General features: G+C 41.8%; 2 protein-coding genes, 2 long non-coding RNA genes and 1 pseudogene across 29 annotated transcripts; 1 reads left to right on the forward strand and 4 right to left on the reverse strand.

Moving 5' to 3' along the window:
* Window positions 1-43393: 43393 nt before the first annotated feature.
* Window positions 43394-911953, forward strand: CELF2 (CUGBP Elav-like family member 2). Of its 26 annotated transcripts, XM_063611064.1 has the most exons (17): window positions 43394-43437; window positions 257440-257478; window positions 492609-492644; window positions 740809-741005; window positions 792766-792848; window positions 824431-824479; window positions 833860-833994; window positions 842704-842783; window positions 846756-846914; window positions 851118-851181; window positions 864085-864219; window positions 889598-889729; window positions 896349-896390; window positions 896685-896882; window positions 901323-901466; window positions 904412-904583; window positions 905945-911953. In XM_063611064.1, the coding sequence occupies exons 4-16, from the start codon at window positions 740828-740830 to the stop codon at window positions 904537-904539; spliced, it is 1527 nt and encodes a 508-aa protein (XP_063467134.1). In that variant the 5' UTR covers window positions 43394-43437; window positions 257440-257478; window positions 492609-492644; window positions 740809-740827; the 3' UTR covers window positions 904540-904583; window positions 905945-911953. The 26 variants fall into 26 exon arrangements, with proteins under 26 accessions (XP_063467134.1, XP_055152459.1, XP_055152463.1 ...); XM_055296499.2 differs by lacking the exons at window positions 43394-43437; window positions 257440-257478 and adding an exon at window positions 419581-419675 and having other exon boundaries at window positions 889598-889717; XM_055296484.2 differs by lacking the exons at window positions 43394-43437; window positions 257440-257478; window positions 896349-896390 and adding an exon at window positions 370581-370674 and having other exon boundaries at window positions 889598-889717.
* On the reverse strand, window positions 313461-348589 carry LOC129491875 (ORM1-like protein 1; annotated as a pseudogene).
* On the reverse strand, window positions 748572-749974 carry LOC134731618 (uncharacterized). Its single transcript, XR_010114036.1, has 3 exons — window positions 749916-749974; window positions 749389-749452; window positions 748572-748718 (listed from the first exon to the last, which is right to left on the reverse strand). It is a non-coding gene; the product is annotated as an uncharacterized lncRNA (long non-coding RNA).
* Window positions 817558-823828, reverse strand: LOC134731617 (uncharacterized). The gene is made up of 2 exons (XR_010114035.1): window positions 820770-823828; window positions 817558-820369 (listed from the first exon to the last, which is right to left on the reverse strand). It is a non-coding gene; the product is annotated as an uncharacterized lncRNA (long non-coding RNA).
* Window positions 894232-895345, reverse strand: LOC129491874 (putative uncharacterized protein CELF2-AS1). The gene is made up of 2 exons (XM_055296506.2): window positions 895285-895345; window positions 894232-894725 (listed from the first exon to the last, which is right to left on the reverse strand). Exons 1-2 carry the CDS (start codon window positions 895343-895345, stop codon window positions 894232-894234), a joined length of 555 nt encoding a protein of 184 aa, XP_055152481.1.
* Window positions 911954-1034144: the final 122191 nt, after the last annotated feature.

Genomic DNA, 1034144 nt, shown 5'->3' on the forward strand with positions numbered 1-1034144 from the left:
ATCCATGTTGTCAAAAATGACAGAATTGACGAGGTGCCATGGCTCACATCAATAATCCCAATACTTTGGGAGGCTGAGGCAGGAGGATCACTTGAGCTCAGGAGTTCCAGACCCACCTTGGCAACATAGGGAGATCTTGTTTCTGTAAAAAATAAAAAAACAAAACCATTAGCTGGGCATGGTGGTGTGTGCCTATAGTCCCAGCTATTCAGGAGGCTGAGGCAGGAGGATCACTTGTGCCTGGGAGGTCAAGGTTGCAGTGAGCTTTGATCACACCACTGCACTCTAGTCTGGGTGACAGAGTAGGACCCTGTCTCAGAAAAAAAAATTCCTTCTATTTCTTTTTTTTTCTGGGGGGTTGGGACGGAGTCTTGCTCTGTCACCCAGGCTGGAGTGCAATGGCACGATCTTGGCTCACTGAAAGCTCTGTCTCCTGGGTTCATGCCGTTCTCCTGCCTCAGCCTCCCCAGTAGCTGGAACTACAGGCACCCGCCACCATGCCTGGCTAATTTTTTGTATTTTTAGTAGAGACGGGATTTCACCATGTTAGCCAGGATGGTCTCGATCTCCTGACCTTGTGATCCTCCCGCCTTGGCCTCCTCTTTTTTTTTTTTTTTTTTTAAAGGAAGTAGTGTAAGTAGTATACCATCGTGTGTATATAGCACACTTTCTCCATCTGTCAATGGACACAGGTTGATTCCCTATCTCGGCTATTGTAAATAGTGCTACCATTACATGTGAGTGCAGACACTCCTTTGACATATGGATTTCGGTTCCTTTGGATAGTGGAATTGCAGATAGTTTCATTCTTAATATCTTGGGAAACCGCCATACTGTTTTCCACAATGGCTGTATTAATGGACATTTATACCAACAGTGTGGAAGAGTTCTGTTCTCTGCATTCTTGCCAACACTCAATATCTGTTGTCTTCTTGATAATAGTCTTTCTAACTAGGGTGAGGTAATATCTTATTGTGACTTTAGTTTGTGTTTCCCCAATGATTAGTAGTGTTAAACATTTTTTGGTATGCCTGTTGGCCATTTGTACATATTCTTTTGAGAAATGCCTATTCAGATCCTTTGCCCATTTTAACTGGGCTGTTTTCTTACTGTTGAGTTCTTTATTTTAGATGTTAATCCATTATCAAATGTATGGTTTCCAAATATTTTCTCCTATTCTGCAGGTTGTCTCTTCACTCTGTTGACTGTTTCTTTTGCTGTGTAGAAACTTTTAGTTTGATGTAACCGCATTTGTCTATTTTTGCTTTTATTGCCTATGCTTTTGGGGTCACTTTTTAAAAAAATAATTGCCCAGACCAATGTCATGGAGCTTGGCCCCAGTGTTTTCTTCTAGGAGTTACTGTACCACTTCGTGCACATTTTGATACCTATCAAACCATAATGATGATTCCTTCAGGGACTCTCTCTCTCTAAACCCAGGTAACCATTCAGCCACGTGAAAACATCATAGACGTCAGCCAGGCTAGCAGGCTGCTCCCAGTTATTTCAGGAAACTAGAGGTTCTGAACATCTTGAAGTGCTCCAGTGCCCTTCCCACATCTCACAACTTCTATGCTTTACACATGTCACAGGAAGCCCACTAATTCCTGAAATAGGATGGGGAAAGACGTCTGTCATTCTCAGTCACTGCACGGTTGGCTTGAGTCACAATGCCAGACCCTGTCAATCCTTTTGAACAAACTTTGGGCTGCCTGGATGAAGTTCCCCAGCAGTTTTTATGGCTCCACTGCAGATCTGTGCTTGACTTCAGCAGGGAGAGGAAGTGGGAGGATGTGAACATTTCGCAAGGAGGAGAGATTGCTTCTGATCTTGAGAAAAGCATAGAAACAAAGCTCACATCTGATTCAGCACACTCCAGCCCCTAATCGCTACGGGTTTGAATTAGGGGTCATTACACATCAGGAAAGCAGAATGAAGGCTTGGTGGCCCACACACATTGTCCCCCAGCATCCCAGTTCTGGCCTTCCAAAACTGCCAGCAGCCATAACACCTACACTGGCAAAAACTGCACTGTCATCTTGACTGAATTCAGATTTTCCTTCCAGAAATCACTTCTCTCATGCAGAGCCTCGTTAGAAAGTCTGAATATTCATTCCTTTCATGAACCTCATAACTAAATTCTGCTTAAGAAAGGTTGCTTAGGAGCGCTGATACCTACTATAGGAAGTCGTGAGTTGCGTAAAAGAAGTAATGGGCTCTTTGTAGACAGTTTTACTAAGGATAGTTCCTCCTGTCTGAGAAGCCTCCTTACATCATTCCTCAAATCTGCCAGTGTAACATAGACTTGAGAAGCCCTCTTTTATGCCAGGTAACTTGGTCTCACAGTCCTCAAGTGGGGGGATGAAGGCTTGTTGACCACTGTCAGCATCTGCAGTGTCTCCACTCATAATTTTTTATTCTCTAGAAGTAGGGGCAGTGGATTTTCCTTTCTGTGAGAACCATGCAAGATGACCAATAAAGGAAATGCCTCCATCCTTTACCCAAAAATATCCTGCTAATCCAGTCTTGCTCACCAAACACAACATATTCAATAGAAGGACATAGTTTTCTATGCAACAGTCAAGTAGCCCAGGAGTTCGAGAGTAGCCTGGGCAAGACAGCAAGTCCCCAGCTCTACAAAAAGTTAAAAAAAATAAAATAGTTTGGTAGGGTAGTGCGTGACTGGAGTCCCAGTGATTCAGGAGACTAAGGCAGGAGGATCACTTGAGCCCAGGAGTTCATGATTGCAGTGAGCTAGCATTACACCACTGCACTCCAGCCTGGGCAACAGAGTGAGACCCTGTGTCAACAAATAAATTAGATATACTTGACTGTGTTTTTAAAGTATAATACAGGATAAGAAATATATAATTTATGTAATCTTAATGGATATATAGAGAGTTATATTTCTTAGCTAACTAAACCTGTATTTAGCTTATTTATTCCCAACATCAGAAGGGGACCATGTAGAGTTAGGCATTCTGTGAAAGGTGTTCCCTTTCTAGATCCAAAGAAGAGCGTTTATAAATGTTCCCCCTCTCCCCGAAGACTGCCTCCCTCTGCCCCCAGGCCTGTGGTTCAGAATTCAGGACTCACCTTTTGCTTTCCATATCCAGCTCAGGCTCCACTGCAGCAAGTCCTCTACTGGTTAAGTCCTTAGCTGAGCTGAGTCGTCGGTGCATCTCAGCAAGGCCAGCGATGCTTTTCCCCAGATAGCACAGCCTGGTCTCACTTGGGGAAAGACTATCACTCTTGTTAGGATGATTCCAGCTTCTGGAAAACAAAAACCACAACAGTATTGTTTTAAGGAATACTGATTCTTTTCTGGGCCCGTCTTACCTTGAAAGAACCAGTATATAACTATCCATGTCTTCTTCCTCATCCTTCAATGAGGATTGCAAGCATGAGCTTGGATGAGGTTACTTTTATGCCACATATGGCTTACCTCCTGTATCAGTCCATTCTCATATTGCTGTAAAGAAATACTGGAGAATGGGTAATTTATTATATTTTTTAAAAAAGGCTTAATTGGCTCACCGTTCTGTAGGCTGTAAAGAAAGCATAGTGGTATCTGCTGGGGAGGCCTTGGGGAGTTTCCAATAATGGCAGAAGGCAAAGGGGAGTGAGCTTCTTACATGGCAGGAATAGGAGCAAGAGAGCAAGACAGGAGGTGCTACATGTTTTTTTTTTTTTTGAAACGGATTCTCCCTTTGTCGCCCAGGCTGGAGTGCAGTGGTACAATCCCAGCTCACTGCAACCTCCACCTCCCGGGCTCAATTCTCCTGCTGCAGCCTCCTGAGTAGCTGGGACTACAGGTACACACCACCATGCCCAGCTCATTTTTGTATTTTTAGTAGATATGGGGTTTCACCATGTTGGCCAGGCTGGTCTCAAACTCCTGACCTCAGGCGATCTGCCCACCTTGGCCTCCCAGCTAGGGTGCCCAGCCGGTACTACACATTTTTAAACAACCAGATCTTGTGAGAACTCGCTATCATGAAAAACAGCACCAAGGGGATGGTGCTAAACCATTCATGAAAGACCACTAGCATGAACTCATCACCTCTACCAGGCCCCACCTCCAACACTGGGGATTATGATTTAACAGGTTTGGGTGGGGAACACAGATCCAAAGCATATCACTTCCATTCCCGCCCCATTCCCAATTAAAGAGGAAAAAAAAAGTTTAGGTTATTCTACCGTGTTAATTTAGTACAAAATAAATTTTTCAGAAATTTCTAATAGATGTGTCTAATCTATTGGAGGAGTGAATAGATCTGAGATCACTGCATAAACCATGGAACAAGTGCAATTTTCTGCTAAAAGCCATGTAGGATTGGGGATTTTGGCTAAGATTCCTCCTTAGTAGGGGAGATTCGATGTATATAGTCACAGACATTAACAAGCTAATATAGAATAGCTCAGGATAGAGTCTCTGTAAGCTGGGATGTATCCAATTGCCCAGGAAAACACTGATCTCAAGACTGGCAGGAAATCAAAGTAATTATTGTCATTTAATTTAAAAACGTAAATCATTTACTAGTGGGGATAAGAGTGTAATGTAATAGTAGGGAATGGGTTGCCGCTATTTTCCTTGGAAGAAATGCATAGCACATGAAAGGGTTAAAAACTAACTTTACATTTACTTATGTATTTAAATTTAATTATATATTCATTTGTATTTAGAAAAATGACACAATGCCACTATTATTACCTCCAGCTTGTTAAAATATCCTAATAATAAAGAACTGGAAATAAAAAGTGAAGATGGGCTGTCTGGAAGTGGATCAGCTATAGAATTTCATGGAACATTTCTGAGAAAGGCTAGATTTTTGTACAGATTCTGTGGCAAAAAGGGTTATTTACTTAGTCCCCAATACAAACCAAGAACACCACTTTGGAAAGCAAAGCATGTTTTTGCAAAATACTCTATGAACTCTTTCTGATCTTTAAGGTACCACTTTGAAGAACAGAGGACACAAGGATACAAGTTTTATTTTCCCCAAGGTTACAAAAAAGTTTTCCAAAGTTAAACATTTTGAATTGTGACTGTAATGTACAACATGTAACACACAGTATGGTTGTGAAAGTTGACCTTATTATCATAGGCAGTAACACTATTTTGCCATAGAATCTGGACAAAACTCTAGCCTTTCTCAGAAATGTTCCATGAAATTCTATAGCTGAACCACTTCCAGATAGCCCATCTTCACTTTTTATTTCCAGTTCTTTGTTATTAGGATATTTTAACAAGTTGCAGGTAATAATAGTGGCATTGTGTCATTTTTCTAAATACAAATGAATATGTAATTAAATTTAAATACACGAGTAAATGTAAAGTTAGTTTTTAAAAGTGTTCCTCTGGCCCTTCATTTATTGATTTAATAGATGCTCATGGAATTTCTTTAATGTTCAAGGGCGACATCAGGGTGATGGGGTGGTGTAAAGAGTAGGGTAAGCAAAGAGGAGAAACACTGGCCCTGCTTGCAAGCCTTTTGCAACACAGATGGAGTTAGAGGGAAACACACGAAGAATGACATATGAGTCAGAATGCCATAGGTATTGAGAAAGGTACACAAGATAATGCTATAGGGTTTAGAGGATGAGTCATTCATATCTAATAAGTGAAACTAAATAGGACTCAGGATATTGCATTTGAATTAGGTTTCAACAGTTACCTGGGGTATATTGGGAAAATGTAGATACATAGAATGGGGTGAAAAGAGGCTAATTCAGGAAAGTGTTGAGTAATTCCACAGGTCCTCACAGTCCACACAACTACCCCCATGAAATTCTGTATGGAATTTTTCTGTGGGGAAAGTCCCCAGCTTTCACCAAACGTTCAAAAAGACTCTAAATCCCCAAAATGTTGAGAAACCCTCTGCTGTAGATCATATTCTGGGAGTAACAAGAAATGCAAGTTGTTTAATATGTAATACACATTTTACTCTAAAAACAATTAAAGTATAAAATCATCAAATAGTAAACAAAAAAAGGAAATAATTTTAACCTCTGCATTTTGAAAGTGAGAAAAAGGGACTCTGGGAAGTGAGGGGTCTTGATTATAACCACTGAGCTCATTACTAGATAAAGCTAAGGCTACGTTTTAGAGAGCCTTTCTTTAAAATATGTGAAGAATGGAGTTTATTTACTAGGCAGTAGGGAGTCACTAAATCATTTTGTACAAGGAGCATATATAAAAGATCTGCCTGGAAGAACTAACTGTTCATTAGATTGGAGAGGGAAGAGTCTAGACTAAAAGCCAATTGGAATTCATTACAATGACTCAAAGCAGAATTAATGATGGTCTAAATCAGAAACGGTGGTAGAGGAAATGAAATTGAGGTATAGGTTGAGAATTTCTTATCCAAAATGCTTAAGACCAGAAGTTTTAGGATTCTTGGAATATTTGCATTATACTTTCTCACCCATTGAACATGCCCCAGAATCTGATATCCAAAATACAAAATGTTCCAATGAACATTTTGAGTGTCATGTCAGTACTCAGAAAGAGTTCAGATTTCAGAGAATTTCACATGACAGTTTTGAACTGGGAATAATCAACCTGTAATGTATTCAAAACCTTAATAAAGGTGAAAGTCACAGGATTCAGAATGGAATAGGTAGGAACACTAAAGAGAGGCAGGTGTCAAAGACAACTCACAGATTTAGTCTTGGAAACTGGAAGGATGTTGCTGAAATAGGTACCAGTTTCAGGAGGAAGGTAATATTTTAGTTTGGGATATGGATAGTTTGACTAACAAAGAAAATTGCCAACTTCCTTACAAAATTTGTGGCTCTGCAGTTAGTTTTCAAACAGAACCGAACATCAGCCCAGTGACAATTATACAGTCTGAGCTGATATCCACTTACTGGCCTGGTACTGACGTCATACTGGTTCACGCAGACTACATGCAAGAAAAAAAGAAAACCACAATTGAGTCTGTCTTTATATACAAAAGTAGATAGAAAAAATTAGAATAACTTTTATCTTGCCCATAGGTTTATGAATATTTATTACTATAGCCATATCAATCAATGCTACTGATTCAATACATGTGCATTTCATCGGCTCTTGTGATACATTAGTAATATTCTGTGACATATTAGTAATGGTTACAGGTAAATTTGCGGGGGGATGTGTGCAAAAGTCAATAGTTTTGAACCTGAAGTAACTGACAGGTCAGTAGAGTTGTCAAACATAAATACGATCACTTCTTTCTCAACACCACATTGCTTAATCCTAACATGCTAGAAGCCTAGTAAAATATGCACATCCTGTTTGCTCTTCCCTTAAAAATAGTTTTTCTCTGTTACAATTTGGAGGCTGGTAAGAATTAACCAAAAACTCAAAAACAAACCTTGTCTCTATAGGATATGAAAACCGCACCTGAAAATGTGTTCTTTCTGCTTTTGTAGTTATTTGACATGAAGGTGATACTAGCCTTTGACTGCCAGAGTGGTAAGCCAAGTTTTGGCCTTAGGATATCAACAGTAATTCAGTATTATCTCTTCTAGCATCCGATTGTTCTTAGCTCTGTGTTTGTACAAACACATGAGACCTGACAAGTTCACTTGTCCTTAAACTCTCTAATTTCTGTCCCATATGAGAGGCTGACGTCTTTAATATTCTTGAATTTCTACCTTACTTTGTATCATTCTTTGTTCATGGAAACTTTTGCATCTTTCTATCCCGTTGGCTGTGAAAGTTTAACTTTTGTTAGTTTTAAGGACAGAGTGAAATTAAATGATGTAAAATTAAAAGATAAAACCAGAGTGGGCCGAGCGCGGTGGCTCACGCCTGTAACCCCAGCACTTTGGGAGGCCGAGGTGGGCAGATCACGAGGTCAGGAGATCGAGACCATCCTGGCTAACACAGTGAAACCCCGTCTCTACTAAAAATACAAAAAATTAGCCGGGCGTGGTGGTGGGCGCCTGTAGTCCCAGATACTCCGGAGGCTGAGGCAGGAGAATGGCGTGAACCCGGGAGGCAGAGCTTGCAGTGAGCCGAGATTGCGCCACTGCACTCCAGCCTGGGCGACACAGCGAGACTCCGTCTCAAAAAAAAAAAAAAAACCAGAGTGTATGTCAGTTACTGAGAACTCTCCTCCCACCAGACGTTTTATCCTCCTCCAAGCTGCTGGCCTCTGTGAAGAGGTTCCAGCCTTTATTTGAAGCCCCAGAGCTCTGGACCAGCAGCTGGGATATGTCATGGTTACTTTAGAGTGAGATTAATTTGAGGGCATCATGCAATAATGAGGTTTGCCTGAAAAATTATTAACGCATCTCAAAGATTGAGAGCAAGTTTGCCTCTCCTTATTCTTTTCTTTTTTTTTTTTTTTTTTTTTGAGATGGGAGTCTCACTCTGTTGCCAGGCTGGTGTACAGTGGCACGATCTCGGCTCACTGCAACCTCTGTCACCCGAGTTCAAGTGATTCTCCTGTCTCAGCCTGCCGAGTAGCTGGGATTTCAGCACATGCCACTGCGCCCAGCTAATTTTTGTATTTTTAGTACAGACGCGGTTTTACCATGTTGGGCAGGATGGTGTCAATCTCCTGACTTTGTGATCCACCTGCCTTGACCTCCCAAAATGCTGGGATTCCAGGTATGAGCCACTGTGCCCAGCCCAAGAGTTAGTGATGTCTTTTTTTGTATCTTCTCCATCACCATCTTCTCAAGAAGAATCAATTTGTATATATCTTTTCCCTTGCCAATAGGTATAATTCCATTCTGTTACATTCCTCCTTTATTAAATTGAAATCAGCTAAGGAAATGCAATTAGACTTTAAGAAATATAATTAGAAAGAGAAATATTCTACAAAGACAATGTATTAGAGCACATTTAATGTTTTAATGTAAGGGCATAATTTGCTATTTTAATCTTATAGTATAAAAATCCAGTTTTAATGATTCCTACTGTTAAAAAAAGTGGCTCAAATTAATTTTTCAATTTTCTAAAAGTTGATCATTATCCTGAAAGTTGGATCATGGAAATAAGTTTGTGAATCCATTTACAGTTATAAATTTTACCTCAAGTCTAGCAGGAGAAATCAGTGTATATAAACACTGTAATGTAAAGTAGAAAATTGGTTACAAAAGATGTTCAGATAAGGTGCTATGGAAGCTCTGAGGAGAAAAAATAAATTACCTAATACAGAATTAGAGTCAGCTTCTTTGAGAGAGATGAGCTGAGTCTTGCAAGATCTGAATATGCAACTATAGTTCAACAAATATTTGTTGAATACACTGTAGAAATGTAGTATATACAGTCAATATGTTTACCTGTACTTTGCTGTTAAACTCCTACCCATTTAAAAAAAATTTTTTATTACCTTAGGTTATTGGGAAACAGGTGGTGTTTGGTTACATGAGTAAGTTCTTTAGTGGTTATCTGTGAGGTTTTGGTGCACCCATGACCCGAGCACTGCACCCATTTTGTATTCTTTTATCTCTCACCCCCCTTCCGACTCTTCCTTGAGTCCCCAAAGTCTATTGTGTCATTCTTATGCTTTTGCATCCTCATAGCTTAGCTCCTATTTATGAGTGAGAGCATGTGGTATTTGGTTTTCCATTACTGAGTTACTTTACTTAGAATAATAGTCTCCAGTCTCATCCAGGTTGCTGTGAATACCATTAATTCATTCCTTTTTATGGCTGAGTAGTATTCTATCATATTCCCAACAGCAGTATAGAAGTGTTCCCTGTTCATTGTATCTATGCCAACTTCTATTATTTATTTTTGATTTTTTTGATTATGGCAATTTTTTTTTTTTTTTTTTGAGATGGAGTCTCGCTCAGTCGCCCAGGCTGGAGTGTAGTGGCGCCATCTTGGCTCACTGCAAGCTCCGCCTCCCGGGTTCACGCCATTCTCCTGCCTCAGCCTTCCGAGTAGCTGGGGCTACAGGCGCCCGCCACCGTGCCCAGCTAATTTTTTGTATTTTTAGTAGAGACGGGGTTTCACCGTGTTAGCCAGGATGGTCTCGATCTCCTGACCTCGTGATCCACCTGCCTTGGCCTCCCAAAGTGGATTATGGCTATTCTTGGCAGAAGTAAGGTGGTATTACATTGTGGTTTTAATTTGTGTTTCCCTGATCATTAGTGATGTTGGGAATTTTTTTTTTGTATGTTTCTTGGCCATTTGTATATCTTCTTTTGAGAATTGTTTATGTCCTTAGCCCACTTTTCGATGAGATTTTTTTTTTTCTTGCTAATTTTGTTAAACTGTTATCCTATCATGCAATTGTTATTTTACTTTCATTTCTACCTCATATATTCCTAGAGCAGCTCGTGATGGCTTGAATGTTTGATTGCTGCTTCTGATCTCTAATAAATGTTGGCAAGCATTCTCTCTAAAGAGCCAGGTGGTAAATATTTCTGGCTGTGAGGGCCACAGGATTTCTGTGGCACCTACTCCACTCTGCTGTGATAACATGAAAGTAGCCATAGCTAGCATATCAATGATATGCGTGGCTCTGTTCAAATAAAACTTTGTTTACAAAAACAAAGTTTTTGTAGGGAGCAGGCCAGATTCAGCTTACAGATGGCAATTTCCTAATCTCTGGTCCATACCATAGGCTTACTGTATCAGCCCAAAGAAAATATTTCTGATCTGTAATGCCCATAAAAAATGGTACTGTAACAAGTAGGAAAGCGTCATTCCTACTGGGCCACACACCTATCTGTCAAGAACAGTCAAGAATAAGAGATTTTAGCCTACTTGAAAGTGCATAAGTTAGCCTGACAGTTTCATCGATGCTCTAGCTAGTGACACAGACTCCTGGGTCAGAGAAAAAGGACAGCTTACTACTCATGGTAAGAGCAGAGTCAGAGCATCAGCATTTCTTGTGCCAGGTTCTCAAGCCCTGGTTCCCACCGGGCAACCGAGAGCCAAGGAATAACCACATACAGTTCATTGCATTTTAGGAAAAGAACCCTGAGTTTAGAAAACAGGAATCTTCTGTAATTGGCAATAAATATGCATGACCTTAGCCCCAGAGAGAGATGCTAACTTCATTACACTGGACAGCAAGCATGTCTGCCCTTTGCTCTAGAGGTAGACAGCAACCATCTCTATTTGCCAAGACTGTTTGCCAAACACACATCCTTGACTAGAGAATCTAGACTAAAGGCTGATAGTGCCTCTACCTGCAAGATGTACAGAAATACCAGAAACTCACAGCGAGTTGTTTACCGACTCCAGTCTCTCAAACTATAGTCATATCCCTGTAGGTTTTGAAAGCCTTGATAGAAATACAGGGTTAGGACAATCATACGTAAATGCCCACTGAATTTACCAAAACATTAACAAAAATAATCAGGAAATGGCAGAGGCACTCTGTACATATTTAATTTGAGACCCTAACTACTCAACAACTAAGATGACCATTGACTCAACTCCAACCTGTGGTTCTTACCTTCGGATACATATTCCTTGAAACACAATCACATTAAAATAAAACTATCTCAATGCTGCTTATTTATACTATAATTTTCAAAAGTCTCTGATATCTGTGTGTACCTGTTTGTACATGTATGGAAAAGGGTAGCTTGTATACTTATCAGAGGTTACAGGGTTAAAAAAAAAAATAAGAGGAAAACATTGGTACAGAACTGAAAAGAAGTTGAGATGCTTCACGTTTTAAATACGCTTGCCAGAATCTCAGAATCATTTAATGAGATTAACCCTTTCAGAATTTAATTTAAATGAGTTTCAAAAAATTCACATTAGCTTTACTCACATGTATATGGTAAGAGATGACCCATGTTCTCCCCGTATGTAACAGTGGGAAGTGGTGCTAAATGAATATAGAGTAATTTGATCAAGGCCAATAGGCAGAGTTAGAACAAAGTCCTAATTAAAATTTTTTTTTTCCCAAGCCACAGAGCTCACATATTTATTACTGAACAAACCTACTAGATAAGTATAAATACAAATAAAAATGTCATTATTTTATCAATAAAACCTGTCCAACTATCCAGATCATGCTGATTTCTTCAGTTTGATATGGTAAGATGCTAAGGACCCTGTGGATGGCTGCTGTGAATATGTGAGCCATTTCACATGCAAGACCTCACAGGCCCAACTTGGCTCTTCTCCCACATCTGCTTGTGGAACTGTACCCGACTTTATGACCAGTTCTCATCCTAATCTCCCGGAGAATGGGTTCTGCTTGATTCTTGGCCAGGAATTACTGGATCCTGAAAGTCTTCTGAGAAGACACGTTGAGGAGGAAAGCCAACCACATACACCATATCATGGTGGAGAAGGATTTTTTTTTAACTAACAACTGTAAAGTTTTATCAGGGACCTAACACCGTGACTCACACCTGGAATCCCAGTGCTTTGGGAGGCTTAGGTGGGAGGATCATTTGTGCCCAGGAGTTCAAGACCAGCAAGGGCAACAAAGTGAGACTTTGGTTGTATTTAAAAAAAGAAAAAAAAAAAAAAAAAAAGCCAGGCGTGGTGGCCCACACCTTTAGCCCAAGCTACTCAAGAGGATTACTTGAGCCCAGGAGTTTGAGGCTGCAGTGAGCTGTGGTCGAACACAGTGCTCCAGCCTGGGTGACAGAGCAAGACTCTATCTCAGAAAAAGATAAAGCTCAATGATTGATATATTTTATTGCAGTGAGAAATGCATTATTTATATTGATACATAACACTTGCACATATTTACAGAGAACACATTTTCTTGCATAGAACAGGTATTGATAAAGTCAGCGTATTTAGGATATTTATCAACTCCGGCTACAGTTAACAATGTATTGTATGTTTCAAAAATGCGTTGATTGTGCTCTTGTAGTCACTTCTTAGGATTTCACGTGTTGCTATGATAGTAGACTAGGTTCTATGGAGAAGACAGAATGACAGTCCTTGTAACAAAGCTGTCTCAACATCAGGACACACATCCTCTACTACACCCATGGATAAGTAGAATCCATAAACGTGAGAGCAACCTGATCTGTAGCAAGCAGAACCCTAACGCCTTCCAGGAGCACATTTGTGCCTGTTTTGAACAATCCACTGAATGCAAGGAGATGTGCATGTGTACGAATGGCAGATGAGTGTGTGTTTTCATTTTAAAAGAATTCTTCCTCCTTACTACCACGTTAACCCTTTTGGAATTCTATACCTTTAACTGTATCACTCCAGTCATTTTTAACTGGAACGTTTAGAGCTAAAGATTGCTGATTGATGTGACAGAGCAAATTGTGTTCCTGCCTGTGTACAGACACGATTCAAGCATGTCCCTGTTCATACATATGGACATGAAGACTCCTAGAAAATGCTGTGGGTATATTTCTCTCCTGCCTCATGAAAGTGCTAGAGATGATTTGCGGTGAAAAAATAGGCACCAAGTTTTAAGTTTTATTTTCACCATGCTTGTACTTTGTTCCGCTTTTAGCAGCAGCGTGATGTCAGTCACATTTAAATCAGATGAAAACCTGAATTTTTCATATTAATTAAAGTTCAATGGATTCCTTATAAAGAATACATGAAAAGATCAGCACTGATGGGGGGGTTTGGGGTGAGTCACGTGGGATGGATTTTCGGAAGATTAACTGTGGCTGAGTCGAGCTTCCTCCTGGGTTTTCTGGATTGATTCCAAATTTAGAAAGAGATTGACAAGCAATGGTACCTTATCCTGCATGCATTTCTTTTCCTCTGAAGAAGAGCAGAAATGAAGAGAAAATAAATATTTCCAATGAGTAGGGATGTAGACAGGTTCATGTGTGCACACTCACATGTGTGTGTTTACTGGGAACTTCCACAAAATAACAAATTTGTGCAAAAAAAATTGGACTAACAAAGGTTCCGTGTCCAGGTGTCTCTGCCAGCATAAGACAGGAAACATTAGGGGCTGTGACTGAAAAGTCCTTTTTCCAGTGATAACAGGTGTCTATGACTAGCAGCCTGAAGATGCGATCACAGCAATTCCTGCCAAGTTCTTAGATCATCACCATGTGACCAGCAGAATTCATCTGAGTTCAGTTATTTATGTTTAAACTCATAAACGGAGATCTTTACGGCGTTACTTGGCAAACATAGACATAGACAAGAAAAAAATAATACAATTGAGGCATGTATTGTCTTACTAAAAAGTGAATTTGGACTCAAAGGAAATTCATGGAAATGAATCTCTTTGAACTACCTGTTATGCATTCTGACGGTTGATAGAATCTGTCACTCTGAGTGAAGGGGATGGTTTTTGTCCTTGATCTAGTCTGATAGGGTCCTATCTTCCCTGATCCCATCAGCTGTTTTCTTCCCAGAAGGTTTCCAGAAAGGTACTGACTGTAGGACATAGCCAGAACCTCTGTGCCAGCTTCCCAATGCCTAGAGCTTCCTGCTGTAATAGTTGATGTTAGTCACTGCTATTTTATTGCTACCAATGTGCCTACTTTATCTATCTCTGTCTTTTTATACTTGAACTGCTGATGAGAAGACAATGATATCTAGTTAGGAAATCCTAAATTATTCTTTTAATCTTTCACACTATGCTTTTAGTGCAGTGCATCGGATTGTAATGAATCCCACTTCCGCACGTAGAACGCACATTTCTTGTGATTCAGTTTCAATCTCCTTTCTCGTATTTGCTTGCTGTTTGATCAGTTGGCCTTAGCAAAGTGGAATTTAGGGCATAGTACTTATGACCCAATATGCCCCCTGACAGTGATGCTCTAATTGTGGAGCATGACCTGGTAATAGTACACTTAGGTCAACTAGATATGACAGAGTTTACATTGCCATTAGTGAGCATCGACAAAAAAACACATAAATATGATTGTGGCTAATCGTAAAGACAAAAAGTAAAAATTTGGCTTCTACCATGGTGGTATCAGGATTCTTTGATATGGTGATGGCCTGATATCAGACCTGAAAAAGTCAAGAACCAAGGCTCCGGTCACGAGCAATGTGCTTTTCCTAGAACTCATCAGCCTTCCTTGCCATGACCATGATTATATTCTCACAGTTCAGCTATATCTCTACTGTCATTTACTAGAAAAAATCACTTACCCTGTCCTTGTGCTTTTGATAGGAATCAATCACTTTCAGTGCCTCTCCCCTGGAAACCACCTGAACTTGTCTCTGCTGCTTTTTGATAATTTTCAAATGTTCCAACCACTATGCAATGGGGCAAAGGATAAAATGGCCATGAGAATATGCATTTGCAAAGCTTTCATAACAAAAATTGTCTGTGATGCTGAATATTACTAATCATTAGGGAAAGGCAAATCAAAACCACAGTGAGATAGCATCTTGCACCAGTCAGAATGGCTATTGTCAAAAAATCAAAAAATGAAAGATGCTGGACAAATTGCAGAGAAAAGAGAACACTTACGCACTGCTGGTGGGAAGGTAAGTTAATTCAGCCAGTGTGGAAAGCAGTCTGGAGATTTCTCAAAGAACTTAAGGTAGAAGTACCACTTGACTCAGCAATCCCATTACTGGGTATATACCCAAAAGACTGTAAGTCGTTCTACCATAAAGACACATGCCATGTGTATGTTCTTTGCAGTGCTATTCACAATTGCAAAGACATGGAATCAATCTACATGCACGTCAGTGGACTGGATAAAGAAAATGTGGTACATATACACCATGGAATACTACACAGCAATGAAAAAGTATAGAATCATGTTTTTTACAGCAATATGGATGCAGCTGGAAGCCATTATCCTAAGCAAATTAATGCGGCAACAGAAAACCAAATTCTGCAAGGTCTCACTTACAAGTGGGACATAAACATTGAATACACATGGACAAAAAGAACAACAATAGATACCAGGCCTTCTTGAGGGTAGAGGGTGGGACAAAAGTAAAGACTGAAAAACTACCTATCAGGTATTATGCTGTTTACCTGGCAGAAAAAGTTGTTGTACACCAAACCCCTACAACATGCAATTTAGCCATGTAACAAACCCACACATGTACCCCTTGAACCTAAAATAAAAGTTGGAAAGAAAAAAATGTTTTGCCTTTTTATGCCTCCACATTGTCTTAATAACACATTGTTGAATTACTCATAGCAGATAAGTTAACTCCTGGTAAGATTTCATTCAGCCTGTTGATATCCACAAGCTCTTTAAATTGTGGAGGGAGAGTAGGTTAAAAAAAAAAAAAAACAACTAAAAAACTAAAAGAAACATGACTTAAAGTTGTATATGTAAAACCAGAAAGAAAAACAAAAATGTAATGAATTGGGGAAATGGCTAATAGGGTATGTAAGGATGAAATGAGTGTTGTTGTTGTTGTTTTGTTGTTGTTTTGCTTCGTGTTTTTGTTTTTTGTTTTTTTGTTTTTGTTTTTGAGAGGGAATCTCTGTCACCCAGGCTGGAGTGCAGTGGCGCGATCTTGGCTCACTACAAGCTCCGCCTCCCAGGTTCACGCCATTCTCCTGCCTCAGCCTCCCAAGTACCTGGGACTACAGGTGCCTGCCACCATGCCCAGCTAATTTTTTGTATTTTTAGTAGAGACGGGGTTTCACTGTGTTAGCCAGGATGGTCTCAATCTCCTGACCTCATGATCTGCCCGCCTCAGCCTTCCCAAGTGCTGGGATTACAGGCATAAACCACCGTATCCGGCTGAAATGAGTGGTTTTATGAATTCTACCATCATGCAACTTGGTTGAGTTGAATTTTATAAATTAAATAAATAATGCACCTGATATAAAAGCTGCAACAGTAAATGATTAGAAAAAAGTAAAGTTTCATGGCGTTTTGTCATTGATGCATATTACTTGAGAAATGATATGCAAACCCATTCATACCTTTTCCCTCCTTTGGTTGCATGTAACTTTTGTGCATCCTTCTGGTTAGAACTTACTGAAACAGGCAAGTAAGTAATTATAACTGAACCAGTGGATATGCTATGTAAAGAGAAGGCACACATTGTCAAATATGAAGATCAAAATGCAAATTTCTAATATAAAAATAAATTTTAAAGAAGAGTTGAGTGCTTGCTGTGTCCCTACCAGTAACTCACCTACACTAGTATGCTCTTCGTAAGCAAAATAAAGGTTGACACACCAAGGGACTGTAAAACTAAAACACCCAGAATGAACACTTAGAATGAATATTTAAGCCCTTAAATATCATGGAGGTTTGTTTGCACTGATTTATATGATAAAAAATAGAAAATTTATTTACAGAATTGTTTTTGAATGTTCAATGAGAAATCTGAATAAACCCAGCCATCATGAATCTGCTAAACTTACTATGAATCACAGCAAATGGGACACCAATGCTTTCCTTGACTTTAATACTAAAAGACATGACTCAAATGGTTTATTTGATAATAATTGAAAACCTTGATAATGAGAAAATTTATTTTCTACTGTGAGATATTTTTTATCGAACAAATATATTTTCTAAATCCATCATTCAAAGGCTGTTTTCATTCATCAGTTTGAAATGTACTCTTTTTTTTTAACATTGCTCTTCTTTCTGTAAGAAAAAAAATAGAAAAATCTTTAAATTTGCATATGTATTTGTCTACTTTCTGATTGACCAAATGAAAATATGATGGTTTTATGCCTTTTATTCTTTGAGGAGAGGGAAGGTAACTACTTCTATATTATTTCCTTCTTTATTAATATCTGTGTGGTAAAAGAACATCAAATACACATAATAAATTGGGGAATTCAACCCACCTGACAAAGAATGTTATTAAAAGAAAACCACCCAATACCTGGTTTTCAGCCAAGAGAACAAAAGATGTGAGGCTTTTGTGGTTGAACCTTCTTCAGCATCACAGCAGTAAGCAGAGTCCTCGTTTTTCTGCCCTCTTGCATTTGCAGAAGGAGTAATGCTATGAGTTGTCAAGAATAGACTAAGCCAGTTCATTCATGAAAACTTTAATGGGAGCCAAATAGAATTTCTATTTTGGCTGAGGACATTGGCGTGAACGACAATGGCAACTATTTATTTCTTGCATGCTATATGTCTACCATGTCTTTAATTCTGCAGTCGCCTCTTAAGTCAAACTTCATTATCTTACTAGAGATAAGCAAAACAGGATTCAGAGAGGTTAAAGGATACGCCCTATGAAAAACAGCCACTTCCGAAGCCAGGATTCTAACAAAGAGCTCCATCTAAAAAGATAAGGACTCCTCATTTCCTCCTCAGTGAATGGGATCCTGGGTTTGGAAAAGGTAATGTTTCCTAAAATGACTCCCCAATTTAAAGCAAAGCAAATTCAATCAAAAGCCAGAAGAAAAATACAGTATTAACAGGTTTCCTAAAGCCTACATAAAACCAATGTTTTTAAAATCACTCTCAAGAGTTAATAAAAAAAAAATGGGTAAGACACATTTGCATCTAGTTTGAAGTTCCTTTCTCTAGACACTGACACAAAGACACTGAATATTTCATTTAACTTTTTAAAGAGATATTTATTAACTTTTTAAAAATGTTATCACTGATATGATGTGAATTTTTGATAAAAGTCAGGAATGATACCTGCCTCTTTGACTGTTATTCTTCACCACAGTGTAAACAAATTGAATACAGACATTCAAAATCACCAAGCTTTATTTTAAGCTTATTTCTCAATACATGCTTTGTACTTTCATATTTTGTGTTTGGCTTTTCTGTTATACAAATGAGAACTATGATGGTCTTATAAAGCATCCCTTAAAGTTTAATATTAAAGCAGAAAAAACTATAGCATCCTAATATTTTATCTAATTAAATGTTAAGTCTGGTTTAAGGGTATAAATATTTTATATGATTAACCCTTCAGAATCTGGACATACAGAAAGCATGGACACTGTTTGTGACAGATAAGCTATAAAAACTACCATCTTTTGGAGTAAATGATTCTAAAATGAGATCAGACCTCTAAATGGTTCAAACTTTATTTTTAGTCTAGATTCTTTAATCAATTAATGAAATTAACCAATATATGCCAAGGCTTGTATTAATTGGAAAGATACTAAATCTTACTTTCTTCCCTTGTATGTTTAAGTTAAAATTTAGTTTGCAGATAGCATAACTTGCTTAAGCAAAAAATTTATTTTTTAAATGCTCTACCTCTTAGAATTTAAGAAACAAAATATGACTGGGCTGTGGGAAAAACAGACACAAGTGCACAAATAATATCAGAATTCTGTCTTCATCTGAACGTTTCTACTCTTTTTTTCTTCCTCATATCCTCCCTCTCACCCTGCCTCTTCTCTCTCATTGAAGACATGCAGTCTTTCTTTTTCTGGTCCATGTGAGAAGACTCACGACATATAACACCCAAGCTGTTGCTCATATAGCTACAGTGACTTGAGAAATACCATATTGGAAATCTGAGTCCTAAATGTAGCTTCCTTCAGACTTAGATGTTGCTTCTGAACCAATCCACTGGGTATAGACACACACAGGGTCATGTGTATAAAAAGGATCACAGTGGTATTTACGTGAATAGAGATTGTAATCCCAAAATTGTGGAGTAGACTTCAGGGAAGATAAATCCCAAAATTGTCACTATCCTATGAATCCAAATCACTGCCCCCAGTTTACAGTGTAGAAGTTATCACATTAACTTATTCTCCCCGCCCCTTCACATCTTAAGGTATATAGGCCAGTGTTGTTTGACTCACCGCACATCAGTCAGTTTAAGATGAACACTGCTTAGTTCAGTTGTTTTCAGAGTTGGGATTCATGGTGCATTCCAACTGTACTTGGCATGACTTACTAAGTACACTTAGGGAAGCTGCCAAAATGTGCAGAGTGTCTTTGGCAGAAGAAAAAAAACAGATGGTCCCATCAAATGGATCACGTTTCATGGGTACTAAATTAGATTGAAAGAGAAGAGAATGGTATCTACCTGGGGAATATGTTTTCAAAGGTTAGATATCTCAGTTATCATAATCTAAGGCTTAATGCTTCAAAAAGTTGATTAGGAATTTGAGCATCTAGGCCACATTCCAGCTATTGAAGTGCTGGAGAGAAAGGGTGCTTCCGGAAGACACTCAAGCATGATCAGAAATTACAGCAGAGTTGCTGAGGGCTAGGAAGCAGTGACAAGTTGACAGATCACACTGGCAAAATCGTTCAGACATGAGCATAGTCGACGTGGATAATACATCAATATGCATGACCACAAGACAAGAAAACAGAACTTCAAAGGGCCTAAGGTACACAAGCAACATAATAGGTTTCCAATCGACTCTGTAGAGACTTTTGAGCATGAAGAGCTCATGAGGTTCAAGAGATTGGTCAGTCTAAATGCATTTTGCAGGTGAGAAAACTGAGGTCAAAAGAGGTAAGCGTTTAGTACCAGGTCTCCTGATGCTGGAAAGAGTGCTGTTCTATTCCTCATTAAACAAGAACTTTGAGTTAATAATCCAAAGAAAAATGATCTACCGGGGAAGACTACCTTCAAATAAATGCAACCAGGACTGCTTTGTTTAATAACAGCTTGTTTCTGGCATCCCTTCTGTTTTAGTAATGAATGTAATGAGAGTCATTCAAGAGTCATCAACAGGGGAGTGTGGGTTGTCAATCCTGGGATAAGACTCGGCCAAAAATTCAATTTGTGGTTTAATGAACTTGATAAAAACCCATGTGTGGGTAGCCACTTAATAAGAAACAGTGAACTTGGTATTAAAGGACATATCTAACACGTATCTCCTAATGCTAACTGATACATGGAATGGGGCAGGGATAACTGTGGGAATCGTGCTTTCTTCTTGCATAGCATAGAGTTGCCCTAGAAAGCAACTGCCCAGCCAGAGTCTATGTTCCCCAGTAGTCCTTGCGCTAGGTCCAGAATGATAATAGAAGTGATACATGTGGTGCTTGCAACCCATGGTGCTTAAGAAACAGTCATTCTGAGCAAACTATCGCAAGGTCAGAAAACCGAACACCGCATGTTCTCACTCATAGGTGGGAATTGAACAATGAGAACACTTGGACACAGGGTGGGGAACATCACACACCGGGGCCTGTCGTGGGGCAGGGAAGGGCGGAGGGATAGCACTAGGAGATATACCTAATGTAAATGACGAGTTAATGGGTGCAGCACACCAACATGGCACATGTATACATAGGTAACAAACTTGCATGTTGTGCACATGGACCCTAGAACTTGAAGTATAATAAAAAAAAAAAAGAAAAGAAAAAGAAACCGTGTGCATTTTCCATGCTGCTTCCCCACTGTCTATTGGCTGGAAGCAGAGAATTCTCAGACCTTGTTCATGAATGACAGAGCCACAGGTGGGAAGGAACACGGGTCCCTACACCACAACTTGGAGGAAAGATTTCCAAAGTTCAGGAACATCCAAATTACACGGTTAATTGAGGAAGAAATAGGTTGAAGTCCTGAAAGTTTGGGAGTTAATTCGTTAAACCTGCTAATGAACCTAATTAATATAATTGACTATTTCCTTGTATCCATGTAGACTCCATGTTGGGGGCATCTGAAAATCCATGATAATAGACCATGCTCCCAAAGGAGTGTGTTTAAGTGAAGAAGGTCCGTTAGAAATGCATAATACATAGAAGCTACCAGCCTGAGCATCTTTCTATCATAGTTCCTCCAGCATTGCTTCAGCATTCAGTCTCTTTGCTCTGTCTCTTTGTATATCAGAAGACAAAGTTGTACACTGAAATTATGACTTATAATTTGATTCCATGACTCGACTCAAAGAATAGTATGAGAGAGATTTCCAAAGAACTGCTGGCAATTGCATAAGCTGCTATTTCTGACATAATTCGTTAACCATTGCCTTTAGGGCCAATGCATCCTAATTTGTTCATGCCAACAAGAAAATCTCAAAAATGACCAAGATACTGAAATATGCCCAACAAGTGGAAGACAGCCTCAAGGGGTATTAATATAGTAAAAGATACACAGAATATCAAATCAGGAGAGGGCCCTAATAAGCATCCAATAATCGTGCTCCATTCCTTCAGTTTACATAAGATTGGCTTTATTTTTTAATGTCACTCAGAACAAATGACTTACATTCTGAGATTCCTGACTTAGAGTTTTTTCACTAAGAAACACTACATCCAATTCAGATTCATTCACAAATCCGTACTTCTCTTTAGTGATCTCTTTTCTTTTTGTCTTAAATTGTATCATCAATTGACTTAGGTACACAGGGAACATGTTCTAAGGATATGAAATTCATATAGCAATGTTAACATCTTACAATCATCAAAACTATTATAGGGAAGCATAGCAATACTTGCCACCAAATATCCCTGTGAATAGCACAACAACATGATTTTATTAACCATATTTTAACCATGAAAAAAATCAAAGGTGACATAAACGTTGGAGGAACTACTGCCAGTTCCTTCTAATATGCACTGACATACGAAGTGATTTGCACAAGATAATTCTACAAGGGTAGAATTGGTATTTACAACAGAATTCTTGCCCTTGACATACTTTCTTAGAATTAAGAGATTCTAGGTACTTGCGATGTAATATCATTCAGCAGGTTGTTCTTCAAATAAGAGTATGTTTGAGAATTGATGATGTCATCTTTTCCATTAACGGCTCATAATTGTAGGGAAAAAACAGCCAATAGTTATTTTATTTAGGGTCAATTCAAGTTCTTAAAAAAACTTGAAGTAAAATATATCAAGTTACTGACATGATACAAGGAGAACTAAGAGTTGTGTCTTCATCCAAATGGCTTTTTCAATCATTTTTAATAAAGATTAGACAAAAATGACCATGATGCTAATGCATTGACACCTGGAGAATTTTTATTTTTGAAGTAAAATCAGTGAATCGTATGCTAGATATTTTGATTTTATGCATATAGGTATTTTATATCTAGATGTTTTATATCTGTAGATATTTTATATCTATAGATATAAAGATATTTTGATTGTGTCATTGCATGACACCTCTTAGGACATAACCACATACGTGGCAGAAATTCCTCCACTGGAAAAATACTGGAAAAACGTGAAGAATTGCCATCTGCTGTTGATTATTAGAATGACTGGAGTGTCTTTCTCTGCCAGGAGAAATTGTGAAAATAGGAGACCAATGGGCAGAATGGAGAGGAAACGCTCAGAAATGGAAACGACAAAAGACACAAGTCTTCCTTCTCCTCTATACAAATAAAAGAAGAAAGAAGATATTTAGACAAAAGGGATGATTAATTAACACTGCCTACTGTGGCAGCCAAATGACCTATGAGAAAAGCCCCTTAGCCATAGAGTTCAAGGTAGATGAAACCACTGTACACCAAAAATGTGTAGAGCTCTGTGTGTATATGTGTGATTATGTGCTGTGATTCTTAATACAGGCTAAGAAGTGGCTGGATAACCCTACGCTCCATCCTAAAAATCACCCTTCAGGATTGCACATAGAAAAATGCAATGAAATAGCATTCAACCTTAAAAGAGGAGATCCTACCATTTGCCACAATGCGGATGAACTTGCATTATGCTAAGTGAAGTAAGCCAGACTTAGGGGGAAAAAGTACGTGTGATCTCATTTGTATGCAGAATCTAACACAAGTTGAATAAATAGAAACAGTAGAATTGTGGATACTGGGAAGGAGGGGAAGGAAATGAGATGTAGGCCAAAGGGTGCAAATTTGCAGTTGTGAGAATGAATAAATCTGGAGATCCAACCCAAAACATGAAGACTATGGTTGATAATATTGTATACTGAAAATTTGCTATGATTTTAGCTTCTCTTATCACAAAAGGTAACTACAGAAGGTGATAGATTGGTTTATTTGACTTTCATAATTTCACTGTGGATATTTCAAAATATATTGTATACTTTAAATATATACAATAAATAAATTTTTAGAATAATGCTCTTTAAATAGCAAGATGAAAACCCAATAAAGAATTTTGGCTGGGCACTGAGGTATATGCCTGTTATCCAAACAACCTTGGAAGGCTGAGTCAGGAGGATTGTTTCAGCCTAGCATTTTGAGCCTGGGCCACATAAAAATTAAAATATATATGTAATAATGCAAATCAAATTTTCATAAATCATCCAAAGAACTCTAGATTTTCAAATTCTCATCCTAAAAATTTCTAAATTTTTGTCCAAAAATATGAAACATAATTTTACCTAAACAAAACGATATAGTAAGATATAAAATGTAAATATCTGTGATTAAATCACTTAATCTTCAAGGAAATCTCTCATCCATTTCTGGATCCAGTTATATTTTCAGAAATCTATGTTAAATAGTGAAACAAAATTAAGGATGTTATCATATTGTTATTTAAGTAATAGTAGCAATCAGAAACAGATATAATGGAAGAGTTACTAGTGTAATATATACATTATAAATCTAATTTTGGTATCTTAAATTTCAGTTATATACACAAGGTTAAAAAAATCAGCTTTTAAAAAGGGGGGTCCTCAGTTAAAAGTTTATTTAATTTCTATTCTGACTTTTCAGTTATTCTCTCTAGAGGCAACTAAATTTATCATTCTAGCGATATTTTTTATATACCAGAATGTATGTATCTGTATCCACCTTTTGAATTTCACACAAATGGTGGCATACTACTCATACTGGCTATTCTATGATTGCCTTTCACTCTTAACAATATACCTCATAAATCATTCAATATAAAGACACATAGGTATTGCTCATTCCTCTATCTTCTTGACACAAAGAAAATATGGAAAACTTCTTGGCATAAGGAAAACTAAAATCAGAAGTTCATCGAGTTGTTTAAGCCTGATGAACTTTCAGAAACTGAATATTTCTGTGTATCTACCACATAGATCAAGAACCAGAACATCACAGCAACTCAGCCACCCTCTTGGGGCATCTCCAGTCACCACTCAAAAAGGGTGACTGCCATCGTGACTTCAAATACCTTTCCTGAATTTTGTCTATGTGAAAACGTTATAGAATTGGCTGGGCATGGTGGCTCACGCCTGTAATCCCAGCACTTTGGGAGGCCAAGGCGGGCAGATCACGAGGTCAGGAGATCGAGACCATCCTGGCTAACACGGTGAAACCCCGTCTCTACTAAAAATACAAAAAATTAGCCGGGCATGGTGGCGGGCACCTATGGTCCCAGCTACTCGGGAGGCTGAGGCAGGAGAATGGCGTGAACCCGGGAGGCAGAGCTTGCAGTGAGCCAAGATCACACCACTGCGCTCCAGCCTGGATGACAGAGCAAAACTCCGTCTCCAAAAATATATATATATATATATATATATATATATATGTGTGTGTGTATATATATATGTGTGTGTATATATATATATATGTATATATATATATATAGAATTAAATCACATAGTGTATCCATTAGGCATTAGGTACTGCCACAATAATGCTGCATAATAAGTCATGACAAAATTGAGTGGCTTAGGACAACAATTATTCCCACTTATGCTCAGTGTGGGGCTGCATTTCAGATTTAAGGTATTTTTGTTCATTTTTTATCCTGATAGCATAGGTTATACCAGGGTTCAACAACATGGTATGATAGAAACAGGCAGTGGGCCATATTTTCCCAGCCTCTGGTATATTAACGATGTACATGACCCCAAAATCTCAGTAGCTTAATACAACTAAAGTTTTACTTCTTGCTCACATGGTCATGAGCAACACAGGTTATTTGGGGCAGGAATAGACATACATCAACACTTTGATAATCACCATGGCAATGGGAGGCAAATGTAGATGCTAACACGCTGGCTAACAGTTACCACTGAGAAGTGATGCATGTGACTTTCCCATTTTACTGGCCAAAGCACGTCAAATAGACTTAGCCTCATTTCGAAAAGGGCGGGGAAATGCAATCCTTTTCTGTGCTTAGATGGAGAGGAGATCTAGAATATTGGTGAACGTATTCATAACTACAGTTGTTGCTGTATCTGAACGATATGTGGTCAGGTACCCTGAGGAGCCTCCACGCTGCATGTCTGCTAATATAACAGATCATCACAGATTTGGGGTATGCCAGTATTGATATGGTGACTATAATTGATACAGTAAATTATTTTCAAAATTCAGGGGTAAAGGGGACCAAAGCCATATGTTTTTACATGGGAACAGTAGCAGTGCACAGGTACTGTCTTTCCTCTAGGCTGTGTCAGTTCTCCTGTTCTTTGTCACAACATATTCTGTAAAGACTTGGATCATCTTGTCATTCTGAAAACTACCGTGTTTAGCCACCATATTAATCACGTATTAAAATGCTCTGGTGAGCAGAAAGCGGCAAGTATTCTTGATACCCTGAAAAGGTACATAACATGCCAGAGGGCACTATGTACTCTACAAAATTAAAATTCAGACACCTGCCACTTTCATAATGTTCACAAGATTTCATTAATCTGGAGCATCCTGTGGTACCCTATTCTGTCTAAGGGAAAAGGTTATTGAACCATACATTCCTTACCGCTAAGAGAAACACAGCCACAGGCTTAACAGTTTTCTCTGTAGTTTGGAGGTAGCATAAACCATTTTTGCACAAAGTGCTCTGATCATTTATGAAGTGACTCAGAGGCTGCCGGTTTTAAGTTCATAGAATGAGAGAGAACTCTGTCACAGGTCCAAACTGTATGACCTGGCAGATCCAATGGGGCTAGAGGGATCTATGGTGGATATTGTACTAATATAAAGCCTCTGGTCATCCCCAGTAAATGAGGCACTGCATAGAACACAAGAGTTCTGAAGCAAGGTATTGTCTGGTGTTTGAAAAGCAACTTCTGGCATGCTACCCAGCCCTAGCAGACAGCAAGTGCCTAACCACTGGAACTACATAATGAGTTGAGTATAGTCAGATTCACCAAGTTACAAAGTTGGACAGGTGCAGTCACAATCTGTCATACCATGTGAGTTATACATTAAGAATTTGTCCTGAGCATTTCCAGATGGCTCTCAAAATTACAACAACAGACGCCTAAGATCTCCATATTGCCAACATTTTTTGTGTTGATGGGTGTCCCACACACAAGTAGAGACTCCTTGGCCATTCTCTAAAGCCACCTAACAATGAACCAAAAAGAAAAGTCTTCCTCCAGAAGTAGGTTAGCTCAACATGTTGGCAAAGACAGAATTGGTCTGTTGCTGTACTACAGCCCTACTAAGGAATGACCTCAAAGAACAATGAGGAGAAGAAAATCCATTTGTAGAGCCACAAGCAGTAGACATACTCAGTTATGTTTTTTGTATGGAGAGAAAAATAACCTGAGATAAGAAGATGCATCCATTTCCGGGCAGTAGCAATGATTTGCTTTTTTGATTATTAAGGGCCTGATAATACCCACACTGAAAGATTGGAAATGAAGAGGAGGAAAATAGAGGGAAGACACAAGAGTTTAGGCATAATCAATACGTATCAGTAAAGGAGGCCTTCAACAGCTAGATAGACAGGGTGCATTTAGGGGCAAATAGCAGGCAGACTCTATCCTGCCTTCCACAGTGGCCCCATAAATGGACTAGTTATGATGAGAGAAGTGGTGGTTATGAATAAGCCAGATACCCCTGGTTTCTTCATGCGAAGACTCAGCTACTTATTGCTACTCCTGAATGTTCAGCCCTGTCAGTAGCAGAGCCCAAATTTGAGGTCTCAATATTTAACATTGTGCAAAGAGGACAGTCCGTCACCTTGTGAAAAATCTAATACATCCAAATGTCTTTGATCCCAGAGGGGCAGCAATTCATTCATGCCAGAACTAACACTCAGGATATGAGTCTGCCTTACATACCCTGTTCCCCTGCAAGCACCACCCTCAGGTGAATTACAGAATGCTCAATTTACTGACATAAAATGCCACAGAACATAACTTTGAATTAAATGACCCATTTTACTGCACACTTGCTGTGACAATGGATGCCAGATTTCATGGATGGATCTGTTTTTAAGTGTTCTGTTTTGTTCCACTGATCAATTTCTTTATCCCTAGGCCAATAACACACTATCTATTGCTTAGTAATAGGTTTTGATACCTGATAGAGCAACTCATGCACATAAACACATTGTGTTCTTAGAATTTTTTTGGCAAATTTTGGTCTAGTGTATTCTATATAAGAATGAGAATCAACTTAGAAAGTCTTTTTGAATTTTATTGACATGTCATTGAATCTATAAATATGTTTGAGTAAGAATTAAATATAATATGAGCCTTACAACTCATGAATATGATCTCTCTTTTTAGTTAAATCATTTTTTAAAGCTTTCAACAAAATTATCCGGTTTTCTCCAGTCTTGTCTTGCACAATTTTTGTTAGATTTTTCTTGTAACTTTATTGTCTTTGTAAATGGCATACATATTTTTGTAATTTTTGTTTCTCATTTGTTCATGTAAAGAAATAGAATTTTATCCTTGCAACCAAACACCGCGTGTTCTCACTCATAGTTGGGAATTGAACAATGAGAACACATGGACACAGGAAGGGGAACATCACACACCGGGGCCTGTTGTGGGGTGGGGAGAGGGGGGAGGGATAGCATTAGGAGATACACCTAAGGTTAAATGACGAGTTAATGGGTGCAGCACACCAACATGGCACATGTATATATATGTAACAAACCTGCACATTGTGCACATGTACCCTAAAACTTAAAGTATAACAAACAAAAAAAGAAATAGAATTTTATGTGTCAATCCCATAACCAGCTAATTCCCATTCTTATTCACAGTAATTAATAACAGCTGAGATTGGCTTCAAGATTCTGCTGGTCTCATGGGATTAGGGTATTTCTATTTTTTGCCATATTCTGGAAAATGCAGAATAATGGGAATCCTTTCCTTCAAAGTTACATAGAATTTGCTGACAAAATCATTTGGGATGGTAATTTTTTTGTGATAATTTTTAACACTAATTTTATTTCTATGGTATTAGGCTATTTAAGCTTGCTATTTCCTCTTCAGCATTCTATCATTATATTTTTCTAAGAATTTGTTTGGTCTAAGGTTTCTGACTTACTGGCTTCAAGTCATTTACAGTATTCTCCAATAATATGTTAAATCTCCTCTCTTCTAATGACATCCCCTCATGTTTTATGAGAGGTGTTTTTTTGTTTTGTTTTGTTTTGTTTTTTACTTTTTATTTTTTGGGACAGAGTTTTGCTATTGTTGCCCGGGCTGGATTGCAATGGCACAATCTTGGCTCACCACTACCTCTGCCTCCCGGGTTCAAGCAATTCTCCTGCCTCTGCCTCCCGAGTACCTGGGATTACAGGCATACGCAACCACACCCAGCTAATTTTGTATTTTTATTAGAGACGGGGTTTCTTCGTGTTGGTCAGGCTGGTCTCAAACTCCTGACCTCAGGTGATCCACTTGCCTCGGCCTCCCAAAGCACCGGGATTACAGGCGTGAGCCACCATGCTCGGCCTGTTTTTTACTTCTTAAGAAAACTATTAATGTTTTAATATATCTGTGGTATCTTTATTTTCTATTTCATCAGTTTCTAATTTTTATTGCCTTTCTCTACTTCTTTTGGTTGACTAATCTATAAACATTCATGACTCTAAATTTTTCTCAATTTATGTGCCACTATCAATACTTTGAATATGTCTTGATTTATTTCATTTTACTTAATTCTAATTGTAATTCACTCAACTCTGTTTTTATTATGATTTTTTGCTAAAATAATAATTATATGTACATTTAATTTACAAGCACAGTAAATATGTGGAAATCATTAATCTTGAAATAATGAAATATTTTCTCAATGCAATAAAGAAAAACATAAAGGAAACACATTTGAGTACATTAAACCTTTAAGCTTCTTAATGAAAAATTTGTTTATAGGCAGTACTTGAACTATATTAAAACTTGAAATAATATTTACAAATTGAAGTTCTATATTTTTAATATATGAAAGCTCTTATGAGTCAAAAATGACATAAACATGCTAATAGAAAATTGTGTAAAACATGAAAAACTCATACAAGAGTATGCATCATGACTTGTATGAAAGAAACCCGTATTATTTAAATCTGGAGTTCAAAATTAAAATAGTCTACATTCACTATATTTTATCTATTCAAATGGGTAAAACTTTCTTAAAATATTGAAAATTATATCTATATTTTAAGTGTAAGTTTAATTTTTCAGGAAGTAAACTTAATAATATACATAATAAATATCAAACCTTGAAAATTATTTAATTTCTAAATCAGTAATTTCTCCTCGTAAGTTGTACTTAAGACAAATAATAGCAAGTAGAAAAGACTTTCTTGGCAAAAATATCTATTACTATATTTAAAAGCATTATGGTGTATATATTTATGTCTAATCATTATTTAAAACAATAAAAGATAAGAATTCTCCACGCTAGGGCTCAAGGTCCTCTTTGAATGATTTCATCATTTATTCACCATGAGCATGGGTTAAACCCCACAGTAGTTCTCTTCATTTTTGCTGTAAACTTTGGGGCCTGTTTTAAAAGTTGCTTACAAGTTTGTAAAGCTGTAAGTTCCCAGTGAATAGAATATTTTTATTGTCTAATGATCCTCTCTACCCTCAATATTTTTTTTATCTTAAACTATATTTCTATATAGCTATCTAATCTTTATTTTGGTTTGCATTGATCTCTTTTTCCATTCTTTGACATTCTTTGACATTCAATTTTGCCGTATTTTACATTTACCACTTCCAGTGGCGCAGGGCTGTAACTTTTGAAATTCCCTTGAGAAGTATTTTTACCAGTAACTTCTTTCACATTTGTTGAAATTATTGTCGTTTTGGAATTCCTTTCATTATATCTCTTATAAGTTTATCTTTGTTCTGCCTTTCAAGGAAGAATAGGATATTGGTTCCAAAATGGATTTCATAGTCAAACTGCTGAAGTTTGAATCTGCCACTAAGTAAAGAAGCTTTTTGACATTATGTGTTGCACTTTCCTTCTCTATAAAATTAGGGTAATAGTGAAGCCATGAAGTTGTGGGAAGGATTCAAATCGTTATACATATGAGGCGATTAAACTGTGGGGGGTGGGGGGTTGTAAGAATCACTATGTGAATGTCCCTAACAACTACACCTCTTTCTCTTTTATTATATTTTCATTTTATCTATTTTTTTAAATATTTTTCTCTCTCCTGATTTGATATTTAAGCTTCTTCTTTTCTATTAGTGACTACTCTTGAAATTTTTCCATAAACATGTAACCTTACAAGGGTCAGAACCATAGGAGAGCCTTTCTAGAAAACAAGACCCAAAGACTTTAACTCAGATCATCTTTCCCCTGACATACATGCTATTTTTCCCTAACATTTCAGTTCTGTTTTCTTATGAAAATTTCACAAATTAGATATTTATAACATTTTACAGAGACAAAATTTAAACGTACATACTTGTTTAGAATATCCTTTGTGTTTTTGTGTTAATACTCCATTTTCTCCCCCCTTACGTTGTTGTATTTAGTATATATCCAGTTATTCCCATTGTCCTTCTTTCATAGTTGTTCTGGTTTCTCTATTTTTCACTTTTATTATAAACTTTACATACAAAATATAAAATGATGTGCATAGATTTCAGTGTGCGGTTCAGTGAGTGCTGACAAATACACACATTCATGTAACAAGCAGCCCCAGTTCTTCTTTCTCCCCTGAAAGTTTCCTTTTCACCTTGGCATGGTCCAGTCTCCTCACCCCAGCTCCTCTTACCGCTGTTCTAATCTCTATTAGCATAGATTAGTTTCACCTGTTACAGAGCATCATATTAACAGAAGAAAGCTCTATGTATTATTTTATATCTGGCTCCTTTTATTAAATACAATACCTACAAAATATCTGTTCTTGTATATATAATCATCAGTTTGATTATTTTTATTGCTACATACTTACTCCATTGTATGAATCACCAAAACTTGTTTCTTCATCCACTTGTTAACATATTCTTATTTCTAGTTCTTGGCTATTGTGGATAAGTTAATTATGAGTATCAACTACGATTCTTTGGGTAATAAGTGTTTTCATTTCTCTTGAGTAAATTCCTGGGAGTTGAATTGAGGAGAAATAGGGTAGATATCTCTGTTTACAAGAAAACTTAATGCTGTATATTTTTTTCTTACAATGACCATGCCAGTCTTTATTAGAGTCAACATGGTGTCATTACAGATAGCCTCATAATGTTAATTAGGGAAGTGTCCTCTGCTATTTTGAAAACAGTTTGTGTGAAAATGGACATGATTCATTTGTTAGGATGCATCAATGTATCTGGGCTTTTGTTTGCAGGAAAGTATATTATTACAAATCTGTTTAATAAGTAAATAGTTTTCTGGTATTCTATATCTTCTGGTGTCGATTTTGGTAAACTGAGTTTTTAAGAAATGTGTGTTTTTGTCTAATTTGTTGCTGACATTGACTTGTAGATAATATTTCCTTATTCTTACGTGATGAGAGGATATGTAGTGATGTAGCCTTTTTTTTCTGACCATGTAATTTTTTTCTTTTTTTCTCATTAGTCTTGAAATGTATTAACACTCATTTTATTGCCCAGCATATGGTATATCTGGGACAATTTCACATGCACTTGGGAAAAAAACGTGTTTTCTGCAGTTGCCGGGTATAATGTTCTGAGGTCAGATTTTCTATATCCTTATTGATTTCTTGTCTCCTTTTTCAATTCATTTCTGAGAGAAGAGTCAAAATCTACAACTCCAAGTTGGAATTTCTTCTGCTTCTCTCTTTAGTTCTGCCAGATTCACTCATATTTTTCAAGACAGTTATTAGCCACAGACACATGGAGGATTGTTACATTTCTCTGTTGATTTTGCTCTTTTAGCATGAAATGTTCTTTTTCATCTCTCATGCTTCTTATCTTTAAATCCACTTAGTCTGATATACGTGTATCCTTCTATGACTTCCATGTGCTTAATGTGTACGTGGTATACTTTTGTCATACTTTTACTTTAAACCTAGTTGTGTCTTTATATTTTATTTTTGTTTTCCTCTAACAGTTTTATTTTTTGATATATAATTAATGTACATATTTTGGGATATGTGAGATAATTTGATACATGTATATGATATGCAAAGACTGAATTTGGATTTTTTTTTTTTTTTTTTTTTGAGACAGAGTCTCACTCTATCCGCCAGGCTGGAGTGCGGTGGCCCGATCTCAGCTCACTGCAAGCTCCACCTCCCAGGTTCACGCCATTCTCCTGCCTCAGCCTCCAGAGTAGCTGGGACCACAGGCGCCCGCCACCACACCCAGCTAATTTTTTGTATTTTTAGTAGAGATGGGGTTTCACCGTGTTAGCCAGAATGGTCTCGATCTTCTGACCTCGTGATCTGCCTGCCTCAGCCTCCCAGACTGCTGGGATTACAGGCGTGAGCCACTGTGCCTGGCCTGAATTTGAATATTTAGGATATCCATCACTGTCAGTATTTACCTTTTCTTTATGCTAGGAACATTTGAATTATTCTTTTATGGTTACTTTGAAATGTACAACAGATATACGTTAACGATAGTCACCTTGCTGATTTATCAAACACTAGGTCTTACTCTTTCTGTGTAACTATTTGTGTCTATGAATCAACCCCTCTTCAACCTCCTTCCCCACTACACTTCCCAGCCTCTGGTAACCACCAGTCTATTCTCTATCTTCACGAAATCCCCTCTTTTAACTCCCATATATGAGTGAGAACATGCAATATTTGTGTGTCTGTGCTTGGCTTATTTCATTAACATAATGACCTCTGTTTCCATCCATGTTGCTGCAGATGACAGGATATTTTTTATATCTGAATATTTCATTGTGTATATAGATACCATGTTTTCTTTATCCATTCATCCATTAATAGTCGCTTAGGTTGATTCTATATATTGTAAATAGTGCTCCAATAAACACTGGAGTGCAGATAGCTCTCCAATACTTTGAGTTCTTTTCTATCTGTCTGCATGTCTATCTGTCTATATACCTATATACACACAGTAGTGGAATTGCTAGATCATATGGTAGTATCTTCATATTTTAAAGTGAATCTCTGTAGATTGCATTTTGTTGGGTCTTTATTACACAGTCTGATAATCTGCATTTTAATTGGAGTGCTTGGTGCATTTACATTTATTGCAGTTATTGATATATTTGGGTTTATGTATACCATACTTCTACTTGTTTTCTATCCTATCTCTTGTCATATTGTTTCTCTTTTTCAGTCTTCTTTTTGGATTAAAGAAATAGATATTTCTCTTCCTGCCTATTCTCATATCTAGGGAATAAGCAAGAATGCTGGTTATTGTGAATGATCAATTGTTGTTAAGTCTGGATTAATGTCGTTTTTAGAGCATTGAATTTTGTTTTAATGGGATGCAAATTTGCTAGCATCTCTACCGTATTTTGTTGAGGCTTCATTTTAGGTTTTCTTAAGGAAGGTTACGTAACTTTCAGATACGGTTTTTGCTCCTAAGGTGTGACCTTGCTGGTATATCAGCTGAATGCCCAGGTATTAACTTAACAATGCCCTTCCATTCTAACTGGGCCACAGTACTACATCTACCACAGCTATGCAATATCAGCTCCACTCTGAACCTTGCACTTTGTGCTAGGCAATGCAGAATCCCACTCTGGCCTTAAGGACTTTTGAGGAACACACACACATACTTAGGAGTCCCGCTCTCCACTATGTTCTCCTTTCTGGTAACCTGTCATGCAAAGGTCAGCTGTTTCAGTAGCCTCGAACTCTCTGCCTCCTCGTTAGCGACTCCGTAAAGCTTTGCTTTAGCTTTGCTTCCCTCTGCTGCATTTTGGGACCTCTCCCTGGAGAGCTATGGTGAGTAGGGGGTCATTTCATGCGTTTCCCCTCTCTCACGGATGAGAGTTCTCAGCTGCTTATGATCCAAGGCTTGTACACAGTTGTTTTGTATTTTTTACCTGGTTTTATTGTTCATGTCAGGAATGTAAGTCCCACACTACATTACTGGGTCATGGCTAGAAGTAGAAGCCTGCTTTCCTTTTTCTGTCTTCATTACGTTACATTGTAAAATTATTTTTGTTGATTTGCTTTAAAGTATGCTATGCTTCCTAAAGCTGTGGCTTCATATTTCTTATCAAGAAATAGCTGAAAACTTTTTACATACAATTCCCCCAAATATTATATTTTATAAAGGATGCTTACTGTACAGTTCAAGCAACAAATTTTAGGTGCAGACTCCATGAGTTCTAATGTATAATAATTTGATTAAAATTACTTTGCCTTTACAGATTAGTTCTCCATAACATTGTATAACTCATATATTTCCGTTCTATATTATATATTTTGTTAACATTTCAAAAAGATCTTGCACATCTTTTATTAAATTTATTTTTCATAGTTTTGCTACAGGCATATAGAGGCTTTTGTTTTCTATTACATTTTATGGGCATTGCTGAGGTATAAGAATATTCTTGATTTTATATATTTATTTTGTATCAGTAACTTTGACCTCCTCTGAGTTATATGTAGGGTCTTGAGTATTCTATATAGATAAGTGTATCATCCAAAAAAGACAAATGAATGAGTTTGCTTCTATTGTCTCAAAATATATATTGTTTATTGTTAACTCTTGTCTCCAAAACAATGTTGGATAACAAAGATAACAGAAATCACTCTTACCTTGTTTCTGATTGTAATGAGAATGTTCTGAGTTTCAGCATTAAATATGATGCCCTTCATAAGTTCTAGGTAGATGACGTTGACTGTATTAAGCAATGTTATTCTATCAACATTTGAGAAATTATGAGTTAGTTAAAAATTTGTTTCGATAACTGTGTTCTAGGGACTAGAGATACAACTGTTAACTCACTGGAGGAAAGGTGTTCACTTCTTTCTTCCCTTCTGTTTCATCTATTCCCACTTTCCTAGTCTCTTCCTCAGGAGTTTCTTCTCCCTTCCAGGCTGCTACACAGATGTCACTTCCCCTTGGAAGCCATCCCTCAAGCCTCATTTGGGAACATGCTTTGCCTTCACATCTCATGCTATGCTTTCCCTCTCCTTCTACTCATCATGTACTGTGGCAATTGTCTCAACTTGTCTGTGTCCCCGGTAGTCTGGGAGCAACCGTAAGTCCTGTTGCCAGTTGTATCTCTGGTGACAAGGACAGTGCCTAACTGAAATTAATTGCTTCATATTGTCTAATTGATTACTCAGTTGCTTACTCTGCCTTTTTGTTTATTTTTAGGTCTGTAGTGGAGCGTTTAATTTTATTTATTTATTTATTTATTTATTTTCTTTTTTGAGATGGAGTTTCACTCTTGTTGCCCAGGCTGGAGTGCAATGGCACGATCTCGGCTCACTGCAACCTCTATCTCCCAGGTTCAAGCAATTCTCCTGCCTCAGCCTCCTGAGTAGCTGGGATTACAGGCACCCACCACCACGCCAGGCTAATTTTTGTATTTTTAGTAGAGATGGGGTTTCGCCATATTGGCCAGGCTGGTCTCGAACTCCTAAATTGAGATGATGCTCCTGCCTTGGCCTCCCAAAGTACTGGGACTACAGACGTGAGCCACCACGCCCGGCCATGTTTGATTATCTTTCAGGCTAAAATTATAATCACCTTGAGCTCTGATAAAAATTGGGTCCTTTTATGACCAAAATCAAACCCACTGTATACAAAATATAAATGTGTGTGCCAAACATTGTTTAACAAACCATTCTGGTAGCTCTCTGTGAAAACGTAGAGAAATTCCTCTGTAATTTCTCATGTCAAAGAGCTATAATTCTCCTAAACAAGTGGTTTGTTTTCATCTTCTAGATATTTTGATGCATGCAGCCAGTGATATTTTCTATTTCACATTGTTTGGGAAGCTTTAGAAGCAAAGCTTAGCTTACTTCTATCAATGGTATTCAACATTAGAATATGATGTTGTATATTAATTTAATTCCTGCTTGTCTTCTGTTTTTATATTCTTATTTTTTCCCTCTTCCCCCAAAATTGTATTTTCTATTGTCGAATCATATTTCCCTATACACTACCCTAAATCCTTTTGCCACCAAGCAAGGTAGAATATTTTCAGGGTAATATGTTATTGAAATAATCTCACCACTTCAATCTATTTTAAATGCTGCTGGAAGGTTTGTCTTTCAACAATATGTATAATGATGTCGTGCTTCTGCTTAAAATACCTTAGTGGCCTCCCATTGCTTCTAGGGTGAAACACAGACTCCTCAGGAAGCTGCACGTGAGTCTTCATGGCACTTTTCTGAGTGCAGAATTGAAAAGTTCATTTAAGCACATCAAGTCTGCATTTTGACTAAACCACTTGGAAAATGAAACAATTTTTTTGTGTGTGATAATATGCTGGCTTGCCTTCCCATCAAAATTCTAGAGTGAAGCATTTTCTTTTCTTTTTAGTAGAGATGGGGTTTCACTATGTTTGCCAGGCTAGTCTCGAACTCCTGACCTCATGATCTGCATGCCTCGGCCTCCCAAAGTGCTGGGATTACAGGCGTGAGCCACTATGCCCGGCTGCCTGAGTGAAGTATTTTCACAGCAACAAGCTTGCAAAAAGTTTGTTTTGTTTCTATTTTGTTTTTGTTTTTCCCACAATAGTGTGTATTGAACTCTAGCAAAAAAAGGTAAAGTTAGAAAGTTTATGTAATGTGGAAAATGGAAGAAGAACAAGAGGGGGCCTAACAATATATCCTATCAACTGTTCAACTTTTGTCTAAATAAACTGTGTAACAAACTGGTATATAAGCCCCTGAATGGGTAATAAAATTAACTCAGTGTCCAGGAAAACTGTACCTGCAGTTCCCATGTTTGAAGTGGCTTTAAGTTAAATGAAAGTGGTAAATTGTTTCAGAAAAATATTGGAAGATTATTTTCAGGATTCCAATATAATCTCTCCCCACCTATCATCTCCTCTTGATTTTCTTTCTAGATCTAAGAAATTCAATAAATTCTAGTAAGTACAGAAAATCATGGTTTAGGGCCAAAAAACTGCCCTAAAAAAGACTTTCTCACCAATGGCTTAAAAAGAAGTTCTGAGTTTTGGAATGAAATGCTACTTCTTTGCTAAAATGCCAAAATAGCAAGTCATTTAATTCTGCCTTACTAACAATATCAGAAAACAGAAGCTATGTCAAGGAGCATTTTGCAGAGCATCTGTGGGCTAGGAGGGCTACGCTTCCTTATAAATTGTTTCATAAAGATTCAAATTTGAGAAAACTCAGAAGCAACTACTAAAAGTCAAGTCCTGAAATGAGGAAAGAATATTGCCAGTTCAGACCAGTATTGACAGTTACGTAGGTCATCATTCGAAGTGATAACCTACATGTACATGTGTCTGATTCCTGGAAAGTTTAAAGTATATTATAGTGTCATTTATATTCCTTTACTTAGTGATCCAGCAAGCATTTACTCAGCCTATTTATTAGGTATACCATTAAATCTCCTTTAAAATTATATGCATACATAGTCCCTGCCAAGTTGAATGCCACACATTGGTAAGAGATACTTATGTATTATGCACAACTATGTATATTGCCTTATCTATCATATCATGGTGCTCTCTATATAAAATAGAATGGTTTCTCATATGAAATCTAAAATGCAACTGTATACATTACAAATAGATTGTCAACTGTTTCAAGATAGGAACCTAGAAGTCAGTTTAGAATCCTTTACTACCTATGTAAAACATAAATTAAACTACATGGCCGGATAGGACCACAATAAGATCGTTAATAAGTCCTTATTACATTTAATTCTGTGGTGGTTAATGCCATGACATTTTGCCTTTCACAATTCACGTTTTCACCAGTGCTATCTGGCAACTGCCCCTACCATTACAATAAAAATCACTTTAGTAATAGCTTTCTACTAGTTAATTCCTATTGATATTTTCCATTCTATTCTGGCCAGATTATAAATATTTGAAATCTGTGCAGCATTTGATGCCCTGGTCTAGTCCAGATCATTTTTGCTTGAATTATTTGATGTCACCTTGTTCCACATTTCTTCTTACCTCTCAAGTCCATCTCTCACCTGAGCTTCCTCTTTGCTGTTCCTGGGATTCTGCTCTATTTCTTGACGCGCTCTTGGAGAGCTCATTATTCTGTGGTTTCTGTTGTACTCCCTGATCATCATTGCTTCTCCACTGATAACTTCTCTGAATGCTGGACCCAAATACCCCATCTCCTCCACTTTGTCCAATACAGTTCTCAAATGGATTTGTTACAAACTGACCTCCTCATCACTCACTACTCCCAATCGTCAACCCCCTTCCCATCTCCCACAGGGAGTGTACTGCTGTCCACTTTGTTACCCAAGTGAGAAGTCACCCACTTCTCTGAGCGCTGAATGTGTTCTACTGATCCCATCTCATCACCCCTGTGGCGTCCTTTTCTCACCTCAATGTTGCAATTCCTTGAGCTTTCATCTTTGCTTAAACGTTCTCAAAGTCAAATCTCTTACCAACTGACTTGTAAGAAAACTTCGCTTATTTCCAATATGCACTTCCAAATTCTTGCATCCAGTTTGGCCAGGTAGTGGGCGTGTCTGTAAAATGCTCTAGTTTTTACATGTCTCTCTAAGTCAGGGTTTTCTGTTTATACTTTCTGTGGCATGCCATGTTCTCTGTTTACATTCTGTATGTTTTCTGTGCCTTTTAGGAGAGCAGGGTGCACTTTTAGTTTAGAAATAGAAATTAATAAAATGCCATGAAACTTAAGGTATCACATAGACCCAGCACCAAATGGTACAGGGACATTGATTCTCTGTGTGGGCCATTCGCACGTGACCTACCTTGTATTTCAGAAGTGAGTTCAGTCGAAAAACATAGTTCATCTGCGGTGTGTTTTCCTGTCCGTGTAAGAATACGACAGTAAGATGGAAACGGCCTGCTGAGGTCTAAGGCCTCCTCATGGTCTTTCTTCTATCCTAGGCCAAATATCAGTGTCTGGTTTGATCTCTTTGTGATCTAAATACCCAGATAAAATCACCCACAATTCTATACCTATGTGGTCACAAAGTAATTATTGTGAACATCTTCTTAAAATCAAGAATTCTGTGTCTGTGTATGTTTTAAAAATCAAATTAGACTTTTCATAAACTTCAATTGATTCAATGATGAGAACATGGTTCCAAACATGAGTAGAAGACCATTTTTATGGCAGCACTGAGAAAATACTTTCTGAATATTCAGATATAAAGGGGTTAATTAATTATGATAGCTAAGTGGTACAACATAAGCAAACAATTTTTCCAAATTCTATTAAAATGGAAAACTATACATTAGTTATTGTAGTCAGTAAGACATTATAGCCACAACACATGATTTATTAGACAGTATTATACTGCCCAAAAGACAAAACAGTAAAATCACACTGAAGACAGTTGACTCAGAATGAGGAATACGTTTATCAAAAAGTAATAATTTTAATATATGCAAGAAGTTTGAAAATGATATTTAATTATCAGTTACCACTGGAAAGACTAAAATGTATTGATTTGATACAGCTTTTAAAAAATGAATTAGCATTTCCCACCTTGATATTTTCTCTGAGCATGAAAATTTAAATAGCATATGACAGTATACCAATTCCAAGAAGTTCTTTAAAATATATCTCCAAGAAACTTGTTCAGTGTATTTCTTTAAAACACATTTCCATGATGTGAAAGCCACCTAAATGTGTCTCACTCCATGGAATTCCCTAACAATTTAGTGGGATATTTATTTTTGAAGTAGATTTTTTTTCCAGTATGGCTGTGAGATATGCAATATATTACTTAATCCCTCCAGCACCAAGTAAAATTCTCTGAAATAATAGGTTAAATATCTAGTGGAATCACGTGTCTCACATATTTGCTAAAACCTAGTTGACATTAGCCAAACAAAAATGTTCCTTCTCTGAAGTTTAACGTCAGGGTTATTTTATTTTAATTCAAATTAACATTCTCCCGTAATCCCAGCACTTTGGGAAGCTGAGACAGGAAGTTATCTTGCGAGCAGTAGTTTGAGACCTGCCTGGGCAACACAGGCCCCTATCTCAACAAAAAATGAAATTAGCAAGCATGGTTCACTGGTAGCCCCAGCTTCTCAGAAGGCTTGAGCCCAGGATTTTAAGGCTGTAGTGAGACATTATCATGTCACTACACTCCAGCCTGGGTAACAGAGTGAGACTCTGTCTCTTAAAAAATTAATATTTTTCTAACTGAACTCAATAAACATTGATGAACATAAAAGTATTATTTCTTCATTTAAAATAGACATTCAGAATATAAACCAATATGCACCACTCTGTATATTTTGATATTCCCTAACATGTTCTAAGTATGTTATGTTCAAAATTATATCAAAGTAACTAATATTGGCAAATTAGTCTTATTTGTAAGAAGATATTTTTTAAGTCATTACTTTATTTTCAGGGTTTTTTTTCTTTGTCTAGAACTAGTCTTAAAAGAGAAAGGATTGAAAGAATGCCACTTAATTGTAGGATGCTTCAGGAAAATAAAATCTCTCTTCAATTAAATCTTTTGAAATAATCTATGCATAGCACTTTCCAAGCCAAGGCATGGGTTGTTTCATTGCATCTTATGCTATGACAAAGTCCTATAATTAGCACATTGGTGTAATTTACCACTGTTTCATTAAAACTGATTGCCTAACTATTTGGGAAGTTAACATTGCTTCTTGAGTACTTGACCTGTCCTTTTTTTTCTCTATGCTACAGCTGTTAGTACAAAGTGAGCAAAGACATTCATTGCTGAACAGTAGTAGAGAAATAATCCTGGTAAAGGTTATAATACAAGACAAAAATGGAGTTTCACTCTGTGCATCCTCAGACCTTTCCATTTTTAATTGGTCTGGTTTCCTGATGAGACCTCAAATGACAGAACAAATATTTGATGGCTAAATTTTTACCAATTTAAAAAGTGAACTCATATTTATTTAAATTACATTGTTAATCATTTATCTTTTGAAAGTCTGATTTTTAAAAGTGAAATGCATTAAATCAGTGTGTCCTTGAATTTAAGAGATTCTACAGTTGTGCAGAAATGGTGAAATCCATTTAAATGGCTTGAGGTAGGGATAGGAGGTAAGTAATAGTTTATTGAAAAAAGTAGATTAAGCACAGTCATGTTATCAAGAGTAACTCTCTTCTGTGTCTTTGGCCACTGTTGAAGAACTGTGTACAATTATATATTTTACTCCTGAGCAACCCACCCCCAGCTATGGGACATGACACATCAGTCAGCATGGTCCTCTCAAGTTAGGGTAGTAGGATGATCAGAGAAAAATCCAGACTTGAATAGGAGCACCAATGCCATAAACCTTTATAAAAGCAGTGCTTCAGATCAAGAGGCAACTTTATGGATGTTCCCTACTACATAGTCTTCCGATAGCTTTAATACTGAAGTAGTCACTAACACCCTCATCTGAAAAGAGCATTTAGAAAAGAACAACAACACACGAAAAAAAACCTTGTTGAAAATTCTGCATAAGCAATTTACATCCTGACAGAAGAAGGATGGGGTTTATTCTCTTTCATAATTCCTCTGCTACACACTTGCAATATGCTGCACATTAAGTATCAGGTTTTTGTTGCTAAAATTAAAACAGTTTTCTGTAAGAGACACCTTAGGTAAAATTGGCAATAGAGACCAAGTTTATTTCCATAATTTTTAGTTATTTGCACAGTACATAAATACCAAAACAAACCTCTTGCATTTCGTTGTGAAGACTTTTTCATTTGAGTATTTCATTCTTCCTAGAAGTTTCTGGGGTTGATGGGACCTTCATCCTAGGCCCTCTGTCCCTTAAATTATTCTTAGTATGATGTACCTCCCTGTAGCCCTCCCACCATCCCCAAAAAAAGATAAGAGTCAGAGGAGAAGTGGAAACCTTACTAATCTTGGTATTTCCATCTCTATATTCCTAGAAATTTCAGTGTTTAGGAATTAAAGTAAAAGAGAGGAGAGAATGTGTTTTGGAGCAGGAGACAAGAACAGTAAGAAATGCACAAGATGTCACTAAACAGTCATAGTAAAAATAGTATTAATAATTATAGATGTTTAGAAAAAGAAAAAAAAAACACCCCAAACAGAAATCAAACCCCAACATCATGTACTATGGTGTATCAATTAAAATGAATGGGAATTACATGCAAATACCTCAAATAAAATACCTCAAATAAAAAATGTAGAATACCTTTCCACTGATGATTTTTAGTTGTCAGGACAAGTGAGACCCAAACAGCAGACAGAATGGTCCCAGCATGCTTGTTGCCTTTTTTTGTTTGCACAGAGTGGCTGTCAGTTCCAGCCTTGCAGGTAGTGGAACCCAGCCGGAAGAAGGGGCGGGACCCAGCGTTGCAGCCTGAACTGAGAGCAAATTTAAATTACTGAGCCTTTTTTTTCCTTTTTTTATTTTTCTACTCTGCGACAAACTGAAAAGATTCCAGCACGCTAATTTAACCACCCTGCTTCTTCTTTGCCTTTTTTTTTTTTTTTGATTTTTTTTTTTTTCTCCCTGCTTCTAGGATAATTAAAAGAGAAACCTGTAAAAGGCAACATTCCTGTGAGCGAGTTGGTGCTGCAACGTGCTGGTAAGAAAACGAGTTTAATTTTTTTCATCTTTTTTTTTTTTTTTTTTTTTTTTGCTTTTTCTTTTTTTAAAGAGCTGAAGGCTTTGTCTGTCTAATGCAGTCATAAGCGTGGCTTCCCTGCCGTGAGGGGTTAGCATGTAATGAAAAGGTGTAATAGCCTGATGTACGACCTTCGCGTCATACTTATAATGGTTAATAACAGCATTCCTGTCTACCCCGATGATGCTTCTCTCTGCAAATGGACTATTTGCCCAGTTGCAACAGGGCTAAGATTGTCGCACTATGACAATGAGTTGTTGATTGTTTGGAGTTGCGGTGTCCTGTCAGAAAGATTTCTTGACTTTCTCCAAGTTACTCCCTTCCAGGGATGTTACGGGTTTTAATAGGTACCTTGCAGACCATAACGGGTTTGCTGTTTACTCATCATACAGGAAGTGCAATGATGAAACTTTTTTTTAAGGAACCCTAATTGTCATAGACTTCCTTAGTTCAGATAATGAAACAGACTAAAGTGAGTACTCAGTAAAGTCATTTTAATCCCTTTCATCTGTAACTAGTCAGGAGTTCATTAGTCAACTAAGAAGAACCTACATCATTTGCAGACCTTGTATTTGAGATGCCAACTTTGTTCTTCAAAAGGACAAATTTTAATTCAACCCAATTAAATTCAACAAGTATTTCTGTGTATACTCTGCCTGGAACTGCTGCTGAGAATGTGCTTGCCTGTTACTCTGTTGTGGGGGAATAACTGAAATTAGACAGTGTAAATTTTCAGCAACCAGATTTTCTTACTACCTTTAGCACTGACCAGATCACTTAAGACATTTCAGAATGTGTGACCGTTGGCTATAAGATAAAGTTCTCAAGGTTACATATCCTACAATCAACGAACTTCTGTTCTTTCTCTGCATGTAACTTTTGCTCATGTGAAAAATGCAACTCTGGCTAGTATATTTTACATCACACCTTAATGTTATAAAGAAGAAAAAAACATGGACATCTCTTTTTTTTGTACACCAAACATGTCATTTGAAAATATATCCATGTGTCAAACTTTGAGCTTATCCATATTTTAGCCTCAGAAGCAGGAAGACACATGGAGAGGTTTAGGCTTGTCAATGAGTCTGCTTGCATTTGGGTCAAGAAACTTAGGAACTACAATTTCTCTGTTTGGTTGTTTGTTTCCTTTAAAAGCACATGTGAAACAGCAAGGAATATATTTTGCCGTCCCCCCATTGTTCTTTGTAAACTGGTGTAGTTTTAATTTTTTTATTTTTTGTCCTTTGGTTTTGAATGGATCACTAGAAATGTAATGGGGAGGTTGTCAAAAACAGAATGTAGTTACCAAATGTCCATTAAAATCTTTTTCTAAAAAAAAAAAAAAAAAAAAAAAAAAAAAACTCCTATGGATTTTGAAGGTTGTATGCCATTTGCATCTTATAGAGAATGTGACATTCCGTACACTGGTAACATTTGGTCTCCGGTCTCTGTAGCTATTCTATCTAATTGTGTCACTCTACATTTAACAGCTGTGAACCATGCCGCCCCTGGGTCCTCACCAGTGCCCCCAGAGCGCTTGAAATGTCTAAAAAGACCTTAGAACATTACAAAGTGTCAATTGTTGGAATAATTTCTGCCTCTTTACAACAAGAGAAAATGCTGTGGATTTAATAGTTCATTTTTAAAGTCTGTTCTTATCCACCAGTAACTGTCTATTAGCACCATTTCAGTTATAATTGGAATAAATTGTTGCCCAGTAACAAGCAACTAACTCCTTAGCGACTTTCCATAGAATCAGTGACTAGAAATAGCTACAAAGAGCTAAATGCAAGTCAAACCACAGCACTTGTGTTTTTTTATTATGGAAAAAAGATTCATTTCTTTATAATTTTACCATTCTATTCTCAAATTTTCAAATTGAGGTGCCGCTTCTTTGTTATTTTCTAATTGACCAAAATCCCGTGCGTGAAAAATAAAGGCCAATAGATTTTTGAAAATTTTTCTTTCTGGCTTAAAATAAGAAAGGATAAGCACAACCTCTCAGACTATGAGTGTTCACAAGATTCTGAGCTAGCAACACCATTAAATGTGAAGAACTGCCATCATCTTTTGCAGAACGCAATGTAAAATTATGGGTTTCACTGTAGGACTCTGTCATTTGAACTAGTAATCAGTCCATAATACTATAGATTGCTGCAGTTAAAATGATGCTTTCCCCCATTAATAAAATATTGAATAACACTGAAATTATGTTAGATTTTACCCTATTTTTTCAATAGAGTCAGGAATAGCCCCAAATCCTTTTACCTAAGCATACATAATATCAGTATGTCTTTTCTTCTTCCCTCACTGAAGTGCTATGACATTACAGTCTCAAGAGAAAAATTCCTTAACAATAGTTCTGCATTTGCCATGAGCTCTTGCAGCATTTGGGAAGGGTTTTCACCTTCTACTTGCACAGGTGTTGAAATAGAAAATACCTTATGACGAGAATACACATTGTTATTTTACACACAGACATGTGGACAAAAATATATATAATGCCAGAATAAACATTAAAGGCAACATGAAAGTATACGGATTGCTCCCTGAAAATATGACATTTGACATCTGCTCAATTTATTATAAATGTTTACTGAGGATCAACTATGTGACAGGAAGTATATCAGAATCTGTAGGAAACAAGAAAAATGAAAAAGCCATGTCTTGGTCATCAGGGGAATTACAATGTAGTAAGAAATGCAGCAGGTAGACTAGAAAATATAATTTGATTAATTAGTCTATGTTGACCTTAGCATTGTATCAGGCCACTGGGATCAAGAAAAGTTGTAACTTTATTTTTGAGTATGTGGAGCTGGCATAATGTTTGCTTCTCTCATTTGCTTCAATTCTTCACCTATAGCCACACATGTTTTCTATTTCCTGTGTTTTTTGAAAAAATTCTTATGGAAGTAAGTAGTCTTAACAGCTGTAATTTTTGTGTGTTTTTACTGTAAAATAAAAATGGGCAGGAAGCGCTGAACGGGGTATCAGGACGTATCAAGTGTCATTTCTCATCATCCACTGCCTTTGTCATTCATAATCTACTTAGTCCTCTGTCCTCCTCATCTTTACAAAGAGGAAATGACCCCATCCAACACTATAGTTCTTTTATTCCGTCCTGGTGGAAGATGGGTAACTTTTAAGGAAAAGAGATGGTTATGGCGGGCTTGTCCACCTGTGGTTTAAACAAAATACAAAACAATTACCAGCTAACAAGCTCTAAGTGTCAACCTCTGTGTTCGTGTTGAATCGATGTGTGGTTATACCTGCCCCATGATTTTATACCTTCTGTTGTCTTCATTATCATGCCCCCAAGACTGTAGAGGAAAATTGCAACAGAATAGTAAGTGTATGTTGAGAATGCTGTCCTAGTATCTGTTCAAATGCTTCTTACATGTGATCCAAGAAAAAAAAGAGAATGTCTTTCTCCTGAAACAGCGTTGCATAATCTGATATTTCTATGTACCTTTTAAAGTACCACTTGAGCAGTCTGATGAGGTTTCACTGATTTATACACCTGTGAAGCCACAACAATCAAGCTGCAGAGAATTTCCATTCATACAAAAGTTTCTTGTGTCACTGTGACTCTTGCCTCCACACCTGGCCTTCAGATTTGCATTCTGTCACTATAGATTAATTTACATTTTATAAAATGTCATATAAATGGAATTATGCAGTATGGATTTTATGTCTGGCTTTTTCATTTTGCGTACTGACTTTCAGATTCATACATACTGTTGCATACATCAGTAGATTTTTTATTGTTGAGTAGTATTTCACTATATAAATAAGCACTAGTTTGTTCATCCCTTCACCTGTGGATGAACATTTGGGTACTTTCCATTTGGGAACTGTTATAAGTAAAGCTGCATGAATATTCATGTGCAAGCCTTAATGTAGGCATAGGTGTTTCTCTTAGGTAAACAGCTAGAAGTGAAAAGGCTGGATCATATGGTAGAGGTATGTTGAAATGTATAAGAAAAAACCCAGCAGTTTCCCAAGTGGCTGTAACATTTGATGCTTTCTCCCGCAATGTTGGAGAATTCCAGTTGCCGGATATCTTTGCCAACATTTTGTGTATTGCCAGTTTTTCAATGTTAGCCATTCCAATATGTATGTAGTATTAACTCACTGTGGTTTTAATAAACCTTCCCTGAAATTGAATAATGTGAGGCATCTTTTCATGTACACATTGGCTTATGGTAGAGTATCTGTTCTAATATTTTGTCCAATTTTTATTGGGCTCCGTGTGTCATCTTAATATTGAGTTGTAGGAGTTATTTTTTCTCCTGGATAGACATCTCTTTTCAGATGAGTGTATGGAAAACATTTCCTCCCAGTATGTGACTTTCCTATTATTTTTAATGGTGTCTTTTCAAAGCATAATATTTTTTCATTTGAATTAATCCAAATTACCAATATACCACCAATATACCAATATACCACAATATACCAGTATACCACTTATAATATACTAGCATAAAAATTTATTTCATGGTTCATACTTTTCTGTGTGGACAAAGTGGAAATGCTAAGATTTTTCTCCTAAGTGCTTCTCTATAAATTTTATAATTTGAATGTTCACACACAGTTCTATGGTGCATTTTGAGCTAATGTTTATGTTTAGTATGAAATAAAAACCAAGGTTCAATTTTTTTTTGTCATATGGAGAGCCAGTTGCTTCAGCATCATTACTAAAAAGACTATTCTTTACCCCCATTTAATTACCTTAGTTTATTTGTCAAAAATCACTTGACAGTAGGTGTGTTTGTCATTTTCTGGGATCTGTACCATGGATTTATACATTTATTATTTCACTAATTCCACATTATATTGATTAGCTTTATAGTAAGTCTTGGAAAAAGATACTGTATATTCTCTAACTTTCTCTTTAAAAATTGCTTTGGCTTTTCTAAGTTCTCATTTTGATATAAATTTTAGAATTTGCTTATAAATATTTACCCCAGCAAAACTTCTGGTGAAATTTTTATTAGAATTGCATCGAATATAAATTCAATTTGTAAAATTGACATTTTAACTCTATCAAGTCTTCCATCCATAAACAATTATTCAGTTGTTCTTCACTTATGTAGTTGTTCTTTAATTTCTTTAAGCAATGGATTGTAGTTTTTGGTACACAGGTATGTCACTATTGTTGTGAAATTTTTCCTAAATATTCAAGGGGACTCAAGAAGGTCATGGAAAAACGGAATTAAAAGTTAAAAATAAAAAATGTAAACTTTATTTCTCAACATAAGCACCATCAAGGTCAAGATACTTTTATAAGCAATGATACCAGCCACTTAATTTATCTCTAAAGACCTGTGAATCCTGAGAATTTAACTTATGACAAGGCAACATTTTTTACACTATTAACTGAAGATAAAATGGTGTCCTTTAAATAATTTTTAGGATTAGAAAAAAAAAAGGCAGAAAGAGACAAATCAGGAATGTAAGGCAGATGCCTAATGACTTTCCATTGAAACCCTCACAAAATTGCCCTTGTTTGAGAGGAATGAGCAGAAGCATTGTTTTGGTGAAGGACTCTGTAATAAAGCTTTGGCTTTCTCAAAACATTCTTATACAATAAACAGATACTATCTTTCTTTGGCCCTCCACAAAGTCAACAAGCAAAATGGCTTGAGCATCCCCAAAAAACTGTTGCCATGACCTTTGCTCTTGAGTGGTCTGCTTTTGCTTTAATTGGACCACTTTTCACCTCTTGGTAGCCATTGCTTTGGTTGTATTTTGTCTTCATGATCATACTGGTAAAGCCATGTTCCATCTCCTGTTACAATTCCTCAAAGAAATGCTTCAGAATCTTCATCCTACTTGTTTAAAACTTCTATTGAAAGCACTGCTCTTGATTGCTGTTGATCTGGTTACAATGGTTTTGGCACCCATTGAGTGGAAAGTTTGCTCAACCAATTTCTTAGTCAGAATAGTGTAAGGTGAACCATTCGAGATGTCTATGGTGTTGGTTATTGTTCCTGCTGTGAATTGTTGGGCCTCTTCAACTAGGGCGTGAACAAGAAAAATGTTTTCCTCACAAATTGATGTGGACCATCGGCTGCTGTGGGTTTCATCCTCAACACTGTTCTCATCCCTCCTTTAAACAAGTTATCCATTTGTAAATTGTGAGTTTATTTGGGTAACTATCCCCATAAACTTTACATAAAGCATCAGTGATTTCATTCTTCTACCCAAGCTTCATTCTAAATTTGATGTTTGTTCTTTCTTCAGTTTTCATGGATCCATGTTGCTCTAGTAGGGGCTCTTTTCAAACTCATCTTGTATTCTTCGTAGTGCCTCAAACTAGATCCTGTTCTGACGTTTTATAAAAAGTATGAATTTATTACAGTGCAAAAAAATGGAAATCCATGCATAATTTTTTCATAATATGCATTTTTCATGAATACTTTGAAGACCCCTTGCATAACGTTTTAGTGTCTTAATAAGTGAAATTTTTTTCCAAGTCCTTGTGGCTATAATATACAAATACTATTGATGTTTGTTTACTGACCTCTTATACTGCTATCTTAACAAATTTCCATGTTATCGTGAATATTTTTAAATTCATATTAGGATTTTCTAAATACACCATCAACTTTTTGATCAAAATGCTTCATTCTTTCCAACTGTATGTCTTTTATCCTTTTTCTTAGCTGTTTGAAATATCTAGGACTTCGAGTGAAATGTTAAGTAGAAATAATGAAAGTGAACATCCTTGACATGTTCCCAGTCTTAAGGGAAACACATTTAGTCTCTCACTGTAGAGAATGAGGTATTTTTATGCAGAGACTTTACCACATAAAGGAGGTGAAGTCCCCTTCTATGCCTGGTTTGCTGAGAGTTTTTGTAATGAAAGAGCATTGTCCTTCTATGAACTGAGGATCTGATTTGCGAATACTTTTACTAAGAATTTGGTGTCTTTTTTCATGAAGGATACCGGTTGTCACTTTGCCTTCTTGTAATGTCTTTGGTGTGGCATTGAAGTAATACTAGTGTCATAAAATTGGTTGGGAAGTATTCCTTCCTTCTCTGTTTTATGTAATATTTTGTGTAGAATTGGTATTTATTTTTCTTCCTTAAGTGTTTGATGGAATTTACCAGTAAGCTATCTGTGCCTGGCCTTTTCATTGTGGGGAGGCTTTTAATTAAATATTCAATTTTATTAGTAGATACAGGGTTACTTAAATTTTTCATTTTTCCTTACACTAGTTTTGGTTATTTATGTTATTCGAAGAACTTGTATAATTTATCTGAGTAATCCCAAGTACAGTTTGAGCATCCCTAATCTGAAAATCTGAAATCCAAAATGCTCCAAAATTCAAAACTTCTTGAGCACCCAACATGATGCTCAAAGAAAATGCTCATTGGAGAATTTTAGATTTCAGATTTTCAGATTAGGGATTCTGAACTAGTACATAGGAATAATACAAACATTGTATTCCAAAATCTTTTAGAAATCAAAAATCCCAAAGCCTTCTGGTCTCAAGCATTTTAGGTAAGGGATACTCAACCTTCATGGCCATAAAATATTCATATTCCCTTATCCCCTGATTATTATAGGATCTCTAGTAGTATCTCCACTGTCATCCTTAGCATTAATAGTTTGTGTCTTCTACCCCCCCTTTTTTTTAAAATGAGTTTATTAGTTTTATACTTCTGCCATAACAAATTGCCAAAATCTTAGTGGCTTAAACTGTACAAGTTTCTTCTTTTTGAGTTCTGTAGACCAGAAGTCTGATACAGATCTCACTAGACAAAAACCAAAGTGTCAGCAGGCCTGTAGTCCTTTCAGAAGACACTAGAGAAGGATCCATTTTCTTAGGGTTGTAGAACTCAGATCCCTGTTTCTTGGCTGCTTATCAGCTGAGGGGCCATTCTCACCTTCTGGAAGTCACACATATCCCATGACCTGTAGACTTCCTCCGCAATCTTCAAAGGCAAGAATACTGAGTCAAATACTTCTTACACTTCAAATTTCCCTTCTTCATTCTTCTATCTCCTACCTTTAATTCAACTGCGAAAGGTTCTCCACTTTTAAGGCCCCATGTGATGATACTGGACCTGCCCACATACTCCAGAATAATCTCCCTATCTCAAAGTCCATGCCACTAATCACATCTGCAAAGTTTCTTTTGCCATCTAGTATTGCATATTTAAATATTTCAGGAATTAAAGCATGGACAGCTTTGGGAATCCATTCTTCTATCTTCTGTGGTAGAAACCTATATAATTAATTTAGTCCTTTTCTCTTTTTCTAATACATACCTTTAAAGTTATAAATTTCCACCCAACCACCACTTTAGCTTTATCTCTAAATTTTATTTCATTTTAATGTCTAATTTCTTTTGAAATTGCTTTTTTTCATTGATTTTTGAGAGGGGTATTATTTAATTCCCAGATACTTAGGGCCTTTCTAGATGTTTCATTATTGCTGATTTTTAATTTAATCCCCTTTATCAGAGAATATGCCCAATGGTCAATAATATATTTTGATTTTTGTCCCAACATATGGCTTATCTTAATGAAAACTCCGGATGTACATAAAAAGAATGAGTATTCCACAGTTATCTGATGTAGTATTCTATTTCCATTTAGGTTGGTACTGTCCTTATGATCCATTTTCCTACTGGCTTTTTTTTTGTTTTGAGGGGGGATCATATCTGTTCTATCAGTTACTGAGAGTGGTATAAAATCTTTATTATTAAATATTTGTCTATTTCTCCCCCTAAGTTCTCTCAGATTTTGTTCCATGTATTTTGAAGCTCTGTTATTAGGTGTGTATACATTTATAATTGTTACATTATACTGCTCTGTTGACCATTTTTTATTATAAAGTATCCCTCTTTTCCTGAGTAGAATATTATAGAGATTACAATATTCATTTTAAACTTAACCCAATGTACCCAGAGTTAATGCCATTAACATTCTAAAAGTGTATTTCCATTTACTTTCTGGCTTTTGAGCTATATATATAACAATATTTGTTATTTGTATCTACAATATAAACACAAATAAGTTGTTTTTGCTTTAAACAATCATTTCTCTTTTAAAGAATTTAAGAGAAAAAAATATGTTTATATAACCTGAATATAAAAGATGTTTATATACATCTTTTTCATTACTTGGAATGCTATCCTCCTGGTAATAAGTGTTCTCACTTTATATTTATCTAAAAATGTTTTGATTTCATCTTCCTTTTTTGGATAACTTCACTAAGCATAGAGTTAATTATTGACCGATTGCTTAAATGTGTAGTCATTTGCTTTGTCGTTCCAGTATTATCCAGGCTCCATAATTTTTTAGGAGAGTTAGTAGTCAGTCAAAGCCTTCTTCTCCTGTAATTAATGTGTGTGTTTTCTCTAGCTGAGTTGAAGATTTTTTTTTTCTTTGGCTTTCAGCAGTTTAATTACAATGTGCTTACAAATAGTTTTCTTTGTTTTAGTTCTGTTTGACGTTCATTAAGTTTCCTGAATCTGAATTAAATGTTCTATGCCAAATTTGGGGGAAATTCTGTAACTATTTTTTTCAAAATATTTTCATGCTTGTTTCTTGGGAATTGCAGTTGCATATTGGATAGTCTGAGTGATACTCTTCCACAAGCCTCTCAGGCTCTGTTATTTTTCTATCAATGTGTGTCCTCTTTATTCTTCAAATTGGGTAATTTGTATTGATTTACTTTCAAGTTTACTGATACTTTACTCTGCCATCTCCAATCTGCTGAGTTTCTCTGGTAAATTACTAAAATTTATCAAATTTTTTAGTTCTCAAATTTATAATTTTTCTATAAATTTAATTCTCTGGAGGTTCTTTTTTTACTGATTACATATTACTTTTTAAAATTATTTGAACATACTTAAAATTGCTGCTGTTAAGGTTTTGTCTGCTAAATCCAACATCTGTGACCATTGTGAGTCAGTTTCTATTTATTGTTTGCTCCTGTATATGGCCCATACTTTCCTGTTTCTCTGCATGTCTAGTAATTTTGGGTTGTAAACTAGACATTGAAGGTAATCCATTGTCATGACAATGAATTCTGTAATCGTCTGAGAATTCTTGCTCTGTTATTATAGTATTTAATTAATTTGCCTGGACATTAATGCAATGTTCATCTTCTCGTTGGTGTGCAGCTACTAATATATCTGTTCTGTTCATATAGCTCACAAATGCTGCTTTTATTAGTCTGACCTCCTGGAGGTTTCCCCTATGCCCATGTAATTTGGCAACTTAGAATTTAGGCAAAGCATTTACTCCTATTTGGGGGTTCTCCCTTTCTATGGGTTCTTCTATGAGTTTTCTTCTATATCCAGATGCTATGGACATATTTGCAGGATCTCACTTCTGACACTGCGAACTCCTGAAGCTTCAGCTTTGGGCTGCCTGATGTTAAGAGTACTGTTGTGGATTGAATTGTGCTACCCTCAAAAAATACGTTGAAGTCATAATTTTCGTTGTCTAACAATGGGAGCTTATTTGAAAATAAGGTCATTGCTGATGCAGTTAGTTAAGATGAAATCATACAGGAGTAAGCTGGGTCCCTAATCCAATCAGACTGGTGTTTTAAAGATGATAGCCATGTGAAGACAGAGACACACAGGGAGAAGCATTGTGAAAGTGAAGGCAAAGACCAGAGTTACATGCCACTGTAAGCCAAGGAAAGACAAAGATTTCCAGGAAACCACCAATATCTAGGAAAAGGTAAGAAAGAGCTTCTTTACAGGCTTCAGAAGGAATGTGCCCTGCCAACCCGCTTATTTTGAACCTTATTCTGGCCTGTAGAACTGTGATGTGATATATTTGTTGTTTTAAGCCACCCAATTTGTGGTACTTTTTTCAACAGCCCTAGGAAACTAATACAAGTACTATTGTTACATACACCCTTAGCAGGTTTTTTGTAAAGACAGTCACGCCTTTTAAAAAGTCTGGGATTTAAGAATGTAAAATTAAATCCTGATGAGAATGATACATGCTTAATGTGTTCTGGAGATGTTTGGTTGTTCTTGCTATTTTCGTTGAGTCATTTGTTTCATGTAATGGTTATGCCTATGGTTAACCATCATATTTACTATGCTGATCAAAGGAAATAATTATTCAATCATTGAAAGAAAAAGTGAGGCTTAATTATTCTAAATTATTGGTCCAGAGTCACGTACTAAGCTTTTGGAAGAACTGGAAAAAAGAGAATCATGTCATTTTCCACTCCTAGTTCTTCCTCTAAACTATATCTGAGCTACTGACTATTAAATATCTGATATTTAACACTAATTCCTAACAATGGAAAAGTTCAACATCTAAATGGGAAGGGTTTGAATTCAGACAAACCAGGGATTATATTTTAGAAACAAACTACTACTTGTGTCCTGTTCTTATTTTTATAACAGTGCTATTTCTTATAGGTGGTCAAGGAAGCCCTCCCTCAGAAAGGTAACAATTAAATTCTAGAGTAATGTGAGGAAAGAAGTCCTCGGATATTCAGGGAAATAGTATCCAAGGGCAAAAGGAAACAACATGTAAAAGAGTATGGTAGGCCAGGAGCAGTGGCTTACGCTTGTAATCCCAGTTCTTAAGGAGGCAGAGGTGGGAGGATAGCTTGAGCCCAGGAGTTCAAGACCTGACTGGACAATATAGTGAGATCCCATTCTCCACAAAAAGAGGGGAAAAAAGACAAAATAATACCGTAGCAAGAACAAGCTTAACAGAGTAAGTTTGCGCGGTGGGAGCAGACTAACAATGTGCATGGTAGAAAAAGAGAAGTCACATCATCTGAGCAGAAGCTGACAAACTGTAAATAGCCAAAAAGTTAAACATAGTAGGCTTTGCAGACCATAATGTCTATGGATCAACAATTCTGTGTTTTAGTGTGAATGAAAGCAGCAATACACAATATATAAATGAGTAAATGTGACAGTTTTGCAATCAAACTTATTTATGCACACTGAAATTTGAATTCAATATAATATTTGTGTGACAACCCTGTAAAATTGGAAAAATGATTCCTAACCTGCAGGCCATATGGAAAAGGTCATTTGTCACCCCCTGCTGTGGGGATTATTGGTACATCGGATAAGATTCTCTGCAGGAGAGGAAGTCACCAGTAAGGGTTTGAACTGAAGATTTTTTGTTTTTAAAGGATTGCTGTGACTGTTCTACAGAGAGTAGACTGCAGGGGAGAAACATGTGGCCACAAGAACAGTCAGGTGAATCCTATCAGAGGTGATGAGATCAGGACTAAGACGTTAGTTGTGGAAATAATGGGAAGAGGACAGACTTAGGGCATACTTTAGTAGTAGATCTGAAGGGTTCACTGGTGAATTGGGAATGATGTTCTTAACACAGAAGTCAATAGGATAATGCTTTCTTTGGAAAAGATGGAGAGCAGGCAGACTGAGAAGATGCCAAGTTCAGAATGTCCAAAGGAGTATTCCAAGGAACATTTCAGGAATTGTTTTTATCGGAAAAGATTCATATAACACGTATGTGGAACAATTCCCTACTTTTATATTTCTAGAGCACTTTTTTTGTGAACACATTTGATGATGTCCAGGTACATTACCCTGTACGTCTCTGATTTTGGGAGGGCAGTTATTATATCCTCACTCAAAATGAAGCAGATAGATGGAAAGAGATTACAGAATTTTCTCAGTAGCATTTCAGTGGGTTCCTGATGGTCTAGTCTTATATCCTATGTCCCCTGAAACTTTGACCCAGGACCCTTTGTAACACACCAATCTGCCCATGTCTCACTCATATGGAAGGAGATATGTAAAGCTGGTGGAGGTACTGACTTACTAAGGTCGCAATTATTGGCAGAATTGTTTGAGCTCCTGTGCTTGGCCACTCAAAAAAAAAAAAAGTAATTTTCTACTTCCAGATCAAGTTTTCAGGGTGGCTTCATTATTTGGGAAGACAGGGATATTCAATTATATAATTTGAGGACCTCTTTCTGGAACACAAATATAATCAATCCATCAGTAGAAGGACGAAGAACATGTCATGCAGTAATTAAAACATTTTTCCCTCAATTGTGCTCAATATACGTTGTCCTCATAGGTAATTTGAGGCTAAGAAGTGCTTCTAGTTACTTGTTAACACTTTAGCTCTGGCCTTCGCTGTATTTTTTTATGCATAAAAGGCTTAACTTTTAAATAATGAACCCTTAAACTCTCAATTGTGAGCAATTAAGATCGTGGAGTGCATTTTTCTTTGAGTGGGCAGACATTTTCTTCCTTTTATTATTTTCTGTACTCCGCTTTTAAGCTGTTTAGCTCTTTCTTTTGTAATGGTTGTTGACAATACCTTTTCATTTTGTATACCATCGCTTCTGAGTCACTTTGGCACCTGGTTCTGCCAAAGTTAACTGGAGACTGCTGCTTTCCACCGCAGAGACTGCTGGGTTTTTGTTCTCTTGAATACACATTCCAAGGCAAAGAGTTGGTTAGCACAACTTAGTTAGGAGTAATTGACAGATATTCTGGTACATTTCCTCAAACTCAAGAACATTCTGGGCAAATACCACATAATTTCAACGTGTTTCAGTGTAATGCCATTTGTGTTTACAAGGAAATATTATTTATCATTTTATATCTCTACTTTCTGATTTAACTTTTGTCATACAGCTCTGCCCCTCTGTGTCACCCCAAGTAGGTTCAGTCACATGGTGTGAATTATTCAACATTAAGTTTACTATCAAGAAGGTATTTGAGAGCTAAGTTTGATGCAGAGGCAAAGGGCTACTTGAATTTCAAGGCTGTCTTTTATTACCAAGCTGAGAATGTTAACAGTATTATGATGTCTATTCACATCTGTTGGGAAAGGGGATTTGATCCAAAAATCAGGAAGGGAGGTATCAAAGTAATGCCATCTGGCTGGCACCCTAACATCCGTATTTGGATGGTAGCTATGCCCTTATCCTACTCTCCAGTATCTTTAACCCAAAGATTTTTATGGTAAGTTAAAATCTGCACTCAATATACTTGTTGGCATGCAAGTTCTAAAAAAGAAAAGCATCAAATGCCCTAACAGATATCCAATTTCTTGGTGGGAAAATATAAATTTATTTCTTATGGCATTTTCTGAATATAAAATATTTTTAAAATGAGAACCTTTGCATATTCTTCAATCATATTGTTTTTTTATTTTTCAAAACTATGATTTTTCTATATTCCTTGTGTTCTTTCTTACAGAGTTAGCAAACTATTAGTGTTGGCCCCATTCTGGCCTTTAATGTTTAGCTTCAAGGAACTTAACCATTCTTCATTTCGTGAATGGTTCATTTGGTGACTAATACTGTTTCGAAAAGTGATCCTTTGGTAAGTCAGGTATTATAAGGACCAGCAACGTAATTGAAATTATTCTTATGTAAAAAAAAGCCCAGAAATGTAGGTAACTTAAAGATATTATTTCTTTATTTCTATCACAGCCAACTCAGATATCTGTACAAATGCAGAAGGAGACAGATAATTCAAACTAGTTAACCTACACATCATTTCTGTTGTTCTTCAAAATGGACAAACATGTCATCAATCAAACCATGAGGCTGAGAACAGTGACCAGTCCACGTTCTTAGCCTGGCCTCTGATTAGAAGTTTCAGCTACATTTCTGTAGCACATTCCATAAGGTGGGGTTGGGGGAGGCATAAATTTATCATATTTTTAAATTAAGGTTATTGGAAAGAATGGAGAACTGAGAATACAATTCTGCCCACTCCAATACTGGCCTTTCATTCAGAGAGTTTTTGCATGACAGCAAAAATACAATGGGTGGGCCCAGAAGTGTTTCATCTCTCTGGTTTGCCTAAGTCATAGTCACAGCTAAGTAGGTAGAGAAAATAGAAACATCTGGTGGGCATTCAGTCATCCAGAATTTTGAAGCTAATCCCCTCTTAATTATAAACCTCATCAATCACATTTGCATCCTCACCCTGTCTTAGCTTTTTTACTGAGCAGTTTTCTAGGCCGAGTGCTGTTAGGACCTAATACCCCTAAAAAGTAAATAGGATTAAGAGCTCAACAGACTGTTTTTATATGACCCTTGAGCTAAGAATGATTTCACATTTTTAAGAGGGAAGAAAGGAAGGAAGAGAGGGAGGAAAAGAGAGAAAGATGAGATAAAAACTATATGTGGCCTGCAGCACCAAAAAAAAAAAAAAAAAAAAAAGTCATGATCTGGCCCTTTATAAAAAGAATTGGCCAATTCATAAATGACATAGAAACTGGTGTTGAAAACAATGTAGCATAGGAATCTTTTCATTCCTGATGTTCCCCAAGGAAAATGGATCCCTTATATAATGGGGCAGTTTATTATTTCTGTCCTCAGAATATCTGTAATACAATTTAATGCTCTAGACATGAGATTATCCCTGAGGTTGTTTTGAGTCTCACTTCTTACTGTTGAGTCATTGACAAGCATCAGTTAAAAATGTTGCCAGACACCAGATTCTATATAAACAGTTTTCTTACATACCCTTCCAGGAAAAAAGTTAGCCATCAGATTTGCTATCTTTTGTCTGAGAAAAATTAGGTTATGTGGCACAAAAATTGACTGTCAGCAGGTAAGCCAAGACTTGAATGAGAAAAACCGTAGACTCCAATGCTATTTAGTTCTCAATTACATTACCAGTTTCCACCCACTGAAGGCTGGAATCTGGCCAATGAAAAGCTTTATTTATTTGCTGAAGCCCACAACCCCAGTTAGGTATTTTTATCACTAAGTATATTACACATTTTGGATATTTGATTTGTGCCGATTGATATTCAAACAAACATGTACCAGAAAATTCCTGTTTCCAAAGGAAGAAGCTAATGTACACATTCCTCTTGATAGCATCTGATGCAGTTAGAGCATTATTACATTTAATTTTGGATTGGAGAAAAAAATCAGTAATACATGATAAGACTCTCTCTAAATGTGCCTAAATCTAAAAATACAGTTATACAGTCATTAGAGGAAAATGAAGTTTTGGTTGTATTTGGACTCACCATGATGATAGTATATGAGATTGCCCTAAATAAATTATTAAATCAGAATGACAGATGAAGCTACCCATGTGGGGATTGTGACAGTAAGAAGTCAGAAACTCTTGACATACTCGAATGGGTCTTTATTTGGCCCCAGACATTTTTGGAAGCAGACCTCCATGATTTCTGGCTGGGACAGTTTCAGTTTTAAAAGCATTCACAGCAAAGTGTAAATCACTGGAAGCAACTGAATATTTTCTTCTGGTTTAGGAGCAATAACAAGGTAAAAGCACAAAGAGTAGGTTAAATTAATGGGTTTGGTTTGGAATGTCTTGGTAAAATTGGAAGGACTTCTAAATCTTTGATTTGTTCATGCTTCAATGTGCCCATCGCCATTCTTCTCCTGGCATTATCTGACTGACAGGTCGCTTGTCTGCTCTGATTTTTTTTACATTGCTTCCTTTTTCCTCAAGCAAGGACTCCTCTTAGAATCTGAGATAGATGGAGAATAAAGAAGTATTCTCTTTCTCCATCTTCTTGTCTTTATTAGAGATGATTCATCTAAACTAATTTTGTTTTGTTTTGTTTTTTGAGACAGAGTCTTGCTCTGTCACCCAGGCTGGAGTGCAGTGGCATAATCTCAGGTCACTGCAACCTCTGACTCTCAGATTCAAGTGATTCTCCTGCCTCAGCCTCCTGAGTAACTGGGACTACAGCCGTACACCACCGTGCCTGGCTAATTTTTGTATTTTTAGTAGAGACAGGGTTTCACCATGTTGGCCAGGATGGTCTCAATCTCCTGACCTCATGATCCACCCACCTCGACCTCCCAACGTGCTGGGATTACAGGCGTGAGCCACCGCACGTGGCCCATCTAGACTAATTTTCAAACTACACAGAAGTTACGATGGAAACGAGATAAGTATCATGATGGTAAGGAGAGAAGTATCATGATGGTTTCATCACCTTTTCTGTAATTCTCACCACTGAAATCAGGCAAAGAGCTCTGTTTTTCTAAGGTAGGCTCTGATTGAAGGCTGTGATTAAGAATGCGAGCTCTGGAACCACACAGACCTCAGTTTAGGTTCTTGATCTACCAGGGGACTTTGGACAAGTCATTTAATATTTTAAAACTCGAGTTTACACACTTGGAAAGTGAAAATATCTTCCTCAATAATTCATTATGTGGAATAAATTGCATAAAGTTTGCAATCCTGAAATGTCATGGTTTCTTAATAAATGGGAATTACTATTACAATTAGTCACAATTTTACCCTTTTTACCTTTTTCTGTGCAAAGAAAACATAACTGTGCATTCAATGTCTTAACCAAGCATCATCAAGCCTGACCTAGAGATTTAGCCTGATCACTTCTCAGCCTTTTGGCTAAGATCCAGTGGAGATTTAGCCTGGCTCCCAGGTTCTCACCTATGATTTCTGGTATCTAGAATCTTATTTATGAATCTGACCTCAGTGGGTCTTCAGAAATAATCGTTCCTGTTTCTTTCTTCACCACATAGCTCAGTAGTGTTTAATCTGTTTAGAAGCAGAATCTTTAACTTAGTTAAGTCATATATGTAACCACAAAATATAAAACAGTCAAAAGAAGAATGTTTCTATGAAAACATGGGAGCCCAAAGCCTCATCCAACAGGCCTCTGAGTCGTGTCTGAAGGACCTGTGACCTCCATTAATCCCTCTAGAGGAGAACTGAAGCAGTGGATCCCCCTTAACTTAGCACAATAACCAGGTTTATTCGAGAGTCGCTCTCCTTTCTAACAGAACTCCTTTCTCTCCACGCAGCTACCCATAGCCCAAGCTCTCCTGACCCGCTGTGTGGCTCTCTTAATTTGAGAGTAATTCAGAGAAACATAGCAAACAATCTCTTAGTAAAAGCCCAGAGTCCTATACACTGAAATATAGTCCTTAGTAGAATCACAGGGGGTACACATGAGCTATTCATATTTTCACAAATTTCCTAAGTGAGCAAGATGCTACCTAATTTGAGAATCATTGCTATAAAGGACATAGATGGTCACAGATTCCTAAACTCCTAAATTGAAGGAAACAAACTCACTCTTAAGCATTTGAAGATGGGTATGTAACAACTACCTTTGAAAGCAAGAATTAAAAAGGATAACTAAAAACTATATTATACAGAAAACTCAAAGTGCAAAGAGAATTATCAACATCCCAATAAATTGTTCTTGTGGGGACTGTTTTCTAAACATCATATTAGCTTGATTTTCATCTCCAAACACCATAAATTTTATTTTAATTGGTGTTTACACAGCAGTATCATTCACATGATAAAGAATCTTGCCCAGTGGTGGCAGGCACCTGTAATCTCAGCTACTCGGGAGGCTGAGGCAGGAGAATCATTTGAACCTGGGAGGCGGAGGTTGCTGTGAGCCGAGATCTCACCATTGAGCTGCAGCCTGGTTGACAAGAGTGAGACTTCATCTCAGGGGTAAAAAAAGATCTTGCTCAGTGTTTGTACTTTGAAAAAAAATTCAGGAGGAATGTTCTTCCTAGCTCATTCTTACTTAGTCTAAATAATCATATCCTTATAGAGACTTTCCTCAACCACTGAAACTAGAGTAGCTAATAAGTCACTTGCCATCACATTGAAGTGCTTTCTGTGTGCCATTTATTCCTATATGTTTTCACGTTTATTTGCCTGCTTAATTATTTATTACTTGTCTCCACTTCAAAATTTGTTCCATAGCACAGGGAATTTCTTTGTTTTCCATCATGTACCTAGTATATGTTGGCCCATAATAAATATTTATTGAATGAGTACATGAGCTAATTAAGTGAGCCCTCACTTTTATCCACCATGAACAGACTTCTTTGGGGAAAGGCATGACAAGAAGAAAGTTCTCTCAACTCCAATTTAACTCCAAATAGGTAATCAACTTCCCCACACTCCATTTCCCCCTTGAAGCTGGATTATTTTAGATTTGAAGATGGCATCCCTCTCCCTGATACTCTGAAAGAACTAAAAGGCATGCCAGTACCTTGCCATTTGAATGACATATGACACTATTGGAAAATTAATAATTGGGTCAGCAAGACTTGGGAAGAAGAGAAAAGGAAACAATATCATTTCTTTGTCTTCAGAACTCAATATTTTGTATGATGATTTTTTCCCTTTTAATTGTAAATTGTCCACTCAATTCTGTAGTTTGAGGGAAATCATGCAAATGTTACACTTCATTTTCCCTCTAATAACTCAAAATAATTATTCACTGGCAAAAACACAGGCTTAGCAGTACATGAAATAATACAGAATCAGGTCTCATTGCATATGTAGAAGGTCCAATTTAGGCAAAAGTTATTTCGAGCAATGCATGATTCTGACTCCTCAATGGCCACGTTTTGGATGTTCTTAAACTTAAGAATCATTTTCCTATCTTTTTAAGCAGATATAGGAGTTAGCATGATAGAAATTGCTGTAAGTAGGTGAACAATATTGATTTGCACATATACTCTGTGTCTGTGAGAAAGAGTGGTTTGCATAGTAAATGTCTTTCAGAAGATTCCATTTTGGAAATTGTTGATTATGTATTCATGCATTTCATTGCACGGGGAAAGATTCTGTTAGAATTGTTCAGAAATATCCCAATGCATATGGTATGTTTTTTGCAACATTATAGATTATTTTCAATGCATAAAATATATAGAGGATATGTTTTGCTTAATGTTCAATCACAGATTTATATAAATCACCTAATTTAAAATACGTGAAAAGTTGGTTAAGGAAGGTATTTACCAAACTATGCTTTTATAACATTAATGTTCTGCTAATGTTAATAAGAGTTGGCTGTAAATGTTCAAATCAATATAAGAAACTCTGGGTTAAAGTGTTAAAAAAGGTTCCTTCACTGTAAGACTTTCATGCAACCTTAACTATGCTAATAGGTATTGTAAATATTCATGCCAAGTACAAAGTTTGCAACATTTATCAAACTTACACCAAAGACAGTTTTCTTTTTCAAACAACAGGGTATTGATTATGCTTTTTATTTTCTGTGTCTTATGAGGCTTTGACATTTTGGAGCATCTTACTAATCCTGCAGAGATTGCCCCTCCCAGAGCTAATTCCTACAGATAGTAAACAACTCGCCTGTGAACACACCTGCCCTGTACAAACCAACCGCTCCAAAGCTCACACCGCCAGCCACCTCCTTCATCTAGCTCACACAGCAAGGCAATATTTCCCTGCCCTAAATCGCTCCAGTGCCAGGTACTGGATGACCAAGGATGCCTCCCCTGTCACTGTTTGATAGCTCAGAGCTCATTGAAATTATTCAGACTAGCCAGTTTTAAACCTGCTCAGCTGCTTCACCTGCCTGGCCCCTTCCTTCCCATGAAAACACAATAAAGGAGCTGGACCCTGTTTTCTCCTCCCTTCTTCTGCCTCCTTAACGAGCCAGGTGCTTCCTCATGTGGCTGGTGTGTCCCCTTCTCTTAGAAACCGTAAGTGGTAAAAACTTTTCTCAGTGGCTTTTGCTTCTCCATGTTGCCTCTGTCACCTTTACAAGTTACAGTCTCACAGGTACAATCTAAACAAATGTTTGGCAAACAGCTCAGTCCACACTGGTAGAATACCAAAAAAAAAAAAAGCATAGACTTTGGAGTCAAACTTGGGTTCAAATTGAACTCTGTTACTTAGGACCTAAAATATCATGGGATGACCTCTCCAAATATCTATGTCCTCATTTATAAAATGGAGAGAAAAACAATTCCTCTGAAAGCACTTTGAAGATTTAATAGTAAGTTGGGCTAAGCATAACACAGTTCCTGGTAGCACACAGGAGTCCACTGTGTATGTAAATACATGTTTAGTCTATAAATTGAGGAATGTACAAACAGCAGTGTGGGTAAAATGTTCTATTAGCCAATTATTATCTCCAAGATCTGAAAATGTCCCCTTTCTTTGCCTATAATATAAAATTAACCAGTTTATTTAAGACAATTTTAAGATTGCTGTTTCTGTCTTTAGTTTTGCTTAACCTTAATTTAGCAGTGAAACAAAGACAGAAGTCAGATCTCTCTATGATCAATTTTATTTTCTAAACTTTCTGTCTACCAGGCTGGTGTCCAGTACAGTGAGAGGCTGAAAGGAGGACTCTGAAAAATGCAGCAAATAGAACAACGCAAAATATTCTGTAAAGAAAATCAGTTTACTCCTTAACTCTACAAATTAAAAAATTGTATTCCTCTTGCAGAAAGCCTGCCTGCCTGCCTGCCTGCCTGCCTGCCTTCCTTCCTTCCTTCCTTCCTTCCTTCCTTCCTTCCTTCCCTCCTTCTTTCCTTCTCTCTCGTCTCTCTCTCTCTCATCTCGCTCTCTCTCGTCTCATCTCTGTCTCTCTCATCTCATCTCTCTGTTATCTCTCTCTGTCTCTCTCCCCTCTCTCTCTCTCCTTTCTCTCTCCTGTCTCTCGTCTCTCCCTCTTGTCTCTCTCTCTCTCTCCGTCTCTCCCTCCCCGCCGCCCCCCCTGTCTCACTCTCATCTCACTCTTGTCTCACTCTGTCGCCCAGGCTGGAGTGTAGTGGTGAGATCTTGGCTCACTGCAACCTCTGCCCCCTGGGTTCAAGCGATTCTCCTGCTTCAGGCACCCAAGTAGCTGGAACTACAGGCATGTGCCACCATGCCCAGCTAATTTTTGTATTTTTAGTAGAGATGGAGTTTCACCATGTTGGCCAGGCTGGTCTCGAACTCCTGGACTTAAGTGATCCACACACCTCGATCTCCCAAAGTGCTGGTATTACAGGCATGAGCCACCACTCCCTGCCAGAGAGCTTTTCAACTAAAGTACTTGTGACTTTTCAGTGGGTTAGGAATACAAGCCTAGCCCCAGTCAATGTGCAGCTGGTCATGTGTGCACATTTTAATAACCAAAAATGTTAACATGGCTTTCAATAGATGATGAACCTAAAAATTAAACATACCAAATAAAATACTATCAAATCACACAATGACATTCTTAATTAGCACATCTAATAATTAGGCAGTATATCTACCACCCTGGATATGGACTTTATTTTAAAATCCTGCATTCTATATCAACCCTGAAGAAGAGGATATTTTCCAATGAAAATATCCCTTTTGTTGAATTTCTCTTTTCAGATAGCTTCTGGATAATGCTTTATGAGCAGCTTGTACTTTATATCTCTTTATGTACTCTTTCTGATGCTACCAGGATTGCCCTCTAGGGATGCTCTGACATTTCACTGGGGCAGACCAGTAATATTTTTTTACATGATCTGCCAAGGGGATTGGCCTTACAGAAGAGTCAACTCCTCCTTCAGTGATTGATAATAGATTCAATTACATTGTCTACCATTTCTGATCATTATTGCTGAGATAAAATTCATGTTGTTACAGTATAATCTTGATTAAAATGTTTAAGGCAGTGATGAGTAATGCCAAGGACCCGCAATTAGAAGGCATGATCGTCCAGAGGTAACAGGTGTTCATAGCATTGTTCAACAGATGCTCTTCTCTAATAAACAATTCTACTCATTTTTATTTTAGCATCCCATGTTAGCCTTTTCCAATTTGGTTTGCAGTGGGAAGCACCTGTACACATATAAAGTTTTAAGCCCAGGATATTGCTTTTGGTCTCAAGCAAGTCTTCTGGTTACAAGTGTGAACAATCAGACAAATACATGCAAGGCTGCCATTCACAAAGCAATCCAATGGATAATTCCTCTTAAGAAATGTGAGGAAAATGGTGTCATGCAGGGAGAGAAAATCATCTCTGTTCTATTTGTGGCACTAGCAGCTTTATATTAACAATGTTCACAGTGCATCCACCTCATGAGATGTTATGAGGGTGAATACAACCATTTTTGCAGAATGCTTTGTGTTTATATAGCACCTCTTCCCAGAATACTCCCGGGAGGGTTGCAGTAATTGTCACTGGATTTAACTGTCTCTATCCTATCCGTTCCTAAAATAGGCATGAATGTGCAAAACAGAGCCCTACAACATCATTATAATCAGGATAAATAGGAAGCTTACTTGTGTTAAAAATAATAACTGACAATTGCAATGTGGAGAAATACAGGAGAGGAAGTGAAATCACCCCTGTATTCATCAAAGTTTGTGATCAGAAACTTTTACATTCTATACTCAGCACTCATGTCAAGAAAGACCATTTTCCAATGAGTTAATTGCATGCATCAGAGCAAGGAGTAGAATTAGAATCTTGGAAACATAGAATAATGGCATTCAGATATTGAACAAATGCTAGAGCCTCTCCAGTAGTATGCTCTTTATTCTCCTGGAAATGTCAATGAGGCTCTAAGAGCCTGTGGTAGAGGTGGAAATGGTGGTCCTCATTCTCGAGCTTCTAAATCTGGACTGGAAAAAGCACTAAGGAAAACAATCAACAGACAGTACAAACACCAGTAAAGAACTCCAGCCTTTTCCTTTTCTCACTGGTTAATTAAACCCACACAGGAACGCAAGTGCACATAGAAAGGCTTAGAAACTGGCCCCATAATGATTTTAATACCATGATTTAATTTGTGATCTAGAGACAGCAACTGCTAAACATCAGAGCTCAAATGAGTCTTCTCTAATAAATTGTATTTTTTGTCTTCATACAAAAGTAACTTTTACATTTTACACCATTGCATGCTATTTACTATTTGTTATACGGCAGGTTGAGTATTCCTTACTCAAAAGCTTGGGACCCAATGTGTTTCAGATTTTTGGCCTTTTATTGTGGGGGGAATTTTGGCATATTTGCATTATACTTACCTGATTGAGCACTCCAAACCTGAAAATCCGAAATCTGAAAAGCTCCAATGGGCATTTCCTTTGAGTGTCATGTCAGTGGTGATCAGAACGTTTTGAATTGTAGAGCATTTTGGATTTTCAGATTTAGAATGCTCAAACTATATTGTATTTTGAAAAGTAATCTAGATAAACATTCTTGGGTTTGTTGTCCTGGAGTTTGTACCCTAACTTAGGAAGCCATTGACATGGGTTAAAAGCAGAAGGTTCTAACGATGATGGAGAAGACTCAGTCCACTAAAGGTCAGGAACGGCACAAAGGGAGGAGAGAGGAATTACTATAAAAAGCTCAAAGCAGCAATTTGATATTTATCTTCCTATCCCTTCTCTTCATTCCCCTAGTATAAAATTAAATTTCCCTGTCCATCGTATATGCCTAGGGGTGTGTTTCATTTGCATAGAGAATGTAGAAGCATTTTATGCTTAAAGGTATCATGACAAGTAGACATGTTTCAGAATAGACATCTTGCTGGCTTCCTATGATTTCTGTGATGGCTCTCAGCCAATGGGGATGCTGCGATGTCTTCATTTGTCCTTTCAAGACAGCTCGTCTTGGATTGTGTATTCTACTTTGTTACTATTATTATTAGATATTAGTTGCCAATGTTCTACTTATAGCACAGATGTAAAATTTAAATTGTAAAATGGCCAAGTGGCCATGTCAGAGGTCAGAGCAGCATGAAGGCTGGGAGGTTATTTACAATCAAAAGCTTCCCTCTCTTAAGTTACGTCTCAGCCATTTACAAAGCCAAACAGCAGGCTGGTTGATTTTGTCTTGCATGGATCAGACTGGTTCTAAAGCTTTGTACATTAAACCCCAGGAATTTTAAATCAAACACACTATAGTATGTTTTTCTGCATTATTAACTGTGGATAGTTTTACCCTGGCTTTTTCATGACGTCCATGACCCCATCCTTCCACTGGGTATTACAATATCCTCTGTGAAAAGAAAAAAATGCTTTGGCTCTTTCCTCACCTTTGGAAGTTTCATAACCAAAACCTTACACTTTGATGCATATTTGAGAAGATGTTGAAATTATACTAGACAATTTAACTGGTAAATTCCAATGGAATTGTAAAGAAATAATATATCCACATTTATACCAAATTAATGCATCATGATTAAAGGTCTTAAAATGAATACCAAATGAATCAGTAATGGTGGTCTTTGTGCTTAACCCTTTAAATTGTATAAAAATATATCTGTATCAAATAGTTGAATATAAGAATGAGAAATTGAAGTTAGTAGTATTTGTAATACAAAGACTGCAAATGTTATTAGGGTTCTTTTGTTTAATAATGCATAATCAGTACATAATCATTATGTGATCATTACCTGATTGTTACATAAAAATGTAACAATGAAAGCCAATATATTATTAATTGTATGAGCTAATTTCAACAGTTTGTGAGAAAACAAAAGTCCCCAAAGTGAAAATAAACTTGTCATGTTCTATAACCATAAAACATTAATTTTGATAAATCAAATATAATCAACTTGATTTATAATTTATTTTGAAGTATTAGTTAAGGATATCCTTATTATATTGCCTTTTTGGTGCAATCTAATGGAGGTAGTAATCCCAATCCTTATTTGGAAATCAATATAGCAATGAAAACAAATGACTGAACTAGTGAAAGAGTTAAAAACATGAGTCAGACAAATCAAACTTCAAATTCTAGGAGAGTTACTTGTTCTGTGACCTCATCAGATTATTTAATTTCCTTATGTGTCAGTTTCCTCATCTACAACAAAGAAGCTGAAAATACTTCCCTGATAGACTTGTGTTCATGGACAGAAGAGGTGATTTGTGGAGGATGCTTAGCATACCTGGTACCTAGCTGTATTGAATCTTTATTGAGTATTAGCTATAACATATAAGCTACATAAACACTTTATGTGTATTTGCTCACTTAATCATGTAGTTACTAATATCTTCCTCATTTAATAGACAAGAAACTAATGCACAAGGAGATTAATTGCTCAAGAAATGGCAGGTATTATTATTACCGTATTTCTACACTTTTACTCTCTTTTCTACTCTTTCTCAACAGAGATTTGTTTGTATAATGATGGCGTTAAGAAACATAACAGGTATATCCTTAAAAACTTATAATATTAATTTTACATAGCAAATTAATGTAGATGTTAAACTGAAGTACATTCATTATCAAATCTTTCCATTCTTTTCCTTCAAGGTTTGAAAAACCATATAACCAAAGCAAGAAAGAGCTTGGGATCAAAATCCTGACTCCAAAATCCCCAACAGAGACACAAAGAACAACATATCTGAACACCCTCCTCTACTGAAAGTGGCAAAATTTAGAGTAGGGAATGGTGATAGTGGCCAGCTTAATTTCCTCCAAGCAAGGCTATGGAGAATCTTCCATTAAATATCAATGTAATCTCAGGGAACACGGTTCTGATATGCATCTCAAACACCCAGCCCTGTAAAGTGCTGTCAAGAAGCTCCAGACATCTCACTGATGAACATTTTCACACCAACTTTTTCACCAAAAAAAACCTTCCCATAACCTACACCCTACAGAACTTAATACTGAAGGATAATAATGATGCAACCTAACAAAAATGAAACCTCACTTCTCTAAAGGACTTTTCTTAGAGAGTCCAGATCTGTTAGTCCTGTCGTCATCTTCATACAGAATGACAAACAGCCCTGGGATTTCCAAATTTTAACTGGAACACTGCAGGTATATTTGTAGCATAATGAGAGTCTTCATCACTGATAATTTTAAAACTAGACCAGATTTTTCAGTGTCAGCTCAGTCTAGTATTGATTGTTTTGGCAGTGTCCAATCATATCGTATTTTTCATGTTTCTTCATTTCTTAGTGTTATTTAATCATTTCAATTAGCTCTCCCGTTTGTTCACATAACTCAATGAGTATACAGTGTATATTAGAAATGAATTCAATTTTGACTTTTATATGTCAGTCAAAAATAGCAACTGCAGCTAAAGATGATTGCTTAGGCATGAGAGACCTATACTTTGGGGCAATGCTTTGGATTTTTAATAATCTGGAGCAATTTTATAAAGTAGTCCATTAATTATTTGACAGTGATGTGTGTTAATATATCCTGTGTGGCCTATCCTTAAAACGTGACGAAAATCAGCAAAATTGTAAGATTTCAGGTAGAGTTGACAATTTCAAGCAAACAATCTCGTGAACTCTAGAATTCCAGAAAAATAACTTTTCCATTCACATTTTTAAATTAAAAATCTACATGAGTGCAGGTTTAGGGGGAGGGTGGGTGGATTTCTATGCATCATGCAGAAGGAACACTTATTTGTGTAACTTACAGAGATTCAGATGTCAGAAGGAAAGATGCAGAGTACTTTATGGCATGACTAACATAAACCTTTGTTATTTATCTGAAACATCACATTTGATTATTCTTCCAATAAAATTCTCTGGGATGTCATGGAGGAAAAAATCACTCCTATCATGTCATAAACTAAAGACAACTAAAATACTTTGAGTTGTTTATCATTTCTGAGACTGATGTCCATTTGTAACAGTAACAGAACTCTTTAGGCTTGCCTAAATACCAGATTTTGCCTAAATACCAGATTTAGGCCAATTTTGCCTAAATTAGAAACAATCCTATTGTTCAAAGAGATGGAAAATGAAAAACTACAGTTGGAAATTTGGCTTTAAGGCTTGCAAAATTGTCATGAGCAGAAATCACTGTTTTCCTTTATCACATGGCATCTGCCAAGCCTCCCTAATGTGATTCTGTGGAAAATGCCTTTGTCTGTCCAGGAATGTTTTACTATGGTTACTTTTTTGGACTTCATTTAGCCAAATGCACTAATGGGTATTCACTGCAGAGTCAAACCTGTCTGTGATGATTTTGGAGGAAAGGGGGTATTTTTAAAGAAACAAAAGTGCCCTCTCTGTCATCCCAGAGATTATCATTTATAATCTAATCTATCTGCGGGAGGGGGGTGGAGCATGTGCACAATAGGCTAGAAATTATTCACAGATATTAATGTAAACACAGGTACACACACATTACATAAAATAAAGAAGAGTAGAAAAAAGGGAAGAGCATAGGGATATGTGGATAGGTTACAAATTAGCATAAGGCCCTAGACTGGGAGTGGTCATTTCTTTCCCTGTGTCTAAACCCTGTTAAGTAAACAGCCTTCTTCCCACATGAATACCAAGATACAAAAGGTTGACCCAAATTGCCCAAGGGAATTAAGAAGGGCTACTCGGGATTAAAGACAAGCTTCTATACAAATGGAAGAGTTTTACAGCCAGAGATATTTCATCTCCAAAAGATGTCAAATTACATATGAGAAGGTCACATAAAAACAGCATTAGAGGAGCAAATGGTATGAAGTTTTCACATAATTAGTTATTGTTTCCCAGCGACTACTGTAAGAAAAACCACTACTATTTAAATGTCTGTAGGGAACAGACTAAAGAAAACTTAAATCTGATCACAGCTAGAAAACCACTGATTCCTCCTCTGAACCAGCTTAGCTCCCTCAAGGTCAAGGTTAGAGGAACTTACTTAGCAAAGAGGTTTCCCTAGCAAAGCACACAAATGAATCTAGGTACTTCAATCCAGCCCCTTTCACTGACATTAAAATCTATTCAATATATTTTATTCAGTGTGTTTCAAAAACTTCATCCAGACACACTGAATAGATGCAGAATTGTCTTGCACAAAAATTATACTTGTTTGCATAGCATATCCATTCTAAAATATGACTAAATGAGGTTTCCTGCAGTGTGTGCACTAGAAATAGTTTTGAATTCATTTGGTGCTCTTTGCCTCTTGCTCTTCAGTATCTTCAGGAAGATAATCTTCATTCTAACTGTTCTTACAAACATACGCTGACAGCCCTGTGTTTTCCTACATATGGTGGCTCCTGGACTGTATAGCTAATCTTAGGGTTTTCTCAGCTCAACTTCATGAAGCCCGTTGTTCCAAACTGCAGGTATTAATTTTCTTACTTTCATGATGGAGCATTCATGAATTCTTTTAGAATGTGAATTCCTATCTCTAATCTCTGAAACAAAAAGTTTGTGTTGCATTCACACCCAAAACCAGTGAAATCTTTGTGCTCAGTTAAATCTCCAATTCATTTAAGCCACATTGACAAAAGTGGTTCAACTAGCTGGTGCTAGTAACCAGCTAGTTGTCTATGTCTTTCTTGTCCTGACTTTCTCCACCACGTCTAAAGAACATCTTTTTAACTGCATTTGTTGTTACATACAAGCCCAAATGATCATCTTTTCATAAACATGATCTTTTCATGTACATGGGATCATTTTTTGCCAGGTCTTTTTTCCTTTCTTCTTGAATCCCCCATCCCTCTCTTTCCCACTACTCTTTTTACCCCTTCTTCCTCCCTTCCTCTCAATTCTTGTGCTATTCCATTCTCCATCCCTTCCCAGTTAACTCAGTAATTTAGGATTTATTCTATTTTTAATTTTCCTCCATGTCAGAGACTAGTTATTGGTGATGCCATATCACCAACATCATTAAGCACTTGACTGTACTTCCCTAAAAATCTCTGCAATTCATCCTCTGTCTTCTTCCACAACAGACAGCCTCTGATCACATCTCTATCTCTAATCTGTTTGCATAACAGCTCAAATCCAGCCTTTCCCCCCTTTTCCATTCTCCTCAGAGCAGGAAATGAGTCCTCTAAACCAAGCTGATTAGTCTGTCTCTCTGGGATAGCATTAGGAGATACACCTAATGTAAATGACGAGTTAATGGGTGCAGCACACCAACATGGCACATGTATACATGTGTAACAAACCTGCGTGTTGTGCACATGTACCCTAGAACTTAAAGTATAATAAAAATGTATATATATAAAGCAAGCTGCACTTGGAAAGCAGACAAAAGTATGGCAGTTCTTCCAAAAAATAAACTGTGGAACTACCATATGATCTAGCAGTTTCACTTCTGGGTACATAGCCAAAGGAATTGAAAGCAAGAAACTGAAGAGAGATTTGTCCACCCTTGTTTACAGCAGCATTATTCACAATAACAAAAAGGTGGAAGTAACCCAAGTGACCATGATAAACAAAATGTGACATATAAATACAATGAAGTATTAGTTACTGAAATGGTTTGGCTGTGTCCCCACCCGAATTTCATCTTGAATTGTAGCTCCCATAATTCCCACATGTTGTAGGAAGGACCTGGTTGGAGATGACTGAATCATGGGAGCAGTTTCCCCCATACTGTTCTCATGGTAATGAATAAGTCTCACGAGAGCTGATGGTTTGATAAGGGAAAACCCCTTTCACTTGGTTCTCATTCTCTCTCTTGCCTGCCACCATGTAAGACGTGCCTTTCACCTCCTGCTGTGATTGTGAGGCCTCCCCAGCCATGTGGGACTGCGAATCCATGAAACCTGTTTTTCTTTATAAATTAGCCAGTCTCAGGTATGTCTTTATCAGCAGCATGAGAACACACTGATACGGTCACCCTCTAAACAAAGGACATTCTGACACATGTTACAACATGGATGAACCTTGAGAACATTATGCTAAGTGGAATAAGCCAATTACAAAATAACAAATACTGTATGTTTTTTTTTTAAATGAGGTACAAGAGTAGTCAAATTCATAGAAACAGAAAAGTAGAATGGTGATTGCCAGGGTCTGGGGAGAGGGGGAATGGATGGCTATGGGCGAATAGGTGCAGAGTTTCAGTTTTGCAAGATGGAAAAAGTTCTGGAGATGGATGGTGGAGACGGTTCCACCAAAGTGTTAATGTACTTCATGCCACTAAACTGTACACCTAAAAATGGTTAAAATGGTAAATTTTATGTATACTTTACCGAAATAAAAATAAGTTTCACAAATAAGTTTCTTTAGCAAAAGCCCGAATTCTTTTTTTGTTTGTTTAGGTTTTTGGGTTTTTTTTGTTTCTGTTTTTCTTGAGATGCATTCTCACTCTGTTGCCCAGGCTGGAGTGCAGTGGCATGATCTAGGCTCACTGCAGCCTCCGCCTCCCGGATTCAAGCAATTCTCCCACCTCAGCCTCCTGAGTAGCTGGGATTACAGGTGCTTGACACCACATACAGCTAATTTTTGTATTTTTTTGTAGAGACAGGGTTGCACCATGTTGGCCAGGGTGGTCTCAAACTCCCAACCTCAAGTGAACCACCCGCCTCGTCCTCCCAAAGTGCTAGGATTATAGGCCTGAGCCACCATGCCCAGCTGCAAAAGCCCAAATTGTTTAACAAGCCGTAGGCTGCTCTGTGCCCATCCCTATGAGTCTGAATCATAATGTTGTTCTCTGCCTAGAAAGTACCATTTTACCAACCTGCCTCTAACCTTCCCCTGACCATCCAAAGCAGAAGATGTGCTGTCTCCCTGGTGACCCCATGGTTTTTTGTTCTCAGGGACCCTGAAGTGTTTCCAGGGTAAAATCTCTGAGAAGTTTACACTAATGTCTCTCCCAAGAGAGGTTGACTGCCTCCAAAGCACAGCAGTCCTTGCCTGGCACAGAATGAATGCTTCACAAACAGTGAATTAATGAATAAATTTCAGCCTGAACCATGTAGACCACGCTGCAGGAATCACTCTCTCTCCAGTTTACGATGTTTCCTTTCAAAGGAAGGGATGAAAAGGTAGCAGCCCAAGATCAATGGAGCAGGGTTTTGAAATACTGGAATTCAGAATGTTTTCTTGTAAAGTTGAATTTCTAATAACACATGGACATTTTCTTTTAGTAAGCTTTGTTACTGAATGGTAGAATATGAAGGGTAACTCAACATCTTTGACTGTTCCCACTCAGAGAAACGGGCATTCCGAGAAATACCAGAGCGCATTACAAGTTCCCTTAATACTGTAGCCAGTTGCTTTCCAATAAATGGTATTTTACATATGAGAAGAACAAGACATAGAAAAACTGATTGGTTTGTTCTACTTAACAAAAAGAAAAGCAATAAGTATATGATAGGGAGATTTGACATTTTCTTCCTCAGATCATTATTTTATACACGTTAAACATCCTCAGCATAATCTTCTACAGTAAAGCTCTTAAACCAATCACAGAGGGTTTTTTGAGCATCTGTTCTGTGTTCATCACTGTACCTGATCTTAGAGTTTCTCATCTAAATGCCATATTCACTATCAAAGTCCTCTATAAAAAATAATATGATTAGACTCCGGGATTTGATGTCTCAGATCAAAATTAATATGAATCTACACACAACAAAAGGTCCAAATTAAGCTAAATGACAATAGAGAAAATCAAGCTAGGGTGGATTGGGATACCACTACTTGGGCTATTTTAAGTTAATATTACCCTATAAGCAATTAAAGACTGAATTAAAAGTCCACTGTGTCCCATCAAAAATTTACCTCTTTGTGGCCAGGCTCAGTGGTTCACACCTATAATCCCAGCACTTTGGGAGGCGGAGGCGGGCAGATCACGAGGTCAGGAGATCAAGAGCATCCTGGCTAACACGGTGAAACCCCGTCTCTATTAAAAAAATGCGAAAAATTAGCCTGGCGTGGTGGAGGGCGCTTGTAGTCCCAGCTACTCAGGAGGCTGAGGCAGGAGAATGGCGTGAACCCAGAAGGCAGTTGTTGCAGTGAGCCGAGATGGTGCCCACTGCACTTCGGCCTGGGCAACAGAGTGAGACTCCGTCTCAAAAAAAAATGTACCTCTTTGTAAACAAGAACATCAAAAAGAGTTCATATTACTTATGGAATATTAAACAGCTGTGAGTCATATCTTTGAAGAGTTCTGTGGCCTTACCATGATGTATGTGGACAGGAGAATGGCTGTTTGGGTGTTTCCACCCAATATTTAGACATTGCCCCTTTACTAAGAACTAGTGGAGAACTTAAGGTTACTGAAGAAGACTCATGTAGACGGCCTCAAGGGTGCCTTAAACATCATCCACACTTTCATCCCTGTCCTCTGTACCTGAGCAGCCACAGGGTCTGCAGACAACCAGAATTGCTCCACTGAATGCCTCTGGCTTTCTCCCCTTCCTCAAAAGATAAAAACCTCTGGGAGAAGAAATAGTTACCTGCTGCCATCCATCAGTACTGCAATTACCATGACTCTAAGTGACCTTGTTGCCCAATGTTTAATGCACAATGGACCGTGCCCAGGGAGACCTGGGCATTTCTATTGCTTTGTTCTACAATGATCCCTTTTGTTCCAGCAGCGTGAGCTCACTGGTGGTCACACTGTCCGAGGACTAGAGGCATTTTCACCCTATATCCACATGTACCGGAAAACATGGACATAATTTAATTTAAAATTTTATTTCTACTTCATAGAGTGATATTCCAACCTGTGTGGAAATATCCATTTGTCACTCTTTAAAGAATGGCATTTAACATTTATTATAATCTAAGTAGTAGCGTTTTAGAGTCAGTTAGTGCCAGACTTTGTGCTAATCACTTTACAGGCATTGATTCATTCTCTCCCTGGAAACTCTATCCCAATTTTTTTCATGTCCCCATTTGACAGCTAAGGAAACTAAAGCTTAGAGAGGTTAAGTAAATTGCCTAAAGCCATGCAGGTCTTAAGCAGAAGAGCTTGAAGGAGACAAACTCAGATCTGTACAATCCTGAACTCTTATAAGCCACCCTTTCCTTCTATGACAAGTTGCTTCCTTCTATGACAAGTTGCTTCATTTGGTAAATACTGTTGAAAGACTATTATATCTAAGCCTTCTTTTAGATATCTCTCACATTTGTCTACTCGTGTCTACCATAAACACCCCCTTTAGAAACTACCTTAATTTCTTGCCTATACTACCATAGTAGTCTCCTTTTCTTGCTGCCTGCCTGATCTTCATAACCGGAAACGATCAAGTCTTCTGATTGCTCTTAAAGCCTCTCTGTTCTTATCTAACCTCCACATTCCCAGAGCCCTAGTACGGAACCTGGCACACAATAGGTGCTTGACAGATAGCTGTTGATAAATGCATGCATGGATGAAAAGATGGAGGGGTGGATGAATACAAATAAATAATGCACAGTTTTTGCCCCTAAGGAGGTCACCAGACAGAAGGAAAGAAGACATACACACCAGACAGAAGGAAAGAAGACATACACACTTAGCCCTGTGACATAAGCTAAAACCTGAAGTCCTCATGATAAACTGTATTGAAATTGTCTCTGTGTGAATATACACCGTACCCTTGCATCTCTTGTCCTACAGGACCTGGGGTGCTTAACACTCCTAACTACAGTCTCAGAAACTCATGACAAGTTTAGGGGTGGGGAGGTTCATTGGAGGCAGGGTCAATAATGAAGGGAAGGAAGATGGTGGAAGAAAGGATGGAGGAAGGGTATGTAATAAAAACAAGATGACCAGCTGGGCAAGGTGGCTCATGCCTGTAATCCCAGCACTTTGGGAGGCCAAGGTGGGTGGATCACTTCAAGCCAGGAGTTTGAGATCAGCCTGGATAACATGACAAAACTCTGTCTCTACTAAAAAATACAAAAATTAGCTGGGCGAGGTGACACACGCCTATAATCCCAGTGGAAGCTGAGGCAGGAGAATCGCTTGAACTCAGGAGGCAGAGGTTGCAATGAGCCGAGATCGCATCAACGCACTCCGGCTTGGGCGACAGAGCAACTGAACAAGACTCCATCTAAAAATAAAAATAAAAAATAAAAAAATGACAGCACCAAGGAAAAACTTTAGGGAGCTATCTATATTCACAAAGCCGAGGAAGTCAAAAGATCCAAGAAAGGAGAGGGAGCAACAGAGGAAGAGAGACAAAGGATGGAGGAGAGAATCATGCATTCAGTTCATGCAAAAATATTTACTGCATGTCGATTATGTGCCAGGCACTGGGTGCTGAAAGTACAGCAGTGGAACAACAAAAAAGACATGATTATCTATCTGCCTACTGAATTCACAGCCTAGTGGAAGAGAAAGGCACTACACAATGTATACTATCTATGATATCCCATAGAAACCAGTGAAAAGTGCTACGAGTTAAAAAAAGAGGAAAGGGGGAGATGAAGGGTTGGGGATGAGGGTTTTTCGTGTCTAGATGGGTGGCCAAGGAAGGAGGAGCCGGCAACACCGCTGTCGGCAAGAGAGTGTTTCAGCCAGCGGGAAGCAAGGGCAAGGCCATGGAGCAGGGGTCTGCTGGGCATGTTCCACAAGAGCAAGGAGGCTGGTGTGACTGGGTCAGAGAAAAGGACAATGAATCAGGACGAGAGGGCACTGATGCTGTAAGCATCCTAAGGGCTGGCTTTTACTTCAGTGAGACAGGAAGCTGTGGGAGGGTTTTGAGCAAGGACATAACTGGACCGCCTTACAATTTAACATCTTCACTCTGGATTTTCTGTTGAGAATAAATAGACGAGGTGCAAAAGAAGAAACTGATGAGCAGAACAGACCAAAAGGAGTCTGTTGTAGTAATTCAGGCCAGAGGTGAAGGAGGGTACCCAGACGGTCGTGATGAGAGGTGGTAAGAAGTGCTCTAATTCTAGATCTGTTTTGTGGAAGAGCAAGCAGGGTTTGCTTACAGACCAGTTGTGAAGAGGGAGAGAAAGAAGAGTCGAGGACTACACCAAAGCATCTGGCCTGAACAAGAAGGAGATGAGGATGGCTGTGAATTGTGGGGAGGAAAGGGGGGAAGGAGCCCATTTCAGGAGAATGTCAGCTCAGAAACGTGCCATCTGAAATGCCAGTGCCCTATGCAGAGGCAGATGACAAGTTAGACAAGCAGACTCAGAGTAAGGAGAACCAGGAAGGGCAGCCTCAAAGATACTGGAGGAGGAAAGTTGTTCAAGGAAGGAAGTAGGTGATCGGGCCAAAACCTGCAGAATGGCTAACAATGGTGAAAGGTGGCCAAGTCTCTTGGGTTTGATTAAGAGACAGCAATTTGAGCTTGGCTCCTGGAGGCAGAACTCTGCCGGTGGTTAAAAGGACCATAAGAGATGAGGTGGAAAGCATAGTGTAAGGAGACTGGTTAGAGAAATGGGACCAGGTAAATAGAGTGCATCATGCATGCCTTCTGCGATCATGACACGGTGCCTTTTCAGCAAGTGTTATCTTGCAGGTACAGTCAAGCTTCGCCTTCCTCTAGCCTCTTCCCCACTGTGGAGCTAACACAGAGTCACATTGCTGAAAAACACAATGTAACAAGCCAAGCAAGTGTGTGCATTAAATCCACGGAAAATGAGGAAGTAGGGATTTGCAGCTAAAATTTGATTAACTCATTTCATTAAAAAGGACATTGACATGCAAAATAATGGAAAACAATTAATGGTCTCATTAAGATCTTTACAAATTAGAGAAGGACCACAGGGAGATGGGAGAGAGTTGGAGACAGGAGAAACGGGAGGACAAGCACACACTTGGGCATTTTTCCAGCTCTGTCTCATTCTTCCTCTCTAAAATCCAGATGGGAGAAGTCAAAGAGAGTCTGCATGGTCCCTGCCTGGCTCATTTACAACTACAATCATCCACTGCTTATGAAATACTGGATCTTTCCCAAGCATTCTACCTTTTTTTTTTTTTTTTTTTTTTGAGACAGAGTCTCACTCTGTTGCCCAGGCTAGAGTGCAATGGCATGATCTCGGCTCGCTGCAACCTCCGCCTCCTCGGTTCGAGCGATTCTTGTGCCTCAGCCTCCCAAGTAGCTGGGAATACAGTCATGTGCCCCCTGCCTGGCTAATTTTTGTATTCTTAGTAGAGATGGGGTTTCACCATGTTGGCCAGGCTGGTCTCAAACTCCCGGCTTCAAGTGATTCTCCTGTCTTAGTCTCCCGAAGTGCTGGGATTACAGGCCACCATGCCCAGCCATTCTACCAACAGGAGACTATGTTTGAATTATTTTTGTTTTTATTGAATACAAGACATTCAAAAGGAGGGATAAACTTACTGGTAATTCACATGTGATTATGTGATTATACACTGCTATGTTAAGTTTGTTTAGGAGTTAGGAGTGCAGTTTAAGTTGGGGCAGAGGAGGGAAATAATGGCAATTTGGAGCTTTTGATGGGAAACAAGCTGGGATGATGTGCAGAAATAAGAACTCCTGGCTGGGCGCAGTGGCTCAGGCCTGTAATCCTAGCACTTTGGGAGTCCAAGGTGGGCAGATCACGAGGTCAAGAGTTCGAGACCAGCCTGGCCAACATGGTGGAACCCTATCTCTACTAATACAAAAATTAGCTGGGCGTGGTGGCGCACGCCTATAATCCCAGCTACTCAGGAGTCTGAGGCAGGAGAATCCCTTGAACCTGGGAGATGGAAGTTGCAGCGAGCTGAGATCATGCCACTGCACTCCAGCCTGGGCAACAGAATAAGACTCTGTCTTGGGGGGGAAAAAAACAACTGAAACATTAATGGCGGTACCAGGGACCAGAAAACCATGACCTAGGACAACAGAGAGACATATATAAAGCAAAGTCAGTCTTTTCACTTTTGCTAAGTATAAACTCCATTATAGCCTCACCACATAAACTAGAACAGGGAATAGCATTTCAATAACATTTAAGTGAGTCATAGTAACTACACCCTGTATATCGAAGCTTCTAACTATCTTAAGTCTCATTTGGGCACTAAATAATAATGATGTGGCATTTTGAGGTAGGATCCATTTTACTTTATTCTTTGGAGAATTATTACTTACAGTATTCCCATTTTTTAAGTTGAACTTTTTATTTCAGTATTATTATAGATTCACATATAGTTACAGAAATAATTCAGAGAGATGCTATGTATTCCTACTAATTTTCCCCTAATAGTAACATCTTTCAAAACTATATGATACGGTTTGGCTGTGTTCTCACCCAAATCTCATCTTGAATCATAGCTTCTACAATTCTCATGTGTTGTGGGAGGGACCTGGTGGAAGGTAATTGAATCATGGGGGCAGGTCCTTCCCATGCTGTTCTCATCATCGTGAATAAGCCTCACGAGATCTGATGGTTTTATAAAGGGGAGTTTCCCTGCACAAATTCTCTCTTGTCTGCAGCCATGTAAGACATGCCTTTTGCCTTCAACTATGATTGTGAGGCTTCCCCAGCCACATGGAACTGTGAGTCCATTAAACCTCTTTTTACTTATAAATTGCCCAGTGTCAGATATGTCTTTATCAGCAGCATGAAAATGGACTAATACACTATGGTACAACATCACAACCGGGATACTGACATTGATACTGTCAAGATGTACATTTCCATCATCAGTAAGACCCCTTACATTGCCTTTTATTATCCTACCCACTTGCCTCCTGCTCCTGCCTGTTCATTAAGCCATGGCAGTCAGCAATCTGTTCTCCATTTCTATAATTTTGTCATTTTTAGAGTCTTTTATAAATGCAATCACATGATGTGATTACCTTTCAAGAAACATAATTCTCTGGAAATTCTTCGAGGTTGTAGTGTGTATCAATAGTTATTATTTATTGCTGTGTAGTATTCCATGGTATGGATGTGCCATAGTTGGTTTAACCATTTATCCATTGACAAACATCTGAGTGTTTTCTAGGTTGGGGCTATGATGAATTAAGCTGCTGTCAACATTCCTGTACTGTTTTTTGTATGGGCATAGTTGTCATGTCTCTGGAGTGCAGTTGCAGAGTCACAGGGTATTTACATGTTTAGATTTTTAAAGAAACAGTTTAGTTTTTCAGACTGGCTGTACCATTTTACATTCCCACAGCAATGTATGAGTGATCTAGTTTCTTTGAATCCTTGCCAGCATTTGAATTTGTCACTGCATTTTACTTTAATTTTTCTGATGGGGTATGTAGTGGTAGTTCTTTGTGGTTTTAATTTGCACTTCGCTACTTGCTAATGATGTTGAAAGTATTTTCAGGTGCTTATTTGACATCCGTGTATCCTCTTTCATTAAATATCTCCTGTCTTTTGCCCACTTTATAATTAGATTTTGTATTTTTGTGTTTTTCCTGTTATGTTTTGAGAATTCTTTATACATTCTGAATATATGTTTTTTAGATGTATTTGAGTAGTGAAGAGTTTTTTTAGCAATTGAAAGTGGTATTGTATTTTTAATTTTAATTTCCATGTGTTCATTGTTGGTATATACAAGTGCAACTGATTTTTATATGTTTATCTTGTATCCTGCAACTTTGCTGAACTCACTAATTCTAGGAGTTTTCCATAGGATTTTGTATGTAGGCAGTCATATCACTGACAAATATAACACTTTTCTTTCATTCTGATTTGCATGACTTTATTTCCTTTACTTAATGAACTGGCTAGAACTTTGAGTACTATGTTGAATAAGAGTGGTGAGAGCAGACATTTTTGCCATGTCCTTGATATTAGAGTGGAAGCATTCAGACTTTCATGATGAAATACAATGTTTGCTGTAGGTTTTCTGCAATGCTTTTTAGCAAGCAAAGAAGTTGCCCCCATTCCTGTTTTTTTCAAGAATTTTTATCATAAGTGATGGGCAAATGCTTTTTCTGTATCAACTGGTATTATCATTTGATTTTTCTTTTTTTTCTGCTAATATGGTGGATTATATTAATTGATTTTCCAATGTTGAACCAGGTTGGCATCCTTGGAATAAACCCTATTTAGTCTTGATATATAATTCTTCATATATATTACTGAATTCTATTTGTCATATTTTATGAAGGATTTTTGTGTCTGTTTTCCTGAGAGATACTGATTTGCAGTTTTTTTCTGTCAATGTGTTTGTTTGGTTTTGATATCATGGTAATATTAGCTTCATAAAAAGTATTGGAAGGTGTTTTCTCCTGTTCTGCTTTTTGGAAGAGATTATGTAGAATTGGTGTTAGTTCTGTATTAGATATTTAGTCTTGGTATTAGGGTCCCAAATTCTCCAATGAAACCATCTGGGCCTGGATATTTAAGAGTTTTTAAATTATGAATTTATTTTCTGAATTGTTACAGAGCTATTCAAATCATTCATTTCATATCGAGTGAATCGTGGTAGCTTTGTGTTTTTTAAGGAAGTGATTCATTTCATCAAATGTGTCAAATATATGTGTATATGAATATTCATAATACATTATTTCCTTATTGTACTTTTGATATCTGCATGGTCTGTAGTAACATACCCCATTTTATTCCTGATAATGGCAATTTGCATATTCTTTTTTTGTCAGTCTTACTAGATGCTTGTCACTTTTATTGATTTTTAAAAAATAGTCCTAGTTTTTCTATTTCCAATTTTAATGATTTCTGCTCTTTATGATTTCTTTCCTTTTGCTTGCTTTGATTTTATTTTGCTCTGCTATTTTGAAGTTCTTGAGAAGTTACGTTATTGATTTGAGATATTTCTTCCTTTCTGATGCATTTAGTGCTTTTAGTTTCCTTCAGAATGGGATTATCTGTATTCCCCCAAATTTTATTACATTATATATTCCTTATCATTCAGTTTAATATTTTCTATTTCCCTTGAGACTTGCATTTTAGCCCATAGATTATGTAGAAGTGGGCTGTTTAGTTTCAATAGGTTAGAATATTTCCCTATCATTCTGAATTGATTTTAGTTTGATTGCATTGTGATTAGAGAACACACGATGCATGATTTCAGTTTTTTACATTTATTAAGATTTGTTTTATCCATAGGATATTAACTATCTTGGTATGTGTTTTATGGGCACTTGACAATAATTCATATTCTGCTATTTCTGAGTGGGATATTCTATAAATATTTGTTAGATCCTGTTCTTTGATGGTGGTGGTGTTGAGTTCTTATGTATCCTTGCCAATTTTCTATCTAGTTATTCTATCAATTGCAGAAAGCAGAATGTTAAAGTCTATAACTCTAATTGCGAATTTTTCTACTATTTTTCAGTTCTCATTTTTGCTTCACATATTTTGCAACTCTGTGCTTGATGTATACACACTTAGGATTGTTATATCTTCTTGGTAGATTGACCTTTTGTCATTATGTAACCTCCATCTCTGACTCTGATGTATTTCTTTGCTTGGAAATCAGATATTAATATAGCCACTCCTGCTTTCCCTTGATTAATGTTTGTATGATATATCTTTTTCCATTATTTTACTTTCAAGCTGCTTATATCATTATGTTTTAAGTGATTTTATTATGGATAGTATATAATTGGAACACACTTTTAAATTCACTCTGCCGATCTCTGTTACTGGTATATTTAGATCATTTAATTTAATTTACATTTAATGTAATTATTAATTCGTTATGGCTTAAGTCTAGCATTTCCTTTTTTATTGTATGTTTATACTCTGTTTTGCATTTCTGTTTTCTTTTTCTTTTCTTCCTATGGATTACTTGAACAATTGTTAGATTTCCCTTTTGGTTTATCTATAGCATTTTCAAGTGTATCTCTGTGCATAGCATTTATAGTAGTCACTCTATTACATGATATATTAAAAGCTTATCACGATCTGCTGATATCATCATTTTACCAGTTTAAGTGAAGTATAGAAACTTTATCTTCCTCTATGTCCCTCTTACAACACCCCTGTTTATAATATAATTGTCTTATATATTTTTCTCTATATACGTTTAGATACACATAACACATAATTTTTGCTTCAACTGCCCAATGTAATTTTTAAAACTTAAGGAAATCCAGTTGTACTAACTACATTATTGCTTACTGTGTAGTTGTTCCTTCTTGATGTCCTGATGCTTATTCTTTTATGTTTTTTTTTCCACTTAGAAAACTTCCTTTAGCCATTCTTTTAGGGTAAGTCTGCATGTGACAAATTCTCTTAGTTTCCCTTAAGACTGTTCTCATTTTCCCCTTCATTCCTGAAGAATATTTTCACTGGATATAGGATTCTTGTTGACAGTTGTTTTCAGCATCTGAAAAATATTTTGTCACTTCCTTCTGGTTTCCATAGTTGCTGATGAGAAATCGATAGTCACTCTAATTGTTTTCGCTATAGGTAAAGCATCATTTTTACTCTGGCTGCTTTCAAGATGTTTATCTTTCGTTTTCAGAAGCTTAATTATGTGCCTTGGCAGAAATTTATTTGGATTTATCCTGTAGGTTTATGTCTTTTAATAGATTTGGGGTATTTTCCAGCATTATTTCTTTGAGTACTTTTTTACCACTACCCACTTCCTTCTTTCCATCTGAAATTCAAATGACATGAGAGTTAGATTTTTTTGTTATAGCCCTATATGCCCCGATACATTTCTGAGTCCATGTTTTTTTTCTTTTTTCAGTGTGTTTCTCTCTATTCAGAATATGTCATTTCTGTCATTCTATATTTCAGTTCACTGATTTTTCTTCTGATCCCTTCATTCTGCTGTTGAACACATCCACTGAGCTTTTTATTTTGGTTATCATATTTCTCATTTCTAAAATTACCGTTTGCTTCTTCTCTATAACTTCTATTTCCTTGCTGAAGCTTTCTTTTATTTTCCATTTGCTTCAAGTATGTTTGTAATTGCTTGTTAAAGCATTTTTTTTTTTTTTTTTTTTTTGAGATGGAGTCTCACGCTGTCGCCCAGGCTGGAGTGCGGTGGCGCGACCTTGGCTCACTGCAAGCTCCGCCTCCCAGGTTCACGCCATTCTCCTGCCTCAGTCTCCCGAGTAGCCGGGACTACAGGCGCCTGCCACCGCGCCCAGCTAATTTTTTGTGTGTGTGTTTTTAGTAGAGATGGGGTTTCACCGTGTTAGCCAGGATGGTCTCGATCTCCTGACCTCGTGATCCGCCCGTCTCGGCCTCCCAAAGTGCTGGGATTACAGGCGGGAGCCACCGCACCCGGCCTAAAGCATTTTTATCATGGCTGCTTTTAAAACCTTTGTCAAATACATCAAACATGTCTGTCATCAAGGTGTTGGCATCTATTGATTTTTTCCATTCATTTTGAGATTGTCCTGGTTCTTTTTATGATGACTGGTTTTTTACATTAAAATCTGGATGTTTTTGTCTTATTATGAGACTGTGAAATTAATTAATTAAAACTTTGGTTTTACTAGCTTTCTCTAACAAGCCTATGTCAAGGAAACAGGAGATTTCCTAATTGGGGGTACTGCCTCATTAATGCCAGGTAGAGATAGAGGTCCATGTTAACCACTTAACCTTCTTTAACACATAAGTTGGGGGAAGGCTCCTTTTTTACTACAGGGTTAGGATATGATTTCTGCATCCTCAGGTAACCTCCACTGACACCGTGGTGAGGGTGACTTTATTGCCACTGGATGAAAGTTCTGACTCTCCACCAGGCTGCTTCTGTTCCCAGCTCAGCAGAGATGAGAAAAGACACCTTATTACTGCAAGTACACTTGGAAGTTCAGGCTCCCCCACACAGAGACCACTAACACCAAGGAGAAGAGGGGAAGGGAAAGGGGGACCACCTTACTGGTCAGTGGGGATTAAAGTTCTAGCTCTCTACTTGGCCTTCTTTGACACCACCCCACTGGGGCCTTGGAATACCCTGTTACAGCTTGGTGAGGGTAAAATTCTAGGTTCCGCACTCAGCCTCTGCTTCTATGAGTATGACTGAAGTCATGAACTCATCTGAAGTACAGCAGATACTACCTGTTAAAACACTACCTAGCAGATAGTTTTATGTCTTGCTAGGCTGCTGCTTTTCTGATCATTTGGGTAGGGTAAAGAGAACAAACTTTTGTTGGGCTTTTTTAGAATGTGCCTATCGCTATTTCTGAATTGGCAAAGACTTCAGCTCTATATTTGGGAACTCATCACCATCTTATCTTCAGATCTCAAGTTCCCTAGATGGTCTACCACCTTCTTTCTACCTTTCAAAGTCTTGTGTTTGGTTTATATGTAATGTCCAGAGATTTGAGTTGTATATAGACAAAGGAATAAGGAAAAATGTGTCTACTCCATTTGCCCAGAAGCAGAAGTCGGTATTCTCTCATTATTTTTTAAAAGTTTTACTTATCCATAAATTGTTATCCCTCCTGCAACAGCAAAATGAAGAAAAAAAATTTTCCTCACATTGTCCTGTTTCCCACTGAAAGTAAAAAAAAAATCACTGGAGCTTATCTCTTGAGTCTCGTGTTTTTTCTGTTTTCACCAGCTCTCATCAATCCTTAAGATGCACTTTGTGTGTGTGTGTGTGTGTGTGTGTGTGTGTGTGTGTGTATCTGTGTCTGTGTCTATATATGCATGTGCTGATAAATTATTCCAACTCATTCTGAATTTCTGTCACCAACTGGTTCTGGAATGAGTGAGGGTCCTAAAAAGGCTAATATTTAATTATCTTCAAATATTATCAAAGTGACCACCAGAAAGATTGATGTAAATCAGTCTTCACTGTCAAGAGACAACCATCATATCCACCTACCCCACTCCACCCATTCCCTACCCCAATCTGTTTTCCATTAAGAAAGAGCAGAGGCTCTAGAACTTGTAGGAATACAAACTTGAAAAGCAGGAGTTATAATCCTGGGCTCTGGAAGAATGCATAAACAATGCAGCTACTATCTACCACAGTTGTCCACCTCCTGTGAATATTTTTTTTTTGAGACAGAGTCTCTGTTGTCCAGGCTGGAGTGCAGTGGTGCAATCTTGGCTCACTGCAACCTCTACTTCCTGGATTCTGCCTAAGCCTCCCGAGTAGCTGGAATTACAGGCACGTACCACCATGCCAGGCTAATTTTTGTATTTTTAGTAAAGACGGGGATTCCCCATGTTGGCCAGGCTGATCTCAAACTCCGGACCTGAAGTGATCTGCCTGCCTCAGCCTCCCAAAGTGCTGGGATTACAGGCGTGAGCCACCGCGCCTGGCTACCTCCTGTGCATGTTAAAGCCACATTCCACAGCGGAGATCCAGGCAAAGGGTGTGCTTTGTAGACGACGTGATGGAGATTTGGGGTGTTTAGTTCTCAGTTCATAGGAATGGCCAGAAACCAATTCACTTTGTCATTTCAGCAATCGCTCTCTTAGGTTTCAGGCACTTCAATGTAACATTGACATGAGCCCTTCTTTTTCTGTCTTTTTCTTTTTTAATAAACAGCCAGTTTTACTGTAAAACTGGTTGTTGTTACTTCGTGATTCTGTGGAACTCTAAGTCAAAATCATGAAAGACAGCATCTAGCATATTTCATACTAACATCCGGAAATACTCACAGTACCTAAATTTTGAGAAACAAAATGTCCACCAGCTTTTCACTAGTACCACCACCAATGTCACAGGATTATTTGTTTTAGAGTTTTTTTTCTTTCCAAGCAGCGCTGGAGGTAAATGAGCTGCTTGGAAAAGATTGTTCTCAGAGTCTCAACGGGTCAGGTACAAATGCAAAAAATCTACAAAATACTAAGGATTGGGGCTGGGGGTTAGAAGTTCTCATAACTGCATAGTCCAGAGGATATAGTAGGGATTAGCATGATCCCACTAGCCACCTAGAAGGTAGAAAGGGGAGATACAAAATTTCCAAATAAGCACATCCTCAAACATGCATGGAAAAATTATGGTCAGCTGAGAGACCAGGGTGGAAAGGACAGGAATTTGTGGGAAGATGGAGGGTGTGCCATATGGATGTGAAATTCTTCTGAATGTTTTTGAATTCAATTTTCCTCCATCCAAATGAAAGCTGACTTTATAAAATAGCACTTTGGGGAGGAAGGTAGAAGGAGGAATCGTGCTAAAAAAAATTAGCACATTCTAAGAGATCAGATGTGATCTTTAATATTGAGAGCCCTCAAATTTAGTCACTGGGAAGAGTCAACCCCGGTTCCAGGGCTAGCATCTAATTAGTTTACAGCTTCCTGAATCAATACCAAACAAGCGATGAAATAAAGTAAATAAACTAGCTTTCTAGCATTTACCTTTCCTCTGGTACATAAGGTACCAGAGGAAAGAGCATTTGCAAAAAATAAAAACAAAAATGAATAAGCCCAGAACAACTTGGGGATAGTATCTCCGTCTTGGACTGGTTTATACTGGAACTCCTGGGAGGTGTCTGTGCTGTCTCTCACAGACAAATACAAAAAAAAAAAAATTCATGATCCTTGCCATAGGCAGTCAAATTGTGCATCTTGTCTCCAACAGATAAACCTTCATGGCTGTACCATGCTGTCTTGCAGGTAAAAGGAAAACCACTGACCCCACTGAGTGACTCGCAATACTACTTGAACATGGAAATGCCAGATGGATTGAAAGTGACAGACCTAATAAGCAACTTCCAGAATCTGCATGAATCTAATTGCAGAAAATCCTTAGTGCAGCTGCTTCTATTTGCTTCTTCAAATCCTTAAGCCAAACAACCTAGATCAGAGAGTCTCGGCATGCTCTTGATTGGCCCAAGCCATCTGAAATGTCCTGTCGGATTTATCTAAACCCTGGCTCCAATTAGGAATTATTCAGGGATTTTTCCCAATAGTCCACAGGGAGAAATGTCAGTTAGTAGGCATACTGGTTGTGTGTATGTCTTATCTGATTAGATTTTCAATACTTCCCTCACCCAGGTTTCTTAAACAGATGTATATGTGTCTCTCTCTCTCTCTCTGTGTGTGTGTGTGTGTGTGTGTGTGTGTGTGTGTGTGTGTGTGTGTGTGTGCGCATTTTTTTTTTTTTTTTTTTTTTGAGATGGAGTCTCGCTCTGTCACCCAGGCTGGAATGCAGTGGCGTGATCTCAGCTCACTGCAACCTCTGCCTCCCGGGTTCAAGCAGTTCTCTGCCTCAGTCTTTCGAGTAGCTGGGATTACAGGCACCCGCCACTATGGCCGGCTAATTTTTGTATTTTTAGTCGAGACAGGGTTTCACCATCTTGGCCAGGCTGGTCTTGAACTCCTGACCTTGTGATCCACTTGCCTCAGTCTCCCAAGGTGCTGGGATTACAGGTGTGAGCCACCGTGCCTGGCCCAGATATATATTTTCAATTAATGCAATAATAATGATCAAACATCTTGAATCCCAAGGTGGCTGTATGGTTGGGTAAAGCTAAAACATACTTTTATTGAGAAATGTGTAATTCCTCAGAATCTGATGCAATCTAGGACTGCAGGTTCTGTTTAACTTTATTTCCCATTGTTTTGCTTGCATGCTGAATTTTCCTTCAGGTACTGGAAGAATCAGAATGTGGATGTAAAGAGTTGGAAAGGACTGGATATTACTCTGTTGTCTTTGAGTAAACTGTCCTAGCTCTATTATGCCTGCTTGTGATGTTGATATAGACTGAATTTTTGTGTTTCCCCACAATATTTATGTGAAAATCCTCACCCCCAATGTAACAATATTAGGAAGTGGGAACTTTAGGAGGTAACAAGTTCATAAAGGTGGGACCCTTATGAATGGGATTAGTGCCCCAATCCCCAGACAGTCCATTTGCCCTTTCCACCAAATGAGACTACAGTGAGAACATAGGAATCTGACCTCATCAGGCACCAAATCTGCCAGCTTCTGAATCTTAAAATTCCCAGCCTTCAGAACTATGAGATTTAATTTTTTTATTGTCTGTAAGCCACCTAGTCTATAGTATGTTTGTAATATCAGCCAGAATGGACCAAGACATCATTCTACAGAATAAATCCCAGCCAGCCCCAGGAAGAAAACCTTTGACTCTAGAAAATAATCTGTCTCTGCTGCCATCTCTTATCAAAGAGGCCCTTTGAGATTAGCCACACATACTGCAAACTCACTGCTTCAGCTTTGGTGCAGTTTTGGAAAACCGAAAAAGGGACCACTGTGGTCGCTTTGCAGAAAAGCCCCTGCAATACCTTGAGGATGAATTCCTAGAGGACTCAAAGGATTAGGTGTTTTCATTTTCCCCATCAACAAGCACAACCATGAGTCAGGGATGGAGGGGCCACCGGTGAGCCTACATTGACCTTGCCAATGAACTTGAATTGTGCTCTTTCTACAACCAAGGCCCAGCACCTGCAAAGGCATTTCTCCATGGCTGGGAGGGATTCTGGCTTCTGAACCTATCTGTTCTTGCCTGTGTGTTGCATTGCTAGCCCTGCTCGTTTTTCTTTGGAAACAAATTATACTTATCCAACCCATAATTGCTTTTAATATTAATTTATTAGATCTTTCTTGGTTGAGGCTTCATTTTAGTGATGATCCCTCTGGATGGACATTTTATCATTAGATTCACTTCCTATTCACAAACCTCTAAGTGCTATTATCCTGAATGAAAATTAGATATTTTCACTAATGAAAAGTCATCTCCTTAATACTTGATTCAGAATGTAAGTGGCTTTTAGCCCCCTGTGCAACTAGCTTCCTAGTAATAAGAGAATTTCACAATGCTTCTTTTAGGTTGTGTTGTTTGTATGGTCCTGTCTAGTAAGTCAAAAACTGAACAGAGGGGGAATGAGGGGAGAGATGGCATAAAATAGCAATATCTTCTTTGCATTTATCTTCATCTTGCCAAAAGTTTAATCTCCCCCCAAGTAATATTTCATCAATATAGTGGTTCTCTCATTCACTCATTCATCCATTCATCAAATACTTATTGGCACTGACAGTGTGCTTCAGGCTATGTTCTTGTCACTGGGGTCCTGGCAGTAAACAAAATAGGTAATGCCCCTGTCCTCTTGGAGCTTATATTCTAATAGCTGTAGTGAAAACCAGTACATAGATAATTTGGTGTCAGATAGTGATAAGTGTCATGAAGAAAATAACTCAGGGAAGACGAGTGCTGGGCAGTGGATGGACACTTCTGGATGATATCCACGAAGGTGATCTCTGAGCAGAAATCTAAATTTAAAATGGAATGAGCCTTGCAAAGATCTGGGGTAAGAGCCTTCTAGATAGAGGGCATAGCAAATCCAAAAGGCTTGAATGGAGAAGGAGCAAGGAATGTTCCCACAATACAAAGACCAGTGGCACTAAAGGGAAAAGGATAAAGGAGTAAGGTGAAAGGGGAGCTCAGAGAGGTGGCAGCAGCAGGCTGTGTGGGCCCCATAGGCCTGCCTGGAGCTCGGATTCAGTTCTGCATGAGGTGGAATGAGTGCCAGAGTTTTGAGCTAGAGAGTTATATGATCTCTTTTACTTTAAAATATATGTATACAGGCTGGGCACGGTGGCTCACACCTGTAATCTCAGCATTTTGGGAGGCTGAGAGGGACAGATCACCTGAGGTCAGGAGTTCAAGATCAGCCTGGCCAACATGGCAAAACCCCATCTCTACTGAAAAATACAAAACTTAGCTGGGCATGGTGGTGGTCACCTGTAATCCCAGCCACTGGAGAGACTGAGGCAGGGAGAATTGCTTGAATCTGGGAGGTGGAGGTTGCAGTGAGCTGAGATCATGCCACTGCATTCCAGCCTGGGTGACAGAGTAAGACTCCATCTCAAAACTAAAAAAATAAATAAATAAAATATATGTATACATATATTTGTAATGTGGATATATATTTATATATGGGTGTGTTTGCGTTATATTGACTGCTGTTTGGTGAATAAAGTGTAAAGGAAAAAAGCAAAAATAAGAACAGACAATGATAGTTAAGTAAATAAACTCAGCAGAGAGCCTGGGAGCTTTTGTCTTGAAGGCAGTATGTGTAGTGGATATCAGTATAGCTTCACAGCTGCCCACAGTTTGAATGTCACTTCTATTATGAGATCTCGGATAATTTCTTTCAATCTATCTGCATCTCAGTTTCCTCAACTATAAAATGTGAATAATAATATTACCTACTTCAAGGGTTGTTGTAAGAATCAGATGAACAAATACAAATAAGCCACTTCAAACCACCAGCAGCAGCACAGTAAGAACCATATCAAGGCCTGCTACCCTTGTTTTCTTTATTGAGGCTACAAATTTGTACTCATAGTCCCCCTTTTCAAATTGATTAAAAGATTTTGAAATGCAAGAACGTTATCTGTTTCTTCTTAGTAGTTAAAGAGCCAACACAAGATTGCAAATGTCAGACCTTCAACTGATATCTGTTGAATTGAATTATTGTAACCCTGGAACACAGGGATGTCAAAATCAGTATATTCCAGAAGGACTATGAGAATCTGGCAAAGTATCCTTATTTTTCTCTCTCCGTATTTAATTTTTTATCAACTAATCAGCTCCTTGCTCCAGGGTATAAATGAAACAAGCAAGTAAAGAGCTTGATGTGGATGAAATAGCATGCCTCCTCCTCACTCTGAAGCCTAGAGTGGGAACTCAGTCAGTATCTGTGCTGCTGATGGCAACATCTGTTGTGACAGGATTTGGAAGGCATGGCACCACATGTCAACAGTACCATACCATCACAATAGAAAAGAATGAATTCTCTACTGCTGACGCACATTAAACACAAGACCTTCCTTCTGAGAAGCCCAGTCTAGGTACTTTTGGAACACTTTTTTTTTTTTTTTTTGAGACCGAGTCTTGGTCTGTTGCCTAGGCTGGAGTACGGTGGCGTGATCTCTGCTCACTGCAACCTCCGCCTCCCAGGTCAAGTGATTCTCCTGCCCTCAGGCTCCTGCCTCAGCTCCTGAGATTACAGGCATGTGCCACCACGCCTGGCTAATTTTTTTTTTTTATTTTTAGTAGGGATGGGGTTTCACCGTGTTGGCCAGGCTGGTCTCTAACTCCTGAACTCAAATGATCTGCCCACCTCAGCTTCCCAAAGTGCTGGGATTACAGTCGTGAGCCACCGCTCCTGGTCTAGAACTCTTAACAGGATCAATTAAAGACATTTTGGTTTCTGCTGTTTGGTCAGTTCCTCCCCTCCTGTTAAGCCACAGTTGTCTCTTTAGTTCCTCTACTGACTTTCCTTTGGCATCAGAAGATTGAAAGATTAGCTATTAGTCCTAGTGGGTGGTCAAATCAATACCCTGGCCTCCATCCCAGGCTTAAAAGAAATGCTCTTGTGATGATTTTAGCCCACTGCTTTATAAGAAGCTGCCCGTCCCCAAAAGTCAAGGCCCCACAGTTCACTGATTCATCCAATACCATGAAAACGGTGCCATGGTGGTGGTTTTCTGGTGATGCACAAGGCTGTTCGGATCACCCACTCCTTCACTGAATGTTCTTGGTTATGCACAATGATAATAATCAGTGTCACTGAAGGATTCAACTTGAGCATTAATAATGGGCCAACTTCTGTGTACCTTAGTAGTTCACAGGACACTGGAGATTTTTGTCCCTTTTTTGTTGTTTTTTCATTGTTATGAACATGCTGTGACATACTTAAGAAGTCATATCACCCTATCAAATCTAGTATTCAAAGGGTGACAGCTGTCACAACCACATCATCCTCCCATCTAGTCCTGCTAGACCTGATTTGTTGAAAGAGCAGCACTTCTTTTATCCTGATATGATCAGCTTACTAGGATCAGAAGATTTCCTTCTTTGATTTTCTATTTTAAGGCTTTTTAAAAAGGAAAATGAAGGCTATGAATCCATGAGAGTAACTACTTCTGTCCAGTTAAATATAATCCTCCTCCTTCATCCAATATAAACTGGGGAAGAGAAAAAAATAACATAAACACCAAAAATAAGAGTAACAAGGAAACCTCATTTTATCCTAGGGCTTCAAGATTCTTTTTTAGCAGGGTTGCCCACATATAGTAGAAAGTTCAAATTACAGTAAAATATCCAAGATGATAAAATAATCCAAAAGGTGTATCTTAAATCTCTAAATTATAAAGCGTTGACTTTTTAAAAAGACTTTTAACTTTTAAAAATATAAACTCACAGATTTTACTTATAGGCCATACCACATTCTGCATTAGACCCAAAGAAGGGACAAAAGCAATATAAGTTAGCAAAGCCTGGTTCCCTCTCTAAGCAAAGTCTAGATCCCTCTCTAAGCAAAGCCTAGGTCTCTCCCTAAGCAAAGCCTAGGTCCCTGTCTAAGCAAAACCTAGATCTCTCTCTAAGCTAAGCCTAGATCCCTCTTTGAGCAAAGCCTAGATCCCTCTCTGCACAAAGCCTAGACCCTTCCTCTTGCCAGCAGTGGAAGAGAGCCTTCCACTTGCTCTCACTTACTCAACACCCTGGAGCCGTCCACTTTGGGTAGATTGCTGACAGGTTTATTCATATTCTTTGCTAAGCACACAGAACTCCTGGGAGCTTTCCAATATGTTATTCCCAGACCCTCAGGAAATATATGAAAGTATGAAGTTCTTGATTTCAAACACTGTAGAATGAGAGATGGTATAACTCAGTTTGGAATATTATAAGTGGAGAAGTTTGCAGAGAGAATTGGCTATAGAAAGTAGCTAGTTATCCCAACTGATCGATCCATGGAATTTTTTTTTAAATAAGTTGGCCAAGTATGTAACTGACCTACTGATGAATCCACTTAGTCAAATGCTCCTTTTAAAAGCTATTGGGGAACATCTGTGGACTCAGCATAATTGAGGTGAGGTAGAGAATAAAGAAAAATGAAAGCATGGTCCCTGATCACCAGGAACTTACTTGAAGGATGTTAACACACGAAACAGCAAACGCAAAGCAGAATGTGATCAAGTGCTGGAAACTTCCTGGCACTTCCTGAGGGAGGGCTTTGAGCCCTGGCTGAGAGCAGGAGCCTACAGGATAAGCCTGGGAGAGAGTGGGATGAGGATGTGGATTCAGACGTGGCAAGAAGAACGACTTGGTTATAGTGGCTGATGTGGTTGGAAATAGTCAGTGGTGGATGGGGGTGTATCTTAAATCTCTGAAGATTTAAGAGATTTAAGGCATTGACAACAGAGGTGCTTTTAGGGCCCTCCTCTGAAGAAAATGAATAGCCAGAGATTGTTTAATCCATGGGTTAAACAGAGAACGAACAAATCAAGAGCGTGAGTGTTAATTCCTAAAACCGCTACTGTGTCATGTGGCGTGATTCAAATTATTGCTCCCAGATCAATCTTACCGTTCATCTCCTCATCAGCAAAATTGGAATAACCTCTGGATGCCTTGCAAAGCACAGCTAATTAACATTTATGACAAGTAAGGAGTTATATAACGGGTTATGTAAATGCATAATAGCAGGAAGGACTGAAATGTTTTGCCTGTGGCATTTGGATTTGAAAGGAGATCTCCAAATACAAGAACAAAGCTCCACCAAGTAGGCTAAGAGCTACTAGGGACACAGGGTCCTGAGCAGGTGACACACCCTCAGAGCTAACTGTGGGAACACTGAACTCTACAATGGCACCTGATCACCTTCTATAAACTTTGTGCCAGGTTCTCACCATCAATTCTGTATGTGTAATGAAGCCAGAAGACACTAGCTGTGTAAACTCATGAAATCACACGATTCAGTTATGTGCTAAAACTAATCATGTTTATACAATGACATCTTCCCAAATCCACCATTGGAGTCATATCACATATCTTAATCATGTTGACTAAAGCTCATTCATTGGAGCTGAAATCTCTTCTATTACTATATAGTTTTCAAGCACTGGTATATAGTGGTTGAATATTTATATTTAATAATAAGGAAAAACAAACAAGATTCAGTCTGGTAAAAGACCAAGTGACCCTGAGAGAGCAAAAAGGATCATTTGAACTCAGAAGAATCCTTTTTAGCTCGGTGTCCCACTGTGACTCACTGATACTCTGTTATTTTCCCCATTAACACCGCTTGAAACAAAGAAGGAAAAAAATGTAGCCCAGAGGGAATTCGTGACTCAAGGTCACAATGCAAGACAAGCCAAGTTGGAAAGATCAGGAGTCAGAAATAAGAGATTGCCTCCTGTATTGCCATTTAGTAGGCATGCGAACTTGGGTCAGTCACTAAACCAGTTTCCTTCTCTGAAAAGTAGAGATGCCATATTTTATGGATCCTAAGATGCACATTATTTTTCGCATTGAACATCTCTGAAACAGGGAAACAATGATGGATGATGTCATTCAATTGGCAGCATTTTTCTTGCTTAGTCATGAATGAAATGATGGTGCGTTTAAAATCCACCAATCTTAGATTTGATAAGAGATGACGGTAATAACCAGCTCGGGTGAGACTATGTCAGTGTACCACAACCATGGAAAGCAGATACTGGACTGAGGAGATGATTCCAAGCAAAGAAACTCATCTGGTGACTGGCATTTGCTAGGCTGAGAAAAAGTTAACTTGTTAAAAAAACAAACAAACAAAAAAACCCTTAGTCCTAACTTTTGAATTGCATGACAATTTCTGACAATCTTAAAATACTAGACTAGGGGTAGGCAATAGGCATCTCTTGGTCAGTGCAAACAAAACAACCAGAAGGTTCATGGAATGTATCTGAGAAGTCTATTATTTAAGTCTGAATTCCATATTAGCTTGTCATCTTGATATTTTTGACAAGTGCATGTAAGGATTTTTGACACTAAGGAAGTTTCCAATATACTTTTACTATATAAAAAAATGTAAAATACATAACTATGTTGCTAAATTGCTACTGTTTATTTTAAGAAATAAAACATTCATCATCTTAAAATTCTGCACTTCTGTACACTGATTGCTATGTGGTAAGGGTGAGGGTAGCAGCAAATTATAGTCAATTCGGCAGCACAGATAAACTGCAGCTGTTTTTAGTTCTGTTTCTGCAACATCCATAGTGGAATTCAGAATTTACTGAGAGCTGGTTTTTCTCATTTTACTGGCAAAAGAATTGCTGGCTTAATTACCCTCGGGGGTCCTGTGTAAATTATGTCCATAGATCTGGAGTGAGAAGATGGCAGAAAATAAATACTCAGCATCATTAAAAAAAAAAAAAAAAAAAAAAAAGCAAAAATCACCTTGGCTGAGTTTGAGTTCTCTCCCCACCCCTTGCTACCCGGGGGAGTCTGGAAGAGGGAGACAAGTCCCTTTCAGTTCTTCTGGAAACTTACTCTTCTCAGACAATCCCTCTCAGCCTGGTGTCTTCATTCCCCAGGGGCAAACCAGCCTGGCCTTAGAGGGCAGCACTCACCTCTTTTTTCTCTTCCACAGCGCAGCATGTCCCCTCTTTGAGAGAGCTGTAGGATCCCACACATCACCTTCACTCATTACTGGATGTTGCAGCTACTAGAAGAGCTGTGTGGAAACAGCAGTGCATGAATTTATTGAATTTTTCCCGTGAAAGAAGGACCAGCAACATAATATCTAACATTTATTATTATTACTTTACTCTATGCAATTTATCTCATTTAGGCCCTTTACGATTACTGGAATCATAGAGAAGCACGATTAGGGTTATTCTGAATTCAATCGCTATAGCTTGAGGAGGACTGAACTTTGACGGGAGGCTTCCCAGGCTGAGGGGGAGCTGGCCTGAAGTGGTAAGAGGTGGCCTCAGTTTCCAACCAAACCCAGACAGTCTGATCCTAGAGCCCACACTTTTAATCAGCTTCCTCATGTTCCCCTTCCTGGTATAAGAATTCTGAGTACAGGGGAGGAAAGGAACACACAGAAAGGAAAACAGGGAGGTTGTCAACCCTTCACCACCCTGACCCTGGTCAGCTCCCTTCATAACAAATAGCAAATAACGTCATCACAAATAGGATGTTTTGACATGTTCCTGTCTCCTGGAGTTCAGGCCAACACTCAGGGCCCGTATTCTACATCTGAAGCCTGGATCCCTTAGTGAAGTGCACTGGAGACATCTGCCCAGGCTGATGTCAGGTCTCAGGAGGCGATTTTCCCTGCAGCATGGGAAAGGTAGGCAGAGGCAGTAGCGATGGAGGTGTAGCCTCACTAGGGGCCCAGATGCTGCCATAATTCTCAACAGGAGCTCTGAAGCTTGTCCAAAAGCAATCCCACTAAGGCAATTATGTGGGAGAGGTTTGCTCTTTGCAAAGAGCTAGGGATCCTGCTGAGGAATTATGTGGTTAATGTGCTAGAAAATTCTTTATAAAATGGCACTTCCTTTTCCGGCTTTCCAGCCTCCCACACCTGGGGCTTGCCAGTTCCTTATATAAATACAATGGCCTCCCTGGCACTGCTGGATTTCATTTCCATTGAAAAGGTGACAAACCACGTTACAACCACCCACCATCTCCTTGAAACCCACCCAGCTGTCTGGACGCCTCAGTCAGGCTTAGCATTTCCTGCATGGTGCTAAGTTACCAGACGACTTCTCAACAATAACAACCAGCCCAACTTCTACCATCAACCCATTCTGAATTCTGGAATTCTGAATTCCACTATGGATGCTGGCTCTTGCTGTAGCATTTTAATCTTTGTTTATTTCCCTAATGTAATTGAAGCTCTTCTGAGTTCAGCTGTCCTAAGCCCTGCACTCTACCTGAAAATGGACTTGAGACAAATACTGAGCTTTCTTCAGCCCAAGCTCTACACAGTTGTGTGTCTGCGTTTTGTGTGGGACACTGAAATGGTGATAAAGGAAATAGACAGTAGATGGCAGGAGATTGTATTTCACCTTCCTGGTTTGCCACCATGTGACCTTTAATAAGCTGCTTAACCTGTCTGAGTTCTGGGTTCCTCATGGAGAGCGGAATGGGCTCTTTAGTATTATGATTCTATAATCTCAAACACTACAAGAGTAGGAATTCTCTCTTATCATCTTAGCTGCAAAGTATTAACCAAGATGCAGTAAAATTCTTCATTAAATACTAAGTGCTTATGCACCAAATCTAAAAGAAGCTAATGTTCTCAGCTAATAGTGGCACCAATTTTTTAATGGTGGACATCAGTAGATACAACGTTCCACAAAATGATTTAAAAAAAAAAAATGGCTTCATAGTCAAAGAAATACAAAGGGGCCACTTGTAAGGATGTCCTATTGGTGACCCAGCTTCCAAAAGTGCAGAGGAGGACAAGTTGGCTGAGAGGCCACCATCTAAGAAAATCAATTTATTCGTGTACCTGGGGCAGCACAGTGCTGGGAGCTGAGGTGAGCCCAGTGGAGCTTTCTAAGCAGACAACAATTTGTCAGGACTTCAGACCAAAAAGAATCAGGAAGGGAATGAGTAAGAGCCAAGTTTTAGAAGAATAAACAGAATACCAGGAAGTCAATCAAAAAATAACATAGGATGATCTGAGACTCGATATGAATAACAATCTGAGGACAGACCAATATGGATTTTCAGGGAGGTGACCCAAGCCGTAAGCTAGGAACAGAATTTAGCAAAATGGAATTGGCTAAAGTGTCAGAACAGGAGTCAGGCAAGATATTTGCCTGTCTGGGTCCAGGCTCTACATGTTCACGCAGCAGAGTCGAGGCCGATCTCTGAAAATGATTGCTTGTTAAAGGGCCAGTCTCGGGAAGTTCCATTACAATAGCAACCTATAAATACTTTGAATAAATCTTCTATGCAAATGAATATGGCCTAATATTAGGCTAAATCAAAGAAAGAATCCAGAATTGTAAAACATAACATGACCCCAGACATTGCTTTTGACAGTTTTTGTGACGGCATGGAAGATGTGCCTGTACTACTAATATTAAAGATAACATTACAGAAGCTTTGGAACCTCACAAGTCAACAACTAACTTGACTTCCTAGTGATAGAAAAAGAAAAGAAAAATAGTCCTGACAGATGTATCCTGTGAAAGCCAAATGCTGAAAATTAAAGAATGCCTGCAATGTTCCTGTCGGTTTCCATTCTCCTCAAAGCTTTCTTAGAAATAAACAATTTCGGGTTGTTGTGTTTATGAAAACCACCTCCCAGATGCTGAGCTAGGCCAAACCACAAGACTGGTCATGGGTTGAAAGACAAATGAAAATGGTGAGTTGGACCCCATGAAGGTTGCCTTGACCTGCGTTTACCATTAAACCAGCAAGCACTCAATTCAAGAGGCACATGAGACGGGGAAGGATTAAGGCTGTCTGTCTCCCTTGTTATTCAAAGAGTGCCAGAGGTGGTCTCACAGTTTTAGGAGACTAAGAAATCCTTCCGTTTAGATGAGCCCCAGACCTCTGGCTGTTTATTGCATGTTGTAAGGTTCAGCTGCAGAGAGGATGGCTGTCCTCCTGCCCAGCCTCCCTTACTGCCAGCCAGGGAAATCTGCACCATGGTTCCTGACCTCAGTGTTCCATCTGCCTCTTCATAATGGGGTCTACTAAATCTTGCAATGTACCCGGCCAGATAGTAGACTACCATGGAAGAATAAAACCTGCTTTGCATTTTTTAAGTGAAACATTAGATTGTCCCCAGAACACTTTATAAAGATTTGTTAAAAGACCTATGGAGAAACCTGACATTTCTATAAATTTTATGGATGCAAGAAAGGACAAGAAGAGCTGCAATGAAAGACCCTTTTATACCTCACCCTGGTTCAACAGTCACTGATGTCAACAAAGAATACCACTCAAGACCCAACAATATCCAGAGCAAGATGACACCATGGCAAGCTGTCCAGCCTCCGGGGTTAGGGGTAGGTAGACTTTCCAGAAAATACTGTCATGTTTTACATTTTGAGCTAAGCATTGGATACCAGAAGAGCCAAATATTCCTGTTCTCCCAATACTTAAGAGCATGTCCTCAAGCTTCTACTCAGCTAGTGATTCAATGGAGAGCAAAACCCATGCTGAGCTTTGAGCTGCCAGAATGAAATGACATGTAAAGGGAAATGAGGGCATGCTGCTGAAGGCAAGGGCAAGAGAATAGGGCAGGCATAATAGGGGAACAGCAGCCGGAAAGCCAAAGCACAATATGAGATGCAACCAGCGAGAGAAACAAAGGGCAGCCAGACGATATTTCACAAATACATTAGGAACAAGACAAAGGAGAATGTAGACCTGCTAATTAGTAGGGAGGGAAAACAAATAGCAGATGCATCAGAAGGCTTGAGCTTTTAATACCTATTATGCTCTAGGCTTCACAGAAATGGTTAGCTATCATCAGAAGCGGAATATAAACCACAGTAATGAGCATATGGGGGAAAAAAAGGGGAAGTTTAAATGGAAACCAAACAGATTAGTAACTACTTAGTCAAGCTGGATGGTTTCAAATCAGGTCCTGAGAAGAGTCACAGTGTTATGGTAACCAAACTAGCTTATGAAATGCAAGTCCCTGTTAAAATTTCTGTTAAAGGAGTGGAAAGACTTCAGGTTGCTGAATCTGAGACAAGCAGGGTCAGCACTGAGCAAGAGGAAACAGAAGGTGGCTCGAAACAAGAGTGTTGACCATCAGAGGAGAAGCACAGGTATCCCCTGCTGTGTGATAGTAAAGGTGAATTAAAGAGAGTGAGTCATTTGTCCCAGACTAAAACCAGAGCTCTGACGACTCAGTGAGCACAGGTATCGCAGATCAACAAAGGTATGACATCCTGGAAGTACCATATTCCAAAACAGAGCCACCATGTCTCAGTAAATATGTCAGGCACTTGACCAAAGAGGGCAGAATTGGGAGCCTCCAAAATGCCTGGGAAGCTATTGAGGCACAGTCTTGGAAAGCTAAGTCAAGGTTCTGTGCCTTCAGTTTTCAGATTAATCATAGCAATTATTCTTTATTAATAGTATTTCAGATTAATAGCTAAAACAGTTTTCATCCCTCCTCCATGTCATGCACTAGGTGAAGTACTTTTAATGCATTTTTAATTTAATTTTCTCAGTAAACTGCTAGATCCTATTATTACCTGTGTTTTTTAAGCTTTTAACTCCCTTGAGCCTCAGATCTTCATGTAACTGGTCTGAAGAGGCAGAGCCAAAATGGTGAAAGAAAGGGGAGAAGCTGTGTTGATCTGCTTGTTTACTTGCTAACCCTAAGCTGTAAAAATTGATACAACTTCCTTGAGTTGTTAGCTAAAGCAAAGGACGTGACAGTTAATTTATTATTTGATTCTTTTCATCAATGTGTAACTCCAAGGATTCTGCCAAAATGTCTGTGCTATTTTTTTTAAAGCCATAAGCAGATGTGTTACTTTAACAACTAAAATACAGGGAGCTCTACATACTCATCACATCCTTCTCTAACTACCAGATAATGAGGATGGAATGAATGGGGGTAATGGGGCTCTGCTTGTCCACACCTGGCTGCAGCTAATGAGCAAGGATGGCCATGGTCCAGCTGGGGTTTCAAGAGGTGGCTTCTCCTGGTGAAGTCACCTTTATCTGGGGCAGGGATGACAAAACCTTGCAACTTCCTCACATCTACTGCACCCATGGCAAATATTTCTAAATAATCCCAGTAATCTTTTCCTTGGGGCCAAAATGGGACCCAAGAGCCCTTCTCCACATTTTGTTTGCAAAAATACTTTGAAGTATTCTATGGAGTAATTCTTCCTGTTATCAAGATATCTAAAATAGCAGCCAATTGAACTTCCTGTTTTAATTTTTTATATCCATTCATCCAACCAACATTAGGAAATATTGAGCCTAAACAGACAAACTAGATGTCTGCCATCTCTTCCCAATCTTCAGCATGCCGATTGGAATCATGTTCATGAATACATGAAGTATGCACAAACATGGATTTCATATACAATATTTTCCAAATGTAGGAACCACCGGAACCGTATTCTCACAGAGCACGTGCCATCTACAGGGCACTCCAAGGTACATATTTTTGAAAAGTCGAGCACATTCCTGGTTAAGAAACCAGAAGGTGGTGGTTGTTGTTGTTATTATTATTTATTTGAGATGGAGTTTCACCACTCTTATTGCCAAGGCTGGAAGGCAGTGGCACAATCTTGGCTCACAGCAACCTCTGCTTCCTGGGTTGAAGCAATCCTCCTGTCTCAGCCTCCTAAGTAGCTGGGATTACAGGCACATGCCACCATGCCTGGCTAATTTTTGTATTTTTAGCCGAGATGGAGTTTCATCATATTGCTCAGGCTGGCCTCAAACTCCTGACCTTAAGTGATCCACCTGCCTTGACCTCCCAAAGTGCTGGGATTACAGGCGTGAGCCACCGTGTCTGGCCACCAGAAGGTTGCTATTAATCATATGTAATGTGCTTCATCTTTGGAAGGCATTTAGTACGTGATCAGCCCTGGATTAAGTTCAGGATAGAGCCAAGCAAACAGAAAAGGTGCTCAGAGTTGAGGTCCAGACCACAGAGTTGGAACTCTCCCAGTTTCCCCTGCTAAAAGTAAGGTTTGATTCTGGGACTTGGGCAGAATGGAGCCTACCTATGGAACGTCAAATGTGTCTACCTCTGGAGAGATGAGTCAGGGAAGAGCTGGCAGTCAAAGGTGACCCTACAGATCAACCTACCAGTTTCTTATGATCTGAATTGAATTTCTTTCCATTTCTTTTGATAAGCTCCACACAGTGACTTCAAGCCATCGAGTTTTAATGGAAGTTAGGAGGTTGCGAGATTCTTTGGCAAGACTCTAGGCTTGGCTATACCTATATCTTTCAATAGATATTGGGAACATTTTAGATACTTCAGCTAAATGTATTTAAATGATTTTTTAAATGGGATATTATGCAGATAAGTGTTTACATTCATTGTACTTCAACTTTTATTGTATTAACAGTCAGGATGTGACCTGTCACCAGAATTTGGAAGTATCTTACTATAGTGCTGTGTACACTTATGGACCTTATGACTGGGGAGGTGGTGAAACCTTGTAAGCTTACTATAAAACCAGCACAGAAAGACCCCTTAGACTCTCACTGAGGCTGAAATTTCCCAGAATCTAAATTAGAAGTTGATCCTTGCAACGGGACTGGGGACTTCACGAATCCTTTCAAACTCCATTCAGCTCACTCTTTCCCTTAATAAACACTTATTGAACACATTTTCCATTACAACTAGGGATGCAACAATAAAAACAGAGCATGGTTCCTGCCTTCACAGAGCTCATGATCAAGTGCAATGTCAGTGGTTGGGTTGTGCGGGGTGGGGAGAGCCTTCCATGTTGCAGCTGAAGAGTTACCAACAGTGTTCATTTATTAAATGGAAGGCCACATACTTTAGTCTGCTTGATCACTCAAAACAAGAGCATCTCAAGCCTGTGAATGGCACCATCCACCTTCCAGTTCAAGTTCTTCAGCCAGCAATATTGCTACAACCTCAAATTTATATAAACTGTATGTGTTAATGATTTAGGCAGGTTTAGCTTCAATTAAGCACAGACAAATAGAAGTTGTACACAGAGATATGTAAGCTGTGCGCTCCCGCTTAGTAGGAAAGACTTTCAGTGAATGAAGTCTTCTATAGACAGATGGTACCTAAAATAATAAGAAATAGGGAAAGATCAAAATCATAGCAAATGGAAGGAATAAGAAAGAAAACTCGGGTGGCAATGTCTAGTGGGTAGCATCAAGAGACATTTTCTCTTGAAGTTAATATGTTTCTAAGAGGGCAAAGTTCATAAAAGTTTAAAAGATTATGTTCCTTCTGGGTTTATGCACATGTGCACATATCTCTTCATATTTGTGTACATACGTTTCACAGAAGAATCTGGGAGATTCACAGATCTTAAGGCTATAGTTAGGCCATATCTAGTATGAACACAGGTGCACAGGCCTCTGAATAAGCATGCAATCATTATTAACATAGGATTGAGTTATGGGGACTGTGGCCATTTGTATGCTATCGCCACATGAAAATGGCCAAGTGCATTGAAAGCATTCCATGACCTTAATTTTAAGTTGCTTGAAAGGAGAGTTCACTTTCATAAATAAAAATTTAGAAGATAGGCTTTAGAATTGATAGAATTTCTCTCTCCAATACCTTCAAGAATGGGTAAGCATTTTTTAAAGGTTTTAAGCATTATCTTCTATTTTTTATCACAGCAGTATTCAAATGATGCCTTACACTCTGATTGAGCATGTTCTTTTGAGCTGATAAATTACCAAGGTCATTTTCAAACTTTGGATGAAATGAGTTTTTGTTTAGAAACATAGCACGTGTATTTCTGGAGGAGAGGGGCCCTATTCACCACTTATTTCATGCCTGGAAGCCAAGAAAAGCCTCACGGAGACAGCAATTAAGTAAATACGCATGTATGTATATATGTTTCCAATAATATCCCTCTAGTCCTAATGTAGAGGGCTCTTAGATTATAGTGTATACAGGTGTGTACATATAGGCATACACTGTCATCTTTCATTTTATTGTATGTACTTATGGGATACAGTGCAATGTTTGGATATTTGCATACATTGTGGAATGATTAAATCAATCTAATTGGCATCACCTCACAATGGTATCAGTTTTTTTTGGTGAGAACAATTAAAATCTGTGTTCTTAGCAATTTTCAAGTGTATCATAGGTTATTATTAACTACAGTCACCATGCCATACAGTAGAGCTCCACAGCTCATTTTTCCTGCCTAACTGAAACGTTGTGCCTTAGACCAAGCTTGTCCAACCCACAACCCACAGAAAGCCCAGAACAGCTTTGAAGGCGGCTGACACAAATTCATAAACTGTCTTAAAACCTGATGAGATTTTTTTGCAATTTTTTTTTTTAGCTCATCAGGTACACTCAGTGTATTTTATGTGTTGCCCCAGACAATTCTTCTTCCAGTGCATCCCAGGGAAGCCAAAAGATTGAACAGTCTACCCTAGACCAACATCTTTCTAATTCCCCTCTCCTTCTGGCCCCTTGTAACCACCACTCTACCCTCTGCTTCTATGGTTTCAACATTTTTTAGATTCTACGTGTAAGTGAGACCATGCAAAATTTGTCTTTTGGTGCCTGGCTTATTTTACTTAATGTCCTCCAAGTTCACCCCTGTTGTCACAAATGGAAGAATTTCCCTCTTCTTTAAGGCTGAATAGTATTGGATTTTGCATATAGACAACATTTTCTTTATTCGTCCACTGATGGTCACTTAGGTTGATGAATTTCATATCTTGCCTGTTGTCTAAAATGATGTGGTAAACATGAGAACGTCTTCCACATACTGATTGCATTTTCTTTGGATATATACCCAGTGGTGGATCATACTGGATCATATGATAGCTCTATTTTTAATTTTTTGACAAACTTCCATCCTGTTTTCCATAATGGCTGTACTAGTTTACATCCCCACCAACCATATACAATGGCTCTCTTTATTCTACATTCTGCCAACGTGTGTTGTCTTTCTGATTAAAGCCATTCTAACGGGTGTGAGGTGATGGCTCATTGTGGTTTTAATTTGCATCTCCCTGATGATTAGTGATGCTGGCATGCTTTTTCACATATAGATGATGATGTATTTCTAAGTTGCTTAGCTCTTTTAGAAAGTTAAAAACACTAGCTCAATAGACTTGTTAGATTTTTATTCTGGTTTTCAACCAAGTGTCTATGCTTTTCTGCTCAAACTATCACTGCAAAGATATTATAGAATCAAAAATAATAGGCTGTCACATGAAAAACAATGTTCTAATAAAAAATTATGGATTTATTGCATAAACATTTCCCTGAAGATCTCTTTTCTAGAATTAAAACTTCAGATAAAGTCACACAGAGTAACATCACAAGGAATGTTACAAAAGAGTGGGAGGGACTGGCTTTCTCACCTTTCTGGTGACTACTCAGCTTGTTCTAGACACCTTTCATTGTTGTCATTTAATATGCTTCCCTTTGTCTTCCTTTGCCACCCCCCATAACCTGCCTGGGTGACCTTATACGCATCAGGTACTGATGGCTGTCAACTAGCCCTTAGGTCCAGACATGTAAATTCAACTCCCTCCTGGACTTCTCCAAGTCAACAGCCAACAGGCATCTCAAAGTCCACCTCATGCCCATTCTGAGCTCATCACCCACCAACTCCACCCTCTGCCGCTTCCAACTCTTTTTCAGTCAACAAATGTTTGTTGAATACACAAATAGATGATCTTCAAAACGTGCTACAAAAGGAATGTCATAGAGAAGACAGCATTGATTTCTGTATCTAATGGCACTTAAAGTGGCTGGGTCCTTTCTATAGAATGCTGGTCCTTCTCTTCCTGGAGGTCACAAGCTGAACAGGCACTCAGAGCTGGATTTCTGGACACCTAAGCAAAGAAGGAAGTCCTACCCTTGGACAACAAGAGGCTGCATTAAACTTGCACCACAGTTGTTTATAAATCAGCAGCAGCATTTTGAGCTACTCAAGTAAAATGTTATGGTTTTATTACAAGTGAAAACAACCCATCTGGGGTTGTTTTTGTCCATAAACACATGAAAGAGGGTTAATATTTGGTTGATCTTCTTTCACCACTGCAGTACTCCAGTGATTTGAGGCTGTGGAGCTGACCTGCTCTTAATTAACCAGGCTGGCTATGCACAGTGGCTCATGCCTGTTATCCCAGCACTTTGGGAGGCCGAGGTGGGTGGATCACTTGAGGCCAGGAGTTCAAAACCAGCCTGGCCAACACGACGAAACCCCATCTCTACTAAAAATCCAAAAAAAATTAATCGGGCATGGTGGCATGCTCCTGTAGTCCAAACTACTCAGGAGGCTGAGGCAGGAAAATCATGCTTGGATCTGGTAGGTAGAGGTTACAGTGAGCTAAGATCATGCCACTTCACTCCAGCCTAGATGACAGAGCAAAACTCTGTCTCAAAAAAAAAAAAAAAAAATTAACCAGGCTATGGAGTTTAAAAATAAAAGTATTAATCATCACGGTGTTCCATTTAAAGATAACATACACCATGGAATATATTTGACTCTTCCAAATCAATCCAGTACTTGAGTTTTTCTAAATGATGCTTGAATTCCAGTTAGAGGTCTTCACCTTATTATAATATGGCCTGGACCTTAGAGGATACACTGGAGACTCCAAGCCATCTCTAGCAGTGATTGAAGAACCAGTCATTGCCTCTAATAGGTGACAATAGTTCTTTACGCGGATGAAAATACTGTTGCTTACATAGTTGTTCTCCTCTGGGGCTTTGACACCTTTGGAAGAAAGCACATACACAGAGCCAAGCTTTAGTGAGGGACTCTGTAGATGCAATCCGAAGAGATTGACACTTGTGTGTAATTCTAACTCAAGAAAGCTTTCATCTCAGGGAAACTAGCAGATTCATTGACATTTACACAGAGCTTTTTCATTTCATTTTGAAAGGGCTTTTCCACACATTGTCTCATTCAGTCCTCAGAGCATTTAGATGACCGACCCAAGATCACACAGTTAGTAACTGGATGCCCTCAGACAAGAGCCCAGGCCTACAGAAGTCTAACTCATCCTGCAACATTCTTAACCAAACCAGCTCACCAGATGTGCTTTCGATTTACAGATGCCTGAATTTCCACAGTTGAAGATAGATTCCTAGTTTTTTTCTGTAATTGTCATAAAGTTAATACAGCAGAAAGGAATAAGTAAATTCTCCAAGCTTTCTGGGAGTAGATGACAATAAGCTGGAAGACATAAAGAACAAAAGGCAGAGATTGCTGAGAGGGCAGAAAGAAGGTGAGTGTGAAGGCTGAGAAAGGGGATCCTGGAGCTGCAGACACCTTGGCCGTCTACACCATGACCCTGGAGGCTGGTTGCTCTTGACATTTAATGCTATTGTGGAAGGCTTCCTGCAAAACAAACACCATCTACATAACAAGAGGGAAGTCTCAAGCTTAGAGAACTGCCTCTTGAACCTAAGTCATTAATGTGTTAATCTACTCCCCCTAAATTAGCTGAAGACCACAGGGGTGAGCATGCACCCCACTTAAGAGTCCGCCTGTGGTGCTGACCTGCCTTTTTGCTCAACAGATCCCCAGCCCACACTTGGTGGTTCTTTCTCTTGCATTTACTGAGTGGTGATCGTTTCTATGACTGCTCATCCTCCAGAAGTGGTGTTGTGTCATTGTGTGCAACAATACTTCTTTAAGATCTTTTATCCCCAAATAAGTGAAAGGAGAATTCAGATAATTTACTCATGACTCATTGTTATGGAAGGGACTTAAAGAAAAAAGAGTTTATTTTGATCTTCAAAGGAAGAATTTGTCCTCTAAAACTTTATCATTAGTAATATTAGTTTTATTTTGACACGAGTATTTACCAGGAGTAGCTATCACAGCACAGTCAAGAATGGTAATTGAATGAAGAATTGATTTTTATTTCAGCTATATAAAAAGTGGCTCTTATTTTTTACAAATGACACATAATTACATTTGTCTGGAGAACGTCTTATCAGCCTGAGCAGGATAGAAATAAGCTAGATGTACAATAGTACTTTCTAGTCTACAGTTTAAATGTGTATGCTCATTAATGGTAATTTAAATTAGCATTATAGCAAATGTAGTTCATATCGCTCTCCTGGGCAGAGTCTAGCAATGCAGACATGGCCTGCATTTCTGCTCTGTAAAATTCAGAGGAGCCTGGTGTGTTCTTTTTAGTGGATGGAGATCCTGTCACTCTTACCACACCAGTATCTGGCTAATAAACTCTTAAGCAGCTGTCATGCAGCAGGAAGGAATGAGAAAATTCTCCAAGCTTTCTGGGAGTAGATGATAATAAGCTGGAAGACATAAAGAACGAAAGACACAGAATGCTGGGGCAGAAAGAAGGTGAGTGTGTTGGCAGGGCGCAGTGGCTCACACCTATAATCCCAGCACTTTGGGAGGCCAAGGTGGGCAGATCACGAAGTTAGGAGTTCAAGAGCAGCCTGGCCAACATGGGGAACCCCATCTCTACTAAAAATACAAAAATTAGGTGGGTGCGGTGGTACGCGTCTGTAATCCCACCTACTCGGGAGGCTGAGGCAGGAGAATTACTTGAACCCGGAAGGCAGAGGTTGCAGTGAGCCGAGATTGTGCCACTGCACTCTAGCCTGGGTGAGACAGCAAGACTCCATCTCAAAAAAAAAAAAAAAAAAAAAAAAAGTGAGTGTGAAGCAGTCGTAAAGATTAGTCAATTATTTGCTAAAGGAAAATGAAACCTAACCCTGCATCAGTCAGAACACTAAATAATTTTGGTATAATAAGGATGACAAAGATGTTCTACCCCAGAATCCACATCAGTGGCTCTGAACAGACTCCAAGGCAGTGCCACCATCTTCAGGCTGTGGCTTAGCAAGAATTTAAGAACGTTCCTTTGTTCTCAAGAGAATGCCCAAGGCTTGTAGAAGCTGAACAGTTTCTGCAGTTGCTCCAATGCCCAGATGGGAGATGAGAGGGGTACTCATTGCCTTTCCCCACTCAACATTCCCCTCCACACAGAAATGTTACAGGAAAGGGGTTCTGATCCAGACCCCAAAAGAGAGTTCTTGGATCTCATGCAAGAAAGAATTCAGGGTGAGTCTGCAGTGCAAAGCAAAAGGAAGGTTATTAAGCAAGTAAAGTGGTGAAAGAACAGCCACTGCCATAGGCAGAGTAGGATGTTCCCAAAAGTAAGAGGAGGAACGAGTCCACCCTAGGTACAATGCTTGTTTTTATACAGGATAAAAAGATGGTGGGGAGATGTGCTCTGCTACAAGGGTTTGTGATAAAAGATTAATTTCTTAATTACTATAGTTTGCAAGAATAAATATTATTTTTAAAGCAAAATTAGGAATGCTTTTGTTGTCAAGATACTGAAATATTAGGACACTCCCAAGTCTGGGTCTGTTTAGTAAACATTATCAATCTGTTCCCTTAACCATAAACATCTAGAAGCTAGGCATGCCTAAGTTTCTTGGAACACAGCCCAGCAAGTCTCACCCTCATTTTCGTAGCCCTCACCCAAGATGGAGTTTCTCTGGTTCGAATGCCTCTGACACAAATACACATATACAATCCAGGAGGACTCTTCCTCTGGGTGTCTGGAAGCCCTCTTTGCTCTGGAGATTAAGAATTCAGGGAAGGAGAGGGGAGAGGAGGAGGAAATTATTCTGAGTTAACATAAAACGATCACGTTTTGATACCTGGTTACCTACAAAGGTGTTTAAAAACAGTGCTGAGATAGGTCCATTGAAAGAAGAAAGGTTTCTGAAGTGGCCAATATGCTATGCTGTTCACTAATTCTTCTTAAAAATTATTTTCAGTGTCAGATTGGTACTTTTTAAATTTTAGATGCAGAATAGAATGGTCTTTTTAATGCCGTGTCTTCAGATTACATAGGAGTAAACCAGAGGGTGGACCTACACCTGCAGCTGGTGACTGCTCGTAGTATTTATAATGCAAAACAGCTAATTAAGATGATGGTCAAGTGGTAGTTTTCTGCTGATATTAGCACAGAAAATCATGGTTGTGTCTCTCTGTACTTTCACCCTGTTACAGCACCAGCAAGCTAAAAATCAATGCTTGATGTCAACACTAGATCTTTCCAAAATATACCAGCCACATCTTCTAAAGAAATACATTTGAATTGGCATTCACTTGTGGTCACACATCATCTCAATCTAAACTGATATTCCTTTAAAACCACAGTTTCTCAAGTGGGCCCTGGGGAACACCTACATCAGAAACAAGTTCAGACATTTTTTAAGGTACAGGTAACTTGATTGAACTCTGGACGTACTGGGTTAGGTTTGAGAAATCTGTATTGTAACAGCATCTCCCAGGTGACTTTAATCGTGCTCTAAAACAAAATTGAGTAACTTGACCAAGGTCTTGTAGTATCCTTATGATAATAAAATAACGAATGATTTTATTAAACCACTCATAGGACAAATAGTTTTATGAAGGGAAAATAATGTTATGAGACTGAGATACCTGACCATATCCTCCAGTTCCTGACTTCACATCCTATTCTGAATCACTCTCTTTGGACTCCAACATCAGCCCCTCCTTTATCTCCCACACTGAGCCACTCTGCCCAGGTCATGAGGTACTTCCTAAGCCAGGTGCACTCTTCACTTAGCATCCTGATCTGTGTGCGAATTCTGCAGGAGGAAGAGGTTGATGGTAAAGTCTACAAGTTCGATTTCTCTTCTCATTTCTATTTTATAAATTTTGAATCAGAATTAATCATCTCTACTAAAGTTACCTTTTAGACATTGTTTAATTGGAAACTCACCATTTTTAGAAAGAAAAGGCAATATCAATCCTGATGATAGCACTCTATGTTCCCACAGACAGGAGCAAACGGTGTTGGGAAGAGACCCTGGCCTGTCCTGGTGCTCTAGTCCCTCTCATGGTATTACAGGTGCATTAATGGCTATATTGACTCTACCTTACTAGAAAAACAATAAGTAGAGGATTGACTGGGTGCTCAGACAGCCTTAAACAAAGGTGGCTGAGAGTGAGGAAAGTACACAGCATTTTAAGCCTCAAGTATTCCATATTTGTCTAACGGCAATGTGGTGAAAGGTACTCAAGTTCTTTCAAAAGACAGGCAACATCTTTGCAACCTTTCTGTTACCATTAGGTTTGAGAAGTGCTCAAGTGGACAAAATCTGCTCAACAAAATTCATTTGATGCTACTGTAAAACTCCTTGGCCACAAATTTGGAAAGTTTTTAGTAATCATTTGTTCCCAAGATTTAATTAAAATTTAAGCCACACATCTGTTTGAAAACATATCGGCAGAGATTGAGATGCTTGTTGCTGGGATGATGATTGACAGGGAGGAACAGATTGACTTGGCATATATGTAGAACTCATTAATCTTCTTCAAGTACATTCCGGGGAAACATGGAGTTCTCTCAACAAGCTGTTACCAAAGCAGCACTTTCATTTGCACAGTTGGAACCCTAACAGTTTAAGTGGAAGTCACAAGTTAAGGGAGGAAGGCAAAGTGTATTGTGATAAAGTTTTCTGTGATTATATAATCTTATACTGAGAGCAACAGAACATTAGTTAAATAATATCACAGCCTTGCTCCAGTTCCTATAGTCTTAATATCTAAATAGGATACAGCCAACTCTAAGGTCAGTCTTAGATATCACTTGTTAAATGAGGATCATTAACTGCTTGTGAATTTTGTATCTCTTTTAGGTATTTATCTTTGTATTTCAAAAGGAATGTTAATTTATTCACTAGAGACCAGGGAGCCTTCTAAGCTACTTTGGTTTATCATTGGAAGATTAGATGCTAAAATGATACAAGAGGAAAAAAATTAAAGATGAAGCTATCATCTTCTCAAAGAGATAAAATCTCAAAAAAAACAAAAAAACAAAAATGTAAAGCAACCCCACTCAAGAAGACACCTTGCAAATATTGGCGGGAGTGTTGGGTTGATGGGAATTTTCATGAACTTAGCATTGCTGGCTTTGTGCTTTCTCTGAGTGCTGTCTCTGCAAATTTAAATCCATCTTATTTCAGAATGCTGGGTTTGTAACTGAGAAGAAATAGTGCAGATGGCTGAATTATGCTCACTTGTTCAAAACCATGACAACTTACCATAATATAGCAGTAAACACCTGAAATTAATTAGAGTACATTTAAATGTGGAGAGTGTGATTTACAGTATGGGCTTAAATACAGAGATGTGTTTTGATTTCAAGTCATCACTTCTTATTTTACCTATAAATGTTGATCAAACAGACTTTGTTTTGTCTTTTAATGAAGATGATTTTTAAGGGTCAAGGGGAGGAGCATAGAGTCCAATATTCAGAGCATATACATTTTAGAAGAACAAGAGTACAATTTTCTTAAAATTGTGATACAAACTTTTAATGATCATTTTGGGGACATGGGAAGGTACACACTAATAGTTTTTAAATACCTATTATGGGTCATTAATTTTTTACAAAAGTGCCTCCTGAACTTTATTGTAGGACTTTCAAGAGCTAAAACTACATCTTGTTTAATCTCTTTATCTCAGAGTAACTTACAGAGGAAAAAGCCCAGTGTATGAGAGTCAGAGAAACTCCAGTTTGAATCTGGACTTTGCAGCTGTCTGTATGCCCTTGGGCGAATGGCTTAATCACTTTGACAGAGAGGGAATCCTCACACATGAGGGAGAAAGAATCAGAGAAAATGGACAAAGTCTTTGTCCAGACAAGGAGATCTCTTTGGGGAAACAGTAAGTTAAGGTCAAAGTATGTTGAATCTGAGATGCTAATGGGCCATCTAGGAAAAGATCAAAGGCAAGTAGTAGAGAATTGGAATCCAGGAGAGAGCTGAGGCACACAGATATCTACTTGGAAGTCACTGGCGGATAATATTTGAATTTCTGAAATTAAATGAGATCACTGAAGAAGAGAGTATGAAGAAAACAAAACACCTCTAAGTAAATTCTTGAAAAACTTAAAGATCAATCAGCAATGAAAGAAACCAAGAAATGAAAACCTGGAAATAGGAAGAAAATTAAGACACGACCCTGTCACAGGGTATTTTGAATAGGAGAAAATAGACCACAAGATCAAAAGCTTGAGAGTAATCAAAAAAGATAAGGACTGGAAAAAATAAAAGGCAACTGTATTTGACTCTTCAGGAGCATTCTCAGTAAAATGGTAGAGACAGAAGCCAGATTCGAAGAGGTGAGGAGTAGTTAAAAAAAAAAAAAGAGAGAGAGAGAGAAAAGAAAGAAGCAGGCACTAAGTAAAGAAAAAACACTTAAAAGAAGTTTAGGGTAAAAGGAGAGGTGAAAATAGCAAAATAATTTGAGGCAACTTAGAGAACGTCTTTGAAAGTGGGGAGACCAGAGTATGTTTGTTGATGGGGACAAAGAGGGCAGAGAGAGAAACTGATTGAGCGAGTTTCCGAGGAACCTAGGAGGAATAAGATGAGGAAAACACAGAGTTGGGTTAACCTTGAAAAAGAGAGAATCTTCTTCCTCTGAGCCAGAGGGAGAAAGGATAAAGGGAGATACAGATAAATCTTATGATGGCTTACTAAATTGAAAATATGGACCTCATGCTCCAACTCAATTTCTCTCTCCTCACTTATCTGTAGTTCTATGCCTGTCTTCCCCCACTTAGGAGATATCAAGTAAAATCCTATCTTGGAGAAGAAAAGAATGGATTCATTTTTAAGAAATAGTTAACTTCAGGCCACTGAGGTATTTCTTAGAATAAATCAAGAGGTCATCCTGATATATTATTATGGTCTAAAAGAATTGATGCGCTTTGAAAAAGGAAGCAGCTTAATCCTTTTCCCTAGTAGGATTAGGCATAAAGTAGACTATTTAATACTTGAAGAGACCTTTAAGGATCTTCTTTGCAAACAGGATAATGTTAAATCTGTCTATGCAAATATAATGAACTAATTAGATTAATACCACATAACTTTACTTCAAGTAAAGAAAAAAATGAATCTTCTGTCATTAAAATCCCATTACATCAGCCTTAGTATATGTATGGAGGGATCTTATTTTACCTCCTGTTTTAATCACCTCTATTTACCCCATTGGAAAGACAGGAACCCCTTCCCCAGAGTGTTAGAGAAGTCGAAGCACACAATACCCAATACTGGCAGACAAAATCAACAGCACTTGATGAGTCTCATGAACTCAGAGCCTGGGAGAGGAGAGCGTGTCAGAATACACAGGACCACACAGCATGATTGCACTTGGGAACAGGATGAACACCTACAGCTGTGGAAGTCAGAACATGTAGTATCAAAAGGATGAGATGCCCTCTGATTCCCATAGCAGGCTGTGATTGGCTTTTTGGGATAATCCCACAGTTCAGCAGAGAACTGAAACCCATCACTTGGGTGAGCAGGAACTGTACCTTGTCCCTTCGATTAGGAAGGTTTCGGCCGGGTGCGGTGACTCACGCCTGGAATCCCAGCACTTTGGGAGGCCAAAGTGGGTGGATCATGAGGTCAGGAGTTCAAGACCACCCTGGCCAAGATGGTGAAACCCCATCTCTAATAAAAATACAAAAAAATTAGCTGGGCACAGTGGCAGGCGCCTATAATCCTAGCTACTCAGGAGGCTGAGGCAGAGAATTGCTTGAACCCTGGAGGCGGAGGCTGCAGTGAGCTGAGATAGCGCCACTGCACTCCAGCCTGTGTGGCAGAGCAAGACTCTTTGTCTCCAAAAACAAACAAACAAAAACAAAAACAACAACAAAAACAAAGGTTTGGCATGGGGGACCTTATCCACAGGAGCAGAATGGGAGGGAACTTGTGGTCAGACCATTAGAGACCCTCCCGGTTTACTAAATATCAAGGTGTTACATAATGATGAGCCATAATTTTAGACTTTACACCACATAAAATGAGCAAACCTGTGGGATAAATAGCCATGCTTCAATGGGATTGGACTGTAACTAGTGGTAGTATAAGCATTTTGCCAGTGTTCATAGGGGTGGGGGCTTCAAGAAAGCTTTTGCATTTTTTTTTTTTTTTTTTTTTTTGGACAGAGTCTTGCTCTGTCGCCAGGCTGTAGTGCAGTGTTGCGATCTCGACTCATTGCAACCTCCACCTCCCGAGTTCAAGCGATTCTCCTGCCTCAGCCTCCTGAGTAGCTGAGACTACAGGCACATGCCACCATGCCTGGCTAATTTTTGTATTTTTAGTACAGATGGTGTTTCACCATGTTGGCCAGGATGGTCTCGATCTCCTGACCTTGTGATCTGCCCACATTGGCCTCCCAACGTGTTGGGATTACGGGCATGAGCCACTGTGCCCAGACGGCTTTTGGAATCTTATTGGAGTAATTTGCATTGTTACTTGATGTACTTTCCACAAACACAGTTTGATATAAATGAAAACACTGGTCACGTAAATATCCCCTAATGCTTTTGGTCTATTTTGAAATGGCATGTGCTCTGTCAGCAAATATTCCTTCTCTAAGTGAAGTGTTCCTCACGGAGGATAATTGAACGAATCTCAAGATATTGATGAAGTATGTCCATTTTGTGGCTGGCAACTCTAGACCTTATAGTTGTATTTAATTGTGACCCCAAACAGGGTTTCTGGTTTGATTCTTGGCCCAGAATACCAGCACGTGTCCCAACAGGTAACAGATGTCACCATGAAGCAGGGTCTGTGAAAAGAGTTTGATGAGGGTGCAGACAGGGGACAGAAAAACACCAGTTATTTTGACAGAGAATTTAATACAAGGAAGTATTTACTGGGTAACTGAAAGGGTAAGGATGAATTCTTAATAATCACGGAAGACAAATGCTGCATGAAGCAGCTTGGGCTGGAGGAACTATGGGCATCAGTTGGGATTATTAAAATGCAGAAGATGACAGATGGGACCCTGCGGAAAAGAAGCAGACCTCTGAGGAGGGGGCTGCACTGGCTAGTGCGGCTGGGGCATGAGGAGGCTTGTTTTGAAAGTTTTGGAAAACAAACAGCAAATTGGACAAGCTGGATTCACTTGCTGCTGCTGCTGCTGCTGCTGCTGCTGCTGTTGCTGCTGCTGCTGCTTGAACAAAATGCCACTGCTGGAGTAAAATGGTAAGCTGCCATGATACACATAGGAACAAGAGGGAGAAAGCCTCCTCTTCCTCCAGCCTGGAAGTCTCCTTCTAGCATGGAAGGAGACTTAAGACTTAGCTCTTAAGAGACTTGAGACTTAGCTCTTAACCAAGAGCTCATTGGCCATGCAAAGATAGAAACCAACCCCAGAAACACAAAGAGATGGATAAGAGGGTGAGTTTTGAAGCTGACAGACAGTAGGTTTATAACCGGCCCAGGAATATTTAGAAAATTGGGGACAACATTAAGGAAACTTAAACAATGTGAAGAATCCAAGGATATAAACCATGGGGTAGGGGATGGGGGAGTATCCTCAGGCCTGTTTCTAGCATTTGTTGGGGCCCAGGGCAGGAGCCTAAATGGAGAGCCACCTGCCATAGGTCCATCTATTTAAAAGTTGTAAGTTAAGCAAACTGTGAAATGAAGTACATTTCATCCACTTACCTTAACAAATACTTCATAACAACCTGGAGGCTTGCTTCGAATTTGGAATACTAGGACTCCTTGGGGTGATCCTGGAAGTTTTTGGTGTCAGGAGAACCAGCCCTCCTTGCCACTCAGCCACTGGCCCACACCCTCATGTCTGTTCCTACCTCCAGCTCTGTACCACCCCATGAGTGGGTCTCACATGAGTCTAGATAACCCAGCTCATGTATCCTAGCTCAGATCCCAACCCCCATGAACAACTGACCTTTTCTTACCCCTTGAGCCTATGACTGAAAACATTACAGGTGCATAACCGACCCAGGGAAAAGACAGACCTGACAGAAACTGCAAGTGGGCTTGGAGCCATTTGGGCAGAAGACTGAGGGGTCCGTGGCCCTGGGAGCCTGATTAGGAAGGGGGCAGTGCATACAGTCCAAGTGCGATGAGCCCTTGTCCCCAAGGGGTCTTCATAGAATGAGGAGGGTTATGGGCAAAAGGGCAAAAGCAGAGCCTACCCAAAGCACAAGAGGCAGTGCAGCAGCCACTGTCATCCTCAGGCATAAAGGGGAAGGCACTGGTCACCAGAGCATCCTGAGAGTTGTTGCCAGTAGGGGTGCCTCGACAAAGGCTATGTCCTTCAGCAGCGGGGTACTACCACTGCCAGTCCCCATTTGCCAAGTTGGGAGATGAGCTAACAATGACCGCCCCCATGTCTCCTTCCTCCCTCTCTCTGGTCTGCCAGCAACTGCCATTGGCTGAACTCAACTGGAAACCAAAGGGCAAGAGAGCCCCAGTGCTGCATTCAATGGAGCTCAGCCTCCTGGTCTCAGAGAGAGATGGAGAAGGGTGGAGAGTGGATTGAAAGGGCCAAGTAGAGGCTACACAGCGCACCTGCTGACCAAGCTCTTAAATCTTTGCCACTCCCTATGCTTGACCTTAGTGTCTCTGGTTAAATCTCCTGCAGCTCCCTCTCTGTCTGCTCTCCTGGCTTTAAGCCATCACCTGTCCCTAGAGTCTCCTGGTGTCAGCCTTGTGTGTCCTCCCACCCCTGTCCCCTGCCCAAACCACCCACCCTATTCTTAGCATGGTCAGCTATGAAATTTCCAGCCCCAAACATACTACAGAATATGAGTTGGGTAGCAGTTTGGTATTGAGACTGGAATAACGTTGGAACCATGGTGAGCGTGGAGAAATTACTGAAGGAAAGGAGAAACATCAAGGAAAGGAGGGCACCATACTGACCATATATGACTGTTGTTTGTTACACCCACATGGTCTTATGAGCTGGAAAGAACCACATTTTTCTCTTGCCCTCCTTACTAGTTCTGATTTTCATTAGTATTTTTTCTTCATCTTTCTGTTTGAGTGGCATTCTTTGTTTAATCTTCCCCCAATTCTCTTAAGAGGGAAGTAGGACATAAATGTATGTAGTAAAGAGTGGGGAAGTGAAAAGTAATACAGCTCAAAACTTCTCAGTGGTCAGATGGCCACCCACAGCAGAAACATCCAGATGCTTTATGAAATGCTGATTTCTGATCCACAATCTAGTCTTCCGGGCATCAGCCCTAAAGTAATTCTTGAGAATCACTGATGAACTGGTTAAGAATACAGATCTTAAGAGTTATAGAGTAGCTATGAGATTTAGAGAAGGTTTTGTCATCTGAGACTTATTTTCTCATCTATACAAAGAAAAAGTAGCAGTACATATTCTATGGGCTTTCAGTAAGTAGCAAAAGGGATAATTTAGGTCGGAGGACTTAGCACAATCTTTGTCTGTCACCATTAGAGACAACTGTTTTGTTTTTACAACTGTTTTGTTTTTGCCCTGGGACTTTTGGGGGTTGGCCCTTTGCTTAATTAAACTTAGGGAGAATCTCAAAGGCTTCCAAAGAACCAGCCCTCAACCCCCCTGCCCCGCCCCCACCTCTGTGCTACTTCAGGAGTTTATTTGCCCATTAGATTTTCACCCATCACTAATGCAGCTTATCCCACTATACAGATGGCAAAAGTAAGGCAGAGAAGGCCATATTCCCTGAACCAGGGTCCTGTGATACTTGGCTGCTGAAGCTAAACAGAAAACTCTAAAACTCCAACTCTTGAGATTATGTTTATTCCTAAATGATATTGCCACTGCTTTTACTCAGCTTGCACTGAGAACACCTCCCATTTGGAAATTGTACCACCAGGTATGAGGACTATGTGCAAAGTCCATCACTGAAAATGGCCAAGGCATAATAGAACACATTTGAAATAGCACAGGAAATACACATGTTCAGTTACAGAGGCTTTCAAAGTAAATGACTTGGCTACTTGAAGCAGAAAGTAAGACAATAAGCCAGGCGACATAGGGCATCTTTTCTAGATTTTTATTTCTTTTTCCCTTGGGTGCTCAGGGAAGACTGCCAGGGGTAGTTCTAGCAAATCTTCGGGAACAAATTATTTCCATCGAGGTAAAGGGAGAATTGGACTTTGCTGGCTCCCTTATTTTTTAAACCCCAGCTCTTTCCAAGAAAATACTTGAGGAAGCTAAAAACTCCTCTCACTCCAATATCTTAATTTTGAGTTGATAGGAAGAACCTTGTACCTTCTCTTGCTGGGGACAGCCTTCCTCAGATGAAAAGGGACTTCAAAGTGAAGTTTTAACAGTGTCACAGTCCCAGTTGTTTTACTGCAAAGTCTGGAAAGATGCATGTCAGCACACAGCATCAGCCATCCACTCACAAACTAAAAACCCAAGGAACAGCTTCGATTGAGCATGAAACACAGCTCCCTGGCTCCTACCACCCTCATTACCCTTATCTCCTGCACACAGTCCTGGGCTCCGGGCTCCAAAATGAAGATCCTTTCAGGAACCTTTTGCTTTGGGGGCTGTTGCAACAGTCATCAAGAAAAATCTCCTGGGTAGCCTACTTTCCAGTAGAAACATCTAAGCTGGCTTTGCCTTTTCACAGAGCATGGGGGCTTTTTAAATTTTTAAGCTCCAGAAGACCTAGCTCCCCACACGGTTGTTCAAGACTAAACAGGAGGTTGCGGAACAGCAGGGAGTGAAAGGCTGATTCTCCCAGGCCAAATCAGTCAATGTTACAAGTGATGAGTTCATCAGGTAACTTTCTGATGATCAGAAATAAACACATCTGTGCAGGGAGTCCTGGATTTTTCAGGGAAAGGGAGGTCCCATCTACTTCTACCAATAATTAAAACATATAAGGCTACCCAAACCGTGTCCACTGTGAACATTCCAGGTTCTTTAAGAGGCAGGATTTTGTGACAGCTGTGTTCTCTACACTCATACATTCTCCACAACTGTATGCTAATCCAAAGGAATTCAGCATCCTGACTGTCAACCCCCAAAAAGACCTACACATGCCGGGCGCAGTGGCTTATGCCTGTAATCCCAGCACTTTGGGAGGCCGAGACGGGCAGATCACGAGGTCAGGAGATCGAGAACATCCTGGCTAACATGGTGAAACCCTGTCTCTACTAAAAATACAAAAAAATTAGCTGGGCATGGTGGTGAGCGCCTGTAGTCGCAGCTACTCGGGAGGCTGAGGCAGGAGAATAGCGAGAACCCGGGAGGTGGAGCTTGCAGTGAGCCGAGATCATGCCACTGCACTCCAGCCTGGGCGACAGAGCAAGACCACGTCCCAAAAAAAATAAAGACCCACACCCATGTAAAGGCTTTCTGAAAGATTGCTGATATCATATTTTTACTGGAAAGGGGCTCCACATCGAGGCTTCAAGAGAGGGTTCTTGGACCTCATGCAAGAAAGAATTCAAGGCAAATCCATAGAGTAATGTGAAAGCAAGTTTATTAAGAAAGTAAAGGCAAAAAGAATGGCTACTCAATAGGCAGAGCAGCCCCAAGGGCTCTTGGTTCTCTATTTTATGGCTATTTCTTGATTACATGCTGAACAAGGGGTGGGTTATTCATAAGTTTTCCAGGAAAGGGGTGGGCACTTCCCAGAACTGAGGGTTCCTTCCACTTTTAGACCATGTAGGGTAACTTCCTAATGTTGCCATGGTGTCTGTAAACTGTCATGCTGCTGATGGGAGTGTCTTTTAGCATGCTAATGCATTATAATTAGTGTATAATGAACATGAGGATGACCACAGATCACTTTCATTGCCGTCTTGGTTTTGGTGGGTTTCGACTGGTTTCTTTACTGCATCCTGTTTTATCAGCAAGGTCTTGGTGACCTGTATCTTGTGTCAGCCTATCTCATCCTATTACTTAGAATGCCTAACCTCCTGGGAATGCAGCTCAGTAGGTCTTAGCCTCCCTTGACCCACCTCCTATTCAAGATGGAGTCGCTCTGGTTCAAACACCTCTGATAATAGTTCCATGAATCTTCCTAGGCTAAGAAATTTTACTTGCTAATTGAAGTTCATTTGTCAGTAAATGCCAAGAGTTTCATGCACTGCCTCTCCCAGACAGAATTTGCATCTTAATAGGATATACACCTGATGATGCAGGTCAACAGAGATGGTAATGGGACAATGGGCTTCATTGTGAAAAAGCTGATATAAATAGCTTCCATCAGCATGCCAGTGTTCTAAATGCTTTGACGGGTATCACGTCACCTAACTCTCACATAGCTCTTTTGAGTCAAATCCAGTTATCCAGTTTTACAGATAAGGAAACTGAGATATAGAGGGTTGAGTAACTCACCAAAGGCCACACAAACATTGATGCCTATATTCCATAAGTTAGCGTGGTTCTGGAGCCCACATACTTAACCCCTGTACCACATGATGAGGAAAGAAAAAAAAAACACCAGCGCAAGTAGAAATAAATGAAGACCAACCAAATGAAGACAGACAAAGGCTACTCACTCAGAGTTTGAAACCGCAAGGAAGGCAGCCACAATCTCTTGCTTTCTGGCAGAGACTCAAAGACTAGCAGAGGAGAGGGAAAGCTTTTCCACTCTAAGATAGAAAACACGGAAGGCGTCAGATGTGTCCTGATTGGAGGCTGTTGGGATAGGGAAGCCACACGGGCTAACTAAAGGAGGTACTTCCTGGATGATTAGTTAGAGGTACTATATTTGGCTTTCACTCTTTCTCTGTTTCTCTGGTTTCTTCCTAAATGGGAAGCAGGGGAAAAAAATTAGGGAAGCTGTGAGTCATTGATCAAGCCCTAGCCATTTTAGTCCAACTGTTACAGGGGTTATGATTTGACTTCCTGGATAATAATGCAAGACAGTAGTCTGACTTCCTCCCAGTGAGATGAGTCTGAGTTATGGAAAGCTGGCTTCTCTAGATAGTGTGTTGGTCTCCTGAGCTGGACACTGCAGACTGTGGGTCAGAGTTCTATTTTTATATTAATATATGACCAGGTCATTGTCAGTCTGTATTTTCAGTCTTTCAGGCAGAAGAGTTCTTTGGAATCATTCAACTGCCCCTGTATGTTCAAAGCTGGAGAAGAGTCCTCCCAGCTGATCGCAGATTCTTTTACTGGGTTCCAGCAGGTTTGTGAATTAGGTTGAAGACTTGGCTTCCAGCAAACAGATGTCTGTTGGGTCCCCTGGAGCTGATCTCTCCTATACTACTTAATATTTGCCTGGTGGTTGGGGGGCCAAGGGGTAGAGAAATGGTTGGTCTCATTCCTCATCGTGCCCCCAGAGTAAACTTCAAAGATTGGCCAAGGTCACAGCTGCTAAAGAAGTGGAGAATGTTCCCTTTCCATTTCTCTGTCTAAGCTAAAAAAAACACAAGTCTCAAAATTCCCTCCTAAGTGAGCTGAAGTTTAACCTACCTGGTCAACCTGCTTGATCCCATAGATGAGGTCCTTTACAGGAGCTAGCGACCTGCACAGAGGCCTGTCAACTTTAATTAAGCTAAAAGAAGTTTCTGTGTTTAAGAGGACCAGGAACATCACAGAGAAACTCAGATATAAACAACACAGCTGGCTGTGCACCAGCTCTGTGCACATTATGATAAAAGCAGTAGAATAGGCCGGGTGTGGTGGGTCACACCTGTAATCCCAGCACTTTGGGAGGTCAAGGTGGGTGGATCACCTGAGGTCAGGAGTTTGAGACCAGCCTGGCCAACATGGAGAAACATCATCTCTACTAAAAATACAAAAATTAGCTGGGTGTGTTGGCGGGCGCCTGTAGTCCTAGCTACTCGGGAGGCTGAAGCTGGAGAATCCTCGAACCTGTGCAGTGAGCCGAGATCACGCCACTGCACGCCAGCCTGGGCAACAAGAGAGAAACTCCGTTTCGAAAAAAAAAAAAAGCAGTAGACTATAATGGCCACTCTCCCGCTTCAGAGGGTCCTGTAGTCTTCTGTGTCAGGTACCATCTTGTATTGACTCTGGGGATGATAAACAAATTCAGCGCTAAGCATGCAGTGAGTCTTGCCTTGAGAAATGCATGCGCCCCTAATGAGATATGGCTGAAGCTGTGATTGTATTGCCTCTTTCTAACACGCAGTTAATATGAAAGTGCTTGCTTTGGGGGACCTGAATCAATTATGTCCCTAAAACAACTAAAGGCCTATGTTCTAAAGATGTTAAAGGAGTGGAACACAGAATTAGAGGGATGCCAGCATTCCACCTATGAACATTCTGTTGTAACAAATGCTGGTGACCAGTGTTGAAATCGGAATCTAATGTAAAATGAAACAGTGTCTCCCTTGGGCCACCAGGTGGGCACAAACAGAGAAGCAAATTCCCTGTTGGCCATCCAGGTGGAAGGCATGGAATGGTTTGCCAAGGACTTTATCTTACTCCTCCTGGCAGGCAGCAATTGAAGACCAGAGAGAGTCGCAGGAGAGCCGCTAGATTGGAGGAATATTTTGTCAGGCACCACCCAGCAAGGGGAAGGGTGCGTTTGGGTGAACCTGGGTTCCAGCCTCAGTTATTACTTAGAGAAGTGACTTTGAACAAACGGCTTTTCTCTCTGCGCTTCAGTGGAAATAATACCTGCATATCTACATAGGTATGATATGTGATATTCTTGTATATATTTGTCTATAGCCATATACAAGTGTTTTCAAGTCAAAATATTCTATGAGTATACTACTACTAGTATTATCCATTAAAACAATGGCTGGATATAGGAAAAAGTGAGTGGAAGATTAAGAAATGAATAAGCCTAAAATTTTGTGAGACATCATTATCATCAAGAAACATTCTTAACCACTGTTACCAACTTCCCAACACAGTATGGAGAGAGACATGAGAGAGAATAGCATTTTCCTCCAGGAAGCCACAAATGTAACAGAGAAGGAAGAGTAAGGGATTGCTCACCGACAAGAACTGAATAGTGATCCGAACAACGCTTCCAATAGCATATGGAAAATCACTCCCTAATTTGATATTCTATGGGCGAAATAAACTCAGTAGTCTTTCTGGGACCCTTGAAGGAATGTCTGGGTTTCTACATCTAAAAGAAAATATTTTGTCCAAAGTCATCATTAAGATTCTTAAGCCTGAAGTGCCTGAATTCCTAATCAGTGTAATACACACCTCTCAGTGGGTTTTCTGTTTCCTTTTGATACACGCGTAGGACTGAGCAATCAGCCCACGCAACTCCTCGGCTCTTGGGGAACACTGACGAGGAAGACATGGGACCACAATACAACCTGTAAGATTACGCTTTCTATTTTTAACGTAAAGATGCCCATTTTTACCTTAAAGTATTCTTTTGTGATTTATTTTGAAAGCAAGACATGCTCTATGCAGATGCGTGGAGGCAGTTGTATTATGTTTGCTGGTATGTTGTCAGGAAGTATAATTCAAATCCCCACTCAGGTTCCAGCAGTTGCCCTGAGACATCAACATTCTATTTAACCTAGTATGGCTAGTAATCCCGTCACTGGATTAACTGGATTTCTGCCTACAATCAAAAGAAACCCAAACAAGGCCTGCTTCAAAAGAAAGGACACCACGTACATTTCTCTAAGCAAGGAAATGGATGTTTTAATGACAAAGATGCCCCTTACATTAACAGTCAGTTAATTACCTACCACATTATTCTGGAAAATGCAGCCACAAGGCCACAAATAAAATGGTGCTTTATTGTATTTCCTGACTTCTAATATTCTATCATAATATCTTATTGGGTTGCTATTATCCTCAGGATAAATATCTAAAATATCTGTACACACACGCACACTAAAATATACTATACACACACACACACACACACAAATCTTTTTATGTTAAGAAAGAGTTAACCTTCGAAAAGAGGAGATTATTTTTAAGAACAAAGAAGTTCAACACTTTCAGGATGATCGAGGGAGCAAAGCCACTCAGAAATATTTTGCAGTGAACTGAAAAATAATAGCAGCAAAGTGAGTTCTGGCAGAAGCAACCTTTAAATAAAGAGCATATCAAAATAAGGCCACGTCTATGCTTAAAAGCACCCAGACACGTGGGGATAGCTCCTCCTTAGAGGTGTTTAATTTTGGCTGTGTTCCTGGAGAAAAGGAACAATCAGGAGAGAGGTTCAGAGAACAGCCTTGTGCTAAAACCCCTCAGGATATAGTACGACACTGACAACAATCAGAAAAAGAAATCTGACAAGCACTTAAAAAAAATTATTCCTATCTAAAACACCTGGCACCAAGTAACCCATTCAAAAGAGCTTTAGAAGCTCTGGGGTTACATACCCCTCAGTTATCTGCAATCAACACTGAAACCCTGCCTGCCGATAACCATACTATGGGTGTGATGTTAATTCACAGTGCAGGATAATGTGGCAGTCATCACCAAATAATCTCTATGTTGCTCATTAAACCCACCGAATTTTGATAAGGCATCTATAAATAGCTTCACAGATGCTTTTGTTCAGAGTTCAGGTTGATCTCCTTTTCCAAAAAAGCGGATTCTGATTTTGGTTAACTGGAACTAGTTAGTGCAGGTTTCCGGGAGACAGTTTTCATGATCATTGGTGAGTTTAAGTCTGGGACAGTCAGGTAGATGAACCCTGTGTCTTTAACGTAAACCAAATGTGTTATAGGTAAACTGGCTGTAACTGCTTTCCTGAGTCAAAGCACAGGCCACCTCTACTCTGCGTGGACTTGTATTAAGTGTAATGGGCCAGCTCATTTGGACAATTACAGGTCAGAATTACTCTTTGCTCAAGAACACAATACTTTAGAATGGGTTTTATACGTTGTAGGTGAATTATTTTCATGACTTTTGTCACAAAAGGACACTTGACACAATTCTCCCAAAAAAGTCAGGGAAAAGGAGAGACAAGTACCTGACAGACCTTTTTTTTTTCTTTTTTCCTGAATGATTCCTTAAAACTTCATATTTGGCCATGTGCAGTGGCTCATGCCTGTAATCCCAGCACTTTGAGAGACCGAGGCAGGAGGATCAACTGAGGTCTGGAGTTCAAGACCAGCCTGGCCAACATGGCGAAACTCCATCTCTACTAAATATACAAAAATTAGCTGGGCATGGTGGCATGCACCTGTAATCCCAACTATTTGGGAGGATGAGGCAGGAGAATCGCTTGAACCTGGGAGGCGGAGATTGCAGTAAGTTGACATCACGCCACTGCACTCTAGTCTGGGCAACAGAGTGAGACTCCGTCTTAAAGAAATTGATATTCAAGGCCGGGCGCGGTGGCTCACGCTTGTAATCCCAGCACTTTGGGAGGCCGAGGCGGGCGGATCACGAGGTCAGGAGATGGAGACCACGGTGAAACCCCGTCTCTACTAAAAATACAAAAAATTAGCCGGGCGTGGTGGTGGGCGCCTGTAGTCCCAGCTACTCGGAGAGGCTGAGGCAGGAGAATGGCGTGAACCCGGGAGGCGGAGCTTGCAGTGAGCCGAGATTGTGCCACTGCACTCCAGCCTGGGCGACAGAGCGAGACTCCGTCTCAAAAAAAAAAAAAAAAAAAAAAAGAAATTGATATTCAAGGAACCATCTATGAATAAAAATGACTGTGTAGGGAGCTGAGCATCTTGGGGAGATAACTGTTTTGAATCCTGGCCCTACCCAAATACTTGCCTATCAAGAAATATCCATGGCAAATTCCTCACTATTGTGCCCAAGCTGCAGCCCCCACTAGCCAGCCACCTGACCTGCAGTGCTGAATGCCTAATTCCCACACCCCACAGTAATGGCCTTAATTCGTTCTACACCTGTCAGAAATATGTTTGGAACAACAGGATTTTATTTCCACTGACGTATCCTGTGACAGAGTGAACAAGAGATGAATGTTGGAATGCCTCTCAAATGGATAGCACAGGACATAAAGAAGCAAAGCGCAGAAACAAGAATTTCTGAGCCTTATATCTCAGTGTTGCCTTAATGTGCATTTAATCATTCTTACATAGTCCAGTTGCCTCCAAGATCACCAGGTGTCACCTACCCACATGTGAGCCACTTGGTCTCTGTGGCAGCATCACCACTACCCATTCCCTCCTCCACTAAATGTCACCGTCTTGTTCTTACAACACCAAAAAGATAGAAAGAGAGAAAGAGAGAGTGCGTATCTCAGCAATAAGCTTGTACATGTCCATTTTTCTGAAGACTTGATTCATCAAATAGGTAAAAGTATTGGGCTGGTTTTTATTCTCTAACTTCCATTGCTGAGCAAGATTTGCTCTGTTCTGTATCAAACATCGATCATCCTACCTTCTGAGAGCTAATATTTTCCTCTGATGTGGAATACAAGCCCAATGCACAGATGAACACCATCATGTCATGTGGAGAGGCATGCCATTCATAAAAGGTGTGGCTCTTTTAAAATGATTTTTAGATTCCATATTATTTGGTTACCTTTTTATAAGCTCAGCTTCTACAGAGAGACAAGGCAGCAAGTCAAAGGGGAAAGAGCCCTGAAGTAGCAGCCAGGGGCCATTGGTTTCAGTCCTGGCTCTGGCACTAATGAGAATATGACCATGGACACGTCGTTTAATCTTTCTGGGCCCCAGTTCCCTCGTCTCTTAAATGAAGGGAGTGCACCGGAGACAGCCTGTGGTCCCTGCCAGCTCTACCAATCCTAAATCATTCATTGTCAAGCTCCCGACTTATAATTACTACAGCAAGTATGCATTTTGCTGCTGTGTTGTTTCTTGCTGGAGGGCATTTGTCATAGTCTCAGCTTTAAATTCAACCTTATGCTCCCTAAACGCAAAGATACCCATACTGTGTAGAGGAGAATGAATCTACAGAGATGGATCTTTAAGCTATTCTATAAGGGTTTAGTTTTTATTTTAATTATGACTATCTTCTAAATATCCTAGCAATAGGAATCATTTAGTATGTTTGACATTTTTGAACTCTGAAGACTCAAACTAGTTGACAGTTATAGGAGTCACAGTATTTTACAAAATTAAACAGAAATAAAAATCTTCCAAGGTAGATCAATAATTTTCCCTTGGCTGAGATTAGATCATGATTTTATGTTTTTTTTTTTTTTTTTTTTAGAAAATGCTTCAAGGTTTTCTTAATCTCTCTTTTGAGCTTTGCTTTAAGTTATATAATAGTTGTCATAAATAAATGTGTATTTTATATCCCATAATTATTTTTCATAAGTATTTTGCCTTGAATTTTAAAAGAATGTTTGAGGTGAGAAGAATATGCTATATTTAATGATCGGTAGAGCAATAAATAGCAATGTGTGGCTAGCTCCTCTTGACCAACCCCAATTAGAAGGAGCCCTCATTCTAGAAAAGGGTTAAATTATATTGAATATTAATTCAGTTCTCGGTATCTGTAGTGAGGGTTAATAGTGGCTGCAAAGGGCCGATCAGGCAGCAAAATCAAGTTTGGATTTCATCTCATGTAGCAGAAAGATCAGCTTTAGATCACAATTCTTTTTCTTGCTGGCTCTGTGATCTTAGGCAGATTACTTCACCTCTCTGGTTCTCATGTTCTCATTTATGAAATGGAGAGACAGGGGTAGCTAGAGAAGATGTCTTTGTGGTAAACTAGTTTGCTTGGGCTGCCATAACAAAATACCACAGGCTGGATGGCTTAAGCCATAGAGATTAATTTCTTCACCATTCTGGAGGTAGGAAGTCTGAGATCAAGGTGTCAGTAGGATTGGCTTCTTCTTTCTCTTGTTGTCTTTTTGAGACAGAGTCTTGCTCTGTCTCCCAGGCTGGAGTGCAGTGGTGCGATCTTGGCTCACTGCAACCTCCGCCTCCTGTGTTCAAGCAATTCTCCTGCCTTAGTCTCCCAAGTAGCTGAGACTACAGGCACCCACTACCACACCCGGCTAATTTTTGTATTTTTAGTAGAGACAGGGTTTTGCCATGTTGGCCAGGCTGGTTTCGAGCTCCTGACCTCAGCTCATCCGCTTGCCTTGGCCTCACAAAGTGCTGGGATTACAGGAGTGAGCCACCATGCCCGGCCCCAGTTGGTCTCTTCTGCGGCCTCTCTTCTTGGCCTGCAAATGGTTGCCTTCTCCCTATGTCTTCAAATATTCTTCCCCCTGTGCTTGTCTATGTTCTCATTGACTCTTAAGATGGCACCAGTCATACTGGTTTAGGGCCCACCCTAAAGGCCTCACTTTAATGACCTCTCAGAAGAATGTATTTCTAAATACATCACATTCTGAGGTACTGAGGATTAAGACTTCAACATATGAATTTTGAGGTGACACAATCCAGCTCATAAAAGGTAGGTTCCCCAGGAAACAGTCTGATATGACTGTTTGCATACAGAAGAGTTACTGTGTGGGGAAAGGAAGGTCTCAGCCCAAAACCAATAAAGGGGCGAGGGAGGCAGGATTTGTCATAGGAGAACTTGAAACGCCATACACATTTGACCTTTGAACAATGTGGGGTTTCAGGTCACTGACTCCCTGCACAATTGAAAATCCATGTATAACTTTTGACTCTCCAAAGACTATTAATAGCCTACTATTGACCAGAAGCCTTACCAATAACATAAACAGTAGATTAACACATATTTTATGTTTTATGTATTATATAGTATATTCTAACAGTAAAGTTAGCTAGAGAAAAGAAAATGTTACTAAGCAAATCCTGAGGAAGGGAAAAATATATTCACTCTTCTTTAAGTGGAAGTGGATCATCATAAAGGTCTTCATCCTCATCATCTTCACATTGAGTAGACTGAGGATGCGGAGGAGGAAGAGATAGATTGGCCTGCTGCCTCTGGGGTGGCAGAGAAGGAAGAAAATCTGTGTATAAGTGGACCCGCATGTTGCAGAGTCATCAATGGGCTCGCTGTCCAGTGCACATAGAAGCCACTATCATGGATGGCATAGGCTTTTGAGAAAAGATAATCTTTATTGCAAGTTGACTGGCAAGGAGACAGGAAGAAATGCTCAAATCTGTCTCCCAGAGCTGAGGTTTGGGTTAGGTTTTATAAGCATAGGGTAATGAGGCATGATCTCTGATTGGATCTTGCAATGAGGTGATGCTGGGAAGCATGATCTGACTGGATCCTGCCATGGGGTGATGCCAGGACTCCATCTGATTGGATCCTGGATTCTGTCATGTGATGTCTTCTTTTTTTTTTTTTTTTTTTTTTTTTTTTTTTTTTTTTTGTGAGATGGAGTTTTGCTCTTGTTGCCCAGGCTAGAGTGCAATGGTGCCATCTCAGCTCACTGCAACCTCTGCCTCCCGGGTTCAAGTGATTCTCATGCCTCAGCGTCCCGAGTGGCTGGGATTACAGGCATAAGCCACCACGCCTGGCTAATTTTGTATTTTTAGTAGAAACGAGGTTTCTCCATGTTGGTCAGGCTGGTCTCAAACTCCCAACCTCAGGTGATCCACCCACCTCGGTCTTCCAAAGTGCTGGGATTACAGGCATGAGCCACCACGCCCAGCTGTCTACTTCTTAATTCAGTCCAAATTCCTGGGTCTGAGCACTTTATTTCCACCCATGGTTGCATGCTTCATCGATCTGGGCATGCTCAGGTTATGTGACTGTCAATGTGGAGATCTGTGAAAACTGAAAAATAGCTCACAACTTAGTTACATTAAATTTGAACCAGATTAAACTGTTGCTGTTATTCATGCAGCTCAAACCAGTGTTGTTCAAGGGTCAACTGTAGACCCTACAGAGACCCCTGGAGCTAGGATGGCATTTTAGAGTTGCCCCTGAATGAGCCAAGAGGGACTGGATCATTGCAGCTCAACACTAACCAGGCGTACCCCAGGGAGAGAAGGAAGCATATCCTTGAGCCAGGAGACTGTGCAGCTGAAGGAGACTTCCCCGTAATGGCTCTGCTGTGAGCCTTTGGCCCAGCAGCTGGGGAGTTAAGTGCCTTGTCTTGAAGGGGAAACTAAGCAGAGCTGGACCCCCTCCCCCCAGTCACCACTGGAGAAGTAAATGTCAATTTCACAATTTCATGGGATTTTTATAAAGACTGGCTGAAAGAAGCAAATGCACTAATGCTTAGAAGCTGGGATGTAGAGGGAGCTCTACTAATTTTAATTCCCTTGCACAGCCCCACTCTGCGCGTGTCCACTAAGGCCTTCATTATAGCGTGGTCCTTAAGCAGCCAGTGATCCAGGGCTCCCCGACAACTGTATTTCCGCTTAATGTATTTCCTCTGAAAAGGAGCAGGGTCCAGGAGCGCTGGTTTTCGGGTGCTTTCCAGTGTTGATATTTAACTTCCTTGCCCTCTGGCCCCTTCCTCTGTCATCCAGCTCACTCTAATCAGCAACACGGAAACCATCTGAACTCTTGATAAACACAGCTCTTTAGGGAGCCTCATGCTGCTTCGCTACAAAGCTCTGTAATTTTCAGGGTGCTTTTTTTCTATATTCCTTATTATTTTTAAATACCCTGCATTTAAAGTTTCACATCTGCAGAGCCCCAGAGAGGAGCACGTGGAACATAATGCACAGTGTGCTGTGGAAGAAAACAAAAGACGAGTGGGTGGTTTCAGACAAAGCGGTTGCCTTGTACCTCTGACACGAGGCTTTTGTTGTTCTTGTTGATCAGTGCAAATGAAAGTCCATTCGGGAGAGCCAGGTGCTTCTCCACGCTGTAAAATAATGCTTCATGGCAGTGAGTCCTTGGGTTGAGGAACAGTTAGGCTTAGAGGAGAGAAATTAAATGGCAGCCCATTGTTACAGAAAATCGTAACCTGGCAATGAATGGATAGGCAGAAAGAAAGAATTTTAAGTAAAGACAGGCAGTGTGTGGAGGTGAAAGAAACACATAGTATCCGTCTTGTCTGCAGCTTTTCCTAATGGAGACTAGCAGAAAATAAATGGGAATTTGCCTGGTGTGTGTGTATATATATATACATATATGTGTATATATATATATGGTTTTTTTTTTTTTTTTTTTTTTCGAGATGGAGTCTCGCTCTGTCGCCCAGGCCGGATTTGTTCTCCCGAGGACAAAACCTCCTGTGGCATGTCCTATAGTACTTCCTGTGGGTGGATCCTATCTCCAGGTATAAATTCACATCCACCAGGCCAGGAAGGATAAAAAAGCTAAATGTTTCTGGCCATGAAATGAAACCATTCATTCTGACCTCAAGAGAACCTTCTGCGTGTTTTTGTGGGGGGCAGTGTGAAACAGGTTCATAGTCTGCATCATGGCTAGAGAGGAGAAAAGGTATTCCATAGAGAGTGGGTCAGAGATCAGAGAGATCCCATGGGCGGCATTTGGTATTGGACTGCTGTTTTCTTTCTGATGTTGTTCATTTTTTAATTTTTCATTTACTGAGTGCCTTCTATCTTAACTTTGGCTGCTGTAACAAAACACCGCAGATGGGGTGGCTTAAACAGACGTTTATTTCTCATTGTTCTGGAGGTTGGAATGCTGCGAGGGCAGGGTCCCAGCCAATCAGATTCCTGATGAGGGCTCCCTCTCAGCAAGGGAGCATGGGGAGATGGGGAGAGAGGGAGATGAACCTCTCTGGTGCCTTGTATCAGTCTGTTCTCATGCTGCTAATAAAGACCTACCAAAGACAGGGTAATTTATAAGGGAAAGAGGTTTAATTGACTCACAGTTCTGCAGGGCGAGGTAGGCCTCAGCAAACTTACAATCATGGTGAAAGGGAAAGCAAACACACCTTACATGGTGACAGGCAAGAGAGCTTGGTTCAGGGGAACTCCCCTTTATAAAACCATCAGATCTCGTGAGACTTACTATCACAAGAACAGCACAGGAAGACCTGGATTCAATTACCTGCCACCAAGTCCCTCCCATGACACATGGGAATTACAGGGGCTACAATTCAAGGTGAGATTTGGGTGGAGACACAGCCAAACCATATAATGCCTCTTCTTATAAGGGCACTATCTCATTATGAAGGCTCCCTCTTCCTGACCTCATTTAAAACCTAATCACCTCTCAAAGGCCCTATCTCCAAATATCATTGCATGGGGAGTTAGGGTTTTAACATATATATTTGAGGATGCACAACTCAGTCAACAGCACCTTATATGCCAGAGAGAGACAGACAAAGAGACAAAGGGAGACAGAGTCACACACAGAGAGAGGAGATCTGGTCTCTGCTTTCCGGGATCAAGATGCGAGAGGGTGACCTAGTGAGGGAAGTCAAAGAGGTCTTTCTCTGCAGAAGTGATGACTTAGCCAGGGTCTGAGTGATGAGCTGAAGTCAACTGTGAAAGAGGATTCGTGGCAGAGAACACTGCAAGCAGAGGCGCTATGGCAGGAGGCAGACAAGTTCAAGGAGGTCACTGTGAAGGAGTTCACTGCTGGAGCAGAAGGAGCTTGGGGAAGCTCAATGGTCAGGGTGGGTCAGGCCAGACAGGGCCTTGCCAGCCCTGGGAGGAGCTGTGGTCACACCCAATGCCAAGTGAACCCTCAGAAGGGATTAACACAAAGTGACAGAATGATCATAGTGACAATTTGAGAAGATCGTCTTGGCCCTGGGGCGAAGGATAGACTGGAAAGTGGCAGGAATAGAAGCAGATGGAAAACTGGGAGCCATTGTGTGATCCCAGCTGGAGAGGCCATGGCTTGGACTAATTGGTCATGTAGGAATGAGCATGTGTGAGCTGATTTAAGAGCGATGAGGGGGGAAAGTCAACAGGATTCAGCAATAGGTTAGATACTGGGGACAAAGGAGAGGGAATTAATGAATTCCATTGTCCTCAACACCTGGGAGAAGCATCCAGCCCAGATGTATGCACAGCACATTTCAGATCTCATACTCCTCGCCCTTCACCTGAGCCACCCAGGTATGCCTCCTGTATCAGCAGGAAGCATGCGTTCCTGTGGCCTTGGCGGGTCCTTGGCGTGTTTGCACTCAGATCTGATAGTGTCCTTCTGTTCTCTTCTAATGACAGAGTTGACCCCTGCCATCTCTGTTTTCCAGGCCTACTTCCAGCTGTGTTTGACCATCGGGAGGCACTGTCAAGGGAGTACAGGGCAGAGAGAAGAGAGGAACCATCTCTTTCTTTTTGTTTCAGACAGTTTGCAGCAGGAGGTCTGTCCTCTGTGGCTCCAGCTCCTCCTGCATAGGTCAGTCTTTGCTTCCAGCCTCCCTCTGGTGACCCTGGCTGATGGTCCCAGGTGCATTACTTCTCCCAGTGGTCCCTCCATCCTTCTGAGTTATCTTACTCTACCCTGTTTGGCTTTTCAGCTCTTCCATCATCTATGTAAATATTTCCCTCAATTAAGTTCACTGTGTTTGCCTGGATTGACCTTGTCTCATACAGTTTTCAAATTCATTAACTCCAGAAATGCATCCCTTCCAACCACATTGCAATGCCTGAAACTCATTAATTTCCCTCTACAGTGAAATATAAGGTGTAAGATGCAAATAATCCTAGAGATGTTACAAATAGCATTATACATAGAACATGGTTTTTCCTCTAGAAAGCAGAGTGTGTATATTTGGTACAAGAAAAGAAGAGCATGATGCTGTGGGGTGGAGTTCCAGGGGCATTAAAAAGAGTTACAAAGAGAAAGTCAAGTCACAAAGGGGTTAGAAAAAGAAAGGCAAATATACTAAAGATCAACTCCAAAAATTTGCCAAGGGCAAGCCATAGGGTGACACCATGGTTTTTTACAGATACATGAAAGAATACCACCCAGAGGATAGAGGTAAGTCACCCCAAAGGATTATGAACAATTAGGCAACCAAGGGGAAAATCTTAAGAGGAATCTCTGTAAAGCTGCATTAGCAGAGAGAAACCTGGGAGGCCAGAAAGTCTTTTTTTTTTTTTTTTTTAACTTTATCCATGGTAAAGTTAAAATAATGTCCACCTAAAGTCTATGGTAAGGCGTGATGGCTGTTCAGTCTCCATTCTGTATTGAATACCATTTATAAAAGGGAACTGTGTCTGCATAATCTACATATCATTGGTAAAAACATGCCTGATGTACTAGGGCAGTAAATAAGATATTGGCAAACCCAAGTTACGTTTCTTTTTCAGAAATGGGACCCTTTTTATACTCGTGAGGATAATTCTCACGTAAAACAAAATTGGATTTGCTCTGTTATAAACATAACCTATATATTAACATTTTGTGCTGTGAATGACCCAGGTTGTGGCTTTGGTAAAGAGCTACATTTTTTGGTATATTGCATACTCTGTACCGTTTAGGACATTGAAGAAGTTGAAATCTACAGCCCCTTCACTTTCTCTTATGTGTACAACCCATGCACACACACACATGCACTCACACTCACAAACTCCTGCATCCCTCTTGCAAACACTCTTAAGATTTTAAAGCGAAGTTCAGTAAACTACAAAGAATGTCTTGCACATCAGAAGAAGAGCCTCATCGGGCTCTTCACAGTTGCCCAGGCCCTAATTGTTTCTTTTCCAGACTTGCCAGGATTTAGGTGACTGTATGCAATCTTTTCTCTGGATACATATGTATATTACATATATATGTATTTTCCTATGTGTATATATAATACTTTACTGAACTTCAATAATAGCCTGGATTTTTTCCACATTTTAAAAAATTTTATTTATTATGGATACATAATAGTTACCTATTTGTGGGATACATGTGATATTTTGATACAAGCGTGCAATGTGTAATGATCAATTCAGGGTAACTGGGATATCCATTGCCCCAAGTATTTATCATTTCTTTGTGTTAGGAGCATTCCAATTCCACTCTTCTAGTTTAGTTTCTTTGTTGTTGTCATTTGTTTGTTTGTTTTGAGATGGAGTCTCACTCTGTCACCAGGCTGGAGTGCAGTGGCGAGATCTCAGCTCACTGCAACCTCTGCTTCCTGGGTTCAAGTGATTCTCCTACCTCAGCCTCCCAAGTAACTGGGATTATGGGTGTGCACCACCACGCCCAGCTAATTTTTGTATTTTTAGTAGAGACGGGGTTTCACCATGTTGGCCAGGATGGTCTCGATCTCTTGACCTCGTGATCTGCCCACGTCGGCCTCCCAAAATGCTGGGAATACAGGTGTAAGCCACCGCACCCAGCCTCTTTTAGTTATTTTTAAGTGTACAACAAATTATTGTTAACTATTGTTGCCCTATTGTGCTATTGAACATTAGATCTTATTTATTCTATATGACTGTATTTTTGTACTTGTTAACCATCCCCTCTTTATCCCCTTCATCCCACTACCCTTCCCAGTGTCTGGTAACCATCAATCGACTCTCTATTTCTATGAGTTTAACTTTTTTTTAGCTTTCATATATGAACGAGAGAACATGTGATGTTTTTCTTTCCATGCCAGGTTTATTTCTTTAAACATAATGTCCTCCAGTTCCATCCATGTGGTGGCAAATGACAGGAATGCATTCTTTTTGATGGCTGAATAATATTCCATTGTGTATATATTTTCTTATTCATTCATCCATTGATGGACACACAGGTTGATTCTATATCTTGGTTATTTTGAAGAGTGGTGCAATAAAAATAGGAATGGAGGTAGCTCTTTGATATACTGATTTCCTTTCTGTTGGATATATACCCAGCAGTGGGATTGCTGGAGCATATGGTAGTTATACTTTTAGTTTTTTGAGGAACTTCCATAATGTTTCCCATAGTGGCTGCACTAATTTATATTCCCACCAGCAGCACATGAGGGTTCCTCTCACCACATCCTCACCAGTATTCCTTGTTGCCTGTCTTGTTTTATAAAAGCCATTTTAACCAGGGTAACATGACATTGCAGTGTAATTTTGACTTGGATTTCTCTGATGATTAGTGATTTAGGCCTTTTTATTTTTTAATACACCTGTTGGCCTTGTGTGTGTCTTCTGAGAAATGTTTGTTTAGATCTGTTGCCTACTTTTTAATCAGGTTTTTTTTTCTTGCGAGTTCTTTGAACTCCTTACATATTCTGGTTATTAATCTTTTGTCATACGCGTGGTTTGAAAATATTTTCTCCCATTCTGTGGGTTGTCTCTTCATTTTGTTGTTTGTTTATTTCTCTGTGCAGACACTTTTTGGCTTGATAGAATCCCACTTGTCCATTTTTGCTTTGGTTTTGGCTATCTGGGTCTTTTTTGCTGTAATCCTTATATTTTTATCAATATAAAACCATATTGTCTGCAAACAAGGATAATTTGACTTCTTCCTTTCCAATTTGGAAAGCATTTTTTTTTTCTTTTTCTCTCATCTAATTGCTCTAGCTAGGACTTCCAGTGCTGTGTTGAATAAAATTGGTGAAAGTGGCCATCCTTGTCTTATTCCAGATTTTAAAGGAAAGGTTTTCAATTTTTCCCCATTCAGTAAGACACTAGCTGTGGGTAACAGTCTGTACTTTAGTTAGTGCTTAAATGTACTAAATAAAGTACCGTGGTAAATAATCTTAAAACCATACTTTTTTTCACAGATTGTATCATTAATAATGCAAATTTTCATATCTTCATTTTTTTCAGTTTTTAAATTTTCATTTACTCATTCATTCACACAGAAAGTATTCATATGCCAAGTATTAACTGAGAACCTACCATGTCATTTTGCCAGGTGCAAATTCTCACTTCATAAGAAAGTCTATCCTGTGCTAAGACCTTTGTCACTGGGCACATGTGACTCAGCTTATTAAATGCAGCTAGTCCAAACAGAGATGTGCTAAAATGATAAAATGTACACTGAATTTCCAAGACATAGCATAAGAATAATATAAGATCTCATTAATAATTTTTATATTAATATTGAAGTGATCATATTTTAGATATATTACTTTAGAATTAATTTTAACTATTTCTTTTAAATGTTTTATGTGGCTACTAGAAGATTTAAAAATACATGTGTTGCTGGCATTTGTACTTTTCATTGAGGGCACAGAGTGGGCAAATTTAAACAACCACCTGTCTTATAACAAACTGTAGTAGGTGTCATAAAATTCAAATCTCCTTCCTTCATCCATATTAAGCATGTCTGACCTATGTCACTGGTGATGTGAAGAATTCGATGTTTTCTCCGGAATCATAAAGTGTTGCAAAATAAAATGAGACTGGTAGCCATCTGGTTTTGAATCTCATACTCACTAGCCATGTGACCATAGGCAAATTATTAAACTCTCTTAATCTTAATTTCCTCATTAGTTAAACATCCCACAGAATGTTACAAGGGTTCTGGATAATCGATGTAAAGTGCCTAGCACAGTGTTTGACATATACTAGCTGTTCAAAACACCACCAAAGGTTTTGTTTTAATCGTGTATGTATGGGCACAGGTGGGTAAGATAGTGCTGATGTTGCTGTGAGTGTCACCGTATTGACTTAAGCACCAGCAGTGATCCTAATACATGGTAGAAATAATACACTGAAACAGACAGAAGGACGGACGTTATTATTTGGAAAGGGCCTTCTTAACCCTTTGATAATTGTAAGTCATCTACATCTCCAGTGCATTTAAATGGCCTATCTGAGAATTGTAAGGTAGGATTCATAGCAAATAACAAGAAAATGAGCAAAGCCCAATTCCCTTCACGCGCATGTGGACTGCTGTGCACCGCCTGCTGCATTCTCCCCATGTGACTATGGCCTCCACAACCTTAGCCATTATTTTTACTAAGCAGCTCTAGAAGTATAAAAATTTGCACTAAAATCGTTATTGAATGCAAATTTACCATTTGATGAAGCTTTAGAAGTCCCTGATGACTCCCTGTACTTCTGTAGCGTATATGGCAAAGCTGACTGTGCAGGGCTTGAGGCTGGCTTACCAACCAATTAGTCTCCGTAAAAGAGGAAATTTGGAATGAGGGCTCAACGTCTCGAAATCCTCAATCTAGCTGAAATCTATTATGGCTCTGGACAGGCTTCCAAAACACAGGTCAGCTTCCCAAGGATAGCTGCCCCTTAATAGTAGCCTATAGCCAACTCGAAAAGAGAACTTGACTCTGAATTCATTCTTTCTAAGGTGTGTACTCCTCCTCTTCCTTTTTCTTTCCCAAAAGGAAATATAGGTAAGCATAGATCAAATGCAGGCACATGAAAACAGACATGTTTATTCTTGTTTGAAATGTAGAATGTAAGTTTTCATCTTGTGACAATATTATGGATGGCCCTTGAAATATAATGAACTATTATTAACAGATTACCTAACCATCTAATGTTTCCACTGGAAAATAAGTCCAGAATGTGACTTTAGTCCAGCTTTCTACCTGCTAGGATGAGGGGTAATATTCTCAGACCCATCCTACCCCGTCTTTGATTTACTCACCTGTTCCCTCCACTTGTAAGGATGTGGCAATCAGGGAGCACTTTTATACTGCTGGTGTAAATGTAAACTAGTACAGCCACTATGGAAAACAGTATGGAGATTCCTTAAAGAAATAAAAGTAGAACTACCATTTGATCCACCAATCTCACTACTGGCTATTTACCCAGAGAGGAAAAAAAAGTCATTATTTGAAAAAGATACTTGTACATGCATGTTTATAGCAGCATAAGTCACGATTGCAAAATCGTGGAACCAACCCAAATGCCCATCAATCAATGACTGGATAAAGAAACTCTGGTGTATATATATATACAATGGAATACTACTCAGCCATAAAAAGGAATGAATTAACAGCATTTTCAATGACCTTGATGAGATTAGATACTATTATTCTAAGGGAAGTAACTCAAGAATGGAAAACTAAACATCGTATATTCTCACTGATATGTGGGAGCTAAGCTGTGAGGATGCAAAGGCATAAGAATGATACAATGGACTTTGGAAACTTAGGCGGCAAGTGTGGGGGGGGGTGACAGATAAAAGACATTAAATATGGTATGGGGTATACGCTCAGGTGATGGGTGCCCCAGGCTCTCATAAATATCCACTAAAGAACTTATGTAATCAAATACTACTGGTACCCCAATAACTTATGGAAAAATAAAATTTTTAAAAATTTCCTCTTCTATTGAAAAAAAGAAAAATAATTTTTCAGTCTCTTCTCCATCTACCAGACCCGTGACTACTTGCCCTCTCCCATTTCCAGCCACACTCTGACCCAGCCCCAGGAGAAGACTAGTGGATATGACTGCTGAGCATTCCAGGACATTGACTGGGCTGGGCTTAAGTTCCTATGTGTTGGAAAGTACATACTCATGCTCCACGTCCTTTCTTCCACTTCCTTCATTCAACAAATACGTGTCCAGTACTTCAGTTGCTGAGGCAGAGCAGTAAACAAAATAGAACAAAATCCCTTTCTTCATGGAGTTTACATTTTAGTCCTGAGTGATCTTCAATAAACAAGAGAATGAAGACATTAAGTATCTCGGATTTTTATGAGTGCTAAGGAGAAAAATAAGGAAGAGAAATGGAATGGGGAATTGTAGGTGTTGTATTTTAAGGTGGGACAGATGGAGACAACATCACTGAGAAGGTGGCATTATGGCCACTCACCTCAGCCTCCCAAAGTGCTGGGATTAGAGGTGGGAGCCACTGTGCCCAGTCTCAATCCTCCCTTTCCTTTGTACACATCTGAGATCCTCCCACCCTACCCCTTGCCCAGGACCCTTCCTGGCTGGGTGTCTTCTAGGCAGGACAGTGGTGGCAGCAGCATCAGTAGAGACACAGAACAAGGGATGAAATTTGGGAAGGTAAGCTTTTCTTTTTCCCCCAGGGCCTAGGTGCAGGTTCAGCCCCCCTGCTCCCACCTTCTCCTTGACTTCATTTCTTCATAAGACTGGCTAGAGAGTGATGCAATACCAGAATTAAATTCTGCAAGCAAAATGTAAACTTTTAGCTTCAATTCCATCACTTACCAGAGGGCCCCAACCCTACCAAGGTGACCAATCAACACTGCTGTTGGTTGCCTAGAATTCCTTTGAGAACTTCCCCCAGTGGAGAGGTTATTAGGACAAGATTCTAGAATTGCTGGATTTCCAGCTGTAATCACTCTAAAATAGCACGAAAACAACACACTCACCCTCTGGCATCACTTTCTCTCCATCTCCACTAATCCCCTTGTGTAGACGGAGGGCAGATTCTCCACATAAAACTGTGAATTATGACTTCTGCAGACAGGCTGTGTTTCTGGCTCAATGAAGAGCCAAAGGGATGGTTATGCACAATTAGCGATGAATAATCCTAATCGCTTACGTATATTGATCATTTACTACGATGTCTAAAAAATGTTTGTGTATTGTTGTATCAATCTTCCCAATCGTTCTACGGCATATGTGCTATAATTATCCACTTTTTAAATAGGATGAGAGTGAAGCATGAAGAGGTTAAGTAATTTGCAGAGAGTAGTGGCAGACCCAAGACTCTCTCCTGAGCAGCCCGGCTCCGGAGCGTTCATGCTGTCCTTACTAGCGACCTCACTGTGTCTCCCCTGGAAAACAGGAATGAGGGGACTTAGAAGGGAAGGTTCTCATTCCTGAAGTTACCCACACAAGCTTTGACCCTTCACAGTTCCTACTGCATTTGTCCTTTCCCTCCTCTGTCTTCCCTTCCTCTTCCCATTCCTTCCCTTTTATTTCCTTTCACATCCAGGTCAGATACGGGAGCCCACCTCCCTGCCCTCCACAGCCATACGATCCATCCAGCCAAGGACTATCTTTCTCAGGCTTGCCATGGGGCAGTAACTATTGTTAAGGCAGCACAGAAACTTCAGGAAGTCTGAGGCTTTTTTTTTTTTTTTTTTTTTTTTAAAGCTAGGAACAAAGATAAAGGGACAGAATATGAAGACCTGGTCCTCATGTCCTTCCTCCTCCCCGCCTTTTCTTTTCTTTTATTAAAACCTCTGGAGAATGACATGGTTGCCACGTAAATGTTCAGGAAGTGGCTTCCATCCTAGCCCCGTGAATGCCATAGGATCTCTGGAGGAGAGGGAAGAGTCAGATAGAAGTCTTGAAGCCATCGGGGGAGAAAGAAAAGCTTACCTTCCCAAATTTCAGCCCTTGTTCTCTGTCTCTACTGATGCCGCTGCCACCACCATCCTGCCTAGAAGACACCCAGCCAGGAAGGATCCTGGGCAAGGGGTAGGGTGGGAGGATCTCAGATGTGTATGAAGGAAAGGGAGGATTGAGACTGGGCACAGTGGCTCCCACCTCTAATCCCAGCACTTTGGGAGGCTGAGGTGAGTGGATCACTTGAGGTCAGGAGCTCAAGACCAGCCTGGCCAACATGGCAAAACTGCGTCTCTACTAAAACTACAAAAATTGGCCAGGCATGGTGGTGCGTGCCTGTAATCCCAGACTTGGAAAGTTGAGGCAGGAGAATCGCTTGAACCCAGGAGACGGAGGTTGCAGTGAGCCGAGATTGCGCCACTGCATTCCAGCCTGGGCGACATAGGGAGACTGTGTCTCAAAAAAAAAAAAAAAAAAAGGGCAGAGGGAAGATAGAGATTCTAAGAAATTGCTGATGGCAGGGTGGGATTCCTGTACTCACTGATCATTTCTCATCATGCTTCAAATGGAAGAAACCTGAGACTTTGTGTTCTGCGAAGGTTCATTCTATGTAATGTGTATTCTGTGGACCTGCAGAAACACAAAGAACAAAATGGGGCCTCACCTGCAAGGATCTCACCATCTAGATAAGCCTCAGAATAAACTGCCTTAAAAATAGTTAACACTCAACATTTGTTGAGATTTGTGAGAGCTGAATTGAGAGGTGTTGATTTAAGTGCAATGTATCAAAGTGACACTTGGTTCAACAGGCAAGAGTGTGGCTCAAAGTTTGGGGCTTGACGCTATGCATCTTTGGTGTTTGTTTTCTCTTAAAAATGTGCAAGTAGAAATATAACGTGTTAGGTTATTTTATTCGCATAAAAAATAACTTCCTCTCTCCCATCCTTTGCTCCCTACCTTTTGCCTCCAATGCCACTGTGTGAAGTGTAAACTACTTCCAACACTTCCAAGCAAGTTAAACTTGAAGACCTACTTAGGTTCTCAGGCTCATTACCAGGGATTTAAAACCTCTCTATTCATTCGATGACAATGGTTTCCATGGCAATTACTGCAACACATGACATCCCCTGCAGCTCAGCTCAGAAATGCACCAGCAGAAATGGCGACACATCAACACATTTGCCAGGAAGAGCTGGGTGGAGTCTTACTGAGACTTGGCATAAAGAATTAATTCATAGTTTTTTAAAAACGAACATTTTGATTTCTTGGTGCACAATTAATTTTTCTCCTGTTTTTATTTCAACCCATCACACCTGTGAAGATACGTTTTACAGCAAATCGCTGGGATTGTGACTATGTAAAAGTGACCAGGGACAAAGACAAAAGTGTTGATGACCATTTTCATCACCTCTTTACCCTTTTCATCTGTTTCTGACTCATTACACCTTGCCCTTTCCTCTTCTAAAACCAGTATGTCTTGTTAATAGAATACACACACACACACACACACACACACACTTTCTCCACGAAGAAAGGCAGCCAAGTGCCAAAAGGCAAACCCAGGCTGGGGTTCCACAGTGCTCTAAACACTCTGCCCTTCCTACCTCCACCAAGAAAAGCAAATGGAAGGCACACTTAAACTACCTCCACAAGAAATCACTAGTCAAATAAATACACAAATAAAAAGGCTCCCTGTTAATAAGCAACCTACAATGTGCCAGGCGCTGTGGTAAGAGCTCTGCATAAATCATTTCATGATGACTCCATGAGATGAGGATTTTCACCTCTGTACAAATGAAGAAATGCATGCTCAGAGAAAGAAAAGTGTCCAGGATTCTACAGCCACATGTGTCAGAAATGGAATTTTTAACCCAAATTGGCCTGGCTCCAGAGCCCATGTTCTTTAATTAATTGATAAAGGGGCTTATTTTCTCACTGAGGTTCGAGAGAAGGTAGAGTGAGTTGAGGTATTCAGTCAAGTGGCCCAGGCTATTATCTGAGCACTTGAAGTCCCTGTATACCGGCTGGGACAACACTGAACAAGTCCCTTGCAGCCTTTTCTCCTTAATTTTTCCAGAAAATGTTAAGAGCAATGTTGACCTGCTTTCCTAGTTATGTAACAAGTGACTGAAATAATAAGTCAGTTCTGAAATGCCAGCCCGTGATGATGGCTCTCATAAACCCACAGGGAGAGATCCCTGCAAAGGGGAGGTAGAGAAGAAACATGCAGAATAAAAATGCTTTCAGATCTATAGGAAGAGGGGCTTCCTCAAAAGAGAATGACTGGAATCTCTCATTACCCTTAACCTGTCTAGCCCTAAGCAGATGTGTTGGATGAGCAATGCAGCTCCTTATTCTAACTTTTGTAAGACCTGGCTCTAGAGGGTCAAAAGGCCACCATGAAAAGACTCTCGGGGTCATTCCCAAATACTTCTGGTATAAGAATATATAAGACTTTGAAGGACTTTGTGTGTGTTCATTAATTTCTCTGCAAGGATGAATTTTGGACTTACAGACTTCCCTTTAATAAGCACAGGAATGCAAATATCTGTTATCTTCAGCCTGAGAGCCTATTTGTGTAATCATTAAATAAGGAGCTACATTAGCTTCATATTAAGGTAATAGCTATGCTTATCTAATTTTGCATTTACTTTATTTAGGCTCAGTCCTTAATGATGTATGATACCTTTAATTAAGGGTCAGCAATTAATGAGGCAGTGGAGGTTACCGTACTTGACTTTATGCTTTAGTTAGCGGAAATTAAACATGCTTCTAACTTTACATCACTTTCTCCTTTTCTTCCACTTGAGAAGCTATGTGAAAGAGAACTTTGGAAATTACATGGAACTCTATCCCAACCCATTCTAACCTATATGTGTATTTAACATGGCAAGCTTTTATCCAACACGTGAGGACACAAAACAGAAACATGCATGGTTTTTACCCTCAAGGAACTCAGAGTCCAGGGATAAGCATATTAGGTTTTAATAGATGTTATTTTAAAAGAAGGCTCCAGGGAAAATGTGAACCATAATCTCTCTAGATGGGATCAAACTGAGGTCCAAGGACCTCAGTGCTTTGCGGGGCTTCCCATTCACTTCTACAGCAAACACGCAGGGAAAAAAAAATAGTGTCCCAGTTGCCAGTGATTGTGCTGCTCTAGGCTCTTGCAAGGACCTTCCACAATAGCACAACAGAAAGGCACTTAGGGATTTTAACTTTGAGAAAAAGAAGATGAAACAGCCACCTTTTATAAACCCTCAGGTTGCCATCTTTTGTTCACAACATATGTAAATAGATTAGAGCTGAATTCTATGTTGAGTCCAAAAGAGTTCAGATTTTTCAAGGCTATTATATTGCGACGTTATCAAAACACTGCTAGAGATTGTTTTGGCTTCTTGAAAATAAATAACTGTCCTAGAATGGGCCTCTTCCACCGATCTCTACTTAAATTTTTATATTTACTCAGATTATACAAGCTATAGCCAAAGAACACACATGGCATTTGGCTTTTAGAGGCACACATATTTACCTCCACATATGCATAAATATACATATTTAAGTATTGGTCACATCTGCCACGAAGATAAAAGTGGATGGTTATGCAGAAAAGGACAGTGTTCATTTAAGAAAAGACAGTCTGAATAAAATAAGAGCAAAATTTCCTGATAGACTTCTTCTAAATAATAGATACAAATAGATTCAGTGTCTAAACATTTCCTGTATTGTTAAGTCAGTTTTACTGGTAGAGACACCTGAGGAAGGAATAGAAATAAAGGGAGTTTATTTTAAAACTAGAGAATCGTGTTACACTTCCAACAAACCGACCAGGAAAAGTGCATTGACTTTAAAATTCAAGTAGAGGTTAGTTTGAATCCTATGTTGCCATTTATAGAACAATTAAACTTCAGCAAGTGTCACAGGTTGGGTTCCCTGGGGAAGCTAGCTCTAAACTAGAGATTCAAGTGTAGGAGGTTTATCTGGGAGTGCTCTTGGAATCAATACCCAAGGGAAAGGCAGGGAAGGAAGAAGACAGAGAAGCAGAATGGGGCGGGAAAATCAGCCAAGCTTTTATGCATCAACAGAGGATTCAGCAGGCTACTAGGAGCTCTTAAGGTGGGGTGACCCTTCAGAATCGGCCTGAGATGAGGCAAAGGGGGTCAGGCCTGTATATCTCCTACATTGATACCAAAATCCCAGAAAATGCTCAGGTGTCGATGCTTGAATCTTGAACCGGAATTAGCAACCCCCTACACTGATATTTCACTGGATGGAGGCCTCCCCAGGAAGGGGCCATGACTTTGGGTGATGTGGCCCCCTTGAGCGGAGATACTTCCAAAAAAGTCTACCTTCTGGCAGGACTCCCAGCAGCTGGGGAAATAAATCCTGGAGAGCAGATCTAGGCAGCATACCACAGGGTCTAAAACAGCATTTTGGATTCCTTCATTCATTCATTCAACAGATATTTACAAAACTCCTACAATCCATGATTAGGGTACCCAGTGATTAAGCAATGAACAAAGCTGACCACATCCTTACCCTCCTGGAACTCTCACTCTGGGGAATAAGGTAGAGGGTATACACAGAAGAAAAAAACAAATAATTACAGAGTGTAAGTACTATAAAGCAAAGAGTGATAAGATAGGAATTAAAAGGAGGCAAGGCTGCTTTAAATAGAGTCCTTTCAAGTGGAAAGGATTAAAGAATAAATGAAGAAGTTGAGAGAATGAGAGCAAACAATCCATTTGAAAGCATGGGATGGTAACTGCAGGAGGACAAGATTCCAAAAAGATACTTGATATGGGTGTAAGATTATTTACAAGGCAGATGATTAGAGAGGAAGGGGAGGACGAGTCGGGAGAAAAAAAAAAGTAAGTGAAGAAGAAAGGTCCCAGATCAGGGATCGGCAAATTACTGCCTGCAGTTGGAGGGAGCATCTGTTTTGTAAATGAAATTTACAAAAGCATAACCTCTTGGTTGCTTATCGCCTATGGCTACTTTCATGCCACATCTGCAGACTTGAGTTGTGACGAAGAGCCTAACATTTTTTGTTACTATCTGGACACTTACCGAAAGAGTTTGCTCACCCTTCGTTTAGAGGAGCCAAGATATAATGGAATCTGGTGCAGATCTGAAGTTGACTTTGCCTACAGCAATACTGGTACCCTTCTTGGATGTAACAGGAAGGCAAGCAAAGAAGATCTGCACAGAGGCGGGGGGATTTGTGGATGTGATGATAGAGAAAGAAAGGAGTTTCATTTTGTTGGCTTTATTTTCTTAGTGACAAGTGTGAGTGAGGAGGAGGGTTAGGGAGGGTTTAAAAAGAGGGGAAAGGTTTTGAAGTTCTCAGTTTGGAGAAAGGAAAAGCTGATTTACTAGGGAAGTAGAGTGGAATTGAAAGAGGTGGTCTTGAGTACCTATTGGAGCCTATGGCCATAAATCTGAACTACACTCAATTTAAAGAAGCGACTACTACTTACAATATTGCAATGAATTTATGCTTTCATGCCATTCCTTCTCCTCCAACCTGTAGCAAGGAGAAATAAAATAGAAAAAAGGCTAGATTGATCTTAGAAAGAAGGTATCACCATCATTTACTTGAAACAGAGCAGAAAACTATGGCAGTGGAAGAAAGGAGGCTGCTAATTATGGTCAAAAATCAGGCATTGATGACTGAGAATTTTCTGGGATTTGGTAAGTTTATCAGTCCGTTTTCCTGCTGCTGATAAAGACATACCTGAGACTGGGTAATTTACAAAGAAAAAGACGTTTAATGGACTCACAGTTCCATCTGGCTGGGGAGGCCTCACAATCATGGGGGAAGGCAAGGGAAGGACAAAGGCATGTCTAACCTGACAGAAGGCAAAGGGAGAAAATGAGAACCAAGAGAAAGGGATTTTCCCTTATTAAACCATCAGATCTCATGAGACTTACTGACTACCACGAGAAAAGTATGGAGGAAACTGTCCTCATAATTTAATTATCTCCAACTGTGTCCCTTCCACAACACATAGGAATTATAGGAGCTATAATTCAAGATGAGATTTGGGTGGAGACACAGCCAAACCATATCAGTAAAGGATAAAATATATTTTATTCCAGGCTCATTTGTGAAGCTAGGGTTAAGATGTGTGTATCAGTTGGGTTGTGCAGAAGAAACAAAAAGCACCCTATATGTTTTACAGAGAGAGGAATTCAATGCAAAGGATCAGTACTTGCAGAAATCACTGGGAGGATTGAAGAAGCAGTTTCCAGGTGAACTTCTTGGAATGACTTCTGAAACACCATGAACTAGACACTGGGGAGTCACGACTTCAGTGGCTTTGGGAGCTATGCTGTCTTAGACTGATAGATGCTGCCACAGTCATGGCAAACTCTGGACATCAGGAGAATGTTCACCAGAAACTGCTTCAGGAGAACTATGACCTTGCTACTCAGCAGAGACAAACAGAATCTTCAGGAAGATTGCCTCTGTCTTACTTGCTCCCAAATCTAGCATGGATGCCCTCATTGGCAGAATGTAAATTATAACTGAAAGAGAGTTCATTGGCTTCCCAACCTCTCTAGATAACAGGAAGAAGAAAAGGTAGTTGGGAAACCAATCTAGTGCCTCCCACATTGAGGTGTCACAACATGAGGCAGTTGCTCACCTGAGACCTGGGGTCTTGCATATAGGGAGCTGTGGGTCTATAGGGGCGTTGAGGGGAGCAGAGCAGCAATGCCTCAGGGTGGGAAGCCAAGTCAAACCCACCTCCTGGATCAGTCAATGGCCTGAAGAGCCCTGAAGCACAACTGTAAGATGTGGTTCCACATTGTGCATCCCAGGAGCAGGTTGGAGGCAAGGAATGAGTTGAGATTAACCAAAAGTAAGTGAGAGACAGAGAAAACAGGAAACCTCAGCTCAAGATGAACCTAACAACCAATATTTATTCTCAAGAAGTTAGCATCTAAGTCAACAAGCAAAACACAAATTCACCCCAGGTGAAAGGAATTTTATATAAATGTTTAGGATGTTCAAAGAGATAAATGAAAGAATAATATCAATTTTAAAAGATTACTAAAATGTAAAGAAAAGGACTAAAACGGGTGGATAAGAAAGAGACCCACTTAGAAATCTAGTAATTAAAACTAAATTACTAAAATTAAAAATATCTGTATATAAATAAATAAATATGTATATATTTGCCACAATATAAGGGTAGCATAGTTAAGGAGAGAATTAGTAAGTGGGAAGGTAGTACTGAGAAATTTACCTGAAACATTGATAAAGACATTAAAAGCATGAATGAGAAGTTAGGAGATGTTGAAGATAGCTCAAGAAGCTTCAGCATATGTCTAAAGAGAGTTTCAGAAGAAGAGCATGCAGGAAATGGTGGGAAAACAATATTTGAAGACATATTTCTGAGATTTTTGCAGGAAAAAAAAAGATGAGTAGTTTTTTTGAGGTTGAAAGTGCGCTCTGAATACTAAGCTGGTTAAATAAAATCAAAGCCTCACTGAAATAAGTTGTAATTAAATAAAAGTACATCAAGGTTAATATTAAAATCTTAAGAGCTTCTAGAGAGAAAAGGTGACTTGAAAGAAACAATTACATAACCATCAGCCTTTTCATCAGCCATAATTTAATACTTTCAGAAGCAAATGGCAGGCCAGCATCAGAGGACGGAAAAAACATAAACAAATGCGAGAATTAGATTGACCGGAATTTTGCAAAATGACAGAAAAACAAAATATTCAGACAGTTGAGACATTAGAGCATTTACCACCCACAGACATTTACTAAATCTATTAGTAAAGAACGTGCTCCAGTCAGTAAAAAGCAGGCACATTTGGTTGGTTGGCTGGCCTGGGAAGGCACTGCAAGAAATATATTGATTAAAATGGTAAGTATGATGGACTGTTGACAGTAATAAAATAATAAAATGCATCCAATCGCCCAAATAATATTTCTCCAGAACCTATAGATGTTAAGCTCCTGAAGTATTGGCAAATAGGCTTTCACCACACGAATTCAAGAGCAGGAGAGAAAGTCAAGTTTGGTGACAGCTTGTACTAAGCAGTAATAATAAAAGCGACCATGGGTTGTAAATTGAGTTATAAAGAAAGTGAAGGCATCTGAGCTGTTGTTAATAATGCGAAAATGACTGGGAGGGTACACGGGGCATCGTTAGGAGGTCTTAATGAGATCAAGGAAAGGTCGCTATCAGGATGCTTGTAAGGCTGAGTTGGACAGCAGATTCTTGCAGTAGATTTCAGGGGTATCTAATGGAGTGACTGTGGGTCATGAGATAAGCCAGAGTGTAAAAATTTAGAAGTGAAGTATAGGCACAGATGGAATTCTATCATTTCTCAGGATGAGATGACAGTAGGAATGGAGGACAGGACAGAGGGTCTGGAACCCAAGACTTTAATAAATAAAGAGGGAGGACACAGTCCATCAGTGACAGCAATAAGAGGAGAGGGAGGCAGAACAGGCTGATGGGATTCACCTCAGTGGTGCAGAACATCTTGTAAGAATGTGGCTGTGGCCGTGGAGAATAGCTTTAGAAAGTGTAATGTTCTGTTTTACACCTAATTAATGGCAACACGTATGGTATTAGTCCCTGAGAGAGAGTCTGGGCCCATGACCTGCACTGTAGAATGGTTCGTTAAGAAGTCCCATTTGCAAGGTTTAAATTAAATATAAAGGGAATTCAGACTTTTTTTTTTTATCATTAAGAGCAGTATATTTTCTATTGAGGTCCCTTGTTCTTTCTGGATATCTCTGTATTAAGTCTTCTGACTTAATCTCAGGATTCATGAAACAGTTTTTGTTTGTTTGGTTTTTTTTTTTTTTAATTTTTCTTTTTATTTTAAGTTCTGAGGCGTGTGTACAGGAGATGCAGGTTTGTTACATAGGTAAACGTGTGCCATGGTGGTTTGCTGCACCTATTAACCCATCACCTTGGTATTAAACCAGCATGCATTAGCTATTTTCCCTAATGCTTTCCCTCCCCCAACCCACCTCCCCTGACAAACCCCCAATGTGTGTTGTTCCCCTCCCTGTGTCTATGTGTTCTCATTGTTCAGCTCCCACTTATAACTGAGAACATGTGGTGTTTGGTTTTCTGTTCCTGCATTAGTTTAATGAGGATAATGCCTTCCAGCTCCATCTGTGTCCCTACAAAGAACATGATCTCATTCCTTTTTATGGCTGCATAATATTCCATGGTATATATGTACCATATTTTCTTTATCCAGTCTATCATCGATGGGCATTTGGGTTGTTTCCAGGTCTTTTCTATTGTGAATAGTGCTGCAATTAACATACATGTACATGTATCTTTGTAATAAAATGATTTATATTCTTTTGGGTATATACCCAGTAATGGGATTGCTGGGTCAAATGGTATTTCCAGTTTTAGATCTTTGAGGAATCGCCACACCATCTTCCACAAGGTTGAACTAATTTACATTCCCATCAGCAGTGTAAAAGCATTCCTATTTCCCCACAGCCTTTGCCAGGATCTGTTGTTTCTAGATTTTTTAATAATTGCCATTCTGACTAGTATAGCTTATTGTGGTTTTGATATGAATTTCTCTAATAATCAGCGTTGTTGAGCTTTTTTTTTTTTTTATAATGTGTTTGTTGGCTGCATGAATGTCTTTTGAGACATGTAGGTTCATGTCCTTTGCCCACTTTCTAATGGGGTTGTTTGTTTTTATTTCTTGTAACTTTGTTTAAGTTTCTTGTAGATTCTGGATATTAAACCTTTGTCAGATGGATAGATTGTAAAAATTTTCTCCCATTCTGGTGGTTGCCTGTTCACTCTGAGGATAGTTTCTTTGGCTGTGCAGAAGCTCTTTAATTAGATCCCGTTTGTCAATTTTTGCTTTTGTTGCAATTGCTTTGGTGATTTCATCATGAAATCTTTGCCCTTATAAAAGGGTTTTTATACCTTGACTGCACTGACTTTCAATTCCGTTGTGTGTCCAAGGGTTGAATGGGTCTATATGTTTTTCTTTGGGATGGTAATCTGTACCAAAGAGATGCAGAATTCTTTTTCTCAAGAAGTTTCCAGTTCAATGACATAAGAGCAGGAAATAGATCTTGTGAGTACATGTACTTGCGTTTTTATTGTTTTTATTGATTACAAATAAAATATGTAAAAATCTTACATCTATTTTTCTGTAAATTCAAATCTGTAAATAAAGCTCAGATTAAATGAGAAATAGAATATTTTATTTGATGAAGTTTGAACATAGTCAAGTGTTTCAGCTTTTATGTGATTAAAAATAGTCAATCAAAAATATTCATTGAGATCCTCACACATTTAAGGTGATGATTTCAGTGTCACAGGTGATGCAAAGAAGTATAAGACCAAGCCCCTACTTTCCAGAGTTTTTATTTGCATATTTTTATTTATATATTATTCTGTGAAAGCCAATAAGTATTAAATGCCAAAGAGAAGTTTTCTTCTGATTTTTAAAAAAAAATTGTTCTGCATGTTCACAGTCTAGAAGGATCAATTTGATCTGATCTCGTCACAGAGGACCTCAGAAATTTTGTATTTTAAAGAGAAGTCGGGAAGTTAAAAATGGCCTGAATACAAATTTGGGACTCAGAAGACATATTTCATAGAATCCACTCTCTTAAATAAAGGAGGGTTATATGGGAATCATGGGAAATAAAGATTAGATGGTAAAGAACTTTGAAAGCCACGACCATTATCCCACAGGCACTGCAGACCAATAGAAAGCTTTTGAGCAGGTAAATGATATAGTGAAGGCAGTAGGACTGTCATCAGTAGGACCAACTGATGACAAAGTCGAAGAAGGATTGTGCAAGAAGCACACTGAAGACATGAAATTCTGCTAGTGGGGGCCATGCAGTACTGGGCAGGAAGAGATAATTGCCTACTCCGCAGGTTAAGGAAAAAAGCGAAGAATAAAAAGCTAAATGAGAAACGTGTTATGATCCACCAACCGACTTGTTACTAATGATTAGTGGTGAGCTGGCAACAAGGGATAAATTTTAATTCAAAGAGGTTTAACAACAGTTCCAGTTAATTTTAAAAAGTGTGGGTCTTCTCATGAAAATAGTGGCAAACAGGAAAGAAAGCTGTTTCCGTTCAAAATAAGTATTCTTGTATTCGTGAAGTATAATATGTACAAACAACCCAAACATTGTAGCTGGCAGTATGTATGTTAATGTTTTTTGTTTGTTTGTTTTTGTTTTTGAGATAGAGTTTTGCTCTTGTCACCCAGGCTGGAGTGCAATGGCACGATCTCGGCTCACTGCGACCTCTGCCTCCTGGGTTCGAGCAATTCTTCTGCTTCAGCCTCACGACTAGCTAGGATTACAGATACCTGCCACCATGCCCGGCTAATTTTTTTTTTTTTTTTTTGTATTTTTAGTAGAGATGGGGTTTCACCATGTTGGCCAGGCTGGTCTTGAACTCCTGACCTCAGGTGATCTACCCACCTTGGCCTCTGAAAGTGCTGGCATTACAGGTGTGAGCCTCTGCACCTGACCTATGTTAATGTTTTAATTCAAGCAAATGACTTTTTATTTAGTTGTTCTTGTTAAAAATGCTAAGTATACCTAATAACTTCAAGAAAAATAACCCAGCCTTCACAATGTAATAATAAATATAAGCACAATTGATCACCATCCTATACATATGGTGTTTCACTGAGCCTGTTTCTTCTAATAGCAACCAAAACATGAACGAAAGAACACAAGAGAACACATTACTTATTAACCCATTCTTGAAGAGTGTTAGATGTAGAATAAGGTCTAACTCATGGAAGGAGCCTGAGCTAATCCATGCTTTGCATTTAGGTTATACCCGTTTTCCTTTATCAACCAAAGTTGTCCTTTGTCAACTGACCTTTTATATAAAGTACTCACAAAACTTGCTCTATGTTGGACATTTATTCTCCTAGAAATATAAGAAATGTTCATTTGCAAAATACCTAATCCAGACAGGTTTTTCTTTTGTTGAGTGTGTTTTATGCAACATGTCAGGGTTTGAGTTTTTTGTTTTCCCAATTCATAACCTTTTCCACCACCACGTAAAAAGACGACTCTCTCACCATGTGGTTTCTCTGTCTGACCTAACATCAAGTACGTGCCGTCTGTTCCAAGAATTGAAAGCTCAGCTTCCCTCTGGCTACTGAGGTCATATGTTTAAATTTTTAGGTCAACACATCCAATTAAAACAGGTTTGGTGCAGAATAGACAATAACAGCTAGAAGTGCTACAAAGAACAAGATATTCACTCAAGTAACATATAAATTAGGGGAAAAATGGAAATTTACTATTGGTTCATGCTCAGAGTGTTGGACACTCTAAGTGAAATTCAACAACGGAAAAAAAACATTTTTCAAGATCACATTAGAGGAATCCTTGATCCCTGGCAAGGTCCTGAATCATGAGCAGACATGATCTCTGGGTTTGGAGGAGTAAATCATATCAAAGTAGATTTTAAATCAAATCAAAGTAGACATTTTAGCAGTCTCATGGACTAACATAAAAGGTTTTGCATTCAGAATCTTTTGCAGAAGCTGTAAAACAGAACATTTCAGGCATCTGGCTGCTGCTTTAACTGGCTGGGCCTTCAGCCCCAGAACTTTTCTGTTTCTCTCATGGCCAGAACTGCAAGAGTTCTGCCTCATCCCTCTAAGGAGCTAGAGACCAAATTGGGGGGCTATGGGTGTAAAAGAAGTTAAAGGACTAAGGGTCAAAGAACTGCAAAGAGCTGAGAGCTTCCTACCCATTACCCCTGTCTCAAGTTAGTAGTTAATATGAAATAAAAGTCTGCCTAGATTAATTTTGGAGTCCTTTTTTTTTTTTTAATAAGATGCAGCCCAATGAGCATAAATACTAGCTTTCTCAGGAATATTTTGACGTTTGATGAGCTCATGAAAGAAGAAATCAACCCCAGAGAAGGCTTGCAATGCTTCTAACTTATTAGTTAGTATAGGAAGACTTCCCAGTGGATAGGTAAAGAAAAAGGAGTCTACTTTAACTTGTATTAAGAACCCAATGGTGCCACAACAATAAGTCTACTTTTGTGCAATTGCCTTAATTTTTCTGGGATGACTTGTATATTCCCACCATTGTACCTTTACCCATGCTATTTCTCTTATTTCAAATATCCGTTAACCATCTCTCTACCAAACTATAAAACCTAGCCCCTTCACCTCCTTCAGGGTGCTTTCTCTGCCTCCCCCAATTCTATCCACTCTGATCTTCTCTCATTCTTCATCCACTTCCCATTCACTTGTACAGTGTGTGGTACATTATCCAGAGTAACTGGCATAAAGTAAATAAACTAACATTGGAGTTATTCTTACCAGTGTGACGTTTAATTGTGTTGTACTGGAAATATGGTGCTCCTGAGGCCTATGTGAGTGAGAGATTTGCTTTCATTTAGGAAACCAAAGAGGAAGAGGCTATTCTACCCCCAGAGGGGTTTACATATTCACTCCCATTACCTCAGCAAGAAGGAAAACACCAGTCACATGAAGGGGAATGCAGCCATCAAAACAGTGGGCTCAGAGTACAGCAGAGAAACTGACAGGCAGAATTTGTATCTTGAGAAAGTCCATAAGCAAAGACTAAGATAGGGGCCCTGAAGCAAGAAGCAAACTGCATTGGGCCCAGAGTAAAGGATAAGAAAATCTCAGGACACACAGAAATAAATCTGGACTGGACAAGAGCTGTTGACAGAGCCTCCATGGCCATGGGTTATTTGTTCCTTAGTAGGGAGGGATCAAAGGTTGGTAAATCACTTGATCACCTCTTCAGTTCCTGATAGGACTGAAAATCTGTATGTTCTTATTGTGGAATTTGGGTCCAGTTGTTCTCAACAGATCTTTTTATCAGCTTTCATGAGGTCCTCAGTTATCGTATATCAGAGGAATAATCTAAAGGAAGAACATATTGGAATACTGATTTCCAAAGTGGGAAAAGGACCATGCAAGCACACCCCAGCCCCAAAGTCTAATTATCTTACCTAAACCTGCATTTCTCAGGATATTCTACTTTCATTACAGTGGCACTTTTCAACAGGATGACTTAGTTGCTTGTGTTTCATGGATAGATTCAGTCCTTCCATGGGTCCACACCCTCTCTAGGTATTCACATCTTGACGTTAATTCTTCCTATAAGAGCTAAGGCTAATTTCCTTTTGCACCAGTCATCCCAATGCTTGATACGCTTTAGGTTGTCGATGCTAATATTAACTTTCACATCTATTAGCTGCTTAGCTCATGCATGTTGGGACTCTTCAATTACATCATAATCTCCTAATCTAAGACATAGGAACTCTATTTCCTGCTTTTGAAATCTTCCAAAGCTTGATAGTTCTCTACACATAGTGTCTGTTTTTGTTCTGTAACAAAACATGTTTTTGTTCTGTAACAAAACATGTTTTTGTTCTGTAACAAAACATGTTTTTGTTCTCTACACAGGAACATGTTTTTGTTTAATTAATGATTGAAGAGAAAAGGGTATAAAAGAACAAGTAAGTGCTGTAAAGGAATAACAAGTTCCTTTCAAGTTCTGATTTCTTGGAATTTCCAAATGGAGACATAGTAAACTTCAAATCCCAATGAACTGCTTCAGGGGAGTGTTATGGATTTGCATCTTGGGGTTTAAGAAGGCTGAAAATGCAGGATTGACATTCGTGGAGAAACATGTATGTATGAGCATCTTACTGTCTTTAGAGGGTCTTCATGGTACTCATTGCCTTTCTCCAGGGGATGGAGGCTCTGTGATAAATAGGAACTGGATGCCTCACTTTGGCTTGGTCTGGGTAGTTCCTCAAGGATTAATATAGGTTGTTAACTCGTTGTTTAAGACACATTTCTCACTGAGCTGCATTTGTTATTGGCCTTAGACCCTCGGGCTGTTATATACCATTGGAGTTAGGATGTAGATAGATACAGATGTATACATATATACTTGTGGCCTAAAATAAAGTCTTCCCTCCACCTTGAAAATACAGCAAGAGGATAAACATAGACAGTCCCATAACAGAGGCAATGTTACCCCGGAATAGTAAGAATATTCATCTTTCGGTATCATATTGTTATCTTCAAAATACATTGAAGAAATGTTTAATCTCCTCTAGGAAATATTAACTGTCTGATATTATGGAATGCATGAAAGTTCCAAATATCTGAGAAAGAAACAAAATTGTTTTTGAGTAGGAGCTGCAGAGCAAAAATAAATACACACACACACACACACACACACACAGACGTACACACTCCCACACTCCCAAAACACAGTGAGGTATTGATGTAATAGTTTATAAATAGAATGCTGATGGGGAAAAAATGAGATTTGACTTACAGGAACAGACAACAAAGAGTGTGAGATCTGGACTGATGTGGGAATTCAAGAACACATCAAAAAAGATTACCATAAATTATCTTCTCCTACACAGTAATAATAGTGATGATGCAAGGAAAATGTATTTAAAGAAAGTTTTTCCCTTAAAATAATATATTACAAAATATGTTTTCATATGAACACTAAAATGAAACCATGAATTGGTAAGGTCAAACCATTCAAAAAGCTTATAATCGCTCTTGAATTAATCAAGATGGGGGCAACCTTCTAAAGTACAACCTTTAGAAGAAAAGAGAAATGAGGGCAGGGGATCTATTGTCTCCCATAATTCATAAGTGCACTTTGCAAGAGAGTTTATTAAACTTTGTTATTAATCACTTAACCATGCTGGCATCTAGAATTGTTCACTGAAAAGAAGACTCCAGATTCTATTTCTTCCATAGATTGACCCAGGAATGACCATAGGAAATCCTTTTTTTACTCTTCTAAGCTCACAACCTGTTTCTGTTTGCACCCTTAAATGATAGTATGGTTTACCAAGACCACCGGGCTAAGCGTTCTGACCTGGCACTAACCAACTGTGTGACCTTCGGCAAGCTCCTTAATTTTTCTGGGCCTCAGTTTCTTTATATTCAAAACAGAATGATTGAAACCCACAATTTTTAAAGTTCCTGGCAGTTCTTTAATTATGATTTTAAGAAACTAATACGTGACATAGATTTTGAAACATTAGATAAAATAGAATCTAGATCATTGTATTTCCATTTCAAGCTTTCTCCTCTTGGCAGTTCTGTCTCCTGAGAATCAGAGAAAAGGGAATAAAAGTGGCTTAACAAATTGTATTACATTGGATCAATAAATATTTACTGTATGATTGAGTCAGTGGGTGAATTGATCTCTTAGTGACTGTAAAAACCCTAAAGAAGCTAATAGAATTATCTGAAAATATAGTGTGAGTGGTAAGGAATGATTTACATTTATAAATTTCTCTTCCTTGTCCATGAAAAGGTTACAATTATAGAAAAACAGATCTATTTGGATCACAATTCCACTCTCTAGTCATTATTGCCTGTATGTCAGAGATAATGTGTTTTTATGTTTTAAATGTTGGTGAATTGCACATATTTGGAATCTCCTGAAAAAGATAGGATGTCAGTGTTTGCATATAATAATTGTTGTGAAATATATGTGTTGTTTACAAGCTAGCAAATGAGTAGTACTCACAACTGAACAAAAGGTGTGGCCTTATTCATTCAATTTGCTACTAGTTGCTCCCCAGATATTAGTTTAAGTACAACCTTTAGCTATAATTTGTATATTTAATTTTAGAAATAGCTGATTGTTTGAGTCAAGGAGCAATCTATGAAAGCTAAGTAGAAAACTGCCGATTTTGATCCATTTTACTGTCAGGAGGGTATCTTTATGGGGAAGTCCAGAGTGCTAGAACTTGGATTGACCACTGCAAATAGGAGATGACAGTCCAAATGAGAGATGAGGAGAGTGCTCTGGCAGGGTGGAGATTGCGTCAGTAGTACTCAGGAAAGCTGACACACCAACACAAGTAACAGAAAAACAGCACACTGTCTCCCTCTCACATTCAGGCAAACCAGAGTAGTCACATGAGGCTCCAACAAGAAGGAGGATTGAGCAGGAAACAAACTAATCCAGAGACTCATTCTACAAAGCCAGCTCCAAATTATTTTGAAAATCAAATAACTAATGTGATGATTTAGTAGCCATTAAGATACCCACAAATACTTACATTAAGGTTAAAAGGGTCACATAGGCCAGGTGTGGTGGTTCACGCCTGTAATCCCAGCACTTTAGGAGGCCAAGGTGGGCTGATCACGAGGTCAGGTGTTTGAGACCAGCCTGGCCAACATGGTGAAACCCCATGTCTACTAAAAATACAAAAATTAGCTGGGCATGGTGGTGGGTGCCTGTAATCCCAGCTACTCGGGAAGCTGAGGCAAGATAATTGCTTGAACCCGGGAGGCACAGGTTGCAGTGAGCTGAGATCGTGCCACTGCACTCCAGTCTGGACAACAGAGCAAGACTCGATCTAAAAAAAAAAAAGGAGGGGGGTGGTCACATATTCTGTCTAGCTGGAGCAAGATTTCCAAGATGTCCTTGTTCCTGTGAAAATTTGTCTGACTGTATATAATCTCACTAAGGACCTTTTCCTATCATTTTTCCTATCCACTTGTCCCAATTTTCCTGTATACTGGCCCACACTTGTGAATCCCTGCTCGGGGGATATTTTGACTAGTTTATGTCACTATTTCTAGAGCAAGCCCCTTACAACATTTTAAATGTTCTTTTTCAAAATTTAAATACATTGATGAAATCCATTGTTACATACCTTTTGGATATAGGTCCTTGGTGATGATCTCATATTCCTATCTAGCTGGGATATCAGAAAGGCTAATGCCTGAGATAGTTTTTTGAGATTATATTTTTTCATAGCAATATATAAGTTAAGAATAAGAAGGGAACTTAACAATGACAGAATCAAGGCTTCTCACTTTATAGTTGAACAAATGGTTCATTATCTAGATTTTTTATTTTTACCAACCAGCTCTCCCAATCCTTTCCAATTCCAGCTAACAACCTTGTTGTTGCATGCAATATGTAATTTCCTCAGTCCTGTATATTCTTTCTTAGACTTTCAAGCAATCAATAAGCATTGTTGAGTATTCTTCATATTCTCTGAGCTATACTAGCTGGTGTAGGGAGCTGCTTTTATTTCCTGGCGTTTTTCCCTAAAAGCATAAAAATATGATAAAAATAAGGTAAAATAAAAGGAAGAATTGGAGCTCCCAGGTCATGACCTTCTTCTGTATTCTGCCAGTCTCTGCTTTCAATGAAAAAAGTGGTAAAATCTCAAATTTTCATTAACACAAATACTGTATAGAATTTAGAAAGAAGGAAGTGAAGGTTTCTTTCTATTCAAGGGCAGTCAACTCACATCTGGAATAAAACATTCAGTCTTGGACTTCTCAATTTAAGAGGAGTTGGACAAGCTGGAATCTGTGCAGTAGATAGTAAACAATTTCAAGACCACATAGCATAAAGAAAGATGGAAGAAATAGTATAGACTTAAACCTAAAGAAGAAAGACATAGGGGATAATGAAAACGATCTTCAAATATTCGAAGGCCTTGCAGTGCAACTGTGTGAGAGAGGATTATGATTGATATATAACAGTTTGTCTCTAGAATCACCAAACCAAGGTACCAGTGAGGTCCCCTCAATACCTGGAATTTATTTATCTGCTCTTCCCCACTTTTATAACTGCAGGATTTGGCAGTTTATCAGGTTTATCCTTGTTTATGTCTGTGTGTCCTCAGGGCATTTTCTAGTTACTCATGATTTATCCCTCACATTTTTTTCTGTTCTCACCTACATTGTCCATGAGCCCCATGGGGAAAGTAATTCAGGCTTACCTGTGCTGTTGGCAAGAACATTATTTTCTACCAAGGAAGTGGTCTCTCAATGCCCCAAAGCTTCAAAACCATTTTAATGCACAAATCTATGGGTCCTCTAGGGTTAGCCTGAAGTTGCTGTCTGTATTTTGCTCTAGCTGGGGAGACAATCGTTTCTCCCAGTAAAGCTTCAGACCAGGTTGCCGGGGCAGGACTGGAGATCAGTTTCCCTCCTGTCACACCCAAGGCAGCTCACCAGAGTTTATTCTTTTCCAAAAGCCCTTTCCTTCTGTAGAATATACTTACAGAACCTGACACCTAGGAAAAAAAGACCGAGACTGGCACTGTCCTCACACACCCAAAGTCAGAATTGAGCTGTGATCACACAAAACTGGAACCCAGGAGTGGAAGATACCAGGAGATGTTTCAACATAAAGAAAGACGAGGATGTTATTGGGGCTTTTATAAGATCAAATGTGCAACCTTGAGAGCTTTGTCTCCATCACTGTTCCTGTTAGAGTATGGAGTCCAAGAGCACTAGGTTGGAAAAGTGTCTAGAAAGGATCCAAGCAGCAAATGAGTGGACTATATAACCTCAAAGATGCCTTCCAACCCCAAGACTGTAGGGGGCTAAGGCTGTCTACTACCCTGGATAGAGACTTAGGATGTTGATAGAGCGATTAGCAGGTCTGTGATAACACATTTATCACCACATACCTAAAAACAAGCGAGAAATAAGAGGTCAGGATGTCTTTAGCTCCTCTTCTATATGTAGAGTTAGCCCTGATAAAAGAAAAACTTCGACTGAATTAAATTTAAAGGAGCTTCATTGAGCAATGAACGATTTGTGAATCAGGCAGCCCCCAGAATCACAGCAGATTCACAGAGACTCCAGCACAGCTACACAGTGGAAGAAGATTTACAGACCATAAAAGGGGAAATGAGTCACGGAAATTGAAGTGAGGTACAGAACTGCTGGATTGGTTACAGCTTGGCGTATGCCTTATTTGCACACAGTTTGAACACTCAGCAGTGTATGAATGGTTGAAGTGTGGCCGCTGGCGTTGGCCAAGACTTAGCTATTGTTACAGGTACATACTACTAAGTTAGGTTTTCAGTTTTGTCTGCCTATTAAGCTGGTTACAGTTCACCCACAAGGGCTCAAATATAGAAGTACCGAGTCCTCCTCAGGACATATTTAATTTGCTTTAACAGCCCTGTTTCTCCAAGTTTAATGCATAGAAACTGCATCTGAATCACTTGTGTAGCTTACTAACAATATTGATTTTCATAAGGAGAGCATTGGAACCACTGTCTTTATTTTTTATTTTATTTTATTTTATTTTATTATTATACTTTAGGTTTTAGGGTACATGTGCACAACGTGCAGGTTTGTTACACATGTATCCATGTGCCATGTTGTTTTGCTGCACCCATTAACTCGTCATTTAGCATTAGGTATATCTCCTAATGCCGTCCCTCCCCCCTCCGCCCACCCCACAACAGTCCCCGGAGTGTGATGTTCCCCTTCCTGTGTCCATGAGTTCTCATTGTTCAATTCCCACCTATGAGTGAGAACATGCGGTGTTTGGTTTTTTGTCCTTGCGATAGTTTACTGAGAATGATGTTTTCCAGTTTCATCCATGTCCCTACAAAGGACACGAACTCATCATTTTTTATGGCTGCATAGTATTCCATGGTGTATATGTGCCACATTTTCTTAATCCAGTCTATTGTTGTTGGACATTTTGGTTGGTTCCAAGTCTGCTATTGTGAATAGTGCCGCAATAAACATACGTGTGCATGTGTCTTTATAGCAGCATGATTTATAGTCCTTTGGGTATATACCCAGTAATGGGATGGCTGGGTCAAAGGGTATTTCTAGCTCTAGATCCCTGAGGAATCGCCACACTGACTTCCACAATGGTTGAACTAGTTTACTGTACCACCAACAGTGTAAAAGTGTTCCTATTTCTCCACATCCTCTCCAGCACCTGTTGTTGCCTGACTTTTTAATGATGGCCATTCTAACTGGTGTGAGATGGTATCTCATTGTGGTTTTGATTTGCATTTCTCTGATGGCCAGTGATGATGAGCATTTTTTCATGTGTTTTTTGGCTGCATAAATGTCTTCTTTTGAGAAGTATCTGTTCATGTCCTTTGCCCACTTTTTGATGGGGTTGTTTGTTTTTTTCTTGTAAATTTGTTGGAGTTCATTGTAGATTCTGGATATTAGCCCTTTGTCAGATGAGTAGATTGCAAAACTCATGGGTTGGAAGAATCAATATCGTGAAAATGGCCATACTGCCCCAGGTAATTTATAGATTCAATGCCATCCCCATCAAGCTACCAATGACTTTCTTCACAGAATTGGAACAAACTACTTTAAAGTTCATATGGAACCAAAAAACAGCCCGCATCGCCAAGTCAATCCTAAGCCAAAAGAACAAAGCTGGAGGCATCACGCTACCTGACTTCAAACTATACTACAAGGCTACAGTAACCAAAACAGCATGGTACTGTTACCACAACAGAGACATAGATCAATGGAACAGAACAGAGCTCTCAGAAATAATGCCACATATCTACAACTATCTGATCTTTGACAAACCTGACAAAAACAAGCAATGGGGAAAGGATTCCCTATTTAATAAATGGTGCTGGGAAAACTGGCTAGCCATATGTAGAAAGCTGAAACTGGACCCCTTCCTTACACCTTATACAAAAATTAATTCAAGATGGACTAAAGACTTACATGTTAGACCTAAAACCATAAAAACCCTAGAAGAAAACCTAAGCAATACCATTCAGGACATAGGCGTGGGCAAGGACTTCATGTCTAAAACACCCAAAGCAATGGCAACAAAAGCCAAAATTGACAAATGGGATCTAATTAAACTAAAGAGCTTCTGCACAGCAAAAGAAACTACCATCAGAGTGAACAGGAACCACTGTCTTTAACACTATGTTACCTAATATAACTTTCTGAGATGAGGAAAATGTTCCCTGTCTGTGCTATCCAATGCAGTCGCCACAAGAAAGTCACAGGAGCCTGTTGATCGTTTCAAATGTGGCTTGTGAGACTAACGAAATGAATTTTTAAGTTTTAGTGTTAATTTAAATGTACATAGCCCCATGTGGCTGGAGGCTACGATGTTGAACCAGGGCAGTTCCAAAGTCTAAGAAGGAGGAAATTTTGAGAGAAGGAAGTTTGATTTGCACAGGAGAAAGGGTGGATCGCTAAAGCAAAATTACAGCAAGGATATAGCAAGAATTAAAGAGAATTTTAACAGGAAGGGATCTTGGAGGTCATCTAGTAAAATAGCCCTTAACCTTTCTGAGGTTTTGGAACCCTTTGAGAATGGCTGGAAGCAAATGAATATTCTCAGTAAGATGTTCCTGCTCATTCATATATAATCAATTCATATGAGGTTTTAGAGGTTGAGGGTTAGAGAATTCCCAAAACTCATCCATTGTCTTCTTGCCAAACCACAAATCCCTGATCGGGAATTCTCAATAGAGCAAAATACTCCTAAGTCTGTGGACAAGAAAACTAAAATATAGAGTTTCAGGACTGGCCCACAGCCACTCATTTGTCAGCAAACTTGGTTTCTGTTATCTTCCCCTCCTGTCATCTGTACACCTTTCTCTACCCTGGGTCATGGAGAAAGGAAACTTCATGATGTATATGGATAGGAGAACCAGCTAAGTGCTAAGATTTCTACACAAAAGTTGGGGTTTCAGCCGAGTGTGTTGGAATGAACACACTTGGATTTGTTTGGAAGTGCAGTATTTGCGCAACATTTAACCTTGTTCTGTTTTTGGAAATAAAGGTGCATTCACTCCATATTCCAAGTGCAGGAAGAACAATGAAGTGTTTTTGATTACCCTTCCTTTGTCATATAAGAATAAAATGTAGTTTAAATGAGTCAATAAAGAGAAGTCTCTCTCTTCGCTGTTTGATTAGGGGATCTTTTATGTAATTGATTTTCCAAGTTCTCAGTCATATTGCAAAAGGGTCCCAATACATTTCAAGAGTATTAACTGTTAAAAATAGTTTTCAGTTGCTGGGTAAATACTAATTTGCAGCAACTGGGAAGAAAAATTTAGCATGACTGTTTACATACATTGTAGAGAGAACATTAGCGTCACCTTGAGATATCTGGTGTTTGCTTGTATGTGTGAAGACAGAAAAGAAAAGCCAACGCTTAATACAACACTTGGAACTCGCATTTACTATTGTATATTCATAAATATTAATCTGGAGAGATAATTAACTCTATAAATTTTACAATTAGCCTTTCAGAAGAGAAGTGGATGCTAATAAAATAAGGCATGCTTTTAAGCTGCTCCACTGCAAATGTTTTTACTCTCGCAACTCTGAGGCAGGGCCTGTCTTTGTTTAAGCTTTTCCTGAAATAGGCTTGCTTTACACTTATTCCCTTTCTCCCTTGAGAAAGCGCAACAGGGAAAATAGGTTTCTATTCTTAAAATCTGGTTACCATCTAGTTTTTAATTTTTTTCTTTTTTCTCTGGAATATCCTGGAATAACAAAAAGGCTGTGTTTGACCCTCTAGGAGACTGCTCCAATTCAGGCCAAATGAAACTTACATGTTTCAGAGATTGCTTGGGTGAAATCAAGATGTTTGTATTTGCATGCTGTTCTGTATGCATTGATTTTAAACACATACCCTAGTCCTTAAATCTGAGATGTATATCCTACAATTAATGTCATTTACAAATTAAAAAGATGTTCATGAAAAAGTGTGTCATTTTCCCCTTTGAAGTTGTCATTTTGGAAAGTTCAAGGGAAGCTATGCCGTGTAGTGGGAAAACTGCTGGAAGGCTGCAATGCTGAGTTCTAACCTAAGCATGCTCACTACGTGGGTGAACCTGGGCACACCACGTAATTTTTTTTCCTTGAAATTAGAATGATCAGTTTGATCATTGGGTTCCTAACCCGAATATACATTAGAATTTGCTAAAATACAGATCTCGGGACCCATCTCCAGCATTACTAAATCAGAATTTCTAAGGAGTGGGGTCCATGAATGTGTATTTTGAACATGTTTTCCTGGTGGTTCTTATAGTCAGGAGGAAGCAGGTGGATTGTGTATGGCAGCTAGTACACATAATGGCCTTTGCTGTCTCTTCCTGCTCTGAATGTCTAAGATCTAAACATGCCAGTGGATTGATGCAAGGTACAGGGAGGAGGCCTTTGGAAGAAACGGGTTGCTAGGCTGGTTTCTGCAAACAAGGTACAAAACATGAGCAGAACCAGAAGTGCCCCTTTAGAAATGATCAAAACTGAGGCCCAGAGAGGGTTTGTCCTGGTATCCATGCCTTTAACCACTTTGTCATGCTACTATTTGGCAAAGGGACAGAAAAAGGAAAGAAAGGGAGTTCACATCACCAAGTAGGAGGAGAAAGCAACAGACCACCCTCGGGCAAAGTCCACATATTGTGTAGCCTGCATGGGTATTTTTTAAAAATTACATGCAACAAAATGTCAATAGGACATGCATAATCCACTTGCTCCATTGAATGATAACCAACTTGCTTCACTCATTTCACTCCTATATATTTTCCTACTTGACCCCAAATGCATTTGCATTTGAAATCACTCTTAGAGCAATTAGGTAGGATCCCTTGAAACCTCTGCCAAACAACTTCAGGTGAACAGAAGAGGTGAGTCCTTGCTACACAATTAAAGTGTTCAGAAGCCTTCCCAATTATTTTAACTAATCAGTCATGGCAAAATAAACATCTTTCACATAGCAATAAACATAAAAATAGAATAACATAAAATAAACAACTTTAACATAACAACAAACATAAAATCCCCCCGCTTTTTTTTTTGTAAGTAAATTTTAGGGATTTATCTGTCCTTGTCCCTTTTCAAGTTAAGTCCTAGGAGCTGGAAATATCAAAACTATCCAGGTTAGCCCTGGAGTTGCATTCTGAGAATTCCAGCTCAACTCTTTCCTTGCTCTTTGTTTGAATTCTCCTGGTAATTTTACTACTAAAGAACCTCACTTAGCCAAATTCAAGAGGAGAAATGAGGGCTTGACTACCATGTAAAACTAGCTTATGGCTCTGTGGGCTTTGTGAGGAAGATCCCAGGGCATGTTATAAATAGATACCTGCAGATTTGGGAAAAGGTTTACAAGATTTTCTGGCCCAAGCACATGCTAACTTCTCCCCCTCCGCCCACTCACCGAGAAGGAGGAACTGGGAGAAAAGGTGAAGATGTGATTTTTTTTTTTTTTTTTTTTACATAACGTTTTAGCTGTCTTGAAGATGAAGACATGATCCCTTCTAACAGCCTATGTGTTAAAGAAGCATAAATGTCTCCACCAACTGAGCCAGCAGGCCAAAAATTGTGCATGTTTGGCAACGGGCAGTCTCTCAGACGCTAATGGCCCCATGACCCATTACCCAAAATCCCAGGGCAGCTTGAGATACCCTGGTGTCTTCAGGGGATTAGAATTTGGAACTTGGAGCCACAGGAGAGAAAGAAACTGCTTCAACCTTGAAGAAAACTATTCCCTAACAGGAACAAGCAGGTGAATGAGACCAGTGACGCTAGCTCCAACCTTGTCCCACACTGGCTGAGAGACCCTAAAGCTATCACTTACTCCTCTGGGCCTCAGATGAACCTGGCAGCTCTGGCATTCCGTGAACTTGAGGTTGGTCCAAAGGGCTATTAAAGGGCATATTGAGATTGTACCACCCTGGGATACCCAGAAGCCTCTGGAGGCACTCTGGCTGTCACCTCAGGATTTACCTCAGAGCAGCCATGCTCAATATGACAGTGGGGTGGGTCAGCAAGGAGGCATCCCTTTGAGGCATTGTAGATGATTCAAGTTTGTTCCTGATAGTTAATGTACTCTGATATTTCAAACAGCATTAAAGAAGTATATGAGATTTACATTTTTACCAAAATATGTCATGGGGTTAAAAGGCTAAACAATGTTACAGCAAAGCCATTAATTGAACAATGAACCCTAGAGCTATTCTCAAGGTATTCCAGACTTGGAGCACTCCATTCGGAAACAGACTCCTCTATCCTATTCTGGTGTGGATGCCAGTATTCACAGAGTACCACCCACTTATGTTGAAATGCCAGTTTAAACTCTCCTTGATGTTTTCATCCACATCAACTTACTCAGTCCTATAAACCAAAGAGTATCTGGGACAAATCTCAATTCATTCAGAAGTTTATTTTCCCAAGGTTAATGACATACCTGTGACACAGCCCCAGGGGGTACCAATGACATGTGCCCAAGGTGGTCAGGCTACAACTTGGTTTTATACATTTTAGGGAGACATGAGACATCAATTAATAGATGTAAGATGTACATTGGTTTGGTTCAGAAAGGCAGGACAACTGGAAGTGGAGGCTTCCAGGTCATAAATAGATTCAAAGATTTTCTGATGGGCAATTTGTTGAGTTATTAGCTAAAGACCTGGAATCAATAGAAAGGAATGTCTGGATGAAGATACAGGTTTATGGAGGCCAAGGTTCTATCATGCAGAGGAAGCTTCTCACTTAAGAGACAATAGATGGCAAACGTTTCTTATCAGAGTTAAAGGATTTGTTCTACCAGTCTTAAGGTCTGTGTTGATGTTAATGGTAATAAGGCATATCCAACTCTCCCTTCCTATCGTGGCTTCAGCTAGTTTTTCAGGTTAACTTTGGAATGCCCTGAGCAGAGAGGAGACATCCATTCAGATGCTTGGGGGACTTAGAATTTTAATATTTGTTTACAATTCCTACACCTTTCCCCAATCTGAGCTAGGTAGCTGTGGCTGGTGCTGTTAACCCCATTTGAGATAATGTGGAAATGAGACTCTCAGGGTCTTAGTGATTCATTTCAGTCCGCCAAGTGAGTGCCTGGCCAAGCTGGGGGTCATGGAAACGCACCCTTTCCCACACAAGAAAAGACATGAGTCACTGTCTTCCCCGTTCACCTGAGAAAGTCACAAGACCCAGAGAAATTAGGCGAATTCTCACACATCATTCAGACAATGAGTCGTAGAAAGGCTGGCTAGGATCCAGGTTATCTGACTCTGAGGTTTATAATCTTTCTTCTACATCATGCTGCTTCTAAAACCCTGGCTAAGGTCCTAGACTTCCCTCAGATACCAGGATCAGTGTCCTTAAAACAACCCTAAATTAGTGATTCTGGGGTACCCACCTCTACTTAGCCCATTTTTCAGTCCTGGCAGGAAATCTGGGACAGGTAGATGCAAGTCTCTGCCTGGGGAGCTCAGAAATCCTTCCATGGCTTTGTAGAGTCGAGGCCACTATCTGGGGATTTTATTTTCCTCCAGGGCTGTAGAAACATGTGCTGCCCTAATGTATGACATAGCAGGCATGTGAGTGCACACGTGTGCACACACACACACACACAGGCTTTTATAATCTCCCTCTATTTTGGGTGCAGAGATGGGAAGAAACATCTTCTTAATTTGTTATTTTCTGTGGCAATGGGGTCAAGAAAAGACTAGCTATTTGAAACCCACAGATAATCCCCAGCCTTCTATTTTAACCATTATTTTTTAACATTTCTCAGAGGTGCTTATGAGCAAGGAAATGTGTAAAATGCACCCTGAAGCCAGAAAAACAGAAACTAGAACAATTCACAAACTGAATTATCAGCCCCAACTGGAGAGTAAGTTGTATAATAAAAGGCACAATTTTCAGTCCCAAATTGAGAGTAAGTGGTGTAATCAAAGACGGAATCACCCCGGCTATTTTACCTCCAATTCCCTTCTGATGACTTTCCTGCCCTTCACTACCACCAGCCACGAAGGTACACAGTGTCTCTGTGTTCCACCCTCAACCGCTCTGGACAGCCCACCTTGGCAGCCCAACAGGCCTGCCTTCCTGGCCAAGCTCTGTCTCAGGTGTTTTCCACTCAGTTTCATGTTAGATCTACCTGCAAAGCTTGTGGAAAATACCAAGGACTGGCCCCTCCCTCATTAGTTAAGTCAGAAACTTTATAAATTCTTCAACTGATGCTTTTGCTAAAATCTAGGCTCTGGGCATTTCTTTTTTTCTGCCCTTTGTCCATCAAAACTTATTTGTCTCTGTTTCATTCTTTTAAACCCTATTCCTTCAGGGCAAAATGCATGTGTTAAATTGCTATGGTAGATGAACAAAATTGTCTATCCCTACTAAGCACAAAATAAATGCAAATTAAAACAATAAAGTAGACCTTTTCATTTATCACATTGATGACATTTTAAAACATTTAATTCCTGGTGTTCACAAGAATATAAAACATATAGTCCTATTACCATTGAGTGATCATAAACTGATAGACTATATCTAAAAAAGTGATTTTGTCATCTATGTTAAGACATAAAAGAGCTCAAACCCCATAATCTAGAAATTTCATTTAATTCATTAAAAGGAAATAGAAGATATATAGAAAATTAATTATGGGAACATTCAATATTGCGTTATTTATAATATCAAAAATGATTTTTTAATGAAACATTTAATAATGGGATGTTTAAAGGTATAACAGTGTATCCACTCTATGGAATAATATCAAAAGTTACATTTACAAATGTAGATAACATGGGTATATGCTTTCAGTACATTAATATTAGTGAGAAAAACAACACACAAAGTTGGGCATATAGTAAGTATATACATATACATCAATATAGATATATACAGAAAGATATTTAAAGAAAGATGTGAAATACTGAATGTTTATCTCTTGGTGGTGAGATTAAAGGTAACGTTTATTCTTTTCTCATTTAGATTTCTTTATTTTGTAAGTGTTGTGACAAACTGTGTTACTTGTATAATCAGGAAAAACCAATGTATATTTTATTAAAAATTACTATAGAAATGGAGGTTTGATCTGTTTCCCTTCCCTGTTAAGACGTTCACACTTTTTAAGGAACCTGACTTTGATTAGAACAAAGTTTTTCCATGAATGGGAATCTGTTCCAATTCAGTTCCCAGCCACTCAGCGCCCACTGCCAGGAGTGGCTTTGTCACCAGTAGCTCTGCTGTGCCTCATTCCATGTGTATTTAGAACCCAAAGTCTCTCCTGCATTCACTGTAAGGCATATTATCCTGGCATAGTATGTATTTGCTACCTGGGAGTCTGTGTGCGTTCACACACACACACACACATACACACACACACCCTCTTGTAATTGGATATGTATTTGTTCCATTAAATTCACTCAGTCAGCAGTTTCTACACTAAACAGTCCCTGAGGCCAAAAGACAAAAAAAAAAAAAAATCCGTAATCAACATACTACTTTCAAGTACGGAGTACCGACCTATTTATAAAAGGAAATTAAGTAAAACCGGTAATTATAACTAGCGTACAACCTTTCAACATAGTCAATGAGAAATTCAATTTGCTTAAAATAATGAGATACTCTGGCAGGAACAATCTGTTCATATGCTGTTCCCAAGAGCCTCAGGATGGAAACGAAGCCCTGGCTGACATTTGATACTATCTGTCAGTTTATCAACTCTGTCTCAGGGTGAGTTTTACGATGGTGCTAGGAGGTTTGGGATGGAAAAAGGAAAGAGAAAAATATCTTTTTCTTTTTTCTACCCAGTTACAGGAAACCTGTTAGAAAATGGATTCCGATTTCTATTTTAAACGCTTGAACAAGTAAAATAATCGACCTCAGAACTTCCTTTCTGTGGGTTTCATTTAGCACCTTCCATTCCTTCACACTGTTAGTCAACCCAAAATGTTAGAGTCTCTGACACACTGCTTTGCTGGCTACTCACGACTTCCTTTGACTAAAACTCATCTGCATTTATCTTTCAGAGTTCATATCTTATAAGATAAGACAAATACACAAAAGTTGAATTAAAGAGTGTCAAAACCAACTAACATCTACTGATTTGGGGAGCCTTTCCCTTAGCTAGTTACAAACAACCTCCTCCTGATTTCATTCATTCATTTCCTCAGTCACTCAGCACATTTTGTTGGCTACTGCTAAGTGCCAGCCACTCTGCTAGAGGTTGGGGGTAAAAGGGAAGAAAGCATGGGGGCGTTGTGGCGTCCTCAGAACCCCCAGATCCTAGCAGGGGAGTAGACCCATGAACAAGCCATTTGGAAGCATGGTGATAGGGATTTTGAAAATGTTTAGAAAGGATACCTACCTAACTCCACGTGAAGGGCCATAGGGAAATGTTAGAAGAGAAGTGTCAAAGAAGAAATATAAGACAAAATATAAACCAAGTAGCAAAGGATGAGTTCAAGTTAACCAGGCTGAGAGAAAGGGCATTCCCAGTGGAGGGCTCAACATGAGCAAAAGCAAACAAGCCAGATCCACAGCCAGCAAGCAGAGTGCTATTGTTAGGAACTGAAGTGGTGAGCAAGGAGTGGAGAGACATGATGGTAGGAGGGTCAGCAGATACATCAGTTGGATTTTGCTATATAACAAATCACCCCAAAACTTAGTGGCTTAAAATAACCATTTTATTTACTTATGATTCTATGAGTGATCTGGGGCATATTTTTGGTCTAGGCCAGCTTGGCCAGAGATGGAAGATCTAGAATGGCTTTGCTCATGCATCCAAGTTCTCCAGTAGAATGACTTGAGTGACTTCACGTGGTCTCTCATCCTCCAGAAAGTTCACCTTGGATTCTTCATATGGAGATGAAAGGTTCTCAGAGAGCCATGAGAGTACAAACCCCAATGCTCAAGCATCTCTGAAGTCTTTTCTTGCTTTGCACTTCTAAATGTCCCATTAGCCACAGCAGGTCACCTGGCCAAGCCCACACTCAATATGAGAGAAGACCTCAAGGGTGTGGGCACAGGGAGGTGTGATAATACCACAGGCCAGTATTCTAGTAATCTGCCACAAAAGGGAAGACCATTGAGGGCCCTGAGTGATACGCTAAGGAAATAGGACACTATTTAAGGCTTTTAAACAATGAAGATTTGTATTTTAAATGGACCATCTAGGCAATCCTGATTTCAAATAAATCATTGATTCTGTAATGAAAGCTCTGGAGATGGACAGAGCTGAATTTGAATCTTTGCTTCACCACATTCCACACATGAGACTTCTTTGACCTCTGCAAGCCTCAGTTTTCCCATCTGTCAAGTGGATACAATAACACCAAATGCACACCCCATAGGGTTATAGTGAGCATTACATATTAGGAGACACATAAAACACACATAGTATAAAGCTTGTGATGAGCCCCCATGATGCATTAGCCATCATGACTTCATCATGATCATTATTATGGATTTGCAGATGATGGGCTGGGAGCAGTTAGGATCCAGATACAGAAGTCCAAGTGAGAGATGATAAAGACCTGAAATGGGCAATAACCATGGAGGCAGAGAAGAGGCGATAGGTTTGAGAAATATTTTGAGGTTAGCATTGGCAAAACAGGAAAACTGATTGTACGTGGAACTAAGAACAAAAGAGATGTAAGAGAAATCTCCAGATTTTCTAGCTTAGGTGACTGGGTGGACTATTTGCTTTCAACTGGTACAGTTCATGCAGGAGGAAACACTCATTTAGAAGGAAAAAATGATTATTTCTATGAGAGGTAAGTTTGAGATGCCTATAGGAATACAGGCTTATGGGCACCCATTGGACAGACACTGTGCATTTAGTTTGAGCTAACCTGTGCCCAGGCATGAGACTGCACAGTGTGAAACTCTGGCCGTCCCATAAGAGGCTTCCATTAGAAGGGGCTAAGCTCAGAGGAGCACCCAGAAGCAGAGAAAACTAAAATCAGCCAACCAGGGGAAAGAAGAGAATAATTTTGCTTCCTCTAGGAAGAAGCAGCAATTCAAGACTGATCCACACAAGGATATGTCAGAGTCCCAATCATTACAAGAATCAAAGGTCATCGGGTAGGAAGAAAACAGAGCCAAGAATTTGCTCAAGAGCCATCGAACTATGACTGGGGGAGTGTTGGGTACTAAGTCAGTGCTTTTAGGAATTCTCTCAACCCTTAATTTTCAGGGGGTCACTAGAAAAATTCATCTCTCCCCTTAGAAGAGGTCAGAAAGTCTTCCAGGCAGAAGAGATTCCAAAGGGTGGGCTGGTTGGGTACTAAGTCAGTTCTTTCAGGAATTCTCTCAACCCCTAATTCTCAGGACTCTGGGGTCACTAGAAGAATTCATCTCTCTCCTTAGAAGAGGTCAGAAAGTCTTCCAGGCAGAAGAAATTCCAGAGGGTGGGCTGGTTGCTCATGCTAGGACATTTGAGGGACTGCCCCCAGACAACATAAACTAGCTGCAACCTCTGACTTTGACCTTAGCCCAGATAGAATAGTTTGTAAACACACTAGTCTACAGGGCAAAGGATCTTGAAATAATGACCAACTAGGTCATTAATTCTTAAACTGATACCACAGATCATCTTGCCATGAAAATGTATGTTACATAAAATTATTTGTACAATTTCAGGACATGCACAAGCCTCTTAAAGGTGATCCATGGAAAATCTAAAGGCCTGAAGACTCAAAGCTAAGAACTTGACATACAAAGGGAGTAGGAAGGAGTACCACAGTCACTAGGTAATAGAATCCTCACTCTGTAAGGCTGTGCTGGGACCAGGTCAGGGCAAGGATATACAAAGTACACACAATGTAACCATGACGGTAGCCAGAATGACTCAGATTTGATAAGGACACACTGTAAGTGAGGCGAGAGGCAGGACTCGACTCCAGAGGTAGGGCTTAAACAGTGGACCAAATTGAGGACCTGCTGAAACAAGGAGGGGTGGAAGCAGCTTTCAGACAGGACTACTGGTGTGCCATGTCGGTTTACTACTGCCACAGCAATACCTGGAGGTTACCGTTCCTTTCCATGGCAATGACCCAAGGACCCAGAAGTGACTACACTTTCCCTCGAAATACCTGCATAAACTGACCCTTAATCTGCTTGCAGTTAAAAGTAGGTATAATGGTGAAACCCCCATCTCTACAAAAAAATACAAAAATTAGCCAGGTATGGTAGCATGCATCTGTAGTCCCAGCTACTCAGGAGGCTGAGGTAGGCAAATTGCTTGAGCCCGGGGGGCGGAGGTTGCAGTGAGGTGAGATGGCGCCACTGCACTCCAGCCTGGGTGACAGAGTGAGATTCCATCTTTAAAAAAAGGAAAAAAAAGAAAAGATGGTATACAGATTACTGCAGAACAGCCCTGAGCTGTTATGCTCTGCCTATGGGGTCACTCTGATGTGCAGAAGCAGTTATGAAGCTGTAACACTGCTTCAATAAAGCTGTTTTCTTCTACCCTGCCACTGGCTAGCTCACCCATGAATTCTTTCCTGGGAGAAGCCAAGAACCCTTGTGGCTAAGCCCCAATTTGGGACTCACCTGTCCTGTATCAAAAGTATTTCAGAAAAATGATCATTACTGCTCCATTTTTGTGTAGTGGGTACTGACATGAAGAGGGTTGAACTTGGTGAGAAAGCAAGGCTTTTGGAATTTGAAAAAGGATTCTAACTTCTACCTGTAAATAAAAAAAAAAAATAGCATAGCAATACCACATTCAAGTCTTCATTATAATGTTCGCTTTGAAAAAGGGATTTAAGAAAGTTAATTTTTGCTTCCCTAGGTTTAGAATATGGTTGCAGAGCCATCCACCCACTCTCCACTTTGTCTCAGAATTGCACATGTGGCTTGGTGCCCTTTCAGAGAACACTGCATGCGTGGGGCTTGGATCTGCTTTTCCATGGTGAGTGGGTAGCAATCTGTGCAGGAGGAGACCCAGTTGCTACTGCAAAAACCATAGGTGGCCTAGGAGTAGCAGACAATTCTGCATTACAGAGCACACAGGATCATAGAGGATGGAGTTTTTGGTCTTCTGGAAACACTGAACAACCTCCTGCTTTAAAAAACTGGAAGTCTTCTGGGGTGAGCACCTGCAGGGCACCTCTGGGCCCAGGCATTTGTCCTCTTGTCCTTCACCCATTTCTCAGAAAGAAGGAAAGCCATGGCCTCAGCTGTCCTTTCTTCCTCTTCTTGAGTATTTTCCACCTTTTTCTCTTTTCGAGTTGAAACACAGCTCTGAAATCTGTAGGGGTGGCATGGAATTTGGAGATGTGGGTTTTCACCCTTGCTGTGAATGGAGATAGATTCTTCCTGTACTAACTCCCACTTCTCCTCAGACTCTTCTTCCTGACATTTCTTCCTCCTCCACCCAGAAAGCTATGGTGGTTCCTCAAGGGTCACTCAAGAAACCAACTTCTCTCATCTGCCAACCACTACCAAAGCACCAGAGTGACACATGAGACTTCCTCGTGACAGTCACCTATATGCTTACCCCCAGGACACCCTCTATTCAGATGGGAGTCTTAAAAATAAAACTCCGTCCTCCCAACCTCAAGCCAAATATGAATTTTCTAAGTGTGTTCCTCAGGGATAGAAAGAGATTTGTCTCCAGACACTTAAATTTTGGAAAGAGACAGATGACTCAACCAAAGAGGCCCAATGAGTTGGCGAATTCACTCGTGTAAATTAAGCATCTTGGAATCAGCCACATTAAACTGACTGACAGTACATCAGAAATGCCATTATGAACAATGAGAATACTGTAAGCCTTCAGAATATAGGTTATTTGTTTGCTTGTTTTTATGTCTCATATACCACAACTTCTCAGACAGCAAATTCAAGCAGCACATTTCAGCGTGCTGTGGACAGAGTCCTCAAAGATTTGTGTTTCTTGAATAACAATGACAAGCCACCCTTCCAAGTCATTTCTAGGCAAGCACAAATGTGGCATGAAAAAAAAAATCAACTCTAATGACTAACAGAACATTTTGCATAAATGACCTTTTGATATCACATAGTAATTATAATTAACTTCAAAGGACCGGCATCTGATACATAGTCCTGTAAAAAATCCTTATAGTTGATTCCAAGTTAATGGTAAGATTGGACAAATGAATGCATAAAGTACAGCAACTTTAACAAAATCACGTTTCAAGTGCCCTGATCCCTTGGCCTCTCCTGCCACTGCTCAAGGTTTTGCAATCTTTCTCAAGTGCTTTTTCTAATGACCCTAACACTTGACTATAGATAAAGCAACACATTTGTCCAGTTAAATATTTTCTCTTAAATATTCCCCAGTGCATCCCAAAACAAAATGGTATCTAGGATTAATACATAAATGTTACTTTTCAATAAGACGTAGGCATGAGCCCTTTAATGAATCGAGTCTAAGGACACCACCTCTTTGTGCATATCATTTGTCAATTCAGTGTTTTCTAGTTTAAAAGGAACCCTTTGGTATCTGGGTTAAAAAGCAATTGAAATAATACTTTCTCCTATATTTATATGAAATGGTGTCCAGAGAGAATTGGGGTCCTTCCTAAGGAGACAGAGCACTTAGAAAATATTTCATTTCAAATCTTATGTTTCACCAAAATATTTCGGATGAGATGCTGTGATGGCCAAAGACTGTGTTCTAGAAGCTCAGGTAGGCATGAATAAAGTACGAACATATTTATTACATGGGGACTCAGTTCCTCCTCAGAAAAGGCCCTTGATAGATGTATGTCACTCATCCTTCTTCTAGAGGGTCTTTGTTTTTTTTTCTTTTACCACAGTTCTTCAGAGAATTGGCAGTGAGCTCTGTACAAGGGCCGTGATTTATGCTGGGCAGCCATATTAATCAGCATGGAAACAGAAGCCTGGCCACTGCAGCAGAAGTCTCACATCCTGCAGTGGAGCGTGGCGAAGTGACCTGGGTTTCTGAACACATAGTGCATTGGTTAAGAGCCACCTGGTTCCAGTTACAGAGACACAATACATATACATGTCGTTATGAAGCTACACATATCTGTGCAAATTACTGTGTGCATATTCAGAGAACTCTATTTCGATTTGATAACTGAAACTAAAGAATTCAGACCTGCTGAACAATCTACGGACTTTCACCAACATTTGAAAAAAATCAAGGGCTGATTTTCTTCTTTCTTTTTTTTTTTTTTTCTTTTTTTTTTGAGACAGAGTCTCCCTCTGTAGCCAGGCTGGAGTGCGGGATCTCAGCTCACTGCAACCTCCACCTCCCGGGCTCAAGCGATTCTCTGCCTCAGCCTCCCCAGTAGCTGGGATTACAGGCGTGCACCACCACGCCTGGCTAATTTTTGTATTTTTAGTAGAGATGGGGTTTCGCTATGTTGGCCAGGCTGGTCTCAAACTCCTGACCTCAGGTCATCCACCCACCTCGGCCTCCCAAAGTGCTGGGATTACAGACATGAGCCACCATGCCCGGCCAGGGCTGATTTTCTAATTTTTTAATAATTCAGCATTTTGCTTCTCTTTCTTCCCTCATGCCCAATTTGGGGACTGATTTTTAAGCTTCTAGGTATATTGATAAGTATTATTAGTTAGTATAAATTGAAAGAATACTATAAAGAAGTCATTGAGAGCAATGATTTTGAATGAGACTTCAATTGAAATTTTGGCTTCGCTTCTTATAAACTGTGACCAGAGCCTGTCACTTAATTTCCTTGAGATTCAAGTTCCTTGCTTGTAAAATGAAGATTAAAAGAACTATATTCCTCCAGATTTACTGAGAAGACTAAATGAGGGGATGCATTAAGAGAAACCAGCAAAATGCTTGGCTCAGAATAGGTACTCGGTAAATATTAACAATTTTTATATTTACTAGCAGTAGGCAAAGTCATATTAAAAAGAATTTATTTTCTTCCTGAATTCCAGTTGATAGCATAAAATGTGCCCATCAAGACTGTAAAAGTACGGGGAGCTGACAGTCAGAGAAACATTAGCTTTGAAGCCGATGAGCCTATGAAGGAGATAATGGAAAAATACGCCTTAAGAGGGTGAAAAGTTACCACTGTGCGCTTTGCTGCCAAACCACCTGCGACGTGTTTTTTAATTTTTTTCTGTTGTCTTTATTGTTTCTTCTCTGCCCTTTTCTTTCTTTCTTTTTTTTTTTTTTTTTTTTGAGATAGAGTCTCGCTCTGTCACCCAGGCTGGAGTGCAGTGGCACGATCTCAGCTCACTGCAAGCTCCGCCTCACAGGTTCATGCCATTCTCCTGCCTCAGCCGCCCGAGTAGCTGGGACTACACGCACCTGCCACCACACCACACCTGGCTAATTTGTTATGTTTTTAGTAGAGATGGGGTTTCACCGTGTTAGCCAGGGTGGTCTCTATCTCCTGACCTCCTGATCCGCCCGCCTCAGCCTCCCAAAGTGCTGGGATTACAGACGTTGAGCCACTGAGCCCGGCCTCTGCCCCATTTCTTTATGTCTTAATGCTGACCTTCTGCACAAATGCACCACTATACCCTTACCAGTTATTACCAGCTAATAGGGTGGGAGCTAATGAACACTTACAACGCTGTCATCAGGAAAGTGCAGAGCAATTCATGCATCCCAGGAGGGGATGCTCAGAAAGAGGAAGCTGGCTTATGATTGGACTGCGTGGGCTTTTGCAAAGTAAGGTTTCATTGAAAAGAGTTGTTTTCTTGTCGGGCATTTGAGTCAATTACCAAAGTCTATTTTTAAAACTTCTCCATATGAGACTGATCTATCTCTGAAATTGTTTTGAAGACCACAGGACTGCTTGTAACATGTGCCATTGCCATTCTGCTTTTTATTCTTTTGATTGGAAGGACTAAAATGATTTTCACTTATAATGTCTTTTAAAGGATACAATTTGGATCAAAACAGAGACAGGGAAGTTACCTGCATGGTGGTGATATTTGTAGCCATGGAAACAGAAGCCCAAAGTGGCAGAGGAAGCATAAAATCTGGGTGTAGAACTTTGGGAAAAGCTTTTATTCAGATGATGGATATGGGAAGAGGAGACAAACGTAATAATCCAAAATATAGAGAAACTGATACATGTATTTAACATGTAAAGCAGGGAGTGGGGAGGACAAAAGTTGAGCAGAAGTTTTTCAGTTTGTTAAAGACACGGATCCTCCTTTTCCAGAGAATTTTATGTCAAGCTCAATACATAAATTAATGAGCAAATGAGTGGAACATACTATATGGCACCACTGTGAGCAATCTATTTATAGTTGCTCATTTAAATCTTATTAACCCTGTGAAATAGGCACTATTTACTCCTCCCGTTTTACAGATGAGCAAACTGAAGCGCGGACAGGTGCGGTCATCTGCCCAGGCCACATAGCCAGCAGGGATGGAACCAACATTTGCATCCAGAGAGTCTGACTCCAGGGTTAGCAAGGTCTGGGAAGACATCCTAGAGCAGAAGGAACGGGCCATCCACCGGCGAGAGCAACAGCCAGACCGGAAGAAAGCAGAACCATAGCTTTTCACAGTTAAAGACATCCGTGGGCTCCAGAAAGCTCGACCAATATCCTAGCTCTTAGAACTCCCCTTCTTCATTCTCCAGGACTGAATGGGGTTTTAATTTCCCTGCTCAAATCCTGAGAAAGATTATCTCAGCCCCTCCATACTGCTTCAACCCTGATATCAAAAGCCCTAAGGGGGAATGGAGGGAAATAGAAAGTCACTTAAAGTCATTGTTGCAGTGGCAGAGAGAACAGGGATGGGGACAGCAGCAAGAGGAGGTTAGAAGAAGATTTTAATGGTGTTGTAAACATTGTCGTGGATCTCTAGTGAGGGTTTCCGGATTTAATCTGGAGACCTAAAGAACTTTTGATAGCTTAAACCTAGAACAGCACAAAACATGGTTAAGTGGAAAAGAGATGCCATCCCTATGACTTTGGGCCAGGAAAGCTCCTTCTGAAATGGGGCACATTTAAACTACAGTTGGTTTTTCTTCAAAACATCCTGTCTCTAACCTTTTAAATGGCTAATTGACAGCATTATAAATTTAAGGAATGGCCCATCTGTTTTCTATTCTGTCTTAAAACAAACAAAAAACAAACTTAGCTCCTATATTTGCATTCTCTCAATCGCAGTTTAGCATGAGCATGTGGGTTCATTCTTTTTTTTTTTTTAATTTTAAGTTCCGGGGTACATGTGCAGGATGTGCAGGTTTGTTACACAGTTAAACGTGTGCCATGGTGATTTGCTGCACCTATCAATCCATCACCTAGGTATTAAGCCCAGCATCCATTAGCTGTTTTTCCTAATGGTCTCCCTCCCCAAACCCCACCCCTCAGCAGGCCCCAGTGTGTGTTATTCCCCTCCCTGTGTCCATGTGTTCTCATTGTTCAACTCCCACTTATAAGTGAGAATATGCGGTGTTTGGTTTTTTGTTCCAGTGTTAGTTTGCTGAGGATAATGGCTTCTAGTTCCATCCATGTCCCTGCAAAGGACATGATCTCATTCCTTTTTATGGCTGCATAGTATTCCATGGTGTATATGTACCACATTTTCTTTATCCAGTCTATCATTGATGGGCATTTGGGTTGATTCCATGTCTTTGCTATTGCGAATAGTGCTGCAGTGAACGTACGTGTGCTTGTATCATTTTAACAGCGTTTTGGTTCTTTCTTCCTATGAGTGGCAGCTGTACCCGCTGAGATAGGCTGTGTACCTGGGCCTTCCTTTAATTTCTCAGACCCTTGCTCACCTTTTGCAATTTTGCAAAGTCTTTGAACCCTGGTTTCAAGTCTGGAGTCCTGACATACCGGAGTTCACTCTTAATCATGTGTAGTCCCCAAAACCATCAAACGCTGTGCAAACAGTAGGAACTAGATCACTTTTAAATAGAATAGAACTGAATTGCCTGGAGTAGTAGCATGTTCTAGATGAGCTAATGACAGCAGATTATGTGATGTGACAATCCTTTATGTTTACACAAAGTCATTTTCATTTCACAGCTCATTGAGTGTCAACTGTGTACCAAACTCAGACGTGGTGATCAGATTTTTTTAAATTAATAAATTTATTAAACTTTTGGCAGTGAGTCTGCCACTCCAAAGCTAGAGGGAGATATTTTTATATTATTATCTATTTTTATCTGCTTTTTAATTGATCAAGACTTGATGAGCATACATGCATTTCTAAAAAGTGAGCAGGTTTTTACAAATGCATGTATGCTCACCACGTGCCACAGAACTTGAGAGCAACAGGAGCCGGTCTTCTGTTTTCAACAACTTGTCATGAATGAGCCACAAAACGGGTAAATCACGGGTGTATAATTCACAGATACCTTGGTCTGTCTTTTCCTAACTGGCATTCGTTGAGGGATTTGGAGTTGTCTCTAAAACATGCGACTGTGCGTAGCAAGGCCCAAGGAAAGCACAAAGAGGGAAACTACATTATGTTTAGAAACATTTTGGATTTCATTTGTAACTTTACCAAGTAGACATAAAGCTGTTCTTAGACCAGTATTTTCAGCAAATCACACTGCAACCGTAAATCTTCAATTTCATTTTCTATTATTTCTAACAAAAAGAAGAGTCAGATACACGTGTGCATATTGAAACACCTGGTAGAGCTTTAATAGTGTACTGCTCTTTCAGATAGAGAATTGGAAATTCAGTCATGTAGGGAGACTTAAATCTGTTTTAAAGCAATGTTAAGTGCACCGAGAAGGCCCAAAATAGCTCCATGCAGCTTCAAAATGAGGAAAATAGCCAAAAGAACAATGAACTGGAGGTAGAATTGTTTTCCATATATTTTGCATTTCTAGGCAATGTATTCCCCATTCAAGCCACAAAATGAATGAACAGCTGAGGAAGCAGCCTGAGATGAAGGCTCAAATTGCTTTTACCTTGAGGCCACTGTCTTCTGCCTCTTGGGAAGCATTTCAATCTAAACTCTTCTTATTTTAAGAGAGTGGAGAGAAAAGGGGACTAATTATCACAAAAGTAGACTTTATCACTAATCTCATCACCAGAACTGCACCACTAACTTAAAAAAAATTTGGAACATTTTACATTAAAAAATTCATTCTCTCTCTTAATAAAATAAGGATAAATGCCTTTTCTCTAATAGTCAGCTATTGAACCTGTAGATCTCTAGTGTTATTACGGAAAGTAGTGAGATCTCTAAACAGAGACAGAGTAGGGAAGCAAAGTCTAGGATATTTACAAACACACACACACACACACATACACTGTCCTTGAAACGTAAACTTTAATTTATAAAATTAATACTATTCATAATATAAATGATAAAGGTTGGAGTGCTTCAGGGATATAACTAAAATGTTGGTTAGAAGACTTACAAATAATGGCCAGGCATGGTGGCTCATGCCTGGAATCCCAGCAGTTTGGGAGGCCAAGGTTGGAGGATCACTTGAGGTCAGGAGTTCCAGACCAGCCTGGCCAACAATGACAAAACCCATTCTCTGCTAATAATACAAAAAATTGCCAGGTGTAGTGGTGGGTGCCTGTAGTCCCAGCTACTAGGGAGGCTGAGGCAAAAGAATTGCTTGAACCTGGGAGGTAGAGGTTGCAGTGAGCCACAATTGCGCTACTGTGCTCCAACCTGGGCTACAGAGTGAAACTGTGTCTCAAAAACAAACAAAAAAAGATTTACAAATAATAACTCATTCTTATAAGAGAACACAAATTAGCTTAAGATACGATAGATTTCGCATTGTTGCTGTGGTTCACTGGGAATTAATTAATCAAAGGTTCTAGTCAAAAAGAAGTTTCATATCTACAAAGGATTGACCTAAAGGATTAAACAAGTTGAAATCATTAGGTTCCATGGTTTTATCTCCTGGAGACAAAGTAAAATGAATCTCTAAGATTCCTCATGGTAGTAGTCGAAGTAATAATTCTCAGAATCATTGTATAGGCTATGGTGAGTAAGCCAAGAAACAAACGTGAGTTTGTTGAAATAAACATGTTGTTCAACATCAGTACTTAGGAAAATAAAATGTATTGAATTTACTTAGTTGTTTTTCCTACAAGAAGCTATTCCCATAGATTTTGCTAGAATTACCTACCTGTTCTAGCCAGCATCTAATCAGTGAGCAGTTCAGAGTCTTAATCAGATAATGGGAAAAAGCAGTCAAATAAGCATGTCTTACTTCTTCATTATTAATACAAAGATTTTGTCCAAGTTAATTATTCATGTGAATAACTTAACCCTTATATGAAAATTGAAATACTTTTGATGTCTATTCTTTGAATATGTATATTCCATCTCACTATTTTATTTCTATCTTCTTAAAAATAGTTACAAATAAAAATGCGTAACTCTGACCCAACAATCCCATTACTGGGTATATACCCGAAGGAATGTGAATCATTCTGTTATAAAGATAGATGCACATGTATGTTCATTGCAGCACTATTCACAATAGCAAAGACATGGAATCAACCCAAATGCCCATCAACGATAGACAGGATAAAGAAAATGTGGTACATATACACCATGGAATACTGTGCAGCCATAAGAAAGGAATGAGATCATGTCCTTTGCAAGGAAATGGATGAAGCTGGAAGGCGTTATCCTCAGCAAACTAATGCAGGAAAAGAAAACCAAACACCACATGTTCTCACGTATAAGTGGGAGCTGAACAGTGAGAACACATGGACACAGGGAGGGGAACAACACACACTGAGGCTTGTCAGGGGGTGGTGTTGGGGGAGGGAGAGCATTAGGGAAAAGAGCTAATGGATGCTGGGCTTAATACCTAGGTGATGGGTTGATATGTGCAGCAAAGCACCTTGGTACACGTTTACATATGTAACAAACCTGCACATCCTGCACGTGTACCCTGAAACTTAAAAATGTGAAGTAATAAAAACATAACTCCTACTATCCAATAAGGCTGTAGATTTTCCATACTGTCAAGAAAACCTCTGTCGTTACAGCTGAATACAAATACGATTACTCTTTTGGTTGACGTATTGGGCAAATTAGAGTGCGTGGTTGAACCTGTGGTTTACCGCATAGTCAAACATGAAATCAGCTTAGAGCATTGACTGGGCCTCGCCCTGGCCAATTTGATCCCATTGTGTATGCATGCTTAAGCTGAGAAGAGTCCAGGAAATGAAGATCATGTGTGTTTGCACAAATATTCTGTGAAACCCTGGGCAAGAACATCCATCCTGTGAGAAACAGCAAAGTCATATGTGCCCAGTGCCAGGCATGCTTTTGGGAGGCTTCGTTTAATCAGTCCAAAAAACTTAGTTCGGAAAGCAAATACAATGACTTGTTTGGAACTGCAATAGGGCCTAGGAAATTGCTAGTCTGTAATCACAAGCCAAAAAACATTTCCATCATGTGCCTGTAATGCATGATCTATGCTGAATGTTCTGCCAACATTTTCAGGGCGATAAGTCATTTTACAACCCTGAATGTGACTCAGAACGTTGGAAAGCACTGGTGTTTTGTTTTGTTCTGTGTTCCTCCCCATTCCTTTCTGTCCCAACCCTTTGGGCTCCATTAATCCAAGTAAATACGGCCTTGATTTTCAGAGGTAAACAAAGGGGCTAGAAGGATTCAGTGACTGCCTCCTGTAAGTCCTAACTGCAAGTTAGAAACACATTTAATGGAATATCTGCAGCACGAAGATATCTGTGTTTTACTCAGAAAAATGTGATTGAGGAGACTTGGCCAATTTCACTCCTCCAGGAGTCCTTAGAAGGATTTAGGCTGTAATGGAAAATTCACTGGACAGAGAATAAAAGACCTAAATCTTAATCACAGTCCTGAAACTAAAGACAATTACATAAATTCCTTGAGAATTAACTTAATTAATTAAATTAAAATGGTGGGGCTGACTCATGGTTAGTCGAGGATGAGCTTTAAATTGAATATGGCTTACTAGTGATCAACTGAGGAGAGGCAGGCACCGCTGCCACTCTCGAGGCCCTTAGCACCTATTTTCACAAGTTACCAGTAGCTGTTATGGTCACAAAACTGGAAAATCAACTAGCATTGTATGGGATTCAAATCAACAAACTTGGTTCCTTGTAACATGTTCTAACCAACTGAGATTTTTGCAAAACACATTATATTGGTCCCTTTATGAGTTGCACCTTAAAGTTCTCTGGAGTCACTAGAGTAAAATTAGAATATTAAAATAATAATTGTATAAAATTGGATGGGCCAAGCACAAAAAAAGCAATTTCTTAAAGGGTCTAGGAAAGTCTGCTTTCTCATTTATCTTGAAAAGTATGGTTTTCTAGAAAGATGTAACAACTCAAAGATGGCAGACTAGTACTTAGACTAGATATGTTAAGAACAAACTGTGTACCCTGTGTACCCTGGGGTGAGGTTACCCTCATCTTGTTCTGAAGTTCTTTCTAGAACTTAGCAATTCCATGGCTATTTTAATTAAAGAAAAAAACAAAGAAAAATATTACTGAGACCTTTAAACATCATTGTGGTATTATGTGCTTTCCATAAATATTCAAAAGCTATTTAATGCTGAAAGCTGATCCTTGACCAAGAGCAATTTTGTTTCCTTACTCAGTTTATAACCTCAGTAATACTCCTAACACTGAAATATTCAACGGAGATTCCACATCAACCAAACAGTTGAAATGAATAATGTAAGTGCTCTTTGGTGCACCTCATCATGTGATTTTTGTTCAGGAATTTCATTTTTCACAGTGTTACATTTTATTTATGTAAAGAAAATGTTAAAAAAAAATAGGAAACATCAGCAAAATGAGCTACCTGACAGCCTAACAAAACACCTGCCATAGGAATTGTGACTCCCATTTGTAACTTGTAGGTTCAAACTACAAGTAGTTGAAATTACAGGTTTATTCTTTGATAGACCTCAAAGCAAAGTGTGTATAGAAACCCATTCTAAAAAAGCAGCAGGTGTTTTTTATTCATCCTGATTTCCCCCAAAACACAATGGTATCAAAAGAAAAATACTGTAAGAAAGGGATGGGAGGGGATTTTAGTCACTTTTTCTCTGTGAATTTTGGAACAAGGCCATTAGGTAAATATTCTTCAAATGCAAAACTTCAGGAGAGAAATAGAAAACGTAAAATCCTTCAAAACTAGTGAGTGAATCGTTTTCAATTAGATTCAGTGTTTGCCCAAGATCACTAAAAATGAGAATCCAGACATTAAAGAAATACATGACTCTGTTTTGGGGGAATGTCTCCAAACAAAACTTCTAAATATCAGGCCGGGCACGGTGGCTCAGGCCTGTAATCCCAGCACTTTGGGAGGCAGAGGCGGGAGAATCACTTGAACCTGGGAGGTGGGAGGTGGCAGGTGGATCACCTGAGGTCAGGAGTTTGAGACCAGCCTGACCAATATGGTAAAATGCTGTCTCTTCTAAAACTACAAAAATTAGCCTGGTGTAATGGTGGGCACCTGTAATCCCAGCTACTTTGGGAGGCTAAGGCAGGAGAATCACTTGAACGCAGGAGGTGGAGGTTGCAGTGAGCTGAGATCACGCCATTGTACTCCAGCCTGGGCAAATGAAAGCAAAACTCTGTTAAAAACAAACAAACAAACAAACCTTCTAAATATCAGTTGAGTGAGGCCAATCATGTGTTACAAACTTGGTTATATCATCCTGGAAAGCAATGGAATTACCCAGAAGATACTTGATTTGGGGTTTCCAGCTTCAAGGAGCTGCTTGATTGAGAAGAGAGAAAGTGTTTTTGAACACCAGAAGTGTTTACCTGAAGACAACCAGATTAACACTGGCCTAGGGACTCAAAATCATTCATCCTTAGGACTGTCCATTCCTTTAGGCAAAATAACATCCTGGACTTAGTGCGTCCCACAGGATCTTTAATTAGCTCCAAAGACAAGATTAGACGCTGCAGATGTCTCTGTTGTTTCCTCTTAGAACTTGAGGGCTTGGATAGCTCTGGGAGCCAGACTATTTTATCATCTTTAATGGCTGTTCTTTAAGGAAAGATTTAAAACTCAATCCAGGTTGAATTAGAGGCAAGGGACAAAGATATGGATGAAATGAAAGCAAATGAGGCCAGACCTCATAGACGGCATTCCACTTGTGTCCTATAATCAATACATTTCCAGCTCTCCCAGGCTCTCCCCAGCCCAGCCACTGAGACCAAATAGATGATGTTATTCAAGGAGTCTGAGGAAAGCTTCTACTCCGCCACATGTCTTTCTGTATTATCTGGAATTCCTCCGTAAAGAGTAGTGATTCTTAATTAGAACTAGATATCTTAACTAGAACTACCTAGAACTAGAAGTACTTGTAAAAATATGGCATAGGGACCCCGTGAATCAGCAGGCTTAGTATTGGAAATTATAAACGCTCCAGAAATGGGGGCAGGGCATGTGACTGTGATTTGTGGCCAGGGTTGAGAACACTGGCCTCCGTGGGCCAGGATGAAAAATAGCCTCCTTGCAAACGTAATCTTCTCTGGGAGAACCATTGCTCTTTCCTGCCTTGATTGTCACGTCAATCACATTATTTTATCATTTTAGTGTAGGCAGTCTTAGTGTTCGCCTAGTGTACTGTGCCATGCCTATATTCCAGGTGAGAGGACTAAGTTCAGAGAGAAAAATTATATGTTAGCCAAGGCCACATGGGTTTGCTGGCCAAGACTAAAGCTAGAATCCAGTCATTTTATTTCTGACTCAATAAACATTCTGCTTTGCTGCCACCAGCACTACCATCATCAATTTGCTTATCTGGCATCTGATAGCATGTACATTATGAAATAGCATCCCATCCAATAAGTCGTAGTGAGGCCGGAAGAAGAGAATTGTGTGCAAAGTACCCAGAGTTACGCTTGCAACATAGAAAATGGTTAATAAATGTTTCTTTGGTCAAGATTTCCCAAATACCACCGTGCGCACACACACACACACACACACACACATCTCCTTAGGAGCTGCACAGCAAAAGGTTTTGAACAGCTGATGAGAATATCACTGATGGAAGCAAATGTGAAGGATAAGAGGGAGGGGAAGTTAAGAGAATAAGAAGTGCAGGGGTGGAAAAGTCAAGGCAAACTTTGCTGGGGCCAACTCTATTCCTCCTAATAGAATCAATAGATTCTTCTTACAAAGGAACAGATAATTGGCTTCCTAAGTCTCTTTAAGGAACAGATGGGATGTAGGAGTTGAGAACTCTATTTGGGGATTGCTGTAATCACATTAGATGCTATGGTTTTAGCCAACTCACCCAACTGGCTTGTGACTCAGTTCTCTCCATCTGCTAATGTGCTAAAATAATGGGCTGCGCCGTCATCTGCATCTACTTGCCTCACAGATATGCTTCGAAGAGCAATATACAAACCCTCAAAGATGTTTTGCGTTGATTCAGAACTGCTCAAAGTACAAGAAATTCACTAATCACTGTGGTTAAGGAGAAATTAATTTTAACTTTTGTATTCAATGAATTTCTGAGGCCCATTCTAAATGTAAACATTATTTTCAAAAGGAAAATTGATCTGGAATCTATTTATGTGGATCAATATATTTTGTTATGTATCATATCAATTAAGATAACTAGTTCAGGCTGAAATATCCTTTGATATTTTGATCAAAAGTAACAGAGTAACATATTGAGCCTTGCTTCTCTTCAGTCAGTTAAATAAGGTCTATCAAAATGAATATGCTACCAGCTTGATTGAATGTGCCACAACCTCCAGCATTACTAATTAGAGCTGTATCCTTAAGATATTCATGGTATGAAGAATTAAAATCCTCTTCCTACACAAGCAGAGTGCCATCTTCACATGCTCTCTCCCTCACTACTTCCTTAAAATTATGCCAACTCAAAAAACAAAATTTTTCATTCTGAATTTTAGAACATGTGTGAATATCATTTTATTCCATGAGTTGCTTTAGAAAGTTTATGTAAGTTATAGTTTGAGGTTGGTATTTTTTTTAGAAGTGACATGTTTGATGGTTCATTTAAAATGATTATTGCTCCAAGTTGTTTTTGCTAATGTGAGAGAACTTTAAAATCTTACATTTATCTTTAGACAGACTTAGAAACTCTTTGAGATTGAAAGTCAGAAGTTTAAAGAAAGCAGATTTTCTTTAATTCAACTGCATTTAACTCACAGGAGACTGTCCTTCCATGCTAATAAATGCTTTTGTCTCTATGATGCCCAAAAAGTCAACAATAGATTCAGCACAGTCAATAAAAATAGTCAAACTTGGTATTGACTAGGTATAAAGCAAACAACTTAATTGGCTCATTGTCTCACTTTTAGACCAGTTATAGTGATTAGGGGGAGAGAGTGACAGAATTCTAAGTGGAGGAAAGAAAGATAAGTCTGATGACCGTCAAAATGCATACTTTGCAAATCATTATTGTCCAAATAAAGAAAGTTGGAAGTAAAATGACCCCATGTGGCCTGAGGACTGCATTACTTTCTGTCTTTTAGGATTGGAAAATGGGGATGAGGGTAATGAGTTTGGACGAGGTGCTCTGTATGTTTTACTATGACCCAACTATGATGTGAGTTGGAAGGGACAGATTGGAGAGCAACCCTGTAGTGGGCCATTCACATATATTCCTCTGTATCCCCTGAGTTATTGTGTGGGTGGGAAAGAACTGTGGCCTCATGCAGATGCGGCCGGAACCAAGCCAGCAACTGACTGTATGGAGTGACTTGGAGAGGAGTTCTGTAGCAGGTAAGCTCCCCTAAGAGCCAACCTATCATGGGTCATAAAGAGCCATTGAGAACCAACACAGCAAGCACTGGGTTTACCCTAACTTCCTTCCCTATCTTAACTTTATGAAAATTGTGTATACCTCTTCATCATTCTATTTGACTTTTTCATTTTTAAGCTACAAACCTGCCACTTCAGATAAATTTACCTTGGCAAAGCACTTGAAAAGGTGGCCTCCTTTTTGCATTAGCAATGCCTTTTAGAACCCATAAGTCACCAACATGGGAAATGACTACACAGTCGTAATATGCCATATGTGTAACAAAACATAACTGAGATCACTTCAAATTACTGCTAACAACCCTACAAATCCAACATGATTGAAAACACCCTTCCCCGAAAAGTCAATGTCATCTCTGTCCTTGTCTAACTTGATTTCCTGGTTTAGCTAGAGATTAATGACAGGAAGGCAGAGACATATGAGGCCTATTAATTATGTACATACACTCAAATACGCGCACACACCTCTCTCTATATGGATAGACACACAGATAGGTACAGGTGTAGATATTGATGTATAAAATCTCCTTTTATCTTTTTATTTTACAGTGTGCTCAGGTAAGCTATTTGTCAAAACGCAAAAGAGGCAAGAACTTAGCAGGGTCCTTTATTACTAGGGAGAGGGAGGAGGCAGTGATTCGTATTGATCCATACCATTGTCTAAACATTTAACAAGACTCCAAGGAGATCCATGATTTCAGCCTAATATGTAGTTAAATTTAGGAGAAAGAGGATCCCCCTGTCTATTGGTTATGGTATTATGTGGCTCACACAATCATTTGGCAAAAGGAAAATTTCCCTGCAAGTCTACTTATTGAAGTATTTGGTAGACCCACCCATAGAAGCGTGACAGTGCTTTTTATCCCAACAATGGTCAGTATTATTTCCATTGGGTGGGGGAACTATGAAAAAATCTCATTGAGGAAAAACAGAAAAGCCAGTTTGCTTTATGGGAAAACCAAATCCAATAGTACATTCCATCTTTTGTTTTTGGTCAATTTCCCCAGGCACAGGTGAAATTATAAGCTTCACTATAGACTGTGTGAAAAGGAAGAAGCATGAAGTATAAAAATGGAAAAATCACACACACAAATCTCAGATCTGTTACTCATTAACTGTGAGCTTAAGCATCCCATCACCAAATAGTTGTTAAGAATTTTGTGTGTCAAGAATTCTGCTAGATACAGAAACATACAGGCCAGAGAGAGAAAATGAACCATTCTGATTAGCAGAGACACATTCTGTATGGAGGGAATAATATGTGCAAAGATATAGATGTTCTGCAGCAGAAGATGCTACAGGGAGGTAGAAGGAGATTGAGTCATGACACTAAGCCTCTCAATTTCTCCAGGCCTCCATCACATCTTCAAAGTAATGGGTTTGTATTGGATGCCCTTCTTTCTGCTAATCCTGTGATACCCTTTGCTGTATTCCTTCAGGAGCTCCCATGCTCCCATTTGGAGCCACCACATCTGACCAATTTGCATGTCCCTTCAGAGCCAGCTTCTTGTATCAGGCCCACGTAATTTAGCTAAGATGACTGGTCACTTCATCCTGATGAGAAGCCTAGTTTTCTTCAAATTAAAGCATTCCATATAGTAAGAAAGATCTTACTCGATGTCTGAATTGTAAGAATACAGTCTTAGCTGGACATTTCAATCCATGGTTAGATGAGTGCAATTGTTTTATTCATCCAGTTAGCATGAAGTGCCAGATTTTAAAATGAGAAAATAAAACTAGCATCAGAAGAAGTCAAGCAACCTAAAGAAACGCTCAGCAGACACCCATTCGAGGTGAGAGCATTGGAAATCAAACTTTAATGGCTTCGAAACTCTTAGCTCAGTAACTTTTAAAAGTAAAGGTTTTTTTTCCCAGTATTTTCTTTGCCACAAATCATGAAATAAATGTCAAGTGGAATTACAAAGGGAGTTTTTTCTCTTCGTCCTCAAAGTAAGTGTAAGCCATGTGGGGGAACGGAATATTACTGTTGCTTGACAACATTATGCCCAGAAAATACTAAAAAGCAGACAGAGTTTAAAATGGCTATTTACATATAATATCCATGCATGTTTACATTTAATATCATATTGGATTTAATTTTATTACTTTCCGGAAGGCAATTGGGAGAAAAATAAACACAGTGGAATGTTATCTCATTGGCATGCGGAATCAATGTGGTGATCGTACGACTGATATAAACTCATAAGAAAATGCTTCTGACATTTCATCAGGGCTTCTTAATTTAGTATTTACAATGTCTGTGTGAAATGATATAGTAGTTTTATTGTTTAATTATGGAGATGGCAGAATGTGACAGATTTCTGACTTTTCCCCCTTCATTACAATTAACTTCCTCTCAAATTGTTGAATGCAAACGTGTATCAGTTGGTCCCCTGTTAGGGTTGCCATGGCTTGTATTTGAAATAACTTCTAACCCTTCCTGAAAATGCTTTAATAGAAAAAGCTTTTCCTCTCCAATATGTGGACTTTTATTATGAGCAATAATGTAACACAGGGGTACGATTATGGCGAGATAATCACAGTGCAAAATAGAAACGATTCTTTGGAGTACCATCACCTCCCCAAAATTATTATTCATCTTACTGATGTCCCTTGGATTTATTGCTCCTTCCTGGAAGGTGATAAGCGTTTTGGAAACAACGGCTGGATTTCTTTTATTGCCCTCAATGTCTATAATTTTTAAATGGCATTATTTGGACTAGCAAGTGTAGAATAAAGAGGATGAGTCAGAATGAGGAAATAAACAAATGCTTTGGCCCTCTCCCCAGCTAGTGGAAAATTCATGAGAGTGGGCAGTAACCCAAGTAATGTTTGTGCAAAGGAGACTGGGCTTGTGTTTCTCAAATAATTTGGATTCTAGGATCTAGATTAGCCCATCTCGAAGGTTGATTAAGTTGACCAGATGTCTCCTTCCTCCCCCATTTTCCCTTTGGTAATTTTAGCCATATTTTTTATGCTTTTACATTGAACACCAATTAGATGTCTGCTAGCATTCCCGCTCTACCAGAGTAGTAGAAGACTGCCTTCCTCTCCCCACTCTCACCTCATTTTCCTCCAAATAAGCAATTCTCCCAATCCCGATAAGGCCACCTCTCACCCAGCAGCCACATCCAGAAGGCAGTTCTCTATAGGAGTTGTTTTTCTGACTTTAAAGGTAGATTTATCTTATGGCAAATGGCTCCATTTAAACAAAACAAAGCTAAACACAAGTTATAAAATTCCACTGTCTTCAGACCTGATTGTGAGTGATTCACATTCCCTACCACTCCGCAGAGGCTGCCACCAGGAACTCGGCAAGAGAGAACTGATGGAGTTGCTTATTCGCAAATAAAAATGAACAAGGTGCTAGGCCAGTTGACAGGGAGAGAGATGGGCCCAGCCTTATCTTCATGTCACTGCCCTTGCCAGTTGTTATCATGCGATTAAGATAAAGCAGGTTATCCAGGTTTACAAGCCACCGATTGGAGTTTGGATAGGGAATTCAGGACTTTTTTCTCTGCAAGTACTGTCCAGAGCCCCGGCGAAGGTGAGAGGGTAAATGAAAAATCTGTGCTTCAGGAAACAGACACAGGGAGGAGCAAAGCACATAGGTACCAAGACACAACTTGTCTACACATAACTTTTTTACAGTGGTGGGAAGCAATCAAGTCATGGGGATCGACGAAGAGGCAAGCTCTGAAGAGCATGATCGTATCCACGGGCTTAGTTTAGTAAAGGTACAATTTGGTCAGTCTGGCTCCCATCTCCCAGTTCCTGGGAGCCATCTTCCCATCAACCAAGGAGACCTACTAAATTCTAGGCCCTGATACATAACTGAGCAACCTACTCACTGTTCTGTAATTTATAAAGCCATGAAGTAAGGCACAAATACTTAATCAAACTAGGGGGGAGGTAAGACATGTATGAAAGTCCAGTTCATCTTCATTATTTGTGGGTTCCATATTTGCCAATTCACCTACTGTTTAAAATTTATTTGTCACTGCAAAATCAATACTTGCAGGCCATTTGTGATCATTTATGGATATGCACAAAGCAGCAAAAAATTTGGGTTGTCAGATGGATGCATCCCCGCTGAGGTCCAGGAGGCCACACTCTGCCTTCCTGTACCAGTTCTTAGGCTGTGAGCAAGTATCCTCTTTGCAGATTATTTAGTGCCATGTTTTCCACATTTCTGTGCTTTGTGTTAGTGACGTTGCTGTTTAAAATGGTCCCTAAGTGTCGTGTTGATATGGTTTGAATTTGTGTCCCTGCCCAAATCTCATGTCACATTGTAATCCCCAGTGTTGGAGGAGGGACCTGGTGAGAGGTGATTGGATCATGGGGGCGGATTTCCCCTTTGCTGTTCTCATAATAGTGAATGAGTTCTCACAAGATCTGGTTGTTTAAAAGTGTGACACCTCCCCACTCTCTCTTCCTCCTGCTCCCACTATGTAAGATGTGCTTGCTTCCCCTTCACCTTCCACCATGATTGTAAGTTTTCTGAGGCCTCCCCAGAAGCCTGTACAGCCAGGCAGAACCATGATCCCAATTAAATCTCTTTTCTTTAAAAATTACCCAGTCCCAAGTATGTATTTATAGCAGTGCAAGGACGAACTAATAAAACTGGTGAAGGAAGTCTAATGTTCCTAAGAACAAGAAAGTTATGATATGTATTAGCAAGAAAATCTGTGTATTATATAAACCTCTTGCAGGCACATGTTAGGATGCTGTTGGCTGGAGTTCAGTTTTAAAAAATCAACATTATATGTTTAATGAAGTGTATTTAAACAGAAACATAAGATAAGGTGATTGGCGTATAAGGTGATTGATGTATTGGCTGATTGATGTGTGACCAGAGGCTCACAGGAACCTAAGCCTGTATTTCTCCTAGGAGCAGTGGTTCACTGTTCCCTAGTTCAGTGTTTGTAGTGACTTTTACAGATTACAGCTACCACAAATAACAATAATGGACTATATTTTGGAAAATGAAAGCACTAATACTCTCAAATGTTTTGTTTTGTGTGTGTGTGTGTGTGTGTTTCATTATCTAAAAGTTTTACAAAGCAAATTCAGAACCTATTGGTTGGAGGAAGTAGCCTCCTATTATAGAAAGAATTCTCTCAATTTTCCTGGGCATTGCTTTGTACAGAGAATCTAGAGGTTATGTGAAGGTTGTGTCCAGGTTTCAGGTTCTGTATAAAATGCCTAACAAATAATCACTGGATGTATAAATGGGATTCTATAGAAATCGTAACACAAATACTGCCATGTGGGTCTTGGCATTATGCACTCAAGACACTTTTTATTTAGGCAGAGAGGGGCTGTTACCTACTCACTGCCTCAAGAGAATGAGGGCAAAACAGTGCTTCCTCCTCGCCCAAATTTGTGTGTGTGTGTATGTGTGTGTGTGAGAGAGACAGAGAGATGGAGAGAGAGAGAGAGAGAGAGGATCTTACTCTGTCACTCAGGCTGGAGTGCAGTGGCATAATAATCATAGCTCACTGCAGCCTCGAACTCCTGGGCTCAAGTGATCCTCCCACCTCAGCTTCCCACGTAGCTGGGACCACAGGCATGCATCATTATGCCCGGTTAAATTTTGTATTTTTTGTAGAGACGGAGTCTCACTATGTTGCCTAGGCTGGTCGCGAACTCCTAGGCTCAAGCAATTCTCTAACCTCAGTCTCCCAAAGTGCTGGGATTACAGGCATGAGCCACTGAACCCGATCCCCAAATTCTCTTTCTAAACTGAAAAAAATTCCTGGATCGGCTAATATCAATTTTACATACAGCAAATAGTTTCTCAGATCCCTGCCAGATACATCTCAAGGAATGAGAGTTGTAACAGAATGAAATGACGACTTTGGGAATATGAGTTTGCAAAATAGGGACAAGGGAAAGTCAGGCTTGTGTGGGATGCCAAAATAATAGCTAACATGTATTGATCCCTCACCATGGGCTAGACACCCTTCTTGGGGCGAGTCATGTAATATTCACAATACCACATTGCGAACCCCATTTTAAAGTGAAGCCAGCTGGGCACAAGAGGTTAGGTAACTTCCAAAGGCTACATGGCTATTAAATGCTAACCTAAGGTTCACAGCTCAGGTTCAGCAGAGGAATGACAGTATCAAATTTAGACTTTGAAAAGATCCTTCAAGCTGGATTCTAGATACTCGACTGGAAAGAGGCAGGCTTACAGAGGGTGCCTAGCACATTGTGAGGGATCAATACATCATCACACTCCTGCTTAACCTGGGCTCTGAACCCAGACAATCTGGCTGCAGATTCCTGGCTTGAACCCTTGGATACAGCAGCCCCCTGACTTTCCTCTTGGGGAGAATGAACAAGGCAGAGACTCTAAAGGGCCTTAGGCTTTGTAAAGGGGGTGGAAATAGGTCCAAAAGGGAGAGAAGAAAGTACAGGAAAGGGAAGCCAGAGAGAACCAAAGCATAAAGCTTTACTGGAAGTTAAGTAACCATGCACCAGAGTATGGAGAGTGCATTGCCAGAAAGGATGCACAACTAATTTACATTAACATTCCAATTCAATAACACCCTATTTATTTTCCTAATTGGTACAACATTTTTATGCTGGAACCAGAAAGCACAAGGCTCTAAAAAGCCCCCGGCCATCACTCTTGACTGCTTCCCTTCCCTCACTCCTTCCCTAAATCAAAGCAATCTTGAACTCTTATCAGCTTAATACTTCTCGACTCTGAGTATCTCTCTCCACCCCCAGGGCTGTGACCTTCACTTAGCCCTCCATCATCTCATGCCTGGATTGCTGACACAGACAGTGCTTGGTTTCTAAGCCTGCCTCTTTCCAATCCAGTATCTGGAACCACGCCTGAAGGATCTTTTCAAAGTCTGAATTTGAGACCGTCGCTCCCCTGCTTAAAATCAATTGTTGGCTCCCTGACGTCTTAGGAATGAGCCCATTTCAAGGTGCACAGGGACCAGGCTGCTTCTTCCCACCCAGCCTCTTCCTTACTCTCCCTCTTCATCTCAATCCTCCATGCCTCTCCTTGAAAGAGCCTTGCTCCTTTATACCTCAGGGCCTTTGCACTTGCCAGATCCTCAGACTTCTGGCTTCAGTATGAAATTTTTCTGATGAAATCTCACTTTTCTTTAGAGCATCAAAGTCATGTCATCCAGGAGGCCAACTCCAGCCCATATAACTGAGTTCAATGATCATACTGCAACTCAAAGCACCCCGACCATTCCTCATGGCAACGCTTACTGTGGGGCACTGAAATGGCCTCTCATTTATCTCTTGGCCTCATGAGACTGTAAGTTCCCTGAGGACAGGAACTGTGCCTTGTCTGTCATAGGATGACCACATCCTGCTGAAGCAGCATCATTGTCTGGAGTAACTACCTGAAGGTCGTTGCCTCAAGCCAAGGAAATCAAGGACACAGACACACACAAGGAGTGAGTTTAAAAGTAGAGGTTTAATAGGTGAGAGAAAGAGAAAAGCTCTCTCTCTTGCAGAGAGAGAGAGGGTTCCAAATGGGTCTTCTGGTTCCATGGTGAAATACATGGGATTCTATAGCTGGGCTTGAGGAGATAGGGCCTGATTTACATAGGGCACGAGAGATTAGTTGAACCAGGTGTGCTGTTTGCATAGCATGTGAAGAAGCTGGCCATTTCAACCTGAACTTTTATTATGCAGATAGGGTCACTACCTGGCTGGCGCCATGTTGCCTGCCTTTTTACTGCACACGTGGCAACAAAGAAGGAGGAAGGGGGAACCTCCATGTTGAACATGCCTGGCCACCAGGTAGCCTTTTCCTATTGGCACAGCTGCCAGCATTTACCTATGCAAGCTTCTAGCTTGCTTATTTATGTCTGCAGCTTGATTTTTCAAGCTGTTCTTTGTTAGAAAAAGAAATGATTTGGGGGCTACTTTTTATAAAAGGGAAATCTTATCAAGGACTCTTTTACCCTCACTAACTGCCTAGATAATTTCTTTTTAGCTCCTGTATCACTACCACAGGCATATAGTAGGTAGCAGTAGGTATTTGTTAAAGTGCTCTCCCACTTAGAGGCTATGGAAAAACCACCTGGACCTTGAGTCTTAGTTTAACTGTGTAGAAATAGAACATAGAAATCTTTACAGAACAGCTCGCACATTGGTAGTCGTTGGGCTGACTTTAGTCCACAGGTTTGTTGTGTTGGCAAACGCACCATTGTTTCCAAAGATGGACGTGGAGGTCTTTGGGTAGAGTGCTCCTCTTCAACCCCCCTCAGGCTTCCATATTCCCTATGGTCTTACCCACCTGGCTCTTGCCTGCCCTGGAAGGCATTAGCCTTTATGACCACTGAGTTATAGGGCTGTGTGGTGATAGGAATTTAGTGAGTCAGGAAACGTTGTATTATCAACACAGTTGGTGCCAGAATCTTGAAGATAGGAGAAGTTTGTTTAGAAAAACATTTTCCTAAGGGTTTGGGGGTAGAAATTGAGAGCCCATGGGCTTACATACCATTTGGTGCCAAGGTTCTGGAGAAAAAGAATTGCTTTACCTAGGAAGAAGGGGGTTTTGGCTTGTTGGTGATGACAGGGATGGGGTAGAGGGTTGAAGAGACAAACAGAAGAAGAGAGAAAGAAATCCACTTGCCCTAAGAGGTAAAATGGCTTCTATGGCTGAACCTTACATGAAAGCACCCTTTAGCCAAGTATCACGAAAAATAAGGTATATTGCATAAGCTTCTCTAGGAGATGAAAGGAAACGAATTCCATATTAGAAAAAAAAATGTTTCTAATACTTCCTATCAGGTAGTGTTCTCTAAGGCAAGGTTGCCAATCTTGGACCCACAGGCCAAATTTGGCCCACTACCTGTTTTTGTAAATAAAGTTTTATTGGAATATAGCCATACGCATTTGTTTACATACAATCTAAGGCTGCTTTCACAACAGCAGAGTTCAGCCAGGTGTGGTGGCTCATGCCTGGAATCCCAGCTACACAGGAGGCAGAGGTAGGGGGATGGCCACCTCAATTAAAAAGAACACGTGAGGCTGAGGCAGGAGAATCACTTGATCACTGCACTCCAGCTTGGGCGACAGAGCAAGACTCAGTCTCAAAAAAAAATCAATCAATCAATCAATCAATCAAAAAAAAAAAAAGCAGAGATTAGTACGTTTACCAGAAACCATATGGCCCACAAAGTGTAAAATACTTCCTATCTGGCCCTATGCAGAAAAATTTTGCTGACCCCTGATCTAGGGAAATGGCCGGTAGACAATACCCTTCCCTTGTTAGAATGGCTCATTAGAGGCCGGGCGTGGTGGCTCAGGCCTGTAATCCCAGCCCTTTGGGAGGCCGAGGCAGGCGGATCACGAGGTCAGGAGATTGAGACCATCCTGGCTAACACGGTGAAACCCCCTCTCTACTAAAAATACAAAAACAAAATTAGCCGGGCATGATGGCGGGAGCCTGTAGTCCCAGCTACTCGGGAGGCTGAGGCAGGAGAATGGCGTGAAACCCAGGAGGCGGAGCTTGCAGTGAGCAGAGATTGCGCCACTGCACTCCAGCCTTGGTGACAGAGCGAGATTATGTCTCAAAAAAAAAAAAAAAAAAGGCCTAGCGCGGTGGCTCATGCCTGTAATCCCAGCACTTTGGGAGGCTGAGGCGGGCAGATCAAGAGGTCAGGAGATGGAGACTATCCTGGCTAACACAGGGAAACCCCATCTCTACTAAAAATTTTTTAAAAATAAATTAATTAGCCAGGCGTGGTGGTGGGCGCCTGTATTCCCAGCTACTCGGGAGGCTGAGGCAGGAGAATGGCGTGAACCCAGAAGGCGGAGCTTGCAGTGAGCAGAGATCACGCCATTGCATTCCAGCCTGGGCCACAGAGCGAGACTCCGACTCAAAAACAAAAAAAGAATGGCTCCGGTAGAATGATTCAGATCCAAAAACCTAATATTTAATTGAATGTGCAGTGTAAACATCAGAGCCTCCTTAATTCTTTGGGAAGAGCTAGTTTGTTCATGAAGCTTTTTTTGAGAACATTCCCTATGGCACATTTGAAGAACAGTTGAGTTTTACATCCAGGACAAAGAAGCATAGCATAGGTCCCCACCCACAGAACGAGAGGTGAGCAACCATGAGAGCCTCAGCAGGCACAGAAATCCCTGAGAGGAACTGATGAGGCTCTACACTTTGCTGAATCCAAATTTACCCCCTTTCTGAAGGGTACCCACATAAGTCACCTACCATGGTGCCTAGCACATAAGACATTCAGGAAACAGGAATTATTGTTATTATCCATTTCACTCTTCCTCTTATCCATTTCACTCTTCCTCTTAGAGTTGGGAAAACGAAGGAGCAGAGACAAGAAGCAACTCTGCCAATAATCTGAAGAAACAAGGAGATCTAGAACAAATATATTTATTAAGACATAGCAAACTCACATCAAAAAACAGAGGCTAGAAGATACTTGCTGTAAGAGGTAAAATGGCTTCTGTGGCTGAACCTTAAATGTAAGCACCCTTCCACCAGGTATCATGAAAAATAAGATATATTGCATAAGTTTCTCTAGGAGATGAAAGCAAATGCATTCCATATTAGAAAAAAATGTTTCCTTCAGCCCTAAATTCTAAAAGGAGTTTCTCACATAGAGCCTTGAGAATATTTGGATTGGCGAGATGAAAAACGAAGTAATTCACAGCCCAACAACACTTTATCAAACCTGTGTGGGTTTTCAAAAGTAGCCACACCTAAGCCTTGTCCTCTCGTCCTGACAGTCACTAGGGCTGAGCCCCTGGGACCCTGTAAAAACATTGCTGGTGATTCTGAGGTGCTGTCAGGGTAAAAGCACCGCAAGGCCTGTGCATTCAAGGTTTTAGGTAATTTTAGAAGCAGATCTCAAATGGGTGTTTTGGTTTAGAGATGGACCATTAATGTAACTCAGTGGAGGATTCATCCATCACCTGCAAGGGTGGAGTGATTCTTGTAAGATGCCAAGGTTAGGCCAGGTATGGTGGATCACCCCTGTAATCTCAGAACTTTCACAGGCCAAGATGGGCGGATCACTTGAGCCCTGGAGTTCAAGACCAGCCTGGGTAACATAGTGAGACCCCATCACTACATACATACATACATACATACATACATACATACATATGTGTGTGCACATATATATGTAATAAAATAAAATAGGTCAGGAGCTGTGGTGTGCTCCCACAGTTCCAGCTACTCAGGAGACTGAGGTGGCAGGATTGCTTGAGCCCAGGAGGTCGAGGCTACAGTGAGCCATGATTATACCATTGCACTCCAGCCTGGGTGACAGAATGAGACCCTGTGTCCAAAAAATAAAATAAAATAAAGCCGAGGTTATTGTCATCGATTGGGGAAAGAACTGAGATAAATATTAGTAACGAGGAGAAGGAGAGGAGGGCATACAGGATGTGTGTTTGTGGACCTGCCTTTGGAAGCGGGTGATGTGGCGGCCTCTTTAAGGCCGCAAGACGCTTGCTTTAAACAATGCAATTGTGGGGGGCCGGGCGCGGTGGCTCACGCCTGTAATCCCAGCACTTTGGGAGGCCGAGGCAGGTGGATCACGAGGTCAGGAGATCGAGACCACGGTGAAACCCCGTCTCTACTAAAAATACAAAAAAAGTTAGCCGGGCGTGGTGGCAGGCGCCTGTAGTCCCAGCTACTCAGGAGGCTGAGGCGGGAGAATGGCGTGAACCCGAGAGGCGGAGCTTGCAGTGAGCCGAGATCGCTCCACGGCACTCCAACCTGGGCGACAGAGCCAGACTCCGTCGCAAAAAAAAAAAATACAATTGGATAAAATGCTGTCAGTCACACAGGACAGGCAGCCTGTGGAATCTATGCCCATGAATGGCAGTACAGCTGCCTCTATTTGCTAGAATTTGAAACCTGTCTGCAGCGAGTTCCCAAAGGAGGCTCTTCTTATTCTCCAGAGAGCAGCAAATGTGGGTCATCTGTGTAATAAACATGCATCCAAAAAGTGCTCCATAGTTTACTAAAAGGGCAGTTGGCAAGTTGATTGCAGAATTATCATTTAATTTACTCCGAATTATCTCTCTTCATATTATATTCTGATTCTGCAAAGATGCTAATCTTAACAGTGGGAATTATATCACGCTGGCAGTATTTGAATGGCATGAAGTCTCTTTCCCTTAGGCAGAGTGGACTGTCACTCCGTTTTCCCTGGTTATAGCAGTCCCCAAAGCCACTGCAGCAGGAGCTATCCAGTACTTAGGGGAAAGGATCCAGGAAGAATGTCTGAGCCTAGGCATTAAGAAGCAGATGGACCCACGATGATCCAGAGACAGTGGAGTTGGAAGACATACTGAAATAATGACCATGATGAGGATGTTAAAAAGAACTTACATTCACTGAGCATTGATAAGATGCCATTTACTGTTCTGAGTGCTTTATATAATCTTATTTAATTCTTACCGCAAATCTTCGAAATAGGGTTTATTATACCCAATTTACAGAGCAAGAAGTTGAGATGCAGAAGTGAACTGCCCAGTGCCAGACAATAAGTTAAATTGGTGAGCCTGGCCCAGAACCCAGGTAGTCTGACTGCAGAGATGATGTGCTCAGCCCTACACCCAAGGAGGGAGGGCCCATCTGATAAGACTCTGAAAAAACTGGACTCTGCAAGTCTTTGTGGATTGACTCTTGTCCTCTTGTCTCTGCATTTCCAATTTTTAAAAATTTATCTCTGTGACTTGGAATGAGAAAGAACAGGATGTACCAGGCAGTGTGCACTAGGAAGAATATTCCCGAGGGTAATAAACAGATCCCTGTCTCCGTGGCCTCAGCTTCATTCTTATCATCCCCTCTGCTTTAGTGACAGTTGACATGGATCATAGCTGAGCTTATGTACAAATTTCTACAATCCACATCAGAAATCTGGTCTGTATCAGTTTTTACAATCCTCAACTAGAAATGCCTTTCAATATCTTTAGCCTTTTGCCTTTGTTCCAGAACACGTGAGCCATACTAACAAGTCACAGTCATGCTTCCATGGCATTACCTGAGTCACTTAAAAAACAACAACAAAAAAAATTGGTCTGCGTCGACACAGTCAAAATGATTCAGGCTTTCAGTACAATCAGTTAGTACATCTAGCTACCTTCATCTGTTGACAATTCACATCACATTTGGCCAGTTCGGCTCATTGATGCATCATGGGTTGTAAAAATGGCCCAAATGAGTGCTACATCATCACAGGCATGAACCACCACGCCCAGCATCATGTTTTCCACACAGAAACCTAGTCCTGATGCTATAATATATGTTGATTGCAGAAAACCCTGGGAGATACAGTCTCAGATCCCAACAGATCTAAAAATCTATAAATAGCACACTCTATTCAGATGTTTCCCTGAGATTTGACAAATTAAGACAGTCGTCCCAGGTTCCAAGATTTCTGAGAGGAATTCTGCACTGCTGAAGTAACTCATGGATAATCATCTCTCTCCAGGGAATGAGGGGACAAGGAACAGATTCACAGGGACACAAAGAGGCAGATGGCAGGAGGAAAGGTCCTCGTGCTGCCACTTTTGTTGTTAAAAATAAAATAAGATGTCACATGACACTGCTCGGCTCACACCTTTTATCACCGGTGTCACTGCCAAGCCTAAGTGGGCGGGAACATTTCTTCATGTTTACCAACAAAATTAAATGCAAAATAAAATGAAAAACTCAGGCTTCACACTGCCCTTTTGTGACTTCTTTTTCCCTTAAAGTTTTCCCTGACTCGTTCTCAGTTTAATTAGATAGGAACTGTGTAAAAACATAGGGAAGGTGGGAAATTTTCCCTAACCTTGTAGGTATGGTATTGATAGAAAAGACAAATTAAAGATAACCCCCATTTGGCTTTTCATCCACTCACTATATTATCTGAGGGCAATTCTAACTATGGAAATACAGCAATAATAACCACAAGAACAGCAACAGCAACAGTCACTGACCTTGTACTACGGGCAGCTGCCATTACATATTAATGCATTTGATGCTCACGGCAACCTTTTATAAGGTACTTTAGTGGGTACTAATATTAATCCCATTTTGCACGGAAGGCAACATTGCGTATCTCTGAAGCACAGTAATAATGCCTTCTATTTTCGTGGAACAAAAGCTTCATGCCCTGCTGGATCAGCTGGGAATGCAGAGAAGTTTCAAAACTTCAAATCTCGAAGCCCTGAACAGCAAGGTTTTCTCCATAATGAAATAGCCTCAGGGCCAAAGTGAAAACTTCTTACTTGATCATTTGTAACTCAGGCTGGGTTTAGAAAGGATCCTTGTAGGGCCATCTTCCTTCAACTTCTCTTTCTTCACTGCATCCTTCCCCTTCAATCCAGCTCTCCATTCACGCTTCTTATCCATCCCTCATTGAAGAGGGGCAAAGGGCACAAGGGCCCCATCACATGATCTGAAGCCCCAAAGGAACAGGGTCGATCTGAGTGTTTGGGTCTCTATGCACCAGCACGATTGCTTCATTGTCTTCAGTATGTTTCTTTGAATGCTGTGGTCATTGCATCTATTTCATGTGATCTTTTTTTTTTCTTCTAAAAATACCAAGTTGTCTGTGAACAACAGTCAAACCTGGTGCAGTGCAGTGGAGTATAACGACCCTCACTTGCCACTTGAGGACTTGCAATGTGAAGAATTCTGCTTTGACCTAGAAAGAGAAAGATGTTTTGGGATTTGCTCCCAACTTGAACCAAAATAAAAAGCTAAGGTGGCTTTTTTTCACCTTGAACTTAATTTCATTAAGTTGGTATTCTTGAGTGCCTACATCCAAGGGTGAAGCCCGTTCGTTGCTTCACTGATTTTTAGGACATGGCAGGTTGGGAGCTGCAGAATCACACATTTTCCAAACAGCTGGGGAACTACACCAGGGTCCTCATTCCTTTGAAAGGAGAGGGTTATTTTCATGTCAAGATCTCCCCATGTATTCATGTTAGAATGAATTTGTGTTAATGCTAGGTACAGAGTAAATGAGATGAGACTGATCTGGGGTAGTAAATCTGCCCGTCCTAAATGAGTTTCATATGCAGTTAACAGCATGTAAATTTCCTAAACGTGATTAACAGTTTCATGCATGTGAAACCTATCAGCTACTGATAAAGCTTTCATAAGTGAAAGAAAAAGATTACAAATAAACAGGGCTTGAATTCTCCCTCTAGGCTCTAGTCTTTTTGCTATAGATTTTTATTCTAATTTTTCCCCTCATTTTAGAGCTTGATATTTAATACTTTTAAGCATTCCTATATTACTGAGTTGAAACAGAATTATTCTTCAGCTGGCTGGCCCTGATCACAGGTAGTAGTTTATTGTCTATTTGGTGTACTTCATTGACACCTTATTCAACGTGCTTGCTTCTGTGTATTAATTTTGGAGTCGTCAAATCCTGAAAATCAATCCTTAATCACGTGTTTATAATAGAATTTTAAGATGCTGGTTATTTTTCTCTGCTAGCACCTTAGCAACACTGACAACATTTCAAGTGTTACAGGGCTCAGAGGATTTTTGTTTCCAGCGTTCCTTAAATCCTAGCACCAGGCAGGCCATGAGGGATTGTGAAATAAGGACACATTGTCGGAGAATGTCTCCAATTCCAAACTCTAGGTCTCTGGCACTTAAGAAGTCACTGCTAAGTGGCTGCTGTAATGAAAGAAGAAATTTGTCAGAGAAATCAAAGTTCCTGTGCCACGTGATTAAAAATATATGGTGAGGCTCTTGCATTGTGTAGCCCTCCAAAATACCCGCATTGTATTTATTCCTAAAAGGAGGTGAAAAAACGTCAGAGAGGTTCATAAGAGTTTATATCTCAGACCCTCAAACTTTCCAATAAGACCTCTGAATAAACGGATATACCTTCAAGAGGGAAGGGGTAAAGTGTAGAATTTTTGGCTCTCTAGAAATGATTAGAATTAAGGTGGCTATGTTTCAATGTTAATGACATTTTTAGCTGCTTGTCGGCTAATGTTAAACATGCAGGTGGTCTCAGAACTGCCTCCTGGAGTCCTTCTGTACCGGATCAGTTTACGAGATCAGGGCAAGGAGAAAGACTTCAGGAGTTCACCTCTCTAGAATGCAGAGGGCTGAGGCAAAGCCCTAAAAACTAGGCGTCCCATTTCTTTCCAGCACCTTATAGACACTAAAGCTCTTTCACAGATGCTTGCTCATTTGAGCTTCACCACTGGCCACCAGGCAGTTGATGATCTTAGGGGATGATGGCTCTCGGGTAGAATGCCCAAGGGAACCGCAGAACATGAGGAGGGAAAGAACCTATGGGGTCAACTTAAGACACCACCTTGAACCCAGCAGCCCCTCCTGGCTCTTTTGAGCACATTGAACACTGAAGCTTCTACACTTTTCATTAAACTTTCTACATAGCCTCTTAAAAATGAAACTGTTTTTCACTTTCTACCAGAAGATAAGCTCCATGGGAGGAGAAACATGCACATTTGGTTTGTGTTTAACATATTATTTGGAACCAAGCAGATGCCTAATTCTTTTTTATTTTTATTTATTTATTTATTTATTTTTTCAGATAGAGTCTCGCTCTGTCACCCAGGCTGGAGTGCAGTGGCACAATCTCAGCTCACTGCAGCCTCTGCCTCCTGGGTTCAAGCAATTCTTCTGCCTCAGCCTCCCAAGTAGCTAGGATTATAGGTGCCCGCCACCACGCCTGGCTCATTTTTGTATTTTTAGTAGAGACGGGGTTTTGCCATGTTGGCCAGGCTGGTCTCAAACTCCTGGCCTCAGGTAATCCACCTGCCTTGGCCTCCCAAAGTGCTGAGATTACAGGCATGAGCCACCATGCCCAGCCCAGATGCTTAATTCTTATCTAACCTTCTTAAAAACAGTAAACCCTGACAGGCAAAGTCAAAAAAAATGTTATCAGGATCCTCATGTCTCTAGAACCAAATATTTTATTATCATACAAACTAAGCTTCTCCTATTCCAGGAAAAGGAGACAGAAGGAAGGGAGAGAAAGAACTCATTTATGGAACACCTACCATATGCCAACCACGCTATTAGATCCTTCCTGTGTAGGTTTCTCCGATTCTCCCCCAAAATGTATGAAGTGGGGAGCAGGATCTCCATTTGGGAGATGAGTGAATCAATTCCATGAAACATTAAGGAGCTTATCTGCTGTCACGGGGTCAAAAGTGGCTGCACGTATACTTACGTGTCTGACTATAAGACTTTCCTGCTTCATCCATGTCCCTACAAAGGACATGACCTCATCCTTTTTTATGGCTGCATATTATTCCATGGTGTATATGTTCCACATTTTCTCAATCCAGTCTATCATTGATGGACATTTGGGTTGGTTCCAAGTCTTTGCTATTGTGAATAGTGCCGCAATAAATGCAGCACACCAACATGGCACATGTATACATATGTAACGAACCTGCACATTGTGCACATATACCCTAGAACTTAACGTAGAATTTAAAAATTTAAAAAAATAAAAATAAATTAAAAAAAGACTTTCCTGTTTATCAGGCTGCCTTCCCATCAATTTGTGGCTAGAAAGAAAAGGATCCTGACTATAAATAAGGGGCACTTTCTAATTTTAACACCCCAAAGCTTCTGAAGAGCAGAGAGGACCCACATTGTTAATCCAATTGCATTAATAGGCTGTGATAGAAAGACAGGGTATTCCATTCTCCCTAGAGAGTTCATTCATGTGGAATCTCCTGGTTCCTGAACCAGGAGATCCCCAAACTTCTGTGCCCTAACTTTGGGCCTCTGCCCTGAATACTCCTTGGTGCTGTACTTCCAGGAGGTACAGATTTTTCCATAATAAAACATCAGGTAAACCTTCATCCTGAGTATAAAGTGAGGAATTGCCCCAAACTTCTGCACCCTAACTTTGGGCATCTGCCCTGAACACTCCTTGCTGTACTTGTCTGGTGCTCTTTCCCAGGTTCATTTCCCTATCCCCTGAAAACAGCTTCAAGTTAAGATTATTTTCCCATAGTTTGGAAGAAAATTGTGCTCACAAAATGCACCCCTATTCTTGAAGCCCAGCTTACTGGATGAGTGGTTGTATTTGCTTTGTCATATTGGGGCCTTATATTCTATAGAAAATTTGCAAACTATTTTTAACCTCTTTTTAAAATTTTCACTTGCTTAAATTTTATTAAGCCTCCCTTTATATCGTCTTAAAGTCTATCGTGCTTTCCTCAACATAAACTACAAAATCATTATTACTTGAGCTACGTTCTTTTTGGGTTACATAAACTGAGATACTTCAGGAATAACAATCTCTCTGACAAAAGACCCAGTGTGCTTAAAGATAGCGGAACTTCCAGTGAACTGTTTTCTGGTGAGGATGTTGGAGTGCCCAGTGTACTCTATTTCAAAATACTAATTGGAGGCATTTGTTTTAGGAATCTGGACACATTGCACATGATGTCGTGTTATGTAGTAGTTTTTGCCTAGGCAAACCATTGCAAAGCACGGCTGAAGACCAAAAAGAAAAAAAAGCTTGCTTTTGTGAAGCTATTAAACAATAGCCTATTAGATGTCTTGCTCCTAAAGGAGTTTTACCTGTTGTTTTATTATGGAAAAATTTGTACCTCCTATTATGCTGCATTCTCCCACTTCAGAAGTTAGATAATAAAAGAATAATGGAGTAATATCTTGCCAAGCAAGACACTCCATCTGCTTTTGTTTGTTATTTTTTTCTCAACCCATCGCCCACTTTCCCCAAATGCTTCCTCTAATGCAATAATTTTCCTTTAACACAGACCTATGATTTTAATCAGCCCATCTGTGTGGCTTTGTCTGGGGGAAGGGATTAAGGAATTAATGTTTGTTCAGTTCACATTTTGAATGGAAGGGCATCTGCAAGCACCAGAGCTACTTTCTGAAACTCAGAGCTAGCAATCGTGAAGACCCTCCAACAGTCCACAATCTTTACTGACTTTTTCTTTTCTTCGTTGGGGGTTGTGCTAAGTCTTAGGCAAGGAATGCTGTGTCATCTGAGCGGAGAGGTAATCCTCACACCCACCATCTGGATCAGAGGCCACTGGGATCTCTATCTAATCTCTATCTCTAGTCCCCTCGCTGCAGAAAGAAGCCGAAATCGTGAAGCACCTTTCCTCATTAGATTAATAGGACTCTAGCGACTACAGTCGAAACCAGACCCACTGGGTAGAGATTGTCACTAGATGCTGTAAAACATTTTGTAGTCACTAAACCAACAGCTCATAAAATGAGTGCATTTTGGACAAGCATAAACATAGATACTATTAAGAGCCCCAGAAGATCTTAGAGATGGGAAGAGAAATTAATGGCAGTGGGATGGATGGAATAGGAGGAGGAATTAACCAATATCTGTATGGCACTTATAGGGTCTGCAATGCCTTGGAATTACTGAATTATGAGAAGTGGAAAATATAGCTGCAAATAAAGAAAACTACATAGGTGAAACATTACAGCTAAGAATTCAAAGAGATGGCTCCCAATCTCCCCTTAACTCTCATTCCCCATGCACGTGAAGGAGCTGCGGAGTGCACAATGTACATTTCTATGCCTCATTAGAAAAAAATGTGATGTCATAGAGTGACAGTTGCCAGGGGAGCTCTAATTTGGAATTGCCAATGTTATACACCTTAAGATTCTCAACTATAGTGCAACGTTAAAACTCTTCTCACTGAATTTCTTTAATAAAAAACACAGCTGTGAACATTCATTCAAACGTACCGATGATGTTTTATTCCTATGAGTAATCACTTCCAGACTCAGCCTGACATTTGGAACTCTGTTTCTAAATGGAAGACTTTAGAATTAACAGAGGCACCTTTCCTCATTAGAAACAAAGCCAAACTCCTGGTGAGTCTGAACAAACTAAACCAAGGCTAAAGAAAACGCTAGTTCAAAACCATGCACATGTATTTGCAAATTGTCATTTGGACCTGAAACTCTTCTGTGCAGGCATGGAGGTGACCTGAAGGGCTTGGAACTAACATTCTGTCTCCAACCCAGAAACTACACTTCAAAGCTTTCTCTAGAGGTCATGACAGTTTGAAAAATATTAGCTTGAGAAAATTCCAGAAGTTCTCAAGGAGCAGGGATAAAGAAAATTTGATCCCACCACCAGCCATTCTGTTGAGAAATGACTTAAAACTTGACAGTAACACTACTTCCGGTGCTTCAGAAATAGGAAACAAAAAACCTTACTGTATTTGAGAGAAAGATGGGGAAGCTGTTAATTCCTAAAATGTGAATGAGCAGTGATTTTAGTGGACCACCCACTGGACGTTTTCTTCTTTGGAAGAGCATCTGCATTTGACTTTGAGGTCCTTGTCTGAGTTCTTAGCAGGAAAAATTTCCCTAGCATACATGAGATTCTACTCACAATGGAAAAATAAGGTTCTAAAAAATGTGAGATAAGAAAATGGGAAAAGTATTGAGCAGAGATACCAGTTAATGACCAAACCTCTGGTGCAGGGCAATTTACAAGAAGTAGGCTGGGAACTTGGTTCACCTCTAACCAGCTGCAAGGCTACATTTTTTGGAGTTGCAGTTTCTTCAAGCGTAAAGTGATATGAATAATACATACTAATTAGTGTTGTGAAAAATAAACGAGAGGCCTGCGAAAGGCTTAGCCCAATGTCCAGCACACAGCAGGTGTCCCTATTTGCTCTCTTTGCTCCCACAAAGTGACCCATCTTCATCCCAAGCCTCCTCTTCCACTTTATTTTCAAATGCCAAAATGCTTTAGGCTATAGTCTCATCACTGAAACTAGAGAAGCTGTGATTTCCAAATTCATTTCTAGATGTAAATCTGATCTAAAACTTCCACACACTGAAGTAAGGAATCCCTCATAGAGACACAGATGCAAAGGGTTGGGGAGCCAGAAGGGTGGCATGGGTTTTAAATCCATTGCCTCACCTCATACGTGATCACTTGAGTCATGCAGTGATTCCTTTGACGTTCACAGCTGACTATTTCTAGAAGACTCGTGTTGTCAATATTGTGCAAGCATAACTCTATTTCTAATTTCATACACACACAGACACACACACACACACACACACACGCACACGTATAAGTTCTACATGAAAAAGTAGGTAATCTAGACCTACTGGGAAGGGTGAAAGCAGAGGAATGCTCTGTCATCTGACAATTAGATCATTGTGAACAATAAACCCTCAAGGTCCAATTTTTTTGTTAGAATTCTGTTAGAATTGTTAACACACTTAGGAAACCAGCCCTCCTCATAACATCTCAAAATCTTCTTTTTGTTTGTCCATGTTTGCTAGTCTTTCTTTTAGAAAATATTTAAGTTATTTTAGTAGATGATAAAAACACGTAGTATAAAATTCAGAAGGTAGAAAGGTAGGTCCTCTTCTTTTCTCTGAACCTAGTATTCCAATTCCCATCCCCGGAGGCAATGGTGATCACCAAGGCTCTAGAATAAACTTCCAGAATAACTGTGTACACACACAGCTACGAATATGTATATCAATATTTGCATAAGATGCCAACTGTTCTGAATCTGGGCTTTATATTTCACAGTTAATGTTACATCTTGTAGCTCACTTCATATCAGTAAATACAGAGATGCCTCATTTTTTATAAAGGCTGCATGGAATTCCATTGTATGAATGACCATACCTTTCCTTAAACCAGTATTCTCTTGATGGGCAATGAAGTTAGTTTTCAGTATTATTACTATGATCATTGCCATCATCATTATTATTCATTATTATGGAAATGGGCTTTTGGACTATGCTTAGACCTAACTCATTTCACCGTCCTGTGAGTGTATCTGTAAGACAATTTTATAAAAGTTAAACTAATAGTTTGAAGAATATGGACACTTTTTTAAACATGGACATTGCCAGATTGTCCCCACAAAGGTTTCATCAGTTGCACCATCAGAAATGCACCAAGTCCTTATTTCCTTATATTCTCATCAACGCTGTTTACAGGCTCTGGTTCTGATCTCTGCTAGTCTCTGGGAGTTATATCTCAGCATGGTGTTTGTTTGCATTTCTCTTTCTCTTGCCTGGTATCTTTTTGGGTGTCTCCATTTCCAACTGTTTGTATCCATTGCTCATGTGCCTATTGAATTGTTGGTGTTTATATTGGTTTATAAAGATTTTTATATTAAATATAACTAACATGAGTTGCAAATATTTTTATAGTTTGTCATCAACTTTTTTTATTTTGTCACTTTTTTGTCACATAGAAAATGAATATTTTTACGTGAGTAAAATATCTTTTAAATCTTCTGAGCTTTGTATCACCTTAGAAAGACCTTTTGTATTTTGAGATTATTGAGTATGTCTGTTTGTTATAGTATTTTAATGATTTTACTTTAACCTTCAAAAATTTGACCCTTCTACCGTTTATATTCCTGTAACGAGTGAGGTACAGATTTTTTTGTGATAATTATTATTTAATGAATATCACATCTTTTCAAATTAATACATATATTTTAATATATGACCAAAATACCATTTTGTCATATATTAAATCTTTGTATGTATTTGGGTTTATGTCTAAATTTCTAACCTGTTTAATTATATCCTGCCTATTCAACCAATGGAATTACTTATTTTAAATTATTATAGTTTTATTATATATTTTATTAAGTGTTAGAGCTTACTTGTTTCCAAGTAGTCTGCTTTCCTAGATTTTCCTGGAATTCTTACTTTTTACTTTACTATATGTGCTCTAGAATAAGCTTGTCTTGATACTTTAATTGAGTTACATGAAATTTACAAATTCATGTAAGATTCTTAAATCTATATGATGCTATGTTTTTCTATCCATGAACATAGTACATTTTTTATTTCTTCAAGTTTTCTTTGAGTTACTTATTCATGCTTTAAAATTTTCTTTATATATATTATGCATATATCTCATTAATATTTTTCCTAGATATATTCTAAATTGGGGGTTTGCCTAGAAATAGGCCCTTCTCTTCTATCACACCTTCATACTAATTGTTGGTTATATATAGGAAGTTTATTTTGTATATTATTTCCCACTAGGCATCTTATACCACTTTTAGTAGTGTTTCAGCTGATTCTCATGTTTTGCGAGTAGCTAACACATCAGCTGCAGATATGCCTTTATTTAAATTAGCTTATATACAATTGGCAAATAAATATTGTATATATTTTGGTGTACAGTGCAAATATTCCTTTGTATTTTGCTTTCTAATCAGGGTAAGCTAGGTTATGCAATAATGCTAAACATCCCCAAATTCTTAGAGGTTTAACACAATAGGAGTTCATTTCTTTTCTTTCCTTTTTTTTTTTTTTTTTTTTTTGAAATGGAGTCTCACTCTGTCACCCAGGCTGGAGTGCAGTGGCATGATCTCAGTTCACTGCAACCTCCACCTCCCAGGTTCAAGCGATTCTCCTGTCTCAGCCTCCCGAGTAGCTGGGACTACAGGCACGTGCCACCATGCCTGGCTAATTTTTTGTATATTTAGTAGAAACGGGGTTTCACTATGTTCACCAGGATGGCCAGAAGTTCATTTCTTACCAGCCAAAGTCTGCTGTGGGTCAAGGTGATTCTGCGGGGCAGCAGTCTTCCCTGTGTTGGCTCAGCCCTCCAGGTTACATGACCCATATAGCACAGACTCCCTGGAGGCCACACAGCAGAAGAGATGGACAAAGGGTGGCAAACCAGCAATTAAATCCCACAAGTGCTATGCATCACCTCTGCTTACATTTCATTTCTCAAAGCAAGTGACAGAGCTACCCTCACACTCAAGGGGCAGGGACAGATAATTCTACTGCATCCCTGGAAGTAGGGGTGATTCAGCCCATGACTGAGTTAGCACATCATTTGTCCAGTTGCCCCCTAAGAAATTAGCTCTTTAATTCATTTATTATCCTGTAAATTTTTAACAACTTACATGTAAATAATTTAAAAATCATCTCACTTCCTGCAAAAAGAAATCCCTATTAAAGTCCAGTTCTCAAACGTATCAGATAAATTGTTCGAAGCCCACTTTCCTTTTTCTGTGGAAGGTTCCATGTACTAGTTTATCAATTATTTTTCTTGGAGGTCATTCCACTTTCTGATCATATCTCATTGTAGGCTTACCTCCTTGAATTTCTCTTTCATGTTTTATGACTTTAACTCTAGATTAATTCTACACCTCTTGGGTAGGGGGTGGCTATCTTTAATTAAGCCCCAAAAGTTATATAAAATCTTTGTGTTTAAAAAATATGTGTAGAAAGGGAATGAATGTATGTAAATTCAAGTATATAGATACTTGTTTCTTTACTTTTTCCATCAGCTCTCCTCAAGTAACAACATCAAAAATAAGCATGTTCAAGTTGTCTCTAAATAATCTGCAGAATTTAAAATAATGGCTGTGAGGGAAGTGATCCTCCATGCCTATGAAAAGGTTTTTAGGCATTATTTCAAATTCTCTCCAAAACAAGGTAGTCACTCCATTATTAAAGAGACACTGTTCCTGTGACCTTCCTTAGTGCTTGGTGTGGCAACTGTGATAATGTAATTACTGACAACTCATGTTTTCTAAAGAATGCCTGTTACCCATTTACAAAAATCTTTCCTTCTTTCCCTGAACCCATTTGGTTCTATCTAAACAGAAATATATGTGATAAATATCATGAAGAAAAGATTATTGGGCAAAAACATTTTTCCCTTAAGAAATATATCAAATAACTTAAGGAATGAATTTTGAACTCTTCCAAAATGCCATTTTATAGCCATTTAGTCAAAAGTTTTTATTTGAATTATTCCCTTCTGATCAATAATATATACACAAGAAATTATCTGTTTTAAAGAATTCTCTGCATGATCAGAACAATATGTAATTGCTACTTCCTTTGACTTACTTTGTAATAAAGCTAATATTTGGCTTTTCAACCCACAATAAATACCTTCCTCTCTGTTCTCTTCTTATTGTGCCATAATTAACACGAGTTTAGCTATATATGACAGATATTTATTTAAAATACCTTCTGCTGCATATATTAACATTTTTCTCTCTACTTGTAAAGTAGCCTGGAGTTCAGCAATAAAATCAGATTCACATTTCTGTTATGTTAATGCTCTGTGCCAGAGCAGAATATATCATTTCAGAAGAAGTTAGTGAGCTACATCACAATAATTGTGTGTTGACTGCATTGTGCAATTGAAATGGGGAAAATACGATGGGAATACATGGCATCTTCAATTTCCCCAGCCATCTCCACATACAAACATAGAAATCATATCCAAGTAGACTAGCAAGAATCCCTCCCATGGATGCCCAATAATCAGTTTCTCTCTAATTTCTGAGAACATGGAAATGCTTATTGCTTACGAGTTTTACCCTAACATCACGGGGTCAATAATATAAGTATTTCCACTGTCAATGAGACCTTCCATGTGAAGATGATCTGTAAGAGAGATTATGAAGGGGAGGGGTTCACCAAATTCTAAAAACCTAGAATTATGAGACATTTGCAAGTGTCATAATGAAATTGTTAGGATTAAGAGAAACAAAAACTATTTTCATATTAAGATACAAGTTTTTAAACGTATCTCTTCCTAGGGATTATGTGAATGAAACACATAAATAAAATCAGCAAGCCAGATTTTCCAGGTAGAAAGTACTTTAAATATTTAGATTTCATGGTAATTATATATATGAGGGACCTTGAATTCAGAGAAATCTCATGGTTACACAGCTCTTAGGTAATTATGTTTGCATTAGTAACCAGTCTTCCAACCCAGCTAGACTTGTTTTCCATTACATCATGTGAGTAATAACTCTGGTACATTATTAGGGGAAAGCTAAAAATGTTGGAGTCAAATCTGCAAATGCCTTGCAATCTACATCCTGAAAGGATTTACTATGTCCCCCACAAAACATACCTTGGTGTCCCAGACTACCAGGCACAGAGACATTCAGCTAAAAGCAACATATTTATCTAGTAACAAGATTAGAACAAGAACCTCCATCTCTCTAGATCCTAGAACTCAGGCCACTGCAATTTGCTCTGCACTGTAATGTCTTCCTTAGCCTCCCAGACAGAATTGCATCTTGCAGCCATTGTATTTGAGGTTGTGTCTTGCTTAGAGGCAGGGGAAACTTTTCACATCAGCCCTGGCTCTAGTAATAGGAGATGAGGAAAGAGCCTGGTAGCCATCATTCAAAAATTAGAGAATACAATGCTTTTCAAACTCTGCTATGTCATCACTTCCACACCTCAAAATGGGGACTTTCCAGCAAACGTGACTGTGCTAAAACCATATTCTTCCTTGGCAGGCACAGGATCCCAATGGTCACCTGAAAAATTCTGAACTCACCTTTCAATGTGACACTGGGTCGCAGATGATTTGAACTTGTTGTAGGATCTGTGCTTTGCTCAAGTTAACATGAATCGAGCATTGTCAGCCCTGTTTGGTCCTTCTCATCAAAATCTTACTTGTTGCAGCTGCACTAAATTCTACATCTGTATAGGGGTTAAGTAGAATTTCTGAGGTCCTTAAAAACAAGCATTATATTTACAAGGTTCAGTGATAGTTGAAATTGTACCCCTTTGACAGAAGAAAAGAAAAATCATAAGGTTATTATATATGGATATATCTCTCCCCTTGAGTTCAGTGGATGAATAGTTCATCAAAAAAGAATCTTGAGAAATACTCACTTCAATTGGGGATACTCACGTGGACACAGTGGAGCATCATTTCATATTGTGAGCAATGCTGCCAGTGTCTCTTTGGTACAGGAAATAAAACAGCACCCACCACTCTTTTGTGTATACACGTTAATGCCCCCAGGTGAGCATCCTTGACAATTATTACGAAAGGGCACGGGCTTAAAAAAATTCATGAGTCCTTTTGGTTTCTGTATCCCAAGTTTTGCTGAAGTATCCTCAGCTTGCTCCAAGCTTATGCTTATCCTCACCAACAAACATGTCATTTATTAATAATTCCTATGTGAACCCACTCATTCACTTATCCATTCATTCATTCATGAACAGTGGGGAAATAAATGGTCACATTGTGGGATAATCAGAGTGTGGAACTGTGAACTAGTCCATACAGTATCTACTGGAAGATCACAGCTCTCATGAATAAATGAGTTGCACTTTCTTTTTTTGAGACATGAATGAAAAGGAAACCTTGTAAAGAAACACCTATGTGGAGACAAATCCTGTTATCTAACTTATTTTGGGGGGCACCCATTGGTAGCATGAAACATCATGTTTTAGACGTGGGTGCTTACTAAAGGACACGCTATTCTAAGTGTATGAGGAGCCCAAGTCATTAGCCACAGGTGCCTAAATCATGAAATCTGACTCAGGGCAAGGCAATAACTGTTGGCAAAGGACTAAGTTTTCTACTCTTTTTAGACCAAATGTCTTCACCAAATGCAGAACTCTCTTCTAGACCATGAAGAGTGGATTCCCACGTGGACTGAAATGAATTGTCAGTTTCCTATCAAACTTTTCCACCTCACCCTGACTGGCAAAGTAGAAATCTCATTGTAAAAGTTAATGAAACAGAGCTCCAGTAGATCCCCAATCAGAGGAGCCCTGCACAGACCACATTTTCTGTTCAATCACTACCCAGTTGTCACATTTGTTTAATTAATATTTCTTCCTCTGTGATTCAATGTTATTGCTGGTTTTGTTCTTTCTTTTAAAAAAATCCAGAAGAGAGCTTTTAATATAAGATTCTGGCAACCACTGTATAATCATAAGAAAATAAAATATGTCCTAGAAATATGTGCAATTGTTCTGCATTGTGTGATTGGCATTGACATGGTCAAATTTTTTCTAAGTAATTAAATACCCTAAGTATCTTGAGTATTCTTAATAGCTAGTATTATTATTGTCAGCTTATGGCTTATGGTGCTATCAATTATGACAAAAGAAATTATTTTCCAATCTGGATTATGCTGCAAACTGCACTGGAGCCCCTGAGATTTTCCTCTTTGAATATTAAAATAGTGGTTGCAATTTGCAGGACTTACGCCTCTTCGAAAATGTTTCTATCTTTTAAAATATTAAGCATAAGAATTAACAAGGAAATTTTATAAATGTTGGAGGAGATATCTGTCCTCACAAGGCACTGATGCAAATATTAAATTCACTTGTTTTAACCATCTCTACTTGGACTTTGTTCCAACGATGCTTCCTAAACGACTTTGGAATAAGTAAATTTTAATTGCCCTGATATATATCTTTAAAATCCTTCAAAAACATTATTGAAATGATGAAAAAGCTCTGGGAAGTCCCTGATCAACATGTAATAACGTCTTTTTTATGTTTTATGTAGGCTCGTATTGGGGCAGATAATTACCAAATTTTAAAATAATTCTGTTTCATTTTGGCAATTAATTTTCCAAGAATTATATTTCATTGTGAGGCCCTGCCTGTCATCTTACCAAGCAAACAAGACTCACTAGGGACCGTCAATGAAAGAGAGACTGAAGGAGGAGATGAAATTCACATGGCCAGCACCATTCATTATTACTCTTTCTCTACATGGTATGCTCCAACCCACAGAAACAGTCTCCATTCCTGGAGGAGGTCACACCTTCCTGTCCTTGTGTGTCCTGTTGCCACCTGCAATGCCTTCATCTAATACTACCTGTTGACAAAAGCTGGCACACGGTTCAAGCCCCATTTCAAATGTCATCTCCTCCAAAAAGCCTTTCCCAATCCCTTAATGAATTCCCCTTTCTTCTGCACTCTCAGTGTGCTACATCCAGTCCTACTTAACACTATTCTTCATGTCTTTAATTATGTACATATCTGTCTCACCAGTGATATATTAAACACACCAAGGATGAAAACCCTGTCCTATCTTTGCATCTGTGAGCCTCTAATAATGTTTTGACAATATTGGATGTTGAGTAAAGGCTTGGCTTCGGTCAGTTTTGCAATGCTATGGAAACATTATTCTCCTTCTCCTCTGCCTTTTTCATGCTGTTGTTCCTGCTGTCTGGGATCCTTCCCCCAAGCACTACTCCCTTCTCTACTCAAATCTCTTAATCATGCATCAAGACTTTCCCAATTGTTATGCCCTCATTGTGAGCCTTCTCCAATATCCTCTTTCCCCTCCTCCCACCACCAGGTGAGATTTGGGTCCTTGCTCTGCCCTTCTTTTGAAATCTTTATCTTCTTCAATAATGGCCTGATTCTGTAATGGCTTGTTTGCACAGTGGTCCTACTCTGTAGTCTTGTGAGTTTCTTGAGGACAGAAATCATTTCTTGTGTCTCTGTATTTCTTTATTTTTTTTATTTTTTTATTTTTTTTGAGATGGAGTCTCGCTCTGTGGCCCAGGCTAGAGTGCAATGGTGCGATCTCAGTGGCTCGCTGCCAGCTCCACCTCCCGGGTTCATGCCATTCTCCTGCCTCAGCCTCCCTGGTAGCTGGGACTACAGGTGCCCGCCCCCACACCCAGCTAATTTTTTGTATTTTTAGTAGAGACGGGATTTCACCGTATTAGCCAGGATGGTCTTGATCTCCTGACCTCGTGATCCGCCCGCCTCGGCCTCCCAAAGTGCTGGGATGACAGGCGTGAGCCACCGCACCCGGCCGTATCTCTGAATTTCTAAGACCAGCATGGTAGGCACTCAGTAAATATTGTTGGATGGATGGATGGATGTTAAAATGAAATTTGACACATAAATCTGTGCTCCTTGTTAGCATTCTCATAATATTTTCAAAAAAGAACAAAGGAAAGAAAGAAAAAATATTTCTGTTACTTAACATGACAAAATCCTTGGTTTTATTTCTCGTTATCCACTGCTCTTCATCGCATGGCTGCATTGGCCCGGTTACGACAATGGATGGAAACTCCATTGGCCATCTTTGTTTCCCTCTACACTGCCTGTCACCTCATCTCATCTGCTTGGCTTTGAGGGCCAAAGAGATCCGTACCGGCTATAAGTCAATGACATAAGTATGATAAACCGTCTTTAAGGAAGAAGAAAAGTTTGCAAATCTCTAAACAGCATAACCTATGCTGTTGAGAACATGTGGTATGTCAGTCAGTCCTATCTTACTGACCATTCTGGATAACTATAAAATTTCATCAGCTTCCCGCAGTCTGAACTCATCAACAACAATAACCATATTTTTATTTAGAAGGCAGCATATGGTTGTGGGAGTAATTATGAGCATGTACAGGCAAACCAAGGTTTACATTCTATGGCTCCACTTCCTAATGCAACCTTCGGCACGTGACTTAGTTTCTGTTTCTGTATCTGTAAAGTGGAAATCACGCGGTACTTTGGCCGACTGTGCTCAGGAGGTAAACTTCATCATGTATCTCTTTACTCGGCATGGTGTCTAGAATGTACTAAGTATTGTTTTTCTTCCCCTTATGGGTGTATTGCTACAGAGGTTTTTTTTGTTTTCTTTTGTTTTTTTGAGACGAAGTTTTACTCTTCTTGCCCAGGCTGGAGTGCAATGGTGGAGTCTCTGCTCACTGCAATTTCTGCCTCCTGGGTTCAACTGATTCTCCTGTCTCAGCCTCCCAAGTAGCTGGGATTACAGGAGACCACCACCACACCCAGCTAATTTTTGTATTTTTAGTAGAGACGAGGTTTCACCATGTTGGCCAGGCTGGTCTTGAACTCCTGAACTCAAGCAATCTGCCCCCCTCGGCCTCCCAAAGTGCTGGGATTTCAGGAGTGATCCACTGTGCCCGGCCTATGGAGGTTTTAAAACAAATTTATCATTGATTAACTCAGTTTGCTCTTGTGTTTCTCATCCCACACCCCATCATGTTTAAAAATGGACAAAAATAAATATGAAAATTCAACTAGGTAACTCTTAGGTTGCATTAATTCCCCCTCCTTTTTCTCTCAATGGACTCTTCATCTTTTGCTATTATATCATTCTTATGCTGATTTTAGTAAGCTTCCAAACTAGATCACAGACCCTTGATATAAAGCGCACTGCTTCTATTCCTGATTCTGAGTGCCTAGTAAGTGAAGACCTGGTGGAAGATCGTCAAGAAATGGATTCATTCATTCATTCAAAAAACAAGGCCATCATGGGAGAAAGGAAGACAGGAAGCTTGCCGGATATAGCATGAAGAGCAGAGAGGGCCAGGTACTTTTGCTTTTGCAAGGATATTTATAATAGACCCAAGATTATTGGATTTTCTACTATCTGAGGCAAATTCTTCCCCACTTTACACATTTATTGCCTGCCCAGTAGTTTGTCACTGTAGTGGTAAATCAAAAGGGATTCCAGACAAGTCACACCAACTATCATACTCTCTCTGAATCACTTCTCCAGCACAGTCCCAAAGCCAGGCTTGTTAGCTTAAAGTTCATATTACCCAGCAGGCACAGAGTGTGGCATGGTCGCCTGCATTAAACAGTGATGTCACAGCCTGATGAGGAGGATGTCTTTTTAGCAAGGAGCAAGAGGAAAAATGAAGCAACTCCAGAGAGAAAATGTTTATTGAAATGCAAATGAGTCTTCCATGCATGTGCTTTAGCTCTTTTGAAACAGAAAATCTGTAAGAAGATAGCTGCATTTTCCTTGCCCCCTTCCCTCCTTGCTTATCTCTGCAAATGTTACAGGGCACTCATAATATGAAAATATGGAGGAATTTTGAAGAGAAAACACTTATTTTTAAAATGCATGCTTCCCCTAAAAATAGCAAAGGAATGAATAGTAAAAGTTCCCAGAAGAGTACGTAGATATTGGCTCAAAATGATTCTTTTTCCCAATGGATCTGTGGACAGCAGTGGGTGCAGGTAGAGCCCTGCCCATTCCTTGGGTTGCACCAGCAGCCAGTGGTGGAGGCTGTGTGTTGATATCTGCAGGCCTGGCCTGCCAGCTGACCCCAGTGTTGCCACTCCACATGGATTGCCTCTCAGCCAGCCTCTTCTCAGAGAACAAGGACATTCCTCATCTGTGTCTGTGGTAAACAGCAGTTGGGAGAATTGCAGCTGGCTCAGCCCTTTGAGTTCTGCAGATAAGAAAGTTCTGTTGAAATGTAAAATATTTTTAAATGTTTTAACTGTCACATGGCTACACTCCCCATCATGCTGAACAGAGCCAGAAGAGGACAAACACACATTTAGACATTTTGCTGGAGTGAGCCCTTGGCAGGGTCAGGTTTCTGTCAATGATGTAGTTCTTGTAAAGGTAGTGATAGGGTTTGACTGTGTCCCCACCCAAATCTCATCTTGAATTGTAGCTCCCAGAGCCCCCGTGTATCATGGGAGGGACCCAGCTGGAGATAGTTGAATCAGGGAGACAAGTTTTTCTCATGCTGTTCTCTTGGTGGTGAGTAAGTCTCATGAGATTTGATGGTTCTATAAAGCGCAGTTCCCCTGCACATGCTCTCTTGCCTACCGCCAGGTAAGACGTGCCTTTGCTCCACCTTTGCCTTCTACCGTGATTGTGAGGCCTCCCCAGCCTTGTGGAACTGTGAGTCCATTAAGCCTCTTTCCTTTATAAATTACCCAGTCTCAGGTATGTCCTTATAGCAGTGTGAGAATGGATTAATACAGGTAAATTTTTGAAAAGTTGGACCACAGAATTGTAAATATTTCCCAGGTTTAAATCTGATTCTTTAGTCTAACACTCTTTCATTTATAATGGATGTTATAGAACAACATCTAAATATTGACCTCTATAGAGTTCCTCCTAGGGAAGAGGACAACAGGAGTTTCCTATAAACCTACCCAGACTTCTCCTCAACCTAAAAGTGAACATCACTATTTTACTTTATGTCTTAACGTAGCCTCTGAAAATTTTAAATTGTGACAGTCTTAAGTGGCAATTTCTTAACTTCCATTTGCATGTTGAACCTTTGACACAGTTACAATTTAATGGATTATAAATCGTAACCCATTAAATTAGTCAGTCAGAAATAATCTCTCTCTCTCCTGTCTTCCAAAGTTAATTTCTTGGATGTTATCATAGCCCTAAGGTAAAAATGCAAGATTAAGGACATCATCTTGTCCTGGATCCCTAGCACCCCCCAAACCCAAGCCTTGCCTTTGTTTTCTACCAGCTGACAAAAGAGGTTTACCTGTGGCTGAAAACATGAGGCTGCAATTGAGGCTTTCTTTACAGAATCATGTCTCCGGTCTGCTACCACGTGATAAATAGAATCTGTACTGCCTGACACTGGTGAACAATGGGTGAAATGGATATTAGAAAAATCTCATTTATCTTCTGCTTTATTTCTTGATAGGAGTCCTTGTCACTAGGACTATTGTGTGACCAGCTCTGGAAAGGGCATCTCATTAGTTTTTCTTATCAAGATAGCAAGGTCCTTTTTAACAGCAAAGCACTTACATTTTAGATTCAATTAGGAAACTGCACAGTGTGTGTTTATGTGTGTGTGTGTGTGTTTGTGCGTGTGTGTGTGTGTTTGCACTTCAGAGCTTCTTCCTGGAGACAGAGTAGCGTCAGCTCGATTCTTACAGGTCTGGTTTTCACCACAGTTGAGCCCAGCAGGCACGTCACAGTGAACCAAGCCCTGTGACTCAATATCCTCTGGCACAAAAGCAGCTGATAGACTCATCTTCATCTGCTTCCATGATTTTGTCTGAGGCAGGATCAGCCTGGGTGAGGTATAGGAAGCTGCCAGCCATCTGTGTAGCAAGGGATGTCCATGGATCTCTTTTCTGAGGTGGTTTGCTTCCAAAACGAAACAAAAGCCCTATTTTAGCCCCACTAGTGTCTAAAGTGTCTCCCCCACGTCCTGGGCTTCCTTGCACACAGCGGGCTCTTCTGGCAAATGCACTTTGGATCAGTTCACAGTTGCCACCCAGACAACTGGGAGAACGTCAGCAAGTCAGCAGCGACTTAAAAAATGTCAGATGGGGTTCAACTTTTTCACATCATCTTGAAAATCTCAGTGACAGGCGGATGAAGTGGGACAACTGTACGTCAGGGCACTGTGTGGAAAATTTAGCTGATACACTGAGAGAAAGCGCCTCTCTCCCGGCAGCTGTGAAAACAAACCAAAAACGAAAATATCCTGCCAGGGTTCTGAATGATCTCCTGGGGATATTGGCCTCTTTTGAAAGAACATGGATGCTTTCAGGACAGTAGGGTGTCATGTAGCTTGCTTGTTCAGGGGAGATGAGATGCTGTCGGTTGGCAAGATTGAATCCCCCCTTGTTGAGTTCTGTGGAATCCCCCTTGTTGAATACATGTTTCAGGGAGAAGCACCTTCACTTTCAGGGCCTGGCTGGGTTGTTGGCAATTCTGTACTCCACCCTGCTCACATAGGCCAGCCTTAGAAGAGCGCCACTGCTCATGATTTACTTTTAAACCTTTGTCACAATTGTGATTAAGAAAGTATTTGTGACTGGGCGTGGTGGCTCATGCCTAAGCTTCCAGAGTGCAGGGAGAGTGTCCTGTTCACTGTACATCTCCTGTGCCTACAAAGTGCCTCGTGGGCAACAGGCACTCAATAAGTTTCTTTTGGGATTGACAAATGATTGAAGGCAAAGAAGATATTCCTGTCTAAAACCCTCTTCCCTGTATAGAAGCAATTCCATTTTGTGATTCCGTGAAAGCGTGACATAGGGTAACTCGTTCTGGTTTTGTGCCTGGCTGGCTGAGACTGACATCAGGATGCTAACTTCCTGTGGCTTCAGTTTACTCTGAAGTGATGAAGAGTATTAACCTTTCCAGATGCACTAATCCTAATCTTTTGGTCTAGGACACTGGAGAACTTGATATCTCATTATCTATTATCTGATCTAATATGGGCAGATACTAGGCAGTTACTAGTCATGTGTTGGTCTCTTTTTCCCCTATGAGACAGGGCATCTGAGATCATCTAAGTGCTCTGAGCACCTACAGATAAAAAGCTACAAAGAGTGGAGTCTGAAATGGGGACAGAAAGGAAGGTAGAAAACCATCAAAACCAAAGTTCACCTACTTCACAATTTCCCCAAGGACCAATCAGTAAACATCCACGAACAAAAGCAGAGTATGTGCCTAGGACAAATGGAAATCAACAAATCTATTTCAACGAAAGCCGCGGCTAATTGATGCTCATCCACAAATCTCTCGTTAAACATTGGTCCATCATTTGTCACGTCCATCAAGCTTCGCTTGGTTTTTTGCACGTCGTTTCTCAGCCCCTTACTTTGCCCCCTCACTGCTTAAACAAGCCTCATTCTGTTCCATTGCTACAACACTTGGTAGTGTTAAATATGATGGCAGTCACATCCACCTTCATGCATAATTAAGAAATGGATTACATGTTTTGAAAATGACTGCATAGACTTCCGAGGCTGGAATATTTATCCAAATCTAGTATTACTTCCCGAGTTTTGTTTCATGGAATATTTATGACAAGCTGTGGTGAAATACTGACCCAGGATGTTCTGACAAAGAACAGGTGCCACTGAGGTGCCACATCATTCTGTGGAACTTGCATGGCATTTTATTTGCCAAGAACCTTTCTCTAATACTTCAGCTTGGCTTGGCATTAACTTAGCTCTACAGTTTTGTGCTGAGAGTGAAGAAATGAAGCCCAGAAGGGTGAACGGTTTGCCCCACGCTAATGATCTCTCTCTGCCCTTTGATGAGCATTGGACCTCACACAGCCTGGTCATGCCACTCCCCTGCAAGCCTACTCGGTGGCGTGAGGGATGATGAACTGAAGGATACATTGCATTTCCTGCCATCTAATATCTCTGTGACATTATAAATAGGGTCACATACTCCTCCTTTCCTTGGACTTAATTCAGATTTCTGATCATGATAACCAGGGTCTAAGTTAACTGCTCTGCCTTACATAACTCACAGCCTAGCCCTTACCCCTATCCTCCTGGTTCCCATTTCCTTGACTCCCTTTGTGTCAAACTCCTGTTTCCCCATTCCTCCTCCAGTCTCAACCCTACACCTGCTTCAGGACTTTGCTGAAGCATCACCTGCTGTAAGAAAACTTTCTGATCCTTGTGATTTCCTGTCCTTTGAACTCACTGCCCGCCCGCTCCCCATGTGGGTGTGGACACCCTCCCTGCCTTTACATAAAAGCCATTTTAGATTTGATCTCAACTCTCCTGGGTCTTTCTGATAAATGAAAGACAATTTGCAAATGCAAACATCAATGCGCATAACATATAGTCACCAAATTCCAGAGCCATTGTTCCACAGCCGAAGGGCAGCTCTTGCTTAATAAGGACCTAGATGACTTATCAATAAATGATGATGACAGATCATTAACAGCACCATTTGGACAGCGCTCTGCATTTTACATGGTTCCTCCGTGGACAGCACTTTTCAAACTTTTCCTCTGTGACGTGATGGAGCATATCCCCAGGCCTTGGAGTAATAGTCCCCAAAATCAGGCAAGAAAAAATATTTCAAGTCTTGCTTTCTTTTAAAACTTTGTGTATATTTTTGTCTTCCATGGTAAACATCATCGTTTACAGTTTTAAAATGTTTTAATGGGCTTACCACTAAATAAACCTGCTATTCCAAAAAGATTCCATGGGCCTGTCATCGCAGTTTAGAAAACACTAGTTTGCCATTTAACTGAATCCTGGTCACTGCTCTGTGAAAGAGCTGAGCTGCTTAGGACCAATCCATTGTTATGGGAGAGAAAAGTACCTGCATCTTGATGCACTTCCTTCAGACACTGAATTAGTGATGGAGTTAGGATTCAACTACAGATGTGTTTAACTCCAAACTTCATGTACAAATTTTTTTACTGTTCAAGAAATTTCCAGTTGTGCTATCTTCAGGATATATGAAAGTATATGATTTTATCCACTACCCACCACCTTGCAGCAATGTAAAGCAAAAACCCACTGCCCAGGCAGAGTAGCACCTCATCCCCATGTTGACGTCATCTACCTGAAGCCCAGGACTTAGCTCTAGGATGCGGCCTCTTCTATATCAACATCCAGCGTCCATCCTAAAAACCCCAGGGAACCCATATCAGTATCCCCGGATAGTCATTAAGGTAGCTCGCTGAAGCACTTCCTTTCATCATATGTCTGTCTGTCTTTACCAGGCTATAAAGTCCTTGAAGTAAGAGATCATCTTTGATACATCCCAGTCCATATACCAGACTCAGCTCAGCGTCTGGTATCAAAAATGCTCTTTCATACATACTTATCGCTCACTAGTTGCCTGAAAGTGGACAGGAAGGGTTGCAGTAGGTAAAAGAAAGTACAATTTCCCCATCAGCCAAAGCGAAAGAATAACAGCAACAACTATTACATGGCATCACATTGAACCTTGTGAGTCTATAGCCTTTCCTCTCGGCTCTATGCCATGATAGATCGTATTCTGGAAGCAATGGTCTGTAGCTTAAATAGGTCAGGTGTATATTTTGATTTTCTCTTACTGCTTGTTGAAGAATATTTTACGGTTTGGTAATTTTGTTTCTTAATATCCAAGATGATTGACCGTGGTACCCAGCAGCCCGAAGGAAGACATCCTTAAATGTCATGATTATCCCAAAATATTAGAGCAAGCTTATTGGAAATTTGATCTTCTCAAAAGTATTACTATAGCTGCATTTCATAGGGTTCAATAAGTGAAATGACGAGGAGGGGTGCACTGCTTACAGACCATGCTGTCGGCTATTACCGCTCTTCTTCCCTCCTGAGAGCCACTGCATTGAAATGTTATGTGTTGCTCACCTTTCCTTACGGTATATTGTAACTTTGCAAGGCTGAAGATTTCAGTCCTGGATTTTCAGCTGCTGGAAGAAAACTGATTTCCCATCTATTCCCTTCTGAAACAGGTGCTGTGTCTAAAGAAACCATTATCCTCTCATTTTTTCATGCTGGTGAAAGTCGCGATTCTCATAGATAACCCAGCACACATTTACATACTCTTCGTAGCCAAAAATGGTATGGCTTTTGTTATCTAAATGATCTAATAAACAAAAGGCAACTGCATTTTCTGAATGCATTTGCCTTGACCAACTCAGGGTAAAAACATAGGTCCTTTATTCTGTTGCAGAGGTCAGAAATTGTAATTAGATAGCGGGCTGTGTTTTCACATATATATACTCAGGTCAATATTACCAAACTCAGGTCAACATTAACATACTCAGGTCAGTATTACAGTACTCAAGTTAATACTGCCAACTGTTTCCTCCGAGGCGGAAAATGGGTTGGATCATGCCCAAAACTCTTGTTATATGTTTTACATACAGATATATCTTAGGGATATATCTCATAGAAAGGGACGTGGTACCAGAGACAGCACAGCTTATCTTAGACAACTGCTTAAATTCACTGACATTACTTCTGTGTCATAATAGACTTGCACAGTGGGTTTTAAGTTGGATCTGCAGTGATTCAATGATTCCCTCATGCATCTAGAAGAGGCAAGTGAATTCCCAGGACCCCAGATGTCTCTGGAGTTCCCAAAATACTGCTTTCTGGAGACAGACGTCCCAACACTGCAGAAGGACCCGTGTGCAGTATAGGTAAACTGGAAATGTCCGATTGTGCCCACTTGCTTTCGAGGACAGAGTGATGCCTGAGAGGCTACATTCGGATTCCCCTGGCATGCGGTTGTTCCTCTGCTCACTTCTGCCACCTTCACATCGATCTCTTCAGGGGAATGATTTAAGTGGCCATTTAGATCGATTCCCGAGACAGTGCAGCCAAGATATCCACCCGCCATGATCTGCTCATTCTGTATGGATGGACTAGGGCTTTGCTCCAGGAATGCCAATCACATTGCAACCATCAGAAAACGTTCAGACTATTTGATGCTCCACAGATGCTGGTCTCACATCCGGGGAATGATAGAGGATAGTGCAAAGTTCGACTTGTCCCTTCGTAGCATTTCATTACAGCCCCATTTGAGACAATTGAGGGAAATGAAAAAGAAAAATAAAACAAAGCAGAACTAAAAGGCCCCAGTTGAAATTATCATGAGCATTGACTTGGGTAGAAATGGCATGCAAAGGGTAAGATATCTTAATAAAAGAATCAAAGTTATTTTCATTAAGCACATTTAAACTTTTGCTCTTCATCTTGCTTCCAAAGTAGTAAATATTCCCATTTTACTTAAAGTGTTAAAAAATATTTTCCATAATTTTTCATAAAATTAAAGATATGCATACTCTATAACCCAGAAATTCCAATTCTAATTCTACATTTTAGAGACCCATGTAAAAGTATACATCTTGAATTATAAGAGCAAAAAATTGAAACAGCCTAAGCATTTATTAACGAGAGAATGAATTTTTCACAGAATGAAACAGTACACAGCATGAAAAGTTAAAATAGCACTGCAATGAGATACAACTTCATACTCTCTAGGATGGCGATCATGAAAAAGACAGAAAATAAGAAATGTGTGCCAGAATGTGGGGAAGATAGAACTGTCATACATTGCTTATTTAAGAAAAAGTAAAATGATGCAACCACTTTGGAAAAAGTTTTGGCATTCCTCAAAATATTTAACACAGAGTCACCATCTGACCCAGCAATTCCACTCCTATGTTTGTACCTAAAAGAAATGAAAACATGTGTCCACACAAAAAAACTTATACATGAATGTTAATAGCAGCATTGTTCATAATGGCCAACAAGTGGAAACCATCCAAATATTCATCAATGGATGAATGGATAAATTAAATGTTATATATTCATATGGCAGAATATTATTCAGCAGATTGATAGAGGCTACAGCATGGTTGAAACTTGAAAAAATTTGGTTAAGTTAAAGAAGAAGTCAGACACAAAAGGCCAAATAATGCATATGTCCATTTATTTGAAATGTTTGCAATACACATACGACACAGCAAAAAAGTAGATGAGTGGCTTGTAGCTTAGGATTTGCTGGAGAAAAGGGACAGTGAGAGTAATTGTTGCTGGGTGCCTGTTTTCTTTTTGGGAGTAGTGAAGATGTTCTAAAATTAGATTGTGGTGATGGTTGCATAACCTTATGCATACACTAAAAGTATATATTTTTAAAAGTATATATATATATTTGTCATTAAAAGTAATGGCAAAAACCATAACTGCTTTTGCACCAGCCCAATACTTTAAATGGGTGAATTATATGGTAAGTGAATTGTATCTCAATAAAGCTGTTTTCTTTTTAAGTTATAAAATAAAAAAATGAAGTAGAGGCAAAGTTAGCAACTTGACTAATAATTCCCACAACACAATGTTGAATAAGAAAAAAAGAATGCATGTAATACGAATCCAATTATATAAAGTTTAAGTATATACCAAACAACACTACACATGCATTAAGAATCTACATACATATGTTATTAAGGAGGGGCCCAAGGATTTGGGAAGGAGAGTATATTCCAGGAGCATCCCACAAGGCTTTCCATTGTATTCATGATATTTTATTTCTTAAGCTCAGTTGGGGATACAAGATGTTCATTATAATATGCTTTATGTCTTTTTAATATGTTGAGCTATTTCATAACCAAACAATAACCACCAAGAAGTACCTGTATCCAGAAGGATCTGTTGAATTTTATTAAGGCTTGCTTTGCCCTGTTATTAACTTTTACTTTTATTCAGGTTTATGCTGAGTTGTAAAATGAAAGAAAAGTTATAGCTCCTGTGATTTTTGGTTGCAACCTTAACATCCCACTATAAAACAGAGAGGAAAGTAGCAAACATAATTCCACACTTGGCCCATAAAACATCAAAGCTTGAAGCTATTGTCACTATTTCCCTGTTGAGAATGGTTACTTAAAAATTCCTGTCTGATGCAGTCTTTTCTAAAATCCAAATATTGAGTCTCAAAAAAAACCCTAATACATGGTTAGCTTGTGGACCACTAGGATCACTGTGGTCCCTTCTTGCCCATTTATTTGTCCCAATCCCCTGCTGTTCATGGCCTTGAGAGTGCGGAAATATTTGTTCTGTCTTAAACTGTCATACAATCACTTCATCATTTCCGTTCTAACCACATTTCCACTTTTGTAGATTACCTTACATTTCATATCTGAAATCCAAAGATAATATTGACATTTTTATGGGTACTATCATCCATTAAGCAATGTAATGTGTATGCTTTGTCTACATTAAGATAAGTCAACATAAATCTATACATGCTGGATCTAAGACCAGATCTGCAGAATTTACAAACAACCTCCTGCATCTATCTTCTAGGAAACCAAAATCTTGGCCAATTTGCTAACTTTTATAAACGTGTTTTATCATCAAAGTGTTTTAAGCCTGTTTTTCTGCACTTTTTTCCTAATTTTCTGGCATGCAGAAAGGCATCTTCAGGAAGTCAAACCTAATAAAATATATTTATATTGTTAAACTGAATGTCTGAGTCTATTCTATGTAGCTCTTGTCTCTTCTTTTTTGGGTCAAGTGTTCAACATTTTAACTGGCCTGATAGAATTTGATCTTCAGTCTTGGTGGTTTTTATCTGGAATTTATGTTCTAAGACCTTGGACATCTTGCCTGGATAACACAGAGAGAATGTCTAGGTCTTTCTGAGAATTACAGAAACTACAAGTGCGATGAAAAGCTTTCTCTTTGGTCTGAAGGGCATTTGTAACCACTCACCCAGAGTTGAACTCATAAACAGATCTGCATAACTGGGGTGGTTAAAATAATAAATGTTCACCAGAAAAATGCTTCACAATTGTTTGACTTCTGATTATTAGAAAATCAAACAGAAGCTACCTAGACCCTTGTTGTAGAAATGCTGTTCAAATTACTTTATTTAATACTAGTGACCTCAAGAGCCTGATAATAATGGTTTTTGCTCCTTTGTTTTTCTTGATCCAACTAATCCCTCAATTTCATAAAGAAACAGGAGCATATTAAAGAGATCGTGCCCTGTATACAAATAATTTGTCACTGTTTCCATAATGAGGGAATCTTCTTCCAATAAGGTTAGGCAGTGAATTGTTTGCTCTTTAATAAAATATTTATGTTATCAAGTCTAAAATGCCCTCAGTATTGCAATATTTAAAGGAATTTCAAAGTGAATAATTGCCAATGAGTGCCATGTAGGTTATTTTCCTTTAGCAATTACCTATTCTGTCAAAACTCTCGAAAGCAAGAATCTCATGCTTCTCCCTCCCCTCCTCATCTTTTTGCTTCAAATCTCTCCTCTCATTATGGGGAGTGAGGATGGAATCTATCTTGGGCATTGGTGAATTTTCTAGTTCATACCTTACCTGTCCTATTGCAATGGCATCCAAGGTTCTGGCCTCACCTCCAGTTCCCAGACCCTTCAAACCACCCTGCCTACCCTAAACAGAATTGACTTCCAGACACACAGATCTCAGGCTGTCAGCATGAGGACCGTTTATTGCCTTCGGTTCCAGCTCCCTCAGTGACAGGCAAGTCATTTCCCCAGCCCTACCTGGCCTCTCCTTCATTCAACAACTGTACTCTTCAGCTATTCAGGTCCACCAGAATGGCTTCAAGATAATTCATATATATATTCTGCGCTTTTTGTTTGTTTGTTTGTTTGTTTTGGATTTTTTTTTTTTTTTTTTTGGTTGGGGGATTCTTTTTTTTTTTTTTTTTTTTTTTGAGACGGAGTCTCGCTCTGTCGCCCAGGCTGGAGTGCAGTGGCGCAATCTCGGCTCACTGCAAGCTCCGCCTCCCGGGTTGACGCCATTCTCCTGCCTCAGCCTCTGAGTAGCTGGGACTACAGGCACCCGCCACCACGCCTGGCTAATTTTTTTTGTATTTTTAGTAGAGACGGGGTTTCACCGTGGTCTCGATCTCCTGACCTCGTGATCCGCCCACTTCGGCCTCCCAAAGTGCTGGGATTACAAGCGTGAGCCACTGGGCCCGGCTCTTTTTTTTTTTTTTTTTTTTTTTAGAAATGGGATCTCACAGTTTTGCTGAGTCTGGTCCTGAACTCCTGGCCTCAAATGATCCCTCTCCTGAGCCTCCCCAGCCACTGAGATTACAGGCATGACATCACATCTGGCTTACATTCTGTTGTAGGCTGAATTATGCTCCCTCCCCCAAAAATATTCATATCTAATCCCCAGAACTTGGAATGCGTTACTCTCCATGTTAAAAGAGACTTAGCAGGGTTGATTAAGAATCTGGAGATGGGGAGATTTTCTGGGATTATTCAGATGCCCTCAAGGTGATCACAGGGTTGTTGAGAGAGGCACAAGGGTCAGAAAGAGGGAGGTGGTGTGATGACAAAAGCAGAGAGTAAGTAGGAGATGTGACAATAGAAGTTCAGAGAGAGCTGAATATGCTGCTGGCTTTGAAGATAGAGAAAGGGGCCATGAGCCAAGGAAACCAGGCTTCCCCAAGAAGCAGGAAATGGCAATAAAATGGAATTTACCTTTGATTCCCCCAAAAGAATTTCATCAGGAACATTTTCTTGCTGTTAAATTGGGTTGCTAATTGATAAACTGTTCATGGATGATCATGACTTAAATATGTCATCTTTCACAGATAATAATAATACCAACAATAGCTATGTATGATGTCATAGCAACATTGCAAGGTGAGTTTTATACCAGATTAGAAATAGTAAAGTGGAGGCTCAAAAAGGATAAGAAAATTGCCCAAGTGATAGTGTGTGTTGGAGCAAAGGTGTTAATTTTGGTTTACCTAAGTCTAGAGTGTTCACCTTTCAGCAAGACCATGCTGTCTCTGTGGCTTACTGATGCTGTGGGTGTTTATTCCAACCACCACTTACTTTAGCAAGCTTTTCCTAGCACCCCCAGATGGATTTCTCCACCTGCTCCATTCAGCAGCTGCTATGCCTAGTACAGTACTTCTGATAGGCACTCCCAGTATTTCATTGCTGTAATAGCTACAATCAATTCCTTCACCTCATTCTTCAAGGCTGAGACAGCATTTATTTTTTTCTTTATATTCCCTAGCCTCTAATTCAGTACCTGCAATGCCATAAGCAGACTAAAATATGTAATAGAAGAAAAATGAATGAATGATAGAACATTTTACATTTTTGCAAAGTGTCATCCAAAAGCATGACCTATATGACATTCATTTTTTAGAGGAACCTGGAGAATCAACAATCTTTCTCTATCCCTTTCTCTAATCCAAAGTAAACTTAAAGTAAATTGAACCCAAATGGAAAATTCTACAGAATGAACACACAGGGATGCTAACATATTGCCACCAATCACTGTCATCTGTGTCTGGGACTCTGAGATAACTTAGTCATAGTCCTTGTTCAACACAAGTGTGTGATCTAAATAAACAAAACTCAGAAAAATATATTTTTTACATCTGCCTTTTTAAAATTGAGGTATAATTTACATACAGTGAGATGCTCAGATCTTAAATGTGTTCTTCAATAAGTTTTGATGAATGCAAATCAAGACAGAATACTTCTCCAGTCCCAGAAACTCCTTCCTGCCCCTTTCCAGCCATTTCCACATCCTCTTGAAAGTAATCACTGATTTGATTTTTATCACCCTGGATTACTCATCTAGGGTAGACTTTCATTTAAATTGAATCATATAGTGTCTCCTTTTTGCATCTGGTCTCTCTCAGCGAGCTATCATTGAGATTCAACTATGGTTGCGTGTATTCGTAGCTCATGCTCTTTATTGCTGAGTTGGATTTGGTTTTATAAACACACCACAGTTTATGTTTACATTCTTCTGCCGATAGACACATCTGCGTGGTTTCCAGGTTCTGGCTTGTGTGAATAAAGGTGCTATGAACATTCTTGTCCAAGGCCTTTTGAAGATCTATGTCCAAGGCCTTTTGAGTTCATTTATCTTGGATATATACCTAGGAGTGGAATGGCTGGCAAGTGTTGTAAGCACCTATCTGCATTTTTTAAGAGAAGTGGTATATACTTTTAAATTTTCAAATGTTAAATATATAAGTGATGAAAACTGTACTGTGAAAGTTAGAACATCATCATAGTAGATTTAGTTACCACGTTTCTAGGGTCACTTTCCCTTGAAGCAGAGGCTGAGACAGGAATTCTTATGCAAGGAGTGAATTGAGGGAGTGCCCCAGCAGGAACATATTAGGCAGGAAGGGAAGCAAGTGAGGCAGGGGATAGTTAAGTAAAGAGGTGGTTTCTGGTGAATTTCAGCCTCATTCTCATCCCACAGAAAGTTCTAGAGCATCTCATCTCAGGTAAGAGATCCAGGCCTTTGTATCTAAACATCAGTCAATCATTTGTTGAGGACAGCCCTGCTCCAGGGCTGAGGGGTTTGCAAGTAGGAAGTAGCCTCCCAGGTACCTCTGGGATGAGGAGGCTCCTGGAGAGTTGCGGGGGGTGGAGGTCAAGGGAAAGTCCCTGGAGAGGAGAACAGCTGTGAGCCATTAACAGCCAGCACACAGCACTGGGTGCGTGGGAGCACCCGCCTGGTAAAAGGATCTGAGTGGCCTCCAACCATGTCCATTGTACCAGCTCAGCCACTAGGAGACATAAATTCTCTTCATATCACAATTTACCTGCATATGTCCAAGGTAGAACAATCCATGCAAAGAAATGCACTCAGGCTTCACGTGGAAAGGTTCACCCTTCAGGGCTCAGATCCAGTGACTCCAGTAGACAGTTAGATATTTGCCCAGGCTTAAGATAAGACTAAAACGTGCATGACTTCTTAGTGGGTTAAAAACTCAGCAGTAGCTGCCACCATTGAACGGCTGCCTGGTGACTTAGCACCACAGAGACAATGCAAGCTGAGATCCTCCAGCACTGACCTGATTCCCTGTAGTGGCTTCTCACCCTGTATCCTGGCAGGTCAGTCACTACCAAATACAGAGATTTGCAGGCATGGTAGGCAGATGAGGAAGCACGTGACAAAATGGAAATTTATGTGCCTAAGAAGTCTCCTTTTGTAGTAAGACTGACCCCCTTCTCCATGACCCTGGTCTTTGGAGCAAGCGATGTCTTTCTTTAAGGAAAATTTTAATGCTAAATTGACAAAAAAAAAAAAAAAAAAAAAAAAATGCAGACAAACCAGCAATGGTGGAGGGAGAAATAGGCAAGAGCCTTGGAATCTACCAGATGATCTTTTGACATAGTAGCTTTGCTTTCTGATGTGTTAATTGGAGAGCACATTAACCACTTGCCGAAAAAGAGAAGTGTCACTACAACATCAAATGCTTCCATGGCAACTCAGTGTCAAGATGTCTTTCCATGACCCCCGCAGCACTTGGCACGAACAAAGCCCCATTCCAGCTTCTTGGTCTGAACTCCACTGTTCTGAAGGGTCTTATTCACAGCAGTACAAGGAGCTATTGTTCCACTTCTAAGAAATAAGATGGTGGTGGAAAGGAGAGCTGTTATTGCAAACTCATCATACTTTATTATTTCCATCAAAGGAAGAGAGGAAGTCCTCAGGCAGGCTTAGCTGAAATATTACAGGGGCTAAGAGGTGAACGTGAAAAACCTTTCATTTTAAGCGTGCAGCAGCTGCTGTGTACACTCAAAATATTGTGAGGAGGAACTTGCCCAAGAACAACCATGAAATTGAGCAACATTTATTAATCTCTGGTTATTTCTCCGTGGTTGTTCAGAAGCAAGCAGCTACAAGTTAATATTTAGGATCGTTCAAGGGGAATTGCCTCATATGTTGCAATTCCTCCCTAGTTTCCCCCAAAGAATAAAAGCGCAAGAAAAATCCAGGATATTCATACACTGATAGAGAACGAGTTTCAAGAACTCTTAACTCTTTAAATTTTGACCAGTCTCAAACTACTATGACATTGATTTTGGCTATAAAAGCTATTCAATCCATTTGAAAACAGGTTCAAAGAATGTTTATGTCAGTAGCTAAACCGAGGTGAAAACAGGAAGAAATACTGAAAGTTCACTATTTCTCACATAATGCTCAGAAAAGAGAGCAAAACTGTTTGTGGATGCTGGAAAATACAGGGTAAGATGATAAGAAATGCTTCCGTTGGCTGACCCATTGAAAAACATGTTAAGGCTGACTTTTTGTTTATAGTTATTTATCACTGATATCAGGCTTTCATATCCCTGGCCCTGAATATCCATCCAAGATGAATCACAGCATGCAACAGAAATGTTATTACATTTCTAACTCAACAGTAGCCACATGTTATGTAATTAAAGCCCAAATAGATTCCTCAGTGTGTCATCGTCAGTTTACTACCGGTAGTTAACCTATTGTAACAAAAGAAATCCATTTTGTTGTAAGTGACATTTTGAAAGAGAAATTGACTTTGAAAACAGATTTATTTAGCCTGCTAGAGCTTATCTTCAAGAACTTTGAACTCCCAAAACAAATTAGTTTAAGAATATAAACCACGGAGGATAGATGCATGTTAACATCCTCAGAGTCAAAAAACTATAAGCCTCTTCAAAACCTGAGTGAAAGATAGGTAGACAAAAACACAAAAACACAGTTTTGGTGGTCCTGGCACATCACAAGCTGAAGGTAGATTTTCTCAGCAACTAAAAATAATAGGCATATCAATATAATAATGGTTATAACAATATTTATCTCTTCAGAATAATGTGAGATGATGCAAGAAGAGAAACCACTACTCAGTTCAAATATTCATTGTATCGTTCCTTTACTGCAACCAGTTCAGGGCTCAAGTTTTTAAAAATGAATATAGAAATATAAACACAAAGTGATATTTTTAAAAAGCTCTGTGCTGAAAGATTAATGATGATAGAGGTGTTTTCACCTGGAAAAGTGCAGCTAGAAAAATGCCCTCCTAGCCACCCTTGGATATTTGAAGCAATATTACAAAGAAGACACCACGTGAATTTCCTCTATATTTGCAAAGGAACAAACAAAAGAGAAAATGTGAAAGTAGAGTTTGGGTAGAAATTATGCATATATTTTTCAATTTCAACAACTAGGGTGGGCTATCAAGGAAGACGATGGGATTCTAGAGATCTTTAAAAATGGCTAGATAGAAATCAAGCTGGATAGTAAACCATTTGACCCATCTTCCTTGAATTCTGCTAAATACAAAAAACGTAAGAGAATTTTTGTGTTTGCCTTTACGTTAGTAGCCCCAGTGTGTGCTTTAGGGGAATCTATCTTCGTGGGCAGATCTCCCTCTTCCATTCCTTTTCATCACAAAGACAGAAATGGGAAGTTTAAAAGATTACTGAAATAGTTAAGACATTTTTGCAATCGCAAAGAGGTATTCACATTTACTGTTCGAACTAAAATTATCATTGCAACGAATCAAATATAACCAAGAAAAATAACAATACCAACAAATGAAGGCAGTGTGAAGCCACTCAACACTGTGGTACTGGATTAATCATGTTGCTCTTTGAAAATTTAAAGCTTTTAATCCTGTAGTGTTGCCTCCTTTGGTTAAAATTTGTGGGCACTTTACAGGTTTATTTGGGCCCCAGAGCCCCTTCATTGTTCACTAAGTACAATGAAAACCAGTTCAGAATAAAGAAGAAAAATTAATGTTAAACTGAATAAAGGAGCTGAAAAGGTCAAATTGTGTTCGTAGGGTCAAAGAATATGCCCACAGATGGAAAAAAACATGGAAATCAAAAGTAAATACAGAGCTATGCCCGCAAATTTGTGGAAGTAGTGAAATTGTCTGCAAATTGAGTTTCCAATGGTTCTGCATTACAAATCCATAATATGCATAAAGTATATTATGGATATATGTAAATGTATCCATAAGTAATGTATCCATAAATGTATCCATACATGTATGTATAAGCCAGAATTTTATTTTTTTCTTGTAATCTAAACATCTTGAATTGCCTATTCAATTATCTCTTCTCACGACTGTGCAGGGTAGGCTGCCTCAGAGACTCGTTGTCCACCCTGGACATAGAAACCTACCAGCAGGTATTAAAATGTTGCTATTTCACGAGCACCTATTTTGTAGTTGAAAATAAAATTAACAGAGTCCTAATATAATAAAGAAAATATTCTGTTTATTTAATCCTGATTTCAGGGCATCACAAATTAGTTTTAAAAGAAGGGTGATGCCATAATTTTACAAGTCGCTTATTAATAAACACTAGGATGTAGGAATGCTCTGGGAGATGGAGTTAGAAACACCAAATTCTGGGTATTCTTAAATGTTAAGGTCCACAAAGAACCCATTTGGTAGAAGAAGGGCATAATGTTCTAAGAAAATATTCTACAAAAACTACTGTGCAAGCCTATGCCATACAATCATCAGAAGTGGAAGGTCCAGGAATGAAGCCAAGGTCCATGAAGCTTATAATAGGGTTTCACCCACCGTGCCAAGGCCTGGTGATATGAAGAGTCAGGGACTTTCTCAGCAGGCTTCATCATTCTCACCGCTTGCAAAGCAGAGAAAATCCTTCGATTGGCTCTGTTGCAGCCCTGGCTGGGTTTCCAGGTATCTTAGCTTTTCTTTCTTTCATACTCATTTACTGGGTTTCCAAATCTACTCAGCCTGAGAGTGCAAATTTCATTCTTTCCATTCATTACCCCCCACAATTTTAACCTCTCCCTTTTCCAGATGAAAAGTCTCAGTAAAAAAACAGCTACTGAATGTGCAGCATTTGTCAGATGCCATTAGTCAACTCACTTCAGATCAGGGGCTGTGTTGGCTCCCTGTCTCTCAAGAGGAAATAAGTCAGTGGGGGCAGGTTGTGGGTTGGTGCCCAGTGTAGCACCAGGTGACCACACATGCTCCTCCACCTCCAACTTATTAATGATCTCAAGCACTTCACACTGTTTCTGCCCTTAAGCTTAGTTGAAGAATCAAAGATGAGTCTCAAGTTGGTAGTGGAAGTAGCAAGCAAGGAAGGAGAGAAGGCCCTGAAATCACCTATCTCAGAAACCACCAAGATTCTCACCTAAGGAGGATGGTTGTGTGCTTGTAAGAAAGAAGCTGGTTTAACATTTAGCCTATTTTCAGTGGTTGGCTTGGTTTTGCACACACATTCACACACACATACACGTACGTTCATGCACACACCACAGCATACATTTATAAGCCAAAGGCCCTCTAAAGTAAGTCAGCTGGGAATCGTGATGGAGATGTGAATAATAGAAGAAAAAATGATTATGCATCCCGGGCAATCCAAAAGGTCCCTGTTCGTTTGAAAATGTTTTAAGATGTCAGGGCTGAAAGGCACCATGCTCTTTGAATAAATGAATTGTTCTCCTGGCGTTGTGTCTATGGAAGCTATAGTTATTACTACTGAAACAGCTGACTTTTTGTTTTAATTATGCAATAGAAACTGGAAAAATGTTTGGGGTCAACTTTCTATTTTAGTGACTGCCCCTGTCAGTCGATGCTGTGAAAATCGACCATGCGTTTGTTTTGGAAAAAATAATGTATTCAAAATATATTCCTGCATTTAGCTCTTTCCAAATAAAAGAAAGCATGTATGTGACTGTGTGAGAGTGCTCTCAGGTGTCAACACATAGAAATGGAGATGTTTTTAAGCACAAAAGGCCACAGGAATAGCTGCCAGGCTGATCACGACTATAAATTAGTGTTGAAATATTTCCTATAACTTAAAGAGTATGTAAACTGGAGTTGCTGAATGGGTCTCCCAAATTTCAAAGAGCTCCTTTATTTTTATCTGCAGGAGCAGTATTATTCCCACTTTTGGATCTTGAAAACGTTCTCTCGTGTGTGGGCTTATGCAAATGAGATTTTGCAAAGGTGCCTCTCTGCGCACACAAATACCAGTCCCCAATCCGCTGGAACACAGGGAATAAAAGCACAATTTGGAATCAGAAGAAGGTCAGATAGAAATAAACCGAGACTTTCCACTCACCAGGGGCATAGTCCATGCCATTTTCCAGCCAGGATTATCCTGAGCCTCTCAGAATGGCAGTGCATTGCAGCTTTTTACCATGCAAACAAACCCCATGAGTCTTTGCACATCCTCACTACCAGCAAAATCCCTTTGACTAAATTGACTGCTCAAATTATGTGCCCCAAAGAGGCATAGATTCAAACAAGCACTCGTGCCAGCCCTGTAGTCTTCTCTACAATTAAAGAGTATGAAATGGATAAATCAGGCAAAACACCAGCCTAGAGGGAGAGACTTAGATATCCAGAAATCTACAATGAGCATCCCTGTAGTTCCACGAATAGCTTTCACCATTGACATTTTTAACAGTTTTATGGCAACATAATTGACATACAATAAACTGTACATATTTAAAATGTACAATGCAGTACTTTTTATCACGTGTAATCATCCATGAAATCATCACAATCAAGTTATCACCCCAAATTCTCCTCGGGTCCCATTTAATCTTCCCTCCCACTGCTCTGCATTCCCAACCTCATCCTATGATTTAGGACATTGATCTGTCAAGCAGGCTGAGCAAGTTGTTCTGCCAGAATGCCCCACCTTATGGATTTGACTGGCTGCTGCTTCATGGACCCAGTTAGCTTATTCCTCTGTCTTGCATGTTTCCATGAAAGGTACATTTCCATGATACGAATTTCTGATGGATTCGTGGTACGCACTTTGGGATAAATACAACATGTATGTTTCACATTGCATCATGTCAAAGACAATTAATATTGTATTGACCCAGCTATTTCTGTTTTTACTCTGACACTGGGTTTTATTTGTTGTTTTCTTATTCTTTGCTTTTGATTTATTTTGTTCTTAAATGTTATATATAGGCCAAGCACAGTGACTCATGCCTGTAATCCCAGCACTTTAGGAGGCCGAGGTGGGGGAATCACTTGAGGTCAGGAATTTGAGACCAGCCTAGCCAACATGGTGAAACCCTGTCTCTACCAAAAATACAAAAATTAGTCGGGCAGGGTGGTGTGCACCTGTAATCCCAGCTACTCAGGAGGCTGAGGCAGGAAAATTGCTTGAACCCAAGAGACAGAGGTTGCGATGAGCTGAGATCATGCCACTACACTCCAGCCTGGGCAACAGAGTGAGACCCTGATACAAAAACACACAAACAAAAAGTTACATATAAAAAAATCTAGTTGCATGACTATGAATATTAGTTGGTTTGTCCTTAAGGGGGTTTTAACTTTACCTCTATCACAAAATATTTTTATACCCATCCTTATTCACACCTTGCTGTGGAGAGAGGCAGCTCGGTAGTGGTTTGGTGGCAGAAGTGGATTTGAATTGAGATTCTCAGGTTGAAAGCTGTGTGGCCCTAGCTAATTGACTGTTCTTCTCTGAACTTCCATTTCTGTGCCTACAAGATAGAGATTAAAATGTCAGCCAAAACATCTGAAAGATTGGTTGTATAAATCAAAGAGAGAATATATGGGTTGATATTTTATGAAGAGTAAAGTCCTAGTCAAATAAAATGTTTTATTATGCTGATATTTTCTGAGATTAGAAAGAATCCTAGAATTATACTGCACAGGTGGAAGAATTGAGACAGAGAGAGACCAGGTGACATTACAGAACTGAAGAGCAGAACGTCAGCTGCTTGGTTCCCACCTGCCTGCATTGTCAGAAGCTAACTGGCATCATTTTATTCCCAAACTGTTCATAGTACATTCTTTCTAAAGAAGATGTGCAGATTCAGATTCTAATATGTAATTTGCCATGACTCCCTGGGAGCCAGCACCCAAATGCATAAGGGGATAAAAGCCTACAGGTCTATCATCTGTTATCACTCCTTAAATGCAATCTACAGACAACCCCAGCTGGATTAGTCATTTTCACAATACATCCTATGCTTTACTGACACTGCTAATGCTCCCTCTTCACGACATTTTCGTTTATATTCACAAGATATTATTCCCTATCCCTCTGAATCCTGGAGAATTTTAATTTCTTAAAGAGCTTACACACTTTTCATAGTATTATTGCTTCTTGTGTTTGATTGCATGCTTCTTGTAGGAGGGGACTGGGTCTCTTATATGCCTTTTTTTTTTTTTTTTTTTTTTGAGACGGAGTTTTGCTCTTGTCACTCAGGCTGGAGTGCAATTGCAATGGTGCAATCTTGGCTCACTGCAATGTCTGCTTTCCAGGTTCAAGCGATTCTCCTGCCTCAGCCTCCCAAGTTGCTGGGATTACAGGCAAGCGCCACCATGCCTGGCTAATTTTTGTATTTTTAGTAGAGACAGGGTTTTGCCATGTTGTTCTGGCTGGTCTCAAACTCCTGACCTCAGGTGATCAGGCCACCTTGGCCTCCCAAAGTGCTGAGATTACAGGCGTGAGCCATCGCTCCTGGCTTCTTACATGCTTTAAACACAGCATATGCTCAACATATATTTGTTGAATTAAATTCAACTGACTTTCAGCCCCAATCTGAGTTTCCGACAAGATTCATAACACCCTTATTAATTGTCCAGCCCAGCTGCGAACATCAAACAAAACATAACACTTACCAGTTGACCAAGTTCTGTTAAAATTTGACAAAATGAAAATAAGGTTATTTGTACTTAGGGTTTTTTGAGATTTTATTTTTAGACCAGTTTTGGATTCACAACAAAATTGACAAAAAGGTACAAAGAGTTCTCATATATCCCTGCCCACCCCCAAATTTGCATAGCCTCCCACATTATCAGCATCCCCAACCAGAGTGGGGCATTTGTTACATTCAGTGAACCTAGATTGACACATCATTATTACCCAGAGTTTGTAGTTTACATAAGGGCTCACTCATGGTATTGTACATTCTATGGATTTGGACACATGTATAATGACATGTATTCATCATTATAATACGAGTTGTTTCACTGCCCTAAAAGTCTGCGATCTGCCTATTCATCTGTCCCTCCCTTCTAACCCTTGAAAACCACACTAATCTTTTTACTGTCTCCATAGTTTTGCCTTTTGCAGAATGTCATAGTTGAAATCACATAGTCTGTAGCCTTTTCAAATTGGCTCCTTTCACTTAGAATTATATACTTATACCAAGTGCAATGGCTCATGCCTGTAACCCCAACACTTTCAGAGGCTGAGGCAGGTGGATCACTTGAGCCCAGAGTTTGAGACCAGCCTACGCAACATGGTGAAACCCCATCTCTACAAAAAATAAAAACATTAGCCAGGCACGGTGGCATGAACCTGCAGGCCCACCCACTTGGGGGGCTGAGGTGGGAGGATTACCTGAGCCTGGGAGATTGAGGCTGCAATGAGCTATGATTACACCACTGCACTCCAGCCTGGGTGATACGATGAGATCCTGTCTCAAAAAAAAAAAAAAAAAGAAAAGAAAAGAATTATCTGTCTCAAAAAAAAAAAAAGAAAAAAGAATTATGCACCTAAGATTTCTCCATCTCCTTCCATGGCTTGATAGCTCATTTGCTCATTTTAGTACTAAATCCTTCTAAATAATTGTCTGAATCTCACAGTTTATTTATCCATTCACCTACTGAAGGACATCTTGTTGCTTTTGACAATTGTGAATAAAGCTACTATAAACATTTGTGTGCAAGTTTCTGTGTAGACATAAGTTTTCAGCTCCTTTGAGTAAATTCCAAGGACTATGATAGCTGGATCACATAGAAAGAATGTATATAGTTTTGCAGGAAACTGCCAAAATGTCTTCCCAAAAGAGCTGTATTATGCCACATTCCCACCAGCAGTGAATGAGAGTTCCTGTTATTCACATCCTCACCAGCATTTGGTGTGGTCAATATTCTGGATTTTGGCCATTGTAATAGGTGTACAGTTGTAGCTCCTTGTTGGTTTAATATATGTTTTTCTGATGACTTATGATGTGGTGAATCTTTTCAAATGCTTATTTGCCATCTGTATGTCTTTTTTTTTTTAAGTGACAAAGAGTCTTGCTCTATTGCCCAGGCTGGAGTGCAGTGGTGCAATCTCAGCTCACTGCAACCTCTGCCTCCTGAGTTCAAGTGATTCTCCCGCCTCAGCCTTCCGAGTAGCTGGGATTACAGGCATACACTGCCACACTTGGCTAATTCTTGTATTTTTAGTACAGATAGGCTTTCCCCATGTTGGCCAGGCTGGTCTTGAACTCCTGACCTCAGGTAATCCACCCGCCTCAGCTCCCCATAGTACTGGGATTACGGGCGTGAGCCACCATGCCCAGCCTGTATGTCTTCTTAAGTGAGGTGTCTGTTCAGGCATTTGGCCTGTTTTTTAATTGGATTGTTTCTTTTCTTACTGTTTAGTTTTAAGAGTTCTTTATATATTTTATATAGTAATCCTTTATCAGATGTGTCTTTTACAAATATTTATTGCTGGTCTGTGACTTGCCTTTTTATTCTCTTGACAGTGCCATTCACAGAGCAGAAATATTTAATTCCAATGAAATCCAGTTCATCTAGTATTCCTTTCAAGGTTCCTGCCATTTGTGTCATACTCAAAAAGTCATTGCCAAATCCAAGGTTATCTAGATTTTCTCCTATGTTATCTTTTAGGAGTTTTATAGTCATCTAGATTTTCTTCTATGTTACCTTCTAGGAGTTTTATAATTTTGCATTTTGCATTTAGGTCTGTGATCCATTTTGAGTTTTTTCTGTGAAGGGTAGAAAGTCTGTGTCTAGATTCCTTTTTTTTTTTTTTTTTAAATTGTATGTGGATGTCTAGTTGGTCCAGCACAATTTGTTAAAAAGATTATGTCTTCTCCTTCGAATTGCCTTTGCTCCATTGTCAAAAGTCAGTTGGCTATGTTTACGTAGGCCTGTTTCTGGAATCTGTCTTCTGGTCTGTTGATCTATTTGTTTATTATTTTACCAATACTATAGAGTCTTCTTTATTGTAGCTTTATAGTAAGTCTTGAAGTTTGTAGTGTCAGTCTACAAACTTCGTTCTTGTTCTTCAATAATGTGTTGGCAATTCTGGGCCTTTTTCCTATGTATATAAACTTTAGAATCAGTTTGTCAATATCTACAAAACAACTTGCTGAGATTTTCGTTGTGTTTGCATTGAATCTGTAGATCAAGTTGGGAAAAACCGACTTGCCAATATTGAGTCTTCCTATCTATGAATATGGAATATCCTTCATGTATTTAATTATTATTTGATTTCTTTCAACAGAGTTTTGTAGTTTTCCTCATATAGATCTTGTATGTATTTTGTTAGATTTATTCCAAAGCATGTTTTTTTTGAGGGCACTAATGTAAATGTTATTGTGTTTCTAATTTAAAATTCCACGTATTCATTGCTGGTATATAGGAAAATGACTCCTCTATATTCACTTTATATAACTTTACCATAATAATCACTTACTAGTTTCAGGAGTTTGGGGGTCTGTTTTTGTTAATTTTTCAGATTTTCTACGTAGACTACCATGTAATGTCCAAACAAAGCTGTCTTTGTTTCTCCTCTTGCTATCTGTATATATTTTCTTTTCTTTTCTTATTGCACTAGCTAGTATTTCCACTACAATGTGGAAAAAGCAGTGGTGACAGCGAACATCCTTGCCTTGTTCATGATGTTAGTGAGATCTGAAGTAATAAACCCTTTTTCATTTCTGATACAGTAATTTGTGTTTTCTCTCTTTTTTCCTTGGTTGGGCTCACTAGGGCCTTACCAATTTTATTATCTCTTCAAAGAACAAGCTTTTGGTTTTGTTGATTTTCTTTATTGAGTTTCTGTTTTCAATTTCATTGACTTCTGTTCTAATTTTTATTATTTCTTTTATTCTACTTACTTTGGGTTTAATTTCCTCTTAGTTTCCTACAGTAGAAGCTGAGATAATTGATTTTAGATCTTTTATCTTCTCTAACATATGCATTCAATGCTATAAATTCCCCTCAAAGCACTGACTTCACTGCATCCCACACGTTTTGATTAGCTGTGTTTTCATTTTCATTTGGCTTAAAATATTTTTTAAATTTCTCTTGCACATACATGTTTTATAGAAGTCTATTTTTTAATCTCCACATAGCTTCTGATTTTCCAGCTCTCTTTTATCATTGATTTCTAATTTAATTCCATTGTGGCCTGACAGCAGACATTATATGATTTCTGTCTTTGGAAAATTGCTAAGCAGTGTTTTATAGCTCAGAATATTGTCTGTCTTCGTGAATCTTCCATGTCAGCTTGAGAAGAATGAGTATTCTGCTGCTCTTGGATCAAGTAATTTATAGATGTCCATTATATCCAGTTGATTGACAGTATTGTTGTATGCCTGCTGGATCTGTGAATTGCTGATAGAGGGGTATTAAAGTCTTTAACTATAATCATGGATTAGTTTATTTCTCCTTGCAGTGCTATTGGTTTTGCCTGGTATATTTTCATGCCCTGATTTTAGGCACCTACACATTAAGAACCATTGTTTTCTTGGAGAATTGATCCCATTTTTATTAGTTAATGTCCTTCATTATCCTTGATAATTTTCCTTTGAAGTCTGTTCTTTTTGAAATTAATACAGCAACTCCTTCTTTCTTTTGATTAGTGTTAGCATGGTATATTGTTCTTTATCTGCTTACTTTTAATCTGTATATATCTTCATGTTTAAAGTGAGATTCTTGTAGAAAACATGCAATTGAGTCTTGTTGTTTGATCTAGTATAACAGTCTGTGTTTTCATTGCTGCATTTAGATCATTGGCATTCAAAATCATTATCAATATAATTGGATTGCTGTCTACCATATTTGTTACTATTTCCTTTTTGTTGCTATTGTTCTTTGTTCCTAGTTTTTCTTCCACTTCTTTTCTGCATTTTGTGGGTTTAATTGCAGATTTGATATGACTATTTTCTCTCCTTTCTTACAAGATTAGTTATACTTTTTTTCTTACTTTCTTAGTGGTTGCCTTAGAGTGATTAATTTCAAAAAGAAAAACAAATTCAAGCCCACTTTCAAATAACACGGTGCAACTTCAAAGTCAGTGAGAGTACCTTATAATAACAAAATAATTCTAATTCCTTTCTCCCATCCCTTGTACCATTGCTGTCATTTATTTCATTTATATGTATATAGAAGCATACATATACCGAGGTACATACAAACACACACACAAGCATATATAGCTGAAATCATTGTTGCTGTGATTTTGAACATACTGTTAGCTGATATATTAAAAAAAAAGAATTAATGTTTTTATTTTACCTTTTTCTTTTTTGATATGCTCCCTTTATTTATGTAGATCTGAGCTCTGACTTACGTTATTTTATTTCTCTCTAAAGTAGTTCTTCTAATATCCCTTGCAAGAGAGATCTACTAGCAACAAATTTTCTCAATTTTTATTTTCCTAAGAAAGTCCTTATTTCTCCATCACTACTGAAAAATAACTTCATAGAGTATAGGAGTCTAGGTTGCTGGTTTCTTTCTCTCAACACCTTAACTGTTTCACTCCACTCTTTTTTTGCTTACGCGGTTTCTGAGAAGTCAGAGGTGAATCTTCCTTCCATAGATAAGCGGGGTTTTTTTCCCTTTGACTTTCAGAATTTCTTCTTTATCTTTGATTTTCTTTTGTTTGAAAATGAAAGGCCTAGGTGTAGTTCTGGCATTTTTGTTGTTTAGTGTTCTCTGAGCTTCCTGGATCTATGGTTTGGTGTCTGACGTTAATTTAGGGAATTTTTCAGCTATGTTTCAAGTATTTCTTTTTCTCTTTCTTTCCCTTCTTATATTCTCGTTACACATTTTATGTCTTTTTTTTTAGTTTTCCTATAGTTCTTGAATATTCTGTTTTTATCAGTCTTTGTTCTCTTTGCTTTTCAGTTTTGGAGGTTTTCATTAAGATTTTCTCAAACTCAGAGATTGTTTCCTCAGCCATGTCAGGTCCTCCAATAAGCCCATTAAAGGCATTCTTCCATTTCTGTTACTGTGTTTTTGATCTGTGGCATGTCTTCCAGCTTCCTTCTTAGGATTTCCATCTCTTTTCTTACATTTTACATATGTTTTAATATGCTATCTACTTTCTTACATAGATTGCTTAGCATATTAATCACAGTTGTTTTAAATTCCCTCTCTGATAATTCCACCTTCCCAGTATGTTTGGTTCTAATCCTTGCTGTATCTCTTCAAACTGTGCTTTTGCCTTTTAGTATGGCTTGTAATCTTTTCTTGGTAGCTGGAGATGGTGTACTGGGAAGAGGAACTGCTGTTGGTAGGCCTTTAATAATGTAGTGGTAAGGTGTGGGGGGACGGGAAGCATTCTGTGGCCTTATAATTAGGTCTCCGTCTTTCAGTGAGTTTGTGCTTCTGAACTGTGAACTTTCCAAGTGTTTCTCATTTTATTTCTCCTTCCTTAGGTGAGACAGGATGGCTGGAGTGGGCTAGAGTTGAGTTTTTTCCTTCTCCCAGCGGAAAGCCAGAGTGGGTTGGAACTGGGTAGTTCCCTCTCCCATGGGGAAGGCCACACAGCTGGGTAGAGTTGAACTTTTTCCCTTTTCCTGGGTCAGTGACGCTCTGATAAAACTCTAGCACATTAGACCGTGGTTAACTAGCTTTTCCTAAGGGTAGACTTTGTTTAAAAGAACAGAGTGATCTGGTGTGTTTCAAAAATGGTTCCTTGGCCTCTCCCCATGCCAGAAGCACCAAGAGATTTTTCTCTTTCATTCACTGTGAGGGCCTGATCAAGCCCCTGTAGGTAAAATTCACCAAAGTGTGAGGGGGTTCCCCTAGAGCTTTTGGTTCTCAGGCTTGTTCACATCAAGCCTCCAGCGAGTCACCAGTTACAGTTACAGTTTTCCTACCCCAGCCCTGGTTCCCATGGAGGTTTCTGCTCCTGTAGGTTCTGATTTTTTTTGTGTCTGCCTATGATGTGTTTCCAATTTGGAGGGCAGAGGTTTGTCCTGTGAACCTACTTCTTTTACAGATCTAAGAAGAGCTGTTGTCATGCATCGTTTTACTCGTTATTAGGGTGGAGTGACAGCTTCCAAGCTGGCTAAGTATGGAACCAGAAACAGACAGTACTTTTAGACTATTAATAACTAGGAATGCTAACTTATTTGGGGAATTAAATTAAAATTGTCTTTACAATCATTCAGTATTCTAAGGGCTAGATGAACTAAATATTTAACCTTTAACTGCCTCCATTTATTAACAATATAAAGTCTTCTAATATGGTCCAAAAAAGCAGACCAGTTCAGCCCAGCTGCTCATGGTTTTACTTTACAGCTGTAAAATAATGGGGGCTATAGCAATGTATAGTCTGCAGAGAGAAATCAGCCAAGATTATTCTCTGGGGACATTAGAATATACAGTTACAGGATGTTAATAAAATACTTTGGAGGTTCACATCATTTACATAGAAACCAAGTAAGTACCATTTATACACTGGCCGAGTGGGTATTACAGCTTGTGGACAGAGCCTTGGGCTACAACCTTTTCTACTGGATCATAGAATTTATGGCTGCTTAAAGGCCCTGACATAAGCCCATGAATTGAATGGTGATAGTAGAAACCAACTGCCCCTTTTGGAAAGGTAGAAGCAGTTCTGACTGTTGAGGTTTGGACCACAGGGCAAATAAAGCTTTGTATTTCTCTAAGATTCTCTGAGACAATCACAATCAGAATTATTTAGGTACCTATTGAAAAATGCATATCCCTGGGGCCCCAATACAGAATATTGAATCAGTGTCTCTGGGGTGGGACCCAGAAATCAGAGTACCTGCAAATTCCACTGAATGATTGTCAACACACGTTAAGATTTGAGATCCTCCATTAGTGTAGCCAAGCTCTCCTTGAAACCACATGCGGTAGTGCCACCCAGTGGTTTGTTCTCTACAACTGTGCTCTTTGCTTGGAAGCAGCCTCAAGTTTATTGCTTTACATGCTCAAAGATGGCTGACTCAGGCTTTGGGGGAATCCTAGCTGTTATCTGCTAAGCAATGAAACAAGTTGCCACAGGGTCAATTTGATTGAGTTGCTCAGTTGGCCAGAACAAGCCACTAATCAATGAGACTAGCCTGATTATTTAGGACTATATGAACAATGGAATCAGATGAAGACAGGTAATGCAATTGCCAGGAATTGACTTGTGACAGTCAATCTGGGTGAATTTTGCAAGACAGTCACTTTATAACATGACCTAGTAAGTTACCATCTTTAGTGTATATGTATTACTCTGCCTGAGCAGACTACTGGTGCAGACCTGTGGCAAAACTCTCTGCTTCTTTGGCATATTCTGACTATTCTACTCAGTTAGCTATCTAGCCATCTTTATAATCTTTTTCTCTTTATTGCCTGTAAAATTACTTTATAGGAGATACTTATGGATCCCAATATCTAGCGAAAATTGTTTCCAAATTGTGTTTTCGGTTTGTTTGATTGTTTTAAGGTCAAGAAATTATACCTGACATTTTAAGAAGTTAAATGAACATTTAAAATTGTTTTGCCTTACTGTGACCATATTACAGCATCTATATTTCAGGCAGTAATCAGATTTGTCAGATAGTAAGCACTGGTGACTGCTAAAGTTCAATGATCTGGCTATAAAGAATTATGTTATTTTGCAGCCGGTCTTTGCTACCCGAAAGATGATGGTGGTCTTTCCATGGAAAGCGCTGCACATAGTACACATAGGGGGCTCGGTTACATAAACAGGGTTGACCATCTGCAGGGCTGATCTTTGATTCCAGCCTCACCAATGTCAATGTGTTAGTGCACGACCCAAGGTCCCCACAATGTAGATATGCAATGATGGCCAAAAGGCCAGAAACTGCACCAAATGCATCTCTGTGAGTGAAGGAGACTGACTGTTGATAGGGTCGAATTTTGCTTGTGATCAATCCATTAAAAACTGTTTGCCTAAGGCTGGGTGCGGTGGCTCACGCCTGTAATCCCAGCACTTTGGGAGGCCAAGGCGGGCAGATCACGAGGTCAGGAGATCAAGACCATCCTGGCTAACACGATGAAACCCTGTCTCTACTAAAAATATAAAAATTAGCCGGGAGTGGTGGCGGGTGCCTGTAGTCCCAGCTACTCAGGAGGCTGAGGCAGTAAAATGGTGTGAACCCGGGAGGCGGAGCTTGCAGTGAGCAGCGATCGCGCCACTGCACTCCAGCCTTGGCAACAGAGTAAGACTCTGTCTCAAAAAAAAAAAAAAAAAAAACTGTTCACCTAAGCACACCGTATTCCCAGAACTTGGATAGGTGATTAAATAGGGGGAGAGATCCCAGTTCCTGTTCATGGAGGAAGTTACAGTTCTCTGTTAGGATCCTTTTGGGATCTACTGGGGATCTGAGATTTGGAGTCATTTAACCCGCACAGATGGGGTTTATGCTGCTACAATGAGGTCAAAATAAGATGAATCAAATACTCCATTCCAGGATACACATATAAGCAGTAGAACAGAATTTCTAAGTCTCCAGAAAAGAGCAAATAAAACAAATCAAAACCAATTCCCTCACATGACCAGGGGAATTGTGATTATGATCCTTGAAAAACTAAGCTAAAATAAAAGGATTTCAGGAGAGTTTTATCTCCACCCCCCACTTTAGCATATTATTGTAAAAAGCTAAAATAATACTTGTTTATTTATAAACCGGTGGCTATAATTTATTGAGAATGGTGGGAGATGGTGCAGGAGGATATGTCTCCAATTTGAATACATCTTAGTGACTGCTCTCTTCATGAAAAATAGGCAGTAGCCCCTGAGTAATAAGACTAAGGATAAAATGGTAATCTTTTTATGTTTTGTTTTTTGTTTTTGTTTTTTTGACAAAGTCTCGATCTGTCTCCCAGGCTGGAGTGAAATGATGCGATCTCGGCTTACTGCAACCTCCACTTCCTGGGTTCAAGCCATTCTCCCACCTCAGCCTCCCGAGTAGCTGGGACTACAGGCACCCTCCACCGTGCCCAGCTAATTTTTGTATTTTTAGTAGAGATGGGGTTTCACCATGTTGGCCAGGCTGACCTCAAGTGATCCGCCCGCCTTGGCTTCCCAAAGTGCTGGGATTACAGGTGTGAGCCACCATGCCCGGCCCTGTTTTAATTTTAAAAACCTTTTTTATCATGAAAAAATGTGAACATACCCAAAGCACACCAGGATAATGAACCCTCATATATCCATCATTTAGTTTCCACAATTATCAACACAATATTGACATTTCAAAATAAAACTGTTACTTATAATACTCTTTTAAATATATTCAGCAGATATGTGGTACATAGTGACACACATCGCTGTCCATTGAAAAATACACGATAAATACATGAATGTTACGTTATTCGTTTTTCTCCTTCAACTTAGAATGGTAATCTCTGGTATAGGTGAATGCTTTAGTTGCTGCACAGAACCTTGTGTGGATGTGTGTGAATATCTTGCTCTATGGAGAGTTTTTCCTCTTTATTAAAATACTGTGATATTATAAATGCAGAAGAGTATATAAAATGTATATTTACAGGTTAAAGAATAATGATACATTAATACTCATTTAACCACCACCAGATCAAGAATCGTTAGCATTCTAGAATCCACATGCTATCCACTCCCCAAAACATGCACAAAACCCTGGTAGCATGATTTGTATGTATGTATGTATGTGTGTATGTGCATAAACAAATTTAAAAAATGTATATGTACTGCAGAGTTTGGGGGTCCTCAAGACCACCCCTACTTCTGACACCAGTTGCAAGTTTAGGGATCCCTAAGACTACCTTCAGGTTTGAAAATTTTCTAGAAAGATCACAAAACTCACAAAAGTGCTCATACTCAACAGTTTTGGTTTATTATAGTGAAAGGATGCAGATTAAAATCAGCCAAGGGGAGGGGCACATGGGGCAGAATCCAGGACAGTTCCAAAAGCCAGGCTTCTAGTAATCCTCTCCCACTGGAGTTTTGTAGACAGTGCTTACTTCTCCCAGAAACATGGTGTGTGACAATTTGTATGCTATAGGCCAACCACAGAAGCCCACCAAGCTTGTTGTCCAGAGTTCTTATTGGGGCTTGGTTACAAAAACACGGTTGACCTATGCAAGGCCTTTGTCTCCAGCTTCACCAAAAATCACTCGGATAGTGCATGGCCCAAGGCCCCTGACATAAATCACATTGTTAGCATAGCCTATCTGGTGCAGTCCAAGAGGCCCAGGTAAACAGTGACACTCATATCAAACAGGACATTCCAAGAACTTAGCCATAATTTCCCAGGGCCAAGGGAAAAGTCCAGAGCTCTCTTTTAGCAAGGTTAATTGTTTACTACATATATATGAATAGGTATGTTTATGTGTTTATATCTTTTCATTAAAAATATAGTTTGGTTGTGAACATTTTTCAATTTCATATAAATGCTTAAGTATTATTTGTATAAGTCACAGAAATATGTAGACTTTTTTAGCTTCATGCAAATTCCTCATGTGAATAATAATTAGATATATACTTAAATATTTTGATTTGCTTCTCTCAAGAGTTTTTATTTATTCTGTATTGAATTAATGATCTAGATATTCTTATCAAATATTAAGAATAAAGTCTTATCAGATGAAGAGTAGAATTGATGAGTATCTAAAGTACAGCAATGAATTCAGCCTGGGACTTCCAGCACAGACAGTTAAGGACTCCATTTATTCATGTTTATACCCCTCATAGACTGCTGTGAGTGACCTACAGGCCCCAGGACAAAATACAGTTCTTTTTATTTTAATGGTTTGAAAAGTTAGCATTCACCTACCTTATTGATCAGTGTCAGTTGTTAGGGTCTCATCACATTATCTGCCTCCAAACCTCCAACCGAGATGAAATCAATGACTGCCCAGGTCAGGGGTTAGTACACTTTTCTAAAAGGGCCAGGTTGTAAATATTTTAAGATGTGCAGGTCATACCCTCTCCATTCCAACTACTCACCTACTGCCCTCATAGCATGGAAGGAGCCACAGACTATATATAAACAAGTGCACATGGCTGTGCTCCAGAAAACTTTATTGGTGCACAATGAAATTTTAATTTCATAAAATTTTCACATGCCATGAAATAGTGCTGTTCTTTTGATTTTTTTAACCATTTAAAAAAGTAAAAATGATTCTTAGCTCACAAGTCAGAGGCTAACAGGCTAGATTTGGCCCATGGGCTACAGTTTACCAAGCCCTAGTCTAGGTTCATGAATTCAAGCATTCTAGACTGAAGTTCAGGTTTTTCATTTATAATAGCATATTCCTCACAGCTCCTAATTCATCAATCTTACACCACTGACAACCATGAAAATGAATTGTAACTCATATAAAACCCATTTTGGAACCAAGTTTGTTTGTATTGCTTAGCTAAAAAATAAAAAAGTTTACATGTAGTAAATGGATTTCAGTAAACATTTGACCCAAACAATTGGCTAACGTTCTAGATTTTACCATCAAAATAAAACAGATTAAGAGATTTCCATAATAATCCTCTGACATTAAGTCTCTAGAGAGAATTTCTGTGGCAGAAGAAGGGCTTGAATTTTCTTCTTTACCTCTCATTCAATTGATAGGGTAAAATAGAAGGTAGCCAACAGGTATCAAAATCCTCAATGTAATATGGACCAACCTGAGTAAAATCTTACTTGCGTAGATGTAGTAGAAATCAAAAATCAATTAATTCAGCAAAATTATTTTACTCTGACAGGGAACAACAAGCCTTCCACAAGTAAATTTCACGTCTGCGTTCACTGTAGGTCAGTGAGCACAATGAGAAATTTACAAGAGAAAATAACACAAAATTAATCTCACTTAGTTGTTACCCATTGCTTCACCGTTTTTCTTAAAGAACAATTCTTAAAAAAATGACATGTTATAGAGCATGTTTCACAAGTTGGAGGACTGTGCTTCATTGCTTCTATTTTCTTCATATTTAGGTCTACAGAGCTACACAAAGGAGTGATCCGGCCCTTCAGGTAAGAGCTTGCTTCTTGCGCAGACTGAAAGTGTTCCATTTGAACAGCACCTGCTGGACAAGTAGTGAGGGTGGTTTATTCGCTTGGCTTTGGTTTTCTGCTTTTTGTTGTTCCTGGGATATAAACATTTCTGTTGTTTCTCTTTGCATTTTTTTTTCTTCTGGATTCAGTTTACTGTTGAATCTGATCCGTTGTCTCTTTGGATCACATTTACATAAGAGCCTACTTGTTGTTGGATATCAGCATTCCTGGATGACTGTTTGATTGCACATTTCTGTATTATGATCGCTTTTGTTCTATTGCTAGATGTTTTCTTGGGTTTCCCCCAAAACGTCGGCTTCTTTGTAAAAGGTATTTTGAATAACAGTATTAGAAGACTGTTCCGAAACTGAATTCTATGAGTCTGTTTTGAGAATGGAAGCAATCAGCTGTATATGAACTCCATCACTCCTGGATTGACAACATGGACCAGCAAGCCCCCAGTGCCACACTCACAGAACGCAGCAAGACTTTGTGAAAAGAGATCACACTTGCTTTCTCTTTTCTCTAATTTCAAGTTTCAAAATAGCACCCAAATTTAAAAGAATAATTAATTTGCCCTCTTAAATAATTTAACACAGGACATTTTCCCTACTATAGTATTTCAATATCCACGGGCAAGGAAGACTTATGAACAGCATAAACGCAGCCAGAAGATACACAGAAACTGATCAGCCATTTTCAAAACATTCTCACAGAAAGTCTGTTCAAAAGTTATTTTCCTCCTCCACTTAGGTTTTTAAATGTCATTGCAATTGAATGTTGAGCACTGCAAAATCCAGGGCATTGTTACTGATAAATAACTCCTATTAATAGCGATTTCATTCATTGGAGCTTTTAATTCATTTTGGTTTTGTTGATTTTCATGCTTGTGTTTTCCATTCATTTCAATACAGCCCATCTTTCTGTTTCTTTTCAATGTTTTAATCCAATTACCAGCCCCATAAACACATATTTGCCACATCTACAGTAGGTGCACTGAGCTGTGAGCGGAAGTGATTTCTGATTACAGACAGGCTCATTTTCAAGGGGCAAGAGGAATAACATGCAGTGAACTGAATAAAAGAATAATGGAAAATACGTTGTTAGGTGACATATGGCACAGTTTTAGAGCACAGATGGGAAAGAAAAAGTTACTTAATCCTAAAACACATATGCATTGCGTGGATAGCAGTTGTAATGTAGGTGATATATGATGGGCTTGGTTATGAAAGAAAAAAAACTTATGATTTCATTGCTCAGGTGTGTTCATTAATATTAGGATTAGCCTCTCTAACTGAGAAGGTGACAAAAAGCAATTTAGATTCTTTAAAACCTTAGAGTTTTGTCAACAGGAGGACCAAAGGCAAAAGTCGTCAAGCAAGAGGGTCCCCAGGACCTCTGGATTTTCTATTTCTTCTCCTTTTTCCTCTTTACTGTTTCTCTTTCCTTCCACTCCTTTTCAGAATTTCTACCTTTAGGGACTCCTAGTCCCACCCCACACAAAAAAAAAATCACACACACTTTCTGTACCTTTAGTTATGATTAATAACACCTTAGGGAATTATCTATGTTACAACCTTTACGTATCACAGGGATTCCTACCTTGGGATGAAGGGATGAAGCACGGATGATGGAGGACTGCAGCTATTTCAGTAGGAGTCAACAGATGAGCCAGCATTACAGGGAGTAATGGGACCTTCACAAATCCTCTAGAATCATCATCAGATTGCATCACGAATTACATTGTTCCTCTATCAGTGTGCGATTTGATATACAATTCTCTAATTGTAGCCAGAGCCCAAACAAAGTGAGTTTGGAAACCAGACACTACTGTTCTACATCCCGCCTTCTTACCAGACATTTGAGCAATGACTGTGGGGGTCAGGATATGGAAAATGATTTCCATTGCCAGAAGGTTCAGTAAAACAAAGTTTAAAAAGTAATAAATAATGAGCCAGGCACAGTGGCTCACGCCTGTAATCCCAGGACTTTGAGACGACAAGGCAGGTGGATAGCTTGAGTCTAGGAATTCAAGACCAGCCTAGGGAATATTATGTGACCCCCATCTCTACAAAACATAAACAAAATTAGCTGGGCATGAGGCATGCACCTGTGGTCCCAGCTACTCAGGAGGCTGAGGTGGGAGGATCGCCTGAGCCCAGGAGGTTGAGCCTGCAGTGAATCGAGATTACGTGACTGTGCTCTAGCCTGGGTGACAGAGCAGGACCCTGTCTCAAAAAAAAAAAAAAAATAGCAACAAGAGCTTTGTCAAATTAGGCCAGCTCCCATCCCAAGAATAGCACATCCTATTTTGAAGCTCCTAAATCTGAGAAACAGGTGCATAGTCAACAAGGTTTTCAGAAAACCCTGCAGTCACATCCTATTCACAGCACTAGGAGCTAGTTCATTGAGCCTTTAAGCATTGAGAGTTAAGATTTCCCATATCTCAGTGGATTCTCTTTGGTTGGAGCAAAACCAACAAAGACAAGAGGCTAAGTACAAACAACCACCAGAGACCAAAATATCAGTTTCTTAGGCATAACGAAGGGCCTCAAAATGTTGTCAGGGCAAGTTAAGTGCAGTGGTAAGAAAGCAGGTAAACCTGTGCTTATTCTGTGCATGGTGTGGTTTTGATGATCCTCTAGGAACCAGGAGGCCAGAAGTATACAGAGCAGCTCAGATTTTGGTCTTTCTCTTCTCAGAAGCCAAAGGAAACTAGACCGTCGTCTGCTTTCTGGTGGTTTTATGCAGCATCGTTCAACTGTACTTAGTGACACAGCTTTACCCATTTCTTTCCATTCTTTAGGCAAACATTAAATCATAAAACTTTCCACAGTACTTAAGAGACATTTAGCTGCCAAATGATGAATCAAATGTGTGATTTAAGCACTGAAATTCTAAGTTTAATGTCACTTTTATCATTTCATTTTATTATGTACTATAAAATACAGAGCCGTAACTTATAATGACAATGGCAATCACATACGATATATTCTGTAGATTCACTTCTAATACTATCAGAATGTGTTTTAGACAGATTGCAAAGTCCATACCCAACTAACACACAGGGCTTTTGACTTTGGTTTCAAAGGTTTTATATGGTGTCTCAAAGGCCAAGCCCTAAAAATTCAGGAGATATTATTTTGAATTCACCTTAATATGAGGCTGATTTTATAGCCCAGGCCTCCTACTGAGAAAGAAGCCAGTTCCTTCTTTGCTGTGGGTTGAGACAAGTGTGAAAGAATCTGTTTTCTAAGTAGACCACAGCCACTTTCATGAGCTAAATAAAGAGAAGAAACACATATAAGACTGTTAGTTGGGGGAAACTGATATTTAGAAGGTGTCTAATCTAGTTTGGTTTTCTGCATTGATCAAATTCACGGAATAATTGTTTCCTAGTTCTCTTCCTTTACCTGAAGAGTCAGGGGAAAGAGGCCAGTTCAGAATGGTCATGGTGTCCTGGGAGTGGCTTGCCCTCCTCGATCTTTCATTGAGGGTGATCGCAGCTAAGCAAATCGCAGCTAACTTTTCAGGACCGTGCTGCTTAATGTGACAGGACATTTTATTTACAATTCAACAGTGTCAACACGGTGGTAATAACGTGAGAAGATGATTTTGTTGTTGGCAAATAGATCCTTTCAATTGGTTGAAAAAATTGGGAGAGTGTTGATAGGATTGCAGATTACCTGGGAAAAACATTTGAAGTTATTACCTTGGAAGTCTAAACCAGGTAGCTTTACCTGGAAACTTCATTGCTAAAATCTTTAATTTTCTGTGGCTTTGGGTTTTTGGATATTTTGGGGGGGGGGATGGGGTTGGGCTTTTGTTTTGTTTTGTTTTTTTGCAATCTCTTGTTAACTTGTTTTATTTCCAGTCAAATTGGGCAAAGTCCTCATTACATTGGCAGGGTTGTGATCACCGCATCCCTGAGATCTTCCCTTCTGGGGCAGTGACGTGGTTTGTCTCTGTGTCCCCACCCAAATCTCACCTTGAGTTGTAATAATCCCCAGGTGTCAAGGGTGGGACCAGGTGGACATAATTGAATCATAGGGTAGTTTCCCCTATACTATCCTTGTGATAGTGAGTGAGTTCTCATGAGATCTGGTTTTATAAGGGGCTCCCCTCTTCACTTGGCTCTTGCTTCTCTCACCTGCCACCATGTAAGACATGCCTGTTTCACCTTCCGCCGTGATTGTAAGTTTCCTGAGGCCCCCCAGCCATGTGGAACTGTGAGTCAATTAAACCTCTTTTCTTTATAAATTACCCAGTCTCAGATGTGTCTTCATAGCAGCATGAAAATAGACTGATACAAGCAGGAAGTCAGATTTGTGCTACAAAAGGCTCATTCCACTCTACTGGGATGACTGGTCCCATGCCCAGCCCTATCTTCTTATATGTGGAACTCTGAGTCTGCCCTGATCCCACCTTCTTGATGAAATCTTACATAGTGGTTTTCCTACCTAAATTCCTGATCTCTGGCCATCGTATGCTCCCTAACCCTCGTTTCAGGAACCGGCAGCATATGCTCCTTACCTGTTTTGATTCTGCTTTTCTGTGCCCATGAAAACACCCTACACTTAAACTGTGGTGCTGTTTTTTCATTTCAGTATTTCACCAAAGAGTCCCTTGTGGAAGTGCTGCACAGATGGGCACATGCAAAGTGCTGATACAGTGGACCTGAATTGTTTTTAAAGGATACCGGTCACCTCTGCCCAAACGGACTGCCATAGAAATACTAAACATTAACTTTCCTCCACCTCAGATTTGCTACTGAAATTAACAGAGCCCACTTGAAAGATGAATTTGCTCTTTAAAAATTTATTTCCTATGCATTTTCTCTTCCTGTAAATGGGAACCTGGGATCTCATAAAACTGAATTAAAATTATCAAATACTATTGAACCAACCTAATGAAAATTTTAACCAAAAGTCATTGTAAATTAGATGTGTTCTATACTGAGAACACAAGCCTTTGAAAAGTAGGTATTGTTCTTATGTAAACTCATGAATGGAGACTTCCTTGAATAAATTACTTCTTAATAACATCAGAGAGTCATTGGCTGGGTAAATATCTCCCTAGGGCACTCACTGAGATTCCTGAATTTAAATGTTCAATAGAACTTCATATTTGTCACCTTTACTAACGAGTTTTTCTTTATGAAATCATTATTAGCATGAAAAAGTTAAATTTTGTATCTAATTTCTAGAATTAATGCTGTCTAAAAGACCTCAAGGGGTTGAAAGTTTTGTTGCTGGAATGCAACATTTACATAATTTCTATTGCCCCAGTGTTTGCACTCTCCTACCCACTGTCAGTTTGCCACCTGAGGCATGAGAAAGAAAAATGATCAGAACAGCCAGAATGTCTGGGAATTTCTTCAAATAGGAACAATGGATCTTCTCAAAAGAGCAGAGAGCAAAATGATGTCTCCTATTCTGACTTGAGATTCAAGCATACAAAGCCTTACCATTGTTCTTTCTAAAGTACAGACTCACAGCAAGGGCTACTACTGCTGCTACATTTATGATATTCGTGAACAAGTTTATCACCATGGTTAAACAATTCCCCGAGTCACAAGAATCTGTTTTGTTATAGTCAGTCTGGAGTTTTTATTCTTGGATTTAGGATTTTACCCGCATTTCTTTCATTTTAACATGACAGCCGATGGACTAAGTTCTCTCTTATCAAAGCAAGAACTGTAGGTCCTGTAACTGCAGCTTGAAACTATCAGTATATCTCCCGTTGCAGAATCCTTTAAGGTAGGAGATACAGTGCTTGTTTATAAACAGATCTGGACTGCTTTTCCTCATAGGGGACAGTGAAGAAAAGCTATGACATTTCCAAGATGCCACTGCCTTGACCACAGTCGGGAAGAAAGATGCTAACAAATTATAACAACTGCCCTCCAGTGCTGCCCAGACCCGACCCAGCCTCCTCCAGTTTGTGTGTTTAACTAGACTCCCAAATTGATAGGTATCATTATACCACAACAGAGTAAACCAATTGAATAGCTGATGCATGTCCAGTACAGAGAAAGTCCTGGGTACAACAGAGGGACCTCAATGCATTACTCCTTGATCACCAGTTATTCATGGCACTTTTGTAATATTTACTGTATTTAGCATCCCTAAGAATTGAACCAATACTTTAAACCAACTCATGATGATATAATTGGTTGTATGAAAATAAATGTTACTAGCCACTTTTTTTTTGGCTGGGCTCAGTGGCTCACGCCTGTAATCCAAACACTTTGAGACAAGAGTGTCACTTGAAGCCAGGAGTTTGAGGCCAACCTGAGCAACAAAACAAAACCCTGTGTATACCAAAAAAAAAAAAATTAATTAATTAGTTGGGTGTGGTGGTGAATGCCTGTAGTCCCAGCTACTCGGGAGGCTAAGGCAGGAGAATTGCTTGAGCCCAGGAATTCGAGGCTTCAGTGAACCATGCTCACATCACTGCACCCCAGGCTGGGCAACAGAACAAGACCCTATCTCTCTCTTAAAAAAAAAAGTAGTTAAATTTAAATTTTAAAGAAGAAAAAAATGGTATCATTTCTGAGTACCATAATTTTTGTTACCTTTTGTATTGGTCCATCCTCATACTGCTATAAAGAACTACCTGAGACTGGGTAACTTATGAAGAAAAGAGGTTTAATTGGCTCACAGCTGCACAGGTTTAACAGGAAGCATTACCAGGAGGCCTCAGGAAACTGATAATCATGGTGGAAGGGGAAAGGGAAGCAAGGACCTTCTTCACTTGGTGGCAGGAGAGAGAGAGAGTGGAGAGGGAAGTGCCACACACTTTTAAACCATCAGATCTCATGAGGACTCACTCACTATCATGAGAACAGCAAGGGGAAGATCTGCCCTGATAATCCAATCACCTCCACCGGGTACCTCCCCCAACACTGAGGATTACAAATCAACATGAGATTTGGGTGGGGACACAGAGCTAAACCATGCCATCTTTGTAGTATATCAAATTAAAAAGCACATTTCACAAAATCATAACATGAAAAATGAAAACTAGTATTTGAATATACTTCATAGCACTATGAAATACTTTCAACATGCAGGCTAAAGACATGAACAAGAGTTACTCATGGATAGTTTATGACAATGAATTTACTCCTAAGCTAACACCAGAAAAGGCATTCAAATCACACGACCCAAAACAGATTCACCAAAGAACCTGGATTAGCAAATAACTGAGTGTACACCAACCTCCTCAAACAAAGCCCTCTATTCAGCCAAGGAATTTCAATAGAATTGAAAGTTCATTCCACATTATGCAACAAATTTAATGAAATATGTACATGTGAACAAAATTCTATATCTATACATAACATGTTCCTACTGAATTTCAACAGAAATCAAACATGAAATCCCATAGGAAGTATTTCATTCAACAAGTATAGGTGGAGGACATTCCAAGCACCAGTCAGATCTACATGCAGAGACTCCAGTGGCAGGTTTCAGGATATACAAGATTGAGAATGAGGTTTAAACTGATGACCATCTCTGTGGAACATAAGCTGTAATGTCCATATATGGGTGCTAGGAGCTACAGGCCCCAATAATACTATTCCTCTTTGTATCATTTTTCTGAATTCTGACCTCTCTCCTCTTCTTCATTGGCTTCCAAGACTGTATAGGTTTCCTCCTTGCCAGAAGATTCTCTACCTCACCTTAGAAATTCCCAGAACTTTGCACCTTTCCCTTTGTGACTGGTTCATTACGATGCCCAAATTGCAGGTGTTACCCTCCAGCATACGATGTCCTCCAGACTGTAGCTTCCTTGAGTTAGAGGCTTGAGTTTTCTTGAGCAAATCAAACATGTTTCCTAGTCTATCAGCCTACATGATTAAGATTATCTATACATCTTACTAAGCATTATTGTGTGTATGTGTGTGTATGCACACACATAGATTAAAATAATACACTGTATATGATACAGTGAGTGCCAAAATAAAAGTAGAGAATGAAGGCACAAATGCCTACCTGCTCCCATCAAGCATCCCATCAGTACACAATGGTTGACACCAGTGCAGGACCAGAAGACAGACCACCTGCATGCAAAAAATACCAGCTCATGGTTGGGCACAGTGGTGCATGCCTATAATCTCAGCACTTTGGGAGGCTGAGGTGGGCAGATCACTTGAGGTCAGGGGTTAGAGAACAGCATGGCCACGATGGTGAAACCCCATCTCTACTAAAAATACAAAAATTAGCTGGGCATGGTAGTGCATGCCTGTAATGCCAGCTACTCGGGAAGCTGAGGCATGAGCATCACTTGAACTGGGGAGGCAGAAGTTGCAGTGAGCCAAGATCGTCCCACTGCACTCCAGCCTGGGTGACAGTGAAACTCTGTCTCAAAAAAACAAACAAATACCAGCTCAACCTCCTTCAACCTGTGTGTCCTCGAGGAACTTATCTTTCTTACATTATCTCAGTTTTCTTTTCAGAGAAATGGGAAATAGCCATGTTCCTAGGATTATGGTGATTTTTATTTTTTTATTATACTTTAGGTTTTAGGGTACATGTCCACAATGTGCAGGTTTGTTACATATGTATCCATGTGCCATGTTGATTTCCTGCACCCATTAACTCGTCATTTAGCATTAGGTATATCTCCTACTACTGTCCCTCCCCCCTCCCCCCACCCCACAATAGTCCCCGGAGTGTGATATTCCCCTTCCTGTGTCCATGAGTTCTCATTGTTCAATTCCCACCTATGAGTGAGAACATGCAGTGTTTGGTTTTTTGTCCTTGTGATAGTTTACTGAGAATTATGTTTTCCAGTTTCATCCATGTCCCTACAAAGGACACGAACTCATCATTTTTTATGGCTGCATAGTATTCCATGGTGTATATGTGCCACATTTTCTTAATCCAGTCTATTGTTTTGGACATTTGGGTTGGTTCCAACTCTTTGCTATTGTGAATAGTGCCGCAATAAACATACGTGTGCATGTGTCTTTATAGCAGCATGATTTATAGTCCTTTGGGTATATACCCAGTAATGGGATGGCTGGGTCAAATGGTATTTCTAGTTCTAGATCCCTGAGGAATCGCCACACTGACTTCCACAATGTTTGAACTAGTTTACAGTCCCACCAACAGTGTAAAAGTGTTCCTATTTCTCCACATCCTCTCCAGCACCTGTTGTTTCCTGCTTTTTTAATGATGGCCATTCTAACTGGTGTGAGATGGTATCTCACTGTGGTTTTGATTTGCATTTCTCTGATGGCCAGTGATGATGAGCATTTCTTCATGTGTTTTTTGGCTGCATAAATGTCTTCTTTTGAGAAGTGTCTGTTCATGTCCTCTGCCCACTTTTTGATGGGGTTGTTTGTTTTTTTCTTGTAAATTTGTTTGAGTTCATTGTAGATTCTGGATATTAGCCCTTTGTCAGATGAGTAGGTTGCAAAAATTTTCTCCCATTCTGTAGGTTGCCTGTTCACTCTGATGGTAGTTTCTTTTGCTGTGCAGAAGCTCTTTAGTTTAATGAGATCCCATTTGTCAATTTTGGCTTTTGTTGCCGTTGCTTTTGGTGTTTTGGACATGAAGTCCTTGCCCACACCTATGTCCTGAATGGTATTGCCTAGGTTTTCTTGTAGGATTTTAATGGTTTTAGGTCTAACATTTAAGTCTTTAATCCATCTTGAATTAATTTTTGTATAAGGTGTAAGGAAGGGATCCAGTTTCAGCTTTCTACATATGGCTAGCCAGTTTTCCCAGCACCATTTATTAAATAGGGAATCCTTTCCCCATTTCTTGTATTTGTCAGGTTTGTCAAAGATCAGATAGTTGTAGATATGTGGTATCATTTCTGAGGGCTCTGTTCTGTTCCATTGATCTATGTCTCTGTTGTGGTACCAGTACCATGCTGTTTTGGTTACTGTAGCCTTGTAGTATAGTTTAAAGTCGGGTAGCGTGATGGGATTATGGTGATTTTTAAGGTACATATTTAAGGATTAGAAAACCAAATATGTTTAAGATGCTTGGTATCATGATTAACACATGTTAATCTTTTGTCTCCTCCTGCTTTAGAAGGAGACAAAAAAAAAGTGGGTGTCCACCCATAGCAAGCATCTGACCTGAGTTTGGGGTATGTTGAGCATAAAGCCTGAATATAGAGGGTAATAAATTAGAAGATGGAGACATTAACAAGGGTAGGAATTGCCAGCATGGTAGTAGTGTTTTGCAGGATGTTTGCAATGGGACAGATGAATGAAGAATGAGTGATACATTACCAAAGCAGCTCTTGAATCACAAGCTGTCCATTGTCAATAAGGAGGGCCCCAGAAAACCCAGCTCATGAAGTGGGCACCGAAGCGTTGCTTAAGGCCAGTGTGCAAATTGGAAGCTGGACGGAGTCCAGTCTGTGGGCATTGGTGAGGTTGATATCTTAGTCTGTTCGGGCTGCTGTAACAAAATACACTAGACTCAGGGTCTCCTAAGCAACAGAAATTGATTTCTCACAGTTCTAGAGGCTGGGAAGTCTGAGGTCAAGACGCTGGCAGATGCAGCATCTGGTGAGGAACCTCTTTCAGGTTGCAGACTGCCAATCGGTAGCTGCATCCTCACATGGCAAAAGGACGCTAGCTCTCTCAGGTTTCTTTTATAAAGACATGAATCTCATTCTTGAGGGCCTCACTCTCATGACCTCATCACCTCCCAAAGGCAGCACCCCCCCAATACCATCACCTTGGAGATTAGGTTTATGGTTTTGTTTTGTTTGAGACAGGGTGTTGCTCTGTCACCCAGGCTGGAGTCCAGTGACACAATCAGATTTCAGCCCACTGCAGCCTCCATCTCCTGGCTTCAAGGAATTCTCCCACCTCAGCCTCCTGAGTAGCTGGGATTACAGGCATGTGCCACTACGCCCAGGTAATTTTTGTACTTTTAGTAGAGATGGGGTTTTACCATGTTTGGCCAGGCTGGTCTCGAACTCCTGACCTCAGGTGATCCGCCCACTTCAGCCTCCCCAAGAAGAGTAGGTTTTAACATATAAATTGGGGGGTGGGGCACACACCTTCAGACCTTAGCAGGTGGTGTGATAACATCAAGCTCTAGCTAAATAGCAGTCAGTTGATTTCGTAGATCCTAAAAACTTGTCCAATACGACAGTAAATCTATGACGGCATATTCAGTTTCACTATAAAATGGCTCCAGGAAAAGAACTGAAGCCAATGGAATTGATTAATTGCACTCAGATTGGTAGAAGAGTCCCATAAATCAGGTGGCTCCTGTGACTTTATGCAGGCGAACTGACTTTGATCTCCGCTTTGATTCCTTCATCTGGAACAAGTAAATAACAAAACCAACATCTCTCAGGATGAAAAGAGGATTAATAAGAAAGACAAAACCTATGAAAGTACTTAGCAAAGTATTTGATACACATATGTGACATTCTTTGCTCTTCCTAATTTCATCTACAAAATTACATATCCATTTGTTTTCAGAATAATCCATCCAAACCATGGACCAGCTACCTTCTCAGTAAACTGCAGGTCTGGGTGAGGTGTGTGTTTAACAGCTTGCTTGTGCAACAAACACGTTTTGGTCTCAGCTACTTCCCAGCTGACTTCTGCTTTATCCTCTCTCACTTTACAGAAAAGTCACCAATGAAAGACTTCTCATAGCGGTCATCGATTTGTTATCACAAACAAATCATGAAAGACAGTACAAAAATTAAAGACCCATCCTTACACGCCAACACAAAAGGAAGGGTGTCTAGAGGCAGTCTTTTCAACAACACCCACACACTGTCATCACCATCTTAATCATCACTCTTGATTATAAAATTCAGTAATGAATTCTATCTTTGAAACTAGCTTGCAGTGTGGCTTTAGGTAAATATATAATATACGCATAAATGTGTACATATAATACATAATGATAATATATAACATACTAGTAAATTAGTGTATATAAAATACTTATGTAATATATAGTATCCATATAATATATTAGTGTATGTTGTCTACATATATTTGTATAACATATATATTTGAATTTCCTCACAATAAGATACCTCAGCTTCTCACAGAATTTTTCTGAGGAACAAGTAAAACAGTAGATGCAAAAGATGCATTGAAAAATGAAATATTTCCCCAATATTGTACATTCATATCTGTATATATACACATACATATCAAATTTACAAAAGAAAATAATATATGTTTTTGAGGACACCTCTAAGTTTCTTTCTGATAGTAAAGTAATAATCATGACAGTAATTATTCAATCAGGATTTCAATATAATCTGTGGGTCCCATAAGGACTTCTTTTTGTGCTTCCTGGGTCTGGCAGGTGGTAGAGATGGAGATATCAATGGTGAGCAATTCATATGCAGTTTTTGTCCTTGTAGAGATGGATACTTAGACAGTTAGCAAATTATTGCAAATTGTCTCAGCACTGTATGGATAAGAACAGAGCAAATAAGCAATCATGAAAGCATTCCAGGAGGAAGTGACATTTGATCTGTCTACATGGCGATTTGCAGTTATCTAGGTAGACAGACAGTGCAGGGGAATGGGGAGGAGGTGACGGGTGAGGAAGCACCTCACAGACAGAGGGGGATGCCTGACTGCAGATGGCTTGTACATTTGAGGAACCGAAAGAAGACTGGAAAAGTGAGAGAGGCCAAGATTGCCAGAGAAGGCTGGACTTTGCTGGGGCCTTGTTGATCATTGTAAAGATTTTGCTCTTTCAGAGCCATGAAACTACTTCTGGCTTTTCAGCTGGAGTGAAGAGATTTGTGTTTCCTGAATGATGTCTCTGGTGGCCTGTTGAGAAGAATAGAACAGCATCGTCATAGTTTCCAGTTCTCACAGCCTTTGCCCTCCATCTTCATGGAGACTGCTCTGATCTATATAGAAGCAGCAGAGGCCCAAATACTGAAATGCTGATATTTCATTATTTCCAGAAAAAGCCTAGCCTCCACCTTAAGCTGAGAATTTCACCCCCACTAGGTATCTGGAATTCCCAGACAAAAGGTTTACTCCTTTGGGTTTCAGCCTTGTCCTTGTTCAAATACTAAAAACATACTGAGAAGTAACACAGAAACTCTGTGTGTCCATTGCAACTCAATATGGATAAATCATTGAATCATTGCATGGGAAGAGGTTTTATTGAGGAAGAGGCAGAATAAGAGACCCAATACAGGAAGGCTGATCAGGAACATAAGCAGCCCCAGGGAAGAGGGAAAAGAAGAAAGGGAGGCCCAAGGCTGGGTTCACAGACTCTGCAGTTCATTCCAGTCACTTCTTTTTGGGAGAATTGTTTGCATGCAGCCTCTGAAGGAGTGAAGGATGCGCCATCCCAAAATACACCAGATTGTTATATTGATTATTTTGAGTTGACCGCATTCTAGAAATTGCAGTTTTAAAACAGGTGGGCTGACGCATCTCTTCCTGCATGCAGCATAGCATAAAGATTCCTCTGGGAGGGGTCCAATACCTGTCCCAAGGCGAGAAAACAGCCCTCATCACCAGAGACTGGGCACTGGGGACTGCAACGGACCTGAATTAATAGACTTCTCAAAGTAACCCTTACTTCTATTACTTTTATACTCCCCCATCCCATATATCTCCTAGTGACTCCTGTAGAAATTGACTGCCCCTGGCCACCTATTCTTTGTCCTCTAATTTCTTCTCAAATTGATCATTCTTTGTCTAAAAAGTATAAAAGCAACTTCCTTTGGCTACTTCTTCATCTCTCTCTCTTGAGAAGATCTCTATGTACGTTTAAAGCTAATACAATTTATATGCTTCTTTCTTGTTCATCAGCCTGGTGTCAGTTTGGTTGCTAGTTTCAGCCAAAGGGCCCACATAAGGGTTTAAGGGAGATTGGAGGTGACCTCTGACTCTCCTACGCCTCCACCTACCAAGTTCTGGCTTTATCTTTTATTCTGCTGCACTTCAACTCAAGGACCCAACCTTGATGTCTCTCTTTGTCCCACTATAACAAGTACGAACAATAAAACCTGATTTATCAGTGGCCCTCAGCTATCGCAACTCACAACAACTCAAGGTGGCATTTGCATTTCTGCTGGAATAGAACATCATGCACGAAGGCCCAGCCAGAGACAATGGCAGGAGGCTGCAGGGAGCTGGGAGAAAGGAGAGCTTCTTCCCCAAGTCCTGAACCTAGGCAGAGGCTGATGCCTTCCCAACCTGCTCAGAAGGATTAGACAAACAAAACCCAAACACAGAAAGAGATGCAAATATCCCCAGGAACTAGGACAAGTATGAGCTCAGCTCCAAATGTCAATTACTGGAAGTCTCCGGAGCCTGGTTAAAAATAGATATGCAGGTTTCTTTGTTCACTTGTCAGAAAGGGTCATCCCATCACATCAGATTTCCATCACTCTCTTATCACCCAATAGCTGAGTTGTCAACCATTTGCAACTGTAAGTCTTGGTTACAATGCTGTCACAGGGTCCAAATTAGTATGCGTCCTTTCAATTTTATCCAAATACCCCGGGCTCCAGGTTTCACAGGAAGTGCATGGAGAGTCTCATGAACATTATATGTGTAAGCATTACTATAACCAGGTTGTTGTTGCTGTTGTTGTTCAAATGCCTCTGTATGTTTGGGCAAAGACAGAGAAAGGATGGATGCAGAGAACAGTGGCAAATCGCCCACAGGCGAGATGGGTAACCAAGAGGCGGTGCAGGGTGCAGCTAGGGAGAACCACGTCCCGTTTTCCATTTCTGCTGTCACCTCGCTTAGAGACCATGAGAAAGTCCCTCGTGCTGCAGTTTTCCTCTACCCTGTAGTTAGACGAATCCCTAGCTACCCACCTTTGCCCAAGAAAAGCTGTACAAATGAATTAGATTTAGTCTGAATGTCTCATGAACTTCTCCTGCGAAAAGTGCTTAAATTTGCAGTCAACTCCAAATTAGACTTGGTAATTGAAGGAGCAGCAGTACCGATATTCCCAAATAACAGACAATCTAAAAGTCATTTTGACTTGATTCTGGTATGCAGTGTTTGATTTTGGAGCGGAGCAGCGGATTTGCTTCCCTAATTAGTTTTAACTTAAGCTGGTATTAAACTTATATTCTATTCCATTCCGTGAGCCCTGCCTGGCTTGAAACAAAAAGAGGAGGAGCAGGAAGGAGAGGCCCAAAATGTAAATGTTACCACTAAAAATGGGGAGAAGGGGGAAACAGCCACAAAACAAATGATTTACAAAATCTCAATCCATCTAGATTTAACTTTAGAGAGAAGAAGGTATGCGTAACTTCTGGTGGTGTGCTTAACTTCTTTCTTTTGGCTAGAGATTTCCTTTGCACTTGACTGGCCCCTTTATGTCTCTGACCTATGAGCTTTGAAATTTAAACTTGCTAAAGAACTCCTCCCAGCCTGCCAGTCCAAATAAATCACTGGAGTTGTGTCAACGTTTGGGCCATCTTAACTAAGCTTATCATCTCTACAATAACTCCTCCCACAAATAAACAAGCATTTTAAGAATCCGCTGTCTCTCTAAAAACTATTGCAGACCAATTTTGGGTAACAAAATTTTATTAGAACTCAGGTGGACTTTTGAGATGGAGTCTCACTCTGTCGCCCGGGCTGGAGTACCATGGCACAATCCTGGCTCACTGCAACCTCCGCCTCCCAGGTTCAAGTGATTCTCCTGCCTCAGCCTCATGAGTAGCTGGGATTACAGGTGCCTGCCACTAGGCCCAGCTAATTTTTTGTAGTTTTAGTAGAGACAGGTTTTCGCCATGTTGGCCACGCTGGTCTCGAACTCCTGACCTCGTGGTTCAACCACCTAGGCCTCCCAAAGTGCTGGGATTACAGGCATAAGCCACTGTGCCCAACCCCTTTTTAAAAATATAACAATTTTATTTCTCTGGCCCTTTCTTTATCTAAGTTTTTTTCCCCCTAAATAGCTATAAAAGCAGAGATCCTGCAGAATTGACTCTTTTAAAACCATTTATAGGGTTTACCCAAAGGGTCATCCCATTCTCCTTGACAGCATCAGCAATTCTGCTATCTCCTCCAGACCCAACCTGACCTCTTCAGAACCTGCAGGCATTGGAAAACAGCACCTTCTATCGCTCTGTCTTTGACCTACAGATTCTACAAAATAACCATTTTATAGTTCTAACCATGTGCGGGGAACTGTTCTAAGCACTTCATATGTATTAATTCCTTTAGTTACAACTCTATAGAGTTGTAATTGTCTGCTTTTTACAGATGAGGAAACCCAAGTAGGGAGATATTAAATAGATATCAGAATATGACTCAGCTGGTCCATGTTTGTGTGAGAATTTACAGCCAGGCATGCTGATTCCAGGGCACAGGTTTCTACTCCACACCTCCCTCTAAATGGTGCAGGCCTGACTTAACCAACAGTGAGACTGTCTTTCTATCCTGCCCAGGATCTAGATAGATCCTCCCCACTGGGGATCTATGAAGGATACAGAATATAATACTGAAGATTGAACATGAAAACATTGCCCTTTCAACTATCAATGGTCTCACACTGGCTCTCAATCATCAATTAAAGCAGAATGTCTAGAGATGCGGATTGATGTTTTTCAATAGCTCCCTAGATGGTTCTAATGTACAGCTAGGGCTGAGAACCATCCATCAACACGAATAGAAGGGAGAGGAGGAGAAGAGAATATAAAATGATGGGTAATAATAAAAATCAAGGTACATTACATTCTGAATCCCAGCATTACCCCTGAGTATGAATCCCATTTAGTGCACAAAAACGTGTAGCATTTTCTCAGACAACGGAGAATTGCATGTAACTAAGTTAGACCTCCTTGTTTCTCAAAGGTAGGATCACAGAACCCTAATCAATACAGCGGTGTAGTAGGCTGGGATGCTAACTTATACACAATCTCTTCTGCCTTGAAAGATCTTTGATTTTAAAGACAAAATATTCCAATATTGCTAAATGGCAGCCATACAATGGATTAAAATATCCTTTTACCTCTGTTTTTCACTTTGCATTTACGATGGAACTTCTGTCATTCTCACTTCAGTACTCTGTAAGCCAGATAATTATTTGAAACCCCTGCAGTCCCAGCGCCATGTCTGAGCAAAGATTTAATGTCTGAGTCCTAGAGTGAGATTTCTGATTACCAAGACTTCATTATCTTTATGAAACAAGCGACAGTACACTGACTGATGTACAGGGAAGTTTTATCATAGACTGTTAAGTCTGAACTACCATTGTCAAAACAAATAGAGGAAGCATATTGTGTGATTTACCTTCCTTGATTTTTTTTTCTGTCTGTTTGCATACCCACTCATCTGCAAGATTATAATTCACAATGGGGCTCTCTGTCATTAGTCTGAATTAGGAAGTTTCTACAGTATTTTGGAAATCAAATTGAAGTCCTCAGGAGGTTGAAATGCTTGAAATTATCTAAATGATTTTCATTATTGTAGCTCAGATTTTTATTATACATGTTACTGCTTTCCAGAAATAATGAACAATAATATAATAATTAATAATCAAACACACATCAAGGGGTACTTCATTTCAAACTATAAAATTAAAAGGCTGGTGATCAGCATCCCTGGCAGTGGAGTGGAGTCTCCCGTTTCTCTAGGAGACGCATTAGCTGGGTAGTTGGGGCTTAGTTAACTCATAGGCAGGCACACTGCTTCCTCCCTCATCTAGCTGTCTGAACATATGTCTCCTGCATCATGTCTGTTCAGTCCCAGCACATGCTTCAACCACGGAAGTAGAAGTTTTAATTATGTTCATAGTATTCAACAGCAAGAGAATGCCATCCCTGTTAAAATGCTCACCCACCACATCCCCAGATCAGCCAAGCAGGAATGCAGGAGCTTATATAAGATTTTTTTTTTCTTTGGGGGGCCATGGTGGCTCATGCCTGTAATCCAAACAAGTTGAGAAGCCAAGGTGGAAGGATCCCTTGAGGCCAGGAATTCAAGATCAGCCTGGGCAACATGGCAAGACCTGGTCTTTGCAGAAAATTTTAGTACCCGGCGGTGGTGGCACAAGCCTGTAATCCTGGCTACTCGGGAGTCTGAGGTTAGAAGATCGCTTGAGCCTAGGTGTGTGAGGCTGCAGTGAGCTGTGATCGTGCCACTGCACTCCAGCCTGGGCAACAGAGCTAGACCTTAACTCTAAAAGAAAAAATAAGGAATTTTCTTCCCTCCTATTCATCCTACCCTATTTTTCTTCTAGACTATTCCACATATGAACGTAGTCACAAAATAAATTTGTGAAGCTCTCAAACTCTGTGAGTGTGTGAGTCCCATTTTCTTCTTCTTCCCCTCCCTCTCAGAAGTCAGCCTCCTTCCCTACAAAAAAAAAAAGAACTCAGAGTGAGACTTTTCCTTAGCCATGGAGTAACTCTCAAAGCATTTGCACTTAAATATTTAATTTCCTATTGTGGGATGAAAGGCTGTGATTGAACTACAGGGAGAGAGAGGGAGTGGTGGAAGTACAGGGTAAAGAAATTCCACCTAAAATTATACGCAAAAGTCTAGAGTGGAGCCTACAACTTGGTATTTACTCATTTAGCACTTAGATCAGAAAAGAGCATAATGAGTTTGGGTTTATAGCTTTCCCCCAAAGGCTTCTTGGATGTCCCCTGTCACTGTGCTGCTAAAATCACAATGGAGTCCAGATTCTTTATAACCCACTTAGATGATTGGATGTCCCCACGTCCTGTTTCATGTATAACGTTTGGCAACCTCATAACACAGGAGGCCCATTCACCTGTATAAGTCTGCGTGTCCCAGTTCGCCATGAACAATTCTAAATTACGCCGCTCTGCCAGTGTAATCACTCCTTGTGTTGCCCATTGCTCTCTAGAATGCACCAGATGATAAATCAGGTGGTCACCTACTTATGATGTCCTTCATGGTCAGGCCCAGCCTCCACCCTGGTCTGCCTTTACTCACTGGTGCCACACTCTACATCCCAGCCAGACTGAGCTAACTTTGAACTATTTAAAATGTCTTTAACTTGCCAGTTACACCCTCTCAGTCTGCAGAGGGTGTCTCCCCTTCCTCCCTCCCTTCCCACTCCATCCCTGACTATTTTAGTCTCATGTTTCAAGTTTTAGAGCATATGACGCTTCTTTCAGGAAGCCGAGACTAGCCAGGAGTCCCTTCTACATGTACTTTTCTCAATATTACTTGATACATCGTGTTGCTTTGATGATATCCTCAAAGGATAGATCCTTATTCATATAGTACCTAGGACAGTACCTGGCACTAAGTAGACACTCACCAAAACTTGTGTTTCTTGAGTGAGTGGGTGAATAAATGAGTGAATGGACATCAGTGGTGCAGGGGAAGTTTGCATTAATTCATCGCGCTGTTCATGTGACTACTCCTGGCCTGAATGTTCCTCCAGCCCAGAACCATCAGCATCCTCCATCAACATCCTCTACTTATGGTGTCTTAACCCAGAGTGTCTCCAGAGTAAAGAAAGGCCCCTGTGACCTTCAGGACACTCAAGGATGGGAAGAAAAGAGGTGAAAAGAAATGAGATCCTCCAAATAGGAAAACATGGTAGAATTCATGAGGTCTCACCCTGTAAAATGGACAGCAAGGGCCCAAGTTTTCCAAAAGGCCAGATATGAGCAGCATATGGTATTAGAAAACTAAGACTTGAAGAACTCCAGTGAATTGTCAAAAGTTACAGAGTGTTTAGTGGCAGAGTCAAGAAAAATACTCAAATTTCCAGACACAAAGTCAAGTGACCTTTCTTTGCCTAGATTTTACAACTTTGAACACTCTAGTTTTACCAAAACCTTAGGCAGATAGATTTACAAGCCATGCAAAGATATTACCATCTCTGTGCTCCTGCTGCTGCTTTGAAGAAGAGAAGATAAAGCCAATGAAAATATCAAACAAATCTCAGAAGGCCTTTAATGTTACAAGCATGAACATAACTATTCCAACAAGACTAGCCCACTACTCGGATTTCATCTTCCAAAAGCCATCCCGACTCAGGAGTTTTTCAACCCTGGGGGGGTCAATGCTGAAGTCCTGAGCTCTGGCATTTGGGGGTTACTGGTTTTCCTTCAATGTATCAATCTGGCTTAAATATTCAAATTCATTGGAAATGCTGGCTCTTTGAGTGTGAGTACTCTAGTAAAACTATAAATAACAAGTCAATTTTCGGGTGCTATTTTCAGATGCCAGATTTTACAGTCCTGCAGTTTGACTTAGAAATTCTCCAGTTGGGACGATATCCTCGATCTCCAGATAATTTCTTAAATATCAGCAAAATCCTGGATACCTGATGCTCTGAGGAACTTTTTATTATGTCAAGCAGGGTAAAATATATATATATTTTTAATTTGGGGTAGGAAAAATTGTTCACCCAAATGAAGTAAATGTCAGGTCATGGTGAAATGATAGTTGTCACTAAATATTTGAATGGTGACAATGTTAGATGCCTTCCTTACTAATCTAGATGGCAAAACTAGAAAAATTGAACGAAGTATACGAAGACAGAAATTCGGTTCACATGAAGGAAACCATCCCTCCCCATCAGAGGTGGTCAACAATAAAAGAACCTGCCACGAGGATCTGTGATCAACTTGTCAGTGCTGAAGCAGAAGCGGACGAGATGACCATCTGTCAAGGACGCTGAAGACAAGATTCCTGCATTGGGTGGCAGGGCTGAACAAGATAATCTCGTTTTTGATAATTTACTTCTTATAACAGGCATTGTGCTACTGAGATCCTACAAACTGATTTTAATAAGATTTGGATTATTCCTTTAAATCAACTATTACTAAGCCTCCAAATCCACCCTTTGCTAAATTTTATGTAGAGAGGACTTCAGGGACATGGGCCTAATCCCTACAAGGTGACATACAAGCAGAAAAATAGGAATAAATATAATTTTACGCATTAGATACTATCTTTAACATGTATTATTAATGCAAGTTAAAATGGAACAACTTCAGAGAAGAGTGACATTTCACCAATTATTGGCAGTTAGTATCTTCATATAAACAAAGGCTTTAGGAGCTGACTTGGGAGAGGATAGTCATAAAAACACCACATATTTGAGGCAGGGAGCAAATTCAAAGGGCATAAAAGAGAAAACATCAATACATTGTTAAATTAGTGTTGCCCATTGCACAGTATTTCATTGCACTGGCCTAGTCCACAAGCTCAGAAACTCAGGATCATGTTTAGAAACTATAAGCTCAGAACCAGAAGACACTCTAGAATGCTACCGTCTGGCTTTACAGAAGAGGGAATTGAGACCCAAGAAGGTGAATGGCTTCCCTGTAGTCCATGAGATTCCACAGTGCTGAGAGACACTGGTACTCTTTCTGGTCAAAGTAATTAATTCATGTATGACTGGTACCTTGGGACAAGGACAATGACGTTAAATGATTCTGAAAAACCAAAAGCAAAAAACCGGCTTGGCATGTATAAAATACCTCCAAATTAAAACTTAACAAATATATTATCAGTGTGCAAAATGAATGGAAAGCAAGATAATATTACAGTGCTTCATGATAAGAAAAGTCAGTGACTCAAGAAAGAAGAGGAAATCATAGGGAAAGGGTTATAGATTATTCTATTGTAGAGCTATTTCTCTTCTCTTCCTCTCTTTTTATTAACAATAGCTCCTGGTGAGATCTTGCCTTGGAATCTGATGGAAATAGCAGTATTGAGTGAAGGACAAAGTCTGCATATATGACAGAAATAATATACTGGGAATGGTTGAAAATTATATGTAAGAAATAATAATCCTCTGAGCATGTTGTTATTCACTGTGACCCCTCCAAACACACACACACACACACACACACCCACCATGTAAGAACATGCACGTACATCCAAATAGGCTAAATTTATATCTAGAAAAATGAATGCATCATTATATAACCTACATAAAGGCAAATGCTATTTCTGGCCTATGGTCTTTAAGCTGCCTGCCCTTGCAAGGTGTTATGTATGCAATATGTGCTTAATAAATACTCATATATGGGAAGGATGATGATGATAACAACCTTTGCCAAATGCCAATTACAGGACATCCAGTCAATGCTTCATGGGTCAATACATCAGCAGAAAGGAAGCGGCAAATGGAATTAAAATAATGTATCTGTTTGTTCATTGTTAATGGCTGCTATGAATTTGAATTAGGCCAGTAATTGCTTCCCTGATATGAGAGCAAAATGCCAAGGTAAAGACTGTAATTAACATTCAGAAGGAATGGAGGCCCGGAGAATGGGGACTTCTTTCAAAAGAAATCTCCAGTTTCCCCTTTACCTCTTCCAAACCTCTTCCTAACTTCTTAGCATTCTTGTATTTCAAAATTGCTTTTGTTGTTGTTTTTTAATCTCCCTCCTTCCTCCCCACCCCCACCCTGCTTTTAACTGTTGTTCCCAACTTTGAAGCTTGCAAAATTCATGTGTTTTTAAAATAGTACTTATTTTCTATGAAAGATTAGGGACCAGGAAGTAAACCAGCCAGCAATAATGGAAGTCCTGATGAGGGGAATATGTGGAGGTGGATGAGACACAGAATTTTTCAAATAACATTGATTTTCCAAGCTACTCAGAATCCAAGGGGAAGTTTAAATGTTTCCTTTTGTTATTTCTGATCATTGTTTAACAGGAAAAGGGCGAGGCAGTGGTCTAACATGTCCAAAAAAGACAACTTGTCTCGGTTACATCCATTAAGAAATGAATAACGGCAATTATGATCGATTTTAGAAATTCGGCACTCAGGCTTCTTTGATTTCCCTCAGCTGGCATCAGTGTGTGATCTCTTACTTCTTGTACTGGCTTGGTATGTGAATACGTGGTATGTGTTTGACCAACCTAACTCTCCACCGAGTAACACTGTTGTAGAAGGGGGCGCTATCTCCCCCAGGGGAGCTGATGGCTTGGTGCTTGTGCGATAACAAGACTAGGAATACATGCTTCATTCTTTCTTTCCCTGGTGGCTCCTGGATCTGCCTGGATTCCAGGACCCCTAAAAAGATGTTTCCAGTCAGGATTCCACAATAGAGTCATGAAAACTCACTGAGCCCTGACCGCCACTTTGCAGGCCTCAAACTCATCTGGCTCTAAAGGAATGCTTGAAATACCAAACAAAACCCAGTTTTCCTCACTAGAGCACGGGGCACACTGATAGTATGCTTGAAGCAAAATAAAGGGAGGAAAATGCATTTCTCAAAATACTCAGGCCGGCTGTTGCCATCGTAAAGTTGTTACCGTCATAAAGCAGGGTAAAGAAGTAGATTTGAGACTCCATTGTCTGGGGATAATTCGTGTCCAGGCAAAAATTTCCTGACCAGAACTTCATATCTTGAAGTAGGAATAATTACAGGGAAACCAGAAGCAGTTTAATCAGTGGGCATCACTTCTTCAAGAAACATATATTAAGCATGTGCTCCACAAGTCGTACCATTTTATAAGCACAACAAAGTACAGCAGAAGTAAGTTTTGATCTGGTAATATGATTGAGGAACAAATAGTTTGGTTGAAAATCAATTGCCCTGGCTACCCACTACCTGGTGAGCTTGAAATCTGATTTTTTTTTTTCCACTGTTGTTTCTCTTTCAGAATGACTTTAAAATGTCAGATTTTGTCTCAGGAGCAGTAGGGGTCCCATCTGCAATATTAGTGACACATAAAAACTTCACGAGAAACACTAAAATGCATTAATGGAATCAGTAGAAAGCTATGGACATTTTTATGTACTTATAATGTAATACCCTCCTCATTTTCTTTTTTAAAAGTGAAACAAATGGCATACAACTGAGACGTTGATACTGGTTAGAGAAATGGCCTAACAGAAAAATAAACTAACAAGATTGTACTCTTAACCCATCTTAAAATTGAGGTGAGTGCTAAGAATTAACTGTGGTTTTTAGAGTTTTTCTTTAGTTTTTCCTTTCTTCTTAATCAGAGTTTCTTAACCTTGATTGACACTTTTGGTATTTTGGCCCAGAGAATTGTTTGCGGGGCTGTCCTAGGTGTCTGGGATGGGTTGCAGTGGTCCTGGCCTCTACCATCTGGATGCAACAGCAGCATCCTCCCAGTGTTAAAAGCAAAACTCTCTCTGTCTCTAGACATTGCCAAATCACCCCCTCCCTATAGAGAACCATTGCTTTATATTGATGCCTAAAAGATAGCCAATCATGTGACTTGCTATTGGCCATAAGAGCAAATTTGGAATTCAGTATATGACAGATGCTGTCAGTTACACCAAAAAATCACATAGGCCAGGAGCTATGACATTATAGAATTAATATTTGTATTGTGTTTCTTATGGGTTTTCTTTCTTAAGAAAAAGATGACGGGCTTTGTGATTGGCTGGTGTCAGGGTTGCATATCTGAGTCACCAGGATACTGGGTTGCATTGAGTCCCTGGGATACTGTGTTCATTGTCCAGTCTCCAAAGTCCATTCCTGACCTGCACAGAGCAGAGGTGACCCGGAGGGATTGCCCCAGTTTGTACATCTGGAGGTTAGTTATAAAAACTAACCATGTGCACCATGAAAATAGAGGCAGGGGTGCAGGCATGGTGGCTCACGCCTGTAATCCTACCATTTTGGGAGGCTGAGGCAGGCAGATCACGAGGTCAGCAGTTTGAGACCAGCTTGGCTAATATGGTGAAACTCCGTCTCTACTAAAAATACAAAAATTAGTCAGGCATGGTGGTGCATGCCTGTAGTCCCAGCTACTTGGGAGGCTGAGGCAGGAGAATCATTTGAACCTCGAAGGTGGAGGTTGCAGTGAGCCGAGATCGTGCCACTTCACTCTAGCCTGGGAGACAGAGCAGGACTCCATCTCAGAAGAAGAAAGAAAACAGAAATAGAGAGGGGAAAAAGTGAATGTATTTGTTTCACTACCAGTTCACCTGCTGGGAGGATGGCTAACTGTTTATGTCTGGATCTTCAAGGAAGAAGCCGAGCAGTTCTCAACATCCCAAGGCCATCATTTTCCTGTTTATAGAATAGTTTGGGGGTCACTTTTCCCTGACTTTCCTTATCTCAGAAGATTTAGCACGTCTTCCCAGATTCACTATATACAGTCCCTTGGAAATTGGTAGGATAGAGACAAAAAAAAAAACTGGAATCTATCAGAATAGGGCAAGTTCATGGCCTTTGAATGGCAGGTCATCTGAGGCTTACGTGATAGATCACCACCCATATCCATCCATCAGAGAAGCTTTGGCTCCTCACAAGACACAAGAACGTTCAGAGTGTGCAGCTCTTAATTCGCATTTCAGTAGCACTTGTCATGGTTGACTACATGCTTCTCTAATCACTTTATTCTGTTGACTTCTATGATTTATATTTGCCTAGTTTCCCTACTACATCACCAGTTGTAGGCCATTTTTTTCTAAGGTCCTTTAATAGACCCTCTTTTTTTTAACCAAAGCGATAAATATTGCAAGGTTTCTAGGCCCTCCTTTCCTACCCTCTTCTGAGTGGTTGCATCTAGCCCCCTGGTTTCAAATACAACCAGCAATGAAATATTTTCACAGCCTAGACTATTCTACTGAGACCACTATTCAGACATCCAACTCCTACCTGGCATCTTCATCTGAAATGGGTATTTCAAACTTAACACGGCCAAAGTACAGACGTTTGATTCTTCATATTCACTTCTACCCATTAGTTCACTCATGCCCCCATCATCTCTCAGGCTATGAGTCATCCATTCTTTGCTTTGCTCTCCAAAATATATTCCAACTTCCACCACCACTCACCTTCTCCACTGTTAGTTATATCCTAGTGCACACCACTGGTATCTCCCTCCTGGATGAATCCAATCAACTCCCAAATATTGCTCTGTCAACAAAGCAATCCTTCAAAAGCTTGAAATCCTCTGCTCCCATGATACTCGAGCTGAGCCCCAGCCCTTGGTAAAATAGGGAAGGCCTCCAAAACCTGGCCCTTACCTCCACCATCCTTCCTGTCCCTCCCAACAAAATAGTCCCAATGGACCTTATTTCTGTTCTACAGTACATTAAGTTTGCTTCCATTAGAAAACCTTTGCCTACTGTTCCTTCTGTTTCTGACACCCTTTCCTAAATCCTTCCCCTATCCCCAATGGTCTTTCCTCAAAAGGCCTTCGTAACCTGCTAGAGCAGCCCCACCTTCTGTCACTCTAGTAGAACATTAACCTCTTTTCTCTTACTCATAATGTCTATTCCTGAAATTATCTTATTTGTTATGTACGCATTGCTTCTTCTCATCACTGGAAGGCATGTCCCTTGTCAGCAGTGACTCTACGGTGTTCATTGCTGTGTCCCCAGAGCCTAAAACAGTGCCTGACACAGAGAACTTCAGTAAACACTTGGGGCTGACTATCTAGATGTCATCTAAACAATGGAAGAACCCATCACAAGTTACGTGCTGCTGAGTAAGGCAACTGCCTGGTTGTGTCATATGCCTGCCTACCTGCAGAGTGCAGTTATCCATGTTGAGAATTGCAGATAATCACCTACAACCCTTCGGTGATTTTGATATATGAACTATTCAGGTGAACTACTGTTTTGAGACAGCTTCAAATTCTGGTATGTCATGCATTTCTGCTTTCACATTTTTGATTACCTCTGAGACCTATTCATGTGCAATTGAGTTAAGGACAGGATAAACTGTTGTAAATGACTTGAACTAGCAACAGAAGAAAATATATAGGCCGGGCACAGTGGCTCACGCCTGTATTCCCAGCACTTTAGGAGGCTGAGGCAGGCGGATCACTTGAGATCAGGAGTTTGAGACCAGCCTGGCCAACGTGGTGAAACCCCATCTCTACAAAAAATACAAAACTTAGCTGGGTGTGGTGGCACATGTCTGTAATCCTAGCTTCTCAAGAGGCTGAGGCAGGAGAATAGCTTGAACCTGGGAGGTGAAGATTCCAGTGAGTGGAGATTGCATCACTGCACTCCAGCCTGAACAACAGAGTGAGAATCCATCTCAAAAAAAGAAAAGAAAAAGGAAATATGGGTATAGATGGGCTTCGAGAGCAATAAAGATCAACACGAAGACCCTACTTTCAGGTAGTCTTTAGATGGTGATTAAAAATATAGCTCCCCCAAAATATCAAACATCTTTTGGCCACTAGAAAATGTGAAATTCCCTCAAGAAAAGCCTTTAAATGTTGGCAACTTTCTGAAGCTCATTTTTTGCATCTATACCACTGTTATTTTGTCTGTAATTGCATGGTCGTTGCCAACATCATCAGCATTTTCTTTGGTAAAAGAAATTTTCGTCTGGAAAAGTAAAGAAAGAATGCAGTGCAATTACTAGTATTGACCTGGAATATAAAACAGGATGGTAGCTGAATTATAACTAATTAGAGCTAGCCATCAAGAATTAGGGAGCTCTGCCGGCTAGACATGTTCAGCTTCAAGAGGAAAAGAAAGTGTGAACTAGGGGAAAAAAAATCACAGACTACCTTGCATCTTTCTACAGTTCAGCAATTAAATGAGATTCACAGCAATTGAGATCAAGAGTGCCTGCAGGCTGACACAATAAAAGAAGATTATATATGCCCCTACGACATGTTGACAGAATTACAATCATCTCAGTGCTAAGAGGGATGGGGGATTTTTGATGAGTTCGTTATAAGGGATACCTTTTAATCATAGGGAAAATAACTTCTCCAAAATGTAAAAGTGGCAACGTTTAAATGCATCTTTTGGCATCCACATGCTTACAGTTGAATTGACAAATAATTATGTTAGCTAAGTTCTAAGAATGTATCCTCTGTCTTCTCATCCCCACCCCAAACAAACTTAATGCATTTAAGAAGTCCTATTTTTAAAAATTATCTGACTTATTGGAAATAGTTGTTATTACAAAGGCATTTTATTTCCACCATACAAAAGATTCATCACAGGGTGACTTTATTAAAGAGTTCTCCTGTGTTTTTAAGTGTTTGCTTAGAGATTATTATTAGACCTAGGTGACAGAAAGAAGGCGATTTAAAGTTCAAATTCTAGCAGCCATGACCAGTTGAAGAGCTTCCCAAAATAAAAATAAAGCATCTCTGAAATCATTAAGTGAGTCAATAGCGAAGTATGTTAACAATTTAAGAACTTCATGGATCATTTTAAAGCACAAAACCATGATATAAAATAAGACATTAGTGGTTAATATAGTTAGTCAAAGGCTATGAAGGAGAGAAAAGGCACCTTTTGCTTCTTCAGAAACTGGGGAAAAAATTTGTGTTTCTTACTAGCTCCATAGAATTTTCAACAGTCCATCTTCCTACCCCTAAGCTAGACAATCAAATTGTATAAATGCAATGTTTTAATTATAGTTCCTTTTTTTAGCATTCAGTATATCCTTCTGCTTTCAAGTTGCTGAATCTTTGTTCTTGGTCAAAGATTATTTCCTATTCTTTCATGAGAGCATCTTTTTCCATATTTACTGTTTACTACCTTTATAATTAAAAGAAAAAACTTAAATTATGATTCCTTTTATTGATCTATTTTACATAATATTGTGGGTTCAAATAACACAGATAGAATCATTGTAGGATTGTTCTATGAAATAAAACATTCCTGAGGCATTATCCAAAACCTCTTTGGTAGAAGAGTTGGTGAACAAGGATTTAGTTTTATTCCCCTTACACAACCATCATTTTCCCGGAGACTAAAATAACTCCTCTCTCTGCTTGCCATATAGGGTTGCTGTAAGGATAAGTTATCTGAAAACTCTCTGGGAAGCATAAATAGCTATGCACAAAGCTGCTAGAAATAGTGGTATTTAAACTGGTATATCCTTTGCATTTATAAGGAACACATGACCAGGAAGTTAGTTCCTGGCATCCGTGAAATATTGAACCTTTCTGCATATGCCCTCATTTGGGGTGACTTGTTCTTTTGACATCACCTGAGTTGATATAGTCCCAATACAGTTCTCTCTGCACTTTAAAAACAAACTTCATTCTTTGTTAGTTAGAAAAATTCTATTTGAACATCAATGGAAACAATGTAGGAGGGAAGAAAGGATGAATCCAACTGGCTTTCCTAGGTGGCCCCTGGATATATAGTCATCCATGTAAATCCTGATACCATCACCAGTTGAGAGCCATTTTGATCAATGATATTCTTCTGTTAATATCCTAAAGATATGAGTCAAATAGTTCATGAAAGTTCTAACATATAATAAGTACTTATTGTTTGTTAAAATCATTGAGGCCGGGCACAGTGGCTCACGCCCATAATCCCAATACTTTGGGAGGCAGAAGTGAGCAGATGAGCCCAGGAGTTTGAGACCAGCCTAGGCAACATGGCGAAACCCCGTCTCTACTAAAACTATAAAAATTAGCCATGGCACACGCCTGTAGTCCCAGCTACTGGGGAGGCTGAGGTGGGAGGATTGCTTGAGCCCAAGAGGTCAAGGCCACAGTGAGCTGAGATCACACCACTGTCCTCCAGCCTGGGTGACAAAGCAAGACTCAGTCTCAAAAAGGGGAAAAAAAAAATCATTGAGACTGAACATTTAAACCTATTTCCTTTTTTGTTAGTTTGGCTTTTTGGAAGTGTAGCCATAAAATTGAGTTAGTTAATGCTACTATCAGTTTATGGTCATGCTCTTTCCTTTGTTTTCATTCCAACCCCAGGTGCACACCACATCTAAGTATCAGAGACCAAGGTGATCAGTTTCAACACAAGCTCTGGCAAGCAAACTTTCCACCAAAGCAATGATAATCTGCTGTTGGAACATTCCAACACTTTCACTGAAACATTTTGAGTTTTTTTTTCTGCTTTTATTTCCATGGCCAAAGTTTGTGCCTAAATTTCATGACCCAGAGGCTTTAATTAAGCCTAACATAACTAATCAATACCAGTGAAATGCTCGTGTAACTTAATAGAGTAGATAAAGCCCAGATATCTAACAGTTAAGGATAAAGCATGTGGGCATGTGAATCAGTTATCAGGGACTCAGTGGGATCATAATGTATTCTTTCAATCTGTACCAAAGGTAGTAGCAGGAAGCTATTTTATAGATTTCTTGGTAATCTGAGCTGATGTTATACCTGTTACAGGACTTTTCCAATAAAATAGAAACACAGCGGGATAAAAAAGATACAAATGGTGATTTTATAACAGTCAATAAAAGCATGACTCTATAGTAATGGAAAATTTGTTCATGAATTGTGAAGTAGCAGTGGCTCAGTCGGTGTGGTAATAAAATAATTTGTGCCCTGCCTTTGGAACTTTTTTAACGCGCTAGCATGTACCTTTAATTTACTAGTTTTTTCTTTCCTTTGAGGAGTCACCAAAGGCAATGAAACTTATTAAAAAAAAAAGATGTATCTTAGTCAAATCCAGACACCTAATCAAAACAGCCCCTTGAATGTCTTTTTAAACTACTTTAAAGGCCATTACTTTTATTCGTGAAAGAAAATTTCAGCCCATTATGTGAAAAAATAAATTTATATTTAGTTCTCTCTTCTCACGTAAATGGAAATGAAACATTTTATGTTCAAAATAGTTAACCTCATGCCTCCCAAATGAGTTATAGCTTTTCACTACCTTTTAAGTCATATGTTGGCCTATAGGAAGTAAAATGCAGGAAGAATATATCACCATTGTATGTGGTAATTTAAATGAACAACAAATCAAAAGCAAAGAAAAAAGAATCAGGGTCCTTTGGAGGAAGAGGGCAGGAATTACGTGATGTTCTACCTGATCCAGAAAAATATATGCTGTCCAGAATACTTCTCCCTACTTCTTTCAAAGTAGGATGCTATCCTCTAGGGTTCTGTTAGTGTCTTTGTGGATATTAATTTTCTGGGAAAATTTTCTTTGTTCCCACCTTCCCCTGGGATTCTTAAATTATTATAAACAATTAAAATAATGGCAGAATTCTGTTTCCTAGTGAGCTTATACAGTGAAATTAATGATCTATAATTGTTTCACTCCAATAACAAGAGGCATTCATGTAGATTATATAACTTTGTCTTTGGTGTTAAAAACAAAGAAGATAATTATTATCTCTGGAATATGGAACATGAAATCTTGAAAGGATGAAGCTACCTATAAAGGGCTCTCTTACCCAACAAACCAATTCAGTTTTCTTTAGACTTCTAAAATTTTGCATAAACACATCTGAGAGCCTTATCTGAAAGTGAGTGCTACCTTGCTCTTAATAGGAAAGCAAAGACCACTAGTAAATTTGAACCAAAAACGCTTCTATTCTGTGTATTCCTTTGCCCTTTCCTTGACTTCCTCAATTCCCCAAATACAAATCTACGATTTCTTGGCCAGGCGCGGTGGCTCATGCTTGTAATCCCAGCACTTTGGGAGGCCGAGACTGGTGGATTACCTGAGGTCAGGAGTTCGAGACCAACCTGGCCAACGTGGCGAAATCCCCTCTCTACTAAAAATACAAAAATCAGCCAGGCGTGGTGGCAGGCACCTGTGATTCCAGCTACTCGGAAGGCTGAGACAGGAGAATCACTTGACCCCCGGAGGCAGAGGTTGCAGTGAGCCAAGATCGTGCCACTGCACTCCAGCCTGAGTGACAGAGCAAGACTCCGTCTCAAAAAAAAAAAGTTTGGCTGAAACCTAGATGTCACTGTGACGTCTCCTCCAGGAAACTGACCCAAGTTAAGCTACCAGACACCATGCTCTGTGCAGCTAGTGTTGCTGCATCCTCATCACAGCCAGGGAAAGAGTAGAACCAGCAGGTTTCCTATAAATGGTGAGTGAACTTGTCACCTGCTGATAGGAAACCTGATTATTCTCTATACAAATTCCCCAGGGTTCTTGAGCCCAGATATTTTAAGCAGCAAAGATAAATAATTATTCAAATATTTCCATTGATTGTAAGAAAGCCAGACTAACTATTTTTCCAAAATAGTTACTGGAAGATTTATATTGCTTTAGTATTCTTTTTTTTTTTTTTTTGACAGAGTCTCACTCTGTCACCCAGGCTGGAGTACAGTGGCACAATCCTGGGTTCAAGTGAGTCTTCTGCCTCGGCTTCCTCAGTAGCTGGGACTACAGGGGTGCACCACCATGCCTGGCTAATTTTTTGTATTTTTAGTAGAGACGGGATTTCACCATGTTGGCTAGGCTGGTCTTGAACTCCTAACCTCATGATCTGCCCACCTCAGCCTCTCAAAGTGCTGGGATTATAGGCGTGAGCCACCACACCCAGCCTATTATTCTTCTTTTTAATGAAACAGGGTCTCACTCTGTGGCCCAGGCTGGAGTACAGTGGCCCAATCATAGCTCACTGCAGCCTCAAAGTTCTGGGCTGAAGTGATCCTCTCACCTTGGCCTCCCAAGTGGCTGGGACTACAAGAATGTTCCACTAGGCCTGGCTAATTTTGTTGTTGTTTGTAGAGATGGGGTCTTGGTATACTGCACAAGCTGGTCTCTAACTCCTGGCCTCAAGCCATCCTCCCACCTAGGCCCCCCAAAGCACTGTCATTGTAAGAGTAAGCCACTGTGCACCCAGCCTATATTGACTGCTTTTTTATGTTGCATGATAGCCTAGCCAAGCACTCTCTTCAGTTTCCTGAACTGCATAATCACACTAGAGCCAATGCTCTTCTCTCCATTCCTGACCCTTCCACGTATCACCTTGCTGTGTGACCCTAGCCTCTCTGTGCCTCATCTAATCTGTAAAGTAGGAATAAAAATGGGACCTAGCTACCCAATAGAGTTGCTATAAGGCTCCATAGAGGTAAAACCATTAGCATAGCCTCCAGCACATAGTAAGCACTCAGCAAATGTCAGCAAATGTTAGCTATTGATTCTGATTTTGGCGGTGGGGGTTAGAGCAATTCATAACCTAGTCTGAAAGAGATAAAAACAGCTGTTTTCAGTTCATTGACAGCCATCCACGAAGGTGGGTAACAATATTTTGTTATTAACCATTTCATCTTTCTGAATATCATCATTTCTTCCTATCTAATTTGGTCCTAAGTTAACATAACTTAGCCCTATCTTGTGGATCCACTTGGGCTGCATTTCATGAGGAGAAGAAGAGTGGACAGTGGGATGGTGGGAACTGAGTTGTCATCAGAAGCTCTGGGGCTCTACCCTTTGCTACTACTGGGCAGGACATATGGCAGGCAACTCATCTATAAATAGGGATATTAAATCTACTTATCTCATAGGCTCAATGAATTAAATAAATTTTTAAAATATGGTAACATTTACTATAGAATACCAGGCAAAGGTAAAGGACTGCTGTCATCTTCAATAGCATGTTTCCTGCCTACCATCAATCTACTTCCTTTCTCCTTGCTTTTGAAGCTGCCCAGAGGTGGCTCTCACTGCCAGCACCCCCTTTGGGTGATCGCATAAATGATTACATGCAATCACTTACGAAAAGCAGCTACAAACAACAGGACAGTTTCTTTAGATATGAGACCCCTTCCCTAACTCATTTCTCCACCTTTATCTGTTGCCCTATGTTGGGAGACCCAATAGTACAGAATCTGAGGAGCAAGGATTTTTAGAAGAAAGCTGCAATGCCAAAGATTATATCATCACAGCCTATAGCAAATGACTATGTATTCTAGATATTCTCGGTTAAAAAAATAGAGAGAAATTTTAAGATAATATGACACTCTACAAAGCATCATTTAGGTCTGCCTATTTAAATCTCTTTATCCAAAGCAACCCATGTTAATCATGAGTCCAGTTTCTTGTTTTGGACCCAAGTCATCTTGATGATCAACTGTTGCATGTAACCTGGCTGGGCTTGGCTGGGCTTTTGCCTGAGGTCAGGTTGCAAGCCTGTTTTTGCCCTCTCCTTCTGCAATTGAATTCAGCCTATAAAGCATAATAAAGTAAGCAGAAATAATATCTTAGAAAAGCCAGTTGGGGGAAAAATATGAATGCAAATCCTAGAACTATCATTTAAAACCCACTGGATGTGAAACAAAATGTTCTGCCTAGTAACACAGATTAATAAAATAATTAAGCCACGTTAGACAGGTGATGTTTTAGTCAATTTGGTGTGGGTAAAGCACTCTAGCACAGATTGCAACTTCTGCTCAGAGACTATAAACATTTGCATTTTATGAGTTTTTAAAATCATATCTTATTTTAAATTCAAAACCTTAATGTCACATGCAACTGCTTTTGATGAAAAGTTATTCCTGCACGATTTGGAGAGAGAAGCCAAATGCTGGGTTTGGGCAGAGGTTTTGAAGTAGGCTGAGGTCAATCTTTAAAAGTAGCCAAATAGATCTAGCTTGAAATATTAATCATTTGTTTACACATACTTAATGCATTTTACCCCTGTTAATCTACACGGAGTTACACTTAGAATTTAGAAGCAATCTATACCCAACCATCAAATATTGAGTGTCTCTTTAGGAAAAGTAATTGGTAAAACGCAAAGCTACTATTTGTTCTCTTTGATTAATGTTTACCAAGTGGAAGTTTTGGAACAAACTAATACTTCAGTGTTCAATACCTACTAATGCTTCCTCTCCTCATCAGCACCTTAGCCCTTTCTTATCTTCCTTCTTACCATATGTTGAAACTGGAGTGCAATAAATATTTTCTTGAATTAAATTTTAATTTTTAGGAAGGATTTGCATTTCCTCTGGACTATAGACATATCACCTTTTAAAAATTCCCTCTAGGTAAACCACTGATATATCCACTTCCCATTCCATACGTGGCTTCTCTTCAGAATCACTAACCACAGTCAGTTACAGCACATTGGGGGTCTACAGAACAGCATTTCTCCCCCTCTCGGCTCCTTCTGATCACATTACTCCAGAGGAATGCTTTCATCTGTGGATAGATCCCAGAGCCTGGCATGTGCAGTGGCTTCAGGGTTTGAGGAATGAATTAATGAGCATCTTCATCTGTAAATTGAGGGTCATGAAGCCTATTATGCCCATTAACAGGCTGTTTTAACGATTAAACAAGGCATAGTTCAGGAACACTTTTTAAATATAGTCAAACGGTATATAAACATAAAGTGTTGGCCAGGCATGGTGGCTCATGCCTGTAATCCCAGCACTTTGGGAGGCTAAGGCAGGAGGATTACTTGAGGCCAGGAATGGAACCAGCCTGGGCAACAAAGTAAGATCTCAACTCTACAAAAAATAAGAACAAAATAGCCAGGCCTGGTGGCACAAACCTGTAGTCCCAGCTACTTGGAGGCCAAGGCGGGAGGACTGCTTAAGCCCGGGAGTTGGAGGCTGTACTGAGCTATGATTGTACCTGTGAATAGTCACAGAACTCCAGTCTGGGCAACAAAGCGAAACCCTCTTTCTAAAAAAAAAATAAAAAACTTAAAAAATACACTCTTATTAAAATTACATGCCTTTGAATAGTGCATGTTAAAAAATATTTGAAAGAATTTCAGAGGTAAGAAATACCTGTAGACACATAAGAATTTGCATTGCTTAAATAGCCTTGTTCCCTAAAAGAAATTAAATAAGGGCAGTCTCCTTAAAGCCTGAATTGAAAAATTGAAAACACAACTATGTCCTTTTTTCTTTTCTCCTTTCAACTCCTTTGACTGAGAGCCAATTCCTTAAAACAAGATTATTTTTATAATTAAAAACTTCTGCTCTTTTCAAGAATAGAATGTTATAGCTTATTGCTTAAAAAGCAGCAACATGTGACTTCCCACAGAGAAAGAGACTGCTGCGTATGAACCAGCAAGGACACTTGATTTTCTATGACCAGCCAGCCAGGGGTGATGGGAAAAATTAAGAATGACTTCTGTGAGTGAACGGAAAATTCTCACTATATTTCCAGAAGCTGACTTTAGCATTTCTTTTTAAAATAACCACCTCGATTATGTTGACTGGGGCAGAGTGACAGCAATACTGAGATTTCGGAACTGGGCAGGCTAAGAGATAATAGAGCAAGGCCCTCCCTCTTATGACAAGAAAATGGTACCTCTCTTCCTTCATTTTGGATGTTGATATTCATCATATTCGATGAAAAGGAAGTGTGAACATCTACAAAACTGATTCCTCCCTCATCCATCATTATGTACTATAATATTCATATGTTTTATCTTTTCTCTGAGTTTTAATTCAATGGTATCTATGAGGAACAAGGATTTTTGAACCAGTTGTAGTCAATTGGAAATATGGATCGTTCCCTAAATTCATCTTTTTTATGTACATGGCTGGAGTTTCCTCAGAACAGGTGGTGGTGTCATTGTTGTTTTAATGGGAAGCATTGCGTTGTGAGTATATAAAAATGAGTCTAGCTGTCTAAAGTAAAGGTCAACTATTTCTTGACTTTTGGTCATCTGAAGTGGAAGTTCTTTTGGTCTGAATTGTTTCTAAGCAATGTCTCCAGCATCCTGGAGAGGAAATTCTCAGGGTCTTCTAAAACAAATGCATTGACAGAGAGCTGCCCCATTGGAGACAGTAAGGACTCATGAGTGTTTTGCAAATATATTTTCAGTTCTTAGTTAATTTGAACAGTGTTTGAGAGGTTCTTCCAGAAATTCCAAATGTTTTACCAATTAGCTTTTGCCTTAAAATGTGAATCCATTTTTTGAATCTTGACCAAGACTTCTAAGGTGCCCAGTGTACACAGTTCCTCATTTTTTAAAGCACAGAACTCCACTACTTGCATGGAAAAGGGAGTTGGTGATGTTTGAGAACAAAGGACTAAAGCATAGAGAATTTCTGGAAGTATCTTTGTGCCATTCTGGGAGGAAGAGAAAGGGGATTTTAGAGGAGGTGAAAATTTAAAGCACAATATGTATTCCGTGAACAGCCAATGCATTTTGAAAATGATTTGTGAGCTTTATTTGAAGTCACATCTCATTGACAACATTCTTCGCCTCTTGGATGGATGGGTGCCCCAAATATTACTATAAGGCTAGTAAGAAGACTAAGGTTTTTTAAAAAAAAATGCAACTATAATTATTTCATCTCCAATGGACCAGTAATCTTTCATATCAATATGTTAAAGCACTTTAGAATCAATACACTGATACATTCAATAATGAAAAGTTGAATTCTTCACATTTATGTGTCAAGCCTAGCTGACTTCAAGAAGCAGAAAGAGGCCCCGCTTTTCAACTCTGTAGCCATTGTAAATCACCTCATCTGTGCATTTTCCATAAAAATTTCATTCTTTTATTTTAAGTGAAAACCAAAAAAATTAAAACTTTTATATATTAACCGTGTCGCATTTTTGTCCTGGAGCCTTCTCTTCTAGGATGGACAAATTTGGGGTATTCATTTCACCTCCCTTGGTCTCAGTTTCCTCATTGATAAAGTGAAGGCCTCCTGGGCTGTTAGAATCTTTTTGCTCTAAAAGTACAAGATTAGGCTGGGTGTGGTGGCTCACGCCTGTAATCCCAGCATGGTGACTCATGCCTGTAATCCCACTGTTTTCGGAGGCCAAAGTGGGTGGATCATGAGGTCAGGAGTTCAAGACCAGCCTGGCCAACATGATGAAACCCTGTCTCTATTAAAAATACAAAAAAATTAGCCAGGCATGGTGGCAGGTGACTGTAATCCCAGCTACTCGGGAGGCTGAGACAGGAGAACCGCTTGAACCCAGGAGGTGGAGGTTTCAGTGAGCCAAGACCATGCTATTGCACTCCAGGCTGGGCAACAGAGCAAGACTCCGTCTCAAAAAAAAAAAAAAAAAAAGTGCGAGATTATTCTGCAACCTAAGTATGTGAGTGTGGCCAGTTACACTCAAAGGGCTTCAAACTGAAAAGGACCAATTTTCTATCCTATCTTTTTCTCAAGTCCTTACCTCCTGTAAATGATTCTAGCCCCTAAATTTCTTTAAAAATGGCTCAAAAAGGCTTTGTGGAATTGATTTAATGATTGTATCTGTTGGGATATTTACAAGTGATGACGAATTTGACATAAATTCAGAAAGCACTGAGGGAGGCATGATTTTTAGTTGAGTCATAAAACCTAGAAGGTGGCAGCTACATAAAACATTTCATTCTGATTAGTATAACCACTTTTCAATGCCTCTTTTATTCTGTTTTGAAAGTGTGTTCAATGTTAGCACTAACTTTTGTGAATTACTTTGGGGTTTACTTTAGCTTTTTACCAGTATTCCAATTCTTAGCTCCATCACTGACTGTAATGTCCCTAAGGGTGGCTTTCTTTCTGTATTACTGACAAATCAATTTTTTTGTTTGTTTTTGGATACAAGTTGAAAAGTGACTCTAATTAGCTAATAGTAATAATATAACTACATCAGTAAATGTCGACCTCTATACAGGGTGTTCTTTCTGTCAAAGGAGGAGAGAGCACCTCTCTAGTTTGACAGGGTGATAAACAAACTGAATCCATGTGGTCGATTCCATCACCTGGGGTGAAATGTAGTAGCTATTAAATAGTCCGTAGCAGTATGGGATTGTGACGGGTGAAGAACAAAAAAGATTTCTTCATTTATTGCCTGATGTAATGTATACTCACGGCTGGTGGTCCTTCTTAGACTGCCAGAGAAAATCCCAACTTCATTGTAATACATTTCAATTCTAGCAACTCGAGTTTCTACCTTGGATGCAGCCTTCAAGCCACATGTGGAAATGGAACAAGCAGAGGCTGAGAGCCAGATGGACTTGTTTTCTAATCCCATTTCTTCCTCATGGGAGCTTGTCAACTTGGGCCAATAATGCCAGCTCTGTGAGCAGCATTTCCTAGGTGTGGTAAATACAGGCTGTGATGATGACTGTCTTGGCGACATGTTATAATCACTAAATGAAGAACAATATTCAGGTTGCCTGGTATACCATTCAGTGCTCCAGTTCGCTTCCTTCCTTCCCTTATTTATTTATTATTTATTATCTATTTTGCCATACCAATAGGTGGTTTTAGTTTTTTTAGAGAAAATACTATAATTAAAAACAAAGAGTTCCAAAACATTTAACAGAATTTCCAGCAATGATTATTTCTGAAATGTAAAGATTTCAAATATAATTTATGCAAAACTAAAAGCCAGAAGGACTCATTCTTGCTTTTTCCTTTTTTAAAAAAATCTAGACCATTTGTCACAAGAAAGTTCAGCGTGTTATAGCAGCTGCAGCCTCAGTCACCCTCAGAATCGCTGTCCCTCCTCGTGGGGACACAGCACCCCAGTGAGGACACCAACACACCTTCAATCGGCTTCTTAGGGTTTTCCTCCAGGTCCGTCTTAGTGGCTCCAGATTCAGAATTTACTCCACGCCTAGGGGTGAAGTAGAAGGTTGGCATCCAGGGCTAAGAGGGTGGCACGGTTCTTTCCGTTGTGTTTGGCTGGTGTCCAGGGGTCATTGTCCACGTGTTTTCTGCCTTTCTAGATTGTGCTTCTCTTGATCCTCTGGCTACACAGTGCAGCCGTTTCTGCTGACATGTTTTGTCTGTTCTCATTGGAGTTTCTAGGTTATCAGCTTCTAGAGTTCCCAAATGGGGAAATTTATTTAAGGCAAAAAGAAAACCCACTATATCATTCATTGAGTCCCAAGGTACCTTGCCGACCTGCCTTTGTCTCTCCGGCTTTTAGAATCTTCCTAAGTTTGTTTCATTGTGTAATGTCAGGGTGTTTGGCTGCATTCAACAGGAGGAATAGGAAGAAATGTGTTTGCTCCATTTGGTCATGAACTGGGACTCAGATTTTCTGTAGTAATGTTTACTTTGGGGGGAAGATGTTTAAATATTGTCCTCATTTCCTACCTTTATAAGCACCTACCTCAAACAATTTAATCCTTTAGAATTAAGAATGATGTTATATGTACTATGATTACTGTGTAGTATAGTAAGTGTATTAGTTCGTTCTCACATTGCTATCAAGAAATGCCTGAGACTGTTAATTTATAGAGAAAAGAGGTGTAATTGGCTCACGGTTCTGCAGGCTGTACAGAAAGCGTGGCTGGGGAGGCCTCAGGAAACTTTGACTCGTGGCAGAAGGCAAAGCTGAAGCAGGTATATTCTCATGGCTGGAGTAGGAGGAAGAGAGAGGGGGAAGGCAGCACGCACTTTTAAACAACCAGATCTCCTGAGAACTCTGTCACTAGAACAGCACTAGGGGGATGGTGCTAAACTGTTAGAAATCGCCCATCATGATCAGATCACCTCCGGCCAGGCCCCACCTCCAATACTGGAGATTACAGTTGAACATGAGATTTGTGTGGGGACACAGATCCAAACCCTATCAGGAGGTGTAAATGCTGTTGATTTCCCACCATAAGTCAAATTCTAGGAATCCCTTTCAGGGAAAAATAAGATCCCTCTAAGAGTTTCATCTGTTTGCTTCCATTTTCCTATGCCACTTTCTTTATGAAGCCACCTGTCCTAACTTTCTCAGACATTTTTTAAGTTCCTCCCAATATTTCCCGCATCATTTCTAAACCACTTCACCTTGTATCGATACTGAACTAAACTCCAAGCTGGCTTTATATGTCGTCATCATCCACAACACAGAATATCTGCCCTTGATTGCATTATAAAGAAACACAGGGCCGGGTGCAGTGGCTCACGCCTGTAATCCCAGCACTTTGGGAGGCCGAGGCGGGCGGATCACGAGGTCAGGAGATCGAGACCGTCCTGGCTAACACAGTGAAACCCCATCTCTACTAAAAGTACAAAAAATTAGCCGGGCATGCTGGCGGGCGCCTGTAGTCCCAGCTGCTCGGGAGGCTGAGGCAGGAGAATGGAGTGAACCCAAGAGGCGGAAGTTACAGTGAGCCGAGATCGCGCCACTGCACTCCAGCCTGGGCAACAGTACAAGACTCCATCTCAAAAATAGAAAGAAAGAAAGAAAGAAAGAAAGAAAGAAAGAAAGAAAGAAAGAAAGAAAGAAAGAAAGAAAGAAAGAAAGAAAGAAAGAAAAGAAAAGAAAACAGGGTGTCATCTTAGAGATTCCTTTATGGTATACAGTTACTTTGTCAAATAGAAAATATTTTATCTTTAATCCAATTCATTTTTATTGAGTGCTACAATAAGCCTGGCACGGAGCTGCTGGGGACACAAAGATGAATAAGATTCTCCCCGTGTTGCTTAGAGAAGAGTGAAGAGTCAGCCACACACACTAGCCACAGGTAGAGATGTCATGACTCACACTGACCTGGATTGGGAGAAGAGAGAGGGTTGGGGAAGTCTCTGTCTAGAGGTGACCTTTGAGCTGGATCTTGAAAAATGAGAATGATTTTTTTCTTCTGATAAGTATGGAGTAGAGAAAAAAAAATGTGGCCAGTCACGGTGGCTCACACCTGTAATCTCAGCACTTTGGGAGGCTGAGGCGGGTGGATCACGAGGTCAGGAGTTTGAGACCATCCTGACCAACATGGCAAAACTCCATCTCTACTAAAATTAAAAAAAAAAAAAATACAAAAATTAGCCAGGCATGGTGATGGGCACCTGTAATCCCAGCTACTCAGGAGGTTGAGGCAGGTGAATTGCTTGAACCCAGGAGGCAGAGGTTGAAATGAGCCAAGATCATGCCACTGCACTCCAGCCTGGGCGACAGAGTGAGACTCTGTCTCAAAAAAAAAAAAAAGAAAGAGAGAGAGAAAAATGCAAGCAAGGAAACCGGCAGGAAAGCACCCAGGAAAGCCTGGCATTTGGCACTGTGCCGGCTGCTCTGGAGGTTCTCAGAAGATAAATTTGCAGAGCTGATGATTATGGTTACATGGTGAATAGGAGAGGGTGAGGGACAGCAGGAGGACTTTTGTAAAGCATTTCTTCTGTGTCATTTGCTATTTTATTGAATGTGTGCTCTGTTTTGTTTCTTTTCACCTGTCTCCAGTATACAGTGGTAATGTATGCACATTGTAAACTGCAGAGTGAGAATGTATTCTTTTAGGAAAGCATTCTAAAGGTAGCTTTCTTTCTCTCTCTTTCTCTCGTTAAGCCATGAGAACACGAACTGGTTAAATGATTCTACTGCCTCTAAATGTGGAATATACTTGAGTTCTGGAGGGGAAAAGAATTGATTGCCTTAACAAGGTCTACTGCTAAACTGAACATATGTTGCTCATAATGTCACTTTCTAAATCAATGAAATTATCATTATAGAACATGTCGACAAATTAGACATGTAAAGTGCCGGCTGTATGTGGGAGAGATGTAATTTGGCTCCATATAAAGAAAATTAAACAATAAAATATCAATGACAGATGTAGTTAGCTAAAGGTTTTGAGGTTTAAATACCAATTTGTGGGGGAAAAATTATGCAGACAAACTGAGAGGACCAGATAAAAATACCAGTCTTCACGGGAGAGGAAGATTCAGTCTTTTGACCAGATGTTCTCAGGCCTTAGCTGTGCCCTTTATTAAACAGACAAATGTACTAACAGGTTTCTAACTTTTTAAAATCCAAACAAAGTAGGTTAGTCATGGTAAGAGAAATACAGCGAACCAAATATTAATTCATTTCTTTTATTGGAAAGAGTATAGCAGATGAGGTGAGAATTGGTAAAGACATGTTTTTCCTCGCAATGGCTGCTTCAAGGAGAATTTGTGTTATGTTTCTCAGAAAGCAACATGCCAAAAAGCCACAAGTTCCAAGATATTCCTAAATGTGGTTAATTATTCCTAATAATAACATCATGGCATCATATGAGACAAAGATAAAATAAGACAAAGATCGCGCCACTACACTCCAGCCTGGGCAACAGAGCAAGACTCCGTTTCCAAAACAAACAAACAAACAAAAAAAATTAGCCGGGCCTGGTGGTGTGCACCTGTAATCCCAGCTACTCAGGAGGCTGAGGCACAAGAATTGCTTGAACCTGGGAGGTGGAGGTTGCAGTGAGCCCAGATCATGCCACTGCACTCCACCCTGGGCAACAGAGGGAGACTGTCTCAAAAAAAAAAAAGTGGGTCTTTTCATCATTGTACTTCCTAGCATGTAGCACTGTAACTTGCACAATAAAATTATTGATGATATGCTTCTTACTCTTACAATGAAACCTGTGTATGACTCCTAAGATATAAAATAAATGAAAATTAACCTTGTTCTGTACTTTAACTATACCAGGTATTCTTAGTGGGTTTCAGGAATAACTGGTGAAGTAGTAAATTATCTTCAATTTTCAATGCACTTTATAAAACTTCAGCATCTGTGGATTAACATAGAGAAAACGACACCATCCCAAGATTACAGAAGTTCTGGAAAATCTCAACATCGATACAATTTCCTAGAGGACTTTTCCAATCTCTTGTAAATCCTCTAATTTTTTTCCTCCACTTGCTCACCAACATTGGGAATGAAAAGCGGGTCTTTTGGCTGGGCACAGTGGCTCACACCTGTAATCCCAGCTCTTTGGGAGGCCGAGGTAGGTGGATCACTTGAGACCAAGAGTTTGAGACCAGCCTGGCCAAGATGATGAAATCCCATCTCTACTAAAAGTACAAAAATTGACTGGGCATGATGATGCACACCTGTAATCCCAGCTACTCGGGAGGCTGAGGCAGGAGAATCGCTTGAACGTGGGAGGCAGAGGTTGCAGTGAGCCAAGATCGTGCCACTGCACTCCACCCTGGGTGACAGAGCAAGACCCTGTCTCAAAAAAAAAAAAAAAAAAAAAGAAAAGTGGGTCTTTTCATCATTGTGTTTTCTAGCATGTAGCACTGTAACTTGCACCTACTAGTAACTGAAAACACGCATGTGGGAACATTGCACAGATGGATAGATGCAGAGATGAAAGAAGGAAAGCTAAAATATTTGCCACGTGAAAACCATGCATCCTGTTCAGAAACTAATTCTGCCTTCACGCCTTCCAGGAGCATGGGAGCGGTGTCGTCCTGGCCCTTTTGTGGATGAGGGGGACCACATGGTATTTCTACTGAAGAGTTGTGAGGGGAAGCACCCAGGTCACTTCCAGGCTGGGCCAGCTCACTGCTAGCGGGAGATCCAGCAGAGTGTCCAACCCTCTCTCAGTGTTGATGCCAGCTCCCCAGTCAGCCTCACTTCCAGGCTGATCATAACGAGCAGAGTCTACTGGGAGCTTGTGATAAAATGCACGAGACAGAAATAACCTATTGTTGTTTGAAGTCCCTGATATTGTCCTGAGTGGTGCTATAGGAGAAGATAGAGTGGCTACGAATATTTCCCAGGGAGCCTTGCTTTGCCTGTTAAAATGCCACGTGGTATACCCAATAATCTTAACCTTCACAATCATCTTAACCTCTCTCCCAATCACCATCCCTTTCCCAAAGAGGCAAGTTTGATTGAACATTAAATATTACAGTAGTCCACATCTGAGGCTTTTCCTCCAGTCGAATCACTTTTTCCAAATTGGACTTACATCTTAAGGAAGCAAAGATCCTGCAGAAAACACACACACACCCAAAGTAATTTTATTCATTGCCCATTTAGCCAATATAGAAAAACATGGCTTGCTGTGAGTAGCTGGATTACCATGGTCATTCAGGTAGAGTATTGTTTTCTTGAATTTCCATGTCTAATATTATTGAATGTATAGTTCCATTGTATTGCACATAACATAATTAACAAAAAGAAATGACAATTGTATAAAATGGAAAGAAACAAGAATCTAAATGAAGTGACATTCCCTTCTGAAAGTTGTAGATAGAAAACTTCTCCAGCATCTGTTATGGAAATATGGAAACTGGTATTTTTAAATGCAGTGTGAAATGTAAAATAAGAGACAAAATGTGGTTAGTCCATATTTGAGGAGCCTTGCCTGTCAAAATAACACTTCTAGAAAGAAAATCATTTTGAAAGGGCACCCCTGAGAACACTGCTACTTTCAATTAATAGCATATTTAGTGTCCATACAACCTTCAACACCACAACCCTATAACCCTAAGAGCACCCGGTAGGAACAGAAGAAGGAATGTTCTGTTCAGTATGAGATTGGGAGGGTCCATAGCAAACAGGTAACCTCCAGACTGTGGAAAAGAGAGTCAGGATAAGTAAAGTGAGGAGGCCGTGTTGACTTGTCCCCCTGTGCTGAGCCCCACATGCCCCTTTCACACCAGACTCCTCATCCTTTGCACCCTCTTGAGTCAACACCTAACTCTTTTGCAAGATAAGCAACCCTACAAGATACTAGCAGACCACCAGATGGTTACAAGTTCCTGACACCCCATATGTCCTGGCCTGGAAAAGGGAACAAAAACCCCTAACTCATGAGGTAGCTTCCCCAGTCCCCAGTCGGTCAGCACCAAAAGCCCAAGAAGCTATTAGCTACAAAGTCTTGCCTTGGCAGGGAGTGCTAGAGACTTCTCTGGGGTCCCGCATGCACAGCTAGGCTCAAGGTTTAGCTTATTGTGAACTTTTTCTCATTTTAATAGTAAAAAAACACACCCCAGGCGGAGATTGTATATGCTAATGATACATGCAATGCATGTTAGAGCATGTAGACACTGAGCACACAAGCTCATTGCAGGTCCACGTTGCATCCTTGACCTCAGCAGTATTTTATGAATACGTTTGTGCAGTTTCCATAAAGGGAATTCCCCTTAAAGCACTAGGAGCTGCCTCTCCCTCTGAGCAGCCCACTCTGCCTCTCAGAGTGGATGTTCACTTTGCAATAAAGTTCTTTGCCTACTCTTACTTTGGACTCACTCTCCACCTTTTTTTTTTTTTTTTTTTTTGAGACAAAGTCTCACTCTGTTGCCCAGGCTGGAGTGCAGTGGTACATTCTCTGCTCATGGCAACCTCTGTGTCCCAGGTTCAAGCACTTCTCCTGCCTCAGCCTCCCAAGTAGCTGGGATTACAGGCACCCACCACCACACCTGGCTAGTTTTTGTATTTTTAGTAGAGATGGGGTTTCACCATGCTGGCCAGGCTGGTCTTGAACTCCTGACCTCAAGTGACCCACCTGCCTTGGCCTCCCAAAGTGCTGGGATTACAGGCGTGAGCCACCATGCCCAGCCTCCAATTCTTTTTTGTGGAAAAGTCAAGAATCTGAACCTGTTCACCAACACACAAGGAGCCAGGTTTCAGAAGGCAGGCTGGGATTGGAGAGCCCAGCCTGAAACTCCCCAGGAAGAAAAAGAGGCTGAGCCTCACTACTCACAGCTGCTGATGTGAACTTCAGAATAAATTATCAAGCAGTGAGGAATGGGCTTAGCATGGAGTACCTATTCCCTGGGAGTAACTGCAGGACCATATTTTTAAAAATAACATCAGGGCACAATCTACTAACAGTCAATCAAGCAATGAAGACCACACTTTTCAGGGAGAAGGAGTGTGCCTGCAGCTAGCTTCGGCCCCCACATTCTACTTGTGTAGACAAGTAGAGTCTACACCTGGGGCATTGAAGGGCCCTCCTCTGCCCATCAGTTTCTCTAAAAGATGTGCTATTCTTGTTTGAATCACGTGGCTCAGACCCATAATCACATTTTATAAAGATGTAGAAAGTTACATTTTTTTCTTCGAACTTTCCCTCTTTCTATCTGCCAATAGCGATAAATGTTCCAACTGCAGTCATCAAAGAAACAAGCTTTAAGCATGTGGGAAATGGCAAGTGTGCCAGGAGGAGGTAGTGAAAAAATAAAGTGCCGAGGAAACAGCCTCAGCTGTGACCTTAGGGCCATCCAGGGACGGGTTCAAGTTTCATGGGGCCTGTATTGGTGTGTTTTCACGCTGCTCATAAAGCCATACCCGAGACTGAGCAATTTACAAAGGAAAGAGGTATAATGGACTCATAGTTCAGCATGGTTGGGGAGGCCTCACAATCATGGTGGAAGGTGAAAAGCCTGTCTTACGTAGTGGCAGACAAGAAAGAATGAGAACCAAATGAAGGGAGTTTCCCCTTATAAAACCATCAGGTCTTGTGAGACTTATTCACTACCATGAGAACAATATGAGGGAACCACCCCCACGATTCAATCATCTCCCACTGGGTCCCTCCCACAACATGAGGGAATTAGGGGAACTACAATTCAAGATGAGATTTGGGTGGGGACACAGCCAAAGGCAAACCGTATCAAGCCCTAAAACTTAAATTTAGCAGACCCTCTTTAAGAATGTAATACAAATTTACAAAAATGAAATCAGGTTGAAAGTGAACACCTATTTAAAATGAGAAATAACAGAAAATTAAGCATTTTATAAAACCTCAATAATCCTGAAAATAACATATGTATATCGATTCCTAATTGTTCAACAAACCTCAATAAGACCCTTACTTCTACATGTTCATTTTTTTTGTTTTTTTTTTTGGCTTCGTAGTCTTTGATCACCTTTTGATACAACAATCTGGTCTTCTTTTTTATGTGGAAAATGGAAAGGTAATTCAGCCTTCCAGAATGGTTGACCAGAAACTGACAGTTATAAATATTATTATTATGAGTTCTTCCAACTTCACAACTTGCTATTGGTAATAGCATATATATTGAGGATTGTTGTTAAATTTGGGAAAACCTTCACAAGTTTCTTTCACTTATGGGCTGTGAGATTTGGAAGATTTTTCTCTAGTAGAACTCCTTGCTTCGTATATTTCATATCCCGTTTTCTCTCCACTGTCCGTACACATCTGGTGTTGGATGCTGTTGGGAAGTATGTGTGTCCTGATTTGACTCCTACCTCCGCATCCTCTTGTCACAGTGCTAGCGGGGTTGACCCTGTGGGCACAGGCACAAGCCTGGATGTCCTCTCTAACCCAGGACGGCTGGCAAACACTCAACTGTGCACAGAAGTAGCTGTGAAACAACTAATTGCAACTCAAGCTACCCTAGGCTAGAATCCAAGAACGTGTGGGATTATTCCAGTAACCCTAGAAGAGGTAAGACAAAAGGGAAGGAAAGAGGAGTGGAGAAAGGCAGCTGTCTTAATCTATTGTGGTCATAATACTTCACTTTAAATTTTTTTATAAGCATATGGCCCTTTCTGATAGGCTGGCTAATTATCCCAGTTTGCCCAGAACAGTCCCAGCCTCAGCAATGAAAGTCCTGCATCCTGATAAACCTCTAAGTGGCCGGCAAACTGGGACAACTGGGCTCCCTGCCCTGTAAACAAATTTCAAGGGCATTTCCCAGGGCCTTAGAAGGGGACTGTGTGGATGAAGAATGCTGAAGCTCAGACTACTCCAGGTTCTTGCCAAATCAAACACTAGTTCCAAACCTTTTCCTGCCAGTTGTTAGGGTGGTATTTTGGGAAATTCATCTTCTGAGTTTCCTTCTCCTTTAACACATATAAAATAGGGTTATTTGAAAGGATTATATGTATTTATAACTATAAAATGTCTTGCACAAAATGAGAATGCACCCTGTAGGAAATATTATTACAGGCTATTATTAACATCAGGATCCAAATGATTTCCTTGGGTACCTTGTTTCAATATTTTAATGTGAAGTTAGTGATAAAAATTTTTAAAAGCTAAATTCAGAATTTAACTTTACAGTCAACTTTTAAGAAGTTAAATTCTGCATTTCACTTTACAGTCAACTTTTAAGAATCTCATTCGTGCCATATTTCATGGGCTATTTCAAGGCATCAGTATGTTGTGAAAAAAAATTTCAGCATAAACACAGAAGCACAACAGCTAAATTAAGTTTTTATTAACTTTAGCACCTCAGAGAGAGTAGCAATGATATGCTTTATAGCAAAAGCAACTTTGGAACTAAAACTCTTAGAATTATTTGTTTAAAACAGGACATCGAGAAACAAAAGGAATAAATTTGGGGGAAAACTAGAGTTGAAGAGAGATGAATATCTATTTCAATTTATACTGTCAATGAATTTCCTCAATAATTTGAATGCATCATCCCCATGATGTTAAAGGAGTAGCTTCTTATTTTTTGACGGAATTATATTCTGCTGTAAAAGAGACCCATTTTTTCTTGTTTGCATGGCTATGGTGATAATAAGTGGTCAGCATCTTCCTAGGATATTTAATATATTTGTGAGCAATTATTCCCCCTAACCCTTCCTAGAGTAAGTTAAACAACATTCTGTGTTTTCAGCATTTATTAGAGCAGCAAGGGGACATTCTGAATGTGAGCACCATGACAGATTACTAGCCACTGTATCTTCTGCACCTAAAATTCAGGAACACTCAATATATAGCCAGTGAACACCTGCTCAATGAATCACCCTGCACTAACTCGATGTATGAATTTGGATAAGTCACCAAACCTCAATAGATTTAATTCTTCCCATCTTTAAAATAAGGAAATTGGACTAGATTTTATTGAGTACCCAGTCTAGTTCTGAAAATTCTCTCAAATTAGAATTTATTTTTCATCCTTTACCCTAGATTCTTCCTGGGCAGCCAAAACAAGATACAAACCCTGAAAAGAGCTTGGTCTGATATATTCTCATGTCTTTTGTTATTGTCTTACGATTGCTCATTAGAGTCTTCTTGCTTTTAAAACGAAGGTGCTAGGAATGTGGTCAACTCTCTAGCTTAAGTGTTTTGGTTTTGGTTTGTTTTTGGCTTGTGGGGTTTGTTTCTTTTCTGCTAAACTTATTTCTATTCTTTCTGTTTTTCTTTCTTTCTGTCTTTCTTTCTTTCTTTTTTTTTTTTCTTTTTTTGGACCATTTCTTAGTTGGTTTGTATACTTGATTACAGAGAGGTATCACACACGTCAAATAGGCAAAATATTGGATATTTATAGATCAACATCTCCTAAAATACCCTGTATGTTGTTACGAATGAATAAGACAACTTAAGAGAAACACGTCGGGAATTTTTGTTTGTTTGTTTGTTTGTTCGTTGACTTTCTTGTTTGCTTGCTGGGTTGGTTGTTTTGATTCACAAAACAGTTCTTATATGGCAAGATGATTGAGTTAAGAGGAAAATAAAGAAAAAAAATGTCAGAGCTAATGTTTTTAGCCTTCCTAGTGGCTAAAGTGTGTTGATCATCAATTTTGCAGGACTCAGATACCAAGAGGTTTTACTAATAACACACAAAAATGAGAACACCAACACCAGTCTGTTTAAGAAGTTTCATACAAATATTGATTGTTTGGATCGTGATGATTGGTACCCTGACATACAAGTTCCTAATACTGTAGGGATTGAAAGAGTCAATATGCCTTCCAAATGGCGCAACTTAATCTCACAGAAAATTACTCAAGCAGGATGAGCTGGCCCTATCTGTGTCATTATAAATTATAAATAAGTAATTAAAGATTAATTCTAAATCTCAGCAGGCCCTATGACAGATGAGCCATCTGGTAGTTTCTGAGATGTTTCAGGAACCTTGGTACTTACATGTCCTAGTCAATGGCAAGAGGAAAAAAGTGTAAGTCTTGGCAATTTCTACTTTTATGTGTTTGTTGGTCTCGTCTAACTATCTGTCAAATGTTCGAAACGTTATCTGTTTAATGGTTCGCATACTGTCCCTATAATTCTCTTTAATCCTTATTTTTGAAAAGCTATGAAGATTTAGGGGATTCTAGTACTTTATATCAGCCTTTTATCATCCCAAGTGTAATGAACATCTTTGCATGAGGAATTACTAAGTCATACCAAAAGATATATCTAGTATCTCATAGGGAATTATCTCTAAACAACTCTTTCCTGGGCTAGCTTATGTTCTCCTTATCTTGGGTAATACCTTTTCTGCCAAGATTCAAAACTAGCAGAAAATTGTCTGGGAGTTATGACTTTCCTCTCCTGGTTGCTTCTCAATGCCCATACTATGGACAGCAGGCAAGATGGAATACATTTGTGAGGTCATTTGCAAAGCCTTCAGCAAGGGGGGAAGCTTTTCCTACTTTCTTCCTTGTTCCATCGTCTGCCTGAAACCCCTTTGCTCTGAATAAATCATCTTGTCTCTTCCTCTTCTGTTTCCAGCCCCACCTTCTGGGTTTCCTCACTTGATGGCGTGCTAGATTGGCATAAGAAAGCTTGGCAGGTTCCCTGCCATATTGTCTTCTTATTTTGACAACCTCTGAGTCAAGGTCAAAAGAAACACCCAGCTATAATCTAAGGGATTATTTTAAGAAGTAAAGACTCAGTGCAAATCCCAGAAAGTAGGTCAGATCTCTCCCCAGCTAATGGACTTCCAATGGCCTCCCGCAATACTGAGAAGAAAAGGCAAACTCTTTGCATACCTGGGTCTCTGCCTACGGCTGCAGCATCATCTGACATCACGCTCAACTGCTCCAGCCACACACAGGGGATATAAAGAAATAGAATGCTCTCACCCAGGTCTGCCACAGGTGGGACTAGGTTTGCATGGAGTTCCTGGGGGTCCATTTGACACTACAGGTCAAATTCCCTGCTTTATGTATATTTTGACCCAAAGGTTTCACTTTTGCCTTTTATCCTAAACAAATAATCAGTGGTTTGTGAAGAGACTGATGAACTAGCTTAGGGTATGTGGCAACATCTTTTATAGTAATTACCAGTTTAAAACCCTCTAGATGTTTAACATAAAAGAAATTGGTTAAATATGCTGCCATACATTCATATTTCTGTAGCCATTAAAATAGTGTCTTTAAATGTAGTGACTTCCTTCCAAAGAATATGGTATGAACAAAATGGCGAAAGAGTGAATTTACAGCGGAGAAGCCTGACAAACACTCCCTTGGCCAGGTGATCAACATCAGTATCAGCACTGATGAGTCATGCTGGGGCATGTACCCTTGGTATGACATGATGAGAATGCCACTTTATCTTTGTGCTCTCCCTCAGCAAGCCTCACGACCCCAGTCTTTTCTTTCCAGCTTTATTGACCAATAAAAGTTGTATATATTAAAGACATGCAACCCGAGGTTTTGAGCCATTATCCTAGTCTACCTTGAGAAAGACATCAAACAAATTCCAATAGAGGGCCACCCTACAAAATACCTGACTAGTTCTTCTTAAAGTCATCAAGGTCATCAAACATAGGCAAAGTCCAAGAAACTGTCAAAGTCTAGAGGAGTTTAGGGAGACTTGACGACTAAATGTGATATCTTGGATGGGATCCTGGAAGGGAAAAAGAACATTCGGTAAAAACTAAGGAAATCTGAACAAACTGTGGACTTTAGTTAATAATAATGTATCAACTTTTATTCACTAATTGTAACAAATATACCATACTAATGTAAGATTGTAACAGTAGGAGAGACTGGGCATGGGGTATATGGGAATTCTGTGTACTGTACTATCAACTTTTCTGTAAATCTACAACTCTTCTAAAAATTAAAGTCTATTTAAAAGCACAGAATCAAGGCTACAGGTGTATATGTATTTATACAAAATATGTTACCAACTTATTTTTAAGTGAAAAAAACAGATCACCAAATAGAATCTGACGATAATAAAAATGATATATGTTTATATGTATTCATATTATGTATTAGTAGACGCATATATATGCCTATAGAAAACTCAGGACAAATGAATATTAACAAAATAGTGAGATTATAAGGTTTTTATGCTTATTTTATAATGTTTGACAATGATTATCTACATAATAAAATTTGTTTAATTGGTTTTTGTTTGATGTTTCATTGAAATCTTCCAAATATTTAAATATACAAGTGCTAATCAATGATCAGTTGGAGACATGGAAATTGCAACAGACATTATTGCACCATATATACCATTTTTGGGCATTTTAATTTTGAAATAATTTTAGACTTAAAGAAAAGTTGCAAAAAATGGTAGAGTTCCCATATACCCATCATCCAGTTTCCCATAATGTTAGTATCTTACACAATCAGAGTGAAATGATCAAAGCTGGAAAATTAACGTTGATAAAATACTATCATTCAAACTACAGAACATATTCATATTTCACCAGTTTTTCCACTGTTGCCCTTTTCTCTTCCAGAAAGCAATCCAGGATCCCAAACAGCATTTAGCTCTTATGTCTCCTTAGTTTCACCCAATTTTTGTAACAGTTCCTTAGCCTTTCCTTGTCTTTTAAGAACTGGACAGTCTCAATCATAGCCACCCTAACAGTTGTGAGGTGGTATCTCATTGTGGTTTTCAGTTGAATTTCCCTGATGATTAGCAATGTTGAGCACCTTTTCTAGACTGTTGGTCATTTTTACTCTTCTTTGAAAGTATGTCTATTTAGGTCCTTTGCCCCCTTTTTAATCAAGTTATTTGTTTTTGTTACTTTTTATTTGTTGTTTGTTTATTCGCTATTTAGCTGTGTGAGTTCCTGACATATTTTGGATATTAAGCCCTTATCAGATACATGGTTTGCAAATATTTTCTCTCTACTCATAGACTGTCTTTTCATTGTGTTGATTGTTTCCTTTGCTATGCAGAAGTTTCTTTAGTTTAATGTAGTCCCATTTGTTTATTTTTGCTTTTGTTGCCTGTGCTTTTTTTTTTTTTTTTTTTTGGCCTATCCAAAAAATCATTGCCAAGGCCAATATCAAGGAGCTTTTCCCCTGTGTTTTCTTCTAGCAGTTCTACAATTTCAAGTCTCATCTTTAGGTCTTTAATTTATTTTCAAATGATTTTTGCATAAGGTAAAAAATAAAGGTCCAGTTTCATTATTTTGCACGTGCTATCCAGTTTTCCCAGCACCACTTACTGAACAGACTATCCTTCAGTCAAAAAGAAAAGAGATAACAAGTGTTGACCAGGGTGTAGATAAAAGGGAACCCTTATACACAGTTGGTAGGAGTGTAAATTGGTATAGCCATTATGGAAAATGGTATGGAGGTTCCTCAAAAAATTGAAAACAGAACTATCATGGTAATCCAGCAATACCACTTCCAGGTAGATCCCCTGCTCCATGCACCCACCCTCCCAAAAAAAAGAAGTCAGCACCTTGCAGAGATATATGTACTCCTGTGTTCATTGTTTACATTATTTACAATAGTCAGGATGTGGAGACAACCTAGAGGCCCATTGTTGAATAAATGTATAAAGAAATACATGTATGTATATATCATACACACTCAATGGAGTATTAATCAGCCTTTAAAAAGAGATACTGCCATTTGTGACAACATAGATGAAACTGGAAGACATTATGCTAAGTGAAATAAGCCACGGAAAGAAAAATACGGCTTGATCTCGCTTAGATATGCAGGATTTTTTTTTAAGTCGATTACATAGAAACAAGGAGTATAGCACTGATGACCAAGGGTGGAGAAGGCAGGTAATGAACGGATATTGGTCACCAGGTACAAATGTTTAGTAAGATAGAATTAATAATTCTAGGGATCTAATACACCACAGGAAGGCTATAGTTAATAATACTGTATTGCATACTAATAATTTGCTAAGAAACTAGATTTTTAGGTGCTCTTACCACCAAAAAAAAGTTAGCTACAAAAAGTAATGGATATGTTCATTTGTTTACCTGTAGGAATATTTCACTGTGTACATGTATATCAGAACATCATGTTGTATACCTTAAATACACACAATAAAATCAATTATGTAAAAAAGAGGCCGGGTGCGGTGGCTCACACCTGTCATCCCAGCACTTTGGAAGTCCGAGGCAGGCAGATCACGAGGTCAAGAGATCAAGACCATCCTGGCCAACATGGTGAAAACCCATCTCTACTAAAAATACAAAAATTAGCTGGGCGTGGTGGTGGACACCTGTAGTCCCAGCTACTCAGGAGGCTGAGGAAGGAGAATCACTTGAACCCGGGAGGCAGAGGTGCACCACTGCACTCCAGCCTGGTAACAGAGTGAGACTCTGTCTCAAAAAAAAAAAAAAAAAAAAGAACTTGACATGTTGACATTTTTGGAGAATACTCATCAGTTGTTTTGTAGTATGACCCTCATTTAGAGTTTGCCTGATGTGCTCTCCTGATTAGAAGACAGCTATGGGTTTTGGCAAGAATGGCATAGAAAGGATGCTGCCTTCTCAGTGCTTCAAATCAGTGTTCAACAGGCCAATATGCCTTATTATTAGTGAAGTTAATTTTGGTCACTTGGTTTAGGCCTTGTCCACTCAGTATCTCCACTTAGAAAGTTACTATTTTTCTCTTGAAATTACTTGTCATAGGGAAGATAGTTTGAGACTATGCAAGTATCCTGATTCCTCCTCACAATTTTGCCCTCTAATTTTATAATCCATTCGGTGGCTCTTGTCTCCATCAGTTGTTACTGTGTTGTCTAATGATGACTTTTCTATTTCGTTCTTTCTGTAGTTATTAATCGAAATTCTTAAGTAAGAGATGTTCCTTCTCCCATTTTAATGCATTTATAACAGTATGAACCCATGCTGTTCTATGTATTATCTAACACTAGCATTATTTATTTTATTGCTGAAATTATTCCAGCCTTCCCCTGAACAATTTCCTCATTTAAGGTAATTGATAGGTTCTTGGGAACTGCAACTTGAAGTGAAATGTCAAGTCCTCAGATAACTTAGTTTCATTCAATGTCATTTCATTATACTGTTAATGAGAAAAAATTTTTGGTTTTGTTAACAATGTTTCACATAAAGTCATAGTTTCCAAGAACCTATTAACAAGGTTAAATGAGGACTTACTGTATAGTCAAATTTATCCGCACACCCTTTTCTCCACCATCTCCTTACAATACTCTTTTGGGTGAGTGCTGCGGTTCATGCCTATTATCCCAGCATTTTGGGACGCTTAGGTGGACAGACTGCTTGAGCTCAGGGGTTCAAGAACAGCCTCAGCAACATGGCAAAACCCTGTCTTAACAAAAAATACAAAAGTTAGCCAGGCATGGTGGCGCACGCTGGTGGTCCCAGCTGCTCAGGAGGTTCAGGCAAGATGATCCAAGATAGGATCACAACACTCCAGCAACAGAGCAAGACTTTTGTTTCCAAAAAAACAAAAAAAGAACATTTTTACTTAGGTGAAATTAACTTGGAATAAGTCAAATTAGAAGAAAGATGATAAAAGTTTTCAACTTGAAATTGTTAGAGAGAAGGCGGGTGCTTACTGTGGCTTACAGCATGGCTTCGTCTCTGCCTGGCTAGCTAGCCTCACCTTTTGACAATCAGGGCAATTTTCTCCACCCTAGCTAGGACCTTGTACCTCACTAGAAATGTGCATTAAGGGAGGATTTATGATCTCTATTAACAAAAGAAGAGAGTGGCATCTTCATGAGAAGGAGAAATTCGTGTTATGTTCTTTGAACTGAGGTTGGATTCTCAACTTTATGGAGAAACATTTTGTAAGTTACATATAGGCATTTCTGTCTTTGCTTTCCTGATATCTCATTGCTACATTCATTTATTCGTTGACTTAACACTTTCTGAGCACCTACTGTGTGCCTAAGGCTGTTCCCAGTTGAGGCTAACTGATGAAGAAAATGATATTAGATCCCACAGAGTTTACTTCGTTGTACCAGTTATATCCCCACTGCAGATACTCCTCTGATCTCACAGTGTGTTCATTTTTATCCAAAAGAAAGTCCATCTGATTTTGGAAATTATACATGGATGCTCACTATGATTTAGTATGTGAAATACAGTCGGTGGTCTCTATTGAAATGAGAGGTGGTCTTTAGAAGCGAAGCAAGTTTCTTTGGACTGAAAGACTTCGTAGCAGTTCTGACAAGAAGCAGAAATGACAAGTTACAGATATACACAATAATACAGTTTTCTGAAAAGTGTTTCATGCTGTGCAGCTAGATCAAGGATTGCCCTTTGAGAAACTGAGAATAGCTCTAATCTCTAAACGGCTGCATTTAGAATTGGGCCATGATCACCCCTGATAAGAAGATACCATCGGCCCAAACTCATATTTGAGGATTCCCTCACTGATAGGCAACTTATGAGTGCAAGAACATTTTAATTGGAAAATACAGTGTTCCATTTTGTCTATTTCCCACTCATGTATTTAGTGCACAGGCAGCATCTTGGTCTTAGTGATATTTTGTTTTTGTTGTTTATTCTACACTCAATGTCATAATCCTCTTTGTGACATCTTCATAAGTGGTTGCTATGGAAATGATTAGAATATCACACAGCAAGGATGATTACCTTTAGAGGCTACCACACAGACCATATGAACTCTTAAAGACACTACTTTAGGCAATTGTTCCTAAACAAAATAGCAATCCAAAATCCAAAAATAGACTTCTAGAGACACATATTGATACAAATAAAATGATTCTTGTAGGCCACTATAGTCCAGCAGCCATGCTTATCTTTGATAACCCCTGGATATGGTATATAAATGTAAAATGTTCTTAGTAACTTCTTTTTCTTCTTTATGTTAATTGTGTTCTACCCGGATTTTTTAAAATATTGAATTGTTTTTGAGCTGATTTTTTCCTCCAAAGACTCAGATAAGACTGTTTTACAAAGATCTAAGACGGTGAAATTAATCCAAAGTTGCTCGAAGAAGCTCTAAAGTCTCAAGCCCATATATACGAGTGCAAATATTATCAGCCCACCTATATGTTGGGAAAAACATTAGAAGCCACACTCCCTTCTACACATAAATTTCTCCTCTCTGAGTTTAAAAAAATACCAGTGTTATTTCGCATCCTAAATCATTCAAATGCATATAATTTCAGTGCCTGGAGATATCAGGTGTAATTATTCACATTTGCAAGAAGCAAGAAGAAATCTTTAGGTCATAAATTAACAGTAATGGTACATGTAATTTAGTACTTATTTGTATTTAGTACATTTCCAAAGTGTTTAAAGAGTGCTTTTATAAGCAATTTCCTATGACATCTAATTATTCCTAAGTAAGGATAAGTTGGCTCCAGTGCTGGTTTCTATGTCATACCAGCCATTTCTAGCCACTCTGGGTAGTACACAAACCTCATCCCATCCAGTCCAGTGTGTCCTGCCCTATATGGCAAATCCCAAAATTCAAAGCAATTAGAATAGGTTGCTTTTTGTCTTAAATATGCATTTATATCTGTGACTATTATACTAGCAAAAATGATTCTGCTTTTTTTTTTCAGCAAGCATCCACTGAGTATGTACTATGAGATGAGCCCCTTCTAGTGTGACATTTAATTGGTCGATTGTTATTAATTTTGTTTTACACTCAGACTCTGACTACAGGATCAAAATTTGCAAGTCAGAGGCTCTCTAGGAGGAGGAGGGAGATTTTCCTACCCAAATCCCCTCTACACCAAAAATGGAAGCTAATTCCCAACTCTCCATTTTACCAATCTTGCCTGTTGGATGCGGTTTGTATATGGAGTTCTCAAAACAGCACACATAGCCGGCTTTCCAGCATATAACCAGAGCTTTAAGGCTCAGAAAGCCTGACTCGAAGGCAGGAATATGAGTTTATTCCTGCCGGAAACGTTTCTTCCATGAAAGATAGGCAGAACGTGGCTGCCGTCAAATCCGTCAAAACCATGCCACATACAAAAAAAAAAAAAAAAACTATGATAAAAACTGAAGAGACATTTGAAAAGAGGCCTGTTTCATGGACATGGCCTACTTGTGATTTTCTGTTTCTTCCATCATCACTCGGCAAGCAAGCAGAAAAGTTACAGAACTGGGGTCAGACCTCGTGCAAAATAACATTTATTGGTCACAGCTGCTGCTTCATCACCTTGATTTCTTACTAAATTATTTTCCTTTCATTACTCGTATCTCCTTTCATAGTTTTCAAGGCAATTTTCTAGTCCATGTGAATTTGTTCAATCTCTCCTCCTAGATTCATGTAAACATTTTCACATATTCATCCAAATTCTTCTCTTCTTCCGCACCCCCTGGTGAGCTCTCTTTGAAGTCGAGAGCTTGGCAGATCCTTCCCAACAGAGCAGCCTGTCTCCTCCTGGGGCTTCGAGTTGTGTGTTGTGTTTAACCTCCTCCTAACTGGCCTGCTTGCCAAGAGTTAGTATAATTTTAAACCAGTTCCATTTCCCTCCATTGAGTATAACCATCCCTACAAAGACTGCCTATCTTCGTTCTGCCTCCCTAGTGATGGATTTTTTCCTGCCAGTCTCTGCCTAATGGAGGGTGACCCCTCTAAAACGACCATGGAACCAGCTGACCATCAAGCCTCCCTATCTTTAACCTTAATGTAGGTATCTCTAGGTAAGTCATATCACCGTTGGGAATTTCTCAGTACCTCTGTACTTGAGCAGAGATGATAATCGGGTCTTCCCATCTGCTTTATGCAATGTGCGGGCAAAACACGTTTGATGCTACCTGCATCATGTTGATATTACTTCCTGCCTGCCATTTGGTTTCGATAGCATAGGGATGGAAATGAACACTAAATGTCCTTATTTTGCATTTTTGCCTGGTTATTAGTATCTCAAACTGCTTAGCTTCTGCCTTTGTCATTTCTCATTTTAATTAGATGGCCAGTCCAGGGCATGAATTCTCCAGCCCCTTGAATCTTAACCATTCATCTAACACAGATCAGCTGCCTCACCTCCTTGCTTTTCACAGCTTTCTTTCACTGCTTTCTGCTTTTAAATCTTGTATCAGGATTTGTTATTATGAAGATGGAATAGTCTGCATTCTTTGACGGCAACAAGTAAAATCTGCAAAAAAACCAGGATAACAGACAACATAGACAATATTGACACAGACATTAAAAGCCAGATATTTAATATTCAATTATGCATTCATTCACCAAAATTTGTTACAGTCACCCTGTTTGCTTACAGAGAATGTAAGAATTTGATTAGTGCTGTCAGCCTCTCGGAGAGATGCTATGTCAAATAAGCTTAGACGAAAAACAGACCCGGATTTCAGATTGATTAGACATTTTATATAGAGTTTGAATTCAAAAATTTTAGAAGCTTAAGGAAATCATTTTAACTTTAACTTCTGAAGGGGGCCAAGCCTGAAAATTGAGTTCTAATGCATGTTGTAAAAGAATTCTCATTATCCTTCTGACCTCCCTCTGCTTAAGACTGAACAGAAACCAACATTGTGAAACAGTTTCTTGATTTTGTGGAAACCTGTTACTAGTCTCATAGACCTAAAATTGGAGATTTCGGTGGTATTGCTTTTAGAGTTGCTATTCTTAATAAGTATTAATATAATAAAATCATTATGCTTTTAAATTATTAAACTAGTGATTTAAATATCTTGAATGTACCAAAAATAGACAACCGTTTAGGTTGGTTTTGCACCAACCTAATGCCACATCACTGCTAAATCATATGCCTTCACAGTTTTCCAAAGCATCACCTTTGCTGCCTGGTATCACCATGTGTTAGACAGAGAAGTATGGGCGATAGAAACTGTTACCTTAATTTCTAACTGAGAGCTGGATGGTATCTGAGAAAAGCACCTACCTAGGCTCTGGCTTCCTTGAAGTAAGTCCTTAGGAAATATTTGTTGAATTTATTAAGCAGCCATCAAGATTTTTTCAAGGATAGGATTCTCTTGTGGAGTTTTGAAAAATATTAAAATTGAGCCTCATGTTGTCTAGGTAAGAGGTCCATCCTTTAAAAGTCTGCAAGCTGATGGAGGTGGAAATGGAGGCTGTTCTAAAAAATTCATCCCTACCCACCCTGGGGTGATAGAATCTAAGGACTCTTTCAATAAATATTTCTCCAAGGTTTCTTTTATGCCAAGAAGCATTGTCCTAGACACTGTGTGTAAAACACACAAAAAATTAAACAGGTAGGACGGTCTTTGCTTCTTGGAGTTTTCAGTCTAGTGAAAGAGACAAATAATAAGCCAGTAAAGAAATGCACTTGCAAATTGTGGCAAGTGCAAGGAAGGAAAGGGGAAGGATACATTGCTAGATGGTGTCTGGAGGCTGATGGAAGGCGGCAGGCACTTGAACCTGGAGTGTAAGAAAGATTCCATTTCAGAAGAGCAGCTGAGGGAAAGCGGGGATCATCAGGGATACAGAGCTAAAAAGGACAGCCTTAGAGGATGCTCTGAGCATGGAAAATACTGGCATAATCACAGGATGTAAAAAAAGGGCCAATGGCAGGGGACAGCCAGGGAGCACCTCATAAGCCATGCTAAAGAGTCTGGGTATATAGATATAGATATATATTTTGAGACGAAGTCTTGCTCTGTTGTCCAGGCTGGAGTGCAGTGGCACAATCTCGGCTCACTGCAAGCTCTGCCTCCCGGGTTCACGCCATTCTCCTGCCTCAGCCTCCTGAGTAGCTGGGACTACAGGAGCCGCCACCATGCCTGGCTAATTTATTTTTACTTTTTTTAGTAGAGACGGGGTTTCACCGTGTTAGCCAGGATGGTCTCGATCTCTTGACCTCATGATCCACCCGCCTTGGCCTCCCAAAGTGCTGGGATTACAGGCGTGAGCCACTGTGCCCAGCCAGGTTTGTATTTTATTAGAAGGGCCAAATGCACAGAAAGAGAAATACTGCATGTTCTCACCCATAGGTAGGAGCTTAAAACATTGCTCTCATGGAGGCAGAGTGTAGAATGATACCAGAGGCTGGGAAGGCTGGCTGTGTAGGGTGCGGGGAATAAACAGAGGCTGGTTAATGGGTATGAACATACAGTGAAATAGAAGAAATAAGTTCCAATGTTCAATAGCAGAGTAGGGTAACTATAATTAACAACGTGTTATATATTTCAAAATAGCTAAAAAAAAAAAAAAGAGGACTTGAAATGTTCCCAACACATAGAAATGATAAATAGTTGAGGTGATGGATACCTTAATACCCTGACTGGATCATTGCACAGTCTATGCGTGGAACAAAATACCATGTGGACCCCCAAAATATGCACAAAAATTATTTGTCTCTAAATAAAATAAAATTTAAAAGTGCTAAGTGCACATTATGTTGCTTTCAAGAGAGGAGGGGCAGGATCCCATGTATATATTCAAGAATTCTCTCTGGGTCCTGGCACGGTGGCTCACGCCTGTAATCCCAGCACTTTGGGAGGCTGAGGCTGGTGGATCACGAGGTCAGAAGATCGAGACCATCCTGGCTAGCACAGTGAATCCCTGTCTCTACTGAAAATACAAAAAATTAGCCAGGCGTGGTCACGGGCACCTGTAGTCCCAGCTGCTCAGGAGGCTGAGACAGGAGAATGGCGTGAACCCGGGAGGCAGAACTGGCAGTCAGCCGAGATCGTGCCACTACTCTCCATCCTGGGCGACAGAGTGAGACTCTGTCTCAGAAAAAAAAGAATTCTCTCTGAAGGAGGTCAATGGCAGGACAAGGGAGTCCAGGGAAAAAGACTGACAATGAGCTGGTGGTGACTTGGATCAGGTGGTGGTTGTGGAGATGAATAGATGTGGGCAAATTGGAAGCAGAGTCTGTAAAGGAAGCAATAGGGTTTGCTGTGTTTGGTGAGCAAGATGAGAATGTCAAAGATGACTCAGCCTTCCAGTTTGCCAAACCAGTATGAATTGTTCAGTTTACTGAGATGGGGAGAAGGGAGAGAGCCAGACAGTATTTTTGCTTTACGGGAGATTTGTAGCAGGAATTAAGAGTTCACAGTATGAATGTGTTGAGTTTGAAATGCTTGCAAGACAACACAGTGAAATGTCAACTAGATAGTTGTATTATTCATCTAGAAATGCTTATTTAATGTCTACTATGTGTCACATATTGTTGTACTGTTAAAGAATACTCATGATTCTAGAGCTATGGGATATTTGGGCTGGATATAAAATCAACTTAGAGCTTCTGTGAGCATGGGCTTCATTACAGAAGGCATATCACCTTCTACTCCATCTATAATAAATAGGCCACAGCATGGGGAACAAGCTGAGAGGTACTAAATGGCCTAGAGATGTAAATTACAGCTTTATGGGCTATCCATCAAAATTGTGGATTAAATGGCACCTGAGTGACAGAAATCAGCCAACAGTGTTTACTAAGCATCAACGTTCAAACAATATTATTATTTATTTAGAATAGCAAAATACTGATACAATCTGAATGTCTCATAAAGGAGGAAGGGTGAATAGTATAGAGTCACAGAACGGGATGTTAAACACCACTGCAAATTATATTTTTAAAATATTTAATGGCATAAGATACTATTTTAAATGTATACATGAAAAGAAGGCTACTCGGATGCATTTATAATATGATCCCAGCTTTATTTAAAGATTGCAAGTAATGTCTACAAAGACAAAAAGACTGGAAGCAAATTAGTAAAAATGTTCATGGTCGTTAATCAATAAATGACATGATTTAAGGTAATTTTCACATTTTCTCTTTGCTTTTAAGCATTTTCAGAACGTTTTATAATGAATCAATCCGACTGTTCTAAATTGAGGCTAGTGGTAATTAGTAAAGAGAAAAGGGCACCTTGGTAAGAACCTTGGGGAAATAAGAGGAACAAATAGATAGGCCCCTACCCTCAATTCAAATGTATAGAATGATCTATCAAAAGCAATGCCATAGGCTGGGTGAGGCAGCTCACGCCTGTAATCTCAGCACTTTGGGAGGCCAAGGCAGGTGGATCATGAGGTCAAGAGATTGAGACCATCCTGGCCAACATGGTGAAATCTTGTCTCTACTGAAAATACAAAAATTAGCCGAGCGTGATGGCACGCACCTGTAATCCCAGCTACTCAGGAAGCTGAGGCAGGAGAATTGCTTGAACCCGGGAGGTAGAAGTTGGAGTGAGCCAAGATCGCGCCACTGCACTCCAGCCTGGCGACAGAGTGAGACTCCATCTCCAAAAAAAAAAAAAAAAAAGAAAGAAAGAAAAAAGAAAAGCAATGCCACTAACTCTCTATCACTGAAAGGATCAGTCCTACTATTTTTTATAGCTAGTGTGGTATTTGGTTATAGCTCTTGGGAAAAATGCAAAAAAATCAGAGAAAGATTCTGAACCAGAGAAGGCAAATGAAAGAAGTGAAATTGTTGTGGTTAACTAACATTTATTGTGCACTGATATGGGTCAGGCATTCTTTTAAGTGTTTTAACATTTAAGAAAGACAACTGGCCGGGCGCGGTGGCTCAAGCCTGTAATCCCAGCACTTGGGGAGGCCAAGGCAGGCGGATCACAGGTCAGGAGATCGAGACCATCCTGGCTAAGACGGTGAAACCCCGTCTCTACTAAAAATACAAAAAAATTAGCCGGGCGTGGTGGCAGGTGCCTGTAGTCCCAGCTGCTCAGGAGGCTGAGGCAGGATAATGGCATGAACCTGGAAGGCAGAGCTTGCAGTGAGCCTAGACCGCGCCACTGCACTCCAGCCTGGGTGACAGAGCGAGACTCCATCTCAAAAAAAAAAAAAAAAGAAAGACAACTAAAGAATGTGAAATTCACATTGGATTAATTTGGATTAAATACTGTCCATTTCCGTATCAAATGCTCTGATGTAAACCAAGGAATTGAAAAAATTTAACAAATAAATTTATTCATGCAAATACATATGTGTGTATATGTGTGTTCCATCTTAAAGTTAATTAAGCAAGAGAAAGTTAAAGTTTAATTAAAACTTTTGTCATGAATTCTAGCCCTAGTGATAAGGTGGAAGAATAGAACGATTGTCACCTGTCTGCTGATTTCTCATTAATTAAATCCCAGCTGGCAAAGGCGTCCTTGAAACTCAAGTGGTGAGACCCTGCTGAAATTTAGTTGCCATGGGTGCAGATTGAGGTCCCTGGAGTCACTAAATCTGTTCTTTTCTTATTCCAACTTAGACACTAGCATCTATGAAATCCAAATCCCTTTGTTAAAGATGATATAAAGACCTACAGAAATAACAAACATTCCTTCTCAAAATAATTGTTTGAGGATTTCGAACGTGTTTCAGCGATGTCTAGAAATCCCTGAATATTCTTTGTGCTCTTTTTAGAATCCAGCAGGCTTAAGAAGATCGCACTGTGCTAACAATAGCTCCTTTTCTGAGAAATATTGGAGTGTTCAGCCTGTGGGAGCGAAACCTTTCTGGGATCTTGGTTTGGGAGTGCATTTATAAATCAGATTTTCTAGTGCCTCTTTGTCCTTTTGTGAAAAATAAGTGTCTCTGCCCTACAAGCATTTATGCCAAATGGAGAGAGAACTCACTGCGTTGCATGAGGAAGTTTGCTTACCAAACAGCTGACTTCGGTCTGGAGGTAGAGACATAAATGTCCTGGAAAGTAAAAGAACGTAGTTCCAATTCAGCTATAATTCTAAGTCTGACAAAGAAGCAAGTTTGTATCTGAAGGGCATAGAATGATAACTCCTTAAGAGGCAAAATAGACCACCATAGATAGTTGTTATACATGCCAGCCATGTTGTAATTCCACCCAGATGGTGTTTTTTCTCTCACAGTCCCTGTAAGTAGAATTTCATGCTGATGAGGCAGGGCATTGCATTCAGTCTCAATATTGACCAGTCATGTTACCTTCCTTCTATGGCTGTAAATTCCATGACTAAGCTTTGTTCATTGCTAACCCCTGGTCATGAAAGATTAAGTTGATAGTAGAGATGGATCAGCACAAATCTCTTACTGTTTTGGGAGAAAAAATAAGATTAATATTAGGATTTAATGAGTAGTTAAATTAGGTGTGTTTGTGAAATACATCATATTTCCAGTTTGTGAATGGAAATTTTTTTAATTGAGAAATTAAACAAGTGTGGTTTCTGGTACTAATGGATTCTCACGTTGCAGAGCTCTCCTGACCTGGCTCTTTGATTAAAGTTTAAAATACATCCACAGATATAATAGACCCATGAAATCAAATACTCTTGCTGAGAAAAGATGTGTTAGTAACAACAAATTATGACCTGCTTCAGTCACTGAATTGACCAAGGGGAGGTTTTACCTAATCCACTGGTATTCTCACTGAAAACATGCAAGAGGTCACAGACGAAGGTTGCTTCTCAGAATTCACAGCAGGGCATGGACCATATCCAGATGTTGGTTCCATTTGGCTTGTACTCCTCCCGGGAGAGAGTCAGGCCTGGGATCTAGTCCGTGGACGCTACCTGGAGGGTTTCTGTCATTGTCACTAGTAACCATGGCTGAAGTACCCATCACATTGCAGAACCCTCCTTATGTCTAAGACGCCACTAGGAGCAAATGGATAGCTGTGGCTTTTAAATAAAGCTGGCTCTAGAAATATGACAGAGCACTGTGACTTGGCAGGACATGACGTTTTGTTATACTTCAAGATATTCCAGGCTGGGCATGGTGGCTCACGCCTGTAATCCCAGCACTTTGGGAGGCTGAGGTGGGCAGATCATGAGGTCAGGAGATTGAGACCATCCTGACCAACATGGTGAAACCCTGTCTCTACTAAAATACAAAAAAATTAGCTGGGCGTGGTGGTGCATGCCTGTAATCCCAGCTACTTGGGAGGCTGAGGCAGGGGAATCGCTTGAACCCGGGAGGCGGAGGTTGCAGTGAGCCGAGATTGCACCACTGCACTCCAGCCTGATGACAGAGCAAGACTCCATCTCAAAAACAAAACAAAACAAAACAAAACAAAACAAAAAGATATTCCAGAGATCTAAAAGAATTCAGGCAAAATAATTTACTGGTATTACTCATGGGAGCAAAATACTAGCAGTAAAAAAAAAAAAAAAATATTCTACCATGATAGGCATTAAAATTGGGATTCTGAGTCTCAGAATTATTCTGTTGCTAATCCCTGGTTCAGGAGAATCCTAGTTCAAATATTCACAAACCAATATTGGACATGTTTACATATATTACCATTCTTCCCAAACATCACATAACGTACTTAAAGACAGTGTTTTCCAACTGATGTGACCCCTTGGTGAATTGTAAAATCAGCGTTGTGGGTTGCAACTTCCCTTTTTAATTTTTAAATGAAAGGCATAAAATAAATAATTCTCTGAGTGCATTGAATATTAAAAAGGTAAGCATTGCTTGGTGAAATGTTTATTTTAGTTTGTGTGTATTTGGTGGGTGTGCATCTTAAGTCACACCATGAAACAGAATTTAAGGCCATTATCATAGGAAGTTTATGTCTTTTTAATTATCAAGGGTCACACTTTAAAAAATGCTTCTCTAAAAATGAATTCCAATTTCCAAAGCTGTGTGTGTGTGTGTGTGTGTGTGTATGTGTGTGTGTTAAGATCAAGAGTGCGTATGGGATTTTACTTCTCTATTTGTGCGTGTGTGTAACTCTGCAACAGAGTGATTCACAAAAAAATACATACTTTAGCTCAAAGTTACAATGTATTCCACCATCACTTCCAATCCACTTAAAAGGAGAACATCCTCTTTTCTCACTCACTGATATCATTATGGATACGAATGGTGTCATGAAAAGTGAGCCCACTCCCAGACCAGAAATGTATCCAAGGACCGGGAAACACACTACCATGTTAATCAATTATATAGCTTTCTTCTTGGACAACTTTAGTGGCATTTCTCTTTCTTATATTAAAAAATCACAAGTCTTTTGAGAGAATTTATAAGATGAACAGTTGACTTTTGAAACAGTAAAATTCTTCCCAATTTTCCTACCTTAGGGACTTGGTCACATGCACCTGACTTCGCCAACTAAAACAAAAGTTTATGCATTGAACTATACAAAACACATGGCCCCTTCTTGAAGTTATACAGATACTTCCAGAGCAAAACCCATGACATCTAGAAAACAGGCCACATTGCTTAATGTGGATGCTTAATTTGTATTTTCAATGTGTATGTATAGGTGAGGGTTTATTATGAACAGGATGTTCAACAGATCAAATGCATTGATGCAATTAGGTTCCTGCTTGTTGAGACAAGTTTTATAGCTCTTATTAAAAGTAAATATAAATAAAGGTTGTTTGGAGATTTGTACATGCTGAGGTGGGTTTTTTTTTTTTTGTATTTGACTAGAAAAGGGTTTGAAATTAACTACTTAAGCAATGAAGCAGAGCACACTTTTTTCTTTCTTTTTTTTTTTTGAGACAGAGTCTTGCTCTGTCACCCAGGCTGGAGTGCAGTGGCACAATCACAGCTCACTGCAGCCTCCGATTCTTAGGCTTAAGTGATCCTCCCACCTCTGCCTCCCAAGTAGCTGGTACTATAAGCACGTGCCTCGATGCCTGGCCAATATTTTTTTATTTTATTTTTTGTAGAAGTGGATTTTTGCCAGGTTTCCCAGGCTGGTCTCAAACTTCTGGACTTCAGCAGTCCTCTCGCTTCAGCTTCCCAAAGTGCTGGGATTCCAGGCATAAGCCACCACGCTGACCAAACAGAAGCACTCTTAATCATGTTCTTTAAGAAACTAGAAGAGACACTAGACAGCTTCAAATGATGACTACAAGGAAGCATGATCAGGAAGAAGTGGTTTCTAAGTGAACTCTGCTGTCTTACGATTTCGTGATTTAAGGGTGTTTAGCCCCAGGTCTATTTTTATTGTTCACAGTTTAAGTCTAGATTATTTAGATATCTTTAATTAGGTTTCAACCATTTTGCCAAACTTAAAACACCAGTAATGTGGTACCAAAAATACCGATAACTTGACTGCTAGCTCTTTAGCTCAGCTCTTTTTTATAGATTTGAATTCTACGTGATCTCTGAAGCCCAGAACAAGTCTCCATGCTCCAAGGCCTCTCCTAATTACCCAAGCCTTAAGCAATAACTCCTTCTTATGATAACACCTGCATGAATTCCTCAGCAGCCAGCCATCGGCATCAGTCAATGGACAATGAGAATATGCTTTGTGGATTATTATTGCTTTTTAAAAGTTAGATGTTCTGTTTCCCTCAATAAGTAGATCATTTGCTTCCTGTGGGCAGAAACAATCTTCACTGGCTTCCAAGATGATACAAATTGATAACTTTAAATATACACCAAGGTTATGTTTACAAAAGACAAATGCCAGGATGAAACTTGAAAGGGAGAAAAAAATAAGAAGTGGTAAAATGCAGGCTTGAAATCTCAAAATGTCATAAAAAATCTCTATCTTAGTAGATACAAAGAATTCCTAGGTAATTAACAGATAATTGACATAACCTCTTATCGTTTTACACCAGATACTTGAGATGACAGAGTGAGAACATGAGTTTCTTCCTCTCTCATATTCATATTTATCTTCTATTGGCTCTTCTTCACAATGCATTAAAATTCTAATCATATTGTTCTGGACAGCTTAGGTGGCAAGTAACTGAAAACCCAGCTCAAACTGGCTTCAACAATAAGGGCATTTACTTGCCAAACACGGGGGAAATTCAGGGCTGGGACAGGCTTCAGGGCTGCCTTCATCTACTGGCTCTGCTACATTTTCGCGCAGTCTCTGTGGCTCTGCCCTCATGCGTCTGCCGCTTCCTCCTCAGATTGGTTTTGACACAGCACCAGTCGCTCTACGACAGGTGCACAGGACAAATGGTCCAAAGGGAAAAGAGAAAGAGACATCTTTGTAACCCTTCTCAGAAGAGTGAGGAGCATCTTTCCTAAAATGACCCTGTATGTGATGGCCACGCCCCCTCGTACGACGTTATATCACGTGATCCTTCCTATGCTGGATCTTAGCACAGTCACTTTTCAACCACAGGTGGGATCAGATTCACAAGAAACCTGAGCTGAGTGGAAAATCACCCAGTACATTAACACAACTGGCGTTTTCTTGGGAAGAAGAAATGAGAGAATGGATGCCACACACACAACCAAAAACAACCCAAATTCCAACTTGCCAAAAATTCTTTTTTACCCGAGTAGAGCCAAAGCAAACCATCCTAATGACCATCCCTCTATTGTTCAGTATTAACTCATGTTGGTTTTGTTAAATATAAAATGCTGCCTGGTCGAGGAATCTATGTTTTTCACAATAATTTCATAGACATAGTATTAGGGGGAAAATGTAAATAATTATTTATTTTGAAAGAATCCATTTCATGTAACACCAAGATTCACTTTCTTCTGTGTTCTGCATACCTGAAATAGTACAGGAAACATGGTGGCCCGCCAAAAGTACTGATACTGTTTCTTTCCATTTCTATATATTTTCCTTTGGCAAATGGCTATTACACTTTTCAGGACATTTAATATTCTCATACAGCAGACCTTTCAAAAGTTCTGTCTGTATTTAAATGTGTTTAAGAAAATTTATCTTGCTGATTATTAAAAGTAATGGTAAAAACCACAATTACTTTGGCATCAACCTAATAAATATTTGGATAGTCATTCTGTTTGGGATAGAGTTGGGATTTTTGCCTGAAAATAAAACACTCTCATGGTTTTCAACTGGCATTTTTATTTTCACTTTTTCTAAAATAAAACTGCATTAAATGTTAATTTATAAAATCTATGCCATATCATATATTTTATTTCATATTTGTTGAGTAATTTTTCACTGAACATCAGGGACCCCTTAGATTCCCATTGACTAGGTCTCTGATATGTTGACTTTTAATGATGCAGTTACATTTAAATTAACTCTCGATAATAATGATATTTTTATTGATTCCTTTATTTTTCTTTTCTTGAACTACCACTCTATTCACTCTATTCCCTCTCTTCCATTCATTTATGATCAGTAATTTTCTAGGAACGATTGTCTTAGAACCGTGGGAATATAAAGACTAAAAATCAGATTGACTTAAAGAAGCAGTAATTTTTGCTATTTGCTGGACAAAATGGCAATATCCATTAAAAGATAACTATGGGGGCTGGGTGCAGTGGCTCACACCTGTAATCTCAGCACTTTAGGAGGCCAAGGCAGGCGGATCATGAGGTCAGGAGTTCAAGACCAGCCTGGCCAATATGGTGAAACCCTGTCTCCACTAAAAATACAAAAATTAGCCAGGGGTGGTGGCACGTGCCTGTAGTCCCAGCTACTCGGGAGGCTGAGGCAGGAGAATCGCTTGAAACCTGGAGGTCGAGGTTGCAGTGAGCCAAGATCACACCACTGCATTCCAGCCTGGGCAACAGAGGGGGACTCTGTCTCAAAAACAAAACAAACAAACAAACAAAAAACTATGGGCCAGATGCAATGGCTCACACCTGTGGTCTCAGTACTTTAGGAGGTCAAGGTAGGAACATCACTTGTGGCCAGGATTCCAAGACCAGCCTGGGCAACAAAGCAAGAACCCTTCTCTACAAAAAATAAAATAATTAGATGGGCATGGTGGTGTGCACCTGTAGTCCCAGCTACTCGGGAGGCTGAGATAGGAGGATCACTTGAGCCCAGGAGTTAGAGGCTGCAGTGGGAATTATCATACCATTGCACTGTCTCTGTCTCTTAAAACAGTACAATAAAATAAAAAATAAAATAAAATGAAATAGACTAACTCTGTGAATTCTTGGAATTCAACAATGACAATGACACACATGCACACACACGTGTATGTATGTGTGTATAAATCTGAAAGGCAAATTACTAAAAGAGAAACTATTAAGAAACATATGAAAAGATACTCACCAGGCTAAATATAAAAAGAGATACAAATGAAATCAATTACAGACTTTTTCCCAAAAATATAAGAAGAAGCTACTTGTCTTTAAATAAATAGTTTGAAGAATTTGGATCTACACCTGTGACTTAATAAAAAACTTCTCTTTCTTTAGCAATGTGGAGAGAGAGGGGAAAAAAGAAGATACAGTTTCTGCCCTTGTTATCCTGCTGCTGAATTTCTTAAAAGATGATTAAATTTTATATAGTTTAAAATTTGTAAAGAATCTTTCAATAATGAAGAAGCAAAGAAGTTTGTAAACTAGGCCCCTACAGAACCACATTGTTTGAGCCCGGGGACCTTCTCTCTGTGGTTGGGTTCAGGGACCTAGATTCTGTCTACAGGTATCACAAAGTGTTGTTTGCAGCTTAATGATATTGACAGAGCGATCAGCAATCTGCAGATTTTCATTTCGAACTGTGGCATCCTGAAATAAGTTGAAGCAGAAATAATATCTCTGTGTTGAGAGATTTCAAATTCTTTGTATTGATAGGTGAACTACAGCACTAGATATAACTAAGTGAAGCATGCCTGCAGAGAGCAGAAATAACACCTGGACTGCTGACTGCCATTGTGGAAGGGCAAAACAAGAGGACAGAAAGGCGTCCAGCTATTCTCTGTGCTGCTTGGTATAATAGATTAAACTTCAATGCACCCTGGGCTCTTTTCATCGGCTTTGCCTGTCAACTTTACACCCTTCAGCGTTCTGTAAGGAATTATCAGCACTACAACTCTTTGGCAGTCTTAGTGGGAAACCCTGGGAGGTCAGGAATATGGGCCTGTGAAATGACATCTTCCTGCCTCATCCAAAGATAGCATTCATCATCATTTAGGCAGATGTACGATGCTGCTAGGCAAAATGCCAGCCATGGGTGACATTGGTGTCCCATTACAGAGCCCATGCTGTCCCAGTGTCTGCACGGAGTGGGAATCTCAAGGCTGGATACTGAGAGCCTTCCTGGAACTTCAGGGAAAATGAATGTACTAAATCAGTTGGTTAATTATCTGTATCATTGACCTTGGTGCCTTAATGGAAAAATATGGTTCAGATATTACATGGCTATAAACAAAGAATTATAGGTAGCATCCAGTGCATAATTGACAGATTTCAGTGCATTTAATAGCGTGCAATGAGATAAGCCACCCAGGCCAAAACAAATGCCTTTCTTTTTTCTTAATTCCATACATTTCTTGTTTGCCTGACATATGCCTCACTGTGTTTCTTTAAGATCAATACAATGTGTCTTCTAACTTCATTTGTCTTTTGATTAAAACTGCCTGTTGAACAAAGCTGCTAGGAGAGCTTCCCTATCTGCTAATTGTCAGAGTCCTCTCAATTTTTTTTTTTTTTTTTTTTTTTTTTGAGACAGAGTCTCGCTCTGTCTCCCAGGCTGGAGTGCAGTGGCGCAATCTCGGCTCACTGCAAGCTCCGCCTCCCGGGTTCACGCTATTCTCCTGCCTCAGCCTCTCCGAGTAGCTGGGACTACAGGCGCCCGCCACCACGCCCGGCTAATTTTTTTTTTTTTTTGTATTTTTAGTAGAGACAGAGTTTCACCGTGGTCTCGATCTCCTGACCTCGTGATCCGCCCGCCTCGGCCTCCCAAAGTGCTGGGATTACAAGTGTGAGCCACCGCGCCCGGCCCTCTCAATTTTTTTAACCTTGCCAAAAGCTGACGTTCAGTTTCATTGGCATAGATCCTTGCTTCACAGAGATATGAGCTATCAATGATTGCTTTGTAACATGGTTTGCCATCCATTCCGTGGGCCTGAGCATAGCATGCAAATTCATCATTGAACAAATCCCAAAGGCATAAGACTGTATGAAAGGAAGGTAAAATAGGAACACATAGATGGAGATGCCAGGCCTAACTCATCCACCCTACGTAAAGCAGGCATCTGAGTATTGGCTGGATTCACTAGAAGCTCAGTGCCCATTTTTCTTTTTTTTATTTTTTTTTTTTGAGACAAAGTCTCGCTCTTGTCCCCCAGGCTGGAGCACAATGGCGTGAACTTTGCTCACTGCAACCTCTGCCTCCTGGGTTCAAGCATTCTCCTACCTCAGCCTCCCGAGTAGCTGGGATTACAGGCGCCGGGCATGGTGGCAGGTGTATTTTTGTATTTTTAGTAGAGACAGGGTTTCACCATGTTGGCCAGGCTGGTCTCGAACTCCTGACCTCAGGTGTTCGCCCGCCTCGGCCTCCCAAAGTGCTGGGATTACAGGTGTGAGCAACCGCGCCCGACCTAGTGCCCATTTCTCTAATCAGCCAACCATGGCTCACTTTGGGTCCAATGCTTGAGGCTTCATGGCCCTAACAACACATAGGAGAATCACCATTGTCATAGAAGATTCTTCCAGCAGTTTTGTAAGTCTGAATTCTCATCTTCCTCTCCCTGCCAGAACATAAGGGAACCAGACTCCAAGTATTTCCTGAATATGTAGGCTTGTTGCAAAATCATACAGAGAAGACAAATTATATTCTTGAAAAAGGGGTGATATTCCTATATAGAAATAGTAGTTAAAATAGCCAGGTTCTTAAAATCTTTTTTTTTTGAGACGGAGTTTTGCTCTTGTTGCCCAGGCTGGAGTGCAGTGAGGCGATCTTGGCTCACTTCAACCTCCAACTCCCGGGTTCAAGCGATTCTCCTGCCTTAGCCTGCTGTGTAGCTGGGATTACAGGCATGTGCCACCACTTCTGGCTAATTTTCTGTTTTTAGTAGAGACAGAGTTTCATCATGTTGGCCAGGCTGGTCTCAAACTCCTGACCTCAGGTGATCTGTCCGCCTCAGGCTCCCAAAGTGCTGGGATTATAGACGTGAGCCACTGTGCTCAGCTAAAATCATTTTTACCACTGTTGTCTTGACTCTTACCTTTCCTGTCCTGGTACATCTAGACCTCTCTGTCCTACCCCAGTCCCCCTCTTTATCCTGAGAATGCCTGACTCTAGGAGGGTTCTGCTGTTGCTCTTGAATGCTCCATGTGACCCAGACTGGCACCTGGAAGGAAAAGAGACTCTGCTACTGTGACTTCGTTGTAGCAAGAGCCAGCCATCTCAGCAGTTCCTTGATTGCATTCATTCATTTATTCCCTGAATTATTATTCGTGTATTTACTTAACTCAGAAGATGTAAGCAAGTCACGTCGATACAGTTTACCATCTTGTGTGGGAGATGGGCATTAAATAGAATTACAGAAGCAGTGAATGGGTGATGTGTATGGTGAAAGCTGCGATGGAGGGGAGGAAGGAGATCAGCCTGCAATGAGGACACATGCACCTAAGCAGGGGACTTGGGAAGATTTCCTAGTGAAATGACATGTCCGCTGAAGCCTAGAGGCTGAATAGAACACGTCCAAGCAAACGAGGAAAAAGGCCAACAGTGTTTCTCACAGAAAGAACAGGATTTGTAAAAGTGTTGTGGAAAGAAAGAGCTCTATGAGTGGGAGGAACTGAGAAAAAACTCCTGGCAGGGCACAGGGAAGGAGAGAGATGGAAAAGGATAATGATGCCAGCAAAGGTCACATCATGCAAGGCTTTGTAGGGCTCATTAAGGAGTTTGGACTTTATCTTAAGAGCAACGGGAAGTCACAGAAGAATTTTAAGCTGGGTGGTGACATGGTCTAAGTGTATTTTAAAAGATCACTCAGTGCTTTATGGGGCATAGATATGGTATTGTCCCATAGACTTCTATGTTCCATAGAAGATCTTTTTGGTCATTGTGGTCAACAATTCCAGAAAAAAAAAAATCCTGATGACTTGAATTAAGTAACAACAGAAATTAAAAGAAGTCAAGAGCTTCAGCAAATGCCTCAAAATGGATGTTGGCTGGAATTGATGATTTGAGGGGAAGTAGGAGGAGGAGTAGAAAAGACGTCTCTCAGGTTCTCACATAAGAAGTTGAATGAGTTGTGTCATTTTACAGTTTTCAGGAATACCTGAAGAAGAAATACATTTGAAGAAAAAGATTATACAATGAGTTTTTGACGGGTTAAATTTGAGGGACCTGTGAGAAATCAAAGTAGACATGGTTGAATAGGTTAGTAGAGGTATAAGTCCATGAAAAATGTATGTTGATTAATTTTATGTGTCAACTTCACTGGGCCACAGGGTACCCAGATATTTGGTCAAATATTATTCCAGGTGTTCCTGTGAGGATGTTTTGGGATGAGATTAATGTTTGAATCAGTAGACTGAATAAAGCAGTTGCTCTCTCAAACGTGGGTGGGACTCATCCAATCTGTTGAAGGCCTGAATACAACACAAAGGCCAACCTCCCCCAGTGCAAGAGAGAACCTCCTGCCTGACCGATTGGGCTGGGACATTGGTCTTTTCCTAGCTTCAGATGCAAACGGAAACATTAGCTCTGGGTCTTGAACCTGCTGGCTTCCAGACTGGAACTCACACCATCAGCTCTGCTGGTTTTCAGGCCTTCAGAGTTGGACTGGAGCTAAACCATGGGCTCCTGGATCTCCAGCTTGTCACCTACAGATCTTGGGACTTCTCAGCCTCTCTAATTACATGAGACAATTCCTTATAATAAGCCGTGTGTGTGTGTGTGTGTGTGTGTGTGGTGTATGTGTGTGTGTGTGTGTGTGTGTGTTTAGACAGACAGATAGGTAGAAGATCTCCTATTGGTTCTGTTTCTCCGGAGAGCCCTGACTTAGACTAAAAGCATTTAACTGATAACATGAATTTGAAAACCCTGAGCATATACATGGCAAATGAATTCATTAGAACTGATGAGATGTTCTAAAATTGGGAGACAGACAGAGAAGAGATCCTGAAACTGAGCTCTTATGCATTCCAACATCAGAGATTTAGGAGAGAAGGATGACCCAACCAACAAGACAGACAAGAAGTGACCAGAGAGGTAGGAGGCAACCCAGGAGACTTTGGTAGGAGGAGAGTGCTGCAGGAAGAATGGATGTCCACTCTGGGAAATGTAAGGAGAGGACAGGACAGTATTCAGGGGCCTGAGTAATAGGAAAGTCAGTGCTGTAACAGCATTTAATTATGGATTGTGCTAGCAGAAGCTAAATGGAAGTCATTTGAGGCATGACTTGGAGGTGAAGAAGTAGAGATTTGGGTAGGAAAATCAACTGAGAATTTCGTGTAAGAGGGAAAAAGAAGTAGATTAATAGAGACACCCAGGGTCCTGGAAGGGGAGTCACCTATTCCAGACGTCTACACGTAGATCGAATTCGAACTAACGCTCGGGAACTGAGACAACATTCCAGAATCCACTAGGCAAGCATAACCCCCATCATTTGGGGGTAGTTCTCAGGTCTCAGGCTTCTGGGATTCACACCCAATATCTATGCCAGTGGGCTTTAATATGAGTACAAGCACTTAACCCTCTATGGCGAGTAGTTCCAGAAGGATACAGCAAAGAAAGATTTGAAAAAAATGAGGCCAGCTGTGATGGCTCATGCCTGTAATCCCCTCACGTTGAGAAGCCAAGGCAGGGGGATCACTTGACACCAGGAGGTCGAGACCAGCCTGGGCAACATAGCAAGACCCTGTCTCTACAAAGCATTTAAAAATTGCCCACTGCATTCCAGCCTGGGTGATAGAGCAAGACTCTGTCTCTAAAATAAAATAAATTATAAAATATTTCAGAAAAGCCAACCACATTTTTAGAGCTACAGCCTCTAGTTAGTACTAGAAGTTCATGTTAGCTGTCCTAGGTTGTAATCCAAGATTTCTACATGCAATCTCTGCTTAGCCTTTCTGAGCTTCAATTTGCTCATTTTACAAAACATACGTGGTGATGCTTGACTTTGGGAACTTGGACAGTAGCTGTGGGAATAAATGAGATAATGTGTGTGAAAAGATATCACTAAGTGCAAAGTGCTGGCCCAATTTGTATTTACGGAGCACCTGTTTTTCCTTTACGCAAAAGAGGTCATTTGAGCAGTTCCAACATTCGGTGGAAGCTTTTTCAACCCCCACTCACTGCACATGAGAGCAACCATATCCCTCGTCATGAGCCTTGTGATGTGGTTTGTGACATACATTTGATAATGGACTTGGAAATTGAGATCACTACGTCTGTAATTATGAGATGGAGGCCCTCCAACTCACACAACCTGGAAACACTGCCCGGTCAGGAAAACCCACCCTGGATGGTCATGGAACTGAACAGCCCATTGCTAAAGGGTCTGTACCTTCCGCAGAGCTGCCCTGTGTATGTGAGAGGAGGAAGATGCGGAAAGGTAGAAAATGGCAGGTGAAACCAACATATAAACCATGTCTCTTTTGTGGCTTGTTTTTGCAATTGTGTGGTTATTCAAACAGTGGAGCTGTTTGAAACAGAATGAGGCACGAACGCGGGAACAGAGGGTCCCTGTATTTTCACTAGACAAAAATACAACATCCACCTGGAAAGAGAATGTCAGAACATGGAGAGGGAGGGAGAAGATTCCAAACGCAAAATTGGAAGAGCCTACCTCCTGTAGTATTTGTTTGTGACAGGTAAAGCCGTTCATCATATCACCTGAACCATGGAGAATTGTGCTATTGTATTAATTACCCTCTTTAGTGACTCTCTGAGCTTTGGACTATTTAAATTCCAGGATGAGAAAGTGCTAATGGATATGGTATTGTAGATGGAGTGAATTAGTATTTCACGCTGTGCGGCTGTCTGAAAGAGTTTTAAATGGTAACCCACAGACTAGCAGCGTTCCACGCTTTTGGTGTTCATTCAGCCATTCGTTCTTCTTAGTACCAGAGCCACTCTGGGGTCATGCAAAAATTCAGATGGGAAGAAAAGGAAAGGAGATGTCAGTAGGGATACTTTGGGGAGACTAATGTGTTTTTCTGTGAGGCTATTTATGATACACCTTATTGTATGCATTGACAAAATCCCAATAATTCATATTTGAAAGGGAAATCATATGTCCTTTAAAAATTTCAAATCAAAGCCACTGTGAATGAAATTGTTTTCAAAAAAGCATACTTTCCAGGAAAATTCCATTTGGGAACATGGCACCGATCTCATACTGTGCCTTCACCCTTAGCCATTTTTATCTGCCTAACCTGAGTTTCCACATGCATAAGAGAGGTATAAACAAATACGATGGAGCATTTTAAAGTTCTACACAACTGCTCAGGCAGACCTAATCAGACAACAGAGAGGCTCTGCACACTGCACAAGGTGTCTTCTGAGAAGAGACAGAGCCAAGTTCTCCAAGAGGAATGGGCCTGAAGGATCACTGTGTCTGGAAGAGTAAGCTCCAAGGCACGTGTTAATGTCACATATAAAACACATTTAAAGGGTCACCCTTTGACCCTGTCATGTCTCAGAATCTTAATTTCCCATTCCTTCTAATGCCTTTTTAATAATCTTATAAATCATCATGCCAATACTTTACTTTGACAATTGGAAGCCAATACTTTGACAATTGGAAGTAGCAGAATGAAGATGAAAAGAGGTCTCCCCCACTTTCTAGGCTCTTGTACCCCACCTCTACTGTCTGCTAAGCATCTGCTTGTACATCTTCTGTGGCAGTTAAACCTCTCCACTTCACATCTCTGCATTCTTACATGAATTCTGCCTTGGCCAGGCTCCCCAGAAAGCAAAGCCTGAGACAAAAGCTCATGTGCAGGATTTTATTAGGGAGAGCACTCCCAGGAAAGCAGGATTAAGGGAAAACAGAAATGAAAAGAGAGAAAAGCTAGAGCCAACACAAGGGCAGGCTACTAGTACCACCTTTAGGGGTGGAGGGTCACCCATGGCTTGATCTTGTGGGGGCTGATGTCCAAGGATCCATACAAACGACTGTGAGCTTCAGACAGTGTGTCCAGGGCAGGAAGACCTTATCTGCCAGCTCCCGTTTCCCACTGGTCCCATTTTTCACTTTGTGGAAAAATTGCCCCACACTTCTGAATTGCACAAGGGTGGCCTTGAACCAGTCCCAAGTCATCTCTTACTTCAATTCTTACAAAAGTAGAAGGCACAGGGCACGAGGTGAGAGATGTTTGGTGTGACGGCATTAGACACTATTGAGTTCCACCTGCGGGAAGCTGGCCAGAATCCGAGCAGAGCCGGTCCCACAGCAGGGGCCAGGCCAGAGCAAGGAGCCTTGGACCAGGAGGTGGATGAGGCTGAGAGGACCTGGAGACCTATCCGCCACAGTTACCTGTGCCCTTGCGTTGTATTGACCCCCTGACCACAATTGGGCTTTATTGCTGTGAGTACAAGATGCCCTAAGAGGAAATAGAAAACCAATCAGTCACAGAGTGCCCCCTTCAAAGTGGCAGCCAGCCTCAGTCTCTGAGAAAGCCTTGAGTTAAAAGGTTGAGGAAACAACCGACTGCAGCTGGTCTTGAGGTCACGATGGATGCTCATCCTCCACTACTTGTTCTAGAGTTCGCTCATGCTTAGCCAGCACCGTGGCTTGTCCATTGCTTATCTGAAGGGCGGATCCAGACCTCTCTCCGTGAGGACTGAGTGTCTTTTCTTTGTTGGGCTGCAGTTGGTGCAATTTCCCATTTTTCATCATCATCACTCAACTCAGAAGCACCAAGAGACTGCAGAGGAAATGCCCTGGATCCCAGGCACAAGCGCACTGGCCCAAGGCACAAGCACACTGGGCCAGACACAAGCGCACTGGACCACCCTCCCAGCTCCTCAGGAGAGTCAGGACCAAGCTACCAATTTACAAAAGCTGCTGTCTTGGCCTCTGGCGCTCCAACCTGAGAAACCAAGTGCTCCTATGTAAGTGTCCCATCCACCCAGCCCGGAAACCAGAACTTCTAACTTGGTGGAAACTAAGATTGCACAGACAGGAAGTACAAATGTCATTATTTGGGAGCCGATCCTAATTCTTGCCCCTTGGTTCCCAGATTTGTACATCCTGGCTGAGGTTTTCCCTGAGCTGTGCCTTAGCTGAGTCCTTCACAGACCAGCTGTTCTGGGTGATGAGGCACATGGAATAATGAGGAAATTATGTTGCTACTGCCTGCCATTGTTGCACTTCCTTTGTCATAAAATGTGTCTGACGTCACTTTATATGGAGTAGATCAGTAGGTAGAGACCTGCAGGGGAGGAAGGGAGAGCCATATTTGGAGAAGATGTGTGTTCCGGTAAAGACACATTGCTGCCTCCATCGGGAGGGAAGGGGTTTGATGTAAGAGACCTGCCACTAGTGTCTGAGTGGACCCTGGGGAATGGAGCCGGGGGAGGTGTCAGCCTTGGTCTCCACTGCTGGAGGTTGGGTATTCAGCAGCAGCAGGGACTAGATGAGCCTTGGGGAGAGGGAGCCTATGCTGCTGGGCTCAGGTTTAACTTTCACCCCTGCCTAGATGGCCACTCTGTTCATGAGCCTGCTATGTCTGCCCTGGGGTTGCCCAAAGCAGAGTCTGACTGACATGCACAGAATGAGACCTCTGCCCCTGTGGGGTTTTAGAGCTGCCACTTCAATGGTGACTTCTCAGTGGGCACTGCCATAAGACATGAAAGTCTGCAGGCTTTGCACTCACTCACACATGTCTTCCTTGGACGAACTTGTTCCTGATCTTCCAATCTTTCTCCTTCTAAGCCCCTGACGGAGCACCCATTCATTTCCCACTGCCAACGGTCCATATATATTCATATCTCAAGCCACTTCTCTGTCAATGGAACAGGAACAGGTGAGTGTGTGGCTGGAATTTCTATGGAGTTAGGACATTTTCCTTCATTGCCATCTTTTGGGGCTATGCTGGAGCTGAAATGCAGCAATAACCCAATTTTGGCTAGTACCAGTATATCATGCTGACTGGTCTTTGAACCATAAACCAGTCCCAAGTCATTCGGTTGATCATAAATCACCCCAGCAACCAACAGTACTGTCACCGTCACCGACGCCGCCATGATGCCATAATTGTGAGCTCAAGGACGGGTTTCACTACTTCCGAAGTAGACGACAGGGTAGACTGGGCCTCCTGTTCCTGTGCTTATTTATGTCTTCCAGATGGGTTGAGGCCTGAGTCAAATTAGGTGCCTCCAGAATGTCATCCTGAGGGTATGTTTTCAAGAGCCTGATACCAATGGTCTCAGCCTAAGTCCCTCAGGAAATGGAGCCTGGAACTTAAAAAATAATAAAATAAATAAAGTATATATGTTACTACTGTATTAGGGAGCTTGGTGTGCAGTGGGGTTCATTGCTCAGTCTCACGGGATTATCTCCCAAGAGGCCATATGAATCACTTCATCTTCAGACAACCCAACTGTGGGAAGCAGTCAGTAAAAATATATTTGCCGAGGTCCAGAGATCGAGGCCATCCTGGCTAACATGGTGAAACCCCGTCTCTACTAAAAATACAAAAAAATTAGCTGCGCGTGGTGGCGGGCACCTGTGGTCCCAGCTACTGGGGAGGCTGAAGCAGGAGAACGGCATGAACCCGGGAGGCGGAGCTTGCAGTGAGTTGAGACTGCGCCACTGCACTCCATCCTGGGCGACAGAGCAAGACTCTGTCTCAAAAAAAAAAAAAAAAAAAAAAAATTTGCCGGCCCCTGCATCCAATTGGTCATTTGCCCCATGAGCTGGTAACTCACCTATATTTCTGATTTACATAGACATGGGTCCTTGAATGTATCTAAATAGCATCTCAGACCTCAGCATCACAAGCAAAGCCCTGCATGGGATGAGTGGTAATGTGGCAGGGGCACAAGGCAAAGTGCAAAGTGTTTGCAGGTTACTGCCCCATGAGTTTAGTTGGAGCCCATGCAGAGTTGGTTTCTAAAGTAGCTACTGGGCAGAAACAGTATCCCAAGGCCCTGGAAAGAGCTAAAGTCAAGAAGATCTGAAGAAGTTGAGTGTATGAAACAGGTTTTCCACCTCTGTCACTTTCCTTCTCTAGATCCCACTTTTTCTTTCTTTTTCTTTTCTTTTTTTTTTTTTTTTTTAAGATGGAGTGTCACTCTGTTGCCCAATCTGGAATGCAGTGACACAATCTCAGCTCACTGCAAGTTCTGCCTACTGGGTTCAAGCGATTCTCCTGCCTCAGGCTCCCAAGTACCGGGGCGTACAGGTGCCCACTACCACCCCTGGCTAATTTTTGTATTTTTTGTAGATACAGGGTTTCACCATGTTGGCAAGGCTGGTGTCAAACTCCCGACCTCAAGTGATCCACCCACCTCGGCCTCCCAAAGTGCTGGGATTACAGGAGTGAGCCACTGCACCTGGCCCTCTTTCTTAATTTTTGTTGTTCTACTGGAGTATGTGTCCCTGCTAGTACCTGTCATTTGCAGTGCTGGTAATGCACGCTCCCTCTGTCCTTCCTTCTACCTGCCAAATATATTATCTACTAAAAACAAAATTATAAAATAAGCAAAGAGAGTTTTTGTCCTCTTCTCATTTCCTATTTTTCTTTCTTCTCTTCGTCCTTTTGAGATTGTCTCCGCAAGATATCCTTCAGCTCAGTACAACAGATATGTATTATATGCTTTTTATGAGCTTGGTACTGTGCTACAGAATAAGAATGCAGAGATTAAAACTGTGGCCCTTTTCCTGATAAACTCAAAGTCTATCAGGAGAGAGAAAACGGAAGTGGGCATTTCTCACACCCAAGTTTTCCCATCTTAAAGAATGAGTAGAGATTGGTCCATCAAGGAATGATGGGAAAGGCCTTCCAAGTAGAGAGAATCACCTGATCAAGGGACAGGGGCTAGAACAGTGAAAGGAGAGAACTGCAGTCAGTTCTGGGTTACTTGCATAAAACGTGCTGCAGTGAGAGGTTAGTGGCTGGTAGATCACATGGGATTTTTCATATCATAATAAGAAATCAGCTCTGTAGGCCAGGCGTGGTGGCTCATGCCTGTAATCCCAGCACTTTGGGAGGCTGAGGCGGGCAGGTCACTTGAGGTCAGGAGTTCAAGACCAGCCTGGCCCATATGGTGAAACCCCATCTCTACTAAAAAATACAAAAATTAGCCAGGCATGGTGGTGCATGCCTGTAGTCCCAGATACTCAGGGGACTGAGGCAGGAGAATCGCTTGAACCCAGGAGGCAGAGGTTGCAGTGAGCTGAGATCACACTACTGCACTCCAGCCTGGGCGACAGGGCAAGACTCCAGCTCCAAAAAATAATAATAATAATAATAATAATCTCTTTATTCAGTAGGTGATGCTAATTCACTTTAAAATTTTACACAGAAAGGATAACTTAGAATTACCTCCTAAATACATGACTCTGGCTAAAAAGTGGAGGATCAGTTTATAGCAGTAGGGAGACTAGACTTAATTGCTGTACCACTGGAGTTGTCCAACCAAAGGATGATGAAGGTCTGAACAAGTTACATGGTGATGGGGGGGGGGGGTTAGAAAGAAATAGCTTAGAGATATTGTAAGTACATGGGGACATAAGTAGGATTTTGTAGTCAATTGGATATAGAGATTGATGTCAACATGGGTTTATTAGAAAACTTGAAGTTTTCTGATGAGAGCTTCTAGATGGATATGGTGCGATTAGCTGGCATTGAGGATATAAGAGGAGGTAAAGAGGCTTGGCAGAAAAGATTGCGTAATTAGTTTTGGATATGTTAATATTGACATCTCATAGAACATTCAAGTGGACCTGGGAGGCGGAGGTTGTAGTAAGCCGAGGTCGTGCCACTGCACTCTATTCTGGGCAACAGAGCGAGACTCCATCTCAATCAATTAATCAATCAATCAAACAGCCAGCAAGCAGGAGAGGAGAAGGCCAACTGTAGGACTGACATAGGCTGAGGTCTGCTGGGGTGGAGGCACTGGGAGAATAAGGTTGCAGGGTATTTGAAGCAGCTGGGGGAGAGGGTTCAGGCCAGCAGAAAATTAGAGCAAACTGAGGAATCATGAACTAGGAGTATGAGACTGAAGGGAAATTATTAAATAGGAAGGAGGAAACAGAGAGAGCTGGAATCATAGATTGTGGCCAGAAAGTAAAATATGAGGTTCAGATCATTCTTAACTGCACAGAGCCCCCACTGCAATGCCACCCCACCCCCCACTCCCCACCCCAGACCCCATTTAGTACCAGCCCTAATTCCTCTTTTCTTCTTCATCAAATTGTATTCATTCTATATCTCATGATTTTAAAATCCTGCTAAGTGAATTTGGCTAATCTGTTTAATTCATAAGATGCTGATGGCTGATGAATGCTTGATATGTTATCCATCCCAGAAAATAGACTCCTAATGATAATTACTTAAAACAGTACTTCTTATCTAGGGATGTGTCAGAGTCACCTGTAATGCTGTTTAAATACTAAGCCCCTCTGGGCTTCACCTTATGAAATCCTGATTCAGAAGCCCCAGAATGAGCACTGGGCATTCATATTTTTGCAAATTCTTCCATTAAAGAGAAAGATCCTTGGGAAAGAGATGAAGGAATAGATGAGTGTTCTTCCAGTTGCTCAAATCAATAACTTCCATATGTAACTGATGTTAGCAATTACTGCTTTTGCCTGTGCCTGAAGCTTTTCTGTTCCCCATCTTTTGATTTTACATCCATCCCTGACCCAACTTGAAATATCCCTAGACAGCCAAGGTGACCTTTCCCTCTGGACCCAGTGGGAGATATGACCTAAGCAGAGTCAACTGGAGACTTACTCTAAGATTGAGAAATAGATCTGGAAGCCATAGTTTACAGTGATACTGCCAGTGTGATGTAAAGCTCAGGTTACTGGTGCCATCTTCCCAGATGCTGGCAAAAGCCTGTCTTTAGAACAAAGTCAAGCAGAGGTAAGCAAGCATGGCATAAGTGCCTGGTTGAGTCCCTGTCCCTGATTCTGGTTTCTGAAGTTCTTCCTTCAATCCTGCTGATATGGTTTGGCTGTGTCCCCACCCAAATCTTGAGCTGTACTCCCATAATTTCTATGTATTGTGGGAGGGACCTGGTGAGAGATAAGTGAATCATTGGGGCGGTTTCCCCAATACTGTTCTCATGTAGTGAATAAGTCTCACGAGATTTGAAGGTTTTATCAGGGGTTTCTGCTTTTGCATCTTCCTCATTCTCTCTTTGCCTGCTGCCATCCACGCAAGAAGGGACTTGCTCCTCCTTGCCTTCCACCATGATTGTGAGGCTTCCCCAGCCAAGTGGAAACTATAAGTCCAATTAAACCTCTTTCTTTTGTAAATTGCCCAGTCTTGGGTATGTCTTTATCAGCAGCGTGAAAACGGACAAATACACCTGCACGCTGTCCCAGTATCCTTTCCAGCTATCAGAGGCAACAACATAGATTTCAGTCACTTACAACTGAAAAAGTTCTGATTAATATATAGACATCAGGCAAGTTTTTCCCAAGTACATCAACCTGCTATTCATTTCTTTAGGTTCATTCATCTGAATGTATATGAAAACGTTAGACAATTCCATGCCTTAGACTATAGCAGAATGGAGTAGAACTTCATTACTGTGCCTATTGTACAGAAAGATGAGTTTGATTTAGAGAAAAAATGTAGATCGTAGAGTGTACCTTACCAGAAGTATTATATTCAAGAAAAAAAAAAAACTGGAACTAGCTTAAGACTGTTCTGAGGACCTGTTTTTAATAAAGAGTTTGGAAGGTAGAGTCACATGGGAGGGAATTTGGACTTGCAGTCTAATCTTGGTCTTGCCACTGTTCAGCTATATGATCTTGGGGTGAATCTTTTGAGCTCTCTAAGCCTAGTTTCAACTGTAAAATGTAAATTTTAGGACTCTAGATTTTTAAAAATCAGCTTTCAATTATTCAGTGTAAATGGATATTTTTTCAAATGATTAAAATTACATAAAGTTTGTTGGTTTCAACTTAAATACTGTCTCTTCTACCTTTTCATAATTTTTAATTTGCTAAGCAAACCTTTTTGATAAACACTGCTGCCTAGTTGCAATGTGAATATTTGCAAATTAGGGTCCGAGTCAACAAGCTTGGGATGTGCCCAAGTGAACAGGTGGGCTTGGTGCTATCACAGAGGGAATGGTGAGAAAGCTCTATCAACAGCCAAAAGCTGTTGGTTCACCATTGCTTCTTATTCCTCCTTAAGGCAGAGCTATAGAGGAGAAGCTCAAGATTTCCCTTTAAATTGTCCCCATGAGATAATTAAATACAAATCCTTTATTTCCTAGGAAGGCTCCCATACGGGTAAAAGATGTGAAAGATCAAGGCAACATATGTGAGAATGTGTCAGGTAAAAAGAAAACTCACTTATTTGAACATCTTTAAAAATCAAGATAAAAGAGAATAGCATGGGAGTCATAAAAACTTAGCTCTAGGCCAGAGAAATGTTGCTTTTAATTTTTATATAGTAGAAGAAAATTTAGTGCCTGAATAACATTTCATTAAAATGTATACCTTTAAAGATGTATATTGTCACATTTGAGTGGGAGGGACAGCATCAGGTAATTTAAACTGCCTGATATGCTGATTTAGCATTTCTTCAGTAAACAGGATCTGCCACTTGGAATAAAAATATACAGGAAATCTCTTTAAACACAAATATGGTGTTGATTTCTAAGGAAGAATATGAAACAGGGGAGGGAAAAATAACCCCCCACCTTTTATATTGACCCACCTTTTAAGATTTTTCAAGGAGATTATTGTGTTATATGTGCCCGAGCATGACGGTCTAAACATCCCATCACTGTAGGCGTTGATATAGACACAAACAGAAGGTTATGAAAACTGAAAGTGAGAAATTCTCCTGTAACTTTTCAAACCCAAACCACTTCACCTGAAATCCTTTTGCTTCATGTTGTGGTTAAGGCTCCAATATTATTTGCAGTGGTTTGATTTAATTATAACATTCAAAATTCCTATAGGCATTTATACATATATTGGCACGGTCCTTTGATTTAAAGCTTAGCATGTTGTATGGGTAAAAATAAGCCACTGGAAAAAAATATAAGACTGACTATATGACAACCATGCTGAGCTTTAACTGGGTACATCTGACTACACTTGTTCTGTGATTTGAGTGGTATTTCAACCCTGGCTGTATGTTAGAATCACCTGCGGGACTTTTCTAAAAATGCAAATCCTTTAGACCAGATAAACTGGCAACTCTGGGGGTACTTTTCAAAGCCCAGCCCTCCATGCTCCACAGTTCTGGGACTTTTTAATCTCTCAACCCTGACCTTTTCCCTGTCTCTGACGGTTCTCCCTTCCCTTCCCTCTTCACATGGCCCAGACCCACTGCTCCTTCCTTTTAATTTGCTAAGCAAACCTTTGCGATAAACACCGCTGCCTAGCTGCAATGTGAATATTTGCGAGTGAGGTCTGAGTCAATGGGCGAGAGGTTCATCATTATCCTCCCATCATTATCTTCCCAATATTCACAGCAAAACAATTCCCCACCACTTCTATACTTGATATTTTCTACTGTCATGGAGAGAAAAGGCCAGGATCGTTGCTGCTGGAGACTAGTCCCAAATCTGAATCAGGCCATTTATGCTGCCTGGTAACTTCCTTAAGAGATTTCTGTAAAGGATTTCTTTCTGTCAGCACAGAAATATTTATTGAGCATTCACTCCTCAGTGTTCTAGGTGCTGGAAATACAATTCCAAACATGAGAGATGGGGCCCCTGACTTCAAGGAGCCTTCATGGATAGAGGGAAGCACACGGCAAACATAGACAAATTAGTGAATGTGCACATGTAGGGGCGGCCATGCACTATGAAGAAGTTAAAACAAGGTGGTATGAGGGATACGGTTTGGATCTGTGTTCCCACCCAAACCTCATGTTCAGTTGTAATCCCCTATGTTGGAGGCGGGACCTGGTGGGAGGTGACTGGATCACGGGGGTGAATCCTTCATGAATGGTTTAGCACCATCCCTTTGGTGCCATTCTCATGACAGAGTTCTCATGAGATCTGGTTGTTTAAAAGTGTGTGGCACCTTCCCTGCCCCCGCTCTCGCTCCTGCCATGTGAGATGTGCTGGCTTCCCCTTGCCTTCCGCGATGACTGTAAGTTTCCCATGGCCTCCCCAGAAGCCAAGCAGATGGCACAGCGCTTCCCGCGCAGCCTGAGGAACCCTGAGCCAATTAAACCTCTTTCTTTATAAATGGCCCAGCCTCAGGTATTCCTTTATGGCAGTGTGAGAATGAACTAATACAAATAGGATGGTGTGGTAAGAAGGGACCAGCAGGTTGAGGGCACTGGTGGCATTTTCTCAAGAATGCCCAGGGAAGGCCTCTCTGGTGAGGTGATATTTATTTATTTATTTTTATTTTTATTTATTTATTTTTTTTTTTGAGTCAGAGTCTCGCTCTGTTACCCAGGCTGGAGTTCAGTGGTGCAATCTCGGCTCACTGCAACCTCCACCTCTCAGGTTCAAGCAATTCTCCTGCCTCAGCCTCCCAGGTAGTTGGGATCACAGGTGTGCACCACCATGCCAGCTAATTTTTGTATTTTTAGTAGAGACAGGTTTCACCATGTTGGTTAGGCTGGCCTTGGCCTCCTGATCTCAGGTGATCCACTGGCCTCAGCCTCCCAAAGTACTGGGATTACAGGTGTGAGCCACTGTGCCCAGCGTGAAGTCATTTTTTAGTAAAGGCCTGGAATGTGAGGAGAGGGTCTTGGAAATATCTAGGGAAAGGAACGGCCACTGCAAAGGCCCTGACAGAGGAACAACCTTGGCCTGTCTGAGGCACAGCAAGGAGGCACTGTGGCTCTGGGATGGTACAGAGAGAAAGCAGGAGATGGAGGCCAGGTGCGGTGGCTCTCACCTGTAATCCCAGGAGTTTGAGAGGCCAAGGCAGGCAATGACTTGAGATCAGGAATTTGAGACCAGCCTGGCCAACATGGTAAAACCCAGTCTCTACTAAAACTACAAAAATTAGCCGGGCATATGCATGCATGTAATTCCAGCTACTTGGAAGGCTGAGACAGGAAAATCGCTTGAACCCAGCAGGCAGAGGCTGTAGTGAGCTGAGATGGTGCCACTGCGTGACAGAGAGAGACTCTGTCTCAAAAAAAAAAAAAAAAAAAGTAGGGGACAGAGACATAGAAACAGACCAGGGGGCAGAGCATCAGGGGCCTCCTAGGGCATGGTAAGAATTCCTAATTAGATTCTAAACATCAAATTGGAGATAGGAGACCAATGAAGAGTGATTTATGGTAATAGAAACAATCTTTAATAACCTTCTAAAGAGATCATTCTGGTTTCCATGTACATCTGCTTTAACCGATGGTGACTGAAGGATGGAAATGTTCTTTTTCTAACGTGATGCCCATTCATTATAACTTAAGCTAGTCCTAGTTTCTTACCAATCCCTTATTTCTTTGGATTTCTCCACTACGCCCTCACTGTGTTGCCTTGTCACTTACAAGCTGGGCCTGCCCAATGTGTTTACAAAGTCTCTCTTCAGAAATATATACCAGATGTGCTCGACAGAGGCATCATTAATAGAAACCTGCACTTCAAAACATCATATGAAGAACCAGCAATCAGCCCTCCAACGTAAATACCTCCCATTTCACGGTATTACAGAAAGAGTGCAGTTTACTAAGCATGCCTTCCTTACTGGAAGTTCAGTAGCTGTAAAAATTGTTGTTCAGTTTCAAACGTTTCACTGCTTATTAATTCCAAAGATCGGAACACCGTGTTGTTGTGGTGTTTGGGGAGTTTAGCATACTCAGGAGAGAAGCTGTGCTTACGATGGAGTGAGTTGGAGCATACTTCTACAGAAACTTGCTGGAAAACATAGAATGATTGGAGAAATGGTGAAACACTTCCATGAAGATGTAAACGGTACTCCATCACCCAGTTGTTCTCAGTGCTTTGGGAGCCTTGCTTTACCCTGATCAGGGGTTTCCAACGGTGCTCCTTTCAAGCATGGAAAAATCCATTCATCCCCAGGTTATGTATAATATTTGTTAAGGTCTAAGCAATGAGAACACGGAAGAAGGAATGCTGCGTAAGACAACAGGAGCCCAATGCATGTGTCAGCCACAGACCCTGGCTGTCCACTACATGGGTATTTGGATTCACTTCACTGTGGGCCACCCCAGCATTCATGTTTGCTCCACATCCCCACTCCCGGCTGCATGCACAGAGCAGGACCAGCCCAGCAGCAACAGCTCCCATCGCCTCACGCCCTTGGCCTTCTAGCCCTCAGCTTGTGGAAACCCAGGGATGAGTTTCAAGCAGGGGTACTAAATGATCTGAAGGCAGCTTCTTTAGGACTTATTTTCCCCATTGGCCAGCGGCCACTTGGCTTCCTGCTGTCACTTTTGTGACGATAACCTACAAAGGTCAACACGTCCTCCAGAAGGCCACGCCCTCTGCATTCTCTTCACGTCTTGGTTATGCCATGCGGCCAATCACTCACTCCCTTCTTTTATAAATATTCTCTTTTCTGGAGTTCCATGGTCTCCATCTCTCCAGGTTTTCATTCCCATGCCCCACCCGCTTCCTGATTGCGGCATCTCTTGTGCGCCCTCCCTTGTCCATGCACCCCCGTGGTTGGTGTCTCTCAGCATTGTGTTCTTGGCGCTAACTTCTCCTGACTTTACACTCTGACCGCACCAGAAAAATCTCTTCCACTCCACCGGCTTTAGATACACCTCTGCTCGATTGATCCCCATGTTGTCACCTCCATCCAGATCTCTGTCCCATGCTCTGGGCCTAGGTACATCCTTGGCCCTGGTGCATCCTCACACGGATGTCCCAGGTGCTACAAATTCAGCAAATACTTCCCAGACTGAATTCATAATCATCTTGTCAAGGCAGCTTCTCCTTTTCTGCTTTCTGTCTTGAATGATGCAATCACATGTAACAAGCTGTTCAAGCTGGCATCCTAGCTATCATGCCTCACCCCTCTCTCTCCTTCATCCTCAACATCCCATCAGCCACTCAGCCCAGCCTTCACGACATCTTTCTGTTTACTCTTTTCTCCTCTTCTCCTGCCCCTGCCTTGACTCAGATCCTTTCTCCTTTGCTGCCTGGGTCAAAGCCTTGGTCAACTTGTCTCCCCACCTCCAATCTTTCTTCGTTCCAGTCCATGTTTCCAGTACAGCCAGGGTGATGTTTCTACAATGCAAATGATAATTTGCCCCTCTGCTGAAATCTGTATGTGGTCCTCTACACTAGCCCCCTTTGCCTTGAGGATGAACTGAAATCCCAAACCTGACTCCATAGCTCTTCATGATCTGGCGCTTACCTACCTCTCTCTCTTATCACTCCCTGGCCCTTACCCTAAACCCAACCTTAATAAACTCTCAGCGGCTTCTTATCCACCTTGCTCTCACTTCCTGCACAGCTGTTCTGTCTGCCCCTACAGCAGTCCTTCAGCTGCACCCCTTTTCTACTTGACAACTTCAGGTCTCATTCTAGAGTTACCTCCTGCAAGAATTCTTAAAAACAAACAAAAAATCATGTCTTCTGTTAAGTATAGACACTGGTGCAATTAGGTTCAGGAGATGGGGGCCCTGCACCCCATATTTTGGAAAAAGTCCAGTGTCATGACAACAAAACAATAGTTGAATTTGTAAGTCCAGAAAGGGAGAAAGGGGTGTTGGAGGTCCCACTTTCTGGGACGTAGTGAAGGTGGGGAAGATTTGACAGGGATCTTACACAGATTCAGTGACCCAAGAGAGGGACCTTTACAACCCGGAGGGGCCAGATTGGCAAGAATATGAAGCATGTCAATGCCTTTCTGCATGGATGTCCAAGAAAACGCATGCATTGTACGCAGAGTCATACATCCAGGGACTCTCCTGCCTACAAAACTTTGGCAAATTAATATGTTCCCAGAATTTAGGTCAGGCCATGGAAAAGAGAGAAAAATTATGACTTAACTGAGAAATAACTGAGCTTCCCTGGTGAAATGGGAGCTCAAAAAATAAAGTGGAATTAAAGAAAAATAGAGACACATTTCTTATAGTTGAGAGTTGTGAACGGAGATTTGTATTGCCCTGCTTATTACCCTGAAGAGTAATCACCTGTTTACCTGTTTGCCTCTAAGGAGACTCTCTAAGTGCCTCATGGTGATATACCTTCTGCTGGCTAATAGCATTGATTCTGGTTAATAATGATCGATAAATATATGTGAAAAATGAATAAATTTTTAAGACTAAAACTTTGCCATAATTAAGAACTCTGAGAATCTCGGCCTGCTGGGCACAGGCAACTAGGGAACAGTGGCTTGCAGTCCAGGTACATATATGGTACAATGGGACTGAAGGAAGAAACGATTAAAATTTGTGCTGGGAGTCTAGGAAGGCATGGAGGATGTGACATTTGAACTTAGATGTGGAGGTAGGCAACAGGTCTTCACACCCATTTGGATCCCACAATCAGGCCTAAATAATGAATTGATACATTATCTCCACTGAAGGCCAACGGAAAAAGAACAAAGATGGGGGCCTTAGGAGAAGGTATTTGCAAAGAACCTAACAGGTAGTGGGCATTTGACCAAGTCTGAATTGGTCTTTCCCCATTCACCCTTTCCCGCCTCCTTATACTATATCATCTCTCCATGACTTACATTTGCGGAATGGATTACAGCTCACAGACCGTGTTCATTTGACCCTCTTATGTAACAGCATATCTCCAAGGTTTAAGGAATAGTTTCAAAACTCAGGAGCCAGAAACTACAAGCTAGCTTCGCCCTACTTTCCCTAACACAGGCTTGTTCTGCACCATCACTTAATGCAACATACGGTTGGTGTGGAGTAAGGACTAAATATGATGACCTTGCACTTTGCACCTGTAAAAACCTTACTCAAGCCAGGGCCCAATCAGAGGAGCAGCAAATGTCTTTATTCTTGGGCCCCGTTCATTGCACCTTGACAAACCTTCCTGATTCTCCACCCTTCATTCTCCTTCCTCTTTTTTTTCTATTCCTTTTCTCCTTTTTCCTAGCTCCATCTCCCTCACTTCATGTGGCTGTGGAAAACTTTCTAGCTATTGAGCATTAGTCCTAGCTCTGATGATCATGAACATCCAGCGAAGGGTTTTTCTGCCTCGATCTACATCATATTCATCTAAGGAGATATTTTTTTAAGGAGATGCTCATGGCCTCATCTCAAGGGACCTGAAATCAAATATTCTGGGATGCAGCCCAGGCATTGGTATTTTTAAAATGCTTCCCCAAGAAATGCTAAAGTGCAGTCAGTATTGAGAATCACAGATCTAAATTTTCCCTCCATATCTTAATTTCTTTTTCTATAAAATGAACTCATTGGCCTGAAAGCTATTTAAAAAAAAAAACAACTTTAAACTTTCTAGGTATGAAATATCTCCCAGAGACCTAAAGGCATATCAGATCAGTGGATGGATCACTGCAGAAAGGTTTGGGTGGGACTGGGAGTTCAAGGTGATGGGGGTTAGGGATGTATTGCAGGTAACATGGAAAGGGAGAGATGGACTAGTGGGTTCTAATAACTCTTCTGTTCACTTTAAGTTCTGATATTTCTGACAATAGAGGGTTTTGTGTTTTTGTGTTATTTTGTTTTTCCTAAGAGGAATAGTCCACACTTTCTTTGAAAAAAGTACATTTTCAATCATATACTTGGACATCTGATGGGATTCAAATTCTCTGGTTGTTTTGTATTGTTTTAATATGGAGTCAGAGCCAACTAACCATTTTATAGAGTTTCCCAATCTCCCCTAATTCTGTGCATATGACTATTTGGCAAGAATAAGAATTAATGATTCCTGGAGGCACTTACCCTAGGCATTTTAAAGACGGAGATAGGTGCTCAGTGCTTCTTGGTGTTGCCAGATTAGCAGTGTATCCTGGTAAATTCAAGAGACCTCTTTCCATCCTAATCTGTGGCAGCGATAACAGGGAAACACTTCTTTGTTTGTTTGTTTGTTTGTTTTGAGATGGAGTCTCGCTCTGTCACTGGGCTGGAGTGCAGTGGCATTATCTCAGCTCACTGCAACCTCCGCCTCCTGGATTCAAGCAATTCTTCTGCCTCAGCCTCCCAAGTAGCTGGGATTACAGGCACCCGCCACCACGCCCAGCTAATTTTTGTATTTTTAATAGAGATGGGGTTTCACCATGTTGGCCAGGATGGTCTCCATCTCTTGACCTTGTGATCCACCTGCCTTGGCCTCCCAAAGTGCTGAGATTACAGGCGTGAGCCACTGCACCCGGCAAACAGGGAAACACTTCTAAAGCCAAGGGGCTTATATAATCCCAGCCTCTGTTATTTGCAGGGGTTTGTATTTGACATCATTGTCTAGAATCCTACTCATCAGCACAACTCTAATTAACATGCCAATGAGTATTAAGTTGGGGTTACTACAGACTGAGCAACTACTTCACTTGGGGCTCAGCGGGTTTCAAAAAGCAACATGCCTCATCGATAAAGCATTCTACTCTTTTTGAGTCATCACAGAAACACTCAGAAAGCAAATAATTCCACAAAGAAAGCATGTTGTGAAAATGAACCCACTTACCAAAAAAAAGGTAGTCTTCAGTGTCTGTATTAATCAGTGATCTCCAGTGAAAGAGAACCAATAGTACATACAGTCATGCACCACATAATGGCATTTTGGTCAACAACAGACCACATATATGAGTGGCCCCAGCAGATTATAATGCCTTATTTTTACCTTTTCTATGTTTAAATACATTTAGATACACAAATACTTAGCATTGTGTTACAATTGCCTATAGTATTTGGTACAGTAACATGCTATATAGGTTGGTAGCTGTGTTAGTCTATTCTCATGCTGCAAATAAAGACATACCCAAGACTGTGTAATTTATAAAGGAAAGGAGGTTTAATGGACTCACAGTTCAACATGGCTGGGGAGGCCTCACAATCATGGCAGAAGGCGAAGGAGGGGTAAAGGCACGTCTTACATGGAGGCAGGCTGGAGTGTGTGTGCAGGGGAATTGCCCTTTATAAAACCATCAGATCTCGTGAGACTTATTCACTATCATGAGAACAGCACAAGAAAAACCTGCCTCCATGATTCAGTTACCTCCCACTAGGCCTCTCCCATGACACATGGGGATTATGGGAACTACAGTTCAAGATGAGATTTGGGTGGGGACACAACCAAACCATATCAGTAGCCTAGGTGTGTATTAGGCTCTACCATCTAGGTTTGTGTAAGTACACTCCATGCTGGTCCCACAATGATGAAATCACATACAGACACACTTCTCAGAACATATCCCCATCATTAAGTGGCACATACCTGTATACAGTCACCTCCCTGTATCCATACTACAACTGTGGATTCAACCAACCATGGATCAAAAACATACTAAAATGATTAAAATAAAAAGTAATAACACAGCAATAAAAATAATACGAATTTAAAAAGCAATACAGTATAACAACTGTTTACATAGCATTTACATTGTATTTGGTATTTTAAGTAATTGAGAGATGATTTAAAGTATAAGGGAGGATTACATAACTTATATGAAAATATTATGCCATTTTACGGAAGGAATTTCAGCATCCTCCAATTTTGGTATTCATGGGGGTCCTGGAACTAATCCCCTGTGGATCCCAAGGGACAACTGTATATAGGAAGAGAATTATTATGAGAAATTGGTTCATGCAATTATAAAGACAGAAAAGTCCCAAGATCTGCCAGTGGTCAACTGGCAACCCAGGAAAGCTAGTGCTTTTGAGGAAAGCTAAATTCAGTTCAAAGACAGAGAACCTGTGAGAGCTGTTGGTATAAATCCCAGTGTGTGGCAGGAGAAGAGGAGATAAGATGTCCCAGCTCAATCAGTGAGGCAGAAAGAAAGGGGGCAAATTACTCCTTCCTCTGCCTTTTTGTTCTAGTCAGGCCTTCAATGGACTGGATGATGCCCATCTACAGTGGGGAGGGCCATCTGCTTTCAAGTTCACTGATTCAAATGCTAAGCTCATCTGGAAACACCCTCACAAATGTACCCAAAACAATGTTTAATCTGGGCACCCCATAGCCCAGTCTAGATAACACAAAATAAACCATCATCATGTCCTTCCCCACTTGCCAATAAACAATCTTTATGGGAAGCCCACCAAGTGGTAGCAGTGTTTTCCTTTCTTCCTCAGCGTCTCAGTCTGAATGTGCCACTTTCTGAAGGAGGATTTATTCACCTTCCTTTGCACTCTTGTGACCAGACCTTTCAGGTCCTTTGTGACGTCAGCTAGGTTAGTCTGAGGTTTCTAAGCCATCATGCCCCCTGGTCTGTGATGAGTCAGATTGGACTGCTCATTTATTTGGGGAGAGCAGTAAACATGAATGGGATTGTCTGACTGAAGTTCAGCCATGGACCCTCCCTTATGAATGTGACCTTAAAGTGTTTAATTAAACATACTGACTATAAATGTATTTAGTAGATTTAAAGGGTTACTGTGAGGATCATGAGTATGTTTTATAGTCTGTAAAATCCTATATAGGTTTAAGGTAGGATGTATCTCTTTTTAAACATTTAGAAACAACTCAATGTTTCTTTTTTCAGAAACATTAAGAAATTTCCTCTCATGAAGGGTTTTCACTCTTTCTGGTTAGTCCTGACTTCTTTTGGGTGGCAGAAAAGATTTGTTATGGGCTGAAATGAGTCCCCCAAGATCATATTGAAGTCCTAACTTGCAGTATCTATGAATGTGACCTTATTTGAAATAGAGTCTTTGCAGATGCACAAGTTGAGGTCATTAGGGTGAGCCATAATCCAGTGTGACTGTGTCCTTAGCAAAGGCGAGAATTCGAACACGGAGACAGGTACAGGTACAGGAAGGTATAGAGGGAAAGTACAGAGGGAGAACCCATGAAGAAGATGGCCTTCTACAAACCAAGGGATGCCTGAGGCTACCAGAAGCTCAGAGAGTGGCAGAACAGATTCTCCCTCACAGCCTCAGAAGGAACCAACCTGCCAATACTGACACCTTGATCTTAGACTTCCACCCTCCAGAACTATGAGACAATAAAATTCTGTTTTCAAGGCACTCAGTTTGTGGGACTTTGTGACAGTGGCCCCAGGAAATGAATGCAGTATTATTTCCAGAAGACCTGAATGCTCTGCAGTTGAAGTTCTAAGCAACAATCTTCAGTCTCCAAGCAGAGGTGCTCTCAAACAAAATAAGAACTTCAGGTCATGGGGCTGGGCGCAGTGGCTCATGCCTGTAATCCCAGCACTTTGGGAGGCCGAGGTGGGTGGATCACAGTGTCAAGAGATTAAGACCATCCTGGCAACATGGTGAAACCCTGTCTCTACTAAAAACACACAAAAAAAGGAGCTGGGCGTGGTGGCTCACACCTGTAGTCCCAGCTACTCGGGAGGCTGAGGCAGGAGAATCGCTTAAACCTGGGAGGCGGAGCTTGCAGTGAGCCGAGATCCTGCCACTGCACTCCAGGCTGGCAACAGAGCAAGACTCCATCTAAAAAAATAAAAAATAAAATAAAAAAGAACTGGAGGTCATGACCTCTACCTTGCTGACTTTAGGTCAACTGGGGTTTTATTTCTGAGGTTTAGATGGCTCCAGATATTCAACTAAATACATTTCAACCCATCTCACTGAAATGGGAGAGTTCCCCGAACCCCCTTGCAGGATGAGCAACAGGGATGTGGCTCATTTGTTCTGGCGCTGTGTGTGCTCAAACTCCTTACAGTTTGGGGAGCACACAGATGGACAGATGTAGGAGCCGGGGTGAGCAACCCTGGGTTCCAGCCCCACGGCAGCATCTACGGGTGGTTGTCTGTGACTCCCAATGCCCCAGTGGATGTGTTACAGTGCTAGCCTTGTTGTCCGTGAACAGCTTAAGTGTTAACCAGCTCAGTGCCCTCTTAATACCCAAGTCCTTGTCCAGCATCCAGGAAGAATCAGGTTGCACACAGACTTGAAAGATGAATGTAAGGTTTTATTGAGTGGTGGAGTTGGCTCTTGGTGAGATGGATGGGGAGCTGGAAGGGGGATGGAGTGGGAAAATGATCTTCCCCTGCAGTGTGGCCGTCTAGCAGCTAATCTCCTCTCTGACCATCCCCAGCCAGAGTCTTGTCAATGTTCAGACACTCCTTCTCTTCTCTTTGCCATTCCATTCTGCTGTTCTTCTGCTCTTCTGTTCGTCTCTCCTTGTGGAGCCAGCAGTTTGGGGTTTATATGGGTATAGGATAGGGAGGTGTGACAGGCCAAAAGGCAACTTTTGGGCACAAAAACAGGAATACCTGTTCCTATTTAGGGCCATAGGATTCCTGTTTTGCAGGTGGGGCCTTTGCAGGGTAACTGCCCTCTTCTACCTAGTAATTCCCTGTCTCCTGTCCACATCATCACCTGTACAGGAGGCTGATAGAGTTTGCAACCTGCCTTCCACATGGCCTCACCACTACAGCCAGACTTCATATAGGTAGGCTTGGATCCATGAATATCTACAACCAAAGTGCTCAGTTACAATAGAAAACACTACAGTTGAAAGTGCTTAATTATATAGTCTTACCTTTTTCAAGTCAAATTCCATTAAATTTGCATTATGAAAGATTACTGTCAAATATAAGATGAATATGCATAAAATTCCATATGTATTTCACTCAAGTTTGAGTTACAGCAAATTCTCATTTTGATTCCTCATGGTGATCAATCAGGAATCCATGTAATGCAGTGGCACCCAACCCACCCTTTATATCAGCATCACCTGGAAGTTTTAAATAATACTGACACCTGGATGCCAGCCTCTGAGGTTCTATCTCAATATTGTCTGGAGTGTGCCATGGACATTGGGATTTTAAAAGTTCCCAGCCCAGACAGAATTATGATATGATCTAGCAATCACACTACTGGCTATATATCCAAAGGAAATAAAATCAATATGTTGAAGAGATATCTGCTCTCCCATGTTCATTTCAGCTCAGTTCACAATAGCCAAGATATGAAGTCAACCTCAGTGTCAAACAACAGGTAAATGGATTTTAAAAATGTTTATATATATATATACTATTAATACTATTTAACCTTAATATATAACATATATTATTAATATATATTATTATATATTAATATATTATTATATAATTATTGTATATTGTTTATTAATAATTTTTAAAATAATTATTTATTATTAATTAATTAATAATAAATAATTATTGATAATTATGTGATTATTATATATTATATTATTATATATAATTATATATAATGTATGTAATATAATAATATATATTAATATATAATAATTTATAATAATAACACATATTATTAATATATAATATGATATTTAACCTTAAATATAATACTATTTAACCTTAAAAAAAGAAGGAGATCCTGTTATTTGTGACAACATGGATGAACTTGGAGGACATTATGTTAAGTGAAGTAAGCCAGGCATAGAAAAACAAACATTGCATGGTCTCCCTTACGTGTAGAATTCACAAAAAACTATCTCATAGAAGCAGAGAGTAGAAGGGTGGTTACTAGAGCATGGGAGGGATGGGGGAAGAAATTGGAGAGAAGTTGGTCAAAGGACACGAAACTTCAGTTAGGAGAAAAGTTCAAGAGGTCCACTGCACAACATGCAGTGTATAGTAAATGTATTCAATGTATTTTACACTTGAAAATTGCTGAGAATGTAGAATTTAAGTGTTCTCACCACAAAAGAATGCAAAGTATGTGAGGTAATAGATATGTGAATGGGCTTGATTTAGCCATTCCACAGTGCATACATATATCAAAACGTCAGGTTGTATATCATAAATAGATATCATTTTTATTTGTCAGTTAGAAAAAAACTAATTTAAAAAGAAATGTTTTCTGCAAGTGGAACCTCCAAAATTGGAAAAATAAATAAATAAAACAAAAGGTCAAGGCCAAGGTGGAAAACCTCTGGTAAAGCACTGGCTCCGGGGTCAGCCACACAGGAGCTGGAATTGCCCACAATTGCACCACTGTCTACTGGCAGGGCTACTTTGGCTATGTTTTCATTTCCTCAGTGACACAGGGACAATACATGCCTCATCATGCTTCTGTGAGCATTACATGAGACAATGCCCATGTTAAGGGTTATCATGAAGAGAAATCTCCTTTGGACTCTCTATACCTATAGATTTCTGGTCTTGGGTATTTACAAGCTGGAGTAAAAAATGACCCTGGACTACCACATCAGAAAGGCACCCAGTAAGCCAATCATAATGCAGATCAGGATGATGAGAAGTCTTCTGTCACACTTGTGATCCATTTGAAAAAAAAAAAATTCCTAGAAAGGGTTAATTCTTTTAAAAGGAAGTTATAAACCACAAACCCTTGAAATAGTTCTATATTTCTCAATCTGCTATTACAAGTTTGCTACATTCTGTGATTCAACTCAAAGAATGGAAATCAAGTGGGAAAATAAACAGCCTCACCTTATTTGCAGGAGGTCACAGGGAAGTAGACAGAGGGGTGAAGAAATACATTTCCATCCTGAGGTGGTCTGCCATCTCACTTGAAGAGGTGCTACAGGAATAAGAAGTGTTCTAGAATTAAGCAAAGTGAAAATCTGAAAAACAGTGAATTTAACCATTCTCTACCTCCTGCCTCTCCAGGGAATATTTACCATCTACTCCTTTTGATCTTTATTTGCCTATAAGGATTATGTTATTAAAACACACACACGTAGACACACATGCACAAACACAGGAGTGCAGGGAAGGAAAAGCTACAGGGCAGCTGGTCATATCCCTGTTTTCATAGTGAGCTCATCTCAGAAAATTATTTTCAGTTTTCAAGTGAATGATTTGAGATACCCACTTCATGGACAATCTCAGACAACAATTATGTGGCGTGTGTTAAAACTTTAATATGTGTTAAATATTCAGTTATAAAAAGTTCCTCCCTTGCATTTGTAATTATAAAGTGACATATTCATTGAAACATTGTCAACCAGAAATCAGAATTCTCACTTTTTAATGCTTCGGTGGAAAGAAAGTCCTTAAGGTTTGATATCACACACACACACACACACACACACACAAATTCTTATTTAAAGGTTATATCAAGCCTTTTTTTGAAAATGAATTATAATGGTTTCTGGTCCAGTAATGCTGGCCTAATAGCTAGGATACCGTTGTTTTTATGCTATCAACAATTTTCATTTTTGCTTTCATTTAATACTTTTAAAAACAGAACATACTTAGAGTAAAACAGAGAAATTAGAAAAAAACAACAGCTGGTTAAAAGTGAACTCAAGCTTTTTCTCCCCGGTTTCCCAATTTTCATAAAACGCAAACTTTATAAACAGGAGAGAAATGGTCAAACAAGCGTATTTCTCAGGAAGCCTTAGCTTTCAAATAGAAGACACCCGAAGGCAGAGGTATATAAAGAGTATTGTTCATGTACAGCAGTGATTCTGTAATTAATTCATTTTGAGCTTTGTGAAAAGCATTCTTTGTCCCTACGTAAAGTCAGGGCTCTGTAGTTTTTCCCAGTTATTTTATCATTACCCTCAGTCAGCTGAGCTTGCTACATTCTTTTTTCCTAGATCGAGTACTGCACTGGTTGGCTACATTCTATAGTCCCCTTTCTTTTTTAAATCCCCATTTATAAGGTGACTATCCAGAGAAGCATGTGTCCCAGAGATGGCATGGCAGTGCTAGCTTAAACCTTAAAGCCTTCTTTTCTGCTTCCAAAGCCGTACTGGTTCAAATCATTATGGGATGTCCTAATATTTTCTATAATAAAAGACACTTTGGCCAGTGAACTGTCAAAATCGTATCACCTATAGACTCTACCACTAAATTAGAAAATTGCTTAACATCACCTAGAAATACTTGAGGACATTAGATATGATTTGCTGAAAATGAGGCCAAAAATGATTAGTGCAAGCCATAAGGGAGAAAAATTAGACAAATTTTTGAAGCCCTGCTTTTCAAAGAAGCTTCAGACAAGTAAGAAATGTTTGTACAAATAACAACAGTCTATAAGAATGTAGCTGTGTGGATATATTTCAAAATAGGAGGTCAGAGGCAAACTTCAAAATAGGACCTTTCTTTTTTTTTCTAAAACTACTTTGTACCTCCTAAAAGTGTGACTAAATAGAATAATATGAGAATGGTCCTGGTTTTCTGATTATAGAAAGAAATATATGGAAATAACTTAGTAAATAAGGAAAGGTATGAAGAAAATAAAATTAAATGATTGAAATTATACCAATAATTGTATCACTTTTGTATATTTCTTTCCATCTTTTTTTTTTTTTTTTTTTTGAGATGGAGTCTCGCTCTGTCACCCAGGCTGGAGTGCAATGGTGCAGTCTTGGCTCACTGCAACCTCCACCTCCCAGATTCAAGCGATTCTCGTGCCTCACCCTCCCAAGTAGCTGAGATCACCAGCGTGTGCCACCACGCCCAGCTAATCTTTGTATTTTTAGTACAGATGGGGTTTCGCCACATTGGCCAGGCTGATCTCGAACTCCTGACCTCAGGTGACCTGCCCACCTTAGCCTCCCAAAGTGCTAGGATTACAGGTGTGAGCCACCCTGCCCAGTCTCTTTCCAGTATTTTTTTCCATTTGCACATATAAGTATGAATGTTGGAAGTCAAAAAGTGGAAGCACCTCAATGCGTTTTTTTTTTTTTTTTTTTTTTTTTTTTTGAGACCGAGTCTCACTCTGTCGCCCAGGCTGGAGTGCAGTGGCGCGATCTCGGCTCACTGCAAGCTCCGCCTCCCGGGTTCACGCCATTCTCCTGCCTCAGCCTCTCCGAGTAGCTGGGACTACAGGCGCCCGCCACCACGCCCGGCTAATTTTTTGTATTTTTAGTAGAGACGGGGTTTCACCGTGGTCTCGATCTCCTGACCTCGTGATCCACCCGCCTCGGCCTCCCAAAGTGCTGGGATTACAAGCGTGAGCCACCGCGCCCGGCCCTCAATGCGTTTTTGTCTGGGCTCCAGTCTACAGTGGCGTGGACAGATTGGAGCTGGGTTAGGGCCCCTATCTTCAGAGAGCGCCTCTCTCCTGCTTCCCACACCCACTCCTGCTTGCCCTTTGTTGGTACTGAGTTGTCTTGCCGGTTATTACGCTGTCTTACCCTAGAGATTTTTCTGTGGCTTGTCTTCAATTAGAGTAAGAGGAAAGAAATATGGGTGTTGTGGGGAGGAAAGATGATTGCAAAAGACAAAGCTAGACCAAGAAAGCTGAATGTTTCTAGAAAAGCAAGAGAAAAAAAATACTGTTGCATTTTAATCGACAACTTCCCTGTCCACGGTACCTCTATGGTTCCTCTCTGGGGACTACGGGCAGTTGAGTTTGCAGTCCTGGTAGCAGTACAAAATATTGATATCACATTCTGTGTAATATTTTGTGCCTTTTGATCAGTTATTTCATTTTGAAAGTATTTCTAAGTCATTCCACCAAAACAAGTTTTTGATTGTTTCATAATATCCAGTTTTATAGATACGTCATACACATATGTATTTAACCCACATTAAATTATTAGACACTAAGTTGCCTCTGATAGCTTATTAATATAATTAATACTACTATGAATATCCTGCACATAAACCTTTAAGAAGAAAACTTTTAGAAAGAAAAATCCTGTGTCAAATATAACATTGTTTTTAGTTTTTGATACATGCTACCAAATTGCTTTCTGGACAGCAATTGAAACACTCACCAGCCATATATGAGTGGGCCTATTTCATTGTACCTCATTGTGTCATTACCTATATTTGATGGGTAAAATGCTATATTGCATTTTGTTTTAACTTATATTTCTTGATTCTTATAGATATAGTTTTTATATGCATTGTTTCATTTGAATTTCTTCCTCCATACATTTTCTGATTTGGGCTTTTGCATACATATTATCTATTATTGTATCCACAGGGTTTTGCTCTTTAACAGATCCATATATATTTCTTAATTTGTCTTTCATTTTTACTGTTATACATGATGTTTTTGATAAACAGATTTTTATGAACTCAAATGTGAACTTTTCTTTATATTTTTAATTGCATTTTATTTAAAATTGTTCTTTATAAATGCTTTCACACAAATGCAAGAAAAGAAATTATCAAGACAAAAATTTGCCTTCCTTATATTTTTCTCTAATTTTCTATGGCTTCACTTTGTACATTTAACTTTTCTGTCTCTTATTTATTTTGGTTTTGAATATGAATTGAAGATCTAATCTTTTTACCTCCACAGCGTTCTCATAATATTTCATATGACATTAGTTGAGTAATTATTCCAGTTTCTGTTATGGTTTTTTAAAATCGTCTATTAGTTTTTATATTCAAGTTTTGTATTCCCGTTATGTATTTGTTAAAGTTTGTGCTAACAGAACCCTACTGTAAATATTGTTGTCTAGCTCTGTCCTTTACCCCTTGGGAATGTCTCCCTCATAACAGTACTTTTATGTATATAGGCTTTGATTTATATATGACAATACTAATTCTTCTCTGGATTCTGGAAATGCTTGCATAGTTTCTGTTGCCTACACCTGAAAAACCATTGATCCTTCTATAAATTCTGATAGAGTATATTACATGATACATATATGAGAGCTAAGGTGGGAATTATTTTCCTTTATAAAGGACAAATTAGGGATAGATATTTACAAAGAAAGGTATTACGGCAAGCAAGTGGTCGTGATAGTACTATAGCTGTCTTGCTCAAAGAACACAGATTTGGTTTTTAAAAGGAGTGGTAAATGGTGAAAGGATTACCAATGAATCTTCAGTGATCTAAGGTTAAACCTATGGTTTCTGCCTTCTACCATGTTCTATGAATTAATTATGTTCATGGAAAATATTTATTTAAATCACAATGTTCATTCAGTTGGACAATTGAATGATCCGTATGATTCTAAAGATGCCTTATTTATCCTTCTTTTTGATTGTCAGTTAGAAGATGCCCTTTCTGTAAGGAATTCAGCAGGACTCTCAAGCTAGATCACCTGGCTTCAAATTTGGCCTCAAACTACAATATCCTTTACCCTATCTGTGCTTAGTTTCCTCGCCTATAAAATGAAGACTAAAATAGAGCATACCTCAGAGATTGTTACGAGTGTTTAGTGTTTAGTGGGCTAGTTTTTGTAAACCTTTAGAACATTCCCTGATACATACTAAATTTTATGTATTCATTCAATAAAAGTCTCTATTTTCATTTTAGATCTTTCTACTTACAACTCCGTCTCAATTGTTTAGTGATCTAAAAAAAATTGACGTACAATAGCAGAAATTATGTTAGAAACACTCTGAAATATTTTACAGTCTACATAGCTTTCTGGGGGAAGTCATTGAGATTTTTATAGATTGAGTGTGGTAAACTAGCAGGTGAGCTTTGTTTTCCTCTCTTTAATGTGGCAAAAAAAAATTTATATATATATAGGAATTCAAGAAACCAGTTGCAGCCGGGGTACAGCTACCAATTTCCAACTTTGCCAGTAAACAAAGATGTATTTTCAATGGACTCATGTCCCAACTTTTAAATCATTCATGTAATTATAAATAATTTTTAAATTTCTCATTAAATTATGACTTTAGAAATGTTTGGCATCGGGTGACTACTGAGATCATTGAGGTAAACTTTTCATTTTTTACTGGAATAGTTTAGTGTATTTTTTTCTTTTCATCAATAGTGTAAATGGATATAGTTTCTATTCACCTTAGATTATAAAGCTAGTTCAGCATAGATCCTAAAATGATTCTTTAAAAGTCTCCGTGAATTGTTTTCTTATTGTAGGGGAATACGTTTTATCAGGGCTTCCCAGGGTGTCAAAAGTGGACCAGCGCTGGTCTGTGGATTGTTTATTACAGTTTACGATGATTAGGAGTAAGAATTTGGAAATGCATAGCAATTTGACAGAGTAATTTTATGGCTGTTAATCCAATATTTTTCTTAATGGGGTTTATATTGTTTTCCTAATAGCTCGATTTTATTTGTATTTAACAAAAGTACTGGTCTACAATGAATCAAAAACTTTGAAGGAAAGAAGGAAGGAGAGAAGGAGGAAGGGAAGGGAGAAGGAAAGGAGAAGGAAGGGAGAAGGAAGGAGGGAGAAAGGGAGGAAGGAAGGAGGGAGGAAGGAAGGAGAGAGGGAGGAAAGAGGGAGGGAAGGAGGAAGGAGGGAGGAAGGAAGGAGAGAAGGAGGAAGGGAAGGGAGAAGGAAAGGAGAAGGAAGGGAGACGGAAGGAGGGAGAAAGGGAGGAAGGAAGGAGAGAGGGAGGAAGGAGGGAGGGAAGGAGGAAGGAGGGAGGAAGGAAGGAGAGAAGGAGGAAGGGAAGGGAGAAGGAAAGGAGAAGGAAGGGAGACGGAAGGAGGGAGAAAGGGAGGAAGGAAGGAGAGAGGGAGGAAGGAGGGAGGGAAGGAGGAAGGAGGGAGGAAGGAAGGAAGGAAAGAGGGAGGAACGAGGGAGGGAGGAAGGAAGGGAGGGAGGGAAGAAGGAGGGAAGAAGGAAGGAAGGAAAGTGGGAGGAACGAGGGAGGGAGGAAGGAAGGGAGGGAGGGAAGAAGGAGGGAAGAAGGAAGGAAGAAAGGAAGGAGGGAGGGAAGAAGGAGGGAAGAAGGAAGGAAGAAAGGAGGGAGGGAGGGAAGAAGGAGGGAAGAAGGAAGGAAGAAAGGAAGGAAGGGAGGGAAGGAAGGAGGGAGGGAGGGAGGGAGAGAGGTTCCTCACCACAGTGGGAAGTACTGCCTTACCTAGTAGCCAAATCGGAAAATGTTTTGACATGCTAAACGGATTATTTGATTGCTCAACAAATGCTTTATGTAATCAATCAATAATCAATCAATATTTGTGCGCAGTGGTTACCACCTTGAATTAAATTAACAAGTTAGTTTTTAGATCTGTCTTCAAGTGAATTTGTCGTACATTTTAACTTTAATTAGGTCTGCTGGACTTTTTGTGGGGGAGTGGTGAGTGGGTAATAATGGAAGGCTTATCTTTTTCTCATGATACTTCAAGGGCAATAGTCCAGGTTAGGAATTTCCATCTCTACGAGCAGGTGTTGACGTTGTTTCTTTGACTGGCAACTTGGCAACTGTATTTGGCTTTCCTTGAAAACTTAGATTTCCCTCTTAAAAACAGATGAGGAGTCCTGTTTGTAAGCATACAAAAACCAGAACAATCTGAAGCTGTCATTCAAAGAAAAACGAAACCAAAAAAGACTGTAAGATCAATGTTTCTGGTGTGAATCCCTGGCCTATGATATGGAGACTATCTGAGCCACACATTTTTCCTTTGAGTATTCCTTTGTCCCTGTGGATGTGAGCCCTGTGTGCTAACAAAGGCAGACTAGAAATTAAAAGAAGAACATGACACAGCTTTGAAAATCTCATCTCCCCTGGCACTATACGAGTTAAAGCTCTTTTTTCCCCCCTACTGTATGTACCAAATTTGGCCTGTGATTCCTTTGAATGGTATGAAAAGCAGCTGGCTGGGTGTGAGTCTCCTTCCTCTCTTCCTTTCTCACTTTAAAATATGCCTGGCAGAGATCCAACATTCCCCTTCCCCTGGCTTTAATCCATTTTACCCTCCTGTTCAGCTGACCAAGATTCCAAATGAAAAAAGCATTCCTTCCCAATTGTTAGGAGAGCCTTAGCACTAGCAGAAAATGTCAGACACATATGTGGCCCCCAAATAATGCACTGGGTCTTTCACATACATGTAGCAGGTTTTGAAGCTGTCTCTTTAGAGGCCCTTCAGATTTTTTTTTTTTTTAGCTTATCAAATGTCCCATAATAGCAATTCCTAAGTCATTGATGAAGGACCAAAACATGTATCTTTGTTCATAGACTTTTCACTGTATCAGGTTTTGTGAGCAAAACACGAAAGCACTTGAAATTCCATTAAAGTTACATTCATTTATCTAAAAAAGAGAAAGAAAAAAGCCATCTTTGGAAGTTTGTCTCTAAAGACATCATTAAAGTGAGGATATGTACAAAACACATTTTATGTAACTCAAGATTAATGGCTAACTATTCAGGTGCAGATTTTTTACAGTGGAAGCTGATGCTTGGGAAAAAAAAAATTAGAAAACATAGCCGCTACATTAACTGCCAAGTCACTGTGCATAAAATAAATATAATATAGACATGCCCCCATGTTTTACAAAACATCAGTTTCAATGCTTCTCAACACATCAATATTACCAACACTTAAAAATGCATTAAACTAGCCAATCTTAGGATCAGAGGACTGTATGGAATTTCCTAATTTTCCGTATTTGAAGAAATAGGCATATTTTGATCCTATCACTGCTTTGTTCAAAAAGCAACCTCAGAAGGGCCTTTTTATGTTTGGCTTATAACAACTAAAACAATATAAAGCTTGAAGAACAAATAAATTTATTTTGATGCCTAGTCAATAACGTCAAGGTACCATTACCAACCTCCATAAATAAAAAATAATCACCACAGTGATGCTGGTAATTTTTATTTAAAAGTCCATTTAGCAGAGGGTTGCCAGATTTAGAAAATAAAAACAGAGGAACACAAAGTTGAATTTCAGATAAAAAGACGATGTTTTCTTCTTTCTTTTTTTTTTTTTTTTTTTTAGTATAAGTATATCGCATGCAATGGTTAGGGCCATACTTAAACTTAAAAATTATTTGTCGTTTCTCTGAAATCTGATGCACACTGGGTGTGCTGTATTTTATCTTGGAACCCTTGCCTATCATTGTTGCCACGCCGTGGTTTGCTACAGAAAGCATGGAAAGCTGGGTCCTATTTCCAGGGTCCAGAGCAAGTGCTGGGGTTTCTTAGCTCGCTCCATCTGCCAACCTTAAAATTTTGGCACGTTAACAGGACTGGGAAATCTTCTTCTGCAGCAGGAGAATGCATTTCCAATTAGTCATTTCACTTTCTTAAGAGGAGAGAGAGAGAGCTTACCCACCTGAGAAGAAGGCAAGAGCCGGCAAAATAAGAAGAGAAAAACAACTAGGATAACCGGAAAGGGAAAGAATTTAAACCAGGAAGTAACAGAATTAGAAATAAATAAGTTTAAAGCAAGCCTCTCCAAAACAACAACAAAAACAAAAAATGTTTAGGATAATCACATCCTTAGGAAGAAAACTGCAGTTTATAAGAAACAGAGACACCCAAAGAAAGACGAATGAAAAAATGACAAAGAAAATGTTGTATTTCTTCCCTAACAAACCAGTTTTTTTTTTTTTTAAAGTCCCTATCAGGAAATTAGACATTTTGTGGGGTAGCAACTTACTAAGACACCACACTTGTCTTTCTGGAGCCTTATTAAATGGTTGGCTTTACTGACAGTCAATGGTGAATGCCTTTTTCCTTGTTTGGCTTATTCATGCCACGAGGCCCATCCTACTCTTCTGCTAAAATAGGATGAGCTTCCATGGTTTTTCACCTTTGGTGCTAATGATATTATCCTCAACCACATGAAAGCCCACCTGGGATGCCATAAAACCAGGAGAGATGTTCTCCTGACCTTCTATGTCTGCATTTCCCAGGGTGCTCTCTGCCAAGGTCTGATAGAAATGCAGATTCCTCGGCTCCTAGTGTTGCCTCCTGACTGATACTCCACATTTTCCCACACTTCCCTCATGACTCTAACCCCAACACATGCGGAAACCACATGCTCAGAGGGTTGGGTTTGCTTGGATGGAGCAGGTACAAACAGTGGGCTTTATTTTTGTTTGGAATTGGGTTGTGGTTTTGGCTTCTCTACGGAAGAAACCAAAGGAGGCGGGAGGGAGATCACAGAAATGTTAGCTCTATGAAAAGGAAAGTGAGGGGTCTTGTTGCTGGTACTATCAGGACAATCATGAATGTTGCGTTACATGGATTCAACTTTTTTTTTTTTTTAACAGATAGGGAACTCTCAGGAGAGGTGACTCTTTAAGAATCATTATGAATGCCAAAAAAAATAAATTTGATGTAAAGGGGTAAATGTATCAAAATTGTGAAAAAGAAGACAAAGAGAATGAACTCTTACAATTTATAGAGTGACATGGCAGAAAACTATAATTCGGGGGTGAAGTTTATTAAGGCTGAACCTAACTCATTTTTATAAATAGAAAATTTACTGTTGCTTTCTGTGTTACAGATAAATAGTTGGCCCAGTTTTGAACAAGGCAACATTTCCGTTTGTTTGTTTTTAGGAAGCACCCTCATTGTTGAAGATGAATTAATTGTCTTGATGGCCTATTTCTTAGTAGGAAACAGATCCATTAGGTGTGATCCATTGAAATCAGGAATGAAATACTTAGGGAAAAGGAAAAAGAAATTTGCAGTATATGATAGCATGGAATTAATATCCAGTATATGTAAACATAAACATACACACACTTGGACCTTGACATTAAGAAAAAGAAAGGCAAAACATTCTGCCCTTCTTGGACTCAATGCATCCTTTAAAAGATAATTTCTCTCCTTCCTCTCTAAATACTTTTGGGAAGTAGGTTTCAAACGTTATCCTCCTAAACTCTAGAGTTTCTCTATAGGGTCTTAGGAGTGAATCTGTGAGACTCAGGGATTCCTCTTACCCATCCTTATCCTGATCCTAACCCCAATCCCATCCCCACCCCAGGGTCTGGGCATAACAATAATTGTTTTATTTTAGTCGTTCCCTGCAGTTGCCTTCTACCAAAGACCAGTGAAGCTGATTTTCCATTTATGGGAATGACTTTAAAAATCCCTTTTAAAAAGCCCCCAAGCAGATGGAAGAAGTGCTGTGTGGCGGTTACTCGCCGGGTCCACAGGCATCCCTTCTAAGTTCAGGGCCCTGAGAGCTCAGGCCAGTTCCTTAATTTCTGCACGCCTAAATGTCTTCATTTACATTAACAAATGGGGAGTACAACTCATAACTTACCTCATAAACAAGTTGGTTATGAGGAGTGAATGAATCAACACACCTAATGAAATTAGAACCATTCCTAGTACCTAGTAATAAACTTTAGCTACTACTGTATCTGTTTCTGTACTTGAGCTTGGTACAAGATTTTATTTGAAGGAACATTCTACTGACTACCTTTAAAAAGTTTTTGAAAAGACAACTGCTTTAAAACTGTATTTCATAATTTACGAAAATGGGTTTGTCCTTTTGTCCTTTGGCCAAAAGCCAAATCCCACCCCCTTTCCTCCGTTAACCCTGAACTCTAAGCCTTAAGAACTCATTTCCCTCCCTTCCCCAGACCTGAATCTCCCTGGTGCCGTGGGCTGAGGATGAGGATGATGTCATTATAGTTGCAGAAACTATTTCATTATAATCTTTTGTATTCTTTTGCTAACTTTCTAAAGGGAAAAAACATTTCATTAATTATCAAAGCACCCGGAACCCTTTGGAGGTACACTCCATATAAAAGCTATTATTATTACCCACATTTGGTGAAGTACTTGGGGATTAAAAGTGTTATGTAAATGTTTACACATGATTACGCTGTGGTCTAAGATTCACGGTGGGATAACACAGCCCAGGAAGAAGCTTGAAGTCCCAGAAAGGCAATGATTTTTGTACGAGGTATGAAATTCTCTTTTAATTTTAGTCTAAAGGCAGTTGCACTTCTGAAGAAAGTCATTCACAGCCATTAAGGAAAGTATCCATGACTGCTAAAGAGAAAACAAATCTAAACAGAGGGTTAGCTGCACATTTTAAGATCCACGGGTCCATGGAGAACAGGGTGGTAAAAAAGGGATTTAAAATGCTGGGACAGGCATTTGGAGCGGCAAAAACTTTCTGACAGTAAAAGTAGCCGGCTTCCAAAACCTGTGGGAGCGTCTTCCCCCCAGGAAAGAACAGAGACCCTTTCTTAGAAGGCTCTGCTTGAAGGGAAGAAGTTGGGACCCTTCCTCCGGGCTGATGCTTTCAAGTAACAAGGACATGACAAAGCACTGAACCACAACACGTTTTCTTGCAGTCTTCCCTCTTCCTTCTCAGGGAAGTCTCTGGCTGGTGCAGGTATGTTCTTAACACTCTTAACATTGCGTAAGCTCTCTGCAACAAAGAGAAAAAAAAAAAAAAGACCTAAATCAGAGCCTTTAGCTGGTCTCAGTGTCCGGGCATAATAATAATTGTTTTATTTTAGTTATTCCCTGCATTTGCCTTCTACCAAAGATCAGTGAAGCTGATTTTCCATTTATGGGAATGACTTTAAAAATCCCTTTTAAAAATAAGTGTAAGAAAAATAGGAATTTAATATAAAGAAAGACTATCAAGTAAAGCTCGTATTGCAGGCAGCTGCAGCAGAAATCTTGACGGGCTGGCCAGCCACGGTCTGGAAGCCACCGGACCAGATGATTTCAAGGTCAGCTACTTCCAGGATCCTGAGGGCAGGAGGAAGAGATTCAGCTGCAGAGGTCTTAGTTCAAACCAGGACCCTCCAAGCATAGAAGCCTCTGCTTAAGAGGCAGTGCTTATGAAAATAAGAAATCAGTACAGTCCCGAAGAACCCATACAAGGGCAGAGGGATAAGGAGACGAACTCTGAACAAACAGTACAGGAAAACAATACTGCCCGGAGATTTGAAAACATCTCTCATGCACAATTTCAAATGAGTATTGGAAGGATGTTTGGTTCTCAATAAATGACAAGACATACAAAGTGGGGGGCGTGTAGGGGGGAGCCCATACCCTTTTCTCTTCATGTTTAAAGAGATTCTGCATTTCCTCCTTCATGTTATTTAAAAACACAAGAAAGCCAGCAAAGGGTGGGGGAGCAGTGTAGCAAAAAATCCCTGCCAGAAAACACACAGTAAAGTCTAGCTTGTTAGCAGTCCTGTTCCAAATTATTTTTAAAAAACAAATCCTAACAGTAATGTAGTTACAGCCTCTGAGGGTAGCTCTAAGCCCAGTGTCAGAGTCCCAGAGCCTAAGCCACGAAAAAAGGAGGAAAGAAACCTGACCAGTCTCCTGCCAGGAATAAGAAAAGCAAAATCTCCGAGGCAGGAGAAATACCCCCAAGGAGGGGAAGGCTGCAGCTTGCAGTAATCTGTGAATGATTGCTGGTAAAGTCCAGAGGCTTCAGGCTTGATCTGTGTTTGTTCCCAAAGAAAGCCAAGGAGGACGGTGTTAATAAAGAGAGATTTAAGTGAGAGCTGTGCTCGGAATAAAGTGGGCTACAAAAAGGTCAAATTTGATCAGTTGGAGCAGATTACCGGGGCTTTAAAAGGTGGTGTGGAGCTGGGAGCCGGGTGTGGGACGGAGGAGAGCGCAGGATTGATTTGCGGGGTGGAGAGAAGTCAGGAAAAGTGCGTGTCAGCCCGGGAAGGAGGGAGCCGCGGGGCGCCAGGGCCCGGCCTGGGTCCAGAATCCTCCGTCTGTTCCCCAGCACCCCATCCCCGCCTCCTCCTCTCTGGACTCGCCCTCAGCCGGCTGCTAGACAATGGTTTCCCTGGTCTCTGACTTGGATCCTCTGAAAAACTGGAAAGTTTTAAGGTAGGCCTGCTTTGCTTTCTCTTGCATCCTGGTTTGAGTTCATAGCCAAGGCCCTGCTCCCGCCCCACCCCTGTGCAGAAGTGATTGGGGTTGCTTGAAATGCACCTTGTGGGGTATAGGGATGCGCAGATCTGCTAGTGGGAAGACTGTTCGGAGGCAGATGCGTAAGGAGTGGCCTGTGAACGTGAGGTCCTCAGGTTTCACCCCAGGGGGGAGGTCGGGAAGCCTTGGAAATGAGGGAGGACAGTCTTATTTAAATGACACCAGCTGACTCACTGGAAGGGATCCTCATATTGAATTTTTGGGCTTTAGGGGGGCATTAAAGGTGTGAGGTGGAATGTGGTCAACTTTCTGGGACTTCAGATAGAAAAGCGAAATTTGGCCGGGTGCGGAGGCTCACATCTATAATCCCGCAGTTTGGGAGGCCAAGGTGGATGGATTGCTTTGAGGTCAGGAGTTCGAGACCAGCCTGGCCAACATGGCAAAACCACCACTGTCTCTACTAAAAATACAGAAATTAGCCAGGCGTGGTGGTGGGTGCCTGTAGTCCCTGCTACTTGGGAGGCTGAGTCAGGAGAATCGCTTGAACCTGGGAGGCAGAGGTTGCAGTGAGCAGAGATCACACCAGTGAACTCCAGCCTGGGCAACAGAGTAAGACTCCATCTCAAAAAATTTAAAAAAAAAAAAAGAGAAAAGAAAGGAAAAGTGAACTTTTCCAGAAAGCCTTATTAGGGTCCTTGAAGGGTCAAGGGAAACTTGGTTTCCTGCTCTGACCTCTCCCCTACCCCCACCCCCACCCCCACCCCCAGGCCTCAGCTAATGGTGAAACTGAATGGGCAGAATGTATGACATAAAGTCTTTCTCTGAATGCTCCTAAAAAAGTGAACTCTGACCTCCTCATCTCTCAGAGGCCCAGAAAAATTAGAACACAAGGAGCTAGAAAGGGCAAAGTTCATGCATCCTCTCTAAGCTGACTCCCTTAGCAGAGTTAATTCTTGGGCTTCACTGACTCTGAATGGTATTTCCTAGCAAAAGCGTTTTTGGCAATTTTTGAAATATGAAAATGTTCAATTGAGGGATTTTTGTTAAAAGCGGTTCTGCACAGTGTCATGTCTTCCAAATACCTATCCCAAAACATGGCTTCATAGGAGCAAGACCAGAACCCAAATAAGAAATACAAATGAGGAGAAATGTGCGGACGTTACTGGGACTTCTTTTTCCTGACATTTATGTTGTATTAATTTGCTAAGTTTTTATTTCCTATTTATGACTTCTGTCTTCATGTCTTCTGATTTTGTTATTTTTAAGAACAAGATTACAGAAAAGAGCAAATTTAAAAATTGCCAATATCCATCTTAATTATTCTCTTTTTAAAAAGTACTGCATGTCATTTTCTAGAACTTTCCACGGATGCTTTTTGCAGATCAGGTAGTATGTGCTATTTTATAATCTGCTGTTTCCAGTTAACATATCAAACATGTTTTCATGTTTCCGCCTAACTTTCATAACCACCATTTTAGTGGCTAAATAAAGCACCATAATATTAATGTACTTTTTTTTTTTTTTTTTGAGATGGAGTTTTGCTCTTGTTGCCCAGGCTGGAGTGCAGTGGCATGATCTCTGCTCACTGCAACCTCCGCCTCCTGGGTTCAAGCAATTCTCCTGTCTCAGCCTCCCAAGTAGCTGGGGTTACAGGTGCCTGCCACCACACGGGGCTAATTTTTTGTATTTTTAGTAGAGACGGAGTTTCACCATGTTTCCCAGACTGGTCTCGAACTCCTGACCTCAGGTGATACACCCTCTTTGTTGAAAATTTAGATTGTTTCCACTCCTTAATTTGTACTAACAACAACATAATGAACATCTTTGTGTACCTAGCTTTTTACTTTCATTAAATAATTACCAGGATTTCTTGATGAAAGTTACATTTTCATGAGTCCGTCAGTGATTTTTTTTCTGTTGCATGTTTAAACTTTATTTTTAATTATTAAAAAATGGTAAAGTACTTCTGTAAATGTTCTTAGGATACATCTATTAGAATAAATTATGCTTTCCTTTTTTTTTTTTTAATTGGATTACTAACCAGTCTCTAAAACTGAAACACTTCTACAAGGGCTTTCAAACAATTTTTCTCAGGCGATTAACTTAATATTATTACATCAGTGGATAAGGCAGGCTCCAGCTCTAAGAATGTATATAACTATGGTTATAGATTTTGAAACATGTATCCCCCCAAAAGCATTTTTAGATAATGATCTCAAGTCTTAACTCCTTTTTAAAAAAAAACAGTGAGAATGTTGTTTTTCCCCTAAACATGCCCCAAATTTAAGTGAACCTTAGTTTTGCTAGAATAAGTGAAGTTTCAGAAACTTGGACTGGCGAGACCTGGGAAAGAGAAACATTTTTACATCGACTCCTTTGGCTACACCAAGTTCATTCTGTCCACACCTCTTCTTGGCAAGCATTATCCCACTGGCTTTTTAACTGTGTATAATCCTTTTCTGAGGTCAGGAACCATAAAGGGATAGAGTTTATAAATTGCATTTTAAATTCCTTGTTTACAACAAGGCATCCTTTTGGCTAATTTTGCTTCATTGAACGGTTTACTCGCCACCAATAAGTCTCTGCCTATAATATGTGGAAGAAGCAAAGATAAAACACAGCCTGATAAATGGGTGATCTAGTAGGAGAATGAGGTGTGTACTCTAACGCCACATAGCAGGGTTATTAGCAGGGTTGTCTGTGATCTGAGTTATGTCAATAAAATGCTTTAGAAATCCAGAGAATGGCGTGAGAGGCCCCATTCCGGTAAAGAGAAAGAGCTGTTACTGTCCTCATCTGATTAACAAATGAGTAGAACATTTGATTTGTAAAGCATATTACAAGGCAAAAAGGCCTTTAAACCCACGTAACCTGGAATATCCTCGTGTGTTTGGTCCAGGAGCTCAGCCTAGAGTTCTGCCAAACCTGTTGCTACTAAAAAGTCGTCAAAAGGCGCAATTTTAAAACCTGCTTACACCACAATATAGTGTTTGAGGAGATGATCTGTTTCTCAACAACTGTCTATTTGAAATCGCTCCATCCTTGTTCCATTTTGTTACATGGAGAAACCAGGGGTGGTCGTAGTGCTACTGCCTGTGTTTTAATGACTGTCTTCCCCAAGGGACATAAAAGAAACCTAATTTTCACCAAAAGACATGCCAATAATTTTCAACATTCTCCCATTTGACTCCTGGGAAAGTACAAACACTCCAGCGGCATTCAAAGAAAAAAATTCAAAAGTTAAATAAAGTATTCTTGGTACACAGAAGAAAAAAGTTGATACTGTATGAGACCTATGATTAAAAGAATAAAATAGGCCAGGCACAGTGGCTCATGCCTTAATCTCAGCACTTTGGGAGACCAAGGCAGGAGGATCATGAGGTCGAGAGATTGAGACCATCCTGGCCAACATGGTGAAACCCTGTCTCTGCTAAAAATACAAAAATTAGCTGGGTGTGGTGGCACATGCCTGTAGTCTCAGCTACTCAGGAGGCTGAGGCAGGAGAATCACTTGAACCTGGGAGGCAGAGGTTACAGTGAGCTGAGATCGTGCCACTGCACTCCAGCCTGGGTGACAGAGCGAGACTGTCTCAAAAAAAAAAAAAAGAATAGAATAAACTTGAACATATGCTGAGTGCAGGACGAGATGTTTATAGATGTGACTTGAGAGGGAAAAAGTCGACAGGAGGATTAAGCAGGGAGTGGGACCCAGAATATCTGGTGTCTCCTTTACCCATGCATAAGCCCTAAGTCACCTCTGGGGAAGGATTTAAAACCCCAAATCGAGTTTAACTCTCCCATTTAGAGATTAGGGAATCAATGAATTGACTAAACGAAGTCATAGAACTCATTAGCAGTATTAGCAGTGCAAGCTGTTGCCAACTCCTCTTCCAACTCCATCCTCTCTCCTGAGGAATGTCCTTCCCCACCTCCACTTCTGTTTCCCTTTCTCCTTCAGCTTTCAGGCAGCTCAGCCCACTTGCATGCCTTAAAGATGTCAAAAGCTCAACGGGTTATAAACTCTATCTATAATGTCCCCCCAAGAACTCACTGGTTTCCAGCTCTAGTAGGTTTATGAGTCACAGTGATCTAGCCAGGTACTCAAACTGGAAAGTTAGGCAGTCTCCCTAATCTCCCATTTTCCCTCTTAATTTACATCCAAACTATTGCCAGTTTCTACTGAGTTTGACCTCTAAGCACCTAGGGACTCTCTCCACGTTTTTCCACCTTCCATTGATGACATCTCATTTTGCTAAGAATGCTACCTCCTAACCAGTCTCCCTGCTTCACTCTTGCTCTCTTAAACAATTTTGCACGTAGAGGAATGAAAGCATTACAAACACCATAAATCAGATCCTGTGACTTCCCTACTAAAACTTCCTCTTTACTCTTAGAGTCAAAGCCAGTATCCTTATTTTAACCTGCAAGGCCCCATCTGGCCTGACCCTTATGAACCTCTCCACCTAAATCTCCTCCCTCTCTCCCCACAGCTCACATTGCTCCAGCCCTGCTGATATTTCTCTTTCTCAGTTATGCAGCCAGGCTATTTTGGCTTGATTTTCATTAGCTACTCCCTCTCCCTGCCTGGCAATCTTTCCTTAGCTATTGGCGGGGTAGAGGCTGCTCATTCAAGCCTTAGCTCCCATGTCATCTCCTCAGTGAGCCCTTCCCTGACCTCCCAGTTTAAAGCCAAAAGTCAGTCTCTAGCACATCTCCCTGATAGACTGAATCATAGGCAACAGCCAGTATTCAACTTTGTTTGACTTATAAAAATGTTCACTTCATATGGTTCAGCTAATATTCTCATCACAGCATTGCCAGTATCTGCCATCTGCATGTGTTTGTTTACCGATTATCTCTCTCCCCTGTTAGAATGCACGGTTTGTGTATTTAACTGTTATATACCCAGTATCTAAAAGATTTCCTAGCACATGACAATGAATGAATGAATGAATGAAGGAGTCACTCTTTGTCTCTCTCTTTTTTTTTTTAATTATTATACTTTAGGTTTTAGGGTACATGTGCACAATGTGCAGGTTTGTTACATATGTATCCATGTGCCATGTTGGTTTGCTGCACCCATTAACTCGTCATTTAGCATTAGGTAAATCTCCTAATGCTGTCCCTCTCCCCTCCCCCAACCCCACAACAGTCCCCGGAGTGTGATGTTCCCCTTCCTGTGTCCATGAGTTCTCATTGTTCAATTCCCACCTATGTGTGAGAACATGAGGTGTTTGGTTTTTTGTCCTTGCAATAGTTTACTGAGAATGATGGTTTCCAGTTTCATCCATGTCCCTACAAAGGACATGAATTCATCATTTTTTATGGCTGCATAGTATTCCATGGTGTATATGTGCCACATTTTCTTAATCCAGTCTATCGTTGTTGGACATGAGTGGGTTCCAAGTCTTTGCTATTGTGAATAGTGCCGCAATAAACATACGTGTGCATGCATCTTTATAGCAGCATGATTTATAGTCCTTTGGGTATATACCCAGTAATGGGATGGCTGGGTCAAATGATATTTCTAGTTCTAGATCCCTGAGGAATCACCACACTGACTTCCACAATGGTTGAACTAGTTTACAGTGCCATCAACAGTGTAAAAGTGTTCCTATTTCTCCACATCCTCTCCAGCACCTGTTGTTTCCTGACTTTTTAATGATGGCCATTCTAACTGGTGTGAGATGGTATCTCATTGTTGTTTTGATTTGCATTTCTCTGATGGCCAGTGATGATGAGCATTTTTTCATGTGTTTTTTGGCTGCATAAATGTCTTCTTTTGAGAAGTGTCTGTTCATGTCCTTTGCCCACTTTTTGATGGGGTTGTTTGTTTTTTTCTTATAAATTTGTTTGAGTTCATTGTAGATTCTGGATATTAGCCCTTTGTCAGATGAGTAGGTTGCAAAAATTTTCTCCCATTCTGTAGGTTGTCTGTTCACTCTGATGATAGTTTCTTTTGCTGTGCAGAAGCTCTTTAGTTTAATGAGATCCCATTTGTCGATTTTGGCTTTTGTTGCCATTGCTTTTGGTGTTTTAGACATGAAGTCCTTGCCCACGCCTATGTCCTGAACGGTATTGCCTAGGTTTTCTTCTAGGGTTTTTATGGTTTTAGGTCTAACATGTAAGTCTTTAATCCATCTTGAATTAATTTTTGTATAAGGTGTAAGGAAGGGATCCAGTTTCAGTTTTCTACATATGGCTAGCCAGTTTTCCCAGCACCATTTATTAAATATGGAATCCTTTCCCCATTTCTTGTTTTTGCCAGGTTTGTCAAAGATCAGATAGTTGTAGATATGCGGCATTATTTCTGAGGGCTCTGTTCTGATCCATTGATCTATGTCTCTGTTGTGGTGCCAGTACCATGCTGTTTTGGTTACTGTAGCCTTGTAGTATAGTTTGAAGTCAGGTAGCGTGATGCCTCCAGCTTTGTTCTTTTGGCTTAGGATTGACTTGGCGATGCGGGCTCTTTTTTGGTTCCATATGAACTTTAAAGTAGTTTTTTCCAATTCTGTGAAGAAAGTCATTGGTAGCTTGATGGGGATGGCATTGAATCTATAAATTACCTTGGGCAGTATGGCCATTTTCACGATATTGATTCTTCCAACCCATGAGCATGGAATGTTCTTCCATTTGTTTGTATCCTCTTTTATTTCATTGAGCAGTGGTTTGTAGTTCTCCTTGAAGAGGTCCTTCACATCCCCTGTAAGTTGGATTCCTAGGCACTCTTTGTCTCTCTTATCCTAATTTATACTCACTCCATGGGACCAGGGGCTTTGTATATGTCACTCACATCCCACCCCTAGTATTTACCACTGTGATATTGTGTTATTATATGGAATGAATGAATTAACTGATAATGACTCCTAACACCTACTTGAGTAATTCTATCTTCAGTTGCTTTTTTCTGTGCCAATCAGAAAAGTGTCTAATATGTAATGTAGAAATTTCTAAAATCCTCTCTGAGAATCTAATCTATATGTAGTATTCAGGTGGAATTTATTCTTTCTAAGCAAGAGAATGATCTGGAACAGATGTTGACAAATTTCTTCATCAAGGGCCAGATGATGAATATTTCAGGTTATGCTGACCATACATTTTCTGTCACAATTATACAACTTTGCTATGTTAGCCTGAGAGCAGCCATAGATGGTATGTAAACAGCTTGGCTGTGACCTAATAAAACTTTATTTAAACAGATTGTCTTTAAACACTGGGCTGGATATGGCCCAGGGTCCATAGTCTAACTTGGTCCATGATCTAGACTAATGATCTGACTAGCAGGAAAATGGAAGTGGCTTTGACAGATAGTCGCAGGGATGCTTTCAAATCTCATATGACAAGGCAAATATCAAAAACTAGTCTTGTTATTAGGAAAAAACTTCAGAGGAGCCCTGGTGATATTTCAAAGGTCAGAGATGTTTTAGGTTATGAGCATTTGATGTCACAAAGATGATGAATGTCTGGAGGAAATGTATGGTTTACTGCATCCCTTAAATGTTTGAATGAGCCTTAAAGCTATAACAAACTACACTTTTGCCTGTTCCCTTATGGAGTGTGTGAGAACCTCCCATTAATGAAAACAGCCCACGTTGATGGGAAACATAGAACAGACCCTGAAATGTTGTAAGTGACTGCTTGGCCTTGATGCTTTCTTTTTCATTTCTGTCTCTGGCTCATTTTGTGTACATTTCTCTTTCACATGCCTGGGAAGTCTCCTAAGATGCATCCCAGATTCACAGAGGAGAGCACGCTGTGTAAGTCTGGAGGAATGTCATGTGTAGATACCCTTCGGTTCATGTCACATGACATCTTAAAGATGTATAGAGCTGGAAAAGGTTGCGTGGATGCTCTGCTTGTATTCCTTGTGAGCAGGCTGGCCATCTGAAGATCAGGAATTTATATCTTAGATGATAATGTGGAAGAATTATTAGTCCTTTCTACACGCCATGCCTTATGCTAAGTGCTTTTCCTATAATGTCTCATTTTATCTTTGTAATAGCCCTGTGAAATAGGTAGTGGTTCTTTTGCTCTTATTTAGAAGAAAGTGATACTTCTAAAGTTCCAGTCACTTATCCAAACACACACATACAGTAGATGTGGAGCCCCAGTGTGGACTTGGGTATTGCTAACCCTGAGCTAGAGCAATTAAACAGTGACGCCACATATTTTCTATCTAGTTACTACTTTTTCTTGATAAATTGACAAGCATGACAAAGTGTGTTGTCTTTACTACACCTCAGAGAGGAAAAATTTGCACCACGTAATTTTTCCTTTTCCCTTAGGAATATTTGAAGAATCATGACTCAGTTACTACTCAGTACTTTTAACATTTTTTTGCAGCGCCGCAGGAAGAGGTGTTGGCTGGAATGCATTGTCAATTCTTTTGGCAGCCTGGAGCTTTCCGAGGCAGGCACTTGAAGGGGAATGGAATGGGGTCACCCTAGGGATGTGGCCTTGAGCTGTTAGAAACTATGTCAGTGTTTGTTCAAGTTTTTTAATGAGGGGGGAGACGGATGGATGAAATCATTTTTGTTGAGTCTGTAAGTTTTATAGCTCAAGGTGGAGGCCTAGTTTAGAAGAGCTCAGAGGAGCCCGGCTGGAGTTTGGTCATAGAGAGAGTCTTTATGAGTCCTCTTCTTGCTCAAGGAAAAAAGAGACATTGTACATTGCTTTGAACAATCTAAGTCCATTTTCTATTTGATCGCATTGTGTTCATTAAGGACCAGCTAAACCATCTGTTGAGACTTGTAGTCGAGGACATCTGCTGGATGAGGGAGCAATCAGGCATTTAATGAGGGGCCTTTCTATGGAAACAAAAATAAAAATGAAAAGTAATGGTTGGAGCTGACTATAAACTCAGTGACTGAGGCCAGAGGGTAGTCAGTTGGGAAGATGTGTGGACACTGAGCTCTAAGCATCTTTAGATGGTGAAGTGAGAAGGGCAGTGGCAGTCAGACAGATTTCCTGGTTTATGGTTTGGATTTTTGTCATCATGGTGTAGACATTAATGTCACCACCAAGGGTATTTCTTGGAGCAGAGCATGGGAGACACAGGGGTTCCAGTGTTCTTTTTCTTTTGTTTTTTTTTCTTTTTTTTTGAGATGAAGTCTCGCTCTGTAGCCAGGCTGGAGTGCAGTGGCGTGATCTTGGTTCACTGCAACCTCTGACTCCCTGGTTCAAGCGATTCTCCTGCCTCAGCCTCCCGAGTAGCTGGCATTACAGGCATGCGCCACCACGCCCAGCTAATTTTTGTATTTTTAGTAGAGACAGGGCTTCACCAAGTTGGCCAGGATGGTCTGGATCTCTCTGACCTTATGATCCGCCTGCCTTGGCCTCCCAAAGTCCTGGGATTACAGGCATGAGCCACCGTACCCAGCCTCCAGTGGACTTTCTGAATGGCCCTGGTAGCAGCAGCTCTGGGTGTAATGGTTGCTCCTACATGAATTATTGTGGTAATGACTTTCTGGACACGTAGGTCCACTTGTCTGGCTTCAGTGTGCAGGACTGTATCAGATCATGGAGCCAAATAGCAGCTACAAGACAACACTGAGTCACAATAAGGATCTTGGCCATCAGGTTTTAGTTCTCATTGATGACAAGTCAGGTGGAAGGGAGAACAAGTGAAAAGGTTAACTTTGGAGAGTTACAGTCACCCACTGAAGAAAACTAGAAGAGTATTTGGTAAGGGGTGACCATACGTGTAAGATGGAAGGATCCAGTCCAGTTTATAGGTAAATAATATAAACTCCCCAAAACAAGGAACAGGACTAGAATCTGATCACCCACAAGGATGTGTTACAGTTTTCTATTGAAACATAAGATTGCTGTCCACAGTTGCCCCCCTTTTTGATCAAAGGTAAACTTAGACTATTCTTGTTTATAAAATGTTTCTTGTCTCATTAAACTGGGCCAGATGATATTTATGTAAGTGCAGCAAAAATAATAATTGAGCGCATAGACCTTTTTAAGTTTGCTTTGCTAGAAAATAAAGAATCTCCTATTGGACTTTTAAAAGCCTCTGCATTTCTAGGAAGCCAAGCCAATAACTTGCTATCAGACTTCACCTTCAATACCTGTAGGTTTGGGTAAATTCCTTTTCTTTGGAGGTCCCCAAAATATTTTGATGTTCTTAGGCTTGCCAGGACATGACCGTTCTTACTCACCTATACATCTGGAAATCCTGTAAGCCAGGTATCAGCCTAGTTCTTCCAAGAGGGATTTGTACACATTCACTCCGTAAAGTCAACCTTGGATCCTTAAATATGTCTGGTCATATCTGATTTTACGTGTCATTCTCAAATAGGGCGTTCCATTCAAAGCCTTGAACATATAAACCAATGTCTCCAATTATGTCCTATTATAAGGGAGACAGATTTTTTTTGCACCTGTGCAAATAACTATTGTCATGCAAATAAGAATGCCCAAGAACAAATTCTGAATTCTGAAGAGATCAGGTAGGGAGAAAAAGATAAATGTTTCTATTTTGTTTACAAAAGTATAATTTAGTAGATGTTTTGGGTGATAGATAGCTTAAGACGAAACGAAAAGGAATTTTCTGCTATCCAGAAAATAGAGTATTAAAGAGCCAGCAATATTCCAAACAAAAGCCATAAAACATAATAATCATTCCTTATCACTTTACCAAGTCCAATATATTAAATAATTAATTTTGTTCTCCTTGATCTTGAGTTAGCAATTTTATGAAGCTGTCAGCTTCTCTGCTAGAGTTATGGAAAACCTGACTCAGTTCATTAGGATGGTATCAAGGTTGTGTAAGCAATGACATCAGAAGCTTGCACCCCAGAGTACCTGTCACAGACAGTTATTTCCATGGGTCTCTGAGACAGCTTCTTTTTTGTTAAAGACAAAGTTCTTTGGCTTGAGCTGTTTGCATGAGCAGAGTAAAACAGTGACTATTTCTGGATGACAAAATGCTGAAGATGGCTGTGGTTAAAGATCTGATGGGCGTTCGTTATAAAAATAACACCATTTACAAGAAAATGTGGTAGTTTCTGTGACATAAAACATGTTAAAATAATTGCTGGAATTATGACTGATGACATTACACTATTGTTGTCTAATATCAGGCAAAGCAGCATTGAGATAGATCGTGGACACCAAAGACATTGACAAATTTCTAGGAACTTCCTGTAACTTTTGAAATACCGCCTTTACCTGTACAAATATAACCTGGGGAAGGTTAAACATTTCTTTTTATTAAATAATGCTTTTCATGAATTTCCACCTCGCAAGTAAATTCAATGATTTGAACATCTCTTTTTTTAACGAGGTGAAAGAACAACCCTTTGAGATTTTTCAGAGCCCCTTGGGAAATCTCAAAGTCAGTTTGATACCATGAAGGCTTCATTTAGGGTTTGATTTTAGGATGACAAAGCTGTCAAATATGTCAAAAGGTTTGATTACTTGACAAAATAGGATCACTGGTCACTGTGAAACAATCCTTAGTTAAGTATCTAACCAATGTGACAATGAAAGAATTTAAAAGTAAATATAGGAGGTAAGATCATTGTTTTAAAAACCTTAGTTCTTTTTAAAGTGAGAAAACATGGTTCTCTTAACTAATCAGAGACATGATAAAGGCAACATGAAACACAGAAAATTATTTTTATGAGGTGCAGAATCTTTCTCTCCTAGGAAGATTACTAAAAAGTAGAGAAAAACCTTTTACAGTCTCTTATCAACAGCATACCACTAATTCAAGAAACATTCTCATTTTCAGAAAGAGAAAAGCAAACCAAACTAGTTTTGAGTCAATACACTATTGATATTGAAGCTCATTTTTAAAAATTTTATACATAAATCCATTTAATCTTAGCAAGTCTTGACATTTACTGTGAACTGAAATGTGTCTCCCCAAAATTCACATGTTGAGGCCCCAACCCCCAATGTGGTGGTATTTGGAGATGAGGCTGTGGGGAAATAATTAGGTATAGAAAAGTTTATGGAAGTGAGGCCAACATGATGGGATTAGTGTTAAAATTAAAAAGAAAAGATGCCATAGCTCACTCATGCTTGTGCATACGCTTTCTCTCCCTCTCTGCCTCACTCTCTCTCTCTCTCTTTCTCTCTGTCTCTCTGTCTCTGTCTCTACCATGGAAGGGCACAGCAAGAAGGTGCTGTCTGCAAGCCAGGAAGAAAGCCCTCATTAGAACCATGCTGGGACTTTGATCTCAGACTTCTAGCTTCCAGAATTGTGAGAAAATGCACTTTTACTGTTTAAGCCACCCAGTCTATGGCATTTCATTATGGTGATCTGAGCAGACTAATCACAACATAATATTCCTTTCCTTAAACTTTCTATGACTTTCTACATCCATTCAGGTTTCATCTTATACTTTCCATCTTTCTCATTCTGGAACAACCAGTCACTGTGGACAAAATTTCTCTTTTCCTTAGCAGACCCTACTAATCTTCAGCCACTCTGTACCATATAATAATAAGTCAAAAGTATATAAACTTAAGCTAATGTTTAATAATTGATGTTTTAGTACTTACTTGAAAATTATTTAGATATTTAATGAATATCCATTATTTAATTTAGCATACTTCTAAGTTTGCAAGTAACTGAAAAGATTTTGGAAACTCTTCTTAGGCAAACATTACGAAACAATTATTGTTGAATTAAAGTTTGTCAAAATAATGATTTAATTTGCTTCAAATCAAATTATCACTTTTATAATCTTAAATATCTAGAAAATATTAGTTTATGTGACTAGTAAACTCAAGAAAAACAAAAATTTATTCTGTTATATTTAATATTGACAACTCTGAAAACATACCTTTTTTATTAAACCAACAATATTAAACTAATCTTACCAAGCATTTACTCAAATTACATAAACATTTGAGTTGGTTTCTATATTTCCGACAGTTTTAGAAAGACTTAATTTACATAAGTGCATATTTCTCTCTAAGCCAATTAGGATAGAACTCTTTTAAAGGATTTTGTAAATTAATTTGTCAATGCCATCTGGAGGGAGGGTACCTTACATACGTGCATAAACACACAGATAGACATAAATAGAAACCTATGGCTTTCATTTTTAATATTAGCCATGAGTCAGGCATAAATACAATAATACAAAATTCAATCGTGTATGGAAGAGTTAGTTCTCATCTTTACTCCATTTTTTTTTAATCCAATTTGTGTTTCTGGCAGATGGAGCAGCCAACATTCACCTGCTGAATATGAGAGCTAAAATTTACCAATAATATTTGTGCGGAGGAGGCCTTTAAGACTTTTTTTTTTACCTTGATAGATCATCTCATGGGAGAGGTGAACTAAATATCTGTTTCCAATTAGTTTTTCTTTTCAGCCTCAGGTAGCTGCTTTTGGGATCCCTAAGTCCCTTAAGCGTCCCCCAATGGGGGCAGCTGGCCTCAGGTTCCAGTAACTGTCAGTAATTGAGTGGCTGGAATGGGAAGGGAAGGGTCCAGCAGATGTGAAGAGAGAAGAGGAGGAGCCCCAGGGGCTCGAAGGGGCTCATATCAAAGAATGTAGGGGAGTGGAAGGGAAGATGGAGACCGGCGGAAGGAGGGAGGAGGTAATGGAAGGGAGAGGTCTTAGAGGAGCCAGTTTAGGGAGACCCTGTTTCCCAAAGAAACCACAAAAGTTCCCAATCATCCTTCATCAAGTCATGCCAACAAGAAGTGGGCAGAGTGAGTGCCATCGTGGTGGAGCTTACAGTCAGCAGGAGTTCAAAAAGGGGCTTTCAGATGGCTGAGAAGTTCCTATGGGATGGGCAGGAAGAAAAATAATTTCCAACTCAGGCATCAGGGAATGAATCCCCACTCAGAATAAGGATCCAGGAAGAAACACTTGTAGCCCAGAAGGTCCCCTTTGAAAGAAGCCTGGGACTCTCTTCCAGCTTCAGAGAGTATATGCAGAGCCATCAGTATCAAAATGTCTCCTCGCTGTGCTCCTACAGACATGTGTTTGGAGCCTTGGATCAGGAGGGTCAGACTCACCACCAAAGACCCAGAGGACACAAAAGTCTCTGTGCAGACAGAGTTGTCCTGTTCAAGGGTCTCATGGCAGCAGATCCAGATCTGAGTCGCAGCACCAGATAATGGTCAAATATAAAGTTTTCTTTGTTTATAAATTAAGTGGTCAGGACAGATTTTAATTACCAATAAATTATTGCAGTAGGGATGCACTTCCAGAATCAATGGGGCTCAGCTTTATAGAGATGACCAGGCGTTTTAAAGGGAGAATGGGGTGGAGGGCCAGAAAGCAGGGGTACCATAGAGTCAGGAAGTGAAAAATTGCATATGGTGGGCAATGTGATTAGGCAACTGGGTTAGAACTCAGTTCTCCCACAGAGATGGGGGGACAGGGGCCCTGGTCTTCCTTGTGGTTACATTGTAAAGAAACAGCTTTCAGGTCCTTGAGAAAGACCCTCCTGAGTTGCAGGGGGTACATGCAGATCTCAAAGAGATGGAGGAATGGATCACCATTATAAGCCCTGTGTATTCAATGACCTAAGAAAGGGAGGGCAGAGCCCTGTGTCAGGTATTGGCTGGAACACAGGGTCAATTCTTTTGGCAGCCTGGAGCTTTCTGAGGCAGGCACTTTAAGGGGAATGGGATCACCCTGGGGATGTGGCCTTGAGCTGTTAGAAACTATGTCTTCAAATGTGTCATGGGGGACTGATGAAATCATTTATGTTGAGTCTGTGGTTTTTATAGCTCAAGGTGGAGGCCTAGTTGAGAAGAGGGCTACAAGGAGTTTGGTCCCAGAGAGAGTGTTGTTAGGAAACAGAAAATCACCATGTGCCGCTCATCTCCTCAAATAATGTATTTTAGCTAAAAGTCCCAGAATCCTAGGATCCTATGCTGTCCAGTCCACAGTAAAGAGAATAATCCGCATGCAGGGTCCTGTCTGTTTTTATGCAGAGCTGCTGTGTTTCCCACCTATATAAGTCCATTTTCATGCTGCTGACCAAGACATACCCAAGACTGGGTGAGTTATAAAGAAAAATAGGCTTAATGAACTCACAGTTCCACGTGGCTGGGAAGGCCTCACAATCATGGCGGAAGGCAAAAGGCATGTCTTACATGGTGGCAGGCAAGAGAGAATGAGGCCAAGCAAAAGGGGAAACCACTTACCAAACCATCAGATCTTGTGAGACTTACTCACTACCATGAGAACAGTATGGGGGAAACTGCCCCCATGATTCAATTATCTCCCATTGAGTCCTTCCCACAACATGTGGGAATTATGGGAGCTACAACTGAAGATGAGATTTGGGTGGGGACACAGCCAAACCATGTCCCCACCACTCTCAACTTTAGTGCAACAGAGTTAGAGGGCACCTGAGAGATCAATTTCTTGGTGATCTCTTCATGTCTATGTAAAAATAAAAGTCTCTGCTCCCCAAACACCATATTATTTAGGAGGATAGGGACTGTCTGTTCAGCACTGTATCCTCAGCAGTGCCTGGTCCTGTATTCAGGACCCAGGTTTCATGCTTTCTAATTTCACCTGAGAACTTCTCACTAAGCCCCCTCCCTGGCTGTCCACCCTCAAGTAGAAGTAAGATTTTCTTCTTCTGAATGTTCATAGCACTGAATCTAAACCTCAGATGTGCAAATGCATATTTTCTGCTTTGTAGTGTTTGTGTAGTAATTCCATTAATAGCGTGTCAATGTCTGCAAGATAGGTAGGGTCAATGTCTGATTCAACGTGGTGTTCCCCTGTATCCCTTATATCATCAGGCACTGCATTTATCTGAGTGTTTGGATGGAAACCCATATATTCCTCATTTCTACGATGAGATATTGAACCAGGATTGCCCAACTATAAAATTGTATGATCGATGTGAGATAGAACAGAGAAGTACCTTCCCATCGGATCCCGAATCCCACCTCTGAGTGATACCATGAATCCATTTCCTATACTGCCCAGTTTTTCTCACAGCACAGCAATTCTCTTTATATTGATCCTCATTTTCTTTCAAGGCTCTTTTATTCCCACTCCTTCTGTAGAGCTGATGGACAAAACTACAAATCTATTTTCAGATGTGCTGTCTCTGAGCTGGAGCTCTAATGTAAATCAGCTGTTCAGGGATGAGCTCTGCTGACACAGACTGACATTAGCGATTGTATGACTGGTCCTGCAGGGCTGAAGATTGCAATCCATCCAGGGTGCAGGTGTTTCAGTTAACCATGCTGTAGAACTCCATTTTGGTTTTGCGTTGTGCTAGTTTTTCATTCTTATAAAGACACAAACGTCCAAGCCAGAAAGAATTGTTAGAGGCCTGTGGAAATGGCAGTTTTATACATTTGATCATATTTCCTGGTGGGTAAAGTGAAAGATTTTGTGAACTGGAAAGATGTGGCCCTCACTGAGGTTTGTTATTTGTAAATGGCATGTAATGCCGGCTCTGAGACTTTGCACGTGTCCTTCCTTGGCTGCCACTATTATTGTCATTATTGAACGTAACATACATTATCGAGTTCTCCAAACCTGGGATGCTTTTCCCCTTCTCCATTAAAGCACATGGTCTTTATTTAAAAGGTTTATTCCAGTAAAACTTCCTTTAAATTCTACTTACACAGCTTATTCCAAATGGCTGTATTCCAATAAAACTTACAGTTTTACAAAAACAGGCATTGGGCCGGATTTGGACCATGGGCCATGGTTTGCTAACTCCATTGAGTTTTAGAACCTTTGAGATCCACGATAACTTGGACAGCAGCAGGGAGACTGAACTACAAGAAGCAGCAAGAGAGAATCTGCTTCCCCGGGTACTGTGTGCTGAGCTAAGCTGTCCTAGGCTTTAGCTCCTGGGAAAAAGAGTGTACAAGAGATGAGAGAGAGAGAGCTGGGTTTTTTCAGACCCAGGATCTCCTTTCACTTTTGAAATATTGAGGCAAAACAGCAGTGCACACTTTGTCTTTTAAGGAAGGCTCAGCACCTCTACTTTCTAGCAAATACACATTTCAATGGCCTGGAGCCACATCCTTCCATAGCAGGCACTTATCCCCTTGGGGAAGGAGGACAGTTCATGAAGTGGGACCAAGAGAAGGAAGAAAGGGAAAGAAGAGTCTTTAAAAAAAAAAAAAAAAAAAAAAAAAGCTGCTCTAAAGGGACTGTAGGACTCTGGGAAGAAAGGCAGCTGGGATCATTTATTGCCCAAAAGAGCCAGAAGATGACTTCAGAAAAAAGAGAACTTGACTCTCTTTGCCTTGGTCTGTATCCATGATTGCTGTCTTCATCACCACAAAATCTAACCTCTTCTTTTGGATGTGGCCACCCACATTTTATTTTTAAACAAAAATACAGTTCACTCATGGCTTGGATGCTAGATTGAATGCATGTATGATCAGGCCTTCAGGCAACCACAGCAGTGCCGTAGTATCCCAGAGAAGCCCATATTTCTCACTTCCAACACGTGCCTCTTGGGCCCCTGCATGACAGGCCATGCATCTCCATCACTAGAGAATGAGAACACTGTTTTTGAAGAGATTTAAGATTTTGAGCTGGCCCTGGGCCAAATGAGGTAACATGGCCCTCCAGTTTCCTTCTGTAGGGAGGCTCTTCAGAGAGCTCAATCCGTTACAGCTTATCTTGACGTTAAGTCCAGGTAATATGATGTCAGGGGATTAGTATTTTAGGAGCTATCTCCAATTATGCAACATGAAATGGGAGGTGGGAACAGAAGAACTCAGGAATTCGAAGTTTGGTGAGTCTTTCAGCATGCCTGAAATCACACACCATAGGTTCCGTCTAGAGCACCTAGGGCATGGAGACCTGAGTTGGGTTGAGTTCCTTCCTAGTTAGGATAGCTCTCTCCCCTCCTCCTTAATAAATTACCACTTCACAATCAATTGCCCTTCAATTACTAGATTGAAAGTGTCAGTCTGCCTTGTCAAAGAGTGAGAATTATACAAGAATGGGGCTTTGAGAAGATCACTGGAGAGGGAAGCAGTTTGAGGCAGAATTTCTCTTAAAGACTTTAATTGCATGTATGACTTCTTCCTGGTGGGTGTAAAACCCTCTGGAGCCCCTGCCCTGGCCCAGATTCTAATCAGGTTTTCTCCAAGCGTGTCACTGGTGTGCTCCTCTTTGCCCCTCTCTCCCCTTGTACAGCAAGAGGTAGATTTTACCCTTGGGCAACTGGCCTTGTGCCGATGGTGGCAGGAAAGGACAATTTGCTCAATTAATATTTCTGCAGGAAAGGAGGAAATGGTCATTATTTATATCGTTGAAAGAGGGGAATGTTTGTTTGAGAAAAACAGCTCCTGAGAACTTGGGTTTTGTTTCCTAAAAACTAGTAACTGGGTTAGAGAATATAGAGAATAAAACCTGTTTGCCTGGTTCCCAGACTAGCCCTGTTCTGCTGTCTTCCCTCATTACAGAAGACAGAGAGCAAATGTGGTTTTCCATTTATTGAATATATCTTGGGCAAAGCCTTTCTAAGAAACTAGTCTGTTGTGCTTTGGAATCCTGGTTTTAAGCTTTTTCTGCAATCAAGCAGCTCTCTCCAGAGGATAAAGCTATATTAAGCTTTAATTCTCTAGATAATTTTTTTTTGGTAGCCATGAAATTAGCTTCCTTGTCTTTTGCATACTCTCTGTGGATCACCATTCAGTAAATGAGCAGACCCAGAACACCCTCAACCAGCCTGTTAGTTAGATGGGGAACAGAGCTAAACACTTTGCATATAAACTTCAAACACCATAGAGAAAGTGAGAGTAAGAGGATTTGCAGTCATTGACTCTATATTTCATAGCTTGGGGTTTGGGTTTTGTTTTTTTTTTGCCGCGTAAATTGGCCTAAATCCCTTTTGATCATCATTTCTTATTTTTTGGCAGACGATGTTTTATCTTTGTGAAAACAGCGAATGTGTTTTAACTTGTGGTAACACTATCCTCCCACATAGACCTTTTACTTTTATTGACCCCTGCAATTGTATTTGGTCTAAACTTTAATCTCCAGCCTGTAACCTAAAAGTTTAAATCACATCTTGAGACCATAAGTTTCTATATTTGTCGTTGGTAAGCACAGAAGATTTTGGTAAAGAGAGTTCAGACAAGAGACAAATAAGTCAGTCCTGGAAAGTGTCTGAAGAGGCCGTGTGTTTCATAAATCCATTGATTTACATTCTTATTTCTCTTTATATCTGATTTTTAAAAAATAATGAAAGGCACATTCAGGTAATTTTGTGTTATAGGGTGACTCTAGGAGCTGGCTTCTGCTTCTGACTTTAGATAAACCTCTGTTTAAAAAGGTATTTGCTGAAAACCTAATCCACCTGATTACAGCAATCAAGATGTTTCGGATATATTGAGTGTATTTTGCTAATGCACAGTTTAATTGTGACATTCTCTGTGTCCTTTTTCCTATAATTATTTTTATCTGTATTATGCACATACTGAACAGCCATAGAGCTGTAAGAAGAAAGATGAATACATGGAAAATTAAATGTCCAGTTAACTGGAGACATGCTTCTGTGCAGATATGAGAAACAAGTCATATCTTAAAAATACAGCCCATTCTTCAGAGGGGCCTTGGATAAACAAACTTAGTATTACTCAAGCTAATCATATGGTACTAATTTGCTTCCTTGCTTTTCCATTAAATTCTCCACAGGTGATTCCATGTAACAATTTGGTTTAGTATGGTCCAGGTTCAGGTAATGGATTAAAGTTAAGCATATACTCTTTTAAAAAGACAGCTTGTAACCATAGGCTGTACTGGAGTCTTCAACATGAAAACCTCTTGTATATGAAAGATAAAATATGCAAATATGCACTACTCTGACCCTTCCTTAAGAAAGAAAATTACTGGAAGTTGGAAAAGAAAATTGGGAACCTATAGGTCAGATGATGTGGTATCAGCAATTCCAACAGCTGACTTGGAGGCTGAGCCTGAAGTCTTCCAGATGGTACACAACCAACATGGCGGGCAGTGGAGGGTGAGAGAGTGTGCAAAAAGGATTGATGCTTTACATGGAATCAAAGTGAGAAGAAAAGGAAGAGACACATCTGTCTATGTTAGGCTAAGTTTAGGGCATTAACATTGGGGTTTTCTTCCTTTTTTTAATTTTTGTGGGTATACATATTCATGAGGTACATGAGATGTTTTGATACAGGCATGCAATGTGTAATCACATCCCCTTAAACATTTATCCTTTGAGTTACAAACAAGCCAATAGCACTCTTTAAATTATTTTAAAATATACAATTAAGTTATTGTTGACTGTAGTCATTCCTGCTGTGCTACCAAATAGTAGGTCTTGTTCATTCTTTCTGACTATCCCCACCTTCCCCCTAGCTCCCCTATTATGCTTCCCAGCCTCTGGTAACCATCCTTCTACTCTCTGTGTCCATGAGTTCAATCGTTTTGATTTTTAGATCCCACCAGTAAGTGAGAATATACGGTGTTTGTCTTCCTGTGCCTGGCTTACTTCACTTAACATAATGATCTCCAGTTCCATCCATTTTGTTGCAAACAACTGGATCTCATTTTTTATGGCTGAATAGTACTCCATTGTGTATATGTACCACATTTTCTTTATCCATTCATCTGTTGATGAACAGTTAAGTGGCTTCCAAATCTTAGCTATTGTAAACAGTGCTGCAACAAACATAGAAGCAATAACATCATTACGTAGTAAAGTAATAAGGTTACTGAACTCGCTCCCCTACTACCATTGCTTGATCTAATTTGTGTTTGAGGCCCAGTGTATAGTAAGACACTGGGCTTTTGTGCAAAATAGACCTGAATTCAAATCCAGTCTGCCACTTCGTAACTGTAGGACCTTAGGTAAGTATTGAATCTCTGAGGTAGCTGACCTTACAAAGCACCTAGCACATAGTACTCACCCACCCACTCATTAAACAAACTGATGTTGCTGCTAATATCATTTGTACATAAAGCCAAATATTTCTGATCACCGAGGGTATTTCATTGGGGTCAATAACATTGTCTAGGCAGCATCTATTCAGAAACTATATTTTGTGGCTATAATCTCTAAGAGGTACTATATGCCATTGGTTTTGTGTTAATACACATTCACGAGACCTCTAGGAACTCCTTTGGTGATCCACCCATCTGTTCTGCCAGGACAAGACAGCTCTGTGGCTGGCATGAGTGTATCAGTCACATGCACCAGACTCCAAAAGCAGAGGACCCAAGCAGATCCAGCTATCTAGCCATTGAAGTAGTAAATCCAAAAGAAAGGTTTTTTTCATTAGATGACATTCTGCTTCCATTAGAGAAGTGATCATAGTTTCAGATCACAGTTGTTTGACCTTACTTACAGAAGCTGATAAGGAAAAAGCCTCATTTCTGGGGGCCAAAGGTCTCAGCCTTCAGTGGTTCCAACAAGCAGCATTAAATATTTCCTTTTTTTTTTTTTTTTTTTTTTCTTGAGACAGAGTCTCACTGTCCGTCACCCAGGCTGGAGTGCAGTGGCATGCAGCTCACTGCAGCCTCCACCTCCCAGGTTCAAGTGATTCTCGTGCCTCAGCCTCCTGAGTAGCTGGGATTACAGGTGCACACCATCATGCCTGGCCAATTTTTGTATTTTTTAATAGAGATGGAGTTTCTCCATGTTGGCCAGGCTGGTCTCGAACTCCTAACCTCAAGTAATCTGCCTGCCTCGGCCTCCCAAAGTGTTGAGATTACGGGCATGAGCCACCACGCCCAGACAGCGTGGCATATTTCCTGCAGAAAGTTGAATGTCTGAGCCACTCTTACCTGGGCTTCTTGGGTGTGTGTGTCCTCTGGTAGAGGTATGGTCAACTAAAACTTAATAGTATCTCACCAAGTAGACTAACCGGGAAGTACTTGGCACAGACATGGGATGAGCCCAGACTTGGGCTGATTGTGATTGCATTTACCTGGTTATTAATTCTGGGTAAATTATTGACCTCCCTGAGTTTCTGTATTCTCATCTCTAACATGGGAATGATAGCTGTTCAGTATACCTCTCATGGTGTTGGGCATTTGAATTATGAAACTAAAAAGCATATACAAAGTTATCCTTGCTTTAATGGAGTTTTAGTTACATTTTAATTTTATTTTAATTAAAAAGATAACACTTAATGGGAATGTGAGATACTGATATTGATTGAAAGGGAACCTGAGTCAACTAAGGTCAGACACAGTGCTCTGGGATAACCCTATCTGAAGAGGAAGTGCTGAAATCAACCTGGCTTTAGAGCCAGAAACCATGAATTTTAGCATGAGTTTAGTATGAAACTGTTTTTGCCAAGGTTACCAATGCCAAATCTTAATAACCAGATCCAGTGGCCTAGTTTTAACCCTCATTGTTCTGGAACTCTCAAAGCAGTAACGTTGTTGACTCACCCCTTTCTCTTTGAGAAGTTTCCTCTCATGGCTTCCATGAGACTGGAGAGAGAACGTCCACTGGTTCTCTCCTACATCTGTGCTCACTCCTCCTTCCCCTCTGCCACCTCCCCCTCTGCATACCTAGGACTTTATCTTTGACCTTCTTTTCCTCTGCTCTCCAAGATGTCAAGCAGCTCTCCAAGAGGGCTGACTGGAGCTTGCAGAAGTGTTTTGTTTTGCTAATAGAATGTTTTAGGTTGGGTCTGATTTTGCATGCACCTTCAGTTCCCACCCATTGTCAACCATCTCAGACTTTACAGTTTCACAGCCTCCCTTATTGTATGTTGTCTGGGTGGTCCCTATAGGCATTTGAGCTTGCATCCCTTCTCTGTACCTGATACTGTTTGGCTTTGTCCCCACCAAATCTCAATTTGAATTGTATCTCCCACAGTTCCCATGTGTTGTGGGAGGGATCCAGGGGGAGGTAATTGAATCATGGGGGCCTGTCTTTCGTGTGCTATTCTTGTGATAGCAAATAAGTCTCATGGAATTTGATGGGTTTATAGCGGGTTTCCGCTTTTGCTTCTTCCTCATTTTTCTCTTGCCACTGCCATGGAAGAAGTGCCTTTCACCTCCCGCCATGATTCTGAAGCCTTGCCAGCCATGTGAAACTCTAAGTCCAATTAAACCTCTTTTTGTTCCCAGTTTTGGGTATGTCTTTATCAGCAGCATTAAAATGAACTAATATTAGTACCTTTTCTGTGGGTATCCTGTAGAAATCATTTAAAAAGGGAAAAATCTGTAACTTGTCCTGCACGGAATTCATTGCTCCAACTCTCTGCATTGTCCAACTCTTCTCAACTTTAATCAATGACTTCCTCCATCTCCCCATTCTTCCATGTTAGAAACCATGGACTTATACCATCTGTTTTTATTCAAATATTTATTGAGTATCTAATATGTGCCAGGAGGAGAATTCATTGGTGAGTATAAACAGACATGGCCCCTGCCTCATGGAATTTACTGCCTAGTCAGAAAAACAGTAGTGAGATAACACAAATATATAATACAAAATCACACCTGCACTAAGGGGTGGACAGAGAGGTACAAAGTGCTGTGAGGGTGACACACAGATCTCTCACTCAGGGAAATCAAGAAAGGAGCTCCTGAGGAATCGTTACTTACACTGAGATCAGAACACCATATGGGAGTCAGCCAGCGAGGACAGGAATGAGGATTAAGCCACATTCGAGGCTGCATTGAAGATTTTGTTCTCTCATTGTAAGAGCAATGGAAACCATCTACACCTTCAAACAGAAAGAGCAACACTAAGAGATTTGCATTTCTGCAAGTTCATTCTGAGAATGGTGAGAGGATGCATTTGAAGGGAACCAGAGTGAATCTCAGGGAGCATTCTGGGGGTTATTGTAGATGTCCCGGCCAGAGATGACAGTACTTTGGGTTGCAACAAGAGCAATGAGGCTAGAGAAAAGTGGATAGATTCAAATGATTTCCAGGAAGTCAAACCTAACGGATTGGAGTGACACTGGTTGTGGGGCTGAAGGAAAAGAAAGTGTCCAGGAGGCTGCCGAGGTTTCTGGTGTGGGTGGGGGTGTCATTTACTTAGATTGAATCCTGCCAGGCAGCCAGGTTTGGGGTTGACTTTGGACATCTTGTGTCCAAGCTACCTCGAATATGCCAAAGAGAGAGCTTCCAGGTGACTGTCTGGCTCTGGAATTCCAAGAGGATGGCTGCAGAAATCTTTCTAGACCTCACGTGTGTAGAGGAGGCCGCTGAAGGCACACGTGGATGCTGGGTGCGTGTGTGTGGGCAGGCACGGAGCCGAGCCGTTGGTTCTTGGCATGGAAAGGGGAGAGTACCAGGGACAGAGGTTTGAAGTCACCAGTGGGTCAGTGCCTCTCCCTGCCATGTGTATTTAATTATCCTTAAGTTATTTCATGTTCTCCTTCGAAGCCCCCTCCAGAGTTAAAGTCCTTCTTCTCTTCCTGCTTCCGCCTGACTTGAGGCCTCCATCATTCCACGGAAATGTCCTGAAAGCCTCTAATAGGGCTTCCTGACCCTCTCTTCCAGCTCCAGGGCTTACCACAGTTGCTGCAGGGGTTTCCTTGGTTTTTTGTTTTTTTAAGGATCACGTCTTGCTCTGTTGCCCGGGCTGGAGTGGCACGATCATAGCTCACTGCAGCCTCAAGCTCCTGGACTCAAGCAATCCTCTTGTCTCAGCCTCCCAAGTAGGTGAGACTACATGGTGATACACCATGCCCAGATAATTCTTTAATTTTTTTGTAGAAATGAGGTCTTGCTTTGTGGCCCAGGCTGCTCTCGAATTCCTGGCCTCAAGCGATCCTCCTGCCTAGGCCTCCCAAAGTGCTGGGAGCCACCATGCCCTGCTGGGGATTACTTTATTAAAAGACAAGGATGATTTTATTTCTCCCCTACTGAGAAGCCTTGGGGCATTGGTGGCCAACAGGAAGTGGACGTTTTGAGCTGGCACACAGACTACACACAATACAGCCACTCCTTCCCTTTCTGTTCTGTCACAACCACTTGTTGATATGGCCACCTGGCAGGTACCATGTTGTGCTGTGGCTGCTTGTTCTAGAGCCTGTGTTTCCTCTGCAGCTGCGATGCAGTGTGCCCTGGACTGGATGTCACCACCTCTGCATCCCCAAAGCCTAGAAGGGGACCGGCCTGCAGGGGCCATGCCGTTCTGTGACCTCAGCTGCTGTCTGGCTGTTGGTTTCTGCCTTCCTTTGCTTCTGTACAAATGTATTAATAGAGATAAAGTCATTGCCTCTTGGCCATCTCAGAGGCAAATTCTGCAATAAAGGAAGAGATTTTCCTGCCCCAAGGAGAGGAGTTACATAAACAGTGCTTAGAAGAAATAATAGTAATGCATATGCAGTCATGTGTTTATAAGTCGGCAAAGCTGCTTCACCAGTTGAGGCATGATATTATTTTTACTCAAAATAAAATGCCCTCAAAACCCCTTGGATTGCATTCCACAGATTAATGATATGTGTTCAGCCAGAAGTTCAACCTTCAGTCTGAAGAACCTCTGGGGAAAAGATGTCTTTTTAAGCAATTATCTACCTGTACTTTTAATATATAGACCTGATTTACTGTTTTATTGTTTTTCTCCTACTGAGGTTCTTTGCTTACTTTCTTTTCATATGTCAGAAAGAGAGAGAAAGAGGAGTGGGGGAGAAGGAGAGAGAGAACATGTTTTTGAACAAGTTTCAAACCCTAGTCATTTGGAGTAAAGAAAATTGGATTATTTACTTATTATAGATTTTATATTTCTTGTCTTGATTGGAAAGCAGCTGGCTGGCCCTAATAGCTTACCCGGGACTAATGCATTCCAAAGAATCTACTTATAAAGACCATTTCTGTACAGATCTAAAATTTTCACTTGTGAGGCAAGGTTAAATTCATCAGATAAATCCAAAATCGATTTTTTAGAAATAGTTTACTTACTTTATTAAGTGTTTAGATATATGTGGGTTATTGAGAATAAAACATTTTCTTGACATGGAGCAAAAAAGACCCTTAAAATGGCATATGTAATTTAATTCTTCTGTAGTTTTCTTTTTTAAAAAATCACAATTAGAAAGGGCTTTTTAAAGCTTTTTGTATGCATAGAAAGAAACGGAAAAAATACAGGTATGTTGCCTGTACCTTCTAGTGCTCTAGTTATAAATATAAATGCATAGTGAGTCTGTAGTTGAATATCACATATATTAATTAAGTAAAAATTCAGTATCTGAACACTGTCTCACAGCATCTTGGTTGCTGACTCTGCATTTGCAGGCATTCCCAGGGTTGTGGGATGAGCTGAGAGTAAAGATCTGGGCACTCGCAGGAATGGAAATTGGGATCTGGCTGTAGGAATGGCGATTCCTTAACACACTGTGTGACCTTTCAAGTTCAAGGATTCCCTCAAATTGGCATACAATGGTTTTTAAACTGTAGGTGACAGAAATAACATAAGAGCTTTTCTTATCTGAGCTGTGTCTCTATGTGTATCTGTGTATGCATGTTTTCTTATAGACAAAAAAAAATAGAATGGCTGAATTATGTTAAATGTAAAAACCGTCAAAATAATTTTTATTCATTTAAAAATACTAAGCTAAATGTGGCAGAGATAATAATATTAATAAATTTTTATAAGTATGGATCTCACCTGCTATTTAATCATTGCAAGCCAAGCAATGTTCTAAACATTTGACATCTATGAGCTTATTTAATTCTTGCAACAACCCTGTAAAGCAAGTATTATTCTTATACCCATTTTATATACGAGAAAAAGCACAAAACTTGTTCAAACACACCATTAATGTTTAAGTATGTATGCTTATTTCAGATCATGTGTGTGTATGTGTGGATAGATGGGTAGATAGCTGAATGGATGAATGGATAGATAGATCTAGCAGATGAATGATAGGTAGATAGATAGATAGATAGATAGATAGATAGATAGATAGATAGATACATACATACATACATACATACATACATACATAGATACATAGATACATAGATAAGAGAGAGAGAGATGTTTGTTTTGCAGAAAATAGAATCAAAGCTGGCCACAACTGAGAGATAAAAGTTCATTTTCCCTTCTAATACCATTTGGAATTTGTCTCTATTATACAACAAATTTTAGCCATTAAAGTTTAAAAATAGAAAGTCTAGTATATTAAAATCTATGCAAGAACTTTACGAAAGCCCTTTGTTTTCTCTTCCAAATAATGAGCTGTGTTGTCTGAGCCAACCATACCCAAGAATGCTATTAATAGTGTGTGATTTTTAAAATTTATTTGGCCAGCAAAGACAGGGTTTCCTAGAATTTTCCATTTGTCTCATCTCACAGTATCTCTCACCTCTCAGTTTTATCTACAAAACCCCCCAAATTCAAATGCATATCTGGAACCTGACATCTTCAACCAAGACTCTGCAGAGAAAAGAATAAAATGAAGTAAAACTTAAGGATGTTTGAGATCCTTGTCAAACCATCCTTCAGTGCTCATCTGAGATTTTCTCCTTTCCCTACCCCCATGGCTCTTGGATAATAGTTATGCACATTCTCTAACTGGAGCTTTAACCCTTTTAATGTTGAACCATACTTTTGGTAAGAATACAAAGTGTAAACCCACTTAAAGTGACTCCTTAAGCAATGTCAGAAATATTTAGTCTCTGTTGCTGCACAGACTGTGCGTGAATTGCAGCCAGAGGTCAGCTCAGATATGCGCTTGCACATTCAAGCTGCCAAAAAACATAAGCACATATTTAGAACAATGAATTGTTAAGTTGAAGCTTTCAACTCTCATGGAATGTTAACTCTCCAGCACTCATCGACACCTCTTTTAGCCTCTGATTAAGAAGGAAAATCAGGCAAAGAACATGGACCTGGGCCACCTAATGGAAATATTTCATCGGGCAGTGACCTTTGTGTTTGTCATTGTTTGTCCTCTCTGTTTCCCCGGGCATACTGTTTTAATAAGCGTTTGTAATTATAATCTGCACAAGCATCTTAATAGTTTCCAAAGATACTTGGAGACTTATTGGGGCTGTTTCACAATCGGAAATTGATGTTTATTTGGAGATGACTGTAGTAGGATCCTGAGCTCCAGCCTCCCTGTCTGATTTGAGTAGGGTTTTGGAGGGAAGGATACCGATTTTTTTTTTTTTTTTTTTTTGAGACGGAGTTTCGCTTTGTTGCCCAGGCTGGAGTGCAAGTGGCGCGATCTCGGCTCACTGCAAGCTCCGCCTCCCAGGTTCTCGCCATTCTCCTGCCTCAGCCTCCCGAGTAGCTGGCACTACAGGCGCCCGCCACCACGCCTGGCTAATTTTTTGTATTTTTTAGTACAGACGGGGTTTCACCATGTTAGCCAGGATGGTCTCTATCTCCTGACCTCGTGATCCGTCCGCCTCGGCCTCCCAAAGTGCTGGGATTACAGGCGTGAGCTGCCGCGCCCGGCTGGATACTGATGTTTTAAGTGTCCAGTGGTGATAGCAAGATTCCTGTGTTCCCATAAACTTTCATAATGGTAAAGCTAATATTTGCACATGTGCTTAAATGTGCCTGGCATTTTTGCTTTGTAGGGGTCAATCTTTTCTGGATTAGGTCAGCAGCCATCTAGGTATCCGGACTGTCTGTGGACTTCTCTGCAAAGTAATATAGCAGCAAAGAGCCCTGAGCCTCCCAGGCTATGTCCCCACGTGCCTAGAGGACTCTGAGTAAATTCCTTTCTCTCCCAAGGCCTCAGTTTCCTTATCTGTAAAATGATAAAATTAGACCAGATTATCTCTCAGGTCTGAAGTTGTGATTAAAAGATGCTTGTGAAGCCATCTCCAAAGATCATCTTCATGAGTGGGTTACTCAGACATAGATCTTTTAAGAATAACAATAATATTATCTATATCCAATGAATGTATGCTCTCTGCCAGGAGCTGTACTAAGACTTTAAATCTCTGATATTAATCCTTACAGCAGGGCTAGGAATAGAGTCAGATAAAGGGGCTGTAGAGCCAAACAAATGCCAGAGTAATCAAACCATAAGAGGGTTGATTTCTAATACATTATTCCTATTTTCACTAAATAAATATCATGCCAATATTTAACTAATAGTGATAGGATGGGGCAAAAAAAAAAATCCTTAGTTTTTCCAGGATGCCCATTTCTCTTGATATGGCTCTCCTTTGAATATTATTCACATTCAGCTGATGAGGAAATCAAGGATCATGGAGGCTGTGTAACCTGCTTAGTTATTCATCTAGCTGTGGTCAAGATGGACTTCAGATTCACATATACCACTGTCCATAACTCATGGTCTCAGACACAATGGTTTATGACTAGGGTTCTGGGATTTATCAAATAAAAATACAGGACATCCAGTTAAATTTGAATTTCAGATAAGCAATAAATAATTATCGAGTGTAAGTATGTCTCAAATATTGCATGGGCTATGCTTATACTAAAAAAAATCACTTGTCATTTGTCTGAAACTCAAATGTAATTGGGAATCCTGTATTTTTGTCTGACAATCCTGTCTATGACAGAACCCAGTGATGGAAGCTGCATCTCTGTGCTTTACTAAATACTGTGAGTGGGCAGAAGGTTCTGTCTCTGAGAATTTTGAAATCCAGATGATGAAATGGAAACAATAGATACAGTGAAAATGGAAGTACCCATGAGAGCGCCTGAGTTGCCTTCAAAGATAAAGAATGCTTTGTTCTAGGGGCTCTGTTTTGTATTTTTGTCTCTCGGGTCCAGAATTTGCATTGCTGTTTGTGCAAAGTAATCAAGAGAAGCAGAATCATAGAATTTCCATGTAGGGAGTGGGTAGCCTTTAGAATCCAGAGATGTGGATGTCTTAATGTACAAATGAGGCCGTGAACTGTGCACAGAGTCATAACTGGTTGGGACTAAAATGCAGTGATGTGACTTCCTTCCCTGGGATCTTTCAGGGAATGAGGTGTGAAGGAATGCTCTAGATAGGATAGAATTAATCAGGTAGGACTAAGTAATTCTGCGCCCTCCTGGAAATTTTATTGAGATCAAAGAGAGTTGTTTGTTTGTTTGTTTGTTTGTTTGTTTTGCAGTAGTTAAGAAGGAAATTCTGATATTTTGACCCAGATCCCTGGGGTACTGAAGGACTTATTCTCCTGCATTTTACAAATATTTGCATATCCCCATGAGCACATGCTAGTCTCTACCCCAGAGTATGCAGAAGGTAAACATCTCAATAATGGGGTACTCAGGGATTTTTGTCCATCCTCTCTCACTTTATTAACTCTGTTAAGAATTATTTCACTGCTAACACTCTCACCTCTTCATCATGTCTCCTTCTGAGGGTAGGTAGGGAAAATAGGAAAAATATAAAATGCAAATCATTTATCTTTGCAACCTGAGAAGAGACTACTTTGGAAAAGCATCAGGGAAGAAAAAAGAGTTTAAAGACATAGCGAAACAGGATTCATCCACTGATTTTCAGTAATTGATCATATACTTCACCCTAGCTACCAAGGATGACCTAAAGTAGACTGATTATGTTAGTCCCTCCTCTAGCCATGGAAAGTATTCATATTCCCTAAGGTGTCACAGGGGAGCTGATTTATGCTTGTGATTCAGGTATCCAGGATAGTCACTCCTTACAATACTTCTTAAAATACTTGTGTGTCATATCTGGCATTGACTTGACTTTTCTCTATGCAAAGATATTGTTAGACAAAAATGTGTATGTAGGAGAGAGAAAGCATGTGTGTTTCATTACAAAAATAAAATAAAGCAAAGAATGCAAATCTTGAGTGGAGAAGTGTAAGTTATAAATCTCATTTTTCACAAGAGAGTAGAATAAAACACCTTCTTTAAAAATAAAACTAATTTGGATTAGGGAATCAATCAAAACCACAAATGAATGCAAATCAAAACTGCAAGATACCACATCATACCCATCAGGAAGACTAGTCTTAAAAAAAAAAAAAAAAGCAGAAAATAACAAGTTTTGGTACAGTGTCGGTGGGGATGTAAAACAGTGCAGTTGCTATAGAAAACAGTATGATGGTTTCTCAGAAAACCACCAACAGAATTACCATGTGATCCAGCAATTCTACTTCTGGGTATGTACCCAAAGGAATTAAAAGCTGGTTCTCAAAGAGGTGTTTGTATACCTGTGTTCACAGCAGCATTATTCACGACAGCTAAAAGTCAGAGGCAACCCAAGTAGCCATCAACAGGTGAATAGATAAACAAAATGTGGTATATGCATATAATGGAATATTATTCAGCCTCAAAAAAGAGGGGAATTCTGACCCATGCCACAACATGGATGGACCTTATGAGCATTATGGTAAGCGAAAGAAGCCAGTCAATAAAAAGACAAACACTGTATGATTCCACTTATATGAGGTGCCCAGGATAGTCAGATTCATAGAGACAGACAGCCAAGTGGTGGCGGTCAGGCACTGGTGTGGGGAGAATGGGGAGCTGTTTAATGGGAACAGAATTTCAGTTTGGGATGAAAAGAGTTCTGAAGATTAGTTACACAGCAGTGTGAGTATACTTAATGATACTAAACTATGCACTTAAAATGGTTTCAATGGTCATTTTTATGTTATGTTTATTATAATTACAAAGAAATCAACAGATAAAATGGATTTGGTCACTCATTTATAAAACCAATGTTTATGTTCCAAACAGTATGTTAGACCAAGAATGTCCAGGGATAAGACTGATATTCTGAAGTACTTTAGTAAGCATTCAAAAAATATTCATGGAAGGACAGGAATGAATTGAATAAGGAATGGATGAAGGAATGCGTGATCCCACTGAAAGTGATGCTGAGCCTGGTTGGTCATTTCTGTCACAGGTATAAGGAGAAGTAGCGACACTTGCTGCAAATTGACCTTCCAAAATTGTCCACCAAAACACAAAATGAAAAACAGCACATGTGTCCAAGATCAGAGTTTAGAAGAGGGGATCAAATGGAAAAGAAAAAATATGTAGTATAGATTTATAAGTTATAATACACAGAATAAACCCACAAAGATGATCTCCTGTGTTGAGGAATGGTTCATTGTCATCAATCTTATCTTCTCACCATTGTTATCTTGTCACTGTCCTATGGACTGATATGTATCTTGAATATTGACTTGTAAACCTGTTCTTCTCCACTTTTGGTCCCTTTCTGATGAAAGTTGAAATAGGCAAACAAAGCATGATATGATACAGGAAAACAGTCACAATTATTCATATATTAAAAACAGAATAGCTTAAAAATACTTTTGATTAGAAATCAATCCATAATCCAGGAGTTAGGAACCCACATCTTTCTTCCAACCTAATTGTTAACAAGCTGTGGACCTTGATTTGTTGCATCACCCCCTGTCTGAGACTCATGATCTATTGTGTATCTAGACTTCAGAGAAGGGTCTTTCCAGGGATGACTTCCTATGAATTTATGAATTTGATTTTTTGATCAATTCAATCAATTTGTGCCATAATTTTATGGAATCATTCTATGGAATTTGAACTTAAATATCTTTATTCCTTCCCAGACATTATTCCAAGGGAATTGCTCTGTCAGATTTCTAGGCACAGCAGGCTTTGGGACATAAGGTGCAAGGTTTTTTGTCTGAGTGCCTTTCTAGTAAAAGCTTTAGCATGTTCTTCTGCCTCTAGGACTCAAGGCAGCCAACATCCCCAGAGATAAGAAGCAAGACAGAGAGGATGGGGTGACTGGGACGCACACAGTGGCCTGGCTGAACTGAGATGGTGACTCTCAGCTCGTCCCAGGGTTGACTTCTGTGTTACGTGGTGCATATGTTCTAATGGAGTTTCTCAACGTTTCAGGCAGTTTGCTATTTTTTGGAACTGATGTCATCTCATTTTTAACGCACAGCTACCTTTTCTAAAATCCAGGCAGAAGCAACCTGTAACCCCCCGGACAAGTTCTGTTCCCCCACCAACCCCACCACCACCATTTCTTCAATCCTCTATGATATTTACCTCTTTGCCTACCTGGCATGGGTGTATCCGTGTAGAAAGGTTAAACTATAGGCAGTCAAGGGTCAAGAGGCAGCAATTTCTGTTGAAAAGTTTTATAAGACTCCTCTTTTGAAAATGCCTGGCTGATGGACCGTAATGAAAGTTTCCCCACTTAGATATCTATAAGCAATTTTTTAGGCTGTGAAAAGATTTCCAAAGGACAATACAAACTGTGAGCTATTGAATGCCGTGGAGTTCCTTTGAAAAAAAAAAAAAAGCCAACAGAAGGATACTGTAGAATTACAGTAATAATTCAAACAGTATTTATAGCAGATTGTTAGAATCTGAGTTGCAATGTAATCATAGCTATTTTATAGCAAGTCTTTACCTTAATGCCAGTCTATTTCCTAAAAGCTTAAAAAATATAACATAGTTCGTATAATATGTCACCCCATGATGAAGCCAAGTTTGATTCCTCATTTTGTGTTACTCTTCCTTAGGTCCTTGGAGGATTTAAAAAAATAATAATAACTTACAATTCACTCCCTTCTTTTCTTTTTACAAAACTTCCTACTCCTTACCCCGTGGGAAAGACTAAGGAAAGAAAATGAAAGGGCTGTGGGAAAGAAGTCAGTCAAAAACAAGCCCACGAAACTCAAGGCGCTGTATTTCTTTTATTTTTTATTTCTTTTACATAGAGAGCATTCACGTAAAGAAAATAAGAGATTTATAATTCCCATAATTTGGCTAGAAGTAGCACACAACTGCATACTTCCTGTGTGTTAGTCATTTTTGGTTGCCTAGCTGCAAAACACAAATATATTGCAAAACTCTGTTTTTATCACAGTGGTACACATCTGTCAATGAATCCACTCTCCTGACTGTCCAATGCGTTGAAAGCAATAGATGTCACCATATCAAATTCCTAGTTTCTGATTACTTCAGCCTTGCTTAACTCTGCATTTGATCTTCAAACTAGCTTAAATGTTGGGTTTGTGTGAGGCTGGAGGAGAAAGAATTGCCTAAATTAAACCCAAAAGTGCTGGAAACGGGCAATGGTGGAATCCTAGAACTTTTTATTTTCTTCCTGAAGCCTGTAGAACAAAGAAAGGAGTGCTCTTACATTCTGAAGTGAATTGGATTTCCAATTGCGCATTTCAAGTATGTTAGCATTAAATAACCACAAGTCACCCAGTGTTGACTTCGGATGGTGTCATGAGTGTTCTGAGACACTTGAAGGTGACCCCAGATTCCCTGGTGTTTACTCCCCCAGGGTTGGCTGAAGGTCGTGACTCACACTAAGGGCAGCCAGGACACTTCTGGAATACGGTTTCCGAAGCCACGCTGCCCTTCCTACATCACGCAGTTGGCACAGACTGTTGTGTGTCAGCTTCCTGTGAAGGCCCTCAGCCTAAAGAGGTGAGCCAATAAATCCTCAAGGAACCTGTTGAGAACAGGGATGAGAATGTGATGGCAAGATCAATGTTTCTGGACTTGTCCCCAGGGATATGAGACAGCCATCATTCCACTATGGACAAGGGGGCCCCTGACATCAACTTGCAGCCTGATCTCCACCTGGTCAACCTGTTCCCAAATCAATGTGGGGAAACCAGTACAATGCCTGGAACATGGTAGGCATTTAATAAATATTTGCTACGGCTGGGCAAGGTGGCTCATGCCTATAAACCCAGCACTTTGGGAGGCCAAGACAGGTGGATCACTTGAGGTCAGGAATTCGAGACCAGCCTGGCCAACATGGTGAAACCCTGTCTCTTCTAAAAATACAAAAATTAGCCAGGTGTGGTGGCATGCACTTGTAATCCCAGCTACTCGGGAGGCTGAGGCACGAGAATCACTTGAACCCGGGAGGTGGAATTTGCAGTGAACCGAGATTGCACCAGTGCACTCCAGCCTGAGTGACAGAGTGAGACTCCATCTCGAAAAAATAAATAAGGCCGGGTGCGGTGGCTCACACCTGTAATTTCAGCACTTTGAGAGGCCGAAGCAGGCGGATTGCCTGAGCTCAGGAGTTTGAGACTATCCTGGCCAACACGGTAAAACCCTGTATCTACTAAAAATACAAAAATTAGCTGGGAGTGGTGGCAAGTGCCTGTAGTCCCAGCCAGTCAGGAGGCTGAGGCAGGAGAATCACTTGGACCCAGGAGGCGGAGGTTCTAGTGAGCCAAGATCATGCCACTGCACTCCAGCCTGGGCAACAGAGTGAGACTCCATCTCAAAAATAAAAATAAAAATAAAAAATAAATAAGTAAATATTTGCCAAGAGAAGAACAATTTGGATAACTTTGTGGAAATGGTCTGAACAGAGATATTCTAGAGCTACTCACGGGTAGATTTCAGTATACCCAGGGCCTTTCTGAAGATCCCAGATATAGAAACAAGTAGGATCACCCACAGCACAAGAATCATTTTTAAAAGCCAGGAAATAGCCCAGGTTCTTCTGCATTTCACACTGGACCTCAACATCTGGACAAGTGCCATGTTTATAGTAGCACAAAGGAGAGAATAACCCTTTCGAAGAGTGATGATAGCTTTGTGAAGGGTGTGCAGGTGAGTCGGTTCAATAAAATATTGATGATCAAATCAATTGACTAAATAGTCCATGATTCAGGGCGGAAATCCCATACTGGATCCCTTTACAGGACCTTTTCCCAAGGGTCCTTAGTGGTAGTCTCAAAGTTGCTTCTCTCTTCCCCAGTGTCTTGTTTTTAAAATGGAAATACTCGCATAAATAACCCCTGAGAACGTGCATTCATTACACTGGAATCAGAGGGGAGAGAAGATAAAATGCAAAATTGGCCTATCACTACAAACAGTAAAGAACAAGATGCTTCTGTTATGAAAACTGGCTTTCTCAGATATCCAAGAATCACCTTAGGACAGTGTTTTAGAGCTCTGAATGCCAGGTGTACTAACCGGCAATTTTTGAAGTGTTTGAGCCTCCTGCAGACACAGAAGACTCTGTGTGTGTGTGTGTGTGTGTGTGTGCACGCGCCCATGTGTATGTGTATTTTTAAAGTGAGCTCTGTGAAGACAAAAATTTAGCAAAGAGAAAGATATCATTTCTTACCTTTCATATTTTTGAGGATTCATTCTCATGCATAAAACTTTTGTGATAACGGCTTGTGTTTATGGCTTATCTTCTCTCCAGAGAGCTTTAAGCCCTGTTAGCATTATGGCACATAGCCCATTCTCATCAACCTGGTTAATATAAATGAAGCAATAGCAGATTCAGTTCAAAACCACAGATAATGTTCAAAGGCACCTATGCTTGATTTGGGAATGTACCTGGTATTTTTCCTTACCAATTGTGTTCATTAAACCGATGCTCAAGGTGAACTCCTTTTCTGTAGCACACAGCAACTGACAGTACAGAGAAGCTGTCCAATATCTCCTTGGGTCAGGGTGAGGCCAGGCGAAGAGTAAGACCTTGCTGTAAATCAGCTAGAAAGTAGATAATTAGGGGCAGACAGCATTATCTCATTTATTCCCACACTATGCCTTGAAACTAGATAGGAATATAATCAAGGATTGTGAATCTTGATGATGCGAACAGTGCGTGCACAGCCCCATGTTAGAAATGATGAGGAATTTAAAAGTGGATGTGAACACGAACAGACACTTTTCAAAAGAAGACATACATGTAGCCAACCAGCATATGAAAAAAAAGCTCAGCATCACTGATCACTAGAGAAATGCAAATCAAAATCACAATGAGATACCATCTCGCGCCAGTCAGAATGGCTATTATTGAAAAGTCAAAAAATAACAGATGCTGGTGAGGTTGCAGAGAAAAGGGAATGTCCATACACTGTTGATGGAAGTATAAATTAGTTCAGTCACTGTGAAAAACAGTGTGGAAATTCCTAAAACACTTAAAAACAGAACTACCATTCAACCCAACAATCCCATTCCTGGGTATATACCCAAAAGAATGTAAATCATTCGACCATAAAGACACTTGCATGTGTATGTTCATCGCAGCACCATTCACAATAGTAAAGACATGGAATCAACCTAAATGTCCGTCAGTGGTGGACTGGATAAAGAAAATGTGGTACGTATATATCATGGAATACTATGCAGCCATAAAAAATGGTGTCCTTTGCAGGGACATAGGCGGAGCTAGAGGCCATCGTCCTTAGTGAACTAACTCAGGAACAGAAAACCAAATACTGCATGTTCTCACATATGAGTGGGAGCTAAATGATGAGAACACATGGACACACAGAGGGGAACAGCACACACTGGGGCCTATCTGAGGGTGGAGATTGGGAGGAGGGAGAGGCTCGGGAAAAACAACTAATGGATGGGTACTAGGCTTAACACCTGGATGACGAAATCATCTGTACGATAAACTCCCATGACACAAGTTTACCTGTATAGCAAACCTGCACATGTACCCCTGAACTTAAAGAATGAGGGGTGAGCTGGGCTCAAAAACACCACAGGACAGGCGCCAGCCCAGACCAGACCATGTATATTCCCTAGAATTCTCACAACTGCATGAAGTAGTTATTCCCATTTTACAAAAGGTTCCAAGATTGCAGAGGTGAATGACCATTGTTACGAGAGATGCCTGGCAGGGACCATCCTGCAAGTCAGACCCAATTTTTTACCTGACCCCAAAAGCCTTTCCTCTGCATAACAGTGAGGAAGCTCACCAGAAATCTTCAACATCCCACTTCAGACAAAACTTTGGTTTGATGTGAGAGATAATAAAATTATAAAAGTCATTAACAGCACGAGAGGAAGCCAGATACACATATGGTGCAGGCTCCCAGCAGGCAGCCTTCATGGTGATTGTCCAATGCTGCCTCTCCAGGCTCGCCTTTCTCTGTGATTTGTGGATGTGTCTCCCTGGGCTCCACATCTTTGAACCACCTTTGTTCCTTCTCCTCTCCCCTCTCCTTCCTTATCAAAGCAGTAACAAAATTCTGTCTCTCCTACCTTCTTAATGTCTCTCACATTTGTGCCCTTTCTACCTCCCATTTTTCTTACATAGGAGGCTGGAGTATAAATTAGGGACATGGTGCCTGACTGGAGCATTAGCCTCCTCACTAAGCTTTGCATCTTGAAACTGCCAGTACACCTTGTGGCCAGATGGTTTCTTTTTTTAATGTATTATTATTTTTAGAGACAAGGGTCTCCCTCTGTCTTACAGGATGGAGTGTGGTAGTGCAGTCCTAGCTCACTGCAGCCTCCATGCTCGGCTAGTTATTTTTTGTTATTATTTTTGTAGAGATGTGGTCTTGCCATGTTGCACTGGCTGACCTCGAACTCCTCACCTCAAGTAGCCCTCTGGCCTCAGTCTCCCCAGTAGCTGGGATTACAGGCTCCAGCAGATTAATTTTTTTTTTCTGATATGAAGTTTTGCTCTGTCACCCAGGCTGGAGTGCAGTGGCGCAATCTCGGCTCACTGCAACCTCCGCCTCCCAGGTTCTAGCGATTCTCCTGCCTCTGCCTCCTCGGTAGCTGAGGCTACAGATGCCCATCACCACACTCAGCTAATTTTTGTATTTTTAGCAGACACGGGGTTTCACCATGTTGGCCAGACTGGTCTCAAACTCCTGACCTCAGGTGATCCACCCCCTTCAGCCTCCTATAGTGCTGGGATTACAGGTGTGAGCCACCATGCCCAGCCCAGCAGATTGATTTTTAAATGTGCGCATGGTTGTCATGTATCAGCCCCTGAGTTTGCATGCCACAGTAGAAAAAGAGGCATAGCTTATCCCTCTGGAGTTTATGATTTCATGGGGGACATAGACAAAAATGTGTAAAGAAATGCATAATTGTAAGACCACAGAGCTGGATTGGATGGTGGGGTGTGGAGGCAGTGAGGCCAAGGGCAGAATCAAGGATGACTTTAAGGTTTCTGTACAGAACTAAGTGATGGTAGTGCCATTTATGAAAATGTGAAAGATTAGGGGATGATTTGAAGTGGAGGGAGGGGAAGTTGAAAGACCAATTTTGGACATGTCAACGTTGAGATAGTTCTTCCATAATTCTTAGGCATACAAGAATAGGTGTCCCATAGACAGCTGTGTCTATAAGAGTGGAACTTAGAGAAGAATTCTGGGCTTGAGATATAAATTGTGGAATAAAAAACTGATGGAAATAAACCAAGCCATGGGAATAAATGAGGTCAACTAGGGAGAAACATAGGAAAAGAAAAGGAGAAAGGAGGCGGGGGGACCTGAAGAACCGCATCACCTAGAGGGTGGAGAGAGAAAGAGGAACCAGCAAATAAGAGTAGCTGGAGAGAGAAGGGGAAAATCCAGGAAGGGTGGTGTTACAGACACTGATAGAAAACTTTATTTCAAGAGAAAGCAATCAATAGCAGTGTTAAATTCAGCTGAGAAACTAGAGATAAAACTGCAAGTGTGTCTATTCGATATGACAACACTGAAGTAGATAACAATAACAACCAATGCATTGGTGGCCAGGCAGAAGGCTTTCTGGATTGGACTGAAAGGGAGAGAGGCAATGTATGCAGGCGAATCACTACTTGAAATTTTTATTTAATTCTGTGATTTTCTTACTGAGAAACTATAGAAGACTCCCTTTTGCCTGTCACATAAAATCTAGCTTTATTTTCATTTTTATTTATTTATTTATTTTTTTGAGACAGAGTCTCTCTGTCACCCAGGCTGGAGTGCAATGGCACAATCTTGGCTCACTGCAACCTCCGCCTCCCAGGTTCAATTGATTCTCCTGCTTCAGCTTCCCAAGTAACTGGGACTACAGGCGTGTGCAACCACGCCTGGCTAAGTTTTTGTATTTTTAATAGAGACGGGGTTTCACCGTGTTAGCCAGGATGGTCTCAACCTCCTGACCTCGTGATCTGCCTGCCTCGTCCTCCCAAAGTGCTGGGATTACAGGCTTGAGCCACCATGCCTGGCCTGTAGCCTCATTTTTAAATTGACCATATGAATACACTGGTCTGGTTAAATTGAACTAATCCTAATTATTTCTTACCTCTGCACCTTTGCCTACAAGAACTTACACCAGGAATTCCCTCCTCACTCCTTTGTGTCCCACTGCTACGTTGCCATTCATGACTGCTGATATGGTTTGGCTGTGTCCCCACCCAAATCTCATTTTGAATTACAGCTCCCATCATTCCCACATGTTGTGGGAGGGACCCGGCGGGAGATAATTGAATCGTGGGTGTGGTTTCCTCCATACTGTTCTGGAGGATTGTAGTGAATAAGTCTCATGAGATCTAATGATATTTTTAAAGGGTTTCGCTGTTCACTTGGCTCTCATTTTCTCTCTTGCCTGTTGCCATGTTAAGACATGGCTTTCACCTTCTGCGTGATTGTGAGCCCTCCCCAGCCTCGTGGAACCATGAGTCCATTAAACCTCTTTTTCTTTTTAAATGACCCAGTCTCAGGTATGTCTTTATCAGCAGTGTGAAAACAGACTAATACAACTGCTGTGATCTTTTCATCCTCAGAATTTTTATTGCACCTTCTATCACCCCTGTAGTGGCATTTATGAGATACTGCTTTTATTCATGTATCTTTCATGTCTCAATGAAGGTTAGACTATAATGGACATTATACTTGGCATTTTCCCCACACAAAATCTTATGCATATTAGTACAAAGTATTAACGGTCAGAATGGTGGTGACATTCTCCACTCAATTATTCCTAACTTTGGAGTCATAGTCAAGGAAAACAGACCCCTCAGACACCTCCCTAGATGCCATCCCCAGGAAAAGTGCTGGCAAAGCACAAGATCCTGACCCAATGGCCGTGTTTTGTTTTGCTTTTAGTAGACGTTTTTTCCACTTTAGTTATAGATTTACAGAAAAAGGGAAAATACAGCAGACAGAATTTCTATCAACCCCACATCCAGTTTCCCCTATTGCTAATATCTTGTGTTAGTATGGTATATTTATCACAATTAATGAACCAGTATTGATACATGACTAATTACCCAAAGCCTGTATAGTATTCTGTTTTCCTTGCTTTTTACCTCATGTCCTTTTTCTGTTCCCGATTCCACCCAGGATGTCACACTACATTTAGTGTCACATTTCCTTCGGTTCTTCTTGGTGGGGACAGTTGCTTAGACCTCCCTTGCTTTTGATGACCTTGATAGTTCTGAGCAGGACTGCTTAGATATTTTGTCGAATGCTCCTTAACTGGGATTTGCCTGATGTTTTTCTCATGACTAGACTGGGATGATGGGTTTGGGGGAGGAAGAGGGCAGAGGTGAAGGACTACCATTCCCATCCCACTATATCAAGTGTACATGCTATCAACGTGGCTTGTCATGATTGATGTCCACCTCGGTCATCTGGTGTTGATCGCATTTCTCCCCTGCAAGGTTATTCTTTCTCCCACCTCTTACCATACTGCGCTTTTTGGGAAGAAGTCACAACGTGCAGCCCACACTTAAGGAGTGGGGAATTATGCTTCACCTACTTCAGAGCGGGATATCTACAAGAAGTATTTGGAATTCTTCTACATGGAAGTTTCGTCTCTCATTTCCCATTTATTTAGGTATTAAATTATTTATATCAGATGGACTCACTGATTTATATTAATTTAATACTTTGGATTGTAATTCATTACTCCTTAATTTTGTGGCTTGAATTGTTCTGTCCTTGGCCATGGGATGCTCTTGTTCAGTTGTCTCCTATGTATATGTCCTTTGACACATTCTCATGTGGATTTTGTTTTGCTAAATTTTGAGTACTTACCTGCTAAAAAACAAGATATTTTATGTACATCTTGTATTTTTCTTTCCCCTGTCCTAAAATCAGCCATTTCTCTAGGGAGTCCTGGTTCTATTTATTAGAAAATAGGCCGGGCACGGTGGCTCACACCTGTAATCCCAGCACTTTGGGAGGCTGAGGCGGGCAGGTCACGAGGTCAGGAGATTGAGATCATCCTGGCTAACATGGTGAAAACCCATCTCTACTAAAAAAAAAACACAAAAATATTAGCTGGACGTGGTGGCACACACTTGTAGTCCCAGCTACTCAGGAGGCTGAAGCAGGAGAATTGCTCAAACCCAGGAGGGGGAGGTTGCAGTGAGCCGACATCACACCACTGCACTCCAGCCTGGGCGACGGAGCAAGACTTGTCTCAAAAAACAAAAATTATGTTAGAAACCAAGAACTGGACACGAGGTGTGCTCATTGCCACTGGGTTGTCATTGCATCTAGGCCCTCTTAGCTGACAGAGCAAGGAAATATTTGTATAAATTAACCCATACATATACATGTATCCCTAAATATCTCTACCTGTAACCCTCTATATCAATAGTAAGCTAACATAAGCTCATACTGATGTCTTCAGCTCTATTCCATTACCTTCTCTCCCTATTTATCTGGAAACTCCCACTCTAACAGTGAGACACCTGGCTTCCACTTTATGCCATCCATTTACATAGACATTCAATTTCACATGTATAGTGGTTTCAGAATGTTAAGTTATATCTACACCCCATTAAGAAACAACATTATCAATTACAGTGCATGCTTATGTACAGCTTCTTTTGCCCTTGGTCTTACATATTTCACTCGTTTCAAAAGTTACTTAAGTAAGAATATTTTTTCCTTCATACCCTTTGGTGAGGTTGCTTCAAATGTTTGTAATAGAGTCAGACTTTTCTTTTGACATTCTGAATTCTACCCTGGGATTCCTGGACCTTATGAATGATGTTTTTTGAAATTTGCACAAATTAAGGTTCACTCTTTGGGCTATAAGGCTCTAAGGGTTTGAATGACGAATGCAGTGGCACATATCCACCATTATATTATCACAGAGAATAGTTTCACTGCCCTAAAAATTTCTCTATGCTTCACCTATTCAACCTCTTCACCCTAAACTCTGACAACCACTGATATATTTAACTGTTTTTGTAATTTTGGTTTATCCGGAATGTCATATATGTGGAATCATATAGTATGTAGCCTTTTTAGAGTGGCTTCTTCTACTTCACAGAGTTTTGTTTATGTATTTGCATGGCTTGATAGTTCGTTCCTTTCTATCACTGAATAGTGTTCCTTTGTCTGGATGTACTAGTTTGTTGGTTTCTCCATTCATCTATTGAAGGACATCTTGCTTGCTTCCAGTTTTGGCAATTATGAATAAATCTGCTGTAAATATTCATGCGCAGGTTTTTATGTGGGCATAAGTTTTCAGATCAGTTGGGTAAATAACCTAGAAGCCTGATTTCTGCAGCATAAGTGAAGACTCTGTTTAGCTTTGTGAGAAACTGGCAAACTGTCTTCCAAAGTGGCTATGTTATTTTGCGTTTCACCAGCAACGAATGAGAGTGTTTGTTGCTCTGCATCCTCACCAGCAATTGACATTGCCAATTTTTTTACTTAAGTCGTTCTAATAGTATTTAGTAGTATCTCATTGTTGTTTAAATTGTCATTTCCCAAGTGACAAATGATAGTGGATATCTTTTTATATACTTACTTGCCATGCACGTATCTTCTTTGATATCATTCAGATATTTTGCCTATTTTTTAATTGGCTTGTTTGTTTTATTGCTGAGTTGTAATAGTTCTTTGTATATTTTGGATACAAGTCCTTTATCAGATACATATTTTGCAAATGTATTTTTTTCCACACTGTGGCTTGTCTTTTTTGATTCTTTCTCTCTCTTTTTTAAAATTTTACTTTAAGTTCTGGAATAGACGTGCGGAACATGCAGGTTTGTTACATAGGTATACATGTGCCATGGTGGTTTGCTGCACCTATCAACCTGTAATGTAGGTTTTCAGCCCGGCATGCATTAGATATTTGTCCTAATTCTCTCCCTCCCCATGTCCCCCACCCCCCAACAGGCCCCGGTGTGTGATGTTCCCCTCCCTGTGTCCATGTGTTCTCATTGTTCAACCCCCACTTATGAGTGGGAACATGCAGAGTTTGGTTTTCTGTTCCTGTGTTAGTTTGCTGAGAATGATGGCTTCCAGCTTCATCTATGTCCCTGCAAAGGACATGAACTCATTCTTTTTTACTACTGCATAATATTCCATGTTGTATATGTGCCACATTTGCTTTATCCAGTCTATCACTGATGGGCATTTGGGTTCATTCCAAGTCTTTGCTACTGTAAATAGTGCTGCAGTAAACATACGTGTGCATGTGTCTATGGTAGAATGATTTATAATCGTTTGGACATATATCCAGTAATGTGATTGCTGGGTCAAATGGTATTTCTGGTTCTATTTCTCTTAAAAGTGTCTTTCTCAAAGCCAGGTTTTTAATTCTAAAAGGTCCAAATTGTCAATTTTTTTCTTTCATATATTGTGCATTTGATATAGTATCAAAAAAAAAAAAAAAAACCTCTTCATCACCAAACCCAAAGTTATATATAGATTTTCTTTTAGAAGTTTCATAGATTTATATTTGAGTTAATTTTATGGAAGGTGTAGGTCTGTGTCTAAGTTCATTTTTATGTATATGGATATCCAGTTGTTAGAGCACCATTTGTTGAAGAGACCATTCTTTCCCCATTGAATTGCCTTTGCATCTTTTTTTTTTTTTTTTTTTAATCTATGGCCTATATTTGTGCTTGTCTATATTTGGGCTTTTTATTCTGATACATTGATCTTTATGTCTATTCTTTTACTAACACCATGCTGTCTTGATTATTATGAGTATAGCTTAATAGTAAGTCTTGAATTTGGGTAGTGTGAATCCTCCACATTTGTTTTTTCTCTTCGGTATTGTTTTAGCTATTCTTGGTCTCTTGTCTTTACATTTAAACTTTAGAATCAGTTTGCTGATATCCACAAAATAACTTTGCTGATACCCACAAAATAACTTGCTGGGATTCTTACGGAAATTGCATTGAATCTATAAATCAAATTGGGAACAACTGACATCTTAACAATATTGAGACTTTCAAAATGAACCCAGACTATTTCCCATTTATTTAAATCCTCTTTGATTTCTCTCATCAGTGTTGTGAAGTTTTCTGTATATGGGTCCTATAAATATTTTGTTAGGTTTATATCTAAATATTTCTCATTTTTTTCTGATGCAATTGTAAATGGTATTTTTCATTTCAAATTGGAAGACTCCAATTTTTCATTGCTGTATATGGTGGAAAATTAACTATTGACCTTGTATCTTGTAATCTTGCTATAGTTACTGATTACTTCCAGCATATTTTTGTAGATTCTTTGTTATTTCTACATTGCCAATTATGTCATCTAAAATAAAGACAGTTTTATTTCTTTTGTTCCAATCTGTATAGCTTTTACTTCTTTTTCTTGTATTTTTTTCTATCAACTAGGATTTCCAGTATGATGCTGAATCAGAGTGATAAGAAAGGACATCTCTGCCTTATTCGTGGTCTTAGGGGAAAATTGCTCAGGATCTCACTAAAAAGAATGATATTAGCAATAGGTTTTAAAATATCTGCTCTTTATCAAATTGAGGAAGTTTCTGTGCATTCCTTTTTGAGAGGTTTTTTTTCTTATGAATGAGTGTTAGAATTTTTCAAATGCTTTTTCTGCATCAATTGATATGATCATATGGGTGTCCTGCTTTAGCCTGTTGATATGGTAGATTACATTAATTGATTTTTTAATGTCGAACCGGCCTTGCATACTTGGAATAAGTCCTACTTGGTCATAGTGTATAATTTTTTTTTTACAGATTATTGAATTGTATTTGCTAATATTTTGAGGATTTTTACATATATGTTCATGAGAGATATTAGACTGTCATTTTCCTTTCTTATAATGTGTTAATTTGGTATTAGAATAATGCTGTCCTCATAGAACGATTTAGGAAGCACTTTCTTTGCTTCTATTTTCTGGAAGAAAATGTGGAGAATTGGCATTATTTCTTCAGTAAATTGTTGGGGGATTCACCAGCAGAGCCAGCTCAGCCCGGTACACTTCTTTGGGAGGTGGGGGAAGAAAGGTTACTTATTAATTTATTTAATAAACGTAGGGCTATTCAGATTGTCTGTTTCTCCTGTAGGTTTCAGTAGTTTGTGTTTTTTAAGGAGTCAGTCCATTTCATCTAAGTAATCCAATTTGTAGTTATAGGGTTGTTCATAATATTTCTTTATTATCCCTTCAATGTCCGTGGGATTAGTAATAATGACCCAGGTTTTGTATCTGATATTGGCAATTTGTGTCTCCACAAAGAAAAACAACAGAGAAAATCAATATAACAAAAAGGTGCTTATTAATCTTTTCAAATAACTGGCTTTTGGTTTTATTGATTTTCTTTGTTGTTTTTCTGTTTTCAATCATTGGCTTCTCCTCTAGTTATTTCTTTTCTTCTACATGTATCAGGTTGAAATTGTTCTTTTTTAAGTTTAATTTCATAACCTAGAATCAGATTACTGATCTTTCTTCTTTTCTAATATATGCAGATAATGCTACATATTTCCCTCTAAGCACTGCTTTTGCTGCATGTCACAGATTTTTCCAGCTATCTTTCTGTTATTGATCTATAATTTAATTATTTTGTGGCCTGAAAATATACTTTGTACGTTCTATATTTGTCGAAATTTTTGAGGTGTGTTTTATGGCTCATAATGGGGTCTATCTGGGTGAATGTTCCATGGGATTTTGAGAAAAATGCATATTCTGCTGTGTTTGGATGAAGTATTCTGTATATTCAGTTACATAAAGTTGGCCATGCTGTTCAGATCATTCATATCCTTACTGATTTTGTGCCTCCATGATCTACTGATAGAAGGGTATTAAAGCAGTGATGACATTTTGACCTTTGAAACAAAATCAGCCCCCAACACTGAATAGGTTCTGAATCTGCCCCAGCTGTCTTTTTGCAAATTATGAAAGTGGGTATCCTTGAAAATGGATGGTAGTAAATGTCTTAGAATTACTAAGATTTTTTTTCATTAGAGGTATGAAAAAAGTTGTCTGAACAACCACTTATGTAGGATATTGTGGAAGGAAATCATGAATAAGGGAAAGATAGATTAGGTGATTCCCAAGATCCTTTGACCTCTGGGAATCTGTCCTACCTCGGATGCTTCTGAATTCTCTTGGTGATATTTTTTACTTGACTTTTCTACTTCCTTTCTCCTATCTTTGTTCCTGCCTCACAGTCCTGATATTTTTATCCTCACAAATAGAGCTTATCTGTTAAATAAGACCTGATTTGTGACCTCTGACCAATATATAAGAGTATACTTAATGGGGAACCTATTGGGTCAAATTTCTTTCTGGTTTTTCCTGAAATCATCCTGTCCCATGAAGTTCCTTTCTCAAAACATTCAGAACAAGGGGAAACCAATCTCTACCCCCATGTGAGCCAGAGTGTTGAGTCTGAAAAAGCTGGAGAAAAATAAGGAGTATTTATCAATACTTCTGGCCAAAACAGTGATTCTTTTGCTGCCTTCTCCTGGAATAAAATCTTAAGGAAAAAAATGAACTCTTTTAAGACACATGAACATGGATAGTACAGAAGATTCCTCTAAGTGGGGAGACAGAGTCCAGGAAGGGCTTGCTGTACTGCTATTTGCAGTCTTATCCCAGAAAAATGAAGAGTGTGGGGAAACTAACAAAGGGCTCTTTTCTGACATTTGTAAATCAGTCATGCAAATTAACAAATGCCTTATGCTAATACTAAAGAAATTACTTAAGCCTTTTCTCTCTAGTTAGTCTTTGAGTTTTCTTGGGATTCTCTGACTTCAGGAGATTTTAACTGTGTCTGAGGACCATGAGAAAGGGGTTTTGATTGGGATTAGCAGAGAAACCTGGCAAAAAGATTGACACAGGCCCTGGGAAAGGAACAGAAAATTTGAAATCAGAATTATCAGGGAAAACTCAGGAAAGAATGTCTGCTGTTTATTGCTCACCTCTTCCACAGGGATCTCCCTTTGAGAAAGAAGCTTGTAACTATTCATGAGCTCTCAGAGCTTCATGTGAGATGGATGAATGACCAGCATTTTCATTCCATTTTTGTAGAAAAGTGTGAGAAACAGCAAGGTTTTAATTATTTGCTCAAGGACAGGAATGGGCTTCTAATTCCAGTTCCTATTCACTGCCTGAGCAGTTTCACAGCCTGCAATATTTAAATTACTGCTTAAATGTTTTATTTAATGATGAATGGCTTTTGCCATCATAGATGAGAAATTGCTGTGGCCATTTTCTTGCTTGAGTATTCAGTGTCTCTGAGATGGTAGGCTTATTCTTCAAGGGCCTCAAATAGGAGAACTGTATTAAACACGTTTCCGAAGGCAAATTTCTTAAAGGGAGAAAGAAAGAAAATGCAGTCTCAGTTTCCTGTCCATTAGCCTTCAGTTCATTGCTCCAAAAAAAAAAAGAAAACTGGTGGGAGCTCTTTTGGCAAATAACCCTATGTTCTTTGGATAGTATCTGTGGAAACTCCCTAAAACTTTACAATGAAACAGAAAATATAATAAAACAATAAAGCAAAGCAAAACATATACACACACTCTCTGTCCAAGGAGTCATAGCTAGAAGTCTGCAAGACGTTTCTGAGCTATCTCTTCCAAGAAAAAGACAGTATCTGTGCAAAGATATCCAAGAGAGATTCTAAAAGCAGAAGATAAAACTCAGTATTATCTGGTTAGGATAATTAGCTTAATTTAATCATTTCACAATGCATACATGTCTCAGAATATCATATGTATATATCACATGCATCTACAATTTTTATGTATCAGTTATACAGAAAAAATAAGTTTCATTACCAAGCTGTTGTACATGCTATTTAAATAAGATCTGAGCACTTTCCTGTGATGGCAGGTATGCGTTTTCTGCTTGGAATGCCCTCTTTCAATTCCCCATACCTGCTAGATTAAGATTAAGAAAGATAGATATATCTGATATGATTTCTTTTATTAAAGCTGAAAAACAAAAGGAAACCAAGAAAAAAACCCCTCAGTATTATGTAACTATTTGGTTCCATAATGAGCAAATTATTAATTCAGTATGGTACATCAAGATGTAAGTGCGTCTGTGTGTCGCAGCTTCTGCATCTGTAAAATGACTCATTAACCTGTGAACCCCCTTTCACTGTAGACTTTTGTGATTTGATCAGATCCTTCTGTACTCCTAGAGTTCAAACAGGAGTAAGCATTTCCTTTGACAATATTTGGGAACCTCGCTATTCACAGTAAGGAATCCATTCCTTCCTCCCCTTCTGCTAAGACTTGGCATTTTTGTGATTAATTATATGCGATATGGCCTCCTCATATGCTAGGTTTCAGAGTTTTTTCCAAGCTCCTTCATGCTTCCCAGGGCCTGGTTTTTCCTAAAGCTTTATTTTTGCTGACAATGAAATCTTCCCCCTCACTGCCCGGAATCTTTCACAGATGTTCCCTCTATCAACAGAGCAGCAGCTGCTGCCCGGACACTGAGAGCCCGAGGAATCCACTGGTGTCTTTTCATCTTGACAAATATTATTGAAATAAGCAAATAACTTTCAAAAAAAATCCCAGAAGAATCTATGTATGTGATCCTTTCCCTGTCACTTTCCTTTTCAAAACTTGTCTTCATTTTGATGCTTTTATCACCAGGGATAAAGATTTAGAAATGTTCCATAAATTGCGAGAGAAAGCAGTAATTGCCTTTTGAGTTGAGCATACCATGCAAAGCCAGTGTGAAGCACGGAATGGCTCAGCTGTGTAAGGGATGCTTTCTACCTAGAGCTCACATTTAACACGGAGCAGAACGATGCCCTTGCAGCTATGCCTGCAAGCAGAGTGCAGCACATCTGAATCTTGAAATCGAGCTCCATTTTGCTGAAATGAGGTTAGAAAACCATCTAAGGAAAAGTTATGTTTTCCAAAAATAAAAATGGAGTTTGATACCAATCTATTGTACATGCTGTTTAAGATTTGAACACTTTCATGTGATTGCAGGTTTTGGTTTTCTGTTTGTAATGCCTTCTTGCAATTTTCTCATACCTGCCAACCTAGGGTTAAGAAAGGCAGATGTCTCTGATGTGATGTCTTTTATTACTTACAGACTTGATATGTAATTTTGATAGAGCTAAGCCCATTATTAACCTTGAAGAGGGTGCCGTAAAGTAAGTTAAACAGTAGCTTAATATTTTTACTTGCAGGAAACACACAGAAAATTAGAGGACATAGTAATATCTATTTATATTAGGTATATATATATAAAGTAGGTAATGTATAATACATAAGGTTTTTTATATACGCATATATATACACACACACGTATAAACAAAAGTGGAGGATGAAATGGCCTACATTAGGTGCAAAGAAACCTGTATTCTAGTCCCGTCTCAAAGATAATTTTAGAACGTCATTTCCATTCTCTGTTTCCTTGTCAATCTGTAAAATAGTGATGATATCATCTGACCTACTTCCTTTATAGCCTCAAATGAGAAAATGCTGTAGGAAGACAAGTTTAAATGTAATGTCTGGGTGGCTCCTGGGCGATGCACATGCATGAGAAAATGCATGCTCGTTCCGCATCGGACCTCCTCACTCTGTAAACATTCGCGTGATTGGAGGCAAGCACGATGTATAACAATTCAGATTCATGTCCTCCCACGAGGCAGGGTGGCTTTCTTGCCTGAAAAGCATCATTACAGAATGACTTTCAATAGCAAGTGCTAGTGTATTTTAAAAGGTTTCTGTTTGCAAGACCGTGTTTACTGTGCAGAGCAGAGTGTCTATTTTAAAGCAGTGGCTCTCAGCTCTCATTGTTCTGCAGAATCACCTGGGCCCTACCCTGGAGCTTCTGATTCATTTGGTCTGAGATGAGGCTTAGCCGTGGTTTTAGTTTTAAGCTCCCTAGAGATTCTAATGGACAGCCAGATTTTATAGCATTATCTGTGAATGTGAAGATACAACATTGGCTGCACACACAGCAAAAATGACTGTATTTAAATGACTACATCCAAGTACATACTGTGAATTAAAGTACATTTAATCTCACCATACAGGAGATTATCAAAGCACATATAGAAGATGGTCTCCCTTCTCTTTTTTTCCCCTCCCTCTCTCCCTCTCTCCTTTCTCTTCCCCTCAAGGTCTCAAAGTCCATCAGATAACTGGAGATGACAATTTCCCGCTATATTGTGCATATCAGTTCAGACTAAATCCGCTGAAGGAAATTTCATTTCCTTTTCCTATAAGAAATTGGCCTTTTAAACAAGTACATTTTAGGTAAAAGCTTTTCTAGTTGATGTGTTCATTACCCCTTTATTGCAATAAAAATCGTGCGGTCTTGAATAAGTTTGAATGCTCTTGACTTAGGGAGTAGAGCTATTTTAGCCATCTAAAGTTTATGCTGGCTCCTTTCCCCTGTCTGTACTTCAGCCTTGAAAAATGGCAACAGCGCCTTGAATATCAGGGTGGCATCATTTTATGGATCCCACTCTTTAAAAGCATGACCTGTGAAACTTAAAAACTGCTAAAGCTTAGAAACATTGCTTTTGACCAGAAGACCGCTTCTTGGGAAATTAAAGATGGGTTTACGTTTATGAATGGAATTAAGACAGAAATCTTTAAATTAAAGTAGTTCAGAGCCACCCGTAACAGAAGGCTCGTGGGGCAAAAGTTCTGTTTGCTGCCCCTGGAAGGCTCTCATGGTTTTGTGGAGTTGTGCTGATATCTTCCCTTTCAGCATCAGAGGGGAAATGTTTTGTTTTGGCCGTCTTGGGGCCCTGGATCTTTCTCCCAGGCCAGCGTGGGAGATGGAGAAGGGACATCAACAGAACGGGTTGCGATTGCTGCCTCTAACCATGAAATACGGTAGAGTTTTTTCAACCATCTAGAAAACGGAGATTAGAGCACAGGGTTGTATGGGGAGTCTGCTAGTGGATGCTGCCATGTTTTAGGTAGGATCTGAGTCCCATGTGGAAAGAACACCTCCCTTCTAAAGCCCATGACTATTGGCTGTTCTCACATGGTCCAGGTACCAGGGTGAAGGGGAAAAAAATCAGACAACAGCCTCTCTCACTATCTTGGACTCCCCCATCCTTCTTCGGAAATTGCAAGCTTCTTAATTACAAACAACCAAATCCATTTTGGCTAATTTTCTTTATCTTTCATTTTTTTTAATTATTTCAAACTTGTAGAAAAACTGTAAGAACAGGCTGGACACGGTGGCTCACGTCTGTAATTCCAGCACTTTGGAAGGCTGAGGCGGGCGGATCCCTTGAGGTCAGGAGTTCGAGACCAGCCTGGCCAAAATGGTGAAACCCTATCTCTACTAAAAACACAAAAAAATAAAAAAAATTAGCTGGGCATGGTAGTGGGCACCTGTAGTTCCAGCTACTTGGGAGGACGAGGCAGAAGAATCACGAACCAGGAGGCGGAAGTTGCAGTGAGCAGAGATCATGCCACTGCACTCCAGACAGGGCGACAGAGCAAGACTCTATCTCCAAAAGAAAAGAAAACTGTAAGAACAATGCAAAGAATACTATACATTCTTTCCCCAAATTTCCTATTTCTCAACATTTTGCCATATTTGCTTCATCATTCTTTCCATACCTATTACCTTCTGAATCATTTGAGACTGAGTTACAGATCTGATGCCCCTTTATTTATGCCTAAGTTCTTAGCTGTGTGTTTCCTAAAAACAAGGATATTCCCTTACATAACGACAGTACAATTATCAAAATCAGGAAATTAACATGCTATGGTATTATGACACAATCTGGCTCGCTCTCCAATTGTCTCGATAATGTGTTTTATCATACGTGTGTGTGTGTGTATATTATGACAAAATAGTTTCTATATTTGTGCACGTGTATATGTATATAGATAAAAATTTATCCAGTTAGGATATACACAAGCAATTGCTTTAAAAAAAAAAATTGGCCAGCCAGGTGTGGTGGATCATGCCTGTAATCCCAGCACTTTGGGAGGCCAAGGCAGGCGGATCATAGGGTCAGGAGTTTGAGACCAGCCTGGCCAAAATAGTAAAACCCCATCTCTACTAAAAATACAAAAAAAAAAAAAAAAATTAGCCGAGCATGGTGGCGGGTGCCTGTAATCCCAGCTACTTGGGAGGCTGAGGCAAGGAATATCGCTTGAACCTGGGAGGCGGAGGTTGCAGTGAGCTGAGATCATGCCACTGCATTCCAGCCCAGGCAACAGTGCAAGACTCCATCTCAAAAATTAAAAAAATTAAAAATTGGCCAATATAAGTGACAAAGGAAGTTATTATATCTGGTAGTTTAATAATCTCCAGAAAGGCTAGACAGCAACACTCTGAAATTACATGACTAGAAAAAATGCCCAAACGTGGCAGGATTTTCTCCAGTAAGAAGATGATTGCTATCACTGCATGGTACCTATGTCACTTGGGACTGAATCCTAACACTCTACCACTGCTGACTCTCAAAGTTCTTTGGAAGAATGAATTGCCGAGACATGGCCCTCGAGTACTGCTCATTTCTGAATCCAAGGCTTTCAGAGCTACGCTGATTGGGAACCTAGGTCACACATGCCTCTACTTTAACTACAAAAGAATCTGGAAATGCAAGTGTTTCAGCTTCCTCCTTGGATCTCATAATAAGAGAAATTATCAAATGTAGGAAGGATGTTTGAATATGTTGGAGAGCCACAAAAGATAATAATAGCAACATCAATTGCAAACAATAACAGGTAACATTTATTGATCACACCTTACATGTTAGGCATTCTTTTAAATATTTTTATTAATGCTTTTAATCTTCACAATAACCTAATGGGGTGCACAATATTATTGTCCCTAGTTTACCAATAAGGAAACTGAGACATAGATATTTGTGTTTTTTTTAATTTTAATTTTTATTTTTTTGAGACAGAGTCTCCACTCTGTCACCCAGGCTAGAGTGCAGTGGCGTGACCTCAGCTCACTGCTACCTCTGCCTCCTGGGTTCAAGTGATTCTCCTGCCTCATCCTCCTGAGTAGCTGGGATTACAGGCGCCCCCCACCATGCCTGGCTAATTTTTATATTTGTAGTAGAGACAGAGTTTCACCATGTTGGCCGGGCTGGTCTCAAACTCCTGACTTCAAGTGATCCATCTGCCTTGGCCTCCCAAAGTGCTGGGGTTACAGGTGTGAGCCAGTGTGCCCAGCAAGAAACTGAGACACAGGTATTTTGTAAGTTGTCCACGATGACTAACAAGGAAGAAGCAGAAGCATAATCCATATGAGTTCTTAACTCTTACGTCTTTCTTTTTCAAAACACATGCTGGAAAATAGTTTGGCCATTTCTTATGAAATTAAGCAATTACATTCTTGGGCAATTATCCCAGAGAAATGAACATCTCATTTCTCACAACAAATGTTCAGAGCAGCTTTTTGGTACTAGACATGCCCTCCCACCATAAACAACAAATTATGATGGAACAATTAGACATCCATCTGCAAAAACATTAACTTCGATTCTCACACCATCTTTTAAAAATTAACTCAGCAAGGTTGCAGACCTCAATAAAAAACTTAAAACTATAAAACTTCTAGAAGAAACCACCAGAGAAAATGTTTGTGACCTTGCGTAGGCAAAGATTTCATAGATATGAAGCTGATACTGTGATACAAAAGTTGATAAATTGGACCTCACTGAAACAAAACATCAAACAAAAAAATGTGTTTTCTCTTTGAAAGACATCATTAAAAGAATGAAAAGACAAACCACAGACTGGAAGAAAATAGCTCTAAATCCTATCTGTGATAAATGAATTGTATCTAGAATATGTACAAAGAACTCTCAAAACTCAATAACAGGAAAGCAAACAGCCCAATTTATTAAGTGGGCAAAAAATTTGAGCAGGCATATTACCAAAGAAGGCATATAGATGAGCAATAAGCATATAAAGAGATTCCTAGCAGCATAAGTCATTACAGAAATGAAAATGGAAACTATAGTGACCTGTTCCTGCACACCTATTACAATGGCTAAAATTAAACAATTGACTATATCAAGTGTTGGCAAGGATGGGGAGGGACTGGAAAGCCCATATACTGCTGGTGGGAATGTAAAATGCTACAGTTACTTTAGAAAACAGTTTTGCAGTTTCTTAAAAAGTTAAATAGCTATCAATCATATGACATAACCATTTAACTCCTTGGTGTCTACTCAAGACAGAAGAATTTATATTTCTATACAAATATGTGTATAGTATGTCTATAGAGCTTTATCTGTATTAGCCCAAATTGGAAGCAACCCAGATGTCCTTCAGCAAGTGGATGATTACACCAATGTAGTACATCCATACAATGGACAACTACTCAGCAACAAAGAAACAAACTACAGATTTATGCAACAACTTGGATGGATCTCAGGGCGATTATACTGAATGAAAAAAGCCAATTCCAAAAGGTTACTTGCTATATGACTTCATTCATAGAAAATTGTTGAAATGACAAAATTATTTATTAAAACAGAGAATGGATTAGTAGGTGCTGGAATTGGGGCTGGAAGGGGCATAGGAGAAAGGTGTGTGGTTATAAAAGGACAGCATGAGGAATGCTTGTGGTGGTAGAATTGTTGTGTATCTTGACTGGGTGGTAGATACACAACCCTACACGTGTGATAAAATTGCATGGAAGTAAACACACACAGACACCACTGAAAGCATACAAAACTGGGGAAATCTGAATAAGATCCATGGATTCAATCAATGTCAGCATCATGGTTGTGATATCATACTAGAACACTTTTGCAAGATGTTACCCTTGGGGGAAATGGGCAAAGCATTCACATGAACTGTCCGTGTTATCTCCTTTAATTGAATGTGAATCTACAGTTTTCTCAAAAAGAAAACTTTAAACACACACACACCAAGACAACAGCATGAGGTAAGATGCCCTTTTTAATTTTCAGAAGCTGAATTTGGAGGCAGAACAGGAAAATCAAAATTTATTTTTGTGTGTGCCTTTTAGAACACAGGATTAACATTCAATCTTCTTCCTTGAGCATGGAAGTGTTTCTGTATGTATTATTCAACTATTAATTATTATCATTATTATTATTATTGAGACAGAGTCTCTCTCTGTCACTTAGGCTGGAGTGCAGTGGTGCAGTCTCGGCTCACTACAGCCTCCACCTCCTGGGTTTAAGTGATTCTCCTGCCTCTGCCTCCCGAGTAACTGGAACTACAGGTGCACACCACCATGCCTGGCTAATTTTTTTGTATTTTTATTAGAGATGGGGTTTCACTATGTTGGCCAGGCTGGTCCTGAACTCCTGACCTCCGGCGATCTGCCCACCTTGGCCTCCAAAAGTGCGGGGATTACAGGTGTAAACCACTGCACCCGGCCTATTAATCATTATTTTAACTTTGTCATGTCCAAGATTCTTGGTTGCTATAATAACTGGCTTAATTAGCAGGCTACTATAAGAAAAAGAAAGATGGTGGGGGGGTCAGTTGGGGAGGAGTGGTGCATTTAGTAAAAAGATCTGGGGAATTCAGAGAACCCACTAGAAGGTTACAAACCAGTTTTGGAAATGAGCATAAAGAAGAGCATCTCTGGAGATCTAGGAAACATAACTACACTCGTAGAATGGTCTCCTGGTAGGGACCAGGAGGCTGGGAAACATGGTGGCTGGGAATAATGCACACCAAGCATTTTTTGGTGTTCATGTCACTTGCTCGTGAATGAAAGTCCAACAGAAAAAAAAAAAAAAAAGCCCTCTTATTGCGAGACTTAGGTCACGTGCTTTCCTCCTGGCCATATGGAGATCTTGAGAGTGGGGAGCTGGCCTCTTGGTTCTCCTCGGCGTGAGGCAGATGCCAGATTTTGGCTTCACACTAAACTACGCTCAGTGTAGGAGGGGTGGGCTCCTCCGAGAAAATCAAGAAGCCACTAGAAAGGGGCAATGGATGCCGGCTGGCCAGGTGACGATGAATGTCCACCTAAACAAGGAAATTAAAAGGGAGAGCAAGACTTCGCATGTACGAAAGCCAAGGAGTGTGGTGTTTAAAGAGTGCTCCGGAAGCAACTTTTCTACCCCCATATACCTTCTTTTTGTAGTTTCTGCAATTCCGTCATCTAGAAATATTTTCCTGTTAAACATGAACTCTCATTTGAGAGTCCATTTAAAATGCATGTTTTCCTGGTGTAAATATGTGTTTTACACATTACTTGCAAAATGCCAAGTCATGAATACCTAAATATGAATATCAGATATGTCTGGAGGACACTCATGAGGACTCCGTCAACATGAGAATCGAACCTGGAATACGGAAGTGTCAAAAGAGCCTGTGTCTGCTCTAGTTTTGCCCAGAGGTGAACCAACCTAAGGAACGATTTGGGGGAAGGGTGCTTATTGTAGTTGTTGTCAGCCCCAAGCTGTGAAAAGTGGCAAAGCCAGACAGAATGAGAAGTCAAGTTATGGATGTGGTGTGACCATAAACAAGAGGTTTTGCCAAACCTACAAATGGCTCCTTCTGAATGGCCGTTTATTCTCGAAGTGAGTTTATAGGCATCCGTCAGCTCAAAGGTCACAGGTAAGACCGGGATTCTATTCCACCATGACCCAAGGATCCCAATCCAGGATCCAAAAATAATTATTGGCAAAAATGATTCCAGCTTTATTGGCATTTCCCAAAACAGGATTAAATGAACTGTGTTGAATTCAAAACCCACAGCATTCCCGCAAATCCCTCTTTCCCCATTTCTCTGCTTGCTGCCTCTCCAGTGCACAGCAAAACTATAAGCTCCCTTTGTCTTCCTCCAAATTCCAACTTGCAATCTAAAATTCTCACCCCTGTCTTGTGGTAAACTAATTGTTTTCACTTCTATGTATAAATATTAAAATATCTGAATGCAGGGCCCCCTCTCCAAGTCACCATCATTCTCCCACCCCCTGTTTTAACCCCCTAGCTGATTGAGTTATACTAGGATTGAAACCACCCAAGCGGGCAGAAAGTGGGCTCCAGGGAAGGAAAATCTGAGCCAGCGTCCACCTGTCAAGCCTGGATGAACAAGTTCAGATTTCCAACACGATGAGGGTGTAACTCTGCCCAACACACAGAAGTCAGTCAAAGTCAATCTTCACCTGCTGGGGAACTTCATCTTTGGGTCACCGCCAAGCATAGGGTCCACCTGCCTCTCTCTGGTTCCTGAATTGTCACCACTTTGTGCCACTGGGTTCCAGTCCCAGTGAGAATCTGCATGGGACACACAAGTTTGATCAGTTTTCTCAGTGCTCACACTGGGGGTCTGCAGGCCCCTCTGCACTTCAAGATGTCCATCTGGCACCTCGTCCTGCCATCACTCCCTCCAGTCTTGCAACTCAGAGGTGCTTCTGGCATTCCCATCCGCAAGTGTGATCAGGTGTAAAAGAGGATGTGGTACCAAAGTGACACTGCTGTCACCTAGGATGGGCTTCCTGCAGCTGACATGTGTACACACAACAGTGAGGCCCTGCCTGTGCGTCTAAATCCGTTGGCACTGGTGTGAAAACCAAGGACAGAGGCTCTGATAACAGAAATACAGTGCCCTGTCACCAAAGGCTAGCAGAGCATAGACAGATTTAATCCTTTCATATCACTGGCACATAAATCCTATACAGATTGTGGCTTTAAAAGGCTTAGCTACCAGACTTATTTTACAGCCTGTTTCTGACATATACAGAGAAAGAGCTTCCCATTCATTCTGTTGCAGAAGGTCTCAACAGAAAAGAGGAGGATCAGGGTGGTTAACTTAAACCAATTTTTTCTCCATGACAGCAGTTCCCAAAATGTGTGCTATGGAATACGAGGATCCTTGGAGGTATTCATAGGCACTAGTAGTCAGCACTAATTCCAACATAAATAATATTTATTGGGTATCTACTATGTGCCAGTAAAACCAACACTGGTTTTGCAACCTTCCAGCACATAGTAGATATTAGTTATCTAACATAGTAGATATTCGCTATCTACTATGTGCTATGATTCTAGGCCCAAGAGACCCCACAGTGAGCAAAAGAAATAAAAAGCAAGAAAGGCGGCAAAGAGATGTCAGTTTGGGGAAACCAGATCTAGATCTAGGAAAGGTATTTGGGGAGAAAAAGAACTACATTTATTATACTTTTTCATGGATGGTGTCTTATGTTGTCTTCCTAGTTGATCTTTCTGGAGAACTTAAAAATTTATAAATGCAAGACTGAGTGAGCCAGAGCTTCTACTCCCTTGGAAGGAGAAAATAAGGAAGTTGGTATTTCAGTGACAACTGTGGCTGGCATATTAACTATATTTTACTTTAATCCTGACACTAACTCTGTTATGTAGATATTAATTGCATTTTCACACAAGATTGCATTGTTTTCCTGAGTGGAAAACAATATAATGCAAATGTTTTATTTAAAAAAAGTTGACCAGCACCAAAACCCAGAATTCATCCACAATGAGTCACTCCCATTTAATATTTTAAAAAATGTTTGATCTCTATGGATATGAAGATCCTCAAATTAAACATCTGCAAAGTAGAACAGAGAGATCAAATATTTAAAGACTTGTAATTTTGGGGGAAAAAAATGACTGCATTTTGGCTAAAGGTAAGGAACAAATGCTTTATCATATTCTGCTGACTGAAATCATTTGATCAGATAATAAACAATGGAAGAAATAATCCTCCCATTGCATAATATTTTTTACTTTATTATTCTGTCTTCATTAGCATCTTTGTTAAATGTTGAGTCACTAGACACAATTCCCATTCTCCTCCTAAATAATGCCAGGCCTTCTACTCATGAACTCATTTACATCCATTCTCACTTTCTCAAAGGATTTACTTCTGAAATATCATTTCTTATAAGTATCACCAGATTTATCGGGTGATTCCCATTGGCTTTATAACATTGCTGTAGTATCTTCCATCTTCAAACAAAAATTAATCTTCTGAACTTTCATTTTCATACTTGATGGGGAAATTAGTACCAGACTTGCTCTCCCACCATTAGCAACTATAAAATTGGACAAAATACATGAAACAAGTTTGTTGGGACATTGAACAATAAGGAAACATAGAATTCTGATCTTTTAGAGAAAGGAAATAAATGAGGTAAGCTCCATAATCATCCCAGCTTTCTGATACTTTCTGGACAACAGCAAAGGACGGGGAAACCCAAGCAGAGAGTAATAGTTTGCTAATGAGTTAAGTAGACCAAGATTTGAGTTTGGAGAAGCTGGAGTAGCTTTGCAGAAAAAGAGCTCCAGAAATTTATGACATTGCCTTGGTCGTTGACTGACTGCTAACCTTCTCATGCACTGGGGGAATCTTCACAAGTGTGGGAAAAAAACAACCAGAGATTCTGCAAGCTAAAAAGTTCCTAGAGCTTTCAGAGAGGCAGGAGATGTTTCAGTTCCAACCAGATGCAGTGAAAAGACCTTGTCAAATAGCAGACCAGTCAGTAGAGACCGCAAAAGAATTACTTCTCGGTAGTGGGACTAAACTAGCCTTGGAGTAAAGGCTAATGTAGAATCACCCCAATAAAGCTTAAAAACAAATCTCAGAAGGCTCAAGCTGCCCCACAAGTAACTTAACTGCCTGCCAAAGCACTCTTTAAAGGAAGAAAACAGTGTGATATTTAAAATGTCAAATACCCAGTCAAACATTACTAGATGTACTGAACTGTACATTTTAAAATTTTAAAGATGGTGAACTATATATATAAATATATATGGTAAACTACATATATATATAGTTTATATATATATTTTACCTCAATAAAACAAAAAAAAAATACTAGATGTACAAAGAAACAGGAAAATGTGTTCCATAGCCAAAAGAAAAATCAGTCAATAGGAAAAGACCCAGTAAGGAGTCATGATGAAACTAGTAAAAAAATGACTTTAAAACAGCAATTAGAAAAATACACAAGCATTTAAAGGTAAACATGAACACACAATGAAGTAATAGAAATATAAAACACAACCATAGGGAATTTGTAAAACTTGTACAAACACTGATTTTTTTTAGTCACTAGATGGGCTTAACAGCAGTTTAGAAACTGCAGAGTGACTATCAATGAGTAGAAATAATCTAAATTATCTAAAGTCAGAAATTCAGAGATAATAAAGGTGGAAAAATAAATGAACACAGCTCCAATAAGCAGTGGGCTAAATTTTAGTGGCTTTAAACGTGATTTAGAGTCCCAGAAAGGTTTGAGGACAGAATAAATAGTTGCTGAAATAATGACGAAAATTTATCAAAATATGATGAAAACTACAAACCCACAGGTCCAAGAATTTCACAGACACCAAGCAGGGATGGAAAATGTTGCCCCAGGAATGCCTGAGGCCTCTCTGTGGCCTCTCATCACCCAGTGGACTAGTCCTGCTTTGTTTACATGGTAAAAGAAGTAGCAAGAGAGAGAATACCCCAGTGTCTAGCTACTTTTCATAAGTGTTTGTGTCCTATTTTCTAATTTCTCATTGGCATAGCATGTCACATGACCTAGGCCAAATTCAGAGAGACAGGCATAATGAGATAGAAAGAATGTGTGGCCATTTGTAACCTCCCCATCAGAGAAGCCTTATTAATTATCCTATCTAAATACCCTTTTCCACATCCCATCACACTCTATATTCTTGTTTTATTTTTCTTCCTACCTTCAATAAGTACTTCAGCTATATTAAATGTTAATTTATCTACTCCATTAGAATTAAAAATTCATGAAATTCTCCCTTTTGCCGTCCATTATCCAGTGCCAGCACATAGTACTTGATCAATAAATTGTTGTTGAAAGCCGGGCACGGTGGCTCACGCTTGTAATCCCAGCACTTTGGGAGGCTGAGGCGGGCGGATCACAAGGTCAGGAGATCGAGACCACAGTGAAACCCCGTCTCTACTAAAAATACAAAAAAATTAGCCGGGCGTGGTGGCGGGCGCCTGTAGTCCCAGCTACTCGGAGAGGCCGAGGCAGGAGAATGGCATGAACCCGGGAGGCGGAGCTTGCAGTGAGCCGAGATTGCGCCACTGCACTCCAGCCTGGGCGACAGAGCGAGACTCCGTCTCAAAAAAAATAAAAAATAAAAAAAATAAAAATAAATAAATAAATTGTTGTTGAATGAAGAAAGTATGTTGTTGAATGAATGAAAGTATCCAGGAATAGATGTATTTCCTAAAAAAAAAAAAAATCTAAGAAAAATGAAAATTTTCAGTAGAACATTTAAATAACATTATTCCTTTAGTTTATTCAGAAGATTCAGAAAGCCAGAAGAGTTTAAAAAGTAAGGAGGATTATAACTTTTCTCACAACTCTTGATAAAGCACTATGTACACAGGTATAAATTAACACTAGGACAATGTGGTCTCTTTATCTTTTGTACAATTTTTAGATACCCACAAGTGGTTCAACAACTAGCAGATGATAATAAGTAAATATTTTTCTTTGAAGGACTGACTTTCAGAGGACAAATTCAAAATGATTAGTAGCTACTGTAAGAACTAAACTTTTTTCAAGTATTCGTATTAATGATTTTTGTTTTTGTTTTCCTTTTTTGCCATTCTTATTCACTTGTTTTTGGCTAATGATGAATTGTAAAAACCTGAAAACAAGTCATTAAACAATAAAAAAACAAATTGCTCATTCCCTCAAAACTTAATAATCAGACCAAGGCTTGCTTGAGGGCTCAGGTTGATCAAGATAGTTAATTTTTATTATCCTGATTAGAATCTATTTCAGGACTTCTTAATCAAAAGTGATTCATTAGCCCCATTTTGTTGGTTAAGAAGAGGCTAAATGAAGTGAGTCTTAACAATCCTTTGAAACAGAAAGATCTGTTTTTTTTCTTGTATTGCTTATTTTCCTAAGCAAACAAGGTAATGGGAAATAGCCACCACAGTATGACCCTGTTAACTGGTCTGAAAAGAGGGGAGAAAAGAGATTTAGATAGAACACAACTGGATTTTCAATTAATAGTATTTCACATAGGAAAACGTTTTCCTGTTAATCTGTCATCCTGTTAAATAACCACACACACATACACACAAACCTTTTTATAGTAGCTGGAGTTTTGATTCAAAGAGTTTCAAATAACTGGTTTATTCAAAGATCTAGCAGTCAGGCCACACATTAGGCCACTAGGTTTTCTGACTCTTACTAGAATTTTTGAGATTTGAAGCAAAATGTCGATTTAGAAGCTTAAGTTTTCAGTGTACCTAGGAACACCTGCTTATATCAGTATAAATGATATAGTTATCATCAGTAAAATAATGTTTATTTCCTCAGATAAATTCCTAGCCTGGCAGTTCTCAAATGTTTTGGTGTCAGTCCTCTTTTACATTTTTTTAAAAAAATTAGGATATCAAAGAGTGTTTGTTTATATGTTTTATGTCTATCAATATTTGCCTTAGAAAATAAAACTGGGAAAAATACATATTAATTCACTAAATATAATAAATCCATTACATGTTAAGGTACCTTTTTCTGAAAATGTATCATTTATTAATAATTTTATAAGATAGATATACAGAACCAAAAAATAGAGAAGAATCATTAGTTTAGACTTTTGTAAATCATTTTACTATCTCATATAATGGGAGAGCTGGGTTCTCATGTATACTTGTGCATTGGATCTCTGCAGTATCTCGCATCATCCAGCCTCTAGAAAACTCCACAGTGCATTTGAGAGAACAAGATTAAAAATGGTGAATAATGTCGCAACATTATTTGAAAATAGTTTTGACTTCACAGACCTCCTGAAAGGGTCTCTGGGACCCACAGGTGTCCCCAGGCCACCAATGTGTCCCAGATGTCCTCAGGCCACCTGTGGGTCAGAATGCCTGTCTTAACTTGTTTGAAGAACTCTCTCTGACTAGAGTCTTCTGATGGAAATTCTATGACTCATTAAAATGCAAAGTTATCAAAAGTATAAGAGAAAAAAGTCAATTTCATTTCATTGTTTCCCATGGCAAAACTCAATTTTAATTCAGTTGATAACTTTTTATACAATGATACTTGGTGCTGCTAAAAGGAAAACTTTAGACAAATTAAATTTAGCAGAGTTTGTTTGAGCAAAGAACAATTTATGAATTGAGCAGCACTCAGAACCAGGAGAGGTTCACAGGGCTTCACCCAACAACATGGCAGGTAGTATTTATAGACAAGAAAAGGAAGTGATGTACAGAGACAGCTTGATTGGTTACAGCTATGAGTTTGCCTTATTTGGGTATGGTGTGATGAGGTATTTGCCTTATATGATCATGGTCTGATGAGTTGGCAGCCTGTGATTTGCTAAAAGCTTGCTGCTGTGATTGGCTGAGACTCAGCTACTTGTTACAAGAATGTATTGTTTTTTTATGTATATAAAAGACTGTAATCTCACTATGTTACCCAGACTGGAGGACAGTGGCTCTTCATTGCACACTACAGCCTTGAACTCGTAGGCTCAAGCAGTCTTCCTGCCTCAGCTCCCTGATTAGGTGGGACTTCAGGTGTACCCCACCATACCCAGCTAAGAATGGTTGGTTGGTTGTTTGAGACAATATCTCACTCTGTCACCCAGGCTGGAGTAGCACAATCTCAGCTCACTGCAACCTCTGCCTCGGACTCAAGTGATCCTCCCACTTCAGTATCCCAAGTAACTTGGACTGCAGATGCATCCCAGCCCACTCAGCTTGTTTTTTAACTTCTTGTAGAAATGGAATCTCACTATATTGCCCAGGCTTGTCTCAAACTCCTGGGCTTAAGTGATCCTCCTGCCTCAGCTTCCCAAAGCACTGAGATTGCAGGCATGAACCACTGTGCCTGGCCAAGAATGTATTCTTAAATTAGGTTGCAGTGGATTTACGTACTAAGTTAGGTTGCATTTTGCTACATAGGAACTCATAATATGGAGGCAGCCTCAGACAAATTAATTTAACAACACATTTTTCTAAGTGAAAATATATTTACATGGTTTTATAAAAGTTAATGATCCCTAGACAGTTTCTTAGCTGTGAAAGGGGCTTTAGGTAAATCCACCAGAGAAGTTAACTTCCAGCCATTTTAATCACCACCCAACAACTCTATGCCTTCCCAACCCCACTCCTAAATTGTACATTTTAAATATCTTGCAAGAACTGGATATTCCTGTTTTAGAAATCACTTTAAAATTTTTAAAGTAAAAGTGTTCAAAGTTTATCTCTTGAAAATTCTGATTCCCCTAGATGATATGATTAAGGCAGATAAAAATTATTCACATCCTTGAGTTTGTGAAACTAAGACAGAAGATAATTAATATGCTCAAAGTTAGACAAAGGCCCTTGACTTTCTAACCATTATATAATTAGAAATAATCTTTTAAAAACAATAGGTCTAATAAAAGGCATTGGCAGAGTCAACCTGTTTTCTTTTTTATTCCCATTGTGTCCAGCTCTCCAAAATGCTTACAGACAAGGTTCTTGGGGGCATTTAAATGGAAATGAATCTAGCTCTTCATATTAACATATGACTGTTATCTGTGAAAGTAAACTTCTTTAGAAATATTAATGTATCATTTGCAAGGCTGTAAGTTAAACCAGATCATAGTGAATAGAAGTCATTAAAGTATGTAGAGGCCCTAATGTTCATGTGTCATGGTTACTGGCTGTGTAACAAATTATCACCAAGCCCAGTGGCTTAAAACAGTCCTTTTATTTTGCTTACACTTGTGTAGGTCAGACATTCAATAAGGACGTGGCTGGGCAGTTGTCACTTAGGGTCTCTCATGTAGCTGCAGTCACATGTTGGCTGGACTGCAATGATCTGAAGGCTCTACTGGGGTGTGTATTCAGTTTGGCTCACTCGCCTGGTTGGTCGTTGATGCTGGTTGTCAGCTGGAACTCAACTGGGCTGTCAATCATAATGCCTCTATGTGGACTTTCCAATAGGACCACTTCAAGCTTCTTAGGTGGTACCTGATTGGTTCACCCCAGAATAAACATTGTAACAGAGTTAGGCAGAAGGTACTTGGCCATTTTTGAGCCAGCCTCAGAAGTTATTCAACATCACTTCCATTGTATTCTAATGGTTACAAGTGTGTCATTACGGTCAGCTCAGATCCAAGAGGAGGGCACATGGGCCCTGCCTTTCAACAGGAGCTGTGTTCAATCATTTGCAGACATGCTTTAAAATCAACATACCATGTAATGTTGAGAGTACCTGCTTTTATATTTTCAAATGCAGAAAAGCAGATATTCCCATAAAGACTATGGAATATCAGTAAAATTCATTATATCTTTATTCTAAGTAAAAATATTCATGATTACACAAAAACAATTTATATTCAAAATTCTTATTTTAATTCTGTCAATAGTGTTCTGCTCTGTGTGGGAATAGGAATAAGGGCAGAGTAAGTGGCAACATGGGGCAAAAGAGGTGATCAGGCAAGATCTGCAGAGCCAGAGGGTGGGATGTGTCATCTACATAGACTTCACATTTCCTTAAAATGATGACAACAGTTGAAGAACCAAAAAATGATTCCACCAGTTGTGCTAAGAGGCTGGTGTAGCCAGAGGCTGTGAGCCTCAAAGAAGCAAAAACCGTACAGTGGTCTGGAGGAAGCAGGGATGAACAGGAAAGAACCCTACTCCTCCTCCCAGCTACACTGCCCAGGCTAAGAGAGATAATTTTCTTTATTAGAATCCCTAGGAGTATTAATTCCACTATCACATTAATCCTCAAATTAACCCTGTGAGGAAGGTATCATTAAAATTATACAGTGTGTGTGTTTTCATATGTGCGTGTAGCATGTGAGAAGGCACTAGGAATCCTACCAGTCAGCACTTGTTTACTATTTCTTCCAAGTGCTTTTACATTTGCTATCTGTCAAAAATATTGGCATTTCAAGTTTCTGGGTTGAAAACCCAGCTCTGATGTTGACGAGCTATGTGACCTTGGGCAAAGTTAGCAAATCTCTCTAAACCTTGGTTGTCTTATCTATCAGATGGGGCTAGGGTGTTGAAACGACAAAATAATTCACGGAAACACTTTTAAAGTATTAGGTTGATGCAAAATAATTGCAGTTTTTGCCGTTACTTTTAATTGCAAAAACCGCAGTTACTTTTGCACCACATCTCTCTAAACCTTGGTTGTCTCATCTGTCAAATGGGACTAGGGTGTTATAAGGATAAAATAATTCATGGAAACACTTTTGAAGTATTAGGTTGATGCAAAAGTAATTGCAGTTTTTTGCCATCACTTTTAATGGCAAAAACCACAATTACTTTTGCACCAACCTAATAGATTAAAGTGGAGACCAGGCCTGAAGATTCCCTGGCAGACAAAGCCAATTAGTCCTCATAAGTGACTTAGACCTTTCTTTATATGCAAGCATAAGTGAAACTTAGCTTGAGCCATTTCTTATAAATGCCTGTATTAAAGAAAAACAGGACTTACCCTCTGGTCAAAAGCAGCCCACTAACTTATTTAACTAGGACTTTCCAGCAGGACAAACCAAATAAGGCAACTTTATAACTGTAACCAATCAAATGCTTTGTTTGTATTACTTTCACATTAGCTCTATAAAAGCTTGTCCCTTACGCTTCTTTGATGGAACCCCAAACGACTTCTAGTTTGGAGCTTCCCAATTCATGAAGTGCTGCTTGTTCAAACAAACTTTTTAAAATTTATTGTGGCTCAGTTTATGGTTTTAACATGCTTATTATAATTAGCATATAATAAAGGCTTAGTCAAAATGCACTCAGTGAATGGCTTAAAAATATATTATACATATATGTACATACATACATAAAATATCAGTTAATATCCCAGCTCTGCCACCAACCAATTTTGACCCTAAGTAAATCACTTTAACATTAGGGCATTTTTTTTTTTTTTTCATTTCTTCACCTATTAAATCTCAGAAAAAAAACTACAACATTTCTCCAGTGCATTCCATTAGCAACTCATGCATATCCCTGTGATAGTACTTATCTTACCAGAATCTTCAGTATATTTATTTGCCACTCTTGACTGAGCTCTTTAAGGGCACGGACTATGTATTAATCAGCTCAGGCTGCCATAACAAAATACCACAGGCCAAGTGGCTTAAACAGCAGACAATGATCTCTCACAGTTCTAGACGGTGGAAGTCCAAGATCAAGGTACCTGTTGATTCAGTTCCAGGTGAGGGCTCTCTTCCTCGTTTGCAGAAGGCCACCTTCTGGCTGTGTCCTTACATGGGGTGGTTGGGGGAAGTGTTCTGGCTCAGGTCTCTCTTCTTATAAGGGCACTGATTCCATTGTAAGAACTCCACTCTCCTTACCTCTTCTAAACCTAATCACCTCTCAAAGGCTCCATCTCCAAATATAATTGTCTTAGGTGTTAGAGCTCCAAGATACAAATCTTAGACATGAACATTCCGTTCATAACCGACCAGCTTTCATTCCCATATTCACACTACTTCATGTGTCATTTTTCCCTCAGGGAAAGCTTGTTGAAATTTTAAAACCACTTCTTGTCCCCAGATACTATCATCTAGAGGTAATGGAAAAGATATATATTCACAATATAAGCGTTTCCCCTCATATGAAATAAAAGAACCTTGGGTATTTTCAAAATCTTGTGGTGTGGTGTTTGGATGCAGCAAACTTAATTTGCTGTATCACTGCATTTTCATTTAAAAATCTATCTTAATAAGTGCCCTTGGAAGGAAAAATGAGGAAAATTATTTTTTCCTGTTAGATAATTTTCATTCACTAAACAGAATCACCATTAAACAGAATTCACCACTCACCTCACTTTTATCCTGCTCTCATAGGAAATATGGTCTGCTTCCTATGGTATTTAAGGAAAAGTATGGAAGGAAACCATCTAGTGTCTAATGGGATTATCTCTGAAGCCACCAGGATAAAAAATGTCACAAAACAGAGTTCAAGTGGCATGAAGGTTTTGTTAGTGCTTTTTCTTCTCGCAAAAATATCAACCTGCATTTCAGCACTAGTTATTACATATTCATCTTTTAGAATTCTCCCCAAAATAAAATATATGAATGTGCTCCTGTTTAATAAAAACAGACCAAGCTAATATGCTTCTAATTATAATGAAGCCTTTTAAGTCTATGTTGTAATTCTGAGAGTGAGTCACAACGAGTTTTATTAGCCTTATAGTCACATCTAAGTCATTCTCAGTTTTTATTGCCTGAATGGAAAAAATATTAATACAGTTCATTATACTAAGTAACAGCTTCAAATTCTCAGATTTGCTCTGCCTAGCAGGTAAAATTTGTGTGTCTTATTTCAAACCCACTAGGTTGAAATCCTCTGAGGATTAGATTTTCATTCATATTCCCGGTAACCTTTCCTTTCTGTTGTGCTGTTCGTCCATTTTTGTCACTATTCAAAGCAAAATGAGAGAGAAAGAAGAATGCAGGCACTATGTGAAAACTTAACTGGAAAAAAAAAGATTTTTTTTTTTTTGAAGTGTGAGGATAAGCCTGTTTGAGCCCTGGATCATTAATAAAGCAGCTACATCACTGGGCAAATTGGGGAGGTTAAATAATTTTGTTCTAAGTGATCAATTATTTAGCACCATTTCCAGTGACAGTGTTATACTGTCTATAAAGAAACAGCAGAAGGGAGGTGCGTGTTTGGGGGTGGATTCCTGGTCCTCGGGCTTTCATGCAGTATTGGTAGGCATATTCACACTGGTCCAGGAAGAGCCGCGGCCTGTCTTCCATTCCTCTTTCCCACAAGCTCACCAAGAAACAAGGTCAAAGTGCACCTGCTTTTCCCTCTCAGAATAATCATTTCACAGGTACTCCTTTCTTCCATTCCATACATCTGGACAAGGCCTACATCTTCATACCGCTGACTACAGCTTGTTTTGTTGCCTTTTTCCTTCCGTCTTAGAATGCCCTGGTGTAGGGAAAGGGGAGCTGTGAGTCTTTACGAGTAAGAAATCACTTACTGTGCCAGGTGCGATGACTCATGCCTGTAATCCCAGCACTTTGGGAGGCTGAGGCAGGCAGATCACTTGAGGCCAGGAGTTTGAGACCAGCCTGGCCAACATGTCAAAACCCGCTCTCTATTAAAAATACAAAAATTAGCCAGGCATGGCGACACACGCCTGTAGTCCCAATTATGCTGGAGGCTGAGGGAGCAGAATCACTTGAACCCGAGAGGTGGAGGTTGCAGTGAGCCGAAATCGTGCCACTGCACTCGTCCGGGTGACAGAGCAAGACTCCGTCCTCTCAAACAAACAAACAAAAAAAGTCCAACAATCAGGTTTTGTGAAGCTAATAAAAGTGTGGTGAGGGCCGGGTGCGGTGGCTCACACCTGTAATTCCAACACTTTGGGAGGCCAATGTGGGCAGATCACCTGAGGTCAGGAGTTTGAGACCAGCCTGGCCAACATGGTAAAACCCCATTTTTACTAAAAACACAAAAAATTAGCTGGGCATGGTGGCAGGTACCTATAATCCCAGCTACCTGGGAGGCTGAGGCAGAAGAATCTCTTGAACCCATGAGGCAGAGGTTGCAGTGAGCTGAGATCGCACCGTTGCACTCCAGCCTGGGTGACAAGAGCGAAACTCCTTCTCAAAAAAAAAAAAAAGTGTGGTGAAATACTCTTCTTTTGTGTCCTTTGGATGCAATTATGCAGAATAAGGCATAAGTAAATATATCCACATTGATAAGAAATGGACAAAATTAAATTATCTTACTGATTGTAAATAGAATATAGGGAGGTTGTGGGTGGTGGTGTGCTGATAAACGTTTAACAACCTACTCGCTGGGAAACAAAGGCTGTGATTTATACTGTCTGCATATTTCTGTGGTGTAAATATTTCTACCATGGCCAATTTGAAGCTACCAACATGATGTCACTAAGTGCAGCTATGGAAAAAGGTGCACATAGTGGGCTCCCCCAGGTGGGTGTGAGCCCTCTCCAGCACACCATTGAGTGTGGACAAATATACAGTCTCACCCTCCACTGTGAACCATCTTCCCAACCAGAGATTTCACAAGTTACTGACAAGTGGAAATTTTAACTGACTTATTAAATTAGTCTTTAAATATTTTCTAGGTAAAACTCTTAATTACTAGCGATGTTATAAAATGATACAAACACATCAACGGATTCTATAATATTCTATTTTTGGAGCACAGCCTATCTCTCCAGCTTTCTCATTCTCCTTTTTCATATCACTAATCTTATTGGCCTCAAACTTCTGCATCGTTTTTTCTTTCATTTCTATTATCAAGACTTTCCCAGCTTTACTTTCTTTCCCTGCACAGGCCAAAACCCATGGGCCATGCCTTCAACTCCAGCCTACCAGAACCCACAGCTGTCTCACTCTGTCTTCCTTCCTCATCTATTCTTTAAACCTGCAATCCAAGATCAGTCCAGTCATGTTCGTTGTCTTCTCCTGACCTGGAGAGCTGAGCACAGATGGAAAAAATCCCAGCCCCAGGCAGATGGTATTCTTCAGATTTATAGCTTAAACATCAGCGTGGCCTTCAAGTATGTAGTGACCTTTTTGCTGGATTCTGTCTTCATTTCCACATATCTGATATTCCAAATATTTGTCCCTTTCTTAAACCCACTCTCCCATCCTTCTTTCTTTCTTACCAAATGATACTGTATCCAGATTCTCACCTATAATTTCCCACTCATACAATCTGAAAATATATCTACAATCTTGCTTATTCTTTTGTCTTTTCTGCCTTCCTCCTATATCCAAAAGTCAAATTCCTAGATCTGTGTTTTGGTACCTGTCCCAGTTATCTGTTCCTGTTTAGCATACCACCCCCAGAATTAGTGGCTGTAAAATGACAGTTGATTATCTCTCATGGTTCTGTGCATTGACTGAGCTCAGCTGGGCATTTCTTACTGGGCTTTCCTGAGCATTTGAAGTCAGATGTTGGCTAGGGCTGCAGTTATGGCCTTGCCTGGACCAGAGATGCAAGATGGCTCACATGCAAGGTTGGAAGTTGACGCTGGCTGGGAGCTCAGGTGGGTGTGACTCGAATACCTACACAAGGCCCCTCCATGTGCCTTGGGTTTATTAAAGGCCATACCAAGAACAAATACTCCAAGAGGCAGGAAGAAGCTCCCAAGCCAGTTAAAAGATTTGTGCCAAGAAATGGCAAGGTCTCACGTCTGCTATATTCTACTGGTCAAAGCAATTACAGAGCCTAACCAGGTGCCAGTGGGTAAAGAAATAAACTCTAGCCCTGGATGGGGGAGTACAAAGGTCACATGGCAGAAGAGCAGATGGGATGGGAGATATTGCAGCTGTCTTTGGGGTCTACCATCTGCCACTGACACGTGGAAACTCTCCTAGTTTTCATCTCCTTCCTTCCTACCGGCTGCTCTCCTGCTTTAACCTGTGAGCATGTTCTTATCACTATGTTGTTAAAAGAAAAATGTACAGAAATCAATGGATGTATCATTTGTGATATATATACTTTTTTTCTATGTATATTATGGTTCAATAAAAAGTTTAAACATGTTAGAAAAAGGGAAGAATTTGTGGCTCACTGCTACCAAATATGTAGGTCTTCATAGAATTTAGTTTTGATGGTAATTTCAATGGTAAGTATGTCCCCAATCCCAGCACATTTCTTTCTCAACTACAGAACTAATTAATGTGTACCACACATGTAAAAGAATGTTATAGTAACATGCTAATATTAGGACAAACCAAACTACTGCATATGTCCATTTCTATCTATCTGTCTAGAAAGCAAAAACTTTTTTTCCATGCCTTACTTTTTTTAATAGTAAAATGATGTAATAAACTGGGCTCTTAACTTGGATATTGAAGGGATTAGATAGATCTAACAAAAAGTCTTGAGTTCTCAGAAGAGGAAAAAGTCCATGTAAATATCACGTATTTGATTTCTATTATCCTTCCACTGAAGGTTAAATAATATCCTGTAGAAACTGAAACAACAGGCGGGGTGTGGTGGCTCATGCCTGTAATCCCAGCACTTTGGGAGGCAGAGGTGGGAGGATCATGAGGTCACGAGTTAGAGACCAGCCTGGCCAACATGGTAAAACCCCATCTCTACTAAAAATACAAAAATTAGCTGGGTGTGGTGGCACACACCTGTAATCCCAGCTACTTGGGAGGCTGAGGCAGGAGAATCTCTTGAACCCAGAAGGCAGAGGTTGCTGTGACATAAGATCATACCACTGCACTCCAGCCTGGGCCACAAAGTGAGACTTCGTCTGGGGAAAAAAAAAAAAAAAAAAAAAAGAAATGGAAACAACGGATGTCCTGGATGTATATAAATTAGGATAGGATTTCCGCTCTGTCCCAACAACTAAGACACAACATTTTCTAATCCCTGGTTTTATGAAACATTACAAAATAGGCAGCCTTTGGGATCCTCCATCTTTACGTTCATATGGTGTCTACTTCCTCTGCACCCCTCTGCCATGTTGCATTCTCTCCTCACGCCTTATCAACATAATGAGTCATTTAGAAAATTGGCCATGAGTCATTACAAAAATTAAATAGCTGAGTGTGGTGGTGTACTTCTTTGGTCCCAGCTACTCTGGAGGCTGAGAGGATTGCTTGAGCCCAGGAGTATGAGGATCAGTCACAGCGACATAGTGAGAGCTCATCTCAAAAAAAGTAATGCCCAATTTTAAATGGTTTATTATATTGCCATTGTGATTACCTATCTTATATTATGCCAGACCTCAGCCCTAGCTACTGTCTTAAAATCTAAATTTAAGAACTTACTTTCAAAGAAATAGGAGATGGTTAACATAATATTAACCAAGAAGCCACAATATTCATGTACTTTTATGAATTCTTAAGAAAAATCAGGAATGATGTCCATCTTTAAAATTTGTATTAAAGATTATTTCAAGAAAAGGAATAGAATTTAATAAATATACTTTAAAAGATATGTACGTTAAATTTAGGGACATTTGGGATATATAAAAAAAGGCCGTAAGTCATTGAGATTATTTCACTTTGACATGTAAATGTATTGCCTGTCTCGGGGTATACATATTTAAATTTTCTCAATAATTACACAGTGGTTTTATTTATTTATTTTTTCCATGTTGAAACAATTTGGACAGCAGGAACCGGGGTCTAAGTGTCCACAGAAAGACTCACCCTCATGGAAACACCGGTGTGGCTCTCCAAGTGACTCTGTGCTTCACTGATTTCCGAAATACCAGTAAATAACAAAAACTTCCAGGAAGTCAGCCCTCTGAGACCCAGAGTTGGGTCTTCTGATCCTCAACGTGAAGTTGTTATGACACTGAGTCTGTGAATTAGGACCAAAAATGGGAAGCAGAAGTCTCCAATTAGTAAAATCCCTAGTTACACATTCTTGAGTTTCTTCTTATTTCCATTTTTAAAGCCTCAACCTTAAATCCGTGTGGTCTTTAACCCACCGCCCGCCCAGGCTTCTGCGGTCAGGCATCAGTGCACATCTGCTACATCCCAGGCAGCACCAGAGCACGGTGGCAGTCGCGCTGGCCTGAGCAGTCTGAAACAGTAAAAAGTGATTTACTGCCTCTTTTTCGTTAATATATCTTGGTTGCCTCCAGCCTTGTTATTTTCTCTAGACATTACTGGACTCACTAACACAGTGACCTGAAGGAGACAAGAGGCAGTGTACACTCCCACCCCCACCCCCCAACTTGCAGAGAAGAGCAACTCCCTGCTATTGCGCCATAAATAATTGAACAGTCTCTTCCAGGCAACACAGTCAAGATGCAGATTTAATTTATTCCCTGGGAGGACTAAAGGTGGCTATGTAGACCCGGTTCACAGTCAAGCTGAGCTGGGGACACTGGTACTTTCAAAATGTGTCAAACTTACAGAGCACATGCCCTGGGGTCCAGTGTCAAATGCCATTGCAAAGAAGGGTTCTTTTAGCTTTGTTCTGTTTCCCTGAGCATTCCTCATTAGGAAAGGAAACTTCATTCCACAGCAGAAAGGGAAATGATACTGATGTAACTGGCTGGCATTTTGCATATCTCTAAATTCACTAAAAATCTATGCGCCACACCTAATGTCATGGTTTCTACCTTGTTTATTTTCTTTAGAAGATTTCTTTTTTAAAGCCACCTGTGACTTGATGTCTGGAGTTGTTTTACATAACACAGTCTGAAAAGCACACCTCGTAGAAGCTACAAATTCTTTGCTTGTGTTAGAAACCTAGCGGGAAAAAGAATGGAAAAGAAGGAAGGAGGAAGAGGAGGAGGGAAGGAAGACAAGAAAGAAATCCCAATTCAGGCGTTTCAAAAGACCTCTAGGAAGGACTTTTGGGGTGGAACCAGGGGATGTAAAAGAACCTGAGACCACCAGCAGCACGAGGACCCAGGAGCGAGGGGAGAAATGGGCTTTCCAGGGACCACTGGGAGCTGAAGGAGAGAGGAAGTAGTGAAAAGAGGCAAACATTACCAGAAACTTGATAACTCAGGCCAAACCAATACAATGCCGAAACACGCAAACATATACTCAGGTCCCTAAGTCTCCTATTATAGGAGCCATAATATTGAGTACGTTGATTTTCACATATTATCTTCCATTGCCTATTTGACAAAAATTTCTATTTTGCATTTCAAAGAAGCTTATATCTTAAAGATATTCTATTCTGTCTTTTAATTACTTATTTTAGAAAATGCTTGATATTTTCCATGTGAAATATTTCCTTTGGAAAGCTCCTGTCCTTCCCTTCCTCTCTCCCTCAACCTTCCCCATGTGGGTATTTGCAAACTATGTAGTCTATGGTTGGAATCTTTTTGGCAAGTACTTAATCAGACTCCGGCTTTGTTTTTAAGTCTGGGTTGCTATGATTGTATCCCTAAGGAAGTTGGTTACGTTTTGGAAAGACCGTGTAACGCAGAGGCCAGAGCTGTCTTTTTGACCTGGGAGGTGATTTGAGGAAATGACCTCAACAAATTAACTTCTCACTTGTTTTTAAATGACTTTGAGATACAAAGGAAGAAAAAAAATCAGTCACTGCTGAAGTTCAAAGAAACGATGTTCTACTGAGTGCTTTATGGATTTTTTTAAGTACAATTTTCCAAATAATAGAAAAATATTCCGAATGATGATGTTGCCTGATTCACTGCACACAGCTGTCAGCTGATCCCAAACATTTATGCTTCCCATTAAAAGCTTGGAGAAAACCAGATAAGGGTAACTTCTAGTCCATCTAGATAGATAACAATGCAAGGCTGTGCAGACTCTGATATAAACATGTAAAATAAACCCACAGAAGCAAAATGACAACAACAACAAAAAAAAACTACAAAAATTTTAAAGGCTCTCCCATAGCCTGGTGGCTTTTATTGAAAAAAAAATTTTTTTTTTTTTTTTTTTTTTTTTTTTTGCACCCATGGGGTGAGGAAAGAAGAGAATTTTGTCCTTCTGGTGAAACCTCTTGCCATAGACTTGAAACCTGTAAAATCATGGTTTATGATGATTTTGGTTTATGATGATTACGTGGTTTATGGAGCAATGTTTTGTGCCTTGAATTCCATATGCAGAATTTAGGGAAAGGACACACGTGGTGAGAGGTTCTGAGGTCTTGTCTCATGGGACGCTGGTTCCAGGACTTTCTTTCTGGGTGACCTTTCTTGGTGGTTAAAATAAAACAAAAACTTTCACCATTCAAGTTTCTCCCTTGCTTGCCTCATGTCAGCTTTCCTCACTCACTCACATTTGGGTAAATGTATACACATCCTTTTATCGGCTTATATATACACATATATTATACCAAGCTGGCCAATGCAGTATTTATGTTTGTACTTTGAGCTGCCTAAGATTTTGTCATGAAATCTAAGGCTGCTTTAGGGGAAAGAGTGCATAAAACTTTCATGACTAGTATAAAAAATACAAAATGTTATCATTAATATTTAATAAAATTTGCAGCAGTCAATGAGCAAAATCAATGTTTTTTAATTAAGTTATTCATTTGTAGTACGAGCCGTACCTTGTTGTGCATTAGGGTGGAATTTAGGATGTTGAACTTAAAATACATAAATAAACCTAATTTTAGCCCTCGGGGTAATAGTATTAGTGATAAAACTATTAATTGGTTGCCTTTGATAAGCAAACAGGGTTTCTTTAGTGACAACATCTTTTATCCCAAAGAGCCTTCTGAGTCTCAAGCTGGATTCTGTGCAAGGTATTTAGTAAGATGAATTGCAGTTCATATTGTTGATAACAGGCACATCAGTGCCCCAAGCATATTGTTAACTCCTACCAAGGCTCTCCTATTCAAAATTGGGGCCGCATGAAGGGTGGAAGTTTATGCGACTTGAATGGGTTTTTAACCAAGGTTGTAGAGTCATCCTATATTAATTAAATTAGCAATAAATCGAAGGTCTGTTCATCTCTCCAACTTCTTTTTGCTCTGGAATTTATTTTTCCAACCCGTCGTCCCTATCTGGTTCTCCCGTTCCCTTCTCTGAATCCTCCTTGTCGGCTTCCAGACCTTCACCCCTTTGTCCAGCCTTCTTTCTGGCGATGTGGAGGAAACAGCTTCCTGTACGCAAAGCTGATGCGGGCAGGTGGCACATTGCTCTTCCTTACAGCCATTTAAAAATACAGCTTTGATCGAGATGCTGCTAACTTAGTCTCTGTATTTGCCCTAAATCTAGTCGATGTAAATAATGTGCTGAAATTATATATTAAAATGATTCTGGCCAGGTGCAGTGGCTCATGCCTATAATCCCAGCACTTTGGGAGGCAGAGGCAGCCAGGCTCATTTGAGCCCAGGAGTTTGATACCAGCCAGGGCAAAGAAGCAAGACCCTGCCTCTAAAAAAAAAACTGTTTTTGTAAATTAGCCAGGCGTGGTGGCACATGCCTTAATCCTAACTACTTGGGAGGCTGAGGCAGGAGGATTGCTTGAGCCCACGAGTTCAAGGTTGCAGTGAGCCATGATTGCACCACTGCACTCCAGCCTGAGTGACTTGAGTAGTGACAAGGTGACTCTGTCTCTTAAAAGAAAGAGTAGTGACAAAGAGACTCTGTCTCTTAAAAGAAAGAAAATAAGAAAGAAAGAAAGAAAGAAAGAAAGAAAGAAAGAAAGAAAGAAAGAAAGAAAGAAAGAAGGAACCCACTGTATTTATAATGCACTTTACCAAGATTCCGGGAAAAATGGTTAAAAAAAAAAAAACCTTGATTATACTATACAGGGATGTCCATACCAGCTGATAACTATGAGTTAAAAATTTATAAATAGATCTCTAAGGATTTCTGAAGCAAGATTTTCAAAGTTGAGAGAAGAAAGGCATTTTTCTCATCAACTCTAATTATTAAACAAATTGTTGGTGGGATTTGTAAATGCAAAAAATGTAAGCACATTTCATTATATATATATTGATGTTGGTTAAATTTACCTGATGGGGAGTCATGAAATTCCTGAAGGCTCAACTCAAACAAAATAATTTAATAAAAATAATATATATTGGACAGATGGAGTATGTAGAATCCAGGATTAACTTGGTAACTTCTGAGGAACATGAAATGACACAAGCATTTCAATACCTGTTCTAGATTCACTAATAATGTGAGGTTGAAGGTGTAAGGGAAACAGTACATTCAGCAGGGCGACCACAAGAAAAGGATTTAATTTTGATCTGTTTTAAGAATCTCTAGAAATAAATATAAATGTAAACTAGGTTTCATTAAAATTGACCAAAGATGATTTCCTTATCCAATTATCAAGAATAGTTAATATAGATCCTTTGGGGGTGTAGGAGTATGTAGGAAGAAACTGTCTAGCTTATATTAGGCTCAGCTTCTTTTGTTGTTTATTGAAATGTGTCAACTTTATTGTTAATATTTCACTGATGGTTCGTTCTTCATCTCTTCAATATGGAATTCAATTTAAAATAAAATCCGATATTCCGTCTGAAAATTTCAATTCCCAGCAGAAGTATAATTCAATTAAGTTCCAAGTATTTCTTTTAAAAATACAAAATAAAATCATTCTCTCTACATATGCTATTTCTGCTCAGTTCCAAAAGGATAAAAAACTGCATTTGTTTAGTTTTGGTTCATCTATCACTTTGTACATTTTTATGGATTTTTACGTGTAATCACATTTCAGAGGGAATTTTTATATAGTCTGCTCCATTTCTGCAGAGTTATTATCTTTCAGCCTTAAAATTATAAAAATTGATACACAATCTTTGGTTTCTCTCTCCCTAGGAAAGTGATGGGTAGCCATTCATCATTCACTGTGACGGGCTAAACTCGCTTTGTTTACTGTAGTGAAGGAGGGTTGTTTCTCCTCTTCCCCCTTTCTTACTAACAATGGTGGTGGTGATCATAGTGGCTTTCCTGCCTGTGCTGGAGTGGGAGGATGAGGGATAAGCACCTTACATGTAAGCCTAGAAAAGAATCTGCATTTTTTTTCTCTAAAAGCTTGATAGAGTACAGTATGTTATTTAAAAGGAACTTGCAGACTTCCACCTCCCTCTCCTGTTGAGGTTACTCTCCATACCTCTCTTCCCCCTGCCTCTCTCTACCAATTTGCTGTTTGCAAGATGACTGCTCTATCAGACATAAAATGCTGCCTTTTCGCTTAACTATGCAACAACTGCTCCCTGTACTTCTAGGGCAGCCTTAATGGTGCATTTATATTCCATTCAAACTTGAACACAGCAAGAGAAAACCTACCTACAGGGATCGTAAGTACTGATGGCATTTGCCACCGTCTGAAAGCCTTGCATATGGCGTTATATGTACCTGAGACATCCCAAACTCTTATCATTACAACACAATTGTGCTTCACAGGTGTCAGCTGGGCAGAGGGGAGGTTTAGAATCATTTTTTATGCTCCTTCCCTATGGCTTATGTTGAGGCTTATTCTAATCCCTGGGTTTGTGCGAAGGACCACATAAAAAAAACAACAAACTCAATGTCAGCTTCCATTTGAATACCAGCTAGAGAAATACCTTCTCCTATAAATATGTTAGGTGAATGGGAGGTGGGAAGAAGCAGGGTTATGCTTAGGAGGAAGAGAGCGCTCCCATTGTGCTATGCTCTGGTGAGGCGGCATTCAACCCTCACAATTAAGTTTGGGTTAACCTTAAGTTTAACCTGCACTTCTGTGCTAAACTGTGCCATTGTCTTTTCAGACACAAAGAATCCAAAAATGTCCTGCCACTGATCAGAATGATGTATGTAATATACACCGTCTTTGCCTCTTTATTCTCACCTGCCAGAGGCTCTCACACACTTGGAAAAGCGTGTCTTCTAATGAGATGTAGCAAACAGTTTTGCATTTTAGGAGGCCGATTACTTTGAACGCAGTGTGACGGCTCTGAGTTTTTGATGTCTGCAGGACTAAGATGTGCACCGTGGAAATGCCTCTTCACTGACTCCTACCCTCCCTATATGTATTGGTTTCCCTACTCTCCAGAATGCCTCTCCACTTATGAGATTGTCTCTTATGTTCTCTTCTTTCTCCTGTCTTTAAAACCAACAAAGCGTCATCATGCACTCCTTCAGATAAGAGTGACATTTCAGATACAAATCAAGAGATGCTTGTTTAAATGGAGCAACATTTGTGCACATGCAATGTGTGTGTGGTCTATGTGTGTGCATGTGTGTTTGTGTGCACACGTGGTTGCGTGTATGTAGGATGGAGATTCAGATCCATACCTGAAATTCCTGAACTTGCATTTCCTCAGCTGAATGCCACCCAGAAGGCTTATTTGCACTCCTCTAGAGTGCTGGCAGTGTTAGCGTCCTTCTACAAGAGTCCTATTGCAGGAGGCATCTAAAGATGTGGCTCTATAAAGGTGAGCAACTAATGTAGACTTGCCTTAAACAAGTAGAGGCCACTGCGGTGATATGGGCAAGCAGTAATTCAACTTTCCTTCAACTTAATCGTCAGGGCAGTATGACTGACAATTTCTTGTGTGAACCCCAAATATTTGAGACAGCTCTCAGTTAATTTAGACAATTTATTTTGCCAAGATCAAGGACACACACCCTTGACACAGCCTCAGGAGATCCTGATGACATGTGCCAAGGTGATCAGAGCACAGTTTGGTTTTATACATTTTAGGGAGATATGAGACATCAATCATCATAGGTAAAATGAACATTGGTTCAGCCCAGAAAGGCGGGACAACAAGAAGTGGGGAGAGTGCTTCCAGGTCATAGGTAGATTCAAGACAAATGGTTGCATCCTTTTGGGTTTCTGACTAGCCTCTCCAAAGGAGACCATCAAATGAGCATTTATTTCAATGAGCAGGGGAGTGACTTTGAATAGAATGAAAGGCAGTTTTGCCCTGAGCAGTTCCCCGCTTGACTTTTCTCTTTAGCTTAGTGATTTGGGGGCCCTGAGATTTATTTTCCTTTCACAATTGAATGGATGGAAGATTTTCTCAGCAACCTGAAATGTGGAGAAAGAGAATTGATAAGGCTGTAAGATAATGAGTGAGATGAACGAGTCAGGTGGGAGGGAACCATTTTACTGCCATCCTTAGAGGAGGCTGAATACATTCCTTCTTTCCTTCCTTTCTTCTTTCCTGTATTTATTCAATAATTCTACTTCATGCCTGTTATATTCAGCAGGCCTGGCGTAGCCTCTGACCTCCTGTGGTTGACAGCATACATTTCTTATTCATTCATCCCGATAGGATCTAATTTTCTAGCAGCCAAACCCAGAACAAGACAGTGAAGACTCACTCTTCCAAGAAGAAAATTCGTAAACCAAGTGGGGGATGGCTGATAGAAAAAAGACCCACGGAGGGGACCAGTGGACTTCCCTGCCTCTACCAGAGCCTGAGGCAATCAAAAAGCTTGGGATTGCTCTCCCGCCAGCAGGAATTTCCCAGCTAGACACAGAAATGAACACCACCTCCTACACCTTCCAACGTGAGGATCCTATAGGATGCCATCTATTAGATGACTGTAATAGAATCCTTCACTCTCTGCTAGAAGGAAAGATACTGATTCCAATGTCAACTGGCTTGGACCCAAGGGCCACTCTTTCCTTTGCTCGGTTGAGGGGCCATCTCCCTGGGCTAATCTGGTGAGCAACCTCAGATGGGAAAAAACAAACCGGCCTTTCTCTGAGTCTCTGAGCACAGTGGGTTACTTTCCTGGACAAGACACTTGCTTTGTGTGTGAATCAGTTTCCTTTCATGAAACCTTGAATTTAACTTGCACTTCTGTGCCACGATGCCATTGTCTGCTAACCTCCTCAAGCCTGAGATTGGGGGGCTTCTGTCTGCTCTTTGAATCAGGTGGAGATAAAGATCTTGTACACACATGTCCAAGTGGGCAGGCCTAGACACGTGGTCGTACAAATACCCTCCACTTCAGCCTTAGTCCTCTCAAGTTGGTCATTTGTGCTGAGAAATCTCTCCTCATCTTAGTGAGTGGAGGGTTTCTGAGTGACGATACATCGCTACTTGTGGAGGAAAGAGTGTTTGTTTCCAATTCAAATTGAGATCACATAATTGTTTACGACGAAAACATGATTTTCTTTTCCGCAAACACACAGAGGAAAGCAACTGTCCTCATGACAGCATTGTTCCAGCATCTTCTCATCTCTGCCATGCTCTGGGTGAAGATCAGGGCCAGGGGAAATGAAAGGCTATGACTGCTTTGCGGTTGATTCCCTCCCACCTCCCTCAGCTGCATTGTCTAGAAAATTAAACTAAGATTTCATCCTTTACTTTTCACACTCCTGACTCAACAGGGCCGTTCCTGTTCCTTTTTTGTCTTTGCCGGGATGCACAAGGGGCCATTAATTACCTGTCGCTTTGTATCCAGGAGAATAACTGGGATGATTGCATTCACATCCCAGGGAGTTATCCTTTAGGTAATCAAATGAAAACAGTTAATTCCAAGCCTGCACGGCAATGTACTTTCTCATAATGGAAAGTAAACACTGTGTCACTTTCATAACACATTTAAACAAGGGGCCTGGTGAATGCAATTCATTGCATCTGACAAAGACAGAAAACCTCCCTGGCTGCTCCTGTGTCTCCCAGAGCGCCCGCTGCTGGACATTTCTCCAATGTATACAATACGCAGTGCCACACACTGGCTAATATTTTCAAACGCAACCTGGTTAAATCCACACTAAAGACTTGATTTAGAACTTGACTCCGGCCTATATACTTAAAAAAAAAATCAAATTGTTCAGAGTTGAGTTGCTGCAAAGCTCACATTTGATGTTGTTCATACCACAGATTCTCAGAATTACAAATAAAATATAGTATTGAATTTACACATACCTTACCAGAAAGTCCTGTGATTAAACCATTTGGAAGGGATAAATGGCAATTCCATTTTGAAAGCTCTCTAGGAAAAGAGTCTACAGGGCACCTGTCTAAATTGTTTAACACTGAGTTAAGAAATCCTTTCTTCGGCCCAATCAAATGTAATTCTGTTACCTTGGATTATTGTGCCTTCTACATGAAATAAATGCGTTCTCTCTCCAGCGCACCTTGCTGTCCTCCATCCTGTTCTTAATCCTTCTCTTCCTTGGGTGGAATAATTCCAGTATTTTCAAAGAGTTTCGCTGCTCCCCAGCTCCACACCTGCCACTCACCACATATACTTTCTGAACCTTCTTGTCTGGTCTGACAGTAATGGCATCATGGAGGTGACCATCTTCCTAATTATAAAACTTGACATCTCACCTCTTGAGTAATCTAACATAGGGTGAACTCAAGCAGTTCAATTTTCAAGTTTAAATCCATTTAGCAAATATTTATTCAGCCTTCTAAATAGAAGAAAATGCGCCCAATCTAATGGGAATCAGGAAGGGTAAGAAACGGTTCCTCTCTTCAAGGAGCATAAATATGAAGTCTAGAAATAACTAAATAAAAGAACATCGCCATGATTTGAGAAATAGCACAAGAGGAGACTGTTCCTAGTTTCCTGACGAAAGATTGGTTCCTGCAAGTCCTACAGAGACTGTGAGGGGCTGGGTCTACCAGGGAGGAGAAACATGAAATTTGGGCTTGGGAAGACGTAGATTTTCTCCCATGCCTGCTGTCAAGGGGGCCCACGTTATAGTTTCTGCTATCTTTGAACTTGCAAGTGGCTGAAAAGATAAATGTACCATGATTTGGAGGCCTGAATATTCTGAACAGGAAGAAAATAGGGGTGATCATTGTACTCAGGAAATTCTCTGACCTCATTCCTTAGGATGGTCAAATAGAGAAGGGTGCTAAGGAGCCTATATCCTTAACCACATCCTTTTAGGACTGACTCTCACCTGAGAATCCTTCAAGTGAGATTTTTGGGATGTTAGGGATACTGGCTTCAGCCTCTATGCTTAAAATATGTTGAGCATATGGATTTTACAGGAAGGCATAATTTCTGAAGCTAAGAAGCGAACAGACTGGGAAACACCAAAAGGAAGGACCAAGCAACTAGGCCAAAGCCAGCAGAAGTAGAATAAGCCTCTCTGTTTAGACAGAGCAGAGTGGAAGCAAATTTCTTGAAACAGGACGTTTTTTGTCTTAACCAAAATAGTTGGGCTAATTTCTGCCATATTTTGTACATTCTATGTTTGTGCCTGTTTCCAGAATTCTTTGTCTTATTTTCTGCTTTTATTTTTTCCAGTGATGAGGTAGGTATACTTCTGGAAGGTAGAAAAGTCTTATATACTCGAATGACCTAATTCAAGGACCACCATTTTTTATTCTTCCTTATTTATAGTGAGAAACTTAAGTGTGTTTCATTTTTCCCCACCCACCTTCTGACTAATCTTTGTATCACATAGAATTCCAGCCCCTGATGATTGCTACAGTAAATAGATTCCTCCAGAAACTATTGTTTAACATGCATGTTTAATTTTGCAACTTCACTTACAACTGTTACTAGGACGCGATTCTACGGTCTCACCTTGGTCAGTTGCTCACCACTGTCCTTTTGTCCTTGGACTTGCCTGCCATGGTAAATTCTTGCTTTTGATTCATCTCACTTATCACTGGAATATATTTACATACATTTTCAGAACTGGTGCATGGATGGTATATTTTGAGAGACCTCGCATGTCCAAGCAAGACTTACAGTTGCCTTAAAATCTGAAAGCCATCTGGCTGCGTACAGAATTCATGAGTAACTACCTGTTTCCTTCAGAATAAAAATACATTTTTAACTTCATTTGTTTCCTGAAGTTTAAAGCTGTGAACAAGAGTCTGGCTAGGAAGACCAGCTGTTAGTAAAATATGAGATATTTCAAACTTAATGCCTCTATCCAAAGATCTGTAGCATTAGACAAAGGTAAACCCACCCTCCAGATTTAGCATCATGAAACATTTTTCATATGTAACTCAGATCCCTTTTCTTTTTTTTAAAAGAAATGAAATGTTACGAGTCAGCTAAATTCCCAATCTGACTTTTGATGAGAATATTTTGCTTTAGTCTTGACATTTTGAAAGCCTTGATATGTGTACAGGTATGTGTCTTATACCGAAAGAGTCATCTCTCAGAGTCCACCCGGTGCTGCTAGAATCCCTTTTTTCAGATGTGGAACTTAAGAGCAAGTTGTTATGCATATGCCAGACAAAACTGCTGCTGCCTAAAAGTCATCTATCCAGTGTCATTCCACTTTATCAAGTTTCCGAAGTCTAGCATAACTGGATATTACTCTGTCTTCAATATGATCCATCTTGTTTTGAGATTGGGGCCATTTCTCCCGAAGATTAGTAATATTTCAACTGACACCTTTTTATGTAGTATTACTGCACTTTGGCATCTTTTAACATGTTTTTAAGGACACTTCAGGAGAAAAGGGCAGAAAGTGAATCTGGCAAAACCAGCGGATTGCCATTGTAACTCTGAAAATGCAATCGTTACCAAATCCATTTATTTGGCCAGTTTTCCCATTTCTCACAGAATGCTTATCAACATTGTTTAGATTGCTATTGGCTTGCATCTTGTGACTCATGATTTCATTCTTATAATCATGTCTTATAACATTCTTACAATCAGTCTTATAACATGAAGCAATTAATAAGAAAAGTGAAGTCGAAAGACCTCAATGAGGACAGGAAGTAAGGGAAGAAGAAAGCAGGCAGGGAATCCCCGGAGTGGCCTCCTCTGGCTGAAATTGCCATCCAAGAGCAGAACTGAAATGGGGTTTCCCTCATAGTTTGTTTTCTTAAATATATCTCCATTCTGTCGTGACTTGACCACAAAGGGAAAGTGTTCTGTTGTCACTAAATTACTTGTCTGAACAGGGAAGGAACTTTCCATTGGTTTAATCCTCATTCATAGCTATGAAAATGTGTCCTGTCTTTCTCATGAAACTCAATTCATTATTGGAAAATCCCTCTGCCAACATGAACAAATCGAATTATTCCATGGGGTTTTATTGCTCTAAAAAGCAATTCCTTCATTAATGAGAGAACCTCTCTAATATATTAAGAGAGGGAAAATATCATGCTTAATGACAGTTTGCCTCATGTGAATTTCCTCCCTAAGATTTTCTTGTGATTTGGGCCCTTGATAAATAAAGTGCATTTTATTATTTTACTCCTATTATTTTATTCTATTATGCCAAATTTAAAATATCAAATAAAAAAATCAAGTTCTGGGTACATTGCTAACCTTTGATCTCTTTGCCTGTCCCCATAAAGCACCCTCAGACTAGGAATCTTCTGTTATAATAATATGATCTTGTCATGACTAAATAGTAAAGTTCACTTTCCCCTGGTGTATAAGCTCTGGGCATGATAAGATGGCAAAGGGGCTTATTGTCATTCTTCCTGTCTCTTGAAATGTTAGTTCCACACTTATTAATTAAGATAAGTTAGCACCAGGAACAAGACTAATAGTTTACTTTCATTGTTATTGTATTTTAACAGGCCATTACACAATACTCAAAAGTACTCTGTCATTCTGCTAATCTAGTAACAGACCCATGTATATCCATTTTTCTTTTCAAGCGAAATATCTTTATAGAGCTTAGCAAATTAACACATTGACTAGAGGAGCAAATATGTACATGTTTAAAAACCTACAGAAAAATAATGAGGCTAAATGTTAATTGAGCCACATTGTATTTACTTTTAGCTTTAAAATTCCTTACATAAATTGAGCATTTAAGCAATAAAATTTGAGAAGTACAGCATTTTTCATGTTCCAAAATTTTCTATCCTGTATAAGGAAAATAATGTTTTATTCAAACAGTCATGTTGCAATCCAATGGCAGCTCTAACAGATTCTTCATTTAAATGTGTGTTCTCTACAGAAACTGGCCCTCTTGATTTTTTGCTGTGTGATCCCAACAGTCATCATGGATGCTGCCACCCGGAATGGCATTTTTAGGCTCTGGGAAGTGTAGTTTTGTGCTCCTCATGCTGTCCCTGGCCAGAGTGACGTTGTGAAGGGGACAGGATCCATGGCCAGTGCTGTTGTTGGACTCATCTGCTGTAGTGAGACGGTGCAGAGTCCTGTGGTAGTGAGAAACTCATCTCAAGGGTGGAAAGTGGGGAGAAAGATGGGTACAGCCAAGGCCACTTGCTGATATTTGACCATATTGACCCACAAAAAATGCAATTTCATATGATTTTGCCTAATATGTTTCCCTCCTGCTACTAGTATTGAACAGATGATGAGAGCTAGGCAGTCTCATAATTTTCTTCCTCCTCCTCCTCCTCTTCCTCCTCCTCCTCCTTCTCCTCCTCCTTCTCAACCTCTTTATCTCCTCCTCCTTACTTTTGTCCTCCTTTCTCTACACCTCTTCCTTCTCCTCCCCTCCCTCCTCCTCTTCCTCTTTGTCTTCCTCCTCTTTGTCAGGAGCTGTTTGGGAATATGATTTAGGAATCTGCGAGGAACCTCGCAATCTTCTTTCTTGCTCTCCTTTTGTTTCCATTGTAAATGGAAAGAAAAAAGAATAACACCACTAAATAAAAACAGCCAAGAGTGAGTAAACGATCATCTTGAAGGTCCTTTTCCATTTTCAAAGCTCTGTAACAGTGACTCTATGAAGAACAGCTGTAACTAAATGGGGTTTTCCTAAATGAGGGAGCTGTGTATTTTCTAGAGGCTGGCTTTGGAAAGTAGAACCTGTGCATGCCAGCCACTGTCAGAAGTGGTTTGGACAATCTGGAAGGTATTGTGTGATATTTCACACCCCAATTTTGAACTTAACCATTGCCCATTGCTAAACCTGCTTTTAAATGTCAAAGGTTAAAGTATGAGTTCACACAAACCTGAGTGATGCTGCATTCCCAGATTTCCCTAATTTTTTATTTCATATATGCAAAAGAAAGTCCAAATTCTTTAATAGGACTTTTAATATTATGAACAGAACTTATCCTACCCTTTATATGTTTCATGTGTACTACTCTTTTGCCTACCCATACATTCAAGGCCCACACACAGTTATACACTGTGCTTCAACCATCCTTGACTTCTTGCCATTTCTAGAATATGTCTTATACTTACATGACCACAACCCTTACTCATACTGTTTTCCTGAACTTGAGGAAATCTGAACAAACTAGGGCCCAGTTGAAATCCTGTTTTATTTATTGAGAAGGATTTCTCAATAAATGTCAGCTGTCCAAGCCTTTGCACTTCTATACAGTGCTACTGTGTATGACTTTGGGCCCCTTGGTCTTTTTGTGTTGAGTGATTATTCTGTGTACATGCATGCTCATTGTGACATGCTTATTGTGGCCTTCTCTGCCATGGCATTTATCTAGCACATGCTAAGCACTTAGTAAGTGATTTTTAAGATTAAATGATAGGTTAGCTGGGCATGGTGGCTCATGCCTGTAATCCCAACACTTTGGGAGGCTGAGGCAGGCAGATCATGAGGTCAGGAGTTTGAGACTAGCCTGGCCAACATGGTGAAACACCGTCTCTACTAAAGATACAAAAAATTAGCTGAGTGTAGTGGTGTTTGCTTATAATCCCAGCTACTTGGGAGGCTGAGGCAGGAGAATCGCTTGAACCCAGTAGGCAGAGGTTGCAGTGAGCCAAGATTGTGCCATTGCACTCCAGCCTGGGTGACAGGGCAAGACACTGTCTCAAAAAATGTATAAATGACTATATGTTGGTATTTGCTTCACGCTAGTGTATATGCTGGAGAAAAATGCTTTCTAGAAGAAAAGTTATCAAATGGTAGATGTTTGTTTTTAAAAATTATTTGAGAAATAAAAGTGCAGTTCTAGTCTAAATGTAGAATCTAGGCTTCGGATTAGCAGGAAACAAGCAGAAGACAAGAATTTATTGTGATGAACTGTATAACAAACCTCCTCTGAATTCCTGAAGTTTATAAAAATACTTACATAAAGGAAGCAAGCTCACAGAACAGTTTTTTAAAAAATTACACAAAAATGTCTCCATAAGCCCCTGGTAAACAAAATGAAAATATTATGTAATACTTTCCTGTTGCTGCTGTAACCAATTGCTGCAAATGTAGTGGCATGAAACAATGTAAATTTATTATCTTATGGTTCAAGATTTCTTCCAGAGGTCCCAGAAAGAATTCATTGATGTGCCTTTCCCAGCTTCCACAGGTCACCTGCACTGCTTGGCTCCTGGCCTCTTCTTCCATCTTCAAAGCCAGCAGTGTAACATTCAGATCTCTTCTTTCTGACCTTTGCTTCCCATCTCCCGTCTCCTAGTCTCCTCCTATGACCCTCATTCTCCTACACTTTAAGATCCTTAATTTAATCACATCTGCAAACCCCTTTGCCATATAAAATAATATTTTCACAAGTTCCAGGGATTAGACTGTGGATGTTTTTGGAAGAACATGAGTCTGCCTACCACATCTCATGATAGCAGAAAGAACTCATCTTTCCCAGGTATTCTAATAATCTGGATGGGTGGTCTTTTATATTTTAAATTAATGTTCTATACAGGTTCATTTTCTTTCCTTGCTTTATTCTTGCCTTCCTTCATTCCTACCCTTCCTTCCTTCCTTCTTTCCTTTCTTCCTTCCTTCCTCTCTTTTTGTAGGTATTTACTGAGTCTGTGAATCAGGCACTGTTTTTAGCCCAAGTTAGTTATACCAGCATAAGTCACTTGACCATCTATTACCCCTTTAACTGTTGCTTCAAGACAAAGCTATTAGGAGAAGACCATCACCCAAATTGATAATATAATATAATATAATATAATATAATATAATATAACAGCCTTTCATAAACAAGTTTGAGCCTCATTATTTTAGAACTCTCACTGAATACTGAGACATGCAGAATATAGGCAAAGTGCCAACAGAGGGGCTGCCCTCCTGATATTTACATTTTTGACAGATGAGACTGTTGCACAGATACACAAAGAAGAGTCTGACAACTGAACAAGAGCCTGAAGGGTATGTGCATTAAAAAAGGAAATGAAGCTGGGCATAGGACTCATGCCTGTAGTCCCAGCCCTTTAGGAGGCCAAGGCAGGAGGATGGCTTGAGCCCAGAAGTTCAAGACCAGCCTAGGCAATATAGTGAGACACCATCTCTGCAAAAAATAAAAAATTAGCCCAGCATGTGGGTGCATGCCTGTGGTCCCAGCTACCTGGGAAGCTGAGGTGAGAAGATTTCTTGAGCCTAGGAGGTCAAGGCAGCAGTGAGCTGTGATCGCACCACTGAACTCCAGCCTGGATGACAGAGTGAGACCCTGTCTCAGAAAAAAAAAAAAAAAAAAAAAAAAAATTAATGAGCGAGGGGCTGACATTGTTTATAAGCTGTTCATGGTATGGCAAGCAAGGGACAGTCACAGAAATTGCATTTCTAGATGAGTTGAGGTTTGGGGTGTGGGGTGGGAGAGGGAGACAGATTTTTGCCTGGGTGTCACAGCTTCCTGAATTTGCAGTTTCAAATGGCTGCCTTGGCAGTCTCTCATGCATTAACTCCCTGTCGCCAGGTCTAAAATAACCGGGGACTGGCAGAAGCCTGGAGCTATTCCTTCCCAGATTTGTAGCATTGTTACTCTTTTTTTTCTAAGCTCCACTTGTAGAATGTAGAATGCCAATCCAACTTGCAAAGCCATCTGATACAGGCACATCATCCCATAAGCATTTCTGACAGTCAGTGTCACTATGCATCTTTTTTATCACCTTCCTTTTTACAAGGTATCACAGATAGCACGTGAAGTTCAACTGTGATTAATAGGACTCTTTCACAATTGACTTCACTGGGCTCCAGCCTACTAAGAAAAATGAGGCTGCTGATAAATCTCATGTGATAAGAGTCGTGTTATGTAAGCAGTTCAGGCAGGCGTTTCAGTGCATATTATTATGACAGGGTGGTAGTTTGCAAAGTTCAGTTGAATCGACTAGGCCGCTTGTTCAATTGATTTTGTTTCTGTTGAATGGGAAAAACAAATACTAATAGTACCAAAACCCATGTTTGCATGATAGAGATTATCTGTTTGGCTGTTGGTCTGTTTTTTTTATAACCACTTTTAGAATATTATGCACACTTGGAAAAAAACTTTCTAGTCCCTTTTTTTTTTCTTAGAAATTCATACCTCAAAGCTTCTGGTGGAACACTGAAACAAAACATTTAAAATTGTCTGGGAAACTTTTCAGAGGAAAGAGGAAAATGCAATTGTTCTGTGTAGACCTTTTTTTTTTTTTTTTTTTTGGAGACAGAGTCTCGCTCTGTCACCAGGCTGGAGTCCCATGCCACAATCTCGGCTCACTGCAACCTCTGCCACCCAAGTTCAAGTGATTCTCCTGCCCCAACCTCCTGAGTAGCTGGAATTACTGGCATACACCACCACACCCGGCTAATTTTTTGTATTTTTAGTAGAGATGGGATTTCACTGTGTTGGCCAGGCTGGTCTTAAACACCTGACCTCAAGTGATCTGGCCACCTTGGCCTTTTAAAGTGCTGGGATTACAGGCGTTAGCCACCACACCCAGCCTGTGTAGACTTTCGATGCACTAACTGTATGTGGGGGATGGTTTAGGATATCAAGATATACATGTGCACAAGATTTATGGATAACATAGCAAATGATTTCCATTACTGAATTTCTAAAGACAAGAGATGTATGTAAATGGTGAAAAATCACCTCCAGTTAGATGGGAGCAGAAAGAACACAGACATTCCTTCCAGGCAAGACTTGCTTACTGGACACATTCTGAAGGAAATTTAATTGTGCATGCAGGGTGGGAAGAGCATGGCACAGGCACCCCTGTAGACTGAATTCTCTTGGGGGGATGAGTTGGGGGAACAGTTTCATCTCACACCATAACTTTAAACATAGCTAAAAATTACCATGTGATTGTAGTGCAGTATTCAATTATAAGGACCAGTTAGATCAGTGAATTTGGATCTTTCTAAGACCAACAAATGGAAAACAGAGACTCTGTTTTACATAAAATATTTTTTGTGGGTAAAGAAAAAAGCAAGACATACCTTGTCCAGCCTCATTCGGCAACTCTTCTCTGTGTTCCCTGAGCCTAGGGTTGAAGGCTTCTTGGAAAGTCTGCATGCCCCAGGCTTGAGCAGTGTTTTCATACCTCCATGCCTTCGCCTGATCTGTTCTCTCTGCCTCAAACACTCTTTTTTTTTCTAGTAACTTCGGGCTTGCCCTTCAAGACCCAGAACAAACAGTTATTACCATCTCTCGCCAAAATTAGTGAGTAACTTCTTTTCTGAAACCTTTCAGCACGTTGTACATATATCTTTTATAACTGATTCGTTATTTAAATACAACGTGGTCTGTCTCCCCCAGTAGATCATAGGCTTCTTGGAGTGGGGACCGTGTCACTCTTATCTTTGTCTTTCTGCCCTACCCAAGCAAATCATAGACTCAGTGCTTCTTAAAAAATTGAATGAATTTGTGCCCAGAGAAGGGACACCAACCAGTCAAAGGCACACCCCATCATTCTCCTTTTATTTCTTCTTTTGTCAGAAATGCAAAACTCTTAATGTAAAACCTTCCGTGATGAAGACGGCAGAAAGAGGTTGTGAAACTTAAAATCCTCTAATATAAAATGTTCATGTGGGTAGATCCAACAGAGAACAAACTAAGCCTAAAGGATTTTCACTCTGAAATCCATTCATTTGCTTTCTTGTTGTTTTCACCTCTTCCCAGTAATGCCGTGTGATGGAGCCATTTCGCAGGGGTTAATCTACATGTAATGAAGTTTCAAATAAATCATATACTGTACTCCACTTACAGGGCTCTGAGGTTTTTCTTTTCTAGGCAGCATGATACAAAACAGTGATAAATAGGCTGATGTTTATCACTGCACGTAATACCTTTTAAAAGAACATTTTTTGCTGTCCCTGAGCAAGTATATATTATTGTGAGTAGTTTCTTCATTAAAATCAGAGGTTTTGCACATACTCTATCAGAACTGGAGAATGTCTGATCATCAGAAACATGCAAGACTCAGGTGATATGTTTTCTCTCAAAAGACCTCCAGCCGTCTCTGGCCCATGTCAGTCTGACTTTTGCTTTCTAATAAAACTCATGAGCAAATGTACAGATCTAGCCTGGCTTGGGCACTGATATTAAGAACTTAGTTCTGCCACCTCCAAGCATATACCTGCTGGTCAAGAAAACATGAAGTATCCTTCCTCCTGCCCCAGCCCTAGGAGGGGAGCATAACACAAGAGTATTGCATAGGAGAGTCTTCCAAAGTAGTACAACTTAAACTCTGGTTCTGATTCTCAGAAAAGTCAATAGCCCATCTGGAATTTTCAGGGACCATTTTTCTTCCTGGAAGAGTGTACAGTCTTTCCTGTGCATGATAAATGGGGGGAATTTACACTAGGAGAGTCCTATACTGATGTGGATCAACATTCACCTTCATCTCCTATGCTAAAATCAAAAGTATACAGTTTCCTGAGATGGAAACAATGGGATCAGGGTCACAATAAGGAGGGTTTTTTTCCCCTAAACTGCAACTGATAGAATTTTAGTGGCATGTGGATATGATGAGTTCTCATGACTTTTTTCGCTTTAGTTCAAAATAACAGTAAAATAAACAGCCAAAGAGAAGGAGAATAATGATATATCAGGTTTGAAGATGATCTACACAGGTGTTGACCAGCTTTCTGGAAATCAGGGGTATTTCCATATAACTTTATATCTAGGCATGGATCACTCAAGGGTGAATTGTCTACATCACGGACAGTAAAGTAGAAAGGAAGGCCCACAGACTCAGAATTAAGGACGTGGGAATGCATGACCCCGCTACCCCTCACCAGCTGCTGGTCTAGACCAACTTACAAAATGTCATGGCAAAAAAATGCTTTGTCAACTACAAAGCATAGTATAAAATTCAGTTGTGCATTATTACTATTATTGAAATGACTATTTGATAATTTTACTGATTTTCTCCATAGTCTGATGGACATGGATGAAATTTAGGGTTGTTTAGGATTTGCCCATTTGTTGAAAGTAAACTTTGTTTGAAGCACTAAGCACCTCTCTTCCTTGAAAGGTAGCACTTTTGCTGAGAGGTGAAGCTGGTTTTAGTTGTTCTGCACATCTGTGCGCAAAGTGCTTCTTCCATTTCCACAACAGAGAAGAGACAGGAAAGTGATTAAAGAGACCAGCATAGGCTGGATGCTGTGGCTCATGCCTGTAATCCCAGCACTTTGGGAGGCCAAAGCGGGTGGATCGCCTGAGGTCAGGAGTTCAAGACCAGCCTGACCAACATGGTGAAACCCCTTCTCTACTAAAAATACAAAAATTAGCTTGGCGTGGTGGCAGGTGCCTGTAATTCCAGCTACTCAGGAGGCTGAGGCAGGAGAATCGCTTGAACCTGGGAGGTGGAGGTTGCAGTGAGCCGAGACTGCGGCATTGCACTCCGGCCTGGGTGACAAGAGTGAGACTTCGTCTCAAAAAAAAAAAAAAAAAACCAGCGTAGTAGGGAAGCTGAATATTCAGTGTAATTTTTTTCATATGTTTAAAGTTATTTGCAGACGATTAGACATATAGACTCCAGGTAAGAACAAATGTAAGTAATTTTTGGATTATCTGTTTAGGATTATTTGTACTGCCTTCCCATACATTAATGTAAGCAACTGGGAATAGACTGCTGTTCACTCTCTCTCATATAAATCCTTAGCCAAATAAGGGCATCTGGGGAGCAAGCAACACTAACTTACCCTGACAGGCAAACTCCATGGAAGAAATGCTGTTCCTTCCTCTAAGACAAAGTTGAAAGAATAGCTCTTAATATTGTACATGACAAAATCTCAAAGATTTCTCTTTCATCATCATCATTATTGTCAGCAGCAGCAGCACCTTTTACTGAATGTCTTCTCTGTGCCAGATGCAACACTAGATACTTACAAACATTAGAGCTTGTAATTTCATCCTTGCAACAACCCTGAGAGGTATGTGTCATATTTCTCATTTTTCAAATGAACAAACAGCTGCTCAGATGTTGACATGACTCAGACATGAGCTTTTAAGAGGCAGAGCTGGACTTCAACCCAGACTTGACTTCAGGCCTCGGTTCATTCCATGACTCGACGTGGCTGCTTCACTGTTTATTAGCTGCACAGGCAGACTGGATGGATTTACAGAGCTACAGGCCTCAAGGTCAGATCACCTCAGGCTTCTGGTCTCAATTCTGTCACTTATTACCTCTGTGATCTTGGAAGAGTCTGTTAATCACTCTACGTCTGTTGTCTCATCTGTAAAGTGTTGTTAAATTGGGCCGTCAATCCTCGCAGGATCATTGGGAGGAGCAAATAACACAGTATATACTGAGTGCTAGAAAAATCTAAGGTCTGACAACCATTCCCTCTTGAGTGGCACTGCTTGCAAGGCTTATTCTTTAAAATATGTTTGCCTTAATGATTTTCTATTATTTCAAGACATAGACATTCATCAAGTAGCACAAGCAATGATATGCAAAAAAACCTTTATTTAACTAGAGCCCAAATAAATAGAAACTCTTGTTTCAAGTTGCTTTTTTGAACTCCACTTTTTTTTTTTTTTTTTTTTTTTTATTATACTTTAGGGTTTTAGGGTACATGTGCACAATGTGCAGGTTTGTTACATATGTATCCATGTGCCATGTTGATTTCCTGCACCCATTAACTCGTCATTTAGCATTAGGTGTATCTCCTAATGCTGTCCCTCCCCCCTCCCCCCACCCCACAACAGTCCCCGGAGTGTGATGTTCCCCTTCCTGTGTCCATGAGTTCTCATTGTTCAATTCCCACCTATGAGTGAGAACATGCGGTGTTTGGTTTTTTGTCCTTGCGATAGTTTACTGAGAATGATGTTTTCCAGTTTCATCCATGTCCCTACAAAGGACACGAACTCATCATTTTTTATGGCTGCATAGTATGGAATACTATGCAGCCATAAAAAATGAACTCCACTTTTGAGAGCAAGAAATAATTAAGAAAGTAAGACATAAGGAAGAAAAGAAGCATAGGGGTAAGCATAGATTTGCTAAAAACCCAAACAGCTTCTAGACTATTTTTAGGGTCACAATCAGGTTTAGGCAGGAAGCTTCCCTAGAGATTAGAGATGTCCAGTTACTTGGCCAAGGTCACTCACCCACTTGGGCCCAGGTTCCGGTGCTCTACCCTGTGGCTGGTCTTTCTACCTCATTCCCCAGAGCTCCTCATCTCCTTGACCTGATCTGGAGCACACACTCATGTTCAGCATGCGACTCTTCATATCCCCTCCATCCACAAACGGAAGGCACGCTTTTTTGTTTATATAGACTGAGCCGACTCACAGTGAATTGCTTCACACTTAAGAGTTTCAACCACAAAGTCTAGAAATCAAAATCTCCGTTTATCAAAATGTCCCATTCCGCATTCATTCTCATTAGTGGAGCTTTCATTGTTGTTATTTGCCTTCTGTAGGAATGGAAAGTAAGTTCCCATTGTGATTTGAACTATCTGGGACATGCAGTGAACTTGGACAATGTGTCATTCCCCAGATCTACTGCCAGGCTCTACATGTTGTTCCAATTCACTGGAAAACTGCCAGCCTCGCTCCGACGTTTTGTAAATCTACCATGGAGGAAGGCTTTGGGTATTGACACAGAGGAGAGAAAGCACATAGAGATGATTTTTGTTGTTGTTGTGTAAAGCTAACACGGAAACTATGTTTGTCAAGGAGGAGTAACTTGATTTGTCTGGCATTGTTCTGAAGTGGATCCACTTTATCAAAGCCACAGATATATGGCGAAGTTGAAAAGATAATGTGAAAGTTCCTTTAGCACACAGACATCCCAGGCCCTGGTTTCAATCACACCAGTAGGACGGAATTTTAGGCAGTTGATAATAAAGGTTTGTCCGAACTTAGGAAATGTACAATTAACTAGAAAGAGAGATCTACTATGATCGACTATAAAATGTGCCACCTGAAAGAAAAAAAAATGAATTGAGCACAGGAATCCTGTCAGGCATCATATTTATAAATGGTGCTAATCCTATTCACAAACTTAGAGTGCAGGGCAGTAGGTTTCTACCTTATGGTGAATTCACTCTGTTGATGGGCACACCGGAAATCTAATATGATTTCATACTCTGTTTATAAACTGGAAAATGTCTGTCCATTTAAAAATCCCAGTGCTGTGTTTGCAACTAGTTTGTCTTACATTGCTCCACTTGTAGTCTCCAGGTAATATTATGAAGTGAAACTTAAAAATGAGTCCATATTCATTGAGAATCAAATGTGCTAGCTACTATATGCCTGGCACTGTACTGAGTGATATCACATTAAATACTTACAAGAGTCCAGGTTTATCTGAATTTCACAGACGACATACTGAGGTGCAAAGGTGACATAACCTGGCTGAAGTCACACAGCTGATTGATACGTTAGAGTACCAAGATTTGAACCCAGGAGATCAAACCCCTGAGCCCAGCTGCCTCCTGATGTCCTTTATGGACTTACCCCATAAAGACATTTTCCCAAGTAAGAAATATTCACCATGTTGATGTGAATTTGACAGTATCATCCACTCTATACATTTTTTACCTTACCTGAAATTGAGCAGAAAATGTAGCTTAATTGCATTCTAGGGTTTGGTGGAAAGTAGAAATTGTGAGCAACAAAGTTGAGAATCTAGCTGAAGAGATTTCCAAGAAAAATGTAGAAAGTATGGCCATTTTCACCTTGTTGCTTATAGCAAAATGAGAGCAGAAACAGAAAAAAATGTGGAAGAACTATGAAACAAAGAAGGACCAGAAGTTGATTTGAAAAATTTTCAGCCTATTCAGATAATATGCTCCAGACAATGTGGCCAAGGGTGTGGCTGGACAAACCTTTTCCAGTTCAAGAAAATTTCAGTTTCACAATTTATTTTCCAGTCCCCAAAAATTCAACTGCAGGATATCTGCTTCTGACCCAGATGGAGTATCATGGACTAAATTTATTCTCTTGTCTGATGACAAACCAAAAACATGGGCAAAATATATTAAATACATTTTTAACATATATTAATAAATTATACTTTTGGAAAAAAATAGTTTGCAAGGCACTGGATGACAGACAATGAAGGGCAGTGATCTTTCAGCAGTGGGAAACAAATGGAATGAACTCTAAGCTCCCCAAACTTGCTGCTTTGAGAGAGTTTCCAGGCCGTGGCTTAAAGTATTTGGAAGGGGAAGAAGGAGGCTGGTAGACTCCCTTAGTTGAGGAAACAAAGCTGAGAGTCCAAGAAGACTAAGGTGGCTAGAATTCACAGGAGAGTACTAGAGATCTGAGAGCTATGTAGTGTGAAAACTTCAGAGATCTAGTACTTAGCTTAGTACTGATTGATGTATGCATGTAAAGAAACTACTGGAAGCTGGGGAGATAACCACTTGAAAGGATTAAAGGTAATAGTGACTGGTAGTCACACAGGGCTGAAAAGAGTGCCCATTCCCATCAGCCAGACAGGAACACCTCAAGATCCACAGGGCAGTGGGTACAGCAGATAGAAGGGTCTTGCCTCCACAGTGGAGGTTATAAGCCATTAATTAAGCAAGATCCAATTATATGCTGCTTGCAAGAAATGCACTGCCAATATAAAAATATAAACAGATTAAAAGAGAAAGGATAAAAAAGATACACCATGTGTACTGAGTTGAATAGTGTCTGTGAAGAATTCATGTCCACCCAGAATCTCGAATATGACCTTATTTGGAAATAGGGTCTTTGAAGATATAATTAGTTAAGATGGGGGCACGCCAGATTAGGGTGGGCCCTAAATCCAATATGGCCGGTATTCTTGTAAGAAGAAAAGAGGAGACACAGAGGCACAGACAACACACAGAAAAGAACAGGTGACAACAGAGGCAGAGACTCTAGAGATGGAGCTGTCATCCAAGGAATGCCATGGGTTCTCAGAAAACACCAGAAGGTAGGAAGAGACAAGATGTTACTCCCTGGAATCTTCAGACCAGAGGATGACCCTGCCAGCACTTCGATCTCAAACTTATAGCTTCTAGAATTGTGACAAAATAAATTTCTGTTGTTTGAAGGCACCTTGTTTCTGGTACAGATGCCCCTTGACTTAGGACAGGGTTCCATCCTGATTAACACATTCTGAAGTTGAACAATTGTAAGTTGAACCACTGTAAGACTGGGACCATCTGTAATTAGTAATGATGGTCTTAGGAAACTAATGTTGATTTTCGTACTGGGAAATGGGTTGCTATTGTGCAAATACCTAATAATGTGGAAGTGGCTGTGGAATTGTGTAATTGGTAAAGGCTGGAAGAATTTTGAGGCACCATGACAGAAAAAAGCCCAGAATTCCTTGAAGAGATTATTGGTAGAAATACAGACACTAAAGATATTTCTGGTGAAGGCTCAGTAGGAAGTGAAGACCATGGTAGATAAAGCATCTATCATTTTAGAGAATACCTATATCATCATGAACAGATTATTGGTAGAAATTAGAATATTTCAGGTGCTTCTGGTGAAGTTTCAAAAGAAATATGTTATCGGGCATGAGAGGAAAGGGGATGCTTTTTAGAAAGAGATAGAAAATGTTGCTGAATTGCCTTCTAGGGTCTGGTGGAAAGTAGAAATTGTAGCAACAAACTTGGGAATTTGGCTGAAGAGATTTCCAAGAAAAATATAGAAAATGTAGGCTGTTTTCTCCTTATTGCTTATGGCAAAATGGAGAGGAAAGAAAAAAAATTGAGGGAATAACTATTAAACAAAGAAAGATGAGTACTTGATTTGGAAAATTCTCAACCTATCCAGATAATATGCTCCAGATAATGTGGCCAAGGGTGTGGCTGGACAAACCTTTGCTGAAGAGATGAGGCCTGTGACTCATGGACCCAAGCAACCATCTCAGCAGAGGCCAGCAATAGAGATGGGTCATCCAGGAAGGATCCGTGCAGAATCCTCTTGTGTAATAGTATGGATCTCACGGCAGGCACAGGAGAGCAACAAGCTTTCTGAGAACATTCTATCAGCAGAAACACTGACCGCTTGTACTGAAGGGAACAGAGACAGAATGAAATGAAAGAAGGCAGTTAAACTTCTAGGCTTCTACAGGCAGAAAACAGGCTGATAGAACTGCTCAACTACAAACACGTTCTACCTTTGTAGAAAAAGAAAAGAAAGACCTCCAGAGGCAGAGGCCAGAAAAGTGGACATAGATGAGAGGCCAGTGTGGTCTCTGTAGGCCCAGAAACAGTGACTGGTTCAGTCTTCGTGGGCTCAGAGGGTGGATCAAGCCACAAAGAATATTATCTGGCCCTAAAGACTAATGGAACCTTCTCTGTTGGGTTTCCAACCTACTTTAGGCCAATAACTCCTTTATTTCTTCCATTTTCTCCCTTTTGGAATGGGAAAGTCTATTGTATACCTGACCCACCATTGTATTTTGGAAGCAGATAACTTGTTTTCTAGAATCACAGGTCCACAGACGGACAAGAATTTTCCCAGATTGCATCATACCCAGTGTCTCACCAAATCTAATTTATGTGAATTATATGATGCTATTTGGAACCTTTTGAGCTGATTCTCTTCAGAGGGGGCATGCATAGGCCAATACCTTGATTTTGGACTTCTGGCCTCCAGAAATTTGAGAGAATAAATTTCTATTGCTTAAGCCACCTATTTTCTGATTATTTCTTATATCAGCCCTAAGAAACTAATACCCAAATCAAAGGTAAGTTGGAGTGGCTCTATTAGTAGTAGACAAAGTCAGTTTCAGAGCAAAGACTATTGCCAGGGATAGAAAGAGGGTCATCTGATAATCATGAAATGGTCAGTTCATCAGCTAATCAAGAAGATGTCATCATTCTAAACTGTAGTGCCTCTAATAACACATTTTCAAAATACATGAAACAAATACTGATAGGAGAAACAGACAAATCCACAATAGTCAGACTTTTCACCATTCCTCTTCAATAATTGATAGAACAAGTAGACAGGAAATCAGTCAGGATATAAAAGATTTGAACAACCCTTGAAACAACTTGACCTAATTGACATTTATAAAGCATCATACCCAACAACAGAATTCATTGTTTTTAAGTGCACACAGAACATTTAGTAAAATAGTTCATACCCTGGGCCATAAAACAAGTCTCAATGAATTTAAAAATATTCAAGTGATATAAAATAAGTAAATGATAAAAATATTGAATTATAAATCAATAGGAAATCTCCAAATATTTGAAGCTGAAATCAAACATTTCTGCATAATGAATGGGTCAAATACATCAAATGGTCATTAGAAAGTATTTTAACTGAACAGATAAAGAAATACAGCACATCCAAAGAATGCCACTAACGCAGTATTGTGGGGGAACTTTTAGCTCTAAACCTCTATGATTAGAAACAAAGAGAAGTCTCAAATCAATTACTTCAGCTTCCACATTAAGAAACTACAAAAAGAAGAGGTAATTAGACACAAAATAAGTGAAAGAAAGGATATAGTGAAAGTCAAAGTGGAACAGAAAACAGAAAACCAACAAAGAAAATTGATGAAACTAAATGCTGATTCTTTGAGAAGACTGATAAAATTGCCAAATAGATTTATGGGGTGGGGTGGGGAAAAACAGCACAGTTTATGAATATAGAAAATGAAAGAGGTGATATCATTAGAGATTGTACAGGGATTAAAAAGATAATCATGGGTATTGTGACAACTTTATGCCAATAGATTTGACAACCTAGATTAGGGGTGAACAAGCTTCATCTGTAGAGGACTAGATAGTGAGTAGTTTTGGCTTTGAGGGCCACAAATTGTCTACGTCGTGGTTTTTTTCCCCCAACCTTTAAAAATGTAAAAACATTATTAGCTTGCTGACTGTACTAGTCTGTTCTCGCACTGCTATAAAGAAACACCTGAGACTGGGGAATTTATAAAGAAAAGAGATTTAATTGGCCATGGTTCTGCAGGCTATACAGGAAGCATAGCTTGGGAAGCCCCAGGAAACTTACAATCATGGCGGAAAGGGACGGGGAAGCTAGAGCAGGAGGAAGGGGTGGTGGGGAGGTGCTACGCACCTTTAAAGAACCAAATCTCACAATAACCCACTCACTATCACGAGAACAGCACTAAAGGGAAATCTGCCCCCATGATCCAGTCACCTCCCACCAGGCTCTACCTCCAATATTGGGGATTACAATTTGACATGAGATTTGGGTGGGGACACAGACCCAAACCATGTCATGGACTAACAGCCAACCCCTGTCTTCGATGAAATGGACGAATTCCTTGCAAGACACAAGTTTTCAAAACTTACTCAACAAGAAATCGATAACCTGACTTTCCATTTCTAATAAGAAATTGAATTTTAAATTTTCTCACAAAGGAAACTACAAACCAGAGCATTTCACTGATAAATTCTACCAAATATTTAAAAAAAGAAATGATACCAATTCTACACAAACTCTTTCAGAAAGTTAAAAAGAGGGAATGCTTTCCAATTCATTCTATGAGACAAGCATCACCCTGTTAGCACAAGCAAAGGTGCTACAAGAAAAGAAAACTAAAGATCAGTATCCCTGATGAACATAGATGTAAAATTCTAAACAGAATTTTAGCAAATTAAATCCAACAATTTATAGAAAGTGACATTCATCATAACCATATGGGGTCTGGTTGGTATAACATTCAAAAATCAATTTATATAATTTATCACATCAATAAGCTAAAGGAGAAAAACCACATAATCATCTCAATAGATAGAGAAAAGGATTTGACAAAACTCTACATTTATTCTTGATAAAAAATTATCAGCAAACTAGGAATAGAAGGGAACCTGAAACTTCCTTAATCTAGTAGCAGAAAATTCCCTGCTGCTACAGCATTTAATAGGGAAAGACTGAGTCTTTTTTCTTCAAGATCAGGAACAAGACAGTGAGTCTGCCCTCTCCACTCCCATTCAACATTCTATTGCAGGTTGTAGCCAGCGCGGTCAGAAAGAATGCAATATAAAAGTACAACATAAAAGACACTTATATTGAAAAGAAAGAAATTAAACTGTCTTTCTGCAGACAGCATGATTGTCGATGTAGAAAATTGAATAAAATCTTAATAAAAAAGCTACTAGAACTAATAAGTAAGTTTCACAAGTTGGCAAGGTACAAGATATATAAATGGAAGTAAATAGTATTTCTGTATACTGTACCTGTTACTCCCTCAAAGGTATTAAGTATTGGGGGATAAATCTGACAAAAGAGGTGAAAATCTGTACACTGAAAACACAAAACATTGTGGAGAGAAATTAGAGAAGAGCTAAATAAAGGGACAGACTGAATTTATGGGTCAGAAGACTCAATAGTGTTAACACATGAATTCTCCCCAAAAGGGATCTGTAGATTTAATGCAATACCAGTCAACATCCAAAGAGGATTTTTTGGTAGAATTTTCTGGTAAAATTCATGTGGACACAGGACCTAAAATAATCAAATAACTTTGACAGAGAAGAACAAAGTTGGGAGGCTAACAGTGTATGATTTTAAGATGTTTTATCAAGTTGCAGTAATCAAGACAGTGTGATCTTGACACAAAGATAGATTAATCAAGGCAACAGAGTAGAAAACCTACACATATAAAGCAAAGAGACCTTACATATCTGGATAACTGATTTCCCACAAAGGTGCAAAGCCAAAGAAGTGGGAAGAGAATGAATTTTTCAACATATGATATTGAACCAATTAGACATCCACATACAAATAAGCTTTAATACTTACATCATTTTAATATTAACTCAATATGGTCACAGACCTAATACAAGGCTTCACATTATAAAACATTTAGAAGAAAACATTGGAGGAAAATTTCTGTGACTGAGTAGGCAAAGAGTTCTTAGATACAGCTCTAAAAGCGTGATCCAAAAGCTAGTACATTGGACTTCACTAAAGTGTTTTAAAACTCATTTTATTTGAGAGACGCCAATAAGAGAATGAAGAAAGAAATCACAGACTAGGAGAAAATATTATTACATTATATATCCGATGAAGGAATAGTGTCCAGAACATATTAGGTTTGTGCAAAAATAATTGCAGTTTTTGCCTTTACTTTCAACGTATAAAGAATACTTTCAGCTATAAAGAATCCCCAACAATTCAACAATAAGAAAACAAGCAACCCATTTTTTTGCAATTGGGCAAAAGATTTGAATAAGCGTTTCACCAAAGAAGATACACAAATGTCAAATAAGCACACAGAAAAATTCTCAACATCATTAGTTATTAGTAAAATGCAGATTAAATGTACGGTGAACTACCACTATCCATATTTTTGAATGGCTGAAATTAAAAATACCAAGTCACGGTGAGAGGGGAAGTACTAGAATTCTCATATATTCTCAGACACTGCTGGTAGGAATGTAAAATAGTACAGTCTCACCTTTGCTTTAGAAAACAGTTTGGCCGTTTCTTAAAAAGTTAAATACACATCTACCACTTGATACAGCTTTTCCACTCCTAGATGTTTACTCAAGAGCAAGGAAATCATACAGTTATGAGAGAAAGATGTGTACATGAATGTTCATAGCAACTCTATTTGTAAGAGCCAAAAAAATGGAAACAACCCACATGTTCCTCAAGAAAAATATCGACACATAAGCCCCATGGTCTACTCATACGATTGAGTGCTACTCAGCAATGAAAGGTAATGAGCTGTTTATACAGGCAACACCATGCGTGAATCCTGAAATAATTGTGCTGAGTAAAAGATGCCAGGCCAAAAACGTGGATACGTACCATAGGATTCTATTTATATACAATTCCAGGAAATGGAAGCATACATAGAGTGAAGGAAGGCAGATCAGTGGTTACTTAGGGACAGGGAAGGAATGGGAGAAAAGGATTACAAAGGCGCAGAAGGAAACCTTTGGAGTTGTTAGGTGTATTTATTATTTTGGTTATGGCAATAATTTCACAGGTGTAAATTTATGAAATCCCGTACTTTAAGTGGGTGTAGTTGATCATCTGTCAGTTATACCTTAGTAAAGCTCAGGAAAGGAGGGAGGGAGGGGAGGGGAGGAGAGGATGTGAGGAAGGAAAGAGAGAAAGGGAAGATAGAGAGGAGAGAGACAAAGAAAGGGAGGGAGGAGAGGAAAGAAGGAGAGGAAGAGAATATAGGCAGGAGAGAGAGGGAAGAAGAGAGGGAGGGAGAAGAGGGAGGAAGGAAGGAAGGGAGGGAGGGAAGATAAGGAGAAGAAGGGAGAAAAGAGAAGAAAGAGAAGAAGAAAGGAGAGAACTTGAAAGAAAGGAAATTTCAGCTATCAGAGAACTGGTGTAGGAGCCTAGGTTAGTGAGAGGAAAGAGAGATTTCTTTGGAGCTCCTCAATACCATTTCCTAATCTCACTAAGACTGGCCCTGACTGTGTATATCAGCTAAGTGACCTGTTCCACCGGAATGCTGGCTCACATTATTCCATTTGCATTTATTTTGTATAATGTCCCTGTGATATTTGTGGGACATGAGGGTTCTACCAGTCCACAATTCCAGAAAAATCTAACCTGTCTGCTCCCAGGATGTCAGATGAAAACAGAGATGGCTATATATACAACTCAGGCCACATTTGTCATCTAGGACTGAGTTTTTGTTAGTACACATATCTCCTTACTTTCTACTTACCCCTTACTGTAGAGAATTCTATTAATGATGGAACTTTCCAATAAGCAAACCCAATTGATGAAAATACAAATGTATAAAACAGATAAAGAAGAAATTAATCACATTTCTTATAAAAAGAGTCCAAAAGGGCCAGTTTAAGTAAGAAAGCGTCTATAGGGAGTCTAAAGATGAGTCAGTGTGTAAAAATTGACTTCGTACATATTTCAGGGCCTCCATGGTGCTGAGTATCCACCCTGTACTAAACCCCCCATTTCCTCCTGGTGGTGAGTGAAGGGAGTCAGGGATAGTGGAGTACAGCTGCGCTTAGGGATGATGCACAGCCACTTGCACAGAGGCCTCAGGCTCTTCTATAGTGCCCCTAGAGGACAGGAGGCCCACATGCAGTCACTGGGGAGGCCAGCTGATCCCCAGGTCATGCATGCCTGCATAGCATAAACGACTCACTGATGTGGCTGGACCTGGCCAGGCTGTGATGAGTTAAGGGCATCCCTGGTGCTGGGGATAGGAGGCACCCAGCAGTCTGTGCCAGCCACCTGCCATCTCCTCTCTACAGAGTCTGCTGTGGATCACGCTGCTCTGTTCCCTTCCAGGACCGTTGCCATCCATGTCCAGACTCAAATGTACCCATGGAATATTTTATTCATCTGTGTCTTTTATTTTTAAACACAAACATCCTTAAACTGAACCATATTATTCTCTATCTTATTATTTTTATCACACAACATGCCTTGTAATTCTATCCATTTTTATTTTTTTTTTTGTTTAGAGACAGGGTCTCCTTCTGTCACCCAGGCTAGAGTGCAGTGGTCTGATCATAGCTCCCTGAAGTCTAGATCTCCTGGGCTCAAGCGATCCTGTCACGTCTACTTCCCAAGTAGCTGGGACTACCGGCATGTGTCACCATGCCTGATAATATTTTTATTTTTATTTTTTGTAAACACAGAGTCCCAATATGTTGCCCGGGCTAGTCATGAACTCCTGGCCTCAAGGCATCCTCCCACCTCAGCCTCCCAAAGTGTGGGATTATGGGCATGAGCCACTGTGTCCAACCCTCTCTATATTAAAATATAGAAGTCTACCTCATTCTTTCTAACCACTCCCTAGATTGCACACAACATCTATAGCACGGTTTACGTAGCCATGGCCTTATTCGTGGGCATGTAGGTTGTTTCTGTTGCGGACATCGCTGTGATTAATGCCCATGCGCCTGCCTCTGGTACACTTGGGGAGGGTTTAAACTGAGCTTTAACCCCATACTCCTGAGAAATACAGTTTTACCCCCATACCCTTGATAAATACCATTTTACCCCACAACTGCTTTCAAAACTTCTAATGTGCATATATACACCTTTGTCATAGAAAGAATCAATTCCTGAGAAGCAGTTGGAAAAACACTTCAGGATCTATAAGTAAAATTGAAGAGTGGGACTTTTTTCTTATATCCCTGTTTCTCTCATTTCGGCCTTTAGATAAGGATCCACCCAGATTATCATCCTGTTTGGATGTCTCTTGATCATGATTTGCTATGTTTTGTTTCTTTTGCTTGTTTCAACTGTTCACGTTAGAGTTGGACAGGCCTGGGTTCAAATTGATTTGACTTCTCTGAGCCTCAAGTTTCCATATCTGAAGAATGGACATGAAAATGAATAACTAACAATGTTGTCGACCTATGGAATGTGTGTGAAGTGCTAAGCAAAATGATTAAAACATAGTATATAATAATTGGTGGCTGTTATGGAATAAATGGTAAAGTTTACAAAATAAAGTACATCCAGTAATTTCAGTATTTTGAATATTGAGGGTATTTTTAGTAACAGCAATTTTTCAGTATATTCGTATCTGTCACTCATTGTCTTTCCTAGGAATGAAATACTATTTATTCACCACCACACAATTACACATACCCATTTTAAACTTACGTTAAATTGCCATTACAGTTTGGTCTAAGTTTGATAAATTACTAGGTAATCTAAAATTTGAGGCTGGGCATGGTGGCTCACGCCTGTAATCCCAGCACTTTGGGAGGCTGAGGCAGGCAGATCACGAGGTCAGGAGATCGAGACCATCCTGGCTAACACGGTGAAACCCTGTCTCTACTAAAAATACAAAAAAATTAGCCGGGTGTGGTGGCAGGCACCTGTAGTCCCAGCTACTTGGGAGGCTGAGGCAGAAGAATGGTGTGAACCCAGGAGGCAGAGCTTGCAGTGAGCAGAGATCATGCCACTGCACTCCAGCCTGCATGACAGAACAAGGCTCCATCTCAAAAAAGAAAAAAAAAGAAAAAGGAAAAAGAAAAAAAAAACTTAGCTGGGCATGGTGGCATGCACTTGTAGTCCCAGCTATTGGGGTGCCTGAGGCAGGAGAATTGCTTCAACCCAAGAGGCAAAAGTTGCAGTGAGCTCAGACGGTGCCACTGCACTCCAGCCTGGGCGATAGAGCCAGATTCTGTCTCAAAAAAAAATAATAATAAAAATAAAAAAATAAAAGTTGTAAAAGATCTTAAAAGATGATCTGTCCCAACTCCTCATTCCCAACATGCATAAGCTGTCTAACTATTTATTTCCCAGGTCTGCTAATTCAACAGGATACGTGGTGAAAATATTCTTAATTTCCAGAGTTGTACTACCTAATTTTCTTCTATCTTCAAAGTCATTCAGATGATAAAATTTTTAATTATCCCCAACATAAATGGGAAAGACCTGAAAAAAAGCCCTCTTTGCTGATGTGGTATGTTCAATTTACCCAGCACTTTGCACCAGCCACTCACTGTCCTAAGTGCTGGTGATGGAGATGTTACAAAAGCACCCAAGCTGCTGCCCTCATGGAATCTACAGTCTAGCACAGGAGACAACCAGGAATGAAGTAGCATTGAGTCAGAACCTAGACTATGAGAAGGTAGCATTTCACCATGTGCTCTATAAATTACTAAACTGAGAGGCAGACCTGTCACAATCCAGAGACTTCTTAGTTTTGATGCTATAAAAATATATAGTAAATAAACAAAGAGGAGAGTGTTCTGTAATAGGCAAAGTAGAGAACATACCAGAACATACCTTTCTTTTTCTTTTTCTTTTTTTTTGAAACGGAGTCTCACTCTGTCGCCAGGCTGGAGTGCAGTGGTGCAATCTCGGCTCACTGCAACCTGCGCCTCCCGGGTTCAAGCAATTCTGCCTCAGCCTCCTGAGTAGCTGGGATTACAGGCACACACCACCACACCCAGCTAATTTTTGTATTTTTAGTAGAGACGGGGTTTCACCATGTTGGCCAGGAGGGTCTCGATCTCTTGACCTCGTGATCCACCCGCCTCAGCCTCCCACAGTGCTGGGATTACAGGCATGAGCCGGGAGAACATACCTTTCTAACATAAGAAACATTTTCCCAAAATCTTGATCAAGAAAACATACTCTACAAATATAGCATTTCCTTTTTGTTCAAAAATGCACACACACACACACACGCAAACACACACGCACATGCATGCACACACATAACTAGAAGGGAAAAAATTCGTACAGCTTGTAGCAGGCCCTAGAGATTTAAATACCGAAACCTTTAATTTGTACCAATAATTCATATACAGCTATATGGGGTGAAAAAGGTTAATGATGGAATTTTTTTAAGTACGTTTCATTGACTATAAATGGCAGATTTGACAGTTAAAATGAAAATTGTTCCAGAAGAAACTTTAGTCAAACTAATTATTTGAGATGTTATAAGGATGTATAATTATATTCTTCACCTTTTAAAAAAAGTTTTATTACAAATGTGGTTTTAAAGAACAAGTAGAGAAATAAAAGCTGTAATTGTTCTTAATTATAGCTAACTGTAATTGCACTCAATTGCAATATGCTGAATATCACCAATGGCTAAAGAAATCCTGGCATACAGACAGTGCACCCACACTCATGAGATGAGGTATCATTTTATGAATATTCTGTTATCTATAATTTAGCTCTTTTACTGTTGATTCCATTTCTGTTGATTTTATTTTATTTTTTTTTTTTTAGTGATTATAGAGATATAATTGTCATCTGTGAATGTATTGAAGGTTGTAAATTTCATCTGGGGTTGGTTCAAAATTCCCATTGCTACAGAAAAAAGACATATTGGAGATTGTTAAAATAAGAGATTTGGACATGACCCACCATGGTTGAATACATTGAATACACAGATTTGCATTTTCAGAGGTAATGATGAATACCACATTTAATTTGCCCAGCATGGTCCAAGAAGCAACCTGGAAAATTTGAAAGGTCTAAAATAGCATAAGCTACCCTTCTGCAGAAAGCTCTCAGAATAGTGTTATTTCAAATGGGTAAAATGCCCCATGAATGGAAAAGTGTTCATCTCTCTCTCTCTATCCTTTATGCTCAGGACTCAAATCAAGTTCTGTTTCTGCCCATGCTGCTGCTGCCCGGCATGCCCGTACAGTCAGAGGGGGGATGTTTGGCTCTGAGCTGCTTCCTGACCCTCGGGGAGCCTCACTTTACTCCTTTGCAGAATGAGGGCTGATAGCACTACCCTGTTCCTTGTCAAAGAATGTATGAGGGGATATCTTTTATTATTTTTTTTGAGACAGGGTCTTGCTCTGTCGCCTAGGCTGGAGTGCAGTGGTATCATATTGGCTCACTGCAAGTTCCGCCTCTCGGGTTCATGCCATTTTCCTGCCTCAGTCTCCCAAGTAGCTGGGACTACAGGCGCCCGCCACCATGCCCGGCTAATTTTTTGTATTTTTAGTAGAGACGGGGTTTCACTGTGGTATCCAGGATGGTCTCGATCTCCTGACCTCGTGATCTGCCCGCCTCGGCCTCCCAAAGTGCTGGGATTACAGGCATGAACCACTGCACCTGCCCTGAGGGTATATTTTTAAACATAAATAAATACACTGTTGGAGAAAGGAAATAGGTTCTTTAGGAGAAAGAAGCATTTTATTATGCATTTATAGCCATTGTTCAGAAAACTAAAAAATAAAAACCAACATTAACAATAACAACAAGATTCTTTCAAATCACATCAGAACCACCTTTATTTCTTTGCTATTTCCATAAATGGTTGCTAAGAGTTTCTAACCTTGTAGCCAGAGACAGCTTTGACACAATTGCTGGTACTTTTTTTTTCTTTGAGATGGAGTCTTGCTCTGTCACCCAGGCTGGAGTGCAATGGTGCCATCTCAGCTCACTTCACCTTCCACCTCCCGGATTCAGTCGATTCTCCTGCCTCAGCCTCCCAAGTAGCTGGAACTACAGGCATGTGCCACCATGCCCGGCTAATTTTTTAGTATTTTTAGTAGAGACAGAGTTTTGCCATGTTGGTCAGGCTGGTCTCGAACTCCTGACCTCATGTGATCCACCTGCCTCAGCCTCCCAAAGTGCTAGAATTACAGGCATGAGCCACCATGCCTGGCCACTGGTGCATTTTTTAAAGAGAAAAATAATGCATTTAACTGAAGGGAGCCCCATGTTCTGACTGTAGGTTGGAGGTAGGCCCAGGGAGAGGGAGGTCCTCTGAGGGGCTGTCCTATTGACCGAGGTCACCGCAGCCACACTGCTCCCTAAATGGGAGCAAATCTGTTCCTTACTTCAGGGTATCTGGGGGAGGCAAGAGAGGCTGTGTCCTTAGAAATGGTTTGTGTCCCTCAGAGCCTTCATAGTACCTGGTAGGAAGGAATAATGTGGCCCCTACTTCATCAGAGACAGCGGAAGTCCAGGGAGGGACTAGGGTAGCTTATCTCTTCATCTTTTCCATCAAACCACTTCATCCTGGATGGGGTCTTTCTGTGGCTGTCACAAAACTGCTCGTTCTTCTCCGTGGTTTCTCTCTCCACCAGAACCTCCCGTGTTCCTTCTGCCCTGGTAGCTCTCACACAGACTCCTCTTTGAAGACTGTGGCCTTTGTGTTTTCATTTCTCAGAAAGAGAAGGAGCATCTCTAAGACAAAAATCTTCTTCCTCTTGTCCATGTTATCTGCTTTCTCAGTCACAAATACTGGCATTGGCCGTTAGGCGAATGAAGTCCCTTGATATTTGTATCAGCAAAAACTCCCTTCCTTCCCTCCCCAAAAGGGAATCAATGAAATGAGGCGGATAAAATCTCCTCCCATTACTTATCATTATGTATTCATTTGTGTAAGCATTTGTGGCCGTGTCTTCCCCAGGAGACAGCCTCATGAAAGAGGGGGCTCATGTTTATAAAGTTTCCTGTCTAATGTCCAACATGTAGAGATGGACACACAGTAGAAGGTGTAGAAATGTGTGTTGAACAAATGAATAAATGCTAATGAATTCAATACCAATACTTGTTGGTTGATGGATTAGGCCATTAGTCAAACATCGCAATGCAGGCTGGTATTTGCAAATCCCTCTTTGATCCAGAAATTATCAAGAGTAGAGATGATTTTCTGTAATTAAGAGGACTTATTAGTGATATCATGTCCCTGGAAACTAATAGAGAAAAATTAGGCATTATTGCAAAATAGGCATCCTTTTAAACGAACTTATATAAAATTTTTGTTTTTGATTAATAATTATTTTGGTGTGTTTTTCCTTAAGAAGCCAAGTATGAATTGCAGTGCAGCTTAGAGCACAATAATTCAGCAATATTAACTTCAGAGTTCTTTAATAAACTGATCCTCTCCCACTTGTACAAGCATACGATTTGAAAAAAATACCCTTTTGTTGGTTTGTTTTGGAGAGATGTCATTTTGTTCACAAAACTTTAAAGAAACACAGGCCAGTGCAGTGGTTCACACCTGTAATCCCAACACTTTGGGAGGCCGAGGTGGGCAGATCATTTGAGTTCATGAGTTCGAGACCAGCCTGGCCATCATGGTGAAACCCTGTCTCTACTAAAAAATACAAAAATTAGCCAGGCATGGTGGCGTGCATCCGTCATCCCAGCTAGCTACCTGGGAGGCTGAGGCAAGAGAATCGCTTGAACCTGGGAGGCAGAGGTTGTAGTGAGCCGAGATCGCACCACTGCACTCTAGCCTGGACTACAGAGTGAGACTCTGCTCAAAAAAAAGAAAAGAAAAAGAAACACAAGTAAATGTCTCGCATGTGCATTGTCTGTTTTTTCAGTTTTTGCTTTGACTTTTGCTTTTCATTTCTGGGAGTACAAGTTGGTAAATGAAACTTCATGTGACATTTCTAGGCTCTGAGACTGTCTTCAAGAGCTGGTAACATTTGCGACTGCCAAAGTCTAAATGAGTGACTTTCAATGAGCAGGAATTGTTACTAACAGCCAAGTCAGGTACTTAGTGGCTCACATTGTTTAACTGTGGTAGAATTACAGAGCACACAGTGTATGATGATTAACATGCAAACCCAAGCCTGCGTCGGGAACATCCTCATAACGCCACTAGCAGTGTCCAAGACAGGCCTCCTCTTCTTGGGTGGGTTTCTGAGCTGCGTCTGAAGAGGACATTTCTGAAAGAAAGCAAACAGAAGCCCTTCACACTATCTCGAAATGACGGAAGGGACCCCAGTGCCATTTGCGCACTGGCTTCCCTTACAGACGCCAGCCAGGGCCAGATGGGCTCCTCTGCAGAGGTGATTAAGAGAAACCTTTGGCAGTTTGATTTTCAAGGCACTTGAGCACAAGGGCAGGGATAAAGGCACACACTTGTGGCTCTTTTATAGAAAGAATGCTAAAATAATACAAGTAAATTGTGAGCCAAATAAAATCGTAGCAAGGACTCTGAACAGGACTCCCCAAGTGAAAATGAAAGATGATCGGGAAGAGGCTGTATGTACCAGTGATTAGATTCAATGAATCTGAACTGCAGCGATGCCTCTGATGGCTCAGACTGCAGGCCTGCCTACTATCAGATGGAAGTGGCTCATTCTAAGCACCGCGCAGTGCATTCCTGAGTGTTGACTAAGGGATTTGTGCATGGAAGACCGGTTTCCCCATGGCAGCGCCTCTCCGCAAGCCTGGGCTTGGGGCCTGTCTGGACCTCCGTCCAGGCAGTGATATCCCGAAAGTGTATGCAGCGATTTAAAGAGTAACTCCGCCTCCTGGACTTTATCTTGGAACCTGAGAGGAAGAAAGAGAAAGGTTCGTTCCTATGAGCGTAGGCTAGGCAGAAGGAACTTAGAGGAGCGCTCTTGGGAAGCTGTTCTGAAAGCAGAACCACATCTGTGAATGTAGCTGGCTCATGTTGCAATCATTTCCACCCAGGAATAGATCTGACAGGCTGGCCTCTGTAGCTATGTAAACTCTCTCTTGTCGAAACATACAGTTTTCTAAGTGATGTGGTGAGTTTATTTAAGGGTCTTGTTTTAGTTGATCAGCATTTTGAATGTACAAACACAGGCTGCCCTTCTTTTCTCTTAAATTACAACAATACCTAGTATCACCTGTTTCATACAACAGGTACCCCGTCAATCTTGAGAAGAAGAAAGAAATGCAGTAGTGCAAAGAAAAGAAATGAGCACAAGAAAGGGAGGTGGGGATGGAAGCGGTTGCATTTAATGCAGTCACATATTCACAGAGTCACCGCATCAGAGAGGTCTTCCAGGACCACCCTGTATAAAATTATAGCCTCTACCACCCTGCTTTTACTTTCTACCCCGCTACCTTGCTTCATCCTTCATAACGTATACTATGTAATGTAGGAATCAGTATTCATTTGCTTGTTTGGTTTTTGTCTATCTCCCACTTCTAGAATGTGAAGTTCCTAACAATGGGACTTTTTTTTTTTTTTTTTTTTTTTTTTTTTGAGATGCTCTGTCTCCAGGCTGGAGCGCTATCTAGGCTCACTGCAACCTCCACCTCCCAGGTTCAAGCGATTCTCCTGCCTCAGCCTCCCGAGTAGCTGGGACTACAGGCATGCACCACCATGTCCAACTAATTTTTGTATTTTTAGTAGAGAGGGGGTTTCACCATGTTGGCCAGGATGGTCTTGATCTCTTGACCTCACGATCTGCCTGCCTCAGCCTCCCAAAGTGCTGGGATTACAGGCATGTGCCAGTGTGCCCAGCCAATGGGGCTTTTTTTGTTGCTGTTGTTCATTTGCTATAGCAGAAGCCAGAAGGGATGCAGGAGTATACGGCATAGATAACATATCTGTGGCTTACGCATACTCCCCTGTTGTTCACATCCCGATGAAAAGCATGGGCTCTGGAGCTGGGATGCTTGGGCTGTGTTCAAATCCTGACTCTATCTGTCATTGCCTGCATGGCCTTGGGAAGTTACATAACATTCTTTTGTCTCATTTTTCTCGTCTTAACCATGGTTTAGTGATAGTAACTACTTCGTGAGGCTTTTCTAAGGATGAAGTGAGTGGACGCCTATAGATGGCCTGGAATAGTGGCTGGTGTTACAGAAGATTCCAGTTGATGTGAACAGTTACATGAATGTAGGTTTGCAATTGTAGATTTCAGCATGTGAGAATAATTACTTGTGTTTGTATACAGACACACACACACATACATTTTGATGTTTTAATCATGAGTGAAAATCGAGGAGGAATAAAAGTAGGAAAGAAGACATAAAGGCCAAAAAGAATGAAAACATAGTGATGAATGACTGGAGGGAAAATCAGAGAGAGGGGAAAGAACAGTGTCTTTAGATTTTGCTTAACAGAAAAGAAACCTTCATCTCTAAGGTGTTTGGGATTTTCCAGTGCTAAGGTTCACCACACAAGAAAAAAATTAACTGTCCTGGATTAATATATGCCTTTGTAATGGTGTCTTTTTTTTTTTTTTTTTTTTTTTTGGAGATGGAGTCTCAGTCTTTTTGCCCAGGCTGGAGTGCAGTGGTGCAATCTCGGCCTACTGCAACCTCCACCTCCCGGGTTCAAGTGATTCTCCTGCCTCAGCCCCCCAAGTGGCTGGGATTACAGGCATGTACCGCTACACCCAGCTAATTTTTGTATTTTTAGTAGAGATGGGGTTTCACCATGTTGGTCAGGCTGGTCTCAAACTCCTGACCTCGGGTGATCCACCTGCCTCAGGCTACCGAAGTGTTGTGATTACAGGTGTGAGCCACTGCACCCAGCCTGTAATAATGTCTTTAAGCTAAGTTCTTGTTTATGTTTTATTTGAAAATGGATCCAAATTAAAAATGCCCACAGTTTGCCTCAAGCTAGTTGACAAAAGAGAGAAAGAGAGAAGGAGAGAGAGAGAGAGAGAGAGAAAGGGAGGGAGAGAGGGAAGGAAGGAAGGAAGGAAGGAAGGAAGGAAGGAAGGAAGGAAGGAAGGGAGGGACAGAGGGAGGGGAAGGAAAGGGAAGGAAGAGAGGAAGGAAGGAAGGAAAAAGGGAAAGGAAGGTAAAAGGGAAAGGGAAGAGAGGGGAGGGGAAAAGTCTGCTTGGTTGTAATACTTTCACTCTTAATTACAATAAAGAAAACCCCACACCTTCTACAACTAGAACATTAAATCATTTTTAGAACAGGCAATAAAAATAAAATCTATTTTACCTTTTAAAAAAAAAAGTTCTCTGTACTTTTGGGAAAAAAATTAAAGATACAGTTGGAGAAAAACATTCCAGGTCTTAAAAATATTTATCTTGCTGACACACAATTAGCATGGGGGCTCATGTCTTGTGTTTTACAGTTGTCAGCTAATTTTGGAAACTGGCAGAGGCTGCACAGAAATAGATGGTGTGCTCTTGCTTCAACACTTCCTAAAAAAAGAACTGCTCACATAGTTCAGGAACGGGGAAGGACAGGAGATGACGAGGGAATGTTATTGCAGACAGCTGATAAAAGCTGGCATCACGCTTTGCACTGATGAATGCTCTACATATTTAAAATTCAAGGATTTTTTTTAAGGAATGCTAAATAATCTACCAAAACTGTGTCAGACACAGGGGACACTTGTCTGCTATCTTTTCCGAGATTTTTTTCCTTCAATAAAACTGAATTTATGCTGCCACTTCAAATTTGCAGAGAGCTTTCCTGTTGGTTCAGGCTGGTGATCACACCAATGATGCTGTGGTGTTACTTTGACATCTGGGACACAGAGACCCTGAAGAGGTCAAATGAATTGCCCAAGGATATACAACTTATCAGAACCAGCACCTTCCATCACGTCAATCTGCTTCTTAGTTGCTGGGACAGTTCTTTTTCTCTGAACATATAATTGCACTTTGTAGTTTTTTGCATCCTTGTTTTCATTCAATTTTTAGTGGTCTGGGCCAGGTGTGGTGGCTCTCGCCTGTAATCCCAGCACTTTGGGAGGCCGAGGTGGGTGGATCACCTCAGGTCAGGAGTTGGAGACCAGCCTGACCAACATGGTGAAACGCCGTCTCTACTACAAATACAAAAAAATTAGCAGGGTGTGGTCGCACGTGCCTGTAATCCCAGCTACTCGGGAGGCTGAGGCAAGAGAAACGCTTGATCCCAAGAGGCGGAGGTTGCAGTGAGCCAAGATCACGCCATTGCACTCCAGCCTGGGTGATAGAGTGAAACTTCATTTAAAAAAAAAAAAAAAAAAGATGTTTTAGTGTTCTGCTTTTCACTCGAAATCAGATTATCTTGGTAGTGATAACTAAGGAAAGGAAATTAGTACAATTAAACTCCAAATACTGGTATAACTATATCAGGCATTTTTTTAAAAAATGAACTTCAGAGAATAGAATTACCAGCCAGTAGAAAATGTCTATCACACTCATATTTATTGAATGTTTGGTGTGTGCCAGGCACTGAGTATTCAAAATCTTATAGGAGATGTGATCTTTGACTTAGAGCAGCCTTTTTTGTTGTTGTTTTTTGAGATAAGATCTTGCTCTGTCACCCAGGCTGGAGAGCAGTAGAAGGATCACAGCTTACTGTGTCCTTGAACTCCTGGGCTCAAGTGCTTCTCCCACCTCAGCCTCCAAAGTAGCTAGGATTATAGGTGCATGCTACCAGGCCCACCTCACCTGTTTGTTTGTTTTTTTCTGTTTTTGTTTTTGTTTTGTAGGAACGGGGTATTGCTATGTGGCCTAGACTGGTTTTGAACTCCTGGGCTCAAGCAATCCTCCTACCTCAGCCTCCCAAAATGCCGGGATTATAGGTGTAAGCCACAGCACCCAGCCCTTAGGGGAGTTTTCAATAGTAGAAAAATGAAGAGTATTCGTTACTTGGTGCCTTATACAGTTTCTTTTACTGGAATGTAAACACTTGGCAAGAAGGATCAGGATCTAAATTCATCTTAGTGCCTCTCAAAACATCCCAGCATTGCCTGGGCTGAACATAGATTATGTGCTAATGAATATGTTGCATGAATAAATATTAGTCAGCAAATAAAGATGATTTACACTTAGGAAGCAATGCTAATAATGGACATTGTGCCTATAAAAGTTTAATGAAAAATGCATGGTCTTTATGTCACCTGCTTTAAATCCCCTCAACTGGGTTACGACAGAGCGTAATCTAGAAGAAGCGTGGGATATTCTGCTCAATTTATTTCGCTCAAGGATTTCTTTACAAAAGGAATAAATTCATGAAAACATGTGACTAATTCAGATGACTGTTTAACACTAGTAAACAGATAAAAACAAACAAATGGTCACCTGAAAAGCTCCAGTGTTTGTCGATTTGCTGATCTCAAAAATGGTGACAGGATGATGAGTCCTAGCTACATTACTGCAGTCAAATACAGTGGGGTTTTTTGTCTGTTTCGTTTTGTTAAATTTTGGAGCTACATGCGCCAATGAAATCATCAGGTTTTCAGTAATCGTGGACATCAAGTAATATCTGTAACTCTAATGGAAGTTTTTGGCACATGACTGTGTAAAGCATAGTTTTCCCCTGCTGGGACTTAATACATGATGAACATGACTTTTCCCCAGTGTCTATCTTTTGCTTTCAAGGTAGGGCCAACACCTTTGTCTTTGAATGTGTGATTCACTGAATAAAGTTCTGCATTGTCTCTTGTGCATAAATCCACCCATACTCCACCATTTGGAATTTCTTTAGTTGTTGTTGTTTTGAGACAGAGTTTTGCTCAGTTGCCCGGAGTGGAGTGCAATGGCGCGATCGCTGCTCACTGCAACCTCTGCCTCCCTGGTTCAAGCAATTCTCCTGCCTCAGCCTCCCGAGTAGCTGGGATTACAGGCGCGTGCCACCACACCCGGCTAATTTTTTTATTTTTAGTAGAGATGGGGTTTCACCACATTGGTCAGGCTGGTCTCAAACTCCTGGTCTCAAGTGATCTACCCGCCTCTGCCTCCCAAAGTGCTGGGATTACAGTCATGAGCCACTGTACCCAGCCTGGAATTTCCTACTTCTTTTTTTTGTTTGTTTTATTTTGTTTCATTTTTTTTAAAGGAAAAAGAACTTAGAGACATTTGTATCTAATTCAACATCAGTTTTTCTTAAGTGACTTGTCATTTTTTATCTTTTCAAAGTTTCCAACTTAGTTTTTACAGAAACAAGAATTTTTCCACACTTGTATTTCATCAATTTTACATCAGGCTTAATTAAATTTAAAAATTACAGTGATTACCAGTACCATAAACGGGCTGGGGAACAAACACAACATACTCTTGGTAAGCATGGAGACTTAAGCAGCTGGAGCCAAAGCAAAGCAGGTGCTCTTAGAGGCCTCAGCCTCTGTGTTTTCCCATGTGAGTAAAAGATGTTGGTCAATCCAGTAAGCTTTTGAAACAGAGGTCAATTATGGACATTTCTATTGCAGTGGATTGTTGTTTCTTGTTTTGTTTTGAAGAGACAGAATGTCACTCTGTTGCCCAGACTGGAGTGCAGTGGTGTGGCACAATCATGGTTCACTGCAGCTGTGACCTCCTGGGCTCAAGTAATCCTCCCTCCTCAGCCTCCCAAGTAGCTAGGATTACAGGCAGGCACCTTGATGCGCAGCTCATTTTTAAAATGTTTGGTAGAGACGGCCTCACTCTGTTGCCCTGGCTGGTCTCAAACTCCTGGGCTCAAGCCATCCTCCTACCTCAGCCTCCCAGAGTGCTAGGATCACACATGTGAGCCGCTGTGCTTGGCCTTACTGCAGTGGTCTTGGTTGAAGACAGCTTTGTCACCAGTGGACATTTAGCATTGTCTGAGGACATGTTTGGGAGCTACAATGGTGCTGGTGGGGAGCAGTACTACCGGCATCAGTGAGTAGATGACAGGAATGCCATTAAACATTCTACAATGTCCAAGATAAAACGATGTCCAAAACAAAAGATTATTTTGCTCAAAATAATGTCAAGTTTGAGAAATGCTCCACTGTGATTTAAATGGATTTGTTATAATGTATGAACAACATCGTTTTAAAAGATACCAGGAGACTCATCATATTAAAATATGTATAGTCTGGAAAGCAAAAATAAAAAGTTAAAAGATTAGACAAAAAGAAATTTAGTTGTATCTTAACTCTGTGCTGTTAGTGTTACTACAATCAAGCTGTGAACATAAATCTCACCCTCAAGGTCAACGAGGCCAGAAAAGTTCATTCATTCCTGATAAGATGAATAAATATTTATTGAGTATATATGTTGGTCTCAAATGACAGAAAGATAAAGGATAAAACAAACACTTAAAAGAGACTTCTATTGTAATAAATGTCATAAGGGAAGGCTAAATAGGGAGGGGTATTTCTTAGCTGGGCTATCCACAATTCCAGATTCTGTTTGGAAAGAAAATTTTTCATGCAGCCACTAAATTCTTCAAAGAGATGAACACGTGTGACACATTCAGTGGCACAGTGGACAATGCCTTCAACTCTGGTTTTGCTGAAGGAATGGAAACTTTCTCCCCAAAGCCAATTTTTATAGCAATAAAAGCTGATTATTTAATATTACATGATTACTTAGGAAAGAATATGTTTATAGAAACTAAACTTATTCATTTATTAAGGAAGTGTGGCTCTGTGGGAACCACCACTTCTCCAAAGTGCTCAGTTATTATCACAGGGAGTAAATAGGAAGAGGGAGTTCTAATAGCGGGAGGGTCAGGGAATGTCCTTTGTTGAGAAGGAAGTCCTTTGTTTGAATTGACACAGTAGGAAAAGAAAATGTTCCTTTAAAGCTGAGGCTTAACCAGGATTGACACATTGGATTCAGGAGGTCGATGAACCATCTACAAGTGTGTACCGCAATGTGTGTGTATGTATATGTTGTTGTTTTCTCTCTGTAAGGTGTTTGTATCTTTAATGAGATTCTTAAAGGGGTTATATGACACTAAGGAGATTGTATACTATTGTTCCTAAGAATTACACCTTTAATCCCTTGGTCAAAAGTTGAGCCCTCCTCTCCTTTTAAAAGAGTTCAACATAAAGCCTCCATCTCCTCCTTCTACTCATTGTTCCCTTCTCTTTCCAAGAATACGTTTCTGATTGAGAGACAAGAGATCGGCCAGGTGCGGTGGCTCACACCTGTAATCCCAGCACTTTGGTAGGCTGAGGCAGGCAGATCACTTGAGGTCAGGAGCTCGAGACTAGCCTGGTCAACGTGGAGAAACCCGTCTCTACTAAAAATACAGAAGTTAGCTGGACATAGTGGCCCACACTGTAATCCCAGCTACTCAGGAGGCTGAGGCACGAGAATCGCTGGAATCCAGGAGGCAGAGTTGGCGGTGAGCCGAGATTGCGCCAGTGTACTCCAGCCTGGGCAAAAGAGAGAGACTCTGTCTGGAAAAAAAAAAAAAAGAAAACGAAAGACAAGAGATGGCAATTAGGACAAAGTTAGTTTTGAAATTTGTCCCTGGTCATTTTTATTAGTATGCTATAGAGCCTTTCTTCAGTGACTTTTCTTTTGTGCCATTTGAATTATCATAGTATCTACCTTCAACAGTCCTAAATGGTAGAACTTTATAACAAAGAAATGAAAAACAGCAATTTGCTACTAAAAGAATTCCATTTTGTGCTGTCCGTGTTCCTTCATAAGCTTAGGGTGACAGAGGTCAACATGAAGCAACATCCCCAAAGGAATAAATTTCTCAGAGATTCTTGGAGAAAGATCATGGGTACTTTGTTTAACATGTAAATGTCTACAAGGTGGTTTGGGATTTGTTTCTCCCTCTATTATCCTTCTAGATGTTGTACATTTTTACATTTTAATGTTTTGAACTTAGTTGTATCCAACCACCAGAAAGTAGAGGCAGATATTTTGCATGTGTATAAAATTTCCGTTGAAAGTAACCATTGGAATCATCAATGGGAATTAATCAGAAATGCAATTAATCAATTTTAAATTTCTAGCCACCTGCATGTACGGTATCTTCTTTATACCTGATACTATAGTACTTATTATGTGATTAAATACATTTTCGTAATTCACCAAAATAAACTTAATCATACTTATCTTCTTTTTCTCCTTCCTGCAGAGAGACGGCCACAGAGTTAGCTGGGGGTCTACCAAGGTGAGCACGCTGGCTTTGCTTATTCTATGCCTGATTTCTTATATCCACAAAGAGAAGTACTGTGCCATGTCTTCTGTAAGAGGTCTTCTCATTTTGTCTTCCTCATGTCAGATTTTGATACCTCATACATCACTATGTAAATCCCAAAAATTATGCATGAGTCACATATACATGATGTAACCAGGAAGTAATGAGGCTCATGTTCATAAATGACTTAGATTATTCACATTCCTTTGAAGTCATATGGTATATTTGGAGATGTATATATGAGCTAGATATGCCATAGAAATCATAAACATGCTGCTTCCTTTATTATGTTCATGGGAATTGGCAATCGAAAAACATATTGGATTGGTTTTTTTCTTCAATATATTCATTATTGTTACTGTGTTCAGGGACTTAGAGACTTCTGAAAGAATCTTGAGCTTCCCCTGAAGAGCTCACATCATAGTATTGAGAGTATAAGTGCAGTGGAATTCTCATTGTCATCGAAATAAATACTTAGTAATATTATATCATAGAAAGAAATTAATATGTAATTGATCAATGTGTTTTATGTGTAATTTATCAATGTGTTTTATATGTTTTTGATATTTACGTCAGTATATTAAATAAGACATGATTAACAGAATGCAAGCTCTAGATAACTAGCCGTCAAGGATGATTACCAGCATTTAATGGAAGGGAGGGAGAAATGGAGAAAAGAAGGAAGGAAGGAGGAAGGGAGGAAAGGAGAAGAGATGGGGGTAAGACTGGGAAGACAGGAAGAAAGGAAGGAAGAAGGAAGAGAGGAAGAGAGAGAGGGGATGGGGGGGAAGATTGGGGAGGGAGGAAGAAAGGAAGAAAGGGAGAGAGGAAGGGGCAATAATTTAAGAGATATTTTACTGGGCATTGCATATATCTAGCATCTCTCCTGAGCACCAAGGATTGTGCCTTTGTTTTGTTGTTGTTGTTGTTGTTGTTTTTTGAGACAGAATCTCACTCTGTCACCCAGGCTGGAGTGCAGTGGTGCAGTCTCAACTCACTGCAACCTCTGCCTCCCAGGTTCAAGCGATTCTCCTGCCTCAGCCTTCTGGGTAGCTGGGATTACAGGAGACTGCCACCATGCCTGGATAATTTTTGTATTTTTAGTAGAGACAAAGTTTTGCCATGTTGCCAGGCTGGTCTCAAATTCCTGACCACAGGTGATCCACCAGTCTCGGCCTCCCAAAATGCTGGGATTACAGGCATGAACTACTGTGCCCGGCCAGGTGTTTGTTTTTTGTTTGTTTATTTGTTTTTGTTTGTTTTAGCTGGAGTCTCCTTCTGTCGCCCAGGCTGAAGCGCAGTGGCACGATCTCGGCTCACTGCAACCTCCACCCCTAGATTCAAGCGATTCTCCTGCCTCAGCCTCCCGAGTAGCTGGGACTACAGGCATGCACCACCACGCCCAGCTAATTTTTGTGCTTTTAATAGAGATGGGGTTTCACCATGTTGGCCAGCTGGTCTCGAACTCCTGACCTCAGGTGATCCACCTGTTGGCCTCCCAAGGTGCTGGGATTACAGGTGTGAGCCACCGTGCCCGGCCAGGTCAGATGTTTCTTAAACAGAGGAGAAACTTACTCATCTAAACGCACAGAAGACATCAGGAGAGAGAGGAAGGGGGCGGAGTCCCTGAGAAGGCAAGAGGGCGCGGGATCCAGGGCACAGACGGGATCATCTTGAGAAGAGAGCCCAGGCTACTATCTGAACAAGGATGGAAGCAGAAAAGGGGTGTGTGGATTCAGAGCAGTATGTGGGACTGGGGCCTCAGGGAGTCTTAGACATTCTACGTAAGCATGGATGGGATTACAGGCGTGAGGCCCCGCGCCTGGCTCATGCCTTAGTTTTTGAAGGTACTCGATAATCATGCGTGAATGTATTAATGTCCCAGGATATTGCCTAGAAACTGTTGGAAGTAGAAATTAAGAGAATCTCAAGAACAGGAGAAGCAGAGTGAGCACAATGTTGTCATGAACAGCACTGGAGAACAGGGGAAAGTACAAATTGTCGCCATCTGTTACCAGAGATAAGCACATTTGGTTGCTTTTTTTGTGTAAAGAAAATCTTTGCTTATAGGATCAAGATTAATATTGCCAAAAAAACTGTTTACTGTGATCCAAATATTTAAATTACTGTATGTCTTCATTCTTTGGATAACGTCCCCCAGAAACATTTCCATCATGTGCCAGTTTTCAGGGTTAAAACTGTCCGAGTGTTCTGGTCTGTGTCTCCCCGCTGAGTTTGTTTGTCTTTGTGCTTTCACTCTGGAAAAAGTCCGCCCTGAAGACCTGAGCATCCCATCATGTGTGGGGAGAGAGATTGTTGTGTGTCTATCCACGTTTGTGCTGAGGAAGTTAATCCTGAAATAATGGAATGAGGAATGACTTCCAAATTTTTGTAGAGCAGCTAAGGAGCGGACCACCTCTGTGTTGTCAGAAGAGACCCACTCCGTGCTGTAATCACACAGATGAAAATTACTCACATGTCTGAGAAATCACCGTCGGCACTCAGAATTCTATTAAGTAGCGCTGTATTTTGAATACCAAGCAGCAATGCGTATATTCCCCAGGAATGATCTTTTGTAGCTGGTTTATTACTCAAGGGAGAGGCTGCTCTCTTAAGTTTGGTGGGTGGTATTTTGGTAATGGGCCTACTTATTTTTCTTCAGGAATTTTTGTTATTCTGATGTCGAGTCATGTTGAAAATAAACAACATGCCGACATTCCCATTCTAACTGCAATTTGCAGTCACTGTACTGCCTGGCGATAAAGGAGTGAGAAGTAATATATCAGTGATTTCTCAATCGTGCTTCTAATGTAGCTTCAGGTATTCTTTTGACTTCTCCAGGGACGGTTTGAGACATAGCCATTGACAATTATTTCCCTTCCCCACATTAACATGAAATCATGTAATTATTTGATGATGAATCCTTCCCTTGTGTCCAGATTATTTCTTTTGCTAGTGTTTGTTTGTTTGTACAGTCTCGTAGAATTCCATCAGTTGTTTCAGCTTTCAGCCTTTTTTCAGATTTCTTCAGCCTGTCACGGGGAAAGTACAAATTAGCCCCGAAATACCTCGGTGCTGTGGAAAACAAGGCACCTGTAGTTATTTTGTTTGTTTGTAGGCTAGTGATTAGTGGAACATAACACTTTGAGTTTTTTCTGCGTTTAGTCATAAAAGTGCGCTTACGCTGTGACGTCTAGGAAAAATGGAAAATTGCAACTCAGGCAACTGCTAACTAGTGATATGTGGCTGGGAAGGAAGACGGTGGCATTTGAGAACAGTTTTATTGTTTGGGTTTCATTGGCTATGACTGTCTTGAAATGTTCCGAAAGGCCATTTACACGGGTTGCATAAGGGTGGAGTATTTCCACTGTAATTACCTTACATGGTACTAACTTAAAGTACTCTGGTCACTGGTGGATAATATTCTGTGAAAATGTGCGCATGCTGTAGCAGTGGATTGCGTCTGGGTAGTTAAAAATGCTTTGAAGTCAAAATGAGATATGTGTCCAAGGTGCTTGAACAGGCGCTAGGTTTGTTTTTCATTGCTGATGATAACCTAAATGTGTTTTTGAATTCTTGCCATTGCTGAAATTAAAGCCTGGTAGTAATAAGTCACCAGAAAAAAATTAGATTATATGAGCAACATGCACTAAGCATTGTAATTATATTATAAATATTAAAACCAATGATCTTGTCAGGATTAAAACAAATATTTAAACTGGCTACACGTACTATTCATGCCGATCTCTTTATGTTGAAGTGTCCTGGAAACGGGATGTATGGAACCATTTCTTGAACTGTGAAAACGATCATTTTCAATCTTATAAATGACTCCTTGCTTTTATTTTTGCTTGTAGCAAAGGACAATTTAGCAATCTGAGCAGTTGTTTTCCCCATTACAATCATGTTTTTCAAGATCTGGTTTTTAGGATGAAGGGTGTTGCGTTTTGGTAGATGTGTTTTAATTAAATCATGGTGAAACCCCACTTGTTCAAATGGAATGAGGTTTCAATATAAATGCCTATAAAGTGAGAAAATTTTATTCTGGATAGCAGAGTAAAGATACAAACAAGATTTATATCAAGAGAGGTTTTACTGTAATCATGCACTATGAGCTGCTGTTTTTGAAAAAAGGGGAGCATTTTAATTCCTTGTTAACAGAGTCCACTGTTTTTCAACATAAACTAAACAGTTTAGAAAATAAAGTGACATAATAGACCTTAATAGAAGTATCTTAAGTGCTGCAGCAGAGATTCAGATGTTGATTCTTATACACCACACTGAAAAGTCAGGGTGTTCTTTGAGGACCATGAAGTATTCGTAAATGAAGCTTAAAATAATTCGGTATATAAATCAGATGTCATCTTGTACTAGATTTTAGGATAAACCAGTGAAAGCAGGGGCCAAAAGTTAAATAAGTTATGAAAGAAAAATTTAGACTTTTCTCTTGTATATTAATCCAGTAACTTGATCTCTTTTTTTTTTTTTTTTTTTTTTTGGCCTTCTGTGAGAGGGTTAGGAAACATAATTCAATCTAAGCAATTGGGGAACCCCCAATACCTAGAACACTGGCGTATACCATAGGATTACTGTTTGAGAGCCGCTACCCAGAAGACGGAAATGCCTGGTTTGTGTGACTATCAGAGACAAAAGCCGTTATACCGCCGTTTTGCGTGTGAAATTCTGGTCTTGAGTCATAGATCTTTGTTATCTAAAATTTGAACTGAACAGATTCCGTTTAAAGGACGAGAGAGACTTACCTCTCCAGTTGACCATATTTCTCAGTCATGGATGTGACAGATCAGGTAGCAATAGGCGGAAACGGTGGAAGCAAGGATAATTCAGATCATCTCTGAGAGCTCACCTTTCTACATGGAGGGCTTTGATAGGAAACATAACCTCCTATTTCTCATTGTCCTCAGTACACAATGCCATTTTCTGAAAGACTTCCAGAAATTAGGAAATATGCTGGTACTTCCAGGCCAGCCTCTTACTGAGTCATCTAGAGCTGATGATGGCCACTTCCTGTCTTCTTTATAATCCCTAGGAAGCAGCAGCTCCCCCAGCTCTCCTGGGGCCCATGCCTGGCGCTATTCAGTATCGACACAGTTCATCCTCTATCGTTAATTCAACCAGGGCACAGCACGCACTAAGTATATGCCAAGCATGGTTGTAGGCTTGGCATATACTTAGTGCGTGCTGTACCTTGGTTGTGGGACAAAACAGATGGACACCATCTCTTCCCTGAAGTGGTTCAATGGCATGAAGAAGGTACCGATCATCCCAGTGCTACGGGAAGGTGTTTAACACATAAGAGAATTAGGAAAACATTGAAGCAAACAAAAAACCCAAAGGATTTCAGCAGTGAGATGGGCTAGTTCTGATCAGAGGCAATAAGGACACCATCCCGAACCAAACTTCTGAGCAGGACTGGAGCGAGTGGGTCAGAGTGGGTGGGCACAGGCCAGGGGATGGCCCACAGAGTCCCCAGGCCTTGCCCCCCCCAAACCCTCTTCTTTCAGGTTCACTACTTGGCTCACAATATGAAACAAACCCTCTGGCTTAAGTGACTGGTTTCCATACCTTTCACAACCCAACTTTCTACTCCCAGCGCCCAACCATCATACAGCACCCAGACTCTGCGATCACAGCTGCAGGTGGTGAGGTGTGCTCTCTCTTCCTCCCTGCCCCAGCCCCTACCTCCTCACCTTTTCTAATGCATCTACCACTCATAGTCTGTGACTGAGTTCTTTCCTGCACAAACCTTTCCCTTACAATGTCCTTCTTTATCATTTTTCTCAGGTTGAATCCATTGAAAAGACTCAGTAGTTACAGCAGGCTAAAAATGCAGGTTGAGTTTGTAATTATGGTTCAAGAGGTCAGAGAAGGCCCAGGGTGAATTCAGAGCCTCTGTGGTCTGAATGTGTCCCCCAGAATTCATGTGCTGGAAACCTAATCCTCGATGTAACTCTGGGGAGGTGAGAATGAATGGGAGGTGGTGAGGTCATGAGGGCTCTGACGTCATGAACAGATCAATGCCACTGTAAAAAGGGCTTGTGGGGGCAGATTCACTCCCTTTCTCGCTCTTCTGCCATGTGAGGACCCAATGTTTGTCTTCTCTTGCTCTTCTGCCATCTGCCATATGAGGACACCATAAGAAGGCTCACACCGATGTTGGTGCTTTGAGCTTGGAATTCCCAGCCTCCAGAACTCTGAGAAATGAATCTCTGTTCTTTGTCAATTACTCAGTCTGTGTGATTCTGTTATAACAGCACAAAACAGACTACAGCCAGCACCCTGGTACACCCTCTGCCATCTTCATCATGTTGATAAGGTGCACCTCATGCTCACAGCCACTCCAGCCGTCACATGGGGACCATGTCCAACTTCTTCCATGGGACTGTTTTTTAGGGGAGGAATCGCTTTTCTATGCCCGATCCCTTAGTGAGGGGACATTGGGTTTCTGGTATTCTCAGCCTTTGTAATGGGAGGCCTGTTCTGTCAGCAAGGAGAAAGGTAGGAGTCGGGGTAAGGGGAGAATGGATTGTAAGTACTTATAGAATGGCATCCATGCCAGGTAGGCGCTTTTCTTCTTCTTCTCCTTCTGGGTAAATCCAGTGGCCATTTAGCTGTGATCTTATTTAGTCCCTCAGCCGCATTCAACCTAGGGACGACTTCCTCCTCCATGAAGTGCTCTTTTCATTGTAGAGACATCAAGCCCTCCAGGTTTCCCTCCTGTCTTGCTGGCCATTCTTCAACAGTCTTCTGTTATTCCTTGCCAGCTTCACTGGCCTCTGCAGGTTGAGGTGCCCCAGGGTGCCCTGGGCATTGCTCTGTTCCCCTGTGAGGAGGGAGTGGAGAGAGATTTCATCCAGCTCCATGATTTTAAAGATCATCTTTATGCAGGTGGTTCTCATTTGTATATCTCCAGCCCTGACTTCTTCCTTGAGCTTCAAAGCTGAATATACAGCTGCTAATGTGACTCTCTACATGGAAGCATGAACTTAAACTTGATGTGGCCAGAAAATAACTCTTGAAGCTTACCTCAGCCCACCTTATCATCATACACCCAATACTCAAAGGAGAACCTAGTGACATTAACAAAAAAATAAATAAATAAATAAATAAATAAATAACACTTTTTCTGTTCTCAGACTTAGCAGATAACTTGTTGGCTCAACCTCCAAAATGTATCTCTATTTATTTATTTTTTTGAAATGGGTCTCACTCTGTTGCCCAGATGAAAGTTCAGTGGCATGATCATAGCACACTGCAGCCTCGAACTTCTGGGCTCAAGTGATCCTCCTGCCTCAGACTCCCGAGTAGCTGGGACTACAGGTGTACATCATCACACTGGGCTAATTTTGAACATTTTTTGTGGAGATGGAGTCTTGGTATGTTACCCAAGCTGGTCTCAAACTCTGGGCCTCAAGCAACTCTCCCACCTTGGCTTCCTAAAATGCTGGGATTACAGGCATGAGGTACCATGCCCAGCCTAAAATTTATCTTCACTTTGTCTACTTTCTCTATCTCTTTCCAAGCCACTGTAAACTCCCACCTGAATTGTTAAATGGCCTTCGAAATGGTCCTTCCCACTTCCTCTTTTGCAATTCATTCTCTAGGTAGAAGTCCAAATGATCTCTGAAAAGTCATCCATCAAAATATTTTTTTTTTCATAAAATCAGGTAAGAGTTTCCTATTGCTTAGAATAAAATCAATGCAATGTACTTTGGTTCCAAGGGCTGCTTTCGTCTACCTCTGCAGCCTCATCACCTGCCACTTTCTTTCCCATTTACTTTGCTTCTGACACACTGGCCTATCTCTGCACTTAACTTCCACAGAAAGCTCTCCTTTCACCACCCTATTAAGTAACCCCCGAACACACTTCCTGTCACATCGCCATATTTGTTGTCATCTGTTTTTTATCTGTTGATTTATAGACGATCTGTTCCCTTCCCCCTTAGCTCCAGAGCAATGTCTCCCTTGCCTGTCTGGTTTATTCCTCCATTTGTAGGCCCCTGAACAGAACTGGCAGCCAATAAATGTTTGTTGAATGACTATATGAGCCCCTATTTCAGAGATAAGAAAACTGAGATCTGGTCTCCTAGTCTTTGCATGTGTTCTTCCTTCTATTTTGGAAGCCCGGTGTCATCTCTCTGCTCTTTTTCTCCCCTACCAAACTCTCTACCACTTGTTCTTCTAGATCCAGATTTGCAAACTACAGCCCACAGACGAAATCTAGATGGTGGCCTGTGCTTATAAATAAATATATATATATTGGAACACAGCCATAACGTCTATTTATGTGTTGTCTGTACCATTTTTGTGCTACAACATCACAGTTGAGTAGTTATGGCAGAGATGGTATAGCCCCCAAACTGAAAATATTTACTGTTTACTTTTATAGAAAGGTTTGCTGACCACTGTTCTAGACACATCCTAGGTTTCTTCGATAGCTTCTCTGCCCTGAAGAGATTTATGTTCCTTCTGTTGGTTCCCAAAGACCCCAGTTTTAACCCCTATCCTAGCATCTGTGTCACCCAATAATCTAATTGACTAGAAGACTTTTACACCTTCTCCACTAAGTAGGAAACACACTAGCAGTGCCCGGAACATAGTAGGCACTGAATAAATATTTGCATAAGTGTTTGACCGTCTGAATAGATGTTTAAATGAATTAATAAGTGTTTGGATGGATTAATAAATGTTTGAATCAATGAATAAATGTTTGAATTGGGAAGGGAAGGAGGAAGGATTGAGGAAGCCTTCTCCTAAACAACCAGGGGTAGACAAGATGTATGATTTCTGCCTTCTCTCACCCTTCTCACTCTTCTCACTGCTCCATAGACTTTGGCACCTGGAAAAATTCATCTAATTGGCTGGAAAGTTATTAACCTAAATTTGGCTGTTGCTGTTGAGGCCATGTTAACATGGAGGCTACAAGATCAGGCTTTGGGTTCAGAAATGCTTGAATCTTGTGCCTGCCATTTCTTAATCATGTGAACTTAAACAAGTTATTATAGTTATTATCTCTGCCTCAGTTTTTCATGTATAACATTGGAAGAATTATCATACCCATCTCATAGTATCACTGTGTGGAGATAACCCATGTAAAGTATTTAGCTCAGTGCCTGCCACACAGCAATCAATACATGGTAGCTGTTATCTTAGTTCACTGAAAGAGAGGATTATGCTAATTATTTTACCAATGCTTAGGCGTGTTCAAATCTAAGAGAAGATACTGTGTTAAATTATAAGGAGCAGCCCAGCGAAGTGATTCAGTGCATATGATCTGCAGCCAAACTCCAGCTTGTGTTAAAAATCCCAGTTCGGCCTCTTACTTGTTCTTTGACCTTGTGCAAGTTTCTTCACCTCTGTCTGCCTCAGTTTCTTCATCTGTATAATGGGTAATAATAGGGCCAGCTGTTCTGAGAAGTGAAATGTTACCCATAAAGTGCTTAAAACAGTGTTTGCTGTTTATCTTATTACAAGGAAATTAAAGTTGCATGTTAGTTGAAATTTGAGATGGAGGTGAGGCAGCATCAAGCCATTGGGCATATAACCCTCTAATTCAGATTTTAATTATGCAGTGCATAGATTGTTGCCTTGCTATGAGTTATTGTTGATGATTTAAAAGAGAATACCCGATTTAAAAGAGAATACCCAAAGCATCAAATGTAAAAGTCCCTTCACCTTGCTATAATACATGAAAATAACAATCACTTAAAGGAAGTATATATGCAAATACTGCCCACCTATCACGGGCAGCTCCGTCATAAATGTGGTGTTCATTAATTCTCTAAATTCTTTATAGATGTGTATAAAAATCCATAGTGACTGAATTAAATTACACTTGTTTTATAATATAGTGTTCTGATGTGTAACAGACTGTCAAAGGAATGATCTTTACGAGGAAAACTTTAGAATATTGTTAAGTTACTCACTGTGTGACCTATTTAGACTTCTCAGATTCTTCCTGTGGTAGACTGCATAATTAAATTTTAAATGGAACATGATAAAGAAATTATACTGGTGATCTCCAGAGATTTTGATACCCTATTTGGCTCTTTATAAGAGTATAGCAAAGACATACTTTAAAAATTAATAAAGGCCTGCCCTAAATTTTTTTCGTTTTAGATTTTCCTTATCTGCTCTGTAATTCAAAGCTATGTTGCATGATCCACAAGTGTTTCCTGAAATAAATGATCAAAATAAAAATTCTTAAAAGCACATTTATCCCAATTTGAGAATTCCATTATTTGTGCATGAGAGCTTTCGTGCAGCAGTGGAATTTCTTTAAGATAAAACCTGCCATTTTCTGGATTTGTCGCAATAGAGAATTGGAGATTTATTCACTCTGTTTGTGGAAGCATTCATATCTTCAGAGTTTATAGAGCAGAGGGGTAGAAAATGGTTTCCATGTAAGATGCAATTTTGCAGTTAGAATTCCTCATTTGCTATGTAAAAGTTGCTCGTCCCTTGGGTGAATAATTTTTTTCCATAACCTTTTTTTTTTATTTATTTTTTTTTTTGAGACGGAGTCTCGCTCTGTCACCCAGGCTGGAGTGCAGTGGCGCAATCTCGGCTCACTGCAAGCTCCGCCTCCCGGGTTCACACCATTCTCCTGCCTCAGCCTCTCCGAGTAGCTGGGACTACAGGCACCCGCCACCACGCCCGGCTAATTTTTTTTTTGTATTTTCAGTAGAAACGGGGTTTCACCGTGGTCTCGATCTCCTGACCTCGTGATCCGCCCGCCTCGGCCTCCCAAAGTGCTGGGATTACAAGCGTGAGCCACCGCGCCCGGCTTTTCCATAACCTTTTGCCATTCATTTTCTTCTGTATTTAAAGGGGCATTTCCAAGATATAATAACATTCTATATTAAATACAATATTCTCATCTTAATAAATTTTGTAGTATAAAGCACACCCATGTTAGTTAAAAAGCCTTTCTTATTCCTCTAAAGGATTTCAGATTTTGCTGTCCAATGAGCTTTGACAAAAACAAAACAGGTTGGAGAGTTTCTGTGCCTGCCCAAGGTTGATTTGCTTTTTATACCTTCTTAAATATTGGCTTCCACTAATGTTTGGGATTGTCAAGCTACCGAGAACATATAAATTAATAAAATTTATTCCCATGTATACATAGATAGTGTTAAACCTTGTAAACCTTTCTTTTCAGATTAGGTTTTGTAAATGTTTCTATTATGTATATTCCTTTTCCTTCTTTCTGGCAAATACGCAGTTTTCCTTTTGGACTGAAACCACTCAAGCATCCTATATTGTGTTCATTTTTCAAATAAGCAACATTAGACTCACAAAACACTATATAAAACCAAGCTGAGGCAGTGACATGAGCCAACAGAGAAAATAAATTCCCCATTAGGCCTGACTATTCATCCTTAAACCTCTGCTTGTCGTGCTGGCTGGGGGTGGGGGGTGTAGCTTTAAGGAATAATGCCAAGCTCCATAAAGGATTCTAAAGAGAAACTCATATTGGAAACATGATTATCTAGTGAGTAAGTGGAAACTCTCTTTACCACCACAGTACAGCATTTGAGACCCTCCCTCACTTAGATCCCAACCTGTGGAACTCAGGCTAGCATCGACATAGTGACACCTGGTGGCCCCTAATTCATCATTGAGCACCACGGCACCCCTTCCAAAGTAAAGAAAATTTATTTCCAAATTAGGCTTTCAATGTAATAGGTTTCTGCGTATGGTTTACAAGTTTTTAAAATATACACCTAATTAATAATGGAGATGCTTATGGACACCACATTGAAACCTTAAAGTGAATCTCTTGATAATAGCAGTACATTAGTCTTTTCTCATGCTGCTAATAAAGACATACCCACAACTGAGCGATTTATAAAGAAAAGAGGTTTAATGGACTCACAGTTCCACATGGCTGGGGAGGCCTCACAACCATGGCAGAAGTTGAATGAGGATCAAAGTCATGTCTTACATGGTGGCCAGCAAGAGAACTTGTGCAGGGGAACTGCCCTTTATAAAACCATCACATCTCATGAGTCGTATTCACTACCATGAGAACAGCATGGGAAAGACCTGGCCCCGTGATTCAATTACCTCCCACCAGGTCCCTCCCACAATATGTGGGAATTCAAGATGAGAGCTGGGTGGGGACGCAGCCAGAACATATCAGGCAGTATCATTACTAATGACATCCTCGATCAAGGAAATATATGAGGTCCTATGGGGGACACAAGGTACAATGATCCCTGCCCTTAAGAACCAAAAGATTCCACTAAAAAAATCCAACTCATGGAAGCAGAGTAGCATGGGGGCTGGACAAGGGATGCGGTGGGGAGTGGGGAGAGGTTGGTCAAAGGGTACAGAGATTCACTGGACAGGAGGGATAACTTTGGGAGATCTATTGTACAGCATGGTGACTATAATTAATTTATGTGTAGTAGAAAATTGCTAGGAAGGTAGATTTTAAATGTTCTAATCACAAAAAAAGATCAATATTTGAAGGGATAAATATTTAATTATTTGATTTAATCATTCCACAGTTTATGTGTATGTACATCGAGACATCACAATGTACCCCATAAATATGGGAAAGTTTTACCTTGTCAATTAAAAATTAAACTAATAAATTAGTTAATTAAATAAAAGAACCAAATGGTTCGAAAGTAAGAATCAATTTTAGTAGGAGAAAGCATGTTCTTTCTTAGCAAGATGTCTCTTACATGGTAAAGTAAATATGTGTGTGTGTGTACGTGTGTGTGTGTGTATAATACATTAAGTAACATATACCTGGACCGAACAATGAAGTGCAGAGAAGAGAGAACATTTTTCATATGGCAATTGAAAGAATATCATTGGAGGGAATATCCCTTCTGCAACCAGAAAGGGCAAAAATAAAGGAAAGTGCGAGGAATGTAGAGTGTCTTGAGATGGAGACCCAGCCAACTGGTTTCACCCAGATGGTTTGTTAAGAGAATACTGAAATTTGAATTAGAAAAGTAGATAGAAGCCAGATTGCAAAGCTTTAGAATGACAGAAGTGGTTTACTTTTTTTTTTTTTTTTTTTTTTAAGACGGAGTCTCGCTCTGTCGCCCAGGCTGGAGTGCCGCGGCGCGATCTCGGCTCACTGCAAGCTCCGCCTCCCGGGTTCACGCCATTCTCCTGCCTCAGCCTCTCCGAGTAGCTGAGACTACAGGCGCCCGCCACCACGCCCGGCTAATTTTTTGTATTTTTAGTAGAGACGGGGTTTCACCGTGGTCTCAATCTCCTGACCTTGTGATCCGCCCGCCTCGGCCTCCCAAAGTGCTGGCATTACAAGCGTGAGCCACCGCGCCCGGCCGTGGTTTACTTTTTAAAAAATTGACACAAGGCCGGGCACAGTGGCTCATGCCTGTAATCCCAGCACCTTGAGAGGCTGAGGCAGGAGGAATGCTTGAGCCCAGGAGTTCAAGACCAGCCTGGGCAACATGGCAAAACCAAGTCTCTTAAAAAAAAAGAAAGTACAAAAGTTAGCCAGGCATGGTGGCACACGACTGTAGTCCCAGCCACTCAGGAGGCTGGGTGGGAGGATCGCTTGAGCCCAGGAGGTTGAAGCTGCAGTGAGCCATGATGGCACCACTGCACTCCAGCCTAGGTGACAGATTGAGACCATATATAAAAAAATTTTTGACACATAATAGTTATACATATTTATGTGGTACAGTATGATATTTCTATACCTGAATACATTGTGCAAAAATCAAATCAGGGTATTTAGCATATCTGTCATCTCATACAATTATCATTGCTTTGTTGTGAGAACATTTAAAATTACCCGTTTTGAAATATATAACATTTTATAATTTTATATTATTATAACCGCAGTCACCCTATTATGCAATAAAGCAACAGAGCTTAGTATCTAACGGTAACTTTATACCCATTGACCTTCTCTCCCAGTGCCCTCCTCTCATCCCCACCCCACCCCATCCCCTGGTAACCACTGTTCTACTCTCTACTTCTATCATATCAACTTCTTTAGCTTCCACATATGAGTAAGGTGATACGATATTTGTCTTTCTGTGCCTGGCTTATTTCACTTAACATAATATTCTCCAAGTTCATCCATATTGTTGAAAATGACAGATTGATTTTCTTATGTCCAAAGAATATTCTATTGTGTATATATACCACATTTTCTTTATCTGTTCATCTATGGATGGATGCTTAGGTTGATTCCATATCTTGGCTATTGTGGATAATGGTGCCATGAACACGGGAGTGCAGATATGTCCTGATGTATTGATTTCAATTCCTTTGCATATTTACCCAATAGTGGGATGGCTACATCATATGGCAGTTCTATTTTTAGATTTTTAAGAAACCTCCATACTGATTTCCGTAATGGCTATGCTAATGTACATTCCCACAAACAGTATACAAGGGTTCCCTTTCTCCAATCAGTGCCAGCATTTCTTATTTTGTGTCGTTTTGTTAATAGCCATTTTAATTGGGGTGAGATGATGCCTCATTGTGATTTGCTTTGTTTTGTTTTCAGTACCAGTAGGGGCATTGGAACAGGGTTAAAAATAGAATTCAAAGAGCAGGTTAGCAAGGTTAATCTGAGGGTAATCTGTAACATCTATCATGGTGGGAAGAGCCAGCAGCTTGTAAACTCCTTGAGGAGTGGCCCCAAGTCTACTGTGCTCACATTTCTATCCTCAACACCTAGCATAGTGCCTCCAGCACACAACACGTGCTCAAATATGAATCAAATGAACTCATGAGTAAATGGGAGCTAAGAATCTTTCTGAATGGTTGAAGTGAGAATAACAGGTGCATGAACTAGACTGATCATTGTTGAAATAAAAACAAAATAGTTGATTACAGAAAATATTGGGGAAAACTAATCAATATTATTTGCTTAAACTCAGGCAATGAAGGAGGGAGCGAGCAGTCCACATGATTCTCACATTTCCAGTTTAGGAATGTCATAGTATCATGAACAAAAACTAGGGATGTCTGGAGGAAGAGGCATTCATTGGAAATGCAGAGCTAGAAAGAGGGGTTTTTTTTTTACTGAGTTTGAGAGGGTGAGGGTTGAGGGGCAGTTCTGGATGTAGAACTTGATGTTTGGGCATTTAGTAAGAAAGCATCTTGTAGGTTGTTTGCACGGAGGTTCAGTTGAAGCCATTTGGCACACCCAAATGGGTTTTGCAGTTGTATTATCCTGGTGACATTCCCTGCTAAATTAGACAAGATGCAAATTTGATAGAGATTCCTTAAGAACAAATAATGTTACTTCAGAGGTAAATGCAATACTCAAAAGGGTTTTAATTTCTTCTGGTAATTTCTCAGGAGAAAAAGGAAAAAAGACTTCTCTGGGGTGACTTCATCATAGACTGTGCTTCTCTTTTGACCACCCACCTCAATTGCCATTTTTTCCTGACATTCACTGTGGAAATTTGGTGCACGACACTGTTGGGGGAGATCTGTTGGCAACAGAATCGTGTACGCTGCTTGTTCTCATCTGGCCTTTCACATCTTGGCCTGGTATTCCTTGGCTTGTTTTGTCATGTCTGGGGTTTCATCTGTTCTGGGTTCTTGCCTGAAGCTCTGGCAGATGACAGTGTTCAGCTGAGAAAGCCCTATCCAACTTCAACTTCCATGATGCAAGAATTTCTCTTGAATACCAGGGTGAATGGAAACCCAAGATTCGTGAGACATTGTAGCTATTCATTTTGTCACCTTGCTTCAGTATGGCCTAAGTGTCCATAGGAAATTAAAATTTCCTATAAAAGAGCAGAGATGAGTTTGAGACAGTGCTTTGAGAGAAACTTAAGCATAACAGGTAAGGGAGAATAGGTCATACAGTGGCTGGTAACTAATATGGCATATCATCCCAAGGGTTGTTGAGCCACAAGGACTTCACGTTTTGTTAGTTAATGTGTGTGGCCACTCATACATCATACAGGGATGCCTGGGAAGTTAACAAAGATATGTTCCCATTTCTAATAATAATAAAGAACAATCCTACTTTACAATTGGGAAATGAAGCACTGCAAAAGGAATTAATCCCTGGAAAGCAAGATGGTGTCACATTGGTTTTTAGGAATACTCATAATCCAGTGGTTCTGCAAATATTGCTTATAATTCTTCATCCTTTCTCTCTTCCACTCTCTCATGGATTTTTCTCCCTTCTCTGATACACATGTGCCTTCTAGTTGACTTTTGTAAAGTAGAAAGAAATAATAAGTTCTTGGATCACGCCTGTAATCCCAACACTTTGGGAGGCCAAGGCAGGTGGATCACCTGAGGTCAGGAGGTCAAGATCAGCCTGGCCAACATGGTGCATGGTGAAACCCTGTCTCTACTAAAAATACAAAAAAAAAAAAAAAAAAAAAAAAAATTAGCCAGGCGTGGTGGCACACACCTGTAGTCCCAGCTACTCAGAAGGCTGAGGCAAGAGAATCGCTTAAACCCTGGAGGCAGAGGTTGCAGTAAGCCAAGATGGTACCACTGCACTCCAGCCTGGGTGACAGAGTGAGACTCCATCTCACAAAATAAAATAAAATAATAAAGAGAGAGAAAAGAAAGAAACAATAAGTCATTCAGAGGTTAGAAAGAAGGTAAAGAAATGGTTACTTTGAATGGAGCAATAATCACATTTTGACATAAAGATTGTCCAAGATCACAAAGTAATCTGCATAATTGTGCAAAAATTCTCATGTTACATGACTGTTCTCCCTGCAGTATACACTCAGCCTGTTAGTTTTTGTATCTAGAATCCTAGAACCTTAGAGCTCCATGGAACCTGTTTTGCATCGTCTCCTTGTTTTACAGATGAATAGGCTGAAGATCAGACAGTGGAAAGCAAGTCTTCATGACCACACTATGTGGGATCACTGGACAAGCTAACATTTGCTTGGGGTAGATGGAGTCCATTTATCATTGCAGGGCCCGTTCTTGGGGCAGAAGAGTCAGGAACCCTTTTAACTACTTTCTGGTTGTCTGTACCTTTTCTCATCACTTCTTTGGTAACTTGTATCCCCCATCCCTGGGGACAAAATCTTCATTTCTAGTGTTTTCCACCATAACCTTGTTCTGGTGCTGAAACAAGCAAAAGCAAAGTGCTGAAACAAGTGTCGATGCTGGCATATCACACTGTAGAATGGTGCTCCTCAAATTTGGGTGGCCATGGAAGTGACCTGAGGATTGTGTTTAAATGCATGTTCTGATTCAGCTGGTCTGGGGCGAAACCTGAAATTCTATATTTCTGACAAGCTCCCATGGGGTTTCTGATGATTCTGGTCTTCAGACCATCCTTTGAGGAGCAAATGACTACAGAGCCACCAGTCCCATCTTTGAAAGAAGTAACCAACACTTGCCAAGTCTCTCATCCGGAGGTTTAAGAATATGATGCTTAGGCTCTAATTACATCTCAATAAAAATGAATGAATGAATGAATGTAATGCTTTTATTTATTCTACCTTCTTTCTTCTTTTTTGTTCTTCTTCTTTTTTTTTTTTTTTTTTTTTTTTTTTTTTGTGACAGAGCCTCGCTTTGTTGCCCAGGCTGGAGTGCAGTGGTGCAATCTTGTCTCACTGCAACCTCCGCCTCCCAGGTTCAAGCGATTCTTCTGCCTCAGCCTCCCAAGTAGCTGGGATTATAGGCAAGTGCCACCACGCCCAGCTAATTTTTGTATTTTTAGTAGAGACAGGATTTCCCATGTTGGCCAGGCTGGTCTCAGACTCCTGACCTCAGGTGATCCATCCTCCTTGGCCTTCCAAAGTGCTGGATTACAGGCGTGAGCCACCGTGCCTGGCCTGGCCAATTCTACCTTATTTCTGATTGGCTTCTTCCCATTTGTTTTTTGAGAAGGTGCTACAAAGCATTTTAGAAACTGGTACTGCAGGAGTAATTTCTCTTCAAACTCTGAATTACTGTAAAACAGCTGTGGAATCCTGTGGATTGAAAAGAACTTGAGAAAGGCAATATTCTGTTATTGAGCTTAGGATACAGTATCATATTAGGATACAGCATCAATCAAGATTTGACTTTCACTTCTGAGTTTGTGATGAGTAGCTATAATTGATGGAGTGACAGAAGTTTTTATATTAGTGTTTATTTTACCAATGTGAAGTGTTATTTGTGTCAAGTAATTGAGTTCCTAGATGTTCTCATTCTGTATCAGTGGCTGTAGACAGTGTAAGTCTAGATAGCATGATAGTGTATGAATGTATATATATATATATATATATATATATATATATGGAGGGAGGGAAAGGGGGACTATGAATTAACCATAGTTTTGATATTGATTCCTGGAAACTGACATTTATTGACTGCACAGGTATTCAAATTGTCTTTGTTTATTTACTCTATATGCACTGAAAAATATTAGAGAAGCAAAATTCTTCTCTACTTTTGACTCTATTCCCATTCAGTCTATCCCCTCCACTAAAGTAAACTGAGGTATCTTAGATATAGAAATCTAATTTGGAATGACTCAAGAGAGATAGAGGGGAAATGGGTAATACTGAATATGCAGAATTCAATCATAGAAAACTAATCACTTTAGTGAAAAGCCAGCTATTCTTTTTTTTCTAATGGGCATGTGATGTTGATGAAAAATAGCATTCAAGTAAAGTTTACCAAGAACAACTGGTTTGATTCAAGGTATTATATTATTTTGCAGTATAGGAAATGTTATTTAGATTTAACAAAGGGCTGAACAGAGCAGCCAATCCAAAGACCCAAATACCAAAGGATTATCTTTAAATGTAGAGAATGAAAAATGCAAGAGCATTGTATTTTGGGCATCAGATGATAATTCTTTCAGAGAATATGCCTGGGTTTTCCGTGTCCTTCAAATTTCATCTGAATGAACACTTCATGGGTTTTTGTGACACTGAGGGATATGTTAAAATACCATTGCAAACATGTCAGGCAACTTGAGTTTAGAAGATTCTCAACTTGAATTATTTTAGCATTCTGCTATTTGAATTACTTGGGGGAAAACAGGAGTTGTATGACAATTTGGAGGTCCTTTTCTTTGTCTCCCAAGTGCGTTCGTAGGTTCACTGAATTTCCCCAAAGAAGATCTTGAGACAAGAATTTGAGTCTAAGGACATGAGGGAGGGGGATGTGAGACAGGAATGGAGGAGGTCAGCAAAGCCTCAGTGTAGGTGGGTTAGTGCCTGGACAACTCAGGCTCGAGCCCGCTGGGGACCCCGTCAAGCACTGCCCCACTGAGGGATGAAGAAGCTGCTGTCTTTTTCCATCTGCCCTGCCTCTCGCTAGTTGAAGTCACCCCAGGGGTGTTTGCTCTTGTGTGCATCTGTCTTTCTCCATGCCTAGGCCAAGCGCTTCTGCAGCAGGAAAGTCCCTCTCTGAAAGTCAGAAAGCCTGAGATCCACAGGCTTCTTGGGGAGGGATCTGCAGACGACCTTCAGGGCAGGCTGAGGTCATATAGGCAGGGCCCTGACAGTCTCCACCTTATCAGTGTGGCTACTGTTGTAACCCCATCACCTAGTCTGTTGTGCTTGATAATTAGCAAGTTCTTTTGTTTTGTTGTTGTTGTTGTTGTTGTTGTTGTTGTTTTTGAGACGGAGTCTCGCCTGTCACCCAGGCTGGAATGCAGTGGTGTGATCTGGCTCACTGCAACCTCTGCCTCCCGGGTTCAAGCTATTCTCCTGCCTCAGCCTCCCAAGTAGCTGGGATTATAGGCACAAGCCACCATGCTGTGATAATTTTTGTATTTTTAGTAGAGACAGCGTTTCACCATATTGGCCAGGCTGATCTCAAACTCCTAACCTCAGGTGTTCCACCCACCTTGGCCTCCCAAAGTGCTGGGATTACAGGTGTGAGCCGCCCTACTCAGCTGATAATTAGCAAATTCTTAATAAGTGTTTATTCAATGAAGGGAGGGAAGGAGAAAAATGAATGATTCAAATAGAATCAGAAAAGCTAGCATTGGCAACATGTCAGGCAGCGTCCATAGACAGATCAACAATTAGAGATAGTTTTTGAAAATATCATTTTACTTCTGATTTAGGTCCCCAACCTAATATCTAAATTTTATGCTTGCCAAATTTATTATGTGTGTGGAGGTGGGAAAAGAAACAAAAGGGTTGGCACGAGAGAGCACATAGCTCTATATGTCAGCTACCTTAACTGTAAAGGGTGGCACTTGGGGGAATTGCTGCCTTAACTCTAAAGGGTGGCACTTGGAGGAATTACATTTTTCACATCAGTAGTTATACCTGGTTTTTTGTTTTGTTTTGTTTGTTTTTTACAAGATTAGCATATGTTTATCTTTGATTATTCAAGATAAATCAGTTCCCAGTGTTCTGGGCAGTTCCCAGTTCTCAATGAATCATTGAAGAACTGTGGATAATCCCTGCTAAGTCCCACAAAGGCAGCTAACTTGCTCCTTTGTCATGCAGGGAAAGGAGTAGTGTGGACTGGGGAGTGCAGGTTTGAGGTAAGGACGATGTCCAGCATCCAGACAAAAATGAAAAAATTGCTTTAGTCACTTGGACATTTTCAAGTATCAAGAGGTTCCGTGTCACACAAATGGCTTTGTTTATATTCTACTAACATATTTGAATGAAGTATACAAAATTCAGTAACTCATATGGATATTTTAAATGCATGGCACTAAACATAGAAACATCTAGGAATAGCATGGGATTGCTTTCATTTATTATTCTGGTAGTTCTCATTATGTACATAGTAGTTGTAACCTGAGAGTGTGTCTGGCCAAGCATAAATCTCAATGTGTTCATATGTGTAGTGTATGTATGTGTGGCATGAAGGGTAGGAAGAAGAAGGGTTGCAGAGAGCTGTTGCTTCCAAAAATACATATATTTTTGGCTTATTTGCTGGTTTTGATCATCTGTAACTTTTGTAGCAATCATGATTTCTACATGATTCAGTGAATTACCCTGCAGTGCTAATGTAAAACCTCAAAAGGCCATTTCTCTACCAAACATCTAAGTATGCCAACTGTGTTAACTTCATAACTTATAGTCAGGGTGATCTTTTATCTTCTTCACGGGGTCCTGAGTGATGTTGTTCTAGAGAAACAACACCAGAGGAAAAGGGGGCTCACAGAAAAGCAGCATTGAGCATGCAGAAATGGAAAGTATCTGCAAAGGGTTAATAAGTTAGAAATACATATTCCCTGCAAGAAACAAGAGCAGAAGGAGCTTGGCAATGATTACTTTCTCTTTTTTTCTGGAGGAGTGAAGAAATGTGCTACGGAGACACCATAGCCAACTTGGACCAAGAGTGCTGGAGTGTTTTCCTGCCCCCAGGGTCCTGATGCCATTCCCCTCTCTAGGCCTCCCATGACCCTGGAACTGGGTGGCAGGCCAGCTACAGAGGAGTGTGGGAATTCAGTCCATAAACGCTTGGTTTCTTCTAGCAGGACTCCCAGCTCCTCTTGACAATTTCCTCATACTGATTTATTGATTTAATTTCTGGTTGGCAGTGGTAGTAGTTATAAAGTAAATTTACCCCAGGAAAACAAGATATTTTGGGAATTCACTAATGCTAACGCTGCACTTGGATCCTAGAGCCACTTTGCATCTGCCCAAATCAGCTAGAGAAAACAACAGCCAAGTGACACCCAGCAAGCAACAACGACTCGTCTCTTCCATTTACTCAGTTGGGATGGTAGGAATAGAAGGATATGCGTGTTACTTTCCTATTAATAGTTAACCTTAGAAATCAAAAGTCGACCAGGCACAGTGCCTCACGCCTACAATCCCAGCACTTTGGGAGGCCAAGGCGGGTGGATTACTTGAGGTCAGGAGTTTGAGACCAGCCTGGCCAACATAGTGAAATTCCTTTTCTACTAAAAATACAAAAATTAGCCACGTGTGGTGGCAGGTGCCTGTAATCCCAACCACTGGGGAGGCTGGGGCAGAAGGATTGATTGAACTCAGGAAGTAGAGGTTGTGGTGAGCCAAGATCACACCACTTTACTCCAGCGTGGGTGACAATCAGACTCTGTCTCAAAAAAAAAAAAAAAAACCAAAAGTCAATAATCTTCATAACATCATGTTCCTTATCATGTATCATGCATGAATTTGTGAATTTTGACAATATAATTTCCTGTCTTCATTTTGATTTGGGCCTCAGGAAAAAAAATTATTGTCTTGGATGTGATTCTTTTCTACTCTTGGATCATGCAAAAGTGTTAGCTTACATGCAATATTGGTTATCTGCTTATGTATAAAAATGATTCCAAAAGTTAGCTGCTTAAAACAACAAACATTTGTTATCTCAGTTTCTTGGGGTCAGGAAATTGGGCACAGCTTTGGTGGGCACTCATGCCTCACCGTCTCTCACAAAGCTGCAGTCAAGGGGGCTGTCATCTGATATGAAAACTTGACTGTGGATGGATCTGCTTGTAAGCTCACTTGTGTAGTTGTTGGAAGGATTCCATTTCTTACAGTCTATTGGACTGAGGGCCTTAGTCCCTGCCTTTCTGTTGCCTGGGACCGCCCTCACTTCCTTGCCATGTGGATCTTTCCATAGGGAAGCTAGCTTCCATTGTAGCAAACAAGAGAGAGAATAAAATCTGGCCACAAGATGGAAGTCATAGTCATTTTGTAACTTAATCTAATGACATGCCATCCCTGTTACTGCACTCTGTTCATTATAAATGAGTCATGAGGTTCGGCCCATACTCAAAGGGGGGATTATACAAAGACATGAATACCAAGAGGTAGGGATCACTGGGGGCCATTTTAGATGCTTTATACGTAGACTTGATTCTAAAATTGCTATATGATGGAGAGTTATTTTTGATGCAATAAATGCTAAGTTCTAGGACAAATTCTTAATTATTTGTGGTGATGTGGATTAATACCTTGAGAATGAAGACTAAATCATAGGTTCAAGAAAATATGATGATCAGATTAACTATTTCTTGGATAATTGGCAACAGTCCTATTGTGGCCAAAAAGGAACCAGAGTTCAAGCCAAGGGGAAGCTCAGGGCAGGACCCACAAGTATTGAGCTATTTTCCAACAAGCCAGGATGCCCATAGAACTGAAGCTTCAGAAACTTATATTTGTAAAATGAAATGCACCTGCCGCCTGTTAACCAACTCCTCTTCCTTGCCTCTCCTGTTGTCCTTCCTGTCTATATAAACCATTAACTTTATTGTTGGGGAGAGGACAGGTTTGGGGTTTGTCTCCCATCTCTCCAACTAATGTCAGCTGAATAAGGTCTTCTTCCTGGCAATACTTGTCTCAGTGATTGGCTTTCTGTGCAGCCAGCAAGGAAACCTAGAATGAACCTCTAGCGTTTGGTAAGAGTATCGCTATCAAGTTGCTACCTGTGAGGGGCAGAACTCCCACATGGGGCCAAAGGAAGAGTGTTAGTTGACCTCTGGAAGGAAAAAGCCATGTGGACCCGAGAGCTACAGACAATGGTAGGAGCAGAAACTCATGTGCATATTTCTTACAAGGACGGGCAGATTAGGATAGGGAATCAAAGTCTTATGATCTAGGCATGTGCTAGGAATGATTGAGATGCTCTAGAAGGACTCTGGAGCCTGAGGCAAAACACTGTTCTTGAAGAACTAGCTATATCAGCTACCAAACATTGCTCTTTTCTGTTTTGTGTTTGTTTGTTTGTTTGTTTTTTTAGCATAGTCTCACTCTGTCACCCAGGCTGGAGTGCAGTGGCACAATCTTGGCTTACTGCAATATCTGCTTCTCGGGTTCCAGCAATTCTCCCACCTCAGCCTCCTGAGTAGCTGGGATTATAGGCACACACCACTACTCCCAGCGATTTTTTTTTTTTTTTTTTTTGTAGAGATGGCGTTTTGCCATGTTGGCCAGGCTAGTCTCAAACTCCTGACCTCAGGTGATCTGCTTGCCTCGGCCTCCCTAAGTGCCGAGATTACAGGCGTGAGCCACCACACTCAGCCCCAACATTGCTCTTTAATATGACTCTGAAACTTGCCCATGTGAGGGTGGACCAGCCATGCCTTAAAAAGTAGTTCTCTACCCTCACAAGGGAAGGCAAGCTGAGTCCATACTTAACTATGAAATAACATAGTAGAAGTCGAGAGTCTCTTTTCTAGTATTGGGTCTATCTAGGTGTGTGACTTTGAGCCTTGTAAGTCACTTTAACTCACTGAGTTTGCATAACTGATCTGCAGTCTCCCTACCCCACCACAAAAACTTTACAGAAGTTGTCAGTGACTTACATATAGCTAGATCCGGTAAACACTTCAGTGCATGTATTACTTGGTCTGTTGGCAGTATTTGATACCACTGAGCACCTCCGTCTTGAAACACTTCTCCCCTTGGCTGTAGATGATTTGGGAGTTACTGGCAAAACAATTTGACCTGGAGAAAGTATTTTGCATGAGAAGAACAGAGGATCTGAACTAGTCCACAGTCATCACAGGCACTAAGGATCAGGTGAAAGCAGTGCACACAGAAGCAGCCTTGGCCTCTGAGTTAAGAAGGAAGCCGGGGTGGAGTGGATTTGAAGTGAATTGGAAGTGAGCAAATATAGGAACTTCATTTCATTTAAGAAGCTCAGCTTTAAAGGGGACAAGAGAGGTCCCCTCACAAGAATGGTAGTGAGCGGGTCAGAATAAACTTGGAGGGAGGATTTTTTTTCTTTTCTTTTTTTTTTTTTTTTGAGATAGACTCTCACTCTGTTGCCCAGACTGGAGTGCAGTGGCATGATCTCAGCTCACTGCAACTTCCACCTCCCAGGTTCAAGCGATTCTCATGCCTCAGCCTCACAAGTAGCTGGGATTAAAGGTGTGCACCACCATGCCCAGCTATTTTTTTGAATTTTTAGTAGAAATGGGGTTTCGCCACATTGGCCAGGCTGGTCTCGAACAACTGAACTCAGGTGAGCTGCCTGCCTCAGCCTCCCAAAGTGCTGGAATTATAGGCATGAGTCCCTGCATCCAGCCAGATGTTTCTTAAAGAGAGGAGAAACTTACTCATCTAAGTGCATAGAAGGCATCAGGAGAGGGGGGAAGGGGGCAGAGTCCCTGAGAAGGCAAGAGGGCATGGGATCCAGGGCACAGACGGGATCAGCCTGAGAGGAGAGCCTAGGCTTCCATCTGAACAAGGATGGAAGCAGGAAAGCAGTGTGTGGATTCAGAGCAATGTGTGGGACTGGAACATCAGAGAGTCTTAGACATTCAGCCTAAGAATGGATGGGAGCCGTAGTTGCTAACCCAGGAGTGGGGACGCTGCCAGGGGACCCAGCATAGAAGCAGGGGGAACAAGGTTGTTTGGTGAAGGGGGCAGCTGACAGCATTTCCCTCCTTCGGCTTCATGCAGTAGCCTTGGGCCTTGGCTGATGAGCAGGTTTTGGGTATCATGGGAGGGAGGAAAGCAGGTAACTTGCCCTGAGTACATGCTCTTGGCCAGACCCCAGCACATGCCACCTATAGGCACCACTGCATTTTGTTAGGGAAGTGACAAGCCCCACCTGTGGTCTTCCACCCTGTAAGAGGAAGAGCCAGCTCTGCACCGAGACCTGTGTGATTTCCAGTTTACACCACACTCTGTGCCCAGGACCAGGGACAAGCCAAGAACTACCTGGGCCTGACTTAGGTGGGCTTGCCAGCACAGCTTTGAAGGTGAAATCCATGTTTAGCCATCTAGGCAGTACAGGGAGGCTGGGAATGTCACTGGGGCTCAGTGGAGGCGGCCAGAGCTCTGGGAGCCCCTCTCTGGGTGTATCTGAGTAGTAAATGGTGTTGCTGGCAGTCACCGGCATGAACCCTGCGGTGCTGTTGATCCCACACACCTAATGTCCTGGGGGAGTCAACAGCGAGGGCCCCTCAGCAGCTGCTCCAGGATAGAAGCCCCAGGAAAGGGGCTGCTAATGATGTTGGCAAATTTCTGGCTGGGTTATTATGGGATGTTAATGCGTACCCTCAAACAATATGTTTCCACCTCCCACGGTTTCCCCCCTGCTGGTTTGATTGAGAAAACCATAGCGACCAAAAGTGCAAGATTTATACAAATTGTGTAGCAGGGGATTGGGCTGTAGGCAGGGGAGCCCCCTTGGGGAGGAATTTACCTTTTCAAAGTAGAGGGGAACAGGTGCTCTGGAACTGGCATGTAGCTGCAAGAGGGTGGGGATGGCATTCCTGAAGTGAAAGGTTACCCAGATTAACAACACTCTGCTGAAAATGATGCCATCCTGGCTCTGTCATTAAAACAGGTGGCTGTCATTATGGCCTCTGGCTCATAATGGGAAGATAATATAGGCCGGGAGAGATTTATATGAGCTCCAGAAAGATGAAATTGCACATCAAGAAGGAAACAAGGCATAAAGAGGACCAATTTGGGGAATTTCTCTCCCCACTGGAATGCACGTGATACTCATTAAGGGTATAGAAATTGTGTCACTCTATCCAGAGGGTTAAATTACCTACAGAGCTTTCATTTATTCAGTTTGTATTTAAGTAGCCTTTGGGGAAGACTCCTTTTTCCCTCTTTGGATGTTTTCCTTCAGTTTAAGAGATTAGTAAGCATAAAAGTGTACTGTATATGATAAAACTTACCCCTTTTCTTTCCCTGCAAATAATGTTGGCCTCTCAGTAGACTGTTGGAAATCAAAAGGTAGGGGGATATATGTTCTCTTTTTCTTTTCCTAAAGAAGATAAAGTTTTAGTGTTTTTTTTTTTTAATTTAATAAAGACTCACATGGTGACTGCCAGGCACTATTCTAAGCCCCTTACAAATGTTAATTCATTTAATACAATAATACTTCTAAGGTAAGTTATTTTACTGACTCCATTTAGAGATGAGGTATAGAGAAGTACGAACCCTCTGTACTTACCTAAGTTCATACAACTAGGACTTCATGTGCTTGGGGTTGCCACCTATGCAGATTTGCTCCAGAGACTATGTTCTTAGCTGTCACAATCCTCTGACTATACTATGTCCATTTCCATTTTAACAGGCATTTAAATGACCCATTTGTCCCATCTTTGAGTCTCTCTTCTGCCAAGAACACATTTTAAAATCTCTCCTTGTGAGGAGTTGTTGCATTAAGGTCGATAAGATGGAAGAATGGCAGCTGTGCTGGAGCAGACAGTGGTGTTTTCCATTGCACAGGCATCTTTAGAATGTGCAGCGCATGTCACAGGCAGGTCTGGAAGGCTTTGCTGTCCTTGCTGTGTGTAAAATCGGAGAAGGCAAGGAAACCTTCCAATCCATTAGAAGCGCACAGGCTCGCTTTCAAACACAAAAGCTCAGCACACACTTACTCTAGCCAGTCCCTTACCTGCTGCACAAAATCACACCTTTCCACGCACAGTTGGAAGGACATTTCTCTGGTGATCCTGAGCACATTTTTTCCTGGAGATTTAGAGCTGATTGGGCACAGTTGGGAGGCAGGATTATTTACCATTTTCCTCCCCTCCCTGTTCACCATTTGACACCAGAAATGAACAGCTCTTTTGCCTTACAAGGCATAGCCAGATTGCCAAGTAATTACCTTGATTTATGAGGGCAGGAATGGAAGGTAGCAAGAAACATCATTTGTAACTGGGGATGGTCAGATTAACATTCCCCGAATTTGTCGATTATTTTGTGTTGTGTTGAATTCCTAACAAGCATACGAAAGAGGAAAGCGGTGTCCTATTACCTCAGTGTCCTCAGTGCCTAGAACAATGCCTGGCTTTCAAGTTTATAGAATCAAGAAATGTATGAGGGAGTGAGTGCCTACTGTGTAATCCCCGCTAGACACCTGAATGCCTTCAACTTTCTGCTTTCAAGGTCATGAGTAGTGTAAGAAGACACATACACACATCTTCACCACAAAAGAAAAATATGGCATTTGAGGAGAGAGAAAATGCTTCCAGTCCGGGGCCATAGGAAAGTCTTCATGAAGAGTGTGTTGGAGCAAGCCAGCAGGGGAGAGATGGGATCCCGTAGGAACTTGAGGCAAGAACGTCCAAGCACGGTAGGAAAATCACAAAGAATTGCCCTTGGAGTGTTAGATATGTACAGATCACGCAAGGGAATGAGAAAGCTGGATGTAGGTTTGGACACATTGTGTGGGTACCCACTTCTCTTAATTCAGAAATTTAAACATTCCAGAAGGGCTGGGCCTCTGTATTTTGCCAGAAACCTGGGCTCATCAGATCATGCAGCTGGAAAGTGGGCAAGTTCACATGGATGGAGAGAGGGATAGAAACCACTTCCATAATACAGCCTGGTCTGCACCTTCTTCACCCATAGTCCTCCAGTTCTGTATTCTTGGTCCTGTATTCAGTATCTCAATACAGACCTTGCTTCCCACCTGAGCTCATGCTGCATCTTCTCTAGACCAGGAGGTGCCCTCTGGGAGTTTACATCCCAGCCCTTACATGTCTCTCTTAGCTAAAGTAATAGCAGAAAAATAGCTAGCCTCAGGAGCATGTCCTGTGAGCTAGGCCCAGAGCGCCCTGCTCTGGAGGGAAAGGTTTGGATGGTTTCCAAATTTGGGGGCTGCTGTCAAAGCCACACCCTGTCTTGTGATGACACCTTCTGTGTTGGGCCTAAGACTTGATGTTCTGCTGTTTGATCAAGCTTTATGTAAATTTGTGGGCTTCAATTTAAACTTTGGCTAAATTGGTTGTTTTCTGAACATTTCAGAAGGCTTCAAGAATGTTCAGGAAGCCAAGGCTACATGAAGCCCCGCTAGGCTGGGAGGGCTGTTTCTCTGCATGAAGCGCCATAGTTTCCTTTCTGCACAATAGTCAGAACCTCTGAGCCCTTCCTCTTCATTCTCTACCTATCCACATCCCTGAGACGGGCAGACCCTCTTGCACGGTGGCTGTCATGTTTTTACGTTCTGAATCTTGGGGTCTTTCAAACTCTCCATGGTCCTTCTTATTGTGATCAAACCCCTGTCTGAATTCTTCTGCTGCTGGCATTGGCTGTCTCTGGCTTCCTGCAAAAATGCTTACCTGTCTCTGTACCCATCTGAAAGGTAAGTTTCCTGCTCCTGACTGTGGAGAAGCAGGAGCAACTCCTTCACGTGTTCCAGACACTGCCTGGACCTAGGTTCCCCCAAATGAACATGCACACACAAACAGCAGGTGACAACAGTATTTACGCAGAGAGAATTGGAGGAGGTGAGGGGACCATCTCTGCGAGACAGAAGGGAAATTCAGGGTGAAAATATTTGCATGTGAAGTCTCACTTCCTGGAGTTTGAGGGGATCCTCTATACATGTGTTCCCTCCGTCTCCAAGGCCACCTCCTCTCAGCTTTCTCCATTGCATCCCCTTCCCATATTCTCTCTCCTTTCAACCCTGTGCCACTCCCAAAGCCACTGCACTTTCTGGAGCAACGTATCAGTCCCCAAACCCCACCCATGTCTTGTGGATGGCACAGCTTCCAGTGGGGCTATGCCTCTAGGCAATCTCCCCAGGCCTGGCATCACCACTGTGGATAAGAGAGATGGTACACCCAGTGCCATGCTGGAGGCCATCATGCCGCAGAGGAGGGTGGCAGAAGCTTCTCAAGCAGGAATACATTAAGTTTTGTTTTGTCTTTTAAAAACCTCACCCAGAGGCCAGGCATGGTGGCTCATGCCTGTAATCTCAGCACTTTGGGAGGCCGAGGCAGATGGATCGCTTGAGGCCAGGAGTTCAAGACCAGCCTGGCCAACACAACAAAACCCCATCTCTACTAAAAATACCAAAAAAAAAAAAAAATTAGCCAGGCTTGGTGGCAGGCACCTGTAGTCCCAGCTACTCGGGAGGCTGAGGCATGAGAACCACTTGAAGCTGGGAGGCGGAGGTTATATTGAGCCAAGATCACACCACTGCACTGCAACCTGGGTGACAGAGTGAGACTGTGTCTCAAAACAAAACAAAACACACACACACACCAAAAAAAAAACTCACCTACAAATTCAAACTCACTTTACATGACTTGGATCAGTTTTGGCTGAAAACCCTTATTTTGTCTACCTGAGACATTCACATTCTTTTCATGTTGATGGAACTTTGACTTTTTCAATGCTAAAAGGGCACAGCATCCTCTTTCTAACCCTTGGTTGCTTGACAGTCTTCTCTGATTACCTTGGCAATGCCTGGGACCATATATCATCACACCTCCCTCCCCTGCTTCCTGAGTTTATCCCCTGGCTGCAGGAGGCGAGTTGAGGGTTTGCAGCTTCCTTGGGTTTCCCTACCTTGACCTTGTCTTCTTGAAGAGAGGCAGGAAGTTTGCACTGGGAAAGGGCCAGGGCCTGAACCGTGGTTTCTGAATCTTGGAGTTGCTAAAACCCCAGAGGTCATTACTAAGAAGAACCCAGTGCAGTGTGTGTGTCTGAGGATGGGAGGTGCAGGTGAGAGAATGGCCATTCTCATGTGCTTCTCTCTGTGGTCCCAGCAAGGTCTGGGTCTGAACAAATGGGGCAAAAGTCTCCAAAGAGTCAGGATTTCACATGGGGACCTGGATAAAGACAAAGGAAATGTGTGATGGTCTTATAAATAGTGATAACTGCAGGAGGAAGTGATACCATTCTTAATGTTCATTTTATTCTGTGTGTGTTAGGGGATACGTATGATTTCTTTAACAGCGCCTTATCATGGGACTGCCTCACTCAGGGACATATAGAAGAATGGCAGAATTGCAAGGATTTCTTGAGGGTGACATGAAGAGGGACTCTGGGGACCACGATTCCCCATTGCCGATGCCCTCTTTTGGAAATTAGATATCATTTACTTATTTATCATTTTTGCACATCACATTGCAACTTTCCCGATTAAATTGCCTCGGGGCACAAGTACGAAATATGAAAGTTCAGTTAAGGTGTGTAAGACAGAATAGCAGCAGCTATCAGCATGTATTAAATACGCCTCTACTGCAAAATGTCTCTTGCAAAAAGTGTGCCATGCATGGCACCCGGAAATCTAGGCCTGTGCTGAGCCAAAGGAGAATTTCCACGGAAAATACCTTGGCAGTCAAAGTTGAGAACAGTCAGATTTGAGCATTGTGGTGTGTGTATGTTGTAGTGGTTATTCTCTCATGATAGGATTGTGGTAACTCGTGAAAATAGCTCCTGTCCCAATTTCAGACCCCTCTATTTCATGATTTGTTATTTAGCTAGACACTTGGTGTCTACAAAAACCATTTACCAAAGCCGTCAGAACAAATTCTTCAAACCACTGGGAACTCAACTTCAGCACCATCCTCCTTTTTTTTTTCTTTTTAGAGATGGGGTCTCACTCTGTTACCCAGGCTGGAGGTACGATCATAGTTCTCAGCAGCCTCGACCTTTTGGGCTCAAGCCATCCTCCCACCTTGGCTTCCTGAGTAGCTGGGACCACAGGCACGCACCACCCTACCTAGCTATATTTTTGTAGAGACAGGGTTCTCGTCACATTGCTCAGGCTGGTCTTGAACTCCTGGGCTCAAGTGATCCACCTGCTTTGACCTCCTGAAGCACTGAGATTACAGTCATGAGTCACTGCACCTGGCCCTTCTTCAACACAAAAAAAGATTTTTATAGTATCAAATATTCAAGCCCTTCATTGTAAAAAGTTTCTGTTCAGTGAACGAACACCAGCAAAGGGGAAGGGTGATTGAGTGAGTGGCTGAGGATGGCTCCAAGCCATTTTACTCCTCCAAGGACACTAGTTTTAAAGGTTGAAAACCACAGCCCTCCCAATTCACCCGGTGTTCAGTCTTTCCACTTCTCCTAGTGTCTCCCCCTTAGAGCCAGCCCTTGAGTAAAGAGGAAAGAAAAAGATTCATGCTTTTCCATTTAAACCAAACTCTACTCACTTAGAAAGACAGAAGAAGAAATAAAGAGATGCCTTGTGTTCCATCCACCTACCCAACCCACCCCCAGCCTTTCTCCTCCCATGGGCCCAGCAGCCCAAACTTAATGAAGTCAGCATCAAGCCGGCACAAGAGGGGAAGAGGCATTCGGTGTGAAGAGACCTCTGGATCCCATCTTCAAAACGCCAGGCGCCTCCTCCACTGACCAATGGCTCCTCGGTCTTCTGCACGCTGAGCTGCTGGGATTGGCCAAGAGGCCACAGAACACCTTGGACTCTATGATCCCAGAAAGAGAGTGGAGTCCAGGTGGCACCCACTGCAAGCATCATGTTCAGTGGCCGCCCTGAGTCATTGACTGAAGCCCCAGAGCTTCTCTGCAGGCATCCAAGGGGTGTATCTTCAGATCTTTTCAAATGTCAGAAAATGGCAACCAGGAATTACTCTGCCAGCATTACCATGTTGGTTGTATGATCTAAGACAAGAACCACGTCACAACAAACTCATTATCCTTCCCCACTGGAGTTCCACACCCATGATGCACTTTTCTCATCACAGCTCTGTGATCCAGACCAACTCTGAAAAGAGCCGGACTCCCATGCCTTTGAAAAATGGGGTATTGGACCTAACCCCAAAGATAGGAGCTACAGTTGTGCATGGCTTCAGGGCTGGAGGAGGAAATTATGAAAAGAGAAGAAAGGCAGTGAGCGGGGAAGGAAGTCAGGAATGAAGGCTTCCAGCCATTGGACTCAGGAGAGGAAGTTAGTGCAGAATAGATTCCCAGAGAGTGGCTTTCCCTGGCAAGTCCCAGAGTCTCCACAGGGTGTTTCCTTCTCTACATAAATAGATACTTTAACATCTGTGCATGTGTGTGTCTATCTACATATATTTATTTATAAAGAATTAATGAGTATGAGATGGTCCAGAAAAAAAAAAAGAGATGGGGGATTGTAGTTATTTAAGGAGCTGCTTTAAGGTTATTTTTAATCAGGCATTTGTATAATGTTAAGTATGGCCAATGACCTTATAGGAGAGAAGTGTAGTTGAAAAAGGAAATTAAGCAAAGATAGAATAGATAAATGATGCCTGACTGTTTTTCACCATTTGGTCCATATGTAATTAATTTTCCTCATTCCTCCCGTAATCAGGCATCCAGAATTATCTCTACATTTTTAAAGGGCTCAGGTTTGCTAGTAGTAAAAGATGATGCTACGGAACAGATTGGTGAGTTGGTTCAGATGTCTCCATAATGGAAACACAGTCATAAAAATGCCATCACCTTCACATTGTGAGAAGATAAAATGCAATGCTCATCACGGATGAATGGTTACTCTCGTTCTGTCCTCGAGCCACAATCAATTGTACATCATTAACAAGACACAAAATCTTTACTAATTAGCTTTTATGATTATATTGTTATTGCATTGAGGCTTTTAAAGCATTGAAAATCGAGGAGATAGGATGCCCACAAAAGAGAATTCTGTGGCAAGGGAGGAAAATACAGTCCATCACTCATGTCATTTCAGAAACTTTCACTCTCTACCATCTATAATTACCATCTATAATTTTTAGCTCAATTCACTGTTCAGATTAATATTTTTGGTAAATGAGTGACAACTGGTAAGGAGACGGGGAAGAATATTGAGTGTGCTTTCACACCCAAAAGAAATTTAGCTGCTGAATATATCTAACAAGAATAATTGTTCATTTTCTCTTTGCTTGAAATCTTCAAGACTGCTGTTATCAATCCTACCTACGTTTTCTTGTATATTGTGCTTCTCTAAGTGTAAAAACATACAATTCACCCAGTTAAAAAGAAGTTAGAGCCATATCTTCCACCAGGATGAATTTCAAATGGATCAAAGACTTAAATGAAAAATACAAAATAATAAACTTATCAGAAGGAACCATGTGAGAATTCTTTTATGATATCAGAATGGGGAAACCTTTTTGAAACCATCAGACAAAACCCGAAGACTGCAAGAGAAAAATTAGATAAATTCAACTACATTTTGAAAAATTCTGCTTGGCAAACTAAAATATACATAACAAAAACACCACAAGCAAAGTAAAGAAAAAAAATGACAAACCAGAAAAAAAAATTCGTAATTCGTCTATTTCATAGGCCTGCTATTGAAAATATATCAAGAGTTGCTACAAATCAAAATGACAAAGACTAGTAGACCAATAGAGAAACAGGCAAAGTGTATGAATAATCATTTTACAGGAAAAGGTATTGAAATTATTTTAAAATGTGAAAAGATGCATTGCACACTCCTAATAAAGCAAATGCAAGTTAAACTCCATCGTGATACCACTTTTTGATGATCAGATTGGCAGAAGTCAGAAAATTTGACAACAGATTGTGTAAATGATGGGGTGAGAAACAGCCTCCCCTCTCCCATTGTGGATAGGAGCATAAATTGGTACAAAATCTATAGAGGGCAATTTGGCAATTTATTTATTATTATTATTACTTTGAGATGGAGTCTTGTTCTGTCACCCAGTCTGGAGAGCGGTGGCACAGTATTGGCTCACTGCACCCTCCACCTTCCAGGTTCAAGGAATTCTAATGCCTCAGCCTCCCGAGTAGCTGGAATTACAGGCGCATGCTGCCATGCCCAGCTAATTTTTGTATGTTTTTAGTAGAGGCAGGATTTCACCATGTTGGTCGGGCAGGTCCTGAACTCCTGACCTTGTGATCCGCCCGCCTTGGCCTCCCAAAGTGGCGGGATTCAAGGCGTGAGCCACCGCACCTGGCCAATTTGGCAACTTGTAACAAAATGTCAAATGTACCATTTTCCCGATCCAGCAATTCCACTTCTAGGAATTTATCTTACAGACACATTTGTTCGAAAAGACTTATTTAAAAGTTATCTAATCCTGCACCATTTGTAGAAGCAAATGGTAGAAAACATCCTCAACAGCTGTCAATAAGGAACTTGTTAAATTATGAACCATCAATTCAATGGAATGCTATGATTCTGTAAAGTAAAAATAATGATGTTCTTTACTGATTTGAAAAAATTCCACAAGATATATGATTGAGTTTTTTAGAAAAGCAGCATATAGCAAAGAATACATAAATATGCTATATCTTTTGTTCCAAAGGGAGAAAAAAATAATATACTCATGCATTTATTGTTTTTAAAAGATAAATCATAATCCACAGTTCTTAGAAGGTCAACTGCCTATTTCAAAGGCTCCAAATAGTTTAGCAATTTTATTTCTGTGATCTTCCCTTCTGGTTCGAGCAATCTGTGTAAGGTTAAATGTATATTTTTTAAAGTATCATTTATTGATTGCCTGCTAGGGCTTGAAATTTGTCATTCACCTCTCTTTAAACCTCACAACAACTGCCAGAAAGATGGTGTTCTCTCCATGTTATTGATGAGAGACAATAGGTAACTTGCTCAAGGCCACGTGGCTAGGAAATTGCAAAGCTGGTATTTGAACTCATGTCTTTCTGGAACTAAAGTGTGTATGCTTCCCGCTCAGCCACACAGTGGTTGTATGCGAGTATGCCTCGCCTGCCCTTGGGGCCTCATGTGAACTGATGACTGGCGTTTTCACCTCTAGCTGTGCATCAGGGACTTTGCAGCTTCCTGAGGCCCAACCCAGATCTATTGAATCTGACCCCATGAAATAGAGCTTTTGCATGTGGCTATCTCAGAGCTCCTTGAGTGAGCCTGAAACACAGTTCAGAACCACTGCTACACAATGAAGCCATAATAGCACACACTCTCGACATATGAACTCATTCAACCGTCAGCCACCTGTGTGGAGTAGGTACTGTTACTATAACCATTTCATGGATGCAGGAGCTCAGGCTTAGAGAGTTTGAATACTGTGCCCAGGTCACACAGCGAGTAAAGTGAGCTGGGGCTGAAATTTAAACCCAGATAGTCTGCCCCCAGGACAGTGATTCATCATACTGTATTTTTAGCCACCCACTCTGCTTATATACAGCAATTTCAATAATAAGACAAGAACCAGATACTAGGATATTGTTGTAGGATGATTCTGTGTTCATGCAGGTTGAGGTCAAAGGCATCACAGGGGTCCCTTCAAGTTACTCAAGAGGAAACGGAAGCTCCAAGAGGCAAAGTGACTTGCTAGCATCCCATGCCCGACCACAATAGTTTAAACACTAACCCGAGCCCCCCTGGTTCCCGCTAGGTCGATCACTGCAAATCAAGTCATCATTTGGAATTGTTCAGACCTAAGTTAGAAAAGATTACACTTGTTACAAAGAAATGGAGAAGAAAGGGCAACCGAGAATCCATTTGCCCTGGCTTTTAAATTCGTCTTATATGGATGGGTCTGTTTACAGATATTTTTATAGCAACATCCTTCTTCTGTTTCCCCTCTAAGTTTGATGGGGAGCTTACTGAATGTCGATACTGAGTTATTTTCCTTTATTGCTGCCACAAAACTACCCTAAATAAGAAGTGAAAGAAAGAAGAATGGCAGCTTATGGTGTCTCTGCTCTATTTCTTCAAGAGAGTGCCATAATCAAAATGTTAGGGCTTTAAAACGCTTTTCTGGAGAAAATGCTTGCCTGTCACAAGTGGGAAGTGTTCCAGGTACTTTACTGACTTGCATATTTCTCTCCCTTTTTAGCAGTTATTTTATCCTGGATGGAGGCCATCAGATGGCCACAATTTTGGAAGCAGCCCAGACTTGGATCTAATCCTGTTTCTGCTGCTTTTAAGCATTGTGACCCAAAGCACTTTCTTACCTTCTCTGAACCTCAGTGTTAACTTCTCTACCATAGTGTTAAATAATATCTGCTAGACAGGTCTTTGAGGTGATTCAGGGAACTGCCATATGCAAAGGGACCCGCAAAAGTGGGTTGCTGGCTGGGCACAGTGGTTCAAGCTTGTAATCCCAGTGCTTTAGGAGGCCAAGCTGGAGGATTGCTTGAAGCCAGGACTTCAAAACCAGCTTGGGCAACATAGCAAGATCTCTGTCTCTACAAAAAGAAAAAAAAATTAATTAGCTGGGTGTAGTGGTGTGCGCCTGTAGTCCCAGCTATTTGGGAGGCTGAGGCTGGAGGATCACTTGAGCCCAGGAAGTCAAGGCTGCAGTGAGCTATGATTGCACCACAGCACTCCAGCCTGGGCAGTAGACCAAGACACCGTCTCTTAAAAAAAACTAAAAAAAAGTGATTTGCTCAAAGTGGGTTGCCCTTGATTTCAGGTCCTCTTAGAATGAGCCTAACTCTGCCTTCCTATAACTCCAATGAGTGGCCCCACCTCTGCCATCTAAGCACTTCAGGATCAAGTGTAGACTATTGCACAAGAGAGCTCTGGAAGTATTTAGAGGCAGCCACCTTCTCCTCTAATCCTCTCTTTGCTGTGCCTCTCTGGAGTTCCTGACATTTCCACAAATAAGTCTTAGTCTCTTTACCATTTAACCAGTTTCCCACTAATTCAGTCAAACTGATTTATGTATTTAGATATGACCTCAGGTGCTGGTAAAGTTATTGAAAGAAGTACATTACAGGCAATGGTACATTAGCGCTGTGATTGAATTAACATTCTCTTTGTGCATGTGTCTCCTCTGGGATTCATTCGCTCTTGCTGAAGGGTGATCTCAGATGCCTTCTGTTTGAATGTAAGAGGATGAATTGATTCACCTGTGAGGCTATGTGAGTTAAGGCCAGAAGAAACCCTACTGGAATTAACCAGGATCTACTTTAAACAACCATCAGGCCACCAGGCATTTGTTCCATCCATTGCTTCAGTCTTTCTTTCTCCCCATCCCTCCTCTCTCCCTAGATAGAGGACAGAGAGGTCAAAGTCAGTGGGCGACCTCTTACCTGAACAACACATTCAGGATCACTTCTGTGCTCCCGACGTAGTAAAATGACTCATAATTGGCCAAATTCTCCAGCTTCTCCTTGCTCACATGTCTTCAAAAGAGTTGGTAGCTGGTGAACAGAAACTGGTTTGAAAGTCAGGACAAACACGGGCCCTTTAACTCACAAACCACGTTTTTCGTCGGTTTTCCCCATCTTCCTAATTGGGATCACATTCTCTGCTACGTCTTCTTCTCACCATCCCATGGTAAGATGATATGAAACTAAGCACTTGAATCACTTCAAATTGTTTCGAAGAAAATCATTTTATGTCACCATTTTTGTTATGTGTTTCAGAGGAGCACTATGACTTAAGGAATGTATATAAAGTCTTCACCAGGTGTGGGGTGAAGTAAGCAGATTAAATGTGAGTGTTTCTTTAGGAATAAGTAACTGAGTCTAGCGGAGAGCTCTATTTCATCAAAGAAATGTTTAGACTAAAAGTGTATATTGGCCTCTTCTCTGTCCATCTGTCTAGAGAGAACGGTGGATAAAGGGAATTTGACAAGTTTCAACAAGAAAGAAAAACTTGCTCAACATGAGGGAGAGGTTTTGCTGAAATCTGTGCTTGGCTTTTTCCCAGAAATATCACTTTTCCTGGGCTTTGCAGCTGAATTCTCTGGGATCTATCCTCAGAAGTCCTGTGTGTCCCAATTCATCTGCTTTTAGAATGAACCACATTTTAAAAGGGGAAAATAGAACAAATGGTGGAGTCAGGGAGATGGAAGTGAGAAACCCAGCCATCTGCCCAAGATATTTTGCACCCCAACTTGGGATTCTCCAGAGCTAGCACATGGAATGTGGAGCATCATGGAGAAACTGTGACAGAGGGCCTCTGAGTTGGAAAGCTGCTGCTCTGCCCTCATTTGGAGGCATCCTCTCATGTTCTGCCTCTCAACTGTTAGAAAACCAACAAAGATGGCTGGGCGTGGTGGTTCAGAGCTTTGGGAGGCCAAGGCAGGAGGATCACTTGAGCCCAGGCGTTCAAGACCAGCCTGGGCAACACAGCAAGACCTCATCTCTAGAAAAAATTTAAAAATTAGCCAGGCATGGTGGTGCGTACCTATAAGTCCCAGCTACTCAGGAGGCTTAGGCAGGAGAATAGCTTGAGCCCAGGAGTTTGAAGCTGCAGTGAGCTATGATCACACCACTGCACTCCAGCCTGGGTAGCACAGTGAGACCTAGTCTCTTAAAAAAAAGAAAAAGAAAACAAAGAATAGGGCCACAACAACATCACAAGGTATGTATGTATGGCGCTTTGGTTGACATTTACAAGACAAGGCTAAAACATTTTTTCAGTCTCAAAAAGTCTTGGATCCAGGCTGGGCACGGTGGCTCACACCTGTCATCCCAGCACTTTGGGAGGCCGAGGTGGGCCGATCTTTTGAGGTCAGGAGTTCGAGACTAGCCTGACCAACATGGTGAAACCCCGTTCTACTAAAAATACAAAAAAATTAGCCGAGCATGGTGGCAGCCACCTGTAGTCTCAGCTACTCAGGAGGCTGAGGCAGAAGAATCACTTGAACTTGGGAGGCAGAGGTTGCAGTGAGATGACATCACGCCACTGCACTTCAGCCTGGGCAACAGAGAGAGACTCCATCTTAGAGAAAAAAAAAAAGTCTTGGATCCATTTTGATGCCTTCTGTGGCACTTCGCATGAGGAATCTGTGCTTATCAGTTATCAAAGTAAGGAAGACTTTATTATGACCCACTAGTTTCTATATATGGTATACTCCCTTTAATAAGAGGCTGATCACCTTCCACAAGTATTTATCGGGCATTTTAAACACTTTGAGTTCCGCTCAGAAGAACACAACTTTAAAAATTTTTTTCCATGCATTTTCCAAGGGAGAATGATAAGGTTTCAACTGGGTGACTTGTCCACCATGGAAAACCAAACATGGATGACAGGGATGTTCTTGAATCTCCAGCCCATGTTGGTTAGTGCAGCCCTACTTCCAAAGCACGGAATATGCTTTCAGAAACTGCATATTCTATTTTTCCTCCTTGCATCTTTCTGGTCCTTCCGCAGAAGGTGGTGTCACCATGTAAGTATTGCCTGGCCTCTTCAGAGACACAGAATGACCCCATACCCCAGGGGAAATGACCTTAGATTATTTCCCTTTGTGGAAAATGTGTCTGGTTGAAAATGTCTTCTGGATGAGAAAGCATGGGGTAGGTGTGAACCGTTATGACATTGAATTATCGTTTTCCTTTTCAATTAGCACCACTCACTCCCACCTTGTGTGACCAAAACTGAAAAAAGATTTGCATCGACATGCTTTTATTCCAGCACTGTGGTTATCAACATAAGCATGAGCTTTCAGAGTTCCTGCTACAGGCTTTCAAACTCTCCAGCCACTCAAGATGACATTACACTGCAGTTGGGATGTTACAGCTGGATAGTACGCCTCCTAGGCGACCATTCATTGTTGGTAGACCCCTCCCTGGGGACACTGGAACTCAACAGGCATCTGCTCGTTGCAGCTGGTGAGCTTTCTGTTAATGGTGCTGCAGGAACAAAGGTGGAGGCATTGAAGCAACTTGTGCTTCTCTCTTCATCGCAACCTACCCTTGTGGCAGGAAAGGTCTTCGTGATCATTGAAACCACTCGAAGCAGCACTCTTCTTCAAGAATGGAACTGAATGTGCTGCCATCCTAGGCAAAAACTCCCAACTGACTGGTATTCACATTTTTGGTCCAGGATCCATCCTGTAGAAACATCATACTGTTAAAGCTAGTTGTTAGCACATTCTGTCAAATAGAAACCTTTATTAATTGATATAACCATGCTTCACTGGGCATAGTGAAAATTGAGGTTCATAAGAGTGACCTGGAGCCCATAAAAAATTCCGAAATGTCTTGACTCATCGGAGAAAGATTAAAATATGTTCAGTGTTGTTTTAGTGTTAAGTGTATTTTATTGTACTACGTATCTTGCAAATTGGTAATGCATACCCAGTATTTTTGATAATACTCCATTAAACAGAGTATTTGATTTGACACGACATCCCATTTCCTAACAGAGCAGGGCAGCAGAGACTTCTTATCAGAGCTGGCTGGTTGTTCAGCTCAAGGCAGAGTTAGGTGATTCTAACATGTTATAGCGAACCTAATAGGTATGCATTAGAATCTGCCCCCTTTTTTGTTTTTAACTGGGCATTAGCTTTGTACATTTCCACACAATAGGCACATTTAGAGTCACATTGTAACTAGTCGTGCCCCTAGACAGAAGCCTCTCTGCTCCTGAATTTCTCAAAGTCCGGCATTCTCTTTGGCTAAAATGTTAAAGAGGACATGAGGATGAGATGGCTGTCATTGCTCTAATATTTCTCCCTATTTCATTAGCACAGCCTCCAGCTGCCCAATGTACTTTGAATTCCAATATGGTCTTCTTATAAGTAATATTTTTTAGGTCAGAAAAGGTCAAAGAATTAATTTGAAATTGGAAGGCATCTGTTGTTCTTTTTCCTAAAAAAAAAAGAAGAGAAGAGGTAAGTTCTTTAAGTAGGTGAGGGGATTTGGAGTAGGAAGATGCAGTAATGATTTCAAGTCTTAAAGGAGACCCAAAGGAAAGCTGACCTCATTTTATTGGCAGAAGATTACACTGTGTATTTATAGTTTGTGATATTGACTTCCTGAAGAGAAAAACTAAAAATGTGAAATGTTACCATATTAAAGTAAGGAGTGGGTGATATTCTCATCCAGGTGAATTTCTTCATTTGACAAATTTAAACAATGGTCTCAGTAACATGGAAGATTTTGTTTAAAAAATGTTTGTAGGCCAGGTGCAGTGGCTTACATGCCTGTAAGCCCAGCCCTTTGGGAGGCTGAGGTGAGTGGATCACTTGAGGTCAGGAGTAAAAGACAAGCCTGGGCAACATGGCAAAACTCCATCTCTACTAAAAATACAAAATTAGCCAGGTGTGGTAGTGGGTGCCTATAATCCCAGCTACTCAGGAGGCTGAGACATGAAAATGGCTTGAGCCCAAGAGATGGGGCAGAGGTTGCAGTGAGCCAAGATGGCACCACTGCACTCCACCCTGAGCAACAGAGTGAGACTCTGCCTCAGAAAAAAAGAAAAAAAAAAAAAGAAAGTGTGAAATCTTTCCCACATTATTTAATTTTGGCTTCTGAAGTTAATCTTTCATTGTCTTCCTGGATATATGTTTTCCTTTTCCTTCCCTCAGATCTTTTTTTCCCACCTAAGTATGGATGAAAACCAGAAAACTAATCTCAAGTTAACAAAGGCTGCCCTCTTACAGCCAGGTGCGGTGACTCATGCTTGTAATGCAGTACTTTGGGAGGCCAAGGCAGGAGGATCACTTGAGGCCAGGAGTTCAGGACTGGCCTGGGCAACATTATAGGAGACCCCATCTCTACAAAAAAAAGAAAAGAGAGAGGGAGGGAGGGAGGGAGGAGGGACAGAAAGAAGAGAGAGGAGAGAAGAGGAGAGGGAGAGGGTGAGGAGGAAGAAGAAGAGAAAAGAAAAGAAAAAAGAGGGAGGCTCTCCTCTCTCGTTTCTAACCCACAGGTGCCATAGCACCACATGGTAGAGGTTTCAGACAAAACCAAATGGGATGCTGGGTACAGCACCATCTCCCTGCCCTGTCTCCTCTGCTTTCTGTGGCTACTCACAAAGCCACTACTTGTTATAGGATAAGACCAGAATTCTGCCCTAAAGGGCTTTTGTGCTTGAAGTATCAAACAAAGTATACCATAACAAGAAATTTCGTCTTCAGCTAGGCATAGTGGCTCACACATATAGTCCCAGCACTTTGGGAGGCCAAGGCCAGATAATTGCTTGAGGCCAGGAGTTCAAGACCAGCCTGAGCAGCAGAGCAAGACCCCATCTCTACAAATAAAAAATATTAACCAGGCATGGTGGTGCACACCCCTGTAGTCCCAGCTACTTGGGAGGCTAAGGTGGGAAGATGGTGCGAGCCCAGTAGTCTGAAGCTTCAGTGAACCATGACTGGGCTGTTTCATTCCAGCCTGGGTGTTAGAGCAAGACACTGTCTCTAAAAACATTAAATGTCTTTTTCAACAACTAAAGAGAGGAAATGAAGGAAGAAGGGAGGTGATAACGAAAAACTAGGAGAAAAAATGTGATATTTCTTCCCAGCCTCCCAATGGTCACTCAAACCCTTAGCCAATGCTGAAGTCAATTCCATTTTGCTTGGCCATTTTCCATAGTGGCCATATATTGCTTATGCTTCAGGGGTCATGTTTTCATCAAACGTGCAATGCCATCTTCCTTGGTAAGTCAAATGGATTGTACTTCCCTATAAGGAAATTCTGTTTTGTTTTGTTTTGTTTTGAGATGCAGTCTTGCTCTGTTGCCCAGGCTGGAGTGCAGTGTCATGATCTTGGCTCACTGCAGCCTTCGCCTCCTGGGTTCAAGCAACTCTCTTGCCTCAGCCTCCTGCCTCAGCCTCCCGAGTAGCTGGGATTACAGGCACACGCCACCACGCTCAGCTAATTTTTATATTTTTTAGTAGAGATGAGGTTTCACCATGTTGGCCAGGCTGGTCTTGAACTCCTGACCTCAAGTGATCCACCCACGTTGGCCTCCCAGAGTGCTGGGATTATAGACATGAGCCACTGTGCCCAGCCAGGAAATTGTTTTATTCAACCCTGAAAAAAATATTCTCTTATATTTCACACTTGAGGCTGTCATCTTTAACCTTGTCTTCTTAACGGGGCCTTTAACATCTCTCACCACTGACGGTTAGAGCCTTTCCTTGAAATTTGTCAGAAGTGCATGGACAAACAATCCACACGCTAAAAACTAGAGAAATGCATGTGAAGGATTGGAGGAGAATGCATGCTGCCCTGCTTTCACCTGATAGTGTGAAGTCTTTTCATAGCTCCCCTATGCCTGAGACTGTATTTATGGGTCCATCCTGCCATATATTTGATATATATAAAACGATAAAGCAGCTTGTTAACTGGATTTAGTTTACAGCTTTTGAGCAAAAGTACCAAATTGAAGTCAGAGTTAAGGTCCTTCATAGTTAAAGCCACCCATATAAGGTGAAGCGAGGGGGTTATCCTCCTGAAATTGTCAGTGTGGCCATGTTGATCCAAATCTAGATGCAGCAATGGATTCTCAACCCATTCCCATGCTAGTATACCCATCTATGTCCTCAGTGGAGATGCCTCAGGAACACATTTCCTGAGTTCTCTCCATATTCACAGCTGTCTAAAAAGATTCAGAAGGATTCTTTCATAAACTGGAATCTAAATCTAATACCATTTGCTCCCACTCAGCCTGAAAACATAAATCTGAATCAAAGAGATATTAGAATAGATATTATATTAGTACAATATTAGCATTATAAAGCATGGTCAGTTAAAAAGGAAGAGCAGAGCACTATTCAGATAACATTATTTTGCAATTATTGGGCAAGTTTGTAGTTAAAATCTCCTTTGAAAGCCATGGGATTCCTTTACCTTACAAGAGAAGTTCTGGAATCTTTTTCTCAGGCTCCTTTTTCACCCTCAGCATGGTGTTAAGGGTCAATTTGATCATGCCTCTAAAAGTGTTTATGTTTATCAGACTCTAGCACTCAAGAAATTGAAGCTATTTGGACCGATGTGATCAGTGATTAAGGGGGTAAGCTGACCACTTTTTGAAGGTGTTTTAACACTTTCGACCTTTAAGATGTCATTTCGTGCCTTCAAAAAGGTAATTTGCTAAATGGTACTTTTGTAACTTAAAAGAATTAATGACCACCAAAAGTGAGAAAATTATTTTCTTTTTCACTTTAAGGTCAGGCCTATGGAATTGTAAGTGAGGCCATCCACCTTTCAAAGGGATTTTATTTTATGTCATTTCAGCAACTTAAAAAATATCATTTTGAGAGCAGAAGAAAGCCTGGGGCTTTTGATTTTCTGTCGTACATTTTCAGATACATCTACAGAAGGAATAAGAAAACAGATTTTCTAAAATTTTAAACTGAATGTGAACCTTCTCATAGTGCCACTTTAGACCCAACAGAATCCTGAAACCTCTCATGCAGAAGCAGTACAGCTCTTTAAACCAAGCAATAATAATAATAGCAAACATCTAACTTTTATATAACATTTTAAACTTGCAAAATGCTTTCACATCCCACGATCTTATGGTGCCACTTACGAATTAGCTATGAAGAGCTTTTTTCTGGTCAATGGGAAAAGATTTCAGCTGGACATGAAAAATACTCTTAGCCCTCACAGTGGTAATACTAGCATGGCTTCATGAAAAAAACTGTGCAGTCGTTGTCTCTGAGGATTAAAACAGCGTATTTACATATACAATTCAATTTACTCCAACCCAATTCTTAGAGTCCAGGGAGAAGAGGCTTTTCCTTCTCATTTCTCATTTGCTAGAAGAATATCTTGCCTTTCCATCAATATTATTTATTTTTAAGGCAAATGTTGAATCACATCTTGAATTGATAGAGGCCAATGAATATAGCCCTCTCTCTTGAATATCCTGTGGTACGGTTTGATTGGTACAAAGTTAATAACTTACTGTCCTTTCAGTTTTCTGTTCATTTCATGTGTGTCAGCTTCCCCAAAGTGCTTGAAAATTCTTAAAGACAGAATTCCTTCTTGAAGCTATTTTTGGATTCTCCCCAGAGACTATTACATATAGGACACTTAAAATAGCTTTAATTGATCCATGATTGACATAATTCCTGGCCTAAAGATAGTAGATACATTCGATCCCAAACTTGAGCATGAATTAGAATCACCTAGAGGGCTTGTCGAAATTCAATTCTGGTCCTGAACCCCAGAGTTTCTGATGTAGTAATATGGGGTGAGGCTGAAATCTGCATTGCTAATGATTCCCAGGTGATGCTAATACACTTTGAGAATCATTAGAACAAATAAATATTTAGTCCCCTTCAAATTTTATTTGATGATATTTAAGATTTCTATCCATTTTAAAGTGGGATATAAGAACACAAAATATTATTCATAGAACCAAATACAGTCAAGGAACTCAATGCTAAACCCACAAGTTAAAAGACCTAAAAACCCAAGCTGAGCTCCAAATATATCAGGCTATGAATGAATAACTTTAACTGATTAATGAGAATAATAATAATTTTCTAAATGAGGCTGTATCCCACATCATTAGCACAGTTATTACCCAACTTATGAATGGATGGTATTCCACAGTGTATTTGAAATCTGATGTTTGGAACTCAAGTGTATTTTGCCATACATAGAAAGACTGTGAGAAGCAATGGTCACAAGTGTCTCCCTAACACAAAATACTTCTAATAGTTCCATGGGCCCTACTTACTGCGCTTCCAAAGGGAAAACTTTAGGATTTACTGCTATCCAGCACCACCCACCAAAGTGGGGTACCCAGATAGGAAAGCAGGGATGGAGGAGATGGTGAGTTTTGGTTTGCACACCTTACATTTGAGTTTCCATTGCACGTTCGGGCAGCATCCACGTGCAGCACCTTGAGGATGTGTATCTTGCATAGTCCTGCCTCCTACAAAGCCCACTCACACATCCCCTTTGCCCTCTCCCTTTGTTAGCCAGTGACTGGGGAGACTCCAATGCTGCTTTTCTTCCAGAGTTGGGTCAATGAACGTGGTACCATGGAGCTGAAGAGCTCAGGGACAGCTGCGTGCCCTGTGATATAAATGGCTGAGGATATTTTTGATCTCTTTCTCCATTAATCCCTTTTCTTGCTTCTGGAGTTCCAGGCATGGACAGGCCTGCTTGGATATTTTAGCTTTCGGCAACTACAGCTTTGCTCCCTCTCCCACCTTCTCCCCTGGGCTTCCTACCATACTCCAACCCTACCATTTTCCTTTTTTATGAAGATTTGCAAAGGATTTGTAGCTGATAAAGATGGGGCTTGGGACACCCATTCTCCTTCCTTTCTGGAGGAAATCTAAACGCCTGGAGCCAAGCAGGTGTTCCATGTCGAGAAAGAGAAGAATATGTGGGGATAGGGCATGAAATGATGAGAGGACCAGGACAAGGAAACCAGAGGCTGGCCTGAATCACTGCAATAAGTCAGTGAGTTCCCAGCAGTCCTGTATCCTCGTGACCGCAGGAACCACCTAGGGCTGCCCTGGAGCCCAGGTCGCCAGTAAGGTCTCTATCATTGTGGGGTAAGGGAAAGGCGAAGAAAGCAATCATTACCAGCAAATCAGAAAGTAAAACTAATTCCTGTAGCCACTTGACTGGAATAGTTTGGGATGAACCAGAAGAGCTATTCGAAGTGAAATGCCTGAATGGATTTCATTGATTACCAATTCATACCCTTGTTAAAAGAAAAATTCTAGGCAAATTAAATTTAACAGAGTTTAATTGAGCAAAGAACAATTCGAGAACTGGGCAGCCCCACGAACCAAAGTAGGTTCACGGAGACTCCAGTGCCGCCACGTGGTCAGAGGGTGTTTATGGACAGAAAAAGGAAAATGACTACAGAAAGTGGAAGGGAGGCACAGAGACAGCTGGATGGGTGGCAGCTGGGCATTTGCTTTATTTGAACACTGTTTAAACAGGTGGCCGCTTGGGATTGGGCTGAAACTCAATGATTGGTACAAGAGTAGGTTCCAGTCTGTTTACACATCTGGTTAGGTTAGAGGTCACTATATAGGAGAAACTTTTAGGCTGAACTTAAAATATGTAAGGAGGCCGCTTTAGACTAGGCTTGACTGAACACCTTCCTACTCCTGATTTTCACATAGAATTACAGACTGTGTTAGTCCCGGTACTTTGGGAAGTAGGCATCGAGAGGGAAATAAACATGCAAGGATTTCACTCAGGGGAAATGCCTGTATGAGAAAATGGGGTGGGAGCCAGAAAAGGCGGGGAGAGTGGTCAGACCAGAATTCATGTGTGACCGTGAGTGCAGGAAGCTGGGCGCCAGCCTCCTAGTTTGCAGTGCAGTCTAAGAAACATAGACCAAGGCTGCTGGAGGGGCCTTGGGCTGAACGGGCCTGCCTTAGTGTGCCTGCCACCTTCAATCAATGGCTGGAGGATCCTAGTGGGAAGCAAGGCCTGGGAGCAAATACACTGATGGATTTCAGAGCCCAGCAGCTGGGGCCCTGGGTCAGCCATGCCTGGAGTTCAGCCAAGGGTGTGTCCTCCACACAGACAGATAGCCGAAGTGTCTTGGGACAAATGTAAACAGAACAGTTATGCTTTGCAATGGGGATGCCGTATTATGAGTTATTAAAGTAAACACACACACACGCACACCCCATTTTATTATCTCTAGTACTTAAGGAGAAGAAAGTGTAAGTCATTAAAATCCAACAGGACCTGAAAGCTGTACTTTAAGCCTACAGCTTCAACCCAGCCCCTCTGGGTTGGTTTTAAGAACTGGGAAGGAGCAACAGGAACTGTCTAGTCCTCACTTTTTTCTTAGAGGTTATAGAAAGGTCAACAAAATGCCACAGGGTTGGCCACCAGAGTTGATAAGGGAGGGCTGGGAAAGAGCCCCAACTTAATCATCACTGCTAAATTGTCAAGAATTGACAGTGCATCTTTTTTTTTTGTTCATGATTGCCAAAATGTTTATTGTTTTGACCCAGAAAAAAATTCTTGGCTTGTAAATTTGGAGCACCTAGTTTTTCATTTTCTATAAACAATCTGTGTTCCATTCCACTGGGTGGAATGCGTGATGATGTTTAGAATACCAGCTGCCACCTAGCAATGTTCTCAAAGTTAAATATGCATATATCGTGCTGTATTTTAAATTATGTAAATAATTTGCTTTCTGTTTCTTCTGATGTCGAAATGGAGAAATGAGCACTTATTCTTTCTAAAATCCAATGAGTATTGTATATTTTATTGCTGTCTGTGAGAGGTGGGAGTGTACAGGGAGCAGGGTTTCTTTTAGATGACTTTTGAAAAGTGTAACTAATGTAAAGATTCCAGTGAGGACATATGTGCATTGTATTCTAATTGTATTGCACTTCACTCTGCGTTCTTCCGGGCTTAAAATAATGTATAGCAAGGATGAGAGTATATTAATGGATTTTACTAAAAGTGGTGAAAAGAAAAAAAACATTCATTTATCGGGGGTGGGACCATTGCTTCATGCTCAATATTACTTTTCCTGGTAAAGAATCCATAGACTAAAGGTCAAACCATTATGGTTACGGATAAAGTTGTTATTCATGATGTTTAAGGAGATACATTTCTAATGACTGGAGCTAAAATGAATAATAAGTTATAATGACTCTAAGAATAAAAGGCCTTTTTTTCTTGTTCAAAATGAAAATGCATTAACTAGTTCTAATAATGTGCAAATGGGATGAACAAAGACCTTGCTTTTTCTGATAGGGATAACAGCTAAGATTATGATTGCGATGATGATTATGACAAGAGTATCTGGGGACAACTTCAAAATGTGGGACTTGGAATACAAGAATTAGCTGGGTGTGGCGGCATGTGCCTGTAGTACCAGCTACTCAGGAGGCTGAGGCAAGAGAATCACTTGAATCTGGGAGGCAGAGGTTGCAATGAGCCAAGATTGTGCCATTGCGCTCCAGCCTGGGCAACAGAGCAAGACTTTAAAAAGTCTGAAAAAAATAAGTGGGACTTGGGCAAACCCCAAAAAGTATGGAGTGAATTCCACTAAGTCACACATTGGGGGTAGGCATTAGGGAGAAACAGCAGGGGTGAGTGAGCTCTAAGAACTGTGACTAGGAGGAGCTTCCAGTAGATGGAGAAGGCATATTTTATCATATGAAATGGGGACTTAGCCCTTAAGTAGATTAATTGTAGATTAGTGTACGTCTTTAGTGTACATACCAATAACAAATAAACTATAAACGTTCCCGTTGTGCTACACATACAAAGATGCATGCAGTATTGTATTCCCTCTCCCTCTTTCTCTATCTCCTTCTCCCTCCCCTCTCTCTCCCCTTGCCCATTCTCTGTCATTGTGCACACTTATTATTCATGCACTACACATAAAGGAAGGAATGGTCTGGAGGTTTCTTTGTCTCAGAATATATATCAAATATAGATGCATTCCCTAAAAGAATAGATCTAAAGTCATATGTGGTTACTTGAGCTCTATTTCCATACAAGCCTTTCCCACATAAATGAAGGTGTTTATCCCTCTTGTCTGTGACAATTAAAGAGATGTAGATTTAATGGTCCTGCTCCATCTATATGAAGTTGGGTGGTGCTGGTGTCATAGGTTACCAATGTACTACCTAATACTTGTTTTTTAAACACTTAATTTGGGTTGGGGAGGAACTTTCTCTTTCTGATAGGGAAGACAAGGATGCTTCACCAAGCCATGGAGGGGGGGGGCGGCTTCTAATGGAAGCAACTACAGTGACATCTTTAGAACTGGGTAATTTCCATTTGTGTGATGTATTTATTTATTTAATTATTTATTTATTTATTTATTTTTGAGACAGGGTCTCACTCTGTCACCCAGGCTGGAGTGCAGTGGCGCAATTTCGGCTCAATGCAACCTCCTTCTTGCAGGGTCAAGCAATTCTTCTGCCTCAGCCTCCCAAACAGCTAGGATTAGAGGTGTGCACCACCATGCCTGGCTAGTTTTTGCTTTTAAGAGATATGGGGTTTCACCATGTTGGCCAAGCTGGTCTTGAACTCCTGGCCTAATGCGATCCGCCCACCTCGGCCTCCCAAAGTGCTGGGATTACAGGTGTAAGCCACCATGCCCAGCCAGTGTGATTTTTTTAAAAGTGTGATTGGCTGAAGGATTAAAGTGGAATGTTAAAGAGGAAAACCATTGAAAAGCTTGTGTTGATGCAGCCTGCTTAGAACAGAAACGTTCTGTAGAAATGTCCTTTGGATGCATCTAAATCCCAGTATTCACACTTGTTCCAAAACCAAGAGATGGCTAGTGAGTTCTTGCTTTGAATTGCACAGACAGGCAAAACCTTTAAAATAATTGTTTCTAAAATATTACCCAAAGCACTGATTATTTCACATCTTTTAAACGGTAAACAGTAATCACTGATAACAATTCTCATTTTCTTTCCAGATCCTGATCTTGTAGAAATCCTTGACTCACCTCTTCATTCCAAATTAGCAAAATGAACAACATGTAATTTTTTTATCTACAAGATTTGGGTTTGTTCTGACTTGTCTAATTACACTCTTCAATTCACCAAAAGTAGACTGTGTGTTTCATTAGTCTCCTTTTCTTTTTTTAATAGAAAAATAAAACTTTGTTTTCTTTTCTTTGTGTAAGTTGAGGTATAGAGAGTCAAGTAATTTTAAAATTAAAAAAAAAAAAATCCCGTAGTCAATTAGACATCCTATCCCATGGAACCGATGACATTGAATGAAGGGAGTATTATAATAGCTAAAAGTGAAAAGTGCTAGAATTCCGATCCTAAAAGTTCTTTTTTGGGTGTACTCTGTTTTTTAGCCTCTCTCAACTCCTCTTTGGGCTCCCATCCCTTTGGAGTGGCTTTTGTTCCCTGCCTCCTTCTCATCTCTGCTTCTCTGGCTGCTCCTTCCTGGTCCAAGTCAAAGGCTGCCTCTTGGAAGGAGCTCTGCCCTGTCCTCCCACTTAGTGTGAAGCTCTTGCTCCTCTGAGTTCTCATAGACAGCCACTTTCTTTTTATACAAGCACACCCCATGTTCTATCTTACTCTTGGTTCCTCTCCATAGCTTCAGTGCCTCTGCTGAGCACCTACCCTTCCACCTCAACCCCCTTCACCTTATATATTTTTGGCTTTTCTTTCCCTCGCTCACTCACTTGCTGTTTCTATCCAGCCTATAAATTTGCAAAATGCTCTGCCAATCCTGAGATGTCCAACTCATGCTGCACCCACCCTAGTTACCAGCCTGTGTGCCTGTCCTTCCTTTCAAACCCAAGTTTCTTGAAAGAGTCATCCACATGCATGGTTTTGTTGTTATTGTTGTTTGTTTGTTTTTGTTGTTGTTTTGTTTTGTTTTGAGACAGAGTCTCACTCTGTCACCCAGGCTGGAGTGCAGTGGTGTGATCTCAGTTTACTGCAACCTATGCCTCTTGGGTTCAAGCAATTCTCCTGTCTCAGCCTCCCAAGTAGCTGGGGCTACAGGTGCCTGCCACCATGCCCGGCTAATTTTTGTATTTTTAGTAGAGATGGGGTTTCACCATGTTGGTCAGGCTGGTCTCAAACTCCTGACCTCAGGTGATCCGCCCACCTCGATCTCCCAAAGTGCTGGGATTACAGGAGTGAGGCACCACGCCTGACCCATGCATGGTTTTTACATCTTCTTTTCTTTTTTTTATTGAGATATAATTAAAAAATAAAATCGGTATATAATTAAGGTGTATGACATGATGTTTTGATACACGTATACCATCCTCATTTCTTCTTAGTGAATCTGTTGCTCTTCTTCAGTCAGTTCATCTTTACTATTCCACTGAAACTGTACTGGTTGATAGAAGTAATCAATGTCTTGGCAATTGTCAAAATTTAGCCTTTATGGAGTCCTCATATACTGGATTTCTCTGTGGCACTGATCTCACAGACAGTTTCTTATTCAGGGAAACTCACTACCTAGGTTGTCCCAAAGCATGCACCAAAGAACGCAACTTTTGAAGGATATGAATAGGTTTTATAGAAAATGAAGAGTTCTGTGGTTAAATGATTTTAGGAAGCTCTACATATGATCATCCCCTGTAAAAATTCACAATAGAAATTAGCAAGCTGTTTTGCTTTAACCTGAAAAACTCATCTTATTTAAAACTAGGAATACCCTCTGGGAAATGCTGCTCTTCAAACTTGATTTACCCATCCCTCTCATCTCCTGGTTCTCCCCCTACATCTGTCCTTGTAATTCTCCTTTCTCTTGGTATTTCTCAGCTTTCTGCTTTGACCCACTGCTCTTCTTTCTATATATTCACTCCCTGGCTGAGCTCATCTCTCTTACGGGTTCAACCGTCTTCTACATATTGATGATTCTCAGTCCCGGTCCCCATGACTGACCTTGCTGTGTCCTTCAGGTGCACATATCCAGTTTTCTCCTCTGCCTCCTCACCTGGCTGCTCCTGGGGCACTTCAAACTCAATGAGCCTCCAACTCACAAGGTCACGTCCACTCACACCCTTCCTTTTTGATCTGTTTCTATTCCGAAATACACAATATCCATGAGTGGGCCTCAGAGAGCCACCTCCCCCAGAAAACATGGGGACATGGTAGATTTTGCCTGTGTCTTCCCTCCCTACATCATCAGCACTACAACGAAGGCACAACAGGATGGTCACATGATAGACGGAAAGATGTGAAGGGAGGGTGGAGATGTTTTTAATGGCGAAGAATGTGAAACCCTGAGGAGATAGTTAAAGCAGAAGGCGGCCGGGTGCGGTGGCTCAAGCCTGTAATCTCAGCACTTTGGGAGGCCGAGGTGGGTGGATCACTCATGGTCAGGAGTTCGAGACCAGCCTGGCCCACATGTCAAAACCTCGTCTCTACTAAAAATACAAAAAATAGCCGGTCTTGGTGGCATGCACCTGCAGTCTGGGAGGCTGAGGCAGGAGGATCACTTGAGCCCAGGAGACAGAGGTTGCAGTGAGCCAAGACCGCACCACTGCACTCCAGCCTGGGGAACAGAGGGAGACTCTGTCTCAAAAAAACAAAAAACAAAAAAAGAAAGCAGAGGGCAGCAGCACATACTCTTGGGGGATATGACTCCTGGGTCCCAGCACCCCACGCCTGACATCCCACCTCAGCAGAGGCAAGATTTCACTAAGTGTAAGAGCTTTGTGACATTTTTAGAGTGTTATACCCCTCACGCCCGCCCATGCCAGGTTCTTGTGCAGACCACGCTTAAAAGCCTGCCTACTCACCATGTGGAAGAGGCAGGGCGTGAGTGGGAGGACCAGTTGCCAGCTCTTTAAAGATAGCCTTGATGTAACACACAACAGCATGACCCAGAAAGTCTCACTCAATTGCCCAGGCTGGACTGCAGTAGCTCAATCATAGCTCACTGCAGCCTCAACCTCCCAGGCTTAAGCCATCCTCCCACCTCAGCCTCCTGAGTAGCTGAGACTACAGGCATGTGCCACCACAGCTGGCTTATTTTTTTTTATGTTTTGTAGAGATGACATCTCGCTATGTTGCCTGGGCTGGTCTCGAACTTCTGCCCCCCAAATACCCTCCCCCCTCAGCCTCCCAAAGTGCTGGGATTACAGGCATTAGCCACCCTGCCTTGCCAGTGTGACTCAGGTTTTCCTTTGAGCCCCAGGGTCCTGCTGCCTTGCTGATTTGGGGTTTTACTTTCCAGCTCCATTTTTGGTACCTTTCCCCCACATCATTCTAATTTTTCTAATTAAATATTCAGTAACTTCAGGGAAGCATAGATAAATGGAACATGAACTTTGGGGTCAGACACATCTATACCAGAATCTCAGCTCTCCCACTTTAGTTAGGGTGACTTTGGACATGGCATTTAGAATCCTCTGTAAACTGAGTATAGAAATATCTGCCTTACAAGGGAGCTGTGAGGACTGAATGAGATAATTTATGATGTGTGCTGAGCACACAGTAGTTATTCAATAAATGGTGGTTAATATCATTTTTTATGTTAGATTCCTCTGTTTCCTAGGCCCATTCCTTCACTAGTATTAGCAGATCAACATATATAAAAGATACAGTGAATTATCTCACCAAAAGATTCTCATCTTAATTAAAAGTTTTCACATAATTTTCTCTCTAACTGTAGTTAGAGGTGTTAGAAACAGTAAGCCTGAAATTCAATACTTAGATAAATAGAAAGGACAAGGTATTTAGTGTCTCCATAAGATAGACTGGATTTGGGTTCTAAAGCCTCATTTGAGTCTCTTACATAATAAAAAATCTATGAAATGTAATTGATCAAACTCAAGGAGATGAAGAGTCATGCACTGACTCTGCCGGGATTAGAACTTCAGGTTTTAAACAGCCTAGGCTAGCAAACCTGAAGCTTACTTCACTAAGCCATCCCCTCTGGCTATGTGATTATGTACAGCAATTTACTATCAGTGAAAGGAGAAGAAATGCTTGCTGGCTGTGTTGCTATTTTTCTCAGCCCCACCTCTCAACTATGGTAACGAAATTAAGTATATACCATCTTAGACACATTGAGCCCTGCCTGGTCAAATTCTCATGAACCAAGACTGAAATTAATTTTCAGTACACAATGCAGAGGTGAACTTCTGTTTTTACCATAAAGGAAGGCAAACCACAGAGTGATTTTACAGTGTTTTGACTCAAAAACTTCCCATATTGGCAGAACAGCATTGTGATATTTATCTGCAAATGAATGGTCCCTTGTAATCAACAGTAGATAAAGGCTGAAGAAGAATGACATCAATTCTTAGTTTTCAGGGATGTAGCCTCAGGAGCACAGGTTTTAGATTTGGATAGTCCTGGTGTCAAATGCTGTCTCTCACCTCCTTTGTGGCTATGTGACTTGGAACACATTTTTTCCTCCCAAGGCACGGTCTTGCTTTGTCACCCAGTCTGCAGTGCAATGGTGCAATCATGGCGTACTGCAGCTTCAACCTCCCAGATTCAAGCAGTCCTCTTGCCACAGCCTCTGGAGTAGCTGGGAACACAGGCATAAGCCACTACATCCAGCTAATTTTTTAATTTTTAGTAGACACGGGGCCTCATTGCGTTGCATAGGCTAGTGTCAAACTCCTGGGCTAAAGTGATCCTCATGCCTCAATCCTCCCACCTAGGTCTCCCTCCAAGTGTTGAGATTACAAGGGTGAGTCACTGCTCCTGGCCAACACATTGTTTAAATGATTGATTTTCCTTGATGAAAGATCCAGGGATCAGAAGTTCAAATACTTAATTTCCAATGTCAGGTCCACAAACTGACCACTCAGTTTTAATCGTCCTTACTTCTACAGTGGGACCATCAAATTCACGGAGATCTTAGTACTCCCATTTGTAATATTCACAGACACTTGTAGGTGGTTGATTAAGAGGAATCTGATTATCATTTTAAGCTAATATTTTTGCCTAGCTTCTAATGCTAAGCACATTCACATACATGGTGGAAGGCAGATGCTGATGATGCAGGACAGTGAGCCCCAAAGCTGGGCTTAACCCAGGCGAGTTCTTGGCTTCATTCAGGAAAGAAATCGAGGGCAAGCCAGTGGTGTGAGAGAGCAATCTTGTTGAACAGTGCTGCTCCTTGCAGAGCACAGCTGACTCATAGGCAACACACCAAGGCCTACTTGGCAACTGTATTTATACTCGTATAAACCCACTTTCAATCACATGCAAATTAGGGGCAGGTTGTTTAGAACTTTCTGGGAAAGGGGCGGTAACTTCCAGGTTGTTGCCCTGGAAAGGGGTGGTAACTTCTGGGTCTTTGCCTTGGCATTTGTAAACTGTCACGGTGCTGGTGGGAGGGTCTTGCGCTAACAAGCAAGGAGAGCATCTAGGGATACCTTTTGTCACATCTGCTGGTTCCCACTGGTATCTTAACTTCATCCCGTTTTATCCAGATACTGTTTTGGTCAGCAGGGTTGTGACCAGAAAACAGGTCCTGCACATCTCCTACCTAATTACTCCAATTCTGCAGATCAGGAAACTTGGGCTTGGATACATTCAATGACATTGCCAAAGTTACACAGCGGGTGACTTGTTGAGCCAAATCTAGAATATGGGTCTTTTGACTGCATCAAATGCTTGTTCTCAGAACTACAGGGCTCTGTTGTAGACAGAGTTGTTATCTGTGTATAGCTTCATGAAATTAGTATGTCTCATTTCATGTCAGGCTTGGTCATTTTTTTGTGTGTTAAGCCAATTTACCCTACTCTTTTTGTCATGCCTTTAGTTTCAGAGAGAAGACCTTAAGAGCACCTTTCATTTTGCTCCTTTTTCTTGTCTTCCCCTTTCTGGGTTCAAGATCTGGTTCCACTTCTGAGTCTCAGGTTCCTAATCAGTTAAAATGATACGATGCACCTAACAAGGCTTTGGAAATTGCAAACTGCTTATAAAGTATTGATGATCATTATCATTATGACTAAGCTTGCAATTCAAACCACAAATCTGTATTTGTTCATATTCAGTGTCATTTCCTTCACCTTTTAGGGTCTGACTTCCTGAAATTTCCCCTCTTCCCTCGAAGTAACTCAAAATGCCGCTCACTTGCCCCACTGGGCATCTCTCTTGTCCCCTGTCATGTGTTGTGTCTCATCATTGTGCATTTCCAGATAACCCTTCTTCTGCCTAAATGGCTCAAGCACAGACTTTTCTGCTGTCCCCATCACTGACTTATTTCTGAGTACAGATTCCACCTATATGACTGTGTCCCAGCAAGAAATTCTGACACCTAAAACAGTTCCTGCTGGTTAATATTCTTCTGTCAGGAGCTCTGCCCTGATTTAGACCAATTCTTGACAGCTTCCCACGGGCAAACACCTGCAAAAAAAACTGCCAGTAGCCACAGGTGGATTGGATTCTAGAACCTGAAGCTGATCTGAGTTTGAGAGCTCACGGATTCTTCCTGAAATTGTTTTGGAAAAGTGAGGGGAACATCAGCTCCCTGCAAGTCATTTTGTTATTCCAAGGGAACAAGAATTCAGAACATCTGTTGTTTCAGAGGTGTTTACACAGACACTTAGCGATGCTGCAGGTCCACGATGTTTGCCAGTTATTTCCAAATACTATATCAGCAAGAAGTATCTTTAGTCTTTGGGGGATATTGTACATGGCAGACACATTGTTGACATCTGGCAAGTTCATATGCAACCACTGAGATCTTTCAAAACAAAACTGTTGCAAAGGATATTTAAACCCAGAATGTCAGTTGGGAATAAAATGTTCCCTTCTTTGACTGTCTTTCCTGGTGTGAAATGTACAAGTTTTAAAGATTAGGAATGAGTCAATTTAGATATTCTGAAACACAGAAAGAGAAAGAAAGCATTTTTCTGAATGTCATCCCCTTCTAAAATTATGGGGAAATCTTTGCAGTTTCTTTAAAGGAAAATGGAAGAATTTGGTACGTTTTGTACATTCTCTTCACTGGACTCATTCAGGTACATAACTGCCTTTCTGGCAGTTCACTGTCATGTGCCCCAGAATTGGATTAGGCTCAAATTCTGATTCTACCACTTCACAGCTGTGTGGTTCTGAGCAGTGTGTTTTAACAATTTGGGGCTCACAGTAAAAGGGGCATCTTGATTGTCCCCATCTCCTGGGATTGTGTTGAGGAATAAACATAATATGCACAGTAAATGTTAGCTCTTATTGTGCTATTACATAGAATTTACTATACGAAGAAGGAAGGTATTGTATGTGTTTTGGGTTTGGGTTTTTTGTTTTTTTTTTTTTTCAGAGAAAGGTGGTTAACATTAGGCAATTCTTTTCAGAAGTTGATCACAGATTTCCAGGAATGTGTCTATGAAATTACTGTACTTGACTCATCCTGAAATTACGTGATTCAAAAATCAAAGCAGAACGACTGCTCTTCTAGACTTCCCAAGACACTGGTTTTATGCCATTGTTCAGTTACGCAGAAAATGAATATCCAATTTTAGCCTAATGCTTTGTACAATCCATCCTGTTTAACACTCTCACTGCCTCTTACAGTTCTAATAATGTAAGTCTTGGTGGAGAAGGGAAAGCTATTCAACTGTGAATGCATCATAAAAAAGTGGTGTTGGCCGGGTGCCGTGGCTCACACCTGTAATCCCAGCACTTTGGGAGGCCGAGGCGGGCAGATCACGAGGTCAGGAGATCGAGACCATCCTGGCTAACACGGTGAAACCCCATCTCTACTAAAAATACAAAAAATTAGCCGGGCGTGGTGGCGGGCACCTGTAGTCCCAGCTACTCGGGAGGCTGAGGCAGGAGAATGGCGTGAACCCGGGAGGCAGAGCTTGCAGTGAACCGAGATCGCGCCACTGCACTACAGCCTGGGTGACAGAGCGAGACAACGTCTCAAAAAAAAAAAAAAAAAAAAAAAAGGGAGGTGTTAAAAACTAGGGCTGGCTCAAGAGTTTTCATTTACGTTTATGCTTTTATTGATGTCTTTGATTGGTAGCCAATTAAGATGGCAAGAACAGACATATCCCTTGCAGTACTTAGGTCTCTGACATGGTTTGTGTGTTTTAAAGACATCAAGGTGATAGGAGATTGACAACTACATGTTAATCAGTGTCCAGAATAACTGGTAATGAAAACACAAAAGTTGTACTACACATGCCAAGAACGCAATGAAAACAACTTGAATTATTGTAGGGGATACTGAAGCCATATCTCACAGTCACTAAGGAACGGATATGGAGAAGAATAAATTGGCAAGACTCAACCACTACTGATTATATGGTAGACTAGTACCCTAAGTTGCAAAACTGAATATGAAGAGAGAAGAAAAGAAAACAGGGAGATCTTTGAAAACCCAGTGTCAAAACAATATCATTATTACTGATGAATATTAGGAAAATTAACAAAAATACTCATAAGCAAGGAATAGCTTGATGGAAGCATATCCCATGCCTTTTTGGAAGTTAATAGCTAGAGAGTTTGGCTTCTTGGCAGGACTCAGTTCTGTGTTGACCTTGTAGCCCATTTGCAGGATTTCAGACTTCTTGTTTCTAAAATCCTGAGAAGTGTTCCCCAGACTTCCAGTTTCAGGGCCAGTTCTCTTCCCTTGGAGAATTCCACCCCTGCCTCTCACTCTCTACCCCCACATTTGGCCACCATCTTCCAGGAGAGAAAGTGATTGAAACAGGAAGCCCAAGAACAAGGGAAGAGGAAGGGTATCTGGGGCCCCTCCTGCACACTCACGTTTTTGTATCATGAGCGATAACATTTCTGTTCTCTTGATGCCAGGCCTGTGCCTTCTAACCACACAGCTAGGAGGCCACAAGAGTCACTGATCGGCAAACTTCAGATTATAAATCTAAGAAGGAATGACAGGGGAAGGCGGTGGAAATTTCTTAAATAATTATGAGTGATAATAATTCTAATAAAAATTACATCAGAAGCCTGACGCCGTGCCTCACGCCTGTAATCCCAGCACTTTGGGAGGCCTAGGCTGGTGGTGGCTGGAGTCCAGGAGTTCAAGACCAGTCTGGGCAACATGGTGAAACCCTGTCTCTACAAAAAATACAAAAATTAGCCGGGCATGGTGGTGCATACCTGCAGTCTCAGCTATGCCGGGGGCTGAGGTGGGAGGATAGTTTGAGCCTGGGAGGTGGAGGTTGCAGTAAGCCAAGATCGTGCCGCTGCACTCCGGCCTGGGTGATAGAGCCAGACTTTGTCTCCAAAAAAAAAAAAAAAATTCCATTGGCTTATAACCTTACAATTTACAAAGGACTTTAGCTAAGGAGCAAATCAAAGTTGACAATGCCCATAAGAGCAGACATCAGTCAGAACATAGCTGGTAAAACATCTGAGATGGTGGGGAATTAAATGCTGATAACAGTAAAGTGAAAGAGGAAAACTATGTAATGGCAAGGATTGTGGTAACTATTTGTCCTGTCCCTTTTTGATAAGAAGAGATTCTCTTTTGGTAGCATGTTTATTTTAAGAAAGTCAAGGGCATTGTTTTTAGGGAGAATGTTGACAGCGCTTGTAGAAGCAAAATGAAAGGTGAGGAAGAAGGCAGCATGAGGTCAGCACACACAATTCAATTCAAAGTCATCAGACTTCATTTTTTCCCTAAAAAGTTGCTGAAAACAGAGGAAGAAGGAAGAATGCAAGGAACAAGAAAGAAAAAATGCCAGAGCTTTAAATGTCAAAGAATAATAAACACACAGGAGCAGATCATTCCAGCAGCCAGCCTTGGCTTCATTTTCGTTTCTCCTGTCTTCCACATCTCTGCTGGTGCTCCACGTTGTCACATACAGTTTTTCTTCCCAGATCTTAGAGTTTTATCTTTACAGATGTTCCTGTTTATTTCAAAGAAGTTATGTCACTTTTCTTTTCCCACCCAAGATGGTACCCACCTTATTGTAGAAGGAATATTATCTTCTAAGCCCTTCTCACCTCTTAGACTCTGGTGTGCCTCTATTTTAATAGGCAAACATCCACGTTCTCATGGCCTCCTCCTCTTGCTTTCCACACTCTGCTCAGCTCACTGTGCTTCTGCTGGGTTGGCCTTCTTGCTATTTCCTAAAAACCTCCTGTTTCTTACATTAATGGCAATCACTTTGCATCAACCTAATAGATTCTGTCTCGGGAGTCTTTGCACCTGCTCTTCCCACTAACTGGGATGCATTTCTGAGAACTCACATGATCTCCTAACGGTCTCTCTCACCTGCACAGGTTATTTGAGAATCTGCTCAGATGTCACCTTGTCAGAAAGGCCTTCTTTGACCAACATCTATAAAATATCCCTTAATCCAACTCCTTTCCCCTCCTTTTATTCTTTCTTTTTTTCCCCTGAAGATGGGGCCTTGCTGTGTTTCTGTGGCTGCTCTTGAGCTCCTGGTCTCCAGCGATCCTCCCACCTTAGCCTCCCATGGTGCTGCAATTGCAGGCGTGAACCACCACACACAGCCCCTTTTATTTCTTTTGATAGCACTACTCTTTACCTGGCATGAGAGCACATATTAATTTGTGTACATCTACACTTTTTATAATGAAGCTGTCACAAAATCCTGAACTGCTAGTGCAGGGGGCTATGCATTAGGGGCTCCAGGGAGAGCCTTTCTGCCATTGTGACATGCCCACTGAAGTCCCAGAGTCTGTATAGAGTAGGTGCCCAATAAATATTACTGAATGAATGAAGATTTCTCACTTATTTCATTCATTTCTTTGCACTTGGATTCCACTTCATTATAGAGACTTCTATTAGGTACCTGTAATCAAAGGACTTTCTTTTCAGTTTGAACTGTGTGATTTGTTGAAAGGCTGAGTAGGGAATGAGCTTACTAAACCGTACTCCCTGTCACAACATTTATTGGCTTTACCACACACTTAGTGAGACCCTATTGATGGTGCATTTTGAGAGCACTAAAAACTAATAAGCCAGAAGAAGTGGCCGACATATATGGTCTAATAGATTCAAGGTTGAAGAATCTGCAGCGACGGTAATTTGCACAAGTCAATAAGTACTTCCTAGATTGTCTATATTTTTTAAGATACAGAGTTTTTATACCTAGTTTAGAAACAACAAAAATATGTACTTAGTGTTCTATCATCCATGCATGCTTTATTTTCAATGAAACTCAGAGGAAATAGGTATTTCCAACAGTGTTTGCCATAGTTACACCCTTTTCTAGGGCTCTGCTCATTTTATTCCATTTCACACTCTTCTTTTTCTGTTGAGACTCTATAGAAATAATATAAGTAAGTAACATTTATTGTGCACTTTCTATGTGCCAGGCATTGTGCCAAGGCCTTTTCATGCATTTCCTCACTTAATTCCTCTACTCGATTAGGCAAGTAAAATAATATAATTCTCATTTTAAAGATGAGAAAACCGAGGATTAGAAAGGCTACACAGTCAGGATATAAAGCCAGGTCTGTCCTATTTCCAAGCCTCCACTTCTAACTGCCTGGTGGACCCTCTCCTCTACTTCCTCCTTTTCCTTTTTTTTTTTTTTTTTTTTGAGATGGAGTCTCACTCTTGTGGCCCAGGCTGGAGTGCAATGGCACAATCTCAGCCCACTGCAGCCTCCACCTCCCAGGTTCAAGCGATTCTCCTACCTCAGCCTCCTGAGTAGCTGGGATTATAGGTGCCCACCACCATGGCTGGCTAATTTTTTTATTTTTAGTAGAGACAGGTTTCACCATGTTGGCCAGGCTAGTCTCCAACTCCTGACCTCAGGTGATCCACCCACCTCAGCCTCCCAAAGTGCTGGGATTACAGGTGTGAGCCACGATGCTCAGCCGACCCTCTCTTCTACTTCCTGACACCCATACAATCAAAATCCTCTGGCACCTGGAGCCAGGTAGAAATGATAGGTAGGGGTGTAGAAGTCTTACAGTTACCCCAAACCCCCACAGAGGCATGTCCCTAATAATATATTTCTAAACCGACAAAAGAAAACTAGCTTTCAGAATAACATGGAAAATGAATTATTAGCTGCTACGAAAATTTAGGAATCTGGAGATCTTGGGGGCATAGATGAGGTTAACCAAGCAGCACCTGGGTCCCAGCCCAGGCTACAGGCCCCAAAGGAAGGACATGAGGACAGAGCAAGTAGGAATGAGGTCCAGGAAAGAGCTGCTCCTCAGATCCCAGGATTTTAAAGTGTGCTGAGTGCTTTCTTCCTATTACCCTGTAGTTCCAGCTTTGATCTGAAGGGAAGAAGATGGTTCCCTTCTAAACTAGATTTGTTTTATGACCTAAGGCATATTCATTTGGGCAACGTGAGTATGACATTTTTCTCCCAACCATGTTAAGTCTAATTAATTTATCAAGCACTTGCCAGTTTGCCCATTCTTGCCCATAACTACCCTCAAATCTTCAACTTTTAAGGTGAATTTGGTTTGGAAGTTACTGTCATTTCTTATGGTCTACTGGAAATTTTCTGGTGTGGTTTTTTTTTTTTAATGTTTGAATTTTCTAAGACTACTGTGCTTTTGTATGTATTCATTTAAATTGTCAAAAAGGATGTTGTCAAGATATGCTGAAGGAGCCCCTTCCCCCAGAAATGTTGCCATATTAATGGGATATTAGCCCTCTACTGACTTGAAGGTTGCATCTTCTCAATCTGGTAATTAGCTGAAGTGCTACATTTTAAAAAATAATTTAAGCTCTTTTTTCATTTTTTTTTTCAATTTTTCAGAAGGTAAGTTCAGACACATAAGTTTATACAAGATGAAAATATTGGCCGGGCGCGGTGGCTCACGCTTGTAATCCCAGCACTTTGGGAGGCCGAGGCGGGCGGATCACGAGGTCAGGAGATCGAGACCACGGTGAAACCCCGTCTCTACTCAAAATACAAAAAAATTAGCCAGGCTTGGTGGCGGGCGCCTGTAGTCCCAGCTACTCGGAGAGGCTGAGGCAGGAGAATGGCGTGAACCCGGGAGGCGGAGCTTGCAGTGAGCCGAGATTGCGCCACTGCACTCCAGCCTGGGCGACAGAGCGAGACTCCATCTCAAAAAAAAAAAAAAAAAAGAAAATATTAGATAAAAAGTGATACATCTGAATTATGTATTTTAAATATTTTTACTTAAATACCACACATGTCCACATAGCATTATTTATACACATTTTAGTAAAACTAGCTGAGGGTGCTTGGGGGTAGGGTATTCAGTTAGTAACCTGTATCTAAGTTGATACATATCTTCCCTAACCTGTTTACTTGATTGAATTGATTAGGGACTATTAAAAAATAAAATTATCTTTGAGAAGCAAAGAGTAAACACATATATAACATGGTTCTAGTTCTTGTACTGGACTCAATTCAGTCTGTAATTTTTACTGAGTCCCTATAAAGGCCTTATGCTATGATGGGTGCTACTGAAGATATATCTGTAGTTTTTTTGTTTTTGGTTTTTGGTTTATTTTTTTGAAACAGCGTCTCACTCTGTTGCCCAGGCTGGAGTGCAGTGGCACAATCTTGGCTCACTGCAACCTCCACCTCCCAGGTTCGAGCAATTCTCCTGCCTCAGCCTCCCATGTAACTGAGATTATAGGCACTTGCCACCACGCCTGGCTAATTTTTGTATTTTTAGTAGAAACAGGATTTCACCCTGTTGGCCAGGCTGGTCTTGAACTCCTGACAGGTGATCCGCCTGCCTCAGCCTCCTAAAGTGCTGGGATTACAGGCATGAGCTACCACGCCTGGCCAGTATATCTGTTATTAATGTAGGTTTTGAAGCTTTCCCTCAAGGATTTAAAAGACGGCATTGCAATTTGCATGTAACCTCTGAGTCAACTACTGAACTATTAAGTTGCGAATGGAAGACTTATAACCACACATGTGAATCTGCCGATTTTTTAAAGACCTCGGTGTTGAAAAGATCATATGGAACAATAGCTAGTACTTATTAAGTGTCTATGATGTGCCAGGTTCCTGGCATCTGTTAATTTATTTTACCTTTGTAATATTCAGGTGAGGTATGCGTTATCCCCACTTCACAGATGAGGAAATAGGTTCCGAAAAGAAACTTGCTGAAGGACACACAGACGGTCGAGTCAGAGATCCACTCCAAGCCCTATCTTACTCTTTTTACTTCACATCCCATCATAAAATATAAAACTAAATGAAGCGTTGATGGTTGTTTAATGCGAGCAATGCAGGCAGCCAAGTAGAACAATTAAGACTCTGAAATAGCTATTTTGCTTTGACTACTTGGCTTATTTAACTATCTACAGTTACTAGCTAGATGGATAATTGTACAGCCTCTCAATTACTTTAGGTTATGTGGACATAAGCCTGGCGCTGTTTGATTCTGACTCTAATGATATTTAATTTCATATTCCTAATAGCTCCTTGTCTAGTGAGTATCCTAGAGGATAGAGAAAGGTACACTTTGAGGATGACCTCAGTTGCGTGTACTCAAGCGGTCTTCAGGTAGCACACATGCCCTCTCTTTAAAGAAACTCAGTGCAGGAAAGTCAGGCTGACAAATAATATACTAGGACATCGTGGTTTCATTACAGAATGACTCTTTTAAGGGGATTCACCACCATTTTTGTCTCCTTAGCAAGACCCACTAGCATATTTAAAATATTATTTTAATATATGAATATGAATTTTACCTCTTTTTAGAGATATGTCTGTTAAGTGAAGCATATTCATACCTTGAATTGACTAAATGTTTGTCCTTATACAGAGCACAAAATGCTTCTTTCTCATTCATTCTTTCAATAATTTTAAAAGCAAACAGGGACCAGGGCAGTGAAGAAGAGAAACAGGCATGTGAGTATGGTCAATGGAGTCTATTCTATTGACAAATGTTTCACATTTTCTCAAACTTTTCGAGGAAATATAAAAATATGTTGCCCCAACTTCCTTTCCAATTTCCGAAGGAACATTTTGGCTGGGAATTAGGAAAATTTAGTTCTATGTATAACATCTATGAAGTTGTTTAAACTGTAATTGCATGCCATTTCAAGGAAATGTTCTTTCAGTACAGTGAAGACTGACCTACTCGGGAATATTAAAATGTACAGGGGTTCACATTTCTGTGATAATATTTTATCATTTTGAAAACTTATTCTTAATAGACCCCCACATTACATTTTAGTAAAGTGGTTTCACTTTCTTTAACACCCATTAATAGCTATTAGAAGTAAAAAAAAAAAATAAGGCTTTATATAGATCCTTAAACTACACTGAAGTAATTTGTAATTGACAATTAAATCAGCATGGCAATGCATTATCATAAGTTTGATAGATCTGCCTTTCTTAAAATCCTGAGAAGAAAGGGCCCTTTTGTAAGACACCCACTACAGACTATTCTTGCATTTTAATTGACCACAAAGCACACATTGTCTCCATGTAAGTGCTTGGTAATCATCTTTTACAAGTTTCCTTTTGTTGAAGATTTCGGTGCTGCCTGTGGAAGTCTGGTTCATGCTAGAAACAGTGTCCTTAGTTGAAATGTGGGATTAGCCGCAGCCATACTTAAATGATTGGCCTTGCCATGGTCATAATATGAAAAGTAGAGTTAAAGCTTTCCACTTTGAAATCCTGGGTTTCTCATTCTCTCCTTCCCTCTCTTGTTTCTTCTTCTCACTAAAGACCCATGAATGTGCTCACAAAGCTGGGTCTGCACGTGGGCCTGATGACAGCCACACCAATGATGACCCCATTCCTGGGCAGCTGATAGGCATTGGAGTCATCCTGTCCAAACATAGAATAGGCATGTGGGCTATGTTTGTAAAATCTGGACTCTTCTCATCCCTAGGAAATGTGTAGACCTACTGTATAGAAATGCCGGTTAAAATAGTTATATGTTGAGATCAAAATAAACACTGAATTTGAGAGGGAATTTTAACCATTCATTTATCTATTTGTCTCCCAAGCAACTTCTGAAAATTCCATAGATAGCTGATTAGATTAATTTCCAGTTTTGTCCACTTCCTTACATGCTGTACTAACAATAGCACTTATCTATACAGTGTAAACCTTTTTTTTTTTTTAAAAAAAAAAAAGTATACTCTCTGTATTTCAAACTATTAAAATTGCAAAAAATTCTAAAGATTGATTTTCATATAATTTGCTAGAATTTAGGATAAATCAAAATACCAATAGAGTTTTTTTCCCTCTAATGTCTAAGGAAGCTGTTTTATAAAATGGACATAATCAAGTTTTCTGTGAGTCTGATTCATCTCATAAAGAATTATCTCCTTTACTACATCTTCATTCTATTCTTTAATACTGATTTTGTGGGTTTTCATATGAGATAAATACATTACATTAAAGGTGAAAATGTGTGATCGGTGTTTTTTAAGTAGCTGGTAAAGTGTGGAAGTTAGTTAGGTATTGATACCCAATTAGTAGAAATTAAAATTTTAATCTGGGAAGAAGAAAGGAGTATTGTATAATCAGATGAAGTATCTTTACATTGGAATATAGTTCCATTCACGTGACAGCTGCTTAGTGATGTTTTTAAAATTAAATTGAATTAATAAATTCAAGGAGATCAAACCACACTTGAAGTGATGATAGCACAACTGTAACGGGCATTTCCACCAATCCCTCTACAGGGCAACGTCTGCCAGATTGCAGCGTGGCCAGGCTCACAGGGAGGAATGTGTGAGATAAACATTAGCGTCAGCACTGCAAGGTCACTCGTTCTTACCACCAAATATAATGGGTTTATATGACTATATTAAAGGAGGGAAGAAGGCCCTCAGCCCTGAGGACTTTCAGTGGTAGGAGGAAGGCACAGTCCAAGCAGTAACTGATGAAAATGTGGAGTCTGCTGTACAAGTGTATAAACTGTTTATTTTATGGGAAGAAAAGTCATCAAGAGATTTTTCCGAAAGTCAGGCATGGATCGACGAGCTGGCAGTAGTCATCTTTACTTTTAGTCCTGCCATCTCAATTGCATCCTACTACTTGAATCATGTCACAAGGTATTAATGGAAGAAAGTAAGATTGGTGAGACAGCAGAGACTCTCAATTCCAAAACTCCAACAGCAAAAGGATTGATCATTTTAGAATACCTTGTAAGTCAATAGTGAAAACATTGTAACAGCTCTCCAGAGATCTTTTTTTTTTTTTTTTCATTTCTGGCATTGCCCTAAAACCTCACTAATTCGGAACAGTTTTTCCTAAAATTGGAGAATTTCCCAAATGTAAGCTATTTTTGTAAATATTATCATAAACTAAGGCATATATATGTATGTATATACACACACACATATACTGCTTAGTTGAATGAAAATAAATATGTCACAACAGCGCTGTATTAAATGTTTCCTAAACCTTAAAATTTCAAGATATATTGTTTGCTTTTTAACTTTTTACTCAAAAAAAGGTACATAGTCTTTGGGACTTCTAGTTAAGATTGTGTTTTAACTTAGGGCCCTTGATGTAGTTCAGAGATAGAGCACATTAAAAGAATTATACTCCACAATCAATTGTGGTTTGTTTGAAAATAAATAGATGTTTTAGTTTATAATATTAACATACTATAACATATCACCTCAGTAGATCAATGAGAAAAAAACGATCTCAATAGGAACTAAATAGCGATAACCAGAATCTATAAGGAACTCACACAAATCAGCAAGAAAAAAAAATCCCATCAAAAAGTAGGCAAAGAACATGAATAGACAATTCTTAAAAGAAGATATACAGACAGCCAACAAATGTATGAAAACATGCTCAACATCACTGATTATCAGGGAAATACAAATTAAAACTACACTGAGATACCACCTTACTCCTGCAAGAATGGCCATAATTAAAAAGTCAAAAAACAGTAGATGTTGACATGGATGTGGTGAAAAGGGAACACTTTACACAGCTGGTGGGAATGCACATTAGTACAATCACTATGGAAAAGTATGGGGATTCCTTAAAGAACTAAAAGTGGATCTACCATTCGATCCAGCAATCCCAGGGGAAAGGAAGTCATCATATGAAAAAGACACTTGCACATGCATGTTTACAGGAGCACAATTTGCAATTGCCAACACATGGAACCAACCTAAGTGCCCATCAACCAATGAATGGATAAAGAAAATGTGATATATATAGATATATACACACATACATATATATGTGTGTATTATATATATATATATATAGAGAGAGAGAGAGAGAGAGAGCATGGAATACTACTCAGCCATAAAAAGGAACGAAATAATGTCTTTTACAGCAACTTGGATGGAGCCGGAGGCGATTATTCTAAGTGAAGTAACTTAGGAATGGAAAACCAAATATCGTACGTTCTCACTTATAAGTGGGAGCTAAGCTATGAGGATACAACGGCATAAGAATGATATAATGGACTTTGGGGACTTGGTGGGGAGGGTTGGGAGGGGGCGAGGGATAAAAGACTACATATTAGGTACAGTGTAGACTGCTTGGATGATGAGGGCACTCAGATCTCAGAAATCACCGTAACCAAAAACCATCTGTACCCCAAAAACTATTGAAGTAAAAATATAAAAAATATTAAGCCCTTATTCCTAAGAGGCTAAATAAACTCTTAGAAAACAAGGAATACAAAGGAACTTTTAAAATTTAATAAAAGACAGCTATCTTAAACCGACAGTTGGGTAAGAGATGAGCAAGGGCACAAACTGTCATCATTCACGAAATAATGCACTGGAAGTTCTGATCATAGCAATAAATCATGGAACCCAAATAAACAGATACACTCATTAAAACACAAAAGATTGAAATTTTGTCATTTGCAAAAAAGATAAATATAAACATAAAAAGTGAAAAAACTAAAAATCTGTATGAATTTAAGATCTGTATGAATTTAAGGACAGTGTACTGAAAATAAATTTTAAACAACAACTTTACCTTAAATCAGTAGTGAACACATGGGAAATGTCTGAAGAAAACATTAAGTCCTCGCAGAGAGAAAATGTTAGGATTTGAATAAATTTAGAGTTAGCCTATACTTCTAGATGGAAAGAGCTAGTACTCGACATACATTACATTTTTCCCAGATAAATCGAAGGGCTCAGAACAAATACCAATAAAAATTTCAGTAGAATTTTCTGAATTGATTTGAATTTATTCTAAATCTCAGCTCGAAGTTCCCTTTGAAAGGGAAGCATAATGCTAAGAGTAACTTGCTATACTAGATGTTAGAAAGCATAGCTACCAGTTTTTCATCATTAAAGCAACATGGTACCAATCTAAGAAATGACAGACGGATTCAGCAGCATGAAATCTGATATGTAAACACACACATCTTACCCCAAAAACCCCAGGGAAAAGGATTGTATCATAAATGATACTGGTTAAACTTCCCACGTGGAAAAAATAAATAATTCATGTTGTATCTTCACCTTACACCGTGCACCAAAATACGTCCTGAATGGATCAAATAGTAAAAAAGGAAAATGAAAAAAACACAAAGGTAAAAATCTACTTTCAGGGTAGGTGAGACTTTTTATGTTAAATACGTTATTGAAATCTTTGGCTATATGAAAGTTTGTAAATTCAGAACCAAAACATTTTTAATCATTAAAAGTAAATGATGATTTGTGGGAAAAAATCTTTTTTAGGAATTAAAATACATAAATAAATATAGAACAGTTTCAACTTGATTAAAAAAACAGTTTATGACTAAAGCACATAAACTGACCATAAAAGTAGACAAAGGACAATAAACATTAGGAGAAATATTTATCTTCACTAGTATTCAGAGACATGCAAATAAAACAGTGAAGTAACAGGTCATCACTCATCATATGTACAAATTTAAAATTAACAGTGCACTTGAGAATCGCAAGCCACTCTTGTATATGGGAGAATGTCCATTGCAAATCTGCAAAGCAATTTAGTAATTTATGTTAAGATGTAAAACAGTTATCTTCTCTCTGAAGAAAATCAGAATTACCCATTCACATTCACAAGAATTTTCATCTCAGTGCTATATATAAAAGTAAACATTTACAAATGCCCTTAATATTTAATCTTAGAGGAATGGTTAAATAAATTATGGGATATTTATAAAATGAAATAATATATAATCCTTGGAAAATATTTTCAACAGTCATTATGTGAGAAAAATATATCATGTTGTATAAAAAGGATTAAAAATTCTGATCAATACAACCATAGTTTTATATAAAGAGATAAAGTGTATGGATTGAAAATGACTAAAAGGAAATATTACCAAAAGGTAAACAATTTTGTATCTAGTGAGATTGAGGTGTAGATAATTTTTCTTCTTTATACTTATGTGTGTTTCTGAGCATTATTATGAGCATGAATTGCTTTTGTAATCATTAAAAACAATAAATGTTATTTCTAAGAGAATCACATTCTAAGTCCAAATTATCACTAAATCTGAGTTAATGGCATCTAAATTAAGAGTCTTTCAATGGTAAAGTTTTAGTAGTATAATAGTATAATATACGCTTAGTGGGAATTCAGTGTATTTCATAGATAAGTTTCATTTGTAGCAAGATGCTAAATAAAGGCTAAAAAAGAGAATAATCTTTCAGAGATTTGTAGATAAATAATTGTTATAAAACAAGTCTTGTTTCTGCCTGAGATAGCCTGGAAAGAGGATTCAATAAGATGCTCAGAAATGCATCAACTGACATTTTACTAAGTCAACATGGTTTGGGTATCATTTGGGGCAACTTGTGTTCTCAGTGGCTTTCCACAACCCTAAGAATAATTTTGCAGGCATTTTGGCATTGAGCCTTCATTTAAAGAATGAAAATGAAATGCATTCCAGTGCTTACAGCATCTTTTTGAGGTTCTTTTGCGTGTGTGTGTGTGTGTGTGTGTGCGCGCGCGCGCACGCACATGCCTGTGTGTGTTGTTTTGTTTGTGTTAGGTTTTTTTTTCCCCCATAAAGTATTCCTTTTGAAGTACACAGCTTGGGCAGAGAAAGCCTGAGTTTGCGGGTATAACTTTTGAATGCATAAAACAGCAGCTTTAATCTCAGGTTATGATTGACACCAGACAAAATGCAGACTCTCTCTTTGTTCTCCAAAACACAGTGGAATTCTTGTGGGTATTTGTGGTGTTGGGTGTGCATGTGTGCACACGTGTATATGTGTGTGCTCTTTGTTCAAGGTAAGAAAAAGGTTTGCAAAGTTCAGCTGACGACAGCTAATAAATTTGGCATCCTTCAAGCTGTCTCCTAAGAAGCAATTCTGATGACAGGCCTATGAGGCCCACACTAAGGGAATGTGACAAGAGTCTCAGTGGGGATGATCCTGCTGAGAAGACTGAGACAAATGGGCTGCAGAGACCTCTGGTAACCAGGCTAAGAGTTAGGAGAGCTTCAGATGTGGTGCCACACCTGCCTGTCCCCAGCAAATCCACCAGTGCATCCAGGGGGTGATAAACTGCCCATATCAAATTAGACTGTTACACTGAGATAAGGTTATCTGGAGAAAAATAGGAAAGTTTTACTTCTCAGTAATTTTCTCAATTTTTTTTGGAGGAGTTTGAGGCTTTTCATCTTTCATCAATTTCTCTAATATTGCTACAGAAAGGCACTGCAGCTGCCCCCAAAGACTTGAAAGAGGGAAGGAAATGCTCTTCAAAAATTACTGGAACCACGTGGAACCCCTGTGGCCTCTTGAAAAAAGTAGACAACATTTTATCCCATAATTGTGCACAGATTCCATTATGTTTATTACTTGATTCCAGACTTACTCCCTATTTCCATCCTACACACATCTATCAGTTTCTCCTTCCTAAAACACCCCTGTGCCGTGCCTTTCTCTACTATAGTTCTTCATTCACTTGGTCATTTTTTACTCTATTATGCAACAAACATTTATTGAGTACCTACTGTGTGTCAGGTACCTTAATAGGCATTGGGAAATATGGAAATTCTCATCATGGTACCTGACCTCAAGGAGCCAACACTCCAATGGGGACCCAGACAAGAAAACAAATTTATTAGTCAATTGCTGCAATAAGGTCACATACAAATTATTCCACAGTGCAGTGGTTTGCAGCAATAAATGTTTATTCTTATGCTTATGAATCTACAGATCAACAATGGTTTGGCAGATCTAGGCTAGGTGGCTCTCTTTCAAACTGTGAGTCAGCTGGGGTTGGCTTTCAATTGTGATTTGGGCTCAAATCTCCATGTGTGTTTGTTCTGGGACCCAGGTGAAAGGAACAGCGGATTCCTCAGGCATGCTTTTCTCATGTCAAAAACCCAAACACACAAGCACATTTAACCTAATGTCAGGTGACATGTTAATGATGAAAGCAAGTCGCATTATCAAGCCCAATGTCAATGGAGTGGGGACATATATTCCACTCACTCTATCGTACTATAAGGTCACATGATCAAAGGAGGGCACAAAAAATTGGCAAAATAATCCAATCTAACACAAAATTTGTGACAATGAAGTATAATAAATGATACAAGAGAAGTATATTCAAGGTTTAGACTAAGTACAGAGAAATATTTCAGAAGAGGGTGTATTAGGGTTCAGCCAAAGAAACAGAACTAGCAGGATCAATAGATGATGGATATATAGGTAGACAGATGATCCAATAGTTAAATAGAAAGGTAATGAATGGATAATAGATAATTCAATGATAGGTGATAAATGGATGTTTGTTACAGGGATTTGACTGCACAGTTACAGCAGTAGGTTAAACAGTCTCTGTAAGGTTTTTTACTCCACGTCTGGTGCTGGAACTTGAAGTCCGTAGACCAAATAGTTAACAAGGAAAGATGGTAAAGTGGAGGAGATCAAGGGCAGGCTAAAGCCCACAACCACAGCTTGAACTACTTGAGGATGTGCTGAAACACTTATCTGTTCTTGTTGTCTCTGTCTCAGTAAGGTTCATTGACCTTGGTGAGAGAGCTAAACACATGCCTGGCCCAGAATTCAGAGAAACTCAGGGCGTAGGATCCAGAACAATTGCAGGGCCAGCTCCTGCTTCCCACCAAAGAGGCGAGTCAGCAGATCAGTAACAAGGTGTATGAGCTACAAAATAACTGTTGCTTCCCTTCTGTCCTGCAGATCTCCCAAGAATCTTGTGTCTCACCCTAACTAGAAATATTTTTAAATGAATTTTGGGAAATGTAGTTTGGTGAGGCCATTACAAAGGCTTTGACTCATTTCAAAGCCATCACAAGAGGCATCTAATTGAAACTACTAGAAAGAGTAAATTGGGAAACACTTTCAGGGCAGGTGATATTTGAACTGCAACTGTAAGGATGAGCAGGAGTTAACTGGGAAGGGGAAATGCCAATTTAGGCAGACACCAAGCATGAGAAAGGCAAGCCTCAGGAATATGGAAGATCCTGGTATAGAAGTCTAACAGCCTAAGCCACTGGGAACACATTTGTAGTCAAAGCTATATTTACATAATTGTGGCAGCAAAAGAGAATGCATGCCAAGGGTATGATGGGACAACTTGGAAAAAGAGAGTTGGAAGGAGCTTATTGTAGAAATAGGGCTTGTGCTGCATGATTCTAATGGGGTATTAAAGAACTGGAGGACAGTCCTGAATTGGATGTTTTCAGAAAGCATTGGATATCATTATGGACCCAACTGTGTTCTCCCCAAAATTGGTATGTTGAAATCCTAATCCTGGTACCTGGGAATGTGATTGTATTTGGAGATAGAACCTTTAAAGAAGTAATTAGAGTTAATGATGTCATAGGTGTGGGGCCCCAATCCAGTAGGACTGGTATCCTTATCAGAAAAAAAAAGACACTAGAGATGTGCAGGCATAGGGAGAAGGCTGTTGGTAAGCCAAGGAGAGGAGTGTCATGAGAAACCAAACCTGCTGTCACCTTGATCTTGACTTCCAGCCTCCAGAACTGCGAGAAATAAATTTTTGCTTCTTAAGCCACTCAGTGTGTGGTATATTATCACAGCTGTCCTAGCTGACTAACACAAGTATCTTGGGAGTTTTTATGTATAGACAGCAGGAAGATTAAAGAAGGACTAGAGTTGTCATTGGTAAAGAAGCAATTGGAAGAAGGGGATATTTCATTATTTTTATGTTTGCAGAGTGTCTGTTTCTTTCTCTTGTTCTACTATGATCTCAGATTCTGATTATTTTTATATTGTGCAAGTGCTGTTAATGTTTAGAACATCATGGTCTACCTGTCAGCTACCTGCCACCGAAACTGTCCTTCACTTTCTCATTGATGTATTCAGAGGGGATTCTCATTTACTGATCCAGAAATTACATGGAATCTCCATTGTTTACTGTGTTGAATGCAGATTCCTTTGCCTGATTTACAACAGGGGTCCCCAGCTCTGTTAGGAATACGGCCACACAGCAGGAGGTGAGTGGCAGGTGAGCCAGCTAAGCTACATCTGTATTTACAGCTGCTCCTCATTGCTTGCGTTACTGCCTGAGCTCTGCCTCCTGTCAGATCAGCAGCCGCATTCTATTCTTAAACGAGCGCAAACCCTGTTGTGAACAGCACATGCGAGGGATCTAGGTTGTGTGCTCCTTATGAAAGTCTAATGTCTGATGATCTGAGGTGGAACAGTTTCATCCCAAAACCATCATTCCCCCCGCCCACCCCCACACCCCACCCTCCCAGGTGCCAAAAAAGTTGGGGACTGCTGATGTATAAGATTCATAGTTCAGACTCATTCTTCCTAGTGTCTGTTTCTCCACCTTTGTCAATCCAAGCTCTTCTATTCAGGCTTTCTTTTACCATCTCTCATGTAATCTGCCCTCAGGCTAGTCGCCTCTGCAGGGCTATCTCATGCTTTCCCTCCATGTCCTGCCCCAGTGAAGGCACACCCTTCAAGAGTCTCCCAAGTCCTGTCTCTCTGCAAAAGTCTCCCTGGTGACTCCGGCACACCCTTATCACCTGCCCTTCCTTGGAGCTCTTGTGGCCCATAAAATCCCACAGCATTAGACACTGCATTATTCTTTGTTTCCCAAATTAAGCTGTGTCCTTCTAACTTGGTTATAAGTTCCTTAAGGGCAGGAGCTATACCCCGTGCCTCTTTTGAATCCTCCTTAGAGTAATTCAACTTTAGATAACTAACATTGTAGTCCTTCAGAAAAAGAAATGTGGCTCATGTAGCTTGTCACTATTTTCATTTTTATTTTTTGAAACTGGGACCATATTATGACATCTTTGTATCTCCTTTTCTCCTGAGATGATGTCATTGAATTAATCATATATTCAGCCAGCCAGTATTTTTGAGCACCTATTTTTATGCTTGCTGCTTGATATTTAAGCTCAGCCCTGAAGGATACACAGAAATAAACCCAGTCACGGGGTGGGGATCACTGGAGAGTTTTGCATTGGTAGAAAACAGCACGAATGAAAGCACAGACACAGGAGAAATTGCGTATTTGAGGAAGTGGAAGAAGGTCAGGTGTGACAGGTGAGAATACCTGAGAGATGAGTTGGAGACATAGGTGGATCTCATGGGCATTATTATGTGGCTTGGACTTCATCTTAGGGCAGGGGACACCTTCAAAGTGTTGTAAGCGGGAGACAGCTATGACCATATTTCAGTATTAAATAACTCTGGCTGAAATGTGTAGCATGGATCAGAGCCAGAGAGACTAGGGACAGGGAGATTCCTTAAGAGGTCTGATGGCCTCAACTAACATAGTAGAGATGGGAGGAAGTAAGTGCTTCTAGAGAAAGTGTTGTTCAACAGATTCTCATTGTCTCTCTGACAATGTAAACTCATGGGCATTCTAGTTTCTATATATTTATGTTCATCAAATTATGCATTGGTTCTGGAATTAAAAATGAACATAAGACTCTTTTGATCTGGGTGCTGACTGCATGTGTATGTTCAGTCTGTGAACATTCCATGAGCTAAACACTTAAGTGAACTTTCCTGTAAGTATATATTTTACTAAAAAAGTTTAAAGTATAAACAATTGGCTCAGAACATTTTATGCAAATCTAGAGTTTCTAATTTTTTATAATTTTTTTGGAGTCCTTATCTGGCCAAATTCAAAGACATCTTCCAAATCAACTTGTGCTGTTGCTTTTCTGGAAATATTGGACCCAGCTGGCCTACTGGAAACATAAGACCTTGTTCTGCACCTTTGCTTGTCTGTTCAGAAAGCCGGGTGCAGTGCCCCTACCCCAGCCCCCCAGCCATGTTATTTTTTAGTTATACATTAGAGGAGATGGTGATGAATAGCACAGCACTTATGATTCTATATCAGAAATCAGGGCAAGGAGCTAAAGGTTTGGTTAGAGTCGGTGAAGGCAAGGATTTTATCTGACCTCTGGGGTCTTCCTCTGCCCCCGCCTCCTCTCTCCAGGCATGTGCAGGCACATGCTAGGCTGCCTTCGTGAGTTACTGCCCCAGTTCCCAACTGGTTTCTGAAACTTTCTGCATGTTCTTGCCTCTTATTTGTACTGCCTTGTTTTTTCATTCAGCATCCAAATAAATAATTCATGATCTCATCAATGGCAAGGTAACTCATAACTTTGTATGTATATATTTTCTCACTTCAACTACGTTTCAACCCTTTTGTAATGCATTTGGTGTTCTCTTTTGCTGGAACATCCTCCTTTGTCCCTCCTGTCAAGTTTGGATTTGCCCCGCAGTTCTGGTCCTCCTCCAGATCCCATTTTTTTTTTTTGTTGCCCTCAACTTTTTTCTGGGCTGGTGTCTTCCACTGCAGTATATCTAACTTCCTCCTACCCTGGGAGGTGCTGCCCACAGGCTTCTCAAGCTCAGCTTATTCTCAGCAGAGTAACTTATCTTCCCCAATGACCCTGTTTTACCTTTTTTGGTTGCCTTCTTGGTCAACAGTATCATCATTTGCCAAATTGTCCATGTTGGAAACATCAGAATTATCTTCAACTCCTTGGTTTTCTTCATTCCACCCACTCAGCTATTCACATTGTGATTCTACTGCTAAAATATGCTTTGGCCCCTCTCCTCTCTCTACAGCTGCTGCCTGGCAACATGGAATAGTGATGCCCATCCCTTCCACATACTGCATGTGTCAGCTTGGGTCGTTTTTAATCTTCCAGGCCCTTGCATTTCCTCATTTGTGTCATGTGGGTGATAATGCAGATTTACGGGATGGCTCTGATAGCTAAGTGATGCAAGCCTTTGTGCCACTGCACTCTAGCCTGAGCAACAGAGCAAGACACCATCTCTGAAAAAGTATAAAAAATGAAAAAGAGCTATGGATGTGTTATGAGAGTTTCGAACTCATCTTTCCTAGACCATCTGGGTTTTTCTTGCATTTCCGTCACATGATCATATGAATCACCATATTGGTCTCACCTTCCAGGAAGGAAGGCTGATCTACGCCACTGTGGTCTTTATTAAGCTTGTGTGGTTTACTTCTTAGGATTCCCTAGAACCAAAATCCCTAGGAAAGGAAGATCCCCAAGTGCACCAAACACCACATTTACATTTTGGATGCCTGGATAATGGTCGAGTTACGTAGTTTCTCTGACGTGGCACTTTGAGCAGGAAGAAAGGGAGTTGCTTGTGCCTTTGCCTCCTCTAAAAATAGCAAGAATAAACTTAGTCCCTTTTCCACATAAATATTATATGCATCTTGCACAAGCTGGACAAGTAGGCAGTGGTTGACGAAGAGAAGAACCTCTCTCACAGGCCTCATAGTCTCTCACTTGTAGGGTGGTCTTCCCACTGCCCTTCCTTCCTGTCTCGAGACTCTTCCAAGTTCTGAGTCCATGCTTCATGCTTGATATGGTTTGGCTCTGTATCCCCACCCAAATCTCACCTTGAATTGTAATAATCCCCACGTGTCATGGGAGGGACCTGGTGGGAGGTAATTGAATCATGGAGGCTGGATTTTCTCATGCTGTTCTTGTGATAGTGAGTAAGTCTCATGAGATCTGATGGTTTTATAAAGGGGAGTTCCTCTGCACACGGTCTCTTGCCTGCCGCCATGTAAGATGTGACTTTGCTCCTATTCACCCTCCACCATGATTGTGAGGCCTCCTCAGCCATGTGAAACTGTGAGTCAATTAAGCCTCTTTCCTGTACAAATTACCCTGTCTCAGGTATGTCTTCATTAGCAGTGTGAGAACAGGCTAATACAATGCTGAGTGATCTTTCTAGAGCCCCAAACCTTTCATGGCTTCCTACTGGCAGAGTCTTTAGTGTGAAATGCAATATCCTTCCTCACTCAGCCCTAGGCTACTCTCTGCCTTGTCTCCACTACCCCTTGGCCTCTAGAAATCTGCCAGGGACTTTCTTTTGGAGATCATAACTTAGTTATGTGCTTACAGCATTTGCCATATTTACAAGGAATAGGAAAATAAAAGTCACGCTTACTTTCTACCATTGCAATGTAAAATAAAATGTAATGCACTTTAAAAAGTGAGGCTATATCTCATTAGGAACTGATTTAAGGAAATGTATGGGGCCTTTAATAGCTTCCAGTGATTTGTTTTTAATAGCAGGCAGAGGATAGAACTCATAAGAGTAACTTGCTGTTGATTTCTGGGGGATCTCAGTGAGGTGGGAGGTCAGCAGAGTGCAGGCTGACCCAGGAAGAAATGAGGTGACACCAGCTCTTGGGGCTGTAGCACAGTCAACTGAAGCATTAGATACAAAAAGTAGACCTACTCCTAAAAATGAATGAAGCAAAAATTACACTGACTTCTGATTCTTGTTCCTGGCCTATAGGACACTTGCTTTTGCCAAGCCACCACAAAAATCACCCTCCTGCTCCCATTGCCCCTAATTCTGAAAGTCTTGTCTTCCCATCTCATCTTCAATGCTCTGTTCTACCTGCCTGCAGTTTATGAACTCCCAAACTTTAGCAATTATGGAAAGTAATGAAGGTCATATACAGTTTTATCATTTTATTTTCAATGTACCCATATAAATGGTGCTTTAAAATTCAAAAACAATTATGAAAACATCAAGCTTATCATTCCATCGCAAGGAATGTATCAAACCCTTAAAGTTAGGAACAGGCTCTTCCTAATCTTTTTGTCTCTCCTTGTTCTAGCTGAATAACTTAATGACTCCTCCTCATTGAGCGTGGTATTTCACAAATTGTGCGATATAGCCGCAAGCCACTGAGACTAGGTAACGCACAGGAAGAATGCTTCACGAAGAAATCCATCCTCCGAACAAATGTTTCCTAAGTGTCTACCACATACCACACGTTGTTCTAAAGTGGGGATAAAATGGAGAAACTCCCTGTTTTCATGGAACTTAGGTTCACATGGAGGAAACAGATAACAAACAAGTTAATAAGTAAATAACTTAGTTTCAGAGGGTGATATAGAAAGGTAACATTGAAAGCACCTGAGTATTATATGAGAGCTATGCGATGAGCGTAGAAGCACGCACTTGTAGTCCTACCTACTTGGGAGGCTGAGGTGGGAGGAACACTTGAGCCCAGGAGTTCAAGGCTGCAGTGAGCTATGATTGTGTCAGTGCACTCCAGCCTGGGCAACAGAGCAAGACACCATCTCTGAAAAAGTATAAAAAATTGAAAAGAGCTGTGGATGTGTTATGATAGTTTCAAACTCATCTTCCTACACCATCCGGGTTTCTCTTGCATTTCCATCACGTGATCATATGAATCGCCATATTGGTCTCACCTTCCAGGAAGGAAGGCTGATCCACTCCACTGTGGTCTTTATTAAGCTTGTGCAGTTTACTTCTTAGGATTCCCTAGAATCAAAACCACTAGGAAAGGAAGATCCCCAAGTGCACCAAAGGTCATATTCACGTTTGGATGCCCGGATAATGGTAGAGTAACGTAGTTTCTCTGACCTGGCACTTTGAGCAGGAAGAAAGGGAGTTGCCTGTGCCTTTGCCTCCTCTAAAAATAGCAAGAATAAACTTGGTCCATTTTCCACACAAATATTAAATGCCTAACTTATGAATGTTCACCTGTGGCCTTCTTAAGTTTTCCCACCTGCCTGAAAGTGGTGCTTGGCAAAACATTAGGCCAAAAATGACCGCTCCGTTGTGAACACGTTGTCTGCTAAGTTGTAAGATTTCACAAACCAAAGCTAGTTTTTGATTGTTTGTTTGTTTGTTTGTTTAATCAACTACATTATCCATGATAGTTTATTTTAATGGGAAATCTTTTCCTTTCTTCTTCTTGTCTTCAACGGGACTTTCTTTACTTACACAGACATAGTCCTCTGAAGCCAGTTCTTGGTGTCTGCTTTCATTTACAGCAGAGAGTCATGATTACTCTTTAGAACAATACTTCTTAAATTTATCTAGTACCTATTTTCAAGTGGCTTCTTGGAGTTCCAAGTACTTTATGGTTTATTATTTATACATACGTATTGATAAATGTGACACTTTATCATGATAAGGGGCTTTACAATTAGTCTTGCTCATTAATCATTCCTGCGCCCTGCTCCTCCTGGTAAACAGCTCCATTTTGAAAACGAGTGAATAGTCTTTGTGGAAGGAATCTCCATTTGGAATTTAGGGCCCTTGGATTTGTCACTGGGATGGTCACCTCCTGCTTCCACAGTGTGATTGACAGGTCATTTTTGAGTTGCTCAAGTGAAAGCAACTCATGTGAACAAGTTCCACAGATACTGTCAAACCCTTTCTTTAGCAATGCTACTGGGGTCTTACTTTAAACCCACTGTCAGTATTATGTTTCAGGTGGTGAATTGTGATACTCGGGTCTTTTACTCTTTGGAAGTATCTTCCCCCACAAGGCAGAGCGTGGAACTGGGGTCTGGAAGAAGGATTGCACCATATTCCATTAGTTTCTGGCTTCTGTCCCCAGTGCTGCCCTGGGCTCCCCCACTATTTGCAGACGTCACTGCTTTGCCTCTATTGCACCCATAGAGAAAGATCCTTCTTCTGAAGTTGATAAATTGGGGTCAGAGGAGCTTTGCGTCTTCAGTGTGACATCAGCAGAATAGAAGAACGTTCATCCATTTGCACGTGTATTATCAACGTCACCGAGTTCCTACTATGTATCACACACTTGGTACACTGCAAATCCATTTCTTTTAGACCTTGATCATTGCTTCATATTTACTTAACAAATTTTCTATGTATTCTTTCCATCTTCCAGAGCAATATGGGATGTTTCTTAATTAAACTTGGCAGTTCCCAGTATCTGAAACTAGCAGCTAAATAGATTTAATGTCCTTGGTGCCTCCACATTCCTGGATTGTTCTTTTAGGATTTGAGAGGCAGGCTAGATTTGTGTACTGTCCCATTCTTATCAAAGAGGGAATCTGTTCTGTCAGGCTCTGGCATATTTTGTATTAACACTTCCAATGAAATGATACTTTCTATTACTTTTGCAATGTAAATGCCAAAATGCAAAGACAAGGCACAGAAAGCAGAAAAAAACTTAAGAATCATTAAGTTGTATTCGGAAATTTAGCTCTTTCTTCTGGAAATTACCTATAACAGAAACAAATGCACCTATAATTTCACCTTTTAAATTTGTTTAGAAAGCTCAAATCTTAAAAGGCCAAGAAGCTGGCTGATTCTTAGCTCACTGCCAATATTCTCACATTGCAGTACTTTTCTAGTTTTGTTTCTTCATCAAGTTTACATTATTAACTAAAAATGTAATTTATACAGCAAAAACATCTTTTTGGATATAGAGGGCATCAGAACAATCTACGATTTTCTTATTGTTCTCTGTTAATTACTGCTTTTTTTTGGAAAAAAAAATTCCCTACCAGCCAAATATAGTAATAACCAGGATTGTTAAAAATTGGCTCCAACTGCAGATTATCTCAAAAAATATTAATGATTTGCCCCCAAAAGTTGTTAGTCTGTCTAGGCTCAACTCAACCTTCGTTTGGAATAAAGTTTGAAAGGAATTGCTTTGATACTAGTATCCAAGTCAGAACCGCTTCAGCAATTTTTCATTAACTTACTATCTATCTGTATTAGTCCGTTTTCACATTGCTGATAAAGACATACCCAAGACTGGGTAATTTATAAAGAAAAAGAGGTTTAATTGACTCACAGTTCCATGTGGCTGCGCAGGCCTCACAATCATGGCAGAAGGCAAAAGTCACGTCTTACATGGCAACAGGCAAGAGAGGAAGTGAGAGCCAAGTGAAAAAGGAAATCCCTTCTAAAACCAACAGATATCATAAGACTTATTCACTACCACAAGAACAGTGGGGAAACCGCCCCTGTGATTTCAGTTATCTCCCACCAGGTCCCTCCTACAACACGTGGGAATTTTGGGAGCTACGATTCAAGATGAGATTTGGGTGGGGACACATAGCCAAACCGTATCACTATCCCCTAAGGTTATTACTATCACATTAGGGAAGTGTAAGACTCATTACACTAAGCACTCGTTAAAAACTATGCTTTGCTGGGGTGTGTATGTGGATCTCTGTGCACAGTGGGGGCATTGGGTTGCATGTGGTGTCGTAGAAAGGGGCAGGCCCAGCAGTCGGTAGAATGAGCGCCTAAGCTCCATCATTATTGCATCTTCTCTGGGTAAGTCACTCCAGCCACTTCCTACACTTGAATTTCTGCAGCTAAGGGGGTTAAGGAACCAGCGCTGCCTGCCCACTATGTTGCGTGGATTAAATGAATTGCTAAATGTGAAAACGTCTTGAAACGTAAAACACAATAGCATGAAAGGAATATCTCAGTGTAGTCATCTATGCTGACCAGTGCCTGAATTAGAATAAGAAACGTCGAGGTTATTTTTTTTTTCACATATTTGTTAAAGAAATGGCATTTAAAATTTTTTTGAAAATAAAATAGTCCTCTCCTCACATTTCCAGTGGTTAAACATAAATTCATTCCTTTATTTAACAAATATGTATTAATTACCAGATAAGGGAAAAATATTCTAGTGGGTGCGTTAAGAAGTGCAAAGATTAATTCAATGTGGAGTTGGGGAGGTCAAAGACTTACTATACACTATGTACATGTTATAAACCACATCCTTTCTTCCTATTTACTCATCTTTATAACCCAGATTTAGCACATGGTGGATGTAAAGCCCTCAATCTGTCATCTTAGTGGCGTTTAGACAGGTACTAAACTCTACCTCAATAGCGTTCTCATTATTTACATCCGTAGACTAAAAAGGAAGTGGAGAGAGTATAAAATATTTAATGGTTTGGTTCAGTTCCAGTCCTTACTACCACGGATCCACAATTTATTTCACTGTAGGAACAGCCCCGTATACTACAACATGGGCTTCCAACATTAAGAATTTACCTTTGGATAAGCAACTGCATTATTGTTGTATGTTAGTGCTTGCCTCATAGTTTCGCCCCCATTAGAAACTGTATGGAAATATGCAAAAAGGGCTTTGGGTCCAAGCAGCGTATTTTTACTTTTCTCTAATGGACAAAACCGGTGGCTGGTATCAGTCCAGTTATCCCACTTTTAATAATATTTGCACTGACTGAACACACCCAGTTTCATTACAAGCTCTTCACATGCTTTAAAATAAATTAGCATTTGTTGCCCCCATTTAACCGCTGGAGTAAAGAGAGCCACAGAGAGGTTAAGAGACTTCTGCCCCAGCACCGAGTACAAGACAAAAGGCGAATGGGCTCAAACTCTTTCTCCCTAAGATCTCTCTGGTTCCAAGCTCATTACATGATGCTTTTCTTACTTCAAAAGAACATCTTAGATTTTATATGATATCATTCGCTGGCAAGGTTGTTCATTTTTATATATTCACTGTAACTTTCATATGTTAGAATGAAGCAAGAATATGTAAAAAAAAAAAAAAAATGGGGTTGTTTTAGGGACAAAGCTCTCATTTCATGATCTGATTTTTGTCAAGTGACTCATCACGCCTTCTTGTTGCCCTCTAGAAATAGGGATGGTGAGTGCTATCCTTCGCTTATTTGCCATAGTCCAGCCGATACATCATGCAAGATTTCTGTGCAGTGGAGATTTAAAAACCTTCGTCTCCCCCTGCCCAGAGAACATGTTCATTTTCCTAGCTGTGGATCAAGACCAAGTTCAGAGGTCAGAGACCTAGCAAGAAATTGGAGTGTGTTCCAGATCTTCAAATAGGTGGGGAACAGAGTCCACCATTACTTTCCTCCTTTATTATTATCCCCAGTAATGCTTTGAGTCCAGGTTATACTGAGGTGCATGTTGGTACTGACGGAGAATGGGAGCGGGACCAGGATTCAGTGACCCACGTCTGTTTGAGGCTGTTCTATGTTGTTCCATCCAAGCTGAGCGCATTCTTGGCTTCAGGTCAGCACACACCTCCTGGAATAGTGCCTTAGCTTGCACTTTTGATGATGGATTGCTCAGTCCTTAGCATCTCTTCTTTCCTGTATGTGTGTGTGTGTGTGTGTGTGAGTGTGTGTGTGCGTGTGTTTAACTTGTTATTTTACTTGGCTAATCTGCATAGAATTTTTCTAATTCCAATAAACAGAAGTACAATGTATATTTCCCTGGTTAACTGTACATGCGAAGCCTGGTAGGAAAGCAGATTTTTCTTATTTTAGAAAAGAGCAACTCATTGGTCTTTTGCAGATGATGCTCCTGTGTTGATGAGGACTCCAGTGCCACCAAACAATCTTTGCATTGCCTGCCTCCTTTAGATACCCTCCTCCAGGTGAATGAGGTGAATGACGCTCTGATTTATGAGAACTCTGGTGCGCACAGAGTTAAAATATTTCCAAATCCTTGATCTCTATCCTATGCATCTATGACTCAGGGTGGGGCTAAGGGTCTTGACCTTGTCACTCTTCCTGAGGACAAGACAAGAGGAGCAGATGAATCCAGCTGTGAATGCAGTGTCCCAGAAAAGAGAGGCAAAAGTCCTTTTTAGCACACTGACCCATCCCAATCTGTGGTTACTCATCTGCAATGCTTGCTTGTAGTTTTGATAGCAAAAGGCAACTGGGAAATTGGTTTTGCTATTAAGCGTATAAGAAAAAGGTAAATGAGTTCCTTGGTTGTTGGGTTTGTTTTTTCCCCCAATTTTTAAAGATGGTAATTAGGAGAACTAACACCAGCCAGGCTTGAGTGAATGCAGACAAGACCCCTATAGGCAGCACAGTGTATTAGTGTAATAATATGCATAGACAACATAACTTGTCAGAGAGGATTATTTCTACTTAGTGAATCTGCAGGAGCCCCCTTGCTCTACTATTCAGCATTTGACTAGGAAAGAGAGTGGGAAGAGAGAGAGAGAGAGGGAGAGAGGGAGAGAGAGAGAGAGGGAGGAGAGGGCGCGTTAGTGAGCAGCGACTGTGGCATTGATGTTTGAGCATACTTCTGAACTGGCTTTTGTTGAGACTATCAGTATAGAAGCATGCGCTGTCCCAAATCCGCTGTTACTATGAGAAATGAAGAGCTGCTTTTAAGGTATGTTGTTGTGTCCTTTGTTTTTAATGCACGCTTTTCTAGTTTCTAGAGCTGGCTGAGACAATAATTATGCTCTGAATCAAGTAGCTTCCTTACCTTAGAAGAGAAGGGGGGAAAAAGAATCTAAAGAGAGAGAGGGAGATGAAATCGAGACCCAGAGATTGGGAGAAAGAGAGAGCCAGCGAGAGAAAGGCGGAGGACTGCCGTGAGTTCTATTTGTACTAGTTGCCTTTTGAAAGCATATCATGTATTTGCTCACTGCTATTTGTGAGTGGCCAGTGGATAATTTTAAGGGCTCTGAATCTGGCTCTTGGTTCATCTTTTCCTTTGCAATGTCTAAGCCTCTTTCATTTTTATGCACTCTGCATGGAATAATCACCGAAAAAGGAGCTGAGGAGACTCCATATTAGACTTGCGTTCCAAATACCGCTCTAATCTGGACTTAGCCTACCTAAATAGTCCTCCTGTGTTACCAGGTTTGGATCACTTTATCCTGTTTGCCAAAATGTGTACCCGTTTGGAGACCTCTTTCATGCATGGCGTCCTGGGTCCCCATGTATTGAAAGCAAATATTTGTTTCCTGCCTCTGTGTTGGGGGTTCTCTCACATACCAGGAAGGAGGCACCACTGACCTTTTGGGAAGCAGAGGGAGAATTATGATAGAATTGGCATCCTGCTTTGAAAAATGTAGTCTTTTGTTTATTTGCTAGCAGACATTGTAGCACTGAATACATCTTTGGGTCTGACAATGGGACCGGTTGAACAATGGAGCTGTCAAACTAGCTTAATGCATGTCTGGGGCTTTATTTTTTTTCTTTTTCAACACCCTTTTTATCTCCTATAATCTTGTTTGTATAGACTATCAGAATGAAGAGCTTTTGAAACTGCTTGTTTGTGGTTTAGTGCTTTTAAAAAATTTAGTATCTACCGTTCATAGAGCTTTTTGCATTCTGCCGCTATGTTGGTTGGATTAAGTTAGAGATTTATTGCTTACCTCTCTGTTAACTACTGAAAGAAAACTTATTGATTGAGAATGCTTGTAATACCATTATCATTCTGGCAAATGCCTTGTGATCAGACCTGCCTCTATGGTATTTAAAGCTTGGGGATTTTTAATTTGCTCATTTGGTGAACTTGTGAAACATAGCATGAAAAAGAGTTAAGAGGAATATTTTTGATGTTTACATAAATTACAATTTTCAGTCTCTGCTTCTCCCTTTGGCATCCATGTAGATAAACAGTTTAGAAATTCAAGGACAAGTGAGAACTTTCGCCCTCACAATTTTGGTCACAAACTATTATTATATAGCCTATTAAGTTGTGAAGTTCAAGGTCTCTGTGGAATATATTGATTTTTGATTTATGCTTATGTCCTCATAAAATGCCTTTCTATGCAGGGCAATCATTTCTCACATCTTCAAATACCTCTCATTTTACAAGATAAGCATTGGTTTCTAAGGTGAGAACAGTGAAGCTTTCGACAGAGAAAATGGAAAAATCTGTTTCAAACTTCTCAAATAATGAAACCACTTATATTGCCACATAAGAAATAAAATAATTGGCCCTAGAGTAGTGAATTGTAATTGATTTACATGAAAATCATTTTACTAAGGTTGACTTCTGTGAAGAATATATCTTATCTAACATTCTAATGTATTGTTAATTAGCTGTTTGTGCCACAGCAATATATCAGAATATATTAGTACATTTATAGAGAGAGCTTAAGTACCTCATTTTAAAAAACAGAGGGGAAATCATTTTAAAGGGTAATTTTTAAAACTTTAGTTGTAAATATTCCCTATTGGATTATATTTTGGTTTAAATTAGTGATGTTCTCAGTAAATAGGAAACAAGATGTATTACTTAGGAAAACAGTTATGAAACATGAACTATTTTTTTAGAATTTGGATGTGAATTTCAATTTTTTTCAATTTAAGTTGAAATGTTATAAAAAATTTTAATACAGAATTATTAAAATAAATGTTACTGGATTAATAGAATTGCCTTCTGAAGTAGAGATTTTTCTATGGATAGTATTTTCAGAGTAGGTACACTCAAAACATATGTGCAGCATAATAATATGTTTTAGGTTATCGCTTGTGAATAGAGTAGATTTTAAATGCATGCTTGTGATATTGTCTTACTTGCAATGGGGTCGGAACTGCTCATTCCATCAGGTATACCAACAACTGCTTTAAAGATGAGCTCATAAAAGGTAATTGGTGAAGCTTTATATCTGAGGCCGGCACACTGTTTCCGGCACACTCAGATTCTGCTTCCATGGGAAATGTTTAATCTGAAACAAAGGTTGCAAGTCAATTTTGTGTGGGTTGGGAGGAAAGTAGCCTTCTGTGCTCCCTAGCTGCTTGTCCGTGGCCCGCTTAAAGAAACGACTTGGAAACCCCCACGTTGAATTTTTGACTAAATTACCAATTATTTATCTGTGGTCTATTCACTCTAATTCCTGGGTAGTCACAGTTAGGGACAGAAATGAGGGAACTCGATTTTCACTTTGTTTGTTTTTCCAGTGGTTGGATTATTACCAGCTCCCGGAATTTGGAGGCTGCCCCATTCCAGCATCCGACATACATATGTCTTTTCCTTTCATCCGATAGGGATGGTGTGAGGTTGCTCAAAGTTGGCAAACTTGTCTACATCTATTTCCACAACAGGAACGGGATATGTAATCTGTATCCTTCCATAAGCCTCTACATGTAATGATTCCTCAAGGTAGTGACTTTAACAAATGTCAGAGGAAAATTTAATTCTAAGCCCAGACATGCAGAAAAATGAAAAGCAAAAGATTCGAACTGGGAAAATGACTTCTTTCCATAGAAAGTAAATATTGCACCCTAAGCCCCTCTGCCATGAGCTTTGGAAATATTCACATAGATGTGTTGAGCAGACCACAGACTGAGATCTCTAACCCCTGTGTATGAATATTCCTTGATTTGTTAAAATGAAACCAGACAGTTTTGCTTTTTTTAAAATAGGAGGGTATACAGTTGCAAAAATCTCCTTTTGGGGCTGAAAAACAAAAGCGAGCATTTGATTAGTATTCATATCTAGAACTTTGTAGCAAGTGCAGATTGTGCTAGAAGACCGAGGAAGTCATTCAAAGTGTGAATCAATACTAATTATTGTAATCAGAGGGGTTAATTAGGTGAAAATGTGGCTGATAAAAAGTTCATTGAGCACAGCCATGGAAACACGCAGGTTGATGGAAAGAAAGTAAAATGCACAAGGAAGAGTGTTACGTAGGGATGATCATTCTGTATTTAAGGTGTCAGAATTCATAGACGAAAAGCATACCTTGGTTTTGTCATCATGGTAGTCAGGATATTAGAAATATCCCACTTAGATTTCTTTGTATGGAGATTTCTGTAACAGTCGTTAACAGAATGCAGTTTGTTTTGTGGCATCATCTTCTTCGTGGCACTGATCTGTACTTTCTGAAACAGTAATGAGCACAAGTCCATTCAGTGGCAATAATGCCTTCTTGGGTCACCTTTATTAGCCTTCACTGAATTTCTTTGCATATTTTGATAATTCCTGGGGAATTTGGGGTGGGGAGCATTCCTGATTCATAAAACTATTGATTGCTTCTCTAATTGTTCCTGGATATGGGAGTCTTTTTCTGAACTAACAGTGACTTTTGTTGGGTAGGAAAGACAAGGCAGTGGTGTGGAGAGGATTAATCATGGCAATTGACTTGGCTGACATTGGAAAGAGAGTGTCCAAGGAGGGACAGGATGTGTGAGGTTTTAATGTTGTAGCCCATTCAGAATTGAAATGAAGTGTCCTAGAGCTGAAGCACCTTTCTGATTAAATGGCACCAATTCATAGAGATCGGACTGAGATGGAAGTTGTGTGTGTGTGTGTGTATGTGTATGTGTGTGTGTCGGAACCTCCGTTCAACTCAGAGATGTTGCTGGTTAACCCTGATTTTCGATGAGGTACACTTTGTTCCCAAACACACCATTCTGCTTCATGGAATGTCGTCAGCAATTATCATGTACAGGTGTGTTTATCTCCCCGCCCCACAGCTTTCTTCTAGTGTGTGACTGATCCGGCACATTTTCTTGTATGTCAAGACCATCAAAGTTAACAAGAAATGGCAGCTGTGGAGAGAGGGTGACACCAGCCCTGAGTGACATGTATTATGAGGGCAGATTGAACTCCTGCTACTTCAGCCCATTCCAGGTTGACCCGCCCATGATTGGCTGTTTAGGATCGTGATGAATCACTTGAGTTTAGGGAGCAGGATTGGCAGCATGCCCTCAGAGAAAAATAAAAACTAGAATTTCCCTGCAAGACTATTTAGTTCCACAAACTTTGTTGTCATGGAAAGGAAGAGCTTGAGGTTTCAAGTTACGATGCTGATAAACCTCCGATATGCATGGCTGTTTTCATCCCCTTCTTCAGAAGGCCTGCACTGCAATCAGTAGAAAACTCTGTGTTGAAGCTCACAGGCAGCATCATGGGCTTCTAGCAGGTCTGTGAACTGACTAGCCTGGGCATAGTTGTGCCTTTATGTGGAAATTGATGAGTTGCTTTTCATCCTTCCTGTAAGGCTCTCCATCTCAGTCCCACCAGGACAACAGGCCCTGCGATGTTGCTCATGCCTTGCTTTGTGAACATCCTGGGCTGAGAGTCCAGCTCTCCTCTGGGCTCAATGAGAAGGCTGACCTGTTCATTCAGAGATGCCTTTAAGGTATCATGTCTGTAAATGAAAACTCATGTTGACCTTGTTTTTGAAAAACGATTTGATAAAAAGAAGTGGAGACCTCATTCCAAGCCTCAGGATGTTCGGTGCCTGCTCTCCAGAAACGATAACCTCCCTCTTCCCTCTGGGTCTGGCTACAGGCCTTAGAAGTATCAGTGAAAACCTCAGTGCTAAAAGAACAATTGAATCAGGATTGGCCTTCTCTCTTCCTTTCCAACTGCCCGTTGTAGGTTTTAACAAAGACAGGGGTGGGGGTGTTATAATAGAAATAAGGAATAAAAATGAAATGTATTAACAATCTACTGTATACCTGGCACTACACTAACTGGTTACTTTTATCTTGTATAATTTAATCCTCAGATATCCAAGAGTTAATGGTAGTTGTTATTCGCATTTTAAAGATGGAAAACTGAGCCCGAGAGAGGTAAAGTCACAGACCCATAGACACAGTGGGAGGAACTATGACCCTGTATTCAGCCAAACACCTCCCATGAGCCACCTTGACAGTACAACTATTTAATAGTTGACATTTTAAAGACATTTCTTTCTCTGGTGCTGTGGTTCCACTGTAGACGTTGATTTGTGTCTCCTGGCTTTAACTAGCGAGGAAGTTGTACAATTCAGCGAGGAACCATCACGTAGGATCTGAGGTCAAATCCCTGGTCACTGTTTATAGTTTCAGCTGCTCAGCCCTTCCTAAATTACAGCTCTTTTAAACTTACCTTGCAGTGTCAATTTTGAGAAGGTCATAGGACTGAAGAAATGGAGCACAGTGCTAACGCAGAAAGCATCTAGGAAGGAAGGAAGGAAACATTTTTGAAAGTAGCAATGTAGATTCTAACAACTCTCTCTTCTGTACCCTCATTTGTTCACCTTACAGTTGAGGAGGTCTTTGAATTAAAGCATCCCATGCCTCACTTCTCTTGGGCTTGAATCTGTATAATGGGAACAGATGTTGGAAGGAACAATAGACAATTTTAAAGCATTATGAAATTAAAATGTGAATTTTTATGCATCTAGGGGGCCAAAATAAGTCATACAGCAATGAAAACCAAGCAATTAACAAACATACATGCAGTGCTCAGTGAAAGACATAGTCTGGGGCCTCAGGCAACTCACAGCACTCATGGAACAAAGAGTAGACAGTGGATGAGGAGGGGTCAAGTGGCGCGATGCAGAGACAGGGGAGTTGAGCTGGGCCCTGAAGGATGGGCAGATGGAGGTGGGTGAGGGGGAGAGGGAAGGTGTCATTAGACACCCTGAATTCATCTTTATTATTTTAAAAAAAACAACCACAAAATACAATCCTTAGCTTCATCCCCTTTCTTCCTCAGACCCTAATGTCATTTACATCTCTCCTCTTCTCTTACCTGCCCTATTCCTATGAAACAGGGCAAATATGTAGCTATTCATATAAAGAGGAATTTGAGAAGTGAAGTGATTAGGTCACATGACACTTCATACTCAGCAATAGTGGTAGGACAAGCTACTCCACTCAGCTTGACTAGATAGCTATACCACTTTTTCCTGAAAGTTTTGGGTAGTTCTTTTAAGAGAAAGAAAAAAAAATTTCCCCTAATGGACTTCATGGGAATTAGCATCAAAAGCAAAGTTAAATAAAAAGTCACTTGGGATTTTCAAAAGCCTCTATCCTTGGCTAAAAATGGCTGGAGATTTGAACCATATTATAGGGAAAAAATAAATTTCCTGTGCTCAAAACCTTAATGTATTTTCAACCTACATGTCACTTTAATAGCTTGGTTATATAATTGCTGTAGTGATAATTAGGTTAACACATTGTACTTCTTATCTGAGGATCATGGTAGGCTTTGATTTTTCAGCCATTCATCTCTATTAGGAAGTACGGAATGGCCACACTTAAGAAGAAAGGTCTAGCTGATGAATCAGAAAATTAAATGACTCATTCCCGGTGTCAGTCAACTCTTTGACAGAATGAAATGCTGAATCCAACAGGTCTGGTTTTTAAGCCTCAAAATGTCTTCACTCAGTCTGAAAGTAGTGCTTGCCCTAAGGAGTCTGATCTGCATGTACTGGATCAGATATCTTCTGATCCTAGTGACCGTGAGCTCTTTGGGAGGGATCAGTTACCACAGTGAGTCAACTAGACTCATGTGCTTTATTTTAACAGAAACCAAAGCTTTGGCTCTCTTAATCCTCACTCTTTTTTCAAGATGTATTTGTTCAGAAAAAGGACAGACATTCAGGCACATGGGGCTGTCATGCCCAGGGAGATTCCCTCTGAAGTAGAGAATTTGATTCCTGCCAAGATCCGTCTCAGACAACCCCACCCTCAAGCTTACCACGTCCATTTCTCTTCCATTTCACCCCACCTGTTGCTGCCTTCTCTGGGACCGAATGTTTCGCCCGCAACTGTGTCCTCCCAGCTGTTGCTGTTCAGCTGTTGTAGTTTGTCAAGCGGTAATTTCTCCTTTTTCTAAAATTTAACGCCATGTGACAGTAAGATAAGAACTTCTGACCAATTGGGGAAAGCATGTCGTCGGGGTGGGGGCAGTGAGGTGCGGACTGGGAAGGAATGAAAACCTCATTCTGATAAGTGTAAATTTTGTTCCTGCCGCCAGGCTGGCACCAGATAAGGGCACTTGGTATAGTTTGACAAATCTCGGCATCTTCAAGAGGGCACTGGGACATTTCTTCAAAGGATTTTTTTTTTTTTTCTGAGTGCCTGCCATGTGCAAATCACAGTGCTAAACAGGGAAGCCTTTTTCTTCTCCCCACCCCTTCCCCAGACGTCTCCTTCCCAATTTTCACATCCTGTTGACTCCCTTCATAGTGGACAGTCTTCCATCCTCACCCTCCTCTTCCTGGTAATGTCTGGAAAGGAATCCTGGGGCTCACTGCGAAGACAGCTGTTGCTAGTTCAGAAATCGGCCTTGGTCAAGGCAAGTCAAACGTGATTTCTCTGGCAGATGAGCAACCCACGGCTCCTCTCTTCACTTTGGTAGCCACCTACCTCCTCAGACACGCAGCTGGAGAGGAAGCTTCTGCTATTGTCTGGCTCCCATTTGAGAGAGAGGAGGAGAAAAGAGAGAAAGAGAAAGCTGAGAAAGAAAGAAAGAAAAAGGCCTGCAATCTTGGTACAATGGAGAAAGGAGAAAAAGGGAAGGGCAAGTTAGAGAGGGAAGTGATGAGATGGTTGGGCTCTGGGTGTGAGAGATCCACAGTGCTAACATTTCATTCCCTTGGATTGGAAGTTGCAGACCAAGCTGGTGCGGTCACTCCTTTGCGAGTGAGAAGGTATGTATCCAAGGAACTGTCTTCAGCTTGAAGGCCTCTTCACAAGGGAAATAAATTCACCATGATGTATTTTGGCTCTATGAAAAACAGCTTCAGAAAAACACAAGATTGCAAAAAATAAAAATAAATAGAAACCAGTAGAAGCTATTCTCAAGCAACGGTGACTACTTACTATTCCCTGAAAAAATGTAAAATGAGCTTAATAACGATTTCGTCTTTATTGGCATTTACTTTTACTTAAATCGCCTTAGAAATATGATAATGTCACCGTTCCAGAAGTTATCAAGATGGAGGGGAAATAAGTGATCATTTTAAACTTATAATTGGCGATATAAATATTTATTGTTTAAGTGATGTCATTACGGAACCAAGAAGAGATAGGCTTACAATGTATCACTTAAGGATATGTTTGGGGTTTTTTGTTAACACATTAAAAAATGTTTATTTTTGCAAGTTGCTAATGAAACTGAAGTAAGCCAAGAACAAACACATGGTCACAAAGTCAGATACTCTCTCAGGTACTTAAAATTCATGTGGATTTCAAATGTATTGCCTGGCAATGATGGGAAATCCCCTCACAGGGCCTGTATTGCTTTTTCCAAATGGCTGTGAGCACACTGGACTTGTTTTTTGTTTCTTTGCTGTTGCTGTTAACTAAAACAGCTATGCTAATAAAATTTGAATTTGCAAATGTGATAGGGGAAAGATGTTTTGCATCCTGGTTTGTCATGACGAGCCAGAAATGAGAAGGAAAAAGAAATCCTTCAGTAAAGGTGGCTTTTTGAGTTGACTGAACAATGCTAGTACATCTTTGTTTTATAGTTGAAGGGCTGATAGCTACTGCCTTTTAAGTGATGCTACCATGGGAAGTTATGTATAGGAATAATAAGAAATGGAAATGTCACAAGATACACAGGGTCGCCTGCAGGAGCAGAAAATTAACTGTTGGGTTATAAATATGGGTCACGATATATTGAGCACCAGTCCCTAAATTATAGTAGCAACTTTGTGCAAAAATATTGAAAGACCTCAAGTCAGTGGACTGTATTCTGGTTCATTGATTGAGTGAGGTGGCAGGAAAAGGGTTTGTATTCTAATTCGAGCAGTTTGTACTCTGTGTACAAATGCATTTATTAGCACTGTTTCCATTGAGTGTGTTTTTTTTAATGCCAGTGATAATTCAGTGCTCAGACAATGACCCGTGGACAAAACTCTGTACGAGATGAGGTTCGAAGAGGGAAGTGGAGCTGAAACTGCACAGTGCTTTCCCTTGCCTGGGAAGGCCTCATATAAAATGAGGTCATTCAGAAACTTTCCCTTGAAGTGCTTCCAATTCTTGAATTGCCTTTTGTTTGGGAAATGAATAGCAAGTTGATTAAAAAAAGGAGACAATTAGGGAAGGTAGGGGGATGGGGCTAAGAAGAGCTTAAGGTTTTTCTACAATGCAGCTAAAAACTACGAGGAAACTTCATTGTTCAGGACAGCCTGGTCCCCAGTGATGGCAACACAGGGTGGTGTCACCAAGCAGTTCATATCCACGGGTGGGGCCAGCTGATGGCGTCGTCCCCTCCACTGCTGTCGATAAGATCCTTGGCTATAAAATAGCTTCATTGAACCCGAGCGTTCAACAGCGGCCCCATAGAGCTGTCTGCCAAATAACTCCAACTGCCAAAACATGATACCTGATGGCTCGTTACTGCATGAAAATTAAAAAAGGGGCCCTGTTGAGTTGTTTTTAGATTTTTTTTCTTCCTTCCAAAGCAGTGAAATGAGAAATTGAAGCTTTTCATCGGGTGGTATTTGGTTGGGTGTTCTTGTTTTGTTTTCTCAAGAGCTTTTGAAATTTGTATTTTTACAAATGGCTTTTGTGTATGTGCTGTGATCATGGAAACCGACTCGATATTAGAAATGAAAGCTACAAATGGAAGATTGTTGTGAATAACCTATGGTGGGGGGTGATGTGTGTGAGTATTTAGTTTCCCTTTGGTACCTACATCAAGTGCCTATGCAGTCACTACATTATTTATGTATTTGGCAGTCAAAGCATTTCAACTCAGATGCACCCCATAAGCGCTCCTCGGTTCACATCACCATATCCCATGTAGAGTGAGTTTTCTTTTATATTTGACCCTGGTTTTGCTTATATCTTTAAACTGCAAAAGCAAATGTGCTTTGAAAACTGTGTTACACAGTAGTTAAATAAGGCAGTAACCTATGCACTTGGAATTCTCTCTCTATGACCTACTTACATACTACTTCACCCTCCTCATAGTATGATTAAAAGCTGCTTTGAATCCACTATTGCCTCAAGGGATTTGAGGCTAGAATTTAACAAACTGCTGAGAAGGCTTAAGTCAGTAAGAGAGCTTCCTTACAGCTTCTTCCAACTAATTCACATGCAATTAAAGAGAAAATAAGTATTTCAGAAGTGTACATGTTAATGAAACATGTTCTACCTTATAGAATGTAGACATATATGGAACTTTATGCTATGGCTGGTTGGAAAATATTTTTCATTTTGATTAATGCAGTTGTGTTTTGCTTCTGTTTTGGAGGCCAATGCTGCTTTCTTAAAATAATTTTTATATAGTCAGCTCATTATATACATTAGATATTTATGCAAATAACATATGGAAAACCAAGAACTGCCAAGGTTTGTCTTCATTTATCCACCTAATTATTAAGATAATTGAAAGACCAATCAAAATCCTGTAATTTCAAAGGCAGAACAGTAGCTGGGGAATAAATGTAGCTTGGTAGTCTGAGGACAAGTTTGGCCCTTTGGGAGTATAAGAACTCACTCGATTGCAACCATTCCTCAGTTCCTTAGGAGCCCAGACCTGGTTCCTCCAATAAGGTGGTATTTAAAAAATTAAGGTTAGTTTAGCCCTACATCTAACGATCTTGGAAATAGAAGGTCAAAAGCCAGATATATTGTTCAGCTGAAGAAGGCCACCAAGTCCATTAAGCATGTGTGGACTTAATTGAATATCCCAGGTCTGATACTTTATATTGCTCAATGCATCAAACCTGGATATAAAATTGATATGTAAGTGTCCATTTGCCTTTATAACCTCTAAAGATAGTTAGCTGTCATCACACAAGAAACTGGTGAGAAATAATTAAAATCATATTTTCTCTATATCATGTCTGATACATTTAACTATTTGTAACTTGGTTGTTTAACCCACTGGTTTGTGTGTTGGTATCCTCAGGCATAATTTGTGAGGAGAAAGCCCAGCTTCCTATCACAGTTCTGATTTTTAGAAAGACAAAGACTGAAAATTACATATTTCAAACAAAACCATAACGTGTGTGTGCGTGTATATTTGTATGGGTATATGGATGTATAGCTGTATAGACACATACATTACCCTAAAAGTTTAAGATGTCATTACAAAATCAAGTGAAGGTTTCTCTATGAGGTAAACTATAAAGTTTTGGTACGCAATTTATGATGTTGATTCAGAATGTGAAATATGCCATGAAGTCTTACATACTTGTGACTACAACTGAAAAGTTTGCCAACCAAATAACAGTGAGAACGATCAATTAGAATGTCACCTTAGAAACGAATTAGTTTTCCAGAACTTATGCAAATCACTTAAAAATTAAACTCGCCAGCTTCTCTGTTTTTTTCTGAGTTTGGCCATTTTTCTCAATTCTTGTTAGTAAATCAGTCACAAATCTTAAGTGGGTATTTAAGCTTCATGGCCCTTACATTACAGACCTAACACTCGTGAATTCATTCAGCTGGTTTCTAATTATTGTGTTAAATACTAGGAAATGGCAGATTCATGATTATCGTTTGAGTAGAAAACGTGATTTATGGCTTTATTTTCAGCCGCTTATACTTCTTAGTGTTTGCAAGATGACAGAAAAGGCAGTGCCATCGTGCAGAGACAGGTTTGTCTTCCTTAGGGCACTGCGATACGTCCCTAAATGTCACTTGGGTCATGTATCTGATCTTTACTTCGCCTAAACCTCCTATACCCTTTCGGTGATCGCCGTTAGTTCCTGCCTGGGCAAGCACACCACACCGAGGAGCATCGAAGAGAACCCTCGGGCTGCTCGCCTCCCGCGGCTGGGCTCTGGGAGCGCGGCTCGGGTCTGGAAGTGGAGCGGGCTTTGGCACCCGGGGGGCCCTAAACCTACTCCGAGCGGCCCCGGCGGCCTCTTGCCAGGGACCCCCGGGCGGGGGAGCAGAGCCGGGCGGGGGAGCAGAGCCGGGCGGGGGAGCAGAGCCAGGCGGGGAGCGGGTTTGCCTTCGGGGGCCCGGGGGACCCTGAGAAGTCTGGCCGTGCCCCGGCGGTGAGCACGGCGGCGGCCCGCCCTGGGTCCCTGCGAGGCGGAGCCGGGTTCGGGGCCGCGCTCTGGGCCGACGGGCCCGCAGGGGTTAAGCGGCGGCGGGCGCCCCACGAGCTCCGCCCCCGCCCGCCGCACCTGGCGCTCGGCAGCCGGCCGCCCCGGCGCTGGATTTCGGAGGGGATTGGCGGAGCGCGAGGAGAGAATGTGACAAGTGCCGGCTCGGCGGCCGCCGGGGGAGGCCGCGCGCACCTGTCCCTGCCCGTCTCGCGCCGCCCGCGGCCGCTCGGACGCGCGCAGAGCCGCCCCCCGCTGCTGCCGCCGCGTGCGCCCGCGAACATGACTTCTGCCTTCAAGCTGGATTTCCTCCCGGACATGATGGTCGAGGGCCGCCTGCTCGTTCCTGACAGAATGTGAGTGGCGCCGCGTCCCGAGGCCGGGCGAGCGGGCGTCCTCCCCTCAGAGTCGGCGGCGCGAAGGGGACGGGCGGCGCCCGCGGCTCCCGGGCGCGACTTGGCCGCTTCGGAACGGTCGCCGCCCTCAGCCTTCGGAGGCCGGCGCGGGACGCGGGAGGAGGGAGCGGGTGCGGACGAGCAGCGCCAGCGGTGCGGGGCGCGGGGCTTCCCGGAGGGACGAGCGGGGCGCGGCGTCCCGGGGACCAGGCGGGGTCCGCGAGTCCGGGTGAGGACCAGCGGGCGGGGCGCGGCACCCCGGGTCCCCGCGGGGCGAGTGGGGGACGGGCTGGGTCCACGGACCGGGGCGAGGAGCCGCGAGCAGGGTGAGCGGGGCGCGGCGTCCCGGGGTCCGGGCGGGGTCCCTGGGTCCAAGTGGGGACCGGCGAGCCGGGCGCGGAGTCCCGGGGTCCGGTGGGGCGGGCGGGGACCGGGCGGGGTCCGGGGGTCCGGGTGAGGACTGAGCGGGGCGCGGCGTGTCGGGGACCGGGCGGGGACCGGCGAGCGGGCACGGGGTCCGGACGGGGTGCGCGCGTGCGAGTGTGCACGCTCATGTCATTTGAAATGCGGGGCTGACGGAGCTCTCTTGGCCGGGGGAAAGAGCTCTTCTTACCAAATTACCCGCTCATCTGACTTAATATTTGCAAAGATCCTTTCCTAAGGTGGGAGAGGGGAAGCGGAGACAAGGAAGGGCGGGGGGATAATTATAAAGCGTGAAACTAGCCAGGTGTACTTTATTGCAGAAATTAGAGGTAATTTTTACGTAATCATAGTTTGTCTGATATGCAGTCTGTAATTTAATAATTAATGTGATTCTGGTTGTTTTACATGTCGTCAAACTAGGGTAGAGCGTTTATTGGAAGAAGTAGAGAGCTGGGTTTCCTGACGGAAGGAAAGTATGTCTAATTTTTAGCTGGCTTGATAGGAAAGTTTTTATTAGCTGGGGGGGTCAGTAGGATCTATTTGTATTTCAGGCATGTTAGGAAAAGGAAACCTAAAAAGAGAGAAAGGATTGCCAGGGTGGGACCAAAAGGTCTGTGTCCTTTTTAGACATTTTAAATTTTCTCTGATCAGGCGAGAAATTGGATAGCGGATCTAAGCTGTAATCTAATCCAGTGGGGAAGAAATGGATTGGTATGGTAAGGGTGCATGTAAAATGTTTCCTGTGCTACCCACTGTAGGACTTAACATCCGTATTCTTTCTGGCACCTTATGGTACTCTGCAGTATTGAGGTTATTCCAGGCTTTATGATCCATTTCCCTGGCAACTAACTTTCCCCTGCCATGCTAGATTCTTTTTCTAGCCTGTTAAGTGTTACGAGTTAAGAGATTCTTGAGAAACTCTGCAGTGGCCAATTATTTGAGCTGCAAGGATCCCCCCCCAAAAAAAAAAGGAGGGGGATGGAGGAGGGGGATGATGGAATCTGTTATGCAAATTGTCTTTTGAGTCAATATTAAGAGTGTTAATTTGCTTGTACACGATCAGGTTAATCTTTTCAATATTCTGTTTTGGTAGTTTTCTCCGAGATATGAATCATGATTAGTAACATTTCCACGATATTTGTTTTAAGAGACCTCTGTCCTGTCCCCCATCTTAAAATATCTGCCTGTATAGACACGTAATACATGTTTGCACATGAGCTAGTATGAAAGTTTTATGCATTTTCTCCTCTAGAGGCTAGAGGGTCCAGGCTAAACTGAAGAATTCGCCTAATCATGATTTTGAATTTATGGTCACCTGCTACTTAAGTGACCCTGATATAGCTAAGCTGATGAATGCTGTATGAATTTAAAGTGTTACTGGCCTCAGAAAGATGCAGTTTCTTGTCAATTAAATTACGAATTATGAAAATTTAATTTATCCTTTTCATTTGGTGGATGAATGTGGCCTGTTCAAGCGATTTGCTCTGAACTGAGCCCTTGTGCCTTAGCCGTGGAGTCTTCTATGAAAATCCTAACGTGACTTCTTTCTCACTTCTCTTCCAAATGTTAGTTATTTCCAAATGATAGCCTTTGGAATCAAACCCAAATTGTTCTCAGCGTTTGTCAGCTGTTGCTTAATTGAACTAAGGGAAGAAAAGAGGATTTGTAAATGATAGTTTTATTATTTGTTTCCTAAATAGCTATTGTGTGTCTCCATAGCCCTGAGAACACTAGAGCATGCTTTTATATATCGTTGATAATTAACTCACATTAGATACTGTATCTGGGGATAGAGGTGTGTGGGGAGGAATATGACAAGTTAAAAATGCCTGAAATCCGCCTAAGTTGTAAGTTTTATTGCCGTATTCACACAGTTGAGAAGATAGCCATGCGGATTTATTGTTTTCGGGACTGGTTGTCATGTGTGGTATATTGCCATTTGGACTAAATTGCAGTCGGCTAGATATTGGCCTCTTCCTAAAAGGAACTTAAATAAAGCATAGGGGCTTTTCTGCTGTTGATTTTTCTAAAGCAGTAGAACATTTTCAATGGCGTTTTCCCACGAGAATATATTAGATAAGTTTGCAAGATGTAATATGTTTGAGTCCTCAAGGCAGATGAACAAATAGCTTTTGAGATGAATTATTATGCTTGATGGCCCCACAAGCTATCCAGTGTTTAAAGAGCCCAGATCATTTAAGGCTCTGTAGTGGTGTAGAATTGCTGTAACATATGCTTCAAAGTTTTGGGGTTTTAAACATTCAGTATCAAAACTATAAATGGAAATGGACATTTTAAATAATCGTGGCGATTAAAGTTTCATTGTCTTTGTGTTACTATAGAATATCATCTACAATATTAGCCACACAGCATAATGAAAACAGGCACTGGTTTTTTTTTAAATTTGATTTTAAGCTCACAGTTGGTTTTCGATTAAGATGGGGGAGAGTGTTTCCTCCCTTGATTCACCTTTTTAATGACCATATACATGGATTTAGGGTTTGTAAGTGGTTTTGGATTTTTAAACAAAGCTAATGATGTCTCAGAAATGAGAAATTACAATTAGAAAGACTAATAAACACAGCTTAAAAAGCATTAGGTGTTAGAATAAGACACTGAGAAGAGTCTACCAATAAATTAAAAATAAATTTTTTTTACATTGGGTAGGTAACCTTATTGAAAATGAGAAAACTTATGTTGACTGTAAATTCATCAGCTTAATGACCTAGCTTTTTGTTAAGTCCTTTCAAGTTAGGATAACTGGCAAAATATCTATCATTGTATAATTAAGGGTGGTTCTAAGGACATCATTGTTAAAGCTGAAAAGGGCTTTAGAGACAATCTCATCAGACCTCATTTTATAGATTAAGAAACTGTTAGAGGGGCAGTGTGACTAGTCCAAGAAGTAATTAACTGCCTCCCCCCAAAATAAGGAAACGTGAGTTGTTAGCTGAGTGCCTGCCATGCACCAGGATAGTTTGTTCACACTGTCTCTAATCTGCAGGGTGGATATTGCCCACATTTTACAGATGATGCTTAAAGAGGTGACCTGCTTGCCCCTGCCACATAGGCAGTAAATGGCAAAACTGTGATTTTCAAGTAAGTGAACGTATGTGGAGTGGCATGTAATGTTCATGGGTTGATGCAAAGAAGAACACTGAATTAAAGGATATGACATACCATTTTATCAAAATCAAAACTGTGCCATGTGAGAATGAGCATAAGAAATAAGTATGTCACTTGATCAGGAATGATGTATGTGAAACATCATTTTAGACTTTCTAATTTGATTCCAATTAGGTTATTCCATGTATTTATTAACTAAGCAGAATACATTTTAATTAAAAATCTTTTTGGTTTACAAGGTTCCAGAAAGATAAAGATCAAAAGCAGTGGTGTTCTGTTTTTCTCCTCCATGGACATTTAAAGTCTATTTAGAAAATGCAGTTATAAATAATATGGAGATAACTGGCATTTATCACCTGATACCGTGATGGTCATGAAAGGAAATTAAAATGAGAAGTCTAAAGAAAAGACTTTGCATATGGTTCTTTAAGGAAAATTTTTGAAGTATTTTTTTCAGTTGAGATTGCTCAGTTAACAGCACATATTATCAGCTGCTTTCCGAGAGGAAAAATTCATCCCACATTGGCTTTTTAGAACACTGATGTTATCTTTGATCTGGGCAGAGGTATTATTTTAATTGTTAAATCTTGCTGTTTAATTGTAATTTGCTGGGTTGAGATAACTTTGGCATCTGTTGATGAGATGCAGTGAGCTGGGGAAACAAGACCCTTGAAAGACAAGATAAAAAGGTGATGGGATTTTTAGATATGAACCTAGTAATTAAGATTTCACGGGATCATTTAGAGTGTTTTCCGCTTCTCAGTGTTTATTGTTTTTTTTTTTCCTCCCCTAACAGCTATAATAACACTATATTTGGCCTCTGGTAAAAGACTGCAATATCCTTTGCTTTTTTACATAAATCCCCAAACTTCATTTCTCTTTACCCCTTCCTTTTATTAAAAGTTAAACACTAGTTTACTTAGCATTAAAAGACAGGTTATATTTGGCATGCAAAATGATCTGATACAGCTGAGTGTAATACAGCCAGCGCCCAATATGACCCAGCTCTTGGGCAAAAAATCAGGGTAGCGATCATTGTTGAGGCTTATATGTAGATTATAACGGGAATGTGATGTCATTGTTGAATTTTTTGTAAAAACCAACAAAAATGAAAACAAACTCTCATAAATGTTAAGCAATACTATAAGCATTCCGTATCTAATTTGCATTTAAATGGAAAATGTTATATTTTCAACATGATTCAAGGAGCAAAATTAATAAGTCATCAATGTTGCTTATGTTCAATGCTGCACTTTACCCAAACTTAATAGGTCATTATTTCCACTTTAGAGTATTACTGTTTGGGAGATTTTGTTTCTTCAGGGGAGGGTCACATTTTTGCTTTTTGTTTTCGGATTAGGCCATCACAAAGAGTTAGATGTTTGTCAGTGTAATGTTTGTTTTACAGAACCACAGAAGGGAGGGTTTGGAAACTACTAATGATTTCCAGTTCATTAGTACCTACAGGTTCTCATGCATCCTGTTTGTTTCCTCCACCAAGGAGGTGCCAAGTAATACAATGAAGCCAGTATCAGTGGTGTGCTACTTGTGTAGCAGTGCAGAAAATGTATTTTTATTTTTCCTTAAGAAACAGCTCTTGCTAAACCTAAGAGAAATGGAGCTGCACATTCCTGGGAAAGACCTATGTGGGAAACAAAAACTAATTAGAGCAGCAAATGTGATGCTCTCAGGTAATTGTAAAATAATTATTCCCCTTTAGCATCATCACCGTGTAATTGTTCCATCCAATATCCTCATGCTCTGAATCCAGATGTGAAGCGATGGAAACCACCTCCTCCTCCTGGGAATGTCTTTTTCATTTAGTGAGAGCTTTAGACTCCTCCTAAAGGACTTTTAAAAGAAAGGGGGAGACATTGAGGGAGATTTTGAACAGCTTCACTCTCCCCATTTGTTCTAAATCATGACAGAAAGTGATTACTCCAACTGTTTTTATAGAAATACAATTCCAGTTATGTGGCTGAAATGCCTTGTGAGCGTATTTGAGATTTACACATTGGCCGTGCCAACCTGGAGTTTTATGAACGGTCTCTTCTATGAACTGCAGATTGTATGTTATGTTCAGATACTAAGAGTGATGTTTTAAAATCAGCTGATAATTTAAAATGTAATGCTAATAAGTGTGTAATTCTGTGGTTTTCAAAATGATGTATGAGTACAAATTCAGGTTTTGGTTAAATTTTATTTACTCCATTTGAATGAATGCCTCAGAGCCAACTTAACCGGCAAATTATTAGACCCATTTTTTTTCCTCCTAAAGATTTATGTAAATTAAGTTTAGGCTGTATTTAAACTGTCAGGTCGGCTTTATTATTCTGTATTTTTCTATCAGGCTATGTGGCCTTTTACTTAAGGTTAGGTTTTAAATGAAGAAATTCTGAAGAGATCTTCGTTTAAACAATCTGTTCGTCCTCCAGATCAGCAGCCCAGGAGTCACCTAGGTAGTTGACCAGTTTGCCAGGATTCCTGTAGTGCTTTAAAGGCAGGAGTTAGATATAATATTTTGATTTTAAATCTCAGTAATTAAGTCAGTCGGGCACGGTTGCTCACGCCTGTAATCCCAGCACTTCGGGAGGCCGAGGCAGGCGGATCACCTTCAGGAGTTCAAGACCAGCCTGGCCAACATGGCAAAACCTTGTGTCTACTAATACAAAAATTAGTTCACCGTGGTTTCGCATGCCTGTAGTCCCACTTACTTGGGAGGCTGAGGGAGGAGAATCGCCTGAACCTGGGAGGTGGAGGTTGCAGTGAGTTGAGATGGCAGCATTACACTCCAGCCTGGGCGACAGAGCAAGACTCCATCTTATTATAATAATAATAATAATAATGAAGAAGTCCCAGAAGTTTGGGACTTCAGTGAGACTGTATGCAGTGGTCTCTGTCATAACCATGGAAATCCAGTCCCCCCAGTGCCACAACTGCTTTGTCTGACATTTACCAGCTCCAGTAGGACTGGAGATTTCCTATTTTCATAGATGAAGGTGGTGACTCACTACTCAGGGACAATGAAATTAAGGTCACCTGATTTATTTGACATCTTGACATAGCTTTTGGACAGCTTAAATTGTTTTTGGTACCGTAACAGTGTACTCCTAAGTACTTTGATTTGCATACTAAGTCTAAAATTCTGTGCTTTTATGTTGAAAGTCTTGATTTTATGCTTTTTCTAAAGAAAGTTCACAGCTTTAGTAAAACTCATTAAATTTTAAGGTGGTATTTTATATCCTTTTCCCCAAATTATGTCTTCCTTTCTCCTAGTAGCAGGAAAGTTGAACCTCATTTGACACAAAGACAATCAGTTGGTCTTTTAGGCTAAAAGAGTAAAGTATTTTGTCATTTACTTGAATGTGGTCAGTAGGCCTAAAATATGTGTGGGGGTATATACATATGTATGTGTGTGTATATATATATATATATGTGTGTGTGTGTGTGTATATATATGTATGTGTGTATATATGTATGTGTGTGTATATATATATGTATGTGTGTGTATATATATATATGTATGTGTGTGTATATATATATGTACGTATGTGACTGTATGTCTGGAAAGTCATCTTATTGGACATATGATATGGTTAGGCTTTGTGTCCCCACCCAGATCTTATCTTGAATTGTAGTCACCATAGTCCCCACATGTCAAGGGATAGAGCAGGTGGAGGTAATTGAATTATAGGGACAGTTTCCCATGTGCTGTTCTGGTGGTAGTGAGTTCTCACGAGATCTGACGGTTTTATAAGGGGCCCTTCCCCCTTCGTTCAACGCTTTCCCTTCTTGCCACCTTGTGAGGAAGGTGCCTTGCTTCCCCTTCCCTTTCTGCTGTGATTGTAAGTTTCCTGAGGTCTCCCCAGTCATGCTTAACTGTAAGTCGACTAAAACTCTTTTCTTTATAAATTACCCAGTCTCAGGCAGTTCTTTATAGCAGTATGAAAATGGACTAATACAGCATAGGTCTTCGCTTTCTTAAAATATTTACCATGAAATGATCTTTGGTTACAAAAGTCATGATACTTGTGTTTTTGGATTATTACATTATAACTGAAAGACTTTATGTTCAGAAAAGTTTCACATCGTGACCAAAGATGTACTGCAAATTGTGATACTGCTAGGAAAAAAGTCTCAGGACTGTGTTTCAACTCTTCTGCCCAGAACTTTGGATTAACTCTGATGAAGGGTGAAGACAACCTCACTCTGGCAGTCCTGCCATGTTACTGGGTGAAAAGCTCAGACTCTTTCCCTTTTGAGGGCCTCTTTTCTCCTCACTGCTGAGTCCTTTGATCTGGGAGCTTCTTCTGTTTCTCAGTGGTAACTGAGATGTTGCTACTCCCAAGGTCTTTTCAGAGTTAGAGTAGGAAGAAAAACAGACTCTTCACAGAGAAATCTGGACAGTTGGGCCTCTGCTGATGTTGCCTTGTTAGGCAGACACATATGGTCCTCCGCGGACCACACCCCCTACCTTGTGCCTCTTGGCTGCTGCTGCCATTTTATATGATCCATGTCATGATCCCATGGCCACCTGTTGCTGTTGAAAGGGGTCCTTGAAATTTGTATTGTCTAATGGGAGTCCAGTACATAAACTGAACACTTAAAAAAGGTGAACATTACAGCAGATTCACAAGCCTGGAAGTGGGTAAATTGGTGTAAACCAACTTAAATACCTACCCCCCCCCATACACACACCCAGGTGTTTTCTCTTTGGAACTCGGGGGAAGACATTGGATATGGAGTAAAACAGAGTTGAAATCATATGGTCCTTGAAAACTCTTAGGGGAATAATAGAAAGATGATACCCAAAAGTGTGAAGATAGAAAGCATTTGTTAGAGGACTAATGTGGATTTACTTCGTTGTTTTGCTCTTCACTCCTGAATCTCTGTACCCTGGCCTAGATTCAGCGTGGTCATAACCAGTAGAGCTTTTTCTGAAGTTTTCTTGTTGCCCTTCTTATGTTTTCTTGATTTATATATTTTTTTAAAAAATCTCCTCTAACGCCCGTTTTATCTTTTTCCTGAGCGGCTTCCTAAGTTTCAACAGAAGGGGCCGCATCCGTCCGGGACTTAGTTCTCAGAGTTAGAGCCTTGGGATGAGAGCAGTATCCAAATACCTAGCTCATCACTTGTAAATTCCACTGGAGCAGCTGCTTGTTTCTGCACACTGAACTGTATTTTGACTTCCTACATTATAGGAGGAGTGTTGAGTTTTCGGGTTGAGCATAAGGGTGGCGTGTTTCAGAATGATTAACTTTATGGATGTCTTTGTCTGGGCCAGCTATATTTGGCTATGCTGCAGCTGTGTTTGCCTTCTCAAAATTGTCACCAGGAGGCCTCCAACTGCAATTACTCACTTCAGTCCACGCTGGTAACATCTTTGCTCATGACTCCCATTGTCCAGCCAGCCATCTTTTCTTGGTGTCAGGACTGAGAGATAACACAGGAATCCGTTGAGAAGCCTGAATGCTGCTGAATGCTGCTGGCAGCTCTGTCTCAAAGCAGTTTCTTAATATTAAGCTGTCCTTACATTGCCTCCTCGTGCATTTGGGATTCTTCTTTCTTTTCACCACAAGCTCATGTTTTCCTGTCTGCTTGTTCCCCCTTTTCTTTTATGCTTTGATGTCCGAAAGTTGCCGCCAGCATCAAATGGACGGTGTTTCTTCCTCTACTGGGTACCTAGAGCACTTGGGAATGCGTTTTTACTTCTGGTGTCTTAAAGTCCACTTACATAAGGGCCCCTTTCATGTGTTGGAGAGGAGACTGAGAGGCAAGTCCTTTTTTTTCTTCCCCTTGGTTGAGTACTTGCTGCAGAATTTACCTTTCTCTCAGGAGGAATTGAGGAAATAATTTTTCTTACTACAAAGACCGTTTTAATTCCATTGGCTATGTGTGGGTTTTAATTTTTCATGGAAGTAACTTCCTCTTGGATTGTTCGACTTGCCCTGTATGTCGTAGAATGGAACCACTAGGGACATGGCTTCAGGGCCTCTCCCAGCACCAGAGTGGAAGGGCGTCCTTCAAGGCTAGGCGTCCTTTACCACCGTCTTACGAGAATGCCTGGCCTGCCTTCTAATCTGTTCCATGCCTACTTCAAGTCTCAGTTGACTTGTCAAGATTCCTCGTCAAGAAAATAAGGACAATAAAATATGCTGCTTACCTGTCCCACAGTATTACCGTCAGACTAATGTTGGGAAAGAAATGACAACCTAAATATTTTATAGCTTCCTGGCACTTAAAACTAGCTGCAAGTTCCCCTGCATTTCCCGGGAGAATCGAATCTAATGGAACTTCATTACAACTGAAGAGTGAATGTTTTCTTCTTCGGAACTTTCATGCTTTTAAGTCTCAGGCAAAGACCCATATAAAGCATTATTGCTTGCAAGTGAACTTTCAGAAAACCCGCAGTCCCCAGGACAACATCATGAAGACTGATTCTTTTTTCTTCCCCTCACCTTTCTGCATGATGATTGAGAAGCAGAATGAAGTTCATGTTCCCTCTGTGAACTAGTGGTCAGACCTTTCCATTCTGGGATGGGGTGAAGCAAAGGCAGTATCTCCACATGATCCTTCTGAAAAGCCCTTCTCTACACCAGATTTTGATTTTCTTATGGGAAGAGAATCATCCACACAATATGAAGGCTGGTTCTGACATAATGGGAATCACAACCCTTGCAGAAACCCAGCCGTTAAGGAAATGATTTTTTCTTTTCTTTTTCTTTTTTTTTTTTTTGAGATGGAGTCTCGCACTGTCACCCAGGCTGAAGTGCAGTGGCGTGATCCCGATCCCGGCTCACTGCAACCTCTGCCTCCTGGGTTCAAGTGATTCTCTTGCCTCAGCCTCCCGAGTAGCTGGGATTACAGGTGCCCGCCACCATGCCCGGCTAATTTTTTGTATTTTTAGTAAAGACGGGGTTTCACCATGTTGGCCAGGCTGGTCTCAAACTCCTGACCTCATGATCCACCTGCCTTGGCCTCCCAAAGTGCTAGGATTACAGGTGTGAGCCACCGCACCTGGCGTTTTTTTTTTTTTTTTTTTGGAGATGGAATCTTGCTCTCTTGCCCAGGCTAGAGTGCAGTGGTGCGATCTTGGCTCACTGCAAGTGTTCAAGTGATTCTCCTGCCTCAGTCTTCTGAGTAGCTGAGATTACAGGCCCCCACCTGGCTAATTGTTTTGAACTTTTAGTAGAGATGGGGTTTCACCATATTGGCCAGGCTAGTCTCGAACTCCTGACCTCAAGTGATGAGTCCGCCTTGGCCTTCCAAAGTGCTGGGATTACAGGCGTGAGCCACTGCGCCTGGCCAAGGACACAATTTTGATGGTATGAATATGGAGCAGGGAGGTCTGTAGACGTTGCAGCCTTGGGTGGCCTCATTAGGTGCTCAGGCGGCAGAATGCCTGGAGGATGTAGATGGAGAGAGTCCTTGGGGAAATGACCTAGACAAGGAATTGGTGACTTTTGCCTTATGTGGTGGTGTAGGGTTAAGACAAGGGGTTTGGTGTGTGGGTTATCTGCAGCATCTATGTGGTGTCCAGCTGCAGAGTGTGTCCTAGTTATTTTGGTGATTAATAAACAGGTACTTCTTTATTCTGATGTAGCTGATAGGGTCTTGGGAGTGCTAAGAGATCAGAGCCTCCACAGAATGTGACAGTTTGCTCCCAGTGCTGCAAGTGATTTGATGCCCTAGATCAGACAGCACAGATTCTGTTTGGAAGCCTAAAGCCTCGGTGCGTGAATCCATTGCTGAGGAATATCCTCCATGACGGGCCGGGGGAATATTTGGCACCTACTGTAGCTGAGAGCGTAATATTGACTGTGGAGAAGCTCTCCAGGCTGTGAATGTGACCTCCAAAATGAAGACTCTTGCCTCTCATCACACAGCACTTTGCATTAGGGTGAACCAGGGAACTTTGCTGGAGGCAGGGGGGCCTTTGGCAATATCAAAGATGACTGTTGTTGCTGAGATTGTTGGGAAGGGAAAACTAGGTCTGTGGCTGAAAGCTGGCAAAATCTTTGGAGAAGAGGGCCAGCCACACAGATACTACAAATGTTTCTGTATAAATTAATTGGTACTTTGTAATTAGCACTTTTTCTCTTATCAACGTCAAAGAAGTCTGATTAACTTTATAGGCAGACTTTCAGCTGGGCCAATGGTTTTAAATCTGCCTGTTGTAAAAAGTGACCAAAATTGGACTTTTGTCACCTCAGAAGCCAGGTGATTGGCCACACTTTTATCTTGCCTCTCTCTCAGTCTCGTTTTTCAGGTCTCCTAAGGAGGTGCTACTTTTGATCCAGATTTGTTTCCAGATCCCTGCTCAAGTAATAATCGTGCAGACCCCAGAAGCCAGAAAATGTTTTCCAATGTCAACCAAACTAATTCCTTGCCAATCATATGCTGCTTTTTGGTGTGTGTTTCTTTTAATTCTGATTACTAACACTTTAAGGGATGCTACCTTCCTGTGGTTACATTTTCTGAACTATTTTATGAGATTAGTTGTTCTTGATTTAGGATATACCATGGGCCAGCCATCAGGCTAAGGAGTTTATATTTTATCAGTAATTCTCAGAAAAAAATTCCTCAGTAATTTGTGTCATTTCCATCTCACAAATGAGGATATTGAGGTTCTAAAAGGTGGTGGTACTGAAAACTCCAAAATGTACCTCTGTTTCTCATTTCCAAAGTCTGAGGTTGCACCTATGTTTCTCATTTCCAAAGCCTGAGGTTGCACCTGTTTCTCATTTCCAAAGCCCGAGGTTGCACCTCTGTTCCTCGTTTCCAAAGACCGAGGTTGCACCTCTGTTCCTCGTTTCCAAAGCCCGAGGTTGCACCTCTGTTCCTCGTTTCCAAAGCCCGAGGTTGCACCTCTGTTCCTCGTTTCCAAAGCCCGAGGTTGCACCTCTGTTCCTCGTTTCCAAAGCCCGAGGTTGCACCTCTGTTCCTCGTTTCCAAAGCCCGAGGTTGCACCTCTGTTCCTCGTTTCCAAAGCCCGAGGTTGCACCTCTGTTCCTCGTTTCCAAAGCCCGAGGTTGCACCTCTGTTCCTCGTTTCCAAAGCCTGAGGTTGCACCTCTGTTCCTCGTTTCCAAAGCCTGAGGTTGCACCTCTGTTTCTAGTTTCCAAAGCCTGAGGTTGCCTGCAAGTCTCTTGAGGATTTTTTGATGTAAACAGGTTGAGTTTCTGGATAGGTGGGCACGTTGGCAGCTGCATACATGGATTTTGAGTGTGAAGTACAGGTTCTTAGCTATGACCCAACGATCTTCTACTTGTTATGTGCTCTTCCACATAAATTGCTTTTTCTTGATTGTATTTCATAGAGCAATTTCTGAGGCTAGAAGGCAAGAGCATTGTAAGAGGCGTGTCGGTGGATGGGGACACCCAAGCAGTGTCAAGATCTCTTAATGCCTGAGGCAGATTCTCACTTACTGCCGAGATAAAGAAGCAATTAACATTGACTGCTAAGGTGGACACTTATTCTTCATTTATGTTAACGGTATGTTTTATGAAGAGGTTTCTTTGGAGGATTTCATTAGACACCTGGCATTTTCCCCCATTAACTTCCAACTTTAAAATTTTTGCATATGACTTAGATGAATTCTTGGCCTTCTCAGGTGGCGCTATGCCTTCTTGTGAGTTAGAAAATCGTTCTCAGGTGGCATTTTGTCCCCACAGCCCACCTCAGTTGATGACCTTATGCAGTATCCTTTCTACAGTAACATCCGTTTTTACTCCCTCCTTCTTAAGTGGGCCTCATAAGTAGGCAATAGAATAAATGAGCCTGTATGCAAGATATCAGTGGAGTTTCAATGATGGACAGCTGTGGCCAGCTGACATGTGGTACCTGGTCCATTTCAGGGATCATTACACTTTCAGCCACTCCATAGCTTTGTGCACAAGTGCATAAACATTTGATGGGATTCTGTGTTTTCAGAAAATCATAAATTTCTGTCTACTTCTAGATACCCAATGTAAAGGAAGGGATAATAGAAAAGTTAGAGTAGAATTCATGCATGGGTTGGTCTAACCCACAAACCATTTCATACTGAACATTAGCTTGTCGAAATGCCTTTACTCTTGGCAGGACACAAGCACTATAACCTAAGAGGATGTGATTTGAGTGGAGTTTTCATGCCCTGTGTGCTTATTGTATTCTTGGTACTGATGCAAACATTATCTATAATTACATTTTCAAGTGACTGAAAATTGCAGGCTTTGTGGAACAAAAATACAGCCAAAGAATGGAATGTATATCCACTCCACCCTCATTATAAGGCTTTCAGAAATCAGACTATAAGGCCCAATACCATGGCTCTCAGCTACATGATACTAACTCCATTCTCTGATGTTTGAACACTTTGTCAAAATGTTGGGTTTCCAATGATGACCGTATAATTTGAGGAAAATGCTATTACTCTTTTAGTGCTTCATTTGCTCCATTGTTGACGCAATCACACTGTGGCACCTCCTCACACAAGTCGTCTGTTTCCACCCTGTGAAACGAACACAATTTGATTTAGATCGAAGCATGATAGGCAAAGTTGAGAAAGTTGGTTGAGGTGCATGCTTTCTTGGGGCAGGTACGGTTGCATCCGTGGGACATTATGTGTATCATCTTTACATCCCCCAGCTCCACATAGGGCTCAGCCAAAAAAAAAAAAAATTGCTTCCAGGGGGCACCCACTACATCATGGACTCTTTCTTTGTCCTTAAAACCTGGCTGTGGTACCAGAAAACCATCCTGGTCAATTTTACTCCTGTAAACACAAGATGAGACCCAATTTCTAATTTCAGCAAGAGCTTAAACCCCTTGAAATTGTTAAAGAGAATCTAGCTGAATGGGGTGACTCAGTGCCTTTAATCCCAGCTACTCAGGAAGCTGAAGTGGGGGAATTGCTTGAGGCCAGGAGTTTGAGGCCAGCCTGTCCCTAAAAAAAATAAGAGAATCTGACATGTTATAGCTTAGTATTTTGTTCATTGTTGAGTAGCATTTTAAAATCTAGGGAACTATTTAATGAAATAGATGTTCTTTGGTTTTGGATGGAAAACTAATGAGAGGAAGAATTTATCATGGCATCGTTGTTTTATTTTTAAGGCATGAAATTTATAATCTACGTGGTATCTCACAATGTTGTAACTCACTTTCCAGGCCCCAGTAGAGTCCAAACTCTTGGAAAATTTAAAGAAATATTATTGTGATGGCTTTATCCAAAATAGAAGCAGAATAAATAATTGATGAAGGTTGCTTATCAAACCTATAGACCATTTCTGATTCTCTGGTGTCTGTGTCTGACAGGACAGTGTGTCACCAAAGAAATGTTTATTGGGTCATAATTAAATTGTGAACAGTTAATATATATATAGTGAATTAGATGGTCCCCAGTATGTATGTTTTATGTTACCTTTTCTAACATAAATGATAAACTCAAATGTATGTTGGGTTTTGGACAGACTATTTTGTACTGTAATACAAAGATTACCAATTAGGTATTGTTAACATTCATGAAGTTAAAATAACTTTGGGGTCCAAGTGAAAAGCTTTCTGAGTAATAGAGTGCATCGACAACGGTTTTTTCATTGTTTGTGTAAATGATTGTTACAGCTTTTGAAGCAAAGCCTCTACAGTGAAAATTCTGAGGCATAGACATTCCTCATCAAATAATATCACTGCCCAATGGTGAGGTGTGAGGGCAATTCAATTTGTACATCTCATGAATTCTTTCTGTGAATCACAAATACTGTCTCAGTGTTCAGAGCACTTTTTTTTTTTTTTTTTTTTTTTTAAAGACAGTTTTGCTCTTGTTGCCCAGGCTGGAGTGCAATGGCACCATCTCAGCACACTGCAGCTTCCACCTCCCCGGTTAAAGCGATTCTCCTGCCTCAGCCTCCCAAGTAGCTGGGATTACAGGCATGCACCACCATATCCAGCTAATTTTGTATTTTTAGTAGAGGCAGGGTTTCTCCATGTTGGTCAGGCTGGTCTCGAACTCCTGACCTCAGGTGATCAGCCCACCTCGGCCTCCCAAAGTGCTGGGATTACAGGCGTGAGCCACCGTGCCCGGCCTCAGGGCACATTTTTGACAGGTTATTTGTTAATGCATCTGACTAACTGCCTGGGCTTTTGATAGCGTGGATTCTTAGCCAATCAGCAAAACTTATTTTAAGAAAGGTAATTAGCCTAGAACCAAAGTAAATTTAGCTTTTAAAGTTATCTAATTCTCAGGGTTTCTTGTGAGCCCCTACAGTGGCAAATTGGTTCCACTGTAGTGTTGTAAATACAGTGTAAGTCAGAAAATACATTGCAGTTGTACAGTCTGTACAGCATATTGAATGGTTAAAATTAAGTTGGACAACTGAGGAGTTTAGGACTTATGAGTTACAAGCAACCCATTATTGTTGGACTGAACTGATTAGTTGTTTTTTTTTGTCACTTGGAAACAACCTAAACATTTCTGTACTGTCTGTTCCCGTTTTTAAGTCTGAAATGTCTACCAGTGAATAAGAGTTGCAGTTTAGCATTGTTAACACAAATATTTAGTCTCTAAGTCTCATATAATGTGCTAGGTGGCTGCTGGCTGTTCTAGGTGTTACAAAATTTTATGAAGTATAACAGTAGTTCTTAGATTACAAGCTTAAATATTTGATGACTCTGGGCTCTTGTCCTGTTGACTTTGCCTGTACTTTCTTGAAGGAAACACAAGTTTAAAATGAAGAAAGAGCTGTACTTTTGTGTTGTTTTGGGGCTATGTTGGATTAATAAAGGAATTTCTTGTTGAGATACAAGAAATTAACCAATGTAACTTTCTAAGACCTTCATTCCTTACTGTGTAGATCAGGTGAGGTAAATATTACAATGGGGCCTCATCTTTAATTTTAATTTTAATTTTTTGCTGCATCTAGATCCCTCCTAGATGTGTTAAAAATATTTCATGTGTTGTTTATTACTAAGAACACTGGAAGAAACAGTGATTGGTGGAAACGTGCATATACTTTAGTACTATTGGGGCTTCTGTGATCTTGGCCATTTGGACTGTAGCGTCCAGTTAGCTTGTGATGGGGGAAAATCAGCATTCATCAAAACTGGCGATGTGGCAGTTCTTTCCCATTCAAAAGAGCTGCAGTGGTGGTGGTGCACTGCTCCATTAGGTCAGGTTGAATCTGGTATGATCCATGGAATTAATTGTGTAAGCAGTGGCATCTGGATTTTTATCGAGCCTGTCCTTTTGCTCCGTAAAGTTCTGTAGCAGAGCTCTGTAATTTACCCTGGATTGGGAATCTTGAGAACAAGTAGATGAGGATCAGTGAAATTAAGAGGATGGGATTGCAGCCACTTGACTGATATTCTAGATCCAACCTGAGGCTCTGTTTTGTGCCCTAGGTACTCAAGTGGGTGCTGACCTGGTTTGCTGGGATACTCCCACCTTCCATCTATTGTCCTAGCATCGTCATTAGTAGTATCCTCCTTTGAATTAAAAGTGTCCAAGTTTGGATAATAAATTATGTGGTCCCCTTTCTCTTGTCTGGTTCTTATCACTACCTTTCTTAAATACAAATGTGTGGCAATGTTTAAAAGTCTCTGCGTGGGATTAACCCAATCTTTTCCGCCAAAATGGTTAAGACTTTCAAACCTTAAGGAAAAAAAAATTTTCTCTAACCTTTCTCCAAGCCATCTTCTTACCTAAATCCTTATACATAGAAAAGCTATTTAAAATTTAATACAAGTTTATTTGTTGCTTCTAATGTAGTAGCAGCCTGCTGGGAGATGTCTCTCTACACCCTTCCCTGGTGCCTGGATTTAATGTGGAGGACCCTGAGATGAGGCTTTTGGGGAAACCTTCCCACTCAGTGCTGTTAAGTTAATAACTTTTCCCCATTCTGGAAAGCTGGGATAGGCAGCTCAGATGCTTCAGATGACTCAGCCGAAGCGTGACCACAGCCAGAAAATGATCTGATGATACTGCCTTTGTTTGTTCTAACACTGCCCTTTGTGAAAGAGTCACAGGAGAGCTCAGCCAGATTTAATGGCCCCAGGGTGCCTAGGTATATTTTTGAATTTTAATCTGAGATACTTTTTCACTCGTAAGGCTAATTGCTCTTTCTCCTACAGTGCTGGAATTTCAGAGGATTTTTGAAATATGTGTGTTTGAAATTGGTTTCCTGATTTTTACATTTATACCCAGCTGTTTGTTATTCCGTTCAGCCATCAGCATCTGAGTCTCAATGGACCATGTAATGTGCAGCTGTAGCCAGATGTAATGCTTCCTCTCCCTAAATGTTTCTGTTAGAAGCTTAGAGAGGCAGGCTAAAGACTGCTGATAACCGTGTTGCCTGCATTAATATACCCTCTGGAGCTACACAAATTCTGCTTGGCAATTTTATTTCATGACCAACAAGCAAAGCAATGTTTGTGATCTCCATCCCTGGTAGTAATGTTGACACTGTATATATCAAGTGTATCTGCACTGATATGAGAGGTACTTGTACAGCTAATTCAAACTGCAGGAAGCTGTCTGATCTGCATGCATGAATACTCTGAAAGCCAGGTTGTACTTAAACATCAGCCAGGATTCAAGTCAGACCTTTGCCAAGATTAAAACAGGCCCATAAACTGACTCTTGAATAGAGACTTTCTTAGGAAGGATAATTTTAGGATCATTTCTCTTCAGCTTATAGACAAACCTTGTTCCTAATTTGCATTTATTATTCAAATCTGTGTTTCCTTTTGTATTTGTATGATGTAACTTTGTTTGGAGGCTACAGCTTCTACTGAATTTAATTACTTTGCTTCGAGGCTTTAAATTGAGGGCAGCTTCTATTAATCGTTAATTACTTTCTTCAGCCATTTACACAGTAAAGGTACAGTTACTAATCGAGGGTATGTTCTATACAATGGCAACAGGCTCCTTCAGTCTCAATATTTACCTTTCTATGGGGACCGATTATTTCTCTAATCTTATCTTTTGCTAAACATAAAAGTAGACATTTCATTGACATATTGGACATTCCTATGATCCAATGTTGTTACAGATCCTAGATAAATAAATGGGAATCATACTTGGCTCTGGGTTGCCACCTGGTGGTGTCTTGATCTCTTTTAGCCTCCTCAGACCAATCTCCTATGGGAAGATGATATCCCTGGATCTACTATTCCATTGCTAGTTTTACGCTGAGAGCCCGCTGGGGGTTTACAGATAGCCTTGTTCCTCATGGGTGGCTGAGGGAGGAAGCATCAGTATGGCCTGGGTGTTGGTGGTTTTTTTAATGTCATTAAAGTATGTGTTCCATGCCTTTGATGTATTTGGCAATTTGTCACCTTAAAATTCCTCTGTTGGCCTGTTGACATGTGATGCTTTTTCTGATTATCCTTCATTACCCCTCCATGCCCCCTTTCTTCCAGCCTCCTGACTGTGGGCGTCTTGCCCTTCTCACTCTTTGGCTCTTACCTTGTCCTTCTCATCTTTCCCTTTTTAGAGAGCTCTTATCTTCACCCACTGTATTAGTCTGTTCTCACACTGCTAATAAAGACATACCTGAGACTGAGTAATTTATAAAGGAAAGAGGTTTAATGGACTCACAGTTCCACATGGCTGGGGAGACCTCACAATCATGGCAGAAGACGAAGGAAGAGCAAAGGGACATCTTAGATGGCACAAGCAAGAGAGCATGTGCAGGGGAGCTCCCCTTTATAAAACCATCAGATCTCGTGAGACGTACTGTCATGAGAACAGCGTGGGAAAAAACTACCCCCATGATTCAATTACCTCCCACCGGGTCCCTCCCATGACATATGGGGGTCATTACAATTGAAGGTGAGAGTTGTGTGAGGACACAGCCAAACCATATTGACCACTGTATCTCAGCTGGTCAATTGGGGTGGAGGTAGGGGGAAGCTGTTTCTCAACTTGTGATCTTTGATTTTTATCTGGGTGTTTCCTGGTAAGCTGTTTCTCAGTCTCAGTAGCCTGGGCTTTGAATCAGCCATGGAAAATAGTGGAGTTGATCTGCTTGGTAATGGGCATGTGCTGAATGCTCAAGTTGGCCACAGCCCCATGTCAACAATTAGAGTGTAACAAACCCCACTAAGGTTTCTGTAATTTACTAAAAGAACAGTGAGAGTTGTTTATTCATCCATTTATTAGACTCAGTATTGTATGAGGTGAAGGTTCCTCGTGGCCTAGCTTGGGCGGTTGAGTTTCTTACTGACACTTTAGTCTCCACTTTGAAATGGATTTACCATGATACTTCTGTGTCATGATGTGCTTCTAGTTCATAGTCCTATGATTTTAAATTTAATTTTTAAAACATGTATAAAGGTAGAGAGCAAGATAGAATTGGGTTATAGGTTGAATTAATGAGCAGTGGCAAAGTGAAAAGCTTGAGATTTCTTTGTTTTTGGGAAGCCGAAGTTTATGGAAAAAAAACAGTGATTTTAGTATGTAGTTTCTATAAGACTTTGTAAAAACGCTCTTTACTCCCTGGAACTCTAGTAGGTAGCCATGTTAAGTTATAAACCAGTCATTGCTGCTGGTGATAACAGGCAGAGGAGCTGAAGCTCGCATGGGAAATGCTTTGTGTCCCACTGTTCCCTGGAGATGGCTGCCTCGGAGAGGACCCAGCCACACCAGCAAAGAGGAGCTGAGGTCAGTGTTCCAGGGGTGAACATTGTAGCCTCATTTGAAAATGACTTCCTTTTTTTCCATCTGTAGCCTGGCTTCCCTTTGTGGAGTCCTCTTGGCCTAGCCTCTGCCCTATATTCTTAAGAGAAAAAATGCTTCTAAGAATGCATCTAAAGTGGTTTGTGCTGCATTAAATCACTAAGTTGTACTGGTAGAGGTATGTGGTGTGTGAAATTGAATGGTATTTCAAATGGTAGTGCTTATTAAGTTATTGATACAGGTTGGTTGTCGACTTAGGCAAGGTGTGAAGTTAATCCTATTAGAAAGTGATTACTCTTCTACCAAAATACATCAAAAGAGTAGTAGTTATGGTACTGGGACAGTAGGAATTCTGACAAGATTTCTATTAATAATCAGCTACTATGCAGTACACCACTATAAAAATGAATTCTAGAAGGAAAGTTTGAATATCCATTTCAGCACTGATTTCATACACATTACACATATATATTTATAAATCATACATACATTACAAAAGAAGGTAGAATAAAGCTCAAGGACTATTATTTTAAGTGGTGCTCTAACAGTAAAAATATCTCACATAAAACTATTTAAATTTCTGGAACCCCATAGATGGGCTTAAAACTATGATAATTAAGTTATACTGATTGGATTGATTTTTATTAAAACCCTTCTGGCATCAGTGAAACTTACTAAACATGCTTTTGGAGTTAAAAATGGAAAGTTTTACAGATTCTTTGGGACTGAGGTGGGGCAGGGCCTCCTGTAGAAAGCCAGCAGTCTTCTTGTTTCATCCCCCCAACCATCCACCACCCTAAGCCAAGTGCGCCTGAGCTTCCACAGTATCCTGCACAAGTGTGCACATGCACTTGCATCCACACCACTCTCGTGGCATTGACCATGTAATGGCAACATCAGCCGAGTCCTGTGTCAGCTCTCCCATTAGCCTGGAGGACACTGAGAGCAGAAACCGTGATGCAGTGAGCCTTCTGCCCACAGCCCTTCGTGCTCTTCGTCGCACAGAGTGGGTCAAACACATCAAATGAGATAGGAAGAAAAGTGGAGAATGCACTTTGTTGGTGCTGAGATGAACTGAGCCAATTCTCATGGGGCAGCTCCCATGCCAGGATTTGGGATGTAAGCTCATCCCAAATGTAGCCCATGAAAGCTATTAAATAACATAGTACTTTTTGGACTATTCCTCCAGCCTACTTCTTATGCTGGTTGTGTGAATTATACTATTAGGGTGGTGAGCTATGTAGTCACGGTCACAGTGTGTACTCAAAGTACCTTCAAACGAGTTCAGAGTTAATTATTTACTTCACAAGACACTGCTTGTTCCATATTTGCCCATGTACACATTTTATTCCTTTTGTAAGCTTTACACGCTTCTAATGCATGTTATTGAAGACAAGTTCTTGAGTCACAGTTTAAGGTTCCATTGAAAGCCACTCAATGGAAGATAGGTTAAGTGTACTTCATAATTTTGGTCATTGAACCAGGAACGTTATATACCAGTTTTTTTTTTCTCTTTTTTTTTTATTAATTTTTTTTTTGCACACAAAACAATAAACATTTTCTAAAAGTACATACAAACAAAAAGATGTATATCAAACATATTAGGAAGGTTGCACATGGGAAGACGGGGAATAGAAATGGGGGGTGGGAATTAAAGAAAATAAATGAAAGAGGGACTTTGTATGGATCAATGATAATAACTCAATCCCCTATTTGACAAAGAAGAAGGAGAAGGAAGAGGAAGAAAAAAAAAGTGGGATAAAGGATCAGAAAGGGAGGAAAATAGAAAAAATTAGAGTATGACTCCAGGGTAGACCTGTTTTGTTGTCGCTTGGTTGGTTAGTTGGTTTGTCTGTTGTATTTTTCATATGTTTCGCCATGTTGGCCAGGCTGGTCTCGAACTCCTAGCCTCAAGTGATCAACCCGCCTCGGCCTCCCAGAGTACTGGGACTACAGGCGTGAGCCACCGCGTCCAGCCCCCACATTGCTTCTGGCCTCCGTGGTAGACCTCCCAGATGGGGCGGCCGGGCAGAGGTGCTCCCCACATCCCAGACGGGGCAACCAGGCAGAGGCGCTCCTCACTTCCCAGACGATGGGTGGCCGGGCAGAGGCGCTCCTCACGTCCCAGACGGGGTGGTGGCCGGGCAGAGTCGCTCCTCACATCCCAGACGATGGGCAGCCAGGCAGAGGCGCTCCTCACTTCCTAGACGGGGCGGCGGCCGGGCAGAGGAGCTCCTCATAACCCAGATGATGGGCGGCCAGGCAGAGACGCTCCCCACCTCCCAGACAGGGCGGCGGCCGGGCAGAGGCTGCAATCCCAGCACCCTGGGAGGCCAAGGCAGGCGGCTGGGAGGCGGAGGCTGCAGCGAGCCAAGACCACGCCACCGCACTCCAGCCCTGGCAACACTGAGCACCGAGTGAGCGAGACTCCGTCTGCAGTCCCAGCACCTCGGGAGGCCGAGGCAGGCAGAGCACTTGAGGTCAGGAGCTGGAGACCAGCCTGGCCGATATGGCGAAACCGCACCTCCAGCCAAAGGAGAAAAACCAGGGAGGGGTGGTGGCGCGCGCCGGCAATGCCAGGCAGCCCGGAGGCCAGGGCAGGAGAACCACGGGAGCCGGACGCAGGGAGTCTGCAGCGAGCCGAGTGTACTCCAGCCTGGGCCACAGAGGGAAGAAAAAGAAGAGAAAGAGAGAGAGAGAGGGAGAGGGAGAGAGAGAGATATGTACCAGTTTTTAAGGCTAGTTTCATTTAGGAAAAAAGATAATTACCTATTACATCGTACATTTTTGTAAATTCCATTGCCACTGGAGGAAACCATGAGCCAGAGTAACCTAAAGATGCACGTTGGTATATATTTTAATTACAGGTAACATTGGAATGTGGTATGTGTTGGGGGTGGGATCTTCCTGTTTGTTTTCGTCAAGCTAATATTATTTACAAAAACCATCCCAAGGACTGAGAGGAGCAAAATGTATTGATTATCTTTATGTGGACTATGACAAATTGATTTTTTAATTGAGACTTCCTATTTTCAGGGAGTTCAGTGTCTCGTAGGAAAATAGCAAATTTTGAAAAACCTTAAAATGTTCATGCCACTGATCATGGGACCACATGATTGATGGTAAGGGAAGGTAGGACAGGAGGAAGTTCGAGAATTCTCAGGGTAGTCCAAAGCAGAAGGAAAGGGTGGCATTTCATTTATGTGTCTGACTGCCATCTTAACTGTGTTCTCTGTGAATTGCCTCCAACAATATGGAGATAATTCAAAACAAGCATTAACAAGATATAGACAGTGTTTTGGAGAAGAAACAAAATAGGATCTCTGTTTTGAAAACACACTGTCTTATGTTTAGTGCTTAGTAAGTTCTTAATCTGCTGTAATAACATCTTCACAGCTGATAAACTGCATCGTATAATAAAAGTAACAATAGTTTATGGAAGCTTTAAAGGTATAATTTGTATGGAATTTTAATTATGGAGCCTAGAACTCTGAGCCACCGGGAGAAACCTATTTAATGTACCTTCTATGTAGCGACTCACTTCCTAGCAGTTCCTTGTTGTTCTGATCTGGTTAGTGGCTCTGTTTTCTCTATGTAATGGTTTTTGTTGTTGTTCCTTGGTTCAGCAAATGCTTTTAAATGCCTGCTTATGTGCCCGTTACCATCCTAGGTGCTGGGAAAACTCTGCATCCTCAAAGTTATATCCGCATTCATGGAAATGATTTTTTATTTCCCTTTGATTTTGTGAGTTCTTCTCTTCCAACTGATTTCACCTTCTACCTTTCAGGTGTTTTTCCATTCAATATTTTGAATATTTTTTCAAATTATCAAAAATATTCAATATTTTCAATATTTTTCCGTTATTCAGGGCTGCATTAAGCCTCTGTTTAGCTCCATCTCTGTGATAGGTTGTTCTCTGGCCAGCTGCTGTTCTGTGGCCTCCTGCCATGAATATCTTACTTTGGTTGGACTGCTATAACTAAATGCCATAGACTGGATGACTTAAACAACTGATGTTTATTTCTCAAGGTTTCGGAGACTAGAAAGTCCAACATCAAGGTGCTGGCACATTTGGTTCTTGGCGAGGGCTCTCTTCCTGGCTTGCAGAGGGCTGCCTTCTAGCTGTACCCTCACGTCGTTCAAAAAAAGTTGTAGTGTACTTTTTTCTTCTTAAAAGAGCACTAATCCCAACACGGGGGCCTCTGCCCTTGTGACTACAACTCAGTCTAACTACTTCCCAAAGGCCCCACCTCCTAACACCATCATGTTGGGGGTTAGGACTCTAACATACGCATTTTAGGGGGACACAGTCAGTCCATGACAAACAGTGGTGGTATCAAGATGTAGAATAAGATCCCGAGAGAGAGATGGAGACACTACCTAAGGCAAGACTTAGGGAAATGGTAGTACAGTATCGAAACCCACTAGCTATGAATAATGGTGTTGCTGTCTAAACACACATGCCTCAGGATTTCTCTTTTAAACTCTGAGCAGGTTTACTCAGAAGGTCATCCCAGGGAAAGTTCTCACGCCATCTTTTGTAATGAGGATGAAAAAGTAAAGTGCAGATATAGATGGTATCAGGGTGGTAAGACTTCATATTAACAATATGATTTATAATTCTTAGTTCTTAACTCATTCCTAATTTCTGATGAGTCAAGTTACATGAACTTTTCTCATTGTGTTTTCAGACCATTTTCCTGTGACAGTTATATAAAGAGATGGGTCCATTTTCATGCTGTGAACCCAGTGGGATCTCTAACCCTTCCATCAGGACATAACATTAATCCTTGTGGAATTAAATGTATCATGGAGAGTTTACAGTCTGTAAGCTGATATAATTGGATGTCCACAGACCCGTTACTGTATATAAGAAAGAATTGTCAAGATTATTGGGATTTTCATATATTTGGTGCATACTTCTTTCTAGATAACTGTGATTAGTTCCATTGTCATGTGTGTGAATTGTACTAAAATGATATATTATGATCTACCCATTGGGGGCATAATTATGGGTACAAAGTTAGCCATGGGTAGACTTAGATGGATAGACTAGAACATTTGTGTTGAACTATTTTTGCATGATCAAAATTTCAGTAATAACATGAAAAGGAAAGCTGGGGGCTTAGCACTGTGTTGGTTTGTCAGAAGCTTACCAAGAGGTTGGTTTTCTCTTGTGATAGAAAGAAACTTACATTTATCTCCTTCCCTTTCAAATTTGTTATTATTCGACGGTAGACAGTATATTTGATCCAGAGCTTTTTAAAGCCTGGCAGCACTGTTTTATGTTGAATAACTTTAAACCGGGCAGTCAAAGGTTAGAGTTCTTTGGAAGCAGAGGTCAGAGTAAAGATGGAAATGAGAATACAGTTGGTGGACATCTTGGTTATCCCTGCATTCAAATGATTGAACAGTCTCTCTTGACTTTGAAGACTAACATTGATGTTTCTTCTAACAGCATAGATTCACATTGATGTTTATTCTGACAACGTAAGATTTTAACCTGGTGTATCTTTTCTTTTTATCTGAGAAGCTGTGCCTGACTGTGGCTGTCTTTCACATACCATGAAAGCCAGTCACCCTTCTAAAATGTTCACTTCAGTGGTTTTTATCATATGCACAAAGTTGTGCAGCCATCATCACTATCTTTTTCAGGGCAATTTCATCACCCAAAGAAGAAACCCCATACCCCTTAAGGGTCGCCTCCCCCACCCCAATTTCCCTTAGCCCCAGGCAACCATTGATCTCCTTTCTGTGTTAATTGGATTTGCCTGTTACGTGTCCATTTCACAGAAATGTAATCATGTAATATGTGGCCTCTTGTGTCTGGCTTTTGTTTAACTTATGATGTTTTCGGAGGTTTATCCATGTTACAGTGTATCTCAGGACCTCATTTTTATGGCCCAATATTCCATTATGTGTAGGTGCCACAATTTATTCCTCAGTTGATGGACATTTAAGATGGTTTGGCTATTAGGAATAATGCTGCTATGAACATTTGAGTACAAGTTTTTGTGTGAAAACTTATTTTTAATCCTCTTGTGTATATGCCTAGGAGTGAAGTTGCTTGGTCATGCAATAATTTTTGAGGAAGTGTCAACCTGTTTGTCTAAAGTGGCTGCACCATTTTACCTTCCCACCAGCAGCGTATGAGGTTCCAACCTCGCTGCATCCTCGGCAACACTTGTTACTGCCCGTCCCAGGATCACGGTCAGTTAAGTTTGCTTCTGTAATGAGAAGGGTAGGGCACAGAAAGTAATAACTAAGCCTGGAGGGTCTTAGGCAGGGCCAGGCCTAGTAGAACTCGTGTCTCCTGACTCACCCTCACCATTCACTGCAACATTGCATTTCAGGAAACCTGGGTGAAGAAAAAATACATGAGAAAATAATAATTGGTCTGGAATTACTTACATTCATTTTCCCATTATAAGGAATGGAACAGTTGGTTTCCATGATCTCTGATGCAGTCCAGTTGTGTGTTTCTAGCCTCATCCTTGCCCTGAACACCAGACTTGAATATCCCGCTCCTGGCTGGACTCTCTACTTGGATGCCTACATGGTTGCATCGCAGACTTCCATGTCCCGAATCAAGCTCCTCATCCCACCTCCTTCCTTTCTCCATCTCACTAAATGGTAGCCAGCTGCTCCAGACAGACCCCCAGAGGCTTTGCTTCTCCCACATTCTCCACATCCAGGCCATCAACAAGCTTGTGGGTTCCACGTTCCACCTGCAGTCGCTCCTGCTGTGGCCACTGCTTTCTCACGCCCCGGACCGAGCACACGTTTCCCGTCTGGACTGGTCACCCGGCCATTATCTCTCGCCTGGACTTGAGATTGTGCTCAGATCCCCCAATGGCTTCTTCGCATACCTAGAAAGCAAGCCAACATCCTTAAAATATCCCACAGCCACAGACCGCCTGCCGCTCGCAGTTCCAGCATCTTTCACTCGCTCTGCCCCACCCACATGGTCTTCTTCGCTGTCCTGTAACGCTGCCACATGCCCTCTTCAGGTTGTCTGTCCTCGCTCTTCCCTCTGCCCTGAACCCTCTTCCCTCAGTTGTGGGCATGGCCTTTGCATCCTCACTTCTTCTAAGAATCTACTTAGGTCACCTCATCCGAAGGCGGTCCCTGACCACCATCTCAAAAAAACAGTGTCCCATCACTTTCTATCCTCTTACCTTACTTTATCCCCTTCATGGCATTTTTTACCGTTTAACAAAATGCTCCATATTTATTTGCTTTTGTGTTGCCTTTCCATATTGTCTACTGGGATGGGAGCCCCAAAACAGCAGGGGCTTGGTCTCTTGGGCTTACTGATGTGTCTGCATAGCCTGGATCGGTTCTTAGCACAAAACAGGAAGTCGATAAATTACTCTTAAATGAACAGGTTATTTTGTTCTCCCTTTTGGCATCACTCAGTCTTTTTGCTGTCAACCTATTTTGGGTAAGCTTTAAATTTTTTTTTTATATCTTGCAAAAGACTTCTATATATATGTATCAATTTGTGTGAATCTCTGTAGCAGTTTCTTCGTATATAAATTTGCAGTAATTCTGGGCAGGTGCTTTGAGACCTCATTTAAAAAATGTCCCCCCCCCCCCCCCCCCCGCCAAGTACTAGAGATTATGATGCTAATATTGTCATTTTTATTACTCAGTCTGGTTTTAATACATTATAACAGTATGGACCCTATTAGCCAAGTACACAATAATAGCCTTTTATTACAATATCCTAGGATATAATATTGTAATGTTATAATATCTTATTGTGGTTCTAATAAGGATCTCACTTATATACACATAGAGCTCTTGTAGTTTTATAATATCCAAGGATGAGACTGTGCTGTTGAGAATCTTATCTAAAACATGATACCACAATACCAAAAGGGATATTGACAAAATATGCCCATGTATTTGAATTGCACACTCGTAGTTTAATTTATTCTTACTGTGCAGCACATTGTTACCTGAAATTCCAGATTGTTCAAGTGCCTTCCAGGCCTCTACTCGCCTGTTTATTCCATTTAATAGAATAGCCAAAAATAAGTAAGGCTAATATTAACTTTGGTGAAGATAATGTTCCAGTGCCTTCCAGTACCCTAAATAATTCAAGAGGATATGATGCTGTGACTAAGAACTTGGTTTCTGCAGTCAGGATGACCTAAGGCTGAGTCTTAACTTTATTTTTATTTTGGAGGTAGGATCTCACTCTGTTGCCCAGGCTAGAGTGCGTTGGCATGGTAATGGCTCACTGCAGCCTCAAGCTCCTGAGCTCAGGCTAAGAGCTGGGTTAGTTTTTTATGTTTTTCTGTAGAGACGGGTCTCATTAAGTTGCTCATGCTGGTCTAGAACTCCTGGCCTCAAGCAGTCCTCCCACTTCAAGCTCCCAAAGCACTAGGATTACAGGAGTGAGCCACTGCCCCCAGCCATTAACTTTATACCTTAACATGTCACTATGAGACTTTATCTTCCAATCTTCAATGTCCTTACCTGTAAAATGGGATGAATAACTGTAGCTACCATCTAAGTTTGTGTGAGAATTCAATGAGATAATTCCTATAAAGTACGTGGCACCTAATGAAATGCTCAATAAATGTTAACTGCAGTTATTACTATTAAAACATTTGAACACTACGTGTGATGAAATATTCTTTGGCAAAGGGAGGCTGGAATGACTCCCAGGTAAAGAACAGTAAAAGGGCTATAAGTAGAGCAATAAAATGCAAATGTATGACCTCCGCTTCTTTCCCCAGAGCTGTACATCATTCCATTTGTTGAAAAAGAGAACGGGGCCTACTGCTGAACGCAATATAACAAATATAACGCAGAGACCCCCTTAAGGTGCCATATCTGTTTATAGCCTATTTAAAGAACAAAAATAGATCTTTCTGTGGCACTTAATCTGGCCAGGACACTCACAATACCCATTAGAATGTGTGCTTATTTCATTGATACAATAATGGGAGTTCACTCATGTTCTCTGCTCTTTTCACTGAAGCCTCTAGGGGTAGAGGTGAAAGAAAGGAAATAAAATTTAAAGTGCTGAGGGTTTGTTTTTAAAGGCAATGACTCGCTCATGAAGGGTTTGAATATACAGGGAGACCAGCTGACTGGAGCTGTCTACACCTTCCAGCTCCGTTTTATTTGCTGCTGTTTAATGTTTTCCTGCCTCCCCAACCAGGCTGCACGCCAGCAGTTCTCAAAATCACGGCACGGCTTGTCTAACAACACTGAAGGCTGGGCCCATCCCCAGACTTTTTGATTCAGTGGGTCCAAGGTGGGGCTGGGAATTTGCATCTCTAACGAGTTCCCAGGTGATTGTGATGCCCATGTCGATGTGCCGGTCAGAAAATCACAGATTGCCAACTGCTGCTGGATGCAATTTGGATCTCCCTAGAGGACTTGGCCCAGAGTTGGGCACAGAGTATGCCCTCAATAAATACTCGTTGGTTCACTGCCTCTGATGACACCGAAATGAAATATAAAGGGAAGATAAAGTATATTAAGGTTCTCATTAGGCGCACTGCCTGATTCTCATTAAGACTGTCCTGATTTCTTTTATGTCCTGGGCATGTGGGCTCAGTGCTAATTTTCATGGCTTCTGTGGTCCCTGAAGTACGAGCTTTTTCATAGACTCCAAGGTTCTCCTCATTTACCCTTTCTTTTCCTAACTCATTTCAGACGGACACTAATAAGAGCCAGCAGAACCCTCAGGACCCATACAGGAATGAGGATTCTCATACCTCCCAAAGAGTTTTTGTAAATCCCATGTCTTCAATCTCATTTCACTGTTTCTCAACACCCCATTAACATACAGCTTAAGCCCTTGGGTTGTTGCTTTATTTTCTAAAATTTTAAATTTCATCGAAACTGCCTCCACTAAGCTAACATTTGATTGAGTCACTGGGGAGAAGAAAATTTCCAGAGACGTGATAGAAAACAAATTGGGCTTGTAGAGGAAGGATTGTTCGGAATTATTATATTGTCAGACCCTTTGTTTATTTCGCTCGCATTTTTCTAGGTCTGAGTGCTGGGGTATTTCTTCACCAGAAAAGAATTTTGGAGGGGCGGGGGAGGTTGTTTTGCACATCCTTTAAACTCTTCCTATTTAAGCATTTTAGAGGAAAATGATGTTTTCCTTCATGAAAACAGATAAAAACAATCTCTAAGTTTCCATTTCCACTGAGTCCTTGCTATTTAGAAGGTAATACAGTCCTGTACAAAGATATTAAAGACCTGTAAATATCTTTTCCACTAAATTTCTGAGTATAATTTTAGTGCTTTACTCACAGCCAACCCATGAGTTCAGTTTTGAGATGAGTGTTTTCCAAAGTAGAGTCCCTGGAGGACACTAGGAGGGTGTTCTGTGTATGAAAAGGTCTCTATGGCAAAAAGAACGCAAGCTTAGTGAACTCGGGTTTAAGCAAAATAAACAGGTATCTTTTATTCAGGATAGTCAGAATCTTTAATATGGCTGTTGTGCATTGTGGGTATGGAAGAAAGCGATTCCTAGAGTCTCTGACCATGGAATCTTCTGACGCTGCTGTTCTGCAGAACAGATTTTGAGAAGTACTGGGTGAAAATCCCTACGTTATAGCATCGTCTTTGATTCCTAAAGAAGCCTCAGAGGTATTAAAGCTGCTCTTTTCTGTGTAGATTCAATAGGCAAAATTTCAACTCCTTTTTGGAGCAAAAAAATTATTTTTAGAAGATTTAAAATAGTGATGAGATCTTGTTTATTCAGTAGTTCTTTCACCACTGAAGACCTCAGTGCCTTTCCTGAATACTGATTTCAGGCTAAATTTTTCTGGGATATAGACATTTTCATTCTTATATTGCCTATATTTAGACAAAATTTTGTTTGTCTAATTCACCCAGCATGTTACTGTTGCCACATGCACTTCTAGAGTGAAATACTTTGAGACAAACCTGAAGAATTTTTTTTTCTTCTAGATGTCAAATTTCAAAATTATGGAAAAATCAACTAAATATTATTTTAAAGATTCACTCATTCATAATTTAAACAAGCCCCTGAAGCCCTCTCTCCAAATGTAAGAATTGTTCCCTGCCAGTTTGTTCTCTTCTCAGGTTCATTGTTTGGCCCATACCTCCTCCCCTCAACACTCCCCAAGGCCGTATTCCAGTTAGCGATACTCTGCCTGCAATGTAGCTTTTCTCAGTCACTAGAAAATGTCAAGAAAGTATAGGTTGAACTGTGGAGGTTATTAATCTCTACGACACTGTCAAAGGAAAGAGGGAGAGTTTTATAGCTGCAGGTTATTAACACTCTTGACAATAGAAAAGTTGACCTTTTTTTCCCCCTTTGCATTTAGGCTCTTGCCTCTGCTTTAAAAACTGGCAGTGAACAGAATATGCATTTTTAGCTTTCTCAGTATTACATATATAAAAGTAGTGAGAGATGAACCAGCATATACTTGATAATCAGGTTGTTGAGTTACTGAACCTAGGGTATTGTAGTTTAACTTTTAATTCCAGGATGGTTATTTGTGACAGTAAATGTTTCCATGCCACCAATCCTGGTTTTCTGTTTTAGCCCACCTCTACTTCCCATGTAAGGAATATGTTGACATCTGGGAAGAGTTAGATCCACCCTTGTCTGACAGCACCGTTACGCTGGGTAAGATCCACTAAGCTGTGAAAACGCATTCATAAAACACCTAAGGTAGAATCTAAGAACACAGTCTTCTTCTTTTCTTGAGGGGCAATCCAAACTTATAAACTTGATACATTACAGAGCATTGTCATTTTCCGTTTCAGCCAATCTGGTTCTTATTCACTGACTGTAATTACAAATGTAGGTGTATGAATTAGTTGGTTAAAAACTCCAAAGTGTGTGCACATTAAGTGCATTACATGTAAATACTCTGAGTGCAGAATACCTAATTTAAATGAGTGACAGGGAGCACAACATCATTGGAATTGTCAGGGAAACAGAAATTAGGTGTTTTACATCCCCGTCTTTGTCTCTGGATGCTGCATTCATGTATTAGAAGCCAGAGGAGCTTCAAAATATGTACAGAATTGAGTGGGATCTTGGGTGTAACCTATTACCATGAGAAATTGGCAAGAAGGAAATCACTTGTTTTCTGCATGTTCTTATGTAACCTTGAACAAACTGTTCTGTTAAAAAAAAAAAAAAAGTCTTTACTTTTTCCTTGCTTAAAAAAATCAGCTTAGCTTTCCAGATATTTTTGATAGCTGCACTCGTTAGTACGCCATCTTTTTTTTAAAACTGCCTTTTTTTCTCCTTACAACTTCCTAAGTTAAGCCTCAAGTGAGAATCTCAGCAAATTGACTTTTAGTAATATTTTAATTATTGAGATGATTACAGTGTGGTCCAGTGTGGTGAATCCCATAGTCATTTTACTCGTGTATTCTAATGTCAACAGGATTGTGCTAGTTTAGATGCCCTGTTTTCGTCTAATCATTTTATGTCAAAAATAGATGGGGGAGAAGTCAAGGACATAGTCTGTGAAAACAATGTGAACCAGGACCTCTGATCTTCATTCCCGTTCCCTTTTTCTCCCAATGTATTTATTCCTACCTGTTTCTTTAGTAGAAAAAAAAAAAAATACTAATTATTTTTTCTCAAAATGTTATTTTGTTTCTGCATCTCCCCTTTTCTGTACTACCTCATGCTTCCAGTACATACTTAGAGAATTGGACTAGAAAGGGCCATAGAGATATGGTTACTCATAATGACTTGCCTGCCTCCTTAGAGTGGTTATTTTTTTGTTTTTCTTTAAATGGGTTGTATGTGCACTCTGGGTATTGTGGGGCGGGGAGTGCTAAATGTGACAGTGCTTACAAAACACACCTTCACAGTTGGGAGGAGGAGAACACAGTGTCATTCATGCATCCTCAGAACATTACCACTGTGGAGGACTGGCAGTGTCCTTCGAGGACCCCGTTGCCCGTGTGCGTTCTCAGGGGCACCATAAACACTTGCTGCTGGTTCCACATGCCACCTGCTGGTTCCACATGCCACCTGCTGGTTCCACATGCCACCTGTGGCATGTCAGGTGCTCAGAGGGCCTTCCGGGGCAGGCAGTATTTATTGTAAATAGTTTCATCAGGATATGCGGCTCAGCTGGGCAGCTCCAGCTTTCTTGCTCCCTCTGGGTTTCCTGACAAACTGGCCTCCTGCTAAGGGCAGGGAACTGAATGGCACTGAGAAGAGTTAATGAGCCACAGAAAATGTGGCGTTCTGAGAACAGTATTTGTGTCCTGAACTCTTTGTCCCTGAAGTGTTCAGAGAGAAATCCAGTGTAATGGGCTTAAAAACATCCTGCTTGCACTGATCTCTTTTAAATGGTGAAAGAAAATGCAACATTTAAAAATCATTAAACTACATTGTGTGGACATTATTTGGGCTTGGGTTTTAGATACTTCTGGGACATGCATGAGATGAGTGACACTGCTAAGAGGCAGAAGTCATGGCGAGCGGAAGACATTCGTATTAGGGAACCTGGCCTGGCTTGAACATGGAGTGTTGGTTCTAATTTGGTTCTGCTGGACTGTAGCAGCTCCTGCTTCTGGTGGGGAGCCAGTCATCTTGGATTCACAGCTATGTGCAGACACTTTCTGTGCATTCTTACTCCTTTCATATTGGGTTGAGCACTTAGTTCTGTAGGGCCTGTTTCCGTGATCTCCCATCAGTCCTTGCCTTTCCATTCCAACATCACCACTCTGTCTCCAGATGATCGTGCAGCCTCCTGTCTTCTCTCTGTCACCAATCCCTTCCACCCGGCATTGCCAGACAGATCTTAAGGCCTGTCTGATGGGGTTGTGCCTTTTCTTACAATACCCAGGGGCTGCCCTTCCCTGACTGGCATGCCGAGCTCTGCAGACTATGCTTGAGCACAGGCCCTCTCCTCCCCTACCCTTCACTCACTCACCCAATGGGCCTCTTGTTTGCCTGCCTCCCTGCTTTCCTCCTGGATCCTCCTCCATAAAGCTTCCACTGTGAGGAAAGGAGCGATAATAATAAAACTCCAAACCCTGAGAGAACCTCACCTATTTTCCAAGACCAGTTCTATTTTTAGCAGCTAGATCAAGATGCATGAAAGCTGACAGATCTAATGTTGCCTTCTTGAAAGCATGGGGACACTTCTTCCCTGTGGGAAGGGCCAGGTCTGGGAGGAGTAAGGATTGTGAGCTCAATCTCTATAGTCTTTAGTTTCTAGGTTTTCTTAGAAAGATAACCTTTCTTGAAAAGGTTAGCTTTTTAGTTCTTTCTTGGAAGAAAAGTTGTATTGGAGCCAGACAGTGATACGGATGCTATCTTGAAAACATCTTTTACTGCATTTCACTTGAAGTGCTTCCTTACATGTTAAATATTGAAAACAACTGAAACAGTTCTCTTTCGATTATCCACCTATGTATTATTTATGAAAAATATTTTAAATCTGGCAGTATCCTTAGCCTATATTCCTTTGAGTTTGCCTCTCTTGCTCGTCTGACTTACATAAACTGTAACAACAACTTAAACAGCCCATGTTTATAAAACTCAGCCTGATGCCTGCCCAATCAAGTATTGCATTGGACTTACTCATTTAGAGTATGTTGAACACCTAAGTGCCAGGCACCACACTGTGCTAAGGTTTCATAACAGATATGGTGACTGCCTCCATGGAACTCCAATTTGAGAGGGAGACAGATGTTAATCAGATAATCACACAAAGATACAATTACAAGCTAGTTTCAAATGTATGCACATGGGACTTGATTTGACTGGTGGTGGAGCTGGTCAAGGAAGGCTTCACTGAAGATTAAATGTTTGAGCTTCATATAAAATACCTTCATATTGCCCACTATGTAGGAATAACCATACAATCTAATGATCTTAACTGGTTCCTAGACTTTGGCAGGTTTTTGTTTTTTTGTGCGTGTATGTATTGTTAATACTTTTTTTTTTTTTTTCTTTTTTTTGAGACAGGGTCTCTGTGGCCCAGGATGGAGTGCAGTGGCGCAATCTTGGCTCACTGCAACCTCCACCTACCCGGCTCAAGCAATCCTCCCACCTCAGCCTCCCAAGTGGCTGGGGCTACAGGTGCACAACACCACCCCTGGCTAATTAGGTATTTTACAGTCTTGTCATGGGCCCTAAAATGCCTAATTAGCTGGGCATGGTGTTAGCCATGTTGTCTAGGCTGGTCTTCAATTCCTGGGCTCAAGCGATCTGCTCATCTCGGCCTCCCAAAGTGTGGGGATTACAGGCATGAGCCACCATTCTAGGCTGTTGTTCTTAATACTTTCTTTTGCTAAATTTTGTCTGTAGAACATTTAGGGGAAGTCTGAGAAGACAACCAGTAGAGATCATTACCTTTTTTCAAAGACATTGCCAAAGTTAGTTCAGATTAGTAAATTTTTTTAGTTACTGTGATTAAACTTTGCTTGATGCAGACACCTGAGATTGAAGCTTCTTTATCCTGTTGCTGACCTGTAGGTTGTTTGGGCTCAGATGCTGATGCTTGTTTCCTTAGATGATCATTGTTGCACGGTCCTTGGGTGATGTCCTGTGGGTTATCAGATGAACTTTTGTCCTGTTCAGAACCAAGCAGTTCCATATTGAAAAATGAAAAGCTAACTGCAGTTAGGTAAACTATACTTTTCTTTACATCCTTCAGTGGTTTTGTGTTTAGCTGGCACTTCTGTGGATCCTTAACACATTTCTCTGACAGTAACCTTGTATGATGGTATCCTTTACAATGAAAGCTCTTTTTTGTTCATTATCTTGATTGATCCAAGCCGTAACTCTGCAAGTGGATGGCCCCATTATTATGGTGGAATGTACAGGATGATACCATATCCTGGAAAGAGGAAGGAAGTTCATTCAGGTGCTGGAACCAGTAAATCGTGTGGTAGAGGGCTTCTCAGGTCAAAATGTGGTGTTTTTCCCACAATATCACACAACTGGTCCATACTAACTTTTCAGAGCTTCTTGTCCTTAGAGTGAAATGTCATGTTATTCTATTTAACTTCCCTCTTGATTAGATCCTGAGTTTTTTTTAATGTTTTCTTCTTTAATCTTGTGTATTGGTTCATTACTTTAAAATTTATTTTCTAGAAAACCAAGGTTATAGCAAAGTAAGTTGTATTCTCACAGGGTAAAGGAGACCTTCAGAAGAATCCAATTCATCTACGCCTTTAAATTATCAACCATAAACACTGTAATTATGTGACACATTCTCTGGACATTTGTTTTATTACTATTACAGTCACTTTCCCAACAAAATGTCATATAACAGCATTCTTATGTTTCTTGGATCAACTGTTAATTAGTTTTCTCTCAATAGACCATATCTTCAGTGAAGTAGACAGAATACTCTGATCTCAGTATTTTCTAGTGCATGAATCCTCTGCTTCCTCTTGCCATTGGTCCTTTCTCCTGAGAGGCATATCTAAGGAATCAAAATGCATTCAAACACAGTCATCATCAATTTCAAGTATGTGTTGTGGATGGATTAGGAGGAAATATCTTTTTCTCTTTAACTCTTCCATTTTAAGGCTAAAAGAATTTTTTGCATCAATAAATTTGTTATTCTTGTTCCAAGAAACACATTTTTTTTTTGAAAAAGACTGAATTTATTTGGGCATTTGTAAGCATACTCTGATATTTCTGTTTTTTTTTTTTTTTTTTTTTTTTTTTCCAAGACATTGTCTTGTTCTGTCGCCCAGGCTGGAGTGCAGTGGCACGATCTCCACTCACTGCAAGCTCCACCTCCCAGGTTCACGCCATTCTCCTGCCTCAGCCTCCTGAGTAGCTGGGACTACAGGTGCCCACCACCACTCCTGGCTAATTTTTTGTATTTTTAGTAGAGACGGGGTTTCACCATGTTAGCCAGGATGGTCTCAATCTCCTGACCTCGTGATCCACCCGCCTCGGCCTCCCAAAGTGCTGGGGTTACAGGCGTGAGCCAGCGCGCCCGGCCTGATGTTTCTTCAATGTACTTTTGTCAGTTCTGTTTATAGTTTTTATTAATGATATCATTACCAATAATAAAACTATATTTGCTAATTTTGGAAAATACCCCATTTTGATACTATCTAAACATAGCCAAAATGAATTTTGATGTATAATTTCCAGTATCTTTAGTAAGCAACAAATAATTCAATTTACAGCCTCAAGCTGTGACAAGTGAGATGGTGTTCACAAAAGAGTAAAAGCCTGGCATATAGGAAGTGCAGAATAAATGCTCTACAATTATTACTACAAAGCTGATGCCTATTTGTATAGTGGTAGTTATAGGATACGCAGCCGTGTCTTTTATTCCGTTATCTTTCCTTAATCAAAGCTTTGATCTTTCATCTTTCCCTTATTGTATCATCCCATAGTTACTGTGGTCTCATGAGGAAGAGGCGGTTGATATTTAGGGCAGTGGTTCCTAGACTTGGAGGACCATATGTAAGGTGCTAAGATTTTATTTTGGCAAGGATATTTTTAAAAATCTGTCATCAGCTTTCATCATAATTTTTTAAAGAAGACAACTGTGTGTGTGTGTGTGTGTGTGTTAATAGGACCATCTTTTAACTTAATGTCAATTTATGAAGAATCGACCTTGTCTTTGTCTCATTTCATAGTGGCCTGCAGGACATTCTGGTGGACCTGTAGTCTGTGGATTGGCACTAACTGATGTGAAACATGAAGGTCAAATGAAAGTCAGGACAGGAGAGTTAAGACTGTTAAGGGAAGAAAAAGACTTTCTTTTCTAGTGGGTTTTTTTGTTTGGTTGGTTTTTTTTTTTTTTTTTTTTTGGAGTCTCGCTCTGTCACCAAGGCTGGAGTGCAGTGAATGCAACCCTGGCTGTCTGCAACATCTGCCTCCCAGGTTGAAGTGATGCTCCTTCCTCAGCCTCCTGAGTAGCTGGGATTACAGGCAGCCACCACCAAGCCCAGCTACTTATTGTATTTTTAGTAGAGATGAGGTTTCACCATGTTGGCCAGGCTGGTCTTGAACTCCTGACCTCAGGTGATCCACCTGCCTCGGCCCCCCAGAGTGCTGGAATTACAGGCTTGAGCCACCGCACCCGGCTTCTAGCGTATTCTTCTAGAGAAAGTTTTGAGCTGTTGTAAATTTTGAAAATTGATTGAATTATAGATGTTACTGTAATGTTCATAATCTGTGTTTCATGTGTTAATATATTATTCTTGCAAATTTCAGTTGTCCAGAATAATTGGAAAACAAGTTGATGGGACAGATATTAACTGAGACTTCACATGTATTTTCTCCTGGTATACTTCACTAGGTGAAAGACAAATACACATTAACACAAAGCAGATAGGTAGACTATACCTTTGTAGAATGCCTTTACAAGTCCACATTGATACCCATTATTCTGTATCTAGTACTACAGTTTCCTCATAATCTGCATTTTATGAACAGGATCAGATTCCTGTTTGTGTTTCTGAGTCAGAATAACTGAGAGAAAGAATAATAAAGGGAACTATTTGGCTAACCAAGTATCATTTTCCTGGGAATAGTTTTAATGGAGACACAGGTGCCATAGGCACTCACAGGTGCATTTCTCCTTTCAGAATCTTTCCTCATCCCTGTGCCCTCATGCTTCATGCACTTGTGAGTGACTGGGATAGATGTGCTTGGCTTAGACAGTTTTTAAGATTCGTTCTAAACCTGATATTCTGTGCAGTGGTTTCTGAAGTGGAAAGACGTTCTTTGCTAAATGTGACTTAATTTTGATCCCGATTGCTCCTCCAAACTCTTGATAGCATCTGGAAGGCATGGCAGACTATTCTGTAGGCCCAGTGCAAGTGCTGTGGCCGCCATCTTGAAAGCTCTTACACGTGAGTCTCTTCTTCCTTTCCCTCTCCCCTTCTGGAGTATCCCCCATCTAGCCATTTCTAAAGGTTGCTTTTCAGTCCCAACTGCTGTATTATTTAAATCCCATCTACAGCACTCACTACAAGCAATGCTTAAATCTGCTTTTGTATTTGAAAACAAAGCTTTAAAAGCAGCTAGGGGAGCCACAGAGAAGAGTAGTGATTTTGTGACGATGGCCTAAATCCAAGAAGTGCATTTAGAAAGTGCATTTGTTTGTTTTAAGCAGAATTGGTTTCAGCATGTTTGTCCATTGAAAATAGGAATGCTGAGCCCATGTATAGATAAACCCTCTGATGGAAACTGGAGAGTTTTGTTATAGGTAGAAGTGTGTGTGCAATATGGGACCCTATATTCCACAATTCTATAAAGCTCTTTAAAATGTATTCATAATCATTCAAATAATTCATTCTGCATATAGAATATGCCCTCTCACACTCAGTCATATTTGTGGGGTTATTCCTTAAGTGAGGCTTTGTTGTTCCTGTAGAAAATGAGTGGTTCGATGTTTTTATAAGTCACTTCTGCCTTTTCTAAGATGCATAGCTAGGAATAGGTGCCTGATAGCTTGCTCTATAGTTGGTAATCAATCAGGTAATAATTTATTACACTTGCATGAGCTTTTCAACACTGATAGTTTCACTATAAGATAAAGAGAATTGTAAGATGCAATTATAAGCATACTTTCCATAAAATGCACTGAGGCAGAGAGCAAGAAAGATGGATGTGGTTGGATCTTAAAGGAATTCTTGTGCAGAAAGGGAAGGTATTTGAATTGTGTAAGAAGGGAGTCAAGGATTATAAATTTTAAGAGTAGGAACGAAATGTTTACAAAGCATATTGATTTATTTCTTGGTAGAAAGGAGCCTTGTGAAACATTTAAGATGAAGCAGGATCGGAGGATGCATTTTCACGTAGATAGTAGACCACTTATCTTAGAAGAGGTGAAGAAGATACTAAGAGCCAATGTTAGAAGCAAATCTGATTGATCAGGCATTCTAATCAAAGTCTGAAAAGGTGTCCATTAGCAATAATTCTGCAAACTTATGCCAGAAAAAGAAGTCATAGTACTGGGGGAAGTCTGTGCAGGGAAGGGCAAGGCCCACAGGAGGAAAATCCGATGCCACGTTCAACCTCCTAATCACATGTTTCTCGGGGAGGGGTGAGTAAGAACTGCAGAGTGAGGTGTCCAGTCACCTGCTCTCAAATGAATTCCAGATTGGTGGGCTGTGGGGGCAGACTGTGCTGGGGCAATTAGTGAGCAGCCTTGTCTGGCGGCCCTGGTACCATCTGTGTAACAGAGAAACAGTTTGCCCTGATGAAAAATCAACCTCCAGAGGCAGCCGATACAACCCCTGAAAGAACAAGAAGTCCCAGACCCGACTTCCGTGAGATGCCACAGAAGCTAATGAGCCAGTGTGGGTCATACGAGGTGCACCTGGCTGTGAGAGCGATGCCTGGGCCTCTGGAGGGGTAGGGGATGTATGGGGTGGGGGGTGGTCCAGCCCAACTAACACATGCTTTTGCTCTACTAGCATGACCCTTGCCAGAGGAAACAGTGATTTTAAGAATGCCTTGAAATACAGCCAGGTAAACACCTGGAGGAGATTTTCATTTTGCTAAATGTTAATCTATAGAGAAAACAGGAGAAAAAGGAAAACAAGTTCAAGGCCTGATACAAACAACTGCTCATCATGGAACTCTCACAAAGGAGCCTCAGCCATGGCCTTGTGGGGGAGGATACTATTTGAATAAGTGTTGATGCAAAGAGAATGTTTGGCCTTTATGGATACAAACACTGATTATACGCTCAAAGCCATTGACGTAGTATGTTTTCTCTTCCACCCACCCCCGATGAAGTACTTGAAACTGGCTTTTTAAGCATAAGGATGTAACGTAGGGATAGTGAATGTCAGGTTATGACTTCGGGAATACAGGAGTCCCAAAATGGTTTTGGTTAACAGCCTGTTTCCCCAAACCCCAGCATCATCCCTTTAACCCATATTACCAGAAAAAGATGCGTTTTAAGATACTTCATCCAACAAGATTCTGACATTTGCTAGCAGTCTACCACAAAGAATAATTATATTTAGCAAGAGAAGTTCTACTTTTTACTGTTAGCAAGACATGTTAAATGGAAGCTTTTTCTTCTTCCTCTTATTTTTTTTTTAGTCTAGCTTTCAGATTGCCTGAAAAGAAAAAAGAGGCTAAGCAAAATGGAAATACTTTACTCCCAACCAAATGGGAATAGATTATCTGAAGAGGAAAAAAAAAAAAAAAGGAATCTAATGTTAAAACCCCCTCTTCTGGATCCAGTGGAGAATCTGGCATGTTCCAGTCGATTTGTAGTATTTAATGCAAACAAGTAGGCATAAAATACTAAACCAGTTTAGCCTGAGCTCAGCCATGTAGTAACATTGTAAGTACCGTCTGTGAATTGTTCTCCTGTAGGTTGACTGTATACAGCTGTCACTGCCCTGGTGTGTGCTTCTAATGGAAAAGACTGATTTTAAGGAGTTGCACTATATTTGCTTCCCACTTCACTTCTACTGGCTTTAAGAGCTTTATTTTAACTTACTATGTTAAAGTATAAAGTATTATTTTTCAACAACCTATAAAAAGCAAATTAGGTGAGGTACAGTTTACTTTTTTTTTCTTTTGAGACAGAGTCTTGCTCTGTCACCCAGGCTGGAGTGCAGTGGCGCGATCTTGACTCACTGCAACCTCCACCTCCCAGGTTCAAGCAATTCTCCTGTCTCAGCCTCCTGAGTAGCTGGGATTACAGGCATGCGCCACCACACCCGGATAATTTTTGTATTTTTAGTAGAAGAAGGGGTTTTGCCATATTGGCCAGGCTGGTCTCAAACTCCTGACCTCAGGCTATCCACACCCGTCGGCCTCCCAAAGTGCTGGGATTACAGGTGTGACCCACCGCGCCCGGGCTTTTGTTTTGTTTTGTTTTTTTAGAGATAGTATATCACTTTGTTGCCCACGCTGGAGTGCAGTGGCACAATCATAGCTGACTGCCGTCTTGAGTTCCTGGCCTCAAACGATCCTTCTTCCTCACTCTCCTGAGTAGATGGGATAACAAGCATTTATCACCATGCCCGGCTAATTTTTAATTTTTTTGTTGAGACGGAGGAGGGGGGCGGTAGCGTGGGTTCGCCATCTTGTGTAGGCTGGTCTCAAACTCCTGGGCTCAAGCAATGCTTCTGCCTTGGCCTCACAAAGTGCCAGGATTACAGCCGTGAGCCATTGTGTCTGTCCTTCTATTTTATGTATGAGTCAAGGAACAGACAGGGTTAACAAACTACTACTTCAGTGCCCTCCACTAGTAAACAGAACCATCGCTAGAATGCAGGCTTTCTGACTCATTTCACCATGGCTCACCACATGATGCCGTTTTAATCAGTCAGCTGAAATACACATTCTATTCCTTAATCCCTGGCTTTTTGACTTGATTTGACTAGAGTCGCATGTCTGTGTTAGGGTGGAAAGCCTGTGCGTGAGTGTATTTGTCTTTATACTGTACCTGATAATTTGGCCTGATAATTTGGGAGGGTTTGAGCCATTTTACTAAGGTGGGGAGCAAACTTAAGACCAGTTACTAAACAGGCTCTCAGGGAAAGTGGGCCTTTTCTCACGATGAGGAAAGTGTTTTGTTTACCTAGCGTGGTCCTTTTTAAGGCTAAGGCTGATTGAAGGAGAATACTGGCGAGATGGTGAAAACATATCCATTTGACTGCTCTTGTTTCTGTGCCTCAAAGATATTAAACCTTGAAGGAGAAGGCTTGGAGTCCAAAGAAAGAGTTGTGCTATTGCAATAAGTCCATAGCCTTGCAGACTCCGAGATAGCAGCCATCAGGACCGAGTATGGAAAATGCAGTGATTTGTATCAGCCAGAGGGAAGCGTAACCTCAGATACTGGAAGAGTGAAGGGTAGTGCTTTCACTTAAGGAAACTTAGCTGGTGAAGGACTCCCCCAAACTCATTTTGTTGAATATCTGAAATCCCTGGAATGTGCACGTTTTCATCTCCTGACAGTACACCTGAAGGAGGGAATAGAGCCTTTGCATTTAAATTGCTGGAGTTTATCTGATTAGGATAGGTTTCAACTTTCACACACTTAAGCTTAGCACAGAATAGATGCTCAAAAGCCGTTGAATTGGTCATAGTTCTTTTTCTTGGATTCTTTTTATTTAAAAATGTATCAGAAACACATCTTTGAAATCAGAGGCTTGTGCTCAAAATGCAAGAGGAAAAAGAGGAAACGAAGTCTAGTAAGAGTTGGTGCTGTTGACTTCCTTGTGAATGGAGATCACAGTATTTGAAGAGTTGAAGTCTAGTTTGTCTCACCAAGTCACTGAACAGCCCCATGCTCTCAGAGGTACCAGCAGCAGTTTTACTGCATTCTCATACCTGAAAGAACATGGAATACACTTTGCCATTCAATATAGCCCCTAGGAAATGGGTGAACCCCACTCAAAACTCTTCCTGGATAGGACAGCTCTGTGTGCACCATTCCCGGCATAGTCAGTAGTGCCTTCAGGATTCAGGGGCATTTTGTACTTCTGAAGAGTAAGGTACAAGTATGCCAGATTCTCTCATTACAATGAAATCATTAATTACAGGAAAAGTGTAATTAGGGTATGTGAAATATTTTATATGGCGGAGTTTCTTGATGTTAAAGATGTTCCTGCGTTGCATACTCTCAATGCTCCTGCCTTTAACTCTCCTTGGCTGCCCTTAGAAGTACAGTGTCATCAGCCTTTGATGTGCTTGGAGATAGAATACAGGTACACCTTGTTTAATTGCACTTCACTTGAGTGTGCTTTTCAGATACTGCCTTTTTTTTCCTTTTTAACAAATTGAAGGTTTGTGGTGACCCTGTGTCTGTCTGAAACTGTCGGTGCCAATTTCCCAATAACGTTTTCCCAATAACATGTGCTCAGTTTGCATCTCTGTTTCACACTTTGGTAATTTTCACAATATTTCAAACTTTATTATAACTGTTACAGTGATCTGTGATCCATGATCTTTCGTGTTACTATTGTAATTGTTTCAGGGTGTCAGGAACAGTACCCATAGAAGACAGTGAGCTTAATAAAAGTTGTGTGTGAAGTTCTGCCATTCTCTGTCTTTCTCCCTCCACTTGGGCTTTTCTATACCCCAAATTTTAATTTCCTAATTGAAATCAGGTCAGTTAATAACCCTGCAATGGCCTTTAACTGTTCAAGTGAAAGACTAAAGAATCAAAAGCTTGAAATGATTAATTAAAGCTCAGTGAGAAAGGCATGTCAAAAGCTGAGAAAGGCTGAAAGCTGGGTCTGTTGGCCCAAGCATTCTATCCAAGCGGTAAATGCAAAGGAAAAGTTCTTGAAGGAGATTGAAAGTGCTGTTCCCATGAACATGCAAGTGATAAAGTGAAATAGCCTTATTGCTGATATGGAGAAAATTGAAGTGGTCTGGATAGAAAAACCAGCCACAACAATTCCTTAAGCCAAAGCTTAATCCAGAGCAAGGCCCTAACTCTTCAATTCTGTGAAGGATGAGAGTGAGGAAGCTGCAAAAGAGCAGTTTGAAGCTAGCAGAGGTTGGTCGATGAGGTTGAAGGAAAGAAGCCATCTCCATAGCATAGAAGTACAAGGTGATGCAGCAAGTGCTAATGGAGCAGCTGCAGCAAGTTATCCAGAAGACCTAGCAAGATCATTGATGAAGGTGGCAACACTAAACGACAGGTTTTTCAAGGTAAATGAAACAGCCTTCTATTGGAAGATGCCATCTAGAAGTTTCATAGCCAAAGAGGAGAAGTCAATGCCTGGCTTCAAAGGACAGATTGATTATCTTATAAGGGGCTAATACAACTGGTGACTTTCAGTTAAGCCATTACTCATTTACTACTCCAAAAATCCTTGGGCCCTCAAGAATTTTACTAAACCTATTCTTCCAGTGCTCTGTAAATGGAATAACAAAGCCTGGATGACAACACACCTGTTTACAGCATGCTTTACTGAATTTTTTTTTGTTTTAATTGCGGCAGAGTCTCACTCTGTCACCCAGGCTGGAGTGCAGTGGCATGATGTTAGCTCACTGCAACCTTTGCAGCCTGGGCTCAAACAATTCTGCCTCAGCCTCCTGAGTAGCTGGAACTATAGGCACCTGCCACCACGCCCAGGTAATTTTGCATTTTTAGTAGCAACGGGGTTTCACCATGTTGGCCGGACTGGTCTCGAACTCCTGACCTCAGGTGATCTGCCCTCCTCAGCCTCCCAAAGTGCTGGGATTACAGGCGTGAGCCACCATGCCTGGCCAGTTTACTGAATTGTTTATGCCCACTGTTGAGACCTACTGCTCAGGGAAAAAAAAAAAAAAAAAGATTCCTTTCCAGATATTAGTGCTCATTGACAATGTACCTTGTCATCCAAGAGCTTTCGTGGAGATATACAAAGAGATTAATGTTGTTTTCATGCCTGCTAATGCACCATCCATTCTGCAGCTCATGGAGAAGAAGTAAGTTCCACATTGAAGTTTTATTTAAGAAACATATTTTGTAAGGCTGTGGCTGCTATAGATTGTGATTCCTCTAATGGATCTGTGCAAAGTAAATTGAAAACCTTCTGGAAAGGATTTACCTTATTAGAGATCATTAAGAACATTCATGATTCGTGGGAGAAGGTCACAGTATCAATATTAACAGGAATTTGGAAAAAGTGGATTTCAGTCCTCATGGATAACTTTGAGGGGTTCAAGACTTCATTGGAGGAAGTCCCTGCAGGTATGGTGGAGATAGCAAAGAATTTGAATTAGAGGTGGAGCCTGGAGATGGGACTGAATTGCTGCAGTGTCGTGATCAAACTTGAACAGATGAGCAGTTGCTTCTTCTGGATGAGCAAAGAAATCGGTTTCTGGAGATGGACACCTGGTGAAGATGTTGTGTACGTTGTTGAAATGACAAAGGATTCATAATATTCCATAAACTTTGTTAATAAAGTAGTGGCAGGGTTTGTGAGGATTGACTCCAATTTTAAAGAAGTTCTAACATGGGCAACATGCTATCAAACAGCATGGGATGCTGCAGAAAAATTTTCCCTGAGTCAGTCAAAGCAGCAAACTTCATGGTTGTCCTGTTTTAAGAAATGGCCACATCCTTCAGTAGCCATCAGCATCGAGGCAGGACCCTCCACCAGCAAAACAATTGCAATCAGCCGAAGATTCAAATGGTAGTTAGCAATCTTTAGCAATGACGTATTTTAACATTAAGATATGTACTTTTTAAAAGATATAATGCTGTGGCACACTTAATAGGTTTACTACAGTGTAGTGTAAACATGATTTCTGTATGCACTGGGAAACCAAAAAATTCATGTGACTTGCTTCATTGAAATACTAGCTTTATTTTGATGGTCTGGAACGAAACCTGCAGTATCTTCAAGGTATGTCGGTATTTAGGAACATGGCACATACAAAAGGGGGCTACCTGTGAAATATTTATTCCCCATTTGATATCTGAAGTGATTTGAAATCATTGAAAGATGTTGACCGAAGATGGTCAGGCTACTACTACCAAACATTCATGACTTATCTGTAAAATCTCCACATGGGAACATATACATGTCAATATTGAAACTAGAGAATTTTAATTACCAATTTTTACTTGAAAGCATTGCTGTGTGCTAAGCGCTCTGCATAGCATTTCTTATTTCAAAGTAATTTGGGGTCACATTTTAAGTTAAAGCATCATAAATAAAAGGTTTATTCATACTCAATAAAATGTCTTAGAATGTAGTTACAGATTTTAAATGTGAAATTTAAATATCAGATCTTTTTGAAGTGTTACACAAATGTGGCAGCTGTCTTCAAATAAACCCTTTTTTTGCTTGTATTATTAACGTAGATAAGACATCATGTAAAAATGTTTAGGTTTAAGAACTCAGTATTATATTGATAGATCGGTGGTTTTTGTTTTGGTCCACACATTAAAATCACCTAAATAATTCTTTAGAGATACTTGTGCCTAGGTCTGTTTCTGCCCTATTAAGTCGGACTCTCTAAAAGGTGACCCTAAGCATCTTTGGTTTTTGCCTCCAGAGGGGAGTGGATTCATGCCTTTTGCGTTCTGCATGGATAGTCTGATGTTTTGTAGCTCCTGGAGTGTGCTGTTTATCGGTGGAGTTGCATTCACTCAGTTGAACTACAGGAAACTAATTTCTGAGTGCCTTCAGCAGATACTTTAAGGGTCTGCTGTGTGTCAGGCATGATTCCCAGCATCTGCTGGGGAGAGACTTGATCCCCTCCTTCTGGAGTTTATGCTTTTTGTTTTGGGCAAAAGATTGAGTCTTCTCAAAGTCTAAACGCACAATTAACAGAATCATCTCATTTCATTGACAGATTTAACCTGATTCTTAGATCTGGGCTAGGTTTTCCAAATCATTTCACAGTGCTTGATGCTTTTTCTGATTTGTGGATTTGGTTTCTCTTTAACTACGTTCCACATTTAGATTAGTTGACTGTTTTCAGCAAGCCAGTCCCACCAGCACTCCCTTCAGAGTGGTCTGTGGTTATTCAACCAAGGAATTATTTTTGTTTGTTTGCCTATTATGATAAAAGAAACAATACATTGCTTTTCTTTTTTCTAGAACAGTAACCTTCAAGTTTAAAATCAAACAGCATTTCTTGTTAAGGGAGAAAAAGTGTTTAACACTGTGGAAGAAGTAATAGCTAAGCAAGTGGTATCAGTTAAACCATAGTGAACCCATCATTTAAGAATGAAAGATTTAAAATTATTCCGGTATTTTGACCTGTTTCAAATAGAGTATATAAATGTCTCAATCCCCTTTTGCTTCCTCATACCAATCTCTTCCCCACCCCCCAAATATGATTTAAAATCTTGATATATAGAGCATGAGCACCAGGAATAAAAGGCACATTCAATTAGGGAGAGACTCTTTACTGACCTAAATAACAGTTCATTCATGAGATAATGTGACCTGCAGTCAGAGAGAAAAATCTGTTGCTTGAGCTGTGATAAACCTGGCATAGTACAAACTCTCCGGCAGTCAGGGAATCATCTAAAATTAGACCAGGTAGAAAAATACTGCAAAAGCTTTGCAGGCCCAGTCTCCATTTCAGGAATGTTTCTTTCTCAAGATGTGTGTGTCGTTTGTCACCTAGACTATCCCTGGTAATCCTGTAATGTACATCTCTATCAGTGTGAAGTGCTTGTTATTGAAGTGAAGTTCCTTGCTATCAAAGGAATCAAGCAGTTCAAGCAGTTAAGCAATTTATGTATCTTAAGGGTGAGTTTCCTTTCATAACTTAAGGAGCTCACCTTCTGTTAAACAAGGTCTCCTCTTTGGAGAGGTGGTCAGTGTATCTTGGGATTTTCTGGTGGCCCCGAGTTTGACGATTGCCATGATCAAAACATCAATATCTGTCCTAGAAATGATTGTATGGTGTTGTGTATGCAAGTATTTGTCTTACAGTGATGCATTTTCAAAAATGTGAGATTATCATCTTGTTTCCTCAGGTTTCTTTCAGTAGATCTGATGGTAAATTCTTGAACTGCTAAAGGGAAATTCCTTACTACCGAAATGACCTCAGATTCTTTTTGGAAAGAGAAATGTAGAAATAAATGTGGTACACAAATTAGTTTGCTATCCAGTGAACCATCTAGTGTGATGGTTAGAGGTTTCTTGGATCATTGGAATCATAAGGAGCTCCAGTCATTGTTTGTGATTTATCCATGTCAAAATGAAGGGGGGAACCCACAAGGATGTGGTTTTCCTCTTTGAACCAATAGGGAAAAACTTAAATCTAAAATATGAAGTTCAGATTTTATTCCTTCAGAACATGTTTATGGAGCATCAGTGAACAAGACGGACAAACCCCACCCCCCCCCATTGCTGAGTGTGCACTCTAGTGAGGAATGCAGATGCTATAAATAAAACAACTTACTTAGAAGATACTAATGGTCAGGGTAGGGGGTAGGAATAGAGCAGGGCAAGGAGAACTAGGAGCTCCAGATTTGGAGGGCCCGGGGAAGGTTGCAGTTTTAAATAGGGTATCAGGGTAGGCTTTCTCCAGAAGGAGCAATTGAAAGAAAACCAGGAAGCCACTGAGGGATTTGGCCACGTGCTTATGCAGGGTAGAGCAGTCCAGGCAGAAGGCAGTTGTACTGGAAGTGCCCCGTACAGCAGGAGTGCACCTGGCATGTTGGAGGAACCCAAAGGCCATTGTGGCTGCTGAGAGGGTGTAGGGAGGAGGAAGAAAGGAGATGAGGCCACCGGAAGTGGGGTCCCAGCCTCACAGGGCCTTGTCAGCAGTTAGGTTTTGCATGACACTGGGAGTAAAGCTTTGAAGGGATTTGAGCAGAAAAATGAGCTGGCTTCGTTGTGTGCCTTAACATTCATCAGTTGTTTGATAACTACTATTTTTTTTCTTAAATTTCATGTCTTTTCTGGAACCACACCTTTTTTTTTCCTTCTCTGAAAATTGTAACAGCAATAGCTCATACTTGCTATGGTGGGTGTGCTGCCAATCACTGTACATTGATTAACCCTGTGACCCTTCACAACAGCTTTAAACAGTACATGTTATCACCTTCATTTTATAGGAGAGGACACGGAGACTCAGAGAGCATAAATGATTCACCTGAGGACCTTGGGTCACTCAAGGGCAGAGTCAGTATTCGAGCTGAGGCAGTGGGCTTTTAACTCTTAACCACAGTAGTGAAACACTTATGCCCTCCCACCCTAAGACTTCCCCAGACCCCCATGAGCATCCCACTTGTTAGCCTCAGGCTCTTTAACCGTTCACATATGTAGTTGCCCAAAGGATGATACTATGTCAGCTGGGATGTGCATGTGGGTCACACTGTGTGGATCAAGGTGTGTCTGTCAGGAATAAGGAGGAGTGGTTGCTGCTTGTTGGGGACTCATCTGTGGGACTTACCAATTACCATCTCCTAATTACAGCATGGTTTCCTGTGTGCAAGGATGTGGGGGGAGCTAAGAGACTTGCATGTGTATATCGAGGCAAGAACCCTAGCTCCTGCTGCATCTCCTCCCTTCCCCCTGAGACCGCTGGTGTAGGTGCTATGGGTTGTAAACGGCACAGTCAGGGTGACACTGTGCTTGGCTCTGTAGTTACTGTCATGTGGCATGATAGAACTCATGCCTACAGGTAGAAATTATGAGGGACCTGAATTTGCAACTTTGACTTCACTCTCAATTCCCTCCATCATCCAGTTATTGGTCCTTTATTGTCACTCTAGCTTTTTTATGTCTTTTAATGATATCATCTCATGATTTTGCTGTTGGATTTTGAAAGGAGGAACCTCAGCTTGTAATAGAAATGTATGAAGTGAAATGAGTTCTAAGGAGGAAGCCATTATAACCTCTTATAAGAGTACATAAATGTGTACATATTTGGCAGATTAAAAACACTGGGCTTACGTTAAGTCATGATATTTTATGGCAACAAGCATTCTGATAGCCAGTGGAAATATATCTTTGAAGTGCTGGTAAAAGACAGGTCCTCCATTGGGGAACTTTATTTCCGAATTTGCTAAGTAAAACTTGCTTGCAGATGTGTAATATCTATAGCACAATGATCTTATTAATCCATTGGAGCCGACTTCCTGTTGTCCAAGGAAAATGAGAACGCTTCTAAGTGCCTGTGTGGCATATATTCTACTTTAAATAAAATTCCACACACAAGGCAAGGACAGTACAAGCCTTTTAGAAAAAAACAAAACCCATGCAAGACAAACCAAATCTAAATATTGATTTAAATTTGATCATAGCTCTTTAGACAACACCTCTTAGTGCCCACCAGTTCCCAAGCAAGAAACTCTGTGTTCTGGATAGTTGTAAAAGAAATAGAACATGCTTCCCTTGTGTGTTTCAGTGGATGAAGTTGAAAGAACACAGGTTAGAGTCAGATCAGGCATGAATTTAAATCTCTTTTCCTGTTTATTGGTTCTGAGAACTTGGGCAAGTTATTTAACCTTCTAAATCCCACTTTCCCATCTATAAAGTGAAAGTGGGAATATTCAGTTGGCAAGATTTTGAGAATTAAAACAACATTGAACATAGACCACCTGATCCCAGTAGGTACTTAGTAAATATTTCCTTCACTGTTGTCAAGGATCACACAGTAGGGGATGGGGGGAGGATGAAAATATGTTAACAATCTCTTAGGAAAAAATTCTGAAGCAATAATGGGCACTTGTCACCCATTATGACAGTCATTTCACATAGTTTGGAGACAGAACCGAATTTAGACTCATTTCCCCAGGTCACTATTGAGAACCTACTGTGTGCCATGTCTGATTCCAGATGCTGAGGAAACACAGTCTCTACGCTTATTTAAAGTTTATTGAGAGAGCAGACATTGACCAAATACTCACACTAATCAGACCAATAAATGTCAAACTGCAACTGTGTTAGTGCTATGAGAGAGAAAAAAATGTTACCAAATGGCATAATAGGCAAGTTTGACCTAATCAGGGAGATCCAGAAAATCTTCCCTGAAAAGGATGGCAACGATGCCAATATCTTAAAGGTGAGGAGCTGCCTGCAACCCTTAGTATACCATCAGGGTCCCTTGGACCCCATTTTAATTTTGGAGTTTCTTTTAAGAGATGCCTTAAGTGCTTTAAAGGATTGCTGTTGCATAAACTTAATCTTTCATAGAGGTCTTGAAGGAACAAACAACATTATTAGAACATTATTTCTTTTTTTTTTTTTTTTTTTTGAGATAGAGTCTCGCTCTGTCGCCCAGGCTGGAGTGCAGTGGCGCGATCTTGGCTCACTGTAAGTTCTGCTTCCGGGGTTCACGCCATTCTCCTGCCTCAGCCTCCCGAGTAGCTGGGACTACAGGTGTCTGCCACCATGCCCAGCTAATTTTTTGTATTTTTAGTAGAGATGGGGTTTTGCCGTGTTAGCCAGGATGGTCTTGATCTCCTGACCTCATGATCCACCCGCCTCAGCCTCCCAAAGTGCTGGGATTACAGGTGTGAGCCACCGTGCCTGGCCTCATTATTTCTTTTAAGGCAAAAAACAACTCATTCTGTCTTAGCATTACCACATAGCTCTGTTGGACCTTTTGTACACCTAAGACACATTGTGACATCTTTGTGGTCTTTTCTGTATCTTGAAACATTTTCCTATCTCATCATCTGAGGAATTTGTTCATCCATGCTATCAATTATTACCAACCATACTAAAATAAACGTTAGAAAAGCAATGAGTGATGGAATCAAATATAAGGCTGATGCAATAGTGAAGTGTTATTATATTATCCTCGAGTTTTCTTACTGCATGACCCACAGTTTTTTGTATCTTTCAAGCAGGTATAAAAGAAGTCAGGAAATGCTTTTATCTAAATTAAAAAAAAATCTCTGGTTGAACAGAGTTGAGAATTGATAATTTTCTCCCATGATAGCAAAGTAAAGGAAACTGATGAGGACCTCTCATGATTACTACATGATTCAGAAGATAAATGCCAAAAGACAGAAGCTCTCTAGACTATAATGATGATGGTGAAATTGATAGTGTAAGTGAAATCTCAGATTCTTCAGACGAAGATATCCCAGATGAATTTTCCTTAACTCAGGAATCATGTGAGTCAGTAATGCATTTCAAAGGATGAAAAGGAAATACGGTATGCATATCCAGTTAGTCATTCAATAGGGAGTACTTCGTCATACAACATTTAGCAGCAAAAACCTGGAGCATTCTGTTTTTGCTAGAAGGACATGTGACAAATTATTTCATCTTTTAAGATGTTTGTGTACCAAAAATGTACTTCATATGGTTTATAAGTGGACAAGTGCAGGTGTGTATACAGAGGTGGTTAGAAGGAATATTTGATGTAGAAATGAAAAGAATCATTGGCTTGTCACTCTAATTGATTGCACTAAATCCAGAAATGAAAGTGTTTTGTAATTATTAAGCCAGGAACATGGCTGTCCTTTCATCAGCAAAACTATGAGCCGTCACATGTTAAGATACTGCATTTTGATGATGCAACTACAAGAAAGAACCAGAAGTAATGATGAGCTAGAACCTATTAGAGCTATGTTCAAACCTAGAGTTAGCATTTGTAGGGTGGATATATTCCAGCTTCATTCAGGACAGTCGAAGAGCAGTTAGTTGCATTCAAAGGATGTTACCTATTTTGAGTATCTGAAGCTTCAAAGCTAGGAAAATTGGAGTAAAAATGTGGGTTTGCCGTTTAAGTTATCACTGATGTTTCCAGTAATGTTTGTACTCTCGTTTTCTTCTCTAAATTATTCTTTAAATTCATTCAAAGAGTAAAAAAAGAATAAAAGAGGTGCATTGGTGATGACCCTTTTTTTTTTTCTTAGTATACAGTGGGTTTAGCAGGCAAAAGAGGACGGAAGAGAATTTCAGGTAGAGGGAACAACATATGCAAAGAACTCAGGGTAGGAGACAGAGGGTTTGCTTGAACTAAGAGAAGGCTCAGCTGGTGGGAATGCAGAGAGCACCAGCGGTGGGGTGAGGCTGGAGAGGACGCGGGCACCCATGATCCAGGGACCTGTACACATGAGGAGGATTTCTGCCCTGATCCTAAGAGCAAGGGAAGCCATCTAAGGGAATTAAACAGAGGACAGGCATTGTCACACTTGGATTTTAAAAAGTGATGATGGTATTTGAGGTGATTTTGAATCAGGCACTTGTGCATACAGGACTAGGCCTGGTGAGAGATTTCTGGCTGGAGGTGTGGAGTTGAGGTTCATCTGCATGTAGTTCAGGTGAACATCTTGAGTCATGAAAATCTTGAGCAAAGATGAAATCATCTGGGGGGAGGGGTATAAAGTGAGAACACCTAAGTCCCAGTGTCTGGGACCAACAATACTTTGGGGCTTGAAGAGATGATGAACTTGTGAAGGAGACAGAGGAAGAACAGTGGCATGGGAGAAAACATGATACCATGTGAAGGAAGACAGAGGAGGTGAGTGTTCGGGGAAGGGTGCATAGCATCAGTTGCTGCTAAGGAGTCTAAGAAGAGGAAAACTAAAGAACAAAAGTTTTTGAATATAACATAGAGATACTTGGTAATCTTAGTGGGAGATACTCCAGTAAAATGATGAGATTATAGGCTGGATTGGAACTAGCCAGCTATGAAATGGAAGGTGAGAAAAAAAGGGGATAGTATAGATGACTATTTTGAGAAATTTGGCTATTTAAAGATGGTAGAGAGTAAAGACACAGTAATATCAAATGGCCATGTAAATACTTATTTTAATCTTGTTTATGTTTTATTTATCGAGGCTAATTCTGCTGTAATTTAAATCAGTTTTCTACCTTCATGAACGACTTGAGAGCTCCTGATCCCTTTGAATTGTCATGCTTCCTTGAGTTCCACTTGGCCTGCGTTTTGTAGCAAGCCTCCAGCTTGGACATGCGCCGGTTCTTGGGAGCAAGCTCAAGGACATGAAGTTTTATTGCACCAGGCATCCAACATGTCTTATCTTGGTTTACTCTTCACAACAACTATATGAGGTTGGTTTCATTACCTCCATTTTACAGATGATAAAAGTAAGTTCAGAGGAGGCTACTTCCCTGCCAGAGTCAAACATCTAGGAAGAGGGAGAACTGGGATTCAAACCCAGGTGACTCAGGCTACACATTTCCTGATTTATCTTCGACACAAAGATAACATCACAGTTGAAATAAACTGCCTTTCACAAGAGATTTTTTCACTCAAAACCCAGATTTTGGGGCTTATTTTTGTTGCTTTCATTCATACAATCTGTCAGTACACAGCCAATTCAAGATCAGCTCCCTTTCTTCCCTGCTGTTGCCTCATCCAACGTGTCTCTTAACTGTCTTGCTGCTGGAAGTAGTTCTGAGAAATGAAAATAATAAAACCAGTGTTATTTCCCAGAGGCTTTAGAAACAAGTACAGGATTTTGTTTCTGCTGCTTCACCAACCCACTTATTATAATCTCAGTTCTTCTTACCTGGGACCCCATGCAGTAATAAAACAGATCTGAATCCTTTCATATCTCACCCCTGTCAAGTCCTGAGTCAATGGGGTCATGTTGTTGACATGTTTGGACATGTATAGAAGGAAAATTGAATGGATGGAAGTCATAATCAGCATTGTGACCATGACAAGTTGATCCCACATTAAAATAGAAATGTTGAATTGGTGGCAACACCGTGGGTTTGGAGATTGCCTTTTGGGTTATGTCCTTAGGATTACATAGCATGGTCAAGTGGTCCAAGATGTGGACAGCCGAGTTACACATTCCAGGTGAAACAGAGGAAAGTTGATAGAGGCGAGGTCGAGCAACATTCTTTTGTCGTTTTTTCTTTAGGATCAGAGTCCCCATTTAATAGATGTTTTCAGCCCGTGGAAGACACTAATTTGAGAGAATGATGTGTTTTTCTCTCCTAGGGTTTTGTTCCTTCTCTGCATCTCTCTAATATTAACTTATAGAACCTCTTTTAAGTGCATGTGACAAGTTGTTTCTTTGCCTTGAGGGAAAGATTTTGATGTCACTATGTGAGACTCAAGTCTTGGATGTTTAATTGTATTTTACCCAGATGACAATGAATGGTTGGACTGTGTTTCCTGCATGTTGCTAAGACCATGATCATAGTGGAGCCTCTACAGTCTGTGCTCACTTTGTGAAGCTGGAGTGTGACCACTGGCCCCTGGGAGGCCACGGCAGCCACACCCCGGTCTTTGACAGCCTCTTTGAGCATAAGGGACTCTGAGTAATGTACCAGATTCTGGGCTCTGGGACAAACCAGCATTATTGCCTGAGCTGATCTTCACTCCTGAATTTTAAAGCAAAAGATATAGAGGCAGCCCCAACCATAGGCACGCAAGAGTATCTCCCATCCCTGTGGAGTCTGTAGATGGTGACCGTTGTTTACTAACACCTCGGGTTCGCAGGTATCACTTGAGTTGTGGAATATCCATTTGATTGATACTCATTTAGGTGAATCCTGATTCCCATTTCTTTTTACATTATAAAACAGAGGTATGCTAACTGAGGATGGGAAGCAGATATCCCTGAAATATAATAAAATTGGTTTTTAAAACATAGAAAACATTTTTAATAACTATATGAAAATGTTAATACTATACTAATAACTATATTAATGTCCTATTACATTATATATTATAAGTTATTACACAAATCATACTCTTATTATACAACATACTACTGATAGAAGTTACATATTTTAGAAATACAATTATGATAAATATAAATAATGCTAATATAATTATACCAAAATATTAACATGTCAAATCTTAGCAATAATACCTCAATTATGAAACATTCACAAATCTGGACAGAGCAGGGTGTAACACTGGCTAGTGACTCAGTGGGCCTCCTGTACTGCCCTCACTGTAGAAGAAACTATCCCTTAAGCTTTGACAATTCGCTTTCAAATTATGTAGCATTTTCCTCTAGGAAGGCTTTTTATTATATTTTGGTGGCACTTAAGCCCTCCAGCTGCAACACCCCCTACCCTAATGGTTTCATCTTTTCAGTTAAGGATTTCTAGGAATATGGACACGTTTATTTAAAGTAGAGGAATGGCGGTAGTAGCAGGGATTGAAACATGCCGGGATCTTTAGCAATAGTCACAGCAACACACAGTGGTATGAGGGTCTGGAACTTGTTCATATCCAGGCTTAATGAATTACTGGCTTGTGATAGTTATAAAAATAGCCAAATTTGCTGGCACCTACTATATGTCAGGCACTGTGCCTAAAGACTTTATGTGTGGACTCTTTGGTTTCAAGTGGAATGGTTTTTATATTTCACTCAACTGTGGTTCACTGGTTAATGGTGACCATGGCATCAGAATGGCCTCGGGCCTCACAGAGTGCTGATCTTACTAACGCCGACTGAGGAGAAGAGGCCAGGTCTCCCTGGGGTGCTGATAACGTAAGGTGATGGCTGCAGGGTGGTGGCTGGGAAACCCACAAATGCCCTTCGTGTTTTACCTAGTGCTGTGAAGCAGAGTGAGGGCTTAATTCACAATTTCTTTATGTTCATGATTTTGCTTATATATTTTTAAATAGTTTTCATACTGTTATCAAATGTAAAATAATTGAGAATATTCTTGTAATGGCCATAGAACTTGGAAGCTTGGAATTTGAAAACCTACCTTAGATAAGTGATTTCTAGCCTCTGTGCCACAGCCCTCAAGGGGCTGTAGTTGTTATCAGAAGTTCTAAATCCTTGGACACATCAAGTTCTGTCTACAGGCTAAAGTATATATGAGTATGTGTGTGTTACAACATCTGTTCAACCTATTTTGTTGCTTTTTTGATCAGCAAAATGTCTATTTCAAAACACATTACCAAATTCAAACTAGCTTTGAATTTATATCCTTTTGTGTTTTTCTCAAGTCATCTGATACCAAAAGTTCAACTATTATTCCATGAGGGTGCTAAAACATTTTTTAAAAAATACATTCGTAAAGATTGGGAATGACTGTTCTGCTGCTCAAGGGATTTTTTTAAAAACAGCCAAAGATTGGAAGTTACTTAGTGACTGTCGCTTCCAGCCTAGTCTATTCTTAGAAAATATGTCAGCTTATCCTAAAGAAAAATTTCATCACTGAATTGAACCCTTCCATTTTCCAAATATCTTAGTACTGCCTTAGAAGTAGCATGGAGTTAAAGGGAAAGATTTCTAGCCCATGCCTGATTGCCGTTTTTTGGTTTGCCTAATTAATATTCACATGGGATAAATTACCTGCTATTCTTTGAAATTTGCTAAAAGATGCCCTTATTCCTGTCTGCGACTGGGGACTGGTATTATTGGCAGCACTTGTGTGAGCAGAGACAGAGTAGGTATGGTGCAAAAAATACATCCAGTGCAGCTGAGAGCATGGTGACAATTCTGAGTGTCACAAAAGGTGTAAATCATGTATTGCAACTCTGAGCACATGGACACAGCTCTATTCCAACCTCTACCTAGGAAAATATCCATTTCCTTTGTATGTACTCCCTGGTCTTGCCCAGCCATAGGAACTATGTGTTATTCTTATATTGAAATACCTAAAGCAAATGAATTTAGTCTCCAAATAACAAATTAGTCAAAAGTTCACTTTCAACCACTTACTGGAATTTGGGGACATATTTTCTCATAGAACTGGTTTGCATGTAGGTTCCCAGTTGGGCTGCAAGAACAACCTCTTTGACTCAGAATGGAATTGAAAGATGCTGTCAATTCCCTTGTTTCCTCTTGTCACTATGGGAAAATGCTGCTCTGTCCTAATCCCCTTGGCCCTGAAAATGAATGGTCTTGATTGTCTTCCTCTTCCTTGGCTGGCTGATTGTCTTCCTTTTCCTTGGCTGGCTGAGTGATAAAGGCATGGAGTTGCCCCACTCTGTGGCTCCTTCATTTGTAAGGGATGTTCAGGAGTCATCAGAAGGCATGTTAATATTTCTTTTACTACATAGCAAAAGCATAATGCCCTTTCAGCATTCCTCTTCTCTCCCCACCCCCTTCTCTTCTAAAACAGGTAAAAGAAAATGAAGGTTAATGTGAGAACTGCCCAGTAAAAAGATTATATTCTATTTTACAACCTTATTTATTCAGTAAGGTATGGAGAGCAGTCCTGGTCTATAGATATATATACGATGTGATAAAGTTTGTGAGATGGTAATTGGATTCCCAAAACCGGTATGTTGAAGGTGTTTTATTCTATCTGCAAAGAACTCTAAGAAACTCAAAAGAAGGCTGTTGTGTAAATTAAGTGGATTATTGCTGTGAACATATGTATGGACTTAAATGTCCAGGGTCTACAGTGAATGTTGGTTTAGCATTCACTCAGAGACTTGTCTTTGGCGGATAAAGTGTTTGCAGCCAAGCAGGTGACATTGAGAATGAAGTGGAGGTGAGCAGCCATCAGGGTTCTTAGGAAGGAGGAGTGATTCGTAAAGGATCCAGGCAAGCAGGTGCTATGGAATGTTGGTTGAAAATGTTGTAGGCAGGAAAAAACCATCAGTATTAGGGCAAAATACTAGTAATCTGATTAATCTCAATTAACTAAAATGTTTAATAAACTGCCAACATCAGTATCTCAGAATGAGTGAAACAAAAAGCTTTCCTTTTTCTTCCTGTTTTTGTTAGAAGTTTATTGGAAAATGATATATCAGCATACTTTTTTAGTGTGAGAAAATACCACTTAAGAACAGTAATTTAAGTCTCTCTTGAATTATTCAGAAGGAAAAACAAGTCAGATCCATTGTGGGTTTTTTTTGTTGTTGTTTGTTTTTTAGAGTCCAGGTAGACATGAACAAGCAGAAGTTAAAGTAGCAGATGGGATATTGATGGTCATACATGGGGGAAGCTTGTTAACAGCACTGGCCTGGTGGACAGACGCCAAGCTTAACTCAGGCCAACTTTACTCCTCCTCGAGAAAGATTACTGGAGGATAAGGAGGATACTATATGGAACTTTGTCTTAGAATTGTAATTAATAGTCAAAGAGCCCAAATTCAGCAGCAAGCAACAAGGGACAGAGTAAAAAGAAAAGGCAGTTGCTATGGGGGTGCATTAGCATTGCAAGGACGTAGGCTTGATAATGTTATACAGCAAGAGCTGGGTAAATGCAGCCTGAGGGCTTTAAATGCACACTGCTTGCTTTAATATCTGTGGACAGATCCACATCCAGGGCTACTTGTCAATGCTCAAACGTTTTTTAGGTGAAAGCTTCTAAGAATGCTTTACAGCCCAGAATTAAGTACTGATTGCTCACTCAAATTTCTCTTGTTACCAGTGTAACATGTAGCACCTAGCATTGCCTTTTTAAAAGAATGCTGGCTGTAGGTGAAATTGTGTGTTTAGCCTTTCCTTTGGTGCATACTAAAATGACGTGGATTCGTTAGGTAAAAGTTTATAGTCAAAGAAGCATTGAGTGGATCTATGGACTTAGGTCTATTTTTAACTTCCTAAGCCTTAGGAAAATTTAAATCACCTGGTTTGAGCTCTGCAAATCAAGGCTTTGGTAGTCAGTAGTATAATTTTAGGCTTACGGGGGATTGACTGCAGGGGAGCTTGTCTTGCAGATCTAAGTTGGTTATTGATAACATGTAGCTTTTGAAAAAAGCAGGTTATAGTAAACTAGAGAGGTTATGAAAGAAGTATTGGACTTGTAGATAATACCTGGCTTTGAATTCTTGCTCTGTCATTGACTGCTTAGTAACCTTAGGCAAGTCACCTTATTTTTCTGGGCTTCAGTTTTCTCCCCTGTAAAATGGTGATTTCCCAAGTCCTTTGCCGTTTTGAAAACCATTAACTCTGAGACAAGTTAATGTCTCCGTGGTGATAGTAGTTCACACAGTGCCGAGGGTTATCATTATAAATACCAGATTTTCAGTGTACAGAGGGGTTGTAAGAACAAAATGTGCACACTGGGAGGAATGTGTGCCAACACCAGAACAAACCCCAGCAAAAGGCTTTGAGTTTGCATGCTTTTATAATGACCACCATTGCCAGTTTCTCTCTTAAAGCCAAGTACAGGGAGAGTAAGGAAACACGACTCTGGAAACATCTGAAATAATCCCAAGCGGGTCAGTTCTGATGAGTCCAGGACTGAAGGTATCGTAAGGCTTTTATAACCAGAGACTTGACGCCCTGAGTGTGATCAAAATACCAGAAGTAATAAGGTCAATTTGTTGGCGTTCAAAACTTCTGCCTTCCAAATACTGAGCCTTGAATGTGTATGCTTTTGTCTTCTGGAAAATGATGCAAATCCTCTGAGCCTTGTAAAAATACCTATTATTAGTTTTATCAGCAAAATTTGAAGTTGAAACCGGAAAGCAGTTAGGTTCAAAGTTAGCGTTTATCGTCGTGTGAAACATTTCATTGCCCTGTAAGTGAGATACATTGAAGTACAGGGGTGAGCCTCTTGACAGATGAATTATGAACAATTCACCCATAATCCAAACCATACAGTGCACATAAACATAAAATTAATTTCACTTTTATGGACTCTAGTCCCACAGCTTGAGAAATTATGTGAGTAGAAGAAAAATATGTAGGTCAAAGACAGTAGTCTTTCAAACTGCTACGTCAGGATTTAGACATACAGTAACACCTGTAAAAGCATATTAGGAGTTTTGCAGCTAAAGCCCAAAGTAATCCTTGAGAAAAGCATACCAAAGGGAATGCCAAATAAAAATGAGAGCTGGGAAGTGACCTGCATAGGTAGGCTGGAGCAGACCATTTGCTTCTGGTTTGAGATAATTCCCTCTGTTCGTGTTTCATCCATTTCGTTTTGAATGCTTTCCCTTGGAGGACAATTCCATAGTCTAATAGATACAGATACTTGAGAGCTTCTTTAAGACGTTCAGTCTATTTAAAAAAAAAAAAAAAAATCCTCTTCCAGTTGCTGTGTAATTGTTCTTTCTTGTATTATCCTAAAGGAAGTGGTAGGGGGGAATGTATGCAATGGGAAATCGAGTTCAACAACATTTCTCTCTTGGGTGCTACAGATTTCATCTTTCATAAACTTATGCTTTGCTCAGAAAAAATGATTACCAAGGGAAGGGAATGAATTCACTGCTTTTCCAGAGCTGAACGAGTTCTACCTATAATAACAGGTGCCCACAGAGTATAACACAGTCCCAAGTCGAAATAGTCCCTAAATGTATTTTTCCTTGGCCTCATTTTAATGCTTGACCCATTTCTAGAGTCACTGGTTTCATTCATCCAGAACCTTTTTCATTTCCAAATCCCCTATCTTCCAAAATCTATCTATATACTCCCTACAAACTACTCAGAAAAGCTAGGTAGAGATGTAACACTGGACTTATTTAAAAGCTTAATGGGTGAATGAATAATTATGTCAGATTACAAAAGAGTGGGCGGTTTTTTCTCTTCATGCACAGCTTGCAGAAAATATAAAAGAATCCAAGGCTGCCAGTCTGTATTCTCTTACCTATTACGTATTCTTGACCTGTGCAAGAAAAGACTCTAAACCTTTGGCTGCCCGTGGATGCTGTCTGGGAGTGATGGTGCTATTGGGCACATCCATTGCTTTGCTTTGGAGAATCATGCTGCTCCCTTCTTCAGCATAACGTGATGTGATTAAAGAATTAAGCAAATGCTGTTGGACCCAAAGAGATTTGTTTTACAATTGATTAAATCACTTGAGCAGCTCACATTTTCTATTGCAATTTGGAGTCTGTGTATACAGTTGGGGTGTGATGGGGTGTATCTCCTTCATGTACTGAAAGTATAAAACTACTTACTCCTCTGTTTTACTCTTACTCCCTACCCTCTCTGGAGTTTTAAGGGGACTCCTTACATTTATTGCCCTGGAAGTAAAACTAAAAACGTTCTAAAACTTACTGAGAGTGACAAGAGAGGAGTATCTCAAAAATGTATAAATTTCATACGTTTTTCGTACTTACCTGAACTAAAGTCATGTCACCTAAATGAACTCTTATTCAAAAATAGCTTTATGTTCCCATCTGTAGACCTTGGTTTTAGCAGATACCCAGCTTTTAGGTTGAAGTACAGCTGTCACCTCAACAAAAACGTGCGGAAAATGCAGATGGCCCGTGGTATGGTTTGGCTCTGTGTCCCCACCCAAATCTTGCCTTGAATTGTAATAATACCCACGTGTCAAGGGTGGGACTAGGTGAAGATGATTGAATTATGGGGGATTGGCGGTGTTTCCCATGCTGTTGTTGTGATAGTGAGTTCTCAGGAGATGTGATGGTTTTATAAGGGGCTTCCCCCTTCACTTGGCACTCATTCTCACTCCTGCCTCCCTATGAAGAGGTGCCTTCCGCCATGATTGTAAGTTTCCTCAGGCCTCTGCAATCATGCAGAACTGTAAGTCAATTAAACCTCTTTTCTTTATAAATTACTCAGTCTTGGGTATTTCTTCATAGCAGTGTGAGAATGAACTAATACAGCCCCCCCTTTTTTAGGCCATGGAATCTAGCAATTCAAGATGGAAAGAGAAGTTGTCACTCACCTTTCCCTCTTGGGTCAGCTTCTGCCATCACCTGGCAGTATCAGCACATATGATCAGAGTTACCACAGTACAGTGCAAACAGCAATAGCATTTAGTAATAAAAAAGCAAGATGACTTTGGGATTTGTTAGCTGCTGACCATTTTTACTACTTATAGTGCTAAGAAAAAAATGAAACTGAACCATCCAGATTATAAACTGTTGTGAATTGCTCTCCAGTTTATAAATGTTTTAGCCATATTTATGAGAGTAAGGTAGAGAGGAAAGAGCTTTGCACTTGACAGATACTAGTTCAAATGCTGATTTTGCTACTGAGGGTCACCTTGAGCAAATCATTTAACCTCTCACAACCTCAATTTCTTCATTTTAAAAATGGAAATAACATAGGTTTATTGTGAGAATTAAGTGAGGTCATGTGAAAGATCCAAGTAGAGACCCCATTAATGTTAGTTCCCCTTGCTTTTTCTTTGTTTAAATGAGCTGTATTTTTACAAGTCTTTTACAGTCGTGAATGGATAATTTCTTAGTAAGCACCTAGTTCATGGACCATCCTAGGTGCTTAGTAAACATTCATGGAATGAGCAAGTGGGCGAGTACATATATTTAGTGGGATGTGGCTATTATTAGTTCCTGGACATCTATAAAAATAAGTAGACTTTGTACATTTCAGGCAAAGGCAGGGTTAGATGTGAAAGTTTCTGTCTGCATTAACCATTACCTGCCTCTCTAGCAGACACTCATTTTGTGAGAAGATAATTCGTGCATGACACTGATTTGGATATTGAAGGGCCTTTTGATTGTGTATCGTAGAGAGAACCTTATGTGGGTGGTTAATTTAAGACTTCTGTGATAAGCCCCTATTCCGGAGGTGAAGGAGGACGCTGGACAGGCTTTACTGGGACAGTCTTAAATTTCAGTCAAAGTCCTGATAGTCACTTAATGAAAAGAAAATTGTATGAACCGTAAGTTGATCCACGTCTGTTGTCATTAGAATTAAGTTGAGCCAGCTGCCAGTTTCTAGAGGCAGGCTAGGGCTGTCTGTCTCAGCCTGCTTCTGGTTTTACTTTCTGAGTGGGCCCAGTGAGATGAATTAGTCTCGTGTTCCTTCGAAAAACAGGTGCTGGTTGAATTCCTCAGATGTTGCTTTAGCATCCATTTCATAGAAATCAAACTTAGAAAAAATTATTCTTTAAATGGTGCTTATTTGGGGATAGGGGGCAATTCCAGTCTTATAATAAATTCATTAGTGAAGTGAAGACTTACTCATGTACATTGGTTCTAACAGATAAGAACTTTTATAAAATGGGACATGTTCTCAAGTTAATAGCATCAGCTAAAAATGTAAGATTTTTTTGAAGAAGCTTTTACAAAGGGATTTTTTATTACCCAGGTTGGCAAAAAGACCAGCCTAGGGGAAGGAAGAAAGAAGCCTTCAGGAGTTGGTGTCTGAATCTCAGTCTCATAATTGAAAGGGTGCTTCTTGAAAACTCAAGTTTAACTAGCATCCAAGTTCTCTAAGTCATACCTGGGACAATTCAAGTTTGAAAAACTGACTAAACAAAATGTTAGGGAAAGAGCATTCATGTTCCCGATAGAACATTTTTCCCAGGAAAGATGGAAATTCTACTTGAGGAGCCTGCTTTGCTATTTTGGCACTGAGGGATCAGATACCAGCCAGAAACTGGAAGAGTTGAGATAGAAAAAAATAAAAAATAGGAGATTTCATTAAATTCACGTGTTAGAACCTCTGGAAGGGTTCTCATGGGAGATGGATTTAGAAATAGATGAAAATTTGTACGAGGAGATTTTGACTGATTTGTTTTTTCTCTGGCATACTTGACACATTCTTTTGCCCACTCTGGTAAATAAGTATTGGCAAAGGGTTTCTAGTGTGTATCAGCTGGGCTTCCTTGATATTCTTTACCTTAAGAAAGAAAGGCTTTCAGGACACATTCATCACTTAGGGATGTATTTTCCCTGGCCTCTGATGTCCCCATTATATTGGTGCTGTCTTCCACGCATTTTTAACTCATAGAGAATCAAATAAAACAAGTTTTTATTCTGGGCCTGATAACACATCACCCTGGCCTAGTTTTTGCTCCCTGGAGAGACTTGCAGATTTGCCTGTCACTTTGGTGAGTTTATCACAGAGTGGCCTGTGTTCCCATGGCCTGGGGCTGGGGCTGCATCCTTTGCTTCTGTTTGGACCCATAGTCCTGTGGAGGGCAGGAGTGAGGAAGGTGACACCCCCTGTCCACCCTCACACAGCCCCATCTCTGCTCTACCTCCAGGGGCTCTCCCAGAATCCAAATCCGTTAAAACTCCAAGAAAACATAGAAAAAAAAATGGTATCCTGCTTCTAGCTCCTTCCAACAAAGGACCCTAAAGAGAGTTGTAGTTAACGAGTGAACTTTGCTTCGTTGCAGTGGTAAGGATGAGCCGTATGACCTGCCCAGGTGCCAATATCTATCTCCAAACTCTCTTCCCGCTAGTTTTTCTGTATTTCCAGATCACTCAGTTGTTTGTTCCACAGAAACATACTGATGGCTGGCCTGGGCGAGGCACTGTGCCAGGTGGCCCTGCAGGGCAGAAACTGAGTCCTTAGGAGACATAAAAATGACTCCAGATCCTCCTTTGCTCTGAGTAGAGAGTAACTATGTAAATCACTCCTCTTCTGTGGCTCTCAATTCTCTGATCTGTAAAATGAGGAGATTACTTAGATGAGCTCTGAGATCCCTTCCAGTTCTAAAAATGCTATGATTTTCAGATTACAGATCTCTGGAGTCAGTGTTTCACATTTCCAAATTTAAGATGAAAACCACATTCTTTGAGCTCTTGGCATGAAGTCTATGCTGTCTGTGAATAAGCCATGCTTTATGGCCTGCTTGCTTCATCCATGGTAGAAAACAATCTGTTGACTTCAAGATACTTCTTGTAGATGGAGAAGGAAGCTGCCTTTGAGCAAATTGGTCAGAGTTTGTTGTCCTTCAGATAGTGTGTGTGAAACAGCCCCTTGGTGTGTAATGACTAGCTGTAATATCACTAGTGTCTTATGTTTAGAATGGAATGAGGCGAAGTTACTTTTTCCTAATATCTCTAAGCTGAATAAATAGATGTCAGATAAAAAAATTCCATTCATATAAGAATAGTGTTCCTCCTCTCCCTTCATGAAGGAGTCAGCCATGAGGATGGATCGTAACTCTGGGTCCCATCCCAGGACACAGTGCATCCTTCGGCTGTGATTGTTATCTTATCCTGACTGGCAGTGAGGTGAGGGGTCAGGGTGACCCTTCTCTTCATACCACGGAATCTGTTGACAGCTGACATCTCTGTTGGGAAAATAAAAATGAACTGGGGAAAGGAATGAAAGGACCATTATCGCTTTGACAGATGCTTATGATTGGGGACTGTGCCAACTGGTGAATTCCTAATAATAGGAAACAAATGTGTATTTCAGCTTCTTGACTGCTCTGTGAAAGGGGCTTCTAGGAAGGAACCCTTAAATGTAAAAGTGATTGAGTTTAAATAACAGGGACGGGAAGAGGCCACAGCCGACTGGCCTAGGAGTAGTGTGGTGATGGTATCTATTTCTGTCATGGAGGGGTATGAAGGCCCCAAATAACCAGCCTATCAAGGATGGAAAATAGCTTGGGTCTTACATGAAAGTTTTTGCTAAGGCAGTGTTAGGCACCCTCTCTAGAACCTCAGTTCAGCCCTCTGCTTTGACCTGTTTTCTCCTTTGCATATTCGGTATTTCCCCTTTTCCTACAATGGGTGATGCATGTAGTTACTCTCTGCCCCATCTCACAGAGTTGAGTGGTTGAGAGCAAGGACTCGGGAGTCTGACAGCTTGAATTGGACTCTGGGTTCCACCACTGACTTGGGCAAGCCAGAGAACCTCTCCATACCCCAGTGTCTTCATCATTAGAAAGGGGATGACGATGCCATTTTCATTAAGTGGTAAGGGAGAATTAGAAAGTGCACGGAGAGAGCCTTGAAACCAAGGCTGACATGTACTGACCACGTCTTCACTCTGTGCTTCCCGTTGCCAGTCTCAGCAACCACAGCATGGACTGTATCAGACACTATTTACTGCTCCCTCAATCCCGGGGGCCAGACCTCACTATTGAAGGTTCACAGCCATTACCAGCCCACTGTGAAGATCCGGTCTATGCTGGTTGCCAGTGGTCTGAGCAAGTAATGTTTTGGCAAGGAAAGGAAACTGTCACTTGGAAGATTCATTTTCCTCCAGAAGAATTTACTGTCTTGTTTTCTGGTTGGATGTAACCCTAAGAAGTAAAATAATTGAATTCCATAGCTTAGGTGGAGTAACAACTTTGTTGATAGTATATGCCAGATATGGTGGTGGAAACAAATGCAGATACAGCTCTTGTGTTTAGGGTCTTGTTGGGCAGCCAGAGGAATGCATGGACACGAGATTGGCTGTGTTTTTGAACAAATGTGGGTTAGAGGTAGATGCCATGCTTAGGACCTTACTGAGTTGAAAGAAGGCGTGTGTCAGAGCACAGTTAAGTGTGGTGTACAAAATGCTACATTAGAGTCAAAAAGGCTTTGGGGTGCTGAGTGGTGAATGTCGTTTGGAAAGGCTGAAGATGATGTCTTAGAATTTCACTTGGGCTTCAAGAAAGATGGACAGTATATTAACGGTCAGAGTCAAGGGTGGAGTTGAGCCAGAAAAATGATAGTCATGCACTTAAATTCACAATTGGTGTAATTCCCGAAGACTCACTTCTGTTAAGTTGAAAATGAAAATACCGCTTTAAAAAACTAGTCAATTTGCTATTGATATAGAAATCTAAGATTCTACCTGATAATTAGTAAAAGTCCCTAGGAAAGAGAATAAAAGAAAAAAAAAACCCACAATATTATTTTCTAAGGTCTGCCAAGAGAATGTGAAAATTACCGTCTAGAGAATACAGACCCCGCTACAAAGAGGTCATTATCGTCAAACTGCTAAGGTCATCAGTATATGTGCTTTTAAATAAACCCAATGATCCTCTTAATATCACTATGGAAATTCTAGGCTCTAACACATTAACAGTATCCTTTTGGGATGTTGTGCTATTACTGTATTTTTCAAAGGCTTTGGTTTCTGAAAATTTCTACAAATACTCTGTGGCTTTATTAGTTGATAATACAGTGATATTCTCAATATTCGAATTTACCCGTTTGGCTTTTCTTTCATTTATGTAAAATGTTGAGAAAATAGCAGTGATTTTATATTTAATCATCATGTTGTTTTCCCCCTAAGTTAACAAAAAGAAGAAGTATAACCTTAAGGTTTAGTAGATACTGTCATTGAAGACATTGGAAATCATTTTCCAGTTCTTTATAGGCAAGAAAACTAGACCCAAAGTAATAAAGTGCTGTGGTCAGCAGCACACCATTGTTCACTAGCTGGCCTGGGTCTAGAAGCCAGACCTTTTAACTCCTAATTTGATGTATACCTTTTATACCATAATCCTGTTCATTGAAAAACATTGGGTACCTATAGATTTGAGCCCGTGTATTAGAACACCGTGAATGAAGAGTCCAGGAGATTGTCAAATACATTTTGATTGGCAAATTGTTATTTGGCAATAACAACAATAGCTAACATTTACAAAGTTCTCCTAAGCACTTTTACGTATAATAATTCATTAAATCCATCACAGTGACCTTGCTATTGGTACTGTTGCTTTCCCCAGTTTACAGATGGGCCGTTGAGGCACATAGAGTTGACAGAAACTGCCTAAAGTTACATATTGGAAATTCAAAAGCAGGCGGTCTGGTTCAGGGCCTGCATCTGCTTCCCCAAGATGGGATCCAGTCATTGGGAGTTTTTTGTCCCCGCCTCCCCATCTGCCTTGTGTCAGAAGCAGTTTTTATAATGTCATATTAACCACACAGTTAATAAAATAGACCATACCACCATTTGAATCCTGGGTCGCCGTTCCATTTCCAGAAATGCATAGAGGATAGCACTATCCTGGATTAATCCAGACCTTCACAACAATCCAGACCTTTTCTGTCAACTCTCTGTGCCTCAACGGTCCATCTGTAAATTGGGGAAAGCGACAGTACCAATAACAAGGTCATTGTGATGGATTTAATGAATTAATACACGTGAAAGTGCTCAGGAGAACTTCATAAATGTTAGCTATTGTTGTTATTGCCAAATAACAATTTGCAATAAAAATATATTTGACAATCTCCTGGACTCGTCTTTCACGCTGTTATAATACACGGGCTCAAATCTATAGGAACCCACTGTTTTTCAATGAACAGGATTATTCAGGATAATGCAGTGCCATCTGGAAGAGCCTTATAGCTATAGGGCAGCTCCACTGAGGAGAGAGCGGAATCTCCCCAGTTGAGCAGGTGATTTAAACTCCCCTGGCATTCGCAGCAATAACAACCGTATTTTTCCCTCCGCCTGGCCTGTGTCTTGACTTTGGACAGGAGTCCAAAGTGAGCTGTGTCTTTGTGTCTGCTCCCTGCACTGCAGAGGGTGTGAGCTGCATGCTCCCTACCCGGGTCTGATAGGGAGTGGGGATTAGACTCCAACATTCCAACATCATTATGTAAAGTAAAATAGCATCATTGAGAGAGGTGGGGCTGAGCAGTCCAAAATATTTGATAACACTGAAAGAGCATTTTCCTTCTTCCACAGTGAATCGATGTCTCCATTTGCATTTGTTTAAAAAAAAAAAAAAAAACTCCTGACAGCACCAACAACACAACAAGAGAGATGCACAGGCTGAGCAATAAATCTCTCGAGGCATTCAGCAAGTGCCACAGGGCTCATTAATCTTGATTATTTCCCGTAATAGATAACTTCACAAATCAGCTATTATTCCTAATCACGCACATAAAGATAATGGATGGATAATAGCTTCCTGCATGGTTAGACCAAAATAAAATTTCATGTAAAAATATATTTCTACAAATTCTAGGGAAAGGTGTTTTCTTACTTTCTTAAAGGGACAGGAGGAGATGGGGGAGCAACCACTGAGGACAAAATTGATCCTTGAGGACTGGGTTTGAAGGAAGTATTAGGTCTCTCTGATTTGCTTGGAGACATTCACTGGCTTGTGTGCCACCTTGTCACTGTGAGGTGGGTTTGAGAGACTTGGGGCCACAGGAGGCTACAGAATTGTCTAGTTCCAGTCTCTGTATGGTGTTTGGGAAGACCACTCCTCCCAAAATACAAAGCACTATGATATCAGTGCTGTCTTACATCTCTAAAGATGGCATTGGTGTTGAGAATGTTTGCTGAGTTTGAATTCCGTTATCTTCCCAGGGTTTATGGATGACCCCAGGAATGCTCTTCATATACCAGCTCCCAAACTGAATGGACAATGAAAAAAGATTGATAGGTGATGAGAGATGTGTTTCATATGTATTGGGATGGGGTGTGGATGATAAAGCATTGGTGTTGTAAGCAGTTGACACTAGACAAGAGTAAACCTAAAGAGTCCTAGGACTCCCAGGTCTTTTTCAAGGGGCAAAAACCTGTGTCTGTTGAGTGCCTGAAAGAGTTCTAACTGAAATTGCCCAGGGAAGTAGCAACTGGCTTCTGCCTTTAAATTATGCCCTTCTGACGGCACATCGACTGACGTAGAACATGGCGCTGTTATCGCACAGTAGCGAGCTGCAGCTGTCTATCATTTTCTTCTCAAAATGCCAGTGCATTAAAGCAAGGCCTGGAATGAGATACATCACATTTATGACAGGATTTGACTCCATATTATTCAGTCAGTAGGAATAATCAGCCTATCACAGCAACACATACCCACAGAAAAATCATCTCAAAACACACGCCTTTGAACCCCTTGCATTGCTGGATAGTACTAGCAAATGCCCTTCTATAGCCTCTTCTCCAGGCACCTAAAGTCAAAATTTCACCTCAGACTTTTTACCTCCGGTGAAGTAGTTAGGCTTTATCAGAACTTCCAAAGGAGAAGGAAGGCCGGTCTACTTCCCAGGGCCTTGCATACTATACATGTTTCTTAAATGTTGGAGTAGAAAATGATTAACTTTTTTCCTGCCAATGAAGTCTGTTCTTCTGATACATTCTCCACCATGGCAGAATCACACAACCTTTAGGTAGAAGGCAGTGTGTTAGGCATTGGGAACACAGGTGTTAAGGTGTGATTTGAGCCTTTAATGAACATTGTGGTTCAGTAGAGGAGGTGAGAGGCAGAAGCAAATGCCCACACGTGAGCAAAGGTGAGGCGTGCCAGAAAGGAGGCTGGAGCGAAGTGCTGAGGACATTCAGGTGAGGCAAGGCTGTGCATTAAAGGAGGCATGAGTTTGTACCCATGGCCGTGAGAGGAAAAGACATGAGAGGCAGAGTGAACAGCATGAGTGAGGCATATGCGTAGAAACACTTTGGACATCTTTAGAGGGCGGTGACCAATCCAACCAGATGGGAACATCATCAGTGGAAAATGAGAGATAAGGCAGAGAATGTGACGTTAGGCTGAATTTCAGAGGACTTTGCATGCTGGGCTAAGGGGTTGGACATTGTTCCCTAGACATTAGAGATCTAGTAAAGGGTTTATAGCAGGGCATGGCATGGTTAGACCTGTGGTTTAAGAAGATGAATTCAGTAATCTACAGAATGGACTAGACGAGGAAGAGCCTAGCAGAGCCGATGTGCATACCGCTGCTCACCTCGATTTCTCAAATGATGATGCTTCTTGGCTGTGTGAATGGATGTGCAGAAACACATGTCTTAGGCAGAGGGAGCCAGGAAGCACTGGTGGTTTTGTTGGGTGTGGCGGGTACTGCTGTGTAACACATCATCCCAAACTTAGTGGCATAGAACCGCTTCCTTATGGACTGTTTGGGTCAGGAGTTTGGACAGGGCACAGAGATGGTGGATGGCCTGTCTCTGTCTGACAATGTCTGGGAGCCTCAGCTGGAAGGATTCAAATGGCAGGTTACTCAGCTGGCTGAGGACTGGAGTCGTCTGGAGGTGTCCTCGCTAGCACATCTGAAACGTGGGAGGTATTACCGGAAAACTGGGCTCATCTGGAGCTGGTGACTGAAGCAATGCGAGCCTCTCCCGTGCATTGGGCTGCCATTGGCACGGCTGCTGGGTTTGAGAGAGGTGAGCTTCTGCGGGACGGGGAGCCTTCCAGTAGAACCAGGAGAAAGCTGTACAATCCTTGAGAGAGGCAACTTCTTTAGGGGGGAGCCTTCAGGTAGAACCAGGAGAAGCTGTCAGTCCTTTTCAGCCTAGCCTCAAAAGTTGAACAGTGCCACTTCTGCCACATCCTGTTGGTGACAAGAGTCCTAAGAGCCAGCCCAGATTCAAGAGGAGAGGATTGGACTCCCACTGTCATTGGGGATGGCAGGGTCACATTGCAAAAGACTATGTGGGATGGGAATAATTTCCCGAGCCATCTTTGAAACACACAGTAGGCCACAGTGGAGGTTGGCAGCCGAAGGCAGCAAAGATGACTAACTCAGTTAACACTTGCTGAGTTTGAGGTGTGCATAGGGATTTTGAAGGTGAAAAGGGTGTAGTAACTGAAGATAGAGGACTTTACACACCAGTCTAGAGACACTGAAGACTTTTAAGAAAGGAGATAAAAGCAGAGATAGTAGCCAGAGATAAGCGTAACTGCTGCAGGCATCTCCACATTTAGAAGAGCAGGATGAGGAACCCAAGAAGGGGAGGGACAGACTGAGGAGAATATGAGCCATGGTGGCTAGATGAATGAAGAGCATGAAGACAGCAGTGTCAGTATATGGTCTTTGAAAGAGGTTTCAGTGGCTCGTGGAAGCAGAAGCCAGATGGCAAGTGCTTAAGGAGTGACGAGGTAGAGAGAAGGTGGAAGCCATGAGAAGTATATCCAAAGGAGAAGAAATCGCCCTACCAAAAAGATACATGCCCCCACATGTTCATCACAGCACTGTTCACAATAGCAAAGACATGGAGTCAACCCAGGTGACCATCAGTGCCGGATTGGATAAAGAAAATGTGGTGTACCATGGAATACTTCGTTGCCATAAAAAAAAAGCATGAAATCATATCCTTTGTAGCAACATGGATGAGTTGGAGGCCATTATCCTAAGTGAACTCATGGAGAAACAGAAAACCAAATACCACATGTTGTCACTTAAAAGTGGGAGCTGAACACTGGGTACTTATGGACATAAAGATGGGAACCATAGACACTGGGAACTCCAAAGAGTCAGGAGGAAGGGAAGGGGACAGGCTTCAAAACCTAGTTACTGGGTAGTATGCTCAGTACCTGGGTGATGGGATCATTTCACACCCCAAACCTCAGTATCACACAATGTACCCAGGTAACAAACCTGCACATGTACTCCCTGAATCTAAAATGAAATTTGGGAAAAAAAAAAAAAAGTAGGCCTAGGGAGCACCTTGAATGCTATGAAGGGAGACAAGGGGTAGAAGAAGTAGTTGTGGAAGACTTAGGAAAAGAGGATTTTTGTATATGTTTTTATTTAAAAGAATAAATGGTAGTTTTTTCCTCCCAGATTGAAGGACTTCTTATTTTTGACCTTCAGAAAATATGAAGTACATCATGTCTGAATCTGGATATGCTGCTTTTATGTACTTCTTTTCCTCCTCCCAATTAATAAAAAATCAAATGAATTTCTATTTTCTAGTGTTTAATAGTTGGAAAAGGATTTTGTAGGTTAGAATACTCAGGCATTTTAACAGACTCACTTGAGAGAACATTGAAAGATTGATATGTAATTTGGAAATGTACATTTTGAAATTATAGCATTATATATAATCTTGAAAAATTAGAGGCAGCCTAAATATCCAGCAATAAGAGAATAGGTAAAGATACTATGGTGTATCTACAAAATAGAATACTTCATAGCCATTTAAGATTGTAATAATAAGGAAAAAGGCTAATATTTACTGATTATTTTCTATTCTGTAGCACTGGGCTGGGACAGAAGTGATCTAATGGAATTCCACAAGAGTTTTAAGAGGGTTAGGTCATACTGTCATCAACATTTAGGTGAAAATTGATACCTAAGTTAAAAATTATATGTGCATATGTAAACAACTTTTTAATAAAATACAGGCTGGAAATAAACAACTGATGGTTAAATTAGAAGAAAACGTACAGACTTATTCTTCTATGTTTTAAAAACATGTAATCATTGTATTGAATATCATTCTTTTATAATCCGTAGTTAATGTGCTCAAGATCATGTGTAGACTTAAATATCAATTATGAGTTACCTTCTGAAATTCCTTTTGAATAGGATGATTTCAAGAAAAAAAGACACAAAGCAGTAAGCCTATGGTATGAATGTTTGAGTCTCCTTTTTTGTCTAACCAGCTTCCTAACATATAATGTTAGGTCACAACTGCTCCTCCCAGTCCCCAACAAACACCAAATTCAGGTTTCATCATTTTAATAAGTGGCCATTGAGTCAACTGAGTAGAAGACATTAAGTGAAATCGCTGGTATCCCAGGACGGGGGAGGTAAGGCTGTTCTCCCTGGGGAACTGTTCAGCGAAGGAATGAAATTTTTTGTGAGAAACATGGCCTCTTTTATAGAAGTTAATCAGCCTGTTTTGGGCTTGAGAAAATACTGACCTCCATGGCTAGGACCTAAAAGAGATGAGGCCTTGAGTACATGGCGCATCCCTTCAAGAAAGTTCATATGCTTTGTCTTTTCTTTCAATGCCTTTCCTCCTTTTTTTTAAAGACAGGGTAAACTAGACTTGTGAGGAAATACTACGTTGCAGGCTCCAGCAGTCAAACGAGCATGTTCTCTGCTGATTGACAGCAATACAAAGAAAGGTCACATCGAAGATGGAGGCGAACCCGAATTTTTTTCCCCTACCAGCCTAGTAGTTTCTGAACTCATTTTGTGAAATGAAACTAGTAGAAAAATTTAACCCACAGAAAAATGGGGAAAGGCAAGCAATAAAATATCCCTGAATGACTAAAAATGAACTTACCACTGTCAAAACCTTCCCCAAGTTAAAAACATGACTCTCAAATACAGAATGAACAATTGTCACAGATGTAACTAACTCGTTCATGAGGAAACCAGTAAGATGGTAACATTGGCTTAAAGTGCATTTGCAGAACCAAGTATTTACAGGCATTTAGAAAAGCAGAATAAAATTTCTCAATTATATGTAATACTAATCAATATCCTAGAAAGTAATAAAACCATAACCATTGGGTGATCATTTCAACTAGACATACATCTAGAATTTAATCTGTAACTTCTAATCCAAGGCCAAATAGCAAAATCAGAGATAGATCCTTCATCTGAGAGAATGAAATAATCCACGTACAGGCCTCTGAAGGGCCCCAGTGTGACAATGGAAGGGCACAGTCTACTACTGCCACCTTACCTTATTCATAGGTATTACTTATTCTTACCATCACACAATGTTTGCTCTTCCCCCTCAACTTTTAAACATGTTTTAAGAAATGTAATACAACTTTCAGCTTCCTTTGTTAGAATAGTGATGGTGATCAAAACACAAACAAGAGGTTGTTTGCGGACACCACTTTATCCTTGATCTCAGGCCTTGGCTGCCTTATTCCAGGCATTGTAGGGGAGAAAACATTTTCACCCATTGCAAGGTTCATAGCTGAGACCCTCATAACAAAAGATTAAGAAAAAAAAAGCAGATAGATTTATTTAACATTACATGGGCGCCTTCATAAGGAAATGAAGAGCTGAAGAAACGGGGAGAACTGTGTTTTTAACAGTTATGCAGAAGCATGATTGGAGTAAAGAAGGGTCTGATCTCATGGTTTTGAACTAAGGAGACTTAACAAGGCTTGTTTGTTCAAATTCTTCTCTGTGTCCCTGTTTCTTCAGAGATAAGGATGTTCCTCTTCTCTGGGTATAGACAAGGCCAGAAAATTCTTTCCAGGTTTCGTGATTGCTTCAGGGAAGAAGGTGAGAGTGGCCCTCTTGCCCGTGCTGTTTTCACAAATGCCAAGATGCCGCAGTTTGGGATAGCATGGTCTGAACCCCATCAGCATTCTAGACTGGTAAACAAGCACTCAGTCCACAGCTGAGTGAATCCATCCACACATAGGAGCCAGATATCTTACTTTATCACCTCTAAATTTGCAGCTCAACTTTTCTTTGCACTTCTCTGTTGGGAGATGCCTTTCCTGGCATTTCAGATGCTGTCCAGTGCAATTCTGTCCATTCCACTGTGTAATAATAGGAGGCTGTGCATCTTGATTGGCATCAGTCTTAATTTCTTACTCTGTCAGGGACTTAGCATGCTGATAGATGCAAAGTGATGCAGTTGCTTGTAATTGCCTCCTCTAGCTTTTTTCCATCTGCTGTTAAGTTGACTTCTACAGAAGAAGAAGTTCATGCTGCTGTCAATCATTTGTGGGACATTTGGTCTGTTCCCTCTTGAGATGGTGTTTATTGGGCCACAGTTTGGTGTTTGGGAATTAATGTGAAAATTCCAATGGACTATTCCCAGGATTGGGGCTTAGTCTTGAAAGTCCTAACACCCAACATTATTTTAGCTACACCTCAGGGTATTTCTGTCTTCACAAAGGGTATTGTGAAATTTAAACTAATAAAAATTTTAATTTATTTATGTAAGTAAATCTATGGCATGCAAACCAGGGACGTGAAGGATGGAAAAGAGGAGGAAGAAGAGTAAGATTACCTAATCAAATCAATAGCCCTATGCACATCCCAGCTCCATAATTGTAGCAAATCACTACCTTCAAGTCATCAAATTGAATGTCATAGTGAAACTGTTCCTGTATGTCAAGCAAAGCTTTAAACAAACTTGATATACTAATAATCTACGACTATAAAACAGTTCGGCAATTTTGATTCATCAGGGAGCAGAGTTTTTTTTACTTGCCTTGTCCAGACCCTTTTTTCAACTGAATCGGCCAGTCAATTCCGTTAACATGGTCCAGATTGTCTATGTAATCTCAGCTTACCACTTATTTCTCAATCTCTGTTTTATAGTTAGAACTCCAGAATGGCTGACTAATAAGGTCAACCTATGATATAATTATGATGGCTTCAGATTGTATCTCTACCACTCAGACGAAATTAACTCTTCTAAGGTTGAGTCAGTGTTTTCCATCATTGTCATGGACAATTAGTAGCCACTTAAAATTGGTTACAGTTCATTTTTGCTAATGGTATTACAGTTGAGATCAGACCAACCACACAACAGTCCACATGAGTTCTCAGAGACTGAATGTCCACATGGTACTGGAAGCCATTCCATTTTTCATGCCAGTTTATAATGCCACTTTCTGTGTATTGCAGTGCTGTATTTGCCCGGGTGTTTATGAAACGTGTCTTTGTGGCAAATTAACTTGCTGGCAACCTAGCTGCGTAACTGAATTGAATTGCAGAACATTAACTTTACACTAAGTACTCAACAATGACAAGAACTGTGTGTTATTTTAGAGACATAAGAATCTGCTATTTTTCTAAAATGCCATCATTTGTAAGCATGATGTTGGAAGAAAAGTTTGTCCAAATTAGCCGTGGTTATAGAGCTTCTGGTTACTAGGATATGCAGTCCACTTATGGGCAAAGAGCTGCATTGTTTTTTTTTTTGAAACTAGTCTGTCTCTTCTTCCTCATTCTTATTATAATGAACTTGGGACTGTTTAGTAAATCAGGTGACTTGAAATGGTTGAATGTTTTCCAACCTTCTCATACTGAAGTGGTTGACAATAAAGCTTCCATAGCAACCAGCTTTTTCCTGACAACAATTTCTTTGGAAGGGGATAAAAAGCAAAAGGGAAGCGAGAGCCGTGTCTATATGTTAAATACATCGGCTGATTTATTTTTAAAGGTAGAAAAGAGTGTTTTAAGCACTCTGGGAGAAAGGCTGCCCATCATGTGTCCATCCATGTCAGAGTGTCTATCATTTGGTTTCTGAATCTTCACGAGGAAGAATATGTCCCTGACATACAAAATACCTTAGCCATCAAATGAACACATATGAGACTGCTTGGTGTAATCCCCTCAGTAGGGGACATTGACAAGAACTCTAGTGCAAAACCTTGAAGGATACACTGCACTTGTTTTAATTGAATATCATTTTCTACATTAATTAATGTGTCCATTCTAATTTCCCAAAATGGCAAATAATGATGTGTGAAAACAGTATAATTACATTTTGATATTTTTGGTAGAGTAATAACTGGATTCGATTTGCTTTTGATCTTGAAGGTTGTTTATCATTCCTGCCAATCATTAATCCCTTTTAATTATATTTATGTCATTTTTGGTTTTTATTTTTAATAAGGCACCCAGATCAGCACTGGCCCTGATGCGTGGCCCCTGTGATACTTTGCGTAGGGGGTTTACAAAACGAAGTTTCTTCCTATGATTGTTAGCCAGATGCTTTGAGATTCTCTTTTGCTGAGAGAAGCGTGCACATGTAACACACATCAGCAGGCTACTAAGCAGAGTTTGTGACTTCATTAGAATGAGCATCCTTGCATTTGGGTGGAAGTAGTGTGGTAGCTGGCGGTTGTGTGCCGCATCATCCCATAATGTGTCATTTGGGTGGACGTGACTGAGGACCGTGGCAGAGTCCCATCCGTGACTGTATGTAGCCGTCTCAGTGCCCCAGCGTTCCGCATGTTTTCTGCAATAGCTCGTGAGTTTACCTGGAGCTAAGATGAAGCTAAGAGATGTTTTTAAATCCACGACCTGCAGGGGGAGGGCAGCTGAGGTTTAACAGGCATGTAAGCTTGCAGATCTTTTGCCCACATTTTTAACTGTAACAAAGAGTTGTCACTGGGAAACAGCATCCCAGCTTGGGAAAAGGCCTGTTGCCTTTCAACTTGAAAGAGGTTGTGGTAGAATTTTTGTTTGGCGACCAGAAAAAGAGAGTGATGGAGGCAGGCACGCGGTGCTCCCCACTATGAGAAGCTGGCGTTGACATTCATCATCATGACAGGAGACACTTCGAAATGAAATTCTCACAAATTATGAGGCCAACACTTAGAATCAGTAAGAAAGTGATGAAACCACTTGTGAAACTCCCTTGTGAAAAAGGATACATTTATTTTAGCTGATTTTTAAAGTAAAACTATCTTTTTAAAAAAATATCCTTAGAATTTACAGCGTAACATTTTGCCATATTTATTGAACATTATCACGAAAGTACGTCTGGATACCTACCTCGCATCCGTAGGTATTAACAGCTCCTTCTACCTCCTCCTGCCTTTGTGCTGATATCTGATTTTGCAAAAACAAGTAGCCTTGTGTTGACCTGCATTTGTTTGAAGTGCATTATGCACCAATGCAGAGGAAATGCATTTACTTCTACCACTGAACAACTGAAGCTTAAATAATGCATTTCAGGAAGGTAATCTATTAGAACAGCTCTCTTGAGAAGTGCTATGTTATGAATGGATTCTGCATTTAAAATATCCATTTTGTTGCCTCCCTCCTGCTAATTACTTCTTTGTCTTACCTCTAATTTGCATTACTTGAGCAGAACAGAGGGAATGGAGTCTGTTGTTTTCCCCTTCACGAATCCTTACACTTAGTGGCAACTGTAATGTTGACTTAAGCTCATTTCTGTGGACAAGAAACTGCATTGCCAAGGAAAAGATAATCACTAATCACTATATCTAATTACACAGAAGAGTAAATCACTAAAAACAAATTAAGTATTTTAAATAAAAATGGAAAATAAAAGCAGTTAAGAATCAAGGTAACTGCTGCAATCTCTCAAGTCTGTTGCACGGAGCTAACTGAGAGCAGCCTGTGTTGGGATGTATGGCCAGACTGGACTTGGGCAAAGCTTTTCTCCATGGAATCCCTCTTCGAAGAGTTTGACCAAAATGACAAAACCAAACAAAAACCTTGGCTCGGAAGCAGTTCTGAGTATCTTTTGGTTGTAACTTAGGAAGCAACAAGTCACTCTCTGTGTAGCCCTGCGGACCTGCTCACTTGTCCTCTGTCTCCAGGATGATGGAGGTTACTTTCAAATCACTGTAGCCCCAATTTAAATGAACTGGAAACTAATGAGAATGCTATACTTGACCTTAATCTGATGAGGTCTGACAGAAGCTTCTTACTAACCCACTCCTCCTCCTCCTTTCCTTCCTTTCTTTCTATATTACTAGTTCCTTATGTCTTTAAATGTATGCCAGTCTAACGGGTGTTAAAAACAATCGGAAGCGAAGAATTTTTGTCACTGATTCAGAAAATGTGGCTGGAGGAGCAGTGTTCTTCCTCACAAAATTCTCCTGATCATGTTTTCCCTGGGCAATTTCCAAATCTTTTTTTAGTTAATGCAATTTAGTGATTTATAGTATTTCCCATAAGTATCCCAACGAAAGTAGAGCTGCCCATCACATTCGTTTTCCTGGTAAGTTTGTACTAAAAAATTAAGAAAGCAAAGATAGGAGAGGTATTTCGTTGAACCATTAACATTAAAAAACTTGCCTTTAAAAATATTTATATGTCTTCCCTTTGGGTAGTTATTCATAAAATGTTTCCATTTGCTTTTCAAGCACTTTGTCCAATCTTGTTATGTATGAAGAAAAGTCAGAAGACTGAAAAGTAAATTTCTGAGTTGGGAGGATTTAGGAGAAGAGATATGCATGAGAGATGGAAATGCGGTCTGGGAAAATGAAATGCCCGATGATAGGACCTTTCGGTGCTATCTCTGCCTCAAGCCACTTGGGTTATAATAAGGTTCTGGTCTACCCTGACACTGGGACCAGGGAATTGAGTGCTCTAGTTCAATAGTGGGTAGCTGGGCACCATCACTAACTATCTTTGACCTTATACTTCTGAAAACCAAGTTTTTGTCTCTATTCTTTGTCACCAAGTGCCCATGTATAGCATATTCTGTTCTTGACTTTTTGGTTTTAAGATCCTCCTGGGTACCTGAGTTTCTACAGGGTTTTCCTCACACTGTACTCACCCTGGTAGGGACATCCGCAAATGGTGGATCATGGATCTCTCTGGTCAACCAACCTTTGTCACCATCATCACCCCCCATCAGGGACTTCCCAGATGGGCTGGAGCTGGGTCTGTCCTCCAGGCCTGGCCTCCTGGGGTTTAACCCATGTGGCCACTGACCACGTGACATCTCACACACATGGAGTCAGGGAGCACTGGATGCCGCCCTGCAGGGACTGTGTTCCAGTCAAAGCCAGACGAACAGTGAGCACTCACGGCAGGCTGTGAGGCCTCATCACTGAACCAGGGCTGTCCCTGGGTACTCACCAGAAAAGCAAATTCAGGATGATGTTGGAAACAAAGTCATGTGGCTAGTGAAGGTTGAGCATGTTGTGTGTGTGAAGGATGAGGTGTGTTTCGTATCCCGTATTTTGGATTGGATGGACCGAGTGAAGGACAGTCTTAGGACAGGGACAAAGAGGCTGAGGAGTAGGATGTTCTGTGCTGTGAGCAGCGACGGGCACTCAGCAGCCCTCGCCTTGTCTTCGTGCGAAGGTTCAGGAGCCAGTGTGTTCTTTCCTCTGGTTCAGCAGAGAGCAGTAGACCCTGTCTCCAAGCCTTGGCAAGTAGAGGCAGGTGTCTAATTCTCCCTCCTGCTCAGCTCCGTTTGCCCTTAGGTCAGGCGCGTTGACGTGAGCTCAAACCCCCATGTACTGCAGAGGGATAACAGTTCTTCAGCCTTGAAAAAGGAATCACAGAGGAAGGGACAGTTAGGGAAGAAACGAGGGAAAAAATGGATGAGGAAGAGCGCCCAAAAAGAGATAAGAGACACTGAAATCATCACATATTCCTTTAGAAAGGCACAGTGAGCACGCTCATTTTTTTTTTCCATTTTAGACAAATAATGCATGATAAGTATAAATGTGTCATGAGCACACTGTTTTCTCTGTAGAAATAACAAAGGCCCTGGATACAGTAGAATGTCTGGCCGTACTTTTCTGTAAACTGCTGCCACTTTATCCTTTATCTGTGTGGTTAATTTCTGTGAACTGCTGGACAGCTGATTTGACCGAGGCTTCTTGGCTCTGCACCGGGTGATAATTCTACCTGGGCAGCAGGCCACGTGTGAGAGCAGCTTCCCTGAACCTCTCTCATCCACTCAGTTTGGGCACAGTCCAGCAGGAGAATATTTAAAAACGGGTTTGGTTTAAAATGCAGATAACAGACAGAAATGCAGATAAGCTTTGCCATAAGAAACGCACAGATGACTTCAGATAAAAGTTTGGCCAGAGAATGAATTAGGACCGTCATCCTGGGGGCCGTGAGACAACCCTTTGCCCCACACAGCATCCCATCTTTCAGGACCAGCAAAATACATGAGTCAGTTGGAAGGAACTATTTGGAAAACCAAAGGATACATGAAATGTGATTTTATGAGGAAATGAATGTACTCTTAGAATACCTTCACTTTTTTTTAATACCACTGTGTTGCATGGGCTGTTCCGCTCTTCAGTAAAAATGATTAATAGCCCCCATCCATCACATTGTACAGTATGGTACATCTGAGTAGCAGAGAGCTTATAAAATATATTTGGCAATAAGTCACAAAAACATTCTTATTTTTTAATAACATTTTTGAAGGAGAAAAATCTGTTTTTCAATAAATTCTGGCATGGTTTCCCTCCAGATTTTATTTCTCATTTAAAATTACCTTGGGGTCGATTCTTTTCTTCTTCTGTTCGTTGGCTCTTTACGAGGTCTTTGCCTTAGACAGATACATTTTAGAGATGGATTAAAAAGGGGACTAGCTCATGAGCATAGAATTCCCAATTTCCTTCTGTTTCCACTTCTGATGAGTTGTGGCAGCATTAACACCAATGTGACTTAATTTTACAGAAATTTTTGTAGTTGGTGCTACTCACAATCAGGTAAAATTATTCTTCAACACATTTCTTCGTTACCCTTATATATGTGGATTTTCTTTGTGGAATATTTTATTTCTATACATTATTGTGTAAATTGCAGAATCTTTCTTGTAGAGTGGTAGGTTGCCACTATTTTTATTGGTAAAACTCTCAATTTATTGTACATTACATAGTTACCCCTATTATTGGAAACTCCTTGTTTCTACATAAAAAAAAAAAAAAAAAAAAAGAAAGAAAAAACAGCTTAAGCTGGTCATGGTGGCTCATGCCCATAATCCCAGCACTTTGGGAGGCAGAGATGGGCAGATCACCTGAGGTCAGGAGTTTGAGATCAGCCTAGCCAACATGGCGAAACCCCGTCCCTACTAAAAAATACAAAAAATAGCTGGGCATGGTGGCGGGCTCCTCTGAAATCCCAGTTGCCCCAGTTGCCCAGGAGGCTGAGGCAGAAGAATCGCTTGGACCCAGGAGGCAGAGGTTGCAGTGAGCCGAGATGGCGCCACTGCACTCCAGCCTGGGTGACAGAACGAGACTCTGTCTCAAAAATAAATAAATAAAGTTTATAATGCATAGTCACCCAAGGCCAACAAGTTGATGCTGTGGAATGTCAGCTAAGGGTGATGCTAATTGTAGAAAATCCTCTTGGTCCTTTTCCATTCCTAGGAAGTCCACATACATTTTTAATTTTTAAATTTTTACTCCAGTGGTTTTTGGGGTACAGGTTATTTTGGTTATGTGGATAAGTCCTTAAAATGCATTATTTGTAAGTGAGAGGATACCTTCATTCAGGACCACATGTGAGTTCCTAATAAATATGAATGGATTATACCCTCTAGGAAATGAAAAGGGAACTTTTAGAAGTCTGTGAAATTCATTCTTATATTTGAAAAAGATGATAACCCATCTGGTACGCTTCATACCAGTCCCCACCATTCAAACATTAAGTCCATGAATGAAATAATGTGCAGGGTTTTTCCTATCCACAAAGAGTTCCCATAGCATTTTATAATATGAGATGTTTTTAAAGCACAGAAAAATGTTTAACATTGCAAACCCAATGAACAAGTACCTTGGAGGTGGGAAAAGCAAAGTAACTCTCTTTCTGTGTTTGTTGTTAAGGGAGGTCTCACATACCAGCTGTCTGGTTTTCTTCTCTTCTGTGAATTGGAAGGTTTCATTCAATGAAACAAAATCCACATTAGGATGCAGACGGCAACATGTTGAAACACCAGGCAAAGAGGTGTTTATTCCACTAAACACCTTTGGGGCTGTCTAGTTAGATTTGGAGACTTGACTGGTTCTAAAATACTTTGTTTCTGAATCCTGTTTCTTTTATGGGTGTTTGAGAGAGATTTAGAAGGGGAAATCAATAGGATATTGTCATGGATTGGATATGGAAGGTGAGAGATGATGGTATAAATGATGACTCTTGGATTTCTTACTGGTGTACTTGAATGAATGGTGGTGTTAGAGAGCTAGTTCGCTGAAAGGAAATCAGGTTTGGAGGGAATGATCAGCAACATTAGGCTTCCGATATGTGGAGTGAATTACAATACTTCTGAGACATCCAAATGGAAATACCAAATAGAACATAGGATGTACAGATCGGTATGTCATAAGAAAGATCTTGGTTGAACATGTAAATGGTGACTGTATATAGGTGTAATTTCAGCCAAGGGTGTGAATGAGATTGCTTAATGATTCTTGAGCTGGGTAGAGGAAGATGAGACTGTGAAGAAGTTAGAGAGGACTAGCTCTGAAGACATAGAGCACCAGGAGAGTGTTAATGTCAAAGAACCCGAGACTGAGAGGGTTTCAAGGTCAGAGAAATTGACACCCTGGGTAATATCATAAATGACTTTGTCCACTAATTCAAATACAGTCAGATATTGTCAACATCATGATCTAAAACTTCTTTGTAGAAAATTAGCTGTGCTTTCTACACAGCAAGGATCCACCCTTAATAACTGGCTGACTGGTAGGTTTTTACCACTGTTGCGCAACAGAAGCACTTGTAACCTCTGCATACCAAGCATCATTTCTCCCTTGCCTGGAATAATTTTCCTTTAATATCATCCTGTGGGAAATGTATCTAGTTTACTGCTCCATTCATATATCTTATATGGAATTATAATGATCTGCACTTTTGTTGACAATTTCGATAATGACAGGAAAATATCGTTATTATTGAGGTATCCTGGTTTAAAGCAATATCCTGGGAGAAAGCATCAAACTCCCATAATAAAGTTATAGTCCAAATTGTAAAAATGTGTTTTTAAGGGTGTTTTTTTCTTTCATATAGAAGCATCATGGGCCTTTACTGAACTAAGTATAATGGTAGAGCTCTTGATAAGCCACTGTGGTTGATTAGTATAATAGTGTCCCTGTCAATTTTACTTACCACATTGAAGTTGCATAGTTTCTGAATCTGACATTCTTAGACCAGACTGTAATCCAGTGAATCCATTACCTAAGCAAAATAAATTCATAGAAGTAGCAGTAGCTTTTACTTAAGCCTTCCTTCCGGTCCATGGCAAAAATAGGACTTCAGTGGATTTCAAGATACTTGTCCGGCTGTGCCCGTTCTAATCAATTAAAAGAGAAAGGCATTAGCTGGTTCTTCTTTGTATAAGAAACAAATTTAAACATCTAAGCAATTCTCAGTTCATAAGGTAACTTTACTTTTCCTATATGAACAGTTTCTGCTATAGCTGAAGATAGAACAAATGCATATGCTATTGACTCTTTTAGCAAGTTACATGGCTCTAAAATTGGGCTTCTCTTCGGGCATCGCAAGCAGACCATTGTCTGTAGCTTCTGTGGAGATGTGTGTAATTTGTCCTTGAAACTCGGGGCCCTGTTCTCCTCCCACTACCAAGTTCAGCCATGCTGGTGGCTTCAGACAGCGTCCTTAGAACTCTTGACTTTTACATCCTTATCTCAAGCCCTGCTTTTTTCTTGAATGCCAGTGATTTTAGATTGGAAATCTCCTCCTAGGCAACCAAATTCAATGTAAAATGGAGCTCATTTCCCCCTTTGTTTCTCCGTGGAAGTCTTATAAAACTCAACCAAGCATGCCTCGGAATCATGCCTCACTCCTTTTTCTCTCTCATTCCCCACAGCTCATGAAACCCTCAGCCCTGTCAGTTTTTTCTTTCTCAATTTAAAATTTTTCCTTTCTTTTCATCGTTTATGGACAGACCACCTCTCCCTTGCACAGTTGGAACAACCTCTTCAGCCACCTTCTACCTCTACACCAAAGTTACTGATGTTTCTAAAACCTGAATCTCATCTTGTTACTCCCTATTCAGAATTCTCCAGTGCCTCTCCTTTGCCTAATGGTTAATGCATCAACTTCTCAGCAAGTCCTAAGGGTGCCTCACAATGCGGCTGCAATCTGCCTTTTCCAACCTCTTGTTGAGTGACTTCTGTACATTCTTCACCCCAGCTAGTCACCGATTTATCAGTATTCGAAAAAAATCCACGCTTTGCCACAGCCAACCCCACACCATGCTTACATCTTTCAAGATTAAACTTGAAAGAGCTTCTATTCATCATTCAAGATTCAACTCAGATGTAATTTTTGCCCCGATGGTTTCTTGTACATTATGGATTTTTTTTTTGCTTTTTTTTATTCCCATAACGTTATAGAAGCTTTTATTTTCACTTACATTTTTATTAACATTTTACAAGAGGCTGCATGGCCTAGTGCTCTTTTTAAAAAGCTTAGGCTTCTGAATCGGATAAACCTGTTTGTAGCCTGATTTTTTTTTTTTTTTTACTGTGAACTGTGAAACCAGGTTATTTGACTTCTCTGAACCTCAGTTTTCTCATATGCAAAGGCGGGAATTAGAACATACCTTTTCCCAGAGGGTTGTCATGATTATCTGAGATAAACCACACACAACTCTCGACACATGAAATTAAACATTGTACCTGGCTCGTGTTTGATTTGTTGTTGCAGGGGTGGTATTGGTTATATTTGTCTTCCCCTCAAGATTGAGTTCTGATTACTGGTTCCTAGTAGAAGTCCAGTAAATACTGAATAAATAGCTAACAAGTGGGTGAATTCATATATAGATGTAGTTAGATAACCCAGAAGATTAAAGTAGAAACTCTTCTGAGACATAATACTGTTATTGGGATGGGAAAGCTAAAATTATTGCATATTTTAAAATTTGGAAGAGTAGAATTTACCGACTCCTAAATTTACCCTTTCCTGAAATGGGAGAAATGCAGGTAATAATATTTATGGTCAGTTGTTCTGTTTTTATTCAGCAAAGCATGAAAACTATTTAAAGAAATAGACTGACACTACCCTTTTGCTCTTAGTATTTGGTCTCCAGCATTTATCTGATGATCACTGATATTGACTGCTGTTCCTATTAAACCATGTTTAATATACCACAAATTATGTCAAATTATACAAGTTTATATATTTGGAGGAAGGTAATTTTTAAAGAATGTTAGCCTGATTTATTTACTTGCATTGTGATTTATTTACTTGTATTTTTTATATGCTAGAATCTATTATAATCCTTTATCAGGTGATCAAACTCTATGAGATTTTAAAAATAATAGTTTCGACTTCCAGCAAATGACATACAAAATACTCTGATGAAACTGACCTTTGAACCTAAGTATTTCCCAGGGTTACTGGACCCTAAGAAATACCCTTGAGCCAACCACAGTGGCTTACACCTGTGATCCTAACACTTTGGAAGGCCAAAGCAGTAGAATCACATGGGGCCAGGAGCTCAAGACCAGCCTGGGCAATACCTTGTCCCTACAAAAAATACAAAAATTAGCCAGGTGTGTGGTGTGTACCTATAGACCCAGCTACCAGGGAGGCTGAGGTGGGAGGATGGATTGAGCCCAGGAGGTCGATACTGCACTAAGACGTGATCGTGCCACTGCACTCCAGTCTAGGTTACAGAATGAGACCCTGTCTCCAAAAAACAAAATAACATACTCTTGAACTAAGAAAAATATTCACTAAATGCACTAAGGTAAAACATTATTGAAAACAAGATACAATTCATTTTCTAATAATGCTCTTTGGAGTTGATAAGAATAGGAATCATCTGGGAAAACAATGACATGTTCAGAGCCTCCATATAAATGTGTGTAGGTAGTATGTAGTTTGGCTCCATATAGCATGTGGCAGGCAGAGGTGACCTCTTGAGTGTGAAAAGTGAGCTGCAGGAGCAGCTGCCAATTACAGTTGTGTAATCACCTTCTCTGAAGCTGCTCCACTGTCACAGAATGAAAACCCTGGTTCAGCTGTGATGTAGTTTTGGCCAAGCATCTTTTTTTTCCAACCCTGTGATTTCCTGATTAGCAAAACTGAAACAGTGATTCAAAACATACCAGTTGGGTTATCTGATGGGAAATAAAACTTTAAGTCCAGATTAAACAGAATACCTCCTGATTTTTCACTAAATGAAAAACAAACATAGTAGTGCTTTTTTACCACCTGCAGTCCTGATTGAAAGTAATGATTCTGGAGCCAACCTGGCTGGGTTTGAATCTACCTCACTTCCTGGTTGTGTGGCTTTGAATTCATCAGTTTGCTTCCCGTGCTTTAAATTCATCAGTTTGTTTAGTTTCCTCATCCGTAGAATGGAATAATTAAGTTACCTGTCCCAAAGTGGTGTTACGGAGACCAAGGGAGGTTTTGTTCGTAAAATCATAGAACGGATTCTGAAGCAGAATAAGACGTACCCACTGCTCTTGCTCTTACCCTTCCAGAAGAGTTGGCCATGACTTGATTATCTCCAAGACAACAGTGACTCCTAGATGTGTCTTCAGACCCTGCCTTTTGTGACATCATTTGCATTTTTCAGTTGCCCACTAGAGGTGGCCACTGGGTTTTCATTGTGGGTTGTGTATACCTAACCTAATTCCTTCTCTGATTCCCCCAGCTCGGTGTAAATGTTCTCCCCATCTTGTGTTCTCTTAGCCAGGTCATTCTGCAGCTTTCTGCTCTGGCACCCTGGCTGCTCCTCAGACATCTCTGCTCTGGGATCCTCCCTGTGCTCTTTCCCACCGCATGTCCACAGAGCTTGCAGGCTCCTCCACCTGATAGAGATTCTTCTCCAGTCTCCACTACTCCCTGTAATACGATACCCCAGGCACACTCCACCTCATACCCTTCTTTAGATTTCTTCATAGCACTTATTATCTGGCATTATATAGTGTGTGGTTCACTTAGAGATTCTTTGTAATGAGAACAAGAAATCAAAGCTATGCAAGTATTCACTTGGCTGTTTTGATAGAATGTGGTTACTGGGTACCAGGGCTTCATATTGCAGAGAAATGATGAAAAGTTGTTATCATTCTCACATGGACTCATTGTCAGATATGCCTTGATCATTTTTGGAAGGTATTACCCGCTTTACAGACAAGCTTAAGCCAGAAAACATCCAAACCCAGAACTTGGTCATCTTGGCACTTTTATTTTATTTATTTATTTATTTATTTATTTATTTATTTATTTATTTATGTTTGAGATGGAGTCTTGCCCTGTCGCCTAGGCTGAACAGTGCAGTGGCATGATCTCTGCTCACTGGAGCCTCCGCCTCCCGGGTTCAAGCCATTCTCCTGCCTCAGTCTCCCAAGTAGCTGGGATTACAGGCGTGCACCACCGTGCCCGGCTAATTGTTGTATTTTTAGTAGAGACAAGGTTTTGCCATGTTGGCCAGGCTAGCCTTGAACTCTTGACCTCAAGTGATCTGCCCGCCTCGGCCTCCGAAAGTGCTGGGATTATAGGCGTGAGCCATTGTGCCCAGCCCATCTTGGCACTTTTAATATTAGTCTTGAAACAAGAACAACACGTTCATTTCTGTAGAACTACGAAATGGGGGCAAGGACCCAGCACCCTCCAGGGTGGAATTCCCTGAGCATTTGAAGTCGATATTTTAAGCAAGGATGAAAAATTAACATAAAGAGAACAATGTATACTCTATAAACAGTCATCACTTGTACTTGTGGTCTTTATGGAAGGAGCTAACACCTGAGGAGGGAACAGGCATTGCAGTTGTGGTTCTGTTTACACACCCAGCATGGGATTTTGAGTGGTGTAGTCCTTGGGGACAGTGACACTTCAGTGTGCAGGCTGCTTCTCAGCTGAGGCTTACTGTCTAAACCTCTCTGCAGAAAGGCTGTCGGGGCACCTCCTGTGCCTGCAGAGGAGAGCTCCAGTGCTTCCCTTCCCTGCCTCATTATCCCCTGCCGGTGCCCAGCAGATTGCAGAAGGAGCCCAGCCCTTCCAGACATCCCACTTGAACGTTGGGTTTAAAACAAAAACAAAGAAATAAGACTTAACACGTTTTGTACTAAGGGAGCTGTGTGGATACCGGTTTCCTCAGCGGCTCAGGAGGCTGCCTAGCTTAGCTGTCCCCACCCAGCAACTGGCGGCAGGAGCAAGGCAGCCAACTCAGGTACCCCGAGTCCTGGTGAGCAGTGCTGGTTTTGGGGAGAGGGCTGAGGGGCTGTGGCAAACCTGCAGCACCCACCTCTCCTAGGGTGGCAGCTCCAGGCTAAACTGGCCTGTGGGCCCCAAAATCTTGTTTTCCCAGAGAACTGGATTCCAGATGTGTGCACTGATGTGGACACCACACACTTGTGAGCTTCTGGGAAGGAATCCTCTCATCCATCAATAGCCACCTCCAGGTTTTGGAGTGCAGTCTGTGGAGTTTGGCCGCTTAGGTGCTACCCTGCAGAAGACTGGAGGAATGGCAACATTGTCCACAGGAGGATTAGTTGTAGTTTGAATTCACACTTACTGCAGTCCCAAGTATTTTACAAATACTTAGGGATTGAATACCATGCTATATTTTAACCAAACATATTTCTAGAAGTTAAGATATCTCACTTCCATTTTAAAGTCTTTTACTCTAATGTTTGGCATCTGAACCCTTAATCTGGTCCATGTGTCACTTCTGAAAAGAAGCAGTCAAGCCAGACCTCCCCTTCTTCCTTCTCTCATTCCTGGATCCCTTCTCTCATTCCCGGATCCCTTCTCTCATTCCCCCTTTTGCTTCCTCTCATTCTTCCTTCCCCCTTTCCTCTTCCCCCTCCTCCTTCCTCTTACCCCTATTTCTCCCCATCCCTTCTCTCATCTCCTCCCTTCTCTCATTCTCTTTCCTTCCTGTCCCCCATCCCTTCTCCTTGTCCTCTCTTACCCTTCTTTCATCCCCTCCCCACTTCCCTCCCTTCCCCTCCCCCTTCTTCCCCTCCCCCTCCCCACTTCCCCTCCCCACTTCCCCTTCCCCTCCCCCTCCCTACTTCCCTCTTCCCCTCTCCCTTCTTCCCCTCCCCTTCCCACTCCCCCCTTCCGCCTCTTCCTAGTCCTCCTTCCCCCTTCCTACTCCCCCTTCCCACTCCCCCTTCCCCCTCTTCCTACTCCTCCTTCCCCCTCTTCCTACTCCTCCTTCCCCCTCTTCCTACTCCTCCTTCCCCCTCTTCCTACTCCTCCTTCCCCCTCTTCCTACTCCTCCTTCCCCCTCTTCCTACTCCTCCTTCCCCCTTCCTACTCCTCCTTCCCCTCTTCCTATTCCCCCTCCCCTCTGCCCCTCTCCCCCTCTTCTCACTCCCTCCCTCCCTCTCCCCACTCCCTCCCTCTCCCCACTCCTTCCTGCCTTCTGCAGATGTGCAGTGCTGATTGGCAGAATTCTCCCCCTTAGGCCATGTGGGGATGCTCTCATTTTGTTTTCCCCACAGCCCCTACTCCCTGCTCATTCCCTTCACAGGTTACCATTAGGATGTGTCAACCCTTTGTTTAGGTGTGTATGTATCCTGGGAAATTAGATAACTTGCATGAATTAGTTTTATAATCTACATGAATGGGATTGTAGATTCTGGTTCACTGTTTGATTTTTTTTTTTCAGCCTGTACTGTCTTCAGAACTGCCTGTGTTGTTAGGTGTGCGTCTTACTCCTTGCTTCTGACTGCTGCATGGATCCTATAACATAGATCACCCACATGTTATCTGTTCATTCCCCTGGTAATAGCACCCTCAGTGGCCTCCCAGTCCCAGAGACTTCGCATATTGCTGCAGTGAATGCACATATCCCCTTAGGGCTTGGCAGCAGGGTTTGTCTGGTTCTGTTCTCAGGCTGCAGGGCGCAAGCACACTTAACTTCACCAAGTGTGGGAGATCCTTTCTGGGGTGACTGGAGCCATTCATACTCCCAGGAGATGTGAATGAAGTTTCCTATTTCCCCACGTCTCCACTTGGTGTTGACTTTCTCATTCTAATCTGATAGCTGTATCATTGTCATTTTCATTTACATTTCTCTGATTACTGGTGAGATTGAGCTTTTCTTTATAAACTTCTTAGCTGTTTGGATTCATTTCCCTTCTCTCAATTACCTGTTCATATCGTATGCACGTTTTTCTTTTGGGTTTCTTGTCTTTTTTGTTGATCTCTTCTATAGTCTGGATATTAATCCTCTGTTCACTTTTAGATGTGGCACACATCTTCCAATTTTGTCTACTGTGTCCTTTGTAGGCAGATCTGTCAGTGTGTACTCCTTGATGACTTAAATCATGTTTAAGAAATTCTTCCTCATCCCAAGCTATCAAGGATATTTTCTGCAGCAGTTAATTATGTTAGCTGCATTAGGTATACCTCATATGTAGATGTTTACGGCCCTCAGAAGGAAGGGATTTTTGTGTTTCTGCTGTTGCTTTTGTGGCAGTAAGTTATGGATCCAGCAATGTCTCTTAATAGTAAGCTGGTTTTTATGGTACCATATCCTAAGTATTCCATCTGTTTTCCTCTAATGTGTGTTGCTACCTTTATATGTAACAAGTTGCCACATATCCATGAATCTGTTTTAGGACCCTGATTTTGTTTCTGGAATAGCAAACAGACTTGGGCATCATGGGTAAAGGCCTCCAAGAAAGCAGTGATACCAGGACTCACTGGAGCCTCATGTACGTGGTGAATGGACTTGAGTTTCTATCTAGAATTCGAAAGCTGCAAGAAAGAGCCTTTAAATCATGCCTGCCCCATGTTGTCATTTTCACACAAAGAATCTGAAAGTTAAAGAGAGATCCCAGTGCCCGTAGTCACATACCAATGACAGACATAGGACTGTGGCCCAGGTTTCCTCTGACACAGCTAGGCACTCTCTGAGTTCACTGCCCTGGGCTGCCTCTTTCCTTTCCCAGGTTAGAGCAGGTGATTTTTTCAGTCTCTCTACCCCTCACAATCTATTCCTGCCTATGAAAGTTTTGTGAGTTTCTCCTTACTTCTCTTTAACCTTGTTGAGGAAGCAATGCTTGTGCTCTGCAGGCCGGTTATTTAACTCCTGCATGCATATGGTTTATGTATTCCCTTCCTCCCTCCCTGCCACCTGACTTTGCAGCAAAAGGAAATTTGTTGGCAGCAGTTTAGTCAGTGGGTGGGAGTCGAGGCAGGTGAGGGAGCAGTGTGACAGGAGTGGACTCTTGATGTTTCATATTTTAATCTGTGTCTCAAAAAATGAACCTGGGCTGGGAGCAGTGGCTCATGCTTGTAATCCCAGCACTTTGAGAGGCTGAGGCAGGAGGATAGCTTGAGCTCAGGAGTTTGAGACCAGCTTGGGCAACATAGCAAGACCTCATTGCTACTAAAAATTTTTAAAAATTAGTTGGGCGTGGTGGCGTGCTCCTGTAGTCCCAGCTACTTGGGGAGGGGAGGGCAGCTGCTGAGGCAGGAGGATCACTTGAGCCTGAGAGGTCAAGGCTACAGGGAACCCTGAACGTCCTACTGCACTCCAGCATGGGCGACAGAGCAAGACCATTTCTTTAAAAAAAATCTGGTTTTTGTTCTTTTCTAGGTTCATTACATCTTTAGATGCATTACTAGAGTATGTTTTTCTGTGTGAGCATTCATCCCCGTCATTGAGTGGAACAGAAAAAATGTGAAACAAATGATGAAGTTTTAGGAAGCCATCCAACGCTTAGTACTTCTTTTCCCATCTCCTATTACCTAAGTCGGGACAAAGCTTCTGCTTATTATTCTGCTTGGTCTAAACACCGCTAGATTGACAAAATACACTAATGCATGGAGTAGAAACAGAGGGGCTTTGATGGAGGTCATGTCCCTAGGCAGAGCATCAGAGAGGAGAAGAGAGGAGGAGGCCTGGGTGGCATTTTGTTTGCTGTTTGGTGAGTGAGGAGAAGGCAGTGAGACAGCCAGTGTGACGTTGAGAGTGTTCTCCGGGGTCGTTGGCATTCTCAGCAGTGCACCAACAAAGGCCCCTTTCTTCTGGAATTCCAGAGTACAGTGTGCCCACGGGAGGCCTCATCCGGGGGCAGTTTCTGCTTGTCAAGGAACTGCAACCCTGACCTTAACCACCACCTCATTTCATGCCCAAGAGCTTGGAAGCCTAGACCCCCACTAACAAGGAGCAAGGCCCTTGGAAACGCAGCACTGCAGTGAGCATTTTATTGAATTCTTTCAAAACTGTGAAACTACAGAACATCCAGCAAGGCCCTTTTGGGAGAAGGGTTATAAAGTTGGAAGATAATCAGCTCAGCCTCTCCCACTCTGAGTACCATTCGGTTAGGATGTACTCTCCACACTTTTCCGTCCTGCTACCTGCCTCTGAAATGGGAGCTGTCATTTGGAAGTGATTTGAAATACTTGGATGAGATAATAATATGTGGCATTTATTAATGGAGTGCATTTTTACTCAGGGGCTCAGACTTTCTGGGCCTTCTAATGTGTTATCTACATCTTCTTCCCACTGCATGGTTTTACTTATTTTTAAAAACTTCTGTGATTAAAATAGGCAAATCCACCAAACAAAACTGTTGAACAACCTCCCTATTCACTAGGTTAGGTCATCTAGTGATATTTAAAAGTAAAATAGCTTCATAGAGTGGATTCTGTTGTGAGGCCTTTGTTACTGATAAGTGTTTGTCAGATGTAGTTAAAAATGATTCGTAAGAAAAAGCTTAGTTTTTCTTTGATCTGCATTCAGTAAAATCTGTCTCATAGACCGAGAAATTTTTCTTCCTCCCAGCATAGCCCACCAGTTCTAGAGGAAGGCTATTGTCAGTCACAAAGAGGATTTATGTTTCTTTTTTTTTCCCTAATGGGTAACTGTTGTTGGTTATGGATTGAAGAGGATTCTAAATGCTTGTCTGTCTGATATGAAGATAGTCTCTCTTTTCACATAGGCAATGTGCCCTGTGTCGTAGAGGTTAGAGATGAAATACGATTGAAATCATGTGGATGCATCTTCGTGTGCTATGTCTGTCCTACAGGCAAAGTGCCCCAAGTTCACGTTGGATATGCCAAAGCTCAGCGTATTTCCACAGGCAATTTGAGAACAAATCAGTACCTCAGACAGTAATACGTCTTAGAAAGAGATTTCTCATATAAGCAATGGAAGTTTTATCTTTTGAATTTGATTGACTTATAATAATCAAATGTTTGGAGGAGGAGAGACCTATCCTTTTGACAGTCAGTGCAACCTGTGTGCTCGGCCTGGTTTTTGTAAGGAAAACAGGCTACTCAGAGTAGCTTTTAAAATCCACTTACTGGCGGCCGGGCGCGGTGGCTCACGCTTGTAATCCCAGCACTTTGGGAGGCCGCGGCGGGCGGATCACGAGGTCAGGAGATCGAGACCACGGTGAAACCCCGTCTCTACTAAAAAAATACAAAAAATTAGCCGGGCGCGGTGGCGGGCGCCTGTAGTCCCAGCTACTCGGAGGCTGAGGCAGGAGAATGGCGTGAACCCGGGAGGCGGAGCTTGCAGTGAGCCGAGATTGCGCCACTGCACTCCAGCCCGGGCAACAGAGCGAGACTCTGTCTCAAAAAAAAAAAAAAAAAAAAAAAAAAAAAAAAAAAAAATCCACTTACTGGCTTATTTCTGGTCTCCAGTTTTGGCTTTCAAGGAGACTTCTTAGATATTTGTACCTTTACATATACATGGAATAGTACAGCAGAACTTTTTCAATGGCCTGTGTCTATGCAGACCCTGAGCTGATACTCTTGTACGTGCCGCATTTTACTGGGTGCGAATGTCTTTCAACGAAGTCCTGCTTTATAGCCTCTTGCATATTATTCTTCATCTCCGCCTTGAGACTAATGAGCTTTTTCCTTTCTCCAAGATGTATCTCAGGAGGTAGAAAGCACCATCAAGATCGCATTCGCTAGGCACACATGAAAAATTTGAGATGATGTGTTATGCAATACGGGAAAGGGAGTCAGAAACTGCAGGAGTTAGAGAAAGACAAGGACATGTTGACATTCCTAGTGATGTATATGTACACATATGCACAGTACATGCGTGTGTGTCACCTCTCATTACACATGCACAGTCATGTGAGAGGGACTAGAACCGTTGGTCAGGCTCGGAGTGATGCTTCAGCTTTCCAACTGGTAATGAAGGTGAAGGATTGAAAGTGGGCTGTATCTATCACTTTCTTATTTCTATGTTTTCTGATAGCAAAGGAAGAAGTAGATGCGGTGGATAGCGAAAGATGTCTTGATGTTTATTTAGGAGAAGAAATTCAAGTGGCAATAAAACGTAGACAACGATATTTATGGGAAAAGCAATAGTAATGATCAATTTTAATGCAAGCATCTGTGAGACCAGAAGTTGGGGCAACACAAATGATTTATAGACAAAGGTATGGCAAGTGCAAACTAATTTATGAAGGGAGCTATCTTTGAAACGGAACCATGAGTAAACGCAATGCATTTCCACATGAGTAGCCCATATCTGAAGCTTGTGTCCTGACAGAGTCATGAGTAAACGCATTGCATTTCCACATGCGTAGCCCATTATCTGAAGCTTGTGTCCTGAGTCATGAGTAAACGCAATGCATTTCCACACGCGTAGCCCATATCCGAAGCTTGTGTCCTGAGTCATGAGTAAACGCAATGCATTTCCACACGCGTAGCCCATATCCGAAGCTTGTGTCCTGAGTCATGAGTAAACGCAATGCATTTCCACACGCGTAGCCCATATCCGAAGCTCGTGTCCTGAGTCATGAGTAAAGGTAATACATTTCTACATGCGTAGCCCATATCTGAAGTTCGTGTCCTGACTTCAGAAACACTTGGTCTTACTACCAGTATTGGGAAAGCCAATGAACAGGGAAACACAATTTTCAATTACTGAGTGAATCAATATCTTCTTGCTTTAAAATATAGATGGCTTTCACTTGCATTCTAACTTGGAGGTCATAGTGATTCTTACCAAGATAATATATAAGCACTTTGTTATGCTTCCAAAAGGAAAATCAAGATTGTGTTTTATTCACTGTTAAATTGGCATTTTTAAGTGTTTTAAATTCACTGAGGATAGCATCATCAGCATCATCATTGCTAACAATGTAATTATTATCACCACTAGATGGTGCATGGGGAATTGGGGGCACTGAATGTTATAGGAGGCGTTCTCCTCTATGCTATCACTAATTGGTTGTTAAGGGAATATAGAAACATATCAGAGGGTGGAGGAAAAGGGACGATAAAATATGATGGACTTTTCTCACTAATTAAAACTATGCTGGAGATACAGTGGTGGAAATAGGTCTGGCTGGAGAGAAGGTCTTCTATGTTTGCTCCTTTAAATATACATGGGATACTAAAGTAGAATTTTATAAATGCCCTGTAACAGAAGCAAGTATTCCTTAAATTGGTGAAGGCCTCTGGTGTTCTGGTGGGGCTAGGTTCTTGAGAATCCCTTATTAAATACGACAGTCCACCTCGACCTGGTTTCCCAGCGGGTCTGCCTGTATGGATTTGCATGAGTTGGGGTCCTGGCTGGTCTCCTCTGTGCAGCCAGCCTAGGAACATAAGAAACAAAAGCAAGGTTCTTGATTTGACAGGTGTCATTTTCGAGGACCATCACTTCGTGATTTTTTCTTTCTTCTGTTCATTTTGATAGACTTTAGGGAGTCTCTGCTGTCAGAGAATGTGCTGACTTCTGGCTTCATATATGATTTGTGTCTAGCTTCCTGTAGACTAAAAATATCAGCAGAAGGAATTGTAGATGGTTCAATTAAAGTAGTAATTGGGCAAAAACAGCTTATAACAAATCCAATTCTGGGAAATGCTTCTGTGCTTTGATTATTATGTTCCTCCCTATTTCTCCCTCTGCTTACTTTTTTAAAGTTTGATATAATAGCTCATTTGAGGGTTTCCTAGTTCTCGTTTGTCTCTCTCATTTTAATACCTAGCAAAGGGCCTGGTGGTGCTCAGAATGTACTGAGAGTAAAAACAATGAAATGAGTAATGATCAAAATTACTTTAAGAAATGTTTTGAACGTAGAAATAATTTCTTAATATCCGCAAGCATAATAGTTCAGTAGTATTTATGTAAAATGCCAGTACAAAACAAATGTGAAGGAGTATTAATGAATGAAACTGCTGTAACAGTAAATACATAATATATCAAAGAAAATTTGACAGTTCTAGATGCTATGTCATGTCTTTTTATAACACCAAATAAGGATTTGTCACAAGCCACTTAATGACTCTTTAAAAGTTGCTAATGTTCTTACTTACACTCTCGTCGAGTCATAAATCAAAAGAGGATTTGTAGTTAAGACCCGTGGTTGGAATATCAATGCAGTCAAATATCTGTTCTTTGTATGAGGTTGAGTGAGTGGATGATGATGGTGAATTTGAGAAAGAAAGGGTTCTAATAAGTGATTGTTGAGTTGCAATGGGTTGGCCACAGCCCTTTAATTCTTTTGACTTGAGAAATTGAAATGTATCCTAACATATTAAACTTCACAGATATGTTTGTACTCTGAAAAGATCAATACCTCTTTTTCCACACCCACTACAGAAGATGCGATCATTTATCATACGATTTTGAGTTCTGATCAGCCAAAACATACAACTAAAACATCACAATTGTGTTTTCTTTTTTAAAGGTCATCAGTTCAGTAGATAGTTGATTTTCTATATGTAATTCCGTCCCTTTAGTATCCCCACTGGCTTCTCAACATGTAGTATGTGTACCTTCTGGCACACAGTAGGGCCTCAATAAACATTTTTGCAAGGATGAATTCAAATTGAATTTGAAGAATAAATACCGGAAGAATAAAATTGGCCACACATAAATGTGTGGGGATCTACTTGTTACAAATGTCCAGGATGCAGATTAATATGCAGTACGCACATGAACATCTGGAGGTCAGCAAGGTACAGTAGTGAGATGTACACATCTACACAAATTGATTTTTTCAACTTCGTTCGATTGGTAACACTGATTCAAATGTAGTCGTAAGACTCACAGTAATGGCTTAAGAGATAAAAAGGGATGTGTGTTTTCACTAGCATTTTATATCTGGCCCAGCAGCTGCGAAGAACCTGATGCTACAGGCGTTTAACATACTTTTCTTGGATTGTTGAAAAGGGGAAAGGAAGAACAGGGGTCATTAGGAATTCTTGCCCTTTCTTGTGGGGAAAAGAAAAGGCTTGCTCGTAGTAGGAGGGAGTTGTATTTGTGAGTCATAGGGATCCATTATCGGTATCTGCTGAAGGGCTGTCAGATATGAAGTAAATTTAGAGACCTACTTGTCCCTTTAGCTATTCATCACTGTTGATTGGCGCCAGTGGCAGGCAGCAGTATTTTTAGAGAAGCGAATGATACGGAATTTCTTCATGTACAGAACATTGGCTGATCCCATTACTCAAAGCTACTCAAAAAGTCACAGCTGACACTTGACAGAGCTGCAGAGGAAAAACAATAGACCTAAAAAGCAAAATACTGAAATGCATGATGAAAACATAGGGAGATTCAACTTACTCATCACCACTGCTAATCCAGTTTGGTGCTGCTGGTTGTCAGTGGTATTAAAAATATAATTCTCACAGGAATCGATTTTATGCATGTCTCTTTGCCCTATCATAGAGTGAAAAATAGGCTGATTTTTCACATCTTCTACCACCTTCCTTTGAAATATATCTGACATTTATGCTTTGACAATTGGTATGTGAAGAAGAAACATGAAGGACCTTTTTCCCTGTAGCAGCCAACATGGTGCTGTATCGTGGTTTCCAAATGATAAATGCAGGAAAATAGCAAACAGTTTTAAAAATGGCCTTAATCCTGTGGGACAGTATTCGTAATTTCTAGATAAAATCCTTTTAATTTACTACTCTAAATTAATGTTTTGAATTGCTTCTCTGCAAGAACACTAGATCGTAGAAATGTACAAACCATCCTTCAGAAGAGTAAAAGACTAAGCCATCTGCAGTTGTAACTGTCAGTGAATGGCCAAGACTTCCCACAGTGGAGCCTTTTCAGCAGTCTATTCTTAGACTCAATTTTTGAAACCTAATCACCAGAGATGCCTGAGTCTGTTGACTTAGTTTGACAAGAAATCTGTGCAGGTTTACAAACTTAACATGTTCAAGAAGCCTGTGCATGTTCACACACTTACATGTAGGAGAAGCCTGCATGTTCACTAACTTACACGTATGAGAAGTGAGCACATGTTCACTAACATACATGTGAGGCCTGGAGTCTAACCAGAAACTGACCAGCAAGACTTCAGGTCTCAGGTCTTGAGCGCCACTGCCACAGCTGGGTGTGCTGATTATTTGGCAAAATCAGTTGGTGGTTTTCGAGCTGTGGAGAGAAGAGTGCCTGGTGAGTTCAGCGAAGTAGGTTGGATGTCCAGTGGTGGTCCCTTCACTTGTTAAATTCAATGAAGAAAGAGACCCTGTGCTCCTTTTGATGACATGGCCAAGAAAATTATCAGAATTTGTCAAGAGAAACTTTGAACAAAGGTATTAGGTAGTGTCTATTAAAACTTCATCAGTAAGTTGTTTATGTCAGTTGGAGAAGTACACTGAACATCATCGTAGAATAATTTATTCATTCATTAACCAACACTTACACAACACCTAAACTATGGCAGATACTATTTTGAATGGCTTACAGATACTATTATATTTAATTCACATGACAGTCATGTGATTTAAGTGGTATGATCACCCTCTTTTTAGAGATAAGGAAACTTGGGCACAGTTGAGTCATGTGCCCAGGATCACACAGCTGGTAATGGCAGAACTTACACATGAACCTGAGAGGTCTGGCTTCAGAATCCACACTCAACCCACTATGCTGTGCTGCTTCTGAGTAATACAAGGCAATGATTTGTAAATCACAGTGACAACCAGTGATGACCTATTTTATTCCTTTATATCATCCCGCTCTACTCACATCTTTTAGGCTCATTAAAGGATTTAGTTGAATGCCAAATGTGTGGACTTAGAACAACTGGCTTTGAATTCTGACGTTTACTGTCTGTGTGGCTTTGGAAGAGTCACCTTTCTGAGTTGCTTTCTTCATTCAATGGGTGTAACAATATAAATCCTGCTGATTTCACAAAAGTCAAAATGTTTTGCCCTGTAGAAATTGGTTGGGTATCATTCGAAAAAGCCAGTGGCTCTCCAGGGATGAGGATGCTCAAAGAGGCCTTGCTGTCTACCTGTGCTTCCAGCTTTCCTGTTCTCTGCAGCAGTTCTAGAGGCCACTCCTTTAGACCTGGGTCCACCTCGAGGTGTTGTTACACAGTCTCTTAGGGGTTTTTATGTCTAACTCCATAATATTTATGATAAAAAGAAAAACCACGTGTGTGATGGTATCATGACATGAATATGATCCTTGCTGACGTTAAAATGGAGCAGTGATCTCCATTCCAGGTGATGAATAACAAGATCACCAAAGTATTTTTAAAATGTGTGACTTTCCAGAGAGGGTACCTTTGAGTGGCTCTTTCACTGACCCCGGAACTTCCAAAGCATCAGGCTTAGGTCAAATAGGATTCATCTGATCTTCTGGTTCTGATCTTGTAAAAGCTAACTCATGCATGCACAACACGACAGGCCATGTCATGCCTCACAGCCTTTTTCTGCGCTATCCTTTTATACATTTTTTATAAGGCAGAATGCTTTGAATGCATTCTGCCTCAAAAGGCATTTTGCTCTAATGGCTGTGTGGAAATGTTTATTCTCTGCTTCTATGTTTTTAAAAAACAAAAGGGTAATCAGAAGCATTTAATTGTCTTAGATGCTCAACAGACAGTAATTAAAAGCTATTTTTTTTTTTTAGTTTTGCAGAAGTATAAGCATGTCTGTGAATTAAATAAGGCCCTGTGTCAAGCCTGATTTGCACAGTGAAGGCAATATATTTTAGTAGTGCCAGTGAGGGCTCATTGCCCAATTGCATGATAAGCAAACCCCATTTGAATGGGTGTTTATTCTTCATCCCAGTTCTCGGTAGTCTGAACCCAAGGCTTGGTGTACTGTTTTCAGTAGGTCACCTCCACTTGATCTTTGTTTTCCTCTTAAGTGGCATGCTGAAAAACCACATTTATCTATGGGGAGTCTTTCTGTGTTGCCCAGGCTGGTCTTGAACTCCTGGCCTCAAGTGGTCCTCAGGCCTCAGCCTCCCAAAGTGCTGGGATTACAAGTGTGAGCCCCCATGTGCCTTGCCCCCAAAGCTTTGAGTAACAGTGCTCAAAGATACGTCACTTCTGTTAAAAGATTAGTATATTCAGTAAGTAGTTCCTAATGTCTCCATTTTGTAGAGAGAAGAACTGAGGCACAGTGACTTAACATTTTTGCATAAGGTTATAGCTAGTCAGTAGAAAAGCTGAAGTTACTGACTTTGGGGTTCTTGGCCTTGGATTTTCCCCACCAGTTTAACAGCTTCTTATTTGTATGTTGAAGAGAAATGTTAAAGCAAATAAATTTCTTAGCTCATCCTGTACAAGGATGAGAAAATCAAAAGCCTGTAGTGTTATTTTACGGCTCCGGAGTCACTTCTCTTGTCCTTGAATCATTTGAGCAGGAGACAAGGAGGTCAGCAACCCCCAGTTCTATTTTGGTCCTGACCGATGACTGCTTGTATGACCTTTTGCAAGTCACTTAACTCCTGTGTCACTCTCTGTGAAATGAGGATGGAGGAGCCCTGCTCCCCTGCGAGTCTCCGATGGTGTCTTCATCAGGAAAGGTGAGCAGAGATGCTCAGACAGAATGGCCTGTTTACGGCACTTTCTCAAGCCACCATCCGGTTGACCAGATACGTGAACAAGGCTGAAATGAGATCAGGACTGATGAGTCTTCACCAAGAAGATGCACCAGAAAAGCAGTGCCACCATGTCACCTTCTGTATCCCTGTAGTAACGAAGGTAGGAGGGTCTGAAGGCATATTTTTTTTCCCTTAAACTTTAGACTTCTCGCATAAACTTGAGCATATTTAAGAGAGCTTGATGAAATAGAGGAATAAAATCAGTTGGTGAAATTCAGTAGATAGGCATCCTAAAAGTCAGATGTTACTTTGGTACAATCCTGTGTCCTAAGGACAGTAGATGTCCACTATCCAATACCTCTGAAGAAGCGGGGGAGTTCCCTGGGATTCAGGATAGCAGACCTAATTTCTTTCATAGCACTTTAAGCAAAATTTTAAACAGAAAAATAATGTCTTATAGCAATTAGATTTATGGTTTTCTCTAGCATAGGCTTACCCATTAATAACTTATTTAATCAATTCCAGAAGAAATGTGTCATTTGGAAATGTCATGTTTGTACTATAAATCTTTAGTTCCTTTTTACCAACAAATTAACTATTTTTAATATTTAAACGTTCATAAATTATTTTAAAAATCAAAAACCCTAGCAAAAAAATGAGTGAGGGATACAAACATACAAATAGGCTTTTCACAGAAAAAGAAATACAAGTTGTAAATGTACACATGAAAAAGCCGTTATCCTCCTCCCCCTGTAATGATCAAGGGACTGGAATACCACAGTGATCAAGAGGATTTATATATCTGGGTTCAAATCCTAAGGGCACTGTTTATTTGCCTGGCTGCTTGATTCCCCCCCCCCTTTTCTGTTTATTGACATGTTATTTGCATATAATAGAATTCATCGTTTCATAGGTACACTTTGAATTTTGGTAATCATATATAATTGTGCAACTTCCGCCACAAGCCATTTAGTTACTTGTTTATGCTTCCATTTCCCAGCTGTTAATTTTCCTGACATAAGCAGAATTTGGTCGTATCACTGCTAATTCTCCAGGTGAAAGGAGCGGTTCATTTGAGTCAGCAAGCATCCTTTGAGCATGTCGTGTGTATCAAGCACCTTCGCCAGGTGTCGGGGGATACTGTCTTCAGAGTTCATATACCAGAAGGATAGGCATTTGCTCACAGATGTATGCATATTTACCTCTTAATTTACACATCGGTGCAGAAAAGGAGACCCTACTTAATAGTCCCAAGGAGCAAATATTCCCCAAATAGTTGGTAGCAAATAGCAAAACTGTGCCATTCCCTGTGCTCCCTCCCCCCAGAAGCAAACAGAAAAGCTTTGCTGGGTTTTGCTCCTTAGTTTTTAATGTTCTAACAGGGTTGCATTTCACCTGTTTGTATCATTGTTGAATAACAGAAAATGAACCATGAGAGCATAAGATTTCAAGCTTGCTTCTTGTTATTTAGAGACCTGCTAACAACCCACACCATCTATGCAGTTGAAATTTCTGCATCTCCAAAGACCCTTTCCCCTCCCCACTAGAAGTACCAGCTGCCACTCAGGGAGCACTCTTGCCCTTCAGAAATCCCAAGGAGAATCTAGGACAACTGCATTCAACTGTGAAACCCTGAAAGAGCCTTTGCTCTCACCTTTGCTGCATCTAGGGAGTGCTTAATTCTCCTCCAGCTTCCCCACCCCTCACCAGCCCTTGCAACCCATCCATGCTGTGGCTGGTTTGGGCCCTTGATTTCATAGATTACTACCTGAAAGCAGAAAAGAGCCATAGTGAGACTTACGGCAGCACTACAGATAGCGCTGAGGCTCTTACAAATACTTGGTGAGTGCTCCTGCCTGAAGCTTGGAGTCCTTGAAATGCAGAATTACTGCAGGTGCAGCTCAAACAGTGCACGGATTGGCCACCCCGTGCCTCTCAAATAAACAGCTTTTAAGCGCGTCCATTTGCAGACGTGCCAAGAGCTTGCAAGGAGGTGTGTAGCCTGTAAATGAGCTCAGTGTCTACAGTTTCCATTATTTAGATGCCGAGGCATGTTCCTGTCGGGGACAGAAATCACCACCTTAGACCCGTATCTTGCCTGAGAAGTTTATAGGTCTACACAATTGGACTGTTCAACTACATACTATTTTGCAAATTCAGAAATAATAAAATTCCCACCAATTTCCAGGCATAGAAAACCAATTTCTTCCTTGATGGGTCCAATTACATGGTTGATACAAAATTTTAAGACCTATCTTAGTGTTTTCAGAGGCTAGCCAGTCTCTGTGGGCTTGTGAATAAATAGCACACATAAGATGCTGGAGTCTTCGTAGGTCTGGACTGTTTGCTTGAAAGAAATTAGGCAAATTCTTCTGATGCCAAACCATTAAGCAACATTTTCTGTTTTGCAGTACCCTTTGTTTTTGCCTTCATTCCTCTCTCTTTGCCGTCCCTCCCTTCTCTCCTTTCTTCTTTGGTTTCTTCTCATCTTCCCTTAAGAATTATTTGAGGCCCTACTATGTGATTGGTACCATGTTGTGCTGGGGATACAGTGATGGACGGAAACAAATGGTTCATGCACTTCAGGAGCTCCTGGTCAAATAGCGATGCAGACGTTAATGAAACACAAAAATAAATATAAGTTAATATTCTGGTTAGTGCAATGAAGTAAGCTTGCCTAGTGCTAAGAGGCTAGTATTTTTTTTACTGTCTTTGACTTTGATTTGTGGAAAAAAAATGGTTTTGCTGTGTCTGTTTCTTAATGAAGGATGCCCCATAGTGTTTCTTGCAGAAACTGTCTTTCAGGAGGTCTTGCTCTGAATACACGGAGCCCAGCATGCTCAAAGAAATGCTCTGATGGCAGGGGAGAGTAGAGATGATGTACATTTAACTGAGGAAATGTACTCCTCAAGAAAGGGCTCAGTGCAGACTGATGAGGGGCTTTATTTTGTCCATGTGTGCCAGATAACCGCATAGCCCAGAATGATGGCAGATTATGAGTTCATCTTAAAGAATCTGGAACGCTCCACACCCAGGTCAGGTACACTAGATAATTAAGGCATCTCTGGCAAATCTCAGTTTCTATCCTGGCTTCCATTGTGTTTTTAAGAAGCTGTTGAATGGAACATTCTTTTTTTAATGCATAGCACTATTCATTATTTGGGACAGTGTTTTTTTGAAAATGGATCTCTGCAGCAAGGCCTCAGCTCTATCCCTGGATCCTTTCTTAGTATGACAGCCTGTCATCCCCCAAACTATACAGAACGGCCTTGCTTTGCAACCTCACTCATGCACTTTTTAAAAATTCGCGATAATGATGGCAACCATTAAAATGATAGAAACCACTTACTAATCAGTTTAGTAACCAAGGACATCTGCTTTACATAATACAGAGCCATATTAAAAAGGCTTTTATGTTGTTCAGAAATTGTCAAAGTTAAAAAACCTAATGGTAAAATCAGTTGATTCTTTGTGCTGCTTTTCAAACAGCTTTACCCTTCAAACAGTGACTGTAGAGAGCCACCTATTTGTGTTGATTCAAAATGTCTTGAGAAAGTAAGCCCTTCATAGAGCATATTCCAGAAGGCTTCCTCACTTGATAAACGGTTATTAGGATTTGAGTTCCTTTCCCCCTCCTTTTAGATTTGTTCCTTTAACACTAGGAGAAACGGGCCTCTTACAACAAGCATTCGTGAAAGAAATTCTCATGCATAACTTTAAAGTTTTATTGATGCATATCAAGTATTTAAATTATAGCCAAGCTCAGTTTTTCTCATCAGGAAACTTACCTTCTTGGACAGAAACCTAGGAAATTATTTTCAAGTTTGCAATTGCTGTTGTGGAGATCAACAGCAGAACTGTGGGAGTATGTGTCAGGCACCTGGTCTACCATAGAGTGGGGCCAGGGCTTGAGGGAGGCTCCCTGGAGGAGTGTCTGGAGTAAAATCCTAGATGTTATGGGAGGAGGCACTTTATACAACCATGAACATTTGTGATCTCTGAAGTCCTTGCTGACAAGCACACTGTTTGGAGGTCTCAATTCTGAGGCAGGGTTTGTTTTTTGTTTGATTTTTTATTTTGTTTTTAGAGACAGAAGCTTGCTCTGTCACCCAGGCTGGAATACCATGACACAATCATAGGTCACTGCAGCCTCAAACTTCTGGACTCAAGAGATCCTTCTGCCTCAGCCCCCTGAGTTGCTGAGACTACAGGCACATGCCACCATCCCTGGCTAATTATTTTATTTTTTGTAGAGACAGGGTCTGGCTATGTTCCCCAGGCTGGTCTCAAACTCCTGGGCTCAAGAGACCCTCCCACCTCAGCCTCCGAAAGTGCTGAGATTATAGGTGTGAGCCACCATGCCCGGCTGAGGCAAGGTTTTGATAGGTGGTGAGGGTTAAGAGTTGGGTGATAATCCTCTGTGATGTTAGTGAGTCTCTGGGGCTGAACACCATGTTGGGACAATTCCTTCGCATGAGACATTTGCTCTTTGCAGAAAAGAGCCTGCTACCCCCATCCTGCTGTGCAGCGGCCATTACTTCTCTAGTGATGAGCACATTAACAAAGCACAATCCAGTAAAGTCCTGAGATGAAAGACAAGGAAAAAAAATTAAGCTAATATGTACAGAAACATGAAGACCTATACCTTTTGTTTTTCTTACAGTCTCTTCTTTCCTATGTCCCTGTCTCTCTGTATTGGTCAGTTCTCATGCTGCTAATAAAGACATACCCAAGACTGGGTAATTTATAAAGAAAAAGAGGTTTAACTCACAGTTCCACATGGCTGGGGAGGCCTCACAATCATGGCTGAAAGTGAATGAGGAGCAAAGTCATGTCTTACATGGTGGCAGGCGGGAGAGCTGGTGCAGGGGAATTCCCATGTATAAAACCATCAGATCTCATGAGACTTATTCACTATCAAGAGAACAGTGTGGGAGAACTGCCCCATGATTCATTTATTGCCACCTGGTGCTGCCCTTGACACATGGGGATCGTTATAATTCAAGGTGAGATTTGGGTGGGGACACGGCCAAATCATATCACTCTCCCTCTGTCTCTCTTGATAATGAAAGATTAGAGATGTGTGTATATATACATACCTACACACTCAATGTAGTGGCTCTTATTCTTCTTATATGACCTTCCTATGAAATGAGATTGGTTCCACCTGTTCATGAGCCTTTTTTGAGGAAAGGACAATATCACTTAGATTCTTAATTCCTAATAAAGATGGAAATGGGATGGGGTAAAGGTTGCTCCATTGAAAATAAATTGCAGTACAAAGATGAATGTAATAAACTTGACGTTTTTTAAATCTAAAACAGACTGATTCAGCTTTTTAAAATGTAATGTGAAATGGCAATGTTTTAAATTTTCCAAAAATTGGAGATCATTTGTGTCAGGCGAATGGGAAGTTCAGCAAGGCATTATCAGTCTGTTATTCAATCATCTGTCCCACATGCATCTGTTGAGTACCTACCATGTGCCAGGCACTGCAGTAAGTTCTAAGCATACCTTGGTACACACAGCATTCATGGTCCCTGATCTTATGGAGCTTACAGTCTATTATACGTGAAATTTCCAAAGATGCTGAAAAGATTGAAAATACCTTTGGTACATATTCATAAATTATTCTGATACTTTCTGTGGCTTATGGATAGCATATTTCACTTTGATTCACATATGCTTATATATATTTTTTATAAAGCATGAGATTTTCTTCTTACAGACCAGGATGGGGGAGAAAAAATGCTGATTGAAATTTTCTTTCCTGGAACAACAGGTAGATTACAAACAGGCATAAGGCAGAACTTGCCCCCATATTGTATGACATTGTTTTACTCATTACTTCAGTCTACATGACTTCCTTTCTAATGGGAACCACTTAGCTGGACCATTAGGTATGATGGTTTCAGGTTCAACAGGCTGTCTTTTGAAATTGACCCGGTCAGTGGTGGAAATGGCCAAGGAGTTACACAGATGCAGTGTGAGGACCTCTGGGCCCAGCTGAGTGCAGATCATTAAACAGTAGGGGCCATACAAACCAAACTCTTGAGCAGTGGTACACCCAGGGCTCAGGGAGTGAAAGAATAGTCAGTTCTCTTGTTGGCTGTTAATTTGGATGTAAATCTAAACTTTTGAGAGCTAGGAATCGGGATTATTCAATGTCCTTTGTTATTTGTAATGTGGCCATAGGTGAAAGCCCTTGGGTATGCTCCATTGATAAAGAGAGACAGGTTTAGGGTGGTAATTGGATTAAAAAAAAAAAAAAAGAGAGTTTCACACAAGCAACCAGTGGCTCAGAGAGGAGAGCTCAACCATAACAACTAAATTTTGAAAATACTTCTCTCTTGAGGGGATTAAGTCTCTCAATTCACTCTCTTTTTAAAAATAAACCAATGATCTATTATAACATGCTGTCTTCATTTTAGTTCACTCCAAAATGGCGCAGTGGTCCAGGGTTTATGCTGTTAGAGCGGTGATGGTAGCGTTTTGCCACACTGCTGTCACCTCTCAGTTTTGCTATCCTGTCCACTTACTTTGTCACTACAGCCTTAAATCCCTACTGCCCCCATTAAAGTGTCTACTTGTCTCCTAAAACTCATTTATACTGTTTGTTTTTGATGTCTTCCTTGGCAACTTAATTTATATGTCTGCTATTTTTCAAACAGAGTAATACTCTGCGCTTACTCTAAATTTTGTGTTTTTAAAATCACAGCTTTTGGGTTTGTGTGGCTTCCACCAATGTAAACCATTCGTCTCATTTTCCTGTCAACACACGCTTATAATTTTCAGTGTATTTCCTCAAATTGTTTTCCCATCACTCAGAATAAGGTCTTTCTGTCCACTTGACGTAAAATACTACATCCTGCAACTATGCTGGCTTGAGCTACTTTACACCTCCTTTGAGTAGTCAAGATATGCTGCCTGGAAGACAGTGACCAAGTAAGGACAGTTCATTTATGATGATTAATGTTTTCGTAAGTTTCCAGTTCTCTGTGTTTTTATTTTTAATTTTCTGCCTTTCACAGCATTTTCAGCAATAACCAAGGAATCCTGAATCCTTTCAGAACTATTTTTCGCTTCTGTATCTGCTAACCATTTCTTGCCTTTTCTCTCACATGTCTACTGACATTTCAAGTTGTCAAAAATGGACCAGTATACCTACAAAAATATAAACACAACCCTTGCAAGGTGGACGATAGTATTAAGCAAACTAGGAAGAAGAGAGGGGTTTGACAACTCGCTAGATGTTTTCAAGATGGCATTCGTCATACCTACAAGTATACATACATGTATATGTGTGTATTTACAGTTACATAAGAATACAGGGATTATATTTTCAATAATTCCCTAAAAATGCAGACATTGTTGATGTTTATAAAAATTGCCTTTCCCATGGTTCACTCTGGCTGCAGCTAATTAATATGCAGAACTGTGTCCAAATCAATGCTGTCAATATACAAAACACAATGTATTCAAGAATATAGAATAAAACAGTCATATCTGTGGATACAGAGTAAGTCTTTGACATTTCATAAATTTCACAATATATACATTTCTGGTAGTTGGCATTTTATATTTCCTACTCCCTTGTAATAATCGGAGCATTTGCCTTCATGGTTTATTACATGTCCCAGGGGATATAGTTGCTCTTCAGCCATCTGTGGTCATTCATACTTTTTTTTTTTAGTTCATTTTCAGCCTCTTTGTTGTCTTTTTTTTTTTTAATACTTTAAGTTCTAGGGTACATGTGCACAATGTGCAGGTTTGTTACATAGGGATACATGTGCCATGTTGGTTTGCTGCACCCATAAACTTGTCATCTATATTAGGTATTTCTCCTAATGCTATCCATCTGCCAGCCCCCCCGCCCCATGACACGCCCCACTATGTGATGTTCCCCACCCTGTGTCCATGTGTTCTCCATTGTTCAGTTCCCACCTATGAGGGAGGACATGTGGTGTTTGGTTTTCTGTCCTTATGATAGTTTGCTTAGAATGATGGTTTCCAATTGCATTCATGTCCCCGCAAAGGACATTAACTCATCCTTTTTTATGGCTGCATAGTATTCCATGGTGTATATGTGCCATATTTTATTAATCCAGTTTATCATTGATGGACATTTGGGTTTGTTCCAAGTCTTTGCTATTGTGAATAGTGCCACAATAAACATACGTGTGCATGTGTCTTCATAGTAGCATGATTTATCATCCTTTGAGTTTATGCCCAGTAATGGGATCACTGGGTCAAATGGTATTTCTAGTTCTAGATCCTTGAGGAATCACCACACTGTCTTCCACAATGGTTGAACTAATTTACACTCCCACCAACAGTGTAAAAGTGTTCCTATTTCTCCACGTACTCTCCAGCATCTGTTGTTTCCTGACTTTTTAATGATTGCCATTCTAACTGGTGTGAGATGGTATCTCATTGTGGTTTTGATTTGCATTTCTCTGATGACCAGTGATGATGAGTATTTTTTCATGTGTCTGTTGGCTGCATACATGTCTTCTTTTGAGAATTGTCTGTTCATATCCTTTGCCCACTTTTTGATGGGGTTTTTTCTTGTAAATTTGTTTAAGTTATTTGTAGATTCTGGATGTTAGCCCTTTGTCAGATGAGTAGATTGTAACAATTTTCTCCCATTCTGTAGGTTGTCTGTTCACTCTGATGGTAGTTTCTTTTGCCATGCAGAAGCTCTTTAGTTTAATTAGATCCCATTTGTCTGTTTTGGGTTTTGTTGCCATGGCTTTTGGTGTTTTAGTCATGAAGTCTTTGCCCATCCCCATATCCTGAATGTATTGCCTAGGTTTTCTTCTAGGGTTTTTATGGTTTTGGGTCTTCCATTTAAGTCTTTAATCCATCTTGAATTAATTTTTGTATAAGGTGTAAGGAGAGAATCCAGTTTCAGCTTTCTACATATGGCTAGCCAGTTTTCCCAGCACCATTTATTAAATAGGGAATCCTTTCCCCATTGCTTGTTTTTGTCAGATTTGTCAAAGATCAGATGTGTGGTGTTATTTCTGAGGGCTCTGTTCTGTTCCATTGGTCTATATCTCTATTTTGGTACCAGTACCATGCTGTTTTGGTTACTGTAGCCTTGTAGTATAGTTTGAAGTCAGGTAGGGTGATGCCTCCAGCTTTGTTCTTCTGGCTTAGGATTGTCTTGACAATGCAGGCTCTTTTTTGATTCCATATGAACTTTAATTTTTTCCAATTCTGTGAAGAAAGTCATTGGTAGCTTGATGGGGATGGCATTGAATCTATAAATTACCTTGGGCAGTATGGCCATTTTCATGATATTGATTCTTCCTATCCATGAGCATGGAATGTTCTTCCATTTGTTTGTGTCCTCTTTTATTTCGTTGAGCAGTTGTTTGTAGTTCTCCTTGAAGAGGTCCTTCACATCCCTTGTAATTTGGATTTCTAAGTATTTTATTCTCTTTGAAGCAATTGTGAATGGGAGTTCACTCATGATTTGGCTCTCTGCTTGTTATTGGTGTATAGGAATGCTTGTGATTTTTGCACATGGATTTTGCATCCTGAGACTTTGCTGAAGTTGCTTATCAGCTTAAGGAGACTTTGGGCTGAGATGATGGGGTTTTCTAAATATACAATCATGTCATCTGCAAACAGGGAAAATTTGACTTCTTCTTTTCCTAGTTGAATACCCTGTATTGCTTTCTCTTGCCTGATTGCCCTGGCCAGAACTTCCAACACTATGTTGAACAGGAGTGGCGAGAGAGGGCATCCCTGTCTTGTGCCAGTTTTCAAAGGGAGTACTTCCAATTTTTGTCCATTCAGTATGATATTGGCTGTGGGTTTGTCATAAATAGCTCTTATTATTTTGAGATGTGTTCCATCAATACCTAGTGTATTGAGAGTTTTTAGCAGGAAGGGCTGTTGAATTTTGTCAAAGGCCTTTTCTGTGTCTATTGAGATAATCATGTGGTTTTTGTCTTTGGTTCTGTTTATATGATGGATTACGTTTATTGATTTGTGTATGTTGAACCAGCCTTGCATCCCAGGGATGAAGCCAACTTGATATTGGTGGATAAGCTTTTTGATGTGTTGCTGGATTCGGTTTGCCAGTATTTTATTGAGGATTTTTGCATCGATGTTCATTGGGGATATTGGTCTAAAACTCTCTTTTTTGGTTATGTCTCTGCCAGGCTTTGGTATCAGGATGATGCTGGCCTCATAAAATGAGTTAGGGAGGATTCCCTCTTTTTCTATTGATTGGAATAGTTTCAGAAGGAATGGTACCAGCTCTTCTTTATATCTCTGGTAGAATTCAGCTGTGAATCTGTCTGGTCCTGGCCTTTTTTTGGTTGGTAGGCTATTATTGCCTCAGTTTCAGAGCCTGTTATTGGTCTGTTCAGAGATTCAACTTCTTCCTGGTTTAGTCTTGGGAGGGCGTATGTGTCGAGGAATTTATCTATTTCTTCTAGATTTTCTAGTTTATTTGTGTAGAGGTGTTTACAGTATTCTCTGATTGTAGTTTGTATTTCTGTGGGATTGGTGGTGATATCCCCGTTACCATTTTTTGTCACGTCTGTTTGATTCTTCTCTCTTTTCTTATTAGTCTTGCTGAGGTCTACCAATTTTGTTGATCTTTTCAAAACACCAGCTCCTGGATTCATTGATTTTTGAAGGGCTTTTTATGTCTCTATCTCCTTCAGTTCTGCTCTGATCTTAGTTATTTCTTGCCTTCTGCTAGCTTTTGAATTTGTTTGCTCTTGCTTCTCTAGTTCTTTTAATTGTGATGTTAGAGTGTTGACTTTAGATCTTTCCTGCTTTCTCTTGTGGGCATTTAGTGCTATAAATTTCCCTCTACACACTGCTTTAAATGTGTCCCAGAGATTCTGGTACATTGTGTCTTGGTTCTCATTGGTTTCAAAGAACATCTTTATTTCTGCCTTCATTTCGTTATTTACCCAGTAGTCATTCAGGAGCAGATTGTTCAATTTCCATGTAGTTGTTTGGTTTTGAGTGAGTTTCTTAATCCTGAGCTCTAATTTGGTTGCACTGTGGTCTGAGAAACAGTTCATTGTAATTTCTGTTTAAACCATTCATTCAGCAGGCACTTACTTTGTGCCAGCATTGTTATAATTTACCATTTTCCTAATGCTAAACCCTTAGAGTTCCAAAACTGTCTCACAAGCTCCCCTGAGCAGGTAGGGTCTGGCCTCCACCAAGTCTTCACATGTTGCCCCTCCTTGCACCCCAGGGTGGAAGTTTGGTTTCCTTGCTGGGATGCCCCATAGCACTTTATTCTTGTAAGATATTTATCACTCTCTGCTTTGCACTAAAAGTGCTCTGCTGAGATCTGAAGAGTATTTGTGATGTGTGTATGTAATACATATTTGTATTAATGGCTTTGAGTTCTAAAGTGTAAATGTTTCTCCCATTTCTAACCAGATGACGCATTTTTGAGAGCACAATCTATCTGATTTATTACCGACAGCTAGTAATGTTGTGGGGAATTAAAAAATACGGTTAAAAATGTGTACTTAAAAAATAGTATATGCTAAGCCAATAATTGTTGGATAATGAAGATCATTGAAACATAATCTGTTATTAGCCCACTAAATGTGAGAATTCCTTTTTCTGCTCCACTTTTCATTACTAGTTTATACACAACAGATGTGGCAACATTTCATTACTAGTTTATAACAACTAGATGAAGAAAAAGCCAGTCCCTCTGAAGTTAGAGATATGAGAATCCCCTGAAAGTAGATTTAGGTGCATTTGCATATTAACAAAGAGATGCTCATCGAAACATCCAGGATGAATGCAGCATCCAACTGTTGTTACATACGTTGTGGTTGTTAACCACAAAAATCGTGTAAAATAAATTTGAATAACTTGCATTACATTGCAGTTCTACTGAAAATACTTGATAGTAATACACCTCAAAGTTTGAATATTTGATTTCTTCAAAACACTTGGCAGGACAGTAATTGAATTGGGGGTGATATCGATTGCTTAAAAGCCTAACAAGAAGAAGGCAGTTTCCAAGATGACAGTGGCCTTAAGAGTGTTATGCAGGAAACCAGCTGTCATTTGCTTAGCTTCGGGGAGAATACGCTGGAGCAAGAAGCACGAGGACTCCTGGGACTCACTGTGGACACTGTGTACTTAGTCACTCGAGGAAAGGTGCCGTGACGTTTCTGTAGGACTTCCGCCCAATCGTAAGATCTGGGATTCATCATCCTAGCTGAACAGAGTCATGTTAGCTGTTGGGGTTTCCTGGACTTGATAAACCTGTTCTGAAAGCTGACTTTGACCTCTGTCTTCATAACTGGTTTGTAAGGTTCAAAGACACTAAAACAGCCAGCACACATTTTGTGCACTAAGAATCTTTCACATCTATCAATCACGGGCCACCTCCCCTCGCATATTTATGTGCTACATTAGTATGGATCCATGGAGGAAGGTGACATGCTCTCAGCTGTGTTGTGGCAGTAGCCATGGGCTGCTGTTGCAATGACAGGGAACTATAAACTGTGATCCATAGGATATACTTTCAGCTAGTTGCAGCTCAGTATATAAGTTGGCTTTGGTGACTTTTTTCGGGAAAAGAGAGGGTTCAGTGGTGAAAGAAACATCATTAAAAGATTGACCCAGGGGTCAAATATTGCAGCTGGTTAGACATAAAAGCCAGCACTCCTGCATTATAACATGTAATGAAAGAGTTGAGTTTCTGTTAATTCATAGAGAAAACTCATAGCAGTCTTGGAGTGATATTTTGGGTGGATATTGAGTTTTAAGTCCTGCATTCATCGATAAAACCCTTATATTATAAAAGTGGGAGACTTGTGAATATTCAAGCATTTTTTGACAGAAATTACAGTTTATATCTGTGCACATGTATGCCCAATTTAACTCTCTTCTCAGGTTATCCACTCGCATCACCCAGGTCCCTTACTTCCTTCCCTTATGTGTTGTTTGTAACAATTTTGCTGCCAATTAAACATGTCTACCAGTGTGTAGTCAAGAGCAAAGAAGATAAAACAAAGATCATTAGTGTTACTTCTTGCAAAATATTTACTTTTTGCTAAAGATCTATTACTTAAAATGAGTTTCTAGGTGGGTTTTAATTATTGTTATTTCTCTATTTGTCCCAGTTTTTGCAAGGTAGGTTGTCTTTTCAGGAGGGCAAAAGCCTAGCATATAAGAGAGTAGAATATCAAGGGAAGGAAATAAGGACATATTTTCATTGCAGTGAAGGCTAAATTAGCTCAAGAGCACAACCAAGGGATACAAATTAAGAACCTTCATAATTCAGCAAATGTGGGCAATAAAGGTAGAATCCTAGAAATCAGCCTGATCCTGAATACTCAAGGGATTATGTATTAAACAAGACAGGGCCCAATGACATTGTCTTTGTGTTATAAATTTTCAATTGCAGAAAGTTACAGCTCATTCAAGACCTAATATCCATAATGCAGTCTGACAGCAGCAAAATCACTCCACCGGCAAAAGACTTAAATGAAAAGCAATGCTAAATGCCTGCCTAGGAGAAAAAGTGACACAGTGTTACATAACCACGTGTCCAAAGGGTGTCATAGAAAGCAAAACAGGGCCACCAAATGCGCCCTTAGGCCTTTGGTCATGATCCACCCAAAATATTAGTCATTCATGCAGTGAAATTGCTTTGTTTTAGGCACCAGTAGAGTTTCTTGACCTCAAAACAGGATAAACAAGGATTCAGGGTAATCTCAGAGGTGATGGTGGTGGTGATCTGTAGCAGAAGCTACGCTAATATTAGCAGGGATGGCAGCAATGTTTGGTCAAATTGAGTCATGAAAATTCCATTGATTAAATACTGCTGTTATGTTTGAAAACATAAAACTATAAAGAGCTTAAAGACAGCTGTAGTACATGTGTCGTCTACTTTAGAATGCCAGGATCATTCCATCATAAAATGGGAAAGCAGGAAACGTAAAAGTCTAGGAAAGAAGGCAACCACATCTCATTTCTCCTGAAGAGATCTTTGGATCCACTAGGAACCATTAAAGAAGAGGACAGCCAAGTAAAGTAACAGGTTGTTAGAGCCTTGAGTTGAAGATGTCAGGAACCTAGATTTCTTACTTTAGAATGGAATTATTTAAACAGTTAGAATCCTGAAAGCTAGAGACATTCAAATACTGCTCTCTCTCCCATTGAATTATTGATCTTTTTGATCCAACAGCATATGCTGTGGGACCCAGAAGAAGAAGAAACATTCGAGGTGGTTCTTTACTTTTCACAGTTTAGAGGCCTGTGTAATGCTCCTGCAACTAATGGTGGTAATAACTGTGATCATTGTAAAGGGAAAGTTGTACGTACGTATACAAGATAGGGAATGTGTTACTAATGTCAGAAGAAAATCACAAACATCAATACTTAAAAACAAAGGGGAAATAATACACGTTAAGCCTAATCTGATACATATAATCTCATTTAATCCTCACTACAGTCCAGTAGCACTCCACTTTGCAGGGGAAATCTGAGTCTGAAAACAGCTAAGTAAATTCCTGCGGAGGCCTTTCCCAACCTTACACACCTATCACCTTGGCCTGACTTTGGGGTCTCTGCTGACCCAGACTCTCTTCCTTGGAGTTCTAGTAAAAGGTACAGCTTCTTAAAGAAGAAGGTAGTTCCTTTGGACTGAACCTGCAAAGGACTTTGAACTCTTTGAAGACTGCCCCCTCCCCAGCTTAGCAGATGTTAAGCAGAGGCTAAAACACTCGGCACTTAGCCAGCAAATTTGGTTGTATTTTTTTACAGTTGTCTTTCCTTTGTCACAAATAGGTTCTCTTTGTATTTTTGGCTGGAATTCCATATTATTGTTATACTTTGCATAGATTGTAAATGACTGGCATAGCAATATTTGTAAATATTTTACTAAGAATATAATTATACTCTTCTAAAGAGAAGAGTATCGCCGGCCTTCCCTTCCTTGTGCCTAAATGAATCCCCAGCAAAGGCCTGTTGCAGCAAAGCTAAGGGATTAGAGGAGATAAATAACACAGTGGCAGCATCTGCCCGAGGGTGCAAAGGGGCGCCCTGCAGGAGGAACGTTGGCCTCTCCCCGTTTTTTGTGAATCTAACGTTACTACTTAGGTGAGTTTGGATCCTATAGTTGCGCATCTTCACAGTAAAAAGTGGTGGAGTTGCTAAAGGCAGATGAGTGTGGCCTCAGAAGACTCATCTCCCTGGGAACTTTAGTAGCCACAGGGAAGGCTTGCATAGAATTAGGTCTTGCCTGATCAAAGCCTTGGAGCTGCTGGGTGATTGGACATGGACTGTGTTCTCCCTAGGCATCTTGTGCTTGTCCTTCCAGTGCTGATTGTCCTCAGAGGTGCCCATAGGTGACTCTGTCTTCCGTACCAGGGCTGTTCTGTGAAGCCACAGACTGTGTGCCTCTCCGTTACCACTGTCTCCAGCACCTTGAAGGGTGCGTCTGCTGCTTACAGACCTTCAGTAAGTTCCTGCTGAGTGAATGAACACACGCTTGTTTGTAAGGATTAGTGCTTTTGTTGGCAGTGGGATTTGAGAAGCAGGGCACGAGGAGAGAGCAAGGAACACCCGGGAACCTACCCTCCCTCAGCCTCCACCTTGTTAGAGTTCCTCCTGATAGGAAGTGACGGGGAAACACAGTGAACCTAAGGAGGGGCATGTGTCTATAATTCTGATTGAAACACTTTTTCTTTTCTGTGATTGAAATAGCTGTGGCCGCTGGCTTGAGAAAATATCCCCTACCTTGCAGTGTCTAGCATTAATGCTGTTTAAAATCTTAGATCCTCGCGTGGCCCTCAAATACCAGTGTTTGTACCTTCACAAAATCCTTAAAAGTTTGTCTTGTAGATGGGTGTTACGTTAACTTAATGCTCTGAGAGGCTGAGCGACACCCTGAGGAAAAAGATGCTGCTTTGGTCCCGACTCCCTGTGTTTTTCCTCCTGAGAAGTCTCTGGTCCTGACCAGCTCTGGCATCATGTGCCGATGCTGTTTAATGCTCTCTCCTAACTTAAAATACTGCCGTGGGGTTCTCCAGCAGTGCCACTGATGTCTCACTACTTGTTTTAAAATAATTTATATGCAGCCTCTATATTAACCTGCACACCTCTTTTTAGCAATTTCTCCCTTCCCTGACAAGTCTTTTTTCATACATGACATGAAATAGTGGAGGGCAGAGGCCCAGGCCAAGTGCATGGCTCATGCATTATGTTTCTTTTGGTTTGTCGAAAAACCATTGAATGTCTATGAAACGTGCATTTCCTCTAAACTCCACTCTAGTTCAACACTGAGCAAACAGATTTTCTAAAAATTAAAGCAATTGTACCAATGCCTATGAAATATGCTACAAGAAAGACCCTTGCCTTTCTGTGAAATAGTCTTCTAAATAGCCACCACCATTTGTGCCTCGTGCTCAAGAGAGGGATGTCAATTTTGAGTCCTAGAGCAAGGGGTACTCTGAGCTATACTTAGTCCTTTTCTCATTCATCTTCCCTTTGTGAAATCCATCATTACTGCTCCCCCGCATTTTGGGAAAATTGCATGGGCATCCCTGACCAATGAATTTTTCCTGGAGTCCTAGAGGCAAAGGGATAGGGCTAGCACTTGTCAAAGTATGGTCTGAGGTCTGTTAATCTGTGTAGCCTGGGCAGTGGTGGGGAAGGGTACAGATTCTAGCATCTCACTCTAGACCTGCTGAATCAGACTCTCTCGGGTAGAGCCTAGGATTGGCAGTTGGACCACGCTCATGAGTAACTCATGGCCTTTTGAGAAGAGTTACATCCATTCAGCAAATATTTATTGATGGACCATAATATACAGGCAATTGGCTAGATGGTGGGAATATAGGGATGTACAAAAACATGCAGAAACTGAATATGCTTCTGTATACTTACTGAGAAATGCAGCTCAGCCTTGGATTGGAAGGTTCAGAAAGACTGGAAACCTGGGACTGACATTTTCAATCAACTAGCCAAATAGCAAATATTTATTCATTTCTTAGGAGAAAGGTACTATGCTGAGTACTTGAGATGATGGAGAATATAGCATGGTTCCTGGGCTCTGAGATCTTATATTCTGGCTGGGAAAACAGCATATGAAAAGTTAAACTTGGCTGGGCCTGGTGGCTCACGCCTGTAGTCCCAGCACTTTGGGAGGCTGAAGTGGGTGGATCACCTGAGGTCAGGAGTCGAGACTGGTCTGCCCAACTTGGTGAAACCCCATCTCTACTAAAAATAAAAAAAAATTAGCCAGGCATGGTGGCAGGCACCTGTAATCCCAGTTACTCGGGAGGCTGAGACAGGAGAATTACTTGAACCTGGGAGGCGGAGGTTGCAGTGAGCTGAGGTCGCTCCACTGCATTCCAGCCTGGGCAACAAGAGTGAAACTCCATCTCAAAAATAAATAAATTAAATATATATATATATATAAAGTTAAACAATAGCAGACAAATCTGGTTAATTGCTAAGTGAATAAGGCGAACAATAACAGTGTTCCGGGTGTTACTAGCTCTTTACCGAACGTCTCCTTCCACCTCAATTTTCCGGCATCCTGATTCCATCCTACTCTTAGTGTTTTGTTATTTTAATATTTATAATTTAAACATCACTGTTAGGATGTTACAATTTGCTACCGTAAGATATTTGGAATTTTTGAAACACAGGCCACCTCTGCTTCAGATGGTATATCATTCTGCTGACTTAATATTATCCAACCATAAAGCAAAGCTGAATTTCTACTTACATAGAAATATATTGTTAAAATAAGCTTTTTTTCTTTTTCAAAATGCTATCTAATTTGAATACATACCTATATGTGTATATGTGACTATATGGCATATATGTTAGAGTATATATGTATATACCTATGTGTGTGCACACATGCACATGTGAAAAGTGTACAGCTTGGAAAATACAATGTGATATCAGAATAAAGTAAGGAAGAGTCCCAGAGTATGACATTTCCTGGGCATTTTCTCTGTAGCTCTCAACTGTCCTGGCCTTCTTATGGTATAAGAGCTTTTTGGATCATTTGAGATGTTAGATTGCTGTAGGTTGGCTTTCCAAAGTAGACCAGAAGATCCTCGCTTGGGAGTTCTGGAGTCAATAGAGTAGAGTTAGAAATGTTCTATTTAATACTTTTCAGTAGATCTTCTGGAGTTAGCCCTCTGTGACTTAAATAGTTGGAAATTAAGGCATATTCTTTGGGAGTTAGATGCATATAAATTCCAGACCCGTGTTAGTACAATGCTGTGGGTAAGAGCGTTGGTTTTAGAGTCAGATGGTTTTGTGTTCATGTCTGTACTCTGACTATATTGTGTGGCCACAGGACTTACATTTCTTAGACTCAGTTTTCTCTTCTATAAAATGGCCTGAGTACTAGTACTTATCTGATGGGGATATAGAAAATGTTAAGTAGATGTTAAGCACTTAACCAAAGTCTGGCATACATTAAGCACTCCAATATTGACTCTCATTACATCATCACCATTTTCTCCGTTAGTTAAAAGAGCCTACTGCGTGTATATTAATTTGCCTTTCCCTGAAAAGTAAGACAAATTCAACTCCACAGAATAACTTACTGCCCTTTTTAAATACCATTTCTGTGTGTATCTCAGCAATTGTGTAAACTTTTAAAAACAGAATTATCCATATTCTTTCAGTGATTGAAAATTATAGAATTTGGAGCCAAGCTTCAAGTGTTGCCTTGTAATGTGTACCCAAAGGGGAGAATCTGACTGTACATTGGTTAATCATTCATAGCCTGTATACCAACCAGTGTTTGTTCAATTTAGGATGGTAAAAATAATTTGAACAGTTTGTTAATTGTGCCCCAATAAAAATGGAGGAAAAACAGATTTAGATGATAGATGGATTTTGGCTTGGAATGTAGACCTAATTAATTATATTTTTTAGACACAAATTTAAAGTTATTTCTAGCACATTAAAATAATAAACAAAATTAGCACAATGTGAAACTATATGGAAACAGAATATAGCAATTTCCGTAAGAGACTTTGAAATACCGACAGTAATGATTATGGAATTTTCATTTCCCAGCAGCTGCCGTTTCTTGGAGATGTTTACATATTAAATATTAGATCATTTCTAAAAAATAAACTGAGACATGTAAATGGAATTATTTTTTATCCTGAGGCTCAGACTAAAGTCCCAGAGTTATGACATTTCCTGGGCATTTTCTCTGTAGCTCTCAACTGTCCCGGCCTTCAGTTGCAGCACAGAGAGCTTCTGAGCAGCCGTTGCTGTTCAAGATGGTACAGCTTTTCCATGCTTGTCCTGGGTCTCTTGACAGACTTATTTTATTCATTCTGTGTTTACACACCGACAGCTATGACACACACAGCATCGGGATACTCTGCTGGGTGCTATGGTGCAAACTCGCAAAGAATTTATCATCGAACAGTAAAAAGATGAGCCTGAAGACATACTGCCAAATTTTTATTTTTACAAGACTGGGGGCAGGTGTCATGAACTGGCTTTGTTTATTGTATTTCAAACCTTGTTTTCTTTAAAGAAGCCAAGATGCTAAAATGAGTGGCATGTGTTCAGTAGGAAATAATCTCTTGAGTGTGTTAAACAGAGCAGTGTTCTCCCTCCTAAACAATTTATAATGATGTAAGATGGAACCTTGGGTGCTGTGACTGAAAACGGCCATAAATTATCAAGTGTAAGTGGGAAAGTTGGTGCTTACCATTTAACTTGAGCCTGGAACATACTGAAGGCATTAAGTGCAGTGGCATGTGACTGAACTGATGGGAGTTAATACGTAATTACTGTTTTTTACAGTACAGTTATGGCGATTATATTTATTCTATTTTTTGGAAAGTACATATAATGTAATTATAATTAATAGCTGCAAAGATAGGCTCAATTACTGAAGTCATGAAAGTGAATTACCATAATCATATTGAGAATTTTTCAGCCACCTTGTATAAAGAATATCTATAGAAACAGTAATGCTCTGGAGAATGTTACTTGTAAGGAAACTGAAATAAATAAATGTGGAGTTTATGCTGAAATGAGTAGTTTTAAACAATGAAGAGAACTATCAGAATTTTATAGCTTGCTACTATCTTTAAATCCTTTTACGCAGTGCATGAATCATCACACTTTCATTGTAAATTTAACATTTTAAATGAAATTTCAAGAAACTTTGTCTTTGCAAAACAGTTTTAAATAGTTTAAAAGAGTGAGGAAAGAAATTCTGTTAAAATTCAGAATTATTTTTGAACCCTTGATTGACTTTCGAGAATATTTTAAACTGACTAGAAAACTTTGCATTAATATTTATGGTATTATGTGCTAAATAAAAGAGGCCATATCAATGTTTTCTTATAAATAAATATTTTAGTTACTTTTGGGGGTGAAACTTCCATATAGATTATGTGATTTTTATGTAAAAATGTAACCTACAAGGAAGGTATCGCTCAAGCTTGTGAGTTATTTGAGTGCAATTAATGTATACATCTTTCCATTATTAGTGTATTTTAGATAACACCTTTAAAGAGTTTAACTCTTACTTCTTACCTACCCCCTGCTATCTGATGACTTGCCTTATCCTTCTTCTAAATTTTAGTTGCACAAATACCTATTCTTTACCTCTCCCCGTTTCCTTTCCCAGTACCCTAATGTAGACCACATCATTCAGGTTTTTTTTATTCAGCAAACACCCCCTCAACTCATCTCAACAAACCTCTCAATTCTGCCTCTCATTGGCTCATTTCTCTTCGTCTCCACTGTTAATATGGTAGAGTAAGCCATCTTCAATTTCTCACTTGCGTTATTTTCCAGGAGGTTCAAACCGGAAATAGTTTCATGGGATTTCATTTAAAGTAAGATAGACATTTTTAGTTTTTGAGAAATGGTGAGCCAACTTTTATCTTTTGAGAAACTGCCTCTGCTTAATCAGTTAGTCAGAAGTACCTAACAGTAACTAAATTTGCCTTAAAAGAAATCTGGTTGGTATGTTTTCACTCTTCCCCAATTATAGGTACCCAAAAGGACAGGAATTATGTTAGACATCATCTTTTGATGTTGGTTTTTGTTTTTGTTTTGTTTAGGAGATGGGCTCTCAATCTGTCGCCCCAGTTTGGTGCAGTGGCACAATCATAGCTCACTGCAGCCTTGAACTCCTGGGCTGTGGTGATCCTTCCATCTCACCCTCCCGGGCTCTGGTGATCCTTCCATCTCACCCTCCCAGGTAGCTGGGATTACAGGAGTGAGTCACCATGCCCAACTCCATCTTTAGACATTTAAGTGCCCCATTTCAACTGTCTGGTATGCTTCTCTGTGAAATACTGTAGGTGTGCAATATCACCCATCCATCCACCTTTAGCGTCATGTAGCTCTTCTGTGTTTGTATTTATGTAGACAAGACTTACTGTTTTCTATGAGCATGTGAATTTTTAATTATGAAAAAGTTTTGGTATATTGGAAAAAAGTACACAATACTGTATTTGCTTTGTCACTTATAAATTTCACTATTTAAGATTTAATACCCTTAAATTTGTTAAATTAGAATAATTTTTAGGATAGTGCCAGTCACTTATTTGTATTAAAAATAAGGGCTAGGCGCAGTGACTAACGCCTGTAATCCCAGCACTTTCGGAGACCAAGGTGGGAAGGGTTGCTTGAGCCCGAGATTTCAAGACCAGCCTGGGCAACACAGCAAGAACCCATCTCTACAAAAAATTTAAAAATTAGCCAGACATGATGGAGTGTGCCTGTATTCCCAGCTACTCGGGAGGCTGACATGAGAAGGTCGCTTGAGCCAGGGGTGTTGAGGCTACAGTGAGCATGATATCACACCACTGCCCTCCAGCCTGCATGACAGAAAGAGACCCTATCTTAATAAAGCATAGTTGCTAACTTTTCTTCGTTTATTCATAGAGTCATTCATTGAGTACAATTTTTTGAACACTCACCACATGCCAGGAGCTGTGCTAAGGTCTGGGAATGAAACTCTGAATGCTTGACTCCTTTGTGGGGAAGCTCTTGTCTAAGTCATTATGTGGAGCTAAGGTTCCTAGCACAGTGCCCCCTAACCTATACTGGGGTTACTGGTTGGAGCAGAATAGTTCCCTGAGAAGTGTTGTGAAGTTAAATAGGATTTGGCAAAAGGAATAAAGGCAAGGGGCAGTCCCCACGATGGAGGACATTGGAAGGGTGAGTTCAGCACATTCAAGGACCAGGGGGCCGACCAGTCAGGAGCAGAGACTCAGAGGGGTAGGATGGGAAGAGTAAGGCTATAAAATAAGCCACAAGACAGCTCCTGAAAAGCCTTCATTATTCTGAAAGGCTTGAAGAGTACCTACAGGAGCTGTAAAAGATTTTAAGGACCTGGTGCAACAGAAGCAGATTAACATTCTTAGAAGATTGTTCTGGGGGAGCCAAGTGGAAAATCCATTTGTGTGGTCTAGACTGGACAACCTGGGGTGGGGAAGAATACAAAAGCAACAGTCCTCAGTTCCTCGGGCCCTTCACTGTTGACTTTGAAGGCAGACTAATCAATCATTGCGTGTTTATTTAGTTCCTGTTTCATAGTCATGTGCCTTGATAGATAAGGTTGAAAATTCAAAGAACTGCTAGACCTGGTTCCTGCCCTCAAGACATTTAGTCTAGTTCGGAGGGAAGATAAAAACATAATATATGGTATATAGTGTTTCAATCACATGCACAGTAGTTTCACATATAGTATCTGTTTTAATCCTTGAAACAACTGTAATCTATCACATTATTGCAGCTGACATATTATTAATGAGAGACTGTAGCTTAGATGAAGCCATGTCCTGTAGCCCTCTTTATAAGTAATGAAGATACAACTGCAAACAAGGTCTTTGGACTCCTCGGCAAGAGGCCTTGCCACTACATCATACTTTCCCACTTGTTAAATAATACCCTAACTAGGTAGCTGCCCAAGATGAAAACATGTGAGATTGCATAAAGTATGACTGCCCCTCAGATGGCTTACATAGACAACAATGTGATACGTTTGGAGAAGAATTGATCACTGTGTCTTGAATGATAACTTCTTTCTTGATGGGAGCAAATTCTGATTTGGAAATGAATTCTAGGGTGCGGAAGTGAATGAAGTGTCCAGAGGCAGACAACAGGGTGGAAGAATTTGTGCCCTATGGTTCTTATGGGGGAAAATAGGGTAAGAACTGAAAGTATCAGTTGGATCCAATGGTGAAGAACTTTAGAGTGACGATTAAAAGTGGATGGGCTGGGCCAGGCGCGATGGCTCACGCCTGTAATCCCAGCACTTTGGAAGGCCAAGGCAGGCGGATCACAAGGTCAGGAGATCAAGACCATCCTGGCTAACACGGTGAAACCCCATCTCTACTAAAAATACAAAAAAATTAGCCAGGCATGGTGGCGGGCACCTGTAATCCCAGCTACTCAGGAGGCTGAGGCAGGAGAATGGCGTGAACCCGGGAGGTAGAGCTTGCAGGGAGCCGAGATCGCACCACTGCACTCCAGCCTGGGTGACAGAGTGAGACTCCATCTCAGACAAACAAAAAAAAGTGGATGGGCTGTCATAAAGAGATTGGTGACCACAGGATCCAAGAAATACACACCTGTAGTTAGGAAAAAGAACTCAGCAGTGGTGTGTGGAATGAATGGGAAGGTAAGACATAAGGCCAGGTAGTTAGGAAGAGAATCTGGCAGAGCCAAGGTCTGTCCTCCCTCCACTGGGGGGACTCACTCCCCTCGTGATTCTTCTGTCCTCCCTTCCCTGGGGAATCTCGCTCCCCTCGTGCTTCTTCCTCTCTCCCTGTTGTCCTCTTTTTCCTTTGTGTGCCTGTAATGGACACTTTTCCATCTCATATCTCTTGGGTTTTGGAGATGGTAAAAATGTTCTTCCTTAGCCCACCAATTCTTAATAAGCTTCTGTCACCTTTTCACAGTTCTGATAACCAGTTTAATGAAATATCTTGTTCTTTAATCATCATGATTCTGGTTTGTTGGAAATCAGCAAACCCTTGAAATGCTAGAGACTTGTAGAAAAACAAATTCACTTGACCATTGCAGCTTAAGATCGCCATATGTATGCTTCCTCTCACTTCAAGTTCCGGTTTTGTCTGACTGACTGACCCTTCCAGGCCTGACAGTTCCTGCCATTCCTGCCTTCCTGACTCCATCCGCATTTGGAATGATTTCCACCCCAGAAGAATTAGTTGGATGTTTTCTACTGTGCATACCATTGCTTTCCTCTTCCCTTATTTGTAGTTTCTTGCATCTCTCACGTTGAGAACTTCAGGCCCCCACACAGTTTAACGTGCCCTGCAATATTTTATGCTTATTTCGCTATTTCAAAATGGCTACCAAAGGCACCAGTCTTAGTATAGACCTTGCATTAACCTTTTCAATGTTCTGCCAAGCATCTACGTTAGAAAGTCTCTAGACATATATTTGCATTTATTCTCATCTTTTATTAAAACACGTTTCTTTTCAAAGTTTATACCTGACTTAAATTGTTTTTCAGAGTGGTAAATGTCTTTATTCTTCAAAAAGGAAACAAATAAAATGCACAAACCTGAAGGAGACAGCTCTTTAAATATTGTATATTCCCAGCACTGCTGTGTATCAGTGCTGCCACTCAATTGGCTGAGAAAGCTGCTTGGCATTTCTGCAGTTAATGCTTTGCTAGTGGTACATTTTCTTTTCATTTTTGGGTTCACTCTCTAGGCCTGTGGTTGGTGTGCTTAATATGGACATTATCTAGTGAAAATGCCGCATTTCATAATGTTAGAACAAAGTTTCACAGTAATTGCCTTTGAAAGACATTTGCAGCTCTGCATTTACAACTTACTCTCGCTAATGGTGGCAAGGTCAGAAAAGAAGTAGGCTTGTGAGTAAGAAGGAAAAAAAAGCCGTCCCTCTTGCTCATAATGATTTATGTAGTTGGGCAATTAGGCAAAATATACAAATAGTAGTTCGATATTATATTAATCGATTTAGCCATGGGATATAAAGTCATAAGGAATGTCATCTGCTGGGGACGAAACACAGTGCTCGGTGCAGAATGTTTACTGTACGCTTCTACACAACAGACTGTATGTAGTTTCCAGCAGAATTATCGTGCTTATTTAACCGGGCTCTCCCGTGTTCCTGTGTTGAATTGGTGTTGAGAAAGCAGATTAGACAATGTTAAATGAAGGAAAGAAACTTCAGGAACAAACTTCCAAAAACATAGACTGTATTATTAAAAAAAAAAAAAAACACCTCCAAGGACAGGTGTGGTGGCTCATGCCTGTAATCTCAGCACTTTGGGAGACCGAGGCAGGAGGATCACTTGAGCCAGGAGTTCAAGACCACTCTGGGCAACATGAGGAGACCCCATCTCTACAAAACATAAATCAGCCAGGTGTGGTGGTGCACGCCTGTCGTACCAGCTACCCGGGAGGCTAAAGTGGGAGAATCGCTTGAGCTCAGCAGGTCGAGGCTGCAGTGAGCCATGATTGTGTCACTGCACTTAAGCCTGGGCAACAGAGGGAGACCCTGTCTCAGGAAACAGAAAAAAAAAAAAGGCACCCCTCACCAAGCCCTGACTGGGGAGTGGAGAGTTGAAAATACGCGAAGCTGTAAGACTTTCTTGTTTATTTCTGTGTCGAAGGCAAGGCAGCTTAATAAAATTTGAATATAACTAAATCCATCCACTTAGCGTAACTGTGTTCCTCCCTATAATGCAGTAGCCAAAGGTAATCTGCTTGTTACGCACTTTCCTTTATGATCCCAGCAAGTCCCACATTCTGGAAGCAAATGTTATATTTACCATAATCCATGAAAGGAAAAAGCCCAAGCTAAAAATACAGAACAGAACAAATGTAAAACACTGCTGCTGCTCAAGGTTTGTAATTGCTCTATAAGTGAGTCTCAGGCATCTGTGTGGCAGAGATACTTTTATGTATTGTTGAAAGAGCTGGCTGAGCTTCAGATGGGTTTGCGGGAGTGTCAGGATTCAGGAGCGTCTCTGAAATGTGCTTTGTGCTGACCAAGCAAATAATAGCAGGTTGTATGCAGGACTCCCACGTTTGAAAACATGACTGCCTGGTGAGTGATTGCATTTAATATGAGAATCAGGTAAAATTGTCCACAAGGAACCAATTGGTGGGGTGGAGATATTAAAGGATAGAATTGTTCTGGGAAATCTATATTCTCAAATCAGCTACTGAAAGAGGGTGGGGACGCTGAAGGCAGGAAGTGGAGACGGAAGTGAGCTGTGGGTGACTGCAGAGAGATTGTAGCACTCTGTGCAGGGCTCCCTTCAACCTGAATGTAGAACAACTGCACATAAACCAAACATGCTTTAGAAAATCCAGCCAGGCCTCTGTGATAGATAAGAAGTTGCTTCATTTATTTTTCTTTTTTTAGTGTCATTACCAGTATTGGTTGCACTACTGTAGCATCCTGGGTGCTGGGGATCAGGTTAGGCCACGTCGCTTCTGTTTAAAATGTGGATTTTATATACATTGTTTACATTGTATGAGAAACAATTATTCCTTAGGTATACTTTTTTCATTTTCTAACTACTACTTAAAATCCAAGAACATTGTGAGAATACCTACCTGTACTCTCCTCTGGTACTTTTAGATGGTGTAAAACATTTCACTGAATCCTTACAACAGCACAAAGAGGTGGGCCTGTGTGTGCTCATTCTGTTGCTGGAGGATCTGCACTCTGATCCCAGCCCAGGATTGCATAGCAAGAAAGCTTCAAGAGCTGGGATCTGAACTTGGGTCTGAAGCATCAAAACCCTCTCTCTTTTCCATTTACTACGCTTCCTACAAATATTTTGTAGTATTTTACAGAGATTCATTTTAATGAATGAATGAATTATTCAGATAATGACACCTTATTAGCAGTATTTGCCACACGTTCACGACAGGGTTTTCCAAAAGGACCCAAAGTGTAATTAATCGAGCTTTCTACCAGGGTATCTTTTCGAACATACGGAATATATCTATATCTCTACACGTATCCTAGAAAATGGATAAGATAATGTGTAAGCATAGCTGTGTTTCAGGTCTGAACAATCCAACTTTCATAATGAAGAAATATTCTTGTTATAATCTAAACAAGCAACTTTGTTTTCCCTTTCCATTTTATTACTCCTTGTGTGGCCTGTCTGTGGTCATGCTTAGCTGGTGGAAGGGAATTACTCACAAAGTAGATTGGAGAAGAATATCGTGGGGTCACTAAAGCCACATTCCATCATTCCCCAATGGCCACACGCTTATGTGCTCTGTCAGTGATTTGTTACCATATACCATTGCTAAATAATGGAATCTTTCTCATAATCTAAGAGGACTTTTCAGGATTCTTTCCATGTGAGGCTAGAGGCACCTTGACTCTCTGTGTCATCAGATAAGCTCATCTTGCATTTGCAACTCACAGCCACATCCCCAAGTGTGTTTATCCACATAGTGTTATCTTTGCCTGGACGTCCTGATAGCACGGGTGAAAAGTAAGGCAGCTCAGCAGCCAGCCTGTAGCCATGGCATGTGACATCAGAAAGGATGTGTTTATTTGAAAGAAGAAGATGGAGCTGATTTGGTCAATATAGTTCTCTAAATTGACATTCAGATTGCATGATGCCTAAATGAAAATTACTGGAAGTCATTAGAATGAGATCAGTGCCTGGACTAAGAGACACATTACTAGGTCCGGGTTATTTATCTGATCAATCTCTCATCCATCCACCCACCCACTCCCTTGTGCCTGCCAGGTTCTCTGCTTGGGTGTGCCAGGATACACAGTGAAGGTGACTATAGGAATGAAAAAGGGATGATGGATTCAAGAGAAACTGCTACTTGGTATTTTCAGGTTTTTGTTTTTTGTGAAGGACGATACTTTGGGAAAAGGAATCATAGCTTTTCATTTGCTCTGGCTTTGCACTCTTGGTGAGAAATTGTGGTGCCAGCAGTAGTGGTACTGACACCAAACCAGTGTCTGGATAAGTCAAATGGGTCTCATTTTAGTTTGTTTCTAAATATTTAAAGAATACTCACTTATTTTAAGATTGTTAGGTTTAGAGGTAGAAGTAATTAAAAACCAACACTACTTCCCTCCTTTTTTGTTTCTCTTAATATCGTGAGCCCCAGGAGCTTCTGTAGTCATTAAAAAATAAAATGCTTGTGCAAAGCTTGTCCCCATAAGCTTTTTGGAGTGTGGCTTTTATGCATATAAACCAGGATGCCTTTGTTAAGTAGGGTGAGTCTTTTAAAGTGATGTTCAGTGTTTCATAATCACATGGCAATATATGCAAGGCAAGTGGATTCCTCTTGTATTTAATGCAGAATTTAAGTTACAGAAACACATAATAACGGTTTGCCGATTTTGTTAGGAGGAAATTGTCCTGATTATAATTATCTCCATGGCATGGAGTTGAGATTTCATATTACTGTATCACTTGCAAATCCATTTTTGTGAACACCTGACCACAGGTCTGTAAAACTGCCAAGCAGAGCCTCACCTGGGCTCACACACAAGGAAAAATTTCCTTCCTCCCAGCAGGAGGCGTGGCACAGTGGCAGCAAAGAGGTTTCTCTCTCCCTCAGAGGGCCACAGGGCAGAATGAGGAAGGTGTGTGAAATAGTATGTGTATGTAAGATAGATTTTACATTAGAAGAGTACGAGAGCACCGCTTGTTTATTTGCATAAATGAACAGCCATGAAAGTGACCCCAGTGTGGCAAAAAGAACGTGGCTTGATAAGGAAGGGGCTCCTCTGTTTTTTCCAAATGTGTGCGTTAAGGCTCCTTGTATTACAGTTGAGAGAGTAAAAGGTATTTCAGCCATACTCAATTGGTATTTTGAGCAACAGTGAGAACCCTAAGCTGTGGGCATTGCTCATTGTTCAGATTTTGCCAGTGGAGGCCTGTGCTTGCCTTCACACAGCACAGAATGGAAGGCATTGCTTTTGCTGACTGGTCTGGAATAGGCCAAGTGTAAATACTAGTAGTGAGTTTTGCCCAATATGCTTCTTTCTCCTATCTTTAACCAATAGAAATACAGGGCTGTAAATAATTGAAGCTGAGACTCATCCAGTGTTAGAGACATACATGAATTTTAATCATAGTCAAGGGCAGTTTGATACTCTCGCTGTCTGCTGGCAAGGCGATCCACCTTTTATATCTTGGGTCACAATAACATTGTGTCCTTTCTCATTCTTGAGATGCCTGGCTTCCTAAAATGACCATCTTTATTTAGATTAAGGGCCCATTTAGAGTAGTTTTAATAATGTATGGTTTCATACATAAGTGGTTCCATAATTTATTTCACCATTATTCTTCTCTGTCAGGGTTCTGGAATGTTTTTGTTAATTAAGGGGGGAAGAGCAATATCTGCCTCCACCCAGCCAAGCTAGTTGCCCTTGTTGTTGTTGATTATTGTCTTAAAAACCAAACACACACACACACACACACACACACACACACACACACACACACACACACAAAACAAGCCTAGTAGCCTGTCAGTAAAGGCCAGTTAGTGTATTAAAAATTGCCTCAATAAACCTCATCACTCTGGTATCACTAGGAACCTGGCTCTGAGCTGGAACGCATTTGTCCTGAGTTCTAACCCATTTAGGAGAGTAACCTCCTTGTGAATGCTGCCCCAGTCCCTGCCACCACACTGGCATTATTGACAGGTTTTTTTTTTTTTCCTTTCCCAAGTCGGAGTCTCATTCTGTCACCCAGGCTGGAGTCCAGTGGTGTGATCTTGGCTCACTGCAACCTCCATCTCCTGTGTTCAAGCGATTCTCATGCCTCAGCCTCCTGAGTGGCTGGGACTACAGGTGTGTGCCACCACACCCAGCTAATTTTTGTATTTTTAGTGGAGACAGGGTTTTGCCATGTTGGCCAGACTGGTCTTGAATTCTAACCTCAGATGATCCACTTGCCTCAGCCTCCCAAAGTGCTGGGATAACAGGCATGAGCCACCACACCTGACCTATTGACACGTATATTAAGGAAATGTCCCCACCCTCATCAGCTGATGCAGTTTTATTTCCCACACAGCTGAATGCCCAGATCTGTGGGTTTCATGTAGGTGAAAATTCCTCAAGAACAAATCTTTTCTATAAAGTCAATATGAGCCCCGTGGCCAGAGGAGGTAGGATTTCCAGAAGCAGTGTACTAAGTAAACCCGAGGCTTTGCGCTTTGTGAGGGTGGCTTCGGGACACATTTCATGTTCCTCTTACTGCTGCATCTCCCGTGCTCTGCTCTCACTGACTTTCTTTGGCTTCTCATGTTCCTGTGTGCTGAGGTAGAACGTTTCCAAGCTGTCCACAGAGATCACGATTCTTTGGGTTGCTAATGAAACCTCTGAATGGAAGCCTCAAAAACAAGCTGATCGCTAAGTGTGTGTGTCATTATAAGCCCATAATTAGGAAGCTACCTCATCACCTTGCATCTCCCCCGATGGAAATATACTGTCTTCAGGTATTCAGCACTTGTCAGTTGATCTCCAAAAACCCTAATGTCTTTCCCCTGTTAAATCTATCCCTGATACTGCAGACACAGAAAAGCTCACAGTTAAATTTCCCAGGGGAATTGTGGTTTCCAAAATTGATACCATATGACCCTGGGAGGAGAATTAAAATTATTTTTGTAGTAATATGGGTTGTTGTTAATATTTCTGTATGCTCCTGTCCTTGGTGAGTTTTTAGCTTTCACTATCAGTGATATCTGTTTCATTGTTGTCTTTACTAACATAAGACACAAATCTTTCCAAGTAGTTGTTTTCCCTAAATCAGTCATCTAGAAAACACACACACACACACTTTGTGATTTTCAAAGAAAATGTAGAGCCGAAGGCAAGAGCACAGGTATCACACTTTTTGTGGTTTATAATCTTTATTTTGACCTAGTTACTTTGTGACGCCCCTCCCAGCACAGCAAGTGTGTGCACTGCTATCTAAACATGAACCCTGCATGCCATGTCTTAGAGGAACTTGCGATCCACCTTGTTTTGGAAAGACTTCCTTCATAGTCATACTTCAATGACTTCATTGATTTGGAAATTCCTGTTTACTTTCTTTTGTTTGATTGCCCTTATATAATGGTCTGCAAGAACAAACATACAAACCTAAAATCTAAAAGATACTTTTGACACCATTCAAAGTGGATTATGGTTCAACCAACAGTGGCTGCACTGAGCTCCGGCTTTCAGATCAGCAGTTGAGCTGCCTCTGTGTACCCAAACCTCCCCATGTCAACCAGCAGGAAGAAAACAAAACACCTGGGCAGCCATTTGTTTTCAGCTTTCACTTTTGCATTTGCTTTTGAAGCTGTGCTGTGCAATGCTTAAATTATAATCTATTTATTTCTCTCATATGTGAAACTCCCATCTCTCCAATGAGTTTATTTAGCAAATATTATGAATTCAGGAAAATTATGATTAATTTGGGGGCCCCAGTCTAGACCTGTCATTTTAACACTGAAGAACTACAGTTAGATGCTTTGTGTGGTTATTAAAAAGAACAGTAATTGTTTCGGTAGTATAAAAATATCAACAATGATTACAGGTGACTTTTTGGCTTAAATATTCAACTCCCCAATACCTTTCAAGAATGTTGTGAGATCATAAAAAGTCCAGGAGCAAAATAAATGAAGGCTATTAGTTAAGGAAGAATGAGGCTATTTAATTGGTTAGACTTGTTGGTGAGAAAGGCATGCTGTTTGTAGTCTGTTTCCATGACCACAGCTGTTTCCCCACCCAGTTTTTAGTAGTATAATATTAAGCCTTAATTTACAACTGAAAGTTTTCCACCTCCGGTCCCATAGTCCAAATCAAGTTATTAAATTTAAACCGTATGGCTTTTCCTGTATATTCCCTGGATTCAGATTACCACTTTGGCCCCTATTAAAGAACCGTATTGCTAGTATCCCAGGCTTTGTGTGTGCTTGAATTTTTTTTCTTCTGTATCTTTTCCATGGATGGGATAACCGGGAAAGAGACCAGGGAGTGTGTGAGTCAGTGACAATATTGTAGGATTTTGCTGTTGTCGACAGTTTATGGATTGTTGGTTTTGTATTGTTTTTATTTTGTCTTTTGGCAAGGCTGTGTTCCTTCCAGTTGAGTGAGGTGGATAGAGTTTTGAACTCTGGACTCTTCCATCACCTTATTCCTGGAGATGTATCAGTACCGTATACACAGGGGACCCTGTGTATGGCCATGAGCCTTGCTGTAGAACCTGTGGCTCCAGAGAGCCACCTGGCCACAGAGAGCAAAACATCATTTTAGCCTTGAACTAAAAGGAGGAATGAGGCTGCGTTTTCTGGACCAAACCCTAACTTGAGCCCCTGGATCTTTACATCTCATGGTGAATTGAGTCAAGGAAAAAAAATAAGTAGGTAAGGGCTTTTAGGAAACATAGAATATTCTTTCTCCTAAAAACAAGAGTGTCTGGTTTAAACCATTTGTTCTTTTCTCACTCTGCCCTGAGTCTCACTCTGATCATGCTCCATCTTGCAACATGGGAGAAGTAGCCCTCTCTTTGAGTAGGAGGCAGGCCTGGGGCAGTCTACACAAGCCTTTCAGAGTTAGAAGAGAGCTTTATAAAGAGAAAAAGAAATGCTGTTTAGGGAACAAGAATTTCTGTAGTTTTTTCAAAAGCTACAGTGAAAGTCCTGACCCTAGCACCATGGCCCAGTTTTATCCTAGACCTTGGGTTTGACTCCTGTGAATTTTCCCCTTGAAGAATGGGCTTGGGTAGGAGTGAGTGGATGGGAGAGGACTTGGGCTGTCCCACATGCAGGGGTGCAGCCAAAAGAGATGCCGTGCCCCGTGAAAACATACTCTTGTAGTCACCGCGAAACTGGACCAAGTTGGACAGAAAGAAAAGAACTTTGTGACACCTCATTCAAGACCTTTAGGTCTTGAATTTTAGCTTGAACATTAGGTTGTACAAGCTACTAAACAATGAGGAATATAAGAGCAGTGACAACGCATTGTTCATCATTGTGTTCTGAACACAGTGCGTGACACCAAGTAGGTTCTCAGGAAACAGTTGTTAATAAAGAAAAAATCTGGTGGGAAGGATTAAATAATGGGACTATAGCAAGGTGTCAAATAGCATCAGCTATGCAAGTCTGTGTTGTCTTTCTGGAGAGATTGTGACTTACAAAATTATCCTTTTAACTTCCCACCCTTTTAACTTGTCACCTTTTAACCTTTTCACTCAGAATCCTAAAGGATGTTCTTGAACAAAACATAAAAATCTGCTTTATTTCTTAGTAATCTTTTCTCCCAAAAAAGGAACTTTTTCCTTCAGTTACTTTCTGTAGCATCTTTCCTTGAACTGTGCTGTAGTTCACAATTCCACAGTCTCAGTCTTCAGAATGCATCAAACTTAGATAACTCTTGTCACAGTTGTCAGTGTCTCTGACCTGCTAAAATTTCAGTAGCACCTGTTTGGCTGTGGAAGAGTCAAGGATGGCTGTGGACTCTGGCAATCCCATTAGAGTTATCCAGCACCCCAGCACCGAGGGGGTGGTGGGCTCCATCAATCCAGGTACCGTGAGCTTGAGTGTGGCATTGATTTCTCTAAAGCTCATAATCTTCCACGGTCAGACTTAGCGAGTGGAGCTCTTAGCTTCCAGAAGCAAAAACAGATTCCCTGGACCACATTACAAGAAAAAATTTTATGACCAAGTGAAGTCAGGTATTTCTGAATGTCAGCTAAAGCCTCATTTAGAGCCATTGGCTCATGCCTAATTTTCCCAAGAAACTGGCAATTTAATTTTTTTGTTGTTGTTCAGGTTGACCCACCATATTTAAGCCATTCTAGAGGGGCCTTTCACCTGTCCCCTTTTAAATATAGATAGGTACTTTTGAATATTCTCTTCCAGGTATTTTTTGACAGGTTATACATATGCTAATAGAAAATAGGCTTATTATTTGAAGCACAGAGCTGCTTGTCACCGAAGCTTCATTAACACCGTTATCACCATCTGACATTTATCTTATAATTTTCTAGAGCTGACTGTTGTGTCTCCATGGAAACCCAAATTGCAATTGAAACAAGTAGGATAATAAAGGCATCCACCAAGATTGACAGCATGCAAAGCCCAGCTACATTTGTTTATAGTTCCTTCAGTAGCTACAGCTAGAGACAGAGAACATGCGCTTTGTGCATTTAGGATTAACTCTCTTGTGTCTCAGGTCGCACCGGCCTCTGCTTATGTGGCAAGTTTACCCTAACACCCTTGGTTCTGTTGTTACTAATGGAGATGCTAATTTTCCCTGGAATCATCTCATCTAAAGGCATTATGAATATTGGATGTACAATTAAGCGTGATCTTATTTGGATCGAAGAAGAAAAATTCTTCCTGGGTGATTTTGACACCATGAAATGTTGATCCTTCCCTAAGCTGGCATCTTGTGGTACCTGAATGGATTTCTTTTTGGGTAGGGGGAGCAACCGCAGAATTGTACAGTTTTTTTCCCTTGATATCGAGGAACCTGTGCTCTTTCAAGTTGATGACTTCACATCAATTTGGTTGCTGCCTCAAAGCAAAGAGTCATGAAACTGGAGTGGGTCCAGAGTGAATTAATCTGAAATTAATTTGATTCTGAAAGACTCCATCTGGCTGTGTTTGGGAAAGGCAGTTAGACAGATATATAAACACATGATCATCTGTATTCATTGTGCCAGATGTAGTGTCAAAAAATGAAGAAATGGCTTTAAAAAATCAACTATGGGGAGTTTTGATGTAATGATATTCAGCTTCTTAGTATAACAGCCATTATAATTTAGCACATAATTCTACTTTTACTCTTGTTTGGGGGGTTATATCTGATGGTGTGTGTTTTAAGAAATAAGCAAATTAAATATCAAAGCCTATTTTAATTGGTGATTTAAGATGCTAAATGGAATTTATGACTTGCTGAGAGAGAGAAGCAGCAAAGAGACAGGACCTATAGATCTCCAAATCAAAATGTAGTATTTGGTACTGATTTCATCTTAAGATACAATTTAGGGATTTAAAAACTAGCGAAGTAGAATGTCATTTGGACTTTGCCTTTTGAGATGTGGTTTTGTAGCATGACAGACCAGCATATTTGCATGGAAGGGAAACGTGCAGGATGAGGTGGCCTGCAGAGAACTCTGGAAGTCTTCTTGCAAATTGCTTTGAGACTGTCAGAGAGGCGCACGTTTTGAACTGCTGTCGAGGAATTCAGTGCAGTCACTGTAGTGCGTCTGATTGCCTTTTGTTGTGTCCAGACAGGAAAATTGTAGGAAATGTACGCTTGTCCCTTTAATGATATCACAGTCATCTCTTTGGGGCATTTTATATCCAATTTTTAAACCTCACCAATCATCTGTTGTGATGTGTTGAAGAGAAAGAACTAAAGTTTACTTCTGGATTCATGATACATTATTGACTGAAAAAACAAACTTCCAAAAGGGAACAACTCATTCATTGCTCCCACGTACTCCACCCATCGCCCTTATTTCTCCCGGACAAAACGACAAAAACAATCACAGGTAGGGAAAAACCCAGCAGGATATTAGCATTAACCCAAACAAAGCCAAAGAGTTTAGGCAGAGTCAGTTGTTGCATTGAATGACAGCAAATTAGATGGTACACAAATCTCGACATTTGATAGGCCACTGTGTGGAAACCAGAGTAACATCTCAGCTCATCCCTGAGGAATGAGTCAGTCTGATTAGCTAAGTTTGCAGTACAGTTGAAAGCTTCTCCTTTAAGGCACCAATTCTCTTTGTTGTCTCATTTTGAAGGAATGCTTCTTACAATAAATTATATATTTCCCAGCCTCCTTAAGCAGAATTTATTGAGCTTAATGTGACCCCTTGGATGAGACAAGCTTGTCATTATACAAATTAATAATTCCGCTGTGCTGCTGTCCTTGGGAATGGCTAGGGAACACATCTGAGTCCCTGCTGCGGGTGGGCTTTTCACCACGAGGCTCTTTCAGACCCTGGTGTCTGTCCCCACCACGATATGGGCCTGCCTATTGCAGAGCCTCCCTTTTGTTTGCTCCTCGTCTTCTCCTGTGGGTTTGAAATGCAAGTGATCAGGCTGTGGAAAACCAACATGAGAGATCTTGGAGGAGTGGGTTGAAGAGTTCTCCAGAGACCTCAAAGGGCATGAGCATCCGGATGGGAACTTGGTGACATACGTTTCTGTCTGCTCTAAGATCATTTTTTTCTTTATGCTGACTATTCACAAATATTGGAGTTTGAAGGCATTTTTGGGAAAAAGAAAATACACTTGAATGTAATAAATACATATCCCCCTTCACAAGTGGATTCTGTTTTCTCTCTAAACAACTACTGTCATTAATATGACGTAATTAGCTCCCATGGACTGTCAACTTTTGATTTTCCAGATCAGTGGAAGGAGACAGTGGCGTCCTTAATCTCCAGCGTGTTCACATCAAACCTCACGCTGCTGGCTGCCTTCGTTAGCCTGGCGTTTCATTTCACTTGTATTCCTTGATTACACATCATTTACGACTGAGAAAGGTAGGCCAAAAGCAGGTTGAGGAGAGACCAGCCTGAGATTAAATTCTGCCATTGATAGATGATAAAATGAATAATGAATGGACAGATAATCAGCGTTTAACAGAAAAGTAGGTGGAGTTCTGAATGCCGGGCAAGCACAAAGGTCAGTGACGCTTTTGTCCTTTAGTCCAAATTAGGAAAGCCCACGAAGCGGCTTTATATGAATAATAATGTAGTGAGAACAAGAGGATAGCCAGAATCAGGACAGTGGCTGTTCAGGGACAAGTGGACCCAGCGGGCATTTGGAGAAAAATAGGCATGACTCAGTAACTGACTAGTAATAGGTGTATTGACTCTCGGATTTAATAGGACAGCACTGGACGGGATAACGTGGCTCTTAATAGTGGCCACGGATCACATGACATGTGATTTAATTTTACTACTTTGAAGACTTCTTGCTTGCTGTATTAAATCTATTCATTCAGTAAACGTGTGTTGAGGATGTGCTGAGACCATCCTCACCTTCCAGACGAGGCCTTCCCTGACCACCTTATTTAAGATTGCAGCCCTCTTATTTAATACCCAGGAACCCCCTCACCTGCATGCTTTATTTTTCTCTGTCAAAATGGTCTTTTTAATCAATAAGGCTTACTTATTTGCCTATTTCATGCCCACTCTAGAATATAACTCCGTAAAGACTGTTTTACCCCCACTTTAGTCATTGTGGTATCCCCAGCTCCTTGAATTTGTCAGAGTCGCTTCATAAATATTGATTAAGTGAATGATTGAATGAGACATCCCTGTCTTCAGGATTTCACACTTCCACCATGCACTTGATGGGGGTTCTGTGAATCGCTGTTTCTGAGGTTCCGCGGTCGGAGAAGGGAAAGGCCAGAGCAAGCAGCCAGTCTGCATTACGCGCATGTTCTGTGTGCAGCACCGTTTCTGATCGTGGATTGCTGGTTGGGGAGGGAGTTTGAGCCAGTATGAAAGACAGGGAAGATGAGCCTAAAAGCTAATTGGAGGAAAAGGAGACAGGAAGAGATGAACTTTAGGTGTGCTGAATTTGAGGTGGTGCCAGAGTGTGCTGTCAGATTAGAGTTTAATGGTCAAGATGAGGGCAGTTATTTTCAAATACTTGAGAATAGGTGACCTCTCCACAGGATTCCCACAGCGTGTGAGAGTGAAGGGTGGAAATGGAAGGTCCTTTGCGGGACAGGCTCCAGGGGGTGGCATTTCTTTTTTTTTTATTATTATTATACTTTAGGTTTTAGGGTACATGTGCACAATGTGCAGGTTTGTTACATATGCATCCATGTGCCATGTTGTTTTGCTGCACCCATTAACTCGTCATTTAGCATTAGGTATATCTCCTAATGCTGTCCCTCCCCCCCTCCTCCCACCCCACAACAGTCCCCAGAGTGTGATGTTCCCCTTCCTGTGTCCATGAGTTCTCATTGTTCAATTCCCACCTATGAGTGAGAACATGCGGTGTTTGGTTTTTTGTCCTTGCAATAGTTTACTGAGAATGATGTTTTCCAGTTTCATCCATGTCCCTACAAAGGACATGAACTCATCATTTTTTATGGCTGCATAGTATTCCATGGTGTATATGTGCCACATTTTCTTAATCCAGTCTATCGTTGTTGGACATTTGGGTTGATTCCAACAGGGGGTGGCATTTCAAGTGCAGGTTGGGGGATGAGGCTGTGTCCCCTGTGCGAGGTCACCCATGCACGTGACTGCCATCAGCACCAGGCTCTTTGCTGGTACTTCTGTGCCTCTCACACGTGCATGGTTGTAGAGGAGCTGTGCTCTGGGGCCGCGTTTCCCACCTTCCCAGCCCCCTTCCTTGTTAGAGCTGCTTTTTTCTCCCCAATTTATTGTTTCATTTCAATGTCATTGCCAACTAAGTGAAATGGTATAGCCTGTCGTCTTTTGGCTTTGATATCCACATCCCCCGCCAAAAAAAAAAAATTTCACTTAAACACTGCTCACAGGGATGCAGCATAGTTTAGAATGCCGAATGCCCAATCCCCTTGGCTTAATGAGTCACTTGTTTCTACCTAACTCCAGGCCTTTATTTATCGCTCCATTATAGGCCTTATATCACATTGGTTTTGGTTTTATGTTGTGTCCATGTCTGTCTCTTCTAATTGGCCGTGAGCAGCAGAAGGACATAAACAACCTGTTTTTCAGCTCTCTCACCTTCAAACCTAGCACTGTGCCTGACATAAAGCAGATATTCAGTAACTGAGAATGAGAAGGAAAGAAAAGGACTCAGGGTAAACCTCAGTTGTGTTTAAGATTCTGCAAAGGGGAAGAAATGGCTTTCACCACCCACGTTTCTGAAGGTGTGGAGAGGGTTGTGAATCCGCACTGACCGTGTTCTCTTGCATAAATAAGTCCAGGCAAAGTATCTTCAGTGGTGAAAACAGAAGTTACCTGCCTTGAGAAGCACAGTCACCACAACCTAGTCTGCAGGGAATCAGATGTCGTGTCTCTTTGGTTTGCCCTCTTGATGTGGTTCCCTTACTTTAATCATTTGTTGTTGGACTGTGGATGCAGGGGGGGGACATTTGTGTTAAAAATCATTCTTCATCTTGGGAAGCGCAGGCCCCTGTTGAGTTTCCCCCTATATTTTTCTTCATCTTATCATTTTACAAGGATTCTCTTTGTAGTTAACTGATGGCGAAACCAGTCTCCTGTCAGTCATCCAAAGAGCCACTTTCAATTAGTTGCCCATAGCCAACAGGTGGCTTTGGCAGCATCCAGCCATTGGCAGGTAAGTCAGACTGGAAGGATACCCTAGACCTGCTGTAGAAGCAGGGGCTCCTGGAGGAATTTCCTGTCTGTAAAGTGAGGGGCAGTCACACTGAGCTCAGCCGCAGGAGAGAGGATTCATTGTTGCGCACCCCTAAAGTGCTTTGGGAATGGGAAGTCCTCAATAAATCTTCCTTGTGGTGATGATTTCCCTATTGCCATTTCTAAAAGTTCATCTAAAACACCTACCTTTCCCTGTGCAAACGCTTCCTGCTTGGCCCTGAAGTCCACTGAACTATTTCTGATAAATCACAGAAGGAAATGAGTTGCCTGGGTGAGAGCTGTCTTAAGCTGCCGCCTTGCTCCCTTCCCAGGGAGGGTTATTGTCTGTTCAGCCATCAGGTACCCCCTAGATGTCTCCAAATTTATTTCTTTGTGGGGGTTCTCCAGCTTTGTGCCTTTTACTAGCAGTCACGTTGAGATAAGGTAATAAGGTTTCCCTTTTCCAAATGCCTATGTTCTGTAACCTTTTCTGCAGGAACCGTTCTCTACGAATTTTGGATGCATTTTACCCTGACAAGCATTTGAGACCCCCAACCGAACACAGTTCAGCAATAGCTTTGGTAATCCAGCAGAATGTCCCCAAGAACACAAATGTGTTATTTCTTAGTTGTCTGTGAATAACAATGATGTCCTGCTCATTCTTAAGAAACTATTTTTTTAATTTTGTCAAAGTGCAGGATTGATCATAAGGTAATACATGTGTAGGTACATATAGGAAACCTGAACCTTTCTTCAGAGGAGCTCAAGCTATTTAATGACAATTTGACCATTTGGAGAAGGGCTTTGACTTTGTAATGTTTAGGGTATTTGCTCTGGTTAATTTTCCGTGTGGATTCACTAGCTGATGTGTGGCCATCTCAGAGATGGTTTGGGGCCTCATTCCATAATTTATGTGGCAGTGACTCAAAAGGTTTAGCTACACGTGATAAATGGTAACAATACCTTCCACCTAAATAGGGGAGTGTCATTATTTTCACATCTTTTTGGTGGTGTAACTGATAACCAAAACATTTTGTTAAATTTACCCAAAGTTTTCAGCAACCCTGGATGCCACTACAGTTAAGACATAGCTGCGTCAGAAAGGTGGCAAACTCTGCCCTGCCGAAAGGCAGTCACGGAAGACAGACACTTTTTTCATGATGACTGTGAAGCAGTGCATTTTAAAAGGGAGTTGCAATTCCCACAGCCCCAGGTTGGATGACCACTGACTCCTCTTCCTAAATCGAAAGGCTGCGCTAAGTCGAGCATGGACAGGGAGCCTCCTGAGGGTGGGGCCTGAGTTTCTGACATGTTCTCCAGCGTGCAGTGTGGGAAGGAGCTGATGCTGAGACCTTAGTTGCCCCACTAACAGTCTGTTGGGAAGAGATTTCTCTTCTTAAATAATGGCAACACCAAAATGGACAATGTAGAGATTGTTAATATTAATGAATTTCATGTCTGTCCTGTTACCCGCCGGAGGCACCAGGCCCATCGCCAGGTTCTTTCTGCTTTTGCCTTAAGCAGCTGAGTCTTGGACAGTTTCCTGTAATAACCAAACAAAGCCTGTTTCTTCGTGTGCTATTACTTAAGTACAAGTGATATTTAAAAATGATTCCTGAGCCCTTTGAAAGAGTGGCTTGTTAGCTACAGAAATGATGGGAGTGAAGTTAGGACATTAAGAAGAGCATTGGCATACCTGGTGAGAGATGGGGCTCTCGCAGCACCCCAATTAACCAGCCACTCAGCGGCCTGTCGGAGCCTCCAGGCTACTCTCCATAGTGCCAGTGACACCTTGTCAGCTCTCCAGCCTGCAGCCTGTGTCACCTGTGAGCCAGAGGGACTGAATTGGACACAGGCAAGGAACCACAACAAGATTTCAGGCAGCTGGTTATATTATCTAAATTATCTTTTCCATGAATCTCTGGGTCCAGACCATAGCCATAGGATTATAGAAATTAAGAGCCAGATGGGAACTATCCTCTTGCTTTGTTTTACAAGTGAGGAAACTGAGGCACAGAGTGGTCATATGATTAGCCTCAGATCCTAGAGTTAAGTGGTTGCGGAGCCAGGCTAAGAACTTAGGCCTGCTGGCCCACTGTTCCCTGACCTGCTGTTGAGGGCCTCAAGCACTGATGGGGGTTTCCTGGCCCCATATTCTTGGGTTTCCAAAACAAACCTCCCATGCAATGATGTTTAGATAAATCTCAACTCTAATCAGTAAAAAACAAGGAAAGGAAAAGTATATTTACATCTATAGCTATTTAGGTAAACTGAAGTTAAATAAAAATTCAGTTCCTTAATTGCATTAGCCACATGTATCTAGTGGCCACCATATTGGACTGTGCAAATACAGAACATTTCCATCATGGCACTGGGTTGGGTAGCACTGATGTGGATTATCCCAAGGATCAAAAAAAAAAAGAGTATTGGAGTAATAAGATTATTAATAACTACCAGGCAGATTTTCTATCTTTACACACAATTTTTCTAAGTCAAGGCTTTTTTGTATGTGCTTTTTGATTTAGTAGGCATTCTGAAGATGACATTTTATGTCTTTTAGCATTTGTATAAGAATTCGTGGCCATTTGGCAATTCTCATAGCCATTTTTTAAGTGTGTTCTTCTTTTTATATAAATGAAGGAAATACAACACAGAAAGTTGCCCACAGAACAAGATAAAAGAATAGAAATTTCCATTCTTTTGTTTGCATTCTCCCAAAGGAAGCCTGCAAATCACTGGGCCTTATAAAAGCTTGTTGTCCTAAAACTAGTAAAGATAATAATATGTTGAATCAATTATTATAATAGTTTACTGCTTAGAGGGACCTCAGAAGATTTTGCATATACTCTGTTGATCTAGTTCTTTTTCCTCTAAAATAGGGAAGTAGGTCAGTGCCTGGGTTACAACTAAAAAGTAAGCACTCATCGTTTTTCCGAACATGATTTCATTTTCGTCTTGTCTCTGACACTGAGAATACCATTGCCCACTGGCGTAGTGCTTGCAGACTTGCGGTCTTATTCCGTATGGCATCTGTCTTAGAGGAGCCTTCTAGCTGGCTCCTTGCCAAGGGTACTAACAGAATTGGCACTCAGGATCTCATTGCAGTTTGCAGGCAAGGTGCCAGCAGAGATGTGTGCGCATGTGTCTGGGGCCTGCAAGTAGTCACTGAGTTGGGAAACGTCAACCTGGAGAAACCCAACTCATGGAACGTGAAGCAGAGACAGTTGACCTTCACCTCTCAGTGCATTCACATTCTCTAGGCACCTTTTGTGTGACATTGGAAAAGTCAATGTATCTCTGACTCTCACTGGGTTCATCTTCAAAACAGATAATGATTCCAATGGGAGCTGTTGAAGAGTATTGTATATCGAGTACTTGGCAAAGGTTTCTGGCAAAGAGTAGTCCCTCAATAAATATTACTTGAATTTGGATGTAAATTCTTGGACTGTAAGAGGCACTGTACTGGGTGTTGAGAATGGTTAGGGAGTGAAGAGAAGCAAGCTAGTCTGATTTTCTAAGCCCTAGATGAGGTTGTTGTAAATATGAGATCTTCTCAGGGGTCTTGCTGAGATTTGGGGTGTCTATTCTTGTAATTGCTTCTCTTTGAAGAGCACATTGGCTGTCCTTAGTTTTGAGCAGGTACCTCCAAAGGTTTAACTGTTGAACACATAATTTCTGGCTTGCTTAGAACTGTCAGTGCTACAGTCCCATGAGGATGAAAGAATTCAGTGAGTCTCCACTAAAAATGAGCATCAACCAGGGAGAGAGTTGGGAGTCCAGAGCAGGATTCAGTTGGGTGTATGAGAAGGGAGTAAACCAAGCTACTGCAGTACTGTGGGGATTCAGGGCATGTGATTCGGCAGCACCAGGAGAGTGGTTGGTGGGACAGGACCACCTATTTTCGCAGCGCCAGGAGAGTGGTCGATGGGACAGGACCACCTATTTAGGCAGCGCCAGGAGTGTGGTCGATGGGACAGGACCACCTATTTAGGCAGCGCCAGGAGAGTGGTCGATGGGACAGGATCACCTATTTTGGCAGCGCCAGGAGAGTGGTCGATGGGACAGACCACCCATTTCGGCAGTGCCAGGAGAGAGGTTGTTGGGACAGGATCACCTATTTTGCTTTTGTTCAGGAAGTTGGGGGGTGGTGGTATTTTAACTTGTACAGCAAGTGAACATCATTGGATTTACTTAAGGAAGGGATTGTCCTGCCCTTAGAACTTACTGCAAATCTTTGGAAAAGTTACTTCCAAAAGGGCAGGTAGTTTGGCAAGGATGTAGATAGAAATGAGAGGTGCTCATGGGTGGCTCTGTAGGAATAGAGAAGAAGGGAATCTGTGGAGATGGAGACACACTGTGTGACTGAGTAAATGTAGGTTTCAAAGTAGCCTAAACTGGGGTGGGGGGCTTGAAAAAAATGTAAAGTACCTATCACAATATTTGCTATGTAAGTGATGACTGAAATACACATTATTATTTAGGATAGGAATTGTGGTTGAGTCTATACTCTAAAAATTTTGAATCGAAAAGTAGATTTTTGATGGTCACTCATTTCAGCTGCTTCACAGATGCAAAGAAGGAATTAACAGTAGGAATAGCTGACACTGAGAGAGCCCTTATTTTGTGCCATGTCTTCTATTAAGCACATGAGTCTAAGAGATGGAGTCCGCTATACCCATTTTACAGATAAGAGTCTGAAGCCCAGAGTAGCACATTTAGGAAGAGGTGCTGCCAGAACTCAGAGCCCCTGTACCACACTGCCTCTAGATGAGAGGTCTCCAGGCAGCAGTGAAGTGTGGCTCATGGGATGAAATACAAATGTACACCAGCCACATACAGGCCAGAGGCATGAGGCATTGGCCGGCTCCTCTACTTCCCTTACTTGATGCATCTTGGTGAGTTTATATTTTTCAAAAAAGAATAAATGGCCTCTTACTTGCAGAAGCATTGAAGACTACTTGCTCTAGAATTCTGAGTTCGGACACTAGAACTAGTACAATGCCACTGCGTTCTCCATTGTGTTACATTACGCGCTCCACAGATGAGGTGCGGCAGCCCCATTTTTTGAACTTCTGTTTTCTGTTAGCCGAGACCTGTGGCAATACCTTCCTCTTTTCAATCTAGCTGGTTGTCAACAGCAGTAACCACAAGTCTTTCCTGTCCCAGAAATAAGTCTTGCCACACTCTCAACCCCCGACAGGGTGTGAACATGACATGCTGTACTGCAAGGGGCTCCACCGCCTCCGCCCCGCTACAGCCACAGACCCACAGGGTTCAAGTGTTGATTGAATTCTCAAAGAGCGATTTAAAAAGGGTAGGTGCATAAGAACAAGATAAACAATCTGGCTCTAATATAAACAAGGATTACATTACACCAAAATTGTTGAGAGAAGATTTTGTACTCAATATTTTATTCAGCAGAACATTTTTTATAACAATAAGGTTGATTAGAGCAAGCTCTGAATGTGCTTCAAGTTAGACAGTCTGATTGTTTATTTCAAGGATAAAAAATAAAGTGGTAAAATAGGGGGATACGAAGAAGTAGAAATTGAAGCCAGGACCTAGCAAAGAGTATTTGACATCACTTTCCTCTCTAGCTTGAATCTCATTCAGGATTTTTCCTTACCCCACAGGGTTTTGGCTTTTTAACCATGAGTATCTTGTTTTTAGGGGCTTAGGACCATCCTAGACACACAGCAGATTTAAAGTGCTCTGATGGTGTATTTGTCTGATGGTTCATTTTAACCAAGTAAGTAGCTCTCTGTAAGATTTTTGTCTGCCTTCTTGGTAGTACCAGGAAGCTGCAGTGAAATCATATCTGGCCCTTGCAGTTTAGTATTTAGTTAGCATGTCCCCTTTCTGACCTCTCTGCTTCTTGGGGTGGGTCTACTCATGGAGGAGGCTCTGTAGGGGCAGCTTCTGCCTGCTTTGTCTCAGCACCTTCTATTTTCACAGGCTGAGAAGCTGGAGCAAGCGCGCAGTGCTGCAAATGAGCTGCCGAGAGGCATTCAGCCTTGTCACTTGGCAGAGTAGTTGGGTTCAGGGTATATTTGGGGCAGGGGTGGGGGGCACAAAAAGGGTATGTGGTTTTTCTTTACCATTTATTCCTGCTCAAAGGAGGGTGGGGGCAAGTGAAAAAGACATGTCTTCATCATCGTATTACTTGATGGTGACTAGAAGTGCAGGCTCTACACAGCATTCTCTTGCAAATGGGGATTTTGGAAACGGTGTTGAGGAGGACTGATATGCAAAAGCTTATGGTTGTGCTCTCTGTCAGCCCCAAATATTTACTGAAGCTGGGAGAAGAAAAGGCAGACTTTCTTTTTTTCTCTCCCAAACGTGTGATTGTTTAGAACTCAAGTGCAACATCTGGAAGTCAGATATACAGAGAACAATTTATGGAGTGTGAGAGATTTGAAATATTCAGTGTCTTTTAGTGGGAACTCAACTTTCTGGGGCTGCTTTTTTTTTTTTTTTTTTAACCCAGCACAAAGCAGGCAATTCTGAGATCTCCTTTGCCTCTCTGAATTAAACCCTTTGTGCCTGGGTCCCATAAACAATGTGCTTTTTAAAGGGGAGCCCCCTCCCAGCTCCGGCCTTTTTCTCCAGCGTGGGCAGCCAATCAGCTGCGGAGAGCTGCATAGCTGGACCGCTTTCCATTCTGAGTAGCAACAACGCACTAATTTGATGCACACATGGATGCCTCGCGCACTCTGCAAATTCATCACCCGCATCTTGCATTAGTCATCTGACGGACTGCCAAGTGTTTCATTTTCTTTCCATGTGACTTTATTATTACCACCTCTCTCCTCTCTTCCAAAAACCTCCCAAAAAGGGCGGTGGGGCGGGGGGCGGGGCAGGGAGAGGGAGAGAAATCCAGAAGACATCTAGCTCTGCCTTTCTTTCCCAGCCACAGCCAGGGTAGGGCTGATAACGCGCTGATGCGTTGATGGCAGCCTTGCAGAGCTAGACCTGCACTTAACTTGCAGCTGCCTCCCGAGCCTCCAAGATGTCCACGCCCTGGGTGACAGGCGGCAGGGCGCTGCCCCGTGCTCCCCCGGCTCTGCTCGACAGCAGCACGCAGTGAGAGCCTCGCCGCCGCCGAGGAGCAACTCATGGTGCCTCCGCTTTGTTTTAGTTCATCAAATTTCTACGACTCATTAGGCACTTTGCTGCTGCTCTTCTTCCTCCTCCTTCCGCCTCCCCGCCCCCCCACCCCCACTATTTTTTCTTCCTGTCCCTCGTCGTGCCGCCCTAACTCTGGCTCCCGGTTCCGTTTTTGACAGTAACGGCACAGCCAACAAGATGAACGGAGCTTTGGATCACTCAGACCAACCAGACCCAGATGCCATTAAGATGTTTGTCGGACAGATCCCCAGGTCGTGGTCGGAAAAGGAGCTGAAAGAACTTTTTGAGCCTTACGGAGCCGTCTACCAGATCAACGTCCTCCGGGACCGGAGTCAGAACCCTCCGCAGAGTAAAGGTACAGAGCGCGGGGCGGGGGTCGCCAGGCGTCCAGGTGGGCGTCGCGGGGTGCTGGGGCTGTCCGAGCCCCCAGCCTGCGGGAGGGAGGGCGGGTAGGCAGGAGGGCTGGAAGCAGCCGGTGCTGGCGGCCCCTGTGCTCCAGGGGCTGCTCCCGACTCCTCCCCGCACCCACGCCCGCCTGCCCGTCGGGACAGGTTGGAGGCGGGAGAGAGGGACCGAGGCAGGGCGGGAGCGCAGAGGCTCGGTCCAGGCGCGTGATCGCTCCCGGGAGGTCACTTTCTAGGCAGCCCAGCCTGTGCTTGGGCGGGGTGGCTGCTTCTCCGAGGAATCGCGTTTCTCAGCCTTGTGTTTCAGGACCTAACTCTTCCCACTCCTACGTTCCTAGGATTGCCCATGTAATTACAATTGGCATTTCACTTTTCCATAGCCTGTGGGGACCTCTAAGTACCTTATAAACAGTTGGCGTGATGCCACTGACGCGAGGGAGACAAGGCTCCTTTGAAGGAGGGACACCCATTCCGGGGGGTCAGGTGGGGACCCTGAGGTGAATCTGCCTTTTGGAGCTGGGAGCAGCACCCTAGTGGCCTGACATAGTTAGGACACCTTCACAAATGCTTGAGGGTTACGCCCTTATCAGTGTGAAGATGAAGGTATAGGATCTGGTAGTTGTTACTGCCTCCATTTTAAGATGATGGTGATGGGGGGCAGTGGGTGCCGTTAATGAAATAGAGACCCAGAAACCATTGTGAGGAGTGTGATGCTTCTATGCCCTGGAGTCTTACTTTGTAAGCTCTTTGCAGACTGAATTTAAAATATCTACTCTGCTGCTACACTTGGTCTCTGTTGCTGTTTTAACCTTCTTGCTTTAGTAATTTTTTCTTCTTTCTCTGTTCTTGATCTCTCAGTTTCTCTGCTGAGGACTCCTCTGTTGTTCTGTGGGCCTCACAGTTTCTTTTGCTCTGTGCCTTGGTGTTTCTGTCTGGCATGTTATTTTATTTCTATGTTGCTTCTCCTAAGACCTCTGAAAGCATCACTTGGCTTGTGTATACACTTCGGTTGGGCATATGAACGTATTGGCACATACTTTTCTCTAAGCCTTTTCCTTACTGGCAAGGTGAAAGGATAGAACTAGGAAATCTTGAAGACTGACATTCTGTGACTCCCAGAAATTTTGGGCTGTTCCTCTTGTTCCCTGTTGTTGCCAGGGTCTGGCAGGGCTTTGGAAGCCTCTTAAGGAACTGAAGAGCCCCTGGCCAGTACTCCTTTTAGAAAGGTGGACATGCGTGTCTTCGGAGAGTGTTCATAACACTAGTTTTCCAAACATAGTAGCAAGGTTGTTTCAAAAAGCACATAGAATGTTGTCACCACAAACTTGATTGTCTCATTATTTGAAACATAGAAAAATCAGATAACTGAAAATCTGTAGATTTTTAAACTTCACAAATGAGAGCAATATTAAATACCTTTATTGGACACATTGTGATACTGGTCACCTACATGTTTTCCAAATGGAGAAGACTGGAGTTTGTTTTAATACTTCCATGGTACGCTATTGAGGAAAGACAATAGACTAGAGCTAAAAAAAAATAATAAATTTAAAAATCACCAAATAAGGGCTCTCTCACCAGCCAGACTGTCACCTAGGGAAAACTAGACCAGAGGCAGTAAACTATGCTTTAGAGAAATCACCACAATTCGTCCTTGACAAGGAAAATGGGACTCCCAATTTTGGTTTATCAGCATTTTTAAAAATTATCTTTGACATAATGGTCAGAGCTCACTTAGCGTTATGATGCCTGGTTCCGGGACTTTCAGCCATGGAATACGTGTATCTTACCTTGGCCAAAAAGGCCTTTTTCCCAGTCAAGTAAGTACCTGTGTGTGGCCTAGTTTTTCTCCCATTGTCACTCTCTTGCCCAGATGTTCCTATGAGCAGCATTTTTTACCAGCCTATGTTTGTTACTATACATTTTGTTAACTTCTGTTCACTGTGCCTGATTACTAATTTGGTGAAAATAGTTTGCAGAAGCCCACAGGCTGCAGAAGGAGAAGGGAGGCCCGATGAGGGAAGTTTTTTTTTGAGCACGTGCCATGTATCTCAGACCCTATGTCAGGAGCTTTATATGTGTCCTCATTTTGTCCTTACCAAAATCCAGAAGGTAGGTGGTGGTAGTCACATTTTACAGATGAGGAAACTGAGGCTTATAAGAAGTTAAGAAACATAGCCCTGTTTTCCCAGCTGTTAAGTGACAGAGTGGAGATTTGGACATGGTCCACCTGTCTTCATGAACTATACCATTTTGCATCTCCATGAGATGAGATTGCAGAGTATCCCTGGTGTGCTGTGTTTCAGGGCCTGGGTCAGGGGCAGTCTCCTTTACTTAAGTGTTCCCCAAGTGAAAGGAAGAAATTTCATTCTTGAAGAATGAGTTGATTTCATTTCTGTCTTTGTGTTTAGTTTTTATACTCAGGTGTTTAGATTGTACATCAGTCCCACCTCATGATATCATGGGGTAGGAGTTAGAGATGAAATCATTCAAATCTTACCTTTGGAAATACAGGTCAATTCCCATTACTGTGAACTCCAAGTCTCACATCAAATATTGCTTAAAGTATGTGGGCTGTCAGCCAAAGCTTGAAAGAGCTTTTGTTATACAGACATCTCTGTTGTGAAGGTATTTGTTGTGATGGGATTTGAGCTGTATAATGACATTGCTCTCGGAGGATTACAGCCCTTAGCTGCTTACCTAGAGAGAGCGACAGCCCCCACTTTATTCATGTTGATACCTATGCATGCCATTATTACTTTGCCTGGTTACATGTAAAATAAGACCACATTTATTTTGATTCAGACTTTTTCAGCAGAGTACAATTATCATGTTTTCACAGGGCTGATGTCAGAGCCTCAGAAACTAGAATTACTGGAGGTGGTTTGGGTTATGTGAATAAGGCTTTTGGAGGGGGCTTGATTCATTGCCTTACCCATGTTGATGGTCCCAGGCAAAGAGACAGGCTGTTACCTAATCCTGGTGAATTAGATTTTCCCCCTCACTTTCCATTTCATCTTCTGTTTAGTCGTGAGGCACAAAGACTTGGTCATACTTACGAAATCATCCTTTCAGGGTTCGAGCCTGAGATACCTATATTCTCACTGTAGGGGCATGTATTGACCGAGCAGGCTGAGTAACCCTGGGGACTCTGGCTCAGTAAACTCTCTCCCCTATGAGGACTTTGGAAAAGTGTGTTTTATTCAGGGTTCATCTGTTTGGTCTGTAGATGGTGAGCAATACCACAGAGAGTTAAGAACATGGCTTCTGAAATTGGAGAACCCTAAATTTAATTTCCGGCTCTACTGCTTCCTTGCTACGGGCCTTGGGCATGTTACTTAATCACATCTTAAAGTGGAGGCAGTCCTTGTAGTGTTGCTGTGTGATGAGGTGATGTGCTCTCCACAGACCTAGGATGCAGTAGGAGCTGGTTATGGCGGTCATGATGATCATAGTTGTTGTTATCTTCATCAATGTCTCCAAGAACATAAAGTCTAATAGGGACAAGAAGGCATGTCCACAGGTAACTCTCATACAAAAGAACATGAGCTAAGAGTAAATGAGTAAGAGATGGGCTTACTGGAACTATGGAAGTTGAGCGAAGAAACGAGTAAGTCGCAGCTTATGGGAGATGAAAAAGATGGCATCTTTACCAAATCTTGAAAACAATAATAGGATTTCAGTAAATAATGATGATGAACATTACAAATGGATGGACTGGCCTGCTTCAGGCATGGAGGTGTAGAAGTGCAGGGCAAGTTCTGGGAGCTGTGAATTCTCCCACAGTTCAGAGGAAATGGGAAATACATGACATGAAATAGAGGAAGGGAAGGTCACGAAGCATAGAGCTATAGGCTAGAGCAGCTCTTAGCAAGCCTTCCTTCCCAGGCTGAAGGATTTAAAATTCCTTGTTAGACTATCGAGACTCTAGGAATATTTTAACAACAGGAGGCTCAGAGGCTAGTGCAGTGTGTTGACGTGGGTTGAGGTCAGGATGTCGTCTGTCATGGGAATGGAAGGGGAGGCTGAGGGACAGATGGACAGTGGAAGGAAGAGGACTTGATAACTAAATTGGGCTCAGTGATGACCAGGAGGCTTTGGCTTAACTGGGAGAATTGGAAACACAGTCAGCAGTGGTGGGAATGGAGGAGAGGAGCATTAAGTTCGGTTTTGATTGAGTTGAGTCTGCAGTGTCACAGAAGAGTCAAGAAGGATGCAGGCCAAGAAAAACCATGGGATTTGGTGACTGAGAGGACCCAAGAGCATTTCAGAGGAAGGATAGAAGTTGTGGGGAAAGGAAATGCATGGATGTATGTGTGGGGCTGTGAGTGTAGATTTGCCTTTCTAGTAGTCTGGCGTGAAGGGAGAGGAAGCTTAGACATGCAGTTTGTTTGTTCAGCAAATGATAAGTTGTATGGCAAAGGGGATTGTCAAAGTGTGAGGTGGACATGACTCTGCCTCAGGCCTGTGAGAGGGTGAAAAGATACTTCATTTGAGACAGAGGGGCATTCAGGAGGGAGTAACAACACAAAGTTTCAGAAGTGGGAGACACTTCATACAAGCGCCTGCCCACAGTCTTCTCAGTAAATAGGAAATTTCTGAAGTCCCAGTGAATTGAAGACTTAAAAGAAATGGAAAAGGTCTGAAATGACTGCTTTGGGAAATCGGATGGAGAGAGTGGTAAAACTGTTGAAGAGCAGGGAGAGGCCGGTCACACTTAGATCATGTCCATCTGGAGTGGGCCCTGATGGTTGTGGACTATTTATCCCTGAGTGAGGAAAGATACAGAGTCACAGAGAACCTGGAGTTGGAGGTGATCAAGGCAGGCATCGTAGAAGGCCAGGAAGGGTAGCAGATGTGCTAGAAAGTTCTCTCAGAGGTCTGAATTAAGGAAGCCGGTAATGCTGAAAGACAGCTCCTGGTCCAGGAGGAGGAGGAGGAGGAGTTGAAGGGTTGGCAGTTGAGGTTCAATGGGAGAAGTTGGCAGATATGGAAATTGTGTTCAAGCGGGACCATACTTGGAACCTAGAATCAGTAGATAAATTATGTGCTTTTGGATCATCGCTCTCTTAATGTGTTAGTTAATCAAAGTTACAATCCCGGATCATAGCACTCTGAGAAAGCGTGTTCTATAACGAACACTGTTTAAATGTTTCTAAACTTAAATGGTTAGGTACTGTCATTCTGATTTTATGGAAGTGAAAACTGAGTGATAGATTAAAATCACTTGGCATTTGAGATTAGGAGGTAGGAACAGCACCTCAGTCCTAACCAAATGTCTTGTTGATCACATTTTACTCGTCTCTTTTGGCAACTTCTCAGCTCAAAGAGAAATAGAAAAGGGAAGTGGCTTTTGTTGACTATCACTACGTACCAAAGGAAAAAACTTCCTTTTTTCTTGCAGTATGTTGGGAGGTCGTGGCATAACTGCTGTGCAACTGCAGCCCAACAGTGCTGCAAGCCAGAACTTTCTGGATAGAACAGAAATTGTATTCATGGCTCCTTCGGGAAGGGTTATTACCTTACGTTTCACAAGAGCAGCTTTTGTGTGGGTTATGATGCTCTTGCTGTTTCAGCCTCATCTTGGTCAGGCTGCAATGAGGGTTACACTGGGGCTGGCCCGACTGATCTTAGAATAGGATGATGAGTTGTTTCTTTCCATCTTAAAGGCTTTACTTCAGGAAGTTGTTAGTAAAATCTTAGTTTGTCTCAATCTCTCTCTAGTTCAGTAAAGTGGAAAAGTTTCTTGAGAATCAGACTAGACTGCTGGGGAATGCACAGGAAGAAGGAAACAGCAACAGGAGAAGCATACAGACACCAAAGACTAACTTTATTTATTTCAGAATTGGGCCGAGGGTAGCCCTAAATCCAGAAGGTTCTTCTGTGTGATGGTAGAGTGAGGGTAGACCCTGGGGAAGAGGACTTAGTACTGGTACTTATGACCAGCACATGCAGAGAATCAGCCTTGCTTTCTTTATCCATGCAATAGAAATAATACCCACTTCCCAAGTTGCTTTACATATCACTAAGGTAACAAATGTGTGAGTGCTGCCGGCATGGTCTAAAGAGGGTTGATCATATTACAAACTATTTGTCTCTTCTTTAAAATGTTAAAGGTTTGTAACGAATGCCGTTGGCCGCTTTATGGAGGACTGGAGTGGGGAGGGTCATTTTCATGTTTCATGCCTTTCCTTTCTTCCTAAAAACATGTCCAAAAATTCACTTAAGTAATAGAAGTGGATCTGGGAGCCCGTTTATTTAAGCAATGTTATCTTGAAATCAGGAATTGAGAAAGAATTCAAACTGCAGGAAGATGAACCTACACTACATTTTAATGCGTACAAGTAGGGAATGGGATTTCTGTCCTACATTTCTTGAAAACCAGGGTCGCTGCCCTAGATTTTCTGGGACAGCCCCAGTTTTGGTGCTGCCTCAGTGGCCCACAGGAAGGGTATCTCATCCTGAATTAATGTTATTCTAACAGAAGGCTCTGTGTTACTTACTGTGACATCCTTTCATTGTTGGCTGACCGATGACCTATGGGGCAAACATAAAATGCAGTCAGAATTTTTAGATTCATGCAAGCGGAGGATCCTTATCACATCCTTGTGAAAGGTGGCTTCACTGCCTACATCATACAGCTATGTTAAAAGATATAACAATTCATTTTACGAAATGCAATTTTAAAATATTTTGACTGATACTGACTCTAGCCATTGTGCTGATTGAGATAAAGCCAGGGACAAAGGTTAAATAAGCCTCCTTTAAGTTACAAGAAGAAGGAATCCCTTTAAATGCCCCATACTCTGGTGATGCCGAGACTGTACCCGTCGGCCACAGTGCTGAATTTCTGTGACTTCTATCAAAGGGCAGCATCTACCCTGGCAGATAATACCTATCATGGGTACATTTTGATCCTTACATCTCTGGAGAGAAAAGGAGGAGGAAGGGGAAGGAGGGAGACAAAAAAGACCGACAGAGCGAGCTAATATCAAAGAAGAAAAGAAATTACTCATGGCCACGTTTAACCATTTTGTTTTCTTCTCTTCTGTCTGGGGCATTAAGACTTCAGCTAGTCCCCAGTCATCTTTTCCCCAGTAGCTTTGCTTTTCTGGAATTAAAGTAGCAGAAGAATAAAGAAAACAGGCGCTGGATGAAAGGAGAACAGACTTCTTTGGTAGAAATGTGACATGAAAAGAAAACCCAGGGTTTCTAGGCTTCTGTTTCAATCCCTGCAGCACGTATTGCAGGTTGATTGAAAAAGTGAAGTCTAGGTGATCTCACAATTTGCATTTGCCACTGAGTGCATGTCTAGGCTGCCTGTCTAGAAGCCTCACTTGCCTTTGTATTTGCACCCAGCAAGAAAGAGATAGCTCCCCACTAGAGATGTCTTACCATCAGTCACCCAGTTGTACCACTCTGGGCTACCATACCATGGGGCATTAGGCAACCAGTCCTTTGGAGGGGACAAGTCCAGTTTCCGGGCCAGAAGGAGAGGTGTTGTCAACAGGGTGACGCTGTTAGTTACTCTGAAACACACACACATTGCCTCAGAGCTGCCTTAGCATGACCTACCTGCCTTTCCTTGCTTTCGCTCCAGAGACCCCAGATAATCAGGCATTCGGGTTGAAAGGTTTACTTGCTGCCTCCTTCATACTCTGCTTCTAATGAAAGTTTAAAATTAACCATAGTCAAGTTGTATTTTAGAAGTGTTCAGAATTCTAGCATTAATTAAAAAATCATGACATACCTTTTGAAGAAGTTTATTATCTTGAATAATTCCTACCATGGTAAAATGTAAAACACCACTGGTATAATTAGTACTGCTTTTTGTATCTTCCGTTAGTAGATTCTTAAAAGACTGAATTTTCATCCTTGGACATACAGCCCCAGATTCTAACCTCATCATAATTTCACTGATTATGAGGCCATCCATTCTCCTGCTTCATTATCTAATATTGGGTGGGCCAAACCTTTTACAAGAATAGCTCACAGGCATGCCAGAGTGTACAGCCATGAATAACTACAGAATAATCATTATGATCTTCGAAACCATTGGAACATAAGAAGGGCTGGAAAGATAATTGACCAAATGGGAAAAAGTGGAAACTAGGCTAAAATAAGATGATTTAGCGACAGATTGACATAGGTTTATATATTCTGAAAATAGAAATGATGACGATAATGTGTTGGGTTCTGAGACAGTCGGGAGAATTGAAGATGTTCCGACCCATACTGAGAAATTCCATGGGGAATCAGTCAGATATAAGGTTATCTGAGTGATGTATATTAGGTATAATACTAAGGAAATTTGTAGTGAACTAGAGCTCTTACCTGTGTTAAAGAATCAGGGTCTTCAAATATGTCTTCAAATGTTTCTACATTTGCCTTGATGAGTCTTTGTTACAGAGAAAGGAATGCAGAAAAAAAGGCATGTGTGAGCTGGTGGATTATGCTGTACAGGAATTTGTCAAAGCCTGAGTCACATAGACAAACACACACACACAAATGGCAAGCAGAGAAGAAAGTTTTGCTGTAAATGGAAAAAGGGGCTAGTTAGCTACACTGGGGAGTGTTGTAATGGTAAAGCCAATGGGTCAGACAGTGGGGATGGCCTTGGAAACACTGCAGGAATTGGTATTTTGGATCAGGATTTTTTTCATTCTCTATGTAAGTGACAGACATGTTTCTAATCCAGTATCCACATTCTGGTATTAATTCACATTGGAGAAACCCATAAGATACACTCTGGACGATGATCAGTTTGAAGAATAAAGGAATATAATTTCTCTATTTCTACTGGAAGGTCATAAATAGGAATTAGGGAGAAGGATTAAAGGGCTGAGAGAATATTCACTCACCACACTATTTAACTGACCCACCATCTGATCATTATAAAATATGTTGGGCTATGTTGGGCTTTATTGCTTATGTAGGACAAATTCTGCAGCTTTACCCACATGTGGGTCAAGACCTGTCTCTTTATAGTAGTCTTCCAGCATCGTCTGCATTTACTAAGTTCATGAATTGCTGCTATTTTGTTGCCTTTGTAGCTTTAGGTGAAAAAATCCTTCCCAAACTACTGTAGTTTAATGGGAACTGCATCCTAGTCAAGTAAGGAAATACGCAAACATCAGCGATGGGGAGGAGCAGAGGAAACAAGGCCTTACTCAGAATTGCTATCAATTTTAATACCTCCCTACTAAACATTCTGTGTAGGGGATGCCTTAGTAATCTGAACTTTTTAGAAAGGGGTGTTTTTTAGAGAGGGGTATTTTTGAAAGCTAGTATCAACATGTTTAAACTCTGCCCCCCCACCGCCCCAAATGCTAAACGTTCCCAGTGATGCACCAGACACCAAGTGTTATGGAACAGGTAATCCACCACTTTTCACAGAAAGCTTTTTAGCTCCTAACTAGGCCACTGTGCCTGATATTGGGAAACGTTTTTGAAGGATATCAAGGAGATGGAGGAGTTCCAAAGGAGAGCAGCATGAATCGCAAAGGTCCGGGAAGGTGAGCCCACATGGAAAGGTCTAGGAGGTTAACTTAAAAGACCTCAGAGCATTGAGTCATGAGATTGAAAAGGGGGAAAGGCTGTAGCAAGACATTAAAAGGAGGGATTGTGTTCTCAAAAAAAAAAAAGGAGAGAATATGATTGAAGTTTTGAAGACGCTAAAGTGCAGAGTGAAGCTATATATAGATAAGCTCTTTCAATTAATGCTAAACCCTGGGATACTGCTGCTGATGTTTAAAATGTTGGAACAGCAGGCAACATGTAGAGTTTGAGCCAAACTTTTACAGAGAAGAGGTGGTGAACTTAGAGCACGTTACAAAAGTTAAGGAGATGGTGGGGCAGCTCACCCAGCAGTTCCCAGGAGGGGGCCTCTGGTCAGCTCTCACATAGGCTTAATGCAGAGCCCTTTTGTAACAATGAGTTGAGGTTAGGGTAGCCTTCAAAGCCCTGGGTCCCTTTTAATGTTGAACTGAATATAGAACAGAAACGATGAAAAATGTGGTGCCGGCAGCTGACACAGTGTTTACCAAAGCACCAGTCATGTGGCAGTAGACGCTTCTGGGTGCCTACTGTGTACGAGGCATCATTCTCAGTGCTGAGAACATAAAGATGAGCAGGCCATGTTCTTTGCCTCAGAAGTAGAGAAAGAATTGTCTGTAGTAAAGACGGGAGAGCCACAATTACCTTGAAATGTAAAACCAGCTTCAGCTTAGCCATGTCCATTGCACACATGCATGCATGTATGTTCTTGTGCGCATGTGTTTTCTGTTTAGCAGAGAATGCGCTTGAGAGCATGATCATCCTGTGCTATTCATATAATAAAGATGAAGTGAGAGAACATTAGAGGAACCAAGGCCATGTGATGGTACGCGTCTGACGTTTTTCCTTTCAGTGACATGCCCGTATCTCCTCTTTCCCCTTTTTCCCCTTTTTCTTCATTTGGTTCCCCTCCCTATAGGGAGTTTAGGGCAAGAAGAGGCTAAAGTTTCACTGATGAGCCTTTCTGAGGGTTCTCCATTAAATCCAAGGATAGAAGATGTGCAGGCCTCTTATTAGCATAATGAAGGCATCAGCATTGCCTCAGGCTGGTCCTCGTACCCTTTTCCTTGTAATGGTGTTTGGTGTAGGGTCCTGAGGAAGAGCTGCCAGCCCCTACCTGATGGATTGACATCCCCTTGGCACCAAAGAGCGACCGATAGTGTTAACTGTCACGGGAGACATGTATATATGTGTGTAGAACTCTGACGTGTATTTTAAACTTTGCAGTAGCACAAAGTTAATTTGTTTCTTTGTCATTTGTTTTCGAGTGGGTGTGGCATTGCTTATAAAATGTTGAATGTAAGTTGCCTAGGATGGCGCCTGGCATATGGTGGAAATTGAATAAAGGCTACTAGGTAGTGTAGACTAGATGGACTAGAAAACAGTACAGATGCAGATGCTTTCAGATGTTCTCTTTGCCACAGAGAGACCTTTCTGAATGCTTTGTTCAAAGTTGACAGTGTGAGTAAACTACCATCAACAAGGCATTACTTTTGGGTAATTTTTTCAATGTTTATCCCAGTTTCTTCATCCCCTTTTACATAGCCTCTTGTACTGCAAGCTACACTCAGTTTTAAAGATGATGGGTTGGCGTTAGAGTGGTGTTCTGTGGCCAGTGGAGGAGGAAGCTTGCTCACTTTAATGCAGAATCTCTAAGCATCCTGCGCTAACCATTGGCAGGAAGGTTATTTCAGTGAGACGCTGGTTCCTTCTCACCCCTGCACCCTTCCCGGAATCACCACTGGTTGCAGAAGCCTATATAGGGTAGCTCGTTTGGACGAAGTATTGTTAAGACGGTTATTAGAAGACTCTCAACTTAGAAAAGGAAGTAAACATGTTCATACTAGCTTTCATAAATCCCCCTCTCTAAAAAACATCCCTTTCTAAAAAATTCACATTACTAAGGCATCCCCTACACAGAATGTTTAGTAGGGAGGTATTAAAATTAATAGCAATTCTGAGTAAGTTTCTTCTCATGTAGTTAATGCAGCATAATGAAAGAAATAAAAGTCTCCTTATTTTTTTACTTTTTATGTTGCTTCTTAAATATTCTCCTTCGAGTCAGGTTAGCTTACCTTGGGTGTTTGTATTTTGTTGGCTTATGTTTGCATGTGTGAATTTAAAAAAAAAGAATATTAGGTTATTAAAAGGAGGATATGAACCAAAATGTTGGCATGAATTAAGAAAAATCAGTGAAGAACCGTTGCTTAATTTGTACACTTCCCTGCAGTGCTGGAAATGGACTTTTCCTTCACAATTCCATGAGGCAGGGAGAAAACGGACCAGCCTGGTTTGACGTTCCAGGCGGAATGAAGTACCTCAACAGCAAAGAAGGAAATAGGGGCCTTAGTTTTTAAATCCTCTGTAAGATAGTCAAGGCTTGTCCAGGAGAATGTTAGGTTTTGTAAGAAGGGGCCATTTTGCCCTTTCTGTTCAGGATTCAACAATTGCTTGTTGATTTGGGGTGAAGATGCCATGAACTCAGGAGCAGCTGAGGAGGGCCTTTCTCTGCCTCCCATTCCCAAAGCATTCTCCCTAACCCCATGGCGGAGGCTGCGGAGAGTGTTGTAGGCAGTTGCAGTGCCCATCACTCTCTGGGTGAAGCCTGTATGTCCTGGTGGTGGCTTAGAAGACAGCCCCTGTGAGGCTCAGTAAGCCGCAGCCTAGATTGGAACAACGTGACTGCCTGGTAGGATAAAGGAGACGACATCTGAAAACAGGGTTTAAGGTGTTTGCAAAGAGGTCAGATCCCTACACATGAAACGCTGCGGCTACAGCTGCAGCCATGCTACCTGCCACGCGCCCTGGCCTGCGTCAGCGTGATGGAGTAGGCAACCTGGTTCGGCGCAAAGAGGAAATGCGCGTTCTGTGCCCAGTCCTCGCTCCGCTTTGCCAACCGGGCTGCTGAGTGTGATGCTCCCTTTGTGAAGTGGACATCTGTCTAATGGGAACTGGACGGTGACCACCAGTCTGTTTTACACAGGCCACCATACAGCTGCCAGGTGGCGCTGGCTCTTAGCTGTTCTGCAAGTCCAGCACGGGTTGTATTCAGCTCTAGAGGTGGCAAACACGGGGCCCTTCCACCAGGCCCACTCCCTGCAAAGGAAGTGCTTCCGAGAGCCAAGGCTTTGCTCTAATCTCTGTGAAGGAAGAAAAACACTTGGGGAAAGGTAATGAATAAATGAAAGACACACTTTTGTAATCGTGTATTTTAGGCTTTCCTCTCTACCTAATTGTGCTCTAATCTGTACTTAGGAGTATAGTTTTTTAAGTGGGACATGTCAGGCTTTTATGCCACAGATTAAACTCCAAGGCAAATAAATGTGTGACAGCTTAAGAGGCGAAAAGAAGAGTCTTCGTCAAATGGCAGAGTTTGATTGTTTAACCCAGACTAATCAGTCTTTGGAGGGCCTGCCACATGTCTTCCAGACGGCTAGAATGCTCAGGAGATAAGAGTGGGGGCTGTCGCTGTGTGGCTTTCTCCCCGTGCATTAGCCGCAGAGCTGAGTGAGTCTGTGAAAACCCATTGGTCGGGCTGCCCTAGCAACACAGAATGCTGTGCTGACACATACTCCATCACATGTTTGCGATGAAAATGCTGTATTTTTAGAACACTTCAAAGTCAGGAAACCGTTAAACCACACTGCATCCTCTCTTGCCCTCTGGCCACTTCCTCCACACCCCCAGGAACATTGTCCCCATTTCACAGAAAAGGAGCCTGAGACAAAGATTAAGTGATATTTTAAGCAAAGCTGATAATCCCAGGGAAAATTGCTGATCAAGTTTTGAAATCCAACACATCCTTCGGAGTAATTTTTAATGCTTTCGCTTCTTTTACCTAAGCCATGTGTGTTCCATGTGACCTTAAATCTAAGCCCTAATATTGTAAATGGAGTTCAGAAGACAACTTAGTCTCCCATTTTCTTTCCTGGCATTCATTCAAATAAAAATAGGCATGTAATACTGTACTGTTAAAAAAAAGAAAAATCAAAGCTTCACGCACACTTTGAAAATCTTTTAGAATTTATGATGCTTATTTTCTTAGGTATCTTTATGCAAATAAAGATCAGAAGTCCTTTGAGTTTACATCACTTGCTGAAGGACTGTATCTTGTGTGTCTCTGAAATTTGTGTGCCTAGCTCGGTGCCTGGCATGGAATAGCCATTGAAAAGTAGCCGCAGATTGAATGAATGAAGTAAATGCTACCTCTCTCTGATCCACCACTAACTTACCCATTTTTACAGAGTTACTATTCTGTGGAGCAGAGACATGCTTGTATTTATTCTTAGGACATGTGTTGAGAGCCCTACGTGCCAGGCAGTGTGCAGCGTCTCAGGAATACAAAGATGACTACTGGGGCATGATGGAATGGAGTGAGGAACATGAGGGTATGTGTGTGCCTGTGCTGGGGAGAGAGCCTGTGACAGTCTTCTTTTCTTTCCCTCCTGAAAGCTCTGTGATCCTATAAAGGTTAAGAACAACTGCATTGTACAAACAGGGGGAAGGAGGGTCAGAGTTGTCCAGCTTGTATAGAGTGTTGCCAAGTGCATGCTGAAAATCAGGTCTTAAAGTAGCAAAGCTTACGTGGTGTCAGGTAACGGTCACACTCAGCCCTAGTTCTCAAAATAGTCCTAAACCAAAAAATGTTCACTCGGCCTCCTAGCCCCCTAGTCTTCTCTGTCAGCAGCCCCAAATATATACGGCTGAGGTGTTTCTAATGTGAGGTTCTGTTAGCCTGTTGGTGCTCCTCAGTCACTGGGGGCCAAAGAGGAAAACAAAGAGAGTGAAAGAGTTTCTAAATTGTAAAACTCCATACCCATCTGAGCCCTGATGTCTGGTTCTGTGCGTTTCCTGGTTTCGATGAATCTCCATGTCTTGGTTAGCTTTTGTCTACCCTTTGGCTACCAGATCAAATGCCACCTTCCCAGAAAGCAGCAACGGGAATGGGAAGGTGGTGAACCTAAAAGGCAGCGTAGGGTGGTGGTTGAGAACAGGGACTTGGAGACTGCATGCCTCTCCGGATCCCTCCTCCACCACCGCCTCTGTGACCTAGACTAAGGATTGACTTCCCCACGCCTCTGCTTCCTCATCTGCAGGATGAACAGGGCTGTTGAGCAGATTCAGTGAGGTCGTGGAGGCAGAGCAGTGACAACAATGTCTGGACTCGGTAAAACCGACACCATGCTCAGTCTCCTCCTGATGAGGAAACCCAAGTCCGGAAACATGAAGGGGGCCCTTCCAGGCTGACGCTATCTCCCAGTGACAGCTCTGGGTATAGCCTGCCATCCGAACAGATTAGCCTTTCGGTGACAGCAAGATCAGTTCTCAGTAGTATTGACAATAAGAATAATAACTAGTATTTCTCTGGAGTACTTGCCATGCTTTAGGTCTTGTACTAAGGGCTGACTATACATTATCTTGTTAAAATGTATCCTCACAATAATCCTGTGAGATTAATACTACTTATGGTGCCCACTTTACAGAGAAGAAAACTGAAACTTAGCAAAGTAACACATCTAAGTGTGTGACAGCATGGAATGAATGCATGAATGAGTTTATTTATTTATTTATTTATTTAGAGACCAAGTCTTGTTCTGTTGCCCAGGCTGGAGTGCAATGACGTGATCTCGGCTCACTACAAGCTCTGCCTCCCAGGTTCAAGCGATTCCCCTGCCTCAGCCTCCCTAATAACTGGGACTACAGGCGGCTGCCAGTATGCCCTGCTAATTTTTGTGTTTTTAGTAGAGGTGGGGTTTTGCCATGTTGGCCAGGCTGGTCTCAAACTCCTGACCTCAAGTGATCAGCCCGCCTTGGCCTCCCAAAGTGCTGGGATTACAGGGGTAAGCCAACGTTCCCGGCCCAGACATGGGATTTAAACCTAAATATTTTGTTGGTAGCATCCCCACTTTTAACCATGACATTGTCCTTGTTCTGGTTCCGGGGCTTCTGTAGCATGGAGCTGGGCACATCTCTCTGCCTGCTGTGCTTGTCAAACTGACATTACCTCTCTCATTTCAGAATGAATACTCCTCTCGACTGTCAGTTGTCATTGATGTCTCTGTATTCGTACCAGTTAGCACAGTGTGTGGTAACCAATAGGTGCTTAATGTTTGTTGAAGTACACTGAATTATTCCTTCAACATTCCTTGGATTTCTTGCTCCCATGCCTGAATTTTGCCATTTCCTCTACCTAGAGGTGTCATTTCTTTTTCCCAGTTCTGATGGTTTCTATTGTGGCCTTTCAGCATCCAGTGCATATGCCATTGCATCCATAATGGCTCTTCCTCCTGGACACCCCAGCAGAGTCATGTCCCGCTCTACTGAAATTCCTGTGACACTGGGTACCCCTGTCACTGTGCACAGTACTTTGTGCCATTCTGCAGTTGCATACGCATTTGTCATCTCTGAACTCTAAGTGTCTTGCATTGGGGCTGTTTTAGTCCATTGGTATACATTATAGGATCTCATTGAACTCAGTACAGTGCCTCACAACAGTGAAGAACATTTGCTGATGGAGAGAATGCAAAGCATTCAAGAGAAGGGGACATTATTTTCCCACCAGCCTGTATCCTGCCTTGTTCTTCTTTTCCTTTTCATGGCACGTTGACATAGAACACCCCGTTGCATTCCTGGTTTTTAATCAGCTGGTGGGCACTCCATGGAGCATGAAAAAATATTGTTTCAGCTGAAGCAATGGAAGTAAGAGAATCATTTTAGGGTGTCACTGTAGTGTGAAAAGCTTTGACATTTAAAATAAAATAAGGAAGGAGAAAAACAGTTCACTCTGTCATTGGAGTCTCTTGCCAGCAAGGGCTCCGAGCCCTCTGAGCAGCGTGCTCACCTGAAACCCCGCCAGACTTACAGATGTTTCCTTTGGCTCCGGTGTGAAGAACCACACTGCAGCTCTCAGGAACTATTCCATTCTGGCAGGGACTGATGTAACCGGGGAGCAGGGCAGCAAACAGAAATGACTTCATAGGTCCTATCCCTCTCTACTTTCCTAGATCCCGTAGTGCACACTGCCCTTTTCCTTTGAGTTTTCATCCATCACTTTATTCACTTAGGGCCAAGACATACAACCCTTTTATGAGGCTATGAAAATTCCACTTAGCCAAGTGCGTGTTTGGAACTCTAAGACAATGATATACTTTGCCCCTCGTTGTGATCCTAGAGCTTCCCTGAAGGTCATGTGTAGGCTAATGGAACTCTTCCAGACTTGGATTTTCTTCCTTTGAGGGCTCGGATTATAACATGGAGGAAAAATTTATTTTTAGGGATCAGAGAAGAATTCGAGTCAAGGATAACAAAGAGGTTTGAAGAGAAAATGAGAGTGGAAGTTCCAAAGGCTAGTGTCTCTCACCTCTCCCGTACCACCCCACGTTTTAAGCTGCCCTTTTTAATTAGACATTCTGCCGGCATACAGCTTGTCCAAAACCAAACGTATTATCTGCTCTTTGGTTGGCCCTGTTGTGTTAATGGAACAGTCTTCCTTCTTGTCACCCAATCTCAGAATCTCGGCATTATCCCTGACTGCTGCCTTTCCTTTCCTTCACATCCAAATCTTGTGAACTTGAGTTTTTTAATATTCCTACTGCCATTTTGTCCATTCCTACTGTCGTCACCATTGGTGCCACTTAGAATATCAAAGGGTCTTTTTAACAGCTCTATGGAGACATAATTGATATGCAGTAAACTTCACGTACTTAAAGTATAAAATTTGATACGTCTTAACATATGTATACACCTGTGAAACCATCATAACAATCAAAATAACAAACACATCTCTCACCCCTGAAAGCTTCCTCAGGCATCTCAGCAGTCCCTTCCATCCTGGCTGCCCCATGCCTCAATTACTGACCTGCTTTCTGTTGTATGTGGTTTCCATTTCCTAGAATGCTACATAACTGCAGCCATACAGCATGTGCTTTCTTGGATCTGGCTTCCTTTGCTCAGCCTGATTCATCCATGTCACTCATTGATTCCTTTTGATTGCTGAGTAGCGTTCCATAGAATGGAGGTACCACAGCTCATCACCTCTCCTCTCGATGAGTATTTGGGTTGTTGTCAATTTCTGAATATTTTAAACAAAAAGCTGCTGGGAACATCCATGTGCAAGTATTTGTAAAGACAAGTGCTTTTGTTGCTCAGCTAGACACCTTAAGAGTGGAATGGCTGTATCAAACCACTGTGTAGGTTTATATTGAACTTCTTAAGAAATGCCTGTTTGCTAAAGGGATTGTACCATTTTACATTCCTACCAGCAATATCTGAGAGTTTCATTCCCTCCACATTCCCGCCAACACTTGGTGTAATCAGTATTCCTAGTTTTACCCCCTCTAATCTGTGTGTAGTGGTATGTCATTATGGTCTTAATTTTAATTTGCCTGATGGCTAACGATGCTGAGCATCTTTTGATATGTTTGATTCATGTATATCTATCTTCAATTCAGATCTTTTGCTCATTTTTTACTTGGGTTATTGCCTTATTGTTGAGTTTTGAGAGTTCTGGATATGCTCTTTGATCAAAATACTTCACTAGATATACGTTTTGCAAATATTTACTGCTAGTTTGTTTCTTGTTATCTCTTAATATTTTTTGAAAAACAGTTTCTAATTTTGATGAAGCCTTATTTATAAATTCCTTCTTTTACTGATTGTGCTTTGGGTTTTATATCAAAGAAAACCTAACCCAAGGTCATAAAGGTTTTTTCTATATTTTCTTCTAGAAGTATTACAGATTTAGGCTTTACATTTTAGTCTTTGATCTATTTTGAGTTAATTTTTATATTCAGCATGAATTATTTATTGAAGTTCATCTTTTTGCATGTGGATATTCAATTGTTGCAGCACTGTTTGTCCTTTCTCCACTGATTGCTTTTGTATATGTGTCAAAAATCAGTTGCGTGTATATGTCAGTTTATTTAAAGACAGTCTGACCTGCTCCAGTGATCTTATTTGTCTATCTTTGCATCAGTATTACATTGCATTCGTTACTGCAACTTTATCACAAGTCTTGAAGTCAGATACTGTTAGTCTTCCAACTTTGTTCCTCATTTTCAAAGTTGTTTTGGCTATTCTAGATTCTTTGTATCTCCTCATAAATTTAGGATCCATTGGGCAGTTTTTACAATAAAAGCCTACTACAGTTTTTATAGGAAATGCATTGGATCTCTTCATCAATTTGGAGAAATTTGTCATCTTAGCAATACTGAGTCTTCAAAACCATGAAGTGGTGTATTTCTCCACTTCTTTAGATCTTCTTTGATTTCCCTCACAAATGTTTTGTGGTTTGCCATGAACAGGACTTTGCATATCCCTTGTCAGATTTGTCCCTAGGTGTTTTATATTTTCCGTGGTCTTCCAACTAATTTTATTCTATTAGCTATTTCTAATGGTTTGTTTCTAGCATATAGAAATATAATTGATTTTCGTGTATTGATTATGTATCCTACAACCTTGCTAAACTCATTCTAGTAGCTTTTTTAAAGAGTCTGTTGGACTTTCTACGTGGATGGTCATGTCATTTGCACATAAAGACAGTTCTACTTCTTTTCCAATCTAGGTGTTGTCTTTTCTTGCCTGCTTGCACTGGCCAAAACTTCCACTATGGAGGTGAATAGAAATAGTGAGAGCAGACATTATTATCATGTTCTTGATATTAGAGGAAGAGTTTTTTTACACTGAAAAGTATGATGTAATGTATAGGTTTTTCACAGATGCCCTTTATCAAGGACATTGTCTTGTCTTCCTATTTTGCTGAGAATTGTCATCAGGAATGGATATTAGATTTTTTTATGTTTTTTCTGAGTCTGTTGAGATGATCTTATGGGTTTGTCTGTTTGTAAGTATGGTAAATCACATTGTTTTTGTTTTTTTTTTTTTTAAGACAGGATCTCGCTCTGTTGCCCATGCTAGAGTGAAGTGACGCAGTCACAGCTCACTGCAGCCTTGAACTCCTGGGCTCAAGTGATCCTCTTGTCTTAGCCTCCCAAAGTGCTGGGATTACAGGTGCATGTCACCACACCCAGCTGTATTGACTGATTTGGATATTGAGCCAACCTTGAATTGCTGGGATAAGCCCTACTTGGTCATGATGATCCCCCCACTGCACCCGCTGCCCCCGAGATGGAGTTTCACTCTTGTTGCCCAGGCTAGAGTTCAATGGCACGATCTCGGCTCCCCGCAACCTCTGCCTCCTGGATTCAAGTGATTCTCCTGCCTCAGCCTCTGGAGTAGCTGGGATTACAGCCATGCACCAACACGCCTGGCTAATTTTGTATTTTTAGTAGAGACAGGGTTTCTCCATGTTGGTCAAGCTTGTTTCAAACTCCTGACCTCAGGTGATGTGCCCGCCTCAGCCTCCCAAAGTACTGGGATTACAAGCATGAGCCACCGTGCCTGGCTGGTCATGATGATTTTATTGGATTCTGTTTGCTCAAATTTTGTTTAGAATTTTTACATCTGTGTTCAGGAAGAATATTTTTCTGTAGTTTGTTTATAACTTCTTTGGCTGGTTTTGGTATAATGGCAATCCTGATCTCATAGAATGAATTGGGAAGTGTTCTTTCCTCTTCAGTTTCCTGGAAAATTGTTTATAAAGTTGTATTATTTCTTTAGTTGTTTGGTAGAATTCATCACATAAGTCACCTGGACTTCAAGTTACCTATGTAAGAAGGTTTTTAACTACAAATTGAATTTCTTTAGTACCTATAGGAATATTTAGGTTCTCTATTTTTCCTTGAGTGCATTTCTCCTTTCAAATAATATGTCCATTTACCCTAAGTGGTCAAATTTATTGTCATAAAACTGTGTATAATCCCTTAATATCCTTTTAATGTGTGCAAAATCTACACATAAAGACAGTTCTGCTTGTCATCTCTCCTGATACTGCTGATACTGTTAATTTGTGCTTGCCTTCTTTTTTCCCTTTGTCTTAAAGTTCTCAGTTTTATTTGTCTGCTAAAGAACCAGCCTTTGGTTTTGTTGATTTTCTTTATTTTTTTTTTCTGTATCTTTGGTTTTCACTTTAATTTTTATTGCTTCCATTCTTTTGCTTATTTGGGGTCTGACTTGCTTTTATTTTTCTAACTTTTAAGATGAAAGCTGAGGTTACTGATTTGAAATCATTTTTCTCCAAATGAAAGTATTTAATGATATGTAATTCCTCCCAAGTACCATTTTACCTACATCCACAAATTCTGATATGCTGTAGTTTCATTTTCATTCAGTTGAAAATACTTTCTAATTTCTCTTTTGATTTCTTCTTTGACCCATGGGTTATTCAGAATATGTCATTTAATTTCAAAATACAGATTGAGCATCCCTAATCCAAAAATCCAAACTTTGAAATACTCTAAAACCTGAAATTTTTTTCAGTTACTGACATGATGTTCAAAGGAAATGTTCATTGGAGCATTTTGGATCAGGTTAGGGATGCTCAACCAGTAAGTATAATGCAAATATTCAAAAATCTGAAAGCAAAAATCCAATACATTTACGGGCCCAAGCATTTTGGACAAAGGATCTCAACCTGTATTTGAGGGGAGTATGGGAGTTTTTTCTGTTACTGATGTTTAATTAAGTGTCCTTTTGGTCAAGGTATATACCTTGTATGGCTTGAGAACTCTTAAATTCATTGAGACTTATTTGATGCCCCATAATATGACTTATCTTGGTAAACAGTCCACATGCATCTCAAAAGAACAGGTATCCTATTGTTCTTGGACTGAGTGTTCTACAAAAGTGAGTTTGATCAAATAACATTCTGCAAATCTTCAATATCTTTACTGATTTTCTGGATATTAATACTTGTTCTATCAATTATTGAGAAAGGCTATTGAAATCTCTTGTGTATTTGTGTATTTCTCCTTTGAGTTGTATTTTTGCCTTATGTATTTTGAAGTTCTGTTTTTTTGATGAATAGACGTTTAGAATTTTTGTGTTCTCTTTGTGAATTGACTCCTTGGTGGTTTTGAAATGACCTTTATTTCTGGGATTATCCTTTGATTTGAAATTATTATATTAGTATAGCCACTTCAGCTTTCTTTGATTCCTGTTAAATAATATATATTTTTACATTCTCTCTCTTCACGTGTATGTATCTGTCTATTTAAAGTGCATTTATTGTACACAGCAGGTAGTTGGATCATAATTTTTTTGAATCCACTCAGACAAGCTCTACCTTTTAATTGGAGTGTTTAGATAATTAACATGTAATGTAATTGTTGATAAAGTTTGGTTTAGGTCTCTAATCTCACTGAGGTTTTTTCCCCCCCACACACACCTGTTCTTACCTTTTGCCTCTTCTTATTACTTTGAATTACTTTTTCATTTTACCTCCTTTGTTGGCTTATTAGTTATAGCTCTTTTTTGTTGTTTTAGAGTATTTGTTACACGTCTTTATCATTCAAGCGATAGTATGCAACTTCCTGTATAGCATGAGAATCTACTTACATTTCTCCCTTCGCAGACTTTATGCTGTTGCTGTTTTACATTTTGCTTTTACATGTTAAAATACGTCCACAATACCTTGTTACAATTTTGTTTAATTGGCCAAATTTCTTTTGTAGATATTTCAATCATAAGAAAACTATCTCGCCTGTTTATGCTCGTAGTTACTACTTCCGTGCTCTGTTCCTTTGTATAGATCCATATTTCCTTCTGGTATCATTTTCCTTCTGCCTGAAGGACTTCTTTTACTATTTCTTGGGCAGCCTGGTGGTAAATCCTTTCACCTTTTGTGTGTCTTTCACCTTTTGTGTGTCTTTCACCTTTTGTGTTTTGCCCCTTTTTTGAAGTATGTATCTAGATCTAGATATATATATATTTTTGAGACTGAGCTTCGCTCTTACTGCCCAGGTTGGAGTGCAGTGGCACAATCTCAGCTCACTGCAACCTCCACCTCCCGGGTTCAAGCGATTCTCCTGCCTCAGCCTCCCAAGTAGCTGGGATTACAGGCATGTGCCACCACACCCGGCTAATTGTGTATTTTTAGTAGACGGGTTTTCTCCATGTTAGTCAGGGTGGTATCGAACTCCCAACCTCAGGTGATCTGCCCGCCTCGGCCTCCCTAAGTGCCGGGATTACAGGTGTGAGTCACCACGCCCAGACTGAAGTATATTTTTACTGGCTATAGATTTCTAGGTGGACAGGGTTTTTCTTTTCTTTCAGTATGTTAAACACATTGCTTCACTGTCTTCTCACTTGTATTGTTTCAGATGTCATCCTTCTCCTTCTGTTTTTTTTTTCCTCAGTCTGCTTTTAACATTTTCTCTTTATGTGACTGGGTTTGAGTAATTTGATTATGATGTGCCTTGGTTTGGTTTTCTTCATATTTCTTGTATTTGGAATTCATTGAGATTTTTGGACATGTGAGCTTGCAGTTTTCATCAGATTTGGAAAACTTTCATCCGTTTCTTTTGTCAGATATTTTTAATGTCCCCTTTCTCTCTACTATCCTTGCAGACTCAGATTACTTGTATATTTGGCCATTTGAAGTTGCCTTACGGCTCACTAATGTGTTTTTTTCTTCCTTTTTTAAAGTCTCTGTTTCTCTATTCCATTTTGAAACACAGTTCACTCATCTTTTCTTCAGTGTTTAATCTGCTGTTAATCCCATCCGGTGTTTTCTTCATCTCAGACATTGTAGTTTTTAATCTCTAGAAGTCCATTTCGGATCTTTCTTAGATCTTCCAAGTCTCTGCTTGTCTTGTAGAACATACCAAATACAGAGATAAATAACCTTTTTGAGTCCTTGTCTGCTAATTCTAGCATCTGTATGATTATTTTCTACTTCTAAAGTGAGGCCTCTCCTAGTCCTGTACCCAAGACCGTGAATTGTGAGTATTTTCGGTCTGGCTGATAAGGACAGGCACTATTCCAAGCCTTTCATCTTTTTTGAGGGCTCTTTGTCTGGTAGTTTCTTCACTCATGTGTATTGATCATCACTGGATACTCAAGAGGGACCTCTGCAGATCTCTTGGACTCCTGTTAAATAATAAATATTTTTACATTTTCTCTCTTCACGTATATGTATCTTTCTATTTAAAGTGCATTTATTGTACACAGCAGGTAGTTGGATCTTAATTTTTTTGAATCCACTCGGACAAGCTCTACCTTTTAATCGGAGTGTTTAGATAATTAACATATAATATAATCATTGATAAAGTTTGGTTTAGGTCTCTAATCTCACTGAGGTTTTTTTTCCCCCCACCTGTTCTTCCCTTTTGCCTCTTCTTATTACTCTGTCTGTGCAGCTCCTTCCTCTTTGCTGCTCTTTCCGGTGAATTCTAATGGCCCCCGTACTCTCAGCTCAGGGAGTATACTGGGTCCTGCCTGGCGTCCAGCTCCCTGTGCTGTGGCCTGGAAACTCTTTCAGGCCATGAGCTATTTTCAGGCAAGAGGGCTGTCCATCTAGGCCAGAGGCAGAAGTCTGCAACTCTTAATTATACTTCCTGTCCCCTGGTTCTTTTCTCACAGTGCCTTCTATTTATCCAGAGGAATTCCAGCACCAGCGATAGCATGCAAACCTTTAGTGGCACACGTTGACTCAGATACAGTCCAGATTCCTTGGCCGTGCTTTCCAGGTCTTCCGTAAACCATTCTGTTCTTTCTCCTCTCATTCCCTTCGTTACCTTCATTTCCGTTCCTACAGATTTGTTAACTGGAATTTCTGTACTTCCATCTCTTTTTGTCGACAGCTTGTCTTTGTTCAGGTTCTCCATTTCCTGCACATTTTTAACACACTTACAAGTTGGAAATTATCTTCTTTCTGCAAACTCCTGTAAAGATTTATGTGCACCTGATTCAAGCCTTCACTTTCTACCTTGTATTAACTTACTTATGCACATGTCTTATCTCCTTCAACCACTTATAAATCAAATCACTTGAGGACGGGATTCATGTCTCATTTACTTGCTCTTAGAAATTTACAGTGTGTACACAGTAGGCAATCCATACATGCCCATGCAGTACGCATCTACTGGCAGTCTTGGGAATGAACACCAGATTAGATATTGATGAAATTTTGGCCCGATGATAAAGAATATCTTAGGCTAAAAGTAATGGGAAAATTAAATTGTTTGCAGGATGTTTCAGTACTACTCCCTACTTAGCTAGATTTATCTCCTCTTTCTTCTCTGTGTCTCAGTTTGCAAACAAGAACTGCCCTTTTCTCTTTGAAAAAAATGAACACTAAAGGCAGAGATTTTCCTTTGGCTGTCTTTGTATTCCCACAACCAAGCATGGTACATGGTTCAAGAAATGGCTGTTTAATCACAGCAGTAACTCCCAGTAGGAAGGATTCTCAAAGGAATTGTTCTTTTAAAAAAAAATTCACAAAGTAGGCTGTACCCTGAAAGTGCTAAGGAGAGCTTCTGTCCTCGAAAATCTCCCTGAAATACTGAAAGCGTACAAAAAAGGAGAAAGCTCAAAACTAAATTCTGACTCTCAGTCGCTGGGTTTTGTATCTCTTTTCTTTAAAAAAAAAAAAAAAAAAAAAAAAAAAAAAAAAAAAGCCATTGAAATGATTCCACTTATGAGTTACCTGGAGCAGTCAAATTCAGAAAGACAGAAAATAGGTTGGTGGTTGCCAGGGGCTGGAGCGGGAGGGAACAGGCATTAAAAGTGTAAGGGGGATATGGAGGTTTAGTGTGGGGAGATGTGAGAGTTCTGGAGATGGACAGTGGTTACAGTTGCACAGCAGCATCAATGTATTTAATGCTGCTGACCTCCATGGACGTCCTGGCCATGTGTACAGAAAACTTAGAAGTAAATTGGGATTTAAATTCCAGTTCCCTGAGGTTGGGCAAGCTGCTGGTGATCTCTGTTTTCTCATCTGTAAATGGGGCCTGATGTATTGAAAGGCACCTGGCTCAGTGCCTATAACAATGGACACTCATGTTCATCTAGTTCTGTCCCTTTTCAGCTTTAGAGACAGGCTTCCTACTTAGATGGTTCTCTCCAGCTATGGGGCTTGGAGAGTAAGGGGGCAGGAGTAGAAGTGTGGGAAGGGGCCATGCTCTGTTGATCTCAGCCAGTTGAAGCTGATGGTGCTGTCCTGGTGTTTATAAGGGGCTCCATCACACATGTACCCTTCCTTTATCATGTGGGAGGTACCCCAGGCAATGAAACGGAGAGGTGTCTCCTGGTGTTGCAGTGGGGAGGAGACCTCTGGACCAGGACGTGCTGTGGGGCGTCAGCTACCAACCTTGTGGTCTCGGGGAAAGTGACCCATCAAGGAGGCATTCAACAGGGACACCACCTTGAAATCTGAAGTCACTGAGTAGCAGGGGAGGTTGGAGCCTGGGGCACCCCTTGGCCTGCCCTTGGGTTTCATTTAACTGTGGCCTCCCCAGGATGTTACATGCCCTGGCCTCCTCCCTGCAGAAGATGAGGCTTATTCCCAGTCAGCAGACTGGACTTCTTCATAAGTGAAAAATAGTTATGTAATGGTTATCTCATTGGTGTTCAGATTTCTGAACAAAGCGATGATCCAAAATCTGAGTGTGGAGAAACGGATCCCCAGTGAAGGAGGAGGGAGGGGTCGTGCGCATGCTCATGCTGTTTATCCCAAGCCTGTTCTCCGCCCTCCCTGCCCTCTCATGCAGAGGCCCCCGCCCTGTGTCGACTCTACTTCTTAGGAACCTGGCAACCCAGGGAATTTTCCTGACAAGTCAGTGTCGTTTTATGGGTTATTGCTGTTTTCCCAGAATAGCCAATTAGTATCGAGGGAGTGTCACCTGCTCTTCTCCATGTTCAGCCCCTTCGTGAGCGCACTCATCAGGTTTAAGGAGCCAGCTGTCGCACCTGCTCGGCTGTGTACCCCAGCAGGCTGGGATCTTGTAAGATTCATGCCTACTGAGGAGGGTGCTTGTGTTCAGTCATGGTTGAGATGGGGCTTTTTCAGCACAGCCCCAAAATACTTGAAGAGGCGCAGAGGAAACTCGGCCTCCCGAGTGAGCATCCCCTTGATCCCAGCAAGGCTGGAGGGAGGCAGTGCTGTGGGTGGTTAGTTGGAGGAACCAAGGGCGTGACCTCCTTTATTCTAGTGACATTCAAGGGCACCAGCTGTTTTGACTCCCAGGAAGCCATTTTTCCCATGCTGAGTAGTCTCATGGCACCGTGTGCCACCACAGTGCTGCCCAGCCCTGCCACCCTGGACTGACCGATAGAGGGGAGACCACAGCATCAGCTGCTAACATGGAAGGACTTGATTGTGCAAGAGCTGGGTTTCCTGGGAAGTCAGACACCCTGCTCCTTCACCTCCCCATAACAGCTGTCCCCATGGCAGCCTCATGACAATAACAAGCCAGCCTTGCTATTTTGGAAAGCAGTGAGGGACGTGGAGATCTGATCTGGACAGTATTCATCTCCTGTGTGACCTGGGTGAGTTGCCCACCCTCACAGAGCTCTTTTCACCGAGTTCACATGGGACTCAAATGGGATGCTGTGTTTTAACCCCTTGCGTGCATTAGAATCACCTAGAGGAACTGAAACAGAGAAATACCAGTGTCCCGACCCCACCCCACCCTCAGGAATTTGTATTTAATTCCCCTGCTGGGTCCCAGGTGGCACCTGAAGGTATTGAGGTGATTCTAATGTGCAGCCGGGGTTGAGAAGGACCAAGCTGGACATTGCGAGAGCGCTCTGGTAAATTTCATTTGGTGTTGCTGTCATTACATTCTCCACTCACTTTGGCAGTGTCTGTGAATTTTCACATTTTTCATGTAAAGATTTTCATGACTTTTTTTCTTAACATTGTTTCCAACAACTACTCCAGGTCATTTAGTAAGAATTAGTCATGGTAGTTCACAGCCCTGAACCCAAACACCCCAGATCTTCAGCCTCGCATGGGGCTTCCGGTGACTCCATGGAGTGTCATCATAGTCCTTCCTTTGGAGAGCTGGGTTTTCTCAGGCGCCGTGAGTATCTGGACCAAGCTTCTCCAGGGCTGTCATTGCTTCCTGGTTGGAAAACCCCTAGATGCCAAATGCAAGAGGAGAAAGAGTGAAATTAACCACCTTGCCCATCAATAGCAGTCTCAAAATCATTGAACTGGGAGCCTGTAAGAAATCACACATTTCTGTGAATGTGTAGAGAATAACTCCAGCGTTTCACCATGACAAGTGCAGAAATTACATTTAAATGAGTACAGAAGAAAATTTCACCACAAACTGTGTTAGCCAAAGAAGGTTCTGTACAACGAGATGTAATTGAATTATGGGTAAGTTCTGTGTTCCTGCTGATGCCCTCCCTGCTCCGTCTGTGGCTGGGGCTCTCGAGCCAGCATTCCTGTTCGTTCCACCTGAGGACTCCATTGTGTGGGAAGGAGGAAGAGACTTAAACCCACCTAGGGGGCAGGTGCACAGCAGAAGGATAGTACCCATTGAGGGGCCAATATAGGTTTTGTAGTGAGAACATAATAATGCAGGTTTAACCAAAAGCATGTGATCTTTGAAGACACTGTTTGATCTTATGCATGGTTGTGGTATTTTGTAAGTAAAATAGCTTTTCCAAGAAATTCTAAAATGTGCCCATATGATGCTTCGTGTTTATAGATTTATGAAGTATTGGTTCTCAATATAACCTGGGAAAGAGGCTGGAGAGGTCTAGTCATCTTCATTTTCTGATGAGACAACTGAGATTTAGTTTAAATAGTGGTCACATTGCTAGGAATTTGGTTGTTCAAGGACAAGACTTACAGTGTTGAAACTCTCATTTTGGTGCATTTCATGTTTTAGAATTTTTCACAGTATTTTTACTTTTTAAAAATTTTTTATTTTATATATATTTTTTGTGACAGAGTCTCACTCTGTCGCCAGGCTGGAGTGTAGTGGCATGATCTCAGCTCACTGCAACCTCCGCCTCCCAAATTCAAGCGATTCTCCTGCCTCAGCCTCCTGAGTAGCTGGGACTACAGGCACACACCACCACGCCCAGCTAATTTTTGTATTTTTAGTAGAGACGGGGTTTCACCATCTTGGCCAGGATGATCTCGATCTCTTGACCTCGTGATCCACCTGCCTCAGCTTCCCAAAGTGCTGGGATTACAGGTGTGAGCCACCACACCCAGCCTATTTTTACTTTTTAAATTGAGTTTTCATTTTAAAATGAAAAATGAGAAAATTCAAAATTTTGAAATGAAAAAAACTGGTCTTTGCCCAGTAACGAACATGTGTACACCTTTGCATTCATACAGTCCCCTAGAACCAGTAAGTCCTTTCCCTGCAAAGCTGTCCTGAACATTCAGGGTCCACACATTGACCACTGAAGGGTAGGAGGAAAGGCAAAGCAAGCTGCACAAAGGGAAAATGGCCCGCAGCCTTCAACTGCGCTCTTGCTAGCCCTCCCCGCTTTGGTTATTATCAGCAAAGATCAGTGACATGTTAATATATGAGGCTGTTTTACTGTGAATATAATGGTAAATTTTAATAGAAATTGAGTTAGATAGCAGTTTCTGAATCTGAAAGAAAGTGACATTGCTTGCGAATGCTCATAGTAGCACTTAACATTATGAAGTTCAACTCAATTTTTATTTGCTGTTTCACAGGAAGCAATAATCTCTCATATTTTATAGTACCATCTGGGTTACAAAAATCCCGATGAGTCTTTGTTGGAACTCAGGAAGGAGTGGAGGGGAGCTTCATCTCAGTGGCTTCTGCTCTGAATTTGAATTTTTAACAGGCAGCTTTTAAGCATCCTGTGGCACTCGTCCCATCTCAGTGTAGCCGGAGACAGTAATGTCTTTCCCTCTATGGTTGAGAAGGAGCTTTTGAATGCCCTTTTGGAAGCTATAGAAATCTATGATACTCATCGTCAGCATTCACCATGAACTTAAACTCCTATCACACCTCTAGGTGTGATAATATTTCTCCTTCTGTTACAACAGAGTAATGTCACACTTGGCACTTTTACTGTCCTCTTGCGAGACTATCCTCCAAGTGCTGTCTGAGAGTGTTAACTGCTATTTGGCTCATTTTTCTGCGCCAAGGAGAACAGAAACACAGCAGCCACCAAGAGGAGGGTTAGTGTGCAGTGGGTTGTTCTGAAAGGCAGTGAGTAAAATGAGGTATTCCCTGACTTCTGCTTTTGCTACATGAGGTCATGAGGTCCTTGAAGCCAGGCTTAGGTACCGTTTCTTTCATCCCTTGCTAGTTCCTAATCGTAGACACAAACCTTCCACATCCATCCAGGCGGATAGCAGTGCTTCTTGTGGAGAGCAATGTCGCTAAGGCAGTGTCACTAAGGAAAACAGGACAAGGAAACAGTTGTGTTGAGAGTTTTGACTGGCATCTGATTGGAATTAGAAGGAAGATTATTTTGCCATAACTTAGGTACCGTGACCCAAGCTCTTTTGGCAGACCGTGACGTCACAAACCGTACACTTGCTGGAGAAGGGAAAAGGAGAGTTGCAGCCACTCAGACAGTTGAGGCTGTGGCCCGCCTGGTGGTGTTTTATAGGAACTGGCGCAGGGAGGCTGTGTGTCCTTTGTTTTCTGAGGCCTTGTTCCACATGGCCTCCCACTTGAGGCCAGGAATATTGCAGCAGTGCCAAAGAGTGGGTGGACAAATAGCCTTATTATTAACCTAAGTTGGAAACATGGCTTTTTGAGTGTCTTCATTCACAGATGCAGTCACAAAATATTAATACTCTTTTTTGAACATGGCAAAACAAAGTATTCATTTAAACCTCTTTTGTCCACGTCCGTGGTGAAAGAGCACCTCGGGCGGGGGAGAAAAAAAAGAAACTGGTCCCTTGAGAATTACTTTATCCTTTGCATTTGCATATAGTTTGAATTCATAATTAGGCTATTTTTATTGGCTAGCAGCTGTATTATCATATAAATCCCTGAATATGTAATTTGGAGTCATTTAGACCAGTCGTCCCACAGTAACCCTGGGAAGCACGTGAGCAGCGTCAGCGTCTTTCTCGAGGAAGAAAATGAAGATGGGGAGTAACTTGCTGCAGGCAGCTTAGCTCCTGCTGTGGTGGATTGGGTTTTTACACTAAAGAACATAGATACCTGTTCAATAATAGCTTACGTTGGCATAGAATTCATCTATTAACAGGGTGTTTTGAGGCCAGACATGGTGACTCACACCTGTAATCCCAGCACTTTGGGAGACCAAGGCTGGAGGATCACTTAAGCCCAGGAGTTGGCAAGAGCAGCCTGGGCAATATAGCGAGACCCCCAGCTCTGCAAAAAAAAAAATAACAAAATTAACCAGACATGATTGTTCATGCCTGTGGTCCCAGCTACGCAGGAGGCTGAGGAGGGAGGATGGCATGGGCCCAGGAGTTTGTGGTTATACTACACTCCAGCCTGGCAACAGAGCAAGACCCTCTCTTTAAAAAAAAAAAAAAACCAGAACTGGGCGCGGTGGCTCATACCTGTAATCCCAGCACTTTGGGAGGCCGAGGCAGGCAGATCACGAGGTCAGGAGTTCAAGACCAGCCAGACCAACATGATGAAACCCCGTCTCTACTAAAAATACAAAAATTAGCCAGGCATGGTGGCGCATGCACTTGTAATCCCAGCTGCTCATGGGTCTGAGGCAGGAGAATCACTTGAACCCGGGAGGCAGAGGTTGCAGTGAGCTGAGATCACACCACTGCATTCCAGCCTGGGCGACAGAGCAAGACTCTGTCTCAAAAAAAAAAAAGAGAGGGTTCCCGTTGTTCTTGCATTCATTGTCTGTGTTGGTTGAGTCAATAGGCAGGGTAGGGATGAGCATCTTCATTTTCTTCATTTTACATGGAAAAGAAATCTCTGGTTGAAGGTGGTCAGTGACTTGCTTCAGCTGGGGCACTTGGGACTAAAGCCGCCCTCTTGTGACTCTGCACTCCGGTCCGTGATACCAGGGAACTGGTGCATCCAGGAGCCTCCCATTGTGATGCTCACTCCTTCCTCTCCTGTCCATTCATATGGGTAAAAAAGGTTTTGTGGCTTAAGTAGCATCCAGTTGCATCTCAAGTTTCAGTTCCCATAAAATAAACAGATACTAGGGTAGCAGATGGCCCCTTATTAAATGTCACAGGGGAGAAAGAGAACAAAAATCATTTTCTGTACTCTCCAGAATACAGTTGAGTGTCCCGATTGCCTCATACCTCCAGTGAGAGCAGCAGCAGCATTTATGGGCTATCTCAGTGAGCCACTTTTCTGTTAAACAATCCAACACGGAAGTAACACAGGCTGTCCTTTGGGCTCCCCTGCCTGATCCGCTGAACAGAATCTCACTTCTGTTTGACTTACACAGTCAGTGGCAGAGGGAGGAGGGAGAAACTCTTCCATCTTTGTTCCCAAATGGGGATCTCATTTTGGGGGCATGTATGCAAAATCTGTTCTGTCTCCTCATGCTTAGTGTGCTAGTATATATTTACTGCTAACTTCATTTCTTTATGAGGACTCTTCTGTAGCGTTTTGATACTGACAGTTTTATGAAGGCTATTTCTTGATACTTGTTTATTACTCCTTTAAAAATGTATTTTTCGTGGCAGCTTCAAGGCAGTTGCAACATAGTGTATTTTTCAATAGAGAAGTTGGATTAAAACTTACAATAACTGTCACCTGGTAACCAGACCCCATATAACTATGTCGACATTCACCAGTGATTTATTGCTTTAAATTGGAATCAGCTGATCTGTGGTTCCACGGTTTTTAACACTGCAGGATTAATCTGGAACCCACTGGTACACATCAAATAGTTGTTTTATCTGCTGTTCTAAGACGAATGAAATGTTTAAAAGGATAGCTGTGTAATCAGTCCATTGTCTCCTGGTGTTCCAGCTTATTCTGTTCCGTGTGGCAGTGTACAATCTCAAAAACAATTATTCTGCTGTCCTTAACATGGGAGCTGAATGCAGTGACTGATAAAAACTGCATTCAGCAAGCCCTTTCCCAAATTGGGTAGTTCTATTTTGTTATCTTCTGAAGGGAAAACATGGGCGGTGATGGTCAGACCTCCTAGGAGTCTGGAAGCTTAGAGCAAGCCCTGGGAGGCAGAATACTTAATCTGTTGCCAACATCTTTTTCTGTTTAATATTTGGAATTTTTTGTTTGTCGGTAAACTTGTTTAGACTACACTTTCATGTACTCATCTGAACATAGGTAGACCTCTTAAAAATAAGGATATTGATGCTTACAGTTTTCTTTTGTTCTGAAAGCAGTCAGAACATAGCCACAGTTACAGAATGTGGGTTTCAAGAAGCAATCTAGACCAGTGTCCCTTTCTTAGCATCCTACTTTGACAGCCAGCTATTGAAGGAGACCCAGAAGGGCATGATCAAGTGGTTTGATTCAGACCTACGTTCTATACAAAGCTCATTCGAAGGAAAAGCGTTGTAGATTTTCTTCATACACTAGGTAGTCTCTGGGGATAATTATTCTTGTTTACAAAGATGTTTCTGGCAATCTATAGACTGTTAGTGATGTTTTGAGGAAGACCCACGACTCAAAATCTTGTATGTAAAGGATTGCCCATTAAATCACAGTCTGTCTTCAAACTGTAAGTAGAACATGAGCTTTCCAGTTAATAGGGAAAACATAAAACAATGGATTTTATTGCAGGGCAGTCCTGGCCTTGTATAGACCAAGAGTAGTTGACTTACCAGGTAACCATGGATGCCTTAGGAGGAGGGGTTGGTAGGACCTGAGAGGAGGGTGGTATACAATTGTATGACTGTTCTCTAGTGGTAAGAGATTGTCAAGGAAGAAATGGACAGTTTATTAGAACCCAAGACCGTGATCTCTGGGACCAACATCTTTAATTGGAGACTCGTTAGAAGCCATTCAGTTAAGAAGACAATATGAGATGCATCACCCTGTTTCTGCAATGTTATCTTCTACTCCCCGATTCAGTTGCTGGTTATCTCTTGGGCCTGCTTTTCCCCCCTCTTGAACATGGAGCTAATAACTTTCAAACAAATCTTGAGCCCTCTAGGCAGACACTCTGTTGTTCCTTGAGCCCGGGCCATCCTTGCTATTGCTACCTGACCACAAGTGCCGGAAGTAGATGTCACACCTGCGAGCAGAGAAGGCCCGCAGGTTTGGTACAGTCTGTGTAGAGCCTGAATCAAACGGGTCTGGGCTGGAAAGGAAGATGGTCAGATGTTGCTCTCTGCCACCACCCCTTCTCCCGAGTGTGCTTTCTCTTGAAAAATGTGGTAAGTTCCATAGAATTCATTTCTAGTCACAGTGAAGAGCAGGCCCTCCAGACTCCACTCGGCTTGTCTGTTATGAGGAAAAAGCCATCAATATTTTAAAAGCTGCTGAGAGGCAAGAAGTTAGCCTTGATGGCTGGAAATTCAGAATTTTTTTTTTATTCTGTGCAAAATCTATCCATTGCTTCTCTAAAGAAGCAGCAGGGCTGAGGGAAAGCTTAGCCTGGAACAGGGATGTGATGAAGATTAGTAAGATAAAACCAGTCAGAGTGTTTAAGCTAGAGGTAACCTGGAAGTGTCCTAATTGCATGGCCTGAATTTCTCACCCGGGAGTTTTCCAGAGCATTTAACACCCAGATATGCCCTGGCATTGATGTCACAAAACTGGGTCGTGGGAGGGTGCTCCAGAGAATAGATTTTAGGGCAGATCTTCCAGGGACAGATTTTTTTTGACACACCTTCTGTATTTCTCGTTGCGGTTGAGAATGAATGATGTGAAAATTCACCCAAACTTTCTGGAGTTCAACTTAATGGGAAGAGAAGAGGTTTGGGGGGTGGGTATTAAGTCTTTGGGTCCACCAGAGGAGTTTTACAAATAGTTCTCAAGAACCAGTTCGCCCACATGATTTTCAGTCTGCCTACGAATTTGTTAGGGGTTGCATTCATATTTATAGGTAGGGATCTCACATTCAGCCTCACCTTTGCCTCCATTCCGACTATTAATTTTTCTTTGTTCCCGTACCAAAATGCTAAAAGCCTAAGAGCATGTTTTTACAGCAAAGATATGAAATCCCAACCAAGGGAGATGAAGAAGTGAATTGGTTAAATGTATTGAATACCAGTTCTCTGTCTTTCATAGCACATCCCTTTGATATTTCGTATACTCTGCTAAATGTGGGCATGTGCTTATTTTCATGAATACTTGGAAAGCATTTTAAACGACGGCAATGCTACCTGGGTACCAAGAGGACTTAAATGCCACTTGCTGGCTCATTACTTACCCAGGAACCTGGTGCAGGGTCTCCCTCTTTTCCTTGACCAGTGGGCACAGATCTCTGCAAGACATTTCCAGGGCAGACTTCTGTGCCCTTCTGCACAGGCCTGCCTGTCATTTGATGCTGCTGGTAGGTTGGAGAAGCAGTCCAAGGGGATGGAGATAAGCCTCAGCTACTGGGTCAGCATTTTGAAACCTGCTAACAAAAGGAAGGGAGAAAAGGTTGAGAAAAAGAAGACAGAAATTAACTTCTGTGTCGTCGTCTGCTGAGTTGCACCATACAAGTTGTTTTCCCTCTGAGTAAATGAAATTTGAGAATTGTTCATCACTGAGGATGAAATGTCAGATACTCTTGTCGGGAAGTATATTCCTCTCTCAAATGGGTCAGTTTTACCAAGTGGTTTGCTCAAAAAGGTGTTCTCATCAAGAAAGTGTACATGTGGGTTTCAGTGCTTCACTGGTTTTGTCTGCCTGACTTCTCTACAGCAGTTCACCAACTTCTCATTTTCTGAAATGAAATTCTAAAACATACTCACTTTGATCCTCCTGGTGCATTTTTCTTGTAGCTGTTTAGGGTAGTCCCTTGAAGTGTGAGGCAGAGACAGCACCGATGTAGGCAGAATTGTTACTATTTCACCTGTATTTTCCTTGTATGTGTTTTTTAATCTCTAGGTGTTAGGAGAGGTTTAACTGTCAGTATTTTTGTAGACCCAAAAATATATTAGGACCTTTAAACACAGAACCCTTATGGATATTGGTAGGTGGCTTTCCTCCATGTGGTGATACAGGGATCTAGGCTTCTCCATCTTGTGGCTCTGCCATCTCTTTGGTTATTTTGTGTGTTTGTTTTATTTTGTTACTTTTTTTGTCACCTGCATCCATTCAAAAGGAGAGGAAAGAAAGTATGGAGGACTCATATCTGCTCTGTTAAAAGCTCTGGCCCTTAAGCAGCACAGGTCACTTCCGCTTGTATTTCTTTAGGAAGCCTTTAGTCACGTGGCAAGGGGCAAATGTGGTTTCACCATGAGCTCTGCTCCAGTGTTGGCCCTGAGGAAGGAGAGGATGGACTTGGCGGACACTGGTAGTCCCTTCAACAGTTGTCCTTTGCTATGTTGTTTCCCAGGCTTCCTGGAGGATAAGAATCCCAGGGAACACTGCCCTATAGATGACCAGGCCTTTCGCCTGGAAAGCCTGAGCTGAGGGGCATGGCTTGGTTCCAAGAATCCATGTTTTTGCCAATGTCCCAGGCGATTATCATCTTCAGGAACGTTTGGGAAATGCTATTGTAAGAGGTAATTAGATTGTAGAAAGGTATTTGGTACCTTCGTTGCAGTTTTCTGCTGAGAATCCTAGGTTGTAAGGAATGGTGGTGGACTCGGTGGTGAAACGTTGACTCCTGGCACCCGTGCTTAACCCTCTTCAGTCTTAAAATTTGGCCTCACTGCATAGACAGGATCATGACTGTGCCACGTAACACTAAGACATCTGTTCCTACCTGAATTATTCTTGGATTAGCAGATTGTTTCATTGAGTTGACCAAGTTTACGACTCATTTTGACAGATAGTGATTCTATGGTTTATATCAACTACTTGGAATTCATCTTCTAATGACAGCTGTTTAACACATAGGTCGGTGTATAAGATTGACTAGTAATGAAATCTTCGGGGCATTTTTTCACCTCCTGTCATAATGTTGAATGTTTGGGAAACCTACCACCTTGGAAATTAAAAGCTTATAAATATATTGGATGAACAGCAGTTTAATTATTTATGTGACAAAAAAATTCTTTATCATCCCAAAAAGAAAGGATGGAGAACTTCTCCCAAATGGTTTCTGAAACTGCAAGGAGATGGACACAGTATGTGGAATATCTGTGGGGTGAGCTTTTCGTAGCAAATTTGGATCCTAGACTGCCCTCTCTGAGCTACCCAGTAGTCAGTCACATGGGCCAAGTCCTTTTCCAAAGTCCATTTCCTTTGGAATGTGCTCAGGGAATCAAACCGACTTTAATATTAGCCTGTGACAGTTATATTCAGGGAGCTAAGACTTCCTCTCACTAACATCGAAAGCGTTCCAGCGCATGTTGGAAAGGTGTTTGGGGTAACCACTGTTTAGACTTGCCTGAGCTATTGATCTTCTTGTTATCGAATATAATTTAGAACTAGCAGTGAGACCCTTAGTGGTGGGAGAATATTATTATCATTTGTTATCTGCACAATTAGGAAGCAGGAGAGTGCAGCAGAGGCTTTATCCTATAAACAATCTCGTTGCCTAGAGCGTTTTACCTCCTTGCAGAGTGGTCTACCACATGGCCTGCCTTCCCACCCCCACCCTCATCTCTCTCTCTCTCTCTCTCTCTCTCTCTCTCCCTCTCTCTCTCTGTGTGTGTGTGTGTGTGTGTGTGTGTGTGTGTGTGTGTAATCCAAACAGGCATTGGCCCTACAGTCTAAAGGGCTAAAAAGACTCAGAAATCCGTCCTCATCCAGTCATCCAGGGAAGAAATAGGAGCCTGCAGGATGTTTCTTTTCTTTTTTCTGAAGGTTTAATAGAATCAGTGTCATTGGCAATGATTGAGAAAAATGAAAGTTTTTAGATCAAATACTACTCTAGCATGCATGCAGCATGGGAACAATTGATGGGCAGCGTGCTCTTCCTCAGACAAAACCCAGTGGCTGCTAATCAGTGTGTGGTGTGGAGAGTTTTTTGTTATCCTGAAATCAAGGAAATATTTTACTTTTCCCTCTGAGGTGTTCCAGAGAAAGATTCTTGACCAAAGAAGATAAATCCTCTTCCTACCTGCTAATGAGTGAGCAGCTAAATTTCAAGCACATCAAGTACAAGGACCATGTGTTAACATTTTTTTAGTATCCATAATCAGGTACACTTAATTAATTTTCTGAAAAATGGAAAGCCAAGCGTTCTCTTTGGTTAGAGACGTGGAGCGGTGAAGAAGTAAGGCAGTGTTTGGCAAGATGAGTCCACCTAACTGGAATCAGGCCAGGCTTTATCAGGAACCAGAGGGGCGACGCTGCCATGACGCCCCCTCTCCATGCCTCTGCTTCTTTAACCGGAAGCAAGAACTTAAACCAGATGGTTGTTAAGATCTTTTTCTCTCTTCAGTCTGGCATTTAAAATTGGTCACTGTCAAATCCAGAACGGACCCTTTTCAGAATTACAATGTGACTGAAGTTTGTCACTTTCTCCCCAGCCATTCCCATTTTGGGGGTCATCCTTCTTCTTTTAGGACATCCCCTCTTGCCCCATGACCTGCATTCTCACCATGGAAACTCTTATCAAATCCAGTAATGGTAAGATTCATTGATACTACAGCGTAAATGGTTGGGAAACAGATTTCAGTGTTGTATCTTCTGAGGCATTTTTATTTTAATATGAATCTGAGCCTCCAACTGAAAGGATGAAGCTCAGAGGCTGAGTGAAAAGACTACGGGAGAGGACAGAAGAGGAGGGGCACAGAGGGTTTGCCCACATCAGCCCCGTTTTCTTCTTTTGTCCCAGAATCATCATTAACGTTATCCCCTCCGCTTTCAAAAGGGTCCTCACTTGGAGAATGAATTATTTGATCACCCTGGATATCAAGAAACCCTTCATACTGCCCCTAAAATTGCACAGTAGAAGGAAGAAAAGAAGCTAGCCTCTATTCAGTATTTCCTTTGTGCCAGATTCTGGGGTTGGCACTGTGTATACATTATTTTACTAAATGGCTCAGACAATCTATTTTGCCTAGCCATTAAACCACATCCCTCTTAGGCTAGAAGTAACTATACTAGAGTCATTTCACAGGAAATGGGCTAGAGAGTGTTGCATGGACCATATTTACCCCTAGGAACCTGAATTAGAAAGGCTCATGGAACTCCAAGTTGAGAAGAAAACCGTATTGCTATAGGGGAAGGGGGTGTGAAAATGCCCTGGTGGGAGTCAACCCCTGAGTATGCAGTAGGAACCTCCAGTGCCTATCACCACGCCATGCCTTGTCGGGGGCCGGTGGGGGGACCCAGGAAGCGTAAGAGGTAGCAGCCACCCGCAGAGAGCTGCATTCCTTAGGAGAGCAGGAGCATGGCAGCAGAACCACAGTCAGATGGCAGTGATCTCCTGCGCCTGATCCTGGTGTGACGGGAACTCTCAAAATGAAATCCAGCTGCTGGAAACCCCTTGGCCAAGAGGTGCCTGGCACACATGGTGGTCTGTGCCCCAGGCTTCCACTGGACATCTCCTCCTCCCCGTTCTCATCACAGGCGTTTAGGACATCGCATCTTCTTGCGAAGCCCAATGTTACTGCTTTTGTTTTTTCTTCCTCTGTTGTTGCTGAAATAAAGGGAAGTGACCAATCTGTGGTTAAACTCGTATAGTAGTGAAACCTGGGTGTGCTCCTTAGCTGTAGGTTTTATTTTAAATAACAAACTGTTTTAGGGATTTTTTGCCTCTTGGGAGCATATCATAGAGCATACAGTTGGGGAAAATGTTGTTGTACCCTGAATAAGAAAGTCATGAAAATGATTACATTAAAACTGATTGACTGTTTAGAGGTCACATAAATGGATGTTCAGAGTATTCGAAGGCCATGCGAATGGGTGAACTCTGCTAGTTCCAAGTAATTACTTCAGAAAGCAAGACAACACAATCAATTCTAAGCCCTGTTAAAGGACTTGTGGTCATCACTTAGAAAAGTGGCTTCCCTGCCCTCCCTTTCTCCCAGGGATGCACAGTGGCAGTGCAGCCTGCGGCAGGCCTGTCGCGGCTGCATTTCCATATTGTATTTGTTATAAAAGTGGAGTAAAGCTACCTATCCCTTACCTGCCTCAAAGGGAGCCTGCATAGTGTTTGTTAGGGCTCAGCGCTCTATGGAGAAACAAATTTAAAGTGGACAATAGCTGCTAACATTTACTAAGCACTCTTATTTACATGCCAGGAACTGTGTTAAACATTTTCATACGTTGTTTGGCTTAATGTGATACATCTATAATTTAGCTGTTACTAACCCCATGTTATTAAGAACCAGAGACTTAGGGAGGTGAGGTCATGAGCCTGTGATGCTAATCAGGAATGACTGCACCAGCCTCACTGCAAGGATTATGAATGAGCATGAGAAGGCTATCCAGCATCACTTTGAAAACTGTCATGGTATCTGCCATGAGAACTCAGGGACCACTTTGGCCCCAAAAGTGAATTTCTTAAATGATTTCCTCTGTTCCAGGCAATATGGAGAAATAACTCCCTCTCTGATCTCCATACACATGAAATGCAGCTCAGTTATTGCCAGAGTGGGGTGGAGACAGTTATAACGGCCATAAATATTAGTTCTCCAGCATCATATCCAACAAGAAAAAAAAATCTACAATAAGTACAAATGTTTACTTCAGCCTAGCCTTGGATTTCTATAGCCAAAGGGTTTGCCTCTCCATTTCACTTTGACTGTAAAGACCAGAGTGAGGAAGTAGATAACGACGTCCTTATTCCATTTCCAGAAAAAATACCTTTGTTCTGCTTTGGATTGCAAATAACCCTTTTGAGAGTTGAGAGGCGCCTAGAACCCCTGAGTAATGAGTTAGAATACCGCTGGTCGGTGCTTAGGAACAGAGCTGAGCTGTATTTTATTCAGGCTAACAATAAGGGGCCTGCATTCTTAGTCCAGGGAATTCAAGCTGATGCACCGTCAAAGCAAGGCAGTGAAATGGAGACTTGAGAGATCGGCCTGGCCTGGAAGCATCTAATAGCCCAATGTGCTGTGAATTGAGAATCGTAGGAAAATAGATGTGATTCTAACCTACCTCTTATTGCCACTAGCCTCCTAATTATAATGCTATCCTATCCTCTAGAGAATCTATACTATGAAATAACCTTATATTAGAAACTTTCTTCTAATGAGGTCCCTCAGTACTTTAGAAACTAAATCCTTCTTAATTGGATTCAAGACAGAACTACCTTACACCTAACCGTGTTTAACCCCGTGATGCCTCCTTGGTGTATGGGAAGTGATCTTGGTTTGGTGAGCCTGAAGGCCTGCCCGCCACTGAGCCACTGGTCTCCACCTCACCGTGAGGCCCCAGGGAGACCAGCTGGCCAGGGAATTGGGCCAATTAAAGCCTACTTTAGGGAAGCCAGACCCTCTAGTTGGCTTGTGATGTTCAACCTGAAGTTTTTCATTCTTCGTTACCTTCAGAGAAAAATATGGTTGTCCTCACTACTTTGGAATTAGGATTTGAAAAATACAAAGCGTAGTAAATTCTATGGCTACTTTATTATCTTTCATTCCAATAGTCAAGTGACGTTTTCTCTAACAAAGGAGACTTCTTGCTTTCTTCACATCACCCCCTGGGGGCCTGGACAAATGCACACGTCACCCTACCTTTCTGACGCTCAGAGCAGAGTGGGAGAGTTGGTGAAACAGCTGAACACGATGATTGTCCCATGGGGGAAAAAAGGATGATGCTGAAATTCTTCCAATGATTTCATAGCTATTAGACAATTGCAGTGGTTTAACGTAAGTGTCTTATTTCAAAGAACCAGAGAAGGGGAAAAGCAGATTCCAGCAATTTTGTCCTTGTTACCTTTTCTATCTGTGTCGTGCTTTGGTGGAATTTACATAATCATGGGTGAGGAAGTGTTACAGTACACACGTAGCTGTGCACATTAGGCTGCACTTGCTTTCCCAAGAGGCTTGAAAATGCAGTCGATTTAATCTAGGTCAAAAGGAAAGAAAGAAACTCCATTTTCCTCACAGAAAACACAGGGAGCTTGCTAGTCTTCACGGGGTCATGGAAATAACAGAAGATGGTTCCTCCAGGCAAAGTCCCCAGGGAAACAGGAGGCTGCCGGGGCCTGGATCTTGTGGCCCGTTGACAGAAAGGTGGTCATAGTGTGTCAGGTGGAGAGTTGGAGGGAAGGTGTGGGGTTGCCAGGGACCCCAGTGAGATCATTGTTCCCTCCCGGGCTGAAAAGGTGGCTCAGATTTGCTGTCTGCGAGGAATCTTGCAGGGAAAGTGAGGAAGGATGTTGGCGGAGCATCGCACGACTGCCTCAGGCGGCCAGAGGGCGATGCGGGTCCCACGCTGCCATTGTAAGTTTCCCAGGGGAATTCCTGGGATGGCACTTGGTAATCCAAACCGTGGAGTCCACATAACTCACATACGGAAGGCCCGATGGCAGCGACACCCGTCAGCTTCCTAGACAGTGGCCAGATGGTGATACCGCTGACATCAGGGTGCCAATTATATCAAGCTCTATAAAACTAAGCTAATTGGGTACGGTTTCCTTAAAAGTAGATTTCTACAGGATGAGGCATTCATATTGGGTAGCTGCTACTCTAGCTATGTAAGTCCCACTTTTAGGTGGGGATAAAAGGGTTGTCTTAGGTGACTGTTGGAGAGACATTTCAGATGAGAGGTTTAGGTTATAAAGAGACATTTTAGGTGACATGAACAGAGTGTGAAGCAGATCTTTCAGAGGGAGGCGGACCCTGTTGGAGGTGGTTCAGGGACATTCTGCCTATGAGAGGCATAGACTTTGAGGGGTGCTCATCGACTCATGGTTGCTGGGATGGTTTTGGCTTTGCTCTTGGCTCCTGGTGTGACTTGGGGGCAGCCTGCTAACCTGTGGACTGGTGTTTTCCCATCTGTAAAATGGGAGGGTGTGGGGGGTTAGGCTGGTAGAACTAGTGTAGGGACCAAGAGAAAACCTCCCCTTGGCCCTATGAAGGTTCACTAAGAATCCCTGACAAGAGGCAGATCCACAGGAGAAAAGGCACGCAGGTTGATGAGATCACAGTTTCTGTGACACAGGCGCCTTCAGGATGCAGACCCAAAGATACAGGGGAAATGGTATACTTAGGTCCAACAAAGTGTGCCTAGGCTCATTTGCATACTTAGGTTCCACAAAGTATGGTCAGCCATGTAGTAATGTGATTGGACAGAAAGGACATGATGTAACGCTAATAGACTGAGCAGGGACACTCGGCAAGGCCTGCCTGTCCGCATTCTCCCTGGCCTCTCTGAGCAGGATTCTTCCTTCTGGGTGTGGGAAGGACCTTTCCTGGAATGGGGGTCTTATGACTTACAGTCAAACAAGGTAGGTCAGAGAATTTGTTTCTGGCCAGTTTTATACAGAATGACAGAAGGAAAGTTAGAGCAGTATTTTTAAGTTTTATGGCTGGCTTTGGGGAAAGGGGGTTCTGGCTTCTGTGACCTGCTATGAGGAAGAGAGGGATTCCAGTTTCTGTGGCTGGGCTTAGGGGAGGCTGGGACTAAGAGACAGGAGGGCAGGAGGGGGTCAGAGAGAAACTTTTTCTTGTGAGGCCTTTATGTTGGAGTACTGCTTCCCGACTCCCAACATTTGCTACTTGTAAAATTCTGTGATTCCACAGGAAAGGCACGGAAGCCGTTAGAAGACAACGCTACCTTAACTTCGTCTCATTTTATTTTTTATAGTGTTCAGTTTAAAGGCGTAAAAGGCTGGAGGAGCAGTGCAACACAGATCTGTCTGATCTTCTTGGAGGTTCTCCCTTTAGCTAACTTTTGCTGTGATGGGTACTTTTTTCATGCCTCTGGTTCCTGTATCTCTCAGTTGATGTCATTACAGCCATCTGCGTTCAGCATCAAATACAGGGGAGCCACGATAATAAAATTACAGGCAGGAATATGTAAGAGAGCTGAGAGGCAAGGGGACTGGGTTTTAGATGGAGCTCGTGAAATCGGTGGCATCATTTGTTCACTTGTATCTAGCACTCCTAGAAAGCAAGCACTGCGTGAAGGTCCAGCCATAGGAATTCATGCCGAGGGGCCCAGAGTTGGTCATAGTGCCCTGATGTGACCATTTCCTAGCAGCGCCAGTTCTTCTTGATGGTTGGATTTTGGGCTAAAAAAAAGGGGGGAGGAGCTACATGGGTGACCCTCTAGGGTCTCATATCATGTCCTGAGGATTCCTTATACTTTCTAAGAATGGCATTTTGTCATTGCCTTTTGCCTCAAGATGCTAGGGGTATAAATCACCTTCTACCATGGAAAAAGTACTCCTCTTTTAAAAAAAAAAAAGGTTAATGCTAAGTTTTCTTGAAAATTTTAATTCAGGGGATTTTTGATGGGTTTTTTTTTTAATGTTTAACTGCCTTGTAGAAAGTGAAAGTAGGGGGTCCTGGCAGGGCCAAAGCCAATGACTTAAAATTGAAACCATAGCGCATGGCAGATACGCTTGAGCACAAAATGTCCCACTTAGATCCACAACCTTTGGACTCTGGAAAAAAAAAAGTATTAAATTCTCCTCCAAGTGGCTAAGATTGAGGGAGAAAATAGATGGCAAGGGAAATCAAGTATGAGGAGTGTGTCCTCTTTTGACTTAAACTGGCTTGCATGCTACTGACTTGACAGGAAGCCAAGATCCCAGTTGCAGTTCGACTTGTGTGAAGCAGGCACCTGCTTTGCTTGCAAATGCACATACAAAAGAGAGCTTCATTCACAGAAAGGAAAAAAAAATAGTGGGTTCACTAATTTAGCCTTCCAGGGCCTTCGTCCCTTGATCTGTCAGCCCCTTAGAATTCAAAGGCAGCCTGTAAAGGAATTTCCTACTTACAACGTGATGACCTTTTTGATGTCCTGAATTCGAATATAACTCGAGTTGAAGTTGTCTGCTAGGACTATTACTTTGTTGTTTAATAAAAAAAAAAAAAAATACAGAGTTCAGTCATCAGATGATCAGTCTGGGGCTGCTTTCAACTGTTTATGTGCTTAGATTTAGAAAACAAAGTAGGTTTTCATATATATAAGATGTCGAATGGCCTTGAAGACGTGGACAGGCCCATCTTGACCCTGGGGCAGAGTCCACTTAGGGAGGGAGACAGATGTTCTCATGCTCAACCCCATAAGCTCCGAAATGGAAATACTTTTTGTTTGACCAGCTTTGCCGCAGAATTGCAGGAAACCATTTTTCGCTTTCTCTCCTTAGCCTGCAAGTTGTATAGTTATTTCGTATTCCAGAAAATGCTCCACAATTCCCCATAATAGGATATTATCGAAGGGTGGTATCAGAAAATGAATTAGCAGTTAGAACTAGAACTTTCCGGAAAGGTCCCTCCTGCCATGGTAGAGAATACCTTACACAGGGGAGTTTCTCCTTGCTTCAGGCGGGTAGCTGCGGAAGAGTCATGAGGAGTGCCTCACTAAAACCAGCCTTGCTACGCGGGGTCAGCTCCTGCCTTTGGCATTGTGACTCGTTGGCATGTGATGTGAAGTTCCTGCCCTGCAGCTGACGAGCCACTGTTTCAATAATTAAAAACAACTCAAGTCACTGTCCTCCTGCCTTGAATTTGATCATTGCACTTTGCATGTATGTATCAAAATACCACATGTACCCCATAAATATGTACAAAGATTATGTGTTAATAAAAAACAGAAATTAAAATCCCAATTTTTAAAAAGAAAATATGAAAGTGATTTTTAAAACTGTGTCAGCCATACTCAGTGGCTCATGCCTGTAATCGTAGCACTTTGGGAAGCCAAGGCAGGAGAACCACTTGAGGCCAGGAGCTTGAGAAGCCTGAGCAAAGTAGCAAGACCCAGTCTCTACTTAGTAATTTAAAAATTAGCCTGGTGTAGTGGCACATGCCTGCAGTCCTGGATACTCAGCAGCCTACAGTGGAGAAGATGACTTTAGCTCAGGAGTTTGAAGTTATAGTGAACTATGATTGTACCACTGCACTCTAACCTGAACAGAGTGAGATCCTGTCTCTTAAAACAAAAATTGCCATGTCCGTTTATTAAAGTCAAGGGATTTAAAGAAAACTACCTTTTTAAAACAGTGTCTCAGAGCATCAAACCTTGGTTTAGAAACCTTGGAGGAAGTTTCTTCAACGAGTATGGTGTCAATTTTCGTAAGGGCAGAATGAGTTTTAAAATCTGACCTCATGATATCATTGTCTAGGGTGGTGTCTACATTACCTCCACACTGAAAAATGTAAATACGTTATTGCTCTTTGATTCACAGCAAACCATGATATAAACTGGTTATCTTTATATATCAGTACATTTTTTTTCCTGTGAGTATTATTACCCAGAGTTTCCAAGTAAAGATTTTCAAGGGAAACAGCTGTGGTTTGAAAAGGTTTGTGATAATCCAGATGGTTTCTTTGAGGATAAATCTACTTGATCATTTAAAATTAAAGTCTTTCAGTACAGTTGAGTGTTTCTTTGTGATTTTAAATACACTACTGTGTGTGAGTGAGAGTGTGTATGTGTGTGAGAGTGTGAGTGTGTGTGAATGTGTGTGTGTGTGTGAGTGTGAGTGTGTGTATGTGTGTGAGAGTGTGTTATTGTGTGTGTGTGAGGGTGTGTGTGAGTGTGTGTTATTGTGTGTGTGTGTGAGTGTGTGTGTGTGAGTGTGTGTGTGAGTGTGTGTGAGTGTGTGTTATTGTGTGTGCGAGTGTGTGTGTGTGAGTGTGTGTGTGTGTAGCTACCATTGGCCTTTGTTTGGGGCTTTATCTTTGGAAACAGCAAAAATGTCATACCAGTGTCTAAAATCATCTAGCAGTTAAGCAGGCGAAATACCTGAGGGAACTCTTCATGACAGCAGAAACTATTAGTGAAAAAATATAGCAAGACACCAGCTACCCTGTGTGGAGTATGTCACACTCAGCCTCTCTGGGGATTGCCACTCTCCACTTCTGATCCATGATGGCATAATCATAGCTCACAATTATAATACTGATTACAGATTGCTTTCCAAGCTGAACATATGCAACTGTATTGCTGAACTTACCAATTTCAGGGAATCTGGGCATCAAAAGCGTCCACATCCCCGCAGCAGGCCTCTGGGGAGGTAGGCAGGGTAACAGGTGGGAAATGGGAAACCAGGGCTTTCCATACCTGTCTCCTTCCTTCGGTGTCCAGGATCTTCTTGCTGCTTCTTGGCTGCCGCGATATGCTCCCTGTGAGGCCCCCCCGGGCCTGCCTTCACAGACAACGCTCTGTGCCCCTGGACCTTTCTTCTGTGCTTTTTCTGTCTTACGTTCCCTTCCTAGGGGCCCTGCTAGATGTTGACGGTGAACAGCAGAATCACAGTGACGTGTTGGTGGCCAGTAAGATCTAGTGTATTTCCCCTCTAAGTTACAGAGAATCAGCACAGTCTTTTTGTAGTCAACAGAAGAAGTCATCACTAGTGGGACTGCTAGGCTCTGTATGGACCTAAGACTGTGATACTTGGTTCTGGGATCACCTCTCCCGAGTTTTCCATTGGACCTGATGGACCTGTGAATTTTCAAAGTCCTGGTGAGTAGTCATGGGAGGGGCTTGATAAACTGGCACATGAAGAAGGATGGTGTTTTTTGTGTTTTGGGCTTTTTTTTTTTTTTTTTTTTTTGCTTCAAGGACCAAAGCTTTTATTATTACAATGAATTGTTGAGGTCGCTGAAACAAGGGATATCCTGAAGTCACCCGGGTGTGGAACACCATGTTTGTCTTTTCTAACTAGGCCACTGCCACTGGCAGAAGCTCCTGAATGAGTAGATAAGCAGTGGCATGAATCGTCCCATGCAGGTGCTTATTAGATGGTGTCAAATGAGCAAAGTGGAAATAGGTGAAGCAGCAGAAATTACCAGCATTAAGCAGCAGTGGGAGGGTTGAGACCTGCAGAAGCACTTGGTTCATCAGACTGCATCAGCCTGTGCTGATACCCAGAGCTCCCTGGCTGGTCACCTCTAACATGGAGCGAGGCCTTTCTTTCCACTCTATGGACAGTAGGGAAAGTGGGATTCCGGGAATGAATTCTGAAGCCCAAGGGACTGTCCCCTCCGATGCGTGGTGCAACCACTGACCATCGAAGAGCCAGCCCGTGGGTGTTGGAGATGTGTGACTACCCACCTTACACTGATGTTGGAAACAGAGCCTGCAGGGGAGGAGGCTTGCCCCTGAGTCAGATTGCTGAGCCATCTGGTGCTGCGGCTGACCTGGAGAGGAATCCAGCACATTTCAGACCTGAGTTACAGCTGGCATGGGGAAATCTAGGAGACAGGTGGTTCCCTTAACAGCTGTATATTTGGTTAGGGCTGACAAGAAAGAATTTCATCCTTGTTGAGCCTGCCTGGTTTTTCAGGGATCTGGAGTAGCTCCTTGACCTTTTGCCATAATAATTGTCATTTCAGGGAAAATAATGATATTTCTCTCTTTGTTGAAATATTGTCTGCAGGTCAGTAATCTGATATTTTACAGGAGCATATTAAGTGATAGTTGGATAAAAAGACTATGGTTGTTAACTAGGAGAAACTCATAGAAAGTCTTTCAAACACATTCCAGTATCTGGAAAGGTACACACTAAAGTCCTGCTGGGGAAAAACACTAATTGCTGCATCTAAGCTGACTGTTTCAATTTGGAGGTCTGTATTCATCCTGCAAATTTTAATAAAACTTAACCAAACACTGTACTTGTTAAGTGAACCATTATGCATGCTGAATGAAGCATAAGACCTCCTTTAGTCTAATAGAAGTAAAGAATGCTTTGACCCTTTTTCTTTTTTGGTCCTGAATGAAACACTTTGGCTGCATATCCACATAGTTTTGTGGGGGGATGTTAAGCAGACCTGGTTTTTACTTAACGATGAGACTAGGCTGGGCACAGTAGCTCATGCCTATAGTCTAAGGACTTTGGGAGGCCGAGGTGGGAGGACCACTTGAGGCCAGGAGTCTAAGACCAGCCTGGGCAACGTAGTGAGAACCCTATCTCTACAAAAATGTAAAAAGTAGTCAGGCATGGTGGCACACACCTGTAGTCCCAAGTACTCAGGGAAGGGGCAGGAGAACCGCTTGAGCCAAGGGGTTCAAGGCTGCAGTGAGCTATGATCACACCACTGCATTCCAGCCAGGACAACAGAGTGACATCCTGTCTCAAAAATAAATAAATTTTTTAATGATGAAACAAACTAAGGTACTGAGGAAGTAAGATATTTCCCCGCGGTAAGTCATTCAGGAGCTAAATGTGAAAAACCAAAAGAAGACTCTGGGGTTAGTAGTCCCAGTCTCTTTGTCTGCCCAGGACCCCACATTTATGTAAGTTGCTAATTGCACAAGAGTATCCTACTGAGGCCGTGAGTAGAGTTAGAAATCCAGGCTGGGATGGGCTTATCAAGCCATGGACTATGGCAAGGAGCTATGCCCACCTGGAGATGGGATCCCCTTTTGGAATTGGCACAAAGGCTCCAGGTTTGCCTGTCAAATGCGGCGCCTGTGGAGCTGTGCTGGGGCTCAGCTCTTGGGTCGGACAGATGAGCAGTAAGGCACATTAGCAGTATTACCTAGGATATCCTCCTGTGTGTCACACTGGAACTAGAGCTTCTCTTGGCATGATCTTAAAGAATACCTGTTTAGATGAGTGTACACTTTCAACTGAAACACTTAAGAGCTATGCATAGTTGGAAGAGGATCTGTAGTGATAAGTCACTGACTTCACCGTACTAGTTGTAAAGGCAGAGTGGACCTTGGGTGAAACTAGAAAGCATTTGAGATCTTGGGGATCTTCCCATCTCCCCTTCTGTATGTTGGAGTCCTTTCATCCTTCCTTTCTCCTATTCACCTGCCATCCCACCCTGCTCAGATACCAGCTTCAATCTGTCCCTTTCTGAAAAACAAAAACCACCCACCTTCTTTTCACTAAGAACTTTGTTCAAGAGGAAGACCCTTTAAAGTAGAAAAAAAATCACACTAAGCTGTAATAACTAGCAACAATTAAATGTCTCCTTCCTCAAGGGTCATGTTTTAGTGTGTAAATAGCAAAAGGACTACACCTTCCTAGCGGACTCTCAGGCAGTGAGCCATGGCAGGGATTTTGCTTGGGTATCTGAGGCAGGAGCGCTCCCTTTATCCCTGAGACCACTGTATGCTGGTCAAAGCTCTCCACAGCTGGCTCACACAGAAGTGCACACAATTCACTCCGTTTACATCATCATGGTTCCTTGTCGCTTTTGTCTTAGCGTTGTTTAGTTCTCTCTTTTCATTTTCCCTAAACTCTTCATTCTTGGCTGCAGCGTGGCCAAACTGGCATCGGTTTTTCATCTCCTGAGCTTACTCTTTCGTAATTTCCTTTATTTCAGCCAGTAAACAGCTGCATCCCTAAATCATCTTTTTTAAAACATCTCATTCCCAAAAGTTACCTGCCTGAAAGTATCAGATTCTGGTTTTTTTTTTTTTTTTGAAACTGTGATTATTAAATGAGGCGGTAATTCAGAACTTCCCCATTGCTTCCTTATCCAGAAGCTAACGCCATAAGCCCAGGACAGGAAAAGGAGAAGTCACTGAGACTGTGTTTGCTAGAAGCGTTTAGTAAGGCTTGTCCTGTTTTTCTTTGTATACCAAGCCTGATGAGGCATGGTTGGTGTTTTTCTTCTAAAAATGGTTACTGGAAGCTGGGATGTTAGTTTCCTGTTGGAAATTATTCCTTGGCATGAAGCAGTTCCTATGGCTTTTCTGGGGCTTACATCATGCCAGTGAAGCTGAACTCACTAGTGAGTTGATCGATTCAGTAAAAAATCTACCATCAAGAAGCAGAGCCAAGTGGATTCTGGTCAAAGAACTCAAAATAGCTGAAATAACATGCTCCTGAAAATGGTCAGTCTCTTCAGCTTGATTCTTTAAAGAAATGTCATAATGTTCAGTTCCCTTCATTCAGCTGATACATTTGAAGAGTTTCTGATCTTTGGATGCATGGAGTTTTTCAAATGCCAAGATGCTATGGTCATAGTCTACCTTGTCCAAAAGGCAAAGATTTTGTGTATACTGACTGTCAGTAGACTCTAACTAAATCAAGTGTAAAATGGCAAGGTTCCCAATTTCTCTTCCAAACGAGGAAGAATCTTGGATATCTTTAAGAATCTTGTATGAATGAGATTATACTTTATTTTCCCCCTGGAATGGCAGCACCTCTCAAAGCTCTTCTGGCCCCTGTCTGGCTCCATGTGTTACGTTCCTTTAGTAAAGCCAAGATAAAATACATACAGTCTTGGTGAATGCATCACTTTACTTTTTTTCCTCAACCACTTACCAAAGACAGCCCAGATCAAAGGTTAGCATCTTTGTTTCTTAAATTTCAAGTTTTTGTCCTACCCTCTTTTCCCAAACTGATTGTGCTGAGAAACTGTATATTGATGAACAAATAGCCAATATCTTTATCTACAAGTTGAAGAAGGTGCAAGCCCTCCTCCAGGACACAGAAGGAATGGTCTAGGATTTCCATACTATTTTCTTTGGTGGAGGAGGTTGGTTGGAAAAAGGATATGTGCTGGCCTTCCCGGAAGGGCCGGGGACTCCCACAGGCTCTTGGAAAGGAGGAATCAAAATATTGCCAGTTTGTATGCCACAGCCGTATGTAATGCATGGGCCAGAGTCCACTAACATCTGTTTGGGCATGTACCCATCTGTATTGTAGCTTAATTTCTAAACCAGTTAAAATACAGTCTTCCGTATTGGCAAACGAGTATTGAGGGTCATATGTACAGATCTTTGCATCATGTAATGCGGTGGAGATAAAGAAGAATGCACTATCCCAGCTTTTAAGAACCTTATAATCCAGTTGTTTGAAGCTTTGAGTTTAGAAAGTCTTTCAAAAACCTGATGTTCTGGAGATACACTTTAAGAAAATTATAATTAATGTAAGTTTGTGCTGTTGTTATTGTGATTAAATGCTTCTCTTCACGTAGGTGCTATAACATAGGTCCCATTCACACCTCACCCATTCCTCCACCACCTCCCACCCTCATTCTTGAATAGCTGTATTCCAGAGAGGTGAGGCACAGAGTCAGGAATTGATCTCCAACGTGGGTAGAGCTAATAAATATGATTTAGGATGAAAAGGTACTGTGTAAATGCTTGAGATGTTGTTATTGCTGTTCTCATACGCTTTATTATTTTTAAATTGTGCATCCTTTTAAGTAGATTGTTTGTTCGCCACAGTCTCCATTATATCTAAGCAAAGCATTCACAGAAATTTCTAAAACCTTTTCATTTCTCTCTGTAGGTTGTTGTTTCGTAACATTTTATACAAGAAAAGCTGCACTTGAGGCCCAGAATGCACTGCACAATATTAAAACTTTACCTGGGGTGAGTCGGTTTACTTTTGTACCAGAATCACTTTATTGCTTGAAAATGGTCCTTTCAACTGAAGGTTCTAGTTATGGGCTCTTAGTGCCAAAAATGACTTTGGTCTTTTGAGGAGTGTGTGCTGACCCCCTGGTTCCCTGCAGCAGCCACACCAGCTGGCCAGCCCATAAAGGAGCGCTGGCATTAACACTGACGGGAAGCATTCTCAAATAGTGCATCCCCTGGTTAGAAAATCAGAGTGACCCCACTGGGCAGCCACGGCTGCCAAAGAGTATTGGGTGGGCTAAGATTTTAAAAGGAAAAAAAAAAAACCCAACACACACAAGAGAAGCAAATGGAAAAGAAAAAGCTTTTATTCACCAGGAGCTCCTTTTCAAATTTTGTCTTTAGATTTTCTTTTGAAAGGACAAAATGTACCCTGTATAGCCATAATATTAAGCCTCCTAATGGTTTCTAAACAGTCAATGGTGGTTAACAAAGTCAGTGTTTTAATACCCAATTTGTGGCTTCATGTTGATATAGGACAGAAAATACAAAGCTTACAATTTTTTTCTCCATTTCCTTCCCAGTAATGTTTGATAGTTGGCACAGTTCACTAGAAATGAACTGATGTTGCATGTAGGAACACCAGAATACAGTTTTTCTAAAGGATTTTGTGGCACTTTTATATATTTCATGCTATTAATTTCCTGATGCTGTTTGAATGTTTTCCCTATTGACCCAAATATCAGTGATGAGTTCATAATGACATGCATTTGTTTTAATGAAGCACCTGTGGTAACCAGTGCAAGGATAATGATTTTATTGAAACCTAGTTTGATAAGAATAAAAGAAAGATAATGTCCCTAATGTTTTCAGAGTATAATTCTACCTCTGTGTCATTTATTTGTCTCTGAATGCATACACAAACACCTCTGTGTATATACACATTCACACATGCACACATAACCATTGAACCACCACAGGCCCGCAGAAAAGATAGCATTTGTATGATTCATCCTAGACTCATTCACGATACAAGATTGTAGTGGCAAAAAGCTCAGCAAAAGATTTTCACAACATGAGCTTCTTCATCACCCAAAAGTCATAAATTAAGAACCTTGATTTTGAATCATACTACTTTGGTATTTCCCTTTGTATGCGAGGAAATCAAAGAATAGAAGGTTCAGAAAAAGCAAGTGTGTGGTCCCACAATGGTCCTGCCCAGTTTCACTGCTTCTCTCTGAAACTGCTAAGGTGGTTCTTAGTAAAGCTGCTTTTATGGAGTCTAAGTGCTTTGCTCAGTGACTTTAAAAAAAATACTATTTTATCTGTATTCTTCATGTAAATGGCCTTTTTTTTTTAACACAGATTCTAGGAGATTGCAGTGTTGGGTCACATTATGGAATGAACGAGCCAAGGCAAATATTTACTGACTCAGCCAATAATAGATGAAAATCATTTTTATTTCCCAGGCTCCTAATCAAACCCAAAGACCACTTTGTATTTCTTCTTTTAAAAAGAAATGCTTTCCAGTAATGAGCATGCCGAATCCCTTCTAGGTGTATTTTTTAAAATTACTTGAGACGGTGAACTGTTGTTAATTTAGCATTGAAGGTATAGTGTAGTTTGACGCCAAGTCACATCATATTTTAAATGAATGCAGAGCTTGGTGAATATGTATTTATTCCTCTACTAGAAACACAGCTCCCAGCATGCAATCTTCATAGTTGAGGTTGCGCTCAAGAAACCCAGAGTGAATGTGATGAATGGGGCATGTTGAAATGTATAAAAGCAACTTATGAATATGCTTCTGTTTGGGATTCTTACACTGACTCTTAGAAATCAACATGTTTTGTATTTTTTAAATGTTCTACATGTGTTGCTTCTTTTCTTTCTAAAAATTCTGCATGTAGAATTCAGGGGAGGTAATGTTACAGACCCACTGTCAAGGACAGTAATTTGGGAGCTGGAAAAGTTGGTCGGTGGATTATTTTTGGTTTTCTCCTTATCTAGTTTCATATGCCCAATTACTTGAGGCAGGTTGAAGGAATTTGAAAAGTCAGATTTGATTTGTAAGGCTGATAGCCTTTCCAGTGCACACACTTGCTACATTTGCCATTTCAAATATGGTAAATGAGGATAGAGTTTCACATCTTGCATTTATGTACAGCTTCGTCCAGTACACATTACCCTTAACAGCTATAGGAAAAACATGAAAGTGTTTTCCTTTTAGCTATGTGAGTCTTTGGTGGACAGAAAGAAATGGGACCAGACATAAAAGATTAATGCATATTCTTGGAAGAAAAAATATTACAGGGTGCCTTGCTGTTTGATTACAAGCCTTAGAATTAGTCAACATTTCCATAATTCTAAACCAATATACACCTGTTTTCCCACTGTGATGTGAAGGCACAACTTAATTTAACAGAGACCCTGCTGTGCTAAATCTCTCATTAAATACCAAGTGAGTTCGGTAATTTAAAGTTGTACACTACTATTTTAACTGGTTGCCTTCCTATTATGAAATTAATAAGAAATTAATGATGCACTTTGCCATATGCCTTCAGTTTCTTTCTGAATAAAACTAAAAGGGATAAAGAAAAAATACATCACCAGCTGACACTTTAAAGCTTTTCTGGTTGTAATCATTTTCCTGTGGATAAAATCCATTAAAAAGTCACTTGCTGCCTTTTTTCTAAAGTGTCCGAAACTTTCGATTTAAAACAAGATCAAATAATGCTAGGGTTTTTTCCTATGTAATTTTCTTTTGCAGTTGTTGTTTTGTTTCATAAGGAACTTTTATTATGCAGCCAAGCTTGATTGATGTTTAGAGTTTGCTTTCCTCTATACGTGCCATATTTCTTTCTTGAGGGAAACAAAGAACTTGGTTAGTTAGGAAGCAGAAACAAGTTGATAGGATGGTCTGTTGTGCAATCGAATGTGTCTGCCATAAGATTTTGATTTAAAGGCACCCTCCTTTACATGTCATGAATGAATTTTAGAAACTCTTTACATGGGGTTGGAGAAAGGATTCCCAGATTGAGGTGACGGATCAGGGCTCTTACGGAGCAGTGCAAAATCATTGAAGACACGTTTCTCAAACTTGCCTCTTACTGGGTAACCAAAGAAGACACTCTGTTTTACATCCCCTGAAATTCTCAACATAAACCCTAGAAATACAATGGCAGTCATAAAGGAAGCAAATTCAACAGCTCAACACGGAGCAAGGGATGAGAGTCTGGGAGTCCTTCCCTTGGTTTGATCATGCATCTCCTCTAGAAGTGGTTGCTGGATGCTCCAGCAACAGATGAAATTTTAGGTACGGTGACTCATTAGTTACTGACATTTCATGAGATTAATCCCAAATGATTGTGGAGTTCCTACAGTGTGCCTAGCTCTAAGCTAGATACTGGCAGAGAGTAGCAGGGATCGAGCCCAAGGGGGCCTCTAGCTAATCTAGCTGGAAGGATGGACAGTAGACAAGTAGTTAATACTTACATGATTCGTGCTTTCACGCTTTTCTGCTGCAGACAGAATACCCATTCCACCCGACACACACATCCTTGAGATGCCTAGTAAGTAGAGCCTTTATAGCCTGAAGATAATACTGTGAGTTTATCTGCACAGGCTGGGCTAACTGAGAAGCGGTTGAATTTGGTGCCTTGTTTGGCTGACTTTTCCCACTGCTGGGCCATTTATGGTTTGGGACTAATTTTGGTTGCCCCCGCTTTGATGATATGTCAATTTGGGGTTAAAGATAGCATCCCTTCTTGAGGGTTTTATCTAGGCACAACCTAACTGGTAGTTTGTTCAGTAGAAATGTCGTTATCTGCCATTGTGTTTCCCAGAGGGACATCCTTGTCAAGGCAACTTGCAAGATTCTCATTTTGTTTTTTGTTGACCTAATTTAGCTCAACTAAAAAAATAAAGTAAAATAGAGACTTAACTGAGGCCCAGAAAAACTACCAAGATCTTTTCACTAATCAGATGTCAGGGCCAAATATCCTTGTACCGGTGGAAGCACCGTGCTGGGTGTCATTCTCTTTCCAAGGTCTTAACACATATTGTCTCTGGTAATAAGGCTTTTGGATTGAAATCCACAGCAGTATCATTAGAGCATTCACTGTATAAATTAATTTAATTAAGGATGTAATAACAGAGAGGAATACAGTTTTGAAAAACCTCTTAAATTTTAACAGCAAGGAGGAAACTGCGGAATCTAAATGTCTTGTAAAATATTAATTGCAAATTTCTTCCAGACATCTTCTCTGAATATGCCTTACCCATTTCTTTTTAGAATCACCACCAGTTTTATTAAACGCAGTTTATATTAAGGAGTTATTGCCCTAAGAGAACATTTGTTTAGAGTGCTCCATTTTAGCAGCAGCATACCGGAAGATGTTTTATGATAACCCATGCAAGGTGAGCGAGGACTGCCGGAGATCTGGGGTAGAAAAACAAATAAGCCTGATCCAATCGGAGGAGGCAGGAAGGCAAATGGCCTCCTGGGACAACTGTGTTCACCCAGGTGGAGTGAATGGGCCCTTTCCTGGCCTTCCCTGGAAGAGATAGTGGACCTGTGTGGGTAGGCACCTTCCTCCCAAGCAGGCTTCACTCCACTCTCCATGGGGTTGGCCTCTGTGTTCTTTCCTAGTGGAGTGCTGCAGTTTCTCTCTTCAGCAAAAAAGCTTGACTCTCACTGGGGCCAAATTTCGTTTGCCCATTTTAATGCATTTGGAGGTGTTCGTTTTCTTTGAACCACCTCTCCTACTTATTGATAGGTGTTAATGCCTTTGTTCTCAGAGCCATGATTATCATCATTTTATCATTGTCATCATCATTATTATTTTCTGCCATAAAATCTCTCAAACCTCATCTCATTGTGTCAGAGAAATTTCTCCTGAAACCATCCCATTGGAATCAAAGCCTAACTGGGCCAAGTTAGAGTATTTTTTTCTCAGATGCCTTTGGTTTAAAATTATCTTGGAAAACAACTGAAACATCTGTATGAACAGGTTTGAGTCCTCGAAGTCTTGTGCCATACGGGGCACACAAAGCGTTGATGCATTTCTTTATTCAGCAACCATGTATTGAATGTTTATTGTTTGCCAGGCACTGTTGTAGATACCAGAGAATCACTGTAGTAGCAGCCATGCCCTTTGTAACCAAATCACCAAACCACAAAGCCTGCCACCATGCTTACACGTGGTATGTGTTTAGTAAGTAACTCTTACATATTGAATGCCCAAGTAAGTTTTTATAATGAGATATTTCCAAAGGTCTACAGTTTTATTTTCTAAAAAAAGATAATTATGCCTAAAAATATTTCAAATGTTCCAAAATATAAAATGAATGTAGATATATTATCACGTTTATGTGTGTTTAGTGATACAAATTGTTTCATAGACACAGATCTATATACGTGTATGTCTATATGCCCATAAACATACCTTTCACTGGTACACCTGTGGATGTCAGTCCAAATAAATGCAGGAAGATGGAACTTAAAGTCCTCCCCATTCTCTGTGCAGCCTGCTGGCATAGTCTCAATCACTTTGTAGTGAACTTTCTTATTTGAGGCTTCACCAACGATCTCAGTTCCTTGGTACAATTATAATTCTTTGTTTATGGCCACTTTGAGTCCGTATCATGGCAGATTCATGGTGCGTGTTAGAGAGGGTGCTTGAGAAATGGCTGTGCAATGATGGTGAGCTCTGCTTCCCAGCATCCTCACAGTCGGGGCTGAGCGGGGCACTGCCTGAGGAGCTTCCTGAGCCCTAAGGAAACATGCCTCAGAAGGCACTGTGTCTGCCTCCTCATTTGTGTAGGTGTGAACTCTCCTCGTGGAGCACCCCAACATACAAACGTGTGAAACATACACGTATTCCACACTTGTATTCTGCTGTGGAATGTGTCCATCAGGACATCCATTTGGTGAAGATGTTTCAGATTTACATTTGCAGAATTTGGCCTGGGCTGAGAAATTCGTCCTCATGGGACTGCCTAGGAGGAGCCATTTCCCTGCCATCTGTGTTTTCAGATAATACTCAAATCTCATACAAATAAAAGCCAAACAAACAAAATAAGGACTTTGTTTCTCTTGGAGATGACTTTTTAAGGACTGTGACAGAGAGTAGCAGGGGGAGCTCTGGAGGAGTCCTTGGGGGTGCAGAAACTCCCTTCCCCCTGCAGTAGTCACAGCAGTATGAAAGGGGTAGGGGCAGAGTGTAGACCCAGCCTCAAGTCAGGCTCAGCCAGGTGCAACAGGATGGCTCCCAGCTGAGCAGTGTAGACCCAGGAGAAGATATTGGAGGATGGAAGGAAATCCTGGGCCCAATGAGTTCCATTCTGCAGGTCCAGGCGCCAGGGCAATGGGAAAGTATATTTTAATGCTTAATAAAAGGCCATTACAAATTGTCTGTTTCACCCGCCATAAAGTTTTACACACTACCTGAATAGCAGGTTGTTTTGCTTTTGGCTGGCAGTCTGTCGATTCAGTAATGTTGATGGGCAGTTATTTACGTATGGCTTTGATCAAAATAAAAAACTAGTTACTTTTAAAGCATGGCGTACTCGGTATAAGGAATTGTACGAGAGAAAGTGTATGAGGATTCTTCAGGTAGTGCAAAGTTGAAAATGCCAGCACAGGATTACAGTAGGGAATAGCCACACCATTTTTGGCCTCAGAACCCAGTGGAAGGCAATGTTTAGTTCTGCAAACCACATAGTCTCAGCTATATCCCTAATTAATAGGACTGTCGCCAGGGCTTGTGTGAGAGAGTATGTTAATGCGCTGGTACTGGTGCCTGATCAGATTTGCAAAAGTGCCTTGTGTCATTGCTTGAGGGATACTCGTATCTCATTAGTATCTTGTGAGGGGTTGGTAGGATGGTACAATGGCAAAATGAAGCCATAGTTAGATTGCAGAGATAATAATTTCTCTACGACAGCCCAAGATTAAGCTGGGAATTTGCAGTTCACTTATGTCGACCTTAGTTCCCAAAAGGTTGATAGGATTTCAAAAGAAGATTGTGGGGGAGGCGGGGGATCCATGAATTTGATTAAAAGTCTGCATGGAATTACAGAGGAAGGTGTGAGCTATGATAATCAAATGATGAAAGGAGAAGTTTGAAATGCACCTAGAAAATTGTCCAAATTCTGTCATTAGCATATAGGGTTTCCATGAGAACTCATCTCTGAGAATATCATATCTGGCTGGACAGATCTTTAATCTTTGACATCAGCTGAACGTAATTCAGGAGATGATGTCCAGGTGAAGTGCACTCGTGAGTTCGGAGCCTGGAGCTTTAGGCCATACAAAAAGTATACAGCATGGGTAGATGTGGAGAGAGTTCTTCCAGAAACACCAAGGTTCTTCCCCCACACACTAGGAAATAGAGAATGGCTGAGCTGGGGAGAGCCAAGGCCAGGATCAGAGGGAGTCAGGGCTCTGCCGGATGTGGTCTGGTTTGTGCAGGGAAGCACGCTGGACACTTACAGGAGGGTGGTGTGGGGAGGGAAAGTTTTGTCTGTCCCTCTGCTCGTTTCAGCCATAAATGGTCATAGCATACAGGTGCCTGGGAAGTCTCATTAGTATTATGACATAAGCTGTTGAAGTTGGTTTGATAATGAAGGAATATTTCAGGGCCGTACCCTCACAGCTCTCACCGCCCACCAGCCGCAGAGATGAAAGGATAAATGGTAAACAGTGCGTGTGGAGATCGCAGAAAGGCACACTGTGGCAAAGGCTCTCTTTCATGGCCCTCATTGTCCCTGCCTGTCATTACTTCCTGTTAACACTCAAAACACACATTTGTGCTGCCATCCCCTCCTCCTCCAGCCTTAAAAATGCATTCAATGCCTTCTGTACTTGATCTGCAAAACAAAAATGGTTGGACTGAGTGGCTCTTTCCAATATTGCAAAACTCTTCTTTGCTGTCCATGCATTGTCTGTGGTCATGTCCTATTTAACGAAAATCTCTATACTGTGACTTAACTTGGTTCTGTGATGGGTTAGTCATTTTAGAGTACTTTACATAGACAAATGTGGATTATTCAAGCTTTGACTATCCCCTTTGAGATTGTCTGGGCGTCTGCTTTCCTCCCTGGTTGAGAACCAACAGGGAGCTTAGTAATCATAATTTTTCCACCGGGAAACGGAGAAAAGAAAGGGCAAGGGGATGGACTCGAGCGAGTCAGTTTATTTCCTTGTTTACAGCCCTGGTTTGACAGGAAAGGGTATTTAACCTAATGAGGTTTCAGGATTATTGGTGGATTTTTTTATCTGTTTGATTCCTGTCCTCGGCTAACATGGGTAAGTGACTTCTCTGTGTTTGTAAATGGCTTTATAGGGTTGTTTATTTGTTATCTCTTCTAAAAATATTTCAGGTGATGTGTCGATAGCATTCACCTTGTTATACTGAGGACATCTCTGAAGTGCCAGAGATTAAATTAACTTCTCTGACCTCCCTAAGCAAAGCAGTGATGGAACTGGAATTAGAAGTCGTCATTTCTAGGACTCCCCAGTTGGGTTGGCCTCGTGGGGGTGGAATTAGGTGTCATGCTCACTGCATTGTAGGGTGGAATGGGCGTGGCTTAAGAGGCCAGCACAGCACAACAGGAACAGTCCCCGTGAAGGAAGTAGCACCTCTTTACGGGTTGCCATGGGGAGGCTCCATGGCTGTGGTTTAATTTTCACAACTCCACAGGACATTTGTTGTATACCCTGTTTTACTGACAAGGAAGCTGAAACTCAAAGAAGATGAGTAACTTGTTTGGGGTTAAACAGCTGACACCTGACTTTACAGGCAGTTGGATAGAACCAGTATGTCTGGACTCTAAGCCAAGGAACTTTCCATTCTGCTGCGTGTTGGTGCAGGCGTGCCGCTCCCCGCAAGTGGTCCTGGCAGGTGGAGGGCCTCTGAAGGACCACATTTGCCCCTCTGGCACTGTCACAAGATAAATCTAAATCCTCAGTCCTGCCACACTACTGCAGCTCGTCATAGATGTGGAACAGCAGGACCATGACAGTTCTGGCTGTGTCAGATGGCATGGACCTGTTGACAGGGTGCAGCAGCATGAACCTAGAAGTCAGCTGGGCAGGCAGTGGCCACACACATGCACACACACACACACACACACACGAGCTGGCCCTGCCACAGCAGGAGCATCAGGGCACCTGGCTGCAGCTGTGCCCAAAACGGGAAGCCATGTTCCCTTGCACAGGTCCTGAAAAACATTCAGCGAGCGAGGCAAGGTGTTTGCTAGAGACTTTTGGGTGTGAGGTTACTAACACGGAGCTTTCTAAGAGAAAGTGATAGATCAAAGACAGTCATCACTGTAAGAGGTACTGCTTTGCGAAAGTGATTATAAATGCACCATCTTTCTTCAGAGGAGTGTAGCTTTAGCAGCATCATCTCATTGACATTCATGTTATTAGGGTGCATTTCTTTATCTGCATCCACAGGCCTTCAGTCCCAATCCACAATCTGCATTTTAATGCCCATCTCCATCCAGCTGTCCTCGCCATTGCTCTGCTTCCATGTTCCCCAGACAGGGGAAGGGCAGAGTATGGAGGCTCACCCTGGAAGAGTGAGCAGGACTCTGTTACCTGCAACCCCAAGCTTTAGGCAGCAGGACAAGGGGCCGAGGTTGTGAAACAAACGGAAACCTCAGCCTGCCTGCCATCATCACACCCTGCTGCCCTGAAAACTCCTGGAGGCCTTTAGAAAGGAACTGTTCTACCCTGTCGTTTTATTAATGAGGAAGTGATGGTCCAAGCAGCCAAGTCTGCATAACCATCCAAGCTTCTGAATCTGCTGCTGCTGACAAGGGGCCAGACTCACCACCACAAACCAGGGCACTGAGAGGTAGAACCAGGCAGCCCACGCCACAGATGGCGCAGCAGGATGAACACGGCCCCATGAGACAGCGCTGCTGCTCTCCCCATCACGGCAAAGTCAAGGCAAAGGAGGATGGGTGCCAGGGGTGCCTCTGCATGAAGTGCTGGAAGTTTGGACGTTCCTAGGCCAGTTAGGATCAAAGGCTGAGCACTGGCCCGGATATTAGGGCCAGTTCTGGGTTGGCTCTGTCTAGCCATCACATTGTGGTTTTTGCTGTTATCTGCTGTTAGATTCTGCCAGAATCTAAATGATAGATGTATCATGAGGCAGAAGCTCAGGCTACCTCTGTCTTAGTTACAACAGTCAGAGCTCGTGATGTCACAGTGGCCTCTGGCACCTAGGGTTAGACCAGGTAGTTATTTGCCATCTCTAGGCTGGCACTTTCTACAACACTGTCACGCATCAGGGACGAGGGCACATCAGGGACGAGGGCACATCAGGGACGAGGGCACATCAGGGATGAGGGTACCGAGTGAGAGCAAAGGACAGGCTCCTGCAAACTCCTCTCCTCTCCTGGAGGCTTAACTGAGTGACTGTGGATCGCCAGGTGTATTTTAATCTTTGACATTCTGCACTTTGTGTACTCACCAGCACATACACGGTATCATTGTTTCCTCAGAAGAGTGTGTATTTAAATACATGCCAGGAAACTGTGCAGGTATTTCACATTAAGTAGCATATGGGGCTCAATGTAGTCAAGAAGCCACAGGGATTAGGAAAGAGAAAATGAATTGCTGTCATTGCATATATGTTATATGCTTAGTAAATGTCAGAACAGTAGTCACAGAACCTCAGAATGTTTCTAGCATTCTGAGGTTATATTTTGGCTTATAAATGTTTTGTCTACATAATGGATATCTATCAGTGGCTTTCAGAATTCAAGTAATTTAATGAAATAACACTAAATGTTCACATATTAAAAGTAGTAGTAACAGCTGTTAACAGTATTTAACAGCTGTTGAGTGTTTACTATGTCCTCGGAACTATGCCAAGAACTTTATATGTACTTGATCTCACATTAAAAAAAAAAAATAAGGTAGTAATTTGTCTTCCTTACCTGTTTGCCTTTTCAACTAGAAGCCTATTGTTCTACATTCAAGAGAGTTAAAGTGGCTACACCTCTTAGAGAACATTTCCCTAATGATAAATCAGTGAGTATCTTTTATGAGTAGTAATTTACCTACTTTAACTAGATACAAGTATGATAAGAAAGAGACCTTTCATTTAACTGAAGCTAAGCTCATCCTGTCTTCCTTACATTGCTAATATCTGACTTATGATTTACTAATATTTGTAAGGTGTCATTTAAGTAGGTATGGAAGCATTAGCCTAGATTTTGAGTAGTTCTTTGGTGTCTTCTGCAGCTCATAGAGGCACTATAATCACAACCCCCACCCGCGCCCCTTGCAGATAAATAAATAAACACCTTGGAACCACCATTTTATCACTTGAGAATCTCAGTCACTGAGTTAACCTAGATCACTCCGAAGGCAGAGTTACCAAGATTTTAAAAACTCTGTAGGTCATTGACAAAAACTAAGTATCATCAGTAAGGAAAATACTTAAGAGAAACTCAAAAGCCCAGGAAATCCTGTAGCTGATTTCAGTCGGCTCTTGTTTCTTTGAATGTTATGTGGGTCAAGAGAGGAAGGAAGGACCTGTGCGGGAAAGTAGGCCAGATGGAATTATAGATCACAGACCATAGAAGCACGTCCTGTCCAAGCTCTTCACTTGATAGATGAGGAAACTGGAGCCCAGAAAGGTGGGAGGATAGGTGAGATGCTGAAGGTCGCGCCAGTCAGTGCTGGGGTGAGTAACACATCTCCTAACCCCGAGCCCGTTGCTCTTTACAGCAAACCATGCCCCATGATTTCTCTGCAAGATTATGCCAAGCATGTCACCTTAAAGAATCAGAAATCCAGAATCCAAATTTCCAGTCTGTGCGTAGCATTTCACTCCGTGACCTGAGGCTGTTGAACTTGGTGTTTTCTTTTTCTCGTTTCCATTCTCTGGGAAAGACCCAGAAACCTAAGATTCTTCCTGGCCATCTACCCAAAATGATATGTGCAGTAGATGAACTTACAAAGAATCGATGAAGACAAAGGAAAGCAGTCCTTAGTACTTCAGCCCATTTGCATGTAAAACTGGGGCAGTGATTCTCAGCCTCAGCTGCGCAGGAATAGAATCCCTCGGGAGCTTTTAAAACTATGTATGCCTGGGCCACACCACAGCCAAATAAGACTAGCTTGGGATGAGAGTCTGGCATCACTTTTTTGTTTTTTTTTTGAGAGACAGAGTCTTGCTCTGTTGGCTGGAGTGCAGTGGTGCAATCTCGGCTCACTGCAACCTCCACTTCCCAGGTTCACATCATTCTCCTGCCTCAGCCTCCCAAGTAGCTGGGATTATAGGCATGTGCCACCACATCCAGCTAATTTTTATATTTTTAGCAGAGACAGTGTTTTGCCATGTTGGCCAGGCTAGTCTTGAACTCCTAACCTCAAGTGATCCACCCACCTCAGCCTCCGAAAGAGCTGGGATTACAGGCCTGAGCCACCATGCCCGGCCTAGTATTTTTACAGCTCCCCAAATGATTCCAGTGTGCAGGCAAGTTTTAGAACTTCGGTTAAGAGAATCATCATTGACCCCAAGGGCTAAGTGGTGGTGACATAACTTGTTTTCATCTTCCGCTGTTCATCTAGATGTACAGGCATTCACTGACCTGCTGATCATCTTCCCACAGGTACACCAGAGTCTTGGTACTCAAGCAGCAGTCACATCATCTGAGAAAGTGTTAAAATGCAGCCTTGCAGTCCCTCCCCCTGGATCTGCATTTGAACTAGATCCCTGGGTCTTACACGTTCACCCAGAAATAATCATGTGAGGTGACAGATAGGTTAACTAGCTTGATTGTGATCATCATTTCACAGTGCGTCTGTATGTCAGAACATCGCTCTGAAAAAATAAGATTTAAAAAAAATTTTTTAATTGAAAATACTAAATCCTGGGTGACATGGGTACACAGCGAAGTTTGAGAAGTGCTGTTCCGTAGAACCGGTCCTCTCCGATGCTCTTTCCCCGGGAGTCCCTCACAGCATGCATTGTAGGGCAGCCCCGTTTGTGTGTACACACACACTTCTCGCAAATGCTGGGTTGCTGTGTTCCCTCCTCTGGGTACCAGAGTCAAGAGAGATCCTCTGGAGAGGCTGCCACCCTCCCTGTTTCCTTCCACACATTCTGAAGGTGGGGTGGAGTGGGGCAGCCTGACTATGGAGGACAGGAGGTGAGAAAGTAAATGGAGATGTGAGGACGTGCTGGGTTTTCCAGCATCCTTGAATGAGCAACTGGGTTTTTCCCTCCCAACCATCCTCTAAATTGTGGGAAATCTCTGAATGGGACTTACATAGAATTAATGTGTGTCAGACTGTAAGGGGATGAATGGAAATGCTGCTATTTTAAGCACAGTTTTTCTGGCCAGAACAAGCTAATTCTAAAGCATGAGGAACAATTTTCTGCCACAAAGAGTTAATCTGCAATACTCAGCAGCTCATTTCCACCTTGCAGAAAGCATCGGAGTGTAGAGTCCTGCTGTTTCATCATTCACGGACTCGAAATTCGTTACCAGGAGAGCAGAGCATTTATTACCCTGTGTCTCTTGCTATCCGCAGCTTGAGAGACTTTTGCTGACAAAGAAAATTTAACTACCACATGAATGCTAGAGTGGAATATACTATTGCATAATGAGGGGTGCTGGGTCTATGTATGTTTTTGCAATTTGGGAGGCTTAAAAAGAATGTCATCTGCCCTAAACAGTGTAAGATTTCCTCGAGTGAGTTCTGAGTTCTTGTTTTTCATTCTTCCTTCTTGTGAATCTGGAGAAGTTTTTCACATTGTGGGTTATTCCTAATTATTGTAGCTGCAACAAACATCCTGGGTTGTAGTCTGTAAGGACAAAATCATTTGTTGCTGCATAAAACCTGAACTTACCATGGTCAGCGTTTGCCTAAATCAGCAGCTACTGCTTATTGGACCAGCATCAAAGAGTGAGCTGCAGTTGGTCGACCAAATAAGAAACAAAGTGATTAGAAGATCCTTGTGGAACAGGAAGCAGAGTGGGGCAAGACAAGAGAGAGCATATACCCAGAGGAGGAGACAAGCTAGGGTATCATATCAGCATGATGGGGTGTCAGCCCTCAGCAGAGAAGGGGATCCGGAAGGAGTATGTGGGCTGGAAGATAAAAAGAACCAGAGTTCCTGCAGAACTTACAGAAGCACACACGTTGTGTCTGTTTTGCTCATTGCAACCAAATGATTAACTCTTCAGGAAAAAAAAAAAAAAAATCCTGTCTACTTAGTTTGTATATCGTTGCTATCTTTTTTTTTTTTTTTCCAAAAAGGCAAGAAACCTTTACTCTTTGATAGAGGAGACAGCTTTCCAAACAACAAGACTCAATAAAGACAGCATGAGGTCACCTGAACCTGAATCTGTCTCTTCTCTTTCCCCTTTTCTCTCCTTTTTACCTGCAATGCACTCAAAAGGCAAAAAAAAAAAAAAAAAAAAATTACAATAAAATTAAAATCTTTCATCATCTCAATATTACATAAAAATTGTGTTCAAAAGAGAAAAACAAATTTTACCTTTGCATTCATGTATTATTAGTGTTAAGCACCACCCCCATCTTTTTTTTATACTTTAAGTTTTAGGGTACATGTGCACAACGTGCAGGTGTATACATATATATGTATACATGTGCCATGTTGGTGTGCTGCACCCATTAACTCGTCATTTAGCATTAGGTATATCTCCTAATGGTATCCCTTCCCCCTCCCCCGACCCCACAACAGGCCCCGGTGTGTGATGTTCCCCTTCCTGTGTCCATGTGTTCTCATTGATCAGTTCCCACCTATGAGTGCTATCTTTCATTCTCCCATTCCTGTACTCATTTCTGTTGTTTCAGTATCTGATTAGAGCTGAATTAATATAGTTGGGGCTAAAAAATAGCTTCTGTCTCTCAGTGACACATTTTTGGAGACTCATAAGCCTCATTGTTTTCTCATCAGTGACAACTGTATCTCTGAGTCAGATGACTTGAGTCTCCTTCACCCTTGGTCTTGGGGGGAAAAAAATAGAATCAGAAGTGAGTAACTCACAGAGCCACAGGACCAAATGATCACAATCACAGCATCCACTCATTAGTGGAAATGAGCTCTGGACTCAGTACAGTTGACGAATGGTAAAATCTCCTATGGCTTGGAAAGAAGGAAAAGAGCAATGCTAAAGACGTTTCAGTTCTTGGGGTGATCTTTTGTAGCTCCTCCTGAGATGTGCCTTCATGATGTTGCCTAAGTGCATGGTACTAATTTCAAGGACACACCATGCTATATTTTTACATAATCTGCTTCATAGGAGATAGCCCACATTCATGGATAGGAGATGGCCCACATTCATGGATGGGAGAAGAAAAATGGCAGAGCATGCTGCATATGTGGCGGGACTGTCATGAGGCTGTCAGTCAATTGTGCCAGGTTCCCAATTCCCAGAGCAGCATCCCGGCGTCTTGTTTAATCATGATCTTCAGCCTCTTGACAGCATTTGGTTAACAGATGCTATAGTTTGGACTCCTTGGATGTGTTCATAGGCATTTTATCTTGACTCTGTTCTCTAAACATGGCACACTCTGTAAGTTTCATTGTAATGTGGCTATTAAACATGTCCACTGTACATTAAGATTTACTGGGAAAGAATACCTACCTAGAATTCAGTAAAATTCTAAGTAATGAAAAAGTAAATACCCCAGCTGTCCAGGCCCAACATTGATTTTTGTAAGGGCAGATTGGGCCTGGGCTACAGCTCAGAATGTTGAAGAGGCTGGATTGGAGCAGAGCTGAGGGAAAAAGAGAAAAAGATACCTTAAGCCATGTGCTTTCACACACGCAGGAGAAATGAACACTTTCTCCTAAGTTACAGGAACTTGGGTGTACTTTTTTAGAGATTGCAAGTAAAGGGTGTGATCAAATACTGCCCTTTAAACACTGACATGCCCCGGGTTCTGTTTTCACTGCTTTCTTCTCACGCCGCGTGATTTCTTTAGGTCCCAGTGATCCCGGGCTTCCGCTACCTCTACAGGCTGCTGCCTGCCAAATGTTTATCTGAAAATCAGACTTCTCTGCTAAGCCCCAGACTTAGATATCCAGTATCTGCTATTGAACAGATCCATTCAAATGGTCTACAGGAAATTCCAGTACTAAAATTACTATTAACCAGGTCTTCCTCCTGTATTGCCCATCTTAAGTGAATTGGTGGGCCAGCCAAGGCCAAACGCAAGAAATGGTCTTCCTCATCTCCTCTTCCTACGTGCACTTCACCTTTCTAACCCCCAACCTCCAACAGTGAAGATACCGGAATGCTACCTTAATGGCACCTCTAGAATTCCTCCCTCTTTATCAAGTTGGGACTCACCAGTTGTCATTAGGGATAATAAAGGCACAGCAAGGGTGAGGGGATTTGGGAGGTTATCCCTGTAATCACCGTGCTTGCTAGTATTCTAGATGCTCTCTAGAATGGGAGAAGTGGGTGTACCAGAGTTGTATATCACCCCCCACACCCACAGGCATATGTGAACATTGCTGCATCTTGTATCAGAAAAATCAGATGTGACTGCTGAGTTTAAAGGGTGAGATCCACACTCTATACTGTGCCCCTACATCTTTCTTCAGCTTCTGGGACATTTTTGCTCATACGCTGTGTCCCAACTGTATGATACCACACACGCGTTTGGTGTCTTATCCTGGGAAGGTAGGGGTGAACATTGCTTCATTGTAATCTACTGTGTCACGTTCTTCAATTTATCCTGTCACCTGCTGTTCTTCATTCCCCTCCATTGCTGACGTCTCAGCCGCTCCTGTTTTGAGCTCCAAACTCCTTGAGAGGGAACATTGTCAGAGCCCGGCTTAACAACTCACACCATAGATAGTGCTCAACAAATGTTTGTTGAATAGATGAACTCTGAAGAACAGCTTTTATTCATAGACACTCTTTCAACATAAAAAAATTCAAGTTCTGGCCAGGCGTGGTGGCTCACGCCTGTAATCCCAGCACTTTGGGAGGCCGAGGCGGGCAGATCACGAGGTCAGGAGATCAAGACCATCCTGGCTAACACGGTGAAACCCTGTCTCTACTAAAACTACAAAAAATCAGCCAGGCGAGGTGGCGGGCACCTGTAGTCCCAGCTAATTGGGAGGTTGAGGCAGGAGAATGGTGTGAACCCAGGGGGCGGAGCCTGCAGTGAGCCAAGATCTCGCCACTGCACTCCAGCCTGGGCAACAGTGAAACTCCATCTCAAAAAAAAAAAAAAAAATGCTTTACAAACTGATGGGTGGGGGTGAGAGGAGGGAGGGAGGTCTTGATCCCCTGATCCCCATCGCAATCCTTTCCATCAGGTAGATCCGCCCTCCACAGACGACAAACACAGTAGAGATAGGAAGCCCTGCTGAGTTAAAAAGGCACTTTTTACTCTAATTATAATCCTTAAGCGAATGAAGAAGAGAGTTGACAATCCTACATCACTTTACATTTTACTGTGTACTTTCATATATATTTTCTGATTCAGTCCTCACAATGATGCAGTAAGTTGTCTGATATAATCCCTGCTTCAAACATGAGTTTACCAAGTTTTAACGAGATCAAGCGACTTGACTCACATACTTGCAATTGGCAGAGTCAGAATTCAAACTCAGACCTGTGATGTTCTTTCCACTACAAAGTCAACGTAAAGAGACAAGCTTCACAAGTCCCCATTAAATGCTACATTTCCAGTTGTTAGAAATTATGAAAGTAGAAGCTATGTCACCACAGGTCAAGCACTGTCAATAAAGGGTTCTCGCTTTACTCCTTAACATAAAATCTCTCCCACATGCTTGTCTCACATATTCCTCATCTATGTTTACCTTTGCCATTTCAATGTCAGTTACATGCGGTATATCTGAAGGCCTAATCCTTGAATTTACTCTTTAAAAGATTGAACTTGAGGATAAGCATATTTCTAGAACAATTAAACCTTAGTCATAATTTCCCTAAGCTCTACCAACCAGTAATTTCCAAAGTTGGTGAATGATCTCACACATTAGAATAGAAGGTAGAAATCAAAATGAGTGAAATTAAAGTCATGAAGACTGAGCAACACTGGAGGAGAGCTCTTTCTTTAGCAAAATACCAAGCAAAGTCAGTGCTACTATAGAAGATGAAGTGAATAAATGTAGCTGCTGAAAGCAGTATCTGATGTCTTGCTCAGATGTTTAAGGGATTTGCATTTTGAACATGGGTAATAAGAAATAGCCCTTAAGGCATTTTGTAACACTTGCCATTTATTTTTAGGAGAGAAGTTTTTTTGGAGGGGTGGGCAGCCTCGTTTGTTTAAAAGGAAAAAAAAAACAGATATTTAATCATTTTTGCTTAAACGTGAATAAGAATGGGAAATTACCCTAGTTACGTTTTCATTCACTCGATACAACTCCCAAAGGCCATGGAGGTAAATGAATGGGAAAAGATTTCTGAGTGAGGTATGGTATTTATGTGTCTGTTGTAAATGAAGTTGTCATTCCTAAACCAATCAAAGCATACATTTTTTATGAGAGATTGCAACTTGCAGAGAGGTGGAAATGTTAGACACTAATTAATAAACGTGGCTGGCAAAGCAACTCAGACAACTCAGGACTCAAACTAAGCTATGGGAGGATCATTAGAATACGAAATTCAGTAGTGCTTTCCCATTGATTTCATGAAATGCCTGTATCCTGTCAGAAGGTGCAAGATAAAATACAATCGGCTTAAATTTCCCAAGTTAGTTTTGAACCAGAGATTTTAAAGATTTGCTTGTTAGAGGGGTATTTTTGTGGTGGCTTTAGATTGTCTTAAAGTTCAAAGGAAACTAGAGCTTACTGGATAAGCATCAATAACATTAACAGAGCCTTGAAGCTGCCTGGAGTGGATGGAGGATGGCTTGCGTTGTGCATGAAACACTCATCAATTCCATGGTTGGTTTAGAGGGTAGTGTCGTTTGAAGTCATCAAGTCACTGTTTAACTTGAATTGAAGCTAGTAAATACTGCAGATGAATTACTGGATAGCTTTCCAAACCTTAAAAAATAAAGTCTACAAAAATGGAACTTCTTGGACCTTTTAATGAGTTATCTGAAAAGAAGATAATGTGGTTTCATTGGTATGCAATATATAAGGTTGAACCATATGAAACGGTCACTATTAACCCATGTTTTTAAAAAAACTACAAAAATGGCATTTTCACAATTACCCAACCTAACTTGAAGAATAGATGTTTCTGTATAATAAATATAGAACAGTTATATTGGCAAAGGAAATACGTGTGTACTTGCATGAAAAGGGTCATTGTGCCATTGTGTGGATAAACACACAGCAGAAGTTCATGGAATAGGGGGTTGCCTGATTCCACTAGAAGAGAGAGTGAGGGAATAATGCAAAATAAGCCTGAAAAGGGAGCTGGGGTTCAAAGCATGGAATTCCCTGAAATACATGTCAAGGAGCTGGATATTAATTTGGCAAATAAGTGAAAGTTTTGGAGTGGGGGAAAAAAATTTCTAGACTGAGTTTTAGACAGATTAAAAAGGCAGTGGTGTAGAAGATGGAAGGCAGTGACCAGAACTGGTGAGGAGGCTGTTTCGGGGATCCAGGTGAGCAGGAATGAAAACCTCACTAGGGCTGTAGCCGTGGAAATAGAAAAGTCTATGAGAAGGAAAAGAAACTAGGAGAGAGAGCTAAACTGAGGATTTCAAGGGGTAGAAAATTAAGCAAATTTAGAGCCACGCCAGAGTGTTAGGTGAGAGGTCTGAGAAGCTGGAAGAGCTACCCCTATCCCGGGGTTGATGTTCCCGTAAGCTGTGGTCTCTGTCCAGCTTCTCAAGTTCCCTGTGGGGTGCCCAGATTCAGGTCACTTCGTATGGGGTGAGGCAGGGGTGTGGCTGGAAGAGTCTGAGTAGTAGGTTATCCTGGGAAGCAGTGTAAGAGATCAGCATGGACAGAGTCGAGCCCTGCAGAGAGGCTCAGAAGATCCAGGTGAGGAGACTTGTTCCTGATTTGAGGCCAGCATATGTACCAGGTCCTCAAGGACAAAATGGGCACTGGGGACCCAGGTGCAAGGGCTCCTTCAGCCCCACTAGCATCTCCACGCTGGGTGAGGGTTACAAGGGAGGCTGGGGGTCAGGCACTCACTGGCTTTTGGCGCTTTGTTCATCCCGGTTCCCAGGATGTCGAGAACTGAGTCACAGTGAGCCCCACCTGACAACTGCTGGCACTGGGGAGGGCACCGAGGGCTGAGTGAGCACTGAGGTCACAGGCAGCATCACGGGCAGAGACAAATGTCACAAGGATGATATGTTGTTAAACCAGATTAGTTTCTCTTAAAATATGAGAGAATACTGTTTGTTGGTATATATTATTGAAAGTAATGGTAAAAACCACAATCACTTTCGTACCAACCTAATAGAACCTAGGATTGGGAATGTAAATGAACCACCAGGTCATTAAGCCACACCTTTAGTCGCCGTTAATGGCCGGGTCAGGCATGATCATTTCAGTGTGTATTTTGCATTGCTCAGTTAGGCAGCCTGTCTAATTCAGCACCTGGGTAAGATCTGGAGAACATCTGGAAGAATGAGTATTGGAGCGCCCATCATTGACTTCGGAAGACAGTTCCACAAGTCAGAAAGGAATCGTGGCTGAGAGGATGTCAGTATTTCCCACTTAATGATAAGGGAAAATTATTACCTTTCTCTTAATCTGAGCTCATTAATCAGTAGTGATTGTGATCTTCCAAATGTCGCACACAATTCTCGTGGTCTTTCGTCGTAATTGTAGCTGTCATAGTACAGCCTTAGCAGCACTGTAATCCTACAAGGCTTTTCTTACGTTGAATCTTTCCATTTATCTCCATTTTCAAAATTGTTTTATGCCCTCTAGTTTCTTGTTAATAAAACATACAGATCTAAGCAGAGGATTCTAGACAAACCTACGTATAAACTTTTAAATAAAATGAGTTTTGCATTGCATTTATTTGGGAGCTCAACTGATTGGATTTGTTGCTTCTTATATCACAAAGGTGCAGTGACATAGAGGGAAGAACTAAAGTATTATCAAAGAAATTTCCTGTTCACAATAACATTGCTAAACACAGTGACAACAATACCTTCTACTGAGACAATAGCTAGTTAGGTGCCACATCTAATGGGAAGGTTAAAAAACGGCATCAGCGTATTCACCTTTATCACTAACATAGTAAAAATATTTTTAAGAAAAATTGAACTAAGAAAAGATTGCCATTTTTTTGAGTAGCAGTGCTTCTGAAAGCGGCACACTCACACTTTGATCATAGCTGTTATTTTTCATTCATGGTCCGTGCCTCCTATTTTAAGCCTATTCATTTTTCTTCTAATTTTAAGGTTAAGTAAAGCAAAATGAAAGCTTGTGTTAGTATTTAGTATGAAAACACAGCACCTAATCACAGCTAATGAGTGTAATAAATGCTAGGCTGTACCTTCTCTTGTTTGGTGTGTGTTTTATATACAGAAGGTAACATAGGCTGAGTAACTAGGATGCCAAGTTACAGTTGGGGTTGTGGAATGCTGTCTGACAGCCGATTAATCTGTCAGAAATGATGACTTAATCACCATAACAGACTCCAAATTCCCTCATAGAATTCCACCCAGAGTAATCTAGTTTTCCTGCAATATTTTATTTTATTTTTTGCCGGGACTAAATGGCCACGTTGCTTGTTTTTTCCCCTTTGGTGTACGACATGATTTTAATAGAAATGTAAATAGGTGGTATCTTTACAGCACAAAGGCTGATTTGGAGCCTGATAAGCCAAAATCAGATATATAATCCTGGGTTCTGCAGTTTTTCTCCATCACTAGATTATTAGCCTGTGGGGTTGAGCACTGCTGGCTGTATATATCCCAGGTGACCGAGAAAGGCCATTCTCTCCAACGTGTTCTCTCAGCTTTCAGATGGGACCGTTTCTCCTTCCCCTCAAGGAAACTCCTACACTCTGCAAAATAATAATGAAGATGATGATGATGACAGCTGCAGCGGGCACTTACTGTGCAGTCAGTGCTCTAAGCCTGTCACACATATCATGGCTATCAGGAAAAAGTTGTAATTTATTTCCACTGTAGTTCTTTTCCCCTGGTTGGGAGAAGGGGATATGAGATAAGGATCACTTCTGTTTCTTTGTTGTTACCAAACTCAAATCCACTTTTTTTTTCAAACAGCTTAGATCACTTTTATAAAATTATGTCAGCAAATGGTGATTGAAAGTTTTCTGACAAGGAACAGTGGGTCGTGCCTGTAATCCCAGCACTTTGGGAGGCCAAGGCAGGTGGATCATCTTAGGAGTTTGAGACCAACCTGGCCAACATGGTGAAACCCAATTTCTACTAAAAATACAGAAAAGTAGCCAGGCCTGGTGGCGGGCGCCTGTAATCCCAGCTACTCGGGAAGCTAAGGCAGGAGAATCGCTTGAACCCGAGAGGCAGAGGTTGCGGTGAGCCAGCATCGTGCCATTGCACTCCAGCCTGGGCAACAAGAGCAAAACTCCATCTCAAAAAAAAAAAAAAAAAAGGTTTCTGTGTGCCTACTTTGTTAATCGTGATACATAAAAGAACAACCTGAAATAGTGCTGAGATGCAGAGGTTAGGTAAATGCCATATATTCTGCCTCCATCGTGGTATTGGCATCTTCAGAGGGTAACAGTTTTTTCCCGAATTTCCAAAGCAGCGTTCAGATAAATAGACCTTGCATAATCCAGGCAGTTAACACAAAGCCACATAGTAGGGCCTTTGGACATGAATGATGGCTCACCCAACAATGAGTGGTCTTCACTTTGATTCGTTTTATAGATGCCAGTGTCCTTTCTAGCACTGTCAGTTTGTGAATACACGACAAAATGTAAGATCAGTTGATGTCAGTGATTCACAACCGTTATTTCCTCTCACACTTCTCAGCATCTGTGTAGAACATTTCAGACCACTGGCCCCATGAAGGAAACCTCAGAGTCTAATCCACTGTGTGAGTTTTGAGCCTCTGGATCCAAACATAGATTTAGCTCTGTCCTTGTTAGTCGAATGGCAAATTGGCCAGGGCTACACTTTCCTGGCCTGACTCTAAAGCTATTTATTTTGTTTTCATTCATTACATGTTTTTAAGCTTTCTTTCCTGCCCTTTTCATAAAGAAAACCCAAACAGTAATTTTTATTCTTGGACTAATTGTTAAAACGTTATATGTGTATATGAAAACACACAGGTATACTACACACACATATAAAGTGAGTTTCTCATTGGAAAGAAGCCTGTAGATGGACGCAATCTTTATGTGTAGTGTGGAAGAGGGAAATTATGGTAATTTTACAGATTCTTAGAAACCCCAAACTTGCTTGCACCACAACTATGTGGATGCACATGAGAGGCGGCGTGGGGTAGAGGCCTCAGGCATGCGCTCCCACCGGACAGACTTGGGTTCGAATCCCTGCTCTGCCACCTGCTTGCTGTCTGACTCGGCCAAGTTATTTAGCCTCTCTCTGCCTTGGTTCCTCCTAGGTAACGATTTCTGGGGTTCTTGTCAGAATTCAGTTAATTACCACGCATACAGAGCCTGTAGAGTGAAGGTGAAGGGGAGGCTTCCTCTGTGTTTACAGCAGTTGCCTAAAGGCTCCATTCCACGTATCAGGAATAGTCATGACCGCCAGATGTGGCTTTGTCCCAGTGATAAAAACTGCTTGTTATTTATTTATTTTTTGAAACAGGGTCTTGCTCTGTTACCCAGGCTGGAGTGCAGTGGCACAATTTCAGCTCACTGCAACCTCTTCCTCCCAGGTTCAAGTGATTCTCCTGCCTCAGCCTCCCAAGTAGCTAGGATTACAGGTGCGCGCCACCATGCCCAGCTAATTTTTATATTTTTAGTAGAGATGGAGTTTCACCATGTTGGCCAGGCTGGTCTCAACCTCCTGACCTGAAGTGATCCACCTACCTCGGCCTCCCAAAGTGCTGGGATTATAGGCGTGAGCCACCACGCTGGGCCAGCTGCTTGTTATTGATCTGACAGATAATTTTTGTCATCTGTTTTCTTTCAGAGATGTCCTTCTATTAAAGATATCTTAGCAAGTTTACTGTAGCGTTAGTGTTTTGTTTTGTTTTGTTTTAATTTGAAGGTTCTTGTTTAGTGCTGATTGATGTTCCTAAGTCACCATCCCTAAAGCTATTTTTGATTATTCCCCATCTCTGCTATCAGGAGCATAATAGAACAGTGGCTGGAATTAGAGTCACTCACAAGGGAGACAGGCAAACCTGTGTGGCTTGGGGGTGCCTTCCTGTGTAATAGAACGTCTTGTGGTGGGGCATGCTCTCTTTCATTTGAGGGGATGATGGGCCTCCAGTTGGTGGCAAATCTTTTGAAACTTGTTTGTAGCATTCCCAAATTTTTTTAGAGAAAAACTCAGAAAGCACAGGTGCCTTTGGCATTTCATAGTTAATAGACAAGCGAGACACAAGTATTCTTCATGGATGATTTTTGTGTTGTCATGGAATGAAAGAAAAATACCAGTGGGTCTTTACTGGCCAGAATATTTTCATTTTCTCACTTGGTACATAGCTCTTTTGTGAATTCAATTCTTTCCATCCCCTCTCTCTACTTTTAAATATTTTATGGGCAGTAAGCTTATAATATGTGCTAGCACGGCTGCTCTCTCAAGGGGTCAGGATGGGTTTAATAATGAGATGTGTAACAGTGACTCTGTAAAAACCCATTTCAGGTTAAAAATGGCATGTTTTATTGAATCTCGTGTTAAAGGTGGTTAACTCATCAATTGGTGATGGCTGGGGTTAAACAAGTTCCAACATGAGTTCTCCTATGTGTGAGGAACCAGCTGTGCCCCCTGCCCGCAGCCACTTCCTTCCCCTAGGACTCGGTCTCCAGACTAGGCCTGTGTTGGCTCGGAACCCTCCCTTCCTACAGCAGAGACCCACCGAGGCAGAGGGCTTCAGAGAGTCCCACGAGACTGTCCATAGCAGTGACTCTGGAGAGCATGGCTGCTGAGTGCAGCTGCTCTGTGGCCAGCTTCACGGCGGCACCAGGTGGTGACAGCTGTTGGCAGAACTGTGTGCAGTGCTCTGTGCGTGCACTTACCCCTCAGACTTGAGAAATGGCTTTGCTCTAAAGTCGTACTCTCATTTTCATTTTCATGAGTCACAGCTGGGGCCTTGTGTGAAGCGTGGAAGGTCAGCTTACTCAGGAGTGAGGGGCATCAGGCCCAGTCACAGGCCAGCCAGGGTGAAGACCAGGGTGGACCACTCAGCTCTGGGACAGTGTGTGTGTAGGGAGGGAGAAGAGATGGGAGGACCATGGGCCGCTTATCCCCAGGAGGTGGGATGAAGGGGGAGGCCCGATGCTAGGAGGCTTGTGTGGTCCGCCACCAACAGGTGGCTCCTACCAGGGCGACAGGGATGGAGGCGCCGGTGGCAACTGGTGCTGGGTCAGAACCAAGCCACTGTGTGCTGTCGTGGGTGCAGAAGCTTAGCTTTGGGGTAGAAGGGACAGTGAGACAGGGGCCTGTCCTCAAGAAGCTCCAGCTCACTGAAAGCCCAAGGAGACCCCTGAAGGGCCATACCTCTGTGTGCCAAGATGCTCCCCTCCACGAGCTCACCTTGATTGTGCATAGGACACTGATTCTTAGTACACAGGAGCAACAGAGCTTCAGCAGATACCTTCTCAGGACCACACTTGACTCTAGTTCCTTCACCCCAGGAGGAGGGAAGGGAAGGAGCCCTTGAAATTTCCCCTTTCACTATGTTTCATTGGTTTTTAAACAAATAGGGCTAAATAAAGACCAAGAAGTTAACCAGTACCTTAACGTGTGGCTTTAGGCAAAGTGTTATTCTTCAAAAAAAAAAAAAAAAAACTTCTAAAAATTCATGTACCGTCAAGGAAATCTTCACATGAATGGGTTTAGAAGCCTTTCTTGATAGCAATGTGAACTTGAAGAAACGTGTGAAGTCCCATTTACTCCTGTCAACAGGATCTATTTCCAAAACTCATGCTCCCGCCGTTTCCATGCAGGCATGCTGCAGCCTTGCGTGAGAGGACCGGAGATCTCCTGTCATCTTCCAGGCTTGCTGCAAGTGCAGCTGAGATGAACATAAGTAATAGACTCATTAATTGTTTCATCATGACTCAGGAAAACCACTCTGTAAAGTCAGAGGCTGGTGTTTGTAAAATTCTTAGACTCAATGAACAGTGTAGACAGATCATGACAGCACAGACCACTAAAGATTTTTTAGATACAGCCCATACTGTGCTAAAAAATACTCACTCCTGAATTAAAACTTCTCATTCTGTGTGGCTGGAGATGCATCCTCAGTTTAATTAGCACACGTCTCTTCAGAGACTCCTTGCAAAAATTCTGGAAGATCGTGTGCTCCCTTATCATAGACGGAGGAAGGAGGTAGCCCCTGGGAATTGGCCTCAACGGCAACCCTGACCCTAGCCACACAGTAGGTACGTTGAATTAGCGACCACCACTTCACCTGGGCCCTCCCCTGGTCTCCTGCTGTCTACTGGGACCTGCAGGCATGTGCAGGGCAGAGCATGAGATCCTGCCTCCAGCCCCATCTAATTCTGGCAGCAGGGAGGGCCAGGATCCCTAGTCATGGGGAAGCAGTTGAGAAGCAACAGTTCTGACCCCACTCATTTCATCATTAGCTCTTGAGAAGGGTGCTCAGGGTGTGGCCACTGGCTGCCGCCTGTCCTGGCACCTAGGGAGGATTTCATTCAGGAATGAAATTTCTTTTTACTTGAAATTCTCCAGCCCATGAACATACTCCTCACTGTTAGTCTTGTGCTTTAGGTGTCTTGTTTTCGGCGAATGTTCTTTTTAACAACTTCCATTGGCCGGGCGTGGTGGCTCACGCCTATAATCCCAGCACTTTGGGAGGCCGAGGTGGGTGGATCCCAAGGTCAGGAGATCGAGACCATCCTGGCTAACATGGTGAAACCCCGTCTCTACTAAAAATACAAAAAAAATTACCCAGGCGTGGTGATGGGCACCTGTAGTCCCAGCTACTCAGGAGGCTGAGGCAGGAGAATGGCGTGAACCGGGAGGCGGAGCTTGCAGTAAGCCGAGATCACACCACTGCACTCCACCCTGGGCGAAAGAGCGAGACTCCGTCTCAAAAAAAAAACAACTTCCGTTGCTTCCTCTGTTGGTTAGGATATCATATCATTGTTCTTAATCAACAGTAGGGCCTATTTTCTCTTGTTCTGTGCCTCCAAATAAATTGTTCTTTTCCCTGAAATGTCCTTTCCACATCTTCTGGTTAACATGAGGATTCCTTTGAGAATGAATGCAGACATAGCTTCATCTTAGACGCCTTCCCCAGTGTGTCCTTCCTCCATCTGTGTGTGGTGTCTCTTCTCTGAGTTCCCACCGTACAGCTCTTAACATGCCTGTTATCACACTGTGGGAAATGGTTGCTGTATCTATCTCTCGTACCACACTGCAAGCTCCATCACAATGAGAACCGCTTCTCATCTTCCTCTTGCCAGCATCTAACATATAGCGTCTGGTAAAAACAGAAACACGTGAATAAACGAGCAGTCACACTGGGTCAAATCATTGAAACCATTTCTGTTACAGGGAAAGAATTCTTTTTCCATCCTTATAATTCAAAACTTTCAACTAGAATGTCTACTCTTTTATAATAACTTCGCTACTCAAGAAATCTCCCAAAGTTCTGGGAGTCAGAAGATTTTGAGGAAGTGAAACAGTATTATGAGAATGACTCCTCCCACCCATTTTTTTGTCTTCCTTGACATTTACATCTTGTATGTGATCAGAAATCTGTAACTCAAATGAACTATTCATGGTAATGAGCCATTATTAATACAGTCCTGATTGAACACCTTTCTCTAAGAAGGTCACAGTGCTTTGCATACATTATCTAGCTTGTCTTCAGAACATACCTGAAGTGGGGTGACCATCTATTCAGAATTCACCATGGTCTGACAATCCATGGCTCTGCGAAGTTGATTTTTCCCCTGCTGAGCCCAGGAAAGAGCAAAACAAAGTTCAGGGTGTGCAGTGGCAGTAGCTGAGTTATCACCACCACTGCTGCTTCGCCGAGCCTTCTGCAGAGTCTTACGGCAGCACAAGCCAATTCTCTGAGCAGCTGCACGAATGCTAAGACTGCAGTCTTGGTGTCATACGAGTCATACAGCTATAGAGATCAGGTCCTACAGGAGTTAGGGGGAAGGGAAGATTACTTTCCCCTAAGGCAATATTGCAGGTGCCTTCAAACAGTGTGTGTCTGCCCCCTTCAGTGAGTGAAGCATGCCGTTCTTAACCGAAGGCTCATATGGCCAAGTCCCACATTGGACATTTTATGGAGAAGCAGTGTGGTTTAGGGGAGGCATCACCAGATTGAGTGGAGATATTAGAGTTGTGTGTTCCCAGCTCTGTCGTTAATCACCTGTGTCTATGCAGTCACTTATTCCCTTCATACCTGTCAGCCGAGGGCACTGACTGCATGATCTCCAGGGTCCTTTACAGCTTTAGAGTACAGGGGCTCTGTTTTTGCTGCTCCCAAATTCCCAGCTCGCATCATACACGCATTTCACAGATGCATCTGAATGCTCACAGCGCTCTATTTGTGCTCTTCTGTTTGTCCCTGTTTTTTATGTGGATGCGTATCGACCCCCATAATGGACTGCACACTCCCTGCAGGCAGGAGCCATGTTCATTTCATTTTTGTGTCCCAGGCATAATGTAGGTGCGCTCACCTCGTCTCTGCCATATCTTGAACCTGTGAATCTCATTGGACTCTTTTCAGCAGATGAACCTGTATAAGTCTTTCCTGTCTTGAAAGGACAGATGGGTGGCCCCCATCCTCCACTGAGCTTCCTGTTAAACCCCCTTTGCAGGTGACCTCAAAATAGAAGAAGCCCTCATTCACCATATCCACTGTTATCCTCCTCCTTTCCCCTCTACTTCCCATGACCAGGTGTTCTCTGCCACTCCACGGAACCTACTTCTGATAAATCCCCTGAAGAATTTTTTATTGCCAAATCCAAATTCTTTGGCCTCTCACAGTGTTGACTGTGGCTGGCCACTCTCTCATTCTGGAAACTCCTCTCCTCTCGTGGCTTCCATGGGACCAGTTGCTCCTGCAGCTCCTCCTGCCCCTCGCTGTGCCCTCCTTGGACTCCTCTTTCCTGGTATTCTCTGCAGTTCTGTCCTTGGCTGTCAGCTCTTTGCACCCTTCTTTCCCTCACTGACAGCTTCTTGCATACCTGTGGCTTCACTGTCATGCTGAGGAACATTCTCTGTGGCCCTGGCCCCTCTCTCAAGCCTGAGCCCCATGATTACAACTTCTCTCTGCACCCCACAGCCACATCAACCTTAGCATGTCCAGACCTGTGCTCTTCAGCCGCCTCTGAAACTCTTTGCTCGTGTTTTCCCCATTCGGGCAGCCATCCCACAGTCACCTGGTTGTACAGACCTGGAGTTCCCCTTCTCCACCATCCCCATGACCAGCCAGTCACCATGAAGTTCAGCCTCCACCAGTGTTCCCTGGCCTGCAGCAGCAGCCTCTTAACTGTCCTCCCTGCCTGTGTCTCTCTTCTATAATCCACCCTCCCCACTGCAGCCAAAATGGCTTTTCTAGAATTTCGATCTTGTTGCCTTTGTTACTTCTTCTGTACCTGACCACATACTTTCAGACAAAATTTCAGTTCCTTAGCTTGCAAGCCCCTCTGAGAGCTGGGTGTTGCCCACCTTCACAGCACCTTCCCGTGGTCCTCCATGCTCACACTGGGAGCTCCCTGTGAGAGGGAACTGTCACCCTTCCACTTGCTGGGTCACTGCAGGGCTGCCCCATGAGTTTCACATGCCGGTCCCTCTTCACTGCTGGCACGTCCAAGGACTCGGCCCAGATGCTGCCTTGGCTTTCCTTGCCAGGGAGGATTATGTCCCACACCCCTGGACCCCTGTGGGCTCTGTCCTGCCTTTCCCCACACGCTTGCCAGGGTGCTTACTGGCTGAGGGCTCAGTGTCTCTCCTGCCCCTGCCATCCCACCCCCGCCATCCTATGCCCGTCATCCCACCCCTGCCACACTGAGCACCTGCAGGGAGGACTTTCTTCGCTAGACTTTGTTCCCAGTTTTTGGCCTAGAGCCTGACGAAGGGTACCTGTTTGCTCCATACCTGCTGGACAACCAGACAGATGCATGCTGGGAGGACCGCTTGCTCAAAGACTGCCCATCTCCCCCAGGCGTGTTACTGGTCCTTCTCTCCATTACTGCAGGATAGAGGTCACATTCCTCAGCCCAACTCGTGGTGACTTCCACAGGTGACTTGTTCTGCTTTTGAAGAGGTAGCTCACTTAGCCTCTTTCTTCTCCCTCCTCCTCTGTTCTGAAGACCCAGGCCGGCATTAGGCGCACGTGATCCTGACTGCCTGATGATAATTTCCCATGATGAAAGTAGCAGAGCCAAGTGCCATTTCCCTTTCACTGAAATTAGATAAAACCCAGAGTTGTGGCTTGCAAGTGATGGAAGTCCACTGGGGACATGAAAGGTTCAGAGAGAATGGGACCCATTATAATGAAAGCATTTGCGCAGCCAGTGATTCCATCCACCCTGTGGCTTCTGTGTTCCTCGGGGTGCAATGAAATGTGAAGCAGGAGGACCTTTGGAGGTGGTTTGGGGAATTGATTCTAATTGGAAATGGTGGCGGCATTCTGTGCTTGGAGCACACTCTGCGGACCAGGCACCGGGTGGGATGGGCACCTTATGAAGAGCCATGGGGCCCCGGGTCCACTGTAGCTCAGGACCTCGGCCCCGCTGTCTCTAGTCCTTTCCACTCCTATCATGTACTGGACATGATCGGAAGGTGTGCGTCTCCCTCCCTTCTACCCTCCTCCTTTCCATCCTTCCATTCTTCAGTGGCTCTGTGTTCCTATTCTGTATTTGTATAAGCATTTAATAAAAATTATATACTGGCACTGAAGTCAGTCAACTGCTAGACCTTCAAATTACTCATGAGACCTAAGAAAAACCTATGTGACAAACATAGCATGGCCAGAAAAGTCTGCATGATTTAATTTTATAATAATTTTTATAATGATACAATAACAATAGCTAAGTTATTTTCAACACATCTTAGCCTCTACTTATGAAGCACTTTACATGCATTTTCTCGTTTAATTCTGACAACCTTACAATTCAGGTATTATCTCCATCTCACAGATGAGGAGATTGAAGCTCAGAGAAGTTAAGACGCTTGCTCGAGATTGCATGGCTGTAATAAATGGCAGAAGCAGAATTGCCTATAACATAGAGGCAGAAACCATATTGAGTGGCAGAACCAGGTTTCACACTGAAGTCTGACTGCAGAGCCCAAGCTTTTAAATATGTTCTGTCTTACAGGGCCCCATGACTTAAAAGGGTTTGATTCCTGAACAGAAAATACAGGCTTACTTTTTGACATAGTTAATATTACCTGGAGAAGTCTTGTTGTTACTTATGTGTCCTTAAAACAGTATCAGTAATCGAATTGCTTCAGATTTCTGAGATTATTTTTACAGTTGTTCAATCTGCCTTTACTTTCTCACTTTTGTGTTTTTAGATGCATCATCCCATTCAGATGAAACCTGCAGATAGTGAAAAGTCAAACGGTAGGTGGTAACCAACTGTCTTGTTTAATAATAATATCTGCTGCTTTAAATTACAAAGTCAGTTGGGGGCAAGAGAAGCCGGCCCAGCTGCTTTTCTCTCTAGAAGGCAGAGAGCGCTGCTCCTGGAAGCTTCTCTGTGGCCTGCGTGTCTGGAGGAATGCACTCTCCACTCTCCTCTCTCCTGTCCCGTTGATCTCTGGCGTAAAGATGTATGAGGCTGTTACAAGCAGTGGCTTCCTGTGTCCTTCTCTTTGGGACTTGCCCTGTATAGGGACCCTGTGGCATTTGGTTCCTATCTCCTCCAACAAAGCAATACAGGGACATCTCATGGGGATCCAGAGGACGTCTGCAGGAAAGGAATTGCCATGAAGAATTAGGCTATCTTTCTGTGGGTAGGGGAGGGGTGTTGGTTTTTGTTTTTTTACCTTTTGCGTGTGTTTCTTTTGGACTTGGAGACTGCCTTATTGTACTCTTCTCTAAATTGCACCGATGCATCTGCATCAGAATTCAGAGTTCAGTCTGCTGATTAAATGAACGTACACTTGGCGCAAAAATCTGCATTTGATGAGGTCCATAAATAATTGGGTTTTGCCTCTTCGAGACATGAGAGAGTTGATAGCCACATTTCCCTCTTTTAAGTTTTTGTTCCATTTCAACGAACCTTCTGTCCCTGTTTTGTTCTTTTAATTTACTGAAATGTATGTTAAAAGAATCTTCTACCATCCTAGACTGGAGGGTTGCTCTGTCCCATAAGACTGACATAATCAGCGCTGTTTCCTTCCAACAGGCAGTTTTGCACCTCATTAATTAGTAATCAGGGCAGAAGCCATGCACTTAGAGATCTACATATCTGCAAATGTAAATTATGATTGGGCTCTAAATCTCTCCACAAGGTATTTTTTGCTAATTGTAGTGCATTCAATGTTCTGGCTTCTCCACAGAATAGAAAGTTTTGAAGAAAATTCCAAGTCATAGCATGGTGCTGCCAGCACCCGACTTGTCAGAGCTTTCTTCTCTCAGCTCTCAGCAGAATGCAGCGGCCCATACCTGTAGTTGAAGCTGCTCAGGAGCCCAGGAGTTCAAGGCCAGCCTGGGCAACATAGATATATAAATAAAGAAAATAACTTCTCAAAAGAAGTTTATGCAGCCAAAAAACACATGAAAAAATGCTCATCATCACTGGCCATCAGAGAAATGCAAATCAAAACCACAATGAGATACCATCTCACACCAGTTAGAATGGCCATCATTAAAAAGCCAGGAAACAACAGGTGCTGGAGAGGATGTGGAGAAATAGGAACACTTTTACACTGTTGGTGGGACTGTAAACTAGTTCAACCATTGTGGAAGTCAGTGTGGCGATTCCTCAGGGATCTAGAACTAGAATTACCACTGGACCCAGCCATCCCATTACTGGGTATATACCCAAAGGATTATAAATCATGCTGCTATAAAGACACATGCACACGTATGTTTATTGTGGCACTATTCACAATAGCAAAGACTTGGAACCAACCTAAATGTCCAACAATGATAGACTGGATTAAGAAAATATGGCACATATATACCACGGAATACTATGCAGCCATAAAAAATGAGTTCATGTCCTTTGTAGGGACATGGATGAAGCTGGAAACCATCGTTCTCAACAAACTATCACAAGGAGAAAAAACTAAACACCTCATGTTCTCACTCATAGGTGGGAACTGAACAATGAGAACACATGGGCACAGGAAGAGGAACATCGCACACTGGGGACTGTTGTGGCGTGGGGTGAGGGGGGAGGGACAGCATTAGGAAATATACCTAATGCTAAATGACGAGTTAGTTAATGGGTGCAGCAAACCAACATGGCACATGTATACATATGTAACAAACCTGCACGTTGTGCACATGTACCCTAAAACTTAAAGTATAATAATTAAAAAAAGAAAAAATAGCTTTTCTCTCTCTAGGAGGAGACTTTGGTGCTTTAACCACTATCTTCTCCTCAGCCCTGCACTTTACTTAGGGTTAATTCGTTTTTTCTCTACTGCTTTATCACAAACATGACACTAAGCACCAGAAGTTGTCAAATCTGCTGCTGCTGCTCTGTGGCCCTGTGAGCGAGCCGCGCCGCTCCTGCAGTCACCAGTTGTTCATTCATCAGTTAACGTGTGCCAGACATGTTGCTAGGGGCTGGGGCTGCAGCATTGAATAGGAAAAGGAAGAAGAAAAGACCCTAAGAGACTGTGTCTCTGACCTTGCGGAACTGACATTTAGTCTACTGATTTAAGTATCCAGAAGCCACTGAAACACTGAACTTGAATCTCTGCAGTTGTAAAATGGAATTGATGGTAACTGTCTCACCTAAGTTGGCTTCCCCCCAGCCCATGACTCAAATAAGGTGTTTGTAACAGTCTCTGTAATGGTAGAATGCCTCTATGAAATGTTGATTACTGTTTGCACCCAGAGGTGGTCTCCTGGCCTCTGCAGGCTCTCCACGGAGCGTGCTGGCCTGGGAAGGAGACCACTTCACCCAGGCGGGCTCCTTGCAGCCCTTGTGCTCCGGTGGTGCGTGCTTGCAGTCTGATGACTTCCTTGGTGGGAGACAGGAGAGATGACTCTTGAATTTTGGGATGAACCCTGTTGGTACAGGTCAGAGTGTGTGGCCACCAAGAAATGTTCTCTGCCTTTGGCTCCGTAATACTCGAAACTGTGTCAGGACAAGGACCATGGAGTGAAAGTCTGTGGAAAAGGGTTTGTCTCACTTCTGAACCTTTGGTTGTAGATACAGAAACATGACAAATTAGCCACATTGAAAACATTTGACCTGAAATATCCCAGTAAATAAACACAAAGGGATATATTTTTTTTTGCATTTTCTGCTGTGCAGGTTTTCATCTGCCTCAGAGAACCTTTCTACAGGCAGCTGCCAGGAGTTTGCAGAGTGTTTTGTTGTTCCTTCTGACCAGTGTCCACTCTCGTCCCTGAGAATCATGTTTGCTTTGGGTCTGGAATCACAGCACATAATAAAACTGTCATGGGCACACCCAATGTTGCATGATCACAGAAGCCAAGGAGGACCGGGCACCGTTATTTCTAGGATGAGACGGTTGCCTGAAAATGCTGTTTTTCAGGCAGCAGCCTGGGGTAGCGATTACGAACTATTTGGAGAAGCCTGGATTTGACCCGACTCCACGCTTGTTGGTTTTGTCTTTGGGCAAGTTATTTAACCTTACTCAGCATCAGTGTCTCTTCAGCTGTGAGAGGGGGCTACAGTGGTGTCATCTGAACACTTGTTGTAATGCCTGTCTTACAAGGTTATTTGAGGTTTACATAAGTTAACGTCTGTAAAGAGCTCAGCATTATACCCAGCATGTAGTAAGTATCCAGTGTGCTAAGTTCTGCTGAGTTAACACTGTTATTCCACTCACTGAGGCAGCCTTTTCAGTGCATTCTGAGCGGCAGAGGCCGGCCTGTCCGGGCCTGGGCTGCTCATACGGAAGCATAACTCTGTACGTACAAATGAAAACCCTCAGGCCTTCTAGTTGGGCCAGTTCTGCCTTTGCTTTGTGGATTGACCTTCATTTTCTGAATTTTCAGTAAGAAAAGTCCAAAAATATAAATGAGCAGAAGGCTGCTTTTAAAGGGCTTTTCTTTCTAGAGGCCCAAATGGAACCTCACCTTGCACAGACATGAAGAGCTTCGAGGTTCTCTTTGGACCTGATTGAGGAATCAGGAGGAATATGTAGTTTTCTAAAGCGAGTGATAAAAGCCACAAGCCTTTTCTCATTTCACGTGGCATTTCTGACAGGTAAGCATAGTTTCAAAAGCTCAAAGAGCACAAAGATTTCTTTGGCTCAGTTGCTCTAAATAGCTCCTGTAGTTTTGAAAGAAGTATAACGAGCTCTAATTGCACTTTTATTGAGTTTGCTGACATTTATGGATAGCACAAAGGACTCATCACAGTTAGACAGTTACTGTCTTCATTATCACTGTGTTCAGATTTCTAAAACTTTGTATCTGCTGAGCCAGAAAGAGCTGCTAATCATGGATTAATTCGTGATGGACAGGTGAACTCCAGAAAAGCAGTCACCCTTGGCAGCTTTCGTCCATCGAGCAATTCTGAGAGAGGGAACCTCTGGAGTGAGCCCTGAAACTTTAGGTTGTGCTCAGATCAGCCCTGCACTTCGGGATTTCACTGAGCAGACTTCCCGAGTCTCCACGGCTTCCTGTAACCTGCCCTTTCCATTGGCTCTGATTTAAGCTGCAGCCTCTGGCACACCGATGGAAGCTCGTGGCATTGTGTTTCCCATCCACGTGCTCCCACGGAGCCAGGTTGTCCAAAAGGAAAATAATCCCATTCTGGAGAAGCAAAAACTGCTGGGGCTGCTGAGAGGAGCACACTGAGTAAACCACTCACCTTTCAACAGAATCTGCCTTTTTTGTTATTTTTCCATTGCAGAAAGACGAATGGCAGGACAGGCAGGGCTTTTGAGGAGGTGTGGATTTCATGCACCATCATAAACGAGCAGAAATGTACTTACTCTCTTTCATCCTCTGTGCCATCCAGCTTTTAATCCTCTATTGCTGTGCCCAACGAGGTACCAGCTGTGCAGTATTGAAAGTCACAAGCAGTTGCTGAAGTTAGGCTGGCAGTGAGTGATACAAACAGAAGCTGCTTTGGTTCTGGTTCAGGGTCTCAGAGGCTGGAGCTGTGTTCACTCTGATGTCTTTGCCTCTTGCCGCTAGGGGAGTTGTTTGTTGTTTTTACTGTATATACAGAGCATAAATCCATCCATCCTGCTTTAACCCTCCAACCTCACAATTTGCTGGGGGTCCTTAACGCCTAGAACCCAGAAATGTCACTTAAGCCTGCTGTGTGTGTCTCTCTCTCAAGGCCTCCAAAACCTCCAGTGTCCGTGTGTCAAGTTCAGAGCTAGCAGCAGTCAAGGTAACTAAATATTGTCAGCGGAGGGTGCAGACCTACAAAGCCTCCATTAAAAATAGGAATCATGGGGTGGCTCCATCCAGTCACTTTCTGATTCACTGGAAGATGAAGAAATAATTTTGAAATTCAAAGTGGAGAGACTTACAGATTTGGAGGCAGTAATTAAATGCCATATGTTAGCACTAACACATTGAAAAGTTGTTAATTAATTCAAGCAGCCCCAAATCCAGGTGTGACTTTGACAGATTGTACACGCGGGTGTTAGCACAGACTTACAATTAGGGATTTTTTTTTAAATGAAGTTTCTATTCCCCTAACTTAAAAAAGTCACCCCGTATATTTAAAGTATTAACCCATTCTCATCGTATCATGGAAGGTAGACTTCAAATGGCTGCTGGTGTGGAACCCCTTTTGATTCTGTGGTCATCGTTACTAATCGCGGAGGACCCCATCTGTGCAGCACTTCATGTGTAAAAGCATTTCCCTGCCCTTATTCAGTGTCCATCATGGAAGATGACTTTGCCCCTAGAGGGCAGAGACCTTACCTTTTAAGTGTTTTTTTTGTTTTGTTTTGTTTTTGTTTTTTTAATTCCTTAAAGCACCTAGCAGAATACTGTGAATACAATGCATTTCGTTTAAACAACTGACTTTCCTGTAGGTTGAAAAAATAAGTGAGATACTTAGTGCCCATGAATACTCAGGAAAAACTCACCAAGACGGTCATCAAAAGTTGATAAAAAAGATAAGTGAACTCAAAATAACTGTGTTCTTGTAGAATGTTTACAAAGCTGTTAGGGACCCCCAGAATGGGAATTTGGGGGATGAATTGTGTGACTAACTTGTCACTGGAAAACCAAAAAAACTCAGAAGAAAGCTGGGTGTGTTCAGTATTCCCCATATTGCCTTTAAAGCAAACACAGCCCAACTGTTGAAACCACGGAGCACCGTTGGCTAATAAGAGATTCCCAAAGCCCAGCACTTCTGTGCACACACACACGTGCACCCACACACCACACACACAGATGGAAGTTAACGTTTTGATAACGTGGATGATGGAGGTTTCCATTACCTCTGTGCACACGCACACGTGCGCCCACACCACACACACAGATGGAAGTTAACATTTTAATAACATGGATGATGGAGGTTTCCACTTTTTTTTCTTGGCTAATACTTGCTATTTTTAAAAGTGCGAGTTATCTTTCTTCTTGTTGCCTGGCTGAGTTGACCTTGAGTCATGGCTAGGAAGTCAGCATTTCTTCATGAGTAGTTTCCATTTTCTTCATGTTCGTCTTAGGAAAAAAATCAGTTTTAAGCCTACCCAGGAGCCGCATATTTAATTTACTGTGGCATCCCCCTGAAGCTCAAAACCTGCAAATTGTTGTAGCTAAATACCGTAATTATAGGTTTACCAGTGAAACCAAGGACTTGGTGGGAATTTTTCATTTGCTTTTGTTTAAAAGAACTAAAACCAGATTGTTCAGGGTAAGAAGAAACACAACAGGAATTTTGTTTTTACTCTCATGAAAATGTCAGCCATAGTTTGCTGGGGGTAGGAGTCTCGGAGACGAGAGGGAAGAAGGAGTCCTGCTGATTTTTCTCCCTTTTCTACATCCTTTCCATCCCATCTCTCCCCTTCCTGTTCCATTTCTCCCCTTCCTGTTAACGAGAATGCCACATTCTCACAGGGCCTCCCCCACCAGAATCCTCCCATGTTAGTGAGCACAGGTGGTGTAGATGGCCTGCAGCAGGTGGTGTGGACGGCCTGCAGGTGCCCTCCTTGCACAGGGTATCTGGTGTCTCTCTGGCTTAGCTGTCGTGCCTGTGCTGCCCATGACTGACCAGGCTTCACCAGTTCACAGCGGATCCATGCTACTTCACCTTCTCTGAAGGGAGGAAAAAGAACTTGAATTGGAAGTTTTCCATCGGTGTACAGGAGGTCAGGTCCTCAGCGGTCTCCCTCCCAGGAATTGGAGCCTGGAGTGCCTGTTGCCCATGTCTCCTCTGAGTCTGGGCACAAGCAGTGGCTCAGGCCAGCTGATGCTTTCCTCACTGAGCTCCTCTGCACTTGAAGCAGAAGATGGGGTGTGCCATCCTGAGATCAGGCTTCTTTCCTCCATCCACCCAAACCAGGTCCCTACTACTACGCACTCTGCACCTTGCCTGGTTAGGACCTTATTGCCCTCCCACCTCCAGTCTCTCCAGACCCTTCATCCAGCTTGAATTCCACATCCCCCAGCCAGCCTTTCTCAAACACCTGGGTACATGATTCATAGTTTACAAGTATTGTGGAATTGTGCCTTTCAACTTGTATTCCTTGGAGCCCTAGAGTTTGTGAGGTGTCCCAGGAGCTGTCACAGTGGGGAGAGAGCTGGGTGGAAGGGATTCTGACCCCCCACTCACCGTCCCCACCTCAAGAGCCCCAGTCAGCCCGAGTATGTCACAGGCCACCTTCTCTCCATTTCTAGGAGAGAAAAGAGTCTAAACATTTCATTTCATGGATGACAAAACAGAGGTCCTCAGAGGTCAGCCTATTCTCCAAAGACACATATCAAACTAATGGCAGCACCGGACCTAGAACTTGGTCTTCTAACCCAAGACCAAGGCCATTGCTCTCCCCTCAAGCCTTCTCTCCTCTGAACTTGGAGGAGACACAGCAGGGGAAGGAATCCTGGGCTGGGAGGAGGACTCCAGGCTGTGGGCCAGGCTGGATGACCCTAGGCAGGCCCCTCCCCCGATGGACCTTGGGAGATCTTTTGGAGACAGACAGAAGCTCCCTTAGGTCTCTTCCTTCCGCTGTGGGATTCTATGAAGAGGAGCCTTTAGCTGTCTCCTCTAGGCCCTTCAGGGCTGTGCTGGCCCATAGAGCAATCATGTGTGGCTCTTTAATTAAAATTACATTTTAGAAAACCACTTCCTCAATCATACCAGTCCCTTTAAGTGCTCAGCAGCCACATGTGGCTTTAGCTTCTGTGTCAACAGCAGTGTGGTAGAGGAACCCACCTGTTACCCGTACACCTGCCCCAGCCCCTTCTCAGCACAGACGCGTGCTTCAGCGTCCAGAAGGAACTGGCCCCAGTAAGTCTGGGATAATTGCCTATTGGTTAAGTGAAAATGAGACACTTCCTGTCCAGGGTAGGTATAAAAGAAACAGAAATAAAAGCCAATTAAATAGGAATGACAAGATGATATTGCAGATTCAAAAGAAACATGTATGCACAAGTGACTTAAAGCAGAGTCCACCTCTAGGCCAGGACGCTCTTCAGTCTGGTTGCAGCTGGCTAGCTTTTTTTTTTTTTTTTTTAATTCTAAGAAATAGATTGAAATGAAACGATGGAAAAGAAGCAGGACTTCTCCCCATGGGTGTCTACGATATCCAAAAAAAAAAAAAAAAAAAAAAAAAAAAGGCACCTCTCCTATTAAGGACTCCAAACACTGTCCTGAAATCAGTTTTAACCTCATCTTTCAGGCCGAAAGTAGTTCACATTTCCTGAGCACAAGCATGGAGATTTTGAGGAAAATCTCCCGGGCCCTGTGAGGTACAACGTGTCTTATCTTCCCCAGTGTCAGGTGCCCAGGTTAGAATTTGCATGTCGTCCTCATGATCCCCAAATGCACTTTTCTTCCCCGAGAATCTTGCCTCCTGGTGGTTAGTACAGTACTGTTTCCTTCTTGATATTTGTGAAGTGCTGGAAGCTCGGGGCCATCCGAGGTGTTTCTCCAGCAGCAGCTGCCCTGTTCTCCTCTCTAGGATCGGCTTCCTGTTGAGCCGTAACTAACCTGGCTGCTTAGAACCAGGTGCGGGACCTGGTTAGCACTGCATCACCGGTGTCACGGGAAAGAGGTACTTTCCTAGCTCCCCAGAGACGTGAGAATCTCTCTGATCTCTTATTCTTGTCTAGATCAGCAGGGATGAAGCTATTTGAAACAGAAAAATGTTTTCTTCCGTTGAATGCTTTGTGAAAAATTTCATTCGCTGTTTCGCTCCATCTGCCCCTGTCGTTTTCCTCTCCTGACCTTTCTATGTCCCTGTCATTCAGGTTAAAAGAACATCTACAAAAAAAAAAACAGAATAAAATCTGTATCCAAAAATATCCCCAGAGAATGGTAGTGTTGAACAGTTACACGAGTACTTTGGAATTTTAGTCAGCACATTACTGTTAGTTTCTGAATAGGAGAAAAGAACTTAACGGCATTCCATGTCCTATTAAAACATTTTATTAGTAAGCACAAGCACACGGGGAGATGGGTTCAGGAAGCGCCAGGTGGGAGGGAGCAGCAGGGTGGGGCGCATGGAGGGAGGACAGCTGGATGTCTGCAGAGTTGGCCTTGGGACACGTGCTTGGTCTCACATGGCTGGGGCCTGGTTTGATGGGGTAATGAAGCATTGATTATTAAGAAAAAAAGATGAGATGGCCTTTGCTCATTCATTATTTTTATCTCCTAGCCGTGGAAGACAGAAAATTGTTCATAGGAATGGTTTCGAAGAAATGTAATGAGAACGACATCAGGGTGATGTTCTCTCCATTTGGCCAGATAGAAGAATGCCGGATCCTCCGGGGACCCGATGGGCTGAGTCGAGGTGAGTGTGCTGTCTGGAAAGCCTCTCCCCTTCAGTGCTAATTGGAGCTTTGTGTCACAGTCGAGACAGATGTAGCCACCGCACACGGCAAGAGGTCACCCTGTAATACATCCCGTGTGATAAAGTTATCCAACCTGAACTTTTCACCATAGCTGAAATCACCACCTTTTATTTCTCCGGTTCAGAAGGCCTTGGTGCCACCATATTAGCTCAAGTTATCACTGTCAGGTGTGAAGCCAACAGGCTGCCCTACTGCTAGGCATCCTTTTCAATCTCAAATTGAAATGGATTTGGCGGGGGGAGGTGCAAGAAGGAGAAGTGGAAAATGAGAAAGGATATTTGTTGTTTTCATCTTGGTCCTCGAGCTTCCTGCCTGTGCCTGAAAGAAATGTTAAAAGTATGTTAAGAGTACAGTGACACAAACCAGGAAAAAAGCGTCAGTGTTCACATGTAGTGCAGAGCAGATAGGGACGTAGCGTAACTAACTGGGCCTGTCTTGGGGTATTAGAGTTTTATTTCAAAGAGCAAAACTCCTGGAGTCCTGAGCCAGGGGAACTCGTTAAGTGACAGAAAAGTGACTTTACCCTGAAGAAGATTGTAGGCGCTTCTTTGCCACCATGATAGAAGCAAAAGCTGTAGCTCAGAGCCTTGATGATAAGCTGGTATTTACAAAATAGTTGGAAATCACTGTTGTTTTCCCTGTTTGCCTCTCCCTTGACAACGCCGCACACCTCCTTCCTGAAACCACTCATAAAGGCTGACACTGGAGGTTGACACTCATCTGACTAAACTTCCCTGAGTCAGTCCAAGGTGGAAATGTATATATAAAATGTGTTTTTCACTTCTTTTTGCTCTGTCGCCAGGCCAGAGTGCAGTGGCGCAATCTCAGCCCACTGCAGCCTCTGCCTCCCGGGTTCAAGCAATTCCCCTGCCTCAGCCTCCTGAGGAGCTGGGACAACAGGCGCACGCCACCAAGCCCGGCTCATTTTTGTATTTTAGTGGACACGGGGTTTCACCATGTTGGCCAGGATGGTCTCCATCTCCTGACCTCGTGATCCACCCGCCTCAGCCTCCCAAAGTTCTGGGATTACAGGCATGAGCCACCGCACCCAGCCTGTGTTTTTCACTTCTTACAGGAAATCCATATTTTTAGCAACATGGAGAGGTTTTCATTCTCTTCTTACTGCAGTTACCAGTGCAGTTTCTTTGGGGCAAATGAGGAACTTGGTTTCCTTCTCAGTCTCTGGCTCTGGGCCAGCACTGGCACCCCAAACCACATGTTGAAAGAAAAGATTGGATCATGAGGATGAAAGCACTCGTCTTCACCCTTCTCACTAGTTTGACCTGACTTCAGCATCATGTGAGGAAGAACATTTGCTCTTTTGATTTTTAAACATGAAGCTTAAAGACGTCAGCTGCTAGAATGGAGGCCGAGAGAACAAAAGTTCCCACCTACAACCACCTCCAGAGCCCCAGCATGAAGGTAGTCTACAGGAAAACTAGGAGGAGGTGGAACCACGCCAAGCTTTTGATTCCTGTGTTTTCTTCGGAAGGTGATTTAAAAAAAAAAAAAAAAAAAAAAAAAAGGCGGCATGGAAATAAGTTTATGCATTCTCTCACAATTCTGAAATTTTGTTATGTAACACTCACTTAAAAGATGTAATTCTCGAAAAGCTGAACAAGTCACTGTATTGAGTGTGATCCTGGAATAGCAGATCCAGTATCCGGGGCTTCTCTGCAGCTTTTCACCTGTGCCATCGGCAGGGGCAAGCAAAGCCATCCATCGCTGTGATAGACCGCACCACCTCTGGCTCCCAACAGCCTCACCAGCCAAGGGATACTAGCATGCCCTCCTAGGGGCTCAAACCAGCAGACCTTCTAATCACACCTGGTGGTCCAATTCTTCATCATATATATCTCCACTTAAGCAGACAAGTCAGGAGAGAGAATACCATGGGAAAAGACAGTGTGGCTAAATTAAGAATAAAATATGTAGAAAGATGTGATCATATTTTTGTGATTCCTTTTCTGGTGCCAATTTAGTAATTAGAATCTCTATTATCTCCTGTTGTTATTCTCAGTCACACTTCAGTGTTACCATTGTAATTTTCATTCTCCAAGGTATGGAGAAACGGCACAAGGAGAGCCCTTAAATTAATCATAATGAAATATATAATGGCTTAGGGGCCAGTGACCCCAAGTTCCAGACCTACAACTTCTACTGAAATGAAATAGAACTTTTAGTCATTTTATTTTCTTACCTCTGTCCTGAGGTTTCCCCATTTGTAAATGACAGCTGTAAATATATCTGCCCTGCTTCTCTTGCAGGGAGTCATTCATTACTGGTGTGCTAGCTTTTCGCCTGAGCATACCATCTGCATGGGTTAGCGGAGAGACCCCGGGTGGGCAGTATGTGTGCTTGATTTCTGCTCCCCCTCTGCTGGCCTGGCTGATCTAGGCAGTGACTCTCTGGCACACTTTCTCCGTCTGTCCAGTGCGGACAGTAATGAACAGGATTGCTGCCTGCAGCGTTCAGAGCTCCTTGAGCATACATCAGTTATTTCTGCAGATCAGGTTTTAAAGCAGCCAGAACCTCCATGGGAAAGAGCAGGACACACAGTACTTAACAAGAGAACTTAGCTAATTTGATCTGCCATTTGGTTGATTAACCAGCACTTGACACCAGAAGCAGCCTGTTCCTGCAACAAGTGACGGGGAGCACTCTCATCAATATTTTATGCAAACGCTGGCTCAATGGAAAGAGGAGAAAACTTTTCCCTCCCCATCTTTTTTTTTTTTTTTAAGCAGCAGAAAAGTAATTTCTGGTGAACCGATGAGAATTCCCTATTGCAAAAAAGAAAAAAAGATACTCATTTATAACCATTTATTCTGAGAACTAAAGACAGACAGCGGTACGTTTTTCAGTTCGCAGGACCCAGGGACTCCTGGCTACAGGGGCCTGCTCCTGAATCAGTGTATTTGTTAAAAGCACAATTCTCTTTCATGCTACCATTTTGCTTTCATTAAAAAATTGCAGTTTTGAATCAAATATTAATAAGTGTCTCCCATTAGTGGCGCTGCAGATAAAGGGCATTCAGCATTTCTGTTCTCAGTGTCTACTGCTGGCTCAGCTGATTAAAAATAAATAAAAATTAAGTGAAACAAAAGCTTGGCTGCTCTGCACGATACCTTCTAACACAAAACCAGGGTATACCCTCTTCCGTGAGAAAGTTTTAAAATCAAACTCTTGGATGATGGTGAGGGAGAGGGTGCAGCTGAGCGGTTCACTTTTCTGTTTCTGCTTTTGCCCAGTTCACCTAGGAGGATGAAGACAAAGGAGGCAACTAGTCTAGCTGGCTCCTGCGGATTTCTAATGTCATTTCTTCCCTGCCACATCAGTGGTTTCAGGTCCTCCCTAAGAGGCGTTACACTGAGGTTTCGCCAGGCTGGCTGACCCAGTACCCCCACTGTGTCAGAGAGGTACACTGCCCTGACCCACAGCTGTACCCATCAAGCCATGCTATACTTTTGATTAGAATCACTGCCTCTTTTTTTTTTTTTTAAGTCGTAATTTACCTTTTGGCAAGAAAAGAAAATATTTTTAAAATCCCATCTTACTCACCAGCCCCAGCCCATGTTCCAGGGCAGACACCCTCAGGAAATTGTCATGACTCTCTACGTGGAAAGCACCTAACACCTGCCAGGCACCTGGAGCCTCTTGAAGATCCGAGGACTCTTCCTGGCTTGAGGCAGTGTGGCCATATCTCAGTATGTGTTTCTCCCTTTGGGGAAGTAACCCATTCTGCCATCTTCTATAACTTGGAAAACACTGAGATGCTTTCAAGCAACTTTGGGATGCTCAGCACCTTCTGCAGGTGGCTGCTCAGCCTCTCCAGGCCTGCTGTAGAAGCCTTCATGGAGAAAAGGAGCAGGATGCCATGGGCCCACATGTGGCAATTCAGATGAGGTGTTTGCTCTCAGAAGCAGAGCCTGAAGTTTCTAAGCCAAATGTGCTTAATCGACAGCATCACCCTAGCATGTTGATTTCCTAAAATACACATGCTCTCACTTACCCACAATCCCACAGTCAGCCTGGGGCTATTTAGGTACAGGGTTTTCTGCACCGTGGCAGTTGAATATCTGTAACCCAGAGACAGTAAAGGAGTTTATTTCATTTTTCCCCCCACAAACTGTAGGCAAATCTTCACTGCCATTTAAGGTAACTTTCTGCTTGTTTAAGAATATTCCAGCTGTGTTTGTGGTGTTCCAACATTCCCCTGCCAAAACCCTTGACAAATGAATTGGCAATATTTTCAGGGATGTTGGCAAGTGCAGACTGGATTTAGCTATTAAATCCTCATTTGTTTTTGTCATATCTGATCAGAATACAGGGATGGGCTTTTGACTATTACAACATGTACACAGTGCTTGGGAGGCTGATGCAGGAGGACCACTTGAGCCTGGGAGTTCAAGACCAGCCTGGGCAAACACAGCAAGATGCTGTCTCAAAACAACAACAAACATGTACACAGAAATGAATCAGTTTTCACACATTTTAGCTCTGCCCACACAGTACCTAAACATTCAGATGTGTGGGAACTTTGGCGACATGCCCCCTTGACTCCTTACTGCATTTGCCATCTTGTTCCAAATACAGACTTCCAATCTTATCTCAATGATGAGATTTTGCCAGCTATTAAGTAGGACCTAGTCTGTACCCAGCCTCACATGCCATAAATGAGTGATGTCTCCATGCCAGTTTTAAATAAAGTAACCCAGCATCAGGGATGGCCCATCAGAGTATTAATTCTTAGGCCCCATTATTATATTGATAGCATATGTTTAATGTTGCCCCTGCTAAAAAGATACAAGAAAGATTGGCTGCATTAAGATCTTTCTTTGGCTGACTAGGAACTTATAAGCAAGTTTTCCATAGGTTAAAATCTCCTTCGTCCTACACAAGTTACACTTCTTTCACTTGAAGTATAGTGGGTACTCCACCTCTTTCAAAGAAGTAACAAAGAAAAGCAAGAGGCCCTGGCATTGTTCATGCTTTTAAAAGTGGCTGTATTTTTTTTTTTTTTTTTTTTTGGTGCAGAGCAAGAATTCATCTAGTTCTCAATTCTCTTGCAGCTGAGGAAAAAGGTGGAACACCTGAGTTAAGATATCCTTTCAATTGAAATGACAAGTGTAATAGATGTGTTCCAAAATCTTCTCTGTGACAGGGCTACGTGCTTTCCTTAGATCTTGTCTGTAGGAGGAAATTACTTTGAGAAACCTTTCCCCAGTCAATCATTTATCTGTTTTAGCAGCAAGAAGGTAACCTCACTGAAATGAGAGGAATGCAGCTCCTTTCATTTCTGTGAGCAATCCCTAACATTCTGAAAGTAGGGATAATAAATAATTGCAAAGGTAAATTGCAGGTTGGCCAAATTTACAGTTGGAATTTTTGTGCTACTATATATGTGGAGGTTTTCAGAGAGTAATATACATGTTGTCTTACCAAAACTCCCTCCCCACCAAAAAAGAAAGAGGTATGGCTTCATTATATTGATACCTGTATATTCCCCCCCCCCGCCCCCCCACCCAGCCTTGTTTCTCTGGCATTTTGGTCAGTAGCCAAAGAGCTGATTGCTGAGACCTGACATTCAACAGTCTAGAATAGTTAAGGGCTGACCCTACAGGATCAGAGCAGTTGTCCTGTAAAGACCCAGTGAACACCACTGCACCCAGAAGCTCATTTTTAGTAGAAAGGGGACAGTTACAACCCAAGTTATTTCTGTCCAGTGGAAAGCCTTCTGGTTGGCTTGAGAGAAGAAGCCAGCAGCCAGTCTTAATGGTAGGGACTTACGTGATCCTGTGTTAGTATAAAGCCATACATTGGAGGCCTAATCCTAAAGCCACCCATGTGTTTTCAGTGGTGTTGAAACAAAAACTAAAAATCTATCCATAGGACTTACCGTGACCTCCTGTTTTAGAGAGATTACAATGGTTAACAAGCTACCATTGCAAGAAACAGTTGACTCTGAAGTTGCTTGACTTCATCCCGAGTGACACAGAGAGTGACATTTTTCAACATGCACTCCCACTTTATAAATGACACTGTAATTTTTTTCTCAAGTAATTGAACACAGCACACAATGCAGAACTTGACAGAAACCCCTAAGGAGACAGCTTCTCTCTTACTGCACCACTGCCAGTAGAATTAAAAGGTTAAAGAAGTCCTCAGATGTGTCAGATCATTTTTTTGGGTGGGGTAAGGATTGTATAATTAGAAGCATCAGTCAGGCTTTTAATTGCACGGTCGTTAGAGGAAAGGGCAATGGTTTGAGTTTATAGAAACAGAATTTTATTGTTCTATTGGTAATATTTCTGAGGCCTGATAATTGCTGTATCTTTCTTAAAAAGTTCTGCATATATGAAATTGTGGCAAATGCATAAACTGTGCCTTATTGATTTTTGTTGACATTTTATGTTTCTTACGCATTTTTACCCTCCATTTGGAAACTGTCAGCTTGGCACATGGTGCTGGATAATAAGAGCAAATGAAGTGAATACAGCAATCTTCTTGACTATTAAAAGCAGAATTAGCCCAGGCTCCGCTTGGTTTCAAATCCATCTCCAGTAGACGATTTGTCTTCTCCTCCATTGTAGTTTCAAGATAAGAAGTGGAAAAATAAAAATCTCTTAGTGTTATTTCCTCTGTTAATAACGCCAGGGATGATGAAAATGCTTCTGAAGAGATGTTACTTGGAAACAGATGGTAAATTTGGACTGGATCACCTCAGAGCTCAGCATCAGTATGGAAGCCAGTGGAGGTCCTGTCCTCTGTCCCACACTTACATCATCTAGCTGCCTCAGAGAAGGCCACTAAATTGCTTTTATTGATGACAAAAGCTACAGTCAGTCTCAGTACAGGTAGCGTGTTCAGATAGTAAGCTTCATCAGCTGCCGTGCTGTCGGAGAACCACATGAGACAGCTCAGCATTCACCGTGAGCTGGACTTCATTCAGGCTTCTTCAAGCCAGCTTAGCCAGGAGGCGAATGTGAGATGAGTTTCTCATGTACTGAGAGTTTTTGTGTATTAAAAATTATAGCATGATGCGAACAAAAAATGCATTGACTTATTTTCATGACTGGATGTGGTTGTGCTTTGAGGGTAACGGGCAGGCATTGCTTTCTCTTATTGCTGTTGGATTAAAAGGTGCCACCACAGTATTGACTTGATAATCTCACCAGGTATTCGTGCAGAGCAAAAGAAGAAAATATATTTTATGGCTCACAGATTGATTTACATAAACCAAACAATCTGCTGGTTGTTTGAATGCAGAATGTTCTATTTTGCTTATTGGCCACAGGGGCAACAATCTCACATTGTTGATGCCAGAATTCTGCTTTTCATGCATTCACTCTGAAATGACAATAGATGTCAGCCTCTCAGTGTTTAGATCTGCTTCATTTGGAAATCTTTTAAGTAGTAATAATAATGTTTTGAGGCGATTGAGTAGAACACTAAATTATTCTCTGATACCTAAGTTCAAACTGTGCAAGGCTAAAGAAGCTGAAAATCAGTGCACTTTTAAAGTCATTAGAGATCGTAAGTGAAATAAGTCTGTGTTGCTTTAGCTAACCTTTTAGTGTGCTGTGGTTTTATTATAAAATCAGCCTGAATCTGCATTAATTTCACAGTCTTTTTCTCTAAGAAGCCCAAGGGTGCATGATGAATAAAATGTAAATTTGAGAAGGCAGTGTTTTTATTAGGGAAAAGGGCAATGAACCATGTAGTTGGAGCAGTGACCTGCATGGTGGCCAACGCTGGGACAAGAAGCAGAACAGGCACTGCAGAGTCCAGTTATTTTACAGCACAAGAAAAAACAGGCACGGAAGGTTTCACTGGTCTCCCGGCAGATATTCAGAGAAGTGTACATTGTCTTGTGTATGTTAGACTTAAGGTCAAATCTTTGATACGTTTCAGAAATTGGCAAGCCTCGTAAGTCTTGAAGATTTTATACAAATAAATGACAATGCATATTTTTTACATTTTATAGCAGTATTGAATATTCTCGGAGTAATGAAGCATTTGTTTTTATTAAAATTAAAAATTACTAAATTGTAACAGATTTGGTATATTTGTATTTGCATAGCAACAATTTATATTTATACATACATATATATTTTTTAACTACCTGGAAGGGATTTAGATACATTTGTTTGCTGACATTTTGAGCTCTTGAAATTTATTTGCTCATTTGCCCTTGGTGTGAGGATTTTCTTATTTGCCCCTTTAAAAATCAATGATAAAATTTGAAATACAAAGCCCCGATGTGTGGATGCCCTCAGTAAAGATCTTCAGTCAAGGAGAAAATGGAAAATAGCAACTTTTTATTTTAGAAAATGCAAACTAGATCTTGCTGATTTCAAACCCGGTGGCTAAAAACAGTACCCAACTTCCTCCCCTAGTTTCCATTTAAAAAATAAACTAATAAATAAATAAATCTTTCTGCTTTGGTCAGATTAGCAAGTCAGCACTGTGAATAAAAAGCAAAGTAAGATAAAACCAGAGAGAGAAGTTGTTTTATTTTTATGTACTACTGAGAACAGTGTCGTCTTGTGGCAGTTCTCGTAGACTGTGTTGGTTTAACAAGCGTCCAACCCTTTTGTCTTGTTGTTTTTTGTCTTTCCTGCTCCCTGTCCCCTTGTTTCCCACAGGCTGTGCGTTTGTCACATTTTCTACAAGGGCAATGGCACAGAATGCAATCAAAGCCATGCATCAGTCTCAGACCATGGAGGTACTGTATCATCTGCCCTTTCTTTGTTTTCTTTGTGCAAATGATGGGGAATGGTAAAGCAATTCTCTCCTGTGTGGATTGTTCACATGACAATCACAGATGTAAACTTTCACCATCTCAGTTTTCATTCATTCATTCTCATTCTCTCCTTCTCTCTCACTCTTTCTCTATGCATTTTTCCCCTAATGACTTGAAATGCATTTAGGAAAACCTTCCACTTGCTCTTCAGTTATTTATTTGAGCCTTTTATTGCAGTGGCACGGGTCCTGTGATGTAAAATTGTGAGCACTTTAAGCAAAGTGTCATTCTGGACCTAAAGGATCAAATACATTCCCCACCCCGGGGTCGGTGTGGATGAAACAGTAACAGCCTCCCACCCCAAATTACTGCTTGCCCTGTGCTAAGTCCCAGGGTTCTTTCTTTTATACAGGGTCAAGTTATCTTCCATCTAGTCAAACAGCATTGTGTTTTTACATCAAGAACGTTGGAGAAAGTTAATATTTCTCCCACTGCATTTAACATTGAAAATGCAAATTTGGAAAATAGGATTTGTCTCCTTCCTTAAAAAAATGAGCAATAACAAAGAAACATAATAAAGGCTCAAATGTGGTCTCCTAATGAGAGATCATGGCTTTAGGGGAAGGTAAATACCCTGGTGTGGATGCACACCCACGAACCTAGATAGATGGCTCTGTACTTTTAGTCTGTGATTTGGGTCATGGCCTTTCAGAATTTTGCACAAAAGCATTCCAAGAGTGATATGCCGTTACTTCTCCTGTATTGTCTGATAGAATCATTTGGGAGTGCATGTTCTGCTGTATTATGTATACTGTATCTTTGTGTATGGGTGATCTTTTCCGGAGGTGGCCTTGTGGTGTTATCTGAAGCTGTGTTTTCATATTTTGAAAAAAGATATTTTCAATTTTATTTAATATGCAAAAAACTTTTTTCTTGATTGAGCTTCTGTTTTCCCCCCTTTTTGTTGGGGTTTTATTTTTTGTTTGTTTGTTTTTGTTTGTTTTTTGCAATGCTGCATCTCCCAAAGCATGCTGGGAGCTAAGTGATCATTATGCGTCATGTTTTGTGGGCAACTTTTTTTATAGTGAATCAAAAGGTGGGTGCAAAGGGGGGAAGGAGTGTGCATGGCATTGTCATTCAGTGTTTACTGTACTTTTCTGACTTGTGATACCAGCATTGCAAAGCCTATTGTCTTTTTCGAACATTGATCTTGACTTTGATATTCCTAACATATCTTATATAATCACTGTGTTTTCCTTTCAGTGCAATGCATTTTTAAGACACTCACAACCCCCTACCTGAAGGCAAGCTCAGGTGAAAATCGGGCATGATAGGAGATAATGAGCAGGATTTGGAATGTCTAGGAAGCTAATCTTGTCTGACACGCAGTTACACATGTGATGGTGTTTTGCTTCCCTCTTTCTCTTACTGAGGCTGCTCCATTCCTGTGGATTAGCCTGATTTCCAGCCACATTTTAATCTTCAATTCATTTTGAAGATTAAAATGAAAGTGCTATTAGGGGCAAAAAAAAAAAAAAAAGTCTTATCTTGTGTATATGCGTTTCATTCTTATTTTTATTTCTTGTAATTTAGTGATTTGTACCCAAATTGGTCTCACCTGAGATAATTTTGAACCTCAGTTCTTCAGTGTTATTGTTAGAAACATTGCGATCCCCATTCCTTCCCTTGGAGCCCCCCCAGTAATGCTCAGAGAGCCACGGAGAACCCACGGGAGACCATGTTCCCCTGTGTTCCTGTAGAAGGAGGACTCGGGATCATAAAGCAGAACTGGGCATGAACCAGGCTGAGAAACAGTAGGTTCCCATCACGTAAAGAGTTGGTTTGACCACTGGGGCATATTTATTCCTAAGCCCTTGATCCTTTATTATTAATATCTCTATTATTTGAAAACCAAATTTGGTGTTTAAAACTGGACATTCATGCTTACACAGAGGGGCCCTCTGACACTTAAATTTCTTGTTTAGTTTTTTTTAATTGACATTTAAATAGGAGGTTATATATTATGCAGTCACATTATAATTGTTTGACTAACGTTGTTTATTTTTAACTAATTATATTATTTCCAGGACTCTGGCATACGTCTTTAACAAAGATGTATTACCTAATTCACAATGATGTGAATGTTGAAAGAACAAGGTCTTAAAAACAATTAATTTTATATCGTGCCTTCTATTTCTCCACTTGCCTTCACTCTATCCCTGCCCTGTGTTTCATGGTTTAAAAAATCATTTTTAAGCTATAATCATTGGCCTGATTTTCTGCTTTTATATCATTTTTACTATTTAAGGAAGAAAAAAATAGATGTTCTGTTAGGAGAGATGCTGTAATTTGTTATGGAACAACTTTGATGGAACAACGACAACCCTTTTCCATGCAAAACCCCCTCTCTACATAATCTTCAAAGTATGTTGCCCTCTTTTAAGTGAAGTACTGAAACATGGAACAGATACAGAAAAAATGAATTACAGATTTTTTTAAATGATGGAAATACTATTTTTGTGCAATTTACTGACATTTAACATTCTGTACCATGACTCTGCCTACCAGAGCTGAAGACCAGTAGGCTGGAAGTTTAACACTGAAATACTCATCTCATTTTTCTCACTTTTTTTATTAGCGGACATGATATCCTCATGTATTCAGAACTGCATCCCCAGTAACTACCCAAAGTGATAAGGAAAAAAATGCATTTGTTTTCCAGAAAAGAGAAACATGACCCAAAGGGAATGGAACAGAGAATCACATTTAAATAGAATATAACATTTCTGAGAGGAGAGAGAGAGAGAGAGAGGTCTATTATGCTGAGTTTCAATAAAAGTTTTTATTTTAATCACTTGGGTAGAATTACTTCTTTATACCTCAGCAAAATTGAACAGCTTTAATTGTGATGAAATGTGTAGGCAAGCCACACGAAGGAGGAGAAGAGGCTGGGGAAGGAGGGGGAGACTTCTGCTGAGTTACTTACCAAGTGGCAAATGTTGCAAAGGTGCTTTGGAAAGGAGGTCTTTGTGCTTGGGGTGTTAGGCCCTTATAATCCCTGATGATTTTATCTAGCTCAGTAGTGAATTCTGTGACCTTTAGCCATTTCTTTCTCACCACCCCTACTCCTTGCCTTTTAAAGGAAATTAAAACTGAAAGAAGCTGCTAGAATGGTGAGATTCATTAGGGAAAGAAGCCAAGTGGACTCCTTTGTCTGCCATTCACGGTCTACCTCCTTTGGCTAGAATGTGCTTCTGTTTTCTGGGTTTGCACCAGCTCCAGGGATGGCGGGTAGAGCAGGTGTGCTGAGGGAAGAGGCCTCTCTGAAAACGTGAATGGTTACTTTGGAGAATGCCTGTGTTCTCTGAATATCTCCTGCCCTCATCCTTATAACTAAAATAAAGTACTTCTCCCTGTGATTGCTGGGCCGGTAGGATTTTCACAATCCCAAAGTTCACAGATACATAACTGAAAATGGGAAAAAGTAAAAGATAATGAATGAGAGACATGGCCATTCTCGTTACAGATTCTCCCCTTTGTCCTCTGTCCACCTGTGGACACGGGCAGACACACAAAGCCAAGTCTGTCTTTAAGACGAGCAACCCAAGAAGCTCAATTAAAGAACCTTGGTAAGGTCTGTTGTCTGTAAGGAGGTCCTGCAAGGTTGAAGGAAGACACAGGAAGAGAGAAAGAGAGGCAGTTACTAATCAGAGCAAGAAAGCAGGTGACTTCACCGACTACCAGATCCCCCAAAGAAACCACTGGCAGTGTCTGGAATTTTCTGTTGATGGTACTATTCAGAGAAGAAGAAGGACTATCAAACCGATTTAGACCATTTCAGCCCATTCCATGTGCTCCAAGCTAGTGCAGAAAGGTAGCTCCGGTGCTGAGTGTCGTGAGCGGATTCCGCCAGCCTGTAACCCCCTCTCCACTTTCCAATGTGTCTGACCACAGGGCTGCTCTTCACCTATCGTGGTGAAGTTTGCTGACACTCAGAAGGACAAAGAGCAAAGGCGCCTCCAGCAGCAGCTCGCTCAGCAGATGCAGCAGCTCAACACTGCCACCTGGGGGAACCTGACGGGGCTGGGCGGACTGACCCCGCAGTATCTGGCGGTAAGTGCTGGGCAATGCCGGCGTGGTCCTCACCCACTGAAACTCTGCAAACTGACTTTTCCCCTTCCTACACTGAGGCATTCGTTTTCAGTACATTTTCCATCTCAGGGAATTATTGAAATCAGCATTTATGCAGGATATTTTTCCAAGTTAGATTGATTCTATTAAGAACAGGACTAATTGAATTCCTGCCTGATGGAGGAGGGGCAAAGTCCCACAGGTTAAACTTCTAACCCGTGTTGAAAGACACCCCAAGGCCGTGAGTTAGAAGACATGCAGCTGATGATGTAACGAGAGGGAGGCCGTTGGGCTGGCTCATCCCTGTCAGGCCAGGGTCTGTGCCAGCAGGACCTCAAGAGAAATCTCCCAGAACATCCATTCCATGATCCTGGCTCTTCACAGTGGAACCAGATTGATAAAATCAAGTGTTTCTTACTTTATCTATTTGAAACCAACAAAATTCTATTCTATTTCAAGCCCCAGCAGACCCAGTTCTTTCAGCCATTCCCTACATCTCGTGATGTCTGAACTTGAGCTTTCTGCTTGTTTACTCATGCTCTCCATTTCACTTTGTGTCTTTATTGAAGCACAGTGACCAGAATTTAAGACAGTCCCCCGAGCGAGATCTGAACAGGACGGAGTAGTTACCTCTAGTGTGGACTTGAGGGCATCTGACTGGAGCTTGAGAGTGGCATTTGTAGTAACCATGGCAGATGCGGGCTGGAAGGCAGCCAGCATTCCAAAGATTTTATTTTTGCTTGAATTACTGCTAAATTGTGCTCTTCTATGCCATTTTTGCACTTTGGAACATAAGTGCTGGACTTCACATTTATTAATATAATTTCATATTGTGGGTTTTGGCCTTTTATTCCAGCCTCAGAGAGGGTGTCTCTGTGTGTGTATGTGTGTGTGTACCCCACGTGTATTGGGTCTTCATTCTGTCATTTTACATTTTAACTATCCCTCTTGTGATCCTGTCACCCACTGGCTTTACTTTGTAGCAGAAGTTGTGCTTTTGTGTCAAATGATCTTCCCTATTCCACCTTGGAAGGTGAGATGATCCTACTTTTAGGACAGATGAGGAAGGGGAGACTCAAAGAGGTTACATAACGTTACCTAGAATCAACCAGCTGCTAGTGGCCGCTGGGACTTGAGCCCTGCGTGTCCCGCCGGCTGGCCATACTGCCTCTTTGAGGACTCTGGGTGCTACTGTGGGTCACCTTCGTCTTTTTAGCTGCCCCACCCCCAGTGCCCAGTGGGGTCTGGTATATAATCGCTCTTCAGTACATATTTGATGAATGAATGAGAAGCATGCTTTTCCTGTCTTCCTCTGTGCTGCTAGCAAAAGCATTGGCTCAGGTTCCCATCACTTTCTGTTCATTTCTCTACCTTGTCCATGAAGATACCATGAGAGATTTTGTCAGCTGTCTTGCTAAAATCTGTATTTGCTCTGCCATTATTTTCTTGACTGATCAGTCTAAAAATTGCTTTTAAAAAAGAAATGAGTCTGGCTTGACTATGATTTGTTTTTCACAAATGTGTGCTGTTCAAATGCTCACGGCCGATTGGTTTGTACCAGAATTTTTGTCTGAGGCTGACATCATGCTCACCTTCCTGTACTTTCTAAGAGTCCGGCTTCCCCCATCCACCATTTCTGAAAACTGAGACACGTGTCCACTCTGTCTTCTAGCACATCTCCTGTGCCCCCATGGCTCACAGAAATCTCTGGCACATGTTTCTGGGACCACATCTGCAAATTGTTTGTGTACGTGAAGGAGAGGAAATCTCAGCCTCATTTATAGAAACATGTTTTTAGAAGCTCTCACTACGTTTCCCTCTGCCGTGGGTGATTCTTTCTTGGGCATATTTGTTCTACTCCCTTTCAGCTGAAAAGCCCTTTCTCTCAAAGAGCCCTTAGCTGCCTTGAGTGATGGATTCTGACCCTGGCTCACCAGGAGTTGGTTATCCATGGCAATAATCCTAGGTGGTGGTTTAATGACACTCCAGGTATTTCCACTTACCTCAGTAGGTGCTATTAACTCCTCTGAACATCTTCAAGGCTAGCTTAATTTTTAAAATTTAAAAACATTGAATATGAGGAGGAAGTTGCAGTTGATAAGCACAAGAGGCGAGAAACCCAACAAATCAAACCGAAATGAGGCCTTGCTATTACAGTGGGCAGTCCCTAGCTTTCCCACCCCCTCTTCCCCACTCTCTTCCTCTTTCTGTGTGTGTGAGAGTGTGTGTGTGGGCAGGGAATGGAGAGGGATGACTGAACACAGACTTTTCTTGGTTTTAGTATAACCTGATAGTGTGAAGTCCCATAATATTGTTGTACCTGAGGCTTGGGTTGAATCTGCCAAGGGTCCCCAACCCCTGGGCTGGGTACCAGTACCAGTCCACAGCTTGTTAGGAACCGGACCACCCAGCAGGTAGAGGAATGGCAGGCGAGAGAGCATTACTGCCTGAGCCCCACCTCCCGTCAGATCAGCAGCAGCCTCAGAATCTCCTAGGAGCACGAACCTGGTCTAAACTGCACATGCCGAGGGGTCTAGGTTGCATGCTCCTTATGAGAATCTAATGCCCGATGAGCTGAGGTGGAACAGTTTCATCTCAAAACCTTCCCCTCAACCCCTGGTCTGTGGGAAAATTGTCTTCCACGAAACTTGTCCCTGGTGCCAAAAAGGTTGGGGACTGCTGGAATAAGCCACTGATAATTCCACACTGCTTGGTGCTGTTAACCTCAATTGAGATCCATTTTCGAGTCATATCCATGTGTAGGGTTTTTCATATCAAACTGGAAAGACCTGGACTTCCCCAGAGGAACAGTGTTCTAGATTGTTTCACAGAGCCCCAAATAAATTCTGAAAGCTTCTTTTTTTTTTTTTGAGACCGAGTCTCGCTCTGCTGCCCAGGTTGGAGTGCTTTGGCACCATCTCTGCTCACTGCAGCCTCCATCTCCCAGGCTCAAGCAATTCTCATGCCTCAGCCTCCTAAGAAGCTGAGATTACAGGCATGTGCCACCACACCCAGCTAATTTTTGTAATTTAACTAGAGATGGAGGTTTTGCCATGTGGGCCAGGCTGGTCTCGAACTCCTAACCTCAAGTGATCCCCCCCACCTTGGCCTCCCAAAATCCTGAGATTACAGATGTGAGCCACCACGCCTGGCTCTGAAAGCTGTTTTTAAAATAGTGAATTAATCTTGTTCCTCCTGAGCACATAGTGTGACAACAATATTTCAGTAATAAATGTGGTAATCTGTGTTTCTGGTATCCATGTACATCCGAATATAGGAGATAACTATATGCTTGCCCACACTGCTAACTGTATCTGTACTGGTCTCCCTTACCAAAAAGAAGATCCATAAGTTCAGCCCAACACTCAGTCTTTCACCTAAGTTAAGCTGCGGTTCAGCTGAGTTGGACAAGTCCAGCAGCACCCCAGGGGTTCCATGCCTTTATCTCGTGGCACTCACTCATTCTGCATGGCAGGAAAAATGCAGCCCTGAAAGCACTAGTGGAAAATGCAGACTTTCTCACAGGTATATTAATGTTTTTGAAGATTGACATTTACAATGCATGACTTCGATGTACATAGCACCAGATAGTTGTGAGTTTTGACAAGCTGTGTGTTTCACTCTGCAGCGAGGACTTTTAAAACGGCTGTCCATTTGCTTGGTCATGTAGTGGTGGCTGCAGCTGTATGGCTGTGAATAGATGCATTCATGTTTGTAGTTACCATGATGATCTTTATGTTGGCACCAGCGTCAGTGAACTCATGTGCTTCTGATGAAAGATGAAGAAAGCTGAACGGTGCTGGGAAGTAGAAGAGAGGGAGGGAATGGACCCTGATTGACAGAGATGAGTTAGGATAACTGCTAGACTACAGAGAGACATAATTAGTCACGCTATGTTGGTTTCAATAGATCTAACACCTGGTTGTTAAAAAGAGTAAATTGATTAATTGTTTTAAGGCAGCAGTGTTAGTGAGTTTCCCCAGTGTTTATGTTTCTTAATAGAGATTGGACATGAATATGGATTTACAGCCCCAGCTCCGGGGACCTTCAGTCCATCAGTAGGCAGTAGCAACCAACCCTGGAAATGCAGAGTAAACTGAATTTGTCCCCAGTTTAAAGAGGGAGTTACTTTGCTCTCACCGTCTCCACCTTGCCCTGACTTTGCCCTTGTGCATTCATCCGCAGCTCCTGCAGCAGGCCACCTCCTCCAGCAACCTGGGCGCGTTCAGCGGCATTCAACAAATGGCAGGTAAGTCAGGAAGCACGCCTCTCCTTTTGACTATGCCATTGTCAGAATTTGGGGTAGTTTCTGAGGGCTAAGACAAGAAGCAGGGGAAGAGAACCAAGAATGATGATCAGACCTGTTAGCTTTCTGTCTTTGGTGTTAACGTTGGAACCGCCCGCTCTGAAGTGTCTCTGTTACCTCTTAGGTTACCTACCCACCTTCACTGTGCGTGACAGCTATAGAATGAAGGGGCTGAGAAGTCCTGCTTGGCATCTGTATCAACAAATGATTATATCAGCGACTCTCTAGTCATTTGTTGTTTTTATAAATAAGATTGATTACTGGGGGCTTTCCATCCAGATTCCTATATCTAGGGCAGCCAAATGATTGACAGCCCTCTAAAATTGTAATAATAGACAGTCAATAAAAATGTTCTGACCTCCGTAATGAAAGCCAGGATTGCAGGCCTATCTTTGATGCGGTTTGCAGCCCCTTGATAATGACAGATAATTAACAGGGTGCCTTTTTACTGTAGTGCCCCAGTTGACAGAATCGTGCATCAGAAGCTTTTATGTGAAAGTAGAATCTTTGTTCTGGAAAAAATCAAAGTGTGACTGTATTTGAAAGCCAGCTTGTTGAAGGATTCCTTCTTCTAATGAGCTGCGCCAGTAGTAACTGAGGTGTGGTGATTAGCGAAAGGTCACTCCTGCCGTGCCACCTTCCGTGCCGATTTCCCTACCTAACACGGGGCCAGGGAAGGCAGCGAGCGCAATAAATCAGAACACAGGTGTCCATTAACCTGCCGTGAGGAACGGTCAGAGAGCCTTTTCCTTGTTTCATTCCAAAAAGGTGGCGGGAGAGGGCAAGGAGAAGAACAGGTTTTTGGCATATTAGAACCAAGTGTGGTTTGTTTTAATCAAGGACACCCTGAATCAGTGCGATGAAACCTACATGTGCAGAATTAAGCGTTTTTTCTTTGTCATCATGAAAACTCCTTTTTTCCACATTTCTGTTTCTTTTTTTAAATATGTATCCTTGGGGTTTGTTTTTTTTTTCTTGTTTCACTTCGAATGAATCTGGAAAAACTTTGGCGGGGGCTTCTCCCTGGGTGTGGTGTGTGATTGGCAGCCCAGCCTTTGTGGCCCGAGGCTCCTGGAAGCTCATCAGCTGATGGTCTTCCTTGGCCTGCAATAAAAATACTGCTGAATTCCTCGTTGGGCTTTAAATCCATTGGCACTGCCACCTGGTTCCGTTGTAACGTAGCTTTTGGATTATTAGAAATAACACATAACTTGAAATGATAGTTAAATCATTCAGCAGCATCTTTACGAATATGGTTTGGGAAGCTGGCCTTGGTGCTAAGAATCACACTGAATGGTTAATTTATTTTTAATTCTATGAAAGGAGCTGGAGAGAGAGAAGTAAAATATTCAGGGGATTTTCTGTGTTTTAAAAGAGAAAACCTGCTGATTGCAAGCTCTAAAGTAAATGCTAAGATTTGTCACACTTTCAGGGGAGATTTGCTTTTCTCGCATAGTATGGACTCACCGGGATCTGAAATTAGGGGCTTTCCTTAGAGGTGGCCTCAGGCTTTCCTACTCCCACAGTTGAATTATGCAGAGAAGGTCACTGGGTCCTGAGGCTGCTGCCGAGCGTGGTGTCCTGGATGGACAGCGTGCCCTGTCATCTTTCATTAGGATGTGTGTGCCTGTGCCACACCAGCCACAGGTCAGGATGCCAGCCCTGCACGCTCTGCATGCTCATTTGAAGACTGAGGGTATCTGGGAGTCACCTTACAAGGTGCCGAGGAGCAGATGGCTAATTTAAAGGCAATCTGTATGTGCTCGGAGCCTCCTAAATTATCCATTTCTTGAATCCTCAATGTGTGAAATTCAGCACGCTAAGTCCGCACAGGCTAGGAAATCAAATGCTGGACAGGCCATTCCCTACCATCATCTGGAGTATTCAGAGTATTTGGAATATTCAGTCTTCAAGGTGTAGCTGTCGGGTTCTGTGAAGGATACCTTGCATTTATAGGGATCGTCAGGTCTCCTCTTCCTACGTATTTGAAGTATTATGGTTTGGAGTACTTTCTCCACCAATGAAGAAAAGTTTATATGGCCTCTCCTGCTCTCTTGTCTTGTCCCAAAAGTAGGGCTTAACTCTGTCCTTGCCATCAATCTGTGCCCATGTTATGGAGTGATCATGGTGAATGGGCGATAGAGGTTCCTTCCTAGGAGAAATTTTCCCAGCTCCCCCAAATGTGAGAGGGGCACCTCTCTCCCGAATTCCCCAGAGCCCTTTCCTCCCTTCCCTCTGCCCTCACCTCCCTGGATCCTTCAGGATACTCTGTGGATACTCTTCGGTGCTCCAGGAGAGCATGGCCTGGTGGCTGATAGACTCAGCTGTCACCCCTCTAAGAGCTGCTCACGAGTATCCTTGAGTGGATGAGTGAACAGACCCCTAACTCAACAGACATAAATCCCCAGTGGAGCTTAAGTTAAATGCCCGCTTTTTAAATTAAGATATATGACTTCAGCAATATATATAAACCAAAGGAACGTTAAACTAATGATAGTATCTTTACAAATGAGTCGTTGAGGATTTGGGATAGTTTGTATAATATCAAACATAACAAATACAATAGAAAGCATATGGTAGTGGGATTGAAGAAACCCGAGAGGTTATTTATCCCAAACACCACCTGATGTTACAATGCTTATTGAGTGATTGATACTGTGTCCTACTTAGAGGGGGCACATAAAAAAATTCACATGTAAATTTTCTGTATTACATTGACTTATATGTAAAATGATCTCTGCATCTAAAATTCAAGCAGTCCAGCCTGGAATACTGTCACCAAAAAGTGAAAACTGATTTTAGAAACAAATAATATTTTGTTGTGAACAAGTCTGAAAACATACTGGTCTGTCCTTCAGGAGATGAGGTTTATAGCTAGAGTCTAAAATGCCACATTTATATGGGTAAAACATGTTCAGTTTCAGGAGAAAATAAAACCAAAAAAAAAGAAAGAGAAATTTTAGCCGACTGGTTCCTAAGTAGATGCATCTATAAAATTGAATGAGATGTCAGCTATACTTTCTTTCCCAAAAAATCTTACCGTTTTCCCCTCAAACTAAAAATAACTTCAAGTGTGCTTTACGGTTTTTATCAAAGAGAACCTTTATGAAATATGGAATTTAGGAGCAGAAAATGGATTAGGAACATACCTTTATAAACTGATGGCTTTTATATCTACTTTTTGTGACTCCTTGGAGTTGGTTGGTTTTTATTTTCCCTCTTAAAACTTCTAATAAAAACTCGTCCATTTCTCTCTCAGTGGTGATACTTGTTCAGTGAATTTCAGAAATCTCAGAAACTTGGGGTCTGAGTTTGGGCTGAGAGCTTGGATTTTTCTTGAAAGAGAAAGAGAGTAAGAGAAAGTGTCTTCTCTGCTTTTAATTTGTTTATAACAACTGTCAACTCGAAAGAGCACATAATAGAAAAACAAGGGGTAGTGCTTTACTATTTTGTTTTTAACAAAGCTCCTTTTAAAAATCATGCAGCTATCCTCATAGCAAGCTAAGGACGTGACTACCACTTTGTTTTACTACATTACAGTCGGAAAAAGGGAAGATGAAAAGGTTAAATGAGTAATGTGAGACCACAGCACTAGTCAGTGACCTAACAAGGATTAGGATATAGAATTCCCAAATATCACAACAACCTGATGAAGTAGAGACTCTAAGTAGCCCATTGCACGGCCGGGCAACTGAGGCTTAGAGAGATTAGCAGACTTGTCCAAAGGTACTAAGCTAGTGAGTTTCGGGTCCAGCTCACTGATGCAAACCCAGGCTGGCAAACCGTGCTCTGTGTCTCAGCCCCTTGAGGTGTGTTTCACGGCCCCCACACTGTTAGGAAGCACTTCAGAGATGGTAACAGGAAAGCTGCCTCCCTTCATCCTGGAAAACATCTCAAGTTTATCAGGAGTGAGTTTGTCTTTGTTAGGGGGGATTTTTTTACTAGGATAAAGAATTGTTACTAAGCCAGTTCCAGAGGTTCTGAAGCTGTGGCGGAAGTGTCTTTTGATGAACAGGAGGAAACTGCTTCTTTTCAGTTCTGATTCTGAGTAAAGCAAGTAGTAATTCCCTTCCAGAATATCTGGTCTAAGTTTTGAAGGTAACAATAAAATTGTAGAGTGCAAATATTTGCTTAAAATCATGAAGCAGCTCTCCATTTATCAACTTGAGATCTGTTCTCTTATAAGACTGTCTTGGTGTCTGGCACAAGTGGAGAGGAGGGAGACATTTGCAAAAACAATGTGTATCGGAGATCTGAGAATCTCGAATTGGAGGCGCTCCCAGAGCGGTGAAGTGTGCTTGGTACATCCACAAAGACCCACACAGAACTTGGTCCTCCCCAAGCTGAGTCTCCAGCAGTCCGCACTGCAGACGCTTCCTGCGAATGTGCTAATAGGCCTTATGAGAACGTTCTATAACCACCCATCTGTCACTTTTTAACAGACCTGATTGGCAAGCACTTGTAACAACTGACATCTGTTCATGCTTATTGATATGCAGATTTATGGTAATTGCTATGAACAATAAGACACAAAATTACCTAAGGTGAACATTAAATTAAATTTTCATGCCCTTCTCCTTATAAATAATTTTTTTTTAATCTTAAGTTTCAAGTAGGCATATTGCGCATCTGTTTGGTACATAATTTCTTCGTTTTGAGAAGGATTTTTTCCCCACGTATTGAATGAAAGTTGAATCCCTATATTCTCAACTTTCTTTGCCATCTTCTTAGCCCATTGTTAGAGTTCCTAAAACTCACTGAAATGTTTTGCATGCTCAGTCACCCGGATTATTGCCCCTGGTTCGAGAGGTGCCCATCTGAGCAGAGTGCTTCATGAAGTCAAATGCGGTTTTTCTTCTCGGAAAGGAACTGTTTACCAAGCGCATGCCCATGCCTCTCCGTCTGGTGCCCTTTCAGGATGAGCGTGTGGGAGAAAGTGTGACTTGGGGTGCAGACTGAGGAGGCGCCTGGGAGAGGGGCTGAGATGGGGAAAGGACAGGGCACCCACATACCTCAGAAAAGAGAGAGCGACAGAGGGGAACCAGAAAGAGGACTTCCAGATGAGCGGAAGTGAAGCCCGCTGTTAGTTCTGGGGAGGAATAAGGAGAGTTGCAGGAGAGGCCCCACGCCCCCATCCAGGAGCAGGCCAGCACCTGACACCTGTGCCTGAGAAGCCTGGTCCAGCTAAGAAGGGAGAGGGAACCTCTGTCCTCACGCAGATGCCCTGGCTGGTGTCCGCACATCAGGCCAGTGCCTTTCCCCAAAACCGCTTCTCCCCCGCATAGGAGGGGAAGGCAGGCAGGTGAGATGTCCACGTTCCAGGTGATGGCGCTGTGGCTGTGGATCCATCTGTGGCGGGAGGAGCCAAGACATCAGCCACCGGGGATGTGCCTCGTTGCCAGGGAAGGGCCCAGGAACACTGGGGCCAAGACAGTCCCCACGCTCTTCTTGCCCCGGGTTATTACTGTGGTGTGACAGAGCATGAGATGGTCAGTAGCGCCTAGAAGATCGGTAGGTGCGGGGATGTCCATGGGGCAGGATGGACAGAGGACACATGGGCCGTGGCCTCTGCCTGGCTGAGTGGACAGAGGCTGCTCTGGGTGCGGGAAACAGTGCCCTCACTGCCCTCCAGCCTCAGTCCTGGTTGGAGTGAGATGCCCAGGAGGCAGGGGAGGTCCTAGGGCTCTCAAGGGCTGCTCTCTAGGGCTTGCTGGCTCCAGCCTCCACTGGGTCCTTCCCCATTGTCACCTGTTCCCAGGAAGGTAGCTAAGAATGGAGGAGCTCAGGCTCGCCTGGCTGCTTCTGATGCTGGCGTGTGTGTGCATGCCTGCATGCGTGTGTGTGTGTGTGTGTGTGTGTGTGTGTGTGTATGTGTTCAGAATGGGAGGAGGCACTGTCTCCTTCATCCTCCCTCTTCTCTGTGTCCTCACTCCTCAGCTCTCATTTCTTCCTAATGGCCCAAGTCACTGCCCCACCCCCAGGCTGTCATGCAGTGATTTTCCGCTACCACTTGTATCTCTTTCAGATTGTCTGAAGAAGTCAGAAGTTCTTCAACTTTTTAGGATCTGTCACCGAAAACGTTTTGCATGCACATCACACACATACTTTTTCATAAAATTTCAGAGAGTTTGTAGAGACCCTGAACCCTGTCAGGGACCTCTGCCTCAGAAGCACCAAGTTCAGGGGCCTGATGTGGGGTAGATGAAGAACACGACGAAGAGCACTGAGGCAGCAGCGGACGAGGGTCTGTCTGGTCACTGAAGCAGCTAGAGCCAGTGGTTTGTGATATCTGGGATTCTGGAGATGGATGCAGAAGGAAATCACATTAAGAAATTAGGCCTGGTGCGGCGGCTCACACTTGTAGTCCCAGCACTTTGGGAGGCAGAAGCAGGCAAGGATCACTTGAGCCCAGGAGTTCCAGACCAGCCTGGACAACATAGCAAAACCCCTTCTCTACAAAAGTTAGCTGGGTGTGGTGGCGAGCACCTGTAGTCCTAGCTACTCAGGAGGCTGAGATGGGCGAATCGCTTGAGCCTGGGAGATGATGGCAGCAGTGAGCCATAATTTCACTCCAGCCCTGGTGACAGAGCAAGACCCTGTCTCAAAAAATATATATGTGTGTTCATTGCCAAACTGATTGAGAGAGCAAAACGTAGTACGTAGTTAAGTAGTTAGTGATTAACTGGTTAACCTAATTCTTAGTTACAAATGAAGACACGATAACAAGTTCATTCCCAGACCTCTGGCATTCAGACGAGATGCACGAAATTCGTATTGGCCCCAATGTTCTTGGACCCTGGGGCAGGGAGCGGCACTGCATAGTGAAGCAACGCTAGACTGGAATCTGCGCCAGCTCTCACATCTGTTCATACTGTGGTGGGGCGAGCAAGGCCACTCCCAGCAGATATGGGGACCTGGGGGGTGGAGTTAACTTCTGGGCCTCTGTCACATTGCCTTTTGAAACCCTGTGCTGGACCAGCCCTTTCCTTCCTCTTCCTCCCTCCCTATCCCTCCCTCCCTATCCCTTCTAAATTTCTCTCAGATGCAAAGTTTAAGAAAGGAAATGGATACCAACGCACAGGAGGAGAAGGAAGAGGAGGTCAGAACAGCTCCAGATGGGGACCAAGAGGGCAGAGGGCAGCTTGTGGGCAGGCCAGGCTGGCAGGAAGAGGACAGGCACCCAGGGAAGGGGCAGGGCTCTCTCCTTTCAGGGAGTGGCCCTTGGAGAATGGCTCATGGTGTTCTCACCTCTTCATGCCCGTTTCCTCTGTAACATGTACGAGAGTCACAGTGCCCACACCACGTGGATGTGTTAGGAACCCTAGGAGCAGAGCACAGGTAAGGCACTGAGGAGCTTGCCTGGCACACGCTTTGTTCTTGCTTCTGCTGTCGTTGTCGTTTAGGACAGTGTTATTGCAGTTATTAGTCTGAGAACTTTTTTGAGCTTAACTCTGCACTAGGCATTGTTGTTTCAGCTTTCTGTGTGTTGACCCATTTAATCTCTTAATCCTCAAGAGGTGAGTTCTACTTCAGTCGCACTTTACAGTTGAAAACCCCAAGGTGCAAACAGGTAACTAGTTTGCTCCAGGGTAACAGGCTGCCAGTGAGGCTGAGCCAGCTCTCAGCCCGGGTCGTGTGAGAGCAGGGCCTGAGCTCTTCTTGACCAGCCTATGCTGCCTTTGGGAGGTGGTGGTGATTGCTGCTATTGTCCCTGGTGTCACCAGTAGAGCTTGTGTTCCAAGAAACGTGAGGCCCTGCCTCACCTCTGGTGTACAAGCACTTAACTTCTTTTTTCTTTAAGAGATGGGGTCTCACTCTGTTGCCCAGACTGGACTTGAACTCCTGGGCCCAAGCAATCCTTTAGCCTCAGCCTCCCAAGTAGTTGGAACTATAGGCACACACTACCACACCTGGCTTATGAGCACTTAGTTCTGAAAATAAGAGTTGGGAGGACCATGAAAGCCGCAGGGGTCAGCACACAAGGACTAGGAGAGGGACAGGCTGGAAAGGATGACATCTCCTGCAGCTGCTCAGCTGGGCTGTGCTTTCCTATGCTTCTCTACCATCCCCATCAAATCAAAGACTTCAGGGAGGATTTCATTCTGAATCTGGGCCTATTTCAAGAAACTGATGAACTGGTGGGATTTCTTCCCCACTCCCTGACATCTCCCTGCTCTGATATCCAGCAATCTGCTTGGGTACACGGACTGTCATGTTTTCTACCTTATCCTCAGTGTGTTGCACAGGGTCTAGCCCATCATGGCCACTCAGTAATTACTGGATGGTTGGATGGATGGATGATGGGTAAATGGATGGATGGGTGAGTAGATGATGGGTGAGTGAGTGGGTGAATAATGGATGGATGGGTGTTGATGGATGGATGATGAATGGATAGGTGGGTGGATGATGGGTGGGTGGGTAGATGGATGGGTTAGTAGATGATGGATGGGGGGTGAATGATAGATGGGTGGGTGGGTGGATGCATGGTTGATGGATGATGGGTGGATAATGGGTGGGTGGATGATGGATGGATGGGTGGGTCAAATATGTCCTGTAGGGGGACTCCCTGGCCTGAGCCTAGAATGGTGGCTCTGCTTGTCATTAATCAGTGCCAGATCATAGATGGATGTGGGGTAGATGATGAGTGGATGGGTGGATGGTGGGTGGTTGATGGATAGAGTGGATAAGGGATGAGTGTGTGGTGGGTGGATGATGGATGGAGGGGTGGGTGGATGATGGATGACTGTGTGGTAGGTGGATGATGGATGAGTGTGTGGTGGGTGGATGAGGGATGGATGTGTGGTAAGTGTGTGGTGGGTGGATGGATGAGTGTGTGGTGGGTGGATGATGGATGGATGGGTGGGAGCATGATGGACAGAGGGGTGGGTGGATGATGGATGGATGGTGGGTGAATGATGGATAGATAGATGGATGGGTGGGAGGATCCATACCACAGTGAGGGATGGATGGGTGTGCTGATGAAGGATGTGTGAGTGTGTAGATGATGGATGGGTGGATGATGGATGGATGGGTGGATGACGGATGGATGGGTGAGAGGATAATGGATGGGTGGGAGGATGATGGATGGGTGGATGATGGGTGGATGGATGGACAGTGGATGGATGATGGATGGGTGGAAGGATGATGGATGGTTGGGAGGGTGATGGATGGATGGGTGGATGGATGGATGGATGGTTGGGTAGATATGTGGGTGGATGGATGGATGGTGGTTGGATGGTGGGTGGATGATGGATGGATGGGTGGGAGAATAATGGATGGATGGGTGGATGATAGGTGGGTGGATGGATGGATAGTTGGGTAGATATGTGGGTGAATGGATGGATGGATGGTGGTTAGATGATAGATAGATGGGTGGGAGCATCTATCCCACAATGAAGGATGGATGAGTGTGTGGATGAGAGATGGATTGGTGTGTAGATGAGAGATGGATGGGTGTGTGGATGATGGATGGGTGGGAGGATAATGAATCTGTGGATGGATAATTAGGTGGATGGATGCATAGCTGGGTGGATATGCGGAATGATGGATGGATGGGTGGGTGGATGATGGATATCTGGATGGATGGATGGATGGATGGATGGATGGATGGATAGATGGATGAGCAAATATGGATCCGCCTCCTTGATTGGTTCTGACTAACTCTTCTTCTCTCCTTTTGTCCTCAAATCCCTCAGATGCTGGGGATCACAGTGTCCTCTCCTTTCCACTCTTCATCTCAGCTTCCTTGACTCATAGTTTTTCCTTTCCTTGCAGTCTGGCTGTTGAGCTGTGTTAGCTATGCCCCAGTATGGTACCTCAGAGACTCAGCCACTCCCCCTGGACTTTCCAGGCGGCAGCAGGGAAAGGCTTAGGAGACTGTCAGAAACTCTGTTGGGTGGTAAAGTGTGTGGAGGAGAAAGAAGAGGAGGACACCCAGGCCCTCAGCCCTGGATCCTAAAGGAGCGGGCAGTGGAGAGAACCTGAGTGCTGTCGGCTCAGTTCCAGGACCTTTAGTGAATGTCAGTGGGTGAGAGGAGGACTAAACATGGGCCCTAGTAAGTATTTGCAGAGTGGATTAGTTAAGATTGAGAGGAAACAGCCAATATTTGATGCTGTTGTAAATACCAAAGAACTAATAAAGAATGGGGAAAACTAAAACCTTGGCTAGCTCTATACAGACAGTACTCTTTAGAGCAATTTATGTAAATGTCAAACTGTCTATTACCCTGTTTGTTTGTCTTACATAGATTTACTCATCACCTACTGTATATATTCAAGTGTGTGTGTGTGTGTGTGTGTGTGTGTGTGTGTGTCTACATGGAATTGAAAATAAGTAAGACATAATTTTTGTCCTAAAAAGAACTTGGTATCTGGTTGGGAGGGCAAGAAATACATATAAATAATGTCAACGTAGGGTATGATGAGAGCCACAAAAGAGTTATAAACAAACAGATAAAGAAATTTGCAGCTAACAGAGAAAGTGTGTGCATTAAATGTAAACCCTGTCTCCTTAGGAGGAGGCTATGGGATGGGACAGAAGGCTCTGCCAAGGCCCAGGAGGGTCTCCTCCGTGGCTGTGAGGCCTTGGCCAGGGACCTGATGTCTCTGACCCAAGTGGGCCAGCTGAGCCAGGCCATCAACACAGCTCCATCACTGAGGCTCCTACCTGGGAGGGTCATATATGTCCTGGAGGGGGACCCACTGGCCTGAGCCTAGAATGGTGGCTCTGCCTGTCATTAATCGGTGCCAGATGCATATTGTAGGCTTTGATTTTGGTGCTAAGCTCTGTTCTTGTGTGCTCAGCCATATGTTGGTGGTGTGGTCTGGTCATGGTTCATGTTAGAGGAAGCACGCATCATGAGAGAGCCCAGAGGGCATGGACAGACCTGCGTGAACGTACCCCACTCCTTGCAAGACCTCACACAGCCTTGGTGCTCCCTCACACTCAAGTCAAACATGCATTCATGTGTTTGTAGGAAACAGATCCCCTTGCTGGGGCCATGTTGGTCTGCAGTAGGGCCAGGCAACTTGCATATTTCCTCCATTTTCCTAAAGTAAAACTGAAAAATGAGACCAGGGCCTCTCAACACCCACGTTCTCGTGAATATGGCACTGTGTGACCCTTGATGAGAGAAAACCAGAGAGTGCTTTCTTTTGATTGTGTTCACTTGATAAAGCAGGATTGCCAGAAGTCTGCCCTTTTCTTGCAGAAATTCACAGGATTACACAAATACTTCTGTCCCACTTTCAAGCATCCTTGTGAAATAAGTAGGTTTTGAAAAGCAGGTGTTTGGCTTTCAACCTAAGCCAAAAGGTCTGGATGTCTCCTGGAAGAAGATAGAGTATCACTTTGGACAAAATGCGAATCCATTTAGCAACCAAGACAGGAGGAACTTTTTTCTAAGTGGAAATGCGCCCTGGTTGAGGAGGCCAGGGCAGAAGAGCAGAAGAGTGCTGTCTAGAGCACTCAGCAGCCAGGCACTGAGCTGTGTCCATGGCTGGGGGCTTACACGTGTATGTTGCTAGAACATTCTCTCATCCCTCCACCAACGCCCCTATACGCACATTACGGAAGCAGCTCTCAGGGCACTCTCCCTAAAGAAGACTACATTTGCTCTATAGATACTGATTAAGTATCTGGACTTAAGACCAGCGAAGAAGGTAAAATGAAGCTGAAGTCCACCATCTTTCTATCTTCAGTTCCTCTGTGTAGGGAGAGAACCATTGTTTCATGCTTCTCACATGTGCAGTCTTCTGGTGAAGTGAATCACAGAAACATAATTTGACCATTCAGAGAACCTTTGGACTGAGAGATGGAAGCGGGCTACAGGGAGAAAAGATAAACTAACTATCCAGTGTAGACACCAGGGCTGAGCCCACCCCTAGATTGTTGCCCCAAATCTCTCGGCTAATCCCCACTCTATGTTCATGCTAATTTTCATTTCTATTTTTTCATAACATTCATGAGTCACACATTTATTCTAAAGTCCCTCTTTAAAATATAAATGCCTTTAAAAGGTAAATACAAATATTTTACAAATAAAACTATTAAGGTGCAGCCATTTCTATTCAGTCATTCTTGTATTCATCAAATATGAAATTTGAACTCCCTATGGACACATTTAAGGGTTCACACTTAAATCCGGAGAGGGAAGTTCAGTGGCAATAGCAGTAACAAAAATAAAAGGTGACATTCATTGAGCACTTACGTTGTGCCAAAGTAATTTGCTTTCATCATCCTATTTAATCTGCACAACAACCCTTCGAGGTGGGGTTCAGTTAATGCTGCCACTCACTATCAAGAAATAGACAGGCTTAGAACCCATACCAGTTCAGCTTCCAGTAAAATGTAGTTTCTTCTGGAATACCTCGTTTTGAGGGATTGAGTTTACCTTGAAGCCCTTCCTCCAGCTGCTGCCACATCTCACCATGTCTTGGCAGCTATGTCATAGAAGTTGCCAGTCCACAAGGCTACTCTGGCCAGTCAGCACCGAAATCTCTCCTCTTTTCCACTTATCTCTACAGCATGGCAGGAAGGCCGTGGGCTGAGAATACTAGTTAGCAAGGGAGAAGTGCAGGCTCTGCCCGGGAAAACTACGGGGCGGGATTCAGGAGCCCTTTCTGCGTATGCGGTCTCTAGGAAGAGTGGTTGCATCAGAGAGAACTGAAAGAGCGGTGGCCGTGGAGGAGACAGCTGGAGAGCCCGGCTCCCACCCAAGCAGGTGACCTTGCACAGGGTCATCTGCTCTCATCATGTGTCCTGACGATTGGATGAGCCCGCTCTTGTTTGGAAACTGTAGAAGTGCGAGGCCTCTTGCTAAAAGTAGCTTTCTCTTCCCTCCACAGGCATGAATGCTTTACAGTTGCAGAACCTGGCGACGCTGGCTGCTGCTGCAGCTGCGGCCCAGACCTCAGCCACCAGCACCAATGCAAACCCTCTCTCTACCACGAGCAGCGCCCTGGGAGCCCTCACGAGTCCCGGTGAGTGTGGTGGGTGCTCTTCCCTTGCAGGTGATGCAGCAGGAGTGGCAGGTAGGTTTCCCGTGCCTCCAGGTGCAAAGGGTGAGGCTAGACGTGTCCTGGAGCTGGGATGCTACACTGGGCTGCTTTATGTCATTGGGTTATTTTATTTTTAAAAATGATCAAAGTTCAAATTTGTCTTTTATTTTCCATGGATAATATGAAAAAAAGTTTTCAGCGAGAATCCACTGTGCAAGCCGTTCTCACACATTTACTCTGTTTTAAACACTAACTAGTCCATTCAACACTAGTTAAGTTGTTACCACTATGAAGAGCCTCCGTCTCTTAGTCTTTCTTTGTTCTGTCCTTTTTCAAAAAAGCAATGTAAGAATTCTCTTTCAAAATTCCTAATCATTCCCATGTTACATTTCACACCAACTCCATCCATCACATTTGATTTTAAAATCCACGGTCCAGTAAGGAACATCTTTGCTCATTTCTGGTCAGGTTCTGGGGTGTGTCGTTCAAAGTCTTTTTTTCTTCACAAATTGTGTTGCCTTATTCAAAAGCAGATGCCAGTTGTCTTTTCATACAAGCCAGATAGAATGTGGTTGCTTAGATACCGTGATTTGAGTTTGTTTGTTTTTTTTTAATTTAAAAAAGTCGAATGTTTCACTGGTTTTCCTTCTCTGAGTTTTCCAGACCTCAATAGATGATCTCACCTCCTTTTCTGTTACATGAAGGAGATGGCCTGGACAGTCTCCAAGCCTCCTTCTAACTTTCAAAATCCCATGACCCCCTATCACCTGTGCCCCAAAGATTAGCTAAGTGTTGGAAAAACTTTAATGAAAAAATATCATGTGTGTTTTCAGGAAACATACATCAAAAGCTACAGCCCACTCCACAATAGCTGTTTTAGGGCTTTTGACTTGAGGGAGGAATGAGGCACGTTCCTAGAGCTGGCAGTTCTCGAAAGAGCAGTTGCCCTTTGTCTCTGCATAAAACATTGTGTATCTAAGAGATTTCACCTGGGGGATTGTTTCGAGGGACAAGTCTGAGAGATGTTTAGGAGAAGCTGGTGGATTTCCCTGTAATGTGCTGAAATCGCATGGCAGGTATATTGACTTCACTGTGTACAGTGTCTTCAAAAACATACCGTTACTATATGAGGGCCTCATCTAATATAATAAACACTATTCCTGAAAAGTCAACTTTGTCACCCTTAATTTCAGGAAATTAAGTGATAGCTTCAGTGCAACACATCAACTTATTTAAGTAAATCCTGTAATGATCCCTTTTGAGAAATAAACATTTTTAACGTGATAGATTTCCCCTTCATAAAAATAAGTCATTAAAAAAAATGAAAATTCGACCCTCCCAACTTAGATTTCATAAATCAGGTTAAAATGTATTTTCTTAGGTGGGATTTTTTTCTCCCCTGTGAGCACTTTGATTACCCCAAAATAGCACGGAGTATTGTGAATGCATTTTGGTGCATCTTCAGTCTGAAGGAGGCTTGACAGTTTAAGAAGCCAAATGCAGAAGCAGCTGTCGGCTGATCAGTGTAGCTAATATAACTCAAAAATCATATCCCGGAAGTGCTTTGTGGTGTGAGCAGGACAGACGCGCTGCCTACCTTCGGGAGTCCTTCAGTCCATCAGGGACTTGGACAAGAAGCAAAGCAATGAGTGACAGATCTGTGACAGAATCCCACTGAAAAAGGGGGAAGGGGACTGGAGGAGGTGACCTTTGAGCAGAGACCTGAGTTCCGTGACGGAAGCCATGGCGCATGTTGAGGCAGAGGACAGAGCCAGTGGGCGGGGGAGAGCGGAGTGGGGGCTCCACGGTGGACCGCGTCCGTTCCAGCCCACGTCGGGAGGAGTGTGAGCTTGTTGCAACATTCTTAAAACGTGGGCTACTCGAGATAGTGCCACTGCACTCCAGCCTGGGCGACGAGCGAGACTCCGTCTAAAAAAAAACGTGGGCTACTCAGACGGCCTAGGGCGATGGCCTAGGTGTTGGTCGGAAAGGAATTTTAAACGTATGTGACTGTTTTCAATTTTTTCCTGAGACTGCAGTGAAGGAATATGTGTTGTGGGATGAGCCTTCCTCCCTGCTGGAGTCAAAACCACACCAGTGCAGCGTCCTTGCCTTGGCTGCTCTGGAAGAGGCTTCCTGCCCTTCAGAACGCGCCGCTCGCTTAGGTGTCACTGAGAGCGATTTTTCTCTTCTCTACTGAGGAATGCTTTGCATAATAACTGAAAGTATTTTATTAGAATCCTGAAGTGTAGCAGCAGCAATGATTGAAATCTGCATTTCAATTATTTTTCTTAAGTGTAACTAAAAAATCTGGTGTTTAAGTGAAAGTAAATTATTTGTCTAATTTCCATCAGGGACTTTTTGAAAGTCACAGAAAATGTGGTTAGTAGAATTCATGAATCTCCACTTCATCAGGGCAATTTCCTAGAAGATAAAAGGGGTCAAAAGCCATTCCCAAGGCCATTGCCATTATTTGCTTTTTAAATAATAATAGACTTGGCACACTATTTGGACCATGAGCCAGTTCACTCGCCCCCTGAGTTGAAGGGAAGCCTCATCCCATCTCTCCTCCACAGGCCTGGGGTTTACCCTGTTTTTAAGCGTGTCTCTTAGCTTCAGATAAATTCATCTGGAAAGCAAAGGGACAATTCAATCCCCCAAACTATTAATTTTTTTAATAATTGTAAATTTATCATTTCAATTTTGCATACCCAGGAAAAGTCTCCCTACAGCATTATTATAAATGATTTTAAACAGTCTTGGCTTTAAAACATGAAAGATTAAGCTTTAATTTTTGTTAAAAAAATCCCCTTAGGCAATAAATAGGTTCCTTTGTCTCATGGCCTTGAAATAAAAATTAAAATAGTTTAAATTGCCCATGGTTAAAATAAGTGTTTCATGCAATTATCAGATGGTAGTGAATAAAATTAGAAATTAAATCATGAAAGAATAAAAACCAGGTAAGTGCATATTACGCCTTTTATGAGTTTTTCACGGGTCTTTTGAAGCCTAATTTAATCATGTTTCTTGTCTTTTATTTTGATATGATAATTTTTCCTTTGTTTACCCCAGTCTCCTATTTAGTTAATTAATTCTTGGGTCATTTATTGTTACCCAGTTTTTAACCTGTTTTTGAGGACTGTGTCTCTGTTTATGTAAGAGGCAAATTGTCTAGAAGGGGTGTAGCTAGGTATTAAAGAAGATAATGTTTGTCTTCCATTCACCTTGCAGATGAGTTGGTTTTGTCTGGTAATTTTGAGAGCTTGAAGAGACTGTTACTGTTACCACACATGAATATTTTTTGGTCTAAAATATATTGCATTCACGTACTGTGTTATTCCACTGAACTTCTTCTGTCTTCTTCTTTTAAAGAAAAGGATGCTTTAAAATTCTCCAAATGCTTCTGTAAGTGCAGACTTGACCAAGTACACATTCCAGGATCGTAGACTGGTTCTTCCCATAGTACAAGGCATTCTAAAATGCTAGGAAGCATTTTTTCATTCCCACCATTGGCTCTTCAAACGGCTCTTCAAAGTGGCTTATCACTTTGAATTCCGGGTGGTATTTTCCCCATCTTCAAGGTGTCCCCAGCTTCCTTGAAGACTGTGACAAACACAAAGCTTCAAGGAAATGGTGACACTTCCTCTTTGACTATCTGAGGGTAACAGCGATTGGAGGTGTTTGGATGTCGTTCAGGCATTCCCTGCCCGCCTCACATAGTCATGACTGATGGACGGTGACTGTTGTTCTTGCACACCTGTGTCACCAAAGCAGCTGAATGAGCAGTGGGAAATGAGAATTCACCCTTGAAGTTATCCTGTGGCCTTTCCATTGACAGGAGGCTTTGTCGCCACCTTCAATATATGTCTGCATTTGCATCAGAGGAGAACTTGCATTAGGCAAAGAGGTGTGATGCATAAGCTGGTTTAACCCACATTTCTGAGCCTTCTAGTTCATGCAGGGCAAATACATAAAAATGAGTTGGGGCCTGCACTGCCCCCTCCAAGTGGTGACATGCACAAGATGGGAAAGAGTGGGGGCAGGAGAGAGGGACAGACAGGTGGACAAAGAGTCTGTCTCCCCAAGACTACTGCAGTGGTCCCACAACCTCAGAGTCGAGAACTAAACTTGCCCCACAGACCTGCCCTTCTCGCTGCCTGCCCTACCCTGCTAAATGGATTGTCCCAGTGGCTGATGTGCCTTGGTCGCTGATCTTTGCAGCTGGCCGCTGGCTCAGCTGCGTGCCTCATCAGCCCGCCTCATCAGCCCCTCAGTTCTCCCTGTGAAGCATCTTTTCCCTCCCAGGCAACAGGAGCCTGGAAGAGACCCTCATCTTCTCTCCCCTTGTACTATTGGAACAGCCTCCAACTCGGCCCCTTCCCTCTGTCTCTGTTGCACGCTGTTGGCAACTGTGGTCTAGACTGGAGTGAAACAAACTCCTGAGTGTGGCATTCAGGGTCCACCTGGACCACCTCCGCCCTTCCGTCCAGAATCCAGCCAGCACACGCTCGCCCAGATCAGGCCACCCCCCATACCCCAGCCACGCCGTCGGCCTTTACGCCGTTATTCTTGCAGGCTTCTCTACCTAGAACATCTCCCCCATTTCCTCCCACAAAAATCTAATACGTCACTAATTTGTTGCAGTGCCCGTTCTTGAGAAGAATAGTGTGGGTGGGTATAAAAGTGTTTCTAATGCACATTATAAAAAGTATAGTTTATGCTGCTTCTGTAATTTAAACCATAATAAGATTTTTGGCGGTAATTAGTAAAAACTGTTTTCAGTAACCTACTACTTTTATGAATCAATGCAAATGCTACCTCTACCATGAAGCCTTCTAGTTAGGATTGATCACTTGCACATCGTATTGCTGAATAAGTACCTAGCTCATTTTAGACCTGGGGCAGTGCAGAGGTTCCTGAGGAGCTGTCCGGCTCCTTGAGGCCAGGGGCGGAGAGGGCTGGAGTGTCAGTGCTGGCCAGGCGTTCTGCAGATGCCGCCCCTCCCCTGTGCTCCCAGGGGCACACTCGGCCTCCCTCCACCAACACTGACCCTGTTGTCTGCAGGACGGTGATGTGGGCACTCTCTTTGTGTCTCGCCCTCTAGCCAGTGAGTTCTTTTAAAGTAGGGATACTGTGTTATTGACTCATAATTCCCCCTTGCATCTGGAACAGCACATCAGACACAGGCCCTCAAGTGTTTTTTGTTTTTTTAATTCAGTGGAATAGCGAAGCAAAAATTGTCAAAGATAAATGTTTAAGGGCCATCTGTTCAGTCTAGTACAGCACACACATCTCTAAGGAGGTAGCTGAGTCCCTCATGGTGACGTTGGCAGGGTCAGCGCACCCACCCAATTCACCTGTAAGGCGTGCCTCTGCCTGGATTCCTCAAGAACCAAACCTGCAATTTGGTTTCACCTTACAGGTGAATACTCAGGTCCAACAGGTTTCTGAAGAGTAAATCAGTATTAACTTACACCAAAACAATCATACGAAGCAGTCTTTTTATTACAGGAGCAGCTTATTTTACAAATAGTGGCTTTCAAAATGTTCTGATGTCATGATATAGAATAAGTACGAGTCTGGTATCAGAGAAGGGCATTTCATCTTCAGAAGAACCACCTACTCTAATGTGTGCTTTTGAAAGATAACATCACGGCAGATCATCCCCAGAAAGTGCCCATTAACTCTGTGTGCACTGCTAACTCCACATAGTCTTCCGGTGCCTGCCCACACTGCTTACATAAGCAAGGCCCCATTTAGCTTTTCAGAGTATTTTTTACTTATACCACACTTACAAAATACAGGGCGTTTCATAAGTGCAGGGGACCAGTTATTCCTGTGAAGATGGCCTGAGCCTTTACCGTCCTCTTTTTCTGCTTACACCCATCTTTTGTCGTTGTTTATTCTTAGGAGAAAGAAGGAAATCTCAAGGCAGACCATTCTTCCCTCCACTAGTGGCTAAGTGTCTCAGTCAGGCAGAGTCAAGCCAGTTGGTAAAATGGGCTGTTCATGTGTGGGTTTCAGTCTGTCAAACGGCCAGGCGCGGTGGCTCACGCCTGTAATCCTAACACTTTGGGAGGCCAAGGCGGGTGGATCACGAGGTCAGGAGTTCAAGACCAGCCTGGGCAAGACGGTGAACCCCAGTCTCAACTAAAACTACAGAAATCAGCCGGGCGCAGTGGCAGGTGCCTGTAATCCCAGCTACTCGGGAGGCTGAGGCAGGAGAATCACTTGAACCCGGGCGGCAGAGGCTGCAGTGACCCAGATCGCACCACTGCAGTCCAGCCTGGGCAACAGAGTGAGACTCTTTCTCAACAACAACAACAAAAATTTGTCAAATGTCTTTTTATTTTTTATTTTAGCTATCCTATGGTGCTGACAGTCAAACTTCTTTACACTCTTATTGCTGCAGTAGAAAGAGCACTGACCTCCCAGTCTTGGCTCATTTCCTGCAAGTTTCAACATTTTACGCTGCTTTTCTGAAAATTGTCTTGCTCTTGACATTATGGGGCTCACTTTATTTTCGTTAATGTTAATGGAGTCACACATTACATAACATGTCCCATAAATAAAATGACTCTGTAGTGATTGTCACCTCTTGATAGATTTTTTTTTCATTCATTCAACAAATATGTATCAAGCATCTGTGTGCCTGGGACTGTTCCAGCACTGGAGACACATCAGTAGACAAAGCTGATGAAGATTCCTGCCCTTATGTCCTTTCTCTTCTAGCATCAGCTTTTAAGAAAAGCATCATTTTACTGAATTCACACCATGGCAAAAACAATTTGAGTAGCCTTTAAGTATAAATTGTAACTTCTACACTCTTAAAACATCATAACCAATATTTTGCATATCTTACGTTAAATTTTGTGAATGAGACCAAGAGTGGGAGAGGGAAACTCTTTTCTCTCCTTTCTTCCTCTCCTTTGAGCTGTACCATCTTTCTGTGTGTTTAGTGCAGCAGAGAGCTGGGAGTAGGGCCCCCCTTAGGGTAGAACTGCAAGTGGCCAAACCAGAAAGCGAGAGGGTTTAGCACTCGGCCCTGCTGCTCGGACTGCTCTGTGGCTTCTCGACAGAAGCATGACATGAAAACCAAGTGGTTTGAAAGTTCTTAGGCATGTAAGACTGATATTGTTGGGGAAAACAGTAGTTGGAAACAGTGTGTCTTCCTAGTAAATGTCCTTTATTTGGCATTGATCATCCTGCTTCTAAAGGAGGAGAGAGCATGCAAACCCCTCCCACCCAGAGGGGTTTTGAGGGCCCTGCGTGTGCGGGGAGTTTGGGTGTGGAATGAACTTCTGCCCAGTGAGTGGATGGACACTCCAGGCAGTTTGTGCGATGTCCCAACCTGGAGCAGGCTGGAGTCTCTTAATAGTCTGTAACCAATTTAAAGCTTAATAAAGCTGCACAGCTGTGGGGGTAGAACTATTTACCGTTCACCACAGAGCCCACGCTGGGATTTATGCAAGTAGATTCCACCTGTGCCCTGAGCTCTCCTTGCGGGTGCCTTCGTCCCCAGGGTGGACAGATCCTCGCGTGCATCTTAGGGCTGCCACTCACCAAGCACACTGTTCTCGTTTTAATAGTGCAGACATCGACTCTAATTCTTCATGTATTTGCTTTTTGCTGTTGGTGGCGCTGGACTCTGTGCCAAGTGTGATTTGTTTTTAAATATTGCTTTGCACAGTCTTCTGTATTGTGGCAAATCCACATCAGATCCCCTTGTGATGTTTGTATGAGCTCAGGCTGTGTTTTCTGTCCAAACACTTAATGAGATTTTTATTCCCACTAAATTTTCTGTGATCTTGTATGATACAAACATGTTGCCACCACTAGCACTGGTGAAAAGCATGTGTTGCTTAATTGTGTTATATTAGGTGGGAAAATCAGCAAAGCTTTATCCTAGTCACAACTTCCCAGAAGCGTATTCTCTAAGTTCCATTTCTTCAGTCTTGAAAGCAATCAAATGGAAATTTTTAGTTCAGATGTGGTTTAATCCTGAGAACCAGTCACCATCAACTAGATGCAGTGGCCACCTACAAACACAAGCAAAATGCACTGACCTGTATAGCACAGGTGGAGAGCAGGAAGGCAGGTAAGGTACAGGGGTCAGTGACAGGAGAGATTCTGCCCCAAGGAAGTAAGGGAAATTTTAGTAGAAGAGTTGACATTTGAGCCAAAATGTTCAGGGTAGGTAGGATTTTTAAAAGTAGAAGCAGAATGGAAGATACATCAAATGTGTGAAAATGCATAAATAGCATTTAATCAGCAAATGGAGGTTCATCTCATTTTTCACAAGCATGGACATATGGACAAGGATGCCCACCGAGGACCCTGAAAGCCGGGGCTCAGGAGCTGGGACTTTTCCTGTCAGCAGTGAAGAGCCATTTCAGGACTTTAAGCCCAAGAATGATGGACTTCTTATGTGACTGGACTGAGGTACCCATTTGATGTGAAGGAGAACAAAAGGAAAGGAGGAAAAATGATGTTGGTGTGCTGGGCCTGGGTGGCCAGTGGAGCACTGTTCTCAGTTGTGAGGAGAGTTGGGGAGGAAGCTGTCATATAAAATGATCGGACGTGGCACATGGAGAGCTCAAATGCACATGAATGGACATTCCATGAAATCTGTCCAGCAGCAGTTGGATGTGTGACCATCAGGCTGACCAGAGCCCGGAGCTGCAGAGTGGATTGAGACTGACCTGCAGAGGCCAGGCGGGCTGCCCTAAGCCCAGGGAGGGGTGAGGTCATCAGGCCAAAATCACCAGCAAGGCAAGGCGGGGACCAGGTGCAGAAAGCCTTGGGAGATGTCTGTGCTTGTGGAACAGAGGGACCAGGGGATGGAAAGGGAGCTTTCAGGGTAGCACAGTGTCAGGGAAGCCAAACACGACAGGGCTGGAGGAGGAAAAGGCAGAAAGAGCTGACTGAAGTTTGAGTTGGGGAGTGAGTTCTCCCCAGAGTGGCTGCTTCACCGCAGTGGTTGACAGTTTTGCAGGCAGTGAGAGAGGACACAATTCTATATTGACACATTCATGAAATGTGAATATTTTTAAAAATCTGTAATGGGGCCAGTCATGGCAGTTCACACCTGTAATCCCAGCACTTTGGGAGGCTGAGGCAGGAGTTCCTTGAGGAACTCCTTGAGACCAGGAGTGCGAGACCAGCCTGGCCAACATGGTGAAACCTCGTCTACACTAACAATACAAAAATTAGCCGGGCATGGTGGTGCACACCTGTAGTTCCCAGCTACTCAGGAGGCTGAGGCAGGAGAATCACTTGAACGCAGGAGGCAGAGGTTGCAGTGAGCCGAGATCACGTCACTGCACTCCAGCCCAGGTGACAAGAGCAAGGCTCCATCTCAAAAAAACAAAAGAACACGAAAAATCTGTAAAAGTACTGGGGTCACTAGGAGGAGGAAGTTTTTATGTTTTTAAGATGGAGAAAACATAAAACATATTTGTAGACCAAAGAGAAGAGCCAGAACAAAGGGAAACAGAAATAGGCCAATGAGAGCTGAAAGCTGGACTAGAGTTGGAGGGCTGGCTGGAGGGACGAGCTCGGCCCCCAGCGTGTCCCTCCTGTGGTGAGGGGGATGCTGCCTGCTGAGGGTCGGGTCATGTGTCATCTCCCTCTGGGAGGAGCCCCCACAGCAGCACCCTGGCCTGTGGTGCCATCTCGACCTGGTACTTGCACACAAGCCAATAGGCACAAACCCGAATCAGGGCTGAGTCAGCAGGTGGTGCAGCCTGAGGGAGGGAACACCGGCCTCTGTCAGGATTGGGGAGGATGCCAAGAATTTAGGACAGAAGGGTACTTATATCACATATGGGCCAAGAATTGATGTATCTGGGGCTAGAAGGAAAAACTCATACCGGGGCAGAGGTTTAAGAAAAAGTCAACCTACAGAATGTAATAGAGGATTTCTAATTTTATTTGTCTTTGTAGAGTATGTAGACATCTTGAGCAAGAGTCATTGGAGCAAGTAATGTAATCTTTCTTTAATTTTCTCAGTTGTGAAATAGAATTAATTGCTAATACTCACTTTTCTTGTGGAAACATTGAGGTTTATATATACACACATATTTATATTTCTATAAATGTATACTGGTGCTTTTTTAAAAAGATGATCTTTAAGTGTCATATGGGAAAGATCATTTCATTATTTTAGAGTGATACGAAATACCGCAGCTCTGGAGAACAGAAGACTAGGTTAAAACTAGAATGAGGGCTGATGATGTTTAGGTTAAAACTAGAATAAGGTCCGATGATGTTTAACTGGGTTAAAACTAGAATAAGGTCCAATGATATTTTTCTCTGAATCTCTTGCCTTTGGAAAACAGGTATCTCCCCACCTTTCCTTTAAAAATTAGGACGTAAATACAGGGAGAAGACAGTTTCCTCACTCCTTTCTGCTTTTGTGCTCTGCCATTCAAGGAAACGGTGAACTTTCTACCTACCACAAATGCCACTTGAGCTCTTAGAACCAACATCCCCTCCTTACCAAATACAAAATGGTATGACTGGGTTAAACAAAGCAAGACTGCTGTGTCCAGGCAGGATTTCCGCACTAAGCGTCAGGCCTGAGGCCCTTGGGGAGTTGTTGCTTTGCATCTCGGGCCACACAGCGGGCGGTGCGTGCTCTGCGCCAGGCCCTTGCAGGGGCAGCAGTCCTACTGAGTGCACGTGGCACCCCAGCAAGACTGCAGCCCTGCTGTGACGACCCTGGGCTGTGCCAGGTGACCTCTTGCCCCCTGCTACCGTTGGGGTCATGTTGCCCAGAGGAACATCTGCCTCCCAGAAATGATGTTCTCTCTATCTGGACAAGCTGCCCCCCAACCCCCTACAGGAAGGCCAGACTTCAGACGGGCTGTCAGTGACACGGTGACATGGGCCTGCTTTCCTGAGAAGCCCCTGTCCTTGCCCTTTCTCTTCAGAGGCCCGAGCCCGGTCCCATCATTAAATGGTACAGCTGCTGTTACGTATCCAACTGCCTCTTTTGTGATCCACGTGAGGAAACAGAGGCCTGCAAGGGTCAGTGGTTTGCCCGGGATGTTAGTGACAGGTGAAATGACAGCTCCACCGCACCACGAGACAGTCCATATTCTAAGCAGGAACTCCTGGGATCCCAGAACCGTATTTCTGGGTTTCGCCACTTACACATTGTCCCCCTTGTAAGGAGATCTTCAACATTTTTTTTTCAGTCCTTCTCCGTGGCCATCTGTAAAAACAAACATCTGGGACCAGCTAAAGGGGAAGTATATACTTTTGTTTCAGTAAATCATAAGCAAAATATCACTGGCAGGGAAAAGAGGTTTGATTTTCCCTCTCATTTGCCCCGCTCTTAGGAGATCCCTGTGTACTGCCAGTATGAATGGACTCTTCCAAACTCGTGGCCCCACACTGCCTTTATGAGTGCCCGTCTTCACGGGACTGGGGAAGATGCTAAAAAGTAGGCCAGGTAGAGAGGCACCCTGGTTTATTGACAACCCATGAAGTAGATTTCTTAGATCCACTAGACAGAGCTTCCACAAGCCTTTGGGAATGAACATTAAAGCAATGAAAACAGGACAGCTGCTTGGGACGTGAGGAGCAGGTGCTGGCCCCTCACTTCCCCGCCGTCCACATGTGTGCCACCATAGAATAAAACCTCAGCAGTCATTCTGAGTCCAGACCCGGCCCTCTAGACTGAGTTTTCCTCTTCCCAGTCTTCCTGAGAATCAGTAGTGATGACTCTTGCCCAGCACTGCACCAAGTCAGGTGGCATCAGCTTCCTTGGGAAGCAGAACTGGCAACAAAAGAGAGGGGCACCAACGTCTCTGGGGAAGGTGCCCTCTTCCAGGCTGGGAATGTGAGGTCACACCTCACCACTGCAGTGCCCGGTGTCACTTTCCAACCCTACCTCCTCCTCCTCAATCACCCCACCCCTCCCTGCCTAAACTATCTATCTTTGAGGGACTAAATTAAAATGAAAGGTGTGGTTATTGTGGAATAATTAGGCCTCATGGGAGGAGAGGCGTAGTATATTAATGCCCCAGGGTTGTGATTGGCTAATTATGCCTGTGTCATCGCTTAATTATCCTACTTCCTTACAATCTTTTCCTGTGCAGTTGGAATTCCGCATCCAAGCTCGTTTGAGGCAAAACGGCAACCGTGGCCTCCAGTGTCCTGAGTATATTTGGTCAATGCAGGCAATTTTCTCTGTGTTGACAATGATTTTATTTCCTAAATCACAAAGCCACTGTGTTTTCACTATCTAATTGTTCTATGCAAAGTGTTTAATGAGTGCACCGAAGGCAAATTCTTGCTGTCTTCTGTTAGTGTTGTTTTGTTGTAGCTTTAAAAAAAAGTATTTTGCTATCCAGGAAAAGTGGGAAGTAGGGTTAATATGAGAACATTAATGCATTTGTTCCTAGAAAGCAAGCTAGTTTCTGGGACAGACTTAACGCTAGACATGCCCTGCAGATACGCTGAGACAAGACAAGGGGGAAGGGGAACATTCATATGGGAATTATATTTTAAATAAAGAACTGGCAAATGTGAGAGATGGATAAGCCCCTCATTGCCGCTTTTCTCCCTTTCGTGGTGGATCTGGAATCTTTAGAAGGATGGAGGAATACCCAAGTTCCTCCGCAGGCAGCGTCACCCCAAATCAAGAGTCGTATTCACCATCCCACCTTCTATACAGAATAAGAAGCCCACTGGAGCCCCTATGCAGGCCCTGCTCCCACACCCCACCCCGCTCCCCCCCACTTCACCCCCTCCCCCAGCTCCCCCCCGCTACCACACACACCCCCTCTCCCACCGCACCCCCCCACCCCGCTCCCGCCGCCCCCGGACCCCCGCTCCCGCTCCAGTGAGGGGAGGTGGGCTTCTCCAGGATGGGCTTGGACTGGGCCTCCGCTCCTGCCTGTGCAGAGTGGCAGCCTGGGAGCTCAGCGTGGCCCTCGGCAGCCCTGCTTCTGAGCTGCATCAGAGGAACGGAGGGGTTCTCTGGCCCTGGCCCGGTGGCACCATGGCAGCAACTGGCTTTACCCACTCTGTTTCTGAAGCTCTTCCCATTTTCTCTGGCACATAAGCAGAAGGAAATGGTTTGATGAGGGTCCTGGGTGGAGCCACAGGCTCAGCCATGTCGTGAGGAGCCCCAGTTAGGCCGCGGGAGGTAGAGTGCGAGGCCCTTGTCCGTGGGCCTCATGTGGAGAGAGCCAGACAGGGCACCCAGCTCCGCCGCCTCCACCTTCGCTGGAACCGCCTGCCCCTCCTCGGCTCAGCAGATGCCAGCTCAATGCCCGCTGTGCCAGTCATTCTCATAGTTTCTAGGGAAACGGCCAAGCAAATCCCTGCTCTTCAACACGCTGTCTTCTGGTGGGGTTTCTTTTCCTCTGGAAGAACAGAACCATAACTTACCACTCTCACCTAGTTTTTGACTCTGGGTTCCTTGGTGCCCAGTGACTGTTGCCCTTTCCTGTCACAAACCAAACCTTCCCGCTCCCTGCAGCCTCACCTTCTCATGCCTCAGAATCAAGTTTTCACCCAGTCGTGATGGAATTTGACAGCACGGCATCGGACAGTCCTGACACACGTGGCTCTCTAATGTTTGCGTGCAAAAGCAGCGCCGAGGGCTGGTTCAACTCAGATGCCCAAGCCCCACAACCAGAGTGTCTGACTCAGCGGGAGTGAGGGGAGCCCCAGGTGGTGCAGATGCGGGAGGTGCAAGGCTGTAACTTTACAATAATGACCTTCTCCATTAAATGTGTCTGTGGCTACAGTGCCCCCAAAGGACAGGATTGGGCCCGCCTCCCCCAGACGAGAACTCTGACCAAATGGCCTACAGAGCATCTGTGGGCCAGAGGGACTTGACACCACACAACTGTGGTCTTTTTCTTGGTGACTTTCTCTGTGATCTGGTCATTTAGGATTGAGTTGGGTGTGCTTGGTGTGGCAGCTGCTGTATAGGTTTCCCTGGGAGAGAAAGTAAAAGCTGTTTCCATTTTAAGTTTAATGGGGCTTGATATATTTATGTCGATCCTTTGTTCTCGGGTCTCTAAATTGACATGGGATTTTCACATTGTTCTGTTGTGCTGCGGGCAGTGGAAGTTGGAGCCTTCACCAGAGTTCTGCCTGGAAGCATTAGAATCCTGCCTTCGCAGAGTCCTCTCTTTCTCTGTCAGGAGATGAAGCCAGCGTGTGTTTGGCACAACAATAACAGCTTTTCAAAAGTTGGCTTTTTGGACCTTGTGGCCATCAAGTCTAGCCTCAGGGTCTACAGAAACCCCTTGATACATGTCGGAGGCATCTGCGTTCTCACCCCACAAACAGGGACTCGAGTGCCTCGGAGGTGGCGCAGCGGAAGACTTCTCTTCCCTAGCCGGCTCTCCTCTGTATCAAACTAAAATCTGCCTCTGAACAGCTTCCACCCACTGATCCTAATTTTGATCTCTTGAGCTGCAAAGAATATCTTTCCCACGTCAAGACCTAAGACTGTTTCTTGCCTTAGTCTCTCGCCTCTCTAGGCTCAGTTTTACTCTTATCAGCTCACTCTCTTTCAACTCAACTTTCATGTCTGGTCACCCTTCTCGGGACACTCTCAAAACTGTACACACAGACTGACCTTCCCAATGACCAGACTAATGAGAAAGGCTGCAAAATTAGTCATCATCCATCCAGTCGCCACTCTGGGGAGGAAGATGTTGAATCTTCATTGCAAGTGCTTTAAAATGAAGTGTAAAGATGCAGTTCCTCTTTTGAGGACAGAATACCCAGATTCTCCTCCTTCAGATATCGACTGAACACACGTTTATTGATCACCCGCTGTGTATCAGACATCAGTGCCGCCTTCTTGGATTGCCACGCCCATCCGCAGAGGCAGTGCGTGTTACTCCCATTTCGTGGATAAACACTAAGCCTCAGCTGAATGGAGCAGATGGCCTAAGGTCTTACAGACTGGAAGGGACAGAGCCAAAAAATTAAAGGCAAATCTGAGTGAGTGCAAGTTCACTGCTTCCATAAGTAAATCTCTGCAGTAGCCACTAGATAGATGGAAGAGGCAAAATAGAATCTTGACTTCCACATCAACATAATGCTGACTCTCTGCAGCCAGACCCCGGGGTTTAAGTTCTGGCTCTGCCACTGAGAGTTGTGCAACCTTCCGCACGCCACTTCACTTCACAGGATAACTGTAAAGGACTTAATGGCCTAAGGCGTGTGATGTGCTTTCGGCAATGAGCAGCACGTGGCAAGCACTCACACCTTAGCTGTGCTCACTGTTAGCTTTATTCCCAGTATGGTGGAGCTGGAGAATGTTTCCTGTTGCTGAGATGACAAATTACCACCAACCTCATGGCTTAAAACAACACATTTATTATGTTGCAGTTCTATAGATGAGGAACCCAGCAGACTCACTGGGCTAGGGTCAAGGTGTCAGCAGGGCGTGTTCCTTCTGGAGGCTCTCGGGTAAATCCATTTCCTTTCCCGGCTTCTGCAGGCCACCAACGTTACTTGGCTCATGGCCCCTTCCTCCATCTTCAGAGCCAGCAAGTCCTCATGCTGCCGTCTCTGATTTTTTCTCTTTTGATTCCTTCTTCCCTTTACAAGAACCCACCCAGACCATCCACAATAATCTCCCCCACCTCAAGTTCTGCTGATCAGCAACTTTCCTAGTCCATTTTCTGTGGCTTATAACAGAGTACCTGAAAGTAATTTATTTTAAAGAGGAATTATTTCTTACAGCTCTGGAGACTGAGAAGTCCCAGGTCAAAGCAGTGCATCTGGTGAGGGCCTTCTTGCTGGTGGGGACTCTGCAGTCCTGAGGCAGTGCGGGGTATCACATGGCCGGGGGCTGAGTGTGCCAACATGCTTGCTCAGGACACTCTTCCTCTTCTTATAAAGCCCTACTTCCACTCCTGTTATTCCTTAACCCATTAATTCATGAATGGATTAATCCATTCATGAGGGCAGAGCCCTCATGATCCAATCACCTCTTAAAGGCCCTGCCACATTGGGGATAAAGTTTCCAGCACATGGAATTTGGGGAACACACATTGAAACCATAGCACATTCCATCTACAATTTTAATTTCTCTTTGCCATGTAACCTAACATATTCACAGGTTCCAGGAATCAGGACATGGATGTCTTGGGTTGGCTGGGGGGTGAACAGAGAACATAATAGTAATTCTTAGCTCCCTCTCCAAACATAGCCCTTAGGCCCCATATAAGCTTCATTTACCTATCTAGGAATGGTGCTGTTTGAACAGAGAGAAGAGAGAACAGGAATGCCTTTGTCAAACACACATTGGCATCTTCTGGTTCAACTCGGTGCCCCTCCCCCAGCCCCGGGCCAATGGATACAGGTCCTTCCCAGTTGTACCAGTCTGATTAGTCACCCCTCCTCCCACAGGAAATCCAAGGCTGGTGAGGGGCTGGGGGAGGTGGTCCAGGTTATCCACATGGCAGAGAAAAGAACTTTTTCCTGGAAAGTGGAGCTCAGGTCCTTGCCTCTCTGGAAATTTACTTGGGTTGGTTTGAGAGAGCTTCCAAACAGCCCTTCCTCCACAACTGCTGTATCCCTAAGTGGCAAAGGCCACTGGCCTCCTTGTGGAGTCCTCATGCCCACACCTGGGTGCTGGCACCCATCCTGCATCCCTCACGGGTACACTGGGGCCAGTCCCTTCAACACTCTGGGCCTCTGCTTCCTCATCTTTCAAGTGCAGGAAAGACCCAGTCTAGTTCACAGTTTGCCTGGGAGGATCCCACCTGCAGTAAAAGATCCATCTGAAAGATGTCCTATTACCTGTTATTGTCGGTGGGATTAGGAAGAGAAGGAAGGCCCTGCAGTGGTTGGGTCCAGCTCTCAGCTCTGTTGGAGATACTATACGGGAGTTATTCCCGGTGATCTTCTAGCACCTAATGACCTAGGCACTACGTCTCTGACCTACAATGTTAACCTAAGACAAGAATCTCTTTTGGGTGTAGTGTTCATCCGAGACCTAGCACAGCTCTAAGGAGAAGGAACTCATCCCATCCCCTCAGTTGGGATTAGTGTTTGGGATTACTCAATTTGTAGTTTTCCAACAGTGAGCTTATCTGGTCAAACAAGCAAAGAACTTCTGTGGCCAGGCCAAGGTGGGCATATCCTCACCATCGGGGTCTCTGGACCACGTCACTTTTCCTGTTCTCCACACCCCACCCTGCCCCACAAACAGTTTTCACAAAAGGCCACAGACTTTGTCTGCCACGTGAGCTGATAAAACCGTGGCCATCCTTGCCTGCTCGACCATTTTCTTTCCTGGCAAGCCAGCTGGCCTGAATGTCCGTCGCCTGATTGATAGGTTTTAACCAGTGGTAAAACAGGCTTAAAATGTGACGTATACAAATTATTGCAGCCACTGTGCAAGCAAGGTGAGGTGCACTTTGCAGCCTCCGTTTGGGATCCTCTTGGCTTTGTTCTGCCTCCTCCTGCTTGGATGGTGCAGCCTCTGCTTGAAGAGGTTTCTGGGAGATTATGAGCCAACATTGATAGACTGCACCTCTCCTGAGATGCTCCTTTGGCATTTTGTAAAACTTGTAAGTGAGAAAGTGTAGGGTACAGTTCTCAGCACAGACTGAAGGAATTTGAGGTGGGAAGAATGCAGTCGGCTGTCCGAGGCAGCATCTTGCCAGTCTGCCAACACAGAAATGGAGAGTCTGGGTGTTGGTGGCACCGCATGTGTCTCTGTCTAGGACCTCTTTCTAAATTGTGCATCTGCTGAACGGTCAGTCTTTAGGTACTTGATCAAGGTTGGCTGTGTGACAAATTGGAGTTTTTCTTATGCTTTAAATAGATTTTGTTAACATTCAAAAGGTTCTTAAAGGTGGCTAGATGTGCAATAAAACTATCCTCTTACAACTGAGATGCCAGTTGGGGTGAATTTTCAAAGTATTGTCTGATGATGTAGAGTGCACAGGGAGTCTTTCCACTTTAAGGCAAGTCATCTAGTTAATTTTTCTTAGTCTCATGCTTGATTCTTCTCCCTCCTTTTCTTCACCTTCTCCCCAAATTTCTACTGGGACCGTCTAAGAACAGCGTAGTAAGAAGTGAGAAATTACGTCCAGTTCACTATAGCCAGCCTCCCAGTTTTTAAATAGGAAGCCAGGGTGTAAAGAGACCTAATTTGCATATCGATTCATTGTCATCAATAACAAAAGGGGCCACCTCCACCTCTCCTATGGCCCCCTGAGCTAGGCTTCCCCCGTGCTCATAGGCAATGCGCGTGTCTGTGCCCAAGGAGTTCTCTATCCAACTCACTGTTTGGCATCACCATCGGGAGTCATCCACATGAGAGCAGTGTGTGGCGTCAACACACCTGTTTGCAGACCCATGTTGGAGACTTGAAGGATTTGAGAAGTCATCCCTAAGCACAAGATCAGCCAGGCCTGGCGTCCTCCAGCGCCTCTTCTCCCTTGCCCCAGGGTGAAGCACTCTGTAGAAGCGGGCTCTGACAGGCACTACTCTGGATGCAGCTGGATGGGGGCACAGCAGGCGGCATCTCTGGGCCAGCAGTTCACAGTGTGGACATCATAGGAAGAGAAAGGTTACAGCCTGGCATACAGGGCCCTCCCGTGATTTCCTGCAAGGTGGAAGAAGGTCCTCCAGCAGAAGCCAGATCAGTGGCTGTGCAGTCATCAACAGTTGGAGATGTTTAAATGAAAATGGAGAAAAGTGTTACCTGCTTTCATTGTTTCATAAAATAGATCCTATTTCATTTTGTCTGTTCTGTTCAACCTCTACCTAGTAACTGATGATCTAAAAATGGTGCCAAATACAGTGCCAAATTCATTACATAGATTATTTAATCTTTACAACAACCCGGTGAATTCAGTGCCCTTCTTCTTCCTCCATTTAAACACAATGAAACAGAAGGTTGGGGAGATGAGGGAACAGATTGAATCCAAGGCAGGCTTAATGAAACCCCATTTTGCCTCCAGTTTTTTTGTGTTTTGTTTTTAAGATTCCACTGAAAAGAGCTGATGAAACTATAGAGTTGTGTTCTTTATTAAGAGCTGTAGTTTCATTTTTCAGTAGCAATGGGGCTGAGCCAGGACCCTTTTTCCTGCCTTTCTCAGTGATGCCCCATGCCAGCCAAACACCGTGATCCTTCCCCTGCTCACCACAGAGGCAGGCAGGTGACCATCCTCAGTTACAGTGCAAAAAGGTGGGGAGACTGGTGAGGTCTGTGCTGTAAGATGACGTTCTGCACAGTGCAAGCTGCAGAGACGAAGAGTAACAGCCTGTCTTGTGTTTTGTGTCTTGTGTTTTGCTGGATATAAGATTCTGAGTTAATAGGTTTTTTCTTTTTAGCACTTTGAATATGTCATCTTACTAACTTCTCGTCCATTGTTTCCGCTGAGAAGTCAGCTGTTAATCTTACTGGGATCCATGATGAATCATTTTTCTCTTGCTCCATTCAAGATTTTCTCTTAAACTTTCAACATATTTCTGTCATGCGCCAGGGTATAGATTTCTTTCCATTTATCCTACTTGGAGTTTATTTCCTTGCATGTGTGGATTATGGTCTTTCATCAGATTTGGGAAATTATCAGCCATTATCTCTTGAAATTTTTTTTCTGGTCTTTATCTTTGGTACGTGCATTACATACTTTACATGTGTGTTAGTGTGCTTAGTGGTGTACCATATTTCTGTGAGGCTCTGTTCATTTCTGCATTCTTTTTTCTTTCTGTCGTTTAGATTGTAAAATCTCTATCAATATATCTTCAAGTTCACTCATTCTTCTGCCAACTCAAACCAACTGTGGAGCCCTATGGTGAATTTTTCATTTTGGTATTTACTTTTCAGCCCCAGAATTTCCATTTTTTTAATCAGGACACAAGTAAATTACATATCACCCATTAAAACTTGTCATTTCAATTCAGGTCACATTTATTCATTAAAGTTGTATAGGTATTTTGCAGATTACTTCACTGGAGTTACCCTCATTTAAAATTGCTTTTGTATGGTGAACTGTCTAGGCTAATTTTTATTTCCATCACTTTCCTACTGAAAGTTAAATTTTAAAATGCTGCCATTTGCCTAGTAGATGTCTATCACATGCTAGGCAGTATGATTTTCTTAGAATTGCCAATGGCCTCTGTCCTACTTACTTGCATGTACTGTGTTGATTTATGAATGTTGAAGGAAATTTACTTTGTAAAATGCAAAAAAGAATTTCCATTTTTTTCTTTTTATAATTTCAGCCTTTTTGTTGACATTCTTTATTTGATGAAACATTATAATTATACGTTTAATCCTTTAGGCATGATTTTTTAGATTGTCATCATATTTATAATAGCTGCTTTCATGTCTTTGTCCACTAAGTCTAACATCTGGGCCCTCTTACGCACAGTTTCTGTTGTCTGCTGTCTTTTTCCTGTGTACGGATTGCATGTTCTTGTTCCCTTGCATGTATCATAGCTTTCTGTTAACAACGGGACATTGTAGATGTTACAGCACTTCTGGGTGCTAATCCTCCTTACCCACTGCACATCACCCCTTCCTCACTGGCTTCTCATTTGTGTTTATTTCCTTACTGATTTAGCAAGAATAATTCAGTGAAGTCTATTCCCCTGCACTGTGCCTCTGCTGTCACTTCTCAGAGGCCACAGCCTTGAGCTATGAGTGACATTCCTATTTTTCCTTTGTTAAATTACAAAATTCTTCCAGACAGCTCCCTTTCACTGCCTCTTTGCCTGATCTCTGTTAAGTTTCTGGCTGTTGTATCTCTGTTGTTTTCACTTCCAGCTGTTAGCCTCCACTAATCTTCAGTTGTTTGCGCTATTATTTTTGGCCCTGGAGCATAAATTGTCCCAACAGTCTGCTCTGATTGATTGTCCCCACAGTCTGCTCTGATTGCGGCTGGGCCGTTTCATAGGGGTGCTCTTTCAGCCAGTCCTTGAGGCCTGCTCTGATCCCAGGAGGACTCTTTCTGGCTGTCCCTTTCCCTGCCCTCTCTGCTAAGCTTTCAGCTGGTCTACTTTGCCATCACGGAGCTACTGCCTACTCTTAATTGCGCACCAACAAAATTTCTCTTGTTTCTGACAGTGCCTTAGGCTTGAACTTTCCTATACTCTGTTCCAAATAATTAGTTATCCTTAGGGAAAGTTACAGAGCCCTTTGTTCTTGTGACCTATCTCTCCCTGCTCTGGAGGTGGTGCAGGGACAGTGGCCTGCTTTTCTGTGAATGACACCTCTGGTCTACAGGAAGGGTGCTGTGTGAGCATAGGAGCACCTGGTCTTCTCTCCTTGCCTCTCCCAGCATAAAACCTCCACCCAGTGAGTGAGATGGGGTGAATGGGACCCAGTACTCTCAGAATGCTATGCCTAGCATAGAGCTTCCACTCCATGAGTAAAGGCTGGGCTGAGGTAGGGACCCCTCCGCTTCTTGGTCTAGAATAGAGCTTCTGCCACAGAGTTGGGAGCTGTGAATTGTCAATGTTGGTAGTGTCCCCCTCCCTGGGAGAAACCATAACCCTGTGTATTTGGAGCTACGGGAAGAGGGAGCCCCATCTTCTTGGCCATACCTACCCAGGGTAGAGCTTCTTTTATGCTGAGCTTCAGAGGAGGGGATTTGTACCAGGGAAGGGAGCAGATTGTGGGTTGTAGCACACTTGCCACGGATTCTTGTTGTTCTTACTGAGATTTGATAAATCTTCTTGAGAAAAATATTTCTTCATCTATATACTTAGGACAATTTCCAGAGACTTTAAGTGGTTGGTTTTTATTATCTGTTGTAGTTGTTTCACTGGAAAGAGGGCCCACGGATATCCTTATTTTCGAAGTACTTCCCTGGTGTACCCTAAAATTTTGTGAAAATGTTCAGGCCTTTTTCGCTGGTTTAGAATTCAAACATGTACGAGGGATAGTTTTTAACATGCTACTTACTAGCACAGCAATCTGGCAAGGACTATTACATGTAGACTGACATCAGATGAAAATACCCCAAATAGGAGAGACTTCTATTTCTGGCAGGCAGACTAGATTACTGGAAAGACCCTCCCACCGGGAAAAACCCTAAAATGTATAGTAAGATTTTTAAAAATATTTTTAATGACATCAATAACTAGTCAATTAGCAAAGAATACTCATAAATCAATGATTAAGTGAAAGAAGAAACTCAGAGAAGGGGTAGCATATTGAAGGTGGCTTTCCCCTTAAGGATATTTGGTGAACCAAATAAATTCTAATACCTGTTCGCACAGCTTTCCCAACCATAAGGAATACAAGAAAGTCCAAGGCTCCTGTGCGGTATCTAATAGGAGACCCTCCCCATACGAGCCTGAAACCTCAGAAGGCTAACCTCTCAGTGTAAAAATGAACAAAAAGTACTCCCCCCTAGAAAACTACAAGGAAAACTGACTATCTCAAAACATAGTGCTGGGTAGGGCCAGGGGAATTTCCCTCTGAGAATTCATAACAATAAACCATCCCTCACGTGAGTTTACCAGCCAATTTGATTGTATCTGAGTGGCCAAAAATCCTAAGCCATGAAGTTAAAGTATCCCCAGCTTGTAGTTTCCTCCAGCACCCTGTAGAATCAAATGTAAGTCATCTTGTGAAAGAACCCATCTTCAACCCAGGCCTCAAATTATTCCTAGAAATAAAGTTCCAAGATAGTTAAGCTCACAACCAAAAAAAACCCACAAAAAATACAAGTAAACCAAGCACCAAGAGTGAGAAATAGCAGGGACGTTATTAGACACCACCATTATTAGACCTCAGATATTAGCATTATTAGCATACAACAGAAAGGAAATATAGCTAATATGTTTACATATTAAAAGACTTTGAAAAGTGAAAAAGCAACTGATTATGAAAAACGACCAAGCATGTTGATAACATTCTAGAAATGAAAAAATATAATCAAATTGTAAAATTTGGAGATGTAAGTTTAACAGAACATTACATACAATTGAAAGAGAATGTAGTGAGCTGGAACACAGATTTTGGAGATGATGCCCAACCGAGAAACAGAACATGAGAGGTTAAGTGACATGGAATAGATCTAACTTAGGTCTAACTAAATTCCTAGTGGAAAGGAGAAGGAGAATGGGGGAAAGTCAATATAAGAGCAGCTAATAACCAAGAACTTTTCAGAACTGATAAAAGGTAGAAACAAAAATCCACATATTCAGGGATCCAGATGAATTCCAAGCAGGGAAAATAAAAATCAATCTAAACTTGGAAGCACCATAGTGATAAATGCAGAACACCAAAGACAAGGAGAAGATCTTTAAAACAGAGAGAAAAACCACCCTCCAAGAAACACAAACATCTCAGTACCTGACCTCTCAACAGTAATAATGGAAGTCAGAAGGCCGTAAAATGTGCTTGGAAAAACCTGTCAGTCTCAAATATCCGGGAAAGAAATATTTCATGAACTAGGACAAAGATGTAATTTTCACACAAACCAAAGCTAAAAGACTTTTTCACCAATAGACCCTCACAAAGCTGTATTGGATATAACTTCAAACTAAAGGATCAATAACCCAGATGAAAGAAGAATGAATAATAAGCAAAGGAAGTGGTAAATATGTGGGCAAATCTAAATACATGGTATAAAGAATAATAATGAAGTACTGAATAAAAAACTGAAAACCAGGCTACAAGTAAAATGCATGACTACATGAATATCCCACACCTGGGTTCAGAGGGGGTTCTTCTGCCTTAAAGTATTCTCAGATCCTTGAATTGTTCTGGCAAAGAGCAAAGATAAGTAACTTTCATTTTCATAAGTTAAAGATTTTGACTTAGAGTTTTTATGACCATATATGAACGAGTAGAAATACTATGCATGACCTCCCAAGTAGTAGAGAGGGGAAATGGAATTGAAAGACAAACCTGGCCGGCTTGGTGGCCCACACCTCTAATCCCAGCACTTTGGGAGGCCAAGGCGGGCGGATCACGAGGTCAAGAGATCGAGGCCATCCTGGCCAACATGGTGAAACCCCGTCTCTAATAAAAATACAAAAATTAGCCAGTCATGGTGGCAGGCGCCTGTAGTCCCAGTTACTCAGGAGGCTGAGGCAGGAGAATCACTTGAACCTGGGAGGCAGAGGTTGCAGTGAGCCAAGATCGTGCCATTGCACTCCAGCTTGGGTGACAGAGTGAGCCTCTGTCTCAAAGGACAGCCAGAAAGGAGAGAAAAAAATGTAATATTAGCAGAACAAATAGGACAAAATCTAAATGCCCTTATTAAAAGACTTAAATTATCAGGCTGTGTTGTTTTTAAACCTGTCTATATATCAGAGATGTAACCAAAATATAAACAGATAAGTAAAAAGATGGCAAAACATATCCAATGCAAAAACCCAAAAAAGCTGGTGCTTTCTTACACCAAACATCATACAAAACAGACTTCAAGGAAAAATTAGAAACAAAAAGGTTGCCCCAAAAAGGTTTACTTCACCAGAAGATAGGATAATTTCCAAATCTATGCAAGTAGTAACCTCTTGCATAGAAACATACCTTCAAGATACATTTCCAAAAATAAGCATGTTTACATGGAGGTGGAATGACAGATGTTCACATGCTTCTTCCAGTAACTGACAGATCAGGCAGGCCAAGAAATGTCTTACATTTAAGTGTTTTCCATTTTAAAAGTTTATTGAAGATACTGTGAATAACTTTATACCAATATATAGTTGAAAACAAAATACAGCAATTTCTAGAAAGCAGCAACTTAGTAAAACAGATTCAAGAACAAAAAGAAAAGTTCAGTCATCCTATTAGGAAAATGTAATCACTATTTCAAAATATTCCCATGAAGAAATACAAAGTCCAGAACATTTTACTGGCAAGTGCTACCACACACTTAAATGACAATTTTAATCTTACACAGTCTATTCCAGAGAACAGAAAAATAGGAACACTCTCCCAGTCATTGTATGAGGTTAGCAAAACCTTGGTAGCAAAACTAAAGACAGTACAAGAAGGAAAAATAAAGGCCCATCTTACTCATGCCCATAGGCTTAAAAAAAAATTTTTAAAAAGAACTAAGCAAGATACTATCCAATAATGAAGCCAAAGAATGATTGTCTACTTCGTTATGTCTAAACCTGGCTGGGCAGGCCTCCCATTCGCAGATTTCCCCACCATCCAGCAGTGAGTGTGTTTGCAGTATTGGCAGAACAGTGCTATGATGATCTTTTTAATCACCAAATCTGTCAAAATTGCCACAAGTACAATCCCACATGTCCTTCACCCAAAGCCACAAGCACGGCTCCTCAGCTTCGTCCACTGAGATGATGACAGAAGGATTTCCAGTCTTCTTGGTTCTCACTCACCTCGTGTCTTTTCTCCCCTTGTCTCTGTTTTCCTTTTGTTTTTCAGTGGCTGCTTCAACCCCCAACTCCACTGCTGGTGCAGCCATGAACTCCTTGACCTCTCTTGGGACTCTGCAAGGACTGGCTGGAGCCACTGTTGGACTGAATAATATTAATGCACTAGCAGGTACCATCAACAGTGAGTATTTGCTGCTCTGGTGGACAGCCTTCCCCCAAATTCTCCACAGAAAGTGGTCAGCCAGACATGACCCAAAAAAGGATATGCCACAGGGAGAACTAAAACTTGGGATGGAGGAGCGCATGCTTTGATAGGCAAAAGCTGTCTACACTCGTTTTGCCTCAGAAAATCCCCGACCACTCTCCACCCCCAGATTCTCTTCAGTGTGTAGCACAGCGCGTGTCCTCATCCACGGGGTTCTGTGGCTGGCAGCTCTTTTCAGGTTTCCAGGCGTTTGGTTTGGTTTGGTTTCGTTTCAGTCGGTTCTGTCCTGTGGGGCAGGGTGTTACAGTGGGAAAAGTTAATGGACTGGAAGGCTGGAAGCCTGAACCCAGCTCTGCTGCCAGGCAGCTGTGGGAAGTCAGGCAGACGCTGCTCCCTCTCTGGGCTTGGGAGTCTCCATTTGAGAATGGAAAGTTCTGGGTCAGATGATTCTTAAAGGTAGCCTCCAGCTCCAAAGTCTAAAGATTCATGACAATTAAACAGGGGAGAAAATTAGGCCTTGGAAAGAAGGAAATGGAACTGAGGGGAGAGGAGCCACTGCCAGAAGTGACATGATCAGAATCTTTATTAAGCACCCACAGGTATGGGTCACTCTACATCAGTGACCATCCAGAGGGACATCATTTAGCTGTGGCAGGTTGAAATAGGCTGGAGGCAAATCACTTAGAAAATTGTACTTGTTTCCGAAACACACGGATGGACTCACCAGAGAACTCCAGGTTCTGTCCTCCACAGCCCACCCACTCCTGTCATTCTCGGTTGGTGGGGGAGCGGTGTGCCGGCCAGAGGATAAGTCCTGTTTTAGATTCATGCTCGGTGTGGGTTCCTGTCCTGGGGAAACTGATCCTCAGCCCACAGCAGGGACATGTAATTTCCCTGTCCCTCCGTTTCAGACCTCCTGGTTGCCTGAGAGTAGCCAAGGCCCAGCAGATCCATGACAGCCAACAGAGCTGCTGATACGGGAGCCCAGTGAGCTACCATGCAGCCCAGGCACCTGCCCATTCTCATTTTTAATAAAGGAGTTTGTGACAGTTGTTGCCCTATTTTAAGCCATGGTTCAGTAAGTGGACTGTTTTTAAAGAGTGACCAGGCAGTATACTTCTTTAAAGCAAAAGAATCCCAGTAATTTCATACTATAAAGGCTCAGAATACCTTGCACTGGACTTGGTAGAAAATGAACCTAAAATTTATCCAAATGAAAATTAACTTGTATAATCCTGATAAATCATTTTTAGAATTAGGACATTTTTCAGGTTTTAGTACATCTTTGTATTTAGTACACCTTTTGGGAAAAGCAAAAACGTGGAGCGAGCTCTAGCTGACCATACCTTCCAAATGGGATGGCTCGTGACTAGCATGGAGCCCGTGAAGTGGTAGCCGCGCCGCGGCCTCGATGTTTTATTCCAGTTAGAACCGCCTCCAGCCTTGACTTTTCCAGCAGCCAAGTAGGAGCCTCACTGCCTTGACCCCCATTTCCGGTACAGCTCCTCGTTCTGACCTTGTCCTTCACCTAGGTCGAGGACGCGTGTGCTCGCACACATCCCCTCATGCTGCTTCTCTTGCCCCAGGACCTAGTTCCCCTAAAACAAGGACTTTGATTTGACCGCCTGCCTGTCCTTGGTCTGCAGAGTAACAGGCCAGTGGGAATGGTTGTCCTCCTCAGCACGTGCTCATGACTGGTGTGTGTGTGTGTCCTCTCGTCCGCGTCCCGCCCTGTCCACGCTGCTCTGCTCTGCATTGCTGAGATTTTCCCATTGTTCTCGTCAGGGACTGGAGAGGGGCTGTGTTGAATGGCAGAGAAACCATGAGTAGTTCTTGTGTGGGGTCTTGTGTGATACACATTTTGCTTCTGGCAAGGACAACAGGTTTAAATTGTTTTGCTTTTTAAAATTCTTTGCCATTGGGTTAATATAAGTCTGTATAGTTCATAGAAAACGAAGAAAGTTTGTCATTTCAAATAACCCCTACTAGATAGTATGAACCAAGAAAATATTTAATTAAACCCAAAACCAGGCACAAATGAAAATACTTTCCTTGTGATTGGAAAGTGTTACTAATGCAGAGCTTTTTTACAATCTCCAGCATTGACCTCGAGCTAGTATTTGCTGCTTGTCTCTAAATTATCAACAGAAAACCTTCCAAGATAGAGATGCTCTTTCAGACCATTCCTTCTCAACAGAGATGATTATGCCACCGGTTCCACTGGATAATTCCTAAAGAAAGTCGTCAAGCAGTGGTTACCTGGACAGAGTCAGCTTCTCAAATAGTTGACGGCAGCTTCCATAGCACTGCTGTGAATCCCACCCCACTGCAGCAGCCATTATCTGTTTCCATATGGAGAGTATTCAGGTTTTCTGAATAGAGCCAACTCTTACCCACTGACACAGCGGTCGGCAAGAAAGCAGGTAGATGACTCACCAGAGCCGACATTTTACCCTCTTTCCTGCCAAGAGCCCAGCACCTCTCCCAAAAAACGAAGTTTTTGGTCAGTAGACAAGTAGCTCAATTAAACTGTTTGAGTTTGATATCCTTTTTATTCCCTGATACATTGATGAGTCAAAGGGCCAACAAACAGTATAGCTCCCTAAAAATGTAAGAATCATCCAGATCAGGAAGAGGAAAGGAACACGTGATTGACCATCAGAGTGTTCACCTCTGGATTTTTTCAGGGTTCCCTGAGCATGTTTTATATGTTAACATCTGAACTAAGGTGAAGAACATACTTTTTCCACCCAAGAGTCTGTATCTGATTTTATGTGTTTCGGTATATGTCAAGTGGCATCTTATTTTTCCTTGTTTTATTGCATACTTCCAATGGCTTCCAAATGGCTTATCATATAGTGCTTAAAATTGTCTTTAAAAAAAAAACCAGCTGCAGATGCCTGGTGAAAAGTGTCTATGGAAATATTTTCTGTGAAGTAGAGAAAAGATGCTCCAGGCATATTTTCGTGGCTTGGCACTACTTGCATTGTGAAATTACTGTTTTAATCTGTATTCCTAATATCTAAGTTTACACAGCCCCACACAACCTTTGTGCCCTTAATAACACAGGCCGGTATACAAGTGACACCCAGTGCACATATAGACATCTTCATCTACCTTAGTTCTAGATATTTTATACTTAGCTTCTCATTTATCAGCTTGCAGCTTAGAAGGATAATCTGTCATCTATACAAAGGAAAACTTACCCCAGTGAAGTGGTTACAAATCTGTGAGAATATTAAGACATTCTCCCTTTTTCTTTGATTTGGGACAAAGCCTAGCAGGGCAGCTTGCAGGGAATGTGGTCTGCCTATGGCACTTGGCTTGTGATTCTCCTATTCAGTGTCATCTCCTTAGTCCCCCAACAAAAGACATTCACGCTCATGTTTATGGGTTAGTCCTTCTGTGTCATGTAACACATTCAGTCATCTCCCAGCTCCTGGGTCTCTGTTGTAAGTTGAGGGTCTCTGGAGAGGAATAAGGCAGAAGGTAGTCAGGCTGCGTACCGGCCCTCCCGACGGGCCAGGTGCAGAGGCCTTGCTGCTGCACACTGCCACACCTGTCACTTGCTTCCAGCCTTCCTTGTCTAAATAGCATGCATGGGAATGGAGATGATAATAATAAATGAGAGGAAATGGTCGATCCATTGGGCCATTTCAAGGAAAAGCCCTATTCTTTTATCCATTGGGCCATTTCAAGGAAAAGCCCTATTCTTTTATCCATTGGGCCATTTCAAGGAAAAGCCCTATTCTTTTAAATGGAAGCATTTTATTCAACTTAACTGTCTTCACAGCTCTGCTTCTGTTATCCAGAGCTTTTAGAGGAAATCAAGTACCCGCAGCCGGGTTGACCAACACTGATAGAATTAATCTAGAACAATATCAGGTGACTCACAGGAACTGTTCTCAGAAGTGGAAAGCCACCTCTGATTGTTCTTCAAACCCTACCAGGTTTTCAGCTACTTTTCCACCCTGGACCTAGGAACCACCCTCCCAGATTTTCCATGATAGTTGTGGTTTAAAATATTCTCAGTATGCTGGTACTTGTTAGAACTTTTTTGTTCACATGGATGTTTATACCACGGAGGCGGCGAGCCCCTGGCTGGAGAGGCCAAACCCTTCCCATGTCCCCTGACTGGTCCCCCCTTGAGCATCTGCATCCCTTGCTCATGGTACCACCTCTGCCACCTCCCCAGGAAAATAGGGCTGGCCACAGCTGTCTCCTACATGCACAGCACCAGCAGAAATAAACACGACCCTTCCAGAAAGCAGATTAGCTCTGAGGTGTAGTCCAGAGACACAGCAGCCTCTGTGAAGTGGAGCCAGGAGAGAAGGGTGTGGCTGGAATGTCACTGGCTGGAGCTCCAAGCCTCACAATACCCTCTGAAACACCCATCCATCCAGTATTTCAGGAGCAGGAGCTGCGTTCTGCTTCTGCATTGTAAGAGAAAAACATTTTTGACAAAAGGGAGAAAGAGTTCAAAGTAGGAGGATAATTTTTCTGACCTGGAAATTAAAAAAACAGCTGTGTACAGAGAAGGGAGTTGGGTCCCAGTGACCACTGCCATAAAATACCACCTGTGTATCTGGCACTCTGGAGAAGCCGAGTTGTGGAGGCTGCAAATCGCAGGAAGGAGCCCCCGTGGGTCTCACATGACAGGGCCTGAAAAGTCCCACCCTCAGCAGACAAGGCATCATGGTGGTGCGATGCTCCCCACCCCTCCATGGGAACTTGGAGGTGTCCACTGAAGAGGAGCTGCTGTCTTCCGCCCGTCCTCGTCTGGCAGCAAGGCCCCATGTGGCCCCACAGGCTGCGAGGCACACCCAGAATCTCATGCCTTGAGCTCCAAGCACAGCAGCGAGTTGCCACTCCTCTCCCGCCACAATTTCCTCCACACAGGCATCTGCATTTCCAGAGGACTGTGCCCAGAGCGTGATCGCCTGTAATCCACAGCACCCGTTAACAAAGTGAGACCAACAGAATTTATCAGCAGTGTCCGGCCCTTCCCAAGTTATTGTACATAACCCTCTCACCTATCTCAAAAAACACGAAAGTTCCTTTGCATCACACAAATAAATAGCGGGAGGTGAGGATGAAATAAGATCACTGGAGGAAGAGAAAAATGACTCTCCAGCCCTCTGGTGGCCATAGTAACAAGGACAGAGGGGAAGCACAGTGGCAGGGAGGTGGCTGTGATTTGCTGGTGTCTGAGGGATCATTTAGAGTAATTAGGACAGTCTACATCCAAGTTCTTTGGACAGCACTTACTTGCATGACCCAAAGAAAACATTATCATTAATAGATAGACCCCTTCATAATAAGAAACAAAAGCAGACACAGCAGGGCCTCAGCTGGCAACACCTCTAAGCTGAGCCTGCACTCAGGAGGCTGCCACTCCATTTTCACGCCATTCACACTCACCTCGCCACCCCTGCTCAGTGTCTGTTCTGAAAAGCACAGGAATACCTGAGGTGAGGCACAATGAGAATCCTCCACTGTTAAGCCATGGCCTAATTCATATCTTACACGTGTCCTTTTAATTGAAGAGGCAAAGTTAGCCAAATAGAAGCACAAGTGGACTAAACAGAACATTCCCCACCTGCTCTGTTAGGGCAGTAGCATTGCTGGGGGTGTGGAGGTCACTCTGCTGCCAGATTCCCTGGTGTTTCCAGGCAGCCTTACCTTAGCTGTCCTCCATTCTCATTAGACTTCTTACCTATTTTTTCAGTTAGCCATCCTTGCTGTTTTCATATCTCCGATCAATAGCCCTACTTTCATTGAGATTTTCATTAATGTTTTCAGTAAGCTCTTCTAAGAAACAGATCTTTTCTTAAAGAACTGTGATCATAAAGGGACTCAGAGGCAATTGTGATGTCACCGTTTCCGTTTCCTGAGTTGATAAGAAAGTTAGCACTCTGTAAAGTGTTGCTTGCTTTGACTCAGTATTCAGGGAAAATGTGACAGTCAGCCACCCCAGTAGAGCCAAAGAGCAGCCAGCATACAAGGGGAGAAATTGAGTCTACTGGCCACCATCCCGTTCCCATCAGGTGATAGCCAAGGTCCAGCCCATAGACATGCCTCTGTCTCCGGCTGACTGAAAAACATGACCTGGTGCTCTTTCAGTGGCCAAAACCCCAGTTGTCACTTGGGCATGTGTGCATGCGTGCACGCACAGAATAACTATTTGCTGCTGAAAACTGCACCACTTTGATACCGAACGAGTAGCTTCAGCTCTCTGCGACTGTGGGAAGGGTCCACATTGCTTCTGTGCCTCAATTCTTCATCAGCCAGGCTACTTATTCCTAAGGTCCTAGTCCCTGACATCATCATTCAGCTGTTTAGAAAGCCCATTTTCCCACACTGTAACTCCTCAAACTGCAGGTCCACTGGTTCCAAGAGTACAGAACTTGTCCTCTCCACCATTTCCTCATCACACGGCCTAAGGGAAAAAAGTTTTATATCATCATCCTTTCCTCCTCAGCCCTGCAAGCCATCCCATAGTTCCTCAAAGAGCCCAGTAAATGGATTTCAGTGTACAGACATTACAGGCCTCTGCTACTAAGGTTTTTTTTTTTTTTTTTTACATGCTCCTAAGCTCCCAGAAGCAAAAGGCTTTTACTTCCAAAAGATAACAATGGTACTTGCCAGTAGCACGCTGCATGGCATTGAGCTGTCTCGTCTAACTCGTGCCACAGTGCTTTTGGATCACTGGCCTAGGGAGTGAGGGTTCTCATGGCTTAGGTCATTTTCCCCCATTATCATGATTGATTTATTTCTTCATGGTTTCATTTTTAGTTTCCTGTCGGTGTCATTGTGTGCTAGCTGCATGTACTTGCTGTTGTACTGTGTCTAAATGATTCTCTAACTTCCTTTGGAAAGCACTAATGAATAAGTGCTGTTTCTCTTCTCTATTGTTGGGTTTTTTGTAAAGTTGCTCAAATGCTCTCAGGTATGGCGGCTCTGAATGGAGGACTTGGCGCCACAGGCTTGACGAATGGCACGGCTGGCACCATGGACGCCCTCACCCAGGCCTACTCAGGAATTCAGCAGTACGCAGCCGCCGCGCTGCCCACTCTGTACAGCCAGAGCCTGCTGCAGCAGCAGAGCGCTGCGGGCAGCCAGAAGGAAGGTAGGTGCCGCCCTTGGCCCCAGGCAGGGCCCAGCCCAACAGGCAGCACTGGCCTCTAGAGCACGGTTAGAAGGTATCAAATTGAACTGAACCCATGTCATAACAGAAAGCAGTTGTTTTGTTATTCATGTTTAAAAAAAAAAAAAAAAACCCTGAAAGCTGGGCATGGTGCCATACACCTGTAGTCCCAGTTACTTGGCAGGTTGAGATGGGAGGATCGCTTGAGCCCAGGAGCTGAGGCTGCAGTGAGCCATGGTCATGTCTGTGACTAGCCACTGCACTCCATTCGGGGAACACAGACATACCCCTCTCTCTCAAACAAAAGCAAAAACCGATTTATTTCAGTCTTTCTCATTTGGTCTTACAGTTACCTTCTAATTTAATTTTTCATCGATCTCTTCAGATGAAGTTCTTGTCCACTGTATATTTATGTATCACTCTGGCTTTGTAGATAAATAAATAAATGGTTTTAATTATTTCCCCCAGCTACATCTTCTGAAGGGTTATGGCATCTCTGCAGATCTAAGTCCAGGAAAGTTGATCGCCTTTCTTGCAATCCCCAAATATCCTCTCACTGCTCACCCCCTCCCATAATTAAGTTCTATAAACTATTAATTTCCCATAAACTACTTCATAGTTGCTACCTGTAAAAAATTCCCAGGACCTCCCTCTCGCAAGTCAGCACAGACCATCACCTTTTCCCCTTACACAGAAACTACTTGTTGGTGGAAGGGGATGGATGGCCACAGGTTTCTGTGGGTGAAACACTCTCTGTCCTGTGTTTGCCAGGGTTTTGGAGTCCACACATCCTATGAGTGTGTGGCTGGCTCTCAGTAGATGATGGTTTTCAGGTGAATGATAAAATCCATGGTTAGGATTGCCTTGGTCTTTGTTTAACTGGGGGTCTTCAGGGAAAGCACGTAAGTGATCAGTTGCCTTGCTTCTCTGCCAGTAAAGCAAAATAAACTCCAGGAAGTTAATGCTAAGAATAAATTAAAGCTAATTATGAAATGGTTCATGAGTAAGACCAAATAAGGATCATTGGTCATTCTTCCTTAATTGAAGTTCCTTTAGAGCAAAATCTGCTAAATGATATTTTTTTCTGACTTGTTTAGATATGGGATAAAAAGCTAGAATAGAGAAGCACTAAGGGAGATTTTTTTAAGTTTCCTTCCCTTCTCTTTTACCCTCACCCCATAGTTCCAAACTGCTTTGTCTGAAGTGGGTTTTAAGAGAACACCAGTTTTTTTTTTTTTTTTTTAAAGGAAGGAAAAGGTTTTTTCTTTGTGTAAATAACATGGATATCACTTTTAAAATGAAAAAGATATGAAAGTCTAAGTTACTTTTCATTATTTCAACTTTCTCTTTACTCTTAGCTGTGACTATTGTGGTAGGCTTTTGAAACATGCACAGATGTTTAGACAACTGGTTCCCCAGGCTTGTGAAAGAGACCCTACATCATAAACATCACTTGTCTTCCCAAAGAAAGGCCCGAGTGTGTTCCTTTTCTCTGTGGTCTGAGTACCATGGTGACAAATGAGGGCAGAGAGCAGGGCCTTGTAGGATGATGATATCATCACACAGAGGCCAGAAGGCCAGTTCCCCACATGGTAGTCACCTCTCCATTACAGAGCAGGGCCTTCCAGTAAAGCATAGAGCAGTTTAGGGATGAAGTCTGGGCCCTGAAACAACATGATTCTGAGGTTTCACCTGAGCCCACTGCCCTGAACTTCCTGGCCTGGAGTTTGAGGGGTTACTGCTTAGCACAGTAATTCCCCTTCTGAGATTAAGACAAAATTGCCCAAAATAACCATTGCCCACTCCTGATTTAAGAGTGTGGGTTTTCAGTAGCATGCTTTCGGGTCTTTGATTTGTTCAGTTTTTCTTTGGAATCATCTCCTACCTTGTCATACCTCTCTTCTGATCCCTTTCTCACCCAGTTAATATGTGCTTAAGAAATTTAAACCATCTTCATATTAGTTTAAATAAAACAATTTTAAAAGCAAATGATGCCAGGCAGAGCAAAAATAATAATAATAATAATGATAATGAATTCCAGATTTTCTACTCCACAGTTCTGTCCGAGGTTGCCAGACCTGGTGTGTTTTTTCCCCAGACAGGAAGTGAGCCTCTGACGGCCCGCCTCTGTCTATTACCTGCAGGAGGCGAGTCCCGTGAGGAATGGGGACGCTGGTGGACTCATACAGCTTTGTTCCTACAAACGTCCCCAGTTCTTTATGCCAGATCAAGTGCCCTGTGAGAGAGAGAAAACATGAACGCCCCAACAGCCAGGACCAGTAGTGAGTGTAACAGAGAGTCTAACAAGTGACAGTAACGTGCACCGGGAGAAATCTGATGAAGGGGTGACTTGTAAACAGGTGTTTCCCACTTCTAGAGGAAGAGAGATGACACACAGGTAGAATCCCATTTTTTAAAAAGGTGTTTTGTTTTTTCCTCTTCATCTCAGCCACCTTAGTTGCGTACAAGGGAGGTTTTCCATATGAAATCTTTTTTTTTTTTTTTCATTTTAATATTAAAAACTCGGGGCATATACAAAACCAAACTGTTTCTTGGTAATGGAAAAATTGGGGGATCTATGTCAAGAGATGCTGCTGACATTTTTTCTTGGGAATATCAGGAGCAAAAGGACAAAACCTACTTGTGTGTGTTTACTGGTCTGTTTCCTTGGTCTCTCTGTTGGGCATAGACAAATTCAGCATGAGCAACATTCTAGAAAGCTAGGATTACTCAGGCATACCCAGTCATCTGTCATGTGCATTGAAACTGTATTTTCTCCCCGGCTTCAGGAGGTGAGATGTACTTCACAGTTCAAACTGGGGCCCAATAACTCTCATTTGTGCATTTGGATCTTTTGTGCAGTAGGAACATGAAAGCTGGTAGCACCAAATCTGATCATCAGACATATCACCCAGGATGCGCACACACAGCAGCGCTCAGAACATCCCTTTCCAGTGTTTTAGGTTTTGCATCTTTTCATGTTCAATTTTGATTCCCTTAAAACCAGAAAACATCTGGGGACCCAAGGCCCCCCTGCAATTGCGTCCCTTTAAAATAGACTCCTTCCCATGCCCTAGAATACGGATATATCCAAGGAAATGGGCAGCAATATGGAAAGTTACAGTAGTCATGAAGACACACTTTTAAATGAGAAATCGGAAGACTTCATCTCTGTGGCTTCCATAGTTTGCCTCAAGAAGTTTTCTTTGTGTAAAGTCCCAATCATTAGGATACTTTCTTGTGATGTATTTTGTGGAGGCAGGGGAAGAAGCTTGGTTTGACATTTTTACAAAGTTCTTTTTATCCTCATTTTAGTTTTCTTCACGCCACACAGACACCCTTCCCACATCTAGGGACCCCAGTGCAGCTATCCCCTGGGGTTGCCTAGTTGGGCAGGCAGGCCTGTTCCTCTCCTGTGAAGGCCAGGTGAGGATTCCTGACCCGCTGCAGAAGTCGCCTCACCAGTTCTGTGAGCGCCCCTCCTTGGAAGACTCCATGCCTGGAACGCCCAAGAAACAGCCAGCCCTCATCTCCCTCAGCCCATATTTATGCCCTTTTGTGCTGCTTTTAACTAACTTTCAAATGGTGCTCATATGGGTGGGGGAGAGTCAGGAGAGGAAAAGCGAGGGGAGCCAAGGAGCACGCACCTCTCCAGCCAGTGGGGCCAAGATCTCCATCCTGCCCTTGCTGCCTGTGTTTACTGGGAAAGGATAGGTGGACAGGCAGAGCTTGGCTTCCTCGGTCTTTGCCCAGCTTCTACGTCCACTGCACTCATCTCCAAGGCTAACGCCCAGGAGAGTCATTCCTCTCAAAGTCATGAGACTCAGGCTACCTTCTTTCCTTGCCTTGACTCATTGCCAGTCATTTCTAATAAAGATGATTATTAGACTGTGTTAAGAGATTTGGCAAATCAAAACTGGCTGGAAAACTAGGCAGATGATCGAGAAATCTCAGCAGCATTACTGCTACATCCATTATTCTCAATTGTTACAATTTTCTTAGAATGCACAGAGCACCCTTTTTTCCTTCTCAGAGCCTGTCCGTACCTGAGAAAATATGGCCACCCAAGAAAAACCCATGCCAAGATTATCTGTCCCCATTCTGCCCACTGTCACCTTCAGCCCCATGAAGAGGTGACTGAAATGCATGCCAAGGGGCAGTAGTACCTGTGACTCACAGAAGACTGTCAGTGGAAAGGAAGCCATTCGTAACCAGCATCTTTGGAAATCAGGAAAATCTGAAGGATGATTGCTTTCCTGAAAGGCACTCCAGCACTTGACATTTATCCATCTGTTTGTTTGTTCTTTGTAGGGGAGAAAGCTAAATGCTTAGCCTACCTGTTGTTAAAGTATTCCTAAGAAGGGACTTTGGAAACTAAGACTCAAGGGATACCTTACTCTGACTTTTTTTTTTCCTCCTTAGGTCCAGAGGGGGCAAACCTCTTTATTTACCACCTTCCACAGGAATTTGGAGACCAGGACATTCTGCAGATGTTCATGCCTTTTGGAAATGTTATCTCTGCTAAAGTCTTCATTGACAAACAGACCAATCTGAGCAAGTGCTTTGGTATGCAAAAGAAACTAAGCTAGAATATTGTAGTAGGTTCCCAAGTGAAGAGTCGTGGGAAGGAAAATGTGAGACAATTTCAGCCAGGATAGGGCCTTCCCCACGTTGTGCTGGGCTCTGATTTTCTGGATCCTTGTAAGCAGATTTGGGCAAAGAAAGGAAGGCTCTGGGAAATTAAAGTCAATGCCCATACATTAAGTAATCTTCTATACTATAGTATTAAGGAATCTAACCACATTTAGCTAATCTTTCCCACTAATTCCTTAGCCCTCCGGGTTTAGTACAATTCAGACACCGTGGTTGTGGGCAACACCATATTGGGGGCTTATTGGCCTTGACGTACACGCACACAAAGACACTTTCACAGACAGACACCCGTTCATCAGCACCAACACACCCATGTGTTCAGGCTGCTGCGTCATCGCAGCTCCACGTGCCCGGGATGAGCAGCTGACAGATCTCACGGTTACATAGCGCACCGCATGATGGGATCTGAAGGCCACCATCGGGGAGTGGGAATGAATGCGGAGTCCAGGGGCGTGCAGCTGTTATCAGAGCCTCAGCTGCCATGCCCCCTTTCCTCAAGCAGCCTGGACTCCGCCTCCTGTGGGTGTTTTTTGCTCCCTTAGGGAGTAAGGGATGCTCACAGAGTGGACTGATGTTTTACACCAGGACAATAGCATTCATTAAATATATTCCTTATTTCATTTTTCAAACCCTATTGGCCCCCAAAGCAGTTTACAGGCCAGGATGTTCAGAGTATATATTACTTGGCAAGCTCAGGGCCCAGTTTGAGTTAGAGTATTTGCTTTAATCACTCCTGCAATTTAATAATTCATGCCGGTGGGAAATAGTAACAGCATAAAACCCAGGTAGTTAGGTAAGGGCTGGAGGAAACACACAGAATTGTGTGCTGTAAAGGAAAGTAGCAAAGGGAGGGTGGTTCTCAAACTTAACTCTGGCTGGTAATGAGTAACCAGTCCAAAGAGAATGTTTTGGCTTCTAAAACTCTTATCCTAACGTCTAATTTGTGCTATCACCCAGGAAGGTCTGAAGGCATGGTTAAAGGACTCCGCATGTCAGCCGCTTACAGTCACCACGTTACCCTAGCGGCAAGGCTGTCAGTCGGAACCCATTCGGCGGCTGCTGTGGCAACTGTATAAACCCCTCTGTGACAGTTCAGTAGAGAAGGATATGCGAATTAAATCATTATGGGTGGGGTGTGTGTTTGAGCAACAGCCTACTTTAGAGAGGCTTCCCTATATGATTTACAAGGCTTTCAGGCTGACTTTTGTGTTTTTCATAGCTAAACAATATTCTAGGTTTATTTGGAAGGGAATTCTGCTTCATGATTTGATTTGAGAAAATATTTACTTCCTTGAAAACAGATTGTTTATTAGCCTCCAACCTTAACCATGTGCTCATACTGATGTAAACCATAGCTGTTAGTGTCAGCAGACAATTCTTGAGCATGATGGACTGGTTTCCAGTTCTGTGAAACACTATAGCACCCAGGTTGCTCGGTGAGCCAGCCGCATTTCTTAGGGCTGCCAGTCATAAGGTAGTGCCCCGTTCCTTCCTAGTTCTTGGCCAGGTTTTGTTATCCATCTCACCTTTGTCCATTTCCATTCTGTAACTATCTTGCTGTTCCTTGATAAAGACCCAGAGGGAAAGGAAAGTCAGAGCACAAATCTTGGATCCCAGATCACATTTATTGGGAATGAGACTTAATAAAAATGTAAACAGCCACTTTGCAATCTAGCCTACCTCTGAAAAGCTGCCCAATGTTATGCTGCATACCCATTTTCATCAGCCGAGAACTGGGCAGAAAAGTCATGTCCTCTTCTTCCTCCTCTAGTTAGTATAGAACCTTCTAGTATAGAACCTTCCAAACAGCTCACGTTTAGACCTAAATGTAAATCAGGACAATAGCTTCCTGTCACCACTCAGATCAGTACCCTTTACAGCCTTGCTGTACCTCTGCTGCCGCCTCCCCCAGTGCTGGAACAGACTCTGGGACCGAGATCCTCTTGTCACTGGGTCTTTGCAGTTCTTTTTCGGGACCGAGATCCTCTTGTCACTGGGTCTTTGCAGTTCTTTTTCAAAACCATGCCCTCCGTGCTGTTCTTGGTGGAGGTCGTTGCTAGAGAGTAAGAGATGGGGAATTCTCTTCAGATGAATTCTCTTCAGATACTAAGCCATTGAGTATGTATCCCCCAGACTTTGGGAGATGCCAGGGAGCAATTTCCTTTCTGCTAAATTTACTGGAGCTTTGGAAATGGAAAGTGAGATAAGGAGAAAGGCCCAGCACTTCCCTAGTCTCCTTGGTATTAACTCCAAATGGGTAAAAATCAAGTATGAGTTATTCTAGAGTTTATTCGCTAATTGACCCATCCTCCAGCTAAACAGGTGTAGGCTGTGTGTGACAGACCATGGAGAGCTAGAGTGAGAGGCCGGGGCTTGGCAGTATCTGCTGTTCTCCAGCCCTTCCCTTCCCGAGCCTGCCGGTTGGCCTCACCTGGCTGGGACACGTGAGCCCCTAGGGGCCCCCACAGCCCTGGAATATTTACACCACTGCTTGTATAAGTAGCATGTATGGACCTGGGGTTCTTTTGGAGAGATATTAAAGGACTTGAAACAATGATTTGAGCGAGCTCAGTAAGTGGAACTGAATTCAGCCAAACAAACAGTTGAGTCTGAGGTTTCCGTGTGTGGGGAGGGGTGTGTGCTCCATGCCGCCACATTTCCAGTCCAGCCAGCTGCTCAGTGGGCACGCCCCATCATCCACTCACGGTGGACTCACGATCAGTTCTGCAGAGCTGTGCTGGGCCCATGGGGCTGGCGCCTCATGCTGGCTCTTCAGCCCTCCCCAGAGCCCCAGCCCCCTTTTCTGTTTTCTGCTGGGCTTCCTCTCCAGGCTGACTCCCTCTCTCGGTATTTTCCAGGTTTTGTTAGCTACGACAATCCAGTCTCTGCACAAGCTGCTATCCAGGCTATGAATGGCTTCCAGATCGGCATGAAACGCTTGAAGGTGCAGCTGAAGCGTTCCAAAAACGACAGCAAACCTTACTGATCCTAACCCCAGAGGCTCCCTGCTCTCATTTTAGCTTTCTTAGGGTAAGTCCCACGAGCCAGCCTGTCTCAACAGGGAAGGCAGAGGAGGACCACATTGCCAACTTTCACCAAGAGAGACGGTTATTTTTACAGTAAGGCCTCCATGTCCCCACCCACTTCCCCTACCCAGTTTGCCATAATTAAAACTTGGGCTACCTTGTTTCTATTGAGTAAATTCCTCCTCCAGTTGTGCCACTGTATTCTCCTTTGTTTTGCAATTTGAATCTCCTTTTACCTTTTTTTTAAATTTTTTTCATTTTTGCTTTTTTAAAGAGAAGCATATACACAAATAAACGGCATCTTGAGAATTTAAGAGGCAAACAAACGCTAATGTGCAATTCTAACTCTGAAACCACTGGTGCCCCGAGAGCACTGCCTGGAGAATTCACCCCTCCTTGCCTGGCGCCCGACCCCGGAGGGAGGGCCCGGTGCTTAGAGGTTAACGTGGTGGCCTAGGAGAGGGAGAAGCCAGGAGAAGCACTTACTCCAACCACACGTCTTTCCACTACATCGGCTTGTTTTACTAAGTAGGATTTTATTTTAGGGTTCAAAGAAACATGACATTTATTGGTCAAATTATTACACTGGTTGTCTATTTTGTTATTGTTTTATTTTAGTTTATTTTAGTTTTTAGAAAGGATTAATGTACAAAAAGATTTAGAGATCTGTTTCTTAAAGCTACAGGGTTTAAAAAATAAAAATGAGTGAAAATACTTGATGTTTCTTGAAAGATAAATTTAATAATAATAAATAAATACATAAATACATAAATAAAAAAGAAAGCCACAGGCCTGTAAATTTTATTTGTAAAAAAGCATTTCTATTTTTATACAAAATTTTTACTGCCTCAGAAATAATGGAAGTTATTTATTGCCTATTGTTAACTTATTGGGTACCTAAAGAGCAGTTCTCTGTCTAGCTAGAACCTTCTGAAGTAGTCTCTAGAGGAATTGTTCTAGGAATGGGCTTTTTTTCACCGTTGAACCCTAGACCTAAAGTTCATGCTTTATCCTCTCGTTGTTTGTATGTCTGATTATTTTGTTTGTAACTTCCATTATCTAGTTTACAGTTCAGTCGTCTGACTTTCCCCATATGTCACATTTGTTGAAACTGGACCTTCTCCCCCTGTCCCTCACCCCAAAACACCCGGAATCCATCCCCTTTCACTCTCTCCAGATGGATTCTCTTGGGGTTTCATTGTGCTGTGGATAAAGAGTGTAAGAAATGCAAATTATGTGAATGGCTCGGAGACTCCCTAATGACCCAAGATTTGCATTAGTTTTTCTCCTGCACCCTTAAAAGTGATTTTGTTGCTGCTGCATAGATTCTGTGTAACTTTTTACTCTTCCTTGTTTTTTCCCTAGACATCTTCATGCCCGTTAGTTCATCGTTTGCCTAGCATGTCCCTGTGGCGTCTCAAAAAAAAGTTTCATCGTCCCGTCATTGTTTCTGATGTCTTTCTGACCTCACATCATATTTGGTTCTCCTACTGACCTTTGATCTAGTTTGACCTTTGAAATTTGCATGTGACCTCATCTAGCTATGAATTCTGGGAAGTCAATGTGAAAAACATTGCTGCATTCATGCAAGACTGAAATTTATTATTAGACAAATTCATTATAGAAAAAACCTGTGGCAAAAACGTTTCTTTCTTATTTTTTTTCTTTTCCTAAAACAGACTTGAAAGTATTATACAGGGATTGGCATTCTTCCCGGTCACTGGTAACAATAGCAATATGTGTCCAGGGACACAGAATGTTGGTTTCTAACAGACTACTTCCAAAAACAGTTTGAGAAAAAAACTGTCTGATTTTAAGTCTCTAGAGGTCTGTAATAGTTTTTACATTTTTCAGGCAGTGTAAAGTTTTTTGATAAGGCCATTTTAGGTGGCTCACTTTCTCATTAAGATATATATATAGAACCACTTTTTGTAGATTAGTATAAGAAAAATATTTACCCTGTTTTGGGGCAAATGCTACCTATTTGTGTCACCTTTTGCTGAACTCACAGTTAGACAATCCATGGTTTAATGCACATGAAATTACCTATATTTTATACTGTTTCAATGTACAGGAGAAAGGTTACTGTAAACTGTGTTATGTTGGTGCTTCTGTGAATTAAGTTGTGGTTTCATCATGAGTCTTAATGTTCTTTGTTGATAAGACAAGTTTAGAATTGGTTTACTTAATACAAAAAAAAAGAATTTCAAAAAAAAGTTGTTTGCTTAAAAAAATTTCATGTGAGGGAAAAAAAAAAAACCTATTCCAGAATAAGTTTTGTGTTGGCTTGTGAAGCATTGATGTCATTTTTTTTAATTGTGGACTATTTAGATGTGTTTGTGTTCAGCAAAATGTGATCTGTTTTTTTTCTTTTAAAGAAAAAAAGTGAAAATATATAGTGCCAAATTCCAAAGGTACTTCCTTCCTAGAGCTTCAGTGTGTTTCTTGTGAGAAGTAATTTGATAACATGGGTATTTTATTATGTGTTTTGTATAAATCCCTAATATTTAAAAAAAAAACAAAACAAAAAAAGGTTAAAAAGTTTGTTAACTTGCTATCCTGTGGTCTTGTTGCCTGAAATTGTTATTGTTTGTTATTTCTCTCTGATGTTTTTTGTAAGACATTGTATAAGTGCCCATGTCCCACTTTTTTAACCACTCCGCACATCAGTGCTGTGAAGGCAACCTCACCATGTATTTTCTTCATAATCTGTGGAAACCTCTAAGGTGAGAAAGTTTTGAACTTTTAACCCTTTCTACCCAGAGCTATCTGGAATGTTGATGACTTTTTATACTGTCATGATTTGAGTGAGTTTGTTTTGGGGTGTTTCCAATTTAGATTTTTTTCCCTGCATCTATCCTCTAAGTTGTTTCGGTTTGACTACTTTGTTCTTTGGTTAAGATCCAAAAGAAAACAATTCCACGAGGCCAATCTAAAGGGAAAAAAATCCTACACTACTTTTGATTATTTCTCATTTTTGGGAAAAGAATTCCTAATGTGCTACTAGAATTCCTTCTTCAGTTTTTAACGAGTAATTGGATAAACCCTGAGGGAAAACGGAGGTAGATTGAGCACCTAACAATCCTGTGTGCTTTTGAGATCACGTTAGTGCTATAGTCTGGAATATTTTCATATACCTTGCAGTAAAACAATTTTGTGGCAGGATAGTCTCTTGAGGGGTTTTGTTTCTGTTTCTGAAATACTCCTAAATAGTATTTCTAATCAGCCATATGCCGGGGCATCTCCGACCCCGGTAGGTACCTCTGAATATACCAGGTATCTGGAGTTAGAAGCCCATAGCCCTTTTCCAGCCTTTGTGGTTTTTTAATTGAATACATTTCATCTCAGTAAAGCTCAGTTCTTTATCACAATTTACTGACCAAATACCTAGCACCAGTTCCTGCCGCCACTTTTTAAAGTGCCATATGACTTTCTATGAACAGGTACCTTGCTGTCTTGACAAATCCTAATGTCACGCCTACAGCCCCAACACAAGCTCCAGCCTTCCTCTTCGGCATGCCCTGGAAGCTTCTTGGCCTCAGCTCCCCTTCCCCGCTCAGCACCCTGTTAGGATCAGTGTGTGTGGATGGGATAGCCCTGGGATGGAAAGGACTAGCCTCTACTGATGCAAAAAAAAAAAAACAAAAAGCAACACAAACGTTTCCTTCTTATAGCACATGCATTTACAATGACATGATTTGTATTATCCTCACATGTGTTTACTACTGCTGGGGCCTTCCTTCATCCTCTGAGGGCTATTTTGTACTTCCTGCAGCAATCAGCTTAATAACAACAGTTATTGCACCTGTCTCTCTCTCAGAACACGGTGTGTCTCGACACATACGTGGAAACACAGAGCCCACCACTTGAATTTCTAAGACCATTTCATTCTGAAACTTCTTATCAATTACCTAAATCTCAACGAAAAACAACTTTGATTTCTTTACTGAAGCCGACTCCCCTCCCCATGTCCCTCTCAACCCACCTGCATGCATCTCCCCCAGAGGAAACACTGAGGGTAGGGGACAGGAGGCTCAGGACATGCCCTCTGAATCGAGTGTTTCTTCTTCACAAGTCACCAAGAGAGGACATGAGGGGGAAAGTCCTTTTTTGCCCTTCTCCAAAAAATAACCTTCCACAAACTGTCCTTCTATCCACTTTTATCTTTTAATATCAAAAGGAAAAAGCTGCAAGGGTGCAAAGGGCCTGTGCCAGAAGAAAACACAGGTAAACCGCTTTTTTTAATCAAGTGTAGAGAATAGTCATTTTTAATCTAAATTAGAGAATTGTGATACAATGGCAGTCCTCAAAGGCGTAACGAGTTCATCTTTCTTTCACCATAGGGGTTATAGTTGGCTTGTGCTACTCTGGAATCATTTTACTGTTTGTTTTTATTATCTTAAGTGCTAATTAAAAAAAATAAAATTTTAAAAAAACCTGTAGTTTCATTACCTTTTTGAATAATGTCATACAAAAAAATGTATTTGTTTTTTTTGTGCTGTGAGAATTGATGTTTGTAGATTAATAATCACTTTGTTTAGAATTACAAAATAGTTTTTAAATATTGTCTGAGAAAAGCCAAAGTTAATGCAACCTAGTGGAAACTGTAAGACCATTTGAGTATTGTTTGTTTTATTGATGCATTTGGATTTTGTTGTTTGATGGAATTTGAGCCAAAAAAAAATACGCAGGCTTTCCTATTTCTACAACTGATTGTACTTATGCATTTTGTACCAGTGGAACTTTTTATACTGGAGATTAAAAAAAAATGGAAATTTTTGTGGCTTGCTCTGGTGGGCCCCTGACAATGACTGATTTCAAGTTTGATTTCGGGTTGAAAGAAAGAAAGTTGCTTTTCTTTTGAGAATTAAAAACTTTGGCTTGATTTCTTTTTTCCCTTTGCTTATATCTAGCATTAGAATTTTGTCTTAAAATAACAGCGGTAAGTTTCACTTTTTATTCTGTATTGTGCAGTTACACAATAAGGTAATTAGATTTAGAAGTATTCAGTCACTTTAAGTGGATAAATGTATTAGTTAAAACTTTAGGGTTTGCTTTTTTGCTGTTTAGATCAAAGTTTTTTCTGATTCTTCTGTCCTCATTGTGAACATAACCGTGTAGTTGAAACAGTCAAACTTATTTTTGTAATATATGTTATTGTGTGATGCAGTTTTTTGCTTCTGTCTCCAATATTAAACCATTTTCCTAATACTTGTTTCTCTCTCTGCGTGTTGTATTGTTGGTAGTCATTATATGTTGGTGATACATCTGCACACCTCACTGTTTCACGTATCTGTTTTTTTCTCTATGTTGTGTAAAAAGATACAGTCGATTCCACTTAAGTGAATATCTGATTTGGGAAAGAGGAAACTGCACACCAGCCACCTTTGATTTATGTACAACTGCCCACTTGAACTCCTGCTTCCAAGATTTATACACATTTTTCCTAAGGTTCACCTCAGTAACTGCCTTTGGGGTTGGATTTGCCAAGGTGTTTTACGGTCTTTTGACCACACAGGTTAATTTCCCCCTTCTCTCCCCTCCCTCATGAGTCTATCCACGCAGTTCTTCTGAACATACATTCCAAACTGCTGTGGGGATTTCCTCTCCACACCCACGAGGCCAAACCTGCATCATTACAGTCCACCTCTTCTTAGACACTAATCACCTTTCTAAAAGAGGTGAGTTCTCCAGAGAAGAAAAATCAACTTAGCTGGTGAAAAGGGTTAAACTTAAGTCTATTTGTTGCCATCAATCAAAAGATATGTATAGAAAAGTCATTTAAATTATTTATTTCTACAAGCTAATTGAATCCAGGAGCAGCTTTAATTATTAACACTAACGGAAGAGAAAAGAAGTATTTCCAAGGGCTCAAATGGAAGCTGTACTCAGTCCGGTGGAGGCAGGGGGAGGTAAAGTTAAGTTTCTCACACTCAAGTCGTCTTCATAGTTTACTGTCCTTTTCCAAACAAAAGCTAATAACGCCACACGCATCCACACACTCCCTCCTGGATGAACCTAAGTCTCGTGCCCACTGTCACCCCAAGGCCAGTTATCAAAAACTGTTCCTTCTCTGCCCTCAAAGACTGAAGCCGCAGGCCCTGTTCTGCCTCTGCTCAGGAATCTGATTGCTCTTAAAGTGCTCTTACAAGATTCCGTCGATGTTTGCTCCCTCTGTCTTATCTCTCCTTCCAGTATTTTCAGACGCACAAGCTCTGACTCAGGCCACCCAGCACCTGGCAGCCTTCCTCTGGGTGCCAGTGAAATCTCTCCCAGTAGGTGCTCAGGATCTTCACCCTCTCGTTACAGCAGCCCCTCTGGCCCGAGATTGTATTTTCTAGTCTGCTCAACAACAGAGGGGCCTGGCGAGGTGGAGGAAGGGAGGCTCCCTCCCCGGGGCTGGCTGCCTCAGTGATAGTGATGCCACCAGCTCCAGCCTGCACGGATGGAGCTCGCTTCCTGCCACCACTTCTGCTTTCAGTCTCCTCATAGCCTTCGGCAGTCTCCTCTGAAAACACTGCCTACATTAGTGGGAAAGGATGGCTAAGGGCGTGATTTCTTTTTATTAGGGAGGTGGGAGGGGGATGTTGGGAGGCATGGGGGGTGATTAAATTATCATTTCCAAGGTGCAAGTGTTTATTTTTCAAATCTATAAGTACACAGATCCACCATTTTGGCACAAGACAAAATACTCATGCTAAGCAAAGGAAGAGAAAGACAAAGCCAGTTTTTGTTGCTTTTTTAAAGCAACAAATAATTCTCCAAAGAAGGGGATGAAAATGCTAGTTCCTTTAAGCAGTTATGACTGTAAAGTTGGTCCCTGCTTAAATTCATACCCATATTTTTGAGTCGGTATGACACCGCTGCAGTGTGAGCAAGGTGAATCCGTGTGCCATGCATGGACCACCTTGGGATACCGCAGCACCATCAACATCCGCCTTGCTGATGGAAGCCACACACACTGCCCAGCCCACAGCAGTTGCACGCAGCCGATGGGCTCGGACTCTTAGCTGGCAGGCTAGGACACACAGTGAACATTAATGTACTGTGAATCGTTCCTGATAAGTGAATAAAACATTGTGACCAAACAATCAGCTTATTCACTTATCAGGAATCGACTGTTCTGCTAATTTGCTGTTGTTGTTTTTCATCTCTGTTGTAGTTCACTATTTTTGCTGTGTTCTGTTTTCTCCTCTCATGCTTGGGCAAATCACTGGGAATATTATCTTCATGTGACCATGAAACGTTTCTATTGAGTGAAAATGATATCTTAACAAAATCTATGCACTTGCTATCAGGAACACAATACTGGATGTGTCTTATATATATTGAACTATATAGTACTCGATTTCTTAAATAAAGCTTAAGAAAGGACTCTGTTGTGTGTAAAGTTAATGTGATTATTTTTCAAAGCAGTGTTTCTAAGGGGTATTTTTGTTCTTTTAAGTCTTAAGTGATACAGGATATTTTTCATTAAAATTATATCACTGGCTTTATGACTTAATATTCAATAAATTGACTTTGGAAACAAAAGTTCTCCGGAGTGCATTTTAGCCAAGAGACCTCTGGAAATCCATCCCCTGCCTCGTGACCACGGCGAGTCTCTACCCGCACACCGTGGGTGGCAGAACAGAGCAGTCCCTTCATGGCCAAAAAGCCCACTAGGAAGCACCCAGAGTCCTCCCCAACCTAGAAAACCCAACTGCCTTTCTGGATGTGATCTCTTTAGGCCCAGAAGAAAGGGGACCAAAGAGAAAGGCAGATCCAGGAATAATGCTGGCTTGTGTCAATACTTTGCCAGAATGATGTGACACCGAAAGCATGCCCTGCTGGAGAACAATAGCCGCCCTATTCAGGACGGCAGAATGAGAGTCAGCAAGAGAAGGCATTTGATCATGCAGGATGAGAAGGGTAATGTTTCAAAGCGGTGTGTGAGACAGAGACATCCTATAACAGTTGCAGCGCTTAAACGGGAGGCCTGCTGCTTGGCCCTTTGAAGGAATATTTTTGAAATTTTTCCTACAGGCCGTAAGTTTGAACAGAATGGCATTTTCTGTTGGATTCCTTTTTTGCTTCAGGGTTTTATGTTGGATTTGTTTTTCTAGCTTAATGTTTGATTCTGAGAAAAACTCCTTAACCTCTATTTGCAAAATGGCACAAGCATCCTGATCCTTTATGAAGCAAATCTTATTCATCCCTGGTAATGAGGGACAGAAAGAGTAGCTAGTGAAAACCCACAGATAATCCAGAATTATTCTTCCATTCTCTGCTTTCTCCCACCACAAACCTCCTACTCATAAACTTCTCACAAAAAAAGAAGCTTCTAATGAAAGTGAGGGAGCAGAGAAAGGGCCAAGCAGGAAAAGGCAGCCAAAGCCAAGGGCCTGAAGAGGGTACACCTGCTGGTGCCGCGCAGCCCCGTGGGGAGCGCTTAACACTGGGAGACCCATGGTCCACAAGACCTGGGCACAGGCGCTGAAGAGCTGCCTGCGTGTGGGGCGCCCTTCACCGTCCTCCCTTGCCAGTCAGGCACCCAGCTAGAACACACCCCTTCTGTAAAGAGCACACAGCCGAGGGCGTCATGGGTAGGAGGGCGCTGAGTTAGTTGGGGAAGGAGGAATAAGATCAACATCTTCCCCTGTTGGTGTGCAGCCCTGATTCCAGAGTCCCCCATGTCTCCCTAACCAGGGGCTGCATGATGGGAGACCAGCACAGAGTAACAGGTCAAGGCAGCTGGAAGTCACCTGCCGGGCAGGAGCTGCTTTCTGAGGAATACTCCATGTCTTGTAACCTGTCTCTACTGGTCAGCAAAGCACCCTGGCACCAGCTTCCAGGTGCCTGCATCAGGAGGGTGTTTTAATACAAACTACACACACACAGTGTTCTCCAACTGGTCACTTACAGCTGAAGCCGCACATAAGAATCCCCAGTTGTGAGACACTGGAGGATCCTTCTCTCATGAAGCTGCTGGGCCATGTATAGAAAGTTCTCAGGTGCATTCTCTGGGAAGCCAGACTGCCTCAATGTGAATGCCAGCCCTACCACTGATTACCCAGGGAAACTCTGTGCCTGAATTTCCTCATTAGCACAAGGAGGGTCAAAATAATACCTAACACGTGGGGTTGTCATGAGGATCAACTAAGCCAATACACATAAAATGATGTGCTCAGGATCCACGCGCTGTGAGCACTAGGCCGGGCCGCAGGTGAATCGGAGCAGCCACACCTACAGGCAGGGCAGCAGAACTGGCCTCTGCTGGCCTGGCCGCTCACCTTCTCCCAGCAGGTGTCCACTTAGCTCCCTGGGTTCCCTGGGGAACTGTAGGCAAGGTCTGATCAGAAAGTACAGCTCTTCCAGCAGAGCTCTCTGCACCGACAAGTCCCAGAACAGGCCTTTCCCCTTCAGAGACACTGTCCACTCTAGCGGCACCTCCCCTTACGGGCTCACACACCACACAGCTCCAGGAAGCCACCAACTCATCCCACTCTAGGAAAAGGCAACGATTCCTCACGCAGATCTACCCCTTCCTACCTGTATTGTATTCAGGCATCACTTCCCCAAAAGAAAAGCCTAGCTGTCCAGTTTGGAACCAAGGCAGGAATGACAAGGTCACCTGTAGATCTGTCTGTAACAAGCCTGTAGGTTCCAGGCCCTTCCAAGGCAAAGCGGTGCTCAACAGCAACCTGAATGGGTGTATGACCACCTTGGGGAGAGCAGAGGCTGGACTTCTGAAACAAGGGCAGGCACACGGATGCAGCCAGGCAGAGAGCACCCGACCCCCACCCCCATCCTCACCCCGCTCCCAATTCACCACAGGCACCCTGCTTTTGTTGTCTTTATTGGTGATCCATGCAGAAGTTTGGAAAAATGCTTTTGCCACTAAAAGCACAAAGACGAAAAGGCATAGCTTTAGCAGAGGGTGACTCTTAAGAGAGACTCTCTGTTACCTAAGCCTTGTGGCAAATGGTTAAGGTCTTCGGAGTCATTCTCCCCTTCCCTCCTCTCTCCACCCACCTCTATCTTCCCGCATTCTTTGCAACGCTGCAGAACATTCGCTATTTATGGTGTGCTGTTTCCATGTCACATGTGTCTGTCTCCTCAGCTAGACCATGAGCTCTCTGAAGGAAGTGACTTTGTCTTGTCCATCACTGGATCCCCCGTGCCTCACACAGTGCCTGCCATCTAGCCAGGGTTAACATGCTGGCTGGTTGAGGAGACTCTGGGAAGCAGCAGTGAGCACGCTGGGGCTGGGGACAGGCTTCTTTATTCAATTGTGGATGGGCTCCAGGGGGAGGAAACTGGAGACCCCCTGGCGAAAGTCAGGAGCCACAAAGTGGGGGCCTAGGGCGTGGGTGGGAGTGAGGGAGAACCACTGTGGTGAGCCCCCTACGCAGGCTCTGACTAGTGGCCCCAAAGCTCCTCAGCTAAGGGGTCCCAAATGGAAGACTTGCCTGCTATGAGGTCAAGCCACCTCAGATGTCCCATCATCTCTTTCTGCGCCTGCTCAGGAACATTTTCTATCTCAACAGAAGTTTAACACCTCAGAGATCAGAAGAGCCACAGAACTAAGCGCACATGAACAGAAACCGTGGAGACAGGCGCCTGACTCAGGCATTCCTGAGAAGCGGATCCACTCCCTTTCCCCCATCTCCCACAGCAGCTCCTGTTGGGGCAGGAAAAGGCTGACACCAGCCCCCAGCCCTGCACAGCACAACCGAGCCATTCAAACAGACTCGGATAGGCACAAGGTCCCTGCTACTGCAGGGATGCCATTTGGTGGCAGGCACGCAGGACATGGGCTTGGATCCTAGTTCTGTGTCCCAGCACAACAATAGCTGCCACAGAGTGAGGACGTACGCCGCTAATCATTCATTTGTTCAAAACACACGTTAAAGAGCTACCCTACGGCAGGCATTCCAGTAAGGCCGTGGGTGCAGACAGTTAACACATCATACCCCTCCCTCTGAGAGTTTGGCCATAATTAGCTTCTCTGCCAAATAAGGGAAAACAGGTAAGCAAGTGGATGGTCCAGGCAAACCTCTCTCCCCGCACAGCGGACACTGCATCCCAGGGCGCCCACACAGATTACGTGCTCAGAGACAGTTCTATGGGACTCTCTACCTTAGCTGAGCTCACTGTTGCTCAGACTCAGCATGGCCCCGCTGCAGCTTCAACGGCTGTCCTGGGGGAGGATGAAAGACAGTGGGAGACAGGGCAAGAAGCTCCCTAAAGCTTCTACACAACAATGTCTTTACCAGGCTAGAGCTGACCAAAGTGGCCCAAGTGCTCCAGGGTCACATTTCCCAACCACCCAACTATGACACATTCTTCCCCATCTACAAAATGGGATCCAACCAACAGCTTCACATCTTTAAAAACTATGAACTGAAACAAATGTTGGGTGCCTTCCCCTCAAGGAACACAATGAGTCTGGGTAGGTGGGTAGGGGGGATGTAAGAGAGGACAGGGCCTCTGTGGGCCTGAGAGACGGGGGTTCCGGCAAGAGAAGAATGCCCTGCTGAGCTGATGCTGCAGTCACCACCCACCTGGAGCTCCAGGACCCCATGCCCCGCCGGCCCAGCTCTGCTCGCTTTCTATCCCCCACTGACTGCATCTCCCCGGAGGTGCCCCATTCAGCCTCTCCTACAGTGGCAGCACACCCCTGTTCACAGCCTCAATTTCTGCCCAGTAGCAATAAAATGTTGGTACTCACTTGCCTGCCTTCCCTGGCACATGACGCTCTGCAGAGTAGGTGTCAGAGAAGGGAGATTCCCAACTCAACTCCCCGGCCGTGTGATGACAGGGCCAGGCAAGCAGCCCCTCAGGTTGGCCAGAGCAAACCAACAAGGAAATATTGGTGATCTGTCATTCAAGAATGTGATTATAAATATATGTCAAACACCTCTATAATTACAACCATCCAGGTTAAAATTTGAATAATTCACAAACTTACAGTGTGGTACGAATTTGGAAACATTGATCTGAAGTAATGTTTTCCAAATTCTATTCTACAGACATTACCCTGCAAGATAATCTATGGGAAAAATAAGTTCGGCAGCCAAGAAGGTGTGAGGAATGCTGTTAACCCAATCCTCCTGGAAGCTGCCCATGTGCAGTCACTTAGAAAAGCTCTGGGACGGCTCTGCACCCTGCAGCAAAGACCTACCTAGTTCACCTTGTTCATCCCAGTGCAAGCTGTGCTTTCATTCTTGAAACTGTCATCCTATGATACCTATTAACTGGAGGGGTGATGCAGTGCGGTGGGGAAGCATGTGACTTTGGAACAAGGCTGCCTGGGTTGACCACAGCTCTGCCACTTACTAGCTTGAACCTTGAGCAAGTTCCTCAATTTCATCATCTGTGAAACACAGGACACCAACAGCAGCACCTACCTATATGGGAACTATTCCTAACAGCATTTATAACACAATAAGCTCTAGAGAGGTGTTTATGAACAACCAGCAGAACTAGTGTCCTAAGGCACGCGTTGGGAAACACTAGTAGAGAACTGGAAGCCCTGTAGAATTCTGCAGACGTCACCTCTCCCTAAGATTACAGACTGGTAGGAGAAAGGGTATATAATTATGACTCAACATGTTAAGTCACGACCAAGGAGTATGTGCGGACTTTGGAACCCAAAGAAGGGAAGGAACCACATTTCTAAAGGTGAGGAAGGTTTCAGGAAACAATCTACAGCCAAATTGACAGAAATCCCAAAACACAAGCAGGATTTCACCAAGCAGAAAAGTAGAGGATGACTGCGGCACATACAGAGTAGGTGTGCAGTGTGGCTGAGGACAGCGAGCAGCCAGACTTGACTAGAGTGAACAGGAGCCGGAAGACGGACGATGCACTTCACTGGAAACGCGGCTGACATTAGGTTGTTACGGGCCCCGGATTCCAAATTAGGGACCTTGGGATTTCAGTCTACAGGAAATAAGGAGCACCAACGTCAAAAACAACCAGTCAACCAAGGAAGGATCAGAGTGGGAAGTGAACTGAGTAGAAGAGGAAAAGACTAGGAGCAAGGAGACATGTTTCAAGGAAATTAAACCAGTTCCAGTAAGCAGAGAAGAAAGAGGCAATCAGACCAGAGAAGGGGAAAAAGGGTTGAGAGGTATTTCAAACACAGCAAAATACTGGGTGTGACATCTAGAGAAAGCTTAGAAATGACAAAAAAAAAAAAGTGGGGGATGGGGCAGAATTCGGAGTGGGGAATGGAGACGACCAAGGTCCTCGAGATGGACACAGCAGTAGCAACAGCATGTCCTGGGAAGTGGTGGGTGATAACTTGGGCTCATGTCAGGTTCAAATCCATCCTGGTCTTGTTCCCAGGTAGGGCCAGCTACAGATGTGGGCAGCATGAGTAACTGGGTGGGAAGCAGTTATAGGAATGCTGGCCCCACTCTGCAAGACTGTCAGAGTGGGGGAAGGGCCTGTACTGAGCATCATCTACAATAAGATCCAGGGTGATGGCATGTTATTTCTCCCCTCCCAGAAAGGACTCCATGGGGGTACTCTGGATGAGCCGGGACGTTAACATCGGGAGTCCAGATCCCATTCAGGAGCCCATTTTGCCCCCCAGAGACCTTCCTCCTCTTCCTCGCTTGCTGACGGATGCCTGGGATGTCTATCCAAAGGACATGGTTTAGTCCCTTCTCTCTCTTCCACACGGGCCAGAAAATTGCCAAGCTCCATCTACATCCATGAAACTACATTGTGACATGGCCACTTGACATGGGAATATAGTGACATAGCTAAATTTATAGGCTAGTGTGTTTTCAACATTTTCTTACCAGCAATGATGCTCAAATGCTCTCACCCTATCTCTAACGCCCCTCATGCTCTTAATCACATCCTCAGCCTAATTGCATCCTTGGGCGTCACTCAGGGATAAGGATAAAGTTCAGGGATGCATTTTGGGTCAGCAAAGTCCACCGCACACATTACATGAAAATAAAAATCCTTTTTTCTTGTTGTTCTATGTCAGGATGGCTGCAACAAAATTTCCTACCCTGAGCTGTGATTCTTTCCATCTCCACCTGGGTCAGCCGACTCTCCAGGTAGTATTAGCTCACCTAATTAGCTGCTTTCCCTCTCTTGCAGCTGAAAACCACACCCAGAGCACATCAGTCACGACCAGCCCTGTGTGAAAGCCCTGTTTTCTTCCTGCTGACGTTCCACTTCGAAGCTAATTGCCCTGGCCAAGAATACATACCTGCTAGTGTGACCCTGAAATACACTGCCGCCTGGTGTTTTGCCCGCCCGCTCCCGGCATCCAGGCGTCTTCTGGCCAACTGCTGGAGACACTTGAGCACCACCCTGTGCCAGGAGCAGGGCCCAGACCAGTGTTGTGCCACCTCGTTCCCTCAGGCCGCACCTGCCATCCGCTATGATCCTCAAAACCGGGAATGGCTCTCTGCTCCAAAAACTTCCTCCCTAACAAGCTCCACTGATAAATTAAAGGCTTCATTCCCCCATCAGATAAAAGGCTAAAACGCAATGAATGATCCCGGAAAAAGTTAAATAACAGTTCCACCTGGAAACTTGAACGGCCCTTCTTGGCAAGGTGATTTTAATCAAACAGAATTAGAAGACACGGAGAACTTAGAAGAGGGAGGTGGGAGGATGTGGTCGACGGCTGCCCAGAGACAAATCACTTCTACCACGCTGGCATATGGCGCCTTTGCTATGTGCCAGGCACGGTGCTGGATGGGCTTTTTGTGCATCATCTCATTTACGCGGCAGAGTGACCCAGTGAAGTAGGCATTATTTCCATTTTGTAGGAGAGCAAACGGGTTCAGATGTGAAGTATCAGTCTAAAGCCAAACGGCCACTAACCGGCACGGCATAATCGTTACGTTCCACAAGGTCCCTGACGGCCACCTGGGCGCACAGGTGGTGAGAGCCTGGGTCATCCCACTACCACTGGATGTGCCCTGGTGGCGACCGGGGCACAGCCCACTGTCAGGTCGATGGGAAAGCCTGCTTGGCACAGAGGCTCCCGCATGGGTGCAGGACACGCGGCAGGGCTGGTCACAGCCATGAGTTCGCTGCCTTGGCCTCAAATGCCAGCTGCAACCCCCGTGAGCCGGGGACACCCTGGCGGAGCGCATGCACGCGTCGTGGCCTCCCTGTGCTAGCCCAGCGCGCGTGACTGTCTGATGGGGCCGGCGCCAGCGTCCCAAACCGCGAACTGGGGCAAGCGAGGACAGAAACGGTTTCTCCACTCACAACAGCTCCTTTGCACTCCCATCCCGTCAGTTTGGGTGTGCCCTGGTTGAGACATTAGGTTCTGTTGGTTCCGCTTTCCGCAGGCCTAGCCCTAAGCGTCAACGGCGGGAGGTGGTGGGGTGGGGTGGGGTGGGGACGGTGCGTGGCTTACCTGGCGTTAGCTTGGGATCCCACGCGGCCAGCTCTTCCCCTTCACTGCAGCGTCCTCGTACTGCTTCTCAGTGGGTTGGCCCTAGCCCCCATCCTTGACCCTCGACCCCAGCGGAGGTGGAGTTAGGCCCACCGCACCCAGGGGCGCCCCTGGAGGACAGCACACGCCTGCTTCCGGCCTGGAGCACCTGCAAGGCCTCAAGGAACGCTGGGACATCCGGTTGCTGGCGCATAGCTCTCTGGGACCGGACGCAGGTGAGGCAGAGTGGGCGGAGGCGCTCAAAGCCCGCGTCCACGTTCTGCTCCCATGCCCTGGCTGCCGGCGCCTGCGGAGTCTACTGCCCTCTATCCCTCCTGCTGCAGCCAAGCAAAGAGAGGGGCAGGGAGCAGCTACGGTCACCATAGCCACTTTCTAAGGCACTCCAGAACTTTCCCCATCTCAGGCAGAAAAATAAAACCCAGGAAGAATTCTTTCCACTACTTCCTGTTTTACACTAGACCACAATTCTTAAACTTGGAAGCCAAGCATTTGGTCCTTCGGATATTTTGGTCTTTTTGGTTTCACTCTCCTTTGGGGTAGAGGTGCCAGAGAAAATACAGGGCGCTCAGTCTCAGGAAAACAATAAACGTAAGTATCATCCATGCATTACTTGGGACGTACTGAAACTGTTATCTGTTATTTTCAAATTTAACTAGGCTTCCTCTGGTTTTATTTGCTAAATCTGGCAACCCTACTTTGGGGAAACAGAGGCCACTTCTGGTACCCTCAGTCAGGGTAGTGTCATAGGGAAGAAGGCGTGTGTTTGTCCCTGGGAGGTAAGTGATCTTGATATTTCACGATATCATCTCCTCACACACCAAAAAAGCCACCCCTTCCATGAACGTTTTTAAAGGAAGCATAATAGGGGCATTTTATCTGCCAAACCCACAGAGTTGTATCCTCTCAGGTATTTATTTGGAACAAATAAAGCTGTCATATATTACATAAGATAGAATGCACATGTTTCTGCAAATAGCGTTGATGCAGGGCAGGCAAGCCCCAACACTGCTTGACTTTGTCCAGTAAAGAATTCAAGAGTGAGCCCCTGGTGTTAGCAATCTGTTATTGAACCGTACTGCTCCTTGCCGGGCTAACTCATAGGCAGTGTGCCCACAGCCACACTTGTGGGCTCTTGGCAACTGCATTTATATCCACTTGTGCCCACTTTCAATCACATGCAAATTGAGGGTTGGGTTATTCAGAACTTTCTAGGAAAGAGGAAATAACTTCGAGTCACTGCCTTGGAAAGGGCCAGTAGCTTCCTGGTTGTTGCCATGGCGTTGGTAAACTGAAATGGCACTGATGGGAGTGTCTTATGTGAATGAGCGATGAGGGCAGCCAGGCACCTGGTTTTGTCACCATCTGCTGGTTCCTGCTGGTTTTTTCACTTCATCTTGTGGGGATAGGGAGGTAAGTCCTGCTGGTCTCCTCCCTCGTTTCCCTCTCAAAGATTAGATATTGCTACTTACTCTTAAGGGGACAGCAGAAGAGCAGAGGTCTTTCTTCTGTAACTGCTTCTTCCTGATTTTATGGGCATAGGCCCTGCCTAGTGTTGGAGGAGTAAAATCTCTGGACCTGATCTAAGGGGCCCTATGGTAGGATGTTTGTATTCTCCAAGTCAGACAACTGGATGGGTGGGAAGCCTTGTGCAGCATCATCTTCACATGGAATTGTCGTAGTCTAGAAGACACAGACTTTACTGAGAAGTTAAACAGCGATCAGGCGTGGTGGCTCACACCTGTAATCCCAGCACTTTGGGAGACCAAGAGAGACGGATCACCTGAAGTCGGGAGTTCAAGACCAGCCTGACCAACATGGAGAAACCCCATCTCTACTAAAAATAGAAAATTAGCCGGGCCTGGTGGTGCATGCCTATAATCCCAGTTACTCAGGAGGCTGAGGCAGGAGAATTGCTTGAACCCAGGAGGCACAGGTTGTGGTGAGCCGAGATCGTACCATTGTACTCCAGCCTGGGCAACAAGAGCGAAACTCCGTCTCAGGAAAAAAAAAAAGAAGTTAAGCAAGGGTCAAAAGTTTGTAATAATAAAATAGCTGTCAAAGGTCTTAGGAAAGGTAAAAAAAACAAACAAGTGAGAATAATAGGTGTGGTTTATTATTGCATACACTCTTCCTTGTCATGTCATTTATTTGTGCATTTGTGAAACAGCAGCTTGAAATCTTCTAGGGGTTCACAAGTGTAAGTCATGTTATCCTCCTCTTATACCTGTGGGGACTTAAGAGAAACAGGTTTCATCCTGGACAGGTGTACCCAGCTAGTGATTCCCTGAAGTTTAATAGCAGTGAGGACACTTTACAATACCTGGTAAGTTGTAATTCATCTAGTGGTGGGGGGGTCCTTTTTAAAAAAATTTTCAGTAAGGCAAAGCTGCTGGTTGAATACAGGAAGCTATTCTTTTCTTTTATGGGAAAGGGCAATCCTTTATTTTCATAATATTGAAAGACCGTTTGCACCTTGCCTAAATTTCAAGAGGAGGCACAGTGAGGCATGTCCAACCCCCTATTTCCTGTCATTGCCTGAGTTTTTCAGGTTTCTTTGGGATTATCTTTGGCTGAGGGACTTACAACCAACTAAACATTCTAGGCCAGACAGGAATGGAGGTAGGCAGGCATTCATTAGCCCTTAAAACCCTTTTAAGCAATATAAGAGTCAAAACCTGAAAGCCAAAAATAAGGTTATACATCAAGGAAAAACCAAGAGTACAGATTCAAGTTATACTAGGAGAAAACATTGCTTTTATAGGCCTCTAAGATAAAATATTTTAGCATCAGGCCATAACAACAGTGGGAACCAGAGGAAAAACTATTACAGGCGCTGATGAAAAAGCTAAAGGAGATGGTTATCATCGCAGGCCTTCTCAAAGGGGGACAATGCTGAAAGCAGCCTGACACAACATTTGAACTTTTGAGTTAGGAATCTGTATTAGTCCGTTTTCGTGCTACTGATAAAGACATACCCAAGACTGGGCAATTTACAAAAGAAAGAGGTTTAATGGACTTACAGTTCCACGTGGTTGGGGAGGCCTCACAGTCATGGTGGAAGGCAAGGAGGAGCAAGTCGCACCTTACATGGATGGCAGCAGGCAAAAAGGGAGCTTGTGCAGGGAAACTCCCGTTTTTAAAACCACCAGATCTCGTGAGACTTATTCACTATCACAGGAACAGCACGGGAAAGACCTACCCCCATGATTCAATTACCTCCCACTGGGCTCCTCGCATGACGTGGGAATTGTAGGAGTTACAATTCAAGATTTGATGGGGGACATGGCCTAAACATGTCAGAATCTGTGAAGTTTTTCAGAGAAACAACTTATAGAATTGAAAAGCAAACATTTTTATAATTTTATTAACAGCAAATCTATACCTTAGGAAAACCTTGTTTTAACATGGGACCATTCTCTAGAAAGACTATTAGAAACAATTCTCTTTTAATGACAGCCAAATTAATTATACACAAAATTCCTTTATAAATTCCCCTTTACAAACCTTATCACAACTTAGACCACCTCTGACACACTTGGACTTTCTGACTTGTCTAATACTACTGCTTATGTAAATAATCAGTCATTCTACCCTAGGACAAGAATTTATCACATAAGATCTTTTTTACAGAAAATTACTCTTTATATCCTTCCTTAGCAATAACTTTTTTTTGCATCTCTCTTTTCTACTTACTGGTTTCTTTGTATTTTGAACTTCCTTTTTAATAACTTCTGAATTAGACAAAGACTATTCTTTTTCCCAATAAAGGATACATCTTCTTTGGCATATTTTATATAAACCTAGGAAGCAAGAAATCCTAAACTGCATATCAGATATTGGGACTTTATAGATAAAGAACCATTCTATAATTTTAAGACTTTAAACCACACAAAAAGCTCATCATTTAAAGCCATTTTAATTATTCTAAAGCCTACAAATATCAGTGGTTTACCTAGATAAAAATTTTAAAGTTAAATTTTAGAAGATGCAATATTCCCTTTAAACTAATAAGTTTAGTCTTATTTGTTTAATTTATGAGCAATCTTTTACTTATAAGCCAATTTGCTAGCACACTAGACACAACACACATCACACAAAGTGACCTTCCAAGACAGCTGGATCCAAGTTATTTGCAAAATTAGGACCTGTCAATCTGGCCAAATTTTGTTTGCCCTGATAGGTATGGAAAACAGGGAGAGTCAAGGAAGGGGATCCCATAGAAGGGAGGGGGCAAACCCTACTACTCAAGGGGACACCTGAGCCAGCAGAGAGTCCACTTAGCAGCAGAGACACCAGAGAGAAACATCCAGACGGCCACTTGTCTGCCACAGAGGGAAGATGTCTGTCAGTCAGGTCAAGGGCCCGGGACCCCTGGTAATATTACTTGGGCGAGGCAGCTGGTTGGGAGCAATTGGAAGAAGGTTAGCTCTAGTATTGACGGGTAGCTTTTTCCCTCTTTCACCAAGATGGTTAGAACATTCTCATTGACAATGGCCCTCTCGTTTACCGTAGGCAGGCTGATTCCAGCCCAGGGGCCAGCAAGTCAGGGGCTTGCATCTGGGAAACCCAGATGCTGATCTCGTGACGCTTTCTTGGGATAGGTAACCCTGAGGGGCCAGATGGTTTAAAGCATTCACTAGCAATTGTGCTTTTTGGCTATTTCTTTTGGGTCTCTCTGCCCCCTTTGCCCTGTCCCTATTGTAAACTCTAAAGACCATGTTCAAGAGTTGGCTCATCGGGGTTTGGAGTCCCACTGCTGCTTTTTATAGCTTCCTCCTAATGTCAGAGGCAGACTGAGTCATAAAATGCATACGCAAGAGAGCTTCCCCTTCTGGGGTGTCTGGATTTACCTTAGTAAATATTTCCTGAGTGCCTCAACCATTCAGCCCTGAATGGGATTTTCATTTTTTCCCTAAGTTACTTTGTTAACATTGTTAGGATTAACTGGCTTAACCACACACCGTTTTCTCTGCTTCTTCTGTGCAGCACAGAAAGTGGATGACAATACTTGCAAGTCATGCCAAGTAAATCAAAGAACATGGTCAACTTAATAAACTCTTCCATAAACTTTCCTGGATTCTCTAAGAACTGGCCAGATTTTTCCTTGCATAAAGCCAAGCCAGGCATAGAAAAAGGTGCATGTACTCTGATTATTCTTTTATTCCTTTTGGCTACCTCCCACAGTGGACACAGGTTTGATTTCAGGGGCTGATACAGGACCCCACTTTTGGTGGTACTGTTTGGGCTTACTTCCTCAGGCAGTAGGAGGGATAGGCTGGGGATAGTTGGACAAGGGGAGGGGTAGCTGATGACCTTGGGGTGGAATCCTGTATTACAGACCTGGTGGGAACCCTCCCTCTGAAATGGGGGAGCTGAGGAGACTCTGGGGGAAGGTGTAGGTCTTCTAGGGGGAGCAGCTAGGAGGGAATTCCTTAGGCATGACTTCCTGGTGCCTGGAAGTAACATAAGCCAGTAAAGAGCCATAAAAGCCTATACATAAGGGAACTCTTCCCATTTTCCTTTTTTATTGAGACTCTTCTCTGTCACCCAGGCTGGAGTGCAGTGGCACAGTCACAGCTAACTGCAGCCTCCAACCCTTGGGCTCAAATGATCCTCCTGCCTTAACTTCCCAGAGTAGCTAGGACTACAGGTGCATACCACCATGCCCAGCTTTTTTTTTTTTAATTTTTTGTAGAGATGGGGTATGGCTATGTTGCCCAGACTGGTCTCGAACCCCTAGCCTCAAGCTATCTTCCCTCCTCGAACTCCAAAAGTGCTGGGATTAAAGGCATGAGCCACTGCACCTGGCCCCTCCTTTTTTTTTTTAACCAAGTAAGTCCAATTATAAAATAGCATTATGGTATAAAGAACCACGTTTAAGCCAGATCTCTTGGTTTTCTAATTTTTAGTGGACCCAAATGATGCTGCAATAGAAAATGAGTTTCTTTTTAAGTCGAATTTCAATTTTCACCAAAAGCCTTAAAGACACCCTACTGGCAAGTCTTTTAGGATGCTCGCCATTGTCCGCTTGTCTAAGAAGAATCTTCCCCAGACAAAGAAGCTTTTCTAAGGCTAGTGAGAGGGAAAGCAACTGGGCCCTTGCAGTTCTTCCCCTCAGATTCCCACTTCCTGTAGGGAAGGGGTATGTATAGGTAGCAAGGTATTACAAAAGTATACTATAAGTGTTTGCCAGTGAATTAAACACTACAAAAGTATTTTTATTAAGCAAAGTGCAGAAGGAAACGTGTAAATAAAGTAACAATAAGAAACGAAAATTCTTCTATAGAAAATGATAACTTTAGGACAGAAAACAAGAAAAGGCAAGACTAAGACTCCCCTAGGGTGGGCCTCCAACCCACAATCCTAGAGGGAATGTCAGGGCTGAAAACCCCAGAGCATCTTGGGGGCAGCCAACAATACCAAATGTCAAAAACCCAGAGTACCCAAGTATCACCCAATGAGGATCTCCCCACCAAATACCAAAAGCCCTAGAGCACCCGAGGAGCCAGGAAATGGTGAACCCCAAAGGCCAGGTAGGGCCACAGAACAACGTGATTCTGGTGTCCCAGAATCAACGCAACAGGAGACCTCTCCAACCGAGTGTCCTGCCTTAAACAATTACCCAAATACAATTAGAAGGGAACCAAAGCAAAAACTACAAATGAAATACACATTTCAGGCTGGGCATGGTGGCTCACACCTATAATCCCAACACTTTGGGAGGCCGAGCCAGGTGTTTCAAGAGCAGCCTGGACAACATGACGAAACCCCCTCTCTACTAAAAGTACAAAAATTAGCCAGGTGTAGTTGTACACTACTGCAGTCCCAGCTACTTGGGAGGCTGAGGCATGAGAATTGCTTAAACCCAGGAGGCAGTAGATGCAGTGAGCCAAGATCATGCCACTGCACTCCAGCCTGGGTGGCAGAGAGAGACTCCATCTCAAAAAAAAAAAAAAAAATGTATTTCAAGGTAGAAAATAAAATGAAACGGCCAGTGGAAAAATTATGTGGATGGCGTTAGAGGAGAAACAATGGAGAGAAGCGCTGACAAGGACATGGCAGGTCAGGCGTGCTTCTGTCCAGGGCAACCAAATAGCGGGGGGGCTTTGAATTGACTACCTAGCCAAAGGCCTCATTTCCTGGCTCACCTGATACTCTTGGGGGTAGGGGGTGCAAAGGGGACACTTACCTGTCTGCAGAAGCCACAGTGGTGCCAACCAGTCTCTAACATGGCACTCAGGTGAAGGTCTCTTCCCCAGCTTGGGTGGACTTGGCTGCTGTGATGTGACCAGCATGCGGTCCAGTGCCCAGTCAGCTGGGGTAGTGGGTCTCACACAAGGCAGCGCTGTGGCCACTCACCCGTCCACTCAGTTCTGCTGCCACCACCTGCAGGAAAGACCATGGCTTTCAAAAGGCGTGTGGCTAGTGTTCCAGCTCTCTGCAGTGCCAACAGCTCTCTGCAGCTTTGATCGCCACATCACCAACCACCAACTGCTGCCTGTTGCCATCTCACCATCTTAACAGTCACGGACTGGCACCTTGCACCGTCCCACTGGTCACCGTTTTGTCATCTTGCTGTCTCTTGCCATTGCTGTGTCTCACATCTGGTTTCTTCCCTCTGTGGTTACCAGGATGATGCAGGCAGGTGAGCCCCCAAATTGGGGCTTAACCCAGGAGGGTTCTTGGCTTTATGCAGAAAATAATTCAAGGGCCAGCCTGCACTATTAGATAACAAGCTTTTATTGAAGGGCACTGCTGCTTGCAGAGGAGAGCTAACTCCTGGGCAGTGCCTCCCAGAGCCACACCTGTGGGCTGCTGGCAACTGCATTTATATCCACTTATGCCCACTTTCAATTACATGCAAATTAAAGGCCAGGTTAATGCAAACTGAGGGACAGGTTATTCAGAGCTTTCTAGGAAATGGGCAGTAACTTCCAGGTCCTTGCCAAGGAAAGGGGCAATCACTTTTGGATCGTTGCCATGGCATTTGTAAACTGTCATGGTGCTGTTGGGATTGCCTTATGCTAATGAGCAGTGACGGCAGCTAGGGATCCCTTTCATACCATCTGCCTGTTCCTGCCAGTTTTTTCACTTCATCCTTTAAGGATCAGGAAATAAGTCCTGCAGTTCTCCTTCCTCAGAGTGACAACAACCTCAGCCTGCTCTCATGACTGTGTTTCAGTCAGACAGTCAGACCAAGTGGATACAAGGGGATTCAACTGAAGTGCAGTGAAGCCCCCAAGGTCCCTCCTCACACACACACTGATGCTTGCTGAAAGAAGCAGAATGGCAAAATGCTCTGCCGTCACTCTGGTTGGTGTGAACTTACTCTCAGTGTGAACTTAGACGGGTTACTTCACATCTCTACACCTCAGGAAAGGGCTGGCGTGGAAATAAACACACTATAACGTAAACTTTGGAATCAGAACAGATGATTGCACTGAAGTAGGACATGTGCTGCTTTATAAGCAATTTAGATCCATTGAGAAAAATAAATTAACTGAAGTTACTCACCTTTCTCAGAAATGTCCACCAGTGAAAGTGATTAAGATGGAACATGTCATCAGGTTACTCATAAAAGCAAAACATCAGTGTTTGGGGAAGACCAAAGCTTTCCTCGAGTTTGTCTTTTGCTGCCACGTCCTTAGTTCCAGAGGCACCTCTGCCCTAGGAATGTGCCTCTGCACAGAAAAGTGGGGTTCTTCACTTTGGTGGGAACCAGCAGATGGCAGGAAAGCAACCCTAGCTGCCCTCTTGCTCATTAGCATAAGACACTCCGACCAGCACCATGACAGTTTACAAATGCCATGGCAATGATCTGGAAGTTACCGCCCTTTTCTGGGCCAATGACCAGGAAGTTACTGCCCATTTTCTAGAAAGTTGTGAAAGGCGTTTTCTAGAAAGAAAATGCGCAAAAGCAAATGTGTATGATTTGCCTTTCCCCTGATATGCCCAGAACTTTCTAGAAAATGCCTTTTAAAGCCCATCTTCCCTCACTATGAGGATATTCTCTGCAGTGAGAAGTGGGGGACTTGAAAGACATAATTTGCCTTTTTCCTTATATGCTCAGAGCCAACCTTGCCCAACTGTCTTATATCCTCCTGCCCTGCCCATCCTTTACCCAGCATCCTCCCTCCAGTTTCCTGACTAATATTCCTTCCATTTCATGCTCCTCCCTCGGGATGGAAGTTGCCATACTCACAGGCAGCTACCCCCTTTGGTAACACTGTGACGCTCACCCACTACCCTGGACCTCCAAGCTCATTTTTGTACTCTTTATCCTTTCTTGTGTGTGTGTGTGTGTGTGTGTGTGCCTGTGTACAAGAATTTGAGAAAGTAAATTAATTTGGTGTTGAGAGAAAGGCTGAATTTTTCGCAGTCCCCATGGGCTCTTTCATCCAGTAGCACTGGAATGACCAGGGACAATCCCAGGTTTGAGTTTCTCCTGCTGACAAAGAGGCTCATATACAAAAGGGCCTTAATCTGGCTCTGGGCTTTAGACCTGGCTGCAGGTCCCCTGGGCAGTAAAGGATAACAGCAAGACATTGTGGAATCTGTTCTCCCCTAGGGCGTCTATGGCTCTGATCTCTTTGCATAGAGGGTCACAGGTCCCCACACCTCCCGCTCTGCCCATGTTCTTTCCTGATGAAGAAGAAGCAAATAGAAACGAATCCCCTGAAGGCTCTTCTAAGAAGGATTCCAAATATTCCGTTTCTTTTTTTTTTTTTTTTTTTTTTGCAACAGAGTCTTGCTCTGTCACCCAGGCTGGAGTACAGTGGCATAATCTTGGCTCACTGCAACCTCCACCTCCCAGGTTCAAGCAAGTCTCCTGCCTCAGCCTCCTGAGTAGCTGGAACTACAAGTGCATGCCACCACATCTGGCTAATTTTTTGTACTTTTAGTAGAGATGGGATTTCACCACATTGGCCAGGCTGGTCTCGAACTCCTGGACTCAAGTGATCTGCCCACCTTGGCCTCCCAGAGTGCTGGGATAACAGGTGTGAGCCACCATGCCCAGCCTTCATTCTATTCTCTCTGGAGCCATAGATACTCAAAAATTGGCCATATTCACCCAGAGTTGTGCCTTTTTAAGCCTATCTTCCCTCACTACCAGGACATTCTTTAGGTATGTCATCATAACGGCCCGAACAACCAGTGGATGAAGTACTTATTTGGCTTCTCATATGTGCCTAGAACTGTTCTAGGAATTGCAGGCTGACAAAAGGAGCAGGAGCAACAGCTGCTTTCAAAGACCTTAGAGCACTGGACAGTCCCGAGCGGACTGTCCCGCCTGAGGAAATGGATCTACTTAGTCACGGGGCTCACACCACATCAGCCCCATCATTGCAGCCACCCTGTGGCTCAGACTGGGATGCTTGGGGCAGAAAAGGCCTCAAAGAAGTCTCTGAGCAGTTAAGTGCTTGACACTGGCAGCAGGGTAAGGCGAGGGGGATTTTAGAGGACCGGCACCCTGTTTCTCCTTTGGCCATTTGAATTTCCACTGCACTTCTTCTGGGGCTCCATTACTCCAATTATCCTTTCTTTTACTCCAATTATCCTTTCTCTTATTCTAACTGTCCTTTCTTTTACCCCTCAGCTTTTTTTCATCTCTCCCAAAGGATGACAGGCCTCCTAATCAGGTTTAGAGGTCAGGAAAGGGACAAAGAAAAAGGGAAAACTTACGCCAAGTCGTGTTTTGTTTCTATCCAAGACTCTTGACTTTAAAGACCTCCAAGGACTGGGGAGAAGGGAAGGGGTATATATTAATAGGAGTCATGAAGTCAAAAGGCATCCGACTGAACCTCCTTCTTCTGTCCTGCTCAGAACAATGAGAAAAAGCCAAGGTCAAAAGCAAGGCCAGGTTGGAAGGATTATTAGAAAAGTCATGAGGGAAAAAGCAGTTCACTCTCCTTAAGCAAATGTGAAATACACTTCTTATAGCAATAAATAATCATGCAGGATGGGGCGTACATGGTGTAAACACCTTTAATACAATTCTAATTTTCTCTTTGCTTCAAGAGCCACAGATTGTTATGGCAACAAAACAGAAAAACAGATCACAGTATTAATTTGATATCTCGGCTTCATTTGTTCCACATTTGCAATACAGCACTTGCATAATAAACAGCCCAGGCTTAGCCAAAGCACGGAAAACACTAGCGCCACAGAAGGCCACTGTGGGACACCCTCTCAGCCTCGAGTTCTGTTAAATAAAAAATAAATAATAATTTTCTACAAAGAGTAGCTGTTCGGCTTCCCACACAATTTGATATTTGATTGATAACACTTGACGAGCAGATAAATCTATTCTTGTCCGCCCGATGCCGATATAATGGAAAACATCAAAAGGCGGTATCGTGCTGCAGGGACAGTTCTCCACTGCAAGTTTTCAGCAGAAGAAACTTGCCTGGCCCAGCTCTTAACTCTCCATTTGCCTGGGCCCTTCCTGCGTTCCCCCTCATTCCTCCCCATGAGAACAGATGAATACAGGCTTGTATTAGCTTCCTATTGCTGCTGTAACAAATTACCCTTAACTTAGAAGCTTAACAACAACACAAATTTATGATGATACAATTTTGGAGGTCAAAAGTCTAAAATAGGGCTCACTGGGCTGAAATTGAGATGTAGGCATAATTGTTTTGAAAAGATTACTTTGCAACTAGAGTAATCTTTTCAAAACAAAAATCTGATTATTTAATGCGGAGAAAAAGAAAGTCTTAAACTTCTGATGGAAGAATAAACTGGTAAGATATTCCTTGGATAGAAACTTGGCACTGCTTAGTAAAGTTGAATATTCTCTGACTTATATTTTTTATATAATTTCCATAATTTAAAGATACTTTTTAGGCCAGGTGCGGTGGCTCATGCCTGTAATCCCAGCACCTTGGGAGGCCAAAGCAGGCGGATCACTTGAGGCCAGGAGTTTGAGACCAGCCTGGCCAACACGGTGAAACCCCGTCTCTACTAAAAATACCAAAATTAGCCAGGTATGGTGGCAGGCGCCTGTAGTCCCAGCTACTCAGGAGTCTGAGGCACAAGAATCGCTTGAATCCAGGAGGAAGAGGTTGCAGTGAGCAGAGATTCTGCCACTGCACTCCAGCCTGGGTGACAGAGAGAGACTGTCTCAAAAAAAGAGAGAAAGAAAGATACTTTTTAATGCCAGTTTCTTAAAAAAAAAAAAAAAAAAAAAAACATGTCTAAGATTGTTCACTGCACTGCTGTTCATAATAGCAAAAAACTGGAAACAAGATTGTTCACTGTAGGCCAGGTGTGGTGGCTAACGCCTGTAATCCCAGTGCTTTGGAAGGCTGAGGTGGGAGGATCGCTTGAGGCTGGGAGTTCAAGATCAACCTGGGCAACATAGCGAGACCCTGCCCCTACAAAAGAAAATAAAAATAAAAATTAGCCAAGAATGGTGGCGCATGCCTGTAGCTAAGACAACAGGATCACTTGAGCCTAAGAAATCAAAGCTGCAGTAAGCTATGATAGCACTACTGCACTCTAGCCTGGGGGATAGAGCAAGACCCTGCTCTAAATAAAACAAACAAATAAGAGCCACCTCTTCAACATACACAAATTTCAAGAACAATGTTGAGCCAAGAACCAAGTGGCACAGTGATACATACAGTATGTTGTCCTTTGCTTAAAGTTTAAAAACCTGTTTAAACAAAAAGCCAATACCACATAATATATGTATGGACCCACAAATATGTTGTAAATATATAAAAACAGAGGAAAGAAAATAAAATATGACAGCAAGAGAGATCGTACTTGCTTAGGGCTGATGGTTAGAGAAAGCTTTCTGTGGAGATGCTTGAATGACAGGAAAGGGGTGAGGGTGCAGGCATGGGGGCAGGAGCTAAGGCCCCTATACACCCTGGGGCTGCAGAGCAAAGCTGCAGGGCTAGGCTACTTGGAACCAAATCCTGCTCTGCTCTGTAACCTGTGTGTGACCCTGGGCAAATGACAAAACCTCTCTGCCATGTCTATAGCAGCATAATAATGGCATCTGCCTCATAGGGGCACTGGAGGATGAAATAGTTGGCCTGAATAAGTGACAGCAATGCCTGGCACGCAATGAGGACCCTGTCAATGTTTGCTCTTATTTCTATTCCAGGCAGAGGAAACTGTAAAGTCAAAGACCAGGGTAGGGAAGGAAGGATAAGCAGAAAAACACTGAGAATTTATATACTGGCAAGAAACCCAGGTGACTGGAGCAAAGCAAACCAGCAGCAAGTGGATGGCATTGAGGCTGGAGAGCCAGGCAGGGGTCAAAGTCCCCTTGCAAGGAGCTTGGCTATCATTCCATGGGCTACTGGAAAGACAGAAGCCATGAAGCAATGGAATCCGATGTTAACTTGAAAGAGATCACTCTTACTCACCAATGAAATTGAGTGAACTACTGACATGCTCAGCCATTTAATGGATCTAGACAGAATTACGCAGAGTGAGAAAAGCCAATCACAAAAGGTTATATACAGCATGATTCCATTTATACCACACTGTTGAAATGACATTACAGAAATGAAGAACAGATTAGTGGTTGCTGGTAGTTAAGGAGGGGTAGAAGCACCCAGACGGTGGTTATGAAAAGCCAACACAGGGGTCCCTATGGTAACAGAGCCGTTCTGTAACTTCCTTGACTTTGTCAATGTCAATATCCTGGGTATGATCCTGTACCATTGTTTTACAAGATGTTACCATTGGGGGAACTGGTTAAAGGGTATACTCTTCATATTATTTCATGAAACTGCATGTAAACCTATCGTTATCTCAAGAAAATTTAACAGGAATTAAAGAAAAAAAAAAGCCAACTATCCATAGAAAATAATTTGGAAACTCATATAAAACAGAAGCTCCAAAATTCCACTCCAGAGAGCAGTGATACGGTCATTTTAGCCTGGAAAAAGTTGAAGGCATATCTAATCAAAAGATACTCTCAAACTGTTGAAACAAAGCACCCAGAGAATATCCAGCTTTGAGAACTGCTGCTTCCTGGTATACTCTCCAAAATTATCTTGCTGCAAAATGTAACTGAAGTCATGAAGAAAGCAACTTCCACAATAAGGAAGCAGCTAGGACAGTGAGAGCTGGACCTCCAGGGACCTACCATCTATACCTGCAGGCAATATCTGCATACGTGATCCAAGTTGTCCCATTAAAAAAAAAAAAAAAAAGACACAATCAACATCTCTATAGTCTCAATGTCTGTGTCCTCCAAAACTCATATGTTGAAATTCTAACCCCCAAGATGATAGCATTAGGAGGTGGGGCCTTTTGGAGGAGATTAGGTCACAAAGGTAGAGCCCTCAAGAATAAGATTAGTGTCCTTAGAAAAGGGGCCCCAGAGAGCTGGCTCACCCTTTCTGCCATGTGAGGATACAGTGAGAAGATGACCATGTACAAACCAGGAAATGGGCCCTCACCAGATGCCCAGTCTGCCAGTGCCTTGATCTTGGACTTCCCAGCCCCCAGAACTGTAAGCAATAAATGTCTGTAGCTTATAAGCTACCCAGTCTGTGGCATTTTGTTATAGCAGCTCAAATAGCTGAAGACAAACATAGCAGCCATAAAACAGGATTTGTCTGGCTCCCTCTCATCTGCTATTCCAGGGCCACAACAGCAACCAGCAGCTTACCCTGCCCCTGAGGACAGCTCACCTGGGCGTGTGGGCACATCTTCCCAGACACCATGACAGGCCATTCTCCGCCTCCCCTGCTCTGGCTCCCTGCCCACTGCCACCAAGGGTCGGATGTTTGTGCCAAGGCCTCTGCTGCCCATAAACCCCATGTGTCACCCCATGGTGCTGGGAACCACGGGGCTCTGTGATGGCTTCCTCTCCCACTTCCCACTCTGCCTGCTGCTCCCAGGAGCTCCAACAGTAACTCTTGTTAGAACAGTGATTGCTGAGGGGCCAGAGGGTCTCCCATTGAAATTGCCTTTTCTCTTTCTATTTGAAGCCCCTCTTCTCCAGAACTTTGGCACAAATCCATGAGGACTTGATTGAGAACAGATCCCTGCATCTCCAAGTGGGAGGCACTGGCTCTGAATCTAGCCTGTGGCCTTGGTTCTCACTTCTTTGTCGATTTTTTTTTCCTCCTTAGTTCCTCAGCCAAACAGACCCTTGGTAATCATTCTGTGAAAGATGGGAAGGGGAGAGGAGGGAGAAGAAGAGTGAAAGCATGCAGCCTCTAAGTTTGGAAAAAGAAACATTTTGCCCAGCCACATTGGCCAGCACATGCTCCAGGGAAAATGGAAGACAGAATGAACCTCAGAGGGTAGAGCTGCACAGAATCAGCACGGACCTTCTAGGAGAGTGTGGTCCAGGCATGGGTGCAACTGAGAGGTCAGAAGTGAAGACACTGGGCTTAGTCAGAGGGACTTGTAGGAAAGAGAAGGTAAGACTCCAGGTCTCAGGCCTTGAGTACCGTGCCAAGCAGCTTGGAGTTGACAACAAATCCAGTTCTAGGAATCTCTCCAACACCCCTATTCACACATGTCCTGTGGCAGTTGTACTCCAAGGCTGGTTCATCTACCATTCCAGCCATGATCTTCCTTGTCTTCCTCTACAGCTGAGTCTATAAAATGAAACCTATCTATCCCCAGCCTTCTTTAAGTCTCGGGTCACCATGTGCACGGTCTGGCCATTTGAATAGAAACAGTTCCTGTGAAGGGGGCTTTTCCTCCATCCTCCCCACCCACCCCCCAAATGCAGTGTCTCAAAAGAAGAAAGTGTTTGGCTTGACTCTTTTACCTTTGGGCATCTTCCTTCCTGGCTGAAATACAGGCGCAGCCAAGATATGTCAGCTGTCTTGTGACCAGGAGGACCAAGCCACACCCTAGGAGGGCAAAACAGAAAGAGGCTGCTTCCTTCCTAACATCTGTTGGCAGCAGCCCAAGCCCTGGACTGTCTACCGGCAGATGTCCTGTTACCCTGACAAGAAGGAAGGATGGAAGGGAGGCGGGAAGGAAGGAAGATCCAAGGATGGAGGGAAGAATTATGTTGAAAGATTATAATTGGATTGTTTATTACTTGCAGGAAAATGCATTGCCAGACACTGTAGGATCATTTGTAATAAAAAACTGGAGGCCTGGCATGGTGGCTCATGCCTGTATTACCAACACTTTGGAGGGCCAAGGTAGGCAGATCACTTGAGATCAGGAGTTCAAGGCCAGCCTGGCCAACGTGGCGAAACCCCATCTCTACTAAAAATACAAAATATTAGCCAGGTGTGGTGGCAGGTGCCTGTAATCCAAGCTACTCGGGAGGCTGAGGCAGGAGAATCGCTTGAGCCCGGGAAGTGGAGATTGCAGTGAACCGAGATCATGCTACTGCACTCCAGCCTGGGCAACAGAGTGGGACTCCATCTCAAAAAAAAATTGGAAATAATTGATATGGAAGTGGTAACATAAATTATGAGCCATCCACAATATAAAATACTATGTAGTGGTGAAGTACACACACATATATAGTGACATGGAAAGATCCCTGGGCCACACTGTCAAGTGAAACAAACCAGTCAACAGAACAATGTAGGTTCTCCTTGACTAACAGGGGGTTGCGTCCCAATAAACACATCAAAAGTTGAAAATATTGTAAGTTGAAAATACATTTAGTCTACCTAACCTACTGAACATCTCAGCCTGGCCTACCTTAAACATGCTCAGAACACTCACATTAGCCCATGGTGGGGCAAAATCATCTCACACAAAGCCTATTTTATACTAAAATGTTGACTGTCTCATGGAATTTGTTGAATAGCGTACTGAAAGTAAAAAGCAGAATGGGTGTTCGAAGTATGGTTTCTATGAAATGGGTATCACTTTTATACTATCGTAAAATAAAAACACTGTAAGTTGGGGAACATCTGTGTATAGTATTGACCTGCTTATGTGATTTTTTAAATTATGCATGTACATATATATCCCTATGCATCTAACTATGCATCTAGATGAAAGGAGAAGTGTATATACCAACTGTTAACAATGGTTATTTCTGGGATTGTGGGAGAGCAGGGATGGGCTGGGGTGAAGAGGGCTTTCATGAAAACTATAGTGAAAAACTCTACTGTTCTGAGGGAAAAGCAATTAAAAAGCATAGTGTTGGTTTCCTCCCCTCCCCTTTGGTAATTAATTTCTTCTGATTCTGAAGAGAAGACAACGTCTTGGGAGATCATCCTCTAGACACCTTTGACTCTAGACTTCCAAACACCCACCTTCCACCATAGAAAGAAAGACCCATGGCTGTGTGGACAGGGAACCCATTTGAACTGCCATATTGATGCCATTAATGCTGGGCTTCTGCCCTTCCTTCTGGAAACCTAGAAATGGAGATCTTACACTTCAATCAAACAAGCAATTGGGCCATTCAAATAACTGCTTTTATGATACCCCAAATCCAGCCAAAACACTCCCACCCCATTCTGGTGGGTGGCTCTCCACCACCCTAGCAAACCTGGCCCACACAACCTGCTACCAATAATGTTGGGGAAATTTTCTTGGACCCCAGCTCTCTCTTCCTCTCCTGAACTGGCAGTCTAAGTCGAGAATATTCCCTGTCACTTCTCCACAGCACCAGGAAGGGGCCTGGGGGGAGGAATGTGCCTGGCTTTTTGGGATCTGCTAATTGTGGGTCTGTCTGATGCCATGAATGGGCCGAATGGACGTGGCCTAAGCATTACACAGCTGCTCGAAGGGATCACTGCTCTGTAATTCACACCACAATGGACACGAGGGAGAGCATTTTCAAAAATGGTTCCAATCAATGACTGTCCAGGGACATTCACAAGACATGGGTCCCTGAGCACAGAGCCCTGGCTGGCATGGTGAGGTCCCACGGTGGTGAGACCACTGCAGAGGCCCACTGAGGGGAGAGGATCCACATGGACACTCATGGCTGGAGCTAACTGAAACCCTTCAGAAGCATGATGTTAAAGAAGGCAAATTATTATTATTATTATTATTATTATTATTATTATTATATTAATTATTATTATATTATTGAGACAGAGTTTCCCTCTTGTTGCCCAGGCTGGAATGCAGTGGTGCAATCTCAGCTCACGGCAACCTTCGCCTCCCGGGTTCAAGCGATTCTCCTGCCTCAACCTCCTGAGTAGCTGGGATTACAGGCACCCGCCATGACGCCCGGCTAATTTTTTGTATTTTTAGTAGAGATAGGGTTTCGTCATGTTGGCCAGGCTGGTCTTGAACTCCTGACCACAGGTGATCCACCCACCTCAGCCTCCCAAAGTGCTGGTATTACAGATGTGAGCCACCATGCCCAGCCATAGGAAATGCAAATTAATAATGGTGCACAGAAGTTAAAGAGAGGTGTGGGAGCAGACAATTTCATTTCAAAGTCGGCACAAGCACCTGTGAGAGAAGGGTGGAACTGAGGTGGCCTCTGCACAGCAATCTCAGAGGCATGGGGACGGCCTCTGGGTAACCACTCTCAGCCTGGAACTCACCGGAGAATGAGGGGACACCACAGAGTCCCCTCTCAGTGGATTTCCTGCATCTTACAGCCAAGTCCCACTTCAGCCCAATACTCCATCCAGGAAGCCTTTACTGGCTACCTACTGTGCAAAACCTTGAGGTGGGGAGATGCAGAGGGCCCCTTGGTGCCTGTGCACCCAGGCAAGGGGCACTGCTGAGCCCCGCAGCAGCCCTCGGGGAGCTGTCACCGGCAGAGCAACTGCAAGGACCAGGGAGCTCTGCATAGAGGAAGAACGACAATGCCACAAACAACAGCTGAGCACAGGTAGAGTGCGACCAGGGAGAGCGCAGATGCTGGCGCAGGAAAGCTCTGAGGAAGGCTGCACACACAGGATGGCCCTCTCCAGCTTCACGTCCTCAGGGTTACAGATACAGCCGGGGCTGGTGGTCACAGCAAGCACCCTCCATCCTCCGCTTTGCTCCTAAGGGCCCCTTCTGATGTCCGGCCTGGGGCCTTTGCAAGGTCAGAGCCAAGGAGGTCCATGGGAAGCATGTGATGGGGCAGGGCAGAGGGCTGGGGCACGGGTGGAGTTCAGCACAGGAAGTGAGTCACAGTTGGGGCATAGTTGTTATGTGTGGCCTCATGTGTGTTAAGTGTCATGCATGGCGTTGTGCAAGGTGCAGGAGCTGAGCTGTGGTGGACTGTGGAGTGTGGTGTAGGAGCTGAGCTGTGGTGAGATGGAGCAGGAACCACTCGTTAAGGGCCTGCTGGGCACACCCTCCCCACACCCAAGCATGGACATTTTTAAAAATCTTAGGCCTGGTGTGGTAGCTCACACCTGTAATCCCAGCACTTTGGGAGGCCAAGGCAAGTGGATTACCTGAGGTCAGGAGTTCAAGACCAGCCTGACCAACATGGTGAAACCTCATCTCCACTAAATACAAAAAATTAGCCGGGTGTGGTGGGGGCACCTGTAATCCCAGCTACTCAGGAGGCTGAAGCAGGAGAAGTGCTTGAATCCAGGAGGTGGAGGTTGCATTGAGCAGAGATTGCACCACTGCACTGCAGCCTGGGAAACAGAGCAAGATTCCATCTCAAAAACAAAAAAAATCTTAAATTCCTTCAAGAAAAATTTCAGGTATCTAGCTGGCCCTAAAAAATAAACAAACAACTTAAAATTCCAGGTACCTAGCTAGCCTTAAAAAATAAACAATTCAGTAAACAAGAAGGTAATAGTAGCTTAAAACAATGGCCAAAAAAGTTAGAGTTAGTCAAAAAATGTTTGGTTCCCTTTGGAGACTAAAGATAACATCTTAACATATGTCCCTGAGTTGTTTTACAGAAACCCAGACCCCCACCAAGCAGACTCACCGGCAAACAGACCTCAGGTAAGGGGAGCAGAGGACTCAGCTCTGATCCCTGTTCTTTGTTCTAAATTCCTTCCTGAGGGGCCTGGAGGAAGTCACGCCCATGAGCTGGAGCTAACATTCTTCTCTGTCGATCTGAAATTTTTATTGTATTTTATTTTTATTTTTGAGATGGAGTCTCACGCTGTCTCCCAGGCTGGAGAGCAATGGACAATCTTGGCTCGCTGCAACCTCTGCCTCTCAGGTTCCGGCAATTCTCCTTCCTCAGCCTCCCAAGTAGCTGGGATTATAGGCATGCCCCACCACACCCAGCTAGTTTTTTGTATTTTTAGTAGAGAAGTGGGTTTCACCATGTTGGCCAGGCTGGTCTCAAACTCCTGACCTCAGGTGATCCTCCTGCCTCGGCCTCCCAGAGTACTGGGATTACAGGCGTGAGCCATCGCGCCTGGCTGATCTGAAACTTTTAGACAAAACTGTCTCCCTAACCAATTGCAAATCAGAAAATCCTTAAATCCACCTGTGGCCTGTAGGCCCCCATGCCTGGAGATGTCCCCACTTTTTAGTTCAATGCAATGGATAGCTGCCTTGTATTGATTTATGACTTTGCCTATAACCTCTGCCTCCCCGCCTTTAAAAAGCCTTACCTGTAAGCCCTCTGGGAGGTTGGGACTTAAGTGTGAGCTGCCTGGTCCTCCTTGCTTGGCGCCCTGCAAATAAAAGCCTTCCTTTCTCCTGCTGCAAACCTCGGTGTAGATACCTGGTTTTACTGCACTGGGGCAAGGAATAACAGGAGTGCAGTGTTGTGTATGGGGTAGGAGATGTATTGTGGTGTAGTGTCGTGTGCCATGTAGGAGCTGAGTCATGGCGCAGGGTCATGCATAGATTAGGAGCTGAGTCATGGTGTATGGTCATGCACAGATTAGGAGCTGGGTTGTGGTATAAAGTCATGCATGGATTAAGAGCTGAGTTGTGGTGTAGAGTTATGCATAGATTAGGAGCTGAGTCCTGGTGTACGGTCATCCATGGATTAGGAGCTGAGTCGTTGTGTAAGGTCATGCATGGATTAGGAGCTGAGTCGTGGTGTGGTGTTGGGTGGAGTATGGTTGCACTATATCATGGTGATCCCAGAGCTGCCCAGGAATGCCATTCCCCTCCCCCTTCTCCTCCCAACTCCTTCCCACCTCCAACCCCCTCCCCAACCCTGGGAGGCTGCAATGATGCTATTTGCTAAGGAGGGTTGGAGGGCCATTCAAACATGGGACTGAGGGGGCCACACAGATCTCCCTCCCTCATCCTGGGCCACTTCTCCTGTCTTGAAGCCCCGAGGAAGCTGAACTCACCCATCGGTCTCTCTCATCCCTTGGCCACCTGCTGTCCCCACCCACCCACCAAACTGGTGCTTTTAATGGAATCAGCTTTAAAAAGAAAAAAATCCTCCAAGTAACAAAGCATCCTATAATTATTCCGCAGCTCCTTGTCCTCGGTAATTTTAGGCTTGTGCTGCTATCATTACACATTACATGGAGTTAGGGAGTCACAGCTCTTGTGTGGCCAATCAGTGATACATCTGCAGGATTTCCAAACGGAAGGGAAAGTCCAGGCACATCCTGGTGGATGGGCTGATGGGGCCTTGATGACTGCGGCTTCTCCAGACCCCAAGCACACACAGGAGTGCCGGTGCCTCCAGGGAGGGCCAGCAGGGGGCGCTGGGGACAAGTGTGCACTCGGTGCCCACAGGGCACCAGGCCCTTGTTTATTCAAGAGCACACAGTGTGTGGAACCCCACTCCCCTCCCCACAGCAAATGGCTCAAATCCCTCCAGCTTCTCCTCCTCTCCATCGAGCTCGCTCTCTCCCCAGGCCTCCCCTGGAACCCTGACCCAGCCCTCCCCTGGCCTGCCATGGTCATATGTCCTCCTCACAAGCCTCTGATGATTTTTTTAGAGGCTAATCTGCTAATACCACCTCCTGCTTAGTGTTCTTCACCGGCTTATCATTGCCTCAGGAGAAAATTCAGAATCCCTGCAGAGGGGATTCACCGCCAACCGTGCTCCTCCTGACTTCATCAGGAGGACAGGAGGGACAGACGGGGGCAGTGAAGGTGGGACTCCCCAGGGAGGAAGGCTGGGGAGGGGAGGCGGATGCTGGAGCCGGCCCAAGCCCAGGCTGCCATCACCACACTGTGTACCCAGGGCCCTGGCCTCTTTCCCTGGCAGGAGGTGCGGGAGCTGCCTCCGGTATCTTAAGTGGGGCTCGAGACTTCTCAGCCCTGCCTACTTCCTCACTTCCTCACTTCTTCCCTCCCTTTTTAGCAAACGATCGAGAAACAACCATAAGCATTCTCCGTTGAGCAGCCCATGACACTGCTCTGCCTATGGAGTAGCTGTTCCTTTTGCTTCTTTACTTTCTTTACAAACTTGCTTTCACTTTATGGGCTTGCCCCAAAGTCTTTCCTGCATGAAATCCAAGAGCCCACTCTTGGAGTCCGGATCAGGGCCCCTTTCCAGTAACAAACCCATTACACCTACTATGGGCAACATCATGCCGGATATCTACCTATGTCACCCAATCAACTTTGAGTCACGGTTCTTATCTTCAATATTCAACAGGGAAACTGAGGCTTGAAGAGACTGAGTAATCTCCAAGACCACACAAGCGCTGGGTCTGTCACCAGCATCTTGCTCATCTCACTCCGCTGTGCTGTTGCTAAAATGTAGTCCTTCCCAGCATGGTGTCCACAGCAGGGGAAATGGCCCAAGCTCTGCCCAGCTCTCTCACCATAGGCCTTTTCCAGGGTCTGTGTCTGAATTGGGGGAAGAGGAGGGAACAGCCTAAATGACTGAATATTATATAAACCTGGATGACAGTGAAGGAAATCAAAACATTTTCTACTCCAAAATATATTTCTTTGACATATTTTGAGATAGCTGTCAGAGGGCCAGCTCAATGAAGCAGCCCTGCAAAGCTGTCTTTTTTGGGGAAAAATGTGCATCTGTAGAAAAGTCTGCAGTGATGCAGCCAGACCTTCCCTTGTCTAGAACTACAAAAGATGAACTGAGAGACTGAGACCTTTAAACGTCAGAAAGAAACATTTCCCATCTATTCTCTCTGGGGGCTGCTACCTGTGAGCTTTCATCTACATAACAAGACCGCCTTTGCTAGCCAGGCCTTTTCTCCTCTCTCTTCCATAACCATCTGGCCACTATAACCTGATTTACCACCATAACCTATTTTTGACCGTGCTCTGAGCCCACATTCCTTCTGTAACTTCAAGATGGTATACAAGCTTCGCAATGGAGGTGGTCTTGCAGATGGTATATGAGCTTCTGCATGGGGGTGGTCTCCAAGATGGTATACAAGCTTCTGCATGGGGGGTGGTCTTTAAGATGGTATGCAAGCTTCTGCATTGGGGGTGGTATTCCAGATGGTATACAAGCTTCTGCATGGGGGTGGTCTCCAAGATGGTATATGAGCTTCTGCATTGGGGGTGGTATTCCAGATGGTATACAAGCTTCTGCATTGGGGGTGGTCTTTAAGATGGTATATGAGCCTCTGCATGGGGATGGTCTTCCAGATGGTATATGAGCTTCTGCATTGGGGGCGGTCTTTAAGATGGTATATGAGCCTCTGCATGGGGATGGTCTTCATTCTGAAGGCACCCGTGCACATGTTAACAATAAATGTATATGCCTTTTCTCCCATTAACTTGCTTTTTGTGAGTTGATTTTTCAGCAAACCTTCTGAGAGTGAAGGAGAGGCCTTCCTTTTGCCCCTACAACAGAAAGCAGAAGCCACAGGGAAGCTGGCTGCAAGAGTCAGACCTCCTCTGCTAGCTAGGTAGGAGAAAGTCCATGACAAAGTTGTGGCCACAAAGGTCTTGTCTTTGTAGAGGCTGGAGGCAAAGAGAGAGCATTTTCAAAGGGTTCCCTTCATTCAAACCACCATTGAGCTCAACTGTGTGCAGGGCATTGTTTTGAGTCCTGGTTTTAAGAAAAAGCACATGGCTTTGGAGCTTTAAAGAGGGGTCAGTCCTCTGGCTGCAATATGGAGAGCAGATCTACAGAACAATAGAGGACATCGATCCTGCCCTCAAAGACTTGGTGCAGAAATACAGGCCAGACATGGTGGCTCACGTCTGTAATCCCAACAATTTGGGAGGCCGAGGTGGGTGGATCACCTGAGGTCAGGAGTTCAAGACCACCCTGGCCAACATGGGGAAACCCCATCTCTTCTAAAAATAAAAAAAATTAGCCAGGCATGGTGGTGGGTGCCTGTAATCTCAGCTATTTGGGAGGCTGAGGCAGGAGAATAGCTTGAACTTGTGAGGCAGAGGTTGCAGTGAGCCAAGGTGGGGCCACTGCACTTCAGCCTGGGTGACAGAGCGAGACTCCATCTCAAAAAAAAAAAAAAAAAAAGAAAAAAGAAAAAAATACAGGGAGAGGTAGAGAAAGTGAAAGTGACAAACAAATGCATCAAGAACAGCACAAAAAGAGGACTGCCCGATACAGTGGCTCACGCCTGTAATCCCAGCACTTTGGGAGGTGGAGGCAGGCAGATCACTTAAGCTCAGGAGTTCGAGACCAGCCTGGGCAACATGATGAAACCCCTGTCTCTACAAAAAAATACAAAAATTAGCCAGGCATGGTGGTATACCTGTAGTGCCAGCTACTTGGGAGGCTGAGGTCAGGGGATCACCTGAGCCCAACCTGAGCCACAGAAAAAGACCTGTCTCAAAAAAAAAAATTAGGGCTATGCCCTCATGAAAAGAGAAACAATGGTGGTTCTCAGGGAGCATCCTGGCCATGGGGACCACACAGAAGGAAAATGTGCCTGGACTAGAGCTCTCTCAACATGTGAATGAAACTCAAGGACAAATGCTAACAGCATAGTTGGCCCAAAGAAAATCCGGTGACGGAAGGCGTCAGGAAACTTGTTAAGCATCCTCACTCCTCATCTGCCATCTTGGGGTTCACTTCGAGGGTGAATGCCATGGTCTTTGATGGGAGAATTAAAAGTGGTTCTCCATGACTGCAGCCTGGAGAATGCCGCTATGCAGAGCTGATTTCAGGTGTGCGCAACGAGGTCAGGGGCTCGGGATCTATCTGCGAATGAGGGTGACCTGGGCTGCTGGAGGGTCCCCAGGGAACACAGCCTCATTCCTTGGGTTCAGCTCTAGAGTCCCTACATGTTCTCTTGAAGAAGCCACACACCACCTCCTACATTTCCGAAGGAATAAAGGGAGGGAAAGGTTTTGCCCAACCAGGGAGCCATAGCCAAGAGCCCATGGGTGCTGTCCATAAGGTGACTCAGGTATTGGGTGGGATGAGGGTTGGGGAACCTATGGGTCTTCCCTGAGGCTCTCCCTCAGAAAGCCAAAGACATTCTTCTTTCTCTATTTTTTATTATTATTTTTTAGACAGGATTTCACTCTTGTTGCCCGGACTGGAGTGCAATGGTGTGATCTTGGCTCACTGCAACCTCTGTCTCCCAGGTTCAAGCGATTCTCCTGCCTCAGCCTCCTGAGTAGCTGGGATTACAGGTGCCCGGCACCACGCCCAACTAATTTTTGTATTTTTAGTAGAGACGGAGTTTCACCATGTTGGCCAGGCTGGTCTCAAACTCCTGACCTCAGGTGATCTGCCTGCCTCAGCCTCCCAAAGTACTGGGATTACAAGTGTAAGCCACCACACCTGGCCTCTTTTTATTTTTTTATTTTTAGAGACAGGGTCTCTGTCTGTCGCCCAGGCTGGAATGCAGTGGTGCAAACATAGCTCACTGCAGCCTCGGCCTCCCAACCGCAAGCGATCCTCCCATCTCAGCCTCTTGAGTAGCTGAGACTACAGACACTCACCACCATGTTCTGTTAATTCTTAATTTTGTTTTTAGAGACAAGGTCTCTAACAGGGCAACTATGTTTCCCAGGTTAGCCTTGAACTCCTGGCCTCAAGTGATCCCCCTGCCTGGGTCTCCCAAAGAGCTGGGATTACAGGTGTGAACTACCACACCACTGAGCCGGCCTCCTCTTGGGACCGCTGGTTGACCCAAGACAGTATGTGAGATGCACCCAAGGAGCGGTTGTGTAGAAGCTATGGGAGAGGCTCACAGGAGGGGAAGAGCAGTGGAGGCAGAGTGGTTATGGAGGATACCCAGAAGAGGAGACTGAGCTAGACTTTGTTTTTATTTTTTATTATTTTTTGTTTTCTTGAGACAGAGTCTCACTCTGTTGCCCAGGCAGGAGTGCAGTTGTGTGATCTCGGCTCACTACAACCCCCGCCTCCCGGGTTCAAGCAATTCTCATGTCTCAGCCTCCCATGTAGCTGGGACTATAGGCACATGCCACCATGACCAGCTAATTTTTGTATTTTTAGCAGAGATGGGGTTTCACCATGTTGGCCAGGCTGGTCTCCAACTCCTGACCTCAGGTGATCCTCCGGCCTCAGCCTCCCAAAGTGCTGGGATTATAGGTGTGAGCCACTGCACCTGGCCTGAGCTAGATTTTGAATTATGATTCCCAATGGTTTCTACTTAGACATTAGAATCATTTCTTCCTTCCTCACCTGATCGTTCATTTTCTGTCCTCTTTGTGGGCACCTTTGATCTTCTCAGTTTCCAAACATTGGCAGCCCCAGGGCTCAGTCCTCAAAGTTCCTCCACACTCTATTGGTGCCCATTCCTCTGATGAGTGAGAAATCACCCACAAATAGAAAACTCCTGGCTGATAGCTTTTTTTTTTCTTTTTAGAGACAGGGTCTTGCTCTGTTGCCCAGGCTGGAGTGTGGTGGTGCCATCATATCTCGTTGCAGCCTTCAACTCAAGCAATCAAGCGATCCTCCCACCCCAGCCTCCCAAGTAGCTGGAACTACAGACATGTGCCACTATGCTGTTAATTTTTAATTTTTTTGTAGAGACAAGGTCTTGTTAAGTTGGCCAGGGTGGTTTTGAACTCTGGACCTCAAGCAATCCTCCCACCTTGGCCCCCTAAAGTGCTGGGATTATAGGCGTGAGCCCCCACGCCCAGCCAGATCTCTCTTCGGAAGTCCAGACTTGAATATCCAACCCCTCATCAACATCTTCACTAGGATTTCGGCCACCTTTCAAACTTCTGTCAAAACTTGATATCTGATCCTTCCTTTTAGTTAATAACAACAGGCTGGGCATGGTCGTTCACATCTGTAATCCCAGCACTTCCGGAGGCCGAGACAGGCAAATCACTTGAAGCCAGGAGTCCGAGACAACCCGGCCAACATGGCGAAACCCCCTATCTACTAAAAATACAAAAATTAGCCAGGTGTGGTGGTGCACACCTATAACCCCAGCTACTGAGGAGGCTGAGGCACAATAATTGCTTGAACCTGGGAGGCGGAGGTTGCAGTGAGCCAAGTTCGCACCACTGCACTCCAGCCTGGGCGATAGAGCGAGACTCTGTCTTAAAATAAAAAAGCCAACCTCCTCCCTCTAGTTACTAAGCCCAAACACCTAAGCACATGACTCCTTTTCTCCCAGCTGCCATCAGATGTGTCACCATGTCACACTGGTGCCACTACTGTTACCACTGTAAACAGAGTAGCCATCATTTCATGCCTGGACTCCTGCCATAGCCTCTGAGCAGCCTTCCCGCCTCCCCTCCTGCCAGGGCGCCACCTGGTCTGCACCATCCGCGGTCCTGGTCTCCCACCTCGGTCCTTGCTGCTCCTCCAGCCGTCCAGCACCTCCCACCGCCACTGCTCCCTCCACAGGGAACACCCTTTCCCCCGGAAGCCACGGGCTCACCCCACCCTCCTTCAATTCTTTGTTCAGATGTCACCTTCTCAAGACGACCTACCCAGACCTGTCTTCCAAAAATTAAAACACAGCACTCCGCATCCCCTGATGGCAGTGATGTGCTGGTGAATGTTTAACAACCAGCTCCCAGCGGGGAGCCCTGAGGCGTAGCCACGGCTGATCTCTCTGGGGTAAGCAGTCCCATCACCCTTCACGGCAGATTTCCAGTGACCAACATGAGCTCACCGCAAAGAGATGCGCACAGCGGGCACCGGCACACGCTGCTGAACCCTGCTGTGTTTCTCTATACCGCGATCTCACCTTCTCACAGATGCAGACATTTACATATTGATTATATTACTGTTTATTATCTGCCTTCCCCCACTTGAATATAAATTCCACAGAGACTGGCTAATTGAGCTTGGTTTTAGTTTTTATTCCCTGATAGGTCCCAGGCACCTAGAGCAAGAGTTAGCAAACTCCACCTGGAGGTCAAATCTGGCCTGTAGCCTGTTCGGGGGGTTTTAGTTTAAAGAGACAGAGTCTTGCTATGTTGCCCAGGCTGGTCTCAAATTCCTAGGCCCAGAGGAGTGGAAGACACAGATCCCACCCTCTAAGACTTGGCACAGAGATACAGGGAGAGAGGCAGAGACGGTGATGAGCAAATGTGCCAAAACGGCACAAAATGAGAACTCAGTCCTTGTGGGAAGAGGGGCACGGTGGTTCTTGGGGAGGTTTCTAGAGCAGGATCCTCCCCAGATCAGCCTCCCAAGTAGCTGGGACTGCAGGCATGCACCACTGCGCAGGCTTGCAGCCTGTTTTCATAAACCAAGTCTTGTTGAAGGAAGCCACACTCACTTGTTTACGTGGTGTCCGTGGCTGCTTTGCATTACAACAGCAGCAGGGTTCTGTGATGGATACCATATGGCCAACACCCTAAATACTTACCACCTGGCCCCTTACAGGAAAAGCATGCTAACCCCTGACTTGGAGGAGTGCAGGGTACAAAGTAGGCTCTCGATAAATATTTGTTGTGTAAATAGCTCAAAATCACAAAGAAAACCAACATGGAGACTTTTCTCCTCAAATCATGCTTGTCCTAGTGTGTTCAAGCTGCTATCACAGAATACCAGCCAGGTGTGGTGGCATGCACCTTGGTCCCAGCTACTTAGGAGGCTGAGATGGGAGGATCGCTTGAGCCCAGGAGTTCGAGGTTGCAGTGAGCTATGATCACACCTGTGAATTGCCACTGAACTCCAGCCTGGATGACATAGCAGTATGCACGACCTTGTCTTCCAAAAAAAAAAAACAAAGAATGCCATAGACTGGGTGGCTTGTGGCTTATAAACAGCAGAAATTTATTTTTCCTAGTTCTGGTGGTTGGGAAACCCAAGATTAAGGCACCAGCAAATCTGGGGTCTGGTGAGGATTCACATGGATAGTGGTCTTCTCACTGTGTCCTCATACAGTGGCAAGGGTGAGGCAGCTTCCTGGGTCCTCTTTTATAAACTCACTAGTCCCATCACGAAGGCTCTGCCCTCTCATTACCTAGTTACTTCTCAAAAAACCCTCCTCCTACCTCCATCACCTTGAGGGCAAGGATGTTAGTGTATGAATTTCAGGGGGATACAAACATTCACCCACAGCAATGCTGTACCCAATATTCCTACCACCTGCTTCAAAAAACAAGACATCGTTCATCATGTTACACCTGGAGACATTACACCTGTTTTACTCTCCCACTGAGAACCTGTGGGACCAGATGAGGACAGAGCCGTGACCTCCCCTGAGAGCTTTTGAGGGGAGTTGTTCCATCTCCTCCTCGTCCTCCTCCTCAGTCATCAAGGCTGGAGACACTGCACGTCCATCACTGTCCTCTCGCAAGCTCCTTGCAAGGTAGATCATTTCATCCCCATTCTAAGCAGAGCAGACAGAGGTTTCAGAAGTGTAAGTCTCATCCCAAAGATCCCATGGCTAGTCAATGGCAGATGTGGATCTGAGCACAAGCCTTTGGACTCCAAAGCTCTTATTTGTGCATTTCTGCCAATCTGTGAAATATTCCTCCCCATTAGGGTGCATGTGCCCAAGGGTTGGAAATAATGGGACAGAATATATTCCGGGGGGACTCATTTCTTCATGAGGTGTCATGAATTGCTTTTCCAAAAAAAAAAAAAATCTCTTGCAGATTTTAGATTCACTGTAGCCATAACGGTAGCGTGAGTTGCTAAAGAGACGGAGGGTAGGGGGTCGGGGAAGGGAGGCACCTCCACGCCGGTTGGCTGGGGAAATCAGCGCTGGCCCACGCAGGGCGTGCAGCTGCGAATCTCTGTCAAGGAGGCAGCGTGCTCTCTAACAGATGAGGAGATGGCGTGAGAGGGAAACTGGTGTCTCCATTTGCCAAGGCCGAGAATTAAATAAAAATCTCCAGGACCAAGAATAGAATAAAAATCTCCCTACCCCAAGCCCTGGCCTTCGTGTTATAGTCACTCGACCTCCAACATTCCACTCTCAAAGTTGGTTTTTTTTTTTTTTTTTTTTGAGACGGAGTCTCACGCACTCTGTCGCCCAGGCTGGAGTGCAGTGGTGTGATCTCAGCTCACTGCAACCTCCACCTCCTGGGTTTAAGCAATCCTCCCACCTCAGCCTCCCGAGTAGCTGGGATTACAGGCATCTGCCACCACACCCAGCTAATCTTTGTATTTTTAATACAGACAGTTTCACCATGTTGGCCAGGCTGGTCTCAAACTCCCAGCCTCAAGTGATCTGCCTGCCTTGGCCTCCCAAAGTGCTGGGATTACAGGTGTGAGCCACTGTACCTGGCCTCCAAGTTGATTTTAATTCAATGTGAGGTTGGATCGTACAAATTAGTTCAAGTCTGGAATGAGAGTAGACACTCAAATGCATTCTAATGACATAGACATTCAGAGGTGGAGGGAGGCCCTGGGGATTGCCTGGGCTGGGGGTTCCAGGCTGGGGTGCACATCACATTCCTCACTCCCAGGAGCTGTGAGAAGGTGGCAGCAGCCCCATGGGCCGAGTCGATTGGTCTGGGGTGGGCCTGGGCATTGATGTATTTTAAAAACTACCTCAAATGTTTCTCAGGTGCAGCTGGACTTGAGAACCCCTGATCTAGTTCAATCTCCTGATTTTACAGACGAGAAATCCAACCCTGGGACTTTTAAAGGGTTTTCCTCCATTCACTGAGAGCCGTGCAGGGACCAACTCGGAGACGGCGGCAGGTCCCAGGCCACTGTCCTCCACTCTGGGCCATGCTCCATCCCCGCCAGGCAACCCGATGGCAGAGGAATCATCATCGAGGCTGGGAAAACTGAAGATATTTGGAATTTTTGCCAGAGTTTTTAAGTCCACTGAGGCCTCAGAGCATCTGTGTGGGGGAGGATGGAAACTGGTACTATGGCCCCATGTTACTGATTTGGAAAATGGCAGAGCTGCAAGCTGAAGTTGTCGAAGGCAGCGTAACCCAGTGTTAGGAGCCCTCACTGTGGACTCAGATCCAGCTCTGCACACACTAGCTGTGCATCCTTGAGCAAATTACTGAACCTCTCTGAGCTTCAGGTTCCTTGTTTATTAAGTGGGGTTGACAAGAGTGGTGACTCTTAGCAGTGCTGTATTAAAGGGCCTGGTCCAAACTGAGCACAAAGTAGAATCTGTTACTATGAACAAGTGCTCCCACATTGCTCTGGCAGTTCCTGTATAGCCCGGATAGAAACACAGGTTACCACAAATGAATAAGCTGAGAATCAAAGAAGTCAAACCACTTGTCCAAGATCCCACCGCAAGTCAGAGACGCCTGGGCCTAGAACACAGAGCCCAGGGCTCTCACTCGGCCTGTGGGCTTCCCACACACAAATACCCAGTTCCCCCAGGGGCCCCAGGTCAGTAGATTCTTCCCCAGACCTTGTTGGTTCTAATGTGCTGCTTTTTTTGTTTTGTTTTGTTTTGTTTGAGATGGAGTCTCGCTCTGTGGCCCAGGCTGGAGTACGGTGGTGGGATCTCGGCTCACTGCAACCTCTGCCTCCCAGGTTCAAGTAATTCTCCTGCCTCAGCCTCCCCAGTAGATGGGATTACAGGTGTGCACCACCACATCCAGCTAATTTTTGTATTTTTAGTAGAGACAGGGTTTCATCATGTTGGCCAGGCTAGTCTTGAACTCTTGACTTTGTGATCCGCCTGCCTCAGCCTCCCAAAGTGCTGGGATTACAGGCGTGAGCCACTGCGCCCAGCCTGTGCTGCTTTTAACAAGAGTGCAAAATCAACCTCTTGTGAGAACTCCTATTGGGGGAACACATGAAAGGAAAGAGGGAACCCACCGTCCCTGCCACCTCCACGATCAACCCTGGAAGAGGAGTAATTAGGGTCATGAATCCTGGGCCACCTCCTGCTTCAAGAGTGGCACTGCCAGCGTGGCCCTGCACAACCCTCTCCACGGGGCCACAGGACACAGAAGAGCTGGTTTTTTTGCAAAGGAGTGCAGACTGCTGAGCTTTGGATTCACCGCCTGATGAGGGGCCATGCATCCTGCTTATGGGGGAGATGACCACCCACGATCCCCAGAGCAGCAGCCAGGGACACTTTGGAAAGCAGGTCTCAGTGCCAGCCAGGCCTCTGGACAGGCCGTATTGGGATTGTCTCTGGAATCAACTAGAAGAGAGGCAAAGGCCACTGGGGAGATGGTGAGAAACCCTCTCCCCATTCTCCAAGGGTCTTTTCTTCCAACAAGATTCGCTCATGCCAGAGTCATTTCTCACTTATGCCTAGTGTCCCATTATTGGAACGCTAAGCATGTGGTAGTTATTTATATCCTACTGCTCAAGGTCATTGCCAAGGTCTGATTGCAAAAATTCAAAAAATTACAACCTCAGACATAAATGGGTTAAAAGAGACAACCAAAAGAAGTCAGGAGGAAACGGATCAACCAAACAGCACTTGTGACACAGGCCACACTGTGCCCAGCACTGAGAGAGATTCAAGAGGCACCCACGGCAGGGGGGCAGGGTGTGACCCCCACTCTCCCAGTGCAGGGAAGTCTGTGCTCAGTAGCAACTGGCTGTGTGACCTGGACCATGCTCACTGCCCTCTCTGGGCCTTAGCAACTCCTTTATACAGTGACCAGGCCACACGAAGCTCTGACAGTCCATGACGTTTGGGCCTGTAGGAAATGAACCAGGCAGGGCTGGTAGCCAGGGAAGCCGAGCAGGGGAGTCAGCTGTTCAGGGCGGGGCTGTGTCCCAGACCCCAGCGCAATGGCAGCACGGGAGGGGTCCCCACGGCCTCCACCCAGCCCCTAGAGGTTTGAGGAAGAGCACACTGTGTCCCCTTGGGAAACGTCTCTTTAGAAACTGGAATTATTTTGACCTGGAAGAGAGGAATGCCACAGGGACCTTGGATGCCAACGTAGGGCATTTAGATTCTACTCTACTGGGATTTGGGAGCACTATGGGATTTTTGAGAGCAGGGAAATAATCCACCCAGGGTTTAAAATGATTGCAGGCTGGAAGACCAGTGGAGAGAGTCTAGCCTGGGTGCTGTCCAAAGGTGGGGGTGGGGGCCTCTTTGGAGCCGCTCCATTCAGCCCGATACATTCCCATTAAATTAGAAAATTGGAGCCTATTTAAAGGCTTTTTCCCCCCAAACATTTTCTAAGGACTTGAAGGCAGCAAGAGAGCACGAAAACGTGCATCCGGCCAGAGGGAGCTCCATTTGCCAACCTGAAATCTCTGCTTCTCATTAATTAGAGGAGCTGAGAAATCATCCTTCAAAAACTGGCTTTCCAACCAGAAATTCCAATGGCTCCACCTTTTGTGGGAACAGTGCTGCTGGCCACCTCTGGAGCCCAAGCCTCAGACGGCAAAGCGCCCTGGCCGCGCAACTGAGATAGCCGCTCGGTGCCATCTTTGCCTGTCAATGGCCGTGTGGAGAGCCATCCACTCACGACCTCTTTATCTGTCTGCTTCACAAGCCATCCACTGCCCAGCACTCCTCCCCGGAGCCCCGCTGGCCGAGATGCCAATCGGGATGCCAAGCACTGGCCACGGCCTCCTCTCCTGCTTCCGGCAGCAGCATCTGCATCTTTGTTTGGCTCCGGCCTCGCTCCCTGGCTGGCTGCACTCCTGGCCTGGCAGGAGCAGCTTGGGGGGCTGCGGTGGCAGGTGGTGACAGCTCCCTATGTCAGGCTTCCAGCGCTGTGTGGCCTCTTTCCTGCTCAGCCACACATGGGCTGCCTGAAAGCAGAGGGCAGGGCAATGTGCCCACCGAAGGGACTCATGCAATCCGGTGTGCTCTGAGCCCGCCAGACAACACCTGGATCTCAGCCCCACAAATGGACACAGAAGATGTGTCACCAAAAAAAATCCATCTTTGGTCTCTGTCCCTGGTTCCTGGCACAGAGCTGCTAAAACCCTTAAAATTTCCTGAATGACAAAAGTGCTAAGCACATACCTGGTTCTAGTATCTGGTCTTTGACCCCAGTATCTGACACGGAGCTCCTAAACCCTTTGGGAGGATAGGAGCATCTTTTGCTCTAATGAGCGATTCTTGGTGGGCTCCTGGGTGGGGGCTGGTCGCTAGAAAGATCAAGCCAGGATTAGAAGCTTGGAACTTTCAAGTTTCCACACCCATCCTCGGGGAGGGGGGAAGGGCTGGAGATTGAGTTAATCATACAGAATGCCAGCGAGGTGCATTACACTCACGCCTGTAATGCCAGCACTTTGGGAGGCTAACACGGGAAGACCACTTGAGCCCAGGAGGTTGAGACCAGCCTGGGCAACCTAGTAAAACCCCATCTCTACAAAAAATTTAAAACTTAGCTAGGCATGATGGCACATGCCTGCAGATCCAGGTACTGGGTAGGCTGAAGGAGGAGGATTGTTTGAGCCCCAGAGGTCAAGGCTGCACCAAGTTGTGACTGCACCACTGTACTCCAGCCTGGACAACAGAGAGACCCTGTCCCCCTCCAAGAAAAGAATAATCCGTCATGCCTAAGCCTCACACAATCCCTAGAAGATGAGGTCTGGAGAGGCTCTGGGTTGGTAAGCATTCCCACCAGCCAGCAAGGTGGGAGACCCCGACTCCATGGGAGAGACCCCGAATCCACGGGGAAGAAGCTCCTGTGCCCGGGACCCTTCCGGACCTCACCCTGTGCACTCTTCATCTGGCTGCCCATTGGTATCCTCTATCATATCTTTCATAAGAAACCAGTCGAAGTTTTCTGCATTCTGTGAGTCATCATAGGAAATGATCCAACCTGAGGATGGGGTTATGGGAACCCCGATTTGTAGCCAAGTCAAATAGAAGTGTGGGTGACCTGGAGGCCCACTGCTATGATAGGCATCTGACACGGGGTGCGGGGCAGTCTCGTGGCACTGAGCCCTTCACCTGTGGGGCCCGCAATAATCCAGCTGGTCAGTGTCATAGCTGCCTTGGAGATAGCAGGTGGTGTCCAGAGAGTTGGAGAATGTGTGGGTGTGGGAAAAGCGCCCATGCATCTGGTGGGAGACACAGAGAAAACAGTGTGCTTCTGTTTAGAAGGGGGCGCCCCCGGAGCGTAGGTGCAGAGCCCTGAGGCTTCCCACGAGGGAGGGGGACAGGGAGGAGAGAAGGCAGAGAGACAGACGGCCACTTCCCGGGACCACTGCTATCAGAGCAGGAGGGTGCTGACTCTGAGAGGAAGAACCAGGACCTCAGGGTGGAAACCACAGACAGACTAATTGCATTTCCATGAAGGAAAGACGTGTTCAGCAAAGGTGTGTGGGCCGCCTCTGGAGATGACATCTGTCCCAGTGAAGTATCGGAGTGGAGGCCAGGAGCCAACGGCGAGGGCCATTGAAGGCTGGACTCCACCTCAACCCATGCCTCCAGGGCAGCCCAGGAAGTGTGCATTGATCTGCAACCTCCAAGAGGAGATCAATTCCACCCCCAATTCTGCCATGCCTTTGTTGACAGTGGGATTCGGCAAGTCACCTAACCTCTCAAAGCCTCAGGCTTCTTGTCTGTAAAATGACAGGTCTCAGAGAAGACGACCTCTCAGTCATCTCCAATGTTTTTTTTTTTTAAGACAGGGAGGGTCTCATGCTGTCACTCAGGCTGGAGTGCAATGGTGTGATCACAGCTCACTGCAGCCTCAACCTCCCAGGGTCAAGTGATCCTCCTGCCTCAGCCTCCTGAGTAGGAGAGACTACAGACATGCACCACCATGCCCAGATAATTTTTGTATTTTATGGAGACAGAGTCTTGCTATGTTGCCCAGGCTGGTCTTAAACTCCCAGCCTCAAGTATTCCTCCCACCTCAGCCTCCCAAAGTGCTAGGATTGCAGGTGTGCGCCACTGTACCTGGCCTCCAATCTCACGTGTGGCAGTGCAACCAAGCCCCCATTCTCACCCTCTCTGGCCAGAGAGACGCTGGGCCTGAGGCCCCTTAGAGCTGACTCAGTGGATGAAGGTGCTTCGAGGTAACCCAGTCAGAAAGCAGCGCTGGGGGCAGGGCTGTGGAGGACTTCCTATTGCATAATAAGGTTGGTATTAGGCCAGCAGGGAGGCTCTGAATCTCAAATGTGAAACCGATGAGGACTTTTGGCAGAAATGACCCCTTGCAATGTAAGATGTATCTGACTGATGTTAGGAACTTCAAGTAAATCAAGGGAGAAAAAGGGCAATTGCAACTGAGAGCGGAAAATCCCCACCGCCACTCCTGTCATCCACCAGGCAGCGGAACGGATGGTGTACCTAACTCGTGATTGTCTCCAGAGTTGAAGAAAGCTTACAAAACAGCAGAAGAAACTAGAAACTTCTCAAATTCTAGGGCAGTCTGAGGGTGGAGGTGGAGCAGAGGAGAAGAGTCAGGGAAAAGGAAGGGGTTCAAAGGGCGGAAAAACTGGGTGGGAAGGAAATAGTAAAGGCAGAGAGGGCATCACACGCCGGGCCACTAGTGTCCTCCCCAGGGCCATCCCAAAGGCCTGAGCCCAGACGGCCATGCTCTCAGAGAGTAAAAGGGACACAAGTTCACTAGACCAGGACTAGGCCTGGGAGGAGTATCTATTGCCTGACTTTTCTCTTCTCACCCCTACCTCTGAAGCTTTGCCTTCTCACCAAAGACCTTACGATCTATGTGAACACCCTGGTCTCTCCTGTGCTCATGTGTATATTTAAGGGGATAGTGGCCAAGCTGGTCACCAGCTACAAGCATAGACTAAGCCCCAACCCCAGGTCTAGGCAACCCAGGCAAGAAAATCATCTTTAGCATGGGCTATGAGCCCCCTTCAATGGCTGAAAAAATAGTAAGGGAGAGTCCTTTAGGCTCTCTCCTCCCACTCTTAGCTCACATCCTGGGCAAAAAGATATGGAGCCTGTTGCGTGGGTTATAGAAGAAAAGGGGGAAAGGCTACCATCTTGGATCTCCAAACCTTGAAGCAAAGCTATGTCTGAATCACATCTAGGGTCCCACGGAGTCAGAGCTGAGTCGTTCCACACTGCAGAGCTGTTTGGCATCCAGAGCCATGGTTATGGAGATTGGAATTGCCTCTCAAAGCAAGAAGGACTTGGAATGGGCAGCTGGGAACTTGGCTCTGGAATGTTCTTAGAAGGTGGGTGTGAGCACTCCTCTTCTGGCACAAAATTTTCTTTTCTTCCTTCTCTTTTTTTTTAAAGAGGAGATCTTGCTATGTTGCCCATGCTGGATTCAAATTTCTGGGCTCAAGAGATCCTCCCACTTCAGCCTCTCAAATAGCTGGAACTACAAGTCTGCCATCATGCGAGGCTAATAGTTTTTTTTCCCTTATAAAGACAGGGGTCTCACTATGTTGCCCAGGCTGATCTCAAACTCCTGGCCTCATGTAGTCCTCCTGTCTCAGCCTCCCAAAGTGCTGAGATTCCAGGAATGCACCACAGTGCCCAGCTCTGGCACAAAATGTTCAAACATAGATGATGTCTTAGCTACAACAGAATACCACACACCAGTGGCTTACACAACATTTATATATCATGGTTCTGAAGGCTGGGAAGTCCAAGATAAGGTGCCAGCTGATTCGGTTCCTAGTGAGGGCTCTCTTCCTGGTTTACAGATGCCACCTTCTTGCTATAGCCTCATATGATGGAGAGAGAGATCATCTCTCTTGTGTCTCTGATAAGGGCACTAATCCCATTGATCAGGGCTCCACTGTCAGGACCCAATCACCTCCCAAAGGCCCATCTCCAAATACCATCACCTTGGGGGTTAAAGCTTCAACAAATGAACTTTGAGGGAACACAAACATTGTCCATATCAGATAGCTTCCCGAAAGAAGAGGCAGATCTGTTAGAATAAAGAGTTCTGGGAAGATTTGGGAAAAGTTAAGTTTCTCAGTGCCTGGAGGAAAGGGGTTGAAGAGACCCATGAGCAGGAGTGACATTCGAGGGAGCTGTGGCAAGGCAGTGGAGGAGGCAAAGACATCAGGAAGCCTAGCACGATGCAGCCAGAAGTCTGCTTGGAAAAACTGACAGTTCACAAACAACCTCAGGCTCCACGAACAGCCCGAGGGCCTTCCAGAAGCTTCATGATTAGCCCCAGTGGAAGAGGAGAAAGTGGAGGCCATAGAAATTTTAAAGAAAGAGAATACTGCTGAAAGCTCAAGTCTTAGGGGTGAAAAAAGAAATAGTTACAGAGACAGAAGTTAGCAGCTGCCACAACAGAGTGGGGATGGGGGGCCCACCCTCCTCCTAGGACAGGGAGCCTGACGTCCAACTCAAGGCTTCACCCTCCCATGTCAGTTACTACTGTCCAGCGGGATGGTAGAAAAGATGGGCTGCGTATGTCCTGTGGAATATTCCTCAGTGGTGAAGATGTGGATCAGTCAGAAAATAGGTTAGGGTCATAGATTAGAGCCTCTGGGCCAGCCCTCACTGAGGACCAAAGCTGCCCCTCGGCTCTTGGCCCCAATCCCCTGGCTGGTGGGGCCAGAGGTGAGAAAAGTGCAAATTCAAGACAGGAAGCCATCCCTCCCAGCCATGCCAGGTATCAGTGCATTAGTCTGTTCTCACACTGCTGATAAATCCATACCCAAGACTGGGTAATTTATAAAGAAAAAGAGGTTTAATGGACTCATAGTTCCACGTGGCTGGGGAGACCTCACAATCATGGCGGAAGGTGAAAGGCACATTTACGTGGTGGCAGGGAAGAGAGAATGAAAGCCAAACAAAAGGGGTTTCCCCTTATAAAACCATCAGCTCTCATGAGACTTCTTCACTACCCCAGTAACAGTATGGGGTAAACTGCCCACATGATTCAATGATCTTCCACTGGATCACTCCCACAACACATGGGAATTATGGGAGCTGCAATTCAATATGAGATTTGGGTGGGGACACAGCCAAACCATATCAGTCAGGTAGTAAGTTCCTGGTGCTGTCCAAGCCACATCTCACACACATCTTACTGCAGGACTGGACAGTGCCAGGCGTTGGATGCAAGGTGATGACAGAGCCTCTCTCAGGTGCTTGTCATGAGCCATGAATTCCTGAGGTGGCATGAGGGTGAGAGAAGTTGTGCCCCATCCTCAGGGCCTGGCAAAGTGGCCCAGGTTAGTGGGACAAATCCTACCCCATTCCAGGTGTCAGCCCATTATTTCCAGCAACCCGCTTGAATCAACAGCCAGTCACTATGGCTACTGGTGCACACCTTCGCAGAGCCTGGCAAGTAGGGCTGCAGTTTCCAGCTCTGCGCAGCAGGTGGGGAAGAACTCAGAGAACAGAGCCCAGGGGACAAGACTCTGACAGCATCCCATATTTTGCCCTCCAAGAATGGTATGTGAGAGAGGTTAGTAGCTCCCCCAAACAGGGTGGGGACAGGGGGGCTCCACCCTCATCCTAGGACTGGGAGTCTGAGGTCCAACTCAGGATTCCACCCTCCCATGTCAGATACACCCTCCCATGTACAGTAGGGTAATAGCAACGGTGGGTTCACTTTTGCTGTGAGAAGGGGAGTGGTCTCCAGTTACAAGGCCCTGGAGCACCCTAGAGATCAACAATTTAAGGAACTCTATTGAAGAACACCCATGACCAGCATTATGTGGGAATCCCTGCTTGGGGTGAGTGCATACCCAGCTGGCTGAAGAGGAGAAAAGGGGCAGGAGGGGAGGTTCAGAAGCTCCATGGACGTCAGACTGCGGGGGGCCTTGCACACCATGCTGAGAGGTGTGGACTTTTCTTGAAGCAGTAGGAAGACTGTCGAGCCAGGCAGGAGGGCAGAGCAGTGAAGGCCCATCCGTGTCTTTGCAGCCCCTCTTCCTTCCCCCGAGTGGTCTCCCTTCCAGTTCTGTCTCCATCAGACCAGTGCTGGAATTGAGGGGACTGCAAGGAATTTCCTGAACTAATTAAAGACAGTGGGAGATGCGGATTCAGAGGGAGGGCATCTAATGCGTGTTAAATGCGACGTAACATTGACAAAACCTCAATGCTTTGTCAATGAAAGGTTTTACCGATTAAAACCTCAATAACAAAGAAGAGCTGTTCATTCAATTATTGCTCTTAGGCAGAGGAGAGAAATATTTTGATCCGTCCCTGAGGCTGAGTGACCTATTTCTATATCAAAGATAATCACAAAACTGCCTTTTATGGAAAGCGGATCTGGTTCACCCAGTAGCTCTGTGTTGTGCTGTGGTCCACATTGGGTTTTTGTGCAAGTCCAGGAGCTGAGACAAAGCGTTTTGCTCTGCATAAAAGAAGAGAGGACAGCCGCCAATGTTAGGTACTTTCTGAGGACAGGGAGTAGAAACACACTCAGAGAAAAGATTTTAGAGAAACAAAACATCTATTTTTTTTTTTTTAAGATGGAGTCTCACCCTGTTGCCCAGGCTGGAGTGCAGTGGTGTGATCTCAGCTCACTGCAACCTCCGCCTCCCCAGTTCAAGCGATTCTAATGCCTCAGCCTCCCGAGTAGCTGGCATTACAGGCACGTACTACCATACCTGGCTAATTTTTGTATTTTTAGTGGAGACGGGGTTTTGCCATGTTGGCCAGGCTGGTCTCGAATTTCTGACCTCAGGTGATCTACCCCCTTCAGCTTCCCAAAGTGCTAAGATTACAGGCATGAGCCAACGCACCCGGCCAAGAAACAAAACATCTAAAATGCATCCTGAAGTAGTTTGCTGTGGCATGATCGCCTGTAACTGTCTCCCCTATGAGATCTGTAAATTCTCACCAATTGCTCACTCCTGCTATTGCGGGAGGGGATGCTTTTTGAGTTCTGTACCCACGTAGATGCAGGATCAAGACAGATCATGTTCCCACGGCGCTGGGGCCAGAGGATGAGGGTTGGCAGGTGTCTGGCTCCAGTGGATGGATCATGAATCATCCAACGCTGAGTGTAGCCTGCCGGGTCCTGAGACACGCCTTACGAGGGGACGGGGCTGGGAGAGGTAGGGTGGACAAACTGACCGGCACATGCTGGGGATAGTGGGAGGAATCCACCAGCATGCTGATCTGTGACCTGCCTCTTCTCTCCATTTGTGGGATGAGCTTTGATTCTCATATCCCAGCAGGGGCGTGGGGAGGGCAGGAAACCAACACAACAAAAACCCAGAGGCAGTTTGTCATGGAAAAAAAAAATTAATAATAATAGGCTTTCATGCCAAGCCCTGCTCTGACAATCTGACTGTTCACCCTGTATTTTAAGTGAAGGCTTAGAAAAAAAGCATATATCTCTATATAAAAGCAATAGAAATCCTCCCAGAAAGAAGGCTTCCCTGCCTGTCTCTCCAGGCCTCACATCACCCTATGGCTCTCCCGAGCTTGATACAACTTGCAATCGAAATGGAAGGCTGTAATTACAGCGAGACTGGCGGAAGCTGCTGTTCAAATTAAACTCCTTTAAAAAAAATTCCTTTTCAATAAAGAGAGGCTAAACTCAGCATGCTTTAGTCATTACTGTAGCACTTTTCTCCCAGGAGGATTAACAAATATGAAGCATGGGGCCTAGAAATTTTGATCAAGCAAAGTATTTTAAAGGGTTTTATTCTCTCCCTCTGTCATTAAACTTGCACTACTGTGATTCAATTCCGTATGTAACGTAGACACACACATGCGTGCTGCGTCACTTCTACCCGTGGAGGACAATGGTACCTTCTGCAGGAATGAGTCTGTCTGTTAGGATCTGCGAGGGGAAAAGCTGTGCCTCTAAAATATACATAAAAGTGACCCCATATAGAAACAGGTGAAAACAAGTGTGTGTTTTCGTTGCTAGGGTAGTGGTTTTGAACTTGGGCACACAAGACAAAGATATTTATCAGCTCAAAGAAGCAGATCTCGGTTTGGGAAGGTGATTTATGGGAAACCAAACAAAAAACCTACCAGGCCTGGCCAAGCCTACAGGGCAGGCCTCTCTCCACACCTCGGAAGAGGAACGCAATGGAACCCCAGTGCCTGAAAGCAGCCCAGGAGGGGACAGCCCATCTCTGCTGCCTGGGCCTGTCTGTTCCCAGCACTGACCCTTTAGACTCATGATTGGAAAGAAAGGGAAGGAAATGGAGGCAGGAGAGGAGAGGGAAGGCAGGAGAGAGAAAAAAGGAAGGTAGAGGGACAGAAGGGAGGCGGCCAGGGACCTCTGGTCGTATTGAAAGAAACCAACTAGGCCAGGTGCAGTGGCTCACGCCTGTAATCCCAGCACTTTGGGAGGCCAAGGCGGGTGGATTACCTGAGGTCAGGAGTTCGAGACCAGCCTGACCAACATGGTGAAAAGACATCTCTACTAAAAATACAAAAAATTAGCCAGGTGTGATGGAGGGCATCTGTAATCCCACCTACTCGGGAGGCTGAGGCAGGAGAATCACTTGAATCCAGGAGGCGGAGGTTGCAGTGAGCTGAGATAGCGCCACTAAACTCCAGTCTGGGTGACAAGAGCAAAACTCCATCTCAACAAAATGAATAAATAAATAAAAAAGAAACCAACTCAAGCCAGCTTAGGAGAAAAGAGGCACACACTATAAAGACGGAGGGGATGACTCAGGAAATTCACACAGGTAGGCCTCCAGAAAGTCCTGGAAGAAGGAACTAGAGAATCTTCAGAAACCCAGGCCATTCTCAGTCTCTTCCTCCCCTCTTCCCCTACCTCTGCCTCATTGCCTGTCCGACAGCCCAGTTCTCCACCTCTCAGTCCAGGTGGCTGTGCACAAAGACCCTGCAGTCCTTGGGGCTCTTGGGACTGGACACGCATTTCCCATCACCTAGCTGTCTGCAGGGGCTGCCTGGCCACTCCTGAGTCCCAGAGCGAGAATGTGGTTGGTCCACACGCCCTCCTCCATCCAACACCAGCAGGAAGCAGTCGTATGATGCCAACCTGGCCGGAGCCCGCCCCTGGAGGAGCACGCCTGGGCTAGAGATGGCACAGAAGATGAAGTAAGAGAAGGTTCAGGAAAAGGGGAAGGGAAAATGCGGAAAGGAGCAAAAGGGGACAAGAGAAGCCTTTTATCCTCCTGTTCTCAGGAAGCTTGGGGTCTCTTGCACCCTCAGTTTGAAAAGACGAAAAAGCAGTGCAGGAAGAAATGGTCTAAACACATATATGCTGAGGTGTGTGTCGTGGAAGCCTCTGGAATCCTCCCCTCCACATCCCTGCCTCACTCAGGAGCTACTGACAGGGGCAGACTGTTGGACCCTCCTTATCCAGGGAGACTCTAGAGGAAAATGAACCCTGAGTGAGGACAGTCTCCACACCACAACCTTCCTTCCTGACAGCTTCTCACTACCCCCCAGACTTCACCTCCCACCATGAACAGCTTCCTCTTAGCTGTCCTTCTCCAAATAGGCCTCATTAAAGAGGCCACATAGGATCTGAGCACCGAATCCACACACCATTCCCCTTAATGATATTTTCAAATCTTCCTTTCACTTCCATTTATTCCTGAACAATCAGCAGTGAAAAGGAAATAGACAAGATCTAGGAATCAAGGTTCCCACTGCCTTTGTTGGGGCTCAGAAAATGACACCCCAAAATGAAGGTCTCAGAAGCAGCCTCAGACGCAAAAGGTTTTCTCTTTTTACGTTGTCTTGACCTCCTGTCTCTCAGACCCATTCTCCCCCAAAGCTAGGCATAGAAACCGGAATCTCTCTTCCACAAAGCGGGTCATAGAATCCAGAACCCCTTCTCCCCAAAGCCAGCCATAAATCCTCACAGTCTACTCTAACTCTCCCTCTTCCTTTCTCTGTAAAAGCAGGCCATAAAGAAATTCTCTGAGCTACTGTGTTTGACTGTAGGTCATAAGATCCCCATTCAAGAGACGGTCCTGCCCACACCCAGAAAGAAGGAACACCACTCAGAGAGGCCAAGAAGAATCTAGAGAGACAGGCTTTGCTGGGTGTCCTTGCTCCGTCTATTAACATTAGATCAGACCCTTTCCATCTAATCATACTTTTACGTGGCTGTCCATGTTTTGTTGAACGTAAGCATAAAAACAGACACTTCCCCCTGTATCTTGGGCTCTTCATTCTGAAGACTCCCGTGTGAACACATTGATCATACATTTATATGTCTTTTCTCCTATTAATCTACCTCTTGCTAGTAATTTTCAATGAACCTCCAGAGGGTGAAGGGGAAGTTATTCCTTGGTCCCTACATCTCCCTCACAGGAATTCAACAGTTGGGCTCCAATTCTGTGGTCAATGCAGCCTGCACAAAGTGGGCCGTCTTCCGGCTCCAAGGATCTTCCTGGATGTTTGCAATGCTGCCCACTGGTTTCCTCAGTCAGTCATGCAATATATGGTGCCTGGAAGATTCCAGACAGCAGGAATGTGTGAAGCATTGAGATAAAGCCATCAGCACTAGCACCAGTTTCTACTTTCATAGAACCTCAAAGACTTGCAAGGAACCCAGCCACTGAAGAAGTGATTCCACACATACGAAGTGTTGCAGTGGGAGCTAAAAATAAAAACAATGGAGACAGAGGTAGAAGGATGGTTCCCAGAGGCTGGGAAGGGTGGGGGATGGGGCAGGAAGTGAGGATGGTCCATGGGGGGTGGGAAGTGGGGATGGTTAATAGGTACAAAAAATAGAAAGAATAAGACCTAGTATTTGATAACACAACAGGGTAACAAGAGTCAAAAACAATTTATTTCTATGTTTAAAAATAACTAAAAGCAGCTGGGCACAGTGGTTCATGCCCGTAATCCCAGCATTTTGGGAGGCTGAGGCAGGCAGATCACTTGAGGCAAGGAGTTCAAGACCAGCCTGGACAACATGGTGAAACCCTTTTTCTACTAAAAATACAAAAATTAGCTGGCCGTGGTGGTGTATGCCTGTAATCCCAGCTACTCAGGAGGCTGAGGCATGAGAATAGCTTGAGCCTAAGAGGCAGAGGTTGCAGTGAGCCAAGATCATACCACTGCACTCCAGCCTACGTGACAGAGTGAGACTCTGTCTCAAAAATAAGAGTGTCATCGGATTGTTTGTAACATGAAGGATAAATGCTTGAGGGGAGATGAATACCCCATCTTCCATGATGTGATCATTACACATTGCATGCCTGTATCAAAACATCTCATGTACCCCATAAATATATATACACCTACTATCTACCCACAAATAATTAAAAATTTTAAAAAAAGAAAAGCTGCAAAAGGGAAGTCAAGGTAGGTGAAATGTAAAAAGCCTACATCTTAGTTTGCTTGGGCTGCAGTAACAAAATACCACAGATGAGCAGCTTCAACAACAGAAATGCATTTTCTCACAATGATCTTGGAGGCTGGAAGTCCAAGGTCAAGGTGTCGGCAGGACTGTTTCTTCTGAGGCCTCTCTCCTTGGCTTGGAGATGCTGTCCCCTCCCTGTGTCCTCACGTGGTTTCTCTCTGTGCATGTCTGTGTCCTCATCTCCTCTTGTTAGAAGGACACCAGTCCTACTGGATTCACTTAATGACCTCATTTTAACTTCATTATCTCTTTAAAGACCCTCTCTCCAAATTCTGAGATGCTGTGGGTTAGGACTTCAACCTACAAATTTTGGGAGGGACACATATAGCCTATAAGGCTATTAATTGTTAACCAGGTGACCGATCCTGAAAAGAATGTTGTATTAGTCCATATTCACGCTGCTTTTATATACCCGAGACTGGGTAATTTATAAAGAAAAAGAGGTTTTACAGACTCACAGTTCCATGTGACTGGGGGGAACTCATAATCATGGCCGAAGGTGAAAGTCACGTCTTACATGATGGCAGGCAAGAGAGAATGAGAGCCAAACAAAAGGGGAAACCTCTTATAAAACCATCCGATCTTGGCCGGGCATGGTGGCTCACGCCTGTAATCCCAGCACTTTGGGAGGCTGAGGCAGGCAGACCACCTGAGGTCAGGAGTTTGAAACCAGCCTGGCCAACATGGTAAAACCCCATCTGTACTAAAAATAGGAAAATTATCCAGGCATGGTGGCAGGCGCCTGTAATTGCAGCTACTTGGGAGACTGAGGCAGGAGAATCACTTGAACCTGGGAGGCAGAGCTTGCAGTGAGCTGAGATCGCACCATTGCACTCCAGCCTGGGCAACAAGGGTGAAACTCCATCTCAAGATAAAAAATAAAAATAAAAAATAAAAACAAAAACAAACAAACAAACAAAAACATCCAATCTCATGAGACTTATCCACTACCACGAGAACAGTATGGAAGAAACCACCCCCACGATTCAATTATCTCCCACCAGCTCCCTCCCACAACATGTGAGAATTATGGCAGCTACAATCCAAGATGAGATTTGGGTGGGGACACAACCAAACCATATCAAATATTCTAGAAAGAAAAAAATAGCTGGAGAAGAGCAGACTGTGGTCATGAAGGGTCTAGTAAAGTCTGAAATATTTCACCTATCTTAATGGTGACTCTAAAATCATTGAAGGGTTTCCAGCAGAAGAGTAACACGAGAAACCGCATTATAGAAAGGCCCTTCTGTTTACATGGCGGGGAAAGAGCTGGAGGGGGCATGGCGGGTGCTGTGAGACCAAGTGCTGTGGGCAGTGCAGGCGGCCAGTGACGGTGATGGGGGCCAGAGAGAGCACTGCGCGCTGTGTGGTGGGAGGACTGGATGCACAAGAGAGAATCTTGGGACTAGAATCTGTTGCTGTGAGTTACTGAGTGGATGGAAGGCATGGAGGCCAGAAACAGAAAAGTTCAGGCGGGATTTGGGAAGAAGATAGGAAACCGTGATGGGGACAGAGGTGCTGATTTTTGGAGATGGCAAGAGAAATGCAAAATTTGACAGACCCAAATGGAGATACCAAAATAGAGCGCTGGGGAGGAAAGGGAGACCTGGGGAGAGGCTGTTTTTGGGACACGTATAGAAACTGGGGCCCTAGCGATGGGGAGAGGAAGAAGCAAGACAGAGCCCCAGGGAGCACAGGACTGAAGCGCTGAGAAGAGGAAACGTCAGGGGGGAACCACCAGAGAGGCAGCAACCCAGAGAGTGTGGTGTCTCCGGAGGCAGGGGATGGAGAATTCCCAGAGAGGAGTGGTCACCACGGAGGTGTGGCCACTCGAGGAAGGGTGGGGAGCGCCCGCGGCATGTGTCTATACAGGGGGCACTGGTGGCCTGGGTGAAAGTCATTTCAGGGCCATGTAGGATTGAAAGCCAAACTTTCATGGGAAGAAGAGGTAGGGAACGACCCTGGCTGGGAATGGGAGGAGAGAGGAGACATAACTGGAGAAGTTAGGAATCCTGAAGGAACTTTTATGAGAGAAAAGACATGAACATACATAAAAGACACAGAAGGCTGGGCACGGTGGTAAAAGGAGGGGCTAACTGGGCTTCCTGGGTCGAGTAGGGGCTCAGAAAGCTGTGAAACTCACTCAATTTCTGCTTCAGGACTTCCTTCAGTCCTGGATGAATAATATTGAAGATATATGCTTAAAATATTCCTAACACCCAGATTTCTGCATGTGTTTTCTTCCCCAAGAAAGCTAAAAACAGCGAAAATTTTGCTGTAAGTTTCCCTGTGTCCTTTCTCCCTCTCTCCCTCCCCCCTGAAAACTAAAGTAAAATAAATGTTAATTGCCCGTTTTTCTGTGACCAGCGGACCTTATCTCTACTCCCAACTCCAATTCCTTGTAAACATACTTTGTAAAGTCCTGTGAGATCCTGTCTCCTTTGCCATGCCGCTACAAGGTCATAAAGTAGATAAAACCTAAGTTGCAATTCTGGTTTTCCTCAAAATCTACGACATGTCACAAAATAATTTACTGCCTTTGTTTCTCGCTCTAGTAACATCTTCCCGCCTCAAGTATTTCCCGCCTTAAAGAGTTTAAAAGGCATTCGCCCAAAACCAACAGTGGCTACCGGTTCAGGACCCCTTCCAGGCTGTGGAAACTTTGTACTTTAACTCTGCCCAATAAAGCCTACAGCTTTTTCTCTCTATTGGTCCTTGTCTCTATCACTCGCTGCAGGCAGCTGCCACACCAATTCTTTGGCATGGCTAAGGCAAGAAACTTTGCATTACAGTGGCTCACGCCTGTAATCCCAGCACTTTGGGAGGTGGAGGCAGGCGGATCACTTGAGGTCAGGAGTTCGAGACCAGCCTGGCCAACATGGTAAAACCCTGTGTCTACTAAAAATACAAATATTAGCTAGGCATGGTGGTGCATGCTGGTAATCCCAGCTACTCAGGAGGCTGAGGCACAAGAATCACTTAAACCCGGGAGGCAGAGGTTGCAGCACTGAGCCGAGATTGCACCACGGCACTCCAGCCTGGACAGCCGCAAAAGACTCTATCTCAAACAAACAAACAAACAAACAAACAAACAAAACAAAAAAGGATGCAGGAGAAGAGCGCCATGGTGACAGAGCTATGGAGCCTGAGGAGGTGACAGGGAACACAGGCTTCAGGGACAAGAAGGGAGAGTCCTTCCCCCAACAAGAGCAACCAGAGCTCATAATTGGAGCCATGGAACCCCCTTTGGGGGTGGGTAGGGGAAATGCTTAGAGGGATATTTTATGTAGATCCTGAGTCTAGGTTGAATGAATGAATTCATAAATGAACAAATGAATGAAAACCCAATATGTTTGGCAATAGGCATCCAAATCCGGGCTGTTACTTTTTATGAGATTTGTCCTAAAACGGCCACCCATGCCCCGTGGCTACTTGGTATCTAGAATAGCAGACAGGAACCACCTATTACTTCATGGAAATAGGCCATCGAGCTACTCATAGGCAAGACAGAGTTTTCCTCCAGAACATTTTGAATTAACTGTAAGAGCTGGAGGAGTGTCATTAAAGCCCCTGAGCTGTTGTCTGGACCTGGGTAATTGGAAGGAGATTGTTATGAGCAAAAACAACAGGAAGTTGCCTTAGAGCAGAGTCTCTCCCTCACTGCCTCTGGCCCTCCCAGCACCATGTCCCCCTGCCCCCAGTACCACTCTGACGTCTGACTACAACAAGACACCCCTTCTGTGGGCACTGGGGTCCAGATTAAAGCCCACTACAATAACTGGGTCATTGACTTTCAAATTAAATCACCCCCACAGGTCCTTCTCTCTCCAGTTCCTGGACTCATTAGGGCCCAGATCACGGAACATCTCCTCCTGCTAATGGCCCATGAGAAAGTTTAGAAGGGAAAGTGACCCCTCTACTACTTCACTAAACGGAAATGGGGAGGAAAAGGCCACCCACTAAAGCCACCAAGTTTTTAGTGTTTTGAGAGAACTTTCTCCTGACCATGGGAGATCTAGAGCATGAAGATTGGACTCAGGGAGACGTGCCTATAAACAGAACAGACATTCATTCATGCATTCCAGAGACTGAAGCTCAGAGTTCCAGAATCTATCATTCCAGAAGATTCCATCACTCATTCCACCTGTAGACAGGGCGTGTGAGACCTCTGGAGCCAGAAGCGGCTTGTAGAAGCTAGGTGGGGGTGGGGGGCTGCTGGCCAGGAAAAGTGAAGTCTGCTAGGAGTTGCCTGGTTTATGTAGACTCATACCGCAGAACCACAGGTTCTGGATGAGGTTCCCCTTTCCAGGGCCGGTGAAGAATGTTGACAGTGACTGGACTACTAGAAAAATGCAAGTTTATCAAGATGCTCCCAGCATAGCCCTGTGTGCAGGGCCTTGCCCCACATATCTGCAGCCACTGGCTGTCCTCAGGGGCAGGTTTCATCCCAGCTGCCTGCAGAGATCCAGGCACAGTCAGCTCAGGAGAACGGTGGCCGAGCAGATCCTCCATCTATTCACTAGGGTCCTGCATACGAACGCCATCTTTCTCTTGGTGAGTGTGGCGTCCCACTCCGAGGTCAGACGTGGGGACTAGCTTCTCCAGGCCTCAGAGCCTCGGGCAGCTCCCTCCCTGACATGCCCACAATTCCACAGCCACACGGTTAGCTCCACTTCACTCAACAAACCTGCACGGGCCCCTGAGGCAGCAGGCGCTGAGGAAGCAGGTGAGAAATCTCCCAATCTCCCCTTCCCGGAGCTCTCGGTCACTGCAGGAGATAGAGAACGGGCTGGCTGTGCCACGGGAGAAACTTGGGATAGGTGGTAGGAGCCAGGTTCTGGTCCTGGTCTGCCCTCTGACAGGCTGTGGGACCTCCAGCCCCAATTTCCCACTTGCAGAATGAGGAAATTGGAGTGAAGTCTCTGGATTCAAGCTGTGCTTTGAGCACGCCCCCTCCCTCCCCTCAGGATTCAAAGACGGGCCTACGTGCCTGAGGGTGGCAGAGTGGACCTGGTTTCATGCATGCTCAGAGCCCGAACTGCCCCTGCAGGCAACAGCCAAGACCCACCAGTCAATGCCATGGCAGGCAGGGGATTGAGTCTACCAGGCAGCTCCACGTGTCTCTGTGTTACAGACAGAGTTTCAAGAAGGGCCTGCAGCTCTGGAAGGCTTGCCAGCTGTGATTGGACTGGATGCTCTCTGGTCCTGCTGGCTAGGGGAGGCTGGAGGCCCCTGTCTGCTCATTGCACCCCGACTTGATGGCCACAGAGCCAGGGACCCTCAGTGGTCCACCTCTGACCCACTGGCCTGGAGGGAGCTGCCTGATTTCACAGTACTGAGACAATTCCAAGATGTTGAAAGGCATCCTGTTAAAATTAGGAGAGATCTCAGGGATATCTAATTTGGACAGCACCCTCTGCCCAAAGTCACACGGTCAGCCTGAGCAGGGCCAGTCCTGACCCCTGACGCCCACCCGGACCCACACCATGAGTGTGTGGCTCAGCCCTGCAGCCCCACTTGCTCTGACCCCTTCATGAGTCATTCTTCTCTGAGCTACATAAGGACAAATGGGCAGGGAGGCCCACAGCATCCCCTAGCCCTGCCCACCAGCAGCCGCCCCCAGGGCTCTTGGTCCCCAGTGGTGGGGATATGGCCAGGAGCTCCCGAAACCTGTGTCAGCGTAGCCTGGGGCTCGCTCTGGGCCTCCACACTGAGACAGCTTCGGGTAGCGCGCTGTCTGCAGATGCCCCTCCGAAAACTGATCTGAAAAAGCAAATTCAATGAAAACAGTATCCAGCGGAGGCTGTGGAGGGAGTTTAACAGGCGCAATGCAATCACGCAGGTTGGAATGAATCCAAGACTCCGATGCTCCCAGGGAGGCCACTTGAGCTCAGTAGCAGTTGCATAAAATGACACCCGAGACGGCCCAGCTTTCCAAAATCAGAGCAGAGAGGGGATTCCGAAAGTGGCATGTGACCGTGTCCCTGGCTCCCGGGCCTTCTCACATCATGCTCCCCACCTGAGCTCTCTCCATGGGCTGTACCTTCTCTGCAGGTTCCCAGGGCAAGATGTGCGCAGTCATCTGTTTCACCACCCGAGCCTGGCCCCTGCCAGCAGCCAGCACAGAGGCACTCATCTTCGAGACCCCAGAGTAGCATGTGAGGGACCCAGAAAATGCCCGATGGGAAGGGCCTTTGGGATCATCTTGATCCAAGGTCCTCAATGCACTTGACTTTGAGAAAGGGAGTCAGAAGCCACAGCGCAGGGGACCATAGAAACAGCTAAGGGTCTCGATTCTGGCTGAGCCTCTCCCTGACCATGTGGGATGGGGGCAAGCTTCAGACCTCATCGGGACAGGCTTTCCACAGTGTCTATCCCTGGCTGTCCTCACCTGCCAGGGGAAAGAGGGTCGTAATCCACAGGCCTCCTGTGTGGAGGACTCTCAGCTCCTGCATGGACCCTGCCCTGGGGGCACACTCAGCACCAGGGACAAGGGACTAGACACAACCCACTGAAATGCAAGTCAGACTGCACGGAACAGGGGGCCTGAGCGACTTGCCTGGGGACCCCAGAGGAAGGAATAACTGCCTTTGCCCGGGAGGGATCTGGGAGGATTCGCAGAGTGGATGACATTGGAGCTGGGAGTATTGAACAGATCATTAAGAGTTGGCAGGCAATCTTCCCAGCTGGGCTGAGAACATTTCTCAGCTCCCGAAAGGCAGAGGAGCTTGTCTGCAGTCAGGGCCTAGCTCCATGGGATCCTGAGTCATGCCAGGCCACACTCTTGGCAGAGCCCTGATGGGTGGATATCGAGGGCTTGGACTCAACGGTGCCTCATCCTCAACTTCATGCCCTGGATCCAGCTCTGCTTCATTAATCTTTCCCTTCTAGAAACGCTTCCTTATGCACTACTTTTCCAGCCTCACTGCAGCAACGTTACCTCTCCACTTGATGCACTTGTTAAAACATACACAGAAATAGAAAAAAGAACCCAATGAACTTCTATCACCTAAAGTCAACAATTTTCAACTCATGGCCACCCTTGTTTCATCCATATCTCCCTTTCATTTCCCCAACCTCTACCCCAGACACCGTATCGTTTCATCCATAAATATTTATAAACGCATCTGGAAGAAGATCAGAGTTTTCTTAATCCATAATACCATTATCATCCCTTTAAAAATGATATCCATCTCTTGCTGGGTGCGGTGGCTCACGCCTGTAATCCCAACACTTTGCAAGGCCGAGGCAGGAGGATCACTTGAGGTCAAGAGTTCGAGACCAGCCTGGCCAACATGGTGAAACCCCATGTCTATTAAAAATACAAAAATTAGCTGGGTATGGCGGTGCATGCCTATAGTCCCAGCTACTTGGGAGGCTGAGGCAGGAGAATCACTTGAGCCCGGGAAGTGGAGGTTGAAGTGAGCTGGGTTCATGCCACTGCACTCCAGCCTGGGCAACAGAGGGAGACTCTGTCTCAAAAATAAATAAAAATGATATCCATTTCTGAATATTATCAAGTATCCAGTCAATGATCCTGCAGTCTGGCCTTTGCTGATGTCATCCCCAAGATGTCATTTAAGATGTTCCTTGGTCCCTTGAATTTCTGGTAAGTTGATGTGTAACCCTAGAGACTTCATCTGATTCAGGCATGATTCTTTTTGTCAAGGAACTTCAAAGGCGGTGATGTTCCTTCCACTGGGTGGTGCATAGTATTTGATCATCTCTTGTGTTACCGGTAGACATCAATGATCATTGCCCAGATCCATTCATTCATTCAAGGTTGTCAAATGGTGTTGATCTAACCCTACGATTCCTTCCTCATTTATTAGCTAGAGTGCTTCTAAAAAACAGACACTTGGAGACAAGGAATATTTATTCCATAATGGAAAAAGCAGAAGGAATGTTTGATTCTTTCTCTTCTTATACCAGTTCCCCAAATACTGAATGGTTTTCCCAGCATCTTCCAAAAGTGGTCGATGTGGGTATCATTTTTAGTGCCATCATCAAGGTTTGAATTTCAACATATCTGATGCGTTTTAATCCATTGTAACCAATCCCTTGCAGCTACAGTTCTCACTGGTGCTTGAATCGCCTCATCTTTGGCCAGTAGGAACTACTTCGGCTCCAGCATCCGCTTCGGTAGGCTCCTTGCTTTTCTGCTGTGACAAGATGCTCCAGGCCCCCTTGCACATTCATCTCGCTCTTGTTTATTTCAACAGCAGGTCCCCTGACCCCAGCCTCCAAGCTGTCTGCGTCCTTGCTGCAGCTAGATTAATCTTTCTCTAAATTAAATTTTAGCTCTGTTTCTCTTCTCGGGAGGGAAAGAACATGCACAAGCTTCAGAACTGGGAGAGCTGAGTTTGAAAACTGGCTGAATCCATGACAACTTATGTAACCCTGGCCAGTTACATCACCTTTCTCAGCCTCAGTTACCTCATGTGTAAAAATAGGAGTAATAATATCTCACCTTACAGGACTGTGGTAAAGATGAAACAAGTCCTCTTTTCTCCCATCCTATAAAGTCCTCTCTGGGCATACACACTCTGTTGTAGCCATTTTCATAAATGCCTACTAAAGCGTCCAGCTTAGAAACTAACAAACAGTAAAGCATGGCAGTAGGCATTCCTTTTCTTCCTTCTCTTTCCAAGAAAGATCAGTGGCTCCTAATGTCCATCCCATCACCCAAACCTGTAGGCCCCCTTTGGTCTGGCCCCACCTTACCCACCTAGTCTTGTGTCTGGACTGCCCTCCTATGCATCTTCCACTCCTGCCCAGCCAGCCTGCTCTCACCTGAGTTACGAACTTCCTCATCAACCATCACTTCCACAGCCCCCTTTATCTTAAAAGCCTCATGCTTCTTCTGTTTATTGCAACCCTACCTAAGACCCAGCTCAAATCCTTCCATTTCCCTGACCTTTTCAGACCTCATCTTCTTCCCATCCCATAAAAACCTGCCCAGGCTGGCCGGGCGCGGTGGCTCACGCTTGTAATCCCAGCACTTTGGGAGGCCGAGGCGGGCGGATCACGAGGTCAGGAGATCGAGACCACGGTGAAACCCCGCCTCTACTAAAAATACAAAAAAATTAGCCGGGCGTGGTGGCGGGCGCCTGTAGTCCCAGCTACTCGGAGAGGCTGAGGCAAGAGAATGGCGTGAACCCGGGAGGCGGAGCTTGCAGTGAGCCGAGATTGCACCACTGCACTCCAGCCTGGGCGACAGAGCGAGACTCCGTCTCAAAAAAAAAAAAAAAAAAAAAAACCTGCCCGGGCACCCATATTTTGTTACAGCCATGTTCATGAACACCCACTCACCTGGGGAGAAGACACTTCAGGAGCTGCTATTTCAGAAGCTGCAATGGTCAGCAAATGGACCCTGGGCACGACAGTGCATGACAGTGGTTGTGGCAGAGCTGGCTTCAGGGTGTGTTTATGTGTACGTACCTGGTGCACACATGCACATGTCTTTATATTTGTGTGCATGTGTATGTGTATCTGTGGGTGCACGTGTACATGGGTGTGCATGCATGTGCTCATGCATATAGGGATTGTACAGGTATGTAAGTGTGCATGTGTCCATGTGTGCATACTGGCATCTGTGCATGTGTGCACAAGCATTTGTGCGTTCTTGCACACGCATGTGTATGTGTGTGCATAGCCATATATGTGTGACTGTGTGCGCATGCACATGCGTGCATGTGTGCACATGTGACCAACACCCTGCAGGAGGCCAGTCTCCCAGCCTGTCCTCTCTGACTTAGAATCACTCAGCTTTCCTGAGGCTCTGCCCCTCCCTGAGACTTCAGCCACAACATGGAAGGACGACAACCCTGATCTTTGTAGAGATCCCATGACAGTCTCCCTGGGGGTCTCGGTTTCCTAAACTAGACGTGGCCCCCATCTGGAACAAAGAGAAAGCCATTAAATGACTAGAGAAAGCTTCCCCACCCAGATGTGGCAGTCAGGCCAGCAACCAAAGCCGAACTCAATGCAGAACTTCACGGTCAAAGAACCAGCCCACGGGCAGCAATGAGGTTAAACCCTCAGCAGGGATGGCCTCTGCTCCCCAGAAAAGGACAGCCCCGCCCAGCCACAGGGCACCACAAAACCCAGAGAGGCAAATGATGCGCGATGCCCACCCACAGCCCTCCCTGGCTCCCCGGGGCCTGTCTCCAGGCTGAGTCCACAAGCAGTTCCCAGCGACTGCCGTGCAGAAGGGAAAACGAACTGCCTTTCAAACAAAGCCCAACTGTGGGCTCTCATGGGAAGTGAGAAAATTGAGCTTCAGGGTGGGTGATCTTTTGTTTTCGGGAAAAATGGGCTTTCTTGGGCTTTTGATAGGCTTTCTTGGGTCTTTTGGGTTTAAAAGACATGCCTGCCCCTCCCCGCAATGGCCTCACCCAGATAAAAGGGGTTCAGTCAAAGCCAGGTTGAAAGGCTCCGTGTTAAGAACTGCAATTCAAGCAGCAAGACTTCGATCTTCCCCTGGAGGACTGGGAGGCAGGGTGCTGGAATGAAGAAAAGGAATCAGGATGGCACCCCCAAGAAGAGGGGCTCCTGAGGACATGGACGGCTGCATTTCCAGTTGTCACCATCAGCACGGCGATGCATCCGCCTCTGAAGTCAGCAGGAAGAGGCCCTGGGCCAGTGTGCTTCAGGGGACGAAGAAGTGGGCCACATCCCAGGGCTCTGGCCACACAGGAACTGAGGCGGGAGGGGCCTCAGAAAAGGAGGCTGCAGCGTGGATGGTGGAAGGGTGGGGAGCGGACCCCCTGTTATTCTAGAGGAAAGCACCTTAGAATGCCTGGGGAGGGGCTGTGCTCTCTCTCCAGCTGAGTGTAAATGGGGTCTCAGGTTGCTTTACAGGATATTAAAGGAACAGACACCCTCCCTCCAAAATGTATATTCCACTTGGGAACATACTGATGACAAAGATTCTTTGCCTGGCTAAACTGTAATCAGGCTTCTGAATCTTCTGAACCGAGGCTCATCTGTGCACCTCCTTATAAAATCCAGTTTCAGAAAGAACCCCCAACCCCGGACATCTGATCACCCTAGAGATCTGACCAGGGTCCTTCCTCATCCTCCACCACCCGCTAGGTGATGTGCGATCACCCTGGCCTGCTTTTGGCAAGAGCCCTGCAAGACCTAAGTGTCCATCAACAGATGAATAGATGGAGAAACTCTGGTACCTATAGACAATGGAGTACTATTCAGCAGTGAAAAAGAATGAGATCCTGTCATTTGCCACAAGGTGCGTGGAACTGGAGGTCATCATGTTAAGTGAATTAAGCCAAGCACAGAAAGACAAACATTACATGTGCTCGCTTATTTGTGTGATCTAAAAGTCAAAACAGTTGAATTCAAGGAGATAGAGAGTAGAAGGATGGTTACCACAGGCTGGAAAGGGTAGTAAGGGGGTGCATGGCAAGATGAGGACGGTTAATAGCTACAAAAAATAGTAGAATGAATAAGGTCTAGTATTTAATAGCACAACAGGGCGACTATAGTCAATAATAATTGTACATTTAAAAATAAAGCATCACTGGATTGTTTATAACACAAAGGATAAATGCTTGAAGGGATAGATAGCCCATTGTTCTTGATGTAATTATTATGCATTGCATGCCTGTATTGAAACATCTCATGTACCCCATAAATCTTGTGGGTACACCTACTAAGTACCCACAAAAATCAAAAAAAGAATCCTGCTAGGTGGGTCTGGCCAGAATCCCCCTTCCCTCTGATGTTCCTCTTAGTAATTCTCTGTCCACCGACACCCACTCCCCTTACGCTGCACTGTGACTATAAACGCCACTGGCCCAGGCTGCATTCAGAGGTGAGCCCGATCTCTCTGCCCCATGGCACAACCCCACTGCAGCCGTCTCCATGTCTGTCACCACATCCTGAATAACGGCTTCCTTCCTGTGCTTTACCAAATGTCACTGAATCTTCTTTTTCTTTAACACAAGGGCAGACAATTGGGGTGCAGGTGTTTACTGATTAAAGGAAGTGGCTGCTGGGGAAGAGGCTCTTTGGAACTGGCTGATGCATGGCCCAGCACTGATCTTCAATAATGGGTCAACCACTCCCAGGGCTTGGTGGGGTTGAGAGCAGGTGGAGGTTCCCAGCAAGGATGCAGCATGAAACACAAGTCAGTGCCTGATAACGCTAACTACTGCGCAGCCCCAGGTCACATGGTAATGCCGGTGCCTGCTCCATCACAGGCTCCTGAGAGCGCCAGCACTCCCCCAGGTGCCAGCCCTGCCACTCCAGAGACCCCCGCACCCAGTCCCTCATGGCCCTGAGGCTCAGTTTCCCCACTGGTACCAGGGAGTCTTGCCCTCGCCCCACCCTCCAGAGAACAGACCTGACTGTGACAGATGCTGGTACACGTGCCATGAAAACACACGACAGCCGCCTTGATTCCTAACGTATAAATATAACGGGCTTTGTGCTTCTTGCCAGAGCAAGAGATATAGGCAGGCTTATCTCCCACAGCGCGCCCTGCCAGGCATCTCTGCTGGGGCACCCGAACCACTGCAAAGAGGCAGGTGCCACCCGAGCCAGGCCTCCCAGGAGGCTCTGACTGCAGAATTCTTAAAGCATTCCTCCCTACTGAGCACCATGGAAATCCAGGCTCAGAACGGCCAGCTGAGGTTGCTCCCGCTGAAGTCCCAGGAGACTCTTTATCGTCAGCTTGCTGGTTTACTCCAATTATTTTTAAATGAGCCAAAGGCCGAGATCCTCTCCTGTGTTCTCAAGAAGGCTGCCATTGTCCATAGGAACAGAGCTTACTGAGTTATCACATCCAGACCCCGCATCCACACCAAGGCACACTCAGAGGACCCCAGAAAGCATCACTGGACCAGGGCAGGCCAGTGACAAGGGCAGGCCAGTGAGGTGTCCCGGGTACAAACATGAGAGGCTATGCAAGTCTCAAGCTAGTCTGGGGGTCTCCAAATATTGTGCACCTGGACACCTGACCTGACTCTCCTAGACCCAGCCCTGCTGGGAAATAATCCTTTCCTTGTCTTATTTTTTGGAGACAGGGTCTGGAGTGCAGTGGTGCAAACATAGCTCACTGCAGCCTCAATCTCCCAAGCTCAAGCGATCCTCCTACCTCAGCCTCCCCAGTAGCTGGGACTACAGGTGGCACCACTATGCCTGTTTTTTCATTTTCTGTAGATATGGGGTCTCACTGTGCTGTCCAGGCTGTTAATCCTTTCTTGGTTGGATAATATGTAGGTTCTGGGAGTCTTCCCTAACATTCATCCTAAATTCTTCTGCTTCAAACTGAACAAAGTTTGCAGTTCACATTGAGAGAGAGACAGAGAATGACAGAGATACAGAGAGACACTCCTGGACCCCCTGTGAGACACCGTGTGTACCATGCTTAGGTAGCTCTCTCCTCAATCTTACCTTCACTCCTTATTCTTCGCAGCCTCACCTCTCTAAATCCACTAGCAGGGTTCGCTCCAGGAGACTTCATGCCAGCATCTCCCTCCATACTGATGGGTTTCATTGTCCTTAGTACTATTTCATTCTGTGCATCCCTTCACTCATTCTGTGCCTAGTGGCTGCAAAGCTCTGAATGGGGCACTGGGGACAGCAGGGTCACGGCAGACAGTGGCCACCCCGTGACCTTCATGAGCCCTTCCTCCAAAAAGAATGAAAATATTTCATGACTGTGTTGGTATAAAGACAAATGTATAAATATTATTATTATTTTTGAGACAGAGTCTCACTCTCTTGCCCAGGCTGGAGTGCACTGCCTCCCAGGTTCAAGCAAGTCTCCTGCCTCAGCCTCCCAAGTAGCTGGGATTACAGACACCTGCAGCCACACCAGACTAATTTTTGTATTTTTTGGTAGAGACAGGGTTTCGCCATGTTGGCCAGGCTGGTCTCAAACTCCTGACCTCAAGTGATCTGCCCACCCTGGCCTCCCAAAGTACTGGGATTACAGGCATGAGCCACTGCACCCAGCCTAAGACAAATGTATAAATATTAGCTATGACATTTTCTTCAACCTAAGAGTTCATTCTTTTCTTCTGATTTAAAAAAAAATGAAGATTAAAATATTTCTGTGAGCCCTTCCAAGTATCAGGGCTCCTAGGTACCGTGCCGTGGCAAAGGCAGCTGGCCTTGGGGAGGCAATGATCTCAGACCTGACTGCACATTATGAGGTCCTGGGGGCTTTTAAAACCCCTATAACCCAGGTGTCACTCAAATCATGACATCAGAACCTCAGGTGATGGGACCCAAATGTCAGTAATGTTTAAAGCTCTTCAGTTGAGTCAAGTGTGTGGTCAAGGTCAAGAATCAATGGTCAGATGATGCCACCCTGGAAAGAGACAAAGGGATTGGGGGTCGTGGCCTGTGTGGTGTGAGGGCACTCAATGAAGAGCCAGCAGGCCTGGTGCAAAAGCCCTCCCAGGGCAGACTTGGGTATGTTTCTCCCTCTGGGCCAGGATCCTTGGCCATCACTGGGGTTTGCAGGCATTTTATCACCACTCCAACTTCCAAATTAAGCATAAGCCGCTAGACTAGAGACATCCCCACAGCAGCACGGACCCTTAGAGGACATATGTTGTCTCTTTAAAACTTATACCACATTACACATAGAATTTACCATCAGAACCATTTTTAAGCATATAGCTCAGTGGTGGTATAGTTTGGCTGAGTCCCCACTCAAATCTCACCTTGAATTGTGATAATCCCCATGTGTTAAGGGCAGGGCCAGGTGGAGATAATCAAATCATGGGGGAGGTTTCCCCTGTACTGTTCTCGTGGTAGTAAGTCTGACAAGATCTGATGGTTTTATAAATGGAAGTTCTCCTGCACATGCCCTCTTGCCCCCCACCATGTAAAACATCCCTTTGCTCTTCTTTCATCTTACGCCATGATTGTGAGGCCTCCCCAGCCATGTGGAACTGTGAGTCCATTAAACCTCTTTCCTTTATAAATTACCCAGTCTTGGATATATCTTTATTAGCAGCGTTAAGAACAGACTAACACAAGGGGCATGAAACATATTCACCTTGTTATGCAACCATCATTGCCATCCACCTCCAGAACTGTTTCATCTTCTCAAACCGAAACTCTTGCACCCATTAAACAACTCATCCCCTCTCCTTCCAGCCCTCAGCACCCACTATTCTACTTTCTGTCTCTATGATGTTTGACTACTCTAGGGGATTCATGTAAGTAGAATTATACAGTATTTATCCTTTTATGTCTGGCTTATTTCACTTAGCGTAATGTCTTCAAGGTGCATCTACGTTGTAGCATAGGTAGAATTTCCTTCCTTAAAAAGGAAGGCTGAATAATATCCCATTGCATGGATAGACCATGTTTTGTTTCTGCACAAGTCTTGGTCTTTTGTATCCACTGCCATATTGCAGCACCTAAAATGGTGCCAGCACACAGCAGGTGTCTAAGCATGGGCTAAAGGAATGATGGAAATGGAATAATCCATGTGAAAAGCATTTTTTGGGCACACAGTGAGCCTTCCAGTCATATTAGCCTTTGCTGTGATCAGCCACCTTCATTCCACACATCATGTAAATGGGTTCACACACAGAGAACGGGTCTCAGCATTGCCAGGAAGCCACTGCACTTCCTCTGGGCCACACTGCTGTGCACACAGAGTGGGGCAGGAGAAGTGACAGAGTGGAATTGAATGTCACTGGTGCTTTTGAGCTTGGACCTGGAAGTTCTACCAGCTTCTCCCAGAGGAGCTGCTTCTTAGAGCCAGGCTGGTCCCTCTCACCTTAGTGACCTCTTTCTGGAGACCCACTGCCCTCAGCCACCCTTGGCCTAACTCGAGGATCCCCTACTTTCCTCACAGATGAATCAACCCTTCCAAGAAGGGCAGGTGCAACATGGGCCATGGGTGCATCATGAACTACATGACAAGGATGCGGCATAGGGGTCAAAGGATGGTCCTTGGCCCTCCCTTTATTTTTATTTTTATTATTTTAGAGGCAGGGTCTTGTTCTGTCACCTGGGCTGGAGTACAGTGGCATGATCATAGCTTACTGAAGCCTCAAACTCCTGGGCTCAAATGATTCTCCCAGCTTAGCCTCTAGAGTAGCTGGGACTACAGGCACTCAGCACCACACCCAACTAATTTCTACATGTTTTGTAGAGATGGGATCTTGCTATGTTGCCTAGGCTTGTCTCAAACTCCTATCCTCAAGCAATCTGCCCACCTAAACCTCTCAGAGTGCTGGGATTACAGGTGTGAGCCACGGTGGCTGACCTATGTCTTAAATATTTTCTAGAGATTGGGTTTTGCTATCTTACCTAGGCTAGTCTTGAACTCCTGTTCTCAAGCAATCTGCCCACCTCAGCCTCCCAGAGTGCTGAAATTACAGATGTGAGCCAACGCACCTGGCCTTGTTTTTAAATTTTTTATAGAGATGAGTTCTTGCTATGTTGCCCAGGCTGGTCTCAAATTCCTGTCCTCAACCAACCCTTCTGTCTTGGCCTTTGTTCCTCCCCTTCTACACCTGCAGAAAGCCTGGATTTTATATAGGTCATTTTTCATGACAGGGAGCAAGAAGCCATTTCCAATTCCTTTTTGAACAAATCCCAGGATATGAAGCTTCTCTGTCCTAAAGATGGTCAGCAGGCAGCCTGTCTTCCTTGTCACACTGTCATGATGCATAGCCAGGCGCCAAGACAGTGCCAGCATCGAAGGCCATGGTTCCAGCACACGGTGACGCTGCAGGCTGGTGAGGTCTCTCATGGGAGGCTGCTGCCAGGGAGCACGGGAAAGAGGATGTTATGTCTTTCCACAGAAAACTCCAGAACCTTTAACCTGCCAGAGCCTCATGGCCCAGAGATTGACAGGGGCCGCTCTGTCTTCTGTTGTCAGAGTTGGACAGCTCAGCACAGCAACCTTTTGACACGAAGTAATAATTGTCAGAAGAGGGTCAGGGCTTTACCCGCTGAGAAAACGTGAGAGTGCCCCAAAGAGGAAAGTACGCTCTGCCCATTAGCGGGTCAGGGAACCCTCCCAGGCTGACATTTGCGTTGTCGCTGCCTCATCAAGAAACTTGACGTTGGTGACAACCCCTGTGCAGTCACCTTGATGGGTGGGGAGGTGATGTGCCCAGCTCTCCTGCAGAGAGGCACTTGGTAGATGACTTTAAATGCCACCGTCATCATAACAGCAATAATAATAATAAAAGGCACTTCACGGTTATTTTTGTCTTAATTCAAAAGAAACAAAGACTCATAGAAATGGAGACAAATGCAAATCACACAGATGGGATAAACGGTAGATAATTTCAGAGAGCTGCTACCGCTGTGATGTAGAATTTTCCAGCCTTTGTCAATGCATACATATGCATGTGTGTATACCTGCATACATGTATGCAGTGATGTTTTCATGAGAAAACACTTTGTCTATAACAGAAGGCAATCACCAATATAAGAAAAGATGCTACAAGATCACAAGTATTTTAATATTTAAATTTTTAAAAGGTTATTTATAAACATCTTTCATACCTTTCTCTAGCAGCATTTTCTAAAGTGTGTTCCACAAAACAAACTAATTAAAGCAAAAGCTGAGAAATGCTGCAGACCATAGAGAGATTCTCAGTGCATGCAAACACAGTGCATGCAAACACAGTGCATGCAAACACAGTGCATGCAAAGTCCAGCAGAAAACAAACCCCTTAGATATTGTTTCCCCAGCACTGGAGACCAGGGACCCTTGTTTTCACCATAGATAGATGCGTGCTAAAATGCATAAAATATAGGAAATTGTATTTTCTCATGCCCTTTTCTTAAGCCAGGATACAAATCCTTTCTAGCTCTCCCAAGCGTGAGGAGAGGCCAACCCATTGTCCATGGCGGAATTTTGAGAGCAAGGAGAGGGAAGGTGGCCAATTAGTATTTATGGGTTGCAATTTTAGGTAACTACACACATTCCTCCTTACTCTTCCTAGATAAGGGATGAGGCAGATGACAAGAAAGGGGTGAAAATCATCAGTTCTTAATATATAAAGTGACTATCCCTCGAGACCTTTCTCTCACCAAGTAAAGAGAAAAAATAGAAGGAGGTAAAAGGCAAGGAGAGAGGAGAACACATTCAGGAATCTATTTATTTTTTTAACAAAGAGCTTTACTCTTTTTTATAAAATGATACCATCATGACAGCCAAGGTAATGTGAGGCAAATTCTAGGTTTTCATGGATTGGGAGACAATATTGTTAAAATTTCCATGCAACCCAAAGCAATCTACCAATTCAATGCAATCCCCATCAAGATCCCAATGTCATTTTTTACAGAAATAGAAAAACAATCCTAAAATATATATGAAACCACAGAAGACTGAGGATAGCCAAAATTATATTGAGAAAAAAAATGAAGCTGGAGGCATCACACTTCCAGATTTCAAAATATATTACAAACCTACAGTAATCAAAACACCATGACTCTGGCATACAGACAGACATACTGACCCACTGAAATAAAATAGCCCAGAAATAAACCCATGCATACACACTCAACTGACCTTCAACAGGGTGCCAGGAGTACACAATGGGGAAAGGACAGTCTCTTCAACACTACACTTGAGAAAACTGGATAGCCACATGCAAAAGAATGACATTGGATCCCTATCTTTCAACATACACAAAACCAACTCAAAATCAATTAAAGATTTAAATGTAAGATATGAAACTATAGAACTCCTAGAAGAAAAGATAAGGGGACAACTTCTTGCCACTGGTCTTGGCAATAATTTCTTGTATAAGACAACAAAAGGACAGGCAACAAAGGCAAAAAGAAATTGACAAGTAGAACTACGACAGGCCAGGCACGGTGGCTCATACCTGTATTTGCAGTACTTTGGGAGGCCAAGGCGGGTGGATCACTTGAGGTCAGGAGTTCGAGACCAGCCTGGCCAACATGGCAAAACCCCATCTGTATTAAAAATACAAAATTTAGTCAGGCATGGTGGTGGGTGCCTGTAATCCCAGCTACTTGGGAGGCTGAGGTAGGAGAATTACTTGAGCCCAGGAGGCAGAGGTTGTAGTGAGCTGAGATTGCACCATTGCACTCCAGCCTGAGTGACAGAGCAAGACTCTGCCTCAAAAACAAACAAACAAACAAAAAAAACTACATCGAACTAGAAAATACAATCAAAGGAAACAACAGAATGAAAAAGTAACCTATGGAATGGGAAAAAATATTCACAAGCCATACATCTGATAAGGAGTTGATACCTAAAATACATGAGAAACTCCAACTCAATGGAAAAAAAAACAAAAATTAAAAAATTAAAAACCCAAATAACTTGATTTAAAAATTGGGAAAGGACTCGAACAGACATTTCTCCAAAGAAGATATACAATGGCCACCAGGTATATGAAAATGGGTTCAATGTCACCAATCATCAGGGAAATACAAATTAAATTGTCTTCTAAAACATAATTTTTAATTATTTCATATTATTCTATCTGGTGGATAAATACTGTGATTTTTTTTTCCCAGTGTGCCAGTTATCAATGTATTGCCTGTTGGCTCCAAATTCATCCTTCAGTACCTGCTCTGCAAGAATTGGATGGATGAAGCGTTTCTCCTTTAGAGTGAGTGCAATGTTAAATTTTGTCAGTAGAGGGTGAGAGAACATTGCAAGGAGAGGTAGACTTCTAATCCTCATTTCAGTGTGCTGGGTTTTGCTTTTTATCCCCTGCTCCAGTTGTATTGCTGGTCAGTGGTGTATATGTGTGTTGAGCAGCTGGGGAACATCCAGTGGCATCCTGCCCTAGCACAAGGAGCCTCAGAGCCCTGGCCCCACCTGGTGACCCCTAGGCTGCAGGCCCCTCAATGCAGACACTGTTGAGCTCCAGGACTCATGCTGACAGCAGTGCCCTGACCCCTCTGGAAGCCTCCTCATTGCTCCTGCTCACCTTTGTCCTGGAGGGCTCTTCCTGCTGCCCAGTAACATGAACCAGCTCTAACCAGGTTAACACAGGGGACTTCTGTGCCATCCAGTGATCTTCAACCACAACTTCTTCCATGCCTGCCCCCTCTCCAAGCCTGCCATCCATTGGGTACTCTCTCTTCAGCCCAAGGAGACCTGTTAGAGTTCTCTTTCCATCTTTGTGTTCACTCTTCTATCACTGCATAATAGTTATTTGTGTTTGTCTTCCCTTGTTCTAACTATAATATGATTTCAGTCTCCTGATTGGACCCAGACTGAAACATCCAGAGAGAGTTGTAAGCATTATAGCAAATGTTTTAACTTGCAGTTGTGCATAAGGAAAGGCTAGAGTGAAGTATGTACTCATTGAAACAGCAAATATTTAGCAAGCAGCTCAAATAGGGTGATTAGGTCACAGAGATAGGCAATCCGATAATAGTAATGGTAATATTCACGAAACACCGGTTATGAGTACTCTTTTTTTTTTTTTTTTTTTTTTGAGACCAAGTCTCACTCTGTTGCCCAGGCTGGAGTGCAGTGGCGTGATCTCAGCTCACTGCAACCTCTGCCTCCCCGGCTTCAAGCAATCCTCCTGCGTCAGCCTCCTGAGTAGCTGGGATTACAGATGCCCAGCTATGAGTACTCACTCATTTAATTGTCATGACGGTCTCAAGAACAGGAGCTATCATAGCCCCCATTTGGCAGAGGAGTAACTGAGGCAAAGAGTGAGTCCCCAGGGTCCCACAGGAGGTGAGAGATGGTGCCTTGCAGAATTTACCCCTAGGCTGTGCATCTCTTCCTGCTGCCTCCCTGAGATGGGACAAGCATTTCATGTATTCTCCCAAACCATTTCCAAAGGTGATTGCCAAGATGTTTCTCCACCAGTGATTACTGGAATTCTCTTATAACAGATATAGAGAAAAAGGAGGATTCAGAGGGGAGAAAATGATGGCCTCAGAGAATTCAGAAACAGGACCTAATGGATGATCTTATGCAGCAGAGCTGCCTGTGTCCCTGAACTCCCTCTGGACTGGCAGCCTATCCAGTGCTAACCCCAGCAGGGAAAATCGATTGAGTATGGGTTGAGGAGGGCAGGGAACTCACCACTCAGTTATAGGCTGCCAGACCACGGGGAGCCTGACGGGAAAGATGGCGCACCACTCAGAAATCCTGGGCATTAGGCTGGATGAGTAACTGGATGGGCCTTGGGGCTGTGCCCTGTGGAGAGTGGGGAGTGGGGAGTGGGGAGTGTGATCTCTGTGTGGGAAGAAACATTTGCCTGGATAATTGAGTGGCCAAGGGGACCAGCTGAGCCAGAGGCTGCTAATGATCACACAGGATCTATTCTCTATTCTCATCTTACGCTTTTTAGTAATAGGACCTCTTCCCACCAAGTTTCAGCTGGGCACACTTCTGGACTCCCTTGCAATTCGCGTCCCTTGCAATTCTATGCCACTATGTGATAAAGTGTTGGCCAGTGGGATATAAGCAGAAGAATGTGTACAACTTCCAGATCATGTTTTACGTTTTTTTTTTTTTGTTTTTTTTTTTGAGACAGAGTCTCACTCTGTCACCTAGGCTGGAGTGCAATGGTGTGATCTTGGCTCACTGCAACCTCTGCCTCCCGGGTTCAAGCAATTCTCCTGCCTCAGCCTCCTGAGTAGCTGGGATTACAGGCATGTGCCACCACACCCAGCTAATTTTGTATTTTTAGTAGAGACGGAGTTTCGCCATGTTGGCCAGGCTGGTCTCGAACTCCTGACCTCGTGGTCCACCTGCCTCGGCCTCCCAAAGTGCTGGGATTACAGGTGTGAGCCACCATGCCCGGCCCAGATCATGGTTTTTAGTTTGTTTGTTTTTAATGGAAATTGCTTGCCCTCGGCTTCCTCTCTTCCTTCCTCCCTGTGGACTGGAACTTGAACATGATAGTACACATAACCTTCAAACCAGGCAAAGACCACAGCCTAGAGAATGCCATAGCAAGGAGAGAGAGGGAACCTGGCTTCCTGTTCATCCCTGGAATGTCACATGAGAAAGAAACAAGACCTTATCTCATTTGAGCCACTGTATTTTGAGGCCTCTTCATCACAGCAGCTTAGCCTGAACACTAACTGATAAACCAGAGATCCCTAGGACTGTAGATGGCATTTGTCATGGAGAAGGAGCTAGAAGTCCAGAGGTTTAAATCCTCACCTTTCTCCATTGCTAACGCCCTTTGTAATTTTGGACAAGTCACTGACCCTCTCAACCTCAGTTTTCTGCCCTGAAAATGAGGACAATAAGTTGTCCTGGCTCACAGAGGAGCTGTGAGCCTTACATAAAACAATCACTATGAAGGCTCGTTGAAAAATATAGAAATGTTACAAAGGCAGAGTTAACAGTCCCCGGGAACTTAGCGCGCTAAGATCACAGGGTGGATTTCTATGAAATCTTTGTTCTCTGCTCCAGAGCTTTGTGTTCCTGACTTTGAGCCAAGGGCAAAGTGCTGCTCAGGAGAAACTGCCCAAAAATGCAAACCAGCAGATGGGTCTTCTGTCTATCCCTCAGTTCCGTTTTAGGGGAAATCATTCTGAAGTTAGGGGGTTTAAGTACCCTTCCCCATCTGTCTCAAAACACTTGCCAGAGACCAGAGAACCTTGGAGCTGCTCAGCTAAGTGCATGCTGGGTAAATCTCTCACAAAATCACTGCTCCCCTCTATGCCACTGTGGGCCGCTTTTCCCGAGGGAGTGGCGCAGTGCAGGCACCTACATGTGGGATTTGCTGTCACTCTGCCCTGGCTTCAAACCCCACTCCCACTGGCTCTGTGCTCTGGGAAGGTCATGTATGTTCACTGAGCCTTAATTTCCTGCATTGTCAAAGGAGGCCACTGTCACCTTCCATATGGAATTCAATGGGTTCTAAATAAAGCATTTAGCACAATGCCTGACATTAGTAGGCACAGGGCCACAACTTACAAGGGCAGAAACCCATGTACATAACACTCCACAGGAACCAGCACCAGGTGGGAACCTGAACTCACAAGCAAACTGCTACAAGCTCAGCGTGGACCACCCTGAGATTAAAACTCCAGGGGAACCCAGCCATAGGAAGCCCCCACACTTCTGTGGACTTTACCTCCAGGAGCTCAATCAGGTTCTCACAGCAAATATTGGAGAAAAATTATTTCCTGCTTCCAGCAGTAGGAGGGAGAAAGGAACTATTCCAGAAAATGCCAGAGCATTCTGTTCTTCTCACTAAGGTCTGCCTCCCAGGAGAAACTACAGATGTCCCCAACTTAAGATGGTTTGACTTAACAAGTTTTCTTTTATTGTTTTTTGGGTTTTTTTTTGTTTGTTTGTGACAGAGTCCTGCTCTGTCACCCAGGCTGGAGTGCAGTGGCAAGATCTCAGCTTACTGCAACTTCCGCCTCCAGAGTTCAAGCAATTCTCCTGCCTCAGCCTCCCAAGTAGCTGGGATTACAGGCACCCGCCACCATGCCTGGCTACTTTTTGTGTATTAGAGACAGGACTTCACCATGTTGGCCAGGCTGGTCTCAAACTCTTGACCTCAGGTGATCCACCCGCCTCAGCCGCCCAAAGTGCTGGGATTACAGGTGTCAGCCACCGCACCCGGCCCCACTTAACAATTTTCAAGCTGATATGGGTGCATTCAGCAGAAACTGTACTTCCAGCACCCATACAACCATTCTGTTTTTCACTTTCTGTATAGTTTTCAACAAATTGCATGAGATATTCAACACTTTATTATAAAACAGGCTTTGTGCGAGATGATTTCCCAACTGTAGGAGAATACAAGTGTTCTGAGCAATTTAAGGCAGGCTAGGCTATGATGCAGTGGATTAGGTGTATTAAATGTATTCTCACCTCTCTGATGGATTTCTCGGGATGTAAACCCATTGTAAATCAAGGCACATCTGTAGTTAACCAAAGCCTAACCTCCTGGGGTTTTATCACAGCCTAACCAAGCTAAGAGAAGAGAAATACCCAACTCCAACCCACTTAAGCCATCCCGTCTCACCTAAGGGAGGGGAACTCAGAAGCACTTGTGAAGCTCACAGCCCAGGGGCACAGGCTCACTCAAAGCCTGAGACTTAACCCTAGGACTGCAGCCCATTTCCCTTCCCACCACACCCTACCTCCTACCACATTCCTAACGGCCTATTTACCACAGTTCCTTATACCTAGTACATCACATCCGGCTATCAAGAAAAAATTACAAGGCATGCCTATAAGCAAAAATACAGTTTGAAGAGACAGAGCAAGTATCAGAACCTGACTCAAATATGGCAGGAATATTGGAATTATCAGACCAGAAATATTAAATCTATGCGCTAAGGAGACCAGGAATGTAAAACAATTATGATTAAGATGCTAAGGGGCTGGGCGCAGTGGCTCACACCTGTAATCCCAGCATTTTGGGAGGCTGAGGTGGGCAGATCACTTGAGGTCAGGAGTTCGAGACCAGCCTGGCCAACATGGTGAAATCCCATCTCTACTAAAAAAAAAAAAAAAAAAAAAAAAAAAAATGCAAAATTATCCGGGCATGGTGGCAGGCACCTATAATCCTAGCTACTTGCGGGGCTGCAGTAGGAGAATCTCTTGAACCTAGGAGGCAGAGGTTGTGGCTCACACCATTGCACTCCAGCCCGGGCAACAGAATGAGACCAAGTCTCAAAAAAAAAAAAGATGCTAAGGACACTAATGGATCAAGTGGACAGTATTAGGAACAGATGTGCAATGTCAGCAGAGAGATGGACATGCTAAGACTGAACCCAAATAAATGCTGTACTCTGCAAAATCATCCTTGGAAAGGAGAAACAGATTTTCTCAAACAAAAATTGAGGGAATTTGTTGCCAGTAGACCTGTCTTGCAAGAAATGTTAAAAGCAGCTGTTTAGAAAGAATGAAAACAACATAGGTCAGAAACTAGGAACTATGTAAAGAAAGAAATAGCACTGGAGAAGAAATAAGTGATGGTAAAATTAAAACTTTTTTTTTTTTTTTTTTTGAGATGGACTTTTGCTCTTGTTGCTTAGGCTGAAGTGCAATGGCGCAATCTCAGCTCACTGCAACCTCCTCGCCACCCGATTCTCCTGCCTCAGGAGATTCTCCTGCCTCAGCCTCCTGAGTAGCTGGGATTACAAGCGCCCACCACCATGCTCAGCTCATTTTTTTGTATTTTTAGTAGAGACGGGGTTTCACCATGTGGGCCAGGCTGGTCTTGAACTCCTGACCTCAGGTGATCCACCTGCCTCAGCCTCCCAAAGTGTTGGGATTACAGGCATGAGCCACCACATCTGACTGGTAAAATAAAAACTCTTATTTTTCTTTGAGATGGAGTTTCACTCTTGTTACCCAAGCTGGAGTGCAATGGCACGTTCTCAGCTCACTGCAACCTCCACCTCCCAGGTTCAAGCAATTCTCCTGCCTCAGCTTCCCCAGTAGCTGGGATTACAGGTGCGCATCACCATGCCCAGCTAATTTTTTGTATTTTTAGTAGAGACGGGGTTTCACCATGTTGGCCAGGCTGGTCTCGAACTCCTGACCTCAGGTGATCTGCCCACCTTGGCCTCAAAGTGCTGGGATTACACGCATGAGCCACCGCAACCAGCCAAACTTTTAGTTTTCTTACTTTTAGGTGACCTAATAGATAATAGTTTGTCTAAAATAATAATAGCAATAACAGATTTTATCATGTATGCTTGTGCATGTATATATACACTGATGTAGATTTATGTGTAAGAAAGATTAATGATAGCAATGACACAAGGGACAGGAGGGAAGAATTAGGATTTTTTGTTATTATAGGAGACTCACGCTAACTGTGAAACAGTATAATGTTGTTTGGAAGTGGACTTAGGTTAGCTGAGTATGAAAACGAAATCATAGAAAATGCTCAATTAAAACTACAAAAGGCAGAAAAACAGTGGAAGACAAAAACAGTAACGAAAAACAAGAGCAACAGATAGAAAACAGTAACAAATATGGTTGATATTAATCCAATTGTATCTGTAACCACTTTGAGCATCAATGGTCTAAACGCTCCAATTAAAAGACAAAGATATCAGAACAGATAAAACAAAACCCAACTATATGTTGTCTACATGAACCCCACTTTATTTTTTTTCAACTTTCATTTTAGATTTGGGGGATATATATGCAGGTTTCTTATAAGAGTATATTGCATGATGCTGAGGTTCAGGTTTGTTATAAGAGTATATTGCATGATGCTGATACGACTGAACCTGTCACTCAGATAGTGAGCACAGGACCCAATAGGTAGTTTTTGAACCCTTGTCCCCTCCCTCTCTCTCCCCTTTTGTAGTCCCAAGTGTTTATTGTTCTCATCTTCATGTCCATGTGTACCCAAGGTTTAGCTCCTACTTATAAATGAAAACATGCAATATTTTGTTTTCTGTTTCTGTGTTAATCCACTTTGGATAGTGGCTTCCAGCTGCATCCATGTTGCTGCAAAGGACATGATTTTGTTATTTTTTTATGGCTGCATTGTATTCCATGGGGTATATGTACCACATATTCTTTATCCAATCCACTGTTGATGGGCACCTAGGTTGATTCCACATCTTTGCTTTTGTGAATAATGCTGCAGTGAACATACAGTTGCATGTGTCTTTCGGGTAGAACAATTTATTTTCCTTTGGAAATCTACTTTAAATATAGAGACATATCTGATTAAAAGTAAACGGAGAGAGAAAGCTATACCATGTTAATACTAATCAAAAGGAAGCAGGAGTAGCTCTACTAATTTCAGACAGAGCAGACTTTAGAGCAAGGAAAGTTATCAGGGTTAAAAAAGGGTATTACATAATAATAAATGAATAAATTCTTCAGGAAGATATAATAATCCTTAATATGTATATGCCTAACAGCAGAATATTAAAACATGTTAGGCAAAACCTGATAGAGCCACAGAAAAAAATAGAGAAATTCACTATAATAGTTGGAGACTTCAACACTTCTCTTTCAGAAACTGACAGATCCAGCAGGCAGAAAATCATTAAGAACACAGTTGAGCTCAACACCACCACCAATTAACTGGATATAATGTACAGCTATGGACTATTCCATCGAAGAAGAGCACTCCATCCATTCTTCTCAAGCTTACACGGAATATTCACCAAGATAGACCATATTCTGGGCCATAAAACACACCTTAATAAATTTAAAATAACAGAAATCATACAATGTCTGTTCTTAAGCCACAATGGGATTACACTGTAAATTGATGACAGAAATATAGAAAAACCCAAAATATTTGGGGATTAAACAACACACTGCTAAATAACACATGGGTCGAGGAAGAAATTTCAGTATTTCCAGGAATCATTCAAAATTTCAAGGAACAAATTGAAAAATATTTTAAATTAAATAAAATGAAAATATAACATCATAATTTATAGAATGCAGTGAAAGCAGCACTTAGAGGGAAATTTATAGCATTAAATGCATATATTACAAAAGAAGAAAGCTTCACGATCAGTCATCCAAGCATCCACACTAGGAAACCGAAACAAGGAGAGTAAATGTTAAAATCCTAAATAAGCAGAGGGAAGCAAGTAATAAAAATTAGAGCAGAACTCAATGAAATCAGAATAGCAATAGAGAAAATAAACAAAATCAAAGCTGTTTTTTAAAAAAGACCGATGACATTGTTAATCCACTAAGCTAAGTAAGAAAGAAGGAGAACACAAATTACTAATATCAGAAATGAAAGAAGTGTCATCACTACAGTTCCCATGGACATTTAAAGGATAATCGAGGAATAGTATGAACAACTCTATGCCCACAAATTTGATAATCTAGATGAAATGAACCAATTTCTTAAAAGACACAATTTGCCAAAATTGATACAGGAAGAAACAGACAATGTGAATAGATCTATATCTATTAAAAATTCAGTCAATAATTAACAACCAATATAAAAGGCACAAGGCCCAGATGGGCTCACTCTTGAATCCCCCCAAATATTTACAGAAGAAATTATATAAATTCTCTACGATCTCTTTCAGAAGATAAAAGCAGAAGGAATATTTCCTAACTCACTCTATGAGGCCAGCACCACCCTAATACAAGCGAACAAAAAACAAAGATATTACAAAATAAGAAAACTACAGCACAATATATTTCATGAACATAGTTGTAAAAATTCTCAACAAAACATTAGCACATTAAATCCAACTATGTATAAAAAGATTTATACACAACCAAGTGTGATTTATCCTGGCTATGCAAGGCTGGTTTAACATTTTAAAAAATCAAATATAATCTACCACATCAACAAGCTAAATAATTAAAATCACATAATAATATCATTAGATGCAGAAAAAGCATTTGACAAAGTCTAGCACCCATCCTTGATAAAAACTGTCAGTAAACTAGGAATAGAGGAGAACTTCCTCGGCTTGATAAAGAATATCAACAAAAACCTACAGCTAACATTATACTTAATGATGAGAAACTTGAATTTTTCCCACTAAGATTAGGAACAAGGCAAGGATGTCACCTCTCACCACTCATTTCAACATTGTGCTGGAAGTCCTAGTGAATGCAATAAGATGAGGAAATAAAAGGTATACAGACTGGGAAAGAAAAAATAAAATTGTCCTTTTCTGCAGATGAAATGATTATCTATGTGGACAATCTGAGATAATTTAAAACAACTTTTGGAACTAATAAGATTATTGCAAAGTTTTAGAAGACAAGGTTAATATATAAAAGTCAATTGTGCCGAGGCAGGTGGATCACGAGGTCAGGAGTTTAAGACCAGCCTGACCAACATGGTGAAACCCCATCTCTACTAAAAATACAAAAATTAGCTGGGCATGGTGGCACACGCCTGTAATCCCAGCTACTCAGGAGGCTGAAGCAGGAGAATCACTTGAACCTGGGAGCTGGAGGTTGCAGTGAGCCCAGATCACACCACTGCACTCCAGCCTGAGCCACAGAGTGAGACTCCATCTCAAAAAAAAAAAAAAAAAAGTCAATTGCTTTCCTATGTACTAGCAATAAGCAAGTGGAATTTGAAATTAAAGACTCATTATCATTTACATTAGCACCCTCAAAAATGAAATACCTAGGTAGAAATCTAACAAAATATGTAAGATCTCTATGAAGAAATCAAAGAAACACTAAATAAATGGAAAGTATTTCATGTCATGGATAGGAAGACTCAATATCTGTCAAGGTGTCAGTTCTTCCTAACTTGGGCTATAGATTCAATCCAATCCCAACCAAAATCCCAGCAAGTGATTTTGTGGATATCCACAAACTAGGACACATGCAGTGGCTCTCACCTGTAATCACAGCACGTTGGGAAGCTGAGGCAGGAGGATCACTTGAGCTCAGGAGTTTGAGACCAGCCTGGGCAACATAGTGAAATCTCATCTCTATAAAAAATTTAAAAATGAGCTGAGTGTGGTGGCACATGCCTGTAGTCCCAGCTAATGAGGCGGCTGAGGCAGGGGGATCGCTTGAGGCCAGGGGATTGAGGCTACAGTGAGCCGTGATCATGCCACTGCACTCCAGGCTAGGTGACAGAGCAAGACTCCATCAAAAAGAAAGAAGAAGGAAGGAAGGAAGGAAAGAAGGAAGGAAGGAAGGAAGGAAGGAAGGAAGGAAGGAAGGAAGGAAGGAAGGAAGGATTGGTTGACTCCTTTCATTCTCTTATTTACCAGTTTTCAAAATAATGCATAAGTAAAAACGAGTATTTCTGTGGCCCTGTCTTCTTACTGACACTCAAAACAGTCTCATCTTGGAAGTGGAAACCCTTTGGTTTGGTTCCTGAGTGTTTCTGATGTGATGTCAGCATCTTTGATACCATCCTTGCTTTCTGGTATGACAGGAGAGTCTGAGCTCATTTTAAACACATTCCATCCCAAACTTGGAATCGGTGCTGCTTCCTTTTGTTGGGAGATGGTTTTAGATATTTAGATACCCCAATTTGAGTTCTGGGGGCGTTCATTGCTACTGAGTTAATCATTGTTTCTAAGCCTTTCTATTGGACAAAACCATGAAAGGTTTTTTAAGATAAAATGCATGATGACTTCCTAATAAAGCTTCCTATTTGGGTTCAGGCCCTACAGGGTTTTTATTTAACTAATTAGTTGCACATCTGTCCTTCCTTCCTTCCCTGCCAAATCATACAGTTCTCAATGATGCCAACAAATGAACTCATTTGCTTTATTTCACAATATATACAACATTGTTTCAGAATAAAAATGCCTAACACTACCTCAAACAATAGTATTACTGGATACAGTGTTTTTTTAAAAAATTTACAGTTTTCTCAAAATCCAGCCCAGCTGGGAATGTAGTAACAAATCACTGTTCTAAAATCTCTTGAAATAATATCCCTTGAAATGGTTCATTCCTAGGTGGTTATGTGGCCAACTCGATAATCAGTTCATTTGTTTCATTTTGCTTTTGACATTTAAGAATCATTCTTTAAATTCTAATTCTTGTTCTTACTTCCATAAAACATATACATGATTCTGAAGTCAAATGTACAAAAACCAGGGGAACTGATAGACCGACCTTCACATCTATAGGTCCTCGGATAAGGTCACAGAGGCCCGTACCCCGCGTGTACATGTATTCAAAAGTTATTAACTTAGCCAAAAGGTTCTTTTTTTTTTTTGAGACAGGGTCTTACTGTGTCACCCAGGCTGGAGTTCAGTGGTGCAATCTTGACTCACTGCAACCTCTATCTCCCAGGTTCAGGCGATTCTCATGCCTCCAGCCTCTGGAGTAGCTGGGACTACAGGCACCTGCCACCACACACAGCTGATTTTTATATTTTTAGTAGAGACGGGGTTTCACCATGTTGGCCAAGCTGGTCTCAAACTCCTGACCTCAAGTGATCCACCTGCCTCAGCCTCCCAGAGTGCTGGGATTACAGGCTTGAGCCACCGTGCCCGGCCCCAACAGGCTCTTGACTAGAACATGTCCTGTCCTCCTACTTACATAAACACTTCACATCAGCACGGAAGACCAGTTTCCAGTTTTGAATTCTTGGCCCTTTGGAATCCCACATAGAAACATGAGGGCATGGAGAGCCCCAGCCTTCCTCTCCCCCTTCTCTTCCCATTCCTCACGCCTCCCACACCCCCCGGTGCCTTGCACACACCTGTGTGGACGTGTCAGCCCTCGGGTCTGAGGCCGTGCTCCCATATCGTGCCCTTCACCCTCAGGAGGAAGGACCCACCATGAGGCCTGCCCGGCCCTAGCCCTGGAGTTGGGCCTTCTGGGCAGGGAATGTCAGAGTCCGTGTTCTGGAAGGAAAGGCATCAGCTCCATATCCCCTGGCCCCGTGGATCCCGCATCCCAGAGGAAAGATGGTGCCCGAGGCAGGCCAGGACAGGGGCCGCACTTACCCAGGCCCAAAGGTGCCCCAACAGAGAAGAGATCTAGCTTCTCTCATGTCCCCTCCATAAGCACAGTTTTGGGGTTCCATTCCATTTTATAAATACAAGCAAACACACACACACACACACACACACACACACACACACACACACAGACTTTGTATTCTGTGGTCGGGGATGGGAAGGAGGGAACAGAAAACACGACCACATAGCCAACCTCACCAGGGCTGAGCAGGTGTCAAACGGACCCAGCAGCCACAATGAACCCGGCCAGCAGGAAGTGAGCACGGGAGGGCAGCTTCCTATCACCTCGAGGTGATTCTGTCAAAGGCAGCAAATACGCCTTAATTCATACTAGCCAGTGGGAAAATACAGTCTTCCCGATGCACCAAAATAAGCCAGACTGGGTAGGAGAGAAACAGATGCAATTCAGGTTCCTGAAAGAACATTCTAGAACCCTGAACGGACAGGCTAACAAGACCAACTTGTCTTTCCCTGGAAAAGACCCGGCCATGCTCATGCCCCAGCCCTTCCAGAAGGAGTGAAGAGCCACCCCTGCCACATCAGAGGCAGCGCCGTGTGCAGCCCGCAGCCATGTCTACAGATGGCACCCTCGGCTCCTTGACGTTTCACATTGATCTCATCCCATTGTCTCCACTTTTGGAATTTGCTTTATTTTCTTCAGCTCCATTTGCCACCAGCTCTTATCCGGGGAAGGAGTGGTGCTTCACGGCCCTGCAAATTGCCAGCTCTCTGCTGAAGCGACGCGCCCTCGGCTGTCAGGGAGAGAAGCTTCAGCTCTTCCCGCTGAATGATGATGAAGGAGCGAATCAAAGGCTCGGTCAAGTGAGGAGGATGGAATCAGAAAAACAAAAATCAGAATTCTGGGAGAGCCAGGCCAAGTCACGCAAATCAGCTGATGTGTCTATCACTAGAGAAACACTGCCATTTGTCAAGGACATCCTAGAGGAAAAACCCCGTTCCCTCTGGACGTTATGATGCATGCAGTGGCCGCTAGGTGGCCTGCTCTAAGGGCCAGCCCCTCTCCAGCTTCTAAAGCTGGGAGAATTGGAAAACTTAGGAGCCAACTAATAGTTCTTTTTTTTTTAAGATATAAATAAACACATAAATTATTTTAAACTTACCAAAGGTTTTGTTTATGAGAATATAGTGTCAACTTACTAAAAACTCCACCTCTTAAAATTGCTACCTAACTTCCTCTGGGGTGGCAAAATCTTTCTGAATGTTTGCAGTTTTGGAAATGGCAGGAGCAACATTCACCCTGTATTAGGTCTTCTCTCCATCAGCCTTACATGAAAGAGGCCTCCCTAACCAATAATTATCAGAGAAAAGAAAAAGCCCCTCCGTAATGGGCTCTTATACCCCACTCCTTTGTTTCTTTTCGTTTGTATAATTTAAAAAAAAAAATCTACCTAGAAGCAGAGCAGCCAGGCCTCCCCTGCCCTCCATCCAATCAGGAATAAAGTTCACCTCGGTTACCACTGGCAACCACCACTTGTCCCTCTGCTCTCTAAGGCCTTCCTAAAAACAAACACTTCACTGGTATTGAAAAGATGCTCTTTGTTAAGGAGGACTCCCCTCCTCAAGCCTTCGACTTCATCCTGAAGCCTCAGGCCCACCTGCTTTCTTTCCTTTCCAAGTACCCACACATTTTGAAGGGAACAGCTGGTGGATATACGGTATTCAGCAGTTTTCTCTACGCTGGCAAGCCAAGGTCAAACCACAGGGTTGCTCAGCTGGGATGCTAATAATGTCACTGGCAGAAGCAATTTTGTTTACACAGGACAGCCGGTGAAAAGACCCTATTTGCTCTCAAGATGATATCACGAATGCATCTCTGTCTAAAATGCAGGCATACCTTGGAGACACTGAGGATTTCGTCCCACACGATCGCAATAACGTGGATATTGCAATAAAGCGAATCACACAAATTTTTTGGTTTCCCAATGCATATGGAAATTATGTTTACACTGTTTTGTAGTCTCTTAAGTGTGCAGTAGCATTATGCATAAAAAAAGTTCATGCATTAATTCAAAATGACTTTATTGCTCAAAAAAAAGAAAAAAAAAAGATGGCTGACACAGAGCAAGCACATGCTGTTAGGAAAATGGTGCTGACAGACTTGCTTAACACAAGGTTACCACAAACCTTCGATTTCTAAAAAAACCAAAAACCACAATATCTGCAAAGTGCAATAAAAGCAGGGCACAGTAAAGTGAAGAGCATCTGTATCCTACACGAAGATGTGAGACTGGGTAATTATAAAAGAAGGAGGTTTAATTGACTCACGATTCTACATGGCTGAGGAGGCCTCACAATCATGGTGGAAGGCAAGGAGGAGCAAGGCACGTCTTACATGGCAGCAGGCAACAGAGAGTGTGGGCAGGGAAACTGCCCTCTCTAAAACCATCAGCTCGCATGGGACTTATTCACCATTACAAGAACAGCACAGAAAAGGCCCACCCCCATGATTCAATTACCTCCCACTGGGTCCCTCCGACAACATGTGGGAATTATCTGAGCTACAATTCAAGATGAGATTTGGGTGGGGGCACAGCCAAACCATATCAGTTTCAAACCTAAGTTCAGGCAAGCCACCTGCTAACTGCCCACATGACATGCATCTGTCCTTTTTCCCATTACGTCCAGTGGCCACACACCCAGTGCCAGATAATGAATCATGACAATCGTCTTCCTTGCTGTCCCAACTTCTCTTGCAACTACAGGTGGCGTATAACCCACTTCTTGCCATGAAACCAAATGGAAGTTGGTTGAGGACACTCCTGGGAAAACATCTGCTTTCCTTATTAAAGGGATAGACATAGCTGGTTCTGCTCCCACCTCCCTTCTTTCTGCCTTCAACCCAGATGTGATGTCTGGAGCTACAGCACCTATTTTGCCACCATGAAGCAAAGAAAGCCCTTGGATAAGTGTCTTAGTCTGTTCAGGCTGCCAAACAAAATACCATAAACTGGGTGGCTTATAAACAACAGAAATTTATCTCTCACAGTTCTGGAGGCCAGGAGTCCAAGGTCAAGGCATCAACAGATCTGGTGTCTGGGGAGGGCCCATTCTTGATTCATAGATGGTGTCTCTTCACTGTGTCCTCACACGACAGAAGGGGAGACAGAGCTCCCTGTGGTCTTTTTTTGTTTTCCCTTAAGATGGAGTCTCCCTCTGTTACCCAGGCTGGAGAGCAGTGGTGTGATCTCGGCTCACTACAACCTCTGCCTCCCAGGTTCAAACGATTCTCCTGCCTCAGCCCCCCAAGTAGGTGGGATTACAGGTGCCTGCCACCACATCCAGTTAATTTTTGTATTTTTATTGGAGACAGGGTTACACCATGTTGGCCAGGCTGGTCTCGATCTCCTGACCTCAGGTGATCCACCCGCCTTGGTCTCCCAAAGTGCTGGGATTACAGGCGTGAGCCACCTTGCCCAGCCTCTGTGGGTTTTTTTGTTGTTGTTTTTGTTTTTTATAAGGGCACTAATCGCAAACAAGAGAATTCTGCTCTCATGACCTAATCACCTCCCAAAGCCCCCACCTCCTCATCCCATCACATTGGAGCTAATGTTTTAACATATGAATTTAGGGTAACACAAACATTTGGTATAGAGCAGTGAGCACTGCAGATTAAAGGAACCAGTGATAGGTAACAAATGTCTACCCTGAACATCTGGTTGTATGAGAAAAATAAACCTGTATGCGTTCCAGCCATTTAAGTTGGCTGTGACTTGAGTCTCAATCTAATTCTCGACGGGCACCCTGTTGGCACACCTTTCATCAACTCTGCTGTCTCCGACGGGAAGCAGAGTAGAAGTAGAATCCACACCCACCTCCACTCTCCACCATCTCTCCTTTGTAGAACAAACACAAAAACCCAAACCGGGTAGATGGTGACATTTTCCAACTGCACCCAGGGATTGCCGTAACTGACCGGTTAAATGGGCAATGGCTGACACCCAACAAGAGCCGCTGAGCATCATGGGACAGAAGGTGGTGAAGGGCCAGCCCCTTCCAGAGCCAGGACACCTGTATCTGGGAGGGAGCAACCCTCCCAGCAGCCAGAAATGCAGCCCAACCGGTCGTCTTCATCAGGGGCTGGAAGGACTTTACTGGCTTGTGGAACTGCGAAACGGAAGGGGTCAGGCTGAACAATGGGGTACTGAGGGCTTTCCATTTCTTACAGCACCAGGTCTCTGATGCACTGGATCCGTCTGGACAGATGGGGTGACAAGCTCTCAGCCCTAGACCTGAATGCTTCTCGCTCATAACCCCAGCAGAAAGATGCAGCCCAATTGTGTCTTTATAACCTGTGGTCTAAATACTCAGCTCAATTCAACCACACCCAATATTCAACAGGGGAGAGGGACATTGGGGGCTATAATTTCTTTGAAGAGTTAATGTCTCAAAAGGAGAGGGTGTAAATCTGGACCTTTTTTTTTTTTTTTTTTTTGTAATAAAGGGAGGGCCAAATATCTGTCAAGGTCCAGGCAGAAGAAAAAGGTCCAGGCAGAAGATCCATGGTTAATTATTACTATTCTTTTTTTTTTTTTTGAGACAGAGTCACACTCTCTCACCCAGGCTGGAGTGCAGTGGTGCAATCTTGGCTCACTGCAACTTCCACCTCTCAGGTTCAAAGCAATTCTCCTGCCTCAGCCCCCTGAGTAGCTGGGACTACAGGCATGCACCACCACGCATGGCTGATTTTTATATTTCTAGTAGAGACGGGGTCTCGCCATGTTGGCCAGGCTGGTCTCGAACTCCTGACCTCAAGTGATCCACCTGCCTCAGCCTCCCAAAGTGCTGGGATTATATATGTGAGCCACTGTGCCCAGCCTGCCATAGTTAATTTGAATCAGGAAAATTTAATGTAAAGAACTGTTAACTAAAACAGTAGGAGGTAGGTAACTACTCAAGGAGGTGAATGAGGACTCCCTGGGATCTGTAAGTAGCAGGTGCTACCTCTGGGCTGAGGGAGAGCGGACAGCAAAGGAGCTAAGGAAGAGAAGGCGGACCCCATTCTCATCTCAAGGCTGAGATTCAGAGCTCTTCAAAGAGATCCAGGGAAGAGACCAAGGCCAATGAAGAACATGAAGAAGTTTGTTAGAGGGCACGGCTGGTCTCGGTTCTCATCCTGAAAAACCAGCTCTAGACACATAGCTGAACCATAGCTGGTTCTGCTCCCACCTCCCTTCTTTTTGCCTTCAACCCAGATGTGACATCTGGAACTATAGCATCTATTTTGCCCCCATAAAGCAAAGAAAGCACTTGGATTTGAGAATCCAAGAACGTTGGACCAGAACCCAAAAGGGAAGTGCCTTCTGCAGCTATCGCCTTGTGGGGTCACCTATTGCCTTCCACAGACAAAGCCTAACATTCTCCCAGCTGGCAAAGGAGAAATATTTACAGGGCCCAGCTCCAAGGTCACAGGCAGAGCCGTGAAGAACGGATGTGCTCTGGGAGAGGACAAGTCAGTCACAGGCTCAGGGAATTTCATTGGTTGGGTCTTTCTCTGATGAAACAAAAATGGAAGGGGTGATGTTTTTCTGGTGCTATATTTGGGTGATGTTGTCAAATGGTCACTGTGTCACTCTCTGGTAAGCCAGGTGGACAAGGGAGCTTGGGCACCTGAATTTTGGCCTAGTGTAAAGTGTGTTCTTGGCTTTAACTAATGCCCTATTCTGATCTATGAGGGGCGCAAGAGCTGAATGAACGTCCATGTCCATAATCTTGCAAGGATGTAAGGGACTGGCAGAGTAGTAAGCAGGAGGAAGGGCTGGTGCTCTCCACCCTCCATTTCAGGGAGTATGGGGGATAAGGAGTTCCCACGATGTCTCAGGCAGCACGAGAATGAGCTGCATTTGCTGGTGGGTGAGTCATCGTTCATTTGGAGGAAACGCAGGTGCAATATGTTTCAGTCTCTGGTGAAACAGGGTTCATAGCTGAGCCAGTCCACTGTCGTCTTTTCTCCTTCTTGTCAATGAAACTCAGTGGGCTTGGCCTTGGTCTCCAGCACTGGGCAGCAGGTCAGAGGGCGGGAAGATCCTGTTTCAGGGCTGTGGCTGCAGGGGAGAGAGGGAAGCTGCCGTAGGACCCACCCAGTTCTTGGAGATAAACCTGCACAGTGGTGTCACACACCGGCCCGACTCATGTGAAAGTGGCACCTGGTTTCCCATCTGCTCCTGCTCCTCATGCTTGCAGCTCCCTTGAAACTTGACAGGCGGGACTGGGCCAAGACAGGGCTGCCCATTCCCAAGCTCCCTTCACCTGATTGTCTTGACAACAGTCACCCTGTGCTAGGGACTGAATGTCTGTGTCCCCCCGAAATTCATATGCTGATGCCTAGGACCCAAGGTGATGGAGTCACCTTTGGGAGTGATGAGGTCATGAGGGGAGAGCCCTTGGGGATGGGATCAGTGCATTAAAGAGGCTGAAGAGCCCAGCGTTACCCCCTTCCACCACGTGACCACACAGCAAGACGATGGCCGTGTGAGGAGGAGGCCTTCACCAGCCCCCAACCATGCTGGCACGCTGGTCTCTGACTTGCAGCCTCCAGAACTGTGAGAAATACATTTCTGTTGTTTATAAGCCCCCCAGTCTATGGTTCTGTGTCCTAGAGGTCCAAATGGACTAAGACACCGTGATTCCCACCACAGGCATTGAGCAGGCCTGCTGCCAACAGTCAGTCTAGAGTCTGACAGTCTGACCAGGCCAGGCCAGGGAGGGCTTGCATCATCATGTGAAGGATGCAGATATCGGCCTCCATGCTGCAGTCATGGAGGATTGGAAAGGATTCCTTTCCATCCATGGAGTTCTCAGAGACGCACTGGAGCTGCTGGCTTCAGTATGACAAACCACAAGAACATAGCACCAGCCCAGCACTGAGGGCAGCACAGAGTGGGTCCCGGGGAGGGTGTGCACAGATGCATGAAGCCACGAACATCCAGGAGAGCTGGCAGCACCGGAGCACACACACCCGGGCTGTGCCAGAGCTCTCCGTGGAAGAGGGCGGTCTCCCCCTTCATCCATCATCCAGGCAGAAGGCAAGCGGACCATTTCCCCAAGCAGCACTTCTCTCCAACAAGCAGCGGTCATAAAAGCAGAGGCTCCGAAACTTTAAGAGGCCATAAACCCTTTGGCAACGACACACGGCTCCGAGAACACACGCATGAATAAATAAAACCCAAACCCTGCCGCTGAGACATTGCTACATCCAGAAGGACCCAGAGCAACAGACGCAGAGAAAAGCAATATAGACAACTGCGGCCTGATGGCAGGTCCCACGGGCCCAGGGGCGGCTGCTCACCAGGCACCCCGTTTCCAGAAGCCCTGGGCAAAGTCAGCAGCTCCCAGGCAGCTTGCGTGTGGCCACAAAACTGAAGCCATTGATTGCTAAACCAGATAGCAACCTTACTGAAGGACTTGCAGGCCGGTGGACACTCCCCTGAAGAGAGAGAGGACAAGCAGCCGTGCCTGGGGATGCAGATATACTAGGCCTTCCATACCGAGCTCACCTTCAGCCACAGGACAGAGTGCTCTGAGGCAAAAAGGATCATTTGTCCAGGCTGTGCATTCGGTAATGCTCGTGGGGAGGCTTTACCCTGGGAAAGCCTAGTTTTAAAAGATGATTTCTCTATTGAGAGCCGGCTAAAAAGATCCCACAGTCCCCGCAGCCTGCTTGTGCTGAGGTTTTGTCTTCGATTTAAAAACCTTCTTTTCCCAGTGGACCTTTAGGCAGGAACTGTAAAGAACTGCAATAAGGCCCTTGATGTGGGGCAGAATTAATCTGACCGGCTTCTCCTGCTGAACCTGATTATTACGCTCTGGACACAGACCCTCCCACCAGCCTCCTTTCCCAGGGCTGCCCATCAAGGCTGTGGCTCAGTGAAACTTAGGGGATCATTTGCAATAGAATTAGAGTTGAATCTGCAAGTGAGGGTGGTTTTCTTTTTTCATTTGCAAGGACTCGTTTCCAATCAAGTGTCCAAACACATTTTATCAGGACGTGGAGGAGGCTGAGCAGACAGAGGCATGATGGAAGCCACTGGAAGGGGCAGAACTTGGCAAATGGGAACTTCTGCTTCGATTTCAGCAGAGTTGGGTGAGGGAGAGATGTAACAACACTAAGGCAGGATGAGAAATGAGCCAAGCAGAGTGATTCCAGTTTCCTGAGCACTTACTATGTGCTGGTGCCACACTGGGTGAGGGAGGCAGATGCCATTCAGGAGCAAGGGAAAAGACAACTGAAGAAGCCTTTGGAACTATGAGCCATTATCCTCAGAAGGGCCCAGCTGGGGACAAGCCTCATCCTTCACCTCCCAGGTAAAGAAACTGAGACACAGAGATAATAAATTAAATGTAGTCAGCTGGGCACAGGCTTATGCCTGTAATCCCAGAACTTTGGGAGGCCAAGGCAAGAGGGTCGTTTGAGCCCAGGAATTCCAGACTAGCCTGGGCAACATAGTGAGATCCCATCTCTACAAAAAATTAAAATTAAAAATTAGCTGGGTGTGATGGTGTGTGCCTGTAGTCCCAGCTGCTCAGGAAGCCAAAGGGGGAGCATTGCTTGAACCCAGGAATCCAAAGCTGCAGGGAACCGTGATCATGCCACTGCACTCCAGCCTGTGTGACAGAACGAGATTCCATCTCTACAAAAACTAAAGTAATAACACTGGGCATGGTGGTGCACACCTGTAATCTCAGCTACTTGGGAGGCTGAGACAGGAGGATTGCTTAAGCTCGAGGTCGAAGCTGCAGTAAGCCATGATCGTGCCACTGCACTCTAGCCTGGGCAACAAACTAAGACCCCCCGTCCCTAAAAATAATAAATAAATCCATGCAGTGTTTTCAAAAAATGATAACAGTCTTGTGACTGGTCCTAAATCACAGGAATATTGTGTCAGGAAGCCTCTGGTTTTATCTGGGTTCAAATTCGCCTTAGGGACAAAGCAAGCCGCACGGCCTGAGGACTGCCTGACAGCAGACCGTGGGGGAGGGAGGCGGCTTGCATTGCTCTTTGGTTGGGGAGGCATAGAAGTTTGGGGCTCCTGCAATATCTTTTTTTTTTTTTTTTTTTTTGAGACAGTCTCGCTCTGTAGCCCAGGCTGGAGGGCAGTGGTGCGATCTCAGCTCACTGCAACCTCCGCCTCCGGGTCCCAGTTCAAGCAGTTCTCCTGCCTCAGCCTCTCAAGTAGCTGGGATTACAGGCATGCACCACCATGCCCAGCTAATTTCTGTACTTTTAGTAAAGACAGGGTTTCACCATGTTGGCCAGGCTGGTCTTGAACTCCTGTCCTTGTCATCTGCCTGCCTCAACCTCCCAAAGTGCTGGGATTACAGGCACCAGCCACTGTGCCCGGCCTGCAGTATCTTTTTCTACATCAAGCTAACAGAGACAAGCTATCCAATTTTTTTTCACACCCATCAACCCCACCTTTCCCCAAATAAAAACTTTTCTTCCTAAATAAGGACACTTACATTTTTGGACATCTTTGGTTTGTTGAACAGGGCACCCCTCATAGGAAGCCAGGCAGAGTGGGGCACACCTGTAATCCCAGCACTTCCGGAGGCTGAGGTGGGAGGAATTCAAGACCAGCCTGGGCAACATAGTGAGACCTCATCTCTACAAAAAATACAAAAATTAGCTGGGCATGGTGGTGGTGCACACCTGTAGTCCCAGCTGCTTGGGAGGCTGAGGTGGGAGGATCACTTGAGCCCAGGAGTTTGAGGCTGCAGTGAGTCATGGTTGCCACTGCACTGCAGCCTGGAAGACAGAGCAAGATGGTGTCCCTAAAAAATTAAAAGTTTAAATTTTTAAGAAGCCCTCATACGTTTATTGGCTGCATACCAGCAGGCTGCCATGTTTTCTTCCATGGGGGCAGCAGCAGACAGTGCAGATGAGCAACCACCACCTCACTGGCCCTCTCTGGACACAAGTCTTCTCAGAGACAGGAGAAATGGGGCCAGGGTGCAGGCGTTACTCCCTTCTGCAGACAGGAAGGGGCGGGAAGCTGGTTTCCAGCAGAGCCACGATGGGCCTGAGCCAGCCCCCTCTAACCACCACACGCAGAAGTGGCTCAGGCCATGGGACTCCAAGGGATCATAGTAATGGAGAGGAAGGGGCTGAGGTGGCCGTGGTGGCAGCAGATGTGGGATCTGGGATGTCACAGGCTTCTCCCAAGCACCTGGACTCAGGCTGAGATGGGGATAGAGCCCTCAGAGCTCCTGGTCATTCACGCTCATTGGACAGAATGTCCCTGGTGTTTGCATGAATTTGTTGGGAATGGACACAATGTACTCTTAAATTTCTGACCCACAGAGACTATGCACTTCTTCAAGCCACTAAGTGTCCGTAGATAACTATTACAGTGTCTAACTGAGCACATCAAATATTCTATGCAATTAATTACTGGTAGAAACAGTAAGACGGTTCCAAGAGCACTTAAGGAACTTGATATTTTTAGGTAATTGAATAAAGGACTGTCAGAACCTGACTCCTACGTTAATACCAAATAACCCCAAACTGGCTAATGTCCTACAGAGTAATAAACCACAACCTTTGGGGTTATCTTTTCTACCAGACAGAGATTCTTTTCATCTCTATTGCTCAAAAATCTAGAGTTCACAAAAAACTTCTGGGACCTCGAATTAATAGAAAGCAGGGAGTGGAATAACGTGTGGCTGCAGGGGGCTGTCCTGGATGATGTCCTGTGACCCCTGAAATGTTTAGCAGCATCCCTGCTGACTTCCCACTAGTGGTCAGCAGCATCCCTGCCCCAGCCGTGATCATCAAAAATATATTTTGACATTGCAAACATCCCTTGGGGGACCCGGGGTTGCAAACCATTGCCTGAGATAATTAAATAATCCTCGGGCAGACCTATTGAACAATGCCCATTTGACACTGAAATTGTTGCAGGACTTTCTTCTCAGTTCAGCTGAAGACCAGGCTCTTGGCACATGACCAGGAAAGATTAGGCTCATGGACACATAGAAGGGTGAGAAAAAATGGAATTTATTGGGAGAAAAAGGAAAAAGAGAAAAACTTTCAGCAGAGCAAGAGGGACCAGCTCCCTCTCCACCACACAGGGACTCAAGAGGCTGAGATCCTCCCCTCTGCAAATGACATGAACTTATGTGGCTCCACTCCATTCTCCCGTGCTCAGGCCAGTTGGAGATTCTCTGGACTGACAGTCCAGTTTTTCAGCCTTCAGGCTGTTTTAGGCTTGAAGGCAGGGCTTCATGGGGAAGGGGTGCAGTGGGAAGGGGCCTTGGCTGCCTCTTATCTCTATCAAAATGACAAGCCATCAAAGGAGTGGAGGATGTACCATCCCAAAATATGCTGGATTGGCACCTTGATTATTTTGAGTCGAACCCATTGGAAAAATCATCATTTCAGGAAGCGTGAGCTGATCTGTCTCTCCCTGCATGCAGTAAGCCATGAAGATTCCTCCAGGAAGAGTACCCTTGCCAGAGCAGGGCAAGAAAACAGCCCTTATCACCAGAGCCTGGGCACTGAAGGCTGTGTAAGGAAGATGAATAAATATACTTCCCTGCCACTAGTTTTACACCATCTCCCGCAGATCTCCTAGTGACTCCCCTAGAAAGGTACTTCCCTTAGCCAGATCCTCTTTGTCCTAGTGAAATGGCCTGGGGTCGCACCCAAAGTTCTTGGTCTCACAGCCAAGGAAATCAAGGACGCAGACACACCAAGGATGAGGTCAGAGCAGAAGCAGAAGTTTAACAGGCGAAAGAAAGAGAACAGCCCTCTGATGTAGAGAGGGGTCCCAGAAAGGGTTGCCATTCAGCAGTGAAATGCAAGGGTTTTTATAAGCGAGCTAGTGGGGAGGCGGTATCTTATCAACATAGGGTGCAAAAAACCAGTTAGGACCAGGTGTGCAGCACAAAATCTCTGGCAGCCCCCACCCCAACCTTTTATTATGCAGGCGGGTCCTTTGCCTAAAAGACTCCACATTGCTTTCCTACTGTGCATGTGTGAAAAAACGGGGCGGGGGGGAGGATGGAGCCCCCATGGTGGATGTGCCTGGCCCCAGGGAGCCCTTTCTACTGGTGCAGCTGCAGGCATCCCCCTCCCCCACCCCCGTGCAAGCTTCCAAAAAAGGGAAGGAATGTGCTAAGGCCCACAGTGCTTACTGGGACCCACTGTATGTGAAGCTTGCTGATGACCCAGGAGCTCCCACTCTGTGTAGAGCTGCTTCCTTATCTATCTTTGTAGCCTGGTCTTCCAGGCTGCTGTTTGTTAGAAAAAAAGTAATTTCTTGGGCTGCTTTTTGTTAGAAGGGAAGTTCTGCTGAGGACTCTGCCCTGTCTACCTAGCTAATTTCTTTGTACCTCCTTTCTCACTAGAATCTCTTGTCAAATGTATCGTTTTTTGTCTTAAAAGCATCTTGCTCCAGCCACTTCTTCAGACTTCAGTCTCTCATGAAGATCCCCACATATGTGTAAAACCACTAAAATTTGTATGCTTCTCCCTTGTTAATCAGCCTGATGTCACTTTGGTTTCTAGATCCAGTTGAAGAGCCCACTAAGAGCTAGGCAAGGTTGGAGGTAGCTTCTGGCTCCCCACACCACCCACCTTTTTATCTCCTTGGTTTTTGAGATGGAATCTCACTCTGTTGCCCAGGCTGGAGTGCAGTGGTACAATCTCGGCTCCCTGCAACCTTTGCCTCCTGGTTCAAGCGATTCTCCTGCCTCAGCCTCCTAAGTAGGTAGGACTACAGGCGTGCACCACCACGCCTGGCTTATTTTTTGTATTTTTTAGTAGAGACGGGGTCTCACCATGTTGGCCACCCTGGTTTCAAACTCCTGACCTCAGGGGATCCACCTGCCTCGGCCTCCCAAAGTGTTGGGATTACAGGCATGAGCCACTGCACCTGTCCCTCCTTTTTCTTAATAAGCCAGGAACTGAGGAAGGCAGCCCCCCTACATGACTGACCGCTTCCAAGGGGAGGGGGGTCCCTGCAGCTGCCTCCCTAGCTCAGACTGCACGTGCAAGGTGGACTCTTTAACCTCCAGCTCAGGTGAGACAGAAATAAACAAGAAAAGAGGAAAATAGGGTTGTGAGGTGCTGGGAAAGTGGCAGGAAGAAGGGCAGTACACAGTTAAGGAGACAAACAGACGCTTAACTATTAATACAACTCCAAGCCCTAAGGTATTCAGTTTGTGTTTTCTTAAAAGTTATTTAGAACCCGCAAGCAGTCTTCATCTAAGAAAAAGAAATAAGAAAAAGAAGAAATGTGAATTCACCTCTGGGGCAGACTGATGCTTTGTTTCGAGAAGAACACCAAAATTGGCCTTTGATTACTAAGTGTACAGCAAACAGCCACTGTGGTTCTAGACACCACTGCTGTGAAGGCGGATGTTTTAGCCTGGGAAGCTACACCTTCTGTGCGGAGGAAATGGCAGAATCAGAACTGTTTCTGAAAAAAAAAATATGTTACTTGGTTTATAACTCATCATATTCATTAAGGGGCTCAAAAATATTCCTTATCTCGGGTGGATGTGCAGCAGCTGCCTCCGAACTGCATTGTTTCTAGGGTGCAGGATGAGTGCTCGCTCCTTTGAATGGGCATCTACAGGAGACCAGGGCCAGGGTGGAGAATCCATGAGAAGGGAAGGAGGCCCTGTCCTCTCCTCAGCCCTGCCCAGGGGACTGGGTGGGGCTGGCTGTGTCTCAGGGGTGGAGAAGGCTGTGCCCTGAGCCTGCTGCTTCCTAAAGCTGGAGTCCCAGTGGGCGCCCATTATGTTCCGAGGGACCAACGGCAGGCGAGCAGCCACAAAGCTGAGGCAGGGCACCTGTCCAGCACAGTGAGCATTTCTGCCACCTGAGCAGAGGCTGGTCCTGGGACAGGAAATGCGGACACAGAGGCCAGCACCTCAGGCTGGAGCCATGGCTGCCACTTGGGGCCTCCCGGCAGCTGGGCTGGACCCCAGGTCAGGGACAACACAAAGCTTTCCTAGGAAAGGGAGGAGGGAGGGGCCACTCCTTCACATAAGGGCCACCTGGAGGCCAGGTGGGGTCCCTTGCAGGGATCCTCAAGGATAGACCTTCCTGGAAACTCTGACAGCCACATCCAGGAGACCTCTGTGTTACCCGAGCCCGCCTCCCTTCCCTTCTCCATGCCTCGCCTCCAAGAGGCTCTGGTTTCAGCCATGGCATGGGAATGTCAGGGAAGCCAGTCCCATGCTTGAAATGCAGTGCCGGGTGCCACAGCCAGCATGTGGTCAGGGCAGCAGCCTGGGCCAGGAATGGCCGTACCGCAACTGGCTCCACCACAGACATGCCTGAGACACCCACACTGCCAACTCAGACTCCCGAGAGAGCTTAGGAGGGCTAAGACCTGGGTGAGGAGGCAACCCAGGATGGATGGACAATTTACAGGATTAAAGAACGGCTGGGGGATTCATGGAGAGATGCACATGGTTTAGGTGGCAGTCACAGACCGGTGAGGCCTGGATGTACAAGCTGTGGATGAATGAGATGGATGATTGACTGACTGGTGGGTGGGCAGATGGATGGATAGAGAAAACAGAGATACAAGTATAGCATGGATGGAGACAGAGATAAGTATAGGATGGACAAACAGATAATAGAAAAGACAGAGATACAGGATGAATGAATAGATAGGAATACAGGTATAGGATGGATGAATGAGTGGATGGAGAAAGACATAAACATAGGGTGAATGGATAGAATATATATAGGGGTATAGGATGGATGGGTAGATACATAGGTATAGGATGAATGAATAGAGGTATAGGATGAATAGATAGAAATATAGGTATAGGATTGATGGATGAATGTGTTCCCAGACCAAACTGAGGGGTCGGGCTGCTTATTCTCGTGGCCCAATAACGAGACGGAGATGAACTGGGAAAGAAGAGAGTTGATTTCTGTAACTAGGTACAGGGAGAAGGCCTGGAAATTATCACTAGGACCAACTCAAAATTACAAAGTTTTCCAGAGCTTACATACCTTCTAAGCTATATGTCTATGTGTAAGTGTGCATTCTTCTAAACACTTCAGCGATTAACTTCTTCTAATCTATAACTAAGGGCTGAGTCTTGAAGACCTTCCTCTGGAGCCTCAGTACATTTACTTCATCTAGATGGGTCCAGGTGCTGGAGTGATTACCCTTATCTTGTCTCCTGCTAAACCATGGAGGTCTGGGGAGTTTCTTCAGACCCCCAGTAAGCTTGTTTAACCCTAAACAGGTGCTTTTAAGCATTCCTCTGTTATCTTGTCATGCTTCAAGGCCCAGGAAAGGCCTGGGCAAAACTCTTGGTGGGCTTCTGTTACATTCCAGCCTTCATATAAGGGTGCTGGTTCTATTGGCTTTTAATGTTTAACTTAACCACATATTCAGTGCTGAAACTGTTTTTATGGAAGCCAGCATTAATGAGACCTGGCTTGCCACAAATGAATAGAGAAAGACTTAAGTATAGGGTGAATGGAAAGACAGAAAACATATAGAGATATGGGACGGATGGGTAGACACATACAGGTATAGAATGAATAAATAGAGGTATAGCATGAGTGAATAGATGATTGATTGACTGAGAGATATAAAGGCATAGGACAGATGATGAGTAGATAGAGATATATAGGGGTAGAATGAATGGACATTTTTATTATCTTCCTAAAATGTGGACAAGGGGCAGAGAAAGGACAGGAAAACACGAATGCACAAGAAATTCAGAACACAGATTATTCACTTTTGCTCTTTACACTCCAGAAGGAGGAGTTTTAGAAGCAAAGTTCAACGGCTCCCAGCTTCAGTCTTTAGATATCCGTGATAGATACATTTCTAGCAATGTCACCCGACACCAACTGGGAGAGCAAAACCTGACATAAACCAGAACTCCAAGAACCAAAGAGTATGCTGTCTCTGTCCCCCATGGCGACACACAGAACATAAGAGGCGGCCGTTGGCCCGCGGGCCAGCCCTGCGCTTCCTCCCACACCCCCAACAACTGAGCGTGTCCTTCCAGTGTGGCTCCTTTGCCCTTCACCTTCCTGGAACAGAAAGAGAAGGGGGTCATGCCCACGTCCCTAACTGCGTCAAGCGGCCCAAACAGCAGCTATTCTAAAGAATGGGGCTATTTGGGGATGAAAGACCCTATGGAGGGCTAACCATTGTCAGTAACAGTGTCAGTCCCCCAGAAGTGTGAGAGCCAGACGGATTCTGCTGGGGGGCAGGAGACGCTTTTGTGGTGAAATGGAGCCCAGTGGGACTTTAGTCCTCATCCTGTGTGAAAGTTCCAAATGCGGATCCGGCCCCCCATATACAACGAGCATCTCTTTCTATACATAAAGCTGGTTATCCGCTATTACCTGGAACTGAAAAATCGCTCATTTCGGAAGGTTTTTTTTTTTTTTGGCTTCCTTCCTGTTAGAGTATATTGAAGCAGAGCGACTATCTTGCTTGTATAGGGGCTGCGTAAAATGAGGCTGAGACCTACTGGGCTGCACTCCCAGGGGGCTGGGCATTCTTAGTCACAGGAAGGATGAGACAGAAGGGGGCACAAGATACAGGTCAAAGACCCTACACGATGCAGTAAAAAGTGGACCAAAACCCATCAAAACCAAGATGATGACGAAAGTGCCCTCTGGTCATCCTCACTGCTCATTAAACACTAATTATGATGCATTAGCATGTCAAAGACACTCCCAGTAGCTCCTTGAGTTACAAATACCATGGCAATGTGGGGAAGTTACCCCACATAGTCTAAAAAGGGGAGAGATCCTCAGTTCTGGGAAATCCCCACCCCTTTCCCCAGAAACCTCATGAATCATCCAATCCAGCCTTTGTTCAGCATATAATCAAGAAATACCTTTAAGTAGAACCAGTTCAGCAGCCCATGCTGCCGCTCTGTTTGGAGAGTAGCCATTCTTTTATTCCTTTACCTTCTGAATAAACTTGCTTTCGCTTTACTCTGTGGACTCAGCCCCAATTCTTTCTTGCATGAGGTCCAGGAACCCTCTCTTGGAGTCTGAATCCAGCCCCTTTCTGGTAATACCCCTACATTGCCCATTCATAGTGATAAAGAGGGAATAAGACCACGCTGCTGGAGAGCGGCAGGCTGGATCAGAACACCACCCATGTCTCAGGAGGAGGTGGGCGAGAAGGTTCCATCTTTAAAGAACTCCAATTAAAGCAATTACCATTGTTGCAGAAATGACTGTTTTTAAAGGATTGAAGGCTTCTATTGGAGAACGCTTCAGAGAGGAGGAGGAAACAACCGCCCACGTGAGCTGCCCATTAAAGAGAACAAAAGGCAAGCAGTGTTCAAACGATCTGCTTCCATCCTCCCAGGCCTCCTCCTTTTTTTTTTTTTTTTTTTTTTTTTTTGTGGGCAGCCACCCTTCCCGAAAGCCTGTCATGCTTTCTGAGGTTTTCATGGAGCTGTCAGCCGGACACTCAGGGCCCGGGAGGGGACGGACACGTGAGGGGGCTGCACATGGTGCCAGGTGATGGCTGTGCCTTCCTTCCTCCTCTGAAGCTCTCTCCAGACTAGCTCCGGATGCTTGGATCCTTGTCGTGGGTCAAGGCATGGATGGCCCGCTGTGAGAAACGAGGACCTGAGAATCCACACTCACGCGACAATTACAGGGGGTTGAAGAAGCCATAATAGGCAGTGATGGATGCTGTGGAGGTCAGGGGTACCGGACATCAGGGAGCCAGGAGTCTGGGATGACCTTCGTCCTCTGAGCCTAATGCTTCAAAGATCCGATGGGAGGTTTGATGTTGGCGGGGACATTCTCAAATGATGAGGGGAAGGGCGTATCCTCCGTCTACTTACAATGGGGTTCTGTCCTGATAAACCCGTCGTGGGCTGAAAATACCTTAAGTCAAAAATGAATTGAATGCCTAACCCACCCCACATCACAGCTCGGCCTGGCCTACCCGAAACATGCACTCAACACTCCCATTAGCCTGCCTTTGGGCAAAATCAGCTCACACAAAGCCTGTTTTATAATAAACTGTTGAAGAGCTCATGGAATTTGTTGAACACTGTACTGAAAGTGGAAAACAGAATGGTTATTGGGTACTCAAAGTAGTTTCTGCTGAATGCGTTATCACTTTCTATCTATTTGGTCTTCCGGTTCCCTGACATACGTCTTCTTAAAATCCTTGGAATCTCCAAAGCAGTATCTTCTGTATGTGAATGACTGGCTGCTGGCTGGCAGCCCCTAGGTATTATGGCTTTGGGATGGGGCTGCTCCAAAGAAAGACGAAGGCAGGATTAGGGGCGGGGGTGCTGAAAGTCCCAGCCTCTGTCTTTGTGGGGGCTGAAGGTGATCGCCAATGGCCAATAGTTTAAAAGTCCCCAAAAGGACAGGGTTCAGAGAGTTTTGAGACACCTGAAAATGCGGAGATTTCCGGAGGGCAGCGCCCCTGTGGGAGGGCATGGAAGCTCCGCCCCTTCCCCCACACTTTGCCCTAGACATCTCTTCATCACAATCCTTTGTAATTTCCTTTATCGTAAACCAGCAACCGTAAGTGAGGGCTTCCCTGAGTTTTGGCAGCCACTCTAGCAAATTAACCAAACCCAAGAAGGGAGTCATGGGAATCCTGATCTATAGCTGGTCACTCAGAAGCACAGGTAGAGCCACCTGGGGCTTGCGATCGGCAGCAAGAGTCGGGGCAGAGTCTTGTGGACTGAGTCCTCAGCCTGTGGGATCTGACGCTACCTCTGGGTAGTGTCAATAACGTCAGAATTGAATTGGATTGCAGGACACCCAACTGGTGTCTGCTGCAGAACTGACGGCTTGCTCATTGGTGTTAAGAAAACCCCACCCACACAGAGGTCTTCTGTGTTGATCGTTGTGGTGTGAGAGCAGAGAAAAAACAGTTTGAGTTTTCTGGACTCCCTTTAGCACCATCATAAAGTCAAGGACCATCTACATTTTCAGAGTGTTGCAAACAGATTTTTTTGTTAAAGTACTCAAAACATTAATTTCTAGGAAAACAAGATTCATAGAACAAAGAAATGCAACCCCCCCACTTTATGATTAAGTTCAAAAAATATGAAAATTACTCTGCCAAATGCTTTAAAAGTTCTCAAAACCTTACCCTCAATTTCTGAACTTACCTCTTCGCAGACGTGTAGCAAGCAGTCCCCCAGGTGGCCCCAGGTCACGGGCTACGCGTTGAGCGGCTATAAGACATATGTTATCACCGGAGCACTCTTCACCCAAGAAGATCATGGAAACACGGGTCAAATAAGGTGTGGAAAACACCACGTATCCTTTTGGACGTGCACAGCAAGGCGGTATATTGAAAGCGCTGAGAAGTCCTGTTTAAAACAAAAACAGAAACCTGCTCACCTTTGCTCAGTTTCCAAATTTGATTGTCACCTTCTCTTTCCCTTTTTTGTTTACTTATTATTTTATGTAACATTGAAACATTTGCCAAACCCCAGTCCACCAAGAAATGCTTGCCTGGCCTCATGGGAGCCTGCTCAGCCTGGCAGAAGGAAGTCGCTAATTCTGAAACCTAAGGTCCGAGTCAGGCCCGAGGTGGCAATGCCTGGAGCCAGGCCCACCAAGCAGTGCAGGAAATCGCTTCAGGTGAAACCCAGTTTCCTCTTTATTTGCTTAGCTGCAGTGAATAAGAATCCCAGCTGTTACTGTTACTGCAATTCGGCCATTGCCTGGCACGTGGGGCCGCGTGGCCGTTAGGAAAAGTCTGTGCACAGAATAAACTCAGTTGAGTGTAAGGAGACCACGCGTTGCATCAGGGAGCTCCAGCGCACTAAGAAGAGTGACACAGTTTATCCCTCCCCCGGCTGCAGTCTGCGTTTTCCCATTGAGCAGGTGGGGGGCGAATATCTCACGGCACAGCTTCTTTACAGGAGGCTTTGAACGCTGCTTGGAGTATATTTGAATCCCCAGGCGCGCCGATCCCCCTCTAATGAAACAGTTCCTTCTAGTCCAGTTTCTGCACACAGAGCACCCTACTCCCCATCGTGTCCTTGACGCTGAGACCGTGGAAGGAGGCTCTGCCGGCCGGGCCTCCACTCGCCCTGTGCTGAGCCAGTCGTGGCTGTGTCTGGCTGGAGAGTTCACCCAGGACACCTGCGTCTTTCCAAGGCCTATGTTTTCTGCCGCTGTATCCCCAAACCAAAGGCAAACCAAAGTCAAGGCCATTGTCTTGTCTAGGGCTCCATCTCCTGACTGTTTCCTCCTTCCTAACACGACTCTGCATTCCTGGGGGGCGGAGGGCGGCGGTGACTGCTACAGTCTCGGCGGATCCACGCCATCCCCACTACAGACAACATGGCGGTTTCCCTGGTGGCCAGACTTGCTGTTTAGTCTCAGAAAATGTAGCTGCAGGCCAGCCATCCTCAAGTCAGGCATGACCTGCCATCCCCCAGCCATGCCCCAACACCCAGCACCAAGGGCCAGTACTGGCAGGTGCCCAGAGACTTTCCAATTAGGATGTCCCCAGACTGTGTCACAGTTGTCTGTGGGTAGACAACATGTCAGCAAATTCTTTTGATTTGGCTCCCAGGAGAAGGGCGAGTCTCTGTACCCTACCCCTGAACGGGGGCCAGCTGTGGGCGCTTTGCCTCTAACAAGGGAACTGCAAGGCAGAGACACCAGCTCCTCTTTGCGGATCAGGGAAGAAAAGCGAGGCTGCCTCCCGCTGGCTGGCTCGCTCTCTCGGGGACTCAGCTTAAAACCCTGAGCCACCAGGTGAGCAGGGTGGCTACCTTGAAGACACCATGCTGGGAAGATCCCACCACAGAACACGCACAGAGAAACGCCCCAAGATGAGGAGCCCGGGGTCCTGGCCCCCGCCCCCTCCCCCTCCCTCCAAACCCCCACTCCCTTCCCAGCCCCAGCCCCACTCTAGCCTCGCCCCCAGCCCACCCATCCCTGCCCCCTGCACACCCGGCTTCCTCCCCACACCAGTCACCCCCCACCTCGCTCCCTCTCCCCCCAACAGCTTAATGCGCACACCCAGCTCAGCCACTCCCCTCAGGGTTGCTGTCTCCTCTCCCCTCTTCCTGTCGTGGAAGCTTCTACTTAGGAAGCCCAGGGGGTTACCTGGTGCTCACCTTGGACATCTCTGTTCTCCAGGTGTGTCAGGCTCAGCTCTCTCCGTGGCTGTGCATCTGGAAGGTGGCTGCGTCCCATCCCTGGGCACCCCGGTCGCCCGCGTCACCCTTGTCCCCCACGGGCAGGGCGAGTGCCTCCGGGTTCCTCACTGCTGGCTGACATCTTGGAGTGCTCACGGAGCAGGGTGGGCTCGAAGAGCAGAACGAAGCGGCAGACCTCCCATGTCTGCTGCTGCTCAGCAGGACGATAAGTCACATCTTCATTAACAGTGAAGAGCCAGGAAATCGTATGGTTAGAACAGAAAAGGGAAACAGGTAAGATCGATTTTTTTGTTGCATGAGGCCTGGTAAGACGGTGAATGGGCAAAACGACCAATTTTCTTATTTCTCAAATAGAGAAGATTGTAATGCTGTTATAAGGGTCAAATGGGATGATTTGTGTAAAATGCTTTGCACAGTGCCTGGCGTACAGGAGCCTCATAAATGTGGGCTGTTTTTTGTTTTGTCTGTTTTTTGAGACAGGGTCTCACTCTGTCGCCCAGGCTGGAGTGCAGTGGCGCAATCGTGGCTCACTGCAGCTTTGACCTCCAGGGCTCAGGTGATCCTCCCACCTCAGCCTCCTGAGTAGCTGGGACCACAAATGCACACCACCATGCCCAGCTAATTTTTTTAAAAAATTTTTTGTGGAGAGGGAGTTTCGCTATGTTGCACAGGCTGGTCTTGAACTCCTGGGCTCGGCGATCCACCTGCCTTACCTCCCAAAGTGCTGGGATTACAGGTGTGAGCCACTGCGCCTGGCATATGTGGGCTATTCCTATTCTCATTAGGCGTCATCTCAAGTGTAACATGTCCTGTGCTGCACTCCTGACATCCCCCTGCTGCTCCCATCTTCCCATCCCAGTGAATGACACCTTATCACTTTGACTTGTTCAGCCAAACAAACCCCAAAACCCAAAAAGCCTTCTCCCCACAGTCTACATCCAGCCCAATGGCAAAGTTTTTGCTTCTGTCTTCAACATATACCCAGTTTTGACCATGTTCCCCACTTCACCTCCATTACCCTGATCCAGCTGTCATCCACTCCGTTGGTTTGCAGCCAAGACTTCCCACCCCTCTCACGTCCACCCGCTCCCACCACCCTAGTCCTCTCGACCAGCTGCCAGACGAGCTGTGTCAGCACAGAAGTCACATCAGTGTTTTGCTCAGAATCTGCCAGCAGCTTCCCACGTTTCTCAGGTAAAAGCCCAGTCCTCTCCTGATCTCATGACCTAGTGGTCTATTCCCTGCGTCAGAGTCTCTGTGCTCCTCTATTCCCTATTTCCTTCCCGTGGTGGCCTGGCCTCACTGGCCTGCAGGCTCTTTCTGGAGCTCTCCAGGCCCACACCTGCCTCAGAACAGTGCACTTGCTATTCCTACTGCCTGAATCTTCTCCAAATATCTAGATGGCTTCCAGTCTCTTCACAAAGCTCAGCTTCTCAGGGAGGTCTTCCCTGACCACCCAAATTAAAGTCACCACCCATCCCCAGCATTCTCCAAGCTTCCTGTGTCTGGGGTGGTTCCCTCAGCCCTCACCATGGTCTAACTGGCTTTGGGCTCCCTTTGCCTCGTTTCCCTATGATCCGCAAGGGTGTGGCATGCACCGCTGTATCCCCAGTGCCTAGAATCAGTGCCAAACACAGAACACAGAGCAAATGCAGAGTGAATGTTGAGGAAGGGAGGCAGGGACGGAGGTAGGGAAGGAGGGAAGGAAGGGAGGGAGGTAGGGAAGGAGAGAAGGAAGGGAGGGAGGTAGGGAAGGAGGGAAGGAAGGGAGGGAGGGAGGGAAGGAGGGAAGGAAGGGAGGGAGGTAGGGAAGGAGGGAAGGAAGGGAGGGAGGGAGGGAAGGAGGGAAGGAAGGGAGGGAGGTAGGGAAGGAGAGAAGGAAGGGAGGGAGGTAGGGAAGGAGGGAAGGAAGGGAGGGAGGGAGGGAAGGAGGGAAGGAAGGGAGGGAGGTAGGGAAGGAGGGAAGGAAGGGAGGGAGGTAGGGAAGGAGAGAAGGAAGGGAGGGAGGTAGGGAAGGAGGGAAGGAAGGGAGGGAGGGAGGGAAGGAGGGAAGGAAGGGAGGGAGGTAGGGAAGGAGGGAAGGAAGGGAGGGAGGGAGGGAAGGAGGGAAGGAAGAGAGGGAGGGAGGGAAGGAGGGAAGGAAGGGAGGGAGGTAGGGAAGGAGGGAAGGAAGGGAGGGAGGGAGGGAAGGAGGGAAGGAAGGGAGGGAGGGAGGGAAGGAGGGAAGGAAGGGAGGGAGGGAGGGAAGGAGGGAAGGAAGGGAGGGAGGTAGGGAAGGAGGGAAAGAAGGGAGGGAGGTAGGGAAGGAGGGAAGGGAGGGAGGTAGGGAAGGAGGGAAAGAAGGGAGGGAGGGAGGGAAAGAAGGGAGGGAGGGAGGGAAGGGAGGCAGGGAGGGAGGTAGGGAAGGAGGGAAGGAAGGGAGGGAGGTAGGGAAGGAGGGAAAGAAGGGAGGGAGGTAGGGAAAGAAGGGAGGGAGGTAGGGAAAGAAGGGAGGGAGGGAGGGAAGGAGGGAGGAAAGGAGGGAGGGAGGGAGGAAAGGAGGGAGGGAGGGAGGGAGGAAAGGAGGGAGGGAGGGAGGGAAGGAGGGAGGGAGGGAGGGAGGGAAGGAGGGAGGGAGGGAGGGAGGGAGGGAAGGAGGGAAAGGAGGGAGGGAGGGAAGGAGGGAGGGAGGGAGGGAGGGAAGGAGGGAGGGAGGGAGGTAGGGAAAGAAGGGAGGGAGGGAGGAAAGGAGGGAGAAAAGGAGGGAGGGAGGGAGGGAGGAAAGGAGGGAAAGGAGGGAGGGAGGGAGGGAGGGAGGAAAGGAGGGAGGGAGGGAGGGAGGGAGGGAGGGAAATGGCACACTACTTTGCCTCAAATGACTGGAAAAAATCCAAGCTGATCATGTACTCTCGCTTGGTTTCCAAGCTAAAACAGAGAGACCTTTGGTGCTTCCGCAGTGGGGAAGGGAAGAACGCTGGCTCCCGGGTGGCCCTGTCTCATCTTTCATTTAGTGGGGGTACAGTGGGGTCACCATTAGTACACGGCTCATACTTCCACTGATCTTACACATCATCCTCACGGTCAAGTGAGAACAGTTTATCCTCTTTGGATAAAGATATTTGCCCAAGGTGAGCGAGGCTAGAGGTCAGGTCTTCCTTCTGGAATGCCAGTTCACTGGGAGGCTCCTTGGCACGTCAGGGGCAGGTCTCCTACCTAACTCACCACCACCACCACTTGCTCACAGCAGGGAAAATGTATGGCGCAGATGTACCAACAGCCTGCAGATTAGAATTGCATGAAGCTGGGGGTTCCAGCGTAAGGTTTTGGTCCAGACTCTGGTATCAACCAGAGCCTCAAGCTCTGCAACCTGAAGGAGGCCACTGTGACCCGAAAGAGTGAGCTACCGTCACCTTCTCAGGAGGGTGCTGTCACAGATGTTTTGGCTGCACCCCCCAGGCATGTTTAGGGCGAGAGCCTTGAGCAGCTCCACAGCTCTGTCCTCCTTGCTTTCTTTTTCCACCCATGGATTCATTCAGCACATGCTGCTGAAATCCCATCTAGATTCCAAAGATAACTGCGCACAGAAGTTATCCCCTAGGGCCCTCCTTTCTTCCCTGAACCCCTTCTTTCTTTCTCTTGGAGCTCGCTACCCTCTTCCATAGGTGGCTCCCTGGGGTGAAGCTTGGGGTCTCCAAGGCAAGATAGGTGTCCCTTCCTGGGCAGACAGTCAGCACAGATGTTCTCCTGGGGGAAGTCAGGGCCCTCCAAAGGCCCAGCTGAGGTCTGCTGGCTGCCCGAACATTCTGTCACCCCACAGGCATGAGAAACGAGGGGGGCAGCCTGGCTCCACATGGCCTTTACAAAGTCCCGGGGAGATGCAGTGGGGAGAGCAGGGGAGCGGTGAGTCAAGACTGGCAGGAGCTCTGGGTTCGGCAGGGAGGGGCTTGTCGGAGCTGGCACTGCCACGTGGCACCAAGCCCAGGCATAGCAGGTGGCACCGACACAGCCTTAATTGATAGCTTAATTAAGGAATTAGGTAGGTTATAACTTCCAACCTACAGCTTGCTTAAGCTAAATTTCATTATCTCCCTTTGCTGTGGAACCGCATATCATGCGGTAAAGGAGGAGTGGGTGTCATCCGCCCAACAGCGGTCGCTAACATGCTTTGGCCTATCTTGCATGCAAGAAAGGAAGAAAAGTGAGGTGTTGGGGAGCAAATGTCAACAGGTGCTTTCTCCCCTCGCTGGAAGCTCCTCCAGAAAACCCCCAAAGGCAGCGATTTACCCTTTTTCCCCCAAGACTTGCTAAATAGCCTTCTGAGGATGAGAAGCATCATCTCCAAGAGCCAGACCAGAGCCTTCAAAGATTCTAAGCCTGTGAAATAAATGAAGTCGGCTGGGACATGGAGGAAGGCAGACAGCATCTCATGCATCTCTGCGAGCTCTGCAAAGGACACCACCACTCTGTGCTCCAGGAACTGCGGCGTGCAGCTGCCTCTTCAGCCGGGGCCTCTGCCCCGCTCACTACGGCCCGGGGTGGAGCTGGGGAACTTGAACTTCTTCCTGACTGTTCCGGGAAGCCTGGCATTGATCCTTCTCGCTCACACTGTGGTCTCTAGAGTAGCAGCATCAACTGCACCGGGAGCTTATAAGAAATACAGAGTCTCGAAGCAAATCACAACATATGGGATCAGACTTTGCATTGGAGCAAGGTCCCCAGGTGCTTTGTGTGCACATTGAAGTTTCAGAATCAGTGACTTGGGTAATAGATAGTATAGTTTCACTTCCAGTTCAAATGAACCCTTTCCTAAAATATTCTGTGTAACCTGAAACTGGGTAAGAAGAGTTTTATGAAAAACCTCGGCCACTGGATAGAGATCCATACATGAGATTTGACACCCTTATTTAAATGTAGATAGGATGCTGGAGTTTGCAAGATAAGTGGCACAAGGTGGTGAGAGTCTTAGATTTGGGAGGGGAGTACACAGCAACAGAGAAGAGAGACAGGACACAGAAACACTCGTGGCGAACCATGCCTTGTGCCTCTGCCCGTAGGCAGGTGGGTGGTGTACTCTGTGCACACTGGCAAGGTCCTCTTCCCACTGTAGGGCAGGTATGGTGGGGTTTGGAACATGGATCAAGCTTTTGAAAATACACCCAGGAAAACCTGCAACCCACAAGGCTATGAGTCCAGCCATTCCTCTTTGCTGATCTCTTAAGCCAGTAAAGCTCCTTATTTCCACAGAAACTTCCAATTTCACTACCCCCCAAACTCTCCATCTTCATTTCCAAGGAGGCCCTGGGGCCCCAGGCAGCAGACACAGAAAAACCCTGCTGCAAAGAAGGTTCACAACTGACATCATGACGGCCTTGGAAGCCAGGCGGAATGAGTGGTGCATATTTAATTTGATGGCGGGGGCAGCCACTGAAGGTTTCTAAGCAGGAAAATGGGTTAAAACCCAAATTGGGTTTTAAGGGTAAGATTTGAGATAGACTGAGTAGAAACTTATCGAAATCATCTAAGCAAGTGTTAACCCAAGGCTTCACTAGCGTCTTGGCCGTGTGTGTGTGTGTGTGTGTGTGTGTGTGTTTAAGATGGAGTCTTGCTCTATTTCCCAGGCTGGAACACAGTGGCGTGATCTCAGCTCACTGCAACCTCCACTTCCCAGGTTCAAGTGATTCTCCTGCTTCAGCCTCCTGAGTAGCTGGGATTACAGGCACTCACCACCATCCCTGGCTACTTTTCGTATTTTTAGTAGAGACAGGGTTTTGCCATGTTGACCAGACTGGTCTTGAACTCCTGACCTCAGGTAATGTACCTGCCTCAGCCTCCCAAAGTGCTGGGATTACAGGCATGAGCCACCGCGCCCGGCTTAGGGTCTTTTTTAGGAGCATAGTGAACAAAATTTAACTTTATTCTGCTGGACACTCACTGGCACATGGTAGATGGTCCATAATGTTATGGTGAATGAACAGGTGTGTGTGACATGGGGACGTCATCACACATATGCTATATACAGCAATGCATTGAGACCTAAGTTTTGTTGGGTTTTTACCCATATTAATTGGGCCAAAATATCATTTTTTGAATATTCCTGACTGGGCTCATCAGTTGGTTTTGCATTTGTATAACTAACCACTATTACTTTTGCACCAACCTAATACCTCACCTCTGTCCTCTTCTCTCGCTCAGGTTGTGGGCTGTCTGGCTGCAGGCAGGGTGCATGCATAGTGTCGGCTGTTTCTTCATTTGTGGCTTTTAGTCGGCTTTGGGATGGAGCAGGATTTGGAAAAGGTGAGGTCTGGTCCCGCCGAGTCATGAGACCACAGACAGATAAGTAGATGATGCTGGACTTGTCTTCATCGGTCACCTGCCAATCACACAGGAGTTCTCAGGATTGCACTGAGACATGCAGGAGCTTCCTGGTGCCGGGTGTGATGGGGACGTCCTGAGGGTCCACTGACAGCCGGCCTTTCACTCTGCCACCCTGTGTGTGGGACACTGGTCAGGTGAGGCCAGGTTCTTTTCGGCCTCTTCATGCTCAGGGGAAGCTGGCCAGGCGACTGGATTCTAGATGGGTCCATTGTCCCCGCTGTTGCCACCACACTTTATCATAAAAGAACTTCTGGGCTTCCCTGCGTTGGTCATTTCTTATCTCAGCTGCTTCTAAGTTCTTGATTCCTCCTATACTTCCTTTGGCTTCTCTAAGGCTGAACTCAGATGATAGCGAATTTTTAAGAATACACTGTACAGTTCCCTTTTCAGGAAGCTGATTAAACTCACACACTCCATCTGGTGCTGCAAAACTTGTTTCAAGCCTGGATTACTTCTCTGAGGTCATTTCCAAAAATCTATTCATAAATTAATAGTTATGGTATGCTTATTAGTTTCCAGGACTTCTAATAGTATATTGATTCTGGGCAGAAGCTTTAGCAGCTGGTTTGGCTAAATAATTTAATTTTCTACAAACCACACACTCTAATCATATCATCTGGTACTGAAACACACACAGGTTCAGAGGCCCTCAAATGCTCATGTGTGGAGGGCACCGGTACATTGAATTGCTCTCAGTTTGCAATGAGGGGAAGAAAAATAGGTCAATAAAGAAGATTTTTTTTAAGGTAAATATGTTTAATGTAAAGGACTGCTTTTGAGTTTATGGTTTTCTTCTTCTGTTATATATTTTTAAATTTTGTTATGTATTAACATTTTGTTTTTTATTTTTTTTTTAAGATGGAGTCTTGCTGGAGTGCAGTGATGCGATCTCAGCTCACTACAACCTCCGCCTCCCAGGCTCACGCAATTCTCCTCCCTCAGCCTCCTGAGTAGCTGGGACTACAGGTGTGCGCCACCACGCCCAGCTATTTTTTTGATATTTTTAGTAGAGACAGGGTTTCACAGTAAACACTCTTGACAGAATAAGAGTGGACAACTCTGTGACAGCACCCCACGTCTCAGAAAGCATTTTAGCAACTCATGAAATCCAAAAGAACAGGCTATCCTGGACTAGTAGATCACCCAGTGATTTTTAAAAGATGGGTCAGAGTTTCAAACCTCCTCCACCTCCCGTCTGGTATCAATAAACACCTTCTCATTGTTTCTGATCAGTTGGCCAGGGATAAAAAGATTGGCTTCCCATGCTTTAAAAAAGAAACCTTTAAGTCCAGCATCGATTTATTCAGCAGGAAGGGAACAGGAGGCATCTAATCTGAGGCTCCCTCCACGTTTTGAGGTCTTCCCTTCTCTGCGATATCTGCCTTTCAAAAACTAGGATTATTGCTTGTTGAGCTTTCACACTCCCAGCATCATTTTGACCTTCAGCTTCAATGGCGGACACAATGAAGCGCCTTCATCTCCCCGCCGCCCTGGCCGTGGGGACTCCCTGTGCTTCTGGTGGTGTCCCCTGGTCTCCAGGACTCCTGGGCCTCTGACCACCAGCTGGTTTCAGGGCGCCCCCGGTCACCACTCTGATTTCTCTCACCCCTTCTTCCTCCCCAGATGGAAAGAACAAGGCTGTCGAGGAGGGAACAGCACTGCGAGACCCTCCCTGAGGCCCAGGCTGGCCAAGTTCCACCCGCAGCTCTGTCAGTGCTGGTTATGGCTGTCACCTGAGCGGTGCCCAGGTGGGGACTGTGCATCCTGTCCCACTCCCGTCTGTTCCCACCTACCTGGGCCCTGCCCCCTTTCTCCCGCACGCAGCTCCCTGCCATACTTCACCGTGGCTGATTCTCACATCCCAGGTGCCTGACCATCAGTCCTGAGATCTTCATGTCCTAAGAGGCCTCCCGGTCTTCACACAAAGCTCTCACGCCCCTCCTGATGGCCCAGGAGAACCTCAAGCTCATGTCAACAACTCCCCTCTCCAGTCCAGCCAGGACCTTTGGCCCCGTAATGCTCCAAGCCTGGTCAGGGGCCGTCAGGATGGATAGGCAGGGGAGGCAGATGTGAATGCTGTTCTGTAGCTCTTCTTTGCTTGGCAATAAACGAGAGATTTCTTTCCATGCCAGTACATAGAAAGCGACCTACATGTTTTTACAGGGTGAACGGTTTTCTTCCGTGTGGATGTACCATAATTTAACCTGTCCTCTACTGACAGACATTCAGCTTATTTCCAGTTTTTCTCTATTAAAAAAAAAGTGCAACATGAGAATCATTTGAACCCAGGACACGGAGGTTGCAGTGAGCTGAGATCACACCACTGCACTCCAGCCTGGACAAAAGAGTGAGACTCTGTCTCAAAAAAAAAAAAAAAAAAAAAAAAGGTTCAACAAACATCAACAAACATCCTTTTACATGTATCTTTTCTCACTCGTATTTCTGTCCATAGAAATAGGATTGCTGGACCAAACAATATTCATATAAATTCTGAGGCTAGAAAGTGGTGCATTTTTGGAATGCAGTTTTCTTCTCCCTAGCAGGGTGTGAACAGCATTATTTTTGCCAATGATTGTTTCAATTTATCTACTGATGATGTAGAACATGTTTAATAACTTTGCATTTCTACATTTTCCTTTACTGTTCTTGGCCCATATTTCATTTGGGGGCACTCTGTAAGTCTAAAAGGAAGAAAGGCCTTTTAAATATGAATGGCATTAGCCCTTCCCCTATGTGAACATTTAAGTTCATCATTTAGCCTTCCCTGAGCATCTGTTCCAGGCACCGGAAGACGTGTCCATCATCTCGGTGAAGCCTCAGAGCAGCCTGCAGGGAAGGCCTCGTTTTCCCTACCTCATTCATGAGCCTGACGTCCGATGCAGTTTAGTAGAGAGGCTGAGACTCATCTCCAAATTCGTTTTCAAGCCTGTGTTCTTTCCACTGTCCTACTCAAAACCTCTAAGTAAAAATCTCCTAATATCATTTTAAGGTATTTCCTGGTAGTAATAGAAGATATGGGAGTCAGAAGAATAAAGAAAGATGACTGGGTATGGTGGCATATGCCTATAATCCCAGCACTTTGGGAGGCTGGGGTGGGAGAAGTGCTTGAGCCCAGGAGTTCAAGACCAGCCTGGGCAACATACCAAGACCCTATCACTACAAAAAAAAAAAAAAAAAATGTAAATTAGCTGGGTTTGGTGGCTCATACCTATAGTTCCAGCTACTCAGGAGGCTGGGGCAGGAGGATCACTTTAGCCCAGGAGTTTGAGGCTGCAGTGAGCTACGATCGTGCCACTGCACTCCAGCCTGGGTAGCAGAGCAAGATCTTTTTTCTAAACCAAAATACAAAACAAGTGATTCGATTCGATATAGTTGGTCTTGGGTGGGCCTGAACATCAGTATTTTTAGAAGCACTTCAGGGGATTTTTCTTTGCAGCAGGGTTGAGGTCCGCTGTCTTCCATCATCTCCACTGTCCCTTCCAGCTCTGTTGCGAGGGCTGGAGTGCAATGGCACTATCTCGGCTTGCTGCAACCTCCACCTCCTGGGTTCAAGTGATCCTCCTACCTCAGCCTCCTGAGTAGGCTGGATTACAAGTGTGCACCACCATGCCTGGTTAGTTTTTTGTAGCTTTAGTACAGACGGGTTTTTGCCATGTTGGTCAGGCTGGTTTCAAACTCCTGGCCTGAGGTGGTCCATCAGCCTCAGACTCCCAAAGTGCTGGGATTACAGGCATGAGCCACTGTGCTTGGCCCCACATATGCTATTTCTAAATCATATCTCCTCTTTGTTTACTACATGTGGAGCAGAATTTAAATCACTGCTCGAAGAAGTCAATGATGTTCACATACATAGAAGTTTCTCAATGCTGCCTGCTTTATATTCAGATTATGTTGATTTTCCTCCAAATGACAAATCTGAATTACAGAAAATTTAATAATTAGTGTTTAATACTTATGAATACATAAAGCAACAAACTGGAATAAAACCAAGGGATGCTTTGTGGAAGTACTTGAGAATTTTGAAGTCCAACTGATTTCTAATTAGCATTATTTTTCCATGTAAATGCATGCCCCCTCCCAATCCCTAACTTAACACATCCTTCACTCCAGCTACGACTCAATCGCTGCACATCCCATCTCATCCAAACCTTTGAGAGCTGCATCACTTCCCACTTGTGCCTGTGGCCAGTGCAGTCTGATTCTGACTCTAGGAATGACAGCAGGTGACAGCAGAGAGTGACAGCAGAGAGCTCCTCATTGTCAAGTCCAAGTGGACTTTCCAGGCCTCCCTCACTGGGCCCTCCTGCTGCATTTCCAGTGCGATGCTGCCTCCTTCCTGGAGCCCTGCTCCTCCAGCCATGGCACGGTCTCCTCAGATGGCCCTGCCTGTGCCTCCTCTCTCATGGGTCACATGTGACCTTACTGCGTCTTTACCTCTGGACTCTCACTAGACTCAGCTCCACATTGCTCCTGGTCACTGAAACCTAGCACTGTCGTGGCGTGTGACTATCCCTAACATTCCAAATCATTCTTGAGTGACAAGGCTGTGTGGATATTTCAGAGATTAACTCAATCTTCATGACCCTATGAAATAAAAACTACAATCTTCATTTCATAGATGAAGAAATGGATCAGAATATAAGCCCCATGAGGACAGGGACTTTGTTGTCCTGTTACATGATGATCTCAACAGGACCTGGAATGGTGGCTGCCCACGAATGCAAAATTGAAACCTCAGCCAGTCTGACTCCCAACCCCGGGCACTCAAACATCAGCTGCGACTGCCCCTGCAAGTCCTTCAGAGGCTCCTTTTCCTCTGGCACCTCTTAAATGCCCACACCTTACAGCAGAGCAAAGTAGGGCCCAGAAGAGGAGTGTGTGTGGCCCAAGGTCACATTGCTAACGTGTGGCACACTCAGACTACAATGCAGACTTGACAACCTCCAGTCCACTCTACCAGACTGACAAATGCACAGGGATGTTGATGTCTTTTCAAAGGTAACTTCGCTAAAAGGTAGTACCTGTAGTCTGTGATGCAGACGTGGCTGATAACTTAACAAATGTCTTCGTGTTTGCAGCTCAGCTGTGCTGTTGTCCCAGGTGCCCCACCTTGGCTGGCATATCTCCCGGGCCAGCACTCTTGTGACTCTGCCCCCTACATGCTGGGGAGTCCATATCTCTCTCTGGGACAGCCAACCACCTGTCAGACAACATCATCTGTCAACTCCTAATCTTCAAACTCTACATGTCAAAACAGAAGTCGTTTTCCCACTAAACCTAAACCAGCACCTTCTGAATTCCTTTTATGAGATGGTGGCCCCACTCTTCACCCTACCGCCTGATGCAGGAACTGCAGAAATCCATCTTGACCCTTCCTCTCCCCATACAGGGGAGCGTGATGTTTCAGAGAAAAGGCTCTGAAGAAAACAGCTCCATTCACAAGTAGTACTAATTTTAACCACAGAAGTACAAGACATATTCTGATATTATACAACACTGCTAAGAGAAATTAAAGATCAAAATAAACAGAGGCATTCCATGTTTATAGATTGGAAGACCCAATACTGTTAAGATGGCAGTTCTTCCTTGACTGATCTAGAGATTCAAAACATTCCCTATCGAAACCCCAGCAGGCCTTTTTGCAAAAACTAACAAGCAGACCTTGTAAGTTATACAGAAATGCAGAGGACCCAGATTAGCCAAAATAATGTCGAAAAGAATGGAGAATGTATACGTCCCAATTTCAAAATTTAAGTAACTCTTACGTATATGTTCAGTTGATTTTTAACAGGGGCACAGTGGGGAAAAGCAGTCCTTTTAACACATGGTGCTAAGACCAGTGAATATCCATAGGAATTTAGATCTTTACCTCACACCATATATAAAAATTAATTTAAAACAGCTCATAGGCCCAAATTTAAGAGCTAAAACTATAAAACTTCCAGAACAAAACATAGGAGAAAATCTCTGTGACCTTGAGTTAAGCAGAGAGATACAGTATTAAAAGCATAACTCGTATAAGGAAACTAATAAATTGGACTTCATTAAAATTAAAAACAAGCGCATTTCAAAAGACACCATTAGAAAAAGATAAGCCACAGACTGGGAGAAAATATTTGCAAATCATGTCTTAAAAGGACTTGTATCCAGAATATATTAAGAACTCTTACTATTTAATAAGAAAAAAAACCCAACTGAAAAGTGAGCAAAAGATTTAAATAGACATTTCACCAAAGAAGATATATAAATGGCCCATAGGCACATGAAAAATGCTCAACATCATTAGCTATCAAGGAAATGTAAATCAAAGCCACAATGAGTTACCACTTCACATCCACTAGGATGGCTATAATTTTAAAAGACACATAATCACAAGTGTTGGTGAGGATGTGGAGATATCAGAACCCTCCTACATTGCTGGTGCAAATGTAAAATGGTGCAGCTTCTTTGGAAAACAGTTTGGCAATTTCCTAAAAAGTTAAACATGTCTGCACAAAGACTTGGACACAAATGGTCACAGCAGCATGAAAACAATCTACATGTCTATCAACTGGTGAATGAACAAACAAAATCTGACACAGCCATACAACGGAATAACATTCAGCAATAAAAAGGAAAGCAATTACTGATAGATGCCACAACAGGGAGGAACTTCAGAAACATTACTGAGTGAAAGAAGCCAGACACAAAAGACCACGTCTGATTCCATTTATAGGAAATGTTCAGAAATGGCAAACCTAAAGGACAGAAAGTGGATCAGTTGTTGTGTGGAAATGGAAATGAGGCTTAACTGCAAACAGGGAAAAGACTTTTTTTTTGAGTTGTTCTAACATTGGTTGCGATAGTTGCACAACTCTATAAACTTACTAAAAAACCACCTAACTATAAACCTAAAATGGGTAAATTTTGTGGCAGGTAAATTGTATCTCCTTAAAACTGTTAGGGGAGAGAGGCAGACACAGGCTCTGCGTTCAGAGTACCTGGGTCCCAGTCCTCACCCTTTTACTTATCCACTCTGTCGCTTGAGTCAAGTTAAACTTTGTGCCTTAGTTTTCTCGTCCGTAAACTGACAATTATATTAGTACATACTTCATCGTTATTGTGAGGATTAAATCTGTTAATACCAGTAAAGTGTCTAGCAGAGTGCCAAACACACAGCAAGCATTCAGTGTTAGTTGTTGTCTCATTTTATCATTCAGATTACATGCATCCAGTTAAGTCTTGCCAGTTTCCCTTGGTAATTAGTTCTCAATCACCTTTTCTTCATACCTTCTTCCCTGGCCTTAAGCTCTGTGCCACCTTTTAGATGAAAGGCTTCTCCTGTCTCCCTCACTGCCCCCAGAGCTGTTCCCTCACATTTCACTTCCACAGCATGGAGGGACCACGCCAGGCCAAAACCAACTACAGGATCAAGTTCAATTGCACACAACTCCCTCCACCCTCCTGTCTCTGTGGAGCCCCTCAGCCCTCTCCACCCCCATGACTACCCCACATACACATCACAGTGGCAAATTTCCTCACGCATCCCATGCAGCTGCTCTTGCCATCGGTCCCCTCTGCAGAATGCCCTGCTGTCTCTCCCTCTTGTTTTTCTATATGCTTGTCCTGTCAGGCTCAGCTGAGACAAATCCTTAAGACTTCCCTGAACCTCTTGGGCTGGGATCACTAGTTGGCCTTTATATATGTCTATAATATGCCTGTAATAGCCTATGCATATCTCCAACACTGATTGACAGATTACAAAACACATCGTCAGATTAGAACACACATCTCACATCTGGAAGCATGAACCCAGCACAATGCAGGTGCTCGACAGAATGTTAGCTGGCCAAATGAAGGACCAGACAGGCAGCACTTTCTCAGCTCCTCGTATACTGAAAATGCTCACAGACTTCCAAACAGCTTAGGACTTTGTCTAGGAACATGGAAATCTTAGGGAGGCTCTCCCTCTGTTGAGGGCCATTGCAAGCAGCACCCGAGTGGAAGGACAGAGCCTGCCGTCTTCCGTTTGATGCCGTAACTGTCAGCAGTTCACACGCATTTGCAGAGATGGATGGTAATGTTAATTTTGCTGGTGGAATTTTTCCTAACTTGCCCAACATCCGAGTTTCTAAACTCTGAAACTCTTGGTCTGTTAAGAATCTTTGAGATATCTCATAGTGGGAATATAAGACAATCAACTTTAGGGGGATTTAAGAGCTTAATGACTGAACTTTAAATTATGGGGGAAAATACAATAATCTGATGTCTGGGTTCCATCCAAGATATTCTGATTTAAGTGGTCTGGGATGTAACCTATGCAGAAAAATTTTTTAAAGTTCACTCAATAATTCTAAAGAATTATAGTTATTCTAAAGACCCAGCAAGGGTCAAGATCTGCTCTTATATTAGTTCCTCTGTCATTTTCTCATGTATAAATGGTAGCAGTTATGCTTAGATTTATGGATAACTCAAAGTCCTTCTGAAAATAAAATGCATAAATGTTAATCAGATTCCTTTTTCCTATTCTCATGACTTTGGGTCATCTTAAAAGTAAAGTTTGGGCTGGGCACAGTGGCTCACACCTGTAATCCCAGCACTTTGGGAGGCCGAGGCAGGTGGATCACTTGAGGTCAGGAGTTTGAGACCAGCCTGGCCAACATGGTGAAACCCTGTCTCTACTAAAAATACAAAAAAAAAAAAAAGAAAAGCTAGGTGTGGTTGTGGGCACCTTTAATCCCGGCTACCTGGGAGGCTGAGACAGGAGAATCACTTGAACTTGGGAGGCAGAGGTTGCAGCAAGCTGAGATCTCGCCACTGTACTCCAGTCTGGGCAACAGAGTGAAACCCCATCTCAAAAAAAAAATGTTTCACTTCTTAAAATCCACTTGGCCAATAAGCATTAATACCCACATTAGACAGACATTTAAAATCCATTGAAGAACAATTTAAAATAAAAGACAAAAAAAAGAAATCCTAAAACCATAATCTTAAAACTCACAATCAAGTGCATACTAAGATAAATGACTGATTCCAAAACATAACCAAGAATAATCTTCAATCCAGAAGATGAAGCTGTAGGTCCTCTGTGAAGAGATCCCTACTCGTAGACATGGCATGCTCTTCTCGCACCATGACAGTGAAGAGAAAGGGGTTTCGGGGCCATGCTGACCAGGTGTCTGTTCTTGTGCTTGCATCCTAAGGGAACCCGAAGGAGAGACTTGAAGTGACTGCAACTACGAAAGTCTACTTGAAAGTCCCACTGAGAATGGTGAAAATTTGTAAATTTCGGAATCTTCTTCTGAAATGGAATCTTCTTAAAATGGAAATAGAAAGTTGAAACAATCGCATCCTATAAACATCTATTTTTCTTCTCCAGAGCTGTCCTCTTGGTTGAATCTCTTTTCACTTTTTTGAGACGGAGTCTTGCTCTGTTGCCAGGCTGGAGTGCAGTGGCGTGATGTCAGCTCACCGCAATCTCTGACTCCCTGGTTCAAGCGATTCTCCTGCCTCAGCCTCCTGAGTAGCTGGGATTACAGGCACATGCCACTATGCCTAGCTAATCTGTGTATTTTTAGTAGAGACGGGGTTTCACCATGTTGGCCAGGATGGTCTCGATTTCCTGACTTCATGATCCGCCCACCTTGGCCTCCCAAAGTGCTGGGATTACAGACATGAACCACGGCAAATACTAAATTTATAAATTACTAAATTTATAGAACCACTTCACCCGGCCTCTTTCAATTCTTTCAATGAAACAGTCTATTATTGATACTGATACCTGAATTTATATACATTTCCCAGCTTTAAAAAGATGTTCATTTTTTAAAAATCCTATTAATAAACAAACATATGAAAACGTCAAAGTTTTAAAACTTTTGAGATCTTAGGTCTAGTTTAACTTCTCAGACTATTCTATAAAATAGAAACTATGCCAAGCGCTTAAGGCAAAATTGCCATGAACAAAAGACTTAATGGCAAAATACACCATGTACATGCAGTTACAGGGTAAAATCAACCTCTACACTATGAAAATCTGTACTAAATGGGTTTTTAATAAATATACTTTACCTATCTCTTTATATCATTATTTCATTATCTTAT

The sequence above is a fragment of the Symphalangus syndactylus genome, chromosome 10 (genome assembly GCF_028878055.3).
Source record: "Symphalangus syndactylus isolate Jambi chromosome 10, NHGRI_mSymSyn1-v2.1_pri, whole genome shotgun sequence".
Lineage (NCBI taxonomy): Eukaryota > Metazoa > Chordata > Mammalia > Primates > Hylobatidae > Symphalangus > Symphalangus syndactylus.

Bases quoted from the DNA above. Each gene is read 5' to 3' on its own strand.
- LOC129491874 (XM_055296506.2), bottom strand. From the start codon at position 895,345: ATGTTCTGTTTAGTCCACTTGTGCTTCTATTTGGCTAACTTTGCCTCT. The intron at 894,726-895,284 runs CACGTGTAAGAT...AATTCTGTTGGT, and splicing joins TGCCTCTTCAATTAAAAGGA to CTCACTTTGTTAACGGGTGC.
- CELF2 (XM_055296480.2), top strand. From the start codon at position 591,201: ATGACTTCTGCCTTCAAGCTGGATTTCCTCCCGGACATGATGGTCGAG. The intron at 591,275-740,808 runs GTGAGTGGCGCC...CGTTTTTGACAG, and splicing joins CTGCTCGTTCCTGACAGAAT to TAACGGCACAGCCAACAAGA. The intron at 851,182-864,084 runs GTAAGTCAGGAA...TTCCCTCCACAG, and splicing joins CGGCATTCAACAAATGGCAG to GCATGAATGCTTTACAGTTG.